This window comes from Buteo buteo, chromosome 17, assembly GCF_964188355.1.
Source record: "Buteo buteo chromosome 17, bButBut1.hap1.1, whole genome shotgun sequence".
NCBI lineage: Eukaryota > Metazoa > Chordata > Aves > Accipitriformes > Accipitridae > Buteo > Buteo buteo.
The window spans coordinates 7,707,308-8,860,740 of NC_134187.1; the positions used below are offsets into that span (position 1 = coordinate 7,707,308).

Consider the following 1,153,433-nt stretch of genomic DNA (forward strand, 5'->3'; position numbering starts at 1 on the left):
GCCCGGTGCCACCGGTGGGACACGCTTCCCACTGCGGAGCACCAGCAGGCACTCCCAAGGGTACCGTCATCCCTCTCCCAGGGGTGCCCAGCATGGAAAAATTAGCTTAATCTGGGCGTCCTGCCTGCACAGAACGGTCAAAGCAGCGGCATTAGCTTTTCAGTTTCCACAAGGAACTAACAGTCGAGATAGGACTGAGATTAGAGTTTGTTACCCTTTTTTCCTAAACATACAGCTAGAAAACTAAAGAAGTAATTTACGGAGCAGATGGGGAGGCAGCGGTTGGAATCAACAGTGAGAAAAATGTCAGTGAGGATGTGGTAAATTTTCTGTCAGTTACGGTCTTTAAACGGCAGCTTACTGCTTCGCAGGAATCATCCTGCGGAGCACACGGCACCGACCGGCGGTCGCAGCCGGGCTCGCTGCGTGGGATCCCGGCGTCCTGTGCCGCAAAGGTCAGGCCGGGCGACGGTAACAGGTCTGTCTTTCCCACCCCCGGATCCCAGCACTACTCGTTGGCTAGCTCGGGCCAGACCCGGGAGGCGGCACCCCAGGGCAAGGCGACCCTTCGCCGAGGCGCCGGCCTTGCGCCCCAAGCGCCGATGCCCCCCCTCGCCCGGGGCTGCCCCCCTCGGCATGCGGTCGCGCTCCGCCAAGCGAACGCCGCCGACCCCACGCCCTCGCCCCGCCGCTGCCGGGCGCGGAGCCGGCACCCAGCGGCGCCCTCGGCCCGTGCCCGCCGGCCCCGGCTCCCTCCCCCCCCGCCCCCTTCCTTGGCGGGCGGCCCCCGCCTCCGCCGCCATGTTGTGGGGCCGACGCCGCCGCGGGAGGCGGTGGCGGAGGAGGAGGCAGCAGCAGCCCTTGCGGAGCCGGCGCTGACGGGCAGCGCAACAGGTACGAGCGGCGGGGCGGCCCGCGGCTCCTCCGCGCCCGCGGGAGCGGGGCCACCTCCCGACCGGACCCGACCCGACGGCCCCGTCCCCAGGGCGCGGGGGGCGGCCGGGGGAAGGGAGGTGCGGAGCGTGTGTGGGGGGGGGACGAGCTCCGGCGGCGCGGAGCTGTCAGCCCGGCCGCCCCGCGGGGCCTCGCTGCGGGCCCGGGGCGGCGGGGCACGGCCGGCCTGGGCGCTGCCGGGCGGGGAAGCGCCTGCTCCCGCCGTCCTGTGAGCACAGCAGCCGCCCGGGCAGGGGGCGGGCGTGGGGAGGAACAGGCGAGGTTTCTATTGTGCCAAGCCGCTTTATTTATACCCCCCCCCCCCCGCCGCCTTTGAGGGTGGTGGGGTTTGGGTTTTTCTTTCCTCTTAAAAATAGCGTTTTGCGTAGGTTTCGCCCTCCTGGAGAGCAGCTTACTTTGCCCGACTCCCCGGCGAGGCCGTGAGTCCCCCCCCTCAGCGGCGGCGGGGCCGGGCGCTGTCAGGGAGCCGGGGCTGGGCAGCGGCTCCCCCGCGCTCCCCGCCGCAGTCCCGTTCCCGGCGTTTCTATGGGAACTGCTCTTCCCGGGAGCCGGCTCCATCGCCGGGCCGTAAAGTTTGGGCGGTGAGCTCCGCCGCTTGTCTGCGGGGCGGGGGGGAGGCGGCAGTCCGGGCGGAGCTGACGGTAGCGCCTGCTGCTAGCGCTGCTGCTCGCCTCGGCTCTATCGCTGCTCTGCGAGGGGAAGAAACACCCGTGTCGGTGCCCAAACAGCTCGCTGTCTGCCCGAGGGAGCGCCCTGGCGAGGTGAGGTAACTCGGTCGTGTTAAGGGACCCCGGGTGGTTGTGGGGATGGTGATTTTGTTTCTTGTAGTTACTGTGAAAGCCTTAGAGTTTGGAGAAATTGAACTGGGTTCTGCAGCTGAAGTTTGTAAACTGCTTTGTCGGTAAATAGACTGGCTTTCCTCGGTCTCGGCTTCATGCTGCGGCATGTCGTAGCTCAGAAAATAAAATGGGGCTGAGATAACGTGATTCGGTTCCCTAAACATTAAGATACTATTTTGAGTACATTAAATGGTTTTCATAGCAGTTGACGCTTTGACATCTGTCACATAGCAGAACTTGAAAGTAGACGGTGCTTTAGATAGCACCTATGATCTTTAACCTACGCTCATAGCGGTTCTCTTAAACATCAGTTGGAAATTCCCCATCTAAAACACTGGAATGAGAAGTTACAAGCTGCTTGCCCTTGTGTTCAGGCTGCCCTAGCGTTTGCAACTCTCTTTTGGGAACATGATGTTTTTTAAACTTGTTTTTGTTCGTGCTTGCCTGTGATGGCAGCAGCTCCCACGCTTGAATGTGCACAGGAAAACATAAAAAGCATGTGAAGCAGTACAGCTTTGGCGTGGTGTGGATAACATCGGTGGTACACAAAATGCAGCTTGCTTTCAAGAGTTTTAAATTGTTCATCTGAAATTAGGTTGTAATTAAAAGACTGTAGCTGTAACAAACATCTATGGCCACTGATGCGACGGTGATGTTTAGAAATAATGAGTATTAGGAACTAATGGGATAAATAGCTAGCTGGGCTTTGTTCTTCTACTAAACCTTGTTCATTTTTGTTCTTATGTTTCCGCTCTACCTCCCCTGTTTGGTTTGTCTGTATTTTTTTTATTCTGACTAAGCTGGGAGGAGCGTTCACGCCACCATACCTCTGGATATTAAGAGAAACCTTAGTTCAGACTCTAGGCTCCGTATAATGTTAAGAGAACGACATGCATCCCTGCAAACATGGATTGAGACTGCTCCATGCTCTCTGTTATACAGAAATTGTGGTCATATTAGCATCCTAACTCAGGTACCTAAGTTAGATCAAGTGAATATGCTTCTCCATTTAATTACTATCCTGAGGGAATTGCATTTACTTTTTTCTTCTCTGTCTATACAGGATGTAGCATATGGGATGTATCCCTCACTGAGCTGTTAGCTGCTACTGTAATATAAACAAAGAGTATGTTCCTGTAGCACTAACAATAACAAAAATGCTGTACCTGTGGCTTGTTTGTGCTAATTGCCATATGGGGTTATCTGCTGTAGGTGGTTCTGCTATTAGAGCTTTATCTGCTGCTTATTTTTTTCACCATTCTTGTTGTGGACAGAGTAAGGTAGGTTAAGGCAGAAGTGACTGTGAATGATTTTGAACTGTGTTGTTGAGAAGGCTTTATTTATTGAGTTTCAGGTATTACAGTGACTGGGACCATGACAGTTCTTACAGTAGGTTTATTTACAGATATTTCTGTTGGGGTCGTTAATATTGAAAAGTGAATTAATTTCATGCCATAGCAAAGTAGCAGCTATAAAAAATGAAGTTAAGTTCTGTAGGTGATAGTAATTCTTCATTGAGCTATTCATCTGGAGCTGGTGGGGAAAATGGGACAGGATTTTGAAAGTGAAAGGTAATCTATGTCTTTTGCATGGGGCATTATCAAAAAGCTTCACACCCCTTGAAAAGAGGCGTCTGTCGGGAAAAGACCTTGTGATTAGCTCCTGAAGAGCAATGTAGTCCAGGTCATTACTTCCTGTTGCAAATTGAGACAGAGGTCTCTGGCCTGAGAGATACCTCATTAATTAACAGTCTACAAGTAAATTCTCTGCTCTTATCTCAAAAGATTAAGTTTGATCAGCATGTAAAATTTGAGAAGAGACCATTTCATGAGATTTTCTTTTTAAGTCCACAGTTGTTCTCTTTGCCTTTTTAAAACTGGTTCAAAAGTTGGACATGTTTCCTTTCAAGTGAAAATAGGCCAGAAATGAACACTAAAAGTAAAGATCTCCAATATCTCAGTTTTTAAAATAGCTTTTAACTGCTTCCATTTGCTTTTATTTACCTAAAAGGTAGTCATAGAATAATTTAGTTTGGAAGGGACTTCTGGAGATAACTGGTCCAACTCTCACTAAAAGTACAGCCAACTTAGAGCAGGTTGCTCAGAGCCATGTCTGGTTGTGTTTGGACTACCTCTAAGGGTGGACATCCCACAACCTCTCTGGGTAGCCCCCTCCAGTTTGGCATCCAAACTTGGTCAGAGTGCATCCCATCCCATTGCCCAGGTTGTCAGTGAAGACACTGAACAGTATTGGCTGTGGTATCAACCCCGGAGGAGCATCATTAGTTCCAACCAGATGGATTTTGGACTCCTGATCACAGCCCTTTGAGTCCACTGGTCAAGCTAGTTTTCCACTCAGTTTACAGTCAACCTATTAAAACTTTATTTCACCATTTTGGCTCTAAAAATACTGTGGGAAACGTTGTTGAAAGCCTTCGTAAAGTCACAACAAGCTGCTCTGCCCTCGTCCACAGAGCAGGTCATCTCAACACAGAAAGCTATGAGATGTGTCAGGTGTGGTTAGTCCTGAGTAGGTGCATGCTGGCAGTTTCCCATCATCTTCTTGTTCTTTAAGCGTCTGTAGGTGGTTCCCCAGGAGGATTTGCTCCATAATCTTTCCAGGGACTAAAGTCAGACTTAGTAGTCTTCTGTTTTGCTGAACTGTCCCTCTTGCCCTTCCAGAAGATGGGTATGATGTTTGCCTTTTTCTAGTTGTCAGGATCCCTGACCAGTCACCAAGACCTTCCAAAAACCATAGAGCTTGGTCTTGCAATGACATCAGCCAGAGTTCCTGGCAGCGCTGGTGCTGTGACTTGTTCCATATATGTGTATGCAACTGCTACATTTCCTTGTTTTCAAGTTACTTTATTTTGACTTCCAAAAGCTGCTTTCAGTTCAGTGTAATGCCACATCCCTTAGCAAGGTATATTAGATGACGGATCCTGCCATGTTTTTAAGTTTTGGGGGGAAGCTTGATATAAACATAGTCCTTTTGTGAAAATTGTGAGAGGAGTATAGGTTATTGACTTTGTGAATTTGTGGTGTTGCTTTTGGATTGGAGGGCTCATTTCGTGTGGCTGAATGATGTGGGAAAGTCAGTGACCTTTCTTTACCTTTTTCATCTTAAGTGATGACTGGTGATTTTAAAGATAACAAAGATAATGTAGAACTAATTAGAGAATTCTCTTTTTTTATGACTGACCTATTTCAAGCACTATTGTTTGTCAGTAAAACACTTAACACAAAGTGTACTTGGAGGTTCAGAGATTGACCCTAGGTGTGGGGTGAAATAGGGTAGTTACTGTATTCTTTTTAGCTTTAAAAACACATTATCACCCCTGAACTTCACCTTCTAAAATTGCATGTTCCTTGCATAACCTGGTTGGTGACAGATGATGCAACAGACTATTTTGGGGGGGAAGCACTCTTGTTAGAGTGCCAGGTCAGATTTTTGGAAGTGCTAAGCAGCTGTTTTAAGTGATCCCACAATTTTCAAATGCTTAGTTGCAAATGTTGCGGGTGCCTGAATTACCTCTGGAAATCTGTTTCTGAATCCTGATCAGTATAGAACTGGGAGGCTTATCTCTCTACATGTTGGTTCAAGTTCCTTTCAGTGACCGACCAATGTAAGCTGAAATTTTAAGCCAGCTGTGAGCAGTGCCATTGGTGAAGCCTTGTTTTCTGTGGTGTTGGCTGTCTGAATCTAATCAGATGTAAGCTTTTGTTGAAGTTTTTCTCGTGGGCAGTATGTTTAGAACATCTTTCAGCCATATAGATTCTCTGGTGTCTAATATTGGTATGCAAATGTACAGCAGTCTTTCTCGTTAATGGGGGCACTAAGTTTGGTAGTGTCTTCTCTGTTTGGTTGCCTATTTTCGTGAATCTTGTAGGCAGTTAAGATCTTTACAAAGTCCACCCTTCTGTTAAGTTTGGTTCATGTTGGATGATGGGATTCATCAAAGTACGTATTAACTATTCGTGCCTCATATCCTTAGAAAGCCAAGCTAAGAATTTAAGCATGCTGGTTGCTTGGTTACTAGGATGTTACTCCTTTCATTGAAGATCTTGTCCATCAGGATTTTTTTTTTTTTATTCTCAGATTTATTTAAGTCTTTCTCTAGAAAACAAGCTAGGTAATTTTATTTCATGAGGCGTCTTTGATTCTTCTTACATCCACACATACTTTGTTTTATTGCATATTGCAAGACTGACTATACAGAGACTGTAGTAACTTGTTTTTCTGGTACTGTTGTGGCATTAGCACCAACCATTCAAAAGGTGAGGAATAGGTCACATAAAAATCATAAAGTAAAAGTGGAGCTGATGAAATGTCATTTTCTTCAAATTCAGAATGGTTAAGACTTCGTAAGTATAGGAACACAGCCTGGCCAGGTTGGTTACTTGGATCCTAGAGTTAAAGTAATGAGTTGAACATTAATATATAGATGAGCACAGTGTTGCGTAACTCTTATTTTCAGAACACCACATGAAATTCAAATGATGTAACATGATGACAGTAGCAGCGCAACACACTGGAGTTACCTAATAAAGGACAATTATCTGAGTACTATTTTTAAACATTTTTGCAGTTACAGATAGTTGAAAAAACATGGTTAATCCAGATAAGTCACAGCTGCTTTGGAACTGCGATTCTGAGAGCAGCCAGTTTGACTTGAGACATTTTGGTATGGGATGTTGTTGCTTCAGCTTCAGAAGTAGCAGATAATAATTTTGAGCTGGGTCTTCTAGTGAAAATTTTCAAGGCTGATGCAAGTGGAGCTTGTGAAATGCTGTGGCATCAGTTGTGAGTGATATCTGCAGCTAGTGATTCAACAGCATACACATGAAGTAAGGGAAGAACAGGAAATGGGAGTTATTCTTCTTTGTTTCTAAAAATACTACAACTGGAATGCAAAAAAATGACCTATTATGGCTATACTAATAAATGTATTAAAAATCAGAGCTAACTTAAATAATACTTTTAGCCTTATCTTTCAAAAGTCAAGAATTTTACTAATCAAAATCTAAAACTCCCTTGCTTTTTCCACTGCACTGTTAGTGTAGTCATAATATTATGAGTTTCTCAAGGTAGGACAAGTGTCTTTCTAACTGAGATACACTTCTGCTTATAGGGACTTCACATGACATTGAGATATGTGTCTAAACCAGGTATAATTGGTTCCCTAAGTTCATGAAATTCATTTGCAGTGGTCAAAACATGATTACTGTATGCTGTTAGAACCCAGTGTTGAAGGTTAAGAGACCAAATTTCAACTGGATGCTTTGAAGAACTGTTCTTGGTAATATAGCGTGGACAGGGCTTGTGGCTGAGAGCGTGGTCAGAGCAGGAGGCTTCAGCTGGGGCAGGTGAGAGGTGCTGTGGCTACGCTGCCTGGGTCCTGGGTCCAGCTCAGGACCAGCATGCCTCCCGGGGCTCCTGTACTGGGCGGGATCTTTTGGACCTCCATTACACCCACGGTTTTCTATCTTGGTTTGGGGAATGCATTTTTACCCATCTGTTGCCCATCCAAAATAATGCTACCTAGTTAATTTTTCTTGTTTTGACTGCCAAAGCTGATTTGCTTTTTCTCCCATGAGGTTTTCTTGGTTTTTGTTTCATCAAAAATAAACTACATTTCTTTGCTTTAAAGGCCTCTTGTGGCCTGTCTCCTCTCTGCTTGTCATCTCATTCAATTTTGAGAAGTTAAGCCTGTGATGGTTTTGTGCACCTGCCCAGCTTGAAAGCAGATACCCAAAATGTAAATCCAAGTCTCGCTGAATGTTTTACCTTCATTAGTTTTACAAATAGTGAAATACTGTTCTCTGCTGTGCATAGAAGATTGGCCACATATTCTGTATCTTCTATTTTATTCTTAGCTATAGCAGTCCATTAGATGTTCTGTATGTTTTTGCACTGTTATCTGGGACTGAAAGCTGAGCAACAAGTTAAGTAGCCGCTCCTGTATCATAAGGAGAAGATAATCTAAGAATTCTTCTGTTAGGTGGGGTTTTTTTTCTCTGTTAGGAGGCAGATTTCGCTTGTGTTTCTGATGGAAGGACAGGAGGGGGCTCAAAAATTTCCTCTAAGATGGCAAGACTTCAAATGGATAAGCTCTTAAGTAATATGCTCTGAATGTTTCCAGTCATGGTTGAAGTCAGAAAATAATGGAAAGACGAGAAAACTCATCAAAGATTTATGTTTCATCTAAGTCCACGTTGACGTAAATTAGGAGTTGCAGGGTGGAAGTGGAGAACTGTAGGTTTCAAGGTGTGTGGACCTTACCAAACAGCATCTTGGGGCTCTTGCACAATGCTTGCAAATAATTAGATGTGAGAATTGATGTGTCTCAAAACAGGATCTAGAAAAAACAGCATATGGAGTGGGGAGTCATGTAAATTAGAAAGTAGGAAGCAAAAAAGACAAGAGTGTATTTTAAGTTACCACCCATTCAGGAGCAAGTGTATCTCACTCAGCTCTCTGGAAAGGTTATGATATGCAGAAAGGTTATGATGTGCAGCCTGGAGTTCCTTCTCAAAGGTAGAAGCTCAGAGCCCCTTAAAAAAGAATCTTATAAATAATCCACCCTCTGCTTTTTTCTTTTTTTTCTTTTCCTTTTTAAGCAAAGCAAGCAGAGGTGGTGAAGTCTGCCAGTGTCTGAGATCAGGTTAGTGAATGTATTCTTCCAGGGCATGACAGAGCTGGGTTCAATTCCCATCTTTTCCTGAGGAAGTTCATGTATGCATCTCCTGGGAGAAGGGCCAGGGATTTAAACAGTGAGCTTCCTGAAGTGGGATTCTCATTCCCTCCTTCAGAATTTCTTCTTCTTTGCAAAGAAGAATCAAAGCTGGAGGGGCATGGACAGAGAGGGACCTACGGCTCTCTGGCTCAGTGGAAGAGAATTTCATGTAGGAGGTTGAAGTCCTGAGTTGACGTTACTATTCCAAACACCGTGCATGGGTTTCCTTAAACAACTGTGCAGTAAAATGTGGGAAAGCCTTCTCCCAGGAGGAAGGAAAGATCTGTTTCAATCTCCAGCAACAGAGGAGAGAGTTGAACTGGGTCTTGATATTTTGAATGAGTGCTTTCACAGCTGAGCAGCTGTGTAAGAAACAGAGTAAACCCATCAATACTGAGCACACAATTATGTTTTTTAAAAATAAACAGAGATTCTTGTATTTTGTGTGGCATCCATTTTGCATGGTCAGTATATTCAGAAAGCCTGTTAGTCGGGCAAGGTGGGCAGAAGGATATTTGTCAGAAAAAAATATTTTTTGTGTTCTGTCTTAATCACTGTTTGGAAGCAAGTTGCTCTGTAACAGTGAGCAAGGAAGGGACTTCGTACCATAGAGTTAAGAAGAAAAATATTTAACACTTTTTTTTTTTTTCTTGAAATGTCAAAATATTAGCTTGCAGTACTCTTATCCACAGTAACAGAGGGGAGCAGGAAGAGCTAGTGATCTGCTAGCTACCCGGATTGACTTCTTCATTTTGTTACTGATGTCATTGATTTGTTATCAGAGTGGGTGGACTTTGTGAAGCTGGCCACAGTGCATTTTGAAAAGGCCCTGTCACTGCATATAACTCTACTGTATAAAGGAGATAAATTCTTGGCCTGCCAAAATGTTGTGTTGTTTTTCTTTTATTGTTTTTAATCGGTAAACTTTTCTACCGATATGTCTTGAACAAAGAGAAGTTGTAGTCTGTGCTGCTTTATAATGCCTTACTAATGCTTACTATTCTCCGATTTTCAAGAGGATAAACCAAAAAAAGCACAGAACAACTACATGGGCTGTTATGCTGTCACTGTTTGATTTGCAAATACTGACTAGTCTTTGTGTTGTCCAGATCTACAGGTGTTGCAAAGAGTAAATCGGTCAACTAGTACTTGCAATCTCTGTCCTTGCTAATGGTTCTTACAGCAAAAATCTGCAATGTATCTTCTTTCTGTCCTTGAGAAAAGCAAAAGACTAGTAGTGTGTCCACACAGGCTGCTTCTGTGGTATTTGCTTTATTCCAGTTAAAACTAGTAGGACAGAGCCTAATGCACCAGACCTTCATTCCTACTAAAACTGTGTGGCTGTTTTGGGTTTTTTTCTGAGAAATATTTTGAAAAAAATTGATTAAAGTATAAATATTAACAAAGATTGTGGTAAGACTGTTCTTCAAAAATGGCAATATGCCTATGATGGAAAAGAAAGTTTTTCTTTTCCTTTTCTCCTGCAGTCTGCCCAGCTCTAATGTTTTCTAATGCTTTCAGCATGGTTGTAAGGTTCCCCCTCCTTCTTGCAATCTTGTCATTTCTTTTCTCAACTTGTATCAACTGTAAGGAACACTGAGAGAGGGAGCAGAAGTTGCAGTCTGGCAGGTCAGTTTGTGAAAACAATTAGTGTTTTAAACATTGGGACTACTCAGATGGTTTGTTTACAAGAACTTGCCGTTCTGCTATTTAAACCTAACATCCAAGTTTTCCTGTTTTCACCCTAAATGGCATCAGGGCTTAATGTCCTCTACAGCGTTCACCAGGATGTTTGATCCTGTTTTGTTACAATGTGGATCTGGTGCTGTGGATGCCACAGTTTCTTGCAACAGTTAACTGAGTTCACCAGGCACCTCTCCTAGAACATTTTGCAGAGTCAAATCATTTTCTGTGAGATATTCTGGTTGTGATGGCCATTTTTCCATCTATATCTTCTGTTTGGGATACTAGTTATAGTATTTTCTTGAGTGGGTTTTTTTTTTTTCAGTAAATGTTTTTATATGGCATTGGGTTTCTCTGCAGTATTGTGTAATAAGGTTCTTTGGAAATTTACAGCTTTCACCTCGATTAATGATTGAAAGTTATCAGAGTTGTTCTAAAAAAAAGTAAGTTTGGCCTAAAGCAAGAGTATTTTGCTGAGATTTCCCTTTGTAAATAAATGGTGCACACCTGTGTCCTAAAGGTGCAAGGTACTTTTACAGATGGTGACTAGAGCAACTTTATTTGGAATTTGTGAAAATAAGCTGCTTTTAACGTTGATATGTGCATAATATCCAAGCCTTTGGGGTGTGCTGTGGAAACGTAGATGACGGAATACTTGTTCAGGGCAAGCTGCATTCTTTGGGAGGGATTGTTTCTACAGACCTTTGAAAAATATGTGTAGACTTTGAGTTTACTGGGCTGTTTCCTCCTTCCCTAAAAAATTGAATGAGGGGAAATTATGTTGCAATGATGCTTTTATTTTTGCTTTTTTTACCTCTCTGTGCAACTTTGGAATCTGTCACCAGAGAAGCATGTGTGCTTGGTGTAACCCTGGTGTCAGGATGAAACGGATCTGTGCAAAGGGATAGAATGGGGTCTCAGTGCTGGTGTGATATGAAATCTTGTAAAAAGCGCATTTATGATTCCTAGTTGCTTCTGTAAGGTTGTAGTTTTCAGTATTATTTGTGGGGGTTAATGTAGGAGGTTTTTGGTGCCCTTCAGGTCTAGGATTTTAAAATATGACAAGATCTGCCTATAGACATAATAATGAGATGGCAGAGCTAAATCATGATTTAATCACATCACATTGGTGTAATGTACTCTTAGTACAGATCTGTTGGGCAGTTCCCTCTTGGCTTTGGACCTTGGTTTTGCATCTACATGGCAGTGCCTGGTGCAGACTTATGAGGCTGGGTCAGCCCAGGCTTGGGAAATTTAGGGAATTTTCAGGTATGCTGAAAAAAACTGTGTTGATAATTTGGGCCGAGCTGATCATTATTTTTGAGAGTGCTGCACTGGAACAGAGTATCAGTGTGGTATTAGAAACATCTGATCTCTGACTCCTTCTTTTGAGAGGACAGATAATGGTATGGATGATAACACGGCTGTGCTGTATTCAGTGTCTGACTACGGTTTCTAATTCTGCTTGATGTGAGCTATGAAACTTCTGTTACCACAGAATCACAGAATGGTTTGGGTTGGAAGGGGCCTTTAAAGATCATCTAGTCCAACCCCCCCTGCCATTGGCAGGGACATCTTCCACTAGACCAGGTTGCTCAAAGCCCCATCCAACCTGGCCTTGGACACTGCCAGGGATGGGGCAGCTACAACTTCTCTGGGCAACCTGTTCCAGTGTCTCACTACCCTATTCGTAAAAAAAATTTTCTCCTTGTGTCCAATCTAAATCTACCTTCTTTTAGTTTAAAACCATTGCCCCTTGTTCTGTCCCCACAGGCCCTGGGAAAAAGTCTCTCTCCATCCTTCTTATAAGCCCCCTCCAAGTATTGCAATAAGGTTTCCCTGGAGCTTTCTCTCCTCCCAGCTGAACAACCCCAACTCTCCCAACCTTTCCTCACAGGAGAGGTGTTCCAGCCCTCTGACCATTTTCACAGTCCTCCTCTGGACCTGCTCCAGCAGGTCCATGTCTGTCTTGCACTGGGGACCCCAGAGCTGGATGCAGTACTCCAGGTGGGGTCTCACAAGAGCAGAGGGGGAGAATCATCTCCCTCAACCTGCTGGCCACGCTTCTTTTGATGCAGCCCAGGATAGAGAACACTTGTCTTACAGATTAGTGAAGGGTAGTTAGCTGTATATGTAGCTGTCAGTAACAGTGGGCTGGAGTTACCCCAGCTGATGAATATGAACAAGGAACACGTGTGCTCCGTAGACGCAGAGCTTTTGTAAATAGGAAGGACCCTCACCAAGCTAACGTGAGGGCTTTGACCTCAAATTTTTTCAGTTGAAATTGATTTTAAAATATGGTATAGTTGAGACTCTAGGGACATGAAAACGTGGGAGAGGGGGTTTACACATTTTGTGTGCGTTCAGCTGCCTGGGTTACCTCACCCACTCATGAGGTCAGCAGTTGGGAGTTCAGAAAGCTCAATCTACATGAGCCATTTCGGCAAAACCAAAGACGACAGTCTGACTTTCTCTATAGCTGTAAGTTGTGTAAAGTATTTTAAAAACAGATCTTAAGATTTTGGGCTATAAGAGTTAATCAGTTTATTATCAGACTTGTATTGTCTGATAATTATCTGACTTGTATTGTGAGGCCTCACCTTGAGTACTGTGTGCAGTTTTGGGCTCCACAATGTAAGAAGGATATAAAAATATCAGAATGTGCCCAAAGGAGGGCAACGAAGATGGTGAAAGGACTAGAGGGCAAGACTTCTGAGGAGCAGCTGAGGTTTGTTGAGCTTAGAGAAGGAGAGACCGAGGGGTGACCTCATTGCTCTCTACAGCTTCCTCATGAGGGGGAGCGTCGAGGGAGGTCCTGGTCCCTTCTCTCTGGTGATAGGACGTGAGGGAACGGCTTAAAGCTGTGTCAGGGGAGGTTAAGATTGGATATTAGGAAAAAGTTCTCCACTGAGAGGGTGGTCATGCACTGGAACAAGCTCCCCAAGGAAGTGGTCATGGCCCCAAGCCAGCTGGTGTTGGTGAAGTGTTTGGACAATGCTCTTAGATGTTTTAACTTTTTCAGGTTGTCCTGTGTGGGGTCTGAAGTTGGACTCGATGATCCTCATGGGTCCCTTCCAACTTGGGGTATTCCGTGGTTCTGTGATTCTACTGTAATTACTCATTTAAAAAACCCTAAAAGAGATCTGAAAATAAGAAAAAAATACATTGGACAAAAGATCAAATGTGTAGCCTTTATCCATTAAGACTGTAAATCTAGCACAAGTCACATGCAGGTGGAAATCTGTCAACACAGAGCTCTGCTGAGCTTTGCTCTGTGGATTCTGGGGATGTTCTCCAGCATCCTGCCTCTGCGTCATGGTTTCAGGTTCTCTTCTAGCTCTCCTTGACAGAACAGCTTTTGCAGAGAAATGTGCTGTAGAAATGTTCAACAACATTGGAAGCAGTTTTGGGGAAGGCTATATATAGGTTACAGGTGTCTTTTGGTAGGTTGCTGGTAAGGCCTAGGAAGTGATGCTGGAAGCAACCTAAAAATACTCCAGTTTGTTTTAGAATTCATGTCTTGGAATAGATCCATGCTTCCTTTTTTCATCTTTCTGCAATTGATACCTAATATCACCCTGAGAAATCATTTGGACTTGCTAATCATTCAATTTACTCTTTATATATATGTGTGTGTGTTTGTGTATACACAAGTGTATGTATAATGTATATAAAAACACCTGGAATGTCAAATGTCTTAATGACACTGGTCTGTAATGTGTCAGATTAAAAAAAAAAATAAAAATTGTTCATTCCTTACTGGACAGTTATATAAGCAACATAGAGCAAGATAACTTCGGATAAAATACTGTTCTTCATTCACTTGGGGGGGGGACCAGGTACGCACATGGCTGAGGTGTACAAATGACCCAGTGAGAATGAATGATTTGTGGCCTGTTACAATAGCATGATTTTAGATGTTATTTATAGGATATGTAAATAATAATACAAATAAACATATAAATAAATATAGTAATAATAATGATGTAAAATATGTAGAGAGGATTGTTAACAACTGATCCCAGACATTTTTATTTTCATTGCAGAAATGTGCAATAGATATAAAAAATACTCTCCTGTCTACATGTGAAACCAGAGTGCTTTCTACTTGTGTGATTTTTGTGATGAGGTGTGCAGGAGTTTCCTTGGAGGGGGAGGGAGTGTGGGGGATGTGATATTTCTGTACTTGATATCAAAATCTGTGGTTATATTGAGATGTGAAGGGGTTTTTTGGTGCGGGGAGAAGGTTTGGTATCTAAAGAGGGCATGACAGAGGGATATGAGATGTGATTTTGTTGTTGGTTTTTTTTTTAATTAAAACCAAAATTTCATTTTTGTAGCTTCATCCTGAACAATAGTTTCTCCATGTAAAGCACAGGATAATGATGTATAAATTTCAGTGTTTAACTAAAATTATCTCATCCAAAGCAAAAGCTCACTGCATTGTCTTAGTTCTATGTAAAGCTGTGCTTATGCTTATCCCTCAGATAAGTATTAGTGAATACTTTGCAGTTCTAAAGAATTAATAACGTTAATACAGGTACTCTTGAAAGGATACATACTAGAAAAACAAACGAAAATAAATTATATTGAGACCCCTTTAAATCCTGATTTTGAGTCTATGCAATAGCTCAAGAGAAGGAATAACTTCATTGTGTTAGTTACAGAAAACTGGCTGACTACAAATTTTTATTAGGACAAGGCATTTTTTCAGAATACATCATGTAAGAGTGTTTTCTTTTTATATACTGCGTGGAGTAGTGGAATGGATGAATTCCAGTAATGATTATTCTTCCACTTTTCTCAGCAGAAGCATTCAGTTACGGAGCTGTGCGTTGCACTTTTTTTATGATATGCATAAATATTTACCAGGGATAGCTGGAAAAGATCTGCTAGGACCCTGAGTCTGTCCTCCTGCCAGGAGAGGGCTGTTCTCCACGCCATATGCTCTGACATGTTGTCAACTGTTTGTGTACATAATGCAGCAGTTGCTAAACAGTTGGTACTGTTTTCCTTTAAGAATGTGCCACTAGGTTCAGGACTGCACTGCATAACCTATAAAAAAAATAGAAAAAAAAATTCCCCCACCCCCTCCCAAATGTAAATTCAGCTTGTTCAGCAGCAGCCTGAAGCCCAGCTTTGTTTGCTATCGGAAGTGTGAGCTAAAGGGGACAGACATTCCCCCTGCTCAGCGGGAGCGTAGAGCTACGTTTTGCCCTTGTTGCATTATTAATGGCACAATGTTTTTATGTTGCAGATGGCTAAGAGCTAGCAAGGCATATTCAAGACCATGATGGCTCAGTTTCCCACAGCCATGAATGGTGAGTAGCTCGGGTTGGTTTGTTAAGGTAGGGGTGGGAGCGTTTGTCTTTATTATTTCATTTATTTATTTATTTATTTAAATGCTGGGTTTACTACCTGCAGCAGCATTATGGTCAGTTTGCTGCAGATTGCTTCCTGTAGCCTAACTTGTACTGTAAAACTGGGAGAAATTCAGTAGAAGCATTACTGCAGTATAATTTAGAGTACAGATAGGCCTGGAGCATCTAATAATCTCAGGTCATTTAAAGGGTTGAGGAATGTGTGACTTGTAGTGTGAATACTGTCTGACTTCAAGTGGGGAATATGCTAAGTAATAGTTGGTTAAACTTGCATACCTTTTCTGTTACGTAATTCAGCACAAAATGTGTTTCATTATAATATATTATGCTATTTATTTTAAACCAAAACATTTGAATGTGTTAAGCAATTTGCTACATTGATGAAAATAATGAGTCTTTCTCAAAAAAAAGTTAAGAATTTTCCTCTGGATTCTGTGCCCCATCTACTATAGAAACTTTTTTATTTGTTTCTTGGTGATTTCCTTTCAAAGACATACAGGAGTTGAAACCTTAAAATCGTTTGTGCATGTATATGTGTGTTGGAGCTCTTTATTTCTAGAGCAAGCTTATTTGTGAAGACACAATTTGCAAATATCTGCTGAGAAATTTGATGTTTACATGTTGTTGTTTACAGAGCTGGCCAAAATGAAAAGACAAGTATAGGAACAATGCTTTGCACTTCAGATATTCCAGATAAGGAGTATTTCTCCTGATAAAAATAGGGAAATAGATATCAGAAAAAGTATTCCTTATCTCATTTATCTTTGAAGGTTACTGCAGAACTGGGAGGTCCTTATTTAACTAATTTAGAAAATCGTCACTTCTGAAATAAATTGGGTAAGGGGAAGTGTTTTTTTGCAGAACAACAGCATTCAGATTTCAGATTAAACCTCTGTTTTATGCATCTGTTTCATGAGTGCATAAAATATTTTGTGAAAAAATAACCAGTGTGATCAACACTTTTTTTTTTTTTAATATACTGTCAGCTGCAGTTTGTTCCAGACTTTGTTTCACAGACTTAACAATAAAAGAGAAGTAAAGGGAGTCAATATATTGTATATAATAGGGAAAAATCTAAATACCAGTTGGGTTTTTTTCCACTTTCTTGGACATAATGAAAAAGCATTTTTTTTTTAATTGCCACATGCTTTTTGTTCCTCAATTTAAAATAAACAAACAGAAGCTCTCTTCAGGGAGGATACAGATTTTTGTTCTTGACTGTCTCCATGGTTGCTTTATGCATAAACTATTTGGTGTATTTTTGGTTTGGCTTTTTACTCCTAGGTTCTGTTGTAGGATTGCCAGTGTATTGACAGCACTGAGCACATACTTAACTTGATCTCAGGAGTCTTAGTTTGGGAGAGTGATCTTTTCCTTGATCTGAAATCCCTTGAGCAGTACTGTCCACCACTCTCAAAAGGAACAGTGCCATGAGGTGCAGCCTTTACCCTCGTAGAGTTTTACTGTGTTGAAAAACATAGTAAGAGAATGCAAGTAAGAGAGATACTAGGCAATAGTTAAACTATTGTTCCTCACAGAATATTTGAATGACTGTGTGTAGTTTTGCTGTCCTATTTCTTATCAGAAGTGATTAAATTTCAAACAAGTCAGGTGGGAAAAAAGAGTAGTTTTAATGTGATTTCTGGATAAATACTGACCAACCTTTTCTGTTGAAATTGTTCTTCTGTAACCTGTGTTGTTCTTCCCTGCTACTTAACTACTGCTGTTGTTTGCATTCAAAGTAGATCACCTGCATTTACCACTCATTGCTCAGTGGAAACCTCTAATTATGTTGTTAGACCTTGGTAGTGACTTCAAGCATGAGATGAAGAATGAGGTACATGTGAGGCAACTAAAACCATTAGGAATTGCTGCAGCCTAATTGCCACTGGCTGCCTGCCACACCTTCATATTAGCGGAGTGTTGACCCTTTCCTTTTGTATCTTACTAGGGGAAATGCTGTTTTTCTTCTGGGGAAAAAACCTCTTATACTTATCAAGGTACAATATACTTAGCTTTTAGTTCATTAGTAGTGTAAGGCATGAATTAGTTTCTGTTTCAGGATTATTTTTGGCATTCGGTGTTACAGGAAAGTGAGTGGATAGCGTGGAGTAGATGGGTGTACAAGTGTGTGATTATATGACACAGGGTGACAATGAATTTGGGAACTGCAGGGTTCAGATGACAAAGCACAATACTCAGATAGTCTCAGACAAATACAAGTAGAAGATGCTACAACACGTTATTTACGAACCTAGGCAGAGAAAGGGAAGTCTGCGCAGGACCTCAAGAAGGAAGGGCAGCCGAGTCGTGTGCTTGAGTTCCGGTTGAGAGACTCAACTTCATTGAGGGCACCTTGAGCTGTTACTCAGCATATACCTCTACCAGAGCAGGTTCCCAAGATTGTCTGTCCAGCTTCAGCATGTGGCTGATGGCCGAACTGCATGTTATGCTGAGAACTGGCATATTCTTTAATTATGTGGACACACATAAACTTCAGCTTGCTGAGCTGGTGTGTACTCTAGGGGCACATGATCTTGCTAGACTGCTTACCTTTCTTCACTAAAGTCATGAAAGGACACAGTGAACAGAAGGGAGTTCCCTTTGACTCTCCAATTCTGTCCAAGGTGACCTTTGTAGATGCCTTACTAACAGGTTGGAAATTCAAAGAGGAAAAGCGGGACTTAAAGAGTACATGTTGGTTTTTCTGGAACTCGGGGCAGACCTGCCAGTTTTTACAAATTTATCTCCTGTGCAAAATGTAAAGGTTGTGATGACATTTTATATGAACAGGCAAGGCTGAGTAACATGTTTCTTCTTATGTAGAAAGGCTGCTAATTACAAAATATACATACAGCACCAGATGGATAACAGACATTTATCTCTGTGGAGTCTGGTTCTATCAAAGAGCCACTCCAGGCATATCCATCTCCCCAGTCCGCAAACGAGATCAAGGATTCCCTACTAAAGATTTAGTTTTATCCTGTAAGTGTCTGAATATTGATCGCTATCTCTGTGAAAATGATAAAACAAACTCAGTTTCTGGTAGTTTATTCTCAGTACAGTTCTCCATCTGGACAAAGCTTTCTTAGGAATTCATCCTAAGTCTTGCAAAAGCTTTTGGAAGCGGCATTTAGTTACACTCAATAACAAATACTTTCAATGATTGTATTTCTAAAGAAGGAGTTAATATACTAACCACAAACAACAGTTAAAAGGATAAAGGTTTTAACAGGTTAAAATGTACTTCCACTTAATTTGTCTCTGTGATTGCTGCCTTTATCACAGAGCAGGAAGAAGTGGCCTTCACTGCCGTGGTATGCCATCTTTAGAGCTGGAGAGCAGCTGCAAGATGTTGCTGTTCTCCTAACTCCCCTTCTTCTGTAGGCTAGATTTTCTTCAGGGTTTAATATCCATGCTGATGCTGGAACTTGGTTTGGGGAGATTTAATCTTGATGGTCCAGCCGGAACAAGGAAAGCAGTATTTGCCGATCAGTATCCTTCACATTGTTCCCTTCAGTACCATTGGAATTTTTGGGCTGTGCTTTTTTTTTTGTTTATGTTTTTATTTGTCCTTCCTCTTCCCTCCTACCACCTGTTTCCTTTTGATATAATTTTTTGTGGTCCAGCAGGAAGATACCTCTGATAAACTGAGGTGCAAAAAGTAATACTCGTAACTCATTTCACATGCTTCTCTACCTTCATAAGTCAAACTGGATGTTATGCTACTGTGAATAGAGTTGAGTTTTGTGTCCCTGCACTTAGGTGTGTTGGAGACTAGGGTAGACATAAAAGGGTTGAGTGAGGTCCTGTTTCCACTAATGTCAAGGGTAAAACACTCACTGATGCTCAGTTCTGTTCCATCTTCTCTATTAGAAAAAGTCTGTCTCAAGATCTGTGGTCTGAATTTGTTTGAATTAGGAGGAACCCTGGTCACCACAGTTCAATTAAAAACTCCTTGAATGCAACTGACTCTTAACCTTGTGTGCACTGTAGATATGGAAACTGTAGACTTGGAAATCAACAAGTGTAGATAAAGTTACTAAGCTGAATTAGACTTTGCAAAGAAAATATCAGAACTTGTTCTCCCATCTAAAAGAAGGAAAAGGAAAGAAATTCTAAGACAAGGACAAATACTTTTCTGTGTCCTTACTTATAAATTAATCCTTCCTCTCACTTTTCAGTGAGGGCAGTGGTGTCAGCTGATATGGAGCAAAATTCATATGCTCAAGTCAGAGGGGCTTATATCTTCCACTATCACACCCTGCAAAAAATTAGATTTCCAATTGTGTGTGCTGTATTATATGTTTTCTTTAATCGTAACAAGTCAGAAAAAGCACTATAGGATTGCAAAATACAAAGTGTCTTATTCATATTTAATTATGAGGATAATATGATTCACACAGAACATGTAAGAGGAAATCTTGGAAGGAAGAAGTAATTGGGCATGGAGGTAAATGTTAAAGGGAATAAATGGAACTAGGTTTTAACAAAGGAAGGTTGCACCTTATGCCTTCTGCAGTAACTGAATTTTGTAAACAAAGTCTAACAGATCCATGTTTGGACTTAGTTAGAGAAATAACTAAGAGGGAGAGAAAACGCAAACTTTAAATTAGGATGTTGTAATAATGATATTCTTCACTGATTTTTATCTTGAGACCAGTCTTAGTTTTTATTATTTATGTCAACATCATCAGTAAAAAGCAAATGCATGCTGGTTAAATTGGTTGATGACACAAACTTAGGAGTCATTTTCCAGCCAGAATTACACAGTATGAACTGCACATCATTGGTTAAGTTTAATCACATTTCTGTTGTGCTGTCTTCAAATAGCTTTTTAGTCATACTATTATGGGCTAGAAGAATTTTTGCTGTATGTTGGGAACTTAGCAGTTGGCTGTGACTAAGGAGGAGGACAACTGGATGTATTAGGTGATTATGTAATAATTACATGATTGAGGGAAAGGAAATGCATCCTAAAATGTGGTGGGTGAAATAAGGAGTACTGTGTGCTATTGCATAAGGCACTGGTGAGACATCTTGTGGGATATAGGGTAGAATTTGGATTATCTGCTTAGGAGGGAAGATAACCCAGGAAGTGTAAGAGATGCAGAGTTAGGCTTCAGTGTTATCCTGGAGAAATTAATTAAATGTTGAGAAGGACTAAAGAGATTGGCTTTGTTAACCTACCAAAATTAAAGCTTACTTTTATTTCATTGTATTTACTTTACAGTAAATAAATTTGCTCTTTATTTTTTTGTATTAGGAAGATAAAGATTAAGGAGGGAAAATAACTTTAAGTACAATGTTAGCACAAGGTTAGATAGAGATGAATCAGCTGTTGGTGCAGTTGGTTTGGGAATGGGAACAGTTCTGTCAGCAGTGACATTCTGGACTATGGTCAAGGAAAAAGTCTGATCACCTTATGGCAGAGCTCGCATTTTAGGAAGGAATTAATGTATTAAGAGTTTCTTGGAGTAGCAGCAGTCTGGACATGGTGACCTTGGAAGTCCTTTCCAATCCTATGCTCCTAAAATGTAAAAAATGAACTAAATAAAATAATTAGATCATAACCTAGTGAAGATTAGTGTTAGATCTTCATCCATTAAATTACTTTAAGCCTATAGCTGCTTTGTCTTGCTAAGATTTTATTTTGTTAGTGTCATGTGTTAGCTTTTATAGGGTAACATTACACTGAGTGGGGAACCCAGCACAGTTTTTATCTGTAATACTAATACTGTAATGCAAGCTGCTTTATTTGTTTTGGATGTCAGTGAGACTTCCTGATGGTTTTTCTTCAAAGCATATAAAAACCTAAACAAAAAAACACAAGAAGATCTACAAATACTTCCCCAAAATGGAGCCAGAGGACTGAAAGCTTAGGTGAAGGGATTCAGAAACATAAATCTATCCCATGGCTGAGCTTCAAAGGGCTTTGACTGTTAAAATTTTCATTTCCTGAAGGTTTAGCTCAAAAGTCTGGGAAATGTACTACTCTGATAAACCACTTCATGTGGTTGTTGCAGTTTAGGGTTGATGGCCATCATGTGAAGTGGGACTATCTTAACATCTACTAAATTCCATGTCATCTGTGATCATTGTGGCCACTTTGAACAGGCCATAGATGATATTAATTGGTATTGGCAGAATGAGTTCAGGTTTAGCCCACTAATTATAATAGCAAGAATAAACACATTTTTAGACATTGTGGTCTGTCAGATATATTTATATAATGCTGTGTTACTTTAATTAGGAATCTTGTATGTTCAGGCTTTTCAATATACTGCATCGGTTCTTCAGGACATCTGTTGTTTTTCCTACAATGGAATAGTAACCTTAAATCATAATTGAGATAGCTAGAAGAGGTGAAACCCTGGAAAGCTGAAAGAATATCAGTGTTCATGGGACTAGCATTCTTATCAGGTACTTTCAGAGAAGATATTTTAATAACTTAAAAACATCTGTGGTTTAGTTGGATGTGAAGTTCTCTGTGTGCGATTCTCAAGAACAGGTAAGATAAACTGAATATCAAGAGCTGTCTTAATGCTGTTTATTGAGGGAATTTGTTTAAAAGTTATAATTTTTTTTGATAATAGTTGGTATACTTTAAAGCATGTACCAACATTTTCCCCTGCATTTCTTCTCATAACCCTAGTTTTGTGTTTAACTGTGATCTCTGCAGTACAGTTTTTGTTTCTTTAGGAAACATATATTTCCTGAAAGTCATGATTTCACTATTATCGAAGAACTCTGCACTTGCTATAGTGTGTGTTGATACTTGTATAACAGTATGGAAAAGAGTACGCTTATATTTTCTTAAGAACTACAGGTAAAATTTGCTGTGCAACAAATGATAGTGCTTTTGTAACACTATTTCACAAGAAATCTTCAAGCTTGGGAGGGGGGAATACAGGTGTGAGTTAATGTATAAACTGTTTTTGATATAGATGATGTGGGTTGGAAGGCCAGCAGTATTGCTTGTCTTATTTCTCATGTTCTCTATATTCAGATTGGATTGAGAAATACATGGACAGTACTTTTTAACCTAACCTGAAAATAACATCTGCTAGGCTCACCTTTCTGGAAATTATCCACTCTGGTATTGCCAGGATCTGTTATGCTCGAGGCTATGGAAAGACCGAGAATTAGACCCAGAGTAAGGATACCAAGGAAAAAGATGGCCAAAGAGAGAACGTGGCTCCTGTGTTAAGGGAGACTAAATGGATTAGAGCTGTTTAGTTTAGTTTAGAGATGAGACAGCTGAGTTGAGGATATGATAGAAATCTGTAAAGCCATATTAGTATAGAAAAGGCTAACAAGGGAAAGAACAGTCACTGTTTTTTCATAACTGAAAAGGAAAGCAATACCTAGTGAAATTACTGAGCTTAAGGCAGGGAGAAGAAGATGGGTTTGTTGGTTGGTTGGTTTGTTTCACATAATGAACAAGCCAGTTTTGGGACTCACTGTTTCAAGATGCTTTGGAACCAAAAGTTCCAAGTACATGGAATTAAAACTTGGGGAGGAAAGATCTATGCCATGGCTATTAAATGCTTTTTTGTTGTTGTTGTTTGGTTTTTGGTGCTTTTTTGGCTCAAGAAGTCTGCCAAATTACTGATTTCTGACAGTTGAGAAACTGTAATACCCAGGGAAGAAGTCCGTTCCTAATTCCATTCCCTAAGTGGCCCTATGAGCCACTGTGGAGGCAGAATTAGGGACTATGATATAAACTGATACCAAAGGTCTTATGAACAGTAGACAATTTTTAATTTATTATATTTAAAATCAAACTCCCTAGTGCACTGGGAAAGTAGTATTGTATATATACTGGATATAGTTGGCGAGTTCTGCTAATTGGTAATTTACCATTATAAGGAGTACTGTTTAAGCAAACTCTCTTATTCTTGCTTTTGTTACCTTTGTGTTTTCTTCCAGCTGCTCCTACATGTTTTCCTTCTGTCAGGACTAGAAATTACAAAGAGGAGGGTAACAAGAATGATCAAAGATACAGAACAGCTTCCATATGAGGAATAATTACATTGACTAGGACATTTTCAGCTTGGAAAAGAAACGGTGGGGATGGTCGGTATAGTAGATGTCACTTTCTCAAGGTCATTCGTCATTTTATAGGCAAGGGAATAGTAATTAATCTCTGATAACACAAGAATTAACCAGTATCGAATGAAAATACCACTGGCAAATACCAAACAGAGCACTTTGCACAGTGTCAGATACACAGTGAAAGCCGTAGGAAGCTGTGGATGCCAAAAGGGTACTTGGATTCCTTAAGCAATTAGAGATGGGTGGATTTTTCTTCCATTGATGAGGTACCACCTCTGGTTCAGGAGCGCCACTACGAGCTGAGAAGACATCCTGGGGAAGTACCACTACGTGCTTGCCTCAGCCTGTCATTGTGCCAGGAGCTTAGCTAGGTGAATATTCAGTCTATGCTGGCAGGGTCATTACTGTTTTGTTTCCTACATTATCTCCTAATTTGATTTTATTCCACAGATCATTTGTGAAATGCCTCTTTATTTTCCTTCTCTCCCACCCTTCCTGTGTAATTTTTTTTTTTTTTTTAATTTGGTGGTTCTTGTCTTTTCCTCTTTCCTTTCAAGTCTGTATCCCAATTTTCCATTGTAAAATATAGCCCATCAGCCTTCCTCCTGGTCCCAGACTTCCTCCTCAAGTCTGAGAACCCGGAGATGCCATTTTTACTCTAATGGCCAGATAATGATGAGAACTACAAAAATTACTATAAAGGGTCTAATATTCCTTGAACTGAGTTCTGTTCTGATTTTATGTCAGGGTATGTTTTTGTAGGAGAATCATTTCCTTTACTCCACCTAATTTCAAGGTTCATTTTGCACCCTTTTACCTGGTATTTTTATTGCCTGCATTTCTGCCAGTGTGGAAAGATTTACTAGCTCCCACAGATGGAAACTCATGTGAATCTTACTAGTTTGCCACACTCCACAGAGATTTGCTAGACAATAATTAAACAAATTATCCTTTTGTAAATTTTTAGTTAAGTTGTAGTGGTTTTATTGTGAATGCTGGTGAGCAACAGCAGTGTAAAAAGTATGTTTTCAGAATTAGAAAAGTTCAGTCTAAGCTCTGGTGGCCTTTTTCCTCAAACATGGTGACTAGAAACTTTCATTTTCCTCACTGAAGACTTCAATGCTATGCACTTTGACAGGGGTTTACTCAGAAAAGCTTCTGACTTGTCCTAAACCAAAGGGTAAGCATATCTTCCATCTTCTGTGTCATGCTGGGAAGAAAGGCTGTGGAGTCTCAGCTGGAAGTATGCTTACCTTAACAACAAACGGAGGCGGGTCTTGCAGCTGGTAGGGGAGAATTTGGCAAAGTATGCTTACTTTATGCCTTGATAATGTTGCTTACTTTGAACTTTTCATGCCTTCCACTGGAAAGATTCTTGTTGGTGTGACTTTTTTCTTCTCTCTTTTTTCTGTCTTTAAAATGAATCTGAAAGTATTAATTGCAGGACTAGGGAAGTCATCGTCCCCCGGTACTCGACACTGGTGAGGCCGCACCTCGAGTCCTGTGTTCGGTTTTGGGCCCCTCACTACAAGAAAGACATTGAGGTGCTGGAGCGTGTCCAGAGAAGGGCAACGAAGCTGGTGAAGGGTCCAGAGCACAAGTCTTATGAGGAGCAGCTGGGGGAACTGGGGTTGTTCAGCCTGGAGAAAAGGAGGCTGAGGGGAGACCTGATCGCTCTCTACAACTACCTGAAAGGAGGGTGTAGCCGGGTGGGGGTCTGTCTCTTCTCCCATGTAATAAGTGATAGGACGAGAGGAAATGGCCTCAAGTTGCACCAGGGGAGGTTTAGATTGGACATTAGGAAACCTTTCTTCACTGAAGGTGTTGTCAAGCACTGGAACAGGCTGTTCAGGGAAATGGTGGAGTCACCATCCCTGGAGGTATTTAAAAGACACGTAGATGTGGTGCTTAGGGACATGGTTTAGTGGTGGCCTTGGCAGTGCTAGGTTAACGGTTGGACTTGATGATCTTAAAGGGCTTTTCCAAACTAAGTGATTCTCTGATTCTGGGCAAAGACATGGCTATGTCATTGGGTAGAAGAATGGGCTTGTTTCACGTGCTGCATCAGTGTTAGTAACTCAATAACTACAGTCGATTTCAAAGGCATTGTTTTTCCAGAATTAGGCAGAAAATACTTTTATATTTATTGCTTCTATTGAATGTAGATATGGGGAAGGCTTAGGTTAAGCCAAGTCTGTGTGCCAACTTTTTCCTGTAAGAAAAGGAAAAGTTAAATTAGTTTTTAAGACTAAGGTATGAGTTTACCAACAGTGTAGGTTACAGTAATTGCACTTTTTGATGAGTAGAAAACTTGTTTCATTAAAACTTCAGAAAATACTATTGAATGAGTTGTCACAAATTCTACAGAAAACTAGTGTAAAGGGTAGCATGCTAACGTGCAGTTGAGAGTACTGTCATGTTTATACACTTTTCCTAATGTGTTTTTTACATTAGTGGAGCTCTAACAAAACTTTAAAAAGAGATTATTTTGTTTACACATCTTCAAGTAAAATTGCTGTAAATTGCTGCCTGTGTTTTCTCTTTTTTTTTTTTTTTTTTTGTATTTTGCTTGCTTGATGTGTTGCTTTATGTTTCAGTGAAGCTTGGCAATAATTTAATTAAATGGGAACTGCTGGAAATGGATAGCCATAATGAGCTAAATGATTCTGTGATTTTTATAAAGTATAGAAATACTATCCTGTTATTATAAACTGATAGTTTAAGTGCTTTGGAATCGTCAAGTTGTGCTGTAAAATTCAGACAACAAGTGGATCTTTAATGTTAGCGTGGACTAGACTATTAGGTATTTCTAAATTGTTTTAGGGATTATACTCGTTCTAAAAGCAAGGATTATGTTTCTACATTGAGATCATTGCATGGCACAGAAATTTTAATGTTCTTCCTTTACAGATAGATTTTGTGTATCCAAGTGGGGGGATGCCAGTGACCATATTGTCAGGCAAAATACTGCATCATATGAAGTTCTGCTTCTGTTTTGTAGGAGCTGGTGGTTAGTTTAAACAAGCCCAATAGTTGATTTTAGTGAACTGCTGAACCTGAGGATTCCCAATACACCAAAATACCTACAAATCCTGTACATAATGTAGACAATATGAACTGTACCCTAAAATACAATGTGTCTGTTGCTGCTTTGTCCATATTTCTGTAAGCATGCTCTTCAATTAAGCAAGCATTTCTTGGCCAAATCTGTGTAGCTCTGCACTTGTCTGACTCTATTTAACAGGCTGTCTGCAGGTAACACTTATTTTTGGATAGCACATCAGAGACACTTGAAAAATCTTTAAAAATTCTCTTGGCTTTGATGGGCACAATTCTTGTAATGTTAGTGAAAATACAAGATTGAAGGAGAAACATGTTTCCCCTTTTTTAACATGCTTTAGCTACAGGTGTTTCCTTTTAACTATGTATAAAGAAGCTGCTGAAATTGTTGTTAAGCAGAGACATATCCTTTTCCTCTGGCAGTTGCTGCAGTGTTGCTTAATATGCTGAGAGCCTCCATGAAGCATTTCTGGTAGGACAAGTAGCAGCGGGATTAATGTATGTGTTGCGAAAGGAGGTTGCATGTGGCTCCTGCTGTGGCCCAAGAACATGGGAACTGGGAATAGGAGGTGTGTTCCTCAAGGAAGAGCAAGGTGGTACTTTGGGATGGACCCAAAGCCACAGTAACATATTTGCGCACCTAAATAAGAATAAATGCTTATCATCGGTCAGCATTTTCTCCTATGTTTTATATAACAACAAGGGAGGGAAGCAAATATTGAAAATAGCAATAACACTGATAAGGAATCTGGAAATCCAGACTAATGGTGAAATGTTCTGTATATTTTCAGACTCCTGGAGTGTTTACTCACCACTGAGGGAAAAATTAGAAGTGTGATTCAACATCTCAGTTGGGAGCATTAAATCTAATAAATAATTCTGTGGTGAATTTATCTACAAACACAGACAGAGAAAGACTGGGATTATTAGATTTATCCCAACATGTCTTACACCAAACAACTCTCTCGAGGCTTCTAATGGGAGACAGTAATGTAATTGCTGGTTGCATTAAGGAACACCCCAAGTTGTGCAGCTTGAGGCATGCTGCTGCATGTCTGTATTGAAATTTCCCTGTCTTTAAACATGGGGATAAATATTTATTTAGAGTCATTATGAAGCTTAATACTAGTTTTTTTAATGGTTAAAAAGGTAGTGGTATAATCACTCATCCTCGTGACTTATGTGTACAAGGAATTCTCTTTCAATTTAGGTTTATTATCTCTGTGGAGTTAATTAGCTTTGTGGGTCGTAGGAGCATAGTTTTTATTAGAGAAAAACAAGCAACGCCTATCAGTGAAAAACAAATACAGTTCTTTGGAGAATGTGAGAAATGTCTTACGATTTTCCACAAGTAAGAAGTTGCCTTTATCCTCTTCACTAATAGCACTGCTCTTGGTACAACTACCTTTTGCCTACAAGTAGTACTAACCAGTGACAGAGGACTTTACAGAGCATTTTCAAGTCTATTTACTTTTCTTCTAGGATTGCACTTTCTTTTCTCCCCTCTTTTAAGAAAAGAACAGTGTTTCTGTTTCTGATGTTGGCAGCCCATCAAAGCAAGTCCTTTATTTTCTTCAGAAGATTATCTGTCTGGTGCAGTGTTGTAAAGACATTTCTGGAGCTGTCCTACCAAATGCTGTGATCCTGCCATAAGCAGACCTTCATACTCTCTCGTAGAAAGATATTTTTTATTTAGAATGAGTTTAAAGGAACAGAAAAAGTTGTTTAATCCCCAGCGTAGTCACTTGTTCCCAACACTGTAAAATTGTGAGTGCTACCACATTGAATTACATGTTAATACCTGTTACATGAAGGTGAAGTTGGTATGTACTTTGTCATCTTTAGAGAAGTCTTGAAGGTACATTAAAATGATGTTTAGCACTGGGTTGTTTGTCTGGGTCTTTGTCATTCCATACGGACTTTCTATGTGGGTAGAATCCACATGCAACTTTGAACTCTTGAACGTGTTGTAGAGCTGTGGAGTGGGCAAGTGAAGGAGCTTTCTCTGTTGGTTTTCTGATCTGGTATAAGGAATCCACTGAGAAGCTTCTGGACCTTGAGTGCAGGTTTCCCATGTTGGATCTCAAGAACACTTGCTAGTCCTGATATATTTATCTAGAGTCTTCTCTGAAAGTACCAACCTTCTCTAGAAAAGAAAGATAGTTTGACACATCTTCCAAAAGTGTTATTAATGTAGAAATATGTTCCTTTTTTTTCATAAACAGAAAAAGCAAGTAAGTGAAGGCAATAGTTACTCTATTCTGGGAAAAATCTTTGTGGGGAAAGTCTCCCAGGTTCAGCATTTCTTGAGTTTTGATTCCTAAAAATGCAGTGTAGTCAAATACAGTGTTAGCTTCATCCAGGTGGGTCTTGCTTCATGTACGAAGTTGTGAGATTGCAAAGTAACCTCTTTTGAAGAATAATTATTTTATGAGATATCTTCATGTCATAGAGACTGTACTTTTTTTCTTCCCCTCCAAAATCGTACCATCTACATTTGGGAAAAAATTATTTCTCTGTAGAAAATTTCCAGGAAATCTAAGCTAAGTCAGAAAAGTAGTAATGTGCTATTCATTGGCTGCAGCAAAGCCTGTCATGAGAGCATGTAGTGGCAACTGTATTTTGATTTCTGATGCTGAACTGATTTGTAAAACTATTGTAGTTCACTGCTACTTGGTGCCAGCTGAGAATCTCCGGAGAGCCAAAGGTTCACCACTGCTCTATCAAGGAGATGCATGCCTCTTGCTCCATCCTGTGATCAGAGGTGTTTGTGAAGAGGAGATGCCTGCAGTTTGGTTTTGTGATTTGCGTATGTCTTGCCATGAGTAAGGGCTGGGGCTGTGAGGAAGGAAGAACAACAATGATGTCTCTGGGCAAAATTAATTGTTCCCTTTAGCTGCATCTGGCTTATGGGCAAGATGTTTCTCAGCCCTGGGATTGAAGGCGTTAGTGCAAAAAAATATTGAGCTAAGCTAGATAAGTTTAGATGATGTGTCTTGGATGGCAGATGTTTCTGTTTGACCCTTCCTGCAGCTTTGTCCTTCCAAGAAAAGGAGTAGTCTTCCCTTTGTCACAGTTCAGCGTGCCCAAAGCTTGGTTGTTTGTAAACCAGGCAGTGTAATTTTTCTCAGCAGTGACGCTGAGTGACCAGTTTTACCACTGGTGGTAGCTTTGGGAAGCAGCCACAGTATTTGTGAGGATTGTAGCATGTTTTTATGGTGATTGCACAGGAGAACTGAGTTTCAAACTAATTTTGTCTGTGGTAAGTCTTTATTGTGATGGTCTCGGTTGTACTATAAGTAATCATGGCAATTACTTTGAAGAATGGTTTCATGACGTGCTTTGTGGAATTGCCAAGACCTTGTGATCCCCATTGTTCAAAGTGTTAATTTCAGATAGACCGATGTGGTATTTGTGCTTGGTATTTTGAGGAATCTTAATTTAAATGACACTTTCTGTACATAGATTTTCTTTTCTTATTTGTATCACCAAATGGTAACATCAAAAGAGACATGAGCACCTGGTTAAGCTAAAAATAAGCGCTTGCAATGCTTTAAACTCTCCTCTTGTGCTATGCTCTTTATTTTGTTTCTGTTGCATATTGGGGTAGGAGTTGGAAAAAACAGTGAATCCTTTAAATAAGAAATGTTGGATGGGGCTTGAATGCCCACAATGTGGATCCCTATTATAAGTACTGAGGTCTTTTAAAATTTTTTTTTCCTTTTAAACAAATTATTTCATTGTCCAAAGGTTATTAACCTGTATTCATAAAACAATGACCTGTTATAGTTCAGGCTGAAAACGGCAGACACTCTCTCTTAAGTGATGTTAGGTTAAAATTTAATTTTCTGGGACTTTGTTCAGTTATAGACAAGCACAAAAAATCTCACTATCAGACTGGGAGAGCTGTGCTGACTTGAAGGTACATTGTTCTCTAGATCCTAATTCCTGCTAAAAAAAGCCCACATTACTTTCTTGGCTTGGCTTGTAAGGAATCACAGCTTTGGAAAGACTTTGTATACTACTTTGCTTCCCCTGCCCCTCCCCCCAACCATTTCTAGTTGGAATTTAATACACATTTTGATTCAGTTTTCTAAATTAAAAGATGCTGTGATATCTCCTTTTAAACATCTTAAATTTCAAGGTATTACTGAATGTTCATAGGTGTTAAGAGAGATGTAGCTAAAATTGTCTGAACTGAATATGATTTCTTTGAATTTATATTTACAAAGTATGTATATTTTTATATATTTACTTCTAAGTAAAACAGTCAAATTATGAGGGAGGAGGTCTGATTTGAATTTTAAGACTTACTACATTATTTTCTTCCATGCCTATAAAAAACCCAGTGAAGAGCATATCTTTATGGAATTAGTCACCAGAAAAAAAGATTTTCAGTCTCTGTCCTCAGGGATAGAGAAAATCCGAAATTCTTCTTACCTTTGAAAATAATTTATTAGCAGGTTGGTCTTTTCAGGATATATATTAATTCTCCTGGAACATTCACACTATGTACTTTGATAACATGTGTGTTCATAGTTATTACTTTGCTGTGACAGTAGCTGCTTGCACTGACTTGCTAGGACTATGCTAGAAGCACTTGTTGCTATAATAATGTGGGTTGTAGCCAAAGATATCTTTCTTAAATGAAATTTATACTTGCAAGAAACCTGTCATGGAGATGGTTGCTGAAAAAATGCTTTTCCGTGTTTAGTCTGGGAACGAATAAACCATTCTAACAGGAATCATGGTCCTTTGAGCAAAAGTGCGCAAAATATTTAGTGTGCAAAAAATAGTGAGATTCTTGGGGAGTGTTTATGAAGGCAAAAATGAGAATGAAGGGTGAATGCTGATCTTGAAATACTTCTTGAATGAGATGTTAACCGTCATACAGCTACAGGTGTGAATCTGGTGATTCGTTGAACTGCAAAATTTTAACACATTTGAGACAATGCCATGTAGAACTTTGTTTCCTCTTCAACTATGAAATTCATAATTCACCAGATTGTATTCAAAGACATGTTTTGCTGAAATGTACTAGAAGAGTTTCAAGATTGATTGCCATTTTCTTGCTTACTTTGTGATGTATAAATAGGAAATTGTGCATTTCACTGTATGTTTAAACAGAAGTTCCCTTACAATGTAAATTGGATTCTTTAGAGAAACTATGGTGGTGGCAGTAACTCCGGTCAAGGAATTGTTACTGTATTTTTAGCACTTTGCAGCCACTGACATGTGAACATATTATGGTGGTCTTAATCTTCCTGTCATTGATTATAAAAAGCTGAGGAGTGTTGTAGCTACCTGCTTCAAAAGATGATCAAAACACGGCATTTTATATAAGGAAAATGGGATGTTGCTAATATTTTATTTTCCATAAATGAAGTTGCTGCTGACAGCTTTAGGAGGACTTCTTTATTTTGTCCAGATAATTTCTATAAGCATTAACCACATTATGCGCTTTCCATTCATATCTTAAAATTAACATTTTAAAAAGATTCAAGTGCTGCTCTTAATTTTTGCCATTGGATGTAAGTTGTCCTCATTTGTGTATTACAGCAATACTCACACTGCCCATCAATTACGAGATTTAGATCTGATTTAGATCTGATTTAGATCTGATTTAGATCTGATTTAGATCTATTTAGATTTATTATCAGTATATAATCTAGATTTATTTAGACTCATTTAATCAGAAGAAAGAAGGGGAGGGTTCTTGAAGTGCAGTTTTGCGTGCAGCCTGCAAGAAGACCCTTTCATTGAGGCCACTCTAAAAAAAAAAATTGGTATATCCTTAAGACAGGGAAGCAAAACTCCAAATTCAGGTGCATAGAGGTTGTATCCCAATGCCCTCCCACTCTTTCTGTCATATCCCCAATGAGTTTCTGTTTTGTTTCGGTTTAGTTTTTTAACTATTTGTATTTCCCTATTAAGCAGCATGGGTGAAGAATTAAATTTGTACACATGTGAGGAGAATGACAGTCTTAACAGGAGCTTCTTGAGAGGAGACATTAAGTCTTTTTGGAAAATGTGTTTGCATATATGGATAAACACAGATGAGAGATGATTAACACGACTAATGTGTCTATACTGGCATGTACATCAGCTTGCAGTCCCTTGTTATTATTCTCTGAAAAACTGAAAAAAAATTGTTGAATTTTTGTAGATTCAAAGCTTTGAAACTAAGTTTATGTAGGAAAAGAGGAAGCATTTTATAGTAACTTTCTTTAAAAGTGCTGTGGTTTTTAAAGCAACTTGTTAATGTCTTAATTGAAGGATTATTATTCCCTTGTCTGTCTTCTAGTGAGCAATGCAAATACTTGAAGAACAGATTTAACAGTTCTTTGGAAGTAGTAATGCTCAATAGAATGTATTTTTAAAGGTCAGATTTTTTTAAGTAATAACCTTTTCATGGTGTTTTGGCGGTTTCCATTCAGAATTTTGGCTAATTCTTGCATTCATTGATTTGAAAAATTAGATATTTGTCAAGAACTTCCTGACTAAAACTTCCTCCTACTTAAAAAACAAACCCAAACCCAATTATTTCTGGCAAACTGCTTTTCCTGCAAAGGATGCACACCCTGACCTTTAGACAGGTAGGAGTTTTTCTGAAAGTCACTCTGTTTCTACCTGGTATATCAGCACAGCTCTGTAAATATGATTATTCCCTGCAATTTCTCTTTGTTACTTTGAGGTTGTAATATTTTATACTTTTTTTTTTTTTTAAAGCATTGAAAAATGGTAAATTGAAGTTGTATGCTGTTTAAAAAAAAAAACCAAAAACAAAACAACCTGGAATGTTACTATTTTGTCAGACAAAACCAACGTATTTTTGTTAGCAGTCCCAGTTATTTTTTTTTTTTTAGAGTATTGGCAAGATGAAGCATGAGTCTTTTTTGCAGCGCTACGGTGTTAGCCCTCTGTACGAGAACCTTTAAGCGACATTGAACGCCATTTGTTTATCGGTGAACCAGAGGAGTATTTGGTTCACGCAGGGTACGGTGAGCAGCGTGCATCCTGCCTGGGCTGCACACAATCGGCAGCAACAGGAAACTGCTTTTCACCAGCTTTGGAGGACGACAGACCTTGTTTGAAAGCGAGTGTAAAGCAATTTAGTTGAGGCATTGTCTCAGCTAGGGCTTGCACATCTGGGAAGCAGGTTTGTGTTTCGTAATGTCCTTGCCAAACTGGTAGGAGCTGGGTGTGTCTAGATCTGACTTTGTCTCTTGAGAAGCCAAGCTTTTATTTTGCAAGTGACATACTTTATTCAGTGTTTTGGTTTTGGTTGTTTTTTTTGTTTTTTTTTTTTTTTAGGAGGCCCAAACATATGGGCCATCACCTCTGAAGAGCGGGCCAAGCATGACAAGCAGTTTGATAGCCTTAAACCCACAGGAGGCTACATTACAGGTCGGTCTGAGATTCTGCATTACATGTTAACTTCTGTGTGCGCATAAGTGTCTTTGTAAAACAGTTTGAAAACTGCATCCTATTTCTCCCCCTTTGTTGTGTGACTAATAACCATACTCTTTGGGCAAACAGCCATGTGTTATTATTAAACTTCTACAAGCTTTGGGCTAAAGTCTGGCACAGGAACGCTCTTTTATTAACCCTGTCACTTCTGCAGCTAGTGGTTGTGTGCTGTCATTCTGTCTAGTTTCAAAAACCAAAGAGTATCAGGCGAAATCTGTGCTTAGTTGGGAGGCTGCCAAGGAGCACTTAACAGTAGCTATTGTGGCAAGTGACGCCAGAGACACCAGAAGTGGCTCTCCTCTGTCTGAACAGTGTTAGAGAATACTGTGCTGTTAGATATCTTTGTTTCGGGGAGGAGGCAGGGAAAGAGATGCTGACAGCTTGTCCTTGTTAATGACCGCTTGAAATTTATTACCCCTTGGGCCTTCAGCAGGTTCTGGATAGGCTAATGGCATTTTGCAATGGCCTGCTGTCAGTTCCAGTTGCATTCAGCTGCTTCTCCTCTGAAACAATTGGGTCATGTTGCTGCGCACCTCAGAATTTGCAGTTTTTAAATTTAAGAATCTGCTCGTGACATCAAGAAAAGGCTCGATTTCACTGGCAAAGATGACTTAATTTTAGAGTGCCCCATTCTTTGTGTGGAGGTGGGCACTAAAGACCAGCCCCAATCTCTCCTACCCTCCTAACTACCTATCTGGTGACTCCACTGCCCCTGCTTTTCCTCATTTTGGTCCAAAAAAAGACTGAGGAAAGAGCAGGGAAGTTGTCTGTTTGGAACACACACATCTTCTGGCTAAGTGATAGGTAACTTGTGCTTTGGCCAAACAGCTCTGGGAGGCTGGTGTTTACTTTACCACCAGCTGAAAAGTATGCAGTCCCAGGGACTTGACTACCTTTAGGCCACATCTGGGCTCTTACCTGCACATACATCTGTAGACTTCATTATTTATTTGGCAAGTGCTTGAAATGAGAGGCTGCGTATGAATACAAAGGAAGAAAGCTGAAAGAATTACTTGAAGTCTTAGCTTTAAGCATCTGTAATTCACTCATAGGTAAGCATAAACACCACTACCTGTGTTTTATTACAAGTTTGTTTAACAGCATGGTCAGTACCAATTGATGTGGAACTTGATATGGGATTGCACAACAGTTCCCATTCCCTTCCCAAAATACTGAAATAGCGGATGTTCTGTGACGGAACGGGTTATTAGTTAGGACATGAAATTTTTCCAGTTTTTCTAGAGAGGCAGTACTGGCTAAAGTTAGATTGTATGAAGGAGAAGGAAAGAAATAGCATGCACATCCTTTCCAGTAAAAGTAATTGGGTCAGGACTAAATTTTCAGTCATTTTTACTTCTTTAAATCTTGCATCTATTAAACTGTTGGCAGCTGTTATTTGTGACCTGTTAAAGCTTTTTATAGCTATTTGAAATAACTTATCAGAGCAGGGATTCAGGATTACAGAATACATGGGTATCTGATGATTGCAGTCACCAGAGAAGGAGTTAGGTGGTACAAATCTGGAAAGCTTGGCATCTAGCGTGCTGGTTCCTTTTGAAAATCTGGTCCCATAAGAGAGTGCTGAGGTCTTCTGAAAAACTGTCCTCTAGTGTAAAAGTCTGTCTGTCTTTCTTGTTTATCATAGGTGATCAAGCACGTACCTTTTTTTTGCAATCAGGTCTACCAGCTTCAATCCTTGCTGAAATATGGTAAGGTATTATTTACTTTTTTTTTCTTTTTTTAAGATAGGAGATACATAGCATTCAAATACTACCTTTAGTATGTTGTGTTGTCTCAAACAGGCTTTCAGCAGTCAAAGTAGGAGTGTTGTCTGAATCATTGTTTTAATTTTCTTAAATTTAGAGGAAGGATTGAGCCCATATGTGTACCAACACTTAACTAAAAAGCAGTATCTTTTAAAATCTTTCTTATGATGTTAATTCAAATTGGATGATATTGAACACAGCCTTTTTAAACTATAGTAAGTGCTTGAAACAAAAACTGATGATAAATTGCAAGGCTTTCATAGAGGGAAGTGCCTGTTGGATTGCCGCAAAGGTAATTGTTAAGCCTTGTCTTCATATTTTAAATAATAATATGGAAAAAGAGGTAAAAAATAACACTTTAAATAATAATATGGAAAAAGAGGTAAATAATGGGTTAATGAATTGCTGGAGATACCAAACTGAATGATGTTTGAAATACTAGTAACCACTAAAAAATGGCAATAAGATTAAGTGTGGGAAAAATTATATGCTACTAAACTGGGAGTGAAAAATACACTGAAAGTAGAAGAAGAGGGAAAAAAAAAATCTAAAGCCACAGAAAATGTTATAACACAGTTGTAATACACTGTAAGATACCAACCAATGCTGTAATACAGGAACTGGAAGAAGAGCTGTTCTTTGCAGCAGATATGTGATGATTGCAAGACTTGAAACAGACATTTTTTTCTTTGTAACTCCTTGGTCTTCACTAGAATACTGTGTTCATTTGGGGGTACTTGGTTGTTATCAAGATGTACATATGCTAAAAGACACGGAGTGGAGGCTCATAATAATTAAGAACTCACTTGTGAAAGAATATTAAACTAACTAAATGCAAAGTTAGTTTCTTCTTCAGACACTTAAAGTGCCTAGAAAAGAGCTGTAGAGAAATTTTTGTGGGGGGCTTTAGAGTTTAATACTGAATAGTAACAGAATGAAATTGAAAATGTAGCTTAATATTAAGTCTGATTATTTTTTTTTTCTCCTAAATATATTTACATTCATGTGCCTGGTCCTCGCATGTTTTAGTACCAGTAAGATTTCATATTTTCTGTCTGACCAGAAATTTTGTCAGTTTATGTATGCACTGTTGCATATATTTCCTGTTGTGTTTGAGTTCCTTTGACACTTTTCCAAATAAAGATAGTGTGGCTGTCAGGCTTAAAAAACCCACAACACTCTTTGTGAATTAATGGAGTTTTCATAGTGGTATATAGTGCCTTTAGCAGGTTTCTGCATCCTCCCATTTTCAGATTCTTCCATTAATTCCTTACATTACGAGACATTAATTTAAAATAATTAGTCTGGCTAGTAGCATAGAAAAAAGCATAGCAGAGGCATGCAGCAGGGGCAACAGGTGTATCCACTGAGCAGGAGACTACTGCTTTTCCTAGTGTCTTCCTACTTTCTCAGGTGTTAAGTATTTAATATATAGCAACTTTAAAACTGAACTCTGCAGAAGGCTACCAAGGGGGTAGTCAAACTTCTCCAACTTCTGAGAGTTTGAATGTTGTCAAAAGTAGAAAATCTATAAATGGTTGCAATAAGTTTCTTGTTTTCTTGTACAAAACAAGTAAATAAATCTGATAGAAAAGCTTCTTGTTAAGTGAAAAAGTTAAATTTGCATTTCTTCCTTGTGGGCTTTTCTAATTTTATTTTGTTTTGTTTGTAAGGACACTATCGGACCTGAACAAGGATGGAAAAATGGATCAACAGGAGTTCTCTATAGCCATGAAACTCATCAAGCTGAAATTGCAAGGACAGCACTTGCCTGCGGTTCTCCCTCCTGTCATGAAACAAACTCCAGTATTTTCGCCACTAATGTCAGCTCGCTTTGGTACTTATGAATATATAATTACTTAGTGTTCGGAGGTAAAAAACCACAGTTAATTGCAGCCACATACAAGCATTAATCTGACCACGACAGTTGAGTGAATCAGTGAAAAAGACCCAAGGATATTCTGATTTAGGAAATTCACAAAGTTACTTTCTTGACATTTTTTATAATTTCATTCTTTGAAGACACTTAATAATAAAGGAAAACCTTCTATTGAATTTTGACAAGGTGCAAGAAGGCCATTCACATCTGTCATCTGACTTTCAGGCTTTCATCTCGTACTGGTGGTCTTTTTTTGTCTCCCTCCTACTCATTCACCTGTTTGTACTTGGGGTTTGTAAAGGTGAACTTAGTAAAGGTCAAAGTTTTGGTAGAACACTTATTTTAAATATTTTTTCAAAATTAATCAGGTTGTCTATTTTGGTTATATGATCAGTTGAATAGAATTATTTTAACTTTTTTTCCCTTTCTGATGGTGTTTTGGGATTCAGTGCATGCCTGTTGCTGTTTTGTTGTTTTGTGGAACAAAATATATGTAATGACTTCAGCTGGATTACAAAATTAGTGCATACTTCTATGCTGAAATTAAATACATGCATATATTAATTACATACACAATTTAAAATGTCTGCCCATCGCTAAATTTTGTGTGTTTGCATACAAGTGTATGCATTTATAGATAGCTATGATTGGCATACAATTAATTCCTATTAACCTTCCATCATCTCATCTGCATGCTGTTGTCTTCCACGAGATTCAGCCAGTAATTCAAGTGCCCTTATTTGCTTCAGGCAACTGCCTTAAAGAAACCATTTGCTAGGCATGGGTCCCAAAGTACGGACTTTTCACCCGTATGGATTCTTCCAACGTTGACACTTGCAAGAGACTTGATTCAGAAACAGTATCAGCTTCTCCCTGTAGAGGATTGTCACAACTTTTGAGTTGCATTGTAATTCTGTCTCAGGGGCCAGACATGGAAAGGCTTCTTGAAGAACTAGTTATAACTGCAATTATAGAAAACTAGATCTTATTCTTTGGTGAAATACTAGCTAAATCTACCTTGAGAATGAATTGCTTGTAAGGATTTTTTTTTTTTTTTTTTTTTTTAGTTCATGTTCTTCAGTATATTTTCTACTGTGAGCTGTCTTGTCTAAACTTTTAGAGAAAAAGTAAATGTTATACACAAGCATCTATTTTAACTCATTGTATCTCTGGACACAGGTTGCTTTATGTATTTTCTCCCTAGCATAATGGACCCAATTTCTTGCTGGAGCCTCTGCAATATTAAATCATGAATTGTTGGATTTTGCTCTAGGAATGGGTAGTATGCCAAATCTGTCCATGCCAACGTCTATGTCTACGATCACACCATTAGCTCCCATGTCTCTGACCTCCATGACTTCCATTCCTCCTTTGGTTATCTCTGCTCCCCTGGTGCCTTCTGTCAGTACCTCCTCGTTGCCAAATGGAACATCCAGCCTTCTGCAGCCTTTATCCATACCTTTCTCTTCAAGTAAGTATAGTACAGTCCAGTACTTGCTTTCAGAATTGTGAATCCTATTTTCTCTGGCTAATTCCAGACAGGAATGCTAATTTTTGCATGCAAGTTAAAAAAAAATAAAACTATATTTTTTCCAAAGTTCACATTTGTCAAATCAGTTCTAACTGGTTAATCTTAACAACAAGGCACTGATTAGCTTTTCTTACTTCTCTCAAAGCCTTGAGTGTTTATTAGAAAGCATTACGTTATACCCAGTTGCTTTACAGTTTTTTGTTTTTTTGTTTGTTTGTTTGTTTGTTTCAGCGCTGCCTCATACTGGTTCTTTAGGTCCCATGGCAGGAGGGTTTGGTGGTACTAGTATGCAGAAGGCACAGTCACTAATCGATTTAGGATCTAGCAGGTATGAAAGTTAAGTTTAAAATGGTTATATCTTAAACTTAAGTAGTATATCTTCCAAAACTTATAGAGCATTTCTATTTTCTAAGTATATTCATTAAAAATTAGTCTATCTAATATGACCTACCAAGTCTGAAAACAGATTGTTTTGATATGCACAATAAATAATATTTTCAGTTAATCTGACAAAACTATCCGAAGTAGGTGAGGAGTTCAAATGAGAGAAAGTGGTGCCAAAAAGAAGGGAAAGTACCTCATTAGGAAGTAGAAGTGAAACTTACCAAGTGGTTTTAAAAGCAATGTTTATGGATTGATGTGCTCCATTCATTATAGAGGGCACCATGAAATTAGCAGGCATGTAAGGATAGTATTTGTTATAAATATTTATGTGTGAATTTGATTTATGAATAATAGAAGATTATGAATCCTTGTAATCAGCTGCTGTGTTTCACTGATTTTAGAGCTTTGCCATAGACAAAGTGAGGGACTAGGCTTATCTATCAATTGGGCATCCAGGGAACAGTCTCCCAAATGACAATCCAGAGAGCATCACAGCCCCAGCTCCGTTCCAGAAGGTGACTCAGAAGTACCTGTACCTCTTCGCTGCTGATACAAGGCATCTAGAATGAACGCATGTCTAACTTTGGGCTCCTCATACAGACAGACACCTGATACTAGCAGATGTTCAATAAGATGATTGTAGGCATCGTGTGTGCCTGTAATCATCTTGCTGTTTTTTTCTTCTTTTTTAATTAGAAAGCTTTCTTTTGCTGGTGTTGTAGTGTTGCAAAGTAGCTCTTCTTCAGTGTTACTGTTGACAGCATTTTCACCATCATGTTACCTAATTCTATGCAAAGGATGTCTATCCAGCATCATGCCCCAAAGGCTTTGTTTATATCAGCATTCTTTACTTTATTGCCGTGGATAACACTGCAAATAGTTTTTTACTTGGCAGAGTAGGGGATTACCTTAAACAAGGCAGGCTGGATGCACCTGGTTTTGTCTGATCTTCAAAGATGGGACACTATGAAAATGCTGGGAGTTGCAGGTGGAAGTTTTATAGGTGTAACTAAGCGCTCCATCAAGTGCTATTCTACAGAAACTGAATGAGTTGGAAAAACTCCATTCAGCCTGTCATTGTCACTAATAAAAAGAATAGGTAGAGATGGAATATAATGGCTTTAGCAGCTGATTTTAGTTGTGAGTTTTTCAGATAAATTTATATGCTCATGGTTATTCATTTGCGTACCTCTTAAAGTTACTTAGACATCGCCCAATGCTTCATAGCCCTTGTAAACATTCTTGTGAAAGTTGAGATGTTTTTCTATGGTTTCCAATAGTATTACGTTGCAGTGGTGGACCGAATGTGGCGTAAGTGTCTGTGATACCAAGGGAACAGGATCTTGAATTCAAGAGTTTCATTTTAGATATGTGTCCTTACTTTCACAGTAAAATTCCTTATTAGTGATGAAAATATTTGTAGCAAGTTAGCAGAGGAAGAACTTTGTGGAAGTTGTTTCATGTTACCAGAAGATATTACATATCTTCTGTTCCAGTACCTGTTTATTATTAAGCCAAGTAACTTTGAGTTCTCTCTCTCTCTCTCTCTCATTGTATTACAGTTCAAATTCTTCCTCTAGTGCTTCACTAGCTGGTAATTCACCAAAGATTGCATCCTCAGACTGGGCAGTTCCTCAGGCCTCCAGATTAAAATACAGACAGAAATTTAACAGTCTTGATAAAAGTATGAGTGGCTATTTATCAGGTGAGTATGGCATTTGCTGTGGAGGGGGAAAACCAGCAGTGTTTTCTGCCTCTGGAATGTCGCAGGCTGAGGGGTGGAATCCCAGTTTGGGATTTGACTTCCATATGAAATAAAAGACGAAATTGTTGACATTCAGACCTATGCAGGAGAGAATGAGTTTTGGCTACTGGTTCCAGTCAGCCGAGAAATGGAAATAGCTATCAGTTTATTGGCCTGGGCTCTGTGTTAGACCTGGAGGGGCCTGAGGAGGCAGCAGTCTCCCCAGGTAGACTGGGGAAGCTGCTGCAGCAGCAGTCAAGGGGAAGAAGAGAAGAGTGGCAGTTGTGGGATCTAACTAGAAGAGCCTGAGAACCATAAGGCTGGGGAAGTTAGCTCCATCAAGTCAGCAATCATTCTCTAAACGTCACTCTTTGGACTGAAACTCTTTCTTATGACTTGTAAACTGGGGGACATCTCACAACCATTTTTGTGCCATGTGCTGCTATGCATATGTATTTGTAATTGCTTAGATATTTGGGCTTTATCTTTTCAAAGAAAACAATTCAGGAAAGACACTGCAGCCATTGATGGGAATTTTTCAAAAGTAATTTAAGGGAGTCATTCCTTGTTGACTTTCAGTGACATTTGTGCTGTGCCATGGCATTATGGTGGTTTCGAAAGACTTCACACAAAGTTAGTAACTGAGTTTTATGAAAGTTCTTATAAAACTGGATAACTCGCTGTAATGCAGCGAGTAGAGTGCTGGTCAAACAGTTAGTAGATGTAAAGTCAGTATGTATGTCTGTATCTGACTATGTTTCCCGTTTTCAATAAGCACTTGCCAAGCCTTTGCCTCAGTTTCCTAGCCTACAAAAAAGGAGGCTAGTTCTCCCTTTCAAGAAAGGGACTCAATGCTTTTTATCTTCTTCAGTTGATTTTGGGCTGAAGGTTTAATCGTCCTGCCTGGAAAGGTATACAGTTCTGTGCTATCAAAGGAAAGCTGGCAGCTTTCCAGCATGCTAGCTCAAGCTTTAGGTAGACAGTCAGCTGTGCTTTCATAACAACTGTGGGGATTACCATAAATATCCATTTTTCATGTCACTTTTTCTGTTAGGTGCTCCGAGTGAAAAAAAGTACACAAGAATACTTACATCTTTATTGTGTTCAGGTTGTAATGCCTGTTGTTAAGCTGAGAAGTAAAGCCAACTGTCATCCACTGATGAAAATGGATTAGATAATATTAAAAATAAACATGCCCCAGTTCATGACCTATTTTTTTGCTACATGTGAGTCTTAGTTCAAAGTATTTATTTTTACTAAAATCTTTTTCACTAAGGATTTCAAGCAAGGAATGCCCTTCTGCAATCAAACCTTTCACAGACTCAGCTGGCTACTATTTGGTAAGTTTAGTTACTGGTTATGAATTCAGCACATTTATGGTGTTAAGAGAGGTAAATATACTTTATTTAATAAGAAATGATGAAGGGACACCGTAGATCTAAAATCATAAACTGAAACTAAGCTACTTCTTAAACGAGTTTGTTCATTAGTACATTTTCAAAAGACACCTTGACATAATATAGTTCATTTTTTCACTTTTTAGTGTGTGTTAAAGTCCATATAATAGTACAGATATTAATTTCAATTTCTGATTCAGTGATGCACTAGTTTAGCTGAGATGAGGATTTGTTCATTTTAAAAGTAGGATTCTGACATCAAGCTTGTTAGTTTTAAAATATAGAGAAAGATTAAAAATAAAGTAACCCTTCAGATTTTTAGAGTTTTACTGCAGTTCCCATAAAGGTATTTGCATATTACACGTTTGTTAAGACTTGCTTTTACTGTGGTGATGGAAATGGTTACAGTTGTCTGAAGGCTTGAATAATCTGCCCTGCTAGATATGGTAGTTTGAACTACGCCTTCAGACATAACTCAGATGTAAAATATACTGGCCCTAGAGAATTCACAATGACTTGGTGCTTTGCATCTCTTTCTGAGGTCCCTTTCTTCTTTGTCTTTATCCCAGGGCAGTTATTTGTTTGTCTCTAGCAGCAGCAAGCTGAAATACTCCTTATTATTTATTCAACTTGTTTGGTTGCATGCTGTGAGGGTAAAAAAGGGAGCGTTGGGTTGTCTTCCTGCACTCTGGAGTATGGGGAAATAAAGCAGGTATATAGTGACTGTTTTCCTCCTGGGTGCCTAGCCTGAATATGTCAGCAGCCAATGTGAAGAGGTCTGTGTACTCATGTAGAGGATTAAGAGCCCAAATTTCAGTTCTGTCCAAAGTGAGGAATTACAAATATTTCTACCAGGGTACCATATTCATGGTAATTACTGTAATAATGGTACTGTTATGTGTGAATAGTCCTGGTCTTTGAACATAATAAAAATCTTGTTTCATCATCTCCTGCTTTTGTTTTTCACTGTGGGGTGTGTGTGGGTGATGGGGTATTTTTGTTTGTTTTGTTGCTTCCCTTTTGGTTTTAAGTAGCTGGGTTTTTTAACTGACTTTTTTTTTTTTTTTTTTTTATCAAGCAGTTATTTTATTAAGCATTTCACTTAAGTGCAGTCTAAGGACGCATTCTTACAATTGTATCCACATAGATAGTCCTTTGAGAAAGGTTCCTGCTTTCTTGCCTGCATCTCTGGAAACATTTCACTGGTTTCCCACCCACCCCACCACCCTGGTTGTGTGGGAAGCATTTTGTAGGCTAATGATATGATTGTGTAGTTTGCCTTCTCCTTAGAGGGGGTAGGTGATCCTTTTCCTACCCATTGCAAGGTACTCTGGGGCAGCTCACATCTTCCTTGCACTGTTGAGGAGACACAAGGGGAAAAAAGATTTCTATGCAAAGGTTCCTGTTGTAGAATTTGATGTAATTTTATATAATGTTTTCTTTTGCTTTAAAAATATTGGAAAAAGTGGTTTCTAGCATTTTGAGCTGGTTAAGAACAGTCCTGGATTCTCTTCCCAGCTCTTCTCTTGGTGATACAGTAAATCAAGAGATGTCTCTTAACCTTTCCTGTCCTTTTTGCTGTATTTTACGAAAGCATCTGAATAGCAGTATATTATTAAACAAAATAATATCTTTCTTCATCAACTGTTCATGTTATTAATTGTAATTATTTTTACCAGAACATTTCCCAGGAATTCTCTATTTTAAAAATTATTTTTACAGTAAATTGTTTCAGCTGTCATTTGTGAGTGATTCTAATTGTGGTTCTAATTATTATTGCTGTTAAAACTGTGCAGGTCACTAGCTGATATTGATGGAGATGGACAGCTGAAAGCTGATGAGTTTGTGTTAGCCATGCACCTAACTGATATGGCCAAAGCTGGACAACCTCTGCCACTAACTCTGCCTCTTGAACTGGTACCACCTTCTTTCAGGTATATCACTGAGGGCAGTGAAACATAATATATTTTCAACGGAAGTGTTTTATACAAAGAAAATAACTGTGTTATTTCTCTAACAATGGTGGGGTTCTTTTCCCTCCAGGAGTGGAAAATGTACTGAAAATATAAATGGAACTCTGCCATCTTACCAGCCTGTGCAAGAGGAGGAGCCACAGAAAAAACAGCCAGGTAAAATAGGGTTCACATTCTTAATGTATAGGGCTGTCTTTGAAGGGTACTGAAAACTTTAGAAAGTGGAAGACATAATCAAATTCCTAGGGAGCTTCATTTCAGGAGCTAGATCCCTTCTAACTTGTTAAAGGTTGTTAAGTGGATGTTGTCAGTGTATTACATCTAATAGAATTGAGAAGGCAGAGATGGGGGCTATTTTTAGCTGTAGGAAAGGAAAAGTGTGCTGATTAATAATGTATTTTGGAAAAGAAATCCTTCATGGCCAAATACTACCATGCTACTGCAATTTTTTTCAGTTGAAAGTTCCTGGCATTACTTTGTTCTGGACATTTTGAAAGCAAGGAGTTCCAATGTAGCTTAATTCTCTGAAAACTAGATGCAATCTGCACATAACGTAGATTCTACTATTGACTCCCTGATGCTACCAGCAAAGGTCTCTTACATGCACGCTGCAAGACATGACTTGCCTCTCTTTTTGTAAGAGTGGTTGCTGGGAGCCTAAACCATTCCTTTGTATCTCTTTTTATCCTATACTGCAATAATTGAGCTTGATCCTGTTTTGTTTTCTGCTGTTTTTAATTCTAGGAGCTCATATAGGGAACACCCTTAAAAACTAAGTTCTTTCTCTGTGTGTTAATGTTTCTTGCACATTGGGAAATCTTTTTAACAGAAGATAGTCTTCTCCTAGCTTATAAAAGCTGTTCTTTTATGTTTCTGCTAAAATTCAAGTCATTTTCGTGGTTGGTTTTAAATTACAACTTTTTTTTTTTTTTTTTTTGCAATTGGAGTAGACTTAGAAAAATTTAAAGGAAAATAAAAATAATACTTTAACAAATGCAAGATGCTTATATCATCCATGACCCAACAACCTGAGCTTGCCAAAAATAAAGTATCTATCTTTAGTGGCGTAACTGAGGTACTTGTTTGAGAGCAGTGTTTTGCACAGGACAGAAATAACTACCTTTCCTTATTTTAGTGACGTTTGAGGACAAAAGGAAAGCCAACTATGAGAGAGGAAATATGGAGCTGGAAAAACGCCGTCAGGTCTTGTTGGAGCAGCAGCAGAGAGAGGCTGAACGTAAGGCTCAGAAAGAAAGAGAAGAACAAGAGCGAAGAGAGAGGGAACGTCAGGAACAGGAACGGAAAAAACAACTCGAAATGGAAAGGCAGCTGGAGAGACAACGAGAGTTGGAAAGACAAAGGGAAGAAGAAAGGAGGAAAGAAATAGAAAGGCGGGAGGTTGTTTTCTTGAAATTATTTTTTAATCCTTTAAGGAATATGTACATGCATACAGTATCCACTTGACAGAGCATTCAGGATTTCAGTGCTGGCTTTGGTTCTGTCTCCTCGCATGGCTATTGGCAAGTTGTCTTGGAGATAGAACATCATTTCTGTCTGAAAACATCATGTCTGTTATAAATTAATCAACTGTTGGTATAGGCTGAAGATTTTCAGATACTTCATAGGACAGATGACATTTTCTTGGACAGATTTCTTGGATTTATACAAGATTGTACTGAATGCATAACTGATAATATTTTGACAGTTGAACTGGAGACAAATTTGCTTCTACTTGGTGTCTCAGCGCATGCATAAGACTTGCATATTTTATCTAGTTCTGTGAAATACTCAAAGAAGGTTATGAGCAATATCAGTCAATGTGCTCATTTATGGGCAGTATTCCAAGCTAAACGGACTTTCTCTCTGAATTATGTAGCTTTTCTTCATCCAGAGTTAGGAGCATGGCATGAAGAATGTTACAGGATCACTTCCTCCATTCTTTGATGCTGAAGTATATAAGAGCACTTTACAAAAATCATTATGTTGTGTTCCTGTTACGCTACTTAAAAATAGAGCACATTATATTAAATCATGGTCTCCGAGTTCTGCATCGCCGTTGTAATTTAAGGTAATGTAACTTTTCTGCAGGCAGCAAAGCAAGAACTTGAGCGCCAGCGACGATTGGAATGGGAGAGAATTCGTCGCCAAGAACTTCTTAATCAACGTAACAGGGAACAAGAAGAAATAGTCAAGTTGACCTCTAAAAAGAAGAGCCTTAATCTTGAATTAGAAGCCCTGGTAAGACAGAAATTTCACTACACATCTTGAAATACAGTATTTTGAAGTACGCAAATCTTAGAATATACATTAATGACCCACTAGGAGTTTCACTCTGTGTTGGATGACAAATCTAAAGCAGACACTTTGGGTTGTTTAAAAGAATTGATCATGATCTCATCTGCCCACAGATTTAGTGGAGAAGCAATTTTTGCCCTATGTGGTATAATTTGTCTCTGATTTCTTTCTAGACGGACAAACATCAGCAAATCTCAGGCAGATTGGAAGACATTCGAAGCAAAAAGCAAATGCGAAAAACTGAACTGGAGGCTTTAGATAAGAAATATGACCAAGGAATCATGGAAGTCAAGCAACTACAACAACAGCTTCAGGTTTGGAACTTTCTGTTAAGCTTGTAGTTTTCCTTTACTTCCTATTCTGTGTTTCTGTGATGCTGTTGATAATAAATACATCCCCATAGGATGTGGAAAGAGGAAATGGGCAAGGCCATCAACATTGCAGAGGTTTTTAGTTTTATTTGTGGTGTTAAATGATTATAGGTACTACAAAAAGCTGATAGTTGAATGAGGACAGCTGTTAATACCTCAGCTCTTCTTTTGTGAACTGATAATAGTGACTTCTCTTTAACAATGAATTCTTTTATGGCTCCAGACTCAAGTTTTTCTGAGGACTGTTTTCCTGTATGCAGAGCAAGTTGGTCTTTGGGCTGAATTACTTGCTGCTCCTTTTTCTTTTTTTCTCTTTGAATAGCAAGACATGAATTATTTCAGATCAGTTTATTACCATAAATTATCCTCTACTATATTTTTATGTAATTCTCCTGCACATCAGGGAGATTTCTTTTCATGTTCCTGTGTGTCACAGAAAGTTATTGGTTTGTTAGGCTTGGGGCAGTCAACTTAAATGTTCTCATGATAATATTTACACTTTTAGTGTGTCTGTTAATTTTTTTTTTCCAGCTGTGTTAATGTTTTTGGGTCAAAAAGCATTAAATTTTAATAGAATTTATATTGAGAGTATAAAAGTCATTTTTCCCCTACCTCATAATGATAACTTGCATCCACATTTCATTAACATTAGTTGAAGTTATGTTTGAAAATTCACCCATTTTTACTTACTGATTTACAAACAATATTAAAAATTTGTTATGTTCTCTTCAATATCTACAGGAGTATCAGAATAAACTAATCTATTTAGTTCCTGAAAAGCAGTTGTTAAGTGAAAGAATTAAAAATGCTCAACTTGAAAACACTCAGAGTAAGTGCCTGCAAATGAATTCTCTTCTGTTTGCATTGCTGGCTTTTCATCACTTCTAAAAAAGGCTGAAGGATACAGAGATGTTAATCGCATGTTCACTTTTGTATCTCTTCAGCTAGTGCCATCTTAGCATTGTTTTATCTGTATTCCATTATTTCCTTCATGTTCTAAATAAGGGGCAAACAAACACGTTTTTGCGAGAGAGCGCAGATTTTGCTTGAAACTTTATTTATATGGACTACACAGTCCACAGATATTATTACACCTTGTCTTTTTTTAGTAGCGTAGACTCAAGGGAGTTCGTTTATGTAAAATTTACACTGGTCTTTACATCAAATCACACTAGAAGTCCCTGTCTAGAGAAGCTTGCTGTGAATTGGTCTGATCTTAGAAAAAACAACTTGCAAATTATTCTGTATATATTACATGTAATGCCTGCATGTCTCAGATAGGCATTGGGGCCATTTCTTTGTGCTGTATACAAACAGGAAGGTAAATCAAGGAATTTTTGTGAGGAAAGAGATTGGGAATGTGTGTGTATTAGGAAAATAACAAAATAATGAGTGAAAGCAGAAGTCCTTGTAAAATTACTTGTCTTTCCTTATGCAGGTACAGGAATCAGTTCAGTGCACGAGAAATCCCTAGAAAAGGAAGAATTGTGCCAAAGACTTAAGGAACAACTAGATGCCCTTGAGAAAGAAACTGCTTCTAAACTTGCTGAAATGGATGTGTTTAACAGTCAGCTTAAGGTACATGCATTATCTAAATACTTAAGTCTTACACCAGTAAGCAGTATCTTTATTTCTCCATCCAGTCAAAGATTGGTGGCACTTCTACCAGGCTTCCAAAAAGCTTTCCCCAACTTCCAATGTCAAATAAGAATTACCAAAAGTTTTGGAGTAAATGATGCAATAAAAATGCACTTAAAACTGTTTCTAACATACTAAAATATGGATCTCTTGCTAACCATTGCTTTGCATGAATCCACTGTTGCTCACTCTCAACTTTTGCCTTCTAGAATTTGTTTTGATTTAGAATTGAAGTTTTTCAGGCCCTTGCAAATTCTGTTCTTGCAGTACTGAGGTTATATTGGCTACTATTTTTGAACTGCGGAATGAAAATTTAACTTTTATTGAAAGAAGCACTTGGTTCATAGTACATTGTACAAGATCTGGCAGGAGACTTAGGTATTGTTCTAAAAGTAAGCATAGGCCACTTACCTGTGTAGAAGTTAAGAAATATTGACCACTGGCTCTGAAGGCTTTTTTTTGTTTCAGAGGCAACTCTTGACTTGCCTAAAAATGCATGCGACTCTCAGGCATGGTAGCATGCATCCACTTTATTTACCAACTTACTCCTAGTGGCACTGATGTGAACTTGATTCTTAATTGATGGATTTATGCTGGGCCAGTGTGAGGGCTCTGCACTCTCCAATAAAAAGAACACAAAAATTTGTAAACATTTAAGGAGTTTCTTTTCTTTTTAAAAAATAGCTACATACAACATGTATTTTTAGTTACTTGTTTATTGCATGGCTTGCTGTGTTCAGTGGCTGCATCTAATACTCAGTCTTCCCTAAAATATGTTTTTCAAAATACAGTGCAAAGAGTAATTGGCTTTTTATCTACCTTATCTTACAGTGTGAGAATATGGATGATTCTGTTCTTCAGTGCCTTTTGTCTCTGCTAAGCTGTCTCAACAACCTCTTCCTCTTACTTAAGGTTATTTTCTAATCTTTGGCTCTTTTGGTTTTTAATTATTTCGCAATTTTTCTCTGCTTACTTTTTCTGTTTGGATGTACAACTTCTATTAAATAAATTTTCCTAAAAGAAAATCGATAAGCTCTTTTTCTTTCTGCTAGCTTTTACATCCTTTTAAAGACTTAACATTTTCTCACCTGCTTAGAAATCCAAACTGCAAAATACTGATAGCCATTTTATTTCTTTATAGACTATGTTCACTAAGTTGTTTTACCCAGATATTTTTATTTTTAGTTAAGGTAACATCAACCAAAAAAATATTGTCTTAGATGGAAATAGAGTCTTCTCCCACTTTTCCATCTGTTGCTCTCTACCTGTATCAGTATATCTTAAGCTGTGAGTCAGGTATATGAATTCTCATCCAAGTTTAAAAGTCTAGAAGTAGCATCAATATCCAGAATATGACATACGACATGGCAAATGCAATGCTATTAAACCTGCAGATTAACCCAGTACTAAAACCTACTTGCTGTTTTTCCTCAACACTGCTTTTGTCTGCTGGGGTCAGAAATCTGATTTTGAGAATAATTTATGAGGAAAAAAAAATCATAATTACTTAACTAACCTTCCCATTTTACATAAGGATTATTCTGTCCTTAAATCAAAGGTATAAGAGTTTTTATAATGCAAGTTTGTTTCCACAGTGATCCTCAATTTCTATGCAAAATGAGAAGAAAAAGTATTCTCAGCTGAATAAGTTTGGGGAAAAATTGTAGTTAATTGCTTGATTTAGTTTGTTGCTACAGAGACTTTCACTGACACAGAAATCTTGTTACCTTGCCCTTTTCATAGAAATTTTACAGTATCTCTTAGGCAACATGATTATTGGTAGAGGTGCATATTGTAGTGGTAATAGGTCATTCTTAATTGTTTTATGTGCATTTATGAGATCTGATATGAAAAGTCAGGGTATGCCTGTTGCATTGCTCAGTGTGTATAAATAGGATTCCTAAGAAAAAATACTGTAGTATCTTACAGATGTTTTGTAACATGGTGAAGTACCATTTAAAGTAATTCTATTATTGTTGATTTTTTTTTCTTCTGTAAATTTAATTATCCTAAAGATTCATGCTGATTTTCTGCTGTGAAAAAGTTTGTTACCAGAGGGACATGGCATAGGAATTGAAGGATGTGTTTGAAAGAAAAAGAGTAAAACTGTATTTGCAAATACAGGAAAACTCCAGACTGAGTTAGTGTCTTTAGGCTATGACTTCCCACAGTGGTAAGCCTGCTGGATATTTTATGAAGTTTTTCTGCTTTAAATATGGGACTGATCGTTCAGAAAGCATTGCAAAGGCGAGCACCCTGCTGGAGGGATGCATTCTCAGGTTTATGGTATTGTGTTGGCTTTCAGTTGAAGTCTGCCTCCTTGTCGTTATTTAAAATATGCTTCATTGCATTCTGTGTCCTTAGATGATGTTGTGTTTGAACACTGGGTTTTATATCTTCCCTTCTCCTCTGTCGTATTTGCCATTTCCAGCAGGTGTATGACTGGAAGGGCTCTTTGAAAGCCTAAGTTACGTCAAAGCCTTTGCAAACCTGCCATTTACTTTTATACTTCTGTTTATTTGACTTTCTTTACAGTGACCTCCAAGGACTATTAATAACTTAAAATTACTTTGCCTATTTGTATTAAAACTTGGTTCACAAAGCATTAAAATGCCTGGATGCTTTTCTTGAATGATTGGCTTTGTTCCTTGTGATGTACTTAATTGCATTTCCTCCTTAGGACCTGAGAGAAAGTTACAGCACACAGCAATTAGCCTTGGAGCAGCTCCACAGGATCAAACAGGACAAAATAAGAGAGGTAGAAAAAAGAAGAGCTGAACTTGCACAGAAAAAGCGACTAGAAGATGAGGCTGCAAGGTACCATGTCTGAATGTATCAGCGTAGCAGTTTTTAAAGCAGAATAATGCTGTGGTGACTTTTAAGACACTGATTGTATTAAATGGGAGGTCTAATCAGTAAAAATACATCCTATTGAGTTGCCTTAGAGGAAACATTTTATATGGGGTACCACTGGTATAAGATGGTTTGAATTTCCTCCTTCCAATCTGTTTTTATCTTCTTTTTTAAAAAAAACCTTTTAGTTCAGATTTGATGCATAAATAAACCAAGTAGTCACTTTTGCTATTAAGATTTTTAGCTCCTGTAATAGATAATCCTCACACATTTAAAATTCCTCATATATTCTGCATTGTTTTACTGGCCTCAAAACTTCTGACCTATTTCCTTAAAAGCACTTCTGACTGAACAGTTACTAGGTTTTTTTGTCACGTGTGCGGACAGTTGTGAGATTGATACTTAAGACAATAGGAAGGGCATGGACTGCTTAATTCCTATGTTACTCTTGAAAGCTGGATTAGTGAGCAAACTTTGAGTTTTAAACATGGTTCCTTTTTTAGGAGGACAATGAGAAAATTCATATATATGTTTGAGAGGATCATCCCTTCACATATATGGTCCTGGTTTTGCTCAGCCCAGCCTTGTATCAAGCACTCAAACTTTTACTGTCCTCAGCTCTTGGTTTCTCATGGTCTTGTTCCCAACTAGTTTTGTTTTCTTTTCTTTACTGATCAAGAAACCTTAGTTTCTAGGGTTCGATTGTGGCTGTATTAAGATGCTACTCTGTTTTTCCTCTTTCCAGACCTTCTGCTATCAGCTACCTATTTTGTGCTTAGCAGCCCTGGATTGAAACAGTGCCAGAGAGGGTGGATGCGTGCTCTTGGAGGGCAGCCCTCAGCTCTGGATTTGCTTTGGTCTACTAGTTTGCGCTTCACATTCAGAGAATTGCTGTGTTTTGTCTTTTTAATTTGAGAGAGGTTTTCAGTGATTCATATTTGCTTTGACTGTTTTTAATGAAACAGAGCTAGTGACCTTGTAGTATGTGTGGTCTTAACTCATGGTGTTAATTCACGACAGCATTTTTTCTACAACAGTGTGTTGGAGTTTCATAACATTTGTGACAGTCCCTTTAAGAGAACCATATGCCGTATGTATGGTGATATCTGTTCATTTTTCTGTTGAACATAGCTATATGATAAGAGTAACAACATTACTGCACAGCTCCTACTAGATCCTGTCATGTGCTTGAAAACACAGTAAAATGACCATCAGATGAGTGGACCTCCCCCAGTGATTTGATGAAGCAGTCTCCCCTAGGCATGGTCCCTCTTCAACAACCTCTTCAGAAGGTGGTCCAAAGGGTTAGGTCCGCTCTTTTCAGAAGAAAGGTCTTGACAGCTAAAATACAATGATTTTTAAGAGCATTGAATTGGATAATAACTTCTTTGGAGAGATGAGACACAGGATAAAATCTGAATCATTTCAGAGAATACAGTCAGATTTCCAGATTCTGTCCGCTGAAGAGCGTGGCAGTGGCAGGGATAATCATATTGAATAGATTACAACTGCTGAAGGCAAAAAACTCAAGCAGCGAAGATCACTATGCAAAGGCTTTTTTTATGTATGTACCAGAGTGAAATTTTCTTAATCTGTTTGAAAATCTTGGTTTCCAATTACGACATTTCGATACTACGTTGGTGGACAGCTTAAAAGCACCTTTGTTCAATTAACAGATCACTTCTTGCTCATCAGGATGTGGGTGAGGAGAAGTGCTTGTGGAGGCCCTGCACAAGTAACCACATGGCAGTGTTTCTATACCAAGAATTTTAATCTATTTGTTATTTATATATGAAATATACTGGCACTTATGTTAAGGCAAAGCATGGTCTCCTGTGGGAGAGCTTATTGACCAGAGAGGAGAGTGATCAATGTCATAGACTCAGTTTACTGACAAGTGCAGTCGATTACTCTATAAGCACAATCTTTTTCATTTTTATATGAATGTTCTCCTACGTCTCTCTCATTCCTTTTTTTCAGGAAAGCAAAACGGGAGAAGGAGAACCGATGGCAGGAAAATATCCGAAGGGAAGAAGAAGAGAAAAAGAAGCGATTGGAGGAAGAACGAATGCAGGAAAAAGTTCAAGAAAAGCTGAAAGCTGAAGAAGCAGCTGCTCTGATGAGAGAAAGGGAAAATAAGCAACAGCTTCATGCAGAGGAGGAGAAAAATAGGCAAGCCACAATCTTGAGGGAGACAGAACAACAAAGGCAGAGGCAACTGGAAGAAGATAAAAGAAAGCAAGAACAAATTGCAAAAGAAGCTGAGGAGAGGCATAAGCAGAATGAAGAAATAAAGAAGATAAAAGAAGTGACCAACTCTCAAGAGGTGGAGAAACGCACTTCCAAATTAAACATAAATGAGAAATTTGCAGATCTGTTGAAACCAACAGAGGGTAAAAGTCTTAAGCCACCCTGGAAGAATGAAGGTAATCTTAGTCTGTTAGATTTTTTGCTTTAATGGTTCTTACTTTCCTGAGTGTTATTTCATTCTTAAATGTGTTATTGTTAATGTGACAGTATGGCAGGCTTATTGTGTAAAATACTATTTAAAAAAAAAAAAGAAAACCACAACCAGCAATGTTTCATGTCTTTAGTTCATTATAAATCATCCTATTATCTTAGGTTAATTCTATCAGTTTTCAGCACCAATGACTCTGATGACAAATCTTCCAGTGATCATGGTCAAAAAATCACAAATGCTGGAAACAGTAATATTTTAGCTTTTTCCTAAGGCCTGCTCTTTCTGTCATTAAAGTGGAATGCTAATACGGAGGAGTTTTGTTCAGTGATTGAGTGGATGGGCAGGTAATGCTCAGCAAAGTGATTTATTAACATTGAAATCTAGCTTATTTCTGCATTACTCAATGCCTCTCATTAAAAAACAAAGAACAGAATGACTAAATGTAACTCTAGTTATGGGACTTTGAAAAGTACTGGTTTAACAATATTTTCGCTAAAGGCAGTTTTGATTACTTCCATCCTTCGTTAGTTCTTGTCAGTTTTTATTAGCCATTTTTATCAGTGAGTTCAGCAAGAATCAAATTAGAACAGTGCTGAAAGATATTCGCAAACCTCAGCTGTATCTTGTAAAACATTCACTGTTAGCAACGACAGTCACAGACTTGGAGAACAGAGACGCAAAGAAAATAGAAATCATGATATTTTGCTATTTTAGGTTTCTAGGTAAAATCTTCACCCATGCTGCTAAACACTTATTGTGCAACAGTGGTATCTTTTCAACTTGGAAAATTACAATTGTGTTAAACGAGACTATATTAAAGCACTGGCTTAGCCAGAGCAGTTTGACAAGGAAAGATGAGAAGATAAAGATGTCATTTTTTTGCTTCAGTAGACAATGCATTTTATTGTCTGTGTTACATTTACTATGATTGGCATGTTAAACTCTTGCACTGTATGCATCCCATCAGCCTGCTGCAGCTGGTGATCTCCTTTGATACTTGCATAGTGTCTGGGGCAAGAACTGTTCTCATACGTTCATACATGTTGCTTAGAATGATGGGGCTCCAACTAAGTGCATGTGTTTGAGCTGTATCAAAACAGTAACTTGTTTTCTTATCCTTTCAGGCAATGCAGTTAGTGTCTCAGAGTCTAGGAGTTCAGTTGCCTTGGTAAATTACAGAGCTTTATATCCATTTGAAGCAAGGAATCATGATGAGATGAGCTTTAATACTGGGGATATAATTCAGGTAAGATTTGCCATTCACATTTAACTTGCAAAAATCACTGCCGCCCTTTCCCCAGCCTTGAGATACATAAGGTCTTAAATGTCAAAAGCATTACGCTGATATGTTTTAAGGCTTACTCAAGGTTTAAATTGGATTGCCTTTTTTTCTTTTTTTTTTTTTTTTTTTTAAAACAGGTGGCATTAGGATTAGTTCAGCCCCAAAAAATCTTTCTTTGGATCTTACGCATCATAGAGGTGTTGAGAATCTGTTTAAGATAACAGTAGTGAATGCGAAACATAAACTTTCTAAAATTAGTAGATCAGGAATGATATAGTTGTTGCAGTTCGTTGTTCATATACAACTTGGCCTCTTAAGTGTCTGCTTGAAATTTAAGCCTGTGTTCTGGTTTCGGCTGGGATAGAGTTAATTTTCTTTCTAGTAGCTGGTATAATGCTATGTTTTTGATTCAGTATGAGAATAAAGTTGATAACACATTGATGTTTTCAGTTGTTGCTGAGTAGTATTTATACCAAGTCAAGGATTTTTCAGCTTCTCGTGGCCAGCCAGCAAGAAGGCTGGAGGGGCACAAGAAGTTGGGAGGGGACACAGCTGGAACAGCTGACCCAAACTGGCCAAAAGGATATTCTATACCATCTGACATCATGCCCAGTATATATAAACTGGGGGGAGTTGGCCTGGGGGGATCGCTGATCGGGAACTAATTGGGCATTGGTCGGCCAGTGGTGAGCAATTGCATTGTGCATCACTTGTTTTGTATATTCCAATCCTTTCATTATTGTTATTATTATTATTTTCTTCCTTTCTGTTCTATTAAATTGTTCTTATCTCAACCCACAAGTTTTACTTTTTTTCTTGATTCTCTCCCCTATCCTACTCGGGGGGAGGGCGGGGGGAGTGAGTGAGTGGCTGCATGGTGCTTAGTTGCTGGCTGGGGTTAAACCATGACAGCATAGTAAATAGAGGCATGAATTATTAATTAATGGCATTTGAATTAAAATAAAACTATTTATTTAACAAGTAGATGTGAAAGGTTCATCTGAATCTTAATACCATTTTCTAATGTGTTGTTAACATAGACTCTGCCTTTTGTTGGCTGGTCCTTTATAAATGATCCCTCAGGCAGATATCTATAGTAGTTTATTCTTTCTAGCACTTTTCTGGATTCAGCTGAATATGCTGTCTACAATATTACAGCAGGACCATAGGATTGGAAATGTCTTCTTGCATCTCAGTTGAAATGTGTGTTATTTCATGTACTTATATCACTTGTCAGCATACATGTTTTTGAAAGCACGTGCGTTCAGGTGGACTTGTGCAAACTGATTTAAAACTGTGGTAATACAATTAGTATATATGTATCTAATGTATAAGTACATATGGTTCCTCCTCATTCATACTGTAAGTCATATAGGTAGGTGACAAGGGAGAATTTACAAAGCAATGTGGTACAAAATATTAAAACAAATATTAGCCTTCAGTTTGTTAGTGTTAAATCATTATTTGCATTTTCATACCAATGAAGCATGGAAGAGGGAACAAGAGAAGTAGGTTTTGTTTTGGCTTCTGTCTCAGATATAATTAACTGTGCCATTTAACTACTGATAACTTATTTTAGAAATAGCCTAACAGCTGCCGCCTCCTCCTCTTATACCCCAAACCTCTAAGCTAACTAGCTGATAGTATTTGATGAGCTGCTAATTTTTAGCTAATTTTGACTGATTTGCTAATTTGCAGCATAATGGAGGCTTCAGCATTGCTATGAATAAGGATGGTCTGTACTTAATCATATAGTAAATAACAGAATTTTTGCACGTGTTTTGGATGCAGTCAAATGACACAATTATATCTGGAAGCAGAACTGCAGCAGTTGTTTTCGTGTGCTGCTAGGCTCACCAGCCGCCGCCTCTTGGCTGCGTGTTCAGCAAAATACAACACTGCACCGTAATTTTTGGCAAGTCAGAGTGGCTCCAGGTATAGTACATGATCCCCAATGTGCATGTTCGGGGCCCATTTGAAGGAATGTAATGTCTTTGAGGCCTGTCTCTACCTGTGTCTAAAACCAGGGCAATTGCATCATAACCCTTGTTTCTTGAACAGGGCAAAATCAGCTCAGCTCTGAAAGGGAAGAGAATGAAAATGCTGATCCGTGTATGAGTGCTGCTCGCACTGCTCAATTCAGAGTGCCAGCAGGTGCTGACGCACTAGATGCGTGCTAGATACCCTGTTTGTTTCACGCTGCTAATTGTGTTTTCTTTGTATTTATCCTCCTGTCCATAGGTTGATGAAAAAACTGTAGGAGAGCCTGGTTGGCTTTATGGGAGTTTTCAAGGACATTTTGGTTGGTTTCCATGCAATTATGTAGAAAAAATAGCAGAAAGAGAAAAATCTGTATCTCCTAAGAAGGCCTTACTTCCTCCTACAGTATCTTTATCTACTACCTCAGCTGCTTCGGAGTGAGTTTTTGTTACGTTTGTGTCAAAATTGCTTTTTCTAAATTTAGCTAACGCATAATGTGCTGTATAGTTTCATTTGGTGTTTGTTCTTAAAATATAAATGCACAAAACTTACTGAAGAACCTACCTGAAAGTCTTAGTTTGGAAATTTTAAGTATTTGATAGTCTGTTTCACATTGTATAGAGTATCTGTTTTATATATGTTTTTCTTAAAAAAAAAAAAAAAAAGAAAAAAAGTTATTCTGCTTGAGGTACTTTTTAAATAAAAATTGTAATGTGTTAAATGTGCCTATATTCAATTTGCAGACCACTTTCACCAAGTAGATCTGCAGAAGAATCTGATCACCAAAACACACCTTTTTCTAGCCTGAATGTTAATACAGCATGGCAACAGAAATCAGCTTTCACTCGCACTGTGTCCCCTGGATCTGTTTCACCCATTCATGGACAGGTATATTGTGTGAGAGTGGAGAACTTGCTGTATTTTAGATTGATGTTAGTGAAACTGATTTAAAGAAAAACCAAAACACAACTTTTCTAATAGTGGGTGCACTGAACAGGCTAGAGGATAAAGAAGCTAGTCTGAATGCTCCACTAGTGTGCATTGACATAATTCCATATGTTTCCAGGGACCCCTGAGCAAGAAGACTCATGCGGTATGTTTCATAACTCTAAAATAATTTTCACCTGTAATTAGACACACAAGATATTTCTAACAAATAAGAAACAGAGTTGAGAGATTGATCCTCAGTTAACAGCTTGTATACGTCAACATAGAAAAAAAATAATTATTCAGCCATCACTTAGGAATGAAGTTGCTTAAACTTCAATAAAAGATACATCAATGTTTGTTTGTTTGTTTTTAACACTTGGCACTAGTTTGGGGAGTGTGGTCGATCAACATCTCCACTTCTGTCTTAACAGGGGCAGCCTGTCGAGAACTTAAAAGCACAAGCACTTTGCTCTTGGACTGCAAAAAAAGAGAACCACTTGAATTTTTCAAAAAATGATATCATTACTGTCCTGGAGCAGCAGGAAAACTGGTGGTTTGGGGAGGTACATGGAGGAAGGGGTTGGTTTCCAAAATCATATGTTAAGCTCTTACCTGGGAGTGAAATCAAGAAAGAGGAGTAAGTGCGACTTTTATTTTCGTTTTATTCAACAGTTTACAAAAAGAGGTGGTTTAGAGTGCAAAATTCCTGCAGTGCTTTAAAGTGCAGAATATAAATACCATTTACAATTTACACCATGCCATTTTAGGCTTTTATTATTTCATTCTGGCAAGCCAAGTAATGTTGGGCTCACTACTGTGTAAATAGACAGTCTTCCAAGGCTGAGTGCTGTGAAAAATCAGTTTGATTATTCATCAAGTGCCAGACTTTGTTTTGGTTCATTACCAAGTCAGCTCTCTTGCAGTGTATTTGTGTTCTGCCTTTGAAGGTGCCAATTTCTAAGTGACCTACAAATAATTGTAAGCTTGTAAGGCACATCTTGCAGAAGTAGTGTATTTTTCTTTACTTGAAAGATCATTATGTCTATTTTAATGCTGCAAGATAACTGTTCAGGTAATAATTCAAAGTCTGGTTACTGCTGGGATGGCTGCACCATTGAGTGTGAATTGTTCTTTCCATGCGTTATGCTAAAAGTAATTTATACAAAATATTTAATTTGTGCTTCTTTTGGATAGCATAATTTGCAAATATATCTTCTTGTCTTTCATCACATTACATTTCTTTTTTTGAAGTGGTGTGCTCTTGGACACCATTCATATCTTAAATATTAGTAATACCTGCTGACAGTCAAGAAAGTCTTTGCAATTAATTCAGAGGCAATACCAACTTTGAGATAACCAAAGTGAGCTTAGTCTCATCCTAATAAAGAGTTTTGTTCTTGATCAGCCTTTTAGTTACACAAACCGTTTTTTCTTTCTACAGACCAGAAGCTATTTATGCAGCTGTAAACAAAAAGCCTAATACACAGTCTTACGCAGCAGGAGAGGGTAAGACAGCATGAAATGCGCTACTTAATGATACAGTCTGTTTCTGCTTAATGGCATGTGAATAAGCTTAAATATGTGAAGAGTTTCTGAGCAGGCCTTTTAATGCTTGTCCAAAAGACACAGTGCAAATGTTGAGCTACTGATACGAGAATGCCAAAACAGGAACTTAAGTAAAGCTTACAACTAATTCAGGTTCAGCGTAAGCCTGGGTTTTTGTTTTGTTTTTAAGACTTTTGTTCAAGCATTAATTTATTTCTGAAAACTTAAATATGTCTCATATCCATAAGCCAAGTTTTCTTCCTGCTGTTCTCTACTGTATTATGCTATACTGTAGAGACATGAGAAGGGATTTTCAGTCTCCTAAGTGTGGATCGTTCTCTTTTAATCAGTAGGGAGTAGAGAAAACAAGTATTTCTGGAGAAAAATTTGTGGGAAGCACTTTCTAAGCCTTTTCATCTAGTGTATCTCCATGCTTCCCCAATTATACTTTAATTCCACTTGTGTTTTTCATTTTTGCTGTGTTAGATAAGAATGGTTTTAATCAGGTTTAGGTGTGGAATATACATGCTTGCTGTTGAATCACAGAAGTAGGGTGGAATATTTAATGCAAGAGATGAGTTTTTCAAGCTGTGGTCTACAGGCTTCTGCTGATCTGCAGGGTGATCATAGGGTAGTAACTCTCACTGTGCCAAATTCATCTATCTGTACAAAGTTGTATACCTGTAGTTCACAGTTGTAAACACAAGGCGAGATGTGATTACAATCAAGAAAGTAGGTAGTTTGAGTCACAAACTTGTAAAGACATGAGCTGTGTTATGAACACACCGATGAACACTGATACCAAAGATACCTTTACCTGCATCTGATATACTTTATCCTCCTATCTGAAACTATTGTCTCCTTCTTTACGCGCTGCTTGCACAGAGTATGTTGCACTCTATTCATACTCAAGCTCTGAGCCTGGTGACTTGACTTTCACGGAAGGTGAGGAAATCCTAGTGACCCAGAAGGAAGGGGAATGGTGGACCGGCAGCATTGATGGCAGAACTGGAATCTTCCCCTCCAATTACGTAAGACCAAAGGATCAAGAAGTGAGTTCATATTCTAAGAATTAATGCACAATGCTTTCTCTCAATTTTATTGTATATACTAGTATTGATACCTAGCTCTTAGACAGTGATTTTAAGCAGAGCTTAATGTGCTTGACAGAAAAGAAAAGCCTAGGTAGCTTGAGTGCTAAATCAGTGCTCTAGCCACAGTGTCACATTGTCTCTCTCCATATATGATGGTATTTTGTTAAATGCAAGCTCAAAATTAAAATCTTCACGAGCTCAAAATTAAAATCTCCACATGCTTTTCTGTCTACATGCTTAAAGTTAGTGTAAGCTCTACTGTTTTTATTGCACACTAAAAGATGATTTTTGTGTCTTTGTAGGCTTCTAGTAATGCTGGCAAAACTGGAACAATAAATAAGAAACCCGGTAAGTGTGTGATAAATTTTTAACATTTAGGACTGTTTCTTAAGTGACTATGAGCATTTAGGTTCATAGCAGTGTTTTAATGGTGGCTAATGTGCTTAGCTGCAAGATACATACCAGGATATTTCTGTGGATCTAGCTCTTCCTGTAATGAAAAAAATAACAAATGCAATTAATACATTATCTTTTCAGAAATTGCTCAGGTTACTACTGCCTATGCTGCATCAGGAACTGAACAGCTTAGTCTTGCTCCTGGACAGCTAATACTTATTCTGAAGAAAAATGCTAGTGGATGGTGGCAAGGAGAGTTGCAGGTAGTTATTGAAGAAGAAATAATTGTGACTTCATGAACAGCAAGGAGGTGGTTTTGGGTTTAATTCAAGAAAACAACTAAGTATAGTGTTCTAAAAGCTGGCTAGAAAGTTATTTTCATCTTATATAAACCATATTTGGGGGAAAAAAAAGTTTTTAATTAAACCTTGGGTTGCTGGGGGGTTTTGTTTGTTTTTTGATTTGGGAGGGGGGTTGGTCACAGAAAATACTAAAACTGTCAATGAACATATGCATGGGAGGGGGAAGAGGGATGTTGATAGTTAATAAATTAGTTAGGATTTAATTGGTAAAACACTGTAAAATTATTCTAATGAAAGAACAGGAATTCTTGGAAGTTGGAGTTGGAAGCTAGCTTATTGTGAAGGTTGCTATTCCCATTTTTCTCCTTTCCCTACCTAGTGATGAATTTCTAGTCCCAGGGGTTGAGGGTACTGTTACATGACATTCTTCTTAAACCGTAGTTGATATTTTGACTTTTGGAGCCCCGTGGATCTTGTCCATAATAGCCTTCACCTTTGCAACCAATGCGAAAAGTTAAACCATGACCTTATAATGTCTTTTTGTTACCCTTTTCTTTAGCTGACTTTTAGCTGAATCGGCAGCGTTAGCCTGCATTTGGACATATTACTTCCAATGCTGAATGCTATTACCAATGTTGGGATTGAACAGCACAATAGAAAGTTCCGTCCTCTTAATATCACTTAATTGCCCTTTCCCAAGGTATTCTACAGCCGCATGCACTCTGTTTTGAGTGGATACTCTTGTTAACACCCATCTTCCCCCTCCAACAGTTAGAACAGGGCTGATCTAACTATTCAGCATCTGTTTTTAAAACCAGCCTGCTTTACAGATACAGGAAGAGAGATCACAGTGAGCAAGTTGAGAAATGGCTGCACTGAGTTTCTGTGAATTAACAGCAGTGGAAAATTCATTGATAGTATGTGCAAAAAAGATAAATAAACACAGAAAACAATGAATAGTTTATATTTGAATGAAAGTAGTCCCAGTGCTGGTTCAGAAGAAGCTTCAAAGAATAAAAAAAAAAAAAAAAAAAAAAAGAAAGTGGGGGAATGGAAACTAAGATACATAATTGTCAGTTCTTGCTAGTTTTAATTTCTTTTTTTGTTGTAATAGAGCTCAGTCTGCAGTTACTGCTTTCTAAAATCTATGCTCACTTTTACATCCTGACTTTTTTGTGCACTCTGAAGTATATTTGTTTCTTCAGTGTGTGCAGGGATCATCTTTACCTGTGGGACTAAAAATACAAAAGACTAAAAAATGAGAAAATCCTTTTCAAACTCTCACATGCTGTACTAGGTAGGAAATGATATCAAATACTTAGGTCAGGATTTTCAAAAGTAGCTTATGGTAATTGTTACCTCTGTTCTGGGTATCTTATTAGAGACTCCTTGTATGATGCATAAGTGGAATGTTCATAGAGCTAATTTTCAGCCCTGCAATTAAATTGTGCACTGAGGTAATAAGTTGCACTTTAAAATTTTGGATTAATACATTTGCCAGAACGTATTAGGGTGCAGCTTTATTTGAATTGGGTTTTTTCATCCTTTAGCCAGATTTTTTCCTTTGAAGATCTGTTTAGTATTTAGTTGGTGTTTGGAAGCCTGGCTTTTTGTCTTTCATTGGCAAAACTGTGTGACATATTCATTGCATTTTTTCCAGTCTATAGACTATTTGGTTTCTTAATTGTGTAATAACCATTTTAAACATTTACAGGCAAGAGGGAAAAAGAGACAGAAAGGATGGTTCCCTGCCAGCCATGTGAAATTACTGGGTCCAAGCAGTGAAAGAACCACATCTGCTGCTCCCTCAGGTGAAAAAAAAAAAAAAAGACTTTATATTTCATTTAGAGTATTTTATGTAACTGCTTCAATTGTTCAGATACTAGTCTGAATTACATAACTAGTGTAATGTTATGTTTAATGGCCCTATCTGATTGTGGTGTCGCTGTGGAAGGTAAAGTCCTAGTCAGAATCTGGGACTTTTGACAGACTTGTCCATTCAGCTCTTATCTCTGTCCAAGAAAGGTAAAATCTCCCAACTTCTTAATCAAAACAGTTCTTCATAGGGTCCCTCCCTAGCATATACAATCCTCTACATACCATACAACAGAAAGGCTCAGTCATACAAAGATGTTTATATCCAGAAATCTGTGAGAATCAGCAGTCCATCTTCTACAGAAAGAGCTTTTTAGTTTTGCTGAATGCACTGAAGAGCCACACTCTTCTCATTTGGAAACTCCATGTTTCCAAATGCTAGCAAAAGTCTTACAGAAAACTAGCAATTATTGACAAACACCTTGGAATTACATGCACTGCTCCTTAAAAGGAGGGAGACTAAGCAGCAAATTTCCACTAGATTTTTCAATTTGATTGGCCAGGTACAAATTAGATGATTTCACATAAAAGGAGCTTTTTTGGTTCTGCATGCTTAAATTGTGCAGTTCTCCACAGCTATGATTTGCTTATACAACAGCTTCCTGGTTATTACTGGACAAAACTTCCGTTTGGCTAAACTGGCAGTTCATGATTAGCTAAAGCACACTTCCTCTGCCTTTGCCATGTTTTTCTCACAAGTGTCAGCTATAAGATAATCAAACTATCTTTCTTTTTCAAGCCAGTAAAAGAGATAGAAGCATACTTGCTTATATTTTAAAATGTTTAGAAGGTCAATAGATGCTATACTAACTGAATGAATTCACTGTGTAAGTGCATAGATATATGAAGTGGAAATAAATATTACTGCCTGGCCCAATTAAAAAAAGTAAAAGAAAAGGGAGGACAGTTCCACATCAAGATAAGATCATGTGGCATTTTTCTTATGTAACAGTGTATGTGAAATTGTTGTTTCTTTCCTGTGGTTATGTAAAACACTCAAAAACAGTCTCAATACTTGTGTAACAGTGTTCTACTATATTTGGGTTTTCTTCATAGTGTGTCAAGTGATAGCGATGTATGATTACATGGCAAACAATGAAGATGAGCTCAGTTTCTCCAAAGGGCAGCTTATTAATGTACTGAGCAAAGATGATGCTGACTGGTGGCAAGGAGAAATCAGTGGTGTGACAGGTCTCTTCCCCTCAAACTACGTGAAGATGACCACGGATTCTGATCCAAGTCAGCAGTGTAAGCAACTTTTATTTTTTATTAGTTTTGTTACTTTATTTCAAAGGTGCTTTGCTATTCTTTTGCTTTGTGTTTGGAATCTGGAGTTCCAGGCATCAGCTGAATTTATTGGTACTTTAAATACTTTACAGCAGTACTAAGTACTTTAAATACTTTTCTGTTTAACCTACAAACAACCAGCACGTTACCAACCAGCCAGTGCACGGTAGTAAGAGTGCTAGGGTGACAGATTTGGTAGTTGTTCCCTTTCCATTAAAGATGCTGATGTTTGATAACTGACACGGACTGGGAGTCAGTGCAGGCAAACTGTGCTCGATTATAGAACTTGCTCGACTTTTATAAAATACAAAAAAATGTCTGCTGTAGTCATCTTTAACTTGTATTTAAACTATTTGTCAGTTAAGTAAAAATAACCATAGAAAGGAGAGTAAGAAGATTCTAGCATTAGCAAGTGATCTATCCTATGGTAAATACATGTGTCCTGGCTCCCAGCAATCCAGCTTTCATCAAATTCTGAGAAACAAGATATATATCAAAACATGTTAAGCTGAAAATTATCAGCAGCAGGCTGAGAACTGAATGCTAGAATATACACCTATCTGACAGTCAAATTTTTCTCTGCTGTTTTTTTTGCATGTAAACACAGTAAAGGTTTCTGGTATTGTGTCCCCTGCCCGCCCCCCCTTTTTTTTTTTTTGGCCCCTCTCCCCAGATAAATTTACCACCATTTTTATTCCCTCAGCTTTTCATCCTGTGGCACTGTGATTAAACCAACTTCTATATCAACCCATGCCATCAGTGGGTTTGGGAATCTATCTTGATGTCAGAGTTGTTCCTTTGACACAACAAGCCTTGTCCTTTCACTTGCTGTTTTTTTCCCTAGGCGTCATTTGTACTTTTCTCAGTATAAAGATACGCATCCAGAAGTCTGGTTGAGGTTCACTCTTAATAGCCTATAGCTAGTGTGTAGGACCAGTGCGCACTTAAGATTTGATCAACATAGTTCTGTTCTTACAGAACAATTCACAAACTCAATAATGAAGGTGCAGCTTGGATTGGAAAGTTAAAATATTTTCCCTGGTTAACTTGTTGTGGTACCTGGGCAAAATAGAGTATGCACTGTTCTTGAGGGTTTTTGGGGTTTTTTTTTTAGCTAAATTACATCTGTGCTCACATTTTTGGTAATGCATTGATGATTTTTTAATTTTTTTTTTTTAAATGCCTCTGCTCGGTGTGGCTGTGATGTTGAAAACTTCAGCATTTAGGTTGAACTTAACATTCTTTTGATTAGGCATATCTAAATCATTAAAATGATCCTTTGAAAGTCGTTGGGTTTTTTGTTTGTGTACAAAATCTCAGTTTGAAGAAATAGTATAGACTAAATCCAGATGGGCTATAAAATTAAGACTCTGGCTGAGTATTAAAACTTTCTGAATTATCAAAAATTATAGAGATACTAGCTTATCACATCAGGTGTGTTGCTATTTAGTTATGTGGCTGAATGTGATGAGTGCAAGGTGATAACATTTACCACTAATTTCCAACAAAAGCAGTGCTAAGACCAAGTTGTAATTGGAAACTTTCAATATGATGATTAAGTTTTTCCTCACTGTTTGCTGATATGTCATTAGGCTTTTTCTCAGATTTCAATGTTGTGGAGTAAAAATATTTCTATCCACATCAAACTGTGGCTGTGTGAACAGAATTTTCCTTTGAAAGTGTATAGACAAAGGTCAGCTAGTGGCAGTCAGATGAGCAAATGTGCACATGAGCAGATGTGCCCCAGGTCATCTGTACTTGGTCATTAAACTTTTGTCTAAGTCTGTTTGCTATGAAGCAGATCTACTGGTGCTTAATTAACAAAATCCACCTATTGGTGAATGAAGAGTATGTTGAAATTTTTTTTTTTTTTTTCAATTTAATACTCTGAGTATTTCAAATAAGCTAACTTGTATATCACTTCTGTGCTGGAATTTGCCACTCTTCTGTGATATTAAAACATATGCATTTGGAAAATTCAGGAAAAATCCTGCTTAAAGTCCAGAGCCTGCTCAAAACCAGCATGGCTTGTTAAGCTCAAGTGCAGCATTGTGCAAATATCATTACACCGATTTCGGCTGGGCTACTTTCGTATGGCGTGAAATCTGAGCTAGTAAGTTGCATTAGCAGTAAGCTAGTGCTGTACCATTCTTCTGTAACCAGAGAAATATTTAAATATGTACTGATGGAACTTTCAAACTTCCTTGGATTTCCTTAAAATATTTTTTGCTCTTATTTAAATATAGTGCAGAAACTGTCACTAGTATTCTTGAGAAATCACTAAGAAATTGTCCCACAGAAATGTTGATGTGGCACTCTAGGGATCAGCTTAGAGATAGGACAGAATATAATTTAAGAAATGCATTGTTATATTTTAAAGAATTGTTAATCTGAGTATTGTAATGTTTCTGTTGAAGAATAGCAGTTTCTCCCACTGTCTTTTCTAGATGGTCAAATGTGATGGTATTTGAAAGGGAGCAGGCAGATTTGGTTTACTCACATAGGTTTGCAGCTTAGGAAAATTCTGCTTTTCCCTCAAATTTAAACTCTGTTATATGGACCACCTTTGTATCCAGAGTCTTTCCTGGGACTTACTAGTTATGGCTGTAATGGCAAACTTCCCTAGCAAAGAAGGAACTTAGGTCAGCGAGATGTTCCTTAGGTTGCTGAAATAGCTCTTTTTGAACAGAATAAGCTGTGCTGACAAGATCACTTTTCCTGTTGGCGTAGCTGCACATCCTGGCATAGGGTCTCTGCAAGGAAAAAAATCAATGAAGCATGTAATAGGTCTCTCAACAGGTCTCTTAAATACAACTGAGTCCTGGTGATTGCAGAATACAAAATACTTGAGTCTTGTGCTCTCAGTGACCTTGGTGATGGTGAGACTTACTCATGTTTTAATGACATTTTGATAGCCCTTATTCTAATGTTTGCACAGAAGTCATCATAAAGGATAAATAAGATACGCAGAAGGTTTCAAAATATAAATAGGTACAGATTTAAAGTAAAGGAATATGCATAATCTTCTGTTCTTTGTTGAGTGCTTGCTCAACCATTCAGGGTCAGATCTTTTGTGTATTGGCAGTACCTAAGGCACGTCTACCAGGTTTTCTTCCTGTTCTTCACAAGGGATGAGTAAGGCGGGGTAGGCAGGGTGTACTTGCCCCTTTACAGTTCTTCCCGTTGGCCTGGTCTGGAGATAATTTTGTCATTTCAGCCAGTCTTCGTCTGCCTTAAACATTTGCTCTTAGAAACTCATTCTGTCCTTATGTGTTAGCTTTTTCAGCGAGACACCTTTTTTCAGTTTGTCTTCTTATCCATGGGACCAGTCTGAGCCTTGTCCTTACATTTTCTTTAGTTGAGATTTTCTCCCCTCATGTACCTCAGATGGAGGCAAGGCAGATGCTCCAGCTACATCTGCATACTTGGTTGCTGGAAGTCTCTTCGTGTTAGAGATCTGTTCACCTCTCAGAGACATTCTTGCCGAGAGCTGGACAACTCAGCCAGGTGAACATGCCTATGCTCAGTGTGCAGAGGCTTCTAGTTCACCTTATCTGAGGTATCTCATCTCCTGTTGTGAGACTGGTCTTTCACAGCGCTGAATATTGTACCAGTTCTTTCTACTCTAATGCACATATAGTTATTGTTTCTGTTCACTCTTTTTTCTTTTCATAGCCCAGCATTGCTGCAGTTCCTCAGGCATCTAAGTTACTCCTTCATGTGCTCTGACGTGAGCTCCAGGTAGTCCCCATAGCCTGATAAGCACCTCCTTCCTCCATTTAAACCTGCCTTCTCTGCCTTCTGCCAGTGCAATGGCAAAAGTTGGTTAGACTGGGAACAGATCCTTTCTCCATAGACTGTTCTTAACATGTGTATGATGACGGTGTGCATTTCCTTAGGTACAAACTTGATGTTTATAGTAATACCAGTAGATCTACCTATTTTTTTTCCTCCCCAACCTTACTTGTAGATGCGACACGTTAGAGACATGAGGCAAGTCCTGTCCTTTCCAACACAAGGATCTGTGTTTCCAGAAGTTTATCTCCATGCACGAAAGATCATTAGTAATTCCTGTTCACCACTGTATAATGAATGAAGCTGACCAATTTTCAAGGGTGTTTATAGTGAAAAAACAACTTCTGAACTGACATGCTCATGGCAGATGCATTTCTATGTCTATATATGGACCACACATTTTGAAGTTCTCTATTATTGCCAAGTAACTTCTCTTCATGATTGTGGAGTAAGAGTTCATGGTATCAGTGGAAGATTAATAATTTATTCTAAGATTTTACTCAACAGCTCCAGAATTTTATCCCTTTTACCTAGGATCAAATACGAAATCAATCCCTTAGTTCATAGTGACATAGTCATTTTGTATTTCTAAAACTATTTGGTGAATGTCAGTCAGGCTTGATAAAGCTTCCAGGTTGAAATCCGAATAGTCTCTGGATTGCCCACAAGGTGTGTGCAGCTGAAGCCCACGTCATATATCTGCCTTTAACCTGACTTTACAGTGCCTCTTCTAGATCGTGTAGACCTTGGTTTCTGATGGGTATATTGAGTGATGTGGTACATGCTACTTCATGGACACATATTACTAGAGACAAGGTTTTCATTTCTTTCAGGCTTTGCACAGTCAAACATGTTAATTTTTATGTGCCAATATGAATAAATTCCAGTGAGGCTTTTCTTTACAAGTTTAGTTTTTATCTGATTTTCTAATGTCTCATTACAAGTTTCTCAGGAGAAATCCTGGCTTTGTTGAAATCTCAGGGAATTTTGCCATTGCCTTTAAAAAAAACGCTAGGGCTTCACCTTGTGTTGTTGAGTCTACATAACAGAAGTCTTCCTTGGGAAGAAACTTTCTTCTTCAAGTGAATCAGCTACAAGTGTTTTTCAGAGTCAGTGATGGCTGGTCACAAGTACTTAAAACTGTGTGTGTTTATAAATATGAAATTGTAAGAGTAGAAGCTTATGATGTCTGTTTTCAGAAAGTTGAATGTTAGTCATTCCTTTCTGATCTTTTTGGTGTTGTTCTGTCTTTGTCCATAGAACTCATATGTTTCACTCTTCAAATTTATGTTCATTTTATCCTTCATTTTTTTTTGTTTTTTTTTAGGACCCAATGTTGTCTTCCAGTGTGAAAGCACCTCAGAGACCCACTATCCAAGTTTGACTGTAGCATGGAGGCAGGGTGGCCAGCCCTGCTCACATATCTCTGACACAATCCTTTTGCTTCGTTTGAACATTAGATCCAGTCAAGAAATTAGTTTTTTGTGGGTTTTCTTATAATCTACAGTTACAGTTGATTTGTAAAAGCAGAAAGGATAGTGGGTCTTTGTGTGGCTTTCACTGCTGTTCATTCTTGTTTCCTTTAGTATTTTTCTTTGGTATTGATAATCGTAGATCATTAGCATGCATATCAAGTTATCGTTTGCATGGTGGGATTGCAGACACACAAAGACCCACTATTTGCACAGTTTATCTGAGCTGTTTTGAATGGGCAGTTGTGTTATTTTAATGTTGTAATGTACATACTTTGCAGAATTAAAATGTTCGCTGATGACTGTTCTAATGGACTTGATGTAATCTCTTATATATTGAGCTCTTAAAATTGGCAGCCTACAAGGCTCATCCAGGAAACAAACCCTACCTGTCTCTGCTGCTGATAGTCACTGTGATTACAAACATGCTACAAGATCTAAGATTTAGATCTGGCACAGTCCATCCAGCCTTTTAATACCCTTTTTAACTGGGGAAAGAACTATTAACCATAGAGTGGAGGATATTTTAATTTTTTTCTCCCTTCACAGTAGTACTATAGCAGGAATTCAGGTTGTTTTGGCTCGATATAGCCTATCCCTAAACAACCTTCCTTCCTTTAAATACTTTATTCCAATAATTCGTATTTGCTTTCAGTTTTAGCAAACAGCAAACATGTACTAGCTACTGCAGTAAGTACTTATACAGCCTCTGTGCTACTAGACCCTTTCCCTGCCCCTTTTCTTCATTAAATAGTTAATGGTACTGAATAGTGTTTTTATCTGGCTACGGTCTGCAGTGACTTAAAGTAAGTACTATCTGAAAGCTGCAGCCTAATACCTGGGTAACCTCAAGAAAGATATGTTGCCAGAAAAGAAACACTAACAGACACCTGGAGCTGAAGGCAGAGCATTTGGGTTTAGAAATGGAACTAGACTCCTCAGCTCAAAAGTGGTCCTTAATATGGCATGTCAGCAGTATGGTGCAGTAAAGGCGCCCACATTTTATTAGTTTGGGGGGAGGGAAGAAGGGACCAGGACTTCAGGACTATAACCCTGATACCCCTTTAAGTAAAAGGATTAATTTAATAGTGGACTGCTTGTCTAATTAAATAGTGCTGTGCTCCTGTAACAAGGGGAGAGATCTAGTAGAAATGGTATTTAATTTAGTTGGTTTCCTGAAGTTGGTTATGAAACAGCAAAGGTCACTTATGCAATCAGAAATGTTTACAAAACACTGCTTGTTTACTATATACATATATATATATATATATGAATGTTGTGAAGGTACTATCAGGAAAAGGTTAGTCCAATTGCAGAGATTAAAAAGCCTTTCTCCAAAACTTCTATGTTATGTATTTAATATACTTGATCAAATAATGTATATGTGCCCTTTAGTTCAGAGAGATATCTTTTGTGCAATACAGACTACAGCAATGTGCCTACATAAAACTACAAATGGGTTTTTATTCTGGATGTATTTTGTCTAAACCAATATTTTGTTATAGAATGAAATCATGTTATTGTAGGCAAGTAATGTGCTAGATATTTCCTCAAGTATTCTAGCTGACTTGATTTCCTTAGGAAACTACATTTTAAGTATTTCTACTAAAATATGCTAATCACCCTGAATTGCCTTCTCTCAATTTCTGACTTTGAAAGCCTGTTTAATACAGGTGCAAGTGTGTTGTGCTACACCAGTGGCATTGAGCAGTCACTTACTGTAGTCTAATAATTTATCTTATAAATTATCCCATTTCTAAAAGGCACTGTTAACCTGTGGGATTTGAGCCAAATTGACTTCCCAATGTTCAGTGACAGTTTTCCTTGAATGCCAAATTGCTACTAATTGTCTTTGAAAAACTAAAACCAACTTCACATCCTATCTAGGATGTTCTAGGAAATAGTTACATGGCATTTTCCAAAAACAATTGGCATTCTACCCATTTTTTAACTGATACAATTGGAGATGAGGGTAGTATTAGGTAGAGTTTCACACAAGTGGCCCTATTGTTGGGTATGTAGTTGAGCATTGATAATTATTGAAATAGCTGCCCCTCATTTTGAACTGATGAGTATTGAAATGAAGCATTTGGGGCTTTCACAGTTACCTTTTCGTGTTTCAGTATTACTTGAGTATGCCTCAAATTCTCTAACTGTAATAACAAAGATAATAATACACCTTAATAATGCTGATTGAAAGAGATGTAGTCCCTGCCTTCTGTATTTATCTCTACTGCAAAGGTCTGCCTAACAGAGCTCAAGCACAATCACCTGAGAGCTCTGCTCTCCTATTGCACACTGGTGCAGAAAGAATTGAATACATGCATCAGATCATCAATGGGAGAGACTATGCCGAGGATGTATTTAAGGCAAGATTATTTTAAAATAATGTTCTGTATCAATGAAGAGGTGTAGCTAATAGACGCTGGGCTTAAATCAGACTTTTTCTTTCAAAAATGTTACTTTTTTTCTGCTTGTGTGCAATCCACTCTCTTGTGGATACAAGTCCATAGAGCTGAGTTCAGCTGTCATCCCAGCCAGCCAAGTAAAACTAGTGTTGAAGTGTACATCCCTTATTTGGGTGAAAAAGGTTGGCTTTGGAACTAAGGACAAAGTGGAAAACAGAGGGGTTTTGTTGAACTGATGGTCCCCAGTCAAGAACTGAGAGTCTAAATGTTGCTCAGAGCTACACAAGGTTAACAGTTAAAACTGAAGCCAACCAGGAAAGCAAAATATGATGTTGCCTGCAGCATAATACTTGCTTAATATTGTTCCTGTGGGCCAGCAGAGAATAGGGGCCATGGTGTAATTGGGGGTAGGAATGTAAACGATGCTGTAAATGCACAAGAACAGGTACTGAAACGCTTCCTAATTTTTTAACTGTCTAGTTTGCATAATGGACTAACAACCTACAAAAGTGTAGTTTTACAAAAGCTTAGTTTACAGAGCTGAGTTCCTGATCCAACGGTTGGATCCGTGCAAGAAAGTCTTGTGCCACCACCAAGACCCGGTTGCAGGGCTGGGGTGCGTGAGTCGTCAGTGATGGTGAAGGGCTGTGAAAGCATACAAAGCGCTATCTTAATGTCAGTGTTAATAGCGTTACAGTTAGGAGTGCAGAAGGCATAAAGCTCCATCAAAAAAACTCACACGCTAATAATGGAAACGTCTCCTACCAGTCACTGAATATTTATGCCATCTTGATGCTCTGTCAGATTGTATCCCTGTGTGATTTTTCTTGAGTCGGGTTGAAAACACCTGTAAATAAGTCTGCTCGTAGGAATGCTGACAGACCTTGGCCTGTAGTAGTGTTGGGAGCTGCTACAGGGTCATGCTACTTTAATGTAATGAACTAGTAAAACTGCTATGTAATGGTGTGTGCTGCCTTAAAATCTCTTTTGTTGTTCTTTTCAAGCTAGAGTATTCATGTTTGGGGATGATTGTTAAGACATGCAAATGCAGGCTGTGCTTAGCATGAGGCAATTGTTCATCTTTGGTTTTCAACAAAGTTGTAAGATAACTATGCAAATGTATTTTATTAAAGGGACACATAAAAGGATCTAGTTTGTCTGTTGTGGTTTTTTTTGTCCATTTGGGGAGGATTTTTTCCCATCTGAATAGCTTGGTATGAGAATTAAGTTACTTGACTCTGTGATGGAGTGACTTAATTTTGCTTTTTACTTCTTGAAAATTGAATCATAAATTTCTTTTGTTGTAGCAAAGAGAGTATACTGCATTTACTGATTAGGGGAGATCGGATGAAAGTTTTTATTACGTTTCCCAGCACCTGATGGAAACCAACCTTTCCGCAGTGGCAAATTTCTTAGATTAGTTCTTTTCACAGGTTTCAGTAGGTACAAGAGGCTGCTGATAGCTACAGGCAATGACAGGGGTTCATTGCAAGTGAATTAGCCTTATGTGCGCCAGCAGATATTGTAAAATGGCTACGGGTGATGTCCCATGATACCATCAGTCTGTTCTCTGGCTGTGGTAAAGGGACTATTTTAGTGCCAGCCCATGGTACTTAAGGTGAGATGTAGTCTTTCTATGGTAGCCTGGGAAAATAGAGGCAGGCTAATACAGGCAAAAAAAACCCTCTTACCTGCTTTTTCCAGCCATATTAACTGGCTTGAGCTAAAGAAAGAAAAAAAAAATTTAAAAAGACCCAAACAATGCAACCAACTCCCCGCCCCCCCCCCCCCCCCAAAAAAAAACGAAACCACAAACCCAACCACCCCGCAACCCTGAACAAACCAAGCTGTTTCCTTACAATTGCAGTTTATATAGGCCACCTCTGTCCCTAAATAGTCTTCACTGGTGACCCAAAGCAGTGATGCCTCTGGTGTAGATAGATCCTTCAGGGCAAGTGCCTGAGCTCATGTTTGAGGCTTAAGATGTCTTTCCAGAGCTCTCATTTTTGATATGTTTTTTCATTGTTCATTGAGTGGGGAAGTTCATTGGGGAAGGGGACAAAGCACTCGATGCCCAAGCAGATCTGAGCATCTCTGAAAGCCTTTTATCCACCTGTTTTTTACCTGAATTCTCTAGAATTGGCTTTTAAGTGAGGAATTTTAATTCACTCCCCCCTTTTTTAATAAAGAAAAAAATGGATTTTTTTTTTTTTGAGATGTTATTAGGTCTCATTCATCTTTCTTTCACTGGAGGAATTCTTCTCTTCAGAAAGTGTCATTCTTCCCCTTGAATGTACTCAAATCCAAAATATGTCAGTAATTGGAAAGGTTTTCTCCCCCAGCACCTCATGTTTTTCAAACATTTGAATTTTCTGCAGAGGAGAACATCTTTTGACTGTGAAACTCGGTAGCTCTTCATGCAAGGTTAGTTATGTTAGTAGGGAGAAAGTATTTCTTGTTCAGGTATATTTGGAGAGGGAGGTATAATTTTAAACACAACTTTAGAGACTGGGATTTCCTGTTTATAAACTCTCCAGCTTGTTTTACCCTGCCCCTGCAAGACAGCTATTTCCTCGTCTTGGAGACCAGGATTTATCACAAAAGGTACCACAGTTGTAGTAGGCATCGCTCTCTTGCCGTGCCCTAAGTTTCAAGGGTAGCAGACGCCCACTGCTTGCTCCGTTATACGTTTTGGGAGGGAGCTAGGCAGATCATGCCCCAGATTGTCTGAACGGGCTGGCTTGCCCTGCAGAGGTGATGTAAACCTCATCTCTAGTCACCAGAGGGAGGTGAGCACCCACCGTGGGCAGCCGAGATTCCCCTCTGCAGGCGCTCCCAAAAATCTCACTGCTTTTCATTAGCCATATGGGGAGCTTGGGATGCAGCTTCACAAGACAGAAGCCAAACCAACAGCTTTCTGCTGCCAAAAAAGGCAGTTTTACTGCTTCCACGCACATTCCTGGCTGCTAAACTAGCAGAAAACTACTGTTTTCTTTTTCCCTCTCGGGATTCATTTGCTGCCAGGGTGTGAGCTGGGAGTCAGATAAGTGCCAGAATTGATGCAAGGAAAGGAGGGAACAGGAATGTGGGAGGAGAATGGGTAGAGATGCAGGTCCACCCTTTCCATACCAGCGAGCCCATGGGTTGCTGTGGCCACTTTCGAAAAACATTGGCAAACGCACTAGGTAGGTTGTTTTATTCTCTGTCTCGTTCACCTTTCTTCCCTTCAGATCCAAATGTCTGAATTCACCCTCTAAAATCAGATGTGAGGATTGCATACTGTGTTTTTATGCCAGTATCATCAGACCCATCAAAATTTGGAGTGGTTTTGCTAGTGCTTATTTAAATGTAAAATAGCACTCGTCCATTCATCCCAAAGGCCGACAGTCCAAATAAAAGCTTAGTGCAGGAGCCAGTTAATTTATCTGCATTTTTGTATCTGATAATGAGCTTATAAACCAAGTCTATTTTAGGTGCACATAAACAGGCCTGTTTTCCTTCCAGTGTTTGCTTCAGCTTTAAGTAGATGGCATGAGAGAGACACAAATCAAGCGTGTGGGTTGTTCTAACAGCTGTGATACAAACAAACAGCAACAGGAGCTTCAGTCCGTCCGTGCTCTTGTTGCAGGAGCGTACCTTGCAGTAGAAAAGAACCACGTGGTCAAAGCTGAGACTTCCAAATCTGAGAAATGAAGTCTGGTTACTGTACAAGCCCTTGATTATCCTAAAATTTCATGTCTTAGGAACCAGGTGGGCTTAAACTCAGTCCTGTACGGACTAAAGAATGATGCTAGAATCCAGAAGTAGCATATATTGGCCACAGTCCATTTTGATGGATTGAGATACCAAACTTCATAGGAATTGCTTTGATCTGTAACTTTACTCCTTTTACTCATCTAATTTTGGCCTGATTGTAACTTCAGGAATAACTAAGGCCAGAAGCAGCATTCTGCACGATCGAAAGAGTGGCAATCCCAGATCTCTTCATAAAAAGTGGCATTTTTTCAAATCTTATCAGAAAGCTTAAGATCTGTGATCTTCCTTAGGGGTACAAATCAGAACTGAAAAGTCCTGATTGAAACCTAGCTATTGCATTTACTGTTATACTTCTTTGTGTTGTTCAAAGGGTTTCCCTAGTAAAATACTTCAAATGGTATCATAAAAGTTCATTTGACAAGTGTTCCTTTTTAGCTGAAGGTTGCTGCTCCTTCAGAGCAGCTTGATGCTTGTGCAGCAGGAAGCACACAAGCCTGGGAGGTTCCCATTAGGCCACTGTCACATCAAGTTTAGCGAAATGTTTAGTGTTTCTTGTTGGTTTTCCCCTCAAATTTAATACCAACTCATTTTAATTTCATTATTTAGAGCAGCCTTCCCATAAACAGATCTATACGTTGGCAGTGAATAGAATAAAGTCACATTCTAGTGTCCTAGATGTGTTAGGGTGACAAGGGAGACGCAGCCCTTTGTGCTGTAGGTCACGCTGCCTTCCACGACACCTGTAAACTTTCAGAAAGTATCGTTCCTCTGGAAATGTCAGATCTAAATGAGGCCCTGTGATGTCCTTCCTGCTATTCTGCAAAATCCACAGTTCACGTTGTTTTAAAATCTGATGCCGTCACATCAAGCGATAGCTGCATGTTCTCAAATGCTCTGTAATTGTTTCTCTTTTTATTTTCCCCCACCCTGCTACTTTGCAGTACTCTGCTAGCATGTCATCAGAGGGATCAGAGTTTGACTTTGTATGCTCTCCTTTACTCATCTAAAAATATTCACCACTTTGTTTTTACCAGTTTTCGATTCAGTTACTGAATTTCAAACGTTGTCATGCTTACTAACATGTACACAGTAGAGAAAAAGCAGTGTGAAGCTGTAGGGTCTGCATGGTATTACAGAAAACTTGGGGTTCATGTCATTGACTGTCTGTGTGTTCCTGTGCATGATTTTGCTTATTTACACTTGATGCATAAAAATAATTCAACATATTTCAGGCTCATTTTGTTTCTAAATGAGAAAAAAAGTTGTGCAACTGCCAAATCACGCAACTATAACATTATGCATTATAACTTTACAAATTTGTACTGGTGGTTTGCATCATAAATTAATAAACAAGGCAGAGTACTTTAGAAATGTGATGGAGATTAAAGGTGCAATGTCCTAAGTCAGAACCAGGCACATTTTAGATGACTTCATCTCACAAAAGACATTGCATAAGGTGAGAGAAAATCACAATTGTGAAACAGTATGGCAGAAAAGGAGAAGAGATGAGAAAAACCATGAGACAAATGGAGTGGCAGGAAGTCAGGAATTCTTATTCTGCATCACAATACAAGAAGAAGGGTTGCTTAAAGAAATAAAAAGGTGACAGACTAAAAAATGACATAAAGTGGGGAGGGGATTGACCTCTACATCACTTAATTTTGAAACCTGCTGCTGCTGTGGACAGGGTTTTACCACCTTGTATATAGTCTGAACCATGGGCTGGTGTATGTCGGTGCATTTTTGTTAATTCATCAGATCTGATAGCCTGAGTGGAATCTAAACTACTGACTTACTTCTTGTAGGGTGTGCTGATCTCCAAAGCCTTGACACTATGCAACCGATGGAAAGGAAAAGGCAGGGCTACATTCATGAACTCATTCAGACAGAAGAAAGGTATATGGACGATCTTCAGCTCGTCTTAGAGGTGAGATGTCTTGGATATGAAAATGCATTTGGAGAACACCTCTGTCCTACTGAATAATAATAAAGGGATTCTTACGAATTGTGAAATGCTAGAGGAAGAAAGGTGTGTGAGCACCTCCCTTTCTAGTGAATGTTATGCGGTTGTCCACCAGGCAGAAACATCACGTTGTGAAAGCCATCGTCTTAAAGGACCTTCCAATTTTCCAAATCCTGTTCTGAGTTGTTTGGGCTCAGTGTAAAGATGATGGGCTGGGCTGGGGTGTCTAGCAAAGCTGCACAGGCTCATGACAGAAGCTGTATAAGCACCATAAAAGTTTATCATCTGCCTTTGTCTCCAATTTTATTTCTGGAAGCAAGACCACCTCACCAGGCAGGGCAGGAACTGGCCAGCATTAGGTGGTCTTGGGCGTCTGACTTGACCTCTCTATAAAACAACTGTGTGATCAAGTGTTAAAGATGTTAAATAGACGGAGTTACACAGGTATTCTGCTCTCCAGAATACCTTGTGCTGAGACCCCCTGAAAAGCTGGAGCTCTGCACACAGGTTGACTATGAGTGCTCTGGGTATGGGGACAGGTGTGATGCGTAAGTGTAATTTGTGTAGCAATTGACTCTGAAATCATGGGAATGCTCTTCTGCTGAACAGTCAGCCTGCAGGTCCCAGTGCTTGCCCCTGCTTTGCAAATGGCAATGCTTGTGTCAGAATGAGGTCACGTGCTTAGGAAAAATAGTGTCACAAATGCTCATAAGGAATTGCTTTTAACTTCTAAGAAATTGGACACTGAGCATTCAAAAAAAGCAAAATCACTGCTAAGCTGAACAAGAGGCTGAGCTGCTTTTGTTTCTGAAGAATTGCTCACCTTTCTGATCTTTTGACTGCAGGTTTTCCAAAAACCGATGGCTGATTCAGGCTGTCTCACAGAAGGAGAAATGGGGCTGATCTTTGTTAACTGGAAGGAACTCATCATGTCAAATACAAAGTTACTGAAGTGAGTACTTACTTGCATTTTTATGTTTTCCTCTTCATCTTTATTCTCTTGTTCCTTTCCCCAGGAAGTTTTCTGGTTTTACAGTAAATATTTCTGTCCTTGCTCATTATTTCCTGTGCATGTGTGCATTCAGAACAGCTAAATGCATTCAGACTACCTCACAAAGAAGGAGTTGTTGCAAAAGAGAGGGGGCGAATAAACAGCAAGAACAGATGCACATTTGCTGTAATACCTAGAAATGGAGCCTACACAAAAGCACGTGTACAGGAGGCGTTCTTCCCAGTTTTCTGCAAAGCAACCTTCTATTCTCTAAAAGTAAACTTTGGAGAGACAAAGTGGCTAATAATTCATTGAAATGGGATGCTGATTGAATGTAGAGATTGATGCCAATTGTCCCACAAACCTCAAAGGAGAGTCTCAGTCCCACAGACCCCATCAGGCAGATAGTTCAGCTCAGCATGTTGTGCTGGTGACTTCCTGGGGGTTCAGGCTGGACCCTGAGCTGCCTGGAAGCCCCCGTGCTTTGTAAAGAGAATTCACCTCGCAGATTTGTGTCCTTTCAGGGATGGATGTTGTAAGGATCTTGATTTAGGCCTCGCAGACTTGGCAGCAAAGTTGAATGGTGACTTCTTTCCTCTTCAGAGCCTTGCGAGTGCGTAAGAAAACAGGAGGAGAAAAAATGCCCGTGCAGATGATTGGGGACATCTTAGCAGCAGAGCTCTCTCACATGCAGGCCTACATTCGGTTCTGCAGCTGCCAGCTTAACGGAGCTTCGTTGCTGCAGCAGAAAACTGATGAAGATGCTGATTTCAAAGACTACTTAAAGGTACCTTATTCAGTAGCTTTTGTGCCGCCTTCTTTCCTCAATGACAGGAGCCCATCTAACCAGATCGACTAGATAACCCAGAAGAGTAAAATCTTGCAAAAATAGCTAAGAACCTTCCAAGGTGTATTTATATGATGACCATGGTTAACACTGTGTGTGCTTTTTATTTATATACCTGTCTTTCTCTCTAGCTAATTTATTACTCCATTTCCCACCTCAGTGTAACGTTAACCTCACAAAACTACGGTGCTGGTGTCTGCACCTTCCCAAAAATTCATGCTGTCAGAAGGGGCAAGAGTCTGTGGAGTGTAAATAAAAAAAGCTGTTGTTCTGAACGTGCTTGGAATTCAGTGGGGTGGGCAGTGTGTCTGAGCAGTGGGGTTGCAGCCAGGGCCAGAGGTGTGCCGAGAGCATCACAGGCAGGCGCACTGTGAATAAATAAGGAATTGCTGCCATACTGCAGCTGATGTGATGGCTTTGAGGCCATGAAAGGAGAAATGCCAGAACTGTTGACATCAGGCGTTTGTTTCTTTCAGTGCTTTGTTTTTTTCAACCTGAGTGGAGCCTGTATTGTCAAAATAAAAGCTGGAACAGTTTTGAATGTAAGGATTCTGCGTGAACAATGATCCTATGGCTTATGCTGGCAAAGCGTCTGGGTACAATGACAGCACCGGCTTTCCTGTTTGTTCTAGATACAAGTATTGTTTGTTACCAAAAAAATCTAACATTTCTTGGAATGCCTGGAAAAATGAATCTGATCAGACAGTTTTCAGTTTTCAGTGCAGTGAGGCAGCTGTTTCTTGATGAGTAATGCAATGTCTCTGTTAAATCTCTGGGTTGCACCACAGAAACTTGCCTTGGACCCTCGCTGCAAAGGAATGCCCCTCTCCAGTTTCCTCCTGAAACCTATGCAAAGAATAACCCGCTACCCTCTGCTCATAAAGAGTGTGAGTACCCTAAGTGAGGTTTTGTAGGTGAATGCTTTTGAGTTTGCTCTCAATAGCAAAAGCAAAAAAAGGCCTTGTCCCTTTATGGGGATTTCTCTGAGAGTGTGGAGCAGTACCTGTGCTTACCTCTGGTTTTATCTCATTTTGTTCCCTTTTTGATCCGTACCAGATTCTAGAGAACACTCCAGAAAATCACCCTGATCACAGTAACCTCAAGCTTGCCTTGGAGCGTGCGGAGGAGCTGTGCTCTCAAGTTAACGAAGGGGTCCGTGAGAAGGAGAACTCAGACAGGCTGGAATGGATACAGTCCCACGTCCAGTGCGAAGGTCTTGCTGAGGTAGCCACATTGATACGCTGTACGGCGGAGGCTTTTCCGAGGCATTTCAGAAAGGCTGGGGGAGGGAATGGGAGTCCTTGCTCACATCTGTTCTTGGAACGTGATCCACTGCTGAGCTCTTGGCAAAGAAGCTTTTATTAAATTCTGCTTACAGCCATCATGTGATGAACCCTCGTTTTTTTCATGATTTTGGCAGTGGAAAAATCTTGATTTATCAGCTTAAAACTGATACCATTTAAACCATTAAACAAACAGAAGTAACACTCTATCTCTGAAGTTCTGCTTGTGCTGCCACTGGGCTAAGTCAGGTGTTACTATGTGGAATTTCACTTAGTGTGTGTTTCCCAGGGTTTTCCTTCATGCAGAAAGGGCACAGAAGCTCTCAGTGTCAGATCCTCAAAGATATGGGGGGGTCAGGCTCCTGTACCTTTCGGGACAGCCTTCAAAACGAGGTGTTGTGACAGTTCTCCATTGGCTGTGTAAGGAACCAGGGCTTGACAGGCCCAGAAGGTCTGTCCTATTTCCATCACCTAATCGTGCACCCGTAAGAGATGACCTGGCTGCAGACTCTGCAGGCTCTTCTTAAACACAACTTCTGGGAAACAGAAAAGTGGCCACAAGTTAAATGCCTTCATCTAGTCAGATCCCTGCATGTGTTGTTGGTGAAGCTTAGATCTACTTTAAGTTGGGAGCAGTGCTGATACCACGGCAGACCATAAAACAGTTTCCCTTCTCTTCATTTGTAACTAAATTCATTAAACAAAACAGAAAAGCTTTTTAAGTAGTTTCAGCAATCCCCACTGTGAAAAGGAGCAGGAACTGATGTCTGCGTTAACTTGCCACTGCTCATAAGTTTTGTCTCTCCTAGCAACCTGTGTTCAACTCCCTCACAAACTGCTTGGGACCACGGAAACTCCTGCACAGTGGCAAGCTGTACAAGGCCAAGAGCAATAAGGAGCTGTACGGCTTCCTTTTCAATGACTTCCTCCTGCTCACCTACATGGTTAAACAGTTTGTATCTTCTGGCTCCGATAAACTCTTCAGCCCCAAATCCAACTCACAGTTCAAAATGTACAAAATGGTGAGTGAATCAAGGTGCCCCGTGGTCATGTTGATACAGTGGGACATGGCTTTTGATGAGGAATGCCGTTCTCCCTGCTGGGGTTAGCCGCCTGGCCCCATCTGATCGTTTGCTGTCATACGGGCACGTACTGGCAGCCAACATGCACGAGTGCTGCTTGCTTAGTCCCCGGAAAAGGACAGGCTTCTGTGTCTTGGTTTAATAAACACTTCTGTCCACTTTGGAGTGAAAGGGCAGAAATAGCATCGTGCCTGAGCAGCTGAGCAGGATGTTCAGAAGCAGGAGCCTTGACTTAAGTTTGCACAAGTTCCTGCATCCACAAGAAAATACCTGTCCTTTAGAAAACAGTAAGAGGTGCAAAACTTCAGTCTCTGTGTCCACACAGTGCGTATTCTCAGGATTCTGGAGTTGGATAAGTTTAAGAATCAGGGCTGCTTTCCGGCAGGGAACCTGAGAGATTCCCAGGGTTTCCAAGCTCCACACTGTAGCTGTGCTTACGCAGTCCTGCCCCTTTCACAAAGCTCTTCATCTAGGAAGGCAGAATGGGGTGTATCACCAGAGTAGTTTTTCTCTCAGTCCTTTCTCACATCGTTTACATGGTGATCTGATTGTTCGTCCTGTGTCCTACGACTTTCATTTTCCCTACAGTAGAGCAATGTATTTAAACATCCTTGTAGAGTTTCCGCTTATTGTCAGGGTGGTGCTGCCACAGTGTTGTTTGCTTTTCTTTCAGCCTGTTTTCCTTAATGAAGTCCTAGTGAAATTGCCCACAGACCCTTCAAGTGATGAGCCAGTTTTCCACATATCACACATTGACAGAGTTTACACGCTTAAAACTGACAACATTAATGAGCGGTGAGTAGTGAAAATGCAGATCTGAGCTTAATCTTGTTGATCCTGGCTGTAGGCTGTGTTTCCAGTGAGCAGACATGGGGGTCTCTGAGTTCAAGAACAGGGCTTAGTCTCTTGGTCAGGAAATAAACTCATTTGACTCTCATTTGAATTACAAGTTTTCTCTGGTTTTGTTATGCTTGCATGGCAGCTCTTGCAGTGGAATCCAGTCACATCTGCTGCTGCTCAATGTTACAGTTGTGTAGAAGAATATTTTTGGCCTGCAAAGTCCAGCATCCCATAGGATTCTTCCCCAGTCCTGGTTGGTCTTTAATGTGACCCAGCAGTCCTTAAACTACAGCTCCACTTTCATTTATTGAGGCTGATGTGGAAATGGGACATAAGATTAAATCCAAAAACTCCATTGCTTTAAGTCCTTGAACTAACTTGATTCGTGATGCCTCTGAAACCCAGTGGTGGGGGCGGGGGGGGGCGCAGAATGGCAAAAGAGATTGGGGCAGAGTCACTGATACTGAAGAATTTCCTGCCTGTATGACCCTGACTGTAGGGATTGCTCTTTGCAGTACTGCCTGGGTCCAGAAAATCAAAGCAGCATCAGAGCAGTACATCGAAACTGAGAAGAAGAAACGTGAAAAGGCTTATCAAGGTACCTACCGAGTTCTGTATTTCTCTCTTATCCATGTGGACACATGGGCAGGGCCTTTTCTGGAGGATGCCACAGTGTCTATGTAGGATCTTCCTCATCAGATCTATTGCCAGTTTTTACGGTTGCAACCAATCCATTTATTTCTGACTTCTTTGTTCACAGCTCGCTCACAGAAAACCTCGGGAATAGGACGCTTGATGGTGCATGTGATTGAAGCAACAGAACTAAAAGCCTGTAAGCCCAATGGTAAGTGAAGGAAATGGTGTCGAATCACTTTTATTCCTGTGACGTTTGCTGAGAGGAGTTTGGTGAATTGGGAAGCATTGTGGTTTCAGCTACAGCTTCTGAATGAATTCACCATTATTTAGCTTCAGAGGACTGAGCAAAGAACCAGCTTTGTGCTGCTCTACAATATAGGGATTGCCTCACCCACATCTTCTGGACAGCAGCATTGATGTGTGGCCAAGCACTCTCCAGATGGGGAGGGAGGCTTCTGCACTGCAGAGGTGTTTCACTGCTTGTTCTGTCTTTAGGGAAGAGCAACCCATATTGTGAAATCAGCATGGGCTCTCAGAGCTACACTACAAGGACCCTGCAGGACACCTTGAACCCCAAGTGGAACTTCAACTGCCAGTTCTTCATAAAGGATCTGTATCAGGATGTCCTGTGTATCACCATGTTTGACAGGGATCAGTTCTCACCCGATGGTAAGCGTGAACATTTGTTTTAGGAAAAGAATGCTTTCTTGTGACTTGGGGTACACAGTTCCTCACCAGCAGTTCCAAGAGCCTGTAGGTATGATTGCTTCCTGAGAAATGTTCTGTAAAAACAATGCCTCCTTACTCCAGAGGTTCAATAGCCTTTCAGAGCCAACAGCTCTGGGCAGTCAGGTTTGATCCCACTCTGGCTTTTTTATCAGACACAGAGTTACTTTTTTGTCAGAGGGAGAGACAGAGAAGTTGAAAGCCTAAGTTTTTCTCTCTTACTATACGTGCCTGAAAATAAGGTGCTAGGTTATATTTGCACAGCAACAGCTTGATAAGCTTTCTTTATTTCCTTGGTGGTTTTGGCAGTCAGTTGCTTCTAGTACTCTTTAAAAAGTTAAGTGTTTTTTCAGGGCTCTGACACGCAGTTGATTACTGCAGATGTGCAAGGTACTGCCCTGACCTGCGTTGCCCTATGTGTAACTATAGCTCGGTCTTTTCTCCTGTGAGGTAACGTGACTTTGCTAGGCTTCTCCCAGTTGGACAGCTAAGTCTGTTTTTTCAGTTCATGGTAAACCTTTTAACGGGCTCGTATACACACACACACAAAGATGTTACATATGAAGTGGCCACAAAGAGGGTATACAATTTCTGAATAGGACAGTAAACCTACAAGTAGCAGTTAATTGTTCAAGGTCATTGTTCGTGTGAAAAGAATGATATATAAGCCTAATTAAAAGTTGGCTGAGTCAAAATAGTTGAATTTTTTTTTGTCTTTGTGGCACCACAACTGACTTGTAAACAGGTTCCATCACTTAACTCTGACCTTCCAGCTCTAAGACAGGAGAATATTTGAAATTGTGTTTCTGAAAGGGAACTGTATTTTTAAAGCCCTTGGATCAAACTGTGACATAAAGGCATATTTCCCATCCTAATTCCATAACATTTTTTAGATGACAAAAGACCCTTATTTGTCACTGCTGGCTCATTTACACAGAGGTGAGGTCTAGTCAAACAGGAAGCTTGGGAGCAGTGCTCTGGAACTGAATACATACTACGCAGCATTCCTGCTTAACCTGACACTTTCAGATTTTCAAAGCTTAATGTCTTTGCTTAATGAAATTTCTTACTCACCCAACAGATTTTTTGGGTCGCACTGAAGTTCCAGTAGCAAAAATCAGAACAGAACAAGAAAGCAAAGGCCCCACAACGAAGCACTTACTTCTGCATGAAGTTCCAACAGGTGAAGTCTGGGTCCGTTTTGACCTGCAGCTCTTTGATCAGAAAACACTCCTCTAAGAACACTTTCTTTAATTTATGAAGGACAACTGAAGCTGACAGCCTGAACATTTTTTTTGGTAAAAGATTCCTTGCCCCACGCTGGTTATTAAGCAAGAGTTCCTGCTGCTTCTATATTTCCTCATAGTTACTGATTGTGTTTAGTTCCTTGCAGCATTCAAAGTTGTCGTTTATCTATGCAAACACAAATGTTACTGTATATACAGTACTATAGCTCAGTGCCTTTTTGTTATGTTGGAATATCTTGGTTTTGGATGCCAATGTTTCCATTTTCAGGGCCATAAAAAGTATTAAGTAGAAATGTGGCATCAAGATGTATGTGCATTTTACCACTTAGTCTAACGTATAGACTGAGGAATGGTTTAAGCTCAGCACTAGAATCATTCCATTTTAAATCTGAAAAAAGTGATATCCACTGGAATCTTCCCATCTCAGGATGATAGTTTTAAAGATTAAATGCTGAAGAAGCCTTAGCACTGGAGAAGCCTCCGATATATTGTATATTCTTTAAGAATCAAGTGTAGTTCTTTACTTGACTTAGTTCTGCACTGAAATCAGTAACTGCTACTTGATTTTTCTTTCTGCTTCAGTTTGATTCATCATTCTCTGCTGAGACAATGTGGTTGTGAAGAATAACTAGAAAAAAATATTTTAAATACTGTGACCCACAATACTGTGGAAAAATACTCTTCAGCTTTTGTTTTCCTAAATATAAGTTATTTGTGTACATTTCTTTGGTCTTACAGACCTCTATGTGAATCTTGAAGCTTTGATATTGCCAACATGTATATAGAGAGTAAAATATAAGTTTATTAATGTAATTTGTCTACAGATGTTTATTGATGCATAGTGATTTTTAAAAAGTATATTTTATTGTACAGGGGAATGTGAAATAATGAGAAAAACAGGATTAAATTCAAGAAAAGTTTATTACAAGTTTAAAAGGTTTGCTCTGGGGAACTCTCCCCCCAACACGAATCTGTAAAATGAGATTGGTTAAAGAAAAAACTTTCTCTTGGCACTAAAATCAGGGATGGTTAAAAAAAAAAAAAAAGTGTGTTTATAAAAGGTTTGATACATTGTAACCATTTTACTGCCTCCTTAAACTGCTTTGTTGAAAAAGCACAGCATGCAATTCTGAGCAGCGCCTGCCCTTGTTTTCCATGGGCGCAGCAATACCTCCTGGTGTCTGACAGTTTCACACCCGATTGCCATCTGTGTACCCTCCTGTTACAGGGCTGAGTCAACCTCTGTTACTTTTAACAGTTTTCTGTGGTTCAGTATTTCTAATCCTAAATAAAACTAAATCTTGGCAACTCTTGAGAGATTGTGTTTGTACAGTGGGAGTTTGGAGCTTCTTGAAAAAGCACTGCAAAAACTGTTTTCTGGCTTTGACGCCAGAGCTGCTGTGCAGGCACACTAGCACGGAGACACAGACCATGCTGGAACAAGATTGAACCTGAGCTGTAGGGCACTGACAGCATTTGTTGCTCAGCACTGACCCTCTGAAAAGTACTAGACATCTCCTCTCCCCTAATTATGTCCTGCCTTCTCAAAACACTCAATATGCATGTTAAAGTTTGATTCAATGCTTGTACACTGTCCCCGGGAGAAAGTCCTTTGAAACGGTGGTAGTACCCTAAACATTATTTTGCAAATAATGTTTTGCAAGACATTCACTATGGGAGTTCTAATGAAGATTTGAACAAACAAAACCAAATCATTGTTTCCTTATCAGTGCTTTCTAAGCCACTCATCTGTACACATCCGCCATCCACACACATAGCCAGGAGCACCTCCTTCTCCATTCAAAGAGAGGGTTTGTTCTTAAATCTCAAGGTGATCTCTTTCAGCTTCATGAAAAATTGCAACAGCTGTAGCTAAAGTTTTGTAAGCTTTGCCCTTCCCTCTGCCCACTGCTAACTTTCCTACTTCTTGTAACATGTAATACAGCCGACTCAGAGCTGTAGCTGTTGCCAGAACAGTAGATAACACACAGATCCTGCACTGTGTAGAAGAGGGGCCTACCACACTTCTTGAACTTCTCTCACCAGTTCATGTCCATTAATACGATTCCTTCACGCTCTAAACCAGAGAACATCAGCACTGTCTTTGTGGGGCTGAGCCTATGTTAAACCTCCTAAAATAGTAGGGTTTGGCCTGCAGAGCATGGCCTGGAGCTGGAAAGAACAGTAGCATCTCAAACATTTCTTTGGCTGCTAGGTGGCTACTTCAGAACCACAAATTTAAGACAGTTTATTGCAGTTTGCCAGAAGGCCTGGCCTGTTATCACTGGCTGTGGCAGACGATGTAACATATTTTGCAAATGATACCTTCTGATGGTTTTGCTTGCTGCTGCAGTCAGCTGGAGGACAGGTAACATCATCGGCTCTCGACATCTTTGTGGTGGCTGATGACTTTCTGCCTTTAAACAGAAGTAAAAACTATTGCCAGTCCATGCAACACAAAGGCTGCTGTCGCCCAGCACAGCTTCTTGCACTAGCTCTTTCCCACACTGAGTCACTCCCGGAAATGTTTGTCTTTATGACTATTTTTTTCTTCTAGAATGTGCCATTATCCCGTAACTGCTCTAAGCATGCTGGAGTAAAGCCTTGGGCCAGTAAGAGGTATAAAACTCTAGGGCAAAGGTTGTGGGGGGAGAGAGCAGGCCAGGTTCAGGAGGACATCAGGCTCCCAGTTCAGCTTTGATGTTTTTGTCACTGGGGACCAGGAGGTCCCTTAAGTGTTGTGTACTGCAGTGGCAGAACCAGAAAGCTTTCAAAAGGGGTGAATCAGAGCACTGGGACTTTAAAAAAAAAACACAATGTAATTTAAAAAAAAAAATAAATAAATAAATAAAAAAAATCACTCTTCACTGATCCCAAATGCTTCTCTATCAGGGCAGGCCAGCTGGGGCTCTCTAGTGTTCTCAGCTTAGGCAGCTGCATCACTGCTCCAGTTCAGTTCACCATTAGTGACTTCTACTGTATTTTGAGTCCAACCAACCTGTATGCCAAAAAAACCCTGTTACAAAGTTTAGCTGTAGGATGCACTTTCTGGAGTCGTGTGTAGCTCCCTCAGCGCAGGCTGCTCCTTTACAGGACCAGCCTGATGGCTTGAGCCAGGACACACACCATATCTCATCCCTCAAAGGAGGGACACTGGTTGAGCGAACATGAGACAAGGCCAAGAGAGCTGGGACAGTTTAACCAAGAGAAGAGAAGGCTCAGGGAATCTCATCAGTGTATACACATACCTGAAGGGGAGGGTACAAAGAGGACGGAGCCAGGCTCTTTTCAGTGGAGCTGTGAGAGGGCCAGAGGCAATGGGCACACACCGAAACACAGCAGGTGCCGTCTGACCATCAGGAAACACTTTCCTACTGTGAAGGTGACAGAGCACTGGCACAGGCTGCCCAGAGAGGTTGTGGAATCTCCATCCTTGGAGATATTCAAAAGCTGTCCGGACATGGTCCTGGGCAACTGGCTCTAGGTGTCCCTGCTTGAGCAGAGGAGTTGGACAAGGTGACTTCCACAGTTCCCTTCCAACCTCAACCAGTCTGTGATACAAGTATGACCTCACTCTGCTCCCAAAATATAGAAACTAATAGCAAAAAAAAAAAAAAAACCCACACCCAAAGCAAGTATGAACAGTAAATCCTTTCAGATCTTCCAGTAAAGCACCCAGGAGCTATTCCACGGCTTGACCTGTAGGGCTGGCTGCCAGGCTGCATGCAGAAAATGCATGAAACTCCCCTCCAAAAGCCACTTTATTTCAAGGCTCAGCTTGACCATCAATGCTCTGCTTTAATACATCCTGCTGCCCACTCCATACCTGAAGGCTTTCCCTTCACCAACACTCCTTTCACAGGAGAAATACACAATAAAGCAGAATTCACCGTTAAATTTAAGTTTTAGCAAATACTGTGCTATGTGGCCAAGAAGGAGAGCCCTCATCCACTGTAGCTGTTGTGCTGCCTCCCAATAAACAGCACATTAGCTCTTACCTCTTTGTCTGGTGGACCTCACTAGCAATGTAGGCGTGTGGTATCTTCAGCCACTCAACTGCATCCATATGTTGCCGGCTCAAAGGAAGCAGTGGCAGTTCTGCTTTACTGAGTTGGTTCAGCTCTCTGGTAGAACACGGTCTTCCTGGCAGGAAAGTTACAAGTGCTTTGTGTGAACATCTACTGTCACAAGTAAGGATGGCCCCGCAATATGAAACACTCCCAAGGGATACCAATGGTTTAAAATACCTGTCTCACACTGCTTGATAATGCCTGTCTCAATAAACTTTCTTTGAATGCCTTTTAACAGAGGATCCTGTAAAGTTGGTATTGAAACCTGTGACAGAGACAGTTATTTCATGCTTACGCACCAACACAAGCACTTTGTGAGAGAGTCCCAAAAGACCAAAGTCAGAGGTAAATGTCAAGGTACCATTGGTTAGCAGGGAAGGAGCGTCAACCTCATTTTTTATGAATAAAAACATGAGGCACAGACCCGAGTGGCCTGAGAAATGCTGAGCATCTCAGCTCCTAATGCAGGGCATAATGCATTCAACAACTCTGCTACAAAGTTTGAACACAGACATGAGATCTGATCTCCTGGAGGTAGTTATCTTGATGAACCCTGCGTGGCACATCACAGTGAAGTATCAGCTCTGTCCCTGTAGCTGCTGAGGGCTCACAGCATCCAGAAGGGACTTTGAGAATTGCACTTCATGGATTTGTGTCAGAGTCCCACCTAACTCTTCTATTAGGTACCCAAGTCTTTGGTGTGTTTGAGCGAGCTTCTATAAAGATCATCTGAACTGTCGGATTATTTCCTTCTACAGGGCACACACCCAGCTTGCCTGGGAACTCACCAACCCTCGTTAGACAGTACACTTCCCACACTGCCACAGTGAATTTGAGATGAAGAAAACAAACCTCCTCCCCCACCATTGCCTACTGTGCCTCCAAATCTGGGCTTAGTATGGATCAAAACCATATTCCCGGTGAAAACCATTTTCAAACACTTGGGCTTAAATGCAGTAGGAGCTGGGACCCATGTTTGTTCAGTTAATAAAACTACAATGTGTTGCTCTACACCAGTCCCGTAGCAGCACATCAGTGACACTCTCTGCCTCCTCTCTAACCATTAACTTCCTGCCAGTCAAAGGGTCCCTGTAAACCTCACAGCATAAATAACCATCACACCTTCCAGCAGTCTGTACACGTCTTCAGGAAGAATGGATCGTATTCTGATGGGTCGTAAGCTTCCAAAGCCACATAGCCCTGCAGGAGAAGAAGGTAGCGGGTCAAGTCTCAGAAGCTAATGGTGATAAAACAGTGAGAGAGCAGCCAGCCTAGGTATTACACAGCCAGGCATGGTATGAACACAGGACCAGAGGTGATGGAGGAAAGGACGCCTGAATTTTCACACACTGCACCTCAGAAGGAAGGTGACTGAAGCGTAACAGGAAAATTCCTCCATCCATTTTAATTTACCATAGGCATAAATAAAAAATAAATGATTTTATGAAGCATCCAGAAATAATTATAGGCTAAAATGCTAATCACAACTAGGGCAGTCAAGAAAATGGACATTTCATTCAAGAGAAAATGTTTTGACCAAGAAAGAAACAGGTATTAGAAAGAAAAGGAAAAAAGAAGTGACTGAGCTCTCACCAGCCATAGGCCTAGGCAAGTTACCAGTCTGTGAGATGCGATCTCCAAGTCTAGGTCATAAGCGTGCTTTTCTGTTTATATAGAGGGGTAAAGACCTACCTGAACCATACCTAATGGTCCAGACCACAGCTCCATCTCATCAAGAACTCTGCCTGCAACAAACTTCAGATTCTGCAGTTCAAGTTCCCTATGACCAGAGTTAGCTGGGGAACAGCAAGTACCACCACTTGGCATTCACTATTGATTGCAAGACCGAAGAACACCAGATCAAACAGGCTATCAAGAAGCTGAACGGAGACTGAGGTCGACACACTGATCAAGACTGATGCTGAGAAAGGTGAATTACAGTCATTTATCTCCAAATTATAATGTACTGTTTACAGCCAATAAGCCAGGATTTACATCAAATTGCATCAAATAAGAGCTGTACAGATGACAAAACATGTATAAGTAAAAAAAAAAAAAAAAACAAACAAAAACCAGAACAGAGGCCATAATTGATGCCCTAAGAATAGTAAGAACAGGGCAACCATATAAAATACTTCTCCTTACTACTCTCAGTCATTATTCCAAAACCTTGCAAATGAAGTTTTTCAGCTTTCTTGTGCAGATGATTCTCCAGGGGTCCCATGAAGAAAAGGGAGCATTCAGGCCATGGCCCTCTATGTCTCAGTCCTACACAGTTCTTTTTGGCTATCTGTGGAAGTGATTTCAAGTTGAGAGTTGGAAAAAACATACTTTAACATGAACAGTTCAGGAGTGCTGCAAGATGAGTCCAAACCCAAAAAAGTGGGATCTGCGGTAGGTTTAAGATGTCACTGTGTTGAAGGTGCTCACGTGGGCGAGTGAGCCAGACCCCAAGGGCCTGTGCTGTTCCCAGGCACTCAGCAGGCAGCTGGGCAGCTCCGTGGGGCTTGAGCTACTGCTGAGCATGAACACTGCTGCCTCTGCAGGGGCCTCTGCTCCCCAGGATCTGACAATTCCCCAGAAAGCAACCAGCAGCCGCACTCACCATGTCCCGTTTCTGTCCATGGAAAGCTGTAAGCCCTAACATGTCTCAATTTGCAGAGTTTTAGTGCCACCCCTTGGTTTATTATTACATATCACCCCATTACAATATGTGCAGAGACCTCAGTTGATTATGCTAGGTGCTGTGCAGCACACCCATGTTTGATCCCTTCATGCAGTCGATGTGTTATCACTCACACAGCCCTTGGCAGAAAGAGCAACAGCCTTTAACAGCCTGATGCTCTTAAAAACAAGTCGGAAGGGTCTCTCACTCTGCAGCATTTCAGCATACAATGCCTACAATATCCTGGACTACCACAAGCTGAGTTGTGGCTAAGACAGCAGCAACCCAGGCTAGGGAAACTTCCCCCTCCTTGCAGGCTGCAGCATGGCACTTCTGCTGATGCTAGAAGAAAAGTAGAGCTGCTGCCATGTTCGTGCTATGACCAACCACCTCATTATACATCTGCAGTCCATGACCCTGGGACTGGGGGTAAGGAGGAGGTGAGAATGGGGGTGACAAGGAGGCAGATTTAAGGAAAAAAACCCCACAGATGAGCAGGTCACTGGAACAACAGAGGGTCAAGGAAGGGAGGTAAAGGAGGAATGCTCAGATGGCGTGTAAAAGGAGGCAGAAAAGTAAGCTGACAGAAAGACTGAGATGAAGGAACCTGGAAGGACAGTGAGGAGAGAGTTAGAGGGAAGGAGTAAAATGGAGGAAAGGAGAAGGCAGCTTTGGAAAGCAAATGACAGTGAAGAACTTGGAGGAATCATCAGAAGCAACAAGGAGAAGGAAACACAGCACTGGGGAGTCTGTCAGAAAAGAGGGGCAAAACAGTGAGAGACTTGGGGATGGAGTAAAAGGGTTGCCTGGAGAGAGAAAGAGAGCAATAGGAGAGCCTAGAGGAAGAAGAATAGATATGGACAGGGGGAGTGGGTCAGTGACAGAGACAGGAAGGTGAGGAGATGTGGGGAACAGGACAGGGAGAAGCCTAATAGCAGGGAAGAGAGCACGAGAAAGTGGACAAAAAGAAGAGAGAGGAGAGAAAAATGCACAGCCAGAAGTCAGTATATTAACCAATCCACAGAATTGTCTTAAGTTTTGCAAAATCTATCATATGCTGCCAGGATTAATGCAAACTTAGGCAAATTAATTGTCCTATTATTCTGACGAGCTTCAGCCTGCTTTTCAGACATGCTGATGATAGAGCTGACACCACAGAGCAAGGAGAAAAGGTGGAGGCGAATCAGTGGTGCTGTGCTTGTTCAGGGAGAAGGAGACATCCCAGTACGCCAGCCATTGCTTTTGGAGGACACCCAGCAAAGTCCTGACCTGACACAGAAGCTTGCAAGATGGACTGATGCAGACCCAGATAAGTACAGTACACCCAACATATCCTAAATGCCAGGACTTCAGCAGGACTGGTTCAGCTCTTTGTCATTACATGAAGTTTAAATGCATGGGTCTTTCACATCAGACCTTTGGAAAAGAGATCATTTGCTCTCATTAAAACAACACAGCTCCCATGACATTTTCATTTATGGGTGGGAAGCTTGTTTACAGTCTCATAACTCCACTGTGCAGTGGTTTCCACTGACAACAAAACCCTGCTCTATATAAAATACTATTCTATTTCTGGCAGATGATGTAACTGCTCTTATTGCTCTATATATCCACTCCTGAGATGCAGAAAGTTGAGTCATGGGATCTGATACTCAACAGTGGTGTGAAATTCAGAGCAAAACCAACAAAACCAACATGTATTTCCTACAGTGACTGCAATTTTTGACTACTGAAACACAAAGATGTACAGAATCCATGAGCTGGGTCTATTCACCTGCATGCAGACTTAAGAAAAATGTTGGTGTCTCCCTGTTCCCACCTTTTTTTCTTCTATACAGCTTGATCAGTAGAATCCAAGGCCACGAACACATTTCACTCATGCTCTGCCAACTTACTGCAGTACTGCTCTAGCTGAACTCCTGAGACATGAGACTGCAGTCCACTCCCTGGTCACAGGATCATCCTTTGGCTTCAGCTGACAGAGCTCAAGGTTTTCCCTCTGAATGGTCCAGCTCACAGAGGGAAAGCCACCACAATATGATGTCTCACTCTATTCAGACCCCAGCACATGCTCACTGCACCAAACAGCTGTAACGACGTACGTCACCATGACAGAAGTCCTTGGGAAGAACAAGTTACAGGTAGGGCATATCTGAACTCCAGGCTACTCAACTGAACAGCAAGTAACAACTAAACCCCTGATCTTGTCCACAATTCTTTGTAGGCAACCCTCTCCATGACATAAATTTACTTCTCATTGTTACCTTCTTTTTACAGTAGTTTAAATAGAGAGAGAGTTGTTCTTCTTTCCTTTTCTCTATTTCTTTGCTTGACTGGCTGTCCATTTTGTCCTCAATTTTCTGCAGCAGTGGCTCTGAAACATCCTCAAGCCATTTCTTGTAAAGGATCTCCTTCTTTCTCAGATTTAAGTAATCATTGTGGCTTAAATATCTGTCCAACTCCTAAGAAATGGAAAACAAAAACCATACAACCTTGTCATGGTTTAACCCCAGCCAGCAACTAAGCACCACACAGTGGCTCACTCACGTGCCCCCCACCCAGTGGGATGGGGGAGAGAATTAGGAAAAAAGTAAAACTTGTGGGTTGAGATAAGAACAGTTTAATAGAAGAGAAAGGAAGAAAATAATAATGATAACAATAATAAAATGACAATAATAATAATAAAAGAATTGGAATATACAAAACAAGTGATGCACAATGCAATTGCTCACCACTCACCGACCAATGCCCAATTAGTTCCCGATCAGCGATCCCCCCACCCCAGCCAACTCCCCCCAGTTTATATACTGGCATGACATCACATGGTATGGAATACCCTTTTGGCCAGTTTGGGTCAGGTGCCCTGGCTGTGTCCCCTCCCAACTTCTTGTGCCCCTCCAGCCTCCTTGCTGGCTGGGAATGAGAAGCTGAAAAATCCTTGACTTGGTATAAACATCAGTGTGTTACCAACATTCTTCTCATATTGAACCCAAAACACAGCACTATACCAGCTACTAGAAAGAAAATTAACTCTATCCCAGCTGAAACCAGGATAAACCCATTGGCCAACCACATTAAAGATTGCACAGGTGGAGCTACGCAGCTTGGCTGACCTGATCTGACTGGTCACTGCTGCAAGGGCCCTGTTTTCCCTGTGCTCCTCCCTCTCTCCATTTCCTACCACTTGTTTCCAGGCTCTCCCTCCCACAAGCTCTGGCATTCAGACTCTAATTTTTTAAGCAGTAGTGCAAGACTGGCAGAAAATCATTCACTTTCTCCCGCCAGGTTAGTGAGCTGCAATCACCTCAGAGTACGGGTCTGACAAGCACCAGACTGTGCAAGACAGGCAGCAGAAGGATATTTTCCCTGCAGCAGTGGCAACCTACTAGATCAGATCAGCCCTCCTGCCCTTTATTCACAGGCCCACCATCACCATCTAATCACACCCACAGAACAAAAGTTAGGTGCAAACAGGCAAGTCACTAAAGACAGATGATTCCTAAACTCATATTTGGTTACCACTTCAGCCCTATCTCGAGAAGAATAAGGAGACCATAAGTTTGTACTTCTAAATTTAGTTTTTTAAGAATACAGACAATTGACATTTTCTCATGAATCACTGATGGTGAGAAAAAACATTGACATGCAGGAAAGTGCACAGCAAATGAGATGAAGAGATAGCACTTCTTACCCTCACAAAATAATTTTCTCTGTCCAAGATGCACTGAGCAGAAGCAATGACATCTCGACTTTCATCAGGTGTTGCCTAACAAAACATCAAAAAAACACATGAAGTAAAAGCAGGACTTACAGTAGGAGTTAGAATTACTTTTGAATTCAAAATAATTACTTGTGCTGTTATTAAAGACACATTATACCATAACCCAGCTGGCAGAATAGCACAGGCAGGCAAATCCTTGAGACACTTGCTCTGAACAGTTAGGTTAAATGTAGCAACAGAAGAGTGTGGGGAGAACTGCAATGTGCATGTTCAGCGGGACCAGACCATACACCTCCCTGGCCACTCCTCACCGTGACCACACCACCACTTGCTCCTTGTTGCTGTTGCTCACGTATGCCTGATGAAGGCAGCAAGAGGCATCTCTCTGCACCTTCATTTTCAGTACAGATACAGTCACGCTATACAAATAGCAATCAAACAAATCAAAACTATCATGAGGTATTACATCAAGGAATTCATAAAAGTATAAAAGAAAAATAGAGGAAAACAGTGAAGTGTAAGAGGAAAGATAATGAGAAAAACCCCTCCAAAGCAGGAAACTGCCTCGCTGCTGTGTCTGCTCATGAATTTGTCTGCATTTTAAATCTCAGTTACTGTTGTGACATCAGCCAAGTGCTCCTCTGGCATCATCCTCATCTTACTCTTTCTGAAGATCAGAATAGGGAGAAATTGTTCCCTGAATCATGAATATCAGGACACTAAAACATGATTTAAGAACAACAACCCTTGCGATGTACTACTGTTGTCGATTTGGTTTTTAAACAGGTAATTCCTTGTAACATGTGCCTTATTAACTGCAACTCCTGCACTCCGGCCAAGGAGGACAAGCCATACAGGCTGAATTCATCTATTATTTGGGGATGGAGTCCCTCCAGGCAAGATTAGAGCACACACGCAATGGGGCTATCTCCCCTATGATCAGGCAGCACCAACTCTGTGGGTTAACCTGAGGGATCTTGTCTTTATGAGTCAATCAGCAGCTTTTATAAGCAACAAGTTCACAAGGAATTTTAATTCCATGGCAAAATTATCTTGAAGAATCTGCTATAAAAAAAATTACCAGCTTTTCAGCATTATGCTAAAAATTCAGGCGGTAAGTTGCAATGCAGGAAACTAAAAGACAACCTGTATTACACAGACCATCTCAATTAAGCTAAAACAAATTTAAAATCTGGGATTAAACTTTTCGGGACTAACCCTCTGTTCAAACACTGATAGGAACTTGCTTCACTTGCACCAGCTTAGCCAAAGAGAACAGGCATGCAACTGAGTTCCTACAGCTTAACAAAAGACCACATTAGCTGCTTTGGTGTATATGGCACGCTCACAGCCTGTCCTAACCAAGAAATAAGGCTCAGCTAGTGCGTCGTATGATTGCCATCACTTTCAAGTTTGCATTTCGCAAGAGTTGCACAGATGCTAATACCAGCTTAGGTATCACTAAAAGTTTAAATCTGTTTCAGTACGTCCATACTAAATATTTCTACCAACACAAGTTAATCCTCAAGTGACCTGGTTTTACTTAGATGTAAGACAGAGGCAGGGCTGAAACATTCATGTTTCATCTGTTTGACCTGCTCCCTAGGTCCTGTGGTTTCCATAGATGAATTCAGACTCATCCCTGCTGTGACCTTCTTGTGCCATTTAAAAACTGAGCTACAGCCATTGCATTTTTGCACAAGCCTACCATGCCAGTGGCAGCACAAGACTCAAGGAATGCATCTGATGCACAGAATGGAAAATCAGCCTGCTACTCCCTGTGCTTTGTATTAATTTTTAATCCCAATAAACAGTGTAGTTTCCAGTCATGTCTGCCTTGATCCCGTTGACCAGCTCCACACTCCAACAGGCTTCATATCCTGAGATGAGCAGGACATCAGACATCTGAGCAAGCAGGGAGGAGACAAGCAGTATAAAAAAAACAAAAACAAATGAGAAAGGAGAAATCTAAATTTCTGGCGTGTTTAAGACCCTTTCATCCTACTATTTGAAACAACTGGCATGTTGCATTACACCTGACAGATCTACTTCACATAATCACAGAACCTTTCTAAAACTAGTACCTCAACAGCACCAGAGAGACATGGCCATCTCTCCTGATAAAAAGAACCACTAGCAGAATGTACTCAGAACACACATTGGTGAATAGGTGAGAAGTTTTCCTTCAGGATGATACATGTCTGAAGAATCCTTACAGACCAAAGGACTGAGGTCTCCTTCAACTGAAGGAGTTAGGTTTCTTCTCCCTGGAGAAGAGAAGGCTCAGGGGGAACCTTATCATAGTATGCCAGTACTGAAAGCATGGCTACAAAGAGGATGGAGGCTCTCTCTTCACAAGAAGCCACATGGAGAAGACAGGGGGCAACGGGTACAGGTTGCATTGGGAGAGGTTTCATCTCAATATAAGAAAGAAATTTTTTACAGTGAGATCAATCATTCTCCTGGAACAACCTTCATTCTCATGGAACAACCTCCCCAAGGATGTGGTGGAGGCCCCATCACTGGAGGTTTCCAAGATGCTATTGGACAGGGTGCTAGATACTCTCATCTAGTGTCACTTTTCCATGAAAGGTTGGACCAAATGATATTTCAAGGTCCCTTCCAGCCTGGGCTGTTCTATTAGTCTATGCTTCTAACTAGTCACAAGCTTGTTTAAGGTTTTATGGGAAACTTTCCCACATACCTAATTGCATGGAACTCAATAAAGCTGCCTCAAAAGGATGCAAGGGCTTGACAAAACCCATTGAATTGCTATTTCCAGAGTTCTTCGTTCCCCTTCCCAATAACAAACATATCTCAGGTTTTACAGGACTTTGCAAATAACCATTTTTCATTCTTCCTTCATACCTTCCATTCATTCTATTTAATTCCTCCACTCATACCTTCACACAACAGAAGTCTTACTGTGTTAGCCAATCTTTGGTACTATTTTTCTTCCCAAAATGTCTACTGCAGTCAAAAGTATTTGCTGCACCACTCTTTGCTGGTGCTGAGGAGAACCTCTGGTAAATGTAAAAAAAGGAAGAGGTCTGCATAAAAAGCCAACCTGCTTTACAAAGATCAGGTTCTCATCTAGGTTCCACAATCAAGCTACAAACTGGGATAGAATGGTAAGAAGTTCATCTAACATCTTCACACCATGCTGTCTCGCAAACCTTGTTATTTCTGTGCAGGAAGTACAACAAAGCATTCTTGTAGCAGTTCTCGGGAATGCTTCAGGATAGGAGGTGGAGAACATTTCACACAGATGAAACAGAAACAATGGACATTGGGATATCCCAATTTAAAGCCATGATTTTAATGATTTGGGCACTCTTCTTTGAAGAAAAATATACATATAGGTCCAATTCTACCCACTCACAGTTTAAACACCTATTGTAATATCAGACTACTGCTTACTGAGTCAGGAGCCTACTCATGCATACGTAAAATAGGCTGTGATATAATTTCTGAATGTACTAACACTGCTGACCAGCATTAACTTTTGGGATTCCTCTGGAAGATTCATGCAATACTTGAACACTAGACAGATTCAACCTACAACAAGCTGACAGGAAGGACAGAGCACACACATCTTCCTGTAATACACATTTCTGAGCATGCCTATGAGGGACGGAGTAAAGCACAACGTTCGTGCTGAGGAGGACTCACAAATGAATTCAGGCACATGCCAGGGATGGCATTCTGGAGCACAGACAGACAGACCAGATCACTGTCCAGAACTTCAGTGGTATTAGGTGGCCAGTTCCAAGACAGGAGCTCATTTACACCCAAATATCCTGGGATGCCAGTTATAGATACTGGTTTCATGTGTCCTGAATTTTGCTACTTCACAGTAGAATCTACAGCTGAAGGAAGGAATGTTGAGAGTCACTCACCTGCCAAGGCCTTTGCTGAGTGTGTTCCCTCACAGGTCTCAGACATGTAAATCTTAGTAGCCAGGGAGTCTCTGAGCTATTCACACTACGCATTGTTGGACTAGTCTGGGAGAAACATTAAAACATATAAAACTATTGTATAAACAGCAACAACCTAGTTTTCTCACAATTCCCACCAAACAATGAATCAAATCTCTAAAGGAATTCTAACTGCTGATACCAGCAGCATTTTCCTATCACAGTTAAGTTAAACAGAGAGATAAAGTATCAGGTGTATAGTCAGACACTCCCTCTGATAGTAACAGTCTGTCCTCATCTCCATAAGCAATGGAGAGTACATTTTGTTTCAAAGAACAAAGTGATTCACAAATTATTCCAGAATGCTTGTCAGCTTTGAAAACATTTCAGCGTTATCAAATTCCACCTCCTGACTTTTACTTCTTTCTTTTGTGCCTTTTTCAATTACATAAAAGTCAGTTTCAAATTACTGCTACATTCCACCCTAGGGATGGTTGCATTTTAGTGGTTTTTAAAGATAGCTCTACCAGATGAACCTCATGCTGAAGCACTAAGTGAGCTCCAGCCAGAAAATTCCATCTCCTCTTGTTGTGGTTTAACCCCAGCAAGCAACTAAGCACCATGCAGCCACTCACTAATAATTTCTGTGACAAAAAGTACGTATCCTCACACATGCCTCAGTCCTCTCAAAAGCCCCTTTCTGACAAAAGCCTTTAAGCAGGCCACGCCTGTAGCCTCACGTCACCGCCTCCTCAGCATACGTGGATGTCACCCTTTGCAAGTACGGCTGGCTGCCTTTACCGGTGGCTTGGTCCCAGCTGATTCCCTCAGGTGCTGGGACAGAGTAGGAGGAGAGAACCAGCCTCTAGGGCAAACAGGGCAGCTCTATGAACAGAACCTTGCAGTTTGTGAGTGCTAAGCTAAGAGATAACGTGCACCCGTCCAGAGGGCCCACAGGGACGGCCCTGGCCCCTCCGCCTCGAAGGCGGCGATGGGGCCAACACCGGTGAGAGGGAAAGGCCGGCCTCCCCTCAGGGCCGCAGGGGCCCAGCCTGCCCCGCACCCTGCCCAGCCCTGAGGCGCGACCCGCAGGCCCGAGGGGAGGCGAGGGCAGGCAGCAGAGCCCCGCGCTCCCCCCGTCCACCACACTCCCGTGCAGGGATGCCCTCACCGGCTCCAGCAAGGCTCCGGGAGGCTCCAGGGGATGCGGGAAGCCGCGCCGCACGGCGAAGCCCAACCGCGGGGAAGATGGCGGCGCCCCCTCCCCAGGCACCTCACATCGACTCGCACCGCCCCTCCGTGTCCTTCCGCCGGAGAAAATAGTCCCCGTCCCGTCTCCCCCCCCCATCACCCCCAGCCTCTCGGGAAGAGGAGGCGTCGCCCGTGAGGACAGCGATCCGTCTCCCCGGCTGCAGGGCCAGCACCCACCGGCGGCCGTCCCCGGCGGAGGCGGGATGGAGGGCACGGCCGGATCCCTCCGCTCCCGGTCGCCCAGCGTCCCTCGCTGCCATGGCAACCCGAACCCGGGCGCCCTCCCTCGGGCCCCGTCGCCCTGGGTAGGCCTTCCCACCAATCAGAAAGGGAGCGCCTGGGTGAGTGAGCCAATCAGGAGCGAGGACAGCCGGCCGCCAGGGCAGGTGAGAGGCAGCGCCGCCGCCAGCGCTGAGCCCGAAATGAAGGGCCGAGCCGAGCCGAGCCGAACCGAACCGAACCGAACCGAACCGAGCGGGGCCGAGCGCCTTCCCCCGTCCGTGAGGTAGAGGCCGGGAGACTACAACTCCCAGCATCCCCGGCAGCGCGCGGGGCATGCTGGGAAGCGCAGCGGGGAAGGCGGGCGGCGCGCAGGCGCAGTCGGGCTCCCGGGTTGCCTTGGAGACGCCTCAGGCGGCGCCGGTGAGCGGAGGCGGCCTTGGGCGCCGGCGGCGGAGCGGGCCGGGCCGGGCCGGGGGGCTGCTCGTACGGGCAACGGGGCTGCCTCGGGCCGTGGCCGCGATGTGTGGCCCGGGAACCGCCTGGCTGGGGGCAGAAAGCGGAGGGCAGCCTGGGTGCGCGGCCCCGGCCGCCTCCTGTCAGCCCGAAGGGGAAAGCTGTCAGCCGCGGCCACGGGGCCCGGCGCGGCCGTGCCAAGCCCTGCGGCCTTCTGCCAGGCTTCTTGGAGCGCTTGGGATCCGGCCGCGAACCCCTCACCGGCATGCCTCTCATTCCTTCTTGGTTTAAAATTCAAATACACCCTCATTGCTCAGGAGTTAATAACAAATGCTCTAGCTTGATGTCTTTATGACGGGCCGTTTGCTACGCCGCCTGATAAGCCTGATAGCTTTATTTACTTGCGATACTAATGTCATTTCCAATACCCTCTTGTAAAATAAACACTTCCAGGTTATGTAGCAATAAAGCCACAAGCTTTATCCAGAGTTAGTTTACTAAATTCTGTTGCAAGATTTCATACATTGTCGTGTAATACTGACTTCATGAAACTCGAATTGAAATTTAAGTACGATGTATGACATGGCTGTACTCTAGTGATAAGGAAATACCAGTTTTGTACTAATTAATTATGATTTGAGCACAATGGCACGAACAGAAACGTCAGCCTGCAATTTTTGCCAGCACCTAGCAGCTGGCCAGGATTGAAGTAAACAAGATGTCTATTGGCAATTCTCTGAAGATTTAACCAGCATTTAACTTCTCTTGTTGCTGCTGATGCAGACAGCCAGAGATACCGTCACATGAGAGAAATGTAGGATTTCTCCCCAAGCAGCACCCCAGTAATGTCACACTGACCCAGAGGTCTAACAACAACCATGTTAGTGCCGACTATTTAAAAAGAAAATCATTTTTGCTTTGGGCCAAGCGTGGCCCAGAAACCAACACCCACTCCCCCCACCCCAATTTCTGCTCTGATCTGTTGGTTGTAGCAAATTTTATCTCATTTCTCAGTGTTTTCACTGTGGACTGTTTCCTCAGTGAGAGGAAAATTAAATGCCAGGAAAAAAAGAACCTAGAAATACTTACACTATAAAAATGTAACTGGACTTTTATGGCCTTCCTGATAAAGGTAGCTCTCTTCCTGCTGGTCTGTTCTGCTGCTCTCTTGGTTTTTGCATTTTTATTTTGTTACATTGCTTATCTGAGGCCTAGCATTACTTCTGCTGAAACTCCTAAATCCCACTTGGAGGAGGATCTGGTTTCCAATAGACAGGGAAGGGGAATGAACACTTACACATCTATTTCTTTTTACAGAACAGAAGGAAAATGAACCAACTCCAGGCTTTGCTGAATGACAGTCTTATCAGAACAAAGCATGTGGAAAACGCAGCTATCATCAACATAAAGGAAAGAAAAGTCTGTGCATCAACCTTTGGCTTTAATGTAAGAGATCAAAGAGTGTGCTAGGAAGTGAGAGCAGAGGTGGAAACTCCGGGAATCTAGAGCACAAAGTAGTGATAACAGCAGGGAGCACAGTGCTCTACTAAATACACTTGCTTCTTTCAACCTCGGAGTCGGAGTTACAGGGGTACAGCCTAGCTGCTGTGTTGAGAGGCTAACTTGCAAAGTTGATTGCTAAATTCACATCTTTGATTTTTGGAAGAAAGATACCATTTAACTGGCATTTTCAAGGAGTCCTTTTTAACTACTTAGCACTCAATGATTCCACCAGTAAAGCAGATGTAGGCAGGTCCGTTCTCTGGCACTGAGACCTGCTGGTATGGAATGTGGCATGCCCATACTATAACCCCAAAACAGAGTGGCTGTACCAGGTTGCCTATGGGGACCAGTCCTGGGCCATTCTAATATTGTAAAATGTGCCTTGGAATTGTTTGGGAAAGTGCTTGCTGGCCCAGGCCAAAACTCTACCTGAACTGGTCTGACAGTACTCAGAACTGCTCCCTGGCACCTGAAATTTGGTGGTATAGTTGTAGCTTATCTATTTTCATTGTCTGTCAGCTGATAAACAGCAGAGTAACAGCACTTCTGATTATATTATATGGTAAAAGTAATAACGCACTCCCTGACACAGTCTGAACTTTCTAGTTCAGAAACGCTCCCCATGCCACAGTCATCCTTATGTCATTGGAAGGTAACACTTCCTCTCCTAATCCCCATGATACCAGCTCTCAAACATTTCCAGGCAGTTTTTCCAGGGGTACATATTGCTATGCTTGGCATGCTCAGAAGAATGTGTTCAGAAGATGAAGCTTTTGTTAAGATAGCCCCAACCCTGGGGACAGATTCTCAGCAGAGAGAGTCATCAGTCCACTAGTGACATCGTCTTTAACACGTAAATGATCTTTAATATAAACCACAGTTTTTAGAGATGCCAGCCTGCTGGCTCTTTGGCAAGGCGGATGATTATGTGCTGATGTCCAGAGCAAAGTCCTCAGCCAGTGTAAATTACTACCAGCTCCACTGACTTGAAAGAATTTCAGGCCAGAAGGGATCATTGGATCATCTCATCCAACCAGCTGAATATAAATCTGCCAAACCAGTGACCCAGTTACACATACACTGAGCCCAAGAGCTCATTGACCTGACCAGATTTGTGACCTGTGTAGACTGCTCCATCGAGGTGTGATGATCTGGTCTGGACTTGCTAAAAGTTACACTTTCCCATTGAAGACTAAGAATATTTGAAATTGGCATCCTTGGTTGAGCTCTGCGCAAGCCCAGGGAAGGCTGTGTCCTACCCTATACTGCCTTTCAACAGAAGGGTCTGGTCACCACAGGGCACATTGCCTACCTAGAGAAGTGTCACTGAGTAATGGGACTACACAGATAGTAATCATGAACTATGCTGATTGTTTCAAATGAGACTTTAAAAATATAGTGGACTGTACAGAAACTAGGACTAGTTTCAAAGCCAGGCAGATATTTTTTTGTAATTTTTTTTTACATTATAATTTCAAGTGAACTATCAAAGACAGTAGGAGGGTGGAAAGCAGTTCATCATTGCAAAGACATGCATTTTTGGTCCATAACACTGTGTTGTATAACACAGGTGCCACCAGAGAATGCTTTAAACCTTATCTACGCTTTCTACGAGAACTTACTGCAAGTTAGAAGGGGAGGACTCTACTTCAAGGAGAAGTACTATAAATGTGTCCGCGCAGATGAGCATTCCATCTATCTTCAAAACGTATGTTGACAAGAGCTGTGGCTATCCTGAGAAATCTGGAGACTTCCCACTTCCTTCCCTCGTTGCGTGGTTACATGAATATCATAACACAAGCAGAAAGCCTTCACATGCTTCTTTCTTTCTTTCTTTCCATATCACCTTCACAGCAGGTGTGGAACGGAATCAGTGCAGAATACAAAAAAGTGTCAGCTGTATAATACAAATTTGATGGGTAACACCATTCATTTCCCTAACAACACCTGTAGGGCTTGTCATGTTCTCCTTCAAATCAGTTCATCTCCCTAAGCTGAGAAAAAACTACCACTTCATTTTTTTGGGGGGTTGGTTTCTTGCCTCATTAATTAATTAATCAGGTAATAGAAGGGCCTGGCAAGCTCACAGCCAGAATAAGGTAGCAGGACCAGGTAACTGGGTCAGGGGAGAGAAGAGACATGGGTCAGCAGGACCTTGTTTGACAGCTTACTCAGCCTGTGGGACTCCAGCCTCAGTAATTCACCTGTGTAATGCAGAAACAGAAACTGAGGACATGGCTGCATGCAGCCATGCTCGAGATGGCAGAATTTTGTTACTACTGCCAAGTCACACAGTCTGAAGTAAATACATCCAACTGGGTATTACTGAGGTCTTCTTAATTCTTCCCCTCCCCAGTAAATCCATCCTGAAATGAGCTAAGCAACTTGCAGAAGAAGCTGAGCAGCTCTTAAATTTGTATCCTGTTTCAGAAAAATGCAGTACTTTGCAATGTCTTTTTCCATTCCTTATTACACATTGGTGAGGCAGAGTTTGGGAGGCAGGGTTCATAAAATACTGGGCATGCTTTCATGTAAATGCTAGTTATTTTATTTGTGTTTATCAGTGCTTTTGCATATGACATTGAGCACTAGGATAACACTTCTTCAAAATGCTGTGCAATAATATATTAATCAATGGAAGTAAGAACAGGCAATATAATAAAGCATTTGACTGACTTGCTTTAATAGTCAGCATTCTTCAGAACATTCCCTGTCACTGTTTATCTGCATCCTGGCTTAAACTTTAAGTCAGTATTTGCCTCCCCCCCCCAAAAAAAAAAAACCAACCAGGGATATTGGCAAAGAAAATGCCTGTAATTGGCCCACACTGTCAAGCAATATATATATCTATGTATTTTTTTAGAACCTTGTAACCTTACACCAATTTTCTGTATTATCTAGCCAGATGGAGGCCTGATCGTTGTGAAGACAAAGACTTTCATCCTGGTTGCTACTTACAGAGTGGGCATGTATCCCAGTGTGTGTGTGGAGGCTGTGGAGAAACTAGGTAAGACAAATGGCTGTACCTGTGTTCCTGCATGCCGGCATCTCACTGATTAGCTCTGCCCTTACAAACAGCTTCAAAAATCAATCTGACAAACTACCAAATCCTGAAAATCTGGGAAACTGAGCACAGACATGGTTATGCCTCCAAGCTAAACCCTCTCCAGACATCACATCCCACTGTGCTCCAAAGCCTCCATGGGCATGAACAGGTTGCTGAACTCTCTTTCCTTGGCTGTTCTGGCACACGTTTTCTGTTAGTTACCCTTCAACAAAATGGGACCTGGCAGTCACATTTTCTTGACCTCATACGCCTAATGCTGAGGTCTTAAGCACACTTTTGTAAAGCACCAGCTTTGATACTCTATTTCACAGCCCAATTCTTCAAAGACACATGAATTCTCTAAGGGTTTCAAACTTTCTCTCTCTGGCTAGTCTCTTGGAGAAAGCTGGAGTCTCTTTTCCTACACGTGAATCTTGAGACATCATGAAGCTAGTTTCCTTGCCTCACAGTAACAAAGCACCTCTTCTCTAACAGAAGTGCCCATTTCCTTCCCTCTCCTACTCAAGTTCCCTTTTGTGTGAGTCCTCTTAAGTTCCTCTCTCTTGGGCTCAGTGTTTTAGAGACTTAGTGTTAACATCTAGCTCTTTGTTTCCCATTCGGGAATACTGCAAAACCCAGCCCTTCGCAGACCAGCTGCAGAACCCTGGTTGCATCTCAAATGTAGCTTTCCCTTTGTGTGGAGGTGCTGACAAGGATTAACCACTCTTCATTAACTTTTGTCCGGGAGATAAATAACAGAGTTACACATCTTATTGATGTAATATATGGCTGACTCCGTATCAAGGATACAATCATTTTATCACATTATCCAAATGGATAAAATGCAAAAGAGCAGATTCCCAAAATAGCCTTGATTTTCACGGTAGGGGTAATTGTAAGGAATTTTGAAGGAATTTCAAGGATGTTTCTAAGGAATATTTTGTAGAGCAATAAGATTCAACTTAATCTATGGATATGCCCATCTCCTTTCACTGAAAAGGAATAAAATTGTAGGCCCACTGTGCTCCTAGCTTTTGTTCCTCATTTAGGTGCCTAAAAGTAAGTAGAATGAATTTGTGTTTTGGGCCATAAGCTGTTTCATCTGGAATGAGCTACAAGACTCTCAGTAACAAATCCTTCATCAAACCTTTTTCAAAAGGCTTTTACAATTCAAAAAGCTATGATCAAGAACAGGATTTTTGGAGGCTATAATGCAGGTTTTAGAACAATCTTGCCTGCTGGACCTCCAGAAAACTGGTTCTTGGCTGGTGGGTCTGTGCTTGGTGCCAGGCTGGCAGAGACTGGCCTCCACTGCAGCCGCTCCACTTCTTCACACTTCACAGCCCCTGCACTGTGTTTAACCAAAACACATCTCACTGCAGACAGGCCAGGAGAAGAGGGAAGTGGATTGCCCGTGGTTTTTGGATCTTTCCTATGTTCATTTCAGTCTCAACTATCAGAGCAACCTCAGGCTGCTTTATGTTATGTTCTGCTTTCTCTAGTTCTTGGCCATTGTTTTTGTCAGTGTCTCGTAGCAGGTTGAGCACAAAACCATTGTACCAGCACTGCACTGCCTAGAGAGCCTCAATTTTCTTGTGCTCCAGACATGATTCTGCCTCATCCTTGTCATAATTAGCAGCTGTGATGGCTCTGTTAGGGATAGGTATTAAAGATCTTTGTCACTGACATGCATGGCCAGCACATTAACTTCAAATGATATGAATTTTGGGGGACATTTATGTGCTGGGCTATGAACTGAGGAACAGACAGATTTCCCACCCTGGTAGCATTAATAGTTTTTAATCACTGGGTCAAAAAAGGTATGAAATACTACCAAACCAGAATGGTCCTTCCAGGTACGGAGTGTTTTCAAGGGATTGCTTCCATCTAGGGCAACATTAATGAGATTTTAAAAATCTAAGCATTGGGCCTTATATTTTAAGCTAACTTAGACTAGCTTTATCCTAGTCTTTTCCTGCAGTACTACAAATGGAGCTTAAGCAGATCCAAAAGGTGCCATTGTGTTATTTAGCCCCAAGTCTGTCCAGCTGCCTCAGTAATAAATTCAGGAGCCATATCACAGCTGATACCAGCTTCTTTGCTGCCAGGGGAGGAAGGCAGAAAGTGTAAAGTTTGGAGACTGCAAAAAATGTCAACACTTGCAAAATCCTGTAACCATTTGCACACAAGTTATCTGGTCTTGCAAACAGTCACATTTGTCCGTAACTGGCCACTGTTCCAGAGTAAAGTCTAAGGTCTCAGTGTATCCAGTGCCAGATTTGCAGCAGTTTTGACAATGTGTATTTTCTGGGGTTTATTCTTGCTTTTCTGGATGATTTCTTTGCAAAAAGAAAACAAAGTAGCTTTTCTCAGCATGTTACAAGAGATTTCTAAAAATGATTTAAAGTGTTCAGTGTTTATTCTTTAAAACAGATAATACCTCATGAATATAGGTATTAGTATTTTCAATTTTCAGCTAGAAATACAGCTGTCTTCTTTCGAGTACAGTATAGTCTGAGGTGGATTTGAACTTGAAAAAAAAATCTTCATTAAAGCAATCCTGTATATGATTTTTATCATTGTTGATTTTTCAATTTTTTAAAATTTATTTCCTTGTATCACAGCGGACTACTTTAGAGAAAAAGGTAGCTGAATGAGTAGAAATCTTGAACTTCATCAACCTCCAAAGGACTGCTCATGAGGAAATAAAGTGTAGAAGTTTGAAGCACTATCCAGTTTAAGCAAGAAACTACCACATTACAACATTCCAACTGCTGAGTTTCCTTCTGTTTTTTCAAGAACGCTTGAGGACTGATTGCTCATAAGAGGACTACCCTATGTGTCTATCATCTAAGTTTCTTAACTGAATTGAAAGTAATGTCTTCAGGATTTGGTTTAAGATGCTCTGCTTAATCTTTCTAATGTTGTCTTTTAGCTTGCTTCCAGATAAGAAAATTATTAATCTCCCTAAGCAAAGAAACTTCTCTCACAGCATTAAAGCTATGCTAGCATCACAGACCCAAAGGACGAAGGAAATTGTTATATTAACATATTTTCAGATTGTCCCGTACATCTTTCAGTATTACAAATAAAACTTTTTTAACATGTCCATTTGAATTGTAATTGATTAAATTGTAGTGGATTGCAAAGTTCTGTGAGGACTGGGGAGGAGGGATAACGTCACTACCAGGCTTGAATCAGACTGTGTATACTGTAAGACATCAAAGAATCCACATTTGAGTGAACTCATTACTGCACAGGGGACAGCTGAAGCTCTGCCTACACCACCAGGTAAAGAGCAGTCTCAAGAAGATCAGACTCCATGATCTTTTTATCTGCAGAAACAAACTATTAACTCTTTTGAGTCATTTGAGAACAAAAGAATTTTTAGCTACATGTGATTCTAAATTGGTTTAGTTTCAAAGAAGAGTTTAAAAGCCTGAATCCCAAACTCTCAAAATCAATAGGAAAAAAATCCACAGAGGAGTCCCACACATGGACAGTCATATGATTTATAGTTTTTAAATACTCAGAAGTGCCAGTTTTATTCCCTGACAACTCTCAAATACTCAAGAGTTGTTGACTAGGACATGGAAAAAGGCATGATCTGATCCTTCTCCCTCTGGGGGAAACAGCAAAGCTCAACAAAGAGGTGCGATCAGGCAGCTAAAACATCAGGTAGAAATGCAGCGGGCTGACGGACGTGAACCAGTAAACTTTGAACATTGACATCTCATGGGAACAAGAGCACAATAAAGCCTCCTCAGGTGGATGTATAGCATAAGGACTGTCACAGCTCACATGCCCTTAATGCAACTTCAGTAAGTCTCGTCTGCACTACTCAGAGTTCAGAAATGAAAGCAGCAGTCCAGTGCTCTGCCCGAGAACACGTAAATAGGCACATATCGGGCGGATCAGCACAGCAGAGGCATTAGACCAAACCTCCCTGTGTGCTGGGGGAGAGCAGCAGATCTCTACCTCAATGACAAACGGGAAAGTAGATTTCTGCCTCAATCCGTGGAATAAACCAGGTCCGTGGGTAGAAATAATGCTGAGATGTACTAATATTTCTGACTCTGCTCATGTCTGTCCCTCCAAAGTAAAACACAACCTCATCCTGTTCCACCCCTTGACTTGCTGGGGAATGGCTGATAGCGAGGGCAGAGCTGGGAAAGGAGGAACTGGGATCAGATTGTGTTCCCAAGGCGAGGCTGGGTTTGTCCTGGTGCAGAGAACATCCTCCCTTCTTTACAGGAAAAAGGTGAGTCTCAAATTGTGCTCAGAAACCGCATAGCTTCTTTAAATTGTTGTTTGGGGCCAGTGCTGGCAGATCTGACAGTCTGAAGTTGTTGCACTTGGTTGGAAACTTGGTTTTCAATTCCTGCAGTTTTCTGTGCATTTGAAAGCGATGTAGATATTCGGCTCCTCACTGTATTTTTTAATTTATTTTTGTGGGTCTGCTTCTAGCAACAAAGACAAGCATTTATAAAAATGCAGTTTAGTAATGTGTCTTGGAAGAAGGACTAAAGCTTCTTTTGCATCTTATTTTTAATTGACTAAACTTGGACAGTTAAGAGAGCAGAAGCATCTGTTAACAGGGTGGTTTCTGGGTGAGCTTCCCATGAAATTTTTGTGCTAATACAGATAAATTTTGTTGGACTGGATTAAATGGTTCAGCTGAAAACAACAAATAGACTGCCAGCCTCTGAAAGAAAAGCCTTTAAGTTACATTTTATACGAATAATTGGAAGTGTTCATTCGCTGTAAAACAGCCACAGAGCACCACCCCGTGGGGCATTCGTGGGGTTTCAAGGTGTTTATCATTCCGCATTTGCAGTCTTATCACAAATAATTAAATATGCACCTAGCTTTTCCTGTGCAGATACCATAATGCAAGTGATTTTTACAGAGGGCATGGTGGTCTATCACACAATGCTGTTTCCTTGAAGAGGCTCTGGCTTGCAGCCCACCCTGCGCACATCTGTGGGTGGCAGCCCTATACTGTGTTCAGTATAGTACCAGCTCTTGGGAAGTAACACAGTCATTCCCGTTGTGATTCCTTCTTCTTCTCATCTCCTTCCACCCAGCACCCAGGGGGCAGAGGGAAGACTGCTCCAGATTTGATTTTGCGAAGCGGGAGGAGGCTTGACATCTTGGCCCATCTCAACAACTGCTGGTGCCAAAAGCAAGGAACTGTATCTGAGGAGTTACTTGAAAGACTCCTGCAGCAGTGGGACCCGCTACCAGAGCAAATCAGGCACACAGGAATCACCTGCTGAGGCAAGGGAAATAAATAGGAATTTTAAAAACCATTTGTTATCTTTCATTTGCGCTAGGTCACCATCATGCCTTTGTGTATCTTCAAGTTGTCATCCATGGGCTGAATCATAAAGCAGCACTTACATGATTTTAAATGTGTCAAATAAAGGCTCTTTCTGCTGAGGGTTTTAAAATCCCATTTGTGTCTACTACTTTAAGGGCCTGTGTCCTTTAGTCAGTTGAGCACTGAGGCCCTAATCATGCAGAATTCGAGAGCAAAGGATGTTACTTTCATTTGTGTGTTAATTTTACAGTTAAGGTGGGCGGATGGTCAGGGCTGCTGGATCCACTCACAGCTCTGTGCAGGGTTAAGACCTATGACGATGCAAGGTGATCTTCATGGTTTGTCAAATGGCTTTTGCAACGATATGTTGTGTCCCAATGTTGATGTATTTCACTGCATTATAACTCCTCCGCTTTCTCGGGCAGCCCTCCCCTCTTCTACCTTCGACCTGTGTCACAGTTTGCATTGTCCATCTGCAGAGTGGAATCTGTGGAGCTGTGGTTACTGATTACTGAGATTTTCCAGCTGCACGTAAGTGTGCCTGCATTCATGCCAGGTTTTTTGGTTTTGCTGGGATTTTTTCAGAGAAAATGTTGGCAGCCTACTTTGATTGCCCAGGAGGCCCAGAAAATCTCTATGTGAAAGAAGTGATGAAACCACACCCAGGAGAAGGAGAAGTTCTTGTGAAGGTCTCTGCCAGCGCTCTGAATAGGGCTGATTTACTCCAGGTATGTGTATGTTAAGCAGATTTATGCACCTGAAAACTATACCAAATTTTCAAGCCCCTACCTGAAGTCTTGACAAATCTGAAGAGTTAAAGATGTTGGGCCTGATGAGCATTTGGGTGGGGGACTTCAAAGGGAATGTTCATAGGGCTGAAAGAAGAGATGTCTGTTGATTCAGCAGATAAATGTTTTTATCTGGGTCACTGCAATGCTGGGGTGGCATGGAAAGGTAGCTGCCTTTCAAAAAAAGATGTAAAACCAAAGCTCTGGTCTTTCTAGTTGCTTAGACCTTTCTCTGGGCATTTGAGATGAACATGAAACGTTCCACTGGCTCAATTACAGTGTGGGAAAATCACATTCAAATTGTTAAGTCTGAGCTGCTTTAATTTGAGCTGAAAGCCATGCTTTGCAACTGGAGACCATAATACCTCCCCAGCATGGATTGGCCTGGACAAAGGGGACTCATAACAAATTGAATTTGCACACAGTGTTTTAAGAATAAAACATACTTAGGAAACAAGAGGTACTGCCAGAGGATAGAAGATGCTCAAATTACTGGAACATTTACACAGTGCAAAATTAGGATTAGATAAATAGGAATTTAGGTTGGAGGCACGTGAACAAAATATCATAGGTCATTACACTCATTGATGTGTGGCTTTTCCTTCCTTGCCCTCTCTCTTCTTTTATTTTAGAGGAGAGGGAAGTACCCTCCCCCCAAAGGAGCAAGTGATATTTTAGGCTTAGAAGCAGCTGGGAGTGTGGCTGGGCTTGGACCTGGCTGCAAGGGCCGGTGGAAGATTGGCGATGCAGTGATGGCTCTGCTCTCCGGAGGTGGCCAGGCAGAATACGTTACAGTACCCGAAGGCTACTTGATGCCAATTCCCAGTGATATGACTTTTATTCAGGCTGCAGCCATTCCCGAAGCCTGGTTAACAGCCTTTCAGCTGCTGCATTTTGTAGGTGAGAGGCGTATTTGCAACTCTATCCTACCAAAACAGCCTGTTTTCCTTTCTGTTATGAAACCTCTTTCTTGTCTCCATCTGAATGCTGTTTGCCTTTGAAGAACCTTTTCTCTGTCACCTCATTCACGTGGGTCAGAATCCAGTATGCCAGACCCAAACCCTGGAATCCTGACCACATCTCCCCAGTGTCACAACTTAGTCTGCTGATTGCATATTTACAAGGAAGGATATGGAAAGATGGTCAGTTTTTCTTTTTGTCTACATTTCTCAGCTTGAATGGCAATTTCCATTAAGCCTAAACCCTGAAATAACTTACATGTTCTCCAAATAACTGAAAACGCATCTTACTTCTAAAGATTTGACTTGCTGCAAGCATGACCATATCGTGAACTTTCCCACTAATTGCCTGTGGATCTACAGTAGACAATATCTTCTTGTACATTGTTTCACAGAGACATTAATTGTTGGTAAAATCTCCTCTGAGCTGATTTAAAACAGACATAAGTTCACACTCTTTGTTTCGAAAACGTGCTATAGAGGCACTAACAGTAGCACTTGCCACTGGTTTTCCTCATTGACAAATAGCCACCTTCTGCCCTCTTCAGCAGTAGCATCTAAAAGCTCCACTGAAGAACAGGAGTTACAAACAAGCAACTTTCCTCACTACCTGAAATGCAGACTCACTTCAAGCAACGTTGCTTCCTGGGAGTCTGTGGTCAATTAGGACCACGTCTCCAGGACTACTCAGTGCCTCACTTCCAGTAGCAATCAGTGGAACACAAACAAATGCGTTAGGGCAACTGGTAGATGGTAAAATGATAGGTAGCACTGGTCTTTAATGTTACCCAGCACTTCTTATGTTTCTCCATTGTTGAGTGCCTGATTTCTCAGTATTAACATCCTCTGAGTGTGTTTTCTGTTGGTGGCAGGGGATGATCCCAGTACGAAAAGGCTGACTGCACTCACCTGAACAGCTTGGTCACAGATGCCCAGAACTGGACAGGGCCAAGCTAAAGTCATTCCACTGAAGCTGGTGAAATAGAGTTCCTGTTGGTACACTGTGAGCTGCGTTAGTGCTGAATTTGTTTCTTTTATGAAGGATATGAAGATGTAAACAAAGCCCACTCAAGGGCATCTCTTTCAGCTTCCTCTTCAGTATTTTACACCCCGATCATGTTTTAATCCAAAGGTGATGCCAAAAAGGTAACCATTTCACTTATGCCCTCCTTCAGGTAAAGTACAGAAGGGCGAAAGAGTGCTGATCCACGCTGGAGCTAGTGGAGTTGGTATGGCAGCCATTCAGCTGGTGAGACTGGCAAAAGCTATTCCCATCGTGACAGCAGGAACTCAAGAGAAACTGAAAGCAACAACAAACGCGGGAGCAGCTGTGGGGTTCAATTACAAGAATGAAGATTTTAGTGAAAAGGTCTTGGCATTCACCCAAGGTAAGAACTTCTGTATGGAAGACGCTGTTACAGTTGAGGAGGAGTGTGTACCTCCTAACCTCTATGCACATACACTCAATTTCAACTGTCACCTTAGTCGGTGAAGGAGCAGACAGTCCTGACCGTGTTAGCCAACCTAGCATCCTGTTCAGCCCAAGAATGTTTCTTTCCTTAGTTTGACTGTGCTCTCTTTTCTGCATGGACTCTCGTTGGCTTCAGGTTCATTTGGGGCATAAATATTGTGCCTGTGTTATTGTTGCCTCCACAAGGAACTGTGGGACCAAATCCTTGCACTTGTCTTTGTAAGTGTTTCAATATGGGAACAAAACTTAGTTCTCTTACTGTTAGAAAAATTCAGCTTTTCTAAGCATTTGGGATGGTTTATGACAGAATCTGCATCTGGGTATCTATAATGATTCTTTTTTTGTGCCTGATTCTAGAATTCCTTAGAAATCATTGTGATTTCGGTAGAAAGATGTAAATAACTGCAGGATTGATTCTGTACCTACAAAGAATAAGGTTTTAGTTTTTCTTGAAATTATTCTACCTTTAATGCAGCTCAACTACATTGCTGAAATCTTTTCTGTTTCTACTTGAGGTTCTGGAGTAGATCTTATTTTAGACTGTGTTGGTGGCTCATATTGGGAGAAGAATATCAACTGTCTGAGTACTGATGGCCGGTGGATTATTTATGGACTACTGAGTGGAGGTGAAGTACATGGAGATTTGCTTGCAAGGCTGCTTTCCAAAAGAGCAAGCATCCATACAAGTCTATTACGATCACGAGACAAGGAGGCAAGTAATGGCTATGAACAGTGTATACAGTTTGATCTTAAAATCGATGATAGTTTTGAGAGCTTTCTTTGGATACCAGTGTTAAAGCAGAATCTAACACATCATTACCAAAAAAGCATCACCTTAACTGTTACTACAGACTCTGGAAAACATTGCAAAATTAAGTTACAATTTCCCTTTTTTTATCAGATGCCTCCCTTTTAGAACTACTTAGTCAGCGGAATGATACCCAGGACTTTTTAACGTACTTAACAAGTGCCATAATTTAAAGATTTGGCCTAAGAAGAAACAAAACTCAAGTGATCAGGCAGCCTGATTGAGTCGGGGCGGGGGGAACTTCTATTAGATCATTTTTCAAGGTAGAGACCAAGGCCATTTGGATGCCCAGAAATTACCAAGGAAAAATCACTTTATGTGGAAGATTCTCAAGATATTATAGTAAAAGACAGCAGTGCAGAGCCCTAGGATACATTCTGTCCATGGTCTAAAACATAACATTCTCTAGAGCTTTTATCAGTTTGAGTTTAGATGGTTCTGCACTGAGCTTGTACCACTTGCTTTGGAGAATTTAATTCAATAAATCTACAAGTTTTCTTCTTGTTTGCAATTTACACCTGTCAGATGTTTGTATGTCCATCTCACTATAAAAATGTCAGGAAGCGTCTCCTTGAGAACTGTGCACATTTTGGACGCAGTGCTGAGAGGTACCTCTGTGAATGAAATGATTGGAAATGATCGTCAAAATGCTTTTTTTCTTCAGTATAAGGAACGCCTGGTGAAAGCCTTCACAGAAGACGTGCTACCGTATTTTTCTGGAGGAACCTCCCCTCGTCTCCAACCACTTCTCGACAGCGTTTACCCTCTGCAGGAGATTGCAGAGGCACACAGGATCATGGAAGAAAACAAGAATATTGGCAAAATTGTCATCGAAATGCCTGCTTCATCTTAAAGAGAGGCCTACTGCTGTAGTTGTTGGGGGACAGAATCGTTAGGAGTGTTTGACAAGCTGAGAATCTGCCCTTTCTGCTTCCAAATCTGGAATGATCTGCTGTGGGAGGAAGCCAAAAAGGAGGGGTAAAGCAAAGCCTTAGCACACGTTTAATAAAAAGGTTCAGGCTGCAGCTACGGCATCGCGTCTTAATCGCGTCAGCAAAATGTCGCCGAACGCTCCCCCACGTAGGAGGGCGCTCTCCCGCGCTTTCCCGCCCCGCCTTCATCGCCGGCCGCAGCCCCGCCCCCTTCACCTCACAGCAGCCTCCCCGCGGCGGCCGCTCTCCCCGCCGCGCCCGCCCCTGAGGCGCGGTGCAGGCTGGGATAGCATCCGGGTCCTCCGCCGAGGCGAGCGGCGGGTGGTGGCGGCCGCGGCCCGTTCCCTGCCGGTGTTTCTCTCCCAGGCGGCAGCCCCCTCTCTCCGGCCGGCGCCATGGCGATGCAAGCGGCCAAGCGGGCCAACGTGAGTGCTCCCCCCCTGCCCCTTCCCCTCCTGGGCAGCCTGGCGCGGTGCGAGGCGAGGAGTCCTGCGGCCCGCCCGGCCTGGGCTCCTTCCGCGTCCCAGGCCAAGGGAGTCGGTCCCCCCCAGGCAGGGCTCTTGGTTGACAAGGGCGGGTCGAGTTTGTGGCTGTAGCGGGTTAAAAAAGGACCAGCGAAGCGCGTGGACTCTCTCGGTGATGTTAGCCCCAAGATTTAGCACGCAGGCTGCCGCTTTTAAGGTTTGAAGTGAGCGCTCTAGGTCTAACACGCCGTATGTTGTTTCTCTATCAGATCCGGCTGCCTCCAGAAGTCAATCGGATCCTCTATATTAGGAACCTGCCATATAAAATCACAGCGGAGGAAATGTATGATATTTTTGGGAAGTACGGGCCTATTCGACAAATCAGGGTGTAAGTATTTTAGTTTTCCTTGAAAAGTTAAGGATTTTATGTGCTTTAGTATATGTGTTATATGTCAGTATTCCTGTTGCAGTAGGTAGCAACTGGCTTTCACTGCTGAAAAAGTTAAACACACTTTAGCAGTATCCCTGTGTGCCAGAGATGGATGTGATGATATTTCTCTTATGTGTGAATTCGTTAGAAAATAACAGTGCTGGTAGGTAGGGTGAAAAAGCTTAAATTTGATGTGAACTCAAGGTAAGTGGGTAAAAATATGACTTACTCTTTTCAGGAAATCTTAAATTTTACCTTAACTGAAGGTAAAAATAAGAAAGGCAAAAGTTGAATACAACCAGTTTTCATATTTAATGAGCATTAGATACTTAAGTAATAGGAAAATCGAGATGATACTATTGTTGCTAGACCTGTCAACCAGAAACAAATACCAGAAACCAACTCCCTGTGTGTCAGGTACAGCTTGTCCCCGAGCCATGTAGGCTGTGGATAATGACTGTAACTGTGTTTTAAAATACACTGAGGTTATACACGTCTGCAGCAAATCTGAGGTTCTTCTCTTAGGTCTTCAGTATTTGAAGTAACTGAGCTCTGATGTTTCTTGTTATCCTGAGTACTGTCCGAATGTTGTGGATTAAACCACAATTTCATCTGGTTAGTACTATGTTCCAGTAAGTTCCCAGGGGAAAGAGTTGGCTGAAGCTGGAATTCAGGAAGAGCTTTTAAGAACCATAGTAAGGCTGGTTGGAGATTGACACTCATACAAAAGGATTTTTTTTTTCCCCTTCTGAAAAATATTTAGGAAGGGGTGGGGGAGGAAACAACACTTGGTGTTTAATACTTAAAAACATTTTAAGTCACATTTCAATAGATGTACAAAAAGAAAGGAAATGCAGCTTATATTTGATATGAGTCTTTTTGTACTGCTTTTATCTGGATGGTGGCAAAATAACCTGCAGCATCTCTGAGTTCTCAACTAGGTTACTGATTGGATTAGAGCAGAATGTATCCTTGTCACTTATAGCGCTCTCCCTTTCCCTATGCTCTGCGACTGGAATGGGTAACTAATCCACATTACATTTTGTTGTTTTGACTATGCAGGACATAAATATGTAAACAGTTAAACAGACTGAACTTTACTACCCCAAGTAGAAGTGCTCATTCCAGAGCCATAGGGATTAAAAATGATTATTCAGTGTATAAAGTCAGTCTTACGTATAGAATTGCTTTCAGTAAACAAACAAGGACAGGGGGGATGTACTGCTGATGCTGTGTTGGAATGTGTAGCTAGTGAGATCCTTCTCGTCCAGGGAAGGGCAACAAAAGTGACTGGAGAAGTGGCTAAAGGAAAAAGGGACAGCATAAACTTGCTGCTTGGCTAAACAGGTGGAATTCTTCACTAATAAGCATAAAGGAGAGCTAATATTTAAGGTTTCTGAAAACATGAGGTTGGAACAGCATGACAGTGGGACATAAAGTATTATGACATATCAGGGGAGCTTTCTATTGGAGTGACGTGCTGGCCTGTGCGTCCAGCAGGGAACTAACTGCAGGCAGCCTCCCTGCTGATCATTCAGAACTACTGATTTGCGTTGTTTTCCACAGAAATCCTAACATTGTCACGAGACAAGGCGTAACATGGAACTCCCCTTGTAATGACTTCTGTGCTTTGTGCAGTTTTTATCCCATTCTTCTCTTCATTTTGTATGCATCCCGGTGTGGATATGTGCGATGTCCTTTGTCCTTGGGAGTTCTCTTCATAGAAGCAAGCACCTTAGAGTTCTTCTGATTATTAAGTTCGCTATAATTATCTTTTAGCTGAGATCTTCTGGATTTGTAAACTCTGCCATCTCTCCAGGCTAGTTAGCATTATATGCCCAGACGTGTCTCCTGTCCCTTCAGCAAAGGAAAAGGAATTGATGGTCTGATAGGTGATGGCTGTGCGCCTGAAGTCGCCTTGCACTAGCAGGGCTGTTTTGACTCTTCTAAATTGACTTTGTGAGGTGCCAAGAGCTGTATTCCATTCTAGGGAGACATCTGATCCAGACAGCCATTAACTGGCAGCCTGGTCTTGTAATATTAAATAAAACAAGCTAATCGCTGTAATAAAAACTTGGAAGTATTTCCAGAAATATGACAACCATTGACAGCAACAGACTCTGATAGTTGTGGTGGCGAGGCAAGTTTCCCTTAAGGAGCACAATGGAGCACATGCCTCTGTCATGTTCTCCTGTCGTCTCTGACTCTGAACTGTATGTGGAGATGGGTGTGGAAAGCAGGGAGGTATTTTAATATCTACAAAAAAATAACAAGAAATTGGTTTTTAATGAAGTTGCATTAGTTAATCTAATCTCAGCCACTGCTAAAGACTAACAGAACTATTTCCTGTTCATTTTGTTTAACATAAAAACTGATATTGCTCTGCAGTGGAAACACTCCTGAAACTAGAGGAACAGCCTACGTGGTCTATGAAGACATCTTTGATGCCAAAAACGCTTGTGATCACCTTTCGGGATTCAACGTGTGCAACAGATACCTTGTCGTTTTGTACTATAATGCAAACCGGGTACGTACGCTTGGGGCTTTTTTAAGTTACCTGTGAACGTAGCTAGCACAAAAGAAAATTCAGTTTGAAAAGACAGTTTCTTGGATATTTTTAAGAAATAAATCCAAACTGGTAGAGGGAATGGATCAGATCAATTGTGAGGATTTCATCTTTACTTGGTGATTGTGCAAGAAAAGGGCCTCTGGACCAAGGGTGTGAAAAACATGTTTCTGGTGAGTGTATTTTGGAGAGGAGGAAGCAGGGGCCTTGAAACTGCACAGTTGCAACAAGATGTGAGATCTTGTTTACAGGTGAAATGTCTCTAGTTCTTGATGTTCTGCCTGTTACTGACAGCATCCAGGGTACTGTGGCATTCTCCAAGGTTGAGAATTAAGCAGCACTGTTTGTGTGTGATGTTGGTGTAGTTTGCAGTGATGTTGGTTGTGGCTACTGGGAAATAACGTGTCATCAGATGAGATTTTTTTTTTTTCTTCTCACATCTTCTATTTTCCTAATTACAGGCATTCCAAAAGATGGACACAAAGAAGAAAGAGGAACAGCTTAAGCTTCTCAAGGAAAAATACGGAATTAATACAGACCCACCAAAATAAACTGATCTTTTTGGAAAACTGTTCTCAAGCTCTGCCATCAAGTTCAACTGTTTTCAAGTTCTGCCGCTGAGTTCTTGAACTAAATATAGAATTTTCAATGAGTATAACTTTTTTTTTAAATTTGATAAGCTGTCATTTGAATCTTCAGATCTTCACATTAGAATTAAATAAATGTAGAGCACCAGAAGATCTGCTTTAAGATTAAACCCCCCTAAATGGACATGGCTCCTCTGTGTTGCACGGGTGACCTGACAAATGCTGCATAACCACAGCCCTGTTTCTAGCAGGACCTTTTGAGCTGGGACCGAGCAGGTTGAGCGTTTCATGCCTCCTGAAGTTCTCCAGGGCAGTCTCTTCCAGACTCCAGGGCAGATTTTAAGCCTGGCAGCCAGTTACGCCAAAAAGTTCAAGGAGCTCTGTGTGAGCTACCTGCGTGGAGGTAAACTTCACTTGCCACTTCCTGAAAATGGGAGTATTGCAACTAGTCTTCCTGCCACAGGGATTTTTGTGCTTTTAAAAAAAGAAATAAGTATGGCTTAATACTTCATCACACCTCTGTATTGTACACAAATTATTGCGCCTTTCTCCTGCCAGAAATGTTTGAAGGAGCCTAACTCCATTACGTGATCCTTAGGCTGCTTCTTACTAGAAACAAAGCAAGCCCAAATTCACATTTGTAACAAAGTTTCTTTTACAAACTATAGAAAATGAATAGCCTTTTAAAAGAATCCAACTGCTTAGTTGACTTCAGTGAAAATATCTCAAGTAATTGTGACAAAACTGATGAGCTGCAGTAAAACAGTCTTGCTGTAAAAGTGCATTGCTGCAGGGCTGACTTAATGGTATACGAGATCTTGATTACCTGTGCCAGGTTTGCGCTGAGGTTAGTAGGAGCGACAGGAATACAATTCGCGCCTTTTAAGTAGAGAACACCCGACCAAAACAAGACAGTAGATGATGGTGGTAATTTTAGATACCTGTAGCATGATTGTTTTCTACTTGGTGTGTTTGAACTGTAATATATTTCATGTACATAAACTTAAGATGTAGTATTGGTGGAGGAAAAACATTTAAGTTTTTTGGCTCTTTTTCAGCACTCATGTCCTGTGAACAAAAATTAGTGTGATACGGAGTATGCATAACCAGTATGTTTTGGAGGTGGAAAAGAATAACCTCTACCTCTGTTCTGAGCCAGCTGGAAGTCGTGTGAATGTTGGTAGTATCTTGCCTGGGGAGGATTTATTTGCTTGGATGTGATGTTTAACTCCCTGACCAGACGGCTTGCAGCCCGTGCAGAACATAGGCAGATACAAACGTACTTTGCCTGAGGATTTGTAATTTAAGTCAGGTTTTTTCAGTGCATTATACTGTCATAAGGGAATGTTTCCATTTTCTTACTGTTAGATTTTTGTTAAAATTTGTCACTTAAAAGAACCATGCTGGTTTTGTGTCCATGTAGTAAAAAAATAAATGTGTGTCTACATAGTTTTGCTTTTTTTCATCCAGGCTTTATGCTTGCTACTTCTGCATGTAACCTTTCCTTTTAGAAAGGAAGTCATGTGTCACCTGCATGTTTGCGATACAGGTAGGAATTCGCAGAGCACCTGTTGTACGTGAATGTTCGCGCATGTTCAGCACCTGACTGACGGGGAAGGATGCCCAGCTGTGGGTACCAAGGCCCAGCTCTCAAAGGGAGGAGGTCCCTTGCACTTGCCATCTGCCATGGACCTCGTTCCTCAGCTGGGAGGAGCGGGCAGGCTGGTGGCGACGCTCCTGGCCGGCTGTTTCACCCCTGAGCAGCAGGGAGGAGGCAGCTGAAAGGGCTCAGGTGTGATTTCAGCGTTGGGTGGGTGCTCAAAATCCCATCCTGTGCCTGACCAGGGAGCGTTCTGCTGGGACGGGTCTCCCTTCCCTTCTGCTGCAGACAGGCACGTGGGACGTGAGCAAGAGCTGTGTTTAGTGTGGGCGGTAAAAAGCCTTGTCCTTACACTGCGGCTCTTCCGTACCCGTGTCCTTCCTGTAAAATTGATGCCGCTTTTTGCAGCGAGAAGCCATGCAGACCCCAGTGACCCGTCCCTGAGGTCGGGAACAGGCCATGGGAGACTTGGAGCTCGTTAGCAGCGGGGGCCGGAAGGACAGAAAGGTGAAGCGCTGCTGTGATGTCATTGCCAGCCTTCCCAGGTGCCCAGCCCTGCACCGCTTCTCCTCTCGGGTGCAGCTGTGATGCAGGTACGTTAGGCGCAAAGCCAGCTGTGACCTGCTGTCCTTGGTCTTAGGTGAGCAGTTGGTTACTCCTCCTGCCCCAGGGCGGTTTTCAGGTCTTGCCCATCAGGTTAATGCAAACCCAAGTTTCTCAGGCAAAAACCAGCTTGCCTTAAAAATGTTTAAACAAATGAAATCTTATTGGTGGGCTTGCTTCTGTGTGAACATCCGTGGCTTTTTAAAGGTTACAAACCGCTCCCCCCACACCCCCGATACATACAGGCCATATATATATATATATATATATATAAAAATTTTATATGTATATATATATGTCACGTATATAGACACACACACATACATGTGCCAAACACTAGGGTGACTGAGGCCATTTACACCAGTTGCTGGGCGCTTAGAAGGCCCCTTGCTGTAACAGGAACTGGAGGTGCTTGTTACCATGCTGGATTTATGCTTTTAATTAATAATAATAAATACTGATAATAAAATACCAAAGTGCTAATAATGGTGCCACATGCTGCCAGCCTTGTTTAAAGTCATATGCAAATACCACGTTGCTTCTGTCAATAGCAGAGAGCATGGTGCTTGCACTACAGTGTCTGTTTTGATGAGGATTTGATGCTGTTTGAAAAACATATATAAAAAGCAATTCTTTAGGGTAATAAGATTAATAAAAATTCCCTCAATGAATCCTCAAGATCAGCAGCTTTTGATTTCTCTGAGAGCTCAGCTGCTGCCTTTCATTAAATATTCCATTTCATACTTTTTCTTCTAGTGCCTGTTCAGGGCTTTCAATGTCCCTGCACATGTAAAATGAAATAATAATTTGTACCTGCAAGACAGGGGGAATGGAAATCGAATGCCTGGAGGACTGTTTTGATGAGGTCTGCTCAAGATTTTGTTTGAAATGTAATATCAAAGGACAGGGAAATGAGTTCAGTTATATGAATGGCAGAGGGGGCAGCAAATAAGGCAGATGTTACCAGCCTCGTATTCTGCATCTGCGCTGGTTTTTGTGTATGCTCACTTCCCATTTAATTTTTCAGGAAGTAGGGCATGAAATTAAGCCTGGAAGGTCATTTTTTTCCATCGATGCTGTTTAGAAATTAGTAACAAGAGCATATCTGATTACACAGGCAATGACAGTAAATTTTTTCCAATCCATTATATAGTGGTAATAATTATATGTACTGTGTTGATCGATGATACAATTAAATAAATTAACGCATTTGCAGTCAAATAAAGAGCTAAAGATTACATTTCCTTGAAGACTTAATTTCCCTAAGTATCACAAAGCACAATTAGTTTTCCTTTCAGATTTTTTTTTAATGAAATTGGCATGAAAAATGTAATAATCTCTGCTTCCAACAAAGGTCTCTGCAGAGAAAGGGTGATGAGGAGCGAGCTTCATCAACCAGCTGTAATAAGGATTTTACAGACTCGGTAATGGCCGGGTTGTACTGCTGAGGGCAAAAGGAAAGTGCACAGCAGCTCTGCAGATAGAGACGATAAGACTGGGTATGATCGGCTCTTAAAGCCCAGCAGGAACACGTTTGTCACTGGTAGGAAACCTAGCAGAAGGGGAAGGGCAGAGCAATGCCCTGCCTAGTGCTTTAGACACAGCAGAAGCTTGCCCACAGCAGGACCAAGAGATGATGAAGGGAACACGCAACCGTTCCAGGTACGCCGAGCTGATCCTTCACTTTGCTGTTCACTTTCAAGGCATTCAGGAAAGGTCCCAAACCAGATACATTTATGTTTTTCTCTTTTTTGTTTTAACGAGCAACTAACTTCAACGGGGCCATCGGTAGGAACAGCTTTAGACCAGTGTGCTGAATCGACCTGTGTTTGACAGGCATGACAGGGCTACGTTGCATTTAACGAAGACATTGACAGGAGCTCACATCTGCAACTGCTGCAACACAACCTGCAATCTGTAACCCAGTGCTGAAATCAAGACCAGTGACAGAGGCCGGGGCAGTGGCAAAGGAGGCTGGGACCTTTATAAAGAACTTGGGAGAGCTAGTGGGCATCACGCTGGCAGGTCTAATTCTCTATTTATTAACAGGAAATTGGCCTGTCCTAAATAAAAGAACTATTAGAGAAATGTGGATGTGTAACCTCGCTGCTGCAGTGATCCTAGATTTCCACCAAAAAAGGGGATCCCGGAAGGCTTTTTGTTTCTTTACAAAGAGGGGAGCAAGAAAAAATTTTACTCCACCAACCCTCGGTGAATAACAGTCTGTAAGAGATGGGTTTTATGGGCTTATTAATTAACAAACTTAAATGCAGCTTTGTGGGTAAAATGAACATCTAGAGAAAGAAGAGTGTGAGCTGTACTCACTGGCCAGATTGCCAGTCTTGCTTCTCTGTGCTCCTTTTCTCTCTCATCTCCAGGAGGTAGCACCTGGAGGTGCCTACGTAGCTTTGCAGTCTGTCTGCTCGTGCTAGCTGTGTTCTCCTTGCACAGACTCACACAAGGAAATAGCTTACCACCTGCTCGAAATCCTTCCATCAAAAAATCCATTAGTGCAAACTATGCAAATAGTTTATAGTCAAGTTAAATAAAAATAACACTGTGACCCAACGATGCTCTTTTTTTTCTAGAGCAGAGGGGAGAAATCAACTTTAGGCAAAGCAGAATAACAGCAAAGAGGCAGCTTTGCTGATCAGGTCCTGCTCCTAAAACCAGGTAAATGACAGTCTATGCATCTTCCTGTCTCCAGAGGAGGAACCAGCTTTTTGTGAATTCATATAACCGTCAAATGAAATAAATATTGGTCAGCCTCGAGTGCCAGGAGCCCAGCACACAAAGTAAGTTTGCAGGCTACGTGAACAGCATCAGAAGATGCAGCCTAAAAAAAACCTGGTGTGTTCAGTGCCCACATCATCCCACGGTTCAGATTTGTTTTGTAAGGTGGATGCACATAATTCTGCTCTTCTCTAGCCTTTCTCAGCTCCAGTAGAAAATTCTACACTAGTTTTACTGTTGTAAAGGCACAGAACTGGACCAGCACTGCATGTCTTTGAGAAGCATCACTTCCCATCTCTTCAGCTGCTACATTTTGGCCAGAGTTGAAGGGCCACCAGCAGGGCAGGGGAGATGGAGAGTCAGGAAACCTCTCTGTCCCGGCAGCCCTTACTCACACATTCCTGGTACCTCTGGTCCCGCAGAGATCTTCCACTGTGCCATCTGTAACAGAAGCAGTGCATGGAATTACGTGTATTTCATATAAGAAGGGAAATAATTAACAAAAAATGGGTTGATGATTGTTTGAAGAACTTCTTAGACATGAAAAAGAATTCCAGTGGCCAGAGGAAAAAACCAGGAAATAGAAACTGTAAAGTATCAAGATTTTATTGTTTTTTATATATACTTTTAATTCTTAAATGAGACAGTATTTTTTAAAACAGCAGCAAGCAGAACGTACAAGTTGAGAAAAGTGGCAGCGCAGGTAACTCTGTTTGGCTAATGCCCGTTCATGTACAAGGCGTACATTGGATTATTTTTTTTTTGAGCACCTTTTGTATTTTTCTTTTCTTGGTTTAAGTGTACAGTAAGGCAGTGGTTTTTCAATAAGGAATATATATATATTTATATTTATATATATTTTCAATCATCACTGTGAATTCTTCTCACATGCAAGTTAAATAAAATGTACAACTTGAAAATGTTACAATGGTAGACATTTTTCCCAAAGCAAAGCTTCTAATAAAAGGCAAATACGGACACCACGAAGTTAAAAAAGAGAAGGAAGGCGTAAGAAACCAAACGGCAGGCGCTATTGACAGGACAGCTTGAGCAGGGAAGATGGGGATTCCAGTGAAGATTTCTCCCACTGCCGGCAAGGCAAGAAAGAACAGATGGTTATTAACAGATGTCTCCAGCCAACTCCCTCGAGAAGATTCACTCTAACCTGAGAAGCTCCACGTCAAAGAGGAGAGTAGCATTGGGAGGGATGACCCCAGGGTGGCCTGTGGCTCCATAGGCCATCTCAGGTGTGCAGGTCAACTTTGCTCTTTGTCCTAAGCTCATCTGGGTTTTGGATGTTGGAGAAAGGAAGACAAAAAAAACAGCATTAGGAGGAAAACAAAGAACAAATCACTGTGTGGCAGATTTACAGAACTGAGGAGAGTTGGTACCATTGGATTCATCTTTCAGCTTCAAGCTGAAGCTGCCACAAACAGCTCAGACATAGGTCTCCTAACTCCTCTGACTTCTCACAGTAGTTATTTAAATTGCCAGAACCAGTCTGGGAGTCACACAAAGGCTTTTTAACGCAGTTTGGTCCATCCTGCCTACACGGGAGCCAGCTGTAGGAGGTGTGAGTTCCTTCTGTGGCGCGCAGGGTACATGTAACACCATCAGTGGGCGTTAGGAAAAGGCTCTCAGTAACAGATAGGACCAGAGCTTTGTATTCATGAGAGATCAGTGCCGAAATGCATTTAGGTTCAGCTTCTGAAAAGCATTCAGCAACATTTTTCCTTCTTCAGCCACCCCCAGGGACAACTTCAAAACCATTGCTCAAAAGCTAATGCTGCAGGCACCCAACTTTTTGCAGGTGCAACGCAAACACTAATGCAATCCTACTTAAAAGAGGTACTTAATTCCTTAAACTCAGCCCAAGCCAGAGGGCAGACATCTCACCTCAGGTGCTGCTTATTCTGGCAGAACCCTTGCCCCTGGGATGGACAGAAATGCTGATTTCTCTCACTCCAGACTAGCTCTGGAGGTAAGAGTGCTCGCTGAGATTTGGGCTATCAAGATTCAAATCCCTGCTCTTCCAACAGAGTATTTTGGGGTGGAGCATCGTGCACTGGTGATTGAATATTCACTGGCCAAGAAACAATCCCTGATTTAAAGCAGTGATTTTAACTCAGACCTCTCTCCCAAGATCGGGCACATCACTGCACTACAGATTACATGGTATCTCCTGGTAAATTTTTTTCAGGTTCTATAAAATATGCCAAAGCTAGAGCTTTGATCACTTTAGGTAGAAGAAAAATGTGCACCTGAACTTTTCCACATTCCAGGAGTATTCATACCATGGGGCTGAGGCTATAACAGCAGATGAGCTCCCTAGTCCCTGCAGGGATTTGCGTGGGGCAGGCTGGCTGCTGCTCTGACGGGTCCCTGCAAGCCAGACAGCTAGTAAGTCACGCATGGGTTTTAGGCATGGGGCAACCTTGAATTGTCAGAAGTTGAGCAAAGAAATGCAGATGCTGCTGACATCTGACAGTCCTTAAACCAAGGTTTGAAAAATCTACATGGTAGACACAGTGAACTGCCTTTTTCCAAGTGCCTTGTGTAATCACACTCCCCAAACCCCTCAAAACCCTGGGGTGGAAGGAGACAGGCACAAGCTCGAGTTCAGACAGCGATCCACTAGGAGGAGCAGGAGGGCAGCGTGTTGCCACACTGATTACTGGAATGGCTTTTGGCCACTAATATTAATTCAGGGACAGGAGTCAGGGAGCAAGCGCGGTCAAGGAAGGGATAAACTGATTCACTCAGCGCTTGTTGCCACTGCTTCATCTGCACTGGCTTCTGGTTTCTACAGCACACTGGGGTCCTGAGCTCCTCTTAGGCCTTATTGCAAAGCAAATAATAAAGAGTCCAACTCAAATCCTTGAGAGGAAAGTGGGTATTTTGCAGAGAGTCTAGGATTCCTCAGATAGACTTCTACTTCTCTGGCTGGAGAGAAGGGAATGCTTGCATTGCTTTCTCCATAGGGCTGGAAACTATTTTCTCTTCCCTCCCTCCCTCTCTGGAAAAGCATGGTTGCATCATTCCTCAGTGGATTGTTCCTCATTTTGCATTCTTCCCTTTTCTCTATTTAAGCATAAGAAGTTGTCCCTATAATAATATTCGAGCAGTTTACTCCTACACTGAGCTCTAGGAGCCCGAAACGGGGAGTCACAAGGAATATGCGCCCTGATCTCATTCACTCTTGCACTTGAGCAGCCTGATCACACTCCTCAGTGGGCCCTCACAGCACTGCAGACAAAAAGCAAGAGTTGGCAATGAATTGCATTGTGTGGCTCTTCTAGGGTTTTACTGTGTTGGCACTCAAACTGTAATTAATGGAAGGCAGTTTCCTTTTTCTCAACGTAGAGTTGGTCAGTGAATGTTAAGTTTTGTAGCCGGGAGCCTGGAGTCATAAAAATTTAACAGTGCAGTTTGGTACCTTATTCAGTAAGGGTCAAAATCTGCAGCTCGGTCATGGATGTCATCAAAACCAGCAGCCTGGACTTTTATGGAGTAGCTGAAAAGAGGCCACTCCATAAAACACTGCCATCTGGAACATTTTAGAGGCCACTGTTGCCTATTTGTGGAGCTGCCCATGGGAAAGGGACGGGCTTATGTGGCACACTGGCACCTGGGGAGGGGACTTCACCTCTCCCCTCCCAAACACATACCACGTGGAACACCACCTGAGTAGGGGATGTCCCTGGATGGACGGAGGAGAACTACAGGAAATACTGTGCTCAAATGGACCATGCTTTTAGAAAACCACTCTGTATCCTACACTGTGATTTCCACTTGGTCTTGTCACCATTGCACCAGATATTGCTGTGCTCACACACCCTTCAGCCAGCTTGAAGTTCAGCCAGAATAATTTCTTTGTACCTGTGTAACACCTTCTTCAAATCCTTTAATGACTTCTTGTCTGCCAATCTTGAACCTGAAAGGCTTGTTTCTGTCTCTGGAGGAATCAAACTTCTTTCCATTCTGTAGCATTCCTGCCAAAACAAGACACAGAGTTTCAATCTGAGCTACATCTAAATGTAAGTGCTGGGGGAGAGGGAAGGAGTGAAAAATTAATGTCTTGGTCACATCAGCTGCTCATTTCCATTTTCACTTTGAAGCCTCATCCAAAACAGATAAGGCAGGGGAGTCAAACGCAGTGGTACCATATTGTTACCTTTGCCTTCTTTAGGCTCTAAAATGGAAATATATTATTCTTATTATTCTTAATGCAATAGGTTATAAGTCATATCATACCAAACATTGCACAGACATACAGCAGAGCTGTTGCTCGCACAGTGGAGCTTCCCAGCTAAGTAGATAAAAAGCAGGCAAGGAACAAGTGGGAAGCAGCAGAAGAGAGAATCCCAATGCAGGTACCTGATTCAGGCCTGCTCCTGAACACAAAAAAGCTCCCTAAAACAAGTCTACAGACAAAGAAACCAAATTTAAGACAAATTTGACTAGGTTTACTTCTCGTTAAATACTTACAATTTATTTTAAGGTATTTTTTTAACAGCATAACAAACTAAAGGAAATAGTCCTTGACAAATATGTAACAGGGGGGTGTTCCTATGTGTGGCCCAAAGCTCACCACACTCAACAGGAGCTTTCCACCCACTTCAAAGGGTAGGGATGTAGACTCAGGTCTGGGAATTCTTGAGCCAAATTTGCTGCCAGTTGAACATCTGCAAGTACAGAGCAGCTCCTTTGACTTGTTCCTGCAAATTTATACCAGAATACCTAGAAGGAATATTTGGTACCTTGGACTGTTTACCTTCCCTACCTGATTTACTCAGGAGTACTAGAATAACGTGCATTACACAAACGTGGCCATTCCACACCATGCATGTGCATGTGAAACTTCTACACAATATTACAGCTGGATGTGTCTCCTCCTGCATTCAAAAATATGAAAATAGCAAGGACATTTATATGAATACTCTACTACCCTCATTCTTTATATTTTCATTGAGCCACAAGAGACAGTCACAGGAACACCTTACTCATTCCTTTTGATGGGCACAACACTGTTTCAACCTATATATTACGAACACATACCCAGATTCTATAGCAAATGGATAAACCGTCACAGAGTGCTACATGATTAGGTATTGTCGTTCTCTTTTCAATCAGTGGATAATTATGGTAGCTTTCAACTTAAAAGTACCTGGTAATTGCTCTTTCAAAATGCTATACTCTGGATATTGCAAGGTTGGGCTGATAATAAATCCTTTCTTTGTAATGCTGTAGTGACAGTTTTCTGGGCATATACCATGACTCTCCTGTGCAAGGTGCTGTACAAAGAAAAGTTTATTAATATGCAAATATCTGAGAAAGTTTCTGGTTGAAAACAACATTATCAAGCACAGCTTTGACAGAAACTGCTGAGAAATACTGCCTTTATGATCCAACAGGAAAAATACAGTATTGCTAGTTTCTTTTCATTAAAGCAGTTGTACTAATAGACCAGCTTGATGCACAAGTTTTATATTTCAGTGACAACCATCAGTTATTGTCCAAACAACAACAAAAGGCATCTTTTGCTTGCTTAAAAAGTCTGTGTTATGAATCAAAGGTAAATATAAAGAGATGTGCCAGAATGAAAAACAAAGACTAAAAGGATAGGATTCGTCTTACCAACCTTTACGCTTCTTAAGATGTAGTCAGCTACTTTTGAGCTAATTACTCTGCTTCCCTCTATAATCAAGTCAGAGAAAAATGCACTTTCAGGGAGCAATTCATCTAACCAAATCTAGGGATCTCCATTAGGACATAATGAATTGCATCCTAGCAGTGCCTATTTCTTTGCAATGAATATAAGGAAAGTCCAAACAACTAGCTCAGACATAGATGTCTCCAAATTCATTAGTAGTTATATCAGTGGTGATGGCATTCTGGACTTGCAGTAATGAGTACACAGTATTTGATTGTTCCAGTGGGGTTCTGTGTCTAGATATTTTACATCAATATTAAAACCAAATGACATATTAAGGCAAATCAGCTGTTGACCAAGTCCAACATTTGTCAAAGTTGGTACTTCAGAGATGTGCACGCATGTGTGTGCGTGTAAGGCCTTAGGAGGAAAATTATGGAATAACCTGCCCATAAGGTATGTTTCATAACCTTCACCATTAGTACTTGTCATATTCCTTAAGTTTTTCACAGTATAATAGCAAAGTATTTTATGTATGCTCCGATGCAAGTACAAACACATATTATGCAATATATTAGCTCAGTGATATCCCTAAACCCCCTCCACGCAGGCTGGGAAGTCGCACCAGCTGCCTGCACAAAGCTTTCTAGTTACAGACAAATATTGGTTCATTTGTAATGTAGAAAACCAGCCTGCATATGGAGGAGGGCAGGCAGAGAGAAGCAGCTTGGGGGGGAACTCTTAGGCGTATCATATAATCCTTTTTGAAGTATTTGATCTTAAATTTAAATGGCAGTCCTTCCTCACAGCAATTTTATTTTTAAACACATCATAAAACCTTATGATTCTGTGAAGTGGAAGGAGACTATTGCAGAATCCCAATATTTAATAGTTTTAATATTAAAACTTAGTACTGTCACTACAGTCTGCATGCTCAAGGCAGTATGCAAACATTAATTATTCTTCACAGCAGCCCAAGGAGGTAGAAGAAGATATTTATTATAAAATAGCCTGTCTGGAAGTTCTGATTCAGATGCAAAGTTCCACAACACTTTAGTATACTTTCACTTCATTTTGTAACTAAATCCTATTAAAACATTTAGCTAAAAGGTCTGATGGTTTACTAAATACCACACATCTAACTGGCAGCAGAACCAGAATTAACTCTTCAGAGATCCTGACAACAGCTACTGGACAATGTTTCCCATTTAAAATAATGTTTTTACCTGCCCATGAGCTTGCTAGTTTAATATAAGCTCAACATGGCCCAGCAATGTGTGCTTGCAGCCCAGAAAGCCAACCGTGTCCTGGGCTGCATCAAAGGAAGCATGACCAGCAGATCAAGGGAGATGATTCTCTCCCTCTACTCCACTCTCATGAGATCCCACCTGCAGTACTGCCTTCAGCTCTGGGGCCCACAACATGAGAATGACATAGACCTGTTGGAGCAGGTCCAGAGGAGGGCCATGAAGATGATCAGAGGGCTGGAGCACCTCTCCTATGAAGGCTCCAGGCTGAGAGACTTGGGGTTGTTCAGCCTGTAGAAGAGAAGGCTCCAGGGAGACCTTAGTGCAGCCTTCCAGTACCTAAAGAAGGCCAACAAGAAAGCTGCAGAGGGACTTTATACAAAGGCATGTAGTAATAGGACAAGGGGTAATGGCTTTAAACTGGAAGAGGGTAGATTTAGATTAGATTAGATGTAAGGAAGAAGTTCTTCACTGTGAGGGTGGTGAGGCACTGGAACAGGTTGCCCAGAGAAGTTGTGGCTGCCCCATCCCTGGCAGTGTTCAAGGCCAGCTTGGATGGGGCTTTGAGCAACCTGGTCTAGTGGGAGGTGTCCCTGTCCATGGCAGGGGGGTTGGAACTAGACAATCTTTAAGGTCCCAAACCATTCTATGATTCTATAATATATCATATAAAAACTGACTCCCATTTCACCACCGAAAGCCTATAGAAGATTTTTGTGTTAGGCCTTGTAGAAGAAAACAGGCTGCTTTTCCTACGTTTACAGCAACAACCTATTTTCAGCAACGGCTGAACATTCATCAAGTGATGAATTCAGAAATGTAACCTCCTCTGTCATCATCCCACCTTACTGGTTTTGGAGGACTAACTGGGATGCAGAGTCAGATAGATGTGTCCATATTCACTGAAGCTCTGGCGGGAGGGTCAATTTTTATATGACTGCCCTTTAAATGCACATCCAGTTTAGAAATGAGTCAGAGTCCCCATAAGCCCTGCAGAAGTTCCGATCCGGATTTAGATCTGAACTTTAGATCTTTTTTATCCCTCTATTTCTGAAAGTTGGAGTCAACTATTCAGGCTCCTGGGAGCTAAAACAGCATAATGCTTTATTTTCTTTCTTGCTAATGGATCAATTGATTTTCTTTTTGTGAAAAAATTGATTTGGCTAATATTCTTCAACAAGGACGGATGCCCATCTTTGGCCTGCTAGCACCTTTATTTATCTAGCTAACAACAAGGAGAAAAAAACCCACAATCTGGGACTGAACAACGACATTGTTTTGCAAAGTCAGAACAATCAATAAGAGTTTTGACTGAGCAAGGACATCTAGATGCCTATATGCTTACTTGTTATAATAACCTTACATTTGATTCTGAAAGGTAAGAATCTTTGTATTAAAATCATTAATTGTACAAACTCAGTTGTCAGAATATTGTGCGGATTTGAAACCATTCTGATCTACAAGGTGTCGTAATTAATAACTAGGTTTTAAAAATTAGGTGGCTGTAGAAAAGGAGATGTTTCAGATTGTGGGTCCTGCTGAATCACTGAAGTTCAGCTCATTGAAACTGAAGATCAAAGAGTAGATAAATCATTTTGTTAAGGAACATGACTAGGTATCCATCTAAACTGCCAAAAATACAATGGCATTTGGGCTGAAACAGCAGTGAAAACAAAACTTCAGTCTAGGTTTAACACAAGCTGTTACTTCTTATTAAAACAGGTGTGTCTGCACTACTCTTTTAACATGAATTATCTAACTGAGGTCAGACAACCTCAGCTAAGATCACATCATTTAAGTCTGCTTCCAAAGGGGAGAGGGCTAATGACACTGTCTGTACTTGCCCAATAACTTTTGAATCTTTTAGCCAATTTCAACCAAGTTTGACGGAGAAGTAGGGTTCCTACTGACATAAAGATCCTATGCATATAATGAAAAGATATCTGTGTAGGAAGAAGATTCTGTAAGTGCTTCTACCAAGAGAAAGGCTCAATCTTTATTCATTACCAGAGAACCTGTATTACTGAGGAGAGGTCAGGAATGGAAAGACATGAATGCTGCAGCTGGATCACAGTCTTAAGTTTCTTTTTACCAGAGGGTTCCTTCATCTGAGAATGATTCAGCTGAGAATTCAACAAACCACATAACACAAAGCGACAGAGCCAGCCCACCTATTTAGACACCTAACTTACACCTATGGTCCCAACAAACCATGCCCCAAATCACGCCCAAGCCATCTATACAAAAGATGGATGGAGAGAGAGAACACCAAAGGCCCTCCATAGATAGCCTAAGTTTATGTGCCTGAATCTGGAAAATTCATGTGTAAAATTCCACTGCTAACATTAGCCATCCCAAAGGTAGAAACTGCATCTCAACCTGTCATCTAGGCTACTTCTACAGTTAATGGAGAAAGAAAGGTATCTCCAAGAATTATTCATACCACCTAGATTTAGATGTTAGGACTGCAATAACCTCCCGGAATTGTTTATCATTCTCAGTCAACTAACTCACAAAAGTTAAAAAAGTTAACAACATTAACTTTAAACGCTAGACTGCCAGCTTTTTGTAGGGCCCTAGTGAGGAGGTATTAACTCATCCATCCATACCTAAATGAAGTAGACCAAATTGCATCCCAGGCTTCACTGGCTCCAGTGTTTACTGAATTATTTGCCTTTGCAGTGTTGACACATTCTGGGAATCAGAAGACGGAGATCCTAATCCAGGACAAATCCCTTGGTTTCAGTAGCTGCTCTCCTTTTATCCTATACAATGGGATTCATTTACCTCACAAGTATTAAAGGGATAAATTGAATAGGTGACCTTCAAAAAACAGTAACATTCATCTGCAAAGTACTCCATTACCTTATTTTTTCAAACTGTAGTTACCTACAGAATGTAAAGGCAATACATACACTTGAAGACAGCTACCTTCTGAACCTATGTTGGCAGCAGAAAGAGGGGCAGATATTCAGAAGGTGTTTCTAGGACACTGTCCTGTTTGATTTTATGTAGACCAGAGGTTCTTCAGGACAGGGACTATATTTTGATGCCCTTTAATGCAATCACCTTTCCAATTATGCCTTGTAATAAATCTGTGCTGTAAAAACCTGTCATTTGGTTTGGTTCCTAGGACTCCCAGAGGCAGCATTTGCTGCAGTTAGTGTTCCTATGGGTTAATAATTTTTCATCTCAAGTGTTTCTTTTTTTCCTTAAAATATATTGTTTCTATGTCAAAATATGTCAATGTTCTGTCGAGAGAATGTCACAAAGGCTGGAAATTCTGATTTCCCCCCCATTTACAACCTGTAACTATTACTAATATACACTTTTAGTCTGGAAAATATGTAATTGGCAAGTTTTTAGAAACTGTACAAAAGTCTTTGTGTCAAGATTGACACCTTCACAGTGTATAGAGGAAGACACAGCTCAGCAGAGCACAGGAGTTCAGCAAAATTGCATAGGCGTGGTGGGAGAAAAACATCCATAAAGTCACACATCACATCCCAGGTTGGTTTACACCAGCAGAACTCCACTGATTTCAGTGGTGTTATTCACATTTTACATTAAAAATAGATCAGTTATCTTCAGGACTCAGTCCTGACATACTGTGGTAAAGCAGGACAACTCCTCCACATTCAGTGGCATTCCCCCCTAGCTCATAGCTGAGTCTCATGCTAACCCACCTGAAAATCTTGTGATTTCCCATCAGGAACAAGAACAGTTCCCACGTGTGTTAGTGTTAAATGGAGAGATCTGGGCAACACTTTTCTAGGCAAATACAGTTGGTGCCTTGTGTTTCTGCTTTCCAGAGAAATGTCTTGAGGACCTAACATGCCTCAGCTCTCCAGCTCATTCCATCAGAACCCAGATCTGCATAAGCTGGATATCTCACACCTCTTACATCTTAATTTGCTGGTTCATTATTACCTCAAAAGGCAGTTCACAGTTTTACACCTTTTCATCATAACAACAGCTCCCAGTAATCTGTAGTTATACCTGGTCATAAGCCTCCTTCCAAACAGCCACACAGTAAATAGTGTATACTTCTGATTTCCTTGATATGACTTCCAAAGCAAACTCTTTTCTGGACAAATTTGGCGTCTCATCAATTTTACTGATGAAAATGATTGTTGTAATGGAAATAAAGAAAGAGTGTTGAATGTGAGCTGGAGGATGCTTTCATTTCCTACGCTATGTTTGAATAGTGGGCCATCTTACTATGTCCTGCACAGGGACTTCGGCAACTGAACTGAGAAGGGAAGCATGGCTTTTCAAGGGAATGGTTCAACAACAGAGGTTTAGTACCACTGTAAACACAAACTCAGTTTTTCCCTGCTAATATTTCCTCTGCTTAATATAAACAAAGCCTTATGAGGAAAAAAGGATTTGCTGGCTTAGACTGTATTTTTCTGACAGTTTACAGCCACTTAAGAAAAAATGATTAATCTTTTTAAGGGAATTTTCAGTCTAGAAGGATAATAGTTGAAGAGACTGGGGGGTGCATCTCTGCAGCATATCAGCTCTTCACCACAATTTTTTTTGTTGTTGTTTAAAAAGGCAACAGCAATGATTTGAATGTGCCATTTGTTGCCATGACAAACAATCACTGACTCAAAGTATAGAAATGGGAAATGGATAGCGGTGGTGGTCACTTCTTAGTTCCTGTTACCGCAGCACACTTCAGTAACGGTTGATCTTTTCAACGCAGGCAGCCTTGCTGCTTCATTTTCTTCATGTATTATATACTCATATATCTTTAATGTGGAGTAAGAGCAACACAATCAATTATTTATTATGCAGCTGACAGCATGCAATGAAGACACAACAGACAACTATTCAATAATGCATTACCATGCACTATATATCAGTGTTGCGTACAACTACAAGACAATATGAAAGAGCCTTGCACTTAGCTTGACTTCACAGCCAAGAAAATTACATGCAATTGTCTAGTTCACTCTACTGAAAGGCATTATTCTGTCCTAACGGCTTTATAGATTTGCATACTTTTAAAGTAGAAGAAAAAGTAGATTTACCCTCAAGGCAGATATGAGGCTGAATAAGCATATTCTACATGAAATGAAGGAGACCAAAACAACTCCTCTGGTATCCTGTTGCCTTAAAACAGTCATTTTATTTTAGGGTTTGATTCTGTTACCATTACAAAGTTCAGCTGTAAAATATACATGCTCTGCAGCATAAGGCAAATTTCATTTGAATAAGCATGGCAGAATCAGGTCAATCTGGGTATGCTAATGAGTAGGACAATAGATGTCTAAAGCAACATTTTAGAGATAATATATTACTACAGAAATACTTTGCATCTCTTGCACCTCTACTCCTAAATACCACTTCCTGTAACACAGGTTCTGGAGGGAGAGGGAACATTCCTGACTGGGCTAGGTCTTTCTGTCTCTGCCCTTGGGTACCAGCCAAGAAGCACAAAGAGCAGTTCAAGAGCACGACTGTAATACAAAGAGGACATTTTGCAAGATCTCCCACCTGAACACATGCAGCAGAGCTTGGCCAAAGAATTCTAGCCATCTAGTGCACCAAGATAATAGGACAATACAATTAATCTCTTTTTTTCTTCTTGGTTTCATTCTCAGTCTTATCCTATGCCACAATGCATACATGTATTTCCTTCCCCCCCCATTTTTGTTTTATGATTGCTTACACGATGGTGGTATGGATTTGATATTTTACCCTGCAGCACATATATGAGTGTGCAGATGACCTTCCACTGGGGTTACGCACTTCAGTTGGGGGTTAAACCTCACTGAAATAGATGAACAAGACAGCCACCTGTCTTTCAGTGTATGGCACAAGAAGGGCCCAAGCTAGGTCACCAAAGCTTCTGAATATAGATCTGAGTGCAGGGAGCATGGAAAAACACCACAGAAAGCAGAAAAGGATCTTCAGACTTTTCTTGGGAAAGCTCTGAGTGTGGCTCTGAGATCACATGAGAGAGGGGGTTTGGGAGAAAAGAAAGCTCTGAGCGTGGCTCTGAGATCACATGAGAGAGGGGGTTTGGGAGAAAAGAACCAGCTTCCCTCCTAGTTAATTCCTCCTCTGCTCAGAGAAAGGGGATATTGAATAATCTGCCAGAAGAAACACCTTCCCAACCCAATATAACAATACTGCATCAGCAGTTAGGTGTGCTTTAATGATGAGCTGTTCCCAGATTGGGCATCCTTTAATTTTCAACTGTCTAGCCTTCCAGCATGTGCCTCCATTTCCTTCTGAATAAAATCTGTGCTGAAATCTTAATTTATCAGTGCAACACTTCTGATTCCCTTGGCTTAAGCTAGCAACAGCCTAGTGACAAATCTATCCATCTTTAGTAGGGCATTGGATTAAGAGGCTATGCATACCCAGAGACAATAAATTTGAGCATGAAAAAGTATATTCTTAATGTGTTACCACTTAACACCAAGATGTTAAAAAGGTATGTTGGCCTTTGGGGCATTTGGAACTGAAAAATAACGTTTCTCCCCACATCCCTTGTGAATGAATGCTCTTTCTCTCTCACAGGCCCCTCTTTACCTGGTTCTTTATCACATCCAACTTTCTTAACGCATAGCATGACTATACCTCCTTCACAGAGGAGTGTTTATAAAAATGGGTGTTGACTGAGCCATGTAAGAAGGCACAGTCAATATGCCAAGATTACATATACTCTAAGTCAAAGGTAGACACTGCCGTTCCATCATGATCTCATATGTACATAAAACATACATAATGCAGAAGTTAAGTGCTTTTTATCCAGGGTATCCAACTTTTTGATCCAGACTGGTCAGATATCCCTGTAATATGTTTTATTTTAGAGATGTGGTATGACCTTCCTGGCTGGCATTATGCAATATCCTCTCCCTTCACAAGAGTTCAGAGAATTCCTGGGGAATCGTCTCTTCCCACCTGTGATTCCACACCGGAAAATGAGACATGACTTCATTGGCACCAATTTGGGGCCACCATGGGGCCTCACTTCAGCATAACACACACAGTTTCCAGGGTAACCAGGTGAAACACACTGCTGTTTCACTCAAGGAATGAATCCCTTGCTGAAGAATGGAGAAGGATGGGTATCTAGATGCTGCACTCTCTCCATTGACATGGACTGACCACAGACTTCTAGGTAGCTAAAGACAGTTGAGATTAATTCCACCCAAAACAACTTGATCACAGTCAAGATTAATGAAAAAATGCAGTTTAAAACCAAGTTGCTTTTGATTTGCATACCAAACGTCTTCCTGTGGATTATGTTGCCTAAGGTCCTTTAGACCCAGTGACCACAGATCTACCTAGATCTACTTAGTCACTTACTGTATAGTAATATATACAGTAAACATGCTGTAGATATAACAGAAAGTAAAAGCCACTTCTAGTCTTTGAATGAACTCTGAGAAGGGTTTATTAACAAGTTATGTACTGGGCAGCCCTCATTATGTCGTCAGAAGTTCAGCCTACCATTAAGATCAGATAAAACCAGCATTTTGCTAAGCAGCCTTTATCATTTGCAACACTCCAGTGGAAAAATGTCTTATTCAGATACCATTATTTTTCTAGGCTGTCTTTTTAAAAGATAATGAGACACGCTCATCAAAGGAACAAATCTTTCTATAGATGTATAGTTTGTTCTTCTCACCTACTAGGAACGCACCTGCTTTCACAAAAAAAGAGCATTTTTGCAGTATTGTTTTCAATGTAAACAGTGCTCCAAGGCAGACCCTAGCAGTGTCATAAATATCACTCTGCCTGCAAACTCTGAGAGTGTGTTCTGAAATAATACTAGCTACAAAATGCTTCTTTTGCCACATTGGTTTCCTACTTTTTTGTTCATTGTTCCTGGTGTTGCATATTCTCATTGGTGTAAACTGGCACAGTTCCCCAGATATTAATGAAAGTACAAAAATATATGTAGCGGTTTAAGACCTGGATCATCGTAATTTAAAACCAAGTTGAATGATGCACTCGGGACTATTCTCCAGAGCAGAATCCTGCAAGAATATGGAAGAGTGTAGATTTGTGATCAGAACAAAAAGCTGGATGTCAAAAAGAACAGGTTCTGTCACCAGACAGCTGTGTAAGTGTAACTCACCTTCATTTTATTCCCTGTGAAACAATGACTGTAGTTTCACCAAGGTCAGAAAGACAGTCACTAGCATATCCAGCAATAATATTATTAATTAATATACTTTGCCTTAGGTATCTTGAAAGGCTTCATTCAGTAAGCCTTTAAAGTATCTTCAGAGCCACAGTGGAAAGGAGCTATTAACAGCGCAGTTTGTTATTATAAATAGGTGTTTTCCATCTCTAAGTTTTGATCTTGGTGATCTTATAAACGAACTATGGAAAAAGTGGCAGCTGTTATCTTGACAGATGGGTCTCAGGCATTGCTCTGCTGGGCATTAGACAGTCGTCTCTCTGGAGAACAATAGGAATTTCCAAGTGCCTGTATCTATTTTCATCTACTTAACAAGCCACTCATGTCTTGGACTAGTGAAGGGAAGAAGCAAGGAGAATGCAAAATAAATGTTTTAGGGGAAACATCTCAGAGCAAGGGGTGAGAATCAGATGAGTATCACCTATTAGTGACTTCCTCCTTGAGTTTTATTGAAGTGACAGACAGAAAAAGAATCAGAAGTTTCTTATAGAGGCAATGGAGATAAACAGGCACTTCCAGAAGGTGAGATACAGAAAGCCTGTGCACTGAGTGAAGTGCAGCCTGTAGTCAGCTAGCAGGACACGGTAAGTACAAGTATGCATCTCAATTTTCAGCTCTTCCTAGAATTTAGCATCATCATCTATTTTGGTTGTAGAGCTTTAAATCTGATTTTAAGGACAGACACAAGCCTTAGAAAGGTTCATCCTTTTTAAAGTGTTGGTAGAGAGGGTGCTGCTGCCCACCTTTTCTATCATAAACACTTGCCAAAAGCACCACAAGTTCAACACCACCTCAAGCCTGAACTTAACTCATGTCCTTCACCTTTTCTGATAGTATTCTCATCATCGGACAACCAAACACTCAATGGGATCAGCCTCTATGCTCCCCGCCTTGAGTCTGTTAGATCAGCTGTGCCTGATGTTGTGTAGGATTTGTCCCTGCATTGTTCTCATTGACTTCAGCAGGAATTTGAGGATAGACTGCACAGACCGTAATGTTTTTTTCAAAAGCAAAAGTATTTTCACACTCAAGACTGCTGCAAACAAAACACATTGTAAATTAAGCCAGTTTAGATACTGCGAACACAAATAGTAGTCAGTCCATAGACACAAACAACAAAGATAAACATTGCCAAAAATACAATAGCACAACAGAGTGGAAAACAACACAAGTTGAGAGTAGACCAAACAGTGAAGCTTACATAAACAAATGTATTATTACTCCAGCAATGAAAAGCCAGAAGATTTCAGACTCTACAGCGATATGTGTAATATTATCATCTGTAAAAGCAAAGACAGAGACAGTGAATACATTGCATAACTCACAGGAATTGCTGTAGACCAGACAGCTATCTATCACAGGTCACACTATCTTTTATTATACCAGTAAGTGTAACTAAAAAAGTAGCATCCCATATGAGTAACTTACTATAGGAAGTCAGTAATAATCTCTTCCTAACAATCAAATGGCAAAACCATACAAATCACAGTAACAAAGGATGTTTTTCTGAAGAAAAATAATGAATGTCCTGTTCAATTTTATCCAAAACTCCAAACAAAATACGATTCAGGGTTGAATGGAAAGAAACATTTTGCTTTAGAAAATTAAAAAAAAAAAAAGGCTTATGTTCATCTGAAAAATACATTGCTTTGTTTTCAGATGACTAATATGAACTATTTAAATTCAGCTTTGATGAGGTCTAGGGAGTTCTTGAACATCACCACCTTTCCAATTATTTAACACCAAGTATTGTTTAGCTACATCCAAGCTAAAAGACACCAGAGCTATTAAGGAGAAAACATAAAAGGAAAAGAGAAAAGTTAAAATTCATAGGGAGCATGCTGAAGGGGGGGCATATCAGATAAAATTAAAGTATCCAGACAGCCAAACCAGACAAAAGAAAGGCAGAACTGACCTAAAATTTGGATCAAAGAAGCTGAGATTTATGCGAGACAGATACATCTGGTCTAAAATAATCATTCACCCAGACACTCAGAGGTATTCTACCTCACTTTAAACAATAATTTAATGGATCTTCCCTGATCAGGTAACATGGCTTACTCTGTAATCCATAATATGTAATGTTATGGAACTTGTAAAAGCTCAATTCATTTAGGCTGCTGCTTCCATTTTCCCATTTTGCACAGCAAAGAAAAAGGTTTGTAGGAGTTAATTTATCTCAGTTTTGTGTACCATTTTAATGCTTAAACACCTATCTGCAGATTTACTGGCTGCCTGCATAGAATGTTTCAGTGATCCCGCTCACAAGGGCAGCAATCACCCAGGCTACTGAGTCTTTGGAAATAATTCATCAGAATTGTAAATATTCTGGCTGTTAATATTATCAAACAGTTGCCAGGAAAAAAGAAATAAAATGGAAAATTACACAAAACTAATGAATTTAAGTAATCTAAGTTTCAAATATATTAAAAAAACCTTGCTGATTTGACTCAAAACTGACATGGGTACAAATCTCTCTCCTGGGAAAACAAGTTGGGTTGGTTTTTTTTTTCAAGAAAAAGGATGCCGAGAATTTAAATTTCTTGGTATATCTAATCTGTGTTCCCTAACACAACTGAATATCTGCGAGCTTCTTCTGCCTGCTCACATGACCAAAGATCACTAAGGACACAGCCAGGCATGCTTAAGCCATAACTCTATTTTAACAGGAATGAACCACATGAAAGCATGTTCTGCATCTCATTTCACATCTCACGTGTTCTGCACAGTCTGTAGGCTCAGGCAGTATCCTAGAGACACCGAGCACCATATGTTGCATTCCTATTTTGTCTGTTATAAGCATCCACCTAGTACAATAAATATCACTGCGTAGTAAAAACACTGTTCTCACCAAATCGACCCACCAATTTTGCATCTTTTTATGGCTTTCAACTTATTAATCTGCCCTGAAGACAGGACACTTTGATTCCTGAGAACCGCCTCGTCATCAGTACTTGGTCTTTATCCACATGTAATTCGGATGAAGACTTCTCCTGTATGTCCACAACCTTGGCTAATTCTCCAAATAAACCTGTGCTCTATAGCTTATGATGTGCTTGTAAATGATGGCTTTCAGATTTTTCGAGTCTTTCTTTGATACCAGAGTCTCTGCCGAGATCATGCATCAGCTGCATTTTCTTGTTCATAAGCTGAAAGCTGAGTTTTGGTTTTGTCTTTTTTCGCATCAGTGGTTCCTCTCTCGTAGACATCATGGCGTGATGAGGGTGCTCAGGCAGTACCTGTGGCTTTTCCTGACCACGGGCTTTGCAACAATACCACCACGCAAGCTATCTCGCTGCTGCCTTGTGCAGCTACTTCACTCTTCCATCATACCCCGTATGTTTGGGAAAGCTCCATTTCTGCTAGGAGCAAGGTTTTCAATTCTGAAAATGCTCAGTGGAGAAATTAATGTCAGGCACATTGCGGCATGTAATCATGTCTTCTGTTTCTGAGCTCCTTCTGCCCTACCATACAGGTTTCGTGGATGGAGCGCAGGACCACTAATCTCTGCAGGCTTGCAATATCATCCTCTTCTCTGCCTTCAGTAAAGTATGGTAAGTCACTAATGGACAGATACCTGACCTTATGTATAGGCCACTGCTGCTTGTACCACATTCTGAATGTCAGCCTGAATACTTGGTGAAGGAGAGATATCTAAAGCTATCATATTATTTGCTGGATGAAAAGTCTAAGCCAGCCATAACAATTCTGGTAATTCAATTCTTGATCTATGCATATTTCTTTAATTTTTGTGTGCTTTGCCTTTTTAAGTCAAAACATCATCTGCCTTCCTTGTGCACTGTGTGCCCTGCCCTAGTGTTTACCTTCTAGCAAGAGGATTATATACTGCCTTCTGTCATACCGAACTTCAAATTTTTTACTTGCTGTTCATGGCCTTCTTAGAGAGGTGGTCACATGTTTCAAAGCCCAGTATGGTTGGTATTTAGCAGGCAATTCTCAAGGCAAAACCACTGCATATAAATTTTTGCACAGCTTGCGAATGAACCAGCAAGCCCTTCAGTGATCTGCCCTTAGTACTAAGGTGGCTTCCATAACGTAAACAGCCTTTTCTGCAAAGATCTGAACACCTGACTGTGGGGAATATGACACCAGACTCCTAGACAGCAAATATCAAATTAACATTTTGCTAAATAGTTTCAGAAATATGTCTTTCATCAGCGCTTTCCAAAGGGTTTAAAAGAAAGTGGTGTGATTTAAAAAAAAAGTGATTTATAAACCAGCTGCATTTGGATTGCAACTTTGCATTAAGCAGAGAAGTCACTTTTGGAGCAAATATAACAGCCTGCTTCTGTTTAGGTGTAATATTTTTTCCACTTCTGTTACACCAAATTATGTGGATAATAAAGGCACAGTGCACCTTGCAAGGAGCCAGAACTTAAACAGTGTTTAGTTGCATGTCTTTGAATGGAATTGCTTTATAGGACCATGAAACCTAAATATTGGTGCATTGCAGATTGTCATTTTTAGCTGCTGCAATACGACGTCTTGTTTTGGTGCCTACTGCCAGATGACATCATCTTGTAGCAACTTTTTCAGTGGAGCAGCCAAAGCTGCTTCTCCCAGGATATTGCTGACTAGAAATCCAACAATACTGTATTTTCTTTTTTTTTTTTTTAGTCTTCCTGCTGCAAGTAAGACTGGAATGATGGGAAGAAAGAAGAAATTATAGAATCATATTGGAAAGGAAGATCACAGTGACCCTGGGAAAGGCAGTGATGCAGATACTGTTGTAGTACAGCCTAAAGGTGGACCATATCTACACCCAGTAAACACATAAGCAATATCAGTTCTTCAGAACTGGTGCATGCATGGATAGATACAACTCTATTTTCTCACATTAGCTTGAGCTCTATGAGCTTCTCTATCCAGTAATCTAATCATGGCTAGAGGTGAAGCCCCAGCAGTGAAAAAAAATACCAGAAAATCCTTGTTTGCCATGCTGCAAGGATGATTTCTGCTGCAAGAATGATCTCTGCTACAAATGCTTTACAGGCTAAGAGCATGACATCAGGCTGTCATGTAACATAGACTGCAGGTCCAGGCTGCATGTCTGAATATATTTGTCTTGGCCTCCATGTCAAGTTTGAATTTTAGAGATGCACTGTGCATGTTCAGATCAAATACCAAACTTCCTCTGGGTGTGCTCCAAGACTTGCGTTGACTCTTGGTATTGCTTAATAAAGAGGGGAGGCCGATTTAAACTACAGATTTTTGCCAATTTTTTGAGATGATATAATGTTTTGCACTGCCATAAAAATGATACCGATTTTCACACATGACATGAAGTTGACAATGAGCATTTCTAGCTATGGCACAATGTACGTTTTTACTCTAAGGCAGACAGACTTTCTCCCAGTGAGCGGGAGGACATGTTATCTGATCCCTAATTTGTTTAACAGTCCATAGAACCTTTTTAGGCTGGTGCTCAGATACGATCTTTATTTCTGTCTTTGTCATGACAGTGCTACCAGACTAAGTGCATTGGACCACGTCTCAGTTTGGTTGCTTATATTTCAATCATTTAAGCTCTCAGAAGAGAACACAAATCAGCGTCACCTGTATTTTTAAGGTTACAAGAACTTCTAAACCTTGTTGCAATCTCATTCAGAGCAACTTCAACATCCTGCTTGCTCTGCTAAAGTGTTAAAGAATGCAAAGCAGGAGCGCTACCTTTTTATCTGCTTCAGAAGCCTCTATGGAGATTAGGAAGTGTTGCTCTGATCTCTCCCAGTTCTATGCCACCTTTCTATCTGGACACGAAAGGTCAGATTTTAAGCCGGGGTAAATCAGTTGAACCTCAAAAAGGTCAACAGAGCAATGCTAGCTTTTTTCAGCCGAGGAGAAATTCTCACTGAGCCACTTCAGAGATATGAGACTTGGGATACAGGGGTTTTCCCACCACACACTTCCCTATAACTGTCTTCTACTTGCCTATGCACAGTTTCTCTAGCTCCCTAGATATTCTGTTCAATTTCTGGCCTTTTTTTTTTCCTCACTCTCTGTATTTAAAGACAATTTGCCTTCCTGAAAGCCAGAAATTTAATATGTTCTAATCCTTGCACCAGTCACTTTTTCTAACATGGATTTATTCTGTTGGACCCAGGACTAATAAAGCTTGGTAGGATCACAAAAGATACAGTGAGAATATTTACTCACAACTTCTTATTCTTAACAGTAATAAACAGCACACCTAGATCCAAACTCTTTCTTCATTTGTCCTTGCATCAAGAGCTTTCTGAGAGGGTATGAAGGACAAATGATACAGCCTCAGTGTCCTTGCATATAGACTTTGAAAGGACCAGAATTCAAGAGAGGTCTTTGTGGTTTAAATTGTGTGAATTAAAAAAAAAAAAAAAGTCCTGCATATGAGACATGAAAATAGTTAGGTTTCAACACTTTTCACTGCAAATGCAGAACATCTGATGCTAGATGGTCATATCAGTGGGGAACTGCAAGAATAAAGGAGGACCTTGTACAAGATTTCCCACCACAGACATAAAGACTAGTGTGTTGGCTGAACACGAAATGAGTAAGTTTCATTATCTTAAGACAATGATTGTTTGGGGCTTGGGGTTTGTTGTTTGGTTTTGGTTTTTTTTTCACACAGATTCAAAGCAAACTGAGCCAGGTTTAGTTTGGCTGGTTTTGCTGCATTGGTGTGACTTTGCTAAAAATAGGCAAATCAAACCAGAGCTCCCTACTCAAGTTTAACCCTATATTAATAGAAATATGCATGACCCTGAGACACTCCTACATTAAACAGTCTGAGTCAGGGCGTCTGCCCTGACTCATCCAAATGGCTTTTCTCATTTTGGGTAACTTGGAAATAACAGTGGCATGGATGTCACAGGAGGGGCAGTAAGCGATACTTGTATTAACACCTTCATTTTTGGAAATTTGGTGTGTGTCTGCTATAGACAGCTAGAGGAAGGAAGGAAAAAAAAAAAATCACACTCTGGCTTGTACACAGAGACAGCCATCCTTCCCTATGAGTGGGGAAAGTGCCAAGGAACAAATTGGATAGTGAGTACAAAAGGAAGAAAAAACCCTCTGTCCTGCTGTTTACTTGCACCGGTGCATGCTATTAAATGCATATGCCTCGGGGGAGTGCCAACCTACCCCCAGGAAATTCCGGCCCATCTTGAAGAGAGTCATCGTTTACTACTGAAAAAAAAAGAATTAGCAGGGGCAGTAAGAGGCTAAGATGATTGGGTTTAACTTTCACTGGCCCAAAGCCAAATATGCAAGCAAAGGCTTAAGAGAACTTTCTTCTGATGCCTCTGTGCCAACAATAGATGTGGACAGGACAAATATTTACAGACCTAAAGTGGAGGGAGACTAAAAGGGGGAAGCCAGACTCTGCCTGAAGTGCTTATTATAATGATTAGCCCGTGGCAGCTTTATGGCCCTGAAGTGACTGTTCCCCACAGCCGGAGACAGGATGGAATGACTCAATGACAATGCCACCAGCACAAGATGTCTTTTCACACATACTGTACCATGCCGTCCTCCCTTTCCCTGGGGGTGTATTAATAGCAGCGTAGTCATACTGTACATACTACAGTATAACCACCTCTCTCTGAAGTGAACACAGGCAAAGCTGCCAGTGGGCTAAAACACATACAAACCAAACAAAATTATCTTGGAGATCTGGTGGAGGTGTTGACTCTTGTGCTCCATGCCCTGAATGCTCTCTTTCTCTCTGAGCATCTCTCTGAGGCCACCTCCCTCTATAAGCATCTCTCCTCAATACCCAAACATGTCCTAACATTACAGAAAAATGAGTTATTAAATGATTTGGCTGAGAGATGTCTCTTACTTTATTTACCTTTGAAAATAGAAGGTAAATAGTAATATATATGTATATAGTAATATATATGTGTGTATCTGACTGCATCCCATCCTCCTCTGTACTTTGTTGTTCACCTTCCTTAGCTGTCTGAGAATGAGAGTTTCTCTTAATCTGTTTTTTGCACAGTTAAGCACAATGGAGCTCTTGAATGATGCTATGATACAAACATAATCAAATTCTCTTTTCTCTGTTCCCGGAAACAATGACAATGCTATAAAAAAAAATAATGGCGGGAACATCTATAGTAGGGCGGAGTGTTTGAGAGCAGAACTTTGTCCAAAAGCACCTGCATTGAAAGCAACCAAAGGATCATTAAAATAGTTGTTTAGTTGTGATAACTAGCTAGCTCATTCCTTATTTTTCCAGAGCTGAACTTGTCACTCCACCCTTAAAATTCCTGTGGATAAATTTGATCTGAAGATCTCCCCAGCTTTGCCTTCCTGAATATTTATGTCTGAAGCCCCAGAACTGCTGCTGGTTGATCACTGCAGGATAGATCTTTAGCAAAAAGGATCTTGAAATGAATAGCCACATCCTGTAGCATCTGCTTACAGGCATTTAATTGCATTATTTTCAACCATTTAAAAAGCAATTATTCCCCTTCTTCCTACACACCCTTGTTTACTAGAAAAACTGCAAACAGTCAGAGAGGTGTGGGAAAATAGAGAAATTTTCTGAAAAAGCAGTTATGTAATAAAGAATTAAACACATCTCTTCAGTGGGAGGTTAATTAATGGAGTATCTTCTGTTTCTCAGCCACCTTGAGCTTTAATACAGGAGTCCTGACATCCAGTGCATGCCAGGGTGTGCAAATGAATAATTTTCTATTTACCTTTTCTCCTAAGGAAACAAAATCAACAATGTAACCCCACAAACCTCGCAAACTGTAGCAACACTCAGCCTTCAAGAGGTAGAGAAACAGTCTTCCTATGTAGCCCTAAGGAGACCCATAAAACAAACACAACCCTATGTCCTCACAGATAAAACACTGTTTACCTTGTGTGACTCCCACATTACATTGCAGAGTACCAGGAGGGTGTTCTTTGCTACTCTCTACAGTGCCCATTAAATGCCTTGCTTTCTCTCCTTCTGGCCACTACATGCAAGAAATTAGATGGGCATGTCCTGACCATCTGCAGAAGCTAAATCATGCATTGGAGGTTCTTGTCATCAGGCTCTTGGTCTGTCCAAAGTAAGAGTAAATAAAAGAAGTGATAAACTGCCCAGTGAGGCCAGCAGCAAGCTCTGTGGTTGGCTCCAGAGCCACGCTTAGATTTGCAAGTCGAGCGAATGCTCTGATACGCAGCCTGGATGCTGCTCCATGAGTGTTTTAGGTGATGTGGTCAGAAAGCAGCTCCCAAACGCTGAATGCGTGTGTGGCATTGCTACTGCCAAGACAAACGTAATCGTTCTCAGTCTAATCCTAAAGCCTTTCATTCTTTTCCTTCTGTTTTGAGCTCTGTCTCTGTTCCCCAGTCAGAAATCTCTAAGCAGGAGCTGACCTGTCTGATCCCAGCTGGGGTCTGAGCCAACATGGATTATCACCAGTGGAGAGCTACAAAATCATGGCCAGGGCATGTTGAGGTCATGGATGTTTCCTCAGCTGAAATTGCTCTCTCTCCCTCTCTCCTTCATAGCCGTGTATCTTCGACCTAACTTTCCAGCTTAGAGAGCTGGCTATGCTCTGAGACTATGGGTATTTCCACATTGCGTGCTGGGGTCATCCAAAGGCTGCCCTCTGGATCAGACTTACTCTATATTCAGACAGCGAAACTACAAGTGCAACCCCAGGCAGAGCCCAAGGGACTCTATGTCTAAGCCTGTCTGGCAGTTTAATATTCTGCCAGGCACCTTAGCAGACCCAAACAGGCAGTCTGCAGAGCGCCTGCAGGGCAAGCCTGTGATCAGAAGTGGTGGCTCACACAATCGTCCTGCTCCCAGCCCTTGTCAGCTATAATGTAGACATGGCCTGGGGTGGTGGTCAAGAACGAGAACGTGTTTGTCTCCAACACAGCAGATCCTCTCAAGCTAGAGGCTGAACATGCGACATCTCCTAAGCCTGTGAATCACACACATATACGTAATAAAAGGCAGTCAAAATCTTTATTAAATAAACTAATAAGTACTTAAAATTGCAAGCCAAATGGGACCAATCTTCATTTAGTGTGGCCAGAAATGTTTTATACTCCCATCTCTATGACTCATAACATCAAAAGCCCAGTAAAAGCCGAGAAACACTCAGTGCCTGCTATAGAGCAGCACACAATCTTTTAACTGCAAATGTATAGAAAAAGCAGTATGTATTAATCAGATTAAAAATGTCATGCCTACCAGGATAGAAGAATGTAATGTCTGCTCTCACACACACTTCCTATCATAGAAAAATGTTGAAGATACAAGTTTCTGTCAATGCCTCTGCAATTCTCACATCATATATATCAACACATTCATGCCAGAAAACACAACACTAGCTACAAATGGCACAGTTTTTGCATGTAAACGCAGCATAAAGGGCGGATATTTGAAGATAATTAGGTGTCTAAAGATGCAGTAGTCATACTGTGGCCACTTCAAATGCATCTGGTTACCTAACTCCTTTGATTTCAACTAAATTATTTTAAAACCTTTTCAACTCTAAATATTTTCTTAAGTTTTCCCCAGACATAAAGTGTAACTATTGCAAAGCTACAGTAATTACCATCACTCCAAGGCCTAAACATCTCATTTAAAAAGTTCAACTTCCTAAACTGCAATGCTGTATGAAAACATGCATGACATTTATCACATTTAACCCCCCCAACTCTTAAAAGTGAGGAAATGGACAGGCAAGAACATTGCAAAGTTTATCATGTCCACATAGTACAAAACATGTATTTTTATTATCTGGTATGAAGAACACATACTGCATCACAGCACACAGCCACAATTCTGATGTGATGGTATTTGAAGTATTGTTCTTCTCAACTTCAGTGCACAAATATTTTAAGAAATACTGGGTAGTGGAAAAATATCAGTTAATATGTGTATTAATAAATCATTTATCATTATTCATGCTTACATTTTGATAGAGTATTCATAAATACTAATTCTGAGTCAGCTTTGACCTGGCAATTCCCATGGAACAGACTGAGGTCCTACTTGGCTGAACTTGCTCACAAGGCACATACGTCGTTTTAAACCTAAATTTATTTCTGCCCTTGTCAACCTGCTATCTCATTATCTCACTATCCACTGACAAAAGAAATGATGAATCATGAACACTGGGGTACAGGGAACCAAATACACTCAGTAAAATTAACCTCATTATGTCAGTTGTGTGTAGCATGATGAAACCCTCCGGTGGGACCTCTAGGGGTTACTGTAACACAAGTAAAGAATAGTTGCGTTGTAATGAAAACAATGATGAATATATACTTCAAGAATAAAATTCACATCATGACTGGTGCATGGCAAAATCAGAGCTACATGTGGACTTACATCTGAGAGTTATTGCTGTGTGACATTCACAGAGAAGAGAAATCTCTCACAAAGGTTTTGTTGTGTATTTGGTTTGATCACTAGGCAACTCCCTCCAGAAAACACACAAAGGAGGTATCAGTTTCTACTTAGAACAAAACTATAACAAAATCAAGTGAAAAGTCTTACACCCAAACTATCTATGGGATAAGGCTGTATTTTATCAAAACATTGGCTGCAAGGCTATCTCTGCATCTATTATTCCATGTAATATCTATGACACAGGCCTACATTGGGAAAGACATCAAGGTGCTCAGTATAGTCATACACAGACTGCACCACTTGCCACTTGCACTGCCTGAGGAGGCTGTCCAGGTGATCCCAGGCTCCTGGTGTGTCCGCACAGCCTCCAGCCACGTTGTGGCTCCATCTACCTCTGCCTGCACCTTTCAGCGTAGTCATACCACAGGTCCTCCGGTGGTGCCAGGATTTGTCCCCAAACCACCTCCAGTGTTAGCAAGACTTTAAAATCAAGGTGAACTTCTGTGCTAGGTACACATCATATTTTTAGATGGGATCATTTTATTTTACAGTCACTCTCTAGAGAATTTTTCCATGTGCTTTCCAGTGTGGCTATTCTTATTTTTACCATACACAGATGCCCTTTATGCTTAAAGCACAAACTGTGAACGCTGTTTGCCAACGTAGGGTTTTCTTGTAACACGATACAGTTCTGATGCACGTGCAACATACAGAACCGTACAACCACGCGCCCTGTGAGTGGGAGCACGCAGCAGAACGAGAGTCAAGCAGTCCTGCTGTAAAACAGGGCAGAGCTGAAGGTGGGACAGGGCTTCAAATGGCCAGCCTTAGCTCCTGAAAATAGCTGCTGCAGAAATTTTCTTTGCTTGTACTAAATGGATAATGCAGGGTTTTCCAGAATACTCAGTCAAATAAAGTTTTTAGAGAAAAGCAAACTAGTGGGATGTCAGTTAAATGAGATGCGATGACTGCAAGGGGATTTATGCAAACAGCTTTTGTTACCCCGAACAGCATGCTGGCTTGTCAATCTTTCTGAGCTGCAAATATTTCTGTGCATTGCCGATCACGACAGAAAGCCTCCCTTCTCATAGATACTGCTGTCTTCTGCTAGGGATTTCTAATATTCACCTATTTTTATAGAAAGAGCTATTACAGCTATCCGGTCAGATTCACAGCACAGATCAAAGGTTTCTGCCCAGTAATCCCCACATCAAAGACATACCTTGACATCAAATAGCCATCCGTTTTAATGCAACTACCTTGTTTTTCATATACAAGAAGCACTATCTAATAAAAATCATATCAACCAAAGTGGTGTAAAAACATAATCAAGGCCTCTGGCTAAGTATGGAAAATGACTTTGAGTGAAACATGATATTACGTTCCATAATTGATTAGTCATTTTGCTAATCGCCTTTTAATATGCTCCAATTACTTTTAGAGAAGTGACCAATTCTAAGGATGCCCAATGCAAGCTGGTAATCAGAATGCAAGTGGAGATAAATGGTTCCAGAGCTCTGTACCAGCTCATTTTTCACGATACGGAGCATCTCCTACAAAATGCTGACTGTCCTCTGATGTCAGTGAATTGCACCCATGGCGGAGCATTTATTTGACCATCATAAATCCCAAAAGCTGAAAAAGCAGATAACATTTTGATCAACTCCATTTTGTAGTTTTCATCCATATCTATACAGGAAAACATATAAAAGATATGGACACACAAAAAACGAAATGCAAAAGAAAAAGAATAATTGACATGATTAAACCTAGGGAAGCAAATGAGTTGAAGTTCAAACACTAGTATTCAGGGAGTCAGACTAATTGCCATCCCAGCCCTAAAAGCTACGAATCTAGGAAAGATCTGAAGCCTCCAGGACTAACCTACAAGAGGAAAAGACCACTGAACGAGAACGCAACCAAAGCTTCCAAAATACATGACAAAACTATTAATTAATGCACTTATATGTCAGAAGTGATCCTTGCAATCTCTTCATCTGACTTCCTACTTTAATGCAGGCTGTAGGATTTGCACTGAACAATTCCTGTTTGAATTAGAGCTGATTTAAAGATTTCTCAGGGCGATGAACTGACTGCAATTATTGATTGGTGTTCAATTATAAATCAGTATTTCCAGTTCAAATTTATTCCTTATTTTAAGGTGAACTTGTAAAATTTCACTTTCCAGCTATGATATCTTAATGTATCTTGGTGAACTAATAGAACAATTCAGTTGTCCTATCAATTTTTTGTTCCCCATGTAAGTGCCAAACCATCCCTTAACCTCTTCTGAATAAATTAAGCATTTCATGCTCAGGAAGGTTTGCCAGCACTTCTACCACCCTCATGTCTCTTTCTAGCATTGTAGACTACAAAACTGAGCACCCTATTTTTGAAACAGCCATAGCAGTGTGAGGCCCCTGGACCTCCTCCCTTTTCCTCAGTGCTCCTGTTCATATATTCATGGATTGCAGTCAGCTTTTTGGCTGAAGAATGGCTCTGGAACTTGTGTTCAGTTGATAATCAACCACCACTCCCCAAGTCTTTTTCAAAGTCACTGCTTGGTATGACAAAGTCCTCTTATCTGTAAGCACAGGCTTCTTTCTTTGTTATTCCACCTACGACTTTGTAATGGGTTTTATAGAAATTGAAATGTATTATTGACTTGTGACCATTTTACATATTGATCCCTGTTACTCTGTATCAATGACCTATGGGATGAGACCCTTTGTTTAGGATATATTTGTTAATTTTTATCACCTTGGTATCCTTCTCCATTGATAAAAACATCACTTACAGTGGGGCTAACACCAGTCCATTTTAAGGCCCACTGGAAAGTCCTCTACTCAAAAAGACAATTTTATATCTACAGGCATGTTCATCTTGTATCTTTTTTAGCTTCTTATTGAAAGTATCATGAATTCCTTGCAGATCATGATGGAAAACCTTATGACTGTCTGGAAACATTGTCCAGTCATGCATATACCTACTCCTGGAGAGCCTGCTTCACAACATTTGCTATCCATAACACCAAAATTGCCTGTCAGTATTTAAGAGGCATTTGGACAATGCCCTTAATAACATGCTTTAACTTTTGGTCAGCCCTGAAGTAGTCAGGAAGTTGGACTAGATGATTGTTGTAGGTCCCTTCCAACTGAAATAGCAATTTCTATTTCTGTTTCTATTTCTATTCTATTCCATTTCATTCCATCCTATCTTAAATCAGAATTTTGCCACTATTCCTGACCAAAAACACAGATGAGAAAGACTGGATGAACAAGGTACGATATAACGTAATAAATTTCAGAACTCCAATACTGAGTAAAAACAAGAATCAGAATTGATTTTAGAATGTTTTGAATAAAAAAAACCCAAACCACTCGCTTTGACCTGAAGTTTTTAACATTATGATCTAAGATCTTTATACTTCAAGAGTACACGTGCGCAACACGCACCTGTATTAGAGATGTGTTACTCAAGTAAATCCAAGAGCAGGAAAACAAATTGTAAAAATCCACACTAATCTACCTTAAGTATATAAATGCTGATCCCATATTTAAGCTAATGCAATATTCTGTTGTATAGGATACACATCACAGTTTAAAAATATTTGGTATGCTGATTTCATTTTTTAGAAAATTGTCTCCCCAGCTCTTTGGCAAACAGCGGATAGAAGACCGTGCATGAGTTGTGGCTTCTCGCTATAAAAAAGTCCTAAGAAGTATCTTCCTCATATGCAGGAGCAGTCATTCAGTCCATCCTCACTCAGCTCAGCCAAAAGAAGCATTTCTAAATTAGCAAACACTGCTTCATGAGAAGCAGAAAAAGAAAGGTTCAGCAAAACAGAGTTTCTTGACTTTTAAATCCAAGAGCCATGAATCTTTTTTTTTGGGGGGGGAGAAGTAGGCAAATCATCTTGTGCAGCATTGCCACTATTTTGTGGTAAAGTGAGGGTCTTTAAATACTTCACCTTGGTAGGGCTTGTCACATCCAAGTTGTTACCACTCCTTGATCAGGAAGAAATGCAGTTCCAATGAATCCTGCTCAGTGATACATTTATGCAAGTCATGTTCAGAAGTTACCTTGGCTAGTGACTGATTTATTTTCTGATAAGAAGCTAATTATAAAGGCTTGAAATTTGCAATCGCTCACTAGAAGGGCAATAATACTTCCTTTAAACAAAGTAATGTACAATGTATTAATAAACATATTAATAACAATAATTCTTTCCCCATGTATAGACACCTTGTCTGCCTATTCAAGGTAAAATGCCGTCATTGTGAATCATAACCTCAGCCCCGAAATCATTGTCCACTCACTCACTAAACAACTGTGCACCAAAAATGTGCTTTAGTCCAGAGATTCAAGTAGGAAATTTTTTGTCTTCTTTTTTTGGGGGGGAAAGAAGTCAAACAAATTTATTCTCAGGTCACTTATATAAACAAATAACAGCACCACTAAACAGCCCCCACCACAGCAGCATTAAATATATGAAGCATGCTAAAGAGAGAAATTTCTCCCAGTACCTTATTGCAATAGAGAGATGGAGTGTGCTATGGGATGGTCCCCAAACTGTACACTACTGGGAAGTTTGACAGGTCAGAAATGTGAGAAGGAAACAGAAATAAGTATTTCCCCTTGTTCCCACAGGCAAGTTGTCTTCTCTCTTCTCTACAACCACTCTAGTGCCTTGGTTCCCCACACCATTGTAAAACTCTGGACCTGCAGCAGTGCTGCACTACAAGCGTTGCTGCTGCTCTTTCCATCATGCTGAATTTCCATCCTGTTGTCCTGCTGTCCTTCACAACCACTTCCTCCCTCCTTCCCCAACTTGTTTTTCATTCATGCCAGATTTTCAGCCCAGTGCACAGTGCTGGCATTGCAACATTTCTACGCACAGGATGGAGTGGTGCAAAGGTAGGAGAAAATAGCTGGGATCATTCCTGCACCCCCTGTTTCAGCCCTACCTATTCACGTCATAGCACCTTTGGTGCCTATGATGAGCAAGTTATGCTGCAGAACAAGAAACATTTTCAAATGCAGGCTGTGCTCATGTGTTCTTTTGGATGTGTTAAAACTCTTCACTGCTTTATCCTCTGAGGATGCAATCAGAAAAAAAAGGTCCATCATTTAATATACTGCTAGAACATGATTAGAAGCTGCATGATGAATAACACTGAAAACTGTAATAAAACTTGCATGTGACTAAACAGACTAGAAAATTTTTCTTCGAGTCTATTACAACTTGTTGAAGTATTGAAGAAAAACTAGAAGAAGAAGGGTGGTCCTACACAGAGTAAGAGAGTAACAGGAGCATGCAGTGAAAGGGCACATTGGGGATATTCATTCATTCAGTCAGTCATGCTGCTGCCGGACAATGTCCAGTTTCTCTCGGATGGCAGGCTCCTTGACATCAAATCCAGAGAACACTTCACATTTGTCTGGCTTTTATCAGCTGACACCCTTTTAGCCTGTATTGTACATCAGTTTCTCAAGGGAAAAAGAAGAGCTAAGATAACTATTGCCCTAGTACCCCCTGCTTTTTCAACACAGCTACTTGTCCACAAAATGTACAGAGGTGTCCGAAATCTAAAGTAAACGTGGCAAGCACTGAAGACTGGGACCTATTCTTATCTTGCTGCCCTCTATAAACACAATGGCTAACTATGTCCCTTACTGCCTAATACAGCTGTCATCATTTAAATGCTTTGCAGTCTACAAATGGGTCAGTCCTATGGTGACAGACTGAATAATAGAATGATTACAGGTTGTATAACTCCAGTACAGTATGGAGGAATTTTGCAGTCAGTCAACGTTTCTTCCCACACTCATGCAGGGAAAAATCCCAGCCCAAGATTTCATTGCTCTTTTTCTCCAAGGCAAGTAATTTCTCAGCTCTCCATCACCTCTGGTGCCTGTGTTTATAGCTACAAGCTCTCTTAGGTCCAGCCTACTTTGTTTGATACCATTTTCCCAAATGCTTTAGAAACTTTTGCATCTGAATAGGAGCTTTGAATGTGCTATGATAGCAAGTCTTAGGAAAGCACTTCAAAAATGGCTCTGCAGTTTTAGTGAATCAATGTATTGCAAGCTTTAGTTACTTTATTGAAATAAAGTGAATCGTTACAATCAAATCCCCTATTCTTTACAGCAACGAAGGATTGAGTCCTTAATCTGTTTACAATGCTTATATAACCAATCAAATCAGGATTGGTTAGAGAAAGACAGAAAACCTAATAAAAACTAAGGTACTTTGTGATTTTCCACCATTCATCTTAATTTAAATAGTTTGTTCTCAAAAGTTAAACACTTCCGAGGTCTGGAAAAAAAGAAACAGCTCTTCCACAGAGTTGATACAGCCTATGTATATACAATATATAGACTGGTAATGTAATAGATAAATAGATGGGTAAATATAATAGATAAGGATTTTAAAAGCACATGAATTTCTACCCCCAGCTTTATCAGAAGCTTGCTGTGTTCCCTGGATGAATCATTTCCCCTCTGAATTTCCCTATCTTGTAAAGGGGAGTAAACAATGCTTTTCCCTTTCCAAAGGGGTTTATGAATGAAGGGTGTAGCACTTTAATCAGATTCAACTTTTTAAGTTTTCCACAGGGGATTAATGATAGCAGTTCCTCATGACTGTATCAAACCTGAATTGCATTTGACTCATAAGTGCTCAAAACTCCTACACTCCTAGCCAGGAATTTGAATAAATGTTGAAAAGGAGATGAGCTATATAAATGGTTTCACATAGAACAAGTCTTAATGGCACAGGTAAGGATCATTTTTTAATGAGGCATTTTGATCCTCTTCCAATGTCTTTTCAACAACTCTTCTTATAGTTACAGGCTCTGGAAGTCCCCAGCGTTCAGATATAAAAGGTCATGACTTTTGAGTTCCAGCCAGGAAAAGGTAGGACATGACAAAAAGGGCTCAAACCACGTTAGATGATAGCCCTCAGCTGTGCTGTGCAGAAGCACTGCTGACTGACCTGAAGAAGAGCCGTGAACCTGTCTCTGCTATTTATTTGACTGAAGACAAGGTGCAAATGACAGCAGAAGAAAATTCAAAGGAAAGGATAAAACAAAAGCTATTGATGGGGCTGTCTGCGCACTCCAGAAACTCCCCTGGAAGGGTGGCACAGACACAGCCATAGCTTTTCCAGAGTTGTTGCAAGCTGGCCACTGTGGGACACAGAGGGTGCAGGGAGCTAGTCACACAGCCAGCGTGACAGAGGAGCATCTCTTGCTCTCGTCAGTGGAGAGAGACCCTTCCAGAGAGTGATCTCAAGCCCAAGCCAAGGTCAGGTGTTTCAGCATGACACTGCAGAAAACATTGTTCCTCTCCATGAATGACAGATGTCATTGAAGAAGACTCGTCCCCCATGGTTAAAATTAGTCTTTGTGATTACCGTTCCAACTTCTTCCAGAAAAAAGGAGAACAGTTTCAGAATGAGAGAAGATTACATGTAATTCTGCTTTTACTCTGTAATTCACGTGTGTGTGGGCAGCGGTCAGGCACAGGGGTACTGCAAACTATGCTTGGATGCTCCTAAGGTGGCTGCACGTGTGTAATAGGGTGATCGACATGTGGTATAACTTTCAAGCAAAAAAGACAAGAAAGGGTTACAGCAGGGTCAGACAGAACAACCTCCTAACAAGAAAAAATAATTTTGCCTTACAATGAAAATGGGCAGAAACCACGTAAGACTAATTCAGATTACAACTGAAGATAAGCCTGAGCTGTAAAATTCAGATTCACAACTTTAAATACTGCCACAAATTTTGGTTAGTATACAGTACTTTAGGTCAGACCAATATGACTAACCTGATGGCCTTCTACAATGGAATGACTGCATTGGTGGATAAAGGAAGAGCAACTGATGTCATCTATCTTGACTTCTGTAAGGCCTTTGACACAGTCCCACACGACATCCTTGTTGCTAAATTGGAGAGGTATGGATTTGATGGATGGACTATTCAATGGATAAGGAATTGGCTGAATCCAGATGGTCACATCCAAAGACACGCAGTCAATGGCTTGATGTCCAAATGGAGTTCAGTAACAAGCGGTGTCCCTCAAGGGTCCATATTGGGACCAGTACTGTTCAGTATCTTTATTAATGACATAGACAGAGGGATTGAGTGCACCACGAACAAGTTTGCAGGTGACACCAAGCTGTGTGGTGTGGTCGACATGCTGGAGGGAAGGGATGCCATCCGGAGGGACCTTGACAGGCTTGAGGAGTGGGCCCATGCGAACCCCATGAAGTTCAACAAGGCCAAGAGCAAGGTCCTTCACATGGGTCAGGGCAATCCCCAATATCAATAGACTGGGAAATGAATGGATTGAGAGGTGCCCTACAGAGAAGGACTTGGAGATACTGGTGGATGAAAAATTGTACATGAGCCAACAATGTGTGCTTGCAGCCCAGAAAGCCAATTGAACTCTGGGCTGCATCAAAAGAAGCAGGTCGAGGGAGGTGATTCTCCCTCTCTACTCTGCTCTCATGAGGTCCCCACCTGGATGGAGTACCGCATCCAGTTCTGGGGTCCCCAGTATAGGAAAGACATGGACCTGTTAGAGCAGGTCCAGAAGAGGGCCATGAAAATGGTCAGAGGGCTGGAACACCTCTCCTACGATGAAAGCCTGAGAGAGCTGGGGTTGTTCAGCCTGGAGAAGGCTGCAAGGAGACCTTATTGCAGAGTTTCAATACTTAAAGGGGGCTTATAAGAAAGATGGAGAGAGACTTTTTACCAAGGCCTGTAGAGACAAGACAAGGGGCAAGAGTTTTAAACTGAAAGAGGGTAGGTTTATAAGGAAGGATATAAGGTAGGATATAAGGAAGAAATTCTTTACGATGAGGGTGGTGAGATACTGGAACAGGTTGCCCAGAGAAGTTGGATGCCTCATCATTGGAAGTGTTCAGGGCCAGGTTGGATGGGGCTTTTAGCAACCTGATCTAGTGAAAGATGTCCCTGTCCATGGCAGGGGGGTGGACTAGCTGATCTTTAAAGGTACCTTCCAACTCAAACCACTCTGTGATTCTATGATACAGAGTTGGCAGTTAGCCTACGAATTTCATTCTCAGATCCTCAACCTTCAAAATAAAATTTGTGGGAAAGGCTTTTCCACCAAAATTACAGCTTTCACAACAACAAAAATTTACTTCAATTCTTCAGGCTGAAAATTGTACATTCCAGTCTGGAAACGGCAACACTTCATGGCAATGCCTCAGAAACTTGTCTACTGTGTGACTCATCTTTTATTTTCTTTTATGTGTCCTAGACAAGGCTAGATTTCACCTTCCCAAGTACAAGGCCCTCCTCTCTTCCTGGAAATCCCTGCTTATAGCATAAACAGAAATTTATCCACAGAGGAGAATGAAAATATAAGTTCCTATAACTACAATCCCTATATAGTATTATAGTGTAATTTCTAAACAACCTCTTGTTTGTTTTGTGGTTTGGTTTTGGGGTTTTTTTTCCTAATGCAGGGTAAAGAATTTCAACAGAAAGCTGCTAGTTTTAATGTTGCAACACCAGCAACTTCAATGGGTTTGGAAGTAGCAAAACAGCATTATCACTTCAGTCATTTAAAACTAGACAGAACCAATGCATCAGGGAGTGTATTGTTTGTAGCAATTAAAGATTGGAAAATGAACTAATTAAGTGTAATGTCTTTTCCTCTGTCCAGGAGGAAACCACCCTTACCAAACCAAAAATCTTCAATTTCTCACTGAGAACAGAATAAAAGAAGACAATCTCACTAAATCAAGGTAGTTTCATAATTAAGTGTGCACAGGGAAGTGATTTAGAGCAGCAAGAGACAACTAAGAACAAATGACTATGCAGGATTAAATGGAAAAGATCTGGAAGGGGAAACCAGACTTGGGATACCGTAAGCAGAGACAGAGGGAGAGCTACAAACCACTCTTTTAACACTGAGTTTTAGAAGACCCAGTATGTTGGATGGGAGATAAAGGACGATGCAGCCTGGCTGCATGGATCTGCTGCTGTCTCAACTACAAAGATCCACTGGCTTTGCCTGATGACACCATGGCTACAACATTTAAGATCCCTCGCACTGAGTGATGTGCAAGGGAGTACAAACTTCTGCAGCCAGCAGTCCTGTGAAAAAAAATTAAGTAAGATTTACAATGCCCTTGAGTAACTAAAGCTACATAATATATCTCAATTGAGAGATGTTGCTTTCAATATAAAGCCCCCTAGCAGCCCCCTGGCACTGGTTCAGCAAGACTCAGCAGAATTCATGCCAATGCCGAATCGCTGCTTCCCGCAGCAGTATGCGTTTCCTCTGAGGCTGCCCGTTCAATTGCTTACCAGTGCCAAAAGACGGGCACTGTACGGCTCCTTGGCAATGGTCCTCCCTGGGGATCTCCCACACGCATCACTGCAGTACTAGGACCAACACACTGAGCCCTGAAGATCACAAGCCTGCAGAGATTTCCAGCCACGCAGCAACGGCTCAGGTAATACACCTGAAATGTGGCTGCGGTGTATCCACTGCAGAGCGATGACACCGCATGTTGTCTAATTAAGAAAATATCACCCCTTCCACAAACTCCCCCGAGCTGAGTTGCCTGGCTTAGGAACCATTTTAAGCTCTTTATCTAATCAAGAGAGAGAGGTGTATCCAAAGGCTAACTACTTATGTAGCCTAAGGTAACTAAGCTGTCAATTTAGACTTCTTAATTAGGTAAATACGGTGATGTCAGTTCTATTTTGTCAATAAAGGGAGACAAGCCTATCACTGGTGAGTAGTATCGGTTTGTACATTTTACACTAAGAAATACTTTGTACATTTTACACTAACAAATACTATCCACTTCACAGTTGTTTCAGCAATTCTTTGACTTGGGGGGGCATAAATTATTAGAAAATGATGTCATTGTTGTGAGCACCTGGAATTCTAATGATCAAGAATTGCAGGTCCTAGTCCTTAAATATACATACGAGCTGTAAGTAGGCAGAGTGGCACACTGGGATCATTGAAAATAAGTGCAAAGAGGACCCAGCAAAAATATTTTGTTTGAAAACAGCAATCTAATTTTCTAAAAGATGGTACTCTTTTGGATCAGTTGTGAGCTTTTAAAAACTTGATGAACAGAGGCTATTAGTTCTCTGGTACTTTACATAATCTGCTTTGTGAACTTTTAAAAAATATCTTAAAATCCTCTTCTTCAAGTCTTTTGTGAGATAGGAGTAGGAAGTTTAATTATTTGCTAGCGGTTTCATTTCTATGCACAATAGGAAGGGAGCACGATGATAAATCCCTCCGTGAAAGGAAATCCTGTAGAGGTTAGTAGGTGCTCCAAAACTGAAGCTAGCAGTCACCGAATCATTCAGCATGTTTCATGCTGACAGAGAAGTCTCTGTCAGGGGAGAAAGTGCCTATGTATATTATCTTGAAGAAATCTCTTTATAATCTTCTTTACTCTGCAAGAAAGAAACTCGTCCTGCCTTTTTCCTAAATGAACATAAGACAGTGTTTAGAGGCAATCCTGAAGTCTTCCATTTCTTTGCACAAAGCATATTATCAGCTGTCCAAATAACACCTCAATGCTATGGGGACCACCTTTAAGGGGAGAGACTTCCAATTCTTAGTCAAACCATCGCTTCTCAGCTGTGGTTGCCAATAAGAATGCTGTTGGATAATTTCAAGCTCCTTTTCTGTTGCACTTACCCACATTAAATAGCATCTAATACCACAAGTAATTTCGGTGAAACCGATGGGCACAGTACACAGCAATGCAGTGTTCAGTGCAAAGGAGGAGCAACTGGGAAACTTGAGGCTACAGTTTATTACACTGATCCTTTTCCATCAGGCAACAATCTGGTATGTTCAATTTAAAGTCACTAATTCAGCCGCTGAAGCTGCTACATTTTTTCTTACAAATCCCTGAACCTTTTTTATTCATCAAATCATTTTTTCACGTTAATAGCCGCTTCTTACAGCAAGTGTCACAGTACTTGCAAACATTAATTTCATGACAATTTTGAGAGGCACAGCCCCCTTTTCTGTCAAATTTAAAAAATGAAAGAGCAAGTAATATACCTGAAATCAGTCACTAAGCTGGCAGCAAAATGCGTAGGAGAAATCTCTTCTCCTCAGACTTTTGCTTCTGGACTCTGATCATTATCAGGCTGAAGTCACTGCTAAAATATTTCCAAAGGTAACCAATCTACATTAAATAAGCAAAGATGAGAATTTTACTCCCTTTATTGAGACAGTTTTAAGACTTGCAAATCATTTCTGAGGGTCAGCAAAAGACCACGTTCTTCACTGAGGACTGAAACGACTTTTTGCAGTTATGATTCACCAAAGAAAAAGGATGCCTGTAAGTGCTTAGCTGCCACCAAGATCTCTGCAGAAGTAAAAGGCTTTCATCCTTTCAAACCAGGGCAATTTGAAGAGATTACTTTAAGTAAAAAAATACAGAAAATTGGCAGGCCCCAAAAGACGGACAGACATCACACTCTCCTGGTATAATATATCTTGGGAACATGCTCGATAAAACAATTAAGTTTCTTCTAGGTAAGCAAGATTTAGCTGGCTATAATTCAAGGCTCAATTATAATGTCTTTTACAATACAATTCTTATTAATGATAACTCTAATTGCAGTGTTCACTATCATCTTCCAAACCCAGCTAGACAGCTTCCTGGAGACAAAGAATTTTGATTAAATTCTTTCCTTAGTTCAATTTTCCTCTCATATACACATGCACAGCTCCCACTGAAGTGGTATAGATGTTTCTGAAAGTGGGACCAGAGAAATAACATACTCCTGTACTCACCTGGCACAAAGTGCTTTCACATGAAGCTAATGTACATTCAGTCATGCAGATACTGAGGCTCATCGACAAATATATGACACTCTGCAAAGTTATTCTGAATTTATGTTAGTCTTTTTGAGAGTATGTCAGTACAGACAAATCTCTGGCTATTACTACATATGCTTAAGACTGGGTTGATTTTGATCCAAGAAAAATAGGCAGATCTGTTCTCTTTTTGGCAAGAGTTATTTCAAGGGAATTGCATTATATTTGTATTGTGTTAAATGGAAAATGCTTTTTAAAATCATGATAAATCAAGCATATTCTATAAATTACTGTTAATCTGCATCTATGCAGTATGCTTTTGTTATTAAAAAAAGGTAAAAAAAGGCTTTCAACTTCACAGACACAACCATAACTCTCAACACTACACCACTGCCAAAGCTAAAGAAACAATATAAAGTAATTTCGGTAATATATGGGAAAAGAAGATGATACGAGTTTGTCCTCAGATCACTAGGAAAAGAACAATTAATCATTTGTTCTGCTTTAAATAAAGGACTGCTTCCTAAAAAAGAATGAATTTCTACAGCTCAGCTGAAATAAATGGAGTAGTATTCATTTATTTCACTAGGGAATTTCACTTCAAGCATTTAAAAAAAAAATTAAAAATCAACTTCTCAGTAGTGAAATATTGAAGTGGAGAGGGAGGTGCTGATCTCTTCTCCCTGGGATCCAGTGACAGGATGCATGGGAATGGTTGAAAGCTGCGCCAGCGGGGGTTTGGATTGGACATTAGGAAGCATTTCTTTACTGAGAGTGTGGTCGAACACTGGAACAGGATTCCTAGAGAGGTGGTCGATGCCCCAAGCCTGTCACTGTTTAAAAGGCATTTGGAAAATACTTTTAACAACATGCTTTAACTTTTGGTCAGCCCTGACGTGGTCAGGCAGTTGGACTCAATGATCATTGTAGGACCCTTCCAACTGAAATATTCTATTCTATTCTACTCTATTCAAAATGTATTTGGTGCAATTTTATGGCCCTTGCCCTAGCCTAAAAAGTCTATGGAAAATCTTCTCTGGTAGAAGTCCAGTTTAATAAGTAAATAATGATTTAATATGCCTTTATAGTCTCACTCAAACAAGTCTGTTCCAGCACACTACGAATACTGAATATCATCAGTTCCTTAAAAAGGGTAATTGCATTATTACCACAGATTTACAGGCATTCAAGGAGAAAGATGAAGAGGTTAAGAATTCAGCTCTGCCACAAGCTATATGGGACAACACAAGAGGATGTCAGCTCCAAATAACTTGGAAAAAAAGCTGCCCTCTCACTATTAAGAGCAGATTTGGGACCAGTATACACAAAGCTTGTTTGAGGGCACACCATCATCCAGTGGGAGGGCCACGAATGGGATTCAGCTTCCCAGAGCGCAGGTTTTACCCCAGTCTCTAGACAGAGCATTCACAACCTCAGCAAAGGTTTTGTTGAGGGCCATTTCTAACTGAAAGTCACGTTTTGTATTATCACCTTCTAAATCTTTGAAAATTCTGCACTGCTAATTCCTATTGCCAGAGTTAACAAATTTAAATCACGAGAAACAAAACTGCAGAAAATGCCTCAATTCTGTTGATACACTCCAGGACTAACGACACTGTAATTTGTTTACTTGTATTACTATCAGTACTACTATGTAACCTGAAGACCCAATCAAGACTTGGACGCCATTATGTTAGGCATGAAGAAGGAGGCAGTTCGTATCTCAAATTGCTTGCAATTTATCTACATGAGGCAGACAAAGTACAACTATCATTTTGCAGATGGAAAACAGAAGGAGTAAGCAGATTGCCAAAGGCTTCCAGAAGCTTGCTCAATGAAATCTCTGACAAAAACATGACATAAACCGTTGCTGCTGGAAATGCATTTTGGTGCCAGTGCACTACCTTATCTATTAATCCCATTGTGTCAGGTAACTTTTGAGACACAACATAGATGCTGGATGATACGAAGAAATTATTATATCTGTTATATTTCTTAACAAAGATAAAACATACAGGAATTTGACCACATTCTTCCACCATATACTAAGACCGGGACTCGGTTTCATGTTCTATCGCAGTCCTCCTATCTAATCTTCTGCAATGATCTGGAGCATCTATTTGTGTACCTAACTCAGGCTGTGCAAAGCTGAAAAATTAGCAGGTGATTTACAGTACCAAAGTTAGGCACTAAGGCGTCTTATGTAGTCAGAAAGGGCAACTAGGTACTTCTGAAGGGTAATCCAAAAATCCTGCTCTAATTGTAAAGCAGCCAAGAACTATTCCTTAGGGGAGAAAAAAAAAAAGAAGAAGAAAAAGATTTGCTTAAACTAAGAAGTTCCTTCTAAACTGTTCCCTAGTGAAGTTGCACCTTAAGTCCTGCTGCCACTGGAACTTAGGTCTGTCCATTAAGGCATCACAATGCATTCAGGAATGCACAAAGTCTGCTCCTGAGATTATGCATCTAGTTGCACAAGGAGAGAACAAGGCAAAGCTGCCACATATAACAAACAGCCTAATAGCTGGAGCGCTGACAGCAGAAGTGTAAAACTCAATCACAGTTCTCCTTCATCTTGAGGAGATTCCACTTCACACTTCCCACTTCTCCAGAACACCTAGGGTCGTCAGACTAGAAACTACCCTGCTGAATCCCTACCTTGGCAATGCATGAATCATAAGACCCTGGAGGATGAGCAGACAGGACTCTATAGCTCTGCCAAATAGGGTACCAGCCTTTGGTCCTCTCTGGACTTTTTCTGCATGGACGGCCAAGACAACTCATGCAGACAACTTCCTCCTAAAACCCTTTTTCCCAAAGATGCTTCAGAAGCAAGCTACAGGCCTTTTACTCCTGTAGCGCCAGCTGTCCCCTCCTGTCCATGCTCTCTGCCTTCACCCCCCATCACACAGCAAATGCACATCTATGAGACTCCTGGAGAGAGAAGGGAAGACTAGGAAGTAAGACAAAATAGAGTCCACAGCCCACTCCTTGTTTGAGTCTTCTTTAAAATTTGTAACGTGCTCTGGCAGAAGCAAGCCCCTTCTAGTCTCCTCCTCCTTGCTGGAAACTCTCAAGACATGAATAATTAGTGGACAGGCAATGATTTTCTATGCATGTGCAAAACCCTTAGCCGTTCAGGGAATCATGGAGCCAACCATGTTTGTGCTAAGGAGCTGTATTGCCACATAGTGTGTGCGTTGGTATGAGAGCAGAAGGGCCACTGCAAGAAGTTACATGGCATACCAAGCTGTCAAAACTAGGCACCACTGTATGGGAAAATCATTGGATTAAAAAACCAAAAAAGTACAAAATTAATCCCTGAAGACAGGGACTGGAATACAACTCCTTCAATACTCCTGCATGAGTGCCTGAACCAATTACTCACCCTCTTGCCTGCTTCTTTTCTTGCCCATGGCTCTTGCATTCCTCACTGCTGAACGTCCCAAGCTAAACTGGAGGGAGCAGGAAATTTCAGCTTTCTCCTCCCCAAGAATGTAATGGTTGCAGTTAAGGATGTGGCAAATAGAGCTATGAACCTCTTCTGTTGGAAAAGACAACTGAGCATAGGTGTACCATATCTGAAACAACTGTTCGATTATTATATATAAAGTGGGCTCCCACAGGCCATGTTTTTGACTGAAACGGGCTGTCTCTGCTGTGCTTGATGCTGGATTCAGAGCTGTGCTCGGAGCACTCCAGTGAGGTTTGGCTTTTCTGGGGATCCAAATGATCTCTAGATCTTGGTGGAGTCCAGTCAGTGCATGGTTCCCTCACCTCGCAGACTACAATGCATCCCCACAGGTATCTCTGCCTAGTTCCACAGCAACATGTAGGCTGAACATGGAGACAAGTTGTGAGCTTGACAAGCTCCCAATACTAAGCAGCTCCGGAAAGCAGGAATTCTGGATCATTCCCTTGCACCTAGGTGTCTTATTTTTTCCTAACTCCGATTTTAGGTGACAAGACAGATGTTCTGGATATCTCTGCGGACATCTCTGTAACTTAGCTACCCACTTCCTAAAGCAGTACTTACCGGAGTGTGGCGAGGATAAGCATTAAGTACAGTGAGGCCTAATAAGATCATTTCAAGATGAATCCCAGACATATCCAGAATTGCATCAGTATAAAAAGAAGTTATAATGTATTCAGAAAAATAGTTTTAAATTAAAACTTGACATTCATATGTCAGCTTTCCCAGATGCTTTACAGACAACTGGAAGAAAACACTTTATCCACTAACCATGGGCTCCCTTTAAAAATATTACCACCAAAGACTGCTTAGACATTGCAACAGCACTGGAACTGAGATGATGAGCTTTTTCTGGTACCTGTTCTAATCTGGAAGTTAGAGAGGTTGCATAGCACCAACAGCAAGATATATGGAGGAAGCACAGTTTACGCCGGAGATTGATTTAATCAGTTTTCATAAAGTCTTTTATGTCAAAGCTAGCTTATGATAGCCTCATCTAAGATGGTATCTAATATCAGTGAGAGTATGCAGCATCTTTTTATCTTTCTGCATTTACCATTCACACTTTCTCTGAAGTTATCCAGCAAAGTTGTGCTTTGTGGGAGCCACCGGCCTCAAATTTTTTTGCCTATTTCAGCTCTGACATTTAAATTTATCTTGAACTAACTGGTGGTGGGAGGTGACAATTTTATTTCATAAAAACTTTTTAAGTTTGGACCGGAACAGAAACATATCTTTCAGCATCTTCACAAAAACAGTTTCTAAACATCTATTTTCAGATCTAAGTTACAGAGGAACGTCTGTAAGAGCTGAGGCTGACATGGGAGACCCATGTGTTTAACTTCTTCTAATTCAAACTAGAAATCCTCATCACATCAAAATACTCTGAATATACAAATGCATAGGAGCTTAAATCCAGACATCCTATGTCCCAAGTCAGTGCACTAACTCGCATATAACCTTCCAAAGAGCGATATTACTGAAACTATACCAAAAAGCTTCTTGAAAATACAAACAGGTTTGCTTCATTAGTTGCATTTACCAGAAAAAGTTTCCACCTTGCTCCAGCTGCAAGCTACAGAAGCAAGTACAAAACTGAAAGAAAGCGACAGTTACCAGTGAGAACTTTCCTATAATACTGAACACTAGAGGAAAACATTACCTCACATATCTAGGCCCAGATCAGTAGCTGTCAATCCCCACCTCAACTACATTTTGCCTTCTTAAGGAAAAGACTACATAAAATGGCAGCTCTTGCTGTGAACTTCCCAGCTGGGGACTCTGACCACAGAGGTCTTTGCACTCTGCTGACAATTTACATAACTATATACAAAACATAACATTACAAGCTGATTTAAAGGACATTTTCCCTCTGCGCAAAGGTGCAGCATAAACAGCTCCATTAACCAGCTCGCCACTTAAGATTCATACAAGTCCATAAAGCAGATGTTAAATAGACCTTGTATTGATCTCTTCAATCCGGAATGAATTTTACTGCCAATACGTAGACACATGCTCTTAAGATACATACAATCATTAATTATCTGTATCGAGATCAGAGGCTGGAAAAATATGAACCCAGCATTTTCACTGTTTCATGCTTGATTTCATTAGCTAGTGTAATGAATCTTAAAGAATCAGGTCCACAGCTTCATCTGTTAACCTCTCACCATTGAATGCTACACTTGGCAAATCTACTAGCATGTACATCTGGATACTGTAGCCTGAGCTGCTCAGCTAGAAGTGAAGTATTCAGGAACCCCCTCAGAATATAATAAATGGATTATGAATGACAGAACAAAGCAAAAAATACAACAAACACATTTGAAATGGCAAATCACTCTTGAATGCAAGGCAGTTGGTATTGAGAGAATATTCAGAACATGCCTTACCTGTGTAGTGCACCACACACGTTTGACCCTTCTTTGGAAATGTCCGTCCTGTTAAAATTATAAAAGGTTATTCTTTTATTTTCTCTGATTAATCTCTGTGGCTAGGCAGGTTTATCTTTTAAGAGGAAAATGCCAGACTGAGATTTGAGTTAACTATGCTTTACCAAATCACTAATATGCAAGACCGGAATGGATATGGTTTGGGGTAGAAGGTCCCAGCTTGGCTCCTATTTAGTTGTTAGACCAAATAATATTTTCCTTATGTAGTTTCCCTATATAGGTGGGCATTATATATGCATTTACACTCTGCAAGTGCAAATGGACTGTCAAAACTGCACGGATTATAACCTTAAAATTCTCAGAATGTCTTTATTATAATTTTTCAGATAAAGTCTTAGCTTGACATTGTGAAAAAATTCCATTTGTATTCACATTTCTAATGCCTTTCACTCAAGACAGCTCTAACAAGGGCATCTTTAATTAGCCGGGAAGGGTTTTAAAAAAATGTTCACATACAAAGGCAGTTTAATTTTGTAGCATCGGGCAACGGTAAAGCAGTAACACACTGAGTTCTTGTAAGAGCCTCCTAATATTTTCATACTGAAAGGAAATGAAGGCTTAAACAATTTTCTTGCCAGTGGAAAATGAAATTACCATTTCCATTTTACCTGTTCTAGGTACTGTCAAAGGCACTTCCAGGCTCAATTAGGTGCCGATGGCATATTAAAACAGCTAACCTTGGTTTCTCAAGTTATGTTGGCCAGGGGAGGGCCCAGGCTCAGAAGAACTTAAAAGTATGAACGAGACCAATTATTAAGGAACATCCTTGCCACAAAGGTAGAAACTGGGGATTCGGATAGAAACTGAGGCTCATATCTTAGTTGCCTTTCTGGTCTCTTTAGTCTGAATTAACGTGATAACGTATGCATCACAGGGTGCATTGCAGGGTATAAAACATCAAGTAACACATAAGCTATGTAATTAGGGCTTATATGCCAACACCACCACGAGCAGTAAATGGCAGGAGGGCAGGCTAGTATGATGAACTGAGATTTATAACATGAAATTGAGAAGATGGTGCTTCCAAGCGTCATCTGAACAGCCTTGTTCATCAGCTTGTATTTGGCTGCAGTATCTCTAGCTGCGGGTTGCACAAAGCACAGTACAATAGGTATTTGGTCAGGGCACCACTGTAACCCTAAAGTGGGATTCATCTGATTTAACTTTAGCCATCTAAAACACCAGCAACTATCACATGCCAGTCTCCTGGGCTTCCCCTATTGACAGTGGAGAATTAGCAGTGCTTTGAGAGAAACCCAGCCTATCCAGAGAGAGGCAAGATGAATTATTCTCTGGAGATGACTACAGAAAAAACCTAGAAGACTGCTTTAGGCTAGCTACCTAACCTGAGAAAAGTTATGCGAGATGAATCCTAGCCTTAGTAAAACGGGTATTATTCCAATGATGTGCTATTATACAGAGATCTGAGAAAAGGAGTATCAGACCTTACTGACACATATTGTGCTGTGTTAGTATAACACCAGCAAAGTCAGTGAAGCTACATAAATTCACATCAAAGCTGAATTAAAAGCAGAGATTCTCAAGACCACTGACTAGCTGTGGTTTTAAGACAGTGTTTAAAGTCAGCTGATTTTGATTAAGACTTGCAACCGAGCGAACTAATCCATATAACCTTATTTGGAATAGCATATTGCTTACAAAGACAGCCTTGATATATTTAATAGCTAGAAAGTACCAGTACAAGGTTAAGTTCCACCCTTCCTTCTACTCTCCACCCAGCAACGTTACTTATACCCACGTAAGTATTCTGCTTTTACATCTGTGCAACCAAGAGAAGAATTTGACCCCCAGAGCTAAACAGCACAGAGGGAGAAGCCAATTTAAAAGCATACACAAAGAAAGAAAAGATACTGGGCCGAGAAAGTTAAGCCGAGATCGACTCGAACAAATTATTTACGGTTGGGTATCAGCCAAGGATGAATCTGGCCTATGATATAGATACATACGGCTGTATGTTAGAAATGACGTCCTCTTAAAAAAAACCAACCCCGAACCCTTATGAAATGATGCTGTAACGCCCCAGAAGCGCAGAACAGCGCGAACTGGCTCTGGCGAGGAGAGCCTGCGCCAAGCAGAGGTGATCGCCACCCGGGCTGCACCTCAGCCCTCACCCCGCATCGCACGTTTGACCGGGAGGAGGCAGGCGGCCCGGCCGGAGGGATGCTGACACAAATGGCCGGTGCCCGCCGGCGAGGCTGGGCGAAGAACCGGGGAAAGTTTGCGGCGGGGCGCGCTCCCCGCCGAGCCCCGCGGCCCGGGGACGCGCCCGGCCCCGCCGCTGCCCCCCGCGCCCGGCCGGCCCGCGCCCGGGTTTGTGCAGCTGTCAGCGGATGCCAGAGAAAAATCCCCAGCCCCCTCGCCGCCCCTGCTGCTGCCGCTGCCGCCGGGAGCCGCGGCGCTGCCGCCCGGGGAGCCGCCGGCTCTCCCCCCGCCGGCGGGACCCCGGCCGGCCGCCTCGCCCCGCTCCCCCTCTCCCGCGCCAAGGGGTACGTGCCCGCGGGGGCGTGGGGGGTGCGGGGGCGGCCGTGCCTTCCCTCCTGCGCCCCGCCGCCTCCCCGCAGCGGGGCCCCGCGCTCCCTCCTCTGCCCGGCGGCGGGGACGGCGGCTGCAGCCCGGTCTCGGAGCCCCGCGCGGACGGACGCCCGCCGGGTCGGGTCGCGGGTCGGACCCGGGCTCCCCCGCCCCCATGCCGCAGGGCTGCTTCCCTCCCTCCCCCCGCCCCGGTCCCGTACCGTCTCCCGGAGAGATGGTCTCGATCTCTACGCCCATGGCGGCACTGGCGCGGCTGGGCTCGGTTCAGCACCCCTTGGCACGGCTCGGCTCGGCTCGGCTCGGCCCCGCTCCCCGGCGCGGCCGGACCCCCAGTGCAGGCATGCCCCTCCGCGGCCGGCTGACAGGGGCCTCCCCAGCTGCCCGTCAGCCGCCCGCAGCCAATGCGGGGCAGGGGCGGGGAGGCCGGGGAGGGGAGGGGAGGGGGCTGCCCGCCCCCGCCCGGACCGCCCGGGGGCCGCCGCGGCTGAGGGGCACCCACCGGCGGCGGCGGCGGCGGCGGCGGCGTCCGCCCGCCGGCATCCCCGCCCCGGGCCGTGCGGGGGATGCTGCTGCTGCCGCTGCTGCTGCCGCTGCTGCTGCCGCCGCCGCTGCTGCCGCCCTCCGCCGGGCAGGGCTCGCTTTAGCGGGGGGCCCCCGCCGGCTCCCCGCGCGGTGGTGCCCGGTGGAGCGCTTCCCCGGGGGTCTTGGCACCGTTTCCCCTCCCCGCGTCCGACCGTACCCGCCGCGGAGTGTGAGCGGTGGGAGGGTTTAGGGTGAGTGCGGGAGTTGGGGTTACCGGCGGGGCGCTCCCGAGCCCGCTGCCGGGCGCAGGAACGCCGGGCAGGCGGGGGAGCCGGGCAGCGCGCTCCCAAAAACCGGGCGGGCACCGGGACGGGTCTGAACGCGGGTGCGAGGGTCAGCATCTTCCCAGTGATAAACAGCCGTGGAGGAAGGCATCCATGCTTGCACATTATGTGCGCATGCTGAAGTGAATGTATACCCGTTCCTGCTGGGGGGCAGCAGGAGGGGCGGTGGTACCCATCGCTGGTCCCCCCACCCCCGACATGGGCAGCAGGGGCAGGTTTCCAGCAGGCCGCTCTGAGGTACCTTGAGTCTCAATGCGCAACACAATTTATAACTTCCTGTCCTAATCCGTGTTTTAAGTAAGAAAATGTACGTATGTATGTATTGCTCAGGTGCTCCCGTGAGGTGAGATTAGGAATTCAAAAGACTGTGCAAGAGCTGTAACTACTTCTGACGAGTGTACCCAAAATAGATGAAAAATACTATTTCCTCATAAACTTGCCGTGTACGTGAATCTCATAGTTCCCACTGACTCTAAAGGAATAGTTCTGTTTACAGTTCTGCGTGTTCTGGGTTAAAAATTAAAAATGGAAGCTCAACATCATCAGTTTTCCAACTGAAAGTGCTGCCTGTACCCATCTAATTCTAACCTGCACTTCTCTGACATTGCTTTTTCAGGATCTTTGTCTGTTACAAACTGGATTCCATTCAGGAAAAAAGATGTTAATCCACACACAGCAGTTGTCAGGATGATCGAACTGGGGAATTATTGTATTGTTTTGTAACTGTGATAATGTGGCCCTTGCATCTACGCTCTGAACTATACTGACCATGTCCACACTGCTTTTCACACTATTCTGATCAGGCTGTCCGTTCACCCGCATGCTTTATTGTATGTAAGTTTTATTGTGAGTCAGACACTCCAAAATTACTGAGGCTGGCTGGCCGAAGCTCCCCCAAAAGTGGGCAAGTGAGGAAAAAGCATGAGTTCACATGAGTTCAGAAGCAGTAATGACCACTGGACAGGGATTCCTTTAGCCTGCCTCCCATCCCAGTTAATGCTGCATCTGTATGTAGCATATATAGAATAAACAGGCACTTACTTCAGTTCATCAGAACAGGCCTCTAAGAGTGCAAATTCTGAAAAGGGATTTTTTTCAGTGCCAATCTCAGAATGTCATTTGAGTTCTGATCAGTAAAAAGGTACTAAAACCACATTTGAGAAATAGGAAAATGCCAGGTAGGAGATAACTGGCACAGAAGTATTAAGAAGACATGAACATTGCTAATTCCAGATACGTCTCGGAGTCATTACAAAGCAACAAGGATGGCACAGCAAATGCTGAGCATATAAGGGGATTTACAAAGTGAAATCCTAGGTACACGGTGTCCTAGTAGGGCCCTTGACTTTACAAGAAAGGGCTGCTTTCATCCAGGCTCCAAGTAGAAGTCTATGTCCTCTCAGACAATCAGAACATCAGAAGGCATAACTCTGATGAATAAAAGCAATTTATACTTTGCTGGTTCCCTTTAGCCTTTATAAGTACATGCTTCCTTTGATCAGGGCTACACATCTCTCCATGATGGTGGAAGAATAGCTGTTCCCGAGTCGCGTCTTGTGACAGGAGGAGATTGGACTCAATCACATAATAGATATAGTTCAGAAGGGACCACAGAATATCTACTCCAAGTGTCACCACAAATAACAGGCCTTAAACACAGATCCCAGCATCCTCAGGCAGACTTACAATCATAATAAAAAAGCAAAACCCACCAACAGCAAAATGCACAAGCCACAGGAATGGATTAGGAGGGGCCAAGCAGTGATCTGGGTCTAAACCTACTGCATTCATAGGCATCCTATGCCATGGCCTCTTGCCCCATGCTGGGTCCCTAAATGCAGACATAGAGCTTCTTCTGGGCATGAGCTAATTAGATCCTCAACACTTGTATTATCAAGCACATGGAAAGAAAGGTGAGACCAAATTCTAAGACAGAAAAAAGGATCTGTAGAAGGTATCTCAAAATTGTTGGGTGAGTATTTTTTAAAATCTGCATCACCACAGATATTGAACAACAAAGAATGTTATTTTTCATCTTACCGTACTCACTGGAGGCATCGAGGTCCTCAAAGACACTGTTGTTAACAAGTACACAGCATATGAAGATCTTGGAAGAGACGACTGAAACAGGGAATGTCCCATATCTTCAGGAAAGCCCCTGAAATACAAGGGAAAGTGGTTTAGGACTGGCAGAGAACTGGAGGAGAGGCAAACAGGACAAAGGGGCTAAGAGGGAAAGCCCATGACCAAGGAAAATGCTAAAACCAAATTATCGAAGCAGGCCAGGAGATCAGTGTTTTAAAGAATGCTCTTTGAGAGCTATTGCACGACATCCACCTCCTCCCCCTTTGGGATCCAGCGTATCTGTATCAAGGATAAAGTCCATTAGTCTCAGCTTTCAAGGCCCTATAGAGCTCACCTTCCTCAACAGCAGTGTACCACAAGACCTTCCCACGGCACTTCTTTCTGTCCTGGCAACAAAAACAGCGGCCTGGAAAAGCGGGAGGTTCTCTGAACTCTCCTTCCCAAATGTTATGATGAAACCACATGACTCCAACGTCTAAGATTCTTCAGTGGTCACAAAGAGGACAAGTTGATCACAGTCATTATGAGGTTTTGCAGAAACACACACCCTCAGAGTTTAGGAGCTGAGTATCTCATTTTCTTTAGTTAAGACCCATACAGCCTGCACTGTTTACACACTATTTATGCATTTCCACTTTTAGGAAGACAACCGGTTTTCAAATTTTTAGGATTTTTAGTTTAGTTCATAGTTCCTATACTGTGAAATCCCATTCTTCACTGTTTTTAAAATCTACAGAGGATCTACAAATCATGTGTAATAGATTCCATATGCACACGAAGAACACCCCTGGAAGGCCAAAGCACTAAATTGCCCATAAATGGAAAGCACAAATTCTGCAAACATATAAATTCATGGAGAGCACAAAAAACCCCAGACAATACACATTCCCCTCACCAGCATCCATTGAGAAGGACTCAGCATTACTTTGAAACCCAACCACTGTTCTATGAACAAATAATGAAAGCAAACTAAAAATGTTTTACAAATACTGACCTTTCCACTCACTGAACCAACATGCACCATCAAGTAATTTTAATCCAAAAGTGTACAGGACATGCAAAACCAGCATCACACCAGAAAAAACCCGAGCAAAATAAACACCAGCGTGCACAGCTCAGCAGGTCATGTCACTGCGAATGTTCCTGTGCATCACTAGCCTTGATTAAAAAAAACCAGAGTCAGTCCAGAATCAGTGACTTCCCTCAAAGCAGATGCCCAGGGCAATTCTGATAGCATACCCGCAGTGACAGCCATTTGATGAACGGATCAAAACATACCAAAAATCTCAATGTGCCTGTCACAGGAGAGCTGTCTTGCTTCTCACCACTGCTGGTTACTACAGGTCTGCAGCATAGTCACCTCCTTCCAACTGATACTTGTGCCAAATGCCCCCAAACAGAATAAAGCTTCCTCCTGAAGCAATTATTCTGAATCTTCACCTTCCTCTTGGAACTCCTTATCCACATCTGTATCCATAGTTTCCTCTTGCAGCTGTAGCTATGAGCGTAAAACTGCAGCTGGAATTTTTCAGTAGCACTAAAACTGACTTGAAAGCTGCCACTTCTCTCTGGCATTCTCTTCTGCCTCACCAGGCTCTTCCCAACTCAGATATTCACTTATTCTCCATCACAGCACTTACATGTGAGTCATTATGAAGGTCTTTGTCCTGATGTTCAAAGCCTTTTACAGGACTAGGTGAGGTCACCTCAGGCAAGCACAGGGAAGAGCTCCAGCTCATCACGATATACACCACCAGCTGCTAGAGCCCTGAAATTAGTAGCTTATGCTCCAGAACAGAGACAAAAATTCCACAAGACAAGGACCTAACTAATGGAGCTCACTTCCAGAAGAGATTAATGCAATTAAGAGGACTTTACACTAAAGTTGCTGGAGGAGGGGAACCTCAATCCATCCCACTCCTGCCAGTTTGATGCCAGTGCCAGCAATAGATGCCCAGAGCCTGGAGAGGGATCACAGGTCAGCAGGAGAGCACCTGAAGAGCAGCACAGAGGAATTCCAGCCACTCCAGCCAGTAAGTCAGCTGCATCGGGGGCCCAACTTAAATGCCTCTATGCAAACGCACGTAGCATGGGGAATAAACAAGAGGAGTTAGAGATGTGCGCACGCCTGCAGGGCTGTGATCTTATCGGCATCACAGAGATGTGGTGGGATGTCTCCTATGACTGGCATGTTGGAATGGAAGGATACAGGGTCTTTAGGAAGGACAGGCGGGGGAGACAAGGAGGGGGTGTCGCCCTCTATGTCAATGGCCAGGTGGAGCGCATGGAGCTCTGCCTGAGGATGGATGAGGAGCTGACAGAGAGGTTATGGGTCAGGATTCAAGGGAGGGCAGGGACAGGTGACATTATAGTGGGGGTCTGCTACAGGCCACCTGGCCAGGAAGACTGAGCAGGTGAGGTCTTCTATAGATAGAGAGGAGCAGCCTCACGTTCACAAGCCCTGGGCCTCATGAGGGACTTCAACCACCCTGATGTCTGTTGGAAGGACAATACAGCAGGGCATAAGCAATCCAGGAGGTTCCTGGAATGCATTCATGATGATAACTTCCTTCTCCAAGAGATGGAGGAGCCAACAAGGAGAGGTGCTATGCTGGACCCTGTTCTCACCAACAAGGAGGGGCTGGTGGGGAATGTGAAGCTCAAGGGCAGCCTTGGCTGCAGTGACCATGAAACAGTGGAGTTCAAGATCCTTAGGGCAGCAAGGACAGCGGACAGCAAGCTCGCTACCCTGGACTTGAGGAGAGCAGACTTTGGCCTCTTCAGGGATCTGCTTGGTGGAGTACCATGGGATAAAGCCCTGGAGGGAAGAGGAGTCCAAGAAAGCTGCTTAATATTCAAGGTTCACCTCCTCCAAGCTCAGGAGCGATGCATCCAAGCAAAGAGGAAGTCAGGCAAAAATGCCAGGAGGCCTGCATGGATGAATAAGGTGCTCCTGGAGAAACTCAAACACAGAAAGGAAGCGTACAGAGGGTGGAAGCAAGGACAGGTAGTGTGGGAGGAATACAGAAAAATTGTTCGAGCAGCCAGAGGTCAGGTTAGGAAAGCTAATAGAATAAATCTGGCCAGGGACATCAAGGGCAACAAGAAAAGCTTCTATTGGTACATCAGCGATGAAAGGAAGACTAGGGACAATGTGGGCCCTCTTCGGAAAGAAACAGGAGACCTGGTTACCAGGGATATGGAGAAGGCTGAGATATTCAATGACTTCTTTGCCTCAGCCTTCACTGGAAAGTGCTCCAGCCAGACCCCCCAAGTTGCAGAAGGCAAAGGCAGGGACTGGGAGAATGAAGAACTGCCCACTGTAGGAGAAGATCAGGTTTGAGACCATCTAAGGAACATGAAGGTGCACAAGTCCATGGGACCTGATGAAATGCATCCTGAGGGAACTGGTGAATGAAGTGATTAAGCCACTATCCATCGTATTTGGGAAGTCGTGGCAGTCCAGGGAAGTTCCCACTGACTAGAAAAGGGGAAACATAGCCCCCATTTTTAAAAAGGGAAAAAAGGAAGACCCAGGAACTACAGGCCAGTCAGTCTCACCTCTGTGCCCAGCAAGATGATGGAGCAGATCCCTCTGGAAACTATGCTAAGGCACATGGAAAATAAGGAGGTGATCAGTGACAGCCAACGTGGCTTCACTAAGGGCAAATCATGCCTGACAAATTTGGTGGCCTCCTACAATGGGGTTACAGCATTGGTGGATAAGGGAAGAACAACTGATGTCACCTACCTCGAATTGTGCAAAGCATTTGACACTGTCTCACACAATATCCTTGTCTCTAAATTGGAGAGAGATGGATTTGACGGATGGACCACTAAGTGGATAAGGAATTAGCTGGATCATCACACTGAAAAAGTTGCAGTCAACAACTCAATGTCCAAGTGGAGACCAGTGACGAGTGGCGTTTCTCAAGGGTCAGTATTGGGACTGGCACTGTTTAACATCTTTGTCGGTGACATGGACAGTGGCATTGAGTGTACCCTCAGCAAGTTTGCTGATGACATCAAGCTGTGTGGCGTGGTCAACATGCTGGAGGGAAGGGATGCCATCCAGAGGGACCTTGACAGGCTTGAGAGGTGGGCCTGTGCGAACCTCACGAAGTTCAACAAGGCCAAGTGCAAGGTCCTGCACATGGGTTGGGGCAATCCCAAGCACAAATACAGACTAAGTGGAAAATGGATTGAGAGCAGCCCTGTGGAGAAGGACTTCAGGGTGTTGGTTGACGAGAAGCTCAACATGGCCCAGCAATGTGTGCTTGCAGCCCAGAAAGCCAACTGTAACCTGGGCTGCATCAAAAGAAGTGTGACCAGCAGATCAAGGGAGGTGATTCTCCCCCTCTACTCCACTCTCATGAGACCCCACCTGCAGTACTGCCTTCAGCTCTGGGGCCCACAACATGAGAATGACATGGACCTGTTGGAGCAGGTCCAGAGGAGGGCCATGAAGATGATCAGAGGGCTGGAGCACCTCTCCTATGAAGGCTCTAGGCTGAGAGAATTGAGGTTGTTCAGCCTGTAGAAGAGAAGGCTCCGGGGACACCTTAGTGCAGCCTTCCAGTACCTGAAGGGGGCCAACAAGAAAGCTGGAGAAGGACTTTTTACAAGGGCATGTAGTAATAGGACAAGGGGTAATGGCTTTAAACTGAAAGAGGGTAGATTTAGATTAGATGTAAGGAAGAAGTTCTTCATTGTCAGAGTGGTGAGGCACTGGAACAGGTTGCCCAGAGAAGTTGTGGCTGCCCCATCCCTGGCAGTGTCCAAGGCCAGGTTGGATGGGGCTTTGAGCAACCTGGTCTAGTGGGAGGTGTCCCTGCCCATGACAGGGGGGTTGGAACTAGATGACCTTTAAGGTCCCTTCCAACCCAAACCATTCTATAATTCTATGAATTTACCACTTCAAAAAAACCATGGGTTTAGATTAATGCCTTCAGATGGACTCATGCTGTCACAAGCTTCTGTCTGCCCAGTACAAGAAAAGACATGGACATACTGGAGCAAGTTCTACCAGTTCAATGTGGTTAGTGGCTGGAGAGTGTGGAGAGGGTTGGAGACGTGGGTTTGTTCAGCCTGCAGAAGACAAAGCTAAGGAAGGATCTCAGTTGCTGTCTACAACTACCTAATGGGTGGTAGAAAGGATGATGCCACACTCTTCTCAGAGATGCCCAACAGAAGGACAAGAAGCAATGGACACAAGTCACAGCAAGGGAAATTCTGACTAAATATAGGGAAAAAAGTCTTCACAAGATGAGTTATCAAACAAAGCCTTGAGGAACCTGATCAAACTTTGAAATCAGCCCTGTTTCAAGCAAACAGTTAGACCATATGGCCTCCAAAGATTCTTTCCCCTAAATTGCTTTATGAGTCTGTAATATTTTTCCTACAGAATGAAGAAGAGAAGGAAATAAAAAAATGGTAGTGAGGTTAACCACAGTTCTGAAATTGACTGCATGACCCTAAATCACTTTGGTTCTGTTCGCAATGCATAATGCTCCAAAGTGGCTAATACATCTACTGGGCACTGCACAACAGTATGTGTAAAAACTAGCTAGCATCGCAGATGCAATATAAATATGAAATTGCAGCATCCATCCAGGCTAATTAGCATGCATGCAGATTGCTGCACTGATATTGGTTCACTGCCTACCGTTTTGAAGCCAGCTTGCAGAACTGAAGATACGCTCTGAATTGCTCTGTGCCTCAGTATTTCATTTATGTAATGAGAATGATCATTCTGCCTTGTCTATTTAGATTGCAAACAATTCAGGGGCAGAGGTCCTCTTTTATTATAAATAAATGTAACACCTTGGGACCCAGAGCCTAAACTCAGGGTCATGCAGTGTGGTCTCACAAACAAAATTTCCAATAATAATAATATCATAAGCAGACAGCCCAAGAGGATTAGATTTTCTCTTCCATCCAATCTTTCATAGCAAAAAAATGGATTAAAAAATGTAAGTAAGACTATCTTTCAAACTGAACAGAACAGTACTGGAATCACATCTATAAACAGTAAACTAATTATTCTAGCTCTGTCATTTCCTTGCCGTGAAAGTTACAGAAGGAAGTCAGTGACTTTGAGAAACTTTGTATTTAGAGTGCAACACATTTGCTGCTTTCTCCAGTAAAACTCCTTTCTCTATAGTTTTGGTATTTATTCTGCTTGGTGAAGAAATGTCACTGGCAAGACATATTGGAAGCAGTTCAAACAACAGGAGAAAACCAAACAAACCGCAAATATTAGCTACAAGCTTCTGATTAGTCTTTTGATGATTTTGGAAAATGTAACTGTGGAAAAGAAATTAACTGGCATTCTCAATCCTCCAGATAAATGAATCAAGGGAGCTGGGTAATGGATTCAGAAAATTAAGGCTGTATTTGTTTTCCTTCATTCTGCATGTGCAATTATAACACTATTTAATGAGTTTCTAGAACATCCCGACCAAAATGATCTGAAGTTACAACTAAAAGATCAGCAGGCAGACAGGCAGGTTGTACACCTACCAGGACAGCTATGAGTAGGACAGCACAGAAAGACTGTAAAAAGTTGGGGTTTTTTTTGCATGACACTCGAGGGACAGCTTTAACTCTAGGTAAGTATCAACAGATCGACAACAGCCACTAAAAATCTCAGGCTTTTTACATTCATCTCTAGGACAAAGACAAACACTAATCTTTCTGGTATTCTGCTCTTCATCAGGGTTGACACAGCATTTGGCCTTTAGCTCTCTTACAGAAAGGCAAGGCTGAGTCAGCTGTTCTGGGTTTTGCATCTATGGAGTCAAGGTGGCTGAATCCTGGAGAACAGGTATTTAGGCTTAAACAGACCCTCAAGTGGAAAAATTTCTAATCCTTCCTGCTAGTGAAGTAGGACAGTATTTTTATTTTTTTTCATCCCCAAAGTAGAACAGCTCTACCAGTGACAGCAACAGCAAAACTCTTCATGTAACCTGGCCATCAGAAGTGTTATCATCATACACACTCCATACATCAAGCAAAATTAGATTCAGAGAGAGACCCCATGATCTTTCTCAATCAATATTGGTTTAACTGCTTGAATAGATAGAAGAATCCATGTGATTCAGAAGCAGCCGATTTTGATATACTTTATGAAATTTGCTTTCTACTGCACTTTCCAAAACAGGTGTTGTTAAGAGTTTGACTGTCTACACTGCTAACCAACCAGTTTCAATACAGGGCTATATCTAGCTCATACTGTCCTGAGTTCCTTTACAATAATAAATCATTTTTCCAGTGCAGACAGAGCTTAAGTGACCTTTACAAATTATTAAACTGGGATAAATATATATCTGCTAAAAATATTACTATCCTTTGTTCTTCAAGTCACAATGGGCTTTCAAATGAGAGTGATCTAACAAAGCATGCACACTGTAGCAAAGAGTGTTTAGCCATGCAAGAAGTTCCTAAGTTATCTATCTGATGTGTTTGGTGCAAATGATCAAAATACCACTTCAAAAGTATAAATTTACCTCATCATGTAAAAAAAGAAGGTACTAATAAGAGATGTCTTCAAAAACAAATACATTTACTATGAAAGAAAAAGGCTGGCATAATTTGGAAGCTGAATGTTGACTTACAGATGGAAAGACCTATTAGATCATTCATTCCCTCTCTGCCAAGACAAGAATGTTTCCTAAAGAACATTTCATGCTCTTCTGCCTAGTCTAATTTTCATAACATAATTACTGGAGTTTCTATCACTTTCCTTAAGATTCTATTCCACACAAACCCAGCTCAAGCTGAGGAAATACTCCTTTTTAAGAACACCATCGAGAACTTTGCTTTATAAAGCAAGCACAAGACACTGGCATATACATATGGGAGTAAAATAGTGGTTTGAGACAGAGAGGGCATTCAGCAGTGGGAAGGATGTAGGTAGGAAGCATGTAGCTCTAGAAAGGGCTATCAGTGGGCTGATCACTGATAAATGTACTAGTTATAACAGACGTGCCTGTAATGACTACGCAACCATTCCTTGGCATTCATCTGTCCATAACAATGTCCTATCTGAGCACTTCAGCTAGACTCATAAAGCAAGAGTCATTTATCTATTTTAGGTACTTTAGGATGGAATGAATCATGCCCTAAAAGTATCTATTTCTCACCACTGACTTTTAAGCAAATCAGTAGGCAGGGTCTGACTTAGACAACTATAGTGTGTATGTCTAGAGATATGTTAGAGAGCTGAGGTTCAACACTGTTGCCGAATCGGAGCTTGGGTACTACTTTTATGTAGGCAGCCATACGTATATACCTCAACATAAAAATGTTAATTTGTGAGATGAATCCCACCCCTACAACTAAATGAGAAATGAGTCTCATTCTCTGTGACCATGCTTGCATAACCACCTTTTTGTGCTTTCCTTCCTAATTCCTCGCCTATTTTGCTTTAGCATTGTGAAAGCCAGGAAAACATTGACCCCAGTCTTGCTTGGGCCTTCTGAAAAGATCTGGTTGTCTTCCCCCCACCTCAATGAACCACAAGAGTCTCACTCTAAACCACAAAAGGGAAGGCTTGGGAGACTAACAGATGCTCCGCCAACTCTACTCCCCCAAACTTGCTGGACTGCTATGTTAGAATTGCATGATATTTGCCTTTCTATTACAAAAGAGAGTGAATTCCAAGAACCACAGAGGACTGTTGACAACACTCCTGCAAGACTGATGGATTGCTCAGGTTGGAACAATATGTTGGAGCAATCCAGGGGGAATTCAGAGAATTGGAGGTCACATGTCAGAGGACTCGCTGCAGTCAGTCATATACTTACTACATTTGGAAAGCTGCCATCTAGCAGCATATCACTGAGTGTGGAAGTGAGTTTAGTGAATTTGAGAAATTTTACAAGAAGCTGCAAAACTTTTGTCTGTACTCTAGCAGTGTCTCCTCCATCATTTGTGTCCCCGTTCTAGATGCCTCTATTTAGCAGATGACAGATCAAGCTAGCCTGTTACATTTGGCCCAGGCAGTCACTCAAGAAGTGTAAGACCATGGCACTGCAAGTATAAAAGAAATAGTTTTAGAAAGAAGCTGTGACTTTCCTGCCTGAAGTCTCTTTAGTTTGAATATAGCCTGCATAGAAAAGATCAGGGCCCTTCCTTTACATATTTGCATATAATTTGCATAAGTTTTTTTTAATTAAACAAACTTGTTAACAGTTTTCTTAGGTATATTTATGTAAAAAATACAATTTTCCATTAGGTCTTTCCCACTTTATGTGACATACATATAAAAACATGCTAGCTAGCGGGTTAAATCCCATTCTGAGAGCAGTAACAGCAGAGAGACATATCACTGTCAAAAGAATGCTGATTTACATAGTGTGATCACTAGATCTGCTCTGACAGATTACGTATTTTGTATCTTTATTAACTATGCATCATTTTTACATTCTGTTCCAGTTAGCTTGTGACAGATAACTATTTTTTAAAATCAGATCTTGAGGCAAAGAAATGTCAATGTGGAAAAATAAATACATTACTCAAGCTTCTTGAAAGTATTGAACTAAATGACACATCAACTTAAAGTGGTGAAATCATGGTGAGTAGCTTTAAATAGAAATATTTTTGAAGTAAAAATACCACAAAGCATTAGACATTTTATAAAGTTGAGTTAAATTAGTATTAGAAAAATTATTACTCTTACATTTTTATTACATATTGAGCTGGATCTGTCTTCCTCTGAAGTCACCAGGAACACTAACATACATTTAACTAACTTGAAGCAAGATTTAGCCTGGAAAGAGTTATTTTACCATGAATAAAGGAGAAAATAAGTCTGAATCTCAGCTTTTCCAGCAAGGCACTGAAATCAGATCCACAGAGATATTTAGATACCTATCTCCCACTGGACAAGAAATAGACAGGTAAATATATTTAAAACCTGGAACTCATTAGCTCTGATCCATATTGAACACAAAATGTATTCACCATTTCCCAAGACAGGTGAAAAGTAAGTATAGCAATGTGGGAAAACAGCAGTATAAAATCAGTATTATAAAAAAGAGTAGCTCAACCTCTGCAATGATGAGGGCTGGATTAATTTTCCAACATTCATTATGAACCATGGGAACTCATGGCGACTAACTAACAGCTATGTGCAGCTCGGTGGGTGGTGTTCAGTTCTGGACTTTGTATGCTACTTCTAACAACCATCTCCTCCAAAGCAACAGAGACTGGCTGGCTGGAATCACTGCACAACAGAGCCAGCCAAGGTTCCACCAGCTGAAACACCTTGTTTAAACCACAGGTGACATTCTGATCTGAATTATACCAAAGTTAATCAGAGGCACACAGATGCTAATAGGATCAGAATCTAGCTCAGTATCAGTGTAAAGACTGTAGTCACTCACTGGAGTGTCTCAGATTACTAACAGATTACTCTCTGCATTACTTTCTTGAGTCTCAAAGGAAAACTGTAGTATTGCCAGGACAGTTTTCAATTACCAGCCTTTATTTTGAGTGTGCGCTATATAGAGCTATGCATGCCAAGGTGACTCAGAAAATTTATTTAATTTTTTTTTTCCTGGAAAAATACACTAACTGAATGAGGGGAACTTGTTTTTTCCCCTCTATTTTTATCCTGTTTTTAAAAAATGTGTTTGTGCCAAACAAAAGTTTGTTGTCTCTTTCATTCACCTTGTGCCTGCATCTGTAATTTGCTTTGATCCCAAGTATAACTTGTTTACATTCTGGAATCATGGCATAACTTATGGTATTTTTTCCCTTTGTAGATTTTAAAAGTCTTCCATTATTTACATAGGTTTTTAAAGATACACTCTGAAAAGTAATCTTATCTCGGATCAGTTTTGTTGTATATGGTGTTTATGGAGGTACTAGATGATTCTGTTCTCACAGAAGTTTCTTGCCCACATTATTCTCTCCCACTGAAAAAAAACGCCACAGAATGAACCATGGGAGGAAATTTTCCTTGAGATCCTCAAATGTTATCCCAAATGGAGCCTGAACTTCAAACTCAATTGCTACAGAATAGGCCTTGTGGTGTGTCCAAACCCTGCAGATTTCAAGGAACACTGAGCCCTAGAGATTTTTTAAAAGGCCACAGCAAACTCGTCAAAGGTTTTGTGTCTGTCCACGAGTCTGGTTTCTTGGTGGGCCTGATCTCACATTCACTGAAGTTGTATCACAAACATTCCTTGTAGTCAGAGACCTCTGAACATCCTTTGCTTTAAATGAACTATGTAACTCCTTATCTGCTACCACCTTTATTGATTGGCTTCAGACTTTCTGGAAAAATTCTACCACAGGATGTAAAGATGTTATGTGGTAGGAAACAGGAGGTGAATTATCCTGGTGAACTAAAGGTGCTAGAGTTTGGAGGAAAAAAGATCCTAACACTGGACAAAGCAGTAACCAGCTGTGAATATATCATGCCTCACTACCTTACCACCTCATCACCATGCCTGTAGAACATTGTGGATGTTGTAATTTTTATATCTGAGTATCTTAGCGAATTAACTAGAAATAACATAAGTACATCAGATAAAGTTCTATTTCCCAGTGCTTTCAGAGATAGATGAAAACCTCACTGTGGCTCTGCTACAAAAATCTTTCAAGACCCCAGTGTTTGTGAGACATCCTTAATTCCAAAATTGAGGATGATTCTGTTACTGGCAAATCTCATAGATTCGGCCTTGTACCGCCCTCTGATAATGTCACAGACACTGCTGAAGAGCAGATGCGTGCTATGAGAGCTGGTGAAATTAAAAAAAAAACCAGCAAAGAAAGTCCAGTCTTCCACACGAGTAGTCCATGATCTCAAGATGTCTGCATAGCTGGCAGAACACACATCACCCTTAGTGAAACACCTTCTGAGCATTTCAGTCATACTGAGGCAGAAGTTTCTGCATCCAAAACACATTTTAGGTTGCTAGAATCCAGCTGCAACATAGTTTTGTTATGATATTTAAAGCACCATTCAGAACGTAGATGAGATGGCTGTGCTAGAGAATAGCTTTATCAGTTTCAGTAAAATACATCCAGAAGATAGCAAAGCAGCAAAGAAGCATTATTTTAAAGCAAAACAAAAATATCTTATACAGACTCTGCAAATTTGTGGAGCTGCTGGGACTGTGTTCTAATGTAATCTATTCATTATAACTACTATGGGTAAAAAGCTGCCACTAATATATGACACAGTAATCCTGCCACCACTTTGGGGAAGTACAGAATAGTCAGAGCTCCTAGTGAAACAGGTATGGCAAGTGTGGCATCTTAAGCATGGCCTGGGCATCTGTGTCAGCAATGGGTAAGGTAGAGTCATTAAAAGTCATGGTTTCACTGCAAGCACAGACAGGGACCAAAACTTTAGGAGACTTGCATAAAAAGGGATCTTCTAACCTGTGTATCTGACTTTAAAATTTTTACCTATTCCAGTCATCACTGCTGGCTTGTCCTTGATGAGTATAAAAAAGTCTTGATTTTGAATGTAATCTTCATGAAATAATCTACAAAAACCAAGTAGCTGTGAATGAGAATATGATATGATTACATAAATTTGGGAGTTCTTTAGTGGTACTCACCATCCTCAGTAAATACACCTGGAAAAAGGATACTAAAAAAATTCTTAGAACAGAGGTCCAACTGCCTTCAACAAGAGGTGTGTTTTTCTCAGGTAGCACTATAAAAATATATAAAGTATAAATCAGCCCAAGATGTAGAACGTGTATAGTTAAGTCTTACATCTTTAACCATAGTGATTATATTGATAATTTGTAAACCTCTGCCAGGTCTAATTTATTCACATTATTTTTTTTATGCAAACAACAAGCGACACAAGTTACATCAAAGCAGAAAGTTGCTGCTGGCAAAACAAGAACTACAAAAATATGCTGAGGATGGGATTCAGTTACCTGTACATAAGCTTCTAATGCCATCTTAGACAGTCTAGGGACTATCTAGGGATCATCTCTTTGTTGCCAGCTGCCACTCCAGAATGGCACTACTCTTCTGTAAGTCCTATGCTGTGTCTGCCAGCCCGGTGTGGCTGTCTCAGATATCCTAGGGTGTTGAAAATAGTAATGATTGCTTATATTTAAGCAATGAATCCCACCCTGACAATTTATGTTCAGCGATATGCGAGCTCTGTCCAAGCTAACCGCAGAAAATGATGTGCTGAGGAGGGAAGAATGCAGACACCCAAGGTAGTCCATCTGAACCAGCTCTGGTCCTGAAACAATACAGCCGAACCAAACTGGCGTATCCTCACACAGCCCCACTGTGTTACATGAGTTTATTGGTTGGGTCTTTGTCAACTCAAGGATCTTTGCGTGATGCTATGTTACATATTGTAGAAACTGCAGAGTTTAGGGAAGCGGGAAAACTTTGGCTTCCTCTTCGCATTTTGGCTATATGATGAGGGAACAGTAATTTGATACAGGTGGCTGGGAAGACAAAGAAAGAAATCAATATATATTTGTAGCTAGGAAATCTGTCCCAGTAAAATGAACACTAATCAGCTGTCTTTGTTTCTGAAATATTTTGCTTTTTTTTAAAATCTAACATTTCTTCATTCTCTTGTAACTACTAACAGAACAGAGCATGATTTCCCTTTTCTCCTTTCCTTTCATAGACACTTAGGATCTTCTATCTTTGAAAGATGCTGTCCATCAGAGATTGCAATCTGCCTTGTACAGTCCTCAGGTATGTTTAAATCTTCTTTTATCCTTCAAAGGCTGGCTGAAAGAAGTGTCAGGTCATTATTTCAGGCTGTAGCTTAATACTTCGGCTTAATAGTGTGTGATCTCTCCCCAGCCTTCACCAAAGACCTTCATTCACTGAAGGTCAAGGTATTAGAGTGTTATTTTTAAATATACTCCCAGCAGTGAAGAGTTAAAAATAGACTTCTACGAAAACGTACAGTAATTGGTTAAACCTTGTTAGCCATCACATGAAGATGATAACTCCTCCCAGGAAAAGACATAGCAAAAGCAGCTTTGACATGGATTTATACTTAGAGGAGCAGCTGCAGGCTTACTGGGAAGGAGTTCACAATATAGGCTCTTGGATTATTAGCAGAAAAACCAGCTTGATTCTGGAAAGGAAGGGAAGGAGATACGAAAAAAATTTTCCTCACTGTGATCTGCAAGTGAATTCCATGGATTCTCTAGTTTGGAACAACCACCAGTAGACAGAAAGCTTAAAAAGATGGAGCTTGGAAAGGCAAAGCTGCTGAGGACCGGCCTCAATGCTTTATATCAGGCCATCCACCCTGTGCATGGAATTGCCTGGACAGATGGGAAGCAAGTGATACTGACTGCTTTATACTATCATAATGGAGAACTAAAGTTCGGAGACTCAAGTGTTGTTGGTCAATTTGAACATGTTCATGGGCTTTACTGGGGCCCATGTTGCTCTACAGACACCCCAGCTTTGCTCGCTGTTCAGCATAAAAAGCATGTTAGTGTTTGGCAGCTGGGCTACAGCACTGCGGACAGGAACAAACCCTTGATTTCTCAGACCTGTGAAGTTGGTGAGCCATTTCCACTGCTTTCTCAGGGCTGTGTCTGGCATCCAAAGAAGGAGGTCTTGGCTGTGCTTACAAAAAGAGATGCTTCAGTCTTGCATGCTGTTCGTACTGACAATACTAGAGTTAAGGCAGATATCAAAAGCAGTGGTCTTATCCACTGTGCCTGCTGGACTAAGGATGGTAATCGTTTAGTAGTTGCTATAGGCAGTGCCCTGCATTCCTACATATGGGATGATGCTCAGAAAACTCTAAATACCTGCTCCTTTTGCCCAGTCTTTGATGTGGGAGGTTATATCTGTGCTATAGAAGCCACGCTGGATTTCCAAATTGCTGTAGCTACTGAGCTTCCTTTAGATAATATCTGTGGTTTGAATGCGGGCATTGCATTTGATATGCCATCTGGTACAGAATCTGGTTCTTTAATCTCACAGTCTGCTCTGGTGCTTGGTGATGAGGAATACTCCATGGACCGGCGAAGAAAGTCCACAGATTCAGATAGATCCGGTGTTGATTCAGTTGCTTCTTCTTCATCAGGTCCTGTGGATTTAACCCATATCCTTGCAAATCACCGTCGGTCTGATCCCAGTCCTCTTATTACTCTGAAACGCAAAGACTCTGCAGCAACAAATGGTCAAGATTCTTCTCACATGATTTTGGTGACTTTTGAGAGGAAGGTAACCACCACCAGAAAAGTCACCATCCCAGGTATTCTGGTTCCTGATATAATGGCTTTTGACCTTAGAGCTCAGATTGTGGCAGTAGCCTCTAATACTTCTAACATTGTTTTGGTGTATTCAGTAACCTCTTCCTGCATGCCTCATATTCAACAAATCCAGCTGGAAAAGAATGAAAGACCAAAGGGCCTATGCTTTTTGACAGCTAAACTCCTATTGATTCTGATTGGCAAGCAAAAGTTCCCTGAGCCTAGTCTCATTCCATCTTCAAGTTCAGACAGGTATGTAATGCGTCTGATGATCAAAGAATTGATGCTGGAAGAAGATCCTTCAGCATTGCCTGAGGCTAAGCAGAATATGTTTTATAACTTCGAATCCTCTGTTAATATACCTGGAAAAAGAAAGTTCTTTGAAAATCTTGCTACAGATGACCAACCTCAAAGCAGGGAGCTGTTAATACCAAGAAGCACAGTTATTCAGTCTCCTAGTGGCAGGAGAAGACTCATTGAAGAAGTAAAGAGCCCTAGTTATGAGCAGAGCTCTTCATCAAGTGTGAGTGACCTGGATGAAAAAAGGCTCCCAGGTGACCCCTCGGTGGCCTTGGAAACATTGGATGCTGAACCTACCAATCGTTCAGTGTCTCTTCTTGGTTTTGGAACATCTACCAGGCTTTCCAGCAGACCAACTTCCCCTAAAGTACAGTTCAATGTGATCCAAGAAACATCAAATTCTCCTAAAAACAACAATTTGCCAAGTGAAAGAGGAATGAGTCACATATCTAGAAATTTAGAGAGACTTTGTGGCAGCTTCAATGAGTTACAACTGAGTCTTTCTGAAATAACAGACTTCGCTAAAAATGGGAGGAGGATATCTTTAGCCTATCCATGCTCACAGGAACCACCTGTCGTTCATATCACTTACCAGGTAACTTTTTTGTCAGCTTAAAAATATTGTGATAGGACACTGAATTTTTAAACAATCTTGTATTTATTTAGCTTTAAATCAAGAGGATGCAGTTTAATCCTATCAACCCATGAGAAATGTAACCTGAGTTTGGCATCAAGCTTAATCTAAAATGGTATTATAATTTGTCACTGAAACAACAACTCAGGATGATGTGGGTAACTTAGAGGATACTTCACGTGGGAGATCTGTGTCTGTTTGTTCTTTGATTATGCACAACTGTCTTGGATACTAGCTGATTTTGTGTGCATCTATCAAAGACAGAGAACAGAGCCAAACAGTTGTTAATGTACAAAAGGTTTATATGTTAGTTTAGTGTAAGGATAAGCCTATGAGTACAGGGGTACCGTAACCCACCAGAAACATAATCATTTCAAACCCAAGGTCAAATCCAAAGTTTGAAATAGACTCTCATGAAGACTGAAACAAAGTATTGAATCTCAACTTATGGAAAATTCAGATAGGCATGACATGAAATTGGCTTATTTCTACTTTAATTTCTCATCACTAATCTTCACAGAGCTGGACAAACTCAATTTATGAAACATATTACCACTTCAAATTTTCTGAAGAAAAAAAAATTTAAAAACAAATCTGTCAATATGTAATTATCATTTCATTAGATAAATAGATGAATGTCAAATCATCATGTTCCTATCCCACCCTTGTTTTGGCAAAATTCGTACTGGCTTCAATAAGAATTTCAACTAAGGAAGATAGGTTGTGTAATTATTTCTGGCTATTATTCTTAGTATCATTCATAGTAAAACTAACATTATACTGATAATATTTTTTGTCATGCTGATGCCAGTGGTATTGCTGCTAAAACTGGGGTCCCTTTCAGGATGTAGATGCCAATTGTAAATGCATGCGTATCTACTGCAACATAAGCAGCATTATGGCAAAGTAATACATTACACAGTGATGATGCTGAAGTATGTACTTCTCAAACAAATTTGACTTCCTTTTACTTTAAAGGAATCTGTACAGACATCAAAGTACCCCTCCTTAAACACTCATTAAGGGAATGGTGACTCAATTCAATCATATTCATTACTTTTTAGCCATTGTTTACTTGGCATTTAAGCAGATTCTAGTATGTTAGGTACTCTGGATCAAAGCAAAGCTTTCAATCTGTATTAGTCAATTTAACTTGACTATGTTACACAAATTCTGGTGAAAAAAGCAACATGTCTCTTTTAAATAATTTAGTATTTTATTTGCCAGGAAGAAAGCCCTTCTGTTCTCCAGCAAATTAATTCTTATTTCTTAACATAAATCAACTTATTTATTTAGCAAGCAGCCCTATCTCTTGGATTCGATTGGATTAACCTTTCTAAAGAGAAGTTTTGTTTGTGACATGTAACATTAATCTAAGATCTGAAGTCACTGTGCATGTTTGCTTGCACAAGCAGCAAGAATTAATTATCCCGTTTTTTTCTTTGGAAGCAAAAAAAATATTACTGCTTCTAAAATACTGCTAGACTAACTAACTACATTTAGAAAGGAAGACTCTTATTTATATGAGCAGGTTAGTTTCACATTGAACCAGCAGAAAGCACCGCCAGTACTGCATTATAATGACTTACAAAAAGTGCCACTTCATGTCTTTCTGACACACATAGCTTTTTTGTGTAAGTCTCAGCTAATGCCTTGCATAGTTCAGCCCCTCTTCTGAAACCTAACAGGATCACAGCATGATGCCAAAAAATAATGAAAAATAGACTGATGGCAAAAAGGCCTCCAGACAGACAGGGAAATATTTGCTTCATAGGCAGCTAATAATTTTCTCAGAAAATAGTTGTTTTGATTAGTTTGGATTCAGACATCTGAACTTTGTTCCTCCTTCAGGATTTGATTAGCACTCTGTGAGCTCAGAGACCAGCTGGGCTGTGGGTTCCAGCCAGGCTCTATGTTCACAGTGCGAAAAGGCAGGAAATAGCTTTATTGCCTTATGATATAAATATCAGCCTGTGGAAAACATTCTAAGCTTTAGGAACACTGCAGTCCAGTCAATAATATGGCCATTACCTTTCAGCTTTTTGTGCCAAGTGCATGTCTTCTTAAGTGTTTGTATAATCCCCAGCACAGCAGAGGCTCAATCTTGATTAGGAAATCTATTGTACTATAAAATATCATGATCAGTACTGCATAACCATATTTATGCATTAAAAACATGAGAGGAAAGTTTAAAACATACTAGATAAAAATGTAGCAATAATTATGGCCAATTACACTGTTGTGCAGAAGCATTATTGACATTTATGTATGTTTCCAGATCTGCTTAGAAAACCATAATATAAACCAGAATGTGTATTACTTAATAATTCATAATGTCTGCTCACTAAATAGTCTTCAAAATCTTTGTTTATTCTGTTAGTGCTTGCCTACCTATAACTCCTCTGAAGTCACATCCATGCAGTACTACCAGCATTTATATTCTTTGTAGCTTATAGCCATAAAAGAAAAACATGATCACTCACACTTTGGAAATGTCACTGCACTATCACTTGTGTAATAGCATTCAGCCACCAGAGGTGACTTGATCATTCAACCCTGAAAAGCAAATATTATTGCTCTTTCATCACATACAGACTTGTGATTCAGGATAGTGTGGGAGGGCAGACAGGTAAATGCAATAAGAGGATATTATTTAAAAAAAAAAAAAAAAAAGAAGAGATGAGGATCTGTCACAGATTTGTTTCTGTTTCATTTTGCAAAAAGATACTTTTATCATCCTTTTCCCCCAGAAAAGAAACAGCTGCAGAATATTTAAACTAGCCTCATTCAAAAGCTAATTACAGTGGAAATAAAGCCAATCTGGATTTGAAATTAATGGCATTTAGGCAAACCTCTCCGGGAGGAATAAGATTCATCTTAATCTGAGGAATATCTTAAAACTCCTGCATCTTGCTCACAAGCAGTATTATGTCAAAAGTGTATATCACTGAGAGGATATATTGCATAACTAAACAGGAAATAAATATCTTTTCAGCAATTAGTCACGAAGATTTCCTTTTCTTAGCACTCACCAATAATTACAAGTCAATTTGTACTTTTATAGCATCTTCATACAATATACTATGGGAAACTTTATTGCTAAGGTCAGCTATAAAATAAACATTTCTTTACACAGAGCTGAGAGATTAATAGAAAGGATCCAAACATATGGCAATAAAGTTCTTCTGATAGAAATACATGAAGTAGAGATAAAGAAGGGGGGTATAAGGGTGGCATAGTGAAATGAGCAAAGACCAGGCTGCAGTGATCAGCCGTAATAAGACCGTGAACCTTTCTGAAATCCAAAGGGCAATTGTGACTCGGGTTGAGCAATAGAGAGAAAGTCATGAAAATGATGGAAGAGGAAGGTGATATGACTGCTCCCTGGAGTAAGAAACTAGTCAGCCATCCTGAAGTTTAGAAGGAAGAGATTTAGGATGACTGTAAAAGACAGACCTGCAGTAGTCAAGAGAAGGTGTGATTAATGCATGGATAACGTTTTGAGCAAAGGTTGAGGAATTTGTTAAGAACAAATTCTGACAACAATGTTCTGAAACTGATCAATAGCAGACAAGCAGGGTTTGTAGAGGAGACACAATAACTTTTATTAGAACAGATGATTTGTTTGTTGGATACATAGACGCAACAGAAAAGGAATATGTAATGTTAAAAACAAATCCAAGTTTTCGTACTGTGCAAAGAAAGTAAAGATCTGAGTTAAAAAAAAACAACACACTCAAAACTTAAAGATCATGGAAGCACAAGCATGAGGACAAAGGGTGTATCTTAGATGACAATATACCTGAAACAGTAGTTGCAGAACTATTGACAGGGAGCCAAGAGTAGAGAAATGCTAGCATCATATCATCTGAAATGCTGATGTGCACTATAAATGCAAACTGCACTGGGATTTAAGCACCCCTGAGCAACTCCGATCTCTTCCAACGTAAACATTTTACAGGCTTCTCCTTCTCTGACAGGTTAATTAGGGTTGCAATTGGAATGTCCAACATAAGGGCAAGAAAGACATTAAGACCTCCACCAAAATAAAATCAGGATCCATCAAAAATCAAACAGGAATCACAGCAACAGTGGAAATCATGACAGGAAGGAGGAGTAGTGCAGGCAGCCAAACCTCATTAATACTACCTGTGGCAATGCTGCACAAGGCTTAATGAGACAGTACTTTGAATGTCACAAATCATAGTTCTCATTCCTCTTCAGTGTTCTTCCTTAGCCATCTAACTCTCTTTTCATTGTCTTCTGGGCCAGAATGCCCATGTCTATTTAATTTACTATTTTTTTCTCATCCCGCACAGTGAATGTGGGGGCAAGGCAAAAGCAAGCTGAGTAATGGGTACTAAGGTATCAAAACTGAAATTACCACTGAAGCACAACACTAAGAGCTGAAATCAAGGGTTTAAGAAAAAGAAAACCAATTTCTAGGCAACTACAGCACTATTCATCTTACAACACAGAGATGTGACTGACTAACCTGACACCTTTCCTTTATAAAATAACAGATTATCAACACAAAGGATATGAAGAATATTTAAAATACCTGTAATTCAGTACAGTACTTGAAATCATGCCACAGGGGAAATTATTTGTTCAACAGCAGAGAATAGGGATTAATAGAAGAAATTTAAGATGGTTAAGGAATTAGCTGGAAGGAAGTTAGTAAATGGTTATAGTAATATAAAAGAAAATGGAAGAAATTTACTAGTGGATTTTCTCATGATTGATCTTCAGGTTAATCTAAAAGTTTCATTAATGATCTGATGAGATATGCTAATAAAATCTGCATATGGCATAAAGTCAGTAGTATTTTCAATAGAGGATCAGGATATCGCATCTGTAATTTGATGACCTTAGCATCTAGAATAAAAAAAAGGGATTGAAATGAACTAATATGAAGTGCACAGTGATACATTCCAGGATTAACAGAAGGAATTTCTGCTAAAAACTGAATATTCCTTAGTTGGGAACAACCAAGGATGACAAAAGCTTGCACATGTTAAGTGACTACAAGATAACTATGAATCAAAAATGTGATACATTTATGAAAAGAGCAAAGGCAGTTTGTGGGTACATCAGTGAGGTACATCCAGTAAGTAATGCAATACTGGGCAACACAGCTGTGAGGCCTCATCTGGAAAACATTTTACATTTCTAGACATCCATGTGCAAGAAAGACACATTCAGACTGCAATCAATCACTACCCAGTGTTAGTAAAAACAATTCTGATTGGTAGCATATTCTTATTTACCTCACTGTTTCATCAGTCATTGAATTCAAGTTCATGAAGATGATCTTAGCATCCAGGCAAGTGTAAGCAGTGCATTAGGAAATACAAGATAAATAGTGGAAAAGGTCAAGAGGCAGAACTAGCTGACTGCTCAGTGGGGTTTAAAAAAGTGGTAAAAGACGTGTTTATTTTTCGTGCAGACATACGGTGTATAACATCTAATCCAGGAACCCTTTTTGCCTTAGTAAATTATTTTCTTCTTGGGGATATTTGCATTCCAAAACATGAGTTTTGAAAAACAGTTTGGCAACGCTGTGATGGGCTGGCTGCTGCCCAGAAGACCCTTTATAGGCTATAAAATCTGATCAAGGGACAGGCTGACACAGATGAAGGAAAACAATTCTTGAATTGATGGTTTCTTTCTGTTGAATTTTTGTTGAGGGAGAGTTGGACTTGACATACTACAGGAAGTTGGCTAAAGAAACTTAATCTGAAAATATCCACTCATGTATGTGGAAATATATTTGTTTCTTCTGTGATTAATATGTTCTTAGTCTACCAATGAACTTTGGTTTAGGATAAAACAACTAACATTAAGGGATTTTAATCTGAGAATTGCAAGTTCTTTGGCTTCTATTGGAGATAAACAGCAACACAGCTGAACCAGATAGATACAAATTTTGGGAAATGGTGGATTAAATCTAGATGTGACTAGAAAATTGTCTTTGTGTTAAGGCATGAAAATGGGAAGTACTAAGGTGAGATTTTAGTTGTATTTCTAACTCTGTCAGAAATTACTTCCATGACCTTGAGTAAATCTCTTTTAATCTTCCTGTGTAATGGTGTGATCATCTATAAAAAGGGAATACTAACAGTTACCTACCTCTCAAGAAGGCATGGGATTAAATCAGTTAATCTATGATATGACATCTGTGACCATATTCCTCAAAGAGAAGGCATGTTATCATCACTTAAGCTAACCATTAAACAAAAAAGGCTAAATAATTAGAAGCTTAAAACAGAGAAAGATTCTTGACCTGACAGAATTTGCCAGCAGACAAAAATGAACGTAAAGATGATTGTCACTATAAACAGTAGTATATGACAAAGACAGAATAGCTAATACAAATGCTCATAAACGATGAAAGACAAACAACTCTGAAACTTAAGCCTTGAGGTCTGTACTTGAAAAACTGGTTAGGATAAAAAATAGATGCCATGTAGTTTTGTATATACAAAAATGTCTTCCACTTCCAATGGCTGTTCCAATAATAACTTGCAAGACTAAGGAGGAAACATACTGGAACGAAGTCATCCTTAGTATACATTTCCATTCAGCTGAGTTCAAGTCAACAGAGGCAGAGCTAGATTGTTTTCTGATTATTCTTGAGTTGAAGCATATCTACATGAAAAAATTAACCACTCAGGTCAAGGCAATGTGCCTGTCTCATCTACAGTCCAGCTTTTTCTGTAATTCATTAACTGAAGTACAAGTTTGAATAAACTCTGCTATTTCAACCTGAATTCAGGAAAACGAAGTAGTTCTTAGATGTGCTAATCCACAATACGTAGCAATGAAAAGCTTTCCACAAATACCTGTACAGGCAAATAGCATCTCTGCAATGTAAATGCAAAGCACATGCTCACTGCTGAACATTCAGCCCATTGAGTTTTAAGTGTATTTAGGTTCAATAGAACATAGTACTATATAATTTGAAGAGACCTAAAAATGACAAAGAAGTTGAGTTATATAGTTATAGCTGTAATAAAAAGTTACTATAGGTTTACGACTAAGAAATGATACTTTGATGCATTCCTTAGGTATTTCCCTTTTAATTACATAGCAACAAATTTCTGGCTGTTTTAAATGGGGAAAGAGATGAAAAGACCTCTGAAAGTTGGAAAGTTTGGGTTTTAACAGGAAGATATTCTTACAGTTCTTACATCTTCAATCAATCATAATACATAAATAAATAACCATCAGCCATAAACTATCTGCATAGCCAGTTTATGATAGAGTGGGGAAAAAATACTTCTGCAACAGTTGGTAGACATTCTGATTTACAGAATCCAATGTGGTTGCACGACAGCATACATACTATGTACAGAAAAATGAAAATGATTGAGTTAGAAAGGGTGTTACAGAGCAAAAAAAGCACATGTTAACCGAGAGAGCGACTGAGTCAAAAGACAGCACAATTAGAAATGAAGACAAGCATTAGAAGACACGTTTGTTTAGTCAAAGGTTAGATTACTATGCACAGACATAGAAGACGCAGTTGTGAATTCATTCAACTGCAAGTTTTATATTAGCAAGAAAGATTCAGGGGTATGAAGTAGACACTGACAGGGTAGGACTAGAACAGGAGTTATGATACATGACATCTTTTCAACCCATTTTAAAATGTTAACTTGGGTCCCTTCTGAATGTACAAAACAGAAAGGTCTAGGAAATGGGATAAATAGACTGGTTCATTCAAATATGTTAAATCTGGGGGTATTGCAAACATAAGGCATGCCAAAAGAAAAAAAAAAACACACCATAACACATGGGAACTACACAGGTGGAAAGTATGGAGAGGGAAGAACAAAACTAAATTCACAGGACAAAGTATAGCAAGATTATTTAGAAGAAAATGTCCAATTCACCTATATTTTTTAATAGCATTGAGTCACTGGAAAATTTTTAATGTTAAAATGACTTTCAAATGATAGCAGATAGGAAAATGTAAATGCAAATATATATCCACTCCATAACCATATTAGCTCAACTATTTTGTGGCCCTTGCACTTTGCAGTAATCAGAATGATGGAATACAAAGGTGTCGATTCTCAAGGCCAGCTAAACTTCATGAAGCATGAATATGCCACCTTTATATTCAGGTGTGGTTTTTTAGTGAATGCCAGAGCAAATTCCAGGGCTGTAAACCCATATATTCCCTCTCTCTCAAAGAAAGTCACAGGATTCCCAATCTACCTTGCTACAACAGCTTTTCAGAGAGACTGTTGCTATGTCCAGTCTCTCTGCAATTCTCTCTGTGCCAGAACTGAGGTCATTTTACTGGGGTGGAATAGCTGACCAATGACTATCAAAACCACCCACGCGTACAACTGAAACTGAGCACAGTACTCATTTGCTCTGGTAACATCTTGGACAACTTTATTCCAGGCATGATATATTCCCTTCCACTGAACTGACTCTTCAGGCAGAAAGGCCCAACGGACACATACACATGACCTAATACATGATATATACAGGGCTGATGCAGTTTTGCACTGCATAAGCACACAAAACAAAAAGCAAAGATGCATATTCCTCTTCACATGGGACTATGAGATTGTGCTTAGAATTGCACTGCTTGATGGTGTCATCTATAAATTGTAGCAAAGCCAGACAAAGAAAAAGCAAAATGACTAAAGAACTGAAAGGATTAAGAGCAGAGGAACGGTTAAAAGAACCCAGGCACAATGTATAAGCCTTTAACATGATCTTTTCTTTTACATGTATGTATTTGAAGAAAAGTTTTTCAAATGGAGCAGTTACTGAAGAAACAAAAGATGTTCTCCTCTGTGATGGCAAGATCCATTTGAATTTAGTCCAGCAGCTGTTTGATCTGCCTGTTATTGAAATGAAACACGGTATGTTCTTTTTATTTCTGGTATCTGGTTTCACCTGAGATTTTTAGCATAAAAGAGGCATTTGTGGTAGAATAATTACCCCACACTGCAGTAAACTGAGAGAGCTAACTTCTTTTGATAAGTATGTGTTTTCCTTTGTCTGAAACACAGCAGAGTGTCTGTTGAAATCACTTAAATGCTAAGTAACTGCAGAACTACCTATCACCAGAGTAATATGTTAGATGTCTCTACAGAAGAAGGTTGAGAAAATAATAAGTACCTGGAAATAGAAGTGCTTCCTTGGGACCTTTTGGCATTTTGCTTTGCCCATCTTTACAAGCATGTCCCAGACCTGACAATACAGAGTAGGCTGGAGAAAAAGTCATTCTCAGAATAAGATAGATATATATATATATATATATATATGTATCATGTAGCATTTGGAATTATTTTAATGTAAGATAAACAATGAAGCTCAATGTTGCCAGTCTCACATTTCTACCACCCACCACTGATTAACTTGTAAGGACAGAAGCAGCTAGGGAAATCCTAGCCCCAGGCTGGTCTCTGAATTACCTTGTCCCTGCCTGTTCCTGTATGCTACCTTCTCAGCAACATACATACCATTATTTTTTAGCCATTTCTCTACAATGCTTCTGATGGCTTTTCTCATCACAGTCTAAGTATATTATGATCTTAAAGTACACAGTAGTTGGCTATAATTATGATCTTCTTGCATGGTTTCCACACTGACAGATCCATAAATTACTCTCTGTCTTACCCCTTGTCTTAGCCCCTGACAGGCTGAGACATATTGGTTTAATCGGTACACTCTGCTTTATGAGAAATGAATTCAACTGTTGGTAAAATTAAAAAGAAAAGGAAAGTACTAATGCAAACTATAGCTTTCTAAATAACGATGGTTACACACCAGACTGCTATATAATAGGCTTATCAATGAAAAAGAAACCAGGCCTGGTGTGTTACTGGTGCTGGCACCAAGGACAGTGCGAAAAAGAGATGTAAAATATGCACCATGCTGCCATTCATATTCTGCTTATCTCCTTGTTGTTGATGAGACCATGAGAATGAAGAAAAGGGGCTACAAATACAACACAGACCATTGGACCACTTCCTTTTTCCCCTGGCTTACAGCAGTTTCTGAAAGTTGTTCCAGAAGATAAGGATATGCAGGTTTCATATTTTTGTCAGCAATCTCTCTTGACTGTGCAGTGCAGTGGAGGCGTATATGAAAAAACTCTACTTACTGTTGAGGCCTGAGCTATTTCCCAGCAGGCTTCTGCAATAACACAATGCAACTTTGCAGGGCAAGGAGGATACCTTTTTTGGCCTGTACTTTCAGCTCTTGATTTTTGAAACAAATGCCCATAATGAAAAAAGATGTTTAGAATTCAGTATGAAAATAATAAATAAGGGGCCTGAGAAAACCATTTTCAGCTCTATAGAACAGTTGAATATTTAATATTTAATTAGCGGAACACCAGTCCTCAATTTCATGCATTAGACTTCAGAGATATCAAAAAGACAATGTCTTAGAATCATCCTAATGTGTCCCTCTTTCTGTCCAATGTGGTGCTCAGCTTTTCTGAAATTGAGCCTGTTTCTTAACAGCAAAAAGAACAACAGAAACAAGAATCTTTCTAAAACTCACCAAAATCCTGCAAAATTATCAGTTTTGGGGCAGAAGTAGTTATGTAGCTCTTTATTCAGTTCTGACCAGTACAGATTTGTATTCCTAAATCTTTCCTTTGCCACAAGGCATGAATATTAAATGTGATTAAAAATATCACTCCCATCCTTTAATACTATATAATTAAAGGGGATGTAATGAAGAGTGTGTTTGTATTACAATGACAGCCTGGCATTTTTTACTATGAATAAACACTTAAACTTGAATATATTGGGGGGAAAAAGTTCACAGCTGTAGGCCAAATGCATAACCATGGCAAGGCTATTAAGATCATCAGAGTTAGACTAGCAACGAACTTGGCCTCATCGTTTGCACTTTAAGCCCAGGACTGTAATATCATTACCTGTACTAAATATAGCCTGTCATATCGTGCCCTGGTATTAGCACACAGAAGTCTCTCTTTTCAGCAGTAATAATTGTGCAGAAGGTTTTTCCACCATTGAAATATTTTGTGGGATATGCTTCAAAGCAAGTGTTATCAATGACGCAGAGAATTTCAGACATTTCAATGGATGAAAATAAAAAGTCCCAAGAGTTTGACAGAAGAGTATGCTTTATCAATTTGACCAACAACATAACTATTGATTTGGACAACAGAATTTCCACTTTCAGGCTCACTGCTTATGGAATCTGAAGTCTGTCCAGAATTAGAAAGAAAGTATTAAGAGTAGAAGATTAAAGATTCATGGTTTGGAATGACAATCTTCTTATGATGTAACAGGTGACATGACAACGTGCAATAGTGTAGCAGCCTGGAAAAGTACTTTGTTAATAGTATAAGGAGGGGAGATTTGCCTTGTCCAGGAACATGCTTCTTTATGACTGACAAAAATTAAGCACAGTACTTCTGGATTTTCTACACTTCCTTTTTTCACATCCCTTTTCAAAACACAGTTTTATCTCCCAAAATTAAAAATACCAACAACAGAACATAACAGGGCTTTCTCTACCTCAGACCCCAGCTAATGCTCCTGGTCAGTAATGACAGGATATGTACTCTAAGAAAAACATGTGATGCAAGGGCTCCCACAATGCTTTTTAGTTGCCATAGATTTTTTAGTTTTTTCATAAAATGTGAAACTGAAAAAAAGACAAATAGAGAATTCACTATTTTCTATAAGAACTGCAATAACCAGTCCAAAAGGAAACAGATTAATCACTAGAAAACATATATATGGTATACATAGCTTCAATGTCAAGCTGATTTGCAAAGGGAAGTAAGGAGCAAAGAGGAGTTAGGTTTATTTTCTGCTTCTATGCAATACAGAAAGTGAACCTGAATGATTTTGATATCTTTGCTTTTTTAATCTTGCCTCTTTTTTTTTTCCAGAAAAAAAAAAAAAGATTAAAAATGTCATTCAGATTTTGTTCATTCTCTTCTTTATGAGAAGATTTGATAAATAATTAAAGGAAAGAAATTTTATTATATCAGTTTTTGTAAATCATCTCATGTAAATCATGGTATCTTTTGTAAATCATCTTCAAGGTGTAACTTCCTTCCATTCCTTCCATACAAATTTGAAAACATACTGAACAATCTTGGTTGACAGTAAAGGAGATGGAAACCCCTACTTCCTTCTAGAACAAATACAGCACATCATTTTCTGTGCCAACTTTTTCAGTTTTTATGATCTCTTCATCATTTGGGTAGAGCAGATGAGCAAAAAGGATAAGCAGAAGTAGATGTCACTAGAACAAAAGTCAGCATGGAAAGGCTGCCTGAGCTTTCAGAAAATGGAGATACTTATAGTTCATCAGAACTAGCAAAGATGCACCTTGTTTTTCAACTTAATTTAAATAAGGGACAAAATGCCTCAAACCTTTCCAGACCTTTCTTTTAGCCCCCCTTCACATTTACACAAAGGTGTGTTTAGCATGGATTGTCAGACCTTAATGTCATTAGCGTAATAAGGCTTTAGTGTACAAAAAGAAAACCTGCTCTGCTCGCATGCTGGCTGACTTTTTAAAATGTGCTTGTACATTTTACATAACCAGAGCAGTACACTCATTTTCTTTTTTTCCTTAATTTTTGTAGGCTCTTCTTGGATTGTGCTCACTGCAGACAAGGATGGCTTTGTGCCATTAATATTCAGAGCAACACAAGAGATAATCATAAGGGATGGAAGTGACAGTTCAGAAGTCTGTGGAGGTCACTCCTACAAAAAAAGCATTTCAATGCGACCACCAAGCAGAGTGACATAATTTCTGAACAAAGAACGCTAATGATCTTCTTTTCTAATACAATACAGAGACATTTCTGCAGTGTCAGAAACTGAGTGACTAGAAAGCTGTCTTCACTACTTTCAATGTATTTTAACTGTAAAATCTGTGGCATGGTTACACTGTAGCTAAATCCTAGGGTTGGCTGGACCCTCATGATTTCTTCTGAAGGATCAGACCTAGAAAGAAGTTTACCACAGCTGTTATTAATGACTGCCAGTGGACTGGAGCAGAGACTAGCCTCTACTTTAATTGTGGTCGGGATGTTCTTGGAGAAACAATATTATGCTAAAAATCATGCAGTAACAACAAATCTAGCTAATACAGGTGTACAGTCCACACAAAAGCTGAAAAAAATACAACTAAAGAGCTTTTATATTCATTAAGGAAAACTGGTAAGGGAAAAAAAAAGAAAACTGCTTCAGGCTCTCTTTGCTGTTCCAGCTGGATCCCATAGAAACCTGCAACATTTTCAGAAATGCTTGATTTTTATATGAAAATGTTCAATTACTAAAAAGGCTGCATCACTGTCTCCTGTCAGTGTCTTACACAGAACGTAAATTTATACATGCATACAGAAGAGAAAGAAAAAACCTTGCAAGGTAAATTAAGGATCAGAGACATTGAATGTAAACTTCATTTGGCTAAATGCAGGTGTCTACACTGAACTTGTCATCTAGACTCCTGTATGATCAGTCAAAAAAAGAAAAGCAATTCTACAGCAGATTATTCATGCCCTAACATAGATTTCTAAAACTGATCGTGGTGAACCATCCCTATTATGTAAGTAAATAAGTGCCTATTCCTTTCCACCGACTGCAAAAGCATGCTAGGGGACTAGTTTAAATACAGACATTTACATTGAGTCAGATGAACCTCAACCTGAGAGACAAGAGCCAATATAGATATATCTGAGAAGCAGGCAGACAGATTTATGGAAGTTAAACTATCATGATTATGGTGAAAAAATAGGCATAAGGGAAGAACTGAATAAACTCCCTAACTTTTCTTCCTCTAAATGCAAAGAGGTGGGTAAAGTGTAACGAGTAGCCACGTGTGTGAGGCCTAGCATTTTGTACTGCTGGACAGGCCCCAGCAGAAACCATGGAAAGGCGTGCTCGCTTCTCGCTGTACATTCAGGGAAACATAAAAGAGATGAGACTTATTTAAGCTACTATTAAGACTTATTTTTCACACTGTGCATTTTGGGTCTTGTTAATACTCCTGGAGAGTCTGTTTTCCCTGCTTGGGAACCACAGCAAGCCTGTTAATAGGGCACAGATACACTAAAATCCAGTTACAATACTTCACCCCATACTAAGGCTGGATCGAGAAGGTAGACCTATGGTCTGAAGGCACTTAATGGGTTTGGAAGTTTGGCATTAGTACCATTCCAGTGATGCAGCCAGAAGTCACATGAGGAACAGTTTCAATTCCTTGAATTAAATAATGTCCTTCTCATGCAAGTATCCTCCCAGAGATAAAGGAATCATAATTCTAAATCACCTACAACCACAGGTGTGCAATGTAGCTGGGTATATTTGTACTACCTTGTTTGCAAAGATCATTTTAAGCAGCCTCGAGAAGCATTCCAGTTTGGAAAAAAAAATAATAATAATCTGACTATTTAACCATTAAACACATCTATGAGTTTACAGTTACTTGGTTCATTGGATTGCCTGCTATTTTGCATTAAAATTGTGTCCAAAAAGGTATTTGTATTACTACTGCTTTAAAAATTTGGGTGAAGTTGTGCTTTCCTTCACTGAAATCAGGCCAAATCATTGAAATCAAGTAAGTAATGCAGACGATCACAGACATAGTATGGTGAGGGAAGACTTTATCAGGTTTCTAAACAACAGCACATTTCGAAGCAGCAGATGTTTCTAATCCTGCAAATACACCTGAACAACATTCTTGTGTCTCACAACAGTATCTGGTATTCACAACACCTATGCTATGCCCAAGTAAAATAAAACTTAATTATAACTAACTAGAATGATAGGAGGATATATTTTAGAGGACTGCTTAGGCTCAACTAAAGGAAGAACTAAAAGGGAATTCTTCTCACAAATACTATCTTCTATGGATGGTAGTCCCATAGTTTGTTCCACTTGAAATGAGGCTAATGAAACACAAAAAATATGTTAAATGGAACAGTCCTGCACTCTAAACATATGAACTTGAGGAAAATGGGATTGCGCCTATCAGGTTGATAACACACCAAGACTTTTGTTTGTACTGTACAGTTTCTTTACGTTCATTATATACATTATTCACAAAGACTTCCTTGTTGCTAGAGAAATACTCACATTCCACCTTTTGTCATCTTCATGCCTTAGTGCTGTTGCAAGAGCCAGAAGGGGAATTCTGAGAAGGTGAAAATCTTAACTAGCAGAGATCAGTGAGTATCTAGGCACCAAAGATGCCTCAGAACTCAGAATTATCACTAGATATTTCATTGTCAGTCTGTCATGCTACCATTTTAGTTTTTCATGTATTAGTCTTCCATAAAATAATCTGAATGTTGAGAAGATCAGGAGTGAAAGGAGCTTCTTTGAATTGCTATTGAAGTTTGGTTTGGTTTTATTTGGTTTGGTTTGGTTTCATGGAGATAAAGAGAAGCAAATAAACTTTTAGATGACAAAACAATTAGTTTCAGGGAATAACTGGCTGTAAAATTAAAAAACTTAGTTCTGTGATGCTTAATGAACTTCTGGACTTGTTATATTTTGGTGACATTGTTTTCCCCTGCTGTATGATTCAAGGGTTGTTGAATCTGAGCAGGAACTAATCTGCCTGAAGGTGCTATCATCATCCAAGACAATTAGTCTGGTAACAAATAAGGACCCCAGTTCATCTTGTTGGACAGTTACAATATTATAGGAAGGCTTAGGAAAGATATATCAACTAAAACTGTATAATATTAAAGAATAGCACTGCCCCCTCCCATTTATGAACAGGTTATTATGTAGATATATTTGAAAATAAGTGTTTAAATCATATACATGCACTTAAACATGGAAAACAATTGAATGAGGAAATATTTGTTTTCAGGTAATGATTTAGGGGTGCAGTGCAGTGCAGTGCAGAACTATCTTATATAGTGTCTATCACAGGGCTGTTAAGTTAAAATGGAAAGTAATAAAAGCACTAGAAGTGCTGAAGAGATTTATGCAAAGCAGAGGATAAATTTTCAGCTTTGGTTTGGATGGAGAACAGATGGAGAATCAGTGAAGTAGAGAGATGTAAGATGACTCTTCTATTAAGCACAAGCTGTACAGAAGATTTTTGCACAAACTGATAAAGGCATGTGGAAAGATAGAAAGAGTTTGTACTAAATGAGTTGAGCAGACAGTAGGCTGTGAAAAGGAGAAAAGCATAGACTGAGAAGCGTTCACTGTCCTCCAGAAGTACTATTTTATGGGGCCAAAATTGATCAATTTAGAAAAAGGGAAGTTGTTCGGATCACCTAAATTTCATGAAGGCGGTAACCCCCTGTTTTAGGCTCCTTATTTCACCAGCAGAAAGGACAGGCTCCTCTGGAAGAATAATGAGACTACTGGTGCTAGGTTCCTGTCCAGAGTCACCCAGTAGGGGAGTCTGTCTTCTGTAATTAAAACAGAGGAAAGCTAGGAAGACTAGGAGCTTAAATTAGAAGTCAAAGCAGAATGACTACACTCAGTATGCCATATTAGTGGCGCTCAGAAGACTAAATGGTGTACCAGCTCCTCCAAAACATTTCCCCTGTGGGAAATAAACAACATACCAGAAAGTCTAAATTTCCATTTTAATTACTCTGCATCTTTATCCAGCACATTTACATGCATTCTTATGTATTTTTAGGAGTTGGTATATCTTCACTTAAAAGTACAATCTGCTTCAAAGTAAAATTGAAACTTACCTTACATTTTCCATAACTCTCCTGCTAAGCATGCAGCAGTCTGCTTTACTCTTCACAGTTTCTTGTATTGACCCACTCCTTGGGAAAATGCTAACAACAGGAGTTCTATATGCCAGACAGTCTTTTTCGTTTTTGATTTTGAAAACAATTTTGTGAGAACAATAATAAAACAATATAAAAATTAAATACAACAAAATCAAAGTCAGCTGAAATTCTGCTGGCCAATCTATGATGCTGACTTTGCACAATGAAATATTACTTTGATATTCTTCATAATAGCTAAAAAGTGAGAGATCACTGCAGGAAGTGTATAAAGTAGGCCCTGCATGACCCTCAACTAGTTCTTCCCTTTTTTCCTCTACTACTCCAGAATAGTATTATCTATACTCATGTGAAAAATCTTAAGTATCAGTTTTCTTTAATACATTTTCAACGACTGAAATAGTATAAATAGTATCACCAAGCAAGCCTAACTTCCTTTCCCCTGATTCTCATTTTCATCTGTTTTCTCAGCTTCGACAATGAACAGATTTTTAGCCATTTTTACTTTTAGGTTTTCCTTTCTTAACAGAAAACCACAAGCATTGAACCATTTTCCCCATCCAATATATAGCTGAAGAGTCCTCTCTAACCCAAGACAGTGCCAATTATTCTTAAGTAACTCCTGACAGATGTTTGCCTAACTTGTTTATAAAAAAAACAACATATAGTACCAGATTGCAGTTATCAAACCAGCCCTTTAGACCTGATCTCACCCGACCTAACTTTAAGTATGTGAAGTCAGGCAAGGTAGATGCTAGGGGTTATGCAATTTCACACATGAAAGTATGAATTTCTTTTCCATTGTCCCACACAACAGAAATTAACTTATGTATTAGTGGTTTATATGTTAATTGTAATTTTATATGGTTTTATATAAGTTAATCAGTCAGTATTACAGCTTCATTTTTCTAACAGACTGAAGCAATTTCACAATCTTTTTGTTAAATGCAAACTCACTTTACTGAGATTCAGTACTTCCCTGCTGGTGCTATTATCTAATGGACAAGCAGAGGACTGCCATTATCTCCCAGCTAATGACATTTGGGTACCTCTCATATAAGTTTCCAAAGTGCTCAGTGCAATCCAGCCTCTGCTTGCAGCGGAGCCAATACTGTGCTTAAACCTTATGCTTCCCTTTCCTCCACTATTATTTGACACACATGTGTGAACAGCCAGGTGTGATCAAATGTTTGGAAGCACGTGGTGCCAAAGTTCAGTACTGGCACAGAAAGACTTCCTGCACAGGAGGTGACACTTGCAGTGTTATACAGACTTGCCAGTTAAAAACATTAGTACTCGACAACCTCTGTCCTTTGGCAAGGATCCATCTCACTTGTCAGCAAGGCACCATGGTATCTTAACAGACAAGGGAGTACACAGCCGGGAGAGCAGTACATCTAAACACCACAGTGTAATACTAGAGACAAAAATGAACCAAAACAGACAAATGTAAACCATTAGTTCACTTCAGAGGCAACAGTCACTTCCTTCAAATTAAACATACTCATACATTTCAAAAATATTAAAGGCAGTGCAGAAAGACACAGTCCACAAACATTATTTAAAAAATTAGTACAAAATTCACAATAATGTACTAATTTCAGCAATCAAAAAATAAACTTTTGCCATGTAGGAAAAGCTCTAGTGTCCTAACTGAAATTTAGCTATGGGATGCTGAGGTGAAGTTTTCCAAAGCAGTGATACCAGCAAAAGGCCTTCTCAGTCTCCATCGGATGCCTGTTCATTCATCCTGCAGTCACAGGATGGAAATGTATGGACCCCAAAATTTATATGGCTAAAAAGACCTACCAAAACACTTCTAAATTGGATTTGTTTCTCAACTGAACCCACAGCTCAGCTGCACAGTTGTGCCAGCATAGTGGAGAAGGCATCATGATTCTTAAGTCACACCAATGAATTATTAACATGGCCATTGCTATCATACCTTATACCTTTTATCTATCAGTAAATTCTGTGTCTCTGTAAGTATCAATAAATTTCTTTTTAACACTTCAGTGCATTTTACAATAAGGCTAATTGCATTTCTTTACATTTTACCTATCATAGATAGCATAACCAACACTTAATGAACTAGTCACAATTTGTAAGTATGATGCTAATTGTTTCCCGTGTTATCCTTCCCCCAGAAACTTAGTTCACCTAAAAAGAAGTAAAATCAGTCAAAAAAAGTGTAAGTCAAAATACTGGCTCCACTGCAAATTACTGTAAAAATTTCCCTTCAACTTCAAACAAGTCACGACTTCACACTCAGTTTGTAAATATTCTTATGCTCATGTAACTTGTATACAGCTGTCATCTCCGTTTCCATGTCTACCTTTCCTTATTAACATTTTTTTTTAGATATCAATGATATTGTTATCAACACAAAACGTAGCTACACTGATCTTCATTGATACACTGTTATCTCAAAACACCTGTACCTGTTAATAGCATAAAAGAAAACCGTGCATGATAACAGTGTGCCTGCAATGCAGGATTAACCTAAGAAGTAGCAAAGATGAAAGTAGTGCTTTTGCAATTAGTTACATAAAAGGAAAACAGAAAATGTAACAGTAGGAGACGGAAGTATCTAGGACTGAATTGTTTACTGCCAAAATAAAGGGTTCTCACAGCAAGATTTATAGAGGAGAAGGAGAAAAGGTGTCTATAACGGTGAAGCAAGTAAAAGGGAACTCCAGGTGCCTACTAGAAAGATTAAGATTTGAACAATCTCTCTTGCACACTATTGTTAACTATCTGTAAGGATGTGATTTGTATATTAGCTTGGTTCTGGACTAACCACAGTTACAAGGATGTGTAATTTAAAAGAAGATATTATTTGTTCTGAAGAGGTATGCCTGAAAATGTCCTTGGAAAGATTATTCCAAAGTAACACCGTCATATCAAAAATCCTTATTTACAACATAACTGTTTTACCCAAATCAATTTTAAACCATAAAGACTCTCAAAAGGCTATCTCATTTTTAATATATGTGATGTCATTTTGGTTTTACATATTATTTATGGCACACAACAAACTGTGTGACTAGTCAGGAGATTAATTTTTACTTCCTAGCACTTTCACAGCAGTGCAAGTACATTAGTTTGATGTAGAGCTTTATGCTAGTAGACTGGAAGGTCCATTTTCCTGCCCCAAGGCAGAGATTTTGACTATTCACGGTTTATATCCTTTGTCTTTTGTAGCTGTCTCTTAAATACTTGAAAACTGTTATGTCCATTACATCTCCCTTTAGTCTTCTTCTCTCTAAGCAATACCACTCCTTCAGTTTCGTTCATAGGCATCCAGCCTGGACCTCTCGTTACTCTGCCCTACACTAGCAATCAGTATCTCTCTTAAACCGCAGCAGAGCTAATACAATTTAGTTGAAGGCCTGTTTCCAACACAGAATAAGCACTGGTGTAGGTTTTTACATGCAGAAACAGCATGAACAACTGCAGGGCGTGACAAAACATTCCTGTATGAGTTCTCTATGTTGTCCATGCCTTCTTCCCAGTGCAGATAACAATCAGCTGTTTGAAAACTAATTTAGACAACAGCCTGCATCTACTTTGTCTCTACATAAACCAACAAAGTGTTGGACCTGCTGAAGTCCAACCTGCTAAGGCAGGTTTCAGGAGATGTGGAGTGGTAGCTGCTGCAGAGAAAAGCAGTAATCTGCAGAGAAAAGCAGTAATTCCCACTCACTTTGTCGCTGTCCTAATGCCCAAAATTTTCACTGATCCTCTCCGTTCCCCAAAGCCTGGAGCCACAAGGAACCCTCTGCAAGACTTTGTGCTACAGAGCACAACATTCAGTTTGCCTGCACTATGGAAATACTGTGACCCCTTCTGGCTTTACTCAGCCAAGTAGAACTGACAAGATACTCATGTGTCTCGCACACAATGATCCTGTTCACACATCTGACAATGATGTCTGCCTTCTTGTGACAGCATGATACTGACTCCAGTCTAGGTAATTTTCTGCAAAATTGCTCATCTTATATTATCTTTATTACTAATCACCCCCCAAAATTAAGAAGAAACATTTTTAATCTAATAACAAAAAGCTCATAAACCATCTGTACCTTTTAGCTACTGATCTTAGGCTTTACCACGTCGTATTTTAGGGGTCTAAATTACATGATAGTGCCTCATTAAGTTTTTCCATTAAGAGATATGATGATGAGATCAACTTGCTCATTCAATAGTGTCCATAACCTAGATTGAATATGTTTTTAAAAACATGAGGCTTATGAAGTTAACAGGAACTATCTTCAAATTATTCTTTTCCCTTATAACGTTATGTTCTTTGAATCTGTACATACTCAATAAGAGCAAAGAAAAAAATCTACAGAGTGCATAAGTAATAACTCTACAGCATGTCTCCCCATCACATCCATTTCACCTTCTTTCCCTGCCATTTTTTCCTTCTGACAGGTATTCATAACTCTTCTTTCTCAGACTGTACTATATTCTTACTAATGTTGTGTTTCAAACTAATTTGAAAAGCAGACGCCCAAATGATACAACAAATTAAGTTATGAGAACACATATCTGTTCTCAGTGCACAGACTGAGAACAGATTTGTGAGACTGTTCAGTGTTTAAGGATAAGCCTGACTCAATGTAAGCACGTATTTTTAAAAGACAAAATGTGTGCTTTAAATGAGCATGACCATAGGAAATGATTTCTATAATTTCTGCTTTTTAAACACTTTTCCTTGCATAATTTCATTGCCCCACTTTCTACCTTATACACATCTCCTAAGGGGTTCTGCATCATTTAAATCCCTGAAGTAACAGACGCATCACATATATCAGCAGTAAACAGCTTGAAAAGTCTGGAAAGAAAAGAAAGAAAACAAGAGATGTTTATTTGCATTACAGCTACTGAGAAATAGCAGTTGTGGCTATGCACTCATGGCTGTGTGAGTAGTCATGGCTAGTGGCTGCTGGCCAAGTGGCCTACAGCAATTTTCATACTGTTCTACATCGTGAAATAACCAGCCTGTGGTTACACAAATAAGATACACACTGTTGGGCATGGAAATAAACATCTAGGTGTAATAATAACTACCTACACACCATCCTAGCACTCTGGTAGTCCGAGACAATTCCATTTCAATCAAAATATTATACAACTGACCATATTTTACGGATTTGCAAATAACTACAAGTTTTGGTGATATTTTCAGTTCATTTGTAGAACTCAGTTAGCATTTATACATATAATAGATGATGAAAATAAAAGTCTTTTAAAATACTTTTATAATTATAGGCATAGGAAACAAAAATAAACATTTAATGTGAAAATATCTGCTGAGACATTCTTAAATTGTGGCCTCTCCACCTGACAAAACTATTTTTAAATGTTTATTTCTGTACATTAATATGGATGGTCAATTTAAGTTTATATGAAAAGACAAAAATGTGAAATCGTTACTGTTGAACAAGATCCTTTCTGAGATTACAGAAACAGAATTATACTCAGCAACCTGTTACTGTCTAGCAAAGCTCCCTGATGGCTCAGGTTCACAGGCACCCAGTAAAAACGCTGCACAGTCAACCTCACTGTGGAAACACATCCCCAAAAGTTTTCTAATTTATAGATGGCTTGGCAGCACTTTCGAACTACATCACCATCAATGTAAAAAAATTGCAGGGCATATCATTAATGCCTTAGGAGGTGTATTTTTTGGTCACTCTTAATTGTTATCCAGAGGGAGGATGAGATGATTGAAAGCACAGGCTCCATCTTACCCTCTGCAAGGCACAGGACCAAGCACCCCAGGCACCTTCTATGCCAGTAACTGATGTAATACAGCACTGAATGTTTCAAGCATATGCAGTCTTGCAGAGAGAAGGGAGCTGAACTGGAGAACTGGAAAACAACCCTTACCAAACCACCAGGTGAGACACAGGCGCAGGCAAGAGAGAGTAGAAATTCCTAGTGCTGTTCCATTCTTAGAACTGTGCTAAGTGTGTACTTCCCAGAGCTAAAAGAACGAGAGCAAATAAAATGATCGTGATTGCTGCCTCTCAAGCAGAGCTCATCTCTGCTCACCTCTCCAAGAGCTGTAATATAGTAAGGCCCTAACCCTGAGAGTATATTAACATATATTGTGAACATAAGAATAAGTTTCTACAGGAAATTTTTCAGATTTCCTTTTCAGTTCTGGGCTAGTTTTGGATTATCTGCTCTACAGTTGGACCCTGTCTGTTGTTAATGACAGAGAAAAAGGAAAATAGAGAGGAGAAACCAAAACTGTGTTTGTTCATTTTCTGATAAATTCTCATGCACCCGAGAGTGTGTATTTGTGGAGCAACACACAAAAGCTGGCATTTGGGTCCACTGCTTATCTTTCTAAACTAAAAAGTAACCTTGGAAATCTATTATCTCAAATCTGTTTGTTTATTTATTTATTTATGCAACTCGCAGCATCAAGTGCCTGAAGCTGGCAGAAAGACTCTCTTTCATTTAAAAAATACAACAATTCAAACAAATTCTATTCTCCACCTCTAGCCATCTCTGTCTCTATCCCATGGCCACTTCTCCTTTGCTGAATAAGCCTCCAAAGGAACCTGGAAACTAACTTCTTTCAATTTGAATGGCAGGAATTTCTCCTCCACAAACCTTTTCCAGCATAATCACGTAAAAGAAGAGTTCTTACTCCTTGCAGTGTTCTCAAACACACCAACCTATCTTTCAGCACCTTGCAGGTGCCCTGTCAGGTATAAAAGTCAAATTATGTTGAGCTTTTTTGGATAGAGACAGTACATGGAATTTTACCTTCTATCGCACAGATACATAGATATCCTCACCTATCGTGCGTCGCAGGCCATTGAACTGAATGCAAAATCCATTTATTGAGCTCAGAAATTTGTCTGTGACTGAGGCACAATCTGCATTTAAGTATGTCCCTGAAAGTCACCAAGTTTTAACTTGAAGATGCATGAAGAGGATCTGCTCTGTTGGTAGTTTGTTCCCGTGACTGCAAACTCACAGCTGTGTCTTACATATTTGAATTCATCCATGGCTCTCGTTAAACCTTCCTTCCCTAACTTAAAGGACTCTGTAGTTCTGATTTTTTTTTCCGTCTGTAAAGGCACTCATGCAACATAGTCAAGTCACCACCTAGTGTTCTTTCGCTAAGTTTGAGCTACTTACATATTTGACCTTGCAACCATTTCAAGCATTTTTTCCGCACCTTTGGCAGCTCTTTAAGGCACCTTTTCCAGTGCTTCGACATCCTGTCAGAAGTATGGGTTTCAAGAACCGTACGATGATCGGACTGCTCTGCAGTACTAAGTAGTGACAAAGTGGCACAGTCTTGCAATATAATTAACCTTAAAAAGGCCTCAGAGACTTGTAAGAAGTTATGACCGATGCAATAAATCGGGACCAAAGAAGTACTGGAGTATTGGAGTAGTTCTGTATCACATTTATATGCTTTCTTCACTTAAATGTGACCTCCCAAGGAAAAAAAAAAACAAACAAAACCAACCAAACACAAAACAAAGCAGGCACATATCTCATTTTGCATCTTTATCTTGTGCAGGAGGATCCAAAAAACTCCTGAAACTTGCAGGCCTCACATTCAGACCAGTGTCGGGTCTTAGGAGCTCTCTCTCTTACCACCCTGCGGCCCTGGGTGGGTGTGAGGGGGGTGTGGGGGGTGTGGGGGGTGTGGGTGGGTGGGTGTGGGGGTGTGTGTGGGGGGTGTGTACCGACCCCTGGCAGCAAGGCCAGCCCAGTCACACCGCTGATGCCTGAACCGCCGGCCACCCCTCACACGATGGGACACCGCGCTGGGGACTCGACCTCCTCCCGCCTGCGGCGTCTCCTCTCTCCTTTGGTTCCTTCTCAGACCTCACCCAGAGCCGCACGGATGCGGCCACGCCAGCGGGTCGGACGTCTCGGTCGGTCCGTGACCCCCCCCGCCCCGGGGAACGACGGAGGGGACGGGTCCCCGTCCCGTCACCCGCGGTCCCCTCAGCGGTGCCGGCGGCTGAGGCGCCCTGAGGAGACGGCTCGCGCCACGCGCGGGACCCGGGAGGGGGAAAGGAGGCGGGGCGAGGCGGGGCGGGGCGGGGCGCACGCGGGGCGTACGTCACCGCCCCGCCCCACCGCCTCCTGGGAGCTGTAGTCCTAGCGCCCGCCCCCTCATAGCCGCCGCCTGCCGGCTCATAGAGTTCAGGCCTCCCCGGCTAGAGCGCCGCTGTCCGCCCCCCCCCCCCCCCCCCCCCCCCGCAGCCGGGCGGGGCGGGGCGGGGCCGGGCCGAGCCGGGGAGGCGGGGCCGGGCCGGGCCGGGAGGTGCCCGGCAGGGCTAAGCGCTGCGTTCCGCTGCACGGCCGCGGGAACTGCCTCACCGGAGCCGGGCTGCGCCGCCGGGCGGGTGAGGCTGCCGGCCGTGGCGGGGAGGAGACGGAGAGGGAGCGGGCGGGCCGCCGGGGGAGGCGGGAAATATCGGTGCGGGCGGGCCCGCGCAGGGAGCGGCGGGTTGCTGGTGCGGGCGGTGACGGCGCGGGCAAAGCGGCGCGGGCGGGCGGGTCTGGGCGCTCTCTCTTGCCCCCTGCCCCGGTCGCCCGGTGCCCCGCGGTGGCGGCGGCCGCCGGAGGATCCCCCGCAGCGTCCCCTCGGCCGCCCAGAGGGGCTGGGGACGGGCGCCGCCTTTCACCCAGCATCCCGGCCCGCCCGCCCGCGGCGGTAGCGTGACAGAGGCCCGGGGCAGCTCGGCCTTTGCCGGGCCGGGCAGGGTGCGAGGGCGTGAGGTGAGGACCGAGGAGGGTGCGAGGGCGTGTGGTGAGGACCGAGGAGGGTGCGAGGGCGTGAGGTGAGGACCGAGGAGGGTGCGAGGGCGTGAGGTGAGGACCGAGGAGGGTGCGAGGGCATGAGGTGAGGACCGAGGAGGGTGCGAGGGCGTGAGGTGAGGACCGAGGAGGGTGCGAGGGCGTGAGGCGAGGACCAGGGAGGGTGCGAGGGCGTGAGGTGAGGACCGAGGAGGGTGCGAGGGCGTGAGGTGAGGACCGGGGCGGCCACAGAGCGAGGGGCTGGTTGGCGGGAGCCTCGTTGGCGGTGGCACGCCTCGTCAGCCCGAGGGCCGCGGCCTGGGCGGGAGTGCGATGGCCAGTGGGCATCTTGCTCCTTTGCTGTTGCAGGCCCCGGTGGGGACGGCGTGAGGAGACTCTTGTGTCACGGGAAGGCGTCCAGATGGCCCAGGAGGCTTAGTACCTCAGCGTCTCCTGGTCTCCTCAGCGTCGTTATCGTCTCCCTGCCGTCAGTAAGTATGGCCTAGCAGCGCGCCGGTGATTCAGGGCGCTGAGGAACGAACAACTGACGACTTGGTTTTCCCGCGAGTGGCGGTTGTTGAACGACATTGGGGTCGGTCGTACCAGAGTTTAGAGGGGAGAAGCTGGGGTCGGTCGTACTGGAGTTTAGAGGGGAGAAGAAGTTGGGCGGATGGTGGAGAAGTTGGTTGGGAAGGATCTCGAGTGCTCTCTTACCATGAAGCAGGGCCCAGTGTACTTAAACTTATCCCTGACAGACATTGACTTAATTGGCTCATACAGATTATGAAATTCATGGGGTGCCTTCTCCCCCGCTCCAAGGTAACCTGCTTCAATGCTTAGCTATCATTTATGGTTAGAATTTTTCCTTAATAGCTGACCTAAATCTCCTTGGTTGAAACTAAGCTGATTATTATCTTGCACTATCCAGAGTAGACCTGGAGAACAATGGATCAGTGTTCTCTTGTCAGCAGAGTGGTGGGTGTCTGCAAGTTTCCACTCACAATCTTCTCCGAACTGAGTGAACCCAGTTCTCGTGTTTCTCTGGCCCCTGAGCTCTGTTGGGCATTTCCATCATCCTTGGACTGTTAAACCCAGAGCTAGGTGCAGTACTCCAGTGGAGATACTGTTAGGTCTGAGGAAGTGGGGTAATTATCTCCCTTGTGTATGGCATCTCTCTTAAAAACATTCCAGAATGATGCTGTCTTATTTGGCAACATTCTCGCATTACTGAAATATTCAGTTTGTGATCCACTGTAAACCAGATCCTTTTTCGCTATACTGCTACACTGGGAATTACTCCTGAAGAGATATCCATGTTTGGGGCTTTTTCATTACTATGTATATTATTTTGCACCTGTTATTAGTTTGAGAAGAAGAAGTTATCTTGATCATCATAACATGACTTTTTCTGTCTAATTTTAGTCTCTGAAATCCGCTCTTCCAGTCCCCTTCCTCCAAGTTTGCCGTCATCCACAAATAGTTAATTAAAATACTGGGTAGTGCCAGGCCCTGCACATTGTGATAAAACCTTCCAGTTTGACAGTTTGACTTTCTCAGACACTTTCTTCTTGTTTTTCATGTTTCTTACTAAAGCTGCAACTCATTCTGTGCCATGGCTTTGCAGCTGAGCCAAATCCTACGGAGAATCTTAAGTGAGGAAACAATCAACTTCTTTGAATTGGCTTCTGTGCATAGAGTAGGGATTCCTCACAGCTCAGAAACTAGAAATATGTGTAAAATTGTGAACCCTTCCTAAGTTCTGGTGCCTTGCATATGGCTTCTGGAAGTCCCAGACACCTGGCTACAGATTACAGAGAATAATGATTGCTGGCAGTTTCCCATTCTCCCTCTTTAAGCTGTTATGCTATGCAGAGAGAACTGAAAAGGCTTCTTTTGAGACATCAGGCAAATCATGTAACCCATTTTTCAAAAATCGTGGAATGAAGGTTTTCTGTGGTTTTATTTCCTACAGTAATTTCTACCTTGCAGGACACTATGAAAATAAATAGTCCTAAAGCAATATCCAAATGATAAAAATATCCCCAGAATTACTGCAGATATTAAAAAAAAACAAAAACCAAAAGGCATTTAAAAATGTATGTATATTTTTGTATGGATATTCAGGTATGTGGAAATACCAGTCTGCTGGCATAGTCAGCTGCCTACTGCTTTCATCCCTTCTACCCAAGGAACAGTAGTGAGCTACAAGGTGGTTTGCGAACTTTGACAAAAAGGTGCTGAATCACTTAGGAAAAGAAAAAAAAAATAACCACAGCATTAGAGGATGGTGAAGACTGTGAGTCATTCGTATGCTATCATAGTATGGCTCGTGCCTGAGTAGATGAGTCTGTCCCCCTCCTGTGTTCTTTCTTTTAAATTCTTTTCTCATTTATTTCCTCAGAAAAATCTGCTTTGATCCTAACTTTCTTCAAAATTGCATTTGCTTTTTTAGAGAGCTTTCTGGAATAACCATACAAATGCCTTGTTCTCACCCACTTAATACAGGATCAGATTTATAGATAATACATTAATGCTTGGTTATATTTATAAGGGATTACTTTATCTGATCACAAATGGTCCATGAAGTTGAGAGCGAGAGGCGATATTTTGAAAATTTTTAATACTGAAGTCATTCGAAAATGTTCTGAGCAGCAGCAACCTGTTGATTAGAATGAAAGGACTGGTCTAGTGATGAAAATGCAGCAGACTAAGCCTATGTAAACAGCAAAGTTTCTTTCTCTTAAAATTGCACTTCACTGTGGAAACATCATAAACAAAAAATTCTAGGGTTGGGGATTAAGCATAGATGAACATAATGTGTATATTGACTTCACTGGAAGGAAGAGTCCAGCATTGGCAGGGTCATAAGCTAAATAATCGTACAGCTATTTTCCTCTATCCTCTACAATAAACTTTTTTTTCTTTTCATTCTAATTTGTTTAGATGTCTCACATTAAAAATCATGGAGCTAGGAAAGGCGAAGCTTCTGAGAACTGGCCTTAATGCCTTATACCAAGCAATTCACCCTGTGCACGGTATTGCCTGGACAGATGGGAAACAGGTGATACTAACTTCTTTACACCTTCATAATGGAGAACCAAAATTTGGTGACTCAAGTGTTGTCGGTCAGTTTGAACATGTCCATGGACTCTACTGGGGCCCGTGTCCCCCTGATGCCCCAGCTCTGCTCGCTGTTCAACATAAAAAGCATATCACCATTTGGCAGCTCTGTTTTAATGTTACAGAAAGAAATAAGCTCTTAGTTTCTCAGATATGTGACATCAGTGAGCCTTTTCCAGTGCTCCCCCAAGGCTGCGTGTGGCATCCGAAGAAGGAGATCTTGGCTGTGCTAACTACACGGGATGCCTCTGTTTTACACTCTGTTCATCTCAACAACTCCAGAATTAAAGCAGATATTAAAGGCAGCGGTCTCATCCACTGCGCTTGTTGGACAAAGGAAGGCAATCGCTTAGTAGTGGGAGTAGGCAGTGCCCTTCATTCTTATATTTGGGACGATGGTCAGAAAACACTGAATGCTTGTTCTTTTTGCCCAATCTTTGATGTGGGAGGCTACATCTGTGCTGTGGAAGCTACTCTGAACTTCCAAGTTGCTGTTGCCACTGAGCTTCCTCTAGACAAGATCTGTGGCTTAAATGCTGGTGTTGCGTTTGAAGTTCCAGCGAGCATTGAAACAGAGTCCTTTCCCTCGCAGTCCAGCTTATGCGGTGAGGAAGAGTATTCCATGGATGGGGGGAAAAAGTCACTGGACTCTGAGAAGCCCTTGCCTGTTGTTACATCTCCTGTGGATCTAACTCACATACTTTCTAGCAAGCAGGGTGCTGATTCCAGTCCTCTTCTTCATCTGAGGCCCAAGGACTACCTAACGGGAAGTGGCCAAGATTCTTCACATCTCATCTTGGTGACTTTTGAAAGAAAGGTTACCTCTACCAAAAAAGTTAGCATCCCAGGCATTCTGGTTCCTGATATAATGGCTTTTGACCCCAAAACTCAAACTGTATCAGTCGCCTCCAATACTTGTAACGTTATTTTAGTCTATTCACTGACTTCATCCAATTTACCCAATATTCAACAAATTCAGCTAGAGAAGAATGAAAAACCAAAGGGTTTGTGCTTCTTGACCAATAAATTGTTACTGATACTGGTTGGAAGACAAAAATTCACTGACCCTGCATTTCTTCCCTCTTCAAGATCAGACAAATATATGATCCGATTGATGATTAAGGAACTAATATTTGAAATGGGTCCTTCAACACCTGCATCAGTTAATGGGAGCTCCAGTTCGAACCTTTCAAACATACCTCATGATCTCTCTACAGATGTTCACCCTCTCAGCCGTGGACTCTTGATACCAGATCGTGCTGCCATTCAGTCCCCTACCAGCAGAAGGAAACTCATTGAAGAAATTAAGAGTCCTGTTTATGAACAAAGCTTGTTGTTGAACATGAGTGACCTCAAAGATAAAAAGATTTCCATGAATTTTCCTCCAGCTGTTGAGTCTCTCGATGCCGAACCAGTTAATCGGACTGTGGCCACATCACTGGCCTTTCCTAACAAGCCAGCATCTCCAAAAAGGCAGGCAGATGCAGCTTCCAAAATACCAAATTCTTACAAGAATAACCTATTAAGTGAAAAGGAGGCGAGTTACTTTTTGAAAAATGTAGAAAAAATGTCCGGTAACTTCACAGAATTGCAGCATCATCTCTGTGAATTAACTGAGCTGCTAAAATCTGGGAAGAGAAATCTTCCAGTGTACCCATCTTCTCACGAACCCTCTTTTATTAACATCACCTGCCAGGTAATTTTAATATTGGAAGCCTTAATAATAAAATCTGTTTATGGATGCATGTTCTTTGTATGGATTTAAAACACAAACTCTGGCAAATTATGCTCAGGAAGGATGACATCCTATGAATGTTTAGTACGTGCAAATTCGGTACGTGTGAATGATCTTGCTGCATGCAGGTGAATCCGATAGGAGTCTTATTTAGACTTACTTAGGCTTTACATAAGCCTGGCTCGTTTTTGTTGTCCTTCTTCCCTACTCTTCCTGTAATTGCATCTCAGTCCCTATTTACAGTTCTTCTAAAACGATGTATTTATATTTTTCTCTGATGGGAGATAGAATGAGGGAAATATTTCAGGTAACTTTTTAAACTAAACTTAAACTAACATATCTAAAATTATTGCCATTTCAGATGGATGCTGTAGTAGTGCTTTCCTTCTTGCAGAGCTATCTGTACCAGTGGTAAAAACAGAGCATTTCTGGAAAAAGACCATTATCATGTAATGGTCAAGAGGATTAGATTTCCATCCTGTTCCTGTAGGTGGGACTAATGTTACAAGTCCCATTACTTTGCAGGCTTTCAGTGTTTTTAAAGTGATGTAATAATAGGGAATGTGCAGCTCGTGCTGGCCTGAGCTCATTGGCTCTGCCCCAGGCAGGCATACCTTCTCCTTCTGCACAGAGGCTGGTGGGACTCCAGAGAACCCACCTGTGACAGTTCAGTTGCAGAGTTAAAGACTTGTCATGAAGTGCTAGGAAGGAAATGTTTTTCGTAGGCAACTTCTGAAGCTTTCTGTTTAGAAATTTAGACAAGTGAAAATTTCCATGTGTCGGAACTGGTATCAATCTCCCGTCCTCCTGTGAGGACAACTAAAATAATGGAGACTGAAACAAAAAAAGAAAAATGCTTTGGCTCCGAAACTGAAATGTTGCTAATGAGTATTGAAAGCACCATCTGAGAAGGAGAGAGACCCTTAGGGACACAACAGATAATTCCATTAATGTAGCTTAAAAATGGATTTAAAATCAAATTTCATGTGAAAGACACTTTCCTTGGCTGAAAGAAGGCACTTCCAAATCTCGTGCTAGAAAGTGTAAGTTACCTGATTATCAAAACACGGCACAAATCTACAGGTCTCTTTTAGAATTCAGATTAATAAACCTTAGTCAATATTTAAAGTCATTTAAACTGCCATTTTCCTTTCAATAAGCTCTTATTTTTCAGCTTCATTATTGCGAAATTTATTATTCTTGAGTTTTCTAGCATTGAACTCTTAGGTCCTAGGTCGTATTCCCTCACTCTCTTCACTATTTTCCATTGTAAACATTTCATAATTGTAATAACTCTAATTTTTCTAGCTTTCTTAAATCTTAATTATATATGAGGCATTACTCTGAAAAGTGAAAGTTTCCCTCAGCAAGTCTGGTGTCTCATTTATCTGAGGTGTTTCTTTAGAAGCCTACTTTAATTTGAGGTAGCACAAATTTTTGTTAACATTTTTATATTCAGCTCTCTTTTTACATACAGTTTGAAACCGAGTTAGTATCAGCCTGTGTTGGTGTTCCTAGAGCTAGATTAGCTACACTTGCATGCAGGTGCTTCACAAGTTAAAGTAATGCTACAATTTTACCTACGTATTTTGATCACTGATCATTTGTGGCAAGAAAAGCATTTCACTTCTGAATTACAAGTGACATTGGAAAGTCTGGCAGAAAATGCTGTGTTTTAACTTTAGTCAGAGTATATTTGATTCAGAAATGGTTAACAGGCAAACAGGGATCGTCACCTCCTGTGCTGAGCCCTGATTGTTTCTCTACTGCCCAAGTTATTAGCTGTATTTTACAAAATGTTGAGGAAACCCAAAATGTCCCAAATAAACTCTGCCCTCTCAGACACTGCTTATCAGTCCAGGGGTCAAAGAGGATGTGTGCATCTCTGACCTCCCCTCTACCATATGGCCTCCTTGTGGATGGATGGGTCTGTCCACAGCACAGAAAAGGAGTCAGAATTTACTTTTATCATGTTTTTTTCATGGCCCAGGGATGTTACCAAGGCTTCCCTGGGAAGTGACGTGGTTGTGTGAATTTTATCCTACTCAAAGACAGAGATTGTAGTTTTTGTAACAACTAATCTTTTGCAGATTTTCAAAATGCTTTGTTCTGGCTGTGAGGGATATTCTTTGAAGATGCTTTTTGGATTTTAAGGCTTGGGGCAGTGATGGTCAGAGGTGAGACAAACAAGCCCTTCTGACTTGTTAGTCCGTTCCTCACCCCAAACATTCAGGAGCAGGAGTTCTCACCTCTTCTTAAGTTGTGGATCAGGGAGCGGGGAGGATGGAAAACCTGCAGCTTTACAGACTCCCCAGGAAAATGTCCCTTGCAGGTGGTAGGGTGAGAGTCAGGATTGCGCTGTGGATGAAGCTCATGGTTTCTTCACCAGCAGTGTGTGATTTCGTCTCCTGTTGTTCTGACAGCTAATTCTGCTGAATTAGCACAGTTCCTTGCTGCTATCGCTCACAGATCATCTACTTGAGAGCTGAGACTTTAAAGTATGAATCTTGCAAATGGGTCTGAATGAATGTAGCATTTGACTTTCTGTAAATGATGTAGTTGAAGGCATGTCTGTGATCCTGTTTTCATTAATGCCGTTTTGACATCTCTGCTTAAATAGATATGTAATGATTCTTTCTTGAATTTACAGAAGCAGCTTTCCAGAAGTGATTCAGATGAAAGACGAGCTGTTATTCTTTGTGGTGGTAAACTCCGTCTAAATATAGTCCAGCAGATATTCAATCTCTCTCTTGTAGAAATGCAACATGGTATGTTGTAATTATCCAATAATACAAACACTTTAAACACATGTGACATTCTCAGTGAGCAGCAGCAATGTGCCTAATCCCATCTGGAAAAAAAAAACCAAGGAATAAGTAATGCAAGATTATTAATAAAAGTTTGCTCATTTGTTTTATAACATAAAGATTCTTCTCTAGGCTTTTACTGAGAAGAATCTTTACATTACAAAAAAAAAAAGAGCAAACTTTTACCTATGATACCCCCTTATCAAGTAGCTAGTAATACAGGAAAATTACTGTCACCCAGTATTTTATTTATGTTTTCCACTATTCTAAATAGAGAAGTCTGAGTATGAGGAGGTTGGAGTTGACTGGTAGTTTTGGAATACAGTTTTCTATATTTCAATCTGTAGTGCCAGCATCTGGTCTCCTTTAAGAAATCCTATATTTTATTTATGAGCACAAAAGTAGCTCTATAGATTTTAGCAGTGCCTTTCACTTGTTTTTTTGCTGTGAAGAAAACTACCTTTCTTATTGTTGTGGTCTTCTCTGCTGTTACCCATTCATCCCACGCACATCTTGTATGTCTGTGTATGTGTCAATTCTAAGTCTCTTACTTTTGGCAAAGGTAGGAAGCAGACTTTGGGGATACGATCTCTCACTACTACAGATATTCTCTGTACTGTATTTCAACTATTTGCCTACCATGTCTGCTGTTTGCCTGCTCGTGGATTACTGAGCCGCTATCCCAAAGCCTTAAGGCTGCTTTTCTTACCATTGTGCAAGTTTTATTTTTCCTTAAGTAGTTGCTGGAATATGTTTAGTATTCCGATACCTAGATAAAACTGTAGTCAGATAATTCACTACCAATTGAATCTTGAAAATATTCTTGCCACTATCTTACAGTAGTTTAGTAGTTTTCCTATTGCAGGATCAGTTACCTGCATTGAAACACAGCAACTATTTTAATAATGTTGTGGCACAACCCAGAAATGTCTGATATACCCAGTGATAACAATAGGCAATTTTGTAGATACTGATCTCTTAATTTTTCAGACTGGGATTTTATTTTGAGCTATAAAACTTGAATGACTTCTCTTTCTGGCAAGAAAAATGTCCCCTTTACCTGTGTTAGTTTCGACTTCTCATTTTTAGCTTAAAAATGTAAACTTAACAGATTGGTTGCCCAGGAATGAGTAATCATCATGCATATGACTAACTTTACTAGATAAATTGTAAAAGCAAACAGTGTTACTGTAGTTTCTTTATTAATTTTACAAATATTACTAGATAAATGGGCAAAGTAGGAATGGTATTTTCAAATTCCTGAATTGTATTGATTTTAAAGTTTGGTCCAAAAGAGATATTAAGCCAAAAGATTAAAGGGTTGCGTGCTTTTAAGCTACAATCTTCTCATGACCTTACTTGTGACGTGAAGTTACATAATGTAAATTTACAAACAGCTGGAAATGTTTCTCTGAATTCCCTCGCCCCCCGCGAGCTCTATTTTATTCCTTCATCAGCTTAATGGATACAAGTATGAACATTTTCTGGTTTATATGAATTGGTAGAAGTCAGTGTTTCAGATTCAGTAAAAGATTTCAAATTGTAAAAATAATGCTAATGATGATGTGAAGTCGAATAGCAAATGGACCAGACACATGGGGTTTGTACAGTATAGTACAGTATTTCTTCCTTGTATTTATTGGAATTAATTATATTGAAATTACATAATAGAAGCAGTTTCTAAATTATTTTTATGATACTAATTTTTCATTTAATAAATTTCTGCTTTTTACAGTATCTGCACAGCTTAAGCACTGTGAAGTAGCTTATGAATACCTAATTAAAAAGAAGTCTGGATGCTTATGAATTCTGTTTGAATTTCATTCCTCCTCCTTATTTGAAGCATGCATTTATTATAGTCTCATATCCTAGTGGAAAAATTGGTCAGAAAGCTGTTTCGCATAGTTCTTAACTGTCCTTTATTTTTGAGATCATACAACCTCTGTCTCCCCATTCTTTTTTGTTTTGGCTAGAAAAACTGTAAACATACAGAAGCATTTAATTTTAGAAGAAATATGTTTTATACCTTAAACATACCTAATTACAGGAAAACTTACAAACAGACATTTACGTGTCTTCACAGGTTCATCTTGGATTGTTCTCACAGCGGACAGCGAGGGCTTTGTTCCGTTAACGTTTACATCCATGCAGGAGATAGTCGTAAGAGATGCCAGTATGAAAGGCTACAGTGCCTGTTCTTCCAAAACTTTGGACATCATCAGTTCTACAGAAGGGTGCAGACCCGCTTCTTCTGAAGGTCTGGATATCACGAGTTCTTTGGAAGTCCTCAGAGACTGCTCCTCCAAGGCCTTAGACAGCAGCAGTCCTTCAGAACAGCCCAGCAGTAAAATGTAATTTTTGACAGTTATTTTGTAATGTCTGTCTTATAATGGGAGACTTTTAAATTTACTGTATAGGGCTGCAAATTCTGAACAACAGTCTGTCTCAAATCTCTGTTGGATGTCTGTAATTTTTTTGTTGCATATCACTGTAAATTATTTATTTGATGCTTGGAAACATTAACTTTTCTTTTTGTACTGAGCAGTGTTTTTTAAATATGCCTTTTGCAGTATAGACCAGGTCTTTGTATCAGTGGTTGAAAACACGTGTTCCTACAAGCTTCTGAGCTAAAATTTCCATCTTGGTCTTTAATATGTTGGTGTTTTTAGATGATAGTAAACTTGCATAATAAAGAAACCCTTGAAAACGCTGCGTTGCCCCCCATTTCCTCACTTCTGCCAAAGCCTGAAATGTTACGCTATTATTTAGAAATAGCACCTGCAGAGGTGCATGTGCATTTGCACTGGTGTTACTAGGGGTGTAAGCACTAGTTTAGGTATATGGAGTTTGGGACAAAGTATGATCATGTCAAATATCCGTAATGTGTGGAAGCAAGACCCTTTTCCCCTCTTGTGCCCACTAATAACGCCTCTCTGTGCTTGCTTCTCTGTGTGGATTTGGGGAAGTGGCTGTCACATGTGTCATCGTCTGTGGGGGGTTGAGCCCAGGTGGCAGCTGAGCCCCCACCCAGCCACTCACTCACTCCTCTGTCCAGGACGGGAGGATTGGAAGGGCAAAAGCAAGAACAACCCGTGGGTTGAGATAAAGATAGTTTAATAGGTAAAACAAGCTGTGTTTGCAAGTCAAGCAAAATAAGGAGTTTGCACAGTACATCCCATCAAGAGGCAGCTGTTCAGCAGCTTGTGGGAAAGCAAGGCTTCGGCACGTATAACGGTTGCTTGGGTTTTGAGTGCTGTAACTCTGACCGTCCTCTCCTTTCTTGCAACTTTATGTGCTGAGCGCGATGTCATTATGGTCTGGGATATGCCTTTGGTCAGTTGGGGTCAGCTGTCCCAGCTGTGTCCCCTCCCAGCTTCTTGTGCTCCCCCGAGCCTGCTCGCTGGTGGGACAGAGCTGGAAAAAGAAGGCCCTGATGCTGTGCAAGCGCTGCTCAGCAACAGCCAAAACATCGGTGGGTCATCATACTGTCGTGGTCACAGATCCAAAGCACCGTACAGGCTGCTATGAAGAAAGCTAACTCCGTCCCAGCCAGACCCAGTACATCGTTATAGGCATAAAGTGACTTCAGTTACATTTGAATAACAACATTTGCCAGTTAATATGTCTAAACATCTCTTCATATTGGAATTTTTCCCTTTGAAACAATATTGTTAATATTAACAACATTGCCTTCAATGCATCTCTTTTAATTTTCATAGCTAATATGTGCTGAACAGGCAGAAGGGAAGTCCAATAACCCATCACCTTGAGAACATCCAATTTAAAGGCTGACAGGGGCTTTTGTAGTGAGAGAGAGAAAATGCAAAGGTGAAATTTGGAAAACAGCAGAAGTTTTTGTAGTATGGATTGCAACACTGAAGAAAACAGTAATCCAAGATTGCTACCCATAAAATTAAAGCATGATAACATTAAGCAGTTTATCAGGCTTTCACAGTGGCGCTTACTGCGTGAGAAGGAATCAAGTGATGAGATTATAGAATTGGAGCTGCTGTTTTAGGACTAATATAATCTCTTTTTTTATTGCCTATTTGGAAATTTAGCCACTGTCAAAAAATCATCTGTCCACAAAATCCAATACTAAAGATACAACATCAGCGAAAGCTGCAAAGAGCACTCAGTGTTGGGTGGTGCAACTAGAAGTTAACAGCTTTTGTTGCACAGGGGAGGAGGAAAACAGGTGAAATAATTTGGCAATTGTGGGCTTCATCCTCTACATAACAAGCATCTGTTCTCAGTAATTGTCACTGTTTAATCCGGAGGCTGTCCGCAATCACTCTAACCAAAAGCCACAAAGCCCAGTGGCAACCACCATGTAGACCAGTAGATGACAAATAATTTTGTCCAAAGATCCTTGGCTTTTCCATTTGGCAGGATGCAAGAACACAGCACCAAGTAAATGGCTTCTCACAACCAGGCATCAAAGACATAAAAAAAAAAATAAAAAAATCAAAGCTTCTTGAAGCCAGAAACCTTAAAAATCAAGTATAGCTTCTGCTGCCAAAGTCCCACCATGTTCCATTGCTTCATCCCCAGTGGGAGTGTTGCACTTCAGGTGCATATCTAATCATTCATCCTCAGCTACCAGCTGTGAGTTTTCCAAATGAAACAAGTGAAGATGAAAAGTGGAGAGGTACAGGAACAAGTTGGAAAGCGAGGTGGTTTTTTTTCCTCCATCCTATTTCTTCTAACATGGGCAGGTGCTGTGCTTCCTTTACCCCTAGCAGCTCCTTTTTTTTTTTTTTTTTTTTTGGCATAGTGTGGGTTCCAACCCCAGCTGGTGGTGGGAAGAATCATCTTCCAGTAGCAGTCTATGCCCAACACAAAATGGGTTTGATGAATTAAACCTGTTGCCTACTCTGTTCCCGGTTTGTCCCAAGAGATCCAAATCCCTCTTTCCTATTAGTCTTTATTACTTCTCCAGGGACATCTGGCTCTCCGGGGACCCTGAGCAACCACCCGAGCAGGGGCCGCAGGCACACCAGTGTTCACCAAGTGCCACCGCTGACTACCCCAAAAATATGTCCAGTTTCAATTAATTTCTGGATTAACTCAGCCTGCCCTGCAATATGTCTTAGTCCTGGATTTATTGTACGGTTTCCTTGCTCAGATCCACCCTGTAGGCAACAAGTACAATACTGTCTGCTGGCAAACTGGGAGGACATGGTGGGGTCTGAAAAGAAAGGTGAAGGAAAAGAAAGATTGAACTCTGGTTCCCTTTGTGTATCTTGCATGAGTTCCTTGTGTGTTACACCCTGCACTTGCCTACTGGTTCTCCTCAGTTAGAGCGGGTCTATCAGGCACTTCCTAATGGGCTTTTTACCGTCTGCAGACACCAAGCCTGCAATCAGTACTCTCAGTGCTAGGACCAAAACACATTCCCTTCTGTGCTATGACATGGAGAAGGCTGACATCCCAGCATGTTTTCTAACTGTGCCCTCTGTCAAGCTCCTCATTATTTCAGTTGCAGAGCCAGAATAATTAAGATACGTCCTTCCTAGGTTTTATAGCATTGCTTTTGCTGACTGTCCAGTTCCTGGGAATCCTCCAGCACTGAAATTCCACCCTTTTTGCTGCAGTCTCTGATCATCTCTTGAGTAAAGTTGCTGGTTTTTTCCATTGATCTGCTTTTGTATGAACACAGGCTCAGGCAGGGAATCAGGGAGGGACAAGCTGAGTGTGTGAATATCTGGTAACCAGAAAGTGTTAACTGATGCTCTGCATGTGGCATTTGGTTTCCACATCCAACATCTTTCCACCCGGTCATTGATGTCAATCCAAGAGCCCTTAGGAGAGGACTGCAGGGTGGTTTTAGGGAGCTTTCTTCTCTTATGGCTCTTCTTTCACCCCTACAAGTCACTTTGGGAATTCTGGAGTTGCCCATTCTCTCTGCCTGGCCAGCTCAGCACAGCTGAGGCTTTGCCAGGAGTCTGGAGGTGGCTACAGTTCTGCATTCATCCCACACCGACGTCGGCAGGTACGTCTATGCACTCAGACTCACAATCTGACACGGCTAGCACTGGCAGAATTGCTCAAGCTGGATGTGGCAAATGTGCAGCTTCTTCTCGATGACTTTGAAGGTGACCAAGGGGTGAGTTTGTTCTGGAAACACAAGGGAAATACTTCCTCATGGGCTGCAGCCAATTTGGACAGAAACTTCTCAGCCAGTGTAAACATGGTTCCATCACCATGATGACAAGCTGGTCGCCTGTGTTGGCCCTAGGCAGGTGAAAACATCCTCCAGGTAAAACAGAAATGAAAGTCCATGATGGAGAATACTAAGGTGAAAACGAAATCCTTTTGATCCTTTGCTGAATATAGATGATTCCACATTCATCAGCAAAGATGAGCGGGCAGGGGATGGGTGCTGGGTCTCCAAAGTGTACCTCCATCGATGAAGCTGTGCAAGTGACCGTCAGTTCCATAGGGCCTGAGCAATCCTTCCTCACCATCTACAGCAGAGTCCAGCAAAAATGAGGACAGAAAGCTGAAGGGCGTAGTTGAAGTTCATAGTCTTGTCTAACATCATTCAGGACAAGGAATAGATCAGGAAATAAGATTTATTTCTGCTTCCACACTTCTAGAGCAAACATTCATGTTTCCCTACCATCCAACAGCACTGCTGCTCTCCAGTTAGGGTTAGAGACTGCTGCTCTGTAATCATCTCTGAAATGATGTTGAGGACCCAACTTTTCTGCAGAGTACCATGGCTCTAGCACCATTCTCCCCCCGTTGTTTGTTCAGCTCTGTGTCGTGCCAGTTTGTGTGTTTGGAGACTGTATATTCTCAGGTGCAACATAGCAAAAAGTCTCCTCCTCTGCCTCAGGGACAGTGACACATGCTGCTACTGTGTCTTTTGAATGAAGCTTCCCAGGAAGTTAGCATCTGTTTTATGCAGCAGATTTGGTGCTCAATGTTGTGAAAGCCATCTGATTTCATACTTTAAGCCTATAACATATACACATTTTTGTAACCATAATACTCAGCACTCTCGCCAGGTATCCGAGCCATGGTCTTGCAGAGAGTTAAGGTGAAAAAAAAGCATTCAGTGCAGCACAGGGAACTTCTGATCTCCAAAACTGCAGGAAAACAGAAAACTCCTTCCCTCACCTGCTAGTTGTATGAATCCAACTGATGTTTCCATCAGTCTAGAAGTTTTCTGAAGGGAAAGACTCTGTTGTAGCACTTTGAGACTGTTTTTTACCTAACTATGACATGAAATTCATACAAGATATGTGATTGACCCCTATACACTAGATTGCTACTGGCTGTACCCTACTGCATCAGACTTTGAACTAACTTGCCCTCTCCACCTTCAAAGAGCTGGACAACAAATACCAGGTCTTAAATGACCTGAGTTTCCCTCAAGGAAATTCCTCTTCTCAAGAAGATTGATTTAATCCTGAGTTTTCTATCTACAGCCCAGAAAGGCAAATAGAAAAGGAGATGAACAAGTGATATTTGGCAACAAACTATGAACACAAAAAAGCAGGGTTTGGCTTTAAACATTGTCCATTTCAACTATGTTACTTGGAATGCAGAAGGTGAATAGAGATGAGAGGATGCAGCAGGGATTGAATCTAGCGGCAATTCTTATAAGGTGCAGAAGTGACTTAAGGAATTAGTTCTCAAATCTACAGAGCCCTTCCTGAAAAACCAGTGACCTGAAACCAAAGGTTCCAGCCTTCAGGGACTCCCCAGAGACAGACATCCGAGGTGGTATTCACCTATTAAAATGGGGGACTCAGCACAAGCGATCTAATCCACCTAAGCCGTGGCAGGTCAGCAAGCTCAGGGACAGACAGGGTGCAGCAGGGTCGGAGAACACGGTTGCAGGAGACACGGCTGATGGCGGTGGCTAACAGCAACCCCCTCCTTCAGTGCCTGATGGGGAACGGCGGCTTGCCAACGCGGTTAGCTGTGACCCACGGTTAGACTGATCACCAGCAGTAATGCTCAGGAAGCCCATATAACCTTGGAAAGTTTCAACATTATTTTTAGGTAGAAACTACAAGGGTGATGAAGCTGGAAGAGATGACTAGTGACTAGCTCAGCTACCAACTATACCAGCAATCAGCCCAGTGTAGAAGATTTGGGCTGCCATCACTGTACTTCAGCAAGGGCAAGGAATGGGCATGGTTTGCTTTATGGGGGACTACCCAGTGACACGTAACTCCGTTATCCTTTTCTTCCTCTATTTGTGTAAATCCATTTGTTGGAACTGCTTGCATGCAGGTGGGGAAGTGCTGTCCATTAGGCACCCAGCTGGCTTAACCCAATCTCCCATATTCTTACAACTGTATTTGGGTGTTACTTGGATGAGAGCCCCTGGGGACTGAACCTGGCCCTTGTTACTGCCAGTCAGTGCAAGGCAGGAGGCTTACATTAGATTAGCGTTTAATCTGAATGGTTGTCAATATAAGAACCTGCTTCTTTCAGTCACGTGTTCCGAACATACTTAAGGCATACGCATCATTTAAAACTGACAAGGAGACGTACAAAAGTTCATTCATTTTACAGCACCAACACTAAGCCCTAAAAAAAGAAAATTACAAAAAAAATATCTTACCCTGCACTTACTCTTCCATTCGTTTTACTTACAAAAATACATTCATTTTCTTAACAAAAGTACAACTCTGATAATCAAATAAAATAATGAGATTTTCAAAATATAAAAATACTCTACTACATTTCATCTACAGAAGCTTTCTATTTGATTTTGGCAGTTCCCTTTATTACTACCATATGCAAAGCAAGGACTGAATGCATCTGTTAGGTAAATATCACATTGTCTCTCTGGAAAGAGGAAAACAGTTTATAATCAACTAAGTTTACCTTGCAAGAGAGTGAATTCAGATTCAGTGTTGTGCAATTTAGAGGCAGCTGCACAACTGATCTAGAAATAATATCTTAAGCCACATTCAAATTGCTCCAATCAACCCCAGCCAGCAGTTTCTGCAACCCTTTTATCACTGGGCTAAGTATTTGGCTTATGTAAACTGACACAGATCCACTGCCTTGTAGCTACAGATTTATAACAGCTGAAAACATAACCCATTAAAAAACATTAACGGCCTTTACTGGGACTTCTGGTTGTTTTTAAAGATGACTATTCAGAAATACGCAAATATCACAGAATAAATCAAACCCCCAAAACTGTTTTCTATGATGTTTTGGAGCTATGTGATATTACTACATAACTTACCTAATTCAAAGTGCAGTAAATCTACTATTTCAAATTCCATCAGACTCAAAATTGGGGTTTTTTGTTGTAAACACATATGCCCCAGGCATACATATCTTGATTTGTCCAAGAACTGAAACAAAAAATCCCCAGCCTTAGATGTCAATTCAACAGAAGTCTTAAACATAGTTAACTCTTACCCACACACACTCAAAATATCCCTAAAAGCTCACTCATGATTAAGTGTTTTGCTGAATTAGGACAGTTCATTAGGCCTTAAACTTCAAGCTTTCCTGAAAAGGTTTCAGTATTAAACTTGATGAGACACTCAGTGGATGCACTGATTTTACTTCACAATGTCTTTAAGTAAAAGCTTTCCCAGTTTCCCAGCACTGGAGTCACTTCCCACATGGCCCTGAGGAAATTACTTGTAGTCACTGCCTCCAGTGACACCTACGGCAAGTGCTCCCTAACAGCGTCAAGCCAGTCCTCCAGAGGCACTTCCAGTATAAAATAAAGGCACCCTCCCACATATTCATGCAGTGAAGCCAGTGGGCTGTGTCTTGTCTTGCATTGTGCTAATTTCTTCAAGGTGAACAAGCCTTCAACTCTGGGATTCATCACTCTCCCCTCCAGATTTAGGTATGTCTTCAGAGTCCAGTCATTTTAGCTTAAGCTTGGAGCCAGCCTCTGGAGGTCTCTGTATCTCCACTGACTACAGAAGCAGCCCAGAATGACCAGGTCTGAACTTAAGTGCTCCAGAAAGTGCCTGAGGTTAGGTGTGTCTTTCACCTACAAAATGAGTTCAGCACTGTGAATCTATAGTAGAAATGAGGTTTCAGTTAATGTATCTAAAGCATGATGACATATCCCTGACTGAAAAAAAATCACCATTTAAAGGTCAGGTGTAGCCTCATTATTATAAAACACTGTGTGCAAGCTGAGATTAATAGCCATGCCATGGTGTTTTGTGAGGCAGAGAGCCTACACCACATGAGAAATGGGTGAGTATCATGATTACATAAAGGCCAAAATTTACAGACATTTGAATGGCATAGTCTAATTTTTGGAAGGGACTACTGATTTGGGGTATCCTGAGTGGAGATTATGTTTTTGAAAATGTTAAGTACTCATTCTCTGACAAAGATGAGTTTACAGGTGTCAGAAGCAAGGAACTCCAGTAATGAGAAATGTAAGGTTCTGTTTCATACAAAAATCTATGAAGTTAAATTACATCAAAATCTCTTTCAGAAAAAACTCTGTGTGAGAAAATCCTCAAAACATGCCTGCATCAGTGATTTGCTTCATTTCAAAACAAAGTAAATCCTAACTTCTTATAGCATACTTCAGGATTCCCAAGTGCCTACCAGACACAACAGTGTGCAATTTATAGGTAGACTTTTTGTTCAAAATCCACCCCAGGCTCTAAGGGGGAAATACATCACATGAGTTAAAATTTGGGTTGTGCATCACATTTACACTTTTTTCCCTTGATCTACAAGTCCCTAGAATCTCCTGTTGCAATGAAATCACAGCCTTCTGTTAATCATTGAAAAATGAACAAAAAAAACCCCAAGACTTCAATAGCTTATGTTCCTGAACATTTGTAATGTCTTTTTTAGCACAGTGCAAGGAGTTTGATATATATTTTGCATGGTGGTGTCCTCTCTTGATTTCATTACTGACTGTGTCAGAATTATCCTTTATCCTTTTTGATAAAATGTGAGCAGAGAAGTGTCCCAGAAGACTCTCACAGAGTTTGGGCATGGGATGTGAGACTATTTGTAAAGTCACAGTATTCAGAGCTTTCAGACAGAAGTGTCCTCTTTATGGTCATCCAGGTTCTCTGTGCTTTGATGGCTCCTTCTGTTAAAAGCAGAACAAATGATACATGAACAGACTTCTGGCTTTTATTGCTAACTAATCAAGCTACAGTTTGGCAATCTCAAACAACTGAGAACGACCAGCAAGGTGTAGTTGTTATGGATGGTGACTAAAGTACCTAAACAGGAGGACCAGTCCCATTTTAGATTGTTTAGCCTGTCCCCTCTGGTCTGCAGCTGTCACTCAAGAAAGCAGCTGGTGCATGAGAGGCCTGTGTCATATCTGCCAACCCCATGCAGGTATCTTAGATACCTTAGGGCAATGAAGTGGTCCCAGATACCCACGCTTAGGGCCTGGAATCGATCCCTTGACAGGGAAATCAGTTTCCAACTCCATTAACTTGGGATAATAAAAACAAGATGGAGTAACAATATATGTTGATATTTAATCCATCAATCTGCTAGGATAGACTGTTCTTACATTTGTCCTCAGTACACCAAGGCTTCATTTGACAGAGGTGGATAATTTTGAGCTAGGCAAGATTTTCTTTGGAGAGGGAGGAAAGGGGAAGAAGGAAGAGTGATAGGGTAAAAAAGGTCAAAGCTCTCCTTTCTCTTTCTCCCACGATCTCCTGCCTACGCCTCTGAATGGTTTGGATGTTTTTCATATGCCATAACCACCAAGAATGCAGTCAAGAATCCCATTTTCTTCCATATACAAGTAAATTGTAACTATTGACATTTTCTCCAGAAATTTAATCTATGTAGAATATTCTTCATTTCTGGCTTGAAACACTGCCCTGCAATACTGCTTTGTGCACCACCCCAGAGAAAAAGTAAAATATAGCAGCCAATATATCTGATAAATGGTCCTCTAAGCAGGTAGTACTACACTACAAAAATAAGATACTGGAGCATGTAATGGTACCATTCAGTTAATAATTCAGCTAATAGAGTGTTGTTTTGTTTTGTTGTAAGGAATATAGAGGTGTATGTTGGTAGCTAATAATTTTTGTCCAGTATGACTAAGAGCTGCTGTGGTGATGTTACTGCTGTTTGCTGCCAGTTCAAACCTACCTTAACACTTCAAGTGCAAGCTTTGTTTCCTTCCGACTTTCTTCAGTGATTGGGTAGAAAATAAGTATAAATAAACCTACAAGGATGAGGACAGCAGGGACCACTCCAATGAGGATTTTCAGTGTGAGGATCACATCGTTGGATTGTCTGCACATCCCTGGCTTGTATCCAGTAAACCTAAACAAATGGAAATAACAGTGGTGGTTGTATGTCCAAAGCTAAAAGGCAGTTGTTCATCTGAAGGCCCCCTTCCTGGGTCACTCCTTTCCCCCAAAACTCTTTAAGACTCTTCTCTCTTTTTTTCCCCCTACACCTCACTTTTTCATTCCCCTCATTACATGTTTCAAATCTTGTTTTTCAAATCTCATCTTTGTGCTCGATTTACAGATAACTGCATTACCTCTGCATTTTCTCATTATTATTATGTAACATTTAACTACTAAGAGAAGCATGGAATCCCATGTAACGAAATTGATCTGTTATGTGTTTCCTATTAATATTCAGCCAAGTATTTAGGCTCTGCTTTAAGAGTGTGCAAGTAATCTGACCAATTTCAACAGCAATAATTAACTTTAATTTAAACACACACTTAAGCACTCTTCTCAAGATAGACAAATTTACTCAAGTGCTTAGAGTTAGGTACACACTTACAGCTCATTGATTCAGGTCTTTCATGCAGTCCCACAACTGCTGATATACTCAAATTTCCATTCCCAATTTGTGGAATGATTTTATTTTCCTCTGAACATACACCTATCAAAGCTTAAGATCATTTAGCACCACTGTCTTCTGTGTTCTCCCACAAACATCTGCCTTGGCAAATTGCTGGGAGCTAACTGGAATGCAATTGAAAAGGGGCTGATTGGTGAACAGTGATTTGTTTGAGGGTGTGTGCTGCTTTTGGCTGGGATAGAGTAAATTTTCTTCATAGTAGCTAGTATGGGACTATGTTTTGGATTTGTGCTGAAAACAGTGTTGATAATACAATAACCATTACGCATGATGGAGCCCTGCTTTCCTGGAGATGGCTGAACACCTGCCCGCCGATAGGAAGTAGTGAATGAATTCCTGTTTTGCTTTGCTTGCATGCACAGTTTTCGCTTTACCTATTAAACTATCTCAACCCACAAGTTTTCTCACTTTTACCCTTCTGATTCTCTTCCCCATCCCACTGGGGGGGAGTGCATGAGCGGCAGAGTGGTGCTTAGTTGCCAGCTGGGTTTAGACCATGACAGGGTGTTAGCAGTAAGCATCTAAAATTCCTAAGCTTGAAATGTTCAGCCAAGAACTGCCTGTTATTTAGCAGTTTCGGCTGAAGGCCCTGAAGCAAAACATTCTGGTTACCAAAACCTAACTTGAAGCCAAGGGCTAGATAGTATTTCAGACAAGTTCCCTTCTAAGCGTTTATTGTGTGTTTGTGTGCTGTATGTATACTGAAACCTAGCAGCTGCAGGCAAAGGCCCTTTCTGCTAGGTCATGCACAAAAGAAGGGCAGGCGATGGCTGACCACTTTCTCAAGCTGACTGTTCAGTCAGAACGGACAAGGCAAAAGTAGAAGGAGAACACAAAGCGTCTTCCAAACTGACATGGTCTAGGTGACGGGCAGAGCTGTGAGAAAGACTCTGTTCCTGACTCCGATCAGTGTCCAGTTCCCTAAAACCATGCAGGAATCGGTGATCCTTTTATGCTGAACAGGCCACTAGGCACCCCTGAAAGCCCTCCAATCCATGTAAAGACTTACAAGCTCATATACAGAGTCCAACCCAGATGGACCAGGGAATGCACAAAGCAGCTGTATCACTTGGGGGGGACCTTCATCTGCTGAGCTTTCACGTTTAGTTCTTTATTCATATAAGCCACTAAAATTTACATGAGCAATTTGGAAAAAGGAAAATCTAAAGGGAAGTCAGGTCCTTCTGAACTGAAACATGTTAGGGCAGGCAACTTAATGCTCAGTGGTCTGGCTTAGATGATAACAATCCTGTCTTTAGTGGTTAGACATCTGGAGCTGCTGTCACTTTCAGGCTCAGGGCAAAAAGGCAATTAACTCTCCAGGGTAAAGGCAGAATGCTTTCAGAGTAGATCCACTAAATGGAAACACAGTGTTACTTACTCCAGGCCTGCTGCAGAAATTCCTAAGCCAATTCCTGCTGACATCTTGGTAAAGAAAACATAAGAAGAATAGAAAATGGTTTCATGTCCTTTTCCATGAGGATTCTGCAGGCGAAAGTTATCAACAACATCAGGCAGCATTGACCTAGAGATGAGCAACATACAAGAAAGCCTCAAGCCAAAATCTCTTCTCAAAGTCCAAACTTTCTGAAAGAGTATACCCCTCCTCCCTTCTTAAGATCTTATTGAGGTAGTCATGCACATGAAAGAATCCAGTTCAAAAAGTTCTACTGCTGGACAGGAGGGCAAAAATCCATGTAAGAAACACATGGCCACATATTATGAAGTAGAAAACCAGCTGAAAAAACTATCAAACACCTGCTGGGAGGTGACAGAATTCTTTAGACTGACTGTCATTCCAATCAGAAGTTGTGTTACTAAAAAAAGAACAACAAAAAACATGTTTCTTAAGATTTCAAGGGGCTCTGAATCTCTGAATAGTTTCACTCTGAAATAACTCTTTTGACAACCTAACAAAATTTTCAGAAACCAATGAGGCCTATTTTCTCTCTATTTCAAAGAGACTGAATTTGGTAATGGGGAATCAGAATGGAAGCTGCTCAAATATCAACTGTGAATTGACATTTTATTTCCAATATATGTCATGATTTACTGCTAGAAAAAGGGCTTCTCACCCTCTGTGCAGAAAAGCTTATGTAGTCTGACAGCTTATTTCAAACTATGTTTCCATGATCTCTTGGAGTTTTCAGGGCATTGTACAAATGAGTAATGCAAAACAGCTCTCAGCAGTGGTCTTGCTTTCTGGTCAGTTTGACTGAATAATAATTACTCCCTTCGGAAAGAAAATGTCCCACCCTGCTCACCCTTGAGTAGTTTTTTTTACCCACATGTTTTCAGTCCTCAAGAGAAAAGGACCTTGAATTCTCAGTTTCTTTTAATCATATTTTTGTGTTATTTAATCTATAACAGAGGGCTGCTCAATCAGGAATATATAGCTTAGCTTATGTTTCCTCTGCTACGTTCTTAATTGCTCAGCATTAATTGATTTATCTAACTTCATCATTCCTGTAGTTCTGTTAGAAACCAAACCTAGGCAACTGATTTACTGTTATCGCAAGTTGTATAGCTACTTAGATTATTGATTCATCTACATACTCTTATGTACAAAGACCAGCTACAGTTACAGTAGATGTAATCTGTTAATAACAGGGCAACCAAAGTCACGTCATTGCGAATAGCCTCTATTATAAAAGCAGAAAAAGATTCTTGGAAGAAGTGACTCTGGCCTTTCAGAGGCAAATTCCATGCAGTAGTACGTACATGCAGACATATACCCCTTCCCCAACTCAGATGTAAAATTCTCCTACCATGGCAACAGAAGAGATGCTGCAATGCTCAGACCAGAGACGAACGCCACTAAGTAAGCCAGGATCAGGTTTGGAATGGTCACTAGCATGACTGCAAAAGGAATCATCCACTGAAGATGAAGAAAAACAGTACATTTAACTTACATTACGCACTGCTCAATGGTATATAGACAGTTCCCTTCAAAATATAAGATTGTGCTACAAAACAGTTCATGCACAGCAACACCTAATACTTCAGTATTTTTGTGAAATGACATTTCCAAAGAGCCCTGAGCCAGTCTCTATTTACCTATTCAGAAGAATCAGAGAAAAATAGGACAAGCAATGTTAGTGCCTTCTCTGTTAGCAGTATTAGGGCTATAACTGCACTAGTAAATTGAACAGTCCCAAGACCCTACTTATCAGTCACGAGGCCAGCTGGCAGACCCTGGCCACATTCATACTCCTAAACATTCACAGTCTCCAAAAGAAATGTGGCCATATAAATACTTTTTGTGAAGAGCCCTTAAGTGGGCTAGTTCCCAAACTGTGCTCAGATATTTCTTGGGAGATTGCTAATCAGCTTGTGCTAAGATTTTTCTGCCAGTTTAGTAATAGTGATGACCAACCACCAGTTTCTATCCTAGGCCAGTGGAACTATTTAATTCACTGAGACAAAACATTGAAACATCATCACACTGCATTTCAAGGGGAGGGGCGGGGGTTCAACAGTCATTTTAAACTGTAAATATCCTATTTCACAGATCATCTTGAGTCTTGAATAAAGAAGAGTTTGCTTACACCTCCATGTCCAATGACCACTTTAAAGTAATCTAGGTACTCTGCAATAACTAAAACCAGGAAGGCAACGTGGTTTGCTCCCATTCCACGCAACCAGATAGGCTCATGACACTGCACAAGTCACTAAGGCTACTCTCAAAACCAAACTAATTTGGGATGCTCAGGATTTGTCTTCTGGCAGTACTTAAAACCACCTGATTTCCTCAACTTCTGCTTGAGGCAATGGGCTTACAGGATTGAAAATCCACTATTTTAAATGCTGATTGAATGCATACAGCCCAGCTGCCCTGTACACATCACATGCTCCATCTCCCACGCCTGTGAACCATGGGCACAGCACATGTAGAATCCAGAACCAGGGGCTTATCTACAGGGCTTTTTAATGATGGGGGATTAGTTTAACATTAAGTGTTTCAATCCTCTATATTTGCAGCTTGGGAGCTGAGGGTATGAGAAGAGCTTTCACAGAGAGTGATTCCCCTAAGCACTGCTATTTACAGTTCTGTATGATAAGTGATTCTGGGAGTCCTGGAGTCTAATCCATTATGTTTATGTTTTAAATGCATTTCCCATCTAAAGCACTTGCTCCTAACCTAAGGAGGCAGAAAATAACCTTTCCTGACTGCAACTTCCCAGCACAGACAGATAATCCTTGCATTAGCCCAATGCTGTGGCAAAATCGTTATTTCACCACAAGAGAGCACTCCAGCAATACAAGATTTTATGTTGCCTATAAGCAATTTTATGACTGCCTTATGCTCCACACGGGGCACCCACTCAGAAACCAAAGCACTTAAACAAAATTCTAGATCGATAATAATAATCATTGTAACCGTAATTTTCTACTGAAAGAGAAGCATGACCCGCAGGACTGAGGCTACAATGCCTTAAAGTCTCACACATGCAACAGTAGTGCAATCACAGGGCCAAACACAGTGTTCCTGCTGTAATAAACAGCTAATGCATCTCCTTCTTTCCAACTTTAAAGCAAATACTCCGTTATTGGCACCCTGCTCCCTAGTCACAGGGCCTGCTGCACTCCGAGTCATAAACAATATCCTCCAGTTATCACGTGTCTTTCATCCATTCCCGGACAGCACTATCGAAGGCGACCCTGCTGGGATGCTGAAGGTGGTACTGGCCTGTGAAGCAGCACATTATAAAGGGCAAATTAGGAAAAGGTGCAGCTAGGATGTGAGTGGAAATGGGGATGGGAGGGTGGAAAAGGGACTGCACACCCAGGATTCACCCAAGGGCATGCCTCCATGCTGCGCAGTGCTGACAGATGGCAAATAAACAATTGTGTATGTGTGGGGAGGTGAAAAGATTGGAGGCATTTTTGGATTTGTTTTTATTTTTTACTAAATCCTCCAAAACCCGCTGCCAAAAGCTATTATTAGCTAGGATAGAAACTAGAGTTGTGAGAGCGAGCAATATTCTAGTTTCAGACAACTTGCCAAAACCATAAACCAACAAGCTGCCACACTTCTTAAAATTTCTCATGACAAGCTTCACCTCCGGTCAGCAGCTGAGAGACTTACTGATTCTAAGTTCAACGTTTTCCCCATGAGGGCAGAGCAGACAATCTAAATGAACATAGCACGTGGAAGCAGACACAAATAAACAGAGGAGAATAATTCCTACCTAGCCTGTGCGCCAGCCTGATCACAGGAAGAATGCTATCAAGGATCCTGCTTGGGCATGACCGTATACCTCCAGAAAGTCTAGGCTTTAAACTTCCAGAAAGTTTAGATAATTAGTCAGTACTTAGACTGTTGGCCATCTCTTGTGGAGGAATGAGTAAAAGGGGAGCAATATCAGTGGCAGGAAGCCAAGATTCTTGTTGCTTATCTACCTACCTTGCCTTCTATACTCCTTCAGGGGTCTCTTTGACATAGGACCACTTTAACAGGAAAAATTAGTCTGGAGCAGTGTGAAATTTTTTTCAGGAAACTGAATTTCAAATTACACCTTCACCCTGAAATCTGAGTAAGGTTTTGGAGAAAAAAACCTTGTTTTCTCCCCTGTCTCCTTCCCTTCCAGAAGAACATTCCCCAGTGACAAACACAGGAGCCTTAAATGATGTGATTTTATTTCACAGTGAGAGAGAACAGATTAGTTGTACAGATCACACAAACTGGTAGTATAGGTAGCCCCTGTGATGCATTGCCAGACACAAAATCCATCACTGAGCACACACTGAGTCCCTTGAGAAATGTCTACAAGGTGAAATAAAGAGATGGCTTTTTTCAGCCCAGTCCCCACTTAGACCATAACACAGTCAAGCAACTCAACTGTAAAATTAAGTTAAACCATGTTTACAGAGGTGCTGACAGGCTTTCCAGTCATGTTAAACTAAATTTATAGAGCCAAGTTGGTTGAAGAAAGCATTTTTCGTAGCCAAGTAGACAGAGGAGGAGATTTCCTAAGGAGGAAATCTGCATTCCCTGGTCCAGTCAATGGTCCAATACTGCTTTTGGCAATTCTCTTTGCTGAAGTGGTAAAAAGAAATGAGGATGGGACTTGGATTCCAGATGCCTACTTCAAAACACATAACCATTCAGCATATTTGGAACTTGGGTTTTAAAGTTACTTCTGATTCTTTGGAAGTCATTCCAACACGCAGATTTGAATTCCAAAAATTACTGTTCAATTATATTCAACAATTGTCACCAGACCTAAACTTTGTTCAGATTTTGACATATAGCTTCAGGCTAGATTTTCCAAGTCCTCATGCTTTGTTGTGCACAAGGCAGACAATTTTTCTTTCCTCTTTCATAAGTAATTGAAGGTAAACAGGGGAAAAATGGGGAGGAATAGGCCTATACAATGACTCACTGAGGATGATGACAGAAAATTGCTGCTGCCTGCACTAAGTGAAGGACTTAAAATAATCCATCAGAGATGAGGGCAAGCTTGCTGAGCTGGCTTTGCAGAGATGTGTCAAAGTTAAACTAGGCTTCTTTTCTCAGGTAGATCACCTATTTCTTTACTTTACTAATAACCATCCATCTCCATTCAGAGGGATGTGGGCAGTCCTGCCTTTTTACGTTTCTAGAGAAGAATGAGTAACAGACTTCTGTTTCCTCCTCTGTGACTGAATTACAGACGCAGTCAACTCAGCACCATATACAAAGACAAAGCAAGCCTTGTACAACAGATAACTTGTCAACCTGAAGCAACAGAGATCTGAATTTATAAAATCTCATTGGAGTTCACTTCTGAGAGCAGTGAAATGCAGAGCTTGTGCAGATTCTTAAATAAACTTGGACATCCCTTCAGCATCAATCCATTTCTTAAAAGTTTCTCTTGGAAACTTGGAATGTGTCTGAAATTTGGTATAACTATTTAAAACAAACCCTAAAACTTAGCAAATTTCACGTAGCTTGAGGTTATAAGCACTTGAAAGAGCTCCTGAAGTGGCTCCAGTTGTCAAATGAAGTGAGCACAAGCAGATTTTTTTCTCAAAGGATTTGCTTACCGAAATCCCACATGCTGCACACTTCTTGCCAAATCGCTGCAGAAACTTCTGCCAGAAGGGAATGCTCACAGCTGCTGATACCTACAATTGACAAAAACCCATATCTGTACTGTGCTTACTGCCACTCTCTTCTTCAGCTGTAGAGTTCACAGACATCTTTTTGTCTAGTACATTACAGTCTGAAAGGAACGTGAACTTGCAGATTCCTGTTTCTCCTCATCCTTTGAGTGATTATTTTTTTTAATTCACTATTATGTATTATAAACAAAAGCTATCCATGAGAGAGTTTTCCACAGTCAAATATCAGAAGGCAGTGTCTTAAAAATTCCCTTTCCTAATGTAAGCCACAGCAGTTAAAGCTATACATGATACGGTCATTAAAGTTCAAAGATGCTGCAAATAGTCATACTTTGCAAATGCCTTTTGCCTCATTATCTAAACCTAAAAAATAAGTGAATTAAGCTCTACCCCATCGTACAGAAAGAAAGCTGAAGCAAAAGATACACTTATCTTAAGATATACTTAGAGTACATATCCCATATTACATGTTTATTCTTAGGAACAACCTGTAAGAGAAATAGTCACTTACAGTCAACATTACCATTTCATATACTGTAATACTCACCTGGTAACAGGAACAACCACAGGCAACATAGTACCAATGCACCCAAGTATTGCTACTAGTGACAGTCTTATGATTGACCTAAATTCAAATGTCATCTCATTGTTAGAGTTACATTCTACTCTTTACTGACTTTACTGCCTCTTGCCTCTTTTCTTGGTGTCCATTGCTTGCAGAGCCTTGAGATACCCAGCAGTCATCCCTTGCTCTCCAACATTTCGGTTTTAATAATTGGGAAAGATCTGTCTTATTAATGTGGGAAAGGAAGAATCAAAAAGGGGAAGAAAGGGTGAAAGGGTGGGGTGCTGGGACCAAGAAGTAGAAATGAAGTTCCCCTCAGATGGCTCCACAAAGTCTCTGTGCCAAATGGGTCAGAAATCATGTAACAGCTTCCCTGAAAATGACTGCTGCAGTTCTATATGGTAGACAAATTCTCTACAAAATATTTCAAATTGCAGTACATGCACATCCCAGTAATTATGCAGCATTAAATGTTCTACTTGTGTTAAAAGGACTTTGGTCAGAAGGATGAAAATGGCAGTTTTCAATTAATATTACTTGTAATCACGAAGTAAATCATGCAATACAGGAGCAGTGTGTAACTGAGTTATAAGTACCACCTAAGCAAGCAGAATTCTACCTCTGCATGTCAAGAAAAAGATTCTGTAAAAGGATCTTTTTATCACATTGCCAATTGCTTTAGAGAGGAATCTTCATATCTCTGGATATTTAAAATATTTATCATTGCAAGCTGCCCAGCCCAGAAGGCTCATGTGTATGAGTACACAAATTAAAGTTGTTTAATTTTCAGCATATCAGACTGGGGAAAAGGAAAAAGGAGCTAAAATTCCAGGCCTCATTTCTGGCAGCAGCTTTTGTCCTTTATAGGAGCAGAAAGTGACTTACAGGTAAAAGCAACAAGGAATTAATTAAAAGCTCCAAAACATTAATTTTTTTATAATTACAGTAGGGAACACCAGCTTTATTTCAAACAGGCAGTGGAAAAGATGGTGTAGCTTCCTAACAGCTTTGTCTAGACACAAAACTCTTCTTGTCTTCCGTTATTTTGTGCCAAAAAACAGTGAGAACCAGCTATCAAATAAAAATATGGGAGAGAAGTGCAACTCACCAAGATAGTCACCACCAAATACTGGAAGTGATTGCGAAGATCAGCAGCATGAGTGCAGAAAAGGACAAAGTTGCTCTGCTCCAGCTGTTGAATTAAAGACATTTGGTGACCACCAAAAAACAAAGGAAAATTAAAAAAGACAAAAATGATTTCACACTCCATACTAGCCAAACACAGTTGGTGACTGATTTGTTAAATGTAGAATTTGGGAGTCTCATTCTTCCCTCGTTTGCAACAATTTAAAGAAGCAATAACTTTCCTGCTATCCCTGGAGTAACATGCCAATAATATTGGGGCAAGCAAGAGCTAAACCATGCACCTAATACAGCATAAAAATGACCAAAACAGGAACTGTCTTATGAGAGAATTCTGTTTAAAGGCTTTATTCCCGATGTTGCAATTGCCTTGTGTTGTTGTCACAGCTGCAGACTACTGCAAGAAATTGCCCTTCCTTTTCCATAGCAATGCCATAAATCTTTCACCAGAAGCTCTGACTCCAAAACAAGTTACTCTTCAGCTGCAATTACACTCACGCCAACTTCCTGTAGTAAAGCAGCTAACTGCTGGTTTTGTATACAACCTTGGCTATGGAGTGTAGCTTTGGGTCAGACATCTCCATAAGTCTGAGTACTCATTGGATGGGAGGATCTAGCTGCACTGTGTTATAATGACAGATGAAGCCACTGCCACCATGCGTTTGCAGAATTCAGGGGGGTTCTGAATACCAGAATATGGTTCAGGCCCAGATCCAGCAATTTTGCAGAAGTGGAACAACAGAGGAGGATTTAATACTCATGCCACAGCAGTATGATCAACTCTTGCTCCTTTGTGTGCTTGTAGATTCTAAGTGCCAAATCATCTGTATACAAATTAGGATAAAAGATATATCCTTTCTCCATTGCCACCAAAACCTTCCCTAGTTTGTGTCCCAGTTCACCTGCCTTCATTTTAGATGTAGAATATCACGCTCTGGGATTATGGCCAATGCATCTTCACCTGTCTGTTCCTTTGCTCACCAGTAATGCACTCACTAAATTCCACGAAGTCAGTGGAACAATAGCAAGGGTTGCTCACGCTGGCTGAACTGGAGCAATACAGCTTCCAGCTTCTGCCTCCCCTCACACCTTCCCTTCATTTTGTACAAATAGAAAAATAAAGAGATGTGGACTGACAGAAGTTCTTTTCCTCCTGGGTGTTGTCAGCAAGTAGTTGGCTGCAGCAATCAGATGTGCGCTGCATCCTTATTGACTGAATGGATGCTGGAAGGGTCCGGACCATAAGGGACCTTTCACCTTTCATCTTCTCCCTGTCTCTACTGTTGTTCACAGTGCCTGCAGCTCCCAGATATAAGCAGAAATGCTTCTGCTATTCCAGCAAGGACTGACAGATGGTGTAAAGGACAGCCTACTAACTGTGCCCAAATCCAGGCCAACAGGAAACTTCAGCGATTCTTTGGCAAACAGACTTTTAAGCAGCCCTCCCAAGGAACTTAGTAATTCACCAGGACTGCTGGTGAACACAGTACTGCTCTCTTACATGCCCTGTTCTTGCCCTCTGTCCTGATATTTACTTGATCAATGGCTCATGTGACTAAGAGTCTGTTGACAAAAATGTGAATATTATTTGTTTTTCAAAATAAAGCCAACTTCAACTGATATGTACAGGTTCATGTTAAAATAGCACATTTCCCGAGTTGACAATAGCTCAAAAATCAAGCTTTAAAAAGACTGATGGACTATGGGGAGTAAGGGTTTCTTACTGAGTGGCTTTAAGTTTTTCTACAGCTTCTCTCGACGGGAGGATGTATTGCATCTTTTTGAGAGCACCACATTCAACTGCAGGTCCTCATTTGAAAATTAGGTCTATCTAGCTCTGAGAGAGGTAAGACCTCCTGCCTCTGAACATCTTCTTACTCTGACCTAATGCCTTCCATCACAAAAGACTCCATAAGAACCAGTTCAGCCACTATCTGAGAACAGCCACCTATACAAAGGAAAGGGGCAATGGTTTAAAGCGGCACACACTATAGAGAAGAACAGAGAGAAGAGAAAAAGCATTCTCTAAGCAACTGAAACCACAGGAGACTGTAGATGGATAACATATAATGACCCAATCTGGGTCACTAGGACTAGTTCCTCACCTTTTATGGAAGAAAAAAAAAAAAAAAGCCATCTATAAATGGTCAGGACTTTGGTTTTGCTTCTCGTTTGAAAGAACCATCTCCAACCGCACAGGACCCCAGGCACGAAAAAAGGACTCCGGTTCCCTACTGATTTGTATGGGAAGGCACCACCCCCTAGATCACCACCTCCAGTCACCAGCCAAAGGTTATTTGCATTTTAGCTGCCGCAGACTATCCCATGCTGGGACTGGAATGAGGCCAACACACGGACTTAGAGAGTCTGGAAGTTACCTGAACTGCTGTCGAGATGAGAAGAAATGAAGCTGTAAGCTTCACATATGGACCATGCTTCATGGTGAGTCCAAGCCCCTTACAAAAAGGAATTGCTCTGTCTGAATTTAAGGCATAAGGATCTAAGAGGAGCATAATAAATAAAATAAGAATCTTTTCCATAGATAAATGTGAAATAATTATTATTAAATCTAGGCATATTTAAATATATCTTACCATCTTTTTCCTTTACTCCAAGAAAAAGAATGACAATTCCAAGAAGATACACACCTCCTATGACCCCTGCTGCAATCATATAAACTTTTGCCTTTGAAAAGAAAAAAGACATTTGAAATTGTGACTGGAGGAATGACAAGTCATTATGAAAATTTCAGTCTCTTTCTGGTGAGTCATCTGCAAATAAAGAAATGCCCGTCTACATACAGCCAACTATCTGTCTTTTACCTCTCTGAAAAATGTTCACTTCTGCAGTTCATATATAAACAACACCTACTTTAAGATAAATCCAGGGCACATAAGTATTTATTTCTTGGGGAAAAAAAAAAAAAAGAAAAAAAAGAAGCTGCAAACAAAAGGGCTACTGTGTTGGCAACCTGAATGTTTTAAAAAACTGTTTACGTTCAGACTAGCTATAGATATACACAGTCATCTATCAAAAACATGCAGCATCCATAGAGCAATTAAAATTTTTAGTAAATCCAGTTGGTCTAGCTACACAGACTGCAATCTGTATCTTCATGCTGGGTGGGAAAGGCCTCAGTACTGATGTAAACATAATTACTGCATTTATACATAATGATAATGAAAACTTCCTTTAGGCTCTAATGAATTTTAGAAATCACACTTTCATGCCAATGTTTTGAGAATATGGTAGCTTGCATGCTTGTTTTCCCAGTTACTTAGTGAAATATTCAAGCAAATTCAGAAATCTTTGCTTCCAATTAGCTAGGGAAACAAAGCCCCCAAGGATACCTCCCACATCATCAGATCACATTTATTATATCTAACTCTGATTACACTGACTCTGGAATAAAGCTTTAAAAAATAATTTTGCTTTAGTATTCTGTAATAATTTATTTTATACTGTGTTATCAAAGATTAAAAAAGTGCTGGTTATAGAGCTTTATGACACAATGATTATTTGATAGGAAAATTGAATTCCAAATTATCAGTTATATGTTGCAAATGAAATGATTATAAATCTAGGAAGCAGCTAGTAAATAAGCATGCAATTACAAGAATATATTACCAAATATAAAGTCACTTAGTATAGATGCAAAGGTAGTCAGATGAACCGTGTAAGTATAGACACTGTTCAAGACAACAGCTTTTGTTAAGATATTTGCATTTTAGAAGGGGACATGGTGAAATAAAGGAATGCAGGACTATTCTTTATTTGGGATAAAGTTTTGGTTTTTTTTATATCAGAGCTATAAATTAAGTCACAGGGTACTTTTATGCTATCAGTTATGGCTTGCACAGACTACAGACTGCAGTACTGTAGATACCTGAAGCCACTTAAATGAGGTAATTTCAGCCTCAAAAGCAGCCTAGCCAGGAGAGAAGGGGCTGAAAAAAAAAAGCATAGTAACAGAACTCTGTTATGAATTTTGTATTTCGTGTCTATTTATTTATTAATTTGCTTGAAGCACTTGACTTAAATGCTTTCTTTCACAGTTTATCGTTAAGTGTAATTTGAGCTTAAACTATCAAGGTTATTCATGGTAGGCCAAATAAGATTCTCTGACCCTAAACAAAATTTGTTAGCCCATCTACAAACTATATCAATATCCATGCTTGGTTTCTAGTAGCAAAAATCTGCTCCTAAGCTTACAGTAACAACTTCAGGAGAGCTTAGAAATAACCGTTTCTTCCACTTTCTTTAACAATGAGCAAAATATCATCAGTCATTCATTAGGTCTTCTTTTAAAGTAGGTGTGCTCTTGAGCAGCTAAGAATTAGTCCTTGTGACAAAAAGGGTCAGGGTAATACTCCTGAATGGCACTAAAAAAAGGCAAGATTCAGTCTCTTCTAAAAAATTTTTTTTAGACTCATGGAGGTACTTCAGGTTCATAGACCTGCCTCAACTTAGAATTCAATGTCCAACAGTCACAGAACCAACATTCAAGATCTGAAATCTGCTGATTGTGCAGTTAGGTGCATATTCTGTTGTGCATGGTGTGAATAAAAGGCAAGTGCCCTGTCATGCAATACAAGCAGCTCCCCTACGTGGTTTGGTGGCCATGCATGCTCCTATAATCCAACCAAATTGATGCCAGGTTATGTGAATGGCAAAAAATTTTGGTCCTCACTTTTTGTTTTCTTTGGTCCTCACTGTTTTCAGGGTAGCAGGGAGTGAGGTGGGTTGCCAGAGCAGTTCATTCAGACTATAGCCTCTGCCCAGGCCTGAGGGCTCTTTGGGTGAAAGAGCAGGAAAGAACAAGGAGTGAACAGAACCTCACCCATGGAAAATGGTTGGACACCATAATCCAGGCTGTTCTCAACCGTGGGATACTACTCATCTACAAAACCTGAAAAGGTGACACACAAAACAGTGGAAGAAGGAAAAAAACAAAGACCAAACCAAATAAAGAGGAAATTCTCACAAAAAATGAACACATGGCTGTTTGTAAACAAGGAAGTGAAATGAGGAAGGTAATTTCTTTATTTAAATCAACCCATACAGTTGGGAAAAAAAAAAAAAAAAAAAAAAAGGACAAGTTTCCAGTCACACTGCAACTTCTTTGGATCTGAAAAATGTTTGTGTGTCTAAAAGCTTTTCCATTGTTTCCCAGTGTTAGTAGCTAGTTTAATGAAAGGTATTACCTTCTACCTGGCTACTTTAGGCTATGTATCTTTGCTAATTTTTCAAAATAAAAAACTACTTGACTTTCAACTCATTGTGAAGCTTCTTTCTCCATCTCTCTCCTACCTCAAAAAGGACAGGAAAGCACACGTGGTTAGACAGAAAGGAAATAACATCATGGTGGTTTTTTTTCCTTGAAAGCCATTTAAGAGATTTGAAAGTAGAAGTTGGTGATTATGGCATAAAGCAGATTCAGACAGGGAATCTGCTGTGCAATGAAATTCAGCTAGCTCCACAACTTTTCAAACTACTCCTCTTGACAATTCACAGAGCTGTAAAAGCACAGTAGTTTTCTACATCAAGACATTGTCCTAGAAGCTAAAAAGGAAAACAGGATGATGTTCTGTGTCTTGTTAAAATATACACTAGAAGTTACCTAACAAGCAGCTTCAAAAACACTTTAATCAGCTATAAAATGGTATGGCCACTTACAGAAGCAGCCCAGCTCTCCCCAGGCAGTTTCCCAGATCAGCTCTCTGAGAAGCCTTACAATGACCTGTGCCAAAAAACAAGGATCAGCTAGCACAGAGGCAAAGAATAGTGTCTGGGGGTTGGGGGAGGCAAGGGTTAGGCCCCTTTCTGGACTACCAGTGCTCATGCCAGGGTATGCAAATTCAAAGTATGCATAAAAACATGTCTTTAGCTTGTGATTTTACTGCTGCTGAAGAGTGGTAATAGGAGCTATTCAAGTATAATAAGGAGAGCATGAATACATATACCCTGATTTACACCAAGCACCTGAGATAAGACTCCAGTCAAGGAATCTTCTTCATGGGGAATTTTATGTATCAGTTAGTACATGCACTGACAGAGAAATAGATGAAAATATAAAAAGAGATCCTGAATCTAGCAATTGGTAAAATGGAACCCACAAACTGCTAATTTCACGAGCGACAGAGAAAAAACCACTACACAAGGTAATTGTTTGATTCAGGGCCTGTTTCAAGACCACTGGAAACAATGGAAGACTATCAAATTGTGTTTGGATCAGGTTTTAGGATTTCCTCCCAGATATAAAACCTCCTCTGTTTCTCAAAAAGTAGCAAACTGAAGCATGAAGAGATTAAAGTACTTGTGCAGGATTACAGGAAAAATCTGCTGTGGAAAATTAAATAAACAAGCATAGATCTCTAGGTTCATTCCACATGTTAACCACTAAGCCCTGCTCCCACTAATTGCCTCTTACCAACGACTTACTTTCAACAGTGATTTGTACCTTCACAAGAATAGAGATTCCAAGCAGGACTTGCAGTTTCATTCACATAACAGCCATTAATCTTTACAGGTGATTCCTAGTGATAACTAATTTGAAGAGCAGTGTTGCTGAACTTAAAGATCTTGCTATAGCCACCATTTTTCATAGAATCATAGAAATATTTAGCTTGTGTGGGACCTTTAAAGATCATCTAGTTCCAACCCTCCTGCCATGGGCACGGACACCTTCCACTAGACCAGGTTGCTCAAAGCCCCATCCAACCTGGCCTTGGACACTGCCAGGGATGGGGCAGCCACAGCCTCTCTGGGCAACCTGTTCCAGTGCCTCACCACTCTGACAATGAAGAACTTCTTCCTTACATCTAATCTAAATCTATCCTCTTCCAGTTTAAAGCCATTACACCTTGTCCTATTACTACAGGCCTTGGTAAAGTCTTCTTCCATCTTTCTTATAAGCCTCCTTTATATGTTGAAAGGCTGCAATAAGGTCTCCCTGGAACCTTCTCTTCTCCAGGCTGAACAACCTCAACTCCCAGCGATTCTTCATAGGAGAGGTGTTCCAGCCCTCTGACCATTTTCATGGCCCTCCTCTGGACCCGCTCTAACAGGTCCATGTCTGTCTTGTGCTGGGGAACCCAGAGCTGGATGCAGTATTCCTGGCACAGTAAAGTAAGCTTTTCTTACTAAGCTTCTATTTTAAACTGTAAATCAGACCCTAGTGAAAACAAAGGATGGCCATATACCTCCTAGCTACTTTACAGTTTGGCATCTTCAGCAAAGCTCCTCAGTGGCATTCTGCTGTCATGCTGAGAAATGGTTGCAAAGACAACAGACAGGAAGACTTGTTTGCTATGTTGTCAGCGTTTACTGATTTCAAGGAAGTCATGTTCATGCTCATCCGGCTGGATGATATGATATGGTATTACAGAAACACCCCCACCCCTCTGTCTAAGAGATTTTAGTGTGCTCCCACAGACACTTACTTGATGTGACAGGAGATCTGAGGGGTCTGGAAAGCTGGGAGTGTCATGCCAGGTGTCGGTTGTGTTTACTGGGGGATTCACAGTGCAGTGATGAGAGAAATGAGCACTGGCCACAATCTGCCCCTGAAGTGCAGCTCCAATCAAGGTCCCAAGCACTTCCATGGTCATTCCTAAAGAAGGGAGCACAAATGTGCACTGAGGATGAGAACTCAATTCCTCCACTGTCTGCAAGCTTGCTCATTTGTCTCACTGAAGAGAAACCTCATCAAATCATTTTCTTTTACAGGGAACAAGCAGAAAAAGCAATACCAAGAACAGCAGAACTGGAAGATCAGTAATAGAACTGTTTCAAGGAAAGAAAGTTTTGTCAGCTATTTTCTGATCAGCTTTTAGAAGCCTCCATGGAAAAGCCTCTTTTATACAAGCTGCATGATGGATGCAGCTGAGATTAAGAATCACAAGGCGATAACATAGAAACCTTTCATCTCGAGGACCAGAGCAGAACTACAGTTTAAATGCTGAATGCCATTTTTCCAAGGCAGGACTAGGAGTCATAACATCAGACTTTTCACCTCAATCTTGACAGTAACTTGTGAAACTTTTTTCAAGTCACTTATCTGATCAGACCTTTAGGTTCTCCAACTGTAAAATAAAATGATACTTAAGCTTACATTGGAAATAATACAACTGCAAAGCTCTTGGAAACAGCAGGTGCTGTTCTTAACTGCCTAAGGCCACAGTCAGGCAGAACTAGCTACCTCAGCCTCAGAGAATGATTCAGATCACTAATACTCCAAGTACCATCAGAACAAAGGATCATCTGAAAAAACAACCAAAGTCTCCATTTGGGAAACCAAAAATCTAACCATGGGCATCCAGCTCATGCCTCATGTACTCAAAATCAGTCAACGAGGTGGCTAGCTGTTACAGCTCCATCGCAGGTGAGTAATCTGGGTTCTAGACCTTTCTCACCCCAAGGGATTTCAAGCCTACCACTCCTGTTTCCACGCAGTATGGCCACACCCAGCATCCCCATGTCAGGGAGATAAACTGAATTCCTGTCCTGGCTCCAGAGACTATTTATGCATTTTGCATAAAGATACATAGGGTTGAATACATGAAGAGATTAGGAACAGGGACAAAGATTCCCCGTTTATGAGGGAGTGCTCTTCTCATTGACCTAAACATCAGGCTTTGTTCTACTTTTTCTCTCTCAGTGGCTCCAGGGATCCCATGCTTCTTTCTCAGAAGCACCATGAGGGATTTTGAAGGGCCACTTCCAGAGCAGGTTGTGTCCTGGTGGTTTTCATACTCTCCCTGGAAACGGATAGGTATTTCAAAAGCTCCTATGTTCAGGTTTATTCAAGTCCCCTGCTCTATAATAGTCCTCCCAGGTGACCTTGGACACATGCCTTTTTGAGTATGCCTGTAAAGGAATAAAAGTACTTCTCCACCTAATGGGAGGTCAATGCACACACGCTTTGAGGTGTTCAGACAGTGCAGTAACGAGGGCTGTACATAGCTATGGAAGATCAAGTAAGGAAAAGGGAAGAGAGGCTCCCTAGGAGACTTGGATCATTTAAACCATTGCTAGTATGTTCCCAAACAGAGAATGCTTCTGGATGGAAAATTTGAGGCTTCGCATAACATTAATTTAAACCAATGGGAAGTAAAAAAAAAAAAAAAGAAAAAAAGCTTCGTCCCCAAACTTCACATCTAATCTTACTAGCAATGTTACAGTTCAGTCCATACACACAAAAATGCTGGCAGATGGTAGAATTCCTAACCTCAACCTGATTTGAAGTATTTGGACAGAAACTAGTCTCAGTTGGGCCTTGCAGAGCTTCCAAACTGTTGACAACTCAGTGCAAAGGCAATGCACCTGAGTCACACCTTTCATTCAAAACACCACCTACACATTTATAACCTTTATCTAGGGCTCTACGTCTGCATTTTACCAGCACTTGTGTAGAATAAAACTCAGAAGCATCATTAGAGGCAACAAAAATACAGCCATTATGAAACCTTATTTTCTAAGAAGTAGCAAGAGCTGAGAAACAGGCAAATTTCAAAGTTTTTGTGTGCTCAGAATTTATAATGTATTACTTTCCACCTAAGCCAAGAAAACTGATCTTTCAGAAAGCAGATCGTACCTTGAAGTAGGTTATGTTTTGCCCAGAACGTAAGTAGGATTTATGTTAAAGCAACTCTGGAATCCAGTATTTCTACCTTGCACTCATAGTAAGGAGCAGGACAAAATTTATAATAAGCAGTTCTGCTTGTCTCCAGTAGAGGGTAATGGATCCTCTGATCCCAACGTTTTTTTAAAAGCACACTTCATACTACACAGCTGTTTTTCTTTAAGCAGTTGAAGAAATGCCTGAGCAACTGACTGCATCCAAGAAAGTCTATCAACAAGAAGAATTCTCTATGAAATCCAAAAGAAAGGCAAAAGTGTTTAAGTAAAACACTTGTTTAAAAAAAGGGCGGGGAGGGGGGAATTCTTACATGATCATAACCATTACAAAAAAACTTGGCTCCAAACAAATGTTTTTCAAAATATACAAAAATACCAACATTTGAAAAGTCAAAACTGTGGTTCATTCTACCACCCTAACTTGGCTTAGGAGAACAGCTGTATACTCGAAAGTTAAACCCTTTCCGAATAATAAAAGGACACTATAAATGTATAACACCTCTCAGCCGTGGAGTTCAACAGCTTTTATGAGCACAAATTTCACATGCCTATGAAGCCTTGCATGGGACTAGCAGATAGGAAAGCACATTTATTTGGATCACAGCCTCTGAAGACATAAAACCAGACAATAGAAAACACTAGGTACATGGATTTAGTTAGTATTTAGGCCAGATGACTCAGAATACAATCAGTGCCAAAGAATATAACACAACTGGAATCTCCTGCTGTTTAGTCCTGTCCTATGACTGCTAGCCCAGACTTTCTCTTGAGCTAGTTGATGATAATGCAAATTACAACTGTTCCATATGGCTGGAAAGGGATTCGGTTTCTCAGGGGATATTGTATCTGCGATGTCTGATATGACTTTTTTAGCACTTCTGGCCATTTTGTTGTGCCTCTGTAGTCTAGTTTTCAACATACTCAAGCAAGTATGTTGATGGTTAGAAGGACTAATGGAAGAGAAAAGGGATCTTGCCAGGAAGAGAAACCAGATGCAACAAAAAAATTACGAGCTATTCTAAAGCAACACTGAAGGACAAGTTAAGACATAGAAAAGTCTTTCATGTGATACTTGACTCTTTTCTCTTTACCTTGCTTAATGCTGGTGGCCATGAGAGACAGCAACTACATAGTAAAGAAGGTGTGAGAACAGAGCTGAAGAGAGCAAGAAGGGAAGAATCTCTTCTTACATTCAATTTATGATCTGTACAGGAAATCGTGAAAATAATTTCATTGCACTTTTTTTGGTCTGATCGATTTGCTTCAAAGCAAAAACTGTCTGGTTTTGACTGTTGAAGAGCCAGAGGGTCTAGAAGCCCTCATTCTTCTAACTAATACAGTCAGACCACCAGTTATATTACAGCAAGATCTGTCCTTAAACTACCTGGTATATGTTAGAATTAAATAAATACAGATGAAACAAAAAGAGAGATTTCAGTTGGTGTGAACATGCATACAAAATTACTCTACTTTTTTTGGTAAGGTTAACTGTCTTGGTTCTGAGTTCTAGAATTTATTCAGAAAAACCCAGGTTTTTTATAACATGAAACACAAAGAAAGAAAGAAAGAAGATAGAAAGAAAGAAAGAAAGAAAGAAAGAAAGAAAGAAAGAAAGAAAGAAAGAAAGAAAATACTCAAAATTACTTTCACACTTTCTTTAACTGAATGTTAGAGAAGATCAGCACTTTGGTTTTTCCCCTACAAATCGCCTTTAAATGAAATCATTATTCCCTACCCTGGCTTGGGTAAGAGTGATTTTTATTTTGTCTGGCTAACAATAAACCAAAAAGAGTTTATAGCTAATCAGACAATTTGAGAAAATAAAACATTAACGTCTCCTATTTAGCTAGGAAAAAAAATGGAAGCATTTACAAGACAAAATATTTTTCATTAAATATTAAAAATGTAATATAAAAGTCCAGTTTAGGGACACAAACCATTAGGAACTTCCTATAGATAAAGAATGATTTTAAATAAAACTCAGCCCTAATCCACACGAGAAAGACCAGATCACACTCACGGTATGCTGTGGCAGAATCTCTCTCCTTCTGGTCTGTGCTGAGAAACATGGTGAGGGCAGAATATGGTACTTGGAATAACTATGCAAAGAAAGAACATAACTTAGGAAATGTCAGGGTAAATGCCGTATTCCTGTGATATCCAGGAAAATGGTTTAATGCGACCTTGGAATTAGCTTGTTTAGAACATTGTATTTTTTAGCACAATGACCGGTCTTTTCTTTCTGATTTGTAAAGCATATAAAAGGAAAAAAAATATCTTTCATAATACAAATAATAAATAATAACTTGCCAAGAGGCTTTCCCTTCATGCTGGGCTCCTTCAGCTTCCTTGGGAAAATGTCCTTCATAGCTAGGCTATAAAGCATCTAGTTTTCTTTGCACTAGGAGACTACCACGTTCCTAGCTTGAGCTAACTAACAGGAAAGCAAAACCATAACACTTTATTCAAGCCAGGAGACTATATAAATCCCCCAAATTATTCCAAATATTGGTCTCACTGTGTAATTCCAGGAGATAATTGTGAAAACTACTTTATCTTCAGCACCATTTTGCCACACACTCCTTACTTTGAGTTAAGAATAGGTAGAAACACCCGATTGCTATGTCCATGCACTGACAAAAAAGTAGATGAGGAGTGTTGCTTGTTTGTTTTTACAGCACTCTATCTAGCATGCAGTTGATACCTCTCTGTAAAATCTTAGTGGAAACAATGCACTGGTAATATTTATTGCAATACTGGGTAAATGAGCCCCACTTTTACTGCAGGAGAGGCCTTATCTCCAGTAGTACTTCATTGAGAATAACTATTGAACATTGAAGGCTTGACCTTTTGGGTGGTCATGATGTGAGTGGGACCCTGTTCTCATAGCGCTGAGCTACGATAAAAATAACTTCTAAAATCCTGGAACACCATACATGCCAAACTCTTGGACTATTGTGAAGTGGAAGTGGGATGTGAACCTGCTTGAACAATCAAGTTCTCTGTGGCATTTCCACCACCACAGAGATCTGTAGCCAGGCAAACTAAGTCTTGTAATCTGCATCCTACTCCATTCATACAAAACGCATTTCTGTTCACCTCCATCAAATATGGAAAGTGTATACGTTTTCAAAGCTCTGCCATGGAAAACCTGTGGTTTTCCTTCAAAAGAGAGAGGGAAGAAAATTATTTTAAGCCATTATGAATGTCTTCTGCACCATTTTTCTACAGAGGAAACAAAGGACCTAAGGAAACATTCGATCTTAACACAGGAATACAGAATTCCCAGGTCCAACAGATCTGTAAACAGGAGAAAAGCCAACGTCAAACAAGAAATATAAACATTTTAAATGTCTGGGAACCACTTTTTCACAACACGATCCAGTGAAATTCAACCAGCCAGGGTACACTCTGCCAATTGCAATGTAGCTCTCCTACTTCCAGTCCTACTCTGCTGTGTGATAGTGCTTTGCACAGAAGATACCTTGTTTTACTTTGATATTGGCTACAAGGCAAAACAGGGTGATGCAACCCCTACATGCACTGTATGGAATGTGTCAGAGAAGTTCTTTGCGATCTGCTGAAGTGATGGCTTCTGCATATATATTGCAAGTTCTGTACTGTATTAAAAAATTCATGAGCTCAAACTCTTCTATCCAGGCAAAAATATCATGATGACTACTATCAGTACTATTTCAGCTCTGGTACCCTGATTTTTCATTGCCTTCTAGCTTGAGTCAAAACACCCAGAACTAGAGCCACAAACCTACTTGGTCTCCTAATCTGCTCCTGAAAATAGAAGTTACAAGAAGTTAGATGTCTAACTGGAATTGGGAATCAAAATGTCTCTGTGGATCTATACAGGAACCGGATGAGTATCTAGGGCACTGCCAATGGAAGTGATTGGAGGTAATCTGTCTGAATTAGCAGGTCATTTGTCAGAGAAAGCATTGGCAGAAACCATCAACCAGCAAAGGATTTGATAAAAGAACATTTACCTACCCCTTAAACTCACTAGAAGTTTAAATCAAATGTAAAGTTTTGGTAAATCTCAGTGTACTAAATCTGAATGCATTAACATAGACAGAAAACAAGCAAGTTACTGCTGAGAACATCATGACCTGTAATTTACTTACTGTGGTCAGTGCCTGGAAAAGGCAGTAGAAAGTCAGGTACCATGCAACTCTTCCCGATACAAAAGGAGGCAGGTACCACATAAAAAAATAAGACACTACTGTGAAGGGTGTACATGCCAGCATCCTGCAAAGAAGATTAACACATGTCAACAATCTGAACATAATGATAACAAAGCACATTAAATTTTCCTGCTAATAATCAATATAATGCAATTTATGTGCAGTTTTTCTAACTACAATAATGCCATGTTTTTAAGTATTAAACGTTAGGGTGCATTAAATACACAGATTCATATAAAATGTATACAAGTACTTCCATAAAATGGAAAAACCCCAGCAAATCTGGAGGAAAAGAGCTATACTTAATATCCCACTCAGACTCAATTTCCTTGCACATGCACTGTAACAGCATACCTATATTGCCATTCCTTAGTACACATCTCAGACTACACATTTATTAGAAAGGACCACTGAAAACTAAGCTCTATTGTCACGTCTTCTCATACTTCAGCAATTTTTACATAAGCCTACTTATTACCAAGCATTCCCTCTTCCAGTTTTAATGCCTTCAGTTTTCCTCTCAACTTAGCCTCTTCATTGCTACTTCAAGCAAGTGCAAATACGTTGATACACTTAAAAATGCTGAAACCAGCATAAAAGGTAATGAACAGCCCACTGCAAAAGTTCCTACGGTCTGTATCTACTTGGGTATATGATAATTTGCTCCATTTAACTCAACAGCAAAACTCCTAATCACTTCAAACACAAAAGGAACATTTTCTAGTGAGGAAGGTGGCTTTAAAAAACAAGAACCACAGAAACTTAAATTCCAGGCATTGCCATTAATTATATTAGTCTAAAAATTATTACAGGCACACAACACTTGTCAAACTCCATGATATGGAAGAAGTGGTCAGACGTTATTATTTCCTAAAAGTCTGGGCTGCATCAGCATCAGGGCTTTCCTGTATTCTTGTAAATCAGACATTAAACAATGTAATTAGATGACCAAGATCCCAACAAAAAATATGCAAACACATAAAAGAGAAAACAGATTAATCCCTTCACAACAGCACTACTGACATTGGGGGTCAGCTGATTATTTTGCAATCGTGAACTGAAAACCTGGAATACAAAAGAGTAATGTGGGTAAATAGTTTAGTAAAACAATGGCTTTCCCACACTGCTCTTTGGGAGGGGCAGCATCACTGGGAGCTGAGCATTTACACGGAAAGTGCCAGGTTCTGGTACTCTCTCTCCCTCCAGTCCCCAGGCCACAGCTCATCCACAGCTAGTCAGCAATGGAAAACACAAGTAAGGGTAAAATCCTAACACATCTCAGGGCATCTACCTTCCTCTCCAAAAGCATGAGCTCTTCCAGACTGGTGTCCAGATGGAGTCACCATAGTAAAATATTTTCATAGTCAATTTTTCATGCAACTTTTCAGCAATAACCCTCTTAGTATTCTTCTCCCCTTCCATCCTCTTTCCATATTTTCCTTTCCTCATTAATGTAAGTGAGTTTTCAGAGCCTTGCTGAAGTTGCTGAATATCTGATTGTCTACCATTATCTCCTTTGACAAAATATTTTACCAGGTTTGTGTATTTCAAGTCAATGTCTGCTTATGCCTTTTAAACACATTACATAAAAGAGTTCAATAGTAATTGATGACTTATTATATTGAGTACAGTATTAAGATATAGTTAAATGCTGCTTTCTTTACTAATGTTCTTGCTTTGCTGGCAAGTTTTTCTGACTGAGCCACTTCTATTGCTTCACTATATATACTTAAGAAGTCAGAATAATTTCAAAATACTGAAGTATTTTTAAGCTAACAGAAGACCCATTTTTTGCTTTGTATAAATATGGTCTGACCTCCAAAGTGTAGGAACAAAATTCCCATGAAAAAAAATACCATTTCCAAAAAACCAGACAAAATACTTCTGGAAAGAAAGCAGCTGTTTGGTGAACATATTAAAGCTGGGTTAGATAAGCACTTTTCCTGTAAGAAGTGCAAGTTGTACAGTAGTTGGTTTACAATGTAAAGGGCTGATAAGTTCATGCTTGTGCTAGGATGGGAGTTACTGTAACATTGATTTAACACTAACAATAAACACATGTATTTGCAGTATTTTCAGAGAACTGAAAAAAAAAAGGCATCAGAATATATCTAATTCATTGTTATAAAAATGTCGTTATTTTGTTTTTGGATAACTTTGTTACTCGGTTAATTCAGCGCTCACTAAAAAGCACTCCATTTATCTGGCCACAAACCAAATCCTGAAAAGAGAAACAGTACAAGCTCCTCTTTTCCCATGGGGCTCTTGACAAAAAGCTTAACTTTGACCTGAAGGCCCTGTTCCTACCGGGGCCAAGAGCACCTGATCTCAGCCTTCTTCCAACATGTACTTGCCTTCTATCCTTTGTCAGATATAAGCTGCCCACGGACAAGTTTCTGTAGCCCTAAAACCATATGACAGCAAGAGAACCACCAGCTAAAAAATTGAATTTTTTCCATGAATATTCGACTTCTTTGCCCAGGATACCACATTTAATCTTAGATTTTTGTTGTGAATCAAGTTTGGGGGTTATATGAATTCAAAGTTTGTAATTAATTCAAAATATCTTACAATACATCCTTATAATGCATGAGATAGAGCAGTGATGAAAGACTCCCTGTTTCACAAACTACTCAGTCACCCCTTGACTTCCAAAATATAAAAACCCCAACAAATAAATGCCCTATGGCATAGATGAGCTTGGGTTCCTCTAACATGGACCAACCCTTTTCAATTTTCTTGCTTCACACCTGTCAATCTCCTTCCTATATGAGTAACCTTAATTCTTCTAACCTCTCCTTACAGCACATGGACAGCACATGCACAAGTGTACTAGCTAGAATGCATACAAGGGCTAAGTATGTCAGAGTGAAACATCACACTGTCCCTTTAGAAATGCTGATCAAAATGTTATAGCATCTCATTCATTATAAAAGTCATGGTGATTTTTTAATTAAGTATTTTGATTACGGGGATGTAAGAGAAGCAGGACCAGAATGACTGCTGTAAGGAAGAATGTAACAGAGTGTCAGGGCAGTGCTGGTTGCCCAGCCCTTCAATGCCATGGTGTCACAATCTGTCCCACATGTATGCACACATCCTTTACTGAATTCAAAGGCCTAGACAATTACAAGTTAACGGAGCTCCTGGAAGGCTCATGTGGGAATTGAAGGCACACTAGGACACAAGTAGGAAAAAGTTCCAACTTTGTGGAGGAGTGAAGCCAAACAAAAGAAATCTAGACAAAGATGAAAATTCAACTACAGATTCAAGAAAGTTTTAGATCTGAGCTTTCAGTTTTGTTAACAATGCAGTTTTTTGGCTTTATTTGTTTGCGTCTCCAGTGGTAGAAAATCTCTTCAGTGTTTTCATGGGAAACAAGTTAAAGGAAAATAGATGACATGACAATTTTTCTTTTTTATTTTATATATGTAGAATGAATACAATCACTGTTGTCTGGGAAACAGGCAAAGAAAAATGAGTCTAACTCAATGAGGTGACTGTATGATCACAACACTCACACAATATTCTCATATATATATATATATGTGTGTGTGTAAATATATGTACACATTTATGCTTACCAAGGCATGAGCCGGCCAACTTTTGTCCATCTACTTTTGCTAATAAAAAAGCCAGCAACAGGATCAGTAACTGCACCTGAGGCTTTGCCAACGAACAGCACCAAAGAGGCATGAAATGGAGTAATCTGAAAGTACAGACAGAATACTGTAAACAAGAGCCATTGTTTGACAATACAATGAAACAGCATAAAGCAACTTTCCAGAAAAAAACCCTCAGTGTTTTAAAGAATAATGATAGTTCATTTACAAAACATGTCTGCTGCTGTCATAGAAATTACTATTGGTTACCCGTGGCAAACAAATGAGACATTGAGACAGGCACCATGCAAGAAGGGATTAGAGGGGAAAAGTGCAAGGAATGAGAGCCTATGAATACGTTTAGAACTAGGAAAATGACTCAGTCAAATAGTAGACTAAAGTCCTTGTTTTAGTCATAAAACCTGACAGAGTCCCTCTGTAATTACCCCCTCACTTTGCTCCCCACACGGCCCAGTTTCCCCATATCTTTATCTTGACCTGATCTAGAAAAAAGTAGAGGGAGCTGTTTACATGCATTCATGTTTTTTTATCTCCTGAGATTACCAACAAAGCTGCCAACTGGTGGCATGTGCCTGTGGAAGAGCTTGTAGCACAGCAGACTTTATTGACTCAGAACTGAACTGCATAAGGCACATTTGTTCAAATCAAAGTTGCCAGCACATGTCCAACAAATCTCACTTGAAAAATGTTAACGGATTACATAATAAAATGGCCAAGTAGAAAAACCTTTGAAATTAACCCGGGAGGACCATACTTAAGTGCCTATATAGAAATACAGTTTATCCCAGGCAACGTAGTTATTTTTCACATGTATCTGTACAGTTCTTAGGAATTTGTATCACACAAAGGTTAAAAAAAGTGGGTTCTCTTCCAAGAGCTCAGTTCATGCCACTGAAACTATAGGCCTTTAAAATGTCACTGAAATCTATATAAACATGAACATTCCTCAAATCAGTTATCAAGAGAGCGAGAGACTGCTGGAACAGCCTATGCGGCTTAAACAGCAGCAGCAGACAAAACCCCTTCATCTATATGCTTCTTCATGCTATCAGTGCTCCAACACAGTGGAAAGCCTGGCGAATGCAGCTGATGCAACACCAAGCTTGAGCTAGTATCCCCTGCTTTTCTGCAGAGCTTATTGCCTCCTAGGCAGCATCACATGGCTTCCAGCTGGGCCAGTTCCCCTGCCTGCAGAATTTGCTGTAGGTATTCCCTCAGAGGTGAAAGAAGGAAGCAATAATCTCTGAATGTCCTGGATGACCTTTGTAAAAGGCAGATGCTATGCACTTGTGTAATCACACCTGTTAAATTTTAGCCCAAATTAGGTGAAATTGCAAGGGCAGCCAATCTTCCTAACACCACCAGCTCCAAGACACATATTTCAACCAAGAAAGCTTATGATCAGGGAAGGATTGGGAATGGTAGTCTCCAGCAGGTAATGACAGTGGCTCTCCGAGAATCCTGTTGCTGCAGTGTAGGACAAGGCTGGGATGAGCATTATGCTGTGTCCCACAGCAGTTTGCTGACGTTCACCTCTTCCACCTTTATTGACTTGTGCCCTCCCACAGCCAAGGTGGCAAGTAGCCCACCAACCCTGGGGCAGACTTGCCATGGGGGCTGCACTGGAACTGTTCAGAAGTCCCTACTGCTTCTCAAGGGACAGGTCAGCCAAAACAAGAACAAAATAGCAGTCAGAAAGATACAGGGGTTGAAATGCTGCAGTTATGAGGGACACAGACAGAAAACTTCAAATTAGGTGGGTTTTGCATTGGTGTTTTGTTCAGATAACTTGAATAGATAGAAAGGAAGTGGATATTAGATAAACAGAGGTGGAAGAAAGTCTTGAGGAAAATTAAAACCTCTTTTATGTTAGGAGTGGAGTCTGCGTAGTCACCCTGTCTTCATCATCAGTGTGAGCTTATATATCCCTTGACTGGCTTTTCCTAACCCCTAAATCTAGACAGTGTCTGTCACCACCAGTGCCAGAAACTTCTCAGTGTTAATAAAATACAAAATAAAATATGTTAAATTCACCCATCTCGAAAGGAATAAAGACCAGGATCCTATTATCAGAGGTTTTGGTGTTTTCTAGTAATTTGACTCAAGGATCCTGTGTGGTTTGGAGTTACATTTATACGTCTGTAGTTTATACAGGTAATTTAGATGGAACGTGGAATTCAAAGGGGAAAACTGTAAGCTACAGAAAGTGAATGCAAATGTAATTTTCTTAGAAAGGATCCAGATTATGTATGAAAGATTACACCTAGTGAGTTTCACTGTCTCTCACAGAGCTAAAACAGGCCCTCTGAGTGGGCAAGAATTAAATCCAGGTAGTGACTATAAAATTACATGCCCTCCCCTGAAAACGTGTGGAAAAAACCCACAGGATTTCAGAGCTGTTTATCAGACCTTGAAATAAATCCTGTCCCTGCAGGATTACTTCAGAGAACAAACCAAACCATCAAGGAACAAATAATTAAGCCCCTTAATGAAGTAGTACGTGTATCACTACAAACATTAAGCAAAATTATTGGGTTTCAGTAGGAGCTTGTTAACAAAATAATTACTATTATGTCATTTCTTTAGGTAGTGTGCAAAAATGCAAGAATGGGACCCCAGCTTTCTGGGCACTGTACACAAACATATAAAGAAATAAACAGACCCTAGCTTCAAGAATGTTCAATTTCTGTGATAAGCAGAGACTGGGGAAATTGGCATATTTATAAGAACCCTGGGAAAATTGTATTAGTGTCTTTCTCATTCAGTTCATGCTTTATCATCTCCAGTGACTTGTATTGCCATCCTTGATATGAGTGTGAAACAGCTGTAGTCAGAGCTGCATCTCCAAGTTACCTGTTCCACCTCCAACTCCTCAGACTCCACACCATCCACTTGACACCTTTGACACTGCTGTCCAAAACTGGCCCCTGTTCTAGATCTTGTGACTTTGATCTCAACAAGACATGCCAGTCTTACTGTGTTGCCAGTTTGATTAAGTCACACCTCAACTTCTGATATCAGACTTTTATAGGAAAACCATAAACCCAATCTTTCAGACACCTCCACTCCCCAAGTCATGACATCCTGTATTTCTACATCTTAAATAGCAAATGGATAATGATATCTGATCCAGAAGGTCCTGTTCTTTACAGCAAATAAAAACAGTCGTCAGTGCTGAAAGCCACTCATGTAGTTTCAGCTACAGCTGTTCTTGGGGTCCCTGCAATTTGGCCTCATCTCCCTAAAATCCTTTTTTCTATCCTATAATACTTTATCTCTCCCACCTAGGTGCCACAAAGACATACAAGACAATCCAAAACAGTAAAAAATGCTTATGGTTTGATTTTCTTTGTTTCTCTGCTGTCCTGAAATCTAGCTGGAGCAGCTGAAAGTCAGATGAATGGGATGACTCCTACTGCTTTGTTTTACCAGGTCTGCTTCTGCACCAGAAAGCCACAGACCAGAAGCAAAGAACCTTCAGGAAGGATAACTCAGCTTTCTTTACAAAGAAATTATCCTAGACAAACCAAATAAAATTTATGTGAAACTATGTCGACTACTGGGTGCAACTGCAGTGATTTTTAACTAAACCAAATGAACAAAGCTTCACAACTGCTTTTTCTTGTGTCTGCAAATGTGTGAGCTCTACAGTGCCTAAGGCTCTATTAATGATCCCAAAATAAAAGCGAACAATGGCCACTTCAAGGCAGAAAGGAAACTAGTGAAAAAAAGAAAAAAAAGTATTTCCAGATAAGTTTATGGAGTTTCCAGGATGCTAAACAGCTAGAGACAATGATAACAAGACAATGATAACAAGGCAATTTAAAAGCTTTTTTAGCTAATTCACCTTTTATCATTCCAGGGACATTGTTGACAACATCAGAGTTGAGGTAAGTCTACAATCTGTAAAGGTTTCTTGTGCTACTTACATGGGCTATATCTAGCAGGTAGATCTGTAGGAAAAAAGCAGCAGCACTCCCTGCCACTTGATTTGGGGCACCTCCTATTGCATAGCATATTTTGCCGCAAATCGAGAGCCTGTATTCCTGTTCAAGAGGAAGCAGAACAAATGATGAGAAAAACAAGGTACACAAGTTAAAAGCTACAGAAGTCATGAGGTTAAAGTCTAAGGTTAACAACAAATTCAGGTATTCGCTTCACAGGTGTTCCACTAATAAATCCATATGCCCTCAACCCCTATCACCAACAGGCATTTGGATGCTCATTGCTTTGATTTTTAATGGTTTTGTTCCTTAATTCAGCCCCTAAAAACAGATTACAGTGTCCCTACAAGGGAAGCTAGACTTACCTACCTGGTTCTCACAAGCTATTAAAAAGGAAAAAGTCTACAAACAAGCAAGAAGTAGCAAAGAAGTGCACATACTGTTACACTCTTTTCTGAGCTTAGTTTTGTCTTTGAATGTTTAATTCAGATTTTTTAAAGGTTGAAAACATTCTAAAAAAACCTGATTTCTTATATCAATCTTTCAGACCATAATAATTGATATATACTCTTATACCATAGTAATTAGACAACATTCACAGAAGGAAAGTTCCACAGTCAAATGCAGACTGAATAGATCCCAAACATTTGAGCTCCATTCCTTTCTTACTTTGTCACAACACATTGGTGTGACCCTGGCAAAGTCACTTGACTTTGTACATCTTCCTTTTGATTTGACTTTCCTATATCTTTTGTGAAAGTTGGCATAATAGGGAAAATGATTTTAGGGCACAATTCCTCTTTAGGAAGGACTCTAAGTCATTCTAGGCATGTTTAAAAATTTTTGCAAAACTGTGCTTTCTCATTTGCCTTTTGATGCTTGAAAAGGACTGTAAGCATCCAAGAATATTCTCTAACAGAATTGCCAAATAAAAGTAAGATAAAAGCTGAAAATAAGATTTCATAACAGTAATTAAAAGACAAAAAATGCACAGAGTCTAATAGAAATTCTAATGAAGAACACTGTGTTTTCCAATAGTAGAAGTTCAGAATACTGGAAAGCCTTTAAAAAAATCTTAAGACTTAATTTCATGCCATAAATCTTGTGTTCCTTTCAAAGGGGACAACATATCCAACCTGAATTTAGACTTTTAGGCTTTCAAACCCTTTTTAAAGACTGCTGTCAGCAGGAACCAGGAAACATGAAGGGTCTGCCCTCTCTCTGAACTGACTACACAAGCACTTAATTCTTACATTAGATCAGGATAAAAATAGACACATGGTAATGAGACCCACCACAATGATAATATTCTGATACATGACCTAGCTTCTGAACATTTTTAAATTTACTAAGTACCATCATCTTTACTACCTAACAGAGTTTTGATAAGTTTTAGACTTCTAGACAGAGCCTTTCAACATCTAATAATTTTCCTTTGAACTGTTTTATCTGAGTGGGTGTGGACAAGCAAGCACAAGTATCAGGACTCTTTCCTTTTTGTGTTTCCACAGAGAAAGATGGGGTGGCATCCCATTACTATGGCCAAGTAAAATGGACAGTGTCAGAGCACAAGCTGCAAAATGGTATTGCCACAGCAGGCTTCACTTGAACTCCGAATTGGCAATTTTTTTCTGTCCAGGAAAAAAAAAGAGTGGTAAACAGTCCCAAGACAGACTTCATCAGAACAATATACTGTTTAATTTCATAAGAGATTTTAAACACAACAAACAGACTATGTACATATTTGCTGTACAAAGTAACTCCCCATTTTTCATACATAAGTCCTATTAAACGCGAGCTTTACTAGACTTGTGGGGTCTATAGTATCTTGCTCGCTCGACTCACAACACGGTCCTCTTGAGCTTTGCTCCAGGGCTGTGTACTTTTAAACATTATGACACTGTTTTATTTTTTAATCATTCCCTTCTCCTAGCCTCACCTCCATCCTCCCAGAAATTAAATTACTTTAAAAGTTTATTTTCCTTTGATACCTTCCCTTCTGATCTCCAAGCATTGGCAAGATGAGTTCCAGCTGAAATCAAGAGACATAAACCACTGCTATGTAAATCCTGTATCCCGCTCCGCCCCCAAAACAAGCTAATAAAACCTTTTAGATCCATAATGCTGCTTTCCCACTTATTTTCCCTAGTAGCTGTCATAGAGTCACAGAATGGTTTGAGTTGGAAGGGACCTTTAAAGATCATCTAGTCCAACCCCCCTGCCATTCACAGGGACATCTTTCACTAGACCAGGTTGCTCAGAGCCCCATCCAACCTGGCCTTGAACACTGCCAGGGATGGAGCATCCACAACTTCTCTGGGCAACCTGTTCCAGTGCCTCACCACCCTCACAGTGAAGAACTTCTTCCTTATATCCCTCTTGCAGTTTATAACCATTGCCCCTTGTCCTTTCAACAACTAAGGCCATGATAACACAGAAAAAGTAAATGCCTCTATATAATACACATGATTCCAAAATATTTTTATAACACAAAGAATGTTAAGTTCTTAAAAGTTAGTCTAATTAAAGTTTTGGTACAGGAAACAGTCAACCAAGATCTAAACTTACAGGCTGTAGGCAGTACCCCTGTCTTTACATCAGTTTCGTGGGGAGAAAATTTACAATCTTAATACTTTTTTTTTTTTTAAGAAGTCTTACTGTGATTCCACACACCCCCAGGATGCTGCTCAGCTACTTTCTGAACCACACTCCCAGATCACCTTGAAGCAAAGTTAATAGTTTAGTCACAGCAGTAGTTAAATTTTCACTAAATTTTGTTTATGAATGTTATTTTCAGAATAAAACAAGCTGTTGGATAGACATAGCATACAGAGGTGTCCTGTTCAGTCAGCCACAGAAATGCAGGGAATTGGCAGTTCATGAACTTCCTGAAATGGAGGTTACATCCTGATCACTGTTCAATACCTGTTTTCCTTTTATCATGCCTAATTACTTTTGGAACTCATTTGTACATTAAGCCATAATACACCACAGCAGTTCTACATGTGAATGACAGGTACAGTGAAAGGAAATGCCACTGCATTCATTGCAGATCTGCTGCCTCGTAATTTCATTGAGTGCCCCTGAGTTTCTTTCTGCTGAGGAATAGTCATTCAGACTCTACATTCTGGTATCTCTTTCCAAAAGCAGCAGCCCATAATCTATTTTGACTCTCTGTATTGAAGTTATATTGTAATCACTACATTTTCTACCTCAGTATCCTATGTCACAGTGGTAAAAATGAACGCACATCTCTGCACCAGTAAAGCTGAAACATTTCTGTCTTTCCAACTTCCTGGGCTTACAGTTTAAGAGTAGAAAAGATACACGTGGCAGCTGTCTGTTACACTAAGTCCCTCAGCCTTGGTTAGTTTTACATGATATTGCTAATAAATGATACCAGAAACTGTCTTGAGAAGGATAACATTGCACTTGTACAGAGCAGTGTGACCAACAGCAGTACATCAGCTATGAGCAACTAATTAACTCTGAAGGCTGGATTTCTCTGCTGCATTGCTTCCTCAAGCAACAGAAACTGCTTGATTTCTGTGAAATCCAATGAAAGCTTTTTCACCTGTGTAAGTTTGTCAGTAAGCTTAAAGCAGACTCAGAAAATTCACTAGAGATGTGAATGTGTAGGCAGTGGCTAAATAATGAACAAAATACAAAGTATTTACAATGAAAATTTTGTTTTGAGACCCCTGTGGTGTAGTTGAATGTCAACATCAAATTGCTCCTACAAGCTGTAGAAGAAATGTAAGAGGATGGGGTGGGAAGTAAGAGAAAGGAAGGTCAAATGAAGTTATAAGGTTTTTCTTTTTCTCAGATTAACTTGACAATTTTGTACTACACATGCCCCCATCATATCAAAGTTAATTGTGTTTCTAGGTAAACCAAGAAAGCATAATAGCTGAGATTTGATTTTGTTCCTTACTCTTCTATTTAAGTTTAAACATTGTTATAGAAAATTAATGCAGCTCATACGCTATAGTTCCTTTATTTTTAATTCTCTTATAAGTTAAAACCATACTTTTCATTGCTTCTAAATTTTCCCTTCCCCAACAGAATAGAAGTTGAATACAATGTTTGTAACAGATCATCCTATTTCTAAAGAAAGTATTTAAGCACATTGAAAACAACTCTGCAACTGTGTGAAGATACTGCATGAACACTATGGGCATAGGAAGCAGCCGCATTTTCTCCTAAGCTATTCTTTATCAGTTGAGTCCAGAACTGAACCAACAAGTAATTTAAAAGCAGTAAGGAGAGAGAGCAAAACCTGTGACTCAAAGATAAACACTAGTCTAGGTTTATCTGAGAAACAATGAAAATGTAGCTAATGAGGAGCAGCTTTTGACTCAGTTTTTCTCTCAACGTAGAATTAATGCTGGTAATGTTTCTGTTCTGTGAAACAACTGCCTCTTAAAAGCATGAGTGCAATAGTCAGAGGTGGCATCCCAGGTCCCTCATACCAAGTATCTCAAGGACTGTTTTCAGGTTTCTTAGTGACATCAGTCCACCCCTGAGTGGAAGAAGTAACAGGAGCAGGGCTTAGGGTGCACTTTCACCTAGAAGGGGCATATGAACAAGGCAGGATAGAGCGGTGCTTTCACAGGATATTCTTTCAACTGCCAGCAATGTAGCGCTGAGGAGCTTTGTGAGCCAAAACAGGTGTATCTCTGTTTAATATCTTTAGATTTCTCCCATGAATTCACCCAGATGCTTTCTGAACACAAAAATTCAAGCCAGAACAGCATGTGCCCACAGCGCCCGATGAACTCCAGGGCTTGAATGCCCTCCACCAAGCCGTGAAAGGTTACCTCGGCCCCTCTGTTTCAAAGCTGTCCCTTCCCAGCCTTACCAGATGCTCTCTCCAGAGCCACGGAGCGAGGGGGGGGGGGTCCTCACTCACCTCTTACCTGCCTCTCCGCTCCTACCTCGGCAAGCACCGAGTCCGAAGAGGAAGCATTTGGATACCCTCTCACTCGCAAAGCTGGTCTGGAAGTTCTCGGCGTTGATGAGGCTTCCCGAGGAGGGTGAACCCCTCCCGCCTCACCTCTCCTGCCACCCGTGGTACCCCACCTGTCTTGACCGGAGAGACAGCCCCAGAGGGAAGAGACAGTGGAAAGGCAACGAGCTTTTTCCTGCCACCGAAGTGGACAGTGAACATCGCATAGCGTAATCGAGGGAAATTACGGGAGTCGCACGGAGCTTCTCGGTGAGAGAGAGGGGAGGGGGATGGTGGTAAGGGTTGGAGAGCTATTTCAGGTACCTCGCCGAGACAGGCTGCGCCGCGCAAGAAACCCCACACAGAACACGGCAGCAGCAACTTCAGGCTGCCCCAAGACCCCCCCCCGCCCCCCGAGAGTGCCCATCCCCTTCCCCGTAACCCACCGGCAATTAAAACAAAAACCCAGCGCGCCGAAGCGGGAGGGCGCGGGCGGGACCGCTCCGCACGCCCGGAACCCCAACCCCGCTCTCACCCCGGGACTGTGTCCGAGGGGCTCCTCAAGCCCCCCGAGGGCCGCCTTTCCCCCTCCCCAGCCCCTTACCTCCTCCTCCGCCGGGGTGTCCTTCGCGGCCCCCGCCATGGCAAAGCGGACAGCCCACCCCCGTCCAACACCTGCGTGCCCGGGGCGGGGCGGCTGAGGGAAGGAGAGGGACAGCGGGTGGCGGCCTCCCTCACGCAACGCCCCGGAGAGGCGAAGGCGCGATCGCTGCCCTCCAGGCTCGGGAGGGGAGATTCCCCAAGAGAGGAGCCCGCTCCCCGCCTCGGGCGAGGGCTACACAGCCGAGTCCGCCGAGCCCCCCGCGGGCGGCAGAGACGCCCCCTCACCCTCCGTCCCTCCATGCCACTTCCACTGTGGAGAGGAGCGGGGCAGCTCCCCGTCGCTCTCTCCTACGGGGGCTGCCGCGGGAGCCGTCCGTGAGGTAAAACCCAGGCTTTGTTGTACTGGAAGCCCGCTAACCCGCCCGAGCGTCCAGAGAAAGGCAGCCACAGCGCCCGCCCGGCCGGTCCCCTCAGAGGCACCGCGCGGCCCGACGGCCGCTGCTCCCGCCTCACCCCGCGGTGAAGGGCTTCATGGCCGGGGGTCAGCCGGGGAAGTTTTCTGGGGCCGTTTTCAGCCAAAGCCTAAAAATACGGGCTCTATCCTTTCGAGGAGATGCGCGGGTTTCCGATTTACATGAATTTATAACCACGCCAGCCAGCGATGCCGTTGTCTCTCAACCGGAGATGAGATTTACACAAACACCCGCTGCGGGAAGAGCTGCTGCCCTCCACGGCCCTGGAGCTGACACCGTTATTTAGGCAGTGCAAGTTCACCACCACCACTCTGCCCACAGGAAAATGGTCTTGCAAGCATGCTCCACATCAGAGAAAAAAAAAAAAATTGCATTTTGAAGTACGAATTCTTGCAACAGGGAGACAGCCTGAAAGAAGTGGGTTGAAACAAACCAACGAGGGCTCAGTGATCTGCTTGTCTTGGGAAGATGACTAATATACACACACACGGCTTTGTGGCTCAACTGATTCAGAGTTCTGCTATTGACAGGGTCACTTGGTGGCTATTGGACACCCACTGCAAACTACGCTCTGAAGTACTGATATGCAAATCCTGCACAACCTCATTTGACAAGAATAATAACAAATTTGCAAAATTCTGAAAGAAAAGGGCATTAAAAAATTTTCTTAAAAACAGACCTTCAATGCAAAACTGAAATTGTGGCCTTAATAGGCCTTGTTGAAACCCCTCTGAAGCTTTTAGGCTCCAAGGTGTCCCTAAGGGCTGAGGCCAGATGGGCTCCAAAATAACAGAGGTGGACCGCTCAGTCCCTTAGCCCCGGTACATAATTTGTTCTTAAATAACCAAGTTAGATAAAAGGCATGCATGTTACATTCAAATTCAACATTTAGGTTCTTTGTTTTCTCTTCACACAACATCCTCTTAACACATTAAATCTGTTACCTGCATTTGCATGTTTCTTCATGAAGGAAGAAACTACAGAAAGCATTTCCTTTCTTTGTTCTTTTCTAGGCCATTTCAATTTTGCTGTAAATTATGTTAATGCACAGGCTTTACTCAAAACAGTGAAGGCTTGTGAATAAACAATGAATAACTGATAGCATTCATGTGTTGCACAAACTCAAGCATTGATCAAGCTAGTTTTACTGTTGTTTGACCAATGCACAATAGCTGTCTACAGCGCTGAGCAAGAGATTAGGCTGTCCAGACACTACAGGTAGCTAATCAGTCTTTACAAATTGACCGAAACCAATTAGATTTAGGAAACCCCTGTATTAATTCCAGAGATTTTCTCCAAATTAGGAAATAAGTTATCCAATCACAGTTCACTGCCTTTTTTTAAAGGCACTTTCTAGTCTAACGTGGGATCAGTGCAGTCAGCATCACTCTTGACTTTTTAAAGATTTGCTCTCATGTTGTAATTAAGATCATGACACTGTCAAACTGCAAATACAGGCTCAAGTACACCAAAGCTATAGCCAGAAACAGTTGATTTCAGTAAAGCGCAATATATAGCCAGAGAGAATCAAGCTATCCAGTCTCTTAAAAAACTGGCAGTAGACATGAATCTACATTGAAATACTAAATGCTTACTGCTCCTTTCCAAAAACATTGTCTTATGATAACAAGCAAAATGGATTTACCTACCTTAAAATTTGATTCCCTCTCCCCCCTTCAATTTCAATCAACCTTACACTAATTATTTCTTTGAATTTCTATGTTGCAAATGCAGGAATAGTATACCGCTACTTTGACATTTCATGCACCTTTTAGATAAGAACAATTGAGCTTACAATCAAGCATGTGTGGTTTTCTAATACTTGGTTTTACATTAAGACAAATTCAAAAGCACTGATTAATAAAATTCACTGTTCAGGAAACTCTGCAAACTGAGGGTTGGATGTGTGTCTGTAGGTGATTTGTCTCTTCAATTTCACTAGTGGATTTGTCTGCACATTTCTTCCTACTAGTAGAGATCTGGCAGGCTTTTCATATAGCAGAGGAGTCAGTGTAAGACCAAAGAAAATTTAGTTGTATTATTTGCTACATAAACCTGAATGACACAGTAGCACACCAAGTTTATAGCACTGAAAACAGTTAACTGCATAGTTTTCAGAGATTTGCTGTCTGAATACACTGAATAGATATTTGTGCAGTTGATTTTAATTGCACTGCCCTCAAACATATCAGGAGAGATGTTGAAACAAAACAGTTCTACATCCCTAGTTTGAAGTAACATGACTTTTACAGAGATTTCAAGTCACTCCAATTAAGTAATTTTCTATTTAGAACAAAACCAGGAAATCCCAAACCCATCTTTCATTTAACCATGCAAGAGAAGTACAATGCCAACAATCATCCATTTGCATAGGTAGCACAAACTAGTCAGCACTCATTGAAGGCGCCAGGATAAGTCTTACCTAGAGACTCTAGTTCCATTCACAAACCACATGCTACTTAGCAAAGTAATACAAAATATTTACTCTTTATGTTGATTTCTCCTTTGCCAAAACATGGAATAGTTGGCTACAAATTTTATGCCTCAAGTACCTGAACAGCAAAATAAAATATTTGGATGGAAATGGGGCAGAGAAGGGGGAAAGAAACCTCAATTTTCAAATAAGGATTTTCAACATCTTTGAAACTAGGCCAGATGCAATTACTGTCTCAATCACCTGGCCAGTTCAGGAGAGAGGCAGATATGTAGTACAAAAACAACCATGTCACTCTAAGCCACTATTCCTGTATGGCAATCTCCAGAAAAGCTGAAGTTTGTCTGTGACAAGGCTAAAAGTGGACCTCTATCCTAATGAGCTAGGTAGTTTAACATCACCTCATCTGTAAGACACCTGTAGCAGCACAAGAGGGACAGAAACCACTTCAACCCTTCAACCATTGGTAATAACAATTCCTTCAGAGCTTACTTTGAGGCACTTCATATGCAGTATGCACCAGACTACCTCATTACTATCTTCTCACACATGCACCTACCACCATGTGAAGACTTCATAGAACATTACACTGCTGATCTTGTGGTAAAAGTGAGATCCTGAAGATACTGATACTGCAGATTTTCAAGTTAGTTAGGAGTTTAAATGTGAGCTTCCCTGCCGCATCTGTTGCCTAAAAGTTACTGTGAGAAGAATGCAAACTGCAGCAGCTTACACTGAAATGTAAGTGAAACCAATCAGTTCAGTTTCACTTTAGTCCAAAGTGCAAAAATAAATACTATTTTTCCTTAAAAGGTGCTATCAGTAGTAGTTAAGTCTCAGAGAACTGTTCTGCCTAAATACACTCATTAAAGAATTAAGAAGCTTTCTACCTAAGGAAATTCTAAGGATGACCTATTGTATAGTTACCTCTGCTACCTTATATAGCCAGGCTCTGACCACCAAATTTAGTTGAAAATACTTCTATTATAGCAGATGATAGCACAGCACATATTTTTCTCTCTAAGAGCACAGTAAGTGAGGATGAGTGCATCCAGATATTGCTCGTTACATTTTTGGTTTTGTCTAGTTCCAGCTGTAGGTAGTTTTTGGCCAGTTAAAAGCTAATTTGATCTTGTATTTTTGATAGCGTTTTTTTTCTCATTCTTGAGCTGTCCATTAGGTGCAGCAGCAGTTTTATAGTCATTGTCAGGTGCTTTTATCACTAAGAGTCTGAAAGGTTCAGTTGTTTTCCGAAGTCTCTGAACCACAACAGCATTTTGCAACTTTGCTTCCTCTAGCGTGAGTGTCTCGTCTCTCAGCTCTTGAACCGGCAGCGAAGTAGTCAGTGTGAAGGAAACGCTTCCCTCTGATCCTTGATACTTTGTTATGAAGTCTCTGACATGGCTTATTCTGAGAAGAAAAAAAGAAAACTCAGCATTAGAGCACTCCAATCCCAACACAGATCATCATGTGCACAAGACATAGTCCCACCACAAGAAGAGAATGAGACACCCACTTCATGTAATAGCTGATGGCATAGAAATGGAGGAATATAGATGGTGTGGTATCCTGAAGTGTCTGATCCACTTGGGAAGCAAGGACCAAGGTCTGCATGCTCAGAGAGCAGTCCCAAGGGAAAAAGGATGAGTATCTTACCCTAAGCACTCAAATGGCTCAGATGGTAGTTACACAAGCCTACCATTTCTTAACCAGCTGGTGGAGCTCTTACCTGAGGTTTCTGTAGCTGAGAGCTAGAATAAAGATGCCTCCAGTGTGTGGTACATGCAGCAGAACCATAATAATAATAATAATAAAGAAAATGGGTTTGCAAAAATTGTCTGGATAGCTTATGAGTTAACCAGGTTTATATATAGTGTCCTTCTACCAAAGCAGGTGCAGCAGTGAATTCATTACAGATTCAAGCTGCCTGTTAAGGTGTGAAGAACCTTGCAATAAGTGAGCAAGACAGAGGTTTTACTGTGGAAGAATCAGGATTGACCAATTTAATTAGAAAATGAAGATTACAGGATACATCTATACCAGTAAATTAAGCATAATGTCCATGTCCATTCTCTGATCCTGACGCCAACTGCCTCTGGCTACTGGCAAATTATTAAACTCCTCCCTCCTCTCCCACATGCACAGGGTAGCCCAGGTTTACTGCCTCCTGGGAATGGTCCGTGACCTGAGCCAACATCTGAACCAAGCCTAGATATTGTTTGAGAAAGTGCTAGTTGGCTTGGGGGAAAGCCATCCTAACAGTTTAGCAGCACAGATGACCAAATTTTCATGCCTTACCCATACTTACTAGGACAGATATAGACAGCATCTAATTCCTGTGCATGCAGGTCTCAATGAAGAGGCAACATTGGTCTTATAAGCCCAGAGTCTGAAAAACCTCAAGCAGGAGTAAACTTTAGGTTGGACATTTACAGTTGTATACATGCATTATATCAAAGTTCATTGGGTCCCAGGAGCGACTCAGGCAATTAGCCACCAGCTACCTGCTTTAAGATGAACAAGTTCCTTTCCAGGCTCCATAGCTGATGCTCCAGGTTCACACTAACTTAGCAACTGCTTAAGAAGGGACACAACTTGATTCAAGACATAGCCACATGTGCTATTCCTACAGCACTGCTCTGCTAGTTGCTTCACTCTCATGTCTCCTCGGTTCCCCATACTGCAGCATTATAATGCTACCTGCATTTTTGCTCCAAGGCTGTAACTTCAATCTTTCATCAGTAATCAAATCATACCTAAAGTAGTAGTTACTACGGCACACACACATTCTATCTGCAAAGGGTAAAAGTAATCAGTTTACCCAGACACTGCAATATACGCACTACAGGTTATTTGCCTATGGTTTAATTAACAAATAGTTGACTGTTTTCTGCTTCTCTACTGAAAGGAGTGCTATATATGCAATCATAATGCTTAAGGATATGTACTCTAAAAAGGATATCCCCCTAGTTCTTACTAGGTCATACATAAATACAAACATGCTGGTCTTGTGGCAAGAGAAAATGTTATGACAGAATATTTATTGCAAACTATTTCAAAAAGAGCATCACATCAGTAACGCTGTTGTTCTGCTTATCTCAGACTTCTTTTTTTCCTCCAAAAGCACTCAGCAGCTGTTCAGACTATTTCCCATGAAGACAAAAAGCTTCTAAATATACTTAAATATGTGAAACCTGGAATAATTAAAATATTAAGCCATCCAATAAAGTATTTATAATTAAAATAGCAATTGACCCTTCAGCAGTACATTGCAACAGTGTTCCAGTTCATACCTCAGGCCACTACCATAAGAAATTAGTACAAGTTAGAGAAAAAGTTACAGCCCTTAACCTTCAACTGCTGAGCTTTTCTTCTGACCAGCCACACAAACATACACAGTTTACCTTGACAGCAGCCTGGGTTGTATTAAACCCATGATCACTTTAAATTGCTTCACAGAGAAGCACAGGCAATATATCCTTTCCATATGATGTGACTGTGTAGTACTGGAGTAATTTCTCAAATCACGAATTTGAGAAAGGTCTCTAAAGACAGTAGTTCTACAATTTAGTGTTCAACAGTTAATCCTACTTTTTCAAAGCTCCCGCATACATATGCTGCACTGACACCTTCTGATGTTATCCCCATTTACAATATCCCCATTTATGTATTTCCCATCCCAGTTCTTTGGGAACCAGAAATTTTACTAATTTAAAAATTAAACACATTGGATGCATTCTATTCTGTCCATGTTGACACGCAGGTGATGAACCTCCCTGCCTAGTGCATGGACTCTGGCCCTCCCTAGAGGTTTCTCTGGCTCAAGTCTAAGTCACATCCTCCAGCTCCCAGCTGTGGTGCTGTCTGTGCCCAATGACTAGCAGGCTTTTTACTAAGCAATTTGCTCCAGATGTAGTCATTTTGAGAGATCTGTCATCTTAAAAGCTGTTTCCTCCAGTAATGAGCAATACATACACCTTGACTTTCACTAACCTACAAAGAACTCCTACAGTTTCCTCAGCTTTTCATTTATGCTCAGTTATGTGCTGACTATTAACATCAGCTCACATTCCTCTTATGCTCCTCCCTTGTCAGCTAAAAGATTTCTCAGAATTTGAAAGGAGGTTTTCTAGATACAGCTGAACAGCAGTCCAATGTTAAGTGAACTGAGGAGGTAGATTATTCACAGAAATTAGAGACTTACCAAGCGTACAGGCATAGGACAAATAGTTCAGATGCAAATACATATGACAGTGCTAAAATAAATCTTACCTGTGAGAAACATTGAATTTCTGAATTATCCTTTCCCCATCAGCTAACCAGATCTGGATGTTAGTGATAGGCTCCAAATCATTTAAGGGTACTAAAGGCAGGTGTCTTTTGTCATTAGGTCCTTGATGATCATCTCTTTCTTTAGAGATTATCCTTGGAGTAGCACTGAAAAGCAAAGCCATATGAGGTTATGCCTTCTGTGTACACATGTAAGCTTGACCCTCCCTCCAGACCTCTGCTTCTGGAGCTTTCTGCCCTACATCAGGGCGCATTGATGACTTCTTTTTTTAACAAGTATAGGAATACTGAGAGAAATGTCAGGTTTGTTGGTTTTTTTAACTGTATGCCAATACTTTCTCCTGAAGACTTCAACATGCTAAAGAATTTCAGTTTGCTTATGTTAAACATTTTTACAAGATGGAAGGGAACTTAAATATCAAAGGATTAAATATGAATACACAAGGGATGAAAAAGTCTGAAGATTCTTTGTGCATTTTTTTGTACTCTAATCACACAAGTGAAACTTTAAGGGGTTTGAGTATTGAATTTGCATACTCAATGTTAATTTTCACCATAATGTGATTACAGTAATTCAATTTAACTGAATGTTGTTAGCCTTGATTTAGACCCCAGCATCATCTATTTCAACTTAGAAGCATTACTCATCTATCAGAGAAATTGACTTAATGTGAAAATCCAGGCTGATGCACACAGTATTTGGATTTTGTTTTTTTCCTAAGACACTTTTGACAGCTGACCCTACCATAAGGTCAAAGATCCATAAAACGACTTGATAGAATACAGGGACCTCAGTCCAAGTGGATGGTCTTAAAGAAAAAAAAATTACTGGCAAAAATTTTTATTCTGAAGAAATGTCTAGAGCTTAGTGCTTCTTTCAGGACTAAGCTTGTTCAGCATGTACTGTTTAAGTCATCATAATGTCTGATCCAATGGGCACATCCTCAGCTCATGTGAGTATAACCAGATGTTTGCTTGCAAAACAATAGCAGTGATTTAAGGAGTTACCATTTCTTCTCTGAGCTTAGCTGTGGTCACTGACTACATGAACACTTCATGGTGGTTTGCAGAAAAGCTTTCTCTTTGCACAGAAAATTGACAAGTTACTGTTTCTTGAGAGAGAAGTCAGTAACCAATGGCCATAGAATAACAGTCTTAACAATACTACATTTGCTTCACAGACAAACCCCATCCTTATGTTCTTGTACCTGTCTTAGTTTAATCATAAAACAGAAAAGTCACAGCCAATTTATTATTAAAAAAAAGATGGCTAATGACTTCATATATTCAGGCTAATAAAATTAGTCTTGGGCTCAAGTCCTTCTCAGTCTGAGGTATTTCAAAAAATCTTATCACTCACTGCCTAGTTAAGCACCTTAACTTCTAGGCTATCAGCCAGTAGAGGCACTTCTCATTTCTTCCATTGAAACTCTGCAAAAAGAATGAGATCAAGGAATCTCATTCCTGAGTGATAAGAGATATTCACTGCAACTGGACACAGATGAGAGGCACAGAACTGACTGTTTTGCATTACACAGAAATCAGCTGGGGCACAAGAACTTGGCACCAACAAATTCCAAGAGGCACATCTGTAAAACATTCTGGTACTCCAAGTACAGGTGACTTACTATAACCCACCTGCCTCTACTGATTTCCTTATCTCACACCCAGCTTCTGCTCATGCTTGACCTCAATACAAAATAAACCCTAATTGCCCTTCAGATCTGGGAAAAAAGCTTGAGCACCAGCAAGATAATGTTAAACAGTCTTGGGAGCAGAGCAAAAAAAAAAAAAAAACCAAGTTGAAGTCATATTTCAGTCCAGCAATGATCAGCTTTTGCTGTCTACTTGATCAGTGGCATTCAATTCCAGGTTCAGACACTGAAGTATAAGCATTCACGTGCGAGCCAGCTGTCTCCAGTACAGTGGAGGCGGGAGAGGTAATCAACCATGCAGCTGCCAGGCATCTGGTTTAGCCTGGGCTGAACTACATTTTAGCCCATCAGTCACAGTTGTAGTTCAGACATCTGTCTCAAATGGATACAGATTTTTGGTGTCATTCTCAAACCAGCTTCCCTTATGGTCACATCTCAGAATTCGTGGTAGGCACTGGAGACAATTCTTTCAATAGCAAGTATGTGTGAAAGCCAAAGCCAACACATTAAGCAAAGCTGCAAGAGAAAGCTAGAAGATCTATATTCACCAAAGTTTAAAGCATTTCTATACTTAATAACTTTGCTCCTGTAGAACTGACAGATAAAGCCATCTAGTGGTGGAAGTTTTGACTAAAGCCAGAAACCAAGAATCTAAGTCTCTTATTAGCCTGAGATCAAAGCATTATCACCCCTTTTAAAGGCTTATTGCTTTTATAAGATTATCAAAAGAAGATGTAAACTAAAGATCGAAGAGACATAAGAGCCTCCTGTCAATTTTCTGAAAAGAAAAAGCCCAAGAGTTAGGTATCATGACTTACCCTGACTAATGTTTAAGAAGCTTGACACAATGTTTTACCCTAATGAGGTTATAGAGCAAGCCCACTTTGCTACAAGGGATTTCAATCAATAGTTTAATTAACATGCTTCTAAGGCAGTCTTTAAAATGCATTGATAAGCTTAATAGAAAAGTGCAGCTGCAAATCTTGTTATAATCCCAAACTATTAAATGCAGTTGAACGATGGCAGATAAAACAGAATATACCCATTAGTTATATAGAGTCATAGGGTATTTTGGAAGTCTCATTTGTTTCTCCTGTACAACAAAAAGGGAGAGGGGATCAAGCTCATCTGAGTTATATCAACAAACATATAATTTCTAGTTCCTCCATTTTTCCTCCAACAAAAGTTTTAACAAGCCAGTCCACAGAACAATTCATAATGGTTTATCTACCACATAATCCATCCATCTAGGAACACTGGCAGAAAATCTATAGAGTATTAAAAAACCCCGTTTATTTGATAAGTGGAAATTTAGCTACCTCATAAGCTGAAGTAAACCATTCAGTCATTTGCCCCTCTCTTTTCTGATGAAGCACAGAAATGCAACTGTGGAAACTGAGTTCTACAGCTTAAAACTTGTTACAGGTCTCAGACAGCACTACTATTTCCCCACAAAGCTCTTCTGCTGGAAGAGTAGCATATGCATACAATGGACATTTACTAACAGTAAGCACTAGTTTATGGACTAAGAGCACTTATGACTCACGTTTCCAACATCAGCAAAAATATTTACTTCTCTTTAAAGAAAAGGCTCTGATAGCACAGCACTGAATAGACTAGCAAGAGTAGAAAAACAACAACAACAAAAAAGCATTTTATCCAGTCCATAAAGAAAAAAATGCTGAGCAAGTTGTAGGATGTCTCAGCATACAAGACCAGTCAACCGAAATTCACAGAATAGCATGTTTCCAGAACCTAACTCGCCTATTGGGAAGCAAGATCATTACTTGCTGTAGGCATGACAGAGCACAACAAGGAACTGAACAACCTACTGTTTAGCACTGGTTAGCAACAGAAACTCAGCACCCTGAGGATCTTTTTGCTTTGGCTATATACAGGTCTACTTGTAGATAAAATAAGGTTAAGTTCTTGACCCTCGTTTGCTCAGGATTTCAGTGCTACCAAAAGCAAATCTTGCAGCATCTCATCCATCTCTCAAGGGAAGATTTTCCCTATTGACCACATCTACTCAAGCATGTAGCAACTGAATGAACTGTGCTACAGAAATAGATGAAACTGGTAAAACAGATACTTGCTTCTCTGAGGCAGGCTGGAACCACCCATCCTTTACCATTATCTGTCTCTTACTCTGCACATTATCTTCTTCCCCTGCCTCATCCTTTCCTACCCAGGTCACACTTTCCCTCAGCACAAGCACTAGGCCTTAGCAGCAAGCCCTTTCCACTTAATTGAAACAAGTTGTTCACCTAAGGTTTCAATATGGTCTACTAACCCCAGGCCACAGGTCACTAAGCAGTCCCACTTGTGAAGGCTTCCTGTAGGCTCCCAGTCACTGAATGTGAACTGTTCCCTAGGCTGAAGTCTGCTTTTATAGGCATGTAAGTCTTACACAACAGGGATATGTGAAACAGATAATTTGGCTGGAGTAAGCAAAAGTCACAGGGATCAAATATCTGAACTCCTGGCTTGCCCCTCTACAACAGCCTTCCAAAATACAGTACTGTTTGGTTATAAATAAAGTCCAGTTTTGGCATTCGCATTAGTGGCTGACATTCTCCAACCACAAGAGAGTCATGGAGTAAAGGAAAGAGTATCACTGTAACACGCTAAAACATCTTACTGCAATAAATGCATGGTTAAATACTGAGGAAATTTATGAGAATGGGAAATAATCTCTTACTTCTTCAGTTCCCTTTATGGGATTGTCATACTCCCCTCTTCTCAAAGTATTGCACATACAGCTTTAAAAGAGATACTTTTCTCTCAAATCACAGAGCAGAAGAGTCACAGCCTTTCAGCTGGCAACAGTTCTGCTAATATTGAGACCTTGAAGAAAGCCAACAGCATCCTGGCTATATTAACAGGAACACAGCCAGCAGATTGTGGGAGCTGATTATCCCCCATGCAGCACTCATTAGACACACCTAAACACTGCATTCAGATTTGGTACCCAAAATAAAAGAAAGATGTCAATAAACTGGAGCAAGTTCCACAGAGGGCCACCAAGATGGCTGCAAGCTGGAGTATTCACCCTGTGAGGAGAGGCTGGAGGAGAGGGACTTGTTCAGCCTGTGGAAGAGATGGTGTTGTGGGGAACACCTAACAGCAGCCTGCCAGGGTCTACAGGAGGCGGGAGCCAGGCTCTTCATGGTGGGCATAAATTCAAACAAGAGACATTCAGACTGGATATAAGGAAAAATTTCTTTCCCATGAGGACAGTCCAGCACTGAAGCAGACTGTGCAACTTCCACTCTTGCAGGATTTCAAGGCCCAACTGCATAAAAGCCAGAGCAACCTCATCTGTCCCCACAGCTGACCCTGCTTTGAACAGGAGCTTGGATTAGAAAACTCCAGAGGTCACTTCCAACCTGAATTCTAAGATCCTTTACCACAGGTATAGTTCCCTTCAGCTACTCAATCATAGATCACATCAGACTACTCACCTTCCTAATCTGTAGCCATGTCCAGAAAAAGGATGAAACATTGGCTTTTTCGATGACAAATACACCTTATCTTTTTTATCTTCCACTTTCACATCTACCTCCTCCTTATCAAAAAGTTTTCTTAGCTCAAAAGGCAGTTCCCTTAAAAAATGAAAAAAAAAAAAGTCAGAAAAAGAACTACTATACCGTTTTCAGTATACAAAATGGATTAATGATTAATACTTGTTCTACATTTTTCCTTTGAAGGATGATGCTTAAAAAAAATCAACCCAACCAAAAACTTCGTAAGTATTTACTAGAAGGTACATTAAGTGCATGACATATGACATATAAACAACTTCAAGTTCCTGAACAGAAAATTAACTAGCAAGTGAACGGTAAAAAGACATCATCATGCAAGTTGTTGAATGATGTTCAAATTCACTCAGCAGTTACCACTCCAAAGCACATGATGTGTAGGAAGTTCAGTACTGCCATACATTGCCACAAAAGGTTCAATTATTTTATCCCCATAGTAAAACAAGAAGAAAAAAAAGACAATTGGCTTTTAAAGACAAAGAACTGAGTTAAGACACAATGTGTTTAATTACAAATAAACACGAATTTCAGCTTTTAAAAATGAGATCATCACTAACAGCTACACTCTTTTAGTGCAGTAACATCACCTTGGTAATGCTTTATTTGCTTTGCTTTTAAGCAGAACACAACAATGCCTTTGTCTATGAGCTCTGATGCAGATACTACATTTTCAGGTGGTGGGGCTCAGCTGGCATAGGGGCTGTACTAAGTGCTTCTCTACCATCAACAATTATGCAGGAACCATCCTGTAATTAGCATCTTCACAAGCAAAGGGTGAAAGAAAGATGGCAAACTTATGATGCATGCACACAAAGAAAGCAAAGTGCTTTAAACAGTGCAGTTAATTGCTATTACAACTAACACAGGTGACAGCCATAGAGGAGAAATATAGTGTAAAATTAGTATTTTTCATGGGTTAGCAAAGTATGGAAAAGACAAAAAAATACAATAGCTTATTAATTTCACATACTTGAAAAGGGAGTTATTAAATTACATTCTCCATAAAATTATATTCTCTTCTCCATTTGTATAGCATGAGGAAACAGACTACAAATTAAAGGCTGAAAATTACATTGGTTTGCATGGTCAGCCTGCAACACTGCAAACACTTGCAGAAATCAGGATAGCATGCTAATTTTTAACGGGGATAAAAATAAGATTGCTATATACACACAAATGACTGAAATAGCAAGTTTGTACTAGGAAAAATGTCTGAAAATTAATACTGATCAGAGTTTCTTGATGCTACACAGAGCAACTGTGCCCATTTAAGGCTTTTCATCAATAAAAACAAAACAAAGACCATAAAACCAGAAATGCTCAACCACTTGTGCATTGAGTTGGTTAGTCAAAGTACCATTTGATCAGTAGCTCTTACTGGGCGCTCTGATTTATTCTTTATTTCATTCTGCACCTGCTATGCCCCCTACCAACACTCGCTTTTATCTATTTCATCAGCAACTGTACAACTACTGCAATTGAAAGCTACGTTAAACCTGTTGATGTTAAAACAGCCATTAGCGCTGCAGGAACTGAGACAGGCAGTGGCCTACACTCCTACAGGGATACTGCAGTGCAGCAAAGCCAAGCAGCTATGTAAAAAATTTAGAGCATAAGCTGAGTGCTATCCAAAGCACATTAACTCAGGCTGATTAAGAACACAAAACTCACTTACCCTTTTTTAATGGAGTCCAAGAACTGCTGGTTTGCAACATCAGCGTAGCTCCTAAGTTCACCATCATTTACTGTAAACCCATTTTTCCAAAGTTTAATGATTACATCAACCTATAAAATAAGAACAATTCCCATTATAATACTGATGTAAACCCAGCTTGGTATACCCACAGTACCCTATTATTGTAAATCATCCACTGCATGGACTAAGAATACTGAGAGAAGGCTCACTATACTCTGTTTTGGCCCTGTGCCAACAGGCAGAGCAACTGCAAAGGGTAAGTGACACTTCTAAGTATCTTGTGTCAGTCAGGGTTAGAAATAAACCTTCCCCCAATCATTTTGCTTTCGTAGGTCAAGAACACTCCAATTCAGCAGGAAGGGGAAAAAAAAAAAAAAAAAAAAAAAAGAGCTGGAAGATCCCAGCCAGCTGCAACTCTTCAAGAGCTAATTTGAGAGCACACATGCCTGGGGTTGGAACGCCAACTACCAGAATAGCCCAGCTGGGGATTTATTAGGGGAAAGCCTTGTTCTGATCTTTCAAGAGGATTTTCTGAAAGTAAGGCATAGACATAATGCACGCAGAAGCCTTTCACTCAGGAAATGCAGCAAGTATCGGAAAATTTACTTTCAGTTGTGCATTTATGTTACCCTGGAATTCCTGGGTATAATCAAAACCTTGGTGTAGGGGAATGAAAAAATAAGTTCTCAGTAATTCATTAATTTTTGCTAGAGAACATCCACTTCTTCAACTTGCAGCCTTCACACTGTTCACTGAAGTCTCTCCAACTTTAACATAGATATATTTGGGATTGCATTTTCCTGTTTATGCATCATGCCATTTAAGGAAGCATTTGATCATCAAGGTCTGATCCCTGAAATAACACTGTCTTGACAGATACCTAGCCACATGTGAGGTCTATGAAGCAAGTACAAATGCAGAATCCACCTCAGCTGGAAGTTAGTTTGAACTAGGCTTGACAGTACTTGACAATTTTATCTTTTTTTTTTTTCCCCCCTCCTTTTTCGCAGTTGGACTTGTTAGAAGATGATTGCTACATAAATACACAGCATGTGCAAACTGCTGAATAGAATTCCTTCTCTTTTGGTTGGGTAATCTATCAAAAAGTTATCTTGCACTCAGCAAGATTAGATACCTTTAAAAAGTCTTGTCTCTCATGGCACCAATGCATATGGAAGGAGTTCTGATCATGGGAAGGTTCCTCTACAGTGAGCCAGTATGCAAATTTAACATGGACTAATTATTCCACACCAACTTCCCATTTAGAAATTGACACAAGTACTGCCATGGAACACTATTTCAGAACCACAGTTTAAGGTATTGCTCCCAACACTCCTTTTCTCCCAGGCTCAGCTGGGGGTCCATGAATGTAATTTCCAGCAATGCCCACTCCAAATTTCTCCTTGACATCCTTGTTCTACATGGCCTTTTCTCCAGCCCCTTACCAGTCTTTGGGGAGTAACAGAAAAATACAGAAAGGGCAGAATCATTGAGATACAAACCCATACTAAACGTCCCACTACTACCACAACTATACAAATGAGAGCAAATGAAAAAAAATTGGGCTATAGCTTTGCATAAAAAGGCTGCAAGTCTTTAAACAACTTCTTATGTTATAGTAGTTGTCATTCCTTGCACCTCATGATCAGCTCACTCTCTTTACTAATAAAGCAGAAGCGCATTAGCCAATGCCAGCATAAGTCCTAGAACACTAAACCCACTATAAAATAGCAAGAGCCAGAAGCATAGGCCTCATTGACTGAGATGGAAGACTGTTCCTACTGCTGTCTGAATTCTGTGTGCATTTATTTACAGATGTACTGGATAAGACTGCTGGACTTCTCGCATTTGTTTTCCAGAGCACTCCTGGAGTGCTATTATGTTAAACATGACTATTTTTTCTTCACCGCCTACCTGGTTCTTGACTGTAGTCGGGGGCATACATATAGCACCAACCTTCTGAGCTTCTTCAAAAAGGTTATCTACAAAGTAGTCACAGCTTTGTTCTGTACCATTCAAAACCTGATCATCGGTTCCCGATGTACACAACCTGCAGAACAAAGACATAAGTAAAAACGATGCCTTGGAAAACACATTAGAAGACAAGTAGTTACCCTAGAAGTTCAGTACCAAGAGGTATAAAAGGCATGCTCCCCTGCACCCAGCTTGCTTGGTTGTTAGAAAACATCAGGTCAAGTTTGCATTGTGCCTTTTCTAGAAACTTCTTGCGAATCTCTAGCTGCTACTATTTGCACTTCAGAAGCACAAGTTAAAGAATGACAATAGGAAAGGTGAATTCATCTCTGCAGAAGCTTCTAAACTTGGTATCAGAGCAAGGAATGCAAGTTAGACAATTCATACTTCTAATTCAGACCATCAAACATTCAACTGCACACCAATGAAAGGCCTCCTTTAAAGATTTCCACGATATAGGCGTGGGTGACTTCCTTTGCTGTAAGTTTTTAAAACCACATACAAGAAAATTGCCCTAGGATTTACTCCCCCACCCCCACTTGAACCTCCCCATTCCTAGCACCATGACAGAACCACCATGACAGAACCACCATTACTATCTTTGAAAGTACTTTAGAGAAACTCAAGAACAAGTGACTCAACACCACTTGAGCACACTGAAAAAATACAATAAAAGACTTCAATACTGTGGAGACTGCCAGACTATTAAAAAAGATGCATCAACCACATCTTTTTATAGAACACTGTATACATGACAGCTGTTTCTGTTAGATTTTCACCAATCAAAATGCAGAAATATGCAACCTGAATGAATGATTATCTGTCAGTTTAGGTTCTTTGCATAGTAAGAGGATTATGCAGCTTTTGGTAAACATTGCAGGAGTTATTCATATTGGAGATTCAGAAAAGTCTATTTTAAGCAATTCGAAAAAAAAATCGCAGCTCTTGAAAAATATCCAGTTTTACATAAAACTCTGCATTGAATTCAAGAGCAGCAATGCTTACTTGAATGGTAATTAGATACATTTGCATAAAAAGGGATTGTTTGCAATGCATCTATGCAATACTAAGAATCCCTACAGATTAACATCTTTAAACAACAGAAAAACTCCACAACATTAAAGAAGAAATTTCAAAAGTATGCTGTCCCCATTTTCATTTTCCAATAGAAGAAAAGAAATTTGAAGCATTAATCTAGGTATTCACTATGCTTTACCTTGGAAACATAACTGGAAAACCAAACACTTTCATATCAAATGTAGAGGTGCACAGTGAGTTAGCCATTTGTAAGGCTGCCTTTTGATTTTAAATAAAAATATTTACACAGCTTCTGGCATCTAGGAATCATTCCAGGTATGTGAAAAATCTTTTACCAAAACAGTACTTTTTTTTTTTTTTTTAAACTTCAGTATACATGGAGCAGGTGGATACAGAAAAAAAATTAAAATGTTAAAATTTAACATAAAGTTTGAAAAGTCATGACAGGACACACAAACAGCAATAGGAAAGGAAGAGGAAAAAGGGGGAGGAGGGAACTGGCACCTACCATTCTTTCTTTACAGTTTTGATATTGTCCATGTCTTTCATTCTGGTGCTTCGCCTAATTATGAAAAGAAGATGGTTTAAAAACAAAACAAAAAAACCCAATCAGACAAAATGCCCAGCACACTTTACCTCCTTTGTAGCTGAAACACTCTTTATAGTTCTTGTGTTGATAGTACATTTAACCAGAAACCTCAACCTCCTCCCCCACCAAGTCTCCAGATGGTTCTTTGTTTTCCTGCAGTTTCTAATTTAATGACACATGAACCATGCATCGGTTTCAGACATTCAAAAGGAAGATTACTTTTTTATAAATATACAAAATAAATTCCACAATAATCATGCGAATTGAAAATACATGCCCATACGTATGCTAAGCAAGGAAAAAAATATCCCATTTCTTTTCTGAGCGACATGATTTAAACTCCCCTGATTTTTCACAACAGTATGAGACAGTTGCAGAAAAACTGCACTGCCACTGCAGGCATTCTAATGACCTTCACCTTAATAGTGTGCATTATCAAAAGGTGCAAGATTTGTCAGGTTCCTCTTCCTACTATACCTCAACATATTGGTGCAGCATCTCAGAAACTGTGAATTATAATTTCTGGTCTACCGTTTAGCTGGAAAGAAAATCTGGGATTTGCAAGTACAGGATTAGTCTGCCGAGTCAAAAGAAGTGAAGAATGCCATACTGATCTCATTATACTCACTTGTGAGCTCTCTGAAAAAAGTTACAGAAAGTCACAAAAAGCCAGAGACTTCCAAAAACATCCTTTAAAAAAAACAAAAAAACAAAAAAACAACCCACTCTAAAAATTAGACAAGCCCCCAGGAGAACAGAAATTTTAAGTTGCAATTGTGTTTAAAGAGTTATTGCTGAAGACCGCTGGGTAAAGGTTACACATATGATGTTCTGCTCCTGGCAGGCTTGGGACTAAGTCATGATATTGTGCATGGCTTTTAGAGGGTGTCAAACTAAGCAGCGACAGCCATCATACTGCTGAAAAAGTAGTATGCACAGCAAGACTAAAATAAATTTTAAGATAGTCTTGCATCTAATTTAACAAGATGGAGGGCTAGGGGGAAACAACATTCACTGCAGCACTAAAAAAAAAAAAACCAAAAACATTCAGTTACTCAGTACTAACTCATGCTCCTCAGGAGGCTGATATTGGTATTCTTTCATATTGAAAGTTAAATCCTTGTGAGACACATTCTGTAGAAACGTATGCAAGCCTTCAGAAAAAAACCATAACGACCAAAAAGATTCAGTCAATATGTCCATAACAGGTTTTAAAGTTTAGGCAGCCTTCAATTTAACCGATGCTGTTATGCATTACATCAAAACATTATGCTTAGCACACCTTCGACGTGTCACACAAGATGCGACACAGTATATTTTTTTTTCCCCCACAAATGTTCTGCCAGAGCATTATATATCTATAAGGCAAGCCTGTGCTGGTACATTATGACCTTATAAGCGTATCTGATCACTGTACTTGGAACTTTGTACCTGCACTTGGAAAAAAATGAACTTCCAGTACCAAGTAAGCATAGTGAATTTGAGTGTGTTTAAAAAAAGACAATTTTTCTAACTACTCCCAAATTAAGTTTTAACACACTTTAGCACAAAGTAATTTTTTGTGTTTTGTGTTAGTGTGCTTATCTTCTATTCTTTCACTATTCAAAAGACTACTCCCCAAAGCAACAACAGCCACCTCCAGCCATCTGCTTTTGTTGATTCTCTGTGACTTGTCATCAGAGCTGTTAAAAAAGAGACAGACGCAATGAAGCAGCTCTTCAAATTAATTCTTTTGCTACATTAGGCTGGCCTCAAATGTGCATGAATAGTATTCAAAACTGGTCAGCCGTGAAAGTCGCTGTTCCTTCTGAAGTACAACAGCAATTCCACTTAGAAGAAATGTTTGTGTTAATGTATCAAGGTAAAGAAATCAGCCTATACAGCGTATTGATGTTTGTTATGACCAAAAAGCCATTAGGAGATAGCCATCAGACTGCACTGCGAGCACTTCAGCTCAGCAAGCCAACCCAACCAGCACAACCAACCTCTCCTGCCAACTTCTGGCAGACGTCCCTAGACGTCACTTAAAACATTAAGAGTTTTGATAGATATTTTCTGTGTCTGTGATAAAAACGTGTCACAGAACTGCACTTCCACCTCCGGAAATTTAAACTGCAAACACAGGAAGAAGCTGCAGCTGCCAGCAGCCCACCACAGCTACATCTGATAACTGCGGTAGGATACTCCAGGTCTTTCCCAGCACAGATCTCCTGCCTCAGGGGCTCTCCACCCCCCCCGAGGCTCCATCCCTGCGACCGGCTCCACGGGGGACGGGCCACTGACCCCGCGGTGGCCCTTCGCAGCCAGTGCTCCGAAACGAGCAGCTCTCACCTACGCAGTTGTAGACGTATTAGTTTCGGCAGGTATTTTTGTGCTCAATATTGTGGAGCCCACACATGCAGTTATTTTAATGCTAGGAAAACAAAACAGAAACTGCCTTTGATGCTTTCCTTGCTCCGAAGAGCAGAAATATTCAAGCAAGCACACCCAGCCCCCTCCCCCCATGAAAGCCTGCCTTACTAACTTTGGCAGAAAGCAAACTTCTCGAGTTGAAAACTGATTACAGCAGAGCACAGTCTATCACTCCACCACGCAGAAATTATGACTGAGAACTACTCTGTACCGTGCGACAAAGAAACAAGGAGCTACAGAGACATGGCAATTGCAAACTAGAAGCGAGATGAGCGTCAAACCTAATGGCCCGAACGTGACTGATATGCTCAGGTAGAAATCACAGCATAAACGTTTCCTCTCCAGCTGGCTAGAAGGGCTGTGCCTTTTGGAAAGAAACCTGACCCCCCCCCCCTCCTCCGCGGGCTGCCAGCACCTGAACTTATCCGCGCTCCCCACGCACAGGCTGGGCTCTGCCCGCGGAGCGCAGCGGCACACGAAGCAGACGCTCCGCGCCTCCTGCCAAAACCGTTGCCCAAAATACGCCCTGCCTGAGCGGCAGCCCACGCCAGCAGCTCGCCGCGGCGGGCAGCCTGTGAGGTAATTTTAGAGACGATCAGACAATAAGGCGGTAGCAGCGCGGAGGAGCAACGCCTCAGACTGCCCCAGGAAGGGGCCGGGCCGGGCCAGGTAACGACCTCCCCGCGCCGAGGGACGCCTCAGGCTGACACCCCGCTCCACACGGGACGGGACCCAGGGCCGCCGGCGGAGCGGAGCGGGGCGAAGCGGCCAGGCGGAGGTGGCGGGAAGGCTCGGCCCGCCCTCCCCCTCAGAGTCGGCCCCAGGGACGACCGCGGAGCAAAGTTCAAGCCCCGGTCGGAGCTCAGGGAGTGCCGGCTGCGGCGAAACACGCTCCACCCGGCCCGGCCTCTCCCCACAGCAACTCACCCGGCCGCCACCGCGGCACCAGCCTCCCCGCCGCGCCAACTCGTCAGTGTCCCGCGCCCCACCGCGCACGCGCGGCCGACAGCGGCCGGGGCACCCGCTGCCCCCGCCCGGACCGGGCGAGGCGGGGCGGGGCGAGGCGGCAGAGCTCCGCCCCCCCGCCGCCGAGGGGCGGAGCTTCGGCCGCCATGTCGGGGAGGGGGTGGGGGGGGCGTGCAGCTGTGCTTCCCGGCGAGGCGGGCGCCGGTGTGGGGCGAGAGGGAGCGTCCCCAGGGGCTGCCGCCGCCCTGTCCTCCCGGGGAGAGGCAAGGGGCTTCCCGCCCGAACAAGCCGGGCCCCCCTCGCACCGCTGCGGCTCGTCCTCTGAGGGCAGCGGCGGGGGGGGGGCATGATGTCCGGGCGGGACTGGCGGGGCCTGGTGTTGGGGGGCTGCCGCCGGCCTCTGAGGGGCGGACAAACCTCTGTCTGCCAGGCCTGCGCCTTTTACCGCAAAGGCGGATTTCTCCTCCTGACTGAAAAACAAAAGCTGCAGTTTATGTGTCTGTAGGCGCACGGGCAGAGGACAAAAAGCGGCATTCAGCGAGCGCCCACAATAGCGGAGAATGGGCCCAGTGTCTTGGCCAGACGGCTGCGCCCACACCTCCGCCCCGGCCCCGGCCCGTGGAGCTGCCCCCGGCCCTTTGTCTCTCCAGCCCCGCGTAGACGGCAGGAACAGCCGCACACTGAACCCTTTGGAGACGAGGAATGCCTCATTATGCTGGAAGGGCTAATTAAGGGCGAGTGTTGACATATTTGAAAAGGAGCTCTGCCGAGGCCTTGCACTGAGGACAAAAGAGCGGCGCGGTGGTTGGGAAGCAGAGCCCCCGAGTTCCCGAGGGTACGTTAGAGGGGAGAAAATGGGATGGGAACCCATGTAGCAGAGCGTCCCTGCTCTGTGCGAGCTGTGACTTTGCATTGTGTTGGGCCCTTGCAGAAGCCGTGCTCTGCGGGACGGTGGAGCTTGGAGCTATCCAAAGCAAACATCCCAGCGGAGCGGCCAGCGCCTGGAAACACAGGCAGAGCGCAGCGAAAGCAGCGATTCCCTGCGATTCACGGCTTGCACCTGCATGGTTTTTAATAAGGGGGTGTGTGTCCCCCAATAATTAGCGACGCACTGTAAAACATTTAGAATTAACCTAAATTGAACAGCCACAAATAGGTAATTCACGTTAATTAATGGGAAATCCACTGCGAATTTACAAGTGCGATCAAAGATAATTCTAAAAGCAGAGGTAATCCTTCATTGAGTGTCATCTTCATGTGGGACCTGTTTCTGCAGTCCCTTTAATTGTAACCATTAAAATCACATTCTTCAAAAACATTGAAATAAGATGCTTAGTCTCAGAGTTCAGTCAAGGTGAGTAAAAGAAGTAAAATCCGACCCCTGACAGTTATAAATTCTTCCTCTTTGTAATGTACATCACAATGCACTAAACCTTTTGAAGGCAGTTTGGATTAATCGTTAAGTTTTAACTGGATGAGATCTAATTACACCTCCTGCCTATGGCTTTTCAGGGAAAATAGTAAAGAAGTTTGGCTTTTGTTTTGGTGTAAAATACAGGGAGTCTTACCTTTCAAAATACAGGTTTCTGAGATTCCGTTCTCCCTGGTTTTGTATAATGTTTTAAATAACTTGGAAATTTTTTGATAGAAGGCACTTGTTTGTTACCAGTGTTACTTACTGATTCTATTAAATGAGGTTTTATGCATTTACAACTTAAATCAAGGATATCATACCACCTTTGAAAAGTTCAAGGAATTTACAAAGCTCTAGGTAAAACTTCAGAAGGTTGTTTTGCAGTGCTGGACTGTTTTATATTTTCTTTCAATATTTTAAGTACATTGGCTCCATTTCATTAAACACAGAAGTTCAGTAATATGCTTAACCCTTGCTTGGGGGCCCTTTCTGCAAAAAATTTATAAACCCAAAGGTAAGCATAGAAGGAGGCAAGATTGGACTTACCTGGTGTAATGATGCAGGCTTCCCAACTGCAATCATGTATTGATTTAGAAGATTAGGTCTCTTACTGGTAATCAGAGTACAGCTGGAGACATGCTGACCTACTACAATAGGAATCGGTGTCCTAGTGAATTTAGTGGTTTCTTAAAAGCTCTTCTAAATACAGCTGTTCTCCCTCTGGACTGAAACTATTGACAAAGCATAGGAGTAAGAAAAATCTTAAGGCAGATACTACTGTGTCTTCAACTCCAGTATAAGGTAAAAAAATCAGTTTTTCTTAAAAGCTGGACATTTTCAAGTGAGAGTGTCGTTACAATCAAGACATCACTAAAATCCTTTTAGACTCTGTATGTTTCATACAGCTTATTCTCTGGCAAGAAATAGTACACGAGATGAACAGAGGGAAATGGTCCTTTTCTTACTGTGTGGTGAATAGAAGCCAACAGCCCAGACTGAGTTCACTGAAAAAACTCTAACAGGGTATTCATGAGATGAATACAACCATCTCATGCCCCCTTTGTCAGGAGAGATCAGATGCACTGGTGTGGAAGATAGTAACAACCCCTGAACTTGTTTTATAATGTAGGAGTGAATCTCAGTGTTGACAAAGTAAAGCAGTGTTCTAGCTGTCACCACCCATCCTGTCAAGGTCACAGAAGAACCAGTGCACATAGTGTATCTAAAAACTAGCAGAAAATTAATTTTGAAGGGATATGTTTAAACCATATATTTAACAAGATTAACCCGTGCCAGAGGAAACCATCAGCTACCTATAATTGAACATCAGCACATCAGCTATATGGATTGACCCGAACATGAGATAGCAGTTGTTGCCTGAAGCCTTTTGCAAGTATATGCATACAGAGCTGGAACAGAAAATGGGACTGTAAAATAAATAGAACAGAATCTGGTTATTCTGCACTTGCCGGTTCCATTGACGAAGATGGCACGCTCCTCTGCACAGCGTCCTTTTCTCTTGTGCTTCTTGCAGGAATGTTAAACCTTGTAGGCTGCCACACAGGGAGAAATAGCTTAAGGAACTGATGTTTCTGGAAAGTTAGCTGTGCAATGGAAAAGCAAGTCATTGTTTTATGGGAGATGTTGGGTGAGTCAGCATTCACGAAGAGGGTGTTACCCCCATGCAATGAATGGAGTATCCACACATGCTGCTGGACTCTTGGACTGTAAATCCACAAGAAAAGTGAATATAGCTTCAATTTTAAAAGTAGCATGGAATGCATAAAGCCATGCAAATTCAAGAAAGCCTGAGCAACTGTTTGTACCAGATAACACACATTTGGAAATAACATATGATGTGAATTCTCACTGACGCTCAAGTGAAATTACAATGATGATATGGTAGTGTAGTTTATGAGATCGTTCTTGGATCTGTAACAAGAAAACATACTTCTAAAGCTAAGATTGTGTGTGAGGACTAGGGAGATTTATGAGCAAATAATGTTTCTGATGGACTTTCCATGTGACCTTAATCAAGCCATTCTGCATTCGTATGCTCCTAAAGCTTATCTACAAATGTGTTAATAAATGTCTGTTTTTATTGTAAGCATTTTAGGACAGAGTCTGTTTTTTACTACAAAGCTATACATCACCCAGCATAGTAACAGGCTGGCGGTACTACTTTCATGTGATTAATGATCATAAACACCAAAGTGAGATGATTTGCCACTTTTGTCCAAGATGGAAGCAATTTACAGCCTGAATGATAGTGAAAAACAGACACTGCAGATTCCTGGCTTGCAGTATCAGCAGCCTGTGAGTTTTACACAATTATTAGTATTAGAAAAACTATCTACTGTAACCTCAGCTCAACGGGAAAAATGTTATGGAAGCTAATGGCTAGATGTGATGGGAAGGTAATTTTGAAATATTACAAGGTAAGTCTTACCACTCCCATTAAATGTCACCTAAGAAATCTACTCTCTGATCCCACTTCAAGTTGCACTGATGTTATCTGTTGCAGTGTGGAAAACAATCTTCAGATAGCTGTGCTGATAACGGGATTGAACATTAACTATTTAATTCTAAAGCATAATTATTATACATTTTAAAATGATAATGGTAGTCCTCAAATAATAAGCCATCTTTAATAACATAGCAAAATTCTTGCAATGTGGAGTGACTGTATCACCTTATGTGTTCAAGTTCAATGAAGTACCAATCCTGACTACTGGACACTGCTTGTTTGATGTTTCCAAACTTATATCCCATGGGCGTATCTTCATAATGGACAACTCTCAAAGGAGAAACCCCACGATCTTAAGTTCCTAACATCCCCTCAGGAAAGGACTTAGGGCAGGTTTACAAAAGCAAGATCTCTTGTGAATCTTTTTTATTTCGAGATTCAACCAAAACCAAGATGAGCTGACAGCATGACAGAGAGGAGCACACAAGAGCTTATAAATAGAGTCCTGAAAAGATGATTTCATTTCCATTCTTTGAAATGTTACAGCTATTCAGAGATACTGCAAAGTAGTATCTAGTAAATTGCCCGTGATTGAAGCAAATGGTAACTCACTGAATAGAGCCCTCTGGTCCTTACTGGGCTGAAACTGCCTACAAAAGTTCTGAATAGGGATGAAGGACTTTTTCTTTTGTTGTAAAGCGTTCCTGATTTCCTTGTAAAATAGGGACAGGTGGCAACAAAATCTTCCATCTCCAAATATTTCTTGTGCCATTAAATAGTACTCATGGAGCAAACAAGGCTTTCAATTCTGGGTCATTTTTTAATGTCTTTTTGCATCGTTAAGTCCCAATAAGATTTCATTCCCCAAGTCTGGTTTAATGGAGGGGGATTCTTTTGCTCAAGTACTTTTTCATGTTTTTCCAATTTCCCGGTGGTGTACCTGCCACAGCAGATGTTGTGGCTTCTTCTGAATACATGTTTCAGATATCTTCTTTTCCAAACAACTGGAGATAAAAGGGTGTCAAACACTGTTGTAAGCTTCAGCATTTGTTATAAATTGGTTCTATTTGAAATACAGTCCTTCCCAATGGCTTTTATTTTGAGAAGCATGCAGACATCTGTCTGTAAGACCAAACTACAAATCATGAAATTGAATCTTACTGGGAATGAGCTCTACAAAATATTTACATAATACTTGTGGAGTGTGGCTCCAATCCTTCTCCCTTTCCTTTCTTCATTGTCTTTTGTCTTTTGCTAACTCAAGAGTTCTTACATTGTTTTTTTCACAAAGCTTTTCTTGCATACAGAGTGCTGAAGGGGTCAAAATAGGTTTTTAATTCTGTTCTGTCTTCATATGACACTCGAAACAACAGATATAAAAAATTGGATTAGTGAAATTACTCTAAATCCATTTCTACAGTAATTCTTTCATTGTTAAACCGCATTTGTATCTCCCAGTATGTGATATACAGTATTAATCCTATGTTAACATGTTCTCTGTATTACAAACAAAAATTCCGAAGCAAACTAACAAGCAAACTTTGTAATTTATGGCTTATTAATTTATATTGTCAGTACTAAAAATGGCGATGGAGCTCACATAGAAGCTATAAAGCCATAAGCTGCTTGAGTCAAAATAACTAGCCACACCTTATAAGAGGAACAAGACAACTAAGAAACCTGAAAATAAAACCATCTGTGAAAAACAATCTAGGGGGGTAAACATCCAAAAAGAAGCATGTCTTTACATGCTCCCAACTATGCTAACATAATGAGAATAAAGCACTAAAAATGTTCAAAGCAGTGAGCAGGGATTTTTAACTACATCAATCCCTCTACAAGAGTAGTCCCTCTGGCGTCATAAAGAGTACTCACTTGAGTATGGCTCACAGGAATGAGATCAGAACACTAAAAAAAAAAAAACCAAAAAAACAGAAGAGAAAAGGACACGACTGTGGTAAAATATTTAGTAAATATAAAATAAAAAGCTTTTAAGTGGTGGGTTTTCTGTTGCTTCAAGCAGATCTGGACAGGCACCCAGGAAAATCAATTTGCTTGCATAACGACCAAGTTTATTTTACTTTTTAAAAGTCATCAGTGTTCATGAGAGGAGGAGTGCTGGTTTGAATCAGGCATGTTGCAAACAGATGTTATGCAAGCTTCCCCAAGCTGTCCTGCCAATGCATTGCAATCCTGAGTTATGACATTCACTATAACTGCTGCAGTCTGGGCCCTTTTTTGGGCCACAGATCGATCTCTTGGTTTTCCCAAAAATGGGGATGATATTTTTATGATGCATACAAAAGCTTGAAGAAGATCAACATACTATTTTTCATTTTCAGACCAACATAATTTGGACACTGTATCTGAGTTACATGGCCTATCAGTAGTACACGACAGAAATGGAAAAGTACATTATTTGTCATCATATAATTGTGATACTCACTCTTAACAAACATATCTCCTGGCTCATTCCCACAATGTTTTTGGTAAGGGACAGTCTCTTGCAGTTTCCTTCTATTCCTACTTTCGACGGATAAAAGGAAGTCATTTCCAAATACCATTTTCAAAAAACGTCATAGGTTTTTAATTAAAATACTCTTTTAGCCTACAAGTGTATGAAATGGCTACATCCTTTCACAACCTTTAAACAAATAAATGAAGAAACAAAGGATATGAAACATTACAAAACTACATCTCATGGAGCAGAACAACTATACTTTTGAAAGACCCTGCAGATTCTTGAACAGGAGATGAAGTACTGTTGCTGATACAGATTAAAAGCTCCAAATAGAGAATGTCAGATGAGAAAAAGACCATAGTTCCTACTTTGAAACACACCGTATTTTTGAGTATCTCATAAAAACAAAAATCTGTCTCTGTTCACAGTAAGGAAATTTTTGCTTGGAAATCTAAATAGCCCATTTTCTTATTATATATTCTAATGTCATTGTTGCATATTTTATATTTTCAAGTACACGCTCTACCATACTTTTTCAGGCTTTAATCTTGAAAAGAAAGATGTGGGAGTACTCAGGTAAAGGGGAATAATAGTTTTTACATTTATTGTTCTTTACTAAAGCATTCCTGCACTTTCCATCTTTAAACAATAAAAATACTTTGATAAAGCTTGCTTGAGCCTAACAGCCTGAGCCACGTGATTGGTAATTTTATTATACTATTCTTTTTTGTTAAAGAAGCAGAAAGCACTGAAATAACTTGCCCAGCGGTGCCAAACAAGTCAGTGTGAAAATTAAAAGGTTGAGACTTTGTCACCTACAGCTCCGTGCTTGTATTACTTGGCTACACTTCTTTTACAAAGATTTTGGTTTTGGGGCTCATAAGCCCCCAGTGCTTGCAGGCACTGTAGTAAGTTCAATAAAGGGCAACAAGTTGCAATGAGAGAGAAGTGATTCTTGCTGCACATCAGCGAGAAGGGATTGGATTATAGTTTGTGAATAGTCTGAAACGCATTTAGGTGTCCAATGTACTGCAATACATACTATTCTTCTTCCCTCTAAAATGCGGTTATTGGATCTGTGATAAGAGGAGGGAGGAAGAGAAAAATAAGCTTTCCGGCGGCTGAGCAATGAACATCGAACGCAAGTTGAGGCTACCGGGCAAAATACAGATGTCATCCGTGACCTGTACGGCAGGCGAAGCAAGGGCGCATTCCTGATGGCCCGGCTATCACGAGCATTCCTCAATAGTGAGACTCACCAGGCTGTGAAATAGTTTTCCACGGAAAATGGTGGGGATCCTATCCCTGGAGGATCTGTTCGCCTAAGCTGTCATGTCAGGGACCGCAGAGAGCCCACCCGGGCCGGCAGAGCCGGCAGGCTCCAGTCCCCCGGGTCCCGGGGCACAGCACCCTTTTCGGCTGTAAGCGGTGCCGCCTTTCTCCCCCCCGCGACCCGGGGCAGCCGCTTCGTCGCTGCCCTTGAACTCCTCACCGAAGCGCACCCTCGTCCCCCGGCCCAAGCCTCCCGAAGGGAGGCGGCGGCGGCGGCAGCTCCAGCGCCCCGGCGGGTTACGCCGGGCCAGGCCCGTCACGTCCAGCGGCTCGCCAGCTCCTGACAAGGCTTCGGGCCGGCCACGGCCCGGGCCCTGCGCCTCAGCGCCCGCTGGGGCCCCGACGCGGTGCCGGTGCCGGTGCCGCCGCCGCCCGGGCTCCGCCGCTCCCCTCAGCCTGACAGGACAGCGCGCCCCCCGCCCCGGCTCCCCTGGAAACCGCCCCGCCTGCTGCGAAGCCGGCAGTTGCCGTCTCTCCGCTCGCGCCGGGCGCCCCCGGCCGTCTCCTCCCCGCGGGCACGGCGGGGGACCGCAGCCGGGCGCCCCGCCGCCGCCGCCCCGCTCCCGCGGGACCCCGCCGGGGGCCGCCGGTCGCCATCTCCCCCCCCCCCCTCCCCCGTACCCCCCCGGCGGCGAGCGCCAGGCCCATAGAGCGCGCCGGCGCCGTGCTAGAACGTACGCGGCGGGGGCCGTCTCGGCCTGCGCGCGGCGGCGGCGGCGCCGCAGCGCCCCCTGGCGGCAACCGACCGCCTCGCCTCGCACCGAGGAGAGAAAGGGAGAAGGGACAGTAATGGCGGCCAGTTAGTGCGAGACTGAGCCGAGGAGGCGGCGGCAGCGACGGGAGGAGCCGGCGCGGCTCCGTCTGTGGCTCTGCCCGGCGGACCGGCTTCCCCAGAGGACTTTTCCCCCCCCCCTTCCTCCCCCTTCCCCCCTTCCCCCTCTCCCTCCCCTTCCCCTCCCTACCCGAGCCCCCGCCTGTCCGCCCTCCCTCCTCCCTCCGCGCCGGCGGCGGCGGCGGCAGCGGCGGCGGCAGCGGCGGCCCCCGTGTCCCCCCTCCCCGGGGCCATGGTGAACACTAGGAAGAGCTCCTTGCGCCCCCTGGGCAAAGCGGCGGCCGCTGCGGCCGGAGCCGGCAGCCATTTCATCTCGTCCCGGACCCGCTCTTCCAAAAGGGGCACCAAGGCAGATGCGGCCGGGCTGGAAGAGACGGCGGCAGCGCGGGTGAGGACCGGGGGGTTCGCGGGGGACGGGGAGGGAGGCGGCGGGTGTGTGTGTGTGGGGGGGGTGTGTGTGTGTGGGGGGGCAGCGGTGAGGGCCTCGGCCGGGGAGTCGCTGGGGACAGCGCCGCTGCTGCCGGGGGGGGCCGCGGGTACGGGTGCTGTGGAAGGGGGGGGGGGGGTTGGTGCCGCGACGGCTGTCGGCTTGAGGGAAGGAGGAGGAGGGACGGCGGAGCCGGCGGGGAGCCCGGGGTGAGGAGGGGGACTGCGGGGCCGGCGGGGAGCCCGGGGGGGGGAAGGTGGTGGCGTGGGGACGGGGGGGGGCGGCTACGGAGAGCCGCCCGCCGCGTCCCAACTGGGTTCCCTGCTCGGCGGGGCGAGGGCGGTCTCCGCCGGGGCGGCGAGAGGCGCGGGCCGCTGACAGGGGCTGGGGGGCGGGGGAGGGCGGCGGGGGCGTCTGAGGGGCGGCCGAGGACACGGGAGGCGAAGTTGTTGCCCTGCTGCTGCCGCTGCCGGTGTGTGCGCCGGGCTGGGGCAGGCAGGGCCGGCGGCGGCGGCAGGCGGGGGTCCGGCGGCGGCGAGGGGCTCCCCCTGCGGCCGCGCCCGGCGCTGCGCCGGCTGCCAGACAAAAGTTGGGAGCTGCGCCCGCGGCAACTTCGCAATCCTCGTTCCCCGGGTCTTTTTTGTGGGGTTGGGTTTTTTTTTTTATTATTTTTTTTTATTCCCCCGTTTTCCCTGAATGCCCTCAGTTCGGCTGGAGCGCGTGTTCGCGGCGGCTTCGACGGGAGAGAAAGCGTGGTGTTTGAAGAAAGGTCCCCCGTTTTTGTGACACCCCCCTCAGCGGGGAGGGTGTAATTCTGCCGTCAGGTTTTAGTTGAGTGCTTTCCCGACGTGACTTACTGTAGTAGCTTTGGTTGTACGGTCTAATGACAAGTGAATTCTACAGCCTGATTCGGAAAATTAACATTTGGTCAATTCTAATTGGAAGGAAGAATTCGGGAGTCCCTTTTTTCCTTGTTGTCTTTGAACAGATTTGTTGTCGACGACTGCATTTTTTTTAATTATAGGCAGGGCTTTTTTTTTCCTTGATTGAACTTCATGTCTAGCTTTGAAGATTTAAACTAGTGGTTATAGTTGCCTGATCTGCATACATATTTTAAAAGCGGTGTAAATATGGAAGTGAAATTGAGGGTCAAAGCATTTTGACAGTCATGCACCAACTGACCATGTCCCAGCCTCTGCTAAGGAGGAAGTTAATCAGACAAGTAGAAAAACAGCAGTGGCAGCCAGAGCCAGATCAGAAGGATGACACCTGGAATTGTCCGAAAACCTTTTGTCCCCCATCCTTCTAGTTTTAAAATACTGAAAAAAAAAAATTAAAAAAAATCACCGACTAGATGTTCTATACCTTCTGTGCTTCTCTTTCAGTTCTTTCATGCTTCAGAGTTCTTCCCTTCCCCCCATCTTAACTTTTCCTTGTTGTCCCCTGTTGCTTCCTTGTTTAATTTCATTAGACTCATGGGGATGCAGCACCATAGCTGTAAAAAGCCGTTCTGCCTGTTCTAGTATGCAGTTTGTGTTTATTCATATTGTGGGTCCTGTGGTTTGTTGAGGCAAAGTTTGGTGTAACCCTTACTGGCTTACTTTGCAGGGAGTTTACTGCTGCTAAAAAAACCAGGCTGGGCTTCTCTCAAAGATTTTTCATCCATGAATAGTATTTTTACACTACAAAACATTAAAATTTTTAAATTGTGTTATTGTTATGGTGTAAGGAAAGGAGATTGTGCAAAATAATGTCATAAAATTGGTAAATACATTCCAGGATTTTGCCTACGCTTCTAAAAAAGCATTTCTTCTAAAGTTAAGTGTATGTTTTGGTGTATGGGAATGGACTTGTTTCACGTCACAACAAATCTCATGTGTTTGAGGTAGATTTTTTTTTTTTTTAAGATGTGATTGCCAAAGATGAGCAGAAGTTATCCAGGAAGAGTTGTTCATTGTGTGGGTTTTTTTTTTTTCCCTCTTTCTGCCAGTGAATTTTGTGATATATATGTATATATCCCACCGTATTTTAAAGTTGTCTTTGTACAACTGTTTTTATTCTTCGGATGTAAGTATTTGTTAGTGATACAGTGTCTTTCTGAGCTCCTGAATCTTCTTGAAGTAGTGCCAGAGGAGGATTTCACTGATTAGAACCTGAATAAGTATAGCAGTAGGAAGACAAAGCCTTTGCTTTTGGAAGTGACTGTTGGGAGACAGATAGTGAGGTTGTATTTTCTGCAAAGCGTACTGGGATCGTTTTCATGCAGTTGTATGTATTTTTTTTTTTTAAGTTGACTGGAACAGCGTGTCCTTTTGAAATCTTTCAGGTGTCACATCAGGAAACCAGCCTCACTACCAGCAGTTAATCGGGTTAACGGGCAGTTAGAGTTTGGAGCTTGGGCAGAGATCGTATACTTCTTATTTGCACTATGTGACTTAATTTTCTTCCACGGAGGTTCTGATTTGCACTCCCAGAGAAATGCTCTTCAGTGGCAAGGCTTGTAATTACCTTTCAGAATGTATTTTAAAAGATCATCTATTTGTTCCTTATTAGCAACAAAAACTGAGTTAGTAATCTAATGGCATCCTGTAAGAAGTTGATTAGACCAGATGAGGGGTTAGGAGTCGCCTTCCACCTTTTATATCTATTTTCTTTTTCCCTTTTCTTTTTTCCTCTTGGCTTTTTCTGGTATACATAGGGGGTTTTTTGCATACATTTACAAGCATAGGCTTGAATCCCTCCTCTCCCAAGAACTTGGGTTAAGTTTTGAGTCTTCGGGTTCAATATTATGTTGAGTTACATATTAATACTGTCCATTTTTGTTTGATCTGAATCTGGAAGCAACACATATTCTGTGGAAATGGGCTGTAATAGTCTTAAATGCCTTTATCATATTCTCTATATTCCCTCTCTAGTACTTGCTCATCCTAGAGAAAGCAATGATGTCAGTCCTTTAAATGGTTTTGAATTATTGACTTGTGACCATGCATTCAGAGACTGAGATGAATACATGTGTGTCCACTGACCAGAAGCCAGATTAAAATGAACAAAATCCCTCACTAAATGGATCAAAGAGCCAAGAAGTTTATTCTCTGAAATGATGTCATAGCAGAGAGGGTATGGAGAGGAAAAACTGGGCTATGTTTTCATACTGTTTCCAGGATCGATTTACACACTATTTAATAGAAATTAAAGCTATCCCTACATAAATTTATATTCTGTCTTTATATAAATTACATGTATTTTTTTCTTTCTGGCATTAAAACTTGGGAAGTGTTATGGCTTTATATTACATAAAGCATTCTGACAAGAAAAGTGCATCAAAATCTTCCAAAGTTTCCAGAAACATAGAATTGTAACACAAAGCTTATAAATCCAGTGGACTTCATTCACACTATGAAAGAATTGAGGATACTGTGACCATAACTGGTTAAATTTGTGCTCTAGATTTACTAATGTCTGATGTTTTCAGATATTGAGTTGTGATTGTTGGTAACACTTATCTGGCAATTGAAATGATTTTTTTCAGTCATCTCAAAACACATCAAAAACGTCGATCAAGAAAACTAATGAATTTATTGTGAAGTAAACACTCTTAAATCATGTCAGTGTATTACTTAGACATTGTAGAAATGTATACAAGATTAGCTTAATTTAATTAGCCAAGAAAGCATTAGCAGTGCCTTAAGAGCTACTTGAGGGCACTGTGATAATTGTAACACGCGATCCTAGCTAAAAGTAGTACTGCCAACATCGTTCAACTTACTCGGTGGCAACCTAGAGCTCTCCATTGTACTTAATTGCTAATAGGAGCAAACACGGACTTGAGGATTGACATCGAGTGCTGTAGTGTGGGAAGGTATAAAGCTAAGCAGCGTTTTTGCGCTCTGTAATACCAATATATCTCAGTGTCTCTTACTGTAATTTCTCAGTCTGTAACAATAAATATTTTTTTCTGATTTCTGGGTGACAATGCAGCTATTACAGCATAAGCTTATTGCTATGTTTTACTCCTTGAAAAGTCTTTAACGGTCAGCTATTGAAAACATAGCAAATGAACTTTAAAAAAAATTGTTATTTCTCTTAAAACACTAGCTTTAAACATACCCTTTAGAGCTTTCTAAAAATTAAAATTTCCTTATGAAAGAGCCTGATTCAGATTAGCATATTTTTTTTGTCGTCTTTATGAAGTGTTTTGCAGTGTTCTGGATGTTCTGCAGTTTAGAATAAAGCTATAGAAAAAGTTAGTTTCCTCCTTATGCTGGAAAAATTACACTTGCTGGCCACCCGCCTGTAAAGCTCTTCAGGGGAAAAAAACCTCCTTTCAAATATCTATGTTTTTAAAGAACTGCATTGTCTTATTGTTCGAGTTTACAGTAACATCAATAGAGGTGCTGAGGCTGATGCTTTTACAGTTCTTTGAAATACATCCTGAAGTATAGAGCCTTGTGAAGTTATTCCAAACAATTTCATTTAAAGGAAGATTCCCAAGAAAGCTCATCTTTTCAGTGTGTAATAAAATGTTGAGTTCTTTCTAGTTTAGTGGTCTGCTGCTCTTTTGGGACTTAGCAGGAGGAAATCAGTGATCTAAACCGAATCGTGCAGTCTGTACCTTGGTAGCTGGTATTAATATATCTGTGAACAGTGGGAAATTGAGCAATTGTTGGAAGCCATCTACGTCCAAATTTCTGTCAAAATACCATACAGTCAGCGTTTGTAATCCTTCCATGTTTCCACAGGGGTGTCCTGAGTTTGAATTCTTCCTGTGTATCTTGCCAAATCAGCCTGGGCCACCAACAGAAGTCAGGACACCTCAAAAGTGTACACGGTTTGGTTTGGGAGGCAGTAGTGCATCCTGTTTGAAGCTGGCTATCTTTGCAGTCACACTGTTACAGGGCCTTAAAAGGAAGCAATCTAAGGACTAATCCAGTGAGTGAATAAGACCTCCAAAGAATACTCAGGAAATGGTGTTGATGTTTGGTGCGCTGCATGGCTTCCTCTGAATATTGGGCTTGTCCCAAAGTAATATTAATAAAAGCTGCTTCTACAACTACTGTCTCTCAGTTTAAACTTAAAGCAGAAGGCTTAACCCATTGCCGTGAGAGATCCCATGACAATTTTGCAAGAGTGGCATACAGCTTGGGGTTATGCAAGATAATTAGCTCAGGTAATTACATTCTGATCACCTCCATCCCCCTGCAGTTTCAGTTGGATGTGGTACAGTTTTGCACATCCTGCCCTAAATTGTTGAGTATTTGCTATACTGTGGAAGAGTTTTCATTCCAATCTAATGATGCTTTAAATGATTTTTGTATAAAATTTTATAAAACCCTTCTCAAACCAAAGCATCCAGCAAGTAGGCACCAGTGAGCTGAAACTTTCACTGCTCTTATTTTGTAGCTGTGACTATTTTAAAGGTTGCTGATTGTTTATTAGATGTTTTAGTTCTAATGTATTGCTTTGTGTGGGGGTAATACCACTCATGAACCTGCTTATTGCGAAGGGAGCTGACATTTTTCCAGTCTTTTTCATCCTGTCTTTTTTTTTTTTACTCTTCATGCTTTGTGGCTCTTTCTAAACAATTTTTCCATCTCTGAGCTTACTCTTGAAATATTGTCTTTATTACCTTTGATGGGATTTTCATGGTTTATTTTAACCATTAATTTTGCTTTAAATTGTTCAAGTGTTAGTTTGCATTTATACTTGCTTGGACTCTTTTCCTGAATAAATTTAATTTCTTCTTGCTTGGTAGCTATTAAAACAGGCCACTTTTCAACCAGTTGTAAGATTAATGTTTTCTCTTCTGTAAGCTTTTTCATTTTGCACTGCCAAGTATGTGTATGCTATAATAGCTTCAACTCCAGTTGAATTAGGTATAAAGGAGGTAGCTTTACTACTCCTACCAGAAATATAGAATTTATGAGCTTGTCCAAGTTCCATAGTTTTTGTAACCTGTTCTGAATTTTGTGGTTCTATCTTTATGCTTCTAGTAGTGTATGTTAATAACCTAACTAATGTAAAGCTTTGGTGGAAAGTTTGTGTCCAGCTGCACTAGGAGCAGATGCTTCAGTTTGGGTGTTTTCATAATTTGGGAAATGGGCTTTTTGCTTTTCTCCAACCTCCAGTGAATTGCTTCATTTTAAATGGATAAGTAGTTGAGCTGAGCTATTTAAATAACCTGAAATGAAGAAGCTGTTCTTTCTGTACATGTGGAAGAGATTACTTGCATTGAAATTTGTTGCCATGTTTCAGCAATCCCTCATTCAAAATACTTTAATAACTACCTTCTATTATTTATCTAATTTATCTTTTAGACCTTGAATGTTGTTTTATTATGATTTAAACTTCAATACATTAATCTTAAGATTTCATATTACAATTTTACATGATTTTTATTTTTTTTCTTTTGAAATACTGTCTTCAAGTGCATTGTAGCTAGAGATACAGAAGTGTATTTAATCCCACATTTTTTTTCCACACAGAAGGCCATCTTCCTGTAGCTTCACCTGCTACAGACACATTCTTGCTTAGTTTACGGAGTCAAGTACCTGGTCATGTCCAAACCTTGGGGAACCCTCTGGTCCAAGGGTTCTCTCTGTTCTCTTACTTGCTATCCTCATTCAGATCATTCTGCTTCTTTATTTAGGTTTTTAGTAGTACTAAAAGGAGGCCATGTCCTCCAGACTTTCTTTGGGGTGGGGTTGTTCAGCAGAAACAAGATGGATTTTTGAGGACTAAGGGTAGGAAAAAAGGTTTTCTTTGAATGTTTTCATTTTTTCTACTTCTGAATTAAAATCATTCTTGAATGTTTATATAAATATAATTTTTGCTTTAAAAGTCTTCATTAACAGAATCTAGAAACTCATGGAAATGGTTAATATGGTTCTGACTAAAAATGTCTTGCTTTTAGTATTCCTTCAGTGTTAAATTAGGGAGATCAGTGATTTTAAAAACTTCCAACATGTAGATCTTCTAGAAAAACTTCTGAGTGAGGTGTGGACGCCCATACAGCAGATAGAGACCTCTTCTCAGTTGACTTGCTCTTCTGAAGGTGTGTGATTTCGCATGTGCTGCGAACTGTTAACTCTGCAGTTGTGAAAACGAATAGACTTGCCAATATTAATGCTTGCCTGGCCATTTGATCAGCTAGATCAGGATCAGGTTCCTGGTCCAGCTGAAACTAACCCTCTTCCCTACCTCCTCCTGCTTCCCCTTGCCTCCCCTCATCCCTCTGATCTGACTGTCAGCTGAAAATTCACAATGTCACCCTAATTTTAGAACAGGCACAAAGGAGGGGAGAGGAACACTCATGGTGGAAATGCTCAGAGCAGGGCAATGATGATGGGTGGAGGACAAACCTCAGCTTGTTACTTACAGGCTCTGTCATAGTTTGACAGAGGCTGCTTTGTAGGTCACTCTCCCTTTCTTTCATGAACCTACAAGTAGCCCATAGATTGCAAGAGTTTTTTGGATGTCAGCTTAAAAGCCATTGAAAGGCACTCAACCTGGATATGAAGAGGTGTCTTTTTCTATTCTAGATAGGGGGAATGGTTGCAATTGTGAAAATACACAATAAAAAGTGTTGTAGGTAGCTGTTTCTATTTTTCACTCGTAAACTTTTTTTTTTTCTGAAAAGCTTTCACATTTATTAAATAACCTGTATTCTAGAATTGAAGAGTTCCAGGAAATAAAATGGAAATCTATTGAAAAAATGAAGCAGATCTTCTCATGCAAAAAAATATGTTTTTTTACCTGAATGAGTTGGGAAGAATTTATTCTTCTGAAAAAGCCTAGATGTTGGTGTTCTTTATATTCTTAATGGCTATTATTGATGTAAGCATAGTTTATTGAAAAAAAAAACCCAGAGGGTTCTTTTAAGGCAACTCTGTCCCATTTTGAGCTATCAGTAAGGTTAACACACGAGGTCCTTAATGAAACTTGAAGTCCTTAGTAAGGTAGTTAATGTGCTTTAATCGAAATACAGTTTTTCCCAGCTTCTTGTCATTCGAAGGCACAGGCAATACACTTACACTGGATTTTCAGGACACAAAGGTAGATGTTTAGCATGCAGCAGTACACAGTGTACTGACATTAATACAGTCTGCTGTATTATGCTGTGACCTGGAGTTCAGTCATGTTACCTTCTTCCCCCAGACAAGTGTATCAGGTCTTACCTCTTCCCACCAAGCAGGTAGTCAGTCCTCCCATAGAAGAAGGGCTAAGGGCATTTGCCAGGAAAATGTGGGTTGGGATGGGGAGGGGAGAGGAGTTTGTGGGGATGTGTTGGTGCTGGAGAGAGTGCAATGTGTCATTCTGAAATTAGGACACAGTGCAGAGGCGTAAGGCAAGGTGTGGTCCCTAGTTTGAGCACACTGATGAGAGCATTTCAGGTACTGAAAATTTGTACTAAGCATAAGGACAGTTTCAATCTTCTTTTTTTTTTTTTTTTTTTTTGTGTGTGAAGATGCTATAGAGCAAAGTGGTGAACTTAAGAAAATTGAAATACGATTTGAAGGGATTTACTAGATTCTGGTCAGATGACATTATTGCGGTCATGGTAGAAAATTTGTTTGATCTAGTTACTAGAATATGAGCAAAACTAAAAATATCTCAAAGAGATTGTGAAGCCTTTTGATTTTTTTAATTGCTTAGTATGCCTAGGCCCAAAACGCATTAGGAAGGATACCTAGCTCTTACCTGACTTTCATCAATAGATTTTAAAGTAGATCTTTAATGTGATAAATTTGTAGAAGTTAATGTTTTAATCCATATTTTTTACTTTTGCAGAAACTGATACACAGGGGAGCAAGTGGCTTATCCAGAATCACTGGACAGACAGATAGAGAGGTTTTTTGGTGTATTTTATTGGTATGTTTGAAATGACATTATAGTTTAAACGCAGAAAAAGCAAGTTATTTGTTAACTGAATAGTTATCTGAGGGCAAAGATAAGTGATCAGCTTAACTAATTGGTACACTGGGGACACAATCACATTTTTTTCATGAATACAAGTTTTATTTTGGAAAGACAACTTTTATCTTTTTATACCATTGGGATAAAAATGTTTATTAAATGCATTAAATATCCCTGAGTATGTATTTTATTTCTTTTAATGGACAGCCCATTTCCACGAGAACTTTGCATGAACTAGTAGATCAGGGTAGATCAGGTTTTTTCACATGCACTTTTAAAATATTAAACCAGATTATTAATATTCTGGGACATCTGAGAAGATGTGTTGTTATTCACAAGATATGTTTTAAATTGTTAGAAATAACTGGAGGACCTGGATTCAGTTTCTCCAAAGTTAGTAAAAATAAGATTGAGAGATGTCTGAAGTCGTTGTCTTTTCAGAGAGTCAAATGGAGAGGAAAAAGTTACTTTTAAATATCAGAAGCTAAGAATTAACTAAAGTTAAAAGTAGAGTTTCTTGAAAACCTGTAGCTGAAACAGATTTCTTGAAAATATTTAGTTTATTATTATTAAGTCAAAAGTAAATTTCAGGGTGTTTTGTGCTTGTTCTGTGGGGCAAAAAGAAAAACTAATTAAAGTAGTTTGTGTTTTTAACAAAATGCAGAGGAACAGGATCAATCAGTTGAAGATTGAATGTCATTGTGTCTTGATTTCATGTCTTGGACATGGGAAGAGGTCATAGAAAAGAGAAAAACATAGGTGCTGAAAGGTTGAAAACACTAGGTTGAAAACTCTCCTGTCTGACTTGTAAAGTTGTGGGAGCAATCATGCTAACTTTCTGGGTGTGGCAAAGAGTTAGTCAGAAGAAGGGTGTGACCCAGAAAATGTATGGCGGGGAGAGCGAGTTTGACCATGGTGGAAAACTCAAATATTCAGCTCTGCATAGCTGTGTTTTAGTACAGCTGAACCTGTGGCAAACCAGATGGAGTCTTTTTCAGAAATTGCAAGGTGTGGTTATGGTTTGAATATTATGTCATCCCTTACTCAAAAACTCGATGAACTTGCATTCAGGTACTTGGAGATGATGGTGATAGAGATGGTTCGCACTCATCCTGTATTACCAAGACTGCTGGATTACGGTTATTTTGGGATGTTCAGGCCAGCAGTGTAGTGAGGAGTTCTTTGGATATTCTCTGGGCCAGGAGAGTCAACTTGAAAAAACAGAAGAAGCAAAAAAACCCCCACCCTCTCCCCTTCAATATGCTAGGAGCAGTCTTTGTATTTTAACTTGAAAATTAATCAGCTATCGTACTTTAGCTAGCTCGTCCCTGTGATATACCTGAAGGCAAGCCCTCATTGGTGAGAACTCCCTTCGGATGTGTGTCCTTCAGTCATGCTGAAAGACTATATCAGTATAGTCAACTTTCTTCCTAAGAAGATAGATTGAGAAGGAAGAAATCAGTTTTATTCATTGATTTCTAGTTTGTTTTCTTTCAAAACTTAAGGGCTTGTCTCTAAATGTTACAGGTAAAGCTCTGTTAGTATCGAATTATTATTTCAAAATTTAGGGATGGATATGGAAGAGACTACAAGGTAATACTGTATATCCCTGTTTTTCTAGCTTGTTCATGAATGTGTGTATTATAATAAACATTTTTTCCATCTTTCTCCTTTTCATACGAAGTAGAGAAAAGGTAGAGATAAGTATGCAGCTATATTTATTTTATTGCTTTATTTACTTAGATTTTGTTTCTAGATTTGTTACTACCATCATTCAACTGCTTTCAGTGAAGGTGTGTTACCAGAGTTTGCCCCACTACCTCTGCAAGACTCTTGCTGTTGAATCTTAGCTCAACAGCTAATTTGCAGTATTCATTCAGCTGTCACATTCCATTTTACTCTTGAATCCAAAGGTAATAAAGACTATGTTTTGCCAGTCTAGACCACGGATGGTATGCTGTTAACTCCAGTTATTTCCTTACTCATTAGTGAGTATGCTTTCCCTAAGAAGCTGTGCTGGGTTCTGGTTGTTCTGGATCACAGCTGGAGTTTGGTGGGTCTCTCGTTTCTGTTAGATCAATACAGTTGTGCTAAATTTTGCTTACTTCTTTGTACTTCCTGACACTAAGTAAACTTATTTTTTGATTCTTCGGTGCTTACTTTTTCTTTGTGGCTTTGATATGCTTTCAGGCAATTTCTGACATGATTAAGATTTTATTAATTCGTATTCTCTGCATTCTCTCGGTATGTGAGTGCATTTGCTATGGTGCCAGTGCTTCATTAGGAGCTTTGAGTTCAGTGCATTGGTTCCCAGTTCTGCAATTGCATTATTAATTTCTTAATTTTCAAGTTTGATGCTTGTATCATACATTTCTCTTTCTAGTCCCATAACATTTTCATGATGTGTACTGTTAAGTAATAAATTTCTGGGTTGAAACTGAAGTACTATTTTTAATCATTAAAGGTATAAATGGTTTGAGACCCAGTTACTTCAGGGAGCAAGTTGAGTGCAGTGGAATCATTAGACCTCTTTTGCTATAAATGGGAGGAAGCAGTGGATAGACTGCTCTCTGTAAAGGCTTCTCAAATTGAAATTAATTTCTTTTCTTGTTCTAGCATATCCCAGTTTGGTTAATCTCTTGAGTGTAATGAAAGCTCCATCTCCATATTTTACTGTAGGTAGGTGAAAGTTCTGGATGGGAGTCTAGGTGTGATTGGGTTCCCTAGAGCTTGAATTTTTAAGATTATCTGTTAACTGGAAAATGGAGCTTGGATTCTTATTAGTATACTTAAAATTTCAGTGATTTCTCATTGTCACTACTTCACAGTAAAACATTTTGTATGTTAGTGCATCTTCTGCAGCAGGTGTCCTAACTTAAGTTAGTCATTTGGTCTTGATTGTCTTAAAATTTAGACTTGCTTTGTACTTGCTAAGTTACTGTGTAGAGTTAATATGCAGACAAATGAGGCTCAAGCGAAAATAATATCCTGAACAAAGAATAACTTGAAGTCATTGCCCCTGTTAAGTAAACCCCTTCATTGCTAGCCTAATTCCTTAGGCAACTGCACTGATGTGATCACGTTGACGGTTAGCCTGTTTTTCCGGTTTTTGAAACTATTGGCCAGTATCTGTTCATCTGACAGTATTATTGATCTCAAAGACAATCAGCTTTTATAAACTTTGTGAATTTTGGTAACTCAGTAGCAGAAGGAGGCCTGAAGTAGCAGATTTTTTCTCCAGGTTAATCGCTAATATTTTGTTTTACTTGCCAGCTGAACACTTGGCATGCACATAGCTCAGAAGTAACTCTATCGTTGTATTGCCTTTGACCAATAAAGAGACAGGACAAATGGGGAATACTATCTAATTTTGAGACTTGGTACCAGAGGCAGGGAACTGGAGGAAATGCAGAGAAAGATGGTCATAGGAGACCTGTGAGGAGTTAGGATTTTTTGCATGGGAAGGGGTAAAGGTGGAGTATGGAAACCTATGCATTACTAATTTCACTGCTCACAAAATAGCTTTAATGTTAGCCCTCGTAAAGCTTTGTTACATGTTTGTTCCTCTCTCTTAGTTTCATTTTCTCTGTCTCGCCTAGCCGGTTTAAAACTGGTTCTGTGGCTTACCTTGAAACTCTGCTTCTATCCTGCACAGGGTAGCTCTTGTAGTTTCAGAAAGTAGTTACTAAAATTGACTTAGCAATGATATATTTCGCTAAGTCCACAAATAAACCTGTGGCTGATTAAAGCAAAAAGTACATACACAAATGCTTTACGGTATTCAGAAGTGAATATGTACACTATTAAAATTTTGTAAAAAGTTGGTATTTTGTAGTTGCGGAGTGTTATGGAAAACAGCTGGGTGGCTGCACATGTATTTTACAGTGCTATGCAAGGTGCAGGTGTTTTGTGTTTAGGAATGGTGGTAGTTACCTCTTGCTACCACTTTGACTAAGTCTGTGTTTTAGATCCCGAATGCTGCTTCATCTAATTTAAAGTTTTAATTATGATCTCCTAGTATAGATATTATTTTACATTATGTTGATGTACTTCCTGAAGAAGTGAAATAATGTGGAAGAAAAAAGTGTGGGTTTTGTTTTTTTACTAGAGTTAAATGAGTCCTAAGATCGAATCTTAATACAGACCTCTTTCCCTGAGTTTACCTTGATAGGCTAAAAATTATCAAAGTTAAAACTACATTTAAAATGAGATGTGAACATGGGCTGGTAGCATTTAATACTAGTGGTTAGTATTTCTTAGTATTATCAAAAGTATTTACAGGTATTTATAGTATAAATAAAATGACGTATAACATATTCAGTAAATACTATATCATAATGAATACCATATTTATTTATTAGTAGTATTATAAGTATTTAATATTAGTTAATATTTGTTTAAAATATTTATTGGGGGACAAAATGTTAAGGTGTGATGCAGACAGCCTATTTCACTCGCAGCTTTCTGTTCCTGCAGACAGTGGTCCTGTCCTCACTTCACTTTTTTTTCTTGCATTATCTTTTGTACTTGTTTGCTCCCTCAGTGAAGTGATTCCGCTCACTAACCAGGTAGGAAGCTAATCTAATGGAAGGAAAGTGAACTTTTGAAGTGTTAGTGAGCTGGTTTGGTTTATGGGTGGGTCAGAGAAACATCAGAAGAAGGTCAAAGGAGGTTGGAGAGGTGCTGTGTAGCCAGGCAAGGGAGTGCATGGGCCAGGCCCCAGGTTCAGTGGTGCTGAGCTGTCTTGTCAAACTGTACCAGTATGTTTGGATTTCTTTAGGCTTTGCCACTTTCTAAGTACTGTGCTGTGATAGTCTGTCTTACTCTCTTAAGAAGACAACTTATATTTTTTTATTTTCTTGAGTATGTGAGATGTCAGGATGTTGAATTATCTGGAGTACAAATCAGATTGGTGTTGTTAATAAACCTGATGAACATATGGGACTTCCGTGATCATCTCCTTGCATATAGGTAAAATTATGTTTTGTTCTTAGTTTAAGTGCTCACTGACAATTCCTGGACCTGAATATTTGGAAATTGTTTACTCTGTTGTTGCAAGAGAGGATATTTAGTTTTTTAATCAAGACTGTTTCCATGAGCTAAAATTTGTGGTTTATAGAATCTAGATTTTTTTTTTGTAGTTCATCTTAACAGAAGCAGATCCTCCAAAGTTTGCTATCTGTCCGCTTCTTACGTACAGCTCTGAAGTCATCCCTTGCTACTACTTGAGTTTCTGTCCATGTTACCTCTCATAAGCGCAACAGAAAAAAAAACCCTCCAGTAGCGTTTAGGTGCTTCTTAAAGGTGTTAAGACTAATGTTGTTAGTGTGTATAATGCTGTTAATGAACACATTAGACAAAAAGTGCTATAAAAATCCACTTGCAGTTACTCTTAGCTGTGTGTTTGACAGTCTAAAGAAGAGAACAAAGTATTGCAAAACTCTTACAAGAAGAAGGAGCATAATGTGACTATTAAAGCATTTTAAAGACAAAGACAATGTCAGTAGAATAAATTCGTGCTATGTTTCTAAGTATCTTATTTTCCTTGGTCCTTTTTTCTCTTTATTGCACTATCAGTTCTTTTGCAAGTAGTGTATGAGTAGCAGTGTCATGGGTGATATACAAAATGCAGTGGGTTAGAGAAATAGAACACTTGTTAAGAAATAGAATGCTTGTTAAGAAATAAATGTAAAATATTATAGAAAAGTTTAATATTTAAAAATAAATATTTGTGTAGTTTTCAGTAATGTTTTCAGAATAAACATTTTTAATATTTCACACAAGCTGGTTACTAAGAGTTTGAGAGAGACTTCCTTTTACTAAGCTTAAGTTTCCTCTTTTTCTGTAAGGATATATACAAATGAGCCAATTAAGTATGGTCTGATGCTTTTTTCTTTTCAGAAAGATGAAGGTAGTGATGCTAGTTTGAGTGATAGCCACGTATCTCCTCCTGCCAAACGTACCTCAAAACATGCTGATCCTGTGTGCAAAGACAAATCAAAATCACGCAGTACTGGGCAGCGAGAGGAATGGAGCATCTCAACTGGACAGTCCAGGTAAGTTGGTGCCAAGAGAAAAACGAAGTCTTCGTAATTTTTCCTGTAATGTTAACCCACTTACGCTATTTCTGCAGTGAGCTGCAGCTCATGCTTAATAGGGTACTTTTGAAGTGTGTTATTTTCATACAATTTTCTTTTAGTTTAAGACTCCAGGAACGTGGGTTACATCAATCCTCTTATCTCTGTGTTTCCTTTCTATGCCAATTTGTGCAAAAATGGAAAGTAGTTTTATTTGAGATGCAGTCCGAATTCTGGTTTCTTTATCCATCTAAATTTAATGAATTAGGAAATCAGTATTATCATCTTTAGGGAATGGATAATGGTCAAGTTTCTTTCCGTTGTTGTTTTCAGCCTCTCTTTCCTGTTTGGTTATAAGGACTCAAGTAAATTACAATATTTTATCAAATACAGCCTCAATCCTGCCACACTTTTATTTGTTTCATTTTATAACTCTGATTAATAATATTCTACAAAGCATTCTTGTGTTTATAAGGTTCTTCACATGATTACAAGTGATTATGAGACAGTGTAGACAGTATGTTCCTGGGCCATGAACTTCCAGTTTCTACTGATTCTTTTGTAGATACATATTTCATATTTATGTACAAATCAAAATAGTTCTTGCAATGCTTTGTATGTAAGAGTGACTGTAATTCATTACTGGACTGTCGTCTGCTAGGATGAAGTATATTTAAAAACTATACAAATCTTTAAATAGATCTCTTTGTTTTTCCCTTTAAAACCAGAATAAATTAAATATAGCATGTTATGTGCCATGGTAATCTGGGAGTGTATCGAAACTCGTGTACCTTCTATTTCTTTTGTTTATAAGTGTAGACTTGTACTGTACCTATTAGAAATGCTAAGAAATAAAAAAATATTTAATGTGGCTGGGAGACTTTAGATCACTGTGTCAAATGAAATTTGGCCAGGATACTGAAACTCATGTTGTTACTCACGTAGCATCCCCTGTGACATGTCTTTTCATCTGAGTTTTTTTGTTGTTGTTTTCTGCCCAAGTCCAAAGTGCTGGGCCTAATAGTGGTCTTGAGTTGCTAAGACTTTTCCTAGAAGTTTTGTTGCTTCTACTAGTTTATCCAGGGTGTTTTGAGTGATAATTGCCTTTGAAGAGCTATATCAAGTTTCTGTTCTGAAACTTAACAGGAGAGTTAATAGTAGGACATGGCATGAGGGAACATTGGAGGGATTAATAAAAGCAATGTTCAGATAATTTGGGGGATTCATATAATTGGTATTTGGCAGTTTTGTCCTCATTCCAGTGTTGGGCATGAAGCAGACTCTTCAGAGGCTATGTGTTACAAAGGTTTTGAAGTTATAGTGTATTCTGTAACACTCTCTGTTTAAAGTTCTATTTTCACTGTGTAACTTTTGCTTGGCTAAGAAGCGTTAACATTATTTGTGTCTAATATAATTGTTTCCTAGGTTAACTTCTCAGCCTGGTTCTACACTACCAAATGGACGTAGCTTATGTAAGTGTATTACAGTGGATCTTTTTGTATCTACTTTTACATTTAACAATTTTATGTCAATGATTTTCAGTTGCATATATTTATGATAACTTTACTGATTACTATGACCATTTTGACCAGAAAAGTTATTGTTTTGACTCAGTTTTCTTCTGTCAACATCTTGGATGCTCTCTGTGTACATGGGGAACATTCTTAGATGAAATTCCATTTCTCTTCTCAATTCAGACCTCTTGGCCATGATCTTGATGTTTTCCTTAATTCCCAAATTTACTGTTAGGAACTAATTTTGGCCTTTCTTTCCCAGCTGGTCTCTTTAATTTACTTACTCCCCTTGCTCATTTAAAATTTGGCCTTCTGTGGTTCTTAACATTACTTAAGTCTACTATTGCTTTAGAGAGACCTGCCTTGTCTGCAGCTCCTGCTACCTTGAATGATTTTCCTATATGCTTGTACCTTACAAACTTGCCATCTCATTGCATATCTCAGCTAAACCCACTTTGTGTTTCGTGCCCCTTTTTCATCAATTCTGTCTTGTTTAGTTCTGTGTTGACTCTATGTAAGTGTTAATCCATTAAGCATATTTGGTATTTTTATTATTTACTGTGGTGCCTAAGGAACAATCAGGAGTGGGATCTCTTTTTGTTTGGCACTGTACAGAATAGTTGATACAGATTTGCTTGTGAAATCAATATGTTGTATCTGACTTTTTGATACTGTATTTGAAAGACTAAGAATTGAAACTGTGGGCCAAGTGTGCATTTTAGTATTGATGTTAACTTAAAAATATTGAATGGATATTTGAATGCCAAATTTTCATCATAAAATAAGATTATCGTATAAGGAAACAAGCTCGAGCCTGAAGAAATAGCTTGTAAAGCAACTTTGATAGGAATTAAAAAAAATATTTCTTTAGTGAATACAAGGGTGCTCATACTGTGCTCCATAACTTTTGGTTTATTGTCCTTGCTAAGTATTCTCTTATTAATTCTTGTTTATGAAAATGTTGTTTCCTGCATTTTGAAGTAGTAATACAAATTTCTCTTAGCTCTCAAAAGCCATCCCCTTCGGGGGGAAAAAAAGGGAGATGGGGACCATGCTTGCATAAACGGAGATATAGAAGTCAGAAAAAGTTGTCGGTCCAGGAAAAACAGATTTGAAACTTTGAATCAGAGTTTATTGTTTGATCAGCTAGTAAACAGGTATGTGGGGATACTTCAGTTGTATTCACAAAGCATCTTAATGACTTAAAAAAGTTAGAAAATCCTGTCTTCCAGTGCCATCTATGTGTTTTACTATGGGAATGTATTAGCATTGAGGCAAGCTAGATTGTGGTTTGAGTTACGGGCTGGGTCCTGTGCTGTAACTGCCTATATTACATCCATGCTTTAGATGCAAAGCAACTTACCAGACTTTCATTGAGGAGTAAGCTACTCTGTGTTTACACCTGGATAAAGCTGTGTAAATTGGCGGTTATTGCAGAGTGGCTGACATGCTCTAAATCCACACCCTAGTTTGTTAGTAACCTGTTTATGTAGTGATACCCTAAATATGATGTACATTGATTAGCAACAATACTTGGAAGCTTTCTAGATTTTGCTTGTATGATTTTTATCATAAAATATCAGAAGTTTGTAGCTTGCTTTTTTTTTTGTTTTGTTTGTTTTTTTTTTTTACCATTTGTTAGTAATTCACATAGGGTGGGTGTCATTATTTGACATTTACTGTGCAGACAAAGTAGGTCAGAGAGGGAGGCACGGTCTGGTCTGAGCACAGGAATGGGAGCCAGAAATACTTTTCTTGAAATACAATTTCTATGTGGCCCTGGACAGGTCACTTAATGTATCTCAATTTTCCCACCTGTAAAATGGCTTTCAGTAGTCACATCTGTGAGAGACTGCTTGTTCTAGTTCTTGGAATATGATTTAAACATAAACATTTAATTACCAAGTATGATCTTTATTGTTAAATGTGTTCTGTTGAATCTTTTATTAATTTAATTTTCTTTCTCAATTTACTCAGCATCAATTTACTTGGTATCAGTTTACAAATTTATATCGAGTTACATTTATTTTTCTAGTTGCAGTTGAATCTCCCTCTACTCATCAACAATAGGAAAAAGTCTACCATGAAGATTGTAATTTGATAAGATCATGGTACTGAAGTCTATATATGAACTTATACTGATAACAGTGTGTCCCATAATCATTGGAGGTTTTTAAGAACAGATGTCTGTCAGGAATGATTTAGGTATTGTGTAGTTTGTTCTTGCCTGGCAGAGCAGGTGGACTTTTCCAGGTCCCCTCCAACACTGTTTTCTTTGATAGCAAACTATAGCATGATTTTACTTGAAGCAGTTATGTCACACATCACAGATATTTTGGAAGAATTGTTTAAAATTGAGAGGGGTGCTCATAATGAAATATTGACTTTACTGACTTCTGTCACCAGAACTTCCATCTTCTTTCTAGGCAGGATTTCACCCTTTAGATTTACTTTTAAACAACTTGAAAGGAAGGAAGTGAGAGTTTCTGCCTTCTTGCAGTTATTATAGAATTACAGTAGCATTCCAGTGGAAATCTACCATAATCGCCATAGAGACCAGTAACTTGGTGTTCAGGACAGGTGGCCAAATAATTGACTTGGCCTGGCTAATACTCTGTTGTTTTCTTTCTTAGCAATGAAGCATCTTGGCCAAGGTTATTATTTATATGCTACCATTGTTTTGACAGCTGTTTACAAATACTTCAGATAATGAAAGTGTAGACTAATTAAATAGTAGATGAGAAATGGTAGAGTAGTTAGGTCAAATAATGAATGATGAAATTCTAGGTGTTACTGATTTAACATTTAAAAAAAATTAATAATCCTTTATGTATTACTGTCTTTCTGAGGCTGGGGTAAGAAGCTGTAAAGCTTATGGGGTGGAGGCATTAATTGCTTTCCCAATATTATAATTATGTAGGTAAAAAGCTTTACTTTCTTATTCTGCAAACTTAATCTTATCTGACACCTAAACTAACATGTAAGCAGTTGCAAATTTATATGCTACAACTTACCCTGAGGAAAAAAATTTTTAAAAAATGTTTTTTAAAATGCTACAGCCTAATTTCAACCCCAGATTTTAATAGCATCAGCATTTCTTCTTTTGCATACTCCATAGTTTATGTTCTGTAGGTTCATCTTTAAGTTTTCTTTATTATGGTTGGTTTTGTAGTTAATTGATAGATTCAAGCAGCTATCCTAAAATTTTCAGATTTTAATACATTTGTATATTTAGTTGATTTGTAAACCTTGGAGCAGCCATAACAGATCATAGAATTAGATATGCTAAGTTGTTGGATGCTATGTAAAAAGGTCTGCATGCCTACTATTTTAAGACTGAATTTTTTTTGTTTTTTTAGTACTGCTGAAGCTGTCCTACAGGAAATGGATAATATTAACATCAGGAGAAATAGACGGTCTGGGGAAGTAGAACGGCTACGGATGTGGACAGATACAGAATTTGTAAGTGCAGATCTTGGATAAAAGTAATACCAAGGGGAGTGTGTTTCTTTTTTGCAATCTTCATATATTTGTCTGTAGCTCTGTCAAAAGGTTTCAGATCATCTTCAGTAGATTGCATTAAAAAACTTGATAAACTGAAATTCAGAACAAAATTCATGGATATATACTCAATCATGTTTACTTTATTGTTGAATTGACTGCCATGCTGTCATGATGTACTGTGGTGGTTCTCCTTTGGTTTGAAGCACACTCTGGTAGTCTGAAAACAGGACCAGGGACTGTCATCTGCTTTGTTCCCTAAAACAGCTTGATACTGATGTTAACTATGGATCAGATGGACTAGGTACTATCCGAGAGACTTTTGTAGTCTACCTGTGGAGGGCTCTGTAGGTAAAAGTTTTGGGGGCTAGGGATTGTGTGGAGTATTATACTGAACTGTGGGCTAACACTGTGAGTGACATGGGATGATAGTACTGATGGGACCGTGTGTGAATTTCATTCCAGGAAAACATGGATATGTATTCTCGAGTGAAAAGAAGAAGGAAATCACTGAGGAGAAACAGCTATGGGATTCAGAACCACCATGAAGTGTCCACAGAAGGGGAAGAAGAAGGTATGGGTTGTGAAGAATTGTAAGGGTTTGTCTGAAATACTTATAAAACAAAGCTGTCCTCAACATAAGATAGCAATATATTGCACTACAGAAAGTAATTTGGTTTTGGATCTGGATTTGGAGTTATTAAATAGACCAGTTAACAAGACTATTGCAAATAAGTACACACTGAAGGACAACTCCCCTTTAGAAGGAGGAGAAGTAGTTTTAGGGATCTCTAGGTAGTTTTCTTTAAACAAAAGCAATTTTATCTGAAAGTACCAGAATAAAGTCTGGTTTCTAAATGTTTATATACTATGTTCCCTTACTCCTGTTTTCTGTAACACTAAGTAATTGAAGCTTTCCTTATGTTCCCTATAACAATCCTCTGGTGGAAGCCAGGATGTGATGCATATAGTCTACAACTACGCATGTTCTAACTGACTTGCTATTTCTCATATGCTGGGTGGCAGGTACCAGAAAGAATGTGTAATAGTCAGTTCTGCATCCTTCCTATGGGGAAGGTATTAATTAAAGTCTCTGTTTTCTATCCATCCACTGAATTTTAGAACGCTTCTAGACACTCAGCTGCATTTAAAATTCTACCTTCCTTTAAAAATTTGGATGAAACCGGCCAGTGGGTTCAAAAGTATTGATAAAGAAGGGATTATGGCTAACTTTGATGGCATGATCAACAGCATGCTTGGCTTCCTTAAGAAATCAGACTCAAACTTCAGGGATCCATGCAGGGTTCGGTGTAGTGTGTCTTGATTTTGAGCTGAAACTGCTGTAAGAGGTATGGTCTGTCCCAATTAATAAGAATGCAGTCTTTATTCTGAGATCAATGGATGGGAATTCTGATCCTGTTAATAGATGGACCTAGGCGGTACCTTTATACAGTGTGTTCATTTGCTTTGTGTGAAAATGATATTGTGGATAGTAAAGTTGTACTTATTTTCATGCTGTGTCAGATATTCGATTTTCTGAGGCTCCTGTGGGAAAAGAGAAGAAAGGCATTATTCTTAATTTGCAGGATAATTATTGCAGGAAAAAGATAGTGGATAGAAGTGATACTTGAAGTACTTTACAACTAAAACTACTTTAACTACATTTATTTTTCTTTCTGTTGCTTTTCCAGAACGTTCTCTGGGAAACTAGAAGGAAGTTTGACCTCTGTAGATTTATCTTGGTCTTAAAACTTCCAGTGATTTGCCAGTTAGTGTTAATTAATAAAAGGGGAATCATTCTCAGTGACCATTAAAATGTTAATTTTTAAGATTAAGATAGCTCTGGCATCAAGTAACAGTGTTCTGAAAGTATTTTGCCCCCCCCCCCCCCCCAACAGAGTCTCAGGAAGAAGATGGAGATATAGAAGTAGAAGAAGCCGAGGGAGAAGAAAATGATCGGCCATATAATCTCAGACAGAGAAAAACTGTTGAAAGATACCAGGCCCCTCCAATAGGTGAGGAACTGGACAGTGCTCGTGCAGTTGTGCTCTACTGAGAAGGCAAATGTTGGATGACTACTCCTCATCCCTGACAGAGTTTCTATGCAGCACTTTGTGACTTCCATCTTGCCTCTTTTTTGGTTCACCACATGAGTAGGACTACTAAGACATAATCTACCAATTTGTTAATGGTGGTGGCATTGCTAGTGCGTGCTGCCTCGTTGAACTTTGCAAGTACTGCCACGTGCTGGGCTCAGGGTTGGAGGTGAATGGGGTTTAGGTCAAGAAGTAGTTGACAGAAGTTGAATTCAGAAAGCAGTCTAATAAATTAGGTAATTACATAGAAAAATTAGTTACTGCTATGCCTGCTTCTCTTTTAGAGTGGTAAGCCTAATTCATAACTGTAGATAAATTGCATAGCAGCAGTTACCATGTTTTGCCTAGTTGAGAAATTTAGAACAAAATAGTTCAGTTGGAAGGGGCATACAATGATCATCTAGTCCAACTGCCTGACCACTTCAGGGCTAACCAAAAGTTAAAGTGTGTTATTAAGGGCATTGTCCAAATGCCTTTTAATACTGACAGGCTTGGGACATCGACACCTCTCTAGGAAGCCTGTTCCAGTGTTTGACCACCCTCCTGGTAAAGAAATGTTTCCTAATGTCAAGTCTGAATTTGTCCTGCAGCTTCAAACCATTCCCACATGTCCTGTCACTGGATTGTAGGGAGAAGAACTCAGCACCTCTCTCTCCATATTCCCTCCTCAGGAAGCTGTAGAGAGCAATGTGGTTGTCCCTCAGTCTCCGTTTTTCTGAACTAGACAACCCTGTGTCCTTAGCTGTTCTGCACAGGACATACTGTCAGGGATCCATGCAGGGTTCAATGTAGTGTCTCTTGATTTTAAACCTTTTAATACTTCTGTTTAAAAGAATGTATTCTGTGCATATTTGGTTTAGATTACAGTGGCGTATGCAGTGTGCTATATCGTAAGGCAACTTGGAAATTAAGGGTGTGATAGAGAATTGCTGTTGTTTATGTGTTAAAAGAAATTTCAAGACATCTAATTATCAGCTGTGAAGAGGTTTCTGTATGGAGTTTCACGTCCTGCAAGTAAACTGAAAATGCTAGTGTCCTGCATGAATTACATTCTGTGCCATGATAGCCATAGCTGTGGTGATTTGAGGAGGCTGTAGCTGTTTGAGCTTTTGGAGAAACCAATGATAACAGTATTGGTAAAGCAATAATCTAGCACTTTTGCACTGCGTTTAGATTAGTTTATTATTCTTCTGTAATTGATGTTACAAATGTGGAACTTCTCTTACTCAGTGCCAGCTCATCAAAAAAAGAGAGAAAATACACTCTTTGATATTCACAGATCTCCTGCAAGAAGAAGCCATATCAGGTAAATGTCAGTCTTTTGGTACATAGTTGTTTGCTTTCTCTCAGTACATTTCTGTTAGCTTTTGATTTTCAAAACATTCTTGAGTGAGTTGTACAGTTCATTCATGCATGTGCGTGGGTCTTGAATTGTGTTTTAGGTTCAGATCCTGATCAGCATACAAAAATGAATTTCCTAGCACTTCATAATACCAGTAAAAGCTTTATGATAAACAGAATGGAAACAGGTGTGCTGCAAGTACTGGAAAGAGAGTTGTGCATTGCACACTAGTGTTTTCTGTAAGGGCATATATTTAGTGTTTAAATCCAAAGCAGCAGTTTAACAAATACCTCCTTTCTATTCTACAAAAAGAAACAAATCAGGGCAATGTTTTTTGTTTTCTTGCAGCTCAAATTTCATCCAAATAATATTAAGAATTTAATAAAATATTTACCAAGCATAATTTTTGAATCTTACATTTTGTGTCAAAGAAGTCTGGAATACACCAAGTTGTCTTGCAAACTGTCGATGGGCTTTATTTAACAAAATAGGTGAGATCAGAGCTTAATAAATTTAAAAACCCAAACAACTTACTCAGAATTTCAAAAAGATAAATCTGTCCGTGAACAGAATCCAAATAAACGAATGCTACTCTCAGCTGAAACTCTTGTCTTATTGCTTATTTAATGGCATAGTGAAAATATGAACAGTAAATAAAACAATAGCAGAATCTTAAGATTCTACAAGTTTCTGTGTAATATAAAAACATTTAATTTTGAAAAGCTTTTTTTGTTGTTGTTTAAAGTGCAAATATGATGTTTTGTTGGATAATCTCAGGACTTGTACTTAGATATAGAGAGTGTGAAAGCTATTATCCCTTCAGTTTTAGCACGCTCATTACTCCTTTCTCATTTTATCCCTTCTTGTCAGGATACTGTCATAAAAATTCTTCCTAATTGCACGATACTCTTTGATACGTTTTTAAATGTATCTAATTTTTGGTCATTGAAAAGTAAAACTGATTGACCATGTTATCCTTCATCAAAAACCAGCTAGTCAGTGCATTATCGTATTCATACAAATGATGCAGCTTACTATATTCACTAAAAACACATGAATTTTAACTAGTAGCCAGCTTTTTAATGCAAAAAAGTGCTGATGTTTTTCAAACTGATATCAAACCAAACACCTTTTTGTACAGAAGATGTAATGTACATTCTCCAATATTTCTGAAATACTCAGTTTTCTGAAATACTGTCATACTAAAATAAGAAATGGTTCATGCAGACTTTGAATAGTAATTTTACTTAGATTTAGATCGGAAGTTTAACTACAGGTACAGGTATTTTGTGAAACTTCTGCTCTTCAGAATTAATGACCTTGTAAGAAGAGACCATATGGTTTAGGAAGCATGGAATTTTTTCAAAGAGTATTTAAAGGGAAGCATCAAACTGAGTAAGGGGATTTTGATATTTCTATTATATTAGATGTGTTATATTAGATGTGGCTAAAGTGGTTGGAAGCTTTTGTAAGTACAGTTGCTGCCTGATGAACTTCAGAAGCTTATTGATTAGATACTTAATCACATTTGCTGAGATAACGTGGACTGGACCACATATCTTAAGGGGATCTACTGTTTTAGTAATGTTCATGTTGAAATCAGATATTCCTGTGACAGTAAAAGATGTTGTTCCCCTCCCAGATTATTTTGGTACTTAAGAAAACTAAAATCTGAATGCATCTTAAACCTGAACAGTACTGTACTTGCCATTTCAATTTTGTTTTTATAAAAGAATCAAACCATGCCATTCTACTGCAAAAATGACTGAGTTTTATGTTTATTTTGCCACTTCAATAGGAGAAAGAAGCATGCTATTCACAGCAGTGATACAACCTCTTCAGATGAAGAACGTTTTGAAAGAAGAAAATCTAAAAGCATGGCCAGAGCAAGAAATAGGTATCAAAACATCCTTGGTCTTTAGGAGGGTTTGATTTTTATTATTCATCAGAAAACAAGTAGAACTATGCTATAATGTTCTATCAGTTCTGCAGAGTTTTTTGATTCTGCGTGTAATTACCCGCAGGCACAGTTTAGGAGGATTGCTGGTTATATATTAACATAGATTTTTAAGTCTTATGAGTAGATAATTAACAATAGTGATAAAAAAATGGAAAGATAAGAATATCTGTTTGATTCAGTTGGGTTATAAGACAAACAACTTCTGTCGGTTAAAATAGATTTTTATTCTTGGTGTTACTTGGTCCCAGTTTGTTTAGTTGTACTCCCAATACTAGTTCTTACTCTTCTCTCTTCCTGTTTTGAAACAATATGTGCATTCTACACCCTAACACATGGTTTTTTTGACCCCGTGTTTATTCGCCAGTTATCTAAAAGTGGAAGATCTATAAGGTATATCAGTAATTTTACTTACCGACACAGATAAATTAGTTGGAAAACTGAACAGAAAAAAAAAGTTTCCTCATCTTTTTTCCACCTCTTCCTGTCTGCCACACCATTCCCTTTTCCATCCTGAGGAATTCCAGCTACGCATAACTTCCAAAAATGTAGTCCGAGTGTAACCTGTATCTTACTGGTACCTTTCTTACTCCCTTTATCTGTGTATTTGACCTTATGTAGTATCTGTGTAGGAGCTTAAAGCTTTTTTTATATATGCTAAGAAGCTGGAACAGGTGGATGTGATTTATGGCTGATCTACAAGAAATATTTCTATTTCCTTTGGACTCTCATGAGCTATATTTTTTAAATTGTGTTTTCCTTGTACTGTTAGTCCTTTTCTTACCATACTGAACTTATGCAGTTCATCACTGCCCGTGGAGAGTGTCCTGTTCTTATGGTCAGTGTTGTTTCTTCTGTGTTTAATCAAAATACTCTGTCCAGCCTAGTTCTCCAGATTGAAATATCTGTATGGAAGCATAAAACTATATTTATATTTAAGGAGCTTCTGGATATACAAGAATAATTACACACAATAAAAAAAGTTAGTTTTGATTTCTCATCAATCCAGGAAGGTTGTCTCTTTAGGAAGTAGAAGGCATTTAATCTATTGGTTCTTCCCATTCCAGCAAAATTATCAAAACAGAACAATATTTATTTGGTGGTTCTTTTTGTTGTTGAACAGGTGCCTGCCTTTAAACTTTAGAGCAGAAGACTTAGCTAGTGGAATCCTGCGAGAACGTGTGAAAGTTGGGGCAAGTTTGGCTGATGTTGACCCTATGATTGTTGATAAATCGGTAGGTTTTCTTAGAATTTTTTATTTTCCTTCTCCCAATTATGCATAAGCAGAATTCACCACAGCCTCTCATTAGAGTTGAAGTAAATTCATAATAAGCCCACTGATCTTTTTTTATTTTTTTCCAAAGCTGTTGTCCGTTTATTTCTTTGAGCTACAAAGCACTTGCTTTTGACCTGTAGATAATCAACAGGCTGCATACATATCATAAAGAAGCCAAAATATCAATTGCCCAGCTGTTCTTTGTTTACAGTCAGTTTTTGATTATTTGTAATAGTAGAAACTGGGATATGCTGAGCAGTGCAGAAAACAGAGTACTTACCACCTGGGTTGGTCAACTCAGTGCTGGCCACATGGGTCCCGTGCCTGTTTGGAAACTGTGATACACATTAGCTTATGGTGTGTGTTGTGCAGAAGCTGCTGAATTATTACTAGAGCTGAACCATTGTCCAGAAGTACTTTGACTATATTCATGTTATGCTGTGCCTGAGCTTAAAAATGCTCTCAGGCTGGATCTCTGTAGATGTCCAGGCATTCCTGGCACAATTAACTTCCGAACCTGATAAACCTCATGTGGGCAACCAAGAGTTGACTTTGTCAACTTTTTTTACACTTTCAGAATTCAGAGAACTCCTGTTGATCAATGCAATGTTGTTTGTAATTTGTTTTCAAATATGTTACACTATAAGTAAAGGTACTTTTGTGGAAAGCTGTTACAATATATGCTTTGTACGCTCTGTTTTTTTTCTAAGGTGCGTTTCGATAGTATAGGGGGATTGAGCCATCATATCCTTGCACTTAAGGAAATGGTAGTGTTTCCTCTTCTCTATCCAGAAGTATTTGAAAAATTCAAAATTCAGCCACCAAGGTAGGTGTATTTACTCTTATTGTTGTATTTTATTTTAAGCTCTGAAGAATGCTTCACTTGAAAACACACAGAAGATTGATTCTTTCCATGAAGTGCTTACAGTTCAAATACTTACATGTTTGCTACCCCACTTATCTATCAGAATGTAATAAGCAAGATGAAGAATTGCAAAAATCTAGTCTATTTTTCACGTCGTAGGAAGGTGAATTTTGTGATTTGGTCACAGAAAGAATTCTCAAGTGTTCTATTTAGTAGTACCTTGCCTTTTTTCCCATTATGTTACCAAATATTTTACTAAATCAAGCTAAATGCTAATGTTTCTTTTATAGAAGTAATCTCAATGATGTTATATTATGGTTTTAATAGTTATTAAAGTTAGGCATCTTGGTGTGTGGTTTAAATGGGTACACGTAATCTAAGTAAATTAAAAATTTTGGGATATTTTTGTTGTTTAAAGGAAGTACATCTCTTCAAAGAAGTAACAAACACTGATTCAAGTATTACCTAAGATTTAATATTTGAGGAGGTATTGAACTAGTGTAAAACAATCCTTTGGAAGCTTAATATGCCTTTGATTAATGTTCTCTACAAAGCAAAGATTTACTGATATGAAAGCATAAAACAAACTTAGATTTTATGAAGTCATGTTGAATACACTAAATAATAATATTAGAACTTAAGTTTTTTCTTCTCCAGGCTCCCTGTCTTCATTATAAAATTTGACTTGGAGTTTTTCAGGAGACATAAAATAAGTTTGTGACTGTGTTGATCCATTTATCTTCAGGGGCTGTTTATTCTATGGTCCTCCTGGAACAGGTAAAACCTTGGTAGCTAGAGCTCTAGCTAATGAATGCAGTCAAGGAGACAAAAAGGTGGCTTTCTTTATGAGGAAAGGAGCAGACTGTCTCAGTAAGTGGGTTGGTGAATCTGAACGTCAGCTTCGACTCCTTTTTGATCAGGTTAGAGGAAAATATGTATTTTTCATATAATTTCTCTGTATGTTGTTTTGTTGTGTTTTAGGCAGCCAAAGTTATTTGCAATTGAAACTAAATAACTGTAAATTTTCATAGATTGGGCAGGATTTGTCCAAATTATATATTTAGATGAAAAAATAGAGGAATGCTGGCAACAGTTTTTCTTACTTTGAAAACTGAGAGGAAGAAGTCACATGATTTGTCTGTCAATGAAGCAGACAAAGTAGTTTAGATAAAAATTGAAAAAAAACCCAACCATAAATCAGCGAGTTTGAGTTTGACTGGCATGTTCAAGATAACTGCTACATAGAGGAGGATGCAAGACTGCATTGGTTGTGTGTGTATTTTAGTGTCCTTATTTGGTTTGGAAGATGATGGACAGAAGAGAGAGTCACATAAAGCAGTGAAACGCATTGCTCAAACAAAAGCTGTTTTCAGACACAGATGTCTAAACAAACAGGTTATGAGCAGATAAGATACTGTTTTCTGTAACTGAGTATAAGGTGTCTCAGTTTGTCTTTAATCTCTCCAACACTCAGTAAAACTGATACACTGGTGCCATCTTGCTTATTCAAAGGAGAATGCAGGGTTTTTTTGCTTTGTCTGAAACAGTTCTGTAGTTAAAATTTCAGTTTTATTTTCAGACTGTACACTTTTTAACAAAGGTGTCTCAATATATGTGTTAGTTCAGCATGTTAATGCTTTGTAATAAAAACAAACTGTTTTCAGTGTTGATGGATAAATCATGAATTAACAGCGAATTCAATTTTTTTTTTTTTTTTTTTTTGCGTACCAGGCATACTTGATGAGACCCTCTATAATCTTTTTTGATGAAATAGATGGCTTGGCTCCAGTTCGTTCTAGTAGACAAGATCAGATTCACAGGTAATATTTCTCATATTCTGCCATTATCTTGGTATATGCTACATTATCTTGGTAAACTCTTAGGTGTAATTTTACTCAGTTTCCAAGAAAGGTTTTTACTTTTGCTTAAGCTCAGTTACACTAGAAAGGACAGATTGAGTTTTTTTGGTGTTGAAAGTCATCTTTTCAGTTCTTCAGACAGACTGTAATTTGCTGGGAATTGAATTGTACTGGAGATAACCCTTCAGCCACACTATTAACTTCAAGATTTCCACAGCCTTTCTTTTGGTTGTGGTCTTGTACTGTAAACAAATTGTCTGTTAGCAGCCCAATAGAATAACCAGTTGAAAAAATTTTTATTTTAAACTGATGAATTGTAATGTTCTGTGAATGAAATGGACAGCTCTATCATTTTGATTCTGGATGGTGTGTGTGCAAACTTATCTTGAGTTGCTATCATGTCATTATTTAAAAAATTTTTTTCAACAGTTTACTGCTGGCTGAAATTTTTCCTGGCTGCCTTCAATCTCAGTTTTGCTATGCTTTTTATGGCAATGCACTTGTATCTTTCATTCTATAGGTGGTGGCATTTGTGTGTATATCTCCCTCCACTCAATTGAGAGGGACAGGAGGGAAATTCTGGGGCCAGCAGACTAGGAGGTTATGGGAACATGTGGATTTGTCTCGATTCACCTTTCTTTTGCCTGGTGCTACAGTTGCTCTAAACAGGACAATGCATACACTGTTAATGGAAGAGGATTTTTCAGAGCTGCAATAAATGGCTTCACGAGCTCACATTCCCCAAAACTTTTAAAGGAGGAAGTTTGAATTTGATGTAATCCTTTCTACAGTCATAATACAAAGTATAATACAGATTATATCAAAAGGTTCCTTCTTGCTTTGAGACTTGAAACAGTTATGCAACTGGTTTTTTTAACTTAGCTTTTTTTCTTTGAAGTTATGAATGTTGCAGTTGCAAAAGTAAAAATTCTTGCAGTGTTCCCTATACATCCTTTTTTTGAAAACTCTCTTTTAGCTCTATAGTGTCTACTCTTCTTGCCCTCATGGATGGACTGGATAATAGAGGTGAAATAGTTGTAATTGGTGCTACAAACAGACTGGATTCTATAGATCCCGCACTCAGGAGACCTGGACGCTTTGACAGGGAATTTCTTTTCAACTTGCCTGATCAAAAGGTAAAACCTACAAAGGAGATTTATTAATAAACAGTTCTAGTATATTAAATATTTGAATGCCTGACAACCAAGCTTATGAAATAAAAATATGCATTCTTACTTATAAGAATGTTTCATTTTAGGAAGACATTTTTAGTAAAAACACATTGAATACATAAAGTTTTATTGCACTTAAAAAATCTCCATAATACAGTTAAAACTAAACAGAGAGGTAAATTGTTTGCATTAAACTGAATTGCTGTTCTAAAGCCTGTGGTTTTGTATGGATTTGTATAGTGAGGCCTAACTATTGGGGTTTTGGAAGTTATGGTAGGAGAAAATAGCTTTATTAGCCTGTAGACTGCTAAGCACATAAAAATTGTACATGCGAAGCCAGACATTATTATATTGGCAACAGGAACACTTCAGTTCCTCGTTCTAGACTTCTCTAAACTCAGCCATATTTCATGAATTTATACTTAAAATGAAATTTATTTTGCATATTGATAGGTTTATTTGGATTCTATAGAATTTTGAAATGAAATAGTTTTGGAATTCATGTGTATGTACTGTGCTGCTCAGCAATGAATTAATTGGTGAGGCGTTTGACAATAGAAGCTGTTAATCATAGGTGCAGCAATTAAAAATTGAATTATAAAATTATGATAATTCCTTATAGAGCATGAGTTTTGATCAGTTCGTGTATAATAATGTTGATTAAACAGCAATTAAAATGTGTAACTGGTATACTGAAAAAATTACTTCTTATATATGACATTAAAACGGAAGGGAAAACCTTTGCTCTTGAGAGACCTTTGAGTGCCAAGTTCTATTTTATGCATCTCAGTGACGTGTCAAAAACACATAAAATAACTTTATATTCACATGAATAAATAATATTTATGTCTAAAGTGTTATGACATGGATTTGACATGCTAATTTTGATTTTTTTTTTTTTTTTAAAATCAGGCACGAAAGCACATTTTACAAATTCATACCAGGGATTGGAACCCCAAATTGTCAGATCCTTTCTTAGGAGAACTGGCTGAAAAATGTGTTGGTGAGTGTTTTGATGTTAGTACCTTTACTATAGATGCTTTCGCTTCTGTGTAAAACTTTGAAGGTATGTTAAATGTATCAGGATATTTTATTATTTTTACCTTTCTAAACCTCTGTACTTTCAACAACACTCTTTTTTTGTAATAACAAAATATGCTTCTGTCTTACTAAAATGCAAAATGAGTAGCTAGTAGTTGTTTGAAAATACAATCATGTTTCCTTTCTGTAACATCAGTGTCCTTATATAGGATGCGTACCCTCAAAGAGAAGCAAAATGAAGTGGGAACTGGAATCTTTAGGTAGACTTCCCATTAAATTAGTATATTACAGAAGAGATAGGGAGACTTGGGTTTTTTTTCTGTCTACTTATGGAGGGGAAGAAAAATCAGTACTTGTGTGGGGTTTGGGGTTTATGTGTTTTTTTATTTGTTTGTTTCTCTGTTTTTTTTTTTTGTTTTTTTTTTTTTTTACTGACTGGCATGCTCTCCTCTGACAGAAATCCAACGAACTAACCAGCCTTTCTAAAGATGAATTTTTTTCTAGATTGCTAGCACAGAACAACCTCAAAGTATAGATATAGGCGGGGGGGGGGGGGGAAGCAGCACACCTTGAGTACATTAAATATACCTTTGGAGCGCCCAAAGACCTGCTGTACTGAATGGAGGATGGTTGTTCAAGATAAACCTGCTGCTTAAAAGCTAATCAGAAATAAACCCAAATATTTTTATAGTGAATTTAACAGAGGAAATGACCCTAAAACACACACCACAGTCTCTTCTCAACAATTTGTCATGCAAAGATACATCCTCTGTCAGTCATCTGCTTGGACAAGCACTGAAGTTCTCAGAAAAAGGACAGTCTCAAATATCTGTGCATTGGAATCCATCATCAGAGAAATAAGAACTTTAAATTGAACATCAGTCCATTCAGTCAGCTACAGTACATCCGAATTATCCTCTTCATCCACAGGGACACCTATCATCGAAGCAGCATCCCTCCGCTTTTGATGCACAAAGACCTCAACATCTTCTGGTGAGGAGAAAACATAACTATCCAGCCAACTCCAGTTTAAGCTTTGCGGGGTATAAGAGAGCATGTGCCAAACCCATTTCATGTAAATTCTGCTTGATTTGTGCAAAGACATGGTGCTGCTTAGTGGGAGAGAGGGGAATAAATAGATGGGATAAAACCCAGTTGTTTCTTTGAAAATTCACCATAGTTTTGCATTCAGAACACAATTATGTATTTTAAAATTTCAGACCATAGGGAAAGCCGTTTGTAGGTTTGATTGGAAGACATCCTTTGTGCTCAATAAAGCCTGTCAGTTCTGTGGAAAAGTCAGCTAACAAAGAGAAATACCCTTTTCTGTTTTCTTTGGCTTTCCTACTGTCCAACTACTGTGCACTTGATTGTCTCCATTCTGTATCTTGGAATTTAAATGTTTCCATACATCCAAGATTAAAAGCTTTTGACTATTACAAAGACTTTTTAAAACAGCTGAAGTAAGACTGGTTTATCATCTTCGTCTTCAGATTGCCTCATCATTTCTATAAGTGAAATCTGCAGCAACTAATTATTTAAACAAACTTTCCAGATTCTTTGTGGCCATTGCAAATCGGATTCTTTGGCACACTTGTCACATTGATACACTATATACTGGTCTGCTATTTCCTCTTGTGTGCAGGTTTTCTTTAAAAACAAACAACCAACCAACTATCCCCACAAAAAAAACCCACGCCCTCTTCCCCAAGTAAAAGCTGCCTAGACTTGACAGGCTTTTGCACAGCATCATTTATACGTCTCTCCAGTTCAGGAAACTTGGCAACACTTAACTACAAGCATATGGATCCTAATGAAGAGAACTGCTGAAATACTACCAAAGTAAATGACTTTGGGGAAGCAGGTGTATGTGCGACTCAGAACTTTTTAAGATCCAGGGGTGTAATTATAAAGAAATTAGAAGGGAAAAGCCCCAGGACTTGCAAAAAATAGGTTATTTCCTGAGGGTTGATTTTTATCCCAGGTGTTACGCATTACATACCTTTTAGGAGATTTCTATGTATGTGAGAATTAAAGAACCCACTTCACTGAAGGGCCACATGACTACAATATGTGTGAGCCAGTGAAGCAGCTTGGGGAGAGCATAGAATTGCTCGGAAGACCACACACTGATGTCTTATTAGTATCTTCAATAAATACAAGTAATTATTATGTTTTTTCTCCATACTGGAGATGGGCACCAGATATGCTGAACTTTATAAATCCTTTCTTACCTCTTGTGCTTACTTCATTGTTCTGAATGATAACTTTCTGTAGGCAGAGAGACCGTTACCTCTTAACTCAATCTTGTAGGAAACAAAACATATTAGCAACCAACAAAGTGTGAATTCCTCCATCTGTCATCTTGCAGATGAATCTTTTTACAGTGTAATAAGGTTTATTTAAATAATGTTAAATAGAATTGTAAAGAAGCAAACTACGCTCAAGGTTCTTATTTCAAATACTCTATTCTGTGCTTATTATTGCAGAAGCGTTTTGTGGCAAAAGGATATCTTGTTAGATTTTTCTTTCCTGTCCTAATGTAATGACGGAGGGGGAATTTTTGGCATTAGTGTTCATGTTTTTCACAATTTCTGGAAAAACCCATAGTAGTTTTTTTTTTTTTAATTTCTGTCATCATGCTGAGTTGTTCGCTAACTCTCTTTCCCTGCAGTCCATTTTAGGAGTTGTAGGGAGTTGCACGACATGAATTGGAAGTAGTCAAGACTGTTCACCTAAACATTTCACCCAGTTCAGTAGCAGTTTGTTGTAGGTTTTTGGTGTGGATATTAGGCAGAAGAAGTTTTAAAGAGGACATAATTTTTAAAGTTTTAAAGAGGACCTCTTCCATAAGAGGTGGAAGACTGTGGCTGTAAATTTCAGTGATCAAAATGCATTCGTTGGAAACCTACATGGGAGTCCACTTGTGTGCTGCTCTTTGAAAGTTGTACTTCGAAAATGTTTAGCACAGTGTGGTGGTGGTGATGGGTAGAACAAAACGGGCTACTTGACAAGAACACTTGTTTTGTGCTAAGTTAAGGTGTGCCAGTACATTCTGCCTGCCAAATTGAACGTCCTCTGTGAGATGCTTCAAAAATGGAAGCAAATGCACTGAACCTTGGTTTTACATTATAGTGTCAGTTTGGGCAAAAACGCATTCAGGTTATTTGCTGTTGGCATGATACATTTTATTTTGCTTTGACAATACTTTACTCGTGTTTTTCTTCCTCTTAATCAGTGTGCATTTACTTCTTAGAAATAAAAAGCTCTTTAAAGTTTCACAAGATACAGGATTTTTGCAGTTTTCCTGTCACTGAAATGGATATACAGTATGCACAAGAGAGTCCCTCAAAAAGAGACACCAATTATTAGTCTTCAAATGTAATTGCTCCTGAGAATTGAAAAGTAGAAATGGAGACTAATTGTGTATCTGATCACCTGAGAATTCAATTTTAAAAATAGGCTACAGGCTATTATTTCCTAATTTTGCAATTCTTTGGAGATGTACAAGCGGTGATTAAAATGACTGTTAGAAAGTGATATTACAGCATTTATTAATAGAAAAATTGGAAAGCTCCTGAGCTGCTGAATCTTTTGTCATAAAGATACTAAACTAGTTTTTAAAGTGACAGGCATTCAGGGTGCTATATGTCTCTAGCACATCTTTGATTTAAGCTTTGGTTTAGTGCCCCCCAATTTTTTTTTGATCTTGTATGCTTGTTAGATGAGAAGCGGACCAATTTAAATGGGAATGTGATACCTGGCATTGAAAGAACAAAGCAGGAATTTAGAGGAAGAACCTTGGTTTTGATTTCTCTGATGCACCTGTAGCTACTGTCTGATAGGTTCACATGGTTGATGAAGCATGCCTGCATGGTTTTGATTTCATGACAGGGGTTAGTTAAAAAAAAAAAACCACCAACAGCCTTAGTGCTGTAAATAATTAGTTCCCTATTGCTTAACATAGTGGATGTATTTGAACATATTTAAAATATCACATGTATTTATTTTAAGGTAACTTGTGAATGTGAATTGCTACATACTTTTTAGATAACAGTCACAGTGCGTGCTCATCAATTTTACATAATTATAGCTACTAACCTTTTTATAAAATGGGAAAGCTTAGTTTAAAAGTTGCAAGAGTCTGATATTTATGGTGATCTTCCATCTGTTGCTTTTTTTCCTTTTTAAAAATGATTTTCAAGTATATATGAAAAAAGGTGGAATTTGAAGTCTCAGCCAAATTAAGTTGTCTTCATAGCTGAAAAATTGGTATCTTTTATTGTTATCCCCCTATTTATGTATCTGAAAGATGGGAATGGAAAATTGTCTGTCCTTCATATTAATTGCTTCCTTTTTTATTTTTCAACACTTTGTGTGGAATCACCTTTGTTCCTTGTTGCTGTATGGATCTTGTAAAAATATATATGCCAGTAGCACTGAAAGAACATCAGTGGACACAGAGAGAAACAAGGCAGGATTCAGTTTTTGGGACTTGGTGCTACCAAAAGACCAGTACAAAAATAGAGTAGAAGTGCAAATAGTGTAAGACCTGGTGGGGAGGAGGAAGTCTGATTAAAAAAAAAAAAGTTGTTTGCAAATAATTCAACTAAAGAATTGATTAATTAGCTTGTATAAACACTTTGTTGCAAACCCATAAACTTTTATGTGGCAATACCTCAGTGCAACATGTTTTCCTATAGTGACTATAATTCTCTAATAGAGTTTTCCCACTGGAATAACGTTTTACGTTTTTGAAAGGTGGAGTGATGGTGCTACAAAATACAGTGGCATATTAATGTCTCTTGCTGAGAGATATGGAAAAATTTTAATCTAATTTCTAGCTCTGGAGAAAAAACCCCAAACCATTAGTACTGCAAAAGACGCAGAGGTATTAAGTCTCTCAGTATTTCCTAATTACCAGATCTGTGTTTTTCAGTAATGATGATTAAGCAATTATAGGTAGCCACCTGTAGATATTTACAAAGCTAGGCTAAATTAAAATTCTAGTGCTTTTTAATAGTTTTTCTACTCTTTTGGTTATATTAGTAAAATTATGAAACTCTAAAAAGTCTGAAACATTTTTCTTGATAGTAGAAGTTCACATTTTTCCAAGAGTCCACAGTATGCTTTTTTAACAAGAGAGTTCATCTCTTCCATATTTTACTCATGAAACATTTTTCTTTGTACTGCTCATTTTCTCAGTCTGTAAAAGTTTAAAGTTGGTGATGTTCATCCAGTATAACAAAATTACTTTGCTATTAAAAAATATTTTCATATAGAGATATTAAAGTAAAAAAGGAGGAGAGGGGCTAGCCTGTTAAAATTGCACACATACTTTAGACAGTATTAAGGAAGAAAAAAGAGTGATGACAGACCTATAACCCTGGGCTGAAAATATGCTATGTATCACACTATATAGTGAAAAAGTAGGTCATTTTAACCTCAATGTAGAATTCATTTCTTACTGTATTTCAATATACCTGTACATAATTTCTAGGTATACAACACTGTCACTGGATTATGACCTGATACCTTTTGGCAGATGCTTTGTGGACCTTGACAATTAAGTATTACTGATTGTTTTTAGCTTTAGGCGTGTTTGAAATATATGTAGCATAGCAATGCTATTTCATGGAAGGTATTTTTGTTTTTGTGTGCACTAGGGTACTGTGGAGCTGACATAAAAGCACTTTGCACTGAGGCTGCCTTGATTGCCCTGAGACGACGCTATCCCCAGATTTATGTGAGCAGTCAGAAACTACAGCTTGATGTTTCTTCAGTAGTTCTCAGCGCACAGGATTTTTATCATGCAATGCAGAATATTGTGCCTGCTTCCCAACGTGCCGTGACGTCTTCAGGACATGCGTTATCTCCTGTGATCAGACCACTGTTGGAGCGTACCTTCACCAACCTTCTTGAGGTTTTACACAAAGTATTTCCTCATGCTGAATTTAGCCAGGGTGACAAAAGTGAAGGTATGTGGTTTAGGTTTTTTTTTCAAATGCTGTTTCAATTTGGAAGTATTTCAGCTGGCTTTCTTGTATTGCTAGCCTTAAACTTGACGTGTATTTGGTTCAGTGTTTTTAGTACGTAAATTCAGTTCGCTTGGGTGTTGCATAATTATTTTTGCTGATTCCACGTTGCTGTGGAATTTAATAAACTGACCTATATAGGCCAAGATCGCTTAGCTATGAATGCCACCTGAAAAAAGGAGAATGTCCAAGTAATTTACAACTTAAAAATGAGAAATAATGGGCCATAATCAGATGGCAGAACAAAAGCAAACAGTGAGATAATGTTGCTCAATGTGTTAGGACCTGAAATTGTTGCTCTTGTCCTGAGTGTCAGTTTGCTGTCCCCAATCCTTTGCTTGCTGATGGTGCAGAAGCAGGCTGCAAAGAAGTGCTGTGGGAAGCTTGCAGCTTGGCAGGTGAGACTGTGGTTAGCCAAGATACCTGAGCCTGTGTAATGGTCATCTGGTGGTTAAGGAGAAAGTCCTGAGACTTCCCTCTGCTTGAACTGACCTGATACACTCCTGATCCTCTGAGTTGATTCTGCTGGCTTAGCCAAGTGGAGAACTATTTGCTGTTTTGTCAAGTTAGCTTTTTGCCAAATTAGTGAGTAAAATCAACTCACTAAGGGGTCAGATGTATGCCAGAACCCTGCTGCAATGGGAGCAATGTGAATGCATTGAGGAAGCAGGGAATAAGAAGGAATGCGACTGACTGTTTTGACTGGCAGTGAGTCAATAGGTTCTGGGTTTTTTTACCCAGCTCTTCTCTGAGACATACTTTAATAGTTACCCTTGTCATTTCTGGGAAGTTAAATGTTGAACAAGATACCTTGGTTTTGATACCTACTTATTCTGACATACTATTTTCTACTGTTCTTATCTGGGATCACCCTCACCCCTCCAACTGTGTAAACAGTACTTGTGGTTGTGTGTGATTAGCTTGAAAATAGCCTAGTCATGAAGCAAATCTGTGACAGCCATGACTTTCTTTTCATTCCTATTCCAAAGCACACTTTCAGACGGCATCCCAGGCAGCTTAAGCTGATCCTTGTGCTGGCTGCTGCAGTTCCTCCAGCCCAGCTGTGCATTTTTGCTCTATCCCTTCCACTTACTTCAGTATGTCAGGCCTTTTGTTAGACCATGTTAGCCAGCAAACTCGTCCAAGAATGATGTATTTTTTTGGGTTAGTTTTCTGCTGACTGTAGGATAGCTGGAGGTTTTAACAAGTGTTAGAGTTGGCATGAGTTGGGGCCTGGAAGCATGTGGTGGTGGGTAGGGGGAAGTGAGCTGGCTTGCAGCTGCAGTTAGATCGTATTAGGCTCTTGTAACCAAAGTTGTTTAAGATGCTTAAGTCTGTATACTGTTGACCTGTTGGTAATGCCCAATTTAGAGACTGTCGTTATTGTTGAAGAATTGAATTAGGCGTCCCTGTCTTTGTTGTAAAGTTCTAATTCAGAATATTTTCTTCAGTTACATTCTTTACATTCGTATTTATTACTGCTCATTACTGCTAAGTGAGTTTGGAAGCATTCATTGATTTAAATAGTAGCTTTACTAGATAATCCTGCTGCTATGGCTACTTTTAAATGTTTGTAGATAATCGATTTTGAAGATACATGAACTAAGGTTTCTTTTCATGTTTCCTCTGTACCTTAGTTTTTCTTCTTACCCCCTTAAACCCAAGAAAATACTGAATAAGTTTAATCTGTGTTAAAACCAGCAAAATCCATGTTCGTGTACAAGGATTTTAAATGTAAATGTAGATTACACACTAGGGCTTCAGTTTTTCTTGAACTGAGAGCCACGTATAATAGCAAATGCTTATTGGTGTGCTTATAATCTGCAAATCTAGTTTTCTACGTGTCTTTGCCGTTCACTAATGATTCCTGTTTCTTGTAATTCAGTGAGTCAGACGCTCAAGTAAAGGATGTCACAGAGGCCTAATGCCTGGGATTAAAAGATGGGCTGCCTTTTTTAATAATTACATATTTTAGGAAGTGAAAGCTCTGTCCAGTGCATGAACATAGGACTTACCCTATGGTCTACATTTGGTATAGCAAAAATTCTGCCTGTTTAGGGACTGCAGTGAGTCAAGGATTAGGAGGCCTATGTCCAGTTGATTTGAAGGCCTCTGTCCTTGCCTGGAGCTAAATGTCCAGCAGCTGCTGAACTGCTTTTTCTTGTTATGGACTAGCTTTTGGCCACTGGTTGGGGTCTGCAAGCCTTTTTTATCTTTGCCCCCTGAGGAATGATTGTCAGGTGTGTGACTGCATCATGCCTTGCCAAGGGATGTGGCATGTCCTCGTCCCATACCAGCAGAATGTTAATCCTGCCCAGCCTACTCTGAATCCAGTTTCTTCAATCACAGAGCCAACTAAGGGAACCTTTGTTGTCTGTTGAGAAATTTTCCTGGCACTGTATGTCTAGATGCATAGCCCTTAGATGGCGTCCCCATCGAACACTTAACGCTGCTTTGAAGTTGATTCCTTTGTCCCGTGGCGGTGGTTTGATCAATGTAGCAGGACCTGGCTTCATGTAAATCAGGCAAATAATGCAGTGGGTCATATATTTGAGAATAACACTTAGATACCTCTGTATTTCACACTTTCATTTCACAGCAGTCCATTTTTCTAAGCGGCAGTGGCCACCTTGAGCTACTGTTAGGAAGTCCGGTGGTTGCCCTGAATGGCAGTGCGCTGCAGTGACTCTGGGCTGCTCTCAGAAATGCTGCCCATCCACTGCAGAGCATTTTGTCCCTCAGGAGACCTGGCCCCTGCACTGCTCTTTACTGTACAGCTGAGTGACTGTGACCATTTTCATTCCATCGTTGCAGACTGATTTCTCTATGGGAATGAGAATGAGTGGCTGGCTTAGGGTGACATCAACGTTTCCTGGGGCAAGTAAAGATGTTGCAGCAGTTTTTTCCCATTATCAAATCGCAGCAGTCTACTCTTAATCCTGTTGCAGCTCTGGTAGCTAATTTAGCTGTGCCTGATTTTGACTGTCAACTGGTTGTTCTGTTTTAGTGCCATATTTGTATTTTTTGCAGTTGTTTATCCCTGCAGTCTGGCTTTTGAATGTAATCAGTCTTCTAGCTTTTTGTTTCTGAAGGTCTATGTAGAGAGTACTTCAGCTCATTATTAGCAAAGGAATTAAAATAGGTTAAGGTATAGCATATAAACATGGAACGAATGGAGCTGATTTTGATAAAAAGTAATTTGACATTCTTTGGCAGATTATCAGAGGGTGGAAAACAATTCTTCATAAACATACATTGTCATTGTCTAGGTGGTCATGCTGAGAATAACTTTGGAAGAAGCATACCTCAAAATTTGGGCACTTAAATAAGTACAAAATTCTATATAGTTTGAGGAATTACAGATTTTATAACTTTATTCTTGAAAAACCTCTAGCTGTGAAATAAAAGCAAAGGAAGCATTTCATAACAAGTTAAACATTTGTTGTATTTGTGAAGTTGTTCTGCTTGATGATTTAAAAACAAATTGTAATTATGATTAGACTTCTACAATATTTAATTTGTTTTGGTTTTTGAAGTAATAAGTACTTATTATTCTGTGTTCTAATATTTAGACAGTTTTAACTCATTTTTTCTACATTTGAAAATGTTATAAATTACATGAAGAAAATTGTAATGTCTTTTCTTGTTTCTTGTGCGTGCACTTAGAATTGATAAGGTTCTAATTAATATATTTCTTGGAACAGATGTACCAAGTCTAATATTAGATGATAGTGAAGATGAGAATGCTTCATCAATTTTTGAGACGAGCTGTCACTCAGGATCACCAAAGAAACAGTCATCAGCTGCTATACATAAACCCTACCTTCATTTTACAATGTGAGTGTTTTTCTAAATGCATATAACCAGATAGATGAAACCATGAAATTCTTACATAAGAAGAGGTAACAAAGATGATCTTTTGCTTTGTGATGGCAATGGTGTTCTGTAATAGAAACATGTAAGTGCATGGAAAAGAGTATTTTAGGTATGTGAATGGTTTTAGGAGAGGCCACATCCTAGACAGTAATCAGAAATATTTTGCAACAGACAGGTATAGCTTAGAAGTAAGGATATTAACAGCAATTCTTAACTGTAGCAAGCCATTTTGATTTGAAAGATTTAAGAACTGGGATGAGAGGTATGTAGGAATATTTTGGAGGGATTGTTTGCTTTTTCTTGGTCTAAAGTATTGTTGAGCTTCAGTGTATGCAGCTGTTTGGATGCTTTATATAATTAATGCATTCAGCATTTCTAACATCTTTTTTTCATTGTTTTTCATGGAAAGTTTTGGGAAAATGGGAATTTATAAAGTGTGCGTGAAATTTGGATGAGTGGTTTGTATTAAGAATAGTTTTAAACTACTTTATATGATGAGTTCTGCAGGGAGTTTACTAAATAAAGAAAATGAGGTTAGGAAGTCTGTTCAATAGTAGTACTGTTTAGTAGAGCCATCTTGTGGAAAGCTGCTAAAATTTTTGTGCTAAAGAGTAATGCCAGAACAGCCTTTATGGGAATCTAGGCTTAAAAATAAGGATTTAAGTTCAAATAGTTTGAGATACATAGTCAGGTATTTTAATGCCAAATTTAACCTTTTCTTGTGAGGTTGGGAGAGGGGAACCCAAACCCAAAATTCCGATACATATTTGTGTAGATGTGTGTCTAAATAAAATAATCTGGAAGAATATGTTTATTTTTGTAAAGTACGTAAGCCTGCCTTAATCTGTCTTTCTGAGCATCTTTGATTGCTATCTGTGTGTGTAACCCTTCCACCACCAGAACTGAAAAGCCAAAGGTCAACAATGTTCATAGCTTTTATAAAATATTTAACCTGAAATAAAACCAGCCAGTCTTGTTTCACTGCCTGAGCTGATTGATGTGCAGATAAAAATGCCTTAGTGAGAGAAAATGCAAACTAATCAAAAAAACTTTCTTGTTTCATAATCAATTTTCTATAAATGGACTTTTAGTGCAAAAACCTAATGCTTCTCTCTTCATGTCTCACTTGTTCCCGCAACAGGGCAAAACCCCCAAAACAAACAAACAAAAACCCCGTAAAATCTTTGTATAAACTCCTTAGCATTTCTTCTCAACAGCAAAACTAAAAAATAAATTTACCTTTGCAGTTTTTCCTTTAAAATCTTCTGTCTGGAAATCTACTGAATAGAAGTGTATGGACATGCTAGAATAGAAGATGAACAGTGATTTTATTCAATCCTACTTCAGGTCCTATTTCTTAAATAAACAAAGCATTGGAATGTTAGGTGGTTCTTGGAAATCTTGGGTAGCGCTTACGGGATGAATGGATTGATCTGGGATTCCTGAGGCTACTGAAGAGATGCTTTAGTAGTTAGGAATGAACTAGACATTATTAAATAGATATCTTCACTGGAAGTCCATTAAGTCTTTTTATATGATCAAGGAATTGGTTTTAAATAAACTGCTTATAATAAAAATTTTCATGAATTTAATATGTGCATAGCTTTGCACAGATGAGTTTGAATTAAATTGTTGTGAAATCAAAGAATAGACAAAGCTTCAGTTATTGAGACTTGGAGTAGTGTTGAGGTATAGTAGAGTTAGTTGAATCTTTTTAGGTAATAGTAGGAAACGATTCCCCATTACTGAAAGTCTTTTGGTTTCTAAAATATCTTATTATATATATCCATCCATTGATAACATTGGCATGTTAATTGTATTTTGTAACTGTTTGTTGCAGGTCAGCTTATCACCAGCCAACCTCTTACCGACCAAGATTACTGCTATCTGGAGAGAGAGGTTCGGGTCAGACTTCGCACCTTGCTCCAGCACTATTGCACAGTCTTGAAAAATTCTCTGTACACAGGCTAGATCTGCCAGCACTTTATTCAGTCAGTGCCAAAACGCCTGAAGAATCATGTGCACAGGTGACATTTCAGATTCTCTTGTAATGAGTAAATTATGTAATTCTGGAACAGATTAGTTGCATCAATATAAAAGCAGCTAACTGGAATGTAACTTAAAAGCCAGGTTTTCATAGGCTCCTTCTATTTTCATGTTTAAAAGAAAGGGGTCTCTAGAGGGTGATTGAGATCTCTGCTGACTAGTGAGAGTAATTACATTTTTAACTTGCCCCCTCAGTCACATACCTAATGTCAAGTAAGCTTAATCTGGGTATTCGGTTCATGATTTTCATTTTATTAGCTTGTGTATGAACTGGTGTGCTGTAGTTCTAGGATCATTTACTTAGTTTTAAAAGTTTTAGGTTTCAAAACAGTTTGTAGTGGATTTTGCTTGGATTGCAAACCAGTTTAATTTTCATCTTGATTATTCAGTCTTAGCAAGTTTTTAAAACATATATGGTAAGTAGTTGTTTTGTAGCCTTCCTAGCACATTGGCGTAAAATAATTGAATGATACAGCTAAGAGGCACAAACGCTTGTTTAGAAAGCATTTATCATTAGATGATTTTATTTTACTGGAACTTCTGTATGTAAAATACCAAAACCAGGAGTCATTTCCTAGTCCACAGTAATTGTATTACAAGTGATAAGAACAATTAGTTTCTCCATTTAAATACCACTGTTTCTTTTAATTAGATCTTTCGTGAAGCTCGAAGAACAGTACCAAGTATTGTTTACATGCCTCATATTGGTGATTGGTGGGAAGCTGTCAGTGAAACTGTGAGAGCTACTTTTCTAACTTTGCTGCAAGATATACCATCCTTCTCCCCTATATTTCTATTGTCTACCTCTGAGTCCATGTATAGTGAATTGCCTGAAGAGGTAAGTTTATTGTGGAAGGAGGCATTGTTAGGGAGGTATGTGCTCTTCACAACGTTTTGATCATGTAAAACCATTGTTTTGCAGTGGTTTTCTAACTTAATTTAAAATATGTGAAACTGAAAATGTAATATTAATTAAATGTTTGTAATTTTCTTTAATGAGGGATGTACATCCATATTACCGATTTTCATAATTTCCATGCTATTTTGCTGAGAAGACAAAATTGTTCGTTTTGTCAATTGTTCATTTTGACAAATTACTCCAGTATAATTAAATGCAGATTTAGTCTAAAAGCCTAATCTTTAGCTCTACATCTTTTGAGGCTCAGGATGGGGGAAGGGAATTCCTATTTTTTTCCTCAACATTTTCTTTGATTTTTTTTTTTCTTTCCCTTCTGCCCTTTCTCTTCTTCTCACTACAGAGGTGGCCATTGTTAGGATCATGGGATACTGAAAGTTTAGTTACTACAGAAAATTCAGTGAGAATTACAAGTATTTGTTTTCCCAAGGTTGTGCATGCAGCTTTGGGTAGAGTTTACTATCTTCTCTTCTGTGGCTAATTTTGAGTAGTTTATGACTAGTGTTTTAGTATGGTCATTAATAATGTATTTTTGAGTGGGGGCTCAATTTTTTTTTTTTTTTTTTTTTGTAGGTGAAATGTATTTTCAGAATCCAGTATGAAGAGGTTTTTTATATTCAAAGACCAAGTGAAGAAGACAGATTGCGATTTTTCAAAGGGTTAATTCTTGATGAGGCAGCAATGCCCCCACCAAGAAGGAAACAGGCTGGTAAACTAAGTTACAGTAAAACCAATAATAATGTCATCTGAATGTTTTATTTTGTGATATTTTCCTTTTTCAAAAGGTGTGGGTAAATGACGCTTAGTGTAATTAACATTTGACAGTGTTAATCAGTGCCCAGAGTAAATTTCGTGCATTACAGTTATCAGTTTTGGAAAATGGAGAGCTGTGGGGTTAAGGATGCAGTGATAGGTCGATGAGGCAGATTAAATATGTAATGAAATCTGGAGTGGCATAATCCCAAGAGCCACTGTGTTGTTGGTATTTCCGTTGTCTGACTTTTGTTTTTTTCCCTAGCTCTTCGTGCTCTGGAAGTTCTTCCTCTTGCACTGCCATGTCCTGCCCGTGAGCTGTCAGAAGCAGAAAAACAGCGAATGGAGGACCAGGAAGAGAACACATTGAGAGAGCTGCGGTTGTTTCTCAGGGATGTTACCAAGAGGCTGGCCACAGACAAACGCTTTAACATCTTCAGCAAACCGGTGGATATTGAAGAGGTCTTGTTTCAGTAATGTGCAAACAATGAAGTTGAAACTATTAGAAAAAGAATATAAATTAAAAAAAGGAAATTGATACATTAATAAGAAAAATAGATGTTTGATCCATGATCTTTACAATCTAAAATGCTGATTTTTAGCTGGTGAGATAGTCACAGCTTCATCATCTGTGATGCAAGGCGTTGGAGCATGTTCTTTGGCTATACCAGTGACCTATTAAAAAATCTTGTGCATTCCTGTCAATTTTATAACTGAAATCAGCATTTCAAAATGCCATCACTCCTATCCCTGCAAGTGCTCCTGAAATATTTGAAACCATAAATATAATTCTGTAATAAAGGCTTTTACAACATTTTAATCATAGGCATGATAATATTGGGAAAGTGATCTGTGTTCTGTAATGAATTCAGCATTAATAGTATTGTTGAATAATTTCAGCAGTAATGCTTGTGGATGCCATTAATCACAGATGGTAGCACATTATAAGGCATTAACTGGTCGATTATAGAGTATGCACACCTAACTGATGAGACAGTTTGATCTGCAAATCTATTTTCAGATGCTGCTATATGAATAGGATTATGTTCGGTCTGACTTTGAGATCAGTGCTGGCCCACTGCAAGCTTTGCAAGCTTGCTAAATTAAAAAAAAATGCTTAATTGCTTCTGAAGAGAAGCATCTCTTTTGGAAGACATTAAGAGATGAATATGGGACATTAAAAGTACACTGTAAAAAGCAGATTTGCGGTGTAAATACTATGCAGGATGGAACAGGTGTCTTTTATGGGCCCATGCAGTCTTCTCTTAATTTGAGCTTTCCATAGTGTTCAGTAGCTGACTGTTTCTGAAAGACTGACAAGAACTCTTTAATGTGGCAACTTACAGTGTGAGCATGGTCTGAGCAGTAACTTTGATTTTTCTTATGAAACTGCTTGAGAGGTCCATTTTTGGTGGAAACACTTCGTATAGGTAGTAAAGGAAGTTTCTTTCCTCAAAGAACTTGTGGTCTAAACTTGCATAAGGTCACATAAAGAACGAACAAATTACCGTCCTTGTTTTGTAGATGGAGAGAATTAAAATATGAATTTGTTACTTAAACACTTGCCAAAAACCCTGCTAATATATCACAGCACTAGAAATTAAATGTAATCCTTTTCGTCCCACCTGGTGCATTTAAGCACAGGACTATCCTTTCCTTTTCTACAACAGCCTGTCTGCTTGTCTGACTTAGAAAATGCATTAAGTTTGTTCCACTCCTACTTGGCATTGCAGAGAATGCTGCTACTTGATAAGTCAGTGATTTTCCTGACTGATTCAGCAGCAATGTTTACAGTTTCCAGTGAAGATTCTTTCTGATGATGTGCTGACATGAAAAGGAAGCCTGTGGCTTGGCTTTCCAATCACTGAACCAATTACCATCCTGTTTCCATAGAGGGAGACAAAAAGCGAATTTTTGCAATTTTAATTTTTCATCATAAATTTCAATGTATATATTTAAGGAATTGGGTGATAGACTGCGGTCCGCTGAAGTAATGCAATAATGTTGGTTTATGTTGTAATGTATTTTTGTATGAATATCTACAGATACTTTATTAGAAAAAAATTCTTATGGAGCCATTATGGCTTGATCTGAATTATGTATTTAACTCCTCAGTATTTTGTCAGCCACCATCATACATGCGTGATCTCAAAAGAAAAAACGCAATACTGTTTCTGAGGCTGCCAGTATTTTTAATTGACTGTAATCTTAATCACATTGAAACATTCAAGTATAGGGTTTTTTTCCTTGAAGTAACAAATTCATAGATTCTTTGGTGAACTTTGTTACAGTGGCTGTGCTGATGCATTTCACTATCAAGCTTGCGACCCTTATGGTATCATTAATTATGTTACTTTTTAGTGTACCCTAGTAGTTGCTAAATCTCCGGTTATAAGCTAAGCTCATATTAAGCTGTGAACTATGACACAAGGCTTTCTCTTTAGACTGCCCTTCTTTACAGTCAGGCTAATGTCTTCAATTGATAAAACCAGACTTTTTTTGTTGAATGAGTGATTGAAGGAACTATTCAATAGAGGATATATAAAAGCTGGTAATTTGACTGTTCAGTTTAATGAGAACTTTACCTACAAGGTGAACAAAATATAGCTTCCCTAGTTTTTCCCAGGGTTTTGAGTTAGGCTGATTGTATTTGCCTTTCTAACCCAAGACAGTGTTATAGCACTATATATAAAAAAAATAATAGTTCAGTCTAAATAAAATTAAAAATATATTTATGTTAAAATGCTTTGCCTCAAAAATACCATTAAATTCATTTTGGAAGATAAATTGGTGAGCTACTGAAGAAAAAGTAGCTTTGGAAGTCCTATGTTTTATTTAGTCTGATAAAACTTCTGTTTTCAACATAAATTTGTTTAGAAATCAGAGTGTTTAGTTAATGTATAGAGCTAAGCATGTGAAATGAATAACAGTATAAAGATGTGAAATTGGCAGTGTTCAAATGGAATGCATGTGTTCCTGTGTCATTTCTGTATGCTGTTTGTTTTTAGGTTTCAGATTACCTTGAAGTTATCAAAGAGCCAATGGACCTATCAACAGTAATAACCAAAATTGATAAACACAACTACTTAACAGCCAAGGATTTCCTAACAGATATTGACCTGATTTGCAGCAACGCATTGGAATACAATCCGGACAAAGATCCTGGAGGTAACGACCTGTTTCATTTTGGCCTGCCTAAACCTGAAAGCCTGGTATTTAATCATGTATTTGGTTACTATTCAGACATTTAAATAAACTGCATGCTATCTGATAATTAGGATAAGCAAGTCCTAAGGGTCTGTGCTTGTAGTATTCTGAGGCATGTGGTACACTGGGGGACATTATAGGAGCAGGAGAACTGCAGCATTCAGAGTTGTGTTCTAATAAATTAGGTTTTGTAGTTCCTTTTCAAATTTGATAGCTCCTTTTCAGTGAATAGACTTTGTATATGCAACAAAACCCCAATGTAATTTGGAGACCTCTATAGAGAATCCTGCATGCAATCTGGCAGTGGCCTACTTTATTTCCACATTGGCTTAGAACATTAAATTCACACACAGAAATTAAGAACTATGTATTTGGGGACAGAAATAAAACAGGATAAATAATCAGGCAAGGAAGCTAGTTGCAGCTGATTAGGGGAGATAAGAAGGCATTGTCTTGACAAAGTGTGATGGGATACTTTCAATTAAAATGGAATTTGTAGATTGAAATGCATGTAAAAGCTGTACATGCTCAAAGGAAGGAAAGAACTTCTTGTGTACTCACTAGGGCTGCCTTATAGTGTACATTGCCAAAAGAAGGCCTTTCAATTGGCAGCTTCAAGAATCATCAGTAAAAGAACAACCACAACAAAGCACCCTTTTCATGTAGTTGTATTTAATATATGTGATACTTGGAAGTCTGGGTCCATCTACAAATATAGTCCAATGTGTTAAAAAGTCTTTCATTAAAACTTGTGAAATCATTTTACCAGGTTAAAGCCTGTTTTTCTGTATTTTTCTTGCTTCTCAAAGTTTTGATTTTCTGAGGCATTTGCAAATGGTCTCACGTGTGGACTAGGTACAATATAGTCTGGTCAAATAGTTATGCTCATTTTTCACATTTGCCTTTTGAAACCAGTGCTGGTTCATATCTTTGGAAAATAAACTTTTATTTCTTCAATTTATGATGCATTTTGTTTTACAACTAAAAAAAGTACATTGATAAAGTACAGCAAAAGGTTTTCCATCATCTTGATAATGCACTTTTGAGGACTTCTAATGTGTAAGTGATGTGAACTAATCAAAGCCAATGGACATTTGGGATTCTGAGTGTCTCTGAAGAGTGCCTCTTTAGAAGATGAGGACTATGAGACATACCTCCGGCATGCAATTGATGTATGTTTGTGACTTTGTGATGGGCTTTGGGAAAAATCGGCATTAATATACATCCTTTGTTCTCATTTTTAGGCCATGTGGACCTGTGGGCTGGGTTGTTTAATTCTAGGAAATGTAGTCTGAAGAGGTTTTTTGAAGTTTTAGAGCAGGTGTTATGGGACTACAGACTTCTAAGGTCAAATCTGCTCAGGGTCATAAATGACATGAGTCGCAGGTTCAGTGTGGCGGAAACATAAAATAGCAAAGACAACTTGGGGAACATTTAGTGACAGAAGTTTTCATTGAGCTTTTCCAAAGAGGTAGAGTCCTAAGAAATATATTTAGGGAACCGAAATAGGGATATTTTTTGGTTTTCCATGCCATCAGGACTGAGCTGGGAGAAATGGATCTGGCTATTTCTAGGCTAAGTTTTGGATTGGAGTTTCTCATCATTGAATAGGTGATGAAAGATAGTTCTGTCCTCTGCGTTGTCAATGATGTATTGCTCTTCTGGCACTCAAGATTTCTTGAGCTGTTGTATGAATACACTGCTGAAACAGCACATCATGTCTATGTATGTATGTAAGCATTACATGCATTCAGATGCATTAACTGAATATTAACCTGTAAATGCTCACATTCTCTAAAGCTGGGCATATGTGCTTGCCTCTGCTTCATGCTTGAAATTGCAGAAGAATCATACTGTACCTGCTTCTATCCTGTCATTCAGTTGGAAAGGCAATAGGAGTACCAGAGTAGCTGGTTTTATATGCAGTACAGATATTCAAAACTGGCTTCCTTGTTTTGTTTTTTTTTTTTGGGGGGGGGGGGGGGCATTGTATTCCCCCCCCTGGTACTTTGCTATAAAATTTCAGCTAGGTTATATAGTAAGATTTGGGTGGGTTGTTTGGTTTTTTTTTCTTTCCCTCCATTGTTTGACCAGGAAATGTTCTTAAAGGTGTGGAAACATAACCATTGTGTTTTAGACACAATAGTATTCACCTCTTTGAAGCGCTGTCTGTGGGAAAGCCTCACCCATCACAGGATATGAGGAAAATAGTAGTTCAATCAAATACTCTTGATTTGATTTTTCTTTGGGTATTTTTCTTTTTTTTCCCTCTTTCTTTCTTTTGCAAGGGTATCCTAAGCTTTATTATCTGACCAACTTTTTAAGGTCTAATATCGCAAAATTACAGCTGCAAAGAATGCAGTTTATTTTTTGTGATCATAAAACATAATGCTTCACAAATATATGTGGGTAAATATTTCTAGTTTACAGTTGATTTAAGTGGCACTAGATTTCCCCAGGAAACATATGTAGGGCTCATTTGAGCTGGATACTGGATATTCTTTTTCACTCAGCAGTTTTTCCAGCTGTAAAATTTGCTGTTTCTAGAATTACAAACCTTATTTAATAAACGTTCACTGATACTCTTAATTGTTGTCTTTAGTGATTATTAAAACAAATCTGCTAATTGCATAACATGTTGTAGACATTAATGTTGATGTTTGCTGTTGAAGTACCTCCATCAGCTGGAAAAAGTAATTCAGTATGGATGAATTGACAAATTAAATATGTTTGTACTAAAAGCAAACAATGAGTATTATAGGTTTCATTGAAAAGTAAGATTCTAGATGTCAGTTTTCTCCACATACAAGCTTATTTATTAAGTTAAAATTACTTTTCAAATTTCAACAGCATTGGAATAATTTCTTTTGTGTGTTTCAAAGGTATGGGAACTGGTCTTCTCTGAAAAAATGTTTTTTCATGAGTCACATTTAGGCTTCCAGTGTGGGCCATATTTTTTTGCCTTGTTCCCCAAATAGAAATGAAAATGTTGCAAACTCGAGGCTTGTTTCTTGCCAGTTTTTCTCAATGGAATAAAATGAGAAATAGCTATTCAATATAAGCAATAAAGTAATCTGTTTTAGCACAATTTTGAATTTTCTAGCAGTTGTTAAAAAAAATTAAGCAATAATTTAAGGTTAAAAAACAACAGGGGAGGAATATAAGCATGCCAGGTCTACCTTACAGATTTAGGAGACGTCCAGTAAGATTTTGCAGGCAGTATAATTGTATGAATATTCCTAGACCCCAGTGGGTAAATTAATTCCTGGACAAGTCTCTTGTTACTTTTGGGACTCTCTGCACTGTACTCCATTATACTGTGTAGATCTGCCTGTAGGAACTGGTACACTTGCTGATTCTAGCAAGTTTCTAAGGATTGCAGGTTGATTTAGGTGTGTTCATCACTCACTGTTTGCATTTGTTTATAAGTGCCGCTATCGATTAAAATAACAATTTGTACTTCTGAAAAATACTATATTTCTTAAATAGCTGGGTTGTGATTTTTGAGCATGCTATGTTATTGATCCATCTACATTTTCATACATTTGTAATATTTCCCAGTTACTTCTGTCTATATCAGTGTTGTAATATGCGATACAGAACAACATAAAATGGTAAAGAATTTACATAATTGTGAGGAAATTAACGAGTGTGCTGTCCTGTTTTCTAGATAAAATAATTAGACACAGAGCTTGTACTTTGAAGGACACTGCTCATGCTATCATTGCTGCTGAACTGGATCCAGAATTTAATAAGATGTGTGAAGAAATCAAGGAAGCGAGAAGAAAAAGAGGTATGTAACTTCATTTATCGTAACACAACATATATGGGATAGAAAACAGAATTTAAAAATGGCTATATAAAAATTTAAGATGAAATATAGAATATGTGTCAGACTCAGGCAGTGCATGTTAAAGGATGACTGAGTGTGAAACTTGTCTACTTTTTCCAACTATGTGAGCTGGTCCAATAAGTCACCATCTTTACAAAAGAAGGATGCATTGCCTGTTGGTACAGAAAGTATTGTAGAACACGGTGGACAGATAAATGTTGGGATTGTGGTACTAGCTGAAGATGTGGTGAAACCAGAGCTGCATTCTAGAAATGCCGTGTAATGCAGTGTAATAACAATTATGAGAATGGCATTTAAAACAGTGGATTTTCAGTTCACCCTGGCCTGTGCACAAATGTACTTTTGGTGATCTGTTGATTAAGAAGCAACTATTACACCCACATTGAGGGGAGCATGAGGTTGACATTCTAACAGTCCAGAATCAGGCAGTATCGCCCCCTACATTGGAGGACATCACTGACTTAGATTTGTTGAAATTACTGCAGGTATTTTCAGCATGTAGTCCATAGACCTCCAAGTGTGTGGACAGCTTCTAAAGTGACCAGAAAAGGTAATCGGAAGCCCAGACATATTCCCAGTATGGGAACAGGGCTCTGTTTGCATGAAAAAATCTGTAGCTCCATGGAAAATTTTTCAAGTTCTGAAAATTGAAAGAGGTTGAAAATCACTGAACTATAACATCAGAACGAAATTTCATGCTGATTTAGGGATTACTGATTTCAGTAATTCCAGCTTTGCCTTGGCAAGCTGTTTCCTGCTTTGGTAAAAAACTGCATTATTTGATTCCTAGGTTGAATTTGGCTGGTCTTAACTTACAGCTGCTGGTTCATGGAATACTTTTATCAGTAGATTGAAGACCCTTTATTAATAAATTTCTTTGAACTATGCAAGTATCTGTAGTCTTTCTCTTCTTCAGGTTTAAACTGATACAGTACCTTTTATTTTCCTATTCAGTCATGCTTTTTTTTTTTTAATTCTACACAAGCTTCCAATGTGTGTCTTGAATTGTGGATAAGAGAACAAATTGTAATTCACCGTGGTTGTAAAATAGAACTAATATAATGCCTTCATTTCTTCTCTGTACTTTTCTATTAGAAGTATAAAAATATTCCCAATTCTGGCCTTAGTGTCACACAGTGAGCTGAGCTCAGTTAATTATCCATTATGACTCCCACATGATTGTTAAAGGTTATTGCTTCCGAGGTTAAAGTAACTGTTTGTAAGAGCTCTTTGTTACAGAGAGTGACTATATAGCTTGTAAGTCTCTCCTTCCAAGTCTTCCAAGAGCTAACTGGAATGCTGCCCTTCTTTTTGTGGCAGTGACCAAGTAATATATATTTCTGGGGGCAAAACCTGCAGACCCTGTTGAAAGAGGTGGATTTTCAGAAGTCATAGTTAAGGCTGATGGTGTCATGCAATGAACTTGTTAAATCAGAAAAAGAAGATACTGTTGTCAGATGCTGGTTAGTGGGCCTTCAGATACAGATAGGTGACTAGCAGTACAGTTGTTGAGTGACAACAGCTCACATACAACAATGGGCAGGTTTTCAAAGTGCATTCTACGCATCGGCATGGAAACTGTTACAGTGTGGCAGATACCTGCAAGTCACATTTCAAAGGTGCTCATGCTTTTGGACCACATTGTGGTGGTTTCAAGAGCAAAGGAGCTCTGTAGTTGGTCCATCTGCAGAGTGTGGAAGGCTAAGATCACTTACTGCATTAGCAAGGACAGAATATTTGGAATGCATGGAAGAAGCTGTATTAGATTAAATGGTTATGAATGGAGAAAAAGATATCAAGCGCTTGAGGTCTGAGGAAGCCTCATGCTGTAAGGCAAGCACAAGAGAGTGTCCTGTCCCTGGATCAGGAGTTGTGTCCGAGGCTGTGGTGTAGAACATGAAGAAGATGGTACTTCAGGCATGTAATCTTGGCACTGATCATTGTAATGGATGGAAGGGATTTGAAGGCTCATCAACCTTGCCATTACTCCCATTTTGCTCTACAGAAGATACTCAGCAAGACAGCAGATCAGCAAAATCACAGTGCATCTGCTGGTCTAGACTTTGACATGTACCATGTTTTGGAACATTTTGGGCAACGGACAATGAAGGCATATACTTGCACTTTCTTCTTTTGATTGGATGTCCACAAGGTTAAGTGATTTCTGGTTTCTTCTTTGGATTGATTACCAGATGGTCAGGTATGGAAATGATCCCCAGATCCTCCTTCTTCCCCTCTGCTTCATAAGGGTATGTTTTGAAATAATGGAAGGTTTCAGTTAGGAAATACTTGAGGAAAATTGTGTAAGCAGTGCAAACTATGCCTTTTGCTCTCCAAAAGCTTTGTGCAACTGGTCACTGAAATTCAAGGGTAGGTGCTTATACCATGCTGTTTGCCACAGTGGAGCTACCCAATGAAATCATGCTGAATCAGGCAGCCAGCCTTGTTGCCTGACAGAGTGGTGGGGAATTGAACCCTTAAGTACTTCTTTTTAATATCAGTAAGAGGTGTCCAAGCAAGGCCTTACATGAATGTTGAGACTGAAGTCACAGTGAGTGTGCTTCACTATATGATGCAGGCTTTTTTTTCAGCTCAGAGTACCCTAAACTTCTCTTTTCATGTTCCTTTAAAAGTGCCAGACTGGCATGTGTACAGTCTGATGAGGAAAAAAAAAAATAAATCCGCATTTATTTCTGGAGTCTTCTTGATAAAGGATCCTACCTTCAAGCCTTACCAGAGTTAAAATTCTTAGCTTGCCAACAGGACTATTGTGAAAGAAGGTCAATAATCCAAACAGCGGACTGTGGGGAAAAAAAGTCCAGGTATATCATGAGTGTTTTTTGGGCTGAATATAAAACTTGTATTAATACCACCTCAGAAGAGGTCAAGGTAGTGTTGCAGTCACAGATGGAGTCAGAGTGGGTGGCTGTCACCATCAGAAAGGAAATTTGTCTTCTGACAAAAAGAACATGCCCCATACTTGGTTACATCTTGGCCAACATTTTCTTGGCCACATTTGGAAAGACTTCAACATTCAACATGAGATTTGGATGGAATTGCGCAAGCTGGTCTGCATGAGGCTTCTAATAGATTCTCTGGAAATGTTATCATGTATTTCTGTCTGGAATCACAGAGGAGTTTGGAAGGCAAGTGATACATACTGTAGGCTTTTTAATCTTTACCCAGTTAAAAAGCCATTGATTTTCTGAATTGTGCCATGTATTAGCGCTTAATTTATTTTCCAGGATACTGAAGATGAGGGTTAAGGCTAAAAAGCTCCATATCCATTTTCTTCACAATTCTCTTGGCAAGTTATTTAGCAATTTACATAGTTTTAAAATGGAAGGTATTTCTACATCACTTTCTTTTTCCACAACTTTTCTGTTTTTTTGACAGATCTGCCATTTTTATTTAGTACTGAGATTGGTGACCAATCTCAGTAGTACTGCAGTGTAACAGAATAATAAACTGTATAATAAAATTGTTATCTAGAAGTTAAACTAGAATTTCTTGTTCTTGTAGTACCGAAATGAGGCGCTGTTGTTGAAAGACTGTAAATCTAAGGATAACAAGTTCTAAGTTGGCAAATGAAAAAGATTTATAGTAGATTATTGGAATTTGCAGCAGCTTGTTGAAAACAGCAGATAACAAGTTAGAAGTGGTGGAATTTTTGAGTAATGAAATGCTTGATATGATATCAAGCATATCATGTGCTTGATATGCAGTTGAAAATACTTCTAATGGTACCTAGAAACTTATGCTGTAACTATTGTAACTTATGCTGTAACTATTAACTATTAGGTGAGAGATCCTTTGTGAATCTTTTAATTTCTGCATTCATCAGTTTTGGAGCTTCTTGTCAGCTCATGATCACTTGGTTCTGGTTACTACTGGAGACATGGTATGACATTTTGAAGACTGTTGTAGTAGATGGATAGGAAATTCTAGTTCACAAATACGAAACTTCAGAGATTCGTTTGTCTTTAAAATGTGCTTAACCAATATGAAAGTTTGCAATTTAGAATTTAATTAAAAACTGTTTGAAATAGTAGAAGCTGTGAGATGAACTTACATTACAGAAAGCAAACCAGACTTTTTGTTAGAAGCACAATTGCAGTTTTCTTAATCTAAGAGCTCATATTGACTCTGAAATGGATCCGTTTTACATAACATAGATCATGGTGACAATACAAGGTTTTTATTCAGATACTCTTTTTGATATGGCATAGAATGCCATTATGGATTGCCACTTACTTTAAATCATCTGCTTAAAATTAGGAAAAATTGAAACTGTCAATACTAATTTGCTTTATAGAGGAAATTTGGATAGAAGAGTGCAATCTTTGGGACCGAAGTGTGAGAGACACTCATATTTTTCTAAGCTGTCAGAGCTGACAGTTTTAAGACCATGCAACCAGTAAGTTATTTTGTCAGTAGAAAACAAATATTCTTGATTCTAATCTTCGTTTTGAATGTCCAGCTAAATATTAATTGAAGTGTTCTTATTGCAGCCATGGTATTCCAAATTTCTTTTAAAATTCAATAGTTTTATGCAGCTTGGTTTATTTAAATAGGTATGGTTATCTTCTGTATGCAGGCTTATCAGTAACAGCAGAACAAATAAATCCTCATGGTTCTACTGTACGGAAAACAGAAGCTAGAGTTGAAGAGGCTTTCCGGAACAAACAAAAACCCACAATGACGGTGTGGCCCAACTCTGCAAATAAATGTGCATGTAAGTACCTTGGGTGATAATTGTGCAAAATTAGGGGTACTAGAGAATGGCAAACATTTCAAATGTGTGTCTACTACTGTTCACTGATTATTTCCGGAAGTAATTTTAGGCATGAAACACATGGAACTTAGGAAATACTCTTTCTGATTACATGAAATCTCTGCCCAAAAAGTGTAAAGAAGCAGGATTCCTGTTTTTGTGATAAGGAATAACTTTTACTAATGTAATATGAGTATTACGTTTTTCTTGTAAAAGACTGTTTTCAGTACAAGACAACTCTGATCCAATGAGAAGAAACTTTTATCTGTTTGACGAGTGTTAAGATTTGTTTACTCTGTGTGTATTCACAGGTACATACCTACACACTGCTTCATACTCTTATATGCACTAGTTACTCGCTTCCTATCTTCGATACGTACAGTATCATGCGAAAAGTTAGAAAAGAGATTACAAATTTAACTGTATTTTCCTTTATGGCACCTGGTTTTCAGTAGTCAGTACCCATTATTGGAGGATGTTAAGGTACTCTCCCTGCAGCTTACTGGATTAGTCCAATTAAGTGATCAAAATCTTTAGAATTTTGAGGAGTGACTGTGATGTCCATAATCAGAGGCACTGCTAATTATTTTCAAGAGGTAAGTTGATTAGAACAGGTAAATACACTACAGATATTTTTGTTATAAACAAAATAAAGACTACAAGAGAAAGTGAGTGTGAGGGATATACTGATAGTTGTGCCTGGCTTTCCTGCTCAAGATGTGGAATGCATTATTAATATATTATTAATAGCATTATCAGTTATTGCTTAATAGGGAAACTGATAGATTGAAGCTGACAAATTTTCGTTGGTCTTTGTGCTCTCCTTCACGGTGCTTTTCCTTGATGAGAAAGTTTTCTAGGCATGATGGTAACTGCCCAGAGATTAACATTGTTTATATATGAATGATAGTGTTGATGTCGAATAGTTTAATTAATTACAGGTGTATGGTTTTATTTCCTGAAGCTGTAATTTCTTCCGTTAAAGGAATTAAAGTCAATAGTAGAGAGTTGTGGTTTGAATAAATTGTGATATAATAAATTGATGATGTGGATCCAACTGTTCTTTATTCATTTGGCAGCTCATGCAAAAAGGGAGAGAGGAGGGAAGGGATTCTCAATTTTTTTTTAGTTTCCTGTGAAATCCAAGATGGAGATTCTCACTCTGGCTAATCTACACAGCACTTTCCTGGCTCCGTGTGCTGTGCAGCATACGGTAGGGTTTCTAGACCTCCAAGCCAGCCATTTCTTGGGAAGACAGATAGCAGCTATTACTGGTGACTTGTGTAAAAAGACGCTCTGGTACCTCTGCTCTTTTCTCTACGTAATGTTGTGGATGCAGTGGCAGTTGTTTGAAGACTAGAACCATCAACTAAAGGAAACTGCCAGTAAACAAGAAAGAAGTTAGTGTTAAGGCACCGTTCCTGCTAGTGTTTTGGTGATTTAGGTTGGGTGGCAAGAAAATTTGAGACTTAGTGGTGTTTGGGACTATGATCAAATGAAAATCTGCCTTTTAAGGTTGAGTCTGGGCAAGATAACTAGTCCAGGAGGGATGTGATGCATATAGTAATCAAGAGAGAGAACCAGGAATTGATGAGCAATCAGAAATCTGCAGAAGGGATTCAAATAGTACATGGGCACGCTTAAAGATTGATGTGGTATGTTCAGCAGAGACTACAAACTAGGAAGAGAAACAGTCTTAAAAGGGTGTTTGAGGGAATGAACTAGAGTAAGGTGAGAGCAGAACTGAGCAGACTGTAGGGAGCTTGAATAGCAGCCAATTATATGGTGGACTGCAATTGTTTAAATGGAAGAGGCAAGTTTAGAGAAGGGATTTCTGAACAGACATAATTTTAGAGGTAGAGTGGAAATTTTTCTGTGGTCAAGAACTAAGTTTTTTTTTTTTAAAGACTGAAATGTATTACACAGGCAGGGTAACAAGGACAATGATTCATGTATTTTAATTACACAGGATAAAACCTGTACTTTCCAATTAATAATTCTGAAAATCTTCCATTTTTTTCTGTTATTTGAACTTGAATTCTCTAAAAAAAAAAAATTACCAATCATAACATTACTTTCCTTATTGAATTAATTTTTTTAGGAGCTTTGTTTACAGTATTTTAGAAAATAGCTGCAAAAAGGTCAGTTCAGATGAAGCACTTGGGAACCCTAAAGGATGTCAAGCATCTTCTCTAAAACCAGAGTTGAGTACAGACAGTACATCAGCCTCACCCAGTTTAAAGCCCTGTTTACTGTTTAGGGCTAGTACAGTAGAGAACGAGAGTTAGTTTGAGTGTTGGTTTGTTTCCGAGGTTATGTATTTTGTATGAAGCTTTATTTAATTGTTTTAGTTACCTATTATTTTGTGATTTATTTAATTTTTCTAATGTACTTTAGATTTTTTTTTTTTAATTTGCTTAGACCACGTGGGCTGTCAGAATTGTGGCACAAAATAGTTGCTCTATTTGTAGGCACGGTGATAGACATTCCTGAGTTAGATTTAATCTGCAACTTCCATTTCCCTTGTTGAAGGTACACCTGTGATGGATTGCGTATCACAGTATAGATGAGTTTTAAAAGTATTACATTACTAGAAGTTGCTGAAAATCCATTTGGGAGAGTTCTGCCACAGATAATTTAAAATATTTCCATATCGACTGTGTATTTTGAGAAAAGTGCAATTGTTCTGGTGGGAACTTAGAATGGGACATAGGTCAGAAGCCTGATATAAGTAGTTGTATGATCATAGAATCACAAAATTTCTGTGGTTGGAAGGAACCTCTGGAGAACATCCAGTCTAACTCCCCTGCTCAGAGCTGGTTGCTCAAGGCCGTGTCCAGTTGTGTTTTGAATATCTCTGAGAATGGAGGCTCCGCGACATGCCTGGGAAACCTCTTCTAGGGCTTGGCCATGCTCACAATAATTACTTTTTCTTAATTTTGAATTGAATGCCTTATATTTCAGTCTGTGCCCATTACCTGTTGTCACTGGGCACTGATGAGAAGAGTCTTGTTTCACCTTTATACGTACATGAGTGGAAAAGGAAGCTACCAACAATGTATAGTTTGGTGTGTCTGGTGACTTAATCATTGCTAAATGGTTTGGATACATGTTAATGCATAAAACATTAGCATCTCTTTAATCATTGGGATGCTGTATAGTAAAACTTTGTCCTACTGCTCTATTTTGCCAGTAGATGGAGTATGTTACATATTATTTTACTGTCTTGCAGTCACTTCTTTTAGTGTTACATATAAATAAACTGCATGGGGAAGATTTGATTTTACATTCTTACCTTTTTTTGCAATATTTAATGATAATATATTGTAGTGGTAGACTGCAGATTTTGTGTTTTCTTCGTGTCCTTTATGCTGTGTGATAAATATGATAGCTGTGAAAATAGCATTTGGAACAAATAAAAAAATTAAAATATTTTGTGTTAATGTGAAGTATTAAAAATATAAGTTTTTATAAAAGTAATTTTATGAAATATGAAATAAACACACTGCTAACTTTTCCCAATAATTGGAGTGATTAGTGGTCTCTCTATAGAAAGAACTGTAGAGGGATCAAGCAAGGATATAAAAAACTGCTGCAGAAAATCTAGTTCCTAAATAAATAAAATTTTGTGCGCCTTTTTGTGGTTTTATTTGTTTGTTTGTTTGTGGTGGGGTTTTTTTTTGTTTTTTTTTTTTGTCTGATTTTTATCTGTTCAGTTTTTGACCTCTGCTACAGTGGTGTCAGTGATCGCTGTACTTCAGACATTCATATGACTGCAGTAATGCCTTATCAAAGGACATGGCAGACCAGATGCCATATAGTTTTTATTAGTTTAACTATTTTCTGCCTTTTGGACTAGTTCTGAATTTGCATTCAGAATTTGGATACTGCCATATTAACAGTCATCCAGATGCTAACATTAAAATCCAAGTAGCTGCTGATGTTTTGTCACAAATCCTATATTTGCTACTGTTTTCTTTTCTCCTGCTTTCCAGAAAAGGGATTTGACTTGGATTAATTCTCACTTGAGATAGAGGCAAGTACTGTAACTTGACAAAAACCATTAAAAACGATTTTCTGGATTTTGAGGACATCTTTACTCAGAGCTGAGACAACTGTCTCTTTTTGTTTCTTTATCATTTTGTTCTGGGTAATGTAGGAGTTGGCATTCTGGATGAGAGTAGTTTGATCTCCTATATCTGATGCTGGCTTCAACCAGATGCTTTAAAAGGAAGTTGCAAGCATTTGACAAATAAAAATTTTTTTTTTTCATGCCTGATTTTGAAGGAGAAACCAACTTAGTTGATTCTGAGTTGGTTAACAGTTCTTTTAAAACCCATAGGCTTTGTAATTCTTCTAATTTAAAATGCCATTTAGTGAATTTGTGGGAGTTCTAATAAATCCTGACTGCCTGTTCTTTTTTGGGATCCCATCAAACTTTTGGACTGAGTGATACCTGGTGGCAAAGAAATTTTCTTTCATCACTATTAAATACCTGCCTGTATTATGAATTAATTGAATGTCTTCTTTCTCTGACAGAGGGCAAAGAAGGTCGTACGATTTACCTGATCAGTGGCTTTTTTTATATTCTCTTGTTATTCATCTCCTTTCTAACTCAGTAATGCAAGATTGTTCATCCTCTTTTAAGAAGGAGGTTTTCCTGAAAGCATTATCACCACCTTTCTTACAAACATGGTAAAAAGAGAGACTTTTTATAAAAAGATTTTTTTAATGAGTTCTTCTAAAATCAATTTTTTTTCATCTAAGTGATTTCCTCAAGTGATGTAATAAAACATAGTTTTCAGACCTTTGAGATATATCTTACTCTTTCCCTTTAAAAACTGTGGCAATGTTTGATTTAAATTGTTTGAAGACTTGGTGTAAAGTTTCTGTCTGCAGAAGTTGTTGATTTTCCTGTCATTATTGCCCGTTTCTTAACTTCAGTTTTCTTTGTGTTGTTTTTTTTTTTTTTTTAAAATTTTGTCTCCTGACACAAACCAGCCAGCAGGCATGAACTTCCAGATATGTGATATTAATGAATGCTGTAATCTCTATTCAATGTAATTGTAATAAGAGCAGGAGCTGCTTCTCTGCCTGTGAAGTTGCAGGAGAACCTTTCATTTGTTCATGGCTGTCTTGCAGCAGGGAAGGTGTCATTCAGTAGTCCTGAAGAGCCAACTGATTATACAAAAAAATGTATATAGCTGTAATAGTTGCTGTTGTACAAAGCTACTCAGCAGAGGGAAAATGAGCAGATCTATAGAGGTGGTAAAGTCTAAAAGTTATATCCACAGGTTGTACTAGTATGATTGTCTCTTCTCTTTTGACTTCATTTTTCTCTTTAATTTTCCTGTGTGACTGTCTTGTCATGTACTTCACTAACATAATTACTCTTGTTTCTTGTAAATTATATGGACGAGGGCTTTGAGTGCACCCTCAGTAAATTCACAGAGGACACCAAGTTGGGCAGGAGTGTTGATCTGCTGGAGGGTAGGAAGGCTCTACAGAGGGATCTGGACAGGCTGGATCGATGGGCTGAGGCCAGTTGTATGAGGTTCAACAAGGCCAAGTGCTGGGTCCTGCACCTGGGTCACAACAACCCCATGGAATGCTACAGGCTTGGGGAAGAGTGGCTGGAAAGCTGCCTGGTGGAAAAGGACCTGGGGGTGCTGGTCAACAGGCAGCTGAATATGAGCCAGCAGTGTGCCCAGGTGGCCAAGAAGGCCAACGGCATCCTGGCTTGTATCAGATATAGCGTGGCCAGCAGGAGCAGGGAGGTGATTGTCCCCCTGTACTCGGCACTGGTGGGGCTGCACCTCGACTACTGTGTTCGGTTTTGGGCCCCTCACTGCAGGAAAGACATTGAGGTGCTGGAGCGTGTCCAGAGAAGGGCAACGAAGCTGGTGAAGGGTCCAGAGCACAAGTCGTATGAGGAGTAGCTGAGGGAACTGGGGTTGTTCAGCCTGGAGAAAAGGAGGCTGAGGGGAGACCTGATCGCTCTCTACAACTACCTGAAAGGAGGCTGTAGTGAGGTGGGGGTCGGTCTCTTCTCCCATGTAACAAGTGACAGGACAAGAGGAAATGGCCCCAAGTTGTGCCAGGGGAGGTTTAGATTGGATATTAGGAAAACTTTCTTCACTGAAAGAGTTGTCAAGCATTGGAAGAGGCTGCTCAGGGAAGTGGTGGAGTCACCATCCCTGGAGGTGTTTAAAAGACTTGTAGATGTGGCGCTTAGGGACATGGTTTAGTGGTGGCCTTGGCAGTGCTAGGTTAACGGTTGGACTCAATGATCTTAAAGGTCTTTTCCAACCTAAATGATTCTTTGATTCTGTATTTTTAGCTTGGTTTCCCAAGAAAATAATACCTGTGCTTTCTGTCCATCTCCGCTCCCCTAATAACTTCTGAATCATTTAGCCGGGTTCCGACAGATTGGCAGGAGTTGAGGGCTGAAAGATTAGGTTTCTACAGGTTTTGTGAAAATTGGTAGCTGGATAAATCTACGCACCTACTGAAGGAGAAGGCTACAGATTGAAAATGGTAGTTACCTGTTCTGCCTGGCCGTGTTAGCTGATCAGTTAAAACATTCTATTGGCCAGGCATGGCATGCACACCTCAGATGTAGTGTATCCTGTTCAGCTGGGGTGGGGAGGAACAGAAGATATTAGGAGTGTTTTGTGAGAAATATTGGGAAGAGCTTGAGTTGAGAGCATTGTAGGGGATGGTAGGGGAAAGCACTTGACTAGGGGGAGAAAATGCTGGGGATGCTGCAGCCAAGATTTTTTTTGGAAACATGCTTCATCTCCTTCTTATGGAGCTGGACCCCTTGTTGAGTAGAAGCGTCCAGGTTCTTCAAGTATTTGTTTACATAACATAAGCTGTTATATATGCTGGTGAAGATCATAAATATGTTAAGTTGTTGCATACCGTTTTTTTAATGCATTTTTCAGGTCTGTGCCTTGGGTGCCTTCCATGTAGGTGAAGAAAATGACATGTCTTGTAGGGGTTAGTTTCCACAGTCACTTCAAGCTGCAGGTTACTACTAAAGGTGCTGTCTTGCCTTTTCACTGGTTGCATATTCCCACCATGTCCCCTGTGCCAGCACCATCATTCATGAGTTGGAAAGCTCAACTGAAGATGTTGAAAACTAAGCCAGAAAAAACCCCTACATTTCAGATGGATTTAGTTCCCTTATCTGTTTTACTGCAGGAACAGTAGCGCCGGCAGAAATGAGGTAGTGGAAATGCTATAGCTGGCTTTGGAGGGAGAAATGGCTTTGTCTGTTAGTGGAAGCTGGCACCTCATTTTGCTTTTTAAGCCATTGTGGAACTGTGCTCTGTTCTTTCTTGCTGCTTATCTCTGACTGCAGTTTGGGACTTTGTGACTGAAAACTCCAGAGACTTTCAAGTAGACTATTCAGTGCCCCTTGGTAAGGAATGTGGAGCTACTGGAAGCAGCTAAATTACTGTGGCAGATAGGTAGATATTCTGGATGCTGCATAAGAGAGCATAAATTGCTGGTAATAAGTGCTTTCTCAAGGCTTTGAGTTACTTTACACACAAGACATCAGAAAGAAGTTTAGGGTTTTGATCATCGAAGAAAAACTTAAAACACGTGCATTGCTTCAAGTGGTTCTTGATGATACTGCAGACACAAAATCTAGATCCATGGTGATCTTGCTTGCCATGAGAATCTCCTTTGGATTTTAATCCCCAGGAATTCTTCATGAAATAAAGGTAACGAGAGAATCTAATGTTTGATGGATGTGAGTTTTATCATTTAATGACAGAGGATTCACATTCTCTGATAGACTTACAAGCAGTGCAGAGGCATATAAGGGTCTTCTTTTCTACAGCATAAAGTGAACTTGTTAGCCTCCACTCATACTGTACTACACTCAATATACTGTAGTAGTCAAACTACAGAAATTTCAAGAGAAACATATCTGCTTTGACTGCTACGTCTTCTCATTAGAGTTCATCCACATTAAGGCAAGCAGACTTGCTTGTTAATAAATGATAGTCTTTGAATCTTCTAATTTTATCTGCATCCTCTTCCAACTGTTAACTTTATTTCTATATAGTCTGCAGTTCTGTCACTGTACTGCTAGATTGGAGGACAGCAACAGTGTATGCCTCAACTCTGAAGCTTCTGTACCATTCACCCATGTTTTTGAGATAAGTTTTCCTGAGACTACTAATCAGAAAGGTCACAGTTACCTCTAGATCTTGCAGAAATACCTCAGGAATTTGGGAATGATTTGGATTTGTTTGTTCATATTGTTTTGTTTTTTTTTTTTTTACTATCACTGTTCTTCACTATCCAAGAACTGTGCTCTGCTCTGGACAGGGTTGGTGTGCACCCCTAGATAAGGGTGCTTATTTCACCAGAAGATGTTGTCATTACTTGGTGTATCTGACTTCAGAATCTCCAAGGAGAACCTGTCAGTGGGCAAGAATTCAGAATTTCTGAAAGTGCGCCACAGGTTTCTTTTTACTTAACTTATGCTTTGAGGACTAGTCCTTCTGAAGTAAGTACAGAATTTCTTTTTCACTCGTGGGAGGCCACCTCTGGGGGAAATGCTGTCTGCCTAAGTTTAGGGATCTTTCAGCCGACTCTTGAAAGTGTCTCAACATAGGAGTGGAAGAATTGAGAAACCTCACTTACTGTTTAATGAAATGCAGAGTAAATTTGTATTCAGTGATTAATTACATTGTATTACGTTGCACTTCAAAAACGCTGTCTGCATAGACTCTGCAGCTTAGGGGAAAAAAAAAGGGGGAACTCTTGTTTTTTGATACCAACTTCATGTGAACCCAAGCAAAATGTTAGTGTGACTTGTGGTCAAACAGATATTTATTGTCATTAAAAATTCTGAATAGCAATTTTAAAAAAAGCAAACCAGAAAGAAGCTAGAACTGAAGTGAGGATCCCCTTGGCAAACCTATAGAGGTTATGTGAAGATTATAGAGAGAAGAGTTCAGCAATTCAGAAGTCAAGTGTATGTATTCATGTGTGAATAATTGGTATTATAATAGTTTGAGTTACAGAAACTCAGTTCTATAAGGCAGGATTCCTCTGACAATAGTCTTTCTACTGCCTCTGGCACAAATACTGCCAAAAGACTGGGTATCAATGGGTAGATTTCAGATGAGTAGTTTTAAAAGGAAAATTGAAAAGGTGTTAAGGTGTTAACTTGCAATTGCACATACTCTGTTAATTTTTTAAACAAAGTTAACTTGAAGTTTTTCTTCTGTAAATAGCTATCCCATTCCGTTACTTACTGAAAACTTTAATATGTCATGAATCATACCGACTATATATAAAATTAAAAGTGTGGGATTCTGCTCTCGATAATTTGCAGTTTTATAAATTATCAGCATTAAGGTACAGAAGAGGGGACTCCAGGTGAAGCTTATTTTTTAGCAGCAATCCATTAAACCATTAGTTCCTGCCCATTAGCCCTTCAGTTTTGCGTCAGTTTTACCCTGTGGTAGCTCCTTCTTCCTTTTTGAATCATATTCCACTGTTTTGCAGGATTCAGAGATCAATTTTACATTTTCCTGCCTCATATGACAGCTTCTCAGGTCTGTGTTAACCTCACAGTAGTGCCTTTTTCTTTCCAGGAAATATAAAGGGAATCAATCTAGGTGATGAAATCTGGTGTCGACATCTACATTTGTTCACATGGTTCCCTGCTCCATTAAACACTCCTCCTACTTGTACCATTCCCTTAGCTTTACTGGGGGAAGTGGGCAGGATAGAAAGACAGACTGGTGATGGGTTTTGTTTTTAAATGTTGTATTCCTTGCTCAGCTTTTCACTCTTCCTAGGGGCTTAGCTGTCTGTGTAAAAGAAAAATCTGTGTAACGGTGCTATGGGTGCTAAGGATCTGGAATGAAAATTTCTTCTCATATCCCAAAAGACGTTTCTTTGCACAGAGCAACGCAGCCGAGATGAGAACAAAAAGGTGTTGTTTTGAAGGGGCAGTTTAAATCTGAGGACTGGAAGTCTACTTTTGATATGACCAACAAGGTGAACGGGCTCAAAGATAAATTAGGTAGGGGACTAAGAGTCTCACTGAGGTCCCAATGATGTGAGCAGTTTTGTGTTAAATAAATTCAAATGAGAGATTTAGGTGGGTTTGTGAGAGCCTGAGCAGAAAAGGCTTCAGTAGTCGGGATGGAAAGGGTTGAAAGCAGGAAGGCTTTTATTTGAATGACAGGAAAAAGGTTGATTCTTAGAAGTATGTGGACAAAAAGAATCGGGATTTTAGAAGTGTTGGTCACCTGTTGGTTACAGGTCTGGGTGGCTCAGGTGACAATGGTACTGCTGTGAAATAAGAACTGGTAGGAGTCTGGGAGGGAAAAACTTCATCATTAACTGAGTTCTCTTGACTAAATGTGGGTGAAAACCCAAAGCAGCTAGATTATTGCTTTTGTCAGTAAAAATACTATTAAACGTTAGGAGGGCATGTTCTGCAGTAGCTGGCAATCAAATGCTGTTCTTCTCTACTAAATCTTAGGCATTGGTTGGAGGTATCAATTTTTTTAATGTTGTGACATAACACCAGTTTTATAATAATAGCAATGTTTCAACCAAAGCTCTGTTTTGTGTGCATCCTTTGATGAAGTTGCTGAAAAATTTCCTGCATTTACTGGTTTTGATGCAGTGTAAACCTCACAGTTCCTGGGAGGACATCTTCTGTGGCACTTTTTGTGGTTCCTTTGTCCTAATTAAAAACAATGATAAAAAACAACATGCACAACGTATGTTTGAATAGTACTGCATAAGAGAGTGAGTGAGCTGGACTTGCTGACTGTCATTGAGGAAGACTTGGAATTTAATGAAATGTGTAATACAAGGATTAATACCATTTTACTTAAATGTGATTTCTCCCACACTTAGGAATTTTAGGAATGTACTTGTGTGTTTAGGCAAATTATGGGTTCTCATCCCAGATGGAGCTCACAGGGTGGACAAAACGGATGCATTAGTGAAATGGGCATATTTAAAGTACAATTCTTTGATATAATAAATGTCAAATATATTTGACATTTTATTTGACTCTTAGAGCAAAGTCAGCCTAAAAAGCCAAAATCAGTGTATCTTTAAAAATTTCAACTATCTTATTAATTTATACACTTTAGGACATGTTAAATTTCCTTTAAAAGACTTTTACTCCCTTTTTGTGCTTTATTTACCCATCTTTGGAGTTGATGTGAGGCTAAACCCATTGCGTAATAAGGGAATTTTTTTGTCTGTAAGTTTACATCTTCCTGTTTAGTTTCAGGTTTGCTGCTTCTGTTATTAATGAAAATCTCTTGCACAATCTAGGGAAAGATTACATGAGCTCCTGAAAAGTTATGTGACTAGGTTGTAGTTTGTCATCAATAGAACAGTGACACTGACTGTAGAAGCTGCTATCAAATCTACAAAATAGTTGGAGAAAGGGGATTTTTTTTTTTCCTCAAATCTTACAGTTCTGCATAAGGATTATTTGTAACAATAAGTACACACTTCAAGTGAGACTGTGTTTTTATTGTAATATGATTGTATCTTTAGATAGCTTTAAAGCTAAAAGGTTAAGATTTATTCCTAATGTAGTGGTTAAACCACCTGCTTACATACGCCACTCATGGGGAGGAAATTCTGAAGTACAGCTGTGCTTCTCTGAGCTTTTGTGAATTAATTCTCAACACTTGTATTTGCACAGTGCTTGTATCTTCAAAGCAAGATCTTTGTAACTCAGTGTGAGGTTGGCAGACACAGATCTAGGACTTAATATCCCATAAATCAAAGCAACCTACAAATACCAAGAACATTATGGAGGTGCTCACATAGGAGTTCATTTTGAAATGGAAGAAAATTTGTTAATCTCTGGTAACTATTGGCTGTGATTTTTCAATTGCAATCACTTGGCCACAACTTCAGCAATTTTGCAAAAATATGAGCAGTCTGCATCATTACTTGAATTTGCATGTAGAAGTTTCAGCTTTTCCCAATCTCTTCCTTAGTCTTCTGAGCTGTGTCTTGTTAGTGCTCCTGAAAAGGATGTTAACAATAGTATTAGGTTTGAATGGTCTTCCTTCTGTATTTGCTGATCATATTGCAAATGTGCCTCCAAACCTTTTCGATTGGTGCCTTATTTGTATTTCACTGCAAATAGGTTAGTAAAAAAAAGGCATCCTTTCTGAAAAGAAGTTTATTATGTGATTTTTCAAAGGCACAGAAAGTGCAAGTAAGAAAAAGGAAAAATGAAAAAAGATGCAGAAGTAATGAAAAAAGGATCACATGTCCATGTTGCTTCAAGTTGAGTTGCATAATATGGAGGGAAGGCATTGGTGATGAGACTAGTTTAAGGACCTATGCTTCCCCTTCTGCTTACAGACTCATTGCATAAATGCAGATGTTTGTGAGGTCTTGCTGTAGACAGGGTTGCTAAATGGTCCATGTCTAAAACAAAGATCCTCATTTTTTAAATCCACATTTTGTCAATGCAGTGAACTTGAGTACAGAGGTGGGAATGAATGGAAGATTGAGGAGATGTAGCTGATTTAAACAGTGAAGATGTCTTTGAATTGACAGTGGACATAAATTGAAATGAGAGGTGCTGACTGAGGGCAAAAAGCCTTTTCACTGTTACGACAATTACGTATTGGTACGTAATGCCCATGAAGGTCATTTAGTCTGCATCCATGGAGGTTTTCAATACATGGCTGGATAAAGCCCTGAGTAAGCTGGTCTGCCCTCATAGCTGATCCTGCTTTGAGTAGTAGGCTGGACTAGAGACTTCCTGATATCCCTTCCAACCTGAATTATTCTATGAATCCATGGATTGCACTTCCATTTGTTTCATTGTATAATGGTTTCAAATCGCTGAGGTTCTAAAAAGGGAAAATGAGAATAACTGTCTAATTTAGAGTCTGCATTACCCAAATGAGAATGACTGAGTTCTACATCATTGCTTAGCTGTTTTCTTTTAGTGTTTTATCTACAAATGGGTATATATAAATTACATTAAGTAGGAAAGGCTAGCAAGTCGCCCTTGTTTCCATAGATTAGAGTAGGAATGGTGAATACAACTGAGTGTTCACTCCTTATACTTCTAAAGGTCCTTAGTATCTGTAATTTGCTCACACTGAAATCAAGAGACAGCTTGCTTTTTCCTTGAAATGTGAACACATTGATTGCCTCACATGCTACAGCATATTCTAATATCCTAGTCTGTTTACTGAGGGGTACCGGTGCATCTAAAGTTTCTTTTTTTCATTACAATTCAGTTCGAATAAGGAGAAAATCAAGACGACGCTCACAGTGGGGCAAAGGCATTATTAAGAAGAGGAAAGTCAATAATTTAAAGAAAGATGAAGATGATGCAAAGTTTGCTGATGATGAAAATCATGGAGAGGACAGTAAATTGCTGGAAAATGGAGAGCTAGAGATCAGCACTGACTGCATTGAGGAGAATGGGGAGGAAACAGGAGATCTCTCTATGACAAATGATGAATCCTCTTGTGATATTATGGATATAGATGCAGAGCAGAGGCTTAACAATGGGACATCAGGAAAGGAAAACAATTTTGCATCCACAGAAGAAGAGAGCTCAAATGAATCTCTGTTAATAACCGACAGTGTTACCCTGAGTGCTGAAAAGGAATTAAGGAAGGACTCTACATCAAAAGGGGACTGTGTGAATGGAGAGACATCTGTACACAGCTCAGAGGGTATACCTGTTCCAGCATGTCACAATGGTAAAATGGAATCAGTTGATGCTGTTTCACCCTGTGACAACAGTGATGGGTCTAGTAACAAGCAAAAATCTTCATCTGAAGATCAGCCAAAGGATAAAACAGAAGCTTGCAGTGAAAGTCAAGGAGATGATCTAGTGAAAGCTGAGTTACCACATTGCAGCAATAATGAAAAAACACTACAGAGCACAGACATTGAAACTAAAGATGCTGAAGCAGATAAAGAAGGTATAGCTTGTTTTCAATGTTTCTGTCCTTATCTTAGTGTCCAAGTTAATTTGTGTGCATATTTTTATTTGTAATCTTATGTTACAATGACTATTATATGATAATATTCTATGAACTGCTGTCTATTTATTTGAAACTTTTAGTATGCTTACAACATATAATTCCACAAAGATAAATTAGAAGTCCACCCTTGACTTGCTGTAATGTTATCTTAGGCAAGTAAGCATATTTCTGTACTTAGACTATTCTGTTTATTTTTGTAGGCCTTATGGGAAATACTGTAAATACTGAGAAAACTTTTCAACAATAATTAAGGATTTAAAAAATATTATCAATGCAGATAAATATATGATACATGTTTTGGTCTGTATGTTCTATCTGATCTTTATTTTGATCTATATGATATGTTTTGACTTGTTCTGTTAGAGATTTATGATAAAAGTATCATTGACATTTGATAAAAGACCATAGAAATACAGAATGTATTCCTTTAAAAACATTTGCTCATAGCAAAAAGTTAAAGCAGTTTAACTAGTAGCAAAAGCCAGATAAACCCTTGTTTATCTATTGGAGAAGGTATCTGGCTTTGGAGTTACAGTCAACACAGTAACAGTGCAGCAAAAAGATAAGAGAAGGAGAAGGGAAATCCTGATGGTGCATGAAAGAAGGGGCCACGTCCTTTGAAGACAAGAGACAGTTTCCTCAGGGAAGAGAAATAAAAGCCTTACGCGTGATTGCCTTTGTAATTAGCTTTTCAGAATTGTCTAAAAGAATGAAATCTTTACTTCAAAAGTTAGTGTTGAGATTTACAAAGTAAATAAGCTTTAATGAGAGATCTGAATTATGAGAATATCACTATATACATGTTGTCTGTGTTTGTACATACATATTTTCTCTAAGGGTAAGGAGAATAGTAGAAGAAAGGTCCTAAGAATATGAGAAGAAGAGTATGATGTACGTTAAGAGCCTTTACGATTCTAAATTTGTAGTTGAATTTTGTATACATTAAGGATGGTTATAATAACAGGTGGTCCTCTGGAAAAAAGGCATTATAAATAGTTGAGGAAGAGAAAAAAACAGTGAATGAGTATAGGGAAAGAATCGAGAGATATAAAAATATTTTGTTCTCCACAACAGGATTGGACAACAGCTTTAATATAGAGGTGGAAGAAAACAGAAACGTGTCACAAAAACATGAAGTTTCAGGAGTAGAGCAGATGTTAGAATTACCATGGTGATGAAGATATGGGATGCTTTGGAGAGAAAAATGAGGATTTGATTCACTTAGGCAGAAAAGATTTTGAGCGTTAGCTTAATACCTGAACTTCCCTTAGAAGCTGCATAATTTGATGTTGCTAAATAGAAATGATACAATGGGAAAACTTTCAGTGACATTCAGTTTTCTGTTGGGACTTTGGAGTTCAGTTTTAAAGATGACCAGTTTCACGTGTGTTTTCTGAACTGTGGTTTTGTGCACCTATAAACATTCAGAATTCTGCAAAGCTGATGAATAATGTGCACTGCTACTAGCATGCTTGCTTGGTTCAAAAAAACCCAACAAACCAAACAGGCAAAATCAAACCAAAGTGAAGAAACAAGCTGTTCATTTTGAGACTGACAGCGCTGACAATTGTTTTTCAAATTACAGGCGTATTCAAAAGCAAGAAAACACGAAAAGTCGCTATGGAACAGTCGAAGCCCGCAAGTTTGGAGCAGGTCCTGGAGGAACCATCGGATCCCTTACCCTCTGTAGTTGTTGACCATGACAGACTAAAGGTAATGGAACTGAAAAATAAATTGAACTGTTAACAGACTCCATGAAAAATGCTTCCTTTCTCTGTTCTCAAGCAATATTTTCTTTATTTTTGACTGCAAACAAGTATTACGGCAGTGGTTAACTTTTGAAGATATTTTGTTGATCAGTGTTTTTTGGATGAAGAGTTAATAAAACTACTGAATCCTTACTGTCCCATCATTACTACCTTTACAAATCCAGTAATGGCACAGCAGTCCACTATTTTAATTGCAGTTTTTGCAGGTACTCACATGTGTTAATTGGACATGCCAGTTACTGAGGAACTGCTGGGTGCCTAGTAATTAGGAGTTAACGTCATCTTTTCCCTTCCCGTGTACGTGTACTTGGTGGAAAGAACTGTTAGTGGATTGGAAAGCAAATTGGAATTTGTGCTGATGTTTTGACGTTATAGACTGAACCCCTGCTGTTAATTTTCTTTCAGTTTTGTTTCTTTTTAAGCAAAGTTACAACAAAATTTGCTGTCTTCTGTTGTAGAAACTAGCTTGACCTACTATGAAATTTAGATCCCATTTGCTGTGGAGTACAGATGATAATCTCCTTGGAAACAATAGAAGTGTTAAGAAAAAAATTCTTAAATTTTATTCTCTGCTACTGTGTAAAATACACACTTTCACATTTTGTTTATGAGCAGTTTTACATGTGTTGTTCCCCACCCTCCTTCTTTTATTGTACCATTTTTCAACATCTGTGGAATTCCAAATGTGTTTCTATTTGGTGGTACTTACAATTTCATGCCAATACAAGTTCTTAAAAATGTCTGCTTTAGCTATCAAGGCCGTTATTTGTGGTTTGCTTTGTCATAATTATTGACCAAGATGAAATACGATGAAGTATTATTCAAACAGAACAAACATTGCCCCAGCTATACTGAGTATAAAATCTTAAGATAAGAAAAAGAAGTGTGGGTATAAGCAGAGAAATGAAAAGAGACATTGAGTCCTTTTTAGATCTACATGGAAGCAGTGGCCTTACTGATATCCAGGTGTGGTCCATTTTATTTATATGTATCTGTATAAAACAGGGCTTCATAAGGAGATTGCATTTCTGATTTGTCCTTAAAAAAATAAGTGATTATAAAAGTGCTCTTAACTTCACCTTTTGTTGTTCCAACAGAAACTGCTTGATTTGGTGGTTAAGAAAAGTGACAACCTGACTGTTGACCAACTTGAGAGATTGTATTCGCTCCTCAGTCAATGCATCTACAGACATCGTAGAGACTATGACAAATCACAACTTATAGAGGTGATGTTGTACAGTTTCTTTTATTCTTTATCTGAATTTTGTGAGACTGTTTTTTCAAGAATTAAGTTAATCTATCAAATTATTATTGTACTAGCAGGCAGAAGCTTTAAATAGACTTTGAGGAAGGTACGTGTAAACAGAAAAGAGTTTAGTGTAGTAATGACTTAAAAACCAGAGGTGGTTTCTAATAATACTTTCCTCAGAAAAGGATTAAGAATTTAACCTAAAACAATGGAGGAAAAAGAGGAGAGAGACAGCAGTATGGAGAAGCACATGTTAGCAGAGTAAAAATGGAGAAGCGCATGCTAGCAGAATAAAAATGGAGTAGAAGCAGTTTCCACATTTGTGGTATGAATAACAGTGGACGTAAAGTGGCTGCTTTAGAGGCACACTGAGCCAGTGTTGCTGCGGTTGCCCTTACTTGCATTTGCGTAACTAGGCCAAAAAAAAATTACATACCTCTGCTCCATGCAGTTTGCTGATTGTGACTTTCATACAAGACCTTAGAAGTTTGCAAACTTCATCTAGATCAGTAAGTACACCCCTGGGAAAGCCAAATACAGTGCGATGTAAGCCAGTTGTCTGCTTTGCTGTCATCCTTGGCCTCTAAAGTGTTTGCTGTCAAAGGCCTCCTGTCTGCATCAACAGTAAATTGGTCATTTCACCACTGGCGTAAGCTGATCGTAACTTGGGACAGGCATTCCCTCCAGTGTCATTGTTTTAGCTGTAGAGGGGTTTGGATCAGCTTGCTGACTCAACTGATAACCAAAGGACAACAGTTGCTAGTTTCCAGTTGGATCATTGAACACTAAATATTTTTCTCCAGGAATATTTTACAACAAAACCTGGAAAGACCTTAGCATGGGATATTGTAGAGTTCCGGCAAAATACTTTTCAAACCATTTTCATGCTATTCCTCTGCTGTCTTCACCTAAAAATATGTTTGAAAGTCTGTGCCAAATGTTAGGTAGATGAAAAAGACACTTATTGAGCAGGAGTATTTAGAGACTGATCTTTGCTTTGATTCTCCAAACTGTGCAGATACGTGTTTACAGCTGGGTCACCAATAGCAGAAGTGTGCCGTAAGAGTTGAAGTCATGCGGTGTGCCATTGCAATGCTTTCTTAATACCTATTGTGTACATTAATTATATAAGTGACCCTAATACACTTTGATTTTTCTCATGGACTGTCATAGTGGAGTGCTTTTCTGCATTAATACTTCTTTAATTAGTTTCCTCTTTTACCATATTTTGCTAGCAGATAGCAATTAAGAAACAGAAATATCTATTTTCCTGTTAATTATTTGTTCAGATTTAAAAAAAAGTGCCCAGTAAATAAGATTATGTAATGTAAATTTATTTCTATCTCTCTATCTATGTATAATTGATGCTCTGTGTCTCTTGCAGGAGATGGAAAGAACAGTTCATGTGTTTGAAACATTCCTGTGAACTCGTCAAGATGGGTGGGTTTATCCTCTCAAACTGCTCATGGGAGAGCAGTCCTCTGAGCCATTCAGTTTCCATTTGCACCAAGTATGTGCAGAGCCTTGGTCTTAAGTGCTCTCTCTTTTTCTTTCTGTTGAATTTGGTGCTATTGTCTCAGGTACCTGAAACCAACCAGCCTACAAGAACCAAACGGAACTTCATATAGTTGTATCTGATATAAATAAAGAATACAATGCCACAGCTTGGAGATTTTTGGTGCTACAGAAACTGTTCTCATTTCTGCTCTTGTTCACTCTACATGCATTATCTTTGGGGAAACTTCAGGCAAAGTGGAGACCAACACATACAAGAGGACTGGAAAGAGCAGATCTAAGTTGAATATTTTTAAACAGGCAATGTTTTTTTAATTTTTTTTTCCAAGTTTTCTCTTCTCTGGGGTAATGGACAAAAAGATCTGTTCTGAAGAAGGCAATGATGCATTGTGGTAGGAATCTTGAGTAACTGGATGTACAGTAATTTGAAGATGAGGCTCTCTAGAACTGCCTTTAATGTGCCTTTTAGTCAATTGAGAAAGATAAGGCTAATCAATTGGTTTGGATTATAGCAAATGGCAATGTTAGAAAGCTGTCTTCAGAATGAAGATCTCCAAAAGGATGATTTGTATTCTCTTCATTGGATGGCAACCAGTATTATGGTTCTAAAATGCCTGTCTTACTCTACAGAACTAAACTAAGACACACTGAAAAAGCCACATACTTTACCAAAATGGTGAAATTCCTTTTTCATTGGTATATATTTGTTTTAGAAACAAGTTACACAGTGAAACTCTTCTGTGTTGCTAAAAAGTAAGCATTTTCCCACCATCTCCTTGTTTTCCATTTTGAGTTCTTTAAGAAAACCAAGTTTAATACTGGCAGGTTTCTTCCTGAAGTTCCGTGTTTGTAATTTAGCTTGGACTGTGCAGTGCAGGAAAGAGACACTATAGTCTGTCAAAGTCCTGGAGCCCAAGCTCACTTGAAAATAAAACTTAAACTAGGCTTCACAGGTCGGTCTGTGCAAAGCATTGCTAATGTTGGGGTGGGGGGGTTGGAGGACAGCCTTTTGAATCAATCTGTTCGGACCTGAGTTCTCTGGGTCTGAATTGTGTAGTTCAAAACCTTTCCTTTCTGGCAACTGGAGAGAACAGTCTAGGCAGTTTCAAGAAAAACATGTTTTATCACAAGCTCAGTATTAAAACATTGCCTGGGCTGATTTATTTCAAACCTACATGGAAAGTGTTTTAGAGAAGTTGGCTGGTGTTACCATCATTAACCATTCATTGTGACTCTCCCTGCGTAGCTGCGGAAGTGTCTTTCCAGAAATATGCAACACAGTGTGATTAGTTTTTAATTAGAGAAAACAGACTACTGCAGAGATACTGAGCTACCTCAGCTTTTTGTATTTTAGTTACCAACAGTGTTTATGGAGAACTGTAATCACTCTGCTCCCATTTACAAACTGAAGCTAAGGTACTTGTCTCCACCTCTATGGCTAATAGTAGTATAGTGCTGCAGAGAAACAAAATATGGGCCTTGGGCTACTGCAGTAATCTAGAGTGCTTTGTATATTATGTTTAAACATAATTCTATCTTGGATCTTTTTCTCCCCTGAATGCCACTGTTTTTCTTCATAGCTAATGGCAGAAAAAGGTTTTAAGCATTCATGTACATCTAGTTACACCTTCTAAATGCAACCCATGCAGAAACACTGTATTTTTTAGGTGGGAAAGTGCGATTAAAAACAACAAAAACAAGCAGAAAACACATTTTAAATGAGATTCTTTGATCTCAGATTTGATTATGGGATTTTTTTTCCATGTTTCATTTAGTATTTATTAGCATCATACCTGTTTGAGATATTTTTGTGTCTGGTACATTAACAGCATTTTGTATTTTGATGGAAATTGTTACAAACTTTAAGATTTGATTAAATAAAATGTAGCAGATTTTTTGTAGCAAGTTTCTGATAAAAGGGTTTTTTGCAAGTCTCAGGTTCTTGCTGCAGAATTTTTTAAAAATATTTATTCCAGTTTCACTTACTCAAAGAAGTTTTTGTTCAAGTAACAGCAGCACTTGTGGAAGATAAAACTGCATACATTTTTAGATGATAATAAATTTATATGAATTAAAACAGTTGAGAATTTTAGTCACCAGTGAGTGTGAAAAGCAAGTTTAAGCTAATGCCTAGCATTAAAAATGGTTCTAAAAGGTCAGGTTTCTAAAGGAAAATTTTTACTGTCAGTTGTTGATTGGGAAAAATCATAAGAGGCAACTTTACTAATTAAGGAGCTGCCATGTTGTTTTAGAGAAAAGTAGCTGATATCAGATGTTCTAGTGGACAGCTTACCTAAAATGATATACTCGCCTTCCTAGCCCAAATAACCACACTTCAGTTTTTGTTTTCCTTTACAGACGTCTGGTGGTTATAGAGTTAAAACAGCTGTTAATCTATCCATGTGGTCTAAACTTGTTTACTCTTTGTATATTTTTAATTATTTTTTTTTTTTTTGCCACATAGCACTGGCAAGAGTTTGTACAAATTGACCTCTCTTCCTTGTTTCTTGTTGTGAAAATTGCAAATAAACTCCTGTGTGAGTCCTTGTGCTGGGGTCAATGAAATGTGGCCGGCCAGAAGAAAGCAGTTTTGTCTCTGGGGCTGGTGGGGCTGTCTTGGAGGTAATAGAGTTGCTCTTGGATGAAGTTGATGGCTATGGAGTTAATTGTATTTGCAAGCTTGAATCTCACCTGTGATTAATTTTTTTGTTTTGTTTTGTTTTGTGTCCTCTGTATTGTTACTTGATTTCTTCATATGCCAATGTATTTATAGATTACTGATTTTTGTAATATCTTGTCTTTTTTTTTTTTTTTTTTTTTTAAGTTGGTGGGTCAGCTCTGGTTTTACCAGTCAGTCTCCTGAATGGCAGGTCCTGCAGCTGATAGTCATTTATTTTGTTTTTATTTTATTTTGTAATCACAACATAAGCTTGAATTTGGGCTTGTACTTGCATCTTTTGTATCTTGTACATTGGGTTATTTAGACATTGGGGAGTCCTGTTTGGTTTCATTAATGTGTGTCTACTTTGTGGATTAAGTAGACTTCCTTCATCAACTATGGTATATTTTGGATTCTATAGTTTTATTCAGAACTGTGTTTAAATTGATGTTTTGCATTTTGACTTCATTTTATGTTAGTTTGAAGTAAGTTATTTAATTTTTTTGAATTTCTGGAAATTTTGAACATTTTACTGTAATTTGTAATATAACTGCTGTGAAATACTTGAATAAAGATGACAAGAAAACACAGCTTTAGCTCCTTCAAAAATGTATTTGAAAGAAATGCTGCCTCCTAGCTGATTTCAGTCTTTTTCTTAGCAGACCTCCTTGATTTCACAGTTCAGATGTTTTACTCTGGGGTCTTGCTGTTCAGTTATTTTGAGCTGTTTAATTTGTAACTTTTTGCTTTCAGTGTTTGTCCATTAAAGAAAAAAACTTCTATTAATGATTTTGACTGAAGAAGTGAAATTAGCATTGCACACTGGCGAGTGAATAACTTAATTGTTATGACGGTATGCTCTGTGCCTAGAAAATGTTTTATGTTCGGTTGCTGGGTACCACCCAGGACTGCTTATAGTACATCAGCATCAAAGTAATACCAGTGTTTCTCATTAGAGGTTTTTTAAGGAAACGCTCTCCTTCCTTCCTATTTTATCAAAGTTGTTCTTACTTTCTGTGGGCTTTTTCTGTTTTGTTTTTAAAGATGAACTGCTAATGTATATAGGAACTCCTTTAGTTCCACCCCCCTCACCCCCCCCCAATAATTCATGCATAGGAGAGCAAGCCGCTAGAGGTTATGCCAGTGAGGAGTCAACCCACATCTTACTCGTTGGCAATTCATCCAGAGCTAACAAACTGCATGTGATGTATATAATGTGGAACAGAGTATGAGAAGCTCTTCTGTGGGTCTGTTACGGCCTCTCTTGAGGTGTAGGACATAGAACACACCTGCTCGTTTTCCTTTTTTCCTTTCTGTTTACCTTAAACTGTGGGGCTCCTGGGCAAAAGGCTAGTTGAGGAAGAGGGTAATAGTAACTTATTTCATGTCTGACTCCAATTCACTTTTATATGCAGCTTTGAAAGCACACTTAGATACAGAATATATCTTATTATATAAATTATTATATAAATGTAATAATGAAGTTGATCAGTGAGAACCTAGGCTCATTTTATATCAGCATGGTCAGATGTGGTGTTTTGACCTGAATGGCCTTGCAGATACCAGCACCACGCTTGACACCATCCAAGGGGTTTGCAGTCTGTGAATGAAGAATGTAGGGTACGAGGTCTTGTGTATCTGTTTCCATCTTTCAGGGGTGGTGATGGCCATGTTAGCAGAGCGAATAGATTCAAGCCTGATTTCTGACTGGCTGTAAAAATAATCAGTCAAAAGGGACAAAACTGTGCCTTATTTGGGCATTGACAAAAGGATTCTTGCAAAAATACTTTGTGAACTTTGAGTGGTGCTTCAAAAGCATGATTTAGTGAGGAATAGTTGGGTGGCATCACGTGCTGTTAATAAAGCCTTAGTAAAAGCTTGTGCAACACTCGTATTTGTGAAGTGTTCGCTGCTTAACGCTGCTTCCTTCTGCTGTTGGTTTCTGCCTTGAATGTAGTTTTGAAATGCAGTTTCCCCTATTTCCTTAATTTTGCTGCACATCCTCTGTTTCCTCCTTTAAGCTCCTCAGATAATTTATTTAAATAAATTAAAAATGAGATCCTTTTGTCCTGTATCTGGGGTAGGATTTGGATTTGGACTTGTAATTTATGGGGTTTTAAGCTAGCACTGCATGTGAATAAATTCTGCAAGCTAAATCAGTAAACTTATGAACTGATTAATGAAGCCAAACACTTGGGTTTTTTCTCCTCTTTTTATGCATCACTTGTGGTCATGTAACTATTATGTAAAAATGAGGGATTATAAACTTTAACACTAATTAATTCAGCCTCATTCCATTTCTAGGTGAGTAATTTTTTTACAGTGTGATCATTTGCATAGGGAGTATATTTCAGTTGAACCCACTGCCAGTAAATGGCTGCGACTACTACTAAATTCCATTTATTTTAGGAGTGCATTTGAGTTATGCTATATTGAGCCTTACTTTAATATTGTGGAAAATCCTTTTCCTTTAAAAATATGATAAGCTGCTAACATTTAAAATGGATTCACCACTTTTAGTCAAATGTTAGTGTAAACTGGCCATCCACATTAAGGTTTGCTGATACGTGGACGCTGATTTGGAATAAAGCTGCTTTCAAGTTTTGGGTGCAGAAGGTAATCTGGAGTTAAGCTGTGTTGGAAGGCGCTTCATTCAGTTACAGGAGTGGGGCAGGTTGAGAGCAGAGGAGGAGGTTGGTCAGGCTCTGCGTTTGGGACGTCAGTGCTGCAGCACTTCGGATGTGTTGGCACGCTGCAGGAGTTGAATCGGTTCTGCTGTGGTGGACTCCTCTCTGTGTTTTGTTTTGTTTGCTTCTGTCGCTTGGCAAATGGGAATTTGTCAGAGTACATAAGAGAAATGGTACACGTCGATGAGACGGGATGGCTGCTGGGAATGGTCACACCATTTGTCATCCTGTTTTTTTGTGGAGATGAGTTACATCGTGATGAAAACTCCTTTGCATCAATGTAAAATTTGAATTGTGCTGTAACCTGGAGATGTTTGACTGTGTGTGGAAGTAGGAGTCTGTAGAATGTGACCTGTCGGCTTTGGGACTCCAGATTGGCAGGAAGGAAAGACTTGGGGAAGTTCCAAAAGGGCTGCCTTTGAAGTATTAACTCAGCGAAGGAAGTAAGGCAGAACCCAAAATACAGAAGATTAATTCATACTAGAAAATATTTTAAATTTGGACTAAATTAATTTGCTAAGAAATTGAGTCTTTCTGCTGTAGAGGGAAAAGAAAATAATGTTGTTTTAGTTAAGAAACTACTTCTCATCTCCAAAGCCCCAGCTCTAGTTCTGTTGTGAAGGTCTTGCGTTCTCTTGCTGACTTCGTTACACCTTGTAGAATCCTTTCTGTATGTGGAGGCTACCTGGAAGAACAGTGGTACCTGATTTTGGTGATAGGGAAGGACAAATTGCCAGTCTATTTTAGGTTTCTGATGAATATAATCCTGAAATGAGTTTTGAAGTGATGCCTGCTGCATTCTCTGTGACATTACAAAAGGTTTAGTGAGAGAAAGGAAATATAATGTGAATAGTCAGATGCTGTGACTATTAACATCAGTTTAGTAATAATTTATTGGTTTGTGTAGACATTTCAAGTATTGGAACTATAAGCATGTAAGTACTTTTTCATGAAAGCTCTGGAGATCTAACTGGTTTAAAATTAATGTCTAGCCTTTATATTTGGGTTAGAGTGCTTTTGGAGTCTTGCTCTAAAATTTAAAGCATGTCCCGAAGGCAGAAAGCTTTTTTTAAAATAAAAAGCTTCCTTTTCACAAGATTCAGAGGACAGCAATGAAAGCACAAGCCAAGCATAAATTTTACAGTGTTAATCTTTTCAATACATGAGAATAAATTTTGGAAGTGGAAATGCGCTGACACCTAATGATGATTTAAATGTTTAGCAATTGGTCACAAAAATTCAGGTTTATTCATGGAGAATAATGTCAGCAGAAAACACTGTTTGTTGAATCTGATGCTGTGGCACGTATAATTTAATCTCATGCATGCGCAGGGTCTACTAACTTCTGTATGGTTTAACAGTCTTTCCAAGAACGGCATCTAGTCTTGATCTGCAGAGTTTGTACATCTACCCTGCTCTTTGAGCTTTTCGTCAAGTGGTTAAGCTCATGGGTAGAAACGTGTGCCTGATTCCTCATTTGTTTTGGTCCAACTTCTACTTCCAGGCACTGCTTCTTGTCTTCTCTTTATGTGCTAGACTCTTCGTACATATTTCCCCCCCCCCCCCCCCCAAAGATACTAATGCACTGTGATCAAGTAGCCTCTCAGTCTTTTTGCTGGGCAGAATGAGCTCTTTATGGCTTTTGCTGCATTTTCTCCAGCCTTTAAGTCAATTCTGTGGCTCTTTTCTGCAGTAGGTCAATTTTTCAACATCTAAAACATCTGTTCACAGAGGAAATTGATGTCATATTCCAGCGTTGGTCCCACCAGTGCCTTATATAGAGCTAAAAATCACCGATTCCTACTTACTGGTCCCCTTTTTACACATCCAAAGATCAATTTAGTCCTTTTATACCATCAGATTCGGCTGGGAGCTCTTGTTGCTCGACTCTTCTCAGACTTGCACCTTTTCATCGTGCTGTTCTCCATCCTCAGTGTCAGCCCTTCTCATTCCCACCTCTCTGAGGTCCTGCTTAGCTTTATGAAAAGAAGTTTTGTTTTAGTGGTCCCAGCCAGCCAGAGAAGCCAACCGAGTACACATGACTTGTTCAGTCCTCATTACCTTCTGCTCTACTAATCTCTGTTTCCACAGGTCTGTGACTAGTGATTTATGTCAACATTTTCCTTCAAGAACTTTGGAAGAAGAGGGTTCCCCTATTAGAAATACTCCGATAATACCAAATTGAGAATTACTTGAACAGATTAGATATTCCTCAATTAATCTGCCTATTCTTAGTCTGTTTAATGTTTGCTGTCTGAATACCGTACAGTGAGAAAGTTGAAGTATTTTGTCACATGCTGTTGAAAATCTATTACCTTATCAATCAAATGTGTAATCCTGTCAGAGAATGAGATCAGGTTTGGGTGATACAGCTGATTTTCTAGAAGATCATCGTATTTATTCTTATCTCTTTGATTCATGATCAGTTTAGTTAGATATCATCTTTCCATTTTTACTTGGGATTGATGTCAGGTGAATGCCCTGTAATTACCCAGTCATTTCACTTGCCCTTTTGATAACTGTCACATTATCAGCACTCTTTCTGAAATACCCACGTGTTATTAAAAATGAATGTCAGCAGGGCAGAGACTTATGGGCTTTTTAGAGGTGTTGAGTGTTAGGTTACCTCCTGAATTTGAAAACCCTTATGCACTACAGAAAGTCTGAGATCCTCTCCAGGTAGTTCGCAGTCTGGATGTCTTAATCCCCATAGGGGATAGCTCTTGCCAAATAGAAAACAGAAATGTGAGCCATTCCTAAGCACCCCTGGCTACATTTCCACTCTTCATTTTCCCTGGAAAGGCTGTGTGTGGCATTTATATGTTCCAGTACATAAACGGGCAGCTTGCAGAAAAGCTGGGCATAAATTGAAGCAGGTAAAATTGAACTCGTTGTCAACATGTAATGGAGCACTGCATTCATTGGACATGAAAGTAAATAACTTATTAAAAGACTATCCCTTTTAATGGAAACAGAGTGGCTACAGAAATTGCAGTGGGCTTGGAAATTTAGGCTTGCTTTGAGAGCTGATTATTTTTACTTGAGTGGAGGGACAGTGTTTCTGGTAGAGCATAATGCTCATTATACTCTTAAAGTATTTGGTGCATCACCTTCACTATTCAGTTCACTGATCCTTGCTCTGATGCTGTCCACCAGCACAAGGACATTGTATTAGAAATTGGGGTCTGCTTTAAGTTCCCAAGATGTGGGGAGGAACTGGTTCCCTTCTACCTGTAAGAGCTATTATTTTTATAAACATTTTTTTTTTTAATGAGATGGGAAACTGAAGCTTATGTAGGAGTGTCACTGGTGACCTTAGGTGTCTGCTCTTTAGCCACAAAAACATGAGAAAAGGTCACCGATGCTGGATGACAGAGAAAGTGTGTGTGTTGCCTGTGGTGCGAGGCATGACTTTAAGCAATCTTCAGCTTAGCCCCAGTTGTCATCACAATTCATAGTTCTGTACTAATTTGCTTACAAGCTACACACTGAAGTTGCCTGTCAAGCTATGAAAAAAACCTGGGTTTCTAGTGCTGTTCTCTGGACAGGTCGTGGAAGAGTTTGATACCGTTGCCAGTATGAATTTTGCTGTCTAAGATCTGGGATATGAACTCTGAAGGAAAAGAGAATGCTGTTCAGAAATAACTGATGATGAAATTAAAACCAGCAGGCAGCCTCTCAAACCTTCATTGTATAGACCACCACTAATGAAAAATGCAGAGGCAGATTTGGCTTGATGACAGCACTGGAGCTTCCTTCTCCCAGGTAGCAACTGAGCCAAAACATTTAATTCTGTGTGTAAAGCTGCTACCGATTTGAAGTAGAATTTGTTTAGATAAGAAAATTGGAATGTGTTACTCTTTTAAGAAATCTGCTAGCTAAACAGGAATTGCTAAAAGTAGTGTGTGTTATCAAAAGAAAAAACACTGGTGACTAGCAAAGGGAGAGTTGTATTTCAAGGTAGTCAGCCACTTTCTTTTTATTTCCAGTCTCCAGCAGTTGGGAGACAGTGCTGGTCTGCTGCTTGCGCTTGCGCAGCTCGGCTAAGGAGCCTGTGATGGCAGCTTTTGCTTTCAGCAATTCTAACCTCAGCGAGTGTTTAATCATGCCTCAAACAGATTGGCTTTTCGGAGGAAAAACGGTGTTTCTGTTCTGGTGTCACTGTCCAGCTTAGTGGGATGTGTGCCGTGCCTGAGACACAGCCATCTGCTTCCCTCCAGACCATTTTCTTTCTGGCTTTTTCCGCAGTCTAAAGTTATCAACCCCAAACACTCGCCGACGATGGGAACTTACTGCTGCCTTCCCATACGTGCTGGCGTCTCTGCTTCAGCTGAAAGCATGTTTCAGCTCCTGTTTTTGAGCTGACTTGAAATGGCATTAAGGGCTGAGCTTAAGGGTCTCATCCTATTTAAAAAGCTTGTATTAGCATGACAAGTTGTAAAAATGTCAAAGTGGTTGCAGAGCCAGTGTCTTCCTAGGGACCTGGCGCAGGCTGCAGCCGGCCAGGACTTGACTGTATACGCTGTTTGTAGGTTTATCCCGTTATACTGTTACTATATTAAGTCACCTTTTTCAGTTGGTGATGGGGAGGCATTACGGTTCTGAGACCTCGCCCTTGCATTCGAGGCAGCGGAGAAAAGCTTTGGGATCGGTTCCAGTTTTTTCAGAGAAATTCTTCCCGGAAAGCCGGGCGGGTGGGTAAGTACTTGAAGCAGTTTGTGCCTCTGCCGTCTGCTGATTAAACATGATGGTACTCGTGAAGTCAGGCAGAAGTGCAGGCTGCGGCTCCTCTCCTAGCTAATCCCTGCAGTGGCGGAAAGTGGGTGCTTGTGCTGGCGTTCCGTTTGTCCGGACTCCACCAAGGGCAAGCTGAAGTGTAACGAACGCTCTAACTAGCTTGCTGGAATTGCACTGTGCTAAGCTCAGCCATAACACCTTGCTGCAGTTAATTAAGAGACAGGGTTGCTGAGGTTTTGTTAGTACAGTGTGTTTGCCACTAGATGAAACAACGGGAGAAAGGTGGATGACTTGTGTAAATTGTCAGGGGTAGGTGATTACCTGAACGCAGTGAACAGCCCCATTTGGAGATCACTCTCCTTCCCAGGTGAGCCAGGGGAGTGTCAAACCAGCGAACAAAAGAGTTTTTATCAGGCTGCTGAGCCAGCCTCTCCCCTGAATTTCTTAAAGCTTTTGAGAAAAATCTCTGAGCAGATATGTGCACATGAGTCATTTGGCAAAAGCGCTCAGCCAACTTCCCAGAGGGGAACTAAAATAATTTCCACATACAAGTAAAGCAAATAGCCTGTGTCTTGTTCATCCTACCAAGTATTATTGAGTAGTGCTGAGTAAGAGATCTTTGCAGAGCGTTGATGAAAAGGTTGGCAACTCATTCCACTTGGGCTGGATTATTGCAGCATGGTTGTGTGATATTGAATTGCAAGGCTTTTAGTAGTCTTCACAGGCAGTTCAACCTGAGTCACTAAGCCTTAACTAAAATGTTTAAAAACCGCGGTTCATGCTTTTAAATACTAGCGTAGATGTACTCTGTAAGAACTGGAGACAATTTCAATATATGTTAGATTCTTCCTGTTAATGTGTAGAACAGATACTGCCTCCTAAGATCCAGCTGAAATGTTCCACTGCGGTGGTATTTGAGACTAGTTGTATCCTATTTGGCTCATCTTTGTTCCATATCCAGTTTTACAACTACCAGGTGACACCCTAATGAAACATCAGAGAAACCACGAATGGTTGCACTTAAGTGCTCCCTGAAAGATGTATCCAGTGAGTTACAGAGCTCCCACTCTGGATATGAAGGAATTTAGACCATAAGGCAAAAGCGGCTTTCATCTTTTAGACATTGCAGCAGCCGTGCAGTACAAATCCTAACTTTCATTTAAAACCAAACCAACCCAAAAAGCTGTTTATCAATTTTTTTTTTCAAGACAGTTCCCTAAACTATCTTGAGCTTTTTTGTTCTCTACTTACTAGTAAGTTTGGGAAAATAGATGAAGAAACAGGCTTGCTGAATAAAATACAAAATCACTTCTAAGAATTTTTTCAGAAAGGAGAACAGAAGTACTTTGGAAGCTACTGAGCATTTAAAATATTAGCATTACATTTTTGGATTTGCAAGAGAAGCTGGATGGAATAAACACATTTTCATCCGTGGCTGGGATGAAACCTGAAGTCTGTTTCAGGTTCATGCAGTGTTGTTTCTTGTTCAGTTGTGACAAAATTAATCCAATCTGGATGCTGAATCTAGATCTATAAATATATTTATTATAATATAACAAGAACTTAACAGTAAACATAAACTATATACAATACCATTACAGATAACCCTGTTTTTAATATTATTCACAGAAATAGCCAGTTTTGTTCCAGTGTGAGAAATGAAGAAATAAGCTAAATTGGAAATGTTGAATGTGTTTAGGTCTTGTTGACAGGTAGCACCTCCTTTGGAGGTAGACACACACCAACAGTAAAATTAGTCCTGCCCCAGGCAGTTAGAAACTTGTGCTCCAATCTTTAGGTTCACACTTGCACCCTGTTTGACATAAATACTTTAAATGACATACTAGTATATAATTTTGTTGTGCTTATTATTTTTTTTTCTTCAAAGAATAAATAAAACAACTGCATAACAAAGGCTGGAACCTCACTGTCAAAATGAGAGACTTGAGTCACCCTATAGCTTGACTCAGTTGACTTGAGCACTTTTTCTTTAAATACTGCAAGATACAAATTTCATTTTTTTCTTTTATTTTATAAACGATTATTAACAAAATAAGATGATTAGCTAACCATCTGCATTGATTTCCCCAAAGCTGTAGGCAGACCTCCCTCCATATAAAAAGGCTAGCATATTTGGTATGAAATTCAACTAGATATTGACTGTAAGATCTCACCCACGCCTTGTATAGGACCCTCCTTCTTGAATTACTGGCATGGCATTTGGGATTTGAGTCTGCAAAGGCAAGTATGGCAACTTTTTTCCCTCTACTTGGAAAGAAATCAGACAATCCTTAGCTTGGGGTTACTTCGTATTTGTGAATTTAAGATTCTTTCCCCTGCCCCCTCTATGTTACCCGGTCCATTTCCCATTTGATCCTTTTATGTATAAATTTATAAAGAATTTCCACATCACAATGCTCTCTGGATAGACAATATTTTAATATATATAAAAATATAACCCCTGTGCTGTGCATATACTTACAACTCTACATAGTAATCATTTTAAGTCTCTTATACTGGGCTTAAGTCTATGCATTTTTCTACCATGGGATTTAAACTCATGTGTTTAAAATCTGTAAATAAGAGAAGTATAAGGTTTCCACACCTATGGGGAAACTTGAAAAATAAAATAAAAAAACTTCTCAGACTTTACATAAAAGATAGTGGCGTATATCCCAACGTAAGGAATTTTGGTTGAGAGCCAAAACTGAGTGCGTAGCCACAACAGGAGGCATCTTCTCCATTTGATGAAAACGTGGAAATCCCACACTGCACTGTGTGTTTTAATGTGATCCCAATCAGAAGTGAAGAGCAGGTTTATCAGGAGAATGCCTCTGGAATCGAAACTGTTTTCATTTTGCATTACGGGAATTGAGCACTGCCAAGTTTGCTCATCGGCAGAAACCGGGAGGAGAAGGTTTAGAAGCCCCCCCCCCCGCCCCGACCTGTGGGCATGGCCACATGTGCCCACACAAGTATCACCGGGAGCAGAAACCCATCCAGCCCAACAGACCTTTTTTTTCATCATTTTACATGGAATTTATTACCAATGGCTATTCTTCTTCTCCCCAGTCCCCACCTCACCCCTCTTCTGGGCTCTGCTCTAGAGGACTGAAAGATTCATTTGATCTGTTGGAAGACTGACATCAACGTAAGCCATCTGTCACACAAGATTTCTCTCAGTCATTGGTATTGAAAAGCATGTATTTGTTAAAAACAAATGTAGGAATCAAAGTGGTAAGGACACTTTGACCTTTCAAATAGATTGATGCCTAAAGTGTAATAGTAAAACTAATCTGCATGGTTATCTTAAGAATCAAGCTTGAGCTCTAAAGTAAAATGCAGATTTTTTTTTTTTCCTCTCTTCCCCAGCTTAAAAAATATGTGAAATTCTATTGCACCTGGGTTGACCAAAAGCCGACGTCCAGAACAAGTGCCACTATAACATCTAGTGACACCCTTGTATTATTAAGTTACAATATCTTACATAGCACGGAGCTCTCTGCTCCTTTTCACCAAAAGGTGAGGATGATTTTTCTACATTCAATGTAGACACTATTCAAGACTTTAGAGCAATATGTTCACTGGCTGGCTTCGCTGCTTTTGTTTCTTAAGTAGTAGTAGTATTCTTGCCTGCTTTCAACAGGTACAAACAGTTCTTCATCCAATTCCTGGGTAATATCAGCCACTCTGAATGTACTTCTTGATTACTACACAGCCATGTCGAAAAACAGGGCAGGGCATATTTGGTAGAAGTGTCCATGTATTTGTTTTAGGGTCGTAGGCTTCCATGTTTCCCAGGGCAGGTCCTTCGCTGCTAACGATCCCACCAGTGGCATAAATTTTTCCATCCAGAACCACAGCGCTGTATTTTTAAAATAAAGAAAGTTTTAGTTAGTCTTCTTACCCAATAATTTTCTTTTTAGGATTAAAACAAACTCAGTCTTTCATAACAAGGGGTAAATGACGAATGCATCTTTTATTTTTATCTATATAAAGCATGTGTGGGCATTTCTTTTCCCTCTCTCTTTCTCTCCCCCAAATTAATCTTCTTTATGTTTCTGCCAGGTAGGTAAATGTTGTCTCTAATTTAAACAACAGAAGTTAGTCCAAGTAAGATGTTTCTCCAGCCCACAGTTGGGATCTGCAGCAAATGCAGCAGGACGACGTGTCCCTGTAACACCAAGCACATGCGAAAGCAATCCAAGCAATTCCGAGTCCCTGCCGCCTCGGTTGGAATAAACCCTTGCTTCAAGTTACTCCTCTAATTATCAATGAATGCTGCAAAGTGGGGAGAAAAACCTCCGAAAAATGCTCTGTTCCTTCAGCCCGTTCCATGGTCACGCTCTGGCGCGGGAGCCCAGAGGTCCTGCTGACTTGTCCTCCTTGCACACCCAAGAGTGGGGGTGTCAAGTGGGAAGCCAACCCGGGGGACACAAATCTGATGGTTGGGGATGTGCAGCTGAGGGATTGCCAGAGGACCTATATGTTGGCATCTAAAGAAGACAAAAAACCTTACTGCTTTTTTTAAAATGGAAGTGTTTGACTTCAGACATCTCTTGCAAATCAAGGATAATGAGGCTGGGCTCATCCTGTGGTCCATAGGCTCTTGATAGGGGGGAAGGTACCTAGGTGGGAAGGTATTTGAAAGAAAAATTGCCCTTTGGCCTCATCTCTTCCTCCTCCTTCCACTTAACGCCTTGGCCTCTCCAGCAATCATGCGTAGGGCATGACACTTACTTTGGGCTAATGAAGACAGACAACGGGGGGCTGGGCTCCTGGGTGGGTATTTGGAAAGGGCAGAAGGATGACAGAGGTAGCAGACAGCTGGCTGGGGAAAGCCTGTGCAGGGCTGCTGTGTTCTCCGTGCTGCCTTCCCAGTGCGTGGGGGGAACCCAAAAGTGGGGGAGGCTCTGCTTTTCATCTGCTGGGAAGCCTGAGTTTGGCCCCCAACATTTGAAGATGATGTTAAGCTGGATGGGGTTGGCGGTGGCTTTCTGGTGGTTGGGTCCCTTCTAAGAGGAGTTGGTGGACAGTTGTTTTGGGAAGGAAAATGGAGACTTGGAGAGTACGTACAGACCAGAGGACAGCAGGGAGAAAAAGAGGGAGGGGAAGACGAAAAATTAATTGCAGCCAAGAAGGTGGCCTAAATCAAAGAAGGTGGAGAAGGGTAGTAACCCTGCAGGCTTGGTAAAAGTAAAGTAATTTCTTCTGGCTAATTTTGGAGCAGCGGGAAGAAGGAGGATAAAAAGTGATAAAGGCAAAAGACAGGGAGCAGTGGAAGACCCAGGGTGAACTGAGACTAAAATGGCACCGACAAAGCCACATGTTTCTGAAGAACACAAAACTCTGATGTCCTTGCCGGAGAAGCAGAGCCTGAGGTTAAAAATAAACCCACAATGACAACAGTGAGGACTTAAATAAGCCTAGTCCCTGGGTACTGCCAGGAAATAGGAAATAATGAGAATCTTGTCAAAATAACTGTTAATCTGAAAGGAGGAGGAAGGAGAGAGAGACTTGAAACACTTGATTAGAGCCTATCCGCAAATCAGCAGGGCTGGATGATACATAGCCCAGGGTCCTAAGGGAGTTTGCTAATGAACTTACTGAACCACTGGTAATTATTTTTGAAACGTCAGGGAGAAACAGGGAAGAACGAGGACTTGACTAAAGCAAGTGTCATCCTGAAAGACAGCTCTGAAAGAGAATGAGCCCACCTCCAAAGGAGCTGGAGCTGGTGGTGGAGAGGCGCTGCCCAGCAGGGACTCCTGCCAGGGCTGAGGTCCCTCTGGCCAGGAGGGAGCAGGGGTGGCAGGACCAGCAGACCTAGTAAATCAGACAACCGTGCAAATTAAGCCACGGTTGAGGACTTAAGATATTTGTTGTGGGGTGGGAAGCCCGTCTCTGTACTGGAACAAGTTGCTATTTAAAAGCGACAGGCTGGGAATTGCAGCTTGCAAAAATACAGCATGAGGAGGGGAGAAGGATGGTCCTACCCCATGCTGAAACAGTCCTGATGTGGTGGAGGGGCTGCAGGAACCAGCAGGATAAGAGTTTAGAAATGAGGCCATGGGGTAGTGGTTGGTGTTTGTGCTTCACTTTTTTTTTCGTAATAGTGAAGCTGAAGGAGATGGAAGATTATTTGAATTGGGATAGGGTTTGGGATGTACTGGGCAGAAGAGGGGCCAATGTCAGAGATGGACTGCGGTACAAAGCAGCTTTGCTGTCTTGGTTCTCTAATGAAACGCTGATCAGTCATTAAAAAATTATCCCTACACAAAGCTTGACAGAAAAAAATAAAAAAAAAGGGTTAATTTAGCAATTTAATTGGGTGAAGTGGGAAAAACCAAACAAACTTCCAAAGAAAAAAAAGATCCCCAAGAAAGATCTGGCTGCAGAACGATCAATAATGGGCAATTAAAAGAAATACTAGTGTGGAACTTGGAGCCTGGGGGCGATTCCATCAGTGTTGATGGTCAAGGTCCAGTGCCCATGAATGGCCTCAGCCAAGTTTTAATTTACTGGTGCAGACACACTAGTGTAGATGACAGCACCTCACACCACCACAGGAAAGGACCTTGTTGGCTGCTGCCACGTGCATACGAGGCCTGTCTAATACTTCCTACTCGTTACCCGATGACACTGCTCTGCTCGGAGCTTTTGATCTGCCTGGGAAGGATGGGATGGACAGAGGGAGGACCCTGTGTGAAGACCCTTCCATCTGTGCTCTAGGTGACCCTGGGAACAGGAGCCAAGCTACCACCAGCCCTTCCTACCTGGCTGTGTGCTGCACAGCTAAAGTCTGGCCTGAAGTGCCAGGTATCCCCTTGGTCATCTAGTGTTAGGTCTCTAAACAGGGACATGGGTGCGTTACAAATTCCTGCGTAGTATCTTAGCTGCCCACATTTCTTCTAGTAAAGTCTCCTCTGTGTCATGTTTAGTAGCAGCTACTCTAAGCCAGAGCTGCTGCCACCGTAGAGCCGCTGAGTAGCTAAGCACACCCTCCTGAAATGATCTGGGTCCAGGTTCCTCCCCAGCCCATGCTCTGGATTAGAGGTTACAGCCGGTGGACAAATGTTGCTCTTGTTCTCCAGCACTTGGGCTACAGCTGGAGGAAATTCCTGCCCAGCAGCTGGGACAAGCAGCTCCATCCTGTAACCTCCCATCATGGTGCTAATGTGTTGGGGAAGAAATGGATGCTGAATTCCACCCTCTGAAAGACCATATGAATTTTAAGTAGTGATTAGAGTAGCTTCTGTCCCCTCCGTATGCAATTCCCATAGCTAAAACTGGCGTAACGCTTAGCTTGTGAGTCATGCCTGAGGTTAAGAAAAACGGTGAGCTACTGCTATCAAGAAATAGGCAGTTTTAAGTATGCAGTGGGTACAGGGGACTTTGGAGACATTTAGGCATCTCTGGGGCTAAAGTGGCAGGTAGGTACTTAAGATCAATTAGGAATTTAGTCCTAGATTGCTGCTACTTTGCAGTATTAGAACAATCACTGCTAATTTCTGGGACCTTAGGGAATAGGAAATTCAAGTGGGCTCGAAAACCCTGAGGAAAGTGAGTGGAAAGGAGTATGCTCATTGCTCTTTCTTCATTACTGTGACAATATTTCTTTTCTCCCCTCCCTTCCATCCCATCAGCTGTAAAAACATCGTTACCAAGGCTGACGCACAAAGAAAGAAATAATTACAATAATTAGGATGAGAGTTTATTGCTTGGTGCCATTAATCCTGAGAGATAAAATGATTACAGGCTGTCAGAGCCTGGGAAGGAATGCAGCTTCGCACCACAGAGCCTCACTGGGGGGACACAAACTCTCCAGCAGCTTTGGGGGCAGCGACCTCCCCAGCTAAGGAGCAGCCGGACCTCCATCTCTCCAGCAGCACGCCCAGGGTGAACGTAATTGGTATCAAAATGGAGGTCACTCCTTCCAGGAAAATACATTTCAGCATTTTGCAAATTATTACCCAGCAGGCTAATGACCCTGCTTTCTACTCCGCAGGTAATTGCTGTCGTTTACTAGACAGGCTTCACCTATAGCCCTGCAGCAGATTCACTGGAGGTGCCAGGGCGTCCTTCATTGCCCAAACCATGAGCCCTGTCAGAGGATCACGCCGTGACTATCCCCCAACACTGCCACCGCTAGTCTGGTCCATCTGCTGACCTCCACGAAGCTATGAATCACGATCCTAAGAAAATCCCCATGAGGCTGAGGTGCACCAAGGGCTGGTGGGGACCTGGCTGTCTATGGTTGGAATGCTTGTGTAATCTAAACACCCTTTAAATCTCTTTTTGCCTACCCTCCTCGCGGTCCTTCCCCAGCCTGAGAAAACAGGTGGCGGAGAAGATCCCTCTCTGACAGCTGGCCATTAAAGGACTTGATGGACAAGGCGAATCATTGAATCATAGACACATAGAATAGCCCAGGTTGGAAGGACCTCAAAAGATCATCTGGTCCAAGCTTTCATGAGAGAGGGACACTAGATAAGATTATCTAGCACCCTGTCCAGTTGCATCTTGAAAACCTCTAGTGATGGGGACTGTAGCATGTCCCTGGGGAGCTTGTTCCAGTGGATGATTGTTCTCACCGTAAAAAATTCTTACATTGAGATGAAACCTCTCCCAATGCAACTTGAACCTGTTGCCCCTTGTCTTCTCCATGTGGCTCCTTGTGAAGTTAGAGCCTCCGTCCTCCTTGTAGTTGTCCTTTAAGTGCTGGAATACTGTGTGAGGTCCCCCCGAGCCCTCTCTTTTCCAGGGAGAAGGGACCAAACTCCTTCAGCCTTTCCGTATAATGCAGGTTCTCTACCCCTTTGATCATCTTCGTGGCCCACTTCTGGACCCTCTCCAGTCTGTCTGTGTCTTTTTTGAATTGTGGGGACCATAAGTGGACACAGTACTCCTGGTGCAGCCTGACAAGCGTTGAGTAGAGTGGGATGACCATATCTCTATCTCTGCTAGTAACACCCCTGCAGATGCAGCCCAGGATCTGATTTTTCCCTTTGTTGCTGCATTTGACTTTGCACTGCTTTTTAATTAACTTTTTTAATCACATGTAAGCAAAACTAAGCACCAGGGCTCGGCACCCACGAGCTGGTGGTGCTTTCAGCTGGGGCCCTCCCCAGGCAGCTCAGCTGCCATTTGCTTTGTGGCCACTTTCCCACCAAGAGTGTTATTGACCCTCTACTTTTCATTCAAAAGCATCTTACAGTGAAAGTGTCCTGATGGGCAGTAATTTAGAAACAACTCAAAGCGGAAGATGTCAGTGCCTCTTTTCCGTAGTGTTTGAGACCCGAGTGCCTGGGAGCTCCTGCTCCAGCCCTTCCCTCTCCCGGTCGTGATGGCTAGACATAGCACCAAGCAGTGGGGCTACCAGCAAAGTCTGTTAATTTTGCTGCTGCTGCTTCTTCTTATTATTTTAAAATTTCCTTCTGAATCCTAAAGATCACATCAGCCTTATCAGGAAATGTTAAAAAATACCCCTTTCCTGTAATGTCTGGGGTTGTAAAAGATTTGAAATGGCTGAATTAGTGTGTTGGTTTGACTCCCTGAAACTTAGTATCTTCTGAGGCTACAATCAAAGCTCCTCTCCCTCCTCATTCCTGGCTATGCATGCACACACACTCACTAATTTATTTGGAGCAGTTCCATAAACGTTATTAGATATGATCAGTTAGATAGACACAGAATCTGCTCAAAAGAAGAAAAAAAAATCCCCACAATTATTAGTGGATGGATTTCCTTCCTGCCCTAAGATTTCAGGAGGGCTTTACTGGAGGTGGAACTGAACGATGCTCATCAACTGGCTGGAGTCAGCACTGGGATAAGAGAAGCCGGCAGGGTACCAGCTACTGTGGGACGCGGCTCTGTGCGGCGCTAGGCAGAACTGCAAGTGCCCCTTAAGCTCTTGCTTAAACTGGGGACCATTTAGCGAAACCTGCGCGGTGGTTTGCGGCGCTGAAGCGAAAGGCATTGCCGCCGTCTCCGTGGGTGGCGGTGCTCAGGGTGCCAAAGCGTTGTCCCCAGTTTGGTAGCGGTGCTGACAACCTGTGTGGTTGTTTGCGGCCGGGTTGGCAGCCAGGTTGTTATGTGCGAGAGGGCTCAAGCTCGGGTGGCTGTGTTGTGCTGCCAGAGGTGTCATCTTTACAATAAGATGGATAAATGAGGGTCCAGATTAGTCATGGTCAATTAGGAGGATATCATGACACTTCTTGGACTGGGATTATTAGCGTGGGTGTTTTGGCCAAGCTCCAGTTATATTCTCCCCTACTCCATGAGCACTTTCCCTTGCTAATGATCCAAAACCATCATGTGGCATTGTTACTGGTTGCTGAAAACCAGCAATGTTTTATTCCAAAGTCTGTCGCACATCAGTAACGGCCCGAGTGCTCTGTCTGTATCAGTTACGCTTTAATGCACACTGAAATCCTTCATGTCATCAACTGCTACAGAAATTATTGCTATTAGTCTGGTGTGGCAGTTCTCATCTGCTGTCTATGGAGCATAGTCCCAGCCACATGTCTCCTTCCAGATATGCTGGAAGATTTCAGTTTTCTCTTCTGGACCACAAACACTTCCAGCTGCAAATGCTGCCTTGCTGAACAGACTGGCCTTTACATCTGCGGGCTCGAGAAGGAGGAACTGTGCTCTGTAATAGCTTCACATGGGAATATCCATCCAAACAAGCTGTGCTCTAACCCCTTCCAGTGCCTGGAGTTACCACGAACTTTGCAATGAGGAAAGGAATCAGCTGGGGGAATCTGCGGCTGGTGCTGTACATTAGCAATGCCTAGTAGTTAAGCACAGGAGTCACCATGCTTCGCTGTTCAAGAACAAGGGTTTATTTAAAAAGAAGAGGGGAAAAAAAAAAAAAAAAAAGAAAATATCCACAAACCGACCCTGGTTTTGTGCTGTTCAGCCCGAGTCGAAGTTTTATTAAAGATTTCCATTCGGCAGAACCATCTAATAAATCTTACTGGTTAACAGTCGGAGGAGGAAGAAAATGCTTTTCTGGTGTCTGTTGGGAATTGCTGGTACTAAATTAGCTGCTCTGGAATTATTGCTGGCACCACCACGCTGCGGCTCGTGGAGGCTCTCTGTAGCACACTCCTGTTTGCACGCTGCCTGCATCCTAAGCAAGCAGAATATGGAATTTTTAATCATGCACAGAAATGCATTTGGTATTCTTTTTGCTCATGGAAAAATAGACCCTTGAAGAGCATGGCAGGAAGCGAGAATGCCTGCCTGCAAAGGCAGGACTTGCCAGTGCTGGAAGGGAGGGATGTCTTTGCAAGCCTTTCTGGAGGGAGGTGTCCAGCAGAGCAAGGTGTGATCATCTCAGCTCTTCATCCTCGTCGGCTGCTGTCACCACCTCCAAAGATCCCACAGACTTGGATCTGCCAAACCGAGATGGGGTCCACTTGGCAAACAGCAAACACTTGCCTGATGTTTGGGAAATGTCAAATATTTCCCTCACCCTCACATGTCACATAGAGGATATTTAAGACCTGTGCATGAACTCTCAGTGAATTTTACAATGTTTCAGGCATATTATAGCTCTTTGCTGACTTGGCACCATCCCTCAAAGGGTTAATTCTAGGTCAACATGAATTTCTTATTGACTTCCATCAGGCTGGGCTTCATCTGAAAATGATGCTCGATTTGCTCTTCTGTTGATTGTGAGCTGGAGACCTGAACCATTTATTTTTTGTTTTCATTAGAAGTAATTTAACTTGATATTAAAACCATTTGAATGGACCTTTAATTTTTCATATGCGAGGAATGTCACACACATTTCTTTTCCCTGTGCTTGAAGCCATCATGCTCCCTAGTCACTAACATGTAGAAACAGTGCAGATAAAAATAAAAGTGATGCGGTCAAGATTTTTCCCAGCAAATTCAGTATCGAGTGATTCCTGGTGAGAGGAGATCAATAGCATGCAGTTAATTTTTAAGTTGTTTATGTTGCTGCTTTTAAACCATGTTTTTTGTGATCCATGCTAATGAGCGGAATGAGGAATTTATAGATTCACAGACTAAGGTCAGAAGGGATCTCTGTGCTTAGTTAATCTGAGCTTGTGTATACGCAGGCCATGGACTTTTCCCCAGGCAGCATCTCTCTTGGAAACATATCTAATCTCCTCTTAAAAACACCGAGTGTTGGTGAGTTTGCCCCCTCCCTTGCTGGTTCACTGTTTAATTATCTTTGCTGTTGGGAAAGTGCCTCACTTCAAGGCTGAGATGTGTAACTTGACTTTCTAGCCCTCGTAACCTGCTATGCCTTTGTCTGCGAGACTGAAAGCTTTTCCACTTGCTCCCAGTGATCAAGTCACCTCTCAGCCTTTCTTTGATAAACTCTTTGAATCTTATGTCAAAGATTTGATTTGCAACCCGGGGTCATTTTTGCAGCTTCCCTTTGAAATTCTGCTGATATTTCCACATGTTGATGCGTGGACCCAAGACCTGCATTCATCTCGCCAACGCCGCATGCAGCAGCACTCTCTCTTCCCAGCTTCAATTTGTTTTCATTTCAGCGTTAGGGCTCATATTATATATCCAATATTGCATTGACCTTTTATCCACTGCATTGCGATGAAAGCTCTGAGTGGCCTCCTTTGTGTCCTCCTCTGAGTGCCTGACTTTCGAAGGGGAGCAGGGCTGCTATGCAGGTACAGTCCGCGATTGTGCTTCCTCCATCTATTACTTTGCATTTAAAATACCACTGCTACGTTGAGACCGTCTAACTGAGACATGCAGATAACTGGCTAAAATAGCTCCTTCTGTAATATTTTTACCCACCAAGTGCTATGCCAGCCGCAGCCTTTACCAGGGGAGATGTTCTATTACCTGGATTGTTGGTAGATGTATTAAAAAGCATTGAAGAAGAATCAATGCTTGCTACCGGTGGCCTTGCTCAATGATATCTTCTCATTAACAACTACATTTTGAGATCTGTCAGTGAAGCAGATTTAATCTCTCTAATGTGTGCCTTGTTAATTCTATATAATACCAGCCAAATACCTTGGAGAAATCGCAGTATATTATAGCATCACAGTTGTCTTTAGCAGCCAGGCATGTTTTATTAAAAAACAAAGAACCCAATTTCCCCCCCAAAAAGCAAAAGACAACAGGTTGGTTTAACAAGACCCATTTTCCAGGAAAGCACATTGATTGCTGTTCATTATATTATTAGCATCTAGTTATTTGTTGATGAAATCCCAAATTAACCACTCTGGTATTTTGCAGCAGACCAACATGAGGCTAAATGAGACCACTTAGCCTGATGTTGATACTTTGCAAAATTAATTGCTGCACTAAAATTCTCCCTTTTACCTTTTCAAAATATGGAAACTTTGGCAGTGCCCTGATCCATCCTGAACTGTAAGAGTTATTAAAATCAACATTAGTGGTTCAGTCAGCTTCTCAGCAAAGTCTCTAAAGATGCCTGCATCTAAGACGGCCGGGTTGTCCGATTTGAGAACTTAATTTCTGAGCTCACACCTTTCCTTGCTGCCAACAGTGACCTCTTTTGGTTCCTCACAGCAGATTATGGAACCAAACCTTCTTGCTCCCTTCCAAATACAGATGAGAAATACCCATCCGATCCATCTGTGTTACACTTTGCTACCTCATCAGCAATGGTTTTGTAACAGATTAAAATTACAAATTTGATCCCAAAAGGTTTGAAGTGCCTTTCTTTTTACTTCTATTAGCCCTTAGTACTTTACTGGTTCCCTCAGCCTCCTGTAGCAGCAGCCAGTTTTTAACCTATTTGTTACTGCTAACCTCCCATTTTCCCTATTTCCATGCATGCTGATTTATTTAGTTTTTGTCATAGGTTTTACATCTCCTGTTGGCTGAAATATTTTTCCTTGACCATTTCCCAGCACATTTAGGAATTTTTGAAATTGTGCCTTTCTGGCATCCAGTTGGGATGTACTGAACTATTCCTTTTTTTGGTGACTGTCCCACTATAAATGTAGGTTTCTAGTTCACTATTGCTTTAGGCTTTAGAAAAAAATGTAATTTAAAAGTTTGAAGTTACTTTTTACTGACGGGTGTCATATTCTACTTAAGCAAAGCCAGTTTGTTACAGCAGCAGCTAATATTTAGGTCCCTGGTTCACTCTCCTTGGGCCATCACAAGGTCTCCCACTGGATTCCCTTCTGCAGGGTACAGAGCAAAGCATCCCTTCACGTTAGAAACCCTGGGAAGTTTTCAGGTGAGATGCTCAGCCCACAGACCCTGGTTGAAATCATCCATGCAATTTCTTTTGTATTCCAGATATTTAATTAACAGTTTTTTTGTTATGTTTTACAAAACAGAGATGTTCAAAGACCAGTTCAACCCTCCCTATGGGAAGATACAGGAATGTATAAAATGTACAATTGCCTTTGCGTTTCATTTTACTGGTTAGGGCTCTAATCCTGGGCTGCATCGTACCCTGTATTTCTGTTTTTTCAGGAGAAAATACCATTAGCAGCTGCCTGAGCACTGCAGGCTCCTCCTGATCCTGCTAGAGCCAAGGAAGGCTGACCTTAGGTCTCCGCGGACGGAGCCGGCTGCTCGGCCCCCTTCACTTCCAACACAATGGGCTTCAGCAGCCAAGAGAGGGCGCTCCTTAAATTAATAAAAGAAAGGGGAAAAAAGGAGAAAACCAGGGAAAAAAACTAGTAAAAAGAGAAAAACTGAGCATGCTTTCTGAAAAAGGAATTTTCTCATCTGCACCAAAGCAAAAGGTTAAATGCAACAAGTTAAAACATGGAGGTGTTTTTCAGCTGTAGGATGGGGGCTACGGACACCCCTGGGGCAAGGAGCAGAGCTGTTGGCTGAATGTTTGGGAGATGCAGCTCCAGCTGCTGCCCCATCGCTGCTTCTCCTCCCACCCCACCCCGTGGTTTTTTTCGCCTGGGCACTTGCCCGGCACAACCCCTCCACCCTGGTTTTGCTCAGTGCCTCAAGATGCTGCTGCAGCGACCACCGATAACAAACCTCCACCCAGTGCCTGCGGCAGCATCCGTGGAGCAGCGATGGCTTTTCCCCATGAAACCGATAGCTCAGCCAGTCCCCGGCATGGGGATCTGCTCTGCGAGGGGCTGGTGCTGTAAAAAGCCTGAAACAAGTCCGTCTTTCTCTAACAGCTTCATAGTACTTTTAAAAAGACCCTTCAGTTCTGCCGGTACCTGCCATGGGTGCCAAGTCTTATTTTTGTCAGCTGATTTGGGAAGTTTGTTACACCTGTGACCAGGATCAGGCCCAAAAAGCAATCAAAGCACGTAATAAATAATAATTAATATCAGTGTGTGGTGCTTACTCAGTATTCTTTTTTTTTTTTCCACGGATCTTTTAGTTAGTTAGCAAAAACTTGTTCCACATTGTGGTGGTCTCTCCTACAGTGGGTATTTATCATCCTCCAGTTACACATGGCAGCCTGAGGAAAACAGCATTCCTGTAGTCACTGGAGGAGCCCCACACACGTCCCTCCCCATGATCCATCACGCCTGAATGTGGGGAGACATATGAACCATAGTAGGGTCCTGGATGTGCACTTTGGGAAATGCTGCATCTCTGAACACGTACAAACAAGAGATGAAGAAATACCCCAGGTGGTACACACCTCCCTTCCCCTCTCCCCTTCGCTGTTAGGTTGTATTAGCTTATTTATCAGCAGAAAATGTTAAGGCACCGGTAATTCAGTTTTAATGGTTTTTCTCACCTGCAGAACTGCCTGGAGTGGTTCATGTTGGGACCTGCTTTAATATTGCCTTTCTCTGGGTCATAGATGGTGGTTGCTCGTGCATAAGCTCCTCCAAGAATAAAGATGAACCCATTGAGAGTGACTGCAGGAGCATATTTGTTATCTGTCAATGGAAAGCAACACTGAGATCAGTTTTAGGCTCAGGTTTGGAGACTGTTTTTTTATTTATACATTCCCCTTATTTATAGATAAGTCACGTTTCTCTAAACCTCCAAGGCTAGGGAAAGAAAAATGAGGAAACCTTTCCTGGTTTTGTTCTCCTCTCTCCAAGTTCTCAAAGGCACTTTTAAAGTTCATCAGTCCTTCATCCCCTAGTATGCACCTCCCTCTAAACTGGTAAAATACAATTATCCTCTCCCAAAGCCTAATGGGAGTCACCGTGAAAGCTCCACTCTTACATATGAAATTAAGATGTCAAGTTGTTTCGGAATTTTGAATTGTTGCAAATTTTAACTCAGATGCTTCCCATGCCTGTGCAGCAGCTAAATACAGAAGAAACCCACAATGCAGAGAACCGCTTAATAATATCCAATAGTTGATTCTCTTTTGTATTCTGCTTTTGCTTGTGGGAAGGTCACCCACATAATCCATAAGATTTTCTGAGACCCAGTTTTTTTCCCCTTCATCTGTCTCGTAAATTCACCTGCATTTTTATTTTCAGATGTGTGTGTGTACCTCCAAGCAGTCCTGTATTTTAGCAATGAACAGTGTGAGGTTGGAGTTTGAAATTAAGCAAGTCCCTTAGCCTAAGCCAAGTTCAATCAGAGTTTCCAAGGATGCTTTAAAATTCTTGTGTTAGCTGTGGCATTATTAGAAATATTGGTAGAACTAACCATAAATTATCGAATAAAATAATTATAATTTAATTAGTTGACTTGTCCCGTATGCTGCTAGCATGCCATATGCACATTATTAAATATGAGCCAGTTGGGCTGAAATTTCTCATGATGGTGTCTGTCTTGATGAGATACAGTTTTTTTAATCAACATTTCAGTGAAACCAATCAGCAGTGTCTGGGAACAAAAGACGGGAAAATACATTGCTTTATTTGAGTTAAAATAAGCTTCACAACCAGTTCTCTAAGAAGCAAGAACCTAAGACCTTTAGGACATGAAGCAGACGTTTCCTGGGTGGCTACCCTGGCATGAGGGGACACCTTTATAAAAATTACCCATATGGAGCTATATGTTAAGGCCTCTCCAAAAATCTGCATTTTTATATGCTCAGAAAAGGGTGATCCTCTTTCATCACCGGTGGAGAATCAGCCTGGACACAGTCCTGCTGGCTTCAGCCCCCGCAACCCTCCTGCCAAGTGCGGGGAGTTGGGGGCAGTGTGCTGGAGAGGAGGTGCGATATCATCTTTACTGTGCTCATGTATCTCTGCTAACAGCCTCTACATAACATTGAAAGGGTCTATATGTTCCTCCCAGATCTCTAACACTACGACTGTGTCCTTTTAGGAACACAGAGACGGGCGTGAAGTAGCCCCAGCAGCTTTACCTTTGGCATTTGCTTACCTCTTGCATGGCTGGCATGTAACCCTGAGGTTCTTGTCAAACCACCTTATTCCATTAAATATTTAACAAGAGATTTAATTTGACATGAGTTAAGCAAAAGCTGATGAATTTCTCCAAAAGAGAGACAATTTCCTTAACTGGTGTTTGAACTGGTTAAACTAGAAGGAAACTAAGGAGTTGGTGGTGTCTGCTTCTGTTCCAGCATGGCCATGGGGTGGTCTGGCTCAGTTCACTCACCCTACGTCGGTGCATGCCCAGGGGGACGTACGGGGGAGCAGCACCCGGCGTGAAAAGAGACAAAACATGTTACGGGTTAAAGTTGGGCTCCTATTACGCTGAGTATCTACAGGCATATGTCAAAAAACCACGGATGTATTAGGAAAATGTCACTGATCCTTGGGAACAGATGGGAAGAAACTAATTCATCCAGAAAATAGAACAAGGAGTATTCAGTTTCTTCTCGGTGCCACTAAGCCACTATAATTCATCAGAAAGACTTATCTGTCCTAACAACTCGGCTCACATCCCTTTCCAAATCAGACTTGCATATGTGACATTTTTTCCAGTTAAGACACTCATCAGAAATTTTCCATATTTAATTATCACATCTTCCTATTTTTTTTTCTCCAACTAGCAGTGTTTTGAGGGAGAATGAAGCTCTTGCATAAAAAAAAAAGAACTCAGCTCCCAAATCTCACAGGGAAATTATTTGGGGCTCCCTCAAGGCAGAAACAGCAACTTCTCAGGAGACTGAATCACTGACTTCACATTCCTTTTTTGTTAAAGAAAGAGAAGGAAACCCCTTGGTTATTTTTATAGTGACTTTTTTTTTTCTTTTCAAATAGGCAGACAGTCTGATATTCTTTTTCTTTCTTTTTTTAAGAGGCAATCGTGTTTGATTTTCATCAATTTTTCAATACATCACCTATCTGTTGTCTTTTTACTGCTTTTGGCTTTAGCTACTATTTCATAAATTGGTATAAAGTAAGCCTGAGATAGAGAAACAGAGAAATCTCTGCTGTTTCTTTCAGGAAAGGAGACGTTCACAGCAAACAGTCTCCTGATCCTGATGAAGATATGGCAGAAAGACACGAGGGACACCCCTCCAGAGACAGGTAGAGAGAAAAGAGTGTGTTTTATTTTTGTTTTGTTACCATGGAGGCAGACGTTGTTCACAGATACAGGGAGCTTGGAAAACTCAAGCCATCATTCCTGCTACCTAGATGTGGATGACCACCAGTCAGTGGATGACCTTACTTCATCCCAGGTGCTACCCACACTCTTCCCTTGTTGTAGTCCTTTCCAGGGCTTGGTAACCTCATGCAGACACTCAGGAGACTCCAACTTCTGCCACTGCTCTAAGTCCTTAACATGCTCATAGAGCAAGGTGCGTGGCTGGGGAGCCTAATTTTACAAAAGCATGTTCTGGTTGGGCTTTTTGGTCAGTGACACTGGGCATGAACATGAACTTCTATGGATCAGAGGCTTATGTGGGATACAGTGGGGACTGTGGTTATTTCAAAAGTCTGCCAGAGGGAAGGAAGAGGGGGGAGAGGAAGCATGGAAACAGAGAAGGAGCTTCCTTTCCCCTCTAAAATTCAAGTGCTGGCGCTGTCAGATAGACTAATCCATTTCAGGCTGGAAAAATCTTAAATGGGATTTGTCCAGGACAGCAAGCACACTTGAGATTAAAAGGCAGAATAAATGTAAAAGAAATAATAGATAAAAGGTACTCTTCTTTCCAAGTGGATAACATCATAACATCACTCTCCTTTGCTGCTGCTATAGGAAAATACGCAAGTATTTCTATTCTAGTGACAGGTCATTGCAGGAAGGGGTATGCACTCAATGACAATCCGGAGATGTGCTTCACATGGGGTTGATAATTTAACCTACTGGTGTGCTCCTCACTTAGTAAGGACAGTGTGCTGTCTGTGATGTGCTTCGTGGCTCTCGTATCTCTTGGTATATTATATGGTCAAGTAGCACAGTTCTGCTTTCCCTTCCATGATTGCTTAAAGATCTTATGTTGCCTTCCAGTAAAGCACTCAGTCAGAGACTGAAGTGGCATTACAATGAATGGCAGCAGCACTTCATATGGAAAAAGGTTATTAAAACCAAACTAGTCAAACATTTTTATCAGGAGAAAGAAATGCGGGCATGCCAGCAGTCCAGATATAACTCCAACTGAAGGGTCTCCCTGCAGGCACGGGCAGCCGGTGGGGGTGTTGATGCACATGATGAAGCAGATTGGAGAAAGGAGACTAGTTAATACAAACTAAATCTGCTTTTAATAGTAAGTGCCTCTTCCCCTCCCTGAATACTATGCAAACAAGCTCAAGAATGGCATACTAATGGATAAGATAACATCCCACAGCAGCTGGGAGACTGTGTTCTGATCCTTCACATAGCTCATGAGGCCGAAGTGCAGATATTGCAATTAACAGCAGGGTCTCGGATGTCAGTCCTTCTGGCACGGTGCTCTCAGGCTGGCTGATTTCTCGTAACTACACAGCCGGTCACAGGCCCTATGGTTTCCTCAATGACCCTTGACCAAACCCTCCTCAGAAACCCCAAAGCTGAGTGTCCTCACTTGCAAACACCACATTTGGTGTATGTGTGGTGGGGATCACCCACACCAAAGCAGAAGGCTCCACTTGCCATCGTGGGGCAGTCTCAGCATCAAATTTACGGGCAAAATGTCGATGAACTGAAGAGAGTTGGACAAAGCACGGCCACACAGATGAAGCAGAGGCAGGACGTGAAAGGGAGGACATCTGCTGAAGGGCAAACACAAAAATACTGACTTTGCTGGGTAGAAGGCAGAGTCAGTATGTGCAGGGAGAACACATCGAGGGGTGGAAAAGCCATTCTGAACGGAGCATATGGCATATATGGAGGAGAAATGGGTGAGACATAGGAAAGTAAAATTCAAGCTTACTAGTGGGAAAAACACTAAGAACTAGTCATGGGAAGAAAGATATGTTGATGGAGGAGATGAAACACTCATTACTTTGAGACTTCTAGGTGAGAGCCAGCCAAACCCCCACACAGATACCAAACTATTGGCCTTGGGGAGAGGGCCAAGACATACATCTGATTTTTCTTGTAAAGTCCAAAAATAAATTCATGGGAATGATTATGCATTTTAACCAAAATAAGCCATGGGACAGTGCAGTAAAAATGCACAGATGCTGCTAACGCTGTTTTCCAGATATTTCTTGCATTCTTAGGTTTGTGATTGTCCCACTTTGGTTGGACATATCACTGCAGGAGTAAATGGTATGGTGAGGAACTAGATACTTGGATTAGAAATGAGAAATGCTCATAGATCTTTGACCTCTGTGTTCCCATAGTTCTCACCAGATTTTAAAATTTAATAGCGGTGGTGATTAAACACTGGGTTTTTTACAATCCAGAAACATTAATAATAACCTCACATTCCACCAGTACAGACACTGACTGTTCAGGGTATCAAAAAAGGTATATTTTAGTGCACTGGCATGAAGGCACAAAAGGCAATGACAAGATAATTAGGCTTACTTACAATCACTGACTTCAGCATGTCTATGGTGATCTTGTTAAATAAGACAAACCTCAGGAAGCTGGCCATGAAATACATTTTTAGCAGTGCTATATAGAACAGCCTGGCAAGAAATGGAAAGGCAGGTGCTGCAAGTATGTAGCCTGGGTTCATTTGCTGTTGTAGGACTTCGGCTCGACAGCAGCAAACTTCTTACAGCTCACAACACAAGAAGGGGATGTGCAAGGTGGTTTACCAAAAATATGCAGCGTGAAAGCCCTGGGAGGCTCCATTACTCCAGTAACATCAAACTACGGGTTGTGCTGCTGCAGGAACATCTGCCAACCTCAAAAGATGGGGAGGACAGACATGGGGCAAAGGATGGGGCACGAGAAAGACTCTCTCCTCTCCAAACATGGATGTGTGTAATCAACACCTACCCAAAGGCTACTACAACATCCATGTGCAACATGTTGGTGAGTGTCATACGTACTGCATGCAAGCATCCACGTCCCAACACCTCCTGGCAGGTGAAGGCTAAAGAATAAATGGAAACTGGGAGTGAATTTGCTGCTTATTCCTAGAAGAAATCCAGGCAGAAGAGAGCAGGGGCTGAGCTGCGTGGACTTGCTGTCGGTCCCCACTCCGTATCTCCTCTGCACAGGCAGGATGTCAGTATCCAGCCTGTTTCACCTCCGTTCAGATTAGCCAAAAAATGACTCTTCCCCCCCTACCATGGTTGATGCCAGTGTTGCCTTGGGTTAGATTGGCACACGATGCTTTGGAAGAGATGGACCTGTTGGGTTCAAACGTGTGCCATGCTGTATTCAACTCACTATCATAAAATACCACAGTGACTTGAGACTCCAGTGGTGTAGATGGTCTAAAAATCTCCAGAGACCTGTCCTACTTTCCATACCTGCAGCTACTGTTGCATATCTGAGCATGCTTGAGGTGTTTTTTAAATAATCCATTGTCCTATTTGAGGTCGAACAGGCTTCACTGATCTCTGGGGTGACCTTAAACAACACAAATCGTCATCAGATATCTCAGTTGACTTAGCACAGAGGCACACCTTAAAAATCAACACAAAAAGGCTCTGAGGCTGTCCAAGGCACCCCAGCAGTGATCATTATCAGGCTCCTTCTACTCCCTCTTTGTTTTAGACTGTACCACGCTTGGCGTAGCATCCAGTTCTTGGGGGATACTTTAAAAATACAGGTGATACTACGGTTCTTGCAGAGCTGGAGAAATTAAAGCCTATTACCAACATTCCCACTGCCTTTTAGTGAATATCAGGCATTACATCAGTTCAGTTTCCCAGACATTCTCCATGGGGGTGCAATTTTTCATGCTCTGTGTTATTTTACTTTATTTGCAAATAAATTGACATTACACATTTCCCAACAAAGACACATAGCAACTCCACATTTTATCATATATTTTATGCCTTCAGCTTAACTAATTAACTTTGCTTGCACCAAGAAAACATAAATACTATCTTTTAACTTCACCGGTGTCTTTCATGTATTTTTGTTAGGAAACAATAGTACACGTCCATTAGAACAGTGGGTGACGAACCCAACTCTAGATGGTTTGGATGATTTTTTCCAAGCATGCATGGTGTTGATGCCTGCTAGACAGTATAACGAGCCCAGGGAATGATTTCTTAGCTCCTGTGGCACTTTTACTATTTTGGTAAGGAAAAGGAATACCTCTTTGCATAATGCATTCATTTTTGCAATACACTGTGAGTACAGGAAAACCTCATACTGTCAGTCAGTGGATTAAATGAACAGCAGCAGCTGTAGCCATGTGATGGAAAAAGCCAGGCAATAGGTTTGTTTGCACTGCTGTATTACATAAACATGACTTTTGCCGGTTAACGCCCTCCTGCTGGGTGCTTCATGCTGCATCATATGCATGTCATGTTACGTTAGGCTGGACACAAACAGCAGCAAGGGAGTTGGAAAGCAGCAGCGCTGTCTGCACAGGGGAGGCTACAACCATGGCTCTACCAGGTCCTCATGACCTGATCTACTAGGGAACCCCAAGAAAAGAGTCATAATAATTGTAACAAGCTACAATAAAAAGAGCAGCTTGTTTTAGTTTTCTGAATATGCTTAGGCCTTACCTGAATACCTTATAACTGTGCTTCTACAATTTATTACTTGCTACACCTATTGCTCTACCAGGGTCAATACTGAGACTGTGATTTTTTTTAAATGAAGCATCTCATGGCACAGTTTCAACATGAATAAGAGGTTTAGGGTGGTGAAACACTGGCACAGGTTGCCCAGAGAGGTGGTAGATACCCCATCCCTGGAAATGTTCAAGGTCAGGTTGGACAGGGCTTTGAGCAACCTGATCTAGTTGAGGTTGTCCCCACTCATTGCAGGAGGGTTGGAACTAGATGACCTTTAAAGGTGCCTTCCAACTCAAACCATTCCACGATCTATGATTCTAGGATGCAAAAGCAAGCCATCCGAAAGCAGCTTCTCTGCAATGACTGTATAAGTGCTGTTTCTTTGGCCACCCGAGTACAGCCAGCCCGAAGGCTGCCCACAGTCACCCAGTGCAGAGCAGGTGGCCCAGGACAGCTGCCACCCTGCAGTAACATCCTCCTGAAGCTGAACGTTAAACCCCATTTCCAAAAGCAGCCTAAACACTCAGGGTGCAAATTGCCGCAGAAAGCAAGTAAGTTGCAATCTTCTGAGCGCTATCCTAATTTTGGAAGAAGTCTGCACCTCTGACGTTGGCTGGTACAGTGGCAAGTTTGGCCTCTCATCATGCTCTTTATTCTGTAAGATGTTCGGTGAGCTTGAGGACATCACAAACTAATAAACACAGTTTTAGTAATCTACATGTCTCGGAGATTTCAGTCTCTGAAGCACATATGCCTTTGGACAGCACTTATAAATCCCAGTTAAGAATGACTGCTACTTCCCACAGGACAGGCGGCATGTTAATAAACCAATGAGTAATAATCCATTAACTGAGCAGTGTTGTAAAACTGCATGGAGCAACACATGATGCCAAGATGAAGTTTCACTGCACTTTGTGATTTTTTGGTTCTAAAATTACCTGTTGTCCATACTGAATAACTGTTTTCCTTTCTCCTCTACTTTGAACTCATCACTTCTAGCTGATAACTAGCTGTATTAATGACTGACAATTGCCTTCAGTAAAGATCCAGATAATTGCCTCTCTGGTATAATATACCATGCATTCCGGCCAATCTGTTGTAAACATATCTCCCCTCACCCCCCAACTCATTTGCTTTCTGAAAAGGCATTAAAATACCTGTAGCACAGAGATTTCTGTTGTAATACAGGTTTATTCTGACACCATGCATCCCTTACCGATCATTGGAGACTCTATAAAACTCCATGAATTAGTCTGAGGGATGTAGGACTGCAAGACCCCTGCAGCTCGGCCGGCTTCGTTCACCCCACCGAAGACATAGATCTTCCCACCGCAAACAGTTGCAGCAGCTGAATGGACAGCCTTTGGCAGAGGAGCGATGGTCTCCCACTGGTTGGTTATCGTATCGTACCTAGGACGACAGCAATCTGAGTGAGCTGAGATGATGCAACACTGGGTGAGCAGTAAAGATGGGATAGACAGGCAGAGAAATCAGGCTGGGATTTAGAAGAAAGGCAGCTTAACAAGCAGAAGAAAAGCAGAGGTGGAAATGTATGTTTTTAACATCCTACAAATTCAGCCACTTGGTAAACAGTTTAATTAATGCTTTTTCTAAGCTTTTAAAACATTGAGTAAAGCCCAGAGAAAGCTGGTTCTATTTTCTATATATGCCTCTCAAATCTCATTATAGTCCAAGCTAAAGCAACTCAGGACATCTTTGTTGAGATGTCTTCCACTAATTAATTTCTTTTAATGAGTATACAATGAGATTATTCTTGCAAATCAGTGCAGTGATATCCAATAGCAACCGCAGGCAGGCAACTGTTAATATACTTCAGTTGTTCAGCTCGTGGAACACATCTCACCTGCAACATAATGCAACACGATAGCTCTTTTTACTCTAGTTAACTGACCAGCTACGCACATTTTGTGCCAGAATAAGTTGCTTGCGTTTAATTTTCATTGTGCAAACCAAACTACTATGCTTCATTGCAGGATGCTGCAAACGTTAATGCTGGAATAAGATTTCACCATTGCATCCGTATTTGACATGAAGCAAACAGAAAAGAGTATGTATGAAAGTGGTAAATTAGTTTTAAGGTCATCAGTATCTGATTTAATTAAGCCATTGACCATAAGGGATGTACAGTTAATAATCCATGGATGAAGATTCATTTTAGACAATGTCAGAAGTACAGACGTCAATTTTTTTTAACGATAATGTGGCAGGGATCCAAATAGCTGCTCTAAAATGAGTCTTTGAGACAGTGGAAAATAATGTGATTTTTAGGCTTCTATATTTTCATGTAATGGCACATTCAGTCAAATAGGAGTTTCCTGTATAGCGATTATTCAGAATTGTTGACTGCAAGAACAGAAGGCCTCATCACCCATTCAGGGCTTTTGCTCTTAATATTAGTGATACGCAATATCCAAATGTGAAATGAATCCATGGCCATGAACCCATCTGTAAAAAATGATTTGGTGACAGGGGAATTCTCCCTTTGTTACATGTCCCTCAAATTCTCACCTTCCAAACCTGGGGAAAATAAAAGGGAGAAATGATATAAATGGTGGAAACAGCACAAAATAATGTGCTTAATGAAACTGCATTAATGAGTTTCCGAGTAATATAACTGAAAGTAATTAACACACTCATAAAACTGAAGCAAAAGCAAGAGGGAGGCAAACTTTAACTAAAAAAAAAATTAGGGAAGTCCCTTGTAATGAGCATAGAGAACTGCCTTGTACAATGCTCTAAATTAGTTACTGAAAAATTAAATTCATCTACAACAAGTGATCAAAGGGGAGAAACAGAACAAGATTAAACAACATGGTGCTGGGAGCATTGAAGGCGACACACCTATATTGGGCTGATTTTTAACTTTTGGTACCAAACCTGAGCCTGCAGATGCATTTTGACTGCACAGGCAACTCCTCCAGGTAAGGCACCACATACTGCGTCTCCTGCATTTGCTCACAGCACTTGGGGCAGCACTCATGTCCGTCCTAGCAGATATGCAAAGATCTCACATAATATAAACAGGCTCATACAATGCTTTTGGGTTACACTTTGCTAACTCGCCTACTGCAGTAATTTGGGGGTTGGTAACTTAAATCTTGATGTCTTATTAAAAAGGGGTTAAGAAATTGGTTATAATTGGTTAGAAAAACCAAAGCAGTAGGGAAAAGCAGTAGAGCTGAGAAGAACTGACCTGATGTTCCTTTCTAGTTCCTTGGCTTCTAAGATATAAATTACACCTGTCACCCGATATGCATTGTCTCACACCATCCACTCTGACTTGGCATGAGGAACATCTGTGGCCAGTCGAAGTGGTCTGAGACGGGCCGGTGAGCAGCCACGCTGCCTTCCCCACGGCTGGCAGAAGTACCTGGCAGACCACAGTTCCCAAGACAGATACATTCCTGCCAATGACTTTCTGATCGTCCTAACATGTTTTTGGGAAGGAGGGGTTATATCCTTCACATATGCTGGGGACTGGGTGTGCTTGAGGACCATGTCTATAGGAATACAGGAGAAATGTTCAAACTAAAAAAAAACAATCATCCTTTTTCCGGATGAATTTCACTATTGGGACCTCAGGTCCCCCAGACCCTGTTTTTCACCCACTTTCGCTGCTCTCAGTTTATGCTCTACGGTGACAGAACTGATCTTTCCTTCTCCTACCCTCCTTCATCTGCCACCAGGAAACCAAAAATCACCAGTTTCACTTCATCTGCTGAAAGCCAAAGGCTGCAAATCTACTGGATATAGGTGCAAGTGGCGCAGATTAAAAAACAACTCTTGTTTTGAGGGTCGTTTGGTTTAAAAACTCACTGAACCATAAAGTAGGTGGAAGCAAGTCGTTGTCCACCTAACACAGGCATCTAATGTGGGTTTTACATAGGCTGCTCAGTGAAGCAATCCTCTTAAGTAAGTACCTAACTTACCCCTGGGGCTGAAGAAGAGAAGTTGGTGCCTTCAAGGCTTCCTGATACCTGTCCATCAAGTCCCTCCATCCCCTGGGAATTTATTCCTTCAGTTCATTCCCTCCTTGAAAAACTGTAGATCTGATTTCTAGTCTCTGTTTTGCTTCAGCTCCCACCCACCAGAAAGTAAGTTTTTTCTTCCTGTTGCATTATAAAGCTGACTGCTGTCAAATGTCTCTCTTTCATGTATGGACTTGCAGAAAATAATAAAGTCACCTCTTCATCTTCTATGGGATAAACTAAGTAGTCTAAGCTCCTTAAATCTCTGCAAGGCAGGTTTCCATCATTTTGGTCTATCTCAAGTCAGGTCTTAATATGTTCACACAAGGATTTGCACCAGATTAACTAAATTGGTTAAAAAAATGAATAAAGTTGAATCTTTGTAACCTCCCAGGACAGAAAATAATGACACCTGCTTTACCTTTCTGCCCTAGGGCCTTTCCATCTGTCACGTCATGTCCAGCGTTGCCATCACTCCACCGCCACTAGTGCTAGTGTGGCTCCTCGGCTGCCTTTAACACCGGCTCTGCTCAGGGGCCAGCAGGGAGGGAACTGATTTAAAGAATAATCACTTTGATCTCTTTCCATTAGTCAAGCTTTGCATTTGATTCCCCTGTTTGAAGCTGTAGATGGAGACTTAATGGGAGCTGGCTTCAAGCCAAGCAAAGGTTTTTCTTCCCTCTCCTCCACTGTTCCCTCCAGTCCCGGTGTGTCCATGCTTGTCCTTGGCTATGGGCCTACCAAGCCCATCCAATTTGCTGAGCTTGAAACTTCAAGGACATCTCCTTTCACATGACTGAGTCCTGGTTTTGCAGTCCTTGCATACTCTTGACTCACCTGTGATGCCCTCACATGCCTTCCTCTGCCCCCAGAGCAGTGCCTGCAACCCTGAGGTCCATGGTCCTGCCATGCTCAGGATATCAGGCTTTCCACACGTGCAGGACGTGTGTGTCCCTGCCTGTCACTTCACATGCACTGAGCACCATCGTCTCATCTGACCCTTGTGCAGTCACTATCCTCTAGTTTATGTATTATTTATATACCCATCATATGGCAAATGATCTGAACCCAGCTGAAAATACAGCCCAGGCTTGAAGAGAGCACGTGCAGAAATAACCTTGCTGGTTTCCACAACTCTGCACTTTTAGGATTTCATCTGTGGGCCTGATCTTCCTCTTGCTTCACTCATTTTGTTCAATGTCTCCTTTTCCGCTCTTTCCCTACCACCTCAGTATTAACAGCAGAAAACCTTCCATTTCAAGCTGTGCTGTTTGCTTCTCCGCCTTCTTGACTTTTGATCTCTTCAGTACCTGAAAACAGTATTTTTTTTTTCTCCTCAGTCTCTTTAATTTCTTTCCTTCTAGTTTAAACAGTCATATGAGTATCTTCATTTATTCACATTACAAAATCCTTACATCATGGTCAGTCGCTTACAGACGTGCACCCTCCAGTTTCTTCTATATTATTTAATTCTGTTTGCAGGAAAGCTGCTATTTAAAATAAAGCTGAACAGTGTCATATTGATCTGCTCTTCAGATGATTCACATGTTTAAAATCACATTAAGTGATTACTATTTTTTGCCTTTTTTATTTTCTTCTGACTGTTCTGAGGGGTTTAGGAAACTCCTTGGACAAGGTTATATATTTAATTTTCTTAAAACATCACAGAATCATAGAATCATTTAGGTTGGAAAAGACCTTTAAGATCATAGAGTCCAACCGTTAACCTAGCACTGTCAAGTCCACCACTAAACCATGTCCCTAAGCGCCACATCTACACATCTTTTAAATATCTCCAGGGATGGTGACTCAACCACTTCCCTGGGCAGCCTCTTCCAATGCTTGACAACCCTTTCAGTGAAGAAAGGTTTCCTAATATCCAATCTAAACCTCCCCTGGTGCAACTTGAGGCCATTTCCTCTCGTCCTATCACTTAATACATGGGAGAAGGGACCGACCCCCATGTCGCTACAGCCTCCTTTCAGGCAGTTGTAGAGAGCGATCAGGTCTCCCCTCAGCCTCCTTTTCTCCAGGCTGAACAACCCCAGTTCCCTCAGCCGCTCCTCGTAAGACTTGTGCTCTGGACCCTTCACCAGCTTCGTTGCCCTTCTCTGGACACGCTCCAGCACCTCAATGTCTTTCCTGTAGTGAGGGGCCCAAAACCGAACACAGTAGTCGAGGTGCAGCCTCACCAGTGCCCAGTAGAGGGGGACAACCACCTCCCTGCTCCTGCTGGCCACACTATTTCTGATACAAGCCAGGATGCCGTTGGCCTTCTTGGCCGCCTGAGCACACTGCTGGCTCATATTCCGCTGGCTGTCCACCAGCACCCCCAGGTCCTTTTCCACCAGGCAGCTTTCCAGCCACTCTTCCCCAGGCCCGTAGAGTTCCATGGGGTTGTTGTGACCCAGGTGCAGGACCCGGCACTTGGCCTTGTTGAACCTCATACAGTTGGCTTTGGCCCATCGATCCAGCCTGTCCAGATCCCTCTGTAGAGCCTTCCTACCCTCCAGCAGATCAACACTCCCGCCCAACTTGGTGTCCTCTGTGAATTTACTGAGGGTGCACTCGATGCCCTCATCCAGATCATTGATGAAGATATTAAACAGAACTGGCCCCAGTACTGAGCCCTGGGGAGCACCACTTGTGACCGGCCGCCAACTGGATTTCACTCCATTCACCACAACTCTTTGGGCCCAGCCATCCAGCCAGTTTTTTACCCAGCAAACAGTACACCCATCCAAGCCATGAGCAGCCAGTTTCTCCAGGAGAATGCTGGGGGAAATGGTGTCAAAGGCTTTACTAAAGTCTAGGTAGATGACATCCACAGCCTTTCCCTCATCCACTAAGTGGGTCACCTTGTCATACAAGGAGATCAGGAGATAGAATGAGATCAGGTTAGTCAAGAGGACCTGCCTTTCATAAACCAATGCTGGCTGAGCCTGATCACCTGGTTGTCCTGTACGTGCCTGTAGTGTGATGGCACTCAAGATGATCTGCTCCATGACCTTCCTCAGCACTGAGGTCAGGCTGAGAGGCCTTTAGTTCCCTGAATCTTCCTCCCGGCCCTTCTTGTAGATGGGCATCACATTTGTTAACTTACAGTCAAATGGGACCTCCCCAGTTAGCCAGGACTGCTGAGAAATGATGGAAAATGACTTGGTGAGCACTTCTGCCAGCTCCCTCAGTACCCCTGGGTGGATCCCATCCAACCCCATAGACTTGTGTGTGTCTAAGTGGTGTAGCAGGTTGCTACCGTTTCCCCTTGGATTATGGGGGCTTCAGTCTGCTCCCCATTCTTGTCTTCCAGCTCAGGGGCTGGATACCCTGAGAACAACTGGTCTTACTATTAAAGACTGAGGCAAAGTAGCCAATAAGTACCTCAGCCTTTTCCTCATCCTTTGTCACCATATTTCCTCCCACCTGCAATGAAGGATGGCGATTCTCCTTAGTGCTCCTTTTGTTGCTTATGTATTTATAGAAACATTTTTTATTGTCTTTTACAGTAGTAGCCAGATTAAGTTCTTATTGGGCTTTGGCCCTTCTAATTGTCTCCCTGTATAACCTCACAACATCCTTGTAGTCCTCCTGAGCTGCTTGCCCCTTCTTCCTAAGGACATAAACTCTCCTTTTTTTTCCTGACTTCCAGCCAAAGCTCTTTGTTCAGCCAGGCCAGTCTTCTTCCTCGCTGGCTCATCTTTCGGCACATGGGGATGGCCTGCTCCTGTGCCTTTATGATTTCCTGCTTGAAGAATGTCCAGCCTTCCTGGACTCCTTTGCCCTTCAGGAGTGCCTCCCCAGGGACTCTGTCAACCAGTGTCCTAAACCGGCCAAAGTCTGCCCTCCAGAAGTCCAAGGTGGCAGGTACTGACCCCACTCCTTACTTCTCCAAGAACTGAAAACTATCATTTTGTAATCGCTCTGCCCAAGATGGCCTCCAACCATCACATCACCCACAAGCCCTTCTCTGTTCGCAAACAACAGGTCCAGTGGGGCACCTCCCTTAGTTGGCTCCCTCACCAGCTGTGTCAGGAAGTTCTCTCTTCCACACACTCCAGGAACCTCCTAGACTGCTTCCTCTCTGCTGTGTTGTATTTCCAGCAGACATCTGGTAAACTGAAGTCCTCCATGAGAACAAGGACTAGCGATTGTGAGACTCCTCCCAGCTGCTTATAGAGTATTTCATCTGCCTCTTCATCCTGGCTGGGTGGTCTATAACAGACTTCCACCATGATATCTGCCTTGTTGGCTTTCCCCCTGGTTCTTACCCATAAACACTCAACCCTATCATCACCATCATTAAGCTCTAGGCAATCAAAACTCTCCCTAACATTCAGGGCTACCCCACTGCATCTCCTTCCCTGCCTATCCCTTCTGAAGAGTTTATAGCCGTCCATTGCAGCACTCCAGTTGTGCAAGTCATCGCACCAGGTTTCCGTGATGGCAACTATATCATAGTTTTCCCGCTGCATAATGGCTTCCAGCTCCTCCTGTTTGTTGCCCATGCTGCATTCACTGGTGTAGATGCACTTTGGTTGGGCTATTGATCCCACCACCTTTTTGGGGGGAGATGCCCCAATTCCTACGTGACTATGACTCAATAAAACAATAGGTTTTGAAGCAGTTTCTAAAGCTTATAAAGCTTATTCTTTACACTGAATTTTTTAGACTGTATGCCAAGTACACACTGCCAACCAAAGTAATCTTCCAATTTTAGACAACCCTATTGTAAAAGTGTTGTCAGGTCAAGGGGATTCATCTTCTTCTGTCCTTCAAACAGATAATAACCACAAAGCACCCACATTTCCACACTTTTAGTCACATATATTGTCTTGTCAGCACACACAGTCTTCTCAGCTCTCAAATTGCATATATTACAGGGCTCATCCATTATCTAAAAACCTAGTTTGCGGATGTACTTCATTTCGCCGCCTCCCAACTCAACTCATATCTCAGAAGAAGACAGAAAGTGTAATACCCTCTCGCCTAACACCTAATGACTTGCTCCCTGTCACACAGAAACTTGCCAGTGGGGCTTGATGGAGAACTGCAGCCGCGCCGTTATTTCCCTAAACACTCATTCCAAAAACATAACTCTCCATGAACATATACCCATGTACAGCCACAAAAATGGACTTATAACTCAGCCCCTCTGGCACATGCATATTGTTTTAAGATGAGTAACGAATGACTCCTACTCTTCTGTTTGTGATAGTCCTGTAATATTATCCATTGAGCTGGAATTTTTACTGCCTCTTTACAGACAAATGGCAGATAAAGGGTAAAAAATCTCATCTCTATTGAAGCTGATGGGAATACACCCACTGATTTAAGTGGCACCAGAATTTCTGGTTGAGGCTGAACCCTTCAGCATCAATGACACAACTGAAAGCACGGAGAGAGAAGCACGAGAGCTGATGCCATAAATCATTAGGAGTTCGGTGGTCCCTACTTGCCTTAATGCTTTCTAATGGTGCAGCAGATGAATTAGGTGCAGTCAGGCGGCAGCATGTATAGCTAAGATGGTCTGACATTTGTTTTTTTTTTAAAAAAAATGCAGTAAAAACATCTTGGTAAGATTTTTAAACAGTTAGGATGAAATATTAGAAGAATTCCAGGAAAAACAGGTGGAGAACAAGAAGGAAACCAGGAGAAAATGTTATTTTCTCCATCTTCAAAGACTTGCTGTGGTAAGATGCCCTGTAGTTTCCATGCTCTGGGGCTGCTAACTGGTGAGGTCAGGGTAGGTCATTTTGGACTGGAGACATGCCCTCCACCACGCCGCTGAATACGCATCAAAACCTGGCCAAAGCTGGGCATGGTCATGCTTGAGCTAGCTGAGCAAGCAGAAAGCAAAATGTGGTTGGGAAAGATAAGCTGCGTGTGCACGAGCAGAGGTGGTGCCTTTCACACTGGTGGCACAGCCCAGGATCACTTTGTGTGTTAGGCCTGGATAAGCCCCTGTACCTCCACCTGGGGGAATCTCAGATGCCTCCTTTGAGGTGAAAAACTAACCAAAACCCAAGAGCGCATGACCCTGAAATTCAACGCTGAGGGGAACAATGTTACCTCAGAGGTAAATGTAATTTTTGGCATCACCTGACTTGGAGCATATGATCATGTCACCTTTTTTTAATATAGTGCTTTTGTAAGACCTGCTGGAATGACAGAAAGGTTCCCCTCTCCTGAGACGTGGTATTTCAGTGTCCCATCTAAAGCAACATAATATTTGAAGGGGAATGCATAGCCCACACAGAAATATAGTGGGAGAAGGTTGATCGCTTGTAGCTCTTGGGGGGGGGGGTGGAGAAAGAGAAGACAGAGTCAAGAAGTGGGCATTAACTGCACATAAGACAGCAGACAATGGAGCACTTAGTGACTTGACTTTGTATTTCAATTTTTTTTTTTTTTTTAAAGTTGCAACCCAAATTCAGAAAGCCTCATTGCTTGCAGAAGGGGGTACAGTGATTTAAATTCCTGAACACTCGCACAAATTAGCTGCCTGGTCTAAATGGGAAATGATTTTGTTTGAAAAGGCCTGACTTTGTTCAGCACAGCTACAAGGGTCAGCTTTTTCACACCTGCATTTCTAACAGCAGACCCTGAAACATCCTTTCCAAAACACACAGCTTCAGCCAGGCGATGTTTTGCTTCTGTCATTTCCCACTGTCATTTTAATACAAAGAATAAAAAAGGAAACATCCCAAACCCTCTCTCATTTCTTGGCATAACCCAAAGGAGGCCATGTTGCACTTTTTCCATGGCTTTGTCTCACAAGTCACTTTATAGACAATAGCAGATTAATTATAACCACGGGTTTAGCAAATCCCCATGACAAGACATTCTTATTGTGGTTGAGACAGTGTGTGCTGAAATGATAGGGAGGAAGTCTGCTCCTTTCCCACATGCAAGTCTCTTGGTGGGCTTGTTACAACTGCAGACCAGCACGGCTGCTCTCACTGAGCCGTGCAGGGTACACCGAGGGTCTGTGCATGACCTTGCAGGCTGCAATGTCATTTGTGGCAAGGGCTTGGGTGACTGAGATGAGAAGGAAGGAAAGGGAGTGACTTTGCTTGAATTGGGGTTCATTCAACTGACCAACATTTGGATGCTTTGTTAAAGAGAGACCATGAGAATCAGAGCAGAGACAGAAATGAGACCCTGAGAAAAATAAAAATAGATCATTAATCAATGACATTTATCAAGACACCTATCTGCAATAGCATTATTTCCATGTTCATCTTTATCAACAGATGGACTGAAACACTGCATCTCTTTCCTGGGCTCTCTCCTTCCCATGTTCACAAAACCACTTCTCCTAGTTAAAAATTTTCTGACTCAAATTCCAGGTCAAATACCTTCAGGAATCAGAAATAAATTTGCATAGAACAGTGAGATTTCCTTCAAAGCAAGTCCTGAGGGCAGGGCCCACCTTAAGCTCAGGGGTAAGGAGGGAAGCAATGTTCATGTTGCACTCACTGCTATGATTTATCATTCATTCTTCACTGTCTGCATTTCCCTGACTTGCTGAGAACATCATCACCAACATCAGTTCTTCAGCCCATGCCTGGGCTGGGAGGGAAGGCTACCTGCAGACCTTGTCCCACAGCACATGTGCTTTCCAGGGCCTATTTTGTCACATACTTGTCTCCTAGGCAAAATAGTGCCAAATTTGTGAAGACAGAGGAACACAAAACTAGGGCCATATGTGAATGGTGATCACTCAGCACCAGACAGGATCTCCCTGGCCATGCATATAGACAACTGATCTGTCCCATGCACTGAACTAGGCAGAAGTCCTTTGGGAAAAAAAAAAAGTCATCACACAATTAAAGGTTGTACCAAAAAGTAGATCTGCAGAAGGAAACTTTTATTTTTGGCATTTCCTAATTTCCTGTGTGTTTGACTTTGAAACTTTAATAAACTTTTAATATAGGTTTGGTATTCAGTATTTACGGTATCTACTTAAATGAAAAGATAAACACTCCCTGCATAAATGGAATAGAAATGTTGCAGCACTGAAATCAAGAAATAATAGATTGAAAGCATCTTTAATCCTAACCTTTTGAAAAATGTTCAGGTTTTTTTTGTAAATCTTTCTTAATGACCTATCCCTTTTTGGCTTGCCTGTTAAGGCAACTTTCACTGGGAAATGTGTGCTTCAAAATGTTGCTGAAGTATTCAAATTCAGCACTTAAAACTGACTAAAAGAAAAAAGCCTCATATTTTTGGTTGCCAGATTCACTAAGGTAAAACATTTCACAAAAATGTATCATTAATCTATTGTCACAATGCATTTTTAAGTGTTTGGGTAAGGCTAGGGCTGTATTGATCTTTTTGGAATGGAATATTCTTATATACGGCATATCAAAGCAGCTTCTATTTTTTAATGAAAACATTGATATGCATATAAAATTTATGGTTTTACTGAACGATATGGTTGACATTAAATGAGTTGGTTTTGGAATTCTACTTTGTGAAATGTTTATTTTGCGCTTTTGTTCCTGCCTTCCTTCCCTTTTTTTAAGTTCCATGTGAGAAAAGGAAAACTTTTATATGTGGAATCTTCTTGAAAAGAGAAATTTCCATCCTCTCCCATCTCTATTCAGCCCCTCTCAGCCAGGAATTCAAAACTGTTTCCATTTATCGGCTCTTTTACTTGGAGCTTGGCAAGTCCCAGCCCCAGGCCAAGACCACCATTCCTTCCAGCCGGGTCAAGGCTGAGGTGCTTTACTAAGAGACCGCATATGAGAAACTTACTTTACTGGTGCTTTTTTTGGGTTTTAAGAAAAAAAAAAAGAATATTGTGGTCTGTAAAGACTTTCATCAGTACTGAATTCAAAGGAACTTTATTAGTTCACTGTATAATCTGTGTAAAGTGTCCAAAGAAGCTTAATTCCTCTCTTCTCTCCCTTGAGCAAACCGACAAACAAACTGGCAGCTTTCATCTTTGGTTTTGAAACAATGCTTTCCACTGAAGCTTTAAAAAGAAATCTAATCCTACATAGTTTCCTCCTTTCTTAGCTGTTATAAAAGCTTATTTTAACACATACAGCCCATTTGATGTGTCCTTTGAAAGGGAAATGGTCCTTTAGCATAGCATGAAGAAAAAGCTCCAGCAAACAGCATGGTTTTGGGTTTTTTTTTTTTACCTTTCCACATGGTCAACGTTGCCTGCCACACCGACCCCTCCAATGGTATAAATTTTCCCATCGTACACCAGACTGTTATGTCGACACCTTGGGACTGTCATGCGGGACACGAGGTTCCAGTTATCGAGCAAGGACATGTAACACCAGACATCAGCGAGCGTGACACCCGACTCCATGCCGCCTGGCACCGACGTGTGGGTGAGGGAAAGAAAAGGGGAGAATTACGTGAGATCCTGGAATGGCAGCAGCTTTGCATACAGCAATCAAAGCCAGTTACAAAATAAAAACTCTTCAAATGACATTTGACTAATTAAAATAAATCACCCTCAATACTGAGCATCTGTTCTGATGATGCGTATCTGTGTCATTTATTCATGTGCCCCAAAGGCTGGTTTTTTTCAATAAGATGACATGAAGAAATCAAGATGTCAGACTACGAGGGACATGTACATAAGGGGATAGACCCTTTTCAGTGTTCATAAATAACTTCCAGTCTATTAAATTACTGCAACTCTTGCAAGAAGGTGTCAGGAGGCAGAGCCTATCTTGGCTTGCGAGACACAGGCCAGTCTGAAATCTAAAATGCTTAATACAGTGATGGATTGAAGCAACACATACATGGGCAGAATGAAGTCAGTGCTTGCACTGTAGGCTTAATGTCTAATTTTCAGGATAAATTTCTTATTTATTTTCATTTGCTGATAAAGGCAAGAACCAGCTGTACCGCTCCTGTAAAACAGTTCAAGATGCTCCAGTGAAATACTTATATTGGTCATTTTTTAACTTCTGACTGAAGCTTCCAAGGTAGCCACTTAGTGGGTATCTTACTATCCCCATTTTGAAGCACAAAGAGGTGAAAGCATTTATTTGAGACCACACTAGGAGTCAGTGGTCCAGCCAGGAAAAGAAACTAGACTCAGTTCTGTGGTTTGATGAGAAAACCAGGCTTCCTCCTTAGTATTTTGCTCTCCAAACCTATGCTATGCAGTGTGGGGTCCAGTACGTGGAGCTTGCAGGGGTTCATTCCCACTTCTGTTGGTTCCTCTTCCCTTTTTCCTGTGTCTTGCAAGTTTGAGCAAAGCAAAATATCAACTGACACTCAGCTAGGTTTCCAGCCGTGCGGGACTTTCAGCTCTCCTATTGTAGCCACCGAATACCATTAAGTCACTGATCCAGATTCAAGGGAAAGAGCTGAAATAAGCTTTGAATTTAGCATCCAACAGCTTTTCTTAGCAGGTGTGGCACAGCCTAAAATGGCTGTACATATTGGAAAGTACCTCAGCTAAGAATAACTAAAAGTCAACATCTCACAAAAGCCCCCATAGAAGGCTTTTGCTCCAGTGGCAAAATGAGTATGGGCAAAAAAACATCAAGAAATAATTTCCAATCAATCCTCAGGGCCTCTATGCAGTATTAATGGAATTGAACACCACAGGCAGCAATTTACTGCGGAAAATGCAGTGAGGGAACTCAGCAAGGGAAAGCCAACAGCTGTAACCCCTTACTGGTACTGCCTGGTGCATCTGCGCTCCCAACTACATCCTCGGATTGCACACATCTGCACCTCCCTGCTCAGGCTCCTCTTTTATCATCAAACCTCCACTCAGCTGCCATCAGAGCATCCTTGCATTGGCTGGTGGGAATTGCTTTTCCCCCTCCAGCCAAGCACAGGTACCACCAGACTGCAAAAAACCAGACACCGTGATGCTACAGGTGCAGTGTAGACAGCTACTTTGGGAGTTAAAGCCTTTTTAGGAGCGTGGTCTCAGTTTCATTGAAACAAAGAAGATTATAGGGCTAGTGACTATTGTCAAAAGAGAGGTATCAACAAGTACAAAACGTGAATGCTCCTGTAAGCAAATACTGTAAGTGTAGGTCACATATTCAGTAGTTCAGCCTGTCTGTCTCAAATTCCATAACCCACCATTTAGATTCAACTACAGCCAGTATTTTAAATTGCTTTTCTATGGCAGTGAAACCTCTTTGCATTCTTGATGGTTGTCAGCCTTATTTTCTTCACATTGCAACTGCAAAATATTGCTGTTGACTGCTTTGAGAGAACATTAATGCCACAGAGAAATGGAGAATGATAAAAGCAGGGAAATCCCTCTGTCCTAACCTCCCTCCCACTTGTCTTTTTTTTTTTCCCCAGGAGCAGCTGGGTAAAAGTCCGGCATGTCCTTCTTTGTCTGTGCTGCCTGTGTTGTAAGGAGGAAACTCTTCTCTCAGCCCAGTAAATCTAGGGCATGAATGTATTTTTCCCAGCGGAAAAGGACTGGGGGATACTGGTGGACGAAAAATTGGAAATGACCTGGCAATATGTGTTCGCAGCCCAGAAAGCCAACTGTATCCTGGGCTGCGTCAAAAGAAGCGTGACCAGCAGGTCGAGGGAGGTGATTGTCCCCTGTCCCCCTCTACTCCACCCTCATGACACCCCACCTGGAGTACTGCATTCAGCTCTGGTGTCCCCAACACAAGAAAGACATGGACCTGTTAGAGTCGTCAAGAGGAGAGGCATGACAACAGTCAGGTGACTGTCCTCTCCTATGAGGACAGGCTGAGAGAGTTGGGGTTGTTCAGCCTGGAGAAGAGAAGGCTCTGGGAAGACCTTATTGCAGCCTTTCAATACTTCAAGGGGGCTTATAAGAAAGATGGAGAGGATTTTTAGCAAGGCCTGTAGTGAAAGGACCAGAGGTAACAGTTTTAAACTGAAGGAGGGTAGATTTAGATTGGACGTAAGGAAGAAGTTTATTAGAAAGAGGGTGGTGAGGCACTGGAACAGGTTGCCCAGAGAAGTTGTGGATGACCCATCATTGGGAGTGTTCAAGGTCAGGTTGGATGGGGCTTTGAGTAACCTGATCTAGTGAAAGATGTCCCTGCAAATGGCAGGGGGGTTGGACTAGATGATCTTTAAAGGTCCTTTCCAACTCAAACCATTCTGCGATTCTATGTTTCTATGAAATCTGCTGCTTACCTGAGAGATAGATGTTGTCCCCAGCGCTGACCACACTGAAAAACTCTCGATCATAGAAGGGCAGGCTGGCCAACGGGTACCACTTGTTGTTTTGAGGATTTAAGCAAGTGACTGCTGTTAAAGCACGTTGATTCATGCCAATCATCTGACGACCCCCAACTAAGACTATTACCTCGGCTACACCTAGGATTCAAGTAAGAAAAATAATATTATAAAGAAGTGTCATCCTTCAACCAGGCAGGAACCTATCAAAAAATGCTCGGCAGTCAGTGTGATTTTAATGTACTGTATATAAATCTGTTTTAGACTGTGCAATCAAACCAAGAAGGGTGAGAAAAAAGGGAGTTTGTGTGTGGGGGGGAGCGGTGGGTGAGGAACGACACTATGAACATGCTTGGGAGAACTTGGGAGGGCACATGCCATCTGGGCAAAACCTGATGGGGAAAGAAATAAAAAGGCAGTTCCACGTAAAGATGTCTGTTGACTTCAACAGTCTTTCAGTGAGACCTGCATGTAGCAAATTCCTGTTTCACTGAAGAAAATGCGAATTTTGTCAAGGATTGTGATAGCTTTGGAGTTTGGTCATTATCCAGGGAAAGTAAGTTTGGACTTTAACCTGAAGAAAGTGTTCTCACACTAAAAGCTAATGTCTGGAGGAGATTTAAGCTATGGTTATGGTTCTTCATCCACATCTTCTCTTTGCATATGCTCTGTTAACATATAATTTTCTGGTGGTTTTTTTTTTTTTTTTGTGTGTGCTTTCCCCAGAGGAAGCAGGTTTTCCAGACATAGATAACACATGCTGAAGCCAAGGATCAGGGTCTTTGTGTACTAGGTGCTATGAAATGTGACGGAGATAGCCCCTGCCCTAATATAGTTCTTAACTGAGATTTACATGTGCTCGAGCAGCCTCTCCAAGCCCGTAACGCACAGGGTGTACAGCAAGCCAAATTCTCTATTCAAGCAAATGGACAAAACTCTTGCAATCAACATCTCAGAGTTTTTACTCACACTTCACAGCCAGAGCTAAATCAAATCTGATCTGAGTGTTACTCCAGACTCATCCCCACAGTGATGGGTCACAGTTTAACTCTGGGATGTTTTCTGGCTCTAACCCCAAGAGTCAAGTGCTGGGGATAGTTTGGATTTAGCATTTAGCAGAAGTGTTAAAAATCTTTCTGTGGCAATTGTAAGCTCCAGTGCAATTTGTTGCCATGAGAGGTAGGCTCAGAAGCAGGACTACCAGGCCATGAGCTGGAAGGAATCGCCATTTCAGGAGCTGTGTTTGCAGCTGGACCCGTTGCTGGGATGTGTTATGGTGCCCAGCCTAGAAACAAGTGTGCACAGGTTGGGGGGCCAGAAGTGCAGAAGTGAGATTGCTAGCAAGAGAGATTAGGAGCTGCAGTGGAGAGAAATGTGTCTTCAGAGTAATGGATTATTGTCATTCTTCATTAGTGTTTTCAAAAAATATATTTGTGTCATTAAAGCAAGGTTACTCTCCTAAAAGTTCTTATGTTAAAGTGCTGTACAGTTTTAAATAAATATTTCTCAGTTACAAGAGATCATTAATTTTGCGCCATACCAGAAAATCTAATCACCTGTGCAAGACATAACTTGATTATAATCAATGACCTCAAGAGGGCATGTGACATGCTGCAGCGAGTCCACAAAGGGTGTTTAGAGATCCTTTGTGCCTATGTGAATGCCGTTGATATGCAAAATAACATGATTCTATATAATTAGACTCTGACCTAAAAAACTATAATCACCCTCTCTTACCCTTAGAGAATCACTTTTCCCTCATCAACAAGCTTCTGGAAATGGATCATATTACACCTACAATTTTATATACATAAAATAAGCACTTTTCAAAAATCCCTTCAAACATCACACCATTAGTTGTCTTCAGTGAAAGACTTTTTAGGGTAGATTGTTATTGAAAGTCCTCTACACTTCATCCTTCTGAAAGGTGCCTTGATGAGGCAGTCTCTAGAAGCTGCAAATGCCGTGGTTTGATATGCCATCTCCGTGCCGCATTAGCATTAGGGGCAGTGACAGAAAGTTTTGCCTGGCTTTGTGACTGTACTTACGGGAGGCAGAAGTACAGGCAGCATGTTAAAACAATTCACCTGTTTCATCTGACTCCTTCTTGGATGCAGTTTTCCTACATGGCATTTCCACCACTGTCTGCTATTTAGGATATTAGGATTTAGAAATATTTAGCATATTTCTCACATTACCATGATATGGGCTCTGCTGGCAAGTTGGGCACTTGGGTTTTTTTTCATGTATTTTTCCAAAAAGGAAAATGCATGCGTTCCTCAGGTGAGAAACTTCTTGAAGAGACACAGTTCTCCACAGCTGCTGGGTTTTTAAAAGGGAATATATCATGTGTGATCCATTTGTTTTGGAGGCAGCAAACAGCCTGAACTTGTACTGTAAGACTCACCATATGAAAAGAATATATTTACATAGGGCTGTGAAAGTGAAGCTGTTTTATGAATATTAGTCACATCCTCCCCACAAGAGGCTGAATGGCAAAAAGAAGCAAATTTTTAATCTATTTTTGCAGCTAGAGAAACCGAGGCGTGAAGGGCAAGGGGCTCACTTTCAGGACAACAGGGGAATGTCATGGTCTCTGCCAAAGATAATAATTCCTAAAAATTAGACTCCTTTTAAATCTTGTTTCAGGACCGTACATCTAAACACCCACGTGTGACCATTGGGAGAGGCTCCTAAATGCTCGAGCAAAGTAGAAATGGAAAATTGAGCTCAAAATATCACCAGACTCTGAGAAGGAGCCAAGGGAAGCAGCTGAGGTCTGTGCCCCATCCCAGGGCATGTCCTGGCCATGCCTGGGAACTGCCAGATCAGGGAGCTGGTGTCATTGAAGGAAGTTTTGCTTTACCTGCAGAGAGCCTGGGCCGGGTCCTCGGCGTCTGCATCTCTTGTCGGGCATGCGGCAGCATGTGATAACGTTTGGCTTCATTCACTAGATCCCGGCAAGCTTCCGAAGACTTTATCAACTCCTCATTGTCAACAACATTTAGCAGATAGCTGGGATGGATGAAGGGGAGGCGCACCACTGCCAGCAACTCTGCAGCGTACTGTGAGGGGGGGGAAAAATAGCAACACATTGGAGCCTTCATGCTGGAGTTCAGCCGCTCAGCATTTCTGTCTCCTTCCCTACAAACTGTCCCTTGTCACCCAACCTGGAAAGATGGTTGTCATGGATGCTGAGTACAAGCCCTGCCCATCCATCGGGTGGGACAGAGACAACACAGCCCTCAGTGCTCCCTGACCCAGGCTGGTTTTGGTCCCAGGACTGAAAATAATCTTCAAAAGGTGGCAATTCTTGTTATATAGGAGTGTGCGGAGGGATTTTTGAAATAAAAGCTTATTCTGAACTCAGGCTGAATATAACACCTTGTGCACTGGAGAGATGGAGTAAGCTTTCAAGTTTTCTGAATTAACCTTGAAATGTGAGCGTGGTTGTTGCACTGTAAAAAATCTCCCCAAAAGTCTTTTCTGGCACTATAAATGTGAAACAAAAGCCAATAAATAGGGTGGATTTCAACAACTGCTATGGCAGAAACTGCATAATATCAGCCAATTTGCTAAAAATCTTTTAATTAATAGAGTTTGTTTGCTGGTGAAATAAATCATGTAGTTCTAGATTTTTGGGAAGTCAGACTCCAGAGGGTGCTATACAAATACTGACAGTAAGCTTCATCTTCTAAATAAATACATTAAACCTTGGAGGGCAAAGGACACCTGAACAAATGAAGCTGTCTGTCACTGAACACAGCTTAAAGAAGAACAAAACCCCAAGAGAGAAAACTGCAATCGAAAAACCAAGACTCCATCCCCAGATTTTTCTTTTTATATATAATTGGTTATATTACAACACAGCACAAGAGTACAGTGAAAAGTAGAGTAATAGGAAAACGTGGTCCTTGAGAAGCAATGCAAACAGGATGCAAACTAAGGGTGCGCAGCAAGAAAAGATAATCATCTGTTGTGATAAATATTCATATAGCAGCAGCATTCAAAGATCCCAACTGGGATTGAGGCCAGGATGCAAAGAAATATTCCTGAGGTCCGTGCGACTGGTCCTGAGAAACACGGGGCGCCAGCAGCATCTGCTGGCCTGCAGATGCCTCCGGTCGTCCAGAAGCTACTTGGCTCTCACTTTCTTTTTCAGCATGCCTGTCCATGCAGTGCATGAGAGCCAAGTCACAGCAGGAGCAGGGATAGGAATGGGGCAGGGGCACAGTGAGGTGGGAGGGCAGGGATGTGGCCTGAGCCAGCTAATGTGCTGGCCAGGCAGGTGAAGATGCAGTGTCACCCGGGACTGCGGCCAGGGCTTCCCCTTTCCCCACCCAAATTGAAGAAGCAGGTTTCATTTAGGAGGAAAACGGAGGATTTCTCCTCCCAATAGCAATTCACACCGCTGTCCTGCCAGGTGAGCTTGGTGCAAGCTCAGTCAAAGCAAGGATGTAACTGCCCATGGGGAGCTGAACCCCACGTACCTGCAGGGCCACGGCACCAGGGAGATGACCGTGGTCTTGGGCTGACTCCCAGCCCCCTGCTCACCAGCCTTCCTTCACACCACGGCCAGCAATTTTAGGTACAGCACAAAGAATTTAGGTCTGGCCATCCTGCAGTTGTTTGTGGATGAAAAAGAGAAGTGATGCAAAGGCATGGAAAAATGACAGCGCTCATCTTCTGGAAAAAATCCCATGTGAGCAGCGAGTCCGTGGCTCCTTGCTAATACCTCTGGCATGACACGGGGCTGAGTAGGGCTTGAGATCACTTCATCAGCTTCCAAACCAGAAAAGAAGACACTCCTCTCTTTTCCTTTGCTGAAATCTATTTCTAAGGCGCTTTCTAGGAGGTAAAACGGCTGCTCCCCTTCCCCAGAGTCACAAATGTCAGGCACTTGGCTGCAGATATCTTAATGTCATTAAATGGTACCTTGTAGGAGAGGGAGCAGTGGACATATGGCAGTGGGTGGCAAAGCTCTGATTTCAGGAAGTGCTTTTTTAAAGAAGGTTGGGGGCGTTTAACCTTACATGGGAGCCAAGATGAAACGTGGCATCGGGACATGGGAATAATGCAGATAGTGGGTATACTGGTGATGAGCCAGACAACCCCCATGGGGGAGGTTAATCCCCACTACAGGCTGCTCAGGAAGCAGTACAAGTCGTTAAAGGGCAGTTTAAATAAAGTTGTAAAATATATGAAGTGTGTAGTGGAGCCAGCACCTTCCCTCGGTGAGGTGGGACACACCAGAGCTGCCCTTGATGCTCATGAAGCAAGTCTGCACTGGATGCGGCCGTAACATGAAGCAATGCAAAACATAGGTGCAAACTGTGCCACTAAGTTAGGACATGGGGTTCGACAGGCACCATGATGTCCCAAAGTTGAGTGTGAATTAGCATTGGGAAGAGAGCTCCCCTCCGTCAGGGATGAACAATTCCCACAGGCCCGGCGGAGCGACCGCCTCCATCTCCTACCTTTCCCAGAATAAATGGGGCAGCGCCGCTGCCTGAGCACCGCGAGCTCTCCCTCTTGCTCGCCCACCTTGCTTTAATTAGGTAAGTGAGAAAATGTGATTCTGTTTCTCTCCTGGATTTTTTTCCCCCCCTCTTTCTCTCCTCTTTTGTCTGAGCTCGTGGCTTATTTTGAAAGGGAATAATAATTAGAACATGTTGCTCCCTTTCATCAGCTTGAAAGTTAATGTCACATATCAAAACCGATGTCACTTTTCAGTCTTACTCTTCCCTTTGCTCAAACAGCTAGAAAAAGCTGTCTCTGTGTATATGTGTGTGTGTGTTCATGACCGTGTGCAGTCACGACTTGGGCTCGTTGCTGATGGCATTAAGGGTACATATAATTGCAGTGTTTTTCACCAAGGGATTTGAAGAGTATGTACCATCGCAGTGCCTCTAGAAGACAGGAGAGGCTTTTATAAACTAACGGCTTTTCGCACCAGCTCTTTTAAGCACTATAGTCAAGGGTGAATTTCATTTAGCTTCACTGATTTAAGAATATTCAAGTGATTTAGGCAATCAGCAGCCTTTTTCTTTTGGATTCTCCCTTACGAAGGCTTCCTAGCTCTGTTAGCTATGATTGTACTAAATATCCTGTTACTATTATCCTTTTCATTTAAGACTGGAATAAGCACTGTAAAGCATTTCAACCTCCTTACCATCTGTTATTTGCTTTCTATTCTCTCTTGTCTTTCCGTTGTTCCTTATACAGCTATGAAATATCTACTGCACCTACTGATGTTACTGGTTTTTATTAAAACAGCAGAATACCTGAGCAGGGCACATTGCCAAATTCAGCAGACAACAACCTCAGGTCCCTGGAGTTGCGGTTTGTGCCTGTAACTCTGAGAATGTTTTCTTCTCGCTACTTGGCTGCAGGCACTGGCTGGACAAGTAGAAATATTTCTCAGGTCTTTGCTGGGAATCACTTATGACTACTCTATAACCTGCAGCACATGCCAGGGTGAAGCACAGAATATTAATGCCCCTTCTGGCCTAAAATTAGGAGTCATCAACTCATAAACATGGGAGACCGTGCCTCACCTCCTTGAAAATGGACATCATTATGCAAAAATCTAATGAATTTATTGTTTAAAATGCTAGGGAAGTTTTTGAACACCATCAGGACTGTTTTTTCAGGTGACGTGAACCTCAGCACAGCTCCTGTTGGATGAAGGGAGCTGCTCAGGTTTTGTGCCAGCAGAGGATCTAGTCCATAAATTCCTTGCTGAGTGGTGATGCCGCCAGATATCCCCACGGTGCCGTGCACAACCGGGGTGATTCTGCTGGACCCAGGGCACCGCTACCACGTGAGCAAAGGCTTTGTGGACACTGTGTCACTGGGGACACAGTAGAGTAACAACTTTTGAGAGATGCTGTCTGGCCTGCTTCAAGGCACCTATGTCACCGATACTGATTTCAGTGGCTGAACTGAAAGCAGGGTCTTCAGCCAGCCTGCAATCACAAGTGTGTTTCATAAAAAGCAGGGAAGGAAAAATCTTAGGAGGTCTCATCTTTCCTTAATTCCCTAAACATTTTGGGGGAGAGATTCAGCTCTAGATTCAGACACCTAAATAGGTACATACAAGCAAGTATTTACTTGTCAGCTGGACATGTGTAAACTCATGTTATAATTAATAGCGACTTAGTCAACACACTTAACACAGTCCCCAGAGCAATCTGATCTGAGAGGATGCATCACGCACCAGGGGAAGCAGAGAATATCAATGTCCCCTTCTGGCCTAAAACTGTGAGCCATCAGCTCCTGGGAAAGGGAGCGTGTTCATCAGACCATGCCTCAGACCATGCCACATTGAGATGTCTACAACCAGATGTCAACCCAAACTGGAGAGTGATTATTTCTCCCCTTTGGTGGCAATTTTCGCATCCATTTGCCCTGGGTGCTGTGCTCGGAAGGTCGCGATCATGCCATGACAAAGCCTAAATGTTATCATTGCATCAGCGTTGACTCAGAGGAATATATGATCAACATGATCTGCCATACCTTGAAGTTGACCATTTCAAGCTTTTCCCTAATAATCTGTTCATACATAAGTTACTCCCATCTCTGTAGGCAGGCCAGAGCTTGAGCAAACTAGATTACAAAACAGTTGAATGTGGTTCTTTTTGTTCCTGGCTGGTAGTTTGGACATTTACTTTGCTAAACTTCTTGTGACATTTCTTTTCCTACTAATTATATCGGTATTATGAACACTTGCTTGCAAGTGGGCTTTGTTCTGGTATCTTCTAAGTCTCAGTTACAAAACCCTCTTCAGTATCACATTAAAAATAATCTTTTTATTCTCAAATCTCTAATCCAGTAAAATCCTCACAGGTATTCTCCAAAAGGAGTCTCAGTTTGCTCCTGCATAGACTTGGGCTACAACAGTATATAGTTAGTTTTAAAAGGAAATATGTTTACTGCTACAGAGTCAAATTTCCTGCTCCTTAAACGCTACACTGGAAAGCTCTGAAGATTTTTAACATTTTTGAAGTAATGCCCAGAGAGGTTAAAATAATGTTTCCCTTATGCCTTATAATTCATCTGTCTCTCTAGTTTACTGTTCTCCTACAAAGGACCCTTTGTGCTATCTGCCTAAAGAAACAGGCTTCAGCTAGAAATACAAATACGGAAGTTAGATTACCCACATTTCGATAGGATTTTGCTCCAATAAACTGCTGTTTCAGCTCTTTATGCATAATTCCAATGGAGTTTTTAAAAACATTATGAAGTAAGAATATATTCGATCCATCTGAGAGCTACGAAGGAGATTTATGTCGTCTTACATAAATCCTGGGTTCAGACTCACCCCATGTCTCGCAGCGGCCCGATCTGAGAGCTGCAGCAAGGACCTCCTCAGACGAAGGAAGCCATCAGGAACAGATCTGAAGCAGAATCAGTTCCCCACTGCATAATACTCCTTCAAATGACGAGAGGGCATTCTAATTAAAAAAGACCACCCAAACGCCCTAAACAGGCAGATGCTAGCCTTTGACGTGTACCCTGCAGCCACATAACGCGTCGCCCAGAGGGCTGTGCCAACGGTGGCAGCTGGGGATGTGGTGTGGTGGCCACGCAAGAAGGTGCACTGGAGCGGTGACGTGAGCGGTCCCTCCCCGCAACCACCTCCAGCCCAGCCCAGGCTTTCCCAGCAGATTACCCAACCTGGTATTCAAAATATTGTTGGCTCCACATTTCCAAGTGCAAGCTCAGCGGGGAACTGGCTGGTTTGGGAAAGCCAAAGCTGTTGGTGCATTGCTCTGCCATTCTCAGAAATATGCCTTTTTTTGGCTAGATTTTCACGGTGCTGCCCTGCTACTTGGTAATGAGGGTACTTGCTTTGATACATCTAACCCCTGGGTATTACAAAGACATTCTGTGTTTCCAGTAACCTCCTGCACATTCCTACGCCCAAGGTTACATCCAAGCCCAACCTAAGCTCCTTGGTGCGCTCAGTGTATTTATTAATCACCCGTATTGACTTCTTGGAATTGCAATGCTGCCTTCAGATTAAACCAAAAGGCTTGGTAGCATGTCAGCTGACAGCCTCATAATATCATGAGATAAACTTGTGGCAGAAAATCTGGTTTGCAGGTGCTGGGTTCAGCCAGTGACTCGGTGGCAGGATGCCATGTGCATAAATCTCATGCCTAGCAAGAAGGAAAGAGCAGCCCCTCCGTCTTCCTGAAATAAGGTTTCAACGTGACATCTTTATGGCAGCACAGCTGACTAAACACTGTAATGTCATCAGCGCCATGTAAAGCAAACTGCTGTCCTCTTCTCCGAACTGTTTGCAAAGCAGCTCACGGGTAGGTATTTCTAGCAGTAATATGATGAGAGTTTTTTAAATATGCAGGAAGATAAATCATTGATCCATCATACTTGATTTATCTAATATTAAGGCTTAAAGAACTTCGCTCTTACCATGTAATCTCTAGCTTGCTGACTGAACTCTATCAAATAAACCCCCTAAGTTCCCCCTAAGGTTACTACAGAGGTGAGTGGCATTTCTTTTGTTTACAGGCAGTCGCCTATTCAAACACTCGTACGCACACAGATGCACCACAAAAGCATGCTGCCAACAACAAAATGGCTGAAGCTTCTAACATGCTTCATAGAACCAAGTAAACTCCTGATACATCTATCCCTACAACATACTGACACATGAATCCATGTGCAATAATTCTCCAAAATGCTTCTTGCCTATGGTGTAAAATGATTTTGGTTCTGGATGTCAGTCCTGAGTGCTGGGGCCACGTGCAGCACAAGGCAACTCAAGTGAACACGCATGAGGAGCTACTGGCAGATGTGTGTCTTTATAAGGCTGTTGCTTCAGTAACAGCAGAGAAATATTTTGTAAAAAATAGGAAAATGTGTTGGAAAAGCCACAAATTAGGAGACTGAGAAGACTGGGAGACAAGGGATCTCCTCAAACCAATTAAAACTTCAGAGAAATAATTCAGTAGATTTTCAGTCAAGGGTATCCCTTTAAAAAAATGTAAAAGTTTAGTAGGGAGGGAATTTAAGGAACTGCTAATGTCACCTGCATCCTCTTTTTTTTAATTTAATGCAGTTTCTTCCTCAATATATAGCTAAGGGCATGTTCCTGCACTGATTCTGTTCCTGTTGCTGCCTTTTCTTCTCCCTTTCTAAGCCTGTACAGGCTCTGAGTGTGTCTCAAAAGCCTCATTTAAATCTGTGCTCTTTGAGCAGCCCGTCCCTGGGAAATCACAGGGGTTACTGCTCATCCCTTGCGTTTTTCACTTTCAGAGAAATTGGAGCTTCTTGCACTTTCATTATGGCATCTTTTTGAATTTTTCTGCTCTTCCCACAAATGGATTTCAAAGCATCAGGGTAGTCTGGGCTTTTCAAAGAAGCCTAATTGAACAGTAATAGAGTGTTAGTGCCTAATTCACTTAGGCTCCCTTGGAAGTTCCTTTTCGTACTTACTCCAACACTGCCTTCCTGAAGCTTAATGCCCTTAAGTACATTGGCTGATCAATTAATTTCCCATTAAAATGAACTTCAGTAATTTGTACATGCTGGTATTTGGTATCAGCTTCTGAATGTATCATTACCTCCTTGTCACTGCAGAGCAGAGTTGGAATTGTGCTTGTTCCCTGTCAGATTCTCCATTTTCTTGGAGCAAGCCGCTCTTCTGCATAACTTTGAAGACTCTTTAAAATGTGCCTGAAAAATTACGCTACCATCTCAACAGCCTAACCGCAGACCAGGGACCTTCCATCTGGTCTCTCATGGTTATCAACCCCTCCTCCTCTGTAGGATCTTGCCTCTGAACTGCCATTATCTGTCACTGCCAATATATAGCCCATAGGCATTTGTAGCATTTTTGACATAAATCCTCTTTTCCTTCTCTCCATCACCTTTCCTTACCCTCACTGACAGATACAGGGCTTTCAGGTGGGCTTTGTGTTTGCTTAGACTAATTTGCCAAGTCTCAAATTCATCCCAGTGGTCCTTACTGTTGTTATACCCCTTGCATCCTTCCAGGCAACTCCTCTCCTTGGGGCTTCAAAAACTCATAGACATTTATCCCTCTTTAGCTGTCATTAGGCCAAGTCATGCATATTCACATCTTTTAATCTTTTTTTTCTCACATCAGTTCCTTCAGTCTTTTAATCATTTGTGTTGCTCTTTAAATTACCTCCAATTTGTCTACGCATCTCTGGTTCTCAGGCACCATGAAGATGCTGCTTAGACAAATCTGCCTCTGAGGACATGAGTTCATAGAAGGCTTGTTAATGCCTTTACAGTGGAGATGTTTCATTTTGCTGCTGGACATCATGATTTTAAACAGGGTTTGAAAAAAGGGCATGCGATTATATCCTTGCAAAGTGCAACAAAAGGTGACTGCCATTCAGCTGAGCCTCTCATGTGTCACTCATAGCTGCAGTACCCGCCTCTCTTCCAGCATTACTCTGGGCAACTTGTTGAAAAGTTTGTCCTCTCCTCACTTCTTGTACCTTCTCAGGGTGAGAGGGAAGCTTCATGCAACTGGGAGTCTTGTTTTCCCAGGCTTTCTGTTATTAATAAACATGTTACTATGTTTTTTGTGTCAGAGAAAACAGATACAACTTTGGGCTTGGACCAGAAGGTGGGAAAGTTTCCAATGAGCTTTGGTATGTCTGTGCTCTGGGCAGGCAGCAAATTGCTGCACACCCAGCAACTTCCCATCTTCCACATCCAGCGCCGATGCTGGGCATGACTGCAGCTCTGCGCAGCAATGGCAATCGTTAGTACCAGCACACAATATGGGTCGTTATCCACCGAATCCTCCCAACAGCCCACATGGGAGGCATCACTTCCCTCCAGCTTATAGTGTAAGAAATGGGGGCAAAAAGGTGAAACAACCTGCCCAAGGCCACGCAGAGAGCTGGGGGATGAGCTCAGGTGAAGTCTACTTGGGGCCTGGCAGAAATCTTAGCTTGTTCAGACGGCTCAGACGGTCCTGGTTTCCAGACAGTAAAGCCTCCATTATACAATATATTTTTTGCATGAGTTCGCCAGAGTTGTAATAAGCTTATCAAGAGGATAACTGTTAGGATAAACCCTACAATCTTGTCCATCAGTCAGGAAGAGAAATAAATAGAAAAAAACAGTAGATTCACATTTCCAGATGTGTCAGTCGGCTGCCCGTTTTCCACTCAGTGACAAGCAATCAAGAGGACTCCTACAACCAGTGCTCTGCGGCCGCTGGTACAGGAATTACCTACCTAGTCCAGACCTCACATCACAGGTTGCTTCTTTTGGTTAGACCAATTTTATGTGACTGCACTACCAGCACCACTAAAATAGCTCCATAAACATTACCATATGAGCTGGTGCGGTGCTCCAACGCACTGGATATGGTTATTTACCAAATCCTAGCTTAAGACATATGTCATTATCTGAACTGCCTTTCTGTCTTATGTAGATGGATCAGTAACCTTTAAAGCACTGTTATTCCCTCTTTGTAACAAGGCTCAGATGCTGTTTTTTGTAATGCCACAGAACACTTCTATAAGCACCGTTAAGACTTTGTATGAGCACAATTTGCAAAATTAAAAGTCAGCCAGAGCACAGCTTTTCAACTTGCCTTGCAAGGAAATCATGGTTTCTTCCCTGCCACTGCCCTCCGGCCTGGTGGGGAAAGAATTAACAAAAGCAGAAACAATTAGAAGAAGAGCTTTTAAAAGGCAGAGAAGAGCAGGAAGACAGCAAACTCAATGCCCTTCTAGGAGAAGGGGAGGGTCCATTGAAAATCTCCTTCCAGAGGCTCTTTGAAAGGGATCCAGACAGAGGAGGAGGCAGTGATGGCTAAGTTGTTGTAAGAGTGCAGCACAAGGAGCTGCGGTGTGGGGAACACAAGTGGTGAGATTTACTGTCCCCTGGTGTGAGCTTGCACTCCAGGGTGACACAAAGCCATTAAAGCTTTTTTGGGGGAGCCCCTGCCAGGCTTAGCCAGGGAAGATGGACACGCAGGTGAGATGAAGAGCACAGACCTTTCCCTGTTTGTGCCAGACACCCACCTTTGGGAGAATCACCAGTTCAGTGCTTGGAAGGAGCTGCCAAAGGGGCATTTTAATCACCTGCCATTGGAGCTATTGAAAATAAAAATGTGATGACAGAGCCTGGCTTGTCAGGCAAAGGGAGATGGGGAGAGGGGAGATACGAAAAGTGCAGGCCCTGGAAATCCAGGCCTTGAAAGATTTAATTGCCAGGACTGCCTTTGGGAAAGAGAAATAAAACCAGACCAGTCACCTGAGGAGTGAGTAGAGCAGAAGTGATGTCTTGGGGCTGTTGCAATTCACGGCTAAAACCTCTCCAGCAACCCTCCCAACTCATCCTACCAGCTGAGCGCAAAAGCAACAATCCTGTTGCTGCACTGGTGTCCTCCACATGCTGGCTCCTCATCCCAAAGAGTCTAAAGATTGCTGAATGAATCCATCTCACCAAACTGTGAATAAAGTCAAAATATCCATGTGTAGCTCCTGCAGGAAGGTCCACCCCACGTTCGGTATTACCATGGTCGCCCAGTTCTGCAAAGCTCTGAGAAGCCCGTGCATCTCATGGGAGCTTGGGCAGTTCCTGGCATAGTGGGCCTTGCCGCACACCAAGCACAAATTTTCACTCATCATCTTTATCAGAAATGAGACTACTTAGGACTATCTTCCTTCCTATACACTGTCAGAGCTATTTGTTCCTGGGCTCTGAAAATGCAGAAGTCATTATTGTAAAGATGGTACTTTTCATGGTAAGTATGAGTACTTACTTTTAGAAAATAAGTACCTATTTAACTAAGAGCTTTATAATAGATCAAGCAGTGCACAGAGCACAAAAAAAGTGAGAGCTACGATTCAAAGAAACTAATGGTAGGATTGGGCATGAAAATAGTTATCTGCTTAGTATCTTTAATATTAATTTATTCAAGACCCTCATCTCTGGATAAATTCAAATTAAAAATTAAAAGCCCTTGTAAAGTAATGCATGAAACCAAAGCACCACAGAGAAGTTTGGAGAAGCAAATAAAACTGTCATCATAAACTACAAAGGCACTGCAGAACCAGAGCAGTAGGGAAGGAAACTTGGAAATAACGCCCCCCCCCCAGAAAACCAACCCAACCGCAACATGAAAGAAAGAGAGGAGGAGACGGCAGTGGCAGCAGCGAGAGGGGAGCAAGAAAAACCACCGCTTAAAAAAATAAATTCGTAACATCACCGCAGCAGGGCGCCGAAGGAAATATTTAAACCAGCAATTTTGAAAAGGTAACCCAGACTGACTGGTGAGTGACACCTTCTGTTTGCACCAGGCAAACAGGCTCCTGCCGCAGGGCTCCTGTACTGCAGCCCCTGGGAATAATCCCTGAAGTTGCATTAGATTCAGAGGTCAGAGCTGCACAGAGCTGACTGCTGTCATCAAACTTTAAGCAAGCAGGGAAATACTCTGTAAAACAATGTGTTTTTCAAGGCCAGCGAGAGCCAAAAAGGGGCCCATTTCAATAAAACAATGATACGGTGTAAATGTTTTAGGCAATAATAATACTGGGCAATGCTAAATGGCATCGCTGGCACATGGTGGAGGTGGTCAGAGCGAGCAGAGGGTCCCCAGCACAGGCTTGCCCTGCCGAGCTACGTCACTTGCACAGGGCAGGAAGAGTTTGGAGAAAGGCCCTGGGGGCTGCAGGCTGGAAGCAGCACAGGCAGCAAGGTTTGGCCTGGCATGGAGTACCCCACTGTCCTTAATGCCCTTATCCTCATCCAGCAGCCCAGTGAGGTCAGGAAATGCTATTTCTCCCACTTTCCAGGTGAGGGGCAGAGGTGCAGCTGCTCTGGATCACATCCAATGACACATTTAATATCCCATTGCGCATTTAGGCGCTTGAATTCCCATTTAAATCAAGCAGGTACAGCCTTTCATCATGTGGGATGGCATCAACAATGTGTGGCCAAGTGTTTTCCTAAGTAGTGGTCTGGTCCAAAAGCAACTGGACTGTCCTCCTTAAACTAGCCAAAATTGTGAGTGGGGATCAACAGAAGCAACTTTGACCTCCAAAGGAGGGGAAAGGGGGAAAATAACCTTTCCCTTCTGGGGGCTGTGGGGAGAACTGACCTCCAAAAGCAGAGATTTGGGGTTCAGACCACCACAATTCACTACTCACAAAAGCCAACTTGCAAGGCTGCACTGAAGGCAAGTGGCAGGTTTTTAAATATCACCAGGGACTTCTTCTGGTCCCGAGGACAATCATCAGCCTCCAAACAGTCATTGCTTCTAGCATTTATCTGGAGACAGTGCTAAGCAAAGTAATACACTTAGTTTCTTGAGTCAAGAGCAGACAGCATAGCTCAGATGGTTGAGGAAAGGCTAACTCTAATAAATATACAATACCCAAAGGGTTATCTAAGCAGCCAATAAAGATACAGAATCTTTTTTTTTTTATGTACTGAAGTTACACTCATTCAGTGTGTGGCATGAAAAGAAATACAGATTTTCTGACAGATTTTTATTTCCCACTGTTACTAAAATGCATCCTCTTCTTAAAGCAGCAGCTCACACAACTAATCCTTCCTGATTTATCTCTGACCGAGCCTGCAGCCAACAACTCGAGGCCCTAGCTTTGTATCATGCTTGTCACAAACAAGATTCTGACTCTAAATGATCAGATATGGGATTCAGATTTTGAAATTACATACATTTTGTGCATAGCCTTCATTCCCTTTCTCTTTTTTTTATCTGAACTGCCCATCCCATCTCCTACGCATCCTCATGTTTAAAATTGCACTGGGATGGTTTCTATTTTAAAAGAGGCATTCATGGGAACGGAGCAGAGTGAGGCTGCTGAGATTATTTTTACCTGAGCTCTGATTGCAGCGTCCTTCTTAATCCACTTTATCACTGTTTCATACACCAGCTCCTCTGCTTTGGTGTTCAGGCTGTCATTGGACATGTAGGAAATGAAGTCGTCTTTTGAGATATTAAGGATCTCTTCTTGGTTTGCCACCTCTGGGAAAATCTGCAGGGCATATGCTTTGGCCATGTTGTATAGTTCAGTGCACTGCATGGCTTCAGCCATGGCTAATATTCCTAAGCAGTTGCTAGCAGTCAGCTGTTTTTCTAAAAGGACAATAATAAAAAAAAAAAAAAGGCAAGTGAGTATTGTTAAAAGCAAGATTCACATTTCTACTGAGATCATGAAAAAACCAAGAACCACGGACAAACCTCGAACCCTAATTAATTTCAGGGAGTTAATTAGAAGCAGCACCCTGGGTTACTTTAGGATTAGGGTTTAAAGGACAAAAATCAAAGTCTGTCTAACAACTGAGCTGGGGATGGGGAGAGAAAGGCACTGAGTTTGCTTTTTGTGTAAGCCTTCACAAGGCACTGGGGAAACCTACTGACATAATAGTATCTGGGGCTTCCCAAGGGACGGGAACCCAGCCAAAAGACTGCTGCTATTTCTACCGCCTACAATGTTGCTTTAAGAAACGGCAAAGATGTAAACGCCAGTGCAGACACTTAAGAATAAATGCAAACAGCACTAAGGACATTTTTGAGGATGCTGCAGTCGCTTTATGATAATTTTTGCCCTGTTCAGCTACTAAGCTACTTCAAATAAAAAAAAAAATCCTGCCCCCCCCCCCTTTTTTTTTCAAAGGAACTTTGTTCCTGCTGAATGTGATGACATCCCTTATGCAAAACACAGATTATACTAACGCCTTCTGTTAAATGTTGTGTAGTGGGTTTCAAAGAAAATCATGCACAGAGGAGACAGCATTATCTCCTACCCAGCAAACAGAAGTAACAGCACAGTGTGTAGCTTTGCGTTAAAAGTGTGCTACACCATACATTTGACTGTACTGTTTTCCTTTTCAGCTATTCTGAAGAAAAACCCACCAATTTCAGACATTTATAAGAGGAACTCTCAGATTCTTCTCAGCTTTTGTTAACGAAGCCACTACTAATAGGCAAAATATATTCTTTTAAGATATAGCACCAAGAAAAGAAAGAGACAGACTGCAATAGACCACAAAAGCATCGGTACCAGTGGCAGGCTTCTCAGAGGAGAAGTATATCACATTTGGGCAGTGCCATATCCTAGTGCACCCTTTCAAAGCACTGGACAGGAATGTGCGATAGCCCCACATCTCTTCAAACAAACCCCCTGTTAGATTGCTTCTTTTGGAAATGCTTGGGGATTTTTCCCTACACCCAGCTTCTGTGTTCATCAGATTTTAAACCTGCACGCTATCGATACGTGGCTTTTATTAAAATGGGATTATGACCTACTTTTTTTTTTTTTTACCTGGCATGAGATTAGGAGTTTTGTGTTTTGTTTTGTTTTGTTTTTTTCTCTTTTTATTTTCTTTTACAGATCCAGCAATCTTGAAACTAAGTTATCTCATTTTGCATCAGTTGATTGTACTGACTGCAAGGAGCCCATTTCCTCAAGCAGACTGGAGCAGCGGCACTTTTTGCTGTCAGTAGATTTTGTCACTCAAAGACTACCCAGAGACAGGCTGCAAACTGATAGCTATGAATCACAAAGCTCCCAAAATTTCTTCTTTTCCCAAAAAACCCCTCCAAAACCTCTTCCAGGTTCCTTGGTTCTGTCTGTTGGCACAGGTTCATGTATACATACAGCTGCGGGTAAAATAATAATCTAACAGAGCCCCAAACTCTCATCATCGCTTGGCAAACTCTCAAGTCAGAGACAAATCTGACACTGCTCCACCTTATCCTCACAGGGTTTATAATAAAGGTAATAATGAAGTTTGACTCATTGAGCAGCCGTTTACTAGCACACGATGGAAGAGACTTGCAAGAATGAGTCTTTGCCTTCAAGGGACTGGGTCTGCCTCTATCAGGAGAGATTCCCATACCATCCCCAGCTAAGCCTGTGGTGTGGGGCAGAAAAAGCACTGGTCACGACTGGTTTCTTCTGATCTGGACAGTTTCTTCTACCTCTAACAATGCCGGGTGACTGATGCAGCCTCGTACACTGGTGTTCAAGCAGTTCCACCTTGTCCCTTTGAGCTTCGCTCCTTCCTCTTCCCCAAGAAACTGCTCGGTGGCAGACCCAAATGACGTTATCCTTGTCTGATTCAGCAAGTATCATAAGGCCATTTAGAGAGGGGTCCCAGGAAAAAGCACACTGGGGTACATTTGGGAGGTTGGTGACACACTTCTTTCCACTTCATCTCACTTTTGATGTGATAAGCACCACAGCAAGGTGGGCACAGTGATGTCTTTTTAAGATGAGGGCTGGCATGTAAACTAGAGGGATTCATTGCAGGTGAGCGAGACAGAGGTTGGGGCAACAGCTATAGGACGTATGGAAAATCTCTATCCTGTGAACAGAAAAAATGCACCCTCCATTTTTCACCTCTGACTCAAAATTTGGGGGTAAGATTGATCTCTCTTGACTCCAGCTGTCTATGGTGCAACTGAGCAATCACGTTAGTATCCCCGTACACTCATAAACAAACAATTCCAAGAAGCAATCTGGTAATATTTTGGATAACGACATCAGGATGAGCAGAACGGTGCCTTACCAATGCCTGTTACTCTTCACTGACTATAAAGGGAACCTACATGACTACTTAGTTATAGACTTCTGCTATATAATATAGCTCACCCCAAGCGATTGCAATCTGGGGGCACTTCTGGATGCCGACATGACAAAGATAGCTAAGCACCAGTTCTGCTCAATCTGCTCCTGACCCCTTTTCCTTTGGATGCCGACATGTTTACAATAATTGCTGGTTTTGTCACAGTGACACTGGACTTGTAACAACACATTTTTGGGGAGTTTCACCTCACCTTGTGTCCATTCGGAACATGACTGCTGACTAGTAAGCTATTCCCAATGCTCAAGGACAGTTCATAACAGGCTTATGAGTGGACCTTAAGGATATCAGATGTAATCTAGTAGGCTCTCAGTGGTCTGAGACAGTGCTGGATAGCATATTTGTTTCTATGTATGTCACAATATTGCAGATCAGCAGCTGGTATTCTCCACTTGTGTTAGAAATGATTTTGGAATGAGATCCTGTGCAAAGTCATCATGAGATAATCAGCCAGGCAGACTGCTAAGACTGCACTTCTGGGAGTGGGACATCTTGAGATAAAGTCAGAGATAGATGGTATGTAGGAAGGATTAGTCAGTGAGATTGCGGTAACAGTACGATGGAAGCTCAGTGGTTGATGTAAGCCCCCTCTGTGTGCATTAAGCACTGTATTTTCACTTAGAGATGCTTTCTAGATGATGACTTGGATATCACTAAAATTAGCATAAAACATGCATTTCCTCATCATACTCTGTGTACATTCTGATGGGGATCTTATTCCTCAGGTATTCCTACTAGTGTCAAAAGCATGTGAAGATGGGAGATAAGTGGAAGACTTCCAGATGTATTCGTCATCCGAAAGATTTCACTTCCCTGTGAGAGTGCTCCTCATTTCTTTCACCTCCAGATATGGTTGAAGCTTCAGTTTCTCCAGTGCTGGGCAGCATGGTTCTCCAGCTGGATGAACAAAATATTACCCACAATACTTTCTCTCGAATTCATAAGGACCATAAAGGTCTCTTCTTTCCTCACCTGCATATGCCTGTTCATGCAAGTCTCACCACTGGTCCATTGTTCAGTTTTTCTCATAGCTCCCTCTCATACTCTTTGCAAACTTTGTCTTTGTGCCTTTTGCCCAGGAGACTAAGAAAGTTCAGAGCTCCTGCTCTTTCCTTTTCTACTCCATGAATCTAACAGGTTCCAGCAACTTCTTTAGACTTAAGGAAGAATACTTTTATTTTAGCAGCAGCTGGCTGAAGTACAAGCTCAGAATGTGTTCACTCCTGTGATGGTGGTCCCTGCATCACGGACCCAAACGGTGATACTGATGAATCACCTGAAATCTGACTTGAGACATGACTGTAATGATAGTGTAAAACAAATATGAAGAAAAAAACAAAAAAGAAAAAACCCCTCAAGTCTTCAGCCATATGGATGGAGGAGATACCTATGATGTCCTGACCAGTTTGCAAACATTTGCCCAGTTATCATATGGTGCCTGCACAAACTTGTCAGCATTGTTGCATCAGTCAGCACAGAACTGTTGCAATTTCTCATGGTCTAGACAAAAGCAGAGGAGACAGCATGTGGGGGAGAGAGAGAACATGGCTATAATTAGCCCAGTGAAGCTGGTTAAGAAATCTCCCATTGAAATGAAACAATTTTCCTGACACATTTGCAGCATGTTTCCACCAGAAAGTGCAAGTAGATTTGGGGTGCCTCTCCCCAGTGCTGCTGAGAGGCCCAGGACAGAGACACAAGAGCTGCCTGGACATCAACCAGTTAGGACTCTGCTGGAGCTTCATGGCCAAAAAAAGATGACCTGAATTTCCCCTGAGATGGTGCTCTGACGTGCTGAACAGACCTATTAATTTGGAGCTTTTACTTCCTTGGGTCTCTTTGGACTTCCCTCCACTTCTCTCACTATTTAGACACGGCCACTGATGGGAAAGAATCACTGTTTATACTGGTAAATCCTCCAGAAACCCTGGAAAAAAACCTGTTTGTTGCCATATTTTTGCTTTGTGGGGAGCAGATGTGGCTGGGATGAAAGGAAAAAACACAGCCACAGAGAAGAAAAAATGCTTTTCCTTCAACTTTTTAGATGGCAAATGCTCTACTATCTCTGTAGAGCAATCCAGTCACAGCTATAAATAAAAATAAGCAATTACACTCCATGAATTTTCCAAATGAGAATACAAAATTCCAGCGACTCCCCATATATCACTGAACTTATAACCAACCTACTATTTCATACCATAACATGGTTCACTGAATTCAAATATTAACTATCGGAAAAGAGAAATCTCACATTGATTTAGTGAAATAAATGTATTTTGCTTTTCTGGCTGAATCTTTAGAGATAGCGTAACTTAAACATATCTGTTCCTGGAAAGGCCCTAAGATCTAATCACTTTAAAAGGTGATGAAGGGAAGCTGGGGGAAAGCAATACCAGAGCCAGAGCCCTCACTCAAGCTGCACAACCAACACAGCAGGATTGCAAAGCATAGACTTCATTTCCCCATTACCCACTTACTTGAGAACAGGCTTTTAAACAAGTGACATATAAAAAGCTGGAAAGAAGAGAATACAATACCACAGATTCTTTACTGATGCCTGCATTGTGCCAGACTAGTCACACCACTCATCTTGCCAGCAGGTCAGCTTAGCAGTGAAAATTAACACAGCAGTAAACTGGACTCATTTGAGTTTGTTTGTTTTTTTTTTTTTAATGACTGCAACATTTTCTAAACTCTCATCTTCCAGGCTCTGTAATTCTAGATGTCAATTTTAAATGAGAACTGGCCAAGAAGAACCTATAGTTCATGTGGGTTGAAGATATATTTGGGGTCCAGAGAGAACGACATCTTCCATACCAAGTTGAGGGAGCCTGAATAGAAACCAGATGTCCAAAAAAGATATTGGAACTTGAACATGGGAAGGAAGCCATATAAGATCAAGCTCACACTTTTTGTGTAAATAAGTTTGTGTTAATAATTTGTAAATTATTACTGTCTCATTAACTGATATTATAGCCACGTTAGTGAAGGAGTGGCATATGATACAGTCAGGAATTTAAACCAACATGTGTTTCATTTGAGCACCAGTTCTGGCTCCTCTTCTGCCATGACAGAAATGGGGCTGGATGGTTCCAGTTCAGACCAGTAGAGCTTAGTTAACTGAGCTGGCCACCTTGGATGGTTTTGAAATAGTCTATATTGGAAAACATACAGAAAATGCAAGGAGCAGCATGACATGATGCTCTGGACAGGAAGAATGGGCTTTTCATGTGGCCCTGAGAGGATGGCCAGAGGCAGTGGTGCTGATGTTGATCCGAACACCCTTGCTCGGGCAAATGCTCCCCGTGCACGCAGGGCACACCAGTTATCAAGGGAGAGCACAGCAGCCTTTCATTCCCATCCAGCATTTGTGATGACACATATCCATCACACCATAACTCTGTATGAAAGAACAAACCCTGTGAACATTCACCCTGGACTAGTTCAACCAGATCTTGTTTTCAAGAACATGGGACATGTGAAAGATTTTCTCATGGATGCAAGACAGTTGTAGATCCTGACTCCTCTGTGGGAGTCCACCTGCAACTCTTTCAGTGCTTGACCAAGCTGGCCTGGTGTAGCACCCAACATTTGCTGTTACAGTTATAAGCAACCTGTGCGTTACAGCCTGGTATCTGTGCAGTGATCAACCTCTGGGAAACAAAATGTCATCATACCAAGTATGAACCAAGATTCAAGAAAAAAGTCTATCCAAGATGTGAAAGCAGTTGCCACTCAAACAACAGGCTACACTTCTTTATATCATTTTCCACTGACCACCGTGTCAGCACTTTGAATTCAAATCTCAACCCAAATACTTTTTTTTTTTAAATTTTATTGTATTTTATCTTGGGTTTCCTAATTATCTTTTAAAACTTGTTAGAAGGAAGACTTGCAAACCTTAAAATGAGATCTTAAAACCTCACTAGATGGAGTGATTCTTACCTAGAAACGAAACGCAGACTTTACAGAAAGTATGAAACTGGAACTTGCTGGCAGCTTCCAGTAGGGTTTTTGCATTGGCTGAATCTATGATCAAAGAACCTGTATAAACAAACTCCAGGAGTAATTCCAGGACATCCGCAGTGAGGTTGGACATGGCCAATTCCAGCTTCTCCCCGCTTCTGCTACTGTCTCGTGGTGACCTGGTAACAGCAGACAATTAAATTATGGACATTACACCATCCCCATTTTGTTGGTATTTATTGATTAGTGAGGGCTAGAAAATCGCTTTGCACCTCATTATATTTCTCCATTATTTTTGTTTACGGAACTGAAGAATATGAATTTTAAAATAACTGAACTTAAAAACTTTAACTGGATCTGAAAGAGAAGAGTCTTAAAGCAAGTCTTACCAAAAATCTGTTTATTTCTACTCTGCATTTTCATGCAAAAACAGTTGCAAAAGAAAAGGAAAGGAAAGGAAAGAAAGAAAAAGAAAGATGAATGAGCCAACATTAATGAAAATGAGGAACAGGATTAGCTTTCAAAGGGAAACAATACATTTTAACATCTTGGTTAACATCTCATCTTCTGTGCATAATGTAACTGTTAAGGAAAAAACACTCTCCAATTTCAAGAGAAAAGGTCATCTACTTTTTCAGGAATCCAGCACTGGAATAATTTTAAATGTCATGTGCATTTAAGGATACATTTAAAGACCTTTTCATAAATAATAATAATAATAAATATTAATTTGTTTAGCTTGAACTTCTCAGCATGTTATATTAAAGTATAGATATGACAGATATGCTATGCATATACAGACAGTCATATAAAAAAAAATATATATGCTTATTCTAAAAATCTATTGTTCCCTTTTAGGCACTAAAAAAAGGAAGCCCTTCATGGCAATTGCTTTGAAAACTGAATACAAGACAAGATAGACAGACAAAATGGTTAGAGCAAAGAAGGGAGAGGGGGGAAAACAACAACCAGCTCTGCCACAGGAAGCCAGCAGCCATCCTCTAGGAGTTTCATGACTGTGGCCTACGGTTTTTCCTGCATGAAGTGCTGAACAATTTGGGGATCAAAGTATCTCCTGCATTTGAAGTGTGGATTAGCGCTTGTGAAATTATTGGACAAAAAGAAAATTATACTGAATTAAAGTAAGGGCCCAGTTCTTAATGCATGGTTGGCTGATGTGTCTGCAACACTAAAGACAGGTTACACCTGAAAGACAAAAGTGATGATAAATTTGGTAACATCAAGGAGGGGAGGGGAAATCTGTTGGAGTAAGAAAATAAACTCTTTTAATGGTTAGGACCATCCAGCACCTTCTCAAAGAAACATGAACTTCTCCTAGTCACTGAACAGTCAACGTCTGCTCGCTCCAATTCTGCTAGAGTACTTGCAAAAGCCATTGCACGATTGACACAAAACCGGCATACGATGCTGCGTGACTTATATGGACTGGCCAAAGCATCACTACTCACAGGCAATGCCAGCTTTAAGCATGAGCAAGAGCACTACCAACCTTTTGGATTCACAAAGCTGCCTAGAAAGGTGATGGTCAGACCTCTACTACCATAACGGAGGAAAAATAAACAACATACGAGGTTCAGTTTTCTTCCCTCATGACACCCCACCCCACCCACCCCAATAACCCCTAAAATCATTTGGGGAAATGCTTAAAACTTGCAGTGGATGCTTTGTCACTGGTCTTCCATTAACTAGCCCTGTTCAAATCAAGGGCACAGCTTTAATTCATACAAGTCTTTGCAGGATCAAAGTTTTGAAGAGTTTTCATTTTTCCACTAAATATTTAGATGGTGTCTATTACCACAGTGGAGGAGCAGCTAGCAGTCCTTAATTTCATATGCTTCTCTAAGGTAGTGAACAACGGTTACTCCCATTCACAAAAGGAAACAGGCACAAGGAGACAAAATCACTTGCCTATGATCATAGAGAAAGTCAGGGGCAAAGCAAGGAATTAAACCCCATTTTTTAATTCTAAATATTGGACTATCCCTTTGCATGGGAATACAGATGGGTTACATCCTATTCCACAAGCAGATTGGTAAGAATACATACTGATCACGATACCTGTGGTACCCCTACATGCACAGATGTGTACGCTACCCTGAATCCTTATGCTTTATCACATCACAATATTCTTTCTGAACTCTTGCATATGGATTCAATTTTGCACTCAAGGCAGAAAACCTCAGATGTCAAAATAGAAGAGCTGCCATTTCCTAGATCCTCAAGAGGATGTCACAAAATGTTATATTTTTTCTTTCTCGCGCTCACATACCAATAACATGCCTCATATCTGATTTATCTCCAGTTGTGCACACATCCGGTGCTGCACCGTGGGCTATCAAAATGCCTCCTGATACCAATGTAATTCTTGCTGAATTGTTTCCAGAAGCGGTTTGTACCTGAGAGCGAGTTCATATTCACGTGGGCTGGTTAATAAGGACATTGCCTAAAATTTAAGTGAGATTTGGAGGTACCCAGCAAGCGACAGAATTGGGCTCTTTGCACTGTGGGAAGCCCCATCGTAAGCAATTATTTATTTAATGCCACTAATTGCACTGTGCTGGCGATGGCTACGGGAATGACTGTGAATGACCCATCGGGAATCGCATGCTCTCACCCAGCACGGAGACCAGGAGGCACAAAGGAAAGGATGATGTGACACCAATGTCAGCGTAGACACATACCCATGTTAGCAACAACTGCAAGCTGCTATTTTTCAGAATAATTAAGTAATAATCTCTTTTACTTTGTAATACACCACGCAATAAACTGCTGCTGCAATTGATTAAATGCCAAAGAAAAGCTAAGGTGTTTAATCAATCACCAGAGCCACTTACGGCAAGTATAATACAAAGCTACAGAGATTATTGATATTACACAATGAGCCAGAAATGGGAAAGAAAATTATCCCTATTCCTTCCTCTGCGATGCCTTGAATGTGTTGTGCTGCTTTGCTTGCTCTTTCTAAGCAACGAGCACTTCAGCTCCACGTTTAGCTGGACCAAATAGTGAGCGCAGGCTTGGTTCAGCCTGCACAGGGAAATCACAGCTACTGTGGTTTCCATGCTAGGGATCTCGCTTGGTATGGGCTGGAGACTGGACAGGGAATTGGTTGAAGCACTTCCTAATGGATCAAAAATGAGCGTTTGAAGGAAGAGAAGAAAAGAATGTGGGGAAGCAGACTGATGTGACTGAAGTAGGAAATTCCATAGATTTCTTCTCGGAATGATTTCAGTGAATCAGGTTGTGGCATTCCCCTCCAAGCATGACTAAAGCTTTCTGTGTTCCTTGTTTTCACACGTATTAGAATATCAATATGCTCTGTGTGGCTATACTTCATCTATTTGCAATGGAGCCTTCTCTCAGCTGCTCTAGAGGAACTGCAATGAAGTGGCTAAAGCTGTATTACAAAAATAGAAATTAGTCCTGTAAATGCATATGCAGTGCATTGGGGAAAATCTGTATGGATGTATACAGCTGTGCCCCAAATATCTCATCCTGTATCACATCAGGAAGAGTTTTGTCAGTGGCATCAGTAGATGCAAACATTTAGAAAAGTCTGCTCTCAGAAAAGCACTGACTTCTTGCCTTAAGAGCTGGGAAAAGACACAGCTCTATCTGGTACGTACACTCTTGTTCACCCACTCCTGGCACAAACAGGGGGTATTCTGGGGCTGGAGCGCCTGCCTGCTTCGTGTTTCAGTCTCACTTGAAGCCAGGCAATGTACACTTATTGTCCGTGGACATCATTAAATGTGGCACATTCTGCTATTTGCCCTGCGAACTCTAAAGTTTAAACAGAATGATGTCATTTTATTGGCCTTGTAATCATTGCTCATATTATAAAGGTCACACATTTCACATTGTGGCAGAAAATCAATAGCTCTCCCAACAGCCTCTGGGGGAAAATGTTTTGCTTCTGAAGAATAATATATAATAAACAATTTTAGTCCTTACTTTATCATGGCTGTAATCTTGGAGAATAGCTACAGTAAAAATCTGGCAAAGGCTGATATATAAACTCATTAAAATTGGGAAGTGATTTAGAACAGGACTTTTAAAAAGATTTATCTTGAGCTAAACAGCAAAGAGGTTTGTTTAGGTCTACATTTAAACAAGCTCCAAGAGCTCTTTAACAGCTTAATTTTATGGTTGCTGTTGGGGAATTCTTTCAGACTTACAAATCATGTATTTCTCCAGCAAGGTGATAGACCTGAGCAATGTGCAAGCAGAACTGAACCTGCAGATAAGCAGGAAGCACAGATACACTCTGAATGGGTAAGGGGGGAGCTACTGAAAAATATTTTGTATTGTCTGAAATAATTAGGTCTAACAAAATAAAGCCAAGGCCTTTGAACATACTCTGGCTACTTATCCTTCAACTTAATTGCCTAAACTAGAGAAGACAAAGGCACAGGGAACCTTTTAAAGCAAAAGATGGCTCGACTACGCTCTCAAATAACAAATCAAAATTGGTGTCCCTTTCTGTTAACTAATATATAGAAAAGAGCTAAAACGTTTAAATACTGATAGCAGGAAAAATAACCCTAAAACCTCATCTGTAAGACTTAGGAGTGGAACTGACAAAAGGAAAAGTAGAGAACTTTACATTTTTGGTATTAATTTGTCCTTGAAAATAATTTCCATACATATAATACACACAGACAAGAATCAGCACTAGTGTTCTCATGCTTAATAGTGATGCAACTGAGTTTTCTGCATCTTGAGTTATAAATATGTTTATCTATGCATTTTCCTTGCATTATTCGTATCAACACATTCACGTAACAGAACGTAACTGTGATTCAGTTCAAAACATTTAATAGTGAGATGCCTTGATTTGCAAAGCCACATTTAGAGTCTGGCTAAAGTAGCTGTGTAAGTGAAACACCGCTAGCGCATCAATTTGTCAATTTATGGACAGTGCTACCGCCTCTAATTCAGGCTTCCCTTGTGGTTTGGATATGCTGCCTTTAACCGGCTTGCGACATTATTTTGACTGACTAATGGTTTGGCTACAGCCCCACTCAATTTTAGATCAAATACGAAAAGCTACCTATACCCAGTACAGATGCCAGCCAACTCTGTGTTTACAAGCTATAGTCACAAAGTCAAAACAAATTCTGGATGTTCAAAATGGAGCCATCTGCACGGAATAAACATGAAAAATGTGAAACATTTTATGTAAATGTACATTACTGCCTAGGAACAGTTGGTTCAGCTTCCTCCCAGGCTGCCTGGCTGGGAACAGGAGGACTGACAGAGTTTGTGACACCTATTTATATTCAAAGCCATATGACTCACTGTGCCATAGATTCAAAGGTATGATGTATATTTAAGCTTTGTGCTCCAAAAGGGCACTGAAATAAATAATTATCTTTTAAAATAAAGACATATTCAGAATTATCATTTGTGATCTTTCCCTGAACACACGGGACTTATGTGTGCCTTTTTCTTTCTGCCCCTCCAGGGTCCATCACTTCTGCTTGTGAACAGAGCCTACCACCGTTACCTGCTTCTCCCAGCAGGAGACAATGGCAAAGAGCTAGCTCCATAATATAGCCTCAATTTTGTTCATACTACACTCAGAATTTATTTTTAAGAAATAGGAAAACATACCAATTCTGGTAGTGTAATAAAAAAAATTTGCTATCTTTGACTATCTATTGCTCAGGATCTCACACAACTCAGGAATCTGAATATTCTCCACTAAAAGCACATGTTTGAGCTAACCGGAGGCTATGGGACTGCCGACACACAGGTAGGAGCTCCAGCTCCACCCTGGACTGAAGCATCTGAAGCCCATATTTTGGGGTTGGTCCCTCCCTGCATGGACCAAAGCAATGGCCTGTCCCACTGGCCAGTTGCCTGCTGGCCTCTTCACCTCGCGCCCTCCCAGGATCTGCCCATCAGCTCAACATGCTGAACTTGCTGACTTGCTTTCATAATTAGGAACATAAATGTTTACCCTACAGTAATTGTGTTCCCATTCCACTAGAGCAAAATATTTGCTACCAAGATAGACGGGACCAAAAAAAAAATAATCAAACCAAATTGCTTTGCTCCCTGGACAGTGTTTTGGTCTCCAGAAAACAGGAAATCCAACATTTTTATGTAAGATGAAGCACTTAAATGAAGAGAAAATACTTCTTTTTATCTCTGTCAAATTATTTTGATTACCAAAGAAAGGACTCCAGACTGGGATAGGCAGCTTCTCATGAGGCTTAGGTGTCTGTTAGCTGTGTCCTCATTAGAAACTCCCATTCCAGTCTATACAATTTAGACTGAACATCTTGTTTACTGTGGAACATAATCCTTAAAGCATTGAAACTCCAGGCAAAGAAGAGAGTGCAATGTTGCCGCACCTTAACTGTCCACTATTTGACTTTTCATCATCTTCAGAGTTATTAATGGTTCAAAACCCACGTGTCTATTTATCTTGGGAGAAGCAACAAAGAAACTTCATTATATTATAGCCAACCTTCAGTTACAAACAGAACAGACACGGCACTCTACATGGAAAGTCGTATTTTGTACTGAAGACCTTGATTTATCATAATTACACGCTCATGAAGTATAAAAGCATAGATGCCCAAACATACTAACATACATTTCCACGACACACGCACCAAGATGCATGTGCATACTGAGGTAACAGGTTATTTTCTGAGTTATTCAAGTTTATGCAGCTGCAAGGTAATCAATCATGTAAATGATGACAGGAAGGGACATTTATAGAGCAACATCATTGCAATATGTATGTTATAAGGCACTGAATGTTCTATTAAATAGGATTTAAAAAAAAATAAATTACACCCTAGCATCGCTTTTCCTTTGGAATTATTTTATCAGCTCAAAATGTATTAACTTGCAAATCTCTGCCTTCGTTATACTATCTTGTAGATAAATATTATCTTTGAGCCTCAGCCACTATCCATCTGTCTCATGAGAGAAGAAAACATATACTGTAATGGTGCTAGTGTATGATTACGATAAAGAACTAGTAAAAACACAAGATTAAATAAATTACATTGTTTAAACACAGGCTTGCAAATTTGTCATGAAAATTTACCTGACCAACAAATCCATTTGCTCACTTTTTACCAGGATGTTGATACAAATAATGTTCCTTGTTCCAGGCAAACAAAATTTGGCAAGACTAGTGTAACTTACTAGGGTCAAACACTGCCAGTTTGCACCTGCTCTATCAGAAGAAAATCAGGAAAATTAATGGCTGTGAGCTCGGGCATGCACTAGCAGCTCCTGCTAATTCACCATCACAGAAATGATCATTAGAAACCAAGTCGAGCAACGGGATTAACAGCAAATGCTTTTGTTCACGGACAACATGGCCAGAATAAAATAAAACAAACAAAAGAGCCACGTCTCCTACATACCCTTAATGCTATTCACCGACGGAACACAATCTAATTGCTCGGTCAAGACTATTTCTAAAGGCGCAGGATCAGCGGCAGCCTGTAACGCTATAGTGTCGGAGATCACAGTCGGAGGCACAAATCTGCCTCCCTGCTGAGATTTAAGAAAGAAGATGACGAGTTTGAAGATGCTGGCTTAAATGACTAGCAAGTGAATGAAGAAGTGAATAGTGAGTGCCCTTGGAAGAACAGCATTTCGACCTATACTTTTGCTAGGGACTGAGAATAAGCTGAATCTCACATGGTACTAGTGGAGAAGTTAAAAAAATGGGACAACTTATTAACAGTGCAGGATCTAACTCGTTTGCAAGTATCTCTGGCAGCCTAATTCAGCAAATATGTGGCAAAATGTCCTGGGGTGAGAGCTACTATTTGTTAAAGGTAAATAAAAGATGCAAGCAAGTTTTGGTGGATTATATGGGAAGGAAGATTAAAAATAAAATGACAGAATAAAAAATTTATTCTCATCAAACTTAAAGCTCAGCCCCTTAACCAACTCCTATCTGATTTGTTTTAATGATATTTATTACACTATCAAAAACCAGCTTAGCAGAGAGCTGGCATTATGCAGCTAATAAATCTGATTCTTAGGAATGTGGCAAAATTTATACAAGTAATTATGTAGGTAAGTCTATCCAAGGCTCTTTCTCATCATTGCAATGTCTAGAGGGAAAACAGTAATAAAATAATGATAACCACAATTATTATTTATTACTACTACTATGATTATGGTAGTGTCCAAAGATCCCAATCAGCATTTCAGTAATTAGAATTAATTCTGTCAGGCACTGGTTCTTTCTCACTCAGCTACAGGGTACTAGTACTTTTCTATGGTATACGTAGAGCCAGCCTGTGCTCTGGACATCAATGAAAGGTAATGTATCGCATCACCTATGGCCACAGTACATGTGGGAAAAGGCAGGTAGCTCTTCTCACCCCATCAATCCCTGCCCACACCACCCCACAGAACTGCTCGGAGTATTTCTGTCACTGAAGCTTAGCACTATGCAAGGAAAAAGAAGGGATCGTTATCTGATATGATCATAACCTGGTCATATTAATTCAAATTCATTATCCCAATCTGGCAGTGGCTAATCCTTGATGAATTAAATGAAAGGAAGTGAACTGCTGATCCCTGGAGCTACCTGGGAGCATGCTGGAGTCGGAGATTTGATTACCCTCGTTTTAGGGCAAGATTGGCTTTTGGAAGTGGCCCAAAAATGACAGCTTTCAAGAACACAGCTCTGGTTTCTACGCTGTGGAAGTTTTTTTTGTTGTCTTTGATCTATTTAGCTTGAACTGCACCTTGTTAGATAACTGTTCCCTTTCGCCCCTAAATTTCAACACAGCCAAGCCTAGACAGGGCTGTGAGACGTAAGTAAATATAGGTAGGTCACCCACACCGGCATCTTAGGAGTGGTTGTATGACAGCTGCATGGCTTGCAGAGAGGTCTAGCCAGAGCAAGAGAGGTGATTAGTCTGTCATTCCTTGGATAAGATTTGCAGGATTTGTAGTTGTGTCTAGAAATTATGTGAGCAAAAGGCCCAAACTACAGTAAATTGAGATGCTGTCACTGAGGGAGAGGAGCGAGAGGTTAAGTGATTCTGCTCGGTGCCTCTGCAAGCTGCACCTCGAGGCTTGAAAAGAAGCCTTTCTGTCCTCCTTGCCACAGTTTCTCTTCAGAGCAGGGCACATCGATCTGTCCCTCCTTTCAGAGCAGCTTCCAGCCCAAGCCACTCACCCTCCTAATCCATGGCCACGCTCGCCAGGCTGGAAATAGTCGGGCTGCAATGCCTGCTACAGGTTTGGTGGCAGCTCCTTAGCCTGGCAGACCAGCAACACCGCTGAATATTTGTAAGCTGCAATTCAGTTACGTAGAAGACCATACATTTTTGCATGATGAAAACATGTTTTCCAAGGCCTGGCAGCTGCAAAATTTGAAACCCAGCAGGCAGCTCCGACAGGCGGGCGGGAGTGCGGCTGCTCGGCCAGGCAGAGCAAGTGAAGCGCGCTCATGGAAAGGGGCCACCGAAAGCAGAAAGCTGTTTCCCGTGCCAAGATTTTGCGCCCAACACACAGCAATTATCAGTCCCTCATTTAAGAGAAAAATGTCATCCATAGCATAATTTACACCTGCACCCTGGCAGTAAAGGGTGAAGAATATTTTATACTCCTGTGAACCTTCCGTTCTCTTAGATTCCTTTAAATGGTTTAACAGAAACCACGGGTGCTGTCTGTCTAGGCACAATATATCCCTCCTGGCACCTGAAACAAACATCATATTTTTAACTCCCCATTTCTCTGTTTTCAAAGAAATGTTATAATTTGTTTCCACATTCGTTCTGTTCTACAATGGAGCTGAAGCATGCAGATGTAGAAATGCTGCCTGCTCCTCTCCCAGAGTTAAAAGCAAGGTTCTTAATAAGTAGGAAAACACGAACGGGTCACCAAGAGTAGATTTTTCTTTCATCTGCTATTTCTCATTTTGGGCTTTTTACAACGTAAACACAAACCAGACAGTCTGTTTTCCAGACACCTAAATGCTTCTGCAGTTTTGTCAGACTGTTTCAGATGGATAGCGGCAGGTTTCTCTGTCTTGCATCCAAATGCTGGCTTTCCACACAATGGTGTAAAATGCAGAATGACATCTCTGTCTTCAGTGTAGGTGTAAAGCAAAAGGAATTTGGTCCTCTCACCCTAAATGCTTTACTTCTCCTGCCTTCCTGCCCTGCCTTCAAGCCCAAGGAGAGTATATACAACCCTATTTTAGAAAAGAAAAAAAAAACCAACCCAAAGTCTAAACCCTTGCAAAAAGAGGCAAGGTATCGTGGAAAAGCAATTTGGCCATGAAGTCACTGGCTCTGCTCCTTAGGAAAAGAAGGATGAACGTAGCATTGCCAGATTACACTGCATCAAAAATACTTGCTTCTTGTCACTGAATCTGTGTATGTGACTTACTGCTCTGTTCTAGTGGAATTAGGCAGCCAGGGTGACTTCAAAATTAGAAATTACCATTAAAATAAAATCTTGAAAAGATAAAGCTTATAGGACAGGATCTGTGTATCTTTACCACTAACTGACCACAGAGAAATAAAACTATAATTGACCACAGAGAAATAAAACTAAAGTCTGCCCATTTGGCCAGACTTTTGGCAAGAAGAGACTTTTGTATCAAGTGCTTCCTATTATTTATGTCATATTTGCTAGAGATTCCAGCACTTTGGGTTGGATTAAGAAGAAGAAAGCAGCAAATTAAAATGTTCCGGTAAAACTCTCTTTGTTATGGAAATATCAGACATTCCATTTATCCAGCAGCTGTATTTGTCTATCCCAAATGCAGCTGGAAAAAATGATGCCTCTTCATGGGATTTTCCATTCCTTCCTTCCTTCCAGAACACACACATCTTCTACCATTTCTTCTAGGGCAGATGATAGAAAGACACAGAGCTCGTTTCTCTCCTTCCCCAAACCAAGGAGCTGTAGCTACAAGACTGGATTAAATAAGAAAATCTGTGCTCTGAGAGAGGGGTATTTTAGATATGGTTTTCTTGATGGATTGTGATCTACTTCATTCTTTCTGTGTACATATATAAGCACATGTATGTGACATTCAGACAAACACTGGGTTCTGGAAGGAATCATTCACGTACTTTTAGCCAACTACAATTCAAGTGTCTAATCAGAGCTGGGTGACTGGCCTTTCTCCATGGGCAAAGAAATATGAGCACTTCCACAAGGCAATTCACGTTATTTATCTTAAGGTGGGATGAATTGCCCTACGGACATTCCTGTCTTTCCTCACAATAGCAGAAGAAGCTTAGATAACCAGATTAGGCTGGACCCCTGAAGGAAGCAATGTAACACCCATTGTAAGTTTAGAGTCTAAGCAAATCACCTCAGCTCTCTCTTTATTAATAGTAAAGAGGGATGGCCTCCTCCTCATCTTGTATCTTAGACACCTATTTTATGGCGAGAGGACTTGCCTCCTGGAGAGGTATGTCTCCCTCTCTGTAGACTACAGCAGTAGTCTAGAAAGTGAGGTTAGACTATATCTGCCTTAGATGCCAACCTTGAGCCTAAATATTGGTTGCCTAACAGCAAGAGACAAACACCTCTCATTGCTCCAGAGGGAATCTCCCACCTGCCTGCACATAGGTGCCTGAATTAGGAGAAAAAGCTCCTTTGGAAGCCTTCAAGGTGCTTCTCTTCATCACCTCTACCATAAATTAGGCCCCTGCTTTGGGAAGGCTGATTTCTTAAAATCCACCTAAAATATAGGTGCAAATTAGAGGCCAAAGTCAGGCAGACTGGAAGCAACTGTGGTTGGTGGTGCACTCAAAATATGTAAGACGGTATTTAGAGGACAGATCCCTATTCCAGCTGCTATTTATCATCCATTTTCTCCTGAAGTCCTATACTGCAGTAATCTTGTATGGGTCACAGTTTGAAGAAGCTGACTAACCACCTGATTTCCCTAAGCACAGATAAAGTACATCAACTCCTCTATATGCTCTATGCCTGAAGGAGCAAGCAGTAAGGCCAGGTACTAAACCCCATACCTGTCATAAAGTAGGCTTGAATATTCACCATAGAAAAGAATGTACTTTAAAGGGGATTTTATGAAGAGAACTTAAGGAAACGTAGCACTCCCCAAATATATTAAATATTGTATAAAATTGTTCCCGAGGTTGTTAGTGACAGCCTCAGAGCCCCTGAGGTTATTGCAATGTCCTACTGTGGGACCAGCCTTGGGCATGCACCCATCTTCACACATCACCATCCCTCTCCTGCACCTCACTTCCCTCCCTTCGTGGGCACAGTGAAGTGGAAGACACGTCAGGAACATTTCACACCTGCTGTTCCCAATACACTTAATCCTTTTCAGATTTCAGTCCTTTTCACTGAAAAGGACTAAGAGTGGTTTTTATAGTCAGCTGCTGTTGGGAGGGAGATGAATGTTGAGTCCTGGCTTAGGCTCGAGTGCTGTGCAGCTCCTAACAGGGACTGGTTAACCTGTTCCCAAGAGCATGGTGCTTGGTATGGTGCTGAGCTTAGGCTCAGGACTGGGCTAAACCAACCTCAAAAGGGCCATGCTCATATATTTAGAAGATAAATCACATGGAACGAGAATTTTCTGGATGAGGACCAGAATGCTCAGCACGTTGTAGGATTAACCATTTTCTGAGAAACTAAGGGTTTCTCAAAGTGCGCTCTCATTACCAAATTTGTTTCATAAATAGTAAATAACTTTAGAATTGTTTTGGTCAATCAAACCTGGTTACCATCTTTTCACTACAGTGCAATAAAACCAACGTATTTTTTTCCCTGCTATGACTAATTGTCATCAAATAGCCTTCCTCAAAAGGGGCAATAACTCTAGTTCTATTATGCTTTTTGTCTATATTGGTGTTTTTTGGTTTTTTTTGAGGATGGGATAATTGAACATTATCTTTTATTTGGCTTTGAACATGTCACTTTTATTCTTTTGAGACACTACTTGCTATTCTACCATCAGATACCAACTCCAACACACAGTGGAATCAATGGTAGAACATGAGGTTAACAATAACTAGCCTGTGGCAAAGAACAGCTGAAGTAAATACTCTGAAAGATATTCTTTTTCTGCGTATCTATATGAATGCACATAGCACCTTCATGAATAGATCATCTCATTGATGTTTCTGGTGACCTATTAGTGCCTTTGGTTGGAATGGCATTAGAGTTTAACCCTGGCATGCACTGAATGAAATGGCCTTTATATCATACTTAACATAAAGAGATGTCCTTTATTCTTCAAGAAAAACTGCCATTTCTAGTTTTAATTTCTATAATAATACAAAGATAAAAATCACATAAAGCTTAAAGTACCATCTCAAAGGAGATGCTAACAGGAGAGGATTCTAGGCGTGTTGTATTTATAAACATACTGACTCTGTGAACTATAATGATTTTGTATTATTAAGGGCATGAACCTACAAAATACTGAGTACCTCTTGCAACTTGAGTCCTTGACTTTCATTGACTTCATGGGGCTTCTAAAAGGACTACTCTTTCTACTGTAAGTATCCTCTAAAAAGCAAGTATTTAGAAATTCCACCCCATAGCCCTGAGTTTATTGTCTCGCAAAGACATATTTGCTCAGTTTACAGGTGAATATTTATTTTTCTCACCCGACAGTTTTGCAAACTCAACTAGACATCAAGCTGGATTTTTCCTTATTCAAGCATCATCATCAGTAATAAAGGTATTTTTGCCTTGGATACACCTGTGCAACTCCATTAGCCTTCATCAAGGTTACATGCGTGCGACTGAGGTTATATATGGAAGACAACTGGGATGGAGAGACCTGACTGTGGACACAAATCGACCTCTGGAATATTTATTGCTGATGATGATGTGAAAGAAGGCAAAAAGTGGTGAGGTTGGCAAATGGGCTAAATCTTTCACTGTTTTTTTCTTGTAATGCATGTGAGCCTTATGTGAGCAGCTGAAAGACAATAAATGCTGAAATCTAAGGTTTTGCTATCATAGTCTCTCTTCAGAGCATTTAAAAAGGTTGGGGTTTTTTTTGTTTGTTTTAAATGAGTTCATATCGGAGCAGTGTTCAGTCTAAAGTGTATCTCCATTTGATAACTAAATAATAAAGCAGCAACATTCCTCAGTGTGCTTCTTGAAATAGATGCTGCCTGGTGACTTCTGCACAGAAGCAGATGTCTTTGCAGCAAAATCCAAATGACAGTCTTTGGCCAGTCAGTTACTGGATTTCTGTAAGTTGATTCTAAGATTTTCTTTCCCTATAGACTCTACTCCTTATCACCCTAAAAAGCATATACTGTAGCCTTAACAATTAAATGATAATGAGCAGACAGAAGAGAAAGGACAGGAGAGATCTGGCATAGCTACAGCTAGCAATCATTAGATTTACAGAGGGGAAAAGACATGCTTCCTAGGCCAACATATTTTTTATGAATAATTGATAAGGCAGTCAGCACAGTTATATCATAGAAATGTAATATATATCCATAATTATAAAACCAGTTTTGTGCAAAAGGACACAATACACTGAAAGGAGATACCAGCCAATATGCCATCCTGAAATAAAATACAGTCACTATTGTGTTAGTTGGCAAAATTTAAATACAGGATTTGAAGCAAGCAAAATGTTCTTTAATCCCATTTTTTAGCACAGTCCAGGCTCAGTCTGCTCAGGAAAATACTGCAAGGCAAAATCAGCAGCTGCATTAATTTGCTGATGATTGAGAGAAAAATGAAAGTTATCCTCATGTTTTTTTTCTCCCTACTTGCTACTCTAACTTACTAATAATACGAGAGTACCAATTTATTCCTATGCGAGTATATGAAGCATACAAATTGAAAAATCAATGTAATGGAAAAAAAAGATTATCATGCACTGTTTAGAATCAATCAGCTAGAAACAGAGGGGGGAAAATGCGAAGGCGGAGACATGATGTTTAGAAATGTACATATTGTACCTACCCTAAGCTAGAGTGTTTGTAGGAGTAATCTACCCTTAGTCTAACATGCAGACTGAGCTATATTTTGACCAGAAAATCATCTTATTTCCAATCTTTTCTAGAGAAATTAATCAGTTGTCTTTTCTTCTTTTGAAAGTCCCCACATAATAAAAATATCAATCCCTTTGCCCATAAAAGCCACACAAAAGCATGTAACAAAGATTTCAGGGTGAAGGGATTATGATACTCAAAATGCTTTATTAGCACGATGTCTCAGCATCGCTCACCGGAACACTGATGGCTTATTGTAGCCCGAAGGACAGACTTTTGTCGCATGTGACAGAGTCCCTTGAAAACATCGACAGCAATAGTTTTTAGTTGTGGTTTGAATCACCATTAGCAGTTGAGTTTAAATCTTAGATCTCTCAGTGGTGGAACACTTTCTTCGGCCAAACCTGGCCTCTACTCATCAGAAATAATTACACTGTACGAGTCAGATGTGTAACAAATGGGTCTGAGTCTCAGTTTGGAAATACATTCAGAGGAGGTGGAAAGAATGGCTACTGGCTCTGTGACAGGAGATTCAATCTTCATAAACCTGCAAGAGAGGGGAGGAAAAAAAAGCGACACAAATGCTCCCTACAAAAGAACAGAGCAGATCACAGCTGGAAGGAAGGCAAACCTTTTAATCAGGTCCTTGAAATACAAGCTGCAGGAAGCTAGAACATTTTGGTGGACTTCAAACTCTTTGCCTTCAACAATAATTTTCAGGTCTGTAAACTCTTTCGCTCTGCGTTGCTGGTTCAACTCCTTCAACATTTCTGCAGAACAGAGAAGACAGACAGTGCCAGGGTTCCCATTAAGAGTTTTTTATTTTTACTTTTTACTTTTCACTTTTCATTTTTTTTTGTAAAGAAGTAGAGAAACAGGAAACAACTGATATTTTTGTTGGTAAGATTGGCTCAACACAGACAGTCAGAAGTTACGAACATAACATATTAAAAAAAGAAAAAGAAAAAAGCAGGAACCAGTAGGTCTAAACAACTGAAATATATATACAGAAAAAAAGCAAAAACAATCCTAAATTTGGAAGGGTTAAAAATGAAAACAAAATATTTCAGCATCAGCAAATCAGAAACACATTATCACAGAAAAGTTAAAATAATTTCTTATAATAAAAATCAAGAGCTAATGAATATCTATCCAAATGCAAATAAGTTTTGAACATACTAGAGTAATATTAGTAAAAATATGGTATTATGATGCAATATGAACTGGATATGGGTCAAAATAATAAAACCACAAGACCTGCAAAAATAACTTATCCTTAACATAGTAAAAATGTGTTAAGCCTCTCAGTTAACATAATAAAATAGTACTTCTAAATAATATATAAATTACAGTGCACAAAAAATTAGCCAAATTATCAATGCATCTTGAAATATACCTCATCTATATAGACTACAATTGTATATGTTTCAGAATTAGCTTAAAAGCATCCTTATGATAAAAAATAATCTCACGCAGAGAAAAAATTACTGCCTTTTATAGCAATTCCCATTTTTTGCACTCCAAGGATTTTTACCATCACAGCATTTTTATTTTTTAGCCTTCAATGGCTTCATTTACAGCAACAATCAACTTTCACACATCATGAAAGAATCGTAATGATTAAAATAACCTATGAAAGTGTTTCCATCCTGCAATAAAGCACCTACCTTGCGTGATGTCTCCTTTTATAAAGCCTATTGGTACTAACAGAATGAAATAATAGCATGCCATGTCTTCATGTGTGGATGTGAACTACTAAGCAACCTACATGTTTTATATGCTGGCTGGACTTTTAAGGGTAAGACTTCCCTCCAACTTTGCAGACCAAAGTGGCTATCAAGATGAATAATATACTTTTCACCTGGGCAATAGCCTGGCAGTTCAGAAGCCAGTGATCAAGATGATAAAAGAGCTGATTTTAAATACTAAAGGATTTTGGTTTTATTTTATGTTTGCAATAGGTCAAGGTTCTCATTTTCTCAGTATAACACCCTGAACACATTCCTCTTCAGACAGATCTGTAAATCAAGAACAGTTCTTTACATGGAGTCCTTCCTTACACGAAGTAAAAGGGACCCAAAGAGTGTGTAACTATAACTGTGTTTAATGCCACTGTCAGGCTCGGGCACTGGGCTGCCAAAGTATCGCCAAAGGGCCTTACGGTGAAATGAAGACCCAAATAATCTTTGCGTTCTGCTGCTTCCCCAAAGAAACTCAAGAGGAATTGTTTCAGTGAAGCCCTAGTGGTTAAACGAAATGAAAGCATGCAAATACACAACCGTGGCATGAAAAGAAATTGAAGTTCTCCCAAGCCCCAACATCTGTGGTGCACATTTTTCAGGCCTAAGTAAATAAATGTCACCTTGCACATTTATGTCTATTTAATGGAAACACAGTAGTGTCTGAAAGGCTAATTATTCTGTGCTGAAATGGGTCAGTGCTCTCCAGAGAGCAAGCAGATCATTAGAGAGGGCACAGAAATAACAGCAGGCTTGTGTCAGATCTATAACAGGGGAAAATAAACCACTCTGTCCTGTGGGTGCTATAGCAGGGGCTATTTTTAACAAATTCATCTGAGCTGAAGTACAATGATACATTTTGAGCAAAACTTAATATGGGGACCGAATGCTCACTCTTCTGCAGGAAAGTTTCAGGCTTTTGCTGGAGGTGCGGTGCCTGAAGTCTGACTTGACCATGAACGCTTCAGGCCTCAGTTAAAGACCAAGGATGCTTTGGACACAAGGGGTGTTCCACCTGATTTAGGGTCAGAGTGACTAAGGTCTCTGGTTTCACAGGAACAGCACCAGGTGCTTCCTAGCTGCATGCTTTTGGAGGCGATTGTGGAGGAAGCATTTTTTTGTCGCTTTTCACATATGAATGACTTTTTTTCTGTCTCAGTCCATTTTCCCACTTTCACTTACAGCAACTACATTTTCCTCCCAACCAATTTTCTATCATTTCATTTCTTAAAGACAGTTACTTTTCCCTCTAAACTTTCTGATATTCTCCTATCCCCTACTTAATTTCACTTTTGTTTTCTGTCATTTCCCTTTTCAAATTTGCCCAACTACTGTCCTCCATCCCCATTTGCACTTTTCCTAAGTTCCTATTCAAGAACCTTTTCTCTAGTACCTGTGGCAGCCCTTTACAGTCTTCCTTGCAGAACCTTTCAAGACAAGGGCTCCAAGACTGAGTGATACAAGTTTAAGATTACACTTACATGAGGGGTCAATCCACATCTCACCTCATTCCATTTCCTCCTTTGAAAGCTCATGATCAATTATTCTTAGTGTTCAAAAAGCACAAGTGTATGAATAGCAACTGCTTAGATGGATCCTGCGCTCCAGGAGAGAAGAGGCAACAGAGTTTAGTTGCACTCTGAATGGGCTGGGGGTTTTTGGAGGTAAGGTCAGGGTAAGTGGGACAGTAGAGACCATCCTTGAACTCAGGACTGTGGCCAAGATTGCTGAATAACAATACACAAAGTTCAGCCACTGCACCTATAGATGTTGTGCTCTCTGTGCTATCTCCAGTATTGTGAGAGCTGGTTTGAGCATGTAAGTCCCCAAACGGCTCTCCCAGGTAATGGGCTGATTACTTGGACTTTACTGAGCACTCTGTAATTACATCCAGTCCTGCAGTTCCAGGGCACAGTTTCTATCTATGCTCTTTACACACTTCAGTGTGCTTTATACTGCATGCATTCATTAAGGGATGCAAACCAGAAAAGACTGGTCCGGAGCAGTGGTGCAATTTGGCTCATAAAGAACCAGAAATCAGAACAAACCCTAATCAGAAACTGAAGCTCCTCTTTTTCCTATAGACATTCAGACGCCATAATTCTCTCTTTGTCCCCCTGACTTGTTATAGTTCTCTCCACAGAGGGATGACTATGAACAGTCCTGTATTTTTTGTGGCTCGGTTTCTGAACTAGAAAGAGAAGAGGCAGGTGGAGAGGAGAAGGAAGTCAGGAGACTGCATTGATTCATCGATCTTCCTTGCTGAGGCTCCTTTGTATTACTAAATAACTAGCAGGCATTAGTATTGGACACAAGGTTATATCAGAACGGGCCCTCATTCTCAGAGTATTTGTAATGCTCACACTGTGCTTAGCCAGGCATTAATGATTTATGAGGACTCAGGATGAGTTGCAAAACAAATTTTTTCACCAGGTAATAATGCCTGCCGATGAGTTGTAAAAGGAGAGACAACACAGTGCAGTCCTGGCAGTGAAAAATTATCTCAGCTGTCTCCTGCTAGTTCCTCTTCTGGACTCCTCCTAATTTTCAGCGTTTCCTCCAACAAACGGAATTTCCTGAAACCTTCAGAAAAGGATGTGCTGGGAATTCCCTAGTGGTTATTTATTCCTCTGGTTTCTTTGTTCTTACAAAGGGTTTTTTCTTTGCTTTTCTTCCTAATTTCTTTTTATTTTTATTTTTTTATTTTTAAGCGATCCAGGTAAAAATAAAGTGCAAGGACAGTTAAGCTGCAAGGTTTCAGCAGAGTGGGCACTGATGTTCCCCTTCCACAGTGAATCACAGCAAATGCTCTCACATTCATAGTGCAAGGAATTTTCCTTCCTGCTCTAGGTGCACAGACATGTTGGGACTGCAGAAACCAAGCCAGTCCTTTGCCTTCTTCATCGTTACTGATGCTAAATCATTCTCAGTCAAAGACTGGTTGAATGTTTTCTTCACAAAGAAATACACAATAGACACGCCCATGTTATTCCATAATTACTTAAGCCACATAGTGGTAGAACCTAAAGGGGACTTGACCTGAAACCTGCAACTGAACATCTCTGCGGAGCTTGTGAAAGGAAGCACTTTCTATCTTGACATTATCAGCTTTCATATCATTGCTTGGGGGCATTTAAACATAATTATACTGAGAATCCCAGAGACAATATGGGCCAGAAAGTGTAAGTGACTTTCCTCAGGTCAGGAACAAAGCCAGGAAGAACTCAGAAGCTTTGATTCCTGGTCCCCAGCTCCACCCAGCACACTACATTTTCTCTTTCTTAATTAATGGACAAATTACAAATTAAACTGAAGAGCCCACAAGCCTTGGATCAAATGTAGGACCAAGAACAACTGTGTAATTTTGTAGATCAAGTAAAGGGAACAGAAATTATATAGTGAATCTTTTTTTAAATTACTTATGATCAGAAATAAAAATGAACAAGGAACTTATTCCCCAAGTTTATTTATTCTGTATTTCAAGCACAGTGGAGACTGGATACCCAGTCAAAGATCCTCTCTAATGCACACTCCTATGGCACAATGGAAGTTCTCAGGTTTATTTTCACTTCTAATGAAGAACTCTTTACTTAAATACGAGTAGATAAGGCTTTAAAAGGGGGCAGCAAGAGCTACAATATAATGAGCTGTGAAATATGGAAGAACACTTTTTACAAATAGTATTTTTTAAAATTTGCGTAGAAAAACTAACTTATTATAAAACTGCAAAGGGTAATTGATGAAACATCACTAATTATTCTTGTGAGGAACATGCAAGAGACCAGTGCTTGCCCAGACAGCCCCATGCTTTCATGATTGGGACAGAAAATGTGGGAAAGCCAAGAAAAGCTACCAGAAGGAAAATCCAATTACTTTCTTGCCTTAATAAGTAAGGAGATTAATTCCCAAGGTTATGCACTGGTTATGTAAAACAAGCATTTTAACCATTAAGTGCCAGCACTGCACACAGTTGCTCATTTTGATAGACAGTGGTAGAGTGTGTGTAGCTACAAGAAATCAAATTATGAAGCAAAAGACCTAGCAGTCGAATAGGAGTTACGAGTGATGGGAAAGCGTGTACCATGGTGAACCTGTCCTATTGAACCACACAAGAATTCATGATTTTTCGCCAGTGTTGACAAGTCTCTCTTTCTCCTCACTGCTGCTCCCGCAGACACACAGAGAACCCCAAAGCCTGGAGAGTGCCACAATAAATTGCTCCATCTACCCTCATGCTGTTGATAACTAGCTTGAAGGAGCTGCATAGAGAGATTAACAACTAAATGTCTAGTTGCCTCATTACGCACACACACTTAGCATTGCAGTGGCTAAGGCTGTTCTCCACTGCCCTGGGACATCTTGACACTGCAGACCAACTACCACTGAACATCATCCCTTAGGGTATCCCGTGATTATCGGGCAGGGGGTTAGTTATTTCCCAGTTGACAAATACACCATCAGCTATGGCAGCTTCCATGTGGTGTGAAGACAAGTACACACCTCTGGAGAACAGCTTCCTACTTGGGACCAAGGACAAGAAATAGGTCCCTTATTCTCTTTTGGCCTGAAATGAAATAGTAATAGAGAAAAAGAGGAATGAGCAAAGTCTTGTGGGAATCATTAACAGATGAGGATGACTCAGATATTATCTTGTGATCTTCAGTATCCTTCCTGGACTCTAAAAATTAAATGTGTAGTTATATGGACTGTCTCTGTAGTCAAATAGAGACAGAAACATGTCTCATGTACAATCCAGCCCCTTCTGTGCACTCAGCTGGGTAGGACACACTACCATGGGTGTCTCTCCCCAGGGATTACCAAGGGAGATTAGAATTAGCTGAGACTGGACACTTTTTTTTTTTTGCACAGAAGGTGAGAATTATCTCTTGCAGATAAATACTTTTGCTTTTTCCTTTTGGATCTCTATTCTAGTTGAACTTCTTCAAGAGCAGAAGGAGAAGGGGGCATAATAAAGCTGGGACTCGCCTGTACGATGATCCTTTATCAGTGAGATGGGGGAGGCAGACAAATGGTGAAAACACTCTCGCTCTGCACTGTGAAGTGCCAAGGCTGCTAATGGCTTGAGATGGAGGTGCAAAATACTGCTGTATGACAGTGGTGTGTCCAGCCCTCCTCCCCCAATCTGTATTGATTATGTGGTTTCCACATGATGCCATCCTGCTCGAAAGGCATCTGAAAATGCTCTACTGCTTGTGGCCCTCTCCTGAACACTTTTGCTGTCATAAGCCCTTAAGCCAGATAAAATGAACTGAGAAAAGCTCAATACTGACTACAGGAGCACTAGAGCCCCAAGGCACAGGCTCAGCCCTACTGAGCCTCTGCTAGCCAGCTACACTCTCTAGTGAAGATGGAGCATATGTTGATGGAGAGGTATCACTGCTGGCACAGCTACACCAACCTCTGAGCAAAAGGCAATGAGACTCATCTTCTGCTGGGTTTTTTCAGCACAGCAATGTGAAATGCAAGGTGTGAAGTTGTCATACTCTGAGCTGATACAGCTATGGCAGTAGTGCAGACCAACCTGTCTAGATCTTAGTCTTGTTGACACTGTTATACACCTGTGGTGCTGAAGAAAACAGTAACAGATGCTGGAGAGTGGGGAAATATTTTTAAATCCCATACTGAACAACACATATGTGGCTGTATATGATAATTCTGCTCAAAGGATTGTTGGTCGTGAGATGCCCCATTGCGCTAAATAATTTTTCATTGTTCACATAGACAACTTCTTCTCACCTTGTAATGATGAGAAAGGGTCAACAAAGTCAGCTGTGGTGATTACACACTTGAGGAAGACAACTACAAGTCTATGTGTAAATGGAACCTTTCTAAATATATTAAAAACTGAGGGAAGTCATCATATCATGTTTTGAAACCGATTTTCAGGCTATCATCACCACTAGAACTGACATTAGGAGATACCTCAAGGATGCCTTCACACATTACAGAGTTGCTATTTCCCTATATTAGGCTGCAGAACTATTTCAACATATTTTCTGACTATATTCAGAGATGAACAACACCCTTAATTTCTAGAAAATCTACTTAAAATGCAACTTTGGAGAGATTTTGGTATCACAGTTATGCATAAAAATAATAAAAACGGGAGTGTGGGGGCTAGAATAGCTTTGCTGCTTTGACTTATAAGGTAATGTCTTCTATGGTATCCATGCCTGCTAATTTATAATCATACAGGGTTACAAATGCACAGTGAGCGTATGTGACTGGCTTTGAAAATGAATTGCATTTACATTACATATATGGATGCACAGAAAGAATGAGAAAAAATACGAAGACAATCTGATCTCTTTAGTTTTCCAACATAGGCTGTGACCCACGCAAGGAGAAAGAGCAAGACCAAAAGGATCCAGCATAAAAATACCCACTGAGATGTTGAGATAAAGATGCAGCTTCCTACATCAGGATCTGCTGGTTTTTTTTTTTTCAGGATTCACCGCTGATTAAATATAAAGTTGGCTGCAGCCTGTTCTATATTGGCCAAGGCAAACAAACCCCAGGGGATCCCAGCAAATTGCCACGCTGGCCCCCTGTTCCATATATAACATGCCACTATATCAGTTAGCACTGTAACGTGATTTCCAGGCAGACAATAATTTTCTCTGGAGACAAAATGAGAGAGAGAGACAGGCAGAAAGAGAAGGGAAAAAAACCCCTGTAAGCGCTGGAAATGCAGAATAACCCAGACTCAAAGAGAAATTTAGTTCTGATTGTTTTATTTACCAGCAGGCAGCCCTGAATATCAATACACATTTAAGGGAAGGCTAAAATATTTATTACTACGTGATCTGGGATGGATTTGGTATCATCCTAATTGCTTGTAGCAGAAGACTAGCAGAGAGCTTTTAGACCTTTTTGATCTCTTTATGTAGTGCAAGGCATTAGCTAAACGTTTCCTAGTTTTGAAGGCTTTGAACAAGAAGCACCCATCTGTGAAACCAGTAGTGTAATCAACAGGCTCCCCGACATGTCAGCTATAGTCAAACGCTGACCAGTTTTGGTGGTGTAAGAACAAAAGCTGCAAATTGTGTATTAACAGTGATCAGCCACACACATGTGCATACGTACAGCTGGCAAACAAAACGCTTGTTTTCCAAAATAAGAAAATAAGAAAAGACAGGTTTCTGAAAATAAATCAGTTATGCATCCAGGACCAATTGCACACATTAAAGAAAAATAAAAAACCGTGAAGTGTAACACCTGACAATCAAAGACTTCAAAGCACTTAACATACATTAATTAGCAGGGGGGGGGGCAGTTCCTCTGCCCATTGTAAACGAAGGCAGTGCTGCCCAGTTTCAACAGGGGCAGGACTCACTTTTTTCTTAAAATGTACTTAAGTGTAATCAACACAATTCTTTGAAATAAATCCATCTTTGCTGACCAGTGGTAACGCACCTATTTTCTAGCATTAATATACTGCAGTATATGATGCCTAATGAAATAAAATAAAGCCAACTCAAATCTTTGGCACTGAAATCCCACCTTTCAGAAGATATTATACATCATCTATAAATAATATAGTACTAAATCTAAGTATTTAGGCCTATATACTCAGTGGATGGCTTAGTACTGGGTATAAGTTACACACTGGGTTAAATGCATGTGACAGCATCTCTTGGTCCAGCAGACATCTCATATGATAAAGAACTGTTCTTTCGGTACAGACTGTGTCTCCACAATGAGACCCAGTGATTCATTACACTATCAGAACAGACAAGTATAATCAAATATTGCAAAATAAGAAAAATGAAAACACTGTCAGTCAACTCCAGACCCTCCCTCGGGGTGGTCTGCAACCTAACAACTCTGCTTCAACAACTGGTTCCCTGCTCTATAGCTTCAGCATGTCTCGGTGGCTGCACTCACGTCCACTCAACGATTACAGAAGTAATTATAATAGTTAAATACAAGGCTGTTAACTTCCCTAAGAAAAAATGATAAATAAGCTATTTTTTGTGCCCCATGAGCTTTAGGAACATGGTATCCTATGTTAAAAAAAGCCAGAATTTGTGTCAGATTTCCCTTGAACATCTCCCCACTTATAACATTTCCAAATCTCTAGATTCTACCTGTCCTAAAGATGTGAAAGACTTTATAATCGATTTTTTTCTTCTTTTATAAGCACTGTAAAGTTTTCAAGTCTAACAGGGTTGTAGCTGTTTAGGAAATGTTTTGTAAAATGTCCTCGTCACTTCTGCTTAACTCATGTTTTCCTTTGATAGGGTAAACCTTGATTTTTAAATCTTTATTTTTAAACAAACTTTTTGAAAGGTATTGTTGTTAACATTAAGTATTTTTGTATAAATCCTAGTAAAGTCACTTCCTAGTATCTGTGTTGCCTGAATAGTGAGTTTGTACAGTATGGCAAGAGAATATGCTGTGACTGGCTGATAATGTAAGAAACCATTTAACTGCAAATGTTGTTTATATTCATAGAGGAACAAGTTATCAGGAAGTGTTTAAGTAGCTGCCTTACCAAACTCAGAATAAAAAAAAAAAGACATATTTCAGAAGTCTGTTGAGATTAAAGGACAAAGATTTATTTAATGAGTATTAAAATTTATGGGCTCTCTAAGAATTAAGCAAGCTTATAAAGACTATTTTGAGAGCTGAATGGCTTTCACATAATGAAGATGGTTGATAAGACTTGGCTAAAACATTTCAAATACAAATGAAAACAAAGAGACCCCTCAGAAAACATGGTCATTAAGTCAAAATTTCAACTGTGAAAGCAATATACAAATTTCACAATCATTCCATAATCAAAAAATGCTACTAAGACCAACCCGCAAAGGTGCTGAACCTATGAAAGGATGACAACAGGCAATTTTGAATCTAGACAAGCATGAAAGAAGCATGTTTTTCTCCTTCTGTGTAGTTATGGAAACAGAGAGATATAAAGCCCCTCCTAACCGAACAAGGGCTTTTTTCCTTTCTCTGCTCCCATCCGCAACTTTACAGCTGTCACCACAAGTCATCCTGCTTGCTCCTGCAAGCCAGCAGGCAGCAAGTAGGCATCTAAGGCAAGGAGAGAACAAAAGAGGCTGCAATACAGCTTCAGTTCAAATGACAGCCTCACCAGGGCTCCAGCTTGCACTAGGAAGACAAAGTTGTAAAATTTTATGAAAGAATTGAAGTAAATTTCTTTTCTAGAGGCCTTAGAGGGAAATCAAAGATCTATTATAATTTAAGATACTAGCAGTTTCTCTTGCTAATGACCAAAATATCTAGACCAATAGCTCCCCAACAGTAGTTTGCAGGATGACAGGGGTCCATAAATCCACCTGTGCTGTTCTGAAAAGCCATATACAGAGTAAAACATTAACTGCTTCCAGTTTTGAATCTGAGTGTTAGAGATAGTGAAATGCAAGAAACGTTGAGGGCTGACAGGTATCTTTGAAAGATGGTGTTGAAACTGTGCAGATCTGCAGAGGGGACATGCTACAGCTTTAGTTAAACTGAAAATAACGGGACCTAATTTAGATAGAAGATTCTTGATGGGAATTGATTTGTCTGTCTCACAATGAAAATCAGAAATGTGGTGACGTAGATGATGTAGAAATGTTCTTGGGTACACTGGACTTGGTGAAATTCACATTAGTATGCCCATTGATTCATTTCTTGGTCTTAAACTAGACTATAATCTAGGGTGCCAAATTTAAAATGGAAATAAATGTCCAACCAGAAGCTATTTTACTGATCTGTGACACACTAAAACAGGGCTTACCACTAATTTGGAGAAGGGGCCTGCCTTTGAGGTCCTCTCAAAGGGCAGATGCTTTCTTGCAGCCTTAAATTCAGTGATGAGATCTCCCCAAAGGAACATACAGAACTGGAAATGAAACAACCACAGTTTATTGTCTGTGGTCTTTTTAATTTTTATTTTGCACTCTTCAGGAACAAAACAGTTGGTGATTATTTACTTTGTCTTCAATGATATATTGCCCTATGACACAGAGTAGAACCTGGTGTCTCTAACTAGTGTGGGCTGTGTGTCTGAACTGGTTTCAGGAGAGATAATTATTATAATTTTGTTTAGTATTTCTCATTTCTCTAGACCATTAATTTTCATATATCATATACATATTTATGAAAATTGTGGGACTTTTAATTAACTATATAGTATTAGCAGTTTATATGTACAAATGAACAACCCTGGGAACAAACTCATTAAAAATCTATGGCTAAACTTCAAAGGCTTCAGGATTTCACCTCTCGTGTACTTGCCCTCTCCCCGCTCCGGCAGCAGAAGACTAACATGTATTTTAAAAGAACAAATATCTACCTGTGCAAAAGCTGCCCTTTACGTTTCACAGGAAATGTCAATATTTCAAAAGTTGGTTTTGTCTTCCCAAGTATGTGTGACCCTTTCTGTGGACTGAACATTTCATAAACAGGGTTTTAGAAAAGAAAATTGTTCTTAATTTTATTTTTTTCATTTGTATGTACATTTTTACATTGCTTAATAAAATGTCATTAATAGTGGCAGTATGGCACAACTGTCATGTCTCACTGCGCTGACGTCTTTAGGTTAGTTTGGAAGCATTTTTCTAGGTCATTATTTTTAATTAATACAATGAATTAGTATATTTTTATTCAAAATGTCAAACTGTTTTAATCATAACACAAATATGAAACATTGACCTAGAAAATAGGATGTTTCTCTGGTACAAAAGAGCAACAACATAATTAAAAGCATGACATTCTAAAATGAAAATAGAGTATTTGACCATTTTACATCTTAATGAACTATCATATCTACTTGCTATTTAAATTTTATTAAATCGGGTAACAAATATAAAATACATTTTGAAACATCATCTTGTAATAAATTCTGGGAATATGTACCTTGTTAATGATGGTTAAATGACTTTTCTAATTAGTGCAATTTGGAAAAAACTGATTGAAATGGTGTCTTACAGCAAAAAATAGTTTCAAGGACAATTTAGTTCAGTGAAGATACTGTCAATACTACAACAGGCGGTAGATATTTATCTATAATCAGAGCTTGCTTTAACTCAGTTATGGGTGTGCAGTAACTAGTGGAGTTAAACTGATACAAAGACCTTTTAAATGACACTAAGTGTCTACCAGTTCTAACCAACACACTGGTTTAACAGAGAACAGAATTTGGTTCCCACTACTGTACTGTAAAATAAATACAGTTATACAGACACATGCTTGCAATACCATCAAAGGATTGTTTCTTGATTTCCTGACACTTTTCAATGTTAATTTTCTAGTCAGCTTAATTTATGTCTTGGGTTTTGTTTAGTTTTCCTTTTTCCTTTAACCATTACATCTTTATTCTTCAACTCCCTCTTGTACACTTGCGATTTTCTCCTAGCAGTATTTTTTAAAGGTAGTAATATATCACTGAAGAATGTGATTAAGATAATTCGGTGCATTCCTAAGGACATTAAATTGCTAGACTGAAGTGTAATTTGGGTAGGCTGCAATGCTTTTTAAAAAATACATAATGCTGTAAGTGCAAAATAAAACTGAAGATGAAGCAGCAGCTCTGGGGTCCTTATCCGCAAGAACTCTAAGAAATGAAAAAAACCCACAAACCAAACCAAACCGAGAAGATTTAAAATTTTAAATTCTTCAAAATGTCCAAGTAACTTTTGAGCCTGGGACTTAACAGCTCTTGAAAATTTAACCTATTTGTAATTTGTTATAAAGAAAACCAATGATTTCTCCTGAAATGATAGAGTCAAACTGCTTTTGACTAATCTAAGTAATGTCAAAGGTTAAAAAGATAAAGCTGCAAGGAAAGTACCTACTCTGTAAAACAGCCATTCATCGGAGCTTTAAATCTCTGCTTGTTCTGCAGGGAGTAGTCTGCAATGACAACTCCACATAAAAGTAAGACATCCCCTTTTGTAGGGGACTATACAATTCTTGCCTTAATCACACAAATTTTACATAATTTTAAAACCAATCTTTAATACTGGTTTAAGTAAAAGAAGTCAGAGTTCAGAACTGGAAGTGCAAACTCTAGCTATTATGTTTTTTCCACTGTACTTGATGGACCCCAAAAGTAGCCCAAACCAGTTCTTTTGTGGTCTTTAGTATTCAATCTATAAGTGAGAAAAAATGAATATAATTCTTTAAAAACAACTGTCGAGTATCAAATAGAGCTTCTAGAAGGGAAAAAGACATTCAATAAATGACTCTGACTCTACTTGAAGAATAATCTTTTTCAAGTCCTTTTTGAAAGCAAAAAGAGAATATGGTTGCTGTATACTCACATATTTGGTGGGGCACTGAAACAATGTCTTCCCTATGCCAAAAATTAGAAAGCCACAAAGATTTCGAGTATGTTAAACTTAAAAAAAAAGTCTTTTTTTTTTTTTTTTTTTAAATGTAACAAGCCAGCTGCTCTAGTTTTGTATGGAATCTACTGACAAACAAGGCCCCTGATTACATTTTTTTTTTCTTTTTTCCCTTGGAAGAAGAGGGTTAGGTAGACTTATAGGCAAAATTCAGCGCAGGGAAGCTAGGAGTAAGCCTAGTGAAAAGACACCTTGGAGCAGGATAACCATAAATAAAGTAAGATTGTAAAGCAAGAAAACACACACACACACAAAAGAAAAAGAAAAAGAAAGGACCTGGAGTTTTAAGGGACTGTGCCAAGCCATAGAAAATGGAAGGCATGTTCTTAAGTGCCAAAGGTAGAGGTCAAGACCATAATGAAAATCTGATATTATTAACTGTGCAAAAAGCAGGGTTGTTTCAGGACTGTGCCAGTGGCAGAAATCAGCCTGCATATGATCGAAGAGGTTGTTTTATGTCATGAAAAACATGTACTACCTCACATACACATACTAAAAGTGATCCAGGAACATTAATAGCTGTTATGCTGGAGTTAAATCCTCATAGACCAGGCTAATTCTAAAATAATGCAAGCATAAAATATTTTAAAAAGTTACACAACTTCCTAAGTGACAGGTATGAAGACAGAAACCCTCTGCTACATTGGACCTTCCTCAAAGAGACTTTTTTCCTCCCATGAAAACAGAATTATAACTATGCAGCTGTGGCAGATGTTAGTACATGAATATTTATATATCCAGAGGATATTTTGGTCTACTTCACCAGGCATGTTAATATTTGAATAGATTAATCAAAGCACTGAGTTCATGAAGCAAACTGCCCCCTCACCACCACATAGATGGATGTGGTTCATATTCTAAATGATGGGATGCTCCTGATGTACTCAGCCCCAAAGCTCATACCTACATCACCTTGGCGAGTACCTCCGGACCACAAAAGGGAATGCAGGATAGCAGCGCTGGGTTTTGAAAGGACCCAGGGCATGACAGAAAAACAGCACAACACAGTGTGGTGGTGTGTGGGCATCGCTAGCTCAGGACCGAACGCAGGCCGGTGTGACGGTGCTGTGCTTAAACTTACAGCTCATCCCTCTAGGAAGGACTTCCAGCTGTCCCAATGGCTCACAGGTATAACTAGCCTGCACTTGGACCTGTGACAACAAAAGCCTCCTGGCACAGTACAGCATGGTTTGCCCCATCAGCTTAAGTCTCCTTTAACTCAAACTGCTCTAAATCACCCTTCTGGTATCTAAAGCAAAGCACCACACATGTCCTGAAGCATTGGCCGTGATGGGTTGGTGGAAACTGCAGCAATAAACCTTAAATGCATTTTTTTCCCGGAGCTATAGAAAATGTAGAGTTCGCATGAATAGTGGTAACACAACAAAACTTTTTTAACCAGAACTGAACTAAGTTTCTTTTTTAGAAATATGTTATGTAGATGCTAACACACGCACGAAAGGCACTGTCATTACTGTGGGAGGAATCTAAATGGCATTAAAGCAAGACTACACTTCAAATTGCTTTTCATGGCTTAAAAAACAGCAAAGGAGAACAATGTACTGTACATGCCTATTCATTTCTACTAGACTGGAAAGTAACACAACTCTTGCCCTTTCATCAATTTCAAGTTGAAGTATTTGTTTTGTATACCCATTTTCAAGTCTTTAACTTCATATATATGATATACATGTACTAGCAATATATATTGTTAACTCAGTCTTATTTCCCAGTATTAATGGTATCCTATGTGGATCAATGTTTTTAATAAGAAGAATCACAGCTGTTCTTGAGTGACGGAAAAATAACTGAGCTATCTTTAACAATTTTTTTTTTTTTTTTTTTTAAATGAGAAGTGGGGCAGTCTTGGAAAATCTACAAAATATTTAAGGAAAACATCTGAGCGCGTTGCTTTTTCTCAAGGCTGGGAAATGCTAGAAAGCTCTTTGATGTGTCAGCTTTGACAGTTGTTTTGGTCCACCTCAGTTAGCATTGCAGCAGACAGCTGAGGATGCAATTGCTTTCCTTGCACTCACCGGTCCCTCAGGTAGAGGACAAGAGAGCACTCCTCAAAATACTGCTTATTAAAGTTGAATTCTGGTAAACACACTTGCATACTTTTACACAGGGTACATATTTTGGGCTGAAATTAATCAAATCTACATTTAGCTGTATAAAAGGCATTTAGCCTTAACTTTGCCATCCAGGCTCCTTCCGCAGACAGACACAGGCACCTCCAGAGGGGGAGTCTTCTTGCTTCCTTGGACATCTGTTTCAGCACAGGTGGGTTTCCCCCAGGATTGTCCATCTCTCTCTAATTAAGTACAAAGGAACGCTAGCTGATTAGCTTTGATTACCCATCCACATTTTTCAACTCCTTTGATCCAGCTGGGTTGACTCTCATGCACTGAAAGGCAGAGATTGTTGAGAGCTGCCCGCATCGCTCCCAGTGGATGGGGAGCACCCGGCACTGGAGCCACTGGCATGAAGGACACCATGCATATGCTGGCAGCTGATTAGGACAAAAAGAGGTCTCCTGGTCAGGGGAAAATCAGCACGTGATTTTTTTCACGATTTAGGAAGTCACCGTGAGGAATTGAAGAGGCTTCTGAAGCCATAAAAGCTCTGCAAGCTCTCAAAGAACAAGCATGTGATCTGAATGCAAAGAGGGAAAGGGGAATTCAAACAGTTTAGGGTTTACTTTTGACAACCAAGCTGTTGGTCTGGGCATAACTGAGGTGGAAAACTGTTAGAACCTAAAGGCTGGATGACTGCTTTTGAATAGTAGATACATAAAAGCAAACCTTAATTGGTACTGTTTTGTTCCTGGCCTATGCTAGTGCAACTTTCACTACAAAATTGTCATTCAGAGCCTAGGAATATTTGCCATCCAAAATTACGTTGATGAAATAGAGTAACAATTCGTATACCCATAGAGACTGAGGAACCACAGGAGCGTATCAGAAAGAGGAGAAAGAGAGCTAGATATGCATAGGAAGCAATTTATTTATTTAAAAGCATTCGGGAAAGGTTGTCTTTAATCTGAACTCCTTCTGCCAAAAAATAGTAATTTGAATGAGCACCGAATGAAGGGCAACTTAAGACTTTGATCTCTTTATGTGTTTATGCCACCCCACTGCTTGATGGCTTCACCATCCCCTGCCACACGCCGCTAGCTGATTTTCTTAAGAGCTGCTACTCTTTCCCGGTCGCATCCTCTGCCGCGGTTGGGTTGTGATCCTCAATGCTCTGCTATCCCAGAGCCCCCGCCCCTGCTGGCACAACAGCCCTTCCCGCGGCATTTCGAGGACAGGCACAGGGCAACCTCTGCCGTCTCATTTGATGGCGAAGTTGACAAATGACGTGTTCACTCTGGCTCTGGAAGTCCAAATGCGCCCTCCGCGATTTTGATCAGAGAAGCAGCGTGGCTCCGTTTGCCTTAGAAACCACGCATACATCATTTGAAACATTAAGAGCCATAGCCAGGCTGGGACTTAGCACTCCAGCTTTACCCTGCAACCCGAATCTCCCGGCTGACAATGAAATGCTTCGTTGCTGCTCTGCCAGGACGTAATTTTCTTTCCACCCAGCAACAGGCATGAAGGCATTTGAAAACACACTGTAACCCTGACAGGCGCTTCGAAGCCTTTCAAGGCCAGCAGAAAGAAAAGACAGAGGGGGATGAAAGACAGACAGAAAGAGTATGCAAGGATGGGGAAACTACACTGAATTAGAGTTAATTAAACCCAAGCTTTGACAATGTTTAAATAACAGGATTCTACACCTAGCCCTGGAATGCCTGTACAAGCTGTCATTTAATTTAAAAGAGCACAATAGCTAAATGTCAGTCTCCAGGCAGATCTTCTGCATCTTTCTGATACTGTATTAAAAAGTTATTATAAAGCAGAAGTTCAGATATTTTTTTACAGAGTTTGATAATAGCCTTCTCAAACTTCACACTGCAAACACTCGATATGGCACTTGTGAAACCAGGAGGAGAGTTATCCTGGATAGCGCTAGGAAACCAAAAAAACAAAATCTTGAAATCTCCTAAGCTAAGTCTCAGCCTAATCTGAAGATCAAAAAGGGAGAGTTTTTTCCTAGCAAGACAAATCATCTAATAGCAAAATGCCCCTATAATAAAACCAGTTTATGAAAAAAATCAGACACCCCCCCAATTGTAAAACATTTGAACAAAACTTAGTGAATATTGTATTGCGTGTTTTTAAAGTATAGTGCCAATACTTGACAGCGCTATGTTCAGCTTTTCATTTTCAACATGCTTTAAGAAGGATCTCATTAGTTCTCCCATATCTTATCCAGTGATTGTTGCGGATCTCTTTTCAACAGCAAGTTTTAAAAAGTGTTTTCTCAGCCTGAATTTATTTGAATTAGCATTTCTAATCGAAATCAAAACAATCAGAAATTAAGTATCATATTTTAATATAAATGTTGGTAAAGAAATCTTTCATATTTTAAGCTACTTTCCTGAAAATAGTGTATCTTCAATGAAATTTAGCTACTCTTTCTTCAGCTATTCAACATTTAAATTTTTGATATATTCATGTTTGGTTTTGTTATTTAATCTCATATTACTCACAAGACACTCAAAAGCAGAAACATGCAAAATGACCAAAATTGTCAAATCAGTGCACAGGAGTTATATGGAAGAAAAATACAGCAAGCCAATATTTAGTCTCTCAATAATGATCTTAATGCCCTCTAATATATTAAGAATAGTATTATGGGCTCCTGATGACAAACTTGACACATCCATTTGAATATATCTTTGACACAATTATTAAAATAAAGTAAGGTCACAGAGGTAATCCACAGCAGAGGCAGCAATTTAGAAGAGATGCTAATTTAGAAGCTCCTCACTCTGAAAAAGCAGAAAACATCCTTGTTTTGTACTACTCAGCTGGAAATACCACACTGGTAGGTGCCTCTCCAGATATGAAATCAGAGGATGGCAGCTGAGCTTCAGGTGATCTTGGTGTAGATAACAGAAATAGGATACTTGAGTTCAGCCAAAAGTATGAGCAGAAAGGTAATCACCAAGGACAAGATTCAAGTTGCCCGAGGACTCGGGTGGACACAAGCTTTAGGGTAACCTAGAAAGCATGTGCATCAGTGCTGTCTGGCAGTGGAGCACCCAAAAACTCACTGGTTATCTTGCTTGTGAGGCTGCCGCTCCCTGGACACCAACCCTCCAGCTCTCCGTCCCAAGTCCCAGCCCACACCAAACTCCACTGTAGTCCAGAGTATGGCATCAACCCTGTTCTGGGTCCAGAGGAGCAAAGTCTGGGGGATGCCTTCGCTAAAGGCAGTGAATAATTGATTTGTGGCTGAATGCTGGATCCTGAAAGCTACATTCAAAGGTAGGGCAGGCTGAAAGTAGGACTTCTGTAAGAGTTGTTTTTGAAATTGTTTAAATACTAGCAGAAATCAGACAAATGAGGTGGATGTGTAGACTGCCTGACTGTAATACAGACTGAATCTCACCCTTCCAGAATGCATTTAAGTGCATAGATAACCCTCCCTTCCTTTTGGAGGCTGTCAAATGTTAAATAAATGATTCGCTGAAATACAGAGTGCTCTTTGTGGAAGAATGCAACATCGAACTCTTTTAGTAGTTCTCCCTCTCATGCGTACCTGAAAGAATTTCAGCATCGTACTACAATATGATGGGGTCGCTGAGACACAACATTATCCACACTGCGAACCACGGAGCCGAGCAAAAGGTGCCAGGAAATCAAATACTGTGATACAGGACAAATGACATTTCTAAAGACAACAAATAACTCTTTATTTCAATCTGGTGGAAGCAAAAGCAGAAAGAGACAACACACTGTGAAAAGTACAGGAAATGAGAAAAGCCTAGGCTATTAATAGTTTGGGTACAAATTAAAACAGCACAGAGACAAATACTTTTTTTTCCCCTCTGTTGGGCTCTACTGCCCTACTAAAAATCTCTCTTTAAGCAGTAACCTTCACGGATCCCAACACGGGTCTAGATTTGCTTGCGTGCCTCTCTCTTGCTGAGAAATCTGTCCTTCCTAATTACTTCTAGAGCAGTGACAAAAACCTTGTTGATCTGACCAGACAAATTCTGGCAAGTAAAACATTCAGAACTGTAACTATGAACATGCCGACTGCTGAGAGACAGCGATGATAATAGCACTGTTGATAACAATAAAAGGGACATAGGGAAGGATGAGAACTTAATTTTTGGCCATGTTCCATTTAAAGCAACTACAAAAGACATCTAAAAGAGATGTCAGAGGCAGAGACTCTGACAAGACATCTAATAGAAGATGTCAAAGAGGCAAGGGGCTGCTTACAGAGATTTCACTACCCAGCTGAAGTGATACAATCTTCCTCTGGACTGTGTCCATAGAGACTGAACACAGGTATAATGATAAGTAATTTCTTTTTTTTTTTTGTTTTAATTGAGAAGGCAAGACAATCCTAAAGGATCTTGATATGCAATATATTTTTGTTGCAAAACGACGTGTTAGAAAGTGTGTTGCCATCAGAAGCAAGCACTCTCTCCCCTTCCTTGAGGGAAAACATGCAGCAGTTCTGTGGTTTACAGTGGGCAGCTACACTAGTGGAAATGTTTTGGTGCTTTACTATTTATGCTTTAATAAGAAAGATAAATTTTCTACCTCTTTACATCTTTGAACAGCGGGTCACTAGTGCTTGGTCTATTCTCTGCAGTCTGTTGTAGCATTGTATGATACATGCTCAAATATAGGTCCTTCTCTAATAGCCCTGAAGATTTCCTTCCTTCCTTCTTTCCTGTTCAGAGGCATCATGGCTACTGTCACTTGAATATTGTGACATCATTAGCGTTTTAGATGACTCATCCTTCTAATTGATCAATATAATGTCCCTTCTATTTAAAAACAAATGCATGAATACCACCACCCTGTTTGAATTGACTTGCTGCTGTTCCAGGTCATCGTGTGGTTATCCATTTTTGAGTTTCTCTCCTGCTCTCTTATCAGTCATGACCAGTCTGCGATAATTCTGAAAAGATCTTGATCTTTATTGACAAGGAGAGTGAGACCAGGGCATGGACATGAGGGAAAAGCATTAGAGAGGACGTTTGTGAACGACACTGTATTGCAAGAAGCCCTCATCAGCAAGAGACTGAGGAAGGGCTTGACTGTAACGGAGACTGAGTCACAGGACTATCAGCAATTTCTGGTTTTGCTCCCCAGAGTTAGATACTTTGTAGTGACTGGTGCCTTTCTGCATATTTGACTAATACTTATTTGGAAATATTTCTTTCCTCCATTTGTTCTGGAGTCAGGTTTGTCGGTTCCCAGGATGAAGCTGATGCCTTCAAAAAGTGCAGGTTAAGCACTTTCTGCACAAGAGATGCCAGTATAACCTCACATCAGCATCTGTGTGCAGACGAGACTGATAAGCATCAGTATCAGAAATGGTGCCAATGACAAGGGAAGCAAGTTAGTGATAGAGAGCTATTTCTTCTACATGGCTATATTTAGGGGAACCTCCCTTGCAATACAGAGCCTTTGTGTGTCCTTCATATACCTAAGGCAGGAACTTATTCTTTCCCTATCTCTGAAAGGGTCTTTCTGTATAATTTCAGTTTCAGCTTGTCCTATAGAGTTTCTACTGTCTTGGTCCTTCACCAAGGTCCTTCTAGGCAAAATGTTGATGCCTGCTGGACTCTTCTGCAATGATAGTTTTGCCAGGAAGAACAAGTTTCTTAGAAAAGCCGATGAAAGCACTCCTACTCTCTGTTCTCCAATTGCTAGAGGTCTGCCAGATGAGGAAAACCTGTGATTCCCATTCAACTCACTCCAACAGAGTTTTCCATATAGTATGCATGTATGATGTACAGCACACAATTTTTTTATCAGAAAACTGCCTTTATTTTCAAATGCCATCTAGTTAAAAATATGCACTCATATAGCAGAGATTCTGTTATTACCCATACGTATGTGCAGAACATTGGGGAGCATCACATCACAAAGAACAGTTTTTGTGTTTTTTTCTTTTCAATAACTCTCCAGTTGCAACACAGAAGTCAGTATTTCAGAAAATGCAAATGCTGCTGAATTAGTGGTTCTGTGGCACTTAAACCCCCCTGAGTAGCATAACTGAGAGACCCCCCACTGGATTTTCAGTGACTATGTTTTACAGTAAATGACTGATAAAAGATGCACTGCTTGGATTCTTGTCTTTGCTAATAATTTCCAATATATATGAAGAGAATGAAACGTTTAAACTCAGGGATGGGGGATTAAAGGATATCCATGATGAATGAGCTGTAGAGCTGAAGAGAATTTGTTGTACATCCTGACCAATATAGCAGTGAAAGTAATCAATCCATTACCTCTCTACTGAGAGAAATGGCAGAGAGATAAGAGGATAATGAATGCCAGGCACAATACTGATAAGGAAGACACTTAAAATGACCAGCCAGAATATATTCCATAGTTAATAGTGCTGACAAAAACAGTGACAAAGTAATAATTTATTCATGGAATAAGAGCCATTCCTGTGAAAATCAAGGTAGCATTTTAAATTAAGGCAACTATTGAAATCAGAGTAGCCTTATTAACCAGTAGCCATTAATGAATTATTGTAGAAAAGAATACTTTTAAGGGCTCATTTTGCCATTAACATATGGGCTAAATTGCAAAATCCTGTTACTTACAAACGCAGACTTTTTTTTTTTCTCTGCCAAACCCTTCTGTTTTTTTCCTTAACCCTTTTCTTTAATGCAATAAAAATTCATATGAAGCTCTGCATATTCACATGCAGCCTGAATGGAATAATGCTTTTGCCCAGTGCTGACATGCTCCCTATCCCACAACCTTTTAAGAGGCTGACCTAGATTTTGAGTCCAATAATAACACTGAGTACTGCCAAGACTGAAATTTAAATACATTTGATGATTCAAAATGCAACACTTAATTAAGAAACCACACCTATCAAAAAGCTGTTGTTAGTTTTTCTCTTTCTGTGCCTGAAGATTGTGCTGTATGAACATACTGTGCAACATGAAGTGTTGGAGATATATAAGGAACAGCAGTGCCTGTGTTGAATGAAATAAAATCCGCATTTGCTCCAAATGGCTAAGGTTATGACTAAAAACCAGGCTGCTCCATCCTGATTTTCTTTTCAGATTTCATTATACCATTTCTTAAATGTTTATACTATATCTAAGAATGTTTGGGGTCATTATCTGCTTGGAAACTGAACCTCTGGTCAAGTATACTGGTTTTCCTGGTACACAAACAAGCTATCTAACCACATAACCTTCTGACCTAAAAGTCTATTATTAAAACTTTTAAAATGTTATTTTCAACAAAAATATCTTCCAATTATTCAAAGAAACTCTCATATTTCAGTCCTGGTGCCAGACAGAGATGGGTTTAGAGGGCTTATCAATTCCCACATAAAATAATTTTCTCCCTGTATATCCGTGACAGATACAGAGCTGTACTATCAGATTTGTTGTCTCATCTTAGACAAAATTAAAACATAACTTTCAGGGACTTAACAATATTTTGAGAATTCTGTTTTTATATGAAAGCGATTTTATGTATCCATTATAGTTAGGAAACTACGTATGCTAATAAATGTGCCCACCACAAACCCTAACTGGACAATTACATCTTTCCTCCTTCTTTCTAATAAGGATGGTGAATGTTTTTCATAAGCTTAAAAGTATTAGTTAAGTCTTTGACTAGAAAGTGTCTAAGGGAGAAAACCGTCACTAAATAAGGTACAAGTTTCTTTAGTGGGTAGTGCAGAAATGCTTAGGGGACAGGTAAAATAGGTATTTAATGTACATATACAATATCTTCTATTGCAATTGAGCTCACAGAGCAGACTGCTGCAAGACGGAGAAAACAGGCTTCAGATCCCCCAGCTGCCTGTATTAACCCACAGTCACTGAAAGCAAAAAGAGGGCTCGCTCGGTACTCCGAGCACAAACCAGACTTTTATTCAATTCCATCTGAGCTCACGCAGAGATAGTGACAGTTTTCTCAAAAGGGAACACAACTCGCCTTCTCAGCTCCTAAGCGTCGGTAACGAGCCGCTCTAATCGCCTTAGAGTGGCTCAAAACAACTGGGCAAAGGAAATAATGCTAAAAAAAATTGCTGAAGTAACTCCTGTTTTACGCTGAAACTATGCTGTTTTGTCACGTTCTCCTGGGCTTTCCAGGTGCAATTCTGCCGCATTCCTGTGGCTAGATAGAGAGTTTTGAGAGACCTGATAATTCTCATAGGCTCCCAATACCCTGACTGATCACTGGTCCCGATGGCTACAGAGCCTTCAAAAACCTGACTATTTGGTCCACGTTCACCCTCAATACTGGGGATTGAGAGAGCAGATGATATATCCCCCGCGCCCCTTCTTCTCTCCCTCTGTCCACTGAACTTCTTTCCCTCCTGCCTGCCTTTTCCTATTTTTTCAAGAATCTGCATCACTTTTGGAGGTCTCGTCCTTTCTTTCAATGACTGGAGTTGGCAGTAGTGGATTTTGTGGATTCGCAGGGGAACTCTGTCAGGTTTCTCTGCATTGTGGGAACACTCCCCATTGGTTCTAAAGAAGCTGCAACCCAGCACCATGATGACCGCTGTAAGGAGATTGTCAGGACCCCACAGCGACTGTCCTCCTAACATAGAGACTTGGACTAAATCATCTCTTTGAGGATTATTTCAATTCATGAGAAATGAAATCACTTCTCTAAGTGAATGTGCTCTTTTCTCGTTTACATTTAACATAAGGTTTGGTATGATTGGGAAGAATGATGTTTAAAACACTCACTGCTCATCAACACCAATCCAACTGACAATGGTTTCCAGCTTACAAAGCAAGATGAGGAATATGAGTAAGAAATTAAATGAATAAAATTAAAATGTCAGCAGAGAAAGTAACTAATCTGCATCAAGTCTCTTATGTAATCCAGACCCTTTTGCTGCTGTTATTATTCAAAACCCTTAGGGAACCAAGGATCTAGGTCATCTGCAGGATAAAGAGTGTACTATCCAGGAATCAATATTCACAGTAGTAAATTAAATTATAGTCCTCTCCATGCAAAGAGTTTCATTATTACAAGGAGTGTTGACAATTTAAACTCAATGGGAAAAACTAAATCTAAGCTATCAGATAACTTTTTCACTATGGCATCTCCCTATATACCATGCTGTCACTTAAACTGTCACTAATTCTTAACTTTCTGTGAAATAAGATACTGCACTCTCCCAGTAAGCATATGGCTACTATAATGATAAGCTTAGATAAGCCACTGCATCTGTTGGAAGGGCCATTTCAATTAATACTGACAAAGTTATATTGCCATTAACGCTAGAGAAACATCAGCACTGCCGAAGAGGCATTTGAGACATCCTACAACACGCAATTGCCATTTGCAATGGGATTTTTAACCACAGCGGTGTGATAACAGAATTTCTAATACCTAAAATATGATAGAGAAGTTGATTTACAGGAATGCTGGTAAACTAGCAGCTTTGAGTTGCCATTAGCTGCAATGTCTCGGTGTAGTCTCCTACTGTTGCTTCCACTGTTTTGGTGGTCAGATTGTATTTACCTATGACCAACACCCCGATTTAAGACACTGCCCAGATGCAAAAGTCAAATCTTATGATAGTTTTCAACCTAATTGAAGTTGATAGCATATGATTGGGAACTGAAGGCAATTGTATAGCGTTTATCTAAGCAGTCACATTTCTGTTTTTAAACCTCCACAGAAAAGCTTCTCATTTCATGGTACATTATGAATCTCATTCATTGCATTAACTGATGAGGAAGGCAGACTGGTTTGATTGATTGCTTAAACTGGCAGAGCTCAACTCAACTGCACACTCTAGGGCATTCTTGTGCTGCTCTGTGCACTGCGCCGGGTGCTGGCACGACCCCTGCAGCCTCCCTTGATCCAAAGCAAAGGGAAGTGGCCCAAGTCAGAGATACAGAGCTTCCACTTTCCATCTCTAACAACACGCTGTTCCCTTGTCTACCACTGGCCATGACTTTTTTGACTCAATTTCTCTTTGTAAGCTGGTGTAAAAAAATGAAACGTGTAGATCAAGGAGAAATGTTGCTAAAGAAATGCAGCACTATTCATGTAGGAGAATCAGCTGATTCCTTTTCTCAGACATATATAATCCCACACAAAAGACTCTATAAAGCCACATAACAGTGCTACTTTGGGAAACTTCAGAAACCCGAAATTCAGAAAACTGTGCAAGTAAAGTGTTAAGATCAGAATTAAGGAATGAGACAAAGAATTGCTTCATTTTTAGCTCAACAGTCATGCAAGGTTCAAATATATCCAAACGCCAAAGTCACAGTTTGCTACTTTATTACAGAACACTGGAGGCTCAGCTTGCACAGAAAATTAGGAAGGTTTTCCCTAATTGTTTCCCGAGTGTACAGATGACAACACATAACTACAATTAATGTATTCTTCTGCTTAACTTGGGAGGTGGAAGGCATTACTATGAACCAGTGCTTCTCTTGCCAAATGAACCAGCAGATGCAGCAGGCCCCAGAGATGCTGAACCTTCTGATCCCAAAGACAGCCAAGTTGTCATGATGCTTCAGCAGCATCAGATGCCTTTGAGGAACATGAAAGCACCAGGCACTGCATACCGACACGGGAAACGGGTTTTCACGTGCCACTCCAGCTGAAAGCGTTTAGGAAAAAAACATGCGCCTGTCCTTCCAGGTGTGCGTGACATCTAGGTGAGGGGAAAGGACCTCCTGAGATTATCGTCTCGCTCTTGTTTCTGTAGTGCTCCTCCGCCATTCACAGCCAGAGGAGTGCCGAAATCACAGGACCCACCACGCCTGTCAGAACAAAGAGCTTCTGTCAAGTGCCTCTGCTGATCGTAATTAAAGTGGCATGAAAAAAAATATTTAGAAAAATGGAGAAAGGAGGGAGCAGATGGATGGAAGTAGGAGCTGGTGGTTCACTTCTGGCTGCTTCTCCTCAGAAGTCAGATTGCAGCAATAACAATGGGCTTGCTTTCCTGATCCTATCCTAGCCAGATGATTAAATACCCCTTTTTGTTACTGCAGTTTCCTGGTGACTGAGATCTGCTCTGGTTATAGATGAACTCTTCCTCAATCATAGTGAAAAAAATCACCAAAGCTGCTGCATTCTGTAGCACTGTGCATTCACCTATTTGCTGAGAGCAATGCAAAAAAATAGTAAAAATAAAAAGCTATTGCCCATTAACCTACCTGGCCCAGGAAACACATGTTTAGAAGACCATTATAAAGGACTGTTATTATGTTTGAGCACACAACACAATGTATTGCCAGAAGACAACTGATGGACAAAGCTGAAGAGCAGACAGATTTGACCAGAATCCAAATTCTACTCCTGTTCTATCCTCTCTTTATCAAGCCCAAATCACACTCCCTCCAGCTCCTCTCCCTCCCTGTCTCTACACACACTGAGTTAACAAAAAATTTCTTGTAGCTGTTAATGAAAGCTTATAGCCTGCAATATACCGTTGAGCTGCCCTGATTCTATCTAATACACATTTTATTATTTCAGGATTAATAACAAGAACAACCGACAACACTACAATATACTTACATGGCACCTTAATTTGAAGATTGCAAAGGATATTACAAAAGACTGAATAAGTATTAATATGTCTTTGTCCCCAGCTAGCAGAAAACACTGATACACAAACAAAATTCATTTGGGATCTGAACAAAGAAACTTCAACTCTGAGTGAGGAGGGTGTCCATAAGCCTAGTTGTATGCAAAACTTTAATTAGATATTAAAATACACCGCTGCCCCATGACTGAGGTCAGCATGCCATGCAGAAGCTTAGCAAACTTAAAGGCAGCCTCGGATGGCTGCAGTGGATTGTGTCCCACAGCAACCTGCACAGTGCAATACCGTGTCGTACAGTACCATGAGCTACTGTCAGGATCACATTTATCGCGGTCACTCTGGTTTACGTGGTTTTTGTATATTTTATGGATTACACGGTTGAAAGCAATGCTGTATTATGGTTTTACAGTTAAGAGTTAACCGCATGGCATTCATTTATTCTTCTGTGCTTTAGATTTTATCAGAAAGGTCTGATTACTTATCAGTGCTGATGCCATATGAATTACATCAAGATGAAGAATTTACATGAAAATAAGTCATCAGCACTTCATGCTGAGTTCCATATGACTTCAGAGAAAATCATAACCTTTCTATATAATTTAAAATTCCTCCTTTAAAATCTCTTTACAGTATTCTATAGGAGGGATGAAAACCTTCCCCCTTTCTCCTCCCGCTCCCCCACCACAAAAATTGAGAAAAGGATGCTATTATCTATTAAACTAGGTATCCAGATTAGTTTACAAAAGCATATATACTTTTAAAATAATCTTATAATTCTTATAATCCAATTGGACTACAATATTTTATAATTTTATAGGCTTTATCTATATGGTCGTATGCATAATTTCAAATGCACAAATACTTGCAAGCTAAAATGACCATTTTGAGTATACAGATTGCAATATATTCCTTAGATCATAATATGGCTGAACTGCAGTTTCGTTCACTGTGTATAAAAGAGAAATGTAACTTATGTTCAGAATTTGAGTGCAATGTTGAAATGATCCAATACCAAATTGTGCATATGCATACAAATATACAGATTCATTATTTTTACATTGAATTTCTTCAGCTCTAATAGCATCTATACGAGGTTTAAGCCCAGGTAATTTCTGAATATTTGGAACAGTTTCCCAGTATTATGAGACTCAAATGTGTTTAATCGTGTGCTTTGCAGCTTTAAGTGAGCACTTAAAGTTACTGTTAATTGTGGCTACTCTTTGCTAAAGTTTCCCATCAACAGATCTCTTTCCAGTTTCCAAAGGAAGGCAGTACCATAAAGCACAGACTTCAGGCCCATTGGCTGCTCTGCAGGACACGTTAAATACATGCATAAATCACTGCAGGAGTAAGGTCCAAGCCAGTTTGGAGTTACTGACTGAAAGATTTCCCTTCTGCAATAAACTAACACTCAGCTCATCAAAAATGAACCCCAAACCAGACAAACCACATTTGGAAAAAAAATCAGCTGTTGTAAACCAGTTGTACCACAGTATGATAATCCTAAAATGGCCATAGAGAACATGGCCAGTTTGAAAATGCACCACTGCAAAGAAAGCAAGCACCCGCTCTTCCAGTCCAAAACCCTGAGGGGAAGTATTTTTTTTCCCGAAACAATTATAAATAACTAAAAAAAAAAAAGGATTTGGTATGAAAACGCCTCCCACACAGTCATCTCCACAGCACTGCTAATGTGTTGCTGTAACGCTTTCTGTGAGTGATTATGTATTTCAGCTTTTGCATACCCGCTGAGTTCAGTCATTTACTTCGATTAATTTAAACATAGTTACAAATAAACATTTGAAAAATATAGGTAAACTGTGGTTTTATTTTTCAGTTCTGTGCTTTAAGTTTGCCTTTATTCATGTCTTCCTGCTCTTCCCCCAGAGAGACACATCTCCCTTGCCTCAATTTTCAAAGATGAGCCTTGTCACTCTATTACTCTTAGTCTGAACCTGGGAGATAATAGGGCAAATTTGACAAAACCTGTGCAGGAAATGAACACTCATTCATTTATTAGTGAGTCTCACTGGGCACTATTAAACTTGTAATAAAAAGTTATCGAAAGGAAGAGAACAAACCTACTGAATTAGAAACCTAGACGTTGGTGATGTCTTCAGCTTTTTCACTAATTCCCAACAGGTTGTTAATGGACAGCATTGCTCCCAGCTACAGGGAATTAAGGAGTTAAGATTTAAGGCTGACAGGGAGAACAAATTATGATCCCACTGTACAAGATTCCTTGCTCAGTATTGCCGCCAAGGGCAGCAAAGGTTGGGGACCAGTGCAGTAATCTTATTGCATAATTATAATATTACCTTTCAACCCATGTCTGGGAAATCCTGAAGCTCTGCACAAAGTGTAGGTGACTACAGCAATCTGGAGATAAGCAACACTGACTTTGGGAGTCTCATTTCCCTCGCCTAGAAGTGATTACACAAGATAATTGGAGATGGTTAGTGGAGTTGTATGTATCTCTGGTAAACTGATGGACCTTGACAGGCTTAAGAGGTGAGCCCGCACAAACCTCATGAAGTTCAACAAGGCCAAGTGCAAGGTCCTGCACATGGGTCAGGGCAATCCCAAGCACAGATACAGACTGGGTGATGAGTGGATTGAGAGCAGCCCCAAGGAGAAGGACTTGGGGTGGATGAAAAACTGCATATGAGCCAGCAATGTGCGCTTGCAGCCCAGAAAGCCAATTGCATCCTGGGCTGCATCAAAAGACATGCGGCTAGCAGGTCAAGAGAGGTGATTCTCCCCCTCTACTCCACTCTCGTGAGACCCCACTTGGAGTACTGCCTTCAGCTCTGGGGGCCCCAGTGTAAGAAAGACATGGACCTGTTGGAGCGGGTCCAGAGGAGGGCCACAAAGATGATCAGGGGGCTGGAGCATCTCTCCTATGAGGACAGGCTGAGAGACTTGGTGTTGTTCAGCCTGGAGAAGAGAAGGCTCCGGGGAGACCTTGCAGCAGCCTGCCAGTACCTGAAGGGGGCCAACAAGAAAGGTGGGGAGGGACTTTTTACAAGGGCGTGTAGTGAGAGGCCAAGGGGTAATGGCTTGAAACTGAAAGAGGGTAGATTTAGATTAGATGTAAGGAAGAAGTTCTTCACTGTGAAGGTGGTGAGGCACTGGAACAGGTTGCCCAGAGAGGTTGTGGCTGCCCCATCCCTGGCAGTGTTCAAGGCCAGGTTGGATGGGGCTTTGAGCAACCTGGTCTAGTGGGAGGTGTCCCTGCCCATGGCAGGGGGTTGGAACTAGATGATCTTTTGGGTCCCTTCCAACCCAACCCGTTCTATGAGTCTATGAATTCTTGATATGGTACTTTGTATCCTGCATTTTCAGTTTATAGGATAAGTAAGTGAAATACTGAGACTGGGTATCTTGGAAGATGTTATGAATATAAATAAACAAAATATACTTTGGAAAGCAAGTTTGAGAACAGTTTTCATATCCAGTAATAAATTACTTTTCAAATGTTCATGCATTTTATGATTAATGCTATTAGTTGTTAATTAGTTAAATAAATATGATTAACTGTGTGAATTTCTCAACCTTCCTATCTGTTGCTTAGATAAACAGTTACATAGTGAATGCTTTATTACATACATAAAAATGTCTCATGTTATAATGCATAAGTACATATTGATGTTACATTTCCTTGCTGTGATATATGCATTAAGTCCCAGGCCACTCTGAAAAGAAACTACAGATCTTAATAATTTATGTTCCAAGTTTTAGCCAGGATTATCAATGGTAGCTTTTGAGCTTTTTCTTTTAGTAACATAATATATCATAGTAAAAATGCACAGACAAGCGATGTGTCAGTTTGATTTTTTCCACCTGATTCAGCAACCCAAAATTCAGACACAGCAGTTTAAGCAGAGTTGCACGCTGAAGAATTTAAGTCTAAGCATTTAATCTGTTCTTTCCATAAATTTCTGCTGCTTGTGCTATTATAATGATGTTACCAGAGGAAGTTTATTTATATCACAGATTTTCAGCATCAGCACATTCAGAATACAACAGCAATCATTCATTCAATAGCTAACAGCAATGTAATAATATCATCACTAACACTCTAAATATCAAAAGAACATTTAGAGAAAAGACAACAGAAAATAAAGTCACTTTGAACAATCACTAACACAGAATTCACTAAACCCAAAATGTATCTTTTAAATAAACGTACACACAAGCCAGCACAGAAATAAATAGCAATTATGCACAGCTATTTTGCAGCAACAGGTTGCATATAATTAAACAATAATAAATAAGGGGATCTTTATGGGCCCATTAATAGGAACATACACTCTAGAGAGCATCATTTTAAGATCTTAAGCCCTGTGCATCCCAAAACACCTAAAGAGATTTTGTTCATGAGCAAACTATAGCCAGCATGACTGTAAAGCAGCGGGGCAAACCTGACACTGCTCTGTCTAGACTATGCACAACAGGATTGCCGTATGCAAACATGAAATGCCAAGACCGATGGTGACAGATAGGAACCAGCTCCTTTTTTTTTTGAGACTGTGCACCATAACTTCTTTTTTAACAGGCTCAGATCTACTATGAAAGCTGTTCTCCCTGCTGTTCCTAATGTATATTGTAAAGAGCTACCGAGAACAGCACTTTACGGAGTCACTTGTCGTTCGCTCTTCCCTCCCCTGCCTGCTTCCCCAGTATTTAGATAATAATGGATCTGGTTAAAATCATAAACTCCAAGAACACACTGCAGAAGGTTAAAAAGGCTAGACCTGTAAAAGCACAGATAAAGACTTCTATTGAAAATGATGTTAACAAAGCAATACTCTCAAAAGGTGAAGAAGTGGTCAATCCTGTGTGTACCCATGTTTTGAAAGAAAAAGTAAATTATTTCTCCTTATTTTTGCAGTGTGTGTGGGTATGAGTGTGTGGTGGCAGGGAGAAGTGCAGCTTCAGAAAATGAACAGGTGAGCACTGGGAAGGGGAAAGGCAATACAAGTCAGAATAAAGTTTGTTCAAGCAACAGGAAACGTGAACACCGAGCTTGTAATAGGTTCCTACAGGGCTTCAGTCAAAATGGAAGTGTCGATGAGGACTGCTGCATATGGCCAAAATGCTGTCTGGCTCAAGGGGAGAAATCATGATGATGCTACTCTTCCAAGTGGACAGGCAGCTCGAACATACTGATGTGCGCGTTAGCCATGGACATGGAGGTGTCCCAATGGTGAGGCAGCTTGTGTCTAAGCACAGATCTCCTGGAGCTACCTGTGAGCCCATGCTAAACACGAGGACGAGAGTTTTCCAGATTGACTGGAAGGAGAACTATGTGGTGCTTTTAGAGATGTTTATAGGCATACTTCCCCAGTGTAAGGAGCAGCATGGGAAAAGAAAGTGCTGGGTTGAAAAGGAAAGAGATGGTCTCCTACGCAGATACGACGTCTCAGGTACAATGTCTGAGCACAGAGGCTTCTTCAGGAGTTAAAAGCAGTGACTAAAAATTGGTAGGCAGGAAAGGCATAGACTTTTAAGGACCTTTAATGTGAATACAGGTAACATGTTTGATGAAGCAGAATAAATGAGGGCAATAGAGAGATTAATAAAGTTGGGCAACCTGAAGACAGTCTACAGTCTTTCCAGTAGCTTCCTTGAAAGCTCTGAAAGGAACAGGCCTGGTCGTGTCAAACCCAAAGAAAATGAAGCTCTAGTGGCTGAGGTATGAGATGAAAAGAGATGGGAAAAGAGCTTAGGCCATTAGAATGACCTGGAAAACCTGTATCATGGAAAAGCAGAAAAAGCTGCAAGACTTGTGCATTCAACCTGGCTGTGAGGAAGGAGTCATACATGTTGAACACAATACCTGGAGAGGGCAGGTGAGATGATATTGTTGCTCACACAAATTGAGTAAAGAAGGTAGTAAATAACTGGGTTTGAGTAAAAGGATCTTGAGCTGATGGTAAGACATCTGCAGAGTTACAGGCTGAGATTTTAGTAGGACATAAGGGCTGGGATCCATTTGCCTTGGTGTAAACTTCTCTATCTGGGCCAGTCATGGCGCTCTCAACCGACAGTGGAGATGTAGTCAACAGAGCCAACGGAATCCCATGCACAATTCACATTTTGAGGATCAGACTAATTGCCCCAGTCTCCCTTAATGCTCTTGTCTAGATCTCCACTAACTGGAAAAAGAGCCCATGACAACTACCTCAAAAGTCAACATCTGCCCTGTAAACTTCCTGGAGTAAGGTGAGATGAATCTTACCCCAGTAAACAGGTCTGGAGCCCAGAGGAGATGCGAAAATCATTAGACTAGATAAGTCTCTCAACATAGTTTTTCAATCTTGCTGCAAAGTGTAAGTCTCTTCTTGGGAATCTGGGGAGCAAGTGGATAGTTATACATGGGTTCAATATTGTAGAGGGAAAAGATGGTAATATATAATGTTAGAATGTGTGGTTCAATACAATAATATGAATAAATCAGCCTGGCCTAGCCTCGGTATTTAAAACTATAGAACAAAATAAATAAATATAATTGTGGACAGAGAAAGCAAACTGCCTGGAAGGTACAGGCACAGTCACATTGAAAAATGCCACCTCATAAAGGCAGTAATCTCTCTCAGACAGATCTTCATTATAGCTAATCACTATTTTGCCAAAGGCACTTATGGCAACATATTTCTAGGGGAAGGAACAGGAAGGCAGTGGGGAAAAGGAAGAAATTTCTCAAGCCCCTGCCCTCTCACCCCAAAACTGCAGCCCAATGCGAAAGTCAAATATTTCACTTCAGCTGGAAAATTCTTAGAAAGAGTTCAAATGGAATATTGTAGCAGGTGAAATTGAAAACGGGGCAGATAAGTGGTTGCAAGGCATATACTCCCCTCTGGCACTTTTTAATCAGGAATACAGGACTCTTAGGTGGAGGCAATATCACATACTTACACTGGATTATATGGTCCAAGTAATAACCTTGCATTGGTAATAAATTAATTTTTTTCCTATAAAAGTTGGTTTCATTTTAACACAGATATCTCCGCTGAGGGGTATGGTTGGATATTTCCACATCAGCACACACGCTTAATGCAAAATGAACAACTGTGCTCTCCCCCTCCCTCCTGATGAAGCAAAGATAGTCCAAGACAAAGCCTGGTTAATAAACCAGTTGTAAACAATCAGAGAAGACAGGCAATGCACTGAGCTGTGAATTGCCTTCATACAAACCAGGGGATTGCAAGGTAGATATGGTGTGAAAGCCATCTTAGAACCAAGATAAAAGAGACAATAAAAAGAAAAAGATAGAGGACAGCAGACAGACAGAAAGCAGCAGGAATATAATTTCCTTTAAAAATAATTGCATTCAATTTATGCTCTTACCTTACACTCCCAGTACTAAGTAATCTAATCAGATGCATATGGTTTTATTCTCCAAGGTACACATGAAACATGCAATAAAACCCCATAAAACATGACCTGTGGTGACTCACTGCAGATTTAAGAGGCTATATCTATTTTTTTCTCCACTTGCTCCACTTAGCAAAGGTCTTTTGCAACCTTGTGGTCCCCTTCAACACCCCACCTCCCTTGTAAATCTCTCCCCTTGGTTTTAAATATATTTTTGCTTACTTGCTCCTGACATCTTTTTGGTTTAGGGGCACTGGAGGTGAATCTTTCTCTTTTCTTTAGGTAAGAAGGTCTAGCTGGAGGACCTTCGTTCACTGTTATGAAGTAACCATCCTTTCTGAATCTTAATTTTGCACAGCTTCCTATGACTAGCTATTTATGACACTGAATATTCCCTTTGATTCTCCCCTAATTCAGCCTTAATGTGGGAGAACACACAGACATTCATAAGGGTCTAGCAGCACCTGTAAAACCTTCTTCCTCTTTGCTTTGCCAGTGTGAGCAGGACAGTTTCTTCAGTAGCAACAATAAAATCCCAAGAAATCTGGAAGATATTTCATCCATTTGATTTAGAAACAGAGCTTGAAAGTAGCCAGGGCAAGACTGATACTCTGTGGAATAAAGGCAATGATATTGTGGATTTACTCATTTATATATCTAGGTTCTGTATTATATATCATTAACAGAGTTTGAGCCTTAAACTATAAAAGACCATTTAGCAGAAAGTATGCAGATCAGGCTGTATTTCACAAATTGCTCTATAGTTGTTCTCTGATTGCTATGCAGTTGTTCAACAAGCTTTGTACCAGACCCATTTTAACAGCTAGGACCTGAAATCAGCCCAAGTGAAACCCCACCACACAGGGACGTGACATTTTGATCTCATTTCCAGCTGATATATTCCAGAAGGCAATGGTTGAGGCAACCTCCAATATGCCAGTTTTTTACCTCCAAAATCTTCACCGGAGATGTTTCCCCTAATTTCAGCTGTTATGCCCACACATAAAAGAAAGGTCTCCTTTAGACCTGCAGATCACAAATCACGTAGGGCATCACAGATCAGTATGAATGTCTTAACTCACCCCTATGACCAAATGGAAAGCCAGGGCATTTTTCAGGGAATTCATAAAATCTGATTCTTCCAACTGCATGTCCAGAAAGCTGCAGCCCCCTCCTCGTGTTGCTTTGCAGTTCTCTTTATGAGTAGCCCCATGTGTTTGCTTTATTTATTAATTCGGGTTATTTATTAACTTATACAAGACTCCAGACACCCTAACATTATTAATTATATAGACATATCTCACGTTACATTAATTATACAATATATATAATTAAAGTAAATCTTGGCAGCCTCAAAATTGTCAGTCCTACAGGATCTCAGCCAGTCACCTAGGAGCCTTTTTCATCTTCAAGGAATGATAACCTTAGCCTTTCCATCAAATCTTTCTTGAACACATACTGAGAGTCTCACCAAGAAGTTCAGACAAAAGAGCAGGAGAGTGATTTCCAGACTCCTTGCAGATTGTCCTGTCAGCCTGATTTACGACAAGGGGACTTAACTAGATGCACATCCAACACACAGCATAACATGAACCGGGGGGTCAGATCATTAGTGAGGTTAAAAAGAAGTGAAATGGCACCACAGTCACAACCATTAATGGTAACCAGCAGAATCAGGATGCCTAGATGTACACCTAAGCATTGTTAGGTCCCTAGATGGCCAGTGGAAAGGCCCATCGGCTGGAGTGACTGCTGCTTCCCCACAACCAGATACTGTCCCACATCTCTGAATTTCCTGCCTTCTTGTCTCACTGCTCCAGAGACCCCTTACGATCTGCAGTTAAACCAAGCCCTGTGCTTTTTGCCTTTGCTGTCGGCTGTGCAACCTTCCCATTTGCTTTTCCTGTGAGGGATGTCCTGGGGCTACAGCTTTCTTATAACATCTGTTTTCTACAAAACAGGTATTTAGTGTCCAAAAGCTCCAAAGAGGGCATCAAAGCAAGTGCACATTGCCAGGTCATGTTGCGCTTCTCATCAACCAACACCCCTAAGTCCTTCTCCTCAGGGCAGCTCTCAATCCATTCTCTGCCCAGCCTGTATTTGTGCTTGGGATGGCCCCGACCCATGTGCAGGACCTTGCACTTGGCCTTGTTGAGCTTCATGAGGTTGGCATGGGCCCACCTCTCCAGCCTGTCAAGGTCCCTCTGGATGGCATCCCTTCCCTCCAGCATGTCAATCGCACCACACAACTTGGTGTTGTTGGCAAACTTGCTGAGGGTGCACTCAATCCCACTGTCCATGTCGCCAACAAAGATGTTAAACAGCGCTGGTCCCAATACCAACCCCTGAGGAACCCCACTCGTCACTGGTCTCCACTTTGACATCAAGTCGTTGACTGCAACCCTTTGAGTGCGGCTATCCAGCCAATTCCTTATCCACCAAGTGGTCCATCCGTCAAATCCAATTTAGAGACAAGGATGTCATGCGGGACAGTGTCAAATGCTTTGCACAAGTCGAGGTAGAGGACACCAGTTGTTCTTCCCTTATCCACCAACACTGTAATCCCATTGTAGAAATGATGGAGTTTGAGGGTGTGAATCCAAGTTTCCAAAAGGAAGCCAGGTCTTCAAAAGAGGTGAGATTTTAGATGTACCAATTTTTTTGTTCTCTCCTGTTACCTGTCCTATGTGTGATGCCCTGCTGTGCCAGCTGCCCTTGCGATCTCTGTTCTTAAAGCCCAGCTCAGAACTGCTAACTCCAGCCCGGAGCCCAGAGCCTGACTCTGGCACATTGGCATGCTAGTGCCTAAGCCCTCTGGGGACAGGGGTGCCAGACAATGGTCGGGGTAAAAGAAAATAAAAGCAAGCGGAGTGGACTGCAGTGCCAGGGCTGGAGGGCAGCAATGAGACAGACTGAGGCTGGTAGGAAGCCATAGCAGCTCAAAGAGATTGCAGAAGTGTCATGGTGAAAGCAGGGGGAAGGCTCTAGGGATTCAGGGAGCAAAGGAATGGGCAGAAGGGTCTGCTTCAATGTCTAGACCATGCAGAGGTACTATAATCTCTTTTTTTGCTGCTGTATACTCAGTGGCTTTGTTAAGTTGTGTATTTTCGTTCCAGGCTGCCTGATAAAGACCGTTTCAGAGGTGAAGATTTTTTTTTCCTTTGAGCAAAAATGCACTTCTTGGAAAACAACCCCATTCACATTCCCTTGCAGGGATTTTAATCCCTTTTCTGTAATGAGAAAATTTGGGGAAATACAGTGCATTACTATTATTATTTAAATTTAATAAGTTAATTTTGTTTTTAATATGCAAAATTTCCAAGTTTTTTCTTCTACACTGTTTTAGCCATATACGTGATTAAATCCATTGCGCTCTCAACAACAGCAACGGCAAAAAAGTTAGAGGAACCAGAGAAAAGCGTTTGCATAATGAAAGCGTGGACACAACTCTGTATATCTGCAAGTGTGGCTATCAGGATACTCAAGTGCTGGAAAATACAGAACGGCAAATGTCTCATTTCTAGCTCTGTTCCGCAGGCTAAGAGAAAGGCAATCACCGAATACCTAAAAGAGAGCTTTCCGCAAAGCAGACTGCGGTAATGGGTCTGGAATTCCTGAGCAGTTCATAATTCAGTTCTTACGTTAAACAAAAGGAGACAGCCAAGAGATAACAAAAGGAAAACCCCACGGGGAGAGCAGACATGCCATGGACATGACTGGCCACTTTGTACTCCTGTTGCCCTCCAGTAAGAGAAAGCTGAATGCATTGTTTGAAATTTCTGAGTAAATATTGGTACTTGTAGAGGTTAAACAAGATGCTGTACTAGAACCTGCCAAGTCTTTATTTATACCTAGCCAGGGGACAGGGTAGGCAGTTACAGGATGAGCATACACTGACAACCTCTTTTAATCGAATCACAGAGAAACCACCACAGGAATGGAAAGTAATTTAGCAGGCAGGCTTGTCCGACTTGTCCTCATTCTCTACACTGCAGATTTTTTATTTATTGTGGTTTTAGGATAAGAATATAAACACACGATAACAACATAATACACTAGCATCACAGACCAGCAGAAACTGTGGTATCAAACCTCAGAGAAAACAATTTCAGAGTCAGGATAACAAGAACTCATTCCACATTCAAGACCACTCAAACTAGTGCAATTTCCAGACAAATACAGTATGGTGCCGATGGGTAATTTGCAAAGGCAGCTTGAATCATTTGGTCAGTGAAATCATTTAGTGCCACCTACTTCAAGTCCCTAATCCTCCATAAACATACATCCCCTGCAGAACTCCCACATGTCAAGTTGAACACATGCAGAGCTATTCAGGGTTTGATGCAGGACTGTGCTGGTGCATGACTCTGTCCTATATGTGGGAAAAAAAGAGCATGTGTGGAAATAACGGGCAGGAGAAATTGAAACCCTGTTGGTAGATCAACATTAGGGACTGGGATCTAAATGAGTATGTGTGTTAGCACGTGTTACTCTCATTTCAGAAGAGAGGAGCAGATTGCCGAGACCAAGCGCTGTGATTCAAAGCTGTGTGACAGATATGCTCTGTGAACCTTAGCAAGTCACCACAACTTTGTGTCTTGGCCTCCTTGTCTAAAGGGTGGGGGAATGAGTGGGAAGGGACCTGTTCCAGCCAGCGAGCGTGTTGGGGTCATGCACAGGGTCAGCCCTGTCATACCGTTTGCCACCTAAGAATCTGACAGCCCGTACAATGGTAAAATATTTCCTCTGCAGATACTTAAGTACCTGCGCTGCTCTAAGAAGCTTCCTTAGCTGAGATTTCTCTGAACCCTGCAATTAATTGTATTTTTTATGCTTATTAGGTAACAAGCCAAAGGCTTCACTCAGTTATATCAGCATAATGCAGGGGGGGAGCAGCATTTGGCCACCTGACACTCATCCAAGAAAACCAAGTAAGTCTGTGAGCATGCAAGGATGGTTTCCTAGGGAGGGAGTCTTGTGGTTGCATTTTCTGGTTGTCAGGAAGACTGAACTCTGACAGAAAAAGTGAGGCCTTCCTAATGCTCCTGAGATGTTCCACATTTCTTCAGTGGAGGCAATGTAGAAGTCTCTCTTCTCTACTCATTAGGTATTTAATGAAATTGGGAGAAAAATTACAGTCTTTGAGAACAGGAACTCTTTGCAAAATTTGGCTTATATGGGCTAATCAAATTAAAAAATAGTGGAACAATGGTGAGACCCACTGATACCAAAATACTGCAACCATATAAGCTTCAGACCCATTACAGAAGTCTTGGAAATCTCTTTCAGTTCTCAATACAAACTGAAATGATTTTGGATGGAAGTGAACATGCTGAAGTGACAATAACATAGAAAACCTTTGTAAAACATCAACCAAATCCTCCCTACTTCCACAGAAACTCTACTTACCTTTCCAGCTACTTTGCATAAACAAAGAGAAAACCCTGTTATTCTCATCCTTCTGCCATATGGATTTCTTTCTACTTTGAAATTATGAAATATTAATAGAACGAGATTTCACATTAAAACAATGAGCTTTATAAGCTTAGGAGAGGTCCTGCAAGTGCCTCCTGCAGAATATCTTCCACGTTTTTCTAAAAATCAGATCTAACTACTGTACAAGACATGATGGCAAGGCAGGCAGCTCAGAGCACTGTTTCATTTTTACTATTTTTACTCTCCTTTACATTTTTATGTTTAAAACAGGCTGATGAAAAAGAATGTTTGTTTAAAGAGATGGGAGAAAAACCCTACAGTATCCTCTAAGGATCTGAATTCCACAGGGGTGGGAGTTAATCTGGTCACATCGTAGTGTGAAAACTGGGTCCAAAGAATCAGTGGATAATTTTGCATATGCAAGTGACCCCTTAGGTCTCTAGTCATCTGTCAAATGCATTACTATCAAGTTTACATACATAATTGCTCTAAATCATGCATACATTTTTGCGCACATCTGTTTCTGAGACTCAAACCCATACACACCTTGCTTCCTTCAGAAAGAAAAACGTTTGTGTCTGTAGTTTTTCTCTCCACCTCTTATAGTCATAAATGGCATCACCTGCACAGTTAGGTAGGACTTTAATAGTTCTAAGCCTTATAACATAATTTATCCATTAAAACATTCCCTTTGTTTCACTAACCATAAATAATTTGGCAGAGAGACAGTATATTTATTCACTCAGCTGAATGTCCAGTGTTATGCGTTCCTATCGCTTCTTTGTGATCTACTTATATCCATCCCCCTGGCATTCCTGAGCCTCTGGCATCCTGACAGACTGGGGCCCTCCAGAAACCTGCCCCCATTAGTCTATTTCTGGTGAGTTTTATTGCAACCTTTGATGAACAGTGACATGGAAACTGTAATCTGAGAGCTATGTCTTCCAAATCTCTTTGTAGGAGGCAGCATGATGGGTTCTACCAAAGTAAGACTGATGGTATGGAAGGAGAAGGAGAAGGAGAAGGAGAAGGAGAAGGGGGAGAAGGAGAAGGAGAAGGAGAATGAGAAGGAGGAGGAGGAGGAGGAGGAGAAGGAGGAGGAGCAATCCACTGTCAGAACCCTCCAAATTAATTCAGGAAACATCCTGGTACTCCTCTGCTGCTGTGCTTCAGGAACCTTCTTCAGGTTGGGGGAATTTTCTTATCCTAGGCCCTACAGCAGGCACCCAAGACTGGTAACATTTGAGAAATCTGCCTATAGAAGCTTTTCATCCACAGTAATGAGGCAAACTAAGGCAGCAGCAGAACAGTCTCTCCATGACAGTATATTTGGATTTCTAAGAATCTAATGGGCTAAAACGGGTGACAGATGTATCACATTTCACCATTTATCTGTAGTTTTCCACTCACTGCATTACTATAATAAATGCTAATACCACTGCTGGTACACATTCATTTTCTCTTAAGTCCTTAGCATGTTGACCCATGAGAGTAAACCTCTCTGTGTTTTAAATGCTTTAAGGTTTGCCTTCTCATACTGGAGCATCCTCAGATGGCTCAGCCTTCTCAAAAGTTCTTTGTAACTTTCCCACTTGGAAATGGCTGTTTATTTTAGACTAATGGCTGTCTTGAAAGCTTAGTGGATAGGGAAAGAAAGCTGTCTGGGTATATGCACAGATTACAATTAGTTATTCACAGAATATATCTTAATCGCAGAACATTTTATACTTTATGTTCATTAAAGAAGCTTTGCTTATGTTTTTCCCATGTACCCATAGACAAATCCGTAAAAAATGAAGTTATTTTCTAATAATATCTAATTGCTACAGAAGTACCAATGGATTTGCTTCTAAAAGAAACTGCTTTGTTCCTTGTTAATATTAAGAACATTCTGCAGCTATGGAACAATGAAAAATTGTTCTTATGAAACCTTTCATTTCTCTGATATGAGGTGGAAGACTATCACACTGACACTAAAGAAAACTGAAGATGTTCTTCAGGGAAATTTTTAGAATTGTGATAAAGTAATGATAAGAATTATTTTTTGGTTCAAGTGAAAATTCAAGTTAACCATAGGAAGGGAAATAGCAGGAGCTGTCAGAAACTGCTAATATTCTGAAGTTTAGGGATAATTCTCTAATGACCCTTGTAAGTATAAAGGTAACAAAAAAAGAAACTTTAATACAAAACAAAAATGAGAGTTAACCCAGAGATTCAAAGGAACAGTCACTAAAGGGGTTCTGAATCTATACTGAGAAATTCCAAGAGATGCCGGATCTTCCTTTCAGATGTAGAAAGATCTAAAGGTCTTTAAGGCTGTATGATAAAACCTCTTTGTGAAGATGAAAGAAGTGTACTTTATATTACATTTTGGTTTGTACATGCATCATCATGGGCCTTGCTGTGAAGCTGAGAGCCCTCTGAAACCCCACCACACTTTCAAATGACTGCTTCAAGTTTTAATGAACTGGGTGGACTTTCAAAATTTGTTTATTATCCATTTGCCTCAAATAACTTGGGACTAACAAATCACAACCCAAGCTTGCAGACTTTTTATCTATCACCAGCACTAGCCCAGGGGAAGCAAGAGAATGTCTTTGAACAAGGATTGATAAGATGTCTATTGACTGAGGATAAAGCCGAGCCATGCTGAGAAAGCAAAGCAGTTCATGGTGATTTCGTACAGCTAATGCCTGATTGGTGAAAAGGCGCTTCTGAAACATTCTAAAATCAAATCTGTCTCAGTGGCATAGATGGATGCAAAGTACCATTAGACACAAGATCCAGGCAAAGCAATGTACCCCCATAATGGTTTCTATAAAAGAAAGCACAGAGTAAATACACGAATGCTTCGTCTTAGGTCAAAATTATTCTGCCTCCAAGCCCTGGATTTTGATGATAAGTAATGTAACAAGATTGGACTGGGATCACCAAGTTGTTTTCACTCAACATTTTTGCTCTTGAGTACTCATGTACTCTACTTCTACAAAGCTCTGGCAAATTGAGTATTTACTTTATTGAATATACAAGTTTCCAAACACATAGTGTTGCCACCTACATACTTAAAATTTTATTTTCACTGGTGCCGGCAAACAGAAAGAGTCCAAGTTGTTATTTTTGCTTTTGGGATATGATAGGCAGTAGAAGACAAAAGATAAATTGAAAAAACTTGGCATTCGGAAATGCTCTGCAGCTAGAACACATATAACTTCCTGACTTCAGGCTGTCAGTAACCCATTAACTAAGAGAAAACTGAGTCTGACAGACGTGAGACAGACTCAACTTCAGAGACTGTCACATTTAAAATTGTAACTTATTTAATTTCTGGGAACAAAGAAAGCCCAAAGGAACAAAGCCCTGAGAGTGGTCACCAATGTACTCATGCTGAAAATAGGTGTGGAGGACTAAAAGAGGCATTTTAACATCTCTACAAAGATAAAATAATGCATTAAAGACTTTTAAAAAAGTCTAATACAGTATGCTGGAAAAATCGAATGAGATGTTAAGACGCATGCATATTTTCTTGTAGAAAACTCCTCCAAATGTATTTTCTCTAATGACTTTGTCCCACTTCCTCAGGGTTGGTGTCACAGTACTATCAGCAACCCTAGCAATGGGAAAGGAGGGAAAGACTAAGCACAGGCTGTGCCTGCTTTTTTCCTGATGTGGGCACTGAAGAACATGCTGCACTGGACAAGGCTACCTGAAACTCCGGTCCCCTCAACCCCTTGGGCAATTCTTGCTGTGTACTTGACACCGATTCCCATGTCCAGCTCAGGTTTCATTAAAGGGATGCTGAGAAGGAGAATGAAAAACAGCTTCAGCCATTTGCCAGTTTTAAAAATAAAAAAATAAAACAAATGAGACAGGTAGGAGTAAGCAAGCCAAGTCAGTCCCCATTCTGGCCTTTTATTGCTAGGTTTATTGCCTTGGTATTTCATGAAATGCTTTTGAAAGTGGTGTACTTTAAAGTATAGCAAAATAAAAATGCTAATCAATAGTCTCTCTATAGGAGCAACTACCTTATGCCAATTAAAGTGCCTTAGAGAAAAAGAGACTTCTAAAAACCAATTTTACATCTTACAGTGGGTTTCGAGGTGGGAGAGGGGCCAAAATCCAATTTCCCCTAAGGGAAGATTAGCCAAACACGATTTAACAGCAAGGTCTGCATGTAAAAGGATGCGGCTAATATGCCTGTCTAGCTGCCATGTTGTAAGCCAAGCTAACGGCATTATAGAATCTATTAGGGCGTCACACACAAATGTTACGGTTTGATCAATTCCCACTGCTGGCAGTGGTTTTTTAGTTTTGAAAGCAGAAAAAAAAAATTCTTATATGAAATAACATGCCATTGCAATGTTTGACTGCCTGCTTCTGTTGCACTTAAAACTACCGAGGAGGAACGTTTGGAGAATTCTGGCTACTAAAATGAGCTACAAAATCCACTATTTCATACCATGTGAAAATGCAATATATTTTGCAAGCACAGTGACAGTTTACTAGATGCCTCATAAAAACAAAGCCATGAGACAGCATCTGTGATGAACAGCCCATAACCAATACCCCGATAAGGATGCAACAAGTTAGGGTTTTATGAAAACTGGCTTTAGTTTATGGAAAAGAGAAGGACTAGAAAAACTGGATGTGTAAAGTATATAAAATTGTGTACAGTACAAAGTCTGTAAAAATAAAATAAGCTAAGTCTGCCATGCCTCCCTCTAGCGGTTAATTCACAGAAATGATGGCGGTCAGTCTACACTCATTTATTTAATTTGGGCAAAGAGCCAGGATTTGAAGTTAAAGGTTCAGCTTCTCTACTGGCAGATGATATTACAGAGGATGTTGTCCATCTGACGCCGTCCATATGTGGGCTGAAGGAACAGCATGCTGTCATTCTTAGCCCTAATGAATCAGGAAGATTTGATGGAAAGCATCATAGAGACTCTATAAAGTAAGGGGTAATAAGCAGAAATTTCAACAGAACAAAAAATAAACCATTTTAAGAGTGAGTATGGGAGAAAAGCAAAAAAAAACCCCGCAAATGACCCAATGAAACAACCCACAAAAGCATGCACTGAGAGGAAGGAAGATTGCATTTACTTGGAACTCCAGAATAGGAGTTTGTAAGCATGGGCTCCCTGAGGATACATCTGAACGAGTAATTTCAACATTGCCAGGGAATACTCTCCTGCACTAGAACTCAGTTGTCTCTGCCACTCACGTGGTTTTGGTCTGGGCCAAATAACATTCTCCCAACAGGACAGGGACCATTCCCAACTGACTATTTACACACAGGCACACTCTCTTGATGAGTACGTGAGTTTAACAAGGATGCTGGCTGTTCTGTGCCAGCTGGATCTCTGTACAGGGGACTCATCTCATATGTACTTAGTTTATTAGTGTAGATGTGGTCTGAGGGGCTTAATTCACCCAACATATGACTTCAGCATCAAACATACCAGCTTCTCATATGGGAACATATAGGATGTCTAACGGGCTTGCACATGAGAAGAGAGTGTCTATTAGATTTGTGTTCTGGGCAGAAGACCCAAGAAAAAAATATTCCCAGCATGTTTTTCATCTCTCTAAGAACCTGATTTGCCAACAGAGAGCAAACGGGTCCTGGAGGCCAAACTGTGCACAATTCAGACAGCAGCCAAAGGGAAATTTTCAAAGAAGAGATTTAAAGTAGCTCTGTGACTAGTTGAAAGTTATGCTTTTCCCTACCTAATTTTAATTTTAAGGAACTGTTCAAAAATTTAGACTCATAGAACCACAGAATAATTTAGGTTGGGAGGGACCTCTGAACTGTTCAGATAACTTCTAAAAGAAATACAGATGCCCAAGCCTTGCATTTTGGAAGAACATGAAATCCGAAATAACCATAAACCACCTCTTCCCCTTAACTATCGATAAGATGAATGAGGAAACTTAAGACCTGCAAGGCAGTCTGCAAAAAGTACCAGGCTTATAGCTCAGCATCCAAACGTCACACCTCTATCCCAAGCCAGTTGCTAAAATCTACTCTACAATCAACAGAAAAGATGGCCAGCCCTCTAGCAATGCCTCTTTCTCCACTGACGACAGGCGAAGACCAGTTGGTGAGCTATCCAAGAGATAACAGTATATGTGGAAAAGCTACGACCAGCACTTAGAAACAGATTCAAGGACCTAATCATAATTTTCCCTGCTGTAGCTGAAGTAGTTGAAGTCTCACTTAACAGTGTGGGGCCTGGCTCTGCAAATGCTTTTGACCAGGTATGGCAATTTAGGAAGGATATAGTCCCACCAGCTTTAGTGAAAAGCCGCATTCCTGGCTGCAAGACATGGGAGGCACTCATAAATCACAGACTGCTTGGTGCAGCGACCTTTTACTTTTTCTTTTCTTGTTCTAAATGTTATCTGTAAAGTATTTGTATGTAAATAAAAACAATGTAACAACAGTGTAACAGAGCAGCTGTACAAAATAAACCAAGATAATTTGCAGGCAAGGTGTAAAAGTTGGTGGAGGCTGCAATTTTGATGGCCCTGCTAGGGATTATTACACTGAAGTTTGTCTGAGTGGCTCCATAAAGAAGCTCCTAAAATACTCTGATTTACTAAAGTCCTTGTTCCTTTCCTTATACCTGGTTCAATATATAAAGCTGTAATTTAACTCTTTCTGATGTTGCTCACAGGGTCTCTGACATGATTATGCTGGAGAAAATGGAAAATATTACAAATATGAGAGTTAAAAGCCAGCTGTTTTACAATTATGCAGGCCAGCATCCAAGGTATCAAAAGATTAAAAACTATGTATCTTTAAAAAGTCTTCTCTAAGGCAAACTTGGGAGAAAGATAACAAATAGCCATTCTGACCAACTGGGAAATATTTTACACATTCTGGAAATCGAGCTGATGAATCAAGCTTGCAAAAGCAAACAAACCTCAACTGGGTTTATTTAAGCTTCCAAGCAGACAGACACATGCAGGCACATCCGACTTTGGAGGAACAACAAACCAGAGATTACTACTATTTACATATGGCAGTGCCTCGAGGTTCAGTCAAGGATCAGACACCCACTGTGGGAACTGCTGTCAGGACACACGGTAGGAAGGTGGTCCATTCCTTCCAACATTTGTGATTTATTGGCCCAAACTTGCAGCAGATGCGGAGGTTGTGAACGGAGAGCATGATGCCTGCTCAGCATTGCCCATTCCTGGGCCTGGGTTACACTCAACAGAAAGGTCAAGACATAGGGAATGAGGCAAAGGTAAAGCGAGATGGTTGCTGTACAGTAAGCCGAGTAATCTTTATTTCCATCCAAGTGTTGTCCTTGAAATGGAAAGGAACACCCTCCTCTTGAGCTCTGGATGCTATCTTGATTGTATGGCCGAGAGGTGGTTAGTGAAACCCTGTATGGATGGTTGGAGACAGAAGTGATCTGTGCAGTGTTGTGATGCTGCTGTCACCTGCAGATCCTCTGTGTTAAAGCGAACCCTAAGCCACCTTTAGGACCATGCCCACTATTCCCTCTCCTTGCATGCTGTTTCACACCTGGTCTGTTTTTCTCTCTTTCCCAGCTTCCTTTTTTGTCTCCTGTCTAATTGATTCCAAGCTTGACCAGCTTTGGAATTAATTTAACTGCATGGTATCATCTCCACGACAGGCTCAGCCAGCTTGAGCTACCGCAGCCCAGTGTGAAGGAGAAAGGGTGGGAGAAGAAGAGAGTGTGCTGGCCAGATGTCCTCCCAGAACGGAGAGGTAAGCCAGGGCCAGAGGCTGTGGCATACCTGTGTGCCATGAGCCTCTCTCTTGCGGATGTGTGCAGCATGAGAATAAAGCAAAACAGGAGTTTCTCTCTTCCTCCCCGTTCTTTCCTCTTGCTTTCCTTTGTTGTGTTTGTCTGAAGAATAGGAATAATCTTCCAATCTGTAGCTGAGCCTCCTCAACTTCACATTGTTCCCTTTCTCTACGAGTATGTCTGGCACCACCTGAAAGGTGGCTAAGCAAAGGGTTTTGCTTTTTTGTTCCTTTTTAACAGTCCTCCAGCTAAAGCAAAAGGAACACTCAGACTCTTCAATAAAGGAGCCCTGTAAATGCCTGGGTGAAATTAAAGTACTGCAGATTATCAGAATGAAAAATATTATCTTTCAGGTTGTCCTTCCTTTTGCTTTACTTGCTGATCTCAGTAGAAGATTAGAGAAGGTTGAATGTCCTTTTCAAATTCCATCTGTGCTAAAGCTGTATTGCTTCATATTTAAGCTTTTCACAGCATTTTTGCTATTAAAAGTGCTACAAAGAATCAAGTCAAATTAAGGACAACACATCTCAGCAATTATAAATGACTCGCAGTGAGAGACAGGGTCCTTGCATGCTACTCCAAAACATTCCAGAAGTGACACGTATTAGTACAGTCAATGCCAACCAAGTGTCCGGCATTAGCTGGGACTGATGTAGTGTGCTACTGTAGGTGCCGTCATGGACAACAGAGAAAACAGAGGGTGTAAAAGCCTCTGATTCTCGAACACCCGAGGGTCCTTTTCACCAAGAATTTTCGTAACGGCTAGATTCCTGTCTCCCTCTTTCCCTTTCCAGTTGGATGTGGCATTCTCCATTTCCTATATTTAACCACTGCTGCCCAGCAGCTGCTGCCTTTCCCCCAGGAGCCAGTCAGCTGCGCGAATTCTAAGAAAAGTGTTTAGAGCCCAACAGGTGCTGGATCTTGCCGACTTGCATCCTTTGGTGCCAAATGGCTGCAGGCTGCTACCCAGCTCACTAGAACAGACATTTGCAGAGCTACTTTGATTTACAATTCTCTTGAGCTGGCTTTGGTTTGGGTAGGCAACTCAACAAAACTGAACAAATTCCCAGGTACACAAACAGAAAACTTGGAGGACCTAAGCTGCTGGTGATGCTCTTGAGTTTTCTTCCTGTCTTCCTTTGGCACAGTACAGCTATGACTTCCCGTCTTTCACTACAGGTCATAAATTCCAGAGAGGAAGTATTCTGTGGCCCCTGGTATGTATTGGCACATAAGGCAAGTGATCCTTGGACTCTCTCTCCCGAGCTACGTTTCACACATGGTTACTTGTGATTGCAGAAGATTGGACACAATGACCCAGGAGGCCCCTTCTAGCCTTGCATTTCTAGAACTTGCTGCAATCCAAACAAATAAATAAGAAAAATAACTCAGCAATCTTGCAGCTTCCTCCAAAAGAAAAAAAACCCCTGGTTCTTGTACCCTCCCTCTCCTATTCTTTCTGTTTTGACTGGATCCCTATTTATACACCTATGCATTTTAATATACATATGGTCTTTTAATGAAGACTTCTGTCCTTCAGCCAATTTCCGGCATCTGCATGATGTTTCCGACAGTGCCACCAGCTGCATCCCCAGCTGCTTAAAAAAGCACACGTATTTGGGGCCACCACCACTATGGTCCTCCTGGCCATTTACAGGATCCACCACAGGAAGGCAGCGGCTCTGAGTATCTGTTGGTTTCTGAGATGCTACATGAGGATGAAAAGAAACGGTGTTGGTGTATAAGGGTCATTTGTATGAAGGTAAGTGAATCAGCACGTGCAGTTCAGAAGAAGCTGAGGCCAGATAGAGGCAGTTTCACCAGGGATTCCTGGAAGGCAAGCTAGGAAAAAGGAATTTCAAGTAAGATGAAATATTTTTTCATTATTAAACAAGTTAACAATAAACATAGCCTTAGGAAGGCGTATGTTTAAACAATTTGGAGCAGGCAAGATTCTCAGTGCAAATCAGTGAAGGTTCATTGCTTTCATTACATAGCTGATGGTTTACACCAACTGAAGAGCTGCCCACTGTGCATAATTTCTCTGGACCGGGGTGGAAAAACCATTAGGTTACATGCTCTTTTAATTGCTAATGAAACTGCAATCAAGACTACTTCCAACTGGATTTTAAAATTATCTGGTTTCTTTTTAAAATCAGCAAGGAGCTAGACTCTACTAACACAGCTGAAGAAAGTTTTTATAGCACCAGTAGGTTAGTTGCAACAGATATTGCACTGCCAGCCACAGCAAAGATTTAACATAGGAGAAATGCTAATAGGTCTATAATTCTTTGAGGTAAAAGTCTACCATCATTTCATAAGAAGGTGATGTTATTGTACATACTGACTGCAGCTCCTTCTGCATTGCTATAGATAGCTACTGTACTTAAAGTGGACATTAATGCTAATTTACAATGAAATGCTGGCTGAATTACGTATCACATCCTCATGAGACTATAATGAACTCCCCATAATTAATATTATTAATCATGGGCCTAGCACAGGGGGCACATATCATGCATTTCATGTTCAAGGTTCTTATTAATAAACATCTCCATTTTCCCAGCTGATGCTAACAGCCTGCCAGAACTCCTTCTATCATTCAAACCTGTCCCAGCTTTATAACCCATAATAGAGCTCAGCTCTGCGTAGCTATCTCTTCTCTCAGACTTGGGGTGGTCAGCACTTTGCAGGAGTCACTAGGCAACCTGCATGACGTATCAAAGCTCTGTTTTCACCGAAACAATTCTACAATAAATCTGCATGGGGTCAATGGGGCCCAAGAAGCGACCCCTACAACCCCACGCGGCGAGACATGAAACACTGAAGATCTGATTCAAACGCTGTAGAAAAAGGAAGTTCAAAACTGAGGTTCTACTTTGATTTTAACTCTCACTGATACGCATGGGTCCATGCAGTAAGTCAGCGGCCCAAAACTATCATACCATCATGGCTATACTTATTTCTGAGATCCAGTTTTGCTGCAGCAGATAACTTTCAAACTGCCACTATCAAAATCTTTCAACGCCATGAACTGAACAAACTCCAGATCCTTTTCTCCCAGCTGCCTATAGTTTCCATCAGAGGTGAACAATATTTTTCATGTATAGCTTTTTGTACTTTATCCTTCCTCTGGCTTCTTCTTTTTACTTTTTAATGGTGATGTGAAGTTAAATAATAAAAATGTCACTCAATTCCCTGTTCTTTTATGAAAAATCATAGTAACCTCTGCTGAAGGTAGTTCTACACTCCATATCATTGACAAGATAATGGTTTCATTAATGTGTACTTTGGGACCCTACGCTTACATATCTGTGGCATGACTCCTCTGGAGTTGCTATGGTCTGTGTCAATGCCTGCTTGAGGAGCTGGGAATCTGTGGAATCCGGAACAGCTCTGCGCATCAAGACTTTTTCTTACATAAATATCTCATTTACAAAACTAATTTTTTTTTTTCCAGTCCAAGTTATTATTCCAATACAACTCCTAGTCTGGACACAATTATACTGGCTTACAGGTGCGATCATACTATCACTCTCAATTTTTCTTCTTTACTCCTTCCAGAAAAAGTTATTCTAAGCATCTTTATAACACTGCAATTGCATCTACACTGAGGAGCTATGCTCTTCTCACTAGGCAAAGATAATTAATCCAAAACTTCTAGAAGACAAGTCCTAACAGCCCTTCTCAGCACTTGAATGCCAGGGATGGACAGAGTGTGGGTTTTTCAGTGCACAGACTGGGAAGGACCATCCAAGCCCTTACCTGAGCTGCAATAAACAAACAAACAATTTCATTTCTGAGCTCTTTTTTTGTGTCTGCTATCCATTTTTAAGATGCTATTTTTTCAAGCAGCTGAGAAAGGCTGTCTGGCTCTGTTTCCCAATCTTGGTTTTAAATGAAGAGGGCCCTGCTGTTGAGAAACAGGAGAGCTCTGATCTCACACCTGCTCTATCTGAGGAATCTGCAATGGCTGTTAACTGCTGGGACTCCTGCATCAGTGCTGAAAATGATCTGGCAGGATAAAAAAGCACGGCTACAGTGCAGTCAGGACCAAGGAAGTACTGTCAGTTAGGCCGAGACTTCATCTCAGGCATGCTTTCTCCCGTGGTGTTAAAAATGGCAGCAACCCAAAGCGTGGTGAGCTAAACTGTGTCTGTAAGGACCCATAGCTGACAACTGCTGTCACTCTCCTATAGCGCAAACCTCCTGGCCAGCACTCATTTGCCTGTTGCTGCTGACCAACACAGTTTGCTTGTGAGTTTTCTGGGGGTATTTGCAGTGTTTCAAGCGTTCAAACTGACCATTTTCTCTACCCTCTGACATCCTTCCAATAAACCGAACCGCAGAATAACCTAAAATCTGCCAGAATATATACAGAGTTTTCTAATCCATCCTACATCTCCCAAAATGCCTCACTGAAATGAAAATCTGTTTATAAGAAGAAGAAAAAAAAAAGAAATCCAAATGTTGGCAAAGGAAAGTGTGAGAAAAGGGAGGGAGAGAGGGAAGTGGGTGAAGACAAGTTGTGTCTTAAAAAGTACAACTGTTATTCCCTCTTCTTTCTTTCCTTCATCCTGTCCTGTGGGCATGTGGGCTAATTAGCATGACTCGTACATGCCTGCCATCGTATTACATAGGATTTATTACACACAACTCTTTGTTGAGAATTTTGCCTGTGTGGGAAGTAGCTGAATAAAAGAAAAGAATGATGAAAGTCACAACTTTCTAAGTCTAACTTTTCCTGCTTTACTAGGAGCTGGCACCAGCTGTACAAGTCAATGAAAATTAACCTTCCCCCCTACCCCTTGGATATCCAGTAAACTCAGATTTGATCCGGATGTTCTGATTTCCACGCAACTAAAATGCAATCAAATGCTTGATTTTGGGGGATAGATTTGCTTAAATTGTATTAATTCACAAGGATAAACACAATTAGTAGAGCTCATTAGCTTGCAAAATGTAATTTATTTTCTTGAATATACCCATTTCCTTGGATGAAGAGCTCCATTAGCTTTATTATATTTGCAAAGCTTATATAAAAATCCAAACCATGGCAACAAAGAGAAAATTGTTACTACACAGTCACAGCAGTCACTTTTCCATGTTAAATAAGTTTGGCATTTATTTATATTTAAATGAGAATATCTACCACTATCAAGACCAGGATATGGGGCAAGTACTTATACAGAATATAATTAAAACTAATTCAAGCAACAAATGTGGCCTGAAATTAAAATACCCCCCCCAACTTCTCTAACTGAAAAATGATTCAATGTTCTCCCTCAAAAACCCTGTTTATAATCGCTTAATTATCATAACCAGCAATAGTAAAGGGACTCTAGCCGTTTACAGTCTCATAAGATGGGTCTGTATTCAGGCACGTCTGGTTTGCTTAGTGCTGTGCTTTAATTTCACTGTAATATAAAGGCTAGAGAGTGGAGAAAATGAATACATGGCAAAGTACCTGTCATTACTTGTATCATATCACCAAGGTATTCTACATGCACAATATGAAAGCGGCCGGTGCAATTTTCATACTGTTATCATTTTTGATATTATACTGTCTAAAAGCAGTGACACACAAAAGAAATGCTTTTATCATTTTCAATGTGGGGATGATACTAATTACATCATCTGTCATCATTATACAGCTAAACAAAACTTTTCTTTCATAGAAAACTGCCATTTAGCAAATTAACGGGTAATGACCCATAATATACAGAAGATTGAAATTTGGGAATTACATTCACATTAGTTTGTTTTCTGCTTTCCCCTCAATTTTATTCCCTGATACATCACGAAAAAGGAAGAGAGATGGAGAATTTCTCCAACTATCTAATTTGCCAATAGCCCTACCGTCCTTTTGGAAATTGGTGCAGGATCATCTCCATCCATATCAATGCATAGTTTGGTTCTACTTAATGATACAAACTGTCTGCCAAGCCAGCAAAAGCCAGATGTTACCATACTGATGCACAAAAAAACCTGCCGCTGGGGCCAGATTTTCAAAATGAGACATGAAACAATGAGCCTACATTTGCTTGCAAATAATGGATGGATGCTTGGAAACCAGGTACTGGAACGTGTGTTGCCTCTTAAAGCCTGACCAGGTCACGTAAGATGATGGCACGTAGGAGGTACCCAAGACGTTCCAACAAGGAACCCAGCAGTAAGGCCAGTTTAGGGTAAATACCTCTCCAAGGGCCCTCCTGCTGCCTGGACATTACTTCGTACCTGATATAACGCTGCAATGAGCTGTATTGTGGGAAACATTCAAGTGCCACTATTAAAAGAGAGATCTGGAGGGATTACAAGAGGCACAAGCCATTGTGCATGAGCCCTTAGCTCAAACTCCCATGCTTTTGGGAAAGAAGAAGAATAAAAAGACTTCATTTTTTATTTTATCTGATCATGCTATGTTCCTCAACATAGAAGCAGAAATAAAATGTAGGATAGCAGGTGGATAATAGTACAGATTTTAGGTGTGATGTACTTACTACCAAGACAATGTGGCAAATCCATCTAAATCCATGACATTTTAGCCAGATCTTTGCTCAGTCTGAACTTCTGCTATTTCCTTTCATCATGCACACACTACGATGTGAGGAAAATTAAAAGGGAAATTCCAGGGTGAATTAAGAATAAAAATAACAGCAAAGACCAGGGAATTTGCTATGAACTTGCCAGGTCAGTGGAAGTTTCAGTCATCAGTAGGTGCTTCAGATACCCAGTAAGAGCAATTGAGCACGTGGCCTTTAATTCCCACCGTCCACATCAGGGTGTTTAGGACTTTTCTCTGGCCCATGAAATGATTTCCTGACTTAAGTGAAATTCTGAACTAAATGTATCTGTAAAGTAAGGAGGAGTTCTCAGTTCCAATTTATCATTGTTAAAGTGGATTAAAGGATTTTTTATTAGTAACACTTAGAGCTCACTTGTTCATGCACCTGGAGACTTCTACCAGAGGAAACCTTCCCCAGCAGACAGCCTGGCCAAATCAAAAGCTGAAAATGAGCGTGTGATGAGCACATTACACAGGCTGATGAGGACCGTGATGAGCTGGGAATTAGTGAGGAAACCTTTGAGAAAAGACCAAGCGCTGATGGAAACAGCGTACACAGCACTCTTTTTCTGAGTCACTGCTGAACCAAAAAGCTCAAGTACCCTGCGGGACACCTTGCTACTGCAAGTGATATCTCCTGAATGGGGTATGTAAGCCTCTCTCTTAACCTTAACCATCTTAGTAGGCCTTAATATATTCAACAGTATAAGACGGCACTGGAAATTATGTGAGATAACAGTGTAAGTAGCAGTTTAATAAACCATGAATCAAAACTGTTGACAATATATGCCCAAATTAGCTTTAGTTATGCTAATGAAAATGATGCCTGGTAAAACACTGGATGTATGACATTCAGAAGTAGCTTTCTATGGGCAGATGAGGAAAGATGTGTTTGCTTACTGCACCTAGATCAACATGTTTCAGTGTTAACAGGCAAATATTGTATCAATTTTAGGTAATTTTAAACCAATAATATCAAAATACACTCTTAATACAATGACAGTAAAATAATACAAGGGTTATACTTTGTTATATTGTACTTCTGTCAGTGAAGCTGTGTTCATGCTGAAGTGTCCATCTGCTGAGACTCTTGACCCTACTCCTGAAACTTAGGACGGGATTCAGGTTATGACAAGATATTTAAATTCAAGTGCATTCAAGTTGGTTAGGTGTATAAGCTCCTATAACATCTATGGAAACCTAATTAGTGCAGTCAACAGAGCCAAGAGTGATGCAATTGGGCAACCACAGGAGCTCAGTGCAGTTGCTGACACACTGGTCCCTGATGCTCTTTGACACGTTCTGGGGTAGCCAAGACCCCAACAATTAGCCAGCACCTGTGGAAGAGCTGTGCCCTGCCAGTACCAAGAGACCACATAAGAGGTACTATGGCCTTAGGATAAACATGGCCCTAGCTGCTCATGTTTAAGTGACAGAGTGACATGCTTACTTTCTAAATTTAGATAAGTCAGGGAAGAAATCTTACCTAACAGACCTGACTGCTCGTTAGGGTTCTTTAAAATAAGACTTCAGTTTTGAATATACATGATTCTTCTTTCTCATCTACTGACCACATAATAACACTCAACAATGTTGCCATGTCTTTTCTTTATTATGATGACTTTTTTTTACATAATCGGTTGTGCATTTAAGATTTTAAGTAAAAAGTCTCTTCATCTGTTTTTGGGAGGTAGGTTCAAGGCAGGTTCCTTGAACTCTCCTGGTTCTGAGTTCATGGCTGATAGACAACTACCAACCTGGCCAAACACTCTCTCATTTTTCTTCCTTCCAAACTTGAAATATTAATTTCAGTGTCTTGGCATAGTTCCAGACTATGCAATTATAATCCAGATCCAGACTGGGTAATTATAAATTATATCCTTAAACCCACCTCTCCTATGCCATTTGCATGCAATACGGCTACCCTTTTTTCTGCCATAAACACACAGCGTGGTCCCACTCTACTCCAGGGCTTGCTACCTCCTACTGCAGCATGAAGCTATCTTAAAAACCCAACATTGCTCTCAGTGCGTTCAAAGGGGTAGGAACCAGCCAATGTTACTAACTCAATAAATGCAAAAGGACTTTGTATATTTGAAATAGGCCCCTTCTCTTAACTATCTATTAAAATATATTTTGATGTTTATAATTTGTCTTCTAAATATGTTAACACATTACTTCCAGGCACTTCTATAGATCTTCAGTATATAAGTAGCCCTTCTCCACTTTCTTTAAAACACAAAAAGAAGACTCAGTATCAGGAAATACCAAATCTTACTGAAATACTGAATCTAGCACTCCAACATCCAAGAATTTGGATAAAAATATATGCTAAAATAATTTCCTGGCTTTAGTAAAATTCGTAATTGAGTTTACCCTTAAAGCCAAGAGGCATTCTCAGCACCACTTTCTCTCTGTGAAAGTGAATTAAAGCATCCCTGACTGATAACACCTAGATTCACTGCACATGGTTTGCCTATATGGCAGTTTTGAGAGAAAGGAAAAAAAAAAGTAAAGTAATGATGGCTTATCCAAAGGTATAACGGGCACTTCTAGGGAAGGGCTGTGGAACTCATGGTCTCACAGAATAAGATCTTATTGGTGTGGGGCTTTAACAGATTGACTCTTCTTGTAACGTACTCAATTTCTACTTGTGAGCAGATTTGACTATCCTTGAATACCTGATCTTTGGACAGGATGTCAAATTTGTTTTTACCATTCTAGCAAGTAAAACACATGAAGAACCGTGTTATTCTGGAGTTGAAGGAACATAACCCCTGTTCTTGCTACATTTATACAACTGAAAGAGAGATTCCTGTATTTCTTCAGAGTGCAAGGATTCTCGACATACTGATGGTTAAATATCTGCATCTGTCTAAATCTGAAATCACTTGACTGATTCCTGCTGGAGGTACCTGCTATCCACCTAGCAAAAGTTCTTCTGAAATGCTTCTGAAAAGTGCTTTTCTATTTGGATGCTCAATATGGCTTCCAAATCAGAGCTCTAACCATCTTACAGAAGTATAAAAAAAAAACCTCAAAGAAATGCACTGTTCATAAAACAGCACAGTTTGGCCATGATGGGAGTATATTTAGCAGAAAAACATCTCAACCCCAGCAAATTCAGCCATCTAGAAAATTCACATCTGTAACAAAGTCCGCACAGCATGCAGGAAAAGGCAAAGAGCAGAATCTCCTATTTCCTAGGTGACAGGCAATAGGAACCTACTAGCACTGCTCCTCCACCTATTTTCCACAGGATGGTAGTGTTTTGTGCAAAATGATCCTTGCTTTAAAGAACATCCACAGCTTGGGGATGCAAGGAACATTTCCCTCTTCATTCACAAGGAAAAGGTCACGCAGAGGAGCTGGGCTTGATGTTGGATTTGGATCCTGTGTAAATCAGTCAGACTGAACAGGAGTGTCAACCCACATTTCTCTTAAAAACTCTTCCTTTTTAGCCAATTTTGTCTTTTTCATACCATCTTCCTGATTCTCACCCAAATACTTCAGTGTGCAGATTGATGGACAAAACACATTTTGTCTTCCTCTGAAACACCAGAGGAATCATGAATAAAAACATAATGTTCTCTTTAATCCTACATTCTTGGGTTTTTTTGATGTTGCAATGCCAATGAAAATTGTGCAAAATATAATGTACAAAGTCTTTAGGCAAACCCTCCAATCTGTTTTAGCTCCTTCGAAAGTATTACACAGTCATACTGTGCAAACTTGACTAAGTATCTTGGCAGCTTGTCTAGTCAAATGCTTCTGACTTAATTGTCAGTACACATAGGGGTATGTATATATTACTGTCTATACTCCTGGTCAAATACTTATCTTGAGCTTCCTGATTTTGTCAGCAGCCCAAGGATTTTTCCAGTACAGTAGTAAGCATGTACAACGCTACACGCTGTAATTTTCTGAATTTAAAATGACAAAATTTCATGATGCTATTACTTGTACATCTAGATGATGGAAGTTTTGTCTATGAGTAAACTTATGTACCTCCTTCCTAGTGATGATTTCATCACTAGATTTCATATCTAGTCTGGGAATCTAATATAATGATTTGTAAATATTAAGATGGAACTATATACAAATACCTTGCTATCCTCACTTGGTACAACTAGAAACCTGAATATATGCATAACACAAAGCAGACTGAATGCAACAAGCTTAACCATCCTACTGTGTGGAAAGAACTACGTAGCATATCTTTGTGACAATGTACAGGAATACAACATACAGAAACAAGTACGTCCATTGCTGGGAAGAATTTTCTTGCATGTACCATTCAAATTTGTCCTGGTTTCAGCTGGGATAGAGTTAATTTTCTTTCTAGTAGCTGGTATAGTGCTATGTTTTTGCGTTAGTTATGAGAAGAATGTTAGCAACAACGGAAAACTCAGTGTTATCAAGTAGTGTTTATATCAAGTCAATGATTTTTCAGCTTCTCATGCCCAGCCAGCAAGAAGGCTGGAGGGGCACAAGAAGTTGGGAGGGGACACAGCCAGGGCAGCTGACCTAAACTGGCCAGAGGGATATTCCATACCGTGTGATGTTATGCCCAGTATACAAAGGGGGGGGAGTTGGCCGGGAGGGTGGGGGACCGCTGCTTGGGAACTAACTGGGCATTGGTCCGCGAGGCATGAGCAATTGCACTGTGCATCACTTGTTTTGTATATTCCAATTCTTTTATTATTATTATTGTAATTTTATTATTGTTATTATTATTATTTTTTTCCTTTCTGTCTTATTAAACTGTTCTTATCTCAACACACGAGTTTTCCTTTTTTTTCCTGATTCTCTCCCCTATCCCACTGGGTGGGTGGGGAGTGAGTGAGCGGCTGCGTGGTGGTTAGTCACTGGCTGGGGTTAAACCATGACAAAATTGTTGCCCAAATTATTTCCTACTTAAACAATGAAAGAAAAACTAAAGGAAAGAAAGCATTAATACAAATGCTCATGAACTTAAAAAACACAAATCATTCCTCTCCTCATAGTATGTATGCTGTGAATATAGAAGACATCTGAAACAAGCAGATTTGTGGGATGTTACACCAAAACTAGTTTCCTGACAGTTATTCTTGCTTTTGCTTCAGCCAAAGTCCTTGTATCTTTAGTCTTACAAAATATGTACATCAGTTATTTACAGACAGTTAATTTTTTAAAAAAATTATGCCCATAAAAGCACCTTGAAGATGCTTGTTGTTGTTGTTGTTGTTGTTGTTGTTGTTGTTGTTGTTATCATTATTATTATTGACTGCAGCAAAAAGCCCAGCCTTGCCGTGGGACAGTGGAGCTTATCATCAGCAATCTCAAGGCACAGCAGGGTAAAAAAAGCTGCTATTTGGAAATGTTTGTGTTTCACAAATGTGTTAAGATTTTTTAAATCTAACATGGGACAGAATCATTCTCATTCTGAATGCAATGAGACAGAAATGACTCTTCTTCATTCAGAGTTCAGGCACTGCTCCATGGAGCACTGCTGATTACAAAAAAAAAGAATTTCCACTTTCTTGTGGGGAAACCAAAAACCATTTGCAATTTAATAAATCCACTGGTCTGGAGATTTCTGGAGATCACAGAATAGCCCATTTTGAGAACATTTAAGCATATACACAAATGCACAGTCTGGCTCCTGATGGACCCAGCTCATTTAGTTTGGACTGAGCATGAAGTCCCCATTCTCTGCTGACTCTCTGCAGTAGCTATAACTTGACAATCCATTTTTTAAGTCATGACAGCAAAAGAAGTGGAATTATCCTGCTGTGAAAAGGAAGAAACCTTAGTGGGAAATTCAAGGAAAGGCCAAACTTGTAGAGAGAATTGAACGTTCAGGAAAGGTGGCTCTAAGGTGGCTCCAGGCATATGAGGACAGCATGAAAGGGAACAGCTAAGTTTCCCGTTGCATTCAAAGGGTTGGATGCAGGCAAGGGTTGCATCCAAATATGTGTCAGGAGTTGAACAAGACAGAGGACCGAGGGAAGAAAAGGTCAGAGAAATCAGAAATCAAACATAAGGAGTTCTGAAAGGAAAACAGAGACTCTGCAAGTGTAACTTTCAGAACAACTACATGCAGTTCCAGCTCTCTGCAAGGGATTTTTGGAGCAGCATTTGGATGGATGTATAGGTAGCCTACCTGGAAATTTGGGCTGAGTTGCCCCTTATGTATTCTGTGCCCAAAGGGGAGCCTAGATTTTGGTTATTATCCAGCCCCCGAGAATTTTGCACTTCGTGAGTACAGCGTTTTGTGGACGGGAGAGAAAATAGTAATTCCACAGAACTCTGCCTCCTCTCAGGCTTATTTTGAATGCATTTAGTGGCCACTGTCATGAACAAAACCGTATTTGTTAAGAAACCACATTCTAAGCAAACCATGTCTTAGACTTCAGGGTGGGAAGAAACTCAAGACATCTTCAAATGTATCATTGTCTAATCACCTAAGTGGATCTGCAAGTGATGACATAATATCACATAACAGAGCAAAATCAAAGTTCTTCAGCTCTGTACTTTCAAGAACAGATGAACAACAGTTGCAAATCTGGTGCTTATTTAAAAAAACAGCTATGAACAAAAGCAGCGTGGAGCAGATGACTTTTTAGAGCAGTTTCAGGGAGTTTTAACACACTTTAGCAACCCCACACTTTTTTTTACAATAACCCTCATAAAGTGTTGGTAGTGATCAGAGGCTCTTGCTGCAGTTGAAACTTGGAAGTCTCAAGTCACTCATATACTGAGAGCTGCCAATCAAAAGAGAATTTGATGACCTTCTTTATGCTGTATGTTTAGCAATGCAATGTTCTAGGATTATTACAAGTCCTCTTTGACTCTTCAGTACACTAAATCACTGTCTGTCATGACCTCACCGATAGTGGCATTAAAAGACAGGGCAGGAATTACTGAAAATACTCCACCTGGAACACAAAAAGGTGAAATGTATTTCAGTCTCACTCAAGCGATGGCTTACATACCCTCATCAACTTTGCAATTCCATTAAGATTATTCTAATGACAGAAAACTGTAATTAATCTTGAAACAGGATTTGATTTTAGAGGACCTGTTCAAGCAGTTTGCTTTAAGTTGATGTACAATGCTAACAGACTTTGATGCTAACCTAACTGTCCTTCAAGAAATACGAGATAGAATGCACTCATTTCCATTGTAGACTTCCTTGCCCATGACTACCTGCATACATATTCTCATATATAGATATAAATGTACACACACATACTAAAATTTTATGTATAATCTTATATCTGTAATTTTTATAATCCATCTATTTATCTATCTACCTATCTGTACCCATGGATACAAAAATAAGGGAGATTTTCCTAAGGTTACACAGACCCTGTATTCTGGTGCAAGGCAGAGAACTGAAACCAGGCTTTCTAGAGTCCTCATCACACAACATCCTTTAATTAACATTATTAGAGTTCCAAAGGCTAGGTTGCACTTCAAATTTAAACACCCCCTCTTCCCCCAGCATTCATGTCTAGAACTAGGTACACTCACAGAATTGCAGGTCAAGCTGAAATCCCTTTGAAAATTCAGCCTTTTGTGAAGAAAAAGTTGATGGTTATTGATAAAATGTTGTAGTCTGCCTTGTTACTATTCATGATTAAGGAAAGTAAATATTGTCTGAGGTCTAATGAGAATTCCAATGCAATAAAGTCAACTGTGAAAGGTGCAATCAATAAGTGATGATGCAACAGTATTCGTTTGTAGTTTTGTTATTGTTTAGTTCATCGTATTTGGTCATGCTTGAAAATGAAGTGTTAAGAAATTAGTGCTACAAGGATTAACATTCAGATTTTATTTCTGATATTGTTATGTTTCTACAGTCATTACATTCTGAACGCTAATTAGCATCTGATTTCTTTTCCCACAAGTTAAGGACTGCAAACCAAAGAATTATAGAACAAAAATACTATGGAAACAAACATCAATATTATCCATGAACATCCACAAATTAAAACCCATGATGTCCACGGCTAATTTTACACTACAGGAGAAAGTACTGCAATGAAGAACTGTATTTTCCTCATTTTTTATGTTAGCCACTATGCTTCGAAGTATATCAAGTTTATGAAGAAAGTGTCTTTTCCAATGTGTAACAGATCTCAGAGTCCAAGCTGGAACGTTTATGTCCTACATATGGCAGGGCTATCCACCAAGGGTTCAGTTTTGGGTTTACTACAAGTCTTGGATATAAAGAAACATACTGTCATATGAAAAAGTCAAGGACTAAATCTCAGTTAGTCAGTTATTTCTGCAAGGAAACCAATCTCTTCTAGTCCTTCATCAATTTCTCTCTCTTTTGGCTCAACTGGATTGGCAGGCACATAGACATTGGTCTCTGTCACTGTGCCATGGCATGGGATACTGGTACCTTGTGGCAGAAACCAAAGGGATGTTTTCTGGCCCTCTCTCTTCCCTGAAGGCACGTTGTACAAGTGACAAGTTGTGCTGGAACATCATGTAGCCTGAAGATACTGAAATTATGTTTGAATATTATTTGCAACCCTGTATTTTCTGAAGAAGCCACACAAAAATTTGGCTATGCGAACTTCATTGGATCTTCACTGAATATGTTCACAATGAACATCTTCATGTTTCTGAATATTCTGCTTTATTAATTCCCCTGGCACTTAAACTTCAGATTATAGAGCAAGACTTAGGACATGGATAGAAAACAAGGGCTGATTCTGTTCTAAAATATTAGGTTAGATGTCTGTGCTAAGTTGACATGGCTTTTGAAGTCAGCTGGGAGTATTTGGCATAAATCCTGTCCAAAGGGAATTACAGGCCAAACCAGACACCTCTCAAAACTGCTGTTGATTGTGTATGGTGAAAGATCCCATGCATTTTGTAAGAAAGCTCTACAGTTCTTCACACATTGCTAAAAGCAGTAATTACTTTGAAACATTATTTATGTCTCTCATAATGTGACTGCTTTATAAATTCACCAAGTAAATGGATCATGTAGCTAAACTTAACATTCGTATTTAGCATATTACAGAAGCAGTAAAAAAATCCCTTCACAGAATATAACCCATCCAGACCAAGAAGATTCTCTAATCCATGCAAAAATTATTTTCTTACAAGTAGTTTCAATGGAATTAGGTAGGAATTAGCTATGACACTGTAAAGAGAATGACATATCTGTTTTATATCACGGTTCTTATTATCAAAATGTATTTTTTGCAGAGCCATGGAAATGACTTGACTCTTTCCGTCACGTAAGTGAGATATCTTGACCTATTGCAAATGAAATGGCATACTACCACTGACTTTAAGTTTTGGCAACTTATTTGTTTACTTTTGTTTAGAAACAGCCAAGTAAGAAACCTAGTTCTGCATGAGTACTGTATAATATGGCCCAAACATGTACACAGCCAAATGGAAGATAATTATGGGAAATAAAACATGAAGTTTCAAATCAGCTCCCTAATAAAGTCTAAAAATATAAGAAACCCTATCATATTAACCAGCAAGAACTGTTCTTTTACTTAAGGGATAGTTGAGTAATTATTCAAACCTGTACAAGACTGGATTGTCAAGTGAAATAATAATACAGAGTATCTCAGGATAATGAGATAGATCTTAAGGCCATTAGCAGCGGCTCTTATTATAATGCTGGCCAAGGTTCCCCAAGAAAGAGAGAGAATATTTAAATGAAACTTGTAGAGAACTAGTTTGAACTTGTATATTGGAACAGCTTAGTACTGTCTCATAGTTTCCCTTCCTTCCTGGAAAGAAAGGTGCCTATCATGTAAGACTGTGAAATCAGTCAGGCTTTAGAGACTGAAAACCCTGAGGGCAGAAATTAAAACAAAAAATAATTTGAAAATTGAACCACATTGAAATCCATACAGTTTATAAAAAGAATCTTATCCTAGCAAGGTTTTAAGGTCTGGTTAGACACCTAGTTGTCTTCTTTTTCCCAATTCTTTCTCTCTCATTCAAAACAACCAAACCCAACATAGATCTTCTCTGACTTTAGGTTTGACAAGAAGAATTATACCTTTAGACATACGGGCTTTTAAGATTGGAAATGGAGGAAGAGATTATTTTTTCTCTATAAAATAGGTCCTGCTTATGAGACTTTTGTGTATGCATGCTTCGTTATCTTACATTTGTTTGTTTTTAACCACTAAAGAAACAGGAATAATTCAATAGCTGATGGTCATAAAGAAGCTAGCTAATCCCTGGGAAAACAGTTATCTAGCCTGCAGTTTATAAGGTACAGTATGGCTAATGTGTCAGCAGTTGTCGTGGATTAGAAATGCGTCTTGTTTTAATATTCTCCTACAAGCCTCTCTTAGGTACAAAGGTTTCCAAATACCAGACCAGAGCTAGGTCTGGCACGCCTGGCATAATCCAGTGAGGAACTCTCCTCACCTTAATGAACGCCTCCTTGGCTGACTGTACTCAGTGGCTCTCGGACAATTAGACTAGATTAGGGTTTACAGCAGTTTAAGCAACAATGCTGACTAAGACTTTGCAAATCAAATATTAAAAGACTGATTAAATATTTTACGATCTTTTTACTTAGGCTTTGATTTGAAGTTTACTTCACCTGCTAGCCAGAGACATGCTGAAGGTTAATTGATGGGAGAAGAGTAAGTAACAGCTGATGCTGCTGCCCCTAAGTATGCAAGGCATTTAAGAGTATTCCTAACCTCAAGTGTGCAGTCACTGACATGCTCATTTGTCTCACTAGGTTAGTGTCACTAGGGCTCAGATATGTGATCAAATTACCGCAGTGAAAGTGGTTTAAGCTTATGTGTTTTTCCTTGTATTGTATATTTGCACGTCTCCAGTGACACCAAGTAATCCTTTAAATTGTGTTAATTTGATCATGTATCTGAGTATCCAGTGCAGTAAATTGGGATAGGTGGCTATGAAAAGTGGAGATGATGCCTTTTAGAAGACAAATAGCTTCCATGAAGAAGAGAGACATTCAGCAGAACCACTACAGCTCAGCCTATCCCTTTCTCCTTCTACAAAATAAAGGGTTTGTAACCTGACCTGACAAACTGCTTTTGTGGATTTTGATTTTTGTTTGTTTTTTTTTTTTAAAGGGAAAAAATTAACAAAACTCTTATAAAGCAACTGTTGGTCAATTTTTGGCTACCTGACTGGGCCGGTATCATTTAAAGCCCATCCAGATCTTAAAGAAAAATTCAGAAGCTCACCATCCAGCAAGCATTCTCATCATATTTGGGGCTTGGAGTTGAAAATTTAAAAGCAGTCCAAATATTTAGCTTTAGAAAAGTACTGCTCAGCTTGTGCCTGAACTCCTTTTCAAGAGATGTTTGGTAAGGATTTGCACATACCAAAGTACAATTTACGTAATAAGCAGGAAGAGTTATTGGACTAATCATTTTTAATAGAGATTCCTTGTCTTTAATACAGAGCTACACAATAGAACTTAATAGCTTGTGGCAAGTAAATAATTTACACATGGATTGTGTCTGAATACAAATGTATACATAAAAAATCACAGACTTAATGAAGCCTTTGGGGCATTTTTTTTAAAATCAATTTAATTGATTTTGCTGATAGGTCTGCATTTATATTTTTGTAAGCTACATTTCGCTTTACCTGTGCATGTGGCACAGTCCTGACTTTTAAGGGAGGCAGGGAAAACTCTGCAAATGAAATTAGAAACTGAGTACGCAGAGCGTAGGTATTTTTGAAGCGTCTAGGGTAAGACACTCAGAAATAACACTCCAAGATGACCCAGCGGTGTGGCTCATCTAAAAACTACTTATCAGAAAAGGTCAACCTCTCAGCAGTGCTCATGACTATTCAGGGTGTTTTGCAGCATTTGAGCCCAACGAAGCTGGTAATGAAGAGTTTTCCCCTTAACGCTGAACGTTTTGGGCTGTTCAGCTTCAGTCAGCAGGGTTACTTTGCATTTGGCTTGGGCTTCTACTAGAGCGGGGAGAAGACAACGGTTGAAGAAGGTTAGTTTTGTGACTAATGCACAAGCGAAGCCAGAAGGGAAGTGGTCGGATGGAAACATGGGTGCGTGTTTCAAAGGGAGAGGCACGGGATGGTGGCTGCCTTATCATCGGGAGCACCAGCTTATCTGACGGGCCCGAAAGCCCTTTATTCACTACAAAATACGCCCACAGCTCGTCCTCCCTCTTTCCAACGCGCTGCTTTTTGTCGTCGTTAACTTGTACAAGCCACGCATCAAAGGCGAGCACGGAGACAGATGCCGGAGCCGGGCCGGCGGGCCTGAGGAGAGCGGCGGGGAGGCCCGGGGGTCCGCCACCGTCCTCGGCCCCGCCGCCCGCCCCTGCCCGCGCGCCCCGCGGGGCCGAGCCGGCCCGCCTTACCTTTGGGGTGCCAGGGGTCCGTGAACTCGTACTTCCCCACGCCGATGGTCCGCAGCATCTGCACCCCGTTGGTGTTGTCCGGGCCCCCCGCCGCGTTGGGGGGCAGCGGGCCGGCCGCCTGCCCGTTGGTGGCGGGCGCGCCGCTGGGTAGGGCGGCCGAGGGCAGGGCCGGCGGCGGCGGCGGCAGCATGGGGCAGGCCAGGTGGCCGTTGCCCACCGCCCCGGGGCCCGGGTGGGCCACCGGGCCCACGCCGCTCATGGAGGACATGCTGAGGGGCTGGCTGTTGGTGTACAAGGGCTGGCTCTGGAGGTTGACCACCATGTTGCTGAGGGGCTGGGAGGGCTGCGGCTGGAGCTGGTAGTGGGCCGGCATCAGCGGGAGCTGGGGGGTGACGTGCGGAGGGAGGGAGGGCGTGACGCCGATGACGGGGGCCTGGACGTTGGCGGCCGGGCTGAAGGTGGGCGGCTGCGTCATCCCGTAGGAGTGTGTGATCAGGGCGGGCTGGCTGCCCGCCGCCACCGTGGTGACCCAGGGCGCTGCACCTGTGGCACGAAGGAAGGCCGGCAATGGCGGCGGGCTCGGCACGGGGGAGACCAGAACAAAAATAAACACCCCCAGCCTTCCCCTCCTGCGCCCGCGCCCGCCACCGAACCGCACCGACGCGCCCTGCTCCTTCGCCCTATCTAAAGCGGTTCAGGGGCTGGAAGCGTTCCCGACCGGTAAGTGTGTAAAATTGCTACGGCGATGTGAGTGCGATTGTTAAAATACTCATCAGGTGACATGTGGCATGTTTGCGGTTTTATGTATTTTGCGCTTTATGCAGCTTAAGCGCACGCTTCCAAGAAAATTAACCTTTTTCCCCACCGTGCTTTCATGGCTCCCTGACAAACACTCTGTGTGTATAATAATGGTGCTCCAGCCACTACAAAGAGATTGTAATTAGGCGTCTGGCATAGTAGCACAATGTATGATATGTGTCTGGAAGCTGGAAATCATTTCAGGTAGTTCTGGACATAAAAGAGGTCTTAAAGTATTACAGAATGCCTTTTCCTCTAGTGAAGGCAAAGAAGGAGAAAAAAACACCCCACTCTAATGAACTTGCAGGCATCTTAATACATTTATATTAGCCCCAGCACAGAAGAAACTTGAGGGGCCTTTACAATGAGAGAAAAACCCTGCTAAACAATAAAGAAAGAGCTCACAATGAAGTCTAATTTACGGAGGTAAATGGAGATAGTGCATTGAATTTGCTTTGAACGATTTTCCCTTGTAGAATTACAAATAAGATTAGAAACATACCTGGGTTTTCATTCTCCCTCATCTGTTTAGATGGTGGCTCATCAGTGTCCCAGGGCGTGGACTGATTGATGGGTGTCTGTCCCCACCTGACGCTCGTTGCAAGTCCTTGAGGCTGATTTTCAGTCTTGGAAATGCAAGGTGTCTACCAGAGAGAAAGAAAAATACAGAAAAAAATATGTTCAGACTATTGGGAATAATTACTGTTTCTCATAGTAGCTTGCTTGTTTGTTTGTTTGTTACAGTCCAAGAGGATATCCTAAAATCTTTAAGTAACATTCTCCTCCAGGCTTGCATGACATGTCCGTATGAAAAATACAATATATTTGAAAAAAATACTTCTGGAAATTTAATAGATCCACCTTTAACAACAAAAAAAAAATCCACAACAAACTAGCATTGACAGAAATAAGTTGCTTCTTTTGCCTTGAAAATAAAAAAAACCAAACAGATATGGTACTATCCATTCAGTCACAGCTTACATAAAATGGGACAATCTTCTGTTTGCTCAATCTCTTCCAAAAATAGTGAGTTTTGTTTAGCAGAAGTCAGAACAAGAGAGACTTATTTACAACCGTAGGACAAATTACTGTAGAACAGTAAAGAGAAGTCTTAGTATTTACTGTCTGTCAACCCTTAAAATTGAATGCCAATAAAAAAAAGCAGCATAACAGTCATTGGCCGCTAAAGTGGGTATGTTGGCAGTTCTTCAGAGATGTTAAAATAACTGTAAAGTAGGGGAAGGATCGGGGCTGAATAATCATCAAAGGGGATATGATCTGAAAGAGATTTCTTGCTAAAGAAACTATCACATGGCTTTAAATGCTAAGCCAGTCCCCCTTTCCCCCCCTCAGCCCAGTTTTAGGGGATCTTCCCAAACAACCATGCCTTTACTGAGAAAAGGCCTGTAGAAAACAAGGGTGTTCCAACAGGTCTCATTTATTTAACTCCGCAGTGTATTTCATTGCTGGAAGATTAAAAGTTTTTTTGTTTTGTTTTTACTGGTGTCAGAACCCCTAAACCAAGAAAATGGAACCAGCTGCCTATTGCTGAATGAGTATTGAGGACTGAAGCCATAAAGAACAGACCAGTCTGAGCGATCGCTTGTTTGCCTTACATCTGGGAAGTAATTTAGCTCTGAGACGGGGGTACAGTGGCTCCATAAATGCCCTGGGTCACGTAGTACCAATGAAATCTCTGTCAACACCAGCAGCTTTTTTCCCCATCACCAGTACCTCGATCGCTCCATGAAAAGAAGTCATTAGTGGACCCATTTATGCCCTCTGCAAATACATGCACACCTTTCCAAAGCCCATCAGTCATTCCTCGTGTCTTTAAATCCATTGCAGGTGCCTGCTTCCTCCTGCCCTCCCTTCTCCCCCACTAACACCCCTGCTAGCTCTTCTGCCCTGCTCCAATGCTCCCTTCTTCATCCAAGTGCCTCTGACATCTCCTATCAGCCACTTCCTTTTCCACCTGAGCTTTATCCTCCTTGGGCTCTGGTAGTCAGAAGTCCTGGGTGCAGACCTTAATAGAGGATAGGGTTTTTGCTGTGCTGCTCTCTCTGCTCCCAGAAGCCACAATGGGAAAACTTTCTCCACTAGAACTGCTATACTTCATTAAATGCAGATGTTCACAGGGAAATGTGATTCTTAATGTCTTTTTTTGTATGGAATCTTGAAGTTAGAATTTTCAGTTTCTGTCCAAATTATTTTTTTTTCCAAAATGCATCAATTTATTCTTTTCCATGGTCTTTTTTGTTTGTTCGTTTTTGTTGGTTTTTTTTTGTAATTTAACCTCTTCAGATTTTTTTCTATTCTATGGGCACCAAGGACAACAATATCCAGGTTTTAGATTCACATTTCCTTCTGCCCCCACCATTTCAACTACTTTACAACTTTTGCAATTGAAATAAAAATGAGAGTCAGGAAAAGCAAAAAGAGAGGACATGCAGACAAGCAAGAGCTTTAAGATTCATTCTGTTGTATTCATGGCAAAGAAAGGGCAGGAGGGGAAGAAATAAATCTCAGTTTTGAAATGCTTTCTATTTATAAACTGTCCTGAGAAAAGGCTTAATCTGAATACCTTTAGCTTTTACATTGTACAAGGTCCTTGACACAGGAGGATGTAACGCTGTTGGTGGTTTACCAGTTCATGTTAGCAGTATCCCTTTGGATCTAGCTAAACTGTTTAACAGTGGCCGAAGCACTCTGCAGTAGAAAAAGAAAGAAGCAAAAAAAAGCACCACCAGCATTTTCTGCCTATATGTCAGCTAAGATACTTCCCCCAGAAACACTATTATTTATCCCAACGAAAAGCTTTAAAAAACAGTAAATGCAATAAAAAGAACTGGGCATTTTTATGAATCATCAAAGACAGACAGGAGGATTCACAACTCAAACGATGCCCCGCATGTTCCACATGTGGCATCATCTGTGTGTTGCGTTTCATTGTTGTATGAACTGGGTCTTATAAGTGGGTTTGAAATACATACTTCTCATTATTGTGTGGCATTGTCAAGATGTGCAGCATCTTGTGTAACTTTGTTACATCCCCAAGCTGCTTTAAAACAGTGTCAGTCTAAAATAAGAAAAGAATATTCCTGTACCTTAAATAATACAGAACCACACACATGCTATAATTTTAAAAGAACCCATATGTTCTGTACAGAATGGGTAAGAAAGAGAGTATGTGACACAGCTCTCCTAAATCCTACAAAAATCCGGTTGTCTATTTTGCAGCTGAAAGCTTGCTTTCCAAAAAACAAGAGCACCAGATCAGACACATTTGAAACTGGTGGAGTTAGCACCCAAATCTAGATCTAAATTCCATACTTAGAGCATTAATAAAGAGGAAGGAGGTTTGCTGTCAATAAATACTTCTCCACTTCCACAAAATGCTATTTTTTTCCAAAATATTTTCACTAAACATGCTCACAAACCCTGCTTCTTAGAGGCTCAGTGGATTTAAATGCACGAGACCAGCACACTGCTTTCAAACTGTACTCCTAAGCTTGTATTTATTTGATCAGAAAGAGCTAGAGGTTAGTTGGCATGAAATCACAACACACGTTCATGAAACACAGTTTAGACAATAATGGTGGTGGAAACAGAAAAACAGCTTACTGAACTTCTTTTTTATATATATGTATACTTCTGGTCTCTGATCTAATTTCTGCATTATTTTTCTTAATACATGAAGGGTTACATTACAAGTGTTACATGCCTCTGATCCAATTGCAGCAATTACCCATTTGCGTATCTGGAAAGCAAAATTATTTCCAACATTATCAAACAAAGGAACTTTCTGTCCATGCGCTCAGGCACATGACAGCACTCTATTTGATGCTTTTAATGTACAACACAAATGACCAAAAAATGGCCTGTATTATGCCAGTTGTGCAGGGGGAAGAGATGTGTTCCATTAGTGATCTGCAGACTTCACAGAAACTAATTGTACTATGTTACACTTTTATCTTCAGCTTTCATGTCAGATGCTTGTTTGAATTAAACACGAAACACATGAAAAAAGGAAATGCATTACAAAACCTACTGGGTATACATTTTAAAATACTGCCAAATGTCTATTTACATGAAAAGACAAGAAGGCTTCTAAAAGGTCTGTTGAAGCCTGGCTAGTCAACAGCAGCATTGGCTATTTAATTGCCTGAAATTCATGGCAGACTACAAAGATTACTAAAGCAATCATCAGCATCTTTGTAGCCCCCCTAAAATGTTCAATCTGTGCTCTCTATCTTGGACAGAGTACCCCAAATCCAAATCCGAGGATTTTTTTCCTCTTTAGTTTGAAATAACCATTAAGAAGAAATAAAATTTTCAGTTGAAGCTTGCATTTCACCTCATGCCTGCCACTTTGAACTCCAGCAGTGAGCAATCTCCCAGTTTTAAGGAAATTAACTGCAATACAGATGTACAGGCAGAACAGAACAAGATGGAACAATTTCAGAATTACATGAGACTAACACAGACAAGTTGCCAGGTTGTCGATTTTTTGTAGCTCAAACAGTCATAAACCATGGCCCATAGGCAACAGTAATTGGTGTACAGCTGGTCCACTGAACCTTATTAAATTAAAACATTAAAAACCTTCAGATTCATGGAGCTTTTCAGAATATGCACAAGAAAGTTCGCAAGTTCACAGCAATCAGCTGGTGCTGAAGATTGGGAATTTGTGATTTGGTCTATACTGCATCAGTTTACATCGTTACTATTAGGTGTTCAGGAGGCATAGCTACAACTAAGCCTGACTTTAAGTCCAAATTGTTGCAAATCTGTGATGAAATAAGACCTAAACTTATACTAAGACCTTTTTTACATCCATGGAAACATAAAACCTACTGCACTACTACCAGCATTACAGAGTATGTTCGTGGAATTAAAAAAAGCCAACCCAACAACAACAAAAATCCAACAACAAAAATCCCAATACAATTTTCCCCAGGCTCAACACCACCAAACACTTCCTGGGAGGTCCTTATAAACACATTTGAGCAATTTCCCCAAAGGCTTGTAAAACTGCTGACATACATCCTGCTATGGCTCAGAGTGCTAAGACCTATTCAAACAGTTTCATGAGCAAAAAAGAACTAATCTGGAGAGAGGGATCCTATTTGTGGTTCCCAGCAACCAAAATTATTTTACTAAGGCCTTCATTTAAAGTGATGGATGAGAAGTAGCGATTCTCTGTTCCAATTATCCCAAAGAGATTGGGAATGGCAGCTTAATACTAAGATAATGTATCCAATATGCAACCCACTCTATTTTCTCTCCCCATTGAAAATAAAAAGGCTAAGACACACGCAAGCATAGAGGCAAACATTCCCTCCCACGGATTCAGGTTTTATGGCCTGTCATGGGTAAAAGCAACTTCAATTTAATGAGGGAATTCCTTTTAATGCTGTTAGCTATGCCTCACTCTAACAAGTAATGACTGGTGGCCCTGGTTGGGTTTTAAGCCTGAACGTGTCTGGTGATCTAAAAAGCTTAGTGGTCTCTGTACCAAAGAGTTTATGGTCTAATTTGTAGTTCATGCTGCTAAATATTGCATGAAACAGGTATTATTTGTGTGCATGAGACATGCATGTAAAATCTGAACCACACAGGGATAGATCTTCATCTGGGGTAAATTCCTATACTGTGTTGGACAGGATCCCAAACGTATTTCTGAGTCTAGTCCATGGCCAAAGCTCTTAAGGATGGATGCAGAGCTTTTAAAGACGCAGTGATGACAGCAATATCTCCCTAGCACTGGCTGTTGGGCTGGGCTACAGAAATGAAACTATTATTTTAAGAGATGGATGTACTGTAATGTATTAAAAACCTAAGAGATATGGACAGACCAGTGTGCAAGAGGAACAGAATGAGCCGTCCTGCAGTAAAACCTCATTCGGGAACTTGCTCATGGGTGGAGAGAAGAACTCATCTACCTTACAGTTCCCATCACCAGGCAATTCTGCGATGACACAGCGTTGTTTTTCTCTTTCCAAAGCTAATGTTGGAGCAGTGAGAAAGAGAATAATACAGTTAACTCATAGGAAAAATGTTGCTACCCTGCATAAAGGACAAAAGAAGTCTTAGTTCCCTCTCCAGTGGAGAGAATAATTCAATACTGGCATCTTAAACACCATCCAGCGATGAGCCAACAGCCAGTGTGAGCTCTGGAGCACTGCTAAGGCACAGCCTCCAGGTGAGACACATGGCTTAACAGCAGGGTACAGTCTGCATCCATTCCCATTTTTCAGAGGATTTAGAGACACTCCCCACCTTGAGGTTAGTGACATGGGCTTGGAGAAACCCATGAGTGCAGTGGGGCTCATGTCCGAGACAGACACAGCACAACTGCCTTTTCCCAGCCCTGATCCCAGCTCCATGCATAGCAGAGCTGCTCACCACCCAGTTTGTGAGCTGCTAAGAAGGCAGATGCATAAGCATGTCCAGCTTCTTCCCCCCACCAACACCAACCCCACCTTTCCTGGACTGAGCCTCTTTGCCATCTCATTTGCACTTGTGCCTTGGTTACCCTCCTAAATAAGACATTCAGCCGAACTCCCAAACTCTGACAGTGCAATGGAAGATAACTCCATACTGGGAATGGGTCAACTGCTACTGTCTCATTAACCATTTCTAAGGCTTACTATCCACACTGGCTGCAGGTTTGGGGAGGCAAGAGGAGGAATGAGGTTATGGAAAAGGAGGGAGAAAGATGGGATAGAAGAAGGTTGTGAATTGACCATTGGTGGTACCTATTTCTTTCTGGTGGCTGTGCTGCCCAGGACAACCACCGCTCTCACACCAGTGCTTCAGTTAGGTGCTCAGCATTAACTGGGAATGAATGCAGGACCATGGAATGATAAGAAGCGCTTCATAAATGGCACTTTGTATTCTGTCTTGGCAAATTTCACCAGCAGAGGCTCAGGTACTCACCCAGCTGCCTTCGTTTCTCAGCGAGAACATCAGGGAACGGAGCTGAGGTATCGAACCGAGGTCCCGGCTGCGACACTTGCTGCTCCAGGACACCAGGGACATCAGCGCACGACACTGGGTTCGAGCACAGAAGCCCCACTTTAGCCTGAGCAGAACCTCCTCTGCTAACACGGTTGGCATGCAGATCAACCCCAAATCAGAGCAAAGCTACGAATGCAAAATCATCTCACAATAGAGGAGAAAACGCGCAACATCAGAAACTACGTGGCAGCACGTACTACAGAGAACATGCACTACGCAATGCAATAGGGCTTTCAGGGATCCTGCAGGCATCCCATGGTAAAGGCAGATAAATCCAGTGCAACGTAAGTGCTTTTTGTCAGAGGGCAAAAGGAAATATGGGTAATAATGAAGTAAGTGCTTGTCAGACCAGAATCCCAAGGGTGTACAAAGGATGTAACCCTTGTGTACTGGCAAAGCTATTCAAGAATGACCTAACAGCAGACTGCTTGAAAACTAAACATTTATCTTGAATGCAAATGCTGGCCATTGAAAGGTTCAGAAGTCACTCCATATGGCATTTTTGTCCCAAATTTCCCATGGATTTCTTTTAATTATCCAAACAGGACCCTGAATTTCATTCTGGATCAGGGCCTAAAGCATTAGAAACAAAGAGAGGAATACTTATAAAGTAAAAGCTGTGTCACTTTAGGCTCCAATCCCAGTATTAAGTTACTTCTATGAAAGTTCCCTTTTGTTGTATTGGGTGCCGACATTTTACATTCAAGACCTCTGAATTTGGTGTTTCAATTGTAGTACACACTCCGTGGCAGGAAAGTGCATGTTCTCTGCCTACACAGCAGGCACATTAAAAAAAAAGAAGAAAAAGAAAACGAAGATAAGCCTGTGAGTGTTGAACAGTGCTGCATGATATTACTGATTTATTAACTTGGCTTGATCAATAAGGCTATCATCAAGGGCACATTTAGTCTGCACATAAATTTCACTTTCTAACAAGCACTTTTGTGTGCTCACTTTAGTTTCCATAATCTGATCCAGGTCTCAGGAAGCTTTCTTTAAGGGAGAACAGAGAATTCTTTTTCTAAAAAAAGGATCAAAGTATACTTGGTCAACTCTCAAACAAAAGGACAGTCAGTACTATAGAAACAGCATGCTTACCTTTCACAGCAAAAAGAAAGATAAGCCTATAGGTCCAGATTTATCACTGCCTTAAGTTCATCAACATCAATTGAGCTATTAAATTGTGGCTGAATTTGGCTCATAGCAATTTAAAAATTTCAACTTTCTTTGAGAGTCTTCCATCAGTAAGATGCTAATTTAATGCATAATTTAAACTCCACTGTCCTTTAACTCAGCGTTTGTAAATAATTAAAAAAGAACTAAAAATCCTTTTACATTTATAAAGCTGCCCCCCTTTTCCTACTGCAAAACAACAAAGACTTTACAATCAAGTATTTATTCATTCTTTAAATCTGAAAGTAAAAACCGTATAAAACCGTATAAAAGATGAGGAGAAACTGATTTACAAGATAAAACAATTAGCTCTGGGATATGTACATTAACACTAATAAATTTCACATCATATTTTGAAGGAGTGGAGGAGGAATCCCAGATATATTAGACTTTATTCAAATTCTACTGAAATGTTCAATTAAGGGCATCTTATGAAGGTAAGTTATGCAGTCACTAAAATTAAGATGTGAAAAACAGGATTAGAGTGCTGCAGCTCTCAAAGAGGCTATACACTTTAATAATTCCTTTTCCTACACACAAGACAACATCTAAAATCTGGCTATTCCTGTAATTGCTCTGGTCTTGTTAAAAATTTGGGTTGTGCAAGAGAAACACAAATGTATTTCCACAGAAAAAAATACTAAAATACTATACTGCATTCCCTTTTAATCCAAAATCACATATCTTAGTAGTTCTTATTAAAACCTTTTTCTCTGTGCAGACAGATGAAAAAGCATTTTAAGACTCAAACAAGTCTGTGCAAAAACAGCTCGAACCCATCCATCTCCCAGTTGGTTCTTAAAAGAAGCTAAACATTCACCAAGCTGTTCTGACCAGACGTGACTGGCAGATCCTTTTCGGGAATGAGGTCTCAAGATGCAACCCTGCTTCCATTCAGATTCATAGCTTTAATAACACAAGAAGTTCAGTACAGGATCAGGCAGTTGGGCGGTCATTTAATTTGATTTACAATAGAGTGCTAATGTATGTTTTTTCCAGAAACACAGCCACCTTTTTCTCCAGCTTTTCTGCTCTGTAGGTTTTACATCAAAGCATTCCTGCTCATTTTGTTTCCGTATCTCCACGGTACTGGTCGGAAGCCGCCCAGTTCTCCTGTTTTCCTTCGGCAGAACTGATCCGTGGACTAGCATTAATGCTTCAACTGCCTCAACCATCATCCTTCTAAAAGATTTATGGCAAACACATTGCATACCAAGCTATAAATCTAGCAAATGGCTATTAGACATACTTTGCTGTCCACAGCCACACAATTTAAAGTAAAACAGATAACGGTATAGCTGTGGCTAGCGTTACTAGTTGGCCTGCCAAAACTGTGCCACATTGCCACCCATTTTTTCCAGGCACCTCACTCTCATTTTTGGGGTGTGAATCAGATGATCCTTCAATACTACTCTGTTCATGGTAACTTGTGATGCTAACTAGTTCCTCGTCATCTGAGGATAAATGGGTACTGTTAAGATTAAGCTCTACTTACATTTCTGTCAACAACAAATTGCTTTACATTCCTTTACTTTGTGTTCCTTTAAGACGAAATTCTTCTAGGTGTCCAGTTTGGGCCATTGGACTCATTAAGAAGAGGAAATCCAGCAAAGCCAAAGACTCTGTGCTTTTGAAAATCCTCTGTTATCTATCTTTTAAAGAAAATTTATGCTACTAAAACCATAAAACCTCCTACTCTCTTTGCTCCCAGGAAGTTAACACAAAATAAACCACCTCTAAAAATAATCTCCCACTCAAGAAACTTCAGGGTGACAGGGGGGAGAGAGAGAGAGAGGGGTTATTGTGAGCCCTAAGTAACGCAGGTTGGTTCTGTAAGCCATGTAGGGAAGGACACGCTAAAATTAAATGACCTTTGGTAGGGATACCTCACCTACAACAGCAAGTCATGATCTGATCTTCCTAATTCTCCTCCTCCGCTGTTGCAGGTCACAGTCCATCGGAAGCTATTTCCGCTAGGATGGGTGCAGGGCAGACAGTGCCCTCGTAACCCCCCAGGATGAACTGCCAGGGAAACCAGCCCGGGGTCTTTGCAGATAATACCCCTTAAGAGGCAGCGTGTCCCCTGCTGAACTTGCTGTGGCTTTCAGGAGAGGGAAAGGGAGTTTTAGCTGGTTTTTGTGCAACCATCGCCTTCAGAAGACAAACAGAGCCTTGGTTTGCTGTAATAAAGCTTCAGTTAGAACGCAAATCTATAAATGTCTAACAGGGCAGATCAAAATGGCCAACTTTGGTCACAAGTATCGATCAGAGTGAGTGAAAACAGGACCAAATGCCTACTTTAAAAAAAAAAATAAAAAATGGGATACTTTCCTTTCTACACAACAGGTAGAGATCAAAATAACCTTTGTTGCAAATCCAAAATCTCTTTTCCCACCCATAGCACAGTTTTTGGAGTAACCGTTAGCTTCAGGCAAGCATTGACTGTACACCAGACTATCCAGAGTTTATTAGAACAAAGCACAGAGCCTTATCTTGTTTTTCACATTTATTGATGATTCTGTGCCAAATCAAAACACAGATCACATGCTGATTCCCTTAAAATCACTGAGTCATTAAGAAAGTTGAGTCATTAAGCAAGACCCTCCACCCAACACCTACCCAACATCCCCTGCGTCAGAAAGGGTCACAGAGTGTGCAAGATTAAGACGCTTTGAGAGGAGATATAAAGTTGGACTAGATGATCATTGTTGGTCCCTTCCAACTGAACTACTTCTATTCTATTCTAAATAAACAAATTAACATATGTACATATACATACATATACATCTCTCCCCTTGTACTACTGAAATGTGGATGCTATTAAATTGTTCATCTCTGCTTCTTTCTAAAAGAAGTCCAAACTCCATGTACTGAGGAAGAAAAACAAGAGGTAAAAGCTAACAGACTAGCTGAGGATCTGCTTTTCTAATGCTGCATTTGATTAATTATGTGATTTATTTTCAATGACTGGTTCAATCAATCCTGATCAAATTAACAAAGACAATGATCAGAAATACCAGACTAAAACACAATACAAATGATTTGGTTCCAGGGGATCCAATCAAATGAAACAGGATTAAATTAACCGGTGATCGGATTAAGCAGAAGTTGCTGTATAAAGTCAGAAATGTATCAGTACTTCGGGCCATTTGCTGTGTCTGTAGGTTGTCACTTCCAGCTCTTCCTAGAGCTCTCAATAAACTTTAAACAAATAGTTTTTCCTAGGTATCACAAGGGTAATGTGGAAATTATTATTATCATTATTACTACTACTACTACTACTATTTCACAGTACCATAGTATCTGGGCCTCTGCTGTAGTAGGCACCCTCTAAAGAAAAAATATACCCCCAAACACACCCCCCCTGCCCCCAGCAGTCTGTACCTGAAGGAGTTTACAGTCTATGTGCATGACAGAGATCAAAAGGTGACAGAATATCAGGATACAATCAAAAAGACGGAAAAACCCATTTAATTCTACAGTGTTAGCAAAGCACAAAGATGAAAAAGCTACTGTTCAACAAGGAACGTTAATGAAAGTTACCAGTGATACAGCTGGAAATGTAGTTCTTACCTAAAAATCAAAGTAAATACAAGTATCACAGGAAAAGTACTTCCATTTGCTGTGTACTGGCCTAAACCTTGAGCAGCCAACAAGGCCCTACAGCACTGAACAGTTCAAGATGTACTTTCAAATGCCTTGAGCTCATGCTGGTTCAGCTAGACCCATTAGTAACCAGCTGCAAAGGGACTTTGTGTCCAAAGCTAGGCAAAAGAAAGGCTGGGAACAACAGAAGCCAGCTCATTTGGAAGTAAACAGGAAAACGTAAATGCTGAGAGTTAGAGAGTGAAACCAAACTCAATTCCTGCCCTTTTTTCCCCACTAAGAAAGACAACTGTTTGAAAAATAAACTTGAGGGATGTGGAGAGGTATTCCCTAAGGACTTTTAATAAAGTTGCTTTAGAATGCTAGCAGGCAGTCCCGCTTGAGAATCCTGGCCCCACATGCTACGGTGGGATGACGAAGGACACTGGACTGGTGGACGTGCCACTGGCAAGGCAGCGGTCCCCAATAACACAAAACAGAGGAAAGCTACAGAGCCACCAATCACGCTGTGCCCATTAGGGGCTGAAGCAGAGGAGTTTTCCCAGCTTTCCAAAGGAAAGGAGTGTGCCCGTAATCTGAAAAAAAGCCAAAGCACATGCAAAGAGGTCAGATCCAAATTAATTGTCCCACCCATCTTGTGTGTCTTATAGAAGCATTCAGCAGTCATATGGGAAGACTCCTTCCCTATCCCTTGGTACAGTACCACTTCAATTTCTAGGTATACATTGCCCAGTAACTGTAAGCAGACATTGTGTCCATCCTGCCAATGGGTATCCGTCACCTGACAGGGTTTAGCCACTTGTGATCACCCTAGGACTTTTCATGCATGCAGGGAACAGACCAAGCTAAGTATTTTGGCAAGTGATAGCTGACCTCTGGAGCATGGGTTGTTTTTTGTCCTAAATGAAACCACCGGAGAAATCAGACTGACTTCTGATGGTCAGCAAATTCAAGGTTCACCCACAGGATTTGTATGGCGATGGCCATGTGTCCTATCCTTGCAGCTTGCCATTTGCACCACAGATATCGATAGTGCAGGACTATCCTTGTACAACTGAATGTTTGAGGAGCTGCTTTACTTACTGAGCTTGCAAAAGTATGTAGAGAAACATTTCTCTCTCCCTTCCCACAACTTAAAGACTTAATATTTTATCTTTGCTTTCAGCTACCATGGTGAATATATTTTAAAGCATCAGCTCTTTCCAGCCAAAAGACATTTAGCATTATGATTAAGAATGCATTCTTTGTTCTCTTCTGTCCCCTTAAAGAGTATCTTATTTGTATGTGTGGGCTTTTTCTCATGCTCTTCCTTGCTACATTTTTTTTCAGTGTCATTGCAATTTTTTTCATGAGTATTCTCAGTTTCATTTTCTTACTTTATTTTCCCCATGTCTCTCTCTCTCCCCCCTCACCCTTTCTATCACACTCTTTCCTAAGTGAAATGAGAACCCAATTATACTCCTGTTAGAACTGAACTTTCAAATCCATCATGTGCTAGTGGGCTCAAAATTAGGCAAATAAATTCCCTCAACCCTACAAATTAAATTGAGTCTTTGCATATGTTCTTTTAAGAGCACAAAGATGTCAAGTATTCACCCAGCTGTCACAAAATATGATGAGCAGGCACTTTGTATTCATATAGATTTTCTAAATCATTTGTCAGATTTAACAGAAATGCTAATGGGTCCAAAGTAAATTCTAATCTATCCTAAATATCTGGTTATTTTGTATTACAGTAGGACTTAGAATTGTCAGTTGAAGATCAGGGCACAATCTCAATGCATTTCGCACGAGAAGACAAAGATCATTTGGATGATGTGAAGGTATTATTTTGCACTTTCTCAAATTTTATCTCATTATTTTAACCAACAACCTCCTCACAGGTATACTCAACTTCATTTAAGAATAAAAGTACCATCAGCTTGTAAGCATCATTACCTAATGTGTCTGCTATTGAAACCGAGGTCTTATATTTGCTAAAGCCAGCAACTGTCTCCTAGGTGTAGATTTTGAAGGAAAAAAGCTATCATGAAGGTCAGACTTTGCTCGTGCTTTATTTCTGTCAAAGCTCATGATGGAAGTGGGACTGAGCAAGATCAGCCCTAGCATGTGGATGGGAACTTGCACAGGGCTGCCAATGCTGGCAGGTTGGACATTACACAGTACGCCTGTAACTCGTCTGTGTAGGTCTAGCATGTCCCAAACACGTAGGAGTCACTGCCCCGGTACTGAAGGCCTGTACAATAGTTCTCATGTGGTCAATCCAACACATTTAGGGAACCTGTGATGTGATGAACATATCCTGGAGAGTTGTTCTCTACATACTACGCTGGCTGTTTGTCTAAAAATCTATTAGGGCACCAGTTAAAGCAGGAGGGCAGCAGATCCTGGCTGTCAGTGATAATCCACTGCCAAAATCAATACCATTGGCAGGCTTGCTTCATGGACATTTACGATTTTCCAAGAATGTGTTGTCAGTCCCATTGTCTTGGCCCAATTTCAACTCCAGTAATCACATTTCTGCCTGCCTAATATTCCCCTGCTGCTTCCAGGAGATGCGGGAGCCCTCTGATCTAGTCCCACATCGCTTCATGGCACCACGGCCATGTTCAGCACCAAACCGGACACACTTCAGCAGTGGACACAGCTTTCCCTGTATATATTGTACGCAGCAGTTACTACCTTAACAGCTTTGTGATTCTTAAAGATGTGAAAAGTGAAAGATACTGTTGTTGCTGTTATTTAAAAAATGATTTATCTGCCTCTGGAACTAGTAATCTTGAGACATCTTTCAATTTCCTTCTCTTTCATGAGTAAATTTGTACATTTAAATTATTTACCAAAGGTTGAGCTAGGTAGGTGTCAGTTTGTATTTTTTTTATTTCACTAATAAAAGTAAAATATCTATAAAATGTGACAGTCTACAGCTTTTCAATACCCAGCTTCAGGGAGTTCAAGCCCTTTCAGATCTAGCCGGGAGAGCTAACTCCACTGGCAAACTAAAAATCTGCCTTTCTCAGTGGAATAAAACTCCTGTTTACAGCTGTATAGAGCATAAAATGGGAGGTTTTAAACTTGTGACATTTCCATGTCTGGAAAAGCTGTCACACGCCCAGCACAGCATCTGACCTCAAGCTGTAAGCTCTGGGGCATTAGTAGCATTAGCCCAACTGTAAGAGTACCAGAGGGAAAGAATGGTGTAACTAAAACACTTTAAAAACCTCCCAAAATCTTTCTTATATTCAGAAAACAGGATTTTCCCCAATGGGAAGGAACTCCTATTTCCAGCTGTACGTGCTTGCAATCTTGCCTCTCAAAAACTTCTTGGTAGCGCTCAGCTGACCGACTCTGCCCATTGGAAATCCTGGCTTGCATTATTTTGGGAGAGATCTCTGAATGCACAAAGTGAGAAAAAGCACTGGGTTTTTTTTTATTATTATTATTTTAGTTCTAAAGACTAAGCAACTGTTGGAAGCTGCTCTGAGGCAGAAACTGGTTGAATCAATCCTGTAAACATGGTTTTGTGGGCAAAGGAAGATGTGCTAAATATAAGTCATCATCAGCCACCTTCATCGGCATTCCCTGCACTCCTCCCACTTCCCAAAGGGACCATGTGGAGTGTTTAAACAACTGCAATTTTAAATAGACACTGTTAAGCATATTTTGTATTAAAATGTAAAAAGAATGCCAAACAAAACAAGCCTAGCAAAAAAAAATAATGAACCAGATAAGTATGCATATGAGAACTAATAAAGTATGAGTGCATGAATGTATTCTGGAGCATTTGTGTGTGTCAGAGGGAGTGGAAAGGAGGTGAGCAGAAGATGAGAAAATATGAGATGAGACACAAAGTGACAGAAAAAAGCACCAGTTAGGGAAGAAAGCAGGCACGGAAAAGACTGTCTTGCAGATAAGCAAAGACTCTGTGTACAACATGGGGGGAGTTTTTAAACACTGAGCTTTTACCTACTAACATCAATAGGGTTATTATAACTAACTTGGTAAGATCTAAGGGCAGCAGTTAAATGATGTAATACAGGTACCTAATTTAGGTGTCAAGCCTACTTCTCTCCATCGGCTCTGTTAGAAGCTGGAGTCTGGCAGCCCTGGATAACAAGTGGTCTAAATTGCTCATCACTCTCTGGAAGGTAGGAGCCATTGTAAACTCTCTGACTGTGCCCCCGTGTGCACTGCAGCAAAACCAGAGTGAAAAAGGAAAAAAAAAGTATGACAAAGAACATCATCCAGCTATATTACAAGCAGAAGAAAGACATTCATGAACTCTATGAAGAGAATGATGACCTAAACCAAAGAAGATGGGATATTGGCACTTATATTATCTGTGCAGAAAATTTAATGCAAAAAGATTCAAAAGAAAATAGTCCATGCAGCTGCAGCCTGGTGCATCTAAAATGACCCCCCCCCCCCCCAAAAAAAAAACCCAAACAAAAAAAACAACAACCCTAAACTAAACCAAAGAAAAGGGAGTGCATAGGAAGGAAAGAGATTTTTTGTTTTGGAGTATCTAGTTCCTAATTTAATCTTAATCCACTCTGACATTTATCCTCATGGATAATTCAGTATACAAATTTAGGGCAGAAAAAGAATCCATAAAAGTAATAAAATAAGAGCTGCTTGCAAGGGCAGTATCAGTAAAAATTGCCCTTGGGTAAAAATAGTTCCTACTGCTTTGTGTCCTGCTCAGCTTCAGGTGATGTACCAAGATCCCAGGAACTACTTTTTTTTCCCTTGTGCAATCATTTGTGGCTCTCATCCAGCCTCTGATTATGCTAATTGTATTTGATGGAATTTGTATGTACTCTCCTTCGCTCTCGTCTCATCTGAACATACACAAGATGCATTTTTAATTTTTAACTCTTCAAAAATAAATAAATAACGTAACTTTCTCCCCAAGGTTGTGTAAAAGTCAACCTTATTACTAGTTCTAAACAGCAAATATACAGCCTTTATTACTAGCAAAACAAATAACCCTTTCTATATTAATATGTTGCAACAAAGCTTTTAGTTAGTGTGAGAGGAATGTCATAATGTAGGAGTTTGCATAACACAGTCAGATCATGTCACCTAGACACAATTTCGTTTGCATTAAATTAAATCTACCATCATAGGAAGTGCAACTTTAATAAAAAGATACAGCTAAGTTGGCTAGATCAAGAGCCTACATCATTTTGAGACAGACACTCAAAACAAGAGAGATGGCGAGCTGTTATAAAGCCATTCCCAAGGGTGAGTAATAAAAGCCAGGACTTAAATTCCTGAATAAATAGCTTTTTTCGTTTTTCCCTTTAAAAAGTGTTCTTGACCAAGTAACTAGACATCAAAACCCACTTGATTTTGGCGAGACAAAACTAGATGACCTTAATGGCCTTAATCCAGGTTCCTTGACTGTCTTTGAGGTCCCCAAACGCAGCGGTGACTGTGTTATTTCATACTTCATGGAGATCCTCTGAACCTCTAAATTATTCTTTAATTTTACTAACTGGCAGCTAAAGAGAAATGCAATTGCAAGAGTAAAGGATTTGCGTCCCTTCCTAAATTGAAACAAGACCAGCTTTTCATTCTTTATTTAAGTGAAAAAATGCCCAACAGGCAGCCCTGTGCACCGCAGTTCTGCTCTTCCACAGCTAAAGCCTCCCACCGCTCCTGTCCCTCCCCAGGACGCTCACCTCCCACAGCTCCACGCTGAACACCACATGCCTCCTGCGGCCGAATGTTCAAGGGTATTCAGGTGTCTTGATAACACAGGCAGGCACCCAAGGGATTTCCAGAAGTGCTGAGGCAGCGAGGGCACTTGATTTCTGCCAGATTCTAGAGACGTGGAGTTAGGTTGGCCACACCTGTAGGTCTGAAAATCCAGAGGCACCTAAAGACCTTTGAAAGGCAGACTTCAGGGGCCTCAGTCACCTCCAAAAACAGGACAGGGGTGCATTTGGAAATGTGAGTGGCTATCCACATTGGAGAGTGTCAGCAGAAGTGAGGCAGGGCGTTCAGGCTGGACACCCAACCTCCCTAACGCAGGGCTCTGAGTCCCAGGTCGCAGGCTCCTGCACGCAGCCATCTCCTGCAGAGACGCTACGCACGGGACCAGCCCGCGCAGCCCCAGCAGGGCCAGACTCTGACCAGCCCTCCTGTCTGGAACAAAACCGAACTCTTCCAAATGCAACGGTGCCGACTAAAACAGCTTAGGAGGATGCAAGGCACACGTGCGAGGGAGGGGGACGCTGTCCATTTGTGTAAGGGACAGGATGCCTCTTCTTCAGTCACATAGGTCCCGTTCAGATGCACAACAGACTCCCTGTCGAAAGGTGAGAGCTTCTCAGCAAAGAGCTGAAGAGGAAAAGCAGACCAGGCTGCCTAGTCATGTCACATTATAGCCAGAGGGGGTTTTGGGCACGTTCCCTTTTGCCTCCCAGCCCCAACATACACGTATGCATACACGTGTTGGTGGTGACATCTGAAGGAGGCAGCAGTGAGCCGTTACCCCGTACTCACTGCTACTCATACTAGACCTTTCTCCAAACGATTTTTTCCAGGCATCTGAACTGCCTGTGCTAATTATTGGTGTAAATATTAGATCTGGAAGCTGGGTCCTCTGCCACCCACAATTCTGGACCCTAATAGGAGCAGTCAGCCCATCTGAGACGAGCTCTTTGAGCTGTTTGCTGGAAGTGAGAGCTCTCTGCATGTCAGTGCAGACAAGAAGATGCTGCCTGCCATGTGAATCTATCTGCAGGGGAATCGGCTCTTTTCCTCAGCCTCTGAACAATGAACTGACTGCAAACCACTTCTCTTGCAAGGGTGGCTGCACGTCACTGGTAAAATGTATATTATTTATTTGGAGATCAGTCTAAAAGTAACTCTATTTAAAAAAAAAAAAAAAGGAAGAAAAAAAGATTCTTCAAAGCTCTTGGCATCCTTGACACACTCTTAAAACATAATACCACAGGAGTTACAAAACATAAATCATCCATAATAACAGAAACACTTCTCTTCACCTCATGTCTGCTACTACCTAAATTCTTTGTGATTCTGCAGGCACAGTTGTTATATACATGCAAATTTTAATTAAGGGAAAACTTGGCTGAATACTAGATAAAATTATTTGTTGTATAGTATATTTGAAAAGCAATGCATCATTCTAATAGCTTATTCAATGGATATTTGCAACCTTCTACAGAAGTGTTTAGGTAATGCAAAAAAAAGATTAATTGAATAATTTATTTGATGGACAACAGCATTATTCATCAAATACATTATTCAACTAATAGTATTCAACCAGTACTAATTAAAAGCGGAGAAGCAATTTCTTTCAAGTACAACTCATTCAGATCTCAGTTTCGGCTCCATTAAGAAAACGGACTGCAGGGGAATGTCTCAACGCAAGTGTAGATGGTGCAGACACTCTTTGTGCTAAAGGAGCCACGTCCTGCATCGCAGTGTCCTTGACCAAATATATCTGCATGACTGTGGTAAGATTTGCACCTCTTAATGAATTGCTTGCCTGTACTGGGGCTGGTTTTGAGCACCCTCAACCGTGGAGGTATTTTAGTACATGGAATAGATAAAATGAGTACATTTAATTTGTAACCTGCAGGGTGGATCCAACTTGCTAATTGCTCCAACAGCACTCTTACTTGGGAGCTTCCAGGTATGAGAAAGAAATAATCTGGCATTTTCTTCGTTGCTTGGTTTCCCAAGTGTTTTGCAAACCCTCTTCCATCCTATAACTAACACTCGTCATTACTTGATAAAGGTACAACTGTTTCCTTACCCAACTTGGTGACACATCGTGCCTATGTCCCATCATACTGCAGGACCAGAGAGCATTATAAGCATTACTTACACAAGCTGTCATGCTATCAGGCACACACCCAGCAGAGGCTATGCAGCTTTGCCCTGTGAATGGGACACCACTGGGACAAGCCAGTGAAACCACCTGTGCTTCAGACACATCAGCTTCTTGTGCTGCATTAGCACAAACATTTTAATATTTTTTTATTTAGCAAGGAACAATGAAGAACATTAGGCTTTAAGAGCAAAAGGCTGACAACAGATGAGTCTAATCTATCGAGGGAAAAGGCAAAGACCGTACCTTAAGTACCAAGTAATGACCTCCTAGCCGCACACAAGAGTGGAGAAATGCTCATTATCAGACAGCGTCATACAGCTCACCTGGTCACCTTCCCCACAGATGGAAAACCCACCATCTGAATAAAACCAGCTTCATGATCGTGGCAGAAAGCACATTTAACATAACCTGCACATGACAAAGAATAAATATCATCCTAGGACTTTGTAGACATAATAAACCCTTGTTAAGTTCCCGTCAAATACACTGTGGAGAAGGCAACCATAATGGTTAGCAAATAAAGACCCTCTTAAAGTTTAGTAAGCTTTTAAAAATGTAAAATATTTAACCAAAATATGTTTGCCCTATTTTGAGGGGGTTCAGGGAATAAAGTTCAAAGGAGTAAAAGAAGAGTTTGGATCACACTGACTAAGTATTAACTGAAACAATTTTGCTAGCTTAATTTACGTTACTATTTTAAGCAGAGTTTCTTTTAATGATTCAAAACACATTTCCACTCTAATCCCCTACTCCCGTTTGGAAGGAAACAGATGAATGCGATGAAATGCAATGCAGATGATAAATTCATGCCACTCGAAAAGAGGCAAATGACATTTACTGGTCTCTCAGTTCCCATTTCATGATTGATATAGAACTATAAACAAGAAAATAAGTACTGTTAAAAATCTTTCTATACAGTGGCAAGTAGGGTTTTAATGGTGGTTTGCCTGTGCTTATTAACAAGCCATGGCAGTTGCTGCACACTGATCAGTAACCGCGTAAGAGCTCAGCCTACTGTAGAAGTCCTGAGTCTATGTACTTTCAATTTTAGAGCATAGCCATCATACGCTCCACAAACCAATGAAATTTCTAATAATACAAACCAATGATGTGTTAAATTGAGACACTTCTAGCTTGAATGCCAAAAACTTCACTATGATTTAAAGGATCTGTGCTTACCTTTCTCTATCAATTTACTGTTAATTTGCTACTATTGGAGCAATTTACAAAAAGAAAAAAAAAAGGTAATATTTTATTTAATTTCTAATACCAATCCTGGTCATTTCAAATATACACTCAAATGCCATTTATTGTACAAAATGCAATACAATAATTCAAGAGGAGTAAGAGATGGCATGAGAAGTGTTGGGGGGGGGCAAGCAAAAAGAAATCACTCTGCAAAATATCTGCATTTAGAAATAGGTGGCAATCCTCACTACACCCCTTAGAAGAGGTAGAGGCATTAACAAAATTTTAGGTCATAAATGTTTGCCTATTTCAACTGTACCATGCATTGCATATTTTGTTTATTATTTATTACATGGTTTTGCTATTGTGCTGGTTACCAAAACGTTGTAGCTTTACAGGTAATCTGTATCAAACAACGTGAGAATGTCCTACAAATGTGGGGTTTTCTAAATATGCCTTCCACTTTATTTCACCTCAACTCTTCAAGATGGTACCTAACCATTTATTTATGACTCTCTTTGCATTTTATAACAAAATCAGACATACAGCAAATTTTTTTTCTCAGTATCCCGTTCCCACTTTCTACTCAGATACAAAGATAAATTGTAATGACCTTGCATGAATCATACTGACGTCATGCAGTCTAGTCCATGGAAAAATTATGAAAGCACTGCTTGATCTCTGTCTCCAGGGGCTCTCTAACAGTCCCTTAAAATCTTTGCCACATCTCTCCACTCTCCAACAGGCTTCTGGGGCAAATATAAAGTCACAGCTTGAAAGAGAATGAAAACTGGTCAGGGTGTATTCAGGCACCAGTCATAAAGAACATTTAAAATTGGCTTTGCGATTAAACTATTGCTTAGCTGGGTTAGATGTGGCCTTCAGCAAATCAGGATACACTGAAACCACTGTAATTCTTTTTTCAACAGTTATACTGCTAAGTAATTAAAAAAATTTCAGGCTTTGCTACTAGACAACAGCGGAGCATAGCTCAGGTCAAACTGATGCCTAGTAGAAACTTAGTGAAATGCAGCAGCTCTACCATGTATAGATCTGATCCTCAGAGTTCAGGTACAAGGTTAGAAACTGATAAGTTAATTGTCCAACATCAGGACCTGCAGCAAAAGCAGTTGCAACATTTAAATGTTAACTTTATATATCAAGGGAAAGCACGAAAGATACCTCGCCCATCAGTATCCCCTATTGTCCTTCAGTTGGCTGGATATCATCACGCCCAGACTACTTTGTTCTGTGCCAAATTCAGTGCAGAGTGGAGAGACAGGTTAACCAAACAAAGACCTCAGACCTCATTTGTGAGTAGAAAGTGCTAACCACTCAGGTTGCCTTATGGACAAGGTATTTAACAAGCTGCCCTGGAACACTCCACCCATCCTTGGTCCAACACCCATCTCCTGCACTGCTGGAAACCCCATTAAAGCAGCACAGTTTACTGCAAGAAGGTACCTGCACGCACTGTGGCCCCAGACACAAAAGGAGCACAGATGAGACTTTAAAACAGCTCCTGCATTGTCAGAAAGTCAGTGTTAAGAGTGTTACATTGAAATGATGAGCTGGACTACTGGAGCTATTTTTTAATCATTTTTGTCCTGTGGCTTATAAAATGACAGCGTAATTTAAGTTGCAAGGGCCTCTAGAGGCCATCTGCTCCAACCCCCTGCTCAAAGTAGGGCCAACTTCAAAGTTAGATCCAGCTGCTTGGGGCTTTGCCCAGTGGAGTCTGGAATATCTCCAAAGATGGAGATGCTACACCTTCTGTAGGCAACCTGCTCCAAGGTTTGACCACCTCATTTTGTTCTCAGTATCTAATTGGAATTTCCCTTGCTGCAGCTTGTATCTGTTGCCTCTTCTCCTTCTGCTGTGCTCCTCTGAGAATAGTCTGGCTCAGTCTGCTCTTTACCCTCCCATAGGTAACTGTACTCAGTAAGAAAGCTTTCTCTTATTAAGGCTGAACAAAACCCAGGTCTCCAAGCTTTTCCTCCTATGCCATGTGCTCTGCCTCCCTAAACAATTTAGCAGGCCCTTCATTGGACTCACGCTGGTATGTCCATATGTTTCTTGTACTGGACTATCCAAAACTAGACACAAGTGCTGAACAGAGAGGAAGCAACACTTCAGTGGATCTGCTGGCTACATTCCCACTAATGAATACAGCCAGCATGCAGTTCACTTTTATTTCCAGAGGAGCACATGGATGGCTTGACATTCAATTTGTCCTCAGGTCCTTTTCTGCAGAGCTGACCCCTGAGCATCCCAGGAAGCAGTCACTGGCTTCATGCCATGATGACAACCCTTCACGAGTAGTAGTCCAGTCAATTCTCCACCCACCTTACAGTATACCTATCCAAAATATATCTCCAATTTGGACACAACATCTCCAATTTGCATACAAGGGTACTATGGGAGACTGTCAAAAGCCTTGCTTAGGTCAAAGTGAATGACTTCCACTGCTCTCTCCTTGTCTGGTCCCATGGACTTGTATATGTCCAGGTGACTAAGTGGCCCCTAGGTCAATCTTCCTCTACCATGGGTAGTGCTCTAGTCCTCTAAACTCTGCCACTAGGAAGGGAGCCAGGGAGACCTGAGAGCAGACCATCCTTGGATGATAATGCTAGCTGCTCTGCTACCCATGCTCCAAGAGTATGTCCTTGTGTGAGAGCCTCTTGGGGAAAATTTGAGATTAGGTTGGGCCTGATGAGCTCCCTGATTTCTAAGAACATAACACCTGTCTATAGAGATAGAAAATATTGGTGTTTACATCTAAAGAAAGGCACTACCACCTGCTGTCTGCTGAAGAGAAATAAGCACTATGGGACACCCACAACCTCAATTCTTTCAGCGAATCACTTGAGTGTAAGGTAAATTGGTGAAAGCTCTTTATCATTTGGTAATGTCTATGCCATGGGAAATGTGGGCCCTGAGGCATAAAAGATCCCATATGCTTTTCATCAATCCTGGGTCATTCCTTTGGCAACAGTAAGGTTCATCCCCTATGGGACACTTGGGGAAAGTGGGTTCAGGACTGAGTGGATGCAGTGGGGGAAATCTGAGCAGGAAAAAAATGTGTTAACAGGCTCTTAAAACTGAGGTAATCGGTCACTGTGAATGCCATGGATGAGTTGTCTTTTAGGTGACCTTACCTGATCCTTCATCAAGTTTTAGATATTCCACAATTTCATTGAAGGCTCCCCTACTCCTTTCAAGAGGAGACACAATTCAGTTCTCTGTGCTGTTTGCCATCATACTTATGCATACCTGTATTTATACACACAAATGAACCTTGATAAACTACACTTTTCTGCAGCACATATTCCTTCTTTCTCAATGACAAACTTGCAACTACCAAAGCATTAATTCCCAACCAGTTTCTCAGTATTAAACACAATGCTTGTGCTGCTTGCATTGCATTTGCCAACTGCCAAATCCTTCTTTGGAAATGTAAAGATACAGAGGAGAAACCAAAAACAGCCACCGGCTGTGAAGTCTTACTGTACCTAATATTTTCTTATTTGTCTTTTTTTTATTGAACACCAGCAAATAACTTTGACTGCTTACAGGCAGGGAGGTGATGTTGATTGCCTACTCTAAACTATGATGCAACCGGTTTAACTGCATGCTCTGACTCCAGCTGCTGAGATTTTTCACAAGCTTCAGCTTTTCAGACGCCAATGCTCTGTCCTCAGCCAGCCTGACTGGGAACTGTATCAGAAAATGACCTGGAACTACAAGTTCTCTTGTTTTTTCATGGAGGTGAGAAAACTTCAGATACAGCACAAGTTTATAAATACCTTTAAGCTACCTTTGAAGTAACCAGTCCATATTAAACGTGTCTGGTCTAACAGCTAAAAGAGAAAGCTAACACCAGCTCTGCACTATTGAACTACATGAATTGGTTTTGATCTTAATGACTGTAAATACAAACTACTTTCTGATCCACTTTGTCCTTCTACACTGTCGTCCTCTCCATCACCATTTTTACCTCTCTGGATACTCTTCTTGATAAGCATCTCCTGAACTCTGCTTCTTCCCTATCTTTAATATCAGTGTCCATCAATTGCCCCATCTTGTCAATATATTTATGGAATATTTCAGAAGAATAGATGCAAATCTATTTATTTGGACACTTTGCTTGAGTACTTTCCCTCCACTCACCATCTTTTGCTTTGTCACACACACATCAGTTATCACTCTATTTGTGCATAAATCAGGTTCAACTCTTGCAGTGCAAACTTCTCCACATCACAACAGCATTGAGCTCAATTTTCAGCTGCATGGCATCATTTGGTGACTCCATGTCATCCTACTGTCCATTAGTAGAATGCAAGACAAGATTAAGATAGGTAGCACAGTTAATCTATACCAAAAATGACTTGGAAGGCAGTTACTAGTCCTGTACTCATCACAGAGCCAAGCACAATTTACATGTGGTAGACATCACCTGGATGACCACCATCAAACTGAATTTCCTTTGACCCCATTGACACTAAGGCTATATCCATAACAGTCAATCAAATAGTGCCAACTTTTGCAATGCGACTGGGAACTATCTGGGAGATTTTCAGTTGGGTCAAGACAAAATTGCACCAAGAACCATTTACACAAATGAGCATTACTGGGTGCCATGGACCCAGATTGTGTCTGTTGACTGACACTGCTTAACTTAATGGTAAACACGCAGCCTTCACTTACTAAAGAAGTATCATTGCCATGGGGCAGCTTTAGTCTCTATACACAGTTTTTACCATGAGACTGTTTTTTCTACCACAGATAGTCAATTGCAGCATCACTGGAATTTTCCAAAACGTTAGTTCTCAAAATGTTAGCTGCTGTTAAATTCTAAAAATGCTCTAAATAATATCTGTGTTTGTAAAAGTTCAGCTTCATTTATGGACTCTGAAAAGACGATGTGTAGACTTACAGCTGTCTGAAGTGACAAAAAATAAAACCTTGAAACAAACACATCTGTGGATTCTCATTAGAGCCCTAGTAAGTGAAAAGACTGTAGTGCCAGCACATCTGAGGTCAGGGGAGACACAAAGGAAACACCCTGCGAGCACAAGGACCATTCAGACTCTCCAGAACAACCAGAGTGCTGAAGAAGCTAGAAGAGTTTTATTATAAGCAGCTAAAGACTTATTGCACTGAGCCTGACAATGTCTTCCTAAGCTGAAACGACAGAAGGGCAGACAGTTTATGCAGCGTACAACTGAAGACTAATTCAACACCCCAAATTCTTCCCCGTAGCCATTTCAATGACTTCAAGGGAGCTATTTTGCCAAAAGTATTACGAGAATATTTTTATTTCAATAAAATGGCTACCTTGCTGGAATTAATTCTGACAGCTGTTTTAGCAATTACAAAATCACTTAACTAATTATCTCAAATACCTTTTTGGCCATCTCCACTATGATAAACACCTCAAACTAAATTATACTGAGTAAACTGCAGTGGGATTGTACAAAACCTTGGCTTTGGGAGAGACAGGATGGAAGTTAGTGCTTGGCACTTAACGTCATCAGCATTATAACGATTCAGCTAAAGTATATATAATTTTGTTGCTGACCTTACATTATTATATAATTAAGGTAATTTAAGTAATTACTTGCTAAAAAGACTAATTTTGTCCATCAACGTAAAGACTCTCAAAGCACAGCAATATGAGGGAATTAGATTCCAATACAGCAGTTTTGGGAGAATTAGAACCTCCAGTGAATAAAGCAAAACAGGAGTAAGCAGTAAAACGGAATAAAGGACAGTAAAAGTTCATGAAACCTGGTTACTAGTCTCTGTTCTGTCACAGACATCCCTTGAAACTCCCGAGTACTCTAAATATAGTAAGGATTTTCTTGTCGCATGTAAAATATCCGCTGTGAGACTTCTAACTGTAAACTTAAATTTAATAAGTAAAGAAGTTAAAACTCTTTCCCAACCCAGACAAGCAAAAATCTTTCCTTAGAGATGTCTGTAATCAGAGTGACTCTTTTGAAGGCAATTTTGCCTCTCCCCTTCAAAATAAGATTATCCTAGAAGATCCTAACAAATTAACTCTTTAATTGAGTACACCGAGTATGCAGCAATGTCAGTTATTTGAAGCCATAAGCTCATCCATAAAAATAGCCCACCTCATTCCTGCACAATAATGTAATTTTAAACCACAGAGTTTTTTGTCTGGAGACATTACTTATTATAAATGATCATATTAAACACTGGCGTCTTTTGCAAACATACCAAGAATTAAAAGGAAGACTTTGATGTCAAGAGAATGTTGCATTTGAGAAACTTCAAGAAAAATTTTTTGGATTACTGTCAATTCATTATTTCTTTTAGAGGTGACGACCTGCTTGTTTATCTGTTTTCAGACACTGTAAAACTTTTTCTGTCTTTGAACTTTGTAAAAAAATTTCCTATAACAGAAAATAATTTATCCAGCTTTAAACCTTGCTTCTGGTTGTTCCTGATGCTATTTTGAATTGGATGATGACATGTACCTGCTTTTATGACAGCAGGAAGATTCCGTTACAAGTAATCAATATTTTGTTTGTTTAATAACTAAGAAATTGCATGAGTATATAACTGGGGAGTTAATTATTTGGCAGGCCTAGGAAACATGCTAATTAAAATTTTAAGTTACAAGAAGCTTACAGAAGTATTTAATAGAAGAAGCTATACTTGAAGAGACTATTTTAGTACTTCAAGCAAGCATGCCATATCAATAATATAAACTTTCAAAGTACTTTATCTATAAAGCCAGGAGACTTTGATATATACAATCTCTATTTTTAATGCAAGTGAAAGAACTTTCAAGCACTCTTAAGAACGTCAAGCTTAAGAATTTACAGGACTATAATGATATTGCAAAGAATACAGGTTTTCAAAACGAAATTTCAAAGGCATTACAGAACTTCATGCATTAAGAATGGCGACTACTGCCCAATTCAAAAACATTGCTGCAAGCAGAGAAACTCACCACTGACCATATACATAAGACAGACAAAAGGATCCCCAAAGAGCCCCCAAGGAATCTGACAGCATTTTAGAAACCAGTTGCCACCCAGACTCAAACATGAAGACATTACGGCACTTGCAGAGGCTTACCTGTTACTGATGTTGCTTTTATTTGAACATTGAAATGTTGTTGTAACTTGAGTTTTATTAAAAGCTCATTTGATTTAAACCCCAAACAGCTAGACAACGTAAGCTGACTAAGGTAAGACAGAGTCTGTGAGGGATTTAACTTGAATTTAAGATGCTTAATTTTCATTAAACTTTCTGTCACAAATTATTCTTTAAACAAACTGGTGCTTAAATGACATTGAGATTTTAAGTGAATACTTTCAGAGCTGCTTCATCAAGTAATTGAATTAAAGCTTTCCTCCAGTTGCAAAGCTTCCTGGGATTTGTCTTCTCACAAACTTTTTCAGTTTTGCTAGAACAAAAAAAAGACTCAACTTTCTAAATAGACTTGTCATTAGAACTAGCTGGATTATCCATGATAATTATCTGTGCTCCATCTTAGGATTTAACACCACTTGCCTCCATAATAAAAGTAGGTATGATTTGCATGGATGATGCAGTTTGCGCCTTCCCCAGGGAATAACGGAACTAATGTGGAATTTTATTGCTTATTTTTTGACACCATTTTTTATATGAAGAAAGAAAAAAACAGAGTTGTGATTAATAACTTCCATTTCCTTTGTTTGCTTACTTTTGTCAGGTTTTCCTCCAGGGCATGGTAACAATCTTTACAGTATGACACTAATAGGACCGTCATGTCCCTGAAATTGCATCGCATAAACAATTACATGTAATTCAGTTCATGGTTTCCTCAGAGGCTTCCTCAAAGGCTACATTATTTGGTTCCTGACTCTAAAATATTTTCTCCTTCATATCTACCAACACTAAAAAGGATAAGGGGAGACTTCATCAAAGCCTCGTGCTAACCTACAATGGGAAAAAACTTCTCATTCTTTAACATAATGGACAAAGACTAAAGGGATCCAGTTGCTGGGAGCTGTAGAAGGGTACATTTGAATGGGAAATAAGGTGTTGTCATTAGTTAACCAGTAGAACATACTGTCAAGGAACAAGGAGGATTGCCCATCATGAATCAAACTAAGGATAAAGGGGATTTTCAAGCCATGTTCTTGCTGCATCATAAAGTAAGGGATCTGTTCCAGGATCACTGGGTGAAACTCTATGGCCTTTCAGAAGGTAATCACAGGCATCATCTGTGGCCTTAAACTCTACAAATATATGAAGGAAAAAAAAAAGTCTCTTACATGTTGGCCAAAGTGGTTATGAAGAAATAAAATCTGTCACATAATAAAAAAAAAGGCTATAGAGATATTAAATGGTAAAAGGAAAGCAACAAACTACTAATAAACAGCATTGACTAGCTTGAAGAGGGTTCCTCTCCAAGTGCTCTTAATTGGAAAAAATGGTGGCTAAGTTTGGCTTCGGGCTAATAAAGTACAGTGGAAAGTTGTGAAAGGTCTGAGGAGTAAAAAGCCTGGAGAGCTGTAGTTTAGCAATGGAATACTGAGGGATGAACTTCTGCTGTGGAATTAGGTCCTTTCCCTTTCACCTACAAATAATTTTTAGCAATTTTAACATCTGTGTGAAACAGGGCTCATTTTATTTTCTGTAAGCTAGGGAAGAAAATGTATTTGGTTTTATTGTCTGCTTGTGAAATAGCATAACTCGTGTTATTTCCCAGTGTATCAGTGTCATCATCTAAGGAACATGCAAACCTCCCAGAACCTGTCTAAAAGGTCCAGCCCTCTCATGCATGAATGAAGAACTCAAGTGGTTTGAGAAGTACAGCTAGGTCTTATGGCTGTGGGTTTCATGTCAGCCATCTACAAATACTTTCATACAAGTAAACAATAGACAGCATTAAAGAGACGAATGAAAAAAAATTCTGTAAATCTGCATGCAGTCTACGTTTTCAATGTGAGAGTATTAATGTGCTCATCATTCTTCAGAATTGAGCCACTTCTAGAGGAAGTTAAAAAATAAAATACAGTAAGCAGGATGAAATACCTTCAGTCATGAAATATTTCCATTGCACCTTACAACTTGGGAATCCGCTGGATGAAAAATGTCATTTCCAGGAGTAAAATAAAATAATATGACAACATGAGAAAATGATTGTTGTAAAATATTTACTCCCATCCATGAGCATGTAAGCTCTTGCTGTCCTTGGTGGGGATAAATTTGATAACCACTCTAACAGGTAATGCGAACAAAAGGTGCATCATATCCACCAGTGTGAAGCAGCGATCTTCATGACTGTCGTGGTTTAACCCCAGCTGGCAACTAAGCACCACACAGCCACTCGCTCACTCCCCCCCGCCGTGTTATAGGGGAGAGAATCTCCAGGAAATCAGGGCTCCATCACGTGTAATGGTGACTTGGGAAGTCAAACACCATAACTCTGAATGTTCCCCCTTCCTTCTTCCCCCCCCCCGCGTTATATGCTGAGCATGACATTGTATGATCTGGAATATCCCTTTGGTCAGTTGGGGTCAGCTGTCCCAGCTGTGTCCCCTCCCAACTCCTTGTGCCCCCCCAGCCTCCTCGCTGGTGGGGTGGGGGGAGAAGCAGCAAAGACCTTGACACTGTGTGAGCACTGCTCAGCAGTAACAAAAACATCCCTGTGTTATCAACACTGTTTACAGCACAAAACCAAAACATAGCCCCATACTAGCTATTGTGAAGAAAATTAACTCTATCCCAGCCAAAACCACCACAATGATACACAGCCAGCATGTCTGCTGATGGTGTTTTTTCAGCTAATTCTGTGTTCTCCAATTGACCTGCAGCTTCCTTACTTCTGGAGCTATTAGCATCCTCTCTATGGCTTCAAGGCTATTTCCTGAAATTGTCCGTTTTATAATATTAGTCTAGCAAGACTGGCACGAAATAAAACCCTGACAAGCAATCAAAGAAAAAGTTATTTTCTAAAGGAGTTTCTCTAGAGAATCAGGTCAAAAGCCTACTTCTTACCTTGAACACTTGGAAGACATGAAAGAAAGCTTTGTTTTAGAAGCTTAGATGTCTACCACAAAGTTGATAATTGTTTTCTCTTTTTTTCTGTTTATTGCTTTTGAAGAAATTCAGTCCAAGACCTGAGATGCATCAAAGAAAGATGTGTATTTGGATGAGCTTTGTTTGATGGCAAGAGCTCTTCCTTATTAAGTCATCAAAACAGCCTGGAGTGAGAAGGTAGCAGAAGCCTTCTGGAAAAAGCGTACCAAGCATCAGTGAGGACAATCACAGGGCAGAGAAACTCGACAGCTTTTATGTTCTCTCTTTTTATGTGCACACAATTAGGGAGCTAGATGTCACATGTGTAAAGAGCCAAGGCGTCTGATCCAAAACTCATCAAGTCAATGTAAACATGCCCTTTGACTTCAGATGAGCTTTGGAAAAGCCCTCAAAGATTTTAGCACTAATGAGTTAGAGCTTTTCCAACATCACTTGGATAATATTCCAGGTGGGGGTGGTGGAGAGCGGTTTCAAAAGCAGATCTGAGCTCTGCATACTGGTTGTGATCCATCAGAGAAGATACTTTCTTTGGTCAGACAGGGACTGTTTTTCTTGTATTCTCTATCACGGTGCAAAGTCTTCTGCAGGAATACAAGTACATACTTACCTACCAAACTTCTTGCTGCTGCAACGATCTAGGACACTGATGATGTGCTTCTGTGTTGTAACATAGTTTATGGTTTTTCTTCCATTTCAGAAAAGGCCTTAATTTGTATAGAGTGCTAGACATTTCTTACAGTCTATGGTTATTGCCTATGGAGTAAACATGGAAATGCTGCCTATGACTTCATTGCCAGTGTACAGAAGGACTGGGCTATACTGTTGATACTCTTTAGTCTTATGTGTCTTCTGTATTTAAAAAAATAAAAGGAATTGTATGCCCCAAACCACTAACTTTGTTGCATCAGAACATTTCTTTCTGTTGCATTCAAACCTGAGCCAACTCAGTTTGTATCAGTCAGTCACAGGTTTCAAATCCAGTCCATTTCAGGGGCAAGTAATGAAAATGGTATGAGGTCCTGAGAGACTGTGTACTTGCCCTGCCTGCCTTGCTCTTACACTTGCTCCTGGCTCTCCCACACTTGCGGAGAAGCCACTGCTTGTGCACTCTGGCAGTAAAGACTGGTGTAAAGATCCTGGAGCACATTTAAGTTGCTGGAAGCTACACAGAGAGTAGGAGGAAGGGCAGCAGTGTGGAAGACAAGCCATGGAACAAGAGAACAACCAGATGCCACCCAAGCTATCCCTCTGTCACTCTCCTTCTGTCCTTTTCTTCCATCCTTTTGCTTTGTTATGTCTAAACCAGACTCCTTTCGATATTGATTTTCAATCTGTAATGCCATGAATTCCAGACATTGCCCTCTCCAAGTTATTTGGGCTTTTATACTATTGCATTGATTATAAGGCCAGAGACATCAGTATGTATCTGCTCTGACCTCCTGCATAAGAGAGTTAAAAGGCCCTTCCTAAAGTGTTTGAATAACAGCATCCTTTTAAATGGCACCTTCTCGTACTTCTTCCTATTTTTGATTTCTAAGATGCCGTGAATAGAAATCTCCCACAATTCTTGGCAAATTTTCCCCCAAATAATGATGTCCACTATGGAAGCAAAGTATTTAATTTCTAGACAAATCCAGTTCAGATTTAGCTTTCATCCCCAGTATCTAAGAAATCATTGCTTGACTGACTGTTGAGGGCCCCTTTCTCTTGCAAGAGTTTTAGAGCTTGATTCTCAGGTCAGCCCTGGAGATAGAAGGACGCAGGAGGTCCAGCCTACAGGCGTGCCTTCCCTGTGAAGCCGCCGTAAGCATGGTGTCACCGGGTTTTGTTCTTCACTCAAAGGTCTTATTTCTATTTTCTGATTTTGTTTTTGCTTTTGAGAGATAATCTCCATTATCACATTCTTTCCTGTTCAACGCTTTTTAATGCATGTATTATTTATCTTAGGAAGGTCCTTTATGCTCTTGTGCGAATTCCAATTGTTATGGCTCATTTTAATTTCCTTTAAGGCCCTTAGTCATTTTTCTGTTGGAGTATAGCTGGTTCCACTTAATAAAAGTTTTGCTATGCAGATACATGAAGCTTCTGTGCCCCACCTTTGTATCTCCGAATAAACAAGACTACTCTATCTATCTGATGTATTTTATACAGTCTAATACAAAAGAGATGACAGAGACTAAAGCACGGGCAAAGTCGTGCTTAACTCTGGTATGTACAACAAACAAAAAAATTTAGGATATGTGTCTACAGAAAATCAAGTAATTTAATTTTCAATTTATTTTACTTTTGCTTAGTTTGGATGCTTATCTGTATCAGTGGTGAGGAACATGTACCTATCATGTGGCCATATATTTGGTCTAGATAAATCTTGTTACACCTGGAAACCTTCATCAGAGGCACAATTAGAAATAACAGAATTACATAGCAAAGAAAGATGCTTCTCAAACTCATCTCAAGTCAACCCCAGAGGATTTGATCTCAATACTGCTTCTGAAGAATACTGTTGTCTGAAAATTACATATTTTTCAAGCAAATGGTACTGTTTGACAATACCAATAGTAATTTCAAGTGTTTTCTCATGTGTAATTTCTTTTTCCGCAGTTTATCATATCAAAACTGTTTGAATAGAGAAAATAGCCATGACTTTTCTATTTAACCAAAACCTTGTTTTCTCTCATTTATTTGTTGCCTCTAATCATGACACAATAAAGTCAAGTACTTGGGAAAAGGCCGTTCCTTTCATTGCGTGTAACATCATTAGGGACTGTGTGATTTGGATTTCCGTGTCTGAATAGAAATAATTAGAAAATATGATTCAAGTATTTTATGTCTGGGAAAGATGCTGGGATAAATTCTGCCTTTCTCTGCGTGAGATGAGGAAAATTAAATTGGGTAAAGGGCTCAAAAGCAGCGTAGAAAGCTGTATCCAAACTCGTGCGTAGGACAAGAAAATGGATTCTTCCAGGATACGGCAGAAGACAAATCAAGAGAGGGTCCCCACCTGATGTGCTGAGAGTTACATCTGCCATTGCTGTTGTACGCCCAGCAAAAATTGCAGTAGGTATCTGCAAATGGCTAGCAGCTCTTCACGTGGTATCTGTCTGAGGTCTACAAGGGACAAGCCATGTTACATATGGTACCCATCCAGTTAATGCCATTAAGCCTACCCAGAGGCACAAACATTTGGGAGAGAACAAGGATTCATTTTGGCTTCCATGGCTGCTGCAAGACTTAATGGTAGGGAGCTAAGCGAGGCATGCCTATTTTTAAAAGCACACACAGGGCTGTGGGTTGTGTATCACCAATGGTGAAGGTATTTCCTATGGACAGTGGTGCACGAGAATAAATAGGGTCATGTTTGCTCAGTTCTTAGGGTAAAAGTTATATGATTTGAGACCTGACCTTTCTACAGCCATATGCCTGCCTGTGCATGAGAAACCAATCAGAAGGCAGATTTATTGCCATGAAGCATCTATTCCTTATTTAAATGTGTGCCAGTCTGAAGCCTACATTTATGTTCTCCAAATCTGCATCTAAAATATTGTTATAGGTGCCCCAAACCGGAAAACTGAATATCCATCCTTTGTTCACTGACAGAGGCCAAATTCAATGCAGTGTTTTCTTTATGATCTTTGACCCCCACAGTGGTCTTGCGCCAGAGCAGAACAAGAAAAAGTGTATCATACCTCAAATCCTTGAAATTTCATCAGAAAGAAAAAGATCACAACGCTACCGAGAGCAACTTAAGTGTCAAAGTCAGGTAGAAAAGATCTCTTTTTGGGAGCCTTCAAAGGACTGTTTCTCCCTAGTGACTATAAGGAATTTATGCGCTTACTTAAAGGGGGCATCTTCACCAGCCATCTAAAATTTAGGTGCAAATCAGGCACCTACATTCCTACATAAAATGCACTGGTGACTGGCTTGGAATAAAGAGACTTGCAAGGGATTGAATAAAACAGCCTGAAGGATGTACAAAAACACGCATACAAAAACATACAGATAGTGAATGTTACAGCTATATACACAGACTCCTAAGACAGAACTGACTGCAGCACAAATGCTCACAGCAGCCAGAAATATGAACACTCATATTCAGAGTCAGGCTGGACTCATCCCTCTGCATCCTGCACATGGGGATGGGCAACACCAAAGTACTTCATGCTATCTGATATTCAAGTCCAGATAAAAGAGAAGGGTTTGAAGCTGGGGATTCTACCCTGCTCCCTCATGCTCAATCCCAGTGCTGCTGATTTTATAAGATATCCAAAGACAGATACTAGAGAAGGAAGGGAGGAACATGCCTCAAGGCTACTGAAATGCTCTCAGTAATAGGTTAAAAATGTGAAGCATTTAAAGTGTCTGATGCTCCCTTTGATATTCTCCAGGCGATTTCCTAAATCAGCTTCAAATTTTACTCATTTTCGGCTTTAAAACAAGCAGCGCCACAAATGATTAAAAGAAACAACAACAACAACAAAAAATAAACACACACCCAGATGGTAACTATTATCTGAGCCAGAAAATAGAGACAAATACATCCACTTAGGGCAAACTAACATATTGTATTATATCACTATGATGTACTGTAATGGGATATGATTTACATTAAAACTTGTTGTGAATTAGAGATTTAACTTATGGCCTTTCTCCACAAATTACAACAACAAACAAGAGCACGAAAATAAGCTCTAATAACGGCATGCATCCCATCACCATTTGCTGGATTATTTCTAGACCAAAGCCACAGATAAAATATTCAAAAGTGCAGTTTTGTAACATTATTCTAGAAATGTGATTTAAGTGAAAATCCTGAATCCCTGCAGTCAGCAAAGATTTTATGGCAATATTCCCACGAATTGGGGTGTCTTAGATGCGATTTTGACTACAAAACACTCCAGAACAGTTAGGCATATGGTGTGACCATGGCTTATTACATTAAATGTAATGGTCTCACTTGTGCTCCCTCCATCTGTTTGCTTTGTCCATCTCTTGTATTATATCATAACCTCGTAAGATACCTATTTCAGGGACTATCTTTTAGCTATATATGTTGAAGCATCCAGCACAAAAGGAGCCCACGCTTTGGGCTTTCCTTTGTTAATGCAACAGAGCTAAACAGATAAACAACTTGTCAGGGATGAGTTTGCCACATTTATTCTCTGTAGCGAATTGTACTTCTAATTGGATAAGGTTCTCTTCCCCGCATGCCGTCATCTGATTTGTAATGCGGTGCACCTTTTAAGCACTGCAACATCTCTTGCTGAGCTGCATTTTGTGGTGGATACTACACAAACATACACAGAAGCACAACACATTCCAGTTCCCTAATTTATATAACTGCTTCCTACAAAGATCCTAGGACTGAAAGTTGCTCTGAGAAGGAGGATGACATGGTAAGTGGATTCCAAAGATTTGAGGTTTCTTCTCCCTAAGTGACTTGCCAGAGCCAAGCTCATCTGTATGCACCAGTATTCTCTAAATAATAAAAAAAAGGATAATGTTTCCTCTCCTGACGAATGTGCACTCAACTTTATCCACACGGTGCTTTAGCAGCTCTGCAAGAATGTAAAAAAGCTATCTAATTTCCTGTTTAACTTTGTCTAGAAACAATCACTGAGATTATGGAAGGCTACTTCTCCCTGCTTAATGTGTGCCTGCCTGAAAGCTTGAGACTGGGAGGGGGATGCTGTATACCCACCTCCAATGTTAAAATATTCCTATTCCTTCTTGCTCTGTTGCAAAGAGTAAACAAAAAAAAAAAGATGTTTGAGCCAGAATTGGTAAGCAATTACAAATGCAGCACCTCTAGCAGTACTTGAGACAATGTTAACCTAGCTGCCTTGGGTACCTGCATGAAGCCTGGATCCTCACCCACAAGGTGAGCCACAGATGACATTTATCCTGCCGCACCTCCTCTGTTTTTGTTACAAGCTACTGTGATTAAGGCTAGGACATCGTCCTGACTTGTACCAGGGTCGCAGCTCTGTTTACAGCACAGACTGACCTTTCCTTACTGACTGAAGAAACATGAATGATATATCTGTAAATGTTAGCTTTTTTTTTTTTAAAAAAAAAAAAAAAGGGAATGTTATTATCTAGCCATTAACAACAGGAAAGTGGGAGCTGAAAAAAAGACAAAATTTAGCAGCTCTTGTCTCCCTGGCTTTGGGAGAGATTCTCACATCATTAAGTCATTTCTGAAATGAAGATGGTCAGAAGAAAGTGATGTGCAGAGAAGGGAGAACAAAATCCCATTCAGGGTAAGTGTATCAGATACCCAGGCTGGTGTGAAGGCTCTGCTCGGGGAAACAGCTGAGACAGATAGCTCTGATTTTTTGGAAACTTTTAGAATTTGTGCTCACTGCCAAAGGAAAATAAGGGAAACTACAATGAAACAGATAACTGTGTTATGAGAACTATGCTAGCAATGAAATGTCAGAGAAAACAGTAACGGGAAGCAGAATATATCAAGGAGAGATGGCATATGATGTCACCATGGTTTATTCTGCGGCAAAAGAGAGATCAAGTGTTGTAATGCTCAGGGACAGGCAATAATGAGGTAGGAAGCAAAGCCACAGAAGTGACTCACAAGCAGGAGGCTACACTTTTCTATGAAAACTGGAACTTCTCACAAATTTAATAGTGCCAAATATGTTTTTAGCAATTACCCTACAGGCTCATTTCTCCCTCATTTGCAACTGCCTAATATGCTTTTAGTAACTGCAGCTATCCTTGAGTTAAAATAGTAAAATAAAGAACTCGGAGATTTTTCTTGCTACCATTTTTAGCATTTTGTCCTTTTTGGATGAAATGAATCATATTGTTTACTATGGTCTTTCATTTTAGTCCTCTGTCTTATACTCCAGCTGGAAGTGGGTAGGATAACCAGCACTCTGCCCAGTTACCTCACAGTTGGTGTTATAGGAGTATGTAACACCTGAAATGAGATGGAAAACATATGTAGGAAGTCAGAAAGACATGCCATGGGGATTGCTCCTTTGCTGTTATGCTCGGAGGGACAAATTGCTGCTCAGCAGAGCCATGGAGACCCACCAGCTCTGTCAGCATGGTACCTGCTAGCCCCAGGTCTGAACGTGGACACTTGAGACCATCCTGTGGCATCAAACTTACACCTGCTACAAGAAATCAAAAGGACAAAATTAAGCTCTCACACAGCTTCAAATGTAAGCTCTCGCTTTCCCCCCATAACCTATGCAAGATGTTTCTGAAGAGTAAGGAGTGATGTGCTGTGACAACAGCATCAGTACAGAAATGAACCACCAGCTACACGTGTGCTAGGAAGTATCAATGACAAAGAGCTAAAGAAAAGCAAACAGAAAGCAAAAAGATCTGAAAAAGAAATAGTAATGGTAATATGATATAAAAATATCTGATGTAACTGAGAAGAGCAAGCAGGATTTAATGCATGCTACCCTTGTTGGTGCTATATAAATGTCTTGTTCTGTTCCATTCTGGTGTTATTCCAGGGTCAAGCATATTCAGTGTCCTTTATAATAAAGCTGTCAATATACAGTCTTGATGCTATACATTGATTTTCTGCCACAAAAAAAGAGGAAGTTATCCCTTTGTGTTCAGCAACGTCGCAGTGACTTAATATTTCTTAGACCACAATATTCGGTATCACCACAAAGACCAGGGCACCCTCCTGGCCCCACACATCTTATCTGCAGTTTTTATACATGTAAGTTGTTTACAAACATGTTGACAATGTAATGTAGCAATTTATTTAGTGGCAATGGGAAATCTGTGACATTCTAGTTTGTACCAATAAGGTAGTTATACAAACTTCTGTGAACTAAAGGAAAAAGGGCAAGAAAATCCCCCCTGAAATCCTCTTAAGGAAGATACAAAAATGTAGGACTTCAATAAAAAACTGTTCACAGAATAAACAATAGTAACAATAATATTTAGCACTTACATAGTTCTGTCTCTCTAAATTACTCCAAAATGTCACAAAAAAGATCAGATTGAGCCTCAGAGTGGCTAAGGAAAGTGAAGAGAGTTGTGTGACTTGACCAAAACAGCATATAACAGAGCTAAGAAAAATTTGCACTTTCAGTCCCATTTCTTGATATTAAGCGGATTCTTGTCTTGCCAATTTCCCCATGTCTTTTTAGGTACGAGTAGGGATGACACAAGGGCTTTTCTACCTGAACTCCCAGCTACTTAAACTGAAAATGAAAGCCCCAAATGCTTTTTCTAAGGAAATTTAAATGTTAGAAAAAGCAGACATTGTCAAAGTGGTTCTACAAGCAAAAAATCCCATCATTGTCATTGTCAGGTGTATTTCTTTACTGTGTTCAGATAGTATTTGTCAAGAAATACGTTACGAATTATGGGAAGACATATTCAGCAGGAAAGGAGGCAGAAGGCTAAGCTCGCACAATGCCAATGCTCCTCCATTACAGGATATTGATTCAGTAAGAGGTGAGCCTAGCCTGCAAGGTATTATCCAAAAATGGCTTAAGTAGAAAGCTGGATGGAGCTCTACCAGCCACCTCAAAGGTGGTACCCACAAACACAGCCTGCCCCTGGGGTACACATCTCATTAGCTTTTAAAGGTCTCCTAAGAAGATGATTCAAAACCCTGCCAAGAAGCCCAATGCAGTGCTTAACTGTATCTGTCACCAGAAAGATTCTCTTGCCAGCAAAGCTCCCTTTTCAGTATCACTTCCTAGCCAGTGAGCTCCCCTTTTATATTTGTGCACTTGGGTGTTTTTTTTCTCTCCTTCTTCCACTTCTACTTAGAGAATTGCACTGCACTGATAAACCAGGCGATCAACTGAAAGCAGCCTCCGTTTTCTCCAACCCCTTCATCTCCTCCCCGCACATCACCATCCACACACGCCAGCACTGTCTGTGCCAGTGAGGCAAGTAGGGGACAGCCTTGGCACAGGCCAGCCCATGGAAAGCCTTGTCTGGCTGCTCTCTCAGCTTGATCACACTTCCTTGATTTACTTAAGAAAATGTTACATGTGACCGTATCAAAAACCTTATTAAATTCCTAACATACCACCTTCACCATTTCTTTCTCACTTGTTGGATGGTTTCTGACACACTGCTACATGCAAGTAAAATTAATTCATCTTTCACTTTGACAGTGAAGTACCTTTAAATTACTTTCAGTGAAAATTTTCTTACTATGCTAAATATTTGCTTTTTTCAACTTTACTTGCTGGCCTGAAAGCTTATTATTTGCTAACACCACCTCTTTAGGGAGCTGGCTGGCTCAGAGTCTTCTAACAGGATCCCGTAGGTCTCTGGATTCTTGTCATAGGTGGTTCCCATTTCCAAAATAGACAGGGAAACTCTTTGAACAAGATCCACAGAAGAGCAAGATCCATCTGTTTGAACAAGATCCAGCTGAGCTGTTTCAAGTGATTACAAGATATTTCAGAGACATTTAGTGGCCAATTTTATTTGGCTTGTGGCTAAACTTCGAGATCTACTTTTTAAACAGGAAGACTGCAGATCACAGATCTTTAGAATCTTGCTGAATTATGAAAAATGCTGGGAAAAAAGAAAAGTTAGGAATATATAGATTATATATACATATGAATACATAGATGTGGCACTTAGGGAGATCATTTAGCGGTAGACTTGGCAGTGCTAGGTTAACGGTTGGACTCAGTGATCTTAAGGTCTTTTCCAACCTAAATGATTTTATGATTCTATATATTTATTTCATAAAATAGGACCACACACTGGTAGCATGGAATATGTGAGTTCTTGAACTACCAACCACTGACATAAAAGATGTGCTGCTTCCCCTGGGGCTGTTCTGTTCAGACCAGGAGGATGATGGTCCCCAGGTGCCAAGTTACCCATCCCGTCCTCCCTCAGCACATTTCTCAGGCAGTTTTTTGGCCTAAGCTGCAGTTTTGAACACATTTCCATTAGGCATCACCGACTGCGAGTACCCACGCATGCTGAGCGGCACCTTAAAACTACTTTTTAATGCCTCACTATAAAACTTGCTTTCAATATCAAACAAAACATTAAAGATCCATTATTTCTCCATACCAGCTAAAGACTTTTTAATGAGATTAATTACAAGAAAAGAAGAATGTGTTTTTCAGAAGATCAGTTGAATAACACAACGCCTAATGTTTAGCAACTTTAAATAGCATCTATTAGATCTGATGTTATTTGAAAAACGCCTGTGAATATTTATAGTATTTCAAGTTGTTAAACTGGACACATTCTAAAACTGCCAGAAATAAAACTGCCCATTTTTCTGTTATGTGCCTGTTAGAGCTCACTACACTTTTCAGAGCTCTACAGCTTTCATGTGCCTTTAAGAAATCTGTAGGCACCTTCAATGGCAAGTTATTCCATTTTGCAGAAATGTGTAAATAAAATGTCCACCATGATCTATACATTAAATCTGAGATAAAGCAGAAGTTATCAGCATTAACCTCTCTTGTTTTGCTTGCAGGAGTCAGTAAAAAAAAAAAAGTGGTTTAAAATGGCTTTGTAGGACAATGGCTCTGTCATTAAGGTGACAATCTTCCCCCATTAAAGACCAAATAAATAGCAGATGAGGACAAGTGAAGAAAGAAATTATTACATAATGAAATTTAAAAATACTATAAGCAAGCAGCAAAGAAAGAATACTTATGAATTTATTTTTTAATCTCATTTCAGGCAGAGAGAAGAAAGACCAAGGAGAGCAAGTGCAGGGGAGATGATGCTCCACTCGCTCACTGGATCTCTTTGAGGATATTACAGCCTTGCTTGACAAGGAAAGAACAGCAAAGATTAGCTATCTGGGTTTCTAAACCCCCCAACCTTGTTTCTTGCTAAAGGTTAATGTCTAGGAGAAGAAGAAAATTGACATACTTCTATAAAAGCCTAAAGGTAAAAGACAAAGGGCAGTCTCAAGTGGATGCTTTTCCAGCTAGAAAAAGCTGTTGCAGATCAGTGAAGGCACCTAGACTTACTTTTGCTGTTATTTTTATTAGTAATATAAACAATCTTTATTTGCATGAAGAGTTCTAATTTTGCCAGAGATGCTAAGTGAGAGGCAAAGGAAATTATTCATGCTGAAGGACCAGGATAAATCAAACACCTGAGCATAGGGAGCTTCATGCGAAGCAGCAGGAGACTGCTCTAATCCCTGGTAAAAAAGATCCAAGGAAAGTAGCCTACATCCTACAGGCCCAACTAACCAGAAGACGTGGCTAACCTGGCGGCTTTTGTCAAGATGAAATGCAAGGTATATGAGCAAGGCAAATGACAATGCTGAAATGCTGTAAGAAGATAAGAAGCACCAGTTTGGATTCATCTACGCAATCAAGTGCGTACCTGTCCTCGAATATGAAAGAACAGCACAGCTTTTTGTGGGGGGCTTGGCTTCAGACCTTGTGACACAGCCAGAGGTGATGGGCCCACTGGGTCCCCTCGTACCATTCCTGAGACATGGAAATGCATTTCTCAGCATATGCAACTGCTTCTCCGGAGTATTCAAGAAAAAGAATACATTCAGGACACTTTTAATAGACCTTTGGTATTAGCCAAGAAAAAAAACCCAAAACATTCCCCTGTAAATTCACAATTTCACAGCTGAGGTTTTCAAGCCAAATGAAAAAAAGCCACAAAACCAACAAGCGTCATTCTCTCTTCCCCTTTCCAAATCAGACAGTACTGCAAAACTTGCAATCAAATCACAGGAACTGGCAAACCTGAAGATATTTACAACATTATGAATTACATTATGTCTCAGAGATTTAAATCCTTGGGACAGGCTAAGGACATCATGATGACCTTACTTTAAGAGAAAGGACAGTGCCAAGGTTGCCAGGGCTCCGAATTAAAATCTAGTCCAGAAGATACATTTTCAAATGTCCTCCTGATTCTGAAAAAATCTATCAGTCTGCCAAAGCAAGGGCTGCAAGATTATTAAAGTGCCGACTACAATTTATGCCCAAGATACCTAGCTGGCCACCTCTCATGTTGCATACTGCCAAGGCTCTGGGTCACCCATCCTTTGGGGCCCCCCATTTTATTCTGATTGAGGTCAGGTCTTCTCACTCCAAGGACTCTGACAGCAGAGCCCCATCCCTGACCATGCACCCCAGCTTCTTGCTGCTTTCTTCTCCAAAAATTCAGCATAAGATCAAGCCAGGAGGGCTATTCCTGCCTATTTTAATTTTCTTTCTTTATTAATGTCCCACTGCTCTGTTCTGGGGAGTTGCAAGAACATCTGCTGCAAGAACAGACTTGTAGTAATTTCTACTTACTGCTGTATGGTGGCATGTTATATGTACAGCATGTTTTATGTGTTTGGTGCACAGCAGAGCTGACGTGAAATGGGACAGATTAAGGGAAACCAACTTCAATATAGTTCTCTTGAGAGGTGGGAAAGGGGCTCAAGCCTTGCTGCAGCCTGGCTCAGGGGCAGACGCAAGTCAAGCCCTCCGCTTTTCAGGAGAAAGCCCGAACGCCTGCGTGGCTGCAGTTCACTTGGTGCAGCCTGCTGGGATGGAAGTATTTTAACTGTTCATCAGGAAAGAGAATAAGGTGTGAGTAACGCCACAGCGAGGACACCTGCCTTGCTGCCACAAGTCCCTGGGCCCATGGCAGGGACGATCCACCCAGGAGGAGGAGCAGAGTGGGTGCACGAGGCTGGCTGGCACAGGGGGACGGATCCAGGCTGTCCCAGGCAGGAAAGGAACGGCAGCCCTGGTCAGTGCCAGCCTGGGTGCAGACTTGAGTCGCTGAGCTATCAGGTGAAAGGGGAGCCATGCACCTCTCCCCCTCCGCGAAGTCTGCCTTTCTCTCCCCCACTTTTCTTCAAAGGACTAATGCTTTGAGTACATCAGACTCCTTTGTTTGACACTAAAACCTCCTTCTCCCTGTACATTTGTTTTTCCTATCCATTTTGCTGCTGCCATGTCAATCAGAAGAAACAAACCCAGTGCTGTTTAATCATCTATGAGCATTTAAGATGACATTGGTGATGATTTTTTCCAATTTGGCAGCCTAACAGATGGATCAATTATTCACCGAGCCCTATTTTAAAGCCATCCACTGTACAAACCGCAGGTCAGGACAGCAAGGGTTTATTTTGCAATCAGCTTCTGTGCAAGAGCAGGATTTCTCTATATTACAATACTCTGGTGGCTCTTGAGCTGAGAAGGGGGTGTGATGTGCAGACACGCTCATGAGCACAAATAAAACCAGAGCCCTTGGGTGGTGGTGTTGGTTGGTCACCTCACAGATTAGTTGCTGTTTTAACTACGCAAAGTTCCTTGGAGAGAGGAATTTTTAATGTATCAGAAAACCCTGCTTGTTCAAGAAGAGCAGAGACGACAGGCAGAAAAGCAGGATGGTGAAATAGGCACTTAAGCATCTCTAGTAACACAGCACCGCTACCATAGGTTTACAACATTCCTCCTTTCAAGCCCCCTCGGAGCCCTGTTTGCTTCTACACACACCTCCCCTGCAAATACAGACACTTTTATATTAAGATCAGCAGACTCATGGATAGATGGACCAGAAGGCTGTCTGGTTCCACTGCAGCTTACACTCTTCTGATACCACTGTGGTGTTGCTTTGCTGATCTTAACAATACCGCTCATTTCATTGCAACAGCTACCTAAAATCCCCCATTTTGCTTTCCTTTAACTCCACTGGGAAAAAAACCCAGGATGCCTCATGCAACTCAATCAGTGGAAAAGGGAGACAGCAGGGAGCCAGATGAGAAGGGAGGAGGAAGCAAACAGCACGTTGCCAAAGTGCCACCACATTGCTCAATGCCCTTACTACTGCAAGGAGTTTGGACACAGCAGTGATGATCATGGCATGAAAACTGGGGGGAAACAGCTACACGCTGCCCTGCTTGGCCCAGCTCTATGTCAGAGAAGGACAGGTCCCTCCTTTCCTTGCAGGGATGGTGAAGATCCCCCACGTCCATGGTGGGTTCAGCTCATATAAGGTACATCAGCCTTCTGCTCCTCACCTCACCCTCTCTCTCACCCAATCTTCAGGCTTAAAAAAAGAAAGTGGCATTAGAGACCACAGTGTCATCTCCATCAGAAGAAACTCCACCCTTTCAAGGAAGATTTCCTATAGGAAATCTGTAGCTTTTTAGCCCAATTTTGTGCAAGGAGCTCTCAAACACTGGAGAATGCAATCGCAAAAGCTTAATGGAAGCGCAGCAAAAACTTAATTTAAAATGCAGGGAAGAAAGTGAGGAGAGACAGTCCTCAACTGTGAAAAGTTTGGGGTTATTTTCCAATTTTACTATAGGATGCAGCAGACGAATCCAGTGCTATTATTTATTGAGAAGTGTCCCATGTGCATGGTAGGGCTTTGCACACAAATGAGACAGTGTCTGCTCCAAGCTGAGACACAAACAGTTTGACATCTGAATACACCAGAGACAAGCTCTCCGTGAAGTGGTGTGGATATTTTCAGAGATCATTGCTGGAAGTCTTAAGGGAAATGGAGTGTTTGCAGGCAGAAGGTGTTTCATAGAGAGAAGCATTTCTTACTGAATACATAACGCAAAGGAGTTTCAACAGTAAACAGGGCACAAAATGGGCGGGCAGAAGACAGATTTGGGAAAAATGTAAAATAGGAATATGAAATTGTTAACGGAGGGAAGTTAGGAAAGAAACTACTAAAAGGAACTACGAACAGAGGGCAGAATTGCAAGAGAGATTGGAGAAGTATGACAAGACTGAAGTGGTGGCCGATGCTGACCACAGAGCTCAATTCCCATCTGATGTCACCGACAAGCCAAGTGTGTGATGGGTGAACACCACCCCAAGACCTCCATGACAATGGGCTGGTAGGTTTTGCTATTCATGAAGCTGCAACTGCTATGGACAGGGTACCACAAGGGAGCATGGATCCCACCAGGAGCCCCAGTACAGTTTAGGAACCCTCCAGAGACCAGGATTTCATTAACGTCATCTACATTTAAACTAGCAGTATGTGGTGGATGGCTTGAGAGCCCTCCATCACCACTTGGCCCACAGTGGATTTACTCGTCTTGAAGCAGTTAGCCAGTGACTAGGAGGAGTTAGGGGTTGCAAAACTCTATAGTGTGACAGCCCCTCTCTTGAGCCTGAGTTTGGCTTCTTCAAACTTCAAGTGAGGATAGTGATAGTAAAGGCATCCTGTGTCTTTACTCTGGACCTTGATGCCTCTCCACACACAACAGCTCTGTGCCAAGCACTGGCCATCTCATGTCCCAGGAGTGATACAACCCCATCAGCCTGAGCTTGTCTCCATGCCCAGATCCACTTTGGTGAACTGTGGGCAAAGGAAATGCAATGACAAGGACTCCAGGGAAGCTATTTAGGCTCACCCTTTCCTCAGGGGAAACAAGGTGCAGGAGGTCAAACGCTAGTTTGTAAGTGGTCTCCCCAGCCCTCTTCTGCAGAATTAGGGCTATTCTGGTGCCTCACAGTGCACCTTAGCTAAACCTGGAGTGGTGAGTTCGGCAGAGCAGCAAGTGCCACCTGGAAACTGCAAAATCAGGAACAAAAAGAACTGTATTACGAGTGATGGTGCAAAGCTGATGGGTTAATATCATCCATGTGAGACAGACAAAAGGATAGCATGCCGCTTCCTGGAGCTCTGCGACTGCAAAAGGCGAAGTTTGTGGGACAGCCACATCTCAGTATGCTTCAAAACATGTGTGCAAAGATACAAACTGCCCTGGCCAGACCCCAACTGCTGCAAAATACCCCCTCCCCAAATAATAACCTGCAGAAGTGAGGAGCCTCAGAACAACCCTGCTGAGCCACAGATCCCCTCCGACTGCCCGCAGGGGACTGTCACAACTGTACAGCCAGCATGACCACCAGCCTCAATCCAGCAACGTTATGGGGAGATTGAGACATGATTCCTGATGTCCATACTGGGATCAGGTTTGTTTATGGAGACAGCAAAACCCTTTCCATTTTGGAATTACTGGGTACTCACAGTAGAGGGAAACGCTGTGCGAGGCTCAGTTGTTTGCCCAAGGCTGCAGAGGCCAGCAGTGTGATGAGCTAGCAAGTGCCAGAAATTGCTTGCCGACTCCTTGGCCTCTAAGTCAGACCACCCACTTCTTCCTGAAAGAAGCTACTTGTGCAATTACTTCTTTCCAGCAAACTCTTTGCCAACCCTCTGAAAAGTAACTCCCAGAACTAGTTGGATTTGACAGGCCCTGGCACAATGCCAACGCACAGGAAAGTGGGGGCAGCCCCCTGCCAGCCACGACCATCCACGGAGGACCCACTGTTTACAGGATGCACTATCAACAACCTAACCTCTTTATCCCCATAAAACTGAAACTAAAGCACAGGAAAAGAGCATGGGTAATACTTCTCTCAGCAATAAACTCCCTTGGAAATGCATGTAGTCTTAGCTCCCATTTGAATTTGGCTGGTGTGTTTATTAGCCATGATGCATACAAAAGCATTTGGCTGGAGAAATGCAGCATAAACAAGTAGCTTATCAGGCTGCAGTGGAATGGGCTATACCATTAAGCTATCTCAATTAGTGATTCTGTTCTGCCTGCGTGGTGCACTTAGGCTCTCCCAGCTTTCCTCATCACCTCCAGGGCTCTGAAGGTTGCAGCCATGGGTATGGGGCTTCAACTTGAAGAGCTGCTTCCTCGCTACTTTTAAGCAATCCATGAAACCAAGGGTCAAAAACCTCACAAACTGACCTCCAGCCATCAACCCATCTCAGTGAGTTGTGTACTACGGCTTTGCAAGTAACTGTTCTTTAGGGTAAATAACAAAGCGCGTGTTCTTTCCTGTCTATGTTTAAGCAGCAAAGGCTGCACATCAGAGGGACCTTTGATTTATTTGGCTGGGCTCTCCCTTCCCTTGGGAGAAAAATCTTTGATTGATACAGGCAATTCGTAGATGTCAATACATGCTTTCAAATGCATGGTCCACTTCACTGTCAATACAGGGAATTGACAGGACATCCAATATTAATGAGTATTGACATGTGAACACGTGCACACACACAGAGTGATGGTGGAAACTTGATGGCATGAAGCTTTGAATAAACGTGCCATGGAAAAGAATAAATCAGTATTTAACATGAAGAGAAATTATTATGGGTCTTGTATCTTGCTACATCAGGAAGACCTAAAATGCCTTACAACCCAAGAGTGACTTTCCTCCTCCTCCAGGTACACACAGGACGGGATGTGTGGAGGAGGGAGAAAAGGGGAGGAAGGCTTCTGGGTTACCAAGAGGCAGGGGAAGGGGAGTTTTTTACCCTTTGGAGGGTGGGAACAACCTGGGTATCACTGCTGTGTAACGCAGCGGAAGACAGCTACTAGGCTGAGCGCATCGTCCTTATGCAGAATTTGTGACCAGTACCGTGTAAGAGTAGTGAAGTGAAGAAAAAGAGGAAAAGAAGTGTAAATGAGTTGTAGAAATCAGAGCTCTTGGGCTAAAAATATGCATGTTGGAGGGCGAAAAAAGAGAACAGAAAGGGTATACAGGAAGACAAATGGATACAAGCAGTATTTTATACTTCATCTGACAAGCAGATCCAACCGTATCATTCAATACATCCAACAGGAACAGGGCATCCAATGGGAATGGGGTTTTCTATGAGCCAGAAACATAAAAAGCATGAATCCTAAACCATGCACATGTGCTAGCATGAGAAAGGCTCACACAAGACATCCTTCCTAAGGTCATGCAAAAGTCAATTGCATTTTTGATTTCACAAAAGAATTTGATCAATAATCAGACACATCCTTCCCTCTTCCTGGAATACATTAAATTGCAAGAAATGACTGAGATGTTGTGAGGAAGTCAGGTTGTACTGCGGGGTTGGGGAACCCACAGCACAGATGGACTCCTGCAATGAGAAGCCACCTCTTTCCTTAATCAAAATACAATCGCTGAATACGAAGACTTGCACAGCTGGTACTGCAGTGATAAAATTGGAACTCTCATGTAGTGCCAGCTTCATGTTTGCCCAAGAATTTTTTATTTTTTAATACAGTACTTTTTCAGACTCTCAAAAGATACGGTCCAAAAAACTGAAATCATTGCCATACTGCCAGCTGTAATAATCCTAGATGTATCTCCAGTCTAGTAATAGTTTGTGTTTTCCATTGAGCCCTAGCTCTTGGTGTATGACAACTAATGAAGAATATCACTTCTATTAGTGATTTCTAACCGCTTTGGTTGCGAAGAACTCAGTCACTGAAGACTCAAAACTCAGAAGGTAAACACCTGAGCTTCAGTTTCAGGGAGTGTTTGTAGTAGCACAACAAACAGTAACTTTGTTTTTAATCCTCTGTGTGTGTCTAAAGGATATTTTCATCATTTTTAACAATCTAAAATTTATCAGACCTACTCTGGAGGAAGAAGGGCTCCCAGCTTCAGCAGTAACAACAGGATATCTATGGAAAGCAGTGTTTGCTCATTTGTGCTAAGAATAAATAGATGGATCCCACATTAAATGCATGTAGTTTAATAAGTCCTATAATCTGTTTCCCTCCAAGACACATGATTTTTGCTTTATTTGACTATTTGGAATATGGAGGGAAAACGACAATTTTAAGGTTGGTCACAACTCATGTAACCGGGTGTATTGCATTTGCATGGCAAGGTTTGGCGGGGGGGTGGGGTGCTGAAGGGGTGGCTTCTGTGAGAAGCTGCTAGAAGTTTCCCCTATGTCCAACAGAGCCAATGCCAGCTGGCTACAAGATGGACCCGCCACTGGCCAAGGCTGAGCCCATCAGCAACAGTGGTAGCCCCCCTGGGATAACAGGTTTAAGAAGGGGAAAAAAACCCCTGCAGAATCGTAACTGCAGTTGGGAGAGAGGAGTGAGAACATGTGAGAGAACCAGCCCTGCAGACCCCAGGTCAGTGCAGAAGGAGGGGAAGAGATGCTCCAGGCGCCGGAGCAGAGATTCCCCTGCAGCCCGTGGGGAAGACCATGGTGAGGCAGGCTGTCCCCCTGCAGCCCAGGGAGGTCCACGAGGGAGCAGATCTCCACCTGCAGCCCGGGGAGGACCCCACGCCGGAGCAGGTGGGTGCCCGAAGGAGGCTGTGACCCCGTGGGAAGCCCGCGCTGGAGCAGGGTCCTGGCAGGACCTGTGGCCCCGTGGAGAGAGGAGCCCACGCTGGAGCAGGTTTTCTGGCAGGACTTGTGACCCCACGGGGGACCCACGCTGGAGCAGACTGTGACTGAGGGACTGCAGCCCGTGGGAAGGACTCATGTTGGAGAAGTTTGTGGAGGACTGTCTCCCGTGGGAGGGACCCCATGCTGGAGCAGGGGAGGAGTGAGGAGTCCTCCCCCTGAGGAGGAAGGAGCGGCAGAGACACCGTGTGAGGAACTGACCCCAACCCCCATTCCCTGTCCCACTGCGCTGCTCAGAGGAGAGTGGGGTAGAGAAAACCTGGAGTAAAGTTAAGCCTGGGAAGAAGGGAGGGGTGAGGGGAAGGTGTTTTAAGATTTAGTTTTATTTCTCATTACCCTACTCTGACTTGATTGGTAATAAATTACACTAGTTTCCCCAAGTCGAGTCTGTTTTGCCTGTGACAGTAATTGCGGAATGATCTCCCTGTCCTTACCTCGACCCATGAGCCTTTTGTTATATTTTCTCTCCCCTGTCCAGCTGAGGAGGGGAGCGATAGAACGGCTTTGGTGGGCACCTGGCGTCCAGCCAGCGTCGACCCACCACACTGGGACAAGACTATCACTTCAGAGAATTAATTTAAAATGGAGAGCCTTCTGTCAAACACTCTTAAATGACCTTAGGGACTAAGGCCCCGCAAATCTAGAGTTAAAATATAGCTTAAATAGACATAATAAAATGCAAAGTAGGTTAGTTATGTACAAAAGTGCTGAAGCTACCCATAGCAAGCATGAAACAAAACCCACGTGTGCACTCAGGTCCTACCATCCCAACTGAAGCCAACGCCAAAGCTCCCTGATTTCAGCTGGGCAAATCCTGCCCTCAGTTTTTATTTAAGCAAAAAGATTTCTGTACTTGCTGGGGACAGAAAAAAACAAAATAAGAGGAGCTCTCCTAATATATACCCAGCACGGCTTATTCTTCATTTATGGCTGTGCAACTGGAAGCAGAGAAAGTTCTTCAGAGGCCCAGCAAAAAAAATCTTCCATTCCCTCTCATTTTGGGGCTTATTTTGGGCTGGGGAAAACATGGCCAAGGAGCTTGGCTGAACAAATACCTTCAAGCATTTTCTGATCCTGCCACAGCACTGCCTTCGCAGACCTCAAAATCCCTTCATGCATCATTTATAAATAATCCTATCCATTGCAAAAGGTGGCAAGCATTGCCTTGGTTACACGCTGGGAGTGCACTGACCAGCTCCTGGCCTTCCACGTTGACCTGGTGGTTAACTCAGAGCTGCTGCTTGCCTGGAGCACTCTCCTCCACGCTCCATTTCATGCGGAGAGTAGAGAGAGCCATGAGCTTTTGCTCGGGTTTGCTCTTTCCTTTTTTCATTTCTAGCACACGGGGTGGGAAGGACAATTGGGATTTGGGTTCACAAGCCAGGCTGCAAGCATGCGTATTCCCGCAACGCTGCAGGAGCATATGCAAGTGAAAATGAGATGGTGAGGGATGTGACAAGGCATTTTTACTCAGAGCAGCTCCTTCCGAGTACATCCTCGTGCCTGCTGCTTGGTTTTGCTTCTGCTTCTTTGAGCGAGCCGTCCTACAGCTATGCTAGCTGGTGTGCACCTGTATTTACAAGGCAAACTTAGCAGGATGTTAAAAGTCAGCGTTGGAGGAGACAAAACAGGAGAGGACACGCTGCCTGGTTTTCAGCCTGCTCTTGGGTAATTTTAGTACTTTCCTTGAGCACCTAGGTGGCATGATGACTTCAAACTGTGGCCACCACTGTTAGCACAAAGAATTAAGTACATAAACAACATTAGCTATAATAGTGTTATAATGTACGTAACCTCTTACTAGGGAATTGGAAATTTAAGCTGATGTTTTCTTCCGCAGCAGAGGTAGGAAGCAAAGACGACACGTTAGGTGGTGAAAGTTAGAAGGGAAAAAGAACAATTTTTTTCAGACGCTTACTGTGGAGTGCCTACAATATTGTACGATAATAAGCTGAAAATGCAGACTTTATTTCCCTTTGGAATTCAAATGCTTGCACATCAACAGGGCACCTCTAATATCTAAGTAATAAGCATAGATGCTCCGTAAGGACACTACTGAAACTCAAATTCCCTCAATACAATTTCAGACTGAGAGTGTGAGCTTGGGGAAGGAAAACTTTATTACATTTCATATGGTTCTCTTAAGCATTTTCTGAATTTAAAGATAAAACCACAACCTCCAGTGGGAGAAAGCACTGCACTCTTCTCCTTTAAATCTGCATTCCTTTATCTGATACACTGCCACTGGACAAAGTAAAAATTCTTTTATTATTTCTGCAGACCTTGAACATTACATTGAAGAGTTCATGGAGGCTGAGAACAATGACTGTGCAATATATGTTTATAATGCAACTATTAAGAGGTTCCGATTTGTTTGTTTCATTTTGGTACACGTAATGCACCAGCAAAGCTGATAAAAATTGTATTTTTTCCCTTTCTTCTTGATAGCTGATTATACCAGGCACACCTGGGCAAAAAGCATTTGCTACACTGCTTGAAGAATCTAGGTACAGTACAATTTGCTGGCCATTAGGTTATGGGAGATGCTAGTGAGCTGCACTGGTGAAATGGGTGCCTGCACCGTAGTAACTGAAGAGTTAATATTTTTTAGTTGTCCCTGGATGAGTGCAGTATTTCTGTATCTTCTCAAAGTTCAAGATTAAACAAGTTAGGAGTTCAAAGCAAACAAACTGCCTAATCAAACAGCAGACACCCTGTGAGGATTCTCTAAATAAATACGATTGCATTTCATACCACTACCTCCTATTGCACTGAACCTCTTATTTGTTTATGGTATCCCTGGTTCAAATGGCAGAACCTCCAGATCCAATTTAAAATGCTGAAGAGGTCACTTAGAATTGTTGACTGAAACTGGATCAAACCATAAAAGAGACTTTGTAATGAAATAAATATTTACTAATCAGATTATCTACCCAGAGCAACAATCTTTGTTGGTAGGCTGCCATTTATTACGCTTTCAATCAACCCCGTGGCTTCTAATAAGCTGCGTTTTCATGTTTTTCTTAATATAGAACTGCTTGTCATTCAGTGTCGTACAATGCGCTGTTGTGCTCCAGGAGAGACGCGATGCCTGGGGCGAGGCGAAGGCTGACGGTGACGCCGTGGAGCCGCTCGGCTCTCTCTTCTTGCTGACTTGCCGGGGGCGGTGGGCAGAAGCCAGCAGCAGCGGTGTGGCTCCGCGCCAGGGTTTGGCGGGACCTCCAGCACCCTGCAGCGTTGTCTCGGCGGAGGTCAGGGTTCCGTACGAAAAACAGTCTCAAAAAAAATTTCTTAGGTCGTTTTAGAGACGCAAAGGGAAAAAAATGACTGCTGTTGAGAGACTCCTTTCACCTGTGCAAGGATGCAAGTGTTATTATCCACATGCGGCAGGCATGGGCTGTTAATTATGAAAATGAATAAGAAAAAAGGTTTCATGAGGTGCATGGGTAACGATCCAGGTGCTGCTAAGTATAAAGTATGCTGAGAAAAATGAGCCCTTGCAGAGCTTGAGATGGATTATCAAAAACACACAGTTGCGCTGACAAAACATACACATCTGCTTTGCCAGTACAATTAAGATGCCTGTGCTCATGAAACAGGGAGTGGGATAAGTAAGTGCTTGGCTGCGCATCTTTCTGATTATTGCTATAAGAAAATACCTAATATTTAGTATCGGTACCACATCCACAGTAAATGCATCTGCCCATTACACGGCTGCTCGCTTGAGTTGGAAGATGCAAAACAGACCACATGAAAATGTCGAAACTCACAGACTTCCTAGAAAAATACTCCCTACCAAGATAAAGCACTCCCTGCCCAGATAACTTACTATTTTACGCATCCACAATTAGTTGTTTCACAGAAATTTCCTGCATTTCTAAATCTTAAATCTGTGGATTTTAATACTGCCTCATAAACCAGTCGCAGATTCAGTAACGCAGGCTGAAGGCTATAACTATGTCCTTAACTCACTGCCACGTGCGTAAAAAATCCTACAAGCTCATCAGCGGTTAATCCGTCCTATCAAAAGTGCCACAGTACGTTGGCAAAATTAGAAATACAAGTTTGTTATTTTAATGAGTCACCGACATCTGCTGCTTATTCTTAGTTTTCAGTTGCACTGCCCTGCTCTGACATCATGGCGCATGTGATTTTCATTTGGTTACCGCTCTTAGCACTGTCTCAGTCCTTTATATTACTTTGACAGCAATTCTCCTCATTCATTATTTAACAATAACTTTTGCTTACCAAGCACATTTCAACACAACTAACTAAGCTAAAAGCATGTCCTAATCCTTAATGAAGTCCAAATGCTTCTCCTGGGAGGCAGGTAAGTATCATCATCATTTTCTGGATGGGAAAGCAGATATTAAGTAATTTGCCAAGGTCATGCAGCCTGTCTGTGGCACAGGTTGGGAAAAAAATGCTCTCGGGAGCTCTGACTATCTGTCCCCAGGTGTAAGTAACAACTTTAACCAGCTCAGGCTACTCCAGACCCAGAGCAAATGCACAGGGAGAGAACATGAAGGCATGAACAGGCATGAAGAAGGTCCTGCAGTGGGGTCATCTCGTTACTGGAAGGCTGTGAGCCTCTGCAGTTGGCTGATGACAACTTTCGTTATCAGATAATGCTGAAACAAGGCAGTCCAGTGCTCTGCTTGGGAGCCTGAAGGTCTTGAGATATTAACAGTGGACCTTTTTTTCTTTTAAGTCCTGCATTTCTCAGTCTCTTTTCAACTCCATATTTTTAACAATGATGTTATTTAACACATGCCAGTATGAATAAGTTTATTCTTTCTTCTGATCTGCTCCTATAAAAGGAGCTTGTGTTACACAGACTGCCTATAATTCATTAAGCCAAATTCCCTTCCATCTGGAGGCTTATACAGTTGTTGAAAAGCTGTCACTATAACCTATTGTCACTGCAACTTTTTATGAACCAACCTACATTTTTATGTCAAAATTTATCTCAACAATTTTGCAGTACTTACTTTCAATTATTTCTATATCATCAGCCTTTAGGTAATGCAGCATTCAAGACACTGGGATAAACTTCTCTCTCTGGCTCTGTTCATACTGAAAATAAATACCGTTTTGTATTTTAACAAGAGCTACACAAAAGGAGACATAGCTTCATGTGCACATCCCAGTGGACGCACAAACCAATGGCATTTATTGATTTCACATACCCCCAAATGAAACAATCATAAATAAATGCAGTGATCTACGTTAGAAAGAAAGAATGGCTATAAAAAGGGAATTCTTCTCAATGAAAAAAAATGAAATTAGGCTGTCCTCATTTCATTTTACAACAAAAAGGCACATACACATGCAAATTCCACACGTTTCAAAGGGCAGATACATAAAATGATGCACAGAGGTAACGAGGCCAAAGACCAACAGCAGCTGCTTTATTTGTCTCAAGCCACGATTTATGGAAAGACATGCTTTCCTCCTAGCATCCCACTCTCTGCCAGACTGGGTCTCTGATACATAAAAGGAGATTAAAAATCCAGTGTGCAAGGAGTGAAAACATCCTCAATTCTGGCCAGCGTGGGAAGGAGCCTAACTGACTGAAATTCCAACAACCAAGACATGGCCCTAGTCCTAAAATTCTGAAATGAAGTCCTTCAGACCACCTTTTCCTGACCTTTCATAATGGCTTTACAACAGATCATGGCGTTGCCTATACTAGAGGGTTGTACTGGCATAAACTGTACTGCCATGACCAGGACTAATTCTGCAGCGAAGAGAAAGCCAGAAAGCTAACACATAAACTAGAAACAACACAGAAATACAGCTGATGGGTAGAAAAACAGGTTTTGGCATGCCACTCTATCACAAAATTAGCCAAGGGTGTATCTGTGTTTGTAATACGGCTTCATACCAGCACCACTATATTTTCTAATAAAATAAAAATCACAACCTGAGCTGGCATGCTTGGATCAGTAATATTTAAGTCTTGACTAAGCCCTTGAATTAAAATACTGCTTCAAAAGGGGGTGAAGTATCAGCATTTTTTGAAAGCTTGTTGTTGTCCAACTGAAATAGTTTAAAAGGCAGGACTGGAAAAGGAAGTGTCAGGTTTGGAAGCGACAAAGATCAACGTGTCTCCAATATGGTACCTCTGGCAAGTGGCTGTGCAGTAAAATAAAGCGTGACACATAACTGCTGAAGCGGTCTCGGGCCAAAACTCCCGATTCTTACTCATCTCCCACTAAAGCAAAACTCTGTCTAATTGAAATGATGGAGAGAAGCTGAGCTGAGTAGGAACAGTAGGGCTTGGCTCATGCAATATATATATATATATATATGTATGTTCTGTTGGTAGCTCGACTGCAGACCATACAAGTAATTTAAGGTTTTATTTCTTTGGTAGAAGCATGCATGTTTGGGTGTAGAACAGAAACAGATGGAGTAAAAGCAATCGCTGTCAGGTCTTATGTTCGTAAGACTATCTTTCTGAATATAGACAGAGACACCCTCCCCATGTACTGCATTTTCTCCTTGTAGCACCTACCGCCCTGTGAGCTGAGGATCAAGGCAGTATTATGTGAAGTCCTACACAGATAAACAGCAGCAGGATGGCCTCATGTCCCTGTATCTTAACTGAAAGAGGAGGACTGTTTAATCAAATTCTCTCGACCGGCCGCTATTAAATGGTGGAACAGTCTACAAGAAAAAAGCAAAAGCCCTGTGGCTCAAATCTTCTTAAACTAGGCTGGACTAACACTGCAGGGCCTCTTTTTATCAGAAATGGGAACAGAAATTCCTTAAATCTATGGATCAGCAGTATCAGCCTCTCGTGCTTGCCATGGTATTGGCTACATGTTCAAAGGCCTTTCACCTTGTGCTGACTTGGGCTTAATTGCCTTGTTTTTGGATCCACTTTAAATGCTGAACCTACAGTAGTCATTTCAAGGACTGATTCAGCTACAGAAAAAACAAGTGGGACTGTATTTGCAATCATGCTGGTACCGGCAGCATGCACCCCCTCCCCCTTTTGGCCTCATGGTAGTTCACCTGCTTGGCAGACTCTCCCTCTCTATTCTAGATCTTGGCACCGGACATGCCATGGGTCTGCTTGGTTTTTGCATCGAAAGGAGTAGGAAGAGGGAAAGGAAAAATATCTCGGTGATCTCAAAAGTGCATCCTCCTTGTTTATGTTTTGGGGACCGAATTGCTCTTGGTTACAGTCCTAAGGAGTCATGCTTCTTTGCCTTTTAGCCATGTAGTAATCCAAAGAAGAGCACAATTGAAGTGGCACAAGTGGATTTTTCTCCTGTCTTCATCCAGAGAAATCTCTAGCCAGGATATTCTGAGCAGTTTTCTTACCTTCTTCTTGACATGCTGTAGCTTGCATGCTGTGGTCTCCTTTCAGGTCCAATTTTCCTAACTCCAACTAACAACAAAACTTGAGAGGATGCCGACAGGGGGAAGAGAAACAAACAGATTAGATCATCTATTTAATATCCTCCTGGTGAGCTCACCAGGTCTGAAATAGCAGTGTTTTATAACAGGTATAATCTCGATTTAAAAGCTACAAACTGTGTTCTCCATCAGAGATAAGTTCATGGTTCAATCTGGCACCACAGAAGGCAGACCTTGTAGGGAACACATGGCCAGTAAGCCGACAGGAGAGAGGTAACAGCATGAGGACGTATAATTGCTCTCTGTTAATACAGGGGGTAAACACAAAACAAGGTTTGCTTAGTAACAAATGGCCATGACTGGTCAGTGAACACACCAGCAGAAAAATGAAATTCTGAAAGAGCTTCCTTAGACAGTGATGGGGATCAAAACTCTAACTAGTCTTCAGGTAGTGCTTCATACATTTATGAATCTACTTCAAATAACGTGATTCCATGCAATGGCAAGAGTTTAGATTCAAGGAGCAGAAAGATCCTTTCCAGGTCAACATCTTATGGGGGGAAAAATCTTGTGCTTTAAAACACTTTTAGACCAGTTTCTGTATAAAAAAATGCAGGTCCATGACAAAGCAAGCAACTCCTTTTAGATGGCTTAATACTTTTAAGTGTCGCAGGAACCTCAGCTTGGATGTAACATGGCTATAGGCTGGCACAATAGGTGTATTTAGGATTATTCCTCAAGCCTTTTCCTGCTAGCTCATCTCACCACAGAATTTTTGCATAGTTTAAAATAAAAAGACATTGCAAAAATCTTCTTTTCGCTAGGGTAACCGACGTTCTGTGACCACAAAACCCAAAGGTTTCTAAAGAATATGCAGACCTTTTTAGAAGTATAAGGGAAAATATCCAGCAGAGGAGTTACATGTGCTCTCTAGGGAAGGTCCTTTCTGGCAATTTAACTTCAAAAAGCCAAGATCAGGACCTTAAAGGAGCACGACGAAGCCATCACCCACAGCTTTCTCACTGGAACAGCCTTATCTCCAAAAATATACGATTATTCTGCAATATCTGAAGGGGATATTCAAAGGAAATAGAACAGAAAGATTTGAAAAATTATTTTCTTTTGCTTTAATGATGTGAAGATCAGAAATGGTGAGGATCTCTGGGATGACCCCTGAAGGCCAGGAGCTGTAGTGGGAGCTTCTGTTGCTACCATGAGAGAATCCTGCTCCTCTGACAGTTCAGACAGTCTGTAGAAAATGAAAGGTTCATTATGAAATGGATGTTTGCCTTTGGCACTAGATTGAGTGGCTCCTCTCTGAGTCCTCTACAACTGCCAAGGGGAGCTGCAGTCCTCACAGGGTTGCTGGATGTTGGGAGGAGAAACAACTGGTGAAATGAAGGAGGTGATTTAGAGTAGCACTGGTTTCTTTTCATGCATGACAGCCACACATCAGGTTCTGGATGTTCTAAGAGAGTATCAACTACAGATTTTTCATCCCTTGTAATCTGTCTTCAGTGGCTGCTGAAGGGTGAAGCAGCCCAGGGTTCTCTGCCAGTGGGTTCTGCTAACGCCTCTGATCTTTGGTGAGACCAACGTCTCTAGGAAGCCACAGTTCAGCCTCTGCTCCAATGACCAAAATCTAATCTTGTCTTGTCTTTTGTCTAAGATGGTGGGATAGGCTACGATGAAACTATTTTGGCTTTACCAGCATCCCCTGTCCTTTGTTGCCCTGAGTTTCAACTTCATTCCATGCAACCCGTTACAACCCTCGTTGCAATCAGGCAGCTAAAATCAACTGCCACCAGCCAAACAGATCATGAAACACTAACTGTAGAAAGAGCCCAGAAGGCAAACCTTCTGCTTGAAACTGTCATGATTAGGCATAACCCCACTTCATTCACATGCAAGAGAAAATGCTATGAGATTTAATTAGGAGACAGGAATGGAGTGAATTCAGGAGGCTGGCAACAGCTAGCTTTGTGTTTCATGTAGTTCGAAGAGACTGTTCCTTGTGATGTGTCTCCACTGACTACCTGCTGCAGGAAGGCTGAGTTGGAGGAGCTGGTTACTTCCCTATAAATACTCAAATAGCCCAGAATGAATGAACTTGCAGGATGGGACAGGATTTCTTCAACTGGTTTCCATGAGGAAAAGTTGCCCAGTAGGAACTTGCCTGAAATGGGAGCATATCCTGCATTTTCAGAGAGGGCCCTTCCTTCCTCCCCTCTCAAAAGAAACTTTCCAGGAGAAATGTGTAATAAACATGATTAACACTAATTATTATTACTACTGAGGAGGTTATAAAAAGAAATGCTTTCCACAGAGGCTTATGAGCTAACCACTCTTCTTCTCAGTTGCGACTGAAACAGCTCAGATCTATCCATCTTCAGGGCATACCATAAACCCCATCAATTTGTCAGGTAGTTTCCACAGGCATCTCAAGCATGTTGAAACTTGGTTAATTATTGCTCCCGAAAAACTCTCCTCCCTTCTGTTTGGAGGGAATCTGTCATTGTTTTTGCTTTATTGTTGTTTTCTTTGCTACAGATTTTGCTTGTGATGCCTGCTGGGGTGCTTCAAACATTGAAGACATTTTTTAAAATGCTGAAAGGAAACTAATAATCATAAATAAATAATTCTTTAATTTCTCTGAGGAGTTGTCCAGGAAAAAGAAAGAAATTGCTGAAGTAGTTCAAATGTACAAAATAAGACAGGAGGAAGAAAAATGCTTTCCAGAATCTCCCTTCAGGCTTTCTTTCAATGACCCACTGCAAGAAAACCAGAGAAACAAAAAAGGGAAGACAAATCTGATATTTCATTTATACTGCCAAGGTGATCTACCCAAGTCAAAATTTAGGCTTGTTGTATATGATGGAAAGCAAACCGAACCCCAAAATCCCTTTTGGCTTATGCTTTTACAGACTATGTTTGCAGCCAAGGCACCAACAGGACAAAGCCATTGTGGAGCTGAGGGGAAAATAAAGCAACCAAAATACAGAGATTCTGTCTTCAAAAGCCCTCTGATATAAAGGTGGTAGAAAACATAAATAATTATTACTTCATTCGATCTAGTTATTGAACACAGGTTTCTTGTTTCCTAAATTCCGCATCTATTGCTTTAAACTTACAAAAAAAAAAGCATGTCAGAAGTAAAAATAGTCTCTTGCTAGGAGACTTCTACTACTGCCCATCATTCAGAGGGACATGTGTTTACTTCCCTGCTTGAGGATGAGCAAGGATAGGACATGGGTTAAGCTGAAGAGACATTAAAGAGTCAGCGACATGAAATGAAAGCATACTTCTCTTTGACAGCTGTAGGCTGTTATAATTTTTTTAAAACTGTGCATTAAGATTTTGGTTAACATATCTTACATCCCATGTAATGTAGATATGGCACTCAACTTCCAGTAACAAGGTTTTTTTTTAACTGTATAACAACTTGAGTTATGCTTGATATACATTAACCAGTACTTGTCATTCCAGTTTAATTTTTCCACATCAGTCCTCTGGTTTCTTACCCAACTGACAGCACAGACATACAGTAAAACTGAAAGGGGAAGACCTTTGGACTGACACAAAATACAAGCAAAACAGAACCATAACCAGATCCACAAAGGCCGAACTGAAATGAGTATTTAATGGAATTTTTTGGAATTGCATTAAATTTTTCTACACGGGACTAAGGTTATACACAGATGACCACAAGCGATTGAGTTACTCTAAAATAACAAGTAATAACCAAGCTGCAGTAACATATGATGTGTTTTCTCTTAGTGTGCCCCTCTGGAGAAGCAAAATGAGCTTAAGCCACATGTGTACATTTGAAACTTAAGCTAACATGTTTTTCTTTAGAAGTGAGGCAGGTTATAAGAAGGCACACAGTCTGTTACTGCAGCTGAGATGACGAAAAATACCTCACCACATCATGGTAATGCTGCCCACTACGATCAGGGCTCCACAGCACTGCTCAGACTCTAAGTGGCTTTAAATTCCCAAGGGAGCTAAACCAACCTCAACAGAAAGCTAGTGGAGCACTGAATTAGGAGGCTCCGGTATTGCCTAACTCATTCACTTAAAAAATCCTCCATTTAAAAAAGTTTGCTTTCCTGCAGTCTCTATATTTGCAAGCTCTTTATCTTAGAGGGCTCTTATTTTTTTATTTATACATGTGCCCACAGCTTGAAAAGCTGTGAAGAAGAGTATCACTAACAAAGGATCGTCTTGTCACTGAAGGGAATGGACTATTGTCTTTCCCTCTGGAGAAGGATCGCTTACAAAAATCAGTCCAAAGTAAACAAAACAAATAAGCCAAATAATTAAAATACACCTTCCCTAATTCAGGAGAACTTTTCTCATTTTGCTCAAGTTCTCCCAGCTCCACATTGTTCTAGTGACTTTTTCAATCTACTCGGGGGCCAGATCTCACTCCTGAATTTCAACAAGGGTAGCAAAGATACCTTAACAGCTTTGGAGAGCACATTTAGTTTTACACGTCTCTCATTGAGATGGCTGTTTATGGTTGGTGTCAAACAATTTTTCATTTCTTTATTAGGCAATGTACACTGAAGAAATTTCAAAATGGTAAGTAGACCAGGGCCATCCCCCAAATGAAATTTTATACCCTGCTTAAGAAACCTAAGGTAGTTACTCTAAAAATTCCTGAAAACACTCAATCTATTGTCCTAAATGTGCACTCTTTAAACATATATAGGGCTCTCTTATTGCTATGAACAATGAATTCTACAAAAATCTAAATTAACATTTCAAGCTTCCAGAAGGTTTGTCAAAATAAACAATAAAGTTGTTTACTACAAATCTGCAGCAGATAGCTGCAGCTTATATTATTTTTATACAATGTTTATAAAATGATATTATTTTAAAATGATTGTATTTAATTGTTACATCTTAAAAACACTGTAATCAAATTAGCTCCAGTTTTATTCTTTAAGTGCCACCAAGATTTTTTAAGTATTCTAAGTAGGTGCAATAAAACAAAGCATGTATGAGGACATCGATCAAGCAGTAGGATTATCTGGGTAAGAACAATAACAAACAAGAAAGAAAATAAGACAGGTGAAGCAGACAATAGCAGCCGACTTACTACTTTCTGCATTTCCTGAAAAGGGAATCATCCAAAGCTGATGGTATAAAAAAGAACATTTCTGCCATTGTTTGAAGTCATTTTGCTGCAGCTTACAGAATTCATGTAAAAGAATTCTTTGTAGCCTGAAGTTGGAAGGAAAATGTTCCCATTCAAAGAATTAAGTGATTTGCTGAATTACTGGGTTTTGCCCAACATAATCTCAGTTTTCATTCACTACAGTGGATGATAGTGTTGTTACTGTAAAAAATACTCTTCAGGAACCCTCTTAAAGATCACGTAACTTTTCCATAAATGTACTTCTAATAAGACTATGAACAGATGTATATAGTCAAGAAGTAGAGGCATTCTTCTTACCCTGCCACAGTAACTCAGACTTTCAGGGGTCTCTGTGCTTACCCAAAGATGTGAAATTATGACTTCTACCAAGCCACTGACTTCACCTGGGCTGGGATTGTACTCCTACAGGTAAAGGTTGTTTTTTGTCTTAGTCTGAACAAACCACAGTGAAAATGACAATGTACATATAAAGCCTTAAGAGTTTTCAACCCATCGTAAACGATCCCAAATATTCACTAATCAGTCTTATACACTGTACCTATCTGAGCAGCTCCCAGTAGAGCATTAAGCAGTGACTCATATTTGGTACAGGTAGGTTGTACAACTCAAGTGAAAAATGTGTCTACACTGGTACATCTTCTTTCACTGTGAGTGTGGGAGATGGTTTGGGGAATTTATTTGGTTTGCTACTTTTTTTTTTCCTTATGTTTCCATTTCTTTTGATTATATTTGCTGCTATCTGTTTATGCTAGAAAATGCAAGCAAAAGAAAGGCACCTTGCACTGCAAGTAGAATAGTGAAGATCACCTGACATGTATTGCGAGGGAGGTATCACCCTCCAGCTACTGCCAGCAAATCAAGCCTTACTAATGAGTTAGAAGGAATGCCCTTCAGGGTTACCTCAAACTTTTAGCTCCGTACATGTGAGGGGGTCTTAAGGTTCTGAGAAGACTCCCAAATGGATGAGGACTACAAAAGTGTATTCCAATCTCACTCCTGCAGCACTAAATCCACAAACGATGACCTTTAACTTTTCAGTAGCACTGAAGTGAAGGCGTATTATTGCTAAATAAATATGCAAGGCAAAAGTTCTCTGTGCATGTGCAGTAAACACCGTCTGCCCAATACTGATCTTGCAAACACAGGATATCTTCTTTATCTTCTTGTTTGTTTTGCATTATATAAGACGAAGCCAAACACGCGTATACCCTTCCCAGAGGTTCACTAGATGCTATCTTACCTATGCAAGCGCTTTTGCAAAAAGGCCAGGCAAATTCCAGTGGAGCCATGCTAATCACTGAGATTCTGGCAGAAACCTAAAGCTTGAGGGGCATTTTTGTTTCTAGCATTTATGTGCACACTGCATTTTTGCAAAATAAAACGCAGTAGAGGGTGTAAGGACAGAAAGGTGTCTGTTTAAGTGCTGCTCCTTCTGCAAGCAACAACCTAAATATTCACAGAAAAGGAAAAAATCCTGAGTGAACCTACATTAGATCCCTCCATCCTGGAGCCGGTGGAAATGTGTGGTGTATAAGCAAATGTATTTGTTAATACAATTATTTTTAATTATTCTCATATTGCTAGTAAATTAACACTGCATTAGCACTTCCTCATGCATTGCTGGGCTCATGCAAATTGGCTTTGTTGAGTCATATAATGTTTAAGCTATGAGGATTTCTTTCCACCAAATTGAGATAGACCACAAGAGCCAAACAAGATAGTATCTCCTTAGCCATAAAGCCATCTTTCTTACTACAGCATGAGATTACAGAGGATCCCAAATGCAATTTTGGAATTAACAGTTAATATTCTGTATCTTTTTATACCTGACCTTAAAATACTTATATGTTGTTTGGTTACCATGGTACTTTATGTAGATTACTTCACATGAGGCATCCTTAATTACAAATCATACTACATAGCAGGTTGGGAATCTAGAAATCACGTTGCCAATAAGCAAATAAACCTACAAAGGCATCTTATCAGAAAAAAACCACACAGCCCTCATGTACAACGTACTAGTTTGGTAGAAATTATCATAAGAACTTCGTAAGATGGCTGTACCTTTGGAAAGTGCCTGATGATGAGAAAGAATTTTAGGATCTTGTTTATATAAAATTATTAAAATGAGGGGTAATGTACAGGATATACTATTAGAATTATAAACTATCTGGTCTTTTCGCCTCTTTTCTTTCAACAAGGAAACAAAACCACCTCTAATTTAAACCTCCACAAAAAAAGACTAAAATATCCATCTATAAGCACTTTGTGTTTCTTCAAATATTAGGAAAAACACTTATAGGTGTAAAACTGTAATTCTCAGTGGATACCAACTACTTCTACAGTGCTTGCAGTGCTTAGGATTATAGTTCTTCCTCAGATGCATATTTGCAAACATTTTTATTTGAATACAGACTTTCCATATTATAACTGCTTGATTACATTTACGTGAATGCTAAGATGTTTTATGAGCGTTTTTATTTGATGCTATAACCAATTTCTAATATAAGGCACCATCTGAGCATAAAATGTTGTGTTAACTGGGAAACTAAGACAGGAGTTAGTTCTGCATGGACCAGTAAGGAAAAAGGATATTAATTTATTGAGTAAATACTTGAGTTGAAATTTGGAAAATTTAGAAATCTTATTTTCAGAGATACATACTTTAATTCTAGGGAATAGGAGCAGGTTTTGATTTGAGTTATCCCTGACAGAACTAAAAGGATAGCTCTGAAAATGACTCGATCAAAGAAAAGATTAAAAGTTTTCCACTGTAACAACAAAAGCAATCCCCATGCTGCTGCCGACCCGCTCTCCAAATTTATATTCAGGAGTGGAAGAAGCTAGTGAAACCAAACCGGAGAGGTATGGAGTGAGAGAAAGGCAGCACTGGCTGACGTCTGAATTCAGCCACCACCTTGACAGATGATTTTACAGCAGAAGCTCTCTCTGAACTGGGGCAGTGAACAGCAGCTGCCTCATCAAAGCTTTCGCAGCTCAGCTCACTCCAAGCAAATCTTCTGCAGCAACAAATCGTTAGGAACAAAAGACCCAACGGCACTACCAAGAAACAGCAAGTCCGGCACTTCTGCAACTCCGTAACAACATTTAGGCTTCAGCATCACTAGTGAGAAGGCACTTGCCAAAGTACTTCTGCTTAGTTGGGGTTTTCTTTGCTTCCTCTTTTTCCCCCCTTTTTTACAGCTTTATAAGCTCCAATAAACCATCTACTTTTAATTTCTTTTTCACTGCTTTTATAATGGGATACTGAAATATCTTTGCAATTTAACAGAGTAACAGGTTTTGTTATTCTCTGTCAAATCCCAGGTTGCATAGACTATTACTTCTCAGAAAGAGAGAAGGAGCAGGACCTATTGAAAAAATAAGATTCTTAGTATTAGTGTATTGACTATCTCAAAGGCTTCTTTCAGTGCTTGCCTTGAAAAAATTCCTTCAGTTTCCTTAAGTTAGCTTATCTTTACATGTTTATAACCTGTTTTTTTTTTTTAAAAAAAAAAGATCTCCAATTAAATTTAATCTGGATTAAACCAAAGTTGATTTAGAAAATATTGACCCAAAGGAAAAAACATTGTCATTGTGAAGACTAAATTAATAACAGTGAGTATTCTGAGGTGGCATAAACCACTGAGTTTGAAAATAAGATACTTTGATCTAATATAAATTAACTTAGACTCTGCTTAAGGTATAATCTGTATTGGAGAATTTTTAATAAGAGACATAAGGTGTCTCCAGTGAAGAAATGGCAATGCAACAACCTTCTGATCCCCCACTTTAAATTCCTTTTCCTTCCTTTTTTAATAATAAAAAGCCACAGTTCAACCTGTAATCAATTTGCTGTCCTTCAGTCAGTGCGTACCCAGAAGGATAAACAGAAATGTGAGTGACAAATAGTATGAATCACATCTTTTAATTATTACTCGTAGAGATGATTATTGATGTTTAGCTGACCATGTCTCCTACCTCTGGACCACAAATGAACAGAGCAGTAATCTGAGGGGTGCAATTACAGGGCACTCAACAACAGAGAAGCTCCTAACATCGCCCACCACCTTCCTTGCAGAGGGGACATTAGCTGGAGTCTCAGATCAATAGTGAAAATACAGTTTCCAAGACAAAATACAGTTTACATGTCAGTTCTTCCATGTTCACTCGTGACAAAGAGTAACTCACCCCCTTAAGCACTCCTGCTGATTTCCAGAGTGGTTAATTCCACTGATTAAAGGTGTCTCTAGGTGCAAGGGCTACACCTTGGTGCAAGCGATGGAGTTGATAGATCTTGCTAAAATGTGTATTTTTAAAGATGCAGAGCACCATATTATCTCTTGGGGTTGTGGAGACACGAAAGGACTGAATACTAGATCAGAAGCAATGTTAAGGGATGTAGATTCTTCTGGCAACCTGAATTAAAAGAAAAGTGGATGCTACCAAGACTATTAATGTTTAGGCAATGGAAACATTTTTGTAATCTAACCTCCTGACATACCTACACAGGTAACTTTGATCTGATAGAAGTGGGTGGTTAAAGTGGAGAACAAGCATATCACCTGGAATAAATGTGAAGCAGACTCTCCTGGAGTATAATTGAAAGCTTCATTTCTGCCGTAAATGATTGTTTTAATTTACATGGAAGAGCAGCAGTAAATCTTCATAAAATTAAAAACAATACTTTATTAATAACACGAACAAAAATGTAAAAGTTCAGTTGCTAGCAGCTATCCAGAATTACACGAATAGCACCAAAATAATTAAAACTACTTGTGTTTCAAAAATAATAAATACATGTCATGACCCTAAGCAGCAAAACAACATTAAAATCCATTTGGTATGTAAATTCACTGGAATGATAACAAGTCATGTATCTCAGAAAAGAAAAGAAAAGAAAAAAGAAGAAAATATTTACTACATAAATTATGAAAGGAAAATCAAAGAATGTAAAAAACTCAGTTGTGTCTTTACTCATTATTTTGCTTTAATTTCATCTAACTTTGTGAAAAGCCCCATGGGCTAAGGACATTAATTTCTTGCTTTTGCTGTTTTACTAATTCCTAATGGAGAATTACAAAAGAATTTCAGTCACATGAATTGGAATCATGGGAAGGAATGGGAGAGAAAATTGCAGAAAACTGCAGAATACCCAGAAAGCTAAAAATAAATTAGTATATTCTAAATGCCTTTTGAAAAAGAGGAAAAATGCCCACGTCACAACCACAATCCGAGCTGATTTCAGCATCAGCGAGACAGAAAGAAAATAATCTAGAGGAACTTAAAAGCAACAAATCTCTAGGACCAGATGGAAGTTATCCCTGGGTATTAGAGAAGATCAAGAAAGAAACTTTCGGGCTACTGGCAGACATCATGGAAAGGCTGATAAGTTCCAGATGGAATACAGAAATCAGTAAATATGGCACCAGATTACGAAGTGATATGAAATAACATTTTAGTGTGAAATTAGCAATAAATACGGTTTGTAACATGGCAGCATATCACAATTTTGACATAATTTGACAAGTCGCAATATAAGATACAGTGTCAGAAGCTATCCAAGCAAAACAAAACAAATCTCCCAGGTGGTTTGCTAGGAGAAAAGCAGTTATTTCGCTCAGAGTTTTCACACAGTGGTTCCTGATTTCCTCCTGCCCAGGCTGGCAGTGTATTAAAGTATTATTGCTTTTAATATGGCTAAGGGTCCAAACAGGAGTCCAGCTGTGGTAGGCACTGGCCCAGCGCTATAGGAGGTCATCTGACTCCAGTGACCTTATATCCTAAATGGGTGAGATGGATGACTCCCAGGAGGAGGTGTCAATGCCAGAAGTCAAGCAAATTTTTCAAGGTCACAGAGCTGGTTTGAGGAAAGGAACTTGTATTTTCTCAGTCCAGGCCCTAGCCATTAGATTACTATACCCAAGTGTCATTGCCTATCTGTGCATTCAATGACAGTCCTTCAATTCCTCCTTTTTCATAACTAAAATCGTATCTCACTTCTCCTGGCACTCATTCCACCTTAGCAACTTCTGAATCAGATCACTTGGAAGAAAGATGGTAACTAAATAATATTCCTCCCCCCCTTTTTTTTCCCCTTGCAAAATAAGCCATTCTCAGAAATCTACTGACATCCTCTTCTCCTGCTGGCTTCCTCATCACTTCCTCTGCTCATCACCTGCCATGGTCCCTAGTACCATGAGGATGTCACTGCTTCCACTCCTCCTCCCATCAAGGACAAACTCTTAATCAACATAGAGTGTCCACTGTTCTCAAAGGCACAGTTGTTTAATTCACTGAAGTCCATAACAAAATTTATGTGAAGTTAAGCTGAGGGACATTTATTTAAAAGGAGTGCAAGCACTCAGGTAAATGATCAAGATACACAGCAATTTCATGTACTCCAGTATTTGAAACTGGGAAACTTTGGCTTGTATTCATTTTCTAAGCATCTGAATGAGGTGTCACAGGCATGTTGTTCCCAAAGCTCCCTCTGCGGTCAGTGACGAGATGAGTCAGACCTTCACTGGGCACCCTGCTCTGATTATATGCGGACCATCCTAACTTTGGTGTCTCATTTAAGTGTCTAAAGTTAGGTGGGATGCATCTGAGTATCTTGAGGCATACTCCAAAATTCACACCACAATATGACATGAGTCACAGATAAAAGCAGAAAAAAATAAACTCAAAGCAATTATTCACCACCATGATAACAATGGGGTGTAGGTGTTTCATCCTAACCCTCTACCCTAGTCTGTAATTGATGCCATATATATATATATAAATTAAGGACTGCGGTGCTTGGCAGCAGGAAGAGGGACAATGAAGAAGAGTCAAAGTTTTTGTGAAACAAAGTTTGACAGAAATGTAAAGCAATGCACTGTGGTCTCTGAAGTAGGAAACACATGTCAAAAATAAGTGGAATTGAACTTGACCACAAGAAGGACTTTGAAAACGCCCTGGAGTAATAGCGGAATTCACTCTTGAAAACACCACGGCAATGTTAGGGAAGAGTCAAACAGCAGAGCAACCAGGAGGCAGAGGGCTTAGGCACCAATGTCAGAAAAAATAAAAGCCAAAAAACTGGTCCATCACAAAAAAGCACACTCAGAATAATGTTACAGGATGCTTTTGAAATGCAAGAAGAAATCCAGAGTTAAGGCTGATACTCTTGCTCTCAAATCAGGTGGAAGTCACATTTTTCAGCTTACTAATTTTGGAACAGAAGAAGGTAAGATATGTACCCTAATGAAGTAAGTTGCATAGTGGTAACACTGATGGACACATTATCTGTATGACCTAGCAGGTCCTCTCTATCTCCTTTTCTTTTAATGAGAGCAGCTGTATCATACAATGCTACAATATCAAGACAAGACCTAGCTTTGTTTTCAGTCTGAAACTTTCCTCTTTCCCCTCCCAACAAATATTTAAACTGAAGTTAAGGTACAAGGGAGAACAAAGCTGCTTTCAGGATTAAAGAACAGAATCTATGAAAATCACTCCAAGAAGCTTAATTCATGTAGCTGAGGAAATAAATGAAAAAAAAAAAAAATCATCTACTTAATTAAGAAAGTCTTCAGTCCCAATCCTGAACCACTGGAAGGCACTGGCAGATAATATATAAGGAATATAAAAGGATCAATCAACCTGATGATAAACAGAACTGTGATCTGCATAAAATATCTCTGTCAGTGATGGCAAAGTAAAGAAATTGTGGCTGATTGAAAGGAAAATGCAAAGGTTAGGCTATACTAACCCCCTCTTCTCTCTTTTCATAGGAAACATAGGGAAAGTTACAATTTAAATGTTCACCTGCAGCAAGAAATCTGTGTTTGATGGAAGAGAAAAAAAACTCCACAGCTATCTGGAGGTTCGGCAAAAGTGAAATGCCCATGCTGGAAATAACAGTTACAGCTTCAAGATCTACCACAGCTACTTTTAAGGCTTTTTAGCTGCATTGATAAAAAAATCACATGCAGCCATTCCATATTGAGCTACTAAAACGTTTTAAGTTTGTGACTCCATTAGAAACACTGCAAGTACTGCGTAACGACTAATGTATTACGTACTGATAATGTGTTCAGTGCGTCATGTCAGAGCGTCATAAATCTTTACTTAGCTACAACAGTCATTCTGAGCTTGTTTATGTTATGCAATATAAACTTTGCCTTTTCTTAATGTAATGTTTATTCTTGGGATATATATACATACTTTCCATGCATTAAGCTTTAAGATTTTCTTCACACTTCTCAATTAATACATTTTATTAATTGCAGCTTTCTCAGGAGCCTGTAAATGTGGCAGCTGAGCATCCTTATTTATTTTCCTTCAATGACCTCTGTGTAAGACTTGCTTAGTTTTCTCTCTGTCAGGCACCTTGGGATCCATATTTCAAGCTGGATACTTTTTTCTTCTTATCTCTAGTTATTATTATTTGTTTGTTTGTATTACAGCGGCATCTTACAATCCCAGCTGGGGCTAGACATGCCAGGAATACATAAGAAAGAGTACCTGCCTCAGGAGAGAGTCTCCAGCTCAAAAAAATTACAGAAGAACTAAGAGATAGGAAGAGGATGGCAGAGAAAGAGATGCACAGAGGTGCTGTGACTTGCCTAATGTGATACATAGATAAGAGGTACCTGAAGTCCATCCTATCGCATACAGACTGCATGATGAACCATCAACATTAAAAATAATTAATTTTTTGAAGTTTTTTGATGCACAAGAGAGAAGGAAACTCAGCTTGGCTGTTTTATAGCAGTAACTCCTGCAAAATCAACACAAGAGGCTTGGTATTATCAGTCTGGACTCATGCATGAGCAGGAATAATCACGATGTCTTTACTTTACTGGTGATAACAGTTGTAATATTATATATCCCTGTTACTATGCCAGTGTTAGGTCTTTTGTCTCCAAGAAATACGACTCATATCATGAGCCTTAGCCTACATTACTCTCAGATTTGAGGTGAGGCTTCTGCATTGTCTTCTTAAGCATCACAAAATTGTCTCCAGAAAATATTTGTCTGAAGGAGCAAAAGAACAAAAGGACAACTGGAAAGAAAATAAAAATAATGCTGCATTGCCTAACCTATTAGGTGACTACATGGTTATATAGAGGGAATAATAAAAAAGAACTTAAGATTAGTGCATCAGCAGCCTAAACTCTGGAACAGATATTAAAAAAATAATTAAGAGATTCGGGGCTGTAACATGGATCCTGTTCTGTTCCGTGCAGTTCTTTGCTGGAGCTGCCATTGCTTTCCAGCATAGAGCAACACTAAAACCACAGGGAATTCTGTCAGAGAACTGCTGTTCTCCACCCCCCTACTCACATTCAGGGCTTCCACGGTATACAGCAGCAAGGACCAGAGCAGGCACCTCTGCAGTCACCACATGCTCTGAGCGATCTGTAGCAACACAAAATATTGCCTGCTGGAGACCAGCAGACTCAATGCTCTTGGGACTACGTGCTACAGTAGTCGTGCCTACAGTGGGCTACAACTCAGGTTGTTGTGCATACCCCCAGCAACACCAACCAACCATCACAAGGATGGTCCAACATATCTTCTTTGTGTCTTCTATTTTACTTTCCTAGCAAACTGGACTTTTAATGCAAGATCTTGGCCTCTGTCTAAGATGTTCAAAGCCTTGGTCCTGAATACTTGAAAAATTGTGCCAAGGTGTTGAATGAAGTTGGCAGTCAACAGCTCAGCTCTTCAGGTGAAGGCAACATGCCATGGCCAGGAAGCTGCAGAGGGGAATCCTGCCCCACTCCAGGGCAGTAAAATGCATCGCTACTCACCCCACAGCATGCTCCATGTGGAGGGCAAAATTTTTTGACCTTGTCATCACCAACAAGATGATACCAAAGTAAACCAAACAAAATTAAACAAACAAAACCCATAGTACTGCACTGTATAGGCTTCCCAACACACTAATCTACAGTAGACACTGCAGTGCGATCTCTACAGGAGAGAAAAGAGCAGTTCACACATCGACTAAATGACATAGGACTTTTAATATCTATACTAAAACTATGTTCTCAAAGATGTTGATAGGGAGATAAATTATAAGCACACGGGTTATGCATATATATTTATCCTACTAGAAACAAATTTTACTTGCTTAACCTCGAAATACAGTGTGTTCCGGTCTCCAGCATATCTGCGATTTCTTAATAGTGTTTTGAACAATTTGCCAGACTTCTTCAAACACGCTTTTGCAATTCATTTAGCATCAGGCAAGAGGAGAATTGTATTTTATATAAACTGTGATTTTTTTAATGGTCTTTTTTTCATAGAGCAGGCCAGAAGAGACTTCTTGAAATTACCCAACCTGACCTCTTGCATAATAGAAGTCACAGAACTTCCCTGAATTGATTATTGTTTGATCTATAGTGTATCTTGTAAAGAAGCATCTAATCTTCATATAAAAATCAACAGTGATGGAGATTTAGTGCAAAAATCTCTTGGTATATTGACCTCTTGGTCAATTGCCCTCACTGTTGAAAATCGAGGCTTAATTTCTGAATTTATCTGCATTTGTCAAGCTTCAATTTCTCAGCACTTTGTTTGGCAGACGTATTACTTTTGTTTCACAAGGATAACATGTGCATTGTTTATAATAAACAAGGTAGGCAGAAAAATGCATCTTCATTCCAAAAGCAACGATTAAAAATGAATACGTGCCAAATAGCTGACTCATTCCCACACTTCAGTCAGAGCTGGTGCTACCAATTGCCTGCCTGATATTTAATGTCAAATGATCAGCTGTATCAAACTAAAGACATGGTTCCACCACAGTTATAGTGCCTTTAAATCAGCTAACTTGGTTCTGGTAGGAGCCTGGCTGTTACAAATCAGGCTGATGGAGAAGGGAGGAAGAGATCAGTTGACTCAGACCAAATGCAGATTCAGTGCCCTGTGTTGTTGCAGAGCATTGCACAGCAAACAGGAATAACCCAGGAGGCTTTCTACAACCCAGCTCACACAGGGCTACAAAATCCATCTGAGAAGGTGGCAAATGCTCAAGAACTTGACAGTGGTTCCAGTACAGATGTACCCAGAAGCAGAGGGGAAGCCCCTCTCCCTGCTCTTGGTGCCTTCTGACTTCCTACTCCAGCTACAGAAGACAAAGGTCCTTCGGTCACAGGAGATGCAAGACCCGACTCTCCTCGCCATGGAGATTTCCATACGCATGAATACAGCAATACCGAGTGGAATTGGTCTGGCAAGGCTCGTTGGGTACATTTTCATTATCCTTGGAAATATTCTTAATAGTTATCAAATTGGTACCTAAATAGCAACGTCTAGTACAACAATTAACAAGCTACAGTGGAGAACACACCTTTGATCTAAGCCAAGTAACTCTTGTCTACTGCCCTAAAAAGCTTCAAAATTGTCTGCCTTTACCCAGTGCTTATCTTTGAGTGATAACTGCTCTCCTCTGCCCAGTTCAGAGTAATCCTCTCTCTACTGCTTTTATGCAATACTTTTAAGTTGTTTCTTTTTTTTTCTTAGTTGGAAATCTATTTTACTTTCCAGAATTAAAAGGTGAATCGGAAGGCTTTTTTACCTGCCCCAAGCAGAGTTCAAGTTTCTTTATTTCCCCAGAAACTACTGATGAATCACTAACACCTGAAAAACCCCCCCAACCTGGATTCTCCATGCAGCCTTGGGCATCAGTGATTCATCAAGCCCTGCACAAGATGCAACACAACTTTCAAGTCGGTACTTTACAAATGCAGAAAATGCTGTTTAAATATTTTGCTTTAAAACACACTTGCAATGTTCAAGGCCACACAAATATGCTGCTAACTATGTGGAACGTTAAAGTATTATTAAAAAAAAAGAAAAAAAGTTATTTATTGAAGTGATTTCAGTGCATTGCTAAGGCGCTGGCTGGCTGGTTTCAGCAAAGCTATTTCTCTTTGTGGATGTGCTGGTTTATAAATCGCTCACTCATCGTGAATCCTGCTGGATACCAGAGGAATCCTATTTAAGCTTCTGGTAAGCAATTTGCTTGGTTTACTAAATTTTCCAGTCACGCGTCCATGCAAAAGCTGCTTTCGCTTCCCACTCAAATTCTCCTTTCTGCCCGCTATTTGTCTTTGCCACATCTGTGTTTATTGTGCGGCCGCGGGCGATGGCATGCCTTTGCAGCTAGGATCTGCCTGATAACCACTGCAGGACTTGGCTGCCTCTCAAAGGTGACCTGCCAATCAAGTTGCCAAAGTTTTTCATTCATTTTAGGGCACGTGAGCCAAACACCCCAGCAGAGAAACAAGCAGGAGCAAAGGGAGCACCTTGTTTCAGATTCTCCTCTCCGTCGGCATTAGCTTTGCCCAGCTATGGCTGGCTGGCTCCCGCTGCAGCGTGTCCCAGAGCGCAGAGACGAAGGCTTAAAAGTACGCCGTGGCAAAACTTTAAGTTTACTACTTAAGTTTTCTCCTCATGCTGTGTGCTTCAGTGTTGACAGTTAACTCGCATTTAAAACAACCCTCTGCAACAGAGCTGTCAGCTGGAGATGTATCTGAGCCACACAGACCCTTTAAAATTCTTCCCTGGCTGAAGGGACATCAGTCAGCCAGGAGAGACCCTTACCTCTGGGTTAGGAGTCCGAGGAATATACACAGCATAACCTCCCCCCCCCCCCGCTTTTTTTTTTTCCAGTGTTACTATGCAGAAAAAATTGAAAGCAAGGAAAATCAGGTCACAGTGGGCAAAGGGAAGGGAGAGTATTGACCATGTTCCTAGAGGAAGGGTCTGCACTGAGCCGACCACCTTCACCCAAATGCTAGTGACCAGCTCCAAGCCTGCCGATGGTGCTTGAAGCAGCTGGGGCCTCTTCAGGGGTGATATTTTATCGAACGGGGACATTTCCAATCATGTTAACGCAGTCCACCTCTGCAGCTAGCCTTCAGCCAGGGTTCACACATGTAGCCCAGAAGCAAGAGACTCGCAGAAGAGACCTATTTTGAGAAAGCAGCTCAGAAACTGAAAAAGTCTTCAAGTGAGGTTTTTTCTATGTACTGGAAAACACATCAACAACATCTACTACAAATCACACTGGCCACATTAATAATTACATATAGGTTTTTCCCTCTCCAATTTTACCTAGCTGTTGTGAAAACAGTTTGATAAAATAACTCTTTATGAATAATCAACAGCAACATTAACCCAGCAAGCTACAAATAAAAGAAGGAAGTGAAGACTATATGGCTTCCTCTGACACACACACACATGCAAGCCACTTGGGAAAGACAAACTAAGACAAAACCAGAATATATGTATTTCTCCGTAAGAATACAACTGCATTTAAAAAAAGAGAATAAAATCCAGGGAAACAACAGGAATACCTCTGGCTATCTCACACGCCAGATCTTATCTTGTCCATATACAACAGGTGGCCTCACGTGTATAATTGAGTGTCCTGTAACCATCTCTGACGTCCCGTCCCAGCCACGTCAGCCAGCAGTTTCATACAAAACAGTACTGACAGATACTGTAGGCATTTGCCGAATGCAATGAGAGGCTCTTTGCAGCGTCTGATCTACTTAGATCAGGGTTCTGCACTCTGATTATTACTTCATGTTGTCTCATCTACACTTTCTGAAGATTAAGGAATAAAACCAAACAAACACCCCTGAACCCTTAGGAAAACAAATTCTTGCATCATTGTTAAGCTTAAAAAGAGAAAACTCCCACAGCAAATTGTTGAGGGTGCTTTTGCCTGTTTGCTTTTGAACAGGCTTTTCTTCATCAAAAGGCAGGGTGATAATAACTGGGTCTGATTTTTAATATTCCCAACTCTTTGATTTATTTTAGATGTGTATTTGATAGTTCAATGTAGAGTTGACCTATTCTCATATCAAACCTCACTTGACACCCTATGAATCTGACCTGACTGAAACCAATTCCCCTGGATTTTCCTGCCAACGTTATGTTAATTTACGCAGCTTATTTCTAAGAATAACAGAAAATTTTCAAATGTGAAACACCATTTTATTCCCTGTTCACCAATTATATTCCAGAGTACTGTTGCTATACACAGTACGGACCGTACAGCACAACAGGAGCTCTGCCAGTAAACTAAAATATTCATGAGACGTAGGGTTGTGCGAGACTGTTAACATGACTTGCCTCTCATTTAGCACTCCATCGGGCTGTACCGATGGCAATGTCACCAGTTCCAGACGACTCTTCCAGGCACCAGCAAACAAGAGAAGAAGGCAAGAAATGCTCCGTGCGCAAGTGTAGGGCATGCAGAGCAGACTGGAGGCAGATGGGCATGCGAGAATATTTAACGGGTGTCTCTTCTTCTTGGTACCCGCAGCCACGGATCACCTTAAACAGCATTACCCAGAAGAATTCTCTACCTAAACACCAACAAAGACGATTAGAGGTGATAAACACATGACGATGACATGGTATCAGCGTTTTGAAGACTGCAGTGGCACAAACAAACACCTCAGCAGGAAACGTTCGGGGAAAAGCAAATGTCTATAAAAGCCACATTCTGCTGCAGATGTAATGGAGGAAAAATAAAACAACTGAACTGCTGGCTTTCCCAGTTGGCAGGTATTTTGGAATCTAAATGGCCCTGAAAACTTACTACAGTATAAAATTGCTGTAATTTAAAAGACTTCTAATTAAAAAGCTATAACATTAACTTTTGGTCCTCTCCCAACCCCCCACTTCTTTTCCTTAAATATTTGCCTCCATTGTACAATAAAAATGAAATAAAAAAGTGTATCTAATCACTGAAGGAACTACATCAGGCTGAAGATTTAGAAAGAGAAAAGAAAAAATGCCAGAAAATACACACAGGTTTAGATTTACTCAAGACTGCTGATATGTACAGCAACCCAAAGCCTTAATTTTCCATGAAATCCACTATGTAATTTCTTTTTTGCTCATTCCAGCTAGATTGCCGTTCTGATTTGATCACAGGCACTGCATAGGAAAAACAGCCATTAGCTCATCCAGTTCATGCTGATAGTGCAGGATTGTCCCCTAATATGGTTTCTGCAGCGATATCCCATCCAATTATGCAGTCAAGAGTAATAGGGCTTCCTCCACATCACCTAGCAATACAGTAAGGCTCACTATTAGCAGCTGTCCCCCTGGCTTAGTCTGAAGCTGTCTTCTTTTCAATTTGTGTTTAAGTCCTCAAAATCCCATTGCTTACTGGGGGGAATCTCTGCTGCCCCTCCATGAAGGACAGTCATGCCCATGGTCGATGGCTGGAAGACAGGACACACGGGTACCTCACTGCTGCATGACTCACTAATCCTGACAACCTGCTGACTCGCTGCATTTCTGCTGCCATTGCAAAAAGGCTTCGCAATTTAGCACAAAATAAATTAACGGTGGTAGAGGTTCAGCTGCCTACACTTTAGTGTCTAGCACTGATTTAAAAGCCTGAGGAAACTCAGACACCTGCACCAGTCTGGATGATACAACACAGGTCCTATAGGAGACCTATGCCCTCAGGAAGCTGAAGACCTGGAGGGGTATCCCATTGCATCTGTGGTACCTGTAGTAACTTATTTTTAAAGAAATTCAGTATAATCCTTTCTATCTGAGGCCAAAATGTTTATTTTCAATGAAAACCTCATCAGACTATCTGTTGAATACATGCTATACTAACATAGACCTTCACTGAGGTATATGATGATACAGCCCACAACTGAGATTAGCTACATTTACAGGTTGGATACTCATCATAGCTGTACACTGCTTCCTTTCAAATGATACATGAGGTTATTCCTCTGTTCACACTTATTCAAAGATACTTGTGTTGCAATCCACTTTCTGACCTGTCCAGGCACATTTCCATTTATTAACACATCTGTGTTACAAGCTCTTCAGTGTCACCACTCTAAATACTGTGCAAGTCCTGCTGCTTGGGAAAATATGACTGGCTTCTGCACAAACAGTGCAGAAAGGTGCCAATTTACTTTCCTTACTGTTTGTTCACCTCATTCTGCACCAAACTTTTTGTATATTCCCTGGTCTTTTCAGTATGAGAAACCATTGGAAATCGCATGGGATAGTATTACCATGATGATGTACAAACTCCTAAATGTTTTCATTTAATGTTGCATTTAGATGGGAGGTTCTGGAAGTTAGATACTAAAGCTTGGATCCAGAATAACTGAAAGCCAGATTTAGGTACCTAAATAAATAGTATTCTCAGCATGCACCCATCTCAGTCTTACAACATAAAAGGCATCTAGAGTGGGATGCAACAAATTGTAGATCTCTACAGTGCATAGATTTCTCTGCATCTCAGCAAGTCACCCTGGGCTGCCTTTGAGCTTCCCCCCGCCCCTGTCTATACAGTGTATTTACTTCAGTTATTTTCAGCTGTAGGAAAAACGTTTTGGTGAGCCACAGACTGTAGTCACTTGGTTGGAAAATTTTCCATTTATGAAATATTGTCCATGTCCCTAAACCATTTTAGCTGCCATATGTGCTCCAGACAGGAACATTGGTAAGATGCCTGTATTCTGTGGTTCTGTTACAAGTTGTTTTTTCTTTTTTCTCCTATTGCAGCAGACTTTTATTACCCGACAGTCTGGTGTATATGGGTTGCTTTGCCAGCCTGCACGTTCATCTCCTTCTAGAGCAGGACTGCCACTAGCCTCCATTGATAGAGATGGAAGTATTAAGAATTGTAAGGACACAGTAAAAAACTCCAACAGTCAGGACTTTCCTTTTACACTGTTCTTTGAAACGCAAATAGAAAGTCAATGACAAATTACAGCCCAGTTAATTTCTTACAATCGAAAAGTAAATAACTGATACTGATTAATCAATTCATATTGTGGAAGTGGTGGCAGCGGAAGGATAGAGGGCTGAATAATTCAGCTGCACTTGTAAGGTAACTTTTAAACGTCAAATTTTACAGCTTTTGAAAAAGACTTAAAGAGTTATTTCCTGTGCCTAGAAATATGGACCAAGAAATAGATCTTCTTAACTTAACAACCAATTAAAAATATCGTCAAAAACCCTTCCAGGTCCAACTAAATCCAAGAAAGATCCAGATGGAAACAATGTAAAAAATGGGTCAAAAAGTCAAAGCTCACAGCTTTCCACTCCAAACAAGCAGAAATTAAAAGCCAAAAGTATTGTTAACCTGTGGCTTCACAGCAGCAGCGCCATTAATCCTTGTGCATTCTCCCCTTTTGCATCTGGTCTCCAGCAGCCCACGCTTGCTGGCCCCAGGACCATGACCTACTACCCTGCGGTGGCGTGCACCCACATAACTGTCAGCAAGGTTGTGTTGGGAACCACAGACCTACCTTAAATAATTATTCTGATGCTTGTTTCCAGTCCCCTTTAGGCACTATTGATACTGCTGCAGACTTTGACACTTGAAACCAGAGCAATTTCACTGCTGAAAATGTGCAGGACTGGGAATTGGAGAAGACTGCTCCTATGGCTTCATCTTATATGAGGAGACCAGGATTATTGGATGATTTTTGCTCTCCTCCATGCTTTCCTGGGTCCAAGAACAACCCAGAACTCTGTGTCAGGCTCTTGGATTTGATGTACCATGCACCATACATATGTACTATAGGTCCCACAAAAGCCAGCAAATCCAGCAGAAAACTCCCAAAAGGTAAGACACTCATTAAGTATCTGCAACCCAGCAGGAAAGCTGGGGTAAGGAGCAAGCCTCCTGCACTTCACTCAGGGTTGTCTGGCTCTGCAGCCCCATGGTGGGATGGGGAGGTAAGTGGCAGGTTCGTATTCCTACTCTTAGAATACTGAATATTATTCAGAAATGTTGAAGTGTTATAAAATAGTCCGGAGACTTAGGAAGTATAAGTCTGAATCTTCTCAAACTGAGGCGGCAACTGAAATAGGTCTTCTATTTCATAGGCTAGTGGTCTGATACTGTGGTTATTTTATAAAATTAAAGGATTTTTTCATACTGTTTCAGACATGTGACAATCTGGGGCTTGCCTGGTGCACTGAGAACTTCTGTGCCTCTTATAAGAAGAGCCTGGCTTCTATCTACAGGGAAATGCTTCTCTCCAGAGCCCAGCAACTTGTGATGCCAGCTCTCTTACAAACCCTTGTTATTCAGATTGAGATAAACCCACCTCCCAGGCTCGAAGGTTCCCTGACGCATGCCACTGTAATTGGATTTTTCACCTCCAAAGGACACATGCATCCTGGATTTGCAAGCTTCAGACAGACTGATTTTTAATAACAGACTGACTTGAGAGTGAAAGCATCACAAGAATATTCTTGCAAGATTGGAAGAGTTATTCCATTATTTGCAAAGTTAGAATCATCTTAAAAAAACCCCACCACTAGCCCACTAAAATTAAACATATAATTACAGCAAGATCCTTTCTTAACTATAACATGACGAAGTTATGTTTTGTATCAGTTTGAGGGACTGAGAAACAACTCAGTCTCCAACACTTTTACCTTCATTTCACTGTCCATAGGATCTGAACCCCCAAATTGCACTGCACCTCTGGAACCTTACCCCAGGACTGCGTGTTTGGAGACTACTTTTTTTTCCTTCTCTTGTTTTAATGAAAAATAATTTTTTCTTTTTTTTTCTTTTTTTTTCTTTTGTTCTTTTTAACAGCAGGATTGTACCTGCTGGGCTTGCATTCCTATTGTTGAATACAGGACATATCCTTTCCTTCTTTGGACCTCAGCTTTTTTGTTTCCCTCTTAAATAGGAGCAGAGCATCCACTGCTAGGCCTTGAAGGAAAAGGCTTCTCCAGAGAGTGCACACCAGACCCCAGAGCAGAGATGCTGAACCTGCCACTTGGAATACTCTATCCAAAAAACCTCATTCCTTACAGTTTTTGACAGTTTTAAGATCTCCTGGTGCTACACTGTTGTTAAAAAAAGAAAGCTGCTGTGGACCTTATGTCTTGTATTCAGATTTCCTTAAATCTTATTTTTTTTCTAAGGCATAACCTAAGAAATGCTACTCGGTGGATTTAGGTAAAGGAATCCTTGGCTTCCAAGTCTTAGACAGGTTTAGCTGTAAGCCAGGGACAGTACTGGCACATACACGTATAGAGCTGAAGACGCTGGGGGTATTCTGAACTGTCAAAATGTAAGGCACCTATGGAGCTTGTAGGTACCTTCAGGGTTAGGCAGCAGAGATTTTTAGGTTTACAACTCTGGATTTTGGTATTTGAATTTTGCTTCCCTCTCCCCCCACTTGGGAGCACCCTGCTTTATGGCTGACTCGAAGTGTCTTGGCTCCAAATGATTCATGGAGGCCAGCTCTGCCTTCATTTTAAAAAGATAAACATTTTCTAACCCTGGTTGTTACAGGGAATAATGTGAAATGCAGCCTGACCATACTTCAAAACCTCAGAAGTCATAAAGGAAACCAAAGCAACTCTAAATTTATTACATTGTAAAAATCTTGCAATTTTGGGGACTGCATCAAGACATCTGAACATCTGGAATTTGCAACAGTAGAAGTCAGTAATGCTAATAGGATTAAAAATGTGATAAAACAGATAAGCAATGTGTACCACGACAGGGCAGATGCTTGAATGTTTTATAACTATATAAACATTTCATTGTTACGAGACTAAATAAGATTTGTCATGACTTTAAAGTCCGTATTTCTAACACTGCCACCATACAACTACCTAGAAGGCTCCCAGAAGTTTGGGCCTGAGAAATGTGAGATCAAATATGGAGAGGTAATGAGGCAAAACTCAAAAGCCAAGTCAAGCATTGTGAGCTCCAAACTACACTACCCTGTATGGACTCCCACGGCCTGTTCACCAGCAGCTCAGCAACATCACTGAATGCATTTCACAGCAGCCTTCAATGATGTGACAGTGAGTAACATCTGTCATGCAGTTTGTTTTCACATCCCTCTCCTTCTGTGCCCAAGTCTTACAGAGAGACCTACATGGGTTTACATATTGTTAGACACAAGGAATGGTCTCCCTGGTGCCCCATTGTTGAATGATCCTAAAATACTCAGTGCAATCTGATTAATTGCTACATTATGTTAACAACTGAGTGTAATCCTAGTTACCATGTCATTGCTATTTAGATAAAATGAGCGATATGATTAAAGGAAATATTTAAGAGTTACAAAGGCAGGAAAAAACCTGGGCAGAAAGCAGTGTTGTAAAAATAAAACTGGTGGAACAAAAGAAAGAAAACAAATGTGGACATTTAGGAACACAATCCAGCTGAGGACCTGACATTTGCAGTAGACCTGATAAAAAACGTGGTAAAGTCATAAGTAGGATTAACACAGCAAGCATCTTTCTCTAACCATAGTTTTAGATCCCAAACAGTGCTGCAGCTACAGGAGTTTCATTTTCAGTCATTTTCTCCACAAAGACTTTCATGTCACATCACCCAATAATTTTGCATTAGAAGAACTGTGCTCTAATGCATGCACTGAAGTCTCTAGAAGGAATAGCAAGAGGTTTAAAACCAAGAGTCTTCATGGAAAAAAGATACATAACTCGTTTCCCCCCAATTTCTGCAACTAAGAGAATGTACTCCAAAAGAATCATCCAAGTATTTATGGTAACCGCAAAATGAATTTTTGGAGTGAAGATCTACTCAAGTCAAAATCTTTTAAGAGGATATCAGAAGACACCACAGTACCCAAGTGAAAGATTGTGGACCTTAGTCATTTAAAAGTGCAGTTTTTAGCAAGTGTTCTAGTTCTTTTAGATTCACCACCTCAGGCTGGAAGAACTCCTAGGATCATTTGGGATGACTCGATTTTCCGATACCATCTAATTGCTCCTTCCAGTCACTCAGTATTGTTTGCAAGATTTACATATTCTCCACTTCAGCTGTTTTTCCATGTGTCAGCTAGCACCTAAGCAATCATCTTCCAACCTTCCTTCAGCAAACTGAATAGATTTTATGGCTTTTTCTCCAGGCCTGGATAATTTTTATGGTCCTCCTTAAGACTTGCTTTAGTATTTTTCCATCTTCCTCAATCATGGACATTAGAACTGGGCAGAGTATTTAAGTATCAGTCTTACTAATAGAACAGACTTTAATCAAAATACTTTCTCTACTTTTGCTTGACATTTCTGCTTTTATACAACCAAGGTCTTTGCTGGCTCTCTTAATTACACTATTATACTGACAGCTAATTTTGAGGTGATTATCTAGGAAACTCCGATGGCCTTTCCCAAGGGCTTTAAGAGATAAGTCCTGGTGGTTTAAGCTGTGAGGCCTAAGACATTGCTGGCTCCAGAAGTCCATCTCATGGGACAGCAGAACAGAAAGTGCATCCAAGCTTCAATTGCAGCAGTTGTGCAGATCAGCTTTATGCAGAAAGATGGGTTTCTATTCATAAACCAAACCAACAGCATGGGCAATCAAGCTGCAGTTACATATCCTCCTCCTGCAGTTCTTGCTGTACATGAATCTGTGGCAAAGGGTTAGATAGGTGAGGCAGTTATGTTTAAAAACGGTGCCACTGTGTCTTCCAGAGTTTGCTTTTAGAATCTCCTCCCAAAGTCTCTAAAGCCTAGAATCATGTTTTTGCAAACAGAATCATCCTATAGGCATGTCACTGTGTCTTGGTTTCTTGCTGTCTTATTTTGTGTTTTCCTGGACTATGGAGTATTCCAGATCACCTTTCTTTATTTTCCCCAACTCCCTTCAGTCAGCTCTAATTTTTCCAGTGATGGTGATATATTATTATTTGATAACACTTGGAAGAATTTAAAACGATTTACCTTCACGCTGCTTAGTACCGTTTGTTCTTGCATTGCTCTAGGAATTTTAGAACATTGGGCCTATGCCCTGGCTGTTCAGGGTACAAGTATGGATGTAGCCTTGGAGTACCTCATAATCTTTAATGTGTTTATGCTCAAAAATACCTCCTCCATGTGGGTGCTTTCCCCTCTTTTTCAGTTACTGAAACAAAACTCTGAAGTTCAAATCCACAGCTGTCCAAACCTAAATGCTACCGAAATCAGGAGTCAATTTATACTCAAACACCTGGATGATTTGCCCAAGAACAAGACCTCTGTGAAGAACAGAGTCAAGACCTAAACTAAAACCAAACCCCTCAGATCTCTCACTAGTTCCCTCAGCACTCCACTACCACACCATTCAGGGTCCTCCACTACCACGTAACAGAGACGGAAAATGTTTACCTGCCTTACTAATCATAGAGATTAGACATCTATAATAGGACAGCACATCCTGCAAGTGTTATTCAGTATGGTGGACTATTAGAGTACAGACACTCTGGAAAGAAGCATAAACTGTGGCTTGTTGCAGCTGAGTTCCTCCCCTTAGTGCTTCAAAGCCAACACAAGGGTGTTGCTTATTTTTGTCCTTTCTCAGTTTGAAAACAGTGCCCCATCTCCTCCATAGCCTCAAAACTTCATTGTTCTTTGTATTCATTTTCCAGTTCCCCATGGCCTCAACAAATAGTCCATCATATTCCTTTATAGTCTTCCCACATAACTGAAAATGAGCAATTTGATCAGAGATGGTAAACTGCTTTATTTGTGTGGATTTACCTCAAAATCTTGAGGTTGAGTGCTGTCTCTGCAGAGAAAATAATTTTCAGTAACAGCAAACTCCAGTGTGATAATGTCACCGACAATCCAGAATGAAATTTTCTGACACTTTTCTGTTCATGAGAAAGAGCAAATACCTTGTTTATGACTAAGCTATGTGTAATGGGCCAAGCGCTTCCTACTAGTGTCACAAATGAGAAAAATTTGCATTAATGAAGAACAGCAAAAGGAAAAGCAAAATAAAAAGGGGAAATAAATGTATGCAGTGAAATGCTGGGCAAAGTTTCTGCCACTTGAATGGTTCAGTATAAGCAAGATGTGACTTTTTTTCCCTCAGCAGGTGGATAATAATAATAATAATAATAATACTTACAATATCAATAACCGTTTGCAGAACATGTATTTTTTTCACATTTAGATCTTTAAGTACTTATATAGCTTTTGCTGACACAGATGAATAAAATAATACAGAATGTGAGGATGGGCTTTGTTTCAATATCAGATATCCAAGAGCAATCTACAGGGTCCCTCTGTAGCCAATGGGAACAGAAAAGCATGCCAAAGGAGGGCTTCAACCCACCTATTTTAGGATGAGAAAAATCATCTTTTGGAAAGTGCTATTCCTCTCTGCTGAATGAAAAGGGAGGTTACAAGTGAGCTTTAAATAGATGTCTAACATTTGGAAGGATAAAGATATATAAGGTGAATCAAAGCTTCAATGATTCATCAGAAGCTGTCAAGTGAAATAGTGTTAGGCTCCAGGTTTCCCTAAACTTTTCCTTATGCCTCATCTGCTAGACTTAGCCTGTTGCCAGGAGTGCAACAGAGAGCTTCCAGGTATCCAACACTGTTGGAGGTAAAAATAAATGGAAAGGCATGAGAATGGATGAGAAGCAAAAAAAAAAGTGTATTATATATGACAAATCTGTATAGTAGGCACAAAAAATAAAGCCTTCCAAGAGCAGGAGAGAAACAAAAGATGAGCCAGTTTGTTTATATCTCATCTATTTCATTTTCAGTGCTTAAGTAATAAAACAAACCAAAAAAGATCAATGAGACAATTTGAGATTTTCTGTTTTCATACAAGAAATTTCATTAAAAAGAAACAGCTTTTTCTTTTTTTTTTTTTTATTAGGATGAGTGCAAATCCAGTTGAAAGACTTGATGAGTCAGGAGAAAACTCAGCAGAGAGAAGGAATGTTTTATCACGATCAGGAGAGAGGACGCAGATGTGCAGAATGGCCCAATGAGCAGCAGAAAGATTGCTGTCTTCAGGAAGATCGCTTTTTACAGGGGAAATATTGCCAAGTCTGTTCTTTCGTTCCTACCATGAGACACAGTCCATGAGCTCAGTCTTTCAGATGACTGACGTAGCCTTTCAGCCAGGCCTTCAGGGCTTGGTCTTGATGACACTGTCAACTTCTCAGCTTGGTCAAGGACTGATGAACTCAACTTCGGTAGCAGTGAACAGTACGGAGCACTGCTTCTTTGGCACTGGCCTGACATCATTATATTTCCCCATACAAGGACAAATCAAAAACTTGCTACAAACTTGTACTTCTACAGGCACTTTTCTTGAAGCATCTCCATCTAGTTTTAGACAAGCCTTTTCCAAAGCTAGACTCCAAAGACTGTAACAGTACCTACATACTCAGAGAGATTAATATCTAAAACTATGTGACCACTGTCCTGACCTCCTGACCTATGTCAAGCAGAAGTTTACTTCTTCCTCAAGTCAATTTTTCAACACGCTCATGCTTATGCCAACTCACTCCTCAGGCCCTTTCAGAAGACCTTCCAGGATAGAAACACCCCCAAATGGTCTGAATATCAGCAAGAACTGGACCTCTACCTAGGCAGGAATTTCAAGTGTCCATGCTCAAACAGCTTTTGAGTCGTTCAAGGAATCCAACAGAGCCAGAGTAAAGAGAAGTAAATAATATTAGTCCTGCATCTGTAGAAGGTAGAAGGGAAAAAAAAATATTACTGGGAGCCCTGAAGCTAAGAGTAGCCCAGGAGCCCTCAAGGCCAGTCACTAGCTAGTTTCCCTGAATCCTGCTGCTCCAATATTGCGTTGTGTTGCAAATGCCATTGATTTTTCATTTTCTTCCTCTGAAACCCCAAACGTTTAATATTAAATAAGATTGAGGGAATTTCATTTTGTATCCAGAATACACTAAGCAGACAGCAACCCACTATTGCCTGTCCCAGCCCATTAAATTTATTAAATAATGCAACAGAGCTGATCTCTGAAAAAGCAACTTATCAGTCTGCAGTACAAATATGGTAGCAGTTGAAAATTATTTTATTTGAATTTAGGTGTTCCTTGGCCAGGATGTACCATCATATTTTCTAAGCTTGTCAAGACCGACGAAAACACAGGTCCAAAGTGTATGATAGGTATAATTGCCTTACTCTTCCTTATCTCCTCTATAACCAAAATGTGTATGCTTGTATTGCATTTCTTTACAGAAGAAGATAATTATTACTGTCACTGTCACATTCGTTTCTCAGTCTTGATAACAAATGAATTGAACCTGGCATCTGACCAAAGATCCTTCAGTTACCCTGTCAATGCTAATTCATGATACAATACATTTTGCATAGATTGGTGTAGGGAAGGAAGGATGGATCTATACTGTATAAAGTTCAGAATTTGTTTAACGTGGAAGACTTTGGTCCCTAGTTACACTATATGCTCCAACAGAGTAGGTAGGTTTCCAGAGGGAGGGGGAAAGAATTCAGATGACAAGATTCTCTGGACATTAATGCATATCATATCATCAAATCCTGCAACTCAGTTGATAGAATTTACCATCACACTATTTGACCTCTTTACACTTAAAAGTCCAACAGGTAGGTTTTAGATTTGCAAAAGCAGCCAGATTTCAAGAGCACCTGGAACTGTTTTGACTTACTCTGGTTACAACAGCTAAAACAGACTAGAGACAGAAATAATCACACCTCATGCTTAAAAATACACATTAATTTGAGAAGGAATTCTCCCTTTACTCAGCTTGCTGCAAATTTTTTGAAAACACTGTGAGTTTTTCCCCCAAAACGTGCAGGCTCACATACAAACTACTTAGACAAGATATCGCATCTAGTGCATAAATATTCTGTCCAGTATACAACAAGTCCTAGTTTACTGAACAATTATATCTACGCTTTTGGCAGTGGCAAACTTTGCAGGCAGCTGTAAACTTTATTGACAATGTAGAACCAAATAAAGGTTTGCCTAAGAACTCCAATTCATAGCTCGATGCCAAATTAGCATAAGTGAAATATGAGTATTTAATATAATAAAACATGAGCCGCAAGCATCTAGCCCATCCCAGGAAAAATGTGAAACCAGAAGGTATTTTAATGAAAAACTGGAAGCAAATATCACAGTCTAATGTTTAAAAGCCATAAGAGTTAATTTTAGTTTGAAAGGAAATCATTTTTCAAAGTTCTGTACTCTGTTTAAAAACAGATTGAGCAAGTTTATTAAATTAGCAGACCACTGCATTTATGAAATCCATAAGTCAGATCAATGGTGCACAGTCAGCTCTAGAAAGTAATTGCTGGCTTCTTTCAAAATGGACAATCCAAAAACTTCCAAGGACTAGTTTTTCCCTCCATTATTTATAACAAGCAAAACATGGTGCAATAGATTCTAATTCATAATGCCTTTTTAATGTTTTTATAGCACAACATATGGACTCATTTCTAATCTCTGTGGATGACAGGTTGCCATTATTGAATTTCCATTAATATGAATTATGGGTACAATATATTTTACCCAATATTTTCTACCCCAGGACTAACGTGATTCTACAATAAAAAATCACATGGTCAGCAATTTTTTCAGAAAGAGAAAGCACTAACAGCCATCAGTCTTGCCACAACACTATGCATCTAATCTTGACCTTGCATCTATCTGATTCTACAGAATCACCAGCCATAATTTACATGCATATTCGTGGTTGTTAAAATGCCAGTATTTAGGTGTCTAACCACGGCTTCCAAGCAGCAAGTCAAGGCTTGCTCAGTGGCTTTCTCTCCTCTGCCCTGCTGGAAATTACTTAGTCATTTGGGCCAGGTAATGCAAGATGACTGGACATGAGCTGAGTCCTGTCCCTTTTGTGCATGCCTCCAAATACTTACATGTGTCTGAAGAACTCGTTCTCCCTAATGAAAACAGCTCTTAAGGACCAGGCAGACTCATGCACACTTCAGCTCCTTTTGTTTTGCTCACCAGCAGCTACCTGCCATGGGTATCTCTCCACAGGAAAGTCTCAATCCATCTAAATGATCAAAAACATACTAAAGAGTAGGCATGAAAATAGCCATCCTGAGGTCAACGGGCCTACCTGCATGCTTGAAGGCAAGCATATACTTCACTTTTTACCAGATGGTTGAAAGACAAAGATACAGCGTGTGGTTACAGAAGTCCCCAAGCTGCAGGCTGTGGGAAGTACACACTAGGGAAGTATACATATAGCATACTTGCAATGTAAATCTCCCACTGGAGGCAGAATATCGAGCTGTATGAATGCATAGTCTTGCCTGCTATGACTGTTCTTATCTTTTATGGACTGAACTAGGATTAGCAGCATAAAACATGCTTTAACATTATCACTAATACCAGTAAAGTATGGCAGCTGCTTTGGAAGAAGTCTTTAATGGTTACCAATGAACTGCGCACAGACCTTGCTGCACCAGGGCAGAAAGGCAATAAAGCATTTTTCTTTGATTTTCAAAAGACATGTAGCAATAAAGATCTGTTAAATGGAACAAAGAACTTCCCAAATGCCAGGAATGGCATGGTCCCTGCCCTGCGGAGCTCACATCCAAAAATGACAAGAAAATGACATGTGAAGAAAATAACACGAGAAGCAAGTAAGTAGATGATGGGTAACGATGCTGAGTAATACCATATGTGTTTCCGTACACACACTCCAAACAGGTATTTGGCAAAGTCTGCTCCTAAATACAGATGCATTCAGAAATACTCACAGCCCAGCCTTAATCAGAGGATTAGTTTTTGCCAGCATCGTGGTAGTAAACAGTTCTTTAGGAGAAATCCACGTACAAAGAGGGCAAGGGGCTTGCAAACAATCTCTGAAAGCACATGCCAGGCATAGAGGATAAACAAAACATTTATCAGAAAAGCAAACAAAAAGGTAATCAAACCCATAGTCCTTGGGATAACAGATGGCAGGACTGGGGACACAAAAAGATACATGTGTGGAAGCAGAGCGGGGGGTTGTTTGAATGATTCTGACATTTCTTTAAATGTCAGATCATAATTATGACGTCTCCACCACCACCTTGTAGGTATATAGCCACTTCTAGCAGAGGCCTCACAGCTCGCAGAGAGCTGCACTTTAGCATTTTGAGCTATCTGTCATGTTCCCACCTTTTATTCTGGTGAGAATGAACAAGCAAACACCAAACTCCCACTGAACACCTACTACTGCAGTTTTAATTTCAAGGTTTCCTCACTGTTCAGTTAAATCGCTGGGTGTATTATACAGATTTATACGGAGTGCTACACACTGAGAAGCACCATGAGATAAGTGGGAGAAAGGGCAATATTTAAAGAAGTTCGGAGAACCCTGCGCATACAGCGTACTCTATAAACACTCCGCCAGAGAAGGAAAAGTGTGGTATAATCTTTTGCATAAGTTTACATGTGTAAAACCTATGTTAATAAAAATCAATCCTTGTTCACTATTTGAACACAAATCCCATTAATAATTCCATCAAGCTACCAATTCAGTTCATTATTTTACCCATTTGCACTTCGCTATATTCACTGTCAACATCTGCTGCTTTCCCTGAGAAAGAGGGCGAACAAGGCCATGCAATCGCATTTATGTTCAACGCTATACCCTTGGCTTGCTGTTGAGCGGTGCTGATATAAAGGGCATTTCAACTCTCTCCCACCCGGAGACAGAATACATTGCCTTCCAACACAACCAGCCTCCGTCCACGACTTAACATCTAACATCCATCCCCGAATTCAAATTACCTAATTATCAGAGCTACTCAGCATGCTTGCTCAATACTTTACTAAGCAGATACTTTAAAGAGGAAAGGGGGTGGGGGGTGGAGAGAAGAAAAGGAGGACTGACACACGGAGAGTAATAGATAACAAGCAATGTGAGTTTATATTTTGAAAGTAAATGCTTGGGGTGGGGGGAGTGGGAGGAACAGACCTAGACAAAAAGAAAAACTCCCCCCAAAATCAAGCCCCACAACACACTTTGATCATGTTAAACATTCAGGGAGGCAACAGATAACATAATCACAATGCACAGCAGGGTCCTCAGTGAAGAATGGGTACACGACTTTTAAAAGGTTATTACAGCAAATTTAAGCAAACCAATTGCACAGAGACCAGAGAGCACCTAAACAGAGGTTTTCAGGACTTCTGTTCTGATCACTGAGGCTCATTCCAACTGGCTCAATTTGATCTAACAATCAAAAAGTCAAATGATATGAAGAAAGATATTTCCTCCAGTAAATTGAAAAAGGTAGAGTGGGAGCTTATTTAGATTCGCTTCCTGCAACTGCATTTCTTTCTTTCTTTCTTTCTTTCTCCAAGCAGTCTAGCTCTTGTAAAAGGGTTTCAGCAGCGGTACGCACAGTTGCACATTGCTCCATCTATGTACTTTTATTCTGTCCAGGAACACTCACCTCCAAAGGAAAAGCGAACAGCCAGGGCACTAAACACAATGAAGCAGAAACACAAAGGGAAAAGGGCTGAGAAACAGAAGCTCATTTCCAACAGCACTGAACAACTACCCGGTGCTAATAGTGTTACATTTGACTGAACCTGACTGGCAAAACACCCCACTATTAACCCCTAAGCTGTTCATCAAATAGACTTGTAAACTGTTCCTCTACAAAGGTATGGTAGATTTGGCAGATTTTATGGTTGATGGGATGAAGAAAGTGAGTCACCAGAGCTCTTCAAGAAATAACACCACAGGTGAGATGCACCAAGCTTTGTTTCTATAGTCTCTTCTGAGGGGAAGTATCCCAAATATAACATATGCTTAATAGATTTCTGTACAGGTGCCATCACTAATGGACCAGTGGACATATCCTGCGATAAATACTTCAGATAAAGTATCTGGCACTGAAAAGTCTCCAAATTTGTCAGCACTGACTGAAAATCAAGGCCAAATCCACCCCACATGGAGACACACACATTAACCGTGCTACTTTAATTTTGTTTACACAGGCTGTGGCATGTGCAAGAGGGCATGTGCAGTCTGTGAGAGCCACTTGTGGGAACACTAATTTTAGTTCATATGATGACTAAAATGCTGAAGGTAAAGCAAAACCTCAGGTCTCTCTTCTTGCAACGCTAGAAGGATGCACCAACAAGGCACTCTGTAGCTCTCTGCTCATGGAATCCGGCAACTTCTGATAATAAATAAATTCATAATTTATCTCCAAAAAATCAAGATGCATACCTAATTGTATCTCAGGCAGCTGGAAACAGAAGCATGCAGATAATAACAGAGCAGGACAAAAGGATATAACCATACACTTGGAATTTCACCAGTCCTGGCAACTATCATGGGTTTATTGAGCTTTCATTGGCAGAAAGCAGTATTATTTTCTGTTCAATGCTGTGGTGAGAAAGGAAGAGAATAGACAGTCTACTAAGTGAAAAACCAGTTGTGCGGGTAGCGAGAGGTGTTTCTACTTCAACACTTAATGGCTAACATGATCTTTCATACCAGCTGTATGCCAACATCCATCCAATATCTAACACAATCTCTTATTTCCAGATCCAACAGAAAAGATAAAAATAATTCCCTGGCACCAGGTACATCTGCAGAACATATTCTTCATTCTGATACAGGAACTGAATTCGCCAGCAATTAGTGGCCCGTGTGCAAAACCATGACAAAGATTTCTGAGAAATAGCTGAAACAACTCCCTAGAGGATACACTTCTAGACTCCCTTAGACTATGTATTTCTATTTGTAATGGGAAAGTGGTTCACAAAGTATTTTAGTTGCTCTGACAATTTACAACAGGGACAGACCACACCATCTTAGTGCACAGATACACCTGCTGAAAGAACAGATAAAGTGGAGATGTACTCATGCTCCTTATTGTTCAGATACAACTCAGTCAAGTATGAAACTGTAGAGTCAAGTAAAACCAATTACACTTGCCTCAAACACAAAGCCATCCCAGTAACTAGAAAACTAAACAGGGCCAGGACCTGTTACACGGCTCTGAGGCCAAATGAGATGGCCTGGCCACGTTCACAGGATTATATACTTTTACCCTCCAAAACAAGGTGGCTATATCCAAACTGCCAATTGGGAATGGCTGCTGGCCTTTGCTAATCCCCAAGCCATGCCTTGGAATTGTTTATGACAGCACTAGCTGGCCCCAGCCAAACGCAAGGCAGAGCTTGTGCTAACAATTTAATGGTATAGATGGTCAAGTTCCAGCTCTTGGGCCCATGCCCTGGCACCGCTTAATCTACTAGCATAGACCTAGCCAAACACAGTTGTATTGTGAGCAGAGCTGGCTGGAAAGCAGACACAAAAAAAAATCTGACCAAATCTAAAATGTCTATGCATTGTCATTATTCCCTTCCTTAGTTTTCTGGGTTTTTTTAAGTTTTATTTTCCAGACAGCCTTATTTCCACAGAGGTGTTCTATATGTCAAAACAACAGAAGGTCAAAATAGTTGTGGTAAGTGACAAGCGTGTTTCATTTCTTACCCACGACTCAGTGGTAGTTGCCAGCAAGCTATGGTGCTTCCAGTACAGTCAGATACACTGTAGGAAGTGTCAGAAGAGTTTAAATCAAGTGTCTGATGGAAAATGGGGGAGAAGGACAAAGATGTCGAGAGTGAAGTAGAAAGGCAAAAAGAAATGAATGAAAGCTTGGATTGGTCCACAGACTTTGCAGCATTGCTTAAGTTTTGTTTAATCTCCTAGTTCAAAGAGTTGGATGTAAAAAGGCACGCTGCTCAACAACTGCTGCAATTACCTTATCTCTCTCTGGTTTTGAACTACCTTCTTTGTTCTGTATCAAAAGAATGACCCAAAAGGTCTTTGCTGCAGAACAAATCTGCTTCCTTGCCAATGGGTCATAAGGCTAGGTAAGCAAGATTGGCTTTGCAGACTTATTGCTGAGGTCAAGGTAACTTCCATAACTACCTTTGCGTGGCAGATGCCACCTCTCTGTGCTCTGAAGGAAACCTTTTAAGAGAGTCTAGACTGACTTTTCTCCAAGACTCCTTTCCACAGCTGTCTGCAGGCTCTCACTACTAGAAAACAACCAGACTCGCTTCACTGGAAAGGGCTCTTGAAAGCCACCAGGTACCTCCCCTGCTCAGAGCAGGCTAACACTACACTGGATCACTTGGGGCTTTGTCTGCTCGAGATGTGGATAACTTCAGGGTATGCAACAACATCTCTGGGCACCTGTGCCAGTGTTTGGCTACTCTCAGTGTAAGTAATTTCTTCCTTCTATCTAACTAAGGATTTCCTTTGCTGACTTCTGTGTGCATTGCCCTTTGCCTTTCTATTGCTCGCCCCTGAGAAGACTCTGACAGTGTCTTCTCCATAAGCCCCCACTAGAAAGCTGAAGAGAGCAATCACATCCCCCTCAGCCTGCGCAAACCCAGCCCTTAGCCTCTCCTCCACCACGGGCTCTACTGCACTATTGTATGGGACAACCACCCAGCACAACCTGAGGAGCAACGTGGCCCACAGGGAACAGAGGAGGAACACAAAGTGAAGTGGTCAGCTTGGGTCTGTCTGGGTGAATTTATAGGTGGCTTGCTCCACTCTTCTGGTTATTTTAAAAGGGCCCTCTCTCACTCCACTCGGTTCACTGCAACAAAGAGCATGCTCCAAACTTTACAGAGCACTGACACCAAACTTTTGCTGACCTGTCCCTTTACAAAGCAACTAGTGATGGAAACAATGGCAATTTACAGGAAAACTCAGGAGTTATCTATATAACATGAGGATGGATCTATTGAAAGACTTGAAACAGCTGTACGGTCCATAGCTTAGATGACATCTAAAAACCTTGAAATAGCATTATCCTGAACTGCTCCAGAGCTAAACATTATTGTAAAGCAGTTCATATTTCTAAGTAGGCTGAGAAAAAAAGGTGAATGGCAGATTTGTACGTGGCAAACAAAGTATCTGTGATCCATAACTTCAAAAACTGTATAGGTGTGTATGTCTTAATCAAAGCAGCACATCTGACATAATTACGCGTGTGCATAATGACCTCAAAAGCCATCAATTCTACATATCGGACACTTCAGTCACAGGAAAACTACCAGAAAAATTATTGCAGGCAGTGGAAAAAATGTTTATGAAATGGAGTTTAAAACTTCATGAGCAAGAATGGAATTAATACACTTAAATTTTCCTCTATAATCCAGCTTGAAGAACCTTGCAAAGATAAATGCTAGACCTTTAAAAGCAGGGATGATAAAGATAATTAATGGAAGCTTAGAAAGATAATAATGTCTCAAATCCATGTGGGGTATAACTATTGCTCAGCTTTTGAGGAAAAGGAAGATAAATTATTCAGTCTTACTCCATCCCAGCATGAGGCAGAAATTCTAAAGGAAACAAGCTGTTCAAAAACAAAACTGTGACGACTATGCCAAGATAGGAGTTAGGCTCAGTAGACCTAAAAGAAATCCAAAGTTCTAGTATTTATTGGCCAATGAGGATTCTGGGTATTGTTTTAAAGCAAACTGACAACACCTCTGCCTTGTGAAGTATATTTAAGTGGTGATTCAATTCTAGCATGATGTCAGGGTTGTATCATAGAATGCTTTTGGTTGGAAGGGACCTCTGCACATCACTTGGTCCACTCCTGCTCAAAACAAGGTGAACTTTGATGTTAAATCAGCGTGCTCCTGGTCATGTCCAGCTGAGCTTGCAGTGATTCCGATGGAGATTCTGCAGCTGTTCTGGGCCTTTGCTCCAGTTTTGGACCCTGCAATGAGAATTTTTTTTTTTCCTTATATGTAATCAGAATTTATCTTGCTACAATTTGTATTCATTGCTTCTTCTCCTTTCACGGGGCACCTCTGAGAAGAATCTTTACACTGTCCCAATTAGACAGGCATAAAGAGGAATCAAACTCACCCTGAGCCTTCCCTTCCCCATGCTTAACAGAGCCAGCTCTCAGCTTCTCCTTGTATGTCTTGTGCTTCAGTCCCCAAATCACCTTGGTGGCTCTCCACTGCACTTGCTCCGCGAGGTCAGTGTCTGTCTTACACCTGGGAGCCCCAAACTGGACATGGTACTCAGGATGTAGTCACAAAAGTGACAGACAGAGCACTTTGCTTGAACTGTTTGCTACTCTTGTTGATACATCCCAGCGTTTGGTTGTCCTTCTTTGTCACCACTACTCATTTTCAACTTGGTCTCCACCAGGACCTGTAGGTCTTTTTCTGTAAAGCTGCTTTCTACCCATTTGCAGCTCAGCCTGTACTGCTGCATGGTGTTATTTCACCCCAGGTGCAAGGCTTTGCATTTGCCTTTGCTGAGCTTCATCTGGTTACTACCAGGCCATTTTTCCAGTTTGTCTTGGTCCTTTTGAATCATAGCACTGCCCTCTAGAATATTGCTCCCCTCAATTTTTTATTTGTATATTCATTGCAATGCCCAGGCTATTAATAAAGATATTCAATGTTATCAGCCCCAATATTGACCACTCATCCCACTGCCAGTGGGGCTTTGAACTGTTGCCATCTACTCCCCCTGAGTCTGGTAGTCCTGCCAGTTTTCCACCTTTCTTATAGTCAATCCATGCAGTACATATCCCTCCACATTAGTTAAAACAATACCATGGGACACTGTCAAAACTTTGCTAAAGTTAAAAGTAAATAAAAGCCCCGGGGCCCACCTTGTCCACTATCCCAGTCATCTCATCACAGAAGGTCATCAGGTTGCTCAGGTATGATTTATCCTTGGCTGCTCCAGTGACCTTCTGGTCCTTTTTGTACCTGGCAATACCTTCCAGCTACACAATCCTCCTAGACATTCAGGTGGGGCTGACCAGCTCATGGTTCCCTGGATCCCCCTTCTTGCCCTCTTTGAAGATGGCCATGACTACTGTCTTCTCTTGTCATCAGGAACCTTTCCTGATCACCATGGCGTTTCAAGGATGATAGCAAGTGACTTCAAAATGGCATCAGCTCATCTGCTTCCCTCAGCATCCCTTCATGTATCCTGCCTGGTCCCATGGAGTTGTGTATGTCCAATTCACTTAAAAGGTCTGTAAGTCCATTCCTCATCCTCTATCCCTGTCCTCATGCCTATCCTCTACCATGGGCTATACTTCACTCCCCCAGACTCTGCTGCTAGGCAAAGGGACTTGGGAGAATCTGAGAGCAGATATTGCCAGTAAAGACTAAGGCAAAGGAGGCATGAGTAACTCTGCTTCTCCTATTTCAATTTGGGACTATATCCCTTTACCCTCTGAGCAGTGGGCCCACATTGTCCTGTCGCTGCCCATGTATTTACAGGCACCCTTCCTGCAGCTTTTCATGTCCCTTGCCAATTTTAGACCCAGCTGATCTTTGGCTTTCCTAATTTTAAACCTGCACAACAAAGCACTGTTTCTAAATGCCACCTGCATAGCCTCTCCTCTCCTCTTCTCTCCTCTCCTGCTCCCCTCCCCTATGAGGAAAGTCTGTGAGAGCTGGGACTATTCAGCCTGAAGAAGAGAAGGCTCAGGGGGATCTCATCAATGTATACAAATACCTGCAAGGAGGGTGAAAAGAAGTCACTCATCTAAAAGAAGGGCCAGAAGGAGGATTCAGGGAACTAAAGGCCTCTCAGCCTGACCTCAGTGCCAGGGAAGGTCATGGAGCAGATCATCTTGAGTGCCATCACACGGCACATACAGGACAACCAGGTGATCAGGCTTAGTCAGCATGGCTTTAGGAAAGGCAAGTCCTGCTTGACTAACCTGAACTCCTCCTATGACAAGGTGACCTGCTTAGCGGATGAGGGAAAGGCTGTGGATGTCATCTACCTAGACTTTAGTAAAGCCTTTGACACCATTTCCCCCAGCATTCTCTCGGAGAAACTGGCTGCTCATGGCTTGGATGGGTGTACTCTTCGCTGGGGAAAAAACTGGCTGGATGGCCAGGCCCAAAGAGTTGTGGTGAATGGAGTGAAATCCAGTTGGCAGCCGGTCACAAGTGGTGTTCCCCAGGGCTCAGTACTGGGGCCAGTTCTGTTTTATATCTTCATCAATGATCTGGATGAGGGCATTGAGTGCACCCTCAGTAAATTTGCAGAGGACACCAAGTTGGGTGGGAGTGTTGATCTGCTGGAGGGTAGGAAGGTTCTACAGAGGGATCTGGACAGGCTGGATCGATGGGCTGAGGTCAATTGTATGAGGTTCAACAAGGCCAAGTGCCGGGTCCTGCACCTGGGTCACAACAACCCCATGGAATGCTACAGGCTTGGGGAAGAGTGGCTGGAAAGCTGCCCAGTGGAAAAGGACCTGGGGGTGCTGGTCAACAGGCAGCGGAATATGAGCCAGCAGTGTGCCCAGGTGGCCAAGAAGGCCAACGGCATCCTGGCCTGTATCAGAAATAGTGTGGCCAGCAGGAGCAGGGAGGTGATTGTCCCCCTCTACTGGGCACTGGTGAGGCTGCACCTCAAGTACTGTGTTCGGTTTTGGGCCCCTCACTACAAGAAATACATTGAGGTGCTGGAGCGTGTCCAGAGAAGGGCAACGAAGCTGGTGAAGGGTCCAGAGCACAAGTCTTATGAGGAGCGGCTGAGGGAACTGGGGTTGTTCAGCCTGGAGAAAAGGAGGCTGAGGGGAGACCTGATCGCTCTCTACAACTGCCTGAAAGGAGGCTGTAGCCAGGTGGGGGTCGGTCTCTTCTCCCATGTAACAAGTGACAGGACAAGAGGAAATGGCCCCAAGTTGCGCCGGGGAGGTTTAGATTGGACATTAGGAAAACTTTTTTCACCAGAAAGGGTTGTCAAGCATTGGAATGGGCTGCCCAGGGAAGTGGTTGAGTCACCATCCTTGGAAGAGTTTAAAAACCATGTAGATGTGGCACTTAGGGACATGGTTTAGTGGTGGCCTTGGCAGTGCTAGGTTAATGGTTGGACTTGACGATCTTGAAGGTCTTTTCCAACCTAAACGATTCTATGAGTCTATCAATATCAGGAAACACTATTTAACTAAGAGGGTGACTGAGCACTTGCACAGACTGCCCAGAGAGGTTGTGGAGTCTCCATCCTTGGAGATATTCAAAAGCCACCTGGACATGGTCCTGGGCAACTGGCTCTAGATGGCCCTGCTTGAGCAGGGGAGTTGGACCAGATCACCTCCAGAGGTCCCTTCTAACCTCAACCATTCTGTGATTCTCCCTGTTCCCATATACCTCCTTTGTTCATTTGAGCTTGCTCAGGATTTCCATGACCAGGCAGGATGGCCTCTAGCCATGCCTGTTTGCCTCTTGTACAGTGTCTGAGCAATTCCTGTGCCACCAGGAGGTTGTCACTGGTGAACTACTGGATCCTTCTGCAGGGTCTTGTACAACACAGCTCCTCTTACAAAGACTGGCACTTCTGAAAAATAATATGGATTTGCAGGGGAACACATGGTCAAATTATGCCCAGCATTGCTCTTTGGGAGTATTCCACTTGCTGGCTGACAAATGTACCTTGATGCATTACTTCAGTGGTTTTGAATGTATGGACTTTGTATAACACTTCATGTTCCTTTGGGATAAAAGGATAACTTTAATTATATATAATATTATAATATAAACAGTATATAACCTTAAACATTCAAATTACACAGCCAAAAAAGCTTCTCTTTCTTGACATGTTTGTGCAACAACTTAGTAGTAAATATTATTCACATACTTTTCAGTGCTTTGTTTCAGGATTATCATAAAAGACCTGGGATCATAAACAGCAAGAAATAATGCTATGATATGAAGAATTTATTACCAGTTATTATTCATTATTTATACAGTGGGTGCATATCGCTTTACACACAAACACCACTTTACAGACAGCATATATTTCTCTGCAGAACTTCTACAAGCTTTGTTTTCCAAAGTGAGCCGGTTTGGTGACCCTAAATTGTAGTGGGTAACAGTCACAAACATTTCAGTTTGACAGAAGCGGCGAACAACCAAAAACAGAAGAGACAGACCGACTTCTGGGAGAATTCAGAATAGTCAGTTCCTCCAAACCAAAGTAAAATGTGCATTTTGTTTGCCGAAAAATGCCCATTTCATCCAAGAACAGTGTTAGAACAGTTAACCAACACTTGGACATTCAGTAATGCTTCAAATTCCAAGAGAAAACCCAGCAAAATAACTTGGGTACCTGCAAGTTTATCCTTTTCTACATGCTACTTTGAAAAGTAATGTTTGATTATAAATCTTCATCAGAGCTGCTTCTAGACAGTGAAACTGGAGCCGGGACAAAGTGTGAGGAATTCCTTTTGAGGTCTGCCCTACAGTACTCTTGCAGGCATTGACAATAAGCCTGTGTTTTGCCCACTCACAAGATAGTGAGTCACTGTATTTCCATTTATGCAGAAGATATTTGCACCTTGTGTGCATTGTTCAGATGGGATGGAGCGCAGTTCAGCATTGCTGATGTAACGCGACTCCTGGCATTACTTCTGTGGCATCGACAGAGCAATACTCCGTCAAAACAGCACAGGCTGCCTACGTTTCATGCCATCAAGTCACAAGATCCTCATGCTCCTCTTAAAGGTCTGGCACTTTTTCAAGAGGATTTTCAGGAGTGTAGACAGGGCAGTGGTGCTCCTTTAATGTCAATTTGGAGTGTCAGCTCTGGCTGATCAGAGCTTCCTGGCATGCCCAGAGCACATCAGCCTGTGTCCCGCATTTGCAGGTGCAGCATTCAGCAGTACAAGGAGCCAGAGAACAGAGTTTAATGTACTGTTTATCACTCCCAGGGCCAAATTTATTTTTATGTCTATCAGCTTCATAGACAACTGTCGTATCAAGCAGGAAGTCAAGGCCCATAGAAATCACAGGGAGAGGTGAAGCTTGGCTCACTTCTGTTTCTTTTTCTTTTTATTCATTTGGTTCATTTGTTTTGCAAGCAACTTCTAAATTGAAAACTGCAAATCAATCAGCAATTTGAGGAAACCAATGCCATCAAGAAAATATTATCTGGCAAACAATTTATTTTCCTCCTGATATACTTTAAAATTGTGGTTTTAAGAATGACCATTGTTTTCCTGTTACTTCTAACAAAAATTATGGTCCCCACCCAACCGCTTCTGCAGCCTTCTACAAACTGTTTGCATCAGGCTCCTCTGTACCCAACGTATACCTTAATCCACTCAACTCCTCCCTTGGTGATTTCTCTGACACTACCCTCTTCATGCAACGCCAAAATCAGAAATTGACTAGTTGAGAAAGGATCGGCTTACTTGAAAGTAATTTCCATGGCCTACCTGGCAAAGTTAAGCATTGACAGCAAAAATAATAGGAAACCACCAAGTGATTCCTTGTAAAAGTCTTTTTGTAGCTACGTTTGATGGTGATAATAGCAATACAATCCTAAATGACAGCAACAACCTTAGGATTTTATGCATCTACAACTCAGATAACCTGCCCTCCTTTAGCAGTACTGCTCCTTGAAAATAAACCCTCTAATACTTAACATCAAATCATAGGCAAGGAAGCTCTCAGGCAGGCTTTTTTAGCCTGACAGGAGGCTGGGATAAATTTTCTAATGAAACACCCATGCCTCCTGAATGGCAGAAGTATATATCCTGCTGCATTTTAACGGATAATCTGCAACAAATATATGTGAAAACAAAGTGATGATGAGAAAGAAATAAGAAAATAAGAAGAACTCTAAGTCATTTCAAAGAATCAAGCACTTAAATCCTGGCCAACACACATTTTGTTTAGGTAACTCTTATTACTGGTATTTATCCCTTTTGGAAGTCAAGATACTTTTTGATCAAAGTGCCAAAGCCTAGAAATACTCCTTTTTCTCTATCCAAAGCTGTCATGTTTGTGACCTTGTAAGTACTTGGCTATGTCAATTAGTGCTTCAAAAATGCTGCCTTTCATCTTCAAATGGAACTGGGCCTAGAAACTGGCCAGACCTCTTAGCTCTTTCAACAGATGATAAACACATTGCAAGTCAAAAAAATGCAAGCAGCTTTTTTTGACTTTACAGATTAATTAGCATGCCAGGGCTTTCAGACCAATTTCAGCCCAATAAAGTATCTGCAAAAGTTGACAAACTAAAACCACATTTTGTATGTTCCAATTTCTACACTATTAAAAATATATAAAAATACATCTGAGAAAAAATACTAAAATAAGGTGGTAAGAGGAAGTGACAGATCATCAGCACAATTCAAGCCCTCTCTAGGGCCACAGATCATAAAGAATAGCCTTCTACAGAGAAGCCTGAAAAATGCCCTAGGTGTCTCTCCAGTTTGTTCAAAGGGAAGAATTGGTTCCTCTTCTTCAAGGCATTCAACACATCAGTTTTGGAACCCCCCACTGATCTTGCTTTGCTCTCTTGTCCCTTGGTGGCACAATTACTTTCCAGGAGTTGTAACTTTTTCATAATAGCTTAACGTGATTACTTCAGCAGAAGTCATTGCTGAGTTCAATTTACAGAGATTTTTGGTCGATTTGTAAATAGCAAAAAGAAATAAAGTCTCCTGGGAGTCAACGATCAAATCTCAAATCTCCATGTTTCCCCCTCTCATTCCTGGTACAAGCTCTGCCCATTCCTTAAAAGGCAGCTCTCAAGATTATTTGAGGATACCAGGAGGATACTATAATGATATTTTTTTGTGGTGCACTCTGCCGCTTTCACCCTAGCTGAGCTGGTGTGATGGCACGTCATTGCCAACGTAATACACTTTGGCTGTCTTTCCTTGCTTGCAAACTGCTCACAGAAGGCACAGTCCAGAAGCTGCACTCCAGTTAAATAGTGTGTCACCCCGAAAGGTAAATTGTGCAAAGCTTATTGAACTTTCAAACCTAGAAAACCAGGAGAATGTGATTTTGGTGTCAGGGAAAACCTGTCCTTGTCTTCCGTTAGAAACCATCAAGTGTTATGTACTCTGGGCAATGCTCTGATTTCCTATACAGTCATGTAATAGTCTGCCATAATTAGAGTGTCAAATGCACCACAAGTCTCTGCATAGGTGGGAACGGGCTTGCATCTCATTTACCAACGAAACTGGACATTACTCTATTTTCAGAACGTATCCATAGGTAAAAATAGGCTCCTGGAAAAAAAATCAGTTGCACTGTTTGACATCCAGCAACTGAAACCTTACTTACCATCACAGTAATTTGCCAAAAGAATGAGGAGAATCTTTAACACAGCTTTTGCTGTTATTGTACTTGGGGTGGACTCCTATATTGCGCCCAGATGAAAGAATTGACAGGCTACTATCTGAAATGCTGACAAAAATATGCCAACTATCAATACAAACCCTCAGGGGAGTGGAAGAGTAGCTTTGCACAGAGAAGCTGAAGAGCAAATCCTATATACTTCATCACTGCATGTTTTGACTGTTTTCTAGCAACTGTTGTATTCCAATATTTATAATCTCTCTCTTTATGCAAGCCTCTTATGTTTTATAATAAAAAGAGTACATAAATTTCAGTTACCGTTGCAGAGCAAATTGTTGTATGTAATTAGTCATGTACAACATAAGGCGTAACTTGAAAAACAATTCGTGTTTATTTTTCCTCTGCTTAATCAATATTTTAAATATTTGTGGAAGCCATACACCAGCTTAGCAAATCATCACCTCCAAAGCGAAAGAGAACAGACAACACAAATTCTGCAATGTACAGCAAATCATCTGCATATGACAGACTGCTGTTGAGGGAACTAAATTTTTTTTGACCATAAAGGAAAGAAGCATATAACATTTTACTTCTGTGCTGTTCCACTTTATTCCTTTTTACTGTGCATTTCTCAGCCATACTGACTTGTTTTTCCTTTAACATAAGAATTCTCTTCCCTCCCCACGCATCTTTTTAACGCTATTTAGTTGTAGTGATGCACAGAGACAAAGACATTGGGGGAGATTTTTTTCCCCTGCAAACCTTGCCTGACTTTCCAGAGGGGTTAACAAATGCTTTAGCATCTCTGTCTTCTCTCCCACATCATAACTGTGGCTAACCACAGAGGGATAAAAACTACAGTAGCAACAACACACAGTCTTAAATGCTATGGGAGTATTGTAAATACAGGAGGCCAGGATTACATCTCAGTTATGTTATTTAAAGACTTAAAACTATACAGTTATCCCTGAGCTCAACTAGAGAAAATATTTTCAAAACTGAAGACTGGCATTTTTATAAAATTTGTCAGAGGTTTAACCTTGAGAATAACAAATCATTGGGGGGGGGGGGGGGGGCTTAAGAATCAATTTATGTTCCAAGCAAAGGGTTTTTAAAATGAAGGTTGAAAAAAAATTTAGATCTCGCTTGGTGTTGCACAGATTCTGTTGATGTATCAATCTTTTCAGGCATTTAAAAATAATATAGAGATGATAAAAGTAAATGTTCTATAACCAAAAAATCTCTTGGTAATAAAATTTCAAATTACAGCCCATGACAACACTTCTAAATTGAAGCTGTGATACAGGAGCTTTGATGGAGAAAATTGTACAAGTAACTCGCAAAGTAATTCGGAAAAGCAACAAAGAATGAACGTGCTGCTGAGATGAACAGAAAACATAGCTGGAATGGTGTGCAGCATCCTTAAATGAATTTTAGACTGTTTTGTTGCCAATATCTTAAGCAGTGCTGCAGTCTTATATGGATTTCTTTGATAGCTTCCTTCTATCAACAAATAACCTCACTGCAGGAAAAAAAACCCAAAACCCCACTGCACATGGACAAACCCAAACCTGAGTTCAATCATCATACATGACTGGGCTCAGAGTGTGACAAATTGATCCCAATGCAGAAGTTTAATGGTAGGAATTGCACTCTCCTATCTACTACTTCAGGTATTCAAGGGGTTGAGGAAGTATCTCCAGCAAAGGACTCATCTCTTCAAACTACGCTGACTCTGCATGCTGGTCTGTGGCCCAACACTTTGGATACAGTACCAGGGTAGAAAAGCCAAACTGAGTAAAAAAGCTGGAATGTTGCTCACAGTGGCACGGAATGAGCAGAAAAACCAATAATCACTACCTCCGAGTGCCTCAGATTCCCTGTTGGCATACTGGGAGTGCAACATTAAACTATTTCTCACAGGTTGTTGAGGTTTAAATAGTTTTTCTGATGTCTTCTGGCAGCCTCCAATGAAATGGGTTATAGCAGTGCAAAGTATCATCATCATTTTGTTCAGCAAAAAATAAAGCTCAGAAAAATACAGCTTTTTTGTTTAAATAACTCAGACCAAACATCCGTAACCACTTAAATGTGGCAGATCCACTAAGTGTGATTTGTACCAAAGCATCTGTGGTAAGAAGGTTACAGGTATGCTTTGAGAATAAATTTCAAAGGTCTGCAAAGTATAATTAGTTCTAAAGTTCTCCTACACATTAATAATTAGTAATAAAATCCTTCTAAAGCCCTCCACAGAAAGATGTAAAAAGCTCTTCCAGAAGCATAAAAACACAGACCAAACCCAAACCCCTCATAGGTGGTGTTACATATCTTAAGCTTCCCTCTGAAGATGGTTTTACCTCTCTCCAACAGTTAATTTGATCAATTTTTTTTCCCAATGCTTTTTCCATTCACATCACATAACTCGGGGTGAAGTCTTTAATCTTACATAGATTTACATAATAATTTAAAGACCAAACGGTTCAGCCAGATTAGATAGTCTAGTGGTCCTTAAAACCATTTATCTATGAATTCCCTGACCAATTCCATCACCAACACAGCAAGTTTCATGGTCCAGTTACATGTCAGAGAGAAAAGAAGTTTTTCCCTCTATTTCAAATTTGTCACTTTAGGATTCTGTTAATTGAGAGCTGAAGGACACGAATCTGACCAATGTCTGCCAATACTGGTATCCAGAAGACAGATCTTGTCAAACAGACTTCATTTCAGTCTTTGACAAGATTATGACTCTGATAACACATCATGGAGGATGATGGCATGTATATGTATTTTTAATAACTATTGACTTAGCACTTTGGTGAGAAACTCTTGAGCAATTATTAGCTGTGCAGACATGGGATCAGAGGAAGGGAGAAGTTTTATTGCCACGCAAGGGAATGGTGAGTCTGATGCTGAAAGGATGCATATGGTTTTGGTACCTATATTTTCAAAGGCAGATGAAGAATGGAGGGGATGCAAAAGATACTCGGTTATTTGGAGGCTACTAAAACTGGTCAACAGCAGGAAACTAGAGGAATCAAGGACCAAAAGTTTGAAGACAGACTAAATGGTTTATAAAAAAAAATGAAACAAACTTTTAACTGGCAGGATAATTAGTTAGTAGGAACACAAAAATAAAGGGAGATGGACAGTTGGCCCCTATGCTTTCAGATCTTCAAACCAGCTCGGGAAGATATGCTAAAGTCAAAACTGGTAACTGCATGATACACAGAGTCCTTTCTGTCCTCAGCCTGGAGGAACATTGCTGGCTGTACCCATATCCTTGGACAAAGAGACAAGGAGAATCAGGTTCTCAATCTTCTTGCTCTATTAACACCATGATACTTTCTTTATTCACCATGTCACCTCTGGTGTGGGGCACCCCCTTCCCACTGAGTTTAGTGACATCTGCCATAATGTTGGGGAAGGTTCAGACTGCAGAAGGGCAGCTAAGTAATCAAATATCCTGCTCCCAACCACAAAACAGAACTAAGAAATTCAGCTTAAGATGACACCTGCCCCCATGAGCTGGTACCCCATAAACATGCTCACAAAAAGGCTGCAGAGGGTAGACTGTGAACTCTCCACAGCTCAAGGCAACACAGCACATTCCTGTTTTGTAAAATAAACCAAGCAAACACATTATTCTTCCGAGTTGTGATTTCCTCATTATACGGATTTAATTTTTTATGCCTAACCATTAGCTGGATTCTATAAGGGAAAGGCACTGGCTGGTTACATTGCTAACCACAAGTGTAAATCTGCTGTGTGTGAAGGAGAGAGACAGAGTCAGGCAGGGTGAACATGAGTATGTATGAGTACCTGATGTTTTTTTCTGACATCGTTTCACATCATTAGTTGGAAGCTTGCTAGGCACCATACCTTTACATCTCTGTTCATCCTACCCACCTCACTTCTTTCTCAAAGTTTTTTCTTCTTTAATACATGCAGTTTTGAATTTTTAGAGCTGTTTAGCCGATTCTTGGCAGAAGAGGCTGGGGCAAAGACTGTACGCATTTTTACACATTTATTTTATGGGAGATTACACAGCTGATTAACAGTTCTCAGAATAAAAAGTGTCCCATGTTACCTCCATTCTAGTATATTTATTGCTTTTGATCTGTTCATGCCAAAACATTCTTACTAATGAAAGTCATCAGAAAATTGTCTAATAACGTAATTTAGAAGACAGTTCACATTGAGCATATGATCAAAAGGCATTTAACTTGCTGTTCCTGCGTCCTCTCCCCCAATAAACACATGGTTTACTGGCACTGCTATGCTTCAAAATGGTTTTGAACATCTGGGAGAAGGGCTGATCAGCACCAGACAATCGTTGGACTCTAAGCAGACCCAGGAACAAAGGTCATGATAAATGAAATGACTGCTTTGGCTCCAAAATTGCCTCAATCTTCTCCAGACAAAGCATGATTGAAATGCATCTATCTGTGGATAGCATCTGGAGAACTCTAAATATGTTTTGATCACAATCTGATTGGCTTTCTTCAAATGAAAATAATTTGAAGAAGCCATGGAAAATTTTTAAAACCAATCACACTGTAAACTTCGGCCTAATGTTTCCTTCTGCAGCACTGACCTTGTTTTTCTACAGTGTGAAAAAAAAATCAATATAATAATGGTACTGCAGTAAAATTTCAGCTTGCTCTTGGCTTACTTTAAATAACTTTATTGTCTCCTTTCCCTCTGTCTGCGTCTGCTGTATTTGGCACTTGCAGTTATTAAAATGAAACCAAGTTGAAAGAAAATGTTAAATATCATAAAAAGAAAACCAGCAGTGCTTCTGGCTCACTTTGCTAATGCTGTGGTCACCTTTACAATTTGCCAGGGTTTTCTATTCCCCAGCTGTTCTACCTGAATTTGCATGCAGAAAGAAACCCCAACTTTCTACTGGAATAACAACTTGTACTCTGCAGATTTAAAAGAGCTAGATGTTTTTCAAAAAAAAGGAAAAGTCACCCTCTTCCCTCCAATTATATATTAGAACAAAAAAGCCCAACAGTTTACTAGTGATTTCAATTCTTTGCCACTTAACATTTTCTTACTCCTTAGTGTGCACTTCTGTACAAATGAGAGAGCCTGGTTATAGAAATCCCACTGTTAACTCCAGTCTGCACTAAGAACGAGGCCTTGAGACCCTTACAGGAAAGTACCAACTAAAGAGAAGAAAAAACACCACTCAGTCAAAATTATGCCCTTTAGTCACTTTCCACTCCCTCTGGATGAAAACCACATCTACTTGTTGTCAACCACAGCTCTACCTTGCTCATCAGACAAGACGAGCATTCCCAAAAGCAAAAGCGGGAACCACACGTTCCAGGGAAAGCAACGCAAAGCCCAAATGTAGGCAGTGCTGAAAGGAAAGAAGCATTTGCTCTGCTTGGGCCTCTCAGAAGCATGGGAGCCCTCAGTCTTGGAGCAAGAGAGACCTACTCTAGTGTATGCACAACACACAAAAGAATAAAAAAGACATAGACTGCCCATAGAGATTTTTCTTTCCTCCTCTCGGCTACACCATGAACTCAGATTTTGCAAAGGGACAGAGGAAGCTCCGTCTCTAACATCCCTTCAGCACATCAACCCCAGAAAAAAAAGCTAAATTCTTACTTTGGTAGTTGAAGCTGGAGACGAGTTGGCCACCAGGCTCGTGATCACATCGCTGTTGACGGTGGTGCAAGCAGCAGTGGCCGGGGTGGGGAGCCGGGAGGGGACGATGGGCAGGGGCAGCAGCCCGGGGCGGTTGTTGCTGTTGGTGCTCGCAGCGCTGCTGCAGTTGGTGCTGCTGACGTGATTGCCGTTGGAGCTCCAATCCCGGCGATCCCACCCAGCCCGATAATCTCTTTCAAACCGGCTGTGGTGCCGTGACATCTCGATGGAGGGCAGCTTCTTCTCAAAGGGAACTCGAGAGCTTGCCTTAAGGATTAAAACCAAAGAGGTGTTAGGAATAAGGTCCCAGCACAGCAATTGTACTCTATAATCACCAGGGCAAGTCCCTGCCATGCCTCCTCTGCTTTAGGAGAGCACTGTTTCTCCCCTTTTCCCAGCTAAACGTCCAGAGATAAAGAGTGATGTTGTAGTAAATGTTAATCTAGAACACAAATGAGAGAGTTTGGATAACTACAAGCATGTGGTGGAGAGACCAATCCCTCAGACCTGAGGAAACACCATCTGCCCAAGCTATCCAGCAGGATAACAAGCAACAGCACACAAATCATGAAAACCTGAGTTAGGAGAAAATCATCATTCAGATCTCCTGAGAGCAGGAGTGTTTACAACAGCTCCATCTTGGGAGTTTTCTCAGTAGCCTTCAGATCATTTCTGTAGCTCTTTTCTGCACCTGATGCATGACCAAATATTAACCCTAAAGATCAGAGGCAGAAAAATCTGCCTGCTAAATCTATCCATTACTTCTCTATTTTCAAAGCCAAATATTGCTTTACACAGCCCCCTCCCCTCCTTTTTGCTAGACCTCCTCACTGGAAGCTCCTACAGGAATGCTTCACCCTATGACGCCTGAGGTCTCTGCAGCATGGCTGCTCTCAAGGAAGGCCAACATGTCTTGTCTCCCCCCATGCTTCTGGCTAGACTTAAAACACTTACTATACCTAAGATGATAGAATGACCTAGTCGCTTTGTGTGATCATCCCACCCTTATCATTACTTACCTCCTCAGTCTTTATTATCCACAGATTTTATCTGCCAGGAGCAAGGCTTCTGAACACAATGCTGGGAGTTGAGACTCCCAACATCTAATCCTAGTTCTGATAATTATACGTTATGTAGCCTAGAGCAGTTACTTATGTCTTCCTGCCAAGGTCTCCTAACCTGCAGAATGGTGGCAATTGCTATTTTCCCAGCAGTGTTCAGAGTAAGTGAAAGTTTACAGCATTTGGAATTGAAGAACAATATAAATAAATGCTAAATATACTTATCCCATAAATAAATAATAAGTATCTAGGTCACTGCAGCATCTGATTTATTTTATTTGCATCACACGATCCAGTAAGTTCTTTGTAATAATAACAACAGGTCAGTTGAAGTAATTTTGTTTCACAAATTCTTAGATACAAAAATGGACAATAAAAGCATCTGCTTATAATGGCTCAGGAGGGAGCTGGAACCAAACTCACCCAGAAACTTAAAGAGAAGAAACTACTCTAAGAGGGATATAACTTAGAAGTGGTATAAAACAGTGTGCCTATCAACAATGTTAGTTATTCACCTGGTAGAAATTTTTAAAAAAGGCGAACAAACCCAACTATTATGACTAAATAATTAGAGGTTCAGCTGGTTCACGAGAAAGCTACTAGCTCAAGACGAAGCAAACTCTTCCTCAATCAAAAATACAGTAATATAAATGTGTATTAAAAAAGCAAATCCCTCCACAATCATTATCCTCAACAAAAGGCAAATCTCCCAATAAGCTGCATTTGTGATGGTTATGTTGCCCCTCTGCAGGAGTGAGCACCTCCAGTGACAGCGTATATTGGGGACCACACAGCAATGTTTTAGATATTGACTAAAAAATTAACATTCCTCTTAATCCAACAGAGCCAGCTATTTTTTCTCCGGTAGGATTTGATGCAAGATTTGACTTGAAGGTTGAGGATTCACTGATATTTACTTAGATTTTTCTTTCTTGTATTTTTGTGGCTATCTGATACTTTAATTCAGAAAGCTCATTTCGCGTTTTCCAGAGGACCACGTGGAAATGACAGCTATACACAGAACACAGCAAAAACCAGAGACACAAGTGCTGTGAAAGATGCTGTAGTGAAAACAGAAACTTTTGTTTTAGTAGAGGTAAAGAAAGCAAGTTTTTCCTATAGTGGCAACTATCTCAGAATAAAATCAGTACCTAAAGAGAGCATCTTTAAAGGTTAGAAATTCCACAGGTATAAACCCCCTTCCTTTTGCTTTATAAACATTTTGCAAAGCCAGGCAAAAAGGGAGACTGTAAACTGCAAGCTACAATTTCAAAATATCCTTTATTATTCCTTGCCTTTGGAAAAGTTTCTTTTTAAATCTGCACAGTCTCCACCACTGTATGAAGCTATCTTTTTTGACTGTTTGGATGGTGGCTGTCAAGTGAATGCCCTTCTCCTCCTGAGCTTGAGGATCTCCATTAGCTGTATTAGTGCACTTCTTGACAAGGCAACTAGAGAGAACCAAATCACATATCCCCCACCCACCCACACACTTGAGTATATCTGACATTTAATTCAGCAGAGAGCAGAGGCACACATGCACATAAGTCAATAGCTAGCAGTTTTTGCCACACGATCCAAGACACCATGCCCCCAGCAATTCTACTATCAGATGAGACTGACAGGCAATTACGTCAATAACAAGCAGGAAAAAAGCCTGTGACTAAGCCACACATTAAGAAGTTTACTTAAAAACCACCACCCTCTTCACGAGCAAATTTACTTCTTTGTCCAGCTACTGTATTTCATATTTCCAATAAAAAATAAAAGCCAGGGCTGAACGTCACTTTTTTTCTATGCATTGCATTAAATATACACTGCTTGTTTCAACATGTCATTTTTGGCTGGGTACAAAGATATCTGACAGCAACAAGATGTGCAGAAAAACCGGAGGGGATAACTATCTAATAATTGAGTATTCAACTGCTAGTGCTTGCTATTAATTGTTTAGAATTAGAAAGAATATAAAATGTTCTCATAAATAGCTGCTGGGTGAGGTAAGAAGTGGTTTGTGAACAGGCTAGCTAATTTTTAAATTTATTTTTGGATCCAGAGTTTATGCTTTGTCTAGACTATTTTTGTCAAGGATCATAACCATAATAATAATGCGTTAAACATATTTTGTACTCATAAGAAAAACTTCTCCAACAAAGTGTGTCCCGAGCCAAGCATAATCATCACATTCCTCTGCACAGAACTTGACATAGGGCAGCATAAGCCATCTTGAGAAACGGCAGTGACAGAGGCTGGTGGAAACCACACACGAACAGCAAGGAGGACAGCAGTCACTGTAATCAAAGGTATGTGAGCATTTCCATCCTAACCCAGCTGTTCCCAGTTTCAAAACATCCAATTTTAGGCTGAAATTTTCCAGACATGGATTCTTCTGGATTTTTTTTTTTTTTTTTGAGATTAAACAAAAAAATCTCCTTTCTTTTGGGGAGACAGGGAGAAGGAGAAAGGTCAATACCTAATACTTACAAATGCCAATATCAATACCTACAGATAATTTATATGTTTTCCCTTTTTAAGGGAAGTTTTCCTCAACATCCATATGAATGTATTCTTCTCTTAAATAGCTTTAGGTGCCTCTAAACACCACTAAGGAAAAGAAAGGTTTTTACCTCGTTCTTCAGACTTGGGGAACTCCTGGCGCTGTCTGCACTGAAGTCACCATCCCAGCTAAGCCTTGGCTAATTATAGATCTATCAACCTCAGCTTTGGGGCCGAATTTTCAGCTAGCATGAAGCTCCCCGCTGCTGTGTCTAGAAGTCAGTTCTTGAGCAGGTAAGCTTAAAGCTATCTCAGATACATCTACCCTACACCAGAGCCATAAAACTGCAATGTAGACATAGCCAGCAAGAGAAAGAACGTCCTATTTGTGTATCTCAGAACAGAAGTCCATGAGGAGGCATACTGCATGCTGTTACTGCTGAAAATCACTCTGTACAGCTAATTCAGCTGACACACTATCTTGTGAAGGTGGTAAAGTCAATGAGACAGGCCTTCCCCTGCTCTCTACTCAAGACATAATCACTGGAGTAGCCAGGTGTCTTTAATCTTGACTAGAAAGGAAACGTGTGTTCCTGTTTGTCACATAGAATCAAAGGATTTTATTGTGCAGCCAAAAGGAACAAAAAATCTCTTAGAGGGAAAAAACCCCCACCCTACTAAAGAGAGAGAAGAGAGAGAAACCCATAGTTGTTACTGGATGAACTGATAAATTCAAAGCAAAAAGGAGATCAAATTGGTATTACGGGAGAGCTGTGGAAAAGGCTATAAGCTAAAGAAGAGAGATCGAGCAACCAGAGGAAAATAAAAGTCCCATGACAAATCTGAAATGAGATTTAGTGATACGGCAAAGCAAACAAAATGCCTATCTCAGTCCCCAAAGACCGCATTGCTGTGTATGCATTGCAAAAATCGTGCCAAAACATAGACAGCCCTCTTGGTTTCAGAGAAGGGTTATGCAAAGTACTCTGGAGCCAGGCATGAAGATTATACATGCACCTGACCCTTTCCTCCATGATTTACTTTCACAGCAAGATGGGCTTGGGAAGGTAGAACAGGGAAGGGTAATAGAGTAATGAAACAATACTGAATGCCCTTCTGAGGAATGTGACAGGCATCTCTCCTAGCCCTCCAAGGCCAAAATATGCAAGGCAGCAGGTGAGAAAGACCATAAAAAGAAATGACGTTAAATCTATTGATCTTGAGGGAAAGTAAAATGTGAGAGTACCCCTGCTACAGAAAATAACTTTTTCTATGACGATGAGTTTTAGAAATGTCTCATATAAACATCTTGCTCAACAATAACATTTGAGAAAGTTTTTCTGCAAACTGTGAGCGTCTTTGGGAATAAAAGGTGGGGCACCTACACAAATGACTACATCCAGACTCCAAATTTACCCAAAACGCTTTGGCCATTTGGAAATCCTCCTACCTTCTTAGTTTAAAACCACCTTCCTCCTGGTACTCATTTTTCACCACATCTCTTATGCAAGCTCATTTGTTCCTTGTTTCCACAGTTTCCACACACATACACAGAGGCAAGAAAAAGACCAGAGGCATTTGAGATAGCAGCATGCTAACTACAGGCCTCTTACCAGGTTCAAACAGATCATTGCTGCAGATTTATTAAACTTAAGTGATTAACATTTCATTTTATGCCTGATACATTTAAACACAGCCCTTCTTCCCCCAAGCCCAAAGCACTCACTGTTCTGCAGAAAAAATGTTTCCTATTCATGTTCCTCTAAATGACAGTCCAGCTTGAGCCTTAGAGCAGCTTTTTTCCCTGCTCTCCCTGCTTATCTAGTCAAGGTCTCCTTAAAACACCTGTCCTCACAGATATAAATATAAGGAAAAACAGGCTTTCAGCCAGTCTGAAGCTAGAGAATCAGATTTCTTAGACTATTAGTCAACTTCATTAAGTGACTTCAAAAATAAAGGTCAGCCTTTTAATTTAAATTTTTCCTGGGTAAGCATTTGTTTCTAAATTTACCTTTTAAATAATAACATTAGAGAAATACGATAGGCAAGAGAGGTTGGGAAACAGAGCAACGGAAGCAGATACACGGTCATTAGGGAAATGGAAAAAAAGAAGAAAGAAAGAGTCTGAAACATTAAAATAAGCAGCTAAATAGCCGTATGTGTTTTCAGACTGGATGAACGGAAGCATAGATAAAATAGCCTATTAGAGAGCTTCAAAAGCAGTTAAGTGCATGTAAAGCCTAAGTATTTTATGAGATCCACACAAAAAAAAGATGAGGAAGAAGAGAGAGATTTGCTGCAATCTGATCTAGCATGAAGAACTGTAACTGATAAAGAAGAAGATGTCTAAGTACCTAAGCTTGAATGATTTCAGATATACGCTGCAGGGAAAATGTTACTGGATGCAGTTTTATCAGAGCATACCGACACAACAAACTTTTCCTGAGGCACAGGACTAAAGACGTGTTTTATGCATATGGCACCGAAATCACGTCGAAATATATCAATGTTACCATAAATTCTGGATATAACTCAATAGTAAGGTCACATGCACACATATTACACCCATGTAAATGTGTCTTTAAGAAAATCTTACAAATAAAATATCCTACAAGTAGACCTGGCAGCTTCAGGAGCTACTCTTCACTTCAGAAGTGTGACAAACAAAATGTTTTATTTGCGCTCAACATTATTTATAACCCACAAAGACTTTCTTAGACACATATGGAATCACTGTTGTAAGCCTACATGGATCTGACTAATCCATTTTCACAATTTTTACTTAACTTCTTTTTTTCCATTTGGGTGACTTCATTGAAAGACTTCTTTGTTAGATGAAGGCAGTAGGAATCCAATCAAGAGATTCTGTAAAGCTGAACTACAAGCAGCTGTGTAGAAAGATAAGACCCAGAAATATTTGAGGGGCAAGGAAACAACTTTATTATCAAGCAAGGTCTACTTTTGTAAACCCCTGATTTAGTCTTGTAAACAGTTGTAAAGCTCTTGTAAAATCCAAGACAAGGCAGAGAGACTTGAGCTGCTTTCCTACAATCAGATCTTCAAAAAAAAAAAAAAAAAAAGCAAAAAAACCCCCCCAAATCCTAACCCTGTAAGTGATAAAGGAGCAGTAGATTTAAGAGATTATATAGGATTTAATTTTCCAAATATATGCTGGAGGAGGCAATGCTTTGGGACATAAAAAAAAATAAAATCAGAGCAGCAACACAACAGTGTCTTCTCAGGATAGAGTTCTATGCTATGCAAGAAGCACAAATGAGACTTTTGCTTCTCTGTCTCGAAATACTGTACAGAAGTGTGTCCACTTACTATTTCTGAGTACTTAAGATGGATATGGAAAGCTTCTCTTTAGATAACTAAAAAAATAAACTAGACTATCCAACTGAAAAAAGAACCAACCACAATGAGAGTGAAACCATACCTTAACTGGTCTCGTTTCTTTCTCTCTAAGTTGGGAGAATATGATCTTCCTAAATAAGGGGTTACTAAAATATCTGTAGGCGTATGTTTTATTACTAAGCTTCCTGGAAATTTATCTTCAATATGATAATTTCCTATATTTCATCATTTGCGTTCAAATGCTAATTCCTTTACAACCTGAGTGGAGTAGATAACACATCTGCAATTCACTGATCATGAGCATTGGTAGGGTGAGAAAAATTCACAGAGGTCCAGGGGCATCTGTTGTCATGCTGCTCACACTGTTGGAACAGAAGATGAAGACCAGTCCCACCTTGAAGCCTGCTGCATGCCAGATTCGGACACCCACAAAGTTATGGGGTCTACATCAGGTGCAGGGGTTTCCTACTGGGGAAGCCCCCCATCATGCAAGCGTCTTGGACTGTTTTGAAAGGCCTTCATCCACATCCTCAGATGCACTTACTGTCAATTATAAATTGATAGAAAATATGTCAAAATATACTGGTTTGGGAAATATATCTGGAGAAAATTCCTAACTCCATTCCTCTCTCTTCAGGCTTTTATTGGAAAGATCTCCCACTTGATCTGGTTCTCTCCCTTGGTCCGTTGCAAACCATCCCCCCAAAACCTCAGAGCAGAACTCGACCCTCACCACCCTCCCTTCCCAAAAATCAATTCTAGCTGCCATTTGCTGGAGATTCTTGGGCTTTCCAAGGTCCTTCTGCAGCAACACAACTGGAATTTTGCACAGCAGTTTTCTAAATGAAAATCCACCAGAACTTTACACAAAGGCATAATAACTTTCTCAGATGTCTCTACAGAGTCCCGGGTAGCCGGCACTATCTGGAACCCAGCCTTGTTAAAAATGGGGAGAGAGAAAAACATAATGTTTCTCTGTAACACTCCTGCTTGCAAAACACTGCCCAAAACATTGACTTCCCTAATTAAATTATCTCATTAGCATGAAAAGCAAACAAAAGAAAAGCAAATGCCAAAAGCTGCTATGTTAAAGGCCAGTTTGTGGAGGGTTTGAGCAAAAAGACTCACACGGCAGAGCCAGTGGCCAGCACCCCAACTGCCGGCACAGGGGCTGGCTGAACGTCAACTGGTGGCCAGGGTCCAAAGGTGCCTGGCGGGGAGAGGTAGAGGAGGGAACCCAGGGACATGACTAGATTTCTTCTGGGGAAATGGGCCATCTTCTCAAAATGCATTAAGTGGTTGCCAGCACCTGACATACCTAATCTCGCCTAAGACTTCATAGTTAATAAAGCAGAAATGTAGAATAAGCTACTGTCAGTGTTGCCAAATGTCACAAATTAAATCTCACAAAATTTAATTAACAGGATCTTGGCTCTTTTGGGGCTGGTTTCTTGGGGAGGGGGGGAGAAGGGGACTAGGTCTTCAAATTACATTTGGAAAAGGCAGGAAAAATTTCCTTTGATTTACTGCCGTTCTCAATTTTCCAGCCCCTGGGGAAGACTGATCATTCAAAACTATTAGAGGAGAAAGCCCTCAGCCAAGGAAAGGGTTAAATGCAGCATATTTTACAGCATAAGCTCTCTGGATCACCCGTACTGCTGCAAAACTGTATAATAAAGAAACTGTACTTTGAATTTCCCTCTTAGAGGATATTTTTGTGTCATCCCACCCCCGTCATTGTTCACATTTAAAAAGCTTCAGCTAGCACCAGGGGAAGTAGTAACTTTTCTCTTCCAGGACTGATGCCCTCTGACCACACAGAGTTTTCTGACACACATTTTGTTAAAAGGAGACATATATCACTCCCCCAAATCAAGACCACATGTACACTTAACAGCATGAAACAGTCAGTAAGCATCTGGTATATAAAAAGAGCCTGTTAGATGCAAAATGCCTCAGAAAAAAACAAGAAACATTACATCTACTGAACAGCACAGTCCATATCAACATGCATCCAAGAACCTTAGAAGTTTTAACATGATTCGCTTCACACTGAGGTAGGAAAGTGCGGTCATCCCAATCCTGCAGTAAGAAACTGAATTTCCACAAACTGTGCAAGATCCCTACACTGAGGGGAATAACTACAGTTTTTTGAATTTCTGGTGCCCTAAATGCGTGACTATTGCTAACTTCCACTCACATATCCTCAAAAGCTACCTCACTCTTCATTTAAGGAGCCACATTCATTCTTGATGCACTTTTGGAGGTTGTGAAGGGCCTGGAGAGGGGAGTTTCTCTGCATATTTCTACAAGACATCTGTTTGCTTCATGGCACTGGGACCATTAGTAGCAGTACATTAGTACTAGGCGCCCCTTTTCCTGGCCGGAAATATTGGACTTCTGGCTCACCCAGCAGACAAGGCTTTCGAATCTAAATGTTCCCTTCCTGGTGCATGTCACTGAAGTTGGCCAGAGCCCACGTTATCTGTCCATCTGCAGTCACAGCTCATCACCTCTTGTGGCCTAACCGTGTTTCATAAAACGGATTGATTTTATTTTCAGTTGGTTCAATAGAGTAAGTATCACTTACATCCACTTGCTATTTTTGTTTTGTTTTGAAAGATGATGCTTCAAGAATTAGAGGGACAGTGCCACCATCCTAATGAATTAATACCACACCCAGTATCAAAGTTAACTGCTTCTCAGCTTGCTCCTCTGTCTCTTACAAGCTACTCCTGTGACCACTTCTTCCACCAGCCTTTCTTGCTTCTCACTTACAATTGCCACCAGCGACTCATGTTTTATCTTTTCAGCTGTTGGATGAAGACTGTTTGCTGAATGCAGTAGATCAGCAACCTACCTTTTCTAGGCCAGAGGTCTGAAGCTTTTAATTAGGTGCTTTAGAAATGACATGATCAAATAAGAATCAGCTCATTTTTTGAAAGCGTGAACCACTCACCATGTCCCTCTGAAGATATGTTAGGTGATGCAGAAACTTTAAAAATGACAGAGAGAAATCAAACCATATTTGGTAAGCACCTACTTAAATATGGATTTAAGAATACCAAAAATCTAGTTAAGAATATAACTTTAAAACTCCTAGATTTGCAAGCACTGGCCAAAATATTTGCATTTTATCCTGAATAGCAATCATTCATTTTCGTTCAACCAATGCTGTCAAAAACGCTATATGCAGTCTTGTAGCGAAATTCATATATACAAGCCAAATGCCCGTATAGCAAACATCTGGCCTCACTTCTGTTCCATGAATTTGCCAAAGTGTAAGTCCATCAGTTGTTTTTTTCTTGTGACTTTTTTTTTTCTTTTCTCTCTGCTGTGCCTCAGGTCATTTTTCTTAAAATGAAATCATTAAAACAGGCAGAAAGAGCAGAGGAAGGAGGAGTAAGAAGAGCTGTAGCATCTGAGTAATCTTCCAGTGGGACTAATTTTACTAAGTATTTGTGCTACTGCTACCAGTCAATCACTACAAGTATTATTGAGAAGCTAAAAAAAAAAAAAAAAAAAAGAATTTAAACTGCATTTAGCAAAGAATATTGGCATAGAAAGAAGGAAAAACACATATGCTCTTCTATAAACTGGAAGCTCAGTTTACTCAAATGTCCTCAATATCAATATAAAATGTATTAACATAAAAAAAATAACATGCTGTTCCCTTATTTTGCATTCATTTTACATCCGTACTTCTCTGAGGCAACAGATCAGAATGGTGCATTGCCTTCCCCTCAGGCCAAGTGTAATAAACAGGCAGGTGTAATATAAGGCTGCAGTGTCTCAGCTCTCCTCCCAAACAATTGATCTTCCAGGCCTACGGTGTAATTCAGTCTTGGTAGCTCCCTTCACATGCCTCATTCCTGATCGGTCAATTATTTCAAATCAAGCAGAATTAAAGTGTTATTTTTGTGAGGGGGGATGATATTCACCAGTGACCGAAGTGAAACTAATAAACTAATTTCCCTTTAATGCCTTGGGCAAAACAGAAAAATTCAAGTCTATGAAAGAAAGACTGCAGCTGTTTCATCAGTCTGTTGCCCAAACGCGCTTGCAATTTACTATCTTTAAATTCAATTTTTGTTCACAGGACAATTTTGGAAATAGAACACAACAAAAAGAAAACAGCAAAAAAGGAAGCAGTGAGGGTATATGACTCTGCAAGACAGAGCTGCGCAGTGGGAGCTTCCCAAGAGGAGGGGAATAGCACTCTCCTGTTCTTTGAAACAGCGTATTCCTCCTGCCAGTAGCAAATTTATCCAGTAGATGTCAACACCAGCAAAAAATATGTGTAAAGCCAACCTTAACAGCAACAGTAGTCACTTCAATTTACAGGAGTTTAATATTTGGAAGCATTGCATATTTATTTGCTACTGTCCCATCCCTGTGTCTTCCAGAACGGATCCAGCGTGGCCCATCTGTCAATAAACATATGTAGAGCAAAATAATTTATTTTTTGCTTTTAGAATAATTCTGTCTGGTTTGCTGAAAAATGGAAAAATTGCTCATGAGCATGTGATTACCTTCAGATTAGATCAGAGGAAATTTTTCAGAGGAGGAGCAGGGAGGAGGGTGGGCAAAATACTATGTGGTACAAAGTGACTACTACAAGCAAAATCTTCAGAGTTACTAAATATAATCTGAAGAGGTCTGTTCCCTTCTGACCTTTCACTGCATGGTTAAGCAATGCAATGATTTCATGGATTTTGCTCTTTCCTCAAGAAGGTTCTCAGCCTACAACAGTGACCTGAGATTCCCACGCCTGCCCCAGGTCAACAGATACTTGTTGTTCCTGTAAGGTTTTTTTCTTTTTTGCAATACACCAAGGACAGTCTGTTGTAAGCCTTTTAGTGTTATTATCACTCAAAAGACTGAATTTGCTGACAAGCTTTAACCATGCAAAAAAACAAGGCCATTGCTGTTGACACTTTTAAATCTACTATTAAGATCTGACTGTTTGAACAGCTTGTGTGTAGAATCTGAAGTACAGATTTCTGTTTCCTTTTTGTTTATTTTTAGATAAACCTTGTGTTTCTACTCTGCAATGTTTGCATTTGGCTGCTGAACATGCAGTAATCGCATACATTATATGCATTGCTTAGAGACACTTTGCAACGCAGCCCATCACGTTTTTTTGGAGAGATGAAAAGAGAAGCGAAATAACAGATCATTTTTCTGATTGATTAATCTTTCCTCAAATTGCTATTTCCTCACAAACATGAACAGGAAAACCGTAAGTATGTTGTGACATCTAATAGCAAGACATTGAAGCAAATTATTTTATTAGTGCTACAAAACTTACTATGGAGTTTGTTTTCACAGAGATCTAAAACATGGCAAGAAGACATAAATGAATATATTACAGCGACATCACTTTGAGCAGAGTTATTCCTCACATGTAAACCTCACAGCTCTTCAGAGAAGCATACATCCTATGTAACAGCAACGATGTAGTTGCAGCTTATCTAATCAGTTTGGCCAGAAATTCAGGCTCTTTGAGAAAGCAAAAACAGTGGTCAGAAGCTGGGACTGTGAATTACCATCATTTAAGCAATTCTTAGGCATGAACAGAAGTGGGCATGGGAAGATCAGGCAAAGGTACTGCACTCTCAGTAAATAATCCTCACAGATGATGGCATGTAAGAGAATAAAGTCACAGCTCTCAACACTGGGGAAAGGCACTGAATGCAAAATCTAGCCCCATGCGACGCGAGGCACCGGCAGCACGCCCTGTTTCAGGAAGCCACGTCCTGCTCCACGGCTCTGGGTGCAGGCACGTACTACCCAAGACGGAGCCATAAATAGTTTGGAGATAAGACGCATATCTTATGAGGCACACCAGAGTTTCGCAGCCTTGTATGAGCAATTCTTTTAATTACCATCAACATTTTCTCTGAATCCCCGTCTCAAAGAAGCAGTGGAAACTTTTGATTTGCTGTGACACCTTGATTGCCGTGTGGATGAGTCACTGCACTATTCCTGTTAGTCTTACGAATTTATAGATTTCTAAGGCCAAAAAGCACAGGAGGCTGTTACGATTGCTCTGCTCTGACTCTGTGAAGAGCAAAGGCCTCTTGTCTCATCCAGCAACCTGCCTGTCTCACAGAAATAGGGACTAGGTAAGTCACACATAAAATTATAATGTATGTCTAAGCTTTCCCATAAACACCTGAACAGTTCCCTCTCAAAAAAAAAAAAAAAAAAAAAATATTGATTATGGCAATGAACTAACATACCTTTCTCATCAACATCTTTTTTCCAGTAGTTTATCTAAACGGAGGAGGCTGCAGGGGGTTGTCTGTAGGAGGAGGCCAGGGGCTGCCCTGTGCTGCTCACAGCCGGTTCCAGCCGGTTCCAGCCGGTTCCAGCCGGTTCCGTGATGGCTCCACCACAGGGCACAGCTGAGCCCCTCAGCCAAACTGGTGGTGCCTCTGTGAAACACTGCGAGGAAAGGGCAAAACCACTGCACAGGACGTGAGGAATGAGGAAAAAAGTGTGAGAAACAGCCCTGCCGACACCAAGGCCGGAGAGGGAGGGGGGGCAGAAGGTGCTCCAGGAGCCGGAGCACGGATTATCACCCTGCAGGCCGGGGAGAGGAGGAGCACGGCGGAAGCAGATACCCACGGTGCAGCCCATGGAGGACCTCACGGTCCTCTCCTCATGGAGAGGAGCCCATACTGGAGCGGGGTCCTGGCAGGAGCTGCGGGCCGTGGAGGACCCACGCTGGAACAGGCTTATCCTGAAGGACTGCAGCCCGTGGGAGGGACCCTGGGAGCGGTTTGTGAAGGACCACATCCCGTGGGAGGGTCCCATGCCAGAGCAGGGGAGAAGTGCCGGGAGGAAGGAGCAGCAGAGAGGAGCTGTTATGGACTGACGGCAACCCCCATTCCCCATCCTCCCATTGGGGATGGGGTGGAAGAGTTGGGAATGAAGGAGTGAAGTTAAGCCTGGGAAGAGAGGGGGACTGGGGGAAGTTGTTTTAACTTTTTGCTTTGTTTCTCACCATCCAACTCTATTTTAATTAGCAGTAAACTAATTTTCCCCAAGTTGAGTCTGTTTTGCCCATGACGGTACTTGGCAAGAAATCTCCCCGTCTTTGTCTTGACCCGTGAGCTTTTTCATCTTATTTTTTTCTCCCCGTCCTAATGAGGAGGGGGATTGAGAGAATGGCTGGGTGGAGGTCTCGACACTGGCCATGGCCAACCCACCACAGTGAGCAAAGTCCTGCAGAAAAAAAGAACTAATTTTTTCTTCCCCAATCTCCCAAGGCAGTTCACACACTCATTCTCTGTAGTAGTGTCCTGGTTTCAGCCGGGATGGAGTTAACTGTCTTCCTAGTAGCTGGTACAGTGCTATGTTTTGAGTTCAGTATGTGAAGAATGTTGATAACACTGATGTTTTCAGTTGTTGCTCAGTAGTGTTTAGACTATGGTTGGGGATTTTTCAGCTTCTCATGCCCAGCCAGGGCACCTGACCCAAACTGGCCAACGGTGTATTCCATACCATGGGACGTCCCATCTAGTTTAGGAACTGGGAAGGGGGGGGGGCAGTGATTTGGCCGCTCGGGGACTGGCTGGGTGTCGGTCGGCGGGTGGTGAGCAATTGCCCTGTGCATCATTTGTACATTTCAATCCTTTTATTACTTACTGTTGTCATTTTATTAGTGTTATCATTATCATTATTAGTTTCTTCTTTTCTGTTCTATTAAACCATTCTTATCTCAACCCAGGAGTTTTACTTCTTTTCCTGATTTTCTCCCCCATCCCACTGGATGGGGGTGGAGTGAGTGAGCGGCTGCGTGGTGCTTAGTTGCTGGCTGGGGTTAAACCACGACAAGTAGTAGGGAGGAGGGACAGAAAGGACTGAATATTTCTGTATCTGCAATATTTTAGTGTATTTATAAAGGACACCATGGGGAAGACCTACATTATTACGAAGGCTATGTTTTTGCTTTATTACTTGCTTTGAAGACATCTGCTTAATTCCCAGTTTCTTACAAAATTTTGCTCCATGCACTGTATCATTATATTTTGCCTATCCACTTGTAAATAATTTCTAAGCTGACGTAAGTGTTATGAGCTGCTTGGAATGATCTTCACAGATGGAGTGCTCTACCAATTGCTTTCCTGAATAATGTACATATCCATTGTATTTCCTTGATCTTCTAGGTAAGTAAGAACATCCACTGAGGATGGATTAGACATACACTTCGAAATAATGCCTGTCTATAACTAGATGTCTCATTTCCCAGCATTCACATAATGGCCCCATTACATGCTCGATTACTGCGGCCAGGCTAAACAGAGTAATTTGTTTAGAAGCTTCCTTTCTTTTTTTCTTTATTAGCAGAAAGTCCAACTTTGTCTATTTACTGAATCCTATGATTTTCCGAAGGTTATTTTCAACGGTCCTGAAGACTGCCTCTGCTAATTCTTTAGAGACAGACTCTCCAGTGCATTTCATTCAAAATTCTTAATGCACAATTTTGCAAGATGCCCTTTCTTCTCCCGCTTTGGTCTTCATTCCCAAAGTTACAGTTTCTAGCAAAATTTTCCTACACAAGGTTATCCAGTTCCTTGTATTTTAACACAATGATAAGCATTTATGTTGCACTCTTTGTCTTCAAAGCACTTTACAAACATTAAATATTTAATGCTCATGGCATCCCTCTTACTCTCAACCCCATTTTACAGGTAGGGAAACAGACGCACAGGTTAAGTGATTTTGTTTCAAGTCACATCACAAGTTACTGACGGATGTGAGACCAGAATATATGAGCTCAGATTTTCAGTTCCGTACTCAAAACTAGACCAGCCTTGTTCTTTCACTTAAAAATAATAATGAAAAACCTTGCTCTTGTTCAGGGAGAATTTATCTGTCTCTTTGGAGGTTCTAAATGCAACCCAAAAAAACACAGGAAAAGCACCCCAAAATGACCCAGGAGGGCAGCTACCAGCTTTGTAATCCATATCCTCCCTTACCAGTGTTCTAGAGGGAAATCCATAACTGTACATTATCAGAAAAGGGAACATTATGTTTTCAAGCATTTATATATAGCCACACACACTCATATATATATAAAAATATATATATATTCTCAACCACTACCTAAACCAAGAACAGAGACCTTCCAGCCAGAGAAGAATTTGCAATTTAAAAACTGAAGTACGTTTCAAAATGGCATCACTAAAGAGCTTTAGTATTTGATAAGAAGATTACGGTATATTCAATTGCACACAGCAAAAGCCTTTTAAAATAAAGTACAGGCATAGTGAAGCCAGGCATTTGCAACAAGATAACAAGAAGCTAATCGGCCAGTGGAAAAGGTGGGCCCTGCTGCAGAGAGCGTTCAGGAGCCAGTCAGGTTTTGAAACTCAAATAGTGAGTGGGGTTTTTTTTAGCTTTAACATTTTCCATAATCCAAGCGGGAGGTCTAAACACAGACTGTATGCAACATTAACTGTATTTCCCTTTAACAAGCTTCTGTGGGAACAAATGCTCAGTGTCAGACTGGTACTATACGTCCATTTAATTGAGCTGATAGAACTCTCCTGCCCCCGAATAAAGCTCATCTCTTCTCTCCATGGATGTGACTATAGAGCTAGCAGATAATATCTGGCCCTCACTCATTATTTATACAACCACCTAATTATCTCCCAGAGACTCCTCGTTTTGTAGAAGTTTCTTTTTGGAAACGTCATCCTTTAGCTGAATGGAAAGCCAAATCCAGCCCTAGATACGGTGACAGTGAGTGCCGTATCCACTGACAGTCAACACTAGAGCATCCCTTGCTACGAAACGCAGGAAGCAGCACGGGAGCCTGCAGTACCACTCACATGAGAGACGTGCTCCTGGCGATACACTCGCATCTGTTTAAGATTTCTCTTGGGAAATGCACGCGCACGTGCAAGATCAACAGTACGAAAACACACTTAGAGTTTAAGAGAAACATGGTATGGGTAGGAGCCAAAGATAAACAAAAAATATATCTGCATATTGCACAATTTCCTCCTCTGTGCTATTGGGTTCTGTCCTACCACTTACATTGCTCCAATATATATGCTCCACCATATCCAAACACCCTTGGTACCCGTTTAACTGTGACAAAATCTTCTGAGGTCAAGAACTGTTGTTATCCCTCCTCTCCAGCTGATGAATTGAGGATGGAGAGAATATGGACCAAAGAGCAGAGCTCAGACACATACAAAACCCTTCAAGGCTTATGTACCTCAGAGTCTGCAGGAAACCACATTTTTGCTAATAAAGCTATTTAGGTGCCCAATGTCCTGCTGTTGTATAAGCCAAAGGGAACATCATTTGGGCATTTATCACTGCAGGAACATTGGAAATTCCCAAATGAGGCAACCACTGCTCAAATCCCATGGTGTCATGTCATGAGCCCCTCCAAAACACACGGATGCTCTGAGTTAAGCACCAAAGGAAGGCAATACAGTGTGACACGTACTGCCAAGGGATCTGGTTTCCAGCTTTGGCTCCGTCTATAATTCAAGCATGGGGCATTAAAGAAATCTGCTGGGCTCAGAGGTTTCCATGCCAGGAACTGGATGCTGATGCACCCAGCATGGCTACATTCTGCACAGCATTGGGGCTAGAGATCTCTTTTAGGTGGTACTGTCTATTTTTTCACTCCAGCTTTAGACTGAAGGCAAGGAGTGGGTATAATCCTCTGCTCTCTTGAGATGTCCTGTGTGACTCTAGGCTCAGCTCAACAGAGCGCTGGAGCTCACTGGAGAGAGATAAGAAAAACAACCAAGGACATGCCAAATTAGCACCATGCCCCCACCACTCTGCTAACAGAGCTTTTGGGCAGCCTTAGCCAAACGCCACATCTCAGCCAAAGCCCCTGAGGGAGGACACTGGTGTTTCTGCTGCCACCACTCTTTGGGACTGAAGCCACTGCAATTGAGCAAGCCTGCCATTATCTTCCTCAGGCACTCACATGTTCAACTACTGCACCAAGTACATGCTTCTGCCTTCCTGGTCAGATGGAGGCTTTTTTTTTTTTTTTTCCATTTCATTTTAAAGATTATAGGATTTACACAGACGCTGGTAAAATATTTTGTAGCACTGCCATAAAACAGCGGAGTGGAGGCAACACACATGTATTATGAAAGCTATGTCTTTATAATATGTAGCTTTTCTGTCATAAATTACACTGACCAGCTAAAGTACAGGTTACAGTAAAGTCTACACAAGTCATGTTGTGTCAGTAATGTCCATATGGAAGGAAAAACAAACAACAGTTTCCCTGTGGATTTTAATACACTTAGCAAAATGGCCAAGATTAAATTCCTTAGGGGGGGGGAGCCAAACCCTATTTGTGAAGTCACTGTGTTTTTTTTTTAAATGAGAAATACAACTATGCAGTTGTCACAATTGTGGAAATACCAAATAACACTGAATTAAAGTCCTTTTCAAGAATGTACAAAACACAGCTTGCTGTTATGGTCTGTTTTTTAATCTTGAACCACTGGTACTCTGAAGCAGCCAAGAAAACTTGACTATCTTACTCATTTGCCATGCAAGCCATTTAAAAGGTACCATGCCCATCCCTCCACCTTTCTAATATCACAACTCAGGGACAGCTCAGGGGTCCTTGCCCTGGCAGCAGTGGGGTCTCAGGGTGATGGAAAAGGCTCGAGGGAAGCTCAGTGAAGGAGTTAGCTTGGAGGAGGATGGGGAGGGAGAAGGGGCAACAACAGACCACCTTCAGATGCAGCTTAAAGCTTGGACTCTACAGCATGGAGGAAGCCCCCTTGCAGCCTTTCTGAGTTTTCTCCTGCCATGTTGATCACTCTTTCAATCAACTTGTTTCCTCTATCCTTACCCCATCTCCATTTTGTCTCATATTTCTACTCACCACCTCCCCTTCCACCGTGTGTCCCTGTTAGGTCCTTTTCCCTTCTTGCTTCATGTCAAAGGAAGAATTCATCCAAGACCTTCCCCTGCCCCCAAGCAAGGCTGACCCAAACAGGCAGTTTGCAAAACTTTCTTATCTTTACTTGGCTACTCTTATCATTTTGACCTTTCTTTTTCCATCTTAAAATCCTTAAATGAAATCATTAGGTGAGCAAGAGTGACCTGACGTACCAATAGTTCGGCAAGCTGACACCATTAAAAAGAAACAAATGACTCGTATCCGATTCTCAGATGTAGAGAGGAGAAAAAAGAGGTGAAGAAGCAGGTGGGAATTTAGTGGTGATGAAATGAAAGTTAGAAGCTTATAATTTATTAAGCTTCTAAGCATAGTTTCATCCAAAAACCGGGGAGGGGGGAAGTTCCCTCTTAAATAAGGTATTTAGCAGAAACCTTTAAGAGAACCAACAACCCCTTTCTCTCCCAATTCAGCTATCTAATGCTAACTCCTCGCAGGAGACTTTTAGATTTGGACAGTTAATTTTATTAGCTTAGAAGGGAAAATTTCAGAGGCCAGCAGGAAAATCTGCCAATTGACCAACCATTTCTATCTGCAATGGAATTCATGGAGTTAAATCCCACAATGCACTTTGTTCCAGGAGGATCCCTGCCACATCCCAGTGCCTGGGTGCAAAAGTTGGGCCAAAACTGGTGATTACGATTTTGTAAGTAAAAACAAAATATTGGCTCTCAATAGAATCATTTTAAGGATGGCATACATTAATTTCTTCTTTTCTGCATTGCCTCTGCATACCTGCTGCTGGCAACGTGACAACATACAGGCACTGAATGTTGTGCTTAGTAGCTAAAGAGCTCCAAGACAGATTGTCATTTTACTCCTTCTTCCTGGGCCAAAATGTATTTTCCCAGAAAAAAAATAAATAAATCCCCTCTTCCCAAAACAAATACAGCTCCTTCCCCCCTGCAGTCATCTTCGAATTTCGAGAAGAATTGGAGTGGCACCACCCTCGGAGGAGGCAAAGGAGGGAACACATCCTTGGGAGGTTTTTGTCCTAGACAAGAGAGGCTCTCCCCGAGACAGCTTTTTGCCAGCTCATGGAGAGTTTGGAAAATGAAGGCAAAAGCCTCCCATTTGACTGAATTCAATGGGAAGGCAGCGTGGCACATGGAGCACCGGGGCAATTTGCTTTTGGCAGCCTATATTGCTAAGTAGGTGGGCTGCATTCAGAGCAATTAGAGGTTGACGTTTTCTTCCTTAGGTACAATGCGCTGCGACACAGCTCGGACTGTTCTTCCCTCCCTGCGTCTGTGTTTACTGTGGCTGTTCATTTTTACTGTTGGCAAGGGGGATGTTTAATAAAGCAGGCCATTCCCTAGTTACAAACACGGTATATCATCCTTTGGTGTATGTACGCATATGGTATGAAATAGAACACTGTTAAAAGTCAAAGCAACTCCTGCCAGAAATTTTTGATGGCAGAGTTGTAAAAAGAGCGTTGGGGCATGATGCAGTTCTCCGTTTTCTGATACTGGGAGGGAAAGGGGAGAGACAGCACAGTGGGTTTAGATCTGAAGTTAAAAGGGGATTGTAAGAGCGAAGAAAAAGGAGCGATATCCCGATTTCAAAATTCACCATCCCCAGTTCAAGGTCTAAGCATTGTTTTGGCTTGTGCTGCTCTACAAATGGAGCCAAAGAGGTTCTTGATCCAGCTTTTTATTTCCTGCAGTGCTAAACTACAGGAATGTTCACATCTAGGGTCTGCTTTAGTCCTGTCTCTAATTAAGGTAGTTTATTTTTTCAAACATGCTACCTGAGACCTGCTGATGTTGCTTCAGGTCATGCAGCCATGCTTCAAACTGCTTTCTAATATACCTAATAGTGCCACAGTGATATGTTCAGCTTATTACTGTTACAGAAGCAGTAGGGTCATGGTATTCTCTGCAAAATACTTCTGTAATGGAGTGGATTAATTTAATGAATGCCATTTACTGCAGCAGAAGTGACAATGATTTGATGTTTTGTTACAATTAAGACTTATTAGTCAGTGACTTTTTTCTTAGTTGTCTGACACCATAATAGATATAACACATATCAGATACAAAAGTTCTGAACTTCTTTCTAGTCATTTGTAATAAACATGAAGGAAGTAAGAATGAAAGTCTCAGCATTCAGCTGCTTAAAAGTGGCCTGCTTGAAGGATGTCACATACACCTCCCCGCACAAACTACGGGCAGAATGCAAAACTGCACGCAGCTTCTAGGAAATCACTGGATGATACCCGGCATTTAAGCTTTCAACCATACAACTGGAAGTTTAATCCAAGACATCCCATCACCTAGCTAAGACACAAAAAGGCTTTTGAGAAAGCAGGCAGAGCCAGGCCTTGATGCTCCGCTTTTAACAGGATCCCAGAGCTCCACCAAGATGGGAATCCCTGCTCGTGGAGGGACCAGTGAGCCCTACCATGAGACTGATGGAAAACTCAACCCCTGTTTTAGTAACGATCCCTTCTTTCTCAGTCTGCATTTGAATGTTGAGGAATGAACCCCACACGCTTCTACCAATGCAAACCTTTTTGTTCCTTGCGAACACAACAACTCATTTGCTTTTCACAGATCTTGAACAGTAGTGTGCTGAATGCTCAGAAACTGAGACAAAATCCCCTACTAAATAAAAAATACATTGCCAAGTAAAAACAATATTGGTCAAACCAATGTCACTAGACTCCAGGTTGAGTTTTCAGACTACAAGTCAAAAGCCAAAATAATATTTTGGGGAATACAGCATTCCCCAGCATTGTTTGGGACACATGATCATGTTCAGCTGTACAACCTGCAAGCACATCTTACTCAGCAAAGAAGTGAAGCTACCGAACTGATTTAATTGTCCAAATCAATAGCATTTAAAATCTGGATTGCATAAATGGTACATATATATATATATATATATATATATATATATATATAAACCCCAACACTCCACAAATAGCCCGCAAGTCCCCAGGAAGACCTATAAATTTGAAAGATTTCATTGTAAAAAATTAACTTAGGTATCAATTGAAGGGAAAAAAAATCTTCAACATACAAATTATGAACTATTCCTTTAATATCTGGCAATGATACTTTTAAAAAATGTTTTCTGAGTCACCGGTACCTTTTCTTTAATCAAAAAAGGAAACCTAACATTTTTAGCTTTTAGTTAAACCTAACTCATAATCTGGTCACACTACGTGCTGTACAGAAAATCATTTCAGAATACAAGGTTCCAAGTGAAAATAATTCAGCAACAGCAAAATGAACACCCCCAAAAACAAATGCAAAAGAAACATGAAAAGTGGCTTGTTTGCCTTTGAAACCTAGAATAAGACCCCCCCCCAAAATATGAAAAAAGGGAAATAATAAAGAAAAAATCAATACCATATCTTACTGCTCTTGTGCAAATTCAGCATCATTCACTTCCATTCTGCCTCAGACAGACACACATGCACTTGCCAAGACAGACATAAAAACACACCGTATTGTCAAAATTCCCAGCTGATGCTGCCGATGACTTCTTCTTCATCAACAGATCAAGTCATGGCAGTCTTAAGATGTAAGAAGAGAGCAAAAAGTAGGAGAGAGGGAGGAGGTGACTCAGCAGGCAGGACTGGAACCTGAGGACTGCAGCCCGAGACCCAGACATTTGACGGCAAAAAGCATCATGGGGGGAGTTCTTTGAAGCTTCCCCCATCCTTAGGCTTCTCCAGCAGGAAAGACTCAACCTAAAATTACTCACTGAACCTGGTATTTAGACACCACTGATTGCAACCTGAAAATGAGCCCATCCATGCAAATTCCTAATTCACTCCCACCTATATGCAATCTCTGTTAACTCTCCCATGCAGATGCAAACTTGAGCAGTAATGTGCTAATGAATGGAATACAAAATCTGTTTTTCCCTTCTATTGTAGAGTGAGGATAAAAATCACACTCCTGCTCCCTTATCCCATGCCGGAAGAGTTATAACCCCATGAAAATCACTTGAGTTAAAGATAAGCTAGGAGCTTCAACTTTATATTCATTTTTATCAAATCCTTGAAACTGCTTCATGGGGTTTATTTTAATAGATATTTCTACTAACAATAATAACCCCCCTTATCTGTACTAAAGAAAAGAAAAAAAGCAGATTGCATCATAAATCTTAGTCATACCAGCTAATAATCTTCAAAATCATCCTTTTAACATGGATGGCACCTGTTAAGTCAAAGCACTTTTTTCCTGCCCGTTTAGGAATACAGTCTCATCCCAGCTCCCATTATGAAAATGGAAGGTTTTTAACACACTGCACTGGCAGCTGCAGGATCATAAAATCCTTCAAGGGTCTCTGAAGCTGATCTGTAAGCATGGCACCCCTTATCTATAATTAGGGAAAGGGGAATAAAATCTCTAAAATGCTATGTTTAACCCCCCCAGCCCCTCACTGCAGGGCTTTGTCCCTGGGTGTTTCTAATAAAAGAGTTTCAAGTGTCAGCTGAAATGTAATTTTGTTTATTAAAAGCAGAAGAGTTATGGCAATGATTATGTCAAACCTGAACTACAAAAAGGACCACATATTTGCAATCTTTTTACATAAGGCACACTGATAAACATCATTTATTTCACAATTGCCTATGATATGCCATACAATGTACCTTTATATATATTTAAAGCAATTTTAGTCCAAGAGATGCACATCTGATTTCAGTGGAGGGTATGTTTTCCAAGATGCATTAAGGTCTAACTAAATTTATTTTTTAAAAGAAGAAGAAGTGTAACTTATTACAACAATGCAAACTATTATTGTCATAACAATGTAAAGTACCCATGGATTTAATACTACAAACGCTCTATTCATCACAATCTCATTTGGCAATAGTGTCATTTCACAGTATTTTATTATACAAACATTTCTCCAAGAGCGATGCCATCTCACAGAAGAGGTGCAAAAACCAGGGCACTTTCACTCCAAAGTATCTGAATTGTAGTTCTTTATCAAATTCTTTGAAAATAAACACAGTCACTCCACTAGCATCTCGTTCTTCTTCCAAATATAGTAAGGATGCAAAACTTCCAGCTCTGCAGCATGGAATATAACACAAAACTAGAGTAAATTATAATCTTGTCTGGACAGAGAAACCGAAGGAGGGAGTGACCTACTCAAAGTCACAAACTATGTCATGAACAGAGCGAAAGGAAAGGTTTGAGATGCTGACGCAGGCCTGTGGTCCAGCCACAGGGCCACACTGCTTCTCCCACTCTTAGATGGCTCTTAGATGGTACCAGCTGTGTTTACATTGGCTGTTTCTAATTAATGGATTAGCAGAATAGACTAACATCAAATTCTTAAATGTAATGTGGTGACATTGTATATGCTGGTAAAGAGGTGATATGTGACATTATGAAAACTTTCAGTATTTCAATGATTCTCTGTGAACTGACTTTCTCTTGTGGCACACCATGAGATACTTGGTAAGATTCCAGAGTAGAGATTACAGGTAACCCCCATCCACCCCTTGGGAGTTACCACTGTGTCGTGGTTTAACCCCAGCCAGCAACTAAGCACCACACAGCTGCTCACTCACTCCCCCCCACCCAGTGGGATGGGGGAGAGAATCGGGAAAAGAAGCAAAACCCGTGGGTTGAGATAAGAACGGTTCAACAGAACAGAAAAGAAGAAACTAATAATGATAATGATAACACTAATAAAATGACAAGAGCAATAATAAAGGGATTGGAATGTACAAATGATGTACAGGGCAATTGCTCACCACCCGCCGACCGACACCCTGTTAGTCCCCGAGCGGCGACTCCCCACCCCCACTTCCCAGTTCCTAAACTAGATGTGATGTCCCATGGTATGGAATACCCCGTTGGCCAGTTTGGGTCAGGTGCCCTGGCTGTGTCCTGTGCCAACTTCTTGTGCCCCTCCAGCTTTCTCGCTGGCTGGGCATGAGAAGCTGAAAAATCCTTGACTTTAGTCTAAACACTACTGAGCAACAACTGAAAACATCAGTGTTATCAACATTCTTCGCATACTGAACACAAAACATAGCACTGCACCAGCTACTAGGAAGACAGTTAACTCTATCCCAGCTGAAACCAGGACACACTGATGCTCAGATCTTGCTACAGCCTAACTACAAGTCACTCCAACTAACAAAAGACTCTGAACACAAGGGAGCAGTTTGGGAGCAATTCTTTAGAGTAAGCAGGTGGGTGGTAACTTTCCATCACCTGTCTAACTTTCCGATGTAACAGAGAAGTCCAGTATCTCTCAGGTAAAAATCAAACTGTACTGTATGTTCTAAGGCTTATTTCAAATGACTCAAAAGCATTTTCCACTGTCAGGGAGAAAAATTGGATCAAGACATATTGATAGCGAAGTGAATGCAAATACCTGAGTTTGAAAGCATAAACTCCCGGATAGCTTCTAAATGCACCTTTTCAAAATCCTGGGTTTTCAACAGTTTAGGCACTATGAACTAAACTATTAAACTATTATGTTCTTATCGCCTTTCTTCCAGCCTGAAAAACCCCAAGTGACATACATGCCATACATCTCACAGCTCGGACTATGCCACCCTCTCCTGCAAAAACCCTCCAGGAGGTTGTAGCTCCCCAGGCTCACCTTTGGGGACCCGCACCCTTCACCCCCACCTCGGTCTCCACTTCTTTCCCTTCTCGCCGCTGCTGTCGTCTTTGCTGCTCTCCTGCACCGCCCTTCTCCACGTTTCCCTCTTTCAAATCTCTCTGCGATCATGGAGCCTAGCAACGTTAATCTGCCACTCATTTATCATATTTCAAGCTCAGATATACAAATCCGCTTCCCTTTGTCCGTTTGGATCATTGTGATTCCATTTTATAGTCTCGATTCCTCTTTTCTGGTCCTTTGCTTACGGGCTGTTGTTTATTATTATTTGCCTATCTGGAAGTTAATCTCTCTGAAGCCGGAGTCCTTGCCGCTGCCTTCCTCCGTTCAGCATGAAGCCGGGTGCTCTGTCGGTGCTTGATAAACCATTTGTCATTCAGGCACCGGATAATGCGGCTGCACACATGTCCATTTTAAGCAGCATATACTAAAGTACTGAGAATAAAAGTGTTAAAATAGCACCAAGGGATTTATAAATATATGTGGGGTTTATTTTCTCCATGAGAAACACAGAAGGCCAGAGTTGCATTGCTGGGCCTGGCTTGAAGAGGTATTTAAAACTTGCAGATACTTGCCAGTTCAACAAGGGCTTCAACGACCCTGGACTTCTGTAGAAACTCCCCTTTTGATTTCTCCAGCTGCACAACAAGAATTAAAAAGACACATCGAAAGCCAGGGTCTTCAATTCTCTTTCTCGGCTTATTTATATATGCTATAAAGCTAACACTTCTCTTTGTTGTCCACCCACTATTGGAGGTCAATTTAATGAAATGGTTTGGAGAGGACAAGCATTAAGGACTACGCAGAACTACAACCACTTCTCCCCCTGTGTCCCAGCAGCAGCGAGGGTAATAGTGGTAGGTACCTGCACGTTAAACAGAAACTTCCCTTTGGTATAAATAATTCAGTTGTTCTCTATATTCTTCAGACTTCACACTGTGCATCATGTCACCATCGGAAGAATTATTTTTACTTTAACACCATCTCATCTGCCTTCTGAGGTGGTCAATATTTATATGTTAAAATCACGCAACACAACAGAGACTTCATAGAGAAGATGAAGAGCTCCTTGCCTTAATTCCTGCTGTGCAGGAGAATTATGGCTCTCTGTTCAGAGATTTCTGAGGTGCCAAAAAAAGGGAACTTTCCAAAACACTTGTTGAAGACTTTCCTAGCAGCTCGGCCCAGGAGGAGCTGGAGCTGAACCATCCTCCCGCCTGGGCTGCTCCCAGCAGCCAGTCCTGCTAATAGGTTTTTAAGATAGTTTTAGCAACAGAACCAACCAAACAAAAACCCCAAACCCAAATCAGAGGCAGCTAAAGCAAATGGTGTTTTTAAACCAGAGTTTTAACTTGAGTCACCTGGTCACTTTTTCACAGGCATGTTGGGATGGCTATGGGTAAATATTGCCATAAACTAGGACACAGCTGGACAAAATAAGTTAACTTCATTTTCAGAGGCTTCAGGAGGTTCTTGGTGAGCAGAGGCTGCTCAAAACCTCTGGGGAGAAAAAAAATATCAAACCAACTGCGTTCACATGTTATGAAGTTCTCCTTGACATTATCACCTACAGGCAGAAACCTTCCCAAACCAGAGGCTGTGGGGAAAGCATTGTGGGGTCTGGAAAAAAGGGAGACTAGCACAAGCACAGAGTAAGCAGACATTTTATACTGGCTGCTTTAATTTCACTAAGCAAGAGTTTGGGATTTCATCTAAACAAGATATGCAATACATTCAAGTAAATTTTTTAAAAATATTTTTAATAACTTCTTGCCTTTGCTTTTTCCTTTCTTCCTGTGACAATCTGAGAAAAATGACAAGGAGCTACAAGAGGGGACAAAGCATAATGGGTTTAAACTGAAAGAGCGTAGATTTAGAATAGATGTAAGGAAGAAGTTCTTCACTGTGAAGGTGGTGAGGCACTGGAACAGGTTGCCCAGAGAGGCTGTGGCTGCCCCATCCCTGGCAGTGTCCAAGGCCAGGTTGGATGGGGCTTTGAGCAACCTGCTCTAGTGGGAGGTGTCCCTGCCCATGGCGGGGGGTTGGAACTAGATGGTCTTTGTGGTCCCTTCCAACCCAAACCATTCTATGATTCTATGATTCTAAGAGTGTTTCTATGCGCTTATAACAATTTACCTGGGGGAGTAAAACTGCCAATGTTTGAGACAGGTTTTGCAGTTAATACATTAGAAATAGTATAGAAAAAAAAATTATTTTAAAATAAACAACCTCCCATCCTTGTTGCTGCAGTACAAACTTATTTGGACATTCAGATTTCAAAACTGAATTGGTCACAATTATTTTTGTTTGGAAAGTGGATTTTTTCTACCTCAATATAGGCTATATTTATTCTGAAATTAAGGCCATCTGTACACAAACTTGCACAACAATAATTAAACTCATTTTTGAAGTCCAGTTTAATTACTTTGGTGGCAGTACTTGCATGTCAGCTTTTAGCTTTGTAACTAATTAAAAATGAAAAATTTACCTTTTAAAAAGCTCTTTTCTTAAAGTAATTTGCATTTACAACAGACATCCAGTCAGAGTTTCTAGTATGGGTTAGCTATCCTCTTCTGCCATGGAAAGACACTAAAAACATCCGCTTTAAACAAAAATACAACCTTCCCTCAAACCATTCTTACATGCCTTTTCACAGGATCGTTAAATTATCCAGTTTTACTTTGTATCTGTGACATTCCCATATATTACAACATACATCAGAGGCACCCAGAGCTTTGGATGGCCACTCTGGTTGACATTTATATGAGACTGAGAGCTAAACAATAAAGCAAATGAAGAAGCAAAAATACAACATATATCCCACTTTATCCTCCTTGCAGGTTTCACTGGACAACTGGAGTATAAAAACCAATTTGATTAATTTTCTTTGAAATCTGAAGACAAATTCTAGTAGTTTTTCAAAGTGAGCCTGGCAGTTTTCACAATAATAATTTTTTTCCTAGTAAAAGCTATAGGAGGTTGTAGAAGAAGAGGGTTATATTTGGTCTGTGGAACCTGGATGCAGCTTTGGCTATAACAAGTCTACTTCTCTCTCTCTATCAAGCCAGTGTATCTCATGGTTCCTTCCCTAAGTGCGTTAAAAATGAGTCCTCATGCTATCACTGCTCTGTGTCAATTATATGTATTTTGTCCCGAGTGTTGTAAAAGTGATACTGCTACTTCTGATCTGCTGAAAGTATTTTTTAGTTTCTTCTCTTCAAAGTAATTTTATATGATTTCTCAGTTAGTACTTGTGAAACCTAGGGTAGGAGAGAAAGGCTGGGGAACAGGTCTAATGCATACACATCAATTTTTAAATAGCTTTTTTATGTTCCCTGGGATAAAAACGCATGCAGCTTGGCTCATTTGGGAAAGTCACAACATCCCACAAAGTCTTCTTTCCCATTGAAGATACAGCTGTGTCACTTGGGCTGTCTCACTGGAAATCTCAAACCTTATCAAGGTCAAGTGGTGCAAGGAGGGAGCCTGGTGACCTCTTCAAAAGGCTGCTACAGGGATTATTTTCCCGGACTGTTTGCCGTCTCCCTTCTCAACTGCATCAGTGTGTGCTCTCCATGCCCTCTCGGGCTGTCAACCCTTCTGCGCTCCTGGCACACTGACTCCCACCTTTGATCAGCAATGTCAGCCCTCACAATCTCAGCCCAACGCTCCAACACCACTCATCTGTCGCCGACACTCCCTGTAAATATTCACAGAACAGCTTGTAAGAGGGCGGAACAAAGCAAACCTCTCCCTCCTTTCAAAACATTTGGTGCCAGGCACAGAAGATGTTTGACTGGGTGCGCTCTGACTCCTGCTTATCCTTCTGAATAATTGCCTTGCTGTGTTTCATCTCACGCACCACCCTTTGCCATAGTCCAGCCCATCTTTCCTGCATTACACTTTGCGCACAGGATACTTCGGGTGAGTCCAAATGCTGGTTTTACTCTGTGTGCACACACCACCTAACATAAGGAGATCTTAGTCCATGACCCTGGCTTGGGGGATTTTCTGTAGGATTAAGTAAAGAAAAAATATAGTCAATTATTCAATTGTTTACTACTAATAAAAAAATGTTAAACAAGAGTAGGTGACACCTTTCTCTGACCCTTCTGCACAACATCGTTACCTTTTTCTGTGGACTCAGCATCCATTCTGGCAGTCAGAGTTTTGGCTACTCCAATTCCATCAGCAGCTAATTGAATACAGTGCTCTCTGCTGCTCACCTAAATTTAACTTTGTGCTGGTCCACAGCATTAAATAGCTGTCTTATTCTACCTCAGGAGTCCCTGTGTGTCTGTTGTGGATGGAGAAACTCATCTACAGAGTTTCCAAAATGTGCCAGGAATCTCCCTGGAAAAAAGAAAACGAAGAGGGGCTGGAGATCTGGGGAGCTGGGGGACCACAGCGCCTCTCACTGCAGCTCTCCTTGGTGTTACACAGGAAGGTAAGACATTTGGGATGTGACAATGTGGGGCTTAGAGGGGTAAGATGAGCTTTGGGTAAGAAGATGGAAGAGGTGGCGTGATACTCAACCCCAGTGCCAGCAGCTCTTATCAGAACCAAAACTTGAAGACAACTACAACTGCTGGTTTTGTCAACAAAGGGTGACTTTTGTCCTGTTGTAAAAATGTACATATGTATTCACCTCTATTTGGACAACCAACGGCAGCAAATTCATCTACACTGTAGTTTTATCCAAACAACATTGAGGGCTTGACATTTCATGGTTAAACAACCATCTCGTAAGGAAGAAGAGCTGCAAGCCAACCTACACCGCAGCACAGAGCAGCCATTAGGCCAGCATCATCCTACCTTCAGCATGCCAGGCTAAAGCAAAGGAGAATAAAGATTAAACCTATAAAACATTGCGAAGTACAATGACTATCTGCTACGTGTTAAATTCAGTTCTGTCATATTTGGTTTTCTCTTGTACGAAAACAACCCCTCAGCAGTACGCTCCAAAGCAGAACCATACTCCCATTGCTTCTGAGGCTTCCTACAGCTTACTTAGTGTCCTGCTTCAAGATGAATAACTGCAAATCAGAAGTAACTTACTGCACTGTTCAGTGCTGAAAGTATCTAAGTGTCATACACTTCTTGTCTAAACAAAGATGGTATAGTTCCCGTCTTCAAAATAAAGTAAAAAATTTACAAAAAAGCAGAGCAGAAACTCACATGAAGTGAATGGAAGCTGTCTCAGTACTATACTGTGGCTTCCAAAACAAACTCAGATTTACTAAATACATATAATATTAAGTTCCTCTCTTTAAAATACTCTGGGATGCATACACACAGATTATTAAAAGTAAGCATGATTCTAGGATAACTACTGATTAGCTGTTTTATTTCTGCATTTCACTCTGCTTGGAAAGTACACTAGTCTGCTCCAATTCTATTCATAAGTGGTTTCAGTTTCTGTCTTTTATGCAATGGCACAGCTCTACAGTCATTAATTTTTTTTAATATTTAATGTAGCTGAAGTGCCATAATATGGAAGAGGTTTCAAAAATGAAACAACAATTGTAAATATTTTCCTAAAGGAAACTGAAGGAGAGCTCTCCCTCAATCAGAGAAGGCATTTCTTCAGTATGTGGAAAAACTCTTAAAGTCCAAACAAAATATCTTCCATTGGCTCAATTTTTCCATTTTGCTAAAAATGTGTTTTTAAAGCCTGAGTAGGAAGAGGAGCTTTCAGTGATTAAACCTAAATTTGCAGGCCAAAATACTGAACAACGCTATTTCAATACTCCAGCATAGACGTTTGCCTCCCCTAGTAAACGAAGGAAGCCTCTGCTGGATTACACGTGAAGGCATCGCTATGGAGTGAGAAAAGTGGAATTTCTCCAACCACAGCTTACACTACTTGTGAAGAAGAGGAGGATCACTGTAATTCCTGATGCATTCAGCAGGCTCTAGGAGGTAATTACACCAAAGATCACAGCATCTTTTGCAGGAACTGAACTCCATATGTCTGGACGCAGAGAAGCTTGAATTGCTGCCACATCACTGGAACGACCTTTGACACATGGCAGTAGCTGTTAAACTCCAAATCCTTTATTTGATTAAGCCTGAAGAGTCACGGAATCACATACAACACAGAACTGCTGAGGCTGGAAGGCACCTCTGGAGGTAGTTTAGTCCAACCCTGCTGCTCAGAGCCAAGTCACCTGCAGAAGGTTGCCCAGAGCCATGTCCAGTCAGGTTCTGAGTATCTCAAAAGATGAAGACTCCACAACTGCTCTGGGCAACCTGTTCCAGCATTTGACCCTCCTCACAGTCCAAAAGTTTTCTTCTATGTTTAAATGGAATTTCTCACATTTCAGTTTGTGCCCATTGTCTCCTGTCCTGACACAGAGCATCACAGAAAGGAGTTTGACTCTGTCCTCCTTACTCCCCCCATCAGATATTTACCCACCTTGCTAAGATCCCTCCTGAGATTTCTCTTCTCCAGGCTGAACACTCCCAGGTCCCAGTCTCTCCTCATACAAGAGATGCTCCAGTCCCTTAACCATTCTGTCAGCTTTTGCTGGACTCACTGCGGTAAGTCCCCATCTCCCTCGCAGTGGGGAGCTGAGAACTGGACCCAGCACCTCAGCTGGGTCTCACCAGGGCTGAGTAGAGGGCAAAGATCACCTCCCCCAGCCTGCCAGCAATGCTCGTCCCAATGCAGCCCAGGAGGCTGTTGGCCGCCTTTGCCACAAAGGCACACTGCTGGCACGTGGTCAGCTTGTGGTCCACCGCGACCCCCAGGTCCTTCTCTGCAGAGCTGCTTTCCAGGTCGGCATCCTGTATGGAGGGGGAGGGGGGGTTATTCCTCACCCTGGGGCACACTAGTAGGAATGGCCTAGTTTTCAGTTCACCACACTGTCCATTTACCTAGCCCGTGCTTCATCAGCTGGTCTTTGAGGATGCCAAAACCATGTCCAGAACGACAACAACACTTGGGTGTTTGTAGGACAGTGCTTAAGCCTGGGCCCTTGCATTGTTTGGTTTACTGTATAGATGTAGTCCCTGATGGGCAGACATGGCTCTGCTGTACTTCCCAGTGGAAATCATCCAACATTAACATTTCACTGGCCAAAAGCAAGCTGCCAGTAACGTGGACCTGAAATTAGAATTAGAAAGTTTCCTTTATGTTGAGTATATATGAACAGCTGAGATTGGCTGCGCTGCTCTCCAACATGAAGGGCTAATTCAGTTGCCTAAACACAGGCATTTAGTGCCATTTGAGATGCCCCAGGGTACACGAGACATCTTCACAGAGCTGGCAAGGCAAATATGACAACAAAGCCATACGAAACCCATACCCATCTGGCATGGCAAGCTGGACGCACAATGGGAGACTGAGGCATCTTAAATGGCACTGGATGCCTATGTTGAGAAACTGAATTGAGACCCAAGCAATCAGATTCAAAAACTTTACTCATTTATGTATTTCAAATGCTCTTGTGCTTATCATATTTACGGGGTGACATTTTCAAGTTCCACTCCATGACCACATGGCTACCAACCAACAATCCTAGCTTTCATCAATGCATTTTTAGCACCACGTCACAGGAATCCAGAAGAGTGAACAACAGCAACAACAAATACACCAAATACCGAGACTCAGTTAAGCATCCTGAGCTGGGTCCTCCAACACATTCTGCTTAAACACATTGACTAAAGTTTATCACCGCTGTATTTCCCTTTAATCAGCTTTCTGCAGATTGCCTTTTGAGTAAGCACCGCGGGCTACCAGCAGGCCCAGCAGCCCATACTGCGAGTATCTGTGACTCGTGATTTTTTCACTCATTCCCTTCAGGAGCAAACATCATGGAAACCTGTAACATGATTAGTGTGCCACGTGCTGGGTAAGTAATACTTATAAGCTTCACAACCTCGCCTTCAAGGTAATACACATCTCTACATTTAGAAACTATGGACCTACCTTTCTTTTTGTTTTCTGCATTTTTAAGTCAAAACAATTTCTCTGGTCTAGTGGATAATATGGTTGTATAAAAAAGGAGAAGTTGCACAGGAGAGGTGAGAGGGCAGAGGAGGAAGGTGGACAGGCTGTAAATTGCAACACAGGAGCTGCTGGAACCTCTGAAACTGGCACTGCCCTTGAGAAAATGCAATGGAGAATTACACCTTAAATAATACTGTAGGGCTTAGTTAGAGACATATCTGGGCTTGATTTAGAAAGCAGCCTTCTCATGGAAGGGCTATGCCTTCCTCTGTAAAACACACACTAAATGCATTACTTCCAATTTATAGTATTTGCTTCTCAGTTGGATGAAAAGACTTTTTTTTTTTTTACTGCGCTCCTGCCTGGAGATATTTTTCCCTCCCCCCGTGCTTTCTTTTTAATGTAAACATTACTTGAAATTATTGCAGTACAGATGAACAACTATTAATTAAAAGCGAGGAAGATTTATTGCATCAGACAGCACTGCTGTAATAGATCAAATAGCAAGAAGCACAATGTGCTGCAATTAGCTGCTTAATGCCTCTTAGATCACAGCCCTATATGTTTCATAGGCGTCACAGTGGGTTTGCACCCCACCATGATTTGGTTGCTTGCCTGCATTTCAGCTATACCTATAACATAAGATCATGATTTGTGAAGAGGAATCGGATAAAACCCACAGCCTTAGAAGGAGGTTGCAAGAAAACACACCCCAGCTGATACTGGAGGTGGTTTTTGTCCTTGTGTTAACTCTTACACTTTGCGTTACAAGGCTTTAACAGTGGGGCTCACAGTTTCATTACCTGGGGTTTCTCAGCAGTGTTATCCACCCTGTGCTGTGGAGAGCTAAGAAACATTTCCTTTGAGCTCAAGTGACAGATGCTCCTAGTCCAAAAGCATGGGGCTTTGGAGTTGTAGCCCTACTGCTGCTGGGAATTTGCAAGTAGCTTTGTGCGCAGGTAACGGGAACTCGGATGGCACAGGTTGGCAAGATTTTTTACTATGTTATTTCTGCAAAACTATTGCAAGATCTATCAAGAGGTTTTAAGCAGCTCCAGTGCCTGCAAACATACAGGACTGCTGGCATGTAAAAACAGTCCTCTCTTGGCAAAACGCAGAAAGTTCCTCACCGTGAAGAACGCTGCACCACCTGAGTGAGATCTGTGCACAGAACCTCAGAAACAACCATCAGACTCCATCTACACAGAACATGCAGTACAAAACAAAAATCCCCAGATTAGGTATTTATTAATCAACCAAAGGAATTCAGATGAGGCAAGATTTCTGATTACATCTCATGTACAGAAGCAATAAGTCACATGGAAAAAATCAATTTCCAAGATTAATAAAATGATCAATTCAGGTCATTAGCAGCAGTTACTTCCTTAAGACAGATACTAGGAACTGAACTGAGACCAAACTCATTACCGAAATGGTTGCCTATCAACGATGAAATGGGAACAGCCTATTGTTGATTCAGTTCAGATCTGGGGCTAATGACTTGGGGGTGAAGAGTTATCAATCTCACAATGAGTTCATTGAGCCATTCTTCGACAGTCATGTGTGTGGAGGAAAAAAAAAAACTATTTCTGTTTCTAATAAAAAACAATGGAAGACATTTTCTACTGCTGATTTGTTATCTGCCCTTTTTTCCCTGGCTAACACCAAGTGCCACAAAGCCAGGACCTGTTTCCAACCTGTGTGCTCACATATTCACGGCAGTTACAACTCTGAAGCTCCTTTTCCAAGTGTAAGAAAATGTCTGCACATATGTGAGGCAAAAAGTTATTAATTCTTCACAGCATCAGCTTTGCTATTTTAAAACTCACACCAGCTTCAAGTTTGGGCATGCTGATGGCAAACGAGAGTTACATTTCTAATTATCTTCTTCCTTACCAAAATAAATAAAATTTACAGATTCAGGGCTATGTATGCACAAAAAAGATACTGCTATTAAGAGAGAGGAAGGCTGTTCTGGAACACCCCTAGGCAAATGAAACAATCCCTTTCTCATCCCCCTCTCCTCCTTCCAAAGACCTTCCCATTTATAGCCTGTCACTTACAGACACACTTCCAGCATTTAAAAATACTCCCCATGTTTGTGGAACCATTTTCCAGAACAAAACGTTATCATTCATCAGGAGCAGAGCTGTTTGCAGTGTGAACAATTCGCTTTCGTTAAGTACCATATGGCCGCCTGTAGGAAAATGCCAACATGTTTCAACTCTACAGCTGGGCCACGGTTCCTTTATTCATTGTGCAGATGGTTGTAATTGACACCACTACTAAAACAGGTCTCGAGCACTTCTGTAGGATCATTAGAGTAATTAGTTATTAAATACAGTTACCATTTTTAGAAAGAAGGTTTTAAGGCTTGGCATGTAAAATGCAATATTTTGCTATAATGAAATAGACAGGCTAAATGTTACGGGGAGGGGTAAAGCTTATGTGATCCTTTTTAGTATTTTACTGGAAAGGCTATGGAAATTGCTCACACAAAATTATTTGCTAAGGAAATCAGCTGAAAACAGGAGTATTCTTAAATGACCTTCTAGCACAACTGCATACTAAAACTTCTGCAGAAAACAAATCCAAAATTCCAGGGGGGGTGAGGGTGGGGGGTGGGAAATGAAACTTCACCTATCACCACATTTCAAGTCTGAATCCAGACTTAAATGTGGTATGTTAACATTTTTGTTAAGTACAGAAAAGATGTGTATTATCATCGAATCATAGAAGGGTTTGGGTTGGAAGGAACCTTGAAGATCATCTAGTTCCAACCCCCTGCCATGGGCAGGGACACCTTCCACTAGACCAGGTTGCTCAAAGCCCCATCCAACCTGGCCTTGAACACTGCCAGACATGGGGCAGCTACAACTTCTCTGGGCAACCTGTTCCAGTGCCTCACCACCCTCACAGTGAAGAACTTCTTCCTTACATCTAATCTAAATCTACCCTCTTTCAGTTCAAAGCCATCACCCCTTGTCCTATCACTACAAGCCCTTGTAAAAAGTCCCTCTCCAGCTTTCTTGTTGGCCCCCTTCAGGTACTGGAAGGCTGCACTAAGGTCTCCCCGGAGCCTTCTCTTCTCCGGGCTGAACAACCCCAACTCTCTCAGCCTGTCTTCATAGGAGAGGTGCTCCAGCCCTCTGATCATCTTCGTGGCCCTCCTCTGGACTTGCTCCAACAGGTCCATATCTTTCCTGTGGTGAGGACCCCAGAGCTGGACACAGGACTCCAGGTGGGGTCTCATGAGAGTGGAGTAGAGGGGGAGAATCACCTCGCTCAACCTGCTGGTCATGCTTCCTTTGATGCAGCCCAGGATATGGTTGGCTTTCCAAGCTGTGAGTGCACATTGCTGGCTCATATTCATCCACTTATACCCCCAAGTCCTTCTCCTCAGGGCAGCTCTCAATCCACTCATTGCCCAGTCTGTATCTGTGCTTGGGATGGCCCTGACCCATGTGCAGGACCTTGCACTTGGCCTTGTTGAACTTCATGAGGTTCGCACAGGCCCACCTCTCAAGGCTGTCAAGGTCCCTCTGGATGGCATCCCTTCCCTCCAGCGTGTTGACCGCACCACACAGCTTGGTGTTGTTGGCAAACTTGCTCAGGGTGCACTCGATCCCAGTGTCCATGTCATTGACAAAGATGTTAAACAGCACCAGTCCCAATACCGACCCCTGAGGAACCCCACTCATCACTGGTCTCCACTCGGCCATTGAGCCGTTGACCGCAAGTCTTCTGAGTGCGACCATCCAGCCAATGCACAAATCCAGGTAGATGACATCCATTGCTCTTCCCTTATCCACCAACACTGTAGATTGATTCTATATTCTTGATACTCCGATGCATGCATTTTCAGGATTAATATCTGAGCGTATGGTTTATTTTAATGGATTTGCAGGGTCAAATTAATACATATTACTGCAGGGGTTTTGCTCAGCTCTGTGAATTTCAGGAAATACATAGTAGGGTTGCAACCTGGGCTGTGTAGCAAGACAAGATTGGCTAAAGCATCTTTTACTCATAGATCAGCAAAGAAAACTCCTCGTAATAAAAGCAAGGTTTGCTTTTGAACAAAATGTTTGGGTAAAGCCTTACAATACAGCTCAGTGTGATATGCCACCATTAGAGTCACAAAGTCGCATCTAAAAACTCAGAATTCTAGCAAGGAGACACTCAGCCTTAAACAGCAGAATTATACATGGCTTCCGAGTGCTGATCTTCAGAGATGAGAGGAGTCAGAACAAGCCTGCTAGGATAGCAAAACTATCACTGGAAATTGTAGTAGCTTCTACTCCAAGAAAAACTCAAGTTCTTCATTACAAACCGAGTACTTGGTGTTCCAGACTCTATTTTAAACATTCATTGCAGGCGTAAACCTGGTAAGGGCTGTCAGACATTAAAAAAATAATAAAATTTCTTTCATGGCTGATGAAAACAATCCAGAATTGAGGTACCCAACTGTAGTCTACAAGAGATACTGAAAAATAACATTTACAAATCGTGGTATACACCTACTCTGAATAGAATTGGGCTAGAAATCAGAAAACGACTTCTAACCACGAGAAAGGAGAAGAGGGGAATAGCTTTCCAACAGCAGTTTTAAGCTAAATAGTTTCACAAGGGAGCACGGTAAGTTTACGACACGGCCGTATCTCTTAGCCAGGACTCAAAGACTTAGGAGCTCTCCTTGGGTTGCATGTTCCCATGCATTTTACTTCCCAAATTAGATTCGGTTAAAATACATTACATACAACTTTAATAATGAATATCAGAAAGCCTTTATATAGCACAGCAGACATTAAAGCCATTTACAAAGAAAAATAGATGTCATTAAAGTGAAGTTATTTATCTCAGGTGGCTGCTGTTGTGTGCTTACAGCTGAATCGGTTTTTATGACTCTTTTTTTTTCAGATGAGCTCTCGAGCAGAGATCCTGAATGCTATGGTCAGGCTGATGGCAATTATCCCGGGAGCAGCAGCACTCACCCCAGCTATCCTGGCCAAATTTCACTTCTCATGATAACCTTCTGCCCACCTTCGTTCCTCACAGAGTTTCAATTAAAAGTGGTGTTTCTGTGGTGCCTACCCTGCAGAGTTGCACAGGGTGGCTGGGTGCTGCTCCGGGGACTGCTGCACCACTCCACGATGGGAGCTCCAAGTCTGTCGTGCTGTGCTGCTGAGTCAAATGACTGCCATCTATACAATTTATACAGTTTGTGCAAATTTTTCTTAAAGTTATACATTCACTTATTAAAAATTGCTAATTTTTTGTGTCTTTGCATAAAAAGGGCTTTTAAATGTAGATTTTCAGCTTTGCATATTAAACTTTGTTAGCAAGTCTCAATTCCCCAAGCAGAAAATTATGGCAGGATTTTTAGCATAAACACATACTTCTCACATGCAGGAGCTGAACTGCCTAATCTAAGAAGTATCAGTTCTGGGTATTCTGCTATTTACTTGGAAGCTATTATGTGTTTTTCAAAGTTTCTAGCAACTTTCTATCAAACAGATCTCAAGAGTTTATATGGTTATGATAATCAATATTAAACAGAGTTATCGTGGTAGGAGAATTCTAATATTCAAGCCACCCTTTCTTCCCTTAGAAGAGGCTAGGGAAATCAATACACCATCGCTAAGAAGGGGTTATCATAAATTACCAACTGAGCATTAGATTTCTATGCAATGTCGCAGTTAGGAGGTTGAATAAAATCCTTCAGTACATAGGAAAAGCATTGGGAATTAGTAAAGCCAGTACTACTGTCTCTGTTTCAAAACAGAGAAATTAAATCAAAAAGCATTCACTATATAAAATCTGCAAATGCACAGAAAATTTGCCTTATAAAAGACAGACTTAAGAAACGCAATCTATCTTATCGAGAAGGAGGTTAACAGGGGAGTTGATTGCCATCTCCAAAGACAGGTCTTCAATCTATTGGAAGAAGATTCAATGGGAAGACAAAACCAAAATTAAAACCAAGACAGAAATGGTTAATATATATTAAATACTGGTTGGTTTCATGTGGTAATTAATCACCAGGGAAAAAACCATAGGATGATGTGGATTTTTGATCGCTCAGAATTTGTAAACCAGACAAGTTAATGTCCTGAAAGATCTGCTATAGCTCAGACAGAAATTAAGGGTTTGAGGCAGAGATTACCAGGAAAGTACATTAGACTTTCTAATCATTATGAAGTTGATTAGGTTTGTGCTTTGGGATTTGGATCAGGCCCTCAAAAATAGATTGTGAGGCATTTTGTTGTTATTGGGGTTTTGAGGTTGGTTTTTCTTTTTGGTCTTTATTATTCCTATTGGGAAGTTAATGCAGAAACTTGCTCAAATGCTCCTTTCAAATCCTATTTCCCATTTCTAGTCTGAACTTTACTCACGATACATTTATACTTATTTGCGTACTGCTAACACAAACTTAATTCACACGGTGCAAAACCAGCTGAACAAAGCAAGCAAAGTTCTAAGCTGGAATTTGAACGGTTTATTAAAGAGTGGAGATCTACCAGCAGTGACTGGACATAGAGAATCTAGAGACCCAAGAGCCCTTCCCAGCCTGGCATTCCCAGGCATTGCAGCCTGAAAACTTCATGGAGAATTTCAACATCTCTCTGCTCTCTTAAATTTATGTCTACTCTATCAGACTCAAAGCAGCGAGGCTTATTCACCTCTGCATCTTCAGGTTGTTGAGGTATAATTGATAATTAGACTACCTGCAGAACGGCACTCAGACCATGGAGGAGGAGATTAGAAGGGGAAGGAAAAAGATCACGTCTCAAGCAAGCAAGTTAGTACAGGAAATAATAGGGAAGGAGCCCAAATTTAGACCCTTGTTACCTGAAGATCCAGGCTTAGTATTCTGACATTATTAATTTCAAATTTGACGTCTAATTGACTCCCAGACAATACAACCTTCTTATTGACTGATGGAGTGAACAAGGCTTGAAATCAGCAGAGATATGAAAGAGTTAACACAAAAAAAGCCAACTAAAAAAAATAAATATAGTACCATTATGGCCCCTTTATAATGTCAGAAGGAAGTTGTTAAGCTGTCATTCCACAGATGTTCATCCACACATATACAAGAACACAAACAAATCTCATGGGATCCCTAACTTCATGTGTGGCATACATAAACGTTAAAATTCTTCCATCATCACACATTTCCCCTTCCTCCTGCTGCGATAACAACACAGGGAATAAAAGCACGCCACTTCCAAAAAAAGGATTAATCGAGCTGAGGAAACATGGACTAGCCTATGAAAAAGCTTATGAAAAAGCACTGCCATCCTGGAAATGCACAAGAAAAACTACACTGAAATTACAGAGGAAAAAAATACTAGCTTATATCAGGTACAGCAATTATTCTTAAATACTACAGGTCTGCAGATTCACATCTGTTCTGCTGCATTTTTCTTTTGTCTTTAAAACAAGAGAATAGCAATAATTTTACTACATAATTATCTTCTTTCCCTTCAACAAATGTTGATTTTTTTTAATTGCAGGTAAAAAGACAAAGCTCAGCCATTTAGGCAAAATAGCTTAGAATTAATTTCCTATTTTAAAACACTAGCAAACAGTAATAAGCTTCTCTACAAAAGTTTCCAGAGACTAACATCTCTTCGTCCTTGTTGTGATACCACAAATATCATCAGAGAAAGAAAATTCTTCTCATTGTACTTAGGACACAAGTGGTAGAATTAAGGAGAATTTTTTATCGGGAAAAGTTTGGAAGCAGTTTTTGTACTTTTTAATGTAGGAAGTTGTGCGGTTGCTCATGAGAGCAGACTGCAAGAGTAAGTCCTCAAATGACTTCAGCTACCCTATCGTAAAAAAACACTATTTCTAGATAGCAAAGGATGCTCTTGTCAGTGAAAGAAAAGCTCAGCTGGAAAAAAATTTCCCTGTAGGAAGGTTCAGAGAAAAGACTGTAACAACAGTTGACTAGAAAATCAGAAATGTATTTTGGTGAAGAAAAATCTCCATTGCCTCGGATCATAAAGCAGCTGAACCCCAACCCTGGTTACTTCCTTGGTTTACATATTCCCACTGTGTCACTGTATGTCATTTTGATCCACTACAAATTTTGCACTGCCTGTCCTTATGAGTTTATTAACTTCAAATCCTGTAGCAGTCAGGGCTGTATGAATAATTGGGTTTAGAAACAAAATTGGTGGCTGACCAAAATAAAACAAAATATAAGCCAAAAAAATGTTTTCTTTTTTATAAGAAAATGTTTGGTTTGGGCTCAGTTTTAGTAAAAACAGAGATGCTCCTGGATAACTCCTACCCTTTCTCAGGTGGGTCCTTCCCAGTTTTCTCTTTCGGATGCATCTCTGCTCCATATAAAGTAGGGAGAAACAGCCAGCGGCACCACTGACAGCCCTATTCCTGAGGCAGTGAAGTCTCTCATTCGCTCTGACCCTATAAATGCAGAGACATCTTACAGAAAGCGGAACAGCTTTACCGGCAGAGATTGACAGAGGCTGTCTGGTGCTCACAGCGCGTTGCCGAGAGGTGTGAGATCTCCCTTCACATCCCATCACAGACCCACATGGAGCAACCACCTCCGTCTGGCTGTTTGGGCTTTTTATGAATGGCACTGAAACTGCCTTTTTGTTAGAGATGGTTTTGCTCAACCCACCGGTGTCCACAGTATCCACACCAACTTCTAGAAGTCTAAAGCCAGGCAAGGAGGCATCGGCTTGCTCTGCAGCATGAAAGTCAAATTTCTAACCTGCCTCCTTGCAGCAAGAGCGTAGAGACGTGAGCTCAGCATACCCTCACAGCAGGTAGAAAAGCTGAACATCAACCAACCCCAAACCTCTAACAAAAGTTAATAAGGCCTGGAGAAACTCTGATGTCGGGCTGGCAATGTTGTCCGAGTTTTTGTCTAAGGGGAAGTAATAGTCTTGTAGACCGAGATGCTCAGCATCACGGAGGGACCGGGTGAATTTTACTTGGCGAGAGGCTGGACTACCGAGGAGCAAATCCTTTCATAATGGCTCGTAACACTGAGCTGGGCTTGAGCAAAAACAGTGTTTGTTTTCATGTCTTGTGATAAAATAAAAGACCTACTGGTCCATGTCAAACCTTCAAAATTAGTGAAAAGGGAAAAAAACCCCAAATCCCTGAAAAAGGGGATTAGAAACTGCAGTCCTTCAGCAATATTGCCTAAAGCTATTTGGAAGTTACACTTGTAACTAATCAATGACTGCAAACAACTTTCTCCTTAATAAGAATGATGAGCTCAGGAGAGCTAAAAATAACACTCAGCTATTTTAAATCTGAATTTTCACTTTAAAATGCCATTACCGAAAGTCAGCACCACACAGACCAGAGAAAAATCTTCACACGGTCTAACAACTTGATGAGTCTTTTAACGAATGACCAAGTCTACTGTTCGCTAGAAATTAAATCTTCCTCTTAATGTTTGGCTTTTCTTGAAGCAGTGGACATGAGACTTAAAATAACAGAAAAAAAAAAAAAAAAAAAAAAAAAAGGCAGAGCAGAAAAAATCTGGGAAACATGAGTAAGAGAAAAACTACTGGATAGTTTACTGCTTTTAATTCACAGTTAAGTATTTATATATGCTAAGGGTCACTGGTAGTCTCACTAGTAAACAACAGCAGCTGGTTGAAACTGTACCTCTAGAATTTCATTCATTTTACTGCTGACAAATAAACTCAGTGAATCAATGCCAATGTAATATAGTGTCTGCACAGAAGCATTTAAAAAAAAAACCAACAGTTTTAAACACCCCAATTCTCTGGAATCACAAAGGGAAAATGCCATTAAGAGCAGATCTGACCTCATCCACGTCACCTGGATTTAACTCCCTCTATATTTAAAGGCTTTCTGGTAGTCAGTTTTCTGCCTTGCAGTTGTTTTGGTTTTTTAAAGCAGTCACAGAAATATGTATTTCTGCCTGTATTTTTTGTACTAGAATTAAACCACCAACATTGCTGACCATTCCTTCCTTGCTTACTCACTAGTATCTCCTAATAACCCGCGCTCATGACCTCACCGTCTCCCTCACACCCGAATTAGCAGCACAACGTTATCTGATAGGGAATCTCACATTTCATTATTGAATAGGTTTGTGTTCATCATCCACTACAGCCACTTGCAGTAAGGCCTCAACCGCAGTGATACAGTCCCTTCTGGAAGCACTTAGCCTCTCAACAGTGAAAAAAACCCTGTAACGTACATCTGAAGCACAAATATGTGAGTAAACAAGTAGTGAGACCAGTGGCTGCCATCACTGCCGTGCACATAGCTAAAGCATGTGAAGACGATGGCTTAATAAATCTGGGATGCCTTCCTCTGATGTTGATGCTCATGGGGTTTTCTAAAAATGACCTGCAGCGTAAAGCACTTGTTTTCAGATGCAGAAGAAAAATAACCATTGGAGAGTCCCTCTCCAATGTAATTTTCTTGCTAGAGTTAGGTTTTTTATACAGATGTGTGCATGTGTATGTGTACGACACAAGATAAACTAAAAATAAAAAAAAATAGTTATTTCTACTGCTTGAATCAGTTACTAAAAAGCAAAAACCTCCTTTGTGTGGCTGTATCACCACCTCCGTGAGAAGCAGTGGCGTGAGTCTGACCACCACATAGATCCTCACTCAGCTCAGGGAAATCCGATCCAGCAGTCTGGCATCGCCTGAGCCCATCACAGGAGGTTTTCCTCTGGAAGCAGCTTCCCTGCATCAAATCACAGCACTGCATGGTAGGAAAGCATCTACCCCTAAGATGCTGAGCAAATGGATACTTTTCTTTCACAGGAGAAAAAAAAGATGCTTCTGTGTATGTGAATAAATGGTATGCGAATGAAGGTCAGATTACAGACAGGGTTTGCAGTCTGCCAAGCTGTGAAGTCTCGCAAACCGACCAGCTGCAGAGCACTGAAAGGGCTTCCCGGGATGCCCCCCAGACCAACCCACCCCGTGCCCGCAACACCACTAGTTTGAGGCTGCCATACATGTGGTTTGGCAGGAGGCAGAGCGCTGCCGAAAAGCTTGGCACAAGGAAAATCACGTGAGAAAGCGGCACAACAGCACGTGCCCCGGCAGCTCTGACCTCTCTGCCTCGGTCCCCAGTGGTGCAAGGAGCAATCTTGCTTTTATAGACATCAGTTTCTGGAAAAGTCTAGCAGTTTCCCATCTTCTCATGCAAACCACTTTTTGTGGTTTGGAATATTTTTTTTCCTTGTTTTGTTTTTATCCTGCCCTTCCCAGAGCTTATATGTTGACACATGAACTCAAGGTTTGACAGCCTACCAACTCAGACCGGGCTCTGCCCAAGCAAGTGGGCACAAATAAATTGCTTTTACAGGCATATGTAAGGCTGGGGTGGTGCATGGGGTACACCTGCGCAATTTGGGCCACCCCTCTAGCCCCTCTCTTGGGTAAATTTGGCAGAAAGCAGGCAGGGAGCAACAAGGGTGCAGTGAGCTTAAAGGCAGCCATATGGCGACCGGTCCCCACCGCCAAACAGACGACAGGACCCGATGGGCGCAGAGAGAATCAGCGTCACGCTACAGATTATTCCCCAGCTCGCAGGATTTTAGGCCGCTAGACCATGCTGTGTCTGGTATTACTAAGCTGCTCCTGAGCTGGCCCGAGGTCAGAGGGTGCACTGGCTTCTCAGCCGTCCTGGCAGCAAGCAGCAACCAGTATGGAGCAAGCACCAGCTCTGCACCAGTAACACCCAGCACAGGGTCTTCCCAAAACATCATCTAAATTAAGTGACCAAGGGCAGAACCCTGAAAACCACTCTTGGGTAGCCAGAAGTGAGTACCAAAACGGAGCCAGTGCTAAGCAATTATTACCTAGCCCAAATATTGCCCCAGCTACCTTTTGAAAGCATACACATAAAATAAATAAACTAAAATTATTCTCAATTCCTTCCTTTCTCCGTCTCTCCTTTAAAAAGAGAAGCCCCAGGTCAGGGACCAGCAGTGCCCACACAGCAGCTCTAAATGCAGGGCATTAGGCTGCTCACAGAAAATGTGGTATAGATGTATTTTTAAGAGAATGTGCCATTTTTTTATCACAAAGACCTGCTAAAGACACAGATTTGCTGCACAATGACTCAAATACACTTTATGAGATTTTAGTGCATGTGTTGGAGGTTCACTGCTTGCGCATGGGGTCCTGAGCTTGACACCATGATTTGACCGCAATCGCTTGATTGAGGTACAAGAAAAAGAACCTGGGATCCTCTTTATATATTCTCTCCCTGTGATGCAAGACAAAACCAACGTTAGCATCTTTTCTGTTATGAATTAGCCCCTCTTAAAATATAGCTGACTTGGCATGATGGTTTTCATAGAATCACAGAATGGTTTGGTTTGGAAGGGACCTTGAAAAATCAAGCTAGTTACAACCCGCCTGCAATGGGCAGGGACATCTTTCACTAGATCAGGTTGCTCAAAGCCCCGCCAACCTAACCACAAACATGTTCCTCATAGCAATGGTCCTGCACGGGTTCCGATGCAGCTTTATGAGTCAGATATGCATACTAGATAGGATAGCACATATAAACAAGACCATATGCCATATGCGCATTACTTATTTATTTGTTTATTTATTTACAAGGTATAGAATGTGCTGGAAGCTCTCTGGCCTGCACCCTCCCTCTGGAGAAACACCCATCACAGCCTCTGGTGTGCTTTTCCTGAAAAGGCTGAACGACTGTAGCTCATCCTTACTTTTGTTGACCTTTCTGCCACTTCACTGCCTCCGATATTTTCCTCTCCCTTGTCTTGCTTCCCCTCCTACGGCTACTTTTTCAGCGTCTTCTCAAAGAGAGATGATGAGCCGGGGAGGCTCTTCAGAGCCTGAATCCAGGGGGACCAGAGGGGACCAAAAGCAGATCACAAGCAGCCACCGCGGCTCAAGCCTGAGCTCACAGGCTCGGTGCTTCCCAATAATTAGAGAGGGGATAGCTGTAGCCACAGAGCTGGGGTACGGGACGGCTCATGCGTAGGCAACCCGCGGTCTGCGTGCACAGCAGCCAGGTGTGTGTTTCAACTTATGCTAAGGAAGACTTGAGCTCAAGGACTCTCATTTTTTTATTTCCCACTGTGCCTAACCCCAGCAAGGCAAGTGCTGACTTCTCATGTTTACAAGGGAAAAAAGACAACAGAAATACAAATGGCCACTTGTGGGATGCTTCAAAGCTACCAGACTCTGCTTTTATATGGAAAATACAGAAAAGACGACAGGTTGAAAGAGGACGACAAATGGAAGGTAGCAAATTCAGGAGCAGGGAAAGAAAAGGAAACAGAAGTTGGGAGAAGGTGGTAGAGAGCAGAGCATGAACTACAGCTAGGTGAAATACTCTCCGAATCTGTCAGTGCAGTGGGCAAGGCTGCGAATTTGAGAAAAGTTACTGGAGACTGCTGAAAGTGCAGGACTGCATGCGACAAGAAAGTAAATTTGTTGTTAAAAGTAGCTACCAAGAATGTGAAAAGCTGGAAGCTAGTGGGGCATCTGCAGCTTGTCCCTCATGGCTTCACAGCCACAGGGCAGCAGGAGAGGAAAAAGAGGAAAATGCTGGTTAAGGATGACTGCAAAGAGGAAATTATGTTAAGGAAAAAGGAGAAAAATAGACCAAGGTGCTTAAGTCACAGAATATGCAGGAAAGAAACCTACAGCATGGAATAAAACAGTGATCAGAGAATGAGATCAGAAAAGAAAGAGTGCTAAAACACCCAGGTCCAAGAAGTGGCCACTTTCAAAGAAGAGAAGACTCATTCAGGTTTGAAGGTCAGGTCAAGGCCAAAGAGTAAAACCAGAAGACAACAAGGAGGAAACGGCATAGTGAAAATCAGCAGAAAGCTGGGAGGGTAAGTGATGCCCATGGAAAAAGTCACATGAAAATGAGAGGGAAGAGGAATCAAGCATGGTGCTGAGGAGGAGGAGAAATGGGATTCGGAAAGCAAGCAGCAGTAAGAGCTTCTGAACAGAGCAAGAACTAGAGAGACACAGATGCTCACCAACATCTGCACACAGCACAAACCTCAGCCTGTGCTGGAGAAATATTTCATTGTTCCAGAAGAGAGAATTTCTTCTGGCACCTGATATTATTTCTTTCCCTTCTGAATACAGAATAGAAGCACTTTTAAATAGGATTTAAACCTAGCAGTAGAAAGTGTTAATATTTATATAACTAAGTGGCCTTAAGCCAACGGAAAAACTATACACCGAAAAATGTGTGATTATCTGATGTTTGATAAAGATATTAGAGGTTACCAAGTTTTTAAAATGACTTTATGTCGTTAAGTAATGATTCTTCCAAAATCAATGAGGAGCAGACATTAGCTGAGGGCGTTAATTAGCATGGCTTTCTTTGAAGTATAGAAAAATCCTGTGGTCCACCTTCCAGAATTGGCCGTGGGTACTTACAGACTAGCCTGCACACAGGTAGTGGCTCCGGTGGCAACTGGCAAGTTCGCAGCAAAACGCAGCCAGGCTCGTTGGAAACTGGACAAGCAGCAAGCCTACTTTTAGTTCTTGAACTAGACTGCATTTCCCAAAATGCCTGTATCATCCAAGAACCTTGAAGAAGAGACCAGGATCTAGAGCAAATTGCTATGGCAGCAACATGAGCTTGGAAGCCTATGGGAACAAGAGGAAAAATATCTATCTTCCTTAGTTTCTGGGAAAATAAAAAAGCTAAATACAGCAAAGGAAAAGAAAGAATGAGGATGTAGATAGAAGAATAGGTAGGAAAAATCTTGCCACAAATTTTTTTTTCTTTTTAAGATTTTTTTTTTTTCTTATTAATTGATGTGATTTGGATGAAAAGGCTCTCAACGTGGCTCTGGATATCCCTCCTCATCTACTGAGTAAACTCAAGCCCCTCCATGCATAGGCTCACCAAAATGTTTTGCAGGAAGAGAAGCACGAAGTGCTTTGCCTGGAGGGACTGGGGCTACAGCTCCAAGTCAGAACCCCTGGCTCCGGCATTGTGTTTCCTTGTCACACTGCTCCGCTCCGCTAGCAGCTGAGTATAATGCACTAAAATCCTAATCTCTAAAGCACTGTGTGCCAGTGCTTCAGAGATCAGCATTTCAGTCGATTTTACTTTGCTGCTGCCATCGCACACAAGAGAGCAGCACAGCAGGGGAAAAGCAACACAATATGCAGAGACAGAGAGGCACACACAGCCAGGGAGGGGTGGGGGGCAAGAGCATGGTAATGCGATATAAAGGGGTGGGAACAACAAAAGAAAGAAATGGGGGAAAACAGGACTCCCGTGCATGAATTGGAACCTTAGGCCCTCTCCTTCCCAGCAACCCTAACAGCAGGATGTCTCCAGCCACAATAAATCCGCTGTTTTCCGAGTGAGGATTTGAGTGACCTGCAGAATTTTTTCTATTTCTTTCCTTGAAAAGGGAAAGATTAGGAAATCTCCACTACAACCCTCCTGTGCATCTGAGTGTCTGTGAATATTTTAAGCTTACTTCCCTCCTGCCTCTATTATGTGCTTTAAAATTAAAAGCAAAATGATATTGCAGTAACTGGAAGGGCTGAAATCTGACCCCGTACTACCTGAGTGCAGGCTACACTGTGCCCTAGACCCAGTCTGGTACAGTGCACACAGGGACACAAACACTCGACTGACTGAGCAGAGCACTTCCAAATTTAAGACACAATGGTCACAGCTAAAGAAAAAAACAACCCCACAAAAAATAAAACAAATGCTACAACCAAACACTAAAAACAGTCAAGAGGATCAAAATTAACTGGGCAGTAATTTTAATATTACAGAGTTGATGGCATGTTAACTATTGATAACTGCTCAGGGCAAACACTCATTGTTATCAATCAGAAGAGCAGTGTAATTTAAAAAAGTATTTTGGCCTGTCAACTTTGACAGCATCTTAATGTCTTTGCTAAACGGGTAAGGGCGATCTACGTCACCAAAATCTACTTCACGGTACCTGTGTCAGGCTAGAGTACCGTTACATAGGATTAGTGTTATACACTGATAATGCTCTTTGGAGTGAAAGCTGATTGAACTTTGCCCCTTAAGAGCGTTTAGCCAGTCTAGTGGTCTGCTAACCCACATGGGTTTGCCCATGGTTCTTCCATTACAAACAGGCAGAGAGCATCACAGCCTCCTGAGCCTCTTCTGCACACTCCTCCTCATCCTCACTTATCTGTCACGTAGGTAGGGAAATACTCATCTTCCTCACCCCAGAAGCTATTTAGTCACTGATTTGGAAGTCACTGTGTAAACTCTTTATTGGCCGATGTCCCTTTTGAGTAACGCTGCAGAAGGGGAAGCTTACGTTACCTTTTCTATTTGGGTGTTTTGACAGATGTGCTCTTGCAGATTTAGTGGCTGTGGTTTAATACATTATTGCTCTGGCCTTCTGCAAAGGTTACTCTTCTCAGATCAACAGCGGCCAAATGGGATGTGTGTCTCTGCCTCAGCAACCACAGCAACTGCTAGCAACGGTGGGCTTGCATTAACATATCGACTACAGAGCGTGGGAACTGAGATACTGATATGGTAGCTGCTGCACGAGCAGAAATTACTATAGAGATGCATGGTGAAAACATCTGAAAACCTTTGCAGCAAGGTGCATCAAAACCCAGCCACCAGGTGGGAAACCAAAATTCCAGAAAGTTGGTTTATGGAGTTCCTACCTCTCCCCAACCTCTAGTGTCTTGTTCCCATCCTTGCACGTCACTGTATTTTCCCTCAGTTTGAGCTGCTGCAACCACCTGTGGGGTCATCCTGCAAAGCGGTGAACGGAGGCAGGTAGAAAAAAACCCACTACTCCTCCCCATGCTGAATGATTATTTTTAGCCCAGACCAGTTGATAATCTAGTTCATGGCATGTCTCTCCAACTACCGCATCAGCACAACTGAAGAGGCAGCCTGAAAAGGCTGCAGGGCAAATGAATGCACAGAAAAAGAGTGAAGTCTTCAAACCACTGCTGCTGCTGAGGCTTTTGGACTGCAAATCGTAGCTTGAATGGTACCCCTAAACTGCCAAATAATCCATTATCCAATAATAATTGCAACAATCCGATCCAGAATTCCAAAATTTCCTCAACTGCTGGTGCTCTTCATTCCATGTAAATATTTTTGAGATCAAGACTATAACCAGTGGTGGAGACAGTAAGCACAAACTGAGATGACCTTAGAGTGAAAGAATTAGCCAGCAGTCTAACGCTGAAGGAGACGTATTTACATTTGAAGGCGTCTCACTGATGGTATAAATGTCACTCCTTCCTTGAGGCCCCCCCTTCCTCCCAAAGTCACTGGAAAACAAAATAAAACACAAAAATATTCGAAGAGAAGAAGTTAAAAGTGGAACTAAACCAAACCAAAAGTAAATAAAAATGTTTTACCTGACTCCCCTGGGCACAGAACGGCAGGCCTTGCAATAATGAGAGCGAGGAATGAAATTTTAAAATGAATGCAAGTGGGAGAAACTGCAGAGAAAATTGAGACAGTTTCACTGTTATTTATCCCAGACAAAGCATACATGCTCAGCTCTGAGCAATCCATGGCACGGGAATGGCACCAGGATGGAGCTCCGACACAACTAATCTTCCTTTTCTATTCCCTTCTGTGCTTTTGAGGAGGAAAGGGGAGAGAAAGCAATTTAGTGTAGTGATGCAACTTATTTACTTCTCTGTACCTGCTCAGATATGTTGGCTGAAATATATTTTGGGAGGTGCAAGAGGGAAGGAAAGAGAGCGGGAAGGAAGGAGAAAGGGAATTACAGGAGTAGAAAGAAGACAAAATTGTAAGACAGACCTCCAAATGTTGGCACTGCCCAGTGGCTCACGCAAGCGGCATCCATATGGCCAACAGCACGCCAGCAAATTACATGGGTTACCCAAGACTTACTGTGCTTGAACTGTTTAAGCTCTGGCTCATTTTAACACAACAGAAATGCTCAAATGAGCAGCTTAGATGGCAGGTCTAACAGGGCACTGTGTGCCTGGCCTGATTTACCACCACAAAAAGCCAGCCCACTCCACTACCAGGGCCCCAACTCCTTCTGCCAAGATGGGATGCACCCAAGCAGTTGGGTAATTCAGCTTATAGCACGGCCGCGCACACGGGCATCCTCAGCCTTTCCAGCTGGGGGTACGGAGGGAGGCTTTGGGCCACACTCCACTCCCAGCTCAGATTCCTTTGACTGCTGTCCTGGTTTCAGCTGGGATAGAGTTAATTTTCTTCCTAATAGCTGGCATAGTGCTGTGTTTTGGATTTAGAATGAGAAGAATGTTGATAACACACTGATGTTTTAGTTGTTGCTGAGCAGTGTTTATACCAAGTCAAGGACTTTTCAGCTTCTCGTGACCAGCCAGCAAGAAGGCTTGGGGTACACAAGAAGCTGGGAGGGGACACAGCTGGAACAGCTGACCCCAACTAGCCAAAGGGATATTCCATACCGTAGGACGTCATGCTCAGTGTATAAACTGGGGGGAGCTGGCTGGGAGGGGCAGATCACTGGTCGGGCATCCGTCAGCGGGTGGTGACCAATTGCATTGTGCATCACTTGTCTTTTCTTGGGTTTTATTTCTCTCTCTTTTTGTTATTGTCCTTTTTATTACAATTATTATTACTATATTCCCACAAGGTTTGGGGTTTTTTTTCCGATTCTCTCCCCCATCCCACCGGGGCGGGGGTAAGGAGTGAGCGAGTGGCTGCGTAGTGGTTAGTTGTTGGCTGGGGTTAAACCACGACAACTGGGAAGGGAAGAAGGGGATAGAGAAGAGGGGAACGTTTACTAGCAAGTACTGGCTAATTTCTCCCGTCATTCTCTAAAGCTTTTTCCTTGTCCCTAATGAAACCTAAATGGTATTACAAAGGCAGAGATGGTCTCTTTGGTTAAGAAAACAACAAAACCTACCAACTCACCAACTTTCGAGTGCTTTATAACCCCCTCATTAGAGCTGATACATCAACATTTACATGACAGAGCCTTTTTTATTAGAAGCAAACTGTTCTTAAAATACATTAACAACCATCACCTACATACTCAGTGGCTCTTTGTAGTTTGCCTAACACTTCAGAATGTGTTAAAATCACACATAAAAGTTATAGTAGCCTAACGCTCAGGAAATAAGAGTCTTTTAAAGGTTTAATTCAACCACTAATGGATTTTCTCCCAAGTTAGGAAACATTTATATATTCCTGATTTACTGCAGGTGTGGTAACTGAATTTGGAGTTACACATACCAGCTGCAAGCAAATCAAGGAAAAGGCTTCATAAATCAGTTTAAGGCACTGTAGGCTTCATGGTGCTTGGACTGAGACAGAATTTCCCCACACAAGCACACAAAACAAATGGGAGTTTATAATTTTCTCTGTCACAGCTCATAACTTTTAAAGGTTAGAAATCAAGTCACCACCACAGTGGAATTTCATACATTTGAATGGGATGGACATAAGGCATCCCAGAAAATGATTTATATCATCCCCTCTTCACACAACAAAAGAATGAAGAATGCAATGCTTGTGACAAAGGCATTGACTAATTGCATTATTTAGTAAATACCTTCCCTTGAAATTTCTCTGGATAGATCAAGATTTTTGACTTTCTCTTTGTTTTACAGAGACTGTTCTCCAGCAACTATTCCGCCTTTTTAGATGAATCTTCCAACACACACTGCATTTTGCAGGTTTTTTTTCAACAAGTTGCACTGGCTCAGCGTCAAACATTGTAAGACAAGAAGCCACAGTGACTTTATCCAAGAAATATGAGATGGCAGAGATCCAGTATGCCCAGCACTCAAGGTGAAAGAACAGCATGAAAAAAGATTCACAAATTAATTGTCAATTATGGAAGACTGCCGGAGTGAATACTAGATGCATGCATGGGATAATTTACCCAGGCACCTGCACGACTAAGCTGTGGATAGTGCTGAAGCAATTACTCTATTTTTAAAAAGAATGAGATATCATCGTCAGAAAAGGACATAAAAAAGAGGAGCAAGCTTAAGTATTTCCATACACATAAATTCAACAGAGTTAAGCACCGAAGACCCAAACAGACGATGGTCCTCTGGAAGAAAGGAGGGGGGTCAGAGTACCCGACTGAAGGAAGCTACCTGTAAGGAAGGGAAATGAATTACTCGTACAGTTTTTCCACTGCATGCAGGCAACCAAAAAGATGCTGTCGTACCTGTACCTACAATATGGGCATCCTGCAGCAGGAGGTGGAATGTACTAAGAATTTCCCATACCGCGTCGCAGGAAAGTCACCAGGTAGCGAGGATGTCCACCTTCTCTGATGCAGGTGGTTCTGACAAAGAGCCTGGGAGTGCTCCATATCCAGTTATCAGCAACTCCCTGGACACGCTGTGCAAACTCTGGATTCTTCCTGGACAAACATCAGCAAACCACTTCTTGGCATGTGAGACTCAAGGATGACACAGCAAATTCACTTTTTTGTCTGCATTCACACGCCTCCTTGGTCCTAGCTGCCATTGGTATGCCACAGGAGTCCGGGAAGAACGAGAGATTAGAGTCAGCAAAGCAGCTGCTCCTCCTGGCTCTTTGAATAGAGGGAAAACAGCTTTTGCCCAATGCATGGGGAGTGATATCATCAAGTTAGCAAGCCAAGAACAGAAGAGATACATCAGAAAGGAAACAGGAACAAGAGCTTCCCCTTATAAAGCAAACAGGCGTGCTTTTTTAGAGCAGTATCTTTGCCTAAAAAACCTCTCACAAGGTACCCCATGGGAGGTTCAGACCATTTTCAAGTGCTGGAAGAAAAACAGTCCTGGGGTTAGAGTGGTAACCTGGATCTAGGGAGACCCACTTCAGTTCTTTGCTCTGCCAAGCGTTCTTGCATGACCTTAGGCAAAAACACTGAAGCTGTAGTTAGCGGATACCTTGGCTTCAAAAGCAAAGTCAGCCTAAGAAGTTCTTGCCTTCCCCCTGCCTGCCATTTGCTGCCTCCACACTTGCGCTGCCCTGAGAGCCCGCAAGCACTACCCTGTAAACCAAATTACTGAACAGAGAGATATTAAAAGCAAGTTTTTTGTTGTATTTTGGGGGGAGAATGGTAATTTTGCATTGGACTGCTTAAAGGATCCATAATCAATCAGCTGCAGCAGCAAAACTGCAGGAGAAGAGGGGAGGCTGGGGAAGCCCATGGTGGCACAGGGGCTGGAATAATCAACCAGGAGGAAGGCTGCAAAGCCAACGTGCTGTCCAAGCCAGGTGGAATTACCTCCTCGGTGGTGCCAGATGCACTCGGACAGCGTTAGCTGCTGCTGTTTGAGACGGCTGTGGCTTCCTCTCCTTCCCCAGCCCCCTTTGCAGGGATGGCTGCCCTCCTAGCAGGGGCAGCAGAAGGAAAACGTACATCAGCACTTCACCTGATGCTGTTTGGAGGAAGAAACAGCCAGGAATTTGCTTAAGCTAGCACCACCACCAAATGTAATGCATTGTGTAACCTCCAACCTAAACCCTGGACTCGCAGGCATTACCGCCTAGCTGGGGATGGCAGCACCACTCACGCTTCTGGGCTGCTGCGAGGATAAAGAGTAAAGGTGCCGAGACACCCCAGGTAAATGGGGGCCACGGGGAGACTGACAACAGAAAGCAGCAGCCAGTCTCATTTTGGTAAGCTCCAATTTTAAAAGCTGACATGCAAATCTCTGCTTACCCTACATAATATGAACATTCTCTTACAAACCCCGGCTCCTGATTAACTCAGTACATCACTTGCCAGTGCTATCTGAATGAGCCTGGGAGCCCAATTAGCAGCAGATGCAGCACTAACACTCCTCACCTGCTGTGCTTACCAGTCTTCAGATCAGGAAGGGAAGGGAATATATCAAAGACTTGCGGAGGGAAGGAAGCTTAGAAAAGGGCTCAGAAAGGATGAGGGAAATAGATGTCTGCAACTGCTCCTCAGGCAAAGAAGCAGAGCCCTATACAAAAGGGAAAACATATGGGCCTAGGGAAAACATTGCTACCGATCATGAAAAACACCCAAAGGGCTGCTCCAGCGCCCTGGGAGCGCAGCGCAGGGTGTTGCCAGGAGTGCTGCCGTGGCTCGGGGGACCTCCTGGCCTTCCCTGAATCCCGGCGAGCTCTGCCACACGCAGAGCTTCTCTCCGCATACTTTGGTACATCAGGACGGGCACCTAGGTCATCCCACCTTTTCCAGGAGTTCTCCTTGACCTGCCGGTGTTTCTTTAGCACCCCGAACAATAAGCAAGGAGCCTCTCAAACCTGCAGCTGCAATACTAATACAACCCGGACAGGAGCCACTTTACTAAACTCTTCTGAACTCCCAAACTCCACAGCTGCCTCCAAGCTTTACCTCTGAACCTCTATACCAATGAACTGACTGCTTTTACCCATCAAACCATCTGTCAGCTTCTGCACTTCAACTGCTAGCACTGTTTTGAAACAATAAGAAAAGAACATCATGTGCCAGTTCAGATTTTTGGTCAGAGGAGCAGAGAACCTGTCTTTGGGAGGAGGTCCTAAAATAAGGGTTAGGAGTAGATAGACATGAACGGCTGAAGCTTTGAGATGTTAGGAAAAGTGGATTTAATGCTCGACTTAATGCTATATTTTTCTATCCACCAGCAGAAGGCAGCTGCATACTCATTCTAAGAAGTCTAAACCTTTCCAATGTATTGGGCAAGGAAGAGTCCAGGCATGCCACGTAAACCGGTGGCCAATCTAGCAGTAACTTCTACATGTCCATCTTCTCTAAACTTCAGCTGTCCCAGCAGTAAAAGGATAATGGATTTTTTTTTTTTAGAATAGTAAATGTATCTTTTACATATATAGCAGTCACATATTTGGTGAACCATTTGTGTTGCTATCTTCAAGATAGTCATTCTGGCTGTAGGATATAGTAACAGAAATACTTTGAAAGAATAGTCTTATTCAAGGTATAGTCAAACAGACAATCTAGGATCCCATTTCTGTATGTTTTTACTGGTGTCTAGATAGTGAATTAGTGGCCTCCAATGACTGTTGAGCAGCCCCCAAGCACCGCCCGCACATCACCCACTGGCTTGACAGCAGTCTCGGTGGAAAGACATCACCCAGCCTGAGCCAACTGGGTTGTGCAACACAGAAAAGCTTCCTGCAGTTACTGACAGTAGTTTCGGTAAAAAGTCCTTCAGTATCCCAAAGATGTCACAAACAGCCAACATTTCCAAGCAATGCTCCCGACAGAAACACTATTAAATAGATGGTTTTGTTTTTTTCACAGATGCATTCCCTTATCTTTGAAATGGGAATGATGATGCATTTTCAGAAAGAGGAAATTAATCTCTCTTTCATGGGGCTTTACAACTGTATTTCCCTTTCAGATGTTTACTACTCATCTACAGCATGAGAAACTACTGGTACACGTTGACAGAGTGAGCTGTCAGTGGTGACCACACCACCATAGCGAGACACTCGAAACCATGTCTGAATTCCACCCTTACAGGTCATGTACACAGATGAGATGCAGAAACACAGATGCAAAAGACCAGAAGCAAACAAACAGTGCAAGAGATTTTTAGCCAATGCAACAAAGAAGTTTTTAAATTACTTTTCTAATCTAGCCTCTCAAAGCAGAAGGAAGACTGAAATCATGCAAGAATTTTAATTAAACTGAAAAGTGAAAGAAAAAATCTGTCCTTAACACTGAAAATAAAGGAGAAGAGCTGAGGTAGCAGCCTGCTCTTCAGTTCTCTAGAGGACAAATAATAAAGCAGTGTACAGCAGGTCCAGCCCCAGGTCTACCATGGGACCTCTGGTCAGTTCCTGGCCATTACAGGAGCCCCAAGACCTGGCAATTGGCTCCTCCTCTTTCCCAAGGGCATGCTGTACTTTGGCTTTTAGTCTTCATGTTCTTCCAGAGTATTGGGATAAATTTAGTAGCTAGTAGTATGGAGCAAGGGACAGAGAGTGGACATTTGCGGGCATCTCTGGACCACATGCGTAAGACAGCTGCTGCCTGACCTCGCAGACAACTCAGTCGACATGGCGTCTTGTGATCTTACATTTCTTGGCATACCTGTCACGTACCTGAGAAGTCTGTCATTTTTTAAATCCTATCCACCAAGTACCATTTCATTTTTATGGCATGACAAGATGCATAAGCATCTGTGAAGTGAATTCCCTCCAGTTCAGCAGATATCATCATTGTGCCGTGCATCCATCCTAGACCATTAGCTTTAGCTGGAAGAGAAGGAGCTGCAATTTCAAAAGACTTAAGTAGGCTAGTCGTCCTTGGTAAGAGTCCAAACCAACCTGCTCCTTTTGCTCTTGGACATCCTGGTACACTTTTTCTTGACCCAGCACCATGATCACATTTATTCAATATAATTTGTGTTACTACAAGGTATGTGTGGGTCTGAGGAACGAGTACTGGAAAAACAGATTTCACAGATCTGGCATTCAAATTGTGTTGGATATGCTCCTACATACACATTCTATAAGACAGTGAACATTCAGATTAAGTTCCATAAAAATATCTCTTTTTAAGACAAGCAATCACAATGGTCCAAAGCTTGTAGCATGATGAGGTATTCTGAGTTAAAAGGAATTTGGGTCATGAAACTCTGAGGAGGAAAATTTTCTTTCACAGGACCTACCCTCCGCTGCTTTTGATTCAAAAGCAGAGAAGTGCTTTCGGTGTGTTCCCAAAATGGTCTTTTCAAAACTGATCCTCCCCTTCCCTCCCCTGCTTTTGCAGAGGGTAAAGGTGTTGCCCTCATGACTATCCAACATGCACCTGCACCAAGGTTAGTTCCTACCTAGTCAAACACATATCCTGATCTCCTCAGTACAGATACGGCTTTAACAGACGAAAACCACAGACCAAACCCCTCTTTTGGCAAGTAACCTCATTCCCTGTACTACTGGGATTGCAACACCCAGGCATTACCAATAACTAAAACCATTTCTCCTGGCCAACAGCAGGCAGCTCTCATTGAGTCAACATCTCAAATTCTCATGGTTTCACTTCACTGGGTCTAGCTGGTACAAACATGGATGACTTAGGCAGCCAGCAGAACTGCCACAGTCACCCAACCTTGGCCAGCACCAGCAGTACACAAAATCAGAACACGGCAGCAGTGAGGCTCACTTAATATCAAAGCCTGCGTGTGATGGATCACAGTTGCCTGTTCTTGACTCTTGGGACTGATAGGAGGATTGGGTTGTGGAGCACTCTGAAAGCATGAAGTGTGACATTACTTGACAAAATCAAAAGGTGTGAATAATATATGCATATTCTTCTACCCCCAAAGAAAGAGTTAGTGTATTATAAACTATAAATAAACAATAAAGACACAAAGCCAAGAGCACCCAAAAATATACAGATGAATATATCTGAGCCATGACTTTACAGCTGCAACTTGGGATTTTATACATTATTTGGGGTTTTCTGTTCTTCATTCCTCATGTGGCAGCAAGGGGAAAGGGGGGAAGGAATGAGCTCTAAAGAGGACTGACAGAAACATAGAAAAAAATGAACTGTAAGATCCATTTGCACTTGGCTTGTTGTTTGTTGTTTTTTTTAATCAGAGGGGGAAAAAGACCCAATTACTGTGCTGAAATGAAAGATTCACTCCAGATAGTCATTGACACTTGTCAGATTGCACTTTATAGCTTTCCTTCATGATCACCAGTACAATAAGCACCCAGTGTTTGACTTTCAGTGCAAACATTTCAAAACATCAAGTACACAAAAACAAGCTGCACAGAGTATCTTCGTAACAGTCCCTAAATGTCCTCCAATGTTATTCAAAGAATGAGAAAAATATTTGTTCCAGGATACGTAAAAAAGTGGAAAATTTGATGTGATGCTACTTCAGATTAAAACCAAGCAATTTCATTTTATGCTTTATATGCTCTCCAATCCCACTAAGTATAATTATAGACGTCTGTCTACTTGCAAATCTCTCCGTACAATGGAAAAAGGAATACAATTTTTAGTTGTCCAAATTACAAGAGACTGTAATACACAAAAGCAATAAACACAGGTTCTGCCAGCAATCAGATAACACTTATCGTAAACAATAGCTTTTGCTATTTATTTGAAACAGGTTCAGCTGCTACAACTTAAGATTTGGTTATTCTTGTTTTTGTGTTGGATTTTCAGCAGGTGGTGAGGACATGATAGAAGTGTTTAACCACAAGAGATTTCAAAAAGGGACTAGTACTGCATTGCATAAGACATATAACAGAGATTTATTTTGCAAAATCAGTTTTCCATCTCCCAGTGGCCTCTACTAGTTTGTAGAGGCTACTTCTGAAACTTTCTTCTCGTCTCTCAGCTCTCCCAGCACCACATACAGCTTGATGCCACATAAAAGGTGATCCACATTCAGAAGTGACTCCAAACCTCAACAGTTCTGTGCGCTGGTTTCTTATGCAAGTTGGAAATTGTACAATGCACCGAAGTAAATGTTAATTGCACATACAAGCCCAGAAAAGATGCACTAGATTTCCTGCAACAGTATTCAGAGAGACGTGATTTATTGTAGCTCTGGAAAGCAGGGAAGGAGCCCTCAGAAGTCTTAACGTCCTGCTTTGAATAAGTACCACGCCATGAAAATGCCGCACAACACCACTGTGTGAATATTGTATCAAAACGGCGATCCCAGCATGTGCTCAGTCAACAAGACAGGGATGTATATGCAATGAGGATGCAGACTTAGGAAGAACCTCAAAGGCTGGGTGGGACAGGGTAGTCCCCTCCATGGATCCTACCTCCTGAGAGAGACAATGGTTCCACCTTGCTCCATGCCCCTGGGTTCTCTTACCCATCTCCTCACTCCCAGCATCCCCAAAGGCTGAGCTCACCCATGTGGGACACAGAAAAATGCTTTACAGACTCTCCAAATGAGTAACTGTTTTCTGTCCCATTTTCCCAGTCTCAGGGAGACCAGATCCAACAGATCCACTGATAGTTTCCGTGAAGACAAGGAATGTTTTAACACTAACATTGGTGGCCCAGGATTTGACACTGATGAAGCCACAGAAAAATTACTGCAATCTAAAGTTATCTCTCTCCCTTCAGGTATACATCACTTTGAGTTGTAAGATACTTAAGGTTTGTACTTTGTTTATTTTCCTAAAGCAGATTAGCAAGAAAATGGAAGGTTAACAGAACATTAAGGTTGAGAATTTAAATGAACTAGTTAGGAAAAACAAGGCTGTAATTCTCATAACCACTCTACGTCAACCATCTTGCACATATTCAGAATTCAATGTTGTTGTAGAAGCTGGGAAATTTATGTTGCAGTATACCTGTAATATGCCAGAGTCGCATTTATTGCAGAAACTTTTAATTTCCTAACTTGTACATTAAATTCCCAATATAGTCTCATGCTAACTCTCTTCTGTTGGTGGTGGGGTTTTTTAAACACTCATTTCCCAGGCTTTAAAAATAAACGAATGAAACAGTGTTTGAATACTGAAATAAATGCAGATGACTCTTGCCAATTTCTTCATACAATTTACAGACTAAATATATCAATCCACCTCACACCTATACCTTTAGAATCAATTACTGAAATAACCATATTTAGCGTGCAGAATCCAACAGCACATGTAATTGGAGCCTTGCACATTAAAAGTTTAGAGAAACCTTATGGATGTGTGACTAGAACTTCAACAACCTACAGAGTTACTTCAAACAGCTCAAAAAGGCACAATATAGTTAAGGTTCAGGGTGGGAGAAGAGGACTTTGAAGTCTTAAAAACTCCTCCCAGGGGGATCTGGTTTATGTTGTATTAGTCTTCCTCCCCACCCTTCCAAAAACCCCTCCTCATAGCCACGACTAATACAACTCCATTTGACAAATTTCTTCTGTAACTAAGTAAATAAAAGTCTGTGGGCCAAGAACACAGTTGCAGCGGTCCCAGCCAAGATGCTGCCTACACCTGCTTGAGAACCACTTGCTGCCTTCGGTGGTCATAGCTTTGACTTGAGTTTTTCCCATCCGACTTGAACAGAGCCCCTTTCTGTACTGATGCACTTAGCAAGGAACTTCTACCATACTAAAACTTCTTGACCCTCCTGCAAATGGCCAGCAAAATTCAGTTAAAAATACTCCTTTTTCTACCAACTGAGTAAGCAGGCTTTCTTCAGCAAGTCAACAAACGCACTTATTTACCACAAACCATTTCTACCCTGACTTGCATCAGCAAGGGGAGAGAAAGCACCGCGGTTCCCCCCGCCGAGCCTGCCTTTGGGTCAGCATCCTTGCCAGTACAGCCTGAGTCAGCAGTCCTACACACAGATTTCTTAAGTTCACGTTTGTTTCAGGGAGGGAAAGATGCATTGAAAGAGGGATCGAGGACAAACACGAGAACTCATAGCTGACATAACCCAGCTAACAACTCCAAAGCTTTGTCCTTCCAAAATTGGAACTGAGGAACAAAACTATTTAAAACTATTATTCTTCTGCCCAAAATTTGCAAGCTAGTCCAAACAGCAAGAGAAGGATGACCATCTCACCTCTTGCAAGAACATATTTCAGAAATGGAAGCTAGTAAGTGACACAAGTTTTTATTTTTGCAGTCTCGAGATGTAGAGCAGATCCCAAATGCCATTTAACATTGCCACAGTCGTTCATAGTTCAGCCCATCTTTGACAGAGGCTGAACCTTCAAAATGGCTGCTGCGGCTCATCCTGGTAGATGTATTACACTTTCCCAGACCAAAGTTTAACAATCCCGAAATAGCTAGCAAATGTTGGTACGGATGCTGAGGAAGGGCAATCTGGGTCGTCTTCTCCTCACAAAACTATGCTGAAGTCTGGCCACACTCCAGGAATGCACGTTTCTCTGCAGATGGCTAGAGCAACATTTAACAGTGGGAACCATAAAAGACTTCCACTTCTGATTATGTATATTATGATTTTTAGTTATTTAAGTTTTTAAAGAGGGTGGGCTTCTCCCCTCTCCTTCTTTTTTTTTTTTTTTAACCTATTTAAAGGTAGTCACCGCATGGTTATATTTCCCCTTCCAGCATTTATTTAGCTTTAAGCTACCTCAGGCCAAAATTATTTTATCTGTTCAATATATTACAGTCCAGTACACTGCAGAGCAGACTGAATTACTGCCAGAGTACTATGTAAATCAAACCCACATGTTAAGTAAAACAGTAATGCAATGCAATGAGTGCCTGTCCACAATCATTCAGCTATAGGTGTCACTCCCACGTTTAACATATGAATAGATGAAAATTCCCTCAAAGCAACAGAATCTTAATTCTCCCCCCAGATTCAAATGTATGCATTAAGGAAACACTTCAAACATCAATATCTTTTTCTCCTAAGGCACACTTCTTGTCTATAATTAGTTTCCATTGGTCAAGTGGTTTTGCTTCTATATACCAGGCTATAGTAATGTTTTAAGTGATGCTCTGTGATTCATCCTACACTGTCTAACATGATTTTTTTTCCCCTTAACCCAGAATAAGAAGGAATGGAGAGAAAAAGGAGAGAAGGAAAAAAAAAAAGATTTCCTGCAATCATACTGTTACACTGTGCACAGTTTATGGCTGGCACACATCCAGTTTGCGGTTGCGATAAGAAATGTGTAATCCTATTATACGGAGAGGAGTCAGAATGTACAAATAGGTCCTGGAAATAGGAACTTCTCCTGTAAGATTATTCTTTTCGCCATAATAGTTCTGCAAGTAGGTCTAGACGGTAGCTCTTCGCTATTCTCCCCACTGCTAATGGAAAGCCAACTGCCAAAACAATTTGCCACACAGGAGCTGGGATTTTTGCAGAAGACAAAACGAAGTGGTGCTGTATGTTCGCATACAACAGTAACGTTAATTAGAACAATGGCTACGAGTCCTCGCAGCCTGGCACGTGAAGAGCGTATTGCGTTGTATAAAGAGAGCCCTGTTTGCCCCAACACTGCCACATTCTGTGAGGTTGTCAAATCTTGCACACTAAGAAGTTTTTAAGAAACATTAACTGCTTACCGACGACAAAAGCTGGTTCTCATGGCATTTTGCATCGCTGTTTCCTTAATAAGACAATACAGAAACCATTTCCTAAGCACAGGGTTATTGGGCTGCTAAAAGCACATTCTAGGAGTGAAAGTAGAACACCAAACACCACCTACCATGTAAGTCAGCATCCCCATGGAGTTAAATTCCTGGATAATTCCAACCCAATTATCTATTTTTCTCACTTCCTTCACATGACAACACTGCATTACTGTGGTTACGATTCAAAAAAGTGGCTATGCATTCCACGACTTCCCCCATGTGCGTAAGTGCTTTTGACTTAAGTGAGGTAAGTTAAAACACAGGACAGTGCTCTCTCGAGAAGACAGTCATTTCTGCATAAGGACCCTTGCAGCAGGGCGGTGATGAGATCCAGGCCAGGAGTGGCTGCAGTCCCAGTGAACCAGGTCACCGCTTAACCTTACTGCTGTCTGACCAAAGACTAAGTTCCTCAGAGTGAAGGGCTTTTAAAGCACAAAATATTAAGAAAGAAGGGCTTTTTCCTAGGAAAAAGAATAAATAAAACAACCCACCTACAAGCACGTCATGCAGGAGTAAAGGACATGGTCATATGATTGAAAGGTAAATATAAGCACCATAAATTAGCTCAAGCAGCAGCAAGGTATGCTAGCTTATTATGAACCCCATCAGGCTGTGGCTAGAGGATTATCAGCTTTTGAACAACCTGGTTTGGTATATTTGTATACACCAAGCTAGACTGGGTATAATTGCATGACACTGCAATTACTTCTGTGACTGAACACAGACATACTCAGTAAGTACCAACAAATGCCTTTAGCATCCTGTTTTCCAACTTGCTGCAGCAGCAGAGCTCACAGGTAGGAAATATAATTCTCTTCAGGGTAGAAAAGGGAATAGGTGATGGGAAAGGAAAAAAACAAAAAAGGCAATGTAAATAGTTCTGTTAAAACCAAGATACTCTACACTTACAGGTATATAGAGACAGTGACTAAATGGTGTCCTAGGTCAGAGGAGTACACACACATTTCCATTAAGCTCAGCAGGAGGATATGTGTGCGTGTGAACAAGAATTTAAGCATACTGAATAAGGTTAAAAAAACAACACACCTTAGTTAAGTAGTACTCTGCCATTAAGATCACTGAACTCTGGATTTTCCCAACTACTCTACAATCCAAGCATCAGGTCACGCGGAGACTGAGGGCAGCCTCACGTCGGGCTGGATGAGGTGCCTGCCAACCTGAGCGGTTCTGTGAGTCTCTGATAATTAAATAATATTTATTTCTTGCAAAAAAGGTTGAATGTCACAAGTTCTAAGTGTAAAATAACAGTGAGGGAATCAGATTAAAATGATTCTGTTGAGTTAAAGTGGGCAGCAACACATGTATTGCAATCCAATTAGCAAAGAAGCTTTTCCACATGTTGTTAAAGTGCCTTTTGCACCAAACTACCTTCACCTGACCTGACAAGCGGCATATTATCTGTTGTAGCTGGACTCTGTTGCAGATTAATTAAAAGAAAACAGCAGAAGAAAGAGATGGAAGGGAACTGTATGAAAACTGCATAATTTTCCTATTTATACGAACCTAGCATGTTAATATGAATCTAGCATTTTGCAAAACCCCCAGTAACAGGAAAGTGATGAGTAATTGAAAGTAGTGACAGACAACAAAAGCAATCAGAAATCAGCCCCTTAAAAGAAAACAAGAAACAACATGGGACTTGTTAAAAATATAATATGGATTCTCTATTTTTTCTGTGAGTTTTAGGGGTTTGTTGTTTGGGGGTTTTTTTTTCCAGCTGCTTCTCACTACAGTTAGTGTTGTCATTAGAGGAAGCAGCAGAAGACACTGTTGTGTGTGCATGCAGACACAAATCCCCAGCGATTATTCTGCGAACAAAAGCAACAACATAGCTGCACTGTGTGTGGCAGGGCAGGCCATTTAATCAAAATAGCCTTTTAGGGGAGAAAAAAAAAAAAAAATTCATAATCATCTTCTGGGGGTCACTCAAGGCTTCCTGCAAGAAACACATGACTATTTGTTAATCCAAGTGCTACTTTGGAGTCAGTTCAGGAAGACCAAGAGGGCGATTGGCAGATCTGGGAGGGACCGAGCAGCTGACCCGTGTGGTCGAGGTCCAGCGTGACGGCAGCACGGTGACGCTGCCCTTCTTGTGTTCAGCACTGGGCACCCGTTACGTGAGTGACCCCACACACAACGGGTATGGCCCACACGCACTCCCCAGCTTTGCTTGGGAGGAAAGCAATAGCGCTGCAGCCTGAAAAAGTCTTTGCCGCCGCCACCCCCAAACATCATGTTTTAGACTCAAGCTGTCCTCTCCGTATTCATGCAACACCATCTCCAGCGCACAACCCTGGCGCTGCCATGCAGCTAGCACTGAAATAAAGATGTGTTCTTTCCAGCTAAGCTAGATCCCCTAGCTCCCTTGTACTTTCTCCTTTCCAAGACTGACCTCCTGGAGACCATTATGTAGCTTCAAGAGTCACTGTCACGATGACAGGGAACAATTTGTCACCTGTAAGCCACGTACAGAAGTATTTTTGGATGGAGACCACCGTACTTTGCTGACATATTTTCTTTAAAACACTTCTATCCTTGCTTGGGACATGCAGGCATGATTAAGAGTCATCCTCTGACTTCTGCTGGTTTCTGCGCTGAAATTACATTGGTGGTTTTTGATATCTGGCTGAAGTGTGAGTAACTGATGTCGTTATCAACTCAGAGCTATACAGAAAATGGAATCTGCTCTTTTGCAAAATCCTTCAGCTAGGATAAATCATATTGCCTCTATGGGCTATGTTTTACATAACAAAATGCACATGGACAAAAATAAATCAGCAGCTGGAGCTTCGGCATAGTCCACTCATGAGGGAAAATCCTTGCACATCTCCATCATCTCCTGACAAACAGACAGGCACACTACTGGAGAATTTTGTCTGCAAATTTCTTCATGACTCAGAAGGGGGTTCTGGTACCTGCAACATTGCTTAAACTGTGCAGGAACAAATACTCCCCTTGTACAAGTGTGGCTGATAACATCACAATATACCTTTTCCACATATGTTTTAGAAAAAAACATTTAACTTTTAGTTCATACAGAACACTAGAAAAAATAAAGATGCTTGCGTAGCTACAGGTCATTCAACAAGTCATGTTACACTAGGAAAGCATGAAGAAATGCAAAAAGGAATTACATATTTTGACAGCACGCATGACTTTCCCCCTTCTGCAATTTGTTCCCTATTTTATCTCATATTCTGTAAGCATGTATTGTGATCTTTGTTTTAACTGTACAGAAAGGAAAAAGGAAGGGAGGTAAAAAAAGCATGAAATAAGTAAAGGGTGCTATACGAAATGTGATGATAGACAGGTAGTTACTGGTGGAGGGGAAAGACAAAAATTGTACTATCTATGAAAAAAAACCCAAACCAAGAAAAACACACATGAGCTAAGAAAAATTAAAGATGACCAAAGAGAAGTCAGTAATTAACAGCAGATTTCCCACTGACCCGTTATGATCTCAGCAACTACGGTAGTAACAACCAACTTCATTTATTCATTTAATATACAGAAATACAGGAAAAATCTTCAGATGAAAGCACTTTTTCCAAGTTCTATTTCCTCTGAGAAACAGTAAAAACAGAGCTAGCCTATTAAAAAGCCTACTCCTGTTCAAATTGCCAACTTAAAGACTTCGGTCCAAGAAAACTGAAGTATGAAGAAATGCCTCCCCCCCTGCAAGCCCAACAACTCCCCTCCCCATCAGTCTCCAAACCAAACACAATACTGTGCGAGTCTACCCAAAAGAATGCATCAGTTGCATTGAAGTCCCAATGCAGTTTTCATACGGTTTGTTGTTCGAGCTAATTTAATTAAAAGAGGGTCCAGATGATTATTATCCTGGCAAAAAGAAACTGTACAGACAATACAATGGCAGATTGCCATGATCATTGAATCTTGTCTCTTCACTGAAAACACAGCTAAAGGAAGAGGATAAAACAAGCGCACTTTGCTAACCATCAAAGGAGCTGGTATCTTCCAACCGTTTCCACAGGCTGGTACAAGACTTGGGTGTTGTCTAGTCTGCGAACTTTTGGCAATCAATTAGGTGTTGTGAACATGACTATGATCAGTTTAAGCAGGAAAATTTACTGTCTCAGTATACTACAAGGACTACTTAGTCATCCCTCCGGGCAACGAAGAAGGCATTATTTATGGCCCAAACACCGGTCTGAGGCTCACGTGATCTGGGCTCCACTCCCAACACCATCATACAATTTCCTAGCAAAATGTAGTGCTTGCCTCCATCTACAAGGCCAAGGTCATATCAAGTTGATAAGCACTGTATAAACATCTAAGTAGAATAAAATGGTAAAATTTTAAGGAATATATAAACAGCTTAGGGCTTGGAGTTCAGCTGTCTATAGAGCTCCACTCAAATCAGAAGCAGCAAGCCTTCTACAGAAACCTTTCTGAAAAATCACTCTTGGAATAGGAATATTCCTTAAAACTTTGTAAGGACATAAATCAGTGCTGCTGATCTGCATACTCATATATTTTGAAGTCTAGTAATACTAAACTGGATTTCTTTGGCTGAGAATAAATATTTCCATGAGCAGACATTTCTAAATTAGGGATGCTTTTGGGGTTTTTTTAATGACTGGAAGATATTTTTGCATGCAATTTCAATTCCGATCTGCACACTCCCAACTGAAAGTTCTTCTGTTAGTATTGTGCAAGAATATAAAAAGAAAAGGAATAGACAAACAAATTCAGTCTCTGCCCAGCAGAAAAATGTTTTTAATAGAAAAGCAAAAATGTAAGAGAAAAAGGTCAAATTATTTGACCAAGGTCAAAAAAGCAAGCCAGTGGGAAAGCTACAAGTAAAGTCAAGCACCTGACTTCACCTGTGGATTTCAGAGTTTGAGGCCAACAGCTTACCTGACAGACCTCCTCTTGTCTCTTGGGTATCTATGTATCTAAATGCATACTCCAACCTTAGAAATAAATAAGTCTTCCTAAACAGGAATGAAGACCCTTTGGTTTAATGTCTGAGAGGAAAAATGTTTCAGTGACTAGGAAACTAGCCGTTACCAGTGAGATGAGGCTCAAACTTATTCTTTTTCCAACAGCCTTTGAGACACCACACACATGACACAAGTTATGTAGCCAAACAGTTTTCAGTAAGGCAGCCTCTGATCAGTATTTATGACAAGTTACAACTCTGAAACAGAGAAAATAGTCCCCCACCCCTGGATTAGATTTTACAGGAGGTACATTGAGCAAGTCTAACATGATTGTTTTGGAGGACAACTACTCTAAATGCTGACAGAGATTAAAATACTACTGCACGATTGTGGCCAAATAAGGCAGAAGGAATGCATTTTAAAGCTAAAATAGAAATACAGTCCTTTCAGATCAGTGTACTCATCCCCTCTGCTCATTTCCAGTTTACAAATGGAAGAGAAACCGTAAAGCAACAGGAGTAGCTATCGGTCGTCTTCACTTCCAGCCATTCCCCCCTCCCAGTTTCAAGTGCTTTCTGCACTAATGCACACACACATGCCACAGGCAGCTGCTGTAGCCGCTACACCACCATTAAGTGATTACAGGAAATGGGAAAAGAGCCTCCTGCAGACGTGCTCTTTCCTGAGCACACCTTTCATACCGCAAGAAGTTTGAGAGTTTCCCAGCTCAGACAACTCTTTGACACGGAGTAATAAAAACCCATCCCCACAGCCAAGGATCTGCCCTCAGCCAGCAGTAATTAAAATTAATCATTCACAATTATTTTCATGGGCATGTTCAAAAAGAGACACTGCCAGCTCGCTGAATCCTCAAAGTTGACAGACCTTGAAATAGGCTGTGGTCAGGTACAGCGCGTTCCTGGGTTTCAAGCAGTTAAAAACATGCTTTGCATATCGATTCCCCGTCCCACTCGCAGGACCCACAGCACTGACAGTCAGAGCCACCTCCGTCCTGCAGTCAAACACATGAGCTGGCATCAACGAGTGGGATTGGTAAGGAAAGAGATTTTTCAGATAAATATTGCTATGTCTATAATTATTGCTGCCCTGCTTGGATTCAGGGCCATATCAGTGTTAAAATTTCTTATTCTTGAATCTTAGTTTCTTCTGAACTTGAGATTCTTCCCCCGTTTTCCACACATTTGTATTAAGTTTTTAATCAGTATCTTCTTCCCTTTCAGCTTCACTTGTCACTGCTTATGCTATTTTGAGGGAGGCAAAAAGGTTTCTAAGGTACAAAGTAGCCTGAAGGTTATCAGTTTCCAAGCTTCAAAAACTACTGAAGAAATTACATTTACAGAGCTAAAAGAATGAATAAAATTCGATGTAAGGGATTAGGACTGTCACTTTCTGGAACACTATTTACTTGTACAAGCAATTTTTATGGGAGAGAACATCTACTATTCATGATAGCAGCCTTGATCAATTCTGTCCCTTTGAAACTTACCATAAAATGTAGAAGCGCATGTCTTATGTATATAAACCCAAAATTTGTAGGCAGTATGCAAGACCAAGATTGTAACCATTGCAGAAAGAAAGCAATCTCACACCTAACAGATTGCAGATCCCTAGGTATCAACCTGCATACCGCTCTTTCCTTCCCATCAACTGCAATATTGATTTTTACAATACATACCAGAAAAAAAAAGTTCTCACCGGATATACTGAAGGAGGAACAGGGTAATGGGATTGCCTGCCTCCCACCATGTGTGTTCTGTAGCTGGTGCTCAAAACTGGAACTAAAAGCAAGAGATGGTAGAAGATCCAACTTCTTACATTAATCAACTCTTGGCATGGCTTTCGGTGACAAGACTTCAAAGGAACAGATATTCACTTTTTGCTGAAATAGAGAAATGCCTGATAAATACTTTTTCCTTTTTATCTTTACAATCTAGAGTGATTTTTCTATACTGTATGTAGGGTATGATGCTGTGCAGGAAACAGGAGCACTGAATGGAGAGGGAACAGTTACACAGGCAGGGCTCAGGAAATCTCTCACTTCAGGAAATTCAGCCAGAGAAAAGGAGGTAAACAGTGTAGAACAACTGCAGCATTCAAGCTCAAAAGTATCCATGGCTGTCAGCTACAGTGCAGTAAGTCTGAAAATGTCACCCCAGACTTCTCTATGTTTTATGCAGGGTACCAACTTTTTTTTTCCTACACTGTGTACTCACCCCACACTTCTCTTGTATTATTCACCCCAATTTTTAATCATCATAGTTTCCTAACTCGCAATATATCCTGATTAAGGCAGTTTCCCACTGAAGATGGCACTAAAGGCATTAGGACCCTAAAATTTAGGGCTCCCCCCAGCCCCAACCTTTCCTTTCTGCACCACGAGCCCTGCGCTTGCAGCAAGGAATCCCGAGATGTAACTTTAGACCCAGGATGAATATTGCCAGCTCCCAGATCAGCTCTCACTTCATCCCCTCCTTCCACAGCCGCGAGTGTTTGCGTTGCAGCTCAGAAGAGCAGTAGGGATCGGTGCCTCCTGCCAGGCAGAGCCCAGCCAGTGTCCCAGCTTCCCCCCCACAGGCATCTGCCTACAAAGCCTAATTTTGACTTGTGCACTTTGTATGATTTTTGTCCCACTCCTCAAAGTTTTGAAGCTATCTGGAAGAAGGACGTCAAAGGTGTGAAGCAGAGAAATAATTAAAGGGTGGCAGCTCTATTTCATCATATATTATGGCCCCTGATCCCTTTGGAAAGTCCAGACTAAATTAATCACAGCTAAAACATTTTACAAGCTTGTACAAACTCAACAGGGACCTTGGCTGAACTCTGGCAGGTAGGGAAAAAAACCAAAGGAAGCGGTAAAGAGAGAGGGAACTGTTAGAAGAGGCATGAGGAGCTCCAAAACCACCTCGGGAAACCAGAAATAGCCAGAGCAGGCAGGGGCAGTGTGGGTGTGCACACACGTGCACAGGGAGGACCCACCTCTCTGAAATTTCCTGGCTGTTCAACACAAAATGAAGACAGCCCAAATGCCCAGGCATTGACACGTTCTCCCCTCAGCAGAGATGTGGAGCAGCTCTGTCTGAGCAGATGAAAACCCAGTTTCCTCTTCCAACAACCAGACAATCTTGCTAGTAATGGATTAAAGTAGTTTAAGTAACTATACAGTTAATAAGGTCAGAAGGGCAAGGACACAGTTACATTTTGATTGTTTAGAACTATGTATCACTTTGCATTTCTGTTCCTGTTTTAAATACAAAAGTAGCATTTTTTGCCAGAGCTGACATGGTCTAAGGATATAACCAAGGCAAAGAGCACAGGGAGAAGTACCATCTTTTATTAGTGCATTGACAGAGAAAACAGATGAGCTTTCAGATACCGAAATCTGCAGACATGAGATCTTCACAAAGCGAAGACCACTGCTCTAGAAATGCATAAACACAAACATACACATATACACACACACACACACACATATATATATAAAAAAAAAACTTCCTACCTTGCTTTAAAATCTGACAGACTTTCTCAGGTTTGCACTGCCAGTAACAAATACAGCTAGTCTTTTCTTTGGTTGGAGAAAGAAAATCACAGCTGAGAAAAAGACCGTGGAAAGACCCAAGCAGCAGAAGACACAGCTAGCTACTACCTACTGTGATTATGGAAAAGTGCTATTCCTTATTCTGCACCTCGCTTCTCTTCGCCATTCTTTTCAACCACCTTAAAAATCATTTTAGGATTTAAGCAAATAGGGTCATCTGGGGGATTTTATGCTCCTGGCTAAAGCCTCCCCTGCCCCTCCCTTGAGGGAAACAAAAAAAACCACCACCAACAAAAAAACACCCAAGCAGCAATAAAGAGAAGTTTGCAGTTCTTCAGCATTCCCTTTTCCCCTTTCCTAATGCAAATTCAGAGCAGTTCCTTTAGAGACTGTGAACACCCACACAACTTTGCAGGTGGGGAAAAAAAGAACCCTACACCAGTAAATATATAACAGCAATTTCTTTACCCTTTCTTTGCTAAGTGACTGGATATAAAATCTGTTGCTGCCTCATGGACAAACACACACAGAGCCTTCAGCAGAACGGAAAGATGTTTTGGGGCACTGCGAGGATTTGATGGCTGTCTTATCTTTCCTTGTACACTGAACAGTCTGCATAACCTAATAGCATTAGCTTACTAACAGATATATTAATAGGTGTGGGGGGAGGGAAAGGTAGAGGGGAAAAAAGCCACTAAAACATATTCCACCTACACATCTCGCTACTAATCATAAACTCAGGTAGAAAGCAAATTGCTTCTCCTGGACCAGGAGAAGAAGAAGAAGGAGAGAAAAAAAAAAAAAAAGACTGAAAGAGACAGGGAAAAAGGACCTATTTTCATCTTTTTCTGGAAATCATCATATATAAAAATAACGACCCTATACTAATGATTGCATTTATCAATCCATGACAAGGAAAGAGAAAGCAAAAGAAACAACTCAAGAACTGCCACAACATCTTACAGTTAGTAATTTCAGAGTGATAAATATAATGCTGGCCTCAGACTGCTAGAAGGATTAGATTTAGCTGTAAAACAAGAAGTGCAGTTAACAGTTGCTGTTGGGTCTGGTGTTAGGATTAGAAAGCACTGCTAATCACAAGAAATGTAAAAAGATTAAGAGGTGATGGTTGCCAGTAAGGTTTTTAAGAGCATGTAAGTGCTGGAATTCATTTTGGGATTAAAATTCCTCAAGAAAAAAAAAAAAAAAAGAAAAAAAGACTAGATCATAAACACAGCAGCCAGTTTCACTTGTACTGTCCACAATCCATTCCCATGGATTAAAGTTAAAAAGAGTGGAAAAGTGAAATGTATGCCATGACTTACACTGAAGAGTCCTAGAAGGGCTTTAGTGAAGAGAAGCAAGCATTTTTACTCTGGTACCTACGAATTAACTACTGTAATCTAAAACATATTAGAATACTGGGTTTGGGTTAGAGATTTCACTTACCAAAAACCTGCCTGAACAAAGTAGAATCACAGCTTTTAAAGGCACTGTAACAGAAATGATGATGGCATCTAGTATTCTTCCTACTGAAAGGATGCAGATAAAAGAACACCTTAATTTCCTGGTTTGTTTCCAACTGGTTTAGATTCACCTATATGATCTATTTATGTTCTTAGTTACCAAGGACAAGTAAAGCTCCCCACATAAAATACTCAATCTGGAGTGTGTAAAAGAATCCTCCCCAGGAAAAAAAGAGAAAAAAAAATCAGCTTTCAAAAACCTCAAAATAAATACTATCTTTTAAAAACCAAATTTGAACTTTGGACGGAAAATTTTACTAAAAAGCCATTTTAACCAGTGCAGACCACAGCATAACGTGGTCAGATTCCCTAGCTCGCTTATAACAGAGCGCTCTCCATCAGCAACAACTGCAAAGTTCATCACTGTCACCCTCGGCCACCACCATCCCAAACTGCACAGTCTGTAGCACAACATCTCAAGGAGAACACAGATCTCTGCAAAGCCCATCGGTTTCCCCACAGGCCTGATGGACAGTCAACAGGTGTTCAGCGGTGAGGCCACCCAAAACTTGCCTCTCTCCCACAGTGTCCCAAATTTATCCAATGATTCAGAGTAAAATTCAAGTGCCACCACGTGATTTCATGAGCATTCGCTCTGCTCAGCTGCATTCCCTCCTGGGCTTCCAAGGAGCTCAAATGTTGATTCAGACCAACCTCTTTTCACTCATTAATTTACCTTCTGTAAATATGGACCTTTCTATTCAAGGGGTTGAGGAGTGGTGTGGAATGAGACCACTTCATCATTTTCTAGCACACCTTTCAGTCAAGTGCTTCTGGTGCATCTGTCTGGATTTTCAGACTCTAAGACTGCTTTTCCCTTCTGTTCCCCCAAAATGAACATTTTTTCCAGATGTCTGTAGCAGAAGCAGAAATAACCATCTTCCAAGAGTTATAAAACAGTCATATTAAATAATAGAGGTGAAAGCACTGTGTATGATTTCTGCAGAAATCTCTTCAGTAGAACATATAAATTTATTCACTGCATTATGGAACAGTTTGAGAAAACAAGATCATACAATGTACACTGCCTCTATTTAAATTGTTTCATTTCTATTCATGAGTGCTCTGATTAGATACACTGAAAATATCATCAGTAAGAAATAAATAATTCTGCCAAATTAATAGTTGTTGATTTCTTTTACCTGAAAACGTAAGTAGCATCTCATTCACACTAGATAAAGCTGCTATAATTTGGATGCATCGATCTTGTTGGTTCAAGTCTACACAGCACAATGAGACAGGTATTCATCTACGTTTTCTTAATATTAAACACCTTCTTTCAAAAGAAGTTCTTCAGTGAGTTAAAATGGGCTAGTACATGCTTTGCTTGGAGAGGCTCAATAGCCAGCTGGGGGGGGGGGGGTTCACCCTGTAGTTGTTTTCCCCCAATAGTGGGTTGAGAGACATAAATTGCTTCAAATGTAGAAAATGGTTTCAAAATGGTATTTAGGGAATACAGGTAAACTTTCTGTACCTGACAAAATTCATCTCAAGCTCAGCAAATGTTCTTTAATTAGTAACACCCTTCTGCCTCAGAAAAGAAGTGGCCAGAAGAAACCATCACTAACATAATTAGATGATGGGAGCTATTAACCAGCCCCAAACCAAGGGCTCCCCAGTACCTCCCTCCCTGTAAAATATTTTGCTGGAGAAACATAGGAAGGGATGGATTTCTGCAAATGGAGCAGAAGATGTTATTATTCAGCAGAAAGATCAGACTAATATTTTGTTTGAAAAAAAAAAAAGACACTAAAACCATAGAGCTAATACGTGTTTTAGACATCACAGAATGATGAATGTAGTATGTCTGCTCAGCTTACGAACATCTGAGAAAAAGCCCTCTACATTTTTGAAAAATTCATCCAGTTTGACTCGACAATGAATTCTTCTTCTAAAAATCAAATATAATTGCTGTAACATTTCGAAAAATCTAAATGCACAGCTGAGTACCTTAAGAGCACCCTGTTTGCAAAGCAGCCAAGTGATACACCTCAGAGAGCTACTGTTAGCTACTGCAGGCAAGATAAATCAAGAAAATGCTGAGTTGAGGTGCAATTTGACAGTTATTAGCAGAACAGGAGTAATTTGATGAAGAAAAAAAATCTGACAATATCTCAGTTCACAGCAACAGATTTTAGAAGCCTATTTGCACATAAATTGGAAAAAACAATTCTTGCATTAGAAACTGATGAAGATGAAACAATATACCCTAAATCCTAACATATTTGAAATTATTTTCTTTGATTCAAAGCTGATAATCCTGTAACAGGCAGTAACTAAACAGGGGTTTACCAGACTTGCTCTGCATGCTGAAGAGACTGCACGGTCAGATCCTGATCTAGGGCCATTCAACTATCAGAATAACCGAATTTATGGCTATACGCACCTTTGTTTTTGCCATTTGAAAGCATCTACAGTGCAGAGAACATTCGGCTGTGTTTTAAGCATTAGCAGCATAAATATCCCCTCGTGTAGCATATACTTCACCACTTCTGGTTTCCCATAAATCAAGCACACAACCAATCATCTTTTTTATGTTGGACGTTAATGGCAACTCTATTATTCAAATCCAGGCTGTGTAGAGTTGCCTTTCACGGGGATGTAAAGCAGCTCACGAGCAGGCTTACGACTGTGCAAGGGAAGACTCAAATCTGGCCATGATCTTCCCACTACAACCCTACCGCCGCCAGAGAGGTGATATTCCGCATCTTTCAATTTATCTCATCTGTGCAAAAGGCTTTTTAAAAAAACTTCCATAAGCAGGAAGAAAAAAAAAAAAAGAAAGCCTTTTGCAGTCTAAAAGAACTGCCTCTGTGTCCCCATAAACATTCAGCATAAATGTTTTCACTCACATACTCGTAAGCGAAGATGCTGTTCTTTACTGCATTACAATTAGACGCATAGATTAAGAGATATCTTTCATGTCATTACATCAAACTCTTCTACAAATGTACAAAGGGATTTTATAGATTGTCATCTTTTCTGCTTACCACTGAATTTTCACACTCAGTGCGAAATGCAGAAAAGTGAAAGATACCTTCCCTATGTTTACAGTGCCCACCAAGAACCATTGTAAAACCAAATAAAACAACTTAGCTATGATTTAAGCAGCAGAAACTGTTTTCCCACGAGGTTTCTTTTTTTCTCTCCCGTTCCCCTCATCTTTCAGTTCATGAGGACAGGGAACATGAAAACTAAATGCATTTATGTTTAAATAATTCATCTTTTCAGGCACATCAAACCAAGTACTAAAGTTCATCCACAGGGCTGGCCAGATTTAGCTGATTCCAGTGGTATTTTAAACAGCATTCTGGAGAGCTAGTCACAAAAGGTTGCGAGGAAATGCTCAACAGCTGCGTTGATGGAGTTGTTTTGAAACAACACATGTTGAAACTCTACCTATTCTTACCGAACACAGCTGACAGGGAGATATTACCAGCCATCCCGAACTGCCGTTGCATTTTGGAGACTCATGCTTGCACAAGAGATGCTTTGTGAGAGGGGTGAGCTCTGGCACATCCTGGGAAAACGAAGATAATTACAAAGGCTGAGCATCATTTTCCTGCCAAGTGGTGGGAAAACATGCGGCAACATAAAGCATCTTTAGGAGCACAAGTCCCACAGGGTTGACATCCGCACTAGCTGAATTGATCCAACGAGCCAAGTTGCCTTAAACTAAGGTCTCATGGGGACTAAGAAGTGAAGCGATGGTAGTAACTCTACTCCTCTTTAAGCTATGGAGGAAAATAGAGAGGGCTTTTGTATATTTTTAAACATCCTAAGAAGTACAAACAATGGATTTACTCTTGCAAGAAGTCTAACAATATTCCTCTGTAACCTTTACCACACTTGCACTTCAAGTCATATTTACTGTGCTAAATAAACCATACCAAATTCTTGCAGCTAAAGGGCAGGGAGGGAAATCTAGGGACATGGGTTTTGTTTTTTACTCCCTTAAAAGTCAGAATCCAAACTTTCAATTCTTAATATTAACTGCTTGCTTTAATAACACAAGTGGTCTCTCTCCTTCAAGTGGTTATCAATGTGTTAGAAGAAGAGTCTGCAAAAGGGCACCAGAGAAATCGGTCTTTCACGCAACTAAGATCTGTTCCTCTGATTTACACCAACAAATTCGCGTTGTCCAAACTAAGTTAGAAAAAGCAGCAAAGAAATAAAATTAAATTTCAGGATACAACAACAATTGACAACAATTTTAGCAACAGTGCTTTGCCTGTGTAGGAAGTGGGTGATTGAAGTGAAGAAATCATTTTGCCATGTGGAAACCTTGAGCAGGTTAGTAACCCGCTTCCGTACCAGAGATGAATTTTTGCAGTCAGGTTTGTATCTTCAAATTCACTGAACTGGAGATTTATTGCAACAAAAACAGAGAAAACCACTGGAGGGATGTGTTGGAAGTGGAGCAGGACAAAAGGAAAACAAACACAGAAAATACAATATTCTTGGATTTGCAGTGCAACCCTCACTGATTTATTCCAAATGAGTTTGTGTTTCCAGTCTAAATTAACATGGCTCGTAATACTATAACCCAAATCACATAGAGATAAGATTTGGTAAAGAGGTAAGTTTTGCAGAATGTGTTTTGGATGAGCATCATTAGAAATAGCTCAAAATACCTTTAAGAAGTATCATCCTAATGACATGCTTACTCTTGAGGGGAAATTTTGAGCCCTTCAGCAGAAAGCAATCTCACTGCAAGCAGGACCTTAATGGCTTTGAGCTACTGTTTATGCAGTGGGAGCCCTCTTTAAATCAAACATATTTAAAAGTGTCCTTGTTCTAAGTCGCCTGTACTGGGCACCCCATCACAAATTTATGTCCTCATGCTTTGCAGAGTAATGATGTCCATATACCCACATAAGCTGTCTGTGAGCAACACGGACTCTTCCACTTGGCTAGTCTTCCCGCATTAGGTGAGAAAATTAAGTGCCTCATAGTCCTTGCATGTGGAAGCCACTCTAAAACAAAATGTGCAACATTTATAACATATGCATAAAATACGTGTTTGATGAGAAAATGCATGTTAATTGATTCTGACAAAGAACTACCACAATACAGTCCATCATAACAAAATGCTTACAGTAACGTCTATCGGATTACAAGTTTTGTTGGTGATGTGGAAACCAGCATTCATTTCCTTCCATCGTAAAACAAAAAGCTTGCTGTAACCTTTTTTTTTTTTAAAGCTTAAAACTGAAATTTTTCTTACTGTAGCCCAGCTGACAGTGTTAGTTGTGGAGAAGCTCGCTTCCAGAGGAAGTGGAAAGTAAAAACAGAGTTACTGTGACCTTAATAATAATCCTGTTTGCATATTACAATACATTTTCCTACTGTAACATGGCAAAGTCCCTTGTGTTCTGGTCAGAAAAAGTCATCTTCCAGTAAAAGCATACTGTGATCAATAACATTTTCGTAATATATTATATTATCTCTCACTGAAACACTTTTCCACTTGGCATTTCAAGCTGCCGAGTAGGGGAAATTCACGACAAAACTAAGATGGTAAATGAGATACTGCAAATTAATTCCATCCAAGAGCAATCTTTTCGTTCGTGAACAATTTGACAAGCCTGTGTCGTCTGACTTCAGCAGAAGCTTTCTCAGCTTTCAAATATACACGAAACAGAAGAATCTGCTCCACTACCATACCAATCTTCACTTTAGTCTGCATAATTTTGTGTTGAAATACATTATAGTTTCAACAACCAACTTTGAGACCAGAATTGGTGGGGCATACTCTAAATATTAGTTTGGAAAATAGACTCGGAAGTCTGCAATATCAATTTTGAAATGCTATTTTCAAGTCACAGCCCAGAGCATGGCAGAGCACAGGAATCCTGCTCTTTTCAAGCCATTTTGCCATGAAGTCGCCTGCAATCTGATCCTGCAAAGGCCCAAGTGATGAAAATGCCAGCTGAAGGATCTCAGTTTGGTACTGGCAAAGTTCAAAGACAGCTTTGTAACAATGGGCATTACAGTAAAGTACTTCTCTATATGCATGTCTGAAATTACTTTTGCTACAACGAGTAGTAGCTTTATTCCCCCCGTGGAGCTAATGTCCTTACGCAGGCTGAAACAGTGACCCGGTGGCACGCAGCCGGGAGCAGAGCCTATGCTCCTCACCTTCTGCATGAAAGCCCATCATCATTCTAGCAACAGCAACGGTAGATCCAGCTGCATTACTGAGAGTAATTGGTGTTTAGCATGGTCCAGAAAGGCATGATCCTGCAAAAAGGCTTGGGTCCACACACGATATTGTCAGTAGGATTACTTCTATGCACCCGATCTCAGCAAGATTAGGTACAGAATCGCTGTTGTATTAATATCTCAGCATAAGGAATAAGGGGCAGGCAGTTGTTGAATATTCATGCTTTAGCAGTGCTCTCTGTATGAAGTCTCTAGCAGGAACATGTAAAGGCTGTACCAACACCCTGAAGAGTTTAGCATCCAACACCCCAATTAAAGAGATACTTTAGTATGTACCCTGTTTTAAGCTCACAGGGCATGCTCACTGAGTAACTGTATTCCTACAGTGAAGGATGCACTCAGTTCCTGTACTTAATCAAGACTCATGTTGAAAACAACATAAAAGAAATGGGAGAAAACGGATGAAAATTTAATTTACATCTGCAAATCTCAACACCTCATGAGATCAGAAACATGTAAAGGGGCAAACAACTCATCTACCTAAGAAGTCATTCATAAAAGATAAACATCCTTTTTAGTTGTGAAGAAAATGCATGCAGGGGAGATGCACAGTACTCAGCAGTTGATGGAATAAATCCAAGCAGCAGCAGATACATTTGTGAGAGAGAAGGGGCAAAAATGAGATTGGCCCCACTGATAAGCAGGAGCATAGATGACACTATAAGCAAACTCGATGGGAAGGACAAAATAATCAAGGTTTTGAAGGACAGGACAGAGTTTGTCGGGTTTTTTCATTGTGTTTTTTTGTGGATTTTTTTTTTAAACAAAATAAATTAGGCAGCAAGTCTTCATGTAAATGAGCACTTATAAAACAGCCTTTCTAGGTGAATAATTTCTTTTACGATTAATAAAATCTGCAATCTGAGTAACAACGTTCTGATGACTTTTTGCCATTTGCAATTATCGCTCATCCTGGCACCAAAACCTCATTATTATTAAAGATGACAAAAAGAATACTTAACTGTTTCTATAAAAGGACTTAATTTTTAAAAGAATCCCAAGTTTCGAAGCTTTGTTTCTACTTCCAAATCTTGAATGTGAAAAATGAGGCCATCCTAGCAGCCCTTGTGTATGTCTGCTTCGATTTCCAACAAGTAATTTGGATAAAAGCATCTAATTTGTACCGTAACACAACACATTACAAAAGCATACTTCTTTGGTTTAAAAACAACCTACAAAGAGTATGGAGTTAACGGAACCCTGTATAGCTACAAGCATGTAGTTTATGCTACAAACATACATTTGCCTTTTTTATAGCAGTTTTCTCCCAAGGAACTAAAAGCATTTAACAGTTACCATAGGACTCACAGCACTCTCGTGAATAAGAGTATATAATCTCCATTTTAACGGCATGGAAGCCGAGGCGCAACTATTACAAAGGCGGTTGTGGCAGAGATAGGAACAGGAACCATATCCAACTCCGAACTCTGTGAGTAAATCCAGGCCTACCTGACATGTATTATCTATAGCCAGAAAGGAACATAGGCATTTTCGTGTTGGCACCTATAGAGACTTTATTATGAACGTTGCCTGTGCCTCGCTCCATCCTCGCTCCCTGATGTAACAGCACAGCAAAATCAGAGCCCTGTCAAAAAAAACCCCAACACAGATGCTGTTAAATGGACGCAAACACACAAAAAAATACTGCCTGATGCGTAGGTACTTGACAAACATTGATCCGAGCTCTTTATAAACACAGATCTCCAGTTTGTCATGATTTAGTGGATGGTTAAAGATCTGGAGCACACAGCGAGCCAGACTCTTCCCAGGGCACACAGTAAAAGAGGCAACAGGCACAAGCTGCAGCAAGGGAAAATCTGTTAAGATATAAGGAAGAAAAATTCAGAGTGGGTGCTTAACCAGTAGAACAGCTTCTCAAGGAGGCTGCAGAGCCCCCATCCTCAAGGGTGTTAAAGGACTTGCCTGGACACAGACACAGCCCTGAACAACCTGCTCTGCCTCTGCAGTTGGCCTGCTTTGAGCAGAAGGTTGGACAAGATGACCTCCCAAGGTCTTTCCCAAACTGAATTATTCTATGAATATCATACCAAAGACAAGTGAGGTTATTCCTTGGTTTCTCTGCTGCATCCCAAAGCTTATCACAAATTCATACAAAAAGTTTGACCCCAGAGTTCTGTGACTTTTTCTACTTCATTCAGCTTGCTCCTTCTCCTGAAAATGAAGACATGGAACAAACCCAAATCTTTGCTTTCACCCATCGAAAAACTACAAAAATGAAAAGCAAAACGCAATAACTCTGTTCAAGCTCCTGAACACATGTGGTCATTTGAGGTCTCACTTTGAGTTTACATACCTTCAGGACCCTCTCTCCTAAGAAAGACTCCAAAAAGCAGTCAGTCTACTGTGCAGAGAGACCTATGGTTATTAAAATAACTGCATCACAGAAACAGCTCTCAACTTCTTAATTTCAAATTCCTCCTCCCCACCCACACTTTTGTAAGAGGTGCTGCATATGGTGAAAACCAATTCAGTCTGAACCAGAAAAAACTGGGATTAAGTACTTCCTCAGTTGGAATACAAAAATTGCAACCACACGTGATTGTCAGGATATACAGGGCTACAGACAACATGCATAAATACTTTTTATATTCTTCAGAAAAACTAAGCGAGTTAAAAGGCCTTTTAAGGGGAACAGCTGAGCTAGGAATATCCAAAAACAGTAAGACAGGCAAGTGTGCAACTCCTACATGCAGCCCATTCCCAGAAGGAGACAACGTCCATCCGGGAATTCAAGCCCCTTTCAAGCAACTTCTCACGGATAACAGAAGCCTTCAGGAGGAAGCCTGGACACAGGTGGCTTCTCATTTCCAAATTAATTTTTTTTTCTTCTTTTGTTACAACGAGATCACAGCCATGGTGGCAGAAACACCCACAGGCATACCATAACCTAACAGAATAACTTTGCAATAATTTGATATTCAGCCTAAGACTATCCTCAGCATTTCATGTTGATGTGACTAGGCAATGCTGTAACTTATCACAAGCCGTATTTGCTAGACATTCCCCACCACAGAAAGTGAATTAAACTGTCACTCATCGCTGTATGAGCTGCTCTGGTGTAACTACTTCTTCATGAGTTGGACAACATTCCTCTGAATTAAAAACAAAACACTTTGTTGCAAGTTAAAGTCTTCATCCTCATTTCTGTACCTTTTCTTTTCCTTTCCACTTCTCTTATTTTCTGCTCAACTATTTTTCCCCTGACTCAGTATGTTTAACCCTCTCTGCTCCACTCACCCCCTCAACACTTTCTTTTGCTCCCCTCCTTGGTAGATATAAACCAAAGAACTTGCACATGAGCTCCAGCCACCCTGGCCAAACTATTAAATATGATCTGAGCACTAACTACTGATGCCCTCTTGGTCCTTCCCCTAAGGCCACTTACAAGTAAACCAGTCAGCAAAGCTTGCAGGAGCACAGGAGCACGTCCCCCTTCCCCAAGGACCAGCTGATCAGCGTGTCAAGCTAAGGCTGAGACTGTATTCCTGAGTGTCCATTTTCTGGCATATCTCCCAACATACATGTTCGATGAAAATATAGGAAAAACAGATACATTACTCATCATGAGGGCTACTAAAAAAGTAAAATTTGGAGAATGTTTGATTTGACTATAATCACAGTTGTTGGTATCTGCAATTTGCAGCATTACACACACATGCAGGGACAAACATAAAGAAGGAATATAAAATAAAAGCCTTATTCTAGTTCAGACTCAATTTCCAGCAACAGTTTCATAGATGTATTATTATATACACTATTTATGACTGTGTACTGGCAGCACAGAAAAAAAGGATTAAATATACTCTCCCGTACACACTTGTACACACCTAAGCATACACACAAGTTCCTGTTTTACCGTGAACATACTAATGATAGGAATTGAAAAAGATTTTTTTAATTATTAAAGCTACATTGAAAGCTTTAAGCTAGTTGCTCAGGGAAATAGGCCCATTTCCAAAAGTGAAAGATTTGGAAATGGACTTTCACTGTTTCCAATGAGTAGTTCAAACTCATTTATGGGAGGAGGCTGCCAGAAACATTACGATCAAGATGCATTGGGGATACTGGGGTGTTCAATAAGGAATCCTGTGAAGGAACAGCAAACGCTGCAAGTAAGGATTGCACAACAGTATGTGAGAATGATTAAACAGATTAAAAATAGGAAAAAAAAAATAGGACTTGGTGGTCTTGGCAGACAGCAAGTAGAACTTGAGTCAGCAATATGCCCTTGCAACAAAGGCCAAGCGCATCCAACCTGGGCTGGGTTAGCAAAAGCACAGCCAGCAGGTCCAGAGAAGTAATCCTTCCCCTTCCTGGAAGATTTGTGAGCCCTCCAGAACAAGAAACCTTTGACATACTGGAGCAAGTCCAGTGGAGTATATTGGTGGCCGGAACATAAACTGAGCTCCTACAGACCTCACTATGTTTTCCAATTCCTCAAAGGGAATGTATAGAGAAGACAGAGTGAGCCTATTCTTGGAAGGACACAGAGATATGACAAGAAGAAAGAAGCTGCAACAATAGAAAAATCATATTATAGATGAGGAAAACAGCCTTCATACGGTGGTGAAACATGGCAACAGGGGCCCTAAAAGTTTTAGAGTCTGCATCCTTGGAGACACTCAAAACCCAACTGGATGTGGCCCTGTGCAACCTGCTCTAGGTGATCTTGCTCTGAGCAGGAGTTTGGACTAGATGGTCTCCACAGGTGCCTTCCAGACTGAATTATCCCACAAATCTACGTATCTGGTTGGGAGAAGACAGAAAGCTGGTCAAAGGAAGCCAAGAGGACAAGAAAGGTATCAAACAGCACCAAGGGCCAGGAGTAGCTCCATGAAAAAACAACCCAGAGGACTGCAAAAAGAAGCTAGGCAAGGGGTGAAGCAATGTATTGGTTTTATGTGGCAAGGTTTTGGTAGCGGGGGGGGGGTTACAGGGGTGGCTTCTGTAAGAAGCTGCTGGAAACTTCCCCTGTGTTCGAGAGAGAGCGAGCCCATACCAGCCGGCTCTAAGACGGACCCGCCGCCGGCCAAGGCCGAGCCCATCAGTGATAGTGGTAATGCCTCTGGGATAACATTTTTAAGAAGGAAAAAAAACTTGGGATGCGGAGAAACAGCCGCGGGAGAGAGGAGTGAGAACATGTAAGACAAACAAGCCTGCGGACACCAAGGTCAGTGAAGAAGGAGGGGGAGGAGATGCTCCAGGCACCGGAGCAGAGATTCCCCTGCAGCCCGTGGGGAAGACCCTGGTGAGGCAGGCTGTCCCCCTGCAGCCCAGGGAGGTCCACGGGGGAGCAGATCTCCACCTGCAGCCCATGGAGGACCCCACGCCGGAGCAGGTGGGTTCCCAAAGGAGGCTGTGACCCTGTGGGAACCCCGCGCTGGAGCAGGTTCCTGGCAGGACCTGCGGATCTGCGGAGAGAGGAGCCCGTGGAGCAGGTTTTCTGGCAGGACTTGTGACCCCGTGGGGGACCCGCGCTGGAGCACTGTGCTCCTGAAGGACTGCACACCGTGGAAAGGACCCACGCTGGAGCAGTTCGTGAAGAACTGCAGCCCGTGGGAATGGCCCACGTTGGAGACATTCGTGGAGGACTGTCTCCTGTGGGTGGGACCCCACGCTGGAGCGGGGGAAGAGTGTGATGAGCCCTCAGCCTGAGGAGGTGAAGCGGCAGAAAATAACGTGTGATGACCATAAACCCCATCCCTGTCCCCCTTGTGCCGCTGGGGGGGCTTGGTGGAGAAATCCGGGAGTGAAGTTGTGCCCAGGAAGAAGGGAGGGGTGGTGGGAAGGTGTTCTGAGATTTCGTTTTATTTCTCATTACCTTACTCTGGCTGATTTGTAATAAATTGAGCTAATTTTCCCTAAGCTGAGTCTGTTTTGCCCGTGACGGTAATTAGTGAATGATCTCTCCTGTCCTTATCTCGACCCGCAAGCTTTTTGTTTATATTTTCTCCCCCCCAGGTGAGGATGGGGGAGTGATAGAACGGCTTTGGTGGGCACCTGGCGTCCAGCCAGCATCAACCCATCACAAGCAAGAAAAACAGCAGGTTGAAAGAGAAGGTAGAAGCAGAGGATCAAGACTGGGGAAGAGGCAAAAAAAGAAAAACCAAATCTGTCCACTAAATTACACTTTCCTCCAGTAACTGGGAAGTGAAAAATCCCACAAGAGTCATTCAACAATGAAGTCAAGTATTTAAGTTTCTACTCTGATGTGCATAGCAGAATTGGGCAAGAGAGGGAATCAGTTCTTACTTTCCCCTCCCCACACCCCAAAGAAACCAAATAACCTTTAATCTCCCTTTTCCAAATATTTAAACTTTATTTTGCAAACCTCACAGATATTTATAACTATGTACATTATGAAGAATGTTTCATGTGTAATATAAAAATACATGCACACTTGTCAGCTTAAAACTCAAAATGTTCACTACACCCAAGTAAATTTTTACAATTTTGTAAGATATAGGCCTATGAATCTGTACGCATAAAAAACTTTGTTCCCTGTTGGAGTTACAGCAGCAAATTCAAATACTCCTGAACAGGTTTACAGCATTAGCATTCATCCTACTATGTTATTTTTCTATTGTAACACAGATGCTCAGTTGCACATGCTCCAACAAGAACTTGCTGCAGTCACTGAAAGGGAAAGCACAGCCCAAATTGCGTTTGTGCAAGCAAATAAGAGACCATTAAAACAAACAAAAAAAAAACCCCAAACAAAAAGAACCAGTATCTGCACACTTACCCTGCGATATCCAGAATCTGTATCAAAATCAGCCTCAGGTGTAACAGTCAGTAAACAGGACTGCAAACCCTTGCATTTAGCAGGAGATTTCTGGGAAGCCAGATTACCTAGAAAGAGTTGAAAAGAGTTATTTTAATACATGAAGTCACCTATGCTAGATAAGAATAGGTTTCAAATGAGCCACAGCACAAGAAAAAGATAGCTGCACAATGGGAGACCACCATGATCAGCATGAAGAATTTAATCCCCTGAAGGTGACAGAAATTTTTTACGAAACACAGAGAGTTAGATGCTGGTAGATACTTCGGGTTTAGCATAGAGCATCTTAATACCCAAGATAATATGGTGTTAACCCTCTAATCAAGGATGTGGAGGAGACTGGAAAGAGCACGGTATGTTGCTTCATTAGTTGCTATCAAAGAGAGAACGAGTTCAAGCATTTGCAAAAACAAGGCAATCTAGGATTATTTAGAAGTTTAATAGTGTCCTAGAGTCTTTGGTAACACAGGGTTTCCCCATGAAATAAAAATAATCCCTAGAGATAAATTTAAAGAAATATATCTCATTTTAATGCCCAAAGTAAAATGACTATTCATTAAAGCAAAGCAGTTTTATACCTATGTTCTCCATCTCAGATGTAATATATATTGAAGTAATCTTTATGACAGGAAGTGGCATGTAATCCTGCAAGAATGAACTGCTGTCATTATCTGCAAATCAATACAATTTTTTTTAAGTGGATGTAACAGTACCTATTGATTTCATGTTTTAAGCACTGGAGTTTCAGTTTCTACCAGGAAGATTCTCACAATGACAAGAGAGCTGCATACAAGTAATTGAGTTGATGCAAACTAATTTGAAGTTTACAGTGCACTTCCCTTGAACAATGCAATCAGTGTTTCTTTCTCATTACCTCAGCTTAAGCTTTTTTTATTTTACATAAACTTTATGTTTTGTGTAATTATAATAATTTCAAGGTGGTATAGTAACACTTCACTAATCCTACCTGCAAGCTGTAGAAAGTTCACCATGCAAGATATCTCCCTATCCTGCTAGTGTGTTATTACAGAATGTTCGTAAGACTTTTGCCATGTTTAAATAGCCTAACCAAATAATACCCCTTGTGAAAGCCTAAAACTGGCTCGGCACTGAAGAGCTTACAGTCCAAAAAGGTGTGGTGAAGGTGAGGATGGTAAAGGAACAGGAAACAGAAGCACACGGAAGAACTAAATGCCTTATCTTAGATCACTTCATGGATCAGTCAAGCAATGAGCTCCATTGGGTCGTGCTCTATTCCTTTAAGAGAGTTTAATAAAACTGGTGAATTCTTACTATATTCCTGCAAATGAAGCATATAGCAACTTTGGCTTGACTAACCAAATGGCTCATGTTGCAATAAATGATCTGTAATGAGAGCTGGGTGCAAGGCAAGATGTACCATCACACAGAACAAAAAAAAATAATAAAAAAAAAAGATCAGACCACTATAAAAAAAAGTTTGAAGGGATGGATTAGAGCCAGGTGACATCCCAAAATTAATCTCATAAAGCAAACAAGGAAGCAAGGACAGGTAGCCTGGGAGGAATAGAGAAACTGAGCAGCCAGTGATCAGGTTAGGAAACGCAAAGCCCTGATATAATTAAATCTAGCCAGGGATGTCAAGGGCAACAAGAAAAGCTTCTATAGGTATGTTGGTGATAAAAGGAAGGCTAGGGAAGCTGTGGGTCCTCTCTGGAAGGAAATGGGACACCGGGTTACCAGGGATATGGAGAAGGCTGAGGTACTCAATGACTTTTTTGCCTCAGTCTTCACCAGAAAGTGCTCCAGCCACACTGTCCAAGTTGCAGAAGGCAAAGACAGGGACTGGGACAATGAAGAACTGCCCACTGTAGGAGAAGAGAAGGACTTCAAGACCATCTAAGAAACCTGAAGGTGCACAAGTCCATGGGACCTGATGAGATGCATCTGCAGGTCCTGAGGGAACTGGTGGATGAAGTGGGTAAGCCACTATGCATCATATTTGAGAAGCCATGGCAGTGTGGGGAAGTTCCCACTGACTGGAAAAGGGAAAACATAAACCCCCTTTTTAAAAATGGAAAAAAGGAAAACCCGGAGAACTACAAGCCATTCAGTCTCACCTCTGTGCCTGGCAAGATCATGGAGCAGATCCCTCTGGAAACTATGCTAAGGCACATGGAAAATAAGGAGGTGATTGGTGACAGCCAGCATGGCTTCACTAAGGGCAAAAAGTGCCTGACAAATTTGGTGGCTTTCTATGACAGGGTTACAGCACTGGTGGATAAAGGAAGGGCAAATGATGTCATCTACCTGGACTTGTGCAAAGCATTGGATATTGTCCCACACAACATCCTTGTCTCTGAAGTAGACAGACACGGATTTGATGGATGGACCACTTGCTGGATAAGACATTGGCTGGATGGTTGCACTCAAAAGAGTTGCGGTCAATGGTTCGATGTCCAAGTGGAGACCAGCGATGAGTGGCATTCCTTAGGGGTCGGTATTGGGACCAGCGCTGTTTAACATCTTTGTCGGTGGCATGGACACTGGGATCGAGTGCACCCTGAGCAAGTTTGCCGACAACACCAAGCTGTGTGGTGCAGTCAACACGCTGGAGGGAAGGGATGCCATCCAGAGGGACCTTGACAGCCTTGAGAGGTGGGCCTGTGCAAACCTCATGAAGTTCAACAAGGCCAAGTGCAAGGTCCTGCACATGGGTCGGGGCAATCCCAAGCACAGATACAGGCTGGGCAATGAGTGGATTGAGAGCTGCCCTGAGGAGAAGGACTTGGGGGTATAAGTGGATGAAAAACTGAATATGAGCCAGCAATGTGCACTCACAGCTTGGAAAGCCAACCATATCCTGGACTGCATCAAAGGAAGCATGACCAGCAGGTTGAGCGAGGCGATTCTCCCCCTCTACTCTGCTCTCGTGAGACCCCACCTGGAGTCCTGTGTCCAGCTCTGGGGTCCTCACCACAGGAAAGATATGGACCTGTTGGAGCAAGTCCAGAGGAGGGCCATGAAGATGATCAGAGGGCTGGAGCACCTCTCCTATGAAGACAGGCTGAGAGAGTTGGGGTTCTTCAGCCTGGAGAAGAGAAGGCTCCAGGGAGAACTTATAGCAGCCTTCCAGTACCTGAAGGGGGCCAACAAGAAAGGTGGAGAGGGACTTTTTACAAGGGTGTGTAGTGATAGGACAAGGGGTGATGGCTTGAAACTGAAAGAGGGTAGATTTAGATTAGATGTAAGGAAGAAGTTCTTCACTGTGAGGGTGGTGAGACACTGGAACAGGTTGCCCAGAGAAGTTGTGGCTGCCCCATCCCTGGCAGTGTTCAAGGCCAGGTTGGATGGGGCTTTGAGCAACCTGCTGTAATGGAAGGTGACGCCCATGGCAGAGGAGTTGAAACTAGATGATCTGTAAGGTCTCTTCCAATTGAAACCATTCTATGATTCTATGAAACAGACAAAACATTTACAATTTTTAGTCCTTACTTCATGCAGAAAAGACAGAGCCCTGCCTAACCACTAGCTAGCTGCAGGTTAGTTTCTTGAAAATGTAAGTCATGATAATACAAGGAAGAAGCACATGAAAGGCCTGGGGAGTGGGCAGATTTGTAAGCATGTCATCCATGTTATCCCCCATCATTCCTGTCCTCTCTGTCATATAAAGCTCGATCTTCCTCCTTAGCCAGCTTTGTTTACAGGATTAGACTCAACTCACTTTGGAGTTAAGGCTTTTCCAATAGCTGGTCTCCTTATTTATCTGTTTAACACTTCTTGAACATGTTTTTGAGACATTTCAACTGAGTATTTCTGAGTTTCACGACATAACTAAAGAATTTAGCAAGGACTGCCTAAAAAAGCTAAAACAAAAATAGAACTTTTTTTTTTTTTTTGCTTTTTGTTTATTGGAAAGAGTAGTGTTTTCATGAAGCAGTTTATGGAAAGGAAAGAAAAAACTCAAGGGAGTCATTTCTCCTTTGCATAGTGACTCATCATATCATAGTTACTCCATCGTCTCCAAGGGCAACATGAGGCCAGAGCTTCTCTGGAAGATCTCCTTAGGGAAACATCCACTTTTGAAAGCCACCTCAGGACTCTTGTTCCAGGACTTCACAAAACAGAAGAGCAGCCTTTGACAGTAATAAAAAATAAAATGGGTTTCTGATAGGCCTGAGAAACCAATGACGGTTTTACATGAAGGAAACTTTTTTCTTTCCCACCTCAGTAATGAAAGACATGAAGAATATTTACAAAGTGCACTGCAGATTCTCGATGGCAGTGCCATAGGGAAAGGCAAAACAGACCTCACAGCTGGATATGGGACATCTGAAGAAAGAAGGATCAGAAGGAAAAAAGGAACAAGAAAAGCAATAATCTGTCACCATGAAAATGGTACACAAAGATGGGCTTAGAGTTCAAAATATGTCTGCTTTCTCCTGAACATGCAGTCCCAAAGGAGAGTCAAAATTATTACTTGGGGCAACACAAAGACAGGATTAATGGTCTTTACTGTTTAACATATTGCAATTTACATTATTTACTAGCATTTGGGTGGGTTTTTCTTCCCCCACTTCAGAAAGTCTCGGCTGTTTATAGGAAAGGATTTTAATCTTACCAAAACTTTACTGCAGTTGCCATTGATAGAAGTGAGGAGAGTAGCACCTGCCAGGCAGTTCTGAACCACTAGAATAAAACACTGAAAGTGGATGAGGGAGAAGTACAGCAAGGAGCTTTAAACACCAAAACCAAAAGTTGCCATCTCTCACCATAGTGTACTACTGTAAAGGTAAAGCCTCAATTCCCTGTATCAATACTTATGAAGTTGAAGGTACATTACGGAAGCCTTTAGCAGCAACCTCATCTTTCCTTTGGGAGCCTAACAACCTTGATACGGATGAGTCACATATCCTATACTGTATCTAAGCTTCCAAATTAAATGACTTGAAGCAACGAGATGGAAACCAAGCATCTGCTTTAGATATTTCATCATTGTAGTAGCAATCTTCATGAAGTAGGCAGCTCATTCTTCAAGGTAAAACTAGCAGAAGGCCAGACAAAACATGGTATAAGAAGATGGTGTCAACTGACCTACCTCATCAACATGGTCATCTTCATGAAGGGATGGAATAAATCAGAAGCATCTTTGGCTCATAAGACCTGGTCAGCGAGAAGCAGGTCTGGATCTTTTGGAAAAAGCAGCTATATCAATTGAATTCCCCTGAACTTCAGCAGTTCTGGGTTGGACAAAATAGGCCAACCTGCACCAGCAATGAGATACGGTGACAGCACAAGCAGCTAATGGAAAGCTCACCATGCTTCAGCTTTAAGTAGTAAATTAGAAAAGAGGTTTCCAAAAGGCAAGGAAGAATGAGAGAAAGAATGATTTCATATGACGTCAAGTCAAAACCACACTTTTCTTACGCAGCAAGACACTGTTTCAGAGCTTCTCTGTTACAGATGAAGCATCCAAGGGTAATACAGCAGATCAGCTTATCCACCAAGAGCTGTGCAGGATGAGAGAAGCATATACACATTTAAAGAGCATCCTCCCGATCTGAAGTAAGGTGAGGAACAGGCAGCAACATTTGGCAACTCAGTACTGCAATGAGGGACTGTTCCAGAGCTTCCCTGAAGTAGAGATCACCCAAAAGCCTGCAGCAGAGGCGCACAACATGGACCTCAGTGAAGATGCAACACACCACGCAGCAGCTGCCCACAACGTCTCGCTTGGAGTTGAAAAAAAGTAATTGGAAAGGAAAAAAGGATAAAGCCAAGGACATGGAGACAGTTATTGTAGGTTAATTAATCAGAAAAAGTTTAACAGAAAAAATATTCTATGAAAGCCTGCCTGTGCAGACAAGCTATAAATCAACTGTGAAGCACAAAGTGCTTTAAAAATGCCCTTTACAAGCTGCTCTGCACTGCAAACATAACCTCCTCCACATCAGGTACCACAGCTTGGGGCATGGTCTGAAGAAAGGGAATGAAACACTCAGCAGAGGCACGGCTGGAACACACTCTCTTTGCAAATAAACAAGGCAAAGGAAAGCAAATAAGGAGCGGGGGGGGGAAGACTCCAATATAAGGCATAAACACTTACTAGGCAGGCTAAGTAGATGTTTCATAAGCTGTAAAAGAAGGGTACTTATAGGCAGCGTACCTGGCAAATCAAAATCAGTCATCTTGCAAACAGCCGAGCTTAGCACAACTGGGAAGCCATACGGGAGTTAAGTACAGACTGACGTACCCAAAGCTCTCAGTGGTGCGCAGGTTAGGCACTACTGCTGTGCTCTCCCAGTTATCTTTAGTGTATTTAGTTTGGGACTATTCCAGCTCTACAAGGAAAATCTCTATAATGTCTGGTGTGACCTGTTGTCCTAACATTGCCAGAAACTGAGCAAGTGGTCTGAGACGGGAGTAATTACGGATCCCACAACAAGCTACACAGGCTCTGAAGTTGGGCAAAACTGCAGCCAAGAATTGCAGGCTTGGATAGAAAAAATAAAACACAGGGCTAGAACTGAAGGGTGCATCCATTTTCACAGCCCCACTTGACTTTATGGGAAGGAGTGACTGCTCTACACCATGATGCCTGCAGAACGCTACTGTGTATGTTGACCCTAATCTATTATTTATTACAGAATTTACAGATCTCTCTTTTCCCCAACTGACAACCAGCCAACTACTAATTTGCAGGCTGAAACGCTGCAAGGTTTGCAGACCCCAGAGCATTTGCAAGCCAAAAGGATTCCAAAATGCTTGGAAAAAGCCTGGCACTACTGCCGGTCCTCATCAAGGTCCAAAAGAATTTAAGCCGCAGCCACCAAGACTAAGGAATCATGGGAGAAAAATGACCAGATAGGAGGATGTCTGCACATGCCTAAAGTGCAAGTTATTTATATAAAGCTTTTAACAGCAACAAATGAGAGCATCACTGGATGTACTGTCTAACAGCCCCGGGTTTGAAAAGATAATTGCTGGATTCCTTAAGACTACTTGGTATGTTTTACTCATAATGTTTCTTGCAATCACACTCATGTCTCTGAAAGCAGGCTGGGAACTATTAACATCTCTTCATCAAAGATTCAGACAGACTGACAGTAACCCTGAGGTTATTCAGTGTAATACTTTTTCAGAAGTCCCCCACACTTGACTGCTGGCCTGTGCTTCAAAGAGTTAAGCTGGGGAAAGGGAAGGAGAGAATAATTTTTGTTCAGTAGCCCCCTGTGCCATTACACTGATGAATTAACTCCTCCTATGACATGAGGTAACTTTTGAGAAAACATTTGTGGTTTAGAACTGACTGTTCAGTTTGTATTCCTGCATGGATAATCACTTCTTTAAAAGGAAGTATACATCAACAATATTCATGGAGAGCTTTATAAGAGCTTGGCAAACATTTCTGACAAAACAAAAAACTCAAACAGAAGGATTACTCATAAAATGCTACATCATCAACTCTCTTGACAGGCATCTGGATTATGCTGCTCTTTAAAATGGAAAAACAAAGATGTCACTTCGAAGTTTAAATGGAAACAATGAAATATGCCATTAAAAATATCAGATCATAAACAAAGCTATTTTTGCAAACTCAAATGCAATGAGCAATTATGACAAAGTTTGCCAAGATAATTTACACTTTTTTTCAAAAAATACTTTTAAAACACTGTAAGATGTACAGATATCACAGATTACTAATGAATTTATAGACCTAGATGATCAGACATCCAGCATTAATAGTCTATCAAGTCTCATCTTTTGCTTCAAATGGCCTTTAGCTGATGCTCTAAATGAAGTTAAAGCATACAGACCTGCCCACCTAAACAAAACTCCAAAAGAAAATGCCGACAGATACTTTAGGAGCCCATCCTCAGAGAACGTATTTCACTATCCTTTCCCTAAACCATATTAAACATAGAATTGCATTATCCAGACATCAATTAACAATTCCTGTGTTATTCTGTAGCAAGACTCACAACCAGATGACTGTGATGATACAAATAGGAATTTCTTACTCATTGTAAGTTTATTTATTTCTTCTTTCCCAGGAAAAGCTCAAGGAAAGCTACTGAGATGCGTGGAGTTCAAAAGAGATACGCAAAATATTCACATGCAAAAAGAGACCGCTGAAAAGACTGCTTATTCAAACGAATGCAGAGTTCTAATGGACCTGCAATGTTCAGTTCAGAATTGTTCACCCGAATATTGAGGTTTCTTTGAAGACAAACACACACAGTCTAGTAAAAGGGGTAGATTTCCCTAAAGTGGAGTCAGCTTCTTCACAACTCATTGAAGTCCACTGGCTTTGCTGGAGATTTGATGAAGGTCATAGGCAAGTACATGTGTTGAAAGGTCTTTTATTACTTTATTGAAGCAAAGACTAGCAAAGCTATCTTCTTCTGAAATGGTTTGAAGGCATTGGGATTAAAAGGCTGAAAAGTTTTAGGACAGCTTGACTAACATATCTACCCAACTCCGTTGCTTCACCAAAGCAGCTGGAGAGACTAGCATTCAAAGCACTGCAGCATTTGAGAGTGAAAAGACCTCAACTTCTTTGACATCAGGAACCGACTTTCTGCAGTTCAAGGTCTTTTCCAGTTTTTCCTCAAAAAAGTCAATAGAAAAAGCAGAAACAGAACAAAAACTATTGGATTTCCATTTGCAGATGGTTTTTAATAGAAAGTCCTACTCTTCCAGTAAGACTCTCAGGGACTATCAGGGAGTCAGGTAACATAACCAACTGCAGGTGATGTGAAGACAGCCACATCATACTTTTTGTAGTGTAGGAGGAATGCTATTCGGCAGCTGGAGAGCAGCAGGATAGGAACAGGCCGCTGCAAAAAGAGCCAGGGCAGTGGCAAAGTAAGTACCTGGCTCTCAGCAGACTCTTCTGTGTCCCTCCTTGACTTACATGAAGCCTTGCACAACGCAGAGACAGACTGAGCAGAGAAGAGGAACTGCATTTGGCTCATGATGTACCAGAGACAGCAGGGATGAGGGGAAAAACCTCAAAGCTCATTCTGTTGGGTCTGATGCTACAAAATGGAAATGGAGAGCACAGTATCATTAGCTCGAAAAGAACAGCCTGTGCTCAAAAGGGCAAAAGCAACTGTTTCTCTTACGATCTGAACTAACATTGCCATGCCCCAAGAGAAAGTAATATCCTTACACAATATTTAGGTACAAAATAGTCTGAAAGGTAAAAATACAGCCAAGGTGATAACACTGCTATAGTGTGGTATGGCCAGAAACATACTGCATCCCAAAACGGTTTTCAAAGCTATGAGTGTCCACCTAAAGGAGTTACCCTTTGGGTATAGAGGGACTGACAGAAGTCAACTGATTCCCTAAATACACTCTCCATTTTCTCTCAGACTCATTTTGGACTGACAAGTTGACCATGGCAGGGGAAACCCTCTTCTCTTCACAGGGACCAACACACTATTTACTGACTAGATAATCACAGCAGTCCCTTTTTGACCTTAGTCCGATTCTTTTGCATATTATAAGGCACAGCACTCAATTTCTTGCCTTGTTCTGGAAGAAAAAATAAAAAACCTGTCATGATTACCAAATTTCTAGTGATGCCTTGGGGGTGTTGGTGAAAGGTTTTAGTGATTAATTATTCCTGCTGTCAAAATCTATTTGTTTTTTCTATTATGAATTTTCTTGGCTTTCATTTCTAGACAACGAATCTTGCTATATTTTTGTTCAACAGGCTGAAGACTCTTCCCTTCTTAAAATTTCCCATGTAGAAAAGCTAATCAATTCTCTCCTTCTCTTAGATTAGGGTAATGAATGATTACAAGAAATCCCATGGCTTAAAGGCATGTTTTTCCACCCCTTAGCCACCATCATCACTCTTTTACCACCTCTCCCTATTTCATCAACCTCCTTGAGGTGCAGACAGATCTGAACACAATATTCTGGGAGTGTCTGCAGTATGGTTAGATGCAGATTTAGCACAGCCTCCCTGAAGTTCTCCTATGGATGTACACAAAGATTGCCAACACAGGCGACAACAGATTTGTGCTACAAGCTCACGTTTCTCTGGTGTCAGCTCAGGGGTGGAGTAATAGCCCTCTCTCCTCTCCACTGAGTTCAGAGGGAGCCTAGGACAGCTAGTTTAGAGTAGGACACCAAACTGTAAATGGTTGAAGTTGGGCAAGCTCAATTCCCATCCTCACACATGCCAAATCGAATCATTTTGTTCTGGTTTCTTAATCAAAATGGTGTCATCAAGTCAAATGCTTTGTAGAAGCCATAAATATCAAACTCGCAATCACATTAAAACCACTTAATAGATACCAGGTTAGCTTAAGAGGATCTACAATGTTGGTAGGCATTAATTATACTTCTCTTACTCAACTCTTTATCAGCTGTCCCATTTATTATACCCAAAAGCAATATTAGAATGACAAGACTCAAAACCTCATACTTTGGAGGCACAGATCTTGGCCACTTTTCCAAAGCAATGAACCAAATTTCCAAAGCTGACTGCCAGCAGCACACTGGCATCATGGAGCTCTTAATCTCCTCTCTCCACTTCCCAATTACAACACTAAAAAAAGATCTGTAACTTAATTTGTCATCCCCAAAGAAACAGCAGAATAAACATATCAGTTACAAAAGATCCCCTTTAGAGCAAAGAGAAGAAAGCATGCGAAGACAGAAGAGGAAGTGTGGGAGGTGAGCAGGTTACAGTCAATCAAACTTTTGATTCCATGAGAATAATTAGAAAGAAAAGCAATTCCTTCACAGCAAGAATTTGTTCTCCTGATGTAAATTGTTGATTTTAGCACGTATGACCATCACACAATTCATTCAATTGCGTGAGGAGATCATGCTGTTAAAATTGAGCTGCTAGATTTAATTTAAGAATTAGGTTATATAAAAACATAGGGTTTAGGCTCTTTACATATGGTGCTGAGAAACTTTAATCAGTGGGTAGCCCGAGAGCCAACCTTCCCCAAGAAGAATCAGCACTGCTTGCAATTGTCCAGATGCCTACATATAAGATAAGTGGAGATAAATGGAGGGAAAGCATTTTCCTAGAGGACTCGTATTTTCCTGGCAATCACATATTTTAAGTTGCACGCTTGGCGAGTGGCACATCAGTCCTACCTCCAGCACCTCCCAGCTAGCAGGCTTTCTCAATAAACTTGGTGGACAGTCTCCACACAACTACTCTGAACGACCTTCTGTAATGCCTCATTTCACATCATTAAGTTACTACCACCTTCGTGATGCTTTGACCGTATCTGGAGAGATGCGAATACTCCAGGTGAAGAACCACAGTGCTTCCCTTGACACACTTGTTTACAGCTCTAAAACACATGCAAGTTCAGCAGCTACATAGATAGCAGAGAGCTTGCTTGTGTCTTAACAAACCAGTACCAGCGCAGTCAGGAAGGTATTCATTTTCAAAAAGTCAGATAGCGCCCACGGAGAAGACTGCTGTTATTTGCCTTACAGCCCCAGGCACTGTCCTGCAGCCTGTCATCAAAGGCTTTGAATAAGACTATCACACACCCATTTCTTGACATAGAGAATATGCTGATGACAGAGTATGTACGATGATCATGTTCCAGCGCCAGGGATGCTGCTGTTTACTTCCTCAGTCTTCTCCTCACGGCCTAAAAGTCATGTCAGGATTAGTACAAAAGCCTTCTCCACAGCTCCAGCTCTGTGGTGATGTACTTTCCAGACGCAAGCTCTCCATCTCATCTAACACCTCCATTCAAATTCTCCTCACTCAGTGCCCTCTCTAACGGTCCTCATTTGTCATATGCATAATTCGGAGACTCTCAGAACACTGACTGCCTTCATGTGATCAGTCCTACACCATTTCCACATGCTACACAACCCAAATGCCACGCTACAGGCACACACTATTGAGAAAAAGGCCTATCAAAACTGTTTTGCTGTGCTGCGTAGCTTTTGCAACAACTCAGATTCAGAGATGTGCAAGGCCCATGCAAAATTTTTAAATTCTGTAACAGTCCAGGACAAATCAACTGAAGATGTCCATGCTCCAAAGAACTTCCAATACGTTGGTCTCTCATGATCCATCAAATGGGGAAATCAAGATACCAGTATAAAAGAAAATGCTTATTGTCTCATGTTTAACCAATTCATCCTTCCTTTGCATCAAATCCCACAGGGTGTGTCATCACAAAGTTACTAACTTCTGGCTACACTACTGCAATTCTCATGGAAATGTGGGCATGACCTAACGCCCAATGGAAAAAAAGTCAATTTATCTTTGAAGTCTCATGCATGGAGGTTACAGTTCAGCACTGGGCCCTCACTGAGGTGTAGTAGTGTGAGCAACCCTCACTTTCAGAGAAAAACAGTATTGTTCCAATTTCCAGAAACATAGCTGAAAAAAATGGCCATTTTAATCAAAATGTCAGGGATAATACAAGATCTTAATCTATAGCTCAGTCTATATGGATCTCTGTTCAGCACTTAACACATGACTCACCTGTTTCTTTGGACTCTTTCTCCCAAACTACAATAGACAGCCCCAGAATTAATCTTTGTGATTGCAAGGGTAACTTCTCACCATGAGAACAGTGTGGCCATGGGTTATTAATGAGAGTCCTGATCAAGTGCATATTCAGTCCAAATCATTTGCTAAAAAGTTATCCTCCTATAGGCTATATAAATACATAATACATCTACATTAACCTGTGTGACACCGAAGCAGCCTTTCGAGCAATCTGGCCTACTTTATCTCCGAAGTAGACTCTTATACCTCATTTGAGTGAGTGAGCACACATTTTAAATAATCATGAGAGACTCCAATTTTCACATTTTCATGGATGCAGTGTCAAATCTATTTGTAATAGGATCATCTATTATCTGTCAGTACTGAGCAAACTAGGTGAGAAAATAATGGTTAGTAGTATATTATCTGGAATCCTGATGAAAATTAGCATGAGGTAAGCAGAGTCGTTGAAAACAAAAGTGTTACTTTTTGATTGCTTAATGCAGCCTGCCTTAAGTTATTTCTAATATGAGATAAGAAGTTGTTGGGATTTTTTTTGTTGGAAAAAAAGTTAATTTCCTCCACCCATTCAATTTTAGACAATGTTAATCCACTGAAGCACTCCTGTGCTTCACACAGTAGATCTGTTTACGGCAAAACTTACACCAGTGCCAGAGAGAAAGAAGAGGAAACGTTGATACCTACTCCTGAGAGAGGTACTGAAGCTGGGAGTTTCACACATTTGATCCTGACTTTATGGCTTCCATGTGGACAGATATGCTACCCTTCATCCTGACACCCCATAGGTTACAGGAAGAGCTGGAAGGCTGGCATATCTCCTTGTTCATTTTCTCATCTCCAGCCTATAAACCGAGGTGAAGAAAACCCGGTCAGACTCACTGCCCCAAGGTTTTCCTACCTTCTAAAGCAAAGCAGCTTTTCCTTCTTGGAGAAAAAAAATCAGCATATATTTATGTGTATATCTGGGGATTAGCAATACAATCAGATTACGGACCACTACAGTGCTTAGTGTAGCAGCAGCCTCTTCTGAAACTAGATGAAAGAAACCTGGTGGTAAGGATGTCACCCCTCCATAACTCACTTGGTCTCTTATCCCTTCTTTACATCCCCAAATGGCATTCAGGTGTGGGTTTCAGATCACTTCTGTGGCGAGAGGACATACTATTAACCGCTGTCGCTTCTTGCCAAGCCTGTTTTGCTACCGCAGCACAATGCTTCAGCTGTAGATGCCTTCAGTGCCACTGCTGAAAGAAGCGCTGGAAAAGCTGCTGCATGTCAACACGGACTAAGGAACTGAAATTTGCTTCACTAGATCCACCCAAAGCTGTGTTGGCCAATGGAAAGAGGATGAGGAATCAACACTGAGGGGGAAGACAGGTCTTCTGCTGAAGTTACACATTATGACAGTGGGAACAGTATCTGAATACACCCACGCAGTCTTTTCTTTGGTTTGTTCACAACATATTCAACAGTGGGGGAAAAAAAGGAACCAAAAAGAACTAGAGAGCAAACGGAAACATCATGCTCTGAAGCCAATAGGAAATTTTAATGGTATTTTCTTTGTCAGACCCATTAAAATAATCCTTTGATTTATGGAAGAAATACTTTTATTTTTAGTGGCTATAAATGAAATAGTTTTAGATGTAAGAGTATTTCCATTTAGTGGACAAGATAGTATATTTTTTTTTCCCTTAAGAAATCATAATGAAATTCATACTAAGTTGTATTAAAATAAATATTTCTCAGTTATATAGGATTAAAATGTAATAATTTCAAATTTAATTTAAAAAAACAAAGTATTAAAACTTAGGTTTAATATAAGGGCTTAAACGGACTAAGGTTTAAATAAAATGTTGAATGATATCAGTGAATTCTCTTTAGGATATGAGTAAAAGGGTTACAACTTGAAATTATACAAGAAATATCCATGGAAGATCTCCTTGCCATCCGAGGTCAATTCAAGCACGTTTGTGTATTTAAATACTGTAAAGCTCAAGTATATAGCTATATTATTACTTTTATAACTGCTTAAGTGCTACTATTTTTTTTTCCTTCTGTAACCTTTCCCAAGAAGTCAGATTTTTCAGCCTTGGCTGTCCAGAATTACATTTTTTCTTTGTTTGTTTCAACATAGGCAGCAGTTACTCAGAAAGTATTTTCTTTACTGGGACCAATTCACTGAAAATAAGACCAAGAAAAGTTAATTTGTCAGTCAGACTGGAAAAAGAGAAACAAGTGGGAGAGAAAGATATTATAGCCTAATATTATAGCCTTATAGGTATGAGGCCATATAATAACCAGTTTAGGTCCCTAGAAGTACATGCAAGCGTTTTTGGAAAATCTCATTACAGCACCTAAGTGCATGGATACCAGAAGTTTGCATATACATAATACTCTTTGAAATCAATAAAACTGAAAAACTCTAAAGCCTAGATACACACAGGTTATGAAGTAGGTTGTGACCAAAGGAGAATCTTAGTATCCAACACACAGTTTTGGCAAGCCTTATGAGCTTACATCCATGGTATTAATGATTTAAAGGCCACTTCTGTATGGGTTTTTCTCTACTTGGCCTGAAAGCTTTCAAGACAGTTGTATTTTCATATGTACCAGAACTGTGCTAGTCAGAGTAGCAAGGTTGCAATCTGGCTCTGCAATCTAGAAACTAAATGAAGCAGCACCCAAATGCTGCTAAGGATCCACCCTACTTTGCTCTGTGTAAAACATCAAAAACCCTCATAAAAAAAGGCAGCATAAGTTACTGTTTATAGGTAGGACACATGAGAAACCAGGCAGCACTACAGTTCTCATCTCTCCCACGCATATCCCAGAAGCAGGGACCTGGCCCACGGTTCAGTGCCACAACCATCGGGCCCTGTGAGACATAACCACCAGTTCTGCCTCGTTTTGAGTAGAGATGGGAGAGATGCAGAACAAGGAGCTCCACTGATTGTAGGTGTTCAGAAAAATATCCAAAGTATGGCTTGCCATGAATTAATTAATCCGTTAAAAATTTAATAAAGCTACAATATTTACTACTGAACAAAGAATATAAACCTTTAAAACCTAACAGTGTGCAGAGATAAGAGTGTATTATCATGATAAGCAGAGTGGTATAAATTTAAGGTATTTAGTTGCAAGTCATAACATTTCAATTATTACTAACTGGAGAATATTATGGAAATAAGTTATATGCAATAATAAATCAATTACTTAAATGAGTATTCCTTGTTTAAAACCCTAAATAATTTAAATCCTAAAGACTGCAGTCATTTTGATTTAGAGCATTTCACCCTGACATACACTTGGAGTAAAAATAGAAACGTGTAGTAAATCACCTCTAAAATAACCGAGTATATCAGGACAGAGTGAGAATGGAGCTACGCTAGAGATGAGAAACACTTCCAGAAACCATCAAGGCAAAAGAGAAATGTTGGACAGGATGTCAATGAGAAGCAGCTTCATGCTAAGAGGTACAGGAGCACCTTAATCAGTGGAGAAAGGGCAGGAAGGAGAGATGCCTCTAGATGAGCTTGCACTGGAACACAAGTGGCTTCTGTCAAATCCTTGGGGTTCATCACCCTCCTAACGACCTGCCAGAGAGGAACAAAATGTGCTTTTGCTCAGTGCTCACCACAGCTGACAGGTGAAAGGAGGTACGCAGCTTTATTTTGAAGGTTTACATGAACGCTTAATGGGCCGGAAAAAAACCCATTTGTGGAGTTTTGCATTATTCAGTAATTTCTCTAATTATAAAGTGACTTCGAGCACCACTATTGTTGCAGCCAGTTCTTTCCTATTAGGGCCCATTGTTTAAGAAGCTGTGTGTGAGCACCGAGAACCCCTGCACACCAAAGCGAGCATCTCCTAAGTGTCACTTCTACCCAACCATCATTCCTCCAACAGGTAATACGCGCATTATCTACACTGACCTCTCCTTAATTTATAATACCTCTATGTCATAAACCAATTACCAGCGTTTGACATGAGCGGCACTTGCTAGTTTGAAAAGCAATTAAAATTTAGGAGCTGTCTCTTGCAACAAAAAAGCATTCACAGAAGTAGCGCTACAGAAAAGTTGTGGCATGCAAGCCATCAGTCTAATTCTGCCTCTATCAATCACACTAGGTCTCACTGAATGGCGATGCACAGGCAAGCAAACAGCAATGTTTACGAGGTGCAGCTGGTGGTACTTACATTAACAGCAAAAGCAGCATCAGTTAAATTAACATTCTTCATTCTTTCATTGCTCATTATGGTTTGACAGACATACCCACAGTCCACATAAATGACTTAGAGCAAGAGAGCTGTCTAGCATCCTGCCATGAAACAAGACCACCTAATGGGAGCAGCCACTGTAATTAAAACTCTGGAAACCAAGATTTATACCAGTTTAAGGATGCAGTGGTGAGTATTATGACCTACTTTAAGTTTATTAAAGGAATCCTGAAAGCCTGTGCCGTTACTCAAGTGAAAAGCGAGAGCCTACCGTTTGTGATATTTGTCCGATAAAAGGGACTCGAGCGTTCTTTTGATCTAGGAATCGTTTGTGTTGTTTCAGGTCTGGAGATGCAGGGGGAGAGGAAAGAAAAAGATATTACTTAAGTATTAACTAATCAGCTTCCCCAGGAGAATGCTCTCCCTAAGTCTTACTCGTTCAAGTCCACAAGATTTTTCTTTGATGGGGAATTGCAGCAACTGGTTCTGCTTAAAAATTTACAGCCACATTTAATCTCTTGGATCAAGAAAAGTTAATTTCATCAATTCGAGGCTGTATTTCATGGAACTGTAAGTGTCAGAGATGAATACAGTACCAAAAAGGGGGTGAAAACCCACCAGTATTTTATAAAAGCACCCTCGAAAGCCCCTGAATTAGACCTGACCAAGTAGCGGAATCAGTTGAGACTGGAACTCAAGTGCATTAAGGAGGAATTAACATTAACATCAGAGAAAGTATGTTAAAAAAAAATAAAAAATCACATGGACCTGACCTGTAGTTATACACCACCTTTAAAACACTGTGCGAACAAGTCTTAATACTCTTAGTTATTAAGCACAGATTAAATCATGAAAGACGATTCAGTGTTTACAGAAGGTGGGAACTACCGAGGAACATGCCATGTGCCAGCACGGTGGCCCTGCTCCCTATCGGGCACATGGCACCGCAAGGCACGCCAGGAGCAAGGGCTTGCAGAAGATGGGATGCTGGGCGGGCGGGCAGGAGTCCAGCGTAAGCCTGGGAAATGCTGTGGAGAGGAACCAATCTTAAAATCTGGCTCTCTGCAGGGGGGTAAAACCCTCACTTCAGCTTCCCAGGTGTGATCTCCCTACCGGAGTTTGCTCTTTGTTTCATCTCCCTTCCCCTCTGCCGAGAGCAATAAAAAGGGGGAGCTTTTTTTACCTCTTCCCCTTAGGCAGTTCAAAAGCATCATTCCCCTTCCCTTCAAAGGCTCAGTGGTTGAAGCACTTGCCTTCAATACAGATATCTGTGCTTCATTCAATCCCCTCTGCTGTCTGAGATCCAAAATCCCCCCTTCAGCCCCCAGGAGGCAGCTGCAACCACCAGGCTATCAAGGCATAGTTTGGGATGTGAGCATGCGTGTAGGACCCTACCCACCTCTCCCAGCAGGGTGGCTCTCCTGCTCCCTGCTGTGGCACAGGAGAAAGGCAAGCCTGCTCCCCCCACCGCACTCCCACACGGGGCAGAAACGGCTCTGCCATTTCATACCATACATCTGTATGTACATACACACACGCTTATGAGGACCAGGCATCCAAAAAACAAAAACGGAATGTCAAAAAGGCTCTTCACCTTAATAAATATATTATACCAGTAAATAGCATTAGCAGGTGAGTGCTAATTCTCTGGTACAGCATAGCTCCCACCTATATGCCCTAACTTCCCTCCAGAGATGTATTTCTGTCCATCCTGCCTCCAGAGACATGCCCATACCTGGACATGGTTCAGGGAAAGCCCTCAGCCAAAAGCCAGCTCAGGAGCACATGAAGATCATCCACATGCACAATTACACTCAAGCCTGTGCCCTGGCCCTAGTTAGTTTACCAATATAGATGTAGCCGTACAGAATCAAGCTAAAATAAAAATTCAACCTTTACAGCATTTAAAGCAACCTCAGGTACACAGAGCCTAAAGAGGGTCTTAAGTGGCAAGCGCCTGGATGGCCTAAGCCACAGTCAGGACTTCAGCCCTTGCTGCTTTAACTGGCAACTTAACGCAGCCAGTATCGGGGGAGGAAAAAAAACCCTCAAACCCACAACCCCATGTTTGTTGCGATCAGCTGCTCTATTTCCTGTGAAATATGCCCCCTTCGTGTAAGATGTACAAGTTAGGGAAGGGAATTGATTAGCTAAGGGCATATCTACACATAAGAGCTCTTCTGCGAGAACCCCACTGCTCTTGCCCACCACCCCGGCAGCCTGGGGGCTTGCTGCTCCTCGCCTAGAAGACTGTTTTACAACAACCAGCTTCCTGACACAGAGAGCTGAGGAAAAGTCCCCTCAGGACCTAGTTAGCACTGATCTTGTTTTCTTCCTTGGTATCGCCAAACAGCTGGGAAAAGGCTCTGGTTGCCCCGAGGGAGCGTACGCGGCATCTCCCCAGCGCACCCACCCAGGAGCCACACTCCCAACCCGCCGGGGCGACAGCCTCTCAAGCCCAGACGGGACTCCAGGCCAACCTCCACATGAAACAAATACGCAAGTTAATTCACCAAGAAAAGCTTTTTTTCCTCAGGAAGTTTAGCAGGTGCTAGGAAGTTTCTTGCAATATTTGCCCAAGGGCTGCAAACGAATCCAGAGGTCCTCGCTCCCACTCGTTTCACTGAAATCCAACATAATCAAGGGCTTTGCTGCATGGGGGTATAGTTTTGCTTGTCCCATGACGAAATTACAGAAGTATCTACAGAGGAATGCCATTTTGGACACACGTAGAGGGCAGAATGGCTGGAAAATACTGACATTTGTGTTAGTTTTGCTATATAGCTCATCCATAATTTAATACAGGTAATTCCGTTAGAAGGATGTTGCCTGTCACAGAAAGATATGAAGAAGCAGTGCTCTCCATCTGTTTTGTTATTGTGTTGTGGTTTGTTTTTTTTCCAAGAGATAGTTAAGAACTTAACCCGAACAACTGACATACACAAGAGGAGTTGTACTATTCTTCAGCCAGAACAGATACACTCTGCTTCCTAAAAACATGTTTACTCGGAACAGTGCTGCGACATGGAGATGCTACTTATTTTCAATGGGAAGACTTAAACACAGTCAGATAACGTAAACACTAGAGATCTAAGTTTTCTGCAGATGACATGTTGAAATTGCAGGGGTCAGTGCCAGAAAACCAGTCTGGGTTTTTTTCCTCCCTGCATCAGTTTGTAATATTAGAGTCCCCCCTAACTCTGCCTTGCTGGCATCTTAGCAGCTCATGGAGATGCTACCACAGACAAGAATCTCATATAAAGTCAGTATGGTTTCTGTTAGTAAAATTAAGACAGTCCAAACCGAGTGGTGGGGTGGGTGGTAGGGAACAAGAAGAACACATGCCGATTTGTTAAATCACCTCATTGTTTCTAGTGCCACAGGACCCGATCCAAAGTTCACAAACATAACCCACCCTTCTCTTTGATTGTAAGGAATGTTGGATTCAGCTTAAACAGTCTTTTTATGGTCTGCAGAATTGCTGCCAGGAAGGACCTCAGTAACTGCTTCATGGATATTCAAATAGTTGATTTAATAACTCAAGTTCTCATCAAGCAATTAACTGATTAAGGCTACAAAGATCCTCCATCAAGCAAGCTTTATTTGTTACAAAAAATCTTCATACCTAGAGTGGCAATTCAGCTGCTGCCTTCCATTCGTTACAACTATAAATCATTACTGTTTAACACAGGTGAAAAATCTCTGCATTTAAAACTTGTCCAGGTTACTTAATTTAGTGAAACACAAGCCTGACAAAACACATTACAGCTTCTCACAGAGCCGAAGTACTAGGTGTCTAAGTAAAGAACATGAATCAGCTATTCAAATTGAACCTTTATAACCTAAGAGACAAAGCTTATGTGCAAAGCAGCACACGCTCCTTTTTTAAAAAAACAGGTGCAAGCTTGTGAAAACGTGTTATCTTGTTGCTAATAGCGATCACCAACTGGGATTTGATAAAATGACAACTAGGCTTAGCCTACTTCAGAAAGGGACTCATTAAAAAACAGGAGAAGAAAAGAAAAAGCACTCAATGTAACAAACAAGAGATTATCCCCTGCAGCACAGTCTCCACCTGTGATTACATGCATTACCAGTAACGTGTAACACTGTCCAAGATCCCAAGGAAACCTGGAGATTCGTGCTTGCACATTTTTTTCACTGTAATTCCTTGCAACATAAATGAAACAGACATTCAAATAATACTCATGTTGCATTCAGAAGACATTCTTCATTTTTTTTTAATACACATTACATATATATAGTTCAATATACAGTTACAAACATAGGAGGAGAGCCAGGAAACCTACACATGGTAATGGACTGAAGATTACATATCAGCGTGCCATACTACATGTCAGCAAGTCAAGTATCATTTTGGACTTCCTATACAGACAAATTTCACAACTGCAATAGGAACGGGTATTTGCCTGCCATGCACACAAACCTGTATCTAAAAGAAATAAAAATTTAAGTAGAACAATTTTGTAATCATTGCAACTCTCAGAAGTACATACTTTTTGTGTAAAAGGACTGAGCACAACTAGGAATGGGAAAGCATCTGTCTGTAAGTAGAGAAACATATAATTTAAAATTTAACATCATCTGGGCCAGTGATCTCTTCCTTAGGATCTGCATGTGGACATGGCAGAAGAGACTTGAGAACATCATGGGAACCTTGTGTGCTACAGCAAGAGTTGCAACTCTTGTATAGGCTAAACCAAGACAGGCAGGTCAAGAAGAGTAAGGATCACATGAAAAGCACATCATTTGTTGTGTTACAGACTCACTAACTTCCCAGTTACCCTCAGCAGTGAGCTGCAGACTTGACAAGCTGAGGTACCCAAGTAGGATGGTTAAGTTGATAGGCCAAACAAGGTTGCCACTACAAACTGTATGCTAAAAGAATGTCTCAAAAATTGAGCCTTTAGAGAAATTATCTAAATAACAAGGCTCTGACAAGCCAGCTCTGTGATGACATTCAGGAGCAGCTGAAGATAGCTACTATGCTCTGCCACTTCTAATATAGTTACCTGCCAAGTAATGGTTTCACCTCTACTGCACTTTGTGAGCTGCTCCTTGCCAGGGTTAGTCAAATCCCCTTTGATGACTTCTCAGGCTAGGCTGGCTGGGCTGACTGATGAAACTGGATACTGGAGTACTCCCATCTCACCTTTTACCAGCATCACAGCACCATGAAGCTGAAGAAGGCATGGAGGAGTGGCAGTAACATATTCCAAATGCAACAGCAATTTCTAAAATGAATGCTTCTCTACCAGCTACAATTATAGCTCTCGCGGATACTAGAAATCAGCAAGGTCAAAAGCTATACAAGTAACAGAGAAAACAGATGAGCATGTTCTCAAAATCTACAGCTTATGTTGATGTTGAGGAGTGGGTTAAAAGACATAACTAAATATAAGAATTTGTCATAGACATGATGAACCAAGATGAGAAAATGGTTGTCCCTCCCTGCAGAAAGAGCAACATTAAATTAGGATTTCTAATGCTGAAAAACTGCTGAAGGACTGGGAGCCAATTAACAGCCAACTTCTGGAAGCTGCATTTCCAATGTGATATACGAAAATGACAATTATAGGATACTGCACACCAACAGACAACTGTGCTGCTGAACTCGCAGCTTGCTACAAACTGTGACAGTGTCCTCAGCCACGACATCTGCTTACATTGGAGAGTCCCAACAACAACCAGAGAAAAGAATGAAATTAGTAAGCGTGCTTGGAAATAAATAAATAATAATAAAAAGAGTCAGGATGGCAAAAGACTGACAGAATCGCTCTGGGGTTTCTTGTTGGTAGAATATTCATTCTGCTAGTAAGATATCTACCCATAGATGAGATTAAAAACCTGCCTACTGGAATGAAAATGTAGCTCAACTTATCCAGGATATTAAAGTGTGTAGTGCAGCTGACATCTGATCTGATCACTTTTCATGCAAAGCAAGAACAAAAAACAAACTTTAAAAAGGCGAAACAAAAAGTACTGAGAAAAATCCATGTTGGAGGACTAAACACGATTACAGTGGCAATTTCAGATCAATATCAATAAAAGATTTTATGGACTGTAAGATGCATATCCAACACAATTCAAAATTGACATGTTATAGGGTATACATGAACCGCTTCCCACAATGGAAGGTAATTTTGGAGATGCAGAAATCAGAGGCAGGGGATATTCTCTATAGGAAAGATGATACAACACATTTAACTTCTCACACACAGCTTCAGAGAAATAAGCAGCTTGTATTAGGAATAAAATTAAAAGGAAAAAACAGTCTGAAAATAAGAATTATGTAGTTAACAATACTGAACTGGTAGTTTTTGAAAGAAGCTAAAATAAAATGCCTTCTAAATTCAGTGGTCTGACCCAGAAAGCCGCTATCACCTACAGACAAAGTAAAAACCTCCACCAAAAGAGTGTAATGGGAGGATATCCACAAACTTTGGAGAGGTGCTAAGCAGGCCAACACTATTTAAAAACACCAGCTTTAACAGAGAAATTAAACAGTCATGGCTAAGCTGGTTAACATTTCACACCACAGACAATGGCATGAAAGATACAGTAACAGCAGCTTAGGGAAAAACTGCCAGTGAAAACCAACTTTGAGAAAATGTTGAAATTCTGGCATAAAGAGATGACCGATAAAAAAAATCCCCAAATTCTTCCAGACCTGGAAAAGCACACAGAGGAAAAACAGGAAAATTAAATTATATTCAAAATGTCAGACAAAGATGACTTAATAAGACATCATGCTCCATCCAACAGTAAACAAGAAGTTTCCTCCAGCATCATCTTTACCATGGAAAAAGGGAGAAGCAAACCTGTTAATCCACAGTCTTCAAGCTCAACATCTAACAATAGCACATCAAACAGAAAACGCTCTCCCAGTCTCTTTTCCTTAACCACATGGGCAGGATAAACCCCCTGTGATACCCTCACAGAAACCCTCTTAAGTGTTGTAACATGGAACAAAAGTAAAACATCACCATTTGCATGTACCCTGCATGGTTAAACTACACCCAAATTGAACAAACGGTCTTAAAACAGTTACCAGTGCCAAACCCCAACACCCAACAAACCCCAACACCCAACAAACCCCAACAGCACCTTCTCCCACTAGAAAGGCACTATTACCACAGACATCACTCCAAAATGCATGAAAAACGACCCACTACTGCACTCAGTAACACACTGCGTGAGACACTGGAACAGGTTGCCCAGAGAGGCTGTGGCTGCCCCATCCCTGGCAGTGTCCAAGGCCAGGTTGGATGGGGCTTTGAGCAACCTGCTCTAGTGGGAGGTGTCCCTGCCCACGGCAGTGGGGTTGCGACTAGATGATCTTTAAGGTCCCTTCCAACCCAAACCATTCTGTGATTCTGATTAGAAAAATGTAATATGCTGATAAAAATATCTTCTCCAAGCAGTAATTCAGCCAATGTACAAGTAAAGACTGACGTGTGCAGAGGAGGGAATCCCATCCAGCATTAAGTATTAACTTGAACTTTTTTTTTTATTGAATTTTGAATATTTTTTTAATATTAACTGGCTGTAAAACCCAAGGCTTAAAAGTCTCAAGTCTAACATTTTGTAAGAAGGAAGAAGAATACAAAGACACAAACAATTCACCCAACTTATCAAGAAGAAACAAACCTATGGAGCACAGACAGGACACATGCTGGCATGATCTGGTCACTGGAACAGGGGTAAGGGAGACTACTTGAAAGTTATTTCCAGCTTACTGTGTGGCAACGAAAGGAAAATCTGAAACTGCAACTGGACATTTGAATACCTTCAGAACAAATCCTCTGGGGAGGACCAAGTATTAAAATAAGTTAAGTCAATGAAAAAACAAGAGTCATCAAAATTGAGGTTTCCTAGGAAAAGATTAAAATGTTTCAAATCTGTCATATTGATGAGGCAAAAACATCTGCCAACATCTACACAGGTAGTTAAGCCACTGGAAAAAAATGCAGAAAAGGCTGAAAAAAAATAAAATCCTGTGGTACCTGAGAAGTGACCATTATTTTGCTAATAAGTGCGACTAGATCACATCAAAGACTGCTGGCCTTGATAGCATAGGAAAGAAGCAGGCTTAGATAACCCAGAAAATATGGCATTAGATTCAGATCAGAAACATGTATCTGGACACTCAGGTATGTGGTAGGTCTCTGGTTTTCTTCTCCATGCACTTAATCTACTTATTCAGGGGAAGGATTGCCTTCAGGAGCTTGAGCAGTGTCTAGGTCACCTGGACCCACAATCTTGGTTGCAGTTCCTAACTGCCCTTCTGATATACATCAAATTATTAGCCCTGTGCAAAAAAGAAAAGCAGTAGACTCCAGTATCTATAGCTCACATTCACAGTGGAGGAAAAACTATGAGCATATACTTTTTAGACTAACTTATTTTAAGCTGTCAACAAGGCAGAAAACAGAAAGGGCATTCCCTTCCAGAAATTTCAGTTCATAATTGGTGAGCAGATACCAGATCAAATTTAATAACTTTCTTCCAAGATTTGATGCAACCCTCGGCATTTCCAAGGGTTGTTCTACTTCTTACTAGGACATCTTTGCCAAGATATAATTTTGTTTTCACATTAATGTGAGAATGTCTTTCTTTTTTAAAAACATCCCGGGCCATTTCCTAACTAAATGGAAGATGCTGAGATCAGATAGTATAGCTCAGTGATGAGAGATGTTAAGTGGTGAATGAGAAGGGCAGATTGCTTAGTGAAATTACAGAGTGCCAGGTTAGAAGAAAGTCAGTTGTAAGGAAGTGTGAGTTCTCATACCTTTCAGATATCGGTTACACATTTTTGTAGGATAAGAGACCAACAGCAAAACACTTTCTTTTCTGCTTTAACCCACACCACACCCTTCCCTTTTCTTTTTTTCTTCCTGCACCATAGTTGAAAACTGGAAGGCTGGAGCTGAACTGCAGGTAGGTGCATCCTGCACCCACGCAGAGCCTGGCAGCTCATGCACCACTCAACGTTCATCAGTTGTTATTCGGCAGCATCAGTGACAGGACTCCGTTTCCAGCCTATGATTATTTGTTACTGTTGAAAATTATTTTCAAAAAGGACACGTAAAGAGCAGACCCAAGTGTTGTCTGATAAAATGATTACTTATAAAAATGGATTAAAAGTTGAAAAAAAATAGTTATCTGTGACAATACAGTGGCCCATTTCTACAATTTATATAAGCCCGTCCAAAGATTTCCCTCTGAGCATCTCATTAAATCTAGGCTCAAAAGCTAGAATTGAGTGCATTTATATATTTCAGCTGCTGAATGCTGTCAAGATTTGAAGATAAACTACTTCTTCCAGACAATTTAGATTTTATAATATTTGTTGGCTTCACCAAAGATGAAAGACTGTTGTTGTTTTAAATCATTGCTTTGTACAATCTGGTTTGCATACATTTAACAGAGAGCCATTTACAATCCCATCAGCGTTTGGAGTGCGGCAACAGAAAGGTAAGCCACCACTGGGTACTCACACAAGCACGAGAGCTCGATTTTCACACAATCTTGGTTTTTTCCTGTATTCTTTCCCTGAATTGACCAATTGGGGGCAGGGAAGATTTTGGTTTGGAGATCCTCACCCATCTGCTTTACTGAGGGTATGCTTCAACCCACTCAATTTTTCAGTCCCATAAGTTCTTACTTTACAGCACTCATAGCACGTACCAAAAAAAAAACCCAAACCCAAAAACACCCCACAAAAAAAACCCACACAGCTCAGCATCTTCTCCTACAAAACAGCACTTCAGTCCAAAATCAACATGTCAACATACCACTTGGACACTTTTGAGTAGCAAGTGGCAGGCAAATTTAATTGCTTTTCAAAGGACTTCCAAGTCTGCTTCATCTACTCCACGTGCACAATCCACCTCCCAGCTACAGAGGTTGTCCAGGGAGGTCTGCACTGAACCACAGGTGCCTGAAGACAGGCAAGATGAAGACAAGCCGTGGGGTACCAAGCTTTTTTAGTTCTGTCCCTCTGAAAAGAGCAGTGGGCGTGCAGACTTAATACTGTCTCAACGACCCCTCTGTAATGACGCTAGTGTGAAATGATGATTATGAAGAATGATAATAATAAAAGGAGAGTAAAAATCCTCTGCTTCCCACCTCTCACATCACACATTATGTTTCTCCAAACAGCAATCATCCACAGGGAAACAGCACTTCACAAGCACTCCATCCTTGCTTGTATCTGTTGCCTGTAACTGCCAGAGACAAATCAAAGTGTCAAAACGCAGGACGCAGACGACTACATCTTCACTCTATTTATGAGTGGCCTGAAAGCTGGGCTGGTGGCCAAATTCCCTGCAACTGTCCACTTTTCCTCAGGAGCATACTCAGGGCTGGATTCCGGCAAAACTGCTCAAGGAAAACCTCTTGTGCACGCATTATTTCAGATGCCTGCACTACCTTCTCCGTCCAGCCAGCTGCAAGGCTGCAGTACGCTGCCTGGGTCCCCTCCACACCAGCAGCCTCAAGAAACCTCCGGGAGCTCAAGTAGCCCCTTTGCCTGTGGACGATGGGGCAACACAGCCATGCAAGTGCCTCTTCTGGCCTGACTTAACCTTCCCTGAACTGGCATAGTCACACCACCTCAGAGAAGGTCTCTCCAGGCCCTTGAAAAGCAACACTAGCAGCTCTCGGTCACTAATGAGCGCTTACCCATGAACCAAAGTGTAACATTTGATAGTTTGTGATAGAGAAGATATTAACTTAATTTGACCAGATGCTGCTGTGGGACTCTCAGTACTCAACTGAACCCTCACCTAGGCCAGATTTTATCATTCTCTTTTGATAATGAATGACTTTGGTGTAAACAATTAAAAAAAAAAATCTACTTATTAGTTCTTACCAATTTCTATCAAGCCATTCCCAGGCTTTCAAAAACCTCTTTTCAGCTATAAGAAAAAATATTACATTCAGAAAGGTTTTTATGTCCACAGGTCTTTACCTTTTATTTATCCTTGCACATCTCCCAGCATTACAATGTATGCCTGGATGGCATACGCAGCACTTCGCAGCTTTTGAATCCCAAAGATTTTGGTTGTTTACTGAAGAGCTGCAGAGCCTCTTCTGATGGACAACCGAACTATTATTTTCCCCTCTCTAGTTTATTCCATTAAAAAAAAAATTATTCCAGCTTTAATTTTCCCACATTTACTTTTCTTGGATGGTTACTTGATAGAAAATCTTACTGGTTCATTCACACAGCCTAATGTGGCATTACACTGCATTTCACATAGTTTTAATTAATAGCTTAGCTGAGCTACTTGATGTTTAATACTGTGAGAGGCGACTGTTTTCCTTCTTTCATAACTATTGCTCATATTTACAGTATATTTGAAGTAAGCCTCCAACAGCCTACTTCATATGACCTAAATATTATCCTTTCTCTATAAAATTCTAGGAACTGGCTTACTGAAAATAGCTGGAGGAAAGAACAGTTTCCCCATTTCCAAAAAGGAAAAAAAGTCCAGACATTAAATTACGAAAAGTCTGTCTTTGAAAGAGCTATCCTAAAGTCTCACTAAAAAAAAATTGACCCATTATTCTCTTCAGTGTAATGCATTTGTTTCAACTTGCACTTCTGGTGAGAAGTTGCTCTCTCCCCATCATGTATATCAACATAAATGTATTTTAAATTAGCATTATTTGAATCAGAAAGAGATCAATAGAAGGTTACCAGCCCTAAAATAATGCTTCTCTAAAACACTGTCAAGGAATGACAGCCCTTAGGAGCTCCAGTGATTTTGCTGCAATATACTTATGCATAAAAAACAATCCTAGAAGAAAAAAAAAAATACACAGCAACCAAACAGGCTCACTGTACATTTACTACCTATGCTTCCACTCAGACTCCATGTCAGACAGATGTGGTGTTCACAGAGCCAGCAGGATCACTCTCAACAGCCACAACAAGAAACCCAAAACACAAACATCCGGACAAAGTTGAATTATCAAATCAAAGCCAGGATTTGCAGGACCTCCCTGATGACCTTGCAGATGAGCAGGAGAGGTTGAATCGAGAAGTGGCAAATATCACCTCAGAAGAACAGTCTCTTGTTCTTCTATGGGTATTTAGAGTTTAGTTAGCACTCTGCACTTATTAATTTCATGTTACAGTCATTTGGGACCAACCGCTGTCATAGCTCTATTCGCAATGCACAACTGCTACTGCCGGCTCTAAAAAGCCAGTCAAAATAGCAGAGATGGAAGCAGGTGGAGAAAAAGAGGTAGACCCTACAAAAAGAAATGGCAACAAGCATTATGTGGGCAACTTACCATTTCTTTACTCCTGTTCAATTTTGTCTTGCTGTTTCTGAAGCAAAGAAAGAAGGTGGAAAAAAATGACACAGTAGGAGGGATGAGGGAAGGTCTGAAACCCGTGGTACCAAATGAGAGCCAGCAAAAGACACTTTGTGAGGAGAAGACTAGAGGAGAAGACTCCAGAGCAGCATCTTCTCCCCTGCACGCAGCCTCCAGGCAGCGTGTCCATCTGCTCTGTCAGCCCTTGCTGGGACAGCCCACCCCCAGGATATTTCTCTATCCACAACCTACACGCTTTTCTAGCAGACAGCCAATCTCACATAGTTCTTGGTCCTCTTCTCTCTTCTAAGACACAGTACTTCCACATGCTTTGGAAAAAAAAGGACATCACTGCAGCATCCTTGCAACAAGTGCTTCCGTCGCGACCGTCCTAGGGTGAGATTCAATGCCATGCAACCCTTCCCACAGTCTCCTCTGGAAGGTATAACAAACTTACCCATTTTACACCTTCAAAGGCAGAGAGACTCAAAAGCAAAATGAATTATCAGAGGCAAGAGTGGATTAAGACTCATGAGCTAACATCTCAGCTGCGTGCTCACTCATGCCATTAAAATGCAGGGTCCTGTTTAATATTAAAACCAGCCTCAGCCAGAGATTTATGGTCAGCATCACTGAAGTTGGATTATGAAGCAAGACCCACAGACTTATTCCCATTCAATTCCATTATTTCCACCCACAAACTTTATGCTTGGGGCTTCCGTTTGTTGAAATAACATAAGTCTATAGGAAGGGCACTATATGTTACTTTAGTTCTGAAAGAAGAGTTGAGTATCACTCAATTCATTACTAAGACTCCAGCTTCACGTCCCACCCCCAAACCTCAAAAGTTATGTTTTGTTCCTTGCCAAACAGATGCCCTAAGGTAGAAATACAAGAAGGTGGCACCTGTACACAGCAAGTCATGAAGAACCCTGACTGATCACTCACTTCGGAGAGAGACAGCATCTCCTCCATATGCTTCCCAAAAAGCAAACCCATCATTTTGTAAGTGGCTCTCGTGGAGTCAGTTTTGCAAGGACTCTTGCCAAAGAGTCCCATTAAATTCATGTCAACGTACCACAACCCTGCAGTAGCTGCACACATGAGCCTTGCCACATCTCCAACAGTGTTTTTCTACACAGAATGACTACAGAGACTGTTTCTCATGCTTTTGAAAATTATTGCAAGTCCCCAGATGGTGGTATAATCAACAGTTTTTAAAAAATCCTTTAACAAAATGGGAAGACAGTTAGAAATTCCATGTTCACAGCAATGCAGTTAAGTTTTAGAAGCTGTGCAGGCCCCAAAAAATAACTCTTCCCTGCCTGGAGCTTTGATTAGAAATATTCCCTGTCATATCTTCAGGTGCTCTTCTGCAACCTGTAGGAAACCAGTGTAGGCTACAGTTAAAAAATAAAACCAATCATAATTGCTACAACTGAATATTGGTAATTTCATGGAACTGTATTTAAGTGAGATGATAGAATCTAGCAAAACAGCGTCTTTTAAAAAATACTAATTATTGAACCCCCAATGTTTTCCTTTGAGTTTTTTATACAATTTAGAGCATTTACTGTCAAAATACTGTAAACACCTATCAACCATCACAGCTTGAGAAGGTGCTTTCTCTTCCAGTTGAAATGTGGGCTTTCAAAGACTCTGTTTATGCTTCCACTTTGACAAATTCTGTGGGATTATTTTATTTCCCCAGTTACCACAGCAGTGAAATTATTCCAAGTTAAGAAAAAATTTCCTATGCTTTGGCTGAAGAGAAAGTCCTTCAACCTTCCTATGACATTTTAATGGAAGAACAACAGAATTTCTAAATAACAACTTCAAAATGGGATGCTACAAACTAAACCCCATGTATCGAGGGGGAGGTGAGGCGAGAAAGGGGCATTGAGAACAGAGGTAAATGCAACAATAAATACATATGTAAGGCTGTGGTCCCTTTGCTAGTTGTCTGCAGACCCTTAAAATTACAACCTAAGGGCTCAACATCTTTAGTTACCTTGAAAGTCTCAGCTCAGCTCGATGACATCCTTTTCTTGTCCTGAAGTTGTGTCCTACTTAAAAACTACTTTGTTTTGCCCCAGAGACATCTGTATTTCAGTTTTCTGGCTAATGACCACAGGGACTGGGTTGTGTTGTATGACCTCCATTTGTAGCTTGCAAAGTGCTTTGGGCTTGTTTAGAATATGCAGAAAAAATAAAAGGAGGAAGGGGCTCTGTTTAATTGCTATGCCTAAGTTTTCAAAATTCCAATATTTAATTGGATGGCTGGATTTCTTTTTATTATTATTTTCTTTGCTTCTTGAGGGAGAAGCCTTTAAGGCACAAAATGGCCTGAATTCACAGAGAACTTGTTCCACAGCCTTATCAGTTTAAGGTAATTTTCACAAAATGGAATACTGCATATAGAAGAAGAGTTTTAGCTTTTTCCTTTTTTTCTTTCCTATACTCCAAGCAAGCAGCTCTCTTCTAAGTGGACAGAAAACAAAATTTCCTTTGAGTTAATATGGAAGTGAAGAGGAGGTAAAAAAAGACTTTAAGTGGCCCTGTGATATTCCAGATTTACTGTGTTTCCGTGCTTCTAGCTCAAGTCTCAGTTTACAAATAAAAGATGTTCTCTCAACATTCCCACCTGCCAACCCTGCAACACACTCCTGAGTCATCCTGGACTCTTTTCTCATTGCCCATCAGGACCAGTAATACTGGGACTGCAGGCCAAGCCCATGCACAGGGACACCTGCACATTCCCAGTGTCCCCAATGAGCTTGCACAGCTGTCAGCAATGCAGAACTTGGCAAAGCAGCTGATAATTCTGATTGTTGCGTCTGCCAGCCCCCCTCGATCAACACTGTGCTAGCTCTGCAAAACCAACAAGAGCAAAAGCATTCATCAGGAGGAAGGAAGAAAAGAAAATAAGGAAAATTGACCCTGAAATACAGGCTAGAAACCGACCTGCTGAGCAAGACGTCACCCTTTTACAGTCACTTCTCTGACAGCAGTTAGGGTAATACTTGCTTTCCACTTCCTTGAAACTAAAGCTAGGAGGTTTTTTTTGCTTCTAAACAACTTAAGCATCTGGTTACCAAGTTATAGGCTAAGCAATTTTACCAAGGGCTTTTAATTTTTATTTTGCAACTTAAACATATGCTTATGCTGGATTTTCTGCACATCACTTGGATTTCACAATGTACACATTCATTCTGTTTAGATTTATCTAAGTTTTACAGCATTTTGTGTACAGCAAAACTAACTTTATCTTAAGAGTCCTTCATAGGTCAGCAGGTAAAATTCTGCTTTGATAGAAGTAAACAACAGTACGCTTAAAGCTCCTTCTGCCTTTAAGGCAGTAACTGAATTATGTATCACGAAAGAGATATATCAAAATTACAGACCAAGAATATATTTCCGTATCAACTAAACACCATCCATTTTGCACAACTGCTCAAACCGAAATACCCAAAAAGGAATAAAAACCCACAACCACCACCAGTTTCACAGCACTTATAAAAATGTTATCAGCCTTGCAGTATAAACAACTTAATTTCTCTGATCACTCAGATTCTTGATCAAGTCATCACACCATAACAAGTCACCATGTGTCAGCAAGGCAAGTAGCCAGCTGTATCCTCTTAGCTTGCAGGGAAGAGGGTAAGCCTTTACCTGCTTTCTTCTGAGCTTAATTCCCCTGAACACACTGCAAGCGACCTGCGCAGCAAACTGCCACAGGCCAGATAATACTGTTACCTGGCCTTGGTAACAGCCAGGATCACTTGGACTTTGTCAGGATCAACAAATGCCCATGGTGTCTCAAAGCCATGCTCCTCTGCACACTTAAGAAGTTGTGCATCCTGTTTCCAAACAGCTTGGTAGAGGACAGGACTTCGATTTAGTACGACTGGATTCTTGCTGCCTCTTTTACCAAGGTCTGTGGAATTCTGGGCCAGGCCACAGTCTCCCTGCTAGCCTCAAATTCAATTAGGTACAGAAATACTTCCTTAACACCTCAAATCAAAGGATGAGCTGATGTGCTTATAATTAGTGATGCCAATCTACAAATAAAAGCACTATAAAAGATCCTACCATCCAAACATCTTCTAGCATTTCCTTCTCCACAAATACATGTTTTTAAAGGAAATCAGATCAAATATTTCTCCAGTTCTATGCTTGCATTGTAAGAGATGTTGCTCTTACTCTGTGGTAAGGATAGGAAATGGAAATAAGTAGCGTACCATCTCCTGAAACCAAAGGACTAGGAGAGACAGGCCTGTATATTTTAGAGAGACCAGCCTGTCAAAATACAAATACTTCCAAGTTTCTGTATTTGGCTTCCTCATTAGCGAAATTGATAGCATTTCCCACAATAAGGAGAGAGAGAGGGGAAAGGTTGGATGCAGTGGTCCTATTAGGTTGTCATACTCACATGTAACAACATAACATGGTAACTTTTTTTTTTTTAAGACAAAACACTGATGTTAATTCACAATGCAGACAAAGGAACAATCCAGAGAAAGTATTTATGCACACACTCTCTCCTACTGCATTCAAAACAGCAGCACTGGAAGCTGATGTTTTTGTTTAAAATGAAGTGTCAAGCTTTTACCCAGGAGAGACCACCGAGGAGGCTCGCTGGAGGCAAGCAGCAGCGCAGAGGTAGCCAGAGCTGAAAATTTCAGGCTGAATTTGTAACGAATGCAGCAGCAGCCCTACATCCAGTGCAACCACAGACAGACACCAAAGTGGTTTTCTCTGAACCACTTTTTTTTTTTCCTCTCTGAATTGTAAAAAATTTTTTCCTTATGTCCAATCGAAATCCACCCTCTTTCAGTTTAAAACCATTACCCCTTGTCCTGTCACTACCGCCCTTGGTAAAAAGCCTCTCTCCATCTTTCTTGTAAGTATCCATTAAGCATTGAAAGGCCACAATAAGGTCTCCCCAGAGCCTTCTCCTCCAGGCTGAACAACCCCAGCTCTCTCAGTTCTTCTTCAAAGGAGAGGTGTTCCAGCCCTCTGACCATTTTCACAGTCCTCCTCTGGACCTGCTCCAGCAGGTCCATGTCTGTCTTGCACTGGGGACCCCAGAGCTGGATGCAGTACTCCAGGTGGGGTCTCACAAGAGCAGAGGGGGAGAATCATCTCCCTCGACCTGCTGGCCACGCTTCTTTTGATGGAGCCCAGGATACAACTGGTTTTCTAGGCTGCAAGCGCACATTGCCAGCTTGTGTCCAGCTTTTCATCCACCAGCACCCCCAACTCCATCACCCAGTCTTCACTGATACTGGTGACTGCCCCAACCCAAGTGTAGGACCTTGCCCTCGTGTCCTGGTTTCAGCTGGGATAGAGTTAATTGTCTTCCTAGTAGCTGGTATAGTGTTATGTTTTGGATTTAGTATGAGAAGAAAGTTGATAACACACTGATGTTTTCAGTTGTTGCTAAGTAGTATTTATACTAAGTCAAGGATTTTTCAGCTTCTGATGCCCAGCCAGCAAGAAGGCTGGAAGGGCACAAGAAGTTGGCACAGGACACAGCCTGGGCACCTGACCCAAACTGGCCAACGGGGTTATTCCATACCATGGGACGTCACGTCTAGTATATGAACTGGGGGGACTAGGGGTGGGGGGGATCACCGCTCGGGGACTAACTGGGCATCAATCGGCGGGTGGTGAGCAATCGCATTGTGCATCATTTGTATATTCTAATCCTTTTATTATTACTATTGACATTGTATTAGTGTTATCATTATTACTTTCTTCTTTTCTGTTCTATTAAACCATTCTTACCTCAACCCACAAGTTTTACTTCTTTTCCCCATTCTCTACTCCATCCCAGGGGGTGGGGGGGGGAAGTGAGTGAGCAGCTGTGTGGTGCTTAGTTGCCAACTGAGGTTAAACCACAACACCTTGGCATTGTTGAACTTCATGAGGTCATCAATAAAGGAACAGGTCATAAACACAAACTGACCAAGAGAGAAACTAACCCCAGCTTAAGCTCAGAGCCTACGATATTCAAAACAGGCACATTCAGAGGGCAATCTATTTCTTTCTTCTGACTGTGCAGGCACCCTGGGGCAAGGAGCTTAAACTTAGATGTTTGAAGTAAGGGGAGACGAATCCCACCCTCACTGCCATGAATGTAAGCAGCTTTTATTTTAAGAAAGGCGATCAATGCTAGAATGTGCTTGAGTCACCCTCGCAATCCACCACGGCCACCTTTCAAATTCTTCTCTTCCAGACCTCCAGCATTGCTACAGACCTCCCCCAGCCTGCCTGTGCTTCCTACCACAAGATGCTATTACTGCCCTGTGCATCACCTTGACCATCACCTGCTTTACCAGGATAAACCACCTGCAGCTGGTGCTGAATGCCAGAAAAAAAAAAAATTTGGTTGTTGTTTTGGTTTGGTTTTGTTTTTGTTTTTTTTTTAAGTATTTTTATTTGAGATCTGTCAGCTACAAAATTGTAAGCATCATTTATGTACAGTGTTTACCTGAGGCATCAGAACAAGGGAGCAGGAGCAGGCTCTCACTGCTACACAATTTTGAAGCACATTACTTACCACTAGTGATATTTTCATTTCTAGTAGAGGTTTAATTTCTTTGCCAATTACAGAGAGATACATGCTTTCCCCAGGCAGGTCCCTATAATCTAGGCTGTGGTTTGCACAACTAGCAATGTAAAAGACTCTACTCTAGAACAATATTAGTGAGATCGATCAGGATGACTAAGTATATCTGCAAGACTTCATTCATGCAGAAGTCTTCAACTACTGAGGAATATATTTCAGTTACCTTTATTTCTCCAGGTATAGTATCAGATTGGTTTGCTCTCAAAAGCCAAGTAGGACATACAAGCTTGCTCCTACTGCTGTGCAGGTTCTGGTCAGAGTGTAAGCCACACAGGAGCTTAGCAGGGAGAGGTGCTGGGGAGCAGGTGTTAAATTTTGACTTAAGTATTGAGAAATAAATGAGAGAAAAAAAGTAGTAAGAGTTCTCATTGAGAATTAGTACAGAACTAGCCAAAAATGGCTAAAACCTAGTCAGAGCAGCCTGGATAGCCAGTGGGACTGCCTGCCTGGGCACGGTGAGTGCACCTGAACTAATTCTGCATAACATCTTGCACTAGCAGTACCTATCTGGGGAGTAGCACAGCACACATATTTATATATTCTATTTACCTACAACCAAAATGACCAATATGTCTGCACCGCTCTTTGCGCCACTATTTCAACACACCAGCCAGCAGTTTGCTGTTGTAATCCTCAATCTTTACAGGTATTTCTGATCATTTCTTTCGGCTTCACACTCTTCGAGGTGGGGGGGGAGAGATGAGGGAATAAATCTGTAACCTAAATTGCGACTCAGTGAAGAGGACACTCCAGTTTGGATTGCTGTTACCACTTAGGAAGCTCCATGGCAGGTGGAGCTGTCATTAATCACACACAGTGACAAGCTGCTACTCTCAATCATGCTTTCTGATCAAATTCTGCACTAATCAGGAGCTTCAGAGCAGGCTGGCTGTTCAGCAAGGTTAAAAATGCAGATGATATTTTCCTTAAGCTTCCTAACCTTCAGTAACAGAAACAGAGACAAAAAAACACCCAGTATCCCACCACACTGATAAACATCCTACATATGAAAAGGAGCAGCCACACCACATGCTTTCAGCTAGACTGCTTTCTATCATGTGCATGAATTTCTTAAATGGACCAAAATTTGTCTTGTAGTTTTAAGGCTATAATAATCAGCAATCCCCTTTCAAAACTGTATTACACACAATACAGCTGCACTTACAGAATAAGTTTGCTTAAAAACACCTCAAAAAAATGCCACATTCCTATAAATCAAAGTTGCAACAAAAATATTATAAAGAGATGTTTACCTGCTATTTCAAGATAATTAGGTATGTCAGGAATCATGCTTAACACAATGCACAAATACACAGTTAGCAAGTTAACTGTCAAAAGGTATTTATTTGCCTCGGGCGAGGGAGAACATGCTAGTCTTTGCTGTTCTCAACAGAAAGCCACATTTTAGTCGACAAAATGCATATACCGGCAGGAGCAGCCCTGTTCAGTTTTCCCACCAAAGGTGGTTTACAGAAACTCAGAGCATACAGGTTTGGATAGATCAATACCTAAGTTTCAAAGAATAGCTAGAATTAAAAAAAACATTAAGAAAAAATATCAAGATATCTTAGCTCGTGGAAAGCCAATACAACACGTCCTCTGACAAAATCACTCAGAAGGTGCCCGCTTTGCTACCTGTGGCAACCAATTGCCTGCATGTGCCAAAAGACTCAGGTGAGCTGAGCCTTCAGAGAAAACAAAACTTCATTAACTAAACACACCAAACAAGGAATCAGAAAGGCAACGTGGACATGAATGCCATGATACCATTGCTGCCAAAGTCACCTTGCAGGTAGGAACAACACTTAAGGCATAACTCTCCCTTTTGCAGTTATTCTCTCTGCTACTGATTCTGGGCCCATCACTGATGCGAACCAGGAGCCCAACGCCTCAGAAACACTGTTCTCTCTACCCATCTATCTAAAGGACATCATGCCACCATCCGGCCTCTGACACCTACACAACTCAAGCAGGAAGGACAGAAAACTTGCAGCTTAAATAATTTTTCTGCTCATTAATTCTCTGAGGAAGCACAGTTCAGCCAGAGACAAGTTTTAGAACAGACACTGCCAAGGTTTCAGCTATTTATTATCTCCAATTTAACTGAAAAGGCAGAAATTGAGTGACTTAAGATTCATTAACAGCTTCCTTATAAAATTTAATTTTGGCTACTTACTTCTGTATAGGGAACATAAAGTAACATAATTAAAGCAGATGATTGCACTGATTGTAAAAGGCTGCCTGCTCGGTTTTCACTGATCACTCCATCTTGAGCCACACTAACGAGTTGTAGGTTAAAACCCTCTGCAAGATCTTGAGTGACCACTCACCAACTCTTCTTTCCAAGTAATTAAATTAAAGCCCTCCTCTGGTGTATTATGTCTTGAGGGGAAAAAAGAGAAAAAAAACCACCACAGACAGTAATGACATGAGGATAGGACTTGAGATCATTTACCTGATCAGCTAGTTACTGTCAGCTAACCCAGTATACAGAGGACTACGGCGAAAATTAAATCCTCCGGTACTGAGACTGCCAGCACTTTAAGACAAGAAAAAAAAAAGAGAAAGTACTGTGACTTCATTTAACACAACACTCACCCATTTGGTTTGCAAAGCAGTTGTTGGTCACATCATGCTGGTTTTGCTCCTTATTTCAAGCTAGCAAATTACATTTAGACACTTACTTAGCGTGCTTGCTGTTTATGCAGCCTCAGTAACTACAGACACATATTCACAGATGGAAGGTGAAGAGGACAACAGGACTGCAAAAGCGACAGTCTACACCAATGTCCTGGTTTCAGCTGGGATAGAGTTAATTGTCTTCCTAGTAGGTCGTATAGTACTATGTTTTTTGAGTTAGCTCTAAGAATGTTGATAACACTGATGTTTTCAGTTGTTGCTAAGTAGTATTTATACTAAGTCAAGGATTTTTCAGCTTCTGATGCCCAGCCAGCAAGAAGGCTGGAGGGGCACAAGAAGTTGGCACAGGACACAGCCAGGGCACCTGACCCAAACTGGCCAACAGGGTTATTCCATACCATGGGACGTCACGTCTAGTATATGAACTGGGGGGACTAGGGGTGGGGGGGATCACCGCTCGGGGACTAACTGGGCATCAATCGGGGTGGTGAACGATTGCATTGTGCATCATTTGTATATTCTAATCCTTTTATTATTACTATTGTCATTGTATTAGTGTTATCATTATTACTTTCTTCTTTTCTGTTCTATTAAACCATTCTTATCTCAACCCACAAGTTTTACTTCTTTTCCCCATTCTCTCCCCCATCCCAGGGGCTGGGTGAGGGAAGTGAGTGAGCAGCTGTGTGGTGCTTAGTTGCCAGCTGGGGTTAAACCACGACAATCAGCTCTAGCATGGAAAGAAAAACAAATCACAGAAACACAGGGTAGGGAGGAAGACATTGAAGGTAAGAAGCAAGCATACAGCAACACACAAAACCAGACAGCAAGAGTGATGTGAGGAAACAAGCACCTTTGGAAATTCAATTCAGCTGTGATGAGTCAATTTTTTTTTTATTTTTTTTTTGTAAAGCAGCTGATCATGGTCTCTGGCCCCATGAACTGAGACCACTTAATTCTTGAGACCCAGAAAGCTTTTTATTCATGCAAGTCTTGTTGCTATAGAACTTGGTAGGGCTCTGTTCTCCAAACTGGAGGAGCTTCAGAGACCTGCTGGGGGAGAAAAAGCCAGGGAAGCAGGGAGATAGGCAGGAGCCAGCCTGAATGCAGCCTCTTGGAGAGACAAACAGACCCATTTGCACATACGGCTCTTCCACGAGGCGTTTACATCTCACCTTACAAGTACCATTAACTTGCATTTTCAGAAATCCTCAATTCTACTTAAGACATTTGGCTTGCCCTCCTATTTTGGGGAAAATTTGCTACAGGTTGTTTTTGAAGACATGGAAAAGGGATGGACATCAACAAAGTCTACAGTACTACAGCAAGGACAGTAACAGTGACATTGCTACAATGCCTGAGGGAGTTCATAAGTCAACAGGATACCAAGAGATGCCATAACAGCCAAAGGACCAAAACATCTTAACTCATTTCTGGGACAAAGTTTTCTTAGGCCTCCTATAAGCTGCTCTTGGGATCATCTACAACACAACACTAATGCAGGCTTCTACATGAAGTCTCTGAAATATGTACAGGCTCCCTTCCGCTTTGCAGAACTCCAATTAGTGTCTAATCAATAAGTTTATTTGCCTGCCTAAAAGTATGATCAAACTTCTGGTTTACGCGGGAAGCATTTTTAATCAGGCAGGCTGAAGCAGGTACTCTTTCTGGAAGGTAAAATTGTTCTTGGAAGCTTTCCATTAAGAGACAGCGGAAACTCCACCACTAGCTCTTAATTAAGTGCTCTATTGCTTTGGGTTTGTTTTTAATTATTTTTCTTTGTAGATAAGTCATTAATAATTGAGTATCTGCTTGCCTGAGTCATGACACTGTGAACGTACTAAAAAGAAAACCAGTGGCAGTTGTCCATCTGAGCAGCAGTCAGTAGAGCTATTAAAGTGGTCTAGGAGGCATCTGTTCCTCCCAACTAACAAGTTTTCCCCCACCTCCCAAAATAAGCAGTATAGAGAGGCTTGTGCCTTGAAAACAAACTCGCCTTGTTCACCAATGCATGCTGCCACAACTCTTCATTTTTGCCTCTATACAACAACAGGCATCCACAATCTGCTGAGGTACCAGATGTGCTCTGATGATAGGCATGCAAACACAGCGACATCCCCATGTCAGCCACCTGAGAAAGACATACCCCCAAGAGCACATGCTACTGCTGCATGAACAGAAGTGCACCTTCCTCATATTGCACCACCTCCCTTGCGGACTAGATCAAAAAGAAACAATCTCTAATTAGGACCTAAGCATCTATGCAAGAAAAACCATTTCTTCTCTTTAATAACCTACTTCCAGATTTTAGTCTATGCAGGACTGTACATCCAGGGCTTGACCACAAAATTGCTGTGCGACAGAAACCATGATGCACACCCTTTGTAAGAGATGAAGTAAATTCTGGGTACCACTGCTTTTTAAAATGAATATTCTTCTGTAAGTAAAACAGTCTCCCTCTCCAGCAGACAAAACCAAGTATTTTCAGATCACCTTTTCTGGTCAGCCCTACTAAGCTGTTGACTCTAATGAGTTTAAATAGCCTCCTGGAGACAGACCTGCAGGTTTGGGTAAGACAGGGGGAAGAGAGTGGAAGATGCTGCTTCAGTCACTTTATACTGGCTGTATCATTTGACACATTGTTACTCAAAATGCTATCTATTCAACACAGTATGCAGCTAATCTAATCTAAAGCAGCACCGCAAGCACTGCTGTGCTATGGAAATGTTCAACAATGCAAACATGATTAGCCACATAGGTGGAGCTTTACATGCAATTGTTTTGGGAGAGAGATTTAACAGTGCCACAGTGACAACATGGCCTCCCTCTTCAAATTTATCTTATCAACGCTCACTTCAGACTAGGCTTTAATCTTGCCAGCTGCAATTTTCTTCCCTCTCTTGCCAAGGTGCAGGCTCATCTTGCACCAATTATGGCAATTTAATGACGAAAAAAAATCTTAATAAAAGCATTTGCTGTTTGTTATGTTCCTGGCCAGTCAAACTGCACTAAAGGATGCTGAGAAAATATTAAGAAGCTATAAAGTACACATATGCTAAAAACAAAAATATTTTTGCCACATAACAGATATGAACTGAAAAAAACAAACAGTAACCCACAACTCAAAAAACTCAATCAGACCTAGAAATTAAGCGATTATGTTCAATAGAACACTCAAGGCTCTGATTCAGGAATATCCCAGAAATATGGGGGAAGTGAAAGATTTCCTTCCGAAAAGTTTGACCATGGTAAGGCAAACCCCAAGAATTTCCAAATTCAGAAATGTAAAGAATTACAGTGTCCCTCTGCAACCACACTCATCTGCCACCATTTCGAAATGTGACCACCACCTGTTAGCTCTCTAAGTTTTCTCAAATTACTTTTGTAAATAGTGTCGGAAGGGTTGGGTGACATTTACCTTAGTCCACTTAAGACCAGCTAAGGCAATAATGTTAGTCAACACAATACTATGTAATGCCAGCGTTAAGCCTTTTGGCATACCTACTGTGAACAAGGTATTTCCAGAAGTACGAGCAGCTTTATATAAGGTGAACGCATGTGCATTTAAGGGCTGTTCCTAAGGTCCAGCCAACCTGTCCTGAGGGCTTACTAAATACACCAGCATCCAGATCTCAATCATCATGACACATGTTGTGCTTGCCTTCCTAAAATGCAAGTCTCTCTGCAGCTGTGAGTAGCGTTGTGCTGCAAACTGACTTAAATATATAAAAAAAAAAAAGATTAAAAGTTCTCAAAGAGGATTTAAATACAGGCAGCAAGTCAGCACTTCAGTTCCTACAATCCCTTCCGAGAGAGATTAGGGCACAAGGGCTCAATACCTTGAAAGTAAAATAGCTACAAAGAATGTTGATTTTCTTTCTTAGAACAGTGGCCACAGAAGATAAGAGGCACAAGTACTTATGTTTTAAAACCAAATACGGGAAGTATTTAAGAGATACTGTCAGTGCAAGTATTAATGTGATACTGTCAACTTCACACCTAGATTCTTAGAATAAATCTGAAAAACTTTGAACTAGAGTTTGGGTCTTTTTTTATTATTAATTTTGTGGGCCTTCAGTAAATATGTATGCCCATATACATCCATAAATACATGCATGTGTATATATAAGCATGTAAATATGTATGTATGTGTATATACATACATACACATTGCTACCAATGATGTCTGCAATATAAAACCAAGTCCTGAAGCAGACTGACATTGCTGAGGTTAGAGTCTCAAGCCAAACAAATAAGTCTCTCCCCTCAATTTCCACAAAAACAAATCTCAAAAATATCAATACCTACTGCTTTATTTTTGTTGCTTATAAAAAAAAACCTGGGCATAAATAAAAGGTAGCCTACTCTCTTACAGGTTAAATGGGACATCTGTCTAAGATAGGAGGCAACAGTGGTCACAACATCCAGTGAAAATACTTCAAAATATTTGCAGAGTTCTGCCAACCCAGCATTAATACTGAAGTGGTGCGTATGAGCGGTGTGCGCTTTTATTACTCGAAATCTTCCCTTGACACCTTCGCCATTCCAATGGCCCTGTTTGCTATCCTTTTATGCCAACAGACCCACAGGAGGGCAGCTTTAGAAAAAAGGTGACCTAAAACATCCTTCCCACTTCTTCTGTCTGCACTTCCACGACAGCCCAGCACCAGCCCCGCTGCCCCCCCATCCTGCAAACAGCAGCGGCAAAACTCCGACCCCTTCCCTCACTCGCGCCACAAATAAAGCGGGAATTACGCGTTCCCTCTGCCACCAGACTAAGCCTGCGGCAAAGAAGTTCTAAAATACCTTAATCCTTCTGGCTGCCTTCCGTCATGCTGTGCCTCCTCAATGCTCACAGCTCTCCCATATTACTCTGTAATAATGCCAGCTGGCCTCTCTTAGCCAGCCTTTTTTTAAAAAAATAAAAATAAAAAACAATTCTCAAATTAAGAAAAAAAGGCAGAAGAACAAACCCCTGAATATAATATTTCATTCATGGGTTGGTTCTTACCAAGTTGTGACTTGTATAATTAATCATAATTCAAGAAGGCATAGCATACGAACAATTATTTAAACATTTAAAAACAAAGTGGGTTGCTGGCTCTTTACAATGCTGACATATTTAACACCCAAAACAAATCCTTTTACTGCTGTCTTTAAAACAAAGGCACACATTTTTCTGCGAGCAAGATCTCATATTGCAGCACTCTCCATCCTTCTGCAGGAAGAAGGCTATTTTCAGTACTAGAAAGTGATGAGACAGACAATTATAAAAGTGGTTTTACTGGGTGGAAAAAATACTTTTAGTTGCATACCCAGTTGATGACAATCCTCTTATGCCATTCAATAAGAATTTTCAAATCAAATAATGGGGGTGGGGGGAGTGGAAAATTGATAAATATTTCCCTTCTATCCACCTTGCAACATTAGGAAGGGGCAGACTTACTTTTAGCTGATCTTCTTCTAATACCAATAGCTTTTTGAATATGTATAGTGGTTAAACTATCATTACTCTAGCTTCTTTGCTCACACTAGCAACTATTTAATTAGGCATTCTGTCACCATGGGAAGGGCAGATCTCTATTCTTCTTTGCATGGCAGAGCGTTCTGGAGCAAGTATGTTTATTTTGCATCCAATAGAGCACTATCATGTAGAAATAAAAAGTTGTGGGAGGGAGTAGAGGGTAGAAAGGGAAGAACATGCCACACGCCCCTGCACAACCTCAAAGCACAGAGCAAGATTTAAATGACTGTGGAAAAGTCCCAACTTGATATTCCCGGTACAGAGGTTGAAAGCACAATTTTAGAAGGCCAGCAGCACTCTGCTCAATTCTACAGGGCCTAATAATTTCCTCAAAACCAGTTTGGTCTCAGTTTTCTTTTTTATTTACACAGAATAACATCAGCTTAAAAAAATCCTGGAGACTAGATCAAGACAGGAACTGATGCGCCCCTACTGAATGGGTTTTAGAAATCTGAAATCCAATGGCATTTATTAGCTTGCAATTATGTCCTTCAACATTTAAGACTTCAATGACAAGCACAAATATAAAAGCCCATCTGAGTCCAAGTGTTGCCGAAAGGCTGATGCTACAGTGCATACCCTAGAAGGATCTCACCTCTACCTTTCCACTTATTGATTGGACCAAGACAGGTACCTTCAGTGTTTTCATAGCACAACGTGAAAACTTCATATTTAACTGTTCCTCTGCCCAATTTATCTCAAGGACCTGAGCTCAGGACTCCTTATGAACTGTATTCAGTATGAAGGTATCTAATTTGAATCCTTGTATTTAATGGTTGGCAGTGCACCTGACAGCTCAGCATTCAAACATTCAGCACTGCGTAACCAAATATGCTTCCTTCACAAGCCTAGCTTAGCCAACTTTGCAATTAGACCCACAGTTAAGTGCTGACCATCAATCACAGCAAAATAAAAATACTCACATGGAAATAATGCAAGAAACCTTCTCCTACGCAGGGATATTAACCTTAACACAGCACTTGGCTTTGCTGATAAGCCTTGCTAAACAAACCATATTTCCAGCATGCCTGAAAAAATTTTCAGCCACAGACCAAAAGGGCCGAGCAAGTTCCAGTCTGGAGTTGACCCAGATGATTCCCCTTGACGACAAAGGGAAAATCCATCTCTGTAGCCTTCAGTGATCACAGAATGGCTTGAGATATGACATCATCTCGAGTTCAGTTAGACACAGATGACTGTTCCAGAGAATTATGACACCCCATCGTTCTTCGTGCTCTAGCTACTCCAAGTTACTAATCAATCTGCTTTACCACAAGTTCTAAAATTAACTTGCATCTCTTCTAAAACCACTGGAAGTACTTCAGCATTTTAGAGTGAGGTTGTAATACCCCAAAAATAAGGAGTTCAGCATGAAAGATAGCTATTTGTAACCCTCTAAACTTGCCAGCACTATGTAGTTAATGGAGCACTGGAGAGCAAGTATAATCAACTCCTTCAATCTGGTTTTACATATTGTATTTCTCTGGATAAAGAAACTTCTTTTAAAAAAAAATCACTAAACATATATGCCAATCATATTTCCAACAGAAGTAAGAGTTTGGGGACAAAATTTTGAATAAATTTATTAGAAGCACATTTCAGACGAGATTAATTAAGAGTATACAGGAAAGCACCAACTCTGTGCCAAGCTTACCAGGACAATATAAAGGAATATACCTCTGACCACAGATTCTACAAACATCTATGCCAAGCACAGGAGACACTGATCAACAAATGCTTCACAAAGAGCAGCAAGCTCTTTATCTGCTACCTAAGATGAAGACATAACATTCAGGTATGAGGAAAAAATGGCTTCTTCCTTGGCATTCTGGATGCTAGAAACACTAAGGAGCTTCTGCTACATCACCTCATCAGCGTCTTTGCCACTGTGGACTTTTCTCAGCTAAAAACCTCTGAGGCTCTTTGGCTCAGTATCACTGTAACTGACCTCCTTGTTTGAGTCCTGCTTGGTGAAGCAAGAAAAGATAAGAGTGACATGATTCGTGTTTTACTGTTATCCAAAAAAAACTTGCTGAGATAGGAAGACACAGATGTGGAACTGCGAAGTGCTAACATCTGATTAAAACACAGTTCAACAAATTAGGCAGTTTCTTTCCTGTACCTCTTACTCATATAAAATTTACCAGTCAAGAGAGAAACCTCCTTGATACAGAGAGGGAAGAACCCCACCCCATACAGTCATTCTCTAAGAATTAATACATTTGCTAAAGCATCTCCTCTGCCACCTTCACACATGTGCAGAAGCCTCCTCTGTTGCAGGGATTCAACTTGTGACTGTGACACAGACCAGTGCTTCATTCCTGATGTCGGTAGCATGGAAATGCTTCAGACACAGCCATTAGCTCTCTCAACAGCAACACGAGAATTTCTTCTACGGTGAGTTTTCACTAATGCTACTCACAGCCTCACAGACAGCAAAGAAGCTGGCAAGACTCACCCCAATCTCATTTTGTATCTTCTGGGAAAGCTATGAGTAACAGTGGAGGCAGCTGTAGCTCCAACCGGTGGACACGAAAACGGCCAAGCTGCACCACTCACCTCCCAGCATGACAGGGAAAGGCAAAGGAGAGACACTGGCCCAGGACTGGCAGCACAAGCGGGTCTGCACTACCTCTGACATTTTCCAAAAAATCAAACCCAGATCACAGAGCAACTGGGCTGTGACTGACAAAACAGCAAGTTCACTGCCGTCCTGGTGGGCTGCAGGCAGCTGTTTCTCCCCCGTCATGAAGGAAAGCTTAAATTATGCCTTTAAATTCAGATTAAGCCAACAAGTACTTAGCAGTGTATTGGTCCTGGTCCCAACAATTCTTGTTTCCTTTTCTTTCCCTGTTCTCAAATTTGCCAATAAGTATCACAATAGAATCTAATTAATTCTCACTAATGAGTGGGAGACCAATTGCTAATCCAAAAGAATTTGGTTATGTGCAAGTAAGCAAACAAGTTAATGTACCATAAACTGTGTTTTGTTCATTTATTTTGACAACTGTAGTTTGCTTTTAATTATGGTACTTCCTAGCAGACTAGTTTGCCTGTCTATTTTGCAAAAGTACTGAACTCCTTCTCATGCTACTATGTTTTTCCCCCAATGCTACTATATAAAAAAAAAAACAACCAACCAAACACACACAAAAAAAACCCAAAACCCAAAGAAAAACCAGCCCAAAACCAACTGATAGAGCAAACACTGGCTGCCATCTGTCACTAGAAATGATGAAAAAGTAGTAAAAGACCTCAGGAAACTTGCTTGATGGATGATCCAGGTCTTCTGCTCCTGAATCTCCTTGTGGGGAAGGATCCACCAGCGATACTTCATGGTGCTGGAGAAGTTTTCATTTCAGGCACCTTTCCAGCAGGACTAACAGCTCTTTGCAGAACAGATTTGGTATCTACCTGCATTGCTGATTTTCTTTTCAAGCTAAAGATGTCTAGGTAGATTCAGAAGGACATCCCTTCCTGTAAACTAACACATTTCAACATTTTTCTCTGACTTAAGTTTGAGATTTGACCAGTTTAAGTCTTTAAACAGTTTAAGCAAGCTCTCCGTCAGTGAGAGTTGCTATATTATTGCCCTGCATTCCACCACTGCTTAGAATACCACTTAACTGCTGAACTTGCCAGAAGTGGCATAAGCCAGTAACACAGGCAGCCATTTGTGAAAACACCCAGCACTTTCTTCCATAAGTGCATAACAGGCTTTTTTGGACTGACAAAGATGTTTTTAAAGGATACCTTTTTATGGTGTTGAACTACTGATTTGCTTTGGTTCGTTATTTTGGGGTTTTTTTCAAACATAAAAAGTAAGCAAACAGTTGACTCTGTAATTACAACCTTTTACAGGACAGCGTAAACCCTGACCCTTCTCATGTTGAAAGCACAAACCTTTACCTCTTAGGTGAGAGGTACATGAAACTTTGCAGACCAATTATTAATGACAGATGTTGTGTGCACTTTGCCAGGCAGCAGGTAACTATAGGGGAACCCCCCAACTCCAGGGTTTGGCTCCCATGCTAAGAAAAGATTGTGGTCTGGACTCAGGAGTGCCAAACAAGCACATAATTTGGCACATGCAGCTTTGCTGGTTGGGCGAGATGTCACTGCCAGATGAAAGAAGTAGGTCACTTCAAGAAAAGTTGCCCTATGACAGCCTCTCAGTCTAGTTCTTAAGTGGCAGTCAAATACCAAAGCCATCAGAGACTCCTCATTCCTAAAGCAATGGCTACGAAGAGCCAAGAAGGGAAATGGGAACTCATGACCTCTTGATCCTCAGGTCAGAGCAAGTCCTGCCAGACCACAGCAGGGTTGGCTTGGTTATAGAAATAAAAAAGAAGGTGGTCGACCCAGTTTGTTAGGAAGTAACAAGTTCCCTCAAAGGGTTGAATACTCATAACTGTTTTCTGCCACAACCACCATTCAAAGCTTAAAGACTTGTCCTACCACCTGCGTAACTATGTTCATGACTGACGGGGAGAAACCCTACCAAGGCAAGGACTAAAAGATAAAGCAATTAAAGCAAGTAACTAAAAAAAGGGAGGTAATTGGCAACACAATTCTCAGGCTGGAAGCAAGGTCAACCTCTATGAGAACACAATTGGAAAACAGGAGAATGTAACTGGAAGACAGTAATTTCCTTCTCAAATGTTTTTTAAATATGGAAATAAAACAATTTGAATAACTCATACGCTCAAGCACCTAAGAGCTCAGCAACAAGATTAGTACAACCAACCTTTTCAGTTGCTACTTCCTGCTTTCTTGAAGCTTTTCAGAATTGCATAAACACTGAAGCCTGTCTTTATCTGGAAGTCACCTACTCCAAGCAGAAAGGAAGCATTTTTCTCTCTATAATTGCCCTTGTTTTCCCCACAAGCCAACTTCTTCCTTCTTCCAAATGGAGGGAATGTCTCCACTTGGCCCATCCATGGCTGTATGCCTCTATCAGCAGCTGGCAGCCACGGGTGCTAGGAAAGGACTGGTACATCACTAACACAGCAGTACAGTAGCTACCTGGCAGCTGTCACAGCAGATTATCCTCTTAATTCTCCTTTAAGCTCAAACAAGAAAAGCTCTATCATCTCCTTCTTGCACATCCCGCTTTCCGTCCATGGATGTTTCCCTTCTGGACAGCGCTTCAGATTTCCAACACCCTGCCTGCTCTGATACCTGCTGCTTATACCACTCATCTCTGCAGCAGCATTACCCACTGCTGCTCTGATCCTGGCCTGAGCCACGGCTCTATACTCTAAGGATATCCTCTTGCTGAAGAGTTTCAGTCCTACCCCACAGCCCTAGCTTTCCTGTGCTACTGAGAAAGAAACATCTGACAGCTATTGCTGGTACCCAGCCATCAGACACTCAGAACAGTGTAAAAGGCTCTTCCAACCTCATGACCCACTGTTTTTACAGGCAAAAAACCCACCTGCAGGCAACAGAGAGTAATCCCCACAGCCATCCAGCAGCAACAGGATGAGGACTACCCATCAAGATAGCCTTCTGACAGATCACAGCCCCACACACAAGTCTATCAGTTCCATTCGTCACTGTGCCAATGCAAAGGCTCACTGCACAGCCCTGGTGCCGGACGTATCACTTTGCACTGCACTGCAGATTAGAGTTACTCATGTTTTTCCAGGTAACCAGGACATTGCTGCCTCCTGCTACCCAACCTTACAAGATACATCTCATTTAAGGAAGTAAGAAGTTCAGAGTAACTGCTCCAATTCAACTACTCACACTCAGCAAAAAGCAGAACAGATAACCCAACCATCTAGGACCCTGCAGCTCTAATCTACGCTAGCATCCTATAATCACCAAATGAAAGATGCATGCATTTCCCTTCAGCATGATAGTTGTTCCACCTTGCCTAAGCCATTCACACCACTTACACAACCTCAACCTCCAGCCTCCAAGGAGGCTGTCACAAGGCAAAGCCAACATTTTTTTTCTCCCAGGTTTGCTCACATGAACTCTCCTGTGTTGATTCCCAAGCAGCTTCGAGGCGATCCCCATCATGGTCTCCTTTGCAAGCTCAGAAAACCTTGCCTCAGTCCCAGCTTTGAAATCATGTCTTTGTCTGCTAGAGCTCCAGTCTGTTGTTTTTTGCTACTTCTCTACATTACCATATTCACCAGCTCCCTGGCAAGATCTCTGGGGCTGTCAGCCATCAGGGAGGCACGCTGGAGCAGACTGAGGGTCTTGCTAAGGAAACTACAGCGTCCTACAGCCCAGTGTACAACTGAAATGAAGAACAGATATTTCACAAAATAAAGTGGCAAAATTCAAGTGGTGAAAGCCACAGGCACTGCTGTGGCAGCATATGACAAAGATTTCTCAATCCTTTTGAGGTGAAGGACCACCTTGCCTTTGGAAGGCAAAAAATTTATAAAATACCACTGTCTTGCCTCCACCTATTCTATGAGGACTAGGATGGGCAGTCACACTAGAAATAAATTTTACCTCTATAAGACTGAGTCCTTAGCAGTTGCGCAGACATGGTTTTATTATCATCGCTACTGCCTGCCCAAAGCACAGGCAAAGCCTCACCTCCCCTCTGCAGCTGAGAGCCACCAACCCACCCCCAAGGGCAGGTCACCTTTGAGACTGCCCAGGCACAAATAAATAGCGCTGGCCTACAGGACAACAGATTACTTGAGCCTAGAGAGAAATGTGCTATTTGCAATTTTTTGCCACCAGAACTGGGAATACATTTGATCTGAGAGCCTCAGGCAAATCCCTTCTCCTCTCTGCATCTCAGCTTCCCCATCCATACAGCTTTGCAAAGTCTGACACACACAAGCAAAAGGCACTGCAGAAATGCAGAAAGCCACTGAGCAGAATGGCAAGACAGGGGCCAAACAGACATGATCGCCTCAGATTTTCTGAAGATGGTTATTTATTCATTCTCACATTGTTTCAGGAGCACTGAGAAGACTTAACTGTGATAAAGGTCCAACGGTTGCCAACCAAGTATTTTCTTTAATCACATTTGATGTTGTTCTTAAAGCAGTCTGCCAGCTTCTGGAGTCATTTGATTATATACAAGTACTACTTCAAAGCAAACAAGCAAGGGATACATTTTTATTTGTTTGTTTCAGTGTTTATAAGTGGTATTTTCTTAGAATTTGCAGTGTGAAGGAAATTCACAGTACTTATGTTTGGATCTAATTTTCATGAAAATTGAATAAAAACAAAAAACCACAAGCCACCCAAATCCTTCCTACCCCCCAGTAATTAAGTTTCCATAAAGTGAAAAAACCCTTGCTAGTCAGCCAACTTTGTTTAGGATATATTTCATAAATCAGCCATGTTCAGCTTATATCAGCACAAACGAACAGAGAAGCAGAAGCCTTGCGGCAACTGTTCAGACACCTGAGAAATGACAGCCAGAAGCCAAAGCTACATTTGTTGGGGGGAGGGAGGTTGGGTTTGAGGGTTTTTTGATCAAGTGTTTGAAAGAAATTCAACTTGACTCATTATAAAGGCAGCATGGGAGAATGGATGGGATGGGGATGACACACACGCAGAGAAGGGCATTGCTCAGTTGGGGGAATCCAACACACACCAGTGTGCTGCAGTGTAGACCTGGAGTACTCAAACACAAGACTGTCAGCACTAAGGATACTATAGCTCCAGCTTGAGCCAATAGATACCTCAAGTGCTGTATAGTTTGTCAAACAGAGGGGGCATGATGTACAATAAGTCATACTGTTCGTTCTTCCCATCCTCTTCATGTTCTATTCATGAGAGTAAAAAAGAGAGACAAAAGTTAGTGTTTAATCCTGAGAACAGGAAGGGAACAGCTAAACTTTAGCAAATCACCATCTCCTACTGATGTAAGCCTTGGTAAAGAAAGGAAACATATGTAACTGCAGGCCCCTTGATAGAATACATATCCTTGATATACACATGAGAAATCAGCATCCATCAACAAATTTCTTGACATTAGCCTAGTTCCAAAGGCAGAACAAGATCCAATTCAGATTACCCAAAAGTCTTAATCTGCAGGACTGCTCAGAAGAGCCATTGATCTAAGCAAAAGGGAAACTCCCATACTTAAAAGCACCAACGACAACCTGCATTGAAATAAGCAGAATAGAGTCATTTCATCTCAGGGAGAGCAAGCTAGACTTTTTTTAAGTATTTCAGCTAAATTCATATGGGCGCCATTCTGCAGAGGTCATGGAAAATCCTGAAACAACTGCTCAATGAAACAGGGAAAACAATACCAAAAAAACCTCCAGTGTGTTAGCTTGAGCAATAATGCAGTTTTGAAGTGCCACTATCAAATCAATAGTATTGCTTCCTTGCTCTCTGTGTTAGACACCCAAATCCAAGGGAAATACTGCAGACGCAGAGAGGGCTCAGAGGACCATAACAACAATATTTTGGATGTGGAGACACTTATTTGAAGGCAGACTGAAGACTGAATAGCAGACTTTAGAGACGAAATAAAAATGTAAAATCGTGACTAGCAGAGAGAAGTCATAACTTCAGTTTCTCTCCTCTTGGTCTCATAACAAAGGGGAATTCAATAAAAGCTACAAGTTATAGAACAGATAAAATGAGATAGTTTCAAAATGGCTAACCAGACTGCAAAGCTTGAAGCCAGAAGAAGCTGTCAAGGCCAAAAAAGCCAAAAAAGAATCCCCCTCAAAGCAATCAGACATATTTATATCGTTAACAACATAAAGAGATTAAAGAGTCCATGATAAACACTCTTGGTACAAGGTATTCAACTTCTGGAATAACCTCTGAAAAGTAGTGAGAGACAAAGATAATTGCAACCACCCAAATCAAAGCATCATGTCTCCTTTTACAAATGGTTGGCCATGGAAACTGCTGGAAGCAGGTACTTGGTTAGATGGACCAGAAGTCTGGTGGCTCCATGGTCAGCCTGTTTTTAAACTTCATTTGGATATAACACATTTAGCCCTTGAAAATGGTGTGTTTCAGAAAAAATATATTCATCAAGTTAAATGAACATTCTTTAAAAAAAAAAAGGAGTATCACATGAACTCAAATTCAGACAAAAGAAACACATTATCATATTATCCATCTTCATTCTGAGGGCACAACAGAACCATAAGATCCAGAAGATGAACAAGCTCTTCCTTTCCTGATGCATATCAGTTAACCACCTTAAGCTGCTCAAGAGGGCACAAAAAATTGTAATATTAAAAACTACATCCTCAAAACACATCCAGCTCTCCAGACTTAGAATTTACTTGCTGTTTCCTAAAATTACATTTTATTTTAGCAGTCTTAAACCCCACCAAATTCCTACAGTATTTATAATAACAAACAGTACGTGCAATCAGCACTATATAAAGTTAGTTACTTCCAGTGCGGGAGAGTCTACAAACCAACTGATGCAAAAAGTTCTTGGGTTGTTAGGGTGGGTTTGGGGTTTTTTTTGTTTTGTTTTAAATTGGGGTGTTTCTCACTAGCTACTTGGTTTAACACATCAAATATCCAACCACACAATCGATTTTCTATTTGCAATTGATCAAATACGCTGACAATCACTTTTTAACCTACCTACTAGCAGAAGGCCCATCAGAAGTCAACCCTGGAGAAGCTGCAGAACAGACACACTGAAGTAACAATTCCTCCCAAGAGCCTTTTTTGTTGTTTTTTAAAACGCTAAGGACATACTCAAAGACAACCAGGCCATTTCCTAGACTCCTGACAGGACAAAGCCACCAGCCAGCAGGAAGCCTTTGGCAGCCAAGCAGGAGCTCTGAGGAGAGGAGGCGGCCGCCCGGCCGAGCCCTGAGGCAGGGGAGGGATTTGGACCCACGCTGCCTCCTTCAGGGTTTCAGTCAAGCCCAGAGGGCCACCAACTCTGCCATTTATTTTTAGTTATCAGTATCAAAAAGAACCAAAACCCCAGCCGGCCCACACTAAGACAGGCCCCAGGGCCTGCCCTCCCACCACGTGAGACCCCGGCTGGGGCCACGTGCTGTTTGGATCAACCATTCCAGGTAAGCGAGGATCATCCTTGTTTGGGTTTTGGGCTGACGGCAAGTTGAATATGAGGCAGCGTGCCCTGGTAGCCAGAAGGGACGACCGTGTCCTGGGGTGCACCAAGCACAGCATAGCTGGCCAGTCAAGGGAGGCGACCGTCCCACTCTACACGGCACTAGTGCGGCCCACCTCGGGTACTGCATGCAGGTTTGGGTGCCCCAATATAAGAAGGGCATCAAACTATTAGACTGTGTCCAGAGGAAGGCAACCAAGATGGTGAAAAGGCCTCGAGGGCAAGACTTAAGGAGCAGCTGAGGTCGCTTGCCCTGTTCAGCTTGGAGAAGAGAAGGCTGAGGGGTGACCTCATGGCACGTGTCATGGTTTAACCCCAGCCGGCAACTAAGCACCACACAGCCACTTCCCAGTGAGATGGGGGAGAGAACGGAACACCTCGTGGGTTGAGATAAGAACAGTTTAATAGAACAGAAAGGAAGAAAATGATAATAATAAAATGACAATAATAATAATAATAAAAGAATTGGAATATCCAAAACAAGTGATGCACAACGCAATTGCTCACCACTTCTGGACCAATGCCCAGTTAGTTCCTGAGCAGCAATCCCCCACCTACGCCACCGTCCCCCCAGTTTATATACCGGGCATGACGTCACACGGTATGGAATATCCCTTTGGCCACTTTGGGTCAGCTGCCCTGGCTGTGTCCCCTCCCAACTCCTTGTGCCCCTCCAGCCTTCTTGCTGGCTGGACATCAGAAGCTGAAAAATCCTTGACTTGGTATAAACACTACTTAGCAACAACTGAAAACATCAGTGTGTTACCAACATTCTTCTCATACTAAATCCAAACCATAACACTATCAGCTACTAGAAAGAAAATTAACTATCCCAGCTGAAACCAAGACAGCAGCCTACACTTCCCTCAAGGGGGCCAGCAGAGGGTGGGGTACTGATCTCCTCTCTCTGGTGACCAGCAATAGGACACAAGGAAATGGGACGAAGCTGCTTCAGGTAAAGTTCAGATTGGACATTAGGAAAAGGTTCTTCACTGAGAGGGTAGTCAGTCACTGGAACAGGCACCCCAGGGAAGCGGTCATGGCACCAAGCCTGTCAGAGTTCAAGGACAACACTCCTAGTCATATGGTTTTATTTTAGGTAGTCCTGTGAGGAACAAGGAGTTGGACTCAATGATCATTACAGGTCCCTTCCAACTTGAGATATTCTATAATTCTATGATCCTTCACATCACACCCTCCAGCACTATAAAACACCCACCACCTTCCAACAGTAGACTTAAAGCTCACAACTACAGAGGGTTGGGGGAGACATTATCCATGGAGAAGGCACTGCAGCTCTGGTCCCAGCTCACACAGTTAGGCTCTGTAAGCCTTCATTTCCATAAAACACTTAAATCCTATAAATCAACCTTCATCCCCAGCAGGTGACATCTATTACCCCCTTTCTGCTCCCTGCTAGTTTGCATCACCTGCATAGTCCCCTTCTCCACATACCACCTGCTCTGGGGGAAGCTCACCTTCTGCACCATCAGCAGGCTCTACTGCTTGCTAAGGAGAGCACTGGTCAGACAAAAAGTTGGAACCAGCTGGTTTTGTGCTTATGTCAAAATTAAACCACATGGGTTTTCCTCTGTTCTGTTCAAAGCTGGATGTCCTGAAGGTATCAAAGTTTCTTCCCCTCCCCCAGACACATGCTGCCAATTCCTCTGAATATTGGTGGGCAGGCTGCCTCAAAGCACAAGAACAATAACAAAACAGCGCTTTTTTTTTTTTTCCTCTCTATTTTGTAGTTCACAAAATGGAAAGACAGCCTTTCTCTGCTCAAAAATATTTTTCAAGCAAGGTGGTCACCTGGCTCCAATGTAACCATTTCTTCCCCCTGCTCCTGAGTGCCTTAAATCAGCTTTTGACACCAGACTGAGCAAAGCAGCAAAGTTAGCAAAAGGTGACAAGTAGTTGTTTTCAATATGAAAGACTTCTGCTGAAGCATGTCAAAATGCTAATTCAAATACTAGATAATCAGCATAAGTTTTCAGTCTGGTACGGGCTACATCTATCAAAAAAATGCTGTTGACTACATGGTCCTCCTAACCGAGCAAGTTCACTCCCACAACTTTGCCACAGACCTATATGCCAAAATGAAAATATATTTAAATTAAGTATGTTCTTGCATGTACTTTGGAAGCCAAGGAATTGTTTCTGATACAACAATAGTGCTAATAAGTTAGCACCAAGATACAAACAGCAGTCAGGTCAAATCCTTAAGTCACTCTGTAGGAAACCTAGATATGAGCTTGTTTTAGCTCAGAACTACACTGAGACCTCATATGGTCCTTGCTAATGAAATGAGAGGAAGCAGTAGTATCTATTTCCAGTGTAACAGCAGGGAAACCAGATTGCAAGGTTCTTCTGCTAATATGAGTTACTATAGTGTTGCGGGAGCTTTGCACTGTTGCAATAATTGCAGATTTAACAGGCTTTTTCATCCTTCTCACCTTCAAATCCTCTCTCCCTCAGAACAGCTTAGTGCTGCCATCTACTTTTTTTATCCTAACAGGGTTTTTTATTATCCTAACAAAGTTCTTAGCAGACTAACTCACCCACTATGACAAACAACACTGGCTCACTTGAGTCTTTACAGTTGGGTCCCCACATTTATACTTAGCCCAGCTCATCACCACAGGCAAAATTAAAAGCAAAGGAAACAAAATACGGGATCAGATCCAAAGTCCTTTTAATGCTAATTTACACTTGAGCCCTCAAATATTAATAAAGAAAAAAAACCAACTCCCTCAACTCTCAACCACAAGATATCTTTTACAACCCTTGTAGGTATTAAGCTAGTAAACTCAGAGATGACAAAGTGGCAAAGACATAGGTCTTATCAAATCATCAGGACGGTTCCGGAAAGCAAATCTATCTAGCTAAAAATGTTATTCAAAGTTTCAGTCCTAGAGGATTAATAAAATTATTTTGTAAGTCGTTTATTTGCACAGACACTAACACCACTGGAAAAAAAAAATATTTCCTGGCTAAAGGATCTATCACCTGAATAAAGAGGCTGAAAAACATTCAGGCATTTTACTAGGAGACTGCCTGCTGCTGATCAGGCAGGAGCTAGTCTTGATTAATTCTCCACCTCACTTTTTCATTGCAAACATTTTTTTAAAGTCTGAGCAATTTTTTTTTCCACACAATTCCCCAGCCACTATTTGTTGAGGGTCTTAACCCTATTTTGGGTAGAAGGAAGAGCTGTTCAGACCACAGCACTGCTCCCACTCGTCTTCCCGTGAAGCACCAGGAATAAGGGGAGGCCACAGCACCTTCTACATCCCCACTAACACCACACAAGAAAGATAGTGCATCCATCCTCACTGCAAGTATCTCCCCAGACACTGTACTCTGGAGAACTATGCTGTTGGCTTATATCTTTGTTTCCCTTCATCCCCAACAAGATCCCTCTAACCTCTGTGGATTAAATCAAAGCCTCTATGTGCACTTCATTCGGGGTGGAGTGGTGGGAGGTCTGCAGGTCTGTGCTTGCTTCATCCTAGCAAGGTGCAGTCTTTTGACCTGAACAGTTTGGAGAATAAGAAAAAAAAAATTTCTACATTTCATCATTATCCACCCTCATGACATCAGCTACTTTTGGCAAGCAACAGACATGCTCTGAATAACTCCCATCTTTATCTAGATGGCCACAAACACAACATGGGGTCCTAACCACAGGTCCCAAAGCTGCACTTATGGCGGGTATCCAAATCTCTACTCAAATCATTCACAGCATGTCCCATACACATGCAGAGAGGGTCCTGCATAGGGAGAAAGGCTTTTACCACTGCTCTGCCTACATGTCACGGCACAGGCTGTTCAGATCACTGCCCAGGTTTGCAGTTTGGTCTCATATGACCCCAGGCCTCTGCTGAGACTGCAAACAAGTCATGGGGGCTCTGGTGGAGTGAATATATTTGTCCACAGGGAACTGAAGGGAATTAATCACATTATGTGTGCTGTACCAGGCTGATGAAGGTCACACATCTGAACTGGGGCAGCCCAACCTTCAGCACAGATGTCAAGTTTACAAGGAAGCACCCTGAGAAGGGGTGAGAGAAGGTATTTTCAGAAGGGGATTTTTTTTTTCCCCTTCCTGAAGAGGCTTTATTTCATAATGGAAGACGGATGGGAGAACAGAAAAAACAAAACCAAACCAAAATACAATTTTTAAAATAAAAATTCATTTCCTAGCTGTCATTCTTGGGTTTTGCATATCATGCCTTAGCATTAACTGCTGCCAAATGCAAGACATCAGGTCCATCTGGCAGATGTACGCTTCCCCAGCTGCCAAGAGTTTCCTTAGGATTCAGGGGCTTTGCTGTTAAGTATATTTGCAAATTCCAGCCTCCTAAATGAGTAGGGCTCCTGAACAGCAGCCTCTGCTTCAGAGTGCCCTGGAAAGGGGGGAGTAGAGGTACACTGCAATCATCCAGAGTATCTGCTGCGCTTGTTTGGTGGGTAGGCCGGTTTCCTGGTAATCAATGGCTATATCAGCTGTGGAAGAGCTTTAAAGAATTCCTTTTCGTCCAGATTATCCCCAAGTAAAATTAGAAAGTATTTAGGAAGCAGAGGGGAAATCCAACCATTCAAGCTGACATCATTACTTATTTACATATAAATACAGCCAGGAAATAAGCATATGTATTTATATATAAACAAAAAAGCTATCCATACAATGTTTCATACACTGCTTTTCCATCCAATATTTACTACTTTATTCGTGACTTAAGAAAAAACTTTCTCCCCAAGAAATTGGTGATAAAATGCCCTCTGGTGGGCGTGACTGTGGACCTTTACAGCAACAACCACCTCCTAAATAGTTCAGAGCCTTCAATATATTCTTGGGATTGCTATTTTTAATGGAGTGAGACAAAGCACATACTTGCTTTCCAAAAGAAACAGATACACCCCTGACTAGCAAGCCCATGCTTTACTGCTAAGTATCTCTGAACTAGAATGAGCTATTAGTTAAAAAAAAATCCTATTAAAGCATGCCATGATTCCTAAAGTTATTTTAATGTTCATTTTACTTCTTTAGGATACTTTTTCCTCCTCAAAAATAAGTAATTAAGAGAAAGGGAAAGTGGCATTAAATTTTGCTTTGCCTCAGCATAACAGAATCTTTCTAGACCAAAACGTAGAAAGGAGGGGTTAAGAGCAGTATTTTCAGAGTTTATGAATCATTTTTGTCCTGTTAGAGCACAAGGCGCAGCTAGGAAGGAGGACCTCACTGTACAGGCAAAAAAATAACAGCCCTTGTCCCATAAGAGTTTACTGCCTAAACAGAAAAGGCAAGGATGGAGAAACCCCTCAAAAATAAGCTGAGGTTAACAGGATGCATTTCATCCTAAAGAAGCTCAATAATTGTGGGTGGTGCTTTCATTAATCTGAAACAAGATAAATCTAAAAAAGAGAACTGAAGGCTTAAGACACAGTGACAGAAGAGGTAATTCAGCAACTTGGGGGCAGAGTGCCTGTGCAGCTACTTCAAGAATATATACACGTGAAATAGACTGCTTTGACAACACAGCCAAACCAGAAAAGGAGAGCCACCAGGCAGACTGGACTATGCAAGCCTGGTCCTAACGTGGCCAAAAGAAGCTGCAGTTAGACACAGAACTGAAGTTGACCTCCCCTAGAGACCAGGGATTTTTTTTTTTGTGTGTGCAATAGAGAAACTTCAGATTTGCAGCTAAATAAAGATAAGCAGAATAAAACACTCACATCACATGAAAGAAAATGGAAGAACTCCACTGCTTTCCTGAGTTCCCTGGGAAGCCTTTGTGCTTCTATTTCGGATGGGATATGGCACTTTCTCTATTCACCCGGATGGTTAGAAATTTGTTTCCAACTTCCACAGTACAATTTGCAGTTGATTGTTCCTTTATGCTAAGAATATTTGCGAGTTTGATCTATACGTGGAATGTGAAGCATTTCTGTCTTTTTAAAGATGTTTCTGGGCAACAAAACTTTGCTTATGAAGTTTTTCTTGGGTATAAACAACGGCATGATTTAACATTCACCCTCTCCTTTTCTACCCTAAGAAAGAAAAACAAAACTGTCAAAAAAAACCCTCATTTATTTGAAATCTGCCCTTTATATAAGTAATGCACCCCTGCTCTATATAGAGCTCCGTCCCTCTCTAGTGGTAGCCAGGTCACATACCAATTGGTAAGCCTGCTCCAGGCTTGGCTAACAGATGTTTTTCAGCTCAAGGATCAGAAACTTTTAGCTTAAAATTCAAAGATCCCTCTCTGTTTATTCCTCTTTGCCAACAGCCCACCCAGAGATTCAGAGTTATATTTACAATTTGCTCTGAGGACAGAGGCTAAGGGTTTCAGAGAGCAATGCTGTCACTTCGTGTAGTACTGCATAAGCTCTATCACCACTTCACAATCATCATTCTTTTGCAAGCATCTCTGGACATTATGTTGATTGCAGCTACAGTGAAACATATTTCTCTTATTAGACACAGCAAGCCAAGATTAAATGGTGTATTTGTTCATGTAATAGTTATACACACAATGCTCATGCTCCTAAGTTTTGGCCTAAAATTAAAAGTAACACATTATCTAGGCAAGATAAGTACCGACATTTCTTGGGTCTTATCCTGATGGTTAGTCTTTTCTCAAAAGCAGCTTTGCTGTTAGAGTAGCAATTACAGGTATAAGTTACACTACCCCACACACACACACTTCCTGCCCCCTTAAAACAAATATAAAATATTTATAATATATAAAAATAGAATTCATGCTACCATGCCTGACAAGCATAGAGGAAAAAAACCCCACTCTTTGGGTGTTTTTTTTTTTTGTATCTTTCAATTTTCTAATCAAGAAGATGGCCCAAGGCTGTACAGTTCTGATTGTTGTTAAATTCACAATCTTTATATGAAAATAAGGTTTTTGTACTTTTTGTTTTTAGAGTAAAACTATCCTCTTAAGCAAACTTAGAAATGGCTATAGTACAATTCAAGAGGCTGCAGGTCTACTCAAAACCAAGAACTGGTATGTTCTAATCTTACAAGATAATATTTAGACATGGGAGAACTTATAATCTGCTGTCATAGGCGATGTCATTTTAGTAAGTACCTCGAGGAAATCTGAGCCTGTTCATGTTTTCCTGAAGATGAATAACTGCATGATAAACAGCGTAGCCTGAAAATAGGAGGAAGGAAATGGTTAACCAGGACTTCCACTCAGATTACACGCAGCAGAAGTCTGACCAGCCCACTGGCTTCTCCAGATGAAAAGTACAGAGATACCTAATGCCCTGATTAACCATCACCTCAAGCAGTAGATGCCTGGGCTCAAGCTGCACCTGCATTTCCATCATAAATTGGAGTTTAAGCTTCTCAACCTGACCCAACCGGGTGTCATTCTTGATCTCCAGCCCAGACCACCTTAACTCTGCCATCAGAGCACTGCAGCTGCATGAAGTTCTTTGAATAAAGAAGCCAACACAGCACAGGGGGTTGGGGTTTTTTTGGTTTACTTGTATTATTCTTGAAATACAATACTTCAATAACCTAGCTGTTGCAACCACAAGATTTGTCTAAGAACAGTTTTTTAGACGGCTTGAAGGATGCCGCTGTGAACTGTTCAAGTGTGATATTGAAACAGCGAGTTTAAGGAAACCTTGCTGCAATTTCTGTTTAGCAAGAGCATCCTCTCCCCACACACACAAATGGGCTTTCAAAATTTCTATCTGAGACAGAGGAAAAACAAACAAACCAAAATAAAGAGTATTATGGCAGCAAGTGAACCACAACTGTCTTCATCTTTGGCTGCATTTCTGTATCCGAGTACCACTTTTAAAGTTAGTCCTGTATTTTAGAGACTTCAGGCAAGCCTTTTTGTTTCCTTAACTCCTATACCATTTCTATGCTCTATTTTTTCCTCCTATAAATAACAACTCAAATATCGGCCACAACTTCCCATTGCCATTTAGTTCACAGAGAGATAAGGTTGTGATGTTGCAGAACTATAACTGCCCAGAAGTTTAATCATAAAATTACACACTTCTCTTCCAAAAAGAAAAATGTACTAGAAAATAGGCTTTACTTTGGGGCTTTGATAATCTTAAAGAACAGGCAGAACGTTTATCTAGTATTTTCAGGGTACCAAATGTAACTTCATTTAACTCTGTAGATTTGGGCCAAGGACAAATTTGGCCCATTTTATACAATACAGAACTGTAAGGGGAAAGAAGAAAAAAGGTATTGAAGCACCTGGACCACACAAACCACAGACCAGAAAATATGCCTAGTCCTCAACCAGCCACCCCCCTCTTTTGCAGTTGCTGTCATCTACTGAGATTTGCAGACTCTTTCTTTGGCCTTAAGACCTTCACAGTTGAATTTCACAAGTGATTTGTTCCTCAGGGTACAGAAGCATTGCGCAGCATCGGATACATATTGGAACATGTCAGCTCCACAGGTGTTAACTAGATCAGGATTTGGTCCCCAGTTCAGCAGCTCGTGACAATTCACACATCAAGATCAACTGAGAGGTTCCCCAGAAGGTCCCACGCAGCCACATCCCACGCTTCTATGTGCTATAGGCAGCTTTTAATCAAATCTCATTACATTTGTTTGCAGTCTCAAGGCTCAGATTTCAGAAAGCAAGAGGGTAGTTTTTACTTTGACTTTGTACAGAGACCACAAGGAATAAAATGTTGGCACAGCCAGCCAAAGTCTCGCAACTTCTGAATTTGAGACTGGGCATTCAATCCACCCTGCAGAAAATCCAGACTAGCATCAGTATAAATGGGATAAGAGTTAACTCACAAAAGATCAAATCCAACTTTCATTTATGCCTATGCAACATTGATTTCTGTTAACTACATATGTGTAACCAAGAGCAACATTTGATCTGAAGCATAATACCTTGATGTCCAGCTATTGTAAAACAGAAGCAAAAAGGTAGCTACAAACATCTGACTGATGTTGCCTGCAAGGAGGGCATTGCACTAGGCTGTACCAGCAATTCATATTAACAGAATTAAGATGGGGCACGGCAAACCTCGCTATTAGAAGTAATTGCACAAATATTTGGAGTGTTCTTCAAAAAAAGAAAAAGATGACATGGGGGAAAGGCAACACAATGCCACAGACCAAGAAATAAGCTACTACATGCAAATACATGCAAGCTTCTCCCAAGTTAATTCCCCTCTTAATGGAATATTGATTGGTATGCTCAAGGTTTAGAAATGTGAAATAATGTGGGGGAGAGAAGGAAGAGAAGACACTCAGAACAGTGAGTTTTGTTTAAATAATATATACTTCCCTCATATGATCAGCCAAAAATAGCATAATAAAGAGGGCAGTGCAGCATATTTAACATTTTGCCTTGCATTTTATTAGCAAATCTGTCAGAGATGACCTGAAAGTGTTAACCACACATTTTTTTTCACCCCTCTCCTAAAGAGGCAAGGTACAGCATTTTTCATAACCTCTAACCACACAATACTCTTACTGTATCTGGTATTTCTCTACTCTGAATAGCATAGACTACAAAGCATCCATGGTAGTATCTAGGCTTTTCAGATGTAATCTATCAAGCTGTTTGTGAAATTGCGGATGGAACCCACTGTTTGGGGTGGAAAGCAGAGCTGTCCACAATCATGATGGAGAACATGGGGATAGGAGTAGATACCACAAAGCTTATCCCCAAGTAAGGAAGGAGGATGAGGAAGGAAAAAAAAAGTTGCATCTTTGAAGCTGTTACTCATATGAATCTCCCATTTCTTAAAGAGAACCCTTAAAATATAACCGGTGTCATATAATCAAGCAGCTACTTATTTCTACCTTCTAGAAATCTCTACCTATTCCAGGGACTACTACCACCTGCACGATTTTAGAGAAAAGAGTTTCTTCTACCCTTTTTCCTTCTGTCATTCACAGAGTCCTGAGATATCCCTTATAGCCTCCAACACATTTTACTAAAACAAGTCATTTAAAAAAAGGCAGAAGGGCGGGGGGACAGGACCAAACCAGAAGAACCGACTTGCATTGCCATCAGAGCTCCTAGCCTTCATACTGCAAGAAACAGCATCATGCTCAACAGCTCTACCGACCCATCCTGCAACCAATATATTAAGGATATACTTAAGAATATAGGCATGATCGAGGAGTGGTTTCATAGTGTATAGGTTGATACAGTTTAAATTAGTTTATACATTTTACATACACATGTATTTTTATGCTCTGCCCCTCATTCCAAAACATAAAATAAATGTGATACGGAATTAGCAACTTCCTCCCCCCACTTCCCAAACTTTATGAAGGGATAAGGAGTAAGCTCCAAAAGATTTTCCTTAAATGTAGTTATTCTGTAGCATTTAATGTAGTTTCAAAAGTATTTTCCAGATATTTATATACCTGACAACATTTTGTAATATGAAGAGTTCCAATTTGGCATTGTTCCACTCTTGGCAAGCAAGAGACAATAAAAATCAAGAGAAAGTTAAAAATGAATTTTTTGAAGTATACAATATGTTAGGAATAATTTAATGAATTCAGGTGTTCAACAAGCTACAAGTCAACCAAAATTTGCAACACATATTTCAAAGCACAGGTAAACACAGCTGCATCCACTCTAAAATTACTCCATGTCACATGATTATTAGATGAACTTCCTGAACTCTTTCACCTCTCTTCTTTTGATCTGGGGTTTACCTGTGGCTGGAAAAACTAACAGCATTTAAATTCTTCTCCCTCTAATTAAGGGAAACAGCATGTTTAAGCCTCAGACTGAGAAAAGAAACTTTTCTTTGAGTAGTTACAGCATGCTGCGATCTGCAAATCCACCAGCATTGCTTTTGCAGACCAAAACACAAAATCCTACAACAAGGTCTGACAAAGCATATCTCAGAGCAGAATTATCTGATTTAAATATTAATTACTCATCAGCATGTACTTTAAGAAGTGTCTGAAGCAAAAGCTCTTAAATCACACTTTAAATCCAGGATTTCTACTGTCTACATTGTCATGCAGATTATGGTTTTGGGGTGGGGGTTTTTTTTGTTGTTACTTTAAAAAAATAACAAAGACTGAAGACTAATGAGTCTCTCAAGGTTCACAAATATCAAGATATGTACGAATAAAGTCCAGCTCAACAAATTAGGCACATCTTGAGTTTGAGACCTGCTACAGGACACTGTTACTGCCTCAGATACCTCTGTATGAACTTGAGGGATTCTTCACAGCATCTCTCAACTACATTGACAGACCAAAAAACACACTCCTACCATGTGCACACCTGACAGTTTTTAGTTAACAGCAACTCTGCAAAGGAATTGTATCAGTGGCACATTTTCTTCCAAACTGCTGCACTGAATGATTTCCAATACACACCCCTAGAAACAACCTCATTTTCTCAATCAAATTGCGTCTTACCTGTATTTATGCAGAGTTTAGTCCTACAACTGGAGAAAAACCCAAGAACTGTACATTCACATCTTCCAGTAAACCAAACCTGAACAGAAGTCCTAGTACTTAATATCACATCATATAGCATATTGTAATGGATGGCCAGGAATTAAAAAACAAACAAACAAAAAACCCACAAAACACTACAAAAGGAATGTTCAATTCATTTTAAAATAAATCTGTCCTTGTCTGTAGTTGGAGCAGACTACTTCAGTGAATCAGGATTACTATTGCAAGCCAGCACTATAAATTACCTGTAGTTTAAGACTACTGAAAAACTACGTGTTTTTCTGATGTTAATACCAATTATGGCAAAAATCCAAGTTGAGGATATTCGAAAACCTAGACCTAAGCATCACAGATGAAAAAAAAGCAGCACATACAAATTAAGGAAAACGGTCTCATGTTCCAGATATTCTAATCTACAACATAAAATTATTTATGGAAGAGTGTGACTAGGAATTCAGTTACTGTCATTTATCAGATGGTCAAGGCAGCACAGAGGTAACCGGCTGCATAACAACAGCACCAGGAAGGCTTCTCGGGGCATCTCTCGTACCAGGTCTGTTCGGTTCTGGTTTAACCGTAACAGGTAAACAGCGCATATTCACACCCTGTGAAGTACACTGACTTTTAAAAATCTGACAGAAAGGCGTTCCCATGAGAGATTTCTAATCTATTTCCCTTTTAATCTCTTTCTTTATAGCTGAGGAAGAGTTCTTTGTACTTCTGGTAACAAAGGAAACATAGAAGTGACAGAAGCATGTCAAAGCTGTTTACGCTTCCTACAGCCTCGCACTCGGAGTTGCTGTTGGCAGGTTACTTCCCGAGAAGACAGTCTTCAGCCTTCGCATAGGAGCTCCACCTTCCTACAAGTAACTTTATAAAAGAGTTAACTAATAATCCCCTAATAGAGGAATGCTAAAACCCTTCCCCACAGTGGGTAAGCTAACGGAAAACCAGAAGGGAAATTTAAAAAATGTGGCAAAGGGTTAATACAATAATTTCAAGTAGCCACAAGTAAATTCAAGGCAGCATTATATAATTTGTATGTTTGTGGGCTTTAGGTTATATGTATTTATACAGTATTTCTTCTGTGAAGAGATGAGTACATTAAGAAAGTGACTAGATACACAAATAAATCACAATATCTAATCATACTGTGTCATGTTTAAGGTTACTGAAACAGCACACTGCGAGGCCAAATATTGCAAAATGGAAGATCTGGAAGGAAAAAAAAAGCTGAAGGACCAAATAAGTCACTAACCCACGCTGAGATTTTAGCTAGCTAAAAGCCTCGATTACAGCACAAAGAATTAATGATCTGAAAACGATGTAGACCTCTGTGGTGCACTATGAAGTTGATGCTCTGCGAACAGAACAGCTTCAGGATCAGGCCTTCAGGTGCCTGGGCTCCCTGGGTCCATAGCCTATGGCAGTAATTCCAAGTGCATCAGTGTAGTTAGTGGACAAGTCACTGCAAGAACCTGAGTAATGCTACGCTCAGCCTAAAGTTAAAGGGATGCTAAAAAAATTAACAAAAATATTAAAGTGACCCCACAAGTTAAGAGTGCAACAAAACCCCCTCCAGATTAGTTTGAAGATTAAAATAATAAATCCCACAACAGGGCTATAATGGAAGGGATGGGAGTTAAGCGAGAGAGCACAGACTGGAAATTCTCTCTCCATTTACAGATCCAGTGGTACCTTTCCCTCCCTGCAAAGCTGTGTGAGAGTTGCCGCCACAGCACAGAGGCTCTACACAGAGGAAAGAAAAAAAAATTATATATATATAAATATATTCATTTCCCCTCCCCTTGTTTTTGGGTTTTGTTTTTTTTTTCCTGTGCTTCAGAAGAACTGGGTCCATTGGTTTTCAGAACTAAGTTAGAAGGTCAGGAAAACAAGTAGGCATGAACAAGACTGAATTGCAGATGAGCACAGAGAAGCAGAGAAACAGCATTGGGACAAGCGCCAAGAACTGCAAATAGTTAAGGCCCCGATTCTGGTGGTCATCAGCACAGTGCCAAACTGGAGCGCCATCAAGGGAAACAACAGATCACAACCTGGGAGAAGGACGACACATGGGAGTGAAGCAGTATCGCTAGCTAGATGAGCACAGAAAACCTGGGGATAATGAATTCTTCTCACAAACAGGCACTAGAAGCAATAGCACGAGATATGGTACACAGTAAACCCCAAAATCATATCTAATTTCTAGATCTGTGTCTTCCCCTCCCTTCATTGAGGGGATTTCCAGTCAACATACACAACATATACTTTTTATTATTGTTTGAAGAAGAGCAGCAACCCTGGCAGCTTGCTAATCTAGAAGAAGAGACAAAACAGAGGTGGTTACTTTCTTCTCTCAAGATTTCTGCTTCAAAAAAACAAATGAGCAAGAAAGGATTTGCTCCTGCACACCACCACTTCTTGTTTTGTTTCAGCGAGACTTCGACAAAAATCTAATTCACTATGCCATGTATCTAATATATTGGGTACTTGAAGTATGACCATCACTCATTAGAAATGTAATTAAAAAGTGACAAAACTAGATTCCCCCTCCCCAGCATGCAGATGAAAACCAGTAACCCTGCCTCTATTTGTAACCATGACAACTATAGAATATTTTATTTCAGTAATATAATTCACACTGAACATTTGCTCATAGGTTTTGTTGTTAAGGGAAAGGTTGACATACTGTGCACACATTTCATAAGCTACCGGAGACAATAAATACAGGATAGCCAGGCAGTTTGAGACCGAGAACCCAGTGCGTATTTCAGAGTTCATTTAAGACCCTCTACAGGAAGCTAAATGAACATGAACAAAAATTCATCCAAATTAAACGTTATTGGTCATTACTTGCAAGAGGACTACTTGGTATGACTGGATGTTTTTCAACTTTGAAATAAATCACAACGATACTCTCGTATTTTGGAAGAGATAGTAACTGAAACCCCGAACTTTAATTTTCAATTAAAATACCACAGGCATTATTCAGTTTCTATTAGGAAATATCAAAACAGATGTTATGGGCAAAGATATCTGTATGAAACAAGGCAATGAAAGACGTAGTTTACATATGCTGGCTAAGTCTTAGCCTGGACAGGTCACTAAATTATTTGCATATGTCCCATATTTCATCTTAAATTGAAGACAACTTCCATAAATACATGCAATGAGGACAGGTTATAAGAACAAAAAAAAAAACCACACACACACCCCCCCCGTACATTATTCAGAGAAGATTAAACAATCTCCTGAGCATAACTAAAGTTTGATGCAGATAAATGTCAGTGTAAAATATGGCTGTACTTTATTTTTCTCCACATGGGGAAAAATGAAGATAAAGCCATTAGCAGTTTAAACCAGAACACAACAATAATAAAAAGAAAAGACACACTGTTGCTTTGTTTTGGAGGCAAAAAATAATAAAAAGAGCAAAGCTTGCTGGAATACTATTCCTTCTCTTACACAGATCATCACATCTATCAAGGAGGATTTAAAGTTTCAGCAGATTGCTAATTATAAGAGACAGTAACACTGTTCTCTGCAGTCACCTTAAAGCTACAGTAGTTGGTTTTTAAGTACCTCAAAACTGACCTCAAAAGGATAGCCCGATGAACATGTTTAAATCGGTGCAAGAGACTCGCACATACCTACATGTACACACACACACACTTGCTCAGTTGTTTTAAAGAATATCAGGAAAAAGAAAGTTTCTTCATTTCTCAGCAATATGCTCCATATAACCTTCCGTTAAAAGAAATAATAAGCCTGCAGCAAACATGCATGTCTTTTTCCTTCATTGATGGAAAAGTTATTAAATCCCCCTTAATCTAGTTACCAGAAGGCTATTTTTTTTTCAAAACAGTTTTCATATACAATAAACAAAAGATAAACAGGCAACTACATGGCCAGGGCTCCATAATTTTGGTGGTGGTGGGGAGAGAGATTTGTCTCCAGCGCTCTAGGAATATTTTCAGTTTAATAAATGAAGCCAGAGGAGGGGAAAAAAAAAAATAAAAAATCTTGGTGACTATAAGCACACACTATTTATGAAGTGTCTGAAAAACACCACCATTCATCCCCAGAACTCCCTTTCTCCAGACCTTTCTCCACCCTCCGGGAAGGCAAAGGAACCTGAACCCAAAATCCCGGGGACCACAGACCTGCATTCTCGCACGGCAAGGACAGCTAGTCACATCCACTCAATGTCACCAAAAAAAAGTAGCTTTTCCCTCCCCATCCTAAGCGAGACCTTCCGAAAACAGGTACCCAGGGGATGCGCCTCTGTGCTCCTCACAGCGCCAGACAGCACTTCGGCTCAAAGATAAGTTAAAAGAAAACACCCCCCCAAACAAACAAACAAACAAACAAAAAAAAAACCAAAAAACCCCCCCCACACACATCAACAGAAAACCCCAGCAGCCAAACAAACCCTCACATCGGCGAGGACTGTCTTACGGCGTGGCAAGGCACGGCGTGGGAAACGCGTACGAAGTGCTTTTTTTAAAGCAAATATGTATATTCGAGCAACATCGTGCCGAGAAGTTCCTCGCACACATCACGCGTGGGGAGCGGGAGGAAAAGGAGCGCGGGGGGGGGGGGGGGGAGAATGGAAACGTATTCCAGGCACAGGGAGACGGCGGGGCCGGCAGAAGCATTTGGGAAGGGAAGGAGGGAGGCTGCCCGCCGGGCTGCGCGCCGAGCCCTTCCCCGGCAGTTTCGGGGGGCGGCTCGGGGTGGGGGCCCGGGGGTGGGAAGAGGGGGGATGTAGCGGGACAGGCGCCCCCGGGAGGGGTGGGGGTTCACGGGGACAGAGCCGCTGCCCCCTCCGGGGGGTCGGGGTGCGTGTCTGGGGGGGTTATTGCGGGGCCGACCCCGCTCCCCGCCGCGGCGCGGGCGAGCGCCTGAAGTTGTGGCTGCGCGGCGGGGGTGGGCACCCGGTCGCTAAGCTGAAAAAAAAAAAAAATCCTGGGGGGGGGGATAAAAAAAAAAACCAACCACCATCACAATAACGTTCTGATCCCCCGCCGGCTCCGCGCACAGCACCCCCCAGGCAGCAGGAGGCACGCAGGAAGTTTTTAATGCGGGCAGCGAGCGCAGGCGCAGGGCAGCCGCCAGCCCGGCGATGCCCGGCACGGCCGGCGGCGGCGGCGGGGAGCTCCGCGGGCGCGCAGCAGCAGCAGCCGCCGCCGCGCCGCTTACCTCCCTCCGCGGGGGCGCAAGGCGGGCCCTGGGCCGGCAGCGCGGGTGCGCGGCCGCGTCCTCAGGCGGCGGGAGGATGCGCGGCGGCGGCGGCGGCGGGCGACGGCGGCGGCTTGTGCATCGCAGCCTCCGCCGCTAACGCAGAGCCCCGCGCGGCTGCGGGCGCCGGGAGCCGCGCTGGAGGCCGGGCAGGGGGGCGCGGCGCGGCGGCGGAGGCTGCTGCGGAGCCGCGACCATGCTCCCGTCTGGCCGCCTTCCCCTCACCTACTGCCCGCTTTAGCCGGGGAGGGAGGCGGCCTGGGCGCCGGGGCGAGGGGCGGGCCGGGCCAATCACGGCGGCGGCGGGAGGCGGGGGAACCCGGCCCGCCCCGCCCCTCACGCCGCGCCGACACGCCCCCCGCGGCCGCCCCCGCGGGAGAGGCTGCCCCGGCCCCGCCGCCGCTGCCGCCGGCGCCCGGGCCCCGCGGGGGCCGCCCCGCCGAGCTCCCCCCCCCCCGGGCTGGGGGGGACGCGGGCGCGGAGCTTTCCGTCCGTCCGTTCGTCTGTCCGTCCCCGGAGCGCACAGCTGTGTGTGCCGAGCGCTCCCCCTCGGTAGGCGGCAAGGACGTGCGGGGAGTGGGGGAGAGTGGGGAAGGGGGGGGAGCGTGTTTCCGAAAAGGTCATCGGTCTCCCAGCTGTCTTCAAAAGTAGCGTGTAGTTGAAAAGAAATATTACCCCGCTTTATTAAATCATCGCTCTCCGGGGGCGTGATCCAAAGCCTCTTGAAGTCCACGGGAGTGTTTGAATAGGTTGGTACGATTCTCTCCCCACACCGCTCTTTTTTTTTTCGCTCCCCCCCCCCACCTTTATTTATTTTTTAATTTTTTTAATAGCCATCGCGCTTGGAGTCACCACGGATTTTACGCGTGGAAATCTGCATCTGTCTCTCTGTTCCGTATCATCTCGTATCTCGGTGTGTGCTGCTTTGTGGGGATCTTTCCGACGTGCACACGAGCTGCATATGCTGTAGTTTTAAACATAGCACACTTTGTCTTTTATATTTCCTGTAAGCATAAAAATAAGCTTAATCAAATGCTTTTCTCCTTACTTTGCCAGTTAAAAATGCATCGTGGAGAAATATGTGCTCTAACGTGTTGAAAGTGAGGCAGTTGTGCCAAATGACAGCTGAGCGAAGCAAAGGGAAGGGAGGGAAGCACACAACCCGCAGAAATAGGCAAATGCAGGGTTTTATTGAAAAAGGGACACACGCTGCCCGATGCCTGGGAGGAAGGAGGGTGCAGCGTTAAAAGGGCAATTTAATTTTCTCTCTTCCCAACCTCACAAACAAATGAAAATACGTTATTGCAGGGGGCTAAAACAGTTCTAAAACCAGCCATCATCATTAATATTAGAATGCTTTTAGCAGAATATGGCCTCGCTCTGAAACAGGAAGGCTCCATACATTTTTGTCGTTCATATATCGTGGGTTAACGCTGAAACCTCCAGTCCTGTACATCGCAGTGGAGTGTGAGGGTCAGAAGTTCAGAACAGTTTAAATCTGAATTATTTAGCAAGCGCACACACGACACACTCTTCCGATTTCCACACAGCTTTTTTTTTTTTCCCCCCTTAGTTTTCTCCCTTTTAAACACGAGATCCCCGTTCAGTGTTATTTGCCCTGGTGCGGTGTTATTTGCCCAGCATATATAGTTGACCCAGAAGCCGACGAAGCCGATGAGAAGAAGTCTCAATGGGACTGTTGACCTAACAAGTAGCATGTCAGTCTCCCGGTGGCATTTGAATGTTCTCGCAGCGAATGCTTCGAGACAGGAGAGAGCATAAAGCAGAGATTCTTTGGAATCCTTAATTAGACACAGTGATTTTGGAGTACTGGCTTTTGCCGCTATCCTCTAGTGCCTAGTACTTTGTTTTGTGACCTTGAGGTTAAGGATACCAACCAGCCCTGTTTATTTTTAATAAAATCTTACAGTTATATGAGACAGTTCTAGGTTTTATTTATTTTTAGCATAAGTGCTTCCATCTTATCTGCCTCACAGGTTTATAGGAAGGATTTAGCTAATATTTGGACAGCACTTTTAAGCTATGAAGCTCTATAGGTCTATTATACTGACCATTTTCTGGGGTTTTCATTTTAGGAAGGTACTTTTGTACTCTTTCACTTCAGGAAGATAAGAGTTCAAATCTCGACCTTAGATTTCCCTTCAAATTTTGTTAAATACCTGATTTACAAATGCTGACATAGGGTCAGATTCTGATTTCACTTACAGGTAATGAATTTCAAAGAATTTCTTGATCCTCAGTAACTTTATTCTAGATCTAAACCCGTTTAACTCCCAATTTGAGCCACAATTTCATATTCATGAAGAATAAGCATACGATTACATTAAATATAGTATTCTATGTTAATTTTCTCTCTTCGATTTTTCTTAGTTTAGTAACTTCAGTAATTCAAGAAGAAACTGCTTCATTTTATTAATTCTTTTTTAATTCCTTCTTTTTCCTGCTCCGTTTCTGAGAGAAAGGCATCTACAGGTGGGCTTTGTTGAGAGGGGCAGGTGGCTGAAAAATAATTTGGGGGCATCCTGCTCATGGTTCAGTGGAGTCACAGTGTGCAGCAAGTTTTTTTAAAATTAAGGTTAATACCTGGGTCTGGAGAAGTTCTTCTGTGCTTGGCACGCTATTCCTGGCACTGGGAATGACGCACTGCCACTCACATCCTTTCTCAGCATTCAGGAAATCCTGTCCTCTCATTTAGTGCGTGTTTTAAGGGGGGCAAGCCTATGTCCAAGTAATAGCGCTGAAAGTAAGGATACTTAAAATGCTAGTGAAACAAAAGGTCCATTTACAGAAAAACAAATACTCTGTGGCGAGGGTTTTATTTGGATGGGTGGGTGATTTTTTTTAATAGAATCTGTTACAAGGTTGTACTTGACAGGCTGAGGATTGTTTGCGAGAATCCCGATTTTAGATTAGGCAGCTGATAGCCTGCAAGACTTCGGTGGCTGGTAAAGCTTGCTCCACTGAAAGAAGAGATTTCCTCTTTTAGCAATAGATCATTATGTTACAAGGCGTGTATTAGAATGAGAATAATGCAACTTCCCCTGTCTTTGCTGATCATATCGAAACTAATGGCATCTTGAATTGTCAGAGCATCAAGTCCATCTTCTGATAAAATATTAGAAGACACACAGATCTATTCATCTTATTGGAGATTTCATTTTAGTCTGCAAAATATTTGATGGCAATGCCGTTAGATTAGCTGTGCTGCGCATATTGCAGGGACCAACATCGTAATCGGGTACCAGGATTTTGCAAAGGGGTTCCCATAAATATTTCCCACTTACTTGGTGGTAAACCTTATCTCCTAGGTTTGGACGTGCTTCAGGGAGTGAAATTCTTATTTATTTTAAGGGATTTAAAATATAATTCTTTAAATCGTTACTAAAAATTTCTTACTTTTTTATGCAGGTTGAGCCATTTCAAAGGTAATGAAATTTCGTCTCCAGAATTGTCGTATGAGATTTTTCTAAGCCGTAGCCAAAGAGGAATGTCTGCTACCCAAACATTAACTGCAAGGTTTGACTCCTGCTTTCAGCTAGTGAAGATCTCCATAATTACAGGTTTACAGCTTGGATATTAATGTCAATGGTTTCATTTTCTGCTGCCTGAAAATGGTAATAGATATGGTAGAATATCTAGAAAATATGGTAATAGATATTTAGTAGATTTCCAGGGTTTAAGGATTCTGAAAAAGTCAGTGGAGATTGGGAAGATATCTCGGGGTTTTTTCAGTCATGTATTTTGATTTATTTGCAGTATAAAGACTGTTTGCTGGTACTTTTAGCATTCTTCTGTACATACCTGTTACAATTATCCTTAGTGTTTAGCAGAAAGATAATCCCCAAAGGAAGCAGGAAGCGACTTTTAAAGTAATTTTCAGGTGTGCAGCTTGAGTTAATTGCCAAAATATAAATTTAAGATGGATTAAAGCTGCTAAAACTCGCCAACCTGTGGAATTTAGTGAAAAACATCATTGACTTCTGTGGACACACCATGTTTAAGGAAATAACCTCCTTCCCCGAGCAAACCTACTCTCTTCTGCTGAGTGACCAAAGCTGGTATCAGGGGTGGGATGGCAGAGCCGGCAGGTACAGTGTCCTGTCACTGGGAACTGGTTAGAAAGGGACCCTCTGTCTACTTCATGCATCCCAAACCATGTACACCTCCACGTCGTTTGTAGGGTAGTCATCAAGGCAGGCAACTACTCCTGTGAAATGAATTAATCATCAGACAGGAAGAGGAGTGTCAGATGGCCACTGTTTCGTTGATAACCTATAGAGGGAGTAAACATTTTTTACCAAGAGATGAGGAAGATATTAATCTCGTGAATATCGGACCATTTTTCCACGAGAAAATTATATTCTACCTCCCAGACTTTACATATCCCTGGGTTCCTCAGGCATTTGGCATTTTAATCTGACAACAAACTGTTTGCAGGTACCTGCATGTCTCTGCGGGCAAAGGTTATGAAGTCATTTGCTTGGAACTGGCGAAATAAATATTTGTGTGAGTTTCCGTGTGTGAGCCGAAACTTCCTTGTCCCTGAGTTGTCAAGGGAATGAGAAGAGTCTGATCCTCTAAGAGCAAGCAGTATATTGAGTTGATTTCTCTTAGCTATGACAGAACCATTTTCTAAAACTTCCCCCAGAAGACAGAAGTGGGTTCTGCTGGAGTCATGATTTTGATTTCTGATGGGCAATAATAAAAGTAAGATCTATTTCATTATATTGGCAGAGTCTAGAGCTCTGTCTTGAATTATGTGAAAATCTCTAATGGTTGGGGATAGCAGAAAAGGCAGGTTTTTCTTGGGACTTTTTGAAAGTTTATGAAGATTTTGTTAACAACTTCATTTCCAGTGGCCTGTAGTCCCGCTCAGTCACACGGAGAGGCATTTCCATCGCCATCGAAGTCATTGCATCAGTTGCTTGAGTTTTGTCAAGGTAACTCCACTACACTGGTTTATGAGGGGGGGATTCAGGAGGCATTGGACTTCCAGGGTGATTTTGGAGGGAGTTGCGTCATTTGATTTGTTTGTCTGAAACAGTAACATTATGTTTCCACGTATTCCTCATAATTATACAGGGAAAACTAAAATACATGCCATTTTGAACTGAATGTCTGTATTAAATTAGTTTGACTCCTATTTTCTGCCATCTGTGGCATAACTAGAACAGAGAGTGAGAACAAAAAATATAAATGACTCAGCCACATTTCCTTTAGGAGATACATCTTGCCCCCCATTCTTGCCACATAATTCATTTCAGCTCTGAGTGAAACAGTGTTTTGACACCCTAGGCATGGAGAAGAGATGCTGCCATTCTGTCCTTTAATAGAGGGACCCAAGTTTATGCTATAAGATTTTGGTTAAGCAGCTATACAACATTTTTTCTGTATATTTAGATGGCCTCCAAAACAATCTCAGCACATTGCTGGGATGCAATTCAGGTTAATTAAATACTGAATTTTCCTGTAAATGTTAAGTACCTCATAAACCAGACTCTGGAAAGAACCAGAAGTAGGTTCACAGAGAGGAAACTGAGACAAGTAGGTGCTGCTGAAGCCTCACGGAAGACTTAGTTGCCACCTGCGTTAGTTGCCACTGACTCTACAGGGAGGCATATCTAGGGTCTGGAGCGAGATGGAGACAGTGCTACACCCCACAGTCTTTATTTTCCTTCTGCCCAGACTGACCAGAGCAGGTCTGTTCAGACCCATAGAAAACTCGATAGAGGGAAGTCGATACCTGGGGCTTCCCTAGGGATGGATCCGAGGTACAGCCAGGTGTGCCGGCGTACCTTGGAGCCTGGAGACACCCAGAGGTCTCACGTACCTGTAGACACCTATTTTAGAAGGGCTGATTTACCCCAGAGTTTGCATATGAGGTGGGTGTTTGAGGCAGACGGACTGTCCTTGCAGTATCGTGTAGGTCGTAGGGGAGTTTATCATCACAACACCCCAGAAGGGGCTGGCGTCGTTGCTCTAACTATAACAAGAAGTTTTCCTCCTTCATACTTGATGCCTGATAAAAATCGGGTTGAAAATGGCAGTGGTGCTCCTGGTTTTGATTTGCTTAATGCTTTGCACAGACTCTGAATGTTATGTAAAACTCTTTTTTAATGGATTCCTCTAGGAATCAAGTTTTGAGTAAAGGCCAAATGGTTTCATCACTGATCAAAGAAATGATAGAGAATCAGGTTTACACATGGCACAGGTTAACAGTGAACAAATGGAAGAATAAGTGATAAAGGGACAAATTATTATTGCTGAGTGACCTGAAGGGCTTAATGAAGAGGTCAAAATAAAAAAAAAAAAGTTTGACTATTAGCTAGGTGCAAGGCAATGTAATAGAGAATGAAGACAAGGCTACAAAGGGCAGGAGGCTCTCTTTTGGGAAGCAAGGCCTTTGAAAAAAATTTAGGATTCTTTTTGAATAAGCACCTCAAAATGACATTTCACTGTAACTCCGTGGCTATAAGGCCAATGCAATCCTGAGATGTAAAAAAGAGTAATATCAAGCAGATAAGAGGATTTGATGTTGCCCACATGAACAACAGTGGTAAGGCTACTGTTAGGAACCGTGTCCAGTTTTGGTGTTCACAGTTCAAAAGCACTGTGGAAATAGTAAGGTAAGTTCAAAGGAAAGGTATGAAAAAGGATTCAGAAAACAAGCGTGACAACATGAGGCATAAGCAGCTCAACTTATTTAGCTCATCAGGGAAGAAGCTGAGAAGTGACTTGGTCACCGCAGGTAGGTACTGACCCATGAAAAAGATATCCAAGAGCGAGTAGGCACTTTATCTACCTGACAAAGGCATTACAGGACCCAGTGGTTGCAAGCTTAAGTTAGACAAATCCACCCTTAAAAGAAGACATGATTTCCTATCCCACAGAGCCCTAAATAATAAAACTGTTTGTCCTGTAAAAGCTGTCACAGGTAGGGATGTTTAAGAGGACGTTAAATATGTATTTTTAAATACATGCTTTCATCCGCTTTGTGGAGAAATCTGTACATCTTTCTGTGCATGTGTGAGTGGGAGCTTTGTCGGGAGGTTGGTGGCAGTTCCTTGTCTCGCAGTCTGAGAACCTGTTATTCCTCCTGTTCCTCGGTCCCTCGTGAGGCTCCGGGGACCAGCAGTGCCGGTGTTGCTCTCAGCATCCTCGTAACACTTGCAGTTTCAAAAGAGAATAATTATCAAATAATCATTCTCTTGTTTCATGGCTTTGGTGAGGTCTTGCAGACTGTCAGGAAGGATTTATTTTTTCTCTTGGATGAAATTGGTCACATATATCTTCGTTATTTGGGAGTTGTTTCATTTTTCTGCATTCCCCTGGAGCGTCGGAGATGAACGGGTGGCTGGAGGTGAGGCCTTGGATGGCTTTTTGCCAGTGTTTGCACTGGTGCAGACCCACCCTTCCCTGATCGTAGGTGCCTTGGTGCTGTATTGTCCTTTCATATTTATGGTCAAACTAACTCCAATAGTTAAATTGATTAGGACTTTCGCCTAGTGTCAGATTGGCAGGGGTCTTGAAGGTTACACAGCTTCTCCAGTACATCAGGAACAATGTGCACCCTGGGATCATCTAGATGTTTCTCATTTAGTCCATTTGGTTTTTTGCAGAGGTCTTGAGATTAGTGACAGGTTCGTTTCCTTTTATACATACATACATACATCTACTCTCCCAAGGACTAAACTGCTGTGATTTAATTTTGGGGTTTAAAATAGGGATAAAACATATTGCTTTGAGATATATAGGAGATCAGGCTCTCAGCTCTGTTTTTAAATTCTGTGAAACTTTCTATAAATGGTCTGTATAGTCAATAAGGATATGATTAACAATATCGTGATGAATATTCTGCACAAAATTCTGGCATTTGGAAATTCAGAGGCTTTTGTATCCAAAAGGGTACAAAATGATGTGATGATCTATCTGCCCTCTTTCATTGAACAGTCTATAGAAATTCCCCTGGTAATTCTTGCATGGAGTGTAAATCTTACGGATGAGCTAATGAGAACATTTACAAACAAACAAATGCAAACACCCAAATCTTGATTCTCTTATAGTTTTTCCTGGAGAATCTATTGCATTCCTTTCCCAGTTATTTGGAGTAATAATTAGCCAGGTTGATTTTCATAATGTTCTCTCAGACTAATCACAGCCCCTTGAGCATAGACTAAAATCCTGGCACTGGCCGAGCTGTATGAGAGTTTGGTTATGAATAACCCTATTCAGTTATATCCCTTGTGCGGAACATGGGTTAGTAAGCTGGGGTATGTACACAGCTATGCACGTGTAAATAGTGAGAATGGTGCCAGGGAAGTAGAATTCCTCAGTATTTAGGAGAGAAGAACATTAGTGAGAGGAATTTTTCTCCTGCCTATCCCTTTTGAAGCTTTGTTTCACGGTAGCCAGAGGGAGAAAAAAACACATTATATGAGTAAATTGGCTGGAGAATGTAACCAGGGCCCCAGTAAACACTAAGAATGAAAACCCATACGAATGTGTATTCAAGCAAGTATGCGCAAAGATGGTGTTTTCTGCAAGCGCTCTCTTGGAGGAAAATGCTGTTCTGTAACTAAATAACTGGGAAGAAGTCGGGGTTTGGCTGAACTGCCTTGTGTTTAGATTTTCACCTAGGTTCCCTGATTTCCCCCTTTCATTCCCCTTCCCCTCTGCCCCAGCGTAATTTGTGTGGTTGTGCCCGATACTCTGAATAATTCAGCTGAAATCTGAGATCCCTGATGACCAACACCAATTTTCAAATGATCAGACTCAGACTGTATGATTTTGGAGTGATAGAGTTGGATTATTTTAAATTCTATTCTGTCAAGGAATGATTAGGACATTAATTTGGGCCATATTAGTACATCTCCCCTGTGCTAATGGGAGGATAGACCCCCTTTCATGTTTAATCTAAAGAGGGATTGATGACTGGCAAGGTTGTCTCACATAGGGATGTCTGCCACCGAAATAAATGATGAGCTCAGTGAGTGAAAATGTTTAGGCTGCACTCTATAAATGTGGATTCCTTCTGTGCCGAAGGCAATGAAAGCCCTTAGGTGGCGGCTCTGTAGATTTTTCTCGTTGTGGGCAAAAATGAGGAATTTTTTTTTATTATTTGTTAGCCCAAGGCTTCTTTCTTGAAGTTGCTACCGATTGTTGGTGCTGATTTCACGTTTCATAAACAGCCAAGTCATGTTCAAGAAGCAGAAAACTGACCTCAGAGATGACATAGCCACTGGAGGCGGAGGGAAACGGCAGCATCGCTGCTCCCTGACAGTGAAAGAAAAGGGCACCTTTCGTCTGAGTTTGCCAGCAACTTTTACTTGATGTGTGAGTTTAGTACTTCTGTGTTAGAAGAACAGTAAGGTACCTTTGAATTAGAACAGACTAGAAAAGTTGCTTAATGTGCTTTTTTTAGTCTATTACTTTTAACCCACCACTGCAAAATTCCTCCTACCTGTATCAAGTACTTTAATTTGGAAAGGCAAATAAGAGCTCATTAGCTGATGCACTGCTACAAAGTAAGTGAGCAGATTTTATGCCTAAGGACAGACTTTTACAACCATTTTGAAATGGCACAATGCAATGCAATAAATCCTGTAGCCTTTTCAGAGAGGAAGAGAATACCCTCCTTCCATTACTTGGATGCAAGTTTTCTTCATCTTAAAACCCTTTGTATTTGAATGTTGGGGAAATGGATGTATTCCAGGGGATCACACACAAATAAGTTAAGCACGTGAGTGTTCCCAACAACTAGTCCTCTCTGTTGTGTTTTCCCTTACGGTCCCTGTGTATTGCGGCTGGACAGAATCGCAGAATCTGAGAGTTCTCCGTCATACTCCTCAAAGAAGAGGCAGTAATATTTCTGCAAAGTATATTTCCTTGTATCTTGTGCTATGCCTGGGTATTTTGGGAGATGTTAAGTTTCCTTCTGTCTTGAAAAGCTGGTTTTTTACTAGTCACACTGTTTTAGAGTGAGTGTTTATTATAGAACTGTCTTTTTACTTCTCTAATATTATGTGATTTTCTACAAGGACTTTGCCTTTTATGTTACTTATCTTAATGATTTTCAGAAGTCATCCTAATGATTTTTGTGAACACCTACCTTAATTTCTGGCAATGCGAGCATGGAGATGTAAAGCCCAGGCAGAAAACCCTCCACGTTAATTGGTAACTACAGTCCAGGGCTTTTAGTATTTTACAGCATCAGGCTTGTATATATTATGGCTAAAAATTTTCAGTGCTCAAAGGATAGATCTGGAAGGTATTCAGAGGCTCAGAAATCATATTAGTGTCTTTTAAAAGTTGCCTTTAAGTTTTGATTTAGTAACGCATAAGATATTCAAACTACAGTGAGTTATCACACATCGGTGGTGGCTGAAATTCTTGCAGTTTCCACCTTCAGCAGTTGTTTTATGGTTACCCCAGAACCACGTGAGCGAAGCAGATTTACGACCTGTGAAACAAATATTAGCACAGAGCGCATCAGTCACTCAGCGCAGCTTGGAACATGTTTTCTCCCAGTTGGGAAACCAGACAGGTAACATCGTGAGGGTGACTCTGCTCACAGGTATCATCCCTCTGGCTTGAATGGAGAGTTTTGTGTGTGAGCAGGTGTTTGCTGGCTGGAGCCCAAGGAGGAACCTCTGGGAACCCTTTATTTCACATAGTACTGGCGCTGTAGGCTTGCAGACCCTCACTCGGCGTTAAGAAATAACCATAATAACCTCTCATATTCCTGGAAGTGGAGCGCGTTTGGCTGCTCTGTCAGGCGTCATGATTGGCAGGGTTTCCAGGCGTGTGACAGCATCACCTCTGGACTTAAGGCCAGCACAGGCAAATAGCAGGCACCGGCTTCAAAACAGCCTGAGGGAGTTGTTCTGCTCATAATTTGTACTGGACAACTTCTCGATACAGGACATTCGCAAAACCGAGTGGTCTGAATGCCAGAAGTTTATGTGGGTTCAGAAAGGGCTCAGATGACTTCCCAAAGGAAAAATGTCTATGGAGAGCTGCTAAACACAGAGGCACCAGCGCCGGCTTAAGAAATCCGTATGTTATAATTAGCTGGAGTCAGGGAACACATGCTAGCAAGGTATCGCCACATAATCTCCACGTTTTACATTCTTCCCTAGACATCCTCCCTTGGCCCCTGCCAGGTAGGGCACAGATGAACTTCTGGTTTTAGATGGTAATTGTAGACCTGGGCAAAGCTTTTGGTAGTTGGATTCTGCTGGGGAAAATGTAACTCCTCAACCAAGCTGTGGCTGCCCCATCCCTGGCAGTGTTCAAGGCCAGGCTGGATGGGGCTTTGAGCAACCTGGTCTAGTGGAAGGTGTCCCTGCCCATGGCAGGGGGTTGGAACTAGGTGATCCTTAAGGTCCTTTCCAACCCAAACCCTTCTACGATTCTATAACCTTTCCACCAGCGCTCCGCAAGGACGGCGCAGGCTGTCCGGAGGTGCAGGCGAGGCAGCAGGTCTGCACTGCAGGCACGTGGGTGCAGACACTGCAGCAAGAGACATCGGGGGGTGAGGGTTGTTCCCAGCTGGGACCCTTGGCAGCTCTAGAAAAAGCAGTTTCGTGGAGCTCTTCTGGGCAAGGACTGCCACCATCCCTAAAAACATCTCATTAATTCTCGGTGGGACAGATGGCCCCTCCAGCAAGAGGTGCTGAAATGATCTTGAAGATCCGCTCTTGCACAAGGTGTGACTTTTCTAGAGGTTTTGAAACATAAGGGACTGAGGCTTAATTCTGCCTGTATAAGGCTGTCAAGCCTTATTCTGGAAAAAACGGTGGGGAACATGTTGAGTCTTATCCTTACTTTAAGGTCAAAGCTTCACTGTACTTTGTTTTAACTATGGAAAAAAAATCCTCCAGTTTATTTCCCTTTCTGTAGAAAACTCAGCATATGAATAACATACCTAAATTACTGTGGAAATGCATCTAGGGACATAGTAGAATAACTGCTTTGAATGTGATTGGATTGGAGACACACAGTGATTCCAGTTTAAAAAGACAACTTCAGCACAGTTCCCGAAGTAAAAAAGATCACCTACTTTGGTATTTGTCCTATGTCAAAATCTTGTTTCTATTCTATTCCACCCCTCCATGGCTTCTTCCTTTGCACCCTGGCATCACATGATTCCCAAATAATCCCCACCGCTTTCAAAAACTGTTTAAAAATGGGAACGTTCAACTTGCTATTGAATCGTGGACTCACAATTTGAGGCTGAATCTGCAGGCCTTAACAGAGCTAAAATTCGTGTTGACCCTAGGCTCTTTGATGGCATATGGCAAATGTCACCTGAGTTATTAACAGCCAAACAGAATAATGGGCTCCATTCAGTATTTGAGGAAGCCTTTACCACTGAATTGGAGGAGATTTCTTCCTAATCCCAGATGCCGATTAGTTTATATTCTGATCCACACAGTTTGCTAACCTTTATGATTTTTATACTAGCTGGAATGAGTGCAGAAGCTGTTATTCAGCCTGTAAATGGCTAATCTTTTTAGAAATTTAAGATTAGAAATGTACATTAAGAATGTTGAATTTAAATGTAATCCGCTGTTCACTCACCAGTGCAGACTGTTTCAGGATATTTGTTACTACACTGAAAACATTTTCATCTCTCTTGGAAATGGCATTTATATTTCCTATTCCTGTGCACCAATGACTGTTTTAAAGAGCAATATCTTGTTAGGCACTAGGGATAAAAACCTAATCCTTGCATCCTGGGGAGCTGGGACTCCTTCGTGTCAGAAACCCTCAGCCAGAAACACACACATGCTTCACTTGACTTCCAGGAGTAATCCCTTGGTCTTCAGCTACTCATGTGGAGTTAGGCACGCGGGTTAGCGTGTCCAGGGCTGGAGTCCCAAAATTAATCGCTTCCAGCTTCTGCGTTTCTCAGGGTAGCGGTGCTGATAAAGGCAAGGTGGTAATGGCGATGCTCTCTCGGACATGAAGGAGAGGGAAGAGGAAACATTTTGACATTCGGGCCAGTGAAAACTACTGTGTTCTCTTGTCCTTGTGATTCACTTTCATTATTTATCACGACCAAATCAAACAGGCTTATCATTGTTTTTCCTTTTAATGCAGCGCTTCCCTCCCTGCCCGGTGTCAGGGGCTGCTGTCCTGTGAATTGCAGGAGCTGCGGCCTCGAGCTGTTCAGTCCTTCACCCAAACCTTCGGGGGGTTTTCCGGCTGGTGTCAAGCTGGATACATTTCCATAAAATGGGGGTCTTCCTCTCTAGGAAAAAAAAGAAAAAAAAAATCATACATTAAATGATGCCAAATCTTAAATGCCCAGCACGCTTTATGCCAGCTCGCGGTAATATTTTGATAGCTACCGATAAAAATGTTTTACGAACCAGTGCCTTTCAGTGCAGAATATTCCGATGGTGATTTCACGCCATCCGTGCCCACACGAGGAGGACAGTGAGAAGGTCAGCTGTGAAATGCGTGATCGATCCGAGCGCAGACAGTGAATCCTGCAGACCTGTATCGGGTCCCTGAGCTCTAAGCGGTCTTCTGAGCACAGACGGTGGGATGGTGGTTGCAAGGGAGGAACTTCACGTGTGCCCCAGGTGTGCGTGTTGCCTTCCCGGCAGCATCCCGTGTGCCGGTGCTGTCTGCGCGAGGCGGGGGCGGCAGCAGGAGCCTGCGACTTCTCTGCTTTTATGGAGTAAAAAGGTGTATCTTCCCTTAGAGCAGCTTTATGAACCAGCCTGTCCATGCCTGTAACACCCTCATTACTTTCCAGTAACTACATAAATTGCTGCTCTTTGTGAATGGTCACCACGCTCCTAAAACACCAGATATGGTGCAGTTGTAGGATGGCAAAACAGCTGCCTGGCAATTAAATGTAATGCACATAAATTGCTTAGAGGCACATCCTGCTTTGCCTTTTACTGATTTGAATGACCTTTATTTTTGTTTAAGGAACGAGTCACTTCTGCTAACGGCACGTCAGGATTTTTAGCAGAAGCCCACAGCGCCCGTGTTGGGGTGCCTCGGAAGGATGCTGTCCCGCGTGCCGTTCCCCGGGTATGTGAGGGGTTAACCCCAGAGGACGGACCCAGCGTGTTGTGTTGCCCACGTCCTTCATCTGCAGAACCCTGCTGTGGATGGGAATTCCTTGGATGGAGCCGCTCCATGAGCAGGTCACCAGGGATCCCTTAGGTAAGTTACTTTTTTGCAGTTGATTATATGTATCATATAATTGCATCTGATATACAGAGTATTTTCCCCATCATTCTTCTCTGAACCCACCACACACGTGACCCTACCATGTGAGGCAGAGACAGACTTGTTCGTACTCTGAACAGCAGGATGTGAAATGCTTTTGTGATCTCCTTTCCATAACGGACAAATGCCCTGCATAGAGTTTCAGCAGCTTGTGATTCCTTCAAAGTAGTCTACTGGGGGGGAAAAAAAAGCAAGACCTGCTGAAGATACTGAATTATAAACTATTTTAAAACCAGAGAATTAATTAAAATGAGTGTTTTTAAAAAAACAGAGTCTGGATGCTTTCAAGATGTTTTCTGTTGGATTCCAGAGAATCCAGAGGGAATAATTTGGTAGAAAACCATATTCACTAAACGATAACCAAATGTTGAGTCACTACATTCAAGGAAAGCCAGATGTAATCTGAACCAAAGTGTGGCCTGATCCAAATTACCTGAATAACCTAGCCTACCTCAGTGGTACTACTGCTTTCAATAAAAGTTTTGACTGCTGGGAAATTCTCTTAGGTGCAAATATTTTTTTTGAATAAGAATAATAGCGGAAGGGTTTCAAAGTTACGCAGGTATTGAAGTTTCTAATTAAATAATTCATATCTAAGTCAAAGATGAAAAATCCAATAACTGTAATGGTATATAAAGCTGCTGAAAGGTGTTTTAAATATATGCATCTATAAAGCTTCATAGCTGGATTTCTAGCCCAGCCTTCTTCTGTACTCTAATAAATCCTTCTCTTTCTTATATGTGTTATCCCACCTTATGTCTGTCACAGAACACTGGGCTGAGAGGCAGGCGCTGGGATCCTCCCTATAGACGCAGGCAATAAAAGCACTAATATCTGACCTTTTTTTTTTTTTTTTAAGGCTCCAAAGTCACAGAAATGTGGCGCTGGAAGTCTGGTGACTGACGAATAAGTGGGCTGAAAGAATGTGTATGCCTCTGAAGATTATCTATTTTAAAATTCTTTCCTGGCTCTATTGGTAGTTTAGAATTCAAACTAGTCACATATTTGCTATTGAAAACAATTTTTGACAGAAAAAATACATTTTGAAATAAATGGGAAAGTGTCTGTTTTGTCAAAAACTTTCATTTTTTTTTTAGTTTTCAGCATTGACAGACTTGGAAAATTTTCCAGTCTCTTTCCCTCAGAACATTGTTATGATGAAGAGTATACACAAATCAAAAGTATATACTAAAAGACAGGGGTTTTCTTTTCCTTTGGTATTTTTCATCTACTGCAATACACGGTATATCTCGATTCCTTTGAAGTCAATGGGAGCCTTTTCATTGATTTTAATGGCAGCTGGATCAGACCTTTAGTGAAAAGCAATGTACAAAGGCTCCGTGCTAACTTCAGACTAGAAACAAATCCTTTTAGGCGAGTAGCACCTAATGGCAGCCTGGACTTTGCCGGGGGAGGATGATGCCCGGTGTGGCACTATTTGTTTCCCGTCTCAGTGCTGTGCTATATGCAACCAACCTTTTGCTGCCTAGACCCTGCTTATTTGGGATAGAAGATAGAAAAGGCTATTTTTTAGAGCGACTTGAGAGTGAGTCTTGAAATAAAGTAGATGCAGGAGACTAGTAGGGTTACGGTGAGGGCGGCTGTATGGGGAGAGGCTGCCTATAATTGAGAAAGCTTTACCACATTTGATTCTGGGAAGGGTGTACTTTCAATGTGGTGTGTTTTGATAAGCGGTATGAGAATTTTTAAAGTCAATAACTTGGTTTATAAACTTCAGCTCAGCTGGACTTAATCCTGCAGCTAGCAAATCCACAGACCAAGTAGCCCAGCTGTGTCCTCATTTGTTAAGATCTTAAACCCAAGACGACGTCTGGGATGCTGAATTTTTTTTTTTTCTTCCACATTTATAAAAAGCCTAATAAAGGCAGATAGGAATAAGATGTGCTGCAAACCCGGCTCTTTTAGTAGCGAAAAGAAGGAGAGGAAAGAGGTGCATTTAAATTATCTTTGGGCTGGCCCAAATTTGGGACCTGTGTCTGTAAACCTTATCTCTGCCTCAGGGAAAATACTTACAGCAATCAGGCTGATTCAAGGGAGCACATAAGCACATGCCTAAGGCTTCTTGTCTTAGGTATATTTTCCTAAACAGGGGTACTTTTCTGATTTGAAGCCTGCACCACGCCACCGTATTTTGTAGAACGAGAGCCTCACCCTGTTACTCCTGAGCAAAATCTTTAGGGATAAATCCCAGGGCTTGTATGGTTCTCTGTTAAATGAAACTGTGCAAATTTGAGCATGCACACAGCCCATAACAGGCTGGAGTTGTAATGAAGAAATCTTTCTCCTTGCAGGAGTGAAAAATTATCAATAATTTAAAATATTTTATATTACTGTCTATACTGTTAATGAATATTATAGATTATTTTATACATTATATTAATAAACACAATACTCACTAAAGGAAGAGCCTCAACATGGGCCTGTTTAAGAAAGTCATCTATAGTGCAACTGTAACTTTTTTTAAAAAGCCATCCATTATTTGTAACACCTTTTAAAACTGTTTATTGCTTTATATTTAGCTACTGCTGGTATTTCCTTCTCTCCTTCTGTTTCCAGCTGAGCTTGGTTTTAATATGGCTTTTTTTGTTTACTTCAGCACAGATGGCGAGATGTATAAGGAGAGCTTATATACAGAGCCTACTCTTGTTCCCTCTGAAATCCATATGAATTTTGGCCACTGACTACAATGAGTGCAGAAGTGGGCCTGGCACAAGAGATTGCAGTGTTGGATTGTTTTGCTTGTACGAGGGAGACTGAATGCAGATATTTATGATTACAGAGAACATAAATAAAACTGGAGCAGCCATTTCTTTTTTTTCCCCCACTGTTTCCCACGGGAAGAGAAAAATAAGTGTGCTTCATTGAAGTAGGTTGCATATAAATTTTAAGTCAATAGAAGGAAATACTTCCCCATGCTGCACTGTAGGCAGGCTGTTAAGATCACTGCTTCTGTGGGTCATAGACCCAAAGTAGCTTTCAAAACTATTTAGTAATTTGGGGGCTCATGGTCACAACTAGTCAGGTCTCAGACTGAAGAGCACTGAGTAATTCCTGTAGCATGAGTACAGTGTTTCTTCACTTTCAGGAGGGACATCACATACTTCTTCTTCATGAACCTAGGATGAAACTTGGCTCCCAGACAGGTCACAAATTCCCTTCCTCTCCATGGAATAACAGTTTTATGCCCACAAATAGCCAGTGCAGGTTAGAGCACTACTAGCATAGGACTAGCATGATTTGCTCGGAAAGAAGCAGCAAAACACTGTGAACCAGGCAACTGTGGAAGCACCGTTGTGTTGGCTTGGGCAATCTGTCTATGGATGATTTAGGATTTCTGTCTGAACCTGTGAAGATGACCCCATGAACTTCTCCAGTAGACAGGCAATTAGCTCTTTGCTGACTAGATGTACCTCCACCGGACTAGGGACAATAATTAGGCATTAATGATTGCTAGCCAGGTGCAGATGGGAGTTTGGCGAGCTGAAACTCTCCAAAGGCAGGACAAAACCTACAATCCTGGCTGAGCTCTTGGAGCATGCTGCTGGAGTGAGTCAACAAAAGCTGTGCAGAGCCTTGGTGGAAAGGTGTTTTGGCCAACTTGGGCAATAACCTCATCTGGCCAACTTGACCAATAATCTCTTTTGGCCAGCTTGACCAAAGCTTGGCTTAAACAGCTTAAATAGGCAGTTGTTGCTCATCTCCTCCAGCCCATGCGAAGTGCTGTTGGTTAGGTGTATTCGCATGAGGGGAGAGGCCGGCAGAGCTGCCTTGACAAGGCTGGTGGAGGGTGATGGAGCAAACTGGAGATAACAGCTCCTTCAGCAGGGACTGTTGTGCTAGAAGAGGTCATTGGGATCTTGTTGGAGAATCCTCTACAAATCCCTGTACTCATTACGTGCTGCCCCATGGCCTTGAAACACCAGGCTTTGAACCCAGAGCATCAGCATGGCTGGCTTTTATTAGAAATTGTGCTTTTCATTGTCTACATGTGGAGAATCGCTGGTGTCAAAATAATTTGGGGTGAGGGTTGGGGCCAACGGTTTTATTAACTTCTGGTACAGGGAGAAAGGGAGATGGGCAGAGTGAGTGCACATACTCCATGAGCCGTTGTCTGTGCAGCTGGCCATTTTACATATCCCAGCAAAAAGGCCAGTGGGTTTATAAAAAAGAGAGAGAGAAATGGAGATCACAGCACACTGTTGGTCAGATTATAGATATTTATTCAAGTAGGTCAAATTTTGCGACTTATCTACTTATCAGTGTCTCTCAAAAAATCAAGCATAGCTTTAAAAGTTACAGTATTTATGCTAATGTAAAAGTCACTGGAAGATCACTGGCTTTTATTTCACCACCTCACAGAAATGATAATTGCCACAAAACCCTGCTGTCTCAACGAGTCCTTCCAGTATCTTGTTACCCCGTTCTCGGTACTGCCACAAGTGATGCTCAGATAGCTCTCCTGGGAGGCCTTGCTGAAATCCGTGTTTGCGCAGGAGTCCGCACACAGGGAGCTCATTGTAGGGCTGGGGTCTGAAGTCTCATTACGTTTTAAAATATCCAAGGTGTTACACTATCAAATATCACCAGAATGAGACTCGGCTATATTTCCCAGGATAAATGAGCACATTTGCTTTAATATTGCAGTGTTCACATTTAGATTTTCTTTCTGCAGTTTATTCACTTATTTTCTAATTCAGAAAATGCACTAATTTGCAGGTTTGCCCGTTACTGGTATGAATTAGGGTGCTTTTACTGTGTAGTAAAATTAAAACCCACAGACTAGCAATAATATCTGTACTGCAAAACACCCTCCTTAATTAAGCAATAGGACATGAAAGGCTGTATATTTCTGAGTCATTATAGCACACCTCATGTTGTTTTATAAGGCATGAAATCTAATGCAGAGTGACCACCCAAGAATTGTAGTAATTGCCCTGAAAACACTGCCTGGAGTGCCTGGTTGCTATTGTGAAATGCAAGCAAGATGTAAAAATAAGGATTAGAGACCTGTGCATGAAAAAAAACCCTCTCAAATGTGGCTGTTGCCCTCCATGATAGCCTCTTATTCCAGACGTGTCTTGTGCAAAGTTTTAAAGAATGTAACTGAAGGGTGAAAGTGCAATTAAGGATTTGTAAACTCATTGTAAACAGCATATTCTTGACATAAAATTGTTGAAGGGAATTAAACCCCCTTATAGACAGGACCTCACATGCTCGCCTGAATTCTTCGTTTAGCTTTTTACACACCCTCCTTGTTTTCAACTTTTAGCTAGGATTTTTTGGCATTTAGTTAATCACTTCTACATAAACAATACTTAAATGGCCATCACCTTGGAAACTGGCTGCAACGTTAATCTTGAACTCAAATATAAGGTCTGTTACAGCCAACAAAACAATTAACCCAATTTGTTCAGACCATTAATACAAAAGATAAAACATTAAAAATCAAACCTTAGTGGAGGCAAACATAAGCCACATTTTGTAAGCAGTTGTGTTTTCCCTGCTAATGCAGGGAGTGCTCTGTTTTTGTATGTTGATGTGCATAAAGTAATGGGTAAAAACCCATTCTGCTGGGCTGTTCAGTATAGATAAGGGTATATGGAGTCCTGTGTGGTTGTGGTGGGTACCACAGGGTGTTTTAACCAGACTAGGAGTTAGGAAAAATAGTGATTACAGCCTGCTATGGACTGAATAACTGCTTTTGATATGTCCTAGTAGCATCCTGCAGTGATGCAGCCAAGGGTGAATACAGGTAAATGTAGTTTACCCCCTTCTAACTTGGGCAATATTGAGTTTATACCAAACAGGTAAGGATATCTATTTTTTATTTATCACTACACCACTGGAACAATGCCATTTGTGTTCCTCCCAAGAACTCTGCAAAACACGTCTGTTTAAATGGATGCTTTAGACTACCCTTCAGGAGAGAGGAGGAAGAAAAAGAGGGTGACAGACAGCCATAAATACCTTTGCTGGAAACTTTCAACCCAATCTTTTTCTTTTTTTTTTTCTTTCTCCATTTTCATCTTGAATTTTCTTTAATTGAAACCTCTGTGGCAATTCTAGCCTTCATTGAACATTGAAATGCCAATAGAGCGGCTCTATAATGGAGGGCTGTGTAGCAAGACTGTACAATAATATCCTGGTGCAATATAACAGTAGGTAGCTGGGGAATGTAATCGATTTTCAAAAGAACTGGAATGACCCTCCTCACAGACACGCAGCGCTCCGAAACTCCTCTGACTCCAGCTCCGATCAGTTCTGGTTCACTTCCTTCCTTAAGAGGAGGATGTTTAATCTTATCAAGAGCCGGTATGAAGTTTTTTTTCTCCCTTTATACTTCAAATAGTGTGTGCACCATTATGTTGTCACCTTTATTTACCTGCCACACTTCACCCATACATCTTTATTAGGGTATATTTATGTAAAGTTGTAAATGTCAATACTGGAATTATTTCTTTGCAGGACAGTGATTGTGGTCTAACGCCAGAGGCTGTCAGTTGAAAGGGGGGAGGATGGCGCAAGTACTAAAAAGGGGAATGATTTAATTTAAGAGAATCCAGGATTTCTACTGGAGACGTCCTGCGTTTCTGTATGAAGGGGTCCTGATCGGGAGAGCTGTGCTTCCACTGGAAAAGATCCTTAACTGTGCATTAACATGTAACCTTACTATGTGTATGCAGTAGCTATGAAATGGTTCTGCTTGTTTTTTAATGTGTCTTTCAATTTTTAGGAACTTTTCTTCTTTCCTTCTGAGATGCACTTGCTGTGGGAAAGACACATGAATATTTACAGTTCTGAAATGAAATTCTTCTTCTATGTATGTATCCATATGTAGAATCAGGATCTAAGTAAAGCTAAGGGACTATGCTTTTGTTGTTTCTTGATTTCTTGATCTCTCTACATCCTATACAGGTCCTCTTAAGGGGTAGCACAAAATTGGGCTTGATGTTCAGGAAAACATGACAGACCTTAAGATGTATTTTGAAATATTTCTTATTTGAATTATAGGAAGCAATGCAACATGTCATAGCAGAGTCAACATTCTTGCCTGGTAAAGACTCATTGTTTTATAGCAGATATAGCACCATCTCTCTTTAAATGAGAGACTTCTTTATGGAACAGTGTTCCTGATTTAGCACAGATTTTACACTCGCCTTTCTGATTTGTAAACACGATCTTCAGGTTTCGAAAATTTCCCTGTACAGGCAGAAGCCCTATCAGTTCCCTTTTCTAAACAGTTAAATATATTTGCATTTCAGATGAAACTGTCAGACAAGCCAAACTCTCCTCCTTAGATCCTTCTTTTGTTGCTTGCCTGTGCTGAATACAGCGTTTATTACTTCCCTCTTTTCTTTTTATTTTCCTAGTTCCATGCCACAGTCACCCCTGCCTGTGTCTCAGCTCTGCTCGCTTAGCCTCTGGTACATTCGGTGATACTTAAGTAAGGTAGTACAGTACGGGGTGTTTCAAAAACCCCAGTTCGGTCAAAGACTCCAAACCCATCAAGCAACACCGTTTGCCTTAATTTAGCTGCACCGGTGCGGTCTTGCAGTCCCGCAGAAATGGGAAATCGAAAGGATTAGTCTCAAAGTACAGCTTCTGACGCCCCTTCAGCCTGGCGCAAACCTCGCCTTTCCACTCCACCCCGACAAACCACCTCCGGACCGCCCGGCTCCCACCGCCGCTCTCCCTCTGCCCGGGCAATCCCGCCCGCCGCCGCCGCCGCCGCCGCCGGGGGGCCGCGCTGCCCGCTCTCCGTGCGGGGCTTCGGCCGCCAGAGGGGGCTGCGCCGCCCGCCTCGCCGCCCTCCGGCCCGCAACGGGCCCTGCCCGCACTCCGGCCCGGACCGGGCCCTCACCGGGCCCTGCCCGCCCTCCGGCCCGCAACGGGCCCTGCCCGCCCTACTGACAGGGCCCTGCCCGCCCTCCTGACGGGACCGGGCCCTGCCCGGGCCCTGCGCGCCCTCCTGACAGGGCCCTGCCCGCCCTCCGGCCCGCAACGGGCCCTGCCCGCCCTCCTGACGGGACCGGGCCCTGCCCGGGCCCTGCGCGCCCTCCTGACAGGGCCCTGCCCGCCCTCCGGCCCGGCCCGGGCCCGGCCCGCCCCGCCGCCTTCCCGGGCCCCTGCCCGCCGTCCTGCCGGGCCCCGGCCCCGGCCCCGGCCCCGGCCCCGGCCGCCGGCCGTGAGGGAGCCTGGTGTGGGCTTCTTCCCGCTTCGGATCCAGCTTTAGGGATGCGGGGCTGTTCCTCGGATCGCTGCGGTGGGAGAGACGCTGGGCAACCCGGAGCTGCTTCCTTCTTGACCCTGCTATTAATCAGGCATTAATGAGTTGACTGTGTTTTTCTCATACTAAATAAAGAAGCTCAGGGACTAAGGACCTTTGCAAACCTTATCGCCTCCCACTTTCCTGGACGTCTGCCTCTTTCGCCTGCCTTCTCCAGGATAAGAACGGACAATTATATTAATCTCCTCCTTTCTCCCCTGAAAATCCCAAGCCCTTTTAAAACAAAATGTTATGCTGCACACAAGGTTCACCTTAATAACAAGAAGGAGAAGATGAATGATACCTGAGAGGTATTCATCATGTCCCTGATAGTGCTATTGGTGAGCAAGGTGCGCTAAAAAACTACCTTGACTAGAACAGAATTAAAATGTGCAAATTTCCCTGTGTTTAGGGAAGCGGGGGAGCACAGGGCAGCTGCTGGGGAGGGCTGGAGAGTGTTTTAAGAATCCGATTGCAAACAACTGCTAGAATTGCAAGTACATATTTAGTAGCTTTAATTCAGTCTTCGAATCTCCCAGGATTTGTAGGTCAGTTAATAAGGTACTATGTATTTATCTTCAGAATTAAACCGGAATACTGGGGTTTGGCCACTCCCATGTAGAAAGGTCCCAGTCCTGCACCTACCCTGTTGTAGTTGGACATCCAGGGTTACACAGACCTTGACGGATGCTGCCACGTAGCTCCTTGCCAATGATCTTTGTGTTATAAAACCAGGGTTTCAGTCCCAAATGTTGGTATTGTCCGAACCTTCCTTTCTTTCTGCAGGTGGCCAACACTCTGTTTTCCGGTTTTCTGTCTTCTCCATCCAGAGATGGTCTTGTGGGTATAAAGCCTGTGAAGTGTTTTGGAAATGAATACCGGTTTGCAAATTGTTGCTAGAAACAGAGCACAGACCTACATGTTGTAGATTCAGACTGAGCTCTCACTGAGATCAGCTATAACACTTGTCTAAATAACAGAATGGTTGGCAGAATGGGATGGGTGTGCTGCATTTATTTATATAAGCTTTTGGAGACTGAAAGGTGAATTTTGGCATGCCAAATTGTCAGCACAATGGCAGCTGAACCGTATTCTGTCTGTCACAAAGTCTTGTTGGATGTGAATTATTTCTTTTTAGCATGCTCAAGTCCCTCCTGAACCTTCTGGAGCCCCCATTTTAGATGACCACTAGGATGTGAAAAATTACACCTCCAGGCAAGGGGAGCCTTAGCCTCATCGGGCGGAAAGGACATAAAAAGTGTTTGACATTATTAAACTAAGCAGCCTTAGTCATCATGTGGCAACAAAGCACCTGGAGGAATTAAGTTTTGAAACAAAATAAGGTTAATAAAAAAAACGTTTGAGGTAGGGCATACAAAAGGGTGGAGGTTATACTAGTTAGAGGTGCCTGTAATCTTGTATCAGCGCACTCAGAGGAAAGGACTGGCTTTCATATTTCTTCAGCTGAAGTGATCAAAAAAGCAGAGCATCAGACAGTCTTGTACTGATGTGGTCTGGCTTCAGTAAGCTGGAAAACATACTTGTATCCTAAACGTGCTGCCCAGTAACTTCTTGTGAAACCATGTTTGCTTAAAGCAATGGAAGGAAAAACGTTGTTTGGGGAAATGCAAAAGTTTGGTGAAAAAAACTCATAATACTGTGTTTCTGGCCCCATTCACTTAAATCTTACCTTTTCCCTTGGTCATAATCTTTCTTAACAGTCCAGATGCTAATTTCATCCAGATGGAAAGAGTTGCCATGGAACAGGGTGTCCTGTTCCGAGTACAGGAGCTGTAAGAAAAAAGACCAGGGCTGTGTTGGCCAGGGAGTGTCTGAAGCGTGGACAGGCACTGGGCTAGGATTCTCCAGAGCAACCAGTGATTGCTTACCCACCTCTAAATCAGGTTTACAAAGGGCAGTTCCTGAATATTGCCTGGAACAGGTTGCTCAGCAAAAATATTCAAGTCAGATTTAGGACATTGTGGGAAAACTCATCTGAGTGTGCAGTAGGTCCGCTTTTAGGAGACTTGTTGGATATATTGCCATTAACAGTAGTTGATACAGCTGATTACCATGGTTACGACACAGAAGCATTATGCACCTTGTTTGTAGTTTTGGTTGCATGCTTAGAGAGAGAGAGGGAGGGATAAAAAGTGTATTTGAGAAGTGTAGCCTGTACTTAAATCACAGGGGTCTTGTAAGGTTGAATTAGCTAATATTTTCTGCTTTGCTTTGGAGATGTAAAAACTACTTATATTTTATTACTGTTTGGTTTTTTTTTTAATTCGGACAAATCTTGCCAGGTTTAAGAAGTCACATTCTTAAATAGCTTAACCTTTTACACCTGTAGGAAGAATTTTTTTTTTCTTTTTTACACCTGTGGGAAGATCTGGACAGGCTGGATTGATGGGCTGAGGCCAACTGTATGAAGTTCAACAAGGCCAAGTGCCGGGTCCTGTACTTCGGTCACAGCAACCCCATGTAATCCTACAGGCTTGGGGAAGAGTGGCTGGAAAACTGCCCAGCAGAGAAAGACCTGGGGGTGCTGGTTGACAGCCGGCTGAATATGAGCCAGCAGTGTGCCCAGGTGGCCAAGAAGGCCAACAGCATCCTGGCCTGTATCAGAAATAGTGTGGCCAGCAGGAACAGGGAAGTGATTGACCCCTGGTACTCAGCACTGGTGAGGCCGCATCTCGACTACTCCGTTCAGTTTTGGGCCCCTCACTACAGGAGAGACATTGAGGTGCTGGAGCGTGTCCAGAGAAGGGCAACAAAGCTGGTGAAGGGTCTAGAGCACAAGTCTTATGAGGAGTGGCTGAGGGAACTGGGGTTGTTCAGCCTGGAGAAAAGGAGGCTGAGGGGAGACCTGATCGCTCTCTACAACTCCCTGAAAGGAGGGTGTAGTGAGGTGGGGGTCAGTCTCTTCTGTCAGGTGGCTGGTGATAGGATGAGAGGAAATGGCCTCAAGTTGTGGCAAGGGAGATTTAGGTTGGATATTAGGAAACATTTCTTTACTGAGAAGGTTGTCAGACATTGGAACGGGCTGCCCAGGGAAGTGGTTGAGTCACCATCCCTGGAGGTATTCCAAAAGCGCATAGACAAGGTACTCCAGAACATGGTTTAGTGGGCATGGATGATGGTTGGCATGGATGATGGTTGGACTCGATGATCTTGAAGGTCTTTTCCAACCTAAATGATTCTATGATTCTATGATTCTATTTTATATTATGGGAAAACCTTTGCTTCTAAGGAGAAGAGAAGATAGACGATCCTGTAATTAAGGTGCTGAGCTGCACCTTAAAAGATCCCCGTTATGTTCCTGGCTGTGAGAAATCCTTCCTGTTAGTAAGTCACTTCATCTAACTAGGACTGGGTTTACCCTCAGTGGAGGGTAATACTTTCCTTTCTCATCTAATCAACTTAAATTGTAAATTCAGAGACTAGAGGCCACTCTTGACTACCTGTTTGCATCTAGCACGGCTGTAGTAAGAAGCTGGTCCTAACTGTGGCTTGTGTTTCCTTGAATAACCATGTCAACCATCAACACTTTAAGGATGGGATAACTACTTTCTTGAGTTGTTTATGTATCTTCAGTTGACAGTCAAAAAGGCAAAAGCGATGTCATTGTAAATTAGCTACTTTTTCTGGCTTTAGCTGTACAAACATTCATAGTCAATGGACTGCAGTTTTATTACAGAGTCATGGGAGCTATTTTACTCTGGTATCTTTAAATTAACCAAGGTGTTAACTAGGGTAGTAAAGATAATGGCTTTTTTACGCTTACTGAAGCTCCACGCAGACTGGGAAGGCAAATCCTCTGCTTGCAAATGCTTGTGTAGCAATGGTGTCATCATTTTACATCAGCTGGACAGCTGGCTCAGTATCCTGATATTAAAGGGTAGATTCCCACTTTAAAACCTTAAGCAAAGTGGAGAAGCGATGTCTCAATTACTCTGTTTCATCTTGAAATTGAGAATCAGGAGATTAATGAAAGCTTTAGTAGATGTGAATGGAAAGATAGGTAGAGAACTAAGCTTCTTCTCAATCCCTTTTGTGACAGGGTTCTGTTAGAGGGCCATGACCCATTATCCCACCTTGGAGCTGCTGGGCAGGATTGATATGAAACATCAGGAATATGGTCTGTCCAGATTCCAGAGGGCTTGCTTATGCTGAACTCTGAAAACTCTGGCAGAATATGAGCCGGCAGATCAGGGTGCAAATTTTAGGCACATGGAAGAAACTGGAAAGCATGTGAACTCCCTCTGCCATACAGAATGGCTAAAAATATTGCATAATTCCAAACTGAATGCTGGAAGCCTTTTCTTCTTTTTCCTTCTAAGCAGATTTCTGGTAAAAATAATTTCTGTGCCACCAGAGAGCTCCTGTAGGAATGTACTCTAAAGTCTGATGGGATGGGCTAGTTGAATATATTATTTCTCGGAACATTTTAAAAAAATATGTTTTTATTTGGTTTTGTTAAAGTAATGTGAGAGTAATAAGTGCTTTGTGTCTCGTTGGTATGTAACCTCGCCTCCAGACTGTGCTGACCAGGTCTCCAAAACAAAGAAGATGAATCCATGATCCATCAGAGATGATCCATGTGATCCCTGTAAAAACTACAGAGCTATTATCCATGATGCAAATTATTCCAAAGAAGAAATTTTTTTTTTCCATGTTGGTAGGTGTAACATTATATATGGCACTCTAGTAAGAGTTTCTAAAATAACTATGCTGCACAAAAAGGTGAGAGAGATGAATAATTAGGTCCAGGCAAAGAAGGAGTATTTTAAAACATTTATCTTAGAGCTGCATCACAAGAGAAATGACATCCCAGTTTTAATTTGTCAGTAAACCGTTCAGCTGGATGCAAAGGGGTCACTCTCACAGAACACAGATAGTCCAGTTGCCTTTCCCTGCGCCCATGCAATGAAATTTCTTTTCTTCTTTTCTCTCTGCTACAGATGCATCTGTGTCTTTGTTTCAATTATGTTATTTAAAATTAATTGCACTTTTGAAGTTCCATAGACATGAAGCAATGGTTATTCTGCAAAACCCATGAATGAAGATATTAATAAAGTATTCTGCATAAACACACCCAGACTTGCGCTGAGGAGGAAAAAATATCTGATAAGAGCGTTTTCTTGGACTGGAAGAAATAGTCCAGGCCCCTGAGCAGTGGAGTGGTGACTGAACGCTTGGCTTCAATGTCTTCTTTAGTTGTATCTCAGGAAAGAGGTGACGGAAGGTGCTGTAGATTTGAGAGCAGAGAGAGGCTGCTTTGGGTCACATCACCCCTTGCTTTAACTGGAGACTGGTTCTTCTCATTTGCCATTCAAAACCGTGTTTTTATAGTAAGTGTCAGGACCCTTGGGTCGTCAGAGCAGTGAAAAGGCTGGCTGTCCCAGCTCACCACGGCTGCAGGAGCTCGCTGGTGCTCCTCTCTGGCAGCCCGGCGCACCTTGGCCATCAGCTCCTCACCAGCTGCGTTGCAGCTGGGGCCTCGGGCGGCAGAGGTGTGGAGGCAATTCCAGCTAGCGCTGCCTGCCTACAGTATATTGCCTGTGGTTTAGTCAGAACTATTTCACACTAAGGGCCCTCTTCTAAACACTGAATTAGGTGGACTCTTTCAAAACTTCATGGGTGATAGCCCTGGAAGTAGAAAGTCTTCATGACTCACTGCGTATTGTCTGTGAGGAATGATTGAAGCCATCTACTTGCAATCCCACTAATCCCCTGCCATGTCTCTGAGACGGGACATCAGAATTCCTCTGACGACTGTATCAAATGCCACGCTCAAGTCCTGCACGAGGAGTTATTTTGCAGAGTTCTGATAAAGGGAAATGTAGGTTATTATGAGAAATGGATATAAATTTAATAACAAGGTCTGATATAAGCAGGAAGGTTTTTACATTGTCTGTTCTACTAAGATTACGGACAGCCTCTATAATGTGATGTGCCAGCAAAGCAGAAAAATGTTTTATGCTATTACAGCCTGGTGTTGGGAGTGTGGATCGTCCCTTTTCAGTGATTCAAGTGTAGTGGAAAGAGATTTGTGTGCAAATAGCAGAAACGAGCAAACAAACATAAATTCAATAGCTGAGAAAATCTTTGGATACTATGACTGTTTTCCCAGAAAAGCTAGTAAAGTGTGTCAAAGCAAATGCTCCAAAAATCTAACTGTGCTTTTAGAGTTAATTCAGGAATTTCACTGATCCAGATAGAAAGCTCTATAGGTGGGACATGGCCTTTTAATATAGGGCTTGAGCAGTTTGCTACCTGATGCTTTGTGACCATTGGCAGCCTTGATGAAATTATTCACAGCAAGAGGAACAGATCCTGTTGGAGGTTTTGTACAATTGGGCGTTTTGAGGAAGAACTGCTATTGAAGTAAGAGGGAATAGCACTTCTTTTGTGAAAAGGCTGATTTACATTTAAGTCAGTAACTGTTGCGTTGACAATTGCTGCAGAACATAGATGTAGCCGTAATGCTGAGTGTAGAATTAATTAGCAAAAGCTTTCAAGGTTACAAGTTATTGGACCAGTGTTTCTGGTTTGAATTCAATGGATTCTACAGCAGAACGCAGCTGGGTTAAATACAGGAATGAATCAACCTCAAGAACATCACAAAAAATGATGACCACATTTCAAGCAAAGTGATCAGCTGGGAGATGCTTGATAAATACATAGACAGCCTTCCCTTGCTCTTGTGCTGTGAATTTGTTTTTGTTACTGCCTGAATGAAACAATGGCAGAACATTATGCAATTTCATAGCAGAAGAACATCCCAGGGTATCTCAAAAGAACGTGAAGACAGTAAGGTGAAGTACCCACCACTCAGAGCTGGCAGCGCTGTTTCTTCAACTGATTGTCTTTGATTATGTCATGTTTTCTTTCAGCAGGATCCATTTTTTGGAGTGTGCAAGAAAGGTCACAGGTCACTGAATCGAGGAGTCTGGTCCATACGTTTATTCTCAGTGCTCAGGGTAAGTTTCCCATCTCATTTACTGAACACTAGTCGAATCTTGTTTCGAATGGAGTGCTTTCCCTGCCTTGTAGAAGGATGCTTGTCACCATGGTGTCTGAGTGCCTGATGTATGTTGACAATTTTACCCTTTCCATGTCCCAGCGAGCGCAGGATGTGGTATTAAGAGTATTTCATATATGAAGGACAGAGACATAGAGAAATGAAGTGATTTATGTGAGTCTGTGCAGGAAGTCTGCAGCAAAGTTGGAAAAAATATCGCCACAGCTGTGCTTATGTTGCCAAGTAGTGGGGCACTGTAGAAGGGGGCTGTAACACTGAAAGGGGTGGTGCTGAAGACCTGACATCCACACTAAAATTGTTTTGTACTGGATCTGGTCTCATTCAGGGAAATGAACTCCTGTTGGCAGCTGGAGTGCACCTGGAACACATCCTTTGGTTTAATTTAACCCTCAAAGAGTCCAGTTTGCCTACTCTGAGACTGCTTGTGTTGTGACCCTACAGGTGATGATCAGATTTACTTCTAGCACACAATCCTGACCAGAGCTACCGTACTGCTGTAGAAACACCCTCTGTCTCCTTCCACGCTCAATTCCTCTACAGTATTTAAGGTGAATCCCAGGAGGCACTTCCTACAGCATCTCTGATATCACGTGTAAAACCAGGCAATTACTTGCAGATTATTGATACGGTCCTTGGCTCACTTTTCTCATTTAAAACCTTCCTCTCAGCTAGGTCGCTGCCTCACATGGCTTCAGCTATCTGCTTTGCACCAATGACTTACAAATCTACCTGTTCTCTCCTGACCTCCCTGCCTCCGTCAAGCCCAGCGTCTTGTCATGTTTCTCTCTGAAATTTCCTTCTGAATGTCTTGCCCTCCATTTAAACTTCACATGGCAAAAATATCATAGCTCAGTGAGCTGCTTGAAGTCATTACAGCAGGAGCCCAGACAGCCATTAAACATAATAAAATTTTACATATGTCTTAGGTTAGTGGTAGAAAGAAAAATGTTTCAGCTAATTGAGCTAAATTTTTATTAGGTATTTTATTTCATTATTGTATTAAATAAGTGTACTTCAGTACCTGTCTTCAAGTGTTTTATAAATGATAGAACAGAGTTATCTGATACAATGTTTAGTTCAGCTTTTGAAATAAATTTCGTGGGCATCACAGAAGGCAAACATCCATTCTCATACTTGTGGATCTCTCTGTCATGTTTGACATTGTTGGCCACAAGCTACATTTGCTTGTCTCAGGGAGGCTGTGAGCCCCAGGGTAATGAGCTTAAATGGTGTGAGACCTGCTTTAAGGCATAGTTGCAGCAGGCACTGATAGGAAACAGCACTGCTGTCAGGGGACCTCTCGCTGATATCCCACACTGATTCCCCTCTCTCGATGGTGTTATTCAATATATGAGTCAGTAGGATTTAGGTATCTCTGAATCTAGGATGGCTAAATCCTCATCCCTGCAATGCTGACCAAGGTTGTGTTGCCGTAAAAAGGCTGCTCATGCTTTTTCACCAGTGGGCAGGGCCATTAAATGACTCAAACGGAGTTATGTATCTTGATGATGTCAATGGTAAGAGGCATGTCTGGGTCAATGACAGCTGTTCTGTGACTCACGATGAGCCTGAAATGGAGATCAGGAAGGAGAAAAGGACCCAGAAGAGGTAGTACTATGTTCTGGGGCAACAGCTATGCACAACAACCCAACTCTCCTGCTTCCTTGGGGAACCCTGCCAGAACCTCCCCGAACCACCTCCCTTACTGCCTGTGCTGGGAGCCATGCAGAAGATGTTGTATTTGAAGAGTTAGTGATCCTGTACAGGCCTTGTCTGCTCAATTGGCCATTGTATTTAGGGCTTGAGAAGCCCATATGTTATTCATATAATCTGTAGGTTATAGTATATTTGGGAGAGGAAAGCTCTGTGGACCAAGGGGTGGAATGTATTGATCTTGACCAGGAGGCCGTTGCACGTTGTGGAGTTGGTGATCCACCTAGCAGTTAACCTGAGCAACCCATGCCGTGCTGCACTGTCCTGCATGGCCAGCATGGCCTTCAGGACATACTGCAGGACAACCTCAGCCAGCTCATTGTAAAAGCGATCCTGCAGGCAGCTGGTACCGGTGATTACACTGCCTGTGTGGCCTTGCCTTTGTCTAAAAGTGCAGTGAGAAGTTGTCATGCAATAGTCCTTTGTGAATAGAGTTGTTTTCTTGTAAGAAAATTATGTATTAGCTTGAATGATCAAAGAGGAGATATTTCTCTCCGTGGACAGGATCCACTCTGCGCAGTGTCCGTGGGAAAATCCATCCGGGGTCTGTGCAATGCTGCACAAACATGGGGTGCCACTGTCTGAAGGGACGTAAGATTTACTTGCTATCTATATTCCTCTTCTTATTCTGTCTTATTAAAACAGTTACCAGTCTGCCTTACCCAGCAGACTGATCACTGCAGAAGAGCTGGCCATGGAGAAATGAGCTTTCGCCCACATTGTGCAGTGGCAGGATTGTCAGTTTTGAACAACTTCTGGAATGAAAGATTTCAGGCAATCTTCCCCCGTTCCTGGATAAAATGCCCCTAGACCCTCACAACATGGCCAATTAAAACTGAAGTTGAGGTTTCACTTCACCTCGTGAGGCAGCACGGGGTGCTGCACTCTACCAGTCCCCATGAGGCTTACCTTGCCCAACCATCCTGGGCAATGCGTGTCTCTGGGTACTTCTGTTTGTCAGTCCCACAACTTACTGGTCTTTACTTCAGCAAGAGAATGTCTGCTGTGATTAGTAAGGAGAAAAGTGGAAAAATCTCTGGTTTGGCAGAAGTCCCCCTTGATTGATTTCCAGATCACAAAAGATAACCAGCTGCCAAGCCTAGGGAACACTCCAAGTAAGCATTCACATAAGCAGCCACCACACGTTTGACAGATGTTAGTCACATTGCTTAATGCTCCACTGGATGCTACAGATGTGAGCGTGGTATAAGAACCTACAGAGAAAAGAAGGGGATAGAAAAAAACACCAAATGACAATTTCCCTTAAGAGATTGTTTCCACACTTCCTTGTCTAGATTCTCAATGCAGGTTCTGTTGTATAATTAATAGCATATCACCTTTATTCCCATACCAGTCTTACGACTTACAGGCTGTCATCTGAAAACACAGGCATAGATTTTGTGCTGTGCCAGATTTCAGCTAGCAAAAGGTTATGGGAGAATGTTAGAGTCGGTTACAGAATTTTAATTCCAGATTATTAACCTCTCTCTATACATGTATATGTATATAAGCATAGGTTAAGTTGACCCATGGTCCTCTCTAACCTTTGCCTGCTAGAGACACCTGAAGTGCTTTCCCTAAGCTACAGGTAGGAAGGTGGAGGAAGGCAGGAGCAGTGTGTATCTACTTCGCTTAGCAGAGTTATATGGCAAGAAGGCTCAGCCGCAGGAAATGGATCTTTTCTGTCCTGGGATTTCTTTGAAGCTCCACACCACAATTTATATTCCTGAAGTCATGAGAAATAATGTCTTTCCTGAAACCAGCTCTTTGCTTTCTCCAGTTGTACTTGCCATACTTCAAGACATGCATGAGCTGTAAACCCTATCACACAGGACAGCTTTCAGCTATTGGTATCCAGCCGTCTCCTGCATCCTTTTCCTTATGAGTTCAGAACAAGGGCTCTAACAACATAGCCCCAGATACCTGGAAGAAAGGATGGCTGATGTTGCATGCTCAGAAGATTAACAGATTTGGGAACAGAGGTTCGGTTGTACAGGTATTCCTCAGGGCTGAACATAGCCCTAAATTTTTTGTCTTGTACCATCATTACAAGACACTGTGAGATCTCACTGTTAAATATTTTGTTCTGTTATCTGTATCACATAAGGCTCTGAAATAAAATCTCAAACAATTTAGCTTGCTTGTGTGTACAGAGCAGTAAACAGATACAAATTCAAAAGGAAAAGGAGAAAAAAATGCCCTCAAGAAAAGTATGAATGAGCTTGAAAAGGGCAAGTAAAACAGCAGAGAAATTTATATTGGTCTCTCCTACTGCTCTGAACAAAACAATTATGAGATAAGAGGCAAGAATGGGAGGAAATTCTTTCATTTTTCACGTTGGAAGTCTGAAGGATCCAATAGCCTGTTTATGAAGAGCAATAAAGAAGATACATGAACTCGGTAAAGATGTTACAAATATATCGGCCTGTTTGTAAAGGCCAGAAGTTTGGGGGTTTGGGGGGCTTTTTTGTTTTTTTGGTAGTGGTGTTGCTTTTTATATAGAGCTATCAGCTAAGTTTTTAAGGGTGGAAGGTTTTTTTTTGTCGAGAGAGCAATAACTGAGAAGAATGGCTTGTTATAACTAGCAGAGAGGATTAATGCTTTTATTTAGGATTTGGAAATGGTACGAAAAAGCGGCAGATGGGAACCTGAATTTAATGAAGCTTAAATAAGCAAGTATAACATTGGCCAGCTTTTAAACAAAGTTAAAACGAACAATTCCTTGTTCCTAATTTGAAGCTTTAAAAAAGAGAATGCATTTGCCTGATACAATGATGCTAAAAATGGCGACTGATGTTCGGAAAGGAGATCTATCATTTTTTTTGCTTTCTAGTCTGAATTGTGTGCTCTTTTGAAATGGTGCAGGGAAGCCCATCTTTCTGCCAGTTAAGGGATGATGTTCACAACATTATGTCACTTAAAAAGCAATAAAATTAGTGTACGTGTATTTTTCCTGAATTTTCCCTATCTTGTCTAAAGATAACAAAATAACGTATTCCAATACAGTAATGTGAATTTGTTACCAGCCTGCTATTGACTGTATTATCCTGTGGAAGAAGATCCAGGCTTGGGAATAACTGTAACGTGTCCACAACTCTTCCACTGTTCCCCCACCAAGAAACTTTTTTCTTAGCAAAATCTAGCAGTCTGAGTGATGTGTGTGCTCCAACAACATTTACTAGTGCTGTATTCCCATATCATAATTAGACATCAAAAAATGTTTAGACCAGAAATCTCTCCAAGTCAAGAAATCAAAAATTAAGTAATTCCATAATGTTTTAAAATTATTATTGGTGTAATAACCCCCTCTGGGGATTAACTACAGTAGCAAAGCCTGTGAATAAGGTTGCTCAGCCCTTATCATTGATGAATTCTGTTTTCAGTGGTTTATAACTTTGCCAGACTGTAATAAATTTGGATTAAAATTTTCCCAAAATGTGAAAAGCATCTGTGTTTAGCTGAATATTTTAGGAAGCTTTAAAGAAAAATGAATCAGCACTTTTCAAAACTGGGTCAGGGAAAATAAGCGTTTCTGCCAATATTAAAACAAAAATCTTACAGTTGTTTTATTAACAAGTTTTTGCCTGTTCTGCTTTTAACTGTTATTTCAGGCAAGGACTTGAAATTTGGCAGCTAGATTGCCTGTGTGTCAGGGAAGTGCTGTCGTTGCACACAGCTACCTCTGTTTAGCCAAACTGTTAGTCTCTGAAACATCTTTATGTACTTTTTTCTCACTGGAGGGTTATTCTAGGTCCTAAAGGTTTCAAATCCAGTGAGCACCCTGAGGAGGTGAGGCAAGCTGGGGACTGCTGCAGCACCAATGGCTGGGGCATGAAGCACAGCAGGAGGAGGAAAATGGACGTATGTGGCCATAGTTGGGATCAGGAGCTCAGTGGTGGGTCTGTGGTTTGGAAGTAGAGGAGAAAAGTAGAAAAATCCTGGTAAAGAGCAGGGGGAAGGTGTGTGAACAGCACCTGGAATCAGTAGAGGAGTACTGGGGCAGGTATTTGTACAATGTCAGACCGTTGTTACACCTGTATTAGTAGAACAGTATCAGGACACATGTCCCAGCACTGGAGTACTATAGCTTATTTTGTTGTATTAGCACAGGCCCTGGTACAATTTTGGCCTGCTGTCCTGGTTTCTTAGTTGCTGCCTGGGGTTAAACCACGACACCTGCATAAATCATCACACTCCCAAATGATGCTCAGGCATGGTCCCGGTGTTAGTGGGTGTCAGGGACTATTTGCAAGAGGCAGTCTGGGTGTAGACCCCGCTGTTTTGAGGTGATGGGGAAGGATAGCTGTTTTGAAGTGAACCATCCCATTCCATCTCTTTACGTGTAAATCACATTGGAAAAATACCCCTTATTCCCCCCATCTGCACCCAGAGGAGGAACAACAGTGGCTACTGTCAGCTACCCTTTTACCTCTGCTGGCAGGCTCTATAGAGCAGATCTAGAGGTTTCTTCCAGGCTGGGAGAGAGGACAGGAGGCAATGTGATGCTATGTTATTTTACAGTTCTTTTAAAGACTCAAGTTCATAAATGCTTCGGAAGTTACATATGAAAAAAACCTAACACAGCAAATGAATATTTGGCCGCAAAAGAGAGGTGATGTGGCATGAGAGAATGGAAGAGGCTGTGCCATGCCAGACTGTTTGGTATGGCTCTGACTCTCTTCCCTCGGCAGTTAAGTCTGAGTTGCCCTGGGACAGAAGAGTTAGGCCAACGCTCGCGTTTTTGCAAGCTGCAGACCTCAGGAGACATCCCATTAGGGAGTGTTGGCCACCGGCTCTTCGCTCCGAGAGCAGAGCTGGGCGCAGGCAGCCCCCTGGGCTGCACGGTTTTTGTTGGGATTGCTGGTGTGGGCCCACAGCCTCCTGGCAGGGCTTAGTTCAGGCTCTGAGGGAACGGACTACAAAATGGGTGGCCAATAAATAAGAGAGTAGGTTGGTAATTGGTTACTAACTGGCTTGGCGTCTTCTGCAAAGCTCTTCCCCAGGGCTTGACATCAATCTACAATCAGTCGTGTACATACGCATAACAAACATGGTTGGGAAGTGACCCAAAGAGTTGCTGCTCTAGGAGTCTCTTGGCTCGTTATATTATTGAAATGCCAACTCTGAGGAGAGATGTTATATTTAAAATTCTTTGAGCAGTCCAAATGGATGGTCATCTAGTTTAAGGAGAACTAGCTTTGAGTGCCACAGAGGTGGTGGCCCAGGGTGGATGGGGTAGTGTGAATCAGTACTTTGTAAATGTTTTTAATTATAAGATGTTTGCACATAGAAACTTGTGAAGCCAGAGATGGACTTTAGCTTTGCTTGAGGACAAGTTACTTGTTTTTTTTTTTCCTTTACAAAAATCCCAGCAAATATTCCAGTCAAGTTGTAGGCTAATCTGTTCCCTGTATGCTCAAAGACAGAGCCTTTTCCACTTTGCTGTGTGAGTCTGCCTTGTGGATGGTTGGTGACAAAATTTGTTGTGGTCCCCAAGAACAGTGTACAGTCAAATGAAAGCTGACACGGGAGATGAAACAAGGAGGCAGGAGCAGAAAGTCTTGACCTTGTTGCCTGCGGTGATGGGTGGAACTGAAAGGGGTTGGACAGCAGGTCTGTGCTTCAAGAGAAAAGACCTTACATTTCCTACGGTCTCCTTAGGTGTTTGTGACCAAGCTAATGTTGTGGATAAAGCCAAAATATAAGCAAAATACTTTTATTTCCTATGATGATCATATAGATTGTCTTATTTCTAACAAAGTGGAAGAACATCAACATAGATACAGAATGGTTTTTGTACTGATAACATGTGTGCTAGACGTGCTAGTATTGCCTTGGGTTGATTATACCTATAGATGGGGTTTACCTCTCCTCTGACAAAACAGGGCAACAATGTCATTCCCATCTGTTGTTTTACCTATTTGGATTTTTAATTATAAATTATTGACTTTGATATTGGCTGCTTGATGTGTGTGCGCATGCACATACATGTGTGAACACATCTGACCATCTTCTGCATCAAATCAGAAAACAAAAAACTTCTGTATTATTTATGATTAAAGTACAGTAGCAATATTTTTAGAAGCGTAGTTGTGCATAGAAAGGACTACAGTGCCAAAAGTGACAGCAGAAGAATTAATGCTTTCTCCAGGCCCTTTTTCTCTTAGAAATGATTGACAAAGTAATTTTCTTCTTGTACTTTAATAAAAGTGTATACATTATACACACCAATAAATCCTCACTGGGCCAATTACACATCATATGACTTATCTTGTCACAGCACCTAATATCCAAACAATAAATTAAAAGGTATGCTTTATATGCAGATTTGCATATGAGGATGTTTTCCAGTCCCCAGACTCGATTGTCTTATGCACACTACAACATACAAGAAAAAGAAACAAGCTGCCTAGGATTTGTGACTAATAAATCCTGCCTGGTGGAACAAACTACATCTGTATGACTTACAAGAGTGTGCCGTATAAGTAACATTTGTTTTACATATTGAAATTATATTGGGAGATGAAATACTGAACAAATATTGAAGCGCTTCCTTTCACACAAGATACTCTGCACACATGCAAAGACATATTAGCTATATATATGCAACACAATATATTTGATTCCTATTCATACCACTTTGCAATGTAAAGGGACCTTTCTATAAATGAGAATCTCACTTGTTTTTCTTTTCCAAGTGAGGAATTTAATGGGAGGTTGAAATTCCAAAATTTGCTTGCATCCTGGTAGTACCTGCTGGGCTTTTGAAAAGCTTTGATTAGATCTGAATGCATAGTTTCTAAGAATATTTCTGGTCTAAAGGCACAAGCATGGCTGTGGATTTTCTGCAGTGAGGTCTATCAGCCTGGTTTGTCCTAAACTCAGCTGTTTAATAGTATGGAATCAAAAAGGGGGACATTCATCTTTATTTCCACTGTCCTAAAGCACATTTATTCATGGCATCTAGCGTAACATGTGCAGCGTTCCTCCCGTTTTCTGGTGTGGGGTGACCCATGCATTGCAGAGAGCAACTTCATTGGAGGAGTGACCTCCCCGTGGACATGCAGAGAGGATGGATTAGGTCATGGTTCTGCACCTCCAGCAGGCTTGGGTATTGCAAGTGCCTAAGGGAAAACAAACTTCAAAATAATGGAGCTGAGATGGTTGTGCTGGAGGGAAATGGGAAAAAGATTGTGGCCTCTGAAACACAGTCTGTTTCTCATTCTCCTCCTCGGCAGTGAATCATCCTGCTGTCCCTCCTCGGAGCTCCTGGCAAAGCCACAGTTTAGCCTGTTGTGAGTCTATGAATAGAATTACCCACTTTGCTGCACTCTTGTTGGTCAGGATAGGTTGCCTGAAAATCAATAAATTGTTGACCAGGTCTTTAGCGTACGTGTGATATCATTAGGAAAGTATGCACATATTTGGTATTGGAGAAGCCCAGCTAGCACGGCCCCCTCCATATACATCAATAATCACTCTAGAAGGCAGGTCACAACAGATCAGTCTTCTTGTTCTTGCCCCTTTAACTGATACAGTCTACTAGTTCAGACTCAACATGTGTTTAAATTACTGTGCCTTTCAATTGTTTTAAACTGCTAAGATGCGTTCTTCTGGGTCAAAGTATTTTATTTAAACTTCTGCTTTCACAGAAACAACATTAGACCCTAAACATTTCAGTGCAGAAAGACATAGAAATAATTGGTTAAAATTTATTGCTCTAGCCTGGGCTCTTAGTTGCCCAACACTTGTTGTTTCATCAAAACTGCAACAAATACAGGCTGAGCCTGAGTGATGCATATGAGACCTCACCTTTCATGAAGCTTGGATCAGCATTGCTTAAGCTCCATTTTTGCAGAGCCAGCAAAGGGAACTGTGGCCTACTAATATACTTGCTCCATAGACTAGTGGAAGGGAATATGTGATGCTGGTGTTCAAAGAAAATAAACAAATGAGGAGTTTTTTGCTTTATTTGCCATTAAAGACAAGAAGAAAAGGAAAGGAAAACTGTTAACAAACCCCAGCCTTTTTTGCAAGCATTTTAAAGTGTAGTGGTGTTTCCACCTAACTTTAGACACCAATCTATGGAGCTTAAGTTAGGAGATGAGTATCATAAGCCTCTTTTGCTGGTCAGTAGAGAGTTAGAAACTCCTTCAAAGGATGAATCAGCACAGCAGCTGGTTTGAGGTACTCTTCAGAAGAGCCAGTCTTTCGCCAGCATCAACAGTGAGAAGCTAGGATGACCAGCCTTGTAGCCTGGGCACCTCCAGCAAGGCGTCTCACTTCATACCAGGTGAATATCACCAGAGAGTTCAAGTGTTTGAGGCCAAGCTTAAAGAGGAGCTACAAACCCGCATTTCCCATTTGTAATGATAGCCACTGGATCACAGAACAATAATCCCTGTCAGATCACGCAGACACTAATTTATGACCTGTTAGCTTCCAACATCTAATTGAGGGCAGCGAACAGAGTTAAGTGTGTTGCTAACTCTTCAGTGTGTCACTTCCTTATTGCACCGTTGCCTTCCACAAGCAGTCAGCACTTCACAGGCTGTTACACGGTGGTGAAATCTCTTTCCGTTGCACTTGGCAAGGATAATGTATTTTTGTTCATTTTGTATTTTTGTTCATCATGGGAGCACTGTAGAATTTATGATGCCTTTTGCTCTTCATTTTCTGGCTTTTAAGGTTTGGTATTTTTAGCCAGGTTTCCTAAGGAAACAAGGCTTATGCCATCATGCTGTCTGTCAGCTCCCTCCTTATAACTTCTGAACCTGGGGGCCAATTTCAGCTCTATTTTACAGAGGAGTAAAGGTTTCAAAGATATTACATTCCTACAAGTTTTGTGAAAATCAGCGGCTTGGTAGATGAGAGGATATATCACTGCTCCAGCTGAAGTCATGTCAAGGACAGTTCAACCCTTATTTATTCTGTTTCGCAATGGCCAACTGGCCAGTCCCCATGCAGCGGTTGGTCAGCACTAAGTAGTGCTGAACTAACTGCAGCCCAAGTCATCTTTCACCTGCCTAGCAGGCAAGCAAAGTGGGGAAAGAGGGTCTGGAGGTTGCGGGAGGGATTTTGCAAACGAGACATAATGAAATTCTTTATTCACCAAACAACTTCTCCTCATCCTTCTATGTTTTGTCTTGTGTGATTAACTGAAGATACACTAAATATCCTGATGGCTGAAAAATGAGGTTAGGAAGGACAATCACTGCAATAGAATGAGATGCAAAATTCTAACATCCGTGTATTTGTTAAAAAAAAAAGAAAAAAAGATCTTTAAGAGTGCATTGTGAACAAATTCCTACAATGATGCAATGGTCTACTGGGCTATCATCTTTTCATTAGCCATAGATGGAATTAATTAGCAAATGATCCATATGGAAAATATTTCCTATTAGGTTTTGCTTATGCTTTAGCCTCCAGTAATGATCTTCAATAAGTTTTCTAACAGTGACATGTTAGGATCAGAGGAACAGCAGCATAGAACCTGTTAAATTACTAGTCTGTTCTAGTATCCAGTCTCCAAAAGTCATCATAATGAGATAAGTCTAGGGAGGGTGCAACTAATCTCCTAATGAATAACTGTAACAACCAGACCTTTGGGGAGATTTCTTCTTAACCCCAAACAGTCAGCGATATGCTTGTGCCCTGCAGCAAGAGGGCTTATGTCCATAATGAATCTATATTTCAGTCATTTAGCTATGGACTGTCTTATTAATAATATAAATGCAATAACTCAATGTTGGGGTTAAAAAAAAGAAAAGGAGAAGAAAGTGTAGGAAAGAAACTGTTACTACATTGTTACTACATTGAGACTAAGGATGGAAAAATTGGAGTTTGCAGATGCGACAAAAACACCAGTGTCTAATAAAATTGCTTTTATTAGCTTAATTTGCCACATATAGCGCAAATATTTAACTTGAATGAGGCATGAATTAGTAAAAAAATATGCGCTGTACCATTTAAAGTGCTATACTTGAATAAAATAATGTATATCTTTTCATATGCAGTCCTTGAAGTCACACTACATACATCTTTAATTTCTTCAATTAAGAAAAAAAAGAACAAATGGAGTTAGATTTTAATTATTCATAGTTCATTTGAGAAAAATCTTTGTAAATGAGAGGAAGGAGAGTTGTGCTATCTATCACAACGAGAAAAAGAATAGATAGAAAATCCACTCTATGAACTATTTGACAATACATAAGCTTCTGCCTTCATTAGGTACTGCAGCCTGATTTGTAAAGAAAGAAGCATTATAGGAAGAGCTGTTTAGGATGCCATGTCATGGAAACTGCCCCCCAAAATACTAAACTGCTGGTTGAAAATAACCACGGTGAACTTCTCATAGAGTTCTACTGAGGGATGTAAGTGCAGGCATGTCCTTGAAGCTTATTTATTAAAAGATGGGAATATAAGGAACTGCCACATTGGATCAGACTTATGGTCCATACAGACCACCTTTGTCTTTGGCAGGGGCCAAAGCCAGCTGAGTCAATGAACATGAGGGAATGTTGTAGGAGATGTGTCCAAGGAAGTCCATCATCACCAGAGTTTGACTTAAACCTTGGAATATTTATTCCTTCCAGCATACTTTTTTTACATTGTTGTTAAAAGGAGGGATATTTTTGTTGTCAATAAGAAAGCAAGTTCCTCTTTGGGTTTTACTAGACTATTGATCTCAAGACTGCTTTGCTGCAGTGAGTTCCACAGTCTTATCATACGCTGGATGAAAAATGATTGCTTTCTATCAGCTTTGAATTGATTATCTTTCATTTTCATTGAATGTCTCCTTGGCAAAGGAGAACAGAGCCAGCAGTCTGCCTTTTTGAGCAATTCATTATTTTATATGCTTTTATGTAGGCTTTCTAGGTCTTCTAATTTGCAAAGTCAACAATCCCAGTCTTTTCATTCTGATTCTACGTAAGTGACCTCTGTGCTCTTAATGATTTTCAACCTGTCTCTGAACGTGTAATTTTTAATAACTTTTTTGAGATGACAGGGTCTGATTTGGATACAATGTTATAATGGCACATCATTATTTCATATACTGGCATTATGATTGTTCTTGTTATTAAATTGCATTTGCTTGTTTAATTGCAATTGCAGTCTTTGTTACGTGGTCTCAATTGCAACCGATCTCTTTCCTAACATAATTTAAAGCAGTGTGTGTTGTATGTGTAACTCAATTTCATTCAGTTTGATGCATATTACTTTCAATTTTTCAGTGGTGAACTTTATTTGCTATTGTGTTCTTTAAGCTAAGATCTGTATAGGTTAAGTTTCTTTGAGAATGCCTGAAATGGTTCCTAGTCCTCAGTTATGTAAATAATATATTGTCATCTGCAAATTGAGTTGCTTCACTGTTCATCTTCCTGTTCCAGGTGTTAATAGGTATGTTAAATAATGCCAGTGACAATGTAAAATCTCAAGGCATCTGCTGTTAAATTTTTAACTTGGCCATTAATTCTTACTTTGTTTTCTGTCTCTTAGCCATTTCTTAATTCACACTGATACTTTGCCTCTGTATGACTTTCTAAGTTCAGTAGTAATGTGTTGTTAACAACCCTGTCAAAAACTTTGTGTAATCAAAGGAATCTTTTCTCCTTTACCTGCTAATTTATCAACACATTCAAAGAATATTAATAGAGTAGTGAGGCATAGTTTCTCTCTGCAGAATTTATATTAATTAGATATTGTCTTATAATGATTTATCAGGTAACATGTCATTCTATACGCAATAGTTATTTAAAAAAAAGTATCAAGATATAACACTTTCCAGTGTATAAGTCCAGCCTTTTCCAAAGTGTAGGGGCAGTGTCTGCAATCCCACAAAACTGTAATAGAGTAGCTACCTTGAAAGAGAGATTGTGTATTTTGCTATCAGATCAGCTACTTTATTCTTAAAAGCCTTGGAAGACTTGAGCTATAACCTCTTTTGTCCAGAAAGTCAGTCAGTACAAAGAGAGAATAAGTACGAAAAGGAGTTTACAACACTGGTTCCCAGAAAGCAAAATGCACCTACAATAAAGCTGAGGCCTTGAGCAGAGCCCAAGGTAATAAAATCTATTCCCAATGAGATAAATGTGATGATTTCTCTGATACGTCCTGCGCATCAGCCTCCTTAAGAAAGGGCGATTGTAGCATCTCCTGTGGGAGCACCTGGGAGTGAGAGCTTGTGCAAAATGCACAAGTACACTTAGCAACCAACACGTTGAGCTGAGAGCAGATACACCGCTGCCTTGCAGACTGCCAAATCTGCCACGGAGCATTCAGAAAGCTGGTGGTAACAGCAGAGCACTCACCTGTTTCCTTGGGAGAATATTTTTCTCCTCCCCTTCCCTGAACTGGGCAACAGAGGTTAGCGATGAAGTTCCATCTGGACTTCACCATCTGAGATGCGATGGAGCATTCTGCTGGCTGTTTTTTGTCAGAAATGCTCTAATTTCCTCTTTGGCTGGTGTTTCTTAATCTGTTTGGCCTTCTACTTTGGTCTTTGTCCTGGAGAGGCCAAAGAGCTAAATTTGTAGTTGCTGTGAATGGTATTTTTGAGGAATGTTTTAAGATGACCTACTGGACCCAGATATTTGGTCTAATCAAAAAAATTTTTGTTGAATTACTTTTTAATCTTTCCTTCCATATTTTAATTAATGTATATGGTGCCTAGAGCAAGGGAGGCCAGGCCCTTCCAATTAAATTGAAATTAATAGTAATAAGAAAAAATGCAGAAGACGACGGGAAATAAATCAGAAGCATAAGGATCGAAATATATCACACTCTTCTTGGGTTTCTCTTACCATATGTAGCAGTGCTAAGTCCATGCCCAACTTAAAATATATTCTGGAACTCTGTCAATTTTCTGCTAATGGAAAACTGCAGAATACCCCAACTCTGTGGTAGTCCCATGGCCACATTAAACTAGGTAATTATGACTTTCTCCAGCTGAGCTAGCCACTAGAAGGAAGATACAGCTGTGTTTTAAATTTGCCACATCGTGTTCATTTTCTTGGAGTTTTATTTTGTTTCCCTGATGACTTTTTTTTGACACAAATTATGCTGTTTTCAATCCAAAGGTCCCCCTCATGTCTGAGAAGAGCCTCTCTGACATGAGTGGATCGTCTTGTATGAATAAGAACATCTGTCAGAGAAGGGGAAGAGCATCTTTGGTCATAGGCTTGGCAAGTTGGTGAAGAGGGTTTTAAACTAAAGTTTTTTGGGGAGGGGAACCTCAATCCATCCCACTCCTGCCAGTTTGATGCCAGTGCCAGCAACAGATGCCCAGAGGTGGAGAGGGATCACAGGTCAGCAGGAGAGCACCTGAAGAGCAGCACAGAGGAACTCCAGCCACTCCAGCCAGTAAGTCAGCTTCATCGGGGGCCCAACTTAAATGCCTCTATGCAAACACACGTAGCATGGGGAGTAAACAAGAGGAGTTAGAGATGTGCGCACGCCTGCAGGGCTGTGATCTTATCAGCATCACGGAGACGTGGTGGGATGTCTCCTATGACTGGCATGTTGGAATGGAAGGATACAGGGTCTTTAGGAAGGACAGGCAGGGGAGACGAGGAGGGGGTGTCGCCCTCTATGTCAATGGCCAGGTGGAGCGCATGGAGCCTGGGGATGGATGAGGAGCTGACAGAGAGGTTATGGGTCAGGATTAAAGGGAGGGCGGGGACAGGTGACTTTATAGTGGGGGTCTGCTACAGGCCACCCGACCAAGAAGACTGACCGGATAAGGCCCTCTATAGACAGAGAGGAGCAGTCTCACATTCACAAGCCCTGGTCCTCATGGGGGTCTTCAACCACTCTGATATCTGTTGGAGGGACAAAATGGCAGGGCATAAGCAGTCCAGGAGGTTCCTGGAATGCATTCATGATGATAACTTTCTTCTCCAAGTGGTAGAGGAGCCAACGATGAGAGGTGCTGGAACTTGTTCTCACTAACAAGGAGGGGCTGGTGGGGAAAGTGAAGCTCAAGGGCAGCCTTGGCTGCGGTGACCATGAAACAGTGGAGTTCAAGATCCTTAGGGCAGCAAGGAGGGTGCACAGCAAGCTCGCTACCCTGGCCTTCAGGAGAGCAGACTTTGGCCTCTTCAGGGATCTGCTTGATAGAGTATCATGGGATAAAGCCCTGGAGGGAAGAGAGGTGCAAGAAAGCTGGTTGACATTCAAGGATCACCTCCTCCAAACTCAGGAGTGATGCATCCCAATAAAGAGGGAGTCAGGCAAAAACACCAGGAGGCCTGCATGGATGAACAAGGAGCTCCTGGACAAACTAAACACAAAAAGGAAGCGTACAGAGGGTGGAAGCAAGGACAGGTAGCCTGGGACGAATACAGAGAAGTTGTTATAGCAGCCAGGGATCAAGTTAGGAAAACCAAAGCCCTGGTAGAATTAAATCTGGCCAGGGACATCAAGGGCAACAAGAAAAGCTTCTATAGGTTCTTCAGTGATAAAAGGAAGACTAGGGAAAATGTGGGCCCTCTCTGGAAGGAAATGGGACACCTGGTTACCAGGGACATGGAGAAGGCTGAGGTACTCAATGACTTTTTTGCCTCAGCCTTCACTGGAAAGTGCTCCAGCCACACTGCCCAAGTTGCAGAAGGCAAAAGCAGGGACTGGGACAATGAAGAACTGCCCACTGTAGGAGAAGAGAAGGACTTCAAGACCATCTAAGGAACCTGAAGGTGCACAAGTCCATGGGACCTGATGAGATGCATCTGCAGGTCCTGAGGGAACTGGCGGATGAAGTGGTTACGCCACTATCCATCATATTTGAGAAGTCATGGCAGTGCAGGGAAGTTCCCACTGACTGGAAAAGGGGAAACATAACCCCCATTTTTAAAAAGGGAAAAAAGGAAGATCCGGGGAACTACAGGCCGGTCAGTCTCACCTCTGTGCCTGGCAAGATCATGGAGCAGATCCCTCTGGAAACTATGCTAAGGCACATGGGAAATAAGATGATTGGTGACAGCCAGCATGGTTTCATTATGGGCAAAAAGTACCTGACAAATTTGGTGGCTTTCTATGACAGGGTTACAGCACTGGTGGATAAAGGAAGGGTAACTTGCGTCATCTACCTAGACTTGTGCAAAGCGTTTGACACTGACCCACACAACATCCATGTCTCTGAAGTAGAGAGACATGGATTTTTTGGATAGACCACTTGGTGGATAAGACCTTGGCTGGATGGTCACACTGAAAGAGTTGTGGTCAACAGCTCAGTGTCCAAGTGGAGAGCAGTGATGAGTGGGGTTCCTCAGGGGTCAGTATTGGGACCAGCACTGTTTAACATCTTTGTCGGTGGCATGGACAGTGGCATTGAGTGCACCCTCAGCAAGTTTGCCGATGACACCGAGCTGTGTGGTGCGGTTGACACACTGGAGGGAAGGGATTCCATACAGAGGGAGCGTGACATGCTCCAGAAATGGGCCTGTGTGAACCTCATGAAGTTCAACAAAGCCAGGTGCAAGGTCCTGCACATGGGTCGGGGCAATTGCAAGCACAAATACAGGCTGGGTGGAGAATGGATTGAGAGCTGCCCTGAGGAGAAGGACTTAGGGGTGTTGGCTGATGAGAAGCTCAACATGACCTGGCAATGTGCGCTTGCAGCCCTGAAAGCCAACTGTATCCTGGGCTACATCAAAGGAAGGGTGACGAGCAGATCAAGGGAGGTGATTCTCCCCCTCTACTCCACTCTCATGAGACCCCACCTGGAGTCCTGCGTTCAGCTCTGGGGCCCCCAACATGAGAAGGACATGGGCCTGTTTGAGTGAGTCCAGAGGAGGGCCATGAAGATGATCAGAGGGCTGGAGCACCTCTCCTATGAAGACATGCCGAGAGAGTTGGGGTTGTTCAGCCTGGAGAAGAGAAGGCTCCAGGGAGACCTTACAGCAGCCTTCCAGTACCTGGAGGGGGCTTACAAGAAAGCTGGAGAGGGACTTTTTAGAAGGGCGTGTAGTGATAGGCCAAGGGGTAATGGCTTTAAACTGAAAGAGGGTTAATTTAGATTAGATGTAAGGAAGAAGTTCTTTACTGTGAGGTGTGGTGAGGTCTTTACCACTGGTGGTGGTGAGGCACTGGAACAGGTTGCCCAGAGAAGTTGTGGCTGCCCCATCCCTGGCAGTGTTCAAGGCCAGGTTGGATGGGGCTTTGAGCAACCTGGTCTAGTGGAAGGCGTCCCTGCCCATGGCAGGGGGTTGGAACTAGATGATCTTTGAGGTCCCTTCCAACCCAAACCATTCTATGATTCTTTCATCTATTACAAACACTTATTTGTCATATTGGATCCTAAATGCTATTGAAGTAACAGTTGTTCCTGTTTTGAAGAGAGGAGACTTGATGTAAAGTAGTGGGACAAAAGACTATATAAAAATAGAAAACCTTCTGTGTGAAGTATGTGTGCCAGGGGATTCTTGCTCCCTCTTACATAGACCTTGACTTGCACAGACATGCTAACACGCAAATGATCACTCACAGTGTCATAGGCAATGGGATGCTGAAAAAGACACGGACAAAAATTAATAACATCACAAAAAACAACATAAGGTTTTCAGAACAACATATTGTGAAAACTGTTTCTCAATAACATAAATTGTGAGTCTTCATGCCCCAAAGCAAAAGGAAATGTTCATTTTTAAATCAGTGCAATAGAAGTTTTGAATATCTTAAGTAAAAGACAGTGGTGATAGGAGTTACAAAGTGGTAACTTATTTTAAAAATGTTCATATTTCACTGCCTGAAGTGGTTACATAAATCTTTTTTTAGGAATATAGTTGTAACTTGTTTTTCAGATTTGCTGAAAATATCACACAGAGTGAAGTGTGTATATGTTCCCCAAAAGGTACAGCAGATCTGTGTCCTGGAAGACCATATCCTTTGGTGAGGAACATAAATCTCAAATTTCTACCTCTCAAAGCAATGTTCCTCCAGATTATGACACTGAGCTCTGCACGTACTGGAGCCTGAGAGGCTGAAGTTGGGGGATGCCTGGAGCAGAAGCAGATATAGTAGAAGTTGTTTGCAGGTTCTCCATACTCTAACTGATATTGCAGCTATTGGTATTAGATTTATGTAACTCCATCACAAACTAAGAAAATATAATACAAAGATAATAACAAAATTTTTGTCTCTTTTATATGTTGTCTATGAGCACGCCTCTGAATTTCTTCTGCCTTGTGTCCTCTTTCTTTCTTCACAGGCTTCTTAAACTCCTTTCATGCTGTCTTACCAATACAAACATGAGATTTTCTGTCTCTCTATCTCTTGTCATTTAGAGCATCCTTCCTATATCTCTTTGTCTTCTTGTTGCTTCATCTAATTGGAAAACCATGTATTTTCTCTGGGCTCAGAAAAGCCTATTGTTCAGCCACCCAGGACAACTTAAAAACCAACCTGGACAAATGCAATTTAATTACTTCTTCCTCACTAGCTAAGGTGCTGACCTGCATTTAAAGATCTTCTGTGTTCTCCAACCTCATGCTGAAAAGAAAACTAGCTTCCACCTCAGTTTCTTTTTAAGTGCTGCCTAACAGCAGGAAGAGAAAGGATGGCTTTGTTCAACCAACCATTTTCTTAGCTTCTACCTCTGTCTTGTTCACCAAGTGCGTCTCCTTAGCAAAATAATGATAGTGCTGACACATGTTGCAGAAGAACCAGGAAAGCTACACTTCTTTGCCAGGAAGCAAATTTACAGATATTTTCTTTGGGAAAATCACCTGAAAAGAACATACCTAGCTTTTAACTGATCTTGAATTCTCTTTCAAAATGCAGATTATTTTTGCAGCTTCATTTAACTCCAAAACAGGTTTTAAAATATCAGTTCCTTCTGGTTCTCTCCACCACTGGTGACAGCTCAGGGCCTTGCCTACAGTTCCAAGGTCTAGTGGGAAGAACTCAGTGACCACATATCCCTGTCCCTGTCAGATCCATTAAGGACCCAGAGGTAGTCCCCTTCCAATTCCTGGTGTCTCTACAACCAAGGCAACAGTTACAGGGTACTTATTCCTAAAATATGGACTCAGTTTAACAGTTACTTGAGTAAAACCTATTCCTGAAATGAGAAACCACTTACTCTGTGGTAACCACTTTATTTCCAGAAGCTGCAAGACAACTTGTCTGGCCAATTATTGTCAAGATGGGAAAAGGGTATTTTGAAAACAAAATTCTGATTCCCTGATTCCCCCACCCAGGAAGAAAATTATAGCCAAAAGGAAAAATAGCTTAGAGGTTACAGGGTCTGGCTTGGACTTTGTGGAGGAGAAATGGCTTTCCCTGTTAGTAATGTCCTCTGTAGCATTGGTCAGTCCCTTGGCCTTTGTCAACCCCACAGCTCATGCAGACAGTTGTACTCGAACTGGCACAATTTGTAGCTATCATGAGTAAAGTTTCTTCCATTACAGTCAGATCTGGCTGCAATTTAAGAGAACAGACAGATCTGTCTCTTAGCCTAGGTTCATAGGTGCATTTAAAATCAACCTTATTGAAATCAGTGGCATTTAGACTTCCAAATGACTTAGTCTCTCTGGCTAGGTCCAGGCAGTTGGAGAAATGTGCTCTGCAGTGCACTCTGCGATCCTGGTCCTTCACGCCCACATTTGGGATCTGGATAGGTTATGCCATAGCCCCTTCCAGCCTCCAGGCTGGGTTTTCTTTTATTGTGAGGACATAGCAGGGAAGGGGCAGTGGCAATGGGACCATCCAGCGTACTTCTCAAACTGCCAGGCTCCCCCAGTTCAGATACAAGTCTCACTGACTGCTGTAAAAGGGGGATGCTAACACTGCCTTCTCAGTCTCACAGCTGTATGGGGAGGAAAAATCCATTAAAGTTTGTGATATGCTGATACACTATGGTTCTGGGAGCCACAGAAGTACCTAAGATAGACAGCTAATTGTTACAATTTTGGCAGTACATCCCATGATGAGGCACACTGCGAGCTCTGTGAAAACTCCTTTTTTTAATAGATGATTGACTAAAGCTATTCAAAATATACAACTTTATTGTTTGGTGTATTCCAGAAGCCTAGAGGCCCAAACTGAGAGCGAGAGCCCGTTGAGTTTCATGCTGTCCAAAATGATATTAAGAGATGTACACCCACTGCCCTGATGAGCTGAGTATATTAGCCAAGAACTGAGGCTGTTTTGTCATTGCACTTTTATTGATGCGCTGAGACTCAGGAATATGAAGTCTAACTCCCAAGGTCACACAGCAAGACTCAGCACAGCTAGGACCTGAATCCACTGCCATGCTAGATCCCTGGTTAGGCAAAAGACTATCCTCCCAGTACTATTTTTTTTTTAAATGCAAATAAATAAGTGCTGAATTCCAATTGCTCCCAGCTGTTGTCAAAAGTATGCATAATTGATTATTGTTTTTCACTGTATTTTACTGGTTCTGTTGCTTGGAGTATCTGTAGCGTGGGATGTGTTAAAAAGCATTAGAGGAGCCTGTAGTCGTGCTGTGGTGACTTGATGAAGTGGCTACATCTATATGGCAAACTAAACAGTGCTAAGGCCTTTGGTTATGGATATGGCATGATAGTACCAGTTCTTTAACAGAGGGGAGCTGCATCTGACGTGCCTACTGGGAGTGGACCATAGCCCATGCTAACTCCTAAACTATGTCTGCAAGTTTTTTTGGGGAGAAAGCTCATTAGCTTTTGGAAAAAGCATGTCACACACTGTTCAAACCGTTTAACAGGACAGACAATTGGGCTCCAGGGCCTGTGCCCCAGCACTGTTTAATTTAGAAGTACAGATGTAGCCAGTAGAATGAGTTTGGGTATCTTGAATGTAGATTCTTTTTGTCCTATGCATACACCATCCTCAGACAGCTCCTGTTGGGTTTCTGTACTTCAGATCAAGATAATGGCTGAAGGAGTCAATGCTGAGATTCATCCATATTCTCCAGGTGGCTTTGAAAAGCCAACCCAATTCTTAGGACAGAAAAAACAATTTAAAGAGAAAGAATATGAGATAATTTTAGACCTTCGGCACTGTGATTGCTTCAAGCGGTGCAAAGTTGTAATGAAAAACTACGTTCTCTTGTGCTCACACACAGGCATAGATACATGCAGAGAAAGTACGTAACAGATATAACAAGAAGCCTAGTGCTAGTTGGTAAAAAATGTCACATTTCATAGCTTTCACATAATAGCCATCTTTTTTGAAACTGAAATACAACATCCAAATGTCAGCCTACTCTGGGTATCTTCAAATCTCTTTCTGATTTTTTACGTGTTATTGTTCACTATACTGCATTTTTCATTTCCACTTGCTGTGATATCATGGCATTTGATTTTGTTCTGGCCAAGAGGCCAAGAAGCTCAATTCAGTGTCAGGTGTCTCACTGGTCCATGGATTTGCCACTGAGACACTGTGGATGATTGATGTATCAAGTGTCCCACCTTGCATGCAATAGGAACCCATAACCCCCACTAGGAATTCATTCTCCACCTGATTTGGGGCCAGGAGTACAAATCTGTTCTCATGCTGATGTCTTCTGACTCTGTGACCCAAAGCCTTAGTATATCTTTGTGGTTTTTTGGGTTGGTTTGGCGTTTTTTTTCCCCTTAAAGTTTTAATGTCAGGGGACCTTCTTTAATATATTCCTTTCACAGATGAAAGAAATGAGCTCCTTATTTATTTTTATGAGAATGTATGTAGCTTTTTCATCTTCAGTTTTTCAGCAGTGACTAGTACCTTTATATATAAAGCAGCACGGCACTCCCCTCCTAGCCTTCTTAATGGAAAAGTAAATGCTTATTCTTTCCTTCTACCTGATGCATGCCTTCAAAATACTATAAAGATATGAACCCGATGGAGTTTCTAAATTATAAAGCAGGAGTTCTTTTATATTACCGTGAATAACAACTGGAAATCTAGTTCTTTATAATAAGTTATTTATTCTCCATTTTGAGGTTTTATCCACACCCCAGGAGGTGGCCATGTATATTTCAACAGGTGCTGCATCAAGATTGCTATGATACTCTCAAACCATATTAGATTGTATCCAGTGGAAAGAAATGAATTTGAGAGCAAGACTTACAGGCTGATGAAAACGGAAAATCTTTTCTCTTGTTGAATGCAAAATTTTCTATTAGGTTCATAGCTGTTATCAGCATCAGCCTCATGTAAATACATATTTATGATCTAATACACAGCACTGACAGTATGTCTGGGAGAACAAGTATCTGCGTAGTGTACTCTGGCCAGAAAATTTACAGAAGCTTTCCAAATCTTCTGAAAAACGTAATAATAGAGTTCAAAAGGGACTAAGGTGGTGGGCAGGAGGAGGCATTGTGGTAGGATCACCACACACCATGGTTATTTGCTTGCTTTTAAGGAAAAGTAAGCACACCTGTTTCTGATTCATGACAAGAAGTCAGGAGGGACAAAGGCTTGGAAAAGAAATGGTGTATGATCTTGAGGGGAGAGAGGGCATGTGAAGTTGGAGAAAAATTTTTTTTCTAGATTAAGTGGTCCTTGATTTCCAGCAAATGCAATCCCTCTAACCATAACATTGTATTAAGAAAGAGGAAGTAGGTTATTTTTCAACAGCCTCTAATAAGATGTGTGCTAAAGTTTCTGTGCGTGGCTCATATAACCCACCTTGCCAAAGTACACAAACACTTCATAATCTTCAGTGCTCTTTTCCTTTTGAACCCGTGAAAAGCTTTTGTCCTCATCACTGCAGATGAAGCACACGGACAGAAGGGGCTATTTCCATGAAGTGACTTCAGATGAGGTGTCTGATGCTTCTTACCTGGTGTCCTTCATCTATGTGCCTCTCAAGGTCCTAGTTCCCTTCTTCTGATGAAGTTGTCCCTTTCTCATATAGCCATAACATGACCTGCAGAAGAGAATAACCTCTTAGAAGACAAGTCGTTTTCAAATAAAGCTTTAGCTCAGCACCTTTAAAATTCTATCCAGAAAGGACACAGCAAAGTCTACTTCTGAGCATGCTGGGGCTGGACATATGCACAAAGAAATTTGTTGCAGTAGACATGTGGAAAGGACTATTGCAAAATGAGATTGCTGCGACCTTTCAGTCCTTCCACCAATAGAGTAAGATTTTCTGCTCTTCTTTTATTGTTAGCTGCTTTTTATACATACATATAACCACATGTATATAAAATATGAAATATATAAACTAATTTTGATTTTAATTTGGTAAGTGCAGATGGCTCTGTTTCACAACAGCTACAATCACAAGAATGATAATAGCAAAAGCCTTATGTCTCTGTCTGTTTGACGGAGAACAGGAACCACTGTTTCTAGAGACCATTTTCTCGAACTGCCTGCCTCTTTCCCAACAAATTCCTCAAACTGTATTGAACAGTTGGGGCAGACTTCAAGATTAAGAATCTGAATTTATGCACCTGTAGGCAGATGCCTATGGATACTAGGCCAACCCTTATAATCAGGGGAGAGGTAATTAATGCAGTCAGTGCAGCCTACAGAGCCATGGAGATGGCCAGCAGCTAGAAGAATGATTCAGTTGTCCATGAAGTCATCCAGTGACATCTGAAATGGGCTAGGGTATAGCACCTGCATAGGAAGGCTATGAGACTGCTTTGGGTCCTGTGCCAGCCCAAGGAGGATATCCATTAGATGCCAAAATATATATGTTCAGCTGCCTTAGCATAGGTGTCTCATGTCATCTCAGGTGTGGTGGGCTACCCTGAACTCCTCTTTTCTGTCACCAGTCTTATGGTGTGAGTGTCCTGACCAACTTAGATGAGGTGCCTGGGATTGCAAGGAGCCGTCTGAGAAAACTCTGCTATAAGGAGTAGCAGAAGCAGCTCCCCACCCTTCTCTTGGGAGCTACATTTAAGTATCCCCTGCTTGACTTATGTTGATCTATATGACTATGAGCAACCATGCCTGTGACTGGCCATGTAATCTGCTGATTCAGTCCTTGCTCCTGTCCTGGATCTACCTCATCACTGGGGTCTCGTCTGGCAATCTGGGCTCTTGACTAACCCTGGTTACCCTCACGGGCCCTGCTATGCTCACCCTGCTGTGGTACTGTGGGGCTGCCCCTTTGCTGGTGAGGTCTTTGCCCTACCTGTCCTGCTTTCATCCTTGCCCCCAGCGCCCCTTCACGTGTGGGACAGCATCAGCCCTTGCTGCTCCCTGCTGCATGTGATGTATTGGATCCCTAGGACATCCCAGATGACACTGTGTTTAGACAACTGAGTGGGACCTCTGCCTACTTTAGGATGTGCTAAATGACTTTCTAGGTGCCATTGTCTGTGCTGACTAAAGAGGAATTTGCATGCCCTTCTGAAGCTGCAGCTGGAGGTATTAAACCCCAGGGCATCTTAAATGGGAGTGGAGACTGGTTATGGGCAGCTGAAAGAGCCTACAGTGCCGACTGACCAGGAGAGGCTGAATTTATTCCAGGTTGTCTCTAAAAGTGGGCAGGAAAGATAAAATGTAGGGAATGACTGAAAGGTGACAAACCGCAGAAGCTTAAAGCACACTCTCTCAGAGTAAACTGAGTGAACATTTTTGAGAGGCCTTTAAAATTAATTACAATCTTTTCTTCTCTTGCAACATATCTAGGAGATATGCTGAAACTTTACATAAATTATAGGCAGAATCAATTTTTTCTTTGGGTCAAGGAATCTTTTTCCCTACTCATCTGAAATGTGCAAGGTAATAAAATATAGGATTAATGTGTCTTAATGAAACTTCAGGCATACATATTTATGCATAGATTTTAGCATAATGATATACAAAAGAAAATTTCCAGTGAAATAATAATAAAAAAAATCAGCTAATCTTTGCATTGTTTTTCTTTCCATTCCTCTTTTCTATTCTCTTACTTTTGTTCTGTAACTCAGGGCACTTATCCAGCAATTATTTAAGCCTCATGCCTATTAATGTCATTGGGGCTACTCATATGAATAAAATTAAGTGAATACCTAAGTGCTCTTCAGGACTGAGTCTTCTGTAGCCAGAATCCCAATATGCCTGCATATTTGTTTCGATTCTGAGCATCTGCTCTACTTGGCCACAGTATCACCCATAGTATTTGTGGGAAGAGGATTTCCTTTGCTAAAACACTTGAGGAAAAGTAATACTTTTTGAAGGGCTGGGAATCCTTTTTGGTTTTGACAACTGAACAGGTTTCCCAAATATCTCTTGAATGGCTGTACACATGGAGCTTGCCTGGTTAAGAATGGTGGGCTTGGTGAAGCTTAAAACTTGGGCAAGCATGTTTGAGGCAGTAATGTACATCTGCCTTACCATGCATTGCAGCCTCCCCAAGCAACACTCCAAAAGAGATGGAAGGGAAGGTGTAAAATATGCCTGGGGGTTCCTGAACACTAAACCTGTAGGGAAGTGGCAAGGTGATAATGTGGAAATCCCACTGTCCTTTGTCGGGTCTGAAACCTATCACTACCCTCTTCTCTTCGCCTACTAGGAATTGTGGACACCTCCAAAATGCTGTTCTGTTGCAGGTCCTAAAGATCCTGTCCTGCTTTGTACACCTGTAGCCCGTGTCCTGTTGGGGCCTTTGTGAACCCTCCTGTGCCTTTTTGGATGCTAGAAAGGTATGAAGAAGAAGCCACAAAAGGGGTCCACTGTGCAATGTGCAAAACCCCACCAAAATCAAGAGGGAACACCAAACAGTGTAATACAGACACGATTTCTATATAGGTCTGTCTCATAAAGCAGCAAAGGGAGAGGGAAGAAAGCAGAGGATATGAATTGGAGGTGGGCACTTGTAACAAACAGTGCAATAGACAGGTTAAAATCAAAGCCGAATTCAGTTAGGGCTTGGCAATTCCCCATTCCTCCTTTATGTAAATACCCAGATACCTATGCAAAGAAAGATAATCACATAGAAAGATATCTGCCTTTCACCAGTGGTTATTTTTTCGTTGGCCTAATTAAATTTTTAAAAAAGTTCAAGCCATCCAGTCAGGAAACAGTGTCAAGTGACATAAGTGCCCTTCAAATCCTGTGAGAAAAGAATTGCAAATAATGAAGGAGCTAAATCAGCTTCCCCCATCTTGGGGATTTTCTTCACAGAGATGACTTAGAGAATATTTGCCAATAGTGGATATGTTTGTAGGAATCAGGGCTTATTTGCCTGCTGTTAGGAACGATGCTTGTGAAACACAAGAGTGACTAAATCGTAAGGATCCTGTTCTCAGCTTGTGGGCAAAGCTGTCTCCCACGCACACTGCAAGTGGGAGATGATTTACCAGATGAGTCCAAGAGATAATTCTGAAAACCAGTGAAAGGTTTTTCAGTATTGTTGCTTTGCATCTTATCCAAAGCTCTTTTCACAAGGCAGGAAAGTACAGCGATAGACCTAGCTGTGCTGTTACACTAAGGCTGTCAGGGTTTAAGCATCACTATAATGCATCATGAGGAACGCTGTACCACTTGCATTGGAAATGTGTCAAAGCTCTTTCTTTCTCTCTCTTTTTTTTCTCTTGAGCTGCAGAAGACAGGAGCATTTGTAAGCCATGAAGCACAAAAGGCAAAACAAAAGCATTTTTATTACTATAATTGAGAATTTGGAAGAGGGGAGTTAAGTGCTTGTACCTAATTGTACAGCAATTACCCTGTTTAATCCAGCAACAGGCTTCTTTCAAGCCTCATCACTATACCTGTGTAGAAGAATCTCATTTCACCACTTAGGAAAGACTTGTCACTTTGGATATTAACCACAATAAAGCTTCTCATTTCTTCTCCCTCAATTTTCCATGGGGATCATTAGAAAGATAAAGACAGACAATGCAGAATGTGGCCTCATTAATGAGATTGTACCAAGAATGAATGGGACTCAATGTCTACAGTATTTACAAACAAGTAAGACACAAGTTATTAGTATCTGATTGTTTACCTTTCCTTCATTGCTCATATGTTCTTTGCTACTGTTGTAAGCAAACTCTTCATCATCTTTAATGTGTTTCTCTTCTTAAAACCCAGGCAGAGTGATGTGCTGCTATCCCAGTTTTACAGATGGAGAAATGAAGTTCAGAAAGTTTCTGTCTGGTCTTTCGAGGACCTTTCTTCTATTTAAATCAGCAGGAATGAGGTGCCCATGTTGCTCTGAGGATCTGAGCGACTTGCCCAAGGTCATGTGCAAGCTGAGCAGGGTTGGACCTGAGTTCCAAGCAAGTCCTTTAGTCACTGGTCTGACCCTCCTAGGTAGTACTTATCCAAGATCTGATTTTGTTCTCGCTCGTTGCCTGAACAATACAGCCCTCCTTACTCCCTTTTGTATTACCTCTGTTTAGGAGTACCCGATATGATCTGTCCTTTCATCCCTTGCTTCTGCATGTGAAGAATATAAGCATGTCTGTGTTTCATGGGTCCTCTGATGCCCTAGTCATGTGCTAGCACCCTCTTCCCCTGTGCTGTGCGATGTCCTCACTCACCTCCCAACAGCTGCTCTAAAGGACTCTGGAATACTTTGCTGTTTGTATCATGGTACAGGCTGCTGTCTGTCTCTTATTTCTAATGGTTCAAATTATTCTGACCTCTCAAGATCATGGAGCAACTTGAGGTATACATAGGGTTTTCCTGCTACTCCACTTGAGTGATTTAAACCTTTTGTCTCTGCCTGTGCTCAGTTTTTCTTGTTAGATAATGCTCTGTTTGAGCCTGATGAGATAAACTGATGTTCCTCAGCACTCTATGCTGGTTCCTACCCTCTTTAGCATTTATGTGCTGGGATGCCACTTTCCTCTGTTATAAAAGTTTGATATAACCTAAGTGCTCCTCCCAGCTCAGAAGGCAATTAGGTCCTTTATGTTTTTGCTATGCTAGCATATCCAGGCAGTGTCATCTTTACACCTCTGTGATGTATGCTGGACATTTGAGGCTTCACATTTAAAAACTGGCTCAAGCCAGTTTTGGGGATTCTACTAATTGACAAATAAACAGACAAACTCTCAGACTGTTGGTTATTTCTGCATTTTAATGGTAACTCAGTTAATCTCTTTAGTAATAATACAAAACCTTGCATTTTTATAATGGCTTGTTTCCCAAAGGATACTAAAGGGCTTTGCAAACTCAGTCTAATCTAGTCTATCTCTTCCCCCTACGCTGAACTGCATATTCCTTTTGAGTGGAAAGAAGTGGCTGTCTAAGAACATAGAACAAAGTTACTAAAGAATTGGGGGTGGAAACTCTATACAAGCAGAAAGAATTACCATATACTCACTGCTATGTTTTGATGGGAAGTGGGATGCAAAGCCACCCAGAGAAACAGCTGATATTTGGTCGCTATTGATCGCTGACAACACAGTTATTGCTGCAGGAGTAAGAAAGAGGACAGAGTTGCCTGGGAGGAGAAGAGGTGACAGGGAGGCAAAGCTGATATCCTGAAGCAATGAGAGGTAGATGCTAATCCTGCAAAGTGCTAAATACTGCCCATTTTCTGAAGTGATGCTTGGTTATGGTAAGATGCACTGGACTAGAGTAATTGGGAATAATTCATTCTCCAGCTTACAAACAAAGTCCATTTTTGTTCAAATTTACTCCAATCCAGTAATTTCCCTCTTTCCTGAGGGAATTGTAAACTGCTGTCATTTTATCTTCTTGTCTCTGACCTTTTCCACAGCCAGATACTAACCATACTCAGACTGTATGTGCCTAGCCTCACATCTATCAGCATGCTGTATTTTTACAAAGAAGACCCATACTTCAGAATTTGGGTAAACAATGATCTCATGTTCATGGAGGAGTGATAAATGCACAACATGGTTGGATTGAATTTCACTCTGTAGTTTGCAAACAGTTCATTTCCCACCACTGTTCCTTGGGGTTCAAGTAAGTTGATTATTGCACATTAGCTCTTAATATCTGTGGCTTGTGCCTGATGTATAAAAGGGTTTAAGGCATCAGTGAATGATGCTCCAAACATATGTTTAGAATGTCATTTAAGGTAGCTGTAGTTATCTGCCCAAGAAAGTATCAACAAACAAGACAGGTAATCACTATTCATCTTAATTATTGTAATAACACATCCAATATTCAGGAATAGTCTGACTGCACTGTCCTGTATTTATTTTGTTACTGACGGTGGCACAGATCTTTAAAGTTGTGTGATTAATTAATGCTTTTACCAATAACTTCAGTATCTCTGCTGCTGGGAACGGAAGTATGACACTGAATTTTCAATCACTTTTAGCTCCTGGAATAGTATCATTTTCCTTTTTTTTTTTTTTAACACAGAAAAGATTTTTTACTTTTATAAAAACTACCTTCTCCATGTTGGCATTAAGGAAGAGTCAGTGGTCTGAGCCCTGGAAAGCCTTTGGCGTCTTTTGTTGAGCCACAAAATGGGAATAAGGAATTCTAGTGTAGGAGCAGGAGGTGCTGATGCTTCCCTCCCTCTCAAGTTTGGCTGTAAGGTCCAGAGTCCATGAAGATATGGGGCTGCTAAGCAGGTTACAAGGAGCCCTGGATAGTCATGGGACTATTTTAGATTGCAGCTGAGATCATTCACATCCCCATTTATCTCCCTTCACTCCAGGTAGTATAAAAGATACCATCTTTGCTCTTTCTGTCATCAGGTAACATAGTATACAGTCTACGGGTCTGCAGCCCATCCACAGTGCATTTAGTGACAATTATATAATTTTTCCTCTTCAGAAAAAACTCTCAGTTCCTTCTTTGATGCTCTTTGCTGGCTGTGTATGCTGGTGAATGCACCTGGCACCATTTTGTGGCCTGGCAGCCAGGTAGCACAGAACAGACCATGGTTGCACTATCGAACTTTTTCTAACCACCCAAACTAATGTTGCTGTGTCCAAACAGCCTGCCAGGAGTGGTTCGTGGATCATGCTAATGCGTTCACTGTGCCTAGGAGTTATTTGAGCTTGTTAGCCCAAGCCAAAACCATGCCAGCAACTAGTGTAACAATTTAAAAGTATAGATTTAATAGCATAGGTAATTATTGTAGACATAGTAATTAAGTACATAGAGACAATGATCAAGATTTATTAGTATAAATCACTCCATTGCCTCAAACACAGTTTATAACAAGGATCTTGGATCAGAGTCATCTTCTCTTTATTGCCAAGGAGGCAAAATATGCAGGAAACCAAACTGAGTTGTTTAAGGATAGTTTGGTTCAAAATATGATATTAGCAAATCAGGAGAAAGTACAGAGGGCGGTGGGAAATGTCAGGGAGCGTGTGGTCATTCTTACCACTGTCCAAGTAAAAGTATGGGTAAAATTAATTTCTAGTACAGACTGAGCCAAGCTGAAGGGATTATCAGTGAAATTAGTTTTTGGAAAGAGGGGTTATTCTGTATTAAAGTCTTGTTTTATCTGAAATGCTGAGCTTCGTGAGATGGCATAGATAAATGCTTTCAGTCTGGACACGTCCTTCAATGCTGGTTGATAGCCCCACAGGAGGAGAAAGTAAAGTATCAATGTAGAACAGAAAATGGCACTCATTAGTTTGTAATTAATGACAAGTGAGATAGGATAGCAAATGGAAGTGTGGGAGTGCTCAAGGGAATTCTTCTGCAGCTCTTCCAAAAATATCATTTAAGTCTTTATGTTTCTGAATTATAGTGGAGCAACTGCATTGGTTAAATCACCAAATTTGCCATGATGTTGATGATTCATCATTGGCTGTATTGAAAGGTTGACCAGAAACCTCCGTTAAAATTTGTTCCCAAGGTGCTTGGTCTTGTGTGTAGCAAAAGGCAAGGTCAACAGAAGGGGAAGAGAAAGCATTTATTTCCTGATTTTATAGATGCACAGGGGGACTAATGTAGTTTTCCCAAGGTCGGGCTGGAAGTCTGTGGAAGTGTTTGAGAGAGACTTTCTCTCTGGGGACTAATTCAGTCCCTTATCTGTAAGACCATCCTTCTTTCCTACACTAATGGTTGAACACCGTAACCTGTGTTTTCAGTGTCACACTAAGAAACACTGACCCAGTTAAGTGAAAAAAAAGGTGCCTTAGAATGATTGAAGCTGAGCATTATCTTTGTCTCGATCAAGGACGAAATGTAAATCTTCACTGAAGGTGTGAATTCATAGCAACAAACACTCACGGTGAGAAAAGCATTCAGGAGATAAATGGAATTTATCTGACAGTGTAAGTTCAAACTAAAATCTAAAGTAATGCAGTGAACAATGTTTAACAAGATTTCAGTGACTCCTGATGCCTTTATAATCTGCCTAGTCTTTTGAAAATGTTTCCTTTATAAATGTTTATCCCAGCTGTCTAGTGAGATTAAGAGCTTTTCTCCTTGAGTGCCATGTTCGCCAACAGTCCGGGATTTATTTGCATTGGCAGTTCCTCTGGCATCAAAGGTATGGTCATTGCTCCAAGCTGTCATCCTCAAGGGATCATCCAGCTACTTCCCACAGGAACAGCCATGTCTTATCTCTTCATTTTGGGAGAGCTAAATCTTAATGCCTATAAAAGTGCACACTTGGTCAGTGGTCAGTCAGATCTGTTGCCCTTAATAGTTTGTTCACACATGGTACTTGAATCTTGATCTATGGAGCTGGTTGCCTTGCCTGAGGTGCCTAATGCCATCTGAGACGCCCTACAGCATCCACAGCTACTCCACAGGCTGGCAGATGTGATACAATCTACAGGAAACCTGTGTCCTTCTGGAGTGGCAGGTGGACCCTGGGGAGGGCACTTGACAGTTCCTGAAATAGCATAAGATGTTTATGTTTGAGTAGCCCAGGGGCTGGGCATTTAAAAGTCTTCTTAGACTTCACTGACTGCACTGAGTAGCAGCTTGATTCATGTCATCTAACCATGACATATAATGACACTTTGAGAGACCATCATATGTCCTGCCTGGTTTCCAGCTCCATCGCCTGAAAAATGGGGCTCTTGTAGGCCATGTGCAAAGCAGAATCAAAATTTTTCCCCAATGTTGGACACTTTTAAGATTCGGCTGGACAGGGTGCTGGGCCATCTTGTCTAGACCATGATTTTTCCAAGAAAGGTTGGACCAGATGATCCTTGAGGTCCCTTCCAACCTGGTATTCTATAATTCTATGAGTCAGAATCAGTTCTGGAATTTCCTTTAAAATAAATACTGTGATAGGACCCCAAAGTGGTACTCAAACACTGAATTTTTGCACCTGCACAGGACATTGGAATTGAATAGGTATCTCCAAATTTCAGGCTCAGGTTACTGTCTGTTGTCCTCCCCCACTGGCTGGACAGTATTGTACACCAGAGCTGCATGTAATCACTGGAAGATCATAGAATCACAGAATGGTTTGGGTTGGAAGGGACCTTTTAAAAATCACGTAGTTAACCACCCCCCCTTCCACTAGACCAGGTTGCTCAAAGCCCCATCCAACCTGGCCTTGAACACTGCCAGGGATGGGACATCCACAATTTCTCTGTGCAATCCATTCCAGTGTGTCACTACCCACATTGTAAAGAATTTCTTCCTTATAGCCAATCTAAATCTACTGTCTTGATACCGTTGGGGGTAAGAAGCTTTCTTGTCCATGATATCTGGAAGTTAGGACCAACTCTTGACTGGATGGATCTCTTTCTGAAGTATATCCTTGGCTCAGGCAAAGTTATTGGGTTGGGTGCTGGACTTGTGAGTCAAAATGCTGTACAGTATCTTAAGTGGGATGTTGGACTAGATTATTGCAATCACCTGCTCTAGCTTTGATAGTTCTTCAAGGGTAGGATTGATGCTAATATAGAGGGGTTTAGCATTGCTGGTTGAAAGTTGCCATGTAAATGCAAAATGAAATCATCAGCATTTTAGTCATGTGCTTATGTGAAGACAGACATTTTTAAATGTCAAGGAATGATGTTACCAAGGTGGACAGGAAGACTACCCATAACTATCATAGCAAAAATTGAATTTTAGCTCCCAACAACAATGGTTTAAAAAAAGACTTTTTGACAATGCTAACAACTTGGTAACTTGGAGCATAAATTGATTTATAACCTGTATAAGAAGGGAATTCACTAGGGCAGGTTATCGCATCAAAACTATTAAAAGATTTCTTATTCTTCCCCCAAAAGAGGTGATGCTGTTTACTGTCACTGGGGTCCCAGGACGGGATGGACCTCTGACTAGATCAAGAGAGCTATTCTTCTATCAAATATTCAAGATGGAGAAATTTTCCTTAGGCTTTGGACAGAATTCACTCCTGTGTCTGAGCAATGATTAAGTTGAAAATATACTTTTTCTGTGTTATGTGTTAGAAATTGACTGATGTCTTCAGAAATAAGCCACTGTTGCATTAATCATTTCTACCTTGCCAATGGCTTATACAGGGTTAATGTTTTCTGAATACTCCACCTGGTAAATTACTGCTCCTACACTCATCTCAGACTCAATTTCATTCCTTCAAGGTTTCGGTAATCGTATCGCTAGGCAATAGCTGAGCTGAAGTTTCCTTTGAATCTGAAATTGTATAATTGAACTTTTGAACTGAAGTCCACCCATCACTTTCTAGCCACACTCCTTGGTGACAGAGATATTATTCTTTAGTTTGGTGATAGCTGATTATTAAATCCTTGGGTTTTTCTTTACTTTTAATGAACCACACTGTATATTTGTTTCTGATTTTACCTCATTCAAAGAAATCTATTACCATTGGTACTACTCCTTGCATTTATAACCCACCTTTCACTGCAGGCTTTCTAAGCACTTCAGAAGCATTAAGCTCCATAAGAGTTCTGTAATGAAGATAAACAATTTTAAGCTCTGGGGCAGAGACTGTAATTTTCCATATCTTACCAAAGCACAATGGGATGCTGAGATGGTTGCCCTCTAGGCATTATTGCTATATAAGAAACAATAATGTGCTAACATATTATAGATGAGGAAACTGAGGTACCAAGAGCCACCACAGAAATTTTCAAAATCTGGGCCTTCACAAATCCTAAAGATTAAAGACAACACATGTAAGGAGAAGCAGGAGTATTTGACATGTATAGGTACACTTTCTCTACTGCAGTAGTAGAGTATATTAAGAAGGGACTTTATTAGCCTGTAACATTATACTACTTTTAAATATCTTTGCAATAGTTTTGTATCTGTTATCTCATTTTTATTTTAATTCATCAGTGTCTCTTGCCCGTCATTAGTAAGATCAGATACCCTTGGAAACTGAATAATCTATTTGTAATAGGTACATTATATTAAAACTCAGCTTCTGGTTTCCAGTCATGTTAGGAGCTGTACATAAGAAGAGATGTTCTTCTGTCTAGGTAGGCCATCAAGAGGTCTACTTACACATGTGGGTTCAGATCCCCAGGCAGGGAGAAGAGGGAAGGTTGCCTGACTCACAGTCCAGAGCCCAGCCTGGTCCATGCAATTACTCTGAGGCCAATATCAGAGAAGGTTCCTCATGCTGCTTTGCAAATGCATTTCATTCTTAAGGTAGAAGAAACACAAGATCATTGGGATTTTGGGGTTAGGATCCAGGTGTAGTCTCTGGCTGAGGAGTGCAGTGCTAATAAATAATGTACTTTTTTGTTGGTTACAAAAATCTTTTGAGCTTATTTGTTTCAAAGACTTTTCAAAAGAAATCTTCAGCTATTGCATGGTTTGCTTGGTTTTTCTCTTGGGTTATACCTGATATAACACACTGATCACAAAAGGCAGCTGAAAAATGCTGATGCTTTCAGCTGCTGCTTAGGGTGGTTTTTTAACACTGCCTGAGTACCACATGTCCAAAAATGGTTCTTTACAACACAGCAATTATTAAAATGCCTCAACACAAAGGTTTTGCATATACATAAGGGAGCACGATCATACTGGCCAGGTCACTTGTGAAGTTAAGGAATCTATTAGTTACAGGACAGGAAGATGACTGTAGAAGTAATGCCCTTATATTTGTAATTGTATTCACAGAGCTCTTAGCTACAAATAGGAAGTAATGGAACATCAGGGCGAAGGAAGTCACAGGCCTCTTTAGAGGGAAAAAGCATACTTTACAGTGTGAAATACATTCAAAACCAAGAGCAAAAGCGTTGGCTCATCAATATGATGCTGCAAATTAAGCTAGCAATGCTTCCCCTACTTTGTTATTTGGATCTACAGCTGTCTTGACTCACCATCTTTAGATGATACAGTCATCCTAGACTATGTGGGACTCAATGAGAAGGGTGAGCTTTAACCAGCCTCCTCTGAGTTAGTCATTGGTTTGATGATGATGGCTCATAGACAAGTGTTTTCTTTTGCTTCTTCAAATTTACTTGAGCCAGATGGAGACCATGGAATCATCTAAATGAAGAGGAACTCTGCTGATTTCCCAGTGATGCCAGCTTTGAATTTATACAGCTGCATTTAAAATTGTTACCTGACTTCCTGCTGGCTTTAGGGAACAGCAGGTGAGAAGAGTTAAAAAAAAAACAACCAACCAACCAAACCAAAACCAGAACACCTCCACAACCTAAGGAATGCAGCAGGTCAGAATTTATTAGCCTTTTTAGGCCTCTGACTAATTTTCAGGTAGTATTTTCAAACACGATCTCTTAAGGACATGGAATGGCCTGTAAAGCCCCATTGTAGTGACCTAATGTGGCTGCTCAAGTCATTCAACAAGTCTCCTAGGGCTTTCTCTATGGTCAGTGGAGAGAAACAGACTGCAGAGCATGACTGAACACATTCTCAGTCTCTCTCGGGAGAAGGACATTCTAAGCTTTTGGTCTTTGTGCGATTTGTTTGTGTGTAGCACAATAAAAAAAGAACCTCATCCCACTTGGAGTCCTTACACACTTCTATAGAAGAAGGAGTAGCTAATCCCAATGATCCAGTGCAAACGATGTGTGCACTCACATTTAAGTATTTGGGTGTGCAAATAAACCGGGGTGTCTTATTAAGATTTCAGAAATGGGCTTGGTTGTCTGTACAGAATGCAGCCTTTGGGAGATATTGGTCCATTGAAGCATCATTCTGACACTCCAACAGCTTTAAAAAAATCCCCCTTTCCTTTCTCATTATTATTAAATAGCACACTTTCCTCCCTTGATCAGGGAATAGCCCTCTACATCTGACTCCATCACCTTTCCGACTTCTACACTATTGAAGGGCAGAACTGCAAGTTAACCATCTGTATTGGGAATTTTTCTTGCAATTCATTGTGTCCATATTCTGTTCTTTTATGAATATAAATGCCACAGAATATCTGGGTCAATGATGTCTAAAGTTCTTTTTCTTGCATCTTTAATTGACTAAACTTAAAACAGGCCCTTTTGTGAACTTCTTTGGGCTGTATTGACAGCAATTTCTTTTAAAGAAAATGTCAGGGAATCTTGCTTTCAGGACTGAAATCATCCTATGTCTTATATGTTTCTCAAACCCTTTTACTGGAATGGGGCTTGAAATGCACTCACACTGCTCAATGTTTGAATGTTTGGATCTGTACTCCACTTGTTCCTCCTTGTCTGTATTTTTTAACTTTTGTAAGAAGAACAATTTTATGCCCTCTCTCTGGTGCCATTTGAATTCATTTATAGACTGCTAGGATCTCACAGAGATTTACAATACTAATTAATTAACTTTCACATTTCCCTTGGGTTGTAGGTAAAGATTATTATCCCCATCTTAGAGGGGTCACCAATGCTCTCCTCTTTCTCAACCTTGTGTAAATCAGCAGCACCTCCAGTAAAATCAATAGTGTTATCCTCCAGTAGAATTGATACGAGTCAGAGAGGAATCCGGTCCAGAAAATACACAGCCTGAGGTTAACTGTGCTTAGATGTGTGTTTCCTTTCCTTCATGGGACTTTGAGAGATGAATAGGGGTGAGGGTTTCTTGGGGGATGTCTTGGAGGTGGGGTCTACTGAAGTCTGGAAGAGCCCGTATGGCTGGGGCCTGAGGGACAGCCAGCTCCCGCAGCAGTCCTAGTGAACGGATGCACGCTCACAGTCACGCTTAACAGAGATGCTCCAACCAACCCTCTGCCTACGGCTTGGGTACTTGCAAGCCCTCAAAAAGGGCCAGGAGCTGGGATAGGAGATCCGCAAGCTGTGTGCAGAGAGACAGAAGTGAAGTTGGCAGAGGGATTTTGTAGAAGCCTGGTCTCCTTCCAGGATTTCAGTGCTGTGCGTGCAGATGAGATCTGAGTGTGATCAGCCGGTGCCTACCCACACTGATGGTGTCATTCACAGCCAGTGCAAATACAGCTTTGAGAACAGATGCCACCCTTACAATTCCTAACAGAGTACTTTGGCAGGCTCTGTCCTGGGGTGACAAGCACCTTCTCAATGCCTGCAAGAAACAACAGCGTTGGTAAGGCGTGTTTTTAAAGGCTTTGTTAGTTCAGGAAAAGAATGGTCAGTACTTTTCAGGTCTAAGCCCAAAATAACTTCTCCAAGGTCAGACAGCAGAACAAGAAATAAATACTGGCTCCCATATGTCTGCTCTTACTTTTGGATTCCTTCCCCAACTAAGTCTTTCGTTTAATGGACTTGGTCTTGAACTGTGCATGCTGGTGGTTTGTTTCGGATCTATCCATAGCAGCTGTATTTACGGTGGCTCCACAGGCACCTCTTGATCTGTCTCTCCCAGTGGAATTGTCTATCAGCACTTTTTATGAGCTTCTTGATTTAGAATATGTATTATGAACTTTGGGAGCACTCTCTGGACAATGACTTGTTTATGGTGCTCACGTCATTCTTAGTTCAGAGTGTTTATTAGCCCAAGTCTCCCTGTCACTATATTACTTTGGAATAATATAGATCTTTATCTTCTGTGTCCTTTGGTTTTTCTAGCCATGCAGGAGACAGAGCAACTTTCCAAGTTTTAGCAATCGTCTCATTAAGATATTTCGCACTTTTCTTCACTAAATCTGGCAAGTACAATAAAAGCAATTCCTTCAATTTACATGCTGGACATGCATCTGGACACTTTATCTACTCCTTCCATTAAATTACTGTTGCTTTTGCCAGATTATATTGGTGCTATCTCTGACTGCTTGAAAGATAAGACTGGCAAATAAGATTAAAAATAAACACAATTATTTTTAAAAGCCTTTTGTGCATACATAGTTTTTGAAATCTTGGTACAATTAAGCCCTCTTTTTCCTCAAAGAATTCCATCTAGGGCATATTATCTTTATTGTTTCAACTTTACTGAGGGCCCTTCTTGCAATTGATGGTCCCGTGATGTGAGGTGCTGTATGAAGAGAGGAGAAAAGACATGCCTTGAATACACAAAGGATGTGTTTTTATCCCTATTTTACAGATAGGAAATTGAGGTAGGGATGTGCCCCAGATTGCCAGGAGACCTGAGGCAAGATAGGAATTAATTGTGTTCTCCTGAGTCCCAGTCTAGTACCTCAACCATTTGACCAAGCTCCCTCTGAAAAATGGTGTTTATGAAATCTCAAGAGCCTTATTGCCAGTCCTGCAATCGCAGGACACTGCCTGCAGTGGGGAACGGGAGATAAGGGCTTTTGTGGGCATTGTGCATGCTACGTCCTTGCTGTTGGTAAAGCAGATGCTGCCACTTGTTTTATTGATGTAAGTAATTTGAAGGAATGGGAGACCTGAGCAAACTGCCCTCCTGAAGGAGAAAGGTGGAAAATAAAACTAGCAAAACCAGGAGAGGATGTAGGAATATTTTCTACGGTTTTCTCCCTATCACTGTAGTTTCCCCTTTGGCCTCTGTCAGCTGTCCCTGTCACTGTGTCACCTGCAGCCCCCAGTGGTTTTCTCCACCAGTCGTGATGGACTGGTGCAGCCTCGGCAATGATTCGCTGGGTAGGAAACTGCCTCCCAGCTGAGCCTGGCTGGATCTTGCCATGCAGTCAAAGACACCGCTATCCCCATAGCAAAGGTGGCATAGGAGATTTGTGTCATTGGCTCGAACGTGACAGTTCAGAAGCCCATCGAGGTGAAGGTTGTTTTGGTCTAAGATGCCACCGCAAACTGCAGCAGCAGGGTGTCGTCAGGCAGGTGGGCTGCTTTGCTGGTGCAGATCTGGCAGCACTGGCAGGGGATGTATGCTCCCCCCCAACCCCTTAACAGCAAGATTTAGCACAGCTCATTGCCCAAGCCCATGGTCAGGAACCCAAGTGCAGGCTGAGGAGGCACATAGAGGCTGGTGAGGGCTGGAGGATAGGTTACACATTCCACAGTCCTTTTTAATGCAAGGTTCTCTAATACACGTCTGCTCATACAAACACTGTGTGCCCACTGTGCTCAGTAACAATGTCTACTAGTCAGATACCAGTTTGGACAATTCCTTTTTCCCCATCTGCTTGTCAGTCGCAGTTTGAACTGTACATTTTTTTCTTTCTCTTCTGTTTTATCCCATCCTGGTCTTTTCTCTTCTATGACAGCTCTGCTCCAGCACTGAAAGAACTGCTATGCTGCAAGGTCCATATATTGGCCTAACATTAAATCAGAAATCAGTTGTATTAAATTTCTTTCCTTTTTTTTTTTTTTAACATTGTTCTCCCTGATCTCCTTGTAGCTCATTAATTCACCAAATGCCTTCCTCATTGCTTGTCCGCACACTTTGTGGGTTTCCTTGCAATCTTTCCTTCTTGCTTCCTTGTAGAGGGATACATCTTACAGTCCTTACGCCACTGTTGCTTTGCAGCCCTGTACTTTGTACTGCTATAAATACCTCTGAAAAAAAATCTCACTTCTCTATGATTATTTCCCAATTAACATCCCTAGTGTCTTTGCTCATCACTTATGTTTTGATCCCTTTCCAGAAGGCTCCTGTGTCTGTTGCCTTAATCTTTCATTGCTTGCTCCTTCTACTCTCTTCTGTTCTTAGTATTCCTGCTTACAGTTCACTCTGTCCAAGGAGAAACCAAATTAAGGAGATATCAGTCACTGCTGCAAAGCCCGAGACAGAAATGGCAGCAGAGGTGCAGGAAGGATCATGCTGAAATGTGCCATTCTGATGGGAAAAGGCTACTCCCAAGGTAGCAGGAGCAATGCATGCACCTGCTCTTCAGGGGCAGTGGCTCTAGTATGTGAGCAAATCTGCATCTCTAGGACACATTGAGTATCCCATAGCTTTTCAGGTTGGTTAAAGGTTGGTTTCTTATTGTATCTTCCCCACTGACCCTCTCTTTTCTTAATTAATTTTCAGATGTCTGCATCTCCCATACTGTTCCCACTTATGCATGCCAACAAAGCTACTTTCCTAAACAGTGAAAACCTCAGGCAAATCAATTCTCCAAAGTTCAGAGGATTAAATGATGACTCTTCTGGGCTGGCCAAAATATTTTTGGACAGTGCCCAGCACCATGGTGTCATAATCTGTCATTTTGGCTCCTGCACAGCAGGTCTGTGGCTCATTTTGTCTAAGTATCTAAAAACTGGCCAGTAAAGTATGACCTAGTTGTCCCAGGCTTCCTTCATAGCCAAAAGAGAAAGACAAGGCAAGTCCTCTTATCTGCTTTAGAAACCTGTCTCCACTTGGGACAAATCATTATCCGGGTCCTCCCCATTTTTTTTTTTATTGAGGGATATGGCTTTTGTGATTTCTTGGGTGATTATCTCAGACTTTTTGAAGTCTGTAATGTGCAAGGTATCAAGGTAGAGCAGGATCTAGGACAGCAACAATAACAACAAAAATAATGATTTTATGTTAGGGATTGGAATAAGTCTTTTGAAACGAGAAAGAACAGCCTCTCAAGAAAAATAATAGGAATCATTCTAAAAAAATGAAAACAAATCAAAACACCCCCCCCCCCCCCAATGTGGAGCAGAATCAGTGGGGAACACTAGTGAGGTGTTTCACTGCACACTCCCTTTTAGTGTAAATGGTTGTGGTTTGATAGTGCTCTGCTCACCAGGACCCCCCTAAGTGTTAAATGGTGCTGTTTTGGGTAAATCATTCAGCTGACGAGGCTGCTGGGTGCATTATTAATGGTGTAACCTGTGTGGTTCATGAAAAGCTAGGTGCATGTTATGAACTGGGAGATAACAAAACTGTTATGTAATTGAAAATTTTTATGATATTTACAAAATATGGCAAAATCGAGAGAAGGTTTTACAGTGCATATTAAGCTGTCTGGTAAAAAGAATGGCACTGCTAAAGCTGTAGTTAAATTAGCTTCTGCTCTGGAAAAAAGCAAGGAAGAAGGAGAAGACTGGAGCAAGTCAGGCTCCTGACAGGGTGCTGCTAACACCACCCTGCCCAAGTGCTGGCAGCTTTGCTCACTGAGGAAAGGAAAGGCCCATTTCCAGTAGGAAAGGGCTGTCCATCAGTTGTGGATATTTATTAGCAAAGGATGTAAGCCTTGGAAGCTGTATTCCTGTTAGATAGCAATCAAGAAACCTGTCTGGAAATAAAGAGCAGAAGGAAGAGAGATGAAGCAACAAATCTTGCAATAAGATGAAAATTCGAGGGGAGGTGTGAGCAGGGACACAGGGACAGCTTAGAAGGAACCTTCATTTCTTTGCATAATCTTGCTTCCAAATTGGTAAGAGCTTTATATTCCACTTTCCAAGAATAAATATTAAACTACATCTGTACTAGTTATCCGAAAAGTGCCAGAGCCTTGAGGCTAACTGTCCTCTGAGACCTACTGGCAAAGTTTGGCCACATCCATACTGTTCCTGGCCTCTGGAAACTCTCTCATCCCCAGAACAGGAAGGCGGGCTGCACAGAGCCTGAGTTGTTTTGGGAGCAGCAGCTGAGCATGCCAGGGATCTCACAAACAATTTAACAACACAGAACGTCTGGCTGTAGCTCCCATGCATGCTTGAGTTGCAAGGTGCAGCAAAAGTGATCCCACTTAAATGCTTGCTTTGTGCTGGAAATCAAATCCAGAGAGGGGTGTCTTCATTGAAGTACTAAATACAAATATACAGTGGTGTTTGAGCAACTCTTGGGACATCTGAAGCTGATGATGACTCTAAGAGATGCAAGAATAGCTCCTGTAAAGCGGAAGGATCGGTGAGGCCAGTTCTGCCAAGGACTGCCTTGGAATGGATTTCTCATTATCAAACCAGGGACCACCTTGGAGGAAACAGGCTGAGATTGCAGGTAACCAGAAGCTATCATATGGTTCTAGGCAAATCCCAAATTTGTCTGTGTGAAGTGGCAAAGAGGAACCCAGAAAGGATAATAGGGAAGAGCCAGAGTCACCCTGTGAAATATTTTTACCAAGGACCTGGAAAAAAAACCCCAAAACAAACCCAAAAGATAATAAAAATTGGTGTTGTGGGAAGAGTCTAGAAAAGCATTTGGAACTCTCAGCAGCAGAATTGTTCAGGGAAATGGTATGTTGTGTGCTAGCTTTGGAAAAAAAAACCCAAGCCCCAAACCCCAAATATGAGTGCATAAATGGTACGTGATTCACCATCATTTTATTCTCAAGGGATCAGCCCATGTGCTCTGACAGAATCTGGTTCCTTCTGTTCCTGGCATATTCAAAGGAGAACTGAATGAAACAATGTGGCAAAAGATAATTAATGATATCCCAGGTCTTGGCAATTTTTTTTGTTTTGCCAGGCTTAGAGAACATATCACCTAAAATTCACCTGCTGCACTCCCTAAGCGCTCCCTTGAGTTTTACCTGGTGTGATCACATCCCATTCTCAGCAAAACCACCAGAGCTTTACCAAGCAGTGAATGCTGGATGTGCATGGAGAAGCAAAAGTTTCTGTCTTTACAGCAAACATTCCCACTGGTCTCAGAGCTGAGTGTTCTGCAGACTTTGTCAGCGGAGAGATGGACTGGAGGAGGAGAGAGAAGCAGCACAACTGCATGTTTGACACATGACACAGGAGCACATACCTGACAGGCTGGGGCTGTTTAAAGTTAAATTCATGTCCTTTTAATTTTGCCTGATGCAGTAAATCTGCACCTCTTTGCCAATGCAGCAGACAGGCCACAAGCAGAGCTGTTGGCCTTGTGAAATGAACATAGAGAAACCTCAGGGTCTGCTTCCAACTCTGCCACCCAATGATCTTGGTCTGCTCACAATATTGCTCTTCCACCAGATTCCCAAGCCTATGACGATTGAAATCTCGATTCATTACATTATGGTGTTTTTTACACTGTTGCACAGTGAGTTCAGTATGGGTGAAAACTGCTATGTCTACTGATTTTAAACTAATTTTCACATATGTAAATGAACACACATGGGAGAAACCTGGATGGTGGGAAATTGAGCCTCAGTGCTGCATGTCGTAAAGGAGATTTAGTAACAATAATAAAAGAAAAATTGATCCACTTGTGCTGCAAGATTTGGTGGTTTATGTACGTGCAGAGATTTAAGGATATAAATGTTGAACATTGTTGTTATTTAACAATGAATTCCAACAGGTTTAATAAAACATTTGCTTGTCAGTTTATGACAAAATTGCTTTTAATAATGTGCAGTGAAAAGCCTTGCATTTCAGGGATATATAATATTTTAGTATTGTTACATTTGGAAAACTCAACACCAACTGTCTTTAAAATCACCACATTTCCAGTCTGGCCTATGTTCGCAGTGAGGACAAATGTCCCTGTCAAGTTTGAAGAAATCTTGAGAGAAGAAATCATGAGAAAGACACAAAGAGAGGAAGCTCCTAACAAGCTGCATAAGATGAACTGGCTGGGCACATTACTTTGCCTTTGCTTTCTGTGAGCACAGGTGTATAAGGAAATATGTTCACTTTTAGCTACGTTCAATATATAATAAAAAAGAATTTGGTTTTGAGTTGCCTGAATGAAAAATGCATCTTTCACTGTTAAAGGACAAACATATTTTCCTACTGTAGTGTAACTCAAATACAATTCATCTACCTGCTTGCCCCCCAGTATTTCACCCTTGTGCTCAGTCAAAGCAATGAGAAAATGGAGCCCTATAGGAATGTTTTTTAAAAAGTTGTGAAGGATAAAAATAGAGGTCTGCAGAGGATTAGCTTTATGGTTAAGGCATTGGTGTGAGAATTGGGAAATTTGTCTTCAGTTCTGAGCTCTGCCACCTCAGGCAAGTGAATTAGTCTCTCTTTGCCTCAGTTCCCCATCCTCAGGATCCCTCTTTGCTCACTCTTTGGATATCTTCGCTATTTAGGCTCAGGTCAGGTTATTTCTTTTTACTCTACTTTGTATACTCAGGAGTTACGGCTATCTTCTGGGTGCTACTTTAATATAACTGCACACTACTTTAATATACCTAGATTTTTTAATAATTGTGATAATAGTAAGAAAGGAGGAATTCTACTGCAAACATTCATTCAGGGCTGTCATTCATGCTGTTTCCTTGGCAGAGGAACCCCCCACCTGAAGGTAACTGGGAATTCATGACAGCCTGCAGTTTTGTTGACGTGTGACGGAAGTTTACCGCAAGCTTCTGCAATGCAGGGCTTAAAACTTGTTAAACCAGGTGCATGCAGTTTTTGCAGACTTGCACTTCTGCAGGTGTTGCAAGCCTTACAGCTCTTTACAGACTGCAGTGGGATCAGATGCGCTCTGCAATAGCTCCACACCTGCTTAAAAGTACTTCAGAAATGGCAAGATCTTTCTGACAGTTTGATTCTGGGAAGAACTCCAAGAATGAATAGCATGACTTTTGGGATATGTTTTTCCTCTGACTTCCAAAGCGTATTAAGGAACAAAGATGACCAAGGAGAAAGGTTATATTCTGTGTGCAGAATTCCCCCCAACTTCAATAAGGGCCACAGGTTTTACCTCAAGAGTTCGATACTGCAAAATGATTTGACATTAGAATGGAAATAACACAGTTAGAAAAAAAATCACCAAAGGCTCTTTTGATCTTATAGCAGCTGTCTGTAGTTTTGGGACGAAAAAGTAACTTCTTAACTTTTCCATGCCTCATTGCCTTCTATAAAAATTAAATCAATAAAAATCTGAGTAATTTATTGAATTAAAAAAAATTATTCAAATGTTCTTTAATAAAGCACAAGTCTAGTCCTGAAATGAATTTAGAGGATTCCTTTGACTTCAGTGATATTAAACTCAATTATAAGACAATTTGTCAAGTGTCTAAAAGGTGAATATATCCATTTTATTGTTAAAAATAAAGTTGTAGGAAAAAGATCTTATATTAGACCCAACTTTGTTTACTGGAAAAGCTGAATGTTCACTTCTGAATTAACATATAAAAGGTGTGCCATCTTTTAAAGTATTTCCACTAGATCCCCTTTGTCAAAGTAGCCACAGGCTATCTGCCTGTGTTGCTTATGTTCATCCTTATCCCACCTGTGGTCTTTCTATTAGCATAGGTATTTCTAACACCGTTTTGAGTGGGCCCTTCATGCTACTTCTCATCCTCTGCTTGATGATTTTTCATGTATACTCATACTTTTTCCCATTACCTTCCTCATGGTAATGGAAGGTCCACAGAAATATACCTGAAGTTATCACATCACCTGCTTTCAGAGTCCTCTTTAAAAAAGTATTTGCTCTGGTGCCCTCAAAGAAGGGGATGATGGTTTGGCTATATGTTAACTAACTCCACTCCCATTTGTAATGACCAACTTCTGCCTCATCATTTCCCTGTGTCCTGTCAGAATATACCCATCTGCTCTCTCTTGTTTTATATTCTCATTATAACCTCTTTAACATAGGAGCTATTGCTTTCTCACTTCTTTTAAATTATCTGCTACAATTTTGTTCTTGTCTGTGACTAAGACACAGGTATTGTGGAAAGAAAATGTAGTTACTAAGATGGTTTAAACTTACAAATAAAATCCTGGTGCTGCAGAAAGAGAGTGATGCACTTCACTCACAAAAGAGAAGCAGCAATATAGTTTATTGATATAAAACAGTGAGTTAACAAAGTTCAATGGTAAATGTGACAGTGGTTTAACAAGATTCAATGGCAAGGTACACTTGAGTATTTACTGCTTACAGGACAGGGTCAGACAAAACTGTCAGGGAGACCCTCCCATTGAGTCATGAGGTTCAGAGAGAACCTCCTTGAGTTCTAAACTCCTTCCCAGAGAGAAGTCTAGGTGCAGCTCGATCCAGACTTAGTACCAGACTTGGTCAACGGTTTATTTCTAAAGGATTATATACGCACAATCAATCCTTGATATCACTTAGCTAAGATTACAAAGTTTCAGTGCGCTTACTCCCAATTCACTTACGGAGTATCTGACACGATGAGGATTCTCTCAACCTTGAGAAGTAACCTTGAGAGGTGTCCCTACTCAAGGGGAGATCCTGGCGTGCAGCCCACTGCTGTGCAGGAGAGCTCAGCGGACTCTGGGCTGTCCACTCTTTATGAAGTAAGATGATTGACTTATAGTCATATTTGCATACCAGCAAGTTTTATAGCCCTTAGTGATTGTGTTGTTACCTGTCTCTCCAGAGTCCAGCTTAAGCCAGATGCAGCCATCACGACCACCACTGGTGGCTATTGCTTAAGTGGAAAAGGGAGGGGGGAGCACACTGCCACACATGGTTGGGTACGTATCTATTTTGAGTGTGTTTCAACTTTGGCTTAGGATCAAACAGGTTATTATTACATGTGAACTTACTGTGAGGATATTCAAAAAGTCTTTAAAAACCTTTTGTATAGAAGACTTGTAATCTGATAGAAATTTCCAGATAATTAAGGTGTCCTTGCAAGTTGTGGGCTGAGTCATCAACATTCTTAAAATAGTTGACATTACTTCTGTTTTTTCTCTCCAGAATTTCTCTAATTCCATTCTTTAAGTGCTTATTTGGAGAGCCTTTATTCTAGTCTTTTTCCATCAGCTGTTTTGTTCACAAGGAAAAAATTGCCTAAATATAAATACCTAGTGCCATATGAGATGCCCAGGATATCAGTGCTCATCTCCAGCTGATAGTCTGGAAAAGTGCAGGTCTCCCATAGGTCTTAGTGTTAACTAACCTGAAGTACGTCATGTAGCACTAGGTGTCTTAGCAAATAAGCCTTGCTCTCAATGGCTCTGTTAATGACTTGTGGTCGCAGTCATGTTCATGTAGTCTTAAGAAACACCAGTCTTTGTGTCCTTCTGGCAGAGTCTGCACTTCATGCTACAAGGTGAAGCCATAAAAATCTTTCTTTTATAATTATCAGTGTTCAAGAAGCATTTGGACAATGTTTTTAGATATATAGTTTAACTTTTAGGTTGCCCTCAAGGAGTCACGAGCTGGACTCAATGATCTGTGTGGGTCCCTTCCAACTCAGCATATTCCATGATTCTATGATTCTTATTTACTAGCTGAGGTATCTGCTCCCACCATTTCTGTTCCCTAAGGAGAAAACCTACTGGCCAGGCAGGTCCCACCTGGTTATGCCTTCCCTCATATGCTCTTGGTACCAGCATCAAGCATTCATCCACTGATGTTGTACATTGGAGTATCTACAAATGTTTTACATCTTCTGTATTCCCCTATGCCTTCAATTTTCAAAAAATTATATCCTTCTAACCATGCTGTGTGAGAAGCTTCATTCTGAGCAGCTGTGATGGGGCCCTCAGCTGGCTGTTGTAAGCCAGTTGTTTCCCACCAGTTGAGGGAATTGCCATCAGAGTTCTTAAGAAATTTTGCTCATTTTCCTTATGAGACTTCTGCCTCCCATCTCGAAAACGTGTGTGTGCTTTTTCCTCATATCTTCCAAACCAGGTGGTTTATTTTCTGTGAAATACTTAGTCAAGGGACATTTTTTCCTAAACACAAGAATTTCAGTACTTTTCTATTCTCTTCTTTTCTGTGGTAGCCTGGCAGCATCTGCTTCTGCGAGCAGACCTCGGTGTACAGTGAGATGCTTTCTCACCAGTCTGTCTCATTTCTTACAGAGTGGTGTCCATGATATCAGAAGTGGAAACCATGAAAAGGGTAGTATTTTTATTAACTCAGCTGGAGGAGTTATTTCCATAAGTTTTGGAATTCAGCAAATAGTGGAGGTGAAATAGAACCCAAATTACTTGAAAAGTTCATTTCCTGCTCATTTTTCATGTTACTCTTAGTAACGGCTGGTATTCCTATAACATCTATGATTGATTGGGCTACTAACTATTTTATGAACACTAAACCTCTCAGAAACCAGATGGGATTATGTTCTGTTTTATTTATAGGGTACTCGTGGTCAAAATATAAGCAACTGAACCAAGACCGCATGGGAAATAAGTGACAGAACTAAGACAATTGTTGAAATCCCCATTTATAACTTCTGGATTAAGGTCTTTTTTTCCTTCCTTTCTTAATAGCTATTTCTTGGTTCTTGATGAGCAGTATTTCAGAATTTGGCCCTGATGGGTGGAGTTTGAGAGAGTATTTAAAATTTAACCTTCAACATAATTTGCTCATTTTCAATTTCGAATGTATTTGATTCATGATTCTTATTGGATGAACAGGCAATTAGACACACTGTATTTAAGGAAAAGGAGGAGTACACAACCTGTATGTAACCTGAATACCTGATACCTTTAAAAAAATGAAAGTTTTTTGGAGGGGGCTTGGGATTTTATGCTCCTTAGGGTGGAGCGTGTGATCTAAGCAACTGTCTCATGGTGTCCCTCTGAGAGAACTAGCAAAGTTCAACTACTTATAGTCTGAAATAAAACACCTTTACTAACTGTCGTTTACAGTAAATGGACTTTTATAAGCACCAGGATAAGAAAGAAGATCCATTTTGAAACACTTTTACTTATTATTTTCAACATAATAAATAACCTCTCAGAGATCTATGTGCATTTCATTTGCATTCTTAACAGGGATAAATCTCAGGGCTAAAGTCTGTTCTTGTCTTTGCTTGCTTTTATTGTAATTTTTACAATAACGGACGTGAGCTACTAAAGCAACATAAAACATTGCATGAACGACCCTCAAAACACTTGTATTTTGTGAATTTCTGTAATTCTCCTTTGCCAGGTCAGAACTTGATAAGGTACCTGAGAAACTTGAACAGTGAATCTTTAATTGTCCAGGCTCAGTGCTCCTCTGCTGAGTCCTCTGATAATTTACAGCCTTTTGAAGAGATGTCAAGGTGGGTGTGAAACAGTGACATTTGGTTTAATCATCTTTTTGATCCAATTTGGTTTCATTTTATCTGGCTGTAGATGCACAGACAGGGTACATGACAAAAGAGAAACAGAACCATGAACACTTTTTTTTCTAATTAGCCTAGTCACAGGATTATCACATTTGGAAAAAAAAAAGGGGGGGATTTACGTACCCCAGATTTGGCAACACCATGGCAGGAAAAATGATGAGTGATTGACCTGAGCGTTAGCTTGAAAGAAGACATGGGAATCAGATCACATTAGAGCAATATAATTGAGAGCTTACCAGAGGGGAGATACGGCTGGGAGCAGTTCAGCTCTGGCTGGGTCCACACTGCAAACACTAGACAGTGTGACCTTTTGTTACAGGTCTGCCTGACAATTTACGGCACTGAAATCAAAATGAGGTGCAGGAAGAGACAGTAGACCAGCTTTTAAACTGAGTGGGATAGAAAAGATGCTTGGACTGCAGAAAGAATAGTACATTGGCACAAAATTCTCTGGATTTGAACAGGAGGAGGTGACAGGTACAAGAGTCTGTGTAACGAGTGCTGGGGGTGTGTGCGTGTATGTGTGTGCCCAGTTTTGAGGTATTATCATTTTGAGGACAGGGGCAATATTTTAGTAGGCTTTGGTCCTTCTGGCACTTAATTCAATCTGAAATTGCCTTTTAGACACACTTTTTGCCTGAGTTGAAATTTCCAATTTATCTTATTTAGTTTATGTAAATTATGAACATTACTTTTAAGACACATACATTGATGTTTATGAGAGTGCCAAGATTTTTCTCTCATAAACCAGCCAAAAATGTCTTATATAAATTCTGTGCTGTAGATTAGCTATTACAATTGCAAGATCAAAATTATTCTTGGAGGTGATAGCTAACACAGCAGCCAAAGACCTTTTTCTGTTCTGTTTTTTTTTCTTACCAATTATAATACTTAATAGAGGAAGTCAACATGTTCCTACCGCTGCAGAAAATGGATTACTGAAAAAATTCACAGCTTTCGTATGTTTAGGGACTTGAGCTTAGAAGCATGAGTTCTTGTAGTTTTTCTTTGAGCTTTTTTTTTTTTTTTAATTTAAATAAAACTCTTCAAACTCCTACAATACCATGTAATTGTAAAATAGAGTCTGATCCTGCAGAACATTTCAGATGGAATTCATTTCATCTGAGTTTAGCTGCCCAGTGAGTCATCTACAGTCAATAGAAATATAGGTGTGTGGTTCAATTCATAAGATAGGTGTCTAGGATAAACAAGATGGATTAGATTCTGGAGGTGCTCTGGGGTGCACCTAATCTGCACAGGTTTCTCTTCAGGGGAAGCCGGAGGATGGAGGGGGAAATTCCCAAATTTTAGTGAGGATATGGCTGTGGCCAGTGCCCAGCCCTGAGACTGTGAAGAACTTGTGGGTCCTATGACTTAGGTACAGCTGCTGTCTCTTCATTATCTCTAGATGGAACATAAATATAGTCCATTGAGAGACTAAATGTCTGAATGCTGAAGGTGGCTGTAGTGGCCATGTTTTGCTGCTGGATGTAAGCGATGATTCCTTCCAATTCCTTCCCTGCTCTTGTGGTTCTTATCTTGCAGTTTATTGCATGTTTCTAGTCCAGTGCAGAGAAGCTCCATGTGAAGTGGTGTGGGGTCTTCTCAGTGAATGACCATGTTTGCTTAGCCTCATCCTATATGATGGGAGCATGTGTACATTTATGTCTGCCCATTCTATGTGCTGTATGTGCTTTATTTATGTGTGTGTATAGGGGCAAGTAAATGTACCCTTGGCAAACAGAGGACAGAGATATTGGGCAATGATTTGATTGGCTCCAAACATACCTTTAGGGAAAGAGAAATATGAAGGCTTTACAAGTCTGCATATGAACCTGAGGAATTTCTAGGATTCCGCATGGGAAAGCCAAAAATATCCTCTTAGAGGGGGCCAAATATCTACAGCTTTGACAGCATGCTCAGGGGAGTCTAATGGAAATTGAATGGCCATGAGCTTTGGGTAAGCCTGTAGGGAAATACAAGTTCCGTGGCAGGAACCTAGCCTTACTTTTAGTATGTCCCCCCTCCCCTTAATAGCACTTTCCTTCTTAGTTGCCGCATTGTAATTTGACAACCCCAGAGTGTCTAGAGATTAAGCTGACTGTTTGGTTGTGGAGTAGATCACCAGAGCTCTGGTAATAAAACTGCATTAACCTCCTACCTGTGTGTTGTGCCTGGATTTAGTACTACAAGACAATACACCCATCAGCCTATTAAGGCCTTCTTTGGTCCCACCTTCATGGCAGCACAGACAAAACAAAATTCACCTGTACCTCAGCCTACTCCATCCTCATTGTTTCTCCTGATGAAAGCAAAAAGGCTTCAGCTTTTTCTTTGCAAAAGAGAAGGTCTCAGCATGCCTCTAGCTGTAGCTCTGAGAGTTCCTTCAAACTGCCGTGAGGCCTTTCACAACATATGTTTGGAAAAAAATTAAATAACCCCAGGGGATGTTTTTTTCTTTCTCCTTCAAGTAGGCACAGGGCTAAGCTTGCTTTGTGTCAATGACATTGCAAAGCAGTTTGTACTTCATAAAACTAATAGTTAATGCAGATGCTAGTAGTAGGAGACTGCTTTTGCAAACACAACTTTCAAACAATGCATCCTGCTGAACACAGACTTTAATAATAGAGTGCTTAGATGGCCAGCTGTCTGTCAAATTTCTCTCTCTGCATGCTGTAATAAACTCATTCTCTTTGGTGACAGGCCAGGGAAGTTAGGGTTGTGCTCTGCATCTGTACCTGGCCCGAATTGCAGTGGGACAGTTTCTTAAAAGAAGTACTTTTTCTAAGTCTCAAGCTGTGTTAGAAGGAGAGAAGCGTTTTTAAAATCCTTCTGAAATTGAAGAAGGTGCCATACCTTTTTCTGGAGGGATTAGAGCTGTAGCTTTACACAGTCTTCTTGCAATTTTATTTTTAGCTTTGGTCATGGTCTGTTTTCAACTTGAATGTCCCAGTCAGTAAACAGGATGCTTGCAAAATTTGGCATCAGAGTGCAAGCTGGAAATTTTTTTCCAGGAGTTCTTACTTTCAAGAGCTTGCCTGGACCACAGTCATATAGACTCTCCCTGTTATTCAGCTCTGGGGAAAAAAAATACCCAGGAATGTCTGCTTTTATTTCAGAATGCAGGATTGTTTTGTATGGATTTAGCAGCAGTCCAAAGCAGCTGCTTTCCATGGTGCACAAATAACACCTAGTTACCTTTTCTTTTCAGCTTTGTTACAGGCTACTTTAGAAACTGATTAAAAGGCATTTTTAAGTGCACACCTCTAAGTATCAAAACGCGTTCATAATCGTCAACCAAAATCATCAGCAAGTATGGAGAGATAGTAGCGAACTAAGGAAATCCAGCATGAACCCACCGAGATACAGGAATAGTTTCAGGCTCCCAGTTGCTCTCCTTACTGGGGCAAGTGGGGAGCAGAAGCAGGCGGTAACCCTGGTCTGGCATCTCTCAACCAGTTGCTCTCCTCTTGGGCGAATACAAAAGGTGCTCTTATTGCCACCTGGGAGGTCGTCACACCCGCGCGCTTGCCAATAAGCTGGCTGGCATTAAGTTTGTTTTGCACTGCTGGGGTTGCACAAAGGAGATTTAAGAGCCTGGTCAGTCAAAACCTTCCACCTGTAATGCTGGGAGCTGGCACCCGGTGAATTCAGCACGGGCAGGACGCGGCTCTAGTAACCTCTGCTTGGTAGAGGTGCAGCGTAGGAAGAGGCTGCAGCACCCACGCTGCCTGAGCGCCAGCCTCAGCCCTGTCTGGGAGAGGCTGTTTGCATCTGGCAAGGTGCCCCGTTGGTGTATTTTATGTTCAGCACTGGAATGGTACACAGTCGTTGCATCAATCATATATTTTATACCAATGACCTTAATAAACAACTGCTGTATGTATTGTGTCTCCCATAAATACATTCCTATAATTTTAGTGGAGACCTTCACACTTAAATGGTATAACATTTTTTACAGTTAATCAGTGAGCATAAACAACCAATGCAGTACTGTGTACGTGTAATGAATACAAAGCTCAGTCTCACATGTGAAAAAATATCCCCCCCCATTTAGTAATTCAAAACTCTCCAGATATAATAATCAAAATGCCAGTTCTGTTCCTACCTGCCATATCCTCAAGTGCTTCCCTTGCTACATTTCCTCAGTATGTTGCATAGACATGACAGAAAATTGATCTAGGCAACCATTTATCGATTTACTTTCTGGTATGAAAAATTGTGTATTAACCTGAACTGAACTGGTTTGTCGTTCCCTTCCTTCTCGCTCTGACATTCCAAAGAGAGGAAAGCCCTCTCTTGGGAAAAGAGATCCCTAAATTACCATGATACGTCATTTATTTGTCATTCTTTATCCTGATTTTCTACTGTGTTTGCGTGAAAATGCTGACCAGTGTCAAGCCTGATTATGGAGTGGTGGGAATTTCAAAACAGTTAAGACTCAATTAGAGTCTGAATCATGGAAAGGCTCTAGAGTGACTACAGTCCAGACATGGGAGAAACCACATGGAAGAGTATCTTCTATGCTCCAAAACAGGACAAAGACCTTAGTTGGAACATACAATTTATTACACATCAGGAGCTACAGCTGTAAGACATGATTCCTTAAGGAATTAGGCTTTATTAATTTTAGTGTTCATAATATTAATAACTAACATTAAAGATAATTGTTAATTATTAAATTAGATTAATAAATAATAAATAATCTCATGAAATGGTGTTTCTTGGAAGACGTGGGTTCTATAGCCTAAGGGAACTATTTGTCGAAGTCACACATATGGGTAAAAATGGGGAAAAGTTGAATTAAATTGGGTTTTGACTATTTTTTTTGAGATGACCCTTTAATTGAAAATAATATATGGGCAATTAACCTTAGGAGCATGGAAGATTTAATTGATGTGTAACCCACATAACATCAAAGTTTTTGGTACATTTTTGGCTGCTCTTTATGGTCCTGACTACAATCAACCTATATTAAAGCTGTCTCTGACAGACTTTAAGAGTTCTGAGAATAATTCAGACCTTGGCCATTTTAAGATGACTCAAAGTGGCCGGGGAGGTGTGTTGAGAGACACAAAGAAGGTTCTTGTTGACACCCCTCGGGTGGTGCAGGTGGGATCACCGACTCTAGGCCACCTTGTAACCTCAAAGGAGAAGCATGTGTTGCAAGACAAGGTGGAGCACATAGCTTTGCTGCTTTGGACAGTGTGACCTAAAAGAGTTTTCAGGTTGTTTTAAATGTACATCTGGTGCCCTTCCAGTAGACCTTGGGCTTGGGGAGAGAAAAATACATGAGTCACTGTTGCCCGTTTTTCTCTTTAGCTGTGTGGAGCGTAGGCAACTGCATCATGCTCAAATCCACCACCTTACTCTTCAGTACTGCTGGTATGTGTCCAAGACAGAACTTCCTCTCTGTGGTTCCCCCTGAAGAATAATGAGTTTCACAGATATGAAACCATAATGGATGAGTCTTTCTGTTTTGCCACTATGGGTGCTTAAAATAAATCGGTCTCTAAAAGGTAGAGGAAACAAAAGCTTGATTCTCATCTGAAGTAAATTGACGCAACTCCATGGAAATAAATGGAGCTCTGCCAAGCTCTACAAAAAGACAATATTGTCTAAGCTCTATGCATATTCCATCTACTTGCAAATGTACAAAGAAAGAGAAAAAGAACTCTTACATGTCCTTTAAAAGAAATGCTATTTAAAAATATTAAAAGAACCTCATGAAATCAGGGGAATTGTAAATCTAGGTTAGTTTATAAGAACAAAATGTTAATTTCCTTAAAGTATTAGGGATTTCTTACTATAACTATTATTCTTTACATGGCACATAATATAATTATGTATATTACAGTAATTATTATTAGCTATTATGCTGTACATAGTATTATAATAACTTCCAAAAGGAAAAGGCTTGCGAGCAACGGATCTGGAAACAGAGGCACTGAGCTGGCATAACCAGCCCAAGAACACAGAGCAGATCGTTGACAGAGTTGGGAGTAGGAAAGTGTCCCCTGGCTGCTGGGCTAGTGATGCTTCATACAGAAGTGTTACTGTAATAATAATAAATAGAGGTGGGATATACGCCTTTGGCTCTGGGAGAGGATTATTTTCCTTGGAAAGGTGAACATCACCTTTAGTACAGTAACTTTTTCACAAGGCAAATGTATCTAATTAAGTTAAGTGATTGTCAAGTGTATTTTAAGTTTAACAAAGCTCACATCATATTTTATTTCCCTTTTACATTCTGTACAGTAATTGTGTAAAGTGCATGATTTACTGTGGCAGCATTATTCAAACTTAATTACAGTGTTAAGAAGCAACCATAACTTGAAAAAAAATAGCTACATTGCTGTGGGGATCCACATGGCAGTTTTGTTTTTAAAAAAATATTTTTCTTTTGTAAAGAAAATAAATTGTGTAGAAAACTTTTTGGCTCCTGAAATCACATTTAAGATAAACTTTCAGTAGGCTTCTTAAAGGATTGAAACAGCTACTTTGTCAAGGGATTTTAGATCTTTCTTTCTTTATATCCATCTTGTGATTCATCCCTATATATACACCAGATGTTGTCTGGTCCTTAGGGGTATATTCTCTTATATGTAGGGCTGAATCCTAAGAAGGAAATAAAAGGATTTAAAATATTATTATATAGCAATAGCAAGATGTCTCTGGTGGATCAATATGTCTGCTACCTAGAATACATAGTAGAGACCATTCATTCAAAGTACCACTTTTATACCAACGAGGGAGATAGCCAAGGAGTTTTTACCCACATTTCTTTTCCTCTTAATAAATGAATTAACTGTTTATTTATGGCATTTTAGGAGTCCTTCTCCTTAGACTTCTAAAGTCTGCACTCCTAGTAAATGATAGATGCTAGGGTCTTGTTTATATTTTGCAGGGCAGACATTAAAGGGAAGACCAAGACATGGTTCTTGCTCCAGACCCAGAAGTGAATTTTCAGTCTTTAGCATCTTTGGTGCTTAAAATCAATGAAGCATCAGCAATTTTTGGATTTTTGTGGAAAGGAGAGGTTCCTTGTGATTTCAAAAGACCATTTATTTTCCAGGTATACTGAGCGAGATGCTTATGGCTGAGATAAAGTATAGGCTGCAGAGCCATCTACAGTTTACAGGCACCGATCATACAAAAGTCAGGACCTTTGTTGCACCTTTCAGATTGCCATCTGCAGGTATCATTTATTAAATCTTTAATGACACAGAGGTGTAGATGACTTCCTTAATGAGGCCTGTGTTGATAATTAGTGGCAATGAGATCTTGGTAGCAGGATATAGTTACTAATGCTTCCTCTTAATTTGATTTTGTTGGGATCTAGGGTGCTGGAAAAATATTCTGGGGTGAATATCCTTTTTGCCCCTGTGCAAAGAAATCCCCCGGTTTAGGTCAGAGTCATATATCTGCAAAAGGCCATAAAATTCACTTTTTGATCTGTGCTGTGTTCATCTCTCATAGTTTTCTACCTGCCTGTTTCTGTGAACAGACAAAAAATCTATACTAGTGCATATACAGTGCATTACATGCACTTTCTTGATATAATTAGTTGAGTCTCTTTTGGCTTGAGAGAACTTTTTCCCTTGAACAAAATTGATTTTTTAAGTTATCTGATTTGTATTTAATAGTGTATTCAAATCTCTTCCTCCAGAATCCATAGACCATCTTGCCTGACCTACATCAACAATGAATTTCTCAGAATACATTAATCAAATACAGTTTCCTTGAATTTTGTGCATTTTTCTCCTTCATTTCAAAAACGAATGACATTTGGTCTATTTTTCCATTCAGCTGAAAGTCAAGTTCTCAATTTCTCTGTTAGCTTAAAAGCTGAAAGTGCAGCATAATAGCATTATATAGGGAGCAGTTCAATATGCATACACCGATGTGTACCTTTTATGTGTGTGTGCGTCATCACACCTGTAGTCTAATTATGGTGGTAAAACAAACATTAAAGTGAAACCCATAGGTGTTTTCTTGCAGAATTTAAGGTCATTTGTGTACTTGGCAAAGAGGCTTATATTCCAAAATCCACAAGGGAGTCTCCACTGCCAGGATTCAGCAACCACAGGCTCCTGCTGACGCTTCAAAATATTTCATTTAAAATAAAGGTTAATGCTTTTTTACCCGCCAAATAACACCTTTTTTTTTTCCCCACCAGTGCTCATGTATAATGCATAGGACTCAGATCCTCAGCTGCTGCTGCCTGGAAAAGTGCCACAGGGTTCAGAGGATCTGGGTGTGTATGCATCATTTGAAAATCAGTCTCCGCAGTGGAGACGGTGATGGCAACTGCCACATGAGCATTGCAGAAGGGGTTCCATTCCAGACCTCTGTTTTTGATCACTCTTTCCCATGACGTTCCCAAAATGTGGTTGGGATTCCAGTCACTTGCCTTTAGCTGTCCAAAGCTTAGGAGTTAAGTCTAAGTTGCTTGTCTAGCTTACTCGTGGAGTCACTGAGGGGAGGCAGGGACTTTCAGAGGATGAAGGGCAGGCAGACATTTGACAGAAGTGAGATGAACTGCCTTCTGGTGTTGCCAGTCCCTCTCCTTTACCTATTGAGGAACCCAGACAAGTAGTTTGAACAGGATCTCCAAATCTTTAGGCAACTTAAGTGAGATGAATCCCATTCTCTGTATCACCCTCATTTATCTACTAGCATTTACTTATAAAATATTTGCGTGTAAAAAGCATTTTCATGTAAAGAGGAGTCAATTAGGATGAAAAATCCATTTGTTGTCCTCACAGAATAAAGCTCTTTAGCCTAGTAGTTTTTCCCTATATGCCCAAGACCCTATTCCTCTGATCCCTGCAGGTTATTTGGTCCAGCAATGTACTGGTTTTAGCTGGGATAGAGTTGAATTTCTTCATAGTAGCTTTTAAGGTGTTGTGTTTTGGATTTGTGCTGAAAACAGTGTTGATAAAGTGGGGATGTTTTAGTAATTGCTGAGCAGTGCTTACACAGCATCAAGGCCTTTTCTGCTCCTCACCCCACCCCACCAGCAAGCAGGCTGGGGGGGCACAAGGAGTTGGAGGGGACACAGCTGGGACAGCTGACCCCAACTGACCAAAGGGTTATTCCAGACCATATGATGTCATGCTCAGCAAATAAAACTAGTATGGGGGTGTGTGTGGGGTGTGCGTATGTGTGAAGGTTGGCTGGGTCTGCCATTATTCAGGGACTGGCTGGGCATCAGCTGGTTGGTGGTAAGCATTTGGGTTTTTTTGCATCACTTGTTTTTCTTGGTTTTGTCTCTTTTTTTTCTTTATTTGTTGTTTTTGGTTTTAATTATTAAACTGTCTTTATCTCAACCCATGAGATTTCTCACTTTTACCCTTCTGATTCTCTCCCCCATCCCACTGCAGGGGAGTGAGAGAGTGGCTGTGCTTAACTGCCTACCGGGATTAAACCACGACAAGCCACAAAGTCATCTCCTTCCTCATATTTCTCCAATGGATCAAGAGATTCCAGAGTTGAAGTCTTACTAAAGCATTTAAAAACCAAGCATCTGAAAGTATGAGAATCCATTAGCCCCTATGCACACATTCATAGAAGCCTCCCCACAAGTACTCTGAATTTCAGGAGCACTGAGTAATTGGTACTGTCATGAACTGGATGTTGTGTAGTTGGCCAAGCTGTATTGGCTTCATAGTGGTACATACCAGCTGGTCTCCACTGGAGGAGATGTGGACCTCTGTGCAACTAACACTGGAAAGGCAATCCCAAGAGAAGTTGAAGACTGCTTGCCATCATCTACTGGCACATTCTTCAGAGTGACTTAGAGGAAAGTAACTTCTTACCTAAGAGGTGCAGAGAAGGAACATTGTTTAAGCTTCTTCAGACAAAGAGATTGCAGTGCCTCCACTTTTCACCCTTGAAGCGTAGAGAAGGCACCAAACTCTCTGCATCCACATTGTGCTCCTGTAAAAAGGGACATAGAAAATGCCCTAGATCATCTGGAGGAGAAAGTTAAAGGCAAATGAAACTGACAACCTTATTCACTTAATATGCAAGGTAATTCAGCGGGTGTTGAATTCATTTGAATAGATATGATGCAGTGTAGACACCTGCTGCAACTGCACCTTGCATCCTTGTTACATGAGTGATTTCTCCCAGTGAGAGCCAAGAACATGCTTCAAAACCCTCTGCTTTGAAGTAGCAGTGATATGAGGCTCCAATATGCAAGTATTTCTTGTTGAGGAAATATCTTATCATATTTAAAATGCTTTGATGAGTAGAAGCGAAGCTTAGAGTGTTGTCGCTGTCATCTGTAGGGCTGACATTTACATTCAAGGTAATGGGTTTCCACTCCTTGTCATGGGGTACATGTGCAGGATTCAGGATTAACTAGGTTTACATTTGACTTCTTTCTGTCAGACCAGGTTATCAAGCTGGTTTCTCTTTCTTCTTGCTTTTTCTCTCTGTTTACTATTAGGTGGCACTGGAGAGGGCAGATAACTTTGAGATGCCATTTGTATTGCTTCTTTGTCATTCATTCTTTTTGAGGTGGAGTGATGGCACTTCTGTTTTACAGAGGGTCAGAGGAGACAACCTGGCCACCTGAGAGCATCCGTCATCTATGAGATTAGACAATGCAGTCAGTTAGTGGAGAAGGGCATTATGTGGCACATACCTCCTCTTCATGAATCTTCAAGAAGAATGAGCTGCAAAGCAGGATATGCCAAATATAACCGTTTCACTTTTCTTGGAAATGATACTGCAAAAACCACTTCCATTTTTAGAGTTGAAGTCAGAGAATCTGAAAAATTTGATCATCAGTGTAGGCCTTCTCTTGAAAAGGAAAATTTCACCTACATTGTAGCATCTATCAAGTTTTGCTGCCAGAATGAGGTATTTATATTTAGATTCTTGAAGAAATCTCTTTCAAAAGAATCTTGGATGAAATTTTTCAGGAACTCAGTACTTGCTATGTGTCCAGAACTCTGATATCTAACTCAATTAAAAAAAAATAAATTCTAATATAGTTGTCTGAGATGGTTACAGTGAGGACACCTGTCTCTCAACATTGACTATATAAGAAGGCTAGAATATTAGCTACACAAGTTGCCTAACTTCAGATATTTAAATTATGATTCTGACATTTAAATTTGGAAATTTTATTCCCATTCAAAGCCAAGTTCAAATGCGCACACAGTAAACCATAGAAATCTCTTTTGTTCTTATATGAAATTCTTCAGCAGTATGAGAATATTGGGGTGGTACAGATATATTTTATTCCTGTTGTTCCTGGTAAATTCACTTAGCATTAGATAAAATACTTTTCTTACTAGTATTTATGGAAGAGTCTGTGGCTTTATATCTATTTCAGACATACACTGCATGGAAATATTCCACAATTATCAAAGCATTACTAGCTATCATTTCTCCTATAGTTCACCTGAAAGATGTTTCATGAAGTCATGGAGGAGGGGAGAAACACTTATCCATACAGTTTGTGACTGTCAGGTTTATGTGAAAAAGATGTCTTTTGTAGTCCCTGTTACCATAAGGTAATAACAGGGAAATTTAGGGAGGCATTCAGTTTCAGTTCCTGATCCTTACACAGGCAACTCGTCTGCCAAAATAGGAGTGTCAGCTGACAGAGGATTGAGAGGACGAGAAACAAAATAGTAAAGGGCAGTTGAGGATAATGAGAAAAACACATCTCTCCAGCTGACTTCTGCTCTATCTTCCTTTCTTTCTCAGGTTGGGATGAGATAATGAGAAACCCATCCTTTGAAATCTGGACCCTCTGCTGCATAAAAAAAAAAGTGTCATGGGAGGAAATATGGCTAACAAACCCACTGAAAGATGTGTTTTTCCTTGAGTCACTTGGTTCTTGGCAGTCTGAAATACATTCTTTTTTTTTTTTTTTTTTCCTTAAGGGATGGTGGCTCGTAGGATTACTGTGTTCAGCAAAGTATGACTGAGCCAACCAACAGGACTGCAGAAAGACAAAATGGTTTTGTGTATTCATCCAACTTTGCACACCCAGCCTTGTCATAATTGAAGTGAGAGGCAGCGTAGTCTGACGGGTGAATCGTGCAGCAGAGCTACTGGGGTCTAATTAGAGCTGGGGGCAGACTGCATCTGGGCAACTGTCGTCCCTTTTTTTTTTTTTTTTCCTGTTAGTGGATTTTCCATTATTTTCATTATTCATAATTTATAATATGGGTGAATCAAAGGTCTTGGTCAGAACTGGAATCCTACTGTGCCTAGCGCTAATTAGATGTGCGCACGTGTGTGTTTGTGTGTGTGTGTATGTAGGCATGTGCACATATGGAAGCACCCCCGACTGGAGGAGCCTGGGTCTAAAAGACACAGAAATAACTGAATGGTAGGGAAGCTGGGAAATGACGTGGGAATTAATCATTAGGCACTGATTAACACACTTACTTAGTTGTATCATATTTGGTTATTTGTATTGATATATCTACAACCAGATGGTGATGTTTAAACATTTGTTTGGTATTTAAAATTGTTCCACAATGTTTTGCACAGACAAATGTTGATACGACTCCTTCTGGGCGCATTCAGTAAACAAGGAGTCTATGGTGACTGACTTAGATGTAGAAGAGAAACTTTCAGTAACTAATCCCAGTGAAATGGACTTTGACCTGAATGTAGAGTCCTGTTCCAGTTCCTGGGTTGCCCAGAATTTGCTCCACAGGGATCAGACTCCCACCTGCACCCCCTCTTCTGGTACCAACAGCTGATGTTTTGAAGAGCTGTATTAGACTAGATGTCTGATGTAGGTCGGAGCTTATCCTTAGAGACTTACAAAGGTTTCCACAGCGAGGCTATGGAATATTGAGGATTTAAGCACACTCAATTCAAAAGTATTTAGTTCTTAGCTGGTGCTCTAAGGACTAGAACTGGCTACTTTGTGCATGCAGTAGATATGGTCGTGTTACCTGTTACACAGACTAAATCAGACTTCTTTCCTGCACTGGATGGCGTCATCCTGGCAGCTTCTGTACTTTGAGGGGCACTGCTTGCCTCAGGGAAGAAGCAGCTGAGAAATGGGAAAGGATTTTTTTTTCTTGACCTGCCTTTGGGTATTGCGCTGGGCAAGTTGAAGGTTGATACAAGTTGTTCTTACAGCCCTAGAAGGCATGTAATCTACTGAGACTTGTCTTTAGTACAAATGTGCATTGTCCCTGGTACGGTCAACAAAGCGAGATAAGTCATAGAAGACAGACCTAGCCAGTCCTACAGCACTGAAGTGCCAGCAAGAGTATCGTCCGACTTGAAACTGGGGGCTTAAAAATGGGGGCTTAAAGATGAGTCAGTATGTTAAGTATTTTACTGCAATATAGAGTATTATAAAAGGGCAAAAAGCCCTGCAGAAACAAATGCACAGCATCCTATATGTGCAGGGAAGTACTTCAGAAAAATTAACACATTACTGAGACATTGTTGCTGGAATAACAACATCCTCCCCCCCTTTAGAGTGTCAAACTCAATTTCTGTTTCCGAGGACAGAAGAGCACTGGGTCAGCCTGGGATGTCCCAGAGAATTTTTTTTCACCATCATATTAGGCCATCTCTCATTGTTATTCTTCACTGAATTGTCATGTGGAGAGTTGAATCTGAGTTCATTTGTCTTAGATTAAGGATGGTTTCAACTTTGGAGATTTATAGGGCTTTCTCCAAATTTATTGCAACGTTTTTTCTGCAATGCTAGTGCACTGACATTGGACCACATGGACGCAGTAATCTTTCATCAGCCTGAACAGTTGCAAAGCTGAATATCCAGTTTCCTTCCACTTTTTAGCTCTGTTTAGTGCATGTGGATAACACTAGCTGCTCCCTCTCCACGTACTTCAAGCCATTTTCGAATACTGTTGCACTCCACATTGACCACAGTACGGCATACGGCATACGTCCTCACCACTTGATAATACCGAGATCGTGCTCAAACTGTGGTCAGAAATCAGGCTGCTTAAAAGAGTGCTTCTGCAGTGTTGTGGCTGCCTGCTGATGTTATATCACTGTTTTTTCGGATATGCGGTGGCTATGTAAGTCTCCGGTGGCACTATGTCCTTATGGAAGGTGAAAGCTTGGAGACCGTGATCATGGCAATGAGTAGGAGCTGCCGTGTGGGGCAGTGCCACGTTGTGACAGGTGCTGAGCACATGGAATAAAGCTATGGTTGCCACTCTGAAACAGGACTAAAAAAGAGGAATAAAATAATTCTTATGTCTCAACTGGGCTGGAAACATTTTAGGAACAAACGCCAGAAAGTGGATCTGGGTTAATGTTTGGAAACTGCATACATGTCTGGAGGGTGGTTTAAGCAGTTCTATTTTCGCTTTGAAAGGGAGCAGGAGCACTCTCTCAGTCCATTCTCAGCTGACAGGATCACAACTGTAAGGGGGGGCAATGAATACTAAGGATTAGTAGCTTATTAAATTGCTCCAGTTATGTCACTGTTTGAATATGGCAGAAAGCTGAACTGAAGTCATTTAGATGCCTTTGAAAAATTGTTTTTGTGGCTTCAGGTTTTAGGGCAGCTTTCCTGGGGTAATTTAGTCTTCAGACAGGAAAGAGATATTTCAGATAGATACTGATTTACAGTTTGCCATAGGTAGGCTGTTATCTCCTCGCCGTATGATACACTGTTGGGTACAAATTAGGAAGTTTGCTAGTAGTCAGCAATCAGCCGTGGATTACAGCAGCATTAGATCCTAACTAACAATCCTTGCACCTAAGTAAGTTCTGCAGAATTTACAAAAATTGTGCTGTCAGCTGAAGACGCAGGTAGGACTTTGCCTTGTATTTGTGTGTGCTGTGTATTACTTAGCTTTCCTTCCAAAAAATTCAGGCATGAAAAGTAAGTTGAGATTACAGAAACAACTGGATATTTCAGGTGGGCAGAAAACAGAGCTACTCTACTCCCTTTGGGTGAATGTCAAAACTAGTGGGTCAGCCATGGGTGTGAACAGGGACAAGCAAATCTAACATCTCACTAAATAAGAGACATTAGTTCCTTGCTTAATTGAACACAGTGATCATTCTCCCTACAAGCTGATGGATTTGAAGCCATTTAGTTTTCTTTGAAAGTAGTAATTCTGGTGGGAATACAGCTGGTGGATTTTTATCATAGTTATATCATAGGTGTATCACTTTCCTAATCTTAGTTCATGGGCAATATCTTTCATGTGGCTGGACTTCATGGTATAATAAACAGTCTTTCTAACTATCCTTGTCTCACTGTTTTATTTGTAGCAACTGAGGTATTAGAAAGCAAGAAGCTTACATACTTTTTTTTGTGAGCAGTCATCCAAAATGGGATGAAGAATGTCTTTCCAATGAATTAATTTCTCTCGCTTTCCTATTAGATAGAGGCTGTTGACTCTACTCCTTCTCAGCTATAAAGGTAAGATATTTGAATGGCTCTGTGAAATCTATTTTTAATCATATTGCACAAAGCACCTGATTTAGCTCTTGCTAACATTGGTTTAAATTAGAAGGATCTCTGTTAAATTCATTAAAACCTATGATGATTTGGGTTAAAACCTAAAATATAATGAAACTAGGCTAAAGTCAAAATAGAACAGACTTATGTAATTGCAGACATAATTGTTGTTCCACTGCCTTTCCTAAGTCATGAAATATGCTACTGTCTGAAGTTTTTCTACAGAAAGGTATCAACACCATATATTATCTGCAACACATTTATTTTTAGAGGGCCATAGCCTTTTTCATTTCCTTGACATAGTGGAAAATCTTGAAGTCTGGATCAATCTGTCTTAAAATCAGGGCACTGAGCCCAGTCTTAAACTCTTTCTCTTTTATTAGGCCAAATAATCCTCCTTTTCTAAATACAAATTTACTTATCTGGTTTTACATCCATTCCTCCATCCATGTACTAATAAAACCCTCATCAGTGCAGAATTTCAGGGCTCCATTGAACATTTCTACTAGTCTTTAAAAGACAAGAACTTTAGTAACCCCATTTACTGTAATTTCAGTGCTGTAACTGAACTACCTTCAGCTCCATGTTTTCTGCAGAAATCTGATCACATCTGGATAAGGGTAATTTAACAGGTACTTTCTCCTCCCTTTTCCTCCCCTACTTATCTGATACTTTTAAACACTCAGCTTTGTTCTGTCTTTTACTTTACGACTTTGTGGCTGTAATGGCAAATCACATTATATTTCACCTTCTTTGGTGTAGCTTTCTGAAGGTTTGCATTCTTCAGAGCTCCTTGTTTTGATCTTTCATAATGCCATGTGACTGAAGGGGAAAATGATAAGCCAAGAGACTCTCTTTAAACTGTCCCACTGGTGAATTTCTGCCCATCTGCTTTGAAATACACAATAGTGACGAATGCCACTTTGCCTAGGACTGCTGTACCTAGGGTTTTTTTACTAATGTACTTTTATTTATAGTAAGATAACATTGATATAAAGATGGAGCAATAGACGTAGAGATAACATTAAGTACTAATTATTTTTATTCTTATGTAAAGCCACAGAAAGAAAATGGGCTGCTTTCTTATGATATAAAAGACAGAGTTTTGCTTTCTTTGTAAGAAGTTGCAGACTCTGACCAATATTTTTGGAGCTGTATGGATGTCTAATGGTGCAGCCAAGGACTGCTGAGGGGGTTTTTCAGCAATATTCCCTTGTCTTTTTGAAAATACCAGTGGATTCTTATCTGTATTTTTAATAGACTACCTCCGTCTCCAAGTAAAGCCCTGGGCACCTAATCCAGCACTTGCTGAAGAAATCAGTGCAAAGATTAACCAAATGGGATTCAACTGCCTGAACACAGGTGTGTTTTTAGATGACCAACGATATTTTACCTGGCCTCTAGCTGTTTCTCTGCCAGGTTGTCCTGTTGGTCCTAAAAGGCTCTGCCTTTAGTCCTGTGGCATTTCTGTCACCCTGCCAAAATCCCTCAGATGCCCTAGGGCATCTGTGATTAGGTGCCTGAATTACTTAAAGGTTTTGCTCTGAATTGCCCTGTGGCAATTTCTCAAAGTCCAGATCAGATTCTAGGGAGTTTGAAGAATTTTTAACATTGACTTTCATGGAGGAAGAGATCCACAGTTAGGATGAAAAACACAGTTCTTGATCCTTCAGAATAACTATGCAGGTTAAGTGTGTGGGTATCTCTGTGGTCACAGCGACTACATACTGTAATCTGGGTGAGAATTTCATGCAAGGAGTTGCTGACATTTTCATCATAAATATGAGATAATATAAAGGAGAGCTAAATTCTCCCCTTTGGACTAAAGAAAATACGAAGCTACATGTACGTAGATCTGAGGGTAGAAATTGGCTTTGATGTGCTGTTCTCTGCTTCTGAGCAGAAAGTGAAAACAGCCATATGTCTGTCCTGGTTTTGGCTGGGGTAGAGTTAGTTTTTTTCCTAGTAGCTGGTATAGTGCTATGTTTTGGATTTAGTATGAGAAGAATGTTGATAACAAACTGATGTTTTTAGTTGTTGCTAAGTAGTGTTTATACTAAGTCAAGGATTTTTCAGCTTCTCACGCCCAGCCAGCAAGAAGGCTGGAGGGGAACAAGAAGTTGGGAGGGGACGCAGCCAGGGAAGCTGACCCAAACTGGCCAAAGGGATATTCCATATCATATGATGTCATGCCCAGTATATAAACTGGGGGCAGTTGGCCGGGAGGGGTGGATTGCTTCTCAGGGACTGGCTTAACATCGGTCAGCGGGTGGTGAGCAATTGCATTGTGCATCACTTGTCATTCTTGGGTTATATTTCACTCTCTTTTTGTTATCTTCTTTCTCATTACTATTCTTCTTATAATAATATATTTTTAAAAATTTCAATTATTAAACTGTTCTCATCTCAGCCCATGAGTTTTACTTGTTTTTGATCCTCATCCCCATCCCACTGGGGTGGAGTGGGGGGAGTAAGCGAGAGGCTGCGGGGTGCTTAGTTGCTGGCTGGGGTTAAACCACAGCAATGACTCATAATTTCCAGGCAAAAACTCATATGCTACTAACCACATCTCCACTCTAACATCACAGTACAGAACAGCCTCTTAAACGGAAAGGAAATCCCTCATCTGGCATGAATGGCCCCTGCAATTTAGGCCCTTTATTTCAATACCCTTCCCTGTAGGTTACCCTATATACAGGGCATAAAGGTCTTTTTGAAAGCTGTCTACAATCTGAGGAGCCATTTAGGGTTTGGTCCCAGGGGCCTGGAGGCTTTACCAGCCTCAAAGCTCTCATAACATTGCTGCCTGTTCTACGAGAGAAGGTAAACCAGTGCTAACACGCTGCCCTGGTAGGACAAGCAAATGTCACCACTGGGCTTTTGCCCCTTCCCTTGGACAATACAGTTTTGGATTGCCTGAAATGCATACTCGTGAGGGTGAAGCATGCACCGCTGTCCAGTACTGTGTGGGTGTTTTGTTTCACGTACACAGTAACACCGTTCTTGGGTGCTGATGATGCTCAAGAGTGCCTTTAAATGCAACTGTTCCAGCAAAAGACCTCTTTAGAAATATCATAGAGCTCAAAGTTTATCCTGGCTGCCTTTTTTCTGCTAGGTACCAGTCTGCATATTCTGCTCGAGTTTTCAGAACAAAGATGATTTCTTTGTTTCTTGAGCATCATCAAAAGCAATAACAGCTCTGGAGGACACATTATATAATAATAATAAAATGTACTCAGTACTGCCTTAAATATTATGCAGTCATTTATACCTGTGTGAAAAATGGCTGCAAACTGACTGTAAAACTCTCCTCTGACCTATGCATATCAGTGAGGAATTCTGCCTTGGGACCTTTCTATATACAGTTTTCATGGAGCGGAGGAAAAGTGCAAGGCAGTTAAGTGTCTGACTTCCCTTCCTCCACGGTGTTAGTTTTGCATTAATCATGCCACTCTGTTGTCTCAAAAGCATGAGGAACTCTGTAAACAAATGTATTGATGATGCACAAGTACTAATAGATTCATTCACATTCTTTTTACTGTGGTGGCTGTGCAAAACTAAAAAGAGTGAAAAGCAGCAACTTACTTTTGCCAATAAGTAAATGCATAATCCTTGAATGCGCTAGGAAAGCTATCCATTGAGGAAGAAAGCAACATGTTTGCAGACTCCATTTTTATGCTTCAATTTGTTCTTCCTAGCAGGTCACACCCAATTATCGAGTGATTTGTTAAACCTGTCACTGCATACAAATCTGCTGCCATCCTCCTTGAGGATGGGGATTTTTGAAATAGTTGACTGTAGACTTTATTCTATTTGAATGGTTAGAGAGATGTGCCTTTTTTTTTTTTGGGGGGGGGTTGTTTTTTTTTTGATTAAAGAACTCTAAAAGCCAAAGTACAGGGAAGTTAAATTGTGGGAGAAAAGAGCCTTAAGACTCCATCCCTTTGCTTTCCTAAACAATTTTCTAGCTCATTTTTAGTAGCATGACTGTATTATTGATTAAAGTAAACTGTAATATACAGCCCTTATCTTACAGAAGAAAATGCAGATCACTCATCCTTTCTTCTGTTAATGCTTGCAGCTACTGGAATGTGGAGTCTGTAATGCTATACGCAGAAAAATATCTATATTCATCGATGTACATTGCATCATGTTTTTCAGCATCAGTAGCCTAATACAGATAGGAAATAATTTACATATACACTCCTTTTCAGCCAAGCACCTTAAAACAACTCTCTAAACATAAATTAAGCTTCACAACTTCCTGGCGAGAGAGGGAAAGTTGAAATCCTGATTTCACATGTGGGGTAACTAAGGAACATAGAAGATGTGAAGCTTGCCAAGTCCACAAAGAAAGTCTTGTGAAAATGGGGATGGAATGCAGATGACTGGGCTCCCTGTCCTCTTTGTTAAACATAAAACATCACTTCTGCCCAGAGGCATGACTGTTAATAGATACTCTGAGGTTGGTATTGAAGTGAATATGCATCATAGCTATATTGTGAAGAAGGTGGATATGTCTAAAATATTGGTCAACAGTTGTTTTGTTTCTCAATAGGAAAAAACAAAAAACTTGACAATGCATTAAGGACTTGTGGCTTCTCTGTGTAGTTATGTGACATGACTTCTGTGGTCATCATCTTTAGGGTATTCCTAAGTGCTTTTGACAGCACAGGTTGTGCTCCCTTCTGATCTGTGTTGACATGACAAATCTGGGGAGTATTTCCTGTTGGTGTAAGTCAGTATAGCTCCAGCCAGAATATCTTGAATAGAAGGATGTCAATGTGCACGATATTTGTGGAATATTTTCAGCGTATTTTCTCATCCCACGTTTTGTTTCCAGATGCCAACAATTGATGCTAGATTTCTAAATACTTTTTTAGAAAGCAGTTTCATTGTTGTATTTTCTTTGAGACTATTTTTAAAGAAGGTTGGCAGCCTGATTGAAAATTCATTAAAAAAGGAGAAAAGAAAAAGGGAATGTGTTCTCTTAACAATTTAGAGGGCTAAAAGTCTTCAGAATAATACACAACTTATTGGTTTCTCTGATATAATTCATTGGACCACCTGCTGCCCAAGGACATCTGCTAAGCTATAGAGTTGAACTAACTTCGATCATGCAAAAGAGAGATTGGACTGTGCACTTTCCTCCAGTGACTGGAAAATGGTTACCAAGTGGGGGGGAATTGGCATATGTGATCTGTTTCTACTGTGCTGCTTGACTAGGTACTGATAATTCAGCAATCTGACAGGCTATGGCTTGGGAGAACAGCACAGTCATCTTAGATTATCTCTTTTAGTCTAAAATGCAACAAGAGCAAATATAAGAAGTTGTGACTGAAGTGAAAATAAAATAAAATAAATAAAAGCATAAATGATATCACTCTCCTAATGAAAGGCTCTCATCTTTTCATTGTATTTAATTTGTGAAGCATGAGATGAGAAATCCAGAACTGCCAAGTTAGTTCAGGAAAGAAGTGAAAAAATGAATTGAAAATTTGAGAAACTTTTTTCTAGTAGTATAAAATGACATTTAAAAAACCAACAACAACCAAAGCATCATTTTATGTGATGTGCAGCCATTGCTGGTACTGGAACTGGAATCTGAATGATTTTGACTCATTGTTCTCCAGGTACCAGGGAGCCCTATAAGAACACTGTGGAGGACAGTGCAAAAGCTGAGGCAGTATTATCCTAGCTGACAAATCAAACTTTGAAAAGACAAACTGTTCTTTATAGCACAAGGGTCATTCATTTGTACTGAGTGATCATTGCAGAGGCAGGAGACAGCTGGTGGCAATGGGAAATAATCAACCAATTCCTTTAACAACTGGCTGCTGTGTGTTTACTTTGGCATGCGTATATATATATATGTAAGTATTCACTGCAGTATTTTAAAATGTATGTATGTCTCAGTGTGTCTGTGCTTATTACTGTCATCTTGTGAAATCAGTCCTTTCATGAAATAATTAAAGGCTTCAGGTATTTTTGCCAACTGACTGGCGTTACAGGTGTTCTGGATGATCTGCCTGTTTCACTTGGTTTTATAAACTGACAGAAGGTGAATCCTGGCATTATCCATGTGCTTTCACACTGTGGTTATGTGGGAAATAATGTCTCTAGCCACTTCTTACTATTCAGGGAATTAATAAACAACAGCAGTGACACAAAGCAAAAAAGCAGTCATGCGTTTTTCAGTCCTTTGGAAATTCCCTAGCCATGGGACAACGTGCCCTTTTGTTGACTCTCCTTCTGGGAACTTTCTTACACTCAGAATTTCTCCAAGTAGGTTGTCTCCTTTTCATATCTGTATTCTTTGTAGGTTATTTCTTGCAATTTGTTCATTGGAGTGTGAAGGAGAAGCTGTTGTTCTTCGGGTGGGAGTCTCTTCTGTTTGGCTCCCACACAGCACCAAAAGCATGCTTATATCCAGAGGTGCTTCAGGAGATTAGTGGGTTCATTTCAGACAATCAGGACACATTAAGATTCAAAAATTCCAGGAAGGGCTGGTGCATGAGTGACCCAGGACTCCTGCCGTTCTGGTATTGTCTGTGGTGGAGCAGGACGCTAGAAATTGCTCCAAAGTTAGCAATTTGGGAGAGGGTAGGATTGACCTGGAGAAAACCAACTCCCTCCCTCCCTTCCAGGTGTGTGGCAGGGTCTCAGGGCACATCTGAAGCTGCTCCTATGACTCCATCTCTTGTCTGCAATCAATTAAAAAAAAAAAAAAAAGAATCATAAGGCCAGAAAGTCTCAGCAATCTTCATTGCTGTTGGTGGACCTGTCACTGGATCTGCATCTGTTTTCCTTTGCCTCCTATCGCACATAGATATTTCCTCACTTTGAGAGGCAGTGGGTACTCTGCCATAACAGCAGCACTCTTCAGAGTGTTTGCAGCTAAGACTGCTCCCCTGGACCATGTTCTCCACCTGATGGTGCTCATTAATGGAGTCCAGCACACCATCAACTGCCCTCATGGGTTTTTCTTCCACGCGCTTTGACATGGAGCCTTTCCTTGGCAGGTAAGCGTGAGTCGTAAATTGTAGCCCTAGCAAGGGTTAAACTGTCAGATTATCCCTGAAGGGGGAATGCCTTCAGCAAACCTCTATAGCACCATAGAGGATGGGAGCTGGCTGCAATGAGCTATGTAAGTGAAGAAGTGAAGGCACTAGCAGGAGGTCACCCTGGTCCCAGGGTAACTACTGTGAGTAGCACTTGTCTGCTGCGTGTAGGCAGGACTCAGATTTCCTCTCATGGCTGTAGGGATCCCAACATTACATCATTAGAGAAGCTTGTGATGTCTCATTTGATAGAAAGGGCCAAGCAAATTAAAAGGGTGAATGCTGAATCATGAATACAGAGATGGACAAGATATAAATGAGAGGAAAAATTTACTTTCTCTTTGGTATTGTCTAGCCATATACACATTCAGTTCCCACCCTCCTTCCCCTCCTCTCTGAGCCCCTGTAATCTGTTTTAGGGTGTTTTTTGAAAGCATTTACTTTGTAAAATGAAAAAAAAAAAAAAATTTCTGAAATAGTCTCAATTTTGAAAACAAATCTTAACTCTGCGATGTGTAATGCTATGTAGTTCTTGGTACAAATATGAGCATATAGTTTTAAAGCTAAATGTAATAGAAGCATTGTTTCACTTGTCCCATGATCCAAGAGAAACTAGGTTTAGGCATTTCCCACAGTATCTATCTATGATATCTGGTAATTTTCTGAAATAATTGAAAATTTTAGTCGTATCTGGGATTGAAGCAGTCATTTCATGAAATGACTGAATGTTTTAGACATTTTCTAAAATGACTAGTTTGCTGTATGGCTACAACGTACACACATGCAGATTTATAGAGGAAAGAAGGAGGATCAACGGCTTCAGTCCTATGATTGATTACTCTATTTTCTGCTCCCCATCCTCCTCAGCCTGCTATGGTATCAGTGGCCAGGAGTACTCTTCAGTGCTGTGCCTTACAGGAGTTTTCTTTGGCTCTTGGAACAACAAAAAGCTGCTGCTGTTTGTGAATCTTGGGGTAAGTGTCTGTGTCCTGTCTCCCCTGATACAGGGGCCAGCATCCATGTGTTTTTTGCAGCTTGTTGTTTGTGTGGAGCTGTTGCGTCCCAAAGTTTGAGCTAGTCAGGTTCGTGGATTTCCTTTGTCAGAATTAAGGTGAAACGACACCGGGGGAGTTCAAAGAACAATCAACATTTATTCAACCTAGCTAACCTTGCCCAAGTACAAGTGAACTTATCAATATGAACCTTGCAACATGTCATTAAGCCGCTGTTTGAAAAGACAAGAGAGGTGTAGAAAAAGAAATGGAAAGAGGAACATGAAATGTATCAGAAGGAGAGCCCTCCCATTGAGTCACGAGGTTCAGAGCAGACCCCCTTGCTTTCTGGACTCCTTCTCAAAGAGGAGCCCAGGGGCGGCTAGATCCACTCCTAGTCTCAGACCTGGTCAACAGTTCATGTTTAAAAGGATGAGGTGTAGGGACTGTGGAAAAGAGGAGGAAAAGAGGGAGAGAGAGAAAGAGAGTAAGAAAGAAAGAGAGAAGAAAAGGGTTTCACCAGTCCTGGGTCCAGCGTTGGTCCAGCCAGGTCCAGTTCCAGAGGGTGCGCACTGAGGACTCGTTCTCCCTTCTTTTATAGTGTGTTAGTCAATGGTCTCGACATGTGCAGTTCCCGTTCCTGGGATTCTCTGGAATCGGTTGGTGAGCTCTGGGCGAGGGGGGTTCATTGTGGAGCTGCCTCTCTTTCCCTGCTGGCATGACCACTTAAGATAGAAGCACGGTCCCATCTTCCGTGAGGCCTCCTCCTCCAGGCGTATATGCTGTGCTCCTTCTCCTGGTCACTTAAGATAAGGAATTGCGGCTTTGGAGAAGTGCAGTCCCACCCTCCGTGGGGCCCTCTCCTCTGGCCACATTGTCCTGTTCACAAAACTCCAGCGTTTTTACAGAGGCCGTTTTCTCCACCAAAGTTCTTTAACGAATGTTTGAGACATTGACTATAATTTGTCAGACCGTCAGGAGCACAAACACATACCTCACTTCTACTTCTTAATTATGTCAGACCTACCCCCATGCCTCCTGTCTGCAGCTATTTCAGCAGAATGTGCTACATAGATTATTGGTGAGTAAAAGTATAGAGATTATTATACTGAAACAAATGAAAAGATTGTGGGATTTGGATCTGGCCTGGTAAGAATTGTTTCAAAATACTCTGTTTCAAGGGGTAGCATGTCCATAGACAATCATAAGGCTTGACAACTTGGGCGTATTTCACTGTAAGGCTAATCCATCATAGCCCAGGGAGAGATATGCTCATGTCCATGCTTTTGACAGGTTTTAAATTTGTAGGTTAGGGAAATTAATATTTTGACATATCCATGTTTCAAAGTTCTTCTTGGATTTTAGTTTACTTCAAATATTTTCTCATGGATCCTGGGATGTGGGGGAAATTCAGTTAATTTATCAAGAATTATTTTCCAGACTGGAGTTCTTTTACCTTAGTTTTGTTCTCCTACTGGATATCCCTCTATTGCAAACTACAGCCAGATGATGTAAGTTTGAGATACGGACTTAGTAATTCTTTTGGTTGTATTGATATTTGCATGAATTTGAAATGCAAACTCAATGTCTTTCTAGTCCAAATAACAGAAGTTATGATTCACCTTAATGTACTGCAGAAAGGAAGAAGGAACCACAGTTGGCAGCATCTAGAAAAGATAATATATTCCAGGTAATCAATTCATGCTTCATTGGCTCCTTCCAGCCAGCTAATGAATAAAGGTGCCCATTTGCAAGCTTTCCTCTGAAGCTGATTAATTATCTCCACAAAATTTACTTTATTCATGTAGTGATCATCTGAGGTTAAACAAATCCCTAAGTATTCAATGCACTTGTAGTCCATTAAGACAAGATCTAATATCCATCCATCCATCCATCCACCCATCCATCCACCCATTTCTAAAAAGTTTTGGTATCAATATTGGCAATATTTGGGCTAGAAGTAATTAATCCTATATTAAAAGGTAAGATGAAACTGAGGAAAAAACAGAATAAAATTCACTAAAATAGGTTAAGGTAAGATCAGTTAGATAGGAACTAATAATCTCTATACATGGTTACATTGGTGTCTGACTCCTGATACAACACTGTAACTACCTGAGACTAGATCTACAAAGTCATGTAGGTTTGTAACTGGTATTGATTTCAGTGGAAGTAGGAAAATCTAAATAACTTTCTGGATGGGAACTTTGGACCTTAAATTATTTTGAGTAGGGACAATCCTTCCTGTGTTTGGTATAAAAATGGAGTCCAGATCTGTCCACTCATTGCAAGCTGTAGATGATACCTTGCCTTTTTTCGGGAGAATGGGTCCTGTAAAGTTTTAATATCTTGGACAGAAGATTAACACAAAAGACTATAATCAGACCAAAACACACATTCCAAATCAAAATACTAAAAAGACTGGTCCATTTAACCCAAACAAATATCTTCCTGGCATCCATTCATAAAAAAAAGGGATTACTGTTCATTGTGGCCAAAGGAGTGTATTGATATTATTACTAGCTAAGTCCTACCTTAATTTATCCTTTTTAATCGTGATGCATGCAGAAAATTTAAAGGACAAGCTGTGGAAAAGGACTTGCAGTCCTAAAAAGCCTTAGGCATTTTTGAAGACTTCTACCAGTTAATTTGGCTGCCGACATTTTTGCTGTGGTTTTTATATCTGGATTGTCCTTATTACATGCAGCTCTTATAGACCTTTCTTGTGTAAATTATCAGTTAAAGTTTCAGCATCTTTTGAAGTCTGAGAGAATCTTGCAGATAGGGTGTGTGAGCTTAAATGGACGTAGCTGAGTAAAACTCCAGAGGAAGAACCCCTGAGTCTTAGTTTTATTTGAATGCAGTTGATACACACATTAAAAGAATACACCCTTTGGCTAGATCTGCAAAGATGCTCAGGCTGAACATAAAAATGTCACTGCAATTTCGGGAATACAAATCTAAAATCCCATATTAGTTCCTTCATCTTTTAGGACTTGTCTCAGTATGAGGACCCTTTTACTTGGTAAGGATGTTTCTGGGAAGGCAACTATAACCTCGTGAAGGAGGAGCAGAAGGCTGTTTGTACTAGTGGCTCTGTGTCTCCACACAGAGAGGCAGGGAACACTCCTAGGTCAGTAAAAATTGCCTGGTGGAAATGCCTGTATTCCTCTGTGGGCTATGACGCTGCTGCGCTAACACAGATACCTAAAGTTAAATTAGGCAAGGTACATCTGTGCTCCATTCAGAGCCATCCAGTATACAGAGATCCAGATTCCTCCTATCTAACCTTTGATGGCTCTTTAGGAACCCTACTAGGTTTTGGTTAAAGTCATTGGAAAGGCTATCATGGGGCTGATCCAGCCCATCAGAGATTCAAATTGCACTTTTAAGTTGCTGTGGACTACAGAGGGATCCTGAGGGGAATGCCTCAGCTGAGTGTCAGAAGTTTGGCAGGATGAATCTGGCCTGAATTGTGGTTTATTTAACCAGCTAACGGCTAACACGTCTCCCTAGAGAGGTAGTTAAATCCCCACCTAAGCCAACAACAGTGCAAAATTATGATCAGCTTCCCAGAAGAAGGTGATCCTTATTTTAACATTATTAAAATGTTTTTTTGATACCTTATTTTTATGCTAACATAGCTTACATTGATAGCTTACATATATATGATGGAAAGATAAGAGTGTTTAAGAATGACTCTTTGTGGGACTGAGATTGCACATATATATTTCTGTTAAAAGTCACAATCTGCACTGTGGTAATGGTGAGTTTCTGGGCAGGTAAGAGAATGGAGGTGGGTGTAAAATGCATGCGCTGTACCTTGTACAGCAATGCAAAAAGGCAACAATGTAATCATAATTCAAAATATTCTAAATTTTGGTATATGTTTTTTAGATACTAATATGTTAATAGAAACTGCTACTGAGTACTTACCTCTCCTGGTAAAATCGAAAGACAACATTCAGGCCTCATTGAAATTACCAATAATATTCTCAGTGAACTAAGATTTTGTACTATGGGATTTCCAAATGCTCAGCACCACTCAACTTATGGCCTTCAGCCTTTGCATTGAGTTTTCATTGTGCTAGACTAAGGCATACTCTCCCAAACATATTTGTTGTGTCTTTTAAGTGAGAAGAGTTTTTAATTTAAAGAAAAATATTTTCCTTTGAATTTGAAATAAGGGCCATTGATTTTTCTTCTGTTAGGCTTTGACAAAGAAAAATCAGTAGACAAAGGTTGTGTACCATTAACTACAAGTGAAGGGCTAGTTGACCTCAGCTGAGCCATTGATGAGGGTGAGGCTAATGGGAAAAAAATTGATCTCTTCATAATTTGTCAAGTGAAGTGTGGTTAGCTAAAAAATTTCATTATCATCCCTGTTCTTGGGAATAATAAAAAATATCCGTTAAGTCAATCTTATTAAGCTCTTCCCAGGTATAGCAGAAGTCTCAGTTGTCAGTCACTATATAACCCAATGTCGCTGGCATGTAGATGTCACACAAAGTGATTGGTGATGCTATTCTCAGGTTTCTAGCAAAGGAATAAGTAAATCCATTTTCTCAAAATAAAGAGATGTAATTTAATAGAGGGCATTAAGAATTGCTCTTCAAGGGAGACCTATGAATTAATTTGGGAACTCACATGTTCTTTGGCCTCTTTGGAAAGTACAATGAGCTTTTACTTTCTTTTTTGGCCATAAAACATTTATCATAGGTCTCATTAAAAAATCCTATTAAATTATGTTTCTGTGAGTTGTGTCCCTCATGCACTTGGGAAAAGTGTGAAATGTCTTTTCAATTGAAGGCATTTTTCGTTTATATGTGTAATACTTTCTTGCCTGGGGAAACAAATGATGTCTCCGTAGGGTGCCTAACTCAGCATGGAAGCACGATCTCTATGTAACCCTGGTATCTAGGTCATCACTGGAGAGTGTGCCTCGGATATCAAATGCAAATGACAGAACCTCTGTTGCTTGAGCTAAAGGACTAAGCCTCCTGGAGGCAGCTATAGCAAAAATATTCTCTGTGGATCAAATGGAAACAAATAACAACTCTTGGGTGGCAGATAACATACAGAAATAAGGCAGAATAAGTGGTTGGAGGCTGAGTTCAAGGCTGGAACTCATGGAGGTGTAGCCTGGCTCTATTGATTATTTCTTTACTAGCTAATTAAACACTGTCAAGCACAAACCTAAGCACTACACTTTGTTATCCATGCTGTTAAATGGTCCCTGGCTGCACACTTTTGGCCTGGACCAACTATTGCTTTTGCTAACAATTATATAGTCACAGTTTTTAGAACAGGGCAAGCAATATTCCCCTCATGGTATGGGTTTTGCTGTCACATTTTGGAAAGTAAGGGAGTTTAATGGCATGGGGATGGCCAGACCTTATTAGATGGCCTCCAGGACTTGTTTTAGTTCAGTGTAGTAGTAACGTATACAGCCTTTTCAACAGAAATGTTGTTGTACGTATAATTCGGGGCTAGGACTTCACCTATCGGGTCTGAATTCTCATTCTAACTCAGCTGTTGCTTTGGCTTTGGTCAGATCACTTCAACTCTCTTTATCAGTTGACTTCTACAAATTTTCGATAACTGAAACTAACTTATTTCACAGGTATATGTGAAATATATATACACATATATATATATACACACACACATGCATAAAGGTATATATAATTAGGTACATACTTGGAATGCACTGTCACTATACATACATGCTCAGGGTAATTATTGTTTTGTCCAATTATTTATTTCAAGTGATAACTCTCTTCTGTGTAACATACAGACGTGCCCATCGAGCAGATCCAAACATAATTCATGCTCACCTGGCTTGAACTGTTCTTAGGAAGTAATTCATTGTACAAGTTTAGTCTTTTAATTCTTGTCTTTGAAAAGTCCAAAATACATTTTTTTTTATTAAGTGAAAATATTTATTGAAGGTTTCATGTGAACATACGTGAGCCTGTAGGTTTACTTCTGAACTGTTCAAGTGACAGGTAGCTTTAGACTTTTGACTTCTTTAACTTGTCTATTCTGGTCACTTATGTCACATGGCTTCATTTCTACTTTGTATGAACTAACTAAAAAGGAAGTGGAAGGTGTCATTTGTGGCACAAGGAGGTTTGCAGTAAATTGTGTTCTATATGTGTTTTACAAGTAATCATGTTACTCTCACTATGCCAATATTATTTCAAATAACATCTGGAAAGCAAATACAATCTTGTTAAGCTAAATCAGTGATTATTCAAAAGAACTTTCACAAATACCCTTTTTTCACTGCTCTTTTGAGTGGTGCGAAGTCATGAGAATTCCTGCAGAAAAGATGGTATCGCTTCTTGTTCTGTTCACAAAGTGTCCTCCAATATTCCCTAAGGGGAATGGTAAAGTTGCTTAAACTCTCTCAAATGGCAATAAAGGGGATCACACTTTTAAAACATAGCCTAGGGAAATACAACAGCACATAAATTCCTTTGGAAATTGCTTGTCAGGTTCATTTGGAATGGTAAAAGCCAGAATGTGCTTCCAGCTAATAATTATTTCTGAGTGGGAGGGTTGTCTAAGCTCTGGGGAAAAACAAAAGATTCGAGTGAGAGTAGTGAATTTGTTTCTGGAATGCTTTGCAAAACAGAAAGTTTGTGATTTTTTTACCCCCACCCACACTTTTAAAGTCTGCTGCAGCACTGGTTGAAATCACAGGGGACTTTACCATTGAATTGGCAGGGTACTGGATCAGGCCCATAGCCTCCTCACAGTCAACAATGGAAAAAAGATTTAATTTTTCAATAGGAAGCGTGTGTGATCTCTTACAATTGGTTGTTTAAGTTTGTATCTATGCAAATCCCATTAAGAAGTAATGCTATGTAATTATCAATATGCAAGATGTATTGACCTGATATTAAAAGCAAAACAAAATAAATACACTTATGATCTGTGAGTAACAAATGCAGCTAAATGCTTCCTTAACGAGGACTGATTCTCTTTCGGTGCCCAGTGAATTCAGCAGAGAGTCACAGTGATTTCACTGAGCTTTGGCTCAGCTTTGGCAGGTGGGATTCATCAGTCTGAGTGTAGATGTCTGCATCTGAGCTATAGCTTACCCTAGCTTTATAGTCGGGGGGGAAAAGCAGCTTGTTTTTATGGTTGGGGGAGAAAGCAGCTTGTTTGAGGATGCAGTGCATCTCATCCTAATGTAGATGTTTGAAAGAGATTTTGTGAATTCTGACCTAAAACTACCCATTTGTCTCCATTGACTATAAATGGAGCCAGAGTGACCAGCTGAGATGGTGATGAATCCTCCTCTCGCTGAGTAAAAAAGTCAGCATCTGCTGTTTATACGAACTGCTCTTTGCTTGAGTTGTGGTATAACCCCACCAGCTTGAGACTCTTCTCCTCCCTCAGTGCTTGCACAAAGTGCCTCTTAGTGACCCTGCAGAGTACCTAAGCCAAACTAATGCAAATGGACAATTTTCGTCTGTCAAAATTTGCCATTCTATGGTAAATGATGCTAGGATCACACACAAAAATATTTGCAAACTTAAGTTCAGCTGAAAAACTAATGCAATTTTTGAAAGAGTCAAAATAATTCAGTGCTGAAAAGAAATTGTGATTTTCTGTTTCAAAGTGACATCTCAGTTGGAAAAGTAGCAAACTTCGATCATTTAAATTTACTTCAAATCAAAGAGTAAAGCACCAACCCAAACCAAAGGGTACATGTTATCTGAAATATCTATTTGATTTTTTTTAAACATTGTGTTTTTATGACATGACATTTTTTATTTCATAGGTGGTTTTTATTTTATTTTACTCCTAAACCAAAAAAAATCAGATCTTGTATTTCCTCAGTGCACAGTAATGTGTGTTAGACCCTAACAGGTTGCTTTTTCCAAAGTTCATGTACTTGTAAAGCCTATGATGTGTTTTCTGTATCTCTGTATTTCAACACTTGTGTAGTCTTTGCCTAGGGGCAGGTTTTCATCAAAATTTCTTGAACTGCTGTAGCAAGTGACTACAACCACAAATGGCTTTTAACATTATTGTCCTCAGCAGGCTGGTGTAATGCTGGGGCAAACCTACATAAGTCAACGAGTTATCTGAATTTGAACTCGTGTAGCAGTTTGGGGTATAAAGTACGGGGATTTGCAAATACCCACTTGGTTCAAGTGGGGACATTAAATAGCATATCCACTGCTGTTAACAGACTCATATGCTGGTAACATTTTTTACTTTTCACTTAGTGACAGCACGATTTAGCCTTTTCAACTATTTATGGCAGGGCCTCTCCCTGACCATGGTATTGGCAGTCAGGGGAGGCTCCTTCTCTGGGGAGAGGATGAGATCTCGCCTGTTTGCCTTCTGTTCAGCGGTGCTCTGTGGTGCATGCAACAACTCTAATGTATTCACTTAAGCAAACTTCCTAGGGAAGCCCATACATCCTTGAAGTTGAGGACTGTTGTTTTTTTTTTTTCCCTCCTTCTTTTTTTTTCTTCTTTTTTTTCCTCTCTCTTCCTTTCTAGAAATAGATTCATTCTCTGGTGGGATGAGAACAGCCATTGACTGCATTCCTGTGCTGTTGAAAAATTACTGTCAGAAGTGTTTGCTGACATCTAATCAAGGCAGAGATGAGGGATTTCTTAAAAACAGTACTTCTGATGCATGTCAGGTTGCTTTGCTTGGTCAGTTGTTGTCACCTCAGCTCTGAAGAATTTTAATTACCGTAGCTGTTATGAACACATTCCCTTAGGGAAATACCATTTTCTTATATTTGAATTAATTTGGGTGAGTGCAGTTTACCTTCTCCTTAGAGTGGCTTGTCTCATGGTTTGAAATCAGAACTACCCAAACTTTCTGAATTTGTGAGCAGATGTGACTGGTGGGACTCCCCTGTGTGCCAGTCATTTTTCTCCCCTGCATGATGCGTGCACACAGGCAGGTTGTGGGCACGCAGCCGTGCACGAGGGGGCTGGATCCAGCCTTAGGAGCGGGCAGCTGGGCGACTCCAATTCAGCCAAAAAGGAAGAATGTCTTACTGAGTTGCTATTGTTGCTCTTAGACAAACCCCAGTGACCACAGGGCACCTGCTTCATGTTAGAAATTTGGGGGTGGAAGTTTCACTAAAAGTACATAAAATGCAATCTCCTGTTTGCCTGAATTCCTACTGAAAGCGAGAATTTAATCTCCAAGTCCTCTTCAGCACTTCTGAACAGTTTTCGAAAGTTACTCCAATCACAGATACATTTGGAGTAAATCAGAATTGTGTCCCTGGGGGAGTTACATCAAGTTGTATTGGTGTAAAGCTAATGTAAGGGTGCCTTGATTTAAGCACTTGGATACTTTCCTAATACTTCAAGCCATTTGGCAATAGTGTTTACTTGGATCCAGAAAGAATGAAAACTTGCCTGATATGGGAATGTGATTTTTCATTCTAAATGGCTTTCTCTCTTCTGCAGCTGTCTCAGATCTGAGTTGCAGATAGCTGCCCTCAAAGGATGCTTTTCCAACAACTTCATGTTCTTTATCTGTAGAAGTTGCAGTAGCTATTTGGTTCTTAAGCCAATGACAATAATGGACTGATTAATTTCTCTTCTGTCATCCTCTACATTACACCTTCTATAATGCTCCTATTACCATGATCAGTATTTTCATCTCAGGGGACAGATGAATTTCTGATATTTATGACTGTTTACTCTGCATGACTATTTTTTCAGAGCACAGAGAACTGCATTTCCAGTTTATTCACCTTCTCATACCTTCAAAGCTGTAAGCCATGTTCTATCAACCATAAACGCACTTTATTCCTTGGAGTACATGCTCTGAATTTACAACAGTTTGGTAGAGAAAAGTCTTTTGAGACATTAATTTTGTAATTCAGTTTATTCTACTTGAATTATGAGCCAAGTAATAAATCTACATTATTTATCTGCACTGGTGATTCCCAGCCAGTTGTGTAGGTTATTCTTTGAGGAAGCTGTCTTCAATGCTGTTCCTATTAAAAGACATTACAAAGTTTTTCCTTTCCCTGTTTGCAGGGTTTATGTTGTTTGAGAGGTCTTCTTCAGCCTTTCAAGTGTATGTATTCCTATAGTGTCTTCACAGTTGTCTAAGCAACTTTTCCATATACAAGCAGCGTGTACCTTCTCAAGAGGCATTGACATCTCATTGGAGGTTTGGCTTTTTGAGACCTGACCCTTCTGCAGAAGGGAGGAACAGTATAAGTGTTGGTTTAGTGGTGGATAGACACAGATAATAGCAGATCTTAATATAAACACTTAGGACTTTGTGCAGTTTTTGCATCAGTCTCCATGAAGATTAAACGTGATGAGATGGCTAGCAAATTAACAGTCGCTAAGGGGGAGAACTTGTGCAGGAATGGAAAAGGAGGCCACTCAAGTTAAATGTTAAGTTTAGAGGCCACTCAAGTTAAATGTTTCCAGATCAGTTGTTCTTGATGAAATCCTCCATGTAAGACCTAATGAAGTGGCTGTGGTTTTCTGATCTCTGAGAACTGCTGGAGGATGGGTAAATTATAAGCCGGTCAGGTGATCATCCATTACCAGAAAGATGCTGGTGCAACTAATAAAGCTAGGAATCTAAGATATAACAATATGATAAGCACCAGCTCAGTATAACTTGAGAAGATCAAATTATGTCAGACAAGACTAGTTTACACCTATAATTAGGAAAAAAACAGTGACCAGGAAAGGAGAAGATGTCATATAACTTGACTCATAAAATACTGATCTTGTCTAATAGGACACTCTTATTAGCAAACTGGCTTTATAAACCTATCATAAGGTGAGTGCAAAACTACTGGGGAAAAAAGAATTATGAAGGGATTAAGGGCCCATTCTCAAAGTGAAAGAAGGAGTGCTTGCTGTAGGGATTCTCCTGGCTTGGAGTGTATGGAATAGTTTCATTAATCACCTTGGAAGATGGAAGACGGAGTACAGCTGTAATATCTGCAGACAATACTAAGCTGGAAGGGGACTGCAAGTTCTCAGGAGGAAAAATCTGAAAAGCTGAAAACAAGATCAAAAAAGATTCATGGTTTTCTTGACAAGCCGAAGAAAAGATCTGGAGGAAAAATAGGAGATGACTTAGTGAGGAGAGGTGCAGAACACTACCCTGAGGAATAATTAATTGCATACATATAAGAAAGAGAGCGCTCTTGGCAAAGCAAAAGTTAAACAGACGCCACTGAATCACTAACTGAATGTGAGTGAAGAATCTCATGCTGTGAAAAGTAAACCACATACTAGGGTATATGGCAGACGTGCTGTAAGTTTTACTCCTTCTGCTTTACTCAGCATTCATAAGACCTTGTCCTGTTCCCAGTTTGGGCAGTGCACTGTAACAGATGGGCCAACTGGAGGGAGTCCAGCAGAGGCAATGCAGATAATCCAGAGATGTAGAAAACATGGCCTTTAAGGTGAGATTGAAGGAATTTGTTTTGCTTAGCCTAAAGATGAGAAGACTGAGGAGGACATGGTAGCAGTGCTATAAAGGATTGCCAGCAAAAGGAAAGAAATAATCAGTTCCCTGTGTCCACAGACATGACGTGAAATAACAGCTTAAAATGCAGCATGGGTTGTTTAGGTAAGACATTAGAGAAAAACATGTCACTGTAATGATAGAACAAGTCTCTCTCTGGAATGATTTAGATATAGCAGATCCTGACTTTGGGCCAGTGCTGGATAAGACAAAATTCTCAGCCAGAGATGTGTTCCTTTCTGGTGAAAGCGTTACCGCAGCAAATGAGGCATGAAGCACCTTGCTGTCCCAGAAGTCACACACTTGAAATGAAGCACAAAATAAAATGTGAGCTAAAAAAGTTGAAAGGCACTGGACCAGTTGACGGCAAGGTTCCCTTCAAAGCCCTCTTCCTCTGACTTTAGAGTATGTCTTTGAATAACTTATTTGGGGGTGTCTTAGAAAGTGCCACCTGAAATAAATCCAGGAACACTTGTGGTCATGGACTATGCAGACTTACTTTGGTTTTTGGCTGCACGTTCTCTTTTGCTGAGAAAAAGGGGGGCTGGAACTAGAATATTTGTTGCTTCCCTCACCTTTAGGTTGCATTAATTAGGCTCTTACATGCGTTCCAGAAACTTAATTTTGCTAACCAGATTCAAGCTCCAATGAATAAGACTCCAAGAGTTTTAATATTTTTCTTTTCAGAGTATGATTATAGGTAAGTTGTTTCTAAGACTTGTACTTTTCAGAAATCATAAAGTGTCTCCTGTTCAAAACCCTCCCACTTTGCACACAACTAAATCCTGCCTGTTTGAGCCCAAGGATGAGAAATGTAATCCACAGAATTTTGTAAGAAGGGCTAATTTAGGTTATCTGCAAGAAAAGTGTAGAGAGAATGTCGACTAATATAATGTTATTTTTAGGTTATAGCTATTATGATGATATGAAACTTCTGTGCTTAATGCAAATTTTGGTAATTTTCTCAGCTTTTGTTCAAAGAAAATTAATTTAATTAGTCTTCTAAATATATCGATTTCTGTAGGGTTGTGTTGGAGGAGTACATAAACTACAGCAAATACTTTGAGGTTGTATATAGTGAAGTAACAATAAACTACCTTTTCCTGTTTGCTAAAACATTACTTTATGCTAGGCAGCATAGGTGAGCATAATGACTGATTGATGATTCTCCCTTATGAAATTAGAATGTATTTTAATAGAATAATTCTTTGTAAATATTTTTACATAAGGGCAGAATGGTACACACACAAGCAGAGTGTAATAAAACCGCTCTTGGAAATGCATGGAAATTCAAAGCTAGTTCTGATAATGAGCAAGAATCTGGCCTAAGAAGAGATCAGGTAACAGTGACTCATTAGCAAGCCAAATATTTTCTTTAAGTTCATGACTTTTTCTGCTTGCATGTGTCTTTCAATGCTCCAATCCCTCTCCTGTTCCCCAGACATGGCCTAGGTTATATAAAGTTCATATGAAAAAGAACTCGATCCTATATTCATATAAACCAAACTGAATAGCTTTTCTAATGCTTTAAATAAATCGCTGGTAATCTGTTTGTAGTCACTCATATTGGTTTAACATGGGCCTGTAACTCTTCAGCTTGTTCCTCCATCTGTTTCGGCAATTTAGGGAGAACACCGTCTTGTACTGTATGTGAAAGTCGTTCCCTAAAACCAGAATTAGCCTTGAGCTATTAAGGGGCATTCGTTTGGAGAAGGAAGGAGAAAAGACATAATGAGGAGTCTCTCATTTCCAAGGCCATAACTCAGAGAAGCGTTAACACAGCCTAGGACGACTCACTTTTAGATTTTACTCACTAGATTGCTCGCATTCTCCCAGTTAAAATCAGATCTTTTCCTCCCGCAGCTCCAAAAGCAGTGTCTATACAATTAAGGGTAGGTTTGTCAGAAAATGCCACTGGTCCTCCTAGGCTATGTTTTACATTCCCAATGGGTTCTCCAAAATGTGATGTTCCATGTCCTCTCTGAAACCTGTAAGCTGTAACACCACTATATACTTAATTGCTGCTTAGAAATTGAATTTTTGAGAACCTTCCCACTGTGGTGTACACGTTACTTTCATTAAGCTAGCAGGCTGAATGAACAAGTAAAATGTGCTAATATGGGCAGTATGGAACTAGCTTTAATTGAAAAAGCTGTTACATTCAGAGCAGTTTATATTATATTTCTATATGGAAAAAGATCACTTTTCCATTTTCTCTTTCTCTACTTTTATACACCTGTAAGCATGAAAAAACATCTGCCCAACAGGCAAGTGATTATTAACTCCACTTTAAAGAACTTCCCTAATAAATAATGTATTTACAGTCGGCAAACCTAAAGTCCTAAATCTTTTTTATTCTATACTGTCTTTTGAATGCTGCAGAGTGGAATAGTAGCACAAACTGTAGCCCAAAGAGTCCAGCTTCTGACTGCTTCTGTGTGCTGCATCACTGTTGGTATGAACACACCGCATCAATTGTGAAACAGCAGAATTCATTCTCCCCCAAATTAGACGTTGGTGTAAATCCTGGGGGTGCAAACTGAGGAAGGAGAGGTAGCTGCTAACAGTGCTGGCATGAGATCATCTCCTTGTGTACTCTCTGACCAACTAGACCCAAAGCCTGTGGTAGGCTACCCGAGTTTTGTTATGTTGGTAAAAAATCTGAGATGCTTCAACAGGAACTAAATTTAAGATCAAGTTGCAGTAACTTATGTAAGAAAAATACTTGCAGGCACAATTCTAAATAATATAATCTGCTTTCTTGGAAAACTCTATTTATTTTATGTTCAGCCCATTTCCCATTTTTCTCATGCCAAGGACATAATGCAGACTCCAATAGCTTGACGGCTTTCCCTTAACAGCCATCTCAGGACACAGATGATTTTGAGCATCCCCGGAATTTCAGCACACAAGTTGGCTAGATTTGTTACAATGTTCAGCAGTAAAATAGCTAACAATGCCCCCGTTGAAATGGTGGTAGTTAGCTTTCAGACTTAACATTCTTGTGGAAAGTAAGGGAAAATCCATATCCTCAGAGCTGTAATTTCAGGTGTTTATCTTTGCAACGTCCCATATTTCACTCTCGCATGTTTTCACAGTCATGGCGATTACTAGTTTCATAATAATACAAAAGTAAGCTGAAACTCTTCTATAGCAATGTATAGCAGAGCATGGCTAATTTTGTGGATGGGTCTTTGCAGAGCATAACTCAGGCCGGGAACAGATGTGCTTTTCCCAGCCTAGCTCTGCTTATGAGGAGATTACTGTGCATCAGTGCTGACTTGCTCTTATTTTCCAGCAGAACTGATTGTGTGAGTGCTTCTTCACCCATTTCAGTTACACCAAGTCATATTAGCTTAAGTAATGGGAATAGGTCATGGCTAACCCAGTTTATTTTGATCAAAATGGGTTAAAGAATCACAAGAACTGACTTGGGGAAACTGACTTTTGCTCGGAGAGCAGCTAAGGAAGAGAGGCAGAAGGTAGCCAGTGGACAAGCCTTTTCCAGGGTGTGCATCTGCATATACCTTTTGAGAAATTGCACACATGGTAATGGGAGAGCATCCTACCTGCCTACCTGCCTGGATCAGTGACACTCTGTGTGTAGCATGAACAAACAGCGAAGTTGCAGTAAAATGTAGCCCATGCTTGAAGCCTCGATAGGCAAAGAGCACCTGTCTTTCCAGTCACAGGTATGGGCACAGTGCTGAGGAGAAGTAAACCATTTCATTTTAATTTCTATGCTTCAGGCCAGATATCGAGATTACTCTGATTGATAAAATTGGGATAGTGAAAAGCTGTACATAAAAGAGAAGAAAAATTTTTACAAATGAAGTGATGAAAAGAAATGATTAATATAACAAGTGAAACTGTGCTCTGACTGTGAACGAAATGGACAGTTACTCAAACCAGAAAACATACAGCATTAACGCAGGGCTTTTCTAGAGTCAGAATCCTAATAGCATTGGTAGTGTCAGAGTATCCTCAATAGCTCCCTGTAATATAAATATGCAGGAAAGTTTGGTTATATGCCCTAGATATTCATTTGGTAAGTGTGGTGCGGTGAAATGAGGTGGTTAGAGAAAGGGTCCACACTGTAAATTCTTGAAATAGGGATGACAGATTAATACTTTATTTAAAGCACTATGCTTCCTGACACTTGAGAAGCAGGCCAACAGCACATGATCTACTTCACAGGCAGTTTTGGATAATAAGACAAAGCAAATTAATTCCAGACTAGCGTTTTTCAAGGAGTAGTAAATCTGCTGAAAAATGGTATTTGTGAGAGACCAAAATATTCAGCTAACCAGATAGAATTCGTTGATTGCCTTTAGCTGAAAAGAATGGAGAAAATGAAAGCTGGTGAAACGTTTCACCCTGATGTTTTGAAATAGAATATCTCCTTGTGGAAAGGACAAAACCCTTTTTTTCTACATTTTTTTAAAGCATTTTGTGACAAGAACTATGGAATTTTAGTTATAAATATGAAGCTCAAGTTCATTGTATAACCACGGTGCAGCTCAGGTCCGTCTCTATGTGCAAACCCAGTGCACTTTAGACATGAGTTCCCTGGGTGTCCCAGGAACTCCTCATCTAGCTGCATAGATAAGATAATAGACTGATCAGAATCAGTGGAGAGACTTGAGACAAGGTGAACTTAACCCCTAGCCTGCTTCACCACAAAGCATTTGATTAACTGGCACAGGAACTCTCCAGGTGGGAATTTTAGCCTGTCTTGAAGCTTTTCCCCGACAGCTCCAACTGTGCCTAGACCAATCCCTATGCTCAAAAGTGTTGATTAACATTGAGGGTGGAGAATCTGGTCATCCCTGAGGCTTCCCGAGGTGATTCCTGCTGCAGAATTGATCAAATTGGACATAGATATGACATTTTAAATAGTCGGTACAAACTCCTTCAGCGGGTGCAGAAATGGTCAGGTAGGACAGTTTTTGTACACGGTTAAGATAGTTAGGAGATGTTTCTATGTAGTTTCTATGTAGTAGGACCGCAGGCCAGGTGGGTGTAAGAACTGAGTATAAGAAGAGAGGTTTGGAGAGTCTCACTCTGAACAGTTGAAGGTGCCATTGCAAGGACCCTTGAAAATCTCTCATCACCATCCAGGCAAGAACCAGCTATCCTGTTTGAGATGTTTGGTTCCCCTTTTGAACATTACGCTGTGTAAAGATCCCAATGGTTTAAGATTCTTTTTAAGATTCTGTCTGTGAGTGTCCAACAGTTGCTGGTTTATGAATCAATTAAATAAATAGGGAAGAAAAAGATGTAAAAAGATAAATAACTGTAGACAAAGTATTTTGCTGTTAGTCAAATGCATTTTCTTTCATTTTGTTAATTTCACCCCCTTTCCAACAAACAAAGGAACAATTGCAGAACCTCAAATAAAATGAAATCCTAACCATACAAGTTTTTTTAAAATTAGGTTCTAGTTTCTCATCTCCTGTTCCTGTTTCTGCAATTTGTGCTCTCAATTGATAAATCCTCCTGTCCTTTCAGGTCTGTCCATTAAGCATCTGAGCTTAAATAGAAGAAACTCTACATGCATAGCTGGACATGTTATCATAGGTCTTGTGCTTTTATGCCCAGTGTCATTCTGTTCACTAAAGGGTGAGTAGCTACATCCACATTGCTCTTTTTAGAAGGTCAAGGGGAAGGTCAAGGGCTTCCTCCAGGAAGCCATCTATTCTCAAGCCAGGTATTCATAAATATTATGCTCTTCTAGTCTTTGTGACTCACCATAACCCATCTAATCATGGTAATTGCAGCACTTGAGAAAATATCCTACAGATGTGACCCATTCCACTGTGAGTTTGTTCTACTCATCTAGCATATTATATTTAATAAAGTTGTATAATATAATGTAACTAGCTGTTGATTATATTATGTTTGGTTATACTGAGCACTGGAGAGGAAGAATCCATTCTGTGGGATACAGCAGAGGAAATGTGAGAAGGGAACAGTTGAGGTTCGTAGGTACCTTCCAAAAACTGGGCAGGCTCAACCTAACTTGTCTGGACTCCAACACCTTGACTTCCCAATGGTACAAATGCCAGGCAAGGTGACTGCTTGGGTTGTGCTGACTACTGCTTTGTGTTGACTACAAAGACAAATCTGTCTTCTGCAGGACCTCTTTCACAAGCCCTTGTTGTCAGCATCACCTATTTAGGGAGACAGGGCAAATGGGAGCTTTAGTCTGACCTAGTTGAGTTACTCCCAGGGATTCAGGAATTATTAGGAGAGAAAGCACGTTATCAAATACAGAAAACCTTTTCAGTCCCACAGAGTTAGCCAACAGATAAAAGCCATATAGTCTTTTCAGCTCATGGTGATCTGGAAAGACCTCAGGTAATTTTATAAATAAGATTCTGTGTTTTGGCCCAGCTTAAATTGCTTAAAAACTATGTAAGCACAGGCGAGGAAGACATCAGTAAGACAGAAAACATGAAGAGAAGCCTCTTCAGCCTTTAAAATAAGCCCCCAAATTAACAATGTCCTGATGCAGCAAAAGAACCCCAACTTTTAGGTCATAATTCACTCTGCTCTTGCCCTAAGATATCATAGGCAAACCCCAAAGTCATATCATCTTCCAAGTATTTCTTTTGTCCTTTGCTTGGATTTTATTTGGTTCTTTACTCAGAATGCTGCTGAGAAGAAAGTGAGAAGAAAACTTGTGGTTTACAGTGAGTAATGAAAGCTGCTGCCCCACTACTATCTGCACATAGTATTCTTCATGCCCTGTGTTGAACTATGGGGAAGAATTGCTTTCTTCTTTGCACTTCCTACCCCAGACCTAGCTGTATATCATTGACTGGAGTTATCTGTGCATAGTTTTCTATTTACATTTATGCCCATTAAAGCCAATGACAAGATTGAACAATATTGAGTGTAGATTATAATCAGCATGTAAAGTTTGTCGTGTGTCCTGGGATCTTTGGATGAAAGGCTCTCTATATGCCTCATTGTTATTAGTTTTTCCTGCATCATTTGTCAAGATAAATACATGGCTGTTATTTAGCACAATGTACTGGAAACTTCTGACTTGCAAATTAATCTGAAACATAGAACCATATAAAAACATTTTATGCATCTAGCATTGATGATTTAATTTCTGCTCTTGAGAAACAGTCAAAAAGGAAAGTTAGCAATACATACACACAAGTTAAAAGAACACATGTGATGAATTAAAAATCGTTGCCTTCAGTTAGACACTGATTGTCACTGTGGAGCAGTGACTATGATGGGGAATTAAATTAGAGTAACACAGCCAAAACAAAAAGCTTCTATTATACTGAATAAAAATAAAAGCACAGGACCTTTAGAATGCAAAGGCAGATTCAGCCATAAAAAATATTGTAGAAATCTAATTCTAGTACTTTTCATGGAGCTGAGCATGTAATGTCTGCTCACATGTAAAGATACCCTTGAGGAGGAAAAACAGGAGGAGGTGCTTTATGTTTATGCATTGGGTTGTCTCTGTGGAAGAAAACTGAAGAAGTTATGAGGTTGATTAAACTTAAGTTGTGGTTGGGAATTATGCACAGATCAGAAATGAAGGTTGATGATACAGGGTCCTTCTGCTAGCAGAGATGATATTTTAAATAATTTTTATATATTCCACTTTACTCAGAAATGTCACATAGTAATATGTTACACTCTCTCATGCTGTGTTAAGCCATTTTCAGGACGTCCATATGAGATAATGTGGAAGGAAATCTGAAACACATTATTGTGAGGGATGAGTCTTTAGGCTCTGTGAAATAAAGTGGTTTTGCTTTCTGGGAATTTCTGTCACCTGTTTGCTGTATTCTTTAGTCTGTCTCCCTGTGAACAAGGTCTGAATAAACTGGGAAACAGCTCTTTTTTTCTCAAGTCCTGCCCCTCTCGACCATCACAGAGCTTCTCCACCCTTTTGCTAGCCTTTGTTCCTGACCATACAAGATAAGCAGCTTGGGGCTCCAGTCAAGTGCAAACTGATCCTGGAGCCTAACAATAACTGGGAAAAGAAAAAAGAGCAAAAGGTGTCCCCTTGTATGTTGCCAATCACTGCCAATCACTACGTGGCTGGTCTCGTCATGGCCTGCTCTCTGCATTGGATGAGGAGTACCTGCTGTCCCCGTGCAGAGGTATTTGTTCTGAATATAGATCCTAACATGAAGCAGAAAAAATTCCCCAGGGAAACCCTCAGAACTACACCTAGTAAGCACTAATTGGAGAGCTGTCCCTTTGTGCTTGGTTAGCATTTTCTGGTCAAGCTATTTGGGGAGAATTCACAGAACATTGGTTGAATCTTTGCTGGGCTGTGTAAGTCTGGGAATACTTGTTGGCAGTCCTCGTGGCTGAACACTGGAATTATCTCACCAGGCCCACACAATTACTGGACCTGACCTTTGGGTTCACTGTTTAATTTCTGCTGTTCCCTCCCTCCCTCTCAGTCATTTAATTTTTCATAAATATTCTGACTGCTAGGGTCAGTAGATAGATAGTCTCATAATTATGCAGACTCTGTTTCTGTTTTTAAACAAATATTGGCCCTTAATTCTAAGTAATGCCCTTGAGGAGCCAAATTTGTCAATATAAATCAGTAGAACATGGTGTGGTTGAAAGTTCAGGAGATGGTGAGAAGATCTTGTGTGTGTGTGTGTTTCTAAGAGAAGGATTTTGCCTGCAAAGTTGAACAAGTAAGAGAACATGAAAGCTGGAGAAGAGAGAGTGTACTGTTGGTAAGCCTCCTTCCAAGCAGCTCACAGCAAACCTGCCAAGCCCCGGGTTCCCAGGCTCGCTAGTTAACCTCATCAAGGTACTGCAGGTCTAAGCATCTGTCTTACTGGTTGTCATACTCCCATAACTTCAACATTATCAGGATGTAATTCTTGTTATCTGGGTCTCTATAAATCCATGGAATGGGCAGTAAATTTTGCAAGGGACTGCTCTGAATTAACTTTAGTTGTTTGAAATTAAAGTGTCTATTGTAGTCTAGCTGTCTAGTCCACTGCCTAGTCAATAAGGAGAATTGCCTATATAAGATGACTCATCTTGTCCTAAAATAGGTGCCTCAGGTCAGGAAAGGTGATCCTCAAGGTGCAAGTCTGCCTTCAGTGAGCATACAAGCAACTTGGATAACTAGTTTTAAGCAGATCCCTTATTTTAGATGACTAAAATTAAGAGATATATTTCACACAGCAGTAGCTTCCCATAACTGTCCATTCACACTTCTTCATCTTTGACATGGAGGAAGCACCAGATGATGAGAAGGGTGTTTATTCCTCCATTCTTTATTTTTCCATGGAGTGCTAATGTATTAAGGGTAATATGAACCAACGGCAGTGGTAGCTTTTGAATACAGTGATTGCTGGAGTGAGATAAGCAAACTCACTTTTCATAGCCAGCCAGATACATCAGCTGGTTGGAATAGAAACAATTTATATTCCTTAGATAAAAAATATTCTGTTAAAAACACTTCTGAAAGATATTTATATGAAACTTCTCACTGACAGAATTCTAGTCAAAAGACTATTCATCTTTTCCTAAGAGAGGTATCTAAGGTAGGGCAGATGAATCACCTTCTGGAGGTACCTGTCTCTGAAGACTTCTATTCAGACATTCTTCTTTGTCTGTGTTGGGTGAGGTAAAGCTCTGGCGACTGCTGCTTTTAACCCCAGTAGTGAAAGTGGCTGGTGACAAACTGGAAAGAGGAGAGGAAGTAAAACATGCTTTGTTGCAGGTGATATGAAAATGCCAGAATAAACCCAGAAATAATGAAAAAATAAATGCTACCACATGGGAAAATATTCAAGAAGGAGTCATAGGTTTTCAGCTTCTTGAAGACATAAAGCTCACTATTTTGGGAAATCTAATATTAGTAAGAGATTTAAATGCCAAAAGAAAGGTGTTCTTGAAGAACTCCAGAAAAAAAATTCTAGAAATGGAACACTTCAGATCTGAGATTCTCATTTACACTAAAAGTATTTTTATCACATTTACAGTGTGATCTAGCCTTGTAGTGGGTGTAATTCCACCTAGTTCCCACTAATTACCAAGATGGTTTCAATTAGGTTTTTTGAGATTGGGCTTTCCTACTTCCCATGTAAGAGGCTGGCTTGAAACAATGAATGAGCAAGTAGCTATGAAGAGAATATTAAGACCCACAAGAGCTCAAATACGGTCAGTAAATTAGTTTTTTTTTGTTTGTTTTTTTTTGTTGTTATTACATGCAAACAAAGCATTTATCAAACTACAATGATGTAGTATATTCTGTTCAACCAAAGATGTCATCATGTAAGTGTTCCACATACAGAAACGAAAGATTGCAGGTTCCAAATATTTTCATAATTATCTTTAAATAATATAACATTCAACAATTTCCAGGATAATCTTTCAGTTCTGTGAATTTCTAGCCCATGCAGCCTCAGAGACCATAAAGAAATAATGGGACCTAGGATAAGAAAAGAACACAGTTCAGCACTGATTTATTACCTCCTATTTTTAACCTGGTTTCCTAAGAAATCAATGCTTATGTGATCATGCTATATATGTGTGTAGGTATTAAATTGGGCTTACTGGCCAATTTCAGCTACATTTGTGTGGAAAGAAATCTCAAAGATAGTAAGATTGAGAGTGATCTCACATAACTTTGGATGGCTGAAAGTGTGGCTGTGTCCATTTGAACTCAACACCCCAGGCTTCCTTCACTGGCAGTGGAGGGGAATGGTCACTGCATATTGTGATTGATGAGACAAATCTTGCTATAGAAATGTCTATTTCTCTCCATTGGCCATATAGACAAATAAGCTAGATGAAAAGCCCAAGTGTGGATGTCTAGGCTGGACTTCACCTTAACTTCCTGAAAATTCTATGTGAATAAGAAGGTGGCGTCTCTTCTGGGATGGGGGCTGTAATATGGCCTCAACTCTTACCAGGCAGGAATGCAGGCATGTGGGAATCATTATGGATGCTGCATGTTCAGAAAAGCTTTAATCAGTTTTCATAGCTTGTTAGAAGCTAAAGAATCCACATGGGGGTGATGCATTGACTGAAAAGTCAACTTACACACACCGTCAATGGCTAGGTGCAGTAGGGATGGTCTAAATGTGGCAAAATACAAACACTGAGGCTTCCTTTTAACATCTGTTTTCAGTGAGGATTTTCTGATGTTTAATAAGAGCGGAGCTCATACTTCATCCCTTCACTTAGTGGCATGTCATGGTTTAAAAGCAAATGCCAGTGTGGAGACTAAATGGATTTGGATACCAAAACACTTCAATCACAGAGATATGAAATTTTAATAATTACACCACTTCCCTGTGATGTGGGAGAGGTGATGTGGTCCAGAAGAAAGGTTGGAGGGTTTAGTGTAGTGGTTCAGCTGTGCTATGCATCATCCTGGGGCAGGGTTGCTGGTCCTCTGGGGTCTCTTCAGAACCCTGGCTCCTCCTGGACTTGGAGAAATGGTCCTGAATCCCTACCCCAGAGTCATAGGGCCACTCAGAGTCTCGCTGGTTGCTTGGGTCCCCCTCCAATATTCTTTATCTGGGTGGAGAATACCTATCCGTTGACTGGTCTGTTCAAATTCCACTGATGTTTTCTGATTTGCTATCAGCAAATTGCTGATGTCAGTGTTGTTAGGGCTCACAACCAGCTTGTTCTGAACATGGTTGCACTTCTTGACTATCAACAGGTTGCTTGCATGGTTTGGCTATCTGTTTCCTTGAGCACACTAAAGCTATTCAAGGTTCATTCTTTTCTGTGGGACAAGAGGTTGGTGATATTTCACCTACTTAAACAAAAGTTTGGTTAAAGTTTGTCCACTCCTACTAAAACAAAAATTTGGTTAAAGTGCTATCCTAACAGCTATGCCAACTAGGCTTAACTCATGCTAACTGCTACGTGATGTCACACTGAGCCTTTCTCCCACTCCTGTACTGATCTGGCCACCTTGCTGTCTCGCAGTCCTGCTTGCCTCTCATCAGGCTTCGTTACCCCTGGTGGTCAGTGGACTATTTGCCTAAGCAAGCCAGTTTCAAAAATAAAATCTAACATTTTTTTTTTAGTAGGAGATTGGAGGGAAGAGAAACTGAGCTTTCCCCTTTATAAATGTTTCTTGTAGACATTTATACAAAAAAGCTGACAACATGACTCTACAGGAAGATACAGAGGTAGTCTTGGTAAAGCTTTTAAATGGTCTTCAGTCATACCTGAAATACCTTTTCTCAAAGGTGCTCGACAAAACCTCACAAAATTTTGAGTCAAAAGCTTACTTAATGTGCTAGTAATAAGGGTGCACAGAAACCCAGTTAAACTCTGGCTTACTGAAGTCTAACAATGCAGTAGCTCTTCAGGAGATATGCATGAGAGGAGTTGTTTTTGTTGGAATTGCCCCAGAACATAACCTTTTGCTAAAAGGCTATTTAACATTATTTATTCATTATCTAGGCTATGATGTGGAATGTGTGATAGACTGGTAGAATAACAAAATAACAGGGCAGAATCGTTAGGTGTTTGTAAGGCAAAACTAGATGGCTTTCTGAAAAATATGTTTTGTTCTAGCTGTTTGAAGAAGTTCATTGGCCTGGGTGAGTGACAGCTGGGAGAAGGATTTGCATTCCCCAATCATGCTTTTTTGTAGGCCTGCATAGAACTGTATTAAGCTAATGACTACAATCAAAGCTAAGGGCTTTTGGACTTTATGTGATTATCCATAAGAGTCAAGGAGGAAATTTTCCCTTGCTACCAAGTTTTTAATTTTTTTCTTTTCTATTTTCTCCCCTCAGAAGTAACAGAAATAAGCAGCAGCTGGATATGGGATAGGTCACTGATTTGGTACAGAGAATTCTCACAGGTGTCTGAGTGTCTTATTTTCTCACACACTTAGAGTCATATTTGTTTTGAGATATGTAGTTGAGAAGGAATTTTATCCTAGATTATTCTGAAAGGGCCTTTTGCTTTTCAGTTTCTTCTTCAGCTGCAGGTATATCTCTTTAGCTGATACATAATCAGTTTTCTTGTTTCATATGGACCTTGGACACCTTGATCTCTATCCTGTCATTCCTCTCAGGTTTTTGAGGACTGAAACATTCATTACAATTAAATATGTAGGCTATTGAGATGAAATATAGTTTTCCCTGATAGACCTGAGTTCAGATTAGGTGACCTAATGGTTCCCTTTAGCTTTGTTTTCTGTGAAACCATAGACTATTCAGAATGTCTGCATATTGGGAGTGGATAAATTTCATCTATACTCAAATTTAGTGGGGAACAATGGTTAATCAGATCCACTGATCTGCAGGAAAGCAATCCAAATACTTAAAAATATTGCTATTAAACCAGACAGGGACTGAATTATATGAAATGTTGTAATTGAAGAAATTTCTTTTAACTTCAGTGAATTTTTGGACCGGTTCCCAGGTCTTAAAACCATACAGCGCTATTGCATTATCACAATCTTTCAAATAGGTAAAGTTGTTTAATGATGCCATTTTTGTTCCACATTGCAATTTCTGCTAAAGAACTAGTCTGGAAGATAAAACCAATTAGAAAATCTTCTTACTTGATGTCACCTCAAGGTCTTGTTTATTTCCACTGCAATTTGCTATTTCTAAGTTAGTTAGCAGAGTCAAAAATCCAACAGTAATGTGTTCCCAATAGTGTAGTGTGTTCTTGCATTTGGTGTTCCATTTCATTCAAGTTACACTAAATTCTTCAGTCACATTTTTTATTTTTATTTTTTTTAATAGAAAAGATTTTAACTACACATATTCAAAATATAACTGGAGTAATTTTCCAAATGAATAAATTGTCTTTTCTTCCTCATTGAACCTCAAATCTGAATTTATCTGTTTGTGCAGTTTCCTACTCTTTGTTTCAGTGACCTTCTTTCACCTATCGTACTCACCATAATTATTTGACTTATCTGCCAGTGAGAACTCATCTTCTTTTTCTCAACCATAATTACTTCATTGAGCATTAAAGTGAAAAGGCCACTTTCCTCTTGTTGTTCATCTTTTCCAGATGTCAAGTTATTTACAAAGCCTTTGAATTAGTAATATTATGATGAGAATTTTGGTAAATTATATGTGAGAGAATTAGGCCCATTATAATCTTGAATTCTCATTTGTCCTGAAACATTTTTTCCCTTCTCAGTTTCCTAAGCGTTGCAGTAGTGGTTTATTACTGTTTCAAAGTGTTCTGCCTATGACGTTCTGCTTAATGATAGCAGGAGATGTGACCCAACCAATAGTACATTTTTCTGACAAACTGCTAGAATTTCAAGTGTTTTGATCTCTTTCTGTTTTTAAAGGCATGAAACTAAAATAATATGAATGTGGCTGTAAATTCTATCACTCTTAACAGGACTTAAATCTTTGATTCCTTCCAATAATAAACAAAAATAGTTTCTTTGAAGATACTCCTCTGAGAAGCATCTGAAATTTACTCAGTTGAATCAGTTTTATAAATTTACCTTTACTCAGTGAAATAAAGGCCTGAATTTTGGTCTCATATCTGTTAATTTTGGGTGCTCATTGCTGTCAGTCACAAAGCTAGAAAGCTATTGGAAAAAAAGAGATTTAGGTGATTTTAGACACTCTTATTTTGGACACTAGATTTATCCCACTTAATTTTAAGCATATTCTAGACATGTCTGTCTTAAGTCTGACTGCTAAGGAAGAGTAGGTGACACCTCAGGTATTAATCAGATCTCAAGTGATCCAAATTCCTCTCTGGAGAAGTTGCTTTATACTGAACTTAAAGGGAGCCTACAGCAAAAAGTATCCCACCTCCCCAACTCTGCTGTATCCCTTCACCTAGATGGGATGAGTTTGGGCCTATGTGTATAACATAGCAAAAGTGCTTACCTGGTGGCTCTTGTGCTTCTATAATTGATTAATTATGAGAAATCTTTCTGTAAAGATTCCCTTTTTCCCTTCTTTCCCCAGATACCTGTTTGTGTCTGACATGACTGAGCAGCTATAGAACCTGACACAGCAGTATTGTGAAAACAGTTCCTCCAACTTCCTTCTTCCCAGCTGGTTATCATTTACACTGTTTTCCTGCTAGAGAAGATGCAAATTTATAACTAAGTAAATTTATTTCTTATTTACTATTTATCTGGGATTTTGAGAAAGATCCTAGGAATTATCCTTGGAAAACTTAATCCACTCATATGAATAGTCATGTCCAGAGCACTGAAGAAAAATAAAAAATTTAATTTTAAAAAATAATTTCATCTTATTTTTATTCACCTTATTTATATATAATTCATCCAGAACCAGCTAAATCAAAATTACATGGTTTCCCAGGAATTTCAGTTATTGTCTCAGTGCCATGAGAGGCTTTTAATAGAGCCTTTACACACAAGTTGAGCCTTAAATTCTGGACCTTAGAATGCTAAAAGAAACCTGGAATACTGTAAGCATTAGGTATGCTCACTGAATTTTGTGAAATAAATATGGTAATGTGTGCTTGTGCATAAGATACGACATATCTGTTCTTGGCATTTCTTTGATGACCAAAGAAGTACTCATCACCATAAGACTTTATAACCTGGCAGTGGGTGACTCCCAGATACAAATCTGGAAAAATCAGTACATTAATTGTGATTATTAATGAGTGCCATTGTTGTCTTTTAAAATAGAACAATAGAATCACAGAATACTTTTGACAGAAACACAAGGAGCAGCTTTAAATAATTGTGGCCAAAGATCTTGGTAGTCTAGAAGCAGTGCAATAGCTTACAGAACGTTGGAAGTATCCTGCAGCGTTTCCTGTTTCCATTATTCATTTCTACAGAAGTAGGAATGCACAGTCCCTTAAAAATGCACAGTCCCTTACAAAAGGGGCACTTCGTTCCTATAATGATGCTATAGTGTTTATTTGCTGTATTCTGTAATGAACTGCATTTAGCAATTTTAGTTAACAGTATAGAACTAGTTAGATTAAGCAAAGTGAATGATTTTGAAAGCTCTAAATAAATCAAAGTCTGAATATGAAGGATGAAACCTATTCAATGGAAAGTCTTTACCAAACTACACTGGAATTAACATTTCTTTAGGGTCTGAGTTCTCACACTGCACCTCATGATGGAAGTCAGAATAAAAGTGTACCCTGACAACACACATTACATGAATTATGATGCAGCACCTGCCCCATTGTGATCTGTTCTTCAGAGGAAAGTGCTAAACCTTTCCCACTTTTTAAAAATTTCACAATTTTCTTTCCATCTGTCCCCCTGCTGTTTTTTCACTGTGGTATCCACTCTGTGATGTTCCTTGGAGCAATGTTCCTCTGACGTTCCAATGTGCCATCACAGTCACCAGCACACATTAGGATGTGTCGAACCAGCAAAAAAACATCAGGCAGCACAGATGCTGAATTTTCCTGATTTGCCTGGAATGTTACACAGCAATGAGAGACTTGGAAAGTTGCTTCCATAAATCAGTTTTTGTAACGAAAGCACATGGCTTTGGTATTATTATTATTTTTTTTAAGTTTGATTCTTTACTTAGCAGCTAGCAGCACTATGCAATCACTTGTTCCAAGGAAATCAATTAGTGCAATCAGCCTGGATTTTCTTTGTTCTGAAGATGGATTTTTTTTGAGACTGAGGAATTAAACATATGGAAAGGGCACTCTGTTTTATATGAAAACTATGGTGAATCAAATAATGAAATGTTTTTTCATTGCAATTTAAACTTAAAATTTCTGTAATTTAAAATAAACCAAAATGTAATCATGATTTTTGTATCTTTTTAAGCAAAAAGTATCCAACAATGGTGATTTGGAAAAGTGACTGATACAATAGATAAATGTTTTATTGCAAAAGTCTATAGTATTTTTGAGTTTCTAAAGAAAGATTATATAATTTTTCCTGATTGAGACAATAGGGCCTCCTAAAAATTTCCTTACAGTTGCACAAATACAGGAGAGGGTCACATTGCCACGCTGAACAGAATACAAAGTTCCACACCATCATTTTTCCCTACTCAACTACTTAATAATAAACCTCAAATACAGAGTTTGAAAATCCAGTTCTAAACTCTTAAAAAAAGCATTAGGGTATATTGCTCTGTTTCAATGGCTAACTTTTTGTGTTAAATTAACATAATTTAATCTTGGAGGCCCTGTAGTCAAGTGAAAAGATTTAACCTCTACATAGTACTGATTTCATACATTGTAATAAAAGTTTAAGAGGAAATAGTAAGCTTTTATGCCAGAAATAGAAAACTAGCAGGTCTGTAGTATTGACCTGGAATCGGCACTTAAGATTTTTAATCTACAGCTCACGTCTTGTTTAATTTATACATTAGCACAATGTTTGAGTGCCTTGCCACCACCAAGGGTCTGTAACATTATACCTATATTCAGAAATGGAAAAAAAGAACATTCTCACACTTGCAGACTGATTACTTTCATTAGATTTAATTAGTTTCCTTAGCACTTGTAAAGAGAATTGTAGCTGGTGCTTAACTGGTTGGGTGGCTTACACCAATAGTGAAAGAGGACTGTAAACAGAGAAGGTGCAGCAGCTGCTTAAACTAGAAATACTTAATTCTCTTGCGATAATAAAATAAAGCTCAACATGTTACCAATTTTTTGCAAAAACAGAGTATCATATTCTAGAATACTTGTGCCATCTGCTTGGGAGTCTCTGTGATGCTTTAGGTTGTATTCTGAAGAAGGGACTGAAAAGATTAAATGGTCAGATGTTTGCAGGGGGAGTTATGGTACAAAAATAATTTGCACCTTTTGAACATACAAGCTTTTATGACATATATCCCTGTCTATTTTTGTTATGGTAGTAACAGGATATTTCCATATTCTCTTGAAATACCTGAGGCTGAAGTCCATATTATATATATGGAGTATGAGTATGATGAGTATGTATATGGGCATACATACACAGACGTAGTCAAAAGGAGAGACAGTATTGCAACTAATAAAATTCCTCTAAAGGTTAAAATCATATAGTGTACTAATCAAAATTACTCTACTTCATATTTCTTTAAATAGTGCAAAAGAGTGAAGACTTCCTCATTTTCCCAATGGTGCCAGACTGAAAGTCGTTTTGAGCAGTCAGTGAGAAGATCTAGCTTTCCCAGACATTTGAGATGCTTTTCTTATGTCTCGTTGGCTGAACCTGGGCTACAAAACATAATGGGGCATTAAGACGTGGGAACTGCCAGTCAGCATGTCCTTACCACAGTTTCCCTTGAGTGCAAGGGGGTACTGGGCCTAAAGTTTTATTTTAAATAGGTTACCTAGACTGGTGCTGAAGCTTTGGAAGATATAAGCTATTATCCTCATCTAGACGTGGCCTCAGCTGCAGCTATTAATTCTGTTCAAGTAAGTAACTTAAGCTTGTTACAATCTGATATTTTCTGAAATCTTTGAAATTAGCCTGATGATTAGCAGAAAGGCCTTATAACAGAAAAAAATGTAGCTGCAGCTGGTCTGGAGAACATATTATGCCTCTATCCATGTAAATTGTTCCTTTATGTCAATATTACTGCATTTTGGTGGAGACCTCTGTGGAATCTTTCACTGCTGCTGCCTATGATTTAGGTTTTTTTACATGCATGGAAATAGTGTTGTTCAAGGGCAGACAATTTGGCATCATTTTATAAACAAGCATTATAAACACAGAGAAAAGGGATAGGTCATTTTATACCAAATTTAGCTGCTCATTTAGGGAGATAAAAAAATGAAGTTAAGTGCTATATCCATTAAAATCCTACTCTGTTGTCTCAATTGTTTGGGGGAAAAAAAGTACAAGAAAGCCATTGACTTTGCTGTTTCCTTTGGGAGAAGCACAGATGTGGAAGAACAATTTTTAACACCTAAGTGAGGCGGCTTATGAACTGTGTCTAAGTTCGTTCAAAGCCCTCCAAAATATGGAGTACATTTCCATCCAGTTCACATAATAGCTCAGGCTCTGATTCAACATAGCTTTTAAAAATGCAAGTAGTTCCTCATCTGTTTAAAATTATAGTTGTGCTGTGCACTGTGTTTCTCTGGGGTATTATTTCGGATTTTACTTTTCTCGTTATTTTTATATATATATTTATACAAACTACCGGCTTTATTTCAGCACGTTACAATTTTCTGTGTGGAAGTTTTGTTTCTGAAAGACGTGATAGCAAAAGGCAATGACAGCTAAGATTTTTCTCACCTTACTCTACCAGCTGGATTTGTCCCAGTCTTGGAAAGGGCTGCCACTCCTTGCAAGAGACTAATGTGGTCTAATATGGTCTCACAGATTGTTGAATTTTGCCCTGTTTACTGAGGTTATGGATAATGTTAGCAAACAATGCAATTTTTCTCATGGTGATTTTGAAAGCTGCATATATCCACTAGGAACAGAACACTGAAATGCAACAGAGTGTTAAAAAAGCCAACTTTGTACCTGTTCTTGCATGTGGGCTTAACTTCAGAGTCTCTGGTGATCTCAAAGATGCTAAATATATGCGCACATTTTTTTAGCCTACTTCCTACCTCTGCTGTAGAAATTGTGAGTGATGTAAATTATTATGGGGAAAGACTGTAAATCTGAAAAATTCCCAAGCTGCTGATAGAATTCCCCCATCCACCTTCAAACAGGGCTGACCACAATAGAATATAACAAAAACTGATTCTGCATGAGAAAAGAATCTCTGCAAATTTCAGAATAAAACCAAGGTAGTCAGCCCCAGCCGTTGCCAGGTATAGGCTGGTCAATCATTACCTTGCTTTAGAGCTGTGCCCTTCCCAGAGGTCTGAGAGCCAAGAACAATGCAAAGGACACAGTCAAACCCATGGCCATCATCATCATTTAAATAGTAATGCAGACAAAGAATTCAGATTTCAAACTCTTCCATCCATAAAACCAAACTATCAGCACTTCACCCAACCTAGTAAGAAAACACCAAGAAGCTGGTAGATCACTGCAGTTTATATTTCCTCCAGACAGGGTTGGGGAAGGACGTTTCACAGGGCTGGCACTACGGAAATCATCAGAGGTGCACTGGAATGTGTGTGGAGGCAGAACCCTCTGACTTCCACACAAACCCAAGCAATCAGGCAGCACTGAACTATTTTTGTGGAAACAGGTTATTATCCATTCATGAATTCCAGATGGGAAGGGACAGCTGTCATGCTGATGACATCATTCCCGTTGACACTGGAGGATGGAAAGGAAAAACTGAGAGTCATATGTAAAGTATGCCAACAGTGATGACAGCGCCAGGCAAAAGAATGTAGGGATGTTGGGCAAAACAATGTACATAATGACTAAGACAAATAAGGTCAAGTACACACTAAAATGAAGGGGCAGCCACAGGACAGTAGTTTAGAAGTTAGTCTGGAAAATATTCTCTGTCATACTTTGTGTGCTAAATACAGAAACAGAACATCAGGAATCATTTGGTTACTAGGAGATTTCATGTAACAAGAAAACGACTTATGATTTTTGAGATTTTCAAAAAGCCCAAAGTTAGCTGCCTTCTGTCTCTGTAAATTTTGAGAACCTCATGAAGCCTTTTTTAGATGACTTCCTAATTAAAGAATCATAGAATGGTTTGGGTTGGAAGGGACCTCAAAGGTTCATCTAGTTCCAACCCCCCTGCCATGGGCAGGGACACCTTCCACTAGACCAGGTTGCTCAAAGCCCCATCCAACCTGGCCTTGAACACTGCCAGGGATGGGGCAGCCACAGCGTCTCTGGGCAACCTGTTCCAGTGCCTCACCTCCCTCACAGTGAAGAAATTCCTCAACATCAAGTTAATTTCTTAGTGGCTTTGTTTTTGTTGTTGTTTGGGTTTTTTTGTTTGTTTTATTTTGAAAACCTGTTGAAGAAAAAAATCTTAGGGCTGAAGAAAGGGAGGCATTTTCACAGACACAAAGGGATTGTGGAAACTTATTCCCTCTTAATAGCAAGAGGTGAAAGATTTAGACAAAGAATTTGGTACTGGGATGGTCTACTACATTAAAAATGAAATGGGATTTTATGTGTCATCCTTATCCAAAGCTAAAACATTCTGAAGATCATGGCATGGTGGAATGTAAGAAAGATTAATATTTCTTGCAGTTCAATTATGAGAACCTTAACAATGTTCTAATTACCAAGGAAATTCTCTGAATAGCAAAGAACTCTTAGATAACATGTCATTTTATAGTTGTATTTCAATGTCTAATTCCCAAAGACAAGACTGGTGCAAGTGATGATTCAAAGGAAACTGCATTTCTATTGAATAAGAAATGAAAGCAAGATAGGGAGAAGAGAAAACTTGGAGAAGATTGCTTTGCTGAATGAATTTTGACTTTGTCACTAAACTTATGTGAGTGGCAGACCTTTAGAGATAAAACAGTATATGAAGGTACCATCTGCAGGAACTGGGAGTTTGGCGAATGTCTCTTGTTGAGCTACAGGCATCAAAAGTGAGGCTGACAGCCCTAGATACTGAATTTTAAGGAATATTTTCCTCCTGCAGGCACAGGCAAATGGTCTCTTGCAAATGCTGTATTGCAGGGAGGCACCTCAGATTTTCAGGCACATCTCTGAGTTTCTTTCTTTTCTCCTGTCTCAGATCTTCCTATTAGCCTTTGGTTAACTCTCTCCATAGCTCACATGCTACCGTTTTTTAAGTCTGGTATTGGCTGTGATTTCTTATGATATTATCATGCTATTAGAGAAGCAGTCAGAAAGACGCTGTGACAGTTTTGTCTTTCATCTTCAGTTTATGACCACTCTAAAGCACAAAGAAGAATTTCTGTCTTTTTAACAATCATTTCAAGGAATAAACAGTGTCCATTACATACAAACCCATGAATAAAGGGCAACTGTTTTTAGACACTTTCAAAGATAGATTACTGAAGAATTTCTTGGTAAACACACATAAGTTTTGTAAGCAGTCTACAATATTATTTTAAAACAGAAGGTAGTACTTGCTTATGCCCGCACTAATCTGTAAAGTCTACCACGACTCTTCTGTCAAACACTTAATGAGAATTCCCTCAGCTGGAGTACTTCCAGGTTGCAGATCATACAGATTCTTACAAGGGCCCTAGTTTGATCCAGTCATCACTCCCATCTCCCAAGCTCTGTAAAACTGCTGGTAAAGCTCCTTTGTCATCTTGCCATTGACCTCTCTGTACTATTCATAACACTGATCCAATGTGCAGCTCTGCACTGAGGTTCTCACCCACCAGTGCTTCTTGTTCTCGTTAAGCCTGCTAACGACATGGCACCAGGTGATGAGATCTCATCTCAGGACAGTGATGGATGGCTCCAGACAAAACTATGCTGAACTGCTTTTAATATACTGTCAAGATAGTTGTACTGTTGGTACTTTTGGTGAGCCAGCTTGGCTCACCATATAGATGCTGCCTTCTGGAAGTGAATTATGTCAAGCTCTTATCAAGCTGTAGCACGGGAGATATGCTGACAAGCTGTAGTAGTGTCACAAGTTGCTGATGGCAATTCATTGTAATTAGTAGTGGATGAGGCCCTCTATAGACAGAGAGGAGCAGCCTCATGTTCGCAAGCCCTGATCCTCATGGGGGGCTTAAGCCACCCCAATATCTGTTGGAGGAACAACAAGGCAGAGCATAAGCAGTCCAGGAGGTTCCTGGAATGTGTTGATGATAACTTCCTTCTCCAAGAGATGGAGGAGCCAACAACGAGAGGTGCTGGACCCTGTTCTCACCAACAAGGAGGGGCTGGTGGGGAATGTGAAGCTCAAGGGCAGCCTTGGCTGCGGTGACTGTGAAACGGTGGAGTTCAAGATCCTTAGGGCAGCGAGGACAGTGGACAGCAAGCTCGCTACCCTGGCCTTCAGGAGAGCAGACTTTGGCCTCTTCAGGGTTCTGCTTGGTGGAGTACCATGGGATAAAGCCCTGGAGGGAAGAGGGGTCCAAGAAAACTGGTTAATATTCAAGGTTCACCTCCTCCAAACTCAGGAGCGATGCATCCCAACAAAGAGGGAGTCAGGCAAAAACACCAGGAGGCCTGCATGGATGAACAAGGAGCTCCTGGACAAACTCAAACACAAAAAGGAAGCGTACAGAGGGTGGAAGCATGGTCAGGTAGCCTGGGACAAATACAGAGAAATTGGCTGAGCAGCCAGGGATCAGGTTAGGAAAGCCAAAGCCCTGGTAGAATTAAATCTGGCCAGGGACATCAAGGGCAAGAAGAAAAGCTTCTATAGGTTCTTCAGTGATAAAAGGAAGACTAGGGAAAATGTGGGCCCTCTCTGGAGGGAAATGGGAGACCTGGTTACCAGGGATATGGAGAAGGCTGACGTACTCAATGACTTCTTTGCCTCAGCCTTCACTGGAAAGTGCTCCAGCCACGCTGTCCAAGTTGCAGAAGGCAAAGACAGGGACTGGGACAATGAAGAACTGCCCACTGTAGGAGAAGAGAAGGACTTCAAGACCATCTAAGAAACCTGAAGGTGCACAAGTCCATGGGACCTGATGAGATGCATCTGCAGGTCCTGAGGGAACTGGCGGATAAAGTGGTTAAGCCACTATGCATCATATTTGAGAAGTCATGGCAGTGCGGGGAAGTTCCCACTGACTGGAGAAGGGGAAACATAACCCCCATTTTTAAAAAGGGAAAAAGGAAGACCTGGGGAACTACAGGCCGGTCAGTCTCACCTCTGTGCCTGGCAAGATCATGGAGCAGATCCCTCTGGAAACTATGCTGAGGCACATGGGAAATAAGGATTTGATTGGTGACAGCCAGCATGGCTTCACTAAGGGCAAATCATGCCTGACAAATTTGGTGGATTTCTACAATGGGGTTACCCTTGGTGGTTAAGGGAAGAGCAAATGTCAGTTACCTTGACTTGTGCAAAGCATTTGATATTGTCCCCCATGACGTCCTGGACTCTAAATTGGAGAGACAAAGATTTGATGGATCCACCACTTGTTGAACGAGGAATTGGCTGGATGGTCACACTCAAAGAGTTGCAGTCAACGGCTTGATGTCCAAGTGGAGAGCACTGACGAGTGGCTTTCCTCTGGGGTCAGTAGTGGGACTGGTGCTGTTTAACATCTTTGTCGGTGGCATGGACAGTGGCATTGAGTGCACCCTCAGCAAGTTTACCAAGCTGTGTGGTGCGGTCGACATGCTGGAGGGAAGGGATGCCGTACAGAGGGAGCGTGACATGCTCCAGAAATGGGCCTGTGTGAACATCATGAAGTTCAGCAAGGCCAAGTGCAAGGTCCTGCACATGGATCGGGGCAATCCCAAGCACAGATACAGGCCGGGCAATGAGTGGATTGAGAGCTGCCCTGAGGAGAAGGACTTGGGGGTATAAGTGGATGAAAAACTGAATATGAGCCAGCAATGTGCACTCACAGCTTGGAAACCCAAACATATCCTGGGCTGCATCAAAGGAAGCATGACCAGCAGGTTGAGTGAGGTGATTCTCCCCCTCTACTCCACTCTCATGAGACCCCACTTGGAGTCCTGTGTCCAGCTCTGGGGTCCTCACCACAGGAAAGATATGGACCTGTTGGAGCAAGTCCAGAGGAGGACCACGAAGATGATCAGAGGGCTGGAGCACCTCTCCTATGAAGACAGGCTGAGAGAGTTGGGGTTGTTCAGCCCGGAGAAGAGAAGGCTCCGGGCAGACCTTATAGCAGCCTTGCAGTACCTGAAGGGGGCCAACAAGAAAGGTGGAGAGGGACTTTTTACAAGGGCTTGTAGTGATAGGACAAGGGGTGATGGCTTTGAACTGAAAGAGGGTAGATTTAGATTAGATGTAAGGAAGAAGTTCTTCACTGTGAGGGTGGTGAGGCACTGGAACAGGTTGCCCAGAGAAGTTGTAGCTGCCCCATCCCTGGCAGTGTTCAAGGCCAGGTTGGATGGGGCTTTGAGCAACCTGGTCTAGTGGAAGGTGTCCCTGCCCATGGCAGGGGGGTTGGAACTAGATGATCTTCGAGGTCCCTTCCAACCCAAACCCTTCTATGATTCTATGATACATAAATATACTGGTATATCTGTGCTATTGCATGAGACATCTAGGACAGTACCAGAACATTCAAAAGGGAAGATGATTATTATAATCAGGAGAGGAATGATTCTCTCCTTCTTTAGGAATGATTCATATCATACCAATATTGTGAGCATGTTATCTCCATGCTTCACAGTTCTGATATCTGTCTAACTCCTAAGGCAGGCTTCTCCTCTGTTCCTTCCACATGTAGTTGACAGGGATGGCATGAGAGCACCTACCAGTATTTCTGGTGCTGTCCACTGATTATCCTCTGCTGCCATGATGCTGTGGTTCTAATGTGATAACCATGTTTCTCCTATGTGTGCCCTTTGTTGACTCAAGATCATCTGACCCTGCTTGTCTGTCTGGTTTGGCATTGGTATGGAGAGCACTGTTGAGTGTTACCTGTTTTGCACCTCACAATTTACTTGCAGAACAACAAGGGATTCAGAGATATCTTGTCAAGACCCCTTCCACAACGTACTATCCAAGGACACACACCAACCCCTTAGTCGTATCCTGGGCCTGCGCTGTTAAGGAGACATCATATGTAAATGCTAAACATCACACGGTTCTCTACCCTTGCAGGTTCATGCTTCAGGTGCTGTTCTTGCCCAAGGACAAGGGATAGAAGAACAGACTTCAGTGCCACTGAGTTCAGACTAAAGGTGAAGTAGGACTGTTCACAGGCTCCCACAGTCAACTCACACTTCCTCTTCTTCATGACTCATCATATCCCAGAGCCAGTTCCCAGTGCTCCAGCCTGTGTTCTCCTTACAGTATCTCCCACATATATGACATTTTCCTTTAAGGATGTGTTTTTCTAGGATGTAAAAGTTATGACAGTTTGATATTCTTACCCTGCCAGGACTACAGTGAAGGAGAAAAAGGACTGATAGAGCTATAGGCCCTCCTAGCATACACTGAGCCCCCAAACCAGATGCACACTACTAAGCACATAAATACTTTTCTGTTGTTGAGTGTGAAAACTGTTTACTGATAGCATCTCCAAGCAAAATATGTTGAGTATTGAGGGAAGTTATTCAGGTTATGAGTAAGCCCTGATATCTAGGGTATACCTAAGAGCACCCCAGGGACTGCCTGCTACATCATGAGACTAATAACCAAGAGAGAGTTTGAACAGGAAGGGCAGCTGCTCTTAGAGGACCCAGACCGTGTTATTTGTAAATTGCAATTAAGAAAATATTTTCATAGAGGACCTGCTTGTTTCCTGGGGCCATCTGGATTCCCTCAGAACCTGCCGAGATTAAACACATTCCCTTTAGACAGTGGCTTGTGTCAGATTTCCTGAAGTAATTGACAGAGAACAGAAATACAGCTCTGGTTTGGCTGCTAAAAGCATCCTGGTTAAAGCACTCCTGTGAGGATGGGACTGGGGATCTGCCTTTTCAGGCATCTGCCCTGCTTAGCCGTGTGATGAGTCTAGGCACACTGGGGAAAAAGGATTAGCTAATGTACTTGTTGGGCTGGTGCCATGGCGATGGTCACCTGTAACCTGTGGTGGGTTGACCCTGGCTGGACACCAGGTGCCCACCAAAGCCACTCTATCACTCCCCTCCTCAGCTGGACAGGGGAGAGAAAATATAACGAAAGGCTCGTGGGTCAAGATAAGGACAGGGAGAGATCATTCACGAATTACCATCACGGGCAAAACGGACTTGACTTGGGAAAAATTAATTTAATTTATTACAAATCAAATCAGAGTAGGATAATGAGAAATAAAACTAAATCTAAAACCACCTTCCCCTCACCCCTCCCTTCTTCCCAGGATTAACTTTACTCCAGGTTTTCTCTACGCCCTCCCCCCTGAGCGGCACAGGGGGACAGGGAATGGGGGTTGGGGTCAGTTCATCACACGTTGTCTCTGCCGCTCCTTCCTCCTCAGGGGGAGGACTCCTCACTCTTACCCTGCTCCACCGGGGGGTCCCTCCCATGGCAGACAGTCCTCCATGAACTTCTCCAATGCGCGTCCTTCCCATGGGCTGTAGTTCTTCACGAACTGCTCCAGCGTGGGTCCTTTCCACAGGCTGCAGTCCTTCAGGCACAGACTGCTCCAGCGTGGGCTTCCCACAGGGTCACAGCCTCTTTTGGGCACCCACCTGCTCCGGTGTGGACCTCCCCGGGCTGCAGGTGGAGATCTGCTCCCCCGTGGACCTCCCTGGGCTGCAGGGGGACAGCCTGCCTCACCGTGGTCTTCATCACCACGGGCTGCAGGGGAATCTCTGCTCCGGCGCCTGGAGCATCTCCACCCCTTCCTTCTGCACTGACCTGGGGGTCTGCAGGGCTGGGGCTCTCACATGTTCTCACTCTTGTCTCCAGCTGCATTTACTGTTGCACAGGTTCTTTTTTCCCCTTCTTAAACCTGTTCTCCCACAGGCACTACCACCGTTGCTGATGGGCTCAGCCTTGGCCAGCAGCAGGTCTGTTTTGGAGCCGGCTGGTATTGGCTCTGTCGGACATAGAGGAAGCTTCTAGCAGGTTCTCACAAAAGCCACCCCTGCAGCCCCCTCTAGCTACCAAAACTGTCACACAAACCCAATACAAGTGTCCATTGCCTTGCCATTGACTTCTGTCGCGATATCCCTAGAGGTGGAAGCTAATGCAATTTTCCTTCTGTCTCTTTCCTTTTTCCTCATCTTCTGAGAGACAAGGTGTTACCATCCCTCAGGTGATGACTTTTGAAATGCTTCATTTCTGAGGCAGGAGTATTTTCTTCCTCCTCACCTGCCTCAGGTTGGCATTGCTGACTTTCTTATAGGCCTCCTTCAGATTTTTTAACCTTCATCTTGCACAGTTTTCTCGTCTTCCTATAATTTGTCAGGCAGTAACCTGTATCTGTAAGTGTAGATTTTGGGAAATGTTGCAAATATTCCAGTTGCATGCGATTTCTGTCTACAAAGATAAACACACAGGTGTCCTCTGGGGACCAGGTCTTTGCTAGAGTGGTGCCATCATATTAAAATGTGAAAGGCTATCAAAGTACAAATATGAAAGATCTTTGTTCTGTTTGTCTAATGGAAATTCTGAAGAGGGGCTCCATGAATGAGGGAAATTTGGCTCATGCTGCTGAACTGCTTCACAGCTCTTCAGATAGAGAAGCTTCTGGGTGACACCTTGGCTGAATGAGGAGTACTCTGGAGGGCACTTTGAGGGCTGGGTGCCTCAGAGATATTGTTCCCTGGTTGGAGAGAGCACTCCCTCTCATGCCACATTGACAGGCATTCCAAGGAAAATATGGTGTGGGCAACAAAAAATAAAACAAAGAAAGGTAGCTTATATCAGCTGGTGATCCTCATAGAAAGCTTTTTCTCTGTGACTGCTTTGCAGCTACTGTCAAGGTTGGCAGTAAGAGTTCCCTTGACAGCTACAGACCTGAAAAGCAAGACCAGCTCTGTCTGGGTTGCAGAAGCCTGATCGGGAGCCACATTGTAAGAGTAAAAATAAAAATTGTTATCAGCTGGTTAAAGTGAATGTATGCACCTGTCTTGACTCTTGATTTTCTTGTTCTTGATTCCAGATTGCTATCTGTTTAATCCTAGGAGACTTTTCATCTTGTCCTTGTGCTGATGCAGACATTGGTTTCTTTGGCCCTGACATTGTATCTGACTCAGACAACATCCTTTGCATTTTTCTCTCTTTAGGTCCATAACCCTTGCTGTGACTGAACAAACAGTGCGTAGTGAGAGTAAAGGCCTTCTTACGACTTAGAAAATATTTTTCTATAGCAAAAGTCATATGGATACTGGGGTTCAAATCTTTCAGGGTCCAATGACTCTACAAAGCCACCTATTTCCCATGAGTCTTGCGGCTACCTCCCCACTCTGCTTTAAATGCATCCATTAATTAAATTTTCCCATATAACTTCAATTAAAAAAACCTAACAACCTGCTGAGCACATCTGATAACTACTGCACCCTATATCTGGGTCTTTACAGTTGAGTTGCACTGCACTTTGCAGATATATATTGGCAGACTATTATTTGCAAAATACATGATTTCCTGCCAGTGCATAGCTTCCTGTTTTACACTATTCAAAGTAAATTATATCCGTATAGATCCAGGGAGTTCCACAAATGCAGACCTGGGGAGATTCATGCAAGAAGTTAAATACAAAGAGGGAAAAAGGATACAAATTTTCTTACATTAATTTTTTGAAAGACTTAATAATGTGAAGTAGCTCTTTTTCTGCTGTTGATTTACTGAAATTATATTGTGGAAAGCAGTGAAAATAAAGTAGTTCTCTAAGCATTCTTCATATTTTGCTTTGGACTCATATCCCACACTAATATAACTTCCACAGGTTCTACACCTCTTTGTGCATAACTTGCTTACTTAAACAATGAATTCTCCTTGAGTACAAGTTTTGCGTAGCATTTTCATGGTCAATTGCTTTCGATATTATTAGAACAAAGATGTCTTAGTAGAGCAAAATGGTAGTACTCACTGAAAAATGCACTGCTTTTCCTTGTCATCACGCTTTTCCTAGACATTTTGTCTAGAGCTCAAGAGGAAAAAAAGCAGCTAAGTTATGTTCCAGTTCATTCTCTCAGTTTCTCATCTTTTTGAAAAAGATGAGGAATAAATAACTAAGGAAAGGGAATGGTGAAAGGTGGTGGTAAACTGGTGACAGGAAGCATTTGTAACAGAGGGCCTATAATACTGTAGGAAATTCATCCTTAGCAGTACAGTGTCCCTCAGATATTCTGGATGGATTCTGCTGGGAATAAAGATTAGGAAAAAGTGAAGGAAGGACGCTTGCTCTCCAAGGTCTGTCTGGGAAAGTACTTTATTCTTGTGGCCTAGGGTCTTTCTGGTAATGTGCTCCAAAGGGCTCTGGTTTCTATCAAACCTAGATCAAATCATTTTAGTGAGGCGGTGGGTTCACCACCCTGCCTGCATCATCCTGCATCACTTCTATGATGAATGCTATATGACATATTACAAAAACTGAAAAGCTTTAAAAAATGTTCATGAGGTAGCATGGGCCAAGATGAGTTGGCTGGAGCCAGAATAAAAATATTTCTTGCCAGAAGTATGTGATACAAAGGGGAGGAGTGTGAAACCCAGGAAGTCTTTTAATAACAAAGAGGGCAGCCATTCTAGACAAGCCATTGATTCTTCATTTGTTTTGCATTTAAATCAAGACTACTTAGACTAGCATATTAAGAGAAAGAGACAGAAGTTTATCTACAGTCAGAGTCAAGGTTGCTATAAAAGCAGGATTCTAAGAATCTGTATTTCAGCTGAGATACTCCAGTTCTGTTAGCCAGATATCATGTTGTTAACAATAGGGTAGAATTTCTTTTATATATATATTTATATACATGTTTTATTATATACACTTGTAGTCTCTTGTTTCTGACTTCTACTGCTACTTCCCACAGATGTTTACCTTAAACCTAAAGACATACATCTTTCATCTGTTTCCCTGTGAAGCCTGCCTAGCGGTGAAACACGTCAGCCAGGGACAAGGTGCCTTGCCCCACGAAGGCTTTGGATCAGTAAAGGATACATGTGCCTCAAAGGACAGGCTTCAAGCAGGAACTTAGCAGAATGAGGCTGCCTTCCAAGCCCCAAAGGAGAGACTAAGATGAGGTATCAGACTACACGTAAGGCTGGAGGTAGCAAGCTCAGGTCTATGAAGTACAGGTGCGATGTTACCTGCACAAAGTCCAGATGTCTAGAAAGCCAAGTCCAGTGACTGCAAGCTGGTGTACTTACACCTTCCACTGATTTTATATAGTCGATCACATGGTAGTCCATTGGTTATCAGCCTTTTATCATGTATCTGTCCTGCATTCTGTGATTAGTTAATGACTTCATTTAACGCTGAAGCATTTAGCACTCAGAGCTAATAATTATTGACTTCCTCTGTTCAGTTTGTACACTAGGCCATATAACTTTGGATTCTGTGTTTGGATGTTTCTCAGCTAATACTTTCTTCTCTGTGCGACACATTTTCCCTGGCTGATATAAGTCGGATCCCAGCAGCGCTTGCTGAGTAGCCTGCTTAGTCACATATGCAACTAAGCAGTTTTACAGATTGTGTGAGTGCATCTCACCTAGTTATTAGTTATAGCACATTTAGATCATGGTGAAGACAGCTAGACTTCTTGCTTTTCAAACCTGCATAGTATTACCTCGTCTGCACACAGGATATAGGCACCCAAAGCTATTGAAATGTGATGGGATTAAGAAGCATGACTTTTTCAGACTCTTTTGAAAATCCAGGCCATAACTAAGTCATAAGCTGTTTATAACTGGGAGCATCACTTTCAGATGTAGCAACCTGAATTTTTTTGTCTGCACTGATATGAAAGTGGGCTTATCTTTCAAAGACACTGAGCTCTGATTAGCCACGCACAGAATTTAATGAAAATCTTGATCTATTATTATAAAAATTATTATTATTTGAGTGCTTTTATTCCAAACTGCATTGTTCTAACCATCATATAAACACACACAAAAGATAGATCCCTCCCCAGACAGCTTATAATGTCAGTAGCTTTGCCTGTGGAAATCTGAAAACATGTTACTTATGTGTAAAGTTTACAAAAGTAATTTTGCATATTGAAATGATTAACAATTTCTGTAGGGCTACGAGAAAATGTTTTAATGCAATATCCAGGTCTCTCTATGAAAGAAACCTGAACCAAAACAGATTTGTATGCAGAGTATTGGTAGGCCCATTGTTATAAATAATGCAAACTTCTTCAATATGAATATACTGTACATAGAAAGCTCATTTTCCTTGTGTGCTGCTCAGGCCAGTTATCACAAATGCATAAAATGTAAACATGATGTATTATAATTTGGTTAGGATGAACAGTGAGGATTTTATGTCTTATTAGTTTTTTTAATGCTATACTTTTATTGAAGTTGATTTAGCCAGCCTCCTATGATCCTCGTTGGGTGCCTGCAAGATTGAAAATGAGTGGATGACCAGAGTAACAGCACAAGTGTTTATATTAAGCAGATACCGTGCTGTGTTTCAGCCGCAGATGGAACCAAATGATTAATTACATCACAAAAAATTTTCAGGCATCAAATTATTAGGCTGGATTGGCTTGATCCGTATTAGTTAGACCTGGAGCTAGATTTCAAAAGACCTCAATGTTTAGAGTAGTTTCAGTGCTGGCTTCATGTTCATATTAATTTCTTAAATCTCAGCTTTTGGCATCAGCCAGAACACACACCCGTGCCCCGGTTTTGTGCAGGACTCTCCCCACACTACTGGAACGTGTTTGTATTTTTGCCATCTGCTAAAGTAATGCCCTTATTCCCTGAATTTTAGGTCTGCCAAAGGGAGTCAGGAGGGGTTGTATGGCTACACCAAGTGCACTAATGCACAGTTAGGAGAAGGGAAGAGAATGCTTCACCTACTTTCTACTCAGTTCAGGGAAGATTCCTGCCTTCTTGAGCACCCCTGAGCTTTGCCCTGTCTCAAAAGCTTATGCTTGCTTTATGGACTCGTTTAAGCCCTCTACTAAATTTTGGAATGGCTTTCTCATCCCATAATTGAAATAGCAGACTTTCTCCTTTACTTGCATCCCTGTTGTACCTTCAGCTGAATGGGAGACAGATTTATAGATTTAGAGACCCAAATCCTACTTCCAGGTGATGGCTTTTCCTGAAGACTTGGAGAACTGCAGATGCATACCAGCGAATGTATTTATATCATGTGAGTGATGTAAGAAAAGCACTGATGTAGGAAGCTTTATGTGACATAGATTTAGTGTACACTCCAAAGGGCAAGGGAACATTTTGGTTTTGGACACCAGGTAAATGTCTTCAGCATTGCTGTCAATTTTCATCTGTAAAATGTAAACTAAAGATCTGTATTTCAGAGTGGTACTCTAAGGAGGAGAGCTTTAAGATATGCAAGCAAGATGCTGCAGTGGTCACACAGCTACAGCAGGAGATTGGTAATGGGAATGGAAGTTCCCTTTTACTGATGCAGAAGGAGGTAGCAGGTTTGCATGACCTGGAGAAAAATTTGTGCCTAAAATGAAGGAAAGATGCAAAAACTTCAACATCTTTCAGATGATGCTCGCTAAATCCGCAGTTGGGCTTCTTTGATGTGATATGGACCATGTAGTGGTTGATTCCTGATGTGAAGGTGCAGAACACTCCTCTTGCTCTGTAGCATCTTCCTATTTTTATGCCTGGCAAAATAAGATTGCCTCATAGGACCTTAGGATGGAAACCTACAATTGTTTCTATCTTCCCTTCACTAGTAGGATTTCACCCTCTAACCAATTAATAGGTACTTTAACTTACGATATGCAGTCTGACAGCATCCTCCTGCCCAGAAAAACTGTAAAGATTTGTACATATTATGATATTGCTAAGAGCCGTTCCATGTAATTTCACTTTCCGCATATCAGCTATCAAGGAAACTGAGGAATGAAGCTCAGATATTCTCTCGGATATTGTCACTGATGCTGCATGTCCTATCATATTTACCTTATGCCACCAGAGGTCCTATTTAAATCATTGTATATACTTAGAGAAAAAGATATTGATATGAGAAAGCTGATAAGAACCTAGCTCTTGGGGAAAAGGTATTAAAATAATCACAAGCTGCACGTTAATGGTTGAACAGTATACGTATATGGTTTTTTGTAGCTCTACCTCGATGTATTCACTAGGAGATTAAATGCTGTTAGCAGAAGAGCAGAATTTAATTGGTCTGAGTAACACAGAATACCAAATCCTCTGTGTACACTGTGCTGCAATTGAGACTACAGCTGCCATTGACTTGAACTGGGCCAGAATTTCAACTGTTATTCTTAATACTTCTCTTTTTTTAATGGGTATAAATTGGTCACTTCTGACATCAGTTGGCACAGAGGGTCTTTCTTGGTTAAAATGTAAATTTTAGTGAGTGGAATAATAATAGAAATGAGACCTTTGTCTCTTGAAATTAAAGTGCTTGTAAAGCTGAAGCTGCCAGCTTTGTATATTACAGCCTGAGGAGATAATATACTGAATCATTCATTTCCTTTTCCTATTCTTTTTGCTTTCTTCAAAAGCACGTTCTGTTTCAAGTAATTTCAGTCCAATAATGAATGTAACACTGACTGACTCACCGTCATACAAGATCTGCTTTAGGATATACTTTATCAAGTTTTGTTTCTGTGCAGTCAGAATACTGAGAAAAATGGGAAAAAGTAACATAAGTGGTGAGCTTATGCTTCTTCTCAATGCTTTTAAAATATTGGGCCTTTGTTTGTTGAGAAGCCCACCTGTGTATGCTTAGATTACTCTAATGTTGTCTTCTATCCCTCAGTACCTGAAGAAAGCAGCTTTCTAATACTAAGGCTTCACAAGAGGAATTAGTTAGATTTATTGTTCAAATTATTTTTGCCATGATAGGGTGCTGTCTTGGCTCCAATACTATATTTTCATTAAGAAATTGCATAATGGAGAAGAAGGTATCCTTGTTAAATTTTTCAGATGGTATTATGCTGTTGGTATGTTACAGGACAGGCTTGCAAATGAAAATGGTACTGGCAAACTTGGACATAGTACTGAAAAATGGATCTTGTTGAATAAAGTGCTGCACGTAGGAAAAATTATTTGCACAAAACCAGATATATACTGACTGGGAAGAAGTGCTTCTTGGCAGCAGAGCTGCATAAAATGAAAAAGGATTGTGGGCTTAAGGTGCATTTTCATATTATTTCATGTTCTGAAAAAGAAGTGCAAACTGAAATACAGCTTAGAAAAAATGTGACATAATTATTTGACTCTACTCAAGCCTATTAAACTTTAGATGAGAGACTTTGTCCAGTTTGAACACTGAAGTTCAAACAAGAGTTGGACCAACTGAGCACATTACAGGAGGGATCAGGAGCCTGCAGACGTGACCAAGGAAGAAAGAAAGAAAGGATGAATAGTGGGTTTTGTCTTAAGATGCTGTATTGGTTTGTGTGGCAAGGTTTTGGGGGGGGGGGGGAGTATGGGGGTGGCTCCTGTGAGAAGCTGCTAGAAGCTTCCCCTATGTCCAACAGAGCCAATGCCAGCCGGCTACAAGTTGGACCCGCCGCTGGCCAAGACCGAGCCCATCAGTGATGGTGGTAGCGCCTGTGGGAGAACAGATTTAAGAAGGAAAAAAGAACCTGTACAACAGAAATGGCAGCCGGAGAGAGGAGTGAGAACATGTGAGAGCCCCAGCCCTGCAGACCCCAGGTCAGTGCAGAAGGAGGGGAGGAGATGCTCCAGGCGCCGGAGCAGAGATTCCCCTGCAGCCTGTGGGGAAGACCATGGTGAGGCAGGCTGTCCCCCTGCAGCCCAGGGAGGTCCACGGGGGAGCAGATCTCCACCTGCAGCCCGGGAACAGAGGACCCCACGCCAGAGCAGGGGGATGCCCGAAAGAGGCTGGGACCCCGTGGGAAGCCCACGCTGGAGCAGGGTCCTGGCAGGACCTGTGGAGAGAGGAGCCCACGCTGGAGCAGGTTTTCTGGCAGGACTGGTGACCCCACGGGGGACCCACGCTGGAGCAGTCTGTGCCTGAGGGACTGCAGCCCATGGAAGGGACCCACGCTGGAGCAGTTCATGAAGGACTGTCTCCCGTGGGAAGGACGCAGATTGGAGAAGTTCATGGAGGACTGTCTGCTGTGGGAGGGACCCCACGGTGGAGCAGGGTAAGAGTGAGGAGTCCTCCCCCTGAGGAGGAAGGAGCGGCAGAGACAACGTGTGAGGAACTGACCCCAACCCCCATTCCTGGTCCCCCTGCACTGCTGGGGGGAGGAGGGAGAGAAAACCTGGAGTGAAGCTGAGCCCAGGAAGAAGGGAGGGGTGGGGGAAAGGTGTTTTAAGATTTGGTTTTATTTCTCATTATCCTACTCTGATTTGATTGGTAATAAATTAAATTAACTTTCCCCAAGCTGAGTCTGTTTTACCTGTGACGGTAATTGTTGAGTGATCTCTCCCTGTCCTTATCTCGACCCACGAGCCTTTTGTTATATTTTTTCTCCCCTGTCCAGCTGAGGAGGGGAGTGATAGAGCGGCTCTGGTGGGCACCTGGGGCCCAGCCAGGGTCAACCCACCACAGATGTGCAGAGAGTGAAGACCCTAGTAACAGTTTTCAAGCGCATAGAGAAATGCTTAAGAGAGTTGTCTGCATGTAGAGTCTAGGGAAATATACTGGACTTAAATTTCAGGAAGGACATTTCAAATTAGAAAGTAAGACTTCCCAGTAGTAGGGAGAAGCAATGAACAGATTACTCTGTGGCATTTCCAGCATCGTCAGTAGAACAATTTACAAACGTTGTCAGTTGGGAATGTCCTAGTCCTAATTGATCCTGTCTAGGAAAAGGAGAGGGATTACATGATCCATTCAGATCCCTTCTAGTCCCATTAATCTAAGACTTCAGGTTCAGCTATCGACAATAAACTGTGAATGATCTTATTTTATTAAATGCAGCTTTAAAATTTTCTGTTTACAATACAAGTCTGTTCAGACAACTATGACTCTATGAATGATTTTAACATGAAAATTTCTTGGATTAGATTTTTCCATTATAGAAATACAGTTTCATAAACTGGTAAACACTCAATAATGCTAAATGAAGGTTATGGTAGCAGATCTCTAATTTGCTTGAAACATTAGTAGTCCAAATTTTGTGATGCCTTTGAAACTGAAAGATTGCTGTTGAAAATTCTTATAAGCTCAGCAGACTTTTTTAAGTAACTGTGACTTGTTTCTCTAATGGGCCCAGTGCTTGAGCGAAAATGGGCTTTAGACTGAGAAGTAAATGTTTTTTTGAGGCTTAACAGTTATTTTATTGAAACTGCCAATAAAAGAAAGTAGTTGATACAGAATTATGTGAAATGACATAGTGAAGGGCTTTCTGTGAAATTTTTACAAACTGAAAATAGTGTATTTTAGTCAGTTGAAGCTGATCAGAAATTGAATTTCAGCTTATTTGGCACATAAAACCTACATCTTGACCTTGCAGGGGAGATTAAATCTCAGTCTCTTAAAAGGACTGTTTGCTGAATTATAGAGAAAAGTATGTAAACTCAGTTAATAAATCTTTCCCATAGGAATAGGTTAAAAAAACCTAGGAGTGTACCAAAGAGATCCCATGAATGTTACATTGATCTGAATTGACTATGGAACTTTTAAGACAAAAAACCGATAACGCTAATTTTTAAACAAATGCATGAGTAAAATAATATCATTCTGAATTAAAACACACAGGGGTTTACAATGGAATTTGTTTTGTTTTAGAGATTCAGCAGCTTCCTTTGCACATTATGCTTAAACCTTTGCTTGGGGAAGAACCTGGCATACAGCTGTGCCTATGCAGGACAGTTATTGATTATGGGAGAACTATAAAAAGCAATACTATAAAGCATATTGTAATACTTTGCTTTTTGTTTTCAATGTCATTTTGTAGACGAAGCAGTGGAATTCTTAACTTTTGTTAAGTTTCTAGGAGGTTTCCACAATGTGAAATGTGAAGAAGGAATTCATGTCGTTATGGGAGTTGTGGTAGTACAGATCTCAACGTAAAGCCTGGATTACCTATACAGGGGAATACTGGGTAGAGGTATAGAGTTTACACTAGATTTGGCCATCTGGTTTAGACATAGTCTAGGTATGCCTGTGAAGGGAGGCCAGACTTCCAGAACAAAATGCACCACAATGTTTTACATCTTAAAACAACGGGGGAAAGCTAATGCAGATTATGAAGACAAATTCATTGGTGAAGTCAGTTTAATTGGGAGTTTTCTTATAGGTGGATAAGGGCCAGTTTATTGTACCCTACTGATGTACAAGATGTAATGCAGTTTAGTAGGCATTCTGTGCTTGGCCAAGCTAAGGAAAGAGCAATACTGGAAGTCGAGATTCATTTGCACGTGTATACTGAATCAGAGATTTCCAGTGTTATCGCTATGTTTTGAGAACAACAGATGTGCTTTACTGCCATAATTGTTAAATGGACTTACATTTTTCTTAGAAGCTAGGTGGAACTGATGAAGAATACAGAGAAAACAAAATTGTGACTTTCAAATTAAATTCTTATATAATAATCCATATATTCTGACTTTAATAAATGCCTAATACATGTAAAACTCCAGCAGAGGTTGATTAGGGTGTGAAGGTCTACATATGTTTTGCACTACTGGATCTGCACAGAGTAGATGACAATGGTTTTTAGAGCAAGGGAAGTATGCAGGAGAACATAGTTCAGTTATCACAGGTAACAGAATAAACTGGGAATGATACCTGCACTGATTTGGAAGAAAGCTTGACAGGCTGTGGATTAAAACTTTCCCTTGGATTTAAAAAAAGTGAATGCTATTGTTTGACTTGTGAGCATTTTTGTTCATTTCAGAGCATGATTGCATGCAAAAATGTGTCCCTTTTTGATTCATACTTGTCACATGATTTGTTCTTATAAAAAACATTTCCAATTTACATGCACAGCTGATGTGAAATAGCAGCAATGAGCAGATTTAGAAAGCAATCTCTGAAAATTCAGCCAACTAGATTTGCCCTGGAGTGTTATTGAGAGCAATATGAGAACCCCATGAAAAGTTAACAGCCTTATAAAATATAGTGGACTTTACCTTATTCCATATTTATGAGCTATAGTGTCAATACAGCGTTGTTATGAAGTTGAAATGGTACAAACATTCTTAGGGTTTGACCCTGTCAACAGTGACTTAATATTGTACTAGTAATTTTAATCATGTACTTGTGTATGTGCAGGATTGGATCTTTAATCCTTATTTTATGTTCTTGTTAGTACTAGGTAAAAGCAAAGACGCATGTGAAGGGAAGAAATTTAGCAGGTATGTTAGTCCAAAGGTGTACTGCCTTGGAAAGTTTGAGGAAAATTGGTTCAGCTATTTTTGAGTTAGCCAAGTGTTTTTCAGCTGTTAAGAAAATTGTTTCAGCTATTTCATGCTTGGGTAACTCAGTCTTGTTTAAAAACATCAGGCCCCATGTGCATGTAGTCTTGAAGTGGAAATGTGTATTCTGCTCCGTGAGAAGGAAGTTACCTTTGAAATATTAGAGGTAATAATCATAAAACATTCGGGAAGAGGGTGTTATTCCCTCCTAACTTCCTCTGGAAGAGGACTGCAGCATCATTTGCTCCCTCCCAGCTTTGCCTATCTGAAGTTTGCCTACAGCTTCAGAGGAGTCTGCCAATATTTCTTGTGAGTAAATGCAGACCAGTGGAGGATGGATTTTCAAAGGTGGGGCTGAACTTTTTTTATTTGGCCTGATTTAATATGCTGTGAAAAGTAAGTGTTGCTGGACCTGATCTATTTATGAAGTTAAGAGCTGCACCTGATATTGCAGTGTATGTGGAACTACATTGTCTTTTGGACATTAAGTCAGTTCTTAAAGGCCTCAAACAGGCCTCAAATCTTCAATACAGATTGTAAGAATCACAATGTTCAGGAGAGAAAGCTTTTTTTTTTTTTTTACAATGTCAATTTCTTGCTGTAAGAGCTTTCTCTTAATTAAAGATAATTTTTCTTTTCTTTTTTTTTTTTTTTTTTTTTTGGGTGTGGTTACTTCTTCTGGGATGTTCACTCTATATGTCATTTTTTTTCCTTACCGTTTTTCTATACATTTATACAGTATTTTTTAGTGATAGTGTATTTGAGAGTATATTTTCTAGTTTATACATTTTTATTGGCAGCTACTACCTTGCAAAACAATTATGTTATGGGCTGAAAATATGCATGCTGTGCTAAGCCAGAGGTTACTTTGCTCAGAACGTATGCAGGAGGTTTGATAGCATTCTTTTGCTTTCCTGGGCTGTGCATGCAGATGAATTTAGGTATTCTAGTGGTGGAACTATTTACTGAAATCCTCTTCTTAGAAAGGAAGTTAAAGAGAAACAACACATTTATGCAAGGAGAAGGTCAGTTTTAATCCTTGCTACTCAAGAAATACTTTATCATAGAAGTGTCTCCACACAGAAAAGAAAGGTAAGAAGAGGCCAAATCTATTTGTTATTTTCCCCTATTGCTCACCCAGCCTCTAGGTATTTAATTTAATGGAATTTCTTGAGCCCAATATGATTTGTCTATTTAGAAACTCTTAGTGGAGCCTTCCCTGAACCCATAAACATACAACTAACAAATTTGGGGAATTTCAGCAATGTCACCTGCTTTGGGAATAACCATGTCTGTTTGTTAGCTTTGAACACGCTTCCAGCTGGTTTCATTGGATGATTTCCAGCTTGTCAAATGGCAGTTTCTTACTGGTAGATAGGTAGTCTGTTCCAATCTACCCTCCCAGGACTAATCATGATTTTGTAAATGTATAAGAAGAAATGACTATTCTTCAAAACTACATTGTGAGTTAAAAATTGGTAAATAAGTTGTCTTCACAAAATAATAGAGCTTTTTATAACTATAGATGTACAAACTTAGTAGTTTGTATTTTGTGCATATGGTGGGTGATACTGTAATGCCATACTCTGCTAAATGTGTCTGGGCAAAGGAGAAGTGCTGTACTAACTGTAGGAGGTGAAACTTTAATCTTTCAGTTTTGTACACATAAACCCTGACTTAGGGCCAGCTGTACAAGTTGCAATCAAATTAATAAAGCACTTACTTGTACCATGTATAACTCCAGTAAAACTTCGTATATGAATAAGTGCCTTCCACCTTGGGCATGGTTTTCTCGATATTGCACTGGCCATGCTGTTAATCTAATACAATTCTTTTCCAGCATCCCACACTTCCCAACAGGATATGGAACAAAACCAGGGTTTTGGAAACTTTGGGTAGATATTTGTATCATCTTTGGTGGCACTACATACCCTCTGTCTCAAGCATCCAATTCATGTGACCAGTGTCTTTGAGTTTTTGTTCAATGGAGAGGGATTTGCTCCCTTTCCAGAGGGTGTGTTGCATAAGCAGCCAAAGTATGTGCTCTAGAATATTACGCTAAGAAGCATATCTTTTTAGTTGACTATTTTGGGAAGCAAGAGTAGCTATCCACACAAAAAATAAGTGGTGTGAAAACCTGCTGTTATTTAGTGAAAATCTTGAGGAGTATGGCAGAAGTATGGCTTGGAGGCCCTGTAGCCTCCTGTCCTGAACAAAAGACAGGTCTACAACCAACACCAGGAGGACATGCCCATGGTTTCACGGGTTAGCAGCACCTCTTGAATCCTCACACTCGATTCAGGGAACTGGCTTTTCACTTGCTCAGAAGAGATGAAACTTTTCCTGTGGGCTGCCCAACGGAGGACAAATTTGACTCCCCTGTACAGAGAACGAATGAAGGGTGATGTAAGTACGTATCTGAACAGGTTGTTCTCATTCTGCTGCACAGGAAGACATCTGCCTTTTTCCTTTTTCTTCTGAATGTCCCAAACTGAGCTACTTTACTCATTCTGGAGAATATGAGAGTCCTTGAGTAGCCTTGTAATTTAAATGGAAGTAATCATGAAGGAAGATACTCATCAGTGGGAGTAAAAGGTATCAGACTGGCCTTAATCAGTATGGTGAAAACTGGGGGAAAAAAAAAAACAACAAAAAATTCAGCCTGAGATTAAACAATGTATAGCTTGTTACAGAATTTTTAAACCAGCTGTATGCACTCTCTAGTGAGAAACCTATAAAAATGTACTCTCCTTGGGGTTTGTGGTTTTTTTGTTTGTTTGGGTTTGGTTTTTTTTTTTGTTTTCTTCCCCCCCCCCCCCCCCCCCCCCCCCTCTCCACAGTGTAGTCCACATAAAGCCAATCTGTGTGGTTATGGACAGCTGAGAAAATTCAGTGCAATTTCAGCTTCAATGCTCAAATTGTTTTTCTATAGGCCAAGTAGTTTAAAACAGCTTTACCTTTGGTCCCAGGTGTTGCTGAGGCAGCAAAGTCTCTGTGAGCCCCCACAAATCAGCAGGGAAAACTGCTGAAGCAAGAAAAATCTTTAATTGTGCAACCAAAAATACTAATAAAAAAATCAGACAAGCAGCATTTTTTCCCAATTAAATGTTTCTGTGTTCCCATCAAGGAACACATGTGAGTGTTTTTGAGATTTTTCAGTGGTACCTGGCTCTTAGGATGGTTATCTTAGACCCATGTTGTGGTGAATCATTACCTGCCTATTGGAAATAACATCATGGGGAATCTGGCACAGAGCGTGAAATTCCATATGAAAGACATTTTAAATATCAATTAAATACTTCAAATTTGTGTGACCACTGAACAGGGCAGTAAACCAAGACCATTTGCTGGCACATGAGTATCCAGATCATAACCTCTCATCACAAATTGTAATTGGCATCAGCGAAGAGGCCTGAAATGAGTAAAAGAACTGAATGATGGTGGCAATTTAATAAAGGGTCCATACAGGGTGGACACTGACAGCAAAGGTGAGACAGAGAAGGATGTTTCCCAAGTGCTGTCCCTTCATTGCTCATTTTAGAAAGAATGAGGAAAGTCCAGTTTCTGTGACTTTTAATCTAGCAGTTTATATGAACAATGAATTAACTTCTCTCATCTCCAAGAAAATTTACAGGAAAATCTAAGCAATGTTGTCTTTTCTTATCATGTCCCACAGTCTTTCCCCCAAATGCTTGATACTGTCATGAAGTAAAGCAGTACCACGTCTGCTATCTTTACTTTCCCCAGGGCAGTAAGAATCCAGCCCAGGCTGGCAGCAGAAATGGGAGCGATTTCAACGTTGGCCAGCACTGCTGGTCCAGTTCTACAAGATAGCGCTTTTGGACCTTCATTTTACGATAACTATCAGCAGGATATCATGCTGGAGATGGTCACCTGCACCAGGGACTCTAGGTCAGGACTGGAGACAAGGAACTGGCTAGAAATCCATTCCTTGGTCTTAAAATAACTTGTGTCTTCACCATGCATCAGGAAAAGAAACGAACACTCTACTTCCTCCTCCTTCCCCTCCACCCCTCAACTCTTCTGCCAAGTAGAGGCACATGAGAAAATGCTGTAACTAGCTTCACCTTTCCTGGTTTTCTTGGGATCATTCTTAATTTCTATAGGAGGTAGTAATGTACAGGTTTGAAGGTCCTAATGAGGATTCCGCCAGCGAGCAGACCTTCAAGAAGATGTAACCCTGGTGTGTAAATGTTACCCACTAAACCTGTTTCAGACAAAATATAGCAATATAATAAGCAGCAGGGCGAAGAAAACTAATTGTAGTAAGGTCATATAGATGAATTAATGCACTCCCTGATGGCATAGAAACTCTTGAAAGTCTACTAAAAGAAAATTAATTAATAGAGTATTTAATTTATTGAAAGTATTTTTGAATAAGAGTATGTTTCTGAAGGTGCTGAAAGTGCTTTTAAAATACTTTGATATATTGATTGGTAGAGTTAATTTGTCACCTGCACACTGTTATTTAATGTTGCTGGCTGTCTCAGTTAATGTGTTTCCTGAATATGAATATTTAATGGTCTTGTATAGCGATCATTATGTTATTTTAAGCTTAATAAATTGTTCAGACCCCTCAAGCCTTTCATAGAGGTGTTTTTGTTATGTAAATATAACAAAAATAAACTACTGTCTAGCTGCTACTCAACCTCGGTATCACTGTAAGTGGATTTCTGGTATGCATTTGAGAAGAAATGGATAATTTTTCAGAGAGCGAGATTGCTTCTGGGCAGCCAGAAAGGGAGGTGCATCGGCGTCAGACAGTGTGGAAAAAGAGAAAGGAACTATTTGGTGAGGGGGTGACACCAAGTGTCAGCTGTTCCAAGAGGATTTTGTAGTTAAATCAGCTGGCTCACTTTCTGTATATGAGAATAGGGGAGGTTTTTAAAGGTAAAATGAAGTGTTGGCATATAGTCAAATAGTTATAAATGAGCCATGAATACATTTGGGTTGGAAATTAGAGAACATTTTTTTACCATCTGAAGAGTGGATGAAGAGTTTTGAGGGGTTTCAAGGTAGATCTTGCTCAGTTTGTTGTCTTGGACAGCAAAAGACCAAACTTGATGATCCTGGTTATCCTTTCAGTTCCATCTTGTGTTTGAAAGATTCACATGTGAAATACTTACAGGTGGTTTCACACAAATGTCAAACAGTGTTAAAAAAATTAAGAGAGAGCATGAGATCTACAAAGAGATTGAATTTTGAACCCCTTCTACCAAAATAAAGCACAGAAGATGGGATTAAACTCCCACAGTTTTAGATGTCATGTGTCTAGATGTTCACATCTAGCTGTTGTGGAGGAAAAGATTTAGATCACTTAAAGAATCACCATCAAAGATATTAGCAAAAGTGATTTTTTAATGTGACTTTGTAGAATTGCGACTTAACAAAGTTTGATGGCAAGGTTCACTCTGTTACTGCGTGTGAGAAAAAGAAAAAGGAAAATTGAGTTAGGGTTGATTTAGAATGATTTACACAGAGACCAGAGATGAAAAGAGTAAGGGAGACCCTGCCATTGAGTCACGAGGTTCAGAATGGCCCCCCTTGCTTTCTAAACTCCTGGTGGAGCTGAGGTGCGGCTAGATGCAATCTTAGTCCCAGACTTGGTCAAAGGTTTGTGTCTAATGGAATCATTACAAGGGTAAGGAATACCTCCCATTGAGTCATGAGGTTCAGAATGGACCCCCTTGCTTTCTAAACTCCATCTCAGAGAGGAATTTAGGTGTGGCTGGGTCTAAACTTAGTTTCAGACCTGGACAACAGTTTCTGCCTAATAGAAGGGATACAAAGGTTAAGGAAAATCTCCCATTAAATTACTATGCCAATTTGTCAGGGAATGAGTGATTATGGATCCTATATGACTTTGAGGTAGCAGCAATTTAAGATTTATTAACACTATTACAGTAAATCACAGGATTAGATTATATGATTTTTAACAATACTTAATCATCAGCCAATTATCAGAATGATTTAATAAAGTTTAGTATCAGCAGCGCTACAATGTTTCCTAAATCAAATGGCACACAAACACACACAGATATAGAGGTTAACCTATAATAAAGATTTTTCTCCCTTGGCTATTATAGTAAATTATTGGTACCAAATGCTCTTTAAAACCTCGCAAAATCTAATTGTAGTAAATTACTCGCTATTCTCCTTCATCAGCATTTGTCAGCAGATGATCTTTGACCCGTTCTTCTTTGTCAGCATCTATCGGCAGACGATCTTGGAAATCCTCATGAAATCTACTCTTTGAAATCCTCACAACGTCTACCACTTAAAGTCCTCATGAAATCTACTCTAAGATGGTTCCCAACTCAGGGGGAGATACTGGGTCACAGCCTGCTGCGATCCTGGAGAGCTCAAAGGGTCTCGCTTAGGATCACTATTTATAGTATCGTGAGATGTTTGGCTTTGGTCAGTGTATTTCCATTCTGGCCATAATTTTTGTTATGTAATTCTGGCACCCTCCAAGGTGGGCCATGGTCCAAGCAGCAGGAGTTTCAGGTATAGTTCCAGGCAACAGGAGTTTCAGATATGGTTATGGAGTGCCTAATCAGCCTAACTCACTCCACCATAGCTGGGATAAGAAGGTACCAGATTGTCCCAACTCACTGCACAAGAACACAATGTTGGCTGGTCCTGATATCGCAATGTGGCCCAAGGGGGGCTGCACCACCATGGTAGCTAGTGTCCCAGTGATCCCTGAACAGTCACTGGTGAGAAAGAGGCAATTTCAGGGTCTCATTTATCTAATGTATTTTAGATATCCACTTTAGGAAGACAGTAATCATGTCCCAGAAATGGCTATTTTTCTCCATTTGCTATAAAAGTAGCCTTGGAAAACTCTGAAAGTTTTCGTTTTGTAGAAGTCTAGAGTGTGATCAGACAGAACTTACCCAGAATAATTTTGCAAATAAGATTTGGTTCTATATTCTAGTGTTATGATGGATTTTTCTTATTTCAATTCATTAAACAAGTATTGATAAATATTAAATAAAGAATTTAGCATAATGGAAGAAAAATGGTGTTTAAGAGGGCCATTGTACTTATTCAGACTAAAGCTGTGATTTAGATATATTATCAGAATTGTTTCTTGCCTTTTCAGATGCTTTATCTCATTGCAAGAGAAAAAAAATCTTTTGGGTTCTATATATTTTAAAAAAAGACATATATCAAGAAAGCAGTGAATGCTTCTTTAAAGTTCATAGAAAAATTCTATTGCAGAGTGGTAAATACGCTGCAACACTGAAAAAAACACATCAACCCACGTCTTCCTATCAAAGGTTCATCTTTGCAAGCTAGGCTGATGATTGAACAGGTGGTGATGTGATAATGGATCAGATGGGTCAACAAGATGAGGATTTACATGAAAAGCAAAAGTATGAAGAACTGGAGGTCAAAATTGCTTCTTATATGAGTCTGGTAGAAAATCACTTGAGCAATGATCATTCATCTATCAAGCATTTAGCAGCCACTCAGCTCAATGGAAAAATCTAAACCGATTGTATGTCAGGTGGAAAGGGTATAAATGAAGACAGAACAGAAATATCTGGGTATTTCAAAATTGTGAATAGAAACCCTCCTAAAAAAATAATACAGACTTAAAAACCACCTTCAGTTGCCAAGAAAATCTTTCAGCATGCTGATGTCTTCAGGATGTTGCAGGGACAGACAAAATAGCTCCTTAAATTCTTAATTTATAAAGAGGTTCACTATAGGGATGGAACTTATTCCATGTTGAATCAAAAGATCAATTCCTCTGGTTCCAGATGGTAGATGCTGTTATAGGTTCTTCCTTATTTGTCTTGGTATCTGTATTGATTACATTTTCTATTCTATACATGCTTGATACACTATACACTGCTGTGAAAAGCAGAAATCACCCTTTGTGATTTCCTTAGTATTTGCTGACATTCTGCTATTACAGCATAATACTGTAAGACATTTGCATTCCTTGGGGGATCGGTTGAATTCTCCTGGTTCTCAGGAAGTACTGGAAATGGATTATTTAGATTTCAGACATGTATTCCTTGGGGGAGCATTGAAGTTGTCTGCTTCTCAACAGCTTTTCTGACAGATTGAAGGGGACCAGTATGGAAAAAAGCCCCCAAGCTTTGGGGGCTGCTGCTTGAAATAGCAGCAGCAGTAGCTTATGGGATTGGCTTCCTATCATAGTGCTCATTTTGGAAAGACTCTTGACATCCAGGCCAATGTGGTGAGCAGATCAGCTGAGGAGCGTTTGGTACCGCCTTCTGCATTTCATACACAGAAGTTGCTGTCTGTTAAACATTAGCGCAGGACTGTGAAAGAGGTAGCAGGGAGAAATGTTACACCAGTCTAGACAGGTTTTATGTCAGTGAAGATGGTGAAACATATGGGTTTTGATATGGCATTTTGTTTAATTTAGATAGTCATCCTCAGACTCACTAGCACAGTTGTCTTTTTATGGAGTCCCTGTGAGAAAAGCAACATTTTTCATTTTCACCTGGATGATTTTCCCATATACCACTGTTCATACCCCACACTTCTGACTCATAACACCTATCTATCCCTCCACCTCCATGGTATGTTTTTGCTGTTCTATTAACCCTTCTTGGGCAGTTCCTATCTACTATCAGCCTTGGTTATGGTCTGTCCCTTGTTCTTGTTGAACAGATTTCTCATCCTCCTTCTTCTGTGACTCCTCACCCCAATGATTTCTGCCCACTGGCCTCTTCCCTCTGCCTCACTCCCCTATCTCCCTCCCTTCCTTCAGGAATATTTGCTCACTGCAGCTAAAATCACAGCCTGTCACAACCACGTGTCGCAGAAACACTAGGCTGACAGTGATATGTTTCAAAAGTCAATTTTCTTTAATGATATCAAAATGCAATGATCAAATTGAACAGGAATGTTTTGTGATATTGAGATACAACAGCCAGACTGAAAAGGAATATTAGGCTGTAAACGCTGTGACAAACATGACTTATTTACAGGTTCAGGATGTCAGCTGGGAACTATCACTACACGAACTGTAACCAGATGTAGGCTTAGAACGATGACTCAAGATGCGCACATCTGTCTCTCACGGATAAGTCGAGGCACTCAACGCTGGGAAGTTTCCTTAGAGGTGTCCCGATCTAAGAGGAGAGTCTCCAACTGCAGACCCGCTGCTCTGAGGAGGACTGGCTCAAAGGAGTCTTCTGGCAGGCTCCATTTATACCCTAAGTCAGATCAGGGCTCATGGTCATCTATGGTCGGGGGTCTAGAAACTTCTCTCAACCGAGGTGTTTCACTGGATGAGGTGTTTCTGGCGGGCTCAGGTCGCTGGAGTACCTGACTTGGGGCACTCTGTGGACATGACTCCAGTCACCATGTGGGCTGGGTGGCTCAACCCCCAAACCTCGGGTTCTAGTTTAACCCTTTCCTTCCAGCAGCCAAGAAGTTTCAGTCTTTGTCGGGGAGGATGTACCTGCCACACCACATCATGGTTTCCTCTCTCTGATCTTTGGACCTCATACAGATCTGGATCCCGTCAAACAAAATGTTTCTAAAACTGCTCTTTTGCATATGATTTTCCTTCTCTCAGGATTGCTGTCTTGACAAACTCTGTAGGAGTCTGAGATTTGCAGGTGGACAGAACAAGTGATCGCCTATCATGGTGAGCTCTGTACCTTGCTATCATAGGGTACCATAGCAAATGACCACTTTACAAACTGATTTTACAAGTCATTCAATTCTCATCAGAAAATACTAACAGAAATGAGTCAGAGGGGAGTACAATAAGGCTGCGACTGCAGAACAGTGTAGTCTCACATTTCTAAGTCTGGCATTTACATTTAGCATAACTACTTGAAGTGATGTTGAGTATCTGTTCAATAAATAAATAGGTTTTTTTCATAATAAATGCTTTAGAATTATTTGTAGGGATCAGAGACCTGGTAAACAACTAGATTTCCTTCACTGAAACCAGAATCTTCTTGTTCTTCCTTACACTTCAGACATATTGAAAGAAACCATGAAAATCTGTAAGCTACATGAGGCAAGTACATTCTTTTTCTGGTTTTACAGCACTTTGCCCAGTGATGTCCTGGTGTGTGACAGCAACACTCATAATAAGCATTAATAATAATTAGCTGCTATTTTTATGGACAACGAGCTTACTTCTTGTGATCTGTTTTTAATGATGATTTAAAATTGTAACACTTGATAGTGTTGCCAACTCTGTGAAAAAATTATTTAACTCATATGAAGAAATCAGTTGATTAAATTTTTTTGGAAAAGTGCTGTCAAATATGTTCCAGGCATGGACCCTTTGAAAGACAAGTGGCTTCTTAAGAGGAAATTCTGTTGCTAGGAGACCATATCCATAAAGTTTCAGGATAAAGTATTTTTTATTTTAAATAAGAAATGTTGATTAATGAACATGCTTAACAGGCAAAGAACAAAGCTATCACAGCTATCTCTATTATATCAAAGACCAGTTGAAGCATTCAATGGATATTTTAAGAAGGAAGTATAAAGAGGAGGTCTTCAAAGGAAGTCTAGCCAAAGTTAGAGAACCAAGGAGTCCAGAGCATGCTGGTATAATAAAAATGCCCAAGTATCTGCAGGGGATATTAAATCTCACATCTGAAGTTTTAAACTTATCCCTGTCAGCAATGAAAATTAGATTTACCTTGGGAAAGAGAGAATCTCCCATCTGTATTTTCCAAACAGAACGGTTTGAATGAAATGATCTCTTGAGATTTCTTGTGCTCCTGCCCATCTGGAATTTTGCAGATTTCTGAAACTTCTGGTGCTGCTCATCAAAGAAGGGTAAATATTGGGCTAGAGGGTTTTTGGCTTCGATCCACTCTGGAAATTCCTAAGTGTGTCAGCAATAACTACCTACGTACAAACTTAGAAATTTTTAGAATACCTATAAATAATTCCAGTCTCATAAAGTATTAGCTGATGGTAACTGAGACTCCAGTATTGATCATCTTAGTTTCACTGAGTAGCACCTTAACCCACAAACAGACTACTGAAGTCTAAGAAGGTTTGTTTTGGAAAAACAGCACAAGTACAGGCATTAAAATCTGGCCCCACTGGCTCAATATTTATCTAGTTGTTTAATCCCACAGGTCTTGATCCAGTTTACGACTGCTGAAAATTGACTCAAGAGCAGACTAATTAATAAGTTCATAATAGTATCAAAGAGCAAGAAATCTTTAAAATGGCTATTTCTGCAAGGAAATCAAATTGCTTTCTGAGAACTAGCAACATGAAACAAAATGCAGACCTCTTCAAAGGGAGTTACATCACTTTCAGCTGTAAAACTTTGTGACTGTGTTTTCTGTAGATGTCCACACAGGAAATCTTTAGAAAAGGATTTTCTCAGCAGGTAGACTTTGGTTTCTTGAACTACTGAAAGCTCCTGGTTAGGTAGAGGACATCCCAGAACAGAGGCAGAGGAAGGGAAGATAGGTATTACTGGGAATACTATAGATATTGTCACCTGCACAAAGAGCAGGACATGGCAACTCCACTAGGAACATCCTGAAACATCAGAAAGAAAATGTTTCAACTATCGTACATGCTCAATAGCTTTTATTGATAAGGTTTTCTTGGGAGGCATCTCACTGGCAATTCACATCCAGTCGTTCTCTGTCAGCTGAGTCAGTCAGGGTACAAACTTGCAAATGAAGAAAGGCAACTGTGGAACCTGAGCATCTCCCTGACACAAGCTGAGATGTGCCTGCTGAGAGGGACAGTTCTTGGAAATGTTTTGCTGAAAGCTGAGGACATATCTCCTGTTAACTGCAGACCTATGCCATATTGCTTGCTTGCAGTTAGGATGGGAAAGACCAGAAATGTTACAATTCTTCTCCAACTTTGAGGGAGACAAGGGACACATGCTGCATATTACTGTCACCTTTATCTCAGAAGGGAATATGTGTATATTTCTGCTGAAGTATAGCATATGTGTTGTTTAGAAGGCTTGCATTTGAATATACACAATATCAGTGAGATGTGGAAGTCTGTTGTGGAGAGCAGATTTACTGTCTGATAGTGTTTTTTAATGTACAGATACTGTTTACTGTGTTTCAGACTGGTTACAAGGTTTTAGGGATGCCTTAAATATTTGTTTTACTGACGCTAATATGTTCTTTTCTCAGAATTATTAACATGTCCTTATCAGAAATTTGCATGAACTAATCCTTTATAATGCTTTGAAAATTCCTGAATATATGAAAGTCTGGCTTGTGATACTACAAAGAGTTAATCTCAAATGCCAGACTACAGAGAGTAAAACAGAATTTATGTATCTCTGAGTATATAATGCCTGCATTCTGTTGTATTTGTATTTCAAAATCTTTGGGCTTTGGTTTCTGGAAACCAGTGAGAAAATTATGCTGTTCACCAAGCGAAAACAAAAAGGAGATGCAGGATTTTATCTTTGCTCTGTGAAAAAAAAAAAAAAAAAAAATGGTGCAAGAATTATAATTCTTGCTCTGACAGAGAGGCCTTGGTGCTTTACACAAGAACAGGATCATGTTGATCCACAATAGATTTTTCAAAAAGGACAACTAGACATCCAAACCCTTATTAGCCCTGCATAAAAGAAGCTTAACAACTTCAACCAATTGTTTCCCACAAGGTGAAAAACACCCAGACAAGTTGGGAATGAGAGCTAAATCAGATTGCTGACTGATAAGGATTCTTCCCAAGGCTAATAACAAAGGCTTACCACAGACAAGCAGCAGATTAAGCATTTTAAGCCTCTATCGGCTAGTGCCAAGGAATCTGGCATGGTAATTCTGCAATCTGTAGCTGTTTGGGTAGGTATCAAAAATAGTGATGAAGAAAGCACACAGACCTGAAAGGTATTTGAGTTATTTTCTTCTGCATTGTGAGCAAGTGAGGTTTGGTCTCTGTAGAAGGGGTTGCTCAGGATGGAGAAGAAATCCACTGGTTAAAGTAGTAGAGAAGAACATGACGAGCATGAGAGGAGGAGGAGAGGCAGAGCCTGAGAGCATTGCTTTGCCGAAGTAAGAATGGGGAGAGCTGTTTCCCCCCACAAGTGCTTGGCTGTACCATGTGTTTAGCTCCTGTTCGGGGGGTTAATGGGTCCCCACATAAACTACCTTTGAAAATGATCTGTGCTGAGTGTTCGAAAGCTAATCATTTACTTTATAGCTGTGTGTTACCTGCCGCACAGTGGCTGCATTGCTCTGGGCTCTGTCAGGCAGCTGTTTGTGTAGTAAAGCAGAATGCATACTATAAAAACCTGCTTTTCGCAAAATATTCAAAGGAAATGGAGTTTTCAATGGACTTATGTGATACATCTTCATTTTGGCTTCATTATTTAAAAGACATTTTGCATGACTTGTAGCTTCTATGTGATAGCACTTTTCAAATCCAGTTACACTGAGTAGAAATAATCTACAATGAAGGTGATATAAAAATGATTGATTGTGACTGGCTTCTCTTTTAAAAGAACCAAGTATTTTGATAGCCAATGAAAGAGGAAAAAAGGCAGTTATTGGCCCTGTACTTTTCTGCATGACCTCTGTCTGAAGACCATCACCTTCATTCTAATAGTCTGATTTGTGTTTCGAATAAATTATTCAATAATTTCAAGCAGAGAAAGCTCTCTGTCTCTTTTGGAGTGTGACTTCTTTTTTCCACCCAACTGAGTTGCAGCTAAATGCTTCACTGTGCTCTGAACCAACTTTGCAATTTACTTCTGAATCTCTAATGCTCTCACCACACGTAACGGCTTTCAGTGGCAACAGAGGTGGTCCTGCAACTCACAGTCTTCTGCTTCCTTTTTCAAGTCAGTAACAGATAAAAAGGAGGAGAGTAAAAAGTTATTCAGAGGTCAGAGAAGGGCAGTGTAGATTAAGAAATAAAATGCTCACAAAGCAAATCCTACAGCCGCAGTTAATTGAATAGTTAAAATATCTCAGCTTCCATTTTTAAGTCCCAAAATACAGCCTTTTGTGATGGCTTTATTTTTTGCTTCCATGGACTTGTGCTAGGCTTGCAAGTCTGGCAAGCTGCTAGAAAGCTCTAAAAATAAGTGAGCTCTGCTCACCCTATGGATTTTTCTAAGATACCCCCAACTTGCAGTTTTATTCTGCATATAAACCTTAGGTGCAATGGGGCTGAAATTGGTGTCTTAGACCTTTCAGGTTTTCCTCTGTCGAGGAACACAATAAAGAAGATACCTGTCTGCGCCAGTACCCGATTTGTCTCCTGTCTGTCACTTGTAAAGTAGCAATGGTGGAATAGTGCCTTTCTCTTGAGAAATTCTCTGGGCTTCTTCCCTGTGGGAAATAGCACAGTATTGTGATGCAGATTTTCTACCAAATCTCACAAATCCCTCACTGTGGGGATTTCTCTTTTCAGTTGTCTATCCTCCTGTCTGTAGAGCGCTCACATTCAATACAGAAAGCTTATCACTTCCCTTTTAGAACTATAAGAACCAACATCACAGCCTGCAAAAACCCACCTGGTGAGCAAGATCTCATTTATTCAATTTTTGAATCTCACGGAGGACTGCTCTGGAGAGGAAGAGCCTCTGATAAGTTATTTGCTGTTTCCTTTAAAATATGCCTGCCTCTACCAAGTTTCAAGAGACTCCTGCTTCTATGCACCTGCAGATAGAGCATAATTATATTTGTTGTTAAATGGATAACTGTGATGTCCGATATTTAATTAGTACCACCTGTCTAACTGGATATGTGCATGACAGCAACTGTAAATTATGTCAGTGCCTTTCAGACATAAAGAAGGGAAAACCAAGACTAGCTGTTAGGGAGACAGACAGATTCATGAGCTAACTCTGGATTGAAAGGTAGATTCACACTGACTGTTCAAATTAACTTCTGACCACAGCACATGAAAGTCGCCATCCATTGCACCCACTGAAGTTTCCCCTCTGTGACTTGTGCTTTGCACTAGGTTTCAGCCTGACAGTGATGCTGCGAGGGTATATGCACAGATTTGGGTGTTCAGAATTGCTCCTGAATCCACGTTTCTGACAGAGGCAAAATCTATCACCGAGATGTTCGTTGGGCTTGCGTGACACGAAGCCCTGAATGACTCTGCTGATGTGAATAGGCTCACACATGTCCAGGACGTATCTCATTGTACATCGATGTGTTCTTATGGAGGATATTCCACTTACAGCAGATCAGAATTGAGAGCTAGGCCACTGAGTTTGCCACTGTTGGGCCATTTTATTTTTTCCTTCTAGTGTTTGCCTGCCTATTTTTTGCAGAGTTACGAGAATAAACTTGCACCGTTGTGAAAACAAAACTGCAAGAGCCTGAGTGTTGTGAAGCATTGCAATAATATGATAGTGAACAATGTAAACACTTAAGTTAAATCCAGCTAAGAATACACCAATAAATGTATGCATTTGTATCCTTTCATGGCCAGGGAATAAATTAATACTTTTTGTTAGGGTAAGCCCTATTTTTGACTGAGAGGAAAAGCATAGACACAAATGCTGAACTGAACACAAAATGGCTGATTGTTAACGAACATAGAAAATTTTACTAATAGCCAATAACAAGATATACTTCATAGTGTAATTATCCCAGTTGCAGTTTGACCTAGATGCTAAAGATAGAGACAAGAATGTCCATGACTTCTTTGCAGACCCCAAATGACCAGGATTTAGTCCTTATAATTCACCAGGTGAGCAACAGTGATATGAAGGTCCCATAGTATGACAAAGCCCTGATTCAGCAGAGACCTGGGATGTTTCCTGATAAATTGCTGTCATTTGCTAATATCTGTGCAACATCCAGGCAGAGTCTACTGTAGGGATGCTTCAGCTCTGCTTGGCACATGCTGCAGTTTAAAAAGAAAAGTGATCTGCCAGCAGTAATAACACTGTCATAAATCTGGTAGTCCCAAGCCTTGTTTTCTATCTCCTGGCTTCTTAATTTTGCCAAATCATTACTTTTAACACTTAGAAGATTACTAATATATTATGTTGTTGTAGGTGGGTCTCTATTTTAATAGGCCTAGATAATATGAAAGCAGTGTTAAGCAGTTGTTACTGATTAGGGCCTGAATCCATTTTAGAGGCATTTCAGGCACTTAAGCAGGGTTCCTTATTTCAGAAACTATATATATTTTTTTTCTCAACTTAATTTCCCCTCCCCTTTCTAATCAGGCATTTTAAGTTTGGGTTGGGGTTTGTTTTTTTTTTTTTAATTTTTTTTTTTTCCACAATCCCTACAACTGTGTTAAAAACATTTTCAGAGAAATTGTGACTGAATTTTGGATATGAGAACTGAGAGGGGAATGCTGAGGGAGACACTATTGTTTTAATTCTAATGTCTTCATTCTAGTGTAATGATCTAGCTTCACTTTTACATTGAAAACTGTTAGAAAACTCCATTTGACAGTTTATACTGTCTGTTGCGGTCAAGCCTTTTCTAACGGTGAGGGGAGATAACTGTTTAGCTACTTGACCTTCCTGGCAATGGTCTGGTAGAAGATTATAATAATCTTTCAGCCTCCAACAGTGATAAGCTAGTATCCAGGCAGTGTTTTGCACTGTAATATTTATGAATGATCTGTGACTAAAATTTATCTAGGAGAGAAACTAACATATTTCGAGTCTAAAACATGTACTCAGCTCAGATGAACACATAACAACAATTTATTTTCAAAACAAAGGGGTTCTTTTCTGTTAGCTGCTCTAGAACCAGAGAATAATTGACACTGGAAGAGACCACCGGAGGTAAGGCACTGAGGCAGGTTAATTTGTTTGCCCACACCAGTGTAGCACTCAAGCATTCAGCTCCAAACACAACATAACTACCCATTACTTGCATTTACCAAACATTTTTGTACCTATTTCTTCATTTACCGCTTCACAAGTGTTTCTGACACCCGCAAATCTATTTTACTTTTTTTTTTTTTTTTTTAAACGTGTGTGTGCACGCATTGGGAGCTTAAGTACGTTCATGCACTGTAACTCTGTGATAGAACAAATATTATTTTGGAGGGAATAAAGAGCTACTTCCACTTATAAATATCTTCATTTATTCTTAAATCCTGCTTAGTTGTAATGCTTTCCTAGTGTGCCAACAGGTGCCCCTCTGCTGAAATGTTAATTACGAATTTATTCCATAAAAATAAGAACCTCAGACTAAGAAAATTATGATGAATTTGAATATGTGCAAGACTCCATCATGAATAGAGCAGCCTTGTGAATAAGATTTTCTCCATGAATGACATGCTGGAATACTTGGCTTTAATTTGCTTGAGTTAAAATATAATTAAGGCAGTGCACAAAGTTATGATCTCTCTCTCTCTTTCATGAACTTAAACTTTGACTAAATTAATTTTTCCAATTTTAAATAAACTTATTTATAGATAGATACATGTACAGCAGGTTCAAAGCTTTCTGAAATCGGAAAGACTTCTGTGGATTGCAGTGAGGTCTGGAGACGCGTAGTTGCCGTGATCCTGCAAGATAGGGAACCTTCTGAATACTGCCACAAATCCTCAGAGATCATTGTCCATACTGACACTTCAGTTTAGGCAATTTGAACAATTTAGACAGCCTAAACGTTGTTTAGAAGGTGACCTGCACTTCTCACACCAATTCTCTCTTCTCTCTTTTTTTACATTTGTAAGAAGAACAATTCATATCCAATACCTTATTCTTGAAATTCTCATGCCCTCACAGGCAGTATTGGAAACCTTGGAAAGGGCTAAAGCTTGGAATCCTGGAAATACGGAATTGGAAATGGTTTCCTGGTCTTCAAATGCAACCCCCTGACATTATGGACATGGCGTCATGTATTTACTTTCATAAATGTTTCAAACAGTATATTAATAGTAGTTAGACTTTTTATTCCTGGTACTTCACCTGGAAGATGATTTCAGAATCTCCCTTGTTTTGTATCTTACTGCATTAACAGCCAGTTTATGACACTTTATTACTATGTAAACACTCTCCTTGAGTTTAAATAACTCTTTCCTCTCCCATGGCTGTACACTAGTTTATGTATAGGCACCAATCACATCCCTTGGGGTTACAAGGTAACTTTTTCTCTTGTCTGATAAGCTCTTCATTCCCCTCATTATCCTAGTGATCCTTCTCTATGCCTATTCCAATTTTATTTTTTCCTTGAAAATAAATGATCAGAACTGTACACACTATCACAAATTAAGTCTCATCAGGGCTTAGAATAGTGGAATTAATGCTTTTCTATCTCAGCTGGAAGCACCTTGACTGATGTATTGCAGGATGTCATTTGAGTTTTTCCACGTTTGCCATCCCTTGCTAGCTTGTAGTCATCCTGTGATCAGCTTGTACACCTGTGTCTCTCTCTTCCCAGTCGCTTCTGAGTGCTGAGTTCCTAGTCAATAGCAGAAATTCTCGTTCATAGTCTCCAGTGACCTTCCTCTTTTTATTATAAATTTAATTTAATTTAATTACGCTTACTCCCATCCTCAGGGCCATGCAGTTCTTTTTGTGAAATACCCTAATCCTCTTCAGTATTGACAATGCCTTTTAGCTTTTCGTCTTAAGAATACTTTTTTTTTTTTAAGCCAAGGTTATTTACACAAAAAATTAACAAGATTGGTCCAAGGCCAACCATTTGTTACCTCTCATCATACTAGATTTTTCCCTTTCAATACTTCTCTACTAGCCAATTCTTTACTCACCTCACAGAGACAGTATTAATTCCCATTTTCCTGACCATCTATAATGCTTCTCCATATGACATTGCATTTACTGTATTTGTTACATTTACATATGGCATCAGTATTTTACTGAACTCCAAGTGGATGAAAGTTAAAGCCTCTTCTTTGTTTAGGTTACCTAGACAAAGCAGCATAGGTGACCTAGCCTGGCTGGACCTTTGTTGAACACAGGTTGCATATTATCTTTTTTTTTTCACAACTTTGGTTATACTAGCCTTGAAAATGCATATTACATGCTTGCATGGCTTTGAGATTAAGTTGGATAACCTGTTCTCTAAACTTGGTGGTCCTACATCTGGTATTATTATATGCATTAAATATATTTATTACAGAACTTAGGTGTCATATGCCAGTGCTTCCAGACCTTTTGTGGGCCCAAAGTAATTCAGCACACAAAAAACCCAATTAGTTCAACACCTCTCTTGAGACACTAAAGTAAAAACAAGGGCTTGAAAAGAAGCATTACTATAAGACCTAAAGCATTTTTGAAGTAAAGGACAAAAGTAAAACTTTGAAAAAAGTTTTCAATACTACAATAGCAATAGTTTATTTCCCAGAGCATTGGTAATGACTAGATGTAAATGTTTATTCTTTGGAAGCAATCTGTGTATGCTTTTTGAGAAGAGCTGGACATCCTTTATGACCAAACATTGGACAGGATTGGACCAATAGTGAATAAAGCATAATTTCACTCAAGGTAATTATTTCTGCCAGGCTCCTTAACCATTGCTTAAACTCAATATTCTTCTTGCATGGAAACGGTTTTCATAGTGGAAAATATCCAGAAAGGTTGATATTTTAAAGGAAAGCAGTGAACATTGAATCACTTCAGCATGATAAAACTAGGTCAGAATTCTGTCTTTAATATGTTTAATTTCAGACAGCTTTCCAAATTAAAGATGATCATATGTTCCCAGAGTGTTATTATTCCTGACTGTCCTGGAATATACAGTGTCTCTTTGACAGTTGTACAGCTGAAATTCATTGTTATTCGTTCTATTTTTTAATTTGCAAATGCAATTTTAAAACCCTTGAAAAATGATACAGCAAATTTCAATACCTGAAGAAACAATAGGATATGGAATGGCAAATACTTTGCAATAAATCAGACTGCATAGACACAGGGAAAAAAAAAGACTCTCATTGGCATTAATTTGTCTTTCTCTTTTCTTTCTTTCTTTCTTTTCTTTTTTTTTTTCATTTTCGAAAAAGCCCTCAATTACAATATAAACTGAATAATGAAGTAAAAGGTTGGTTCAGAAGCTGGGTTATCAATATAATACAGAAAGCAATAGTAAAAGCTAATAGATGAAGTGTATATGACCTTCACATCGGATTAGTGACCAGTGTAGTATATTAGCAAAATACTGTGCATTGTACTCAGTAACATAATAAGATATTTTTCTTATTATAATACAAAAGACATGAATGTAATACAAATGTTCATTCTAGCCTGCCTTATCAGGGATTTCCATGTTGTATTTCTAGCCTGGTCTCCTGCTTATTGGTCTGGTTTACATAATGGTATAAGTGAAAAATGGAGTAGGCTTTTGAAATGAGAAGGACTAAGGTAATGAAGGAGGAATAAGGGAATGAAAACAAAACATAGAGGAAAGGAAAATGGGGAAAAATGAGAAAAAGGGAGGAGAAAGTGAGACAGGCTATGTCAAAGTAGGAAAGGAAATAGGAACATATTAAAAAAGTAAGAAACACAGAAGGAGAATTATTAATGACAAAAAGTGAGCTTGTCAGTTCTTATGTCCAAATTCGATGTTAAGATCCAATTTTCAGTTCTGGCTGAGCTGATTTCAGCTGAGGTATTCATATGTTAAATGTGCATGAAGATGGCCTTTCATCATAGTTTCAGCACCTTGCTTCTTGGAAATGTACTTACAGAAGGAAATTAATCCTTGTGTATCATTAAGTGTTGGAATTCAGATTCAAGTGCCGACAAGTCAGATTTTGTTAACATGAAGCTTAAGACTTAATGGAAAACATGTGATGTTTTGCTTATGCTTTTGCCTGTTCTGATAAGAGCACATTTATACATTGATATTACATTTATATTAATGCAGCCTGACTATTTCAGTGATCATTTGGGAGAACTGAGTAGTACTTTCTCACTGAGTAGTACTTTCAACAGTTTAGCATCCCTCTGAAACTAACCAAACACTTATAGAAGATGGCACTACTTCTTCTGCAGGTATCATTATATTGTTCTTCATTTACGTGTGCTGTGTAAGACAGAAACAAAATCTTTGTATATTTTTCATCTATGTTTTGATGGAATGAAAACTGCTTCTGACTAGTTATGCTGCTGTGTTAAGTCCTTATCCCCCTGATGATTGTGGACATGGAGTCAGTAGATGTTAGCTCTCAATTCTCCTGAGGATCGGGTCTTTAAGTCACAACATTATTCATGAAATCATAGCATACATGGCTGCATACAAAAATGGACAAATGGGTAAATAAATGAGCCACCAGCAGTATACTAATCTGTCAATATATGCAAAACCAAAAGCCTTCTCATGCACATGCATGCATTTGGCAAGAGCAAAGTAGAGAGCATATTTGGAGGCTTTAGCATGTATGTTCTTTCAAAATTTCTACTATGTGCAAGACAGGGATTGACTGGGTTATAAATGTGCTTGTGATATGGAAGAAAATTAATGCTAGCTAATAAAAAAGGAAAAAAAAGGATTGTTGTTGCTCTTTGCTTCTTTTCACAACTGCTCCTGCCTATCTTGCTTGCAAGCCCTCTCCCTTTTATAAATGCCAAACACAGATCATCAGTGGTGTCTAGAATCCAAGACCTATGGTAACAACATCTCAACAAAAGCTCACTGACGTTTTCCAATTGTTTCACAGAAAAAAAACCCTTATGTAAGTGCTCAAAAAGGAGCTCTATTAATAAGTAGCAATGGCATTTTGCTACCTGTGGCAACTACAGAAGAGCATGCTACACAGAACTATTTATGCAGTTATTTATGTTAAACTGATCAGGGTTTGGAGCCAGCAATTTTTCTGTTGATTCAGGGAAGTCAGTGCTTCACTCCTCCTCTTCAAAAGCATTCAGTTCAATATCAGAAAGTATGCATATTGTCTTGTTAGATTATTTCAGCCCAATACCAAGCCATCTGCTCTTTAATCGGCCCTGATGCATGTTTATCTACTTTGTTCCAGTGATGATGAGTTGTGGGCTGCCTTCAATAATCTGTTAAAATATGTAACTATTCTTTCAGCTAGAGAGTTCTTCCTAATATCTTATGCCCCTTGCTGCTATTTAAGTGAATTAATTCTTTTCCTATTTCTAGTGGACATAGAACTCAGCTGATCAATTTCTTTTTTGAACCATTTGTTTACATAGTCTAAAACTTAACATGCCTACCTTCAGCAGTCCCTGCTTTGTATTAAGCAAGTAAAATAATTTCAGGCTTGCTTCAATAATCTTGCTTTCCAACCTTTGATTTTTTTTTTTCTTCAAAAATTTTTTTTTCCTCCCCTAGACCTTCTCTGTGATACTGGGTGCGGGACTGCAGCCTTTGTGTATGGCAAGTGAATATAATGGAAGCAGCACATAATACATCTTATGTATGATACCTCTGTTTATCCAGCTCAGTCTGACTGCTTTCTTTGCGCAGGATACATGCCAAAGGAATGCAGTTTTGTGTGGAGAACCCAAGTTAGGTCTGAGTATGCTACTTCCAGCACCGGAGCTGTACAAAGGCATTAATGGCACTGGCACAGTGCTCTGCATGCACTAATTAACCCTGCACTAGCACAGCAAAACTGCTGCTGTTTTGTTCACAGTTCACATGTATATCTCCACGTGACACTGCTTTAAATGGTATGGAAACATTTGTTTGTAAAGCACCTTGCCCACTTGGGGAGAGATGGGTAGGGCAAGAAATATCCTGAAAAGTATAGATATTTATTTTTGTAACTTGAAGAATAAATAAAACTTTATGTATTTAGAGTAATGAATAGTCACTTATTACTCATTACACACACTGTCTGTCCTCCCCTACCACTTTCTTAATGAATGTGTTGCCAGAGGGTATATTACTTAGCAGTTTGAAAAATCCTTGTTTGCCTAATGAGTTTCACTCATTTCACAGTAGTCCTGAAATTGGACAGATACTGGTTTTAGTCATTATATTCATCGATTATCCTGGTTAGAACTTTCAAAAGAACATAAATGCTGTTTGAGAGTCAATAACAAATAGATACCTAAATCTTTTAAGAACATTTTACAATTTTACTCAGATTATAATTTTTTTCAGAGGCCAGTTATATCAAGGTCATAGTTTTCATTTGTGTAAATGAAGTACTTTCAATGAAAAAAAAAATAATCCCTGAACTTTATTCTGTTACTCATACAGCTAGTTTCAGACATAACTTTTTCTCAAGGATAATGAAGTCTGGAGTTCACAGACCTGCTGATACTCCCCCACAAAAGTCTGTTTGCATATTGAATATTTCTTTTGTTTCTGTTTTTAAATACTGAGTTTCTGTAGAATATTTTACTCTAATTTTGGTCAATTACCAGTTACTTATTCAGCAAAGGGTGTCAATGTTTTGGGTGTCCCTCTTCTGCAGGAAAGTATCTTTGAGTGGAGATGGAGCTTGGCATTTGCTAATGAGGGAAACGTTATCCACTTTGTGCATTTCCATCTCTGCATTTCATCCTCAGATATAGACAAACCTGGTCACAACAAACTGAACCAGGATCTCCCTGAAGTGTCTGTGATTTTCAATTTTAGGAATTGGAAAAAAAAAAAAGAAAGGCGACAGCAAAATGGCTATTTTAAAGGTAATTGTTGTATGCGTGTCCTTTCCAGTAATGGCATTTTTTTCCTGTGGTGTTTGACAAAGGATGTGCCAATGCTTAGCAAGGGCTGCAAAAATCATTTCCTGCTGCCTGAAGCAGCCTGTGCTTCTGGTGAGGTGAGAGCACAGTTCAGAGTCATCTGTTACACGAATGAGAAGATGCACACACTTCAGGAGGAAAGGAGATGAAGAGGGTTTTCTTTCCACTCCAGTAACTCACAGCAGGTATTATAGATTTATTTCCCCTTCTCATGTTGCTTTCATTTTGCTGGATTGTATCAAGGCATTGCAGATGCTACAAATAGGGATGTACTATCTAACTTCAGGAGCAGGAAAAAGACCAACAGTGGTTACTTCATTCAGACCAACATTTTCCATTGCAGTATTTACTTCCCGGTTGGAGGAAACTGTAGAGACACTACATCACTGGATAACAAGTCATTTAAATGTAACCTCTTGGGACTGTAAAGTCTGTTAGTAGATCTCAAGAAAACCTACAAGGCTCCATATAAATCCTTCTGGTTGAACATACAAAACATCTGCCAGGGGTCTTACACTTGTCCACTACCCTTTTGTCTTCCATTCATTCAATTTCTTCCCTGTTCCCAGTCCCCATGTATAAAAGCAAGTGTTCCTGACCACATCTGCAAAATCCCTTCACTGCTTGCTTTCAAGCACCACCTTAAAAATAAGACTGGGCAAAAGGTGGGTTTTCCCCCTTCTGCTTCCCCCCCCAATCCCTCTCCCTCTCATTTAACTCTTGCTGCACCTTCCTCTGCTTCCCATCATACGCCGGTACCACTTGGTCTCTTACATCCTCTAGGGAGAGGATTGAAGGGAGCTGAGGAAACGGAATGAGTGTCCAGCGGTAGAAAATGGTTTGGAAGTTAGGAAAGGAGATAAAACTGGGAAGAAACTTCAGAGCAGAGAAGAACGATGCACAGGAGATTTGTGGTAAATATTTGCTGAATCAGTTATACAGAATTTTCCCAGGTAATGGACTATTGACAAACTCATCAACTCTTCATTGTTTTTTATTCACTATTTTTGTGCTATGGTGACAAAGATTTTCCTGCTCCTTGGCTGGATGCCTCATGGTTTTTTAAGCAAGGATATAAAAAAGAGTGAGTTTCAAACATTATCCTATGCACTGGCAGGTTTCGAGTTGCCTCCTGCTTTAGCAGCTAGATCAGTGGGAAAATCTAGCCAAAGCTGCTCCTATTCCAGCAAGTGCATGTAGGGTTGTTCTCTCGCTGGATGGCCAGCTGGCTTGCTTCAGCAACGTTTGTGTCATTACATCCTCTTAGCCTCCAAAACAGGGTGGTGACATCCACCTTATCTGTTGGACCTGATTCCTGAACGCAGCTAACTGCCAGACCACATCTGTGAATTTGTTAGGGTTTGGCTAGTTGGCACAAGCCACAACTGTCCCAGGGACTGTCTAGCAATTTAACAGTCTGTATGATTAAAATCTAGGAATGCTCCATGCCACCAATCAATTTGCTAGTGTAGATTTAGTTTAATACTATTTTTCCTCTAGAACAAACAAGGGATTCTTTGCTAGTGAAGGCCTGAAATTTAAAACCCTACAGATGTCACATCATGCCATAGTACTGTGTTAATTTTTTGGAAAGTGAATACTTTATGACTGTTAAGTTAGAATTTGGCATTTTCCAATTGTCAGGAGTAATGATGAAAGTTGGATATACCTGCAATACTCACCTGGGCTATATTGGTTCCTCTTAGGGTGTGTTTTGTTTCTCAAATGCCAGCGTTTTCTGAAAATTAAAAAATGGAGGAATAGTTTAACTTTTGCAGGTACAACATGAACTACCTATAGCTGGACCATTTAAGTTTAGTGACTCCACAGAGCTGGAACAATAATTTTGAGCAGTGAGTTGCTTAAGAAAGGTCTACGCACATGAGCAGGGGGAGTGGAAGTGATGAGGCTGAGTTAGCCCACTGTCCTGCCTGGGTGTTTTAGGTTGGGTAGAGCTAACATGTCCAAACTGCTTCCCAAATCTCATCTAATGGATGAAATCCTACTGCAGGTGTCCCTACAAGGCACTTGCATTCTGTCTGGATCAGTTCATGTCTTGAAGAAAATTTTCTTGTCTCTATGCCAGTTCACTAGATTTTTCTGTGCTCCTAACAGCAACAAGCGAAAAGGAAAGCACCAGTTTGTAGAACTTACTAGTTGTCATGTTTGGAAAAACACACCAAGATTTATAACTTGGTCAAGAATGAGCATAGCAAGTAGTAGAGAAAGAAAACCACCATCAGGCAGTGTGGTGGATTCTGCTCCATCATCTTATTTTGAGTATCTGGGAGTTATCTGTTCCTTACATAGTGCTTATTTTTGGACAGTAGAGCTCCAGCTTCTAAGTAACAGGCAACTATGGGTTTTTTTTGGTGGTGGGATGGATAGGGTTTAAAATATATTTTTTTCTGTTCCATTTTAGTCAGTCCTACAGTTAATAACAATTTTCTTCTTTCAGGGTGGAGGTCCTTATTTCTTGAACTGCGGGATCCTAAATTGTTTTACTTTGAAGATTTAGCTGATAGTTATGACACCTTTCCATATGCAGATACAATTTCATTATGTATCATCTACCTATGGCTGGGTCAGCATTATAGCGGCCTCAGCTCTCATTAGTGTATGACAGCAGATGTGAGGCACTGACACTAGAAAGACAGAGCTATTCTAACCAAAAATGTTCCCTCTCCCTTTGCTGTCTTCCTTGCTCATTGCCAGCTCTATTATTTCTACTCTCTGTTTTTGTGTGCTTAAATTTCCCTTCTGTGCATTTTTAATCTTTCCTGTATTACCTTGTTTTTCACTTGGCATAAATATATTCTGCTTATTTCTTCCACATTGTTTGTATATCTCTGGAGAAATTACAATACTGTAATTAATTAAAATAATTGCATTTTAAGTACAGGAAAACAAACCATATGATCCTGCTCATTCTTGCCATACGTATTGGAACAACTTGCAGTCACGTGTTAGCAACCAGACTCCTCTAAAAATTCTGCACAGAAATATATACAGTGGCCTTTTAGACACTATTTCCTCTGTTTCTGCGTAGTTTTGAGCAAATTTATGTAACCCTACACAGATAATTTGATATGGATGACCTGCTTGTTGGCTTGTTTCTTCAACTCCACACACAATGCACAGTACTCTGCAGTAAAATTGTATTTCGATGAGTTTTAGCCTCTTTTTTTAAGGACTCCTGTCCAGCCATATGTTAGACTATTGAGACTGCAGTGAGCTGGTGCTTGAAGATTCAGACTCAGATGTTTATGGATGACAAACTACTTTAAAATATTAAAAGAAATATAATCTAATTTATCTGAGGCCTGTGGTAAAAGAATGAAGGAGAGAAATGACTTATTTCTAGGAATCTTAAAAGACGCTTGGTACAAACTCTTTGAAAGCTGGGTGACTGGGATTTCAGTGGTGTACCCCCACAAAAAGGACAGAAAGTGGAGCAAAAAGCTGCATCCCATGGGTCATTTGGGACTGAATCAAGGATCCTCCATTTGACCAATTCTATTTATGTGAATATTGTTATGAAGAAAATGCTTGTTTCCCCCCATTTTTATCTTTTGATCTCTCAGTCCTTCCTCTTTGTTTCTTTTTTTTTCTTTTCTTTTTTTTTTCCCTCTTCCATTTTCTGTTTCTTCTTCCATTGGCTCTGTTTCTGTCCTTTTATACTTTTCACTCCTTTGCACTCTCCTCATCCTGAAGCACCCCAGTAAGCACGCAGCTGAGGTACTTCTAATGAAAATGTCAGCACACCGTACTCTGTTCCCAGTGATGCTTTTACCTTCATCAAGAGACATCATACAAATGAAGAAGAATGTCTAATGCCTCAAAGTCTTGGAAGTTCACCTTTTCCTAGAGAAAACAAAGAAGAGAGTACTTAGTGACTCTCTTTGGGGATGGCCAGCAGTATCCAGCCCCATTGGGCTCTGGTGTTTCTGAAAGCAAGCTGTGTGCCAAAACAAAACCCCAAGACCTGGGCTTTTAACTAATAGATTTGTCCTATACTCATTAATTAGTATCGATGGGGTACTTAAACTACCCATGCATCAGTCAATATAGGAACGTAAAAGGAGAAAGGCTTATTCAAATTTATTGGTGACAACAATTGATACTAATAGCAGAGAAAGCAGAAGGAGGAAGACTCTTGTAGATTGGATCCTGATTAATGGAAAAGAACTAGCTGGGAAAAGGAAAGTGGAAGGCTACCTGGGTGACCAGAATCATTAAATACTAAATTCTTGATATACAGGACTAGACGGAGGGAGAGTGAAAAGTAAGGCTTTCAGGAAAGAAGTCTTCAATTAACTGTTCAGAACGGCTTGTTGGAAAGCAAGCATAATAAAAAAGTTGTCTGGAAGTGTTTTAATGAAATAATTATCCTTTCACAAACAGCATCACTGAAGGGTAGGGATAGTGACTTAGCAAAACATGAACATTTAGCAGGCATCATACAGAAGAAAAAATACGCTTCGTTATTAGGAAGAAATGCAATAGCACAATGCAGGTAGGAACAAAATCAGAAAGTTTAGGACACAGGCAGGGGAAAATAACCAAGCACAACCTCTGAGTACATTGATAATAAAATGATCATGTAAAATAATTCAGTGGGGAAAGTTTAACTTGCTACAGTAAAGCAACTATTACTCTGAGCTCTGTAAATGGGAATGTTGTGTCCAAGCTGTAATCTTCTCCTCAGGGCTGATAAGCTTTCGACAGGACACCACTCTTCAGGCAAGATGTGGATCTATTAAAGAATATCCAGAAGAAAGAAATGAAAATTTTAAAATAAGCCTGCAAGCTTGGAAAAATGGGTTTGCTTTATCTTGAAAAGACTGATAGGGGCTAAAGAGATGATCTGAAAACAACCTTCCAATACATAAAATGTAGCTGCAAAGATGAAATGAAATAAACAGTTCTGTGTGTCCACAGTAAGTAGAATAAGAAATAGTGAATGTGAATTGCAGCAACAGTCCTTAGGAGGACGTGTCCTATCTTCAAAGATAAGCTGAATGTGGGAGCACATTATCCAGGAAGATGGTGGACTCTCCACACCATCGGAGGATTTAGGTTGATATATTGCTATTTTCAGACTCATGGCTACAGCTGAAGAACTGAGGAGTTAAGAAGCAGATAATTTCAGGTGTTTAGGCAGAGCACCTCTCCAGCGTGAGACTTTCATATTGTTGGAAATTCAGTCATGGAAATGTTGGAATAATTTGGAAGCAGATGAATTTTGTACTAACTGCTGTAAAGATGCCAAAATAAGAATCTGTATTGATATTTAAGGGTATTGTTTAGTGCTCCAGCATTCAGGTGCATAGTAATTTCAATACTCACAATGCCTGTGTTTTCTCCTTTAGAAGTAGACTGTTCCATTGGATAGTTTATTTGTCTCAGTGACTGCAACTACACTGCTAAAGAAAACACGTGGCAAATTGTGACTCAGACCTCCTGGCTTGGTCTGGCTCATGTCCACACTGAGAAAAATCTCTTCTCATCAGAAAAAAATAGTTTGGCTACGCCCAATCTGTCTGTTAGGAATCATTCCTGGTCTGTGCTATTCCCCAGCCTGGGTCCAGAAATTGTCTGTAAGAGTGTTAGTTGGCATGGGCCAAACCTGTGGCAAGGTGTGAGATACCTGTCAAGCATCATGGCAGGACAGGTATAGGACAGTGCTTGAACTCAAATTCTGGATGTCCCTCATTTACTTGTATAGAAGTAGCCAAAAGGACTACTTGTGAAAGTAGTATAAAGTAGTATATCCATCGTGACTTAGGGCTTATCTGTCTTATTCAAATACTGAATTTCGAAGCAGTGAATAGTGCTTCAAATATACTCTTCCAAAAAACGTCTGTGAACAAGTTGGCACATAGCACAGACCAGGGCTAATCCTGACAGGCAGTTGAACATGATGACTCTGCTTTTTTAGGGTAAAGGGAGACTTTACTGATTATTATAATGTTTTTTCTTATAGACAGAAGAATCAGGAGGTTGTATGAAAGACTCAGATTTAATTTTAAAATACAGTACATTTATAACCCTGCTCCTTGTAAAGTAACTTGTGAGGAAGGGAAGAGAACTGTGTTTAAAAAGTTGCAGAAAAACAGAGAACATAATTTTAAAGCCAATCTCATGTTTTTCATGGCTTGACTCGTGATTTTAGAGAGCTTATGGTTGGAAACACTTCAAGATTTGTGAAACCTTTTCAGCTAAATATTGTTGTATCTTTAATATATAAAGCCAAATCCTTACCCAGCAAACAAATACACTTCCTGCTGAATCTAACAGAATCTCCTGGCTGCAATCCCCTTGAGAATTTGGCTCTGGCTTCTGATAGAAAATATGGACCCTGTCATGATTCAGGAATTTTAAAAAGCCAATACTTAGTAGGATGCCTGACTGAAACTGAACCACCTGACTCTTCTGCGATGATACTCATCTCATGTAACACACCTCATGTATATTTTGCTCTTACTGTTGGATCTAGGGAAGTCACGCAGAAACGTCTTTGCACAAGTACCAAGGGCTGTATGAAATGCACAGACTGACTGAGGTCCAGAGGAGTTCATATTGCAGAATTGTGACAATGTACAGCAGTTTGAAGGAACCGGGCCCTGTTGCAGGGGCTGAATTTTAGAGAGAGACATATATATCAATTACATATTTATTTAAAAAAAAATATAAAAAAACATTTTAACATTCACCTGAAGAGGTCTTCCGGCCAAACAATGAAAATAACAATATAACCTACCTTTTTTTGTTACCTTTTCTATTAGACAGCTAACAGCTAAGGACAGGACTGCCTTGTTCAACACCCATTAAACAGTGCACAGCAGACTGCAGCCCAATTGCCACTGGCATTTGGACTCTACCATGATGGTGATGATGCTAATTTTCATGGTTATTAATATTAGTAGAGTTACTAGTGGTTACATGAATTAACAGTTTCAGTAATCACAGTATTCCAACATCATCTTTGCCAATGAATGAATCACAGCTCTTCGAGTAATATTGAAATGCTAAAATGAATGTAACTTTTGGAAAAATGAAGGCCAAGCAGAAAACCAAACTGGTGTTGGATAGGTGTTGCAAAGTCACATTCTGAACTGCAATTCCCATTTTTATTGTTGTAATATATTGCTCTAGAGATATGATTCATCTGGTGCCTCAAAAGTTTAATAAAGTGTCACTTTTGTAAGTAAAACCACGGTTCACATTTGAAAAGCAGTCAGAGTTGGCACTTTTACCACGTACCTGCAAACATCGCTAAAGTTAATACAACCTCCACTAGTTATTTTTCCCCTACTAGACTGTCTCCCTATCTTCTGCTTTTTAAAGGTACAGTATGTAATCAGCTGGCTTGTTAAGGGTCTAACAAGGTGAAAAATATTCAGTCACTCCCCTTGTTTACAATGTCTTCGTCATCCTGTAAAATAGCAACATGGTGCCCGTCCTCATCTCTTGTGCTGATTAGATCTATTAGAGTTTAGTTGAGGCAAATTCTGCTAATAAAATGCTGTTCTGAATTAATTTTTCTGCCCACAGTTTTATTCTAAGCAGAGGAGTTTGTGTTTCCACAGTGGGTCATTCCTCCCTGTGTTTTCTCTTTAGCTGAGTATGATATATAATCACCTTCTCCAACTGGATTATGAGCTGCCTTGTTGATGCTAATTTACTTAATTTATTCATCCTCCTTGCTCATTCTAATGATTTTTCACATGCTTTCTTTTCTGCACTGACAAATGATAAAATGATAAAACAGCATGGTGAGCCCTATTTAAACACATCACCAGAACCCCGTGTCCCTTTTGTCTTCAAATGCCTGATACAATTTTGGTTGTTGTGCAGCCCTGACACTAACTAATGTCTTGAAGCAAATTCAGGCAAGTCTGACAACCACCATCTTATCTGACAAGAGCGGAGCTGGAGACTACCAGGCTTTGTTTATACTAATAAATTAAACATGCCTGGGACTGTTCTCGGGTGCAGAGGCCAAACGGGTGGAAGTGCTGTTAAACTTGCTCTCCATCCAAACCAGGAGGGTTTGCATCTGGACTGCACATCAGGAATGGTTTCTCCTCTTTCTACCAGGCACTGTTCAGGAGGCTGCTTGCTGGCCTGAGCCAAAACCACAACCGGGGCCCAGCCTGGCAATTTCGTTGCTGGGTCAGTTGGGTTTTGGTGTCCTGGGGGGCTCCCTGGCACTTTCAGAGTACCAGGTCAGGCAGAACGTGGAGGTGCTGCTCCCAGAGAGCTACTCTAAACATAACCCGCTTTCTTGCGACTCAAAACAATTTCTCACGTGATTCAGTACAGCGGTTCTTGCTAAAAACCCATAAATATTCACAAATATTTGCCGACCAGGCCTCCGTAAACACGAGTTTTAATTAGCTTGCATCTCCCTTGCTTGGGCACCATTGAATGATTCTGTCAGCAGTGCTGAACCATTAAGTTGACTTGAAAAAAAGGCTTTTGTTTATGCTGAAATGTGAACATTAGTTTCCTGAGTATATTGTGCCTGAACCTTTTTTTGTTTGTTTGTGCTAATATCACCAAAATGTTGAGGTAGTATATTATTAGATCAGTAGATGAGAGAGGAGACCTGATAAGAACACATTATTGTGACGTGTATTAGAGAACAGTAATAGTGACACAGGTTTAATGACAGTGCGATAAATAAGATAGAGAGGAAAGTTAAGTACATACCGGGTGTTCATGCATAATAGAGTAGGAATGCATTGTCTGCTGTACTTTTTCTATACCAGTAAATTGCCTTTGGATAAAAATACCATGCTTAGCAACTCTAGAGAAATACTGACGAAAACCTAATGCTAGTAGAAGGATGCTTGTGTGCAAACACCATCAGCTAGGCTTTTCCAAGTCTTTGCTGATCTTTTTGCTCATTATTATCAAAAGTAGCTGAGGAGCAAATGGTTGGGAAATGGAGGAGAAAAGGAAACCAGATTCCTTTGTCACAATGCCCATTGGCCTATGAGTGAGGCTGCAGCATTTCAGGGCTGGAACAAGTTGGGAAACACAGTGATTCTTCTGCCATAATTTAAAGCTACTTGCTAATGAGGGAAAACTGGGGGAAGGGTGTAGTATTTCTGTTTGCTGGGCTGCATCCAGTTGTCTAGCAGAAGGATGTAGGCTGGAATAGTGAATCTGGTTCCATGTTTGATACAAAACTGTATGCAATCTCCCCAGTGCTCAGTGCTGGTAGATGTTAACACAACACACAGATAACAGGAGATTAGGTTTTGTGGACAGTGTGCTTAATATCCACTGAGACGGGAAACATAGCTGTTTGTGGTGAGGGTTGTTGTGGAGTAACTTGCTTTGCGATCAGCATCTATTTAAAAGATGGAGACAGTTTCATTTGGATGTGAACCTTGCTGTTGTTTTCTATTCACCTCAAAACTGGGCTGCAGGGGCTCCCTGGGAATAGAATACAGAATAACTTGAAAATTTAAATGGAAGCAGGATACACTGGACCATATCAATCCACATTTCTTACATTATATGGCATCTCATTTCCTCATATGCTCTGGCTGGTTGTACCGTGGAATGTAAATTATACAAACTGGTCCATGAATAAATCTAAAAAAATAACATAGGGTTTGTAACCATGGCATGGGTAACAGTCCAGATGGTGTCCCAGTAGGACTGCTGGGTACAAGATCTGACAGATAAAACTTACTGAAAGGGGTTCATCAGTACAGTTAGTTGAGACACCAAGGGATGAGACTTACTGAACCTGGAAGGACCTTCCTGGCCCATGTTCCCAGGCTTTGATTTTGATGTATACATGCTTTCACAGGACCTTTGTAGGTGGTTTTGCTTCTCTTTCATTGCCATACCACTACAACTTTGATTTGTGTAACTTCTCAAGCACATTACTTTTCTATGGAAAGCAAAACATTTCTGGGAGAGGGTAAGTTCTTCTGGGATGCAGTACAATATTTTGGTCCTGATGGAGCTGTGAAGAAGAGAAGCGCTGTTCCTCTGCTTAGGATGCTGGAGAGCTAGGAGAAAATACATCCTGCCTGACCATGATTTGCTTGGAAAACCATTAGTATCCCACAGAATGGAAATAGCACTTTCTTATCCCCATGGGCCCCTATGAGAGATAAGTCCACTGAAGTCTTTAAATCACTCAGGTAAAGCATAAGGGTACACAAATCTTTGATTTCTGAATGTTTGTCTACAAGTGGGGGAAGACCAGAGGCGGAAAAGAGATGGACTCAGTGAATGGCAGGTGCTCAGCAGGTGCTTTATTTTTTTGTTGTTGCTGTGGAAATTAGTCTGTGAGACAATGCTTCAGCAAGTTGCCACTTTTTATTTCTGATTTTCCCCAAAGACTGCCTTGTACAAAGTGGCTTACCTTCCCCTCCCTCCCTGGCTACCTCTGGCGTTTCCTCCACAGCATATGAACATCATCTGTATGCACTTAATGACCAGATGTTCTCTGTCGCGCCGTTCCTCCAAAACTAGGCTGGAGCAAAAAAAAAGAAAAAAGGGACTCAAACTAAATCATCCAGGGATTACACTAACAGAAAATGATGCTCTTGGTATGGAAACTATTAAAGAAAACCTGATTTTGTCTTTATATACTAGGGTTCATTAACTTTCTCTCTGGTACAGCTAATGACCTGAACAGAAGCTGTGGTTCATTAGTGATCTTTCTCTCTCTGCCTGGCAGTTGAACAGAAAAAAGAAAGAGCTGGAAGGAGATGTAGAAACTCTAAGTGAGACAGAACAGTATTACATGTTTCCCGGCTAACAGAAGCAAATTTTCTTCTGTTCCCGTCCTTATAATAGGAATGATATGAAACTTACAGCTAAACTCATCCTTTATGCCAGACAGGGTTTAGTCACCAAAAGAGGAGCAAAAGCAGTTTGTTTACCCTCTCTTTACCAATTTCTTGTTCCGGAGCTGCCAGGATCCGCTTTGATCTCTGGAGCTTGTAGCATCTTAAGGTCTGCCCTACCTTATGCATGACCGCTCCACGGGGTCATTTTGGCAGCAGGGAGTAGCTGCAGGCAGGTCCGGGGATCCCCCGGCCTGATCTGCTTCGCAGGCGCTCAGCACCCGCAGGAGATGCCTTGCTGCTTTGCATTGGTGCAGCCATCTTCAAGCTGCCTTTGGCAACAAGGTTCATTCAGCAGGATAAGAAAAGGGTGGACAGTGCTGTAGCCTGCGTATCTGGCTCAGCGGTGGTGCTGATGCAAACCAAAGCAAGCTCAGGGAGCCATTAAAAAGTGTTTCTGTTTCCCTGTATGGAAAATTTCCCCTTTTTTCTGTGTTACTTGTGAAAGCGTCCTTTGTGGATCTGTGATTGTCAAGGAAATCTGTTCCTCTTCAGCATGCCATTCTTACAGCACAAGAAAAGGTCTTTAAATTCTATTGAATCGTTATTCCATTTGGAGGGGGGGGGAGAGAGCAGTGGGGAGAAGAAAAGAAAGAAACACTGCACCAACATTAAAATGTTACATAACTTACAAAATAATGCACTAAAATATTCAGCCACTCAAATTTTCAAGGCTGTTTAATTTTTCTAAACATCATTGTACTTATTTTTTAATGTCATAATAAAATCAAATACCTCTCATCACCTCTTGTATTTAAACTCAACTTTCCCAGGAAAAGATGTGCAGTTTACTGTGACTTTAAAATGAGCATTATCAAATACAGCATGTGAATTCCAGGCAAGTAGCCAGTGCATTACCTGTCACTGAAGGTCATTTGCTTTCTCTGCCTACTTTTTGATACATAATGCAACACTAAAATATATATCTTAAATCTTTTTAAAGGAATTGTTCTTACTTATAATCAAATGGAGAGAAACAGTATGTGAAATAACTAATATTTGCAGATGGGTCTTGAAATGCCAGACCTGTAAATGTAAATTGGGTGTTTTGGGTGGTTAATGCTTTCAGAAGGCTTCAGATGAACAAAAGGATGAATGAATGAATAAATGGACAGAGAGCCAATGACAGACACTTTTTGACTTGAGAAGGGATCCTGAGTCATACAGAATTGTAGGGTTCGGCGTTCGGAAGATCTCGCGATGGCACGGAAAGTTAGAGGGTTAGTCGCAGCCTTGTGATGTACCTGTAACCCCACCTCCCCTTGTTAGTATAAAAGGAATTAACTGCGCAATAAAAGGGGGAAGTTGGCGCTCACACTGCGTGTGTTATCTGTCTCTTTCCCTGGTCTGGACCGACCAGTGATCTAAGCGTGGCACCTTGATATGTAGCGAATGCTACACATAATGGTATCCTATAACCACCAAAATTAGACATGGAAAAGACATGTCAGACAAAGCAGTCTGTTCCTTTTTTTAGTGCAGGGCTGTTCCCTGAATTATACTACTTTGTCCAATCTAGTTTTAAGTATTGGAAGCAGTAGATCATCCCCAGGGGAGGCTGTGCCACACTCTAGTAGTTCTCACTATTGAATTTTCCGTGATATTCAACCCAATTTTCCCTCTGTTTAATTTCTTGCTGTTGGTCCTACTTATATTTATATGCTCAAACCTTTATTTATTTATTTATTTTTAATTTTTGTTTTCCCCTGAACGTGCAGAATAACGGCTTTGGTATTATTTGTCTTACAAGCCTTTTGGGATTCCAAGTGCCTGTGAGGTTGCTTGCAAAGCAAGCATCGTGATGCCTGAGGATGAGGTTATTGACTCCAGCTGCCTGGATGAGTTAGGTCCCTGGCACCCATCTGCACCCAAGGTAGGGATTAGCCTTTGACAGGCCATGCCAAAGCGTCTGGGGTATGAGTTATCCCTTACAGCTGACCAAAAGCAGAAACTAGCCTGTAAGTGATGCCTGAGCTTATCCACCCCATCTTGTCTCTGTTCAAAACACAGATGACAAAGCTGTCACCTGCTGCTTGTAATTTAGAGGTTAGGCAGCACGCACAGAAAATAGGATTAAGAATGCTGCCACGAGGCCTTGATGCAGTGCAAATTATTTGTCTGTTTAGGATCATTTTTCCTATCTAGAGCGTCACTCCCTGTTGTGGGGTGCTCCTCTTTTGGGCCACAGATTGCAGGAGTGGCACAAACACCTGTAAAAAGCTGATGTTCAATGCGTTGGACTTCTTAAAGGCAATGGGCAGCTGGACTGAGACCTTTCTGGAAATCAAACACGAGGCGCTTTCTGTATCTGTACACCTGAACCTGACCTTTCTGTAAGACGCTCGCAGTGGTGGATCAGAGAGATGCAGGAAAACGTTTCCGTGATAAACTTTTACAATGGATCTCTAGGATTGTAGCCTGATTTAGGTTGGAAGGGACCACTGCAAATCCCACGGTCTCACCTACATGCTCAAAGCAGGGCCAGCTTAGATCAGGTTGCTCAGGGCTGTGTCCAGCTGAGTTTTTACTGTCTACAAAGATAAGGATTTTGCAGCCTCTCTGGGAGACCTGTTCCAGTCTTTGACTTTATCCTGGTGAAAAAATTAATGTATGATCAGAATTTCCTTTGCTGCAACTTGTGCCTTTGCATATCTTTGTTGTGTTTCTAAGGCTGTTTGTCTGTTTATCCAGGCCTCATAAAAATTATGCTCTTTTATGGTATCACTTAAGGGCAGTCTTATGTTTACTGTATTGCTTTTTAAAAGAAACTGTTGCCTTAGGTCAGTGGTAATACTGTCATCACCTATTATGCAATTGGAAATTTGGGAGCCCTGGCTCTGAAGTTCTGATATACCCTCACCATCCTGTTTCCCCTCTGTAGAAATTGTCGGTGTGCTCACCGAAGTGCTGACCTGGCATACCCACGTACACCCTTCCATCCTCAACTTTGATTGCATTATTACAGAAATGCTTCAGGCGCTGGGGCTTCTCCATGTGTGTAACAAAAGCAGCAGTAGTGTCACTCACCAAGGACCCGGGAAAGTACAAGGAGAAACAAATCAGCAGGGAGAAGGTCCAGCAATGCCTCCACTTTGAAGGTGAACCTCTGTGTGCAGTTTACTGACAGCAGGGTGATCCTTGCTGTTGTCCCCAGCTCCTTGAAGGCCCATCAATCTCAGAACAAGGTGCCCTACTTCCATTGACCTTTCTCATGTAACTTGTGACCTGCACATACTGCGTATGCCTGGGTTGCTTCAAGGAGCTGTTAGACTGCGGCTCTCCTTCTAGTGCCTTATAGCATTAAGTTCATTATAAGCCTGAGTGGCAATTCCTGGTTCCAGAAGCTAGTTACACAAATGCTTTTCTTATTGGCAAAAGTGAGAGACATTCATAATTGAAAAGCAGGAACAGTTTGAATATTGTCCTGTATCTCTGCTACTGCAGTACAATTCATAAGTAATAATAATAGGGATTGGGCTGGAGGACTGAAGGTGAGAGGGAGTCTTTTGGAAAGAGCTCTAATAAGAGGGTTAAAAATGAAATGTTGTGGTGTTGGATGATGTTATAATTGGCCAGTGCAATTACATCTTGTTTACCTTATGGTAATGGAATTTATTTTCACAGGTACACTTTGAGAATCCTAAGTGTTAGAGGTACTGCAGAAGAGATCCTGACTGTACTGATGTATTTCCTTTGGACCTCTGTGAGCTTGGGGAGAATAGGATTACATGCAAACAACTCTTGACGGGTTATGTGGCATTGATTTGTAAAAGGGGCTGCTCTTTGATTTTCTGAGTATAATTACAGAATCTCACTGTTTTCTTTGTCTGTTATTGATGGCTGAAGGGCTTTCATAGCAGTGAATTTCATCTCAGAAGAACTGTGATCTCTACCTTTCTAAATTGTGGTGACATGTTGCCACTGTCATTTGTACTAACGCCTGATATGGGTGGTGAGGAATCACTGCATGAATAAGAGAAGAAATGCATCTTCATTTTATTAATGAAAGCAGAAAAGGAGCTCTTCTGGCTCCAGATTTATAGCTCTGGAGACTGAGGAACTTCAGGGCTGTTTAACACAAGTGACGGAAATTAAGGCTACCTTATAGTATCCTAGCAAACATATCCCCTAGAGGAAGGCTGATGTTAGTTTGTTAGTCATCAGAGTCAATTAATACTAGTAAAATGTGGACAATTATCCCTAGCTCTCAGAGCTGTATTTGGACTGGAAAGCCTGAGTCCAGATCTGGAGGAAGTTAAGAGCTGAAGTGTGAATGTGAATTTTTATTACATGCTCTCTGCAGTTTGAAAAGAATGTTTTTTGTGGATGAGACGGAACAAATTTTTAGTCCGGGATTTTCAAAGATTTTCAAATAAGCGCTCTGTTTTCTTGCCAGCAATATCTGAACACCAATAACTCAGGTATTGGTGTTTTGCTTTGTAAGTGGTGCAATGGATAAGTTACACAACTGCTGGGAGGCAATACAGGTCCTGAGAAGTGAGCAGAGTAATGAGGATTTACAGGCAATACCTAGCTCTCGCCATCTGTCTTAAACTTCACCACTGCTTCAGTCCAAAGACCTCCCAGGCTTTGGGAAGGCTGAGTGGTTGACACCTGAACTCCTTTCCCTGCTGGGCGCTGAACCGAAATCCTACAGACCGACCCAGCGACTGGAGCTGACTACGAGTTGGTGACACGGGCGCTCTGCGTTTCTGGCGCAGCGTCCTGCAAAGTGAGAGGAAAGGCTGTTCGGCTGATAAAAGCTGCATCCCCTTTGGTAGGTGAGCACAGTAAATGTGATAAGATAAATAAAAATAAATAAATGTAAGGCAAGTCAGCACCATGCCGCTGCCGGCCAAGCCCTCCTGCAGAGCCGCCGGAGCCCTTCTCCCACTGATTTGTCTTGTTCGTACTCGGGTCACTTCACAACGTGATGTGGTACAAAGTCATCCGCGTGCCTGGGGTTACAGAACGCGAGTCTGGCTCGGAGCCGGCGGAACACAAGTGTGAAGCTGGGCTGAAGTCACGCCTCTGCTCGGTTACAGTTTGGGAAATGCTCGTGCTGATCCTGAACTGACACAAATTTCACGATTCCCTTTGCAGCTTTTCCCTTCTGATCCCTGGTGAGCTGGGCGAGTGCTTCCCAGCCAGGTTTCAGAGTGAGAAAAGAATAGCAATATGTTTTCAAGAGCCCTTAAAGAGTTTTATTTTTTACATTTCTTGCAAGCTACTGCTGTGCTTATTTGCCTATCAATTCATTTTCTTTTGCTGGTACATTTACTCTATATTTAGCACATTTTAAAAGAGGACAACTAGATTGTACAGACACAAAATCACACAGTAGGGCCTTATTTACTATACTGTAATAACTGTGTTCATAAATCTAGCCTCTCTCTGGCAACCTCATATACCTGTCTTTTCTTTCTCCCCTTTGATTCCTGTCCTTGCCTCTCTCCCTCTGCTGATAGCAGGCAGTAGGAGCTGCAGTCATTCAGTACCTTCGAGTATTATGGTCCATTTACTTAAATGTGGATGCTGATATTAAACTTAAGGCATCCAAGTTTGACTCTTTTGTCTTACTTACATTTTTGTGGTGGTCTGTTGTTTATACATTTACAGTGAAAGAGATTTCTGGGATATTAAGATTTATACCAGGCAGGAAAGCAGAGAGTGGATGTTTATCTCAAATGCAGTTTCCTCGGTTATCTGGGTTTTGAAGGGGCCTTTAAATGTTAAAATGCACTTAGACTAGCAGGTGGTGGTGTATTGGAAGCCTCTACTGCAAAATACTTAGTAGGATATATTTAAGGACATACACTTAATTTTAACTTTTATAATTTATAATACTGCAGTTTTATAATAACTATAATATATATGGTATAATCAATAATTAAATGTTACAATATAACTATATGTAATTTATTCAAATATTTATTAGATATCTTAAAAAAAAAGCACACAAATCCCCTGAAATAAGGTAAAATTAAAAGTTATGAGAAGCAAACATTTATCTTGGACTCAAGCTTCTTGCAATTAGACTAAATAGAGCAGCAGAGGGACCTCAAGATGGGTCAGACTGAAAGAAATTAAAGATAGGATTTCCTAGTAAAGTGCTGAAACTGGTCTTGAACAACTCCTGAACTAGTTTGTGAACCATACCAGTAGGCTGTGGAGCTGTAGGCCCACAGCTGTCCCCCAGATTTCTATAATTTCTGTTGTATTTTCAGTAAAAAGCTTGAACATGACAGTTATTCATGGTAAATGTTGAATATAGACTCTCAATTTCTCAAGAATTTTGGAAAAAGCATTCCTATGTATGGAACATGAAACTGCCATGGCTCTGCTTTCTGCTTGGGTAGCTTCATCTTGGTTATCCCATTTATAAAACGAAAAGGAAAAAACCATGGTATATCAGCACAACGATGTGGGGAGAAGCTATTGAAGGAGCTGGGAACTGCTCTGTACCGTCCTTTGAGAAGGCCGAAGCACGTGCGCTTTTGCCGTGCAGCACACAACCTGTAGCTGGTTTTGGGTAACTATTAGGTGTTAGATGCAGCTATTCCTGAGACTCAAGAGGGATAAGGCACCTAAACCCGTTAAACTCATCTGAAAATACCAGTCTTAAAGATCACACACAGTTTCACTAGTAACATTACAATTAGAGAGCTATTTCTCCTAAATCCAAGTTTTTCCTGGAACAGAAACTGTTGTTAAGCGGCTACTGATTTTTGCATGCTGCAGGGAGGGAAACGTGTTCTTTTAATAATATTCTGTGTATGCAAGTGTGCTCACAGCCATGTGAGTGTTATAATAATTTTATTAACCAGGCAATAAATACACAAAAAAGGGGTGGAGAACTGAGGTTGCAGTTTTGTCCTTCCAACTTTTAAGATAATCTGTTTCATAGGGATATATGTGAAAAAGTAGGCATAACTTTCAATATCTTTTAGGTCCATCACACGTTACTTCCCTTCGGTGGTCTCACCACACTTAAGGAGATAGATGGGTGTATCAGAAAATTATCTACACATAATTTGTCATATTTGGGTATCAGTGACAACAGCCTCTCTGCTTTGGAAGAGCCCAGGGTTAGGATGGTGAGGAAAAGAAATAACTTTTTACCCTGAGGGCTTAGTTCTTCCCATGCAGCACAGAGGGCAGCTGAAAGCTTGTGTGGGGAAACTAAACTGCTGAAGCATTACGTGTTTAACATGGCATGAGAATACGAATGAGACGACTTACTGTTCACCACTGCCAACCCTTGAAAATAAGCTTGAAAGAAATCCTAATGGGATTACTGCAAAAAGTTCCCCCGAAGAAAGTGGAGAGGTTTCAGAAACAAAATCTGTTATCTGTCATCCCATCATTAACAAAGTGGAAGAACTGGCAGAAGAATTGTTGGCCTAAACTCGAGACGTCAAAAAATAGGTAAGAAAAATATACTGGGGAAATATTCCCTGGGAAGAGTCCCACGCTGACAGGGGCGGGGATTGGATGGTTTCGCTGGCCTTTTTCATCTCTCATTTTTAGGAGTCTATTATGTTATTTTGCAGAGTGAAGAGTGGTTAAAATGATTAATGGACCGCAGGGCTTGATGTACGAGCAGACAGCCAAACAAGTGAACCTGTGAAGCTTGCTCAGTGCGGAGCGGAGCGAGGGATGCCTTAGAGCTGCTGGGGTGCTCTACCCTGCAACTTGAGGAGGTGCGATTAGCAGAAACGAAACGACAATTAGCCTAGAAAATCTTTTAACGCGGCATTTTATTGTGCCCACCTGCGATCTCTGCCAGCAGCAAGGACGTGGGCTCCCAGTCCCATCCCTCCCCAGCCCCACACCGGTGCCTTCGTCTCTCTCCATGCCACCCAGCTGCGGCACCGGCACCCGCGGCTCCCTCATCCATCCCTCCATCCCTGCCTCCGGATCCATCCTGTCCCTCGCCGCGGTTCGGGGTACGTTCTCTGCTCCCCGGTCTGGCTCTGCAGCCCCTGCCTTGCCAGAACACCAACACCGTTCCAGCCCCTGGTAACCCCCAGAAAGGCTGGAAGGAGCGTTGCATCACACGCCGTGTTTAAACAAAAAGGGACCGTGGGCTAAAGGGGGAAAAAAAATCCCAAATGAAGGGAATAGGCTGGCTGAGATGGAGAAGGCTTCAGTTTTTAAAGGGGTGCGTAATACTAGTTTCGGGAAGCTCTCTGCAGGTACGCGGCTCCGCTGACACCGCCGTCGGCGAAGCCAGGTGAGGTGGAAGGACTCCTCCTTCGCAGCCATCCCCTCTACCTGCCGCGCCAGACCAGATGCCAGTTCACCTGCAGACTTGGAGCAGAAAACTGAGAGCAGCAGATGTTGCAGCCTGCCGAAAGCTCGCTGGTACCTGAGTGTTTGAACTAGAGAACAGCTCTGGCGGAGAAGGCCGCTAGCTGACTGCTGTACTTTTGAATGATTTCAGCGTTTTACTGTGAAACCTCCTTCTGGAGGAAAAAAACCCCATGTGTCAGGATCTTCCTAGCACTCAGTGCAACCGCTTCATGGAAGTTTGTCCTGCCTCTCCACTGCCTTGCTGGAGTCTTGTGTTGCAGTGTTGCTGGTAGTGTCCTTGTCCTGCAGTGTTTTGGAAAAATGATGGGACTTTCTCTCTGCACGGTTAGATTTGAGCCCCTCTGCTCCATAAGGAGAAGAGAGAGAAAATGATATTGTGCGAGCATCTTCTGGGGGGAGGGAATATATTTTTTTTAGTCTAGTGAAAAGATGGAAAGGAATACTATCTGGCTTTTTCATTCAAGTTTCCATCATGGCACAATCATGCCCCATAAGCCCTTAGATATGAAATAAAACATATGCAGTTTACTCTCACTTTAAGCCCACGTTCTGTCCAAATAAATCTTACAGAACACAGAGAGACAAAAACTGCTCCACTGTGTCAGACTGGAGGCTCAGCCACCCCAGCGCTGCCCTAACGATGCCCTGTTACAGCTGCTTATGGAAATGTTTCTTGTCCACACGGTGGATTTCTACAACAGCATAATGTTGTTTTCCATTTTATCTTCTGCCTTATGCTGCTAATTTTTAATGGTCTGTTTATCATTCTGACCACTGCTGAACATCGAGCTGAAGTTTTCAGAAAACTGTCCACTGTGAGTCACTGCTGGCGATGTAGAATTGTTCCTCACTGTGTTCATTGCTTGGCATTTGTTAACTCTTAATTTTTTCTCAGCTCCCTGTTGTTGGCTTTGCTTGATTGCAGGTTCAGTGAGACGAGCACCAAGCAGGGTGCTGGACCTGCCTGTGATGCCGCATGATGGCAACTAAATTATTTTTTTTTTTTTTTTTCCTCTGCTTGCTGATGAGAGTAATTAAGTTCATACAAAACATGATAAAATAATATCTTAATGTCATTGCAAACCTGTCCTATTCTGCTTTCTATAAAGCTGCGATGTTAATCTCCCAGGTGAATGGATATGGTGCTTTATTTTGCATGGCAAAGGATGTGGTGGAGATTGCCAGTGTTATGTAATATTAATGTAAGTAGGGTCAGCTGTACATAGTCTGTCTGATGCTCCTGCTTTTCTTTTCTATCTTTTTTATTTTACCTCCTTAGACCTTGTAGTTACCCAGTGATTTTTTATTAAATTATTTATTGTAGCTGGATGATTGATGTTGTTTCACTTTGGTTCTTTGCGGCTTCCCGATTCTTCAGTTGTCAGAATGACAAGCACTCAGTGATTAATTAAAGCCTTTATTTTGCTCTGTTATTGTTCATCTTCAGTCAAATCTAAATCCTTATGTATTCCAGAAAATAATAAATATTCCCCAGATGCAGGTTTCTAAAATTTAGTTCAAGGAATATTTTCATTTATTGTTCATTATTTTTATTTTGATTGTATTTTATTTTTTATACACACACATGTATATATATAAAATATTTTCTTGTGAAGGATGTTGAATTGAAAACTCTGTACAAAAAAACTGTGAGTATGGCCTGATGCTGGATAGTCACCACTGTAAACTTCTTCACAGAGCTCTCTTTCTTCTAAGGAAGGAGACAACAATTAAGAGTGGCTCTTTGTCAGGACTGTCAACCCCCCCTCTCTTACTGCCATTAATTGCAGTGCTTTTTTTGGTGTTGTGGACATATAGCATGGATTCCTCTCAGCTACCTTTAAGTGTTTGGTCGTGATATGTACACCTGAATTAGTTACCTTAAGATCTTTTTATAGTTGGTAGAAGGAAATAAGCACTCTCAAAGGTGCAATTCATCTCATTTTAAAGTAGACATCTAAAATAGGGCTGCTGAGCTGCATCCTATTACCTGATAAGAAAGGGACGAGCCTAGACATTTGGTCAGATAATTCCTACTCAGACACACTGGGACTTTAGCTGAGATGACTGATTTGTTTTGTGTAGCTGGACACAGAGAAAGCAACATCTCCTGGTTCCTGTGTTGGGCCTGGGGCAGGCTGCCATCGCATTCCTAGTTTCTTGTGACATCTTGTTTCTTAGTCAGGAATGCCTCATTCTAAAAAATGTTTTTGAAGGTCCCCTTTCATATATCTTCATATGCAAATCTTAGTTACAGTGACAGCAGCTGTGCATGGCAGAATGCATTCATTTGAATGAATCCATGCCATTGAATATGCAGAAATATGCTAACCCAAGATGGCCCAGCCTTTGCAGTGTTAGGGTGGACCTCTGCGTAGAGGTTTTTGCAGGGAAGCTATTGCAATGGTGAAGCAACCATAAGCTGTGGGTGTTCTCCACCGGGGTACGTGATGGGGAGCACCAGGCTACCTGACCAAAATGCCAATCAGCCTTTACCCCTGGAACAGCCATTTCTAGTCCCTTTTGGGAAGGACTGATGGGTTGGCTGGAAGTGTTTTAAAGTATGTTTGGCTTTCTGGAATTGCTTTCACAGACCAATTTCTTTTTCATGGGGTCTCATGTGAGAATAAACTTATTAGATTTGTGATATGATTCCCCGAATGGCTGACTCATGAATTCTTCTAATGTTTCAAATTGTCATGTACATAGCACATCAGATTTTGCTGGTAAACTGGATTTGGCTTTCTCTTCAGTCTTTGTTTAGGATTTTTATCTAATTTATTCTAGTGCTTCTCATTTCTTGCTTCCTCTGTTTAATGTTCCCAAAGATGTGATTGACTGCACCTGAAGTTACAGCTACTTGGCCTGCTAGAAAAAGAAATGAATTGGCTCAAGTAAATTACAAAAGTAAAATTCGTATGATAATACTTTTGCTGATTGGTTATAGTCTTCCATTATAGAAAACTCAATAAAATCTTAATTAGAAAAAAAAACAGATAAGCAAAAAGCAAGTAAAACCATTTCTTAAAACGTCCTGAAGTTCCCAGTTCTTTATCAGTTCCTTTGATGGTATTGAATAGATACTTACTCTGCTTTGGAACTTTACAAATGTCATTCCTGAGCTACTGATTCTGCTGAAAGGACAAGGACCAGATGTGGAAAATGCAAGGTATGAAAGAGTGTGTCTGCTGCCAAGGTGAATACCTGTGCATATTCCATAAAAGATTTCTGCATATGTGATTTTCAAATTTTTGCCAGCCACTAGCATGTCTTCCTGATGTAGTTATACATGGAATGACCTTTTTGTGTAATTTCAGTTGTAGAATGTAAAGAAACCTCCCCATCATTCTACATTATGAACTCACATAACAGAAGAGGATGAAGAGATTTCTTCCTCTTCTAAAATCCGTTTGACTGTATTGAATCAAAAAAAAAAAAAAAGAAACAGCAAGAAAGAAAATTCGACAAGTTCCCCCCACCCTCTCCTTTTGCCAGAAGAATTAATTGCATGATTCCTATGAAGCAAAGCACAACAGGTTTTTATGGTACATTTCTTGTAGTTTTGTTACACTGTCACAGAAAATTTTGAATTTTCTGCAGGTATGTATATATGGTGTTAAGCACTGCTTCATAGAAATTTGACCAAAGGTTTAGGGCTGGGATGAAGATGGGGTTTACACTCAGAGTAGCAATGTCCCCTTAGGCTATACTATGGACCAGGGTAGAGGCCATCCTCTGTCTGTGATGCCATGGAAGAGATTATTTTGCTCAGATAAACACAGTTTACACTCAGGTAAACACATTCCTTTCCAGTGCATGTAACAATATTTCTACTTTCAGACTTCTTACTGGGACCATCCTTGGGCTGGGATATCTTCTGCATGATGGCCAGGCAATGTCAAGGGGAACTGTCTGGGTGGTCACAGGGCAGTGCTTGAACCTGTGCCCTCACCCTGTTGTTTCTTTTATCTTTTTCTTTTTTTTTTTCCCTCTAAGGCAGACTTTGCATCATATGGATTAAATGGGAAAATGCTAGGACACTAAGGCAGGGATAGCCAGCAAGGGGAGCGCTGGGACACTTAAGTCAACTAATGAAATCCAGCAAAGGGAGGTGAATGTGTGGAACGGGTATACTGCACTTTATACAGTTATAAAAACACAGCTGTAAGTCAGGAAAAGGGCACCTGAATAGAAGAACTACTCTTTCTTAGCCAAGTTGTTTCACTGCTGGGTTGCCATCAGGCTCGTTGCCTGCTCTCGCTCTGACACCACCCGTTTTGCCATCACAGCTACAGAGAAGTCTGTCTGCAGGAGCAGGGCAAGAGCTCAGGACACCGTCACCTTTGGTTAGAGCGCTCTGCTTACGGTGGGAGCGGAGGAGGGACTGATCTCAACTCTCCTGTTTCTCAGACAAATATATTAATTGGCAGGTCACTCTAAACTCCTGCTTCAGTCGTGCAAAATACCTGCCCAGCCACAGAACTTGAAGTTACAAAGAAATGTTTTTTCTAAATACTTTGGGCAACTGAACAAATTATGAAATTACGAAGTTTTTTCATTGCTTTCCTGAATGTAGGAACCTGAGTGCTGTAATTAATATACTTTGCTTTAAATTTTTTCAGTATCATTATTTATTTGATGATTAACCCATGTACATTAAGCCCTAAAACTTCTGTGTCCAGTTAGATTTTTACTTTCTTTTCCAGATGTGTCTCAGTCTGTTCTTCACAAAGTCTACAGTTTACCTGGCTGCATTTCCCAGGACTTTGTTCGTAGTGATAGAATGACAAGCTGGCTTTTTAGGCTGGACTAGTAAGTGGTGGTAGAGAGTCCTTTAGCTCAATCAGTAGTGATGTAAAGGATTTAAACCCACTCCATTTGCTGTTGTTTCATAATATTATGAAAGTTTGAAGCTGGATGTAGCTGAAGAACACTTTTCTGCCTTCCCACCTGCTGCCATCCCTTTTGGCAACAAACGAGGTTGGAGGTTGCCTTGTCTTTTAAAACATTTGTGTTTCACCCTTATTAAAGGTGATGGGAATTTTGCCCATATGTCGGTGGAGGATATCTGTCAAACTTGAATGCAAAGAGCATGGGATTCTTCCCTGTAGATGAGATCAGAATATAGTCACTGTATTTTCAAAAATACGTTACCAAATATTTAGATTGAAGTAGTTAAGTACTACCAGATTTAGCATGGCTTTTGGAGGTATTGCTTGTCTCTTCCACAATCAATGAAGTCTTCTGAAAAATGGTTACACACTAAAAATAATCATCCTTATGCACAAATGAAAATTACATGGAAAATCACAAATCTAATAGACCCGAAATTTGGAGTGTTTGATCTTTTTAATGTATTTCAGCTTTTAAATTGATCATTTTGTATGTATTTTTTTGATATTTTCAGGTAGAAAAACATCGTTACTTGGAAACTGAAGAAGTTTTTTAGCAAAGTTTGAGTTACAAGCCTTCAGCACTGCTGAGTTTTTCCACATGAGCTAAAAGGCTAGCTAAGCATGTTTGTTATTTCACATTCTGAGCAGGAGGAAGCGTGCAGGGAAAATATGATTCCCACTTCTGGAAATAGCTCCCGTGAGTTGATGATTATTGTTGGAGTCTGGTTTGGGTCTGTCTTGGTACCTTGGAAATTGAAAGAGCTGAGGTAGTTTCTATGTGCCGACTTTAGAAGTTTTGTGGGGAGCTTAGTTTAACTGTCTATTGCCTCTCCCGCTCTATCAGCAACCATATCACAACTTTACCGTGCTGCATGTTAAGTAGTCAATGGTGGTCTGTCCTGGTTTCAGCCGGGATGGAGTTAACTGTCTTCCTAGTAGCTGGTACAGTGCTATGTTTTGAGTTCAGTATGTGAAGAATGCTGATAACACTGATGTTTTCAGTTGTTGCTCAGTAGCGTTTAGACTATGGTCAGGGATTTTTCAGCTTCTCATGCCCAGCCAGGGCACCTGACCCAAACTGGCCAATGGTGTATTCCATACCATGGGACGTCCCATCTAGTTTAGGAACGGGGAAGGGGGGGGGCAGTGATTCGCCGCTCGGGGACTGGCTGGGTGTCGGTCGGCAGGTGGTGAGCAATTGCCCTGCGCATCATTTGTACATTTCAATCCTTTTATTACTTACTGTTGTCATTTTATTAGTGTTATCATTATCATTATTAGTTTCTTCTTTTCTGTTCTATTAAACTGTTCTTATCTCAACCCAGGAGTTTCACTTCTTTTCCTGATTCTCTCCCCCATCCCACTGGGTGGGGGGGGAGTGAGTGAGCGGCTGCGTGGTGCTTAGTTGCTGGCTGGGGTTAAACCACGACATGGTCAAACTGCTATCACAATTAACATCAGTGACAAAGATGAAGAAGAAAGAAAGACCTGCTTTGAGTACACTTAGATATTTCTGATTCTCCAGCCCTGATGAAATCCTTCTCGAGTTGTGAAAGCCCCAACTGAAGCAATCTCAGCAGTCTCGCAGTACATTTGAGAATGTGTGGAGGTGGATCAAGTTCTGGAAGACTGCAAAAGGGCAAACACGGACTTAACTTAAAAAAAGACAAAAGGGAAGGTTGTGGAATGATAGGCCAATTCCTTTTGTGGGAACATACTAGATCAAAAAATCCAACTGTCTTTTTGTGGGGGACCTAAAAGCACACCAGATGAGTAAGTAGTAAATGAGTAGGCAGCAAATGCAGTGAGTGTTAACTCATTTGTCAGGATTAAATCATATCAGATCAATCCAAAATTTTTTTATGCGAAGTAGCACGCCTTAAGGGTATAGACTTCGTATAGTTGGCTTTGTTCACACTTCGTGCATTGTCTCACATTACACAAGCAAGTCAGGGTTATTGTAAAGCAGGGACAAAAGTGTCTGGGGATGCTACGTACAGAGCAGTTGCCAGCGCTTCACTGTCAAACTGCTAAGATGAATTGAGGAGGGCTCCACAAGGGTCTATCCTAGGCTTAGTATATTCAATGTTTTCATTATAATCCAACACCAGGCTGTTAGAATATGCTTATTAAATCTGCAAATGAAATGAATCTGAAAGAGGCAGCAAACAGATTGAAAGATAAGAATTAATTCAAAATGATGACAACAATTTAGAAAAATGGTCTTGAAAACAACATAGAATTTAATTAGAACAAATGCATGTTTCTGCACTTAGGCAGGGATAAACAGTTGAGAAAATACAATGAGAAAAGCTGAGATAAGATAGGTAACAGTCTTGCGAAGAAGTATTTGGAAGTTACAGTAGGTCACAAACTGAACATAGGCTAAGAGCACTATGCTGTTTGTATTGGGTTTGTGTGGCAAGGTTTTGGTAGTTGGGGGGCTATGGGGGTGGCTTCTGTAAGAAGGTGCTAGAAGCTTCCCCTATGTCCAACAGAGCCAATGCCAGCCGGCTACAAGATGGACCCGCCGCTGGCCAAGGCTGAGCCCATCAGTGACGGTGGTAGTGCCTCTGGGAGAACATTTAAGAAGGGGGAAAAGAACCTGCACAACTGCAATTCCAGCCAGAGAGAGGAGTGAGAACATGTGAGAGCCCCAGCCCTGCAGACCCCAGGTCAGTGCAGAAGGAGGGGGAGGAGATGCTCCAGGCGCCGGAGCAGAGATTCCCCTGCAGCCCGTGGGGAAGACCCTGGTGAGGCAGGCTGTCCCCCTGCAGCCCAGGGAGGTCCACGGGGGAGCAGATCTCCACCTGCAGCCCGGGGAGGACCCCACGCCAGAGCAAGTGGGTGCCCGAAGGAGGCTGTGACCCCGTGGGAAGCCCACGCTGGAGCAGGGTCCTGGCAGGACCCGTGGATCTGTGGAGAGAGGAGCCCATGCTGGAGCAGGTTTTCTGGCAGGACTGGTGACCCCGTGGGGGACCCACGCTGGAGCAGTCTGTGCCTGAAGGACTGCAGCCCATGGAAGGGACCCACGCTGGAGCAGTTCATGAAGGACTGTCTCCTGTGGGAAGGATGCACATTGGAGAAGTTCATGGAGGACTGTCTGCTGTGGGAGGGACCCCCCGGTGGAGCAGGGGCCAAGTGAGGAGTCCTCCCCCTGAGGAGGAAGGAGCGGCAGAGACACCGTGTGATGAACTGACCCCAACCCCCATTCCCCATCCTCCTGAGCCCCTGCTGGGGGAGGAGGTAGAGAAAACCAGAAAGAAATTTAAGCCTGGGAAGAAGGGAGGAGTGGGGGGAAGGTGTTTTAAGATTCAGTTTTATTTCTCAGTATCCTACTCTCATTTGATTGGTAATAAGTGAAACTAATTTCCCCAGGTTCAGTCTGTTTTGCCCGTGACAGTAACTGCACCTTGAGTCCTGTGTTCGGTTTTGGGCCCCTCACTGCAGGAAAGACATTGAGGTGCTGGAGCGTGTGCAGAGAAGGGCAACGAAGCTGGTGAAGGGTCCAGAGCACAAGTCTTACGAGGAGCGGCTGAGGGAACTGGGGTTGTTCAGCCTGGAGAAAAGGAGGCTGAGGGGAGACCTGATCGCTCTCTACAACTACCTGAAAGGAGGTTGTAGCCAGGTGGGGGTCGGTCTCTTCTCCCAAGTAACAAGTGACAGGACAAGAGGAAATGGCCCCAAGTTGCGCCAGGGGAGGTTTAAATTGGACATTAGGAAAACTTTCTTCACCAGAAAGGGTTGTCAAGCATTGGAACAGGCTGCCCAGAGAAGTGGCGGAGTCACCATCCCTGGAGGTGTTTAAAAGACGTGTAGATGTAACACTTAGGGACATGGTTTAGTGGTGGACTTGGCAGTGCTAGGTTAATGGTTGGACTCGATTACTTTAAAGGTCTTTTCCAGCCTAAAGGATTCTATGATTCTATGAATCTATATTTGTTGTTGGTCAATGGTTAATGAAGCAAACTATTTATTCAGACACCTGTATAAATGTTCTGACTCTCCCAAAGGTTGAAAAACTGTGGCTTCTACTGAAATTACCTTGAACTTCAAACACTTGGGACTTCTGCAGATTAGATTCTCCTCCAGAAACATTTAATGGTCTTTAAAAGGATAAATTATTTTCATTAAAGCAGTTGCTTATGTTCAAATCAGAGCTGATATTTTAACAAGTCAATGTACAACGAAATGCCAGAAAAATATTTGTTAGACTTCTTGTCATTTGTGGTCATGTTGCCCCTATCATTTTTTTTAAAAACAGGAAGATATTAACCTCATCTGTGACTGCAGTCAATGTAAGAACTCCTGTTCCCAAGTGATCTTCAAAGCAAAAATATTAGGAATAAACATGAGGGCTGTGCTATATCATAAAAAGTCATGAATCTTCCTTTAGGACAGATTTTAAGAAAAACAAGCAAACTGCAAACAAAGACCATGGCAGTCTTTCCTCCTGATGTCTGTACAGTGTATTGGTGGATCTTTCTTTTGATGCTGCAGTAGTAAATAACTGATTTTGCTGTATGCTTAGAAAACTTCAAAGCTTCCTGATGCTTTCAATTTTATAAAAACTTTCCACAGTCAGGTTTCTTCAATATGCTTTTTTGAATTTCATTTGCAATAGCACTCACTATCAGTGCTTTGAAATGGTGTTTTGTTTTTTCATTTGGTTATTTCACCATAGCAATACCATTAACACAGCCAAATAAACTATTAGAGAGAAAACACTAACTCCTGCCGGGTGTTGCTGTTGCTCTGGAATAAATACTGTAGGTCCAGTGCAGGAGGACTGGTGGCCAGAAGGATCCTCCAAAGATGAGTATTGGCAGCTGCATAATAAACTATGTCCCAAATTAGTTCCTATTTAGATCTGTGATGGAGAGGGTGAAAGGGGCTTGTTATATGTCTTTGATGGTGTGTTTGAGGGCCAGATATAGCTGAATTCTTTGTATACAGCAGATTGCAGAGATCACTGTCTAGCTGCATTCTTTAAAAATTGATGGGATCTGCAGCTATGATTTGGCATTTTTTTTCCCCAGTGGATGATGGAGTACAGAGAACATAGATGTCTGTTTTACTGTGTGGAACCCCAAAGAGCTCCCAGCATTGGCTGGGGAAGGAGTGAAGAGATGAGAGGCTCCATGATGGGACTGAGGCTAAAGGTCTCGTAGGTTCCTCAGGAATCTTCTGTCATTATCCGCCCTTTCCTTCACTGCTGATGCCACAGCTTTCTGGGTAATGAAAGAGATCATCTGACATAATTCTGCATAGGGATGGTTCTCATCTGTTGGTTTGCAAGAGTGAATTCTCAGAACTGTTTCAGCTACCACACTTTTTTTGTCATTAGTGCTTACTAATTCAGGCAGGGCAATGGGTCACAGTTTTACAGGTGCTTATGCTTTACATGGAATATCTTTCCTTTTCCAGCTGTTGCTGAAAGCTTAAATGTATGTGTAGTGTGTTTATTAGGGCAGGCCTAAACCACAATGGTTTTATGTGGGTTTGAACTAGCAGTTTGTCATTTTGGAAATTATTTAAGAATGAGCTAGAGTTCGCAGACTTATGATCTATGTTTTGATTTGGACTCATCCCTAAATTTTATTCCTACTTTTATTTTTATTCTATCATGAAAGGACAGAAGATCTGAAACAAACAGCAAGTTCAGACAACAAAATATCATCTGAAAGTTAGCTGCTCTTTCCTTCTTCCAAACTTCTTTTTTATTAAATGTGGTATGTCTTTGAAAGTCTTCAAAGGTTTTTGTGATCAGAAGAGCTATTAGGACTCCACTTTAGCTCCAGTGTTCAGCTCTGTCTATAAAACTCTTGCTGTGATGATGTTCAGACTGTCCTTCTGTCATGTCTACCATACATAAGATCTTCAAACTAAAGTATCTCAGATAGTCCACAGATGTATTACTGGTACGTACTATCATGTGATTCTTCAACCTGCTTGTTGTTCTTCATATGTCAGGAATAAGAAGATATTTGTTGAAATGTGAAGGTGATTATTTCAAAATGGATAAAAGAAGGGAAGGGCCAAGCAACGCAACGCCTGAGTGTGGAACTCCTGGAACACAGCAGAATTTTAAAAGGGTTGGACAAGTGTCGTGGTTTAACCCCAGCCAGCAACTAAGCACCACGCAGCATCTCACTCACTCCCCACCCCCACCCAGTGGGATGGGGGAGAGAATCAGGAAAAGAAGTAAAACTCGTGGGTTGAGATAAGAACGGTTTAATAGAACAGAAAAGAAGAAACTCATAATGATAATGATAACACCAATAAAATGACAAAAGCAACAATAAAAGGATTGGAATGTACAAATGATGTGCAGTGCAATTGCTCACCACCCACCAACTGACACCCTGTTAGTCCCCGAGCGGCGATTCCCCGCCCCCACTTCCCAGTTCCTATACTAGATGTGACGTCCCATGGTATGGAATACCCCGTTGGCCAGTTTGGGTCAGCTGCCCTGGCTGTGTCCTGTGCCAACTTCTTGTGCCCCTCCAGCTTTCTTGCTGGCTGGGCACGAGAAGCTGAAAAATCCTTGACTTTAGTCTAAACACTACTGAGCAACAATTGAAAACATCAGTGTTATCAACATTCTTCGCATACTGAACTCGAAACATAGCACTGCACCAGCTACTAGGAAGACAGTTAACTCTATCCCAGCTGAAACCAGGACAACAAGTTAATAGATGACAAGGATATCTAGAATACAAGCTCATACTACCAACATCTCTGGAAGGAAAATAAAACCTCATGCTTAAGGATTTAAGGTTAACTCTAACTCCAAGGGATTCGGATGAGATCTTTATGGAAGCAGATTATTTTTATCCTTTCTTAAAGCTTTCTCTGAAGCATGGTGATGAATGGAGACAGGATATTGTAATAGATCAACATGAGATGATTACTGAGGTGGTCTTAGGGCCACAGGAAGGAGAAAAGGGTGTGCATCTAAAAGTTGAGAGTTACCCAGGAGAGGTGACTTTTACTGGATGATGCAGTCCTTCCTATCACTATGGCTGATCACAGACAAAGACAGTTGAAGGGAGCCCTTTGGTACCTCTACTGTTCCATCCAGTGTACAATTTTGCTGCAAGCTGTTTTTACAGCGAGCAACAAAATGTTTTATATTTCTTTCTCTCTCTCTGACCATTGTACCTTCTATCTAGAAACTATCTCTAAAAGCACCCCAAAGTATTGGTATTTACCATGAGGATGACAAGTAGGCACTGTTGAACAACTGCAGAAGAAAACTGATTCAGAGTCAAATAGACTTTTTCAGACAGTCTTTTCTATTTAACAGGGTGATAGATGTGAGCACTGATGGTTGCCACTGGCAGCAATGTGAGAGCATGGAAGAAGTAGGGCTGTCACCCTGGCTGCTGCTGAGAAGAAAGTACTGGGAGCAGAGCCTAGTCCTTTGGGAACTTCATGGGTGAAGAAACAAGAAGTTTTTCATCCCAAAACTCCTTGGCTATCTCACGAATCTTTGAAAAATTCATGGCACCGAGGAGACTAAGGGAGATGTACCTGTGGACTAACATGGGCAAAAGCACTAACCTGTGTCGGTGCAGAAGATTAGCAGGGTAAGCCCATGTTTTGGGCAAACCCTTGCCCCACAGCTTCACTTCGCAGAGGTTTCTCTATCTACTCCCATCAGTGCCTGGTTATCAGCAAAAGTATTGCTCTGTCCTCTTGACAAACTGCTTATCGTCAAAGGCATGAGCTGCACATACATTTTCCAGCCCTTCCCCCACAGCTACTTGTCATTAAATGTGACAGGCTTCTGAAGAAGTATTGTTACTTGTAAATAAAATATGGTTGCTAAGAAACACTATGATTAACATGCTGACAATACAACCTTCTTTGATTGTTTGGGCACCAATTGTCTGCTTCTGTAATCAGTGAGGAAATAATTTTTGGAGGAGATTTGTCAGGCTGCAGAAAACTAGGGTTTTTTTTGAACTAAATTAGAATCCAGTGTTTCCATACAAAGAAGGGGTCTCCAAGCCATAACTCTTGCTTTTCTTTTTTTTTTTCCCTTTTGGCACATCATAATTTTTGTGTTTCTGTTTATGTTAATTTTTCAGCTAGGAAAATAAGGTTAGTGTTAATAATGTATCTGCCAAAATATTCAAATAAAGGAAACTGGAAGCTCAGGATCATTAAATTTTTATGTGTAAATTCTATATATTAATTTTTTTTTTGCTGGTTCTAGTCTCACTTTGAATTTCTCCTACACTCAAATTCTTTCAGTTATTAGGGACTTTTGAAATGAACCTGTCAGATCTACATATAGAAACAACCTGTGCCATTATTCCAGTACAGAGCAAGGGATTCGAGTCTCCTTCTCCATTAGGGGGAGACAGAAAAATGATGATGTTTCTTCCTTTTTCAGTAGATTGCCTCTGTTGCTAATGGCTGAGCCTTGGTGAAAGGAGATGATCAGACAGATATCATGCTTCTCAGGTAGAAAACTGCCCTTCTCACCTCCTCTAACCGGACATGTAACTGCACTTGCATATGTTGTAACAGATGGTGTTTCACTGAAGAATGGCTGAAAATGGCACCTTCCTACCCAATGTTTCTGCCTGCTGTGTGTATTTAGAGCCGTGCCTGCTTACTAGAGTGTTTAAAAAAAAGTTGTATTGCCTATTAGTCTTGCAGAGCCAACTGAGAGATGACGGGTGGCATCTCTTTTCTGCTAATGTAAATGGTATTCCAACCACAAGGCACCTGTGCTAGCACAAGAAAAACAAAGGTTCTGCACAGGTATCTATGTAGGCACAGCCTGCAAACAGCAGAGATGCCTGCTGGAGTCCAGTTCAGCCTGCATGTCCTCTATGGTGGTAATGGATACAAAGGTAAAACCCCTGTTCTGAGACCTTACGGTAAATTTTCATTCCCAGAATTTCAGAAAAATAAAATTACTATACTTTTATTTCTACTTGGGGATGGACTAAGCTATAGGTTTTGCAACACAACATCTATGTGTTCACTGTTCTCAGGTAAGAAAGGGAGATGATTATGCCGCAAGTGAAAGAAGGACACTTTGGCATAGTTGTACTTGTTAAAAATAAAGAAAACCTAAACACATAGATGTTTACCTAATGTTTGAAAAGCACTATGACTTTCAGGAAGAGTTGAATGCCCTAGAAGATAAGCAGAAGAGTAAAGAAAATGGATGACTCGTAGTCCGTCGAGCTGTACAAAGAGAGTAACGGTTTTGCTGTTAAACACACAGACACAAAATCAAACTTCCCCTTCCACCCAGTGCAAACAGATTACATCTAACCAGTGTAGCATTACTTAAATAAATGCTTCTGTATCCCGTCAGATGGCTGGCTAAAACCCTGAGGTGTGATATTTCAGTACAGTCATTGTCTACCTGCATATCTACCCATGTAATTACAATGCTGAGTAACGTAGGTAATTCTGGTTATTGTGTGGCACATAAATACTGAGGGTAGTGAAGACGGTATTCACAGTTTGACAGATTTCAAGGCCAGAAGGGTGGGCTGCGACTGTCTAATCTAAACCCTTCCTCACACTGGAGATGTAATTTCTCTGAAAAGCTGAATTATACCATCTATTTCAGAAAGCTATCTAAACCCACCTTAACAACTCAGACTAATGGTGAATTACCACCTCTCCTCATAAAAATTTCATTTTCTGTGTTGTGTCTTGTTTTAAGGTTAAATTTTCTAACTTCAACTTCCAGTCATTATGTCTAATTATGACTGTCAGCAGGTTTGAAAATCATCCTACTGGATGGGTTTTTCATGTGCAAGGATCTAGATGCATGGGTCAAGTCAGCTTTCAACCTTGTCTGATAAATTAGGTTGAGCTCTTTAAGCCTCACATCTTTAGATTTGTTTTCCAGTCTCTGGCCTGTTTTTTTTAACTTTCTCTGTGATTTCCATGTTCTTCTGGAAGCTCTGACTCCAGACCTAGCTGTCTTATTGTAGCAGCAGTTTTATCAAAGCAAAGTAGAGCAGCAGTAACATTTCCCTACTTCTACTTGATAATCACCTTTTATACAGCCAAGGATCATATTAGCCATTTAGCCAAAGCACTACTTTGAGAGCTTATTTTGAGGTGATTATCTACAATGACTCTCAAGTTCTTTTCTGAGCTACTGCTTTCCAAAAGAGAGTGTCTCTTTCTGTACCTATAATTTGCATTCCTGGCCCCCAGATGTATTGTTCTGCATTTAGGTGTCTTTAAACTTATTTTGTTGGAATTTAACTGTTTTAGCAGACATTTCAGATATTTCTGCAGCATAGCCTTATCTTTGTTATTTACTACGCTGCTATGCTTTGTGCATATGCTCTTTCTAGTTCATTGCTCCTTATATATATGGAGCAATGACTATTTGGGGGAACCTTGTAGAAGCAGCTGTGCTCACTGATTTCTTAATTACTACTTTCTGAACTCTGTGAGATATTTTTTGTTGTATCTAATGTACACTTTGTTAATTCTGCCCAATTCAAGTTTGTTTTTAAACCGAAGTGTTTTGTGGCACTAAGTCAAATGCCTTGTTAAAAATGAAGAATGCTGTGCCAACACGGTCATCTTTATCCATAGCACCTGTAATCCTGTCATAAAAAAACAATAGGTTTGTTTGACAAGATTTACTTTCTACAAAACTGTGTTGACTGGCATTAATTATATGTTTAGCCACTGTTTGTTGATAGAATCCTGATTTAACTGTTCCATTATTTTTTCTGGAACACATGTCAGAGTAATTTTTCTATGGTTCCTATGTTATCTCTTTTACCCTTATTAAACATTGGAATTACTCTGGCAGTTTTCCAAGCCATTTCAATATCCCAGCTTTCTAAGATCTGTTAAAAATTAAAATTAAAAAATGACTAAAAACCTTCTTCAGCCCTTTCAAAAAATGTTTGGATCTAAGTTATAAGTATGAGTTAATCTAAAAGTTTTTACTTTTAGCAGATGTTATCTCATGCTATTCTTTTGATAGAGATGGTGTTTAGATGGAAAGGGTACATAACACTTCTTTGTTTCAGATATCAAGATGTATTTATAGGAAATGTTTCATTTTTCTATATCACTGTTTAGAAATATTCCATCTACATCTCCTGAAACAAGACTTACAGCTGACCTAAGATGGTCCTTCTTTCTAATACATATGAACAATAATTCTCATTTCCTGAAGTCCTACCTATGCCTAATATTAAACTCATTCAACTAACTTTCTCAGGTGTCGCCTATGTGTTAAATTGTACACCATTAATTTATTTCCCATTTACCCATGTTATGTATAATTTATTGTTACTTCAAATCTCACTTTAAAACACTGGCCTTCTTGCTGTAAGAAAGAAACTTTCTTGACCTGTGGAATCATTCTAAGGAACCATGAGTGGGGTTCATCTCTCCTTCTTTTAGTTTTCTCAGAATTAGACACCTAAGTTTCAGCTAACCACTCTGAGTTTTTTTACAGAGGGAAATAAGCACTTCTAGGGTGTGATTCAATAGATTTATCTTACTCATCTATTTTAGGATCGGATGAGCTGCCCACTGGAACTGCTTATTTCTCCCCTGAGGTACCTAGGTTAGACTTAATGCTACTGAGTTTTAGACATCTGTGTTATGGTGTGTAACTCCCACCTTTTGTTTTTAGTAACAAACTGAACCACATCTCCAGCAAATATCCCTTAAGTTAAAGTCACCCATCATAAAGCAGGCTGTCTTTCTACACCCTCAACAGAGGAGTTTAGGGAGGTTGGGTGCAAATGTACGCCCATCAGTAGTTTTTCTCCGCTAATCCATAATAATTCAAGGTTCTGTGACTCTGAATCATAACAACAATTCACAGTTACCTCCACCTCTTCCCTAGCTATTACTGAGCCTTCCAAAACTGGCATAGAAACAGTTTTTTGGCTATGAAACATTGATCCTTTATAAGCACAGCTTTATGAAACTGGCTGGAATATGTCAGTATTTTTACCATGTTTGCCCTGTTACAACCTCTCTGTGCTGTCCACCCTGGTTTAAGCAGAGCAGCAAATGATGCTCAGATGAATAACTGGAGCTATAGATCCTTTTAGCCTGTTATTTTCAGCATTTGAGAGTGATTTGATATTTCCAGTCGTGGCACTATCTTATACGCAATGGCATCGGAATTGCAGTCTTGCTTTTTCAGCTCCCCTACCATTCCTCCCTGCTTCTCTGTCAGATCTGTGCAAGCACTGGATGGCCAGCTAGAAAACATTTATAGATCCTAGTGCTATGCCAGCTGGCCAAACTTTTTCCTTCAGCAATGCTGCTGTTAGTTACCTACTGCTTGTTACCGTTCTGCAAAAGGGTCTCGGTAGACGCATCCATGAGAATTTTGCAGGAGTATATGGATGGTCTCCGCTTGTGCTCAGAGGTAGCTGGATGCAGTGGTGCAGCCATGGTTGAGGTGGGGTGTGCTGAAGCTGATAAGGCCTGCGGGAAGGCAGGGTACATTATCTCAGGCTCGACTGGGTGATAAGTATGCCTTCTGGCTCCCAAATTGGAGCTGGCTCAGGGGGTGGGTAGAATGAGATGGCTTCTGCCAGGAAAATGCTGTGTAGACATAGCCCATGTCTGGCTAAAGAAGGAAGCAATGAATCTTCAATATTTGATTCTCTCATAGATACTAGCAATTTGCTGTTATTTCTGTTCAGTAGAACAAACAAGTATAAATTGCTGCCACCGGTACTTGGGAAATAGGAATGTAATCCAGTACCTTTGGCCAAGTCGGGAATTTAGTTACTGAGTTTTTGGCTTTTTTCATATAATTATCGTTTCAGATTTTTTTTTAAATTCAGCTTCTCTGTGATAAATCACTTTAACAACAAAAAGTATTTCAGTTTCAGTAAATAAAGCAATAGTCATGACCATGGGAGAGGAGGAAGAACCCATCTTTCTAACAAGGGTTTCATTCTGAGGTTGCTCGGTTTTGATTTCTTTTTGATCAGTTAACCCATAATACTGCCAGCTCTACACTAGTTACACCTCTTTGGTGGTGATAGTTCAACAGGCTGCTGTGATTATCTCCCAGTGCACTTCTGACCTTCCTGGATTTTTCTTCCCTGTTGTCTCTGAGGCCAGCACTGCTGAGAGGCTTCATTCTTCTACATATTTTATCAGCTCTACTTCCTGAGGCCACTGGGATGACTTCTGGACCCCTGAATGTTGAAGTCATTTAAACATTACCATTCTGAGATCCTTGATTCTGAAAAAAATTGGTCAGTTTAGGGACAAATGGTCTTGGAAGAAAATAGATGCATGGATTTTGTAAGGTTTAATAATAAAGTGTAATTTTTGAAATCACTCTTTATTTTGACTTATGTCCACTGATTTATCAAAGTTGTTTTCTTTTCCCCAAGCTCTACGTTTCTTATCATGGTGCTCTCTTGAAAGTGGAACCAGGCATTATTCAGAACCTATCAGTATGGATTTGATCCCCTAGAAAATATGTTTCTACTCTTTTGCCCTTTTCTGTGTCCTGATGGGTCCTTGATCTCTGTTTCCCTTGTTCATGTCTTATTTTACCTATGATTTTCCCTTGGCTAAACTCTGGAACGAGTGTCAGTCTTCTGGTTCATTAGTGCATCCAGTTGTAATTTCTAGCAATGGACATGCTCTTTCCCAAATAAGCTGATATTTATTACTCAAATAATAATCAGTCAAATAAGTACTCAGATCAGATGGCCAAGACAAACACAACTGGTCAATTAGTTGTCTTTCCCAAAAAACCAACAGACTGCTTTTCTCTGCCTCTGCATTTTATTGATACTGACCTGCAGCATGTCTTAAAAACATATTCATCATACATGTCAGGCTTGATTTTTCATTCTTTACTCTTGGGTTCTTGACCATCCGAGGACATTGTCTAGGCAGTTCACATTCCAGCCTGGAACTCCACAGTCTCCCCAACTATAGTTCCCTAATTGTGGGGCAGAAATTAACGTATTCTGCCCAATGTGCAGGAGGACATGGATTGTTAGGAAAGTAAGGAAGATTTATCACTGGAAAATATTATCAAAAGTCCAATGTGTTCTGTTCCAATTCTTCCCATCCGATTCTTCACAGAGACTATAATGTAATCTCCAATACACTCTGCAGTTACATTTTGGCACAGAAGTTCTGCCTTATGCATTCAACATTACCCTCTAATTTTCAGTAGGCTAGAAGATTTTCCTTTCCTTCGGTCAGAAAGTTGAAACCATAATTCTTCCAAATCCAGTAACTAATCCCTGGAAACGTGTTCTCACAATTGAAAGTAGAGGCTAGGCAATATGCAGAATAAACACAGTAGAATTCCTCCCCCCGCACACACACACACTGGAGGGATTTGTTTTCTGTGAATCATGAGCCACCAAATATCAAATGATTATTTGCTAAATAATGAAAGGGAAGATTAAGACATTTCTTAAGCTCTGGTGAGTCTAGGAGCACAGTGCCTGACTATTAAATAACGCAGTCTTGGTGTGATAATGCTTAAGTCACTTTGTGAATCTGTCCCCAGTGATGGCACTATTGCTGAGGGTCTCTCTGAATACTTATTTGTCTTATGTCCCTCCATTGGAACAGAAAAAGAAGCTTCCTAAACGTGGAATTGTGTGGGCCTAGTAAAGACAGGAAGGTCCACTGAAAAGAGTGAATTGGAGTTTGTGGCTCACTTAACAAAGTTGGGATACTCTCATCAGATAAGAAAGGTGAAGGTGAAGGTGTGAGAGCTCAGAAAGTGGATGTTTGTGTCTTCATATAAACTGTGACTAAATGGCATGATTTACTCTCAGGACTGAGAGAAAATGCTAATGTGAGCCCTCCGAGGGAAAGGAGTTCTTACATCATTGTAGTATCTGTCACTAAAAAGAAAATTTTACTGCTTTCCCCTGTCTCTGTCATTGGGGCTGGATCTAAGGATGCTGTCGCACTTGTAATGCCCAGGGACTCAGCCCGTTTACAGACACATTGGAAAACTATTACTGTGTGATATGAGCTTTCCTACTCTGCCTAAAGACTCTGCAGGGATAAGAACTTGAGTCCTGTGGGGAATAATCATGGCTCATTTTCCTTTGGCTTACCACTTTAGCTGGGAGGCACTGAAATTTCTGCCCTTCTCCTTAAAACAGGAGACTTCCACCCACAATTGCTGCACTTGTCGCCATAGGCAGACATTTACACAGTCGTTCTTAAGTTATTCTCCAGTAGCCCTCTGATGCTGTGGCTTTGGAATAGTCTGTCCCATTCCTTACCCCACGCAGTCATGAGATAGGGAACTTGGGCCAGATGAGGACTGAGAAATTTGCACACTGAAAATTAACACTTCCAGTTGAGAGCTCTGTTCAATATCTTTGACACTGGATTTCCTTGTCCTGTCTATCATTGCTTCTGCCACTGGAGGTCAATGCCATGCACTGCTTTGTATAGCTTATCACCTAATAGAGTTTGTGTTCACCTGCACAGAACCATCTCTTCTTTTGCTGCAAGTGCGCCTACAGTGTGATTGGCACCATGTTGTAAATAATTAGCGAAAGTAATGATATAAATCCCAGTGGTAATCTCATCCTATTTAGGATACAACTACAATCTGAACTTCAATAACACCTTTGACATAATCAAACATCCCATAGCCCTTTACAAAGCCATAAATTACTCACCTGTAAAGTAATGACTGCAGGGAATTACAGCAGGCAATGAGTCCATTGATCGGTGCTGTACAAAATGAAGGAGAGGAAGTACAGCAGAGGCCAGCCCAGAACTCTTTCTCTTTGGAAATTTCCATAGCACCTTCAACTTCTGCATGTATCTCTTCCCTTCCCCACAGATGAGACACAAGATGAGGAAGACCACCTTGCTCCGACACTCAAGGACACCTTTTTCCATGCTGGTCTGTCAATGGGTGGAAAGTGATGGGATCTTAGGCAAGGTGCAAATGTATGGGCTTATAGCCTGCAGGGAAAACTGCTCTTTAGCCAGTGATGCATATAAACAGGTAAGTCATTTCCTTAAATTTGCTTGTGCCATTTCTGAAAGCAGAGTTTTTCTGTTGCTTTTAAACAAAAAATAGCAATGATTGCTTTGAACACCTCAGATGCTATGCTGCATGCAAAATCAGGGCTGTTTCACCTCCCATCGAAAGCCACCCTCTCTACGCTTCAGACTTGCCTTTACATTATCAGGTTAGTAGGAATTTTCTCCCTTATCAATTTCACTTAAAATGGGCCCCAGTTCTGTTAGCCTTATGTTAATGAGTCCATATATCCATAAGCACTCTTACTGAAATAACTGGGATTATTTTGGTAGGCATCTCCTCAGTGTAAGAAAGGATTGCTAAATCAAGAACTGTTATTTATAAGGTGGTAATGAAAAATAAGGATTAAATTATTTCTGCAATTAAAAATACCACTGTGATTAGGAAATGTTTTGTATTACATGAAAAATCGCTGTGATTTTTTTTTAACCTGAGGGAAGACAATGGGATCAGGCCTTATATTTGTAACATAAATACATATTTCTTAGCACCACCTGGAGCTCTTCTCAGTTTTGCAGTGTTCTGGGACTATATGTTTATTATAGTCCTATTCTGGATTCCCAGAATATTACTGCACTTGTTATTGTGGTGCCAGCTTGTCACCAGTGGGACTACCTTATAGATGCCATTGAGTGTGGATCTGAAAAATTCTGCCTCTGAGATAACAAATATTTTGGCAAGATGGGAAAGTTACGATAGCAAATATTTTGCCTGGATCTCAAAGGTATACTGCACTTTTATAACTTGTGCCTTAGTTTTAAACTGTTTCGTGTTCTTAATTGCTTGTCTTGGGTATTGGACATGATGATGGACTGAAAGCCATAGGGACTTCTCCTGGAGAAAGACAGCAAAGTTTGGTCCCAAAGGCTTAATTTTGAAATCCAGCAGAATTGTAGTCCTTGCCCTTTGGATATGACTAGTGAAAGAGGGATTCAGGCTGAATTTAGCAGGTATCCTTTGATGGGATAGGGCTTCTTTGGAATCACACACAAATAGAAGAATTTAAACTCCTATGTTTTAAAAAGAAGCTTTAGTTGGGTTATTTCTTGTGGTCTGAAGCAAGGAATATTGAAGCCTGCAGAACAATTTCTACTGGATTCTATGGGCTGTATAGTAGATCCTTACTGGTTTGCAGAGGATAGGGCAAACCTTTAAGAAGCTCCCTGCTGAGTTGTGTACAGTGTCTCAAAGTAGGTGCAGAAGGGACAACTAAGCTTCTCTGAGACGGGATGTCACCAATGTTCGCCTCCTTGGGATGTCCTCAGCGTTACAGTTTCTTTGAAACAAAACTGATCTCAGGCAAAAGCAAACGAACAAAATGAAACTGTCTACCCTCCCATCAACTGATGTGTGTTTTTCTTTCTCATTTCCAGACTTTTTACTAGTTTGTCTTCCAGTCAGTGTCAGATACATTACAAACATTGACAGGAGAAGATATTGCAATTCCATGGAAGTTGGAGGATTTTTGCTGTGTTTTGCTAGCTATGAATTAGTCCCAGCACTTTCAAATTTCCTGATTCAACAGCTTTGCCTTTTTTTTTTTTTTTTTTTAATATTGACAACTTTCATTTTCTCTGCAGTCTAGCATCAACTGAAGGGACCAAAATGTAACTGAATGAATACTGACTGATAAGCATAATGAGTCCTTGTCTCCTGAAATCATCCCAATGAAAGCTTTAAATTCTAGCTCCTGAAATGTGGTAATTTTCTTTGCAAACTGCTTGGTTACGATTCGGTGCTGGTTTTGCATTCTGTGAGGAACCATGATGTTGCATTTATTAGCATCTTTCTAATTGTCCTGAGTTAGTATGCATTTGTTATCCTCGATGAGGAGATCTAGCTAATTAGAATAATACCAAAGAGTGATTATTGCTATGTTTCATATTTAAACAAAGGAGCTCAACAGCTTTTTATACTTCAGTGAAAGTGATTTAAAAATGATTAAATCAAATGAAATAAGATTGATATAAATATTTTTAACTAACAGGAAAAGAGATAGTTATTGAAACTAGAAAATAGATTGCCTTTGGTACATGGGAAAACAGATTTAAATTGCTGTGTAGTATAACAGTTACAGTTTTGCAAGATGAAAAATGATTGTTTCACTATTGCCTTGTCTACTTTTGGTTTTTTCCACCTGTTCTATCCAACTCTATGTTTAGAAAGTAGTCTCTCTGGGGCAGGGAATTACATTTTTTATTAAATATGTGGCAGGCATCCAGCACAAAAGGGCCCTGATTCCTGGCCCTGAGGCTATGCATTAGTGTAATACAAGTGATATATAGGCCTATACCATATCAATCAGTAATACTATAAAAATATGATTTATTATAAACCCCCATTTTTACTATGTATTTAAGGTGGAGGACAATCAAATGCAAAATTATGACATGGAGAACAACTGTTTAGGCAAAATGCTGTAGAAAAAATAAGCGAATAATGACATACTGCTGTGAAAATGCTGTATTGGAACAATGAAAGCATGTATCTGTTTCTAAACTTGAGGTAACCCTTTCACCACCTGCCTAAATTAGTTGTGAGACAGGCGGGTGCCATGTTCATCTCCAATGAATGAGCCCTCCTGAGCATGTGTGGGTGAAAGAAGTTCATTACCCAGGAGCCTTCCAAGCCAGTCAGGGAGAGCTCTGGTGACTGTAGTTGTGTACGGATTAGAAAGCTCAGAAAATTAGTTGTACTAAGTAGTTGTCATGCTCTTGGACGAGTTTTAGACAACTTAGACCTCATTCTTAGAGTATTGACCATAGCTAACCCATGTGTCCTGAAAAAAAGGATACTGAAAAAAAGCCTAGGTAGCAAAGAAGTCAACACAAGCACTTAACAACATTCTGTTGTAAAAAGGAGTAGTATAACTCTTTGAGCATAAATAGTGAAACAATGAATGGGAGTGGGGAGGGGGACTTGAACTGGAAAGACTAATATTGGAATACTGTGTCCAGCAGACATGTCTTTGTTTTTAAGAGAATGTTGAAAACTAAGACAACATAGAACAGACACAGAAAAATGAGTTGAAAAAGCAGCTGGTCTAGTTATGAAGTGGACTGTACTGTGCAAATCCAGCAATGCAAAGAGAATGCCTGATATTACAGGCCCAATGGTTCTTAAAAAAAAAAAAAAAAAAAAAAAAAGAAGTAGCTGTTCTTGACTGAAATAAATTTCTGGCAAGTTTGGGTTCTCTGGGTCTGTGATCCATTGAATGTTTTCATGCATTTCGGAGGCATACAATCTGATCAAACAAACGGTATTCATAGTGCAGGGATAAAGAGGTAATTTTTATGTAAAAATCAGGATATTTGATCAAAAGGTATTTTTTGGTGTTGAAAGCTGTGATTCTGATAAACCTTTCAGATTCCATTAACAAACTGGGTTTGAATCCACAAACTGCAGATACAAGGTTCTGTGTCCTACTAAACATTGCCTCAGCTAATCAGTTCTTCCCACCCCTATTTTTAATCTTTAAAAATATGAATTGATCACCATTCTGATAATTTCCAGGCTAAAGATATTTTTTTTTTTTCTTTTCCAGTGGACACATAGTGAATTAAATGCTCAGGAGGAACAAAATGCAATTATGCAGGTTTTCATTCCTCCATACATGCTAATTAGAACAGATAAACCTATTGCTACAGCATTTGTGGGGATAATGTATCTGGGAGATAAGAAAGGACAATATTTCACAATAATTTAAACATGAAATATTTTCCATAATGCACCTATGGGGAATGGTTCAGTTATCAGATGCTGAGGCAGCAATGTATTTATGAAGCATTATTGTAAAAACACATACAGCAATGGCAGACTGCAAATCACAGCAAGTCATCCAAGTAATGTTATAACTCTTGGTGGAAAGCTATCAGTACATTGCGGGTCTGAATTGTGACACTACCTGGAGCTGCACAACCAGCACCTGCTAGGTCATTACAAAACTTTTCTGGAAATTTTATGCTAGGAGTAAGAGGAAGGAACGGGAATGAAGTGTCAGAAATTATGACCGCCTTTCATAGTTTTGTCATCTGTGATAAATCTCTTTCTATAGTTAGAGGATCTCCTTTATTGTAAGGATTAAAAAAGAAGAAGGAGGAGAAGGAAAAAAACCCTGAGAGCTGATGAAGCTTTATAAAACTTAACTTATGCTGTATTTTCTTTTCTCTTCAAATCTACTTAAGTTTCTGGGATTGCTGTAGTATCTTTTAATTTAGTCTGACTGTGGAGAGATTGTATTTTAGCCTGACAGTTTAACTCTTGCATAAAATGAGAGATGTTTCTTTTGGACATTCATCTCTAAATCAATGAGGCTAATTGAGCAGGTGTTAGAAAAATGTGAGGGAATTTGCTTTGCAGTATTTTGCTTTTATCCGTGAAAATACTAAATGCATACACAGTCTTGTTACTCATAAAACCTGAATTGGAGGCATCACATTGAACGTTAATTTCTATTTTGAAGCAGATGTCCTCCCCCCTTTGAAATCCAAGGTTGTTCTACTAGTAAAATGAGCGAGAAAAATATAATGAATAATGACAAGGGAACAGTAGAAATGTGAATTAGGAATACAGTGGGAAAAATGACAATAAATGACAACACGGGAGATTGTCCTTACATAGTCTTGAATTAAATTGGTGACTTGCGGTAATGACATGAAGAAAACACCCATATTCCACTTCAATATCTGTCAAAAAAGGTAGATTTTAGTTCTTTGTACTTCTTTATCTCAAGCAGAAATTAGCACATTGTGTGTACTCTTAGGCTGCCCTTGTTTGCCAGATCCTGGTACACTGTGCTGCTTCATAAACAGCAGCCTATTGCAATGATTTGAGCATCCAGTTTTGGCGCTCAGCACCATACAGAGCCTTTCAACTCTGTCCCCACAGTCTTCACACGTGCAAAGACCCCCAAATTCTTCTGTGCTGCATCACAAGCACTGCTCTGGGCAGCTACACAGACCATGTGTTATTTCATGCACTTCAAACTGAAAAAAAACCCCAAACATAAAATAATTGTTATACTTTTGAACCGCTGAGCACCATTTGTGTCCCACGGCCAAGTACTATGTCGAGGAGAACGGTCTTTGCTGATTTCAAGTCTTTGGCTCTGTTTCCTTCAGCACTGTAAACATGGTTTTACGCTTCCAGTATATCTTCAAATTCGCAAGAGGAATGGATCTGGATTCCTGCTTCCTTTCCTCCTCCACAACCTGCAATCCACTATAACACCCACTATCATAAATTAATGTGTTCAAGTATGGTAGTGGTGTCAAGAAATAATTAAATTTCTTTCAGACTGTCTTTCTCACTAAACATGATGGAAAAATATGTATCTTAAAATAACTTTTGGAGTCAATACAAGGAAGCGATAGCAGTGGTTAAAGTTCTGGAGAGGTGCTGGATGGTGACAAGGTATCAAGACTGGATGACATGCTGAAGGGATTTAAAGAAAATGCTGTCAAAATAAATGTAATCCCTCATTAAATTAATCAACCCCACCTGAGGAGTTTGATGGCAGAAAGTATAATCAACTTTAAAAAAAGTGTTAGAAATTGTAGATTTCAGATTTGCTTCAGTATGAAAAAAGCTTTGAATTATAAATGAAGATTTATTTTGTTTACAGAACACCTTGACTGGTATCAAATGGTAAAGCTGAAAAAATATGGCTGCCATAAAAGAAAACCACACATCTCTAACTTCTGAGCATTTGAACTGAATTGTAGGTACAAGAAGGCAGTTGTTATAACTAATTTGGAATTTCAACAAGCCTTTTATGAAACCCCTTGAAGGAGGCTTTCAAGGAAATTAAGTAGCCTTAATACATTAGAGGTGAATTGCACTTATGTACCAGAAACTGCTAAAGAGACAGAAAACAAGGGGCGAATCATCTTCTCCTAGATAAGATGGTTCACCTTGTAGAAGTGCTTCATGGTGACCCTTTCTCTCAAGGGAGCCTTGGTGACTAGTCTGGACTACATATTCTGCTTTTAGACAGCAAAAACATTTGATGAGGGAAACTTCATCCCTACCAGTCAATATAGAGGTACCTGATGAAAAACACCATGTTATGCATAGTTTGATGTATCAGTTATTAATGAGCTAAAGAGATGAACTGTGTAAGATGATAACACTTGAATGTGATGCAATTATTTCACTGGAGAGGAATAAAGAATTCAGTGTTCAGAAGTGTTTGTTTAGGTATTACAAATGTAAATTAAATTTCAATTCCAATTGAAAAAAAAAGAATAATTTGAAGTAATTATGGGTTAAAAATAAACTCTAACTCCCCAAACAAATAAACCCTGCTGTTATTTTTGTAGGTCTGTCATTCACAACCAGCCCTGGAACAATCTTGTTACCGTGGTTTCTCCAAGTGCCCATTAGACTTCCATCACCTCCAAAAAACCCCAGTGCTCTCTTCCTCTACTTCTCTCTACCTCCTATTTCAAAGCCAGATGTTTTTTTCCTCCTTCTCTCCCTGCTCAACACGTTGTTGTTGCCTTGCACCTCTCCTGGTCACTGGAGCTGAGTTACTGCAGTGAGTTGTGGGACAAACCCAGGCTGAGGCGACTGGGTTGGCCAAGCACCAAGTAGAGGAGGCAAGAGGTGGTGGGACAGTGGTTGGTCTTTTTCTCCATCCTGGTTCTTCTTCTGTCACTGTTCACTGGTGAAGACAAATAGCTAAGGGAGATATGAGAGCAGCAGTTGGCTGAAACTGCTGAAGTGAGAGCAGGAGGGGAGAGCTATGCCAGCAAACTCCTGCGATCCTGCAGACAGCGTGGGGAGATCTTCTGCAGAGCGATGGAGTAGCCAAAGCAAAATACCACATGTTGTGCTATGGTAAGGACTAGGATATAAAACAATCCTGAGGATGATGTTACAACATTGTATAAATCATGCTTGCCCTCATCTTGATACTGTGGTCTCCTGGTCATATTAGTGAAAAAAAAAATACAGCAGAAATAAATGGAGGCCAGTGACAAAATGATCAGAGAGTAACAAAGACTTCTATGGAGGAAAAATTGAAAAGATGGAGTTTGTTTAGTGTGGAGAAAACAGGAGTGACAAAGGTCATGATAGAAGTGTATAAATCAAGAGATGGTTTAAGAAAAATAAAGAAGTCCCTCTTACTTGCCCTTTTTGCATAAAGGAAATAGAACAATAGCATTTCATATGATGGACTTTTCTAAAGGCTCACTGGTGTCTGTGTAGCTGACAACCCTTGTGATAGCTGTCTGGAGTACTCTACCTTTATTTTATTAACATTATGTTTGGATTGTAAAACTTTGCATTGTAAATCAAGAGAAAAAAGCAGCAAAGTTAAATAATCACATCTCAGGTTAATTGTTAGCAGTAGGCAATACTGGTATTAACCTCTTCATATAGTAGCTTGAAATACTTTGTGCTGATCATCTCTGTTGTTTATTAGTTCTCCAACCAAACACAAAAATAATTAGATATGTCATTTAGACCAATTTGTACATTTTAAGAGGGAAGATTTTTCCCATTCAATAACGAATGTTTCATATTTGCTAATTTGTTTTTCTGCTGCATTTCATTTCTCTTTCAGGTAGGAGGTCATTTTATCTATCCTCAGATATAGCCCTGGAAATGGAAAGGTGGGCCAATTACCAGTGAGTCTTTACAGTGGTTTCATCATGTGTTGGTAGAATATTTAGATTAAATTATACAACATTTGAAGGCCACAATCATTTAACGCTAGTATTTTGATCTGAAGCCAGAGCTGAGTAGCTCTTTTAAAACCATAAAAAAATTAAGCTTCGTGATTGTCATGTAAGCTTCTATACACATGCCATTTCTCCCCCAATTAATGTTGAAGGTGCTTGTATTCTAGTAAGGCAAAGACACAGAACAGCTCATTAAGTAATGTTGGGGCGGAAAGCCTCTAGCTACTCATGTTAAAAGAAATATAAACAGCTAAAGATTTCCCAGGTCTAGTAAAGTAGTGGCATTTATACGAATAAAGGCATCTTTGCTCACAACATACCTGAAATATAAGCTACATCTGAATGAGCTCTTTGAAAAACAGAGACTCCTAGAAGGAAGTTTAAGTGATTCAAGCTTTCCACAGTCTACATGAAGGCATTAAAAAAAAAAAAAAAGAAGAAAAACCTTCAACCTTCCTGCAATATGCCAAACTAGCACAAAGGGAGATTTTTGCATAGCTTGCTTAAAATGTTCCTGAAATAGATGAAAAGCCAAAACCCAGACATTTGAACAGACGTGGGCAAATACTGAAAAAATGATTAGCAAACATATTGGTGAATTTCAAACAGAATTTCCTTTTGTTGGTAACTTTTGTAGGTGAACTTTTTATTCTTTAACAGTTGTATGACTTGAAGCTCACAGATGTTTATGAAAAGCAAATTTTAGATCAAGAATCAAGATTTACTTAGGCTCTGAGACAGCAGACCACTTAAATATATGCTTAACTTGGAGTCTGTGGAAACATTTGCATACTTACAGTTAAATCTGTTCTTATGCATTTCACTGAATTGGGACTAGAATCAGAAAATCAGACTAGGTTTATGATTAAATGAATCACATTGTGGGAAGAAGCAGGTTGTAAAATTTAAGTCAGCAATCCATCTGATAGATAACCAATTACAGTCCAAATACTGTATAACACTATTAATTATTTCTATATTAATCAATCCAAAGAATGAAATTCATTGGCACATGTCACCTGAGTGGTGAGTACAGTTCTTGAATATAAAATTGATGCAAACTGCATTTCTCATTCCCAAGTGCTTATCCAGACTTACATGCTGTTAGGTAGAAAATTCTGGGGCAGATATAAGGCATTGCACCCAAATATAGACACACAGTAAAGCTAATGCGAGCAAGATTTAGGTTTATTTTGTTCAAGTCTGATGAAACATCTATAAGTGGTAAATTATTTAATATAAACGTTAAGGTGCCAACGACTGCAGCAGAGAAGCTGAAATTATCCTAAGGGTGGAATGAGCAATGGAAAGTTTCCTCATCAAATCAAACTGTGTTTTCCACAATTTAGCTTATAGGCATAGAAGGAAATGCTTTCTGCATTCAGAACTAATAATCTTGCATATGACATTTGTCTATTTCTTTAATGAACTTGAAGTCTAATCAGCCTGAAGACAAAGAGAATATCCAGATTTTTTTTTTTGTAAAATATTTTATAGATACAGAAAATATCCACTGTTGCCATAATATTGAAATGCCTTGTGTTAAAACTTTCTAACCTATTGGCCCCATTCCTTTCTACCAATTTACTATAGCTGGAATATAATGGTTTTGGTAGATCTTTGAAGTTTTTTGGTGTAGGTCTGAGCAAAATCCTGAGCAAAAAGTGCCAGGCATATGGCTTTACTTTTCCTAAAGGCCGAGGTGATATGTTCATAGGCAGTGCACAGTCAAGAAAGGGAAGCCAATGTTTTTCTCACCTACTTGTCAATGAAAAATGTTCCAATGCTAGTGAAATGACATCTCCTGAAACTTTAATATAAAATCTTGAGTAGCTCCTTATCCCTTGGTGTTTTCTGTTGGAAGTATGTTTGGCATCTTTCAGAGCTTAATATCAAGGACTCAAATTTCTGTATTTCAGTCTTATCTTGGGAACTCAACTTGGCTGTTGGCTTCTCTATATTTATCATATTCCTTTCCCTGAACACTTTAAATTAGATCATGAAGTACTGTTAGACAAGATCTGTTTTTCTCATTTTGTATCTCATTTTGAAAATTACAAAGCAAACAAGATCAACAAACCATGGTCACTGAGAGTTGCCCTCCTTGTTAGAATAAATCAGCTGTACGATCTTGGATCTGCATAAATCCTTAAGACAGCGAGCTAGCATTTTGCAGAGACTTTAGATACGACATTCATTCCACCTAACTTTAAACACTGACAATGAATTGTCACCCTAGACTCCCTTTATTGTTGATCTGTTGACTATACAACAGTTGCCTTCAGTTGCATTTAATGTATAGTTCATGGGATTCATTTTTAATGTATATTTTAGGAAGACTAAAAGCAATCTTTTAAGATACTGAGTATCTGTGCTGCTTCTTTGATAATACAGACAGCCTGTGCTCACTGGTTCAAAGGTAGACCTCTGCATTGTAGTTATCTACCTTGGGTCACATGGATTGCACCTAGTTGTTTAACTTGTAGATGAAGACTCAAAAACTCAAAGTATTATGCAATTATACATAGCAAGGCATAAAATGGCATTTGGGAACTGCTGCATTATTATTGCATTGCTGCAATTTATTTTGTTTCCAATGTTACCTTCTACTTTCAACAGGGAACTCACCTAATTTAAGGAACTATCCTAAAAAGGACATTCAAATATTAACTTGGTTCCCAAATATGGGTGCCTAGTGCCATTTGCAATGTCCTAGATTAATGAGGTATCTGTACAACATCAAGTAGATACAAGACCTAGAGAAACACTAGTGGCCTGGCAGCTGGATGCCAGACAGGATACCCTAGAAATTCTCAAATTATCTTAAATGTCCATGTATGGGCAATTGGACTCAACAAGCGAGAAAAGTCAGGCTCGGAACATAAGTCTGTCAGGAAGTATTGCCGCTAAGGGTTAAAAACAAATGGGACTTTTAATAGCGAGGTGAATTTCAAATATTTAAAGGAAAAATTAGAGATGGCAATTTAAAACTGTGTCCTTCCTTTTGCCTTATGAAATCTGTCCAAACTATCCACAGAAGAGATTCTCTTTTCAGTGTGTAAACTTTGGCTTTGTCAGGATGTGCAAATGCAGCCCGGAGTGGTTCACATTGTTTAGTGGTGATGAGACCTCAGGTAGTAAGATGGATATGCCAAGACCAAACACCCTGAAATGACTAAGAAGTTGTTAGGTTATGCTACCTCCTCTTAAGTTTTACAGATCTAGTGGGCTGGACTCAGCTTGCAGCCAAGCACCTACCCAGGTGCTTGCTTACTCCCCATCCCCTGTGCTTGCACAGTACCAAAGCTTTCTCTCCCCCTGCTGTTTGATGCTCTTTCTTAAGTATGTTTTCACAGAGGTGCCACAGACTTCATGACGGACTTAGCTGTGTCCTGCAGTGGGTCTGTAGTGGGGCTGGCTGGACGCAGCTGTGTACAGCATGGGACAGCCCCTGGCCTCTTCTCACGGAGGTCACCTCTCATAACCTTGCCAGATAAACCCAGTACAACAGAACATGAAACAAGCCTTTCATCTTGATGGGTTTCAGTTACTTTTGTTGTCACTGCCCGCCCTCAAAGTTTTTGTCAGCCCTCAGACATTTCCAGTTTCAACCTTTTTTTTTTTTCTTGGAATGGTTCCTCATCCTTCCTCACTACAGCTGGGCACATGCGGCCTTCTCTCTGCTGCACAGCCACAGCCTTTTAGTGGTGCACAGCACTGTATGCTGCAAATAAACAAATGAAAACAAATGCCGTCATCACATTCATTATGGTTTTCCAAGGAAAATATGTGTACAGAAAAAGGAATGCAACAAATCATAATATTTAAAGCTCTTTGGAAAAAAATGGATTCTGACTTTTTTTACAGCCTGAGTTAGGAAGATTATCTTTTGAAGGTCTGGAGTACTAGGATCGCCTTACTCAATCCTCTTGGCTCCCCTGGTGTTTTATTGTCTGTCAAAATGTTGTAAACACTAATGAGACCTTGTGTCAGGTTTCTGTGGCAAGGTTTTGGTAGAGGGGAGGCTGCAGGGGTGGACTCTGTGAGGAGACCAGGGGCTGCCCCCATGTTGGACAGAGCCAGTTCCAGCCATCTCCAGAACAGACCCACTGCTGGCCAAAGCAGAGCTTCCTAACTAATACCTGCTCATGGATTTTGTTATTCCTGTTCATACCCATAATATATCCATGAAATAGGTGAAGCTTCAGCAGTGTCAAAGTAGAATCAGACTCCATTTTTCTGGTTAAAATTGTATTTCAAAATAAATAAGAACAGCAATAACAAAACTATGAAAAGTTAATTGAAACTGCTTTCCTTAAGGAATTGCCATATGAGCTGAAAACTGGCAGGAGGCCCATTAAAGAAGATGATAATTATAAATAGGATCATATATTCAGTTAGAAGGTGGAAGGTATTGGGATGCTCTAGAACTATGAGCTTTAGGATAATAGATCAGTCAGCGCTGATACTGTCAGTGTCATGCAGGATGCAGAACAAGCTACAAAGAAATATTGAAAGAATAGAAATGTGGTAAGAAATTACAAAAGGAGATTCAAACAGAGACACAGCTGTGACTCCTTTTGGGGAATACAAGGCAAAATACAAAATCAAGGAAAAAGAAATTAGGCTGGGTGGCAGGAAAGTCTATGTAACCATGAACACTATGAAAAGATGGAATAGTTCCCTACAGGGAGACATGGAAGCTCCTACGCAAGATAGTAGAACAAACTGGTAATTAATGTGAAACTGGCAGGCGACTAGGCTGGATGAATTGATTTCTTTGCATTAGGCATGTTCAAGCCTACATACCCCTCTCAGTTAAAGGAACCTCCAAGCTATCTTATCTGACAGGTTTTGGTCCCAAGAAGGTGCTTGCTGGATTAGAATTAAAAAGAAACATGAAACCCTTAATGAAAAAGAAATCTGGGGAAATTCCAAATACAGGTTCATCCCATTCTTTCAGTTTTATGTTTCTGGCATACTTTTTGTATAAAACAAGATTATAAATCAAAGAATAATCTGATATATTATGTCCAATGGAGTGCAAGCATATCTAAAAGCTATTACAGGTAAACCAAGGACACCCATATCATGTTCCTCATCCAAGTAATAACATGAAGCCTATTTGAGTCCCTTTTGGGATTTCACACTTAGAAAATAAAATGTGCAGTTTATTCCTGCTGAAGAGACTTTCTGTTATTATGAGCCCTCAGACTGCTGTGTTAAGCAAAATACTAGAGTTACCATAGGCTGAACTCTGAAGCTGACTTGTTTCATTTATTCTCTCAGATTTGTTCATTCCATACATCACCAGAACATCTGAATCCCAGGCTCTCTTCCCCAAATCCCCATCCAAGATTTGCTTTACTGCCTCACACTGCAAGTCACAAAGCTTTTTCTTCCACTGGGGCTGGTGTTGACTGCCTTGTTGGCAATGTCAGTATCTCATAACATTGCAAGATGATACAGCAAGACTATTTGTTTATCTTGCATCAGCTTTGAAGTTGTTTCAGTGTATACAGGAGCCTCTATGTCAGAGAACTTCTTCCACGTATAATGTCTTTTCTTGCACAACACTAGCAGGAGAACTGCTGATCAAGAAATCTGGAACATTCCCTCTAGGTTTCAAGCATGTCCTTTGAGTTTTATTGTCCACATTGAGGAGACAGGGTATTTCTTTCCAATGTCCATATCCAAAAAAATTTGCAAACCAAAACTGCAAATGAAGTAATGTACTTGCAGACATCCTTGAGAGAATGTGAGGTTCTTGCAGGTGTGATCCCTGAAATGTCTACTTACCATGCATTTATATGTCACCTCCATCCAGCTGTCTGTATGCACCACCAGCGTACAGTATAAGCATGCTCCATTTGCAGTACAGTATTCGACTTCTTGGCCTGCTTGGCATTTGCTATCTCTGTGCTTTGCCACAGCTGTCAGATTAGTCAGGGGATCTGTTTTTTGGTTTGTTTTTTTTTTCTTCTCTTTTATCCGAGTTGGCTTTATTCCCAGATTCCAGATAAAAGTGATAGCATTTTGCTTGACCATCCCATTCCAAGCGTTAAACACCGTGACTTCAGGCTTGGATGCTCTAATGGTGTGCTAAAACTGTCCAATTTTCACTGCCTGCCCTCCCCTCTGCCCACACATGCACACACATAGCAAGCCACTGGAATACAATGCTGGGGTGAAGCCAATGTGTGGAGGCTCTTACCGAGAGTGTGTTTAGCTGCTAGTGGTTCAAAGCTACAGACTAGTCAGCAGAGTTAAAATTAACACAATGTAAAGACCACAGAATCTGTCTACTGGTATAAATTGAAATCAAGTGGTGGTTTTTTTTCATTGCTTTACTCAATTTAGTTGTTCTGCCGTTCTACTCTCCCGGCTTAGAAATTACAGAAGTTTTCACCATGCATGTCTTTGACATAAGCAGCTAAAACTGTAATGTTGGAGGGCTGCTCCCTCTCACCTCAATAATGATATTTTAGCTTTAGCTTTTTCTTGAATCAGGAACACTACATCTCTAAAGATCTATTCCTGAGACAGAAGTCAAGGTCACCACTATGGGTGTCATTATCTGAAAGATGTTTCTTCCCTTTCTGTCATCTTGCCACCTGAAACATGAGAAAGAAGACTGTGATTGGTTTTGGGCCCTCAATGAATGCTATGTTGATAAACTGGAAAGTATTCAGTGAAGGGTCATTAAGATGGTTAGGAGGCTGTGGAATATGACAGGTGAAATGAGGCTAAGTTGGTTTGCTTAACCTGGAGAAGAGAAAACTAAGGGGGATGTGGGGGATCTAATTGCTGTCTTCCACAACCTACAGAGAAGATGGAGTCAGGCACCTTTCAGAGGAGTGCAGTTAAAGGGCAAGGAGCAAAGGATGGAATACCACAGATATTTTGATTTATGGAGAATAAATCATGTCATTTACATAAGGGTAAGCAAATATTGGAGCAGGATGCCCAGAGATGCTGTGAAATCTCTGCCCTCAGAGATGTTCAATACTCAGCTGGTCAAAGTGCTCTTCTACTTACTCTAATTTCACCCTGTTTTATACTGGGGGTTGGATCAGAAGATCCCCAGACATCCTTTCCAACTCAAATTATCCTATGAGTGTGTAATTCTATCAAAATTATCTACAGTGCAATAGCAGTCAAAATATCTGTGGAGGATCCTGTAATCCGGAAAGGCAATGGAGAAGCACATTAGCATTTCGTGCTTGTTTCCTTTTCTTTGGAATTCCCCAGAGCACTGTCATTTGCTGCTTGTCGCATTAGAACAAAACAGTGCATCTTTTGGCACATGTAACATTTTATAAACAAAGGAACTAAGTTGTTTAGATTCAGCGGAAAGCCAGAGGGACACTAACACAACCATGCAAAACAGTTAGAGGAGTCAAACTTCTGGAAGAACTTCTTAATTTCAGCTCAATTACCTATTTCAGTGAACATTATGAAAACAAATGTTGATTCCAGAAAATTCTAAATGTAATTCGGAGCTTCTTTTTGCAAATTCTGACCACTGCTAATGTGAAAATATTCTTCTCCAAAGCTCCTGGCATCCATGACAACCTCAGTATCTGTCTCTGTGACTACTTTTGATTTCATATATAAACTGGAAACATTTTTTTTTTCTCCCTCAAGCCAATATCTCATTCTTTACCTCCATGCAGCTACTAGGACTGCAGTATGTATGTGAAGAGTGAAAAAAGATCACATGATGAAAGTAAATTAAAAACCCCCTTAGAACATGTCATACTCAAATGCATAAATCCAGAGCTTCTTCAAGAGCTGGATTTTGGGCTGCAAGACTTCAGTACAAGGTTAGGTTCTTAAATCAGTGTTTTTATTCCACTTTAAAAGAAGAATGATATACAGAAAATGATGAAAGACAAATAAAGGGACCACATGTTGTATATAAATAGACAGAGACAGAAAATTGTTTTTTACGGTTTTATTTAACACAGCTTAAAACTAGCAGCAGCCTATTGCTCTACATTTGAACCATGCCACTCTTAATAGATCATAAACTGTTACATCTAACCTCTTTTTCTTCCCACTGTTCAAAACTGACGACAAAGGTTGCAGTTTGACTATTCTTTCTTGATCACCTAGTAAGTAGTGGTCAGGCATCTGAATACTGGTTTCTGTGTACACATCTCTCTCGTTACCGTAACGATGCAGCAAAGCTGTGTTGGAGTTGATGTGGCACAAAGTCTCTCCTGACACCAGCAGACCACAGCTACCTCACTCCTAACTGTCCCATTTAGTTCGGTACATTTTCTGTCTCTAGACCTTAGGCTATTTGCTTTATTGTTTTAGGCTGAAGAGTTTCAGCTAGTCTGCAACTTATCCTTAACCTCTCTTGCTGGTAAGTCATTCTCTTTCTCTTGCCTTCTGGCTATGAGGGCCACCATTGTGCTTTCCCTTCCGTAATGCTTTTTAAAATACCGCTGTTTCTTCCTTCTAACACTACCTGTACCCTCCTTCCCAGTTTTATTAGGCCAGCTAAATGGGAGAGCTGGGAAGTGATATGGAGGGGTGAACTATTTATCTCTTTTCTTCTCAGACTGGCTTAAATTAACAGGGTTAGAATTTGAGGTCTTAGAAATACGAGGTTTTAAAAATCCCCCTGGGAAATTTAAGAAAACCCACAGAGGTTTAGCTGAATCTTAAGATTAATGGCCTACATATTTTTTTAACTAAGCTGTTTATTGTCTGGAACTTGACTTATTTTACTGAAACTAGGGAGAAAAAGGAGGATAAAGACAGGAAAAAGAAGTGATTTTTTTTAGGTAGGTGAAAGTAATTTATATGTATCTATGTAACTAAGCAGACAAACATATTATACCTATACCCTTCCACAAGCACAGACAAGTTGGTCTGTATTTTAATGTAACCCAATAAAGGCATTTGAGAGACTAATTTGGGGCTGACAGTTTGTTTATTTCAGTTCATTGTGTTTTCAAAAAGCTAAAATCCTAATCCCAAACAAAACCTGGCTTTAAAGCACAGTAGCCATAATATCCTAGTACAGTACATAAAGCCTGTGTCACTGTATGGCTGCCATAGCAAGAAATACACTTTTACAATTAAGTGCATTAAAATACTCTTCTCTGGAAGTTTGGATTTTGTAGTATTGGACTCCACACCTGAACTGTTCAGTCCAAACCCTTCCTTTTTTTGTGTTGTGCAAAAAGCAATTTTAATGCTAAATTTGCTTTTGATATGGTCCAATAACAATGCAAAATGGGTGAAGTCTAATAAAATAACCCAGAGTTAAAGGCAAGTCTGAATTCTTGGCTTCACTATCATTTTACCTGGATTTGATAAATGACATTGCCTGCATGGTAGACAGTATGAGTTGTCATATTTTTCTAAGATCTTGTCTAGTGGAAAAGTTAATGTATTTTTTCTTCTCTCTCTGAATTTCTCAGTGTGGTAATTGCTATGTATTTTTTAATTTAATTTAATTTTATTCTTCTAGATGAGAACTTTTAAGTTGTTCTGTCAGGATGTCCTTTGATGCCAGGTGCATGTCAAATTTGTGGACACACACTTGGGTTAGAGACTCTATTCATACTTTGCACATTAACAAATGAATCATCTAGAAACCATATTATCAAATTTTCTTTGACAGCCCCAAATTCATTTACTTGACATTAGCTTTTTTTTTTTCTGAGAAGCTTGCATGAATTTTTCCTTTAATCTACCCATTTGCTATGAAAGAAGGATGTAAAGAATTCAAACTTGCTGACTTTTCATTAATTTTTTTTTCTATCTCTAACTTCTTGCTAGAGATTTTGCAAAAGGTATTTTAGCTTTGTATTAACATTTGGATTCTGGGATTTTTTTAGCTTTGGATACTCCTAAAGATTAAATATACAAGTTCAAAGTTATGAATAGAATCATGCTGTGTTCTAAGATTGTTTTTCTTTTTCTTTTTTTTTACAATTTTGTATTTTTTTCTAAATAAACTTTCAATATAGAAATTAATTTAACTTCGTTTTGCTTTTGAGGAAGTTGTGTTGACTATCCTTGTAAAGAAAATGAGGAAGAGGAGCTAAAAGAATTGTGGGTCACAGAAGGTGAAGGAATGTATGGGTTTTGGCTGGGATATTAATTTCCTTCATAGTAGCTCTTACGGTGCTGTGTTATGGATTTGTGACCAAAACCAGGTTAATAACACACTGATGTTTTAGCTATTGCTGACCAATGCTTACACAGCATCAAGGCCTTTTCTGTTTCTCATGCTGCCCTGCCAATGAGCAGGCTGGGGGGGCACAAGAAGCTGGGAGGGGACACAGCTGGGACAGCTGACCCCAACTGACCAAAGAGGTATTCCAGACCATATGACGTCATTTTCAGCATATAAAGCTGGGGGAAGAAGGAGAAAGCAGGGGATGTTTGGAGTTATGGCATTTTTCTTCCAAAGTAACCGTTATGAGTGCCTGGAGCTCTGCTTTCCTGGAGATGGCTGAACACCTGCCTGCCCATGGGAAGTGGGGAATGAATTCAGTACTTTACTTTGCTTGCGTGCCCACCTTTTGCTTTCCCTATCAAACTGTTTTTATCTCAACCCACAAATTGCATTGTCTTCTCAGTGGAGGTTCACATTCTCAGAGTCAAGCTGATTACTAGACTTCTTTTAAGAACGAATTTTGTCTCACACAAGGCTGAAAGCAATAATTTCAAGATTATTTTTGCATTCTTCTGTAATGGTTTGTGACCTACTTCCTCGAACTTGCTGGAAGCATTTCAGCTTGAGGACTTGGACAATGCCCTTCATCTCTCCTGTTCTCTCCCTGTGGGTTCGGCAGTTCTCCAGGCTTATGATCTTTTGTTCTCAAGGTTTTGAATCTGACTTGGGGTGCTTTGTAGCATATGTTTTATAGAAGACATGAATGGATTTTCATTCATGGATATAGATTTTCCTTCCTGTCATGACAGCAACAGTAGAGAAAATGGACAACCAAAGCAGTCAGTGTGGTCTCTATATTCCTCTGGAAAAGCAACATGTTGCTGGGGTCAAATAAAAGGTTTAGAAATAGGAATAAGGTCAGTGATTAAAAGAGGACTGTTAAGGAGTGAAAGCAAACAGTGAACCTAGAACCACTTATTGCATGTAACCTGATACATTAAGACTTCATTCCCACCAATGCCCTGCAGAAGTACAAATAGCTAAGATAAGAGCAATTGTAGCCTGCTGAGGGAAAACTGAGTTTGAGATATATGAGTGTCCCTTGGTAGCTGCAATTATATCTACACAATACTTCAGCTGTGGGTAGAGCCACCTGACACCACTGTTTCTCCAGGGTATAAATTCTTTAATTGCATACATGACTAGAAGTGGGAATTAACCTACATAAGTGTGAGATAGTTGGAGAGTGTAACAGGAAAACTCGCACACGTCATATTTTTTGCTCAGAAGCTGGATCTTTTTCCTTCAACAAGCCAAGCCACCATAATCATTTCATGTGGGACTGCTCTTCTGAGTATGTTGAAGAAAATTTGCCTTGTGTTTAATTGCTGGTTTTTCTATGGGTTTCTTTTGCACCAACATCTCTGCCAAGAAATACTGCCTGCATTTCTTCTTGTGAAAGCTACTTCCCCTTCACATGTTTAACATAAACTTTAGTATTATAAAGAAATTAATTACTATTCTAATCAGTTTGCTGGTGTCTATCAGATCCCTTTGGAGTCATATATACTTCTAAGATAGCCTCTTTTTCTCTACTATAAGCCAATCTTCCTTCATATCTTATGCACTCAGACCCTTAATCATTTTGCATGGCCTTTGCTGTGCCTTTTCATTATCAGCAATGTCCCTCCTATAATAAGTAGAGTTGATTCAGCTGATACTCATTAGATATGCTGTCTCCTCCAAGTACCAAATGTTCCTGCAATATTCAGAGGAATTTCAGTGAACATGGTGTGGGGAGGTGAAAGTGAGGGAGACAGCTATCTAATCTTCCAAACTTAAGTGTCATTTGGTTTGCAATGACTTTGAATATCAATTTACATAGTTGTGAATCAGCTGTCATCCTTGCTTGTATACTGTGCTGGCTCCATGTATGATCATGTCCCTTTCTAACACTTTCCCCTCAACATAATCTTACAGAGGGGAGAGAATTCTGCATTCACTTGAGATACAGCCATGTGAGCTGACGGAGCCCCTTAGCCCCTCCAAACAGATCCCAGTTCACTGTGTCAGAAGATGGAGGGGGCACTGATACCAGCTTCTGCAAATGCTGACTTGTTTCTCTGCCCATGGGCTTGATCTATATTTAAATGACATCTCGATTTGGCCCTGAATTTCTTTAGCAGTACGATCAACAGTAACAATATGAGGTCAAATTATGGCCCCTGTAATTCTGATGACTTTGGAAGAGCTGTGCGACAGGTAAATTAGTAGGGAATTTGGCTTAAGGAGACCAGAAGTGCACAATATTCCTAATATAGTCTCATTACTGCCCTATTTAATAGAAAAAGACAGTGATTATATATACAATGTAAATCCCAAGGCCTTTTCTGCTTCTGCCAAACACTGTAGAGAGGGATTTACTGCATTATCCATTATCACGTCCAAGTCTATTCTTGGTTTGTATTGTGCTTCATTTTAGGCTATAGTCTCTGTGGATAGTTTTGATCCTCCCTTCTCTCATTACTTTATACTTCTCTATGCTGAACTGCATAAGCCAATTATCAGACCATAAACCTCATCTATCCAAAACATTTTGAATGCGTATGCTCTGTGCCTTTGTGGCTGCTGCCCTCCTCCTATTTTGTGCCATTATCAAACAAAGGCATATTTTAAATATTGTCATACACGCCCCCCCAGCCCCTTTCAAAGTCATTCTTAATTAGATAATAATTAATTAGATGTTTGTAAAGTACTTTGAAAAAACAAAGTGCTATAGAAGTGCAAAGTGTTATTATTAATATGCATAATTTTCAGTGTTATTAATACTGAGCTTTGCTGTGGCAACCCTGTCATTACTGTTCGTCATCCTGAATTGTCCGCTCTTTTCCAGCACAAACCATTTCCTCTTTACAAGCCAGCTTTTAATCCAATTCAGCGCATTTACCCTTTGTAATGTGCTCTCTGACTTAGTAAAGAAATCTCTCTGTAGTGTCATGTGGCACCAGGAGCAGTTGTGAAATGCAGACAGATTATATGACCATCCTTTTCCCCTGCGCTAACAATTCAGCAATGTGTTCAAAGAATTCAAGCCAAATTGGCACACATGCTTTTCTTTTTAAGAATCCATGTAGTATCACCCTTACCGGGGGGTCGCACTATATTGTGAGTACCCCTGTTGTGCAGAAAAAAATGCAGAGAACAAGACTGCTGACCTCATCAGATGAAGCTCGGCAGGAATGCAGGAGATTGTCTTGGTTAGTTTCAGATGGTGAATTAAAAGAGGGAAAGGAGGGAAGGCACATTTAAAAGGGAAAAGGCACTTTTCTATGATAGTGCCCTGTTCCACTCCAAGACATGACCTAGCTCAAAGTTTACAGAGGTCCTGAGTTTTTTAAAAAAAATCTGCTAAAAGGTAGTAAACCAGTCCTAAGCCTAAAGCTATCTAAACTGTAAGTAGCCTTTTCAGCTGAAAATTATGCCTTCAGTCAACATAACTGATGCAAATACACTCACTTGGCAGTCTTTGCTCATGTACATCTGTTAGAACAGTGTGAGATCTGCTTGCCTGTTGGTCAGAGACTTGCTCCAACATACAGGTTCCAGGCAATTATAAGTTTACATGGGCAGACTTGAAAACACTGTGGAAAAATTCGCTTTTCTTCAGGAAGTCCCTTCGCTGTGCCAACTGAACAACATTGGCAACATATGCCAGCTACAGTCAATTACACTAGCTTATACTAATATGACATGCAGAAGTAAAGGCAGGCAAAGAGTCCATGGCTCTTACTGGCTGCCAAAAAGAAAAGCTGTATTGCCCTAGGTGCTGCAAAGCCCATAAAGACCACATTGGGGTATAAGCATTAGAGCCATATGGAATGAAGAAATATTGAAATGGTTAATAAAAGAAATGGAAATTTGGAACTTGTCCCAAGAAATAGCCGACGATCTACCAGCCCAGAACTCTGTGGTAGTCAGCAGTGGCCCTATAGCACAGCGGAGTAGAAAACAAGATCTATAGTCAATAGCCTTTATGTTTAGGAAAAGACCCTGAATGGGACTGTGCATAATGCAGTTATAGCTTTGCCTAGCAGGTTAGGCATCTGATTCCTAGTCCACAGCCAAAGCTGAGACAAAAATCAATAGGAAAAAACCCCTATAGCTACATGATCCAAAGCCAATAAAGCTGGGTACATTTTCTGGAATGAAAGTTGTTTTGCTTTTATGCTGCTGACCTTCCTAAGGCTAAATATGTAATCAGTGATTTTATTGTTTTCTATATTCCTTTTGTTTGTCCTAGTACATGTCAGTCTCTGCAGAACCGAGTCTTTGTTCTCTATATTTAATAGTCATATTAACACTAGATGGCCTTTTAAAAGACATTTTTAAAGACACACATATGTTTGTGAAAATGGCCTATAGATGTTAGAAACAGCCTCCAAATGAACTTGTAGATATCAACATGTGATGACCAATAAAAAGCATCTAATACAGATGTTCCAGGAGAATGAAGGTCTGTAGGAGGTAAACTCAGCGCATAGGATACAACTCCAAGTCATGTAGTCATAGTTTCAACAGATTCACAGTATAACATCTAAGGAGGGAGTCTGGGTTAGGTTGCTGATTTTGATTTGTGTTATGTTCTCATTACAATTTAAAAAGAAAGTCTCAGTCCTGGACCTTCCCAATAAATAGAAAATATTATTTTAAAGACTGGTCGTGCAGGGTTTCAAAAAGACACACCTCATATTTTACTGCAGATGAATGGTGATGATGAAGCTAGCTGTGCTTTCAACCAATAAAAGCTGTCTGGTCTCTGATCTACAAACAAGTCTTCCATATTTGTTTAAAAATGTGCCACAGAAACATAACACCTCGCTGCTGCTGGTTGCGCTAGATTGCATTGCTTTCTTCTGGGAGCTCTACAGGAGCAAATATGACAGAATGAGATGTGCTGAGTTCTGCCATTGTATCCGGGATACTCACAGCAGCACAATCTGAGTCTCTGCGTAGGTTTTCCACTATACAAAATTTATAAAGAGAAAAAAGGAGGTTTAATGAAAAAGTGTTTCAAGCTGTGGAGATCTTCAGTAAAAACTGGTTTTAGCTGGACTTCTTGATGCTACCACAAGACAACAGAAAAAAAATGTGCAAGTTCAGGTGTGTTCATCAGCCTGAGGGTTGCAGCCTAGCCAACTTACAGAGGTCTTGCAGCCCACTGCTAAGACAACTGTGAGTGAGGTGTGCCTGGAGCAGCACAAAGGATCACGTACATGCAAATCTATCATGGAGTCTTTATAAATCAGGTTCCATATATCTCCAGCTTTATTTCTTTCACTTTATAGGCTTTAGTCTGCTCTGTACCTACACTGGTAAAATCTCCTAGTACCCCCTTCTGGCGTTTTCTTAAGCTCTTTTCATCACTTGCTTAATCAACCACTTCCCAGTTTACTTGAACTTTCTGCCCAGGTAGCCAATGGCAGATTCCCAGAGCAGCTGTAGTTTATCTTCTGAAATGAGGCCAAATTCAGGGGTGACTCCAGTTCCAGAGGGAGTGGGAGGAGGGAGCCTGTTAGTATCACACACGCACAGAACTAGGACTCAAGAAGAGGGTTAAAGTTACTATTTATGCCCTACAGCCACTGGGGCACCATAAGGGACCAGAGGGAACCCAGGACCAATTCTTCAGCATTGTAGTTATAGCCAATCTGTGCCAATGTACCTCAAAGCAGAGAAGAGTCCCTGGCGCTAATTTGTTCAGTGTTTTAGATACAGCCTAGGAATTAATCACGTGAACTTCTGCTTTATCAAAACTACAGAGCCTTCAGGCTCTCTTAGAAATTTTGTCATCTATTTACAAGAATACAAGGAAATTCAAACCAACGGAGTCACAGAGGAGTTCAGAGACACCTCTTGTCAGTCAGTGGGGTCCATCCCTACCAGAATTTTATATCCTTTGGTAAGACCTTTCCAAGCCTTACTTGCCTCTTGTACTAAGTATGGACGGTGAGCATAGCAGCACCAAGCCAGTATGGGAGGTATATGCCATACAGGAGGCACACTGTACCTGCATAGCAGCTCTCAGAAAGTGTTTCCCCAGTTATCCCCAAGCTGGAAGGAATTTGCTGAGCGTGAAAAACATGTTTAGGAGTATGTTAGAAGGTCCTGACAGCCTGTATTCTGCAATGTCATTCAAGATGTGAATGGTGAGATCTCATTGTGTGAGTGTGTACTTCAGCCTCGTTTTTTATGGTGGAAGCAGATTTATTGTTTTGAAAAACAAGTTCAATAAATGCGCTACAGAGTTCTTGTGCATTTGTGTAGCTCTTGCAGATTTTGCTGGCTATCCCTAAACTTGCAGAGACAGGCATATGAAATCTCAGGCTGAGTGTGAAAAGTGGGATGTAGGAGAAAGCTTCAAGGTCCTTTGTAAGGTAATGGACAGCTTTTCTGTTTTCCAATAACAACTAAATAGTCTCATCTTGTTAGTATTATCTTGAAGAAATAATGAATAACATATACTGTTCTTTTTTTCTGCATGTTACTTTTCTCTTAACCCTCCTTTATGTTGTTCACACCCTCCTCAAATCCACTACAATATTTTCCATTGAGACCCAAACAAGTAGAAAACATAAAAGTCACTACTGCTTGAAAGTGTCTGAAATAATATAAGGCTGTGTTGCAAACCATCGGAGTGTTGTTTTCATAGCAGGAAAATAAGTGCTGCATGTCCTAGTTTGTAGCATGGGGTCATGTAGAAATAGTCGAAGATGCAAAGTCTGCAGAGGAAAGTGGCAAATCCTGAAAGGAAAAGGAGCCAAACTTGGTGCAGTTCTGTTCTTACTGCCTACAAAGAAATTCTCCCTTGTGTGTTAGCCTCTGACCAATGCCTGTGCACTATTTGGAAGAGTACTAGCTGACAAAAATGTGGTGAGAGTTAAATGCTCTGAACAATTAAATACTAGTGCTTAAACTTAGACCCTGTTTTTCTGTCTTCAATTTTTTCTAGCAGTAGTAAAAGCGGTAGTAGTATCTATTTCAATATTAGGTATAGCAGTGGAAATTATTCTGCTCTTTTGGGATTAATACCTTAGGCATCCTTTTTTCAATAATGCCCTTGAATTTAGACCAGCATTTTGGAACCTAAAACTGGAACTAAAAATCCACATTTATCTGCTTAAATCATCAAAGCTTATGTGCCTGGATTTGTACCACTGAGTTTGGGCAAATCTTTAGGTCAGTGTAAATTAATTGAACTCAGTATCTTTAAAAACAAGGTGATCCCTGTATTTGAATAAAGTGAATTTAAAAGTCGTGATTAGTTCTTAATTTTTTTTCTGGCTCATATTCAACAGCTACTCTTCAATTATTTCTTTCAAACATTAAAGAAAACATTCTTTCAGAAATAAGAATACAAGAAAAAAAGAATTAAGCTCTGGGATCACAGCTGGTATTTCTGAGTTAGATAATATATCTAGGTTCGTTAGGTATAAAGTATGTAGTATAGATATGATATGGTGTCTCTTGAAGGAAAAAGGTTTCTTGCTGCTTTCTTGCACTTTTGGGCTAAGCTGAGTAAAAAAAGGTTCCTTTATCACTGACTAAGAGCATGCATATGGATAGCTCTTGTGGCATAGGCAATGTATTATTACTTGATAGTCATAGTAATTTGATTGAGTGTCGAAGCTTTTAAATGTCCATAATATGTCAAATATTTTTGCTTAGATGCAATTTTAGTATCTCTCTGAACAATACATTGCACGTTTTCCTCTAGGTTCTCTTTTGAAAGGTATGAAGGCCCTTTCTCTATGCTAAATCACAGAGATGTTGGTAAAGATATGGATTTGAAGACAAAAATCTCACAAAATATTTCAGTTTTTCAACTTAGAAGAAAGTATAATAGACTAATTTGCCTTACACTTTTGAGCCATTCTGACCGTTACCCAAATAGTAAACAAAATACACAATAATACACAAAATCTGTGTATAAAATAATAATTTTGGGAACGGTTTCAAACAAAGCACCCATTCCCCAATATTTTTTCAAAAAAAGCAAAAAATAACATTATTGTGACCAATTTAATGGAAAATACATGAGTAAAATTTAAATATTTTTTGTAATCTTCCTAAATTTTTGTTACCCAGTTTAATATCGTGAATATTTCCTTTGTTGAGCTACCAATGGCTGGGATTTTACACAGTCCTAAATAATCTAGTTTACTATTTCTCATTCCATGGCAAAATCACTTTCATAAACAGGTCTTATCGTATAGATAAGAAGAACATATACTTTTATAGACAACAAAGATACAATCTGAATGCTCTGTCTGAATGGGGTAACACAATTTCAGATAATAGGATTGCCTTCATCTCACTTAACTTCATCCATCCAGAAATTAGATGTCTATTCAGAGGTAATTGTCTAGCCTCTCTCTGTTGCCATTGTAGCCAGAGAGAAAGCAGAAGGAACCTGCAGGCAGTTAAAATTTGTTTGGATAAAAGCACTGCTTGAAAATTGTTAGTTAAACTGAATAAGAGAGATTAGAGTAATTTCTGAGGTATTCAAATAACAAGGCATTTGGTTGTGCTGAAGGAGAATGTAGTGGTCTCAAGAGAAACTGCTGTTGACATGTCTTGTGGACTTATTTTCAGATTAATCTTATTTAATATTTTAACTGGTGTTGCCCGTGAAAAAATTTAGAGGTTGTTAAAAATGGGATGACGACAAAAAAAAGGTGTTGTAATACATAGGAAGATAAAAATCTCTCAGAAAGAACTGGCTGACCTTGAGACCTTTTGTGTAATAGAAATGGTATGACTATAAGTGTACAATGTAAATTAAAGTTATAAGTCTACTGGAACTTGTAGCAAGAATTTTTTGTGAAAACTAGAAACCCATCAGCAAGAATCAGCAAAGGCAGGTCCTGGGAGCACAAGATGATTTTAGAATGACTGAATGACCATGAACATGTGATGAATCCATCAAAAAGTTAAATGTATTTGTCATGGATCAGGAGAAACATTTCCAAATATTGCAGAGAAGTATATCAACATCAGAAACTACCATGATGGAGCTCCGCCTGGAATCTTATTCTGTTCTATAGTTGATCAAAATGAAGATTACATCCACGTTCAAAAGAAACTAAAACTGAAGCCGAAAGTTGTTTAAAAGACAAATAAGTTCTCATGGGGCCTAGATAAATTTAATCTGGATATTAACAGAAAGATTTTAACCACCAGAGACACAAAGTTCTGAAGTAGCCTTCCCATAGGAGCAATGAGAATAAAAATGTGAAATAATTTCATAATGGAATTTATTACATTTTTAATGAGTTATATGACATGGTCACCTGAACAGGAAGATGCTTCAGAACTTAAGAGTTCTCTTCCACTTCTGTATATTTATGTCCCTAGATGCTTGTTGTAGGCTGAGTTATGTTTCATTAGAAGAAGTGGCAATATTTTAAATGTCATAGACTTCTTTTCCCATGAAGGAAAGATACACTAGAGACTTCTCTCCTGGGTCTGTTTGACAAACTGACTGAGTTCAGCATGGTTAAAAATAGGTGTTTGTGAGATAGGTCATCTGTGACTTCTGTGGGAAGAGGTACTCTAAGGAAAAAAAGTAATTGGGTAGAAACATTTTGGTTTAGAAAATAAAAAAAAAAAACCAAAACCAGAGGTGTGAGTTACTTAGTGGATTAAGTTTATACTCAATTTCTATTCATTATTTAGCATGCTCAGTATAATAGTTTTTAAACTAAAGTTAGAAAACCAAGAGTTTGAAAGGGGAGAGATTTTCCTCCACCTACAGTCTCCTCTTGGATGGTGTGGCAGGAAGGTCAAGGAGAGTTAAACAGCTGCTGGAAGATTAGGAATTTGTTTGTTGGAGTGAGTCCATAGGAGGGCCATGAAGATGATCAGAGGGCTGGAGTACCTCTCCTATGAGGACAGGCTGAGAGAGTTGGGGTTGTTCAGCCTGGAGAAGAGAAGGCTCCGGGGAGACCTTGCAGCAGCCTTCCAGTACCTGAAGGGGGCCAACAAGAAAGCTGGAGAAGGACTTTTTACAAGGGCTTGTAGTGATAGGCCAAGGGGTGATGGCTTTAAACTGAAAGAGGGTAGATTTAGATTAGATGTAAGGAAGAAGTTCTTCACTGTGAGGGTGGTGAGGCACTGGAACAGGTTGCCCAGAGAAGCTGTGGCTGCCCCACCCTGGCAGTGTCCAAGGCCAGGTTGGATGGGGCTTTGAGCAACCTGGTCTAGTGGAAGGTGTCCCTGCCCATGGCAGGGGGTTGGAACGAGTTGATCTTTAAGGTCCTTTCCAACCCAAACCATTCTACTATTCTATTCTGATACAAATCTTGGATTTGCTGTACCATTTCATAGATTTTATCTAAAATATCGATAAAATTTAGTTGCTTATAATCAAGCATGAAAGATCAAACCCTTATTCTCAGGTAACATAATTGTTGCAGGTTTTCTGCATGTGAAAAGGAAAAGAAGGAAAACAGTATTTCTTGCAAATATTTTAATCTATAGGAGTTTCAACTAGCTAGAAGTTCCACAAGGCAATTGCATAAATAAACAATTGCCTTTTAAAATAAGGCTTAAGTAATTCAATTGAGCCATGGGAAATCCAGTCCGAGTTTTGTGCTAATGAGGAAGTGTCATAAATATTCACATTTTCTTACCATTAGCCTTAAAACTACCTACAGGTATGGAGATAGATGAAGAATCATATACTTAAACCTTCACTGCAGAGTAACGAAGAAGGAAAGAAAGAAAATTAGCTTACCCAGCCACATTTTTAGTGAGCAGCCACTAGCAACAATCGTGCAGGAACATCATTGATCTTGGGCGGACAGACTGAGAAAGTCAGAAATAGAACGATATAAGAAGTAGAGCAGTGGAAATGTACAGTGAATGGCTATGCTGGCAGGATATGCTGTTACTGTGATAGGAACTCTGAGGATGTCTATTTATTATTTGTATACAATATCATGAGGACAGAGTTCACAGGAATTAAATTTACCAAGACCCGAAAAGTATTCTATTTCTGCATCTCTACTGCTGAGGCCAGCAACTCAAATAATAATTTTGTCTTGACCCTGTACAGTCTGCAAATGGTTTATGAATGGGAATTATACAGACTCCCTGTTTTGCATGAACATTCACTCCCTTTGTTTGTACACACAAAAAGTGGTGATGGACTATCATTATCCAAATTGATAGCAGCTGTGCTTACTAAGAAAATGTTTTCCTCAAATCTGTTGACATGTCAGTAGTAATAAAAAAAATAAAATATGTCGTATGGTACACTGAAACTCCTGAATTACTTGTCACAGCCCATTTAAATGTGTACTGCATTCAATCCAAGAAATCTTCTGTAAAATTAATGTATTTGCTAGGCCCTTTAGTACAGATTCGGCTATCCTCAGGGGAGATATTTTGAAGATATCCTTAAAAATCTAAATATTTAACTTCCTTTCACATTTGCATAATTTAATTGGAAGTTTTCTTTTAGCTTTTTTTTTTTTTTAAATTTCCAGTTGTCCACCATTTTGTTGCTTGAAACTAATGTACCATCTTATTAACTGACCAGGTAGCAACCCATGAACTCCCTCTCTAGTACTGGAAATTTATTTATACTGTATTTTGCAGGAGGAAACAAACTAGATCTTCTTGCAGTCAAAACTGACTGGAACCCATGTGAATAAGGCATTGGGTCAGGTCCTAGCTAATAAGCCTTGCTGAGTAGCTGGGTGTATTAAGTGCTGCTAGCTCGTGTGTGGTGCCAGGCTAATCACAGCCATGGCTTCAGCAGCTGCTATCAGCTCATTCTCAGAGGCCACCTGCAAAATATCACACCCTAAAAAAAGCACCCAGCACTGCTTGTAGGTATCTGCAATGAAGAATTTGTTTACTATAGGTTAATATGAATTTTTGAGCTTATAATTTTGAAGCTTGCAGTCATGGTCTATTAAATTTGATACCTTTCTTACTTTCTCCATGGGCACAACCTGAGGTTTCTCATGAGGTGCAGACATAGCCAGAGGCAAAAAGCAAATGGGGGAGAGGGTTTTTGGGGGTCATGTCACAACTTACAGAAAGTGTAGTATTCCTTTGAAGTTCAAAAAGTGTGAATTTTCTGAAGAAATCAGTGGCTACTACACAGGGAAAGCCCTGCCTTGTTTGGGTGTCATTTGATGGCATGTCCAGCTTAATTGCATGGTGCCTACAGATGGCAAGTATAATTGACATGTTTTTCCTAATGACGGTACAGACATAGGCAACAGATCTGTGTCCCTGCTCAGGGCAGTTTACAGTCCCAGTTGAACAGACAAGGAGACCTCAGGGAGATGAAATAACTTACTGTCCTTCAGGTCCTGAGCCAGATTTAATGCAAGTCTTCTAAACTTCAGTGCAGTGACTTGTCTAGTAGATCACCTTGCCTTCTGTTCTCAATGAAAAGCAAAATAAAACGTTCAAAATCAAGTGATGTAGATAAGATAGACTCTAAAACGAGGAGATCAGAGAAAGGCAAAAGCCACTGGAAACCTAAGTTCAAAACAGGGAGCACTGCGGAAATACAGAAGGTCACAAGCAGCGACAGAAAGAAAAGGGAAAGATATTGTAAGACAGCAAATAGCATATGTGTGTTTCCTATTCTGAGAACAAAATACCTGTCTGCTGGCTGTGCCCTCTCAGAGGTTTAAAACCTCAAGTAAGAGAAGATGTCATAAAGACAATTTCACTGGCCGCATCATGATGGACTGGCTGAGTCCTCCCTTCACAGGCCTGGAAACAGTGACTCCCTGCTCCCGGAGCAAAATCAGGAGATGAGGTCACTCGTTATCTGATTTCTATGGCAACAGAAGGCACTTCAGCTTCTCATCTGCTCCTCACCCTTTTCTGGGGAACTGAAACTTCTGGCTGTGGATTTATGCTCCAGTGGAGGCTGACATCACTTCCGATGATACATGGGAAAATAAGAAGTGGCTCCATTTAGAAAGAGTGATATGAAAAATTCAGGAGAATGACGTTTTCTTTCACTAAGTAATTGAAGAAAGAAAAGAGGTGGTTTTGAAGGAAAGGGGCTGAAGACAGAGGCTACCTATTTTTGTCAAGACAACGCAGAGTGCAAAGATATATGGAGAAAGTATAATTGTCAGTCACTTTCCCATGAAGGATATTTTATGCAGTAATAAATGAGACAAACAGGCACTGAATAGGGCTTTATGGGAAGCAGTTTTGGCTCAGTTGTACCTCTGCCTCTCAGGGTTTCTCCCATTAGTCACTCAGCTGATGAATTTGCTCAGCAGTGGTGGCAGTTTCTAGAAAAGGAGAAACAGCTCTCAGAAGATTCAGCAGTTTAGTTTAAATACATTTCCTCTCCCACGCCTGCTCCACGCTGAGCTCCTGTCTCTCTCTCTGCAGCTGTTGCCTGTTTCACGAATACCCTCTCCTTCATGTTAATGACCCCCATCTGTCCTTGGAGGCAGCTGGAGCCAACCAGCACCATCTTTTCACAGCTATGTCATGGGAAGATATCAAACCTTTAGAGCTTGCAGAATTTAATCTGAACCCAGAAGAAACCAAGATTTTTGCTCAGGATTCAGAAGTATTCAGTAATTTCTTGGGATTCAGAAGTTTTGAGTTCAAGTCTGATGTCTCCCTTGAGGTTGTGGTTGTCCCCCGGTGTGGCTGGCATGGTTACCTGGTAGATGTAGCCTCATCTACCTGAGCTGGTTCTACATGAGCTAACCACCAACTGCTAATGCTAAGGAAAATGGTACAGAAAAACTCAGGTTGTCTTTTCCCACAGCCCACTTGCATCTGAAATCTTCATAGCTGCATTACATGGTGTTTTTCTCAAGTAAGTCAGCCTGATCATGAATACTTTTTGGCTTGAGCTGGCAGCAGTTTGAGGAGCTCTGCACTGCTTTTGTAATTTGTTATAGGCACTGTTTCCCCCTATTTAAAGTAGAGATAATGTTACTTGCAAAACACGCTGAGATTTGTGCTGGGATGTAAATTTGAGGTAATTTTGCAAGTCTTCTAATGGCTTCTTTTCAAACTCTGAAGCAAGGCCATGTGAATTGGTTCTTCAGCTGAATGGTGGGATTTAAGTCTATTTTTGTGACTGACAAACATTAATCCCTCACACTACAATATATGATTTTTCCATTTACCCTTTACATGGCATTTGATGAAGTAAGCTATTAAATAATAATTGTTGTAGTGAAGGGCAGTGTATTTGCCCACTTTTAGAGATTTCTGAAATGTTAATACACGGAACTATTGCTGCAGCTGTCTCAGATGCACCTGCCCTGTGTATGGCATATACCGGATGCTCTAATTAAACCCATTTTCATTTAGTCAGTGGAAAAAAAAAATAAAATTGCTTTTTGCACCAGGTTAGTTATTTAATTGGGATGGGGAAAATGAAGAAGCAGAGGAAGAACAAGTGAGTTATCCCCAGCAGAAGACTAAGAATAAGCACTTTTTGCTTCAAAAATCATTGATATCAGCCATTGTCTTGAAATTAGAGTTTAATGCTATTCACTGGATTTTTGTCACAAGCTGGTAGTAGGATCTGCAGATGCTGTTGGAGTTACGCAGCTGAGGTATGGTGAAGTGATTTCTTCAAGGATAGTGGCTTCCACTGGGACTTGTATAGCTAATGGGATTGAAGAGTTTTCCCTAGAGGTCGTCAGTTGCGACTGAACACATTAAAATGAGAGAACAGTTCAGTGGCTTATGTAAAATGAGATGGTGGCATGAATCCAACTATTCAGTACACAGGTATCTCCAACTACACGCTAATACTGGAAATTTAGGGGGTTTGTGCCATGAAAACAGTTCATGATGCAGAGAGACCACTTACTATCAAGGACTGCAAGACTCCAGCTTTCTAATTCCGGCTGCAGAGAAGACCTTATTTTTATAGGATCTGCTCTATTTGTAGAAAATATTTGTATGTTAATAAAGAAGAGACAAGAAACTATGTGTCTCCCCCAGAAAACAGTTCCCACGTTGGGATGTAGAGTAACCTCTCTTTATGTTGGTCCAGGGAACCCCAAATTCTCCCATACCAGGTGAAACAGTTTCAAGAGATAGGGCTGAGAGAATATTCTGTATCCTGGCCATTATGGTATGCAACAGGACTACAGAAGCTCCTAAGAACCAGAATCACATGCACCATCGCAATCACTTTCAATCCCAGGTACAATTTTACCTAACAGGCCAAACTGTAATGTCTTTAAGAGAGAAAATCGGGAGGCTTCTATGGGTTGGAATGAAAAAAGATATTATGACACCTCTATCTAGAATTCTGTAGGAAGGATATAATTAGCAATATATGCTTTACAATGTACCTAAAGATAAGGCTCTTCATTAAATTTCTAGGGTTTTCCGTAAGGGCTTGGCTGAGTCTGGAATTGTTAAATTGTCATGCTTGTGAGATGTCTCCTTCACTGCACAGGGAGATACTTGAGGAAGCTTTCTCTGCTGAACCTGCTGTGCAGATACATAGATCTCACTCATTTGCTGAGTTAAAGTAACAGTGTCATTGTAGGCATGATTATTTAAGGATATAACCAAGTGAAGTTTTGTTATTTTGTTTATTAGCAGGAACCTTCAAGCTAAGTACAGGTTCAGGAAACACTGTTCTGAATTTAACTTTATTATGTTCAGTAGTTATCATGCCTCCTTTTCCTGCTCTACAGGTACCAACTGTTTTTTCTCTCAATGGTTTTAACTGATTAGTAAAATCAAGTTAAAATCAAAGCAGTTGTTCTCTACCTGTATTTAGCTGGAAGGCTGGTGTCTGGTTCAAACCAGGAAAAAGCTTAGTGTGCTTTAAAACTTGCTTGTTTTTTTTCCAACTACTGCAGTTAGTTGATACATTTAAAACACCCCCTCTCCTTGCAAACCATACCTAACTTTATTTTTTCTTTTTATTTTGGTAAACTGTTCACATGTACCACTTTAAAAAGAAAAATGAAAATGCATTTTACTGCCCTCAGATTAAGGTCAAAAGCAGCCTCACACTTACTCCATTGACAGAGTCATCTTTCTGACTCTGACCCTATAGAAGCAAACCATTTCTGAAATGTATTGTGTTTACAGGGCTTTTGGAGAAGAGATGAGACCTACTGTGTAACTGCAATTTCATTGAAACATGCAACTGTCATGTTATGCAGCAAACAAATTACGAAGAATATTACAGGCATGGCCTTGAGATATTTTTTTAAGTCCAAATAAAACTTAATTTTTTTTTCTCGTTTTCTAAGTGAATGTCATGAAGCTGATTGACAGCAAAGCAAAAGGGTTTAGCAAGTGTAGGAACACTTAATTTCATATGATCTCAACAGAGACTCAATCCCTTTATTATTAATGCTCTCTCTCCTTTCAAATAATTGATTAAAACCTCATCCCTTCCACTTGCCCTACCAGCTATAATATCACTCTCTCACACCTGTTCTGGATGTGTGTGTATATATATATAACCTATGGATTAATGACTTTTCAGGATATGGTTCTAATTTTGAGGGGGTTATATTACTCCTTTAGCTAGTATTCTGCAGTGAAGTGATAGTTTTATTTTGATTCAGTGCTTAAAACAAACCAAAACAATACATTTTAATGTTTGAATTGACCTGAAAGTGAAAATAAATTTTCAATGAATTGATTCTGTGGGAAAAGGAATAGTGGAAAGGGGACAATCACTCCATTCCTTGCTTCATTGAATAAATACTTTACAGTAAATAGAACTAGAGAGATTGAGAAAATCCCAATCTCAACTTTGACTTGCATTTAGTCATGAAGGTGGTAAGCAGGAAAGCTCATTGATTCAGGCTGGGAGGCAGTTTAAATGGGTGCCTTAATAGTATAGTAGAGCATATAAAGACTTCTTTATCCAGTCCTTACTGGCCTTGTGAAAGGCTTCTAAAGCCTATGGCTAGTCTGGACTGAAAAAGCAAAACATTTAGAGAACATTAAAATGAATCATATTGACATTTTCAGAAAACAATGTCTGTTTTTAGCTGAGTTGGAGCCATTTGCTAAATTAATGTTTAGTTTCAGCATAGTCCAAAACTGCATTTTTTGTGATTAATCCATCCAAACTCCTGCCCAGACATTCTTTCAAGTTTAAGGGAGAAACATTTTCCCTTAACTCTATCTAGCTCTATTGATTGCTTGCGTCATTCACATACTCTTACTCACTGATGATCCACATCAAGGATTTTGGGCTTTGTAATTCTAGGCAATGTGCACATGAAAGATGACATCTTCCCCAAAAGAGCTTATGATTTTATCTGGGAGCTGAGGAACAAGATGGATAGAACAGACAGATAAGGGAGAAGGCACAACTAAATGTGATTAATATTAGTGTAATAAGCAGTGATTAAAGCACAGGAGGTTTTTTCACATGTCAGAATGCATCCCAGCAGAGGTGACTTTTAAAGACCTCAGCACAATTACTCTGTAGCTGTCCCACAGCTCTGCTCAAAGACAGGGCTATGACTCTAAAATGTCCACCTTCCTGGCTATGACTAAGCCAGCTTTGTCATCTCCCCAGCTGCAGGGGTGGAGAGCAGAGAGAGCCCCACGCAGCGGTGAGTCCCGTGGGCTGGCTGTGCGGTACGGCCATGGCTGCCCGCAGGGACGGGGGCTGCGCGGGGCGCTCCCCCCGCCGCACACAGGGCTGCCAAGAGGACAGGAAGGAGTCGCAGAGGGGACCTCAATGTGTTTCTCCCTGCTCCTGAGACTACTATTAAAAGTGTGGTACCTCATCAATCATAGACTTCAACAGAATGGAAAATAAGCCCTTATGCACCTTTTATGGTCTGTATTAGCTCCAAAGCACTACATAGGTGTAGGATGTGATCATAAAATCACAATATAAATGCACGTTCCTGGATGTTAGACTTCTTTTTTTTTTGCATATCTGTGCAAAACTATATTTCCTAACATAAAAGTTTTATTTGTTTTTAAATTACATCCATAGGAAACAGGCTTATTTCCAGCTTCGTGAAAGGTGAGGAACGGTATAGGAAAAAAAGAAAATACTTGAGTGGAATACTATGATTCTAGTGTGCTCGCTGCTGAACTATTATTTTGTAGTTTTGGCCACTGCAGTGTAAGAATTTTGTAATACTTCAAAACAGGGATAAGGAAACCAATTCTATTACTATTGAGAAATGAACTATGATATGAATGCAGGATAAAAAACCCCCGTAAATCTACAGTAGCCTAGAATTAGGGAGAGCAAGGGGGAAGTTTAAAATCTAAATGGTACAGAGTATGTCAAGCCAAGTTATTATTTTCAGCCATGCACAGATAATGGAGCAAAGGAAGTAAAAATGGAAATTAAAAAGAACGAAAAAAAATAAGCATTTGGAGGAGATGTGAGGAAACACTTTTCTATTCAAAAGAACATAAATGTGTGAAGTGGCCTACCAGGCAACACTGTTGAACTTAAACACTAGGGCTATTCAAGACACTATAAGGTAGTGTCTCAAAGGGATCATGGTATTGAAAATGTAATGAGGCGTAACTTATCCCCAGAGATCTCTGATCTTATATTATGTATGAAAGCTATTCTTGCAAAACAGTAGCTGAGCCTGCACCCAGTCTTGCAGGAGCATGCAAAGGTAAATCCACACTCCCTGTTTAGTTTGTTGTTGTTTTGTTTTGTTTTGTTTTGTTTTTTAAAACACTGCTTATTTGTATCCTGAGACTGCCAGCTTTGCAGGGAAACTGTATGCATATTTTTTCTCTGGTGCGGCTTCATGTACAATTTTGGCAGGAGGTCCAACAGGTTAAGAAGAATAGATGAAATCTTAAAAGGGAAGGTTCAGGCGATGCACATCTACATCTTTCTGATCATGCTGCTGCTGGGGTTGGAGGCAGGATTTTGTGCAAAGAAAAATTCTGATCTGTTTAAATGTAAAGAAGAGTCAGAGATATGATGGTAAAACACTGTTCTTGTTAATGTGGCCTCCTGTGATTTCGACGCTGATTCTCCTTATGCTCCGACATTGTGAAAAAGGTGTAGCCTGTTTAGCTTTCTCTCTTTTTTTTTTTCTTTTTGTTCTGTTCGATTTTGGTTTCCCCCCCCCTTAGAGGTGGAGGGTGAGGAGCTGGCTTAGCTAGTATAAGAGGGGACCATTTTCTGTACATTGAGGAAGGTTAGGTTGGAGGCAGGGAGTCAGGTGGGACAGAGAAAGAAGTGGAGGGGCAGGGAAACATGGTGAGAAGGGGTCTGGGAATAAAACATAATTGTATCCAGATCCCAGAAAAGCAGAGGAATCTGCATCCCAACACTCCTCTGCTCTGCTGTTAAAAAACACGGCAGGGAGACACGTTGTTCTGTCTGTTAGCTGAGCTACACATAGGATAGCAGCCCACTTCTGCTGCCTGTCTTAAATCAAAAAAAAAAGGAAGCCTGTGCTTTGGTGTGTTTCATTTACCCATGGATTGCAGCACTGTCACCAAAAATGAAAGGTAAGATGCAGATAGCCTGCTGGTACAGGTAGTACCCAACCCCCAGGTACCAATGCAAGCTGCCTTTTCTCCAATAATTTCTACATGTCTAAGACTCAGTGGGTTCCTTGTAAACTTCCTTTATGGACGGTGGAGGAAGGCACCACTTTCCTCTCCGTGTTTCGTTGTAGCTCAGATTTAGGAGGGTCATTAATCTCCACTTCACAAGGGAGGCCAAACAGCGCTAAGTCCTTTTGGTGTCCTGGCTGGCACAGGTGTATGTGTTTGGTCCTGTACCCGGGGAACCGCAGTCTGGATCTTTGTATCCTTGATGGGTTTTCAACCCACAATTTCTAATTTCCAGCACAGTGTCTTAACCACCATATTGCAGACCATCCATGGGGGAAGCACTTTCTGTCTCCTTTAATGTAAGAATGATTCAGACTCAGACCAATGGTCCGTTAAGTTGTTTTTCTTATTTCCACCATTACCCTGTAGCGACTGCTCGTGGACAACCATAGGAGCTCAGCGCCTGTATGAAGCAGTCTATTCCCTAATCTGTCGCCTGGCTGCATAGCAAATGTGTGAGGGAATTTCTGAAGTGGATTTTGCTTTCAGACCACTGGACTTGTTAACTTTGCGAATCTATTTAGAAAAAGATGTTTATATTAATTGCTCCTCAACCTCATCTTGTGGCAAAGACACCAAAGTTTATTTGCATCCCAAATAAAATAGCAACTCTTTTTGCTTAAACTTGTTGCTTAATCATTTCACTGGTACCTCTGTAATTTGTATGTAGCCCTGTTCACCCACTCAATAACTGTTTCATTTCTTACCCATGCCTAAGTCAGCTCAGTCTGTTTTTGTGGAAGAGGCAGCCCATACTTCTAATTGCCTTTTTTGCCTTTTTCTGTATCTTTTCAAGTCCTGCTATAATCTTTTTCAGTTGGGGTGGCTGAAACTGTGCATAGCATTTGAGATGCAAGTACAGCGTACATTTACATAGTAGCGTAAAAATTATTTCTGTTTTGATCTCTTTTCCTTTCCTAATAATTCCTACAATTCTATTCCCTTTTTGACTGCCGCTGAGCACTGTGTTGATGTTTTCAGAGAACTATCCACAGTAACTCTAAGATCTCTTTCCGGAGTGGTAATAGCTTATTTACAGCCCATCATTTTGTATGTATAGTTAGGGTTATTTTTTCCCTATGTACACTTATCAACATTGAATTTCATCTTCCATTTTATTGCCTATTCACTCAGTGCCATGAGCTCCTTCTGCAACTCCTCACAGTCAACTGTAGATTTAAGTATCCTGCATAATTTTGTATCATCCACAGCCTTTTTTACCTCTTTATTTACCTTCTTTTCCAGATCATTTTTGAATATGCTGAATAGCATAGGTTCTCTAGTAATCTTTCTCCATTGTGAAGACTCACCGTTTATTCCTACCTTTTGTTTCCTATCTTATGCTGGGTATTAATTCATAAGAGTACCTTCCCTCTTACCCAGACAGCTCAGTTTCTCTAAGAGGCTTTTGTGAAGGATCATGCTAATGGCTTTTGGAAATCGAAGAGTGCTGCACAGATTGGATCACTGTTTTCCACATTCTTTTAGGCATCCACAAAGAACTCCTTCTGAAACACAGCTTCTCTACACAGAAATTATGTTGACATTTCCCAGGCATGTCATAGTTACTGCTGTCATGATTTTTGTTTTTCTTTTAATTTTTCCAAAACTCGAGGATACATGTTACTGGTCACTTGTTCACCTGATCACTCCGAAACCCCCTATTAAAGACTGCTAGTAGATTTGCTACCTCCCATTTCTGTGCTATGGAAACAATTAAGGGATAGGATACAACTCTCTTAATTCATTGAGCAATCTCACATTGAAGACCCTAGCAAACTGTTAATATTCAATTTACTCAGTTTTTCTGAAACATCTGTCGTCCAGTCAGTCTGAGACAGGCTTATTTCCCATACACATCATCTGACCCTGTGCTTTCTGAATGGTATTTTATGTACCTTGTTCACCCACTGGTGATCAGCAGCAAACCTCCTGCTTCTGACATGTTTTGTGATTAGCTTCTATGCCTTTAACAAGTTATTCTTCAAAATCTTTTCTGCCTGTCTTATTACAATTCTATATTCAGCTTCCTGAGGCTTATATACTTTTCTATTTTTCTTAAGTAGATACAAATTCAATTTTTCTGAAGGATTTTCACTTCCAATAAACTCCTTTACTGTTTAACCATGCTGAGGGTTTTTCTGATCCCTTTGGAGGTGGATTTTTGTTTGTTTGTTTGTTTGTTTATCTTGAGCTTCTAGTATATTGTTTTAAAATACTCTCTAGTGCCACTTCCAAAAATTTATAATGTTACATACTCACTAACTCCCCTTTTTTTCAGTTCCTCTTTTAAAGTAAATAAGACTGTTACAGATTTTTTCTTTTTTTTTTTCTTTCTTTGCTTGATTGATTTTTATTACTGATTGTTTTTTCTATAGTCTTATTTTGAAGCAGGTCCTGAAAACACATGGGAATGCTTACTGTCATCTGGCTTTCTGGCTCCAGAAAGCTGTTGTTTATGATTACTGCAGATGTAGTCTTCCAATAACATGGGGTTTTTTGGTGGTTGTTTTGTGGTTTGGTGGTTCTTCTTTTTTTTTTTTTTTTTTACATCTCCTCAGTGTCTTTTGGAATCTATTGGTCATTGCTATCAGACTAACAGTTTGCAGTCAGTAGTACAGCTCTGGCAATCTCCTTATCTAAGCAGGGAAAATAAGTGCTATGGATTCTGGAGCATAGTTTGATCTTGTTAACTTATTTCACTTTTTGACTGTATGCTTCTCCCCTCTGCTACCTGCACATTTCTTATTCCTGTCCTGCAAGCCGTAAGCTGCCTTTACCACCAACACACACAACCCACTGATTGTCTGATACCCATATAAACAACCTTCAGTGTAACCACTTGGGCATCTACCACTGTCCTGTGACTTTTGGCAGGTTTTAGTTTCACTTGTAGGCTTTTCTTCTTTCTCTCCTTTGCTACTTATCCTTTTATTGTACTTTTGTCATTAATATGCAGTCAAACAGTTTCTTTGGTTGACCTCTCCTGAGCTTTGAACTCGCAATGTGTCCAGACTCTCCTGATCTTAATGACTGTGTTACTCCTTGAGCAGTCAAGAATGCAAGAGTCATAAGGCTAGAAGGACATCAACTAAAGGAAGGAGTTGGAGCTCTGTTCAGGTTTCGAGGATGCTCATTTCACATTAGACCACTCCCAGGAAAACTAAACCCCAAACTACTTCTTCTGAGGTTCCTAAGTCTCTTCACAGATGATACAAGAAGTCTGGGTTACCCTGGTGAGATTAGGCAAAAAAAGTTTTAAGCATTGCATTGCCTACTGCCTGTGATTTTGCTCTTGCTTTAAAAATGATACAGATCGGAAACATTTCCTTCAAATTTATTTTAAGTTTCCCTTTTTTAACTTTGACCCACTATTTCTTGGAAAATTCTCTGGTAATATAGGAAGTAATTTCTTTCACGCCTAAGGGGAACGCAAACATCTTTCAAACATTTGCAGATGGTTTCATGCCCCCTAGTCATCCCTCTGCATGCTACATATTATATCCTTTTAATCCTTCTGCACAGGTTGTACTATAAAACTGAAAGCTCACAAGAGCACTAGGGAATGTCTCTGTCTCTCTCTGTCTCTCTCTTTTTTCCTTTTTCTTTTTTTCTGCACAACTTCAGCTGGCTTCATTGAAAGTGGCATATATGCATCCACAGACAAAATTTGTCCCTGTGAATATGAAGAAAGCTCTGGGCCAAATGATGTTTTTAGTCACACCAGTGGGACCCTGTTGACTTCAGTTTTACCTTCAGGAGGTAGCCTTTTGTGTGTGTTGGATGAAAAGACACAGCTCAGACAGTTCTTAGAAATATTCTCCTCTGCTCAGGGCAAGATGCCACAAAAGCCAAATCCCAAACAATCCCCTAAATTGTCCATCTGGAACAGGTGTTTACAGTCATATAAACAAAATAAAATTGCTTTTTGCAGACCTAGAGTCAGCCCTCTACCAAAATGTTTGGCACCTACTTGAAAACCAAGCAAACAAGCAAACAAAAACCTGACAACCAACCAGAAAAAATGGGGAGGGGGGAAAGAAGGGGAGTGCTGACAGATGAACTAAAAAGCCCTTCAGAGATGTAAAGAGAGAAAAAAATCCTAATCAGGCTAATGAGAAAATTCCTGTTAATAACAATGTCATTTCTAACTTTCCACAATTTTTCACCTCATGACAAGATTTACAATTGATAAACCAAATGTGAAGTCATCCCACATACAAAATCTTGTCCTTTTAAGCCACAGAAGCAGGATATCCCCATTTAGGGCAGTTAAGAATTTGTTGTGGGGGTAAAGGGGGTCAATATAAAAAGAGTGACCTCAGAAGAAATCCCTTTTGCCCACTTTTACCTGACCTAACATCCTATACTCTTTTGAAAGACGTAGCTCCTATTGCCTTCAGTAGATCAAGCTGCCAGTATCTTTTTTTCCCAAGCTCTTTAAGCTAAGTTAAAGGCTATTTTTTTTACCATTCCTCTTGCCAATTGTTAAAAGACTACATGTTACTTGATGGCATAAAACACAAAACCCTAGAAAGACAAGAAATAATATTATGTTCGTATACAGAAGGTTGTAACACCCTGTAACAAAGGAATAACAGATTTGGATGTCCAGAGGTCTGAATTTTTACAACTTGTCCATGGTTACAGATTCAGTCAGGGATTAAATCTAGTTTTCCAAGGGATTCCTGAAGGGAAAAATGGAAGTGGTTAAGGAAAAGGAAAGGGGTGAGAGACAAATAATAGTAATAATGGTGTTAAAGGATGAAGACAAAGAGAAGACAGTTTCCTGAAGGAGTGTGAGCACAGTCACAACCTACAGATAATGAAAGACTACAGCTGGTAGACTCAGGATGCAGTACATCTTAATGCCTTATTTATGGTTTTGGGAATACAGTTCTCGTGATTTCTGTTTTACAAGTTTACATCTGCAGACTTAAAAGGATTTAAGTAGGGTTGGTTTTTTTAAGCTTCAAAGAAGGATTCACCAAATTGAAAAGACTGAGGACGGGTAGTCTAGGAACATGTCTGCAGATATCACTGCTTTTACAGGCTCACCTCAGCTAGCTTTAAACCAGTTAATCCCAGTTGGAGTAATGCAGCTGTGATAACAGTTGATTGTAGACAGGATCATGCCGAAGTATTTACCCAGATGTCAGTCAGGCTTTGCAACCTGAGTTGAGCTCGGTGCTGCCTGATTGCATTGGTAGTAGTACTTAGCTTAGCTAGTTTAGAGCTATTATGGTTTGATCTATCTATATGAGATTGTAATGTAGATGTAACTACAGTAACCATACTCTCCAAACGTCTTTAACCACTAGGATGCATTACTGCATCTCTCCCTTTTAGCTTTTATATGTTTTTCTGTAATGTTGCACTTCTAAAGTAGCTCTACTTTGGCAACCTTTAAGGCAACGTCCAGCTGAATTGAAAATATTTACTCCCACCAATTCATACCATAGTTTATACAGGGGCTTCTCTTCCTTTTTATACTAGCTTGACAACTGTATGAATGAGATCAATCTTTTCACTATGGTCTACTACTCCTGTAACATGCTAAAGTGCCATGCAGATTTTTCATGATTTTCCCTGTTACCTGCATTAAATTATACATTAAAATTACTTCAACATGGTCCCTTAGCAATATTTCCAATATCTTTCTCTCAACTGAAATGAGACTTAGAGGGCTTGTCCCCTGAATCTTCCCTTGGTTCTTTCATGAATCTGGGAATAGCTTTAGTACCCCTTAAGTCCTTGGGTATGACTATACTCCTTAGTGGCCTGTCAAAAACCTTTGCTGAAGGCTTTCCTATTTCCTTTGTTACTTCCTTCAGAATTCTGGGATACAATTCATCTGAGCCTGGTGCTTTGTCAAATGTAACAGTCCTAATTGCCTTATTATCTTCTCCAGTGCAATAGCAAAGCCTTTTAACATTTTACTTTCCCCTCCAGGAGAATGCCTCTCAGTCCCAGAGATGCTACCTTCCTTTTTTTTTTTTTCTTTTTCTCCCCCCTCCTCCCCATAATGAATAATGAGGTGAGGAATTCATTTAGGTCTGCAGCAGAATCAACCTCATCTGTCACTACCTTTCCACTTATGTTCTTCAATGCCTCTACTGTCTCACTGCCTCTTGTTGCATTCTGAATATATATTTAGAATCACAGAATCATAGATGTAAGGAATGGAAAAGAGCTATTAGGTCATCCAGTTCGTTGCCCTGCAACTGGAGGATTGTTCTATGCAGTATATTTCTTCCTTCTTTGTTCAATCAGTTTTTTAACATCCCAAATGTTTCCTTTGGAGTCACTTTAATGTCTCTCACAAGCAGGAAGATTTCCCTGATGATTAGCTCAGTTTTCTCTTTCTTAATGTTAAGAATCTTGTCTAAATTAAATGGTCTTGTATCGCTTCCATTTTTTTTGTCTGCTCATCTTTTCTTTCATGTTTTGCAGCTTTTCAGATAGATATAGATGACCCTCCTTTTTTGGGGAGACATTTTGACCTTACTTTCACACCAGGTTTCTGGAGCCTGAATTTCTCATAGACTCATAATAATATAAAAATGATAATGATTTAAAAGATCTTAGAATAGCTGGAAGTTGTCTCTTGAGTGGTATGCCATTTCCAGCCCATGTGGAGGCACCATGAGTGCATTTGGAATACCCTGCACTGTTGGTGTTCTCTGCTTCCTACTGTCGGCATGAACCTCAGTGAACACAATCTGCTACAGCAGCCCTGAGCCAGGCAATGTGCCTTACCTCCCATTCCACTCCTTCTTCCGAAGCCCTGAACTATAAGGCTACATGCATGCCAGTTAGCAGAGGTTTTGTATTTATCTGTTCCAGTACCATGGCTCCTGGTGTCCAGGCAATGGGCAGATACCCAACACAGTGCAATACAGAGGTCACCCGTGACCCAGAAGGAAATTGCTTTCTTTCTGCAAAAGGGCTGAACACAAACGGTCTATCCTAGATAATCATAACTGGACTTGTGCATATATTGTGGCACCTTCTTTAAGAATGGGGTGACTGGCTCCGAATTCCCAGTATCTAAGGCTGCCAAACACAGCCTGTTTGCATAGAGACCACCAAGTGTAATACCTGACATAAACAGCCATAGTCTGCTGCCTACATACCAGCTCTTCACTGACTCCACAGCAAACCGCTGCTGAATAATGGACTGTCTAAACCATTCTCTTGAACTTATATACTGCAACCGGTCCAGAAATCTATTGTAGGAATTGAACTGTACCCCCAAATCCCTTTGGCCTGTCTTTGTCTAGCTCAGACTCAAGTACAGAAAGTGAACACAAAGTTCTAGATTCGCTGTTACTAGAGCCATATTGGCAGCTTACTGTAGGCCATGAGCTTTTTAGTAGTTATAGATCGTTTATCTTTACTTTCTTTGCTATTTCATATCATTTATTACTCTACTGAACCTTATTCCTTTTTACATTTCATAACTTTTTCAGGCTTTTCCCCATTTATTTTTTGTTCTTTGATATTTTCAGGTGTTCAGCAACGTTTTAATTTTCCTCATCAAGCTGTGAACCTCTTCCTTTTCCTTTCTAGACAGCTTAATATGGTTTGATATTTTCCCACATTTCCAACAGTCTGTAGCTGCTTCTACATGTAGCCACTGTGATTGGAAATGTCTGCATACGATTATTGTTAGACATAATATTGTGGTTGTAGTGCTGTTGGGCATTGCTTTGAAAGAATGGGAACCCAAAAGAAAACTTATTCTGCTCACAAGTATTTTATTCCTAAAAACAAGGCCAAATCATGAGTCAAGTAAGCTTACCACTGTGCAACAGAGAAAAAATTCTGAGCTGTTAAAAATCAGGCAGCAAGCATTATAAATACCTTTAAAAGCATTACAGAGTCAACCTAGTATACTTTTGAAGTAGGAAACTATAAAAAGCACATATTCTGCATTCTACCTTGTATCTTTTCCACTGTTCCCATCCCAGCACTTTAATCATTCTCCTCAGGACATGTCCCAGCCTGCACTGTATTTAAGGAAATTAGTTATACGCATCCTCATAGTATTTGCATTGCATCTTATATGAAAACAGTGTTACCTGTATCATGCATTTTGATTTGCACCTCTATTCCTTCTTCGTGCGGTAGGAGAGAAATTTGGATAGGGTATTACCCAGCACCAAACATGCTTGTAATTTCCAAAATTATTTGCATATTTCCTATAGTCAGACCTAGTAGAAAAGATTGTTTTCTGAAAACACTGTGGGAAAGTATTGCCTCACTATTACAAAAAGCTTTACCACTTAACTGTATACTTAATGAAGACATAACTAATTTGGTTTAAACCTGAAACTTCTCTCAGTTAGCATTCCCTGGCTTATGTCAACAACACATAGTAAAATACTGTTTCTTGCTCACCTTCTCCATGTTATTCATGTATTTTTACACCTCTGCAATGTGTCTCCATAGCCATATGCTAATGTTTCTGTGTAAGAAGCATTTCTTATTATATCAGGGGTCTTTCAGGCAGGGATGGGTTTAAGTATAACTGATCTGTGTTAGAACAGAGGCATGTACTGGGCAGTCAGACTCCTTAACTTCATGAAAGCTGGGCTGAGCTGAACTGGGACAGGCTTCTACACTACCTGGGCAGTGGTGTCTGAGTGGAGATGGTGCTGTGAAGTCAGGGATTACAGTTACTTTGTGCCAATCGAATAGCACAAAGAAGCCGAGTAAACCTACTTCTGGCCAGAATCAGACACAATTTGCAAAACCTGCAGAAGTCAGATTCCTCCCAGGATCTGTGAGTTTAATTTACGCTTGTGGGATATGTGACGAAATTGATAAGAACCCACAGGTACGGATGCTTGGTGCTGAGATCAGGAGGAAAAGGTATTATCCATGAAAGCCATCAGCAGGGATTTGAGGACAGAGAGAGGGTGCCTGGTGTATGAGGAGCGCAAGAGTAAAAGATGATGTGGTTTGTCAAGAGGTCAAGCAGCAGGAGTTAGCAAAAGGGGTTTCCCAGCTATAAGAAGCCTTTTGTTTAACAAAGGCCTCCTGTTTATAATGATTTCAGAAGAATCTACCCAAGAAGAAAAGGCACTTCATGAAGAAAAAGTGATGAGATGAACCCCAGCTACTCTTTTAGAAATTTATTATCTGTTTTATTTGGTGGTTTCCGTTAAGAATGGAGATGAGCACACACAGCTGCAGATCAAAAAAAGACTTGAAGCTAGACATGCTTACTCTATGCTGTGCCAGACTATTTACCACAGAAGCTGCCAGCGCTGTGAGTAAATACATCCACTTTGCACATACTAGTCAGTTTAGGATCAAACCCATTTAACATCCTCTGCAACAGGGACTCAATGCACCTGCACAACATTTGGTTTTATCAAAACAGTTTGCCCATTTAGGCTAAAGAAGGTGGGGAAAATCTGAGTCCTTGTGTTAAGACCCATTGCTTTTTATTATGGATATGCTGTCAATTAGCCTTGCCCTCATCAGCATCAAAATTAACGGTGTAGTGATAAAATGATGGAGTTGAAAAAATAATGCAGTTGAAAAAATAATTAACATTTACCTGCTATTTTAGTGTAAGTGAAGCCAAAGACAAAAAATCATCATCACAAATCTTTCAGTGTAACTTGGCAAAGATTTAGCCACATTTGTTTTCAGAAAGCACTTCCTTTAACAAAAAAAAAACAACCCCAAACCCAAAAAACAAACGGAAGAAAGATAATCCGAATATAGCTATTTAGCTCCAGATTCCAGCCAGAGAATCCAAAGCAATTCAAATTTAATCTCAGAGCACACTTATGCCAAGTTCAAATCCTTTCCTCCCCTCTACACTTGACAATTTCTGTTCTAAATTTCTTTAAAGAAGTGTTCTCTCACCACAAAGTCTTGCCACAATGGCAGCTGTTTAGCAAATAAACTCAAAAATAAAAATGTTGTCATTGTGAAATAAGATATATTTAATTAAATAAAATAGAGAAGAGAAGTGCTATTACAAGAACATAAAACTGTAAGGCACAAGATAAAACTAAATTACTACAGGGCTGCTCAATTCAATCTAATCCTTGAAGATAAAGATGGAGCCAGAAAATTGCATGTATTGTGAAATCAACATAAGCCCTAAGCAAATATTAACTAGGGATATATAAACTGATTTATTATAAATACAAGTGTGAATGCTAGGATTAGTTAAGGAAATGCAAACTGAGACACAATAAGGTGTAAAATGCTCCAATATTTCTCAAAAATACTGGGAAGTGTACACAAAAAAGTATGCAGTGCCCTGGACATACTTTCAGGTTACCTGATTTGACACATTGTGGAGGTGGAAATATGGAATACAGGCAAAACTGGTGCATTTCTTTCTAATAATTTTTGATAGAACTTAATTCATAGTGTTTCCTTATGTCTTAAATAATAGGGTTTGATTTTAAAAAAAAAATTATTCTGCTTTGTTTTTTTCAATTGTTTGCTGTTTATTATAGTTCTACTTACTAAATTATTAGGAGTGCATAATACATATTGAAGACTGTGTATGAGATGCTTCCAAGTATCAAAGGACTTGTATTTTTGTATGATAAGAACAGAATACTATCTAAAGCAGTTTTACTTACTTCTACATCTTTCCTGAGAAGTCTGCAGAATATGTATGAACAGGAGAGAGATAAGGGTAATTTGCATCCATGATAACAATGGTTGCATACTGGAAATATTTATATGCTCTTACTTTAAGCTTAGTTTTTACATTTTGAGAAGGTAAAGATGCAAAATCCCTAAGGCCTGACCCATCTCAGTCACAAAATGCTGTCAGTGGACTTAGTATTGCATGCCTTATACTGACCCGCAAGGCAGATTAATGCTTTTTAGACTGACCTTGCTGTATCTACAGTGAGAATTTTATGTAGTTTTCAGCAGATCTTTCCTGCCCTTATTTGTTTATTTTTTATGATACTCTTTCTGTGAAAGGGTAAAAATGATAAATTGGGAGCTTTAATGGTGTATCTTGGTATCTTATTTCATATTACAGAGGAATACCCTGAACTATTTTGAAAGACCACTGCTTTGTTTGTGAAGTCAAGCATCCAGAAGTAATTGCCACAGGCCATGCACTGGGCAATGACCGGAGATAAAACAGGCACGATATGGGCACCATCCATTCTCTGCCTCTAGCAAGGCAAAGGTTCTACGGTAGAAGGTCTGGATGTGTGCCTGCACGCAGGTGGGAATGAAGCAAGCAGACATCATGCTGGGACACATCTGTTTTACAGCAGGGCTGGACCCTGTAGGTCTGTCCTGCAGACTTTCTCTGTTTCCTAAGTGGAACCAGTAACAAAAATAGTGTTTCACCATTTGTCCTCTTAAGCTCCTTCCCTCCCTGTTTTAGCTCCACTGTCCTTGACCCTCAGTCATGTATGGTACTGATCTGTTAGCTTACATATAGGCTCTGAACTGCACTGGGGGATTTTTTTCCCCCCTTGGCAGTGGAAGTTGGCAGTGGGATACTCTTAGAGCTGACCTGAGCCAGTTTGGAGTCCTCAGCTTTCTTGCGTTAAGAGTATCAAAAAACTCACGCGGCCTAGGTGGGGAAAGACCAGAAGTTTTCCACAGAGTCCCAGATTTTAGTGGGAGGAGGTATTATGGGGCAGTTGCATCTCTGTGGATGCAAAGGAAAATTGTGACTTGCTACCCCAAGGGGCCTGAATGTGAACAGTGTGGACATGAGCTAATTTTTTTTTTTTAATGTATTCTTATTTTTCTGAATTTATTTATGACTTAGGTGAATTGTACTTTCCACTCACAACACGTTGTCATTCTTTGCTTAGCATGTCCTGAATATCATCCATGAGATTATTCTGAAAGTTCTCACTATAGTGCAAAACCAGATGAAGCTGTTCAACCCTTCCTCTAGAGACTGGGATTCACCCTGCTTTAACCTATATACAATTTGCTGCTCCAGGGCAAAAAAAGAAAAAAAAAAAAAAAAAGAAACAAAAGAACAGAGAAAGGAGTGCTGGATGAAAAATGAGAACACTAAATGAATGGATTCTGATCTCTTGTCTGACAACATTTTCATTTCTTCTGACTGCTGCTCCACGAGCCTGATATCCCCACGCAGTAAGCTGTTAATGTTTTTTTGAGTTCTCAAGTTCACTCACACTGACACATCTTTCTTTTCCTTCCCTCTTTCCCTCTTTCCATCTGTCTGTCTGCAGATAACTTATGCTTTCAAGATTTCTTACAAGGCCCCTAAATCTTTTTCCCAGTCAGTTCACAGCATGATTTTTTCATTCAGCATTGCTCTGGAAGACACCCCTTTTCTTTTTATGATGGAGCTAAGAAAAAATAACCTACTGACAAAAGTTAGAATTAATAGGTAATTTTTAGTTCAATTTTTAAACAAAACAAAAAGAACTGAACAACAACAAACACCTAGGAAACTTCACAATCAGGGGACAAAATGAATGCTTCTATTGTTTCATTCGTCTAGGAGGTTATTACATCTGCAGCTTTGATGTTACATGAAGATTACCTGGGTTGTTTTGTCCCAATTACTGAAAGCAAAGTTGAAGGACTTCAATGATGCATTAAGTCTACCAACTTTGATGTTATACTGAACATCCCTGACTCAAATCTGAGTTGTCAGAATTGGCTTAGAATAACTGGATACACATCAAAATACTCAGAATATAACCAGTGCAACATCAAAGCATATATTTTGATGTATTTTCAAGGCCAAATAAAGGAACAGTTAGAAATGTTGATCGACTAGTTACCACCGGATTTTGTGAAAAATTGCAGAAGCCGTCCTTTTGCTTCTCTCTCAGTTATTAAGCTAGATTGGTACCACTGTCATCCCTTTCACAATACTAGCAGGTAACAGGAATACTCTGAAGGCAGGATGCAGGAAGGGACTTAAACATTGTGACACAGAATAGTAAGATGCTTAAAATTTAGATTTCCAGTTGTGGGAATGAAAATTATAATTCTCAGTTGAGTTCATGGAGTGAATGTAGAAGTGAGGCATCTAATTTGCATTCACAGCAACTGGCACAGAAAGGGGTGGAATTTAAATTCTTAATTTCTTCCTCCTTGACAAGGGTATGAAACCTGGATCCAAAACCTGGAAAATTTTCCAGCACCTGTGTGCTTGGATGACATCGACACTCTTGTGCCTGCTAGTGCTTTTTTCTTTTAAAATAGAGGCAGTGGTGTTCCTACTACTCTTCCTTTGTATGGTAGGCAGTGTATGCATTCAGAAGGTGACAGACTTACACTGTAGGCTCTTCTTGGGCTCATGGTGAATTCTGTAAGGTTGCACGTTGTTTCTGTTAAATTATCATATGCTGTGGAGTATTCAATACCTTCTGATTTGCCTTCTGATTGCAATTAACTTCAGAATCCAAAACTATGACTGAGTAAAAAAGAAATCACTTCTTGAGTTTCTTTGAGCAACCTGTTATGCCAGAACAAATGTTCCAACTTTCATACACACATTCTGCTTGATTGCAGCCTTCTGTGTGATTTTTTTTCTTTTTAACTTTAGATATTTATCATGAATTGATTCAGTCCATCTTCCACCAGGTAATGTAAATCTTGAAAAATCTTTAGAAAATTCAAACTTGAACTGGCCAGAGCTAGAGCCTGGTAAATATTTCCTGAAGTATGGTTTTGAAAAGAACAATAAAATCAAGTTCCTAAGCAAGCTAAGTTTCCTCATTTTAATCAAAAGCTGGAAAATGGTAGAATTAATGAAAAATATTTGTAAAAATTTAATATCTTGTGCTCATAAAATTATTCATGTTTTGCATAAAAAATAAATTCACTCTTTGGAAACTTCCAACATAATCTTTAGGACATGTATGTACTTAAAAGAGGGTTGACTAGAGCTGAGGAGGATTTGCATTGCACGGTGGACTCACAATTTGTGATAGTAAATGGAAGAAAAACATGAGGACCCTAAAATGGCATTATAATATGTCTTATGTAGCCATTTTCATTTTCTAAGCACTATTCAAATACTGTCTAATAACCAGCATTTCTCTGAGACTGGGTATTTAGAATTACAAAGACCAGCATATGGGATTAAAGAGGTTTAGTCTCGTACACTGTTTCTCATAGTGGACTATATCAGCTTCTTCAGAGAGCTGGAGAAGGAATCTTCTGCTACAAAGTTACAGAAATTTTCTCTCTATGATTTTTTTTTTATTGTGTTTAGCCTGCTCAGTTAGAATTTAGCTTTTGCCCTAAAGCATTAAGATTTTGCAAATCTTGCAAATATTTTAAAAAGGAGAAATTCTTATAAATGCTTTCAACTGCTTCACATTCAAAGATCTACAAGGTGCAACTGAAGATCATTTCCCTCTGCTTGTCTGGACTTTTCCTGTGCTGTTGCATTCAAAACTAGTTGGCACAGACCTGAGGGATTTGCTGCTTCAAAACCAATGCTGTTATCATTGGCTCTTTCCACAGATTTCTTTAGAAAAGAATAATAATCAGATAGTAAAAAAATTAGTTATGTCTACCCCTATAATTTTGTGGCTCAGTGTTAATAACCTTGTTCTATCTTACTGTAGTGTTGCTCACACTTCTGCACTCTGCTCAGTCTATCATAAGGGCCTCTAAAATTAGAACTGTAGAGTAATTTAGTTTGGAAATGTTTTCAGGAAGTCATCTAACCCAACCTCCTGCTCAAGACATGGCTCACTTCAAAGCTATATCCAGTTTCTCAGGACTGCATCCAGCCGAGGTTTGAACATCTCCAAGGATGGAGATCCCACAGAACCCTGGGCGTTTATGCCAGTGACTGACCACTCTCTTCGGAATTAAAAATAAATAAATAAATAAAAATCTCGTATTCACTCTTTGGCCTAACTCTCTTTCCCTCACACACACACATGACAGCTCTTTGTTGGAAATTAATGTGGCCTAAATTCCGTCTCTGTCCCCGTTCACCGTATTTCCTATTGTCTGGCTGTAGACCTTCAGAGGCACACAGTCAATAGAAAACAGCAGGGGCCGGGTCTTGGTTGATATGTAGGCCACCTGAATCTAGGCTTTTGACTCTGTCATACACAGCTGCAACTTTCTACCTTTCCTCTAAATACCAAGCACTTTGTCTCCTGTCATATAAATCAGCCACAGCCAGATTTTTCTATTCTAGCTGGGTTTGTGTGCCTTCCTCCTCGCTGGGTGCCTTCCAGTAGTGCATTAATCAATACGACTCAGAGCTGTCTCTGGTGTTTTTGTTGTTTTAGTCAGCTTCTCCTCAGAGGCTACTGCCTGGCCATCTTACAAGCAGCACTGCTTTTCTCAGCCTTTTCCAATTGTAGGAAGGAAAGAGAACTGGGAGAGAGGATGAAGCTGGTTAGGGAGAGATGAGACTTTTTTTATTTAAGACATCTCTTTCTTTTGATCTTGTGCTGTCATTTTCAACGTGAATTTCTGGTTTTGCATTATCTGTTAGGATGTCAGATCATTGTGATGGAAGCCAGACATTGAGATAGATAGATACACATATGCAGAAGTAAAGACATTTAATTGAGACCAGTAGAAAACTAATATTGTGATAATATTTAAAAATGGTAAATGGGACAACCCAAGTAATTATAGGCCTGTCAGGCTGACATCGATCCTTGGTGAAATAAGGGAACATCTGATATAGGCCTCCGTTAGTAAAGAGCTGAAGGATGGAATTAATGCCAATCAACACGAGTTTATGGAAAATAGATCCTGTCAAACTAACCTGATATCTTTTTTTTAGATTACAAGCTAGTTTTTAAGGTAATAGTATCGATGTACCATACTCTGCAAATTATTTGACTTGGTAGTGCACAACACTTTCATTAAGAAACAAAAAAGACATAAAATGCACATGGCACACATTAAATGGATTGTAACCTCTTCTTACTGATGGATGACAAGATCAAATTGTAATGCACTGTCATCCGATGGTAGAAATTTTCAGAATATTTGTTTCTTGGCCACATGCAATTTAACACTTTTTCAGCATCTAGGCAGAAGTACAAGATTATCACTGATGAAGTTTACGGATGATCAAAGTAGAATTTACTAGTGAGGAGCATAGTTCACTTTTCCAGTGAGACTGTGAATGTTTGATGAGCTGAACACAAATCACATCTAAGACCAACTGTGAATTCCTACAGCTAAGAAGAAAGAGTTTACAGTAATACTATTTTTGTATGTTTAATGGCCAAAGGCTTTAGAGAAACAAGAAGGAAGAAGCAATATCCTTTAGTAGGCCAAAGAATGCAGTTAAAAATGTGGACTGTCTTCCTGGCTGAGTGTGTGTCTTCACATCTCCATCTATATCATTCAGCTTAATAAAAAAAATTTGCTTTTACTGTAAACCTTTCCTTGCAAAGAATGCTGGCCATATGAGGTTGAAGATTACTTTGGAGCACACCATCTTTGAAAAGGCTAGAAGTTTAATCAGTGGTTAATCTGTCCATCAGAGTCTGGTTAAGTGAGTTAATCTAATTCTCAAGTATATGAGCAAGAGACTCCTGTGTTGCTATTCTAGCAGTTAATTGTTATTGCCTTTAAGAATACATTGCAAATTTAGGGAGAAATAAAGTGCAGGAACACATTTTGGTTGAAAAATCTAGCTGGGGCTAGGATGGCAATTTCTTAGCCAAGACTGGATGATTTTCTAAAACATATCCTTGAGAAACTGAACAGGAACTCACTCAGGGTAGTTCCGTACTTCCTTTCTTACCACATACCTGCTTACAAACCCTTTTCAGCCTGCCTGAAATTCTAGTATCTCAAACTGTGGTTTTCCATCCTTTCCCAGGAGATAATATTACAGGTACTATTGGTAATAGGTTTCCTCCCTTCTTTTTTGACCCACTCCCCCAAATCTCTGTACCCTGATTTCCACCAAAACCATCCCTGACTAGCACATTCTCCCCTTCCCTCCCCAAAAGTACATGCTGTGTGCTAGCTTCCATCAGAGTATCTTGGCTCCCCCTCAGTACATCCCTCCATCCTTAGCCAAGACCTTACCTGTAGCACCTGAAGCCCTTCACAGGCATCCTGTAACTTGACATGCCATCACTCTTGAAGCACAAATAAGTGTTCATGCAGCATGCAGTGAATTAAATCAGGCTATACTGTAATATCTGATCTTAACAGACACTACTGCATGTGTGCCACAATGCAATAAACTTTGAAGAAACCTTTTACCAAAAAAAAATTAAAAATCTACATCTAAAGACCTGGATGAATCAATTGACTACAGGATATTTCTATTACTTTGGCATTTCATCAATGTTCCTCTTAGGACCTGTCTGCAGTTGCAAGTTAATTCAAGTGAAGTTGGGCTGTGAATTTAAAATGAAACTATTACTCCTGAGTAAATCCACATACTCTTCTGCTGGAAAAACAGTGGTCTACTCTTATTTAGTAAATCCATCTGGAAAGTTTCCACTTTTCCATCCGAAAAACTTCAACAAGGCATTTCAAAGTAAATACTGACCTGTGGTGTTTTGCAGCAGTAGAATAATTTCTGAATAATTTCATGAGTAAAAAGCACTTTTCTTTCTTCAAAGTCCAAACCTAAGTAGGACCTACTCTGGATGTATCCTTCCTCACTTCAGCATTGTTTGCCAGCCCTAGTGAAGTTTTCTTCACAGCTGCTGGCTTTTTTTCAAGTTACTTTCTCATGCAGTAAACTGCAAGTGTTCCAAGAGATACCTTTTGACTAAACTTTAACAGGTCCCTTTTTAGCTTCTGTAGAAGCAGTTGCTATTAAGATCCAGGGAGCTTCTGCTTTTCCATCTTGCTTTATGCCATCTAGCCATTCATTTTCTATTACAAGCATATTTCCCCTAGGAGAATTCCCCAGTCTACTTTTACACTGAGTTTTCATGTATTTCAAGATCTCCTTTTGGGGAACTTTTCCACAAACTAGTGGACACTCTTTTACTTCCCCTCATTTGTGTATCTGAATTTCCTCTGACTTAATTTATTCTCATGCTTATCATCTCCACCTCTTACCCTTCCTTGGGGCTAATTCACTTTTGAAGTTTATGGTCTGGGGTTAGTTCACTTTTGCTGTATATGGACTAGTTTTGAAGGCATCATTTTCTTTTGTTATAATTGCCCCACGGAGCAATTCTTCAACATGAAGTACAGAACATCAGTGTCAGATATCAGACTTCATAACTAATAGTAAAATTGTGTAAGTTGTGTTTAAGTATTATAATTGTGCCCAAAGGCCAAAGAGATAAAGAATAGTTTGGTGTTGTCTAAATGTATAGATAATAATTGCCTATGTCCCAGAGGTCTTACCATCCAAAAAAATTTTTTGGCCTTTTAACTTAATTGGAAATAATTAATATTTATCACTTTTAACATCAAAATCCCAGACTGGGATCTGTTTTCTCCACCCCACTTTCCATCCTATATTCCTGTCTGCTTACTCAGTCCACCTGAGAAATAGTAGGCAAAAATACTGCTTTAATCAGCCATTTTAGGGCACGCTAAAGAATATTGCTGACTGGGAATGGTAAAGACTGTCAGATTCAAATATCTATTACCTGTTACAGAGCAATGAAGCTGTTGACGTTTGTGGAGGTACTGCAAAGTTGTTTGAGATTATCCAAACTCAGTTGAATCAAAATAGCTATGGGTGATTTGCTCACTTAAGCAGGGAAGTGATCTTTGCCTTTCCTGTGTTTAAGGACCTTTTAGAACTGAAGTAGCACCTAATTTTTGGGTTGAATTAATTGTAATATTTTTAGTAAAAAGATTTCTTCAGTATCCATCCAATATTGTAGGAGATATTATGATGATAAGAACTTTTACCTAGCGAGCTGAACATTGAGAGTTCTGTAGTCACCAATACCTAATGTTTTAAAGAGGATTGCCTCTTTTTTTTGTATTCTTGCAATGTGCTTTTCATCTAGAGAGAATACATCCTAAAAGACACCATACTGGCCAGAACAAAAGTCTGTCTATCCTTGTACCTACTAAGAGTGACAATAAAAATAAAAGAAACAAGGTATATACTTTCCATAATATTGTGTGCTTTTAATCAGTAATTTAGATGCTTCCTGAACTACAGCTGTGTTGTGATCATGGTGTTTAACAGCCACTAATATACTGACTAGACATTAGTTTTTAACTCTGGGCTCCATAACATCCTGTGACAGTGAGAGCCCCAGCTTTGCTGTCTGGTGGTTCTATTGGGTGACTCCTTCTTACTGTCTTCTGAATAACAGTGACTGATCATTCCTTATTCACCTTCTCCACCCCACTTTTCATTACCTAGAGCTCTCTAATACCTAGTTGAAGAGTTCTAGAGTTTCAGTATCTTCTTACATAAATACTCATTTATGCCTTTGATCCTCCTTTTGAGATGGAGGATCAAAACTACATTCTGGACACAGCCCTGGTACGATGGAGGACTGGGGGATGAAGTGTCCCTCCCGTGGTGGGTTATGTGATAGGTTGCCTCATCTGTATTGAGCTCACACTTAGTCTGTACCATGTTGCCACTTGCCTTTTGCTAAGAAGACTGGCAGCAATCTGCTAAGGACAGCTGAATCCACAGTGTTGTGGGGGAGCTAGAAACAGAAAATAGGATTAGTGGCAGAGGCAAAACCTTCTTTGGGTCTCTGAAACTGAGGACACTAGTCAAAATTTGAAAGCACCATGAATCTATACAGTGACATAACAATATATTTTGTTTGCCATTACATTATGGACAATCCTCAGTACCCTGCTTAGCCTTTATTTTGGATGACTTCTGTGCAATGAGTCAATGTTGTCATGGAGCCTTCCATAATTACCCATGCAAAGCAACACTTATGTCTAAAGGACTTATATGATACAGGAAAAAGAGATCATTAAGGGCCTACCATTGTGTATACAGGTTATTTTTTTTGTCTCTGTGCACCACATTCTACTTACTAATACCGAATTTTAGCATGTGTTTTGATCCAGCCACCCAGTGTCATGAACTTCCTCCAAAACTCTTCACTGTCAGCTCCATTTTGACTATCCTGAATGCTTTTGTAATATCTGTGAATTTTCGTGTATCACAGCTCGTTCTCATTTAGCAAACATTTATGAACAAGTTGAACCACACCAGCACCAGGCAGGAGCCCAGAGGCAGCTGTGGAAAATGATGATGGTCAGAGCTGAACTGGGTTTGGAGGAAGGAACTGGATATCACAGTCAGGACAAACTGGGGAGAGGAGGCCAGTGAATCTCAGAGATGGCTCCAGCAGAGAGGACAGCAAGAGGCTTGGCTGAGTCAGGAAGCATGTGTACTACAAGGCAACATCCAAGATGATAACTGGATCAGGCCAGAGCAAGGTTTGTTAGAAGTTAAATTAGAGCTACTGTAATATAAGGCAAAAACTAAGGGAGAGTACTTATTTGGCAGTACTACAATTACTGTCACGTTCCCTACCTGCTGGGATTGTCCTGATAGAGCATGTCAGAGGCCTATATTTCACTAATGAGGTTAATCAAGACCCTGGGAAATGGGTACAGACACTGCCTACAGTGTTAGGTTATACACACAGGGTCTGGTACCAAGCCTCCGCAGTGATACTTGCAAAACTCCTCTGGCAAATGATAAATCACAGACCATTTATTTCTATCTCTTGTGATTCATCTATGGAAGGACTTACATTCTTTAGGAAATTTTAGTGAAGAAAACATTGCATTTCTACTTCTACAACAATAGGTTACAGTCCCCAAACATGCTATTTGATTTTTCCCATTCTTGCTAACACATTGTAAATTATTTTAATAATGATAAAATTATCTAGCCATTAAAGAAATAGGAAAACAAATAATCAATGCTGAATGATGTTGGTTGATTGTGTTCCTTTCTTCAACAATAAATTGCTTAAAATGAAGCACATATCCTTCTTTTTTGTCTTAACAATTTTAGCTTGCTTTGGAAATTCCTTACTTTTCTATTGTAGGGATATAGGAGAAGAGATGCAGTTTTCAGGATGTTCCCTGTGTTCTGAGTTTTCAGTGAAGGCTAATGTAACTGTTATTTGTTAGATTAGGAGTTTTGTTTTCATGCCACCATGTAAATAACTGATACCCTTCTGTGTAGTAATCTAGGTCTTTCAGTTATATGGGCTTTTAAAGGAACAAAACACTCAAAACCCCATGGATACTGGCGTGTGGTGGAAATTCTGTATCACTGCTCAAGATTTTCTTTTATATGCTCCTATGGAGCTGCCGAAGTTCCTGTGGGATCAATAACTTTGAACTAAAGGCAATAGTTGTGGAACGTATTTGTCCTTGAACTGGAGCAGGGATGTTGGTAGAAAAATATTTCAACCTGTGGGTTGCAAAATTTGACTAATTGTCAAGCAAGGACTACCAAAAAAAGGTATTAGGTCCTTGTTATGGGTTTATGTGGCGTGGGTTTTTTTTCTGGTAGTGGGGGAGAGGCTGTAGGGCCGGCTCCTGTGAGAAGCTGCCAGAAGCTTCCCCGGCTCCAAGTCGGACCCGCCGCTGGCCCAGGCCGAGCCCGTCAGCGATGGTGGTAGCGCCTCTGGGAGAACAGAGTTAAGAAGGGGAACCTGCAGTGAGTAGTGGGATTGGAATGTGAGAGGAACCCCTCTGCGGATACTGAGGTCAGTGAGGGACGAGGGGATGCCCCCGCAGCCCGCGGGGAGGCGGCAGGCTGTCCCCCCCCAGCCCACGGAGGGGAGCGGGGGAGCGGAGGCCCCCAAGATGGCCGCCACTCCATGGGAAGGCCCACGCTGGAGCAGTCCGTGCCTGAAGACCGGCCCGCAGGAAGGACCCACGCCAGGGAAGTTTGTGAGGAACTGCAGCCCGCGGGAATGACTCACGTTGGAGAAGTTCGTGAAGGACTGTCTCCTGTGGCAGGGACCGCATGGTGGAGCAGGGGACGAGTGAGGAGTCCTCCCCCTGAGGAGACAAGGTATGACGGACTGACCCCAACCCCCATTCCCCGTCCCCCTGCGCCGCTGGGGGGAGGAGGGAGAGAGAACCATGCCATGTAAATCCAATAGAGGAGGATAACAGAGATGGTCTGGTAGTGGGTTTTAAGATGCCATCACTGTGCAGATGTGGAAGGAGGGATGGAAAGGCAATTTTGCCTGTGAATTCACAGGGATCGGTAGAGGCAGGACCAGCTCCTGCCACCATGGCTGCATGATCCTGCCCTGCAAACAGAGTCCACAGACCAGAATCTGTTCCCTGTGTCTGCTGGGTTTGCACCATGCTGAAAAAGTAAAACAACCTGAGAGATAAAGTGACATTAATTCAGTCTCTCTTACCCTTCCTGAAGAACAGGCTGAATGGTTCAGTCCTCGGCTGACAAACTTTTTTGTAGCTGTGTTGATGCAGATTATGTCAGCTCAGCTGAATGCAGCCTTGTTCTGGAAAGGCAGGCTACAACTACACTACTAAGTAAAACAGGCTAAAGATCACCAACTGGTACAGCACAGTTTGCACCCACACAGATAAATTATCTCACCCCCTAAAACAGGGTGGCTGTAGCCAAGCTTCATTCTGGCAATGTTCACTGGGCTACACCAGCCCTTGGTCAGTGCCTAGGTATTGTCCAGCCAGAGGGGAAACACACCGGGGACTGTTCTGGCAATGAAATAATACGAACTATTGTGTAACTTTTGGACAGTGCCCAAGCTCTGCTGGGTGACTGTTATAGATGCAGCTCCAGGTGCTGAGCACAGCCTGTATACCTTCATGGGCCCAGGTCAGTGGTCTGCAGAGACTTGCTCTGGACACAGCAGAGACACTCCACCGTGGTACATGACCCCAGTTCTGAGCCTGGGCACAGCTCTGAGCCCGGGCACAGCTCTGAGCCCACATACCTGCATGGCCTCCATTTCTGGAGGTACCTGGTTGGGTGGTGGGCTGGAAATGTGCCTGCTGCCTTACCTGAGAAGGTCCATCAGGCTCTTGGGGTTTCTGGCAACGGGTAGTTCAGTGAGGCACTCACAGAGAGAAATTGATTTTGCATTAAGCATTTCCCAGCCCATTTTCAATGGCAGGCAAATTCATGATAAGCAGAGTTTCTCTGTAGATAAGTTATAAACAGAGAAAAGGACTACATTTGTGAAATTGGTGATTTTCTAACAATTCCTCAGTCAGCTCCAATTCTCAGCTATACCCCAGCTGTCTTGAGGATTAATTAGTTAATATTTATGGAGCACTGCGAAGATGAAGACTGCTAGAATGGTGCTAAATGTTTTATTTACATGGTTTATAAACAGCAGCCCAGCGGTCCCACATGGGGTTCAGCCCATCCCTGTGTTCACAGCTTTCCACTGCAGGTTGAATCAGGATGGCTTTTATCATGATGTAATGTATTTTTATTGCAGTACTAGAGCCAATGTATCCTTTAAATTATGTGATTAGTTTCAGTACAGCTCACTCTCCAGAATAGCTATCATAAAGTGTGAGACTTTGAAAGCATTGCCAAATTTAAATTTAGACTTCAGTCTATGATTTCATGTCAGAAATTTATGCACAGCCTCATTTGTCAGGCAGCATTATTGATTTTATAATGTGTAATGTTTTTCTTATTGAAAAAGTGTTCCCAGGCCTGAGCTTATTAACACAGTGTTGATTACTCTTTGGGGGCAAGCAAACGGTTTTTCCATTTATTAAAGATGATAAGAAATGGGAAATCATGTTTTTTATATACACATTATGTGAATGAAAATTATGGTTACTGATTAAATAATATGAGGCTTGAAAATTAAAGTATAACACAATGCTTCCCCTTGATAAAGTTGCATAAGTTGCTAGAAAGTCTGCCTGTATTTTACACACCTATTAGTAGTGTTACTTCTCCCTCTTTTTTACTGCAAAGTTTACATAAAAGCATAATATTGCATATGTTTTTTCAGCAATTCCTACACCAACTAAAATGATAGTTCTGTGCTTGAGACATCATCATCATGTCCATAGTGAGCAGATTCAAACATGCCAGAGAATTATAGTTTTTGTAAGGAATAAACAGCAAGAGAGCAGAAGACTGCTAAGAAATATAAAACTGAAGAGTTTTGGTGTTGGTTTTTTTTTTGGGGGGGGTGTCTTTTCTCAAAGACAAGCATGGGATTTAGAGACACAACTTTTTTTTTTGTTTTGGCTTAAGGTGATGATGGCCTGTGAAAATCTCAATTAAATCTTTTACTAACTGAATAAAGAAACAAGCAGCCTTCTCTCTTTACCAGCACTTCCTGTGGGGTTATAATGATATAGACTGTATAATGCTGCAATAGTGTAACACAGTACTATTGAATCAATGAGGTACAGATCAAGGTTCTGGCCTTATTGGAGTCAATGTCTAAACACCTCCTACTTCAATATGGCCAAGACTTCATTTGTTATTTTTCCATGACACTGCTCAGCAGGTACTCAGTCCTGCATAACCTGATGTGTGCTCAGTTCTCGGTTCCTCAAATACTGAGATGAAGATTCAGATAGAAGAGATGCTCAGTTCATGTTTTTTCCTAAAAGCTGTCTTATTTGCACATTCTGGTTTTCACTAGGGAAATTGCTGGCAGAAGCTCCTCTTATGTAGTGTAAACACATAAATAAGCTTTGCAGCAATTAATTTTGGTCAAGTTTCAAGACTATCCCCACATCTCCACTCTTTTGGAATCCATTATCAACTTTTTCATTATTAACACACCACTCAATTTAGCTTTATAGGCTGCCTGTGAACTCCTTCTATTATGCCATGTTCATGTTTATATCCCAAGTCTTTCTCTTCCTCCCAGAGGAGTCTGCGGAAATATGTGTTACTTTCAAAACATGTAGCACTGGGCTATTATGCTCCAGGGTTGATAGTGACTGAATAGGCAACTTCTTAGAAGTAATTCCCCATGTCTGAATAGGCAACTTCTTAGAAGTAATTCTCCATGTCCTCTCCACCTTGATAGCTCAGAGTCTAGGTCTCCTCTGGACATTTAGTGGCAGATGGTGGTAAAGCTGAAATTAGCTGGAATCTTGCACTCTTCCAATGATTATCTTCCTCTCTGGAATGCAAAACAAGGGTAGGTATCTTCCCTGAAGGAAGCTGATATGGGTCTTGGGTGGGCACAGCAGGGAATTCATTGCAGTACCTTCTTGTGAGTTTTCAGCTTCCTCTCCTGCTTGAGTCCACTTGGATTTTTAATTATCTTTCAGATCCTCTTTTTATTTTGCTCGCTCAGAAATACAGAATAAAGCCTACCCCCTGTTTTCCATCCAATTCACTCACAGTCTTCTGTCGCAATTATTGTACTATAATCCTCTCTTTCTGTTTTAATCCTTTTCCATAGTCAGTTTATTTCAGAATTAGGATTCTTATCCTTTGATCTATTAATTTACAGTTTAACCTTATGCTCTCTTTCTGCTTTTTATTTGGGGCATTACTGAGGATTGCTTAAGTGGGGAGGAGAAGGCAGAGCAGGGCCATCGTATTACATATTAAGGATCTCTAAAAGCAAGGCATTAGGGGAGTCGTCCTAAGGGATGGCTACTGGGAGAAAAATGCGATTTGGACTTGGATTTGAAAGCTAAGCAGAGTAAGGAAGCTAGAAATAAAAGAACTGGGCAACATTACTCTGATGTTCATTCATTGAACGGAACACCTCATGGTTAAATTTGCTGGATAACTTCAAATAAAATACAGCTGATACATTTTGAAGAGCAAAAATACCCCCTCCTCAAGACACACACCACACCCTGTAAATTGTTTTGGTTTTTTTTCCAAACTGAACAGTCTGGCTTGAGTATCAAATACCTGAGTACATAAAACCCCCTTTTTTTTCTTTTTTCTTTTTTTTTTCCCAAAAGCCAAGAAACACTTGGGAATGAAGTGAAACTTTAAATGGAATGATAGTTTTCCTTTCAAGCTGAAAAATCTGTTCTTTGCAGGAGCCTGTTCATGTATCGGAGGTAGCAAGCTTAATGGCAATATTGTTTAATAGAAAATAGGGGAGCACACAAAAAGTGAAAGACGGAATGGTTGCCTGAGTGGACAAGACAGAAGAAGCACTACACAGTTAAACAGGTGGACCTAGCACAAGTACTGAGCCATTCCAGAAATTTGTAGCTATTTTTCCTCATTTTCTGTTAGGTGCAGCTGTCAGTCTCCTCTTTTGGGGGAGAAGGGGCAAGGAGTGAGGTGGGATCAAGGAACCGATTCATGTTTGGATTGGCAGAGATGTCCACAGGGAAAGGGTTTCAGAAGCCCTGAGCTGAAATACTGCTTTAGCTGCACACTTCCCACATAACTGCAAGGAAGCAATCCCATGATTTAATTTCTCTACTCCAAAATGGGAATAATACATCCCTTGCTCAGAGACATGCTGCAAAAGGGTAAACCCATCAGCACAAATAAGGCATTGCAGTGAGAGAGGCCACTGAAAAAATCTACTCAGGATTCTTAACCCCACCTGGGCTCAACAACAACCTGTGCAGGATGCAGGGTCCTCTCACAGCAGTGTACAAGTACACCCCTGAAGAACCAATAATGTCAATGTGGGATTTTTAAAGTAAATAATAAAATACAAGAGGAAAAAAAAAAAAGTAAGTTGCAAAGACTGCATGAAAATGAGAGTAACAGCTTCTTAGGAGTCTCTGCAATCTGTCATGTAAATAGAAAAGATACAGACATCTGCAAAGAACTTCTAGTACATATGGGGACACATTTCAGATTGTCTATCCTGCACCCAAAACATTGCACTGTCTTCCTTTGCATATTGGTGTGTTAGCAGCAAGTGAAAGTGAGAAAAGCTGCAGTTACCAGCCTCAATTTGTTTGCATAAATCAAGTATACTTCAAAGTTTGCCCTTAATGACTTAATTATTTGTCCACCTGACACACACTGCTTTAAAAGTATGTGCCTAAAGGTGAGCGACAGTCACACCTCTCTACAGGAAGAAACCAGTCTGACAAACTACCAGACAGAGAAAAAAAAAATCTGTTTCAAAACCAGCTCTTTGCAGGCTGTGACTTTTCCTGAGGGGAAAAATAAAAAATCATGCATTTGCTTATCCAGATAAAAATGGTGCCATTTCCAAAAATATAAAATCCCTAAAAAATGAGAATATAACATGTGGATCAGCTCCTTCACATCTTCAAATTTGAAATGTTGTGGCTTAATCTTAAAAAGCCTTGCCTGTAGTGAATTGTAAATATTTTAAATCATCACAGACAATTCCAGTAGTATCTCTTCATTTATCTGATGCTTCTTTTCAGATCACTGTAATGTCTAAATATCCTGATGCTATGATGAATTCTGATGCTACAATAGATGTATAAATCCATATGTGAAAATCTATGGTCAGATGGGAAGCCTTACTGCTCCTTATCCCCTCTGGTGTGATATTCTGCCATAGTGATGCCAGTGGTCAACACACAGTAAGAGTGACCTCTCTTTATCTGTACACAAACTGCATATAGTTTTTCATATTTTTCTCACAGTTGCTATAAACATTAAAGCAAGTCCCCAGATTTTAACTACTTGAAAACTGCCAGCAAAGAAAGAGAACTGTGCTAAGCCTTGAAGCTGGCTGCAACTCCTGGTTCTGGGCCAAGTGGTCTTCGTGAGCAGGAGGAGGCATTTCGCTGAGCAGCATTTGCTTTTTCTCCTCTGAAAAGAAGGTTGGTGGTCAGCTGGTTTTTTTTGCATATTGTTCTGTGACAGCTGGAGTGCTAGTGATGCATATACCCCTGCTTTATAGCATATAGACACTCAAGGAGATGGGAAAAGATGCCCTGTAGTCTAGCCCATTATTAATGTGTCTGCTTCTTTAAAAGGTCAACCTATTTTAACGATCAATTCTGTGCGAGAAATGTTTTTTGGAATGAGTGCTGTGATATTCTTCTGATTTTGATTCTCTTAACCCCCCTGTAAAGTAATAGAGGTATAAATATTAAACATCCCATTTCCTTTACAGCTTGGATTGATTGGGGGTGGAATTCTGACAGCCAATGTGATTCATTCTCCAAAACCAAAGAAAATCACTCTGTGATACAATAACACAGTACAACAGAACAGGTTAAGACATGTGTGATCACTGGTACCAGCCCCAAGCCTAAATTGCTATGGCGTTAGGAATCAGACAGCTGTTCTGCATAAGGGAGGGCTGTGGATTTGTCCCCACAGATCATGCTTTCTGCTCCTTACTTCAATCCTTCTCTGTTAGACTTTCCACTAGGATGTTATACTTGAACCTTAGTTTTGCGTTTGAGCTCCACATGAACAAAATTCCTTAGTGGAGATCTTTGTAGGCTCAAAAATTTGTTGTGTGGGTTTGATTGTGAACTAGGAGCTAATACTGAAAAGAGTACGTTCTGCAGTGATTGTAAACCTGAATGCTGAGCTTATTCATTCTTTGGTAAAGGACGTATTTTGTCAAAAAAAAAGGAATGGTGCATTTTTCAACAAGTACAAATACTTTTTGATCTGTTTTTGTGCTTGTTTGTTGCAAAAAAAAAGGCTTTGATGGCTTAGCATCTTAGAGTGGAGTGTAATTTAACAGTATTCGTCCTATAGGCTATGAGAATCTCAGGATCAGGTTGCGTGCCAGGGCAGCAGTGAAATTGTCCTAATGAATATACTCATTCAGCTGTGGGCTCTATTGTAGAACCAAATGGTAATTGTCTGACTTCCAGAAATTGACAGACTGAGTTGTTCGAAAATGTGCTCTTTCCTCTTTTATTTCCAAATTCCTGGGCATGAACACCTTTATTCTTTTCAACTGCTTGTATTTATGTTCCTAAATCTCTATGACCTAGAAACCTTTTCTTACTTTAGGTGAGTACATTTCTTATGCTTCAGTTGCCTGAGACATCTGAAAGTGATGTACAGTGATGAACAGACATTCTTCATACTGTTATTGGTTATACCCAGGGAAAAAGCAACCTGAAAATGTAAATGCTGAATGGTTTCACATAGGACAGCTTATCTGCTAAAAAAAAAAAAATTAACCTGACTAAAAGTCAGTAGGGAATGATTAAAAAAACAATTACACATACAACATTTTTCACTATTGCTCACTATGTGTGTTTATGTGACAGGGACATGTTTAAGACAAACAAAATGAAACCCTCAAAGATGCTTCAAGGTTTTATTCTGCCTATCACCAGAGTGTTGAAGATATATTCCTGTTAAAATACATGAACAGTCGTCTTCCTCTGAACTGGTGGTAAAGACACATATGAAACCACTCACAATTTGGAGTACCTCTAAGGTTTATATATATGTAAAAGAATGATACAAAAGATCCATAATATCTCTGTTTATCTCATGTACCTATAAAACACACACAAATACATATACTAATGTAGATATTCATACATACACACCTTCATATAGAAGATAATTTGTTTTTCATGAAAAGCTTTTCAGTGTAACACCAGGACACCAAATCCCTTTTTCTATTAAGATAACTGGTATAATATGGCTAAAAATGGTACAATACTACTTACACTGTGAGGTATATGGGCCTTGACACCTTTTCAGTCCAATTATCACTATGGCTGGTGGGTAGTCCTTCTCGAAGGCTTAATTTCCCTGGCTAGCCTGCCAAGGAGGAAATTACATGTTGATAATGTGGTTTGGGGACTGTGACCATTTGTTTAGAAGTTGCATTAAAGTCACCAGCTTTTTTCATGTTGCCCAACAGAAAGCTGTTAGAATAATACCTTTAAATCACATGCAAATAAATAGTAAAATGGAGATGAAAGATTTCATATTTCAGCATGTCTCTACCATTCTTCACTCTTCCTTACATCTTCACAGTATTTATATTTAAAGCTAATTAAAATTAGGATTGAACTGGGTGATCTGAGAAAGAAAGAGTTCCAGTCACATTCTTTTTTATGATTTCTCAGTGAACCTCTGCAAGATCTGTCTTCCCTAGAAATACAATGGAAGGGAAGCCGGATTGCTCAGGGATTGGTAATATGATGTAGAGTCTTTTATTTCTGCATTGTCAGTCCAATGCCAGTCTAAGTCTGTGTGACTAAAAGTTGTTACCATCTGATGAGTCTTCAATGGGCTATTGGAAATGAGTTTCATGGTTCCAGTTTCCGGCAGTGAGGCATCCACATCAGAAAACCCATCATTGCACTTGGCAGTACTAATTGGCACCCTTGTCACCAGCCAAGGACTATAATGGGCTGATGGTAGTCCCTTCAGATCAGAGCTTAGGAACATTGCTGTTGAAGCTTTTATTCCTGCTCTCTGTGCAGTACATTTTTTTTTTGTAGACAGACAGAGACATTTCCAGAGCTGTCAGTCTGGTGCTTTTTTTCCACAAGTTACTATATTCTAATAAAAAATATTTTGTCAAAAAAAAATTAGCAGAGATTTACAGTGGTTTTGTGTTTTAATTTTAAGTACTGCATTTTCAACAATGACGTTTAGAGCATATTAGGACATCCTATATTATACACTTAAATGTTGTTGATAAGTTTGGGGAATGTCATTAAAATCATGCAGTATCTTAGGTACCCATGTGGCTTCTACAGTGTCACAGAATTTTATCTTCTTAATGTATTCTTACTGGATGCTTTTGAGGCTAGGACACCTAGTCTTGTCATTTTAGAAAAGTGAAATAAGGGATGTGGACAGGTATCCTCTTCTAGATCCAAATGCACTGCTTTGTAGAAATCTCTGTCCTCAGCTGCCCTCCTCCTAGAAGTTACTGACTCCCCTACTACTCTGGCAGAGCAGTTTATATGAATGTCCCCTGTGTCGCTCTAGGGAAAATCAGACTAACTGTTTCAGACCACCCAATTATTCTACTAGAAGTAGCCTTGCAAATTTTGCCTGAAGGCAGTTGGAGAAATTTCATACAAGCTTTCACCAGCATTTACATGAGCCCAGTAAATTCTTGCTCTATATAACGATGAGGTCCTCATCTCCTCTTCTGACAAAAGTGGGACCAAAAGAGAAAGTTTTTCTGGACTGGAGGCACAAGAAACCTTACTAGGATCTCTAGGGCAAAAAAAGAAACTTAGGCAAGTGCTAGGCTAGCCAAATGACACTACCACTTGATTCAGATATTTGCTACCAGAGCGATAGTTAAAAAGGATTAATGCTATTAACAGAATTTATTGTAGAGTCAAAGTAAGGCCCAGTTCAGTAGGGTACATATTCTTCTTTAAGGATATGAATATTTCTTTAAGGTTAATGAGATCATTTACATATTTAATCTCAGGCACTTGCTTACACACCTTGGCGAACTGAGTTTTACAGTAATAGCATTGATAAAAACACTATTAAAAGGGGTAAGGGAAAAAGAACACTGCTTGAGAGAGTGGGTGGGGGGGAAGAGACAGAGCAAGAGAGAAAACAAGAAAGAAAGGGAGAGAGAAAGATGAAGAGAAGACAGAAAGAAAAAAGGGAAAAACCTTAGTTTCCTATTCTTTTGCTAGAGCCAAATGTTATTTAAGATTCTGTAATGCTTCAAAAATTACTTTTTCCTTTCAATATTTTGCCTGTGATCAGAGCTGGAAGTGCCAAAATACTATCAGAAAAGCTGTTTTAATGTTAAATTTGGCCATGGACAGAAGCAGAAGTGTGAAAAATCTCACCACCAGCAATCTTTCACATTACATTTCTTTCCAGTTTGAAGTTTCAAGCAGTTAGGATTAACACTTGATTTTGGATCCTAATCGCAATTGAACCTGAACCTTTTCAGGTACTGTCATCACTAATTAGGAGAGCTGAATCCGTGTTTACATGATAATAAATAGCTATTGAGAGCTACTTCTGAGAGGATATGAGTTCCAACGAACTTCCATTATATCACTCGTTCAGCAAAGTATGATAAATTAAATGGTGGAAGTCAATACCACAAGCTCTAATCAGAGTGAAAATTTTGTGGTTATAACAAAGGCATTTTATACTCTAACTGCTTAGGTCCTTTTACAGTGCTTATAACCATGATATCTGAACAACACCTGTGATCTCTGTAAATCTTCTTTTCCAGTCGCTGGCATTCATTAAGAATGAATCTGACAGTTTGTGTTCTAATAATTGTGATGCAGTAAAGAGTAATGATAGATTTTTATTAAAGCAGTCTACATTATTAATGAGAATAGTAGCTGAGAAAAACATTTATGATTTGTCTGTACATTTGCTTTCAAGAAAAAAAAAAAGGATAGCAAGTAACTTCTTGGAAGAGGAGGAGCTTTCTGGTATCCATGGTTTTACAAAATTACCAGCTGTGAATTTTCATACTTCCTCTGGTGTATGTTTCATTGATCACTATATGAACTGTGATAATGAACTAGACACAGGCTTGAAATGCTATATATATGTTTGAATGTATTACTTGTAGAGAAAACAAAGTCTGTAATAATAAAAAGTACCTTAGTAAATGGAGAAGTTCCCTCTCATGCTTACAAGGCTAAAGGAAACCATTAAAAAGAGACTTTCCAAAAGAGATTAATCAAGATTGTAATCTCTTTTTGTAACTAGAGATAATGTCTGAATTAGGAAATTATAGAAATTGATGTCTCTTTTCTAATAAGTAATATACAGCACATACTGTATGCCAAAATAACTATAAATGTAGCTAGACCAGTTTTTCCTGTAAGTTCATCAGCTGAAAGATCATCAATCACATTTTGTCATTTTGAGTCAAGTTCACTGCTGTTGCTGATCAACTTTGTTGTGGTTAGGGAAGGCATGGTATCCCGCACCACCTGAAGATCCATCTCCTTTAGTAAGCCCTGTAATTATACATGGTTGGCTGTGTGATTGGTGGTTTTGCTGTCATCTGCCACTCCTTATCAATACCTTGCCTCCAACAAATATATTTTTCTTCCACTGGAATGGTCACTGGGAATAAGTTCAACAGCATATTTTTATAATAGCTAGACCTATGATGCAGTAAAACCCTGCCTATGATGTAGTAAAAGAGATTTATTTACCTCTGAGTCTTTCTACTGACCATAACTAAGTGAAAAACTGTCTTCAGAACAATTCAGCATCAGATTCATGATAGAGTCGTGAAGCCCCGTTGAAGCCTCACAGAAAACTTTAAGGATCATTCTGTCTAGAGAAAGCTTTGTTTATACATAATGCACTCATTTATTTGTACATATATAAGTGTAGAGAGCTGAGATCTTCAGCTGAGTGGTTGCATGCATGGAAAAATTGATAGAAACACATCAGAGGGAGTTTTCTGATATATCAAATCCAAAAAGAGGCAAGTGAAAGAAAGGGTGGCTGCTTGTGGAGGGTATGCTCCTCTCTTGGTTTTCAGTCTATGTAGAATGCTGAAATGCTGATTCAGTTTGAGGTCTTTTTAAAGATACTACACTGGAAGAAGTGGACCATCTCTGAGAGATATTTTTGGACTGCAGAGTAAAATGAAAGTTCAAACAGTGTTTAGAAAGCCACATTTCCAAGCTATGCTGTGTGCTGTAATAGTAGCTTCCACCAAAATCAGACGTTTTCTACCAACAGGTTCTTGGGCTGTACTGGGATACTGTCCATCCTCATGTTGCGATCCAGCTGCATGCCGACACAGCTTGTTCCTGTGGGATGCAAATGGGATATCACACAGCAGTCATTATCAATTCAGATATTGCTCCTAAATAATATCTAAGCCTTTGCCATTAGAATACCACCATGTGAAATTAAAGTTGCCCAAGTGTTATTTGTACCATATTGCTTGTTCTTCATCAATGAGATCTTTGTAATAGCATCATACTGTTTAGGTTACATGACAGAAAGCTCGTCTTCACACACACAAAGGAGCACAGAGAGTCAATGGCAGATGGGAGAGCCCAGTAACACCCTACTCCAGCTACTCCCAAGCCCATCACAGGAGCCATCAGCTGATCAAAGACCCATCTCCCCAAAGAGCAAAGGAGCACAGGGGACCAACGGCTTGGGAGGGAACCAGTGCCAGGAACTGGAGTCAGACCACAGGTCAGAGGGCCCGTGTGTCTGTGCTGCCAGCAACTGGAGAGACTGGAGTGAGTGGATGACAGTGCAGCACCTGGAGTGAGAGGCAGTATTCATGCCAGGGTGTGGGCGCTGGCAAACATCAGGCCTCACCGGCCAGCGAGCAGGTGAAGTGGCCTGGGAGCCAGGGAGGTGCGTGTGTCTCTAATGGTGAGACCACAGGGGCAGTTGGGTGTTGGAGGGACCAGGGGAGCCCTGACAGATACCCTCTGGTCTGCGTGTGACCCGAGAGACACGTGTGTGTGTGTGTGTGCGCGCGTGTGCATGCATCCACATACCTTTGTACAGGAGGCAATGGGGGAGAGCTAGGATCCATGACCCACAGGATGGACTGTGTGTCTAATCTCAGTTACTGGATGGTCCCACAGTGCGTATGTGTTGGTGTGCACAAGGATGTCTATACCAGCAGCTGGAGTAGGTCTATGATCTCAGGGCTTGTATATACAGGTGCTAGAACTGGGGAGAGCGGTACCCGAGCACAGCTACTGGGCAGATTGAATGTCTGAGCCCAGCTGCCGAAGGGTTTCACACTGCATGGATGTTGTACATATATATTCCTGCTACAGACCTTCATCTTGCTCAACCAGAGAGTGGAACAAGATGAGGCCATTGGTGCTGGGTGTGTCCCTGTGTGTTGATCTGGGTGGGCAGCTGTGTATATGCGTGTATATTTGTTGAATAAGCGTGTTTGTGTGCATGTGCCTAGTGGGAATACATGCTGAGCCTTGACACTGGCTTGACCTGGGGGTCACGCCTGAGCTGCTGCAGCCTTGCCTCTCTGGGGCTGCCGGATTCAGCAACCCCTAACATTAAGGACTTTCAAATGGCAGCTATCAACATACTAATATTGATATTTCTTGGTAAAGCAAAGTGAGAGGAAAATTAAAAAGAAAAAAATGATGGACACCAGAGAAGAGAATGGCTTTCCTGTGAGGGCACTTTAAACACAGGCTGAGATAAGGAGAAAGGGACTTGGTAATTTGCCTTTAGATTTTGGTTGTTATTGGTGTTTGTTATTCTGTTATGTTATTCTGACAGTGGCTGGAAAGTTTTTTTTGTAAACTAGGGGTCTGATCTTAATTTTTGGTTATTTTCTCTAGCTGAGGGGAGCTATTGCAAGATGGGTGAAATGCCACATATGTGAATAGATGGACTTACAGGAAAAAATGAAGCTGGACTTAGGGACTTCATGTTCTTTAAGGTATTTGTTTTCTGAATCTGTGTGCTTGCTTATTTTTTATGTCTTACGGAATAAGTATTTTACTGTAGAATGCACTGCAAAATTGTTGTGTATCTCTTTGTACATGAAAATACTTGAAAACCACAAGACTTGTGTTTTTGATAGGATTCTGGGGAGTGTGATAGGACTGGAGAAGCTGGGTTGATGGCATTCATTTCAGAGCCAAGGCACTGATCTACTGCAGTCACAGCTGCTGCATGTTCTCTTACTCTGCGGTTAATGCAAGACAATTCAAGGCAGCTTATCTTTCAAGAAGACTATTTACCTTGAGTGCTTCATTTTAGAAGTACAGCAAGAATAGTTACTGTGAGAATTGGATACTCCGGTGTAAAGTTGTTTTTTTGTGTTGAAAGTCTCAGCAAAGTTCTGGTGAGTATTCACCAGAAAGATTTGACAAGATCACTGGTATCTATGTGTACTTAATGACACCCTTCAAGGTGTGTCTTGAAATGAACCTACATGTTGAAAGTCATGACCTAAATGTTTAATATGGATATCAGTGTCTCATACAAAATTAGGCAAAGAGATTCGTGTTTCAGGGAATCAAAGAAGTTACATGATCAGCATAAGGTCTTGTAAGCAATGGCATGGAGAATCTTAGCGATTTGACTCTAGAACGGGGAAAGAACAGACATCTTCTGTGGGGTACAGCCAAAACAATCCCCTTCCTTCAGATACTGCTCTGCTTGTGAGGGTCAGATTCTCCACAGTTTCAGCACAAATAAGTGCAAAAGAATGAGTGGTCATGATGTGATTCCCTTGTGCATTGCCTCAGATGAACTAAAGATGTGGAGGCACTGAACAGCTCTTTTGAGCCTTGAACATCTGAAAATTGTAAAAGGAGAAATTCAGAGCAGTATCTTTTCCCCTTATTTCCAGAGCTCATAAAATTGCTCTGAAGAAAAAATATATACTTTTATAATAGACTAGATAGTGATAAGCAGAAAGTTTTTGAAGAAAATAGCCTGTTGGGAAGAAACCCTTAGATAACTCCAAAAGGTTTTTGTGGACCATCTTCCCTTTCCCACACAAATAGAATACTGTGTCAAAGATGAAACATATTTTCAGAATAAAACTTAACCACTGCTAGAGAATGCACTCCCTATCTCTCCATATACCAAGGATTGTCTTCCTCCTTTATTTCAGTTATAACCACCTCACCTCTTTAGTCCTTGTATTTGAACAGAAACACAGGCTGATGGATTTCCTTGAATTATATTCTGCAAGCACATCCTCTGGGGACTTTGCATGGAGCCTACCACATGCTCAGGAGGTGATGCGGGTAGAAGATGACTTTTTCTACTCTGCTAGTACATTTCTAGTGGGAGTAGTCACCTGATATGTCTTACCTGACACTGCAACACAAGTCATGAACTGACCGTGCTTGCTGTTGGACAATTGCCATCTCTTAGGACATCTTTTATTATTACAAGATACCACAAGTTTTCCACGCCATGTTCCAGGCTACATATACATCAAAGTCCTCCCTAAGTCCTTTCTGACTTGAATTGATTCACTTCTTTATGGAGATAAGAGAATCCTTTGTTCTCAAGCAGCTGCCATTTATCAGTGTTTCTCAATGTGTGTTCTGTAGACTGTTGTCAGTTCGTAAAACCTGAGATGGAGGTCTGAAAAATGGCATTAAAACGTTACCTTTGTGACCCGTATAAAAGTATTCCCACACATCTGGGTGATCAAACGAACAAAAAAAAACAAAAGAAGAAAGAACATACAAACAACAAATAAGGATTCAGAAACCAGTCAACTAAAAATTAGACTGAGAGTAAACAATAAAAGATGATGTATGAGTCTGTTTTTTGAAAATACTATATGATCTTTTAGTTTAGGAAAAAAAAAAAGGAGAAGCACTGATCTAGACGATACTGAGCATAGTAAGCCATGTCATATAGATTCATGTATAGTCAGGGAACAAGAATGATTTTCTACCCATGATCCATGGCCTCGTGTCTGTGGCTTTTCTCAGAAGTCTTAAAAGGTAGCTACTAAAAGCAAGCCTTCAGTAAGTTACATTCCCTGGCCCAGGGTTTGACCACTGCTGGCATGTGTTTAGAGACCTACACACTGAGCTATACCTACTCATGTGATGACTCCAAAACCAGCAATTTGCCTTTCTTCTCCTTTTTTTTTTTTTTTTAATAATCTCAGCTCTTGAGCAAGATAGTGACTGTAAACTAGGTAAGACAAGAAAAGCCAAAAGGCCAAACCATTGACTGAGGGCCTGATGTGATGCTGGAAGATGATCAGATGACAAAATTCTCCTATCATCCTGTTTTTAGTTGTCTTCTGTTGTAGTTTTTGTTATAAATCTGTAGTGATTGCCACTACCTGCCAAAAGCCTGGCACTGCTGCCTCACCAGCTTCTGTATAAACAATCAATACCAAATATCTGCAACTGTGCTACATTACCCACTGAAAAATGAGCTGTTCCTGCAAAGAACTCATGAGTTTCGTGTTTATTTCAATAATTACCTCCCAAGTTTTTCCTTCCACTGTGTGAGAACAGCTCTGCCCCGTGGGCTGTTCTCTCCTTTTAAGCAGATAATGCTGTGTGTGTGCTATTACTGCTCCATCTGTAGTGCTCCTGCCACATACAACTGGCTTGACTAAGGACAGGGGCAGGGGGTCTACCAGGGAGAAAGCCAACAACAGAATTAAGACACAACATGTTTGTTTTTCTTCTTGTCGCTCTGATTTTTATCTTCTTTTTCTTGGTGAGCAGTTTCTTTTCCTTCCTGCTAGCTGCAATTTCCCCCCTGCATTTCTCCAGTGATGCTCACCACCCTGGGCTCATGGAGTTCATTCAATCTGGAGAGCTGATTCTTTTTTGGGAGCTTGCTTGCCAAGCAAGTTTTCCCAGTTCTCAGAGCTCTGCATGTAACTGAAGTAATTACGGGATTAAGCTCATTAATAATATGCATAGGAAAATCACTCTTGTTACAGAAGGAGCTCTGGAAAAGGGAGAGGTATTTAAATGTCACTGATGTGAATTTCTGTATATATCTCAGTGTGTATGTGTACATTTATGACATATGTATGCATTTTTATGTGTGCATGTCTGATGTATATATACACTGTTGTAGCTGCTGTTACAAAGTGCTGTTTCAGATGGAGCACTTATTGATAACAACTCTAAACCTCACTCCATATACTGTAAATTCTTTTAACACCCTGTGCTTACATACTACAGCAGATTGCACATTCATTACATGATGACACATGAAATAAGACATTGATAACAGGAGTCAATTCTCTGTACATTTACACTGTTTTCCTCTTTTTTTTGCCATCTTTTTTTTCTGTAGATTTACTGAGCATGTTACTGTGAGGTCTGTATAAGATACACAATCCTTACTGCATTCAGGATAAACTGTGAGGAAATTCAAGTCATCTCAAAAGCAAGGAGGAGTGGGAAGCAAAAGCTAATAGTTACACGGGGCTGTGCAGGCGGGGGCAAGGGCTAGGACTCCACAATGTGTGTTAAAAATTGCATATCACTTTGGGCTGCCATGGGTGTGCACACGCAGACAACATTCATTATCATTGATGGGTCCATAGTAATTATTACAATGAATTTTAATAGTGAGGTAAAAATTAGACCTTTGCTGCCATAATAATAGTCTTTAATGTAACAAAATCAACCCGGATTTTCAATGGAACCAGCAAGATTGGATTTTACTTATTCATCTGCTCTGTTGATAATACACTACTGCATAGAGAGATGCTTCAAAAAGGGTTTTGTGTCACAAGTCTATTTTGGTCTGTTCTCACCATGATGTCTCATGGTGCCTTCTTATTAAGTCAAATTTTTTTTCTTTTTTTAATCTCAGACTAAATGTGATTTAAATATTCCTCACAGGTGTTATCTGAATTGAAAAGGATGACTACTGCTAGTAGCGTGCTTTCTTCTTAATAGCACAATGCACACAGCTTCTTCTGCTCTCCATCCTTATGCTGCATGCTGCTTAACTGTGCCTTTTAAGGTTTCATCAATTCCTACTGACACTTTACTGATAAATAGGTCGTTCAGAAATTCAACTGCATCCTAGTCTGAAGGGTTGTGATGCTGAGAGGATACTGAATCATTTCCTTGGTCTTTCTTTCACCTCCCACAGCAGGAAAATCCCACCCAGCAAATCTTCAATGAATGGATTATAAATATTAAGGAATTCACAGAAGTAGATTAAATTTCCCATGAATAGGGGAAAGAGGCACAGCTGGATGTTCTCCTTATTTGAACTCAGACTTGGCAACTGGATGGGTGTGACTACCTACCATCCCTGAAACGCAAAGCACGAAGATGCTCACCTTCCCCAGCCATATCATATGTCTAAAGTTGACCTAACACTTTCTGGGTCTATTCTGCAAACACAGTGGAAGCTAAACACCTCTACAGTGCATATCCTGAAACAGGCTTCTGCCTTGAGCTTGTGAGCTGAGGGAGGGGTGGTACTTCTCACAGTGTGCTCCCATGTCCTGATGCATGGGAAGAGAGGGAGCAGGAGGACTGCAACAGCTTTGGTGTAATACCAACCTCACATCATGCTCCTCTCTGCTATCTCCTTTTTTTGGAATAATATTCCTCTGGGAGCCTCTCTTACATCAACAAATGAGGAAGGACAAACAGGTCCATGGTGCCATGGTGCCTTCTCAGAAAAGGTGACAGTCCACAACTGAGCAAAAGCACCATCAACAGAATAATTTACATTTATGTAGATGAAGGCATAAACCTAGTGATGTCTCACTGGCACAAGAAAGCCCGTTTTCCTTTGGTCTCCATTTCTTCCCATGGTGTTACAGGATGTTTCTTGCCATAAAGCAGTCCTTAGGGGATTGTCTAGACTGCACTATGCCAGCATGTTACATTTTGTACCAACTGGGTCATAAACTGCACTGAAACTTTCTAATTTTTGATTTTTAATGACCTTTAAAACTAGTTATTGGACTTCTGCTTTTGCAGGGATTCCACAAGTGTCTTTTTACATGCAGACCTAAGGTGATAAGAGCTCACTTGGATAAATCTATGTAGTAGTCCAGCATGTTGTAAGTTTTAATAAATTACATTGATTTGTTGCCCTTATTGATTCACTGATGTACATAGAATGATCTGATTTCATAGACTTCTTTGTGGCAGGGAGAGAGGGGGGAAACAAAGGCCTTTTATTAGTATCAATTTTCCTATGAAGCTATAAATGGTGAAATGCCAAGATGCAATGTGTTCTGGTGATATATTGGACACAATTAGATTGAACAATGACTTACTTATAAATCAAAGTAAAGGAGAAAGCATAAACCATTCCTAACCAAGTGACCATAGAGATTTTGAGACAAAAGGAGGAGCACGGTTGTTTTTCCCATGATTGATACTCACTTTTTTGTGCCTTTGTCATGCATGAATAACAAACATATCTTTAAATTATTTCACTTTAATGTGCTCTTCCTTTAACAACTTTAGCATTGATTTATTATCATTTTATTAAGCACTGGTGTATATTTAGAACCTGAATCATACATGAAAAAAACAACAGAAGCCTGAACAATAAAGTTTTTTTTCTGAAATACCACCGAGACAAAAATATAAGAAGTAAGGGTTGTTTTTTTTTCTTTTCTTTTGGTTCTCTGTCAAATAACAGGCAAAAGAAGAGAAATTCACATTTATAACTTACTCAGCAAATTTGATTCCCAGGGACAATGTGTTCTAATGCACTCGTATAATCAGTTCTGTCCTCCCTCTCCTGAAAGCAGGGCATTGTGCTGTGATATAGCACAATAAACTGGTAAAAAAATGATGGACTTTTTGCTAGAAATAGTCCATTTTAAAGACAGGATACAGTAAATGACTTTATTATTGAATCATGTGTCATAGGCTACTATATAGACTTTGTAAACCTTAATGTGGATAATGTTGACAACATAATGCATCTGCTTGTTTTATCAATTCCTTGTTTAATTTATTCAAGACTTTTTGACATACTTGAAAAGAACAAGTACAAATTTGTGATAAAAACCTCAGAAGTAATGGCAGTCAGAGGACCTGGGCTCTATTGCTGATCCTACTGAAGATTTACTGCAGAAATATTACCTAAGCCACTATCTTCAAAGTTCATAGACATTAAGTTTGGATCACTTTTATGATCACCTCATCCAATCTTCTATATAACATAGGCAAATAACTTTTTCAGGGTTTTCTACTTCAAGCTTATATTGCACTTGAGCTGGAGAAAATTAGACACTTAAATCTCAGGCAGAAGGGGCCAAAGATTTGAATCCTCTTTGCCAAGGTGATGAACATCTTCCATTTTCTTCTTGAAGTTAAAGACAGCTGTGCATGTTCAATACCTCTAAAAACAAGGCCATCTTGAACAACCTCTCCCATCTTTCAGTAAGGTTATTTATATTTCTCTACCTCTTATCAGTGTTATGAATTCACTGATATTTGTAAAGCACTTGATGGGAGGTATGATAGAAATTGAAAATATGGTAATACATCATTTGCACAGACTTGAAAGCTCTGTGTGTGTGTGTGTGTGTGTGTGTCTGAGATCTTTCTAGATATGGAGACAGGGTATGTGAAAGGCAGTTTTTCCTGTCTCCTCCCCATGCACTCTTATCTATACACACAAAATATTTAGAGAGTTATCAATGTCATATACAGAGGAAACTAAGATTTTGAGACACAGGGGAGCAGACAGAACAATAGGTTAATAAGAAGTCAGAAAGGTAGAGTAGAAAAAAATAACTTGAAAATAGGAAGGGCAGTGCTGAAATGACTTTACACTGGGCACCTTTTTTCTTTTGAGCAGAGGCAAAGCAAAAGAAAATATTTAGATGATTTAAAATGCAGAGTTGAAGCAGCCTTGCTTCTTGTATAGGTCTTCTGAATGGGATTTGCTTCTGTGTGAAATTAAGTGCACTGCATTTCTAAAACCCAGGACATATTAGAAAGTGATCTGCATTGCCTCAGGATTTTTAGCCCATGCACGATTTAAATATATTACCACAACAATTAAAATGCAGACATCCTTTCTCAAATAAATACTTAGTTTAATATTCCATCAGGACAATAGCATTTATATATATATAACATATATGCATGCATGTACGTATTTATACAAACATTTGGAATTTTGTTTTTGTTTTGTTTCGGGGGGGCATTGAACAGATCGTATGAAAAATATCTTTCCTTAACGATGCAGTACATGTAAATCCCCACAGAAAACATGCCAGAATTGTCAGGCATTGCTTGGAATATCTTTAGTATAGAGCAGGACACATAACAAGATTTACCCACTGCCTTGGAGACAGAGAAGAGGTTGTCACGAGGACAGTTCTTAAGAGTTTTTACAAAAATGCATGGCTCCATCTGTCTTCTCTCTTTTCCTTGGCTACGAGAACAGCCTAGCAATTTCAATAACCCAACAAGGGACCTCATGCACCAGGAGAAGTGAGGAACAGATTTTTCAATTTGGCACCATTCTGATTTTTTTTTTTTAAATGGCAGTTGAAATAATTATCCGCAACTACAGGCAGCTGATGGATAGCACGTTTAATCTATGGATCTAGCTTCACGCTCTCCAGTGTGTACTGAGGATAAACAGGGATATTAGGAGTGGGAGAGTTGTATGAAATAGTTCAAATACAAATCAAAGCTAGAATGGTTTGTGTTTTTACTGACTTCACAGGAAGGAAACTACTGGAGTTGTTTCACAGGCATCACCTGATCTTCTCAGTAATGCCACAGTGGCTAGAAAAATAAATAAGAAGTGGTGTTGATGCCCTGACCCTGAAACACTCATGTGTAAAGCACCCACTGCCATAAGTAAAATATAAATATGTGTATAAACATATACACTTAATCAAAGCAAGCATATACATATAATCAAAGGCTATCTATATTTCAGCATGAATGTATAGAAAAATTCTGCTCATTCACTGCCTAGGACATATCCCACTGTAAATTTCAAAACTCACTATTGTATTTTTTTCTGGTAGAGAAAATGGGAAGTTTCAGTAACACTGAATTCAGTAAGTCAACAAGTACTTTTAGCATAGTTTGTATCCCATTAGATTGTGTTTAGAAGATGTAACATGTTGCAGGATCGAGTACTTTTTGATGTTCAGATAATTTTGCAGGATTTTATGGACTGTTTGATGGAGTAGATGGTATGGGAAGCATCCCCAACCTTCAAACCTTAGGCAACTGGTTTGAGACTTATTTATAAGACTAATGCAAGAAGTCTTCTTTCTCTCTCCACTTGATCCCACTAGTCAGTTTGAGGTTTTTTTTCTGCTTCACAGATGGTGGTTTGTGGTCACAGGCTTAAAGGACAGGCGTCCCCAATGGCTACAATTTTCCGACAGTGAATTTCCTGGTAGTTCTGCAATTACCTTCCAGAAACTATGCCTTTTGCAAGCAGTTCCCTGAATACAGGGCAGAAGATGCAGTTGTGCACATTTTGGTTAAATTTTGACCTCCAGGTGGATTTCCCTTATATCATATTGCTGCTGTTATCATGGTTTCTGCAACAGTAATACCTAGAAGATCTAGACTTGGACCAGACAAAGACCTGGCAGTTACTGTACTATGAGGTGTACAAAAAAAAGAACAAAAATAAGTCTTTGTCTCAAAGCTTACAAGCCATATATCAGATGAGAAATGTAAAGGACGAGTGAGCGGAAAAAAAAATAAATATACTGGTTAGCATCATAGGCAGGGTTTTGTCATATCAGAAGCTTAATTATTGCAATTGTTTTCACAGGGATCAGAGCAAAGGAGACTTATAAGCACAGATTTAAAGGAAGGTAATGAAACAGCTCGGTTCGTAGGGAATTCCTCCTAAGCATGAAAAGAATAGCAAGCATGCTTAAAAACCATCCCCAGTAGATGATGGAGCTTGATGAACTGATCAAAAAAGACATTTTGTCACTTTAAGATGATGGTGAGGAGACAAGTGGGCTTTGAATGTGCAAACAATTAGGTGTTATTGGATGCAATAGTGAAGGAGGAAAAAACCACCAGGATGCAGGAGAAGGGAATGGATGGTGCATGGATAAATCCAAGGGGCTGTGAAAATGATCTTTGCATCAACCTTAACAACTGCTTTCTGTGGGATAAAGTTGTTTGTGGCAAGAGAAATAAAAGATGTTTCAGGAGTTGAATTCTGCAGAGAATTTTAGAAGGAGAGGACCTTAGACCCGTGGCTGGAGGGGAAACCTGTGACTTGACTGTGTTACCTAGAAAGTACCTGGAAGACCCAAAGAGATGCCTCACTAGTCTCATGGCTACACCGCAGTGCAAACATAGTTGTGTACGAGCACTGGGCATGTCCATTGCTGCTGAGGAAAACTAGCTCAGACCCCTCCTTTACAGCACGATGGGTTTCATATATGCAGAAAGGTGAGACACATCCCTGGGGATGGTGGGTGCTCGCTGCAGGGCACTGGCAGGCTGGCTGCACTCGCCTTTTAAAGGCTTCACATCTGTGGCCCCTGCAGCACTACTTTTAATTATCCTATTAAGCTCTGCCTCTACCAACTTTACTGAGGAGAGCTCAAGGAGAGATTTTCTTTCCTCCTCTTCAGTGTCAAGATGGGTTTCTTTGTTTTTCTTTGCCTTGAATACACTCATCTCTGAGACACCTCACAATTGTCATGTGTTCCAGCCTTATCTGATCCTTTTTTCTCTCTTCCCTTTTGGTGACTAGTTTTATTTGTTTGAATTTTATCAAAAGTGTTTTTTAATTATGTTTTTATTACATTTTAATCATGATTTTATTGCCCCTTGCTGCACCTTGAGCATGGCATAAATATTATCATAGCTTTTCGATGTTTAAATGATACCATGTCTGCTATGATAAAACATGTCATTACTAAATGTGTCAGGAACAGCCACATTTTTTTTTCACTTCATCTTTGGTTGTTGTTCTGTGGCAAATATGCTTAACAGACCTCATCTTTGCTCTTCTGTGAGAAGAACTAGGATATCATCCTTTCCTGTTGCTTATTAAGAAGAAGAAAGATAGAAGTGTGAGAAAAATCACAGCCTCTGGCTCAGTTGCTCAGCTAATGTAAAATGGCACAGTGTTATTACAATCAATGAGACCTGGGCCAGGTTGGTCTACCCAGGCTATCTAGTGATACTAATGTATCATACAGAATATAATATTTCTGGAGTAATAATATAGCCAGAAATTTCCAATGGCCTCCCAAATTTTAGGCTGATTCACTTACAAATTACAGTGCTGGATGAAGGGCATCACAAACAACAGTCCTGGAACTTCATTCAGTGTAAGTGCATATTATCTTTCCCTGGGTGAAATTCTGGCAAATTTTTGTTATCTTTATTGGGTCCAGCAGGACTTCAAACCATGTTTTTTAGATATGTGAGTTTTCTTTAGAAAAAATATATCTATACCCCATTCTTGGTGCCTTTTGTTCTTCATGATAATATTTAAAGCAAGGAGCAGCCAATAATAGAGCTTTGATTTGGTAACTGAGAGCAACTGGACAGGGAGTGATGTGCGCACATAACCTCATGAAAGGCTACACTGAGTATAGCACAACTTTGCGCAAGGACAGGAAATTGGTAGAGGGTCTGTGTGGCCTCAACAGCTTGTCTGTACACTCTTTATTCCAGGATCAGGGCCTCACCAAATCCTGAGTATGATAAATTCCACTGAGCAGATAAAATGAGGGCCATCACAATGGAAACATTTTGATCAACAGCACAAAAAGCAACTGCCTGCATAGAACCACATGAACACCTGAGACCACAGCATGGCAATGGCAACTCCCTGCTGCACAAAAGACAAATTACAAGCACATTTTTCTGGAAAATATGTCCCTGATGCTGTGCAATTTTTTTGATGCTTGTGTTTGGATTTTTGTTCTTTTAAATTTCATTATTATAGGGAAAGTATCCCAGATTTTAAAAGATCAATTTTAAAGACAAATTCTATTCACTTACGTTCTTGATGATGACTGGGTTTTAAAAATTATTGCATGGATTGAAATGTCAATCAGTTTGGAAGTGCTGAAATTGTTATCCTTTACTGTAAGGCTGCACAGCATCAGTATTGCAGTTAATGCCCAAGAAAGGACTCTGAATGGGTCAAGGTGAAGAGACTTCAGGGGAACCCTACCTGTCTATAATCAGGTAGAGACTGTATGAGAACCAAGGAGTAAAGCAAGTGCTGCAAGGCTATTGTTCCTAATGGCAGTAGCCGGGAATGGTGTTTATTAACCAGACTCCAGAGGTGGTGGAAATATGGAATTTCTGTACTATTGGAAGATTCCTGATTTTTTTAAAAAGGCTTTGAAGCCAACAATCATGAAGTCCTTCTTAAAGTGACATTTGGGGAAAAAAAACAATTTTCAGGTCAGTCAAGCCATTCTTTCCACACTAAAGTGACTATGTTCTGCTCCTATTTTTGCAGAAATTGCTACATCACTTCACAGTAAAATACATACTGAGAAGAGAAACATAATTCTACTTAAAAACTGAAAGCCAAAATGTTACATTTCAGCCCTGTTAAAAAATATTCCACCAAATATTCTTGGAAAATAAGCTTTTTTGGAACTTACAAACAAACAAACAAATAAAAAAATTCTGATTCCAAAGAATGGACACTTTCTTAAGAAAAAAATTGTAGCACTGAGATATTTTTCATCTATTTTTAGTTGCTGAAGTTTGAATGTCTTCTGCATTGAAAGGAAGAGGGTTGTGAAAACTTTTGTACGTGCCTTGCCTTTCCACCTGTTTACAGAGAATACACCATCAGTTGGGTCTATACACACACTGCTCTATGTCTCTGATGAGGTTTCTTTTAATGAAAGAAAAGAGATAATAACTCATGGGTGGATACAGTTCTTCAGTAATATCACTTGTAATGATAAATGTCATAATTTGCCTAAGTCCCTGTGTACCATTCTTCCCCTCTCACTGCTAAGAATCTTTTGATCTAAGGAACATCCACAATAATTTAAAAATACAGTTTCAGATGGCATAAAAATTTAAATTCTTTTTGAAATTAAAATTAAAAGCATTTACCAAGCAATCAAGACTCAATTCCAGTTAATAATTATATAAGATAATCAAATATCATGCTCCAAAACTCCAGCACTGGGAAGTAGAAGAGGTTTTTCTTTTTGCTTTTGCATTTTACATAATTATCTATCTTTGTTACAGATGGATTTTTAAAACCTCTTCTCCACTTAAAATATCAAATACTCGTTGCAGAGTAGCATGGGGGTGGCCAATCCTGTGTGTTTTCGTATGGCTGTAAACCATAGGACACATGGTGAATCAATGGGAGAGATGATTGAAGAGCAATTCATAGACAGGAGATGACAATGGCTCATCATGGATCCTATTTTGGGAATTGGTGGGGCTATGCATATAGTCTTTCAAGGTCACCCAGTGATATCAGCTTCATTAGCCCCTTCTGGCTTGATATTTGCTATTAGCAGGAGACTCTGATTATACCCACAGTCCCTGTGCCAGCATGGCCCATTACTCCTCTTCCTGCAATGTGATTTAGCCCTGGCATGGAAACCTTACTTGAACAGCTCAAGAGGTGCATATGGCTGAAGAGCCACATGTTGCTCACTTCTGGTCTAAGCCCATGAAACAAAACATTGGTTTGATTGTCTCAATATTCCGTCCTTAACATATATCTGCAGATTGCCTTTTAGCACATCTTTGATGGAAATTATTCCTTTCAGCAAAATCAACAGTTGTTCAGAGCGAATCCCATATGAGAAAACTTGATTTCATTTTTATATGCTACAGATCATGGGCTCTTTTGGATAAGAGAGGTTCTAACAGTTATTAGTGTAAGTGAGCCCAGTACCTAGTGGCATTAGCAAGGAGGCGATGAACACATCCAAAAACCTTTCACTGCTTTTTTTATAGGAGTTTAAAATAGAAAGGTTCCCTAATCTGTGTAATTCATCAAGCGTACTTTGGAAATCCTATCATTGGCAGAGGAGGCTTAGATGCTCACACAGAAAAGCTTTATCCTTCTTTTGAAGCCATTTGGTCACATAACAATTGTGTTATCCATTCATTGACCAGTAGACAATGCATATGCAAATGTATGCTCTTAAATTGTGCTAACAAAAATAATATCTTTATAAAAAATGATTTGCAAAATCACTTATTCTGAGTATGGTTTGTCTGGGATAAATCACGTTGCTGCGGAGACTCGAGGATGCTTGACTGGCTCTGCTCCACTGTTGGCTGCTAAACCAAACCTATGTACTCCATGACTGAATTACTCTAGCATCTTTGGTTTCCAGAGGGACAGAGTTAAATGCTGCCTGCCTAAGAAATCCTCAGCTGAATAACAAAGCATGGAAGTTCAAGGTGCAGCAAACAGTCACTCCCCTTTTCTTTTGCATGACAGTCACCAGCAGAGTGGAACGGTGATAATCTCTTTTGGTAACACTGCTACGACTATTTTATCAGGAAGACTGATATTAAGGATGTACTCAATAGTTTCTGATCTTCCAGTGAGTGTGTGTACATAACACAGTAGATACAACTGTCTTGGCTATCCAGTATTAGGAAGCAGAAGGCACAATGACATCAGCATGGGCCAGACTGAAGTGTTACTCATAAAATCCACTGACATCTTTTCTTTTAGCTGTGGTGTTATTGATAACACATTGCTGTTCAAAGGAATTGTTCAAGTGTTTAGGGTTAAAGCAGCGGGACATATTTTTAGTTGGTGTAAGCTGGCCAGATGCTCATCAATAGACCTATATTTCTATAAGTTTGTTGGTGGCACGGTCTGTCTGGACTGCTCTGGTCTTAAAATTGTAGGAGCAATACTTTTGACATAGCAACTTAGGAAAGCTAATTAAAGAGCACATGGCTTTCACTGATGGATTGGACATTCCATCCTGAGTGCACCTGTTCAAAGATGTTGAGAAGTTTTAGGCTTGTTCTTTATTTGGATGGGAAGAGAACCTTGGCAAAAGCCAAGGACACCTAGGTAAACATTTCCTTACAAAATTCAGAAACTCATTTTGGCACCCTTGGTGAGCTGACAGATAGGAAGGAAGTTCTTGATAGGCACCACTCAAATCTCACTGTTGGATCTCCTGCTTTGTTGTAGAAATGTTCACTAGTCTACTTTAAAAAAAAAATGACTAAAAGGAAAAGCAAAAAGTAAAAAGGCAGGTAAGCAAACAAGGAATTAGCTGTAGCAGGCTACCAGAATTAAGTCACAGCAATGAAGTCCAGCAAGGAGCAGGAATGCGTCTTTTAATCTCAGAAGCAACCATATGCCTAAGTGTATCGTCAACACAGTGTCACATTGGATCTGCTAGTAGCAGACATGCCAAGTTTCGTGTCTTGCCTTGAGTGAAGTATTCTATTTACTAAATGAACGTGCATATTCACACTCACTTATGCATACTCTAAGCTGGAAATACTGGCCACTGCAGCCAGGGGAGGTGAGGAGTAACCATGGAACTGCACAGAAGGTGGTCACTGAGGAATGTGGAGATTGTTCTGAGCAGAGGGAAGGATATACAGAGGGTAGGAGGATGTCTGGTGTGGATAAATGTTAGTGTCTGGGAAGCACCTGAGAATGAGCTGGACAGAAGATTACTGGGTGAAATGATTGAAAACTTGCTGAAAGAAGTTTCAGGCAAGTGTGAAGAACCTGTTAAATGTTGAAGAAGCTGCTGGAAAATGGCTCTGTCACCTTTCAGCTCTTGGTTTTTCCATTGGGTGGTCCTGCCATCTGCTCCTCCTTTCTTACTGAGGACTAAAAACTTCCTTGTTTCTTTTTCAACAGGTATTGTGAGAGTCCCTAGAGGCCAGAAACCTATTGCAAGCAATTGTTGCAAACAAACTGATTATAAACCTAAACAGAAATTTTACCGGCTGCATATGATGGAGGCTTCCTGGCCAGTTTTCAGGGCAAAACTTTCCTGTTGACATTTTCTTCCTTTAAACTTCTAGTTGTTTAAATTGTGTAACTTAGAATGTCTGTCATGCAATAAGAATTCTCTTTAAGTGGCTATTATTTTTAATTAAATGTTGAAATCCTGCCTGGAAATCAACAAATATTTTTGAATTTTCAGACTTTTCTTAGGATACTTAAGTAAGATCTCAGCATTGTAATTTTTGACAGGTCTTTTGAAAATCCCAGTGTGGATAGTGTTATCTCAGCCAAATTAATTCCTAGAGAAATTCAGTTTGATTCATTAAGGATTTAGCTCTTGTGAGATATTTTTTTGGCATGTCCATTGACTTAGAGGCAAAACTGGAGAATTAAGTGTGTGGAGACTTTTGATCACTTACAAATTAAATTTTATCATTACTAGTGGTACTATTATTTTCGAGGCATTTGATTATTTGTATAATAGTGTCACTGGGCTTTAGAGAGATGGGAATTTCATATATGTGCCTTTTAAGATGTTGGGTCCTTTTCACTTTAATCTCTGGAGCAACAATTTTCCAGCCCTGAACAAGGCATACATCCTAACTTTACCTACCGATGTTTTTGAAATATTAGATGTTAGAACTTTTTTTTAATGAGTCCTTATTTGCTTTTCTCTCTCTACTCTTCATGGGGCCAGGGGCAAGGAGAGAAGGTGAAAAACAGCTCTGCTGAGGGATGGGTAAGCAAGCTCCCACCCTACTGAACTCAATGGGAGGGTTGTTACTGATGTGAATAGGGTTGTCTCTGATGCACACAGCTCTCCTGTTACATTCAGCAGGTATCCCAGCAAGTCAGTAACAAGCTTTGGGCAGAAATGCGTAATAGGGAAAAAATGCATTTCTAAAATATTCCTTTCTTTTTTATTCTTTGAAAATTATATTGCCTATGGAAGGCACCAGACAGAACATGCAGTCTCTTCTGTAAGTCTCTGTGAATAACTTCTGAGATTCCTGGTAAAAACACTCACACAACAGAAAAGCAAGAACACCCTAATAAAAGCCCTTTAATTTCCCTTCTCCCTCATTTTTCCTCAGAATGCCTTTATGTTCTTTTGATAGAAGCAAACTGGAATTAAATATTGAAAAGAATTTTAAAAAATGGGAAACCTCAGACTCATAGAAAAAGAGATTTCAGATCCATAAGGGACCATTTTGACCATCTATCTTGACCTTCTCCACAGTACAGGACATGGAATTTGGCCTTGTCAACCCTGTAAAGATACCAATAACCTGTGCTGGACTAAGGTATAGCTCCCAGAAAGACAGCTTGTCTTTATTTGGCAACATTAGAATCCACTACTTCATTTGACAGCTTATTTAATTTGTTAGGTTACTCATATTGTTAGAAAGTTGTGCTTCATTGTTAATAATATCAGATCCACCTATTGCTTTGGAAATAGATACTGTTGATGTACTTTGCTGCGTGACTGTCTTCCCTCCAAGTCTGAAGCCTTAACTTGAAAATATCTGTACAGCAGATTATCCATTCAGGTCAGGATTTATGGAGATCCTGTGGGGTGCTGGTTTCTGTTAATTAGTGTGGGAGTCAAAAGCCGGAGGAAACCACAGGATCTGCCTGTCCAGCTGCTGGGGTTGAGAGTCTTTTTTTCCTCACATTGATGTTGAGCTTCTCCACTCCTGAAGACTCTGTCATTACCAAAAATGACTTTTTGTCATTACAAAAAGCTGATGCTTCCTCCCTCATAGACTGATATCTTGTGAAAATGGTTCTTTTGGCAGATTTGCAGCCTACTGAAACAGCTTTCTTGTGTAACTGTCTGCTGTTTTGCAGTGCTGCAGGAGAGGAGGTAAAAATGAGGTTATGGTTGGGCCAGAAACAATGGAGTTTTGAATGACAGCATCTACCTGATTCCTAGAACCAGTACTTAAGAGCCCCAATGGGGAAAATACATTTTGCGAAGCAAAGGGGAAAAAATATTTTATAGGCAGTTGTGCATAGCCTAAGATCCCAAAGGGAATAATTGACTTCTACAAAGCAGAGAAGAAATGTATTTTTCAGACTATAGTTTAGAAGCAAAAGGGGGAAGAGGAAATCACTTTTTCCACAGCTGAAAACCAATACAGTTTTCATGTGGATCTTTGGAGTATAGGGGAAAACAATTATTTTCCTAAAAAAACAGGAATCAAAGCAATTATATTAGGAAAGTGTTGGTAGAAATCAAGTGGGAAAAGACTTCATCCTGAACTGATCTATGAGGACTCACCTGACCACCACAGAGGTGATGGGGGTGCTAGGCAGCAGTAGGTCAGGGCAAATCAAAGAGACCTCTTATCTGTCATGGTCTGGCACAACTCAGCATAGCACAGGAACTGCTCCATACCTAGTCTGCTTGAAATAGCCTCAGACACAAAATGGAGAGGAAGGCTGCTCAGCCTCATTCACCGTGCTTTTCTGTGTAGTGAGAAGACATGACAGAGTAAAGTATAATCCATTAAGTGTGTGGTGTTGAGGAGGATGCCATCCTCCCAAAGGGAAGATGGAAGGTGATGATGATCTGTTTCGCAAAAAACTCAAAGGTCCTGCAGCATCTCAGGTGCACCCCCTGAGCTCTGTGTTGCCATATCAGTATTACTTCCAGCCTGTTTTCTAGTATGCACATGAACTCCTTCCCTGTTAAAACTTAAACTATCTAACAACGTTTTTGGGTGGAAGGTGAGTGACTGGCTGCAGCTCACTGTTGTTGCCCTCAAAATGGCAAGAGGTGTGGTTAGCATCTCCTGGTGGTCACTCTTCTTTTATACAGTCATCAGAGTATTCTTCAGCCAGGTCCTTTGGTGGTGTTTCCTCACAGGTTCAGGTTCAAATGTACTAACAGTGATTTGTCTCTCTACTGTAGGAGTCAGCTCTTTCTTCCATCCACAGCTAGATGAAACTCTACATCTTTCCTGTTCTGGTGCTGCCACTAGCTGCTTTGTTGTTGCAATTGGCAGGTGACATGGAAACTGCAGTTACAGCCTGGGAAGATTCTCCTTGCTAGTGTTGGTGGTAAAGCACTAACCAGGATTGAAACAATTGCTGCCATCTTGTGATTTATGCTTTTTGTATTTGACCGTCTCTCCTGGTGCCACCTTGGTCTATGAGCATGGGGATGGCCCCTTTGTCATGGCTAGCCCTTGAGATAATGCTGAGACTTAATCATCAGTTCCTTTCTTGCCACAGCAGCTGCTGCACTGCGGTCTTAATAAAACTGCTCCATAGTGATATATGTATGTCCAAGACATAATAAGGGCTCCTACTATGTGTATTGTCATTGCCAGAGAGATTTCTTCACTAGAATACCCTTGTGATGGCTGGGATCGTGCTCACCATTCGTGGCACCTGTCAGTGATAATTCAGCAGCTCCTGCTGATGAGACAAAAGTCAGGTCCAAGATAGTTAATAACAGGGCCACTGCAGCAGCAACGGAGTGGGCATGGCAGAAGAGTCAGGCCTAAAAAACTACCTACAGAAAAAAAAAATCAGGCTACTTAGTGGCTGAGCAGGAATTGGATAGTTCAGTGCTCGGTGTTGGTCAAGCACCAATCAGATATTAACAGCTAAAGTAACCTACACTCTCTTTATCTGCATTTACCACTAAACCAGCATTTACTATTGTTATAGCTCTTCATTAGACCCTTTCCATGTTCTGCAAGGCTTTTCAAATTTGAGAAGTACCTCAGTGGTTGTTACTGGTTATCATCTGATAACCATTAGTGGGTTATCAAACCATGTGGTAGTTTAACCAGGAAGAAAAGGCAAGTGAGTTGTAGTGATGAAGCACAGAACTGGATGGGAAAGTTGATATGGGGAGGCATAAGGTGGGGTGAATGCTTTATCACTGGCACACTGTTGTGGTTTAACCCCAGCCAGCAACTAAACACCACACAGCCGCTCGCTCACTTCCCCCCTGCCCCCTCAGTGGGATGGGGGAGAGAATCAGGAAAAGAAGTAAACTCATGGGTTGAGTTAAGAACAGTTTAATAGAACAGAAAAGAAGAAACTAATAATGATAATGATAACACTAATAAAATTACAATAGTAATAATAAAAGGATTAGAATATACAAATGATGCATAATGCAATTGCTCACCACCAGCTGATCAGTGTCCAGTTAGTCCCCGAGCGGCGATCCACCCACCCCACTCCCCCCAGTTCCTATACTAAATGTGACCTCACACCGTATGAAACACCCCTTTAGCCAGTTTGGGTCAGCTGCCCTGGCTGTGTCCCCTCCCAACTTCTTGTGCCCCTCCAGCCTTCTTGCTGGCTGGGCATGAGAAGCTGAAAAATCCTTGACTTAGTATAAATACTACTTAGCAACAACTGAAAACATCAGTGTTATCAACATTCTTCTCATACCTAACTCAAAACCACAGCACTATACCAGCTACTAGGAAGACAATTAACTCTATCCCTGCTGAAACCAGGACACACATTGTAGGTAAGGCAGTACTTGGACCATGCAGACACTAAGCACTGGCATGGATCCCTTCTTTACAGAGTCTGGGATTTCATTGCAGTCTTCACTTTAGAGGTCTTGAAATACTGTCCCCCACTTTCTACAGACCATATCTCCTATTGCAGGTGGGAACATGTTTTTGAGTCAGTATTGTGCACGCAACCAAGGAGATGTCTGGGACTCCTTGCATGGTCTGGACTAAGGTGCTCCTCTTGCTGCTGCTGCTGCTTGTAAAAGGGAAGAACATCAACCATCCTTTCAGACAGGGATTCTCATAATTATTCTTGAAAAAGTGCCCCAAATACAACAAAGTATCCTTTCTCCTCCCCCGCCTCAACTGTCTGTACTTACTAGATTTAATGAAATTTAATATTTCTGCCACTACACCTTGTAGAACAGAAGAAAGCAGCATAATACTATCTAAGCATGATGCGAACAGAACACATTTATTTATGTCTGCTCATTAATTAGACTGCTGTGATGCAGCCAGTTTCTCCTCCAGCTTTTGAATAGGAATAGCGTGGGTTTTCATTCATCTAACAACGATTTTATGACTTGCAGAATGGCATAGAGTAAAGTCTCAGATGATAAACGTGTCTGCCTGCCTTCTTTGGTGGCCTGAGTTTCTGGACACACAGGAGTAGAGAGAGCCCAGTGGAGAAATAAACTTGAATTGTTTGGGTCTTGGCTATAAACAAGGAGCTGAGAGCTTGTTCTGTCTGGCTTTGTGTGCCTGCATCATTCTTTCTGCTGCCTATTGGACAGTGAAATCAAAGCAAAATTTCAGCAATCCAGAGAAAAGAGAATGCATAGAAAAAGGAGACCAATAGAAGAGCTGTTAACACCTCTTTACATATTTGAAAGCTGAAAATGGCCTTGGTCTGACTTTTTATGTATTACAGTTACATTTCAGCCAAGTATTTCTCCATTGAATCCAGGAGCTACCAGTGTAAACCACCTTTCAAAGCATATTTTCCACAAAGGAAACAAGAGATGTAAATCTGGTACCCTTCATAGTCTGTTCCAATGGTTAATCACACTCACTGTGCTTTATTTCTCATTTGAATTCATCTGGCTTTAACTCCCATCCACTGATTCCTGTTATGACTTTCTCCGCTAGATTGGTTTAATTTTACTTCCCACACCCTGTTCCTTTCAGATTTATTGGCCAAGTTCTTCTAAAAATAAAAGAAAAGCAAAAACAGCCTGCAGAGGGAGAGAGGGAAAGAAAGAAAGAAAGAAAGAAAGAAAGAAAGAAAGAAAGAAAGAAAGAAAGAAAGAAAGATAAAGAAAGCAAGCGAGCACACTCTCTCTTCTTGTTTTCCTGATGTACAATTCATTGAACCATAGTGACAGTATTTAGGGCAGTTAAATCTGAAGAGTTAGTGTCATAAGTCAAGACTAACAATGCCATAGAAAGACTGGTAATAGTATGTCACATCTATCACTTGCTATATGTCCTTAGAGGGCCATTTTAGGGTAGCTCGGGATGGTTGGCTTCTAGGCACTCATAAGGTGAAGGTATAAAAAAATAACGATAATATCGTAAAGATCTCTGAGATCAGCTCATTATATCTTTTCATTTGTAAATATTTTTCAAAGCTTCAGATATTTTTCTAAAAGCCAAGTATTTTTTAAAACATGACTTTATGCAGAGCAGATTAAGAAGAACTCATGAAGTTTTAAACATAGCTGTCCTACACTAGTCCCAAGCCATGTTCACTGCCCTGCTTCCCCCTTATCTGATAGGTTTCCTAACATGATGCACTTTCCTTGTGTAAATGGGATGCAGAATACCCCATGGAACAGACCCATTCTTCCAAATCTTGTCTCCGACTCTTTGGATTTAATGGTCTTCTCTTGATCTCTGACCTAAGGGTAGTGGTGGAAGGGGACACCTGGAGAATAACCCTCCAGTACCTCTGTCTATAACAATTTTAGTTGTTCAGGTACTGGAAGAGACTGTGTGATAAGATGGGTATTTTGCTACTGTCATGTACATAAGCAACCATATGCACTTGAAACAAGAGTCCAATGACAATGGCTCTGTTATCTTTGAAAGCCTTTAATGAGCTCCATATGTCTAGCAATCTGCAGCACAAATTTGAGGCACAAATTAAAATGTGGCTTTTTTTCTCAAGGACTCATTGGCTTATTACTATGGACCATGTTCTGAACATTGTTAGGACACTGGGAGGTGGATGTCTCTGGATAGTGTGACTGGTTCCTCACCTGAATCCTGTAGCAAGCCAAGGTTTGCAGGGATAGGTAACAGCTTTTATTAAACCAGCTGTTGGAGAAAGTAGAGGAGGTGTCAGGAGCACAAACTCGGCTGCGAAAACTTGACTATTTTTTCCCCTGCCTGTATTAGTTGGCTTAATAAGGCCTCTCTTTGTAAAACTTCTAGTCCTATACCTTCAGATCATTATGGCTTCAGTAATAAGGATCTCCGTGAAAAGAACTGAGAAGGTCACATTAAGTCACTCTCATAATGCTGTAAACATCTAGTCTTGCATAAAAATAGACCAATGGTGTCATTGCTAGAGATAGGTTTAGACCAATGAGTGTTTTCTCTGTGCATTTTTGCAAGACTTTGCATTTGGATCCGAATTTTGTTTCCTGAGCTCATCTACAATCACAACAATGTGGAATTCTATTTTGCATATCTTGCAGCACTGTCATGAACAGCCACAAGCTGTGTGTGATTGCTAGCTTAGAGGAGGTTATTTCAGCACTGTACCAATCTACCTGGAATTTGATATAACAGTTACTGGTGAAATCTTCCCTACTGGCAGCAAAAGTTCGTTGTTGCTCCAGCTACCTTCAATCACAGCATCCCAACTTCAAGCTTTGGGAATATTAAAGGGTTCTCACAAGAGAAGACTTTGATGAATTCAGTGATGCATTAAGGACAGGCTGATGCCTTGCTCAGAAAATGATCTGTAGCTCTGCAGCTGACTAGTGATGAAAAGGAACAATCAAGCTCTCTTTGTGATGTTATGTCCCAGCAACACTGCTGTATTTAAGGTTCCTCATCCTCATGGCTTAGCCAAAGGCACAAACAATGCAGAGCTAGCCAAGGATGTCCACCAGTCTGGAAGAATCTTTGGTTCCTTCGGTCACAAAAAAGGTCACAGATATTCAAGCAGCTGGCTTCCTTGCAGTGGTAGTAGCAGCAGATTTTTTCCGATGTTTTTCACAGAAGCGAAACTGGTGAAATCTGGCTATTTTGCTTGGGCATTTAGCTTCGGCCAAAGGCTAAGTGACCTCTCCTGCTTCTTGTCGATAGGGTGAAATAACCCCAATTTGCTTTATAGTTGAAATTGCCTTGAGATTATCTAATGAAGGTATTATTATCATTATTATGAAGTGAATGGGAAAAGCGTTTGGATAATTGGCAGAAGAGAAAATGAGAACAGTGAACAGTTACAACTCTGAGGCCCCTTGGCAACAGATACCTTCTTAAGTATATCTGAAACAGGCAGCTACCTTGATCAGTACAGACCTCTCTGCTGGAGAGGCAGCTTCCTCGAAGAGTGTAATTGTGAATTTAAATGCACAGGAACTGAGAAACGGAAATAACAAGGTTCTTGATTTCCACTCTGTCATGGTTTAACCCCAGCCAGCAACTAAGCACCACAGCCACTCGCTCACTCCCCCCACATCAGGATGGGGGAGAGAATCAGAAGGGTAAAAGTGAGAAAACTCAGGGGCTGAGATAAAGACAGTTTAATAGGTAAAGCAACAGCCACGCATGCAAGTAAAGCAAAATAATGTCTTCATTCACCACTTCCCATCGGCAGGCAGGTGTTCAGCCATCTCCAGGAAAGCAGGGCTCCATCACACATAAAGGTTACTTGGGAAGACAAACACCATAACTCCGAATGTTCCCCCTTCCTTCTTCTTCCCCCAGCTTTATATGCTGAGCATGACATCGTATGGTCTGGGATATCCCTTTGGTCATTTGGGGTCAGCTGTCCCAGCTGTGTCCCCTCCCAAGTTCTTGTGCCCCCCCAGCCTCCTCGCTGGTGGGGTGGGGGGAGAAGCAGCAAAGACCTTGACACTGTGTTAAGCACTGCTCAGCAATAATGAAAACATTCCTGTGTTATCAACACTGTTTTCAGTACAAATCCAAAACATAGCCCCATACTAGCTACTGTGAAGAAAATTAACTCTATCCCAGCCAAAACCAGCACAAACCCCTCCAACTAACCAAATATGCATTTACTGCTAATTAACTTAGAGGTATAGATCACATTGCCTGCCAGAAATTTGACTCCTACTATTTGTTAGGCTGAATAGCAAAGAAACAACTTTTCCCATTTGCATTAGCATGTCCTTGCTTTGTTCTCTTGTGTTGTGGTTGCTGTTTGTTTTTTTTTTTAATAGTTGATTTTATTGCTAGAAAAATATTTCCAGATTCCTCTAAGGAGGGAATATCTTTCTCCCGCTCCACTGAAACACAGGAGTAAAAGATGGAACAAATATTTTAGAGTAAATGCTTAAAACAGCCTCAAGCCCTGTGTCTGCACCTGCCCCTCCACTCTCAGGAGTGGTGTAGTTGCACCAGGCAGGTGAGAGCCGTTCAGTGCTGCTCTGCCCAGGGAGGGCAATGTGTGGTGTGAGGTCAGCTATCATCCTGGGATGCTGAGGTTGGGTCCGTGCTGCCACTGGTGATGCTGTTCTCCATCCAGGGAGGGTCCTGGTGTGATGCTGTGGATTTACATCCAGTGGTTTTTTGATTGCTTATTTTCTTTTTTTTTTTATTTTGACTTTTAAACACAGGGCTCAAGTGCCTTTTTTTTGGCCATAGTATATTCCACCTGGCCTCTGGCTGTTGTGCCAGGAGGTCATAGGTCTCCCCCAGGTTCTACATCATAACATCCAGCCTGGTGCAGGTCTCTCCAGCACCATCCCGAGGGGTCTAAGAGGGAACCAGAGGCATCCGTTTAGACAACTGAATTTCTTTCCCTGAGCATCATTCTGACATCATGTTTATTCTCCCCAAATGCTCCTGTTCTCTCACTGGCATAGTTTTCAGGGACTAAAGTTTTCTGTTGAAAATAAAAGAAAAAGCAACCTGATTTCAATATTTCTTCTTATAAGAAAATATGTTTTTACTCTTGGTAAGGGTATTGTTTATAAATGGGGGATGGGGAGGGACCTAGAATGCAAACCAATTATACATTCCTTTGCTCCTGCTCCTTTTGTGTTCTTGTGATTTTTGGTATTCACAGAGCCTTTGTTGTCCAAAGTTACATGTTATTATGCTCCTAGCTGAAGCATTGAAATGAAGGACAGTAAATTTTGACTGTTGTAATGAGATAGGAAGCATGATCGAACGTGTAGGGACTGAGGCGCTGCATGGTAGCTGCTGAAATGACTGCTAGGGAAGGCAATTTTCTACTTCATGTCCCTTTTCTCCATTCCTACTCATTTGTATAGATTGTACGTTCTTAGCATGTTCCTGTGAATCTACACAATGCCTTATACAACATTGCTTCAGTCTCAGTTGGAGCCTGTAAAGCCCCTTGTCAGAACATATAATAAATACTTACAAACAAATGATAACAAATTCTAATAGCAGTTAGTGCCGCATGAGGATATCACAGAGGCACTGATTGTTCTTTCATTACACTGAGAAACATAAACATTCAGGCAATCAACACAGTGAGTTCAAGGCCTGGCCATCATCACTAATAATGTCACTTGTCACTAAACCTAAGCAGAAACCTGCCAGAGGAGGAAAGGGTGAATAGCTACAACCCACCTCTAAAGTGGCCCAACATGACACAGCCCAGATCATTTTTCCACGTGAAAATTTCAGCATGCTTTTTTTACCCTGAGAATAAACCACTGTTAAAATAAACCACAAATGCCACAACCCTCATGGCTCTCATTTGCCTCCTGCAGTTTGATCACACGAATAAAGTATGAGAGCATGAAGCAGCTCTCCAGTCAAGCTGAAAGAGGAGGAGCTGACAAGCCAGGGAAATGTTCTCCTGTAACCTTGAACTTGTATTCACTTCCCTCTGAAAACAAGATGTCTCAAGGCAGACAGGGGTAGAGGTGAAGTACTTCACAACATCAATACCATGTTATAAATACCTCAGAACTGTAGTAGCCTGAAGGTTTTGTGGGCTCCATGGAATTTAAAATCAACCTACCACAGAGAATTTCCTTTTTACACTGGAAAAAAAAAAATAATAAAAAAAAAATCCAGGTTCAGCTTGTTGCAATTATAAATCGTTGGAAAAAGAGGGATAAACAAAAGAATAACTCTTGTTCAGTGATTCAGTGCTTCAGCTGATGGAGAGCTGAGCCAATAATCTGGGTGATACTCTAGAGAACTAGGGTAGGGCTGAGGAGCTATACTCAATTCCTGGCACATCCACAAACTGTATAATACTGGAAGAGTCAGTAAGTCTGACTTGTTCCTCAGTATACCCTTTCTGAAATGGACACACTCCTTCCATACTTTACAGCATAGCTATGGGAATACAAATCTTTAAAGTCTGTTAAAAATGGTTTGCACAGGCAGGAAGACTTTTCACTGCTCATGACACTCAGGCATCCTGTCAGTTATCAAATGGAGAAAAAGGACATATGACCCCAAAACTTGGTCTCTCCATCCTTTACATGCTCTATAGTGTTCAGCACATGATAAAGTGCCTGGAAAACCAGGGTAATTCTGCAAATCTTGTGAAGATCCTATGTGTGAAGGTGAATAAACTTCTTTCCTGTGAGAAGTTGAGTCCCTTGGTATTTTCTTCTTCAGCTTTTCTTGGAAACGTCCTGAGAGAAAAAGCATTTAAATACAAATAAATACATAAATCCTCAACTTCTCTGTTAGGAAAAGGAATGGAGAGAGATACAGATTTCATGAGAGCTCAGAAAACATAGACATGGATGAAAGCCGTACAAAGGCAAGGAGATCGCAAACAGTATGAAAAACATTCCTATCTGTGGTGGGGTGAGGGGCAGGTGGGCTCCAGCAGCCCTGCTGCTTGGTTTCATTGCTGCTGGTGTACACAGGGTCATGAAAAGACAAAGCCGTGCTCCCAGCAGGGTTAGTAACGGAAGGCAAAGGGAAGAATGAAGAGGGATGGGGTGTAATGGAAAGCATCAGGAAAAAATAGTGAAGTAAAAATTTTTCTGAGCCCTGCTCTGCAGTGGAGTTTATTATTGCTTTTGTCCCAGGGAAGAGCAATGAAGATTTAGAAGGCCTGTTGGAGAAGACCGAAAAAGACAGAATAAAGGTTTTGGAGACAAGTTGAGTGTGGGAATGACATGCTAAATCCTAGATGCAGCAGTGGAAAACAGAAAAATGAGATGATAAAAATAAAAAGGTTATTAATCATGTGATTTAGTCAAATCTCTGTTGCAAGAACAAGACAGAAACATTGAAGGTGATAGGATCTTATTTTAAGATAAGGGGAATAGTACTCTGCAGATACTTACTTTTTTCCAAAACTACTTTTAGACAGCAAAATTAGATTAACTGTATCTTACCTATGGGACCCACAGCAAGGTACCATACTCAAATCTCCTAAGTCCCAAATCCACATCCAGCTATATTGTCCTTTTACATGTTCACAAGTTCCTCCTGCTTTTATCATCAATGTAACCTCAAATGATGCTTCAAAACATACTAGCTGATAGTGTAACAGAAGTGCTTCCTAAACAGAGGGCACAACAGGCATTTTCACAATGGAAATGTGGTGAACAAGTTAGTTCTGTTACCTGCCGAGGATTTATAGAGTCCAGGAATGGGCACCCAGAGCAATTTCAGTGACTGGTCACCTTATCAGCACCCTCAAAGTAGCTTGAACTGGTCTGAAAGCGAAACTTGGATTTTAGGAAATTCATGGACACTTTTATTCACAGGGGAAAGAAAGAAGAGGGTAAGAATAAAAGCCAATTCAGTGCCTTTTGTCTACATTTAGCTCCTATAATAAAGACCCCTGAAAAGTATGGGTTGGTGTCTGTCTGCTGTTCTTATGACAGTGCTGCACAGAAGGCATGTGATGGGAAAATTGAGACAGGTGTCTAACACAGACCTGCTGCAGATGAAGAGTGGTTAATAAGCAGGGTGCTAACACACGTCATTCAGATTCATGTAAGAAGACCAGACACTTTATCGAATCTAGGATGAAGCTAAAGGCTTCACTTTTCTAGGCATCAAAAAAAAAAAAAAAAAAAAAAAGCCGTGAATGAGAATATATGCACAAAATCAAAATATGTGCACCCCCCTGTTGACATGAAAAGGACTAATTAATTATCTAAGTTGTCACATTGCCAGCTATTCCGTATTCTGTCTCGCATGCACATTCTCACTCTATCACAGGTTTGTTGTTTTTTTTTTTTTAAGGATATAAAGCAAAATTTAAATTAAACACCTATAATGCTATGTCTGATATTAGTGTTCACAACATTTTAAACACAATGAGAGAAAGGAAGAAAGAAAGATAGATTCAGAAAAAAAAACCCCAAACATATAGAAGGAAAATTCAGGGAGATGCACAAAATCTTACAAAGCCACACAGTAACAGAGGAAATAAATAGGCCACACACATGTGTGCACACGTACACACTCACACTGACCAATCTCTTCTTGGGTTAACAGTGGTTTACAGATGCATCTAATATTTCTGGTAAACAGTTAATCACTACCAATTCTCTTTCTCTAAACTTCTAAACTCTTGTTTCTGAAATAAGCAGGGCATCAGGCAGCTGTCCTGTCTGGTTATCTATGTTTAACCATAGGCTGAAAATCAGTCACTTCTAAAAAAAAATTTAAAAATTCCATTTATTCTAGCTCTGGAATTTTATTCTGATTTAGCTGTGTTTTTTCTTATCTCATCCCACTTCTGCATTTATGTCCTTAGCCTGTCCTTATTTCACATTGCTCTCTTGCTCACTGTTTGGTATACTTTGTTGAACTCATGAACAGCATCGGCACTGACATACAGTGAAGTCCAACAGCTTATATTTCCCACTGACTAATGTGCAAGGATTTACTGCTTTAAGATCAAATGAAACCAAGATAGAAACCAACCCAGGATGTGCTTTGCAAAATCCCCAACTTTATTCCTTGGCCTTTAGTTTGCACTCACTTTGGGACAAAGAGTATTTCTCTTTCTGTCACAGGAAAACAACATTTGGATAATATACATACTAAAAATAACATTTTTTTTAGAGCTTTTTAAATGGAGAAACAGAAATTGCAGTGCAGAATCCCAGGAGATCCAACTAAAGTTTTCAAACTGCAATTAAAAATAGAAATAAACACTCCCCCCCCCTCCCGATTTTAGAGTAAACCAGCTCCTTTTTTAAAGAAAAAAAAGAACTCCATGGAACACTGAGATATAGGAATGTTAAAAAAAAAAAAAAAAGAAAAGAAAGAAAAATATTTTTACATTAACAAAAATTCCCCCCAAACCTGAACCCAAACCCCACTTTGTATTTTTAAACCAGCTCTGAAGTTTCACAGGTCTTAAAAAGACAGCTGTGACCATTTAGTCTAATAACCTCCAAAACACTGAGCCATTAATTTAGCTTCATAATTCCTGCGTTAAGACCAATAACCTGAAGATGAATTAAACTATGTCTCACAGAGAAATACTGTGGTTTTTTTAATGTTTCCAGGGACGGGTGATCTACAATAGCATATGATTTGGCAGTTATTTACCCGAATCATTACAAATGAGCACCTTTATTTCCACTTTGAATTTCCTGCTCTACATCTTCAAGTCCCTGGTTCTCATTATGCCTCTCTATGAGATTAAACCTCTCAGCTGGATTTGGAAGTTGTCTTCTGTTGTAAACCTTCTCCCTGTTTTGATATACATGACTATGTCTGAAAATATCCTCTCTATCACCAAAAACTGATGAAATATGATATAGCTTGAAGGCAAAACCAGATGTCTTGATGACAGTTTTTCATAGTGTCTCCAGGTGAAGACACTAATACAATTAAAAAAAAAAAAAAAAAAAGGAGAGAAAATAAAGGTAAAAAGTTAGCCAAGAGTAAAAGAAATCTGACAAAAACTTTTAAGTGTATCCAAAAAAAGAAAAAAAAACTCAAACAAATGCATACACACTCACTCCAGGGTCCCTGCTCACCGCCCTGGCTGTCCCTTGCTGGCTGGGTGCTGTGTCCCTGCAGCATCCCAGGGGATGCTCAGCCCAGACTGGGCAGGGTAGTGATGCCATGGGGCAACTTCTGGCAGCACCAAACCGGATTCAAACTATTGCCTCTCTTGCTCCAGGATCGCTCTGTACCGTTAAAAAATTTTATGCTATGTTAATGTGCCTTTTCAGGTTGACTCCTCTGTTTCAAAAGTAACTTTGAAATTACCCACTGACTGTTTAGTCCAGCTGATACTCATTTATTCACTATGATGGGTTTCGGCAAACACCCTCCAGAGACTGCTGTGTGTTTTATCTTCGCACACTGTGTGCTTTCACATTTACATCTTAACAGGGGTTGTTGTTCAGGCCATTTGCCAAGGATGTTTGGTTGCAGGGGCTGAGCAGACACCTGCATGTGGCCAAGTGTCAGCTGCAGTCCAGCTAAGCACAGGTGGTCTATGGGCCTTTAGCCATGTTAAAATACAGTTACAGTAGACAGGAGACTGTGTGTATACAGAATACTGATATGTAGTCAAAGGGTGTTAGTGGAGTACAGTTAGGACAGGATTTGGCTTCCCTAATATCAGATTACAAAAAGTTAGTTGTTTGGGTCTAGGCAAAACACATTTTATAGTTAATGAGAGGAAGCAACATTACTGGAAGCTGATTCATCTCAATTCTTTTAGAGATTCGGTTTAGGATGGCAAATATTTATTTCTGTTGACTCTGAAAGAAACCTATAATGGCTTGCTTTGGTTTTGACCAAAAAATGCTAAATGTCTCAATTACAGAAGGGTACTACAAGCTTGTGAGCCAAGGTATTTAGAACTGTCTCCGGTTCTTTTTTCATCACCTATATTGTTAGCATTCCTTTTTTAGGAATTCTCATGTTTTCTAGCTCTTTTGAAAGAAATAAACTCAAAACCAGGCAAATGAGAAGGATTAGTATGTTTGATCATGAAGTAGGAATGTCCTTGGAGAGAAAATTTATCAAGGGAAAAAGGAAAGATGCAACATAGTAGGTAAGTATTAACCCTAGGGTTGTTGAACTGAAAAAGGGAGCCAGGTTTTTGCTGGGAATAGCAGGGACTGTCTCAGATGTGAGCTTCACCATGCGTCAGAACTAGGAGCAGGGGTCATAGTGCTTCCCCATTACCAGTTATAGATTTGCAGGGTATGCTGACTTTTGCTCATTTTTCAAGGAAATTTTCCAATCTCTAATGAAAACTTGACTCTTTAAGTGTATGTAATACCTAAGCATCCACATTGCTTTCCATCAGGTATTTTGCATATAATCAATGTTTAGAACTAGTTTGAAATATGTTTTGTACACCACATACAGTTTGATTTGGAACAGCTAACAAAGAAAAAATAGCTTCTTGAGCACACACACACAGCCACACATACACAGAAAAACAAAGAGAGACGTGTTATAAGGCAGAGGGCCCATACTTTTGATACAATCATCAGCCTGGCTTTATGCTTACATCAGAGCAAGAGAACAAAAGATATGGGGATCATAACAGTACACTAATCTGATCTTGTTCTGGCTGTTTTTCTGCAAAAAGAGACCGTTTCATAACATCTGAGAGGCACGTTTTTTCATATCTATCTAAGCACTCTTTATCCCAAGCCATGTGGTTCAGATGTTTCAGTTTCCCATAGCTTGGGTACCACGCAGCCCTCAAATGCTTCCTATACTGCATTTTTTTCTTTTTTTTTTCTTTTATTTTTTTTTCTTCTTTTTTTTCCTGTCTTTGGATTATGAAAATGTTCTTTACAACTCATCTGAAACATAGTCCTTGCTTTCCTATTTATTCAGAGTAAAAACCCTCAAACCAAATCATAACAAAACAGAACACCCAGCTTTCACTGGTTGTATGAGACATTTAGAGACTTGGAAAAAGTGTCTGATCCTACTTTATAGCAAAGCACTCCAAACCAGCAGACCAAAACAGACCCACTCTGAACAGGCAGAGAAATTTACAGGCATTTCTCTTGGGGAATAGATGGAAAGGATCATACCGCTCCATCCATCTCCTCCAGAAGGGTGAAGAGGAGATGGGTAATCCAAACAGAGGTCCCTCCCCTGGAATGACTGAAGGATACAGACATCCAACCTGAAGAAGGTCTTCTGTTTCTTACCTGCCTGGTTCTGCCACCCCCCAAGAATTCCAGAGTCTTCCCTTGAATCATTGGTTATTTATTGTCTTGGACACCACATCCCTGGAGGACACCTACCCTTCCCCCAAATCAATAAATTCAAAACCCAACAGCCTACTGTATATGGTGGGCTGTAATTCTAGCTTAGCTTGACTTAGTTTACAGACTACCATAGCTGTTTTACAATAGGGGAACATCTAAGACTATAGGAACTGAATTCTAAGGGTCAGCTTCTCCCTCAGACAGAATTATTTTCTCTGTAGACAGAGACTCTTCAATCAACCATACCTACTGGGTTTTTTTAGCAGTATGTACCACATGGAGTGGTGGAGGCATCCTCAGTAACAGATTTGCATAGGGACTAAGGTTCATTTTTCTCCCTCCTGGTCACTAGGCAGGGCATATAGGGGCAAAAAGCATGTATTTTGCAAGCAATCATTACTTCAGAAAGACGTGAACTTTTACATAAAGAGAGGGGACTGAAAGAGCCAAAAGCCCCACAATTGCACCTTACGTATGCTCCAGGTATGGTTTTATAACAGATGGCTTGCAGCTTTGAGAAAAAAAGTTTACAAACACTTGGTTTAATTCTTATAATGGAGGCTGAGAATTTTTTGCCACCTTCAGAAAAGCATCATTCTCTTCAGAAAGGATGAATTTGTTTCTTCTTAAGCTGCCTAATGAGATGAACGAATATCACACAACAATAATTTCTTCTAATTATAGGAAGTCTAGAATAAATTAAAGCAGAGAAATATCTATTTCTCTTTTCTGTATAGCAGCATTTTCAGTGTTCATCAACATTGCCCCTAAGGCAGAAACAGAGTCATGCGTGATCAATTTGTCTTACAAGTCTTCCAAAATAGTTCCCTGTCTCCATTTAGCACTGTCAAGGTTTGTTCTAATCTGCCATTTCAGACAAGATTTAGAGCTTCCACACTTTGATTCTTTGGATAAACGAGGATTAAATTTTTCATTGCTTGTTTGTTATGAGGCAAGTTGTAGCTTTAATTATGTAACCAATTTACTGCAGTTAACTCTTGAAAAGAACAGCCATGGTCCGGTCACAGGTTCATTTTGTGTTGATGAGGTCTGTAGTCAATGCAGACAGTGTAAGTTGAAAGTCAGTGGGATCTGGGTGCCTAAAACTGACATGGCTTTGAAAAATCCAATGATAATCGTTGAATGACTGGAAAAATAGACACAGATAACAGTGACCGCTTAAGGCTAAAGTAAGGAAATCCAAATCTCTCTGTGTGTTTTTCTTTGCATTAATGCTGTTCTGAGATCAGAGGAATTTCATTAAAAGACCCAAGCTAGTTAAGATCTAGCCTCCAAGTAATGCATTAATCAATTTTAAGGGAAAAGAGACCTTTCTGATCACCTGCATTACACAGGTGGGCAGAAATACACACTTCACTTTTTATTAGAACTAATAACCTAATACCAAGTTCATAACTTCTAAAAAGATATCTTGCCTTCAAAGGACTCCTAAATATGGAAAGTTCATTGGTAAATTGCCCCAGTTTTTAATTCTACTATTATTAAAAATGAGCAACTTTTCATTGATTGTTGCTTGGTTCAGCCTCCAGATTTGGGATTTTCTTCTGTCTTTAATGATACAGCATTAAAAGGACATGCACATTTCTGGTATCTTCTTAGGTCAATGTTCTTACATCAAGATCCAATTGCTTCTTTACATTCTCTTTCACTAAGTAAATGTAGGCTGGATTTTTTCAGATTCGCATTAGGAGAGTACTTTTTTTAGGTCCTGAGAATTTTAGACAGAAGAGAGCAGTTGGCAGGTCTTGGTACTTCTTTGGATCAGTATTGTGTCCAGTTTGTTATCTCCATATACTAGTCATGACCTTTTTGGAAATCACTGTTCTTTCAAGGTCCCACATGTGAACGGTCAATGTCCCATGTGAACTGGTCCCACAGTTCACATGTGCAGTCCTCACTTTTCAGTCCCAGATGGAGTATGCTTTGCTGTAATATGGTACAATTTGTTTGACCACAGCAGACCTATAACATTATTGACTCAGTACTGATGGCTGAATATTATTATTAGTCAATCCTCAGCTCTTTGTATTATCAACAAATCTTTTTGCAATGATATTTTCTTCCAGTTCATTGACAATAACTATCTGTGAACAATGTGTTAAAAGCGCTGTAAATAATTTGTAGTATCTCACTTAGTGTGCCAGGCATATACATGTGTGTTTCTGTATCTGTGAGTACTTTCTAAATATACATTATTTTGCTGTTTCTGTTTGGGTTTAGATGTGCAGAATCAAGTGCTTTGTTAAAGTGGTGTGCAATGTGTAATGGACTTGTCTTGTGGAAAAAAGACAACAGCAAAGTTAGGTTTGCTACCAGTTAAGAGATACTCTTCTTTAATTCAAGTGGTTGAATGGTGGTAAATTTTCCAATGCTGCAAGTGAAAGGCTTTTGGAGCATCCTTGGGACTTTCTTGAGAGTACAGTAAAGGAATAGAAGATTTCAGAGACCAGTGCAATTGCTTACATTGCCTCTGCTTGTTGGCAGCTTAACACTGCAAACATGAAAGCCACTCTTGCATCTTTACAGAGTTCCAGTGTGCTTAAGAAATTCTTCCCTGAGACAGCCAAAGTAAATACATAAATAAATTCTAGCCCAAAATAAAACCCATTCTTACACATTGGAGTTATTTCTTGTCTTCTCATTGAGGTTTCATAGACAACTCTTTTACTGACAGAAAGTCCTTTGAGTTGAGAGAGTTGTGACTCACATTTTAAGATCCAGAGCCTCTTCTCTCTTGCCTTAGACATGCTGTGGGGCACAACAGGTATGGATGAGAAATTTATTCCCTAAAAAAAAACCAAACAAAAAGCATGAGAGATTTGGAGTGCAGTTCATTGCGGAAGAGTTTGGCAACTTTGCCTATGGGATTGTAATCCGAATGTGAATTTTTCTGGCAGTAAGCGTAGAAAAAAAAAAGGTAAAGTATTTTCATGTTAGGCTAGAAAAGTGCTTATTAATACACAGAAAGCTGCACTCATTTAAGCACACTTGACAGGGAATCAGAACAACCAAGCCAAAAAGATAGGAGCCTAAGTGCCCTTTGAATAAAATATAGGCACGTACCTTTGAGAAAGTGAGTCATGCGATCCCTCACTGCAGCTCTTGGGGCAGCCCCACTGGGATTTTCTTCCTCAGATTTCTGGAATTCAGAAAAAAGGCATCCTTACGCTAATTTTTCCTATGCTTATTGGACTACCCTGAATTCAGCTGAGATTGTGGAGGTGGTGTTACAATGTGCCTTGTTATAATAGACTAATTGTTCATGCAGTCTTCAGGGAAGTGGGAATCTCAAGATTCAAATATTTCGTTCTAGATTATTTCTAACATTTTCTGAGGAAATGTTTAAATACCCTTGAGACTATAAAAGCAGCCTGTTTGTCATCCTTCCCTTATAATCCTCTGATTTTGGTTTCTTGCCTGTAAAGTGTCCCTTCTCCTACTAGACAGGCAGAGCATCTTTCCCTCAGTATTTGCCACAATGACACCACTCTCCTGGACTTCGGGAATGGAGGGTTCAGAACATCTTCAACATCCAGGCCTCCCCCTTCCTGTGCAGGTGTTTCTTACCCATAAGCCCCAATGACCAAGCAAAAGGTGAATTTTGTCCCCAGCTCCCCTTGAGAGAACAGTAGTCTCGAGCTATATTTCACAGAGGTGCCTTGTGGCAGCCTCCACACTTATGTTCAAGTTAGAGAAAGAATTTCAGACATCCTTTTGCTTGACACTTTCTCGCATTGCCAGCTCTGAGCTGCTGTTTGTTGTGGCTCTCAGTCTAGGAGCTCAACCCTCCATCATGCATAGAAAACAGACGTGCCTCAGCACAGCCAGCTCCACCGCAAGACATGAAAGTTTAACTTTTAGGCCTGGGACAGCAAATATGTCCATTTGCTGGATCTGGACCATGCCTCTTAAATGTCCAGAAAACAAACAGTGGTGAAACAGAATCAATCTCTGGACATCATTGGCTATTGCAAAAAGTAAGTCTGAAAGCAGGACTGTGAGGCATATAGGCAAGTTGGACCAAAATCACTGCTGGCATTTGTGAGTGCAACTTCTCAATATCGTCATGCCTGTTTATACCAGCAGTGTCTTCATCCTGCCCTGTGCACTGAATGGGACCACATGGATTATCATTTAGAATAGAGTGAAGACCTTTCCAGCTCTCCCCTGATGACTTCCTTGATTTTGAAGCTGCTGTAAAGTCATTGCTATGTCGTGTTCCCAGATCCCGTATTTTATTTACTGGTGCTGAATGGTTGTCTATGTCAGCTCAAGTTACAAAAACAAGTGGGGTCTTTTCTGGCAGATTTTCAGGATGCAGTCTCTGATGGATGTAGAGTGCTAAACCACAAAAGGCATATGAAATGGTGAATGTGAAATGTGAATTCTCACTATTTCTTTATAAGGAATGGCTTTCTCCCCACAGAAACCTTGCCATGCAAAACAGTGAATAACAAGTACGATCCACATTACAGTGTACATAATAAAGCACTGATCACCTGCAGCATTGGCAGGCTGCAGTGGTGAGCAGCAGGGCAACACTTTCAGAATTGTTAGGAGAAAACAAGAAATAATGATGACTATTTATTTGTGATCAGTTCTCGCCTTTATGGATGCTGGTCACTGGGAGAATATCCACTAGCTGGCTCTCGTGTTTCACCTGAAGTTTTTCAGATACCATTACAGTCTGTGTTTTATTGGCTGTTAATATTCCTCCCAAGCAGAATTTCTATCATATTATTTGTCCCACTGTTGAAATGAGTTACCTGCTATGGCATTACTACTCAAGACCAATAGGTTATTAGTTGCAGATGCTCCATCACTGGAAGCATTCAAGGTCAGGTTGGATGGGGCTTTGTGTTACCTGATGTAGTGAAAGATGTCCTTGCCAATGGCAGGGGAGTGGACTAGATGATATTTAAAAGGTCCCTTCCAGCCCAAACCATTGTATGATTCTATGGTTCTTTGATATGTCTGCAAGACAGAGTTGAGAGGACAGATGAGTGTGCTATCTCCTATGATTGGTCCATATTGCTGATTATAGCCTGTCTGCAAAACTGGCTGTAGCGAAAGTTCAAATAATTCATGCTGTGTTCTGGAGGAATGGAGCTCAGTTTCTGCTGGTTGGATGTGGTCTTACCAGGATACACTTATCCCACCCCTATTGCTAGTGGGGAACATGTGCAGTTTTGGCCTGGTCTGTAGGGCCTGGATTCACTCCTGTGTCTGTGGATCGGATATTACACCTCAAATATATCTCTCTCCCACTGGAAGGTTCCACAACTTATGCTGCTTCAGGTTTTTGTGAAATTTTGTGATACCTGTGGTGGGTGGGTCTGATCTTGTTACCAGGCTCTGAACAGCACTGAGTTGAAAATATAGATATATCAAAAGACCTACTAGAGCTTATGTGCACTTTTGGAAAGTGGAAGCTGAACAAGGCTAAATATCCCTCCTGAAAATGTACCTCATTTGTATATCTGTGATGAATTTTCAAGAATTACAGTGGAGTTGGAAAGCAATGGCTGTTATCAGTCCACAAACACATCTAAAACCTAGAAACGTTGACAGTAGATACACTGCTTTCAACCACTGCCTTTGGGCAGCAGATCAGATTATATATACGAGCCACCCAAATCACACACTTTCCCAGGTGGGCATTAGCAGAACCATCTGGCAACTAGAAGTCTCTAGGCCAGACAATGCAACTTTGAGCTGGATTAACTTGGAAGTTTCAAATGCTATCATTGCTTTTCAATAGTCAGAGAGGTTTTTGGACCTTGTGAATCAGACAGCCATTTGATTGGGGATAGAAAGAATTATTTGGTTATTTATCTTCAGCCTTGTTCAGCTTTCTGTGAGGTCAGTCTAAATCATCTCTTTTAGAGCACGTATACTAAGCAGGTATATATGTATGGCTCAAATCCAGCCAATTTTGGGGATGAATAAGTTGATTGAGCATGCAGAGATGATCTGTAACAATCTTGGAGCTTTATGTGGTGTGGCAGACTGTGGGTAATTTTGGACAGAGAGTACCCAGTGTTGTTAATTCACAGATATGGTTTAGCTTTTGCAGTATTTCAGCAGTGACAAAAGCTCCCACAGCCTCACCATAGGCCTTCTTGATAACAACTGACAAAATCTGTATCTTCCAAATACATTATATCATTAGATGAAGTGGACAAAAACAAAACAAGTATGTTTATGACTTAGCCTGAGGAGATAATTAACTTCTGAGTGCTGAGATCCTTGATTGCATTCCTAGCATGATCTTAATTGGAAGTCTGAACTTGTAAAAGGTTGTAGTGTTTGGAGGGTATCTGAAATGGTTCGCTGAGAAATTGTTTGTTCATAAATTTGAAAGGTAATCCAGACAAATACCTTTTCCTTTGCCTTTGTTGTAATTGTTGTGGTTGATGATGATGATAAAAATAATCTATTACAGCAGCAGCAAAGGCACCAGACTATGCAAAGAGAACATGTATCAAAATGTATTAAGCCACTTCAGGGAATTTCAAAAGAAGTAATAAGTTTTACAGAAAGGGCTGAATACATACCAGATGATATTACTTTGAAACTTGTATTGCTGCTTCAGACTGTGGTACAGTACTTTTCTCTCCTGAAACTATTGACCCCTTGTGTGTCCTCAGCAAGAATTTTCATGATCTAAGTATTTTGCATGGAACTATGTTATGTTGTGCATGCAGTACAGTAGGTTGCTAGTGTAAGAGGAAAATGCTGTTCTGTTCTGCTGATTTATCCTGCTGTTAGATGTGGGAGGCCGTGGATGGAGATGAAGTTAGCTCAAAAAATTGAAATGCTGACTTTATGGTTGGGCAATTACATTTTTGATACTTTAGAAGCAGCTGTAAGTCTTTCTGTTGACCTGCTGGACTAGCTGGATTGGATTAGGTATTGGCATTGACAAAAGGTCTACATGACACAACGTATTTCCATGTAGGGACACTAAAGCTACGAGCTAGTAAGGATACCAGCAGTAAAGCTGCTATGACATGGTGCTCCAGTCACAGAAGGACTAATTAGCTCTGCTGAGAGCGACTGTAATGGCCTGGGATGATCCAGCACTGCTTCCCATACATGCGCTAGACCGTACATTGCGCTTTGTGGATCTATCCTCAGAAGGCTGAAAGATGTATTAAAGGGCAGATTGATGAGGAGAAATAACAAGCCATGCCTTCAAGATAACTGCAATAGCAACAAAATCTCCAGAAAAAAATCATTCAAAAACTCTTTAGTTATGCTGCTTTTCTGAGGCCAGCAAAAATCTCTGCCCTTTACCTGTCCCAGTTATAGGCACTTGGCTACCAGTTGCAGGTGTCCCAGCTCTCTGTGTGATCAGAGAGGGCCACAAAGTTCATCCTTCATTCTGTCCAAGGATGAATCCATAGAGTAAGAGAGATCATGTGCATTTCACCTACATTTAGTTGCTCAAAGGTTGGGAATGTGTGAAGGCAGTCCTAGGTGCCCTCTAAAGTCAGTGTTGAAAAATGGACTGCAGGTGATTTAGCATGTCTAATTTAAATTAGATAGTGGAGACCTTACTGTGGCCTTTCAACACTTAAAGGGGGCTTACAAGAAAGATGGTGACAGACTTTTTAGTGGGGCCTGTAGTGACAGGACAAGGGGTAATGGTTTTAAACTAAAAGAAGGTAGATTTAGACTAGATATAAGGAAGAAATTTGTACAATGAGGGTGGTGAAACACTGGCACAGATTGCCCAGAGAGGTTGTAGATGCTCCATCCCTGGAAACATTGAAGACCAGGTTGGATGGGGCTTTGAGCAACCTGATCTGGTTGAAGATGTCCCTGCCCATGGCAGGGGAGTTGGACTAGATGATCTTTAAGGGTCCCTTCCAACCCAAACCATTCTATGATTCTATGATTCTAAATGTATAAGATACAGAGTATAAATAAATATCTAAAGGTGTTGTTGAATATATGCAGAGACTTCATGACCAGCTTAGACTGACTTTGAGATGTCTGAACATTTCAATGAGATTAATGTAACACAAGGTGACAAATTTATTAGATAATTCCTTGTGGTCCTAGAGGAAGAATGGCAGCAGAAATATGGGCATGTATTACCTGTGCCCAGGTACCTGGGTCAACAAGCCCAACGCTTAACACAGCAGTCTGCCGTAAGAGTGTCTGCTCCCATTACCTTGCAGTAATCATACAGAAAAAGAAAGATAACATTGAGCTTTCAGATGAAATAAATTAGCACCAGTGATGGACAACAAACTGGAAGGATGGAAGCTATTGGAGCAGAAAATAAACTATGGAGCTCTCAAGGGAATAAAGAGTGACTGTTAGCAAACCAATGTATTGTTTTGTGGAAGTCTTCAAAATGAAAAATTTGTGCATCTTTCTGAATGGAGCTAGTACTTATTGTCAGAAGGATGAGGAACAAGGCAGGGTCCCTACACAGATAAATGAGAAGAGACACAGTAGTAGACCTAACTGACTTGGATTAGCCTAAGAATAGTTAACAAACTGTAGTATCAATAAACAGAAAAAATCATCTATGGTTTGTGATGTGGTTGGCTCAGCATGTCCAAATGATTGCTTAGCTGTGATCCAGAAAACAAAGAAATTAGAGTAAAGAGGCTGGGAGATACACAGAATAGAATAGTGGGATAAAACAACTAACTTTCGGGGAAGAGCAGAAGAAATTATTTTATAGGACAAAAGCACACAAATAAAATTAAATGAAAGATGCAGAAAGTAACCTCTGCCCTGCAAACAGGAGATGCAGAGAATAGTAGATGTAGTAAAATGTTACAGAACTGTGCATTCAGAGTTGTAATAGGAGTGGGGTGAGAAATATCCTTTGAGAAAGGTCTCAAATGAATATACAAGCCTAACCTTCACTTGCTGCTGCTGCCGCTGCTGCTGCCACCCAAGCTGATGGGGTGAGGGAAATGCTGTTGGCTGGAGAACACCTCAGGGAAGGCAAAGAGATGGGAAGACCATATGACCAAGTGCGGGTGGAACTTTGGGTGCTAAAATACTTCATTCAGGCACCACTTGCATCTTCTTAATCTAATCATTTGCCCTGCAGACTATGTGTATGCATGTTATCTGTGTGCTGTACAAGCTGTAATATATATATTTCTATTTACTGCATGCCTGTCTTATTCTTTGGTAAATCTTTTAAAGTTATTTATGATAAGAAAAAGGTTTCAGATTTCAACAGCCTCTGAGAACCAAGCCACTAAAGCAATATTTCTTTATGAGATCTTTCATCATCCTCCTCAGAAACACATGAGAAGGGAAATGGTAGAAGAAAATTCTCTTCCTCCAAAATCCTCTCAACAACTAGGCTGGGAGTAATGGGGTGTGCCTTAGATTAGCCATGGTTGGGGCTGTGCTAAAGATATGTGCAGAAAAGTGATGAATTTACCTAGATGGTATTTGCATATTTCCAAAGAGGGTGATACATATGCAGTTCAGGAATAATGTCATGGTTTAACCCCAGCCAGCGACTAAACACCATGCAGCCACTCACTCGCTTTTCCCCCTACCCAGTGGGCTGGGGGAATTGGGAAGAAAAAGTAAAACTCGTGGGTTGAGAGAAGAACAGTTTAATAGAATGGAAAGGAAGAAATTAATAATGATAAGAATAACAATAATAAAATGATAATATTAACAATAATAAAAGATTTGGAATATACAAAACAAGTGATGTACAATGCAATTGCTCACCACTTGTGGACCAATGCCCAGTTAGTTCCTGAGCAGTGATCCGCTCCCCCCCTCCCCTCAACTCCCCCCAGTTTATATACTGGGCATGACATCACATGGTATGGAATACCCCGTTGGCCAGTTTGGGTCAGCTGCCCTGGCTGTGTCCTGTGCCAACTTCTTGTGCCCCTCCAGCCTTCTTGCTGTCTGGGCATCAGAAGCTGAAAAATCCTTGACTTTACACTAAACACTACTTAGCGACAACTGAAAACATCAGTGTGTTATCAACATTCTTCTCATACTAAATCCAAACCATAACACTATACCAGCTACTAGGAAGAAAATTAACTCTATCCCAGCTGAAACCAGGACACTTTTAGATATGTTTCTTTCCCATAGAGCTTGTAGCTGTGAAAGTAACATAAATTGTACCCTGTTTATGTTTGATATATTGTCCACAAATTGCAAGAGCAAAAGTTTTAGTGCCTTCTTTCTTCCAGAGTTGGATTTCGTGGGTCAGTAGATACTTCTACTGGCCTATGCCTATTGGCTTTAATAAGCCTGTTAGTTTCTCATCAAGCTATTGGTACTTATAATTTTCAAAGAAAATGGTGAGTAGAAAATGTTCCATACATCCAAAGTTTGGCCTTGGTTCCTAGCAATTTAAAGCTGTGCAGTGCTGTTGAATTTCAAATTACTTTAGCTGAGGATTTGGCTCATGGTTTCTAAAATTATTTACCTTTCCTATTTATTTCTCCAGATCATCTCTCTTTGTTAAATTCAAGGGCACAGCCTAGACTTTAAATTAAATAGCTTTGTTTTCAGTGATGATATTGGGGTTTATTAAATTCATGTTTTGCTGCAGTGGATAGTATTTATAAAATTCTCCTGGAGGAAGTTAAAAATAGCTTTCTGCTCCTTAGAGTTTAAGGGGCTGCTTTTGCCTATGCTGTTAGCTTGGCTTGTTGTATTTTTTAAACACAGTAAGGAAAAAAATAAATAGAAAAGGGAAAGTTGGGCCCCTCTCTCTCCTGTACCTTTTTTGTAATTGAACATGAAATAAAAGCAAGTCAAATTGGCAGATAACATTGTGTTCTGGGTAGTGCAAAGTGCCAGCAACTCTGTTTTGCCTGCACACAATTTGTTCTTTAATAGTCCTTTTTATTTTTCACTCATAACAACAAAAGTGAACTATTAAAAATCAAATGTTGAGATGAATGGAACTAAACAAAAACATGCTGAAGGCGACAGACAGGGTTTAACACTCTGTAACTTTTATCTCTCTGGTGTCTCTCTTTGATGGTTGACATGGCAAAAGAATTCTCACAACGCTTCTGAATCCTGATCACTTTGCTAATAACAGCAGGAGCGCCACTGCATCGTTTCTGCTCTTGAATCCCTCTAGACACGATTCCTTGCTTACCCAGTTGATATTCACATTGCATTGCTCAGCATCAAAGATTTAATAAAGGAAATGAGGAAACCTCTATGGAATCAGCAAATTATTGGGTGCATTATTATTATTACTACTTTTTTGTTCATCATTGGTGACATGGGAAACCAATCAAGAATTGACATTCTGACCTAAGATGTGGCAGATTGATCCTCAGTGGGGTATAGTACCATGTAAATTAATGGAACTGGAATGGTTTAAACTCATTAAGATTGTGTACTTACAACAAGCCCCAAACAGCCAGGTGAGGTGTGGACAAGTAAATGGACAATTGAACATGTTTCTATAGCCATTAATATAGTCTTTGCTCCACAGGCTCCCTAGCCACTATCAGTCCAATATACTGCAGGGGCTTACAGAGGAGTAATGATGTCAGGACTCAAGAGATTTCAGGTGTGTTGGTAATATTCTCAAAGGTTTTGTCAGTTTTTTCTCTCTGGGGAAAAGATGTTTTGTGAAGGCACTGAACTGAGGCTCAGAAGATTTGCACTTCATTCCTAGTTCATTGTGGACTTCCTCTTTGATCTTGGGAAATAACCCATTTTCCTCATGTGAAAATAGAAATGCTAATAATAAGTCTGCCTGCCGTGTGGGTTTAGGTAATATGAACCTTTCAGGCCATGGCATCTCTGCATCTATGTACCAACAGAGAGGGATATGCATTTAACTGCAATCTTCATTGGCTGCTGGAATACAAACCATCATCAGGAAATGAAAATCACAGAAAAATGAAATACTGTTAAAGGAGTTTTTTCTACCACTTCTGTTATATCCATTCAGTTCAACAAAAGCAGAGAGTTTTGCTCCGGTGTTTGGACTTCTTTTGTAAAAGCAGAAGTGAAATCATGGGCAAAGGTGAAAGGGATTTACAAGTATGTGGTGAACTGATGTTTTCAGGCTGCTAAGAAATCAGTTGCTTTCCAGTTTCATTAAGTGCTAATGATTACAAGTGAAATAATGTGCAGCTTTGAAGGCCTCTGTTAGAGCCTTACAAGTTTTGTACATAGAGAAAATCAGATTTTACTGTTTCATATTGCCACTGTGGTAGAATATAGAGATGTAGGTATGATCCACAGCCTGTACATAAAATCTTCCCTACTTCATTTATGCTTGAGCCTTGTTACTATGGAGTAAGGTTGCAAATTTTCCTACCCCTAATTGCTAGAGCTCTGCCTCCATTTCTAGATAGGGAAAGCAAATCAAGGGCTGTATCTTTACTGGCAAGTTAAACAGAACCAAGTACAAACCTGAGAGCTTGTATATGATCACCCACCCTACTAAACTGTTAGCAAAATATAACATGGATTCAGCTGATGTCCAGTAGCACTGCTGCAAACATTGCCTAAGCACAGTAAGGGGTTAGCACAAGCCAAGAATCATTCCCAATTTCTACTTCAGGTCTAGTCTTCCCTTTTGGTTAGTGTTGGAAAGTTTAGCTGTATGAAGGTGGGCTGTGCCATGCTATACCTCAGTGTTAGAGAACTGTCCTTAGTCTGTTTTGTTTTCTGGTACAGAAACAGTAAGTTGTTCTTTACTGTCTGGGAGAATAGACTCCTGAAATATTTGAGTAGGGGATTTGTCATCTGAGCATCTGTCAACTGATAATGAAGTCAGGTTAAATATTTGTGTAATAGAATCATAAAACATAGGTGTGGGAGGGACATAAGTCCACTTCTTAATCAAAATCAAGTAGAGTTAAATTGGTCTAGACAGATGTTTCCGTAGGTGCTTCCAGATGTTTCCAAGCATCTTCAGTGATGAAGACCGCACAGACTCCCTGAGTAATCTATTCTAGAGCTGAATTAGCCTTTAAGATGGGCATTTTTTCTTGTAATTAGCAGTTGATAATAATTTTTGTTATTCATGTGAAGAAGAAAGTTCTTGGAGCTAAAAGGGTCAGTAGTCTACTGCCAGTCATGTGTGCATCCAAGATCCCTTCATTATTATTCTTTCTTACTTACTCCGGTAAAATTTCAGAAGAATAAGGGAACTGGAAAGTGAGAAAGAGTTACAAGAAAGAATTGGTAGGATGGCAGCTTGTAATTTGTAGTAGGATCCATGTATTATATAAGATAAAAATAAAACTTGGACAAGGCTATATTTTGGGGTCCTAGTGGCATCATAAAATACTCTTGCTTTTTGCTTTTATGGCTTATTTTGATGTCAGCGGAGCCCTGAGGTATATTTGTAGCCTTGAAATTCACAAACATCTTCTCTTTAAAGCATTTGATTCTAAAAGGGGCACATTTGTAAGTGGTAAAAAAAAATTCTCTCCATTGTGAAATATCAATTATTTGTAAGTGCTTGGATTAATTTATTGGATTTTATGGGTAAAAGAAATGGAAATTGTTTCTTACATTAAAAATTAATATTTTACATCCAGCTGTGTCTGGCTGGGCAATAAATCAGCTCCTTACAATTACTTATTTGTCAGCCAGCATGTTAGTTCAAAAAGCTAGGGAGCTTGCCTGTGGATCCTGCTCTACTTGAAAGGCAGAGAGAGTTCAGGTCAAATCAATTTGAGCCACAGTAATTAAGAACAAGATTGAAGATCCTTCCTCACCTATGTAGTAAGCATTTGGAGTTGCTTTTTAGAACGGATCCACTTCTCAGCAGCAGCAGAAAATATTGCAGGCAGACAATACTACTTAGGAAGAGCTTTTTTAAATGCTTGAGAGGGTTATAGATGAACCGAAGACTCAGACTTACCTCTGAATAAATCTGAGTACTTCATATTTGCTAAGCAGGAAAACATTTTATCTTTTCAGCATGTCTATTTACAGTTGAATATCATGTAACCTTCAGAGAATGCATTTACAGAGCCTCTCCCTATAAGTGAAGGGTAAGGTAGTGTCCCATGATCACCAAGAGAACTGAATTGTTAACATGGTACCTGGAAATTTTTTTGCCAGTAATCCATACTCTCCCTGACACTGAGTGAACATGCTTCAGGAGTTATGTCAGGGACCATCCTCAGTATGGGCTTTGTGGACTCCTATTTTGGCAGGTAAGAAAGTTCATCTGTGTGATGGGACCATTCTGTACCTTTTGAATCCAGGGTCAGAAAATGGACACAAGCTCTTTTTACTAGTGTAGATGTAGCCATAATATTTGAGTTGAGGCCAGTAGAATGAAAACTTAATAGAAAACTAGTATCTTTATCACATAAGTGAGGAATGAGGCACAAAGATACATTGAAATTGAAAAAAAAAAAAAAAAGTGAGTGTCTAATAGCTGCCGATGTAAACAGAACATTCCCCTCAAATATTTCTTTAGGGTGTTTTGATTTGGCAAGACAACAGAAAATGTTGTTTAATTTTGATAGAACATAATTTTTCAAAGATTTTCCTTGGCCATCAAGATGAAAAATTAACTGTAACCACAGCTCTAGTTGTACAGTGTTCCTAGTGAAGAGTTCTGTCATGACAGGGGAACTAAATTAAGTCAATCACATACCCAAGAAATATAATTAGTTGCACACTTCTCGCACATGCAATATCATATTCAATTAAAGATAAGTTAAATAACTGTGGAAATAAGGTCACTTGAACTTTCACTATATAGAGGAAACTCAGACCTTTTGAAATCACAGGAGGTGAAGAGAAAGCTCAGACTTCTGGCTTCCCAGACATCCTCATATATTAGCATCACTGCCTTTCTGCTTCATTGGGGTTCTGCTGCTGAAGTGCATGGGGGGCATGGGGCTGGGCACTGAGGGAGACATAGTACCATGATGTTGAAACCAGGGGGTGCATTAGAAAACACATTTCCCACCAGCAGCACGATGCTACAGAAACTCCCGTGTCAACTGACCCAATGTCCTATGTCCTGTGCCTGAACAACTTGCCTCTTACGAGTGAAGCTATTGTATGCCTCAACATCTATCCCTCTCATACAGCCACTTGTCTCATACAGTAGGATTTGTCTAACTAAAACCAGAAATAATATTTGGCATGTAATGAAGTTTTGCTGGTTGTATAAAACCCTACGTATTTCTGAATGTCAGTTACTGGCATCATTTGATCTCGTATTTGCATGTATACAGACAGCCATTTATCGAGCCTGATGTAATGAGAAAAAAGCTGGCTGGTGAAACCACATCATTCCATCACCTACCTATAAAATACAGCTAACTTGAATGCATTTGAATGATTATATATGAACTAATTAGAGACTGAGTGAATGATTTGTGAAGCTGTGGATAAATAGGCCAAAACAAGGTGGTTACAATAAACTGGCAGTGGTTATATCAAGGTCCAGCAAAGCTGCGTTGTTCAAGTTATAATCTTAGCAAGCAATGAAAGAACTAAGGTTGATCTAATTCAAAACGGTATATACCGAGTTATAAAAAGAGAGTCTAAGAGTAAACAAGTGGCAGAGTCTAGATTTATGTGCCATAAACATGGAAGCAATCACATGATGTTGGGGTGTCCAGCACAAGGAATTAGGATTCATGAATAAAACCCATCCTCTGCAAGGCTGTGGTGCTTTCAGTATAAATGACAAAGCAACAGCAAGTGTGTTTCTGAACGTATAGCTGCAGACCTAAAGGTCTGATTATGAAGGTGATGAAGAGGCATAGTTCTTTGAGGGCTCCTCATCAATTTACAAAGTAGTGTTCCACAATGGATTGGTTTGTGAGACCGAAGACGAATGACCGAATCAAAGCAAATTTCATCCGGTGCAAGGGGTGGATGCAGTGGGATCACAGTAAGCATAAACAGCAGGAGCAAGGCAGCAGCCACCACTGTGTCAAACATGCTGTGAGCAGAAAACAATCCCCCCTTGGCCACATCTCAGAAGATTCTGCCACGTGTACTTTGGCATGTCGGCATCGCAAGCAGCTGTAGTACAGAGAGAAAGGGAGACACCTCTGCAGTGGAAATCGTAAAGGACATCATCCCGTTGACTTCAGCAGAGGTCGGATGATTTTCAACAATATAGCTATAATGAAGCTCTAGTTCATCGCCAATATATAGCCAATTAAACAGATTCGAGAAGATATTAAGTTATGAGGGGTTTGTGTTTGGTTGGTTTTTAACTGTAACTGATTGGAAACTGTATATTTAAGCCCTGAAAGTTAATTCATAGTTTTGGAGTTGGCTGAGAATAAAACCATGCAGACAGAAAAGTAGGAAAGGACTATTTTCTTCCTGATATTAGTGTACAACTTTCATTGGCATTTTACTGCAGCATTCTCTCCTGCATGCATAATATGACCATGCATAATGTGACTTTCTATAAGGTGTCACTCTTTCAAATTTTGTGATCTGCTGTATTACCTCAAACTTTCCATTTTCTTGCTGCTGCCTCCCAACCATGCAGATAACTCACATATTTTAGACCAGATACCAACTTTTCCTGCATTCTTCCTATGGTAATACTATTTCCATCTTCAATGGGGACTGAATACAGTATTTCAAGTTGGGGCTGACCAGCACTGGCTTTATCAGCACTTTTGTTTTGTATTTTTCTTTGGTAATAAACCCAAGTAGAGTATTTAACTTTTTATATGGCTGTGATGTTGGAGGCTTCCTTTTCTCCATTAGCCCCAAATACCGTTTTTGTCATTGAACTGAACAATTGAGCCATTTCTCCCAATATCCTACAGACTTTTCCCTTGGCTCAAGAATAATTATTTCACAGTGAATTGCTTTTGTCCCCCACAGGTCCAATCATCCAAACCATCTGAATCTTGCTGAATCTGAACACTTTTTCTTCATTATATTTCTCCAGCTCCAAGGGAGTAAGTGTGGGTCTAGGCCCTGGTATTTTTGTGCATTTTTTACAGTATCACACACAACACTGTTCTTTTTTTAGAGGTTCCTAACATCCTCTTTTTTTTTTTTTTTTTTTTTTAATATGCTGGTAACTTTTCTGTTCTTTAATGATTTTGACTGAAATAATCCATGTTTCATCTTTGTATCAATTTTTTTTCAAATGAGAATGAAAATGCAGCAGACGATTTTGAGAAATTATTTCATATATACTTTATTAAGACTTTTTTTTAAAAATTTATCCTTTCTGGGTTGCAGAAGGTATTTCTAATTAATCAAGGGCTAAGCTGTGGGAAATTAGAGGTCTGTTAGGATTTTTCCATATATCTTTAGGCTTGACTGCCTTACAAATGATGGGAATACCAACATTGGAAAATAATATCTTATAGAGGCTTCTTCATGTTTTGACTGTTCTCTTGGCACTGAACACACTTTCAGACTACACAGCTGACCTGAACAAGAGACATGCAAGACAAAACAGGTTGGTGCTTTCTGTGCCCTCTTTAAATCTCCTTTTGCCTAAGGCTGTGAGACAGGAGAAGTCTGAGCTTTTTTGACATGTATTAAGAGCCTGACTTCCAGTTCAACTAATTCTTCCCTCAATCCTCTCTTACAAGTGGGTGATAACATGGTCTAATACTTATGCTTTTTTTACGAAGGTGAGTGGGTTTAAAAGAAAGCTTAAAAATATGGTAAATTGAAATTCATGATTTTTGGAACCAGTAAAATTCCACAAGAGGATACAGAAGTGTAAAGGAAAATAAAGTTGGAAGCTGGAGGCAAGAACAGCAGTTTTTGAGTATTTAGAGCATGAGAGAAGTTAGTTATATTTAAAGCCAGCTAGAGAAAACAGTTTCTAAAGGGAAGTTAGCAGTCGGAACTAAAGGAGGTATCTGTGGTAACCAGGAAAAATGCCTGAAGGCTATAGCAGGATAGGGCAGTTGCCTAAGTAATTACAGCTCATCTCAATAGAGGCCCCACATTAAGAAGTAAAGGAAGAAAAGGTACTGACAGTGGCAAGAGGATGGCGAGACCTGAAGGATGAAAGGGTTTGGTAATTCACTATCAAACTGAACATGCTTTGCTTTAATATTCTTAAATTAGTACAGGCAGGCTCAAAATCTTTTGTTAAGGTGACAGAGGGGACCTGCGTGAACTGCCGAGGCTGAGGTGCTCACAAGCAGTGAGGCAAAATGTGCCACATGTGAATATTCCTTATCCCTATTTCCTCCTTTAAATGTGGTTGATATTAGGGGCTGGATATTACTTGCATTCTTAGACGCATCTTTGGCTCTAGATACCAGACAGGTATTTGAAAGTATTTTAAAGCAGTATATTTAATGATGGGGGATACCACCTGGGAGTCTAAGTGAGACTTCAAACTGCCTGAGCTAATTGGATTGTTATTATTTGAGATAATCTTATTGGGATGCTTGAAAATGAGTTTTATTCTTCATTAAAGGGACAAAGGGCTGCGTCTTTAAAGGGCAACACTAATGTATGCACAAAGGGCAAAAAATAATGTTCTCTAAAGCTCTCTATGGGCTCCTGCCAGTTGTGACTAATGGTGGTGCAGGTATTAGGAAAACACAGGCAAACGTGATGATGAAGAAAGAAGAATGGAGATTAAAAGAAAAGTGGTTTGAAAGCTCTACTCATACTACTGTATGAAGAATAATATATGAGGCCTGTGTAATGAAAATGATAATGTGTTCTGTCACTTCATTTCAGATAATTAGACTGTGATCCTGGAAGCTGTTTCTTGTGGCTGAAGCTCTGTATCTAGTTAGAGTCCTCCTGCATTTCCTGCAGTTTCAGTCCAGAGTCTTTTCCTGCTGCCTAGTTTGAGATGCAGTGAGTCCAGGCCTAAGGAGACACTGGTGCTGTGATGTTCTCCTGCGACAGGTAAGGTCCTCTGACTGTTCCCAGCACGCTGCTGGGTGGACTGCTCCCGCTCAGCCTCAGATCCAGAGGGAGCTGGCTGGCTTACCGTGGATGGATACCCAAGCTGAGAGAAAAGGGGAAGAGGGGCTGGGTCCAGTTAGAAACTACCTCGAACGCCCAGCACAAAATTGCTGCTGGGAGACATGGCAGATTCTGGTAGAAAATTGCAACGCTGGTCTGCTGTCTTACTTCCCTAATTCTTTCACATTAACAGATCCACTTTGCCCAGCCAGCTGCAGAAAAGAAAGTGAGGTAGACGCAGGATCCATACAAGAGGTCTAACTTACGTGCAAGTGTTTGTCAAAATAATTCTCTGTAAGCAAGAGCTGCTTTCTGTGACTTTTGGGCAGCTATTTTCCTTCAGAGCAAAGTCTTTCAATCTGCTCATTTGTATTTTTAAGTGCTTTCCAAGCATCTTCAGCAGAAGCAAACAGGATAATATAACCCTGAGTAACAGAAGATCAGTAACTTGATTCTTATCAAAGAAAACAAAAGTACAGAGCCATGCGATCTACCGTCGTCATCTGAACAAAGCAGCTCAGCTCTCAAAAACCGAGTGCAACTAAGGTGCAAACAAAGAATTGCTTCGTGAATAATTGTGAATAGCAAATACAGGAGAATTTGACTCAGCCTGTGGGAAAGGCTTGAAAAGAAAAACTGGCTACCTTTATTAACCAAAGTATTTGCTAACATGCCTTGCTTTGTTTCTCTTTCTGTCAGATGCCACATTCAGCTGTGTCTGAACTGCTGACACCAGCGAGAACTGTGGCTCTCTATCCCTCTACTGAGATCCATGGGGTATAATTTGCCTATTCAGCTTGATATAGTAGTGTCTTAGACAATATATAGACAACTGGTCGTGGTAAGTGATGAATATAAGCGAGAAGAATTTCAGGCTGCAGGTTCAATATAATTAATGAAGTGTTACTAAAGCGTTTTAAGAGAAACTGGTTCCTGCATTTACAATGTGCTGTAATGATTTACTTAGAAGTCTCCCTTTAGACTCAGTATACAAGTTACAAATGATGCAAAATGTTGCTGATCAGAGATATTGACAATCGCTCATTGGTATTGACATATACAAGAGTCTCCACTGGTTGCCGGTGCAATTATGAACTGACTTTAAAGGCTTGCTTTTGGCCAAAGACTAGGAGAGGACCTTATTTCTCATCTTCAAAGTTTCTCCTATCTTACTCTGTTTTCTCCAACAGACAAAAAAAAAATTAGTAATAATAATAATAATACAGATACTGAAAGTTTTATGTGTTCTTCTACTTTATCTTCCACCTGTCTGTTCAGGACTGTGCATTCAGCTGGAATAGATGGTGATGACTTCTAAGAGATATTTCCAGTATTACCCCAGTAAGACTTCCTTCATATCAATGAGATATTTGTAAATAGGCTTAGGTTTTAAATTTTTGAATATGTTCTTCAAAAGAGCCTAAGTGATTGAAGAAAAAAATCTCACAGGCTCTCCCACTGAATACAGGGGTTCTGGCTGAGCCAGCTGGATTTCTACCTAAGACCCTGGGTCTCGTGTTCCTTTTGACTAGGAGTAATTGGAAATATTATGGGAGTCTTGAAAATAAAAGTTGGAGAAGTTTCTCTAACAAACTTGAGTAGAAACCAACTCTTTCCTTGGAGAAGATCCATTTAGATAAGCCAAGATCGAAAAATTTAACTCCTGCCTACAATGGGTGAGAGAACCACAGTGAAAGTGGCTCCAAAATGTAGTGAAATTAAACTAGGAAAAGGAAGGCCGGTTAAAAAATTTTAGTCAAACTGCAGCCTTATTTCTTTGTTCTTGCTTGAAGTTCAGACTGCAAACACTCTGAGTTTTGCTGCTGAGATCTATTTCTTTTTGTTTTACATGAGTATTGTGAGGGGACTCCTATCAGCTGAGATGCATTATTCTTGACACAGCCTGAAGGAAAGCATTTGCTCCTTGAGAATGTGTGACATGCAGCACTTACGCTTCTGCTTTAAAAAGTCTGTTGCTTATTATAGGAACGTTAAGTTTATTCTCCACTCTGGCTGCTCTGTTTCTGCAGAAAAAAAAAAGTATATCCAACAAGTTATTGTAATGTCTATGGACTAGCACCAATAAACAAACCTCTGCCTCCTTGTGCTTGAAACAGCTGCTGGTGATTACCCTCCTCCCGTGGAAACAGAAACACATCTGGTGTCTACAGAACAGCAATGAAACAGAAAGGAGAGGAACCAAAGCAGCCATCCCAGGTGTACACAGCTGCATCATCCCGATGCCGCTGCTCCACCTGAGACCCATGTCTCGTGTAAGAAGTGGGCCGGGATGGTGATTAGGAGAAAGAGGAAAATACAAAGGGAACTTTTCCTCCTTCGTGTTCCCCATCGTGGCTGAACCATTAAGCTTTGTCCTCAGATCTCTAGGTGGTGTTCACGGTTCCCATTCTTCTATGTTCCTTATGGTCATGTTAAAAAGATGACTAAAGTTAACTGGCCTAAATTATCATGATTTTGATCTTTGGTGAAAATCCCCCTGTGTGAAGAAGACCAATAGGATATCTACCATTTATTGGATCCTCTAATGGATTATGTTATGACTTGTAGAAATAATGCAATTGAGAAGTTTGATTTCCATCTGAAATGTCATCATTTCAAGGTTGTCCACCAGCAAAACAGATCAAATCAGAAGCCCAAGCCCTGTAGTTGTGAGGTGAGTTTTAAAGAACTGTAAGATTAAAAAAAAAAGAATGTAAAAGGTATGTGTGTTGTGTCCTATTTTTTTTTAAGCTTAATGTGGCAAGATTAAGGCTTGGAACATTTGACAATGTATGAAAATGAAATGTGACATTTTCACATGTTGCCTCATATTGGTGCTGAGGTTCATAAGAAAAATAGGAAAATACTAAGTATCGTGAAAGAGTTGACAGCGTGTTTGTGTACTGTAGTGTATGATGGGACACGTCCCTATATTTGTATGAACTGGTTTTCGTCTTACATTTATGAATTAAAGTTAAGTTTTAAAGTTTCCTCCCCCTCATACCTTTTTTTACCTCAGAGCAAAAGGAAGAGTTAATTAAAAAAAAAAAAAAAAAAAAAAGCCTTAGTTTTGGTTATTTCTTTTGACAACTGGGCCTTTGATATAGAAGGCACCTGCATGAAAAAATCCTCCATGTTTCTTCAAAAATCTAGTTTCCGTTCCAATAGATACTTTGCTGAGAAGCCATTTTATGTCACATGAAGGGAAGATCTGACACAAGTTGTGCCATATTAAAACATATTCTAGCTTGAGCCAAATTCATTAATACAAAATCAATGTAGGCTGGATGCTGGCAGAGCTGCTGTAATCTGGTATTAGCTGTAGAGGTATCTAGAGGTAAGAGGTTACTTAGAATCAGCTCTCAGCAGGGTGTCAGAAGGTGACAAATGCCAGAACTGACTTGACTTTACATCTTCATGTTCGTCTGTTTTCTTCTTTTCTTCCTTTCCACTTCTCCTTCCCTGTCAGCATATGCTGCTTTGCAGTTGTGCAACCATTCTTATTGGTGCGCTCTTTTCTATGCCAGCCCCTACTGCCACCAGGAAGCCCTCCCCTCACCCCTCCTATTTTTTTTTTTTCACTTGGGTGGTGGATAGCCTTGGCTTTATTGGATTATCATTTGTTATCGTGCCAAACAAAGTGAGCAAGTCAGAGAATAAGACTCTTCTGCAGTTAACGTCACCTGTTAGAGTGATAAGGGGTATTGGGAAGGTGCAAATGCAGGAAAGATAGGAACTGTTCCTGTACGATAAAACTGTTTTCATTACAGACAGTGTTGAACACTGCTAATTGTACTCCTGTGCTTTTCTTTGCTTATTTGAGGTCTAAAGTGAGACTGGGTAATTATGTGTGTTGCTGTGTCATACCTAACAGGATAATGTTTTGTTTTCATCAGGTGTGACTTTGGTTCCACTAGTTCTCATTTTAGCTTACACTTCCTTGCTGTTAAATTTTTCGTTTCCTTGTTAATAGCATGAGGCATAAGTGCCTGGCACTATGAGAGAGGGAGAGCTACCCCTGTCTCTGTACATGGTTAGTTGGTATGGATCTATTTTATTTTATTTTTTAAATGACTGTTTTCTCTCCAAGTGAATTGCCAAACTCCCTCAGCTGAAAATGTGATAACTGTTGAGTCTGAATGCTTGTAAAGGAGAGGAATACAGTAGGCTCATACATTTTCTGAAGAATTTTTATGAGAATCACTTTTTACAAAATTTCCCAATTGATTTCCTACGTTATTACTCCTCTGGCTCCCAATAATGTTATTTAGACAGAGAAATATTCCGACAGCATATCTTCGCATTTACTCTTTGCTTTCAGTACTGGCCTATAAATATGCCATTATAGTCTGGAAAAAAAAATACAGAGTAAAAATTTCCTTCCTGTTCCTTAAAAAATGCAGTCTAACTAATAGTTGCTCAACATGCATCTGCTATTATAATTTAAAAATTTTCTACCATGCTAAGCATGCAGAGGTGGACTAACTTGATTAATAAATAGGTAAGTATAGTAAACAGGTAATTTTATATCCACAGTGCAGACCTGATTACTATAGAACACCTCAGTGTATTCAAGGAAAGGACTACCAGCAAGCCTCGCAGCAATAGGAGCAAGCCCAGCAGACCCATTACCATGACATGAGTGGGTTTTAGGTCAGTGAGGTTAAAAAAAAACTTGCTCCAGACCAACCCAAATCTAGGTAATCAGCTTAGGCAGGGTAGTCAGCATGTGCTAATATGACGCCCACAACAGAACTCAATGTGGTAGTTCTGGGCCAAATGCTCCCTGCCATGGCCGTGGAAAGTTGTCCCATTAACTTCAGTCATAATGCTTATGCAGGAGGAGAATACATTAGTAGAGAACTAATCAGAAGAGCTCCTTGGAGGAAGCAGCAGGTGGCAGATGCCTTGAGGGGCTGCTCTGATTAGCAGCTTGCCTCGCTTCTTCCATTCAGTGCATTAGTCTCCTAGTGCACTAGAAAAGATTGGAGCTAGGGCCACCTGCTGGTGTAAAAAAAGACAAGGTTTAGATAATTGCAAGTTCCACATTGATGAAAAGGTCTCCTTCCACTATTTGTGCTTGTGGAGGAGTCCCAGATGTTGGTTGTGTTCAGCGGACCCATCATATTCTGATTTTGAACCTGTGCTGCCTCAATGTGAAGTCTTTGGGCACAGCAAATTTTAGTTCCAGGTTTATCATCAGTGCAGGGGAAAGCTTATCATCTAGTATATTACAACTATTCTTCTATTATCATGAATCAGAGAAGATCATAGCAGAGAAATCCTGAATCTGCTCTTACATCGAAAGTCTTGTTTATCTGTTGTTACATCATTTTTCAACAACGGCAATGAAATAACATAGGCCTGGTGGCTTTAGGGCAATTAGCAGATTTACATCAGTGTCAGCAAAACTCAGTACGGTCTATGGTGCTTGAACTATTTATTAAGACACTCTTAAATGGAACAGTTTGCTCTGGATATTGGTATTCAACCTGTTAAACTCACTGCATGAAGACTACAATTTCACCAAAATTTCACTCCCTATAGAATTTTGGTATGTGGTAGACTGCCAAAAGGATATGCCTTCTGCAGGATCCTACTAAATGAAACCAATCAAGGGCCTAATCCTGCTCACTTACAAGTACTTGTTGATCTGAACAGTTGTTGGCACTTATGCCTTATTGCATGACTTGGAGGAGAATGGTAGGGCACTGGCAGTCAACAGAAGTTGGTGACTCCTTTTTTGAGGGATGAAGGTATTGGATGGGAAAGGAACACTGGGAAAATTGAGAAGGGCTGTGCCAATGAACCAAGGAAATGTCTCATGGGCTCAGACACAAGGAACTTGTGAAGGAGAGGAGAAATGGCTGAGTGATGACTGAGGAACAGCAGTGAACAGTTGGCCTCTCAAAAGAAGGCATGTGTTCAAATTGAAAACAAAGATAAAGGCATTGTTTGTTAAACACAGGGTTATGGTAGACATTAAGAGGTGAAATGTCTATATAAACTGATATTGCCACAACAACAAAAATGTATAAACTTGCCATAAGCAAATTAGGTTGGATATTAAAGTGTTCCCAACCACCAATGTGATGCCTGAGCAGCCATTTCATAAAAGTAGTTGAAGCGAGAAACCATTTTCAGAGGGAACTTGATAACAGGATTATGTGATGAGGTTACAAGATAAGACTGGCAGGATGCAATTATCTAGATCCCTTCCAGGCCTATTCCCCTGGGAGAAAAGAGGAAATCAAAAGCAGTGGCTTACAATGTAGGTGCGTATGTGGCCCAGCGTATAACCTCAGTTTGGCAAGGCTGGATACTAATCCGACTAATCTAGAAGAGCTATAATGATCTATTCTCCCCAGTAGCCCCTAGACAAATACATAGGTGTTAAATGAACTGTCCAAAGATATGTATTAATATGCAGCTGATGAATGCAACTACTTGTCCTTCGCTGTAGCAATGTTCCTACCTCCAAAATAGTCTCATGCTGAAAAGACATCAGCAAGTAATAAATATTAAAAACTCAAGTAAGATGGCAGTGATGCTACTAGAGAGAAGAAAGCATTCAGGAAAGTTTGCAGCTCCTTTGCCTTTTTTCAGATTTTTGTTTGCAGATACTTATCAGCAATTCATCAACTTGTCAATTTGCCCCATAATCTCTGAGTGCTCTAGCTAAGATCTAGCCTAGCACAAGCAAAACCCTCTCCAGTTGCTAGGTAACTCCAGTGTCTGTTCATCTGTGGTACCTGTTATCCGCTGTTCACATCTTTATTTACTTTTCATCTTGACCATAGTAATGTGATGTAACTGGGTACAGAGCCTCCAACATTTAAAAGACCACACAGTTACCAGTGCTGCAGTCCATCTTCTCATCAACGTGGGCTGTCCTCCTCACAAATGCATGTGCTGTTCAGCTCAAGTTAAAAGCACGTTTCAGTTCTCACCTTTGGTTGGTTCGGTGCATATTTTAAGACTACTTTGAAGTTGTGAATGGGAACCATTCTACATGAGATTTGATCCTCTGGCACAACGGATGACTTTGTAATAACATTTAAATTCAGCCTTCTAATTCTGGGGAGGGAAACAAACAAGGAAGCACACAAATGGACAAAAGCCCTTCCCCAGGAACTAGGGACCACAGACTCATCAGTATCTGCTATAAGGTAGAGAAAAGCAACATAAGCATTTTCAAAACTTTTAGAAAAACCTTACCAAAACAAACTACTTTGCACACTTCTCCTTTGGGGGAAGATGAAGAGACAGAAAAAATATGCATAGACATGTTGCTTACTGCATTGTTAGGAATTCCAGTGAGAAAAGTGACATAAAATTATATGCAAAACAAAGGAATAGAAGAGCAACTGACTTTAAGTTGTGGAATTGCAGTAGCTTGCAACAGCCTTATTCTGTTCTAACAGAATAAAACACCTATCTCACACATGACAGTGAAACATCCTACTCCTGAAATAATTGCTCCAACTACAAATCTAGGGACAATGTGAGGGTACAACAAACAGGTGGAGCAGAAATTCAAGGCAAGACATAGATAACTGTGGGAGACGAACTAGGAAATGATCACAGCATATCAGCACCTAACCAAGACTCCAAGGACTGGGAAAATCAGTTTCGACACTTATATTACTCTCTGCCAGAGGAAAGTTTACTTGGCAGTGTCTTTTACATAGAGGGATCTATATATGTCTAGCTGTCTATATATCTGTCTCTCTATACAGAGACATTTGTCAACTAAATACATACATAATTTATTTGATTATTTATTAAGGAAGGAATAAGGAAGCGAACTCAGAATGCTTCTGGCTGCAAAGAAAAACAATCCTGCAGCTGTCCAGTCACTAGCAGAGGAACCTTCTTTGCTTTACTTAGAGAGTTGATGCACAGTATTTGATAGACTTCCTTCACAGAATTTCTTGGCAACCAGGAAAACATGAACATCAGAAGGATTCATTAAAATAGTTTTAAAGCCAATGAATCCACTCATCTAAATACACAAATAATAGACAAAGATTTTACAAATGGTTTCCTACAATGTGTTCTGAGTGATAGTAAGACACCACTCTTCAAGTGCTTCATCAACTACTTACTATAGTCAATAAGCTGAATTCCCATCATACACATACAGTCTTCTCTATGGAAAATGGACAAATAAAAAGCTCTAGATAGATAAACACTCCAGGATGCTGTATATATACTCAGACCTTATTGGCTGGTGCTGGCAGTTCTCTCTCTCTACTTTGATATTTAAATCTCCCCAGCTTCCTCTTTTCACACTGCTTTTCTTGGAAAGCTGTAATATTTCTAAGTTTCTCATTTAAGACATATTATAACACCTTTAACTTTTGTTTATGTCAAGGTCTTGAAGCTATATTCAGAACTCCCAGTACATTTGAAAATTATTTCTGCACAATATTATTTCCTTCTTGATAGGAAAAACTTATGTCTTGGAGAAAATCTGTATGTTTGACCTTTAGACCATCCACCCACAAAATTCAGATTTGCCCTCTGACAAGGTGGTATACATAATATCATCTGGTTTTTATTTAGGATATGTCAGAGATGTGCATGGAACATTAGATGTGTAATAGCACACAAGGTATTTTATAATCTTGAGCCATGATTTTATGAGGTGATTGAGGCCTCCCTGGAAGAAGCTATGTTCACTAATTCTACTGGAGTTGTTCTTCAACCAATGGTTTCTTTCACTATCCATTCTTGCTTTGATTTCCATCTACCATACACACTGAATAAGACTGGAAATGAGTCTGTGATAAATAAATTAACATCAAAGACACAAAAGTCAGAATTAAGTTTGATTAGCAGCCTTAGAAATAGTTTCAAATTTTGGGGGTACTTGGCTTTGTATCATTGATGTACTGTTAGTGCAGTGTTCTTCTACTAACGCACATACTTGAACACTGATATACAGTATATCAGAGGGCAAAGAAGACAAGGAACATCTTTGCTTCTGAACAGGTACAATTTCGGGGCTCCTGGGGAAAGATTAAGTTTCTCTGTGCTTTGAATGATAGCATATTACCTTTAAATAGCATGGCAGGATTGATAAATCATATTCAGACTACCTTCTGTAACTGCCCAAGTTAAATGTTGTTATACCAGAAATGACAAGTTTAATCTAAGCCCCTTTTCCTCTGCTTCACAGAATCATGATCCCCATTGCTGCTTCTTTTTCTCACATTCATTTGTTTCCCATGACGCATTTGCAGCAAGAGGGCAAACCTGTGTTTGAGATTGTTATTCTTTTGGGAGATAAGAGCCCACAGAGGCTGAGAAAGGGCTAGAGTTTAGCTCTCACATGTTGTTGAATTCTTTAATCACCAGAAAATTATATGGAAGATTCTTTGCTTGGCTGATTTTGAGTTGAACTCAGTGCTTTGTATGTGTTTTAAGGATAATTTGTGCAGGATTAGGTAGTGTTTAGGTGTTTACAGCTGCTATTGAGTTGCATTACAATATAGGCATCACTATAGCTCAAACTGGGGAAAGGAGATGAGGTTTAGATGTCTTGTGAAACATATAAACTAATGCAGATGGTAAGTACCACTAGAGCCAGGTTGTCTCTGACAGTAAGTGAGCAGAACTGCTCTCTACAACTAATGTGCTTAAATTCCATTTAAGATTATTTTCATAGTGGAAGATACAAATAGAGACCCAAGTGATTTGTAGAAAAGAAAACATGACAGAGGTTAGGTGCTTATTCAGAGATTGAGGCATCCAGTCCAGAAGGATGAGAAAGAATATTCTAAATGAGAAAATGAGATGGAGTGCAGTTTTGTCTCATCAGGAAAAAAGTAAAAGTAAATTATTTGTACTTTTACATTACTGAATGACATGCCTTTAGATCAGTGAAAAGGAGTGGGTTGTAGTCAGGCTAAACACAAGTTTGTAAATGTTTAATATCACAGGAAGGAAAGAAGTAAACAAGACATATCTGGTGGCTATCTTTCCTGCTAATACCTAGGAGGAAGTGGTGCTTTCCCTTGTGTGAACCCACAGCAGTGTTTGTCATACCCAGCTTCACAGAAAAGAAATACATTGTGAGCTATTAAATGCAAAAACACTGTCTCTGACTCAGGAATTCCCTGAGCTGCAAATCACTGGAGGCCAGGAGAATTTTGGGTGGGTGTTATTACATGTGTTTTGCTGCTTCCTTGCCATCTGCTGTTGGTCAATTTGAAGACCAGATACTGGTCACTGTCTGACCTGCTGGTCTTGTTCTTGTGTTCTCAAGTTAATATGAACCATCTAAAAGGGTGTAGTTTAAACTCCTCTTCTGGGATCTATTTGCTTAAAGACGGAAGACATATTTCTCCAGGAGATTTATCCTACCTTAGCACTTTGTCAAGGACAAAAGAGTAACTCTGGTACTGCCTATCCTGCCCTATTTACCTGGGAAGGAAATAAATAACTGGTTTAAATTGGTCATTTAACTTCCAGGTAGATAAATTCAGACAAAGTGATTCCTGCTCTTAGTGACTGGTAAGGTTTGTTCACTGGTCTAATTTTTACCTTGCTGGAAACCAAAGAAAAAGGCTAAGCAAGACTGTTTCTTCTCCCTTTAACATATAATGCTCAAATTCTCCTGATGATGGCCTGCTACAAATCACTTTGCTTTTCTCACCCGTCTTTCACAGACAGACCCTTCACCAAATGCACATTAGCTACTTCTGTGGGTTTATCTGCTCAGTCTCCTGAGGACCAGCATTGCACCTGCTTCTTTTTTTTTCCATTGGCTGCCTTCTCTTTAAGAGCCTTAATGGATGTTTCATTAAAACTCACTCTCTCCTTCATTCTGGGGAGTAAGATTTTTTTGTTGTTGTGGTCAATGGCTGAGCAAAGTCCAATAAAGAATGTAGTACTCTTTGGGCAGAGGAATCTCAGCCAACCAGTATTTCAGGCTGCTATTGACAGTAGAACTTTGGAAATTTAGTTGGCAAAACTTTGACTTCTTTGGGTGGAAGATGGTCTTTTTCCCTTTCATTGTGAGTCTCAACAGGAAAGATTTTGGGGGTTGAAAGGAGGATGAATAGTGTTACAAGTCATATCCTTGAAGGATTCTCTGTATTCGGAACTGTAAATGAAACAATAAGAATGTAATGCCATTGTTTCATTGTATCAATTCACAGTTGGATCATAATATACTTAAAGAGAAGACCTATAATGGAAATGGAGTTTTGAACATTGTGCACCACAATAAAAGATGTCACCTCATGTATTTTGTCTAAAAGAGTACCTCAAATTTCCTCTTTCTCACCAGTCACGTATTTCTTCAAATGTTTGTTAAAAGTTAATGAAGATTCCTAAACTCACATTCACCAGAGGCTGGCACTTGGGTTTTAAA

General features: G+C 40.6%; 11 protein-coding genes and 2 long non-coding RNA genes across 24 annotated transcripts; 8 read left to right on the forward strand and 5 right to left on the reverse strand.

Annotated features, from left to right (window-relative positions):
* The first annotated feature begins 760 nt into the window (after positions 1–760).
* Positions 761–87,087, forward strand: ITSN2 (intersectin 2). 4 transcript variants are annotated; one of them, XM_075049029.1, is made up of 40 exons: positions 761–894; positions 15,470–15,533; positions 34,026–34,118; positions 35,827–35,890; positions 37,621–37,784; positions 39,100–39,297; positions 39,589–39,685; positions 41,304–41,446; positions 42,762–42,825; positions 44,679–44,816; positions 44,926–45,011; positions 45,991–46,253; positions 46,944–47,093; positions 47,324–47,464; positions 48,263–48,350; positions 48,960–49,099; positions 49,991–50,071; positions 51,840–51,976; positions 53,993–54,438; positions 55,598–55,719; positions 57,997–58,172; positions 58,479–58,623; positions 59,097–59,302; positions 60,107–60,171; positions 61,096–61,262; positions 61,607–61,652; positions 61,842–61,963; positions 63,717–63,813; positions 64,934–65,125; positions 78,401–78,522; positions 79,404–79,510; positions 80,153–80,336; positions 81,185–81,283; positions 81,453–81,620; positions 82,489–82,701; positions 83,435–83,556; positions 84,117–84,199; positions 84,362–84,445; positions 84,733–84,906; positions 86,045–87,087. In XM_075049029.1, exons 2-40 carry the CDS (start codon positions 15,503–15,505, stop codon positions 86,200–86,202), a joined length of 5,376 nt encoding a protein of 1,791 aa, XP_074905130.1. In that variant the 5' UTR covers positions 761–894; positions 15,470–15,502; the 3' UTR covers positions 86,203–87,087. The 4 variants fall into 4 exon arrangements, with proteins under 4 accessions (XP_074905130.1, XP_074905127.1, XP_074905129.1 ...); XM_075049026.1 differs by lacking the exon at positions 49,991–50,071 and having other exon boundaries at positions 763–894; XM_075049027.1 differs by lacking the exons at positions 761–894; positions 49,991–50,071 and adding an exon at positions 1,547–1,715.
* Positions 87,088–87,508: 421 nt separating this feature from the next.
* Positions 87,509–101,931, reverse strand: FAM228B (family with sequence similarity 228 member B). The gene is made up of 8 exons (XM_075049844.1): positions 101,755–101,931; positions 100,566–100,670; positions 96,637–96,711; positions 95,210–95,407; positions 91,403–91,480; positions 90,458–90,545; positions 90,209–90,353; positions 87,509–88,627 (listed from the first exon to the last, which is right to left on the reverse strand). The coding sequence occupies exons 1-8, from the start codon at positions 101,929–101,931 to the stop codon at positions 88,585–88,587; spliced, it is 909 nt and encodes a 302-aa protein (XP_074905945.1). The 3' UTR covers positions 87,509–88,584.
* A 288-nt stretch (positions 101,932–102,219) lies between these two features.
* Positions 102,220–117,426, forward strand: TP53I3 (tumor protein p53 inducible protein 3). Of its 3 annotated transcripts, XM_075049032.1 has the most exons (9): positions 102,220–102,339; positions 103,827–103,955; positions 105,583–105,720; positions 106,914–107,019; positions 112,967–113,109; positions 113,802–114,069; positions 115,304–115,516; positions 116,115–116,311; positions 117,072–117,426. In XM_075049032.1, the coding sequence occupies exons 2-9, from the start codon at positions 103,839–103,841 to the stop codon at positions 117,258–117,260; spliced, it is 1,371 nt and encodes a 456-aa protein (XP_074905133.1). In that variant the 5' UTR covers positions 102,220–102,339; positions 103,827–103,838; the 3' UTR covers positions 117,261–117,426. The 3 variants fall into 3 exon arrangements, with proteins under 3 accessions (XP_074905133.1, XP_074905131.1, XP_074905132.1); XM_075049030.1 differs by lacking the exons at positions 102,220–102,339; positions 103,827–103,955; positions 105,583–105,720; positions 106,914–107,019 and adding exons at positions 111,190–111,319; positions 112,146–112,338; XM_075049031.1 differs by lacking the exons at positions 102,220–102,339; positions 103,827–103,955; positions 105,583–105,720; positions 106,914–107,019 and adding an exon at positions 111,240–111,319.
* Positions 117,427–117,605: 179 nt separating this feature from the next.
* Positions 117,606–122,852, forward strand: SF3B6 (splicing factor 3b subunit 6). Its single transcript, XM_075049033.1, has 4 exons — positions 117,606–117,764; positions 118,073–118,191; positions 120,622–120,760; positions 121,261–122,852. Exons 1-4 carry the CDS (start codon positions 117,735–117,737, stop codon positions 121,348–121,350), a joined length of 378 nt encoding a protein of 125 aa, XP_074905134.1. The 5' UTR covers positions 117,606–117,734; the 3' UTR covers positions 121,351–122,852.
* Positions 122,853–126,895: 4,043 nt separating this feature from the next.
* Positions 126,896–174,576, reverse strand: FKBP1B (FKBP prolyl isomerase 1B). The gene is made up of 4 exons (XM_075049832.1): positions 174,288–174,576; positions 171,475–171,522; positions 130,202–130,314; positions 126,896–127,606 (listed from the first exon to the last, which is right to left on the reverse strand). Exons 1-4 carry the CDS (start codon positions 174,322–174,324, stop codon positions 127,478–127,480), a joined length of 327 nt encoding a protein of 108 aa, XP_074905933.1. The 5' UTR covers positions 174,325–174,576; the 3' UTR covers positions 126,896–127,477.
* Positions 174,577–191,240: 16,664 nt separating this feature from the next.
* On the forward strand, positions 191,241–205,979 carry WDCP (WD repeat and coiled coil containing). Its single transcript, XM_075049833.1, has 3 exons — positions 191,241–193,160; positions 201,967–202,087; positions 205,813–205,979. The coding sequence occupies exons 1-3, from the start codon at positions 191,241–191,243 to the stop codon at positions 205,977–205,979; spliced, it is 2,208 nt and encodes a 735-aa protein (XP_074905934.1).
* Positions 205,980–218,297: 12,318 nt separating this feature from the next.
* LOC142040794 (WD repeat and coiled-coil-containing protein) lies at positions 218,298–229,104 on the forward strand. Its single transcript, XM_075049034.1, has 5 exons — positions 218,298–218,339; positions 219,103–219,224; positions 221,677–223,549; positions 226,239–226,356; positions 228,479–229,104. Exons 3-5 carry the CDS (start codon positions 221,696–221,698, stop codon positions 228,748–228,750), a joined length of 2,244 nt encoding a protein of 747 aa, XP_074905135.1. The 5' UTR covers positions 218,298–218,339; positions 219,103–219,224; positions 221,677–221,695; the 3' UTR covers positions 228,751–229,104.
* A 222-nt stretch (positions 229,105–229,326) lies between these two features.
* On the reverse strand, positions 229,327–275,297 carry MFSD2B (MFSD2 lysolipid transporter B, sphingolipid). The gene is given in 17 exon segments (XM_075049035.1): positions 229,327–237,463; positions 238,498–238,674; positions 240,611–240,754; positions 241,998–242,107; positions 246,259–246,339; positions 248,010–248,093; positions 250,423–250,544; positions 250,639–250,729; positions 255,487–255,656; positions 259,704–259,782; positions 261,820–261,943; positions 265,464–265,588; positions 269,432–269,548; positions 274,366–274,455; positions 274,458–274,501; positions 274,504–274,532; positions 274,999–275,297. Coding segments are annotated over 17 exon segments (1,944 nt in total). The 3' UTR covers positions 229,327–237,405.
* A 2,186-nt stretch (positions 275,298–277,483) lies between these two features.
* On the reverse strand, positions 277,484–296,145 carry UBXN2A (UBX domain protein 2A). Of its 2 annotated transcripts, none has more exons than XM_075049038.1 (7): positions 296,028–296,145; positions 292,608–292,661; positions 291,002–291,137; positions 289,067–289,176; positions 287,314–287,454; positions 282,177–282,341; positions 277,484–279,314 (listed from the first exon to the last, which is right to left on the reverse strand). In XM_075049038.1, exons 2-7 carry the CDS (start codon positions 292,646–292,648, stop codon positions 279,026–279,028), a joined length of 882 nt encoding a protein of 293 aa, XP_074905139.1. In that variant the 5' UTR covers positions 292,649–292,661; positions 296,028–296,145; the 3' UTR covers positions 277,484–279,025. The 2 variants fall into 2 exon arrangements, with proteins under 2 accessions (XP_074905139.1, XP_074905138.1); XM_075049037.1 differs by lacking the exon at positions 296,028–296,145 and adding an exon at positions 293,166–295,163.
* Positions 296,146–304,689: 8,544 nt separating this feature from the next.
* Positions 304,690–384,060, forward strand: ATAD2B (ATPase family AAA domain containing 2B). 5 transcript variants are annotated; one of them, XM_075049040.1, is made up of 29 exons: positions 304,691–304,960; positions 319,814–319,968; positions 321,415–321,461; positions 322,507–322,660; positions 324,863–324,965; positions 325,470–325,578; positions 326,903–327,019; positions 328,331–328,406; positions 330,241–330,339; positions 331,523–331,634; positions 332,386–332,501; positions 333,286–333,460; positions 334,272–334,360; positions 335,376–335,535; positions 336,484–336,574; positions 342,279–342,590; positions 346,352–346,484; positions 348,364–348,550; positions 349,222–349,407; positions 350,059–350,194; positions 350,504–350,700; positions 353,247–353,406; positions 357,116–357,238; positions 361,896–362,033; positions 375,353–376,048; positions 377,697–377,824; positions 378,978–379,106; positions 380,514–380,569; positions 380,710–384,060. In XM_075049040.1, exons 1-28 carry the CDS (start codon positions 304,805–304,807, stop codon positions 380,553–380,555), a joined length of 4,326 nt encoding a protein of 1,441 aa, XP_074905141.1. In that variant the 5' UTR covers positions 304,691–304,804; the 3' UTR covers positions 380,556–380,569; positions 380,710–384,060. The 5 variants fall into 5 exon arrangements, with proteins under 5 accessions (XP_074905142.1, XP_074905143.1, XP_074905141.1 ...); XM_075049041.1 differs by having other exon boundaries at positions 304,690–304,960; positions 350,504–350,685; positions 380,514–384,060; XM_075049039.1 differs by having other exon boundaries at positions 380,514–384,060.
* An 8,197-nt stretch (positions 384,061–392,257) lies between these two features.
* Positions 392,258–802,031, reverse strand: KLHL29 (kelch like family member 29). Of its 2 annotated transcripts, none has more exons than XM_075049045.1 (14): positions 801,779–802,031; positions 731,157–731,263; positions 644,627–644,932; positions 536,010–536,151; positions 534,710–535,252; positions 468,051–468,189; positions 452,418–452,617; positions 445,700–445,959; positions 432,700–432,898; positions 429,792–429,974; positions 426,818–426,998; positions 414,893–415,086; positions 406,449–406,593; positions 392,258–394,592 (listed from the first exon to the last, which is right to left on the reverse strand). In XM_075049045.1, exons 3-14 carry the CDS (start codon positions 644,885–644,887, stop codon positions 394,409–394,411), a joined length of 2,631 nt encoding a protein of 876 aa, XP_074905146.1. In that variant the 5' UTR covers positions 644,888–644,932; positions 731,157–731,263; positions 801,779–802,031; the 3' UTR covers positions 392,258–394,408. The 2 variants fall into 2 exon arrangements, with proteins under 2 accessions (XP_074905146.1, XP_074905145.1); XM_075049044.1 differs by lacking the exons at positions 731,157–731,263; positions 801,779–802,031 and adding exons at positions 542,450–542,563; positions 721,575–721,655.
* Positions 802,032–802,265: 234 nt separating this feature from the next.
* Positions 802,266–822,974, forward strand: LOC142041177 (uncharacterized). Its single transcript, XR_012653370.1, has 3 exons — positions 802,266–802,369; positions 815,786–816,025; positions 822,846–822,974. It is a non-coding gene; the product is annotated as an uncharacterized LOC142041177 (long non-coding RNA).
* A 1,716-nt stretch (positions 822,975–824,690) lies between these two features.
* On the forward strand, positions 824,691–890,616 carry LOC142041178 (uncharacterized). The gene is made up of 3 exons (XR_012653371.1): positions 824,691–824,728; positions 831,278–831,361; positions 890,458–890,616. It is a non-coding gene; the product is annotated as an uncharacterized LOC142041178 (long non-coding RNA).
* Positions 890,617–1,153,433: the final 262,817 nt, after the last annotated feature.

What these genes read in the sequence shown, in the direction of transcription:
- ITSN2 (XM_075049029.1), top strand. Translation starts at nt 15,503, where the DNA reads ATGATGGCTCAGTTTCCCACAGCCATGAATG. An exon ending in CACATCTGCTGCTCCCTCAG is followed by an intron (nt 63,814 to 64,933) that starts GTGAAAAAAAAA and finishes TTTTCTTCATAG; the next exon opens with TGTGTCAAGTGATAGCGATG. An exon ending in ACCCTCTGCTCATAAAGAGT is followed by an intron (nt 81,284 to 81,452) that starts GTGAGTACCCTA and finishes GATCCGTACCAG; the next exon opens with ATTCTAGAGAACACTCCAGA.
- FAM228B (XM_075049844.1), bottom strand. Translation starts at nt 101,931, where the DNA reads ATGGGGGGGGGAGACGGGACGGGGACTATTTTCTCCGGCGGAAGGACA. An exon ending in CCGGAGCCTTGCTGGAGCCG is followed by an intron (nt 100,671 to 101,754) that starts GTGAGGGCATCC and finishes TGTTTCTCCCAG; the next exon opens with ACTAGTCCAACAATGCGTAG. An exon ending in GAGAAAATTATTTTGTGAGG is followed by an intron (nt 95,408 to 96,636) that starts GTAAGAAGTGCT and finishes TCCATTTCTTAG; the next exon opens with GAGTTGGACAGATATTTAAG.
- TP53I3 (XM_075049032.1), top strand. Translation starts at nt 103,839, where the DNA reads ATGAACCAACTCCAGGCTTTGCTGAATGACAGTCTTATCAGAACAAAG. An exon ending in ATTCCATCTATCTTCAAAAC is followed by an intron (nt 105,721 to 106,913) that starts GTATGTTGACAA and finishes TGTATTATCTAG; the next exon opens with CCAGATGGAGGCCTGATCGT. An exon ending in GGAGGCTGTGGAGAAACTAG is followed by an intron (nt 107,020 to 112,966) that starts GTAAGACAAATG and finishes GGATTTTTTCAG; the next exon opens with AGAAAATGTTGGCAGCCTAC.
- SF3B6 (XM_075049033.1), top strand. Translation starts at nt 117,735, where the DNA reads ATGGCGATGCAAGCGGCCAAGCGGGCCAAC. An exon ending in CCTATTCGACAAATCAGGGT is followed by an intron (nt 118,192 to 120,621) that starts GTAAGTATTTTA and finishes ATTGCTCTGCAG; the next exon opens with TGGAAACACTCCTGAAACTA. An exon ending in TGTACTATAATGCAAACCGG is followed by an intron (nt 120,761 to 121,260) that starts GTACGTACGCTT and finishes TCCTAATTACAG; the next exon opens with GCATTCCAAAAGATGGACAC.
- FKBP1B (XM_075049832.1), bottom strand. Translation starts at nt 174,324, where the DNA reads ATGGGCGTAGAGATCGAGACCATCTCTCCGGGAGACG. An exon ending in GTGTGTGGTGCACTACACAG is followed by an intron (nt 130,315 to 171,474) that starts GTAAGGCATGTT and finishes TTGTTTTGGCAG; the next exon opens with GAATGCTACAGAATGGAAAG. An exon ending in TTGAAGAAGGTGTTACACAG is followed by an intron (nt 127,607 to 130,201) that starts GTACAAAGAAAT and finishes TCCAAAACCCAG; the next exon opens with ATGAGCTTAGGACAAAGAGC.
- WDCP (XM_075049833.1), top strand. Translation starts at nt 191,241, where the DNA reads ATGGAGCTTGGAAAGGCAAAGCTGCTGAGGACCGGCCTCAATGCTTTA. An exon ending in TCGTTCATATCACTTACCAG is followed by an intron (nt 193,161 to 201,966) that starts GTAACTTTTTTG and finishes ATGTATTTGAAG; the next exon opens with AAAAGTTTTTCAAATGGAGC. An exon ending in TGTTATTGAAATGAAACACG is followed by an intron (nt 202,088 to 205,812) that starts GTATGTTCTTTT and finishes TAATTTTTGTAG; the next exon opens with GCTCTTCTTGGATTGTGCTC.
- LOC142040794 (XM_075049034.1), top strand. Translation starts at nt 221,696, where the DNA reads ATGGAGCTAGGAAAGGCGAAGCTTCTGAGAACTGGCCTTAATGCCTTA. An exon ending in TTATTAACATCACCTGCCAG is followed by an intron (nt 223,550 to 226,238) that starts GTAATTTTAATA and finishes TTGAATTTACAG; the next exon opens with AAGCAGCTTTCCAGAAGTGA. An exon ending in TCTTGTAGAAATGCAACATG is followed by an intron (nt 226,357 to 228,478) that starts GTATGTTGTAAT and finishes GTGTCTTCACAG; the next exon opens with GTTCATCTTGGATTGTTCTC.
- UBXN2A (XM_075049037.1), bottom strand. An exon ending in CGACTACAGTCAAGAACCAG is followed by an intron (nt 289,177 to 291,001) that starts GTAGGCGGTGAA and finishes CTTATTTTATAG; the next exon opens with GTTGATGTAATCATTAAACT. An exon ending in CATGGCTACAGATTAGGAAG is followed by an intron (nt 282,342 to 287,313) that starts GTGAGTAGTCTG and finishes TTTGCTTTTCAG; the next exon opens with TGCTACTCCAAGGATAATCT.
- ATAD2B (XM_075049039.1), top strand. Translation starts at nt 304,805, where the DNA reads ATGGTGAACACTAGGAAGAGCTCCTTGCGCCCCCTGGGCAAAGCGGCG. An exon ending in ATGGCCAGAGCAAGAAATAG is followed by an intron (nt 330,340 to 331,522) that starts GTATCAAAACAT and finishes GTTGTTGAACAG; the next exon opens with GTGCCTGCCTTTAAACTTTA. An exon ending in TCCGGACAAAGATCCTGGAG is followed by an intron (nt 353,407 to 357,115) that starts GTAACGACCTGT and finishes CCTGTTTTCTAG; the next exon opens with ATAAAATAATTAGACACAGA.
- KLHL29 (XM_075049044.1), bottom strand. Translation starts at nt 644,887, where the DNA reads ATGTCACGGCACCACAGCCGGTTTGAAAGAGATTATCGGGCTGGGTGG. An exon ending in TTCAAGGACCTGATTAAAAG is followed by an intron (nt 452,618 to 468,050) that starts GTTTGCCTTCCT and finishes TGCTGTTACCAG; the next exon opens with GTCACCACGAGACAGTAGCA. An exon ending in ACGCTGCAATCAGAGCTCAG is followed by an intron (nt 432,899 to 445,699) that starts GTAAAAATAATC and finishes CCCCCCTCACAG; the next exon opens with TACGCTGCAGAGTTGCTGGC.